The sequence below is a fragment of the Colletes latitarsis genome, chromosome 8, assembly GCF_051014445.1.
Source record: "Colletes latitarsis isolate SP2378_abdomen chromosome 8, iyColLati1, whole genome shotgun sequence".
Classification (NCBI taxonomy): domain Eukaryota; kingdom Metazoa; phylum Arthropoda; class Insecta; order Hymenoptera; family Colletidae; genus Colletes; species Colletes latitarsis.
Window position 1 is genome coordinate 11,557,236 of NC_135141.1, and position 1,153,433 is coordinate 12,710,668.

Genomic DNA, 1,153,433 nt, shown 5'->3' on the forward strand with positions numbered 1-1,153,433 from the left:
AAACCAGAAAAAACCCAGGATCTGGCTAACATATATGCGAAAGATGCGATAGTATGAGCCTGATGAGGGCAAATCGCCTATCTAAACGAGACCCAACCGGTGTTATCCTTTAAAATATTGATCGTGGCCTGGTTTAATTGACTGTTCCAGTGTGGTACCACATTACTACGTGATCCAAGCCAGAAAGAGACCAGGATCTGGCCAGCAAGCATGCGAAGAATGCGAAATTATGAGCCAGATGAGGGCATGTCCCAGACATAACCCTGACCTAACCGGCGTTATCCTCTAAAATATAAATCGAGACCAGGTTTAATTGACTGTTTCAGGATAACCGGTGTTATCCTCTAAAATATAAATCGAAACCAGCTTTAATTGACTGTTTCAGTGTGGTACCACATTACTACGTCATCCAAACCAGAAAAAACCCAGGATCTGGCCAACAGGTATGCGAGAGTTGCGACAGCATGAGCCAGATGATGGCAAATCCCAGACATAACCCAGACCTAACCGGTGTTATCCTCTAAAATATAATTCGAGACCAGGTTTAGTTGACTGTTTCAGTGTGGTACCACATTACAGCGTGTTGCAAACCAGAAATAGCCCAGGATCTGGCCAACAGGAAAGCGAAAGATGCGAAAGTATGAGCCAGATGAGGGCAAATGCCAGACATAACCCAGACCCAGCCGGAATTATCCTCTAAAATATAGATCGAAACCAGATTTAATTTTCTGTTTCAGTGTGGTACCACATTACTGCGTTATACAAACAAGAAGAAAACCCAAGATCTGCCCAAGAAGTATGAGAAAAAAGCGAACGTATGAGCTAGATGAGGGCAAATCCCAGACGTAACCCAGACCTAACCGGTGTTATCCTCTAAAATATAGATCGAGTCCAGGTTTAGTGGACTGTTTCAGTGTGGTACCACATTTGTACCTGATCCAAACCAGAAAAAACCCAGGATCTGGCTAACAAGTATGCGAAAGATGCGATAGTATGAGCCAGATGATGGCAAATCCCAGACATCACCCTGTCCTAACCGGTGCTATCCTCTAAGATATAATTCGAGACCAGGTTTAGTTGACTGTTTCAGTGTGGTACCACATTTGTGCGTGATCCCAACCAGAAAAAACCCAGGATCTGGCTAACAAGTATGCGAAAGATGCGATAGTATGAGCCTGCTGAGGGCAGATCCCAGACATAACCCTGACCTAACCGGTGTTATCCTCTAAATAATACATCGAAACCAGGTTTAATTGACTGTTTCAGTGTGGTACGACATTACTACGTGATCCAAACCAGAGGAAAACCCAGGATCTGGCGAACAAGTTTGCGATAAATGCGAAAGTATGAGCCAGATGAGGGCAAATCCCAGACATAAGCCAGACCTAACTGGTGTTATCCTCTAAAATATTAATCCTTTCCAAGTTTAATTGACTGTTTGAGTGTGGTACCACATTACTACGTGATCCAAACTAGAAAAAGCCCAGGATCTGGCTAACAGGTATGCGAATTATGCGAAAGTATGAGCCAGATGAGGGCAAATCCCAGACATAACCCAGACCTAACCGGTGATATCCTCTAAAATATAGATCGAAACCATGTTTAATTGACAGTTTCAGTGTGGTACCACATCACTACGTGATTCAAACCAGAAAGCCCCAGGATCTGGCCAACAGGTATGCGAAAGATGCGATAGTATGAGCCAGATGATGGCAAACCCCTGACATAACCCAGGCCCAACCAGTGTTATCCTGTAAAATATACATCGAGACCAGGTTTAATTGACTGTCTCAGGGTTATCCAAACCAGAAGAAGCCCAGGATCTGGCCTACAGGTATGCGAAAGATGCGATAGTATGAGCCAGATGATGGCAAATCCCAGACATAACCCTGACCTAACCGGTGTTATCCTCTAAAATATAAATCGAGACCAGGTTTAATTGACTGTTTCAGGATAACCGGTGTTATCCTCTAAAATATTGATCCAATCCAAGTTTAATTGACAGTTTCAGTGTGGTACCACACTACTACGTGATCCAAATCAGAAAATCCCAGGACCTGGCCAACAGGTATGCGAAAGATGCGATAGTATGAGTCAGATGATGGCAAATCCCGGACAGAACCCTGACCGAACCGGTGTTATCCTCTAAAATATAAATCGAAACCAGGTTTAATTGATTGTTTCAGTGTGGTACCACATTACTACGTGATCCAAACTTGAAAAAGCCCAGGATCTGGCCAACAGGTATGCGAATGATGCGAAGGTATGGGACAGATGAGGGCAAATCACAGACATTACCCTGACCTAACCGGTGTTATCCTTTAAAATATTGATCCAATCCAAGTTTGTTTGACAGTTTCAGTGTGGTACCACATTACTACGTGATCCAAACCAGAAAAAGCCATGGATCTGGCCTACAGGTATGCGAAAGATGCGATAGTATGAGCCAGATGATGGCAAATCCCAGACATAACCCTGACCTAACCGGCGTTATCCTCAAAAATACAAATCTAGTCCAGGTTTAATTGACTGTTTCAGGATAACCGGTGTTATCCTCTAAAATATTGATCCAATCCAAGTTTAATTGACAGTTTCAGTGTGGTACCACATTACTACGTGATCCAAACCAGAAAAAGCCCAGGAGCTGGCCAACAGGTATGCGAAAGATGCGATAGTATGAGCCAGATGATGGCAAATCACAGACATAACCCTGACCTAACCGGTGTTATCCTCTAAAATATTGATCCAATCCAGGTTTAATTGACTGTTTCAGTGTGGTACCACATTACTGCGTGATCCAAACCAGAAATAGCCCGGGATCTGGCCAACAGGTATGCGAAAGATACGAAAGTATGAGCCAGATGAGGGCAAATGCCAGTCATAACCCAGGCACAGCCGGTGTTATCCTCTAAAATATAGATCGAAACCAGATTCAATTTTCTGTTTCAGTGTGGTACCATATTACTACGTTATACAAACCAGAAGAAAACCCAGGATCTGGCCAAGAAGTATGAGAAAAAAGCGATCGTATGAGCCAGATGAGGGCAAATCCCAGACGTAACCCAGACCTAACCGGTGTTATGCTCTAAAATATAGATCGAGTCCAGGTTTAGTGGACTGTTTCAGTGTGGTACCACATTTGTACGTGATCCAAACCAGAAAAAACCCAGGATCTGGCTAACATATATGCGAAAGATGCGATAGTATGAGCCTGATGAGGGCAAATCCCAGACATAACCCTGACCTAACCGGTGTTATCCTCCAAAATGTTGATCCAATCCAAGTTTATTTGATAGTTTCAGTGTGGTACGACATTACTACGTGATCCAAACCAGAGGAAAACGCAGGATCCGGCGAACAAGTTTGCGATAAATGCGAAAGTATGAGTCAGATGATGGCAAATCCCGGACATAACCCTGACCGAACCGGTGTTATCCTCTAAAATATAAATCGAAACCAGGTTTAATTGACTGTTTCAGTGTGGCACCACATTACTGCGTGACCCACACTAGATATAGCCCAGGATCTGGCCACAGGTATGCGAAAGATGCAATAGTCTGAGCCAGATGATGGCAAATCCCAGACATGTCCCTGACCTAACCGGTGATATCCTCTGAAATATAAATCGAAGCCAGGTTTAATTGACTGTTTCAGGATAACCGGTGTTATACTCTAAAATATTGATCCAATCCAAGTTTAATTGACAGTTTCAGTGTGGTACCACATTACTACGTGATCCAAACTTGAAAAAGCCCAGGATCTGGCCAACAGGTATGCGAATGATGCGAAGGTATGGGCCAGATGAGGCCAAATCACAGACATAACCCCGACCTAACCGGTGTTATCCTCTAAAATATTGATCCAATCCAAGTTTATTTGACAGTTTCAGTGTGGTACCACATTACTACGTGATCCAAACCAGAAAAAGCCCTGGATCTGGCCTACAGGTATGCGAAAGATGCGATAGTATGAGCCAGATGATGGCAAATCCCAGACATAACCCTGACCTAACCGGCGTTATCCTCAAAAATATAAATCGAGTCCAGGTTTAATTGACTGTTTCAGGATAACCGGTGTTATCCTCTAAAATATTGATCCAATCTAAGTTTAATTGACAGTTTCAGCGTGGTATCACATTACTACGTAATCCAAAGTAGAGAAAGCCCAGAATCTGGCCAACAGGTATGCGAATGATGCGAAGGTATGAGCCAGATGGAGGCAAATCACAGACATAGCCCACACCTAACCAGTGTTATCCTCTAAAATATAGATCGAATCCAGGTTTAGTGGACTGTTTTAGTGTGGTACCACATTTGTACGTGATCCAAACCAGAAAAAACCCAGGATCTGGCTAACAAGTATGCGAAAGATGCGATAGTATGAGCCAGATGATGGCAAATGCCAGACATAACCCAGACCTAACCGGTGTTATCCTCGAAAATATTGATCCAATCCAGGTTGAATTGACTGTTCCAGTGTGGTACCACATTTGCACGTGATCCAAACTAGAAAAAGCCCAGGCTCTGACCAACAATTATGCGATAAATGCGAAATTATGAGCCTGATGAGGGCAAATCCCAGACATAACCCTGACCTAACCAGTGTTATCCTCTAAAATATAAATCGAAACCAGGTTTAATCGACTGTTTCAGTGTGGTAACATATTACTGCGTGATCCAAACCAGAAATAGCCTAGGATCTGGCCAACATGTATGCGAAAGATGCGATAGTATGAGTCAGATGAGGGCAAATCCCAGACAGAAACGAGTGCCAACAGGTGTTTTCCTCTAAAATACTGTTCCAATCCAGGTTTCATTGACTGTTTCGGTGTGGTACCACATTACTGCGTGATCCAAACCAGAAATAGCCCAGGATCTGGCCAACAGGTATGCGAAAGATGCGAAAGTATGAGCCAGATGAGGGCAAATGCCAGACATAACCCAGACCCAGCCGGTGTTATCCTCTAAAATATAGACCGAATCCAGGTTTAGTGGACTGTTTCAATGTGGTACCACATTTGTACGTGATCCAAACCTGAAAAAACCCAGGATCTGGCTAACAGGTATGCGAAAGATGCGATAGTATGAGCCAGATGAGGGAAAATCCAAGACAGAGACGAGTGCCAGCAGGAGTTTGCCTCTAAAATATTGTTCCAATCCAGGTTTCATTGACTGTTTCGGTGTGGTACCACATTACTGCGTGATCCAAACCAGAAATAGCCCAGGATCTGGCCAACAGGTATGCGAGAGATGCGACTGCATGAGCCAGATGATGGCAAATCCCAGACATAACCCTGACCTAACCGGTGTTATCCTCTAAAATATAAATCGAAACCAGGTTTAATTGATTGTTTCAGTGTGGTACCACATTACTGCGTGATCCAAACCAGAAATAGCCCAGGATCTGGCCACAGGTATGCGAAAGATGGAATAGTATGAGCCAGATGATGGCAAATCCCAGACATGTCCCTGACCTAACAGGTGTTATCCTCTGAAATATAAATCGAAGGCAGGTTTAATTGACTATTTCAGGATAACCGGTGTTATCCTCTAAAATATTGATCCAATCCAAGTTTAATTGACAGTTTCAGTGTGGTACAACATTACTACGTGATCCAAACTTGAAAAAGCCCAGGATCTGGCCAACAGGTATGCGAATGATGCGAAGGTATGAGCCAGATGAGGGCAAATCACAGACATAACCCAGACCTAACCAGTGTTATCCTCTAAAATATAGATCGAATCCAGGTTTAGTGGACTGTTTCAGTGTGGTACCACATTTGTACGTGATCCAAACCAGAAAAAACCCAGGATCTGGCTAACAGGTATGCGAAAGATGCAATAGTATGAGCCAGATGAGGGCAAATCCCGGACAGAAACGAGTGCCAACAGGTGTTTTCCTCTAAAATATTGTTCGAATCCAGGTTTCATTGACTGTTTCGGTGTGGTAGCACATGACTACGTCATCCAAACCAGAAAAAACCCAGGATCTGGCCAACAGGTATGAGAGAGATGCGACTGTATGAGCCAGATGATGGCAAATCCCAGACATAAGCCTGACCTAACCGGTGTTATCCTCTAAAATATAAATCGAGACCAAGTTTAATTGACTGTTTCAGGATAACCGGTGTTACCCTCTAAAATATTGATCCAAACCAAGTTTAGTTGACAGTTTCAGTGTGGTACCACATTACTACGTGATCCGAACCAGAAAATCCCAGGATCTGGCCAACAGGTATGCGAAACATGCGATAGTATGAGCCAGATGATGGCAAATCCCAGACATTACCCTGACCTAACCGGTGTTATCCTCTAAAATATAATTCGAGACCAGGTTTATTTGACTGTTTCAGTATGGTACCACATTACTGCGTGATCCAAACCAGAAGTAGCCCGGGATCTGGCCAACAGGTATGCGAAAGATACGAAAGTATGAGCCAGATGAGGGCAAATGCCAGTCATAACCCAGGCACAGCCGGTGTTATCCTCTAAAATATAGATCGAAACCAGATTCAATTTTCTGTTTCAGTGTGGTACCATATTACTACGTTATACAAACCAGAAGAAAACCCAGGATCTGGCCAAGAAGTATGAGAAAAAAGCGATCGTATGAGCCAGATGAGGGCAAATCCCAGACGTAACCCAGACCTAACCGGTGTTATGCTCTAAAATATAGATCGAGTCCAGGTTTAGTGGACTGTTTCAGTGTGGTACCACATTTGTACGTGATCCAAACCAGAAAAAACCCAGGATCTGACTAACATATATGCGAAAGATGCGATAGTATGAGCCTGATGAGGGCAAATCCCAGACATAACCCTGACCTAACCGGTGTTATCCTCCAAAATGTTGATCCAATCCAAGTTTATTTGATAGTTTCAGTGTGGTACCACATTACTACGTGATCCAGACCAGAAAAAGCCCAGGATCTGGCCAACAGGTATGCGAAAGATGCGATAGTATGAGCCAGATGATGGCAAATCCCAGACATAACCCTGACCTAACCGGTGTTATCCTCTAAAATATAATTCGAGACCAGGTTTAGTTGACTGTTTCAGTGTGGTACCACATTACAGCGTGTTGCAAACCAGAAATAGCCCAGGATCTGGCCAACAGGAAAGCGAAAGATGCGAAAGTATGAGCCAGATGAGGGCAAATGCCAGACATAACCCAGACCCAGCCGGAATTATCCTCTAAAATATAGATCGAAACCAGATTTAATTTTCTGTTTCAGTGTGGTACCACATTACTGCGTTATACAAACAAGAAGAAAACCCAAGATCTGGCCAAGAAGTATGAGAAAAAAGCGAACGTATGAGCTAGATGAGGGCATATCCCAGACGTAACCCAGACCTAACCGGCGTTATCCTCTAAAATATAAATCGAGACCAGGTTTAATTGACTGTTTCAGGATAACCGGTGTTATCCTCTAAAATATAAATCGAAACCAGCTTTAATTGACTGTTTCAGTGTGGTACCACATTACTACGTCATCCAAACCAGAAAAAACCCAGGATCTGGCCAACAGGTATGCGAGAGTTGCGACAGCATGAGCCAGATGATGGCAAATCCCAGACATAACCCTGACCTAACCGGTGTTATCCTCTAAAATATAATTCGAGACCAGGTTTAGTTGACTGTTTCAGTGTGGTACCACATTACAGCGTGTTGCAAACCAGGAATAGCCCAGGATCTGGCCAACAGGAAAGCGAAAGATGCGAAAGTATCCTCTAAAATATAGATCGAAACCAGATTTAATTTTCTGTTTCAGTGTGGTACCACATTACTGCGTTATACAAACAAGAAGAAAACCCAAGATCTGGCCAAGAAGTATGAGAAAAAAGCGAACGTATGAGCTAGATGAGGGCATATCCCAGACGTAACCCAGACCTAACCGGTGTTATCCTCTAAAATATAGATCGAGTCCAGGTTTAGTGGACTGTTTCAGTGTGGTACCACATTTGTACCTGATCCAAACCAGAAAAAACCCAGGATCTGGCTAACAAGTATGCGAAAGATGCGATAGTATGAGCCAGATGATGGCAAATCCCAGACATCACCCTGTCCTAACCGGTGCTATCCTCTAAAATATAATTCGAGACCTGGTTTAGTTGACTGTTTCAGTGTGGTACCACATTTGTGCGTGATCCAAACCAGAAAAAACCCAGGATCTGGCTAACAAGTATGCGAAAGATGCGATAGTATGAGCCTGCTGAGGGCAGATCCCAGACATAACCCTGACCTAACCGGTGTTATCCCCTAAATAATACATCGAAACCAGGTTTAATTGACTGTTTCAGTGTGGTACGACATTACTACGTGATCCAAACCAGAGGAAAACCCAGGATCTGGCCAACAGGTATGCGAGAGTTGCGACAGCATGAGCCAGATGATGGCAAATCCCAGACATAACCCTGACCTAACCGGTGTTATCCTCTAAAATATAATTCGAGACCAGGTTTAGTTGACTGTTTCAGTGTGGTACCACATTACAGCGTGTTGCAAACCGGAAATAGCCCAGGATCTGGCCAACAGGAAAGCGAAAGATGCGAAAGTATGAGCCAGATGAGGGCAAATGCCAGACATAACCCAGACCCAGCCGGAATTATCCTCTAAAATATAGATCGGAACCAGATTTAATTTTCTGTTTCAGTGTGGTACCACATTACTGCGTTATACAAACAAGAAGAAAACCCAAGATCTGGCCAAGAAGTATGAGAAAAAAGCGAACGTATGAGCTAGATGAGGGCAAATCCCAGACGTAACCCAGACCTAACCGGTGTTATCCTCTAAAATATAAATCGAGTCCAGGTTTAGTGGACTGTTTCAGTGTGGTACCACATTTGTACCTGATCCAAACCAGAAAAAACCCAGGATCTGGCTAACAAGTATGCGAAAGATGCGATAGTATGAGCCAGATGATGGCAAATCCCAGACATCACCCTGTCCTAACCGGTGCTATCCTCTAAAATATAATTCGAGACCAGGTTTAGTTGACTGTTTCAGTGTGGTACCACATTTGTGCGTGATCCAAACCAGAAAAAACCCAGGATCTGGCTAACAAGTATGCGAAAGATGCGATAGTATGAGCCTGCTGAGGGAAGATCCCAGACATAACCCTGAACTAACCGATGTTATCCTCTAAATAATACATCGAAACCAGGTTTAATTGACTGTTTCAGTGTGGTACGACATTACTACGTGATCCAAACCAGAGGAAAACCCAGCATCTGGCGAACAAGTTTGCGATAAATGCGAAAGTATGAGCCAGATGAGGGCAAATCCCAGACATAAGCCTGACCTAACCGGTGTTATCCTCTAAAATATAAATCGAGACCAAGTTTAATTGACTGTTTCAGGATAACCAGTGTTACCCTCTAAAATATTGATCCAAACCAAGTTTTGTTGACAGTTTCAGTGTGGTACCACATTACTACGTGATCCAAACCAGAAAATCCCAGGATCTGGCCAACAGGTATGCGAAACATGCGATAGTATGAGCCAGATGATGGCAAATCCCAGACATTACCCTGACCTAACCGGTGTTATCCTCTAAAATATAATTCGAGACCAGGTTTATTTGACTGTTTCAGTGTGGTACCACATTACTGCGTGATCCAAACCAGAAATAGCCCGGGATCTGGCCCACAGGTATGCGATAGATACGAAAGTATGAGCCAGATGAGGGCAAATGCCAGTCATAACCCAGACACAGCCGGTGTTATCCTCTAAATTATAGATCGAAACCAGATTTAATTTCCTGTTTCAGTGTGGTACCATATTACTACGTTATACAAACCAGAAGAAAACCCAGGATCTGGCCAAGAAGTATGAGAAAAAAGCGATCGTATGAGCCAGATGAGGGCAAATCCCAGACGTAACCCAGACCTAACCGGTGTTATGCTCTAAAATATAGATCGAGTCCAGGTTTAGTGGACTGTTTCAGTGTGGTACCACATTTGTACGTGATCCAAACCAGAAAAAACCCAGGATCTGGCTAACATATATGCGAAAGATGCGATAGTATGAGCCTGATGAGGGCAAATCGCCTATCTAAACGAGACCCAACCGGTGTTATCCTTTAAAATATTGATCGTGGCCTGGTTTAATTGACTGTTCCAGTGTGGTACCACATTACTACGTGATCCAAGCCAGAAAGAGACCAGGATCTGGCCAGCAAGCATGCGAAGAATGCGAAATTATGAGCCAGATGAGGGCATGTCCCAGACATAACCCTGACCTAACCGGCGTTATCCTCTAAAATATAAATCGAGACCAGGTTTAATTGACTGTTTCAGGATAACCGGTGTTATCCTCTAAAATATAAATCGAAACCAGCTTTAATTGACTGTTTCAGTGTGGTACCACATTACTACGTCATCCAAACCAGAAAAAACCCAGGATCTGGCCAACAGGTATGCGAGAGTTGCGACAGCATGAGCCAGATGATGGCAAATCCCAGACATAACCCTGACCTAACCGGTGTTATCCTCTAAAATATAATTCGAGACCAGGTTTAGTTGACTGTTTCAGTGTGGTACCACATTACAGCGTGTTGCAAACCAGAAATAGCCCAGGATCTGGCCAACAGGAAAGCGAAAGATGCGAAAGTATGAGCCAGATGAGGGCAAATGCCAGACATAACCCAGACCCAGCCGGAATTATCCTCTAAAATATAGATCGAAACCAGATTTAATTTTCTGTTTCAGTGTGGTACCACATTACTGCGTTATACAAACAAGAAGAAAACCCAAGATCTGCCCAAGAAGTATGAGAAAAAAGCGAACGTATGAGCTAGATGAGGGCAAATCCCAGACGTAACCCAGACCTAACCGGTGTTATCCTCTAAAATATAGATCGAGTCCAGGTTTAGTGGACTGTTTCAGTGTGGTACCACATTTGTACCTGATCCAAACCAGAAAAAACCCAGGATCTGGCTAACAAGTATGCGAAAGATGCGATAGTATGAGCCTGCTGAGGGCAGATCCCAGACATAACCCTGACCTAACCGGTGTTATCCTCTAAATAATACATCGAAACCAGGTTTAATTGACTGTTTCAGTGTGGTACGACATTACTACGTGATCCAAACCAGAGGAAAACCCAGGATCTGGCGAACAAGTTTGCGATAAATGCGAAAGTATGAGCCAGATGAGGGCAAATCCCAGACATAAGCCAGACCTAACTGGTGTTATCCTCTAAAATATTAATCCTTTCCAAGTTTAATTGACTGTTTGAGTGTGGTACCACATTACTACGTGATCCAAACTAGAAAAAGCCCAGGATCTGGCTAACAGGTATGCGAATTATGCCAAAGTATGAGCCAGATGAGGGCAAATCCCAGACATAACCCAGACCTAACCGGTGATATCCTCTAAAATATAGATCGAAACCATGTTTAATTGACAGTTTCAGTGTGGTACCACATCACTACGTGATTCAAACCAGAAAGCCCCAGGATCTGGCCAACAGGTATGCGAAAGATGCGATAGTATGAGCCAGATGATGGCAAACCCCTGACATAACCCAGGCCCAACCAGTGTTATCCTGTAAAATATACATCGAGACCAGGTTTAATTGACTGTCTCAGGGTTATCCAAACCAGAAGAAGCCCAGGATCTGGCCTACAGGTATGCGAAAGATGCGATAGTATGAGCCAGATGATGGCAAATCCCAGACATAACCCTGACCTAACCGGTGTTATCCTCTAAAATATAAATCGAGACCAGGTTTAATTGACTGTTTCAGGATAACCGGTGTTATCCTCTAAAATATTGATCCAATCCAAGTTTAATTGACAGTTTCAGTGTGGTACCACACTACTACGTGATCCAAATCAGAAAATCCCAGGACCTGGCCAACAGGTATGCGAAAGATGCGATAGTATGAGTCAGATGATGGCAAATCCCGGACAGAACCCTGACCGAACCGGTGTTATCCTCTAAAATATAAATCGAAACCAGGTTTAATTGATTGTTTCAGTGTGGTACCACATTACTACGTGATCCAAACTTGAAAAAGCCCAGGATCTGGCCAACAGGTATGCGAATGATGCGAAGGTATGGGACAGATGAGGGCAAATCACAGACATAACCCTGACCTAACCGGTGTTATCCTTTAAAATATTGATCCAATCCAAGTTTGTTTGACAGTTTCAGTGTGGTACTACATTACTACGTGATCCAAACCAGAAAAAGCCCTGGATCTGGCCTACAGGTATGCGAAAGATGCGATAGTATGAGCCAGATGATGGCAAATCCCAGACATAACCCTGACCTAACCGGCGTTATCCTCAAAAATACAAATCTAGTCCAGGTTTAATTGACTGTTTCAGGATAACCGGTGTTATCCTCTAAAATATTGATCCAATCCAAGTTTAATTGACAGTTTCAGTGTGGTACCACATTACTACGTGATCCAAACCAGAAAAAGCCCAGGAGCTGGCCAACAGGTATGCGAAAGATGCGATTGTATGAGCCAGATGATGGCAAATCACAGACATAACCCTGACCTAACCGGTGTTATCCTCTAAAATATTGATCCAATCCAGGTTTAATTGACTGTTTCAGTGTGGTACGACATTACTACGTGATCCAAACCAGAGGAAAACGCAGGATCCGGCGAACAAGTTTGCGATAAATGCGAAAGTATGAGTCAGATGATGGCAAATCCCGGACATAACCCTGACCGAACCGGTGTTATCCTCTAAAATATAAATCGAAACCAGGTTTAATTGACTGTTTCAGTGTGGCACCACATTACTGCGTGACCCACACTAGATATAGCCCAGGATCTGGCCACAGGTATGCGAAAGATGCAATAGTCTGAGCCAGATGATGGCAAATCCCAGACATAACCCCGACCTAACCGGTGTTATCCTCTAAAATATTGATCCAATCCAAGTTTATTTGACAGTTTCAGTGTGGTACCACATTACTACGTGATCCAAACCAGAAAAAGCCCTGGATCTGGCCTACAGGTATGCGAAAGATGCGATAGTATGAGCCAGATGATGGCAAATCCCAGACATAACCCTGACCTAACCGGCGTTATCCTCAAAAATATAAATCGAGTCCAGGTTTAATTGACTGTTTCAGGATAACCGGTGTTATCCTCTAAAATATTGATCCAATCTAAGATTAATTGACAGTTTCAGCGTGGTATCACATTACTACGTAATCCAAAGTAGAGAAAGCCCAGAATCTGGCCAACAGGTATGCGAATGATGCGAAGGTATGAGCCAGATGGAGGCAAATCACAGACATAGCCCACACCTAACCAGTGTTATCCTCTAAAATATAGATCGAATCCAGGTTTAGTGGACTGTTTTAGTGTGGTACCACATTTGTACGTGATCCAAACCAGAAAAAACCCAGGATCTGGCTAACAAGTATGCGAAAGATGCGATAGTATGAGCCAGATGATGGCAAATGCCAGACATAACCCAGACCTAACCGGTGTTATCCTCGAAAATATTGATCCAATCCAGGTTGAATTGACTGTTCCAGTGTGGTACCACATTTGCACGTGATCCAAACTAGAAAAAGCCCAGGCTCTGACCAACAATTATGCGATAAATGCGAAATTATGAGCCTGATGAGGGCAAATCCCAGACATAACCCTGACCTAACCAGTGTTATCCTCTAAAATATAAATCGAAACCAGGTTTAATTGACTGTTTCAGTGTGGTAACATATTACTGCGTGATCCAAACCAGAAATAGCCTAGGATCTGGCCAACATGTATGCGAAAGATGCGATAGTATGAGTCAGATGAGGGCAAATCCCAGACAGAAACGAGTGCCAACAGGTGTTTTCCTCTAAAATACTGTTCCCATCCAGGTTTCATTGACTGTTTCGGTGTGGTACCACATTACTGCGTGATCCAAACCAGAAATAGCCCAGGATCTGGCCAACAGGTATGCGAAAGATGCGAAAGTATGAGCCAGATGAGGGCAAATGCCAGACATAACCCAGACCCAGCCGGTGTTATCCTCTAAAATATAGACCGAATCCAGGTTTAGTGGACTGTTTCAATGTGGTACCACATTTGTACGTGATCCAAACCTGAAAAAACCCAGGATCTGGCTAACAGGTATGCGAAAGATGCGATAGTATGAGCCAGATGAGGGAAAATCCAAGACAGAGACGAGTGCCAGCAGGTGTTTGCCTCTAAAATATTGTTCCAATCCAGGTTTCATTGACTGTTTCGGTGTGGTACCACATTACTGCGTGATCCAAACCAGAAATAGCCCAGGATCTGGCCAACAGGTATGCGAAAGGTGCGAAAGTATGAGCCAGATAAGGGTAAATGCCAGACATAACCCGGACCCGACCTTTGTTATCCTCTAAAATATACATCGAAACCAGGTTTAGCCGACTGTTTCAGGGTTATCCAAACCAGAAAAAGCCCAAGATCAGGCCAACAGGTATGCGAAAGATGCGATAGTATGAGTCAGATGATGGCAAATCCCAGACATATGCCATACCAAACCGGTGTTATCCTCTAAATTATAGATCGAAACCATGTTTAGTTGGCTCATATCAGGGTTATCCAAGCCAGAAGAAACACCAAGATCTGGCCAACAGGTATGCGAAAGATGCGATAGTATGAGTCAGATGGTGGCAAATCCCAGACATAAGCCATACCAAACCGGTGTTATCCTCTAAAATATAGATCGAATCCAGGTTTAGTGGACTGTTTCAGTGTGGTACCACATTTGTGCGTGATCCAAACCAGAGAAAACCCAGGATCTGGCTAACAAGTATGCGAAAGATGCGAAAGTATGAGCCAGATGAGGGCATGTCCCAGACATAACCCAGACCTAACCGGTGTTATCCTCTAAAATATAGATCGAAACCAGGTTTAATTGACAGTTTCAGTGTGGTACCACATTACTACGTGATCCAAACCAGAAAGCCCCAGGATCTGGCCAACAGGTATGCGAAAGATGCGATAGTATGAGCCAGATGAGGGCAAATCCCAGACTGAAACGAGTGCCAACAGGTGTTCTCCTCTGAAATATTGTTCGAATCCAGGTTTCATTGACTGTTTCAGTGTGGTAACATATTACTGCGTGATCCAAACCAGAATTAGCCCAGGATCTGGCCAACAGGTATGCGAAAGATGCGATAGTATGAGCCAGATGAGGGCAAATCCCAGACGTAACCCAGACCTAACCGGTGATATCCTCTAAAACATAGATCGCAACCAGGTTTAATTGACAGTTTCAGTGAGGTACCACATTACTACGTGATCCAAACCAGAAAGCCCCAGGATCTGGCCAACAGGTATGCGAAAGATGCGATAGTATGAGCCAGATGAGGGCAAATCCCAGACTGAAACGAGTGCCAACAGGTGTTCTCCTCTGAAATATTGTTCGAATCCAGCTTTAATTGACTGTTTCAGTGTGGTAACATATTACTGCGTGATCCAAACCAGAAATAGCGCAGGATCTGGCCAACATGTATGCGAAAGATGCGAAAGTATGAGCCAGATGAGGGCAAATCCCAGACATAACCCTGACCGAACCGGTGTTATCCTCTAAAATATAAATCGAAACCAGGCTTAATTGATTGTTTCAGTGTGGTACCACATTACTGCGTGATCCAAACCAGAAATAGCCCAGGATCTGGCCAACAGGTATGCGAAAGGTGCGAAAGTATGAGCCAGATAAGGGCAAATGCCAGACATAACCCGGACCCGACCTTTGTTATCCTCTAAAATATACATCGAAACCAGGTTTAGTTGACTGTTTCAGGGTTATCCAAACCAGAAAAAGCCCAGGATCTGGCCAACAGGTATGCGAAAGATGCGATAGTATGAGTCAGATGATGGCAAATCCCAGACATAAGCCATACCAAACCGGTGTTATCCTCTAAAATATAGATCGAAACCATGTTTAGTTGACTATATCAGGGTTATCCAAGCCAGAAGAAAACCCAGGATTTGGCCAAGAATTATGAGAAAAATGCGAACGTATGAGCCAGATGAGGGCAAATCGCCTATCTAAACGAGACCCAACCGGTGTTATCCTTTAAAATATTGATCGTGGCCTGGTTTAATTGACTGTTCCAGTGTGGTAACACATTACTACGTGATCCAAGCCAGAAAGAGACCAGGATCTGGCCAGCAAGCATGCGAAGAATGCGAAATTATGAGCCAGATGAGGGCATGTCCCAGACATAACCCAGACCTAACCGGTGTTATCCTCTAAAATATAGATCGAAACCAGGTTTAATTGACAGTTTCAGTGTGGTACCACATTACTACGTGATCCAAACCAGAAAACCCCTGGATCTGGCCAACAGGTATGCGAAAGATGCGATAGTATGAGCCAGATGATGGCAAATCCCAGACATAACCCTGACCTAACCGGTGTTATCCTCTAAAATATAAATCGAAACCAGGCTTAATTGACTGTTTCAGTGTGGTACCACATTACTGCGTGTTCCAAACCAGAAATAGCCCAGGATCTGGCCAACAGGTATGCGAAAGATGCGAAAGTATGAGCCAGATGAGGGCAAATGCCAGACATAACCCAGACCCAGCCGGTGTTATCCTCTAAAATATAGATCGAATCCAGGTTTAGTGGACTGTTTTAGTGTGGTGCCACATTTGTACGTGATCCAAACCAGAAAAAACCCAGGATCTGGCTAACAGGTATGCGAAAGATGCGATAGTATGAGCCAGATGAGGGCAAATCCCAGACTGAAACGAGTGCCAACAGGTGTTTTCCTCTAAAATATTGTTCGAATCCAGGTTTCATTGACTGTTTCAGTGTGGTAACATATTACTGCGTGATCCAAACCAGAAATTGCCCAGGATCTGGCCAACATGTATGCGAAAGATGCGAAAGTATGGGCCAGATGAGGGCAAATCCCAGACATAACCCAGACTAACCGGTGTTATGCTCTAAAATATAGATCGAAACCAGGTTTAATTGACAGTTTCAGTGTGGTACCACATTACCACGTGATCCAAACCAGAAAACCCCTGGATCTGGCCAACAGGTATGCGAAAGATGCGATAGTATGAGACAGATGATGGCAAATCCCAGACATAACCCTGACCTAACCGGTGTTATCCTCTAAAATATACATCGAAACCAGGTTTAGTTGACTGTTTCAGGGTTATCCAAACCAGAAAAAGCCCAGGATCTGGCCAACAGGTATGCGAAAGATGCGATAGTATGAGTCAGATGATGGCAAATCCCAGACATAAGCCATACCAAACCGGTGTTATCCTCTAAAAAATAGATCGAAACCCTGTTTAGTTGACTAGATCAGGGTTATCCAAGCCAGAAGAAAACCCAGGATTTGGCCAAGAATTATGAGAAAAATGCGAACGTATGAGCCAGATGAGGGCAGATCGCCTATCTAAACGAGACCCAACCGGTGTTATCCTTTAAAATATTGATCGTGGCCTGGTTTAATTGACTGTTCCAGTGTGGTACCACATTACTACGTGATCCAAGCCAGAAAGAGACCAGGATCTGGCCAGCAAGTATGCGAATAATGCGAAAGTATGAGGCAGATGAGGGCAAATCCCAGACATAAGCCAGACCTAACCGGTGATATCCTCTAAAATATAGATCGAAACCAGGTTTAATTGACAGTTTCAGTGAGGTACCACATTATTACGTGATCCAAACCTGGAATAGCCCAGGATCTGGCCAGCAGGTATGCGAAAGATGCGAAAGTATGAGCCAGATGAGGGCAAATCCCAGACATAACCCAGACCTAACCGGTGTTATCCTCTAAAATATAGAACGAAACAAGGTTTAATTGACAGCGTCAGTGTGGTACCACATTTCTACGTGATCCAAACCAGAAAAAACCCAGGATCTGGCTAACAAATATGAGAAAGATGCGATAGCATGAGCCTGATGAGGGCAAATCCCAGACATAAGTCAGACCTAACCGTTGTTATCCTCTAAAATTTTGATCCAATCTAAGTTTAATTGACTGTTTCAGCGTGGTATCACATTACTACGTAATCCAAAGTAGAGCAAGCCCAGAATCTGGCCAACAGGTATGCGAATGATGCGAAAGTATGAGCCAGATGAGGGCAATTCCCAGACGTAACCGACACCTAACCGGTGTTATCCTCTAAAATATAAATCGAGACCAGGTTTAATTGACTGTTTCAGGATAACCGTTGTTATCCTCTCAAACTGATCCAATCCAAGTTTAATTGACAGTTTCAGTGTGGTACCACGTTACTACGTGATCCAAACTTGAAAAAGCCCAGGATCTGGCCAACAGGTATGCGAATGATGCGAAGGTATGAGCCAGATGAGGGCAAATCCCAGACATAACCCTGACCCGACCTTTGTTATCCTCTAAAATATACATCGAAACCAGGTTTAGTTGACTGTTTCAGGGTTATCCAAACCAGAAAAAGCCCAGGATCTGGCCAACAGGTATGCGAAAGATGCGATAGTATGAGTCAGATGATGGGAAATCCCAGCCATAAGCCATACCAAACCGGTGTTATCCTCTAAAATATAGATCGAAACCATGTTTAGTTGACAATATCAGGGTTATCCAAGCCAGAAGAAAACCCAGGATTTGGCCAAGAATTATGAGAGAAATGCGGACGTATGAGCCAGATGAGGGCAAATCGTCTATCTAAACGAGACCCAACCGGTGTTATCCTTTAAAATATTGATCGTGGCCTGGTTTAATTGACTGCTCTAGTGTGGTACCACATTACTACGTGATCCAAGGCAGAAAGAGACCAGGATCTGGCCAGCAAGTATGCGAAGAATGCGAAAATATGAGCCAGATGAGGGCATATCCCAGACATAACCCAGACCTAACTGGTGTTATCCTCTAGAATATAGATCGAAACAAGGTTTAATTGAATGTTTGAGTGCGGTACCACATTACTACGTGATCCAAACCAGAAAACCCCAGGATCTGGCCATCAGGTATGCGAAAGACGCGATAGAATGAGCCAGATGATGGCAAATCCCAGACATAACCCTGACCTAACCGGTGTTATCCTCTAAAATATAAATCGAAACCAGGCTTAATTGACTGTTTCAGTGTGGTACCACATTACTGCGTGATCCAAACCAGAAATAGCCCAGGATCTGGCCAACAGGTATGCGAAAGATGCGAAAGTATGAGCCAGATGAGGGCAAATGCCAGACATAACCCAGACCCAGCCGGTGTTATCCTCTAAAATATAGATCGAATCCAGGTTTAGTGGACTGTTTCAGTGTGGTACCACATTTGTACGTGATCCAAACCAGAAAAAACCCAGGATCTGGCTAACAGGTATGCGAAAGATGCGATAGTATGAGCCAGATGAGGGCAAATCCCAGACTGAAACGTGTGCCAACAGGTGTTTTCCTCTAAAATATTGTTCTAATCCAGGTTTCACTGACTGTTTCAGTGTGGTAACATATTACTGCGTGATCCAAACCATAAATAGCCCAGGATCTGGCCAACAGGTATGCGAAAGATGCGAAAGTATGAGCCAGATAAGGGCAAATGCCAGACATAACCCGGACCCGACCTTTGTTATCCTCTAAAATATACATCGAAACCAGGTTTAGTTGACTGTTTCAGGGTTATCCAAACCAGAAAAAGCCCAGGATCTGGCCAACAGGTATGCGAAAGATGCGATAGTATGAGTCAGATGATGGCAAATCCCAGACATAAGCCATACCAAACCGGTGTTATCCTCTAAAATATAGATCGAAACCATGTTTAGTTGACTAGATCAGGGTTATCCAAGCCAGAAGAAAACCCAGGATTTGGCCAAGAATTATGAGAAAAATGCGAACGTATGAGCCAGATGAGGGCAAATCGCCTATCTAAACGAGACCCAACCGGTGTTATCCTTTAAAATATTGATCGTGGCCTGGTTTAATTGACTGTTCCAGTGTGGTACCACATTACTACGTGATCCAAGCCAGAAAGAGACCAGGATCTGGCCAGCAAGTATGCGAAGAATGCGAAAGTATGAGCCAGATGAGGGCAAATCCCAGACATAAGCCAGACCTAACCGGTGATATCCTCTAAAATATAGATCGAAACCAGGTTTAATTGACAGTTTCAGTGAGGTACCACATTACTACGTGAACCAAACCAGAAAGCCCCAGGATCTGCCCAACAGGTATTGGAATGATGCGATAGTATGAGCCAAATGATGGCAAATCCCAGACATAACCCTGACCTAACCGGTGTGATCCTCTAAAATATAAATCGAAACCAGCTTTAATTGACAGTTTCAGTGTGGTACCACATTACTGCGTAATCCAAACCTGGAATAACCGAGGATCTGGTCAACAGGTATGCGAAAGATGCGAAAGTATGAGCCAGATGAGGGCAAATCCCAGACATAAGCCAGACCTAACCGGTGTTATCCTCTAAAATATTGATCCAATCCAAGTTTAATTGACAGTTTCAGTGTGGTACCACGTTACTACGTGATCCAAACTTGAAAAAGCCCAGGATCTGGCCAACAGGTATGCGAATGATGCGAAGGTATGAGCCAGATGGGGGCAAATCACAGACATAGCCCAGACCTAACCAGTGTTATCCTCTAAAATATAGATCGAATCCAGGTTTAGTGGACCCTTTCAGTGTGGTACCACATTTGTACGTGATCCAAACCAGAAAAAACCCAGGATCTGGCTAATAAGTATGCGATAAATGCGAAATTATGAGCTTGATGAGGGCAAATCCCAGACATAACCCTGACCTAACCGGTGTTATCCTCTAAAATATAAATCGAAACCAGGTTTAATTGTCTGTTTCAGTGTGGTAACATATTACTGCGTGATCCAAACCAGAAATAGCCCAGGATCTGGCCAACATGTATGCGAAAGATGCGAAAGTATGAGCCAGATGAGGGCAAATCCCAGACATAACCCTGACCGAACCGGTGTTATCCTCTAAAATATAAATCGAAACCAGGTTTAATTGATTGTTTCAGTGTGGTACCACATTACTGCGTGATCCAAACCAGAAATAGCCCAGGATCTGGCCAACAGGTCTGCGAAAGATGCGAAACTATGAGCCAGATAAGGGCAAATGCCAGACATAACCCGGACCCGACCTTTGTTATCCTCTAAAATATACATCGAGACCAGGTTTAGTTGACTGTTTCAGGGTTATCCAAACCAGAAAAAGGTCAGGATCTGGCCAACAGGTATGCGAAAGATGCGATACTATGAGCCAGATGATGGCAAATCCCAGACATAAGCCATACCAAACCGGTGTTATCCTCTAAAATATAGATCGAAACCATGATTAGTTGACTATATCAGGGTTATCCAAGCCAGAAGAAAACCCAGGATTTGGCCAAGGATTATGAGAAAATTGCGAACGTATGAGCCAGATGAGGGCAAATCGCCTATCTAAACGAGACCCAACCGGTGTTATCCTTTAAAATATTGATCGCGTCCAGCTTTAATTGACTGTTCCAGTGTGGTACCACATTACTACGTGATCCAAGCCAGAAAGAGTCCAGGACCTGGCCAGCAAGTATGCGAAGAATGCGAAATTATGAGCCAGATGAGGGCATATCCCAGACGTAACCAAGACCTAACTGGTGTTATCCTCTAGAATATAGATCGAAACAAGGTTTAATTGACTGTTTGAGTGTGGTACCACATTACTACGTGATCCAAACAAGAAAACCCCAGGATCTGGCCAACAGGTATGCGAAAGACGCGATAGTATGAGCCAGATGAGGGCAAATCCCAGACATAACCCAGACCTAACCAGTGTTATCCTCTAAAATATAGATCGAATCCAGGTTTAATTGACTGTTTCAGTGTGGTACGACATTACTACGTGATCCAAACCAGAGGAAAACGCAGGATCTGGCGAACAAGTTTGCGATAAATGCGAAAGTATGAGCCAGATGAGGGCAAATCCCAGACATAACCCAGACCTAACCGGTGTTATCCTCTAAAATATAGATCGAGACCAGGTTTAATTGACAGTTTCAGTGTGGCACCACAGTAGTACGTGATCCAAACCAGAAAACCCCTGGATCTGGCCAACAGGTATGCGAAAGATGCGATAGTATGAGCCAGATCATGGCAAATCCCAGACATAACCCTGACCTAACCTGTGTTATCCTCTAAAATATAAATCGAAACCAGGCTTAATTGACTGTTTCAGTGTGGTACCACATTACTGCGTGATCCAAACCAGAAATAGCCCAGGATCTGGCCAACAGGAATGCGAAAGTTGCGATAGTATGAGCCTGATGAGGGCAAATGCCAGACATAACCCGAACCCGACCTTTGTTATCCTCTAAAATATACATCGAGACCAGGTTTAGTTGACTGTTTCAGGGTTATCCAAACCAGAAAAAGCTCAGGATCTTGCCAACAGGTATGCGAAAGACGCGATACTATGAGCCAGATGATGGCAAATCCCAGACATAAGCCATACCAAACCGGTGTTATCCTCTAAAATATAGATCGGAACCATGTTTAGTTGACTAGATCAGGGTTATCCAAGCCAGAAGAAAACCCAGGATTTGGCCAAGGATTATGAGAGAAATGCGAACGTATGAGCCAGATGAGGGCAAATCGCCTATCTAAACGAAAACCCAATCGGTGTTATCCTTTAAAATATTGATCGTGTCCTGCTTTAATTGACTGTTCCAGTGTGGTACCACATTACTACGTGATCCAAGCCAGAAAGAGTCCAGGACCTGGCCAGCAAGTATGCGAAGAATGCGAAATTATGAGCCAGATGAGGGCATATCCCAGACATAACCAAGACCTAACTGGTGTTATCCTCTAGAATATAGATCGAAACAAGGTTTAATTGACTGTTTGAGTGTGGTACCACATTACTACGTGATCCAAACCAGAAAACCCCAGGATCTGGCCAACAGGTATGCGAAAGACGCGATAGTATGAGCCAGATGAGGGCAAATCCCAGACATAACCCAGATCTAACCAGTGTTATCCTCTAAAATATAGATCGAATCCAGGTTTAATTGACTGTTTCAGTGTGGCACGACATTACTACGTGATCCAAACCAGAGGAAAACGCAGGATCTGGTGAACAAGTTTGCGATAAATGCGAAAGTATGAGCCAGATGAGGGCAAATCCCCGACATAACCCAGACCTAACCGGTGTGATCCTCTAAAATATAATTCGAAACCAGCTTTAATTGACAGTTTCAGTGTGGTACCACATTACTGCGTAATCCAAACCTGGAATAACCCAGGATCTGGTCAACAGGTATGCGAAAGATGCGAAAGTATGAGCCAGAAGGGGGCAAATCACAGACATAGCCCAGACCTAACCAGTGTTATCCTCTAAAATATAGATCGAATCCAGGTTTACTGGACTCTTTCAGTGTGGTACCACATTTGTACGTGATCCAAACCAGAAAAAACCCAGGATCTGGCTAACAAATATGCGAAAGATGCGATAGTATGAGCCTGATGAGGGCAAATCCCAGACATAAGCCAGACCTAACCGTTGTTATCCTCTAAAATATTGATCCAATCCAAGTTTAATTGACAGTTTCAGTGTGGTACCACGTTACTACGTGATCCAAACTTGAAAAAGCCCAGGATCTGGCCAACAGGTATGCGAATGATGCGAAGGTATGAGCCAGATGGGGGCAAATCACAGCCATAGCCCAGACCTAACCAGTGTTATCCTCTAAAATGTAGATCGAATCCAGGTTTAGTGGACCCTTTCAGTGTGGTACCACATTTGTACGTGATCCAAACCAGAAAAATCCCAGGATCTGGCTAACAAGTATGCGATAAATGCGAAATTATGAGCTTGATGAGGGCAAATCCAAGACATAACCCTGACCTAACCGGTGTTATCCTCTAAAATATAAATCGAAACCAGGTTTAATTGACTGTTTCAGTGTGGTAACATATTACTGCGTGATCCGAACCAGAAATAGCCCAGGATCTGGCCAACAGGTCTGCGAAAGATGCGAAACTATGAGCCAGATAAGGGCAAATGCCAGACATAACCCGGACCCGACCTTTGTTATCCTCTAAAATATACATCAGAGACCAGGTTTAGTTGACTGTTTCAGGGTTATCCAAACCAGAAAAAGGTCAGGATCTGGCCAACAGGTATGCGAAAGATGCGATACTATGAGCCAGATGATGGCAAATCCCAGACATAAGCCATACCAAACCGGTGTTATCCTCTAAAATATAGATCGAAACCATGTTTAGTTGACTATATCAGGGTTATCCAAGCCAGAAGAAAACCCAGGATTTGGCCAAGGATTATGAGAAAATTGCGAACGTATGAGCCAGATGAGGGCAAATCGCCTATCTAAACGAGACCCAACCGGTGTTATCCTTTAAAATATTGATCGCGTCCTGCTTTAATTGACTGTTCCAGTGTGGTACCACATTACTACGTGATCCAAGCCAGAAAGAGTCCAGGACCTGGCCAGCAAGTATGCGAAGAATGCGAAATTATGAGCCAGATGAGGGCATATCCCAGACATAACCAAGACCTAACTGGTGTTATCCTCTAGAATATAGATCGAAACAAGGTTTAATTGACTGTTTGAGTGTGGTACCACATTACTACGTGATCCAAACAAGAAAACCCCAGGATCTGGCCAACAGGTATGCGAAAGACGCGATAGTATGAGCCAGATGAGGGCAAATCCCAGACATAACCCAGACCTAACCAGTGTTATCCTCTAAAATATAGATCGAATCCAGTTTTAATTGACTGCTTCAGTGTGGTACGACATTACTACGTGAACCAAACCAGAGGAAAACGCAGGATCTGGCGAACAAGTTTGCGATAAATGCGAAAGTATGAGCCAGATGAGGGCAAATCCCAGACATAACCCAGACCTAACCGGTGTTATCCTCTAAAATATAGATCGAGACCAGGTTTAATTGACAGTTTCAGTGTGGCACCACATTAGTACGTGATCCAAACCAGAAAACCCCTGGATCTGGCCAACAGGTATGCGAAAGATGCGATAGTATGAGCCAGATCATGGCAAATCCCAGACATAACCCTGACCTAACCTGGGTTATCCTCTAAAATATAAATCGAAACCTGGCTTAATTGACTGTTTCAGTGTGGTACCACATTACTGCGTGATCCAAACCAGAAATAGCCCAGGATCTGGCCAACAGGAATGCGAAAGATGCGATAGTATGAGCCTGATGAGGGCAAATGCCAGACATAACCCGAACCCGACCTTTGTTATCCTCTAAAATATACATCGAGACCAGGTTTAGTTGACTTTTTCAGGGTTATCCAAACCAGAAAAAGCTCAGGATCTGGCCAACAGGTATGCGAAAGACGCGATACTATGAGCCAGATGATGGCAAATCCCAGACATAAGCCATACCAAACCGGTGTTATCCTCTAAAATATAGATCGAAACCATGTTTAGTTGACTATATCAGGGTTATCCAAGCCAGAAGAAAACCCAGGATTTGGCCAAGGATTATGAGAAAAATGCGAACGTATGAGCCAGATGAGGGCAAATCCCAGACATAACCCAGATCTAACCAGTGTTATCCTCTAAAATATAGATCGAATCCAGGTTTAATTGACTGTTTCAGTGTGGTACGACATTACTACGTGATCCAAACCAGAGGAAAACGCAGGATCTGGCGAACAAGTTTGCGATAAATGCGAAAGTATGAGCCAGATGAGGGCAAATCCCAGACATAACCCAGACCTAACCGGTGTGATCCTCTAAAATATAAATCGAAACCAGCTTTAATTGACAGTTTCAGTGTGGTACCACATTACTGCGTAATCCAAACCTGGAATAACCCAGGATCTGGTCAACAGGTATGCGAAAGATGCGAAAGTATGAGCCAGATGGGGGCAAATCACAGACATAGCCCAGACCTAACCAGTGTTATCCTCTAAAATATAGATCGAATCCAGGTTTAGTGGACTCTTCCAGTGTGGTACCACATTTGTACGTGATCCAAACCAGAAAAAACCCAGGATCTGGCTAACAAATATGCGAAAGATGCGATAGTATGAGCCTGATGAGGGCAAATCCCAGACATAAGCCAGACCTAACCGTTGTTATCCTCTAAAATATTGATCCAATCCAAGTTTAATTGACAGTTTCAGTGTGGTACCACGTTACTACGTGATCCAAACTTGAAAAAGCCCAGGATCTGGCCAACAGGTATGCGAATGATGCGAAGGTATGAGCCAGATGGGGGCAAATCACAGACATAGCCCAGACCTAACCAGTGTTATCCTCTAAAATATAGATCGAATCCAGGTTTAGTGGACCCTTTCAGTGTGGTACCACATTTGTACGTGATCCAAACCAGAAAAAACCCAGGATCTGGCTAACAAGTATGCGATAAATGCGAAATTATGAGCTTGATGAGGGCAAATCCCAGACATAACCCTGACCTAACCGGTGTTATCCTCTAAAATATAAATCGAAACCAGGTTTAATTGACTGTTTCAATGTGGTAACATATTACTGCGTGATCCAAACCAGAAATAGCCCAGGATCTGGCCAACATGTATGCGAAAGATGCGAAAGTATGAGCCAGATGAGGGCTAATCCCAGACATAACCCTGACCGAACCGGTGTTATCCTCTAAAATATAAATCGAAACCAGGTTTAATTGATTGTTTCAGTGTGGTACCACATTACTGCGTGATCCAAACCAGAAATAGCCCGGGATCTGGCCAACAGGTCTGCGAAAGATGCGAAACTATGAGCCAGATAAGGGCAAATGCCAGACATAACACGGACCCGACCTTTGTTATCCTCTAAAATATACATCGAGACCAGGTTTAGTTGACTGTTTCAGTGTGGCACCACATTAGTACGTGATCCAAACCAGAAAACCCCTGGATCTGGCCAACAGGTATGCGAAAGATGCGATAGTATGAGCCAGATCATGGCAAATCCCAGACATAACCCTGACCTAACCTGTGTTATCCTCTAAAATATAAATCGAAACCAGGCTTAATTGACTGTTTCAGTGTGGTACCACATTACTGCGTGATCCAAACCAGAAATAGCCCAGGATCTGGCCAACAGGAATGCGAAAGATGCGATAGTATGAGCCTGATGAGGGCAAATGCCAGACATAACCCGAACCCGACCTTTGTTATCCTCTAAAATATACATCGTGACCAGGTTTAGTTGACTGTTTCAGGGGTATCCAAACCAGAAAAAGCTCAGGATCTGGCCAACAGGTATGCGAAAGACGCGATACTATGAGCCAGATGATGGCAAATCCCAGACATAAGCCATACCAAACCGGTGTTATCCTCTAAAATATAGATCGAAACCATGTTTAGTTGACTATATCAGGGTTATCCAAGCCAGAAGAAAACCCAGGATTTGGCCAAGGATTATGAGAAAAATGCGAACGTATGAGCCAGATGAGGGCAAATCGCCTATCTAAACGAGACCCAACCGGTGTTATCCTTTAAAATATTGATCGCGTCCTGCTTTAATTGACTGTTCCAGTGTGGTACCACATTACTACGTGATCCAAGCCAGAAAGAGTCCAGGACCTGGCCAGCAAGTATGCGAAGAATGCGAAATTATGAGCCAGATGAGGGCATATCCCAGACATGACCAAGACCTAACTGGTGTTATCCTCTAGAATATAGATCGAAACAGGGTTTAATTGACTGTTTGAGTGTGGTACCACATTACTACGTGATCCAAACCAGAAAACCCAAGGATCTGGCCAACAGGTATGCGAAAGACGCGATAGTATGAGCCAGCTGAGGGCAAATCCCAGACATAACCCAGATCTAACCAGTGTTATCCTCTAAAATATAGATCGAATCCAGGTTTAATTGACTGTTTCAGTGTGGTACGACATTACTACGTGATCCAAACCAGAGGAAAACGCAGGATCTGGCTCAACAAGTTTGCGATAAATGCGAAAGTATGAGCCAGATGAGGGCAAATCCCAGACATAACCCAGACCTAACCGGTGTTATCCTCTAAAATGTAGATCGAGACCAGGTTTAATTGACAGTTTCAGTGTGGCACCACATTACTACGTGATCCCAACCAGAAAACCCCTGGATCTGGCCAACAGGTATGCGAAAGATGCGATAGTATGAGCCAGATCATGGCAAATCCCAGACATAACCCTGACCTAACCTGTGTTATCCTCTAAAATACAAATCGTGACCAGGCTTAATTGACTGTTTCAGTGTGGTACCACATTACTGCGTGATCCAAACCAGAAATAGCCCAGCATCTGGCCAACAGGAATGCGAAAGATGCGATAGTATGAGCCTGATGAGGGCAAATGTCAGACATAACCCAGACCCCACCGGTGTTATCCTCTAAAATATACATCCAAACCAGGTTTAATTAACTGGTTCAGGGTTATCCAAACCAGAAAAAACCCAGGATCTGGCCAACAAGTATGCGAAAGATGCGATAGTATGAGCCTGATGAAGGCAAATCCCAGTCATAAACCTGACCTAACCGGTGTTATCCTCTAAAATATAGATCGAAACCAGGTTTAATTGACTGTTTCAGTGTGGTACCACGTTACAGCGTGATCCAAACCAGAAATAGCCCAGGATCTGGCCAACAGGTATGCGAAGGATGCGAAAGCATGAGCCGGATGAGGGCAAATGCCAGACATAATCCAGACCCAACCGGTGTTATCCTCTAAAATATAGATCGAAACCAGATTTAATTTTCTGTTTCAGTGTGGTAGCACATTACTACGTGATACAAACCAGAGGAAAACCCAGGATCTGGCGAACAAGTTTGCGATAAATGCGAAAGTATGAGCCAGATGAGGGCAAATCCCAGACATATTCCAGACCTAACTGGTGTTATGCTCTAAAATATTGATCCAATCCAAGTTTAATTGACTGTTTCAGTGTTGTACCACATTACTACGTGATCCAAACTAGAAAAAGTCCAGGATCTGGCCAACAGGTATGCGAATAATGCGATAGTATGAGCCAGATGAGGGCAAATCCCAGACATAACCCAGACCTAACCGGTGATATCCTCTAAAATATTGATCCAATCCAAGTTTATTTGACAGTTTCAGGGTGGTACCATATTACTACGTGATCCAAACTTGAAAAAGCCCAGGATCTGGCCAACAGGTATGCGAATAATGCGATAGTATGAGCCAGATGAGGGCAAATCCCAGACATAACCCAGACCTAACCGGTGATATCCTCTAAAATATAGATCGAATCCAGGTTTAGTGGACCCTTTCAGTGTGGTACCACATTTGTACGTGATCCAAACCAGAAAAATCCCAGGATCTGGCTAACAAGTATGCGATAAATGCGAAATTATGAGCTTGATGAGGGCAAATCCCAGACATAACCCTGACCTAACCGGTGTTATCCTCAAAAATATAAATCGAAACCAGGTTTAATTGACTGTTTCAGTGTGGTAACATATTACTGCGTGATCCGAACCAGAAATAGCCCAGGATCTGGCCAACATGTATGCGAAAGATGCGAAAGAATGAGCCAAATGGGGGCAAATCCCAGACATAACCCTGACCGAACCGGTGTTATCCTCTAAAATATAAATCGAAACCAGGTTTAATTGATTGTTTCAGTGTGGTACCACATTACTGCGTGATCCAAACCAGAAATAGCCCAGGATCTGGCCAACAGGTATGCGAATAATGCGATAGTATGAGCCAGATGAGGGCAAATCCCAGACATAACCCAGACCTAACCGGTGATATCCTCTAAAATATTGATCCAATCCAAGTTTATTTGACAGTTTCAGGGTGGTACCATATTACTACGTGATCCAAACTTGAAAAAGCCCAGGATCTGGCCAACAGGTATGCGAATAATGCGATAGTATGAGCCTGATGAAGGCAAATCCCAGACATAAACCTGACCTAACCGGTGTTATCCTCTAAAATATAGATCGAAACCAGGTTTAATTGACTGTTTCAGTGTGGTACCACATTACTACGTGATTCAAACCAGAGGAAAACCCAGGATCTGGCGAACAAGTTTGCGATAAATGCGAAAGTATGAGCCAGATGAGAGCAAATCCCAGACATAAGCCAGACCTAACTATTGTTATGCTCTAAAATATTGATCCAATCCAAGTTTAATTGACTGTTTCAGTGTGGTATCACATTACTACGTGATCCAAACCAGAAAACCCCAGGATCTGGCTAACAAGTATGCGAAAGATGCGATAGTATGAGCCTGATGAAGGCAAATACCAGTCATAACCCAGTCCTAACCGGTGTTATCCTCTAAAATACTGATCCAATCCACGTTTAATTGACTGTTTCAGTGTGGTATCACATTACTACCTGATCCAAACTAGAAAAAGCCCAGGATCTGGCCAACAGGTATGCGAAAGATGCGAAAGTATGAGCCTGATGAGGGCAAATGCCAGACATAACCCAGACCAAACCGGTGTTATCCTCTAAAATATAGATCGAAACCTGGTTTAATTGACAGCTTCAGTGTGGTACCACATTACGACGTGATCCACACCAGAAAACCCCAGGATCTGGCCAACAGGTATGCGAGAGATGCGATAGTATGTGCCAGATGATAGCAAATCCCAGACATAACCCTGACCGAACCTGTGTTATCCTCTAAAATATAAATCGAAACCAGGTTTAATTGATTGTTTCAGTGTGGTACCACATTACTGCGTGATCCAAACCAGAAATAGCCCAGGATCGGGCCAACAGGTATGCGAAAGATGCGAAAGTATGAGCCAGATGAGGGCAAATGCCAGACATAACCCAGACCCAACCGGTGTTATTCTCTAAAATATACATCGAGACCAGGTTTAATAGACTGTTTCAGGGTTATCCAGACCAGAAAAAGCCCAGGATCTGCCCTACAGGTATGCGAAAATGCGATAGTATGAGCCAGATGATGGCAAATCCCAGACATAATCCAGACCCAACCGGTGTTATCCTCTAAAATATAGATCGAAACCAGGCTTAATTGACTGTTTCAGTGTTGTACTGCATTACTGCGTGATCCAAACCAGAAGTAGCCCAGGATCTGGCCAACAGGTATGCGAAAGATGCGAAAGTATGAGCCTGATGAGGGCAAATGCCAGACATAACCCAGACCAAACCGGTATTATCCTCCAAAATATACATCGAAACCAGGCTTAATTGACTGTTTCAGTGTGGTACCACATTACTGCGTGATCCAAACCAGAAATAGCCCAGGATCTGGCCAACACGTATGCGAAAGATGCGAATGTATGAGCCTGATGAGGGCAAATGCCAGACATAACCCAGACCCAACCGGTGTTACCCTCTAAAATATACATCAAAACCAGGTTCAATTGACTGTTTCAGGGTTATCCAAACCAGAAAATGCCCTGGATCTGGCCAACAGGTATGCGAAAGATGCGATAGTATGAGCCAGATGATTGCAAATCCCAGACATAACCCTGACCTAACCGGTGTTATCCTCTAATATATATATCGAGACCAGGTTTAATTGACTGTTTCAGTGTGGTACCACATTACAGCGTGATCCAAACCAGAAATAGCCCAGGATTTGTCCAACAGGTATGCGAAAGATGCGAAAGTATGAGCCTGATGAGGGCAAATGCCAGACATAACCCAGACCAAACCGGTATTATCCTCCAAAATATACATCGAAACCAGGCTTAATTGACTGTTTCAGTGTGGTAACACATTACTGCGTGATCCAAACCAGAAATAGCCCAGGATCTGGCCAACAGGTATGCGAAAGATGCGAAAGTATGAGCCTGATGAGGGCAAATGCCAGACATAACCCAGATCCAACCGGTGTTACCCTCTAAAATATACATCAAAACCAGGTTTAATTGACTGTTTCAGGGTTATCCAAACCAGAAAAAGCCCAGGATCTGGCCAACAGGTATGCGAAAGATGCGATAGTATGAGCCAGATGATTGCAAATCCCAGACATAACCCTGACCTAACCGGTGTTATCCTCTAATATATATATCGAGACCAGGTTTAATTGACTGTTTCAGTGTGGTACCACATTACAGCGTGATCCAAACCAGAAATAGCCCAGGATTTGGCCAACAGGTATGCGAAAGATGCGAAAGTATGAGCCAGATGAGGGCAAATGCCAGACATAATCCAGACCCAACCGGTGTAATCCTATGAAATATAGATCGAAACCAGGTTTAATTGACAGTTTCAGTATGGTACCACATTACTACGTGATCCAAACCAGAAAGCCCCAGGATCTGGCGAACAAGTTTGCGATAAATGCGAAAGTATGAGCCACATGTGGGCAAATCCCAGACATAAGCCAGACCTAACTGGTGTTATGCTCTAAAATATTGATCCAATCCGAGTTGAATTGACTGTTTCAGTGTGGTATCACATTATAACGTGATCCAAACCAGAAAACCTCAGGATCTGGCCAACAGCTATGCTAAAGATGCGATAGTATGTGCCAGATGATGGCAAATCCCAGACATAACCCTGACCGAACCGGTGTTATCCTCTAAAATATAAATCGAAACCAGGTTTAATTGACTGTTTCAGTGTGGTACCACATTACTGCATGATCTAAACCAGAAAAAGCCCAGGATCTGGCCGACAGGTATGCGAAAGATGCGATAGTATGAGTCAGATGATGGCAAATCCCAGACATAACCCTGACCTAACTGGTGTTATCCTCTAAAATATAGATCGAAACAAGGTTTAATTGACAGATTCAATGTGGTACCACATTACTACGTGATCCAAACCAGAAAGCCCCAGGATCTGGCCAACAGGTATGCGAAAGATGCGATAATATGAGCCAGATGATGGCAAATCTCAGACATAACCCAGACCCAACCGGCGTTATCCTCTAAAATATACATCGAGACCAGGTTTAATTGATTGTTTCAGTGTGGTGCCACATTACAACGTGATCCAAACTTGAGAAAGCCCAGGATCTAGCCATCAGGTATGCGAATGATGCGAAGGTATAAGCCAGATGAGGGCAAATCACAGACATAACCCAGACCTAACTAGTGTTATCCTCTAAAATATAAATCGAAACCAGGTTTAATTGACTGTTTCAGTGTGGTACCACATTGCTGCGTGATCTAAACCAGCAAAAGCCCAGGGTCTGGCCGACAGGTATGCGAAAGATGCGATAGTATGAGCCAGATGATGGCAAATCCCAGACATAACCCTGACCTAACCGGTGTTATCCTCTAAAATATAGATCGAAACCAGGTTTAATTGACAGTTTCAATGTGGTACCACATTACTACGTGATCCAAACTTGAAAAAGCCCAGGATCTGGCCTACAGGTATGCGAATGATGCGAAGGTATATGCCAGATGAGGGCAAATCACAGACATAACCCAGACCTAACTAGTGTTATCCTCTAAAATATAAATCGAAACCAGGTTTAATTGACTGTTTCAGTGTGGTACCACATTACTGCGTGATCAAAACCAGAAAAAACCCAGGATATGGCTAACAAGTATGCGAAAAATGCGATAGTATGAGCCTGATGAAGGCAAATCCCAGACATAGACCTGACCTAACCGGTGTTATCCCCTAAAATATAGATCGAAACCTGGTTTAATTGGCAGCTTCAGTGTGGTACCACATTACGACGCGATCCAAACCAGAAAACCCCAGGATCTAGCCAACAGGTATGCGAAAGATGCGATAGTATGAGCAAGATGATGGCAAATCCCAGACATAACCCTGACCGAACCGGTGTTATCCTTTAAAATATAAATCGAAACCACGTTTAATTGATTGTTTCAGTGTGGTACCACATTACTACGTGATCCAAACTTGAAAAAGCCAGGATCTTGCCAACAGGCATGCGAATGATGCGAAGGTATAAGCCAGATGAGGGCAAATCACAGACATAACCCAGACCTAACTAGTGTTATCCTCTAAAATATAAATCGAAACCAGGCTTAATTGACAGTTTCAGTGTGGTACCACATTACTGCGTGTTCCAAACCAGAAAAAGCCGAGGATCTGGCCAACAGGTATGCGAAAGATGCGATAGTATGAGCCAGATGATGGCAAATCCCAGACATAACACTGACCGAACAGGTGTTATCCTGTAAAATATAAATCGAAACCAGGTTTACTTGACTGTTTCAGTGTGGTACCACATTACTGCGTGATCCAAACCAGAAAAAGCCCAGGATCTGGCCAACAGGTATGCGAATGATGCGATAGTATGAGCCAGATGATGGCAAATCACAGACATAACCCAGACCTAACCGGTGTTATCCTCTAAAATATAGATCGAAACCAGGTTTAATTGACAGTTTCAGTGTGGTACCACATTACGACGCGATCCAAACCAGAAAACCCCAGGATCTAGCCAACAGGTATGCGAAAGATGCGAAGGAATGAGCCAGATGAGGGCAAATGCCAGACATAAGCCAGACCCATCCCGTGTTATCCTCTAAAATATACATCGAGACCAGGTTTAATTGTCTGTTTCAGGGTTATCCAATCCAGAAAAAGCCCAGTATCTGGCCTACAGGTATGCGAAAGATGCGATAGAATGATCCAGATGATGGCAAATCCCAGACATAACCCTGACCTAACCGATGTTATGCTCTAAAATATAGATCGAATCCAGGTTTAGTGGACTGCTTCAGTGTGGTACCACATTTGTACGTGATCCAAACCAGAAAAAACCAAGGATCTGGCTAACAAGTATGCGAAAGAGTCGATAGTGTGAGCCTAATGAAGGCAAATCCCAGACATATCCCAGACCCAACCGGTGTTATCCTCTAAAATATACATCGAGGCCAGGTCTAATTGACAGCTTCAGTGTGGTACCACATTACGACGCGATCCAAACCAGAAAACCCCAGGATCTAGCCAACAGGTATGCGAAAGATGCGAAAGAATGAGCCAGATGAGGGCAAATGCCAGACATAACCCTGACCTAACCGGTGTTATCCTCTAAAATATAAATCGAAACCAGGTTTAATTGACTGTTTCAGTGTGGTACCACATTACTGCGTGATCCAAACCAGAAGAAGCCCAGGATCTGGCCAACAGGTTTGCGAAAGATGCGATAGTATGAGCCAGATGATGGCAAATCCCAGACATAACCCTGACCTAACCGATGTTATCCTCTAAAATATAATTCGAGACCAGGTTTAATTGACTGTTTTAGTGTGGTACCACGTTACTGCGTGATCCAAACCAGAAATAGCCCAGGATCTGGCCAACAGGTATGCGAAAGATGCGAAAGTATGAGCCTGATGAGGGCAAATGCCAGACATAACCCAGACCCAACCGGTGTTACCCTCTAAAATATACATCAAAACCAGGTTTAATTGACTGTTTCAGGGTTATCCAAACCAGAAAAAGCCCAGGATCTGGCCAACAGGTATGCGAAAGATGCGATAGTATGAGCCAGATGATTGCAAATCCCAGACATAACCCTGACCTAACCGGTGTTGTCCTCTAATATATATATCGAGACCAGGTTTAATTGACTGTTTCAGTGTGGTACCACATTACTGCGTGATCCAAACCAGAAGAAGCCCAGGATCTGGCCAACAGGTATGCGAAAGATGCGAAAGTATGAGCCTGATGAGGGCAAATGCCAGACATAACCCAGACCAAACCGGTATTATCCTCCAAAATATACATCGAAACCAGGCTTAATTGACTGTTTCAGTGTGGTAACACATTACTGCGTGATCCAAACCAGAAATAGCCCAGGATCTGGCCAACAGGTATGCGAAAGATGCGAAAGTATGAGCCTGATGAGGGCAAATGCCAGACATAACCCAGATCCAACCGGTGTTACCCTCTAAAATATACATCAAAACCAGGTTTAATTGACTGTTTCAGGGTTATCCAAACCAGAAAAAGCCCAGGATCTGGCCAACAGGTATGCGAAAGATGCGATAGTATGAGCCAGATGATTGCAAATCCCAGACATAACCCTGACCTAACCGGTGTTATCCTCTAATATATATATCGAGACCAGGTTTAATTGACTGTTTCAGTGTGGTACCACATTACAGCGTGATCCAAACCAGAAATAGCCCAGGATTTGGCCAACAGGTATGCGAAAGATGCGAAAGTATGAGCCAGATGAGGGCAAATGCCAGACATAATCCAGACCCAACCGGTGTAATCCTATGAAATATAGATCGAAACCAGGTTTAATTGACAGTTTCAGTATGGTACCACATTACTACGTGATCCAAACCAGAAAGCCCCAGGATCTGGCGAACAAGTTTGCGATAAATGCGAAAGTATGAGCCACATGTGGGCAAATCCCAGACATAAGCCAGACCTAACTGGTGTTATGCTCTAAAATATTGATCCAATCCGAGTTGAATTGACTGTTTCAGTGTGGTATCACATTATAACGTGATCCAAACCAGAAAACCTCAGGATCTGGCCAACAGCTATGCTAAAGATGCGATAGTATGTGCCAGATGATGGCATATCCCAGACATAACCCTGACCGAACCGGTGTTATCCTCTAAAATATAAATCGAAACCAGGTTTAATTGACTGTTTCAGTGTGGTACCACATTACTGCATGATCTAAACCAGAAAAAGCCCAGGATCTGGCCGACAGGTATGCGAAAGATGCGATAGTATGAGTCAGATGATGGCAAATCCCAGACATAACCCTGACCTAACTGGTGTTATCCTCTAAAATATAGATCGAAACAAGGTTTAATTGACAGATTCAATGTGGTACCACATTACTACGTGATCCAAACCAGAAAGCCCCAGGATCTGGCCAACAGGTATGTGAAAGATGCGATAATATGAGCCAGATGATGGCAAATCTCAGACATAACCCAGACCCAACCGGCGTTATCCTCTAAAATATACATCGAGACCAGGTTTAATTGATTGTTTCAGTGTGGTGCCACATTACAACGTGATCCAAACTTGAGAAAGCCCAGGATCTAGCCATCAGGTATGCGAATGATGCGAAGGTATAAGCCAGATGAGGGCAAATCACAGACATAACCCAGACCTAACTAGTGTTATCCTCTAAAATATAAATCGAAACCAGGTTTAATTGACTGTTTCAGTGTGGTACCACATTGCTGCGTGATCTAAACCAGAAAAAGCCCAGGGTCTGGCCGACAGGTATGCGAAAGATGCGATAGTATGAGCCAGATGATGGCAAATCCCAGACATAACCCTGACCTAACCGGTGTTATCCTCTAAAATATAGATCGAAACCAGGTTTAATTGACAGTTTCAATGTGGTACCACATTACTACGTGATCCAAACTTGAAAAAGCCCAGGATCTGGCCTACAGGTATGCGAATGATGCGAAGGTATATGCCAGATGAGGGCAAATCACAGACATAACCCAGACCTAACTAGTGTTATCCTCTAAAATATAAATCGAAACCAGGTTTAATTGACTGTTTCAGTGTGGTACCACATTACTGCGTGATCAAAACCAGAAAAAACCCAGGATCTGGCTAACAAGTATGCGAAAAATGCGATAGTATGAGCCTGATGAAGGCAAATCCCAGACATAGACCTGACCTAACCGGTGTTATCCCCTAAAATATAGATCGAAACCTGGTTTAATTGGCAGCTTCAGTGTGGTACCACATTACGACGCGATCCAAACCAGAAAACCCCAGGATCTAGCCAACAGGTATGCGAAAGATGCGATAGTATGAGCAAGATGATGGCAAATCCCAGACATAACCCTGACCGAACCGGTGTTATCCTTTAAAATATAAATCGAAACCACGTTTAATTGATTGTTTCAGTGTGGTACCACATTACTACGTGATCCAAACTTGAAAAAGCCAGGATCTTGCCAACAGGCATGCGAATGATGCGATAGTATGAGCCAGATGATGGCAAATCACAGACATAACCCAGACCTAACCGGTGTTATCCTCTAAAATATAGATCGAAACCAGGTTTAATTGACAGTTTCAGTGTGGTACCACATTACGACGCGATCCAAACCAGAAAACCCCAGGATCTAGCCAACAGGTATGCGAAAGATGCGAAGGAATGAGCCAGATGAGGGCAAATGCCAGACATAAGCCAGGCCCATCCCGTGTTATCCTCTAAAATATACATCGAGACCAGGTTTAATTGTCTGTTTCAGGGTTATCCAATCCAGAAAAAGCCCAGTATCTGGCCTACAGGTATGCGAAAGATGCGATAGAATGATCCAGATGATGGCAAATCCCAGACATAACCCTGACCTAACCGATGTTATGCTCTAAAATATAGATCGAATCCAGGTTTAGTGGACTGCTTCAGTGTGGTACCACATTTGTACGTGATCCAAACCAGAAAAAACCAAGGATCTGGCTAACAAGTATGCGAAAGAGTCGATAGTGTGAGCCTAATGAAGGCAAATCCCAGACATATCCCAGACCCAACCGGTGTTATCCTCTAAAATATACATCGAGGCCAGGTCTAATTGACAGCTTCAGTGTGGTACCACATTACGACCCGATCCAAACCAGAAAACCCCAGGATCTAGCCAACAGGTATGCGAAAGATGCGAAAGAATGAGCCAGATGAGGGCAAATGCCAGACATAACCCTGACCTAACCGGTGTTATCCTCTAAAATATAAATCGAAACTAGGTTTAATTGACTGTTTCAGTGTGGTACCACATTACTGCGTGATCCAAACCAGAAGAAGCCCAGGATCTGGCCAACAGGTTTGCGAAAGATGCGATAGTATGAGCCAGATGATGGCAAATCCCAGACATAACCCTGACCTAACCGATGTTATCCTCTAAAATATAATTCGAGACCAGGTTTAATTGACTGTTTCAGTGTGGTACCACATTACAGCGTGATCCAAACCAGAAATAGCCCAGGATTTGGCCAACAGGTATGCGAAAGATGCGAAAGTATGAGCCAGATGAGGGCAAATGCCAGACATAATCCAGACCCAACCGGTGTTATCCTATAAAATATAGATCGAAACCAGGTTTAATTGACAGTTTCAGTATGGTACCACATTACTACGTGATCCAAACCAGAAAGCCCCAGGATCTGGCGAATAAGTTTGCGATAAATGCGAAAGTATGAGCCACATGTGGGCAAATCCCAGACATAAGCCAGACCTAACTGGTGTTATGCTCTAAAATATTGATCCAATCCGAGTTGAATTGACTGTTTCAGTGTGGTATCACATTACTACGTGATCCAAACCAGAAAACCTCAGGATCTGGCCAACAGCTATGCTAAAGATGCGAAAGTATGAGCCTGATGAGGGCAAATGCCAGACATAACCCAGACCAAACCGGTATTATCCTCCAAAATATACATCGAAACCAGGCTTAATTGACTGTTTCAGTGTGGTACCACATTACTGCGTGATCCAAACCAGAAATAGCCCAGGATCTGGCCAACAGGTATGCGAAAGATGCGAAAGTATGAGCCTGATGAGGGCAAATGCCAGACATAACCCAGACCAAACCGGTATTATCCTCCAAAATATACATCGAAACCAGGCTTAATTGACTGTTTCAGTGTGGTACCACATTACTGCGTGATCCAAACCAGAAATAGCCCAGGATCTGGCCAACAGGTATGCGAAAGATGCGAAAGTATGAGCCTGATGAGGGCAAATGCCAGACATAACCCAGACCCAACCGGTGTTACCCTCTAAAATATACATCAAAACCAGGTTTAATTGACTGTTTCAGGGTTATCCAAACCAGAAAAAGCCCAGGATCTGGCCAACAGGTATGCGAAAGATGCGATAGTATGAGCCAGATGATTGCAAATCCCAGACATAACCCTGACCTAACCGGTGTTGTCCTCTAATATATATATCGAGACCAGGTTTAATTGACTGTTTCAGTGTGGTACCACATTACTGCGTGATCCAAACCAGAAGAAGCCCAGGATCTGGCCAACAGGTTTGCGAAAGATGCGATAGTATGAGCCAGATGGTGGCAAATCCCAGACATAACCCTGACCTAACCGATGTTATCCTCTAAAATATAATTCGAGACCAGGTTTAATTGACTGTTTCAGTGTGGTACCACATTACAGCGTGATCCAAACCAGAAATAGCCCAGGATTTGGCCAACAGGTATGCGAAAGATGCGAAAGTATGAGCCAGATGGGGGCAAATGCCAGACATAATCCAGACCCAACCGGTGTTATCCTATAAAATATAGATCGAAACCAGGTTTAATTTACAGTTTCAGTATGGTACCACATTACTACGTGATCCAAACCAGAAAGCCCCAGGATCTGGCGAACAAGTTTGCGATAAATGCGAAAGTATGAGCCACATGTGGGCAAATCCCAGACATAAGCCAGACCTATCTGGTGTTATGCTCTAAAATATTGATCCAATCCGAGTTGAATTGACTGTTTCAGTGTGGTATCACATTATAACGTGATCCAAACCAGAAAACCTCAGGATCTGGCCAACAGCTATGCTAAAGATGCGATAGTATGTGCCAGATGATGGCAAATCCCAGACATAACCCTGACCGAACCGGTGTTATCCTCTAAAATATAAATCGAAACCAGGTTTAATTGACTGTTTCAGTGTGGTACCACATTACTGCATGATCTAAACCAGAAAAAGCCCAGGATCTGGCCGACAGGTATGCGAAAGATGCGATAGTATGAGTCAGATGATAGCAAATCCCAGACATAACCCTGACCTAACTGGTGTTATCCTCTAAAATATAGATCGAAACAAGGTTTAATTGACAGATTCAATGTGGTACCACATTAGTACGTGATCCAAACCAGAAAGCCCCAGGATCTGGCCAACAGGTATGCGAAAGATGCGATAATATGAGCCAGATGATGGCAAATCTCAGACATAACCCAGACCCAACCGGCGTTATCCTCTAAAATATACATCGAGACCAGGTTTAATTGATTGTTTCAGTGTGGTACCACATTACAACGTGATCCAAACTTGAAAAAGCCCAGGATCTAGCCAACAGGTATGCGAATGTTGCGAAGGTATAAGCCAGATGAGGGCAAATCACAGACATAACCCAGACCTAACTAGTGTTATCCTCTAAAATATAAATCGGAACCAGGTTTAATTGACTGTTTCAGTGTGGTACCACATTACTGCGTGATCCAAACCAGAAAAAACCCACGATCTGGCTAACAAGTATGCGAAAAATGCGATAGTATGAGCCTGATGAAGGCAAATCCCAGACATAAACCTGACCTAACCGGTGTTATCCCCTAAAATATAGATCGAAACCTGGTTTAATTGGCAGCTTCAGTGTGGTACCACATTACGACGCGATCCAAACCAGAAAACCCCAGGATCTGGCCAACAGGTATGCGAAAGATGCGATAGTATGAGTCAGATGATGGCAAATCCCAGGCATAACCCTGACCTAACCGGTGTTATCCTCTAAAATATAAATCGAAACCAGGTTTAATTGACTGTTTCAGTGTGGTACCACATTGCTGCGTGATCTAAACCAGAAAAAGCCCAGGATCTGGCCGACAGGTATGCGAAAGATGCGATAGTATGAGCCAGATGATGGCAAATCCCAGACATAACCCTGACCTAACCGGTGTTATCCTCTAAAATATAGATCGAAACCAGGTTTAATTGACAATTTCAATGTGGTACCACATTGCTACGTGATCCAAACTTGAAAAAGCCCAGGATCTGGCCAACAGGTATGCGAATGATGCGAAGGTATATGCCAGATGAGGGCAAATCACAGACATAACCCATACCTAACTAGTGTTATCCTCTAAAATATAAATCGAAACCAGGTTTAATTGACTGTTTCAGTGTGGTACCACATTACTGCGTGATCCAAACCAGAAAAAACCCAGGATCTGGCTAACAAGTATGCGAAAATTGCGATAGTATGAGCCTGATGAAGGCAAATCCCAGACATAGACCTGACCTAACCGGTGTTATCCCCTAAAATATAGATCGAAACCTGGTTTAATTGGCAGCTTCAGTGTGGTACCACATTACGACGCGATCCAAACCAGAAAACCCCAGGATCTAGCCAACAGGTATGCGAATGATGTGATAGTATGAGCCAGATGATGGCAAATCACAGACATAACCCAGACCTAACCGGTGTTATCCTCTAAAATATAGATCGAAACCAGGTTTAATTGACAGTTTCAGTGTGGTACCATATTACGACGCGATCCAAACCAGAAAACCCCAGGATCTAGCCAACAGGTATGCGAAAGATGCGAAAGAATGAGCCAGATGAGGGCAAATGCCAGACATAACACAGACCCATCCGGTGTTATCCTCTAAAATATACATCGAGACCAGGTTTAATTGTCTGTTTCAGGGTTATCCAATCCAGAAAAAGCCCAGTATCTGGCCTACAGGTATGCGAAAGATGCGATAGTATGATTCAGATGATGGCAAATCCCAGACATAACCCTGACGTAACCGATGTTATCCTCTAAAATATCATTCGAGACCAGGTTTAATTGACTGTTTCAGTGTGGTACCACATCACAGCGTGATCCAAACCAGAAATAGCCCAAGATCTGGCCAACAGGTATGCGACTGATGCGAAGGTATGAGCCAGATGAGGGCATATCACAGACATAACCCAGACCTAACCAGTGTTATGCTCTAAAATATAGATCGAATCCAGGTTTAGTGGACTGCTTCAGTGTGGTACCACATTTGTACGTGATCCAAACCAGAAAAAACCAAGGATCTGGCTAACAAGTATGCGAAAGAGTCGATAGTGTGAGCCTAATGAAGGCAGATCCCAGACATATCCCAGACCCAACCGGTGTTATCCTCTAAAATATACATCGAGGCCAGGTCTAATTGACAGCTTCAGTGTGGTACCACATTACGACGTGATCCAAACTAGAAATAGCCCAGGATCTGGCCAACAGGTATGCGAAAGATGCGATAGTATGAGCCAGATGATGGCAAATCCCAGACATAGTCCAGACCCAACCGGTGTTATCCTCTAAAATATAGATCGAAACCAGGCTTAATTGACTGTTTCAGTGTTGTACTACATTACTGCGTGATCCAAACCAGAAGTAGCCCAGGATCTGGCCAACAGGTATGCGAAAGATGCGAAAATATGTGCCAGATGATGGCAAATCCCAGACATAGTCCAGACCCAACCGGTGTTATCCTCTAAAATATAGATCGAAACCAGGCTTAATTGACTGTTTCAGTGTTGTACTACATTACTGCGTGATCCAAACCAGAAGTAGCCCAGGATCTGGCCAACAGGTATGCGAAAGATGCGAAAATATGTGCCAGATGATGGCAAATCCCAGACATAACCCTGACCGAACCTGTGTTATCCTCTAAAATATAAATCGAAACCAGGTTTAATTGATTGTTTCAGTGTGGTACCACATTACTGCGTGATCCAAACCAGAAATAGCCCAGGATCGGGCCAACCGGTATACGAAAGATGCCAAAGTATGAGCCAGATGAGGGTAAATGCCATACATAAGCCGGACCCAACCGGTGTTACCCTCTAAAATATTGATTCAATCCAAGTTTAATTGACCGTTTCTGTGTGGTACCACATTACTACGTGATCCAAACCAGAAATAGCCCCGGATCGAGCCAACCGGTATACGAAAGATGCCAAAGTATGAGCCAGATGATGGCAAATCCCAGACATAGTCCAGACCCAACCGGTGTTATCCTCTAAAATATAGATCGAAACCAGGCTTAATTGACTGTTTCAGTGTTGTACTACATTACTGCGTGATCCAAACCAGAAGTAGCCCAGGATCTGGCCAACAGGTATGCGAAAGATGCGAAAATATGTGCCAGATGATGGCAAATCCCAGACATAACCCTGACCGAACCTGTGTTATCCTCTAAAATATAAATCGAAACCAGGTTTAATTGATTGTTTCAGTGTGGTACCACATTACTGCGTGATCCAAACCAGAAATAGCCCAGGATCGGGCCAACCGGTATACGAAAGATGCCAAAGTATGAGCCAGATGAGGGTAAATGCCATACATAAGCCGGACCCAACCGGTGTTACCCTCTAAAATATTGATTCAATCCAAGTTTAATTGACCGTTTCTGTGTGGTACCACATTACTACGTGATCCAAACCAGAAATAGCCCCGGATCGAGCCAACCGGTATACGAAAGATGCGAAAGTATAAGCCAGATGATGGCAAATCCCAGACATAGTCCAGACCCAACCGGTGTTATCCTCTAAAATATAGATCGAAACCAGGCTTAATTGACTGTTTCAGTGTTGTACTACATTACTGCGTGATCCAAACCAGAAGTAGCCCAGGATCTGGCCAACAGGTATGCGAAAGATGCGAAAGTATGAGCCTGATGAGGGCAAATGCCAGACATAACCCAGACCAAACCGGTATTATCCTCCAAAATATACATCGAAACCAGGCTTAATTGACTGTTTCAGTGTGGTACCACATTACTGCGTGATCCAAACCAGAAATAGCCCAGGATCTGGCCAACAGGTATGCGAAAGATGCGAAAGTATGAGCCTGATGAGGGCAAATGCCAGATATAACCCAGACCCAACCGGTGTTACCCTCTAAAATATACATCAAAACCAGGTTTAATTGACTGTTTCAGGGTTATCCAAACCAGAAAAAGCCCAGGATCTGGCCAACAGGTATGCGAAAGATGCGATAGTATGAGCCAGATGATTGCAAATCCCAGACATAACCCTGACCTAACCGGTGTTATCCTCTAATATATATATCGAGACCAGGTTTAATTGACTGTTTCAGTGTGGTACCACATTACAGCGTGATCCAAACCAGAAATAGCCCAGGATTTGTCCAACAGGTATGCGAAAGATGCGAAAGTATGAGCCAGATGAGGGCAAATGCCAGACATAATCCAGACCCAACCGGTGTTATCCTATAAAATATAGATCGAAACCAGGTTTAATTGACTGTTTCACTGTGGTACCACATTACTACGTGATCCAAACAAGCGGAATACCCAGGATCTGGCGAACAAGTTTGCGATAAATGCGAAAGTATGAGCCACATGTGGGCAAATCCCAGACATAAGCCAGACCTAACTGGTGTTATGCTCTAAAATATTGATCCAATCCGAGTTCAATTGACTGTTTCAGTGTGGTATCACATTACTACGTGATCCAAACCAGAAAACCTCAGGATCTGGCCAACAGCTATGCTAAAGATGCGAAAGTATCAGCCTGATGAGGGCAAATGCCAGACATAACCCAGACCAAACCGGTATTATCCTCCAAAATATACATCGAAACCAGGCATAATTGACTGTTTCAGTGTGGTACCACATTACTGCGTGATCCAAACCAGAAATAGCCCAGGATCTGGCCAACAGGTATGCGAAAGATGCGAAAGTATGAGCCTGATGAGGGCAAATGCCAGACATAACCCAGACCAAACCGGTATTATCCTCCAAAATATACATCGAAACCTGGCTTAATTGACTGTTTCAGTGTGGTACCACATTACTGCGTGATCCAAACCAGAAATAGCCCAGGATCTGGCCAACAGGTATGCGAAAGATGCGAAAGTATGAGCCTGATGAGGGCAAATGCCAGACATAACCCAGACCCAACCGGTGTTACCCTCTAAAATATACATCAAAACCAGGTTTAATTGACTGTTTCAGGGTTATCCAAACCAGAAAAAGCCCAGGATCTGGCCAACAGGTATGCGAAAGATGCGATAGTATGAGCCAGATGATTGCAAATCCCAGACATAACCCTGACCTAACCGGTGTTATCCTCTAATATATATATCGAGACCAGGTTTAATTGACTGTTTCAGTGTGGTACCACATTACAGCGTGATCCAAACTTGAAAAAGCCCAGGATCTGGCCAACAGGTATGCGAATGATGCGAAGGTATATGCCAGATGAGGGCAAATCACTGACATAACCCAGACCTAACTAGTGTTATCCTCTAAAATATAAATCGAAACCAGGTTTAATTGACTGTTTCAGTGTGGTACCACATTACTGCGTGATCCAAACCAGAAAACCCCAGGATCTAGCCAACAGGTATGCGAAAGATGCGATAGTATGAGCAAGATGATGGCAAATCCCAGACATAACCCTGACCGAACCGGTGTTATCCTTTAAAATATAAATCGAAACCACGTTTAATTGATTGTTTCAGTGTGGTACCACATTACTACGTGATCCAAACTTGAAAAAGCCAGGATCTGGCCAACAGGTATGCGAATGATGCGAAGGTATCAGCCAGATGAGGGCACATCACAGACATAACCCAGACCTAACTAGTGTTATCCTCTAAAATATAAATCGAAACCAGGTTTAATTGACAGTTTCAGTGTCGTACCACATTACTGCGTGTTCCAAACCAGAAAAAGCCCAGGATCTGGCCAACAGGTATGCGAAAGATGCGATAATATGAGCCAGATCATGGCAAATCTCAGACATAACCCAGACCCAACCGGCGTTATCCTCTAAAATATACATCGAGACCAGGTTTAATTGACAGTTTCAATGTGGTACCACAATACGACGCGATCCAAACCAGAAAACCCCAGGATCTAGCCAACAGGTATGCGAAAGATGCGATAATATGAGCAAGATGATGGCAAATCCCAGACATAACCCTGACCGAACCGGTGTTATCCTTTAAAATATAAATCGAAACCACGTTTAATTGATTGTTTCAGTGTGGTACCACATTACTACGTGATCCAAACTTGAAAAAGCCAGAATCTGGCCAACAGGTATGCGAATGATGCGAAGGTATAAGCCAGATGAGGGCACATCACAGACATAACCCAGACCTAACTAGTGTTATCCTCTAAAATATAAATCGAAACCAGGTTTAATTGACAGTTTCAGTGTGGTACCACATTACTGCGTGTTCCAAACCAGAAAAAGCCCAGGATCTGGCCAACAGGTATGCGAAAGGTGCGATAGTATGAGCCAGATGATGGCAAATCCCAGACATAACCCTGACCGAACAGGTGTTATCCTCTAAGATATAAATCGAAACCAGGTTTAATTGACAGTTTCAGTGTGGTACCACATTACTGCGTGTTCCAAACCAGAAAAAGCCCAGGATCTGGCCAACAGGTATGCGAAAGATGCGATAGTATGAGCCAGATGATTGCAAATCCCAGACATAACCCTGACCTAACCGGTGTTATCCTCTAATATATATATCGAGACCAGGTTTAATTGACTGTTTCAGTGTGGTACCACATTACAGCGTGATCCAAACTTGAAAAAGCCCAGGATCTGGCCAACAGGTATGCGAATGATGCGAAGGTATATGCCAGATGAGGGCAAATCACAGACATAACCCAGACCTAACTAGTGTTATCCTCTAAAATATAAATCGAAACCAGGTTTAATTGACTGTTTCAGTGTGGTACCACATTACTGCGTGATCCAAACTAGAAAACCCCAGGATCTAGCCAACAGGTATGCGAAAGATGCGATAGTATGAGCAAGATGATGGCAAATCCCAGACATAACCCTGACCGAACCTGTGTTATCTTTTAAAATATAAATCGAAACCACGTTTAATTGATTGTTTCAGTGTGGTACCACATTACTACGTGATCCAAACTTGAAAAAGCCAGGATCTGGCCAACAGGTATGCGAATGATGCGAAGGTATAAGCCAGATGAGGACACATCACAGACATAACCCAGACCTATCCAGTGTTATCCTCTAAAATATAGATCGAAACCTGGTTTAATTGACAGCTTCAGTGTGGTACCACATTACGACGTGATCCAAACCAGAAAACCCCAGGATCTGGCCAACAGGTATGCGAAAGATGCGAAAGTATGAGCCAGATGAGGGCAAATGCCAGACATAATCCAGACCCAACCGGTGTTATCCTATAAAATATAGATCGAAACCAGGTTTAATTGACTGTTTCAGTGTTGTACTACATTACTGCGTGATCCAAACCAGAAGTAGCCCAGGATCTGGCCAGCAGGTATGCGAAAGATGCGAAAGTATGAGCCTGATGAGGGCAAATGCCAGACATAACCCAGACCAAACCGGTATTATCCTCCAAAATATACATCGAAACCAGGCTTAATTGACTGTTTCAGTGTGGTACCACATTACTGCGTGATCCAAACCAGAAATAGCCCAGGATCTGGCCGACAGGTATGCGAAAGATGCGATAGTATGAGTCAGATGATGGCAAATCCCAGACATAACCCTGACCTAACTGGTGTTATCCTCTAAAATATAGTTCGAAACCAGGTTTAATTGACAGTTTCAGTGTGGTACCACATTACTACGTGATCCAAACCAGCGGAAAACCCATGATCTGGCGAACAAGTTTGCGATAAATGCGAAAGTATGAGCCACATGTGGGCAAATCCCAGACATAAGCCAGACCTAACTGGTGTTATGCTCCAAAATATTGATCCAATCCGAGTTGAATTGACTGTTTCAGTGTGGTATCACTTTACTACGTGATCCAAACCAGAAAACCCCAGGATCTGGCCAACAGCTATGCTAAAGATGCGAAAGTATGATCCTGATGAGGGCAAATGCCAGACATAACCCAGACCAAACCGGTATTATCCTCCAAAATATACATCGAAACCAGGCTTAATTGACTGTTTCAGTGTGGTACCACATTACTGCGTGATCCAAACCAGAAATAGCCCAGGATCTGGCCAACAGGTATGCGAAAGATGCGAAAGTATGAGCCTGATGAGGGCAAATGCCAGACATAACCCAGACCAAGCCGGTATTATCCTCCAAAATATACATCGAAACCAGGCTTAATTGACTGTTTCAGTGTGGTACCACATTACTGCGTGATCCAAACCAGAAATAGCCCAGGATCTGGCCAACAGGTATGCGAAAGATGCGAAAGTATGAGCCTGATGAGGGCAAATGCCAGACATAACCCAGACCCAACCGGTGTTACCCTCTAAAATATACATCAAAACCAGGTTTAATTGACTGTTTCAGGGTTATCCAAACCAGAAAAAGCCCAGGATCTGGCCAACAGGTATGCGAAAGATGCGATAGTATGAGCCAGATGATTGCAAATCCCAGACATAACCCTGACCTAACCGGTGTTATCCTCTAATATATATATCGAGACCAGGTTTAATTGACTGTTTCAGTGTGGTACCACATTACAGCGTGATCCAAACCAGAAATAGACCAGGATTTGGCCGACAGGTATGCGAAAGATGCGATAGTATGAGTCAGATGATGGCAAATCCCAGACGTAACCCTGACCTAACTGGTGTTATCCTCTAAAATATAGATCGAAACAAGGTTTAATTGACAGATTCAATGTGGTACCACATTACTACGTGATCCAAACCAGAAAGCCCCAGGATCTGGCCAACAGGTATGCGAAAGATGCGATAATATGAGCCAGATGATGGCAAATCTCAGACATAACCCAGACCCAACCGGCGTTATCCTCTAAAATATACATCGAGACCAGGTTTAATTGATTGTTTCAGTGTGGTACCACATTACAACGTGATCCAAACTTGAAAAAGCCCAGGATCTAGCCAACAGGTATGCGAATGATGCGAAGGTATAAGCCAGATGAGGGCAAATCACAGACATAACCCAGACCTAACTAGTGTTATCCTCTATAATATAAATCGAAACCATGTTTAATTGACTGTTTCAGTGTGGTACCACATTACTGCGTGATCCACACCAGAAAAAACCCAGGATCTGGCTAACAAGTATGCGAAAAATGCGATAGTATGAGCCTGATGAAGGCATATCCCAGACATAAACCTGACCTAACCGGTGTTATCCCCTAAAATATAGATCGAAACCTGGTTTAATTGGCAGCTTCAGTGTGGTACCACATTACGACGCGATCCAAACCAGAAAACCCCAGGGTCTGGCCAACAGGTATGCGAAAGATGCGATAGTATGAGCCAGATGATGGCAAATCCCAGACATAACCCTGACCTAACCGGTGTTATCCTCTAAAATATAAATCGAAACCACGTTTAATTTATTGTTTCAGTGTGGTACCACATTACTACGTGATCCAAACTTGAAAAAGCCAGGATCTGGCCAACAGGTATGCGAATGATGCGAAGGTATAAGCCAGATGAGGGCAAATCACAGACATAACCCAGACCTAACTAGTGTTATCCTCTAAAATATAAATCGAAACCAGGTTTAATTGACAGTTTCAGTGTGGTACCACATTACTGCGTGTTCCAAACCAGAAAAAGCCCGGGATCTGGCCAACAGGTATGCGAAAGATGCGATAGTATGAGCCAGATGATGGCAAATCCCAGACACAACCTTGACCGAACAGGTGTTATCCTCTAAAATATAAATCGAAACCAGGTTTAATTGACTGTTTCAGTGTGGTACCACATTACTGCGTGATCCAAACCTGAAAAAGCCCAGGATCTGGCCAACAGGTATGCGAATGATGCGATAGTATGAGCCAGATGATGGCAAATCCCAGACATAACCCTGACCAAACCGGTGTTATCCTCTAAAATATAAATCGAAACCAGGTTTAATTGACTGTTTCAGTGTGGTACCACATTACTGCGTGATCCAAACCAGAAAAAACCCAGGATCTGGCTAAGATGTATGCGAAAAATGCGATAGTATGAGCCTGATGAAGGCAAATCCCAGTCATAAACCTGACCTAACCGGTGTTATCCCCTAAAATATAGATCGAAACCTGGTTTAATTGGCAGCTTCAGTGTGGTACCACATTACGACGCGATTCAAACCAGAAACCCCCAGGATCTAGCCAACAGGTATGCGAAAGATGCGATAGTATGAGCCAGATGATGGCAAATCCCAGACATAACCCTGACCTAACCGATGTTATCCTCTAAAATATAATTCGAGACCAGGTTTAATTGACTGTTTCAGTGTGGTACCACATCACAGCGTGATCCAAACCAGAAATAGCCCAAGATCTGGCCAACAGGTATGCGACTGATGCGAAGGTATGAGCCAGATGGGGGCATATCACAGACATAACCCAGACCTAACCAGTGATATGCTCTAAAATATAGATCGAATCCAGGTTTAGTGGACTGCTTCAGTGTGGTACCATATTTGTACGTGATCCAAACCAGAAAAAACCAAGGATCTGGCTAACAAGTATGCGAAAGAGTCGATAGTGTGAGCCTAATGAAGGCAAATCCCAGACATATCCCAGACCCAACCGGTGTTATCCACTAAAATATACATCGAGACCAGGTTTAATTGACAGCTTCAGTGTGGTACCACATTACGACATGATCCAAACTAGAAATAGCCCAGGATCTGGCCAACAGGTATGCGAAAGATGCGATAGGATGAGCCAGATGATGGCAAATCCCAGACATAACCCTGACCTAACCGGTGTTATCCTCCAAAATATAGATCGAGTCCAGGTTTAGTGGACTGTTTCAGTGTGGTACCACATTTGTACGTGATCCAAACCAGAAATAGCTCAGGAACTGGCCAACGGGTATGCGAAAGATGCGAAAGTATGAGCCTGATGAGGGCAAATGCCAGACATAACCCAAACCAAACCGGTGTTATCCTCTAAAATATACATCGAAACCAGGCTTAATTGACTGTTTCAGTATGGTACGACATTACTACGTGATCCAAACTAGAAAAAGCCCAGGATCTGGCCAACAGGTATGCGAATGATGCGAAGGTATGAGCCAGATGAGGACAAATCATAGACATAACCCAGACCCATCCAGTGTTATCCTCTAAAATATAGATCGAAACCTGGTTTAATTGACAGCTTCAGTGTGGTACCACATTACGACGTGATCCAAACCAGAAAACCCTAGGATCTGGCCAACAGGTATGCGAAAGATGCGATAGTATGTGCCAGATGATGGCAAATCCCAGACATAACCCTGACCGAACCTGTGCTATCCTCTAAAATATAAATCGAAACCAGGTTTAATTGACTGTTTCAGGGTTATCCAAACCAGAAAAAGCCCAGGATCTGGCCAACAGGTATGCGAAAGATGCGACAGTATGAGCCAGATGATTGCAAATCCCAGACATAACCCTGACCTAACCGGTGTTATCCTGTAATATATATATCGAGACCAGGTTTAATTGACTGTTTCAGTGTGGTACCACATTACAGCGTGATCCAAACCAGAAATAGACCAGGATTTGGCCAACAGGTATGCGAAAGATGCGAAAGTATGAGCCAGATGAGGGCAAATGCCAGACATAATCCAGACCCAACCGGTGTTATCCTATAAAATATAGATCGAAACCAGGTTTAATTGACAGTTTCAGTGTGGTACCACATTACTACGTGATCCAAACCAGAAATAGCCCCGGATCTGGCCAACAGGTATGCGAAAGATGCGAAAGTATGAGCCTGATGAGGGCAAATGCCAGACATAACCCAGACCAAACCGGTATTATCCTCCAAAATATACATCGAAACCAGGCTTAATTGACTGTTTCAGTGTGGTACCACATTACTGCGTGATCCAAACCAGAAATAGCCCAGGATCTGGCCAACAGGTATGCGAAAGATGCGAAAGTATGAGCCTGATGAGGGCAAATGCCAGACATAACCCAGACCCAACCGGTGTTACCCTCTAAAATATAGATCAAAACCAGGTTTAATTGACTGTTTCAGAGTTATCCAAACCAGAAAAAGCCCAGGATCTGGCCAACAGGTATGCGAAAGATGCGATAGTATGAGCCAGATGATTGCAAATCCCAGACATAACCCTGACCTAACCAGTGTTATCCTCTAATATATATATCGAGACCAGGTTTAATTGACTGTTTCAGTATGGTACCACATTACAGCGTGATCCAAACCAGAAATAGCCCAGGATTTGGCCAACAGGTATGCGAAAGATGCGAAGGTATGAGCCAGATGAGGGCAAATGCCAGACATAATCCAGACCCGACCGGTGTTATCCAATAAAATATAGTTCGAAACCAGGTTTAATTGACAGTTTCAGTGTGGTACCACATTACTACGTGATCCAAACCAGCGGAAAACCCAGGATCTGGCGAACAAGTTTGCGATAAATGCGAAAGTATGAGCCACATGTGGGCAAATCCCAGACATAAGCCAGACCTAACTGGTGTTATGCTCTAAAATATTGACCCAATCCGAGTTGAATTGACTGTTTCAGTGTGGTATCACATTACTACGTGATCCAAACCAGAAAACCTCAGGATCTGGCCAACAGCTATGCTAAAGATGCGATAGTATGTGCCAGATGATGGCAAATCCCAGACATTACCCTGACCGAACCGGTGTTATCCTCTAAAATATAAATCGAAACCAGGTTTAATTGACTGTTTCAGTGTGGTACCACATTACTGCATGATCTAAACCAAAAAAAGCCCAGGATCTGGCCGACAGGTATGCGAAAGATACGATAGTATGAGTCAGATGATGGCAAATCCCAGACATAACCCTGACCTAACTGGTGTTATCCTCTAAAATATAGATCGAAACAAGGTTTAATTGACAGATTCAATGTGGTACCACATTACTACGTGATCCAAACCAGAAAGCCCCAGGATCTGGCCAACAGGTATGCGAAAGATGCGATAATATGAGCCAGATGATGGCAAATCTCAGACATAACCCAGACCCAACCGGCGTTATCCTCTAAAATATACATCGAGACCAGGTTTAATTGATTGTTTCAGTGTGGTACCACATTACAACGTGATCCAAACTTGAAAAAGCCCAGGATCTAGCCAACAGGTATGCGAATGATGCGAAGGTATAAGCCAGATGAGGGCAAATCACAGACATAACCCAGACCTAACTAGTGTTATCCTCTAAAATATAAATCGAAACCAGGTTTAATTGACTGTTTCAGTGTGGTACCACATTACTGCGTGATCCAAACCAGAAAAAACCCAGGATCTGGCTAACAAGTATCCGAAAAATGCGATAGTATGAGCCTGATGAAGGCAAATCCCAGACATAAACCTGACCTAACCGGTGTTATCCCCTAAAATATAGATCGAAACCTGGTTTAATAGGCAGCTTCAGTGTGGTACCACATTACGACGCGATCCAAACCAGAAAACCCCAGGATCTAGCCAACAGGTATGCGAAAGATGCGAAAGAATGAGACAGATGAGGGCAAATGCCAGACATAACCCAGACCCATCCGGTGTTATCCTCTAAAATATACATCGAGACCAGGTTTAATTGTCTGTTTCAGGGTTATCCAATCCAGAAAAAGCCCAGTATCTGACCTACAGGTATGCGAAAGATGCGATAGTATGATCCAGATGATGGCAAATCCCAGACATAACCCTGACCTAACCGGTGTTATCCCCTAAAATATGATTCGAGATCAGGTTTAATTGACAGTTTCAGTGTGGTACCACATCACAGCGTGATCAAAACCAGAAATAGCCCAGGATCTTGCTAACAAGTATGCGAAAGATTCGGTAGTATGAGCCTGATGAGGGTAAATCCCAAAGATAACCCTGACCTAACCGGTGTTATCCTCTAAAATATAAATCGAACCAGGTTTAATTGATAGTTTCAGTGTGGTACCACATTATTGCGTGATCCAAACCAGAAATAGCCCAGGATCTGGCCAACAGGTATGCGAATGATGCGAAGGTATGAGCCAGATGAGGGCATATCACAGACATAACCCAGACCTAACCAGTGTTATCCTCTAAAATAAAGATCCAATCCAGGTTTAGTGGACTGCTTCAGTGTAGTACCACATGTGTACGCGACCCAAACCAGAAAAAACCCAGGATCTGGCTAACAAGTATGCGAAAGATGCGATAGTGTGAGCCTAATGAAGGCAAATCCCAGACATAACCCAGACCCAACCGGTGTTATCCTCTAAAATATACATCGGGACCAGGTTTAATTGACTGTTTCAGTGTGGTGCGACATTACTACGTGATCCAAACCAGAGGAAAATCTAGGATCTGGCGAACAAGTTTGCGATAAATGCGAAAGTATGAGCTAGATGAGGGCTAATCCCAGACAAAAGCCAGACCTGACCGGTGTTATCCTCTAAAATATTGATCCAATCCAAGTTTAATTGACTGTTTCAGTGTGGTATCACATTACTACGTGATCCAAACTGGAAAAAGCCCAGGATCTGGCCAACGGGTATGCGAATGATGCGAAAGTATGAGCCAGATGAGGGCAAATCCCAGACATAACCCAGACCTAACCGGTGTTATCCTCTAAAATATACATCGAGACCACGTTTAATTGACTGTCTCAGGGTTATCCAGATCAGAAAAAGCCCAGGATGTGGCCTACAGGTATGCGAAAGATGCGATAGTATGAGCCTGATGATGGCAAATCCCAGACATAACCCGGACCTAACCGGTTTTATCCTCTAAAATATTAATCGAGACCAGGTTTAATTGACAGTTTCAGTGTGGTACCACATTACTACGTGATCCAAACCAGCGGAAAACCCAGGATCTGGCGAACAAGTTTGCGATAAATGCGAAAGTATGAGCCAGATGATGGCAAATCCCAGACATAACCCTGACCTAACCGGTGTTATCCTCTAAAATATAGATCGAAACCAGGTTTAATTGACAGTTTCAATGTGGTACCACATTACTACGTGATCCAAACTTGAAAAAGCCCAGGATCTGGCCAACAGGTATGCGAATGATGCGAAGGTATATGCCAGATGAGGGCAAATCACAGACATAACCCAGACCTAACTAGTGTTATCCTCTAAAATATAAATCGAAACCAGGTTTAATTGACTGTTTCAGTGTGGTACCACATTACTGCGTGATCCAAACCAGAAAAAACCCAGGATCTGGCTAACAAGTATGCGAAAAATGCGATAGTATGAGCCTGATGAAGGCAAATCCCAGACATAGACCTGACCTAACTAGTGTTATCCTCTAAAATATAAATCGAAACCAGGTTTAATTGACTGTTTCAGTGTGGTACCACATTACTGCGTGATCCAAACCAGAAAAAACCCAGGATCTGGCTAACAAGTATGCGAAAAATGCGATAGTATGAGCCTGATGAAGGCAAATCCCAGACATAGACCTGACCTAACCGGTGTTATCCTCTAAAATATAAATCGAAACCAGGTTTAATTGACAGTTTCAGTGTGGTACCACATTACAGCGTGTTCCAAACCAGAAAAAGCCCAGGATCTGGCCAACAGGTATGCGAAAGATGCGATAGTATGAGCCAGATGATGGCAAATCCCAGACATAACCCTGACCGAACAGGTGTTATCCTCTAAAATATAAATCGAAACCAGGTATAATCGACTGTCTCAGTGTGGTACCACATTACTGCGTGATCCAAACCAGAAAAAGCCCAGGATCTGGCCAACAGGTATGCGAATGATGCGATAGTATGAGTCAGATGATTTCAAATCACAGACATAACCCAGACCTAACCGGTGTTATCCTCTAAAATATAGATCGGAACCAGGTTTAATTGACAGTTTCAGTGTGGTACCACGTTACTAAGTGATTCAAACCAGAGGAAAACCCAGGATCTGGCGAACAAGTTTGCGATAAATGCGAAAGTATGAGCCAGATGTGGGCAAATCCCAGACATAAGCCAGACCTAACTGGTGTTATGCTCTAAAATATTGATCCAATCCAAGTTTAATTGACTGTTTCAGTGCGGTATCACATTACTACGTGATCCAAACCAGAAAACCTCAGGATCTGGCCAACAGGTATGCTAAAGATGCGATAGTATGTGCCAGATGATGGCATATCCCAGACATAACCCTGACCAAACCGGTGTTATCCTCTAAAATATAAATCGAAACCAGGTTTAATTGACTGTTTCAGTGTGGTACCACATTACTGCGTGATCCAAACCAGAAAAAACCCAGGATCTGGCTAACAAGTATGCGAAAGAGTCGATAGTGTGAGCCTAATGAAGGCAAATCCCAGACATATCCCAGACCCAACCGGTGTTATCCTCTAAAATATACATCGAGACCAGGTTTAATTGACAGCTTCAGTGTGGTACCACATTACGACGTGATCCAAACTAGAAATAGCCCAGGATCTGGCCAACAGGTATGCGAAAGATGCGATAGGATGAGCCAGATGATGGCAAATCCCAGACATAACCCTGACCTAACCGGTGTTATCCTCCAAAATATAGATCGAGTCCAGGTTTAGTGGACTGTTTCAGTGTGGTACCACATTTGTACGTGATCCAAACCAGAAATAGCTCAGGAACTGGCCAACGGGTATGCGAAAGATGCGAAAGTATGAGCCTGATGAGGGCAAATGCCAGACATAACCCAAACCAAACCGGTGTTATCCTCTAAAATATACATCGAAACCAGGCTTAATTGACTGTTTCAGTATGGTACGACATTACTACGTGATCCAAACCAGAAAAAGCCCAGGATCTGGCCAACAGGTATGCGAATGATGCGAAGGTATGAGCCAGATGAGGACAAATCACAGACATAACCCAGACCTATCCAGTGTTATCCTCTAAGGTATAGGTCAAATCCAGGTTTAGTGGACTGTTTCAGTGTGGTACCACATTACTACGTGATCCAAACCAGAAAAAACCAAGGATCTTGCTAACAAGTATGCGAAAGATTCGGTAGTATGAGCCTGATGAGGGCAAATCCCAGACATAACCCTGACCGAACCGGTGTTATCCTCTAAAATATACATCGAAACCAGGTTTAATTGATAGTTTCAGTGTGGTACCACATTACTGCGTGATCCAAACCAGAGGAAAATCCAGGATCTGGCGAACAAGTTTGCGATAATTGCGAAGGTATGAGGCAGATGAGGGCAAATCCCAGACATAAGCCAGACCTAACCGGTGTTATCCTCTAAAATACTGATCCAATCCACGTTTAATTGACTGTTTCAGTGTGGTATCACATTACTACCTGATCCAAACTAGAAAAAGCCCAGGATCTGGCCAACAGGTATGCGAAAGATGCGAAAGTATGAGCCTGATGAGGGCAAATGCCAGACATAACCCAGACCAAACCGGTGTTATCCTCTAAAATATAGATCGAAACCTGGTTTAATTGACAGCTTCAGTGTGGTACCACATTACGACGTGATCCAAACCAGAAAACCCCAGGATCTGGCCAACAGGTATGCGAAAGATGCGACAGTATGTGCCAGATGATGGCAAATCCCAGACATAACCCTGACCGAACCTGTGTTATCCTCTAAAATATAAATCGAAACCAGGTTTAATTGATAGTTTCAGTGTGGTACCACATTACTGCGTGATCCAAACCAGAAATAGCCCAGGATCGGGCCAACCGGTATACGAAAGATGCCAAAGTATGAGCCAGATGAGGGTAAATGCCAGACATAAGCCGGACCCAACCGGTGTTACGCTCTAAAATATTGATTCAATCCAAGTTTAATTGACCGTTCCTGTGTGGTACCACATTACTACGCGATCCAAACCAGAAATAGCCCCGGATCTGGCCAACAGGTATGCGAAAGATGCGAAAGTATGAGCCAGATGAGGGCAAATGCCAGACATAACCCAGACCCAACCGGTGTTATCCTCTAAAATATACATCGAGACCAGGTTTAATTGACTGTTTCAGGGTTATCCAGACCAGAAAACGCCCAGGATCTGGCCTACAGGTATACGAAAATGCGATAGTATGAGCCAGATGATGGCAAATCCCAGACATAATCCAGACCCAACCGGTGTTATCCTCTAAAATATAGATCGAAACCAGGCTTAATTGACTGTTTCAGTGTTGTACTACATTACTGCGTGATCCAAACCAGAAGTAGCCCAGGATCTGGCCAACAGGTATGCGAAAGATGCGAAAGTATGAGCCTGATGAGGGCAAATGCCAGACATAACCCAGACCAAACCGGTATTATCCTCCAAAATATACATCGAAACCAGGCTTAATTGACTGTTTCAGTGTGGTACCACATTACTGCGTGATCCAAACCAGAAATAGCCCAGGATCTGGCCAACAGGTATGCGAAAGATGCGAAAGTATGAGCCTGATGAGGGCAAATGCCAGACATAACACAGACCCAACCGGTGTTACCCTCTAAAATATACATCAAAACCAGGTTTAATTGACTGTTTCAGGGTTATCCAAACCAGAAAAAGCCCAGGATCTGGCCAACAGGTATGCGAAAGATGCGATAGTATGAGCCAGATGATTGCAAATCCCAGACATAACCCTGACCTAACCGGTGTTATCCTCTAATATATATATCGAGACCAGGTTTAATTGACTGTTTCAGTGTGGTGCCACATTACAGCGTGATCCAAACCAGAGATAGCCCAGGATTTGGCCAACAGGTATGCGAAAGATGCGAAAGTATGAGCCAGATGAGGGCAAATGCCAGACATAATCCAGACCCGACCGGTGTTATCCTATAAAATATAGATCGAAACCAGGTTTAATTGACAGTTTCAGTGTGGTACCACATTACTACGTGCTCCAAACCAGCGGAAAACCCAGGATCTGGCGAACAAGTTTGCGATAAATGCGAAAGTATGAGCCACATGTGGGCAAATCCCAGACATAAGCCAGACCTAACTGGTGTTATGCTCTAAAATATTGATCCAATCCGACTTGAATTGACTGTTTCAGTGTGGTATCACATTACTACGTGATCCAAACCAGAAAACCTCAGGATCTGGCCAACAGCTATGCTAAAGATGCGAAAGTATGAGCCTGATGAGGGCAAATGCCAGACATAACCCAGACCAAACCGGTATTATCCTCCAAAATATACATCGAAACCAGGCTTAATTGACTGTTTCAGTGTGGTACCACATTACTGCGTGATCCAAACCAGAAATAGCCCAGGATCTGGCCAACAGGTATGCGAAAGATGCGAAAGTATGAGCCTGATGAGGGCAAATGCCAGACAAAACCCAGACCAAACCGGTATTATCCTCCATAATATACATCGAAACCAGGCTTAATTGACTGTTTCAGTGTGGTACCACATTACTGCGTGATCCAAACCAGAAATAGCCCAGGATCTGGCCAACAGGTATGCGAAAGATGCGAAAGTATGAGCCTGATGAGGGCAAATGCCAGACATAACCCAGACCCAACCGGTGTTACCCTCTAAAATATACATCAAAACCAGGTTTAATTGACTGTTTCAGGGTTATCCAAACCAGAAAAAGCCCAGGATCTGGCCAACAGGTATGCGAAAGATGCGATAGTATGAGCCAGATGATTGCAAATCCCAGACATAACCCTGACCTAACCGGTGTTATCCTCTAATATATATATCGAGACCAGGTTTAGTTGACTGTTTCAGTGTGGTACCACATTACAGCGTGATCCAAACCAGAAATAGACCAGGATTTGGCCAACAGGTATGCGAAAGATGCGAAAGTATGAGCCAGATGAGGGCAAATGCCAGACATAATCCAGACCCAACCGGTGTTATCCTATAAAATATAGATCGAAACCAGGTTTAATTGACAGTTTCAGTGTGGTACCACATTACTACGTGATCCAAACCAGCGGAAAACCCAGGATCTGGCGAACAAGTTTGCGATAAATGCGAAAGTATGAGCCACATGTGGGCAAATCCCAGACATAAGCCAGACCTAACTGGTGTTATGCTCTAAAATATTGACCCAATCCGAGTTGAATTGACTGTTTCAGTGTGGTATCACATTACTACGTGATCCAAACCAGAAAACCTCAGGATCTGGCCAACAGCTATGCTAAAGATGCGATAGTATGTGCCAGATGATGGCAAATCCCAGACATAACCCTGACCCAACCGGCGTTATCCTCTAAAATATACATCGAGACCAGGTTTAATTGATTGTTTCAGTGTGGTACCACATTACAACGTGATCTAAACTAGAAAAAGCCCAGGATCTAGCCAACAGGTATGCGAATGATGCGAAGGTATAAGCCAGATGAGGGCAAATCACAGACATAACCCAGACCTAACTAGTGTTATCCTCTAAAATATAAATCGAAACCAGGTTTAATTGACTGTTTCAGTGTGGTACCACATTACTGCGTGATCCAAACCAGAAAAAACCCAGGATCTGGCTAACAAGTATGCGAAAAATGCGATAGTATGAGCCTGATGAAGGCAAATCCCACACATAAACCTGACCTAACCGGTGTTATCCCCTAAAATATAGATCGAAACCTGGTTTAATTGGCAGCTTCAGTGTGGTACCACATTACGACGCGATCCAAACCAGAAAACCCCAGGATCTGGCCAACAGGTATGCGAAAGATGCGATAGTATGAGTCAGATGATGGCAAATCCCAGACGTAACCCTGACCTAACCGGTGTTATCCTCTAAAATATAAATCGAAACCAGGTTTAATTGACTGTTTCAGTGTGGTACCACATTGCTGCGTGATCTAAACCAGAAAAAGCCCAGGATCTGGCCGACAGGTATGCGAAAGATGCGATAGTATGAGCCAGATGATGGCAAATCCCAGACATAACCCTGACCTAACCGGTGTTATCCTCTAAAATATAGATCGAAACCGGGTTTAATTGACAGTTTCAATGTGGTACCACATTACTACGTGATCCAAACTAGAAAAAGCCCAGGATCTGGCCAACGGGTATGCGAATGATGCGAAGGTATATGCCAGATGAGGGCAAATCACAGACATAACCCAGACCTAACTAGTGATGTCCTCTAAAATATAAATCGAAACCAGGTTTAATTGACTGCTTCAGTGTGGTACCACATTACTGCGTGATCCAAACCAGAAAAAACCCAGGATCTGGCTAACAAGTATGCGAAAAATGCGATAGTATGAGCCTGATGAAGGCAAATCCCAGACATAGACCTGACCTAACCGGTGTTATCCCCTAAAATATAGATCGAAACCTGGTTTAATTGGCAGCTTCAGTGTGGTACCACATTACGACGCGATCCAAACCAGAAAACCCCAGGATCTAGCCAACAGGTATGCGAAAGATGCGATAGCATGAGCAAGATGATGGCAAATCCCAGACATAACCCTGACCGAACCGGTGTTATCCTTTAAAATATAAATCGAAACCACGTTTAATTGATTGTTTCAGTGTGGTACCACATTACTACGTGATCCAAACTTGAAAAAGCCAGGATCTGGCCAACAGGTATGCGAATGATGCGAAGGTATAAGCCAGATGAGGGCAAATCACAGACATAACCCAGACCTAACTAGTGTTATCCTCTAAAATATAAATCGAAACCAGGTTTAATTGACAGTTTCAGTGTGGTACCACATTACTGCGTGTTCCAAACCAGAAAAAGCCCAGGATCTGGCCAACAGGTATGCGAAAGATGCGATAGTATGAGCATGATGATGGCAAATCCCAGACATAACCCTGACGGAACAGGTGTTATCCTCTAAAATATAAATCGAAACCAGGTTTAATTGACTGTTTCAGTGTGGTACCACATTACTGCGTGATCCAAACCAGAAAAAGCCCAGGATCTGGCCAACAGGTATGCGAATGATGCGATAATATGAGCCAGATGATGGCAAATCACAGACATAACCCAGACCTAACCGGTGTTATCCTCTAAAATATAGATCGAAACCAGGTTTAATTGACAGTTTCAGTGTGGTACCACATTACTAAGTGATTCAAACCAGAGGAAAACCCAGGATCTGGCGAACAAGTTTGCGATAAATGCGAAAGTATGAGCCAGATGTGGGCAAATCCCAGACATAAGCCAGACCTAACTGGTGTTATGCTCTAAAATATTGATCCAATCCAAGTTTAATTGACTGTTTCAGTGTGGTATCACATTACTACGTGATCCAAACCAGAAAACCTCAGGATCTGGCCAACAGGTATGCTGAAGATGCGAGAGAATGAGCCAGATGAGGGCAAATGCCAGACATAACCCAGACCCATCCGGTGTTATCCTCTAAAATATACATCGAGACCAGGTTTAATTGTCTGTTTCAGGGTTATCCAATCCAGAAAAAGCCCAGTATCTGGCCTACAGGTTTGCGAAAGATGCGATAGTATGATCCAGATGATGGCAAATCCCAGACAGAACCCTGACCTAACCGGTGTTATCCTCTAAAATATAAATCGAAACCAGGTTTAATTGACTGTTTCAGTGTGGTACCACATTACTGCGTGATCCAAACCAGAAGAAGCCCAGGATCTGGCCAACAGGTTTGCGAAAGATGCGATAGTATGAGCCAGATGATGGCAAATCCCAGACATAACCCTGACCTAACCGATGTTATCCTCTAAAATATAATTCGAGACCAGGTTTAATTGACTGTTTCAGTGTGGTACCACATCACAGCGTGATCCAAACCAGAAATAGCCCAAGATCTGGCCAACAGGTATGCGACTGATGCGAAGGTATGAGCCAGATGAGGGCATATCACAGACATAACCCAAACCTAACCAGTGTTATGCTCTAAAATATAGATCGAATCCAGGTTTAGTGGACTGCTTCAGTGTGGTACCACATTTGTACGTGATCCAAACCAGAAAAAACCAAGGATCTGGCTAACAAGTTTGCGAAAGAGTCGATAGTGTGAGCCTAATGAAGGCAAATCCCAGACATATCCCAGACCCAACCGGTGTTATCCTCTAAAATATACATCGAGACCAGGTTTAATTGACAGCTTCAGTGTGGTACCACATTACGAAGTGATCCAAACTAGAAATAGCCCAGGATCTGGCCAACAGGTATGCGAAAGATGCGATAGGATGAGCCAGATGATGGCAAATCCCAGACATAACCCTGACCTAACCGGTGTTATCCTCCAAAATATAGATCGAGTCCAGGTTTAGTGGACTGTTTCAGTGTGGTACCACATTTGTACGTGATCCAAACCAGATAAAACCCAGGATTAGGCGAACAAGTTTGCGATAAATGCGAAAGTAGGAGTCAGATAAGGGCAAGTCCCAGACATAAGCCAGACCTAACCGGTGTTATCCTCTAAAATATTGATCCAATCCAAGTATAATTGACTGTTTCATTGTGGTACCACATTACTACGTGATCCAAACCAGTAAAAGCCCAGGATCTGGCCAACTGGTATGCGAAAGATGCGATAGTATGAGCCAGATGATGGCAAATCACAGACATAACCCTGACCTAACCGGTGTTATCCTCTAAAATATAATTCGAGACCAGGTTTAATTGACTGTTTCAGTGTGGTACCACATCACAGCGTGATCCAAACCAGAAATAGCCCAGGATCTGGCCAACAGGTATGTGAAAGATGCGAATGAATGAGCCAGATGAGGGCAAATGCCAGACATAACCCAGACCCAACCGGTGTTATCCTCTAAAATATACATCGAGACCAGGTTTAATTGACAGCTTCAGTGTGGTACCACATTACGACATGATCCAAACTAGAAATAGCCCAGGATCTGGCCAACAGGTATGCGACAGATGCGAAGGTATGAGCCAGATGAGGGCATATCACAGACATAACCCAGACCTAACCAGTGTTATGCTCTAAAATATAGATCGAATCCAGGTTTAGTGGACTGCTTCAGTGTGGTACCACATTTGTACGTGATCCAAACCAGAAAAAACCAAGGATCTGGCTAACAAGTTTGCGAAAGAGTCGATAGTGTGAGCCTAATGAAGGCAAATCCCAGACATATCCCAGACCCAACCGGTGTTATCCTCTAAAATATACATCGAGACAAGGTTTAATTGACAGCTTCAGTGTGGTACCACATTACGACGTGATCCAAACTAGAAATAGCCCAGGATCTGGCCAACAGGTATGCGAAAGATGCGATAGGATGAGCCAGATGATGGCAAATCCCAGACATAACCCTGACCTAACCGGTGTTATCCTCCAAAATATAGATCGAGTCCAGGTTTAGTGGACTGTTTCAGTGTGGTACCACATTTGTACGTGATCCAAACCAGATAAAACCCAGGATTAGGCGAACAAGTTTGCGATAAATGAGAAAGTCGGAGTCAGATAAGGGCAAGTCCCAGACATAAGCCAGACATAACCGGTGTTATCCCCTAAAATATGATTCGAGATCAGGTTTAATTGACCGTTTCAGTGTGGTACCACATCACAGCGTGATCAAAACCAGAAATAGCCCAGGATCTTGCTAACAAGTATGCGAAAGATTCGGTAGTATGAGCCTGATGAGGGCAAATCCCAAAGATAACCCTGACCTAACCGGTGTTATCCTCTAAAATATAAATCGAAACAAGGTTTAATTGATAGTTTCAGTGTGGTACCACATTACTGCTTGATCCAAACCAGAAATAGCCCAGGATCTGGCCAACAGGTATGCGAATGATGCGAAGGTATGAGCCAGATGAGGGCATATCACAGACATAACCCAGACCTAGCCAGTGTTATCCTCTAAAATAAAGATCCAATCCAGGTTTAGTGGACAGCTTCTGTGTAGTACCACATGTGTACGTGATCCAAACCAGAAAAAACCCAGGATTTGGCTAACAAGTATGCGAAAGATGCGATAGTGTGAGCCTAATGAAGGCAAATCCCAGACATAACCCAGACCCAACCGGTGTTATCCTCTAAAATATACATCGGGACCAGGTTTAATTGACTGTTTCAGTGTGGTGCGACATTACTACGTGATCCAAACCAGAGGAAAATCTAGGATCTGGCGAACAAGTTTGCGATAAATGCGAAAGTATGAGCTAGATGAGGGCTAATCCCAGACAAAAGCCAGACCTGACCGGTGTTATCCTCTAAAATATACATCGAGACCACGTTTAGTTGACTGTCTCAAGGTTATCCAGATCAGAAAAAGCCCAGGATGTGGCCTACAGGTATGCGAAAGATGCGATAGTATGAGCCAGATGATGGCAAATCCCAGACATAACCCGGACCTAACCGGTTGTATCCTCTAAAATATTAATCGAGACCAGGTTTAATTGACTGTTTCAGGATAACCGGTGTTATCCTCTAAAATACTGATCCAATCCAAGTTTAATTGACAGTTTCAGTGTTGTACCACATTACTACGTGATCCAAACTAGAAAAAGCCCGGGATCTGGCCAACAGGTATGCGAATGATGCGAAGGTACGAACCAGATGGGGGCAAATGCCAGACATTACCCAGACCCAACCGGCGTTATCCTCTAAAATATACATCGAGACCACGTTTAATTGACTGTCTCAGGGTTATCCAGATCAGAAAAAGCCCAGGATGTGGCCTACAGGTATGCGAAAGATGCGATAGTATGTGCCAGATGATGGCTAATCCCAGACATAACCCTGACCTAACCGGTGCTATCCTCTAAAATATTAATGGAGACCAGGTTTAATTGACTGTTTCAGGATAACCGGTGTTATCCTCTTAAATATTGATCCAATCCAAGTTCAGTTGACAGTTTCAGTGTTGTACCACATTACTACGTGATCCAAACTAGAAAAAGCCCAGGATCTGGCCAACAGGTATGCGAATGATGCGAAGGTATGAGCCAGATGGGGGCAAATCACAGACATAACTCAGACCTAACCTGTGTTATGCTCTAGAATATAAATCGAAACCAGGTTAAATTGACTGTTTCAGTGTGGTACAACATTACTGCGTGATCCAAACCAGAAAAAGCCCAGGATCTGGCCAACAGGTATGCGAAAGATGCGAAAGTATGAGCCAGATGAGGGCAAATGCAAGACATAACCCGGACCCAACCGGTGTTATCCTCTAAAATATACATCGAGACCAGGTTTAATTGACTGTTTCAGGGTTATCCAATCCAGAAAAAACCCAGGATCTGGCCTACACGTACGCGAAGGATGCGATAGTATGAGCCAGATGATTGCAAATCCCAGACATAACCCTGACCTAACCGGTGTTATCCTCTAAAATATAAATCGAAACCAGGTTTAATTGACTGTTTCAGTGTGGTACCACATCACAGCGTGATCAAAACCAGAAATAGCCCAGGATCTTGCTAACAAGTATGCGAAACATGCGATAGTATGTGCAAGATGATGGCAAATCCCAGAAATAACCCAGACCTAACCAGTGTTATCCTCTAAAATATAGATCGAATCCAAGTTTAGTGGACTGCTTCAGTGTGGTACCACATGTGTACGTGATCCAAACCAGAAAAAACCCAGGATCTGGCCAACAGGTATGCGAAAGATGCGATAATATGAGCCAGATGATGGCAAATCCCAGACATAACGCAGACCCAACCGGCGTTATCTTCTAAAATATACATCGAGACCAGGTTTAATTGACCGTTTCAGGGTTATCCAAACCAGAAAAAGACCAGGATCTGGCCTACAGGTATGCGAAAGATGCGATAGTATGAGCCAGATGATGGCAAATCCCAGACATAACCCTCACCTAACCGGCGATATCCTCTAAAATATAAAACGAGACCAGGTTTAATTGACTGGGACAGGATAACCGGTGTTATTCTCTAAAATACTGATCCAATCCAAGTTTAGTTGACAGTTTCAGTGTGGTACCACATTACTACGTAATCCAAACTAGAAAAAGCCCAGGATCTGGCCAAGAGGTATGCGAATGATGCGAAGGTATGAGCCAGATGAGGACAAATCACAGACATAACCCAGACCTAACCAGTGTTATCCTCTAAAATATAGATCGAATCCAGGTTTAGTGGACTGTTTCAGTGTGGTACCACATTAGTACGTGATCCAAACCAGAAAGAACCCAGGATCAGGCTAGCAAGTATGCGAAAGATGCGATAGTATGAGCCTAATGAAGGCAAATCCCAGACATAACCCAGACCCAACCGGTGTTATCCTCTAAAATATACATCGAGACCAGGTTTAATTGACTGTTTCAGGGTTATCCAATCCAGAAAAAGCCCAGGATCTGGCCTACAGGTATGCGAAACATGCGATAATATGAGCCAGATGATGGCAAATCCCAGACATAACGCAGACCCAACCGGCGTTATCTTCTAAAATATACATCGAGACCAGGTTTAATTGACTGTTTCAGTGTTATCCAAACCAGAAAAAGACCAGGAACTGGCCTACAGGTATGCGAAAGATGCGATAGTATGAGCCAGATGAGGGCAAATCCCAGACATAACTCAGACCTAACCGGTGTTATCCCCTAAAATATAGATCGAAACCTGGTTTAATTGGCAGCTTCAGTGTGGTACCACATTAATGCGTGATCCAAACTAGAAATAGCCCAGGACCTGGCCAACAGGTATACGAAAGATGCGAAAGTATGAGCCAGATGAGGGCAAATCCCAGACATAACCCTGACCTAACCGGTGTTATCCTCTAAAATATAAATCGAAACCAGGTTTAATTGACTGTTTCAGTGTGGTACCACATCACAGCGTGATCAAAACCAGAAATAGCCCAGGATCTTGCTAACAAGTATGCGAAACATGCGATAGTATGTGCCAGATGATGGCAAATCCCAGAAATAACCCAGACCTAACCAGTGTTTTCCTCTAAAATATAGATCGAATCCAAGTTTAGTGGACTGCTTCAGTGTGGTACCACATGTGTACGTGATCCAAACCAGAAAAAACCCAGGATCTGGCCAACAGGTATGCGAAAGATGCGATAATATGAGCCAGATGATGGCAAATCCCAGACATAACGCAGACCCAACCGGCGTTATCTTCTAAAATATACATCGAGACCAGGTTTAATTGACCGTTTCAGGGTTATCCAAACCAGAAGAAGACCAGGATCTGGCCTACAGGTATGCGAAAGATGCGATAGTATGAGCCAGATGATGGCAAATCCCAGACATAACCCTCACCTAACCGGCGATATCCTCTAAAATATAAAACGAGACCAGGTTTAATTGACTGGTACAGGATAACCGGTGTTATTCCCTAAAATACTGATCCAATCCAAGTTTAGTTGACAGTTTCAGTGTGGTACCACATTACTACGTAATCCAAACTAGAAAAAGCCCAGGATCTGGCCAAGAGGTATGCGAATGATGCGAAGGTATGAGCCAGATGAGGACAAATCACAGACATAACCCAGACCTAACCAGTGTTATCCTCTAAAATATAGATCGAATCCAGGTTTGGTGGACTGTTTCAGTGTGGTACCACATTAGTACGTGATCCAAACCAGAAAGAACCCAGGATCAGGCTAACAAGTATGCGAAAGATGCGATAGTATGAGCCTAATGAAGGCAAATCCCAGACATAACCCAGACCCAACCGGTGTTATCCTCTAAAATATACATCGAGACCAGGTTTAATTGACTGTTTCAGGGTTATCCAATCCAGAAAAAGCCCAGGATCTGGCCTACAGGTATGCGAAAGATGCGATAGTATGAGCCAGATGATGGCAAATCCCAGACGTAACCCTGACCTAACCGGCGTTATCCTCTAAAAACTACACCGAAACCAGGTTTAATTGACTGTTTCAGTGTTATCCAAACCAGAAAAAGACCAGGAACTGGCCTACAGGTATGCGAAAAATGCGATAGTATGAGCCTGATGAAGGCAAATCCCAGACATAAACCTGACCTAACCGGTGTTATCCTCTAAAAAATACATCGAAGCCATGTTTAATCGATGGTCTCGGTGTGGTACGACATTACTACGTGATCCAAGCCAGAGGTAAACCCAGGATCTGGCGAACAAGTTTGCGATAAATGCGAAAGTATGAGCCAGATGAGGACAAATCCCAGACATAAGCCAGACCTAACCGGTGTTATCCTCTAAAATATTGATCCAATCCAAGTTTAATTGACTGTTTCAGTGTGGTATCACATTACCACGTGATCCAAACTAAAAGAGCCCAGGATCTGGCCAACAGGTATGCGAATGATGCGAAAGTATGAGCCAGATGAGGGTAAATCCCAGACATAACCCAGACCTAACCGGTGTTATCCCCTAAAATATAGATCGAAACCTGGTTTAGTTGGCAGCTTCAGTGTGGTACCACATTACGACGCGATCCAAACCAGAAAACCCCAGGATCTGGCCAACAGGTATGCGAAAGATGCGATAGTATGAGCCAGATGATGGCAAATCCCAGACATAACCCTGACCGAACCGGTGTTATCCTTTAAAATATAAATCGAAGCCAGTTTTAATTGATTGTTTCAGTGTGGTACCACATTACTGCGTGATCCAAACCAGAAATAGCCCAGGACCTGGCCAACAGGTATACGAAAGATGCGAAAGTATGAGCCAGATGAGGGCAAATGCAAGACATAACCCGGACCCAACCGGTGTTATCCTCTAAAATATACATCGAAACCAGGTTTAATTGACAGTTTCAGGGTTATCCAAAACAGAAAAAGCCCAGGATCTGGCCTACAGGTATGCGAAAGATGCTATAGTATGAGCCTGATGATGGCAAATCCCAGATATGTCCCTGACCTAACCGGTGATATCCTCTAAAATATAAATCGAAACCAGGTTTAATTGACTGTTTCAGGATAACCGGTGTTATCCTCTAAAATATTGATCCAATCCAAGTTTAATTGACAGTTTCAGTGTGGTACCAAATTACTACGTAATCCAAATTTGAAAAAGCCCAGGATCTGGCCAACAGGTATGCGAATGATGCGAAGGTATGAGCCAGATGAGGGCAAATCACAGACATAACCCAGACCCAACCGGTGTTATCCTCTAAAATATACATCGAGACCAGGTTTAATTGACTGTTTCAGGGTTATCCAATCCAGAAAAAGCCCAGGATCTGGCCTACAGGTATGCGAAAGATGCGATAGTATGAGCCAGATGATGGCAAATCCCAGACGTAACCCTGACCTAACCGGCGTTATCCTCTAAAAAATACATCGAGACCAGGTTTAATTGACAGCTTCAGTGTGGTACCACATTACGACGTGATCAAAACCAGAAAGCCCCAGGATCTGGCCAACATGTATGCGAAAGATGCGATAGTAAGTGCCAGATGATGGCAAATCCCAGACATAACCCTGACCGAACCGGTGTTATCCTCTAAAATATAAATCGAAACCAGGTTTAATTGATTGTTTCGGTGTGGTACCACACTACTGCGTGATCCAAACCAGAAAAAGCCCAGGATCTGGCCTACAGGTATGCGAAAGATGCAATAGTATGAGCCAGATGATGGCAAATCCCAGACATGTCCCTGACCTAAGCGGTGGTATCCTCTAAAATATAAATCGAAACCAGGTTTAATTGACTGTTTCAGGATAACCGGTGTTATCCTCTAAAATATTGATCCAATCCAAGTTTAATTGACAGTTTCAGTGAGGTACCACATTACTACGTGATCTAAATCAGAAAATCCCAGGATCTGGCGAACAAGTTTGCGATGAATGCGAAAGTATGAGCCAGATGAGGGCAAATCTCAGACATAAGCCAGACCTAACCGGTGTTATGCTCTAAAATATTGTACCAATCCAAGTTTAATTGACTGTTTCAGTGTGGTATCACATTGCTACGTGATCCAAACTATAAATAGCCCAGGATCTGCCAACAGGTATGCGAAAGATGCGATAGGATGAGCCAGATGATGGCAAATCCCAGACATAACCCTGACCTAACCGGTGTTATCCTCTAAAATATAAATCGAGACCAGGTTTAATTGACTGTTTCAGGATAACCGGTGCTATCCTCTAAAATATTGATGCAATCCAAGTTTAATTGACTGTTTCAGTGTGGTACCACATTACTGCGTGATCCAAACCAGTAAAAGCCCAGGATCTGGCCAACTGGTATGCGAAAGATGCGATAGTATGAGCCAGATGATGGCAAATCCCAGACATAACCCTGACCGAACCGGTGTTATCCTCTAAAATATAAATCGAAACCAAGTTAAATTGACTGTTTCAGAGTGGTACAACATTACTGCGTGAACCAAACCAGAAAAAGCCCAGGATCTGGCCAACAGGTATGCGAAAGATGCGAAAGAATGAGCCAGATGAGAGCAAATGCCAGACATAACCCAGACCCAACCGGTGTTATCCTCTAAAATATACATCGAGACCAGGTTTAATTGACTGTTTCAGGGTTATCCAATCCAGAAAAAACCCAGGATCTGGCCTACATGTATGCGAAAGATGCGATAGTATGAGCCAGATGATTGCAAATCCCAGGCATAACCCTGACCTAACCGGTGTTTTCCTCTAAAATATAAATCGAAACCAGGTTTAATTGACTGTTTCAGTGTGGTACCACATCACAGCGTGATCAAAACCAGAAATAGCCCAGGATCTGGCCAACAGGTATGCGAATGATGCGAAGGTATAAGCCAGATGAGGGCATATCACAGACATAACCCAGACCTAACCAGTGTTATCCTCTAAAATATAGATCGAATCCAGGTTTAGTGGACTGCTTTAGTGTGGTACCACATGTGTACGTGATCCAAACCAGAAAAAAACCAGGATCTGGCTAACAAGTATGCGAAACATGCGATAGTATGAGCCTAATGAATGCAAATCCCAGACATAACCCAGACCCAACGGGTGTTATCCTCAAAAATATACATCGGGACCAGGTTTAATTGACTGTTTCAGGGTTATCCAATCCAGAAAAAGCCCAGGATCTGGCCAACAGGTATGCGAAAGATGCGATAGTATGAGCCAGATGATGGCCAATCCCAGACATAACCCTGACCGAACCGCTGTTATCCTCTAACATATAAATCGAAACCAGGTTTAATTGACTGTTTCAGAGGGGTACCACATTAGTGCGTGATCTAAACCAGAAAAAGCCCAGGATCTGGCCAACAGGTATGCGAAAGATGCGATAGTATGAGCCAGATGATGGCAACTCCCAGACATAACCCTGACCTAACCGGTGTTATCGTCTAAAATATAAATCGAGACCAGGTTTAGTTGACTGTTTCAGGATAACCGGAGTTATCCTCTAAAATACTGATCCAATCCAAGTTTAATTGACAGTTTCAGTGTTGTACCACATTACTACGTGATCCAAACTAGAAAAAGCCCAGGATCTGGCCAACATGTATGCGAATGATGCGAAGGTATGAACCAGATGGGGGCAAATGCCAGACATAACCCAGACCCAACCGGTGTTATCCTCTAAAATATACATCGAGACCACGTTTAATTGACTGTCTCAGGGTCATCCAGATCAGAAAAAGCCCAGGATGTGGCCTACAGGTATGCGAAAGATGCGATAGTATGAGCCAGATGATGGCAAATCCCAGACATAACCCTGACCTAACCGGTGTTATCCTCTAAAATATTAATCGAGACCAGGTTTAGTTGACTGTTTCAGGATAACCGGTGTTATCCTCTAAAATATTGATCCAATCCAAGATCAGTTGACAGTTTCAGTGTTGTACCACATTACTACGTGATCCAAACTAGAAAAATCCCAGGATCTGGCCAACAGGTATGCGAATGATGCGAAGGTATGAGCCAGATGGGGGCAAATCACAGACATAACCCAAACCTAACCTGTGTAATCCTCAAAAAATACATCGAAAGCATGTTTAATTGACTGTTTCGGTGTGGTACGACATTACTACGTGATCCAAACTAGAGGAAAACCCAGGATCTGGCGAACAAGTTTGCGATAAGTGCGAAAGTATGAGCCAGATGAGGGCAAATCCCAGACATAAGCCAGACGTAACTGGTGTTATGCTCTAAAATATTGATCCAATCCAAGTTTAATTGACTGTTTCACTGTGGTATCACATTACTACGTGATCCAAACCAGAAAAAGCCCAGGATCTGGCCAACAGCTGTGCGAATGATGCGAAAGTATGAGCCAGATGAGGGTAAATCCCAGACATAACCCAGACCTAACCGGTGTTATCCTCTAAAGTATAAATCGAGACCAGGTTTAATTGACTATTTCAGGATAACCGGTGTTATCCTCTAAAATATTGATCCAATCAAAGTTTAATTGACAGTTTCAGTGTGGTATCACATTACTACGTGATCCAAATCAGAAAAACCCAGGATCTGGCTAACAAGTATGCGAAAGATGCGATAGTATGAGCCTAATGAAGGCAAATCCCAGACATAACCCAGACCTAACCGGTGTTATCCTCTAAAGTATAAATCGAGACCAGGTTTAATTGACTATTTCAGGATAACCGGTGTTATCCTCTAAAATATTGATCCAATCCAAGTTTAATTGACTGTTTCACTGTGGTATCACATTACTACGTGATCCAAACCAGAAAAAGCCCAGGACCTGGCCAACAGGTAAGCGAAAGATGCGATAGTATGAGCCAGATGATGGCAAATCCCGGACATAACCCTGACCGAACCGGTGTTATCCCCTAAAATATAAATCGAAACCAGGTTTAATTGATTGTTTCAGTGTGATACCACATTACTACGTGATCCAAACCAGAAAAACCCAGGATCTGGCTAACAAGTATGCGAAAGATGCGATAGTATGAGCCTAATGAAGGCAAATCCCAGACATAACCCAGACCCAACCGGTGTTATCCTCTAACATATAAATCGAGACCAGGTTTAGTTGACTGCTTCAGGATAACCGGTGTTATCCTCTAAGATATTGATCCAATCCAAGTTTAATTGACTGTTTCAGTGTGGTACCACATCACAGCGTGATCCACACCAGAAATAGCCCAGGATCTGGCCAACAGGTTTGCGAAAGATGCGATAGTATGAGCCAGATGATGGCAAATCCCAGACATAACCCTGACCTAACCGGTGTTATCCCCTAAAATATAATTCGAGACCAGGTTTAATTGACTGTTTCAGTGTGGTACCACATCACAGCGTGATCAAAACCAGAAAAAACCCAGGATCTGGCTAACAAGTATGCGAAAGATGCGAGAGTGTGAGCCAGATGATGGCAAATCCCAGACATAACCCTGATCTAACCGGTGTTATCCTCTAAAATATACATCGAGACCAGGTTTAATTGACTGTTTCAGGGTTATCCAATCCAGAAAAAGCCCAGGATCTGGCCTACAGGTATGCGAAAGATGCGATAGTATGAGCCAGATGATGGCAAATCCCAGACATAACCCTGACCTAACCGGTGTTGTCCTCTAAAATATAAATCGAAACCAGGTTTAATTGACTGTTTCAGTGTGGTACCACATTACTGAGTGATCCAAACCAGAAAAAGCCCAGGATCTGGCCAACAGGTTTGCGAAAGATGCTATAGTATGAGCCAGATGATGGCAAATCCCAGACATAACCCTGACCTAACCGGTGTTATCCCCTAAAATATGATTCGAGACCAGGTTTAGTTGACTGTTTCAGTGTGGTACCACATCACAGCGTGATCAAAACCAGAAAAAACCCAGGATCTGGCTAACAAGTATGCGAAAGATGCGATAGTATGAGCCTAATGAAGGCAAATCCCAGACATAACCCAGACCCAACCGGTGTTATCCTCTAAAATATACATCGGGACCAGGTTTAGTTGACTGTTTCAGGGTTATCCAATCCAGAAAAAGCCCAGGATCTGGCCTACATGTATGCGAAAGATGCGATAGTATGAGCCAGAAGATGGCAAATCCCAGACATAAACCTGACCTAACCGGTGTTATCCTCTAAAAAATACATCGAAACCATGTTTAATTGACTATTTCAGTGTGGTACAACATTTGTACGTGACCCAAACCAGAAAAAACCCAGGATCTGGCTAACAAGTATGCGAAAGATGCGATAGTATGAGCCTGATGATGGCAAATCCCAGACATAACCCTGACCTAACTGGTGTTATCCTCTAAAATATAATTCGAGACCAGGTTTAATTGACTGTTTCAGTGTGGTACCACATTACAGCGTGATCCAAACCAGAAATAGCCCAGGATCTGGCCAACAGGTATGCGAAAGATGCGAAAGTATGAGCCAGATGATGGCAAATCCCAGACATAACCCTGACCTAACTGGTGTTATCCTCTAAAATATAAATCGAAACCAGGTTTAATTGATAGTTTCAGTGTGGTACCACACTACTGCGTGATCCAAACCAGAAATAGCCCAGGATCTGGCCAACAGGTATGCGAATGATGCGAAGGTATGAGCCAGATGAGGGCATATCACAGACATAACCCAGACCTAACCGGTGATATCCTCTAAAATATTGATCCAATCCAAGTTTAATTGACAGTTTCAGTGTGGTACCACATTACTACGTGATCCAATCCAGAAATAGCCCAGGTTCTGGCCAACAGGTATGCGAATGATGCGAAGGTATGAGCCAGATGAGGGCATATCACAGACATAACCCAGACCTAACCAGTGTTATCCTCTAAAATATAAATCGAAACCAGGTTTAATTGACTGTTTCAGGATAACCGGTGTTATCCTCTAAAATATTGATCCAATCCAAGTTTAATTGTCAGTTTCAGTGTGGTACCACATTACTACGTGATCCAAATCAGAATATCCCAGGATCTGGCGAACAAGTTTGCGATAAATGCGAAAGTATGAGCCACATGAGGGCAAATCCCAGACATAACCCAGACCTAACCGGTGATATCCTCTAAAATATTGATCCCATCCAAGTTTAATTGACAGTTTCAGTGTGGTACCACATTACTACGTGATCCAATCCAGAAAAAGCCCAGGATCTGGCCAACAGGTATGCGAAGGATGCGATAGTATGAGCCAGATGATGGTAAATCCCAGACATAAACCTGACCTAACCGGTGGTATCCCCTAAAATATATATCGAGACCAGGTTTAATTGACTGTTTCAGGATAACCGGTGTTATCCTCTAATATATTGATCCAATCCAAGTTTAATTGACTGTTTCAGTGTGGTACCACATTACTGCGTGATCCAAACCAGAAAAAGCCCAGGATCTGGCTAACAGGTATGCGAAAGATGCGATAGTATGAGCCAGATGATGGCAAATCCCAGACATAACCCTGACCTAACCGGTGTTATCCTCTAAAATATACATCGGGACCAGGTTTAATTGACTGTTTCAGGGTTATCCAGTCCAGAAAAAGCCCAGGATATTGCTAACAAGTATGCGAAAGATTCGGTAGTATGAGCCTGATGAGGGCAAATCCCAGACATAACCCTGACCTAACCGGTGTTGTCCTCTAAAATATAAATCGAAACCAGGTTTAATTGATAGTTTCAGTGTGGTACCACATTACTGCGTGATCCAAACCAGAAATAGCCCAGGATCTGGCCAACAGGTATGCGGATGATGCGAAGGTATGAGCCAGATGAGGGCATATCACAGACATAACCCAGACCTAACCAGTGTTATCCTCTAAAATATAGATCGAATCCAGGTTTAGTGGACTGCCTCAGTGTGGTACCACATTTGTACGTGATCCAAACCAGAAAAAACCCAGGATCTGGCTAACAAGTATGCGAAAGATGCGATAGTATGAGCCTAATGAAGGCAAATCCCAGACATAACCCAGACCCAACCGGTGTTATCCTCTAAAATATACATCACGACCAGGTTCAATTGACTGTTTCAGGGTTATCCAATCCAGAAAAAGCCCAGGATCTGGCCTACAGGTATGCGAAAGATGCGATAGTATGAGGCAGATGATGGCAAATCCCAGACATAACCCTGACCTGACCGGCGTTATCCTCTAAAATATAAATCGAGACCAGGTTTAATTGACTGTTACAGGATGACCGGTGTTATCCTCTAATATATTGATCCAATCCAAGTTTAATTGACTGTTTCAGTGTGGTACCACATTACTGCGTGATCCAAACCAGAAAAAGCCCAGGATCTGGCTAACAGGTATGCGAAAGATGCGATAGTATGAGCCAGATGATGGCAAATCCCAGACATAACCCTGACCTAACCGGTGTTATCCTCTAAAATATACATCGGGACCAGGTTTAATTGACTGTTTCAGGGTTATCCAGTCCAGAAAAAGCCCAGGATATTGCTAACAAGTATGCGAAAGATTCGGTAGTATGAGCCTGATGAGGGCAAATCCCAGACATAACCCTGACCTAACCGGTGTTGTCCTCTAAAATATAAATCGAAACCAGGTTTAATTGATAGTTTCAGTGTGGTACCACATTACTGCGTGATCCAAACCAGAAATAGCCCAGGATCTGGCCAACAGGTATGCGGATGATGCGAAGGTATGAGCCAGATGAGGGCATATCACAGACATAACCCAGACCTAACCAGTGTTATCCTCTAAAATATAGATCGAATCCAGGTTTAGTGGACTGCCTCAGTGTGGTACCACATTTGTACGTGATCCAAACCAGAAAAAACCCAGGATCTGGCTAACAAGTATGCGAAAGATGCGATAGTATGAGCCTAATGAAGGCAAATCCCAGACATAACCCAGACCCAACCGGTGTTATCCTCTAAAATATACATCGGGACCAGGTTCAATTGACTGTTTCAGGGTTATCCAATCCAGAAAAAGCCCAGGATCTGGCCTACAGGTATGCGAAAGATGCGATAGTATGAGGCAGATGATGGCAAATCCCAGACATAACCCTGACCTGACCGGCGTTATCCTCTAAAATATAAATCGAGACCAGGTTTAATTGACTGTTACAGGATGACCGGTGTTATCCTCTAAAATATTGATCCAATCCAAGTTTAATTGACAGTTTCAGTGCGGTACCACATTACTACGTGATCCAAACTAGAAAAAGCCCAGGATTTGGCCAACAGGTATGCGAAAGATGCGATGGTATGAGCCAGATGATGGTAAATCCCAGACATAACCCTGACCTAACCGGTGGTATCCTCTAAAATATAAATCGAGACCAGGTTTAATTGACTTTTTCAGGATAACCGGTGTTATCCTCTAAAATATTGATCCAATCCAAGTTTAATTGACTGTTTCAGTGTGGTACGACATTACTACGTGATCCAAACCAGAGGAAAATCCAGGATCTGGCGAACAAGTTTGCGATAAATGCGAAAGTATGGGCCAGATGAGGGCTGATCCCGGACATAAGCCAGACCTAACCGGTGTTATCCTCTAAAATATTGATCCAATCCAAGTTTAATTGACTGTTTCAGTGTGGTATCACATTACTACCTGATCCAAACTAGAAAAAGCCCAGGATCTGGCCAACGGGTATGCGAATGATGCGATACTATGTGCCAGATGATGGCAAATGCCAGACATAACCCTGACCGAACCGGTGTTACCCTCTAAAATATAAATCGAAACCAGGTTTAATTGATTGTTTCAGTGTGGTACCACATTACTGCGTGATCCAAACCAGAAATAGCCCAGGATCTGGCCAACCGGTATGCGAAAGATGCGAAAGTATGAGCCAGATGAGGGCAAATGCCAGACATAAGCCGGACCCAACCGGTGTTATCCTCTAAAATATACATCGAAACCAGGTTTAATTGACTGTTTCAGGGTTATCCAAACCAGAAAAAGCCCAGGATCTGGCCAACGGGTATGCGAATGATGCGATAGTATGTGCCAGATGATGGCAAATCCCAGACATAACCCTGACCGAACCGGTGTTATCCTCTAAAATATAAATCGAAACCAGGTTTAATTGATTGTTTCAGTGTGGTACCACATTACTGCGTGGTCGAAACCAGAAATAGCCCAGGATCTGGCCAACCGGTATGCGAAAGATGCGAAAGTATGAGCCAGATGAGGGCAAATGCCAGACATAATCCAGACCCAACCGGTGTTATCCTCTAAAATATAGATCGAATCCAGGTTTAGTGGACTGCCTCAGTGTGGTACCACATTTGTACGTGATCCAAACCAGAAAAAACCCAGGAGCTGGCTAACAAGTATGCGAAAGATGCGATAGTATGAGCCTAATGAAGGCAAATCCCAGACATAACCCAGACCCAACCGGTGTTATCCTCTAAAATATACATCACGACCAGGTTCAATTGACTGTTTCAGGGTTATCCAATCCAGAAAAAGCCCAGGATCTGGCCTACAGGTATGCGAAAGATGCGATAGTATGAGGCAGATGATGGCAAATCCCAGACATAACCCTGACCTGACCGGCGTTATCCTCTAAAATATAAATCGAGACCAGGTTTAATTGACTGTTACAGGATGACCGGTGTCATCCTCTAATATATTGATCCAATCCAAGTTTAATTGACTGTTTCAGTGTGGTACCACATTACTGCGTGATCCAAACCAGAAAAAGCCCAGGATCTGGCTAACAGGTATGCGAAAGATGCGATAGTATGAGCCAGATGATGGCGAATCCCAGACATAACCCTGACCTAACCGGTGTTATCCTCTAAAATATACATCGGGACCAGGTTTAATTGACTGTTTCAGGGTTATCCAGTCCAGAAAAAGCCCAGGATATTGCTAACAAGTATGCGAAAGATTCGGTAGTATGAGCCTGATGAGGGCAAATCCCAGACATAACCCTGACCTAACCGGTGTTGTCCTCTAAAATATAAATCGAAACCAGGTTTAATTGATAGTTTCAGTGTGGTACCACATTACTGCGTGATCCAAACCAGAAATAGCCCAGGATCTGGCCAACAGGTATGCGGATGATGCGAAGGTATGAGCCAGATGAGGGCATATCACAGACATAACCCAGACCTAACCAGTGTTATCCTCTAAAATATAGATCGAATCCAGGTTTAGTGGACTGCCTCAGTGTGGTACCACATTTGTACGTGATCCAAACCAGAAAAAACCCAGGATCTGGCTAACAAGTATGCGAAAGATGCGATAGTATGAGCCTAATGAAGGCAAATCCCAGACATAACCCAGACCCAACCGGTGTTATCCTCTAAAATATACATCGGGACCAGGTTCAATTGACTGTTTCAGGGTTATCCAATCCAGAAAAAGCCCAGGATCTGGCCTACAGGTATGCGAAAGATGCGATAGTATGAGGCAGATGATGGCAAATCCCAGACATAACCCTGACCTGACCGGCGTTATCCTCTAAAATATAAATCGAGACCAGGTTTAATTGACTGTTACAGGATGACCGGTGTTATCCTCTAAAATATTGATCCAATCCAAGTTTAATTGACAGTTTCAGTGCGGTACCACATTACTACGTGATCCAAACTAGAAAAAGCCCAGGATTTGGCCAACAGGTATGCGAAAGATGCGATAGTATGAGCCAGATGATGGTAAATCCCAGACATAACCCTGACCTAACCGGTGGTATCCTCTAAAATATAAATCGAGACCAGGTTTAATTGACTTTTTCAGGATAACCGGTGTTATCCTCTAAAATATTGATCCAATCCAAGTTTAATTGACTGTTTCAGTGTGGTACGACATTACTACGTGATCCAAACCAGAGCAAAATCCAGGATCTGGCGAACAAGTTTGCGATAAATGCGAAAGTATGGGCCAGATGAGGGCTGATCCCGGACATAAGCCAGACCTAACCGGTGTTATCCTCTAAAATATTGATCCAATCCAAGTTTAATTGACTGTTTCAGTGTGGTATCACATTACTACCTGATCCAAACTAGAAAAAGCCCAGGATCTGGCCAACGGGTATGCGAATGATGCGATACTATGTGCCAGATGATGGCAAATGCCAGACATAACCCTGACCGAACCGGTGTTACCCTCTAAAATATAAATCGAAACCAGGTTTAATTGATTGTTTCAGTGTGGTACCACATTACTGCGTGATCCAAACCAGAAATAGCCCAGGATCTGGCCAACCGGTATGCGAAAGATGCGAAAGTATGAGCCAGATGAGGGCAAATGCCAGACATAAGCCGGACCCAACCGGTGTTATCCTCTAAAATATACATCGAAACCAGGTTTAATTGACTGTTTCAGGGTTATCCAAACCAGAAAAAGCCCAGGATCTGGCCAACGGGTATGCGAATGATGCGATAGTATGTGCCAGATGATGGCAAATCCCAGACATAACCCTGACCGAACCGGTGTTATCCTCTAAAATATAAATCGAAACCAGGTTTAATTGATTGTTTCAGTGTGGTACCACATTACTGCGTGGTCGAAACCAGAAATAGCCCAGGATCTGGCCAACCGGTATGCGAAAGATGCGAAAGTATGAGCCAGATGAGGGCAAATGCCAGACATAATCCAGACCCAACCGGTGTTATCCTCTAAAATATAGATCGAATCCAGGTTTAGTGGACTGCCTCAGTGTGGTACCACATTTGTACGTGATCCAAACCAGAAAAAAACCAGGATCTGGCTAACAAGTATGCGAAAGATGCGATAGTATGAGCCTAATGAAGGCAAATCCCAGACATAACCCAGACCCAACCGGTGTTATCCTCTAAAATATACATCACGACCAGGTTCAATTGACTGTTTCAGGGTTATCCAATCCAGAAAAAGCCCAGGATCTGGCCTACAGGTATGCGAAAGATGCGATAGTATGAGGCAGATGATGGCAAATCCCAGACATAACCCTGACCTGACCGGCGTTATCCTCTAAAATATAAATCGAGACCAGGTTTAATTGACTGTTACAGGATGACCGGTGTTATCCTCTAATATATTGATCCAATCCAAGTTTAATTGACTGTTTCAGTGTGGTACCACATTACTGCGTGATCCAAACCAGAAAAAGCCCAGGATCTGGCTAACAGGTATGCGAAAGATGCGATAGTATGAGCCAGATGATGGCAAATCCCAGACATAACCCTGACCTAACCGGTGTTATCCTCTAAAATATACATCGGGACCAGGTTTAATTGACTGTTCCAGGGTTATCCAGTCCAGAAAAAGCCCAGGATATTGCTAACAAGTATGCGAAAGATTCGGTAGTATGAGCCTGATGAGGGCAAATCCCAGACATAACCCTGACCTAACCGGTGTTGTCCTCTAAAATATAAATCGAAACCAGGTTTAATTGATAGTTTCAGTGTGGTACCACATTACTGCGTGATCCAAACCAGAAATAGCCCAGGATCTGGCCAACAGGTATGCGGATGATGCGAAGGTATGAGCCAGATGAGGGCATATCACAGACATAACCCAGACCTAACCAGTGTTATCCTCTAAAATATAGATCGAATCCAGGTTTAGTGGACTGCCTCAGTGTGGTACCACATTTGTACGTGATCCAAACCAGAAAAAACCCAGGATCTGGCTAACAAGTATGCGAAAGATGCCATAGTATGAGCCTAATGAAGGCAAATCCCAGACATAACCCAGACCCAACCGGTGTTATCCTCTAAAATATACATCGGGACCAGGTTCAATTGACTGTTTCAGGGTTATCCAATCCAGAAAAAGCCCAGGATCTGGCCTACAGGTATGCGAAAGATGCGATAGTATGAGGCAGATGATGGCTAATCCCAGACATAACCCTGACCTGACCGGCGTTATCCTCTAAAATATAAATCGAGACCAGGTTTAATTGACTGTTACAGGATGACCGGTGTTATCCTCTAAAATATTGATCCAATCCAAGTTTAATTGACAGTTTCAGTGCGGTACCACATTACTACGTGATCCAAACTAGAAAAAGCCCAGGATTTGGCCAACAGGTATGCGAAAGATGCGATAGTATGAGCCAGATGATGGTAAATCCCAGACATAACCCTGACCTAACCGGTGGTATCCTCTAAAATATAGATCGAAACCAGGCTTAATTGACTGTTTCAGTGTGGTACCACATTATTGCGTGATCCAAACCAGAAATAGCCCAGGATCTGGCCAACAGGTATGCGAAAGATGCGATAGTATGAGCCAGATAAGGGCAAATGCCAGACATAACCCTGACCTAACCGGTGTTATCCTCTAAAAAATACATCGATACCTGGTTTAATTGACTGTTTCAGGGTTTTCCAGACTAGAAAAAGCCCAGGATCTGGCCTACAGGTATGCGAAAGATGCGATAGTATGAGCCAGATGATGGCAAATCCCAGACATAACCCTGACCTAACCGGTGTTATCCTCTAAAATATAAATCGAAACCCAGGTTTAATTGATAGTTTCAGTGTGGTACCACATTACTGCGTGATCCAAACCAGAAATAGCCCAGGATCTGGCCAACAGGTATGCGAATGATGCGAAGGTATGAGCCAGATGAGGGCATATCACAGACATAACCCAGACCTAACCAGTGTTATCCTCTAAGATATAGATCGAATCCAGGTGTAGTGGACTGCTTCAGTGTGGTACCACATTTGTACGTGATCCAAACCAGAAAAAACCCAGGATCTGGCTAACAAGTATGCGAAAGAAGCGATAGTATGAGCCTAATGAAGGCAAATCCCAGACATAACCCAGATCCAACCGGTGTTATCCTCTAAAATATACATCGGGACCAGGTTTAATTGCCCTGTTTCAGGGTTATCCAATCCAGAAAAAGCCCAGGATCTGGCCTACAGGTATGCGAAATATGCGATAGTATGAGCCAGATGATGGCAAATCCCAGACATAACCCTGACCTAACCGGCGTTATCCTCTAAAATATAAATCGAGACCAGGTTTAATTGACTGTTACAGGATGACCGGTGTTATCCTCTAAGATATTGATTCAATCCAAGTTTAATTGACAGTTTCAGTGTGGTACCACATTACTACGTGATCCAAACTAGAAAAAGCCCAGGATTTGGCCAACAGGTATGCGACTGATGCGAAGGTATGAGACAGATGAGGGCAAATCACAGACATAACCCAGACCTAACCAGTGTTATCCTCTAAAATATATATCGAATCCAGGATTAGTGGACTGTTTCAGTGTGGCACCACATTTGTACGTGATCCAAACCAGAAAAAACCCAGGATCTGGCTAACAGGTATGCGAAAGATGCGATAGTATGAGCCTGATGAAGGCAAACCCCAGACATAAACCTGACCAAACCGGTGTTATCCTCTAAAAAATACATCGAAACCATGTTTAATTGACAGTTTCAGTGTGGTACGACATTACTACGTGATCCAAACCAGAAATAGCCCTGGATCTGGCCAACAGGTATGCGAATGATGCGAAGGTATGAGCCAGATGAGGGCCTATCACAGACATAACCCAGACTTAACCGGTGATATCCTCTAAAATATTGATCCAATCCAAGTTTAATTGGGAGTTTCAGTGTGGTACCACATTACTGCGTGATCCAAACCAGAAATAGCCCAGGATCTGGCCAACAGGTATGCGAATGATGCGAGGGTATGAGCCAGATGAGGGCATATCACAGACATAACCCAGACCTAACCGGTGATATCCTCTAAAATATTGATCCAATCCAAGTTTAATTGACAGTTTCAGTGTGGTACCACATTACTACGTGATCCAATCCAGAGAAAGCCCAGGATCTGGCCAACAGGTATGCGAAAGATGCGATAGTATGAGCCTGATGAAGGCAAACCCCAGACATAAACCTGACCTAACCGGTGTTATCTTCTAAAAAATACATCGAAACCATGTTTAATTGACTGTTTCAGTGTGGTACGACATTACTACGTGATCCAAGCCAGAGGAAAACCCAGGATCTGGCGAACAAGTTTGCGATAAATGCGAAAGTATGAGCCAGATGAGGGCAAATCCCATACATAACCCTGACCTGACCGGCGTTATCCTCTAAAATAACGATCGAATCCAGGATTAGTGGACTGTTTCAGTGTGGTACCACATTTGTACGTAATACAAACCGGAAAAAATCCAGGATCTGGCTAACAAGTATGCGAAAGATGCGATAGTATGAGCCTGATGAAGGCAAATGCCAGACATAAACCTGACCAAACCGGTGTTATCCTCTAAAATATAAGTCGAAACCAGGTTTAATTGATAGTTTCAGTGTGGTACCACATTACTGCGTGATCGAAACCAGAAATAGCCCAGGATCTGGCCAACAGGTATGCGAGTGATGCGAAGGTATGACCCAGATGAGGGCATATCACAGACATAACCCAGACCTAACCAGTGTTATCCTCTAAGATATAGATCGAATCCAGGTTTAGTGGACTGCCTCAGTGTGGTACCACATTTGTACGTGATCCAAACCAGAAAAAACCCAGGATCTGGCTAACAAGTATGCGAAAGATGCGATAGTATGAGCCTAATGAAGGCAAATCCCAGACATAACCCAGACCCAACCGGTGTTATTCTCTAAAATGTACATCGGGACCAGGTTTAATTGACTGTTTCAGGGTTATCCAATCCAGAAAAAGCCCAGGATCTGGCCTACAGGTATGCGAAATATGCGATAGTATGAGCCAGATGATGGCAAATCCCAGACATAACCCTGACCTGACCGGCGTTATCCTCTAAAATATAAATCGAGACCAGGTTTAATTGACTGTTACAGGATGACCGGTGTTATCCTCTAAAATATTGATCCAATCCAAGTTTAATTGACAGTTTCAGTGCGGTACCACATTACTACGTGATCCAAATCAGAATATCCCAGGATCTGGCGAACAGGTATGCGAAAGATGCGATAGGATGATCCAGATGATGGCAAATCCCAGACATAACCCTGACCTAACCGGTGTTATCGTCTAAAATATAGATCGAGTCCAGGTTTAGTGGACTGTTTCAGTGTGGTACCACATTACTACGTGATCCAAGCCAGAGGAAAACCCAGGATCTGGCGAACAAGTTTGCGATAAATGCGAAAGTATAAGCCAGATGAGGGCAAATCCCAGACATAAGCCAGACCTAACCGGTGTTATGCTCTAAAATATTGAACCAATCCAAGTTTAATTGACTGTTTCAGTGTGGTATCACATTACTACGTGATCCATACCAGAAAACCCCAGGATCTGGCCAACAGGTATGCGAAAGATGCGATAGGATGATCCAGATGATGGCAAATCCCAGACATAACCCTGACCTAACCGGTGTTATCCTCTAAAATATAGATCGAATCCAGGTTTAGTGGACTGTTTCAGTGTGGTACCACATTACTACGTGATCCAAGCCAGAGGAAAACCCAGGATCTGGCGAATAAGTTTGCGATAAATGCGAAAGTATGAGCCAGATGAGGGCAAATCCCATACATAACCCTGACCTGACCGGTGTTATCCTCCAAAATATAGATCGAGTCCAGGTTTAGTGGACTGTTTCAGTTTGGTACAACATTACTACGTGATCCAAACTAGAAATAGCCCAGGATCTGGCCAACAGGTATGCGAATGATGCGAATGTATGAGCCAGATGAGGGCATATCACAGACATAACCCAGACCTAACCAGTGTTATCCTCTAAAATATAAATCGAAACCAGGTTTAATTGACTGTTTCAGGATAACCGGTGTTATCCTCTAAAATATTGATCCAATCCAAGTTTAATTGACAGTTTCAGTGTGGTACCACATTACTACGTGATCCAAACTAGATAAAGCCCAGGATTTGGCCAACAGGTATGCGAAAGATGCGATAGTATGAGCCAGATGATGGTAAATCCCAGACATAACCCTGACCTAACCGGTGGTATCCTCTAAAATATAAATCGAGACCAGGTTTAATTGACTGTTTCAGGATAACCGGTGTTATCCTCTAAAATATTGATCCAATCCAAGTTTAATTGACTGTTTCAGTGTGGTACGACATTAGTACGTGATCCAAACCAGTGGAAAATCCAGGATCTGGCGAACAAGTTTGCGATAAATGCGAAAGTATGAGCCAGATGAGGGCAAATCCCATACATAACCCTGACCTGACCGGTGTTATCCTCCAAAATATAGATCGAGTCCAGGTTTAGTGGACTGTTTCAGTTTGGTACAACATTACTACGTGATCCAAACCAGAAAAAGCCCAGGATCTGGCCAACGGGTATGCGAACGATGCCATAGTATGTGCCAGATGATGGCAAATCCCAGACATAACCCTGACCGAACCAGTGTTATCCTATAAAATATAAATCGAAACCAGGTTTAATTGATTGTTTCAGTGTGGTACCACATTACTGCGTGATCCAAACCAGAAATAGCCCAGGATCTGGCCAACCGGTATGCGAAAGATGCGAAAGTATGAGCCAGATGAGGGCAAATGCCAGACATAATCCAGACCCAACCGGTGTTATCCTCTAAAATATAGATCGAAACCAGGCTTAATTGACTGTTTCGGTGTGGTACCACATTACTGCGTGATCCAAACCAGAAATAGCCCAGGATCTGGCCAACAGGTATGCGAAAGATGCGAAAGTATGGGCCTGATGAGGGCAAATGCCAGACATAACCCTGACCCAACCGGTGTTATCCTCTAAAATATACATCGAAACCTGGTTTAATTGTCTGTTTCAGGGTTTTCCAGACCAGAAAAAGCCCAGGATCTGGCCTACAGGTATGCGAAAGATGCGATAGTATGAGCCAGATGTTGGCAAATCCCAGACATAACCCTGACCTAACCGGTGTTATCCTCTAAAATATAAGTCGAAACCAGGTTTAATTGATAGTTTCAGTGTGGTACCACATTACTACGTGATCCAAACTAGAAAAAGCCCAGGATTTGGCCAACAGGCATGCGAATGATGCGAAGGTATGAGCCAGATGAGGGCAAATCACAGACATAACACAGACCTAACCAGTGTTATCCTCTAAAAAATACATCGAAACCATGTTTAATTGACTGTTTCAGTGTGGTAGGAAAATACTACGTGATCCAAACCAGAAATAGCCCAGGAACTGGCCAACAGGTATGCGAATGATGCGAAGGTATGAGCCAGATGAGGGCATATCACAGACGTAACCCAGACCTAACCGGTGATATCCTCTAAAATATTGATCCAATCCAAGTTTAATTGACAGCTTCAGTGTGGTACCACATTACTGCGTGATCCAAACCAGGAATAGCCCAGGATCTGGCCAGCAGGTATGCGAATAATGCGAAGGTATGAGCCAGATGAGGGCATATCACAGACATAACCCAGACCTAACCTGTGATATCCTCTAAAATATTGATCCAATCCAAGTTTAATTGACAGTATCAGTGTGGTACCACATTACTACGTGATCCAATCCAGAAAAAGCCCAGGATCTGGCCAAAAGGTATGCGAAAGATGCGATAGTATGAGCCTGATGAAGGCAAATCCCAGACATAAACCTGACCTAACCGGTGTTATCCTCTAAAAAATACATCGAAACCATGTTTAATTGACTGTTTCAGTGTGGCACGACATTACTACGTGATCCAAGCCAGAGGAAAACCCAGGATCTGGCGAACAAGTTTGCGATAAATGCGAAAGTATGAGCCAGATGAGGGCAAATCCCATACATAACCCTGACCTGACCGGTGTTATCCTCTAAAATATAGAACCAATCCAAGTTTAATTGACTGTTTCAGTTTGGTACAACATCACTACGTGATCCAAACTAGAAATAGCCCAGGATCTGGCCAACTCGTATGCGAATGATGCGAAGGTATGAGCCAGATGAGGGCATATCACAGACATAACCCAGACCTAACCAGTGTTATCCTCTAAAATATAAATCGAAACCAGGTTTAATTGACTGTTTCAGGATAACCGGTGTTATCCTCTAAAATATTGATCCAATCCAAGTTTAATTGACTGTTTCAGTGTGGTACGACATTACTACGTGATCCAAACCAGAGGAAAACCCAGGATCTGGCGAACAAGTTTGCGATAAATGCGAAAGTATGAGCCATATGAGGGCAAATCCCATACATAACACTGACCTGACCGGTGTTATCCTCTAAAATATAGATCGAGTCCAGGTTTAGTGGACTGTTTCAGTGTGGTACCACATTACTACGAGATCCAAGCCAGAGGAAAACCCAGGATCTGGCTAACAAGTTTGCGATAAATGCGAAAGTATGAGCCATATGAGGGCAAATCCCATACATAACACTGACCTGACCGGTGTTATCCTCTAAAATATAGATCGAGTCCAGGTTTAGTGGACTGTTTCAGTTTGGTACAACATCACTACGTGATCCAAACCAGAATATCCCAGGATCTGGCGAACAAGTTTGCGATAAATGCGAAAGTATGAGCCAGATGAGGGCAAATCCCAGACATAAGCCAGACCTAACCGGTGTTATGCTCTAAAATATTGAACCAATCCAAGTTTAATTGACAGTTTCAGTGTGGTACAACATTACTACGTGATCCAAACTAGAAAAAGCCCAGGATTTGGCCAACAGGTATGCGAAAGATGCGATAGTATCAGCCAGATGATGGTAAATCCCAGACATAACCCTGACCTAACCGGTGGTATCCGCTAAAATATAAATCGAGACCTGGTTTAATTGACTGTTTCAGGATAACCGGTGTTATCCTCTAAAATATTGATCCAATCCAAGTTTAATTGACTGTTTCAGTGTGGTACGACATTACTACGTGATCCAAACCAGAGGAAAATCCAGGATCTGGCGAACAAGTTTGCGATAAATGCGAAAGTATGAGCCAGATGAGGGCTAATCCCGGACATAAGCCAGACCTAACCGGTGTTATCCTCTAAAATATTGATCCAATCCAAGTTTAATTGACTGTTTCAGTGTGGTATCACATTACTACCTGATCCAAACTAGAAAAAGCCCAGGATCTGGCCAACGGGTATGCGACTGATGCGATAGTATGTGCCAGATGATGGCAAATCCCAGACATAACCCTGACCGAACCGGTGTTATCCTCTAAAATATAAATCGAAACCAGGTTTAATTGATTGTTTCAGTGTGGTACCACATTACTGCGTGATCCAAACCAGAAATAGCCCAGAATCTGGCCTACAGGTATGCGAAAGATGCAATAGTATGAGCCAGATGATGGCAAATCCCAGACATGTCCCTGACCTAAGTGGTGTTATCCTCTAAAATATAAATCGAAACCAGGTTTAATTGACTGTTTCAGGATAACCGGTGTTATCCTCTAAAATATTGATCCAATCCAAGTTTAATTGACAGTTTCAGTGTGGTACCACATTACTACGTGATCCAAATCAGAAAATCCCAGGATCTGGCCAACAGGTATGCGAAAGATGCGATACTATGAGCCGGATGATGGCAAATCCCAGACATAATCCAGAGCCAACCGGTGTTATCCCCTAAAATATAAATCGAGACCAGGTTTAATCAACTGTTACAGGATAACAGGTGTTATCCTCTAATATATTGATCCAATCCAAGTTTAGTTGACAGTTTCAGTGTGATACCACATTACTACGTGATCCAAACTAGAAAAAGCCCAGGATTTGGCCAACAGTTATGCGAATGATGCGAAGGTATGAGCCAGATGAGGGGAAATCACAGACATAACCCAGACCTAACCAGTGTTATCCTCTAAAATATATATCGAATCCAGGTTTAGTGGACTGTTTCAGTGTGGTACCACATTTGTACGGATCCAAACCAGAAAAAACCCAGGATCTGGCTAACAAGTATGCGAAAGATGCGATAGTACGAGCCTGATGAAGGCAAATCCCAGACATAAACCTGACCAAACCGGTGTTATCCTCTAAAAAATACATCGAAACCATGTTTAATTGACTGTTTCAGTGTGGTACGACATTACTACGTGATCCAAACCAGAGGAAAATCCAGGATCTGGCGAACAAGTTTGCGATAAATGCGAAAGTATGAGCCAGATGAGGGCTAACCCCAGACATAAGCCAGACCTAATCGGTGTTATCCTCTAAAATATTGATCCAATCCAAGTTTAATTGACTGTTTCAGTGTGGTATCACATTACTACCTGATCCAAACTAGAAAAAGCCCAGGATCTGGCCTACGGGTATGCGAATGATGCGAAAGTATGAGCCAGATGAGGGCAAATCCCAGATATAACCCAGACCTAACCGGTGTTATCCTCTAAAATATAGATCGAGTCCAGGTTTAGAGGACTGTTTCAGGGTTATCCAATCCAGAAAAAGCCCAGGATCTGGCCTACAGGTATGCGAAAGATGCGATAGTATGAGCCGGATGAGGGCAAATCCCAGACATAACCCAGACCTAACCGGTGATATCTTTAAAATATTGATCCAGTCCAAGTTTAATTGACAGTTTCAGTGTGGTACCACATTACTACGTGATCCAATCCAGAAAAAGCCCAGGATCTGGCCTACAGGTATGCGAAAGATGCGATAGTATGAGCCAGATGATGGCAAATCCCAGACATAACCCTGACCCAACCGGTGTTATCCTCTAAAATATACATCGAAACCAGGTTTAATTGACTGTTTCAGGGTTATCCAAACCAGAAAAAGCCCAGGATCTGGCCAACAGGTATGCCAAAGATGCGATAGTATGAGCCAGATGAGGGCAAATGCCAGACATAACCCTGACCTAACCTGTGTTATCCTCTAAAATATAAATCGAAACCAGGTTTAATTGATAGTTTCAGAGTGGTACTTCATTACTGCCTGATCCAAACCAGAAATAGCCCAAGATCTGGCCAACAGGTATGCGAATGATGCGAAGGTATGAGCCAGATGAGGGCAAATCACAGACATAACCCAGACCTAACCAGTGTTATCCTCTAAAATATAGATCGAATCCAGGTTTAGTGGACCCTTTTAGTGAGGTACCACATTTGTACGTGATCCAAACCAGGAAAAACCCTGGATCTGGCTAACAAATATGCGAATGTTGCGATAGTATGAGCCTGATGAAGGCAAATCCCAGACATAAACCTGACCTAACCGGTGTTATCCTCTAAAAAATACATCGAAACCATGTTTAATTGACTGTTTCAGTGTGGTACGACATTATTACATGATCCAAACCAGAGGAAAATCCAGGATCTGGCGAATAAGTTTGCGATAAATGGGAAAGTATGAGCCAGACGAGGGCAAATTCCATACATAAGCCAGACCTAACCGGTGTTACCCTCTAAAATATTGATCCAATCCAAGTTTAATTTTCTGTTTCAGTGTGGTATCACATTACTACCTGATCCAAGCTAGAAAAAGCCCAGGATCTGGCCAACGGGTATGCGAAAGATGCGAATGTATGAGCCAGATGGGGGCAAATCCCAGAGATAAGCCATACCTAAGCGGTGTTATGCTCTAAAATATTGAACCAATCCAAGTTTAATTGACTGTTTCATTGTGGTATCACAGTACTATGTGATCCATACCAGAAAACCCCAGGATCTGGCCAACAGGTATGCGAAAGATGCGATAGGATGAGCCAGATGATGGTAAATCCCAGACATAACCCTGACCTAACCGGTGTTATCCTCTAAAATATAGATCGAAACCAGGCTTAATTGACTGTTTCAGTGTGGTACCACATTACTGCGTGATCCAAACCAGAAATAGCCCAGGATCTGGCCAACAGGTATGCGAAAGATGCGATAGTTTGAGCCAGATGATGGTAAATCCCAGACATAACCCTGACCTAACCGGTGTTAACCTCTAAAATATAGATCGAGTCCAGGCTTAGTGGGCTGTTTCAGTGTGGTACAACATTACTACGTGATCCAAACTAGAAATAGCCCAGGATCTGGCCAACAGGTATGCGAATGATGCGAAGGTATGAGCCAGATGAGGGCAAATCCCAGACATAACCCAGACCTAACCGGTGATATCCTCTAAAATATTGATCCAGTCCAAGTTTAATTGACAGTTTCAGTGTGGTACCACATTACTACGTGATCCAATCCGGAAAAAGCCCAGGATCTGGCCAACAGGTATGCGAAAGATGCGATAGTTTGAGCCAGATGATGGTAAATCCCAGACATAACCCTGACCTAACCGGTGTTATCCACTAAAATATAAATCGAGACCAGGTTTAATTGACTGTTTCAGGATAACCGGTGTTATCCTCTAAAATATTGATCCAATCCAAGTTTAATTGACTGTTTCAGTGTGGTACCACATTACTGCGTGATCCAAACCATAAAAAGCCCAGGATCTGGCCAACAGGTATGCGAAAGATGCGATAGTATGAGCCAGATGATGTCAAATCCCAGACATAACCCTGACCTAACCGGTGTTATCCTCTAAAATATAGATCGAAACCAGGCTTAATTGACTGTTTCAGTGTGGTACCACATTACTGCGTGATCCAAACCAGAAATAGCCCAGGATCTGGCCAACAGGTATGCGAAAGATGCGATAGTTTGAGCCAGATGATGGTAAATCCCAGACATAACCCTGACCTAACCGGTGTTATCCACTAAAATATAAATCGAGACCAGGTTTAATTGACTGTTTCAGGATAACCGGTGTTATCCTACAAAATATTGATCCAATCCAAGTTTAATTGACAGTTTCAGTGTGGTACCACATTACTACGTGATCCAAACCAGAAAACCCCAGGATCTGGTCAACAGGTATGCGAAAGATGCGATAGTATGAGCCAGATGAGGGCAAATGCCAGATATAACCCATACCTAACCGGAGTTATCCTCTAAAATATAGATCGAAACCAGGTTTAATTGACAGTTTCAGTATGGTACCACATTACTACGTGATCCAAATCGGAAAATCCCAGGACCTGGCCAATAGGTATGCGAAAGATGCGATAGTATGAGCCATATGATGGCAAATCCCAGACATAACTCTGACCTAACCGGTGTTATCCTCTAAAATATAAATCGAAACCAGGTTTAATCGACTGTAGCAATGTGGTACGACGTGACTACGTGATCCAAACCAGAGGAAAACCCAGCATCTGACGAACAAGTATGCTATAAATGCAAACGTATGAGCCAGATGAGGGCAAATCCCAGACATAACCCAGACCTAACCGGTGTTATCCTCTAAAATATTGATCCAATCCAAGTTCAATAGACAGTTTCAGTGTGGTACCACATTACTACGTGATCCAAACCAGAAAATCCCAGGACCTGGCCAACAGGTATGCGTAAGATGCGATAGTATGAGCCAGATGATGGCAAATCCCAGACATAACTCTGACCTAACCGGTGTTATCCTCTAAAATATAAATCGAAACCAGGTTTAATCGACTGTTGCAGTGTGGTACGACATGACTACGTGATCCAAACCAGAGGAAAACCCAGCATCTCACGAACAAGTATGCTATAAATGCGAACGTATGAGCCAGATGAGGGCAAATCTCAGACATAACCCAGACCTAACCGGTGTTATCCTCTAAAATATTGATCCAATCCAAGTTCAGTTGACAGTTTCAGTGTGGTACCACATTACTACGTGATCCAAACCAGAAAACCCCAGGATCTGGTCAACAGGTATGCGAAACATGCGATAGTATGAGCCAGATGATGGCAAATCCCAGACATAACTCTGACCTAACCGGTGTTATCCCTTAAACTATAAATCGAAACCAGGTTTAATCGACTGTTGCAGTGTGGTACGACATTACTACGTGATCCAAACCAGAGGAAAACCCAGGATCTGGCGATCAAGTTTGCGATAAATACGAAAGTATGAGCCAGATGAGGGCAATTCCCAGACATAAGCCAGACCTAACCGGTGTTATCCTCTAAAATATTGAACCAATCCAAGTTTAATTGACTGTTTCAGTGTGGTATCACATTACAACCTGATCCAAACTAGAAAAAGCCCAGGATCTGGCCAACGGATATGCGAATGATGAGAAAGTATGAGCCAGATCAGGGCAAATCCTAGTCATAACCCAGACCAAACCGGTGTTATCCTCTAAAATATTGATCCAATCCAAGTTCAATAGACAGTTTCAGTGTGGTACCACATTACTACGTGATCCAAACCAGAAAATCCCAGGACCTGGCCAACAGGTATGCGTAAGATGCGATAGTATGAGCCAGATGATGGCAAATCCCAGACATAACCCTGACCTAACCGGTGTTATCCTCTAAAATATAGATCGAAACCAGGCTTAATTGACTGTTTCAGGATAACCCGTGTTATCCTCTAAAATATTGATCCAATCCAAGTTTAATTGACAGTTTCAGTGTGGTACCACATTACTACGTGATCCAAATCAGAAAATCCCAGGATCTGGCCAACAGGTATGCGATAGATGCGATACTATGAGCCGGATGATGGCAAATCCCAGACATAATCCAGAGCCAACCGGTGTTATCCTCTAAAATATAAATCGAGACCAGGTTTAATCAACTGTTACAGGATAACAGGTGTTATCCTCTAAAATATTGATCCAATCCAAGTTTAGTTGACAGTTTCAGTGTGGTACCACATTACTACGTGATCCAAACTAGAAAAAGCCCAGGATTTGGCCAACAGTTATGCGAATGATGCGAAGGTATGAGCCAGATGAGGGGAAATCACAGACATAACCCAGACCTAACCAGTGTTATCCTCTAAAATATATATCGAATCCAGGTTTAGTGGACTGTTTCAGTGTGGTACCACATTTTTACGGATCCAAACCAGAAAAAACCCAGGATCTGGCTAACAAGTATGCGAAAGATGCGATAGTACGAGCCTGATGAAGGCAAATCCCAGACATAAACCTGACCAACCCGGTGTTATCCTCTAAAAAATACATCGAAACCATGTTTAATTGACTGTTTCAGTGTGGTACGACATTACTACGTGATCCAAACCAGAGGAAAATCCAGGATCTGGCGAACAAGTTTGCGATAAATGCGAAAGTATGAGCCAGATGAGGGCTAACCCCAGACATAAGCCAGACCTAATCGGTGTTATCCTCTAAAATATTGATCCAATCCAAGTTTAATTGACTGTTTCAGTGTGGTATCATATTACTACCTGATCCAAACTAGAAAAAGCCCAGGATCTGGCCTACGGGTATGCGAATGATGCGAAAGTATGAGCCAGATGAGGGCAAATCCCAGATATAACCCAGACCTAACCGGTGTTATCCTCTAAAATATAGATCGAGTCCAGGTTTAGAGGACTGTTGCAGTGTGGTACGACATGACTACGTGATCCAAACCTGAGGAAAACCCAGCATCTCACGAACAAGTATGCTATAAATGCGAACGTATGAGCCAGATGAGGGCAAATCTCAGACATAACCCAGACCTAACCGGTGTTATCCTCTAAAATATTGATCCAATCCAAGTTCAGTTGACAGCGTCAGCGTGGTACCACATTTGTACGTGATCCAAACCAGAAAACACCCTGGATCCGGCTAACAAATATGCGAAAGATGCGATAGTATGAGCCAGATGATGGCAAATCCCAGACATAACCCTTACCTAACCGGTGTTATCATCTAAAATATAAATCGAGACCAGGTTTAATTGACTGTTTCAGGATAACCGGTATTATCCTCTAAATTATTGATCCAATCCAAGTTTAATTGACTGTTTTAGTGTGGTATCACATTACTACGTAATCCAAAGTGGAGAAAGCCCAGAATCTGGCCAACAGGTATGCGAATGATGCGAAAGTATGAGCCAGATGAGGGCAAATGCCAGATATAACCCATACCCAACCGGTGTTATCCTGTAAAATATAGATCGAAACCAGGTTTAATTGACAGTTTCAGTATGGTACCACATTACTACGTGATCCAAACCAGAAACAGCCCAGGATCTGGCCAACAGGTATGCGAATCATGCGAAAGTATGAGCCAGATGAGGGCAAATGCCAGACATAACCCTGACCTAACCGGTGTTATCCTCTAAAATATAAATCGAGACCAGGTTTAATTGACTGTTTCAGGATAACCGGTATTATCCTCTAAATTATTGATCCAATCCAAGTTTTATTGACTGTTTTAGTGTGGTATCACATTACTACGTAATCCAAAGTGGAGAAAGCCCAGAATCTGGCCAACAGGTATGCGAATGATGCGAAAGTATGAGCCAGATGAGAGCAAATGCCAGATATAACCCATACCCAACCGGTGTTATCCTGTAAAATATTGATCCAATCCATGTTTAATTGACAGTTTCAGTGTGGTACCACATTTCTACGTGATCCAAATCAGAAAATCCCAGGACCTGGCCAACAGGTATGCGAAAGATGCGATAGTATGAGCCAGATGATGGCCAATCCCAGACATAACCCTCACCGAACTGGTGTTATCCCCTAAAATATAAATCGAAACCAGGTTTAATTGATTGTTTCAGTGTGGTACCACATTACTACGTGATCCAAACCAGAAAACCACAGGATCTGGCCAATAGGCATGCGAAAGATGCGAAAGTGTGAGCCGGATGAGGACAAATCCCAGACATAACCGAGACCTAACCGGTGTTATCCTCCAAAATATTGATCCAATCCAAGTTTAATTGACAGTTTCAGTGTGGTACCACATTACTACGTGATCCAAACCAGAAAACCCCAGGATCTGGTCAACAGGTATGCGAAAGATGCGAGAGTATGAACCAGATGATGGCAAATTCCAGGCATAACTCTGACCTAACCCGTGTTATCCTCTAAAATATAAATCGAAACATGGTTTAATCGACTGTTGCAGTGTGGTACGACATGACTACGTGATCCAAACAAGAGGAAAACCCAGCATCTGACGAACAAGCATGTTATAAATGCGAACGTATGAGCCAGATGAGGGCAAATCCCAGACATAACCCAGACCTAACCGGTGTTATCCTCTAAAATATTGATCCAATCCAAGTTCAGTAGACAGTTTCAGTGTGGTACCACATTACTACGTGGTCCAAACCAGAAAACCCCAGGATCTGGTCAACAGGTATGCGAAAGATGCGATAGTATGAGCCAGATGATGGCAAATCCCAGACATAAGCCAGACCTAACCGTTGTTATCCTCTAAAATATAAATCGAGACCAGGTTTAATTGACAGTTTCAGTGTGGTACCACATTACTACGTGATCCAACCCAGAAAACCCCTGGATCTGGCCAACAGGTATGCGAAAGATGCGATAGTATGAGCCAGATGAGGGCAGATCCCAGACATAACCCTGACCTAGCCGGTGTTATCCATTAAAATATAGATCGAATCCAGGTTTAATTGACTGTTTCAGTGTGGTACGACATTACTATGTGATCCAAACCAGAGGAAAACGCAGGATCGGGCGAACAAGTTTGCGATAAATGCGAAAGTATGAGCCAGATGAGGGCAAATCCCAGACATAACCCAGACCTAAACGGTGTTATCCTCTAAAATATAGATCGAAACCAGGTTTAATTGACAGTTTCAGTGTGGTACCACATTACTACGTGATCCATCCCAGAAAACCCCTGGATCTGGCCAACAGGTATGCGAAAGATGCGATAGTATGAGCCAGATGATGGCAAATCCCAGACATAACCCTTACCTAACCGGTGTTATCCTCTAAAATATAAATCGAGACCAGGTTTAATTGACTGTTTCAGGATAACCGGTGTTATCCTCTAAAATATTGATCCAATCCACGTTTAATTGACAGTTTCAGTGTTGTACCACATTACTACGTGTTCCAAACTAGAAAAAGCCCAGGATCTGGCCAAGAGGTATGCGAATGATGCGAAGGTATGAGCCAGATGGGGGCAAATGCCAGACATAACCCAGACCCAACCGGTGTTATCCTCTAAAATATTGATCCAATCCAAGTTTAATTGACCGTTTCAGTGTGGTACCACATTACTACGTGATCCAAACCAGAAATAGCCCAGGATCTGGCCAACAGGTATGCGAAAGATGCGAAAGCATGAGCCAGATGTGGGCAAATGCCAGACATAATCCAGACCCAACCGGTGTTATCCTTTAAAATATAGATCGAAACCAGATTTAATTTTCTGTTTCACTGTGGTACCACATTACTACGTGATCCAAGCCAGAGGAAAACCCAGGATCTGGCGAACAAGTTTGCGATAAATGCGAAAGTATGAGCCAGATGAAGGCAAATCCCAGACATAACCCAGACCTAACCGGTGTTATCCTCTAAAATATTGATCCAATCCAAGTTTAATTGACAGTTTCAGTGTGGTACCACATTACTGCGTGATCCAAACCAGAGAACCCCAGGATCTGGTCAACAGGTATGCGAAAGATTCGATAGTATGAGCCAGATGAGGGCAAATCCTAGACATAACCCAGACCTAACCGGTGTTATCCTCTAAAATATAGATCGGAACCAGGTTTAATTGACAGCGTCAGTGTGGTACCACATTTGTACGTGATCCAAACCAGAAATAGCCCAGGATCTGGCCAACAGGTATGCGAAAGATGCGAAAGTATGAGCCAGATGAGGGCAAATGCCAGACATAACCCTGACCTTACCGGTGTTATCCTCTAAAATATAAATCGAGACAAGGTTTAATTGACTGCTTCAGGATAACCGGTGTTATCGTCTAAAATATTGATCCAATTCAAGGTTAATTGACAGTTTAAGTGTGGCACCACATTACTACGTGATCCAAATCAGAAAATCCCAGGACCTGGCCAACAGGTATGCGAAAGATGCGATAGCATGAGCCAGATGATGGCAAATCCCAGACATAACCCTGACCGAACCGGTGTTATCCCCTAAAATATAAATCGAAACCAGGTTTAATTGATTTTTTCAGTGTGGTACCACATTACTACGTGATCCAAACCAGGAAACCCCAGGATCTGGCCAATAGGCATGCGAAAGATGCGAAAGTATGAGCCGGACGAGGACAAATCCCAGACATAACCGAGACCTAACCGGAGTTATCCTACAAAATATTGATCCAATCCAAGTTTAATTGACAGTTTCAGTGTGGTACCACATTACTACGTGATCCAAACCAGAAAACCCCAGGATCTGGTCAACAGGTATGCGAAAGATGCGATAGTATGAGCCAGATGAGGGCAAATGCCAGATATAACCCATACCTAACCGGAGTTATCCTCTAAAATATAGATCGAAACCAGGTTTAATTGACAGTTTCAGTATGGTACCACATTACTACGTGATCCAAATCGGAAAATCCCAGGACCTGGCCAATAGGTATGCGAAAGATGCGATAGTATGAGCCAGATGATGGCAAATCCCAGACATAACTCTGACCTAACCGGTGTTATCCTCTAAAATATAAATCGAAACCAGGTTTAATCGACTGTTGCAATGTGGTACGACGTGACTACGTGATCCAATCCAGAGGAAAACCCAGCATCTGACGAACAAGTATGCTATAAATGCAAACGTATGAGCCAGATGAGGGCAAATCCCAGACATAACCCAGGCGTAACCGGTGTTATCCTCTAAAATATTGATCCAATCCAAGTTCAATAGACAGTTTCAGTGTGGTACCACATTACTACGTGATCCAAACCGGAAAATCCCAGGACCTGGCCAACAGGTATGCGAAAGATGCGATAGTATGAGCCAGATGATGGCAAATCCCAGACATAACTCTGACCTAACCGGTGTTATCCTCTAAAATATAAATCGAAACCAGGTTTAATCGACTGTTGCAGTGTGGTACGACATGACTACGTGATCCAAACCAGAGGAAAACCCAGCATCTCACGGACAAGTATGCTATAAATGCGAACGTATGAGCCAGATGAGGGCAAATCTCAGACATAACCCAGACCTAACCGGTGTTATCCTCTAAAATATTGATCCAATCCAAGTTCAGTTGACAGTTTCAGTGTGGTACCACATTACTACGTGATCCAAACCAGAAAACCCCAGGATCTGGTCAACAGGTATGCGAAACATGCGATAGTATGAGCCAGATGATGGCAAATCCCAGACATAACTCTGACCTAACCGGTGTTATCCTCTAAACTATAAATCGAAACCAGGTTTAATCGACTGTTGCAGTGTGGTACGACATTACTACGTGATCCAAACCAGAGGAAAACCCAGGATCTGGCGATCAAGTTTGCGATAAATACGAAAGTATGAGCCAGATAAGGGCAATTCCCAGACATAAGCCAGACCTAACCGGTGTTATCCTCTAAAATATTGAACCAATCCAAGTTTAATTGACTGTTTCAGTGTAGTATCACATTACTACGTAATCCAAAGTGGAGAAAGCCCAGAATCTGGCCAACAGGTATGCGAATGATGCGAAAGTATGAGCCAGATGAGAGCAAATGCCAGATATAACCCATACCCAACCGGTGTTATCCTGTAAAATATAGATCGAAACCAGGTTTAATTGACAGTTTCAGTATGGTACCACATTACTACGTGATCCAAACCAGAAACAGACCAGGATCTGGCCAACAGGTATGCGAATGATGCGAAAGTATGAGCCAGATGAGGGCAAATGCCAGACATAACCCTGACCTAACCGGTGTTATCCTCTAAAATATAAATCGAGACCAGGTTTAATTGACTGTTTCAGGATAACCGGTGTTATCCTCTAAAATATTGATCCAATCCATGTTTAATTGACAGTTTCAGTGTGGTACCACATTTCTACGTGATCCAAATCAGAAAATCCCAGGACCTGGCCAACAGGTATGCGAAAGATGCGATAGTATGAGCCAGATGATGGCCAATCCCAGACATAACCCTGACCGAACCGGTGTTATCCCCTAAAATATAAATCGAAACCAGGTTTAATTGATTGTTTCAGTGTGGTACCACATTACTACGTGATCCAAACCAGAAAACCCCAGGATCTGGCCAATAGGCATGCGAAAGATGCGAAAGTGTGAGCCGGATGAGGACAAATCCCAGACATAACCGAGACCTAACCGGTGTTATCCTCCAAAATATTGATCCAATCCAAGTTTAATTGACAGTTTCAGTGTGGTACCACATTACTACGTGATCCAAACCAGAAAACCCCAGGATCTGGTCAACAGGTATGCGAAAGATGCGAGAGTATGAGCCAGATGATGGCAAATTCCAGGCATAACTCTGACCTAACCCGTGTTATCCTCTAAAATATAAATCGAAACCAGGTTTAATCGACTGTTGCAGTGTGGTACGACATGACTACGTGATCCAAACAAGAGGAAAACCCAGCATCTGACGAACAAGCATGCTATAAATGCGAACGTATGAGCCAGATGAGGGCAAATCCCAGACATAACCCAGACCTAACCGGTGTTATCCTCTAAAATATTGATCCAATCCAAGTTCAGTAGACAGTTTCAGTGTGGTACCACATTACTACGTGGTCCAAACCAGAAAACCCCAGGATCTGGTCAACAGGTATGCGAAAGATGCGATAGTATGAGCCAGATGATGGCAAATCCCAGACATAAGCCAGACCTAACCGTTGTTATCCTCTAAAATATTGATCCAATCTAAGTTTAATTGACTGTTCCAGTGTGGTATCACATTACTACGTAATCCAAAGCAGAGAAAGCCCAGAATCTGGCCAACAGGTATGCGAATGATGCGAAAGAATGAGCCAGATGGGGGCAAATGCCAGATATAATCCATACCTAACCGGTGTTATCCTCTAAAATATTGATCCAATCCAAGATTAATTGACAGTTTCAGTGTGGTACCACATTACTACGTGGTCCAAATCAGAAATAGCCCAGGACCTGGCCAACAGGTATGCGAAAGATGCGATAGTATGAGCCAGATGAGGGCAATTCCCAGACATAAGCCAGACCAAACCGGTGTTATCCTCTAAAATATTGAACCAATCCAAGTTTAATTGACTGTTTCAGTGTGGTATCACATTACTACCTGATCCAAACTAGAAAAAGCCCAGGATCTGGCCAACGGATATGCGAATGATGAGAAAGTATGAACCAGATGAGGGCAAATCCTAGACATAACCCAGACCTAACCGGTGTTATCCTCTAAAATATAGATCGAAACCAGGTTTAATTGACAGCGTCAGTGTGGTGCCACATTTGTACGTGATCCAAACCAGAAAAAACCCAGGATCTGGCTAACAAATATGCGAAAGATGCGATAGTATGAGCCTGATGAGGGCAGATCCCAGACATAACCCTGACCTAGCCGGTGTTATCCATTAAAATATAGATCGAATCCAGGTTTAATTGACTGTTTCAGTGTGGTACGACATTACTATGTGATCCAAACCAGAGGAAAACGCAGGATCGGGCGAACAAGTTTGCGATAAATGCGAAAGTATGAGCCAGATGAGGGCAAATCCCAGACATAACCCAGACCTAACCGGTGTTATTCTCTAAAATATAGATCGAAACCAGGTTTAATTGACAGTTTCAGTGTTGTACCACATTACTACGTGTTCCAAACTAGAAAAAGCCCAGGATCTGGCCAAGAGGTATGCGAATGATGCGAAGGTATGAGCCAGATGGGGGCAAATGCCAGACATAACCCAGACCCAACCGGTGTTATCCTCTAAAATATTGATCCAATCCAAGTTTAATTGACCGTTTCAGTGTGGTACCACATTACTACGTGATCCAAACCAGAAATAGCCCAGGATCTGGCCAACAGGTATGCGAAAGATGCGAAAGTATGAGCCAGATGTGGGCAAATGCCAGACATAATCCAGACCCAACCGGTGTTATCCTTTAAAATATAGATCGAAACCAGATTTAATTTTCTGTTTCAGTGTGGTACCACATTACTACGTGATCCAAGCCAGAGGAAAACCCAGGATCTGGCGAACAAGTTTGCGATAAATGCGAAAGTATGAGCCAGATGAAGGCAAATCCCAGACATAAGCCAGACCTAACCGGTGTTATGCCCTAAATTATTGATCCAATCCAAGTTTAATTGACTGTTTCAGTGTGGTACCACATTTGTACGTGACACAAACCAGAAAAAACCCAGGATCTGGCTAACAAGTATGCGAAAGATGCGATAGTATGTGCCTGATGAGGGCAAATCCCAGAAATAACCCTGACCTAACCGGTGATATCCTCTATATAATACATCGAAACCTGGTTTAATTGACTGTTTCAGTGTGGTACCACATTACTACGTGATCCAAGCCAGAGGAAAACCCAGGATCTGGCGATCAAGTTTGCGATAAATACGAAAGTATGAGCCAGATGAGGGCAATTCCCAGACATAAGCCAGACCTAACCGGTGTTATCCTCTAAAATATTGAACCAATCCAAGTTTAATTGACTGTTTCAGTGTAGTATCACATTACTACGTAATCCAAAGTGGAGAAAGCCCAGAATCTGGCCAACAGGTATGCGAATGATGCGAAAGTATGAGCCAGATGAGGGCAAATGCCAGATATAACCCATACCCAACCGGTGTTATCCTGTAAAATATAGATCGAAACCAGGTTTAATTGACAGTTTCAGTATGGTACCACATTACTACGTGATCCAAACCAGAAACAGCCCAGGATCTGGCCAACAGGTATGCGAATGATGCGAAAGTATGAGCCAGATGAGGGCAAATGCCAGACATAACCCTGACCTAACCGGTGTTATCCTCTAAAATATAAATCGAGACCAGGTTTAATTGACTGTTTCAGGATAACCGGTGTTATCCTCTAAAATATTGATCCAATCCATGTTTAATTGACAGTTTCAGTGTGGTACCACATTTCTACGTGATCCAAATCAGAAAATCCCAGGACCTGGCCAACAGGTATGCGAAAGATGCGATAGTATGAGCCAGATGATGGCCAATCCCAGACATAACCCTGACCGAACCGGTGTTATCCCCTAAAATATAAATCGAAACCAGGTTTAATTGATTGTTTCAGTGTGGTACCACATTACTACGTGATCCAAACCAGAAAACCCCAGGATCTGGCCAATAGGCATGCGAAAGATGCGAAAGTGTGAGCCGGATGAGGACAAATCCCAGACATAACCGAGACCTAACCGGTGTTATCCTCCAAAATATTGATCCAATCCAAGTTTAATTGACAGTTTCAGTGTGGTACCACATTACTACGTGATCCAAACCAGAAAACCCCAGGATCTGGTCAACAGGTATGCGAAAGATGCGAGAGTATGAGCCAGATGATGGCAAATTCCAGGCATAACTCTGACCTAACCCGTGTTATCCTCTAAAATATAAATCGAAACCAGGTTTAATCGACTGTTGCAGTGTGGTACGACATGACTACGTGATCCAAACAAGAGGAAAACCCAGCATCTGACGAACAAGCATGCTATAAATGCGAACGTATGAGCCAGATGAGGGCAAATCCCAGACATAACCCAGACCTAACCGGTGTTATCCTGTAAAATATAGATCGAAACCAGGTTTAATTGACTGTTCCAGTGTGGTATCACATTACTACGTAATCCAAAGCAGAGAAAGCCCAGAATCTGGCCAACAGGTATGCGAATGATGCGAAAGAATGAGCCAGATGGGGGCAAATGCCAGATATAATCCATACCTAACCGGTGTTATCCTCTAAAATATAGATCGAAACCAGGTTTAATTGACAGTTTCAGTATGGTACCACATTACTACCTGATCCGAACTAGAAAAAGCCCAGGATCTGGCCAAAGGATATGCGAAAGATGCGATAGTATGAGCCAGATGATGGCAAATCCCAGACACAACCCTGACCAAACCGGTGTTATCCTCTAAAATATAAATCGCAACCAGGTTTAATTGACTGTTCCAGTGTGGTACCACATTACTACGTGATCCAAGCCAGAAAGAGACCAGGATCTGGCCAGCAAGTATGCGAAGAATGCGAAATTATGAGCCAGATGAGGGCATATCCCAGACATAACCAACACCAAATTGGTGTTATCCTCTAGAATATAGATCGAAACAAGGTTTAATTGACTGTTTGAGTGTGGTACCGCATTACTACGTGATCCAAACCAGAAAACCCCAGTATCTGGCCAACAGGTATGCGAAAGACGCGATAGTATGAGCCAGCTGAGGGCAAATCCCAGACATAACCCAGACCTAACCGGTGTTATCCTCTAAAATATTGATCCAATCCAAGTTCAATAGACAGTTTCAGTGTGGTACCACATTACTACGTGATCCAAACCAGAAAACCCCAGGATCTGGTCAACAGGTATGCGAAAGATGCGATAGTATGAGCCAGATGATGGCAAATCCCAGACATAACCCTGACCGAACCGGTGTTATCCCTTAAAATATAAACCGAAACCAGGTTTAATTGATTGTTTCAGTGTGGTACCACATTACTACGTGATCCAAACCAGAAAACCCCAGGATCTGGCTCATAGGCATGCGAAAGATGCGAAAGTATGAGCCGGATGAGGACAAATCCCAGACATAACCGAGACCTAACCGGTGTTATCCTCCAAAATATTGATCCAATCCAAGTTTAATTGACAGTTTCAGTGTGGTACCACATTACTACGTGATCCAAACCAGAAAACCCCAGGATCTGGACAACAGGTATGCGAAAGATGCGATAGTATGAGCTAGATGATGGCAAATCCCAGACATAACTCTGACCTAACCGGTGTTATCCTCTAAAATATTGATCCAATCCAAGTATAATTGACTGTTTCAGTGAGGTATCACATTACTACCTGATCCAAACTAGAAAAAGCCCATGATCTGGCCAACGGGTATGCGAATGATGAGAAAGTATGAGCAAGATGAGGGCAAATCCTAGACATAACCCAGACCTAACCGGTGTTATCCTCTAAAATATAGATCGAAACCAGGTTTAATTGACTGCGTCAGTGTGGTACCACATTTGTACGTGATCCAAGCCAGAAATAGCCCAGGATCTGGCCAACAGGTATGCGAATGATGCGAAAGTATGAGCCAGATGAGGGCAAATGCTAGACATAACCCTGACCTAACCGGTGTTATCCTCTAAAATATAAATCGAGACCAGGTTTAATTGACTGTTTCAGGATAACCGGTGTTATCCTCTAAAATATTGATCCAATCCAAGATTAATTGACAGTTTCAGTGTGGTACCACATTACTACGTGGTCCAAATCAGAAAATCCCAGGACCTGGCCAACAGGTATGCGAAAGATACGATAGTATAAGCCAGATGATGGCAAATCCCAGACATAACCCTGACCGAACCGGTGTTATCCCCCAAAATATAAATCGAAACCAGTTTTAATTGATTGTTTGAGTGTGGTACCACATTACTACGTGATCCAAATCAGAAAATCCCAGGACCTGGCCAACAGGTATGCGAAGGATGCGATAGTATGAGCCAGATGAGGGCAATTCCCAGACATAAGCCAGACCAAACCGGTGTTATCCTCTAAAATATTGAACCAATCCAAGTTTAATTGACTGTTTCAGTGTGGTATCACATTACTACCTGATCCAAACTAGAAAAAGCCCAGGATCTGGCCAACGGATATGCGAATGATGAGAAAGTATGAACCAGATGAGGGCAAATCCTAGACATAACCCAGACCTAACCGGTGTTATCCTCTAAAATATAGATCGAAACCAGGTTTAATTGACAGCGTCAGTGTGGTGCCACATTTGTACGTGATCCAAACCAGAAAAAACCCAGGATCTGGCTAACAAATATGCGAAAGATGCGATAGTATGAGCCTGATGAGGGCAGATCCCAGACATAACCCTGACCTAGCCGGTGTTATCCATTAAAATATAGATCGAATCCAGGTTTAATTGACTGTTTCAGTGTGGTACGACATTACTATGTGATCCAAACCAGAGGAAAACGCAGGATCGGGCGAACAAGTTTGCGATAAATGCGAAAGTATGAGCCAGATGAGGGCAAATCCCAGACATAACCCAGACCTAACCGGTGTTATTCTCTAAAATATAGATCGAAACCAGGTTTAATTGACAGTTTCAGTGTTGTACCACATTACTACGTGTTCCAAACTAGAAAAAGCCCAGGATCTGGCCAAGAGGTATGCGAATGATGCGAAGGTATGAGCCAGATGGGGGCAAATGCCAGACATAACCCAGACCCAACCGGTGTTATCCTCTAAAATATTGATCCAATCCAAGTTTAATTGACCGTTTCAGTGTGGTACCACATTACTACGTGATCCAAACCAGAAATAGCCCAGGATCTGGCCAACAGGTATGCGAAAGATGCGAAAGTATGAGCCAGATGTGGGCAAATCCCAGACATAACTCTGACCTAGCCGGTGTTATCCTCTAAAATATTGATCCAATCCAAGTATAATTGACTGTTTCAGTGAGGTATCACATTACTACCTGATCCAAACTAGAAAAAGCCCATGATCTGGCCAACGGGTATGCGAATGATGAGAAAGTATGAGCAAGATGAGGGCAAATCCTAGACATAACCCAGACCTAACCGGTGTTATCCTCTAAAATATAGATCGAAACCAGGTTTAATTGACTGCGTCAGTGTGGTACCACATTTGTACGTGATCCAAGCCAGAAATAGCCCAGGATCTGGCCAACAGGTATGCGAATGATGCGAAAGTATAAGCCAGATGAGGGCAAATGCTAGACATAACCCAGACCTAACCGGTGTTATCCTCTAAAATATAGATCGAAACCAGGTTTAATTGACAGTTTCAGTGTTGTACCACATTACTACGTGTTCCAAACTAGAAAAAGCCCAGGATCTGGCCAAGAGGTATGCGAATGATGCGAAGGTATGAGCCAGATGGGGGCAAATGCCAGACATAACCCAGACCCAACCGGTGTTATCCTCTAAAATATTGATCCAATCCAAGTTTAATTGACCGTTTCAGTGTGGTACCACATTACTACGTGATCCAAACCAGAAATAGCCCAGGATCTGGCCAACAGGTATGCGAAAGATGCGAAAGTATGAGCCAGATGTGGGCAAATGCCAGACATAATCCAGACCCAACCGGTGTTATCCTTTAAAATATAGATCGAAACCAGATTTAATTTTCTGTTTCAGTGTGGTACCACATTACTACGTGATCCAAGCCAGAGGAAAACCCAGGATCTGGCGAACAAGTTTGCGATAAATGCGAAAGTATGAGCCAGATGAGGGCAAATCCCAGACATAAGCCAGACTTAACCGGTGTTATGCCCTAAATTATTGATCCAATCCAAGTTTAATTGACTGTATCAGTGTGGTACCACATTTGTACGTGACACAAACCAGAAGAAACCCAGGATCTGGCTAACAAGTATGCGAAAGATGCGATAGTATGTTCCTGATGAGGGCAAATCCCAGAAATAACCCTGACCTAACCGGTGTTATCCTCTATATAATACATCGAAACCTGGTTTAATTGACTGTTTCAGTGTGGTACCACATTACTACGTGATCCAAGCCAGAGGAAAACCCAGGATCTGGCGAACAAGTTTGCGATAAATGCGAAAGTATGAGCCAGATGAGGGCAAATCCCAGACATAAGCCAGACTTAACCGGTGTTATGCCCTAAATTATTGATCCAATCCAAGTTTAATTGACTGTTTCAGTGTGGTACCACATTTGTACGTGACACAAACCAGAAAAAACCCAGGATCTGGCTAACAAGTATGCGAAAGATGCGATAGTATGAGCCTGATGAGGGCAAATCCCAGAAATAACCCTGACCTAACCGGTGTTATCCTCTATATAATACATCGAAACCTGGTTTAATTGACTGTTTCGGTGTGGTACGACATTACTACGTGATCCAAACCAGAGGGAAACCCAGGATCTGGCGAACAAGTTTGCGATAAATGCGAAAGTATGATCCAGATGAGGGCAAATCCCAGACATATACCAGACCTAACTGGTGTTATGCTCTAAAATATTGATCCAATCCAAGTTTAATTGACTGTTTCAGTGTGTTATCACACTACTACGTGATACAAACCAGAAAACCCCAGGATCTGGCCAACGGGTATGCTAAAGATGCGATAGTATGAGCCAGGTGATGGCAAATCCCAGACATAACCCTGACCCAACCGGTGTTATCCTCTAAAATATAAATCGAAACCAGGTTTAATTGACCGTTTCAGTGTGGTACCAATTTACTGCGTGATCCAAACCAGAAAAAGCCCAGGATCTGGCCAACAGGTATGCGAAAGATGCGATGTCATGAGCCAGATGTTGGCAAATCCCAGACATAACCCTGACCTAACCGGTGTTATCCTCTAAAATATAAATCGGGACCAGGTTTAATTGACTGTTTCAGGATAACCGGTGTTATCCTCTAAAATATTGATCCAATCCAAGTTTAATTGACAGTTTCAGTGTTGTACCACATTACTACGTGATCCAAACTAGAAAAAGCCCAGAATCTGGCCAACAGGTATGCGAATGATGCGAAGGTATGAGCCAGATGGGGGCAAATCACAGACATAACCCAGATCTATCCAGTGTTATCCTCTAAAAAATACATCGAAACCATGTTTAGTTGACTGTTTCGGTGTTGTACGACATTACTACGTGATCCAAACCAGACGAAAACCCAGGATCTGGCGAACAAGTTTGCGATAAATGCGAAAGTATTAGGCAGATGAGGGCAAATCCCAGACATAAGCCAGACCTAACTGGTGTTATACTCTATAATATTGATCCAATCCAAGTTTAGTTGACTGTTTCAGTGTGGTATCACATTACTACGTGATCCAAACCAGAAAACCCCAGGATCTGGCCAGCAGGTATGCTAAAGATGCGATAGTATGAGCCAGATGATAGCAAATCCCAGACATAACCCTGACCTAACCGGTGTTATCCTCTAAAATATAAATCGAGACCAGGTTTAATTGACTGTTTCTGGTTAACCGGTGTTATCCTCCAAAATATTGATCCAATCCAAGTTTAATTGACAGTTTCAGTGTTGTACCACATTACTACGTGATCCAAACTAGAAAAAGCCCAGGATCCGGCCAACAGGTATGCGAATGATGCGAAGGTATGAGCCAGATGGGGGCAAATGCCAGACATAACCCAGACCCAACCGGTGTTATCCTCTAAAATATACATCGAGACCAAGTTTAATTGACTGTTTCAGTGTTATCCAGATCAGAGAAAGCCCAGGATCTGGCCTACAGGTATGCGAAAGATGCGATAGTATGAGCCAGATGATGGCAAATCACAGACATAACCCAGACCTAACCGGTGTTATCCTCTAAAATATAGATCGAAACCAGATTTAATTGACAGTTTCAGTGTGGTACCACATTACTACGTGATCCAAACCAGAGGAAAGCCCAGGATCTGGCGAACAAGTTTGCGATAAATGCGAAAGTATGGGCCAGATGAGGGCAAATCCCAGACATAAGCCAAACCAAGCCGGTGTTATCCTCAAAAATATAGATCGAAACCAGGTTTAGTTGACTATATCAGGGTTATCCAAGCCAGAAGAAAACCCAGGATTTGGCCAAGAATTATGAGAAAAATGCGAACGTATGAGCCAGATGAGGGCAAATCACCTATCTAAACGAAACCCAACCGGTGTTATCCTTTAAAATATTGATCGTGGCCTGGTTTAATTGACTGTTCCAGTGTGGTACCACATTACAGCCTGATCCAAACCAGAAATAGCCCAGGATCTGGCCAACATGTATGCGAAACATGCGAAAGTATGAGCCAGATAAGGGCAAATCCCAGACATAACCCTGACCGAACCGGTGTTATCCTCTATAATATAAATCGAATCCAGTTTTAATTGACTGTTTCAGTGCGGTACGACATTACTACGTGATCCAAACCAGAGGAAAACGCAGGATCTGGCGAACAAGTTTGCGATAAATGCGAAAGTATGAGCCAGATGAGGGCAAATCCCAGACATAACCCATACCTAACCGGTGTTATCCTCTAAAATATAGATCGAAACCAGGTTTAATTGACAGTTTCAGTGTGGTACCACATTACTACGTGATCCAAACCAGAAAACCCCTGGATCTGGCCAACAGGTATGCGATAAATGCGAAAGTATGAGCCAGATGAGGGCAAATCCCAGACATAACCCAGACCTAACCGGTGTTATCCTCTAAAATATAGATCGAAACCAGGTTTAATTGACAGTTTCAGTGTGGTACCACATTACTACGTGATCCAAACTAGAAAAAGCCCAGGATCTGGCCAACAGGTATGCGAATGATGCGAAGGTATGAGCCAGCTGGGGGCAAATGCTTGACATAACCCAGACCCAACCGGTGTTATCCTCTAAAATATACATTGAGACCAAGTTTAATTGACTGTTTCAGGGTTATCCAGATCAGAAATGCCCAGGATCTGGCCTACAGGTATGCGAAAGATGCGATAGTATGAGCCAGATGATGGGAAATCCCAGACATAACCCTGACCTAACCGGTGTTATCCTCTAAAATATAATTCGAGACCAGATTTAATTTTCTGTTTCAGTGTGGTACCACACTACTACGTGATCCAAGCCAGAGGAAAACCCAGGATCTGGCGAACAAGTTTGCGATAAATGCGAAAGTATGAGCCAGATGAGGGCAAATCCCAGACATAAGCCAGACGTAACCGGTGTTATGCCCTAAATTATTGATCCAATCCAAGTTTAATTGACTGTTTCAGTGTGGTACCACATTTGTACGTGACACAATCCAGAAAAAACCCAGGATCTGGCTAACAAGTATGCGAAAGATGCGATAGTATGAGCCTGATGAGGGCAAATCCCGTACATATGCCAGACCTAACCGGTGTTATCCTCTAAATAATACATCGGAACCTGGTTTAATTGACTGTTTCAGTGTGGTACGACATTACTACGTGATACAAACCAGAGGAAAACCCAGGATCTGGCGAAAAAGTTTGCGATAAATGCGAAAGTATGAGCCAGATGAGGGCAAATCCCAGACATAAGCCAGACCTGATCGGTGTTACCCTCTAAAATATTGATCCAATCCAAGTTTAATTGACCGTTTCAGTGTGGTACCACATTACTACGTGATCCAAACCAGGAATAGCCTCGGATCTGGCCAACAGGTATGCGAAAGATGCGAAAGTATGAGCGAGATAAGGGCAAATGCCAGACATAACCCAGACCTAACCAGTGTTATCCTCTAAAAAATACATCGAAACCATGTTTAATTGACTGTTTCGGTGTGGTAAGACATTACAACGTGATCTAAGCCAGAGGAAAACCCAGGATCTGGCGAACAAGTTTGCGATAAATGCGAAAGTATGAGCCAGATGAGGGCAAATCCCAGACATAAGCCAGACCTAACTGGTGCTATGCTCTAAAATATTGATCCAATCCAGGTTTAATTGACTGTGTCAGTGTGGTACCACATTACTGCGTGATCCAAACCAGAAAAAGCCCAGGATCTGGCCAACAGGTATGCGAAAGGTGCGATGGCATGAGCCAGATGATGGCAAATCACAGACATAACCCTGACCTAACCGGTGTTATCCTCTAAAATATAAATCGGGACCAGGTTTAATTGACTGTTTCAGGATAACCGGTGTTATCCTCTAAAATATTGATCCAATCCAAGTTTAATTGACAGTTTCAGTGTTGTACCACATTACTACGTGATCCAAACTAGAAAAAGCCCAGGATCTGGCCAACAGGTATGCTAAAGATGCGATAGTATGAGCCAGATGATGGTAAATCCCAGACATAACCCTGACCGAACCGGTGTTATCCTCTAAAATATAAATCGAAACCAGGTTTAATTGACTGTTTCAGTGTGGTACCACATTACTGCGTGATCCAAACCAGAAAAAGCCCGGGATCTGGCCAACAGGTATGCGAAAGATGCGATAGTATGAGCCAGATGATGGCAAATCCCAGACATAACCCTGACCTAACCGGCGTTATCCTCTAAAATATAAATCGAGACCAGATTTAATTGACTGTTTCAGGATAACCGGTGTTATCCTCTAAAATATTGATCCAATCCAAGTTTAATTGACAGTTTCAGTGTTGTACCACATTACTACGTGATCCAAACTAGAAAAAGCCCAGGATCTGGCCAACAGGTATGCGAATGATGCGAAGGTAGGAGCCAGATGGGGGCAAATGCCAGACATAACCCAGACCCAACCGGTGTTATCCTCTAAAATATAATTCGAGACCAGATTTAATTTTCTGTTTCAGTGTGGTACCACATTACTACGTGACCCTAGCCAGAGGAAAACCCTGGATCTGGCGAACAAGTTTGCGATAAATGCGAAAGTATGAGCCAGATGAGGGCAAATCCCAGACATAAGCCAGACCTAACCGGTGTTATGCCCTAAATTATTGATCCAATCCAAGTTTAATTGACTGTTTCAGTGTGGTACCACATTTGTACGTGACACAAACCAGAAAAAACCCAGGATCTGGCTAACAATTGCGAAAGATGCGATAGTATGAGCCTGATGTGGGCAAATCCCATACATATCCCTGACCTAACCGGTGTTATCCTCTAAAATATAGATCGAAACCAGATTTAATTTTCTGTTTCAGTGTGGTACCACATTACTACGTGATCCAAGCCAGAGGAAAACCCAGGATCTGGCGAACAAGTTTGCGATAAATGCGAAAGTATGAGCCAGATGAGGGCAAATCCCAGACATAAGCCAGACCTAACCGGTGTTATCCTCTAAAAAATACATCGAAACCTGGTTTAATTGTCAGCGTCAGTGTGGTACCACATTTGTACGTGATCCAAACCAGAAAAAACCCAGGATCTGGCTAACAAATATGCGAAAGATGCGATAGTATGAGCCAGATGATGGCAAATCCCAGACATAACCCTTACCTAACCGGTGTTATCATCTAAAATATAAATCGAGACCAGGTTTAATTGACTGTTTCAGGACAACCGGTGCTATCCTCTAAATTATTGATCCAATCCAAGTTTAATTGACTGTTTCAGTGTGGTACCACATTTGTACGTGACCCAAACCAGAAAAAACCCAGGATCTGGCTAACAAGTATGCGAAAGATGCGATAGTATGAGCCTGATGAGGGCAAATCCCAGACATAACCCTGACCTAACCGGTGTTATCTTCTAAAAAATACATCAAAACCTGGTTTAATTGACAGCGTCAGTGTGGTACCACATTTGTACGTGATCCAAACCAGAAAAAACCCAGGATCTGGCTAACAAATATGGGAAAGATGCGATAGTATGAGCCTGATGAGGGCAAATCCCAGACATAAGCCAGACCTAACCGTTGTTATCCTCTAAAATATTGATCCAATCTAAGTTTAATTGACTGTTTCAGTGTGGTATCACATTACTACCTAATCCAAAGTAGAGAAAGCCCAGAATCTGGCCAACAGGTATGCGAATGATGCGAAAGGATGAGCCAGATGAGGGCAAATGCCAGATATAACCCATACCTAACCGGTGTTATCCTCTAAAATATAGATCGAAACCAGGTTTAATTGACAGTTTCAGTATGGTACCACATTACTGCGTGATCCAAATCGGAAAATCCCAGGACCTGGCCAACAGGTATGCGAAAGATGCGATGGTATGAGCCAGATGATGGCAAATCCCAGACATAACCCTGACCGAACCGGTGTTATCCCCTAAAATATAAATCGAAACCAGGTTTAATTGATTGTTTCAGTGTGGTACCACATTACTACGTGATCCAAACCAGAAAACCCCAGGATCTGGCTAATAGGCATGCGAAAGATGCGAAAGTATGAGCCGGATGAGGACAAATCCCAGACATAACCGAGACCTAACCGGTGTTATCCTCCAAAATATTGATCCAATCCAAGTTTAATTGACAGTTTCAGTGTGGTACCACATTACTACGTGATCCAAACCAGAAAACCGCAGGATATGGTCAACAGGTATGCGAAAGATGCGATAGTATGAGCCAGATGATGGCAAATCCCAGACATAACCCTGACCTAGCCGGTGTTATCCGCTAAAATATAGATCGAAACCAGATTTAATTTTCTGTTTCAGTGTGGTACCACATTACTACGTGATCCAAGCCAGAGGAAAACCCAGGATCTGGCGAACAAGTTTGCGATAAATGCGAAATTATGAGCCAGATGAGGGCAAATCCCAGACATAAGCCAGACCTAACCGGTGTTATGCCCTAAATTATTGATCCAATCCAAGTTTAATTGACTGTTTCAGTGTGGTACGACATGACTACGTGATCCAAACCAGAGGAAAACCCAGGATCTGGCGAACAAGTTTGCGATAAATGCGAAAGTATGAGCCAGATGAGGGCAAAACCCAGACATAAGCCAGACCTAAACGGTGTTACCCTCTAAAATATTGATCCAATCCAAGTTTAATTGACTGTTTCAGTGTGTTATCACACTACTACGTGATCCAAACCAGAAAACCCCAGGATCTGGCCAACGGGTATGCTAAAGATGCGATAGTATGAGCCAGATGATGGCAAATCCCAGACATAACCCTGACCGAACCGGTGTTATCCTCTAAAATATAAATCGAAACCAGGTTTAATTGACTGTTTCAGTGTGGTACCAAATTACTGCGTGATCCAAACCAGAAAAAGCCCAGGATCTGGCCAACAGGTATGCGAAAGGTGCGATGGCATGAGCCAGATGATGGCAAATCCCAGACATAACCCTGACCTAACCGGTGTTATCCTCTAAAATATAAATCGGGACCAGGTTTAATTGACTGTTTCAGGATAACCGGTGTTATCCTCTAAAATATTGATCCAATCCAAGTTTAATTGACAGTTTCAGTGTTGTACCACATTACTACGTGATCCAAACTAGAAAAAGCCCAGGATCTGGCCAACAGGTATGCTAAAGATGCGATAGTATGAGCCAGATGATGGTAAATCCCAGACATAACCCTGACCGAACCGGTGTTATCCTCTAAAATATAAATCGAAACCAGGTTTAATTGACTGTTTCAGTGTGGTACCACATTACTGCGTGATCCAAACCAGAAAAAGCCCGGGATCTGGCCAACAGGTATGCGAAAGATGCGATAGTATGAGCCAGATGATGGCAAATCCCAGACATAACCCTGACCTAACCGGCGTTATCCTCTAAAATATAAATCGAGACCAGATTTAATTGACTGTTTCAGGATAACCGGTGTTATCCTCTAAAATATTGATCCAATCCAAGTTTAATTGACAGTTTCAGTGTTGTACCACATTACTACGTGATCCAAACTAGAAAAAGCCCAGGATCTGGCCAACAGGTATGCGAAAGATGCGATAGTATGAGCCAGATGATGGCAAATCCCAGACATAACCCTGACCTAACCGGTGTTATCCTCTAAAATATTAATCGAGACCAGGTTTAATTGACTGTTTCAGGATAACCAGTGTTATCCTCTAAAATATTGATCCAATCAAAGTTTAGTTCACAGTTTCAGTGTTGTACCACATTACTACGTGATCCAAACTAGAAAAAGCCCAGGATCTGGTCAACAGGTATGCGAATGATGCGAAGGTATGAGCCAGATGGGGGCAAATCACAGACATAACCCAGACCTAACCAGTGTTATCCTCTAAAAAATACATCGAAACCATGTTTAATTGACTGTTTCGGTGTGGTACGACATTACTACGTGATCCAAACCAGAGGAAAACCCAGGATCTGGCGAACAAGCTTGCGATAAATGCGAAAGTATAAGGCAGATGAGGGCAAATCCCAGACATAAGCCAGACCTAACTGGTGTTATACTCTATAATATTGATCCAATCCAAGTTTAGTTGACTGTTTCAGTGTGGTATCACATTACTACGTGATCCAAACCAGAAAACCCCAGGATCTGGGCAACAGGTATGCTAAAGATGCGATAGTATGAGCCAGATGATGGCAAATCCCAGACATAACCCTGACCTAACCGGTGTTATCCTCTAAAATATAAATCGAGACCAGGTTTAATTGACTGTTTCAGGATAACCGGTGTTATCCTCTAAAATATTGATCCAATCCAAGTTTAATTGACAGTTTCAGTGTTGTACCACATTACTACGTGATCCAAACTAGAAAAAGCCCAGGATCTGGCCAACAGGTATGCGAATTATGCGAAGGTAGGAGCCAGATGGGGGCAAATGCCAGACATAACCCAGACCCAACCGGTGTTATCCTCTAAAATATAATTCGAGACCAGATTTAATTTTCTGTTTCAGTGTGGTACCACATTACTACGTGATCCTAGCCAGAGGAAAACCCTGGATCTGGCGAACAAGTTTGCGATAAATGCGAAAGTATGAGCCAGATGAGGGCAAATCCCAGACATAAGCCAGACCTAACCGGTGTTATGCCCTAAATTATTGATCCAATCCAAGTTTAATTGACTGTTTCAGTGTGGTACCACATTTGTACGTGACACAAACCAGAAAAAACCCAGGATCTGGCTAACAATTGCGAAAGATGCGATAGTATGAGCCTGATGAGGGCAAATCCCATACATATCCCTGACCTAACCGGTGTTATCCTCTAAAAAATACATCGGAACCTGGTTTAATTGACTGTTTCAGTGTTGTACGACACTACTACGTGATACAAACCAGAGGAAAACCCAGGATCTGGCGAAAAAGTTTGCGAGAAATGCGAATGTATGAGCCAGATGAGGGCAAATCCCAGACATAAGCCAGACCTAACCGGTGTTACCCTCTAAAATATTGATCCAATCCAAGTTTAATTGACCGTTTCAGTGTGGTACCACATTACTACGTGATCCAAACCAGAAATAGCCCCGGATCTGGTCAACAGGTATGCGAATGATGCGAAGGTATGAGCCAGATGAGGGCAATGTCAGACATAAGCCATACCAAACCTGAGTTATCCTATAAAATATAGATCGAAACCAGGTTTAGTTGACTATATCAGGGTTATCCAAGCCAGAAGAAAACCCAGGATTTGGCCAAGAATTATGTGAAAAATGCGAACGTATGAGCCAGATGAGGGCAAATCGCCTATCTAAACGAAACCCAACCGGTGTTATCCTTTAAAATATTGATCGTGGCCTGGTTTAATTGACTCTTCCAGTGTGGTACCACATTACTACGTGATCCAAGCCAGAAAGAGACCAGGATCTGGCCAGCAAGTATGCGAAGAATGCGAAATTATGAGCCAGATGAGGGCATATCCCAGACATAACCAAGACCTAACTGGTGTCATCCTGTAGAATATAGATCGAAACAAGGTTTAATTGAATGTTTGAGTGCGGTACCACATTACTACGTGATCCAAACCAGAAAACCCCAGGATCTGGCCATCAGGTATGCGAAAGACGCGATAGTATGAGCCAGATGAGGGCAAATCCCAGACATAACACAGACCTAACCAGTGTTATCCTCTAAAATATAGATCGAATCCAGGTTTAATTGACTGTTTCAGTGTGGTACGACATTACTACGTGATCCAAACCAGAGGAAAACGCAGGATCTGGCGAACAAGTTTGCGATAAATGCGAAAGTATGAGCCAGATGAGGGCAAATCCCAGACATAACCCAGACCTAACCGGTGTTATCCTCTAAAATATAGATCCAAACCAGGTTTAATTGACAGTTTCAGTGTGGTACCACATTACTACGTGATCCAAACCAGAAAACCCCTGGATCTGGCCAACAGGTATGCGAAAGATGCGAAAGTATGAGCCAGATGAGGGCAAATGCCAGACATAACCCAGACCCAGCCGGTGTTATCCTCTAAAATATAGATCGAATCCAGGTTTAGTGGACTGTTTCAGTGTGGTACCACATTTGTACGTGATCCAAACCAGAAAGCCCCAGGATCTGCCCAACAGGTATGCGAATGGTGCGATAGTATGAGCCAGATGATGGCAAATCCCAGACATAACCCTGACCTAACCGGTGTGATCCTCTAAAATATAAATCGAAACCAGCTTTAATTGACAGTTTCAGTGTGGTACCACATTACTGCGTAATCCAAACCTGGAATAACCCAGGATCTGGTCAACAGGTATGCGAAAGATGCGAAAGTATGAGCCAGATGGGGGCAAATCACAGACATAGCCCAGACCTAACCAGTGTTATCCTCTAAAATATAGATCGAATCCAGGTTTAGTGGACTCTTTCAGTGAGGTACCACACTTGTACGTGATCCTAACCAGAAAAAACCCAGGATCTGGCTAACAAATATGCGAAAGATGCGATAGTATGAGCCTGATGAGGGCAAATCCCAGACATAAGCCAGACCTAACCGTTGTTATCCTCTAAAATATTGATCCAATCCAAGTTTAATTGACAGTTTCAGTGTGGTACCATATTTGTACGTGATCCAAACTAGTAAAAGCTCAGGCTCTGACCAACAAGTATGCGATAAATGCGAAATTATGAGCCTGATGAGGGCAAATCCCAGACATAACCCTGACCGAACCGGTGTTATCCTCTAAAATATAAATCGAAACCAGGTTTAATTGATTGTTTCAGTGTGGTACCACATTACTGCGTGATCCAAACCAGAAATAGCCCAGGATCTGGCCAACAGGTATGCGAAAGATGCGATACTATGAGCCAGATGATGGCAAATCCCAGACATAAGCCATACCAAACCGGCGTTATCCTCTAAAATATAGATCGAAACCATGTTTAGTTGACTATATCAGGGTTATCCAAGCCAGAAGAAATCCCGGGATTTGGCCAAGGATTATGAGAAAATTGCGAACGTATGAGCCAGATGAGGGCAAATCGCCTATCTAAACGAGACCCAACCGGTGTTATCCTTTAAAATATTGATCGTGTCCGGCTTTAATTGACTGTTCCAGTGTGGTACCACATTACTACGTGATCCAAGCCAGAAAACCCCAGGATCTGGCCAACAGGTATGCGAAAGACGCGATAGTATGAGCCAGATGAGGGCAAATCCCAGACATAACCCTGACCTAACCGGTGTTATCCCCTGAAATATACATCGAATCCAGGTTTAATTGACTGTTTCAGTGTGGTACGACATTACTACGTGATCCAAACCAGAGGAAAACGCAGGATCTGGCGAACAAGTTTGCGATAAATGCGAAAGTATGATCCAGATGAGGGCAAATCCTAGACATAACCCAGACCTAGCCGGTATTATCCTCTAAAATATACATCGAAACCAGGTTTAATTGACAGTTTCAGTGTGGTACCACATTACTACGTGATCCAAACCAGAAAACCCCTCGATCTGGCCAACAAGTATGCGAAAGATGCGATAGTATGAGCCTGAAGAGAGCAAATCCCAGACATAACCCTGGCCTAACCGGTGTTATCCTCTAAAATATACATCGAAACCTGGTTTAATTGACTGTTTCAGTGTGTTACGACATTACTACGTGATCCAAACTAGAAAAAGCCCAGGATCTGACCAACAAGTATACGCAGAGTGCGAAAGTATAAGCCAGATGTGGGCAAATCCCAGACATAACCCAGACCTAACCGGTGTTATCCTCCAAAGTATTGATCGAATGCAGGTTTAATTGACTGTTACAGTGCGGTACCACGTTACTACTTTATCCAAAGCAGTAATACCCTAGGATCTGGCCATCAAGTTTGCGATAAATGCGAATGTAGGAGTCAGATGATTGCAAATACCAGACATAACCCAGACCTGACGTGTGTTATCCTCTAAAATATTGATCCAATCCAGGTTTAATTGACTGTTTCAGTGTGGTATCACATTACTACGTGATCCAAACCAGAAAAAGCCCAGGATCTGGTCCACAGGTACGCGAAAGATGCCAAAGTATGAGCCAGATGATTCCAAATCTCAGACCTAAAACAAACCTAACCGGTGTTATCCCTTAAAATATTGATCGAGGCCAGGGTTAATTGACTGTTTCAGTGGTGGTACCACGTTACTGCTTGATCCAAACCAGTAAGACCCTAGGATCTGGCCAAGAAGTATGCGATAAATGCGAAAGTATGAGCCAGATGAGGGCAAATCCCAGACTTAACCCTGACCAAGCCAGTGTTATCCTCTAAAATATTGATCCAATCCAAGTTTAATTGACAGTCTCAGGGTGGTACCACATAACTACGTGATCCAAACCAGAAATCTCCAGGATCTGGCCAACAGGTATGCGAAAGATGCGATAGTATGAGCCAGATGAGGGCAAATCCCAGACATAACCCTGACATAACCGGTGTTATCCTCTACAATATAGATCGAATCCAGGTTTAGTGGAATGTTTCAGTGTGGTACCACGTTTCTACGTGATCAAAACCAGAAAAAACCCACGATCTGGCTAACAAGTATGCGAAAAATGCGATGGTATGAGCCTGATGAGGGCAGATCCCAGACATAACCCAGACGTAACCGGTGTTATCCTCTAAAATATTGATCCAAACCAGGTTTAATTGACTGTTTCAGTGTGGTACCACATTACTACGTGATCCAAACCGGCAAAAACCCTAGGATCTGGCCAACAAGTATGCGATAAATGCGACAGTATGAGCCAGATGAGGGCTAATCCCAGACATAAACCAGACGAAACCGGTGTTATTCTCTAAAATATAGATCGAATTCAGGTTTAGTGGCATGTTTCAGTGTGGTACCACGTTTCTACGTGATCAAGACCAGAAAAAACCCACGATCTGGCTAACAAGTATGCGAAAGATGCAATAGTATGAGCCTGATGAGGGCAAAGCCCAGACATAACCCTGACCTAACCGGTGTTATCCTCTAAAATATAGATCGAGTCAAGGTTTAGTGGAATGTTTCAGTGTGGTACCACGTTTCTACGTGATCAAAACCAGAAAAAACCCAGGATCTGGCTAACAAGTATGCGAAAGATGCGATAGTATGTGCCTGATGAGGGCAAAGCCCAGACATAACCCTGACCTATCCGGTGTTATCCTCTAAAATATAGATCGAGTCAAGGTTTAGTGGAATGTTTCAGTGTGGTACCACGTTTCTACGTGATCAAAACCAGAAAAAACCCAGGATCTGGCTAACAAGTATGCGAAAGATGCGATAGTATGTGCCTGAAGATGGCAAATCCCAGACATAACACGGACCTTACCGGTGTTATCCTCTAAAATATACATCGAAACCTGGTTTAATTGACTGATTCAGTGTGATACGACATTACTACGTGATCCAAACTAGAAAAAGCCCAGGATCTGACAAACAAGTATACGCAGAATGCGAAAGTATGAGCCAGATGTGGGCAAATCCCAGACATAACCCAGACCTAACCGGCGTTATTCTCTAAAATATAGATCGAATTCAGGTTTAGTGGAATGTTTCAGTGTCGTACCACGTTTCTACGTGATCAAAACCAGTAAAACCCTAGGATCTGGCCAACAAGTATGCGATAAATGCGAAAGTATGAGCCAGATGGTTGCAAATCCCAGACATAACCCAGACCTAACCGGTGTTATCCTCTAAAATATAGATCGAAACCAGGTTTAATTGACAGCGTCAGTGTGGTACCACATTTCTACGTGATCCAAACCAGGAAAAACCCAGGATCTGGCTAACAAATATGAGAAAGATGCGATAGCATGAGCCTGATGAGGGCAAATCCCAGACATAAGCCAGACCTAACCGTTGTTATCCTCTAAAATATTGATCCAATCCAAGTTTAATTGACAGTTTCAGTGTGGTACCACGTTACTACGTGATCCAAACTTGAAAAAGCCCAGGATCTGGCCAACAGGTATGCGAATGATGCGAAGGTATGAGCCAGATGGGGGCAAATCACAGACATAGCCCAGACCTAACCAGTGTTATCGTCTAAAATATAGATCGAATCCAGGTTTAGTGGACTCTTTCAGTGTGGTACCACATTTGTACGTGATCCAAACCAGAAAAAACCCAGGATCTGGCTAACAAGTATGCGAAAGATGCGATAGTATGAGCCAGATGATGGCAAATGCCATACATAACCCAGACTTAACCGGTGTTATCCTCTAAAATATTGAGCCAATCCAGGTTGAATTGACTGTTTCAGTGTGGTACCATATTTGTACGTGATCCAAACTAGTAAAAGCCCAGGCTCTGACCAACAAGTATGCGATAAATGCGAAATTATGAGCCTGATGAGGGCAAATCCCAGACATAACCCTGACCTAACCGGTGTTATCCTCTAAAATATAAATCGAAACCAGGTTTAATTGATTGTTTCAGTGTGGTACCACATTACTACGTGATCCAAACAAGAAAACCGCAGGATCTGGCCAACAGGTATGCGAAAGACGCGATAGTATGAGCCAGATGAGGGCAAATCCCAGACATAACCCAGACCTAACCAGTGTTATCCTCTAAAATATAGATCGAATCCAGGTTTAATTGACTGTTTCAGTGTGGTACGACATTACTACGTGATCCAAACCAGAGGAAAACGCAGGATCTGGCGAACAAGTTTGTGATAAATGCGAAAGTATGAGCCAGATGAGGGCAAATCCCAGACATAACCCAGACCTAACCTGTGTTATCCTCCAAAATATAAATCGAAACCAGGCTTAATTGACTGTTTCAGTGTGGTACCACATTACTGCGTGATCCAAACCAGAAATAGCCCAGGATCTGGCCAACAGGAATGCGAAAGATGCGATAGTATGAGCCTGATGAGGGCAAATGCCAGACATAACCCAGACACAACCGGTGTTATCCTCTAAAATATACATCCAAACCAGGTTTAATTAACTGTTTCAGGGTTATCCAAACCAGAAAAAACCCAGGATCTGGCTAACAAGTATGCGAAAGATGCGATAGTATGAGCCTGATGAAGCCAAATCCCAGTCATAAACCTGACCTAACCGGTGTTATCCTCTAAAATATAGATCGAAACCAGGTTTAATTGACTGTTTCAGTGTGGTACCACGTTACGGCGTGATCCAAACCAGAAAACCCCTGGATCTGGCCAACAGGTATGCGAAAGATGCGATAGTATGAGCCAGATCAAGGCAAATCCCAGACATAACCCTGACCTAACCTGTGTTATCCTCTAAAATATAAATCCAAACCAGGCTTAATTGACTGTTTCAGTGTGGTACCACATTACTGCGTGATCCAAACCAGAAATAGCCCAGGATCTGGCCAACAGGTATGCGAAGGATGCGAAAGTATGAGCCAGATGAGGGCAAATCCCAGACATAAGCCAGACATAACCGGTGTTATCCTCTAAAATATTGATCCAATCCAAGTTTAATTGACTGTTTCAGTGTGGTACCACATTACTACGTGATTCAAACAAGAAAACCCCAGGATCTGGCCAACAGGTATGCGAAAGACGCGATAGTATGAGCCAGATGAGGGCAAATCCCAGACATAACCCAGATCTAACCAGTGTTATCCTCTAAAATATAGATCGAATCCAGGTTCAATTGACTGTTTCAGTGTGGTACGACATTACTACGTGATCCAAACCAGAGGAAAACGCAGGATCTGGCGAACAAGTTTGCGATAATTGCGAAAGTATGAGCCAGATGAGGGCAAATCCCAGACATAACCCAGACCTAACCGGTGTTATCCTCTAAAATGTAGATCGAGACCAGGTTTAATTGACAGTTTCAGTGTGGCACCACATTACTACGTGATCCAAACCAGAAAACCCCTCGATCTGGCCAACAGGTATGCGAAAGATGCGATAGTATGAGCCAGATCATGGCAAATCCCAGACATAACCCTGACCTAACCTGTGTTATCCTCTAAAATATAAATCGAAACCAGGCTTAATTGACTGTTTCAGTGTGGTACCACATTACTGCGTGATCCAAACCAGAAACAGCCCAGGATCTGGCCAACAGGAATGCGAAAGATGCGATAGTATGAGCCTGATGAGGGCAAATCCCAGACATAACCCAGACACCACCGGTGATATCCTCTAAAATATACATCCAAACCAGGTTTAATTAACTGTTTGAGGGTTATCCAAGCCAGAAAAAACCCAGGATCTGGCTAACAAGTATGCGAAAGATGCGATAGTATGAGCCTGATGAAGGCAAATCCCAGTCATAAACCTGACCTAACCGGTGTTATCCTCTAAAATATAGATCGAAACCAGGTTTAATCGACTGTTTCAGTGTGGTACCACGTTACAGCGTGATCCAAACCAGAAATAGCCCAGGATCTGGCCAACAGGTATGCGAAAGATGCGAAAGCATGAGCCGGATGAGGGCAAATGCCAGACATAATCCAGACCCAACCGGTGTTATCCTCTAAAATATAGATCGAAACCAGATTTAATTTTCTGTTTCAGTGTGGTAGCACATTACTACGTGATACAAACCAGAGGAAAACCCAGGATCTGGCGAACAAGTTTGCGATAAATGCGAAAGTATGAGCCAGATGAGGGCAAATCCCAGACATATGCCAGACCTAACTGGTGTTATGCTCTAAAATATTGATCCAATCCAAGTTTAATTGACTGTTTCAGTGTTGTACCATATTACTAAGTGATCCAAACTAGAAAAAGTCCAGGATCTGGCCAACAGGTATGCGAATAATGCGATAGTATGAGCCAGATGAGGGCAAATCCCAGACATAACCCAGACCTAACCGGTGATATCCTCTAAAATATTCATCCAATCCAAGTTTATTTGACAGTTTCAGGGTAGTACCATATTACTACGTGATCCAAACTTGAAAAAGCCCAGGATCTGGCCAACAGGTATGCCAATAATGCGATAGTATGAGCCAGATGAGGGCAAATCCCAGACATAACCCAGACCTAACCGGTGATATCCGCTAAAATATAGATCGAAACCAGGTTTAAGTGACAGATTCAGTGTGGTACCACATTACAACGTGATCCAAACCAGAAAGCGCTAGGATCTGGCCAACAGGTATGCGAAAGATGCGATAGTATGAGCCAGATGATGGCAAATCCCAGACATAACCCTGACCGAACCGGTGTTATCCTCTAAAATATGAATCGAAACCAGGTTTAATTGATTGTTTCAGTGTGGTACCACATTACAGCCTGATCCAAACCAGAAATAGCCCAGGATCTGGCCAACATGTATGCGAAACATGCGAAAGTATGAGCCAGATGAGGGCAAATCCCAGACATAACCCTGACCGAACCGGTGTTATCCTCTATAATATAAATCGAAACCAGGTTTAATTGACTGTTTCAGTGTGGTACCACATTACTACGTGATCCAAACAAGAGGAAAACCCAGGATCTGGCGAACAAGTTTGCGATAAATGCGAAAGTATGAGCCAGATGAGAGCAAATCCCAGACATAAGCCAGACCTAACTATTGTTATGCTCTAAAATATTGATCCAATCCAAGTTTAATTGACTGTTTCAGTGTGGTATCACATTACTACGTGATCCAAACCAGAAAACCCCAGGATCTGGCCAACAGGTATGCTAAAGATGCGATAGTATGTGCCAGATGATGGCAAATCCCAGACATAAACCTGACGGAACCGGTGTTATCCTCTAAAATATAAATCGAAACCAGGTTTAATTGACTGTTTCAGTGTGGTACCACATTACTGCGTGATCTAAACCAGAAAAAGCCCAGGATCTGGCCAACAGGTATGCGAAAGATGCGATAGTATGAGCCAGATGATGGCAAATCCCAGACATAACCCTGACCTAACCGGTGTTATCCTCTAAAATATAAATCGAGACCAGGTTTAATTGACTGTTTCAGGATAACCGGTGTTATCCTCTAAAATCCTGATCCAATCCTAGTTTAATTGACAGTATCAGTGTTGTACCACATTACTACGTGATCCAAACTAGATAAAGCCCAGGATCTGGCCAACAGGTATGCGAAAGATGCGATAGTATGAGCCAGATGAAGGCAAATACCAGTCATAACCCAGTCCTAACCGGTGTTATCCTCTAAAATATAGATCGAATCCAGGTTTAGTGGACTGTTTCAGTGTGGTATCACATTTGTACGTGATCCAAACCAGAAAAAACCCAGGATCTGGCTAACAAGTATGCGAAAGATGCGATAGTATGAGCCAGATGAAGGCAAATACCAGTCATAACCCAGTCCTAACCGGTGTTATCCTCTAAAATATAGATCGAATCCAGGTTTAGTGGACTGTTTCAGTGTGGTACCACATTTGTACGTGATCCAAACTAGAAAAAGCCCAGGCTCTGACCAACAAGTATGCGATAAATTGCGAAATTATGAGCCTGATGAGGGCAAATCCCAGACATAACCCTGACCTAACCGGTGTTGTCCTCTAAAATATAAATCGAAACCAGGTTGACTGTTTCAGTGTGGTAACATATTACTGCGTGATCCAAACCAGAAATAGCCCCGGATCTGGCCAACATGTATGCGAAAGATGCGAAAGTATGAGCCAGATGAGGGCAAATCCCAGACATAACCCTGACCGAGCCGGTGTTATCCTCCAAAATATAAATCGTAACCAGGTTTAATTGATTGTTTCAGTGTGGTACCACATTACTGCGTGATCCAAACCAGAGGAAAACCCAGGATCTGGCGAACAAGTTTGCGATAAATGCGAAAGTATGAGCCAGATGAGAGCAAATCCCAGACATAAGCCAGACCTAACTATTGTTATGCTCTAAAATATTGATCCAATCCAAGTTTAATTGACTGTTTCAGTGTGGTATCACATTACTACGTGATCCAAACCAGAAAACCCCAGGATCTGGCCAACAGGTATGCTAAAGATGCGATAGTATGTGCCAGATGATGGCAAATCCCAGACATAAACCTGACCGAACCGGTGTTATCCTCTAAAATATAAATCGAAACCAGGTTTAATTGACTGTTTCAGTGTGGTACCACATTACTGCGTGATCTAAACCAGAAAAAGCCCAGGATCTGGCCAACAGGTATGCGAAAGATGCGATAGTATGAGCCAGATGATGGCAAATCCCAGACATAACCCTGACCTAATCGGTGTTATCCTCTAAAATATAAATCGAGACCAGGTTTAATTGACTGTTTCAGGATAACCGGTGTTATCCTCTAAAATACTGATCCAATCCTAGTTTAATTGACAGTTTCAGTGTTGTACCACATTACTACGTGATCCAAACTAGATAAAGCCCAGGATCTGGCCAACAGGTATGCGAATGATGCGAACGTATGAGCCAGATGGGGGCAAATCACAGACATAACCCAGACCTAACCAGTGTTATCCTCTAGAAAATACATCGAAACCAGGTTTAATTAACTGTTTCAGGGTTTTCCAAACCAGAAAAAACCCAGGATCTGGCTAACAAGTATGCGAAAGATGCGATAGTATGAGCCTGATGAAGGCAAATACCAGTCATAACCCAGTCCTAACCGGTGTTATCCTCTAAAATATAGATCGAATCCAGGTTTAGTGGACTGTTTCAGTGTGGTACCACATTTGTGCGTGGTCCAAACCAGAAAAAACCCTGGATCTGGCTAACAGGTATGCGAAAGATGCGAAAGTATGAGCCAGATGAGGGCAAATCCCAGACATAACCCAGACAAAACCGGTGTTATCCTCTAAAATATAGATCGAAACCAGGTTTAATTGACAGCGTCAGTGTGGTACCACATTTGTACGTGATCCAAACCAGAAAAAACCCAGGATAAGGCTAATAAATATGCGAAAGATGCGATAGTATGAGCCTGATGGGGGCAAATCACAGACATAGCCCAGACCTAACCAGTGTTATCCTCTAAAATATAGATCGAATCCAGGTTTAGTGGACTGTTTCAGTGTGGTATCACATTTGTACGTGATCCAAACCAGAAAAGACCCAGGATCTGGCTAACAAGTATGCGAAAGATGCGATAGTATGAGCCAGATGAAGGCAAATACCAGTCATAACCCAGTCCTAACCGGTGTTATCCTCTAAAATATAGATCGAATCCAGGTTTAGTGGACTGTTTCAGTGTGGTACCACATTTGTACGTGATCCAACCTAGAAAAAGCCCAGGCTCTGACCAACAAGTATGCGATAAATTGCGAAATTATGAGCCTGATGAGGGCAAATCCCAGACATAACCCTGACCTAACCGGTGTTATGCTCTAAAATATAAATCGAAACCAGGTTGACTGTTTCAGTGTGGTAACATATTACTGCGTGATCCAAACCAGAAATAGCCCCGGATCTGGCCAACATGTATGCGAAAGATGCGAAAGTATGAGCCAGATGAGGGCAAATCCCAGACATAACCCTGACCGAGCCGGTGTTATCCTCTAAAATATAAATCGTAACCAGGTTTAATTGATTGTTTCAGTGTGGTACCACATTACTGCGTGATCCAAACCAGAAATAGCCCAGGATCTGGCCAACAGGTATGCGAAAGATGCGAAAGTATGAGCCAGATAAGGGCAAATGCCAGACATAACCCGGACCCGACCTTTGTTATCCTCTAAAATATACATCGAAACCAGGTTTAGTTGACTGTTTCAGGGTTATCCAAACCAGAAAAAGCCCAGGATCTGGCCAACAGGTATGCGAAAGACGCGATAGTATGAGCCAGATGAGGGCAAATCCCAGACATAACCCAGACCTAGCCAGTGTTATCCTCTAAAATATAGATCGAATCCAGGTTTAATTGACTGTTTCAGTGTGGTACGACATGACTACGTGATCCAAACCAGAGGAAAACGCAGGATCTGGCGAACAAGTCTGCGATAAATGCGAAAGTATGAGTCAGATGAGGGCAAACCCCAGACATAACCCAGACCTAACCGGTGTTATCCTCTAAAATATAGATCGAAACCAGGTTTAATTGACAGTTTCAGTGTGGTACCACATTACTACGTGATCCAAATCAGAAAACCCCTGGATCTGGCCAACAGGTATGCGAAAGATGCGATAGTATGAGCCAGATGATGGCAAATCCCAGACATAACCCTGACCTAACCGGTGTTATCCTCTAAAATATAAATCGAAACCAGGCTTAATTGACTGTTTCAGTGTGGTACCACATTACTGCGTGATCCAAACCAGAAATTGCCCAGGATCTGGCCAACAGGTATGCGAAAGATGCGAAAGTATGAGCCTGATGAGGGCAAATACCAGACATAACCCAGACCCAACCGGTGTTATCCTCTAAAATATACATCGAAACCAGGTTTAATTAACTGTTTCAGGGTTATCCAAACCAGAAAAAACCCAGGATCTGGCGAACAAGTTTGCGATAAATGCGAAAGTATGAGCCAGATGAGAGCAAATCCCAGACATAAGCCAGACCTAACTTGTGTTATGCTCTAAAATATTCATCCAATCCAAGTTTAATTGGCTGTTTCAGTGTGGTATCACATTACTACGTGATCCAAACCAGGAAACCCCAGGATCTGGCCAACAGGTATGCTAAAGATGCGATAGTATGTGCCAGATGATGGCAAATCCCAGACATAACCCTGACCGAACCGGTGTTATCCTCTAAAATATACATCGAGACCACGTTTAATTGACTGTCTCAGGGTTATCCAGATCAGAAAAAGCCCAGGATCTGGCCTACAGGCTTGCGAAAGTTGCGAAGGTATGAGCCACATGGGGGCAAATCACAGACATAACCAAAGACCTAACCAGTGTTATCCTCTAAAAAATACATCGAAACCATGTTTAATTGACCGTTTCGGTGTGGTACGACATTATTACGTGATCCAAACCAGAGGAAAACCCAGGATCTGGCGAACAAGTTTGCGATAAATTCGAAAGTATGAGCCAGAAGAGGGCAAATCCCAGACATAAGCCAGACGTAACTGGTGTTATGCTCTAAGATATTGATCCAATCCAAGTTTAATTGACAGTTTCAGTGTGGTACCACATTACTACGTGATCCAAACTAGAAAAAGTCCAGGATCTGGCCAACAGGTATGCGAATGATACGATAGTATGTGCCAGATGATGGCAAATCCCAGACATAACCCTGACCGAACCGGTGTTATCCTCTAAAATATAAATCGAAACCAGGTTTAATTGACTGTTTCAGTGTGGTACAACATTACTGCGTGAAGCAAACCAGAAAAAGCCCAGGATCTGGCCAAGAGGTATGCGAAAGATGCGATATTATGAGCCAGATGATGGCAAATCACAGACATAACCCAGTCCTAACCGGTGTTATCCTCTAAAATATAGATCGAAACCAGGTTTAATTGACAGTTTCAGTGTTGTACCACATTAGTACGTGATCCAAACTAGAAAAAGCCCAGGATCTGGCCAACAGGTATGCGAAAGATGGGATAGTATGAGCCAGATGATGGCAAATCCCAGACATAACCCTGACCTAACCGGTATTATCCTCTAAAATATTAATCGAGACCACGTTTAATTGACTGTCTCAGGGTTATCCAGATCAGAAAAAGCCCAGGATGTGGCCTACAGGTATGCGAAAGATGGGATAGTATGAGCCAGATGATGGCAAATCCCAGACATAACCCTGACCTAACCGGTATTATCCTCTAAAATATTAATCGAGACCAGGTTTAATTGACTGTTTCAGGATAACCGGTGTTATCCTCTAAAATATTGATCCAATCCAAGTTTAGTTGACAGTTTCAGTGTTGTACCACATTACTACGTGATCCAAACTAGAAAAAGCCCAGGATCTGGCCAACAGGTATGCGAATGATGCGAAGGTATGAGCCAGATGGGGGCAAATCACAGACATAACCCAGACCTAACCAGTGTTATCCTGTAAAAAATACATTGAAACCATGTTTAATTGACTGTTTCGGTGTGGTACGACATTACTACGTGATCCAAACCAGAGGAAAACTCAGGATCTGGCGAACAAGTTTGCGATAAATGCGAAAGTATGAGCCAGAAGAGGGCAAATCCCAGACATAAGCCAGACGTAACTGGTGTTATGCTCTAAGATATTGATCCAATCCAAGTTTAATTGACAGTTTCAGTGTGGTACCACATTACTACGTGAACCAAACCAGAAAAAGCCCAGGATCTGGCCTACAGGTATGCGAATGATGCGAAGGTATGAGCCAGATGAGGACAAATCACAGACATAACCCAGACCTATCCAGTGTTATCCACTAAAATATAGATCGAATCCAGGTTTAGTGGACTGTTTCAGTGTGGTACCACATTACTGCGTGATCCAAACCAGAAATAGCCCAGGATCTGGCCAACAGGTATGCGAATGATGCGAAGGTATGAGCCAGATGAAGGCAAATCGCAGACATGACCCATACCCAACCGGTGTTATCCTCTGAAATATACATCGAGACCAGGTTTAATTGACTCTTTCAGGGTTATCCAATCCAGAAAAACCCCAGGATCTGGCCTACAGGTATGCGAAAGATGTGATAGTATGAGCCAGATGGTGGCAAATCCCAGACATGTCTCTGACCTAAGCGGTGTTATCCTCTAAAATATAAATCGAAACCAGGTATAATTGACTGTTTCAGGATAACCGGTGTTATCCTCCAAAATATTGATCCAATCCAAGTTTAATTGACAGTTTCAGTCTGGTACCACATTACTACGTGACCCAAATCTGAAAATCCCAGGATCTGGCGAACAAGTTTGCGATAAATGCGAAACTATGAGCCAGATGAGGGCAAATCCCAGATATAAGCCAGACCTAACCGGTGATATGCTCTAAAATATTGAACCAATCCAAGTTTAATTGACTGTTTCAGTGTGGTATCACATTACTACGTGATCCATACCTGAAAACCCCAGGATCTGGCCAACAGGTATGCGAAAGATGCGATACTATGAGCCAGATGATGGCAAATCCCAGACATAATCCAGACCCAACCGGTGTTATTCTCTAAAATATAGATCGAATCCAGGCTTAATTGACTGTTTCAGTGTGGTACCACATTACTACGTGATCCAAACCAGAAAAAACCCAGGATCTTGCTAACAAGTATGCGAAAGATTCGGTAGTATGAGCCTGATGAGGGCAAATCCCAGACATAACCCTGACCGAACCGGTGTTATCCTCTAAAATATACATCGAAACAAGGTTTAATTGATAGTTTCAGTGTGGTACCACATTACTGCGTGATCCAAACCAGAGGAAAATCCAGGATCTGGCGAACAAGTTCGCGATAATTGCGAAGGTATGAGCCAGATGAGGGCAAATCCCAGACATAAGCCAGACCTAACCGGTGTTATCCTCTAAAATACTGATCCAATCCACGTTTAATTGACTGTTTCAGTGTGGTATCACATTACTACCTGATCCAAACTAGAAAAAGCCCAGGATCTGGCCAACAGGTATGCGAAAGATGCGAAAGTATGAGCCTGATGAGGGCAAATGCCAGACATAACCCAGACCAAACCGGTGTTATCCTCTAAAATATAGATCGAAACCTGGTTTACTTGACAGCTTCAGTGTGGTACCACATTACGACGTGATCCAAACCAGAAAACCCCAGGATCTGGCCAACAGGTATGCGAAAGATGCGATAGTATGTGCCAGATGATGGCAAATCCCAGACATAACCCTGACCGAACCTGTGTTATCCTCTAAAATATAAATCGAAACCAGGTTTAATTGATTGTTTCAGTGTGGTACCACATTACTGCGTGATCCAAACCAGAAATAGCCCAGGATCGGGCCAACCGGTATACGAAAGATGCCAAAGTATGAGCCAGATGAGGGTAAATGCCAGACATAAGCCGGACCCAACCGGTGTTACCCTCTAAAATATTGATTCAATCCAAGTTTAATTGACCGTTTCTGTGTGGTACCACATTACTGCGTGATCCAAACCAGAAATAGCCCCGTATCTGGCCAACAGGTATGCGAAAGATGCGAAAGTATGAGCCAGATGAGGGCAAATGCCAGACATAACCCAGACCCAACCGGTGTTATCCTCTAAAATATACATAGAGACCAGGTTTAATTGACTGTTTCAGGGTTATCCAGACCAGAAAAAGCCCAGGATCTGGCCTACAGGTATGCGAAAATGCGATAGTATGAGCCAGATGATGGCAAATCCCAGACATAATCCAGACCCAACCGGTGTTATCCTCCAAAATATACATCGAAACCAGGCTTAATTGACTGTTTCAGTGTGGTACCACATTACTGCGTGATCCAAACCAGAAATAGCCCAGGATCTGGCCAACAGGTATGCGAAAGATGCGAAAGTATGAGCCTGATGAGGGCAAATGCCAGACATAACCCAGACCCAACCGGTGTTACCCTCTAAAATATACATCAAAACCAGGTTTAATTGACTGTTTCAGGGTTATCCAAACCAGAAAAAGCCCAGGATCTGGCCAACAGCTATGCGAAAGATGCGATAGTATGAGCCAGATGATTGCAAATCCCAGACATAACCCTGACCTAACCGGTGTTATCCTCTAATATATATATCGAGACCAGGTTTGATTGACTGTTTCAGTGTGGTACCACATTACAGCGTGATCCAAACCAGAAATAGCCCAGGATTTGGCCAACAGGTATGCGAAAGATGCGAAAGTATGAGCCAGATGAGGGCAAATGCCAGACATAATCCAGACCCAACCGTTGTTATCCTATAAAATATAGATCGAAACCAGGTTTAATTGACAGTTTCAGTGTGGTACCACATTACTACGTGATCCAAACCAGCGGAAAACCCAGGATCTGGCGAACAAGTTTGCGATAAATGCGAAAGTATGAGCCACATGTGGGCAAATCCCAGACATAAGCATGACCTAACTGGTGTTATGCTCTAAAATATTGATCCAATCCGAGTTGAATTGACTGTTTCAGTGTGGTATCACATTACTACGTGATCCAAACCAGAAAACCTCAGGATCTGGCCAACAGCTATGCTAAATATGCGAAAGTATGAGCCTGATGAGGGCAAATGCCAGACATAACCCAGACCAAACCGGTATTATCCTCCAAAATATACATCGAAACCAGGCTTAATTGACTGTTTCAGTGTGGTACCACATTACTGCGTGATCCATACCAGAAATAGCCCAGGATCTGGCCAACAGGTATGCGAAAGATGCGATAGGATGAGCCAGATGATGGCAAATCCCAGACATAACCCTGACCTAACCGGTGTTATCCTCCAAAATATAGATCGAGTCCAGGTTTAGTGGACTGTTTCAGTGTGGTACCACATTTGTACGTGATCCAAACCAGAAATAGCTCAGGAACTGGCCAACGGGTATGCGAAAGATGCGAAAGTATGAGCCTGGTGAGGGCAAATGCCAGACATAACCCAAACCAAACCGGTGTTATCCTCTAAAATATACATCGAAACCAGGCTTAATTGACTGTTTCAGTATGGTACGACATTACTACGTGATCCAAACAAGAAAAAGCCCAGGATCTGGCCAACAGGTATGCGAATGATGCGAAGGTATGAGCCAGATGAGGACAAATCACAGACATAACCCAGACCTATCCAGTGTTATCCTCTAAAATATAGATCGAATCCAGGTTTAGTGGACTGTTTCAGTGTGGTACCACATTACTACGTGATCCAAACCAGAAAAAACCCAGGATCTTGCTAACAAGTATGCGAAAGATTCGGTAGTATGAGCCTGATGAGGGCAAATCCCAGACATAACCCTGACCGAACCGGTGTTATCCTCTAAAATATACATCGAAACCAGGTTTAATTGATAGTTTCAGTGTGGTACCACATTACTGCGTGATCCAAACCAGAGGAAAATCCAGGATCTGGCGAACAAGTTTGCGATAATTGCGAAGGTATGAGCCAGATGAGGGCAAATCCCAGACATAAGCCAGACCTAACCGGTGTTATCCTCTAAAATACTGATCCAATCCACGTTTAATTGACTGTTTCAGTGTGGTATCACATTACTACCTGATTCAAACTAGAAAAAGCCCAGGATCTGGCCAACAGGTATGCGAAAGATGCGAAAGTATGAGCCTGATGAGGGCAAATGACAGACATAACCCAGACCAAACCGGTGTTATCCTCTAAAATATAGATCGAAACCAGGTTTAATTGACAGTTTCAATGTGGTACCACATTACTACGTGATCCAAACTTGAAAAAGCCCAGGATCTGGCCAACAGGTATGCGAATGATGCGAAGGTATATGCCAGATGAGGGCAAATCACAGACATAACCCAGACCTAACTAGTGTTATCCTCTAAAATATAAATCGAAACCTGGTTTAATTGACTGTTTCAGTGTGGTACCACATTACTGCGTGATCCAAACCAGAAAAAACCCAGGATCTGGCTAACAAGTATGCGAAAAATGCGATAGTATAAGCCTGATGAAGGCAAATCCCAGACATAGACCTGACCTAACCGGTGTTATCCCCTAAAATATAGATCGAAACCTGGTTTAATTGGCAGCTTCAGTGTGGTACCACATTACGACGCGATCCAAACCAGAAAACCCCAGGATCTAGCCAACAGGTATGCGAAAGATGCGATAGTATGAGCAAGATGATGGCATATCCCAGACATAACCCTGACCGAACCGGTGTTATCCTTTAAAATATAAATCGAAACCACGTTTAATTGATTGTTTCAGTGTGGTACCACATTACTACGTGATCCAAACTTGAAAAAGCCAGGATCTGGCCAACAGGTATGCGAATGATGCGAAGGTATAAGCCAGATGAGGGCAAATCACAGACATAACCCAGACCTAACTAGTGTTATCCACTAAAATATAAATCGAAACCAGGTTTAATTGACAGTTTCAGTGTGGTACCACATTACTGCGTGTTCCAAACCAGAAAAAGCCCAGGATCTGGCCAACAGGTATGCGAAAGATGCGATAGTATGAGCCAGATGATGGCAAATCCCAGACATAACCCTGACCGAACAGGTGTTATCCTCTAAAATATAAATCGAAACCAGGTTTAATTGATTGTTTCAGTGTGGTACCACATTACTACGTGATCCAAACTTGAAAAAGCCAGGATCTGGCCAACAGGTATGCGAATGATGCGAAGGTATAAGCCAGATGAGGGCAAATCACAGACATAACCCAGACCTAACTAGTGTTATCCTCTAAAATATAAATCGAAACCAGGTTTAATTGACAGTTTCAGTGTGGTACCACATTACTGCGTGTTCCAAACCAGAAAAAGCCCAGGATCTGGCCAACAGGTATGCGAAAGATGCGAAAGTATGAGCCAGATGTGGGCAAATCCCAGACATAAGCCAGACCTAACTGGTGTTATGCTCTAAAAATTGATCCAATCCAAGTTTAATTGACTGTTTCAGTGTGGTATCACATTACTACGTGATCCAAACCAGAAAACCTCAGGATCCGGCCAACAGGTATGCTGAAGATGCGATAGTATGTGCCAGATGATGGCAAATCCCAGACATAACCCTGACCAAACCGGTGTTATCCTCTAAAATATACATCGAGACCAGGTTTAATTGACAGCTTCAGTGTGGTACCACATTACGACGTGATCCAAACTAGAAATAGCCCAGGATCTGGCCAACAGGTATGCGAAAGATGCGATAGGATGAGCCAGATGATGGCAAATCCCAGACATAACCCTGACCTAACCGATGTTATCCTCTAAAATATAATTCGAGTCCAGGTTTAGTGGACTGTTTCAGTGTGGTACCACATTTGTACGTGATCCAAACCAGATAAAACCCAGGATTAGGCGAACAAGTTTGCGATAAATGCGAAAGTAGGAGTCAGGTAAGGGCAAATCACAGATATAACCCTGACCTAACCGGTGTTATCCTCTAAAATATAATTCGAGACCAGGTTTAATTGACTGTTTCAGTGTGGTACCACATCACAGCGTGATCCAAACCAGAAATAGCCCAGGATCTGGCGAACAAGTTTGCGATAAATGCGAAAGTATGAGCCAGATGAGAGCAAATCCCAGACATAAGCCAGACCTAACTTGTGTTATGCTCTAAAATATTCATCCAATCCAAGTTTAATTGGCTGTTTCAGTGTGGTATCACATTACTACGTGATCCAAACCAGGAAACCCCAGGATCTGTCCAACAGGTATGCTAAAGATATTGATCCAATCCAAGTTTAATTGACAGTTTCAGTGTGGTACCACATTACTACGTGAACCAAACCAGAAAAAGCCCAGGATCTGGCCTACAGGTATGCGAATGATGCGAAGGTATGAGCCAGATGAGGACAAATCACAGACATAACCCAGACCTATCCAGTGTTATCCACTAAAATATAGATCGAATCCAGGTTTAGTGGACTGTTTCAGTGTGGTACCACATTACTGCGTGATCCAAACCAGAAATAGCCCAGGATCTGGCCAACAGGTATGCGAATGATGCGAAGGTATGAGCCAGATGAAGGCAAATCGCAGACATGACCCATACCCAACCGGTGTTATCCTCTGAAATATACATCGAGACCAGGTTTAATTGACTCTTTCAGGGTTATCCAATCCAGAAAAACCCCAGGATCTGGCCTACAGGTATGCGAAAGATGTGATAGTATGAGCCAGATGGTGGCAAATCCCAGACATGTCTCTGACCTAAGCGGTGTTATCCTCTAAAATATAAATCGAAACCAGGTATAATTGACTGTTTCAGGATAACCGGTGTTATCCTCCAAAATATTGATCCAATCCAAGTTTAATTGACAGTTTCAGTCTGGTACCACATTACTACGTGACCCAAATCTGAAAATCCCAGGATCTGGCGAACAAGTTTGCGATAAATGCGAAACTATGAGCCAGATGAGGGCAAATCCCAGATATAAGCCAGACCTAACCGGTGATATGCTCTAAAATATTGAACCAATCCAAGTTTAATTGACTGTTTCAGTGTGGTATCACATTACTACGTGATCCATACCTGAAAACCCCAGGATCTGGCCAACAGGTATGCGAAAGATGCGATACTATGAGCCAGATGATGGCAAATCCCAGACATAATCCAGACCCAACCGGTGTTATTCTCTAAAATATAGATCGAATCCAGGCTTAATTGACTGTTTCAGTGTGGTACCACATTACTACGTGATCCAAACCAGAAAAAACCCAGGATCTTGCTAACAAGTATGCGAAAGATTCGGTAGTATGAGCCTGATGAGGGCAAATCCCAGACATAACCCTGACCGAACCGGTGTTATCCTCTAAAATATACATCGAAACAAGGTTTAATTGATAGTTTCAGTGTGGTACCACATTACTGCGTGATCCAAACCAGAGGAAAATCCAGGATCTGGCGAACAAGTTCGCGATAATTGCGAAGGTATGAGCCAGATGAGGGCAAATCCCAGACATAAGCCAGACCTAACCGGTGTTATCCTCTAAAATACTGATCCAATCCACGTTTAATTGACCGTTTCTGTGTGGTACCACATTACTGCGTGATCCAAACCAGAAATAGCCCCGTATCTGGCCAACAGGTATGCGAAAGATGCGAAAGTATGAGCCAGATGAGGGCAAATGCCAGACATAACCCAGACCCAACCGGTGTTATCCTCTAAAATATACATAGAGACCAGGTTTAATTGACTGTTTCAGGGTTATCCAGACCAGAAAAAGCCCAGGATCTGGCCTACAGGTATGCGAAAATGCGATAGTATGAGCCAGATGATGGCAAATCCCAGACATAATCCAGACCCAACCGGTGTTATCCTCCAAAATATACATCGAAACCAGGCTTAATTGACTGTTTCAGTGTGGTACCACATTACTGCGTGATCCAAACCAGAAATAGCCCAGGATCTGGCCAACAGGTATGCGAAAGATGCGAAAGTATGAGCCTGATGAGGGCAAATGCCAGACATAACCCAGACCCAACCGGTGTTACCCTCTAAAATATACATCAAAACCAGGTTTAATTGACTGTTTCAGGGTTATCCAAACCAGAAAAAGCCCAGGATCTGGCCAACAGGTATGCGAAAGATGCGATAGTATGAGCCAGATGATTGCAAATCCCAGACATAACCCTGACCTAACCGGTGTTATCCTCTAATATATATATCGAGACCAGGTTTGATTGACTGTTTCAGTGTGGTACCACATTACAGCGTGATCCAAACCAGAAATAGCCCAGGATTTGGCCAACAGGTATGCGAAAGATGCGAAAGTATGAGCCAGATGAGGGCAAATGCCAGACATAATCCAGACCCAACCGTTGTTATCCTATAAAATATAGATCGAAACCAGGTTTAATTGACAGTTTCAGTGTGGTACCACATTACTACGTGATCCAAACCAGCGGAAAACCCAGGATCTGGCGAACAAGTTTGCGATAAATGCGAAAGTATGAGCCACATGTGGGCAAATCCCAGACATAAGCATGACCTAACTGGTGTTATGCTCTAAAATATTGATCCAATCCGAGTTGAATTGACTGTTTCAGTGTGGTATCACATTACTACGTGATCCAAACCAGAAAACCTCAGGATCTGGCCAACAGCTATGCTAAATATGCGAAAGTATGAGCCTGATGAGGGCAAATGCCAGACATAACCCAGACCAAACCGGTATTATCCTCCAAAATATACATCGAAACCAGGCTTAATTGACTGTTTCAGTGTGGTACCACATTACTGCGTGATCCATACCAGAAATAGCCCAGGATCTGGCCAACAGGTATGCGAAAGATGCGATAGGATGAGCCAGATGATGGCAAATCCCAGACATAACCCTGACCTAACCGGTGTTATCCTCCAAAATATAGATCGAGTCCAGGTTTAGTGGACTGTTTCAGTGTGGTACCACATTTGTACGTGATCCAAACCAGAAATAGCTCAGGAACTGGCCAACGGGTATGCGAAAGATGCGAAAGTATGAGCCTGGTGAGGGCAAATGCCAGACATAACCCAAACCAAACCGGTGTTATCCTCTAAAATATACATCGAAACCAGGCTTAATTGACTGTTTCAGTATGGTACGACATTACTACGTGATCCAAACAAGAAAAAGCCCAGGATCTGGCCAACAGGTATGCGAATGATGCGAAGGTATGAGCCAGATGAGGACAAATCACAGACATAACCCAGACCTATCCAGTGTTATCCTCTAAAATATAGATCGAATCCAGGTTTAGTGGACTGTTTCAGTGTGGTACCACATTACTACGTGATCCAAACCAGAAAAAACCCAGGATCTTGCTAACAAGTATGCGAAAGATTCGGTAGTATGAGCCTGATGAGGGCAAATCCCAGACATAACCCTGACCGAACCGGTGTTATCCTCTAAAATATACATCGAAACCAGGTTTAATTGATAGTTTCAGTGTGGTACCACATTACTGCGTGATCCAAACCAGAGGAAAATCCAGGATCTGGCGAACAAGTTTGCGATAATTGCGAAGGTATGAGCCAGATGAGGGCAAATCCCAGACATAAGCCAGACCTAACCGGTGTTATCCTCTAAAATACTGATCCAATCCACGTTTAATTGACTGTTTCAGTGTGGTATCACATTACTACCTGATTCAAACTAGAAAAAGCCCAGGATCTGGCCAACAGGTATGCGAAAGATGCGAAAGTATGAGCCTGATGAGGGCAAATGACAGACATAACCCAGACCAAACCGGTGTTATCCTCTAAAATATAGATCGAAACCAGGTTTAATTGACAGTTTCAATGTGGTACCACATTACTACGTGATCCAAACTTGAAAAAGCCCAGGATCTGGCCAACAGGTATGCGAATGATGCGAAGGTATATGCCAGATGAGGGCAAATCACAGACATAACCCAGACCTAACTAGTGTTATCCTCTAAAATATAAATCGAAACCTGGTTTAATTGACTGTTTCAGTGTGGTACCACATTACTGCGTGATCCAAACCAGAAAAAACCCAGGATCTGGCTAACAAGTATGCGAAAAATGCGATAGTATAAGCCTGATGAAGGCAAATCCCAGACATAGACCTGACCTAACCGGTGTTATCCCCTAAAATATAGATCGAAACCTGGTTTAATTGGCAGCTTCAGTGTGGTACCACATTACGACGCGATCCAAACCAGAAAACCCCAGGATCTAGCCAACAGGTATGCGAAAGATGCGATAGTATGAGCAAGATGATGGCATATCCCAGACATAACCCTGACCGAACCGGTGTTATCCTTTAAAATATAAATCGAAACCACGTTTAATTGATTGTTTCAGTGTGGTACCACATTACTACGTGATCCAAACTTGAAAAAGCCAGGATCTGGCCAACAGGTATGCGAATGATGCGAAGGTATAAGCCAGATGAGGGCAAATCACAGACATAACCCAGACCTAACTAGTGTTATCCTCTAAAATATAAATCGAAACCAGGTTTAATTGACAGTTTCAGTGTGGTACCACATTACTGCGTGTTCCAAACCAGAAAAAGCCCAGGATCTGGCCAACAGGTATGCGAAAGATGCGATAGTATGAGCCAGATGATGGCAAATCCCAGACATAACCCTGACCGAACAGGTGTTATCCTCTAAAATATAAATCGAAACCAGGTTTAATTGATTGTTTCAGTGTGGTACCACATTACTACGTGATCCAAACTTGAAAAAGCCAGGATCTGGCCAACAGGTATGCGAATGATGCGAAGGTATAAGCCAGATGAGGGCAAATCACAGACATAACCCAGACCTAACTAGTGTTATCCTCTAAAATATAAATCGAAACCAGGTTTAATTGACAGTTTCAGTGTGGTACCACATTACTGCGTGTTCCAAACCAGAAAAAGCCCAGGATCTGGCCAACAGGTATGCGAAAGATGCGAAAGTATGAGCCAGATGTGGGCAAATCCCAGACATAAGCCAGACCTAACTGGTGTTATGCTCTAAAAATTGATCCAATCCAAGTTTAATTGACTGTTTCAGTGTGGTATCACATTACTACGTGATCCAAACCAGAAAACCTCAGGATCCGGCCAACAGGTATGCTGAAGATGCGATAGTATGTGCCAGATGATGGCAAATCCCAGACATAACCCTGACCAAACCGGTGTTATCCTCTAAAATATACATCGAGACCAGGTTTAATTGACAGCTTCAGTGTGGTACCACATTACGACGTGATCCAAACTAGAAATAGCCCAGGATCTGGCCAACAGGTATGCGAAAGATGCGATAGGATGAGCCAGATGATGGCAAATCCCAGACATAACCCTGACCTAACCGATGTTATCCTCTAAAATATAATTCGAGTCCAGGTTTAGTGGACTGTTTCAGTGTGGTACCACATTTGTACGTGATCCAAACCAGATAAAACCCAGGATTAGGCGAACAAGTTTGCGATAAATGCGAAAGTAGGAGTCAGGTAAGGGCAAATCACAGATATAACCCTGACCTAACCGGTGTTATCCTCTAAAATATAATTCGAGACCAGGTTTAATTGACTGTTTCAGTGTGGTACCACATCACAGCGTGATCCAAACCAGAAATAGCCCAGGATCTGGCCAACAGGTATGCGAAAGATGCGATAGGATGAGCCAGATGATGGCAAATCCCAGACATAACCCTGACCTAACCGGTGTTATCCTCCAAAATATAGATCGAGTCCAGGTTTAGTGGACTGTTTCAGTGTGGTACCACATTTGTACGTGATCCAAACCAGCAATAGCTCAGGAACTGGCCAACGGGTATGCGAAAGATGCGAAAGTATGAGCCTGATGAGGGCAAATGCCAGACATAACCCAAACCAAACCGGTGTTATCCTCTAAAATATACATCGAAACCAGGCTTAATTGACTGTTTCAGTATGGTACGACATTACTACGTGATCCAAACTAGAAAATGCCCAGGATCTGGCCAACAGGTATGCGAATGATGCGAAGGTATGAGCCAGATGAGGACAAATCACAGACATAACCCAGACCTATCCAGTGTTATCCTCTAAAATATAGATCGAATCCAGGTTTAGTGGACTGTTTCAGTGTGGTACCACATTACTACGTGATCCAAACCAGAAAAAACCCAGGATCTTGCTAACAAGTATGCGAAAGATTCGGTAGTATGAGCCTGATGAGGGCAAATCCCAGACATAACCCTGACCGAACCGGTGTTATCCTCTAAAATATACATCGAAACCAGGTTTAATTGATAGTTTCAGTGTGGTACCACATTACTGCGTGATCCAAACCAGAGGAAAATCCAGGATCTGGCGAACAAGTTTGCGATAATTGCGAAGGTATGAGCCAGATGAGGGCAAATCCCAGACATAAGCCAGACCTAACCGGTGTTATCCTCTAAAATACTGATCCAATCCACGTTTAATTGACTGTTTCAGTGTGGTATCACATTACTACCTGATTCAAACTAGAAAAAGCCCAGGATCTGGCCAACAGGTATGCGAAAGATGCGAATGTATGAGCCTGATGAGGGCAAATGCCAGACATAACCCAGACCAAACCGGTGTTATCCTCTAAAATATAGATCGAAACCTGGTTTAATTGACAGCTTCAGTGTGGTACCACATTACGACGTGATCCAAACCAGAAAACCCCAGGATCTGGCCAACAGGTATGCGAAAGATGCAATAGTATGTGCCAGATGATGGCAAATCCCAGACATAACCCTGACCGAACCTGTGTTATCCTCTAAAATATAAATCGAAACCAGGTTTAATTGATTGTTTCAGTGTGGTACCACATTACTGCGTGATCCAAACCAGAAATAGCCCAGGATCGGGCCAACCGGTATACGAAAGATGCCAAAGTATGAGCCAGATGAGGGTAAATGCCAGACATAAGCCGGACCCAACCGGTGTTACCCTCTAAAATATTGATTCAATCCAAGTTTAATTGACCGTTTCTGTGTGGTACCACATTACTACGTGATCCAAACCAGAAATAGCCCCGGATCTGGCCAACAGGTATGCGAAAAATGCGAAAGTATGAGCCAGATGAGGGCAAATGCCAGACATAACCCAGACCAAACCGGTGTTATCCTCTAAAATATACATCGAGACCAGGTTTAATTGACTGTTTCAGGGTTATCCAGACCAGAAAAAGCCCAGGATCTGGCCTACAGGTATGCGAAAATGCGATAGTATGAGCCAGATGATGGCAAATCCCAGACATAATCCAGACCCAACCGGTGTTATCCTCTAAAATATAGATCGAAACCAGGCTTAATTGACTGTTTCAGTGTTGTACTACATTACTGCGTGATCCAAACCAGAAGTAGCCCAGGATCTGGCCAACAGTTATGGGAAAGATGCGAAAGTATGAGCCTGATGAGGGCAAATGCCAGACATAACCCAGACCAAACCGGTATTATCCTCCAAAATATACATCGAAACCAGGCTTAATTGACTGTTTCAGTGTGGTACCACATTACTGCGTGATCCAAACCAGAAATAGCCCAGGATCTGGCCAACAGGTATGCGAAAGATGCGAAAGTATGAGCCAGATGAGGGCAAATGCCAGACATAAGCCAGACCTAACTGGTGTTATGCTCTAAAATATTGATCCAATCCGAGTTGAATTGACTGTTTCAGTGTGGTATCACATTACTACGTGATCCAAACCAGAAAACCTCAGGATCTGGCCAACAGCTATGCTAAAGATGCGATAGTATGTGCCAGATGATGGCAAATCCCAGACATAACCCTGACCGAACCGGTGTTATCCTCTAAAATATAAATCGAAACCAGGTTTAATTGACTGTTTCAGTGTGGTACCACATTACTGCATGATCTAAACCAGAAAAAGCCCAGGATCTGGCCGACAGGTATGCGAAAGATCCGATAGTATGAGTCAGATGATGGCAAATTCCAGACATAACCCTGACCTAACTGGTGTTATCCTCTAAAATATAGATCGAAACAAGGTTTAATTGACAGATTCAATGTGGTACCGCATTACTACGTGATCCAAACCAGAAAGCCCCAGGATCTGGCCAACAGGTATGCGAAAGATGCGATAATATGAGCCAGATGATGGCAAATCTCAGACATAACCCAGACCCAACCGGCGTTATCCTCTAAAATATACATCGAGAGCAGGTTTAATTGATTGTTTCAGTGTGGTACCACATTACAACGTGATCCAAACTTGAAAAAGCCCAGGATCTAGCCATCAGGTATGCGAATGATGCGAAGGTATAAGCCAGATGAGGGCAAATCACAGACATAACCCAGACCTAACTAGTGTTATCCTCTAAAATATAAATCGAAACCAGGTTTAATTGACTGTTTCAGTGTGGTACCACATTGCTGCGTGATCTAAACCAGAAAAAGCCCAGGATCTGGCCGACAGGTATGCGAAAGATGCGATAGTATGAGCCAGATGATGGCAAATCCCAGACATAACCCTGACCTAACCGGTGTTATCCTCTAAAATATAGATCGAAACCAGGTTTAATTGACAGTTTCAATGTGGTACCACATTACTACGAGATCCAAACTTGAAAAAGCCCAGGATCTGGCCAACAGGTATGCGAATGATGCGAAGGTATATGCCAGATGAGGGCAAATCACAGACATAACCCAGACCTAACTAGTGTTATCCTCTAAAATATAAATCGAAACCTGGTTTAATTGACTGTTTCAGTGTGATACCACATTACTGCGTGATCCAAACCAGAAAAAACCCAGGATCTGGCTAACAAGTATGCGAAAAATGCGATAGTATAAGCCTGATGAAGGCAAATCCCAGACATAGACTTGACCTAACCGGTGTTATCCCCTAAAATATAGATCGAAACCTGGTTTAATTGGCAGCTTCAGTGTGGTACCACATTACGACGCGATCCAAACCAGAAAACCCCAGGATCTAGCCAACAGGTATGCGAAAGATGCGATAGTATGAGCAAGATGATGGCATATCCCAGACATAACCCTGACCGAACCGGTGTTATCCTTTAAAATATAAATCGAAACCACGTTTAATTGATTGTTTCAGTGTGGTACCACATTACTACGTGATCCAAACTTGAAAAAGCCAGGATCTGGCCAACAGGTATGCGAATGATGCGAAGGTATAAGCCAGATGAGGGCAAATCACAGACATAACCCAGACCTAACTAGTGTTATCCTCTAAAATATAAATCGAAACCAGGTTTAATTGACAGTTTCAGTGTGGTACCACATTACTGCGTGTTCCAAACCAGAAAAAGCCCAGGATCTGGCCAACAGGTATGCGAAAGATGCGATAGTATGAGCCAGATGATGGCAAATCCCAGACATAACCCTGACCTAACCCGTGTTATCCTCTAAAATATAAATCGAAACCAGGTTTAATCGACTGTTGCAGTGTGGTACGACATGACTACGTGATCCAAACAAGAGGAAAACCCAGCATCTGACGAACAAGCATGTTATAAATGCGAACGTATGAGCCAGATGAGGGCAAATCCCAGACATAACCCAGACCTAACCGGTGTTATCCTCTAAAATATAAATCGAAACCAGGTTTAATTGACTGTTTCAGTGTGGTACCACATTACTGCGTGATCCAAACCAGAAAAAGCACAGGACCTGGCCAACAGGGATGCGAATGATGCGATAGTATGAGCCAGATGATGGCAAATCACAGACATAACCCAGACCTAACCGGTGTTATGCTCTAAAATATAGATCGAAACCAGGTTTAATTGACAGTTTCAGTGTGGTACCACATTACTAAGTGATTCAAACCAGAGGAAAACCCAGGATCTGGCGAACAAGTTTGCGATAAATGCGAAAGTATGAGCCAGATGTGGGCAAATCCCAGACATAAGCCAGACCTAACTGGTGTTATGCTCTAAAATATTGATCCAATCCAAGTTTAATTGACAGTTTCAATGTGGTACCACACTACTACGTGATCCAAACTTGAAAAAGCCCAGGATCTGGCCAACAGGTATGCGAATGATGCGGAGGTATATGCCAGATGAGGGCAAATCACAGACATAACCCAGACCTAACAAGTGTTATCCTCTAAAATATAAATCGAAACCAGGTTTAATTGACTGTTTCAGTGTGGTACCACATTACTGCGTGATCCAAACCAGAAAAAACCCAGGATCTGGCTAACAAGTATGCGAAAAATGCGATAGTATGAGCCTGATGAAGGCAAATCCCAGTCATAAACCTGACCTAACCGGTGTTATCCCCTAAAATATAGATCGAAACCTGGTTTAATTGGCAGCTTCAGTGTGGTACCACATTACGACGCGATCCAAACCAGAAAACCCCAGGATCTAGCCAACAGGTATGCGAAAGATGCGAAAGAATGGGCCAGATGAAGGCAAATGCCAGACATAACCCAGACCCATCCGGTGTTATCCTCTAAAATATACATCGAGACCAGGTTTAATTGTCTGTTTCAGGGTTATCCAATCCAGAAAAAGCCCAGTATCTGGCCTACAGGTATGCGAAAGATGCGATGGTATGATCCAGATGATGGCAAATCCCAGACATAACCCAGACCTAACCGGTGTTATCCTCTAAAATATAAATCGAAACCAGGTTTAATTGACTGTTTCAGTGTGGTACCACATTACTACGTGATCCAAACCAGAAGAAGCCCAGGATCTGGCCAACAGGTTTGCGAAAGATGCGATAGTATGAGCCAGATGATGGCAAATCCCAGACATAACCCTGACCGAACAGGTGTTATCCTCTAAAATATAAATCGAAACCAGGTTTAATTGACTGTTTCAGTGTGGTATCACATTACTACGTGATCCAAACCAGAAAACCTCAGGATCTGGCCAACAGGTATGCTAAAGATGCGATAGTATGTGCCAGATGATGGCAAATCCCAGACATAACCCTGACCAAACCGGTGTTATCCTCTAAAATATAAATCGAAACCAGGTTTAATTGACTGTTTCAGTGTGGTACCACATTACTGCGTGATCCAAACCAGAAAAAACCCAGGATCTGGCTAACAAGTATGCGAAAAATGCGATAGTATGAGCCTGATGAAGGCAAATCCCAGTCATAAACCTGACCTAACCGGTGTTATCCCCTAAAATATAGATCGAAACCTGGTTTAATTGGCAGCTTCAGTGTGGTACCACATTACGACGCGATCCAAACCAGAAAACCCCAGGATCTAGCCAACAGGTATGCGAAAGATGCGAAAGAATGAGCCAGATGAGGGCAAATGCCAGACATAACCCAGACCCATCCGGTGTTATCCTCTAAAATATACATCGAGACCAGGTTTAATTGTCTGTTTCAGGGTTATCCAATCCAGAAAAAGCCCAGTATCTGGCCTACAGGTATGCGAAAGATGCGATAGTATGAGCCAGATGATGGCAAATCCCAGACATAACCCGGACCTAACCGGTTTTATCCTCTAAAATATTAATCGAGACCAGGTTTAATTGACAGTTTCAATGTGGTACCACATTACTACGTGATCCAAACCAGAGGAAAGCCCAGGATCTGGCGAACAAGTTTGCGATAAATGCGAAAGTATGAGCCACATGTGGGCAAATCCCAGACATAAGCCAGACCTAACCGGTGTTACCCTCTAAAATATAGATCGAAACCAGGTTTAATTGACAGTTTCAATGTGGTACCACACTACTACGTGATCCAAACTTGAAAAAGCCCAGGATCTGGCCAACAGGTACGCGAATGATGCGGAGGTATATGCCAGATGAGGGCAAATCACAGACATAACCCAGACCTAACTAGTGTTATCCTCTAAAATATAAATCGAAACCAGGTTTAATTGACTGTTGCAGTGTGGTACCACATTACTGCGTGATCCAAACCAGAAAAAACCCAGGATGTGGCTAACAAGTATGCGAAAAATGCGATAGTATGAGCCTGATGAAGGCAAATCCCAGACATAGACCTGACCTAACCGGTGTTATCCCCTAAAATATAGATCGAAACCTGGTTTAATTGGCAGCTTCAGTGTGGTACCACATTACGGCGCGATCCAAACCAGAAAACACCAGGATCTAGCCAACAGGTATGCGAAAGATGCGATAGTATGAGCAAGATGATGGCAAATCCCAGACATAACCCTGACCGAACCGGTGTTATCCTTCAAAATATAAATCGAAACCACGTTTAATTGATTGTTTCAGTGTGGTACCACATTACTACGTGATCCAAACTTGAAAAAGCCAGGATCTGGCCAACAGGTATGCGAATGATGCGAAGGTATAAGCCAGATGAGGGCAAATCACAGACATAACCCAGACCTAACTAGTGTTATCCTCTAAAATATAAATCGAAACCAGGTTTAATTGACAGTTTCAGTGTGGTACCACATTACTGCGTGTTCCAAACCAGAAAAAGCCCAGGATCTGGCCAACAGGTATGCGAAAGATGCGATAGTATGAGCCAGATGATGGCAAATCCCAGACATAACCCTGACTGAACAGGTGTTATCCTCTAAAATATAAATCGAAACCAGGTTTAATTGACTGTTTCAGTGTGGTACCACATTACTGCGTGATCCAAACCAGAAAAAGCCCAGGATCTGGCCAACAGGTATGCGAATGATGCGATAGTATGAGCCAGATGATGGCAAATCACAGACATAACCCAGACCTAACCGGTGTTATCCTCTAAAATATAGATCGAAACCAGGTTTAATTGACAGTTTCAGAGTGGTACCACATTACTAAGTGATTCAAACCAGAGGAAAACCCAGGATCTGGCTAACAAGTATGCGAAAAATGCGATAGTATGAGCCTGATGAAGGCAAATCCCAGTCATAAACCTGACCTAACCGGTGTTATCCCCTAAAATATAGATCGAAACCTGGTTTAATTGGCAGCTTCAGTGTGGTACCACATTACGACGCGATCCAAACCAGAAAACCCCAGGATCTAGCCAACAGGTATGCGAAAGATGCGAAAGAATGAGCCAGATGAAGGCAAATGCCAGACATAACCCAGACCCATCCGGTGTTATCCTCTAAAATATACATCGAGACCAGGTTTAATTGTCTGTTTCAGGGTTATCCAATCCAGAAAAAGCCCAGTATCTGGCCTACAGGTATGCGAAAGATGCGATAGTATGATCCAGATGATGGCAAATCCCAGACATAACCCTGACCAAACCGGTGTTATCCTCTAAAATATAAATCGAAACCAGGTTTAATTGACTGTTTCAGTGTGGTACCACATTACTGCGTGATCCAAACCAGAAGAAGCCCAGGATCTGGCCAACAGGTTTGCGAAAGATGCGATAGTATGAGCCAGATGATGGCAAATCCCAGACATAACCCTGACCTAACCGATGTTATCCTCTAAAATATAATTCGAGACCAGGTTTAATTGACTGTTTCAGTGTGGTACCACATCACAGCGTGATCCAAACCAGAAATAGCCCAAGATCTGGCCAACAGGTATGCGACTGATGCGAAGGTATGAGCCAGATGATGGCATATCACAGACATAACCCAGACCTAACCAGTGTGATGCTCTAAAATATAGATCGGATCCAGGTTTAGTCGACTGCTTCAGTGTGGTACCACATTTGTACGTGATCCAAACCAGAAAAAACCAAGGATCTGGCTAACATGTATGCGAAAGAGTCGATAGTGTGAGCCTAATGAAGGCAAATCCCAGACATATCCCAGACCCGTACCGGTGTTATCCTCTAAAATATACATCGAGACCAGGTTTAATTGACAGCTTCAGTGTGGTACCACATTACGACGTGTTCCAAACTAGAAATAGCCCAGGATCTGGCCAACAGGTATGCGAAAGATGCGATAGGATGAGCCAGATGATGGCAAATCCCAGACATAACCCTGACCTAACCGGTGTTATCCCCTAAAATATAATTCGAGACCAGGTTTAATTGACTGTTTCAGTGCGGTACCACATCACAGCGTGATCCAAACCAGAAATAGCCCAGGATCTGGCCAACAGGTATGTGAAAGATGCGAAAGAATGAGCCAGATGAGGGCAAATGCCAGACATAACCCAGACCCAACCGGTGTTATCCTCTAAAATATACATCGAGACAAGGTTTAATTGACTGTTTCAGGGTTATCCAATCCAGAAAAAACCCAGGATCTGGCCTACAGGTATACGAAAGATGCGATAGTATGAGCCAGATGATTGCAAATCCCAGACATAACCCTGACCTAACCGGTGTTATCCTCTAAAATATAATTCGAGACCAGGTTTAATTGACTGTTTCAGTGTGGTACCACATCACAGCGTGATCCAAACTAGAAATAGCCCAGGATCTTGCTAACAAGTATGCGAAGGATTCGGTAGTATGAGCCTGATGAGGGCAAATCCCAAAGATAACCCTGACCTAACCGGTGTTATCCTCTAAAATATAAATCGAAACCAGGTTTAATTGATAGTTTCAGTGTGGTACCACATTACTGCGTGATCCAAACCAGAAATAGCCCAGGATCTGGCCAACAGGTATGCGAATGATGCGAAGGTATGAGCCAGATGAGGGCATATCACAGACATAACCCAGACCTAACCAGTGTTATACTCTAAAATAAAGATCCAATCCAGGTTTAGTGGACTGCTTCTGTGTAGTACCACATATGTACGTGTTCCAAACCAGAAAAAACCCAGGATCTGGCTAACAAGTATGCGAAAGATGCGATAGTGTGAGCCTAATGAAGGCAAATCCCAGACATAACCCAGACCCAACCGGTGTTATCCTCTAAAATATACATCGGGACCAGGTTTAATTGACTGTTTCAGTGTGGTGCGACATTACTACGTGATCCAAACCAGAGGAAAATCTAGGATCTGGCGAACAAGTTTGCGATAAATGCGAAAGTATGAGGTAGATGAGGGCTAATCCCAGACAAAAGCCAGACCTGACCGATGTTATCCTCTAAAATATTGATCCAACCCAAGTTTAATTGACTGTTTCAGTGTGGTATCACATTACTACGTGATCCAAACTGGAAAAAGCCCAGGATCTGGCCAACGGGTATGCGAATGATGCGAAAGTATGAGCCAGATGAGGGCAAATCCCAGACATAACCCAGACCTAACCGGTGTTATCCTCTAAAATATACATCGAGACCACGTTTAATTGACTGTCTCAGGGTTATCCAGATCAGAAAAAGCCCAGGATGTGGCCTACAGGTATGCGAAAGATGCGATAGTATGAGCCAGATGATGGCAAATCCCAGACATAACCCGGACCTAACCGGTTTTATCCTCTAAAATATTAATCGAGACCAGGTTTAATTGACTGTTTCAGGATAACCGGTGTTATCCTCTAAAATATACATCGAGACCAGGTTTAATTGACTGTTTCAGGGTTATCCAATCCAGAAAAAACCCAGGATCTGGCCTACAGGTATGCGAAAGATGCGATAGTATGAGCCAGATGATTGCAAATCCCAGACATAACCTTGACCTAACCGGTGTTATCCTCTAAAATATAAATCGAAACCAGGTTTAATTGACTGTTTCAGTGTGGTACCACATCACAGCGTGATCAAAACCAGAAATAGCCCAGGATCTTGCTAACAAGTATGCGAAACATGCGATAGTATGAGCCAGATGATAGCAAATCCCAGACATAACCCAGACCTAACCAGTGTTATTCTCTAAAATATAGATCGAATCCAGGTTTAGTGGACTGCTTCAGTGTGGTACCACATGTGAACGTGATCCAAACCAGAAAAAACCCAGGATCTGGCCAACAGGTATGCGAAAGATGCGATAATATGAGCCAGATGATGGCAAATCCCAGACATAACGCAGACCCAACCGGCGTTATCTTCTAAAATATACATCGAGACCAGGTTTAATTGACTGTTTCAGGGTTATCCAAACCAGAAAAAGACCAGGATCTGGCCTACAGGTATGCGAAAGATGCGATAGTATGAGCCAGATGATGGCAAATCCCAGACATAACCCTCACCTAACCGGCGATATCCTCTAAAATATAAATCGAAGCCAGTTTTAATTGATTGTTTCAGTGTGGTACCACATTACTGCGTGATCCAAACCAGAAATAGCCCAGGACCTGGCCAACAGGTATACGAAAGATGCGAAAGTATGAGCCAGAGGAGGGCAAATGCAAGACATAACCCGGACCCAGCCGGTGTTATCCTCTAAAATATACATCGAAACCAGGTTTAATTGACAGTTTCAGGGTTATCCAAAACAGAAAAAGCCCAGGATCTGGCCTACAGGTATGCGAAAGATGCTATAGTATGAGCCAGATGATGGCAAATCCCAGAAATGTCCCTGACCTAACCGGTGATATCCTCTAAAATATAAATCGAAACCAGGTTTAATTGACTGTTTCAGGATAACCGGTGTTATCCTCTAAAATATTGATCCAATCCAAGTTTAATTGACAGTTTCAGTGTGGTACCAAATTACTACGTGGTCCAAACTTGAAAAAGCCCAGGATCTGGCCAACAGGTATGCGAATGATGCGAAGGTATGAGCCAGATGAGGGCAAATCACAGACATAACCCAGCCCTAACCAGTGTTATCCTCTAAAATATAGATCGAATCCAGGTTTAGTGGACTGCTTCAGTGTGGTACCACATTTGTACGTGATCCAAACCAGAAAGAACCCAGGATCAGGCTAACAAGTATGCGAAAGATGCGATCGTATGAGCCGAATGAAGGCAAATCCCAGACATAACCCAGACCCAACTGGTGTTATCCTCTAAAATATACATCGAGACCAGGTTTGATTGACTGTTTCAGGGTTATCCAATCCAGAAAAAGCCCAGGATCTGGCCTACAGGTATGCGAAAGATGCGATAGTATGAGCCAGATGATGGCAAATCCCAGACGTAACCCTGACCTAACCGGCGTTATCCTCTAAAAAATACATCGAGACCAGGTTTAATTGACTGTTTCAGGATTATCCAATCCAGAAAAAACCCAGGATCTGGCCTACAGGTATAAGAAAGATGCGATAGTATGAGCCAGATGATTGCAAATCCCAGACATAACCCTGACCTAACCGGTGTTATCCTCTAAAATATAAATCGAAACCAGGTTTAATTGACTGTTTCAGTATGGTACCACATTACTGCGTGATCCAAACCAGAAAAAACCCAGGATCTGGCTAACAAGTATGCGAAAGATGCGATAGTGTGAGCCTAATGAAGGCAAATCCCAGACATAACCCAGACCCAACCGGTGTTATCCTCTAAAATATACATCGGGACCAGGTTTAATTGACTGTTTCAGGGTTATCCAATCCAGAAAAAGCCCAGGATCTGGCCAACAGGTATGCGAAAGATGCGATAGTATGAGCCAGATGATGGCAAATCCCAGACATAACCCTGACCGAACCGGTGTTATCCTCTAAAATATAAATCGAAACCAGGTTAAATTGACTGTTTCAGAGTGGTACAACGTTACTGCGTGAACCAAACCAGAAAAAGCCCAGGATCTGGCCAACAGGTATGCGAAAGATGCGAAAGAATGAGCCAGATGAGGGCAAATGCCAGACATAACCCAGACCCAACCGGTGTTATCCTCTAAAATATACATCGAGACCAGGTTTAATTGACTGTTTCAGGGTTATCCAATCCAGAAAAAACCCAGGATCTGGCCTACAGGTATGCGAAAGATGCGATAGTATGAGCCAGATGATTGCAAATCCCAGACATAACCCTGACCTAACCGGTGTTTTCCTCTAAAATATAAATCGAAACCAGGTTTAGTTGACTGTTTCAGAGTGGTACCACATCACAGCGTGATCAAAACCAGAAATAGCCCAGGATCTTGCTAACAAGTATGCAAAAGATGCGATAGTATGAGCCAGATGATGGCAAATCCCAGACATAACCCTGACCTAACCTGTGTTATCCTCTAAAATATAAATCGAAACCAGGTTTAATTGATAGTTTCAGTGTGGTACCACATTACTGCGTGATCCAAACCAGAAATAGCCCAGGATCTGGCCAACAGGTATGCGAATGATGCGAAGGTATAAGCCAGATGAGGGCATATCACAGACATAACCCAGACCTAACCAGTGTTATCCTCTAAAATATAGATCGAATCCAGGTTTAGTGGACTGCTTCAGTGTGGTACCACATGTGTACGTGATCCAAACCAGAAAAAACCCAGGATCTGGCTAACAAGTATGCGAAAGATGCGATAGTATGAGCCTAATGAAGGCAAATCCCAGACATAACCCAGACCCAACCGGTGTTATCCTCTAAAATATACATCGGGACCAGGTTTAATTGACTGTTTCAGGGTTATCCAATCCAGAAAAAGCCCAGGATCTGGCCAACAGGTATGCGAAAGATGCGATAGTATGAGCCAGATGATGGCCAATCCCGGACATAACCCTGACCGAACCGCTGCTATCCTCTAACATATAAATCGAAACCAGGTTTAATTGACTGTTTCAGAGGGGTACCACATTAGTGCGTGATCTAAACCAGAAAAAGCCCAGGATCTGGCCAACAGGTATGCGAAAGATGCGATAGTATGAGCCAGATGATGGCAAATCCCAGACGTAACCCTGACCTAACCGGTGTTATCCTCTAAAATATAAATCGAGACCAGGTTTAGTTGACTGTTTCAGGATAACCGGTGTTATCCTCTAAAATACTGATCCAATCCAAGTTTAATTGACAGTTTCAGTGTGGTACCACATTACTACGTGATCCAAACTTGAAAAAGCCCAGGATCTGGCCAACAGGTATGCGAATGATGCGAAGGTATGAGCCAGATGAGGGCAAATCACAGACATAACCCAGACCTAACCAGTGTTATCCTCTAAAATATAGATCGGATCCAGGTTTAGTGGACTGCTTCAGTGTGGTACCACATTTGTACGTGATCCAAACCAGAAAAAACCCAGGATCTGGCTAACAAGTATGCGAAAAATGCGATAGTATGAGCCTGATGAAAGCAAATCCCAGACATAAACCTGACCTAACCGGTGTTATCCTCTAAAATATACATCGGGACCAGGTTTAATTGACTGTTTCAGGGATATCCAATCCAGAAAATGCCCAGGATCTGGCCAACAGGTATGCGAAAGATGCGATAGTATGAGCCAGATGATGGCCAATCCCAGACATAACCCTGACCGAACCGCTGTTATCCTCTAACATATAAATCGAAACCAGGTTTAATTGACTGTTTCAGAGGGGTACCACATTAGTGCGTGATCTAAACCAGAAAAAGCCCAGGATCTGGCCAACAGGTATGCGAAAGATGCGATAGTATGAGCCAGATGATGGCAAATCCCAGACATAACCCTGACCTAACCGGTGTTATCCTCTAAAATATAAATCGAGACCAGGTTTAGTTGACTGTTTCAGGATAACCGGTGTTATCCTCTAAAATACTGATCCAATCCAAGTTTAATTGACAGTTTCAGTGTTGTACCACATTACTACGTGATCCAAACTAGAAAAAGCCCAGGATCTGGCCAACATGTATGCGAATGATGCGAAGGTATGAACCAGATGGGGGCAAATGCCAGACATAACCCAGACCCAACCGGTGTTATCCTCTAAAATATACATCGAGACCACGTTTAATTGACCGTCTCAGGGTCATCCAGATCAGAAAAAGCCCAGGATGTGGCCTACAGGTATGCGAAAGATGCGATAGTATGAGCCAGATGATGGCAAATCCCAGACATAACCCTGACCTAACCGGTGTTATCCTCTAAAATATTAATCGAGACCAGGTTTAATTGACTGTTTCAGGATAACCGGTGTTAACCTCTAAAATATTGATCCAATCCAAGTTCAGTTGACAGTTTCAGTGTTGTACCACATTACTACGTGATCCAAACTAGAAAAATCCCAGGATCTGGCCAACAGGTATGCGAATGATGCGAAGGTATGAGCCAGATGGGGGCAAGTCACAGACATAACCCAAACCTAACCTGTGTAATCCTCTTAAAATACATCGAAACCATGTTTAATTGACTGTTTCGGTGTGGTACGACATTACTACGTGATCCAAACCAGAGGAAAACCCAGGATCTGGCGAACAAGTTTGCGATAAGTGCGAAAGTATGAGCCAGATGAGGGCAAATCCCAGACATAAGCCAGACGTAACTGGTGTTATGCTCTAAAATATTGATCGAATCCAAGTTTAATTGACTGTTTCACTGTGGTATCACATTACTACGTGATCCAAACCAGAAAAAGCCCAGGATCTGGCCAACAGGTATGCTAAAGATGCGATAGTATGAGCCAGATGATGGCAAATCCCAGACATAACCCTGACCGAACCGGAGTTATCCTCTAAAATATAAATCGAAACCAGGTTTAATTGACTGCTTCAGTGTGGTACAACATTACTGCGTGAACCAAACCAGAAAATGACCAGGATCTGGCCTACAGGTATGCGAAAGATGCGATAGTATGAGCGAGATGAGGGTAAATCCCAGACATAACCCAGACCTAACCGGTGTTATCCCCTAAAATATAGATCGAAACCTGGTTTAATTGGCAGCTTCAGTGTGGTACCACATTACGACGCGATCCAAACCAGAAAACCCCAGGATCTGGACAACAGGTATGCGAAAGATGCGATAGTATGAGCCAGATGATGGCAAATCCCAGACATAACCCTGACCGAACCGGTGTTATCCTTTAAAATATAAATCGAAGCCAGTTTTAATTGATTGTTTCAGTGTGGTACCACATTAATGCGTGATCCAAACTAGAAATAGCCCAGGAGCTGGCCAACAGGTATACGAAAGATGCGAAAGTATGAGCCAGATGAGGGCAAATCGAAGACATAACCCGGACCCAACCGGTGTTATCCTCTAAAATATACATCGAAACCAGGTTTATTTGACAGTTTCAGGGTTATCCAAACCAGAAAAAGCCCAGGATCTGGCCTACAGGTATGCGAAAGATGCAATAGTATGAGCCAGGTGATGGCAAATCCCAGAAATGTCCCTGACCTAACCGGTGTTATCCTCTAAAATATAAATCGAAACCGGGTTTAATTAACTGTTTCAGGATAACCGGTGTTATCCTCTAAAATATTGATCCAATCCAAGTTTAATTGACAGTTTCAGTGTGGTACCACATTACTACGTGATCCAAACTTGAAAAAGCCCAGGATCTGGCCAACAGGTATGCGAATGATGCGAAGGTATGAGCCAGATGAGGGCAAATCACAGACATAACCCAGACCTAACCAGTGTTATCCTCTAAAATATAGATTGGAGCCTGGTTTAATTGGCAGCTTCAGTGTGGTACCACATTACGACGCGATCCAAACCAGAAAACCCCAGGATCTGGCCAACAGGTATGCGAAAGATGCGATAGTATGAGCCAGATGATGGCAAATCCCAGACATAACCCTGACCGAACCGGTGTTATCCTTTAAAATATAAATCGAAGCCAGTTTTAATTGATTGTTTCAGTGTGGTACCACATTTGTACGCGATCCAAACCAGAAAAAACCCAGGATCTGGCTAACAAGTATGCGAAAAATGCGATAGTATGAGCCTGATGAAGGCAAATCCCAGACATAAACCTGACCTAACCGGTGTTATCCTCTAAAAAATACATCGAAACCATGTTTAATCGACTGTTTCAGTGTGGTATCACATTACCACGTGATCCAAACTAAAAAAGCACAGGATCTGGCCAACAGGTATGCGAATGATGCGAAAGTATGAGCCAGATGAGGGTAAATCCCAGACATAACCCAGACCTAACCGGTGTTATCCCCTAAAATATAGATCGAAACCTGGTTTAATTGGCAGCTTCAGTGTGGTACCACATTACGACGCGATCGAAACCAGAAAACCCCAGGATCTGGCCAACAGGTATGCGAAAGATGCGATAGTATGAGCCAGATGATGGCAAATCCCAGACATAACCCTGACCGAACCGGTGTTATCCTTTAAAATATAAATCGAAGCCAGTTTTAATTGATTGTTTCAGTGTGGTACCACATTTGTACGCGATCCGAACCAGAAAAAACCCAGGATCTGGCGAACAAGTTTGCGATAAATGCGAAAGTATGAGCCTGATGAAGGCAAATCCCAGACATAAACCTGACCTAACCGGTGTTATCCTCTAAAAAATACATCGAATCCATGTTTAATCGACTGTTTCAGTGTGGTATCACATTACCACGTGATCCAAACTAAAAAAGCACAGGATCTGGCCAAGAGGTATGCGAATGATGCGAAAGTATGAGCCAGATGAGGGTAAATCCCAGACATAACCCAGACCTAACCGGTGTTATCCCCTAAAATATAGATCGAAACCTGGTTTAATTGGCAGCTTCAGGGTGGTACAACATTACGACGCGATCCAAACCAGAAAACCCCAGGATCTGGCCAACAGGTATGCGAAAGATGCGATAGTATGAGCCAGATGATGGCAATACCCAGACATAACCCTGACCTAACCGGCGATATCCTCTAAAATATAAAACGAGACCAGGTTTAATTGACTGTTTCAGGATAACCGGTGTTATCCTCTAAAATATTGATCCAATCCAAGTTTAATTGACAGTTTCAGTGTGGTACCACATTACTACGTGATCCAAACTTGAAAAAGCCCAGGATCTGGCCAACAGGTATGCGAATGATGCGAAGGTATGAGCCAGATGAGGACAAATCACAGACATAACCCAGACCTAACCAGTGTTATCCTCCAAAATATAGATCGAATCCAGGTTTAGTGGACTGTTTCAGTGTGGTACCACATTAGTACGTGATCCAAACCAGAAAAAAACCAGGATCTGGCTAACAAGTATGCGAAAAATGCGATAGTATGAGCCTGATGAAGGCAAATACCAGACATAAACCTGACCTAACCGGTGTTATCCTCTAAAAAATACATCGAAGCCATGTTTAATCGATGGTCTCGGTGTGGTACGACATTACTACGTGATCCAAACCAGAGGTAAACCCAGGATCTGGCGAACAAGTTTGCGATAAATGCGAAAGTATGAGCCAGATGAGGACAAATCCCACACATAAGCCAGACCTAACCGGTGTTATCCTCTAAAATATTGATCCAATCCAAGTTTAATTGACTGTTTCAGTGTGGTATCACATTACCACGTGATCCAAACTAAAAAAGCCCAGGATCTGGCCAACAGGTATGCGAATGATGCGAAAGTATGAGCCAGATGAGGGTAAATCCCAGACATAACCCAGACCTAACCGGTGTTATCCCCTAAAATATAGATCGAAACCTGGTTTAGTTGGCAGCTTCAGTGTGGTACCACATTACGACGCGATCCAAACCAGAAAACCCCAGGATCTGGCCAACAGGTATGCGAAAGATGCGATAGTATGAGCCAGATGATGGCAAATCCCAGACATAACCCTGACCGAACCGGTGTTATCCTTTAAAATATAAATCGAAGCCAGTTTTAATTGATTGTTTCAGTGTGGTACCACATTACTGCGTGATCCAAACCAGAAAAAGCCCAGGATCTGGCCTACAGGTATGCGAAAGATGCAATAGTATGAGCCAGATGATGGCAAATCCCAGACATAACCCAGCCCTAACCAGTGTTATCCTCTAAAATATAGATCGAATCCAGGTTTAGTGGACTGCTTCAGTGTGGTACCACATTTGTACGTGATCCAAACCAGAAAGAACCCAGGATCAGGCTAACAAGTATGCGAAAGATGCGATCGTATGAGCCTAATGAAGGCAAATCCCAGACATAACCCAGACCCAACCGGTGTTATCCTCTAAAATATACATCGAGACCAGGTTTAATTGACTGTTTCAGGGTTATCCAATCCAGAAAAAGCCCAGGATCTGGCCTACAGGTATGCGAAAGATGCGATAGTATGAGCCAGATGATGGCAAATCCCAGACGTAACCCTGACCTAACCGGCGTTATCCTCTAAAAAATACTTCGAGACCAGGTTTAATTGACAGCTTCAGTGTGGTACCACATTACGACGTGATCAAAACCAGAAAGCCCCAGGATCTGGCCAACAGGTATGCGAAAGATGCGATAGTAAGTGCCAGATGATGGCAAATCCCAGACATAACCCTGACCGAACCGGTGTTATCCTCTAAAATATAAATCGAAACCAGGTTTAATTGATTGTTTCGGTGTGGTACCACACTACTGCGTGATCCAAACCAGAAAAAGCCCAGGATCTGGCCTACAGGTATGCGAAAGATGCAATAGTATGAGCCAGATGATGGCAAATCCCAGACATGTCCCTGACCTAAGCGGTGGTATCCTCTAAAATATAAATCGAAACCAGGTTTAATTGACTGTTTCAGGATAACCGGTGTTATCCTCTAAAATATTGATGCAATCCAAGTTTAATTGACTGTTTCAGTATGGTACCACATTACTGCGTGATCCAAACAAGAAAAAGCCCAGGATCTGGCCAAGAGGTTAGCGAAAGATGCGATAGTATGAGCCAGATGATGGCAAATCCCAGACATAACCCAGACCTAACCGGTGTTATCCCCTAAAATATGATTCGAGATCAGGTTTAATTGGCTGTTTCAGTGTGGTACCACATCACAGCGTGATCCAAACCAGAAATAGCCCAGGATCTGGCCAACAGGTATGCGAAAGATGCGAAAGAATGAGCCAGATGAGGGCAAATGCCAGACATAACCCAGACCCAACCGGTGTTATCCTCTAAAATATACATCGAGACCAGGTTTAATTGACTGTTTCAGGGTTATCCAATCCAGAAAAAACCCAGGATCTGGCCTACAGGTATAAGAAGGATGCGATAGTATGAGCCAGATGATGGCAAATCCCAGACATAACCCTGACCTAACCGGTGTTATCCTCTAAAATATAAATCGAAACCAGGTTTAATTGACTGTTTCAGTATGGTACCACATTACTGCGTGATCCAAACAAGAAAAAGCCCAGGATCTGGCCAAGAGGTTAGCGAAAGATGCGATAGTATGAGCCAGATGATGGCAAATCCCAGACATAACCCTGACCTAACCGGTGTTATCCCCTAAAATATGATTCGAGATCAGGTTTAATTGGCTGTTTCAGTGTGGTACCTCATCACAGCGTGATCAAAACCAGAAATAGCCCAGGATGTTGCTAACAAGTATGCGAAAGATTCGGTAGTATGAGCCTGATGAGGGCAAATCCCAGAGATAACCCTGACCTAACCGGTGTTATCCTCTAAAATATAAATCGAAACCAGGTTTAATTGATAGTTTCAGTGTGGTACCACATTACTGCGTGATCCAAACCAGAAAAGCCCAGGATCTGGCCAACAGGTATGCGAACGATGCGAAGGTATGAGCCAGATGAGGGCATATTACAGACATAACCCAGACCTAACCAGTGTTATCCTCTAAAATATAGATCGAATCCAGGTTTAGTGGACTGCTTCAGTGTGGTACCACATGTGTACGTGATCCAATCCAGAAAAAACCCAGGATCTGGCTAACAAGTATGCGAAAGATGCGATAGTGTGAGCCTAATGAAGGCAAATCCCAGACATAACCCAGACCCAACCGGTGTTATCCTCTAAAATATACATCGGGACCAGGTTTAATTGACTGTTTCAGGGTTATCCAATCCAGAAAAAGCCCAGGATCTGGCCAACAGGTATGCGAAAGATGCGATAGTATGAGCCAGATGATGGCAAATCCCAGACGTAACCCTGACCTAACCAGTGTTATCCTCTAAAATATAGATCGGATCCAGGTTTAGTGGACTGCTTCAGTGTGGTACCACATTTGTACGTGATCCAAACCAGAAAAAACCCAGGATCTGGCTAACAAGTATGCGAAAAATGCGATAGTATGAGCCTGATGAAAGCAAATCCCAGACATAAACCTGACCTAACCGGTGTTATCCTCTAAAATATACATCGGGACCAGGTTTAATTGACTGTTTCAGGGATATCCAATCCAGAAAATGCCCAGGATCTGGCCAACAGGTATGCGAAAGATGCGATAGTATGAGCCAGATGATGGCCAATCCCAGACATAACACTGACCGAACCGCTGTTATCCTCTAACATATAAATCGAAACCAGGTTTAATTGACTGTTTCAGAGGGGTACCACATTAGTGCGTGATCTAAACCAGAAAAAGCCCAGGATCTGGCCAACAGGTATGCGAAAGATGCGATAGTATGAGCCAGATGATGGCAAATCCCAGACATAACCCTGACCTAACCGGTGTTATCCTCTAAAATATAAATCGAGACCAGGTTTAGTTGACTGTTTCAGGATAACCGGTGTTATCCTCTAAAATACTGATCCAATCCAAGTTTAATTGACAGTTTCAGTGTTGTACCACATTACTACGTGATCCAAACTAGAAAAAGCCCAGGATCTGGCCAACATGTATGCGAATGATGCGAAGGTATGAACCAGATGGGGGCAAATGCCAGACATAACCCAGACCCAACCGGTGTTATCCTCTAAAATATACATCGAGACCACGTTTAATTGACCGTCTCAGGGTCATCCAGATCAGAAAAAGCCCAGGATGTGGCCTACAGGTATGCGAAAGATGCGATAGTATGAGCCAGATGATGGCAAATCCCAGACATAACCCTGACCTAACCGGTGTTATCCTCTAAAATATTAATCGAGACCAGGTTTAATTGACTGTTTCAGGATAACCGGTGTTAACCTCTAAAATATTGATCCAATCCAAGTTCAGTTGACAGTTTCAGTGTTGTACCACATTACTACGTGATCCAAACTAGAAAAATCCCAGGATCTGGCCAACAGGTATGCGAATGATGCGAAGGTATGAGCCAGATGGGGGCAAGTCACAGACATAACCCAAACCTAACCTGTGTAATCCTCTTAAAATACATCGAAACCATGTTTAATTGACTGTTTCGGTGTGGTACGACATTACTACGTGATCCAAACCAGAGGAAAACCCAGGATCTGGCGAACAAGTTTGCGATAAGTGCGAAAGTATGAGCCAGATGAGGGCAAATCCCAGACATAAGCCAGACGTAACTGGTGTTATGCTCTAAAATATTGATCGAATCCAAGTTTAATTGACTGTTTCACTGTGGTATCACATTACTACGTGATCCAAACCAGAAAAAGCCCAGGATCTGGCCAACAGGTATGCGAAAGATGCGATAGTATGAGCGAGATGAGGGTAAATCCCAGACATAACCCAGACCTAACCGGTGTTATCCCCTAAAATATAGATCGAAACCTGGTTTAATTGGCAGCTTCAGTGTGGTACCACATTACGACGCGATCCAAACCAGAAAACCCCAGGATCTGGACAACAGGTATGCGAAAGATGCGATAGTATGAGCCAGATGATGGCAAATCCCAGACATAACCCTGACCGAACCGGTGTTATCCTTTAAAATATAAATCGAAGCCAGTTTTAATTGATTGTTTCAGTGTGGTACCACATTTGTACGCGATCCAAACCAGAAAAAACCCAGGATCTGGCTAACAAGTATGCGAAAAATGCGATAGTATGAGCCTGATGAAGGCAAATCCCAGACATAAACCTGACCTAACCGGTGTTATCCTCTAAAAAATACATCGAAACCATGTTTAATCGACTGTTTCAGTGTGGTATCACATTACCACGTGATCCAAACTAAAAAAGCACAGGATCTGGCCAACAGGTATGCGAATGATGCGAAAGTATGAGCCAGATGAGGGTAAATCCCAGACATAACCCAGACCTAACCGGTGTTATCCCCTAAAATATAGATCGAAACCTGGTTTAATTGGCAGCTTCAGTGTGGTACCACATTACGACGCGATCCAAACCAGAAAACCCCAGGATCTGGCCAACAGGTATGCGAAAGATGCGATAGTATGAGCCAGATGATGGCAAATCCCAGACATAACCCTGACCGAACCGGTGTTATCCTTTAAAATATAAATCGAAGCCAGTTTTAATTGATTGTTTCAGTGTGGTACCACATTTGTACGCGATCCGAACCAGAAAAAACCCAGGATCTGGCGAACAAGTTTGCGATAAATGCGAAAGTATGAGCCTGATGAAGGCAAATCCCAGACATAAACCTGACCTAACCGGTGTTATCCTCTAAAAAATACATCGAATCCATGTTTAATCGACTGTTTCAGTGTGGTATCACATTACCACGTGATCCAAACTAAAAAAGCACAGGATCTGGCCAAGAGGTATGCGAATGATGCGAAAGTATGAGCCAGATGAGGGTAAATCCCAGACATAACCCAGACCTAACCGGTGTTATCCCCTAAAATATAGATCGAAACCTGGTTTAATTGGCAGCTTCAGGGTGGTACAACATTACGACGCGATCCAAACCAGAAAACCCCAGGATCTGGCCAACAGGTATGCGAAAGATGCGATAGTATGAGCCAGATGATGGCAAAACCCAGACATAACCCTGACCTAACCGGCGATATCCTCTAAAATATAAAACGAGACCAGGTTTAATTGACTGTTTCAGGATAACCGGTGTTATCCTCTAAAATATTGATCCAATCCAAGTTTAATTGACAGTTTCAGTGTGGTACCACATTACTACGTGATCCAAACTTGAAAAAGCCCAGGATCTGGCCAACAGGTATGCGAATGATGCGAAGGTATGAGCCAGATGAGGACAAATCACAGACATAACCCAGACCTAACCAGTGTTATCCTCCAAAATATAGATCGAATCCAGGTTTAGTGGACTGTTTCAGTGTGGTACCACATTAGTACGTGATCCAAACCAGAAAAAAACCAGGATCTGGCTAACAAGTATGCGAAAAATGCGATAGTATGAGCCTGATGAAGGCAAATACCAGACATAAACCTGACCTAACCGGTGTTATCCTCTAAAAAATACATCGAAGCCATGTTTAATCGATGGTCTCGGTGTGGTACGACATTACTACGTGATCCAAACCAGAGGTAAACCCAGGATCTGGCGAACAAGTTTGCGATAAATGCGAAAGTATGAGCCAGATGAGGACAAATCCCACACATAAGCCAGACCTAACCGGTGTTATCCTCTAAAATATTGATCCAATCCAAGTTTAATTGACTGTTTCAGTGTGGTATCACATTACCACGTGATCCAAACTAAAAAAGCCCAGGATCTGGCCAACAGCTATGCGAATGATGCGAAAGTATGAGCCAGATGAGGGTAAATCCCAGACATAACCCAGACCTAACCGGTGTTATCCCCTAAAATATAGATCGAAACCTGGTTTAGTTGGCAGCTTCAGTGTGGTACCACATTACGACGCGATCCAAACCAGAAAACCCCAGGATCTGGCCAACAGGTATGCGAAAGATGCGATAGTATGAGCCAGATGATGGCAAATCCCAGACATAACCCTGACCGAACCGGTGTTATCCTTTAAAATATAAATCGAAGCCAGTTTTAATTGATTGTTTCAGTGTGGTACCACATTACTGCGTGATCCAAACCAGAAAAAGCCCAGGATCTGGCCTACAGGTATGCGAAAGATGCAATAGTATGAGCCAGATGATGGCAAATCCCAGACATAACCCAGCCCTAACCAGTGTTATCCTCTAAAATATAGATCGAATCCAGGTTTAGTGGACTGCTTCAGTGTGGTACCACATTTGTACGTGATCCAAACCAGAAAGAACCCAGGATCAGGCTAACAAGTATGCGAAAGATGCGATCGTATGAGCCTAATGAAGGCAAATCCCAGACATAACCCAGACCCAACCGGTGTTATCCTCTAAAATATACATCGAGACCAGGTTTAATTGACTGTTTCAGGGTTATCCAATCCAGAAAAAGCCCAGGATCTGGCCTACAGGTATGCGAAAGATGCGATAGTATGAGCCAGATGATGGCAAATCCCAGACGTAACCCTGACCTAACCGGCGTTATCCTCTAAAAAATACTTCGAGACCAGGTTTAATTGACAGCTTCAGTGTGGTACCACATTACGACGTGATCAAAACCAGAAAGCCCCAGGATCTGGCCAACAGGTATGCGAAAGATGCGATAGTAAGTGCCAGATGATGGCAAATCCCAGACATAACCCTGACCGAACCGGTGTTATCCTCTAAAATATAAATCGAAACCAGGTTTAATTGATTGTTTCGGTGTGGTACCACACTACTGCGTGATCCAAACCAGAAAAAGCCCAGGATCTGGCCTACAGGTATGCGAAAGATGCAATAGTATGAGCCAGATGATGGCAAATCCCAGACATGTCCCTGACCTAAGCGGTGGTATCCTCTAAAATATAAATCGAAACCAGGTTTAATTGACTGTTTCAGGATAACCGGTGTTATCCTCTAAAATATTGATCCAATCCAAGTTTAATTGACTGTTTCAGTATGGTACCACATTACTGCGTGATCCAAACAAGAAAAAGCCCAGGATCTGGCCAAGAGGTTAGCGAAAGATGCGATAGTATGAGCCAGATGATGGCAAATCCCAGACATAACCCAGACCTAACCGGTGTTATCCCCTAAAATATGATTCGAGATCAGGTTTAATTGGCTGTTTCAGTGTGGTACCACATCACAGCGTGATCCAAACCAGAAATAGCCCAGGATCTGGCCAACAGGTATGCGAAAGATGCGAAAGAATGAGCCAGATGAGGGCAAATGCCAGACATAACCCAGACCCAACCGGTGTTATCCTCTAAAATATACATCGAGACCAGGTTTAATTGACTGTTTCAGGGTTATCCAATCCAGAAAAAACCCAGGATCTGGCCTACAGGTATAAGAAGGATGCGATAGTATGAGCCAGATGATTGCAAATCCCAGACATAACCCTGACCTAACCGGTGTTATCCTCTAAAATATAAATCGAAACCAGGTTTAATTGACTGTTTCAGTATGGTACCACATTACTGCGTGATCCAAACAAGAAAAAGCCCAGGATCTGGCCAAGAGGTTAGCGAAAGATGCGATAGTATGAGCCAGATGATGGCAAATCCCAGACATAACCCTGACCTAACCGGTGTTATCCCCTAAAATATGATTCGAGATCAGGTTTAATTGGCTGTTTCAGTGTGGTACCTCATCACAGCGTGATCAAAACCAGAAATAGCCCAGGATGTTGCTAACAAGTATGCGAAAGATTCGGTAGTATGAGCCTGATGAGGGCAAATCCCAGAGATAACCCTGACCTAACCGGTGTTATCCTCTAAAATATAAATCGAAACCAGGTTTAATTGATAGTATCAGTGTGGTACCACATTACTGCGTGATCCAAACCAGAAAAGCCCAGGATCTGGCCAACAGGTATGCGAACGATGCGAAGGTATGAGCCAGATGAGGGCATATTACAGACATAACCCAGACCTAACCAGTGTTATCCTCTAAAATATAGATCGAATCCAGGTTTAGTGGACTGCTTCAGTGTGGTACCACATGTGTACGTGATCCAATCCAGAAAAAACCCAGGATCTGGCTAACAAGTATGCGAAAGATGCGATAGTGTGAGCCTAATGAAGGCAAATCCCAGACATAACCCAGACCCAACCGGTGTTATCCTCTAAAATATACATCGGGACCAGGTTTAATTGACTGTTTCAGGGTTATCCAATCCAGAAAAAGCCCAGGATCTGGCCAACAGGTATGCGAAAGATGCGATAGTATGAGCCAGATGATGGCAAATCCCAGACATAACCCTGACCGAACCGGTGTTATCCTCTAAAATATAAATCGAAACCAGGTTAAATTGACTGTTTCAGAGTGGTACAACATTACTGCGTGAACCAAACCAGAAAAAGCCCAGGATCTGGCCAACAGGTATGCGAAAGATGCGAAAGAATGAGCCAGATGAAGGCAAATGCCAGACCTAACCCAGACCCAACCGGTGTTATCCCCTAAAATATACATCGAGACCAGGTTTAATTGACTGTTTCAGGGTTATCCAATCCAGAAAAAACCCAGGATCTGGCCTACAGGTATGCGAAAGATGCGATAGTATGAGCCAGATGATTGCAAATCCCAGACATAACTCTGACCTAACCGGTGTTTTCCTCTAAAATATAAATCGAAACCAGGTTTAGTTGACTGTTTCAGTGTGGTACCACATCACAGCGTGATCAAAACCAGAAATAGCCCAGGATCTTGCTAACAAGTATGCAAAAGATGCGATAGTATGAGCCTAATGAAGGCAAATCCCAGACATAACCCTGACCCAACCGGTGTTATCCTCTAAAATATACATCGGGACCAGGTTTAATTGACTGTTTCAGGGTTATCCAATCCAGAAAAAGCCCAGGATCTGGCCAACAGGTATGCGAAAGATGCGATAGTATGAGCCAGATGATGGCCAATCCCAGACATAACCCTGACCGAACCGCTGTTATCCTCTAACATATAAATCGAAACCAGGTTTAATTGACTGTTTCAGAGGGGTACCACATTAGTGCGTGATCTAAACCAGAAAAAGCCCAGGATCTGGCCAACAGGTATGCGAAAGATGCGATAGTATGAGCCAGATGATGGCAAATCCCAGACATAACCCTGACCTAACCGGTGTTATCCTCTAAAATATAAATCGAGACCAGGTTTAGTTGACTGTTTCAGGATAACCGGTGTTATCCTCTAAAATACTGATCCAATCCAAGTTTAATTGACAGTTTCAGTGTTGTACCACATTACTACGTGATCCAAACTAGAAAAAGCCCAGGATCTGGCCAACATGTATGCGAATGATGCGAAGGTATGAACCAGATGGGGGCAAATGCCAGACATAACCCAGACCCAACCGGTGTTATCCTCTAAAATATACATCGAGACCACGTTTAATTGACTGTCTCAGGGTCATCCAGATCAGAAAAAGCCCAGGATGTGGCCTACAGGTATGCGAAAGATGCGATAGTATGAGCCAGATGATGGCAAATCCCAGACGTAACCCTGACCTAACCGGTGTTATCCTCTAAAATATTAATCGAGGCCAGGTTTAATTGACTGTTTCAGGATAACCGGTGTTAACCTCTAAAATATTGATCCAATCCAAGTTCAGTTGACAGTTTCAGTGTTGTACCACATTACTACGTGATCCAAACTAGAAAAATCCCAGGATCTGGCCCACAGGTATGCGAATGATGCGAAGATATGAGCCAGATGGGGGCAAATCACAGACATAACCCAAACCTAACCTGTGTAATCCTCAAAAAATACATCGAAACCATGTTTAATTGACTGTTTCGTTGTGGTACGACATTACTACGTGATCCAAACCAGAGGAAAACCCAGGATCTGGCGAACAAGTTTGCGATAAGTGCGAAAGTATGAGCCAGATGAGGGCAAATCCCAGACATAAGCCAGACCTAACCGGTGTTATCCTCTAAAATATACATCGGGACCAGGTTTAATTGACTGTTTCAGGGTTATCCAAACCAGAAAAAGCCCAGGATCTGGCCTACAGGTATGCGAAAGATGCAATAGTATGAGCCAGGTGATGGCAAATCCCAGAAATGTCCCTGACCTAACCGGTGTTATCCTCTAAAATATAAATCGAAACCAGGTTTAATTGACTGTTTCAGGATAACCGGTGTTATCCTCTAAAATATTGATCCAATCCAAGTTTAATTGACAGTTTCAGTGTGGTACCACATTACTACGTGATCCAAACTTGAAAATGCCCAGGATCTGGCCAACAGGTATGCGAATGATGCGAAGGTATGAGCCAGATGAGGGCAAATCACAGACATATCCCAGACCTAACCAGTGTTATCCTCTAAAATATAGATCGAATCCTGGTTTAGTGGACTGCTTCAGTGTGGTACCTCATTTGTACGTGATCCAAACCAGAAAAAACCCAGGATCTGGCTAACAAGTATGCGAAAAATGCGATAGTATGAGCCTGATGAAGGCAAATCCCAGACATAAACCTGACCTAACCGGTGTTACCCTCTAAAAAATACATCGAAACCATGTTTAATCGACTGTTTCGGTGTGGTACGACATTACTACGTGATCCAAACCAGAGGTAAACCCAGGATCTGGCGAACAAGTTTGCGATAAATGCGAAAGTATGAGCCAGATGAGGACAAATCCCAGACATAAGCCAGACCTAACCGGTGTTATCCACTAAAATATTGATCCAATCCAAGTTTAATTGACTGTTTCAGTGTGGTATCACATTACCACGTGATCCAAACTAAAAATGCACAGGATCTGGCCAACAGCTATGCGAATGATGCGAAAGTATGAGCCAGATGAGGGTAAATCCCAGACATAACCCAGACCTAACCGGTGTTATCCCCTAAAATATAGATCGAAACCTGGTTTAATTGGCAGCTTCAGTGTGGTACCACATTACGACGCGATCCAAACCAGAAAACCCCAGGATCTGGACAACAGGTATGCGAAAGATGCGATAGTATGAGCCAGATGATGGCAAATCCCAGACATAACCCTGACCGAACCGGTGTTATCCTTTAAAATATAAATCGAAGCCAGTTTTAATTGATTGTTTCAGTGTGGTACCACATTACTGCGTGATCCAAACTAGAAATAGCCCAGGACCTGGCCAACAGGTATACGAAAGATGCGAAAGTATGAGCCAGATGTGGGCAAATGCAAGACATAACCCGGACCCAACCGGTGTTATCCTCTAAAATATACATCGAAACCAGGTTTAATTGACAGTTTCAGGGTTATCCAAACCAGAAAAAGCCCAGGATCTGGCCTACAGGTATGCGAAAGATGCAATAGTATGAGCCAGATGATGGCAAATCCCAGAAATGTCCCTGACCTAACCGGTGTTATCCTCTAAAATATAAATCGAAACCAGGTTTAGTTGACTGTTTCAGGATAACCGGTGTTATCCTCTAAAATATTGATCCAATCCAAGTTTATTGACAGTTTCAGTGTGGTACCACATTACTACGTGATCCAAACTTGAAAAAGCCCAGGATCTGGCCAACAGGTATGCGAATGATGCGAAGGTATGAGCCAGATGAGGGCAAATGCCAGATAAAACCCATACCTAACCGGTGTTATCCTCTAAAATATAGATCGAAACCAGGTTTAATTGACAGTTTCAGTATGGTACCACATTACTACGTGATCCAAACCAGAAATAGCCCAGGATCTGGCCAATAGGCATGCGAAAGATGCGATAGTATGAGCCAGATGATGGCAAATCCCAGACATAACCCTGACCTAACCGGTGTTATCCTCTAAAATATAAATCGAGACCAGGTTTAATTGACTATTTCAGGATAACCGGTGTTATCCTCTAAAATATTGATCCAATCCAAGTTTAATTGACAGTTTCAGTGTGGTATCACATTACTACGTGATCCAAATCAGAAAATCCCAGGACCTGGCCAACAGGTAAGCGAAAGATGCGAAAGTATGAGTCAGATGATGGCAAATCCCAGACATAACCCTGACCGAACCGGTGTTATCCCCTAAAATATAAATCGAAACCAGGTTTAATTGATTGTTTCAGTGTGGTACCACATTACTACGTGATCCAAACCAGAAAACCCCAGGATCTGGCCAATAGGCATGCGAAAGATGCGAAGGTATGAGCCGGATGAGGACAAATCCCAGACATAACAGAGACCTAACCGGTGTTATCCTCCAAAATATTGATTCAATCCACGTTTAATTGACAGTTTCAGTGTGGTACCACATTACTACGTAATCCAAACCAGAAAACCCCAGGATCTGGTCAACAGGTATGCGAAAGATGCGATAGTATGAGCCAGATGATGGCAAATCCCAGACATAACTCTGACCTAACCGGTGTTATCCTCTAAAATATAAATCGAAACCAGGTTTAATCGACTGTTGCAGTGTGGTACGACATGACTACGTGATCCAAACCATCGGAAAACCCAGCATCTCACGAACAAGTATGCTATAAATGCGAACGTATAAGCCAGATGAGGGCAAATCCCAGACATAACCCAGACCTAGCCGGTGTTATCCTCTAAAATATTGAACCAATCCAAGTTTAATTGACTGTTTCAGTGTGGTATCACATTACTACCTGATCCAAACTAGAAAAAGCCCAGGATCTGGCCAACGGATATGCGAATGATGAGAAAGTATGAGCCAGATGAGGGCAAATCCTAGTCATAACCCAGACCTAACCGGTGTTATCCTCTAAAATATAGATCGAAACCAGGTTTAATTGACTGTTTCAGTGTGGTACCACATTACAGCGTGATCCAAACCAGAAAAAGCCCAGGATCTGGCCAACAGGTTTGCGAAAGATGCGACAGTATGAGCCAGATGATGGCAAATCCCAGACATAACCCTGACCTAACCCGTGTTATCCCCTAAAATATGATTCGAGACCAGGTTTAATTGACTGTTTCAGTGTGGTATCACATCACAGCGTGATCAAAACCAGAAAAAACCCAGGATCTGGCTAACAAGTATGCGAAAGATGCGATAGTATGAGCCTAACCGGTGTTATCCTCTAACATATAAATCGAGACCAGGTTTAATTGACTGCTTCAGGATAACCGGTGTTATCCTCTAAAATATTGATCCAATCCAAGTTTAATTGACTGTTTCAGTGTGGTACCACATTGCTGCGTGATCCAAACCAGAAAAAGCCCCGGATCTGGCCAACTGGTATGCGAAAGATGCGAGAGTATGAGCCAGGTGATGGCAAATCCCAGACATAACCCTGATCAAACCGGTGTTATCCTCTAAAATATAATTCGAGACCAGGTTTAATTGACTGTTTCAGTGTGGTACCACATCACAGCGTGATCCACACCAGAAATAGCCCAGGATCTGGCCAACAGGTATGCGAAAGATGCGAAAGAATGAGCCAGATGAGGGCAAATGCCAGACATAACCCAGACCCAACCGGTTTTATCCTCTAAAATATACATCGAGACCAGGTTTAATTGACTGTTTCAGGGTTATCCAATCCAGAAAAAGCCCAGGATCTGGCCTACAGGTATGCGAAAGATGCGATAGTATGAGCCAGATGATGGCAAATCCCAGACATAACCCTGACCTAACCGGTGTTATCCTCTAAAATATAAATCGAAACCAGGTTTAATTGACTGTCTCAGTGTGGTACCACATTACTGCGTGATCGAAACCAGAAAAAGCCCAGGATCTGGCCAACAGGTTTGCGAAAGATGCGATAGTATGAGCCAGATGATGGCAAATCCCAGACATAACCCTGACCTAACCGGTGTTATCCCCTAAAATATGATTCGAGACCAGGTTTAATTGACTGTTTCAGTGTGGTACCACATTACAGCGTGATCAAAACCAGAAAAAACCCAGGATCTGGCTAACAAGTATGCGAAAGATGCGATAGTATGAGCCTAATGAAGGCAAATCGCAGACATAACCCAGACCCAACCGGTGTTATCCTCTAAAATATACATCGGGACCAGGTTTAGTTAACTGTTTCAGGGTTATCCAATCCAGAAAAAGCCCAGGATCTGGCCTACATGTATGCGAAATATGCGATAGTATGAGCCAGATGATGGCAAATCCCAGACATAACCCTGACCTAACCAGTGTTATCCTCTAAAATATATATCGAATCCAGGTTTAGTGGACAGTTTCAGTGTGGTACCACATTTGTACGTGACCCAAACCAGAAAAAACCCAGGATCTGGCTAACAAGTATGCGAAAGATGCGATAGTATGAGCCTGATGATGGCAAATCCCAGACATAACCCTGACCCAGCTGGTGTTATCCTCTAAAATATAATTCGAGACCAGGTTTAATTGACTGTTTCAGTGTGGTACCACATTACAGCGTGATCCAAACCAGAAAAAACCCAGGATCTGGCTAACAAGTATGCGAAAGATGCGATAGTATGAGCCTAATGAAGGCAAATCCCAGACATAACCCAGACCTAACCGGTGTTATCCTCTACAATATTGAACCAATCCAAGTTTAATTGACTGTTTCAGTGTGGTATCACATTACTACCTGATCCAAACTAGAAAAAGCCCAGGATCTGGCCAACGGATATGCGAATGATGCGAAGGCATGAGCCAGATGAGGGCATATCACAGACATAACCCAGACCTAACCTGTGTTATCCTCTAAAAAATACATCGAAACCATGTTTAATTGACTGTTTCAGTGTGGTACGACATTACTACGTGATCCAAGCCAGAGGAAAACCCAGGATCTGGCGAACAAGTTTGCGATAAATGCGAAAGTATGAGCCAGATGAGGGCAAATCCCATACATAACCCTGACCTGACCGGTGTTATCCTCTAAAATATAGATCGAGTCCAGGTTTAGTGGACTGTTTCAGTTTGGTACAACATTACTACGTGATCCAAACTAGAAATAGCCCAGGTTCTGGCCAACAGGTATGCGAATGATGCGAAGGTATGAGCCAGATGAGGGCATATCACAGACATAACCCAGACCTAACCGGTGATATCCTCTAAAATATTGATCCAATCCAAGTTTAATTGACAGTTTCAGTGTGGTACCAGATTACTACGTGATCCAATCCAGAAAAAGCCCAGGATCTGGCCAACAGGTATGCGAAAGATGCGATAGGATGATCCAGATGATGGCAAATCCCAGACATAACCCTGACCTGACCGGTGTTATCCTCTAAAATATAGATCGAGGCCAGGTTTAGTGGACTGTTTCAGTTTGGTACAACATTACTACGTGATCCAAACTAGAAATAGCCCAGGATCTGGGCAACAGGTTTGCGAATGATGTGAAATTATGAGCCAGATGAGGGCAAATCCCAGACATAACCCAGACCTAACCGGCGATATCCTCTAAAATATTGATCCCATCCGAGTTTAATTGACAGTTTCAGTGTGGTACCACATTACTACGTGATCCAATCCAGAAAAAGCCTAGGATCTGGCCAACAGGTATGCGAAGGATGCGATAGTATGAGCCAGATGATGGTAAATCCCAGACATAACCCTGACCTAACCGGTGGTATCCTCTAAAATATAAATCGAGACCAGGTTTAATTGACTGTTTCAGGATAACCGGTGTTATCCTCTAAAATATTGATCCAATCCAAGTTTAATTGACTGTTCCAGTGTGGTACCACATTACTGCGTGATCCAAACCAGAAAAAGCCCAGGATCTGGCCAACAGGTATGCGAAAGATGCGATAGTATGAGCCAGATGATGGCAAATCCCAGACATAACCCTGACCTAACCGGTGTTATCCTCTAAAATATACATCGGGACCAGGTTTAATTGACTGTTTCAGGGTTATCCAATCCAGAAAAAGCCCAGGATATTGCTAACAAGTATGCGAAAGATTCGGTAGTATGAGCCTGATGAGGGCAAATCCCAGACATAACCCTGACCTATCCAGTGTTATCCTCTAAAATATAAATCGAAACCAGGTTTAATTGATAGTTTCAGTGTGGTACCACATTACTGCGTGATCCAAACCAGAAATAGCCCAGGATCTGGCCAACAGGTATGCGGATGATGCGAAGGTATGAGCCAGATGAGGGCATATCACAGACATAACCCAGACCTAACCAGTGTTATCCTCTAAAATATAGATCGAATCCAGGTTTAGTGGACTGCCTCAGTGTGGTACCACATTTGTACGTGATCCAAACCAGAAAAAACCCAGGATCTGGCTAACAAGTATGCGAAAGATGCGATAGTATGAGCCTAATGAAGGCAAATCCCAGACATAACCCAGACCCAACCGGTGTTATCCTCTAAAATATACATCGGGACCAGGTTTAATTGACTGTTTCAGGGTTATCCAATCCAGAAAAAGCCCAGGATCTGGCCTACAGGTATGCGAAAGATGCGATAGTATGAGCCAGATGATGGCAAATCCCAGACATAACCCTGACCTAACCGGTGTTATCCTCTAAAATATAGATCGAAACCAGGCTTAATTGACTGTATCAGTGTGGTACCACATTACTGCGTGATCCAAACCAGAAATAGCCAAGGATCTGGCCAACAGGTATGCGAAAGATGCGATAGTATGAGCGAGATGAGGGCAAATGCCAGACATAACCCTGACCTAACCGGTGTTATCCTCTAAAAAATACATCGAAACCTGGTTTAATAGACTGTTTCAGGGTTTTCCAGACTAGAAAAAGCCCAGGATCTGGCCTACAGGTATGCGAAAGATGCGATAGTATGAGCCAGATGATGGCAAATCCCAGACATAACCCTGACATAACCGGTGTTATCCTCTAAAATATAAATCGAAACCCAGGTTTAATTGATAGTTTCAGTGTGGTACCACATTACTGCGTGATCCAAACCAGAAATAGCCCAGGATCTGGCCAACAGGTATGCGAATGATGCGAAGGTATGAGCCAGATGAGGGCATATCACAGACATAACCCAGACCTAACCAGTGTTATCCTCTAAAATATAAATCGAAACCAGGTGTAGTGGACTGCTTCAGTGTGGTACCACATTTGTACGTGATCCAAACCAGCAAAAACCCAGGATCTGGCTAACAAGTATGCGAAAGATGCGATAGTATGAGCCAGATGAGGGCAAATCCCAGACATAACCCAGACCTAACCGGCGATATCCTCTAAAATATTGATCCCATCCGAGTTTAATTGACAGTTTCAGTGTGGTACCACATTACTACGTGATCCAATCCAGAAAAAGCCCAGGATCTGGCCAACAGGTATGCGAAGGATGCGATAGTATGAGCCAGATGATGGTAAATCCCAGACGTAACCCTGACCTAACCGGTGGTATCCTCTAAAATATAAATCGAGACCAGGTTTAATTGACTGTTTCAGGATAACCGGTGTTATCCTCTAAAATATTGATCCAATCCAAGTTTAATTGACAGTTTCAGTGTGGTACCACATTACTACGTGATCCAAATCAGAATATCCCAGGATCTGGCGAACAAGTTTGCGATAAATACGAAAGTATGAGCCAGATGAGGGCAAATCCCAGACATAAGCCAGACCTAACCGGTGTTATGCTCTAAAATATTGAACCAATCCAAGTTTAATTGACTGTTTCAGTGTGGTATCACATTACTACGTGATCCATACCAGAAAACCCCAGGACCTGGCCAACAGGTATGCGGAAGATGCGATAGGATGATCCAGATGATGGCAAATCCCAGACAGAACCCGGACCTAACCGGTGTTATCCTCTAAAATATAGATCGAGGCCAGGTTTAGTGGACTGTTTCAGTGTGGTACAACATTACTACGTGATCCAAACTAGAAATAGCCCAGGATCTGGGCAACAGGTATGCGAATGATGCGAAAGTATGAGCCAGATGAGGGCAAATCCCAGACATAACCCAGCCCTAACCGGCGATATCCTCTAAAATATTGATCCCATCCAAGTTTTATTGACAGTTTCAGTGTGGTACCACATTACTACGTGATCCAATCCAGAAAAAGCCCAGGATCTGGCCAACAGGTATGTGAAGGATGCGATAGTATGAGCCAGATGATGGTAAATCCTAGACATAACCCTGACCTAACCGGTGGTATCCTCTAAAATATAAATCGAGACCAGGTTTAATTGACTGTTTCAGGATAACCGGTGTTATCCTCTAAAATATTGATCCAATCCAAGTTTAATTGACTGTTTCAGTGTGGTACCACATTACTGCGTGATCCAAACCAGAAAAAGCCCAGGATCTGGCCAACAGGTATGCGAAAGATGCGACAGTATGAGCCAGGTGATGGCAAATCCCAGACATAACCCTGACCTAACCGGTGTTATCCTCTAAAATATACATCGGGACCAGGTTTAATTGCCTGTTTCAGGGTTATCCAATCCAGAAAAAGCCCAGGATATTGCTAACAAGTATGCGAAAGATTCGGTAGTATGAGCCTGATGAGGGCAAATCCCAGACATAACCCTGACCTAACCGGTGTTATCCTCTAAAATATAGATCGAAACCAGGCTTAATTGACTGTATCAGTGTGGTACCACATTACTGCGTGATCCAAACCAGAAATAGCCCAGGATCTGGCCAACAGGTATGCGAAAGATGCGATAGTATGAGCCAGATGAGGGCAAATGCCAGACATAACCCTGACCTAACCGGTGTTATCCTCTAAAAAATACATCGAAACCTGGTTTAATAGACTGTTTCAGGGTTTTCCAGACTAGAAAAAGCCCAGGATCTGGCCTACAGGTATGCGAAAGATGCGATGGTATGAGCCAGATGATGGCAAATCCCAGACATAACCCTGACATAACCGGTGTTATCCTCTAAAATATAAATCGAAACCCAGGTTTAATTGATAGTTTCAGTGTGGTACCACATTACTGCGTGATCCAAACCAGAAATAGCCCAGGATCTGGCCAACAGGTATGCGAATGATGCGAAGGTATGAGCCAGATGAGGGCATATCACAGACATAACCCAGACCTAACCAGTGTTATCCTCTAAAATATAGATCGAATCCAGGTGTAGTGGACTGCTTCAGTGTGGTACCACATTTGTACGTGATCCAAACCAGCAAAAACCCAGGATCTGGCTAACAAGTATGCGAAAGATGCGATAGTATGAGCCTAATGAAGGCAAATCCCAGACATAACCCAGATCCAACCGGTGTTATCCTCTAAAATATACATCGGGTCCAGGTTTAATTGACTTTTTCAGGGTTATCCAATCCAGAAAAGCCCAGGATCTGGCCTACAAGTATGCGAAAGATGCGATAGTATGAGCCAGATGAGGGCATATCACAGACATAACCCAGACCTAACCGGTGATATCCTCTAAAATATTGATCCAATCCAAGTTTAATTGAGAGTTTCAGTGTGGTACCACATTACTGCGTGATCCAAACCAGAAATAGCCCAGGATCTGGCCAACAGGTATGCGAATGATGCGAAGGTATGAGCCAGATGAGGGCATATCACAGACATAACCCAGACCTAACCAGTGTTATCCTCTAAAATATAGATCGAATCCAGGTTTAGTGGACTGCCTCAGTGTGGTACCACATTTGTACGTGATCCAAACCAGAAAAAACCCAGGATCTGGCTAGCAAGTATGCGAAAGATGCGATAGTATGTGCCTAATGAAGGCAAATCCCAGACATAACCCTGACCTGACCGGCGTTATCCTCTAAAATATAAATCGAGACCAGGTTTAATTGACTGTTTCAGGATAACCGGTGTTATCCTCTAAAATATTGATCCAATCCAAGTTTAATTGACTGTTTCAGTGTGGTACGACACTACTACGTGATCCAAACCAGAAATAGCCCAGGATCTGGCCAACCGGTATGCGAAAGATGCGAAAGTATGAGCCAGATGAGGGCATATCACAGACATAACCCAGACCTAACCGGTGATATCCTCTAAAATATTGATCCAATCCAAGTTTAATTGAGAGTTTCAGTGAGGTACCACATTACTGCGTGATCCAAACCAGAAATAGCCCAGGATCTGGCCAACAGGTATGCGAATGATGCGAAGGTATGAGCCAGATGAGGGCATATCACAGACATAACCCAGACCTAACCGGTGATATCCTCTAAAATATTGATCCAATCCAGGATTAGTGGACTGTTTCAGTGTGGTACCACATTTGTACGTGATCCAAACCAGAAGAAATCCAGGATCTGGCTAACAAGTATGCGGAAGATGCGATAGTATGAGCCTGATGAAGGCAAATCCCAGACATAAACCTGACCAAACCGGTGTTATCCTCTAAAATATAAATCGAAACCAGGTTTAATTGATAGTTTCAGTGTGGTACCACATTACTGCGTGATCCAAACCAGAAATAGCCCAGGATCTGGCCAACAGGTATGCGAGTGATGCGAAGGTATGAGCCAGATGAGGGCATATCACTGACATAACCCAGACCTAACCAGTGTTATCCTCTAAAATATAGATCGAATCCAGGTGTAGTGGACTGCTTCAGTGTGGTACCACATTTGTACGTGATCCAAACCAGAAAAAACCCAGGATCTGGCTAACAAGTATGCGAAAGATGCGATAGTACGAGCCTAATGAAGGCAAATCCCAGACATAACCCAGACCCAACCGGTGTTATCCTCTAAAATATACATCGGGACCAGGTTTAATTGACTGTTTCAGGGTTATCCAATCCAGAAAAAGCCCAGGATCTGGCCTACAGGTATGCGAAATATGCGATAGTATGAGCCAGATGATGGCAAATCCCAGACATAACCCTGACCTGACCGGCGTTATCCTCTAAAATATAAATCGAAACCAGGTTTAATGACTGTTTCAGGATAACCGGTGTTATCCTCTAAAATATTGATCCAATCCAAGTTTAATTGACAGTTTCAGTGTGGTACCACATTACTACGTGATCCAAATCAGAATATCCCAGGATCTGGCGAACAAGTTTGCAATAAATACGAAAGTATGAGCCAGATGAGGGCAAATCCCAGACATAAGCCAGACCTAACCGGTGTTATGCTCTAAAATATTGAACCAATCCAAGTTTAATTGACTGTTTCAGTGTGGTATCACATTACTACGTGATCCATACCAGAAAACCCCAGGACCTGGCCAACAGGTATGCGAAAGATGCGATAGGATGATCCAGATGATGGCAAATCCCAGACAGAACCCGGACCTAACCGGTGTTATCCTCTAAAATATAGATCGAGGCCAGGTTTAGTGGACTGTTTCAGTGTGGTACAACATTACTACGTGACCCAAACTAGAAATAGCCCAGGATCTGGGCAACAGGTATGCGAATGATGCAAAAGTATGAGCCAGATGAGGGCAAATCCCAGACATAACCCAGACCTAACCGGCGATATCCTCTAAAATATTGATCCCATCCAAGTTTAATTGACAGTTTCAGTGTGGTACCACATTACTACGTGATCCAATCCAGAAAAAGCCCAGGATCTGGCCAACAGGTATGTGAAGGATGCGATAGTATGAGCCAGATGATGGTAAATCCTAGACATAACCCTGACCTAACCGGTGTTATCCTCTAAAATATAAATCGAGACCAGGTTTAATTGACTGTTTCAGGATAACCGGTGTTATCCTCTAAAATATTGATCCAATCCAAGTTTAATTGACTGTTTCAGTGTGGTACCACATTACTGCGTGATTCAAACCAGAAAAAGCCCAGGATCTGGCCAACAGGTATGCGAAAGATGCGACAGTATGAGCCAGATGATGGCAAATCCCAGACATAACCCTGACCTAACCGGTGTTATCCTCTAAAATATACATCGGGACCAGGTTTAATTGACTGTTTCAGGGTTATCCAATCCAGAAAAAGCCCAGGATATTGCTAACAAGTATGCGAAAGATTCGGTAGTATGAGCCTGATGAGGGCAAATCCCAGACATAACCCTGACCTAACCGGTGTTATCCTCTAAAATATAAATCGAAACCAGGTTTAATTGATAGTTTCCGTGTGGTACCACATTACTGCGTGTTCCAAACCAGAAATAGCCCAGGATCTGGCCAACAGGTATGCGGATGATGCGAAGGTATGAGCCAGATGAGGGCATATCACAGACATAACCCAGACCTAACCAGTGTTATCCTCTAAAATATAGATCGAATCCAGGTTTAGTGGACTGCCTCAGTGTGGTACCACATTTGTACGTGATCCAAACCAGAAAAAACCCAGGATCTGGCTAGCAAGTATGCGAAAGATGCGATAGTATGACCCTAATGAAGGCAAATCCCAGACATAACCCAGACCCAACCGGTGTTATCCTCTAAAATATACATCGGGACCAGGTTTAATTGACTGTTTCAGGGTTATCCAATCCAGAAAAAGCCCAGGATCTGGCCTACAGGTATGCGAAAGATGCGATAGTATGAGCCAGATGATGGCAAATCCCAGACATAACCCTGACCTGACCGGCGTTATCCTCTAAAATATAAATCGAGACCAGGTTTAATTGACTGTTTCAGGATAACCGGTGTTATCCTCTAAAATATTGATCCAATCCAAGTTTAATTGACTGTTTCAGTGTGGTACGACACTACTACGTGATCCAAACCAGAAATAGCCCAGGATCTGGCCAACCGGTATGCGAAAGATGCGAAAGTATGAGCCAGATGAGGGCATATCACAGACATAACCCAGACCTAACCGGTGATATCCTCTAAAATATTGATCCAATCCAAGTTTAATTGACAGTTTCAGTGTGGTACCACATTACTACGTGATCCAATCCAGAGAAAGCCCAGGATCTGGCCAACAGGTATGCGAAAGATGCGATAGTATGAGCCTGATGAAGGCAAACCCCAGACATAAACCTGACCTAACCGGTGTTATCTTCTAAAATATATATCGAATCCAGGATTAGTGGACTGTTTCAGTGTGGTACCACATTTGTACGTGATCCAAACCAGAAAAAACCCAGGATCTGGCTAACAAGTATGCGAAAGATGCGATAGTATGAGCCTGATGAAGGCAAATCCCAGACATAAACCTGACCAAACTGGTGTTATCCTCTAAAAAATACATCGAAACCATGTTTAATTGACAGTTTCAGTGTGGTACGACATTACTACGTGATCCAAACCAGAAATAGCCCTGGATCTGGCCAACAGGTATGCGAATGATGCGAAGGTATGAGCCAGATGAGGGCCTATCACAGACATAACCCAGACCTAACCGGTGATATCCTCTAAAATATTGATCCAATCCAAGTTTAATTGAGAGTTTCAGTGTGGTACCACATTACTGCGTGATCCAAACCAGAAATAGCCCAGGATCTGGCCAACAGGTATGCGAATGATGCGAAGGTATGAGCCAGATGAGGGCATATCACAGACATAACCCAGACCTAACCGGTGATATCCTCTAAGATATAGATCCAATCCAAGTTTAATTGACAGTTTCAGTGTGGTACCACATTACTACGTGATCCAATCCAGAGAAAGCCCAGGATCTGGCCAACAGGTATGCGAAAGATGCGATAGTATGAGCCTGATTGAGGCAAACCCCAGACATAAACCTGACCTAACCGGTGTTATCTTCTAAAAAATACATCGAAACCATGTTTAATTGACTGTTTCAGTGTGGTACGACATTACTACGTGATCCAAGCCAGAGGAAAACCCAGGATCTGGCGAACAAGTTTGCGATAAATGCGAAAGTATGAGCCAGATGAGGGCAAATCCCATACATAACCCTGACCTGACCGGCGTTATCCTCTAAAATATAGATCGAATCCAGGATTAGTGGACTGTTTCAGTGTGGCACCACATTTGTACGTGATCCAAACCAGAAAAAATCCAGGATCTGGCTAACAAGTATGCGGAAGATGCGATAGTATGAGCCTGATGAAGGCAAATCCCAGACATAAACCTGACCAAACCGGTGTTATCCTCTAAAATATAAATCAAAACCAGGTTTAATTGATAGTTTCAGTGTGGTACCACATTACTGCGTGATCCAAACCAGAAATAGCCCAGGATCTGGCCAACAGGTATGCGAGTGATGCGAAGGTATGAGCCAGATGAGGGCATATCACAGACATAACCCAGACCTAACCAGTGTTATCCTGTAAAATATAGATCGAATCCAGGTGTAGTGGACTGCTTCAGTGTGGTACCACATTTGTACGTGATCCAAACCAGAAAAAACCCAGGATCTGGCTAACAAGTATGCGAAAGATGCGATAGTATGAGCCTAATGAAGGCAAATCCCAGACATAACCCAGACCCAACCGGTGTTATCCTCTAAAATATACATCGGGACCAGGTTTAATTGACTGTTTCAGGGTTATCCAATCCAGAAAAAGCCCAGGATCTGGCCTACAGGTATGCGAAATATGCGATAGTATGAGCCAGATGATGGCAAATCCCAGACATAACCCTGACCTGACCGGCGTTATCCTCTAAAATATAAATCGAAACCAGGTTTAATTGACTGTTTCAGGATAACCGGTGTTATCCTCTAAAATATTGATCCAATCCAAGTTTAATTGACAGTTTCAGTGTGCTACCACATTACTACGTGATCCAAATCAGAATATCCCAGGATCTGGCGAACAAGTTTGCGATAAATACGAAAGTATGAGCCAGATGAGGGCAAATCCCATACATAACCCTGACCTGACCGGCGTTATCCTCTAAAATATAGATCGAATCCAGGATTAGTGGACTGTTTCAGTGTGGTACCACATTTGTACGTGATCCAAACCAGAAAAAACCCAGGATCTGGCTAACAAGTATGCGAAAGATGCGATAGTATGAGCCTAATGAAGGCAAATCCCAGACATAACCCAGACCCAACCGGTGTTATCCTCTAAAATGTACATCGGGACCAGGTTTAATTGACTGTTTCAGGGTTATCCAATCCAGAAAAAGCCCAGGATCTGGCCTACAGGTATGCGAAAGATGCGATAGTATGAGCCAGATGATGGCAAATCCCAGACATAACCCTGACCTGACCGGCGTTATCCTCTAAAATATAAATAGAGACCAGGTTTAATTGACTGTTTCAGGATAACCGGTGTTATCCTCTAAAATATTGATCCAATCCAAGTTTAATTGACTGTTTCAGTGTGGTACGACACTACTACGTGATCCAAACCAGAAATAGCCCAGGATCTGGCCAACCGGTATGCGAAAGATGCGAAAGTATGAGCCAGATGAGGGCATATCACAGACATAACCCAGACCTAACCGGTGATATCCTCTAAAATATTGATCCAATCCAAGTTTAATTGAGAGTTTCAGTGAGGTACCACATTACTGCGTGATCCAAACCAGAAATAGCCCAGGATCTGGCCAACAGGTATGCGAATGATGCGAAGGTATGAGCCAGATGAGGGCATATCACAGACATAACCCAGACCTAACCGGTGATATCCTCTAAAATATTGATCCAATCCAAGTTTAATTGAGAGTTTCAGTGTGGTACCACATTACTGCGTGATCCAAACCAGAAATAGCCCAGGATCTGGCCAACAGGTATGCGAAAGATGCGATAGTATGAGCCTGATGAAGGCAAACCCCAGACATAAACCTGACCTAACCGGTGTTATCTTCTAAAAAATACATCGAAACCATGTTTAATTGACTGTTTCAGTGTGGTACGACATTACTACGTGATCCAAGCCAGAGGAAAACCCAGGATCTGGCGAACAAGTTTGCGATAAATGCGAAAGTATGAGCCAGATGAGGGCAAATCCCATACATAACCCTGACCTGACCGGCGTTATCCTCTAAAATATAGATCGAATCCAGGATTAGTGGACTGTTTCAGTGTGGTACCACATTTGTACGTGATCCAAACCAGAAGAAATCCAGGATCTGGCTAACAAGTATGCGGAAGATGCGATAGTATGAGCCTGATGAAGGCAAATCCCAGACATAAACCTGACCAAACCGGTGTTATCCTCTAAAATATAAATCGAAACCAGGTTTAATTGATAGTTTCAGTGTGGTACCACATTACTGCGTGATCCAAACCAGAAATAGCCCAGGATCTGGCCAACAGGTATGCGAGTGATGCGAAGGTATGAGCCAGATGAGGGCATATCACTGACATAACCCAGACCTAACCAGTGTTATCCTCTAAAATATAGATCGAATCCAGGTGTAGTGGACTGCTTCAGTGTGGTACCACATTTGTACGTGATCCAAACCAGAAAAAACCCAGGATCTGGCTAACAAGTATGCGAAAGATGCGATAGTACGAGCCTAATGAAGGCAAATCCCAGACATAACCCAGACCCAACCGGTGTTATCCTCTAAAATATACATCGGGACCAGGTTTAATTGACTGTTTCAGGGTTATCCAATCCAGAAAAAGCCCAGGATCTGGCCTACAGGTATGCGAAATATGCGATAGTATGAGCCAGATGATGGCAAATCCCAGACATAACCCTGACCTGACCGGCGTTATCCTCTAAAATATAAATCGAAACCAGGTTTAATGACTGTTTCAGGATAACCGGTGTTATCCTCTAAAATATTGATCCAATCCAAGTTTAATTGACAGTTTCAGTGTGGTACCACATTACTACGTGATCCAAATCAGAATATCCCAGGATCTGGCGAACAAGTTTGCAATAAATACGAAAGTATGAGCCAGATGAGGGCAAATCCCAGACATAAGCCAGACCTAACCGGTGTTATGCTCTAAAATATACATCGGGACCAGGTTTAATTGACTGTTTCAGGGTTATCCAATCCAGAAAAAGCCCAGGATCTGGCCTACAGGTATGCGAAAGATGCGATAGTATGAGCCAGATGATGGCAAATCCCAGACATAACCCTGACCTGACCGGCGTTATCCTCTAAAATATAAATCGAGACCAGGTTTAATTGACTGTTTCAGGATAACCGGTGTTATCCTCTAAAATATTGATCCAATCCAAGTTTAATTGACTGTTTCAGTGTGGTACGACACTACTACGTGATCCAACCCAGAAATAGCCCAGGATCTGGCCAACCGGTATGCGAAAGATGCGAAAGTATGAGCCAGATGAGGGCATATCACAGACATAACCCAGACCTAACCGGTGATATCCTCTAAAATATTGATCCAATCCAAGTTTAATTGACAGTTTCAGTGTGGTACCACATTACTACGTGATCCAATCCAGAGAAAGCCCAGGATCTGGCCAACAGGTATGCGAAAGATGCGATAGTATGAGCCTGATGAAGGCAAACCCCAGACATAAACCTGACCTAACCGGTGTTATCTTCTAAAATATATATCGAATCCAGGATTAGTGGACTGTTTCAGTGTGGTACCACATTTGTACGTGATCCAAACCAGAAAAAACCCAGGATCTGGCTAACAAGTATGCGAAAGATGCGATAGTATGAGCCTGATGAAGGCAAATCCCAGACATAAACCTGACCAAACTGGTGTTATCCTCTAAAAAATACATCGAAACCATGTTTAATTGACAGTTTCAGTGTGGTACGACATTACTACGTGATCCAAACCAGAAATAGCCCTGGATCTGGCCAACAGGTATGCGAATGATGCGAAGGTATGAGCCAGATGAGGGCCTATCACAGACATAACCCAGACCTAACCGGTGATATCCTCTAAAATATTGATCCAATCCAAGTTTAATTGAGAGTTTCAGTGTGGTACCACATTACTGCGTGATCCAAACCAGAAATAGCCCAGGATCTGGCCAACAGGTATGCGAATGATGCGAAGGTATGAGCCAGATGAGGGCATATCACAGACATAACCCAGACCTAACCGGTGATATCCTCTAAAATATAGATCCAATCCAAGTTTAATTGACAGTTTCAGTGTGGTACCACATTACTACGTGATCCAATCCAGAGAAAGCCCAGGATCTGGCCAACAGGTATGCGAAAGATGCGATAGTATGAGCCTGATTGAGGCAAACCCCAGACATAAACCTGACCTAACCGGTGTTATCTTCTAAAAAATACATCGAAACCATGTTTAATTGACTGTTTCAGTGTGGTACGACATTACTACGTGATCCAAGCCAGAGGAAAACCCAGGATCTGGCGAACAAGTTTGCGATAAATGCGAAAGTATGAGCCAGATGAGGGCAAATCCCATACATAACCCTGACCTGACCGGCGTTATCCTCTAAAATATAGATCGAATCCAGGATTAGTGGACTGTTTCAGTGTGGCACCACATTTGTACGTGATCCAAACCAGAAAAAATCCAGGATCTGGCTAACAAGTATGCGGAAGATGCGATAGTATGAGCCTGATGAAGGCAAATCCCAGACATAAACCTGACCAAACCGGTGTTATCCTCTAAAATATAAATCAAAACCAGGTTTAATTGATAGTTTCAGTGTGGTACCACATTACTGCGTGATCCAAACCAGAAATAGCCCAGGATCTGGCCAACAGGTATGCGAGTGATGCGAAGGTATGAGCCAGATGAGGGCATATCACAGACATAACCCAGACCTAACCAGTGTTATCCTGTAAAATATAGATCGAATCCAGGTGTAGTGGACTGCTTCAGTGTGGTACCACATTTGTACGTGATCCAAACCAGAAAAAACCCAGGATCTGGCTAACAAGTATGCGAAAGATGCGATAGTATGAGCCTAATGAAGGCAAATCCCAGACATAACCCAGACCCAACCGGTGTTATCCTCTAAAATATACATCGGGACCAGGTTTAATTGACTGTTTCAGGGTTATCCAATCCAGAAAAAGCCCAGGATCTGGCCTACAGGTATGCGAAATATGCGATAGTATGAGCCAGATGATGGCAAATCCCAGACATAACCCTGACCTGACCGGCGTTATCCTCTAAAATATAAATCGAAACCAGGTTTAATTGACTGTTTCAGGATAACCGGTGTTATCCTCTAAAATATTGATCCAATCCAAGTTTAATTGACAGTTTCAGTGTGCTACCACATTACTACGTGATCCAAATCAGAATATCCCAGGATCTGGCGAACAAGTTTGCGATAAATACGAAAGTATGAGCCAGATGAGGGCAAATCCCATACATAACCCTGACCTGACCGGCGTTATCCTCTAAAATATAGATCGAATCCAGGATTAGTGGACTGTTTCAGTGTGGTACCACATTTGTACGTGATCCAAACCAGAAAAAATCCAGGATCTGGCTAACAAGTATGCGAAAGATGCGATAGTATCAGCCTGATGAAGGCAAATCCCAGACATAAACCTGACCAAACCGGTGTTATCCTCTAAAATATAAATCGAAACCAGGTTTAATTGATAGTTTCAGTGTGGTACCACATTACTACGTGATCCAAACCAGAAATAGCCCTGGATCTGGCCAACAGGTATGCGAATGATGCGAAGGTATGAGCCAGATGAGGGCCTATCACAGACATAACCCAGACCTAAGCGGTGATATCCTCTAAAATATTGATCCAATCCAAGTTTAATTGAGAGTTTCAGTGTGGTACCACATTACTGCGTGATCCAAACCAGAAATAGCCCAGGATCTGGCCAACAGGTATGCGAATGATGCGAAGGTATGAGCCAGATGAGGGCATATCACAGACATAACCCAGACCTAACCGGTGATATCCTCTAAAATATTGATCCAATCCAAGTTTAATTGACAGTTTCAGTGTGGTACCACATTACTACGTGATCCAATCCAGAGAAAGCCCAGGATCTGGCCAACAGGTAAGCGAAAGATGCGATAGTATGAGCCTGATGAAGGCAAACCCCAGACATAAACCTGACCTAACCGGTGTTATCTTCTAAAAAATACATCGAAACCATGTTTAATTGACTGTTTCAGTGTGGTACGACATTACTACGTGATCCAAGCCAGAGGAAAACCCAGGATCTGGCGAACAAGTTTGCGATAAATGCGAAAGTATGAGCCAGATGAGGGCAAATCCCATACATAACCCTGACCTGACCGGCGTTATCCTCTAAAATATAGGTCGAATCCAGGATTAGTGGACTGTTTCAGTGTGGTACCACATTTGTACGTGATCCAAACCAGAAAAAATCCAGGATCTGGCTAACAAGTATGCGGAAGATGCGATAGTATGAGCCTGATGAAGGCAAATCCCAGACATAAACCTGACCAAACCGGTGTTATCCTCTAAAATATAAATCGAAACCAGGTTTAATTGATAGTTTCAGTGTGGTACCACATTACTGCGTGATCCAAACCAGAAATAGCCCAGGATCTGGCCAACAGGTATGCGAGTGATGCGAAGGTATGAGCCAGATGAGGGCATATCACAGACATAACCCAGACCTAACCAGTGTTATCCTGTAAAATATAGATCGAATCCAGGTGTAGTGGACTGCTTCAGTGTGGTACCACAATTGTACGTGATCCAAACCAGAAAAAACCCAGGATCTGGCTAACAAGTATGCGAAAGATGCGATAGTAGGAGCCTAATGAAGGCAAATCCCAGACATAACCCAGACCCAACCGGTGTTATCCTCTAAAATATACATCGGGACCAGGTTTAATTGACTGTTTCAGGGTTATCCAATCCAGAAAAAGCCCAGGATCTGGCCTACAGGTATGCGAAATATGCGATAGTATGAGCCAGATGATGGCAAATCCCAGACATAACCCTGACCTGACCGGCGTTATCCTCTAAAATATAAATCGAAACCAGGTTTAATTGACTGTTTCAGGATAACCGGTGTTATCCTCTAAAATATTGATCCAATCCAAGTTTAATTGACAGTTTCAGTGTGGTACCACATTACTACGTGATCCAAATCAGAATATCCCAGGATCTGGCGAACAAGTTTGCGATAAATACGAAAGTATGAGCCAGGTGAGGGCAAATCCCATACATAACCCTGACCTGACCGGCGTTATCCTCTAAAATATAGATCGAATCCAGGATTAGTGGACTGTTTCAGTGTGGTACCACATTTGTACGTGATCCAAACCAGAAAAAATCCAGGATCTGGCTAACAAGTATGCGAAAGATGCGATAGTATCAGCCTGATGAAGGCAAATCCCAGACATAAACCTGACCTAACCGGTGTTATCCTCTAAAATATAAATCGAAACCAGGTTTAATTGATAGTTTCAGTGTGGTACCACATTACTGCGTGATCCAAACCAGAAATAGCCCAGGATCTGGCCAACAGGTATGCGAGTGATGCGAAGGTATGAGCCAGATGAGGGCATATCACAGACATAATCCAGACCTAACCAGTGTTATCCTGTAAAATATAGATCGAATCCAGGTGTAGTGGACTGCTTCAGTGTGGTACCACATTTGTACGTGATCCAAACCAGAAAAAACCCAGGATCTGGCTAACAAGTATGCGAAAGATGCGATAGTATGAGCCTAATGAAGGCAAATCCCAGACATAACCCAGACCCAACCGGTGTTATCCTCAAAAATATACATCGGGACCAGGTTTAATTGACTGTTTCAGGGTTATCCAATCCAGAAAAAGCCCAGGATCTGGCCCACAGGTATGCGAAATATGCGATAGTATGAGCCAGATGATGGCAAATCCCAGACATAACCCTGACCTGACCGGCGTTATCCTCTACAATATAAATCGAAACCAGGTTTAATTGACTGTTTCAGGATAACCGGTGTTATCCTCTAAAATATTGATCCAATCCAAGTTTAATTGACAGTTTCAGTGTGGTACCACATTACTACGTGATCCAAATCAGAATATCCCAGGATCTGGCGAACAAGTTTGCGATAAATACGAAAGTATGAGCCAGATGAGGGCAAATCCCAGACATAAGCCAGACCTAACCGGTGTTATGCTCTAAAATATTGAACCAATCCAAGTTTAATTGACTGTTTCAGTGTGGTATCACATTACTACGTGATCCATACCAGAAAACCCCAGGACCTGGCCAACAGGTATGCGAAAGATGCGATAGGATGATCCAGATGATGGCAAATCCCAGACAGAACCCGGACCTAACCGGTGTTATCCTCTAAAATATAGATCGAGGCCAGGTTTAGTGGACTGTTTCAGTGTGGTACAACATTACTACGTGATCCAAACTAGAAATAGCCCAGGATCTGGGCAACAGGTATGCGAATGATGCGAAAGTATGAGCCAGATGAGGGCAAATCCCAGACATAACCCAGACCTAACCGGCGATATCCTCTAAAATATTGATCCCATCCAAGTTTAATTGACAGTTTCAGTGTGGTACCACATTACTACGTGATCCAATCCAGAAAAAGCCCAGAATCTGGCCAACAGGTATGCGAAGGATGCGATAGTATGAGCCAGATGATGGTAAATCCCAGACATAACCCTGACCTAACCGGGGGTATCCTCTAAAATATAAATCGAGACCAGGTTTAATTGACTGTTTCAGGATAACCGGTGTTATCCTCTAAAATATTGATCCAATCCAAGTTTAATTGACTGTTTCAGTGTGGTATCACATTACTACCTGATCCAAACTAGAAAAAGCCCAGGATCTGGCCAACGGGTATGCGAATGATGCGATACTATGTGCCAGATGATGGCAAATCCCAGACATAACCCAGATCCAACCGGTGTTATCCTCTAAAATATACATCGGGTCCAGGTTTAATTGACTGCTTCAGGGTTATCCAATCCAGAAAAAGCCCAGGATCTGGCCTACAGGTATGCGAAAGATGCGATAGTATGAGCCAGATGATGGCAAATCCCAGACATAACCCTGACCTAACCGGCGTTATCCTCTAAAATATAAATCGAGACCAGGTTTAATTGACTGTTACAGGATGACCGGTGTTATCCTCTAAAATATTGATCCAACCCAAGTTTAATTGACTGTTTCAGTGTGGTACCACATTACTGCGTGATCCAAACCATAAAAAGCCCAGGATCTGGCCAACGGGTATGCGAAAGATGCGATAGTATGAGCCAGATGATGTCAAATCCCAGACATAACCCTGACCTAACCGGTGTTATCCTCTAAAATATAAATCGAAACAAGGTTTAATTGACTGTTTCAGTGTGGTACCACATTACTGCGTGATCCAAACCAGAAAAATCCCAGGCTCTGGCCAACAGGTTTGCGAAAGATGCGATAGAATGAGCCAGATGATGGCAAATCCCAGACATAACCCTGACCTAACCGGTGTTATCCTCTAAAATATACATCGAAACCAGGTTTAATTGACAGTTTCAGGGTTATCCAAACCAGAAAAAGCCCAGGATCTGGCCTACAGGTATGCGAAAGATGCAATAGTATGAGCCAGATGATGGCAAATCCCAGACATGTCCCTGACCTAAGCGGTGTTATCCTCTAAAATATAAATCGAGAGCAGGTTTAATTGACTGTTTCAGGATAACCGGTGTTATCCTCTAAAATATTGATCCAATCCAAGTTTAATTGACAGTTTCAGTGTGGTACCACATTAGTACGTGATCCAAATCAGGAAATCCCAGGATCTGGCGAACAAGTTTGCGATAAATGCGAAAGTATGAGCCAGATGAGGGCAAATCCCAGACATAAGCCAGACCTTACCGGTGTTATGCTCTAAAATATTGAACCAATCCAAGTTTAATTGACTGTTTCAGTGTGGTATCACATTACTACCTGATCCAAACTAGAAAAAGCCCAGGATCTGGCCAACGGGTATGCGGCTGATGCGATAGTATGTGCCAGATGATGGCAAATCCCAGACATAACCCTGACCGAACCGGTGTTATCCTCTAAAATATAAATCGAAACCAGGTTTAATTGATTGTTTCAGTGTGGTACCACATTACTGCGTGATCCAAACCAGAAATAGCCCAGGATCTGGCCAACTGGTATGCGAAAGATGCGAAAGTATGATCCTGATGAGGGCAAATGCCAGACATAACCCAGACCCCACCGGTGTTATCCTCTAAAATATACATCGGGACCAGGTTTAATTGACAGTTTCAGGGTTATCCAAACCAGAAAAAGCCCAGGATCTGGCCTACAGGTATGCGAAAGATGCAATAGTATGAGCCAGATGATGGCAAATCCCAGACATGTCCCCGACCTAAGTGGTGTTATCCTCTAAAATATAAATCGAAACCAGGTTTAATTGACTGTTTCAGGATAACCGGTGTTATCCTCTAAAATATTGATCCAATCCAAGTTTAATTGACAGTTTCAGTGTGGTACCACATTACTACGAGGTCCAAATCAGAAAATCCCAGGATCTGGCTAACAGGTATGCGAAAGATGCGATACTATGAGCCGGATGATGGCTAATCCCAGACATAATCCAGAGCCAACCGGTGTTATCCTCTAAAATATAGATCGAAACCAGGCTTAATTGACTGTTTCAGTGTGGTACCACATTACTGCGTGATCCAAACCAGAAATAGCCCAGGATCTGGCCAACAGGTATGCGAAAGATGCGAAAGTATGATCCTGATGAGGGCAAATGCCAGACATAGCCCAGACCCAACCGGTGTTATCCACTAAAATATACATCGGGACCAGGTTTAATTGACTGTTTCAGGGTTATCCAAACCAGAAAAAGCCCAGGATCTGGCCAACAGGTATGCCAAAGATGCGATAGTATGAGCCAGATGAGGGCAAATGCCAGACATAACCCTGACCTAACCGACGTTATCCTCTAAAAAATACATCGAAACCTGGTTTAATTGACCGTTTCAGGGTTCTCCAGACCAGAAAAATCCCAGGATCTGGCCTACAGGTATGCGAAAGATGCGATATTATGATCCAGATGATGGCAAATCCCAGACATAACCCTGACCTAACCGGTGTTATCCTCTAAAATATAAATCGAAACCAGGTTTAATTGATAGTTTCAGTGTGGTACCACATTACTGCGTTATCCAAACCAGAAATAGCCCAGGATCTGGCCAACAGGTATGCGAATGATGCGAAGGTATGAGCCATATGAGGGCATATCACAGACATAACCCAGACCTAACCAGTGTTATCCTCTAAAATATAGATCGAATCCAGGTGTAGTGGACTGCTTCAGTGTGGTACCACATTTGTACGTGATCCAAACCAGAAAAATCCCAGGATCTGCCTAACAAGTATGCGAAAGATGCGATAGTATGAGCCTAATGAAGGCAAATCGCAGACATAACCCAGATCCAACCGGTGTTATCCTCTAAAATATAAATCGAGACCAGGTTTAATCGACTGTTACAGGTTAACAAGTGTTATCCTCTAAAATATTGATCCAATCCAAGTTTAATTGACTGGTTCAGTGTGGTATCACATTACTACCTGATCCAAACTAGAAAAAGCCCAGGATCTGGCCTACGGGTATGCGAATGATGCGAAAGTATGAGCCAGATGAGGGCAAATCCCAGACATAACCCAGACCTAACCGGTGATATCCTTTAAAATATTGATCCAGTCCAAGTTTAATTGACAGTTTCAGTCTGGTACCACATTTCTACGTGATCCAATCCAGAAAAAGCCCAGGATCTGGCCTACAGGTATGCGAAAGATGCGATAGTATGAGCCAGATGATGGCAAATCCCAGACATAACCCTGACCTGACCGGTGTTATCCTCTAAAATATAGATCGAAACCAGGCTTAATTGACTGTTTCAGTGTGGTACCACATTACTGCGTGATCCAAACCAGAAATAGCCCAGGATCTGGCCAACAGGTATGCGAAATATGCGAAAGTATGAGCCTGATGAGGGCAAATGCCAGACATAACCCTGACCCAACCGGTGTTATCCTCTAAAATATACATCGAAACCAGGTTTAATTGACTGTTTCAGGGTTATCCAAACCAGAAAAAGCCCAGGATCTGGCCAACAGGTATGCCAAAGATACGATAGTATGAGCCAGATGAGGGCAAATGCCAGACATAACCCTGACCTAACCTGTGTTATCCTCTAAAATATAAATCGAAACCAGGTTTAATTGATAGTTTCAAAGTGGTACCACATTACTGCCTGATCCAAACCAGAAATAGCCCAGGATCTGGCCAACAGGTATGCGAATGATGCGAAGGTATGAGCCAGATGAGGGCATAACACAGACATAACCCAGACCTAACCAGTGTTATCCTCTAAAATATAGATCGAATCCAGGTTTAGTGGACTGCTTCAGTGTGGTACCACATTACTACTTGATCCATACTAGAAAAAGCCCAGGATTTGCCCAACAGGTATGCGAATGATGCGAAGGTATGAGCCAGATGAGGGCAAATCACAGACATAACCCAGACCTAACCAGTGTTATCCTCTAAAATATAGATCGAATCCAGGTTTAGTGGACTCTTTTAGTGAGGTACCACATTTGTACGTGATCCAAACCAGGAAAAACCCAGGATCTGGCTAACAAGTATGCGAATGATGCGATAGTATGAGCCTGATGAAGGCAAATCCCAGACATAAACCTGACCTAACCGGTGTTATCCTCTAAAAAATACATCGAAACCATGTTTAATTGACTGTTTCAGTGTGGTACGACATTATTACATGATCCAAACCAGAGGAAAATCCAGGATCTGGCGAATAAGTTTGCGATAAATGGGAAAGTATGAGCCAGATGAGGGCAAATTCCATACATAAGCCAGACCTAACCGGTGTTACCCTCTAAAATATTGATCCAATCCAAGTTTAATTGACTGTTTCAGTGTGGTATCACATTACTACCTGATCCAAACTAGAAAAAGCCCAGGATCTGGCCAACGGGTATGCGAAAGATGCGAATGTATGAGCCGGATGAGGGCAAATCCCAGACATAACCCTGACCTAACCGGTGTTATCCTCTAAAATATAGATCGTGTCCAGGTTTAGTGGACTGTTTCAGTGTGGTACAACATTACTACGTGATCCAAACTAGAAATAGCCCAGGATCTGGCCAACAGGTATGCGAATGATGCGAAGGTATGAGCCAGATTGGGGCAAATGCCAGACAGAACCCCGACCCGACCGGTGTTTTCCTCTAAAATATACATCGAAACCAGGTTTAATTGACAGTTTCAGGGTTATCCAAACCAGAAAAAGCCCAGGATCTGGCGAACAAGTTTGCCATAAATGCGAAAGTATGAGCCAGATGAGGGCAAATCCCAGACATAAGCCAGACCTTACCGGTGTTATGCTCTAAAATATTGAACCAATTCAAGTTTAATTGACTGTTTCAGTGTGGTATTACATTACTACGTGATCCATACCAGAAAACCCCAGGATCTGTCCAACAGGTATGCGAAAGATGCGGAAGTATGAGCCAGATGATGGCAAATGCCAGACCTAATCCAGACCCAACCGGTGTTATCCTCTAAAATATAGATCGAAATCATATTTAATTTTCTGTTTCAGTGTGGTACCACATAACTACGTGATCCAAGCCAGAGGAAAACCCAGGATCTGGCGAACAAGTTTGCGATAAATGCGAAAGTATGAGCCAGATGAGGGCAAATCCCAGACATAAGCCAGACCTAACTGGTGTTATGCTCTAAAATATTTATCGAAACCAGGTTTAATTGACAGTTTCAGTGTGGTACCACATTACTACGTGATCTAAACCAGAGGAAAACCCAGGATCTGGCGAACAAGTTTGCGATAAATGCGAAAGTATGAGCCAGATGTGGGCAAATCCCAGACATAAGCCAGGCCTAACTGGTGTTATGCTCTAAAATATTGATCCAATCCAAGTTTAATTGACTGTTTCAGTGTGGTATCACATTACTACGTGACCCAAACCAGAAAACCTCAGGATCTGGCCAACAGGTATGCTAAAGATGCGACAGTATGTGCCAGATGATGGCAAATTCCAGACATAACCCTGACCGAACCGGTGTTATCCCCTAAAATATAAATCGAAACCAGGTTTAATTGACTGTTTCAGTGTGGTACCACATTACTGCGTGATCTAAACCAGAAAAAGCCCAGGATCTGGCCAACAGGTATGCGAAAGATGCGATAGTATGAGCCAGATGATGGCAAATCCCAGACATAACCCTGACCTAACCGGTGTTATCCTCTAAAATAAAAATCGAGACCAGGTTTAATTGACTGTTTCAGGATAACCGGTGTTATCCTCTAAAATATTGATCCAATCCAAGTTTAATTGACTGTTTCAGTGTAGGTACCACATTACTACGTAATCCAAACTAGAAAAAGCCCAGGATCTACCTAACAGGTATGCGAATGATGCGAAAGTATGAGCCAAATGATGGCAAATCCCAGACATAACCCTGAACTAGCCGGTGTTATCCTCTAAAATAAAAATCGAGACCAGGTTTAATTGACTGTTTCAGGATAACCGGTGTTATCCTCTAAAATATTGATCGAATCCAAGTTTAATTGACAGTTTCAGTGTGGTACCACATTACTACGTGATCCAAACCAGAAAATTCCAGGATCTGGCCAACAGGTATGCGAAAGATGCGATGGTATGGGCCAGATGATGGCAAATCCCAGACATAACCCTGACCTAACCGGTGTTATCCTCTAAAATATAATTCGAGACCAGGTTTAATTGACTGTTTCAGTGTGGTACCACATTACAGCGTGATCCAAACCAGAAATAGCCCAGGATCTGGCCAACAGGTTTGCGAAAGATACGAAAGTATGAGCCAGATGAGGGCAAATGCCAGACATAACCCAGACCTAACCGGTGTTATCCTCTAAAATATTGATCGAATCCAAGTTTAATTGACTGTTTCAGTGTGGTACCACATTACTACGTGATCCAAACCAGAAAAGCCCAGGATTTGGCCAACAGGTATGCGAATGATGCGAAGGTATGAGCCAGATGAGGGCAAATCACAGACATAACCCAGACCTAACCAGTGTTATCCTCTAAAATATAGATCGAATCCAGGTTTAGTGGACTCTTTTAGTGAGGTACCACATTTGTATGTGATCCGAACCAGGAAAAACCCAGGATCTGGCTAACAAGTATGCGAATGATGCGATAGTATGAGCCTGATGAAGGCAAATCCCAGACATAAACCTGACCTAACCGGTGTTATCCTCTAAAAAATACATCGAAACCATGTTTAATTGACTGTTTCAGTGTGGTACGACATTATTACATGATCCAAACCAGAGGAAAATCCAGGATCTGGCGAATAAGTTTGCGATAAATGGGAAAGTATGAGCCAGATGAGGGCAAATTCCATACATAAGCCAGACCTAACCGGTGTTACCCTCTAAAATATTGATCGTGTCCAGGTTTAGTGGACTGTTTCAGTGTGGTACAACATTACTACGTGATCCAAACTAGAAATAGCCCAGGATCTGGCCAACAGGTATGCGAATGATGCGAAGGTATGAGCCAGATTGGGGCAAATGCCAGACAGAACCCCGACCCGACCGGTGTTTTCCTCTAAAATATACATCGAAACCAGGTTTAATTGACAGTTTCAGGGTTATCCAAACCTGAAAAAGCCCAGGATCTGGCGAACAAGTTTGCCATAAATGCGAAAGTATGAGCCACATGAGGGCAAATCCCAGACATAAGCCAGACCTTACCGGTGTTATGCTCTAAAATATTGAACCAATTCAAGTTTAATTGACTGTTTCAGTGTGGTATTACATTACTACGTGATCCATACCAGAAAACCCCAGGATCTGTCCAACAGGTATGCGAAAGATGCGGAAGTATGAGCCAGATGATGGCAAATGCCAGACCTAATCCAGACCCAACCGGTGTTATCCTCTAAAATATAGATCGAAATCATATTTAATTTTCTGTTTCAGTGTGATACCACATAACTACGTGATCCAAGCCAGAGGAAACCCCAGGATCTGGCGAACAAGTTTGCGATAAATGCGAAAGTATGAGCCAGATGAGGGCAAATCCCAGACATAAGCCAGACCTAACTGGTGTTATGCTCTAAAATATTTATCGAGACCAGGTTTAATTGACTGTTTCAGTGTGGTACCACATTACAGCGTGATCCAAACCAGAAATAGCCCAGGATCTGGCAAACAGGTTTGCGAAAGATACGAAAGTATGAGCCAGATGAGGGCAAATGCCAGACATAACCCAGACCTAACCGGTGTTATCCTCTAAAATATTGATCGAATCCAAGTTTAATTGACAGTTTCAGTGTGGTACCACATTACTACGTGATCCAAACCAGAAAATCCCAGGATCTGGCCAACAGGTATGCGAAAGATGCAATGGTATGAGCCAGATGAGGGCAAATGCCAGACATAACCCAGACCCAGCCGGTGTTATCCTCTAAAACATAGATCGAAACCAGATTTAATTTTCTGTTTCAGTGTGGTGCTACATTACTACGTTATACAAACCAGAAGAAAACCCAGGATCTGGCCAAGAAGTATGAGAAAAAAGCGAACGTATGAGCCAGATGAGGGCAAATCCCAGACGTAACCCAGACCTAACCGGTGTAATCCTCTAAAATATAGATCGAGTCCAGGTTTAGTGGACTGTTTCAGTGTGGTACCACATTTGTACGTGATCCAAACCAGAAAAAACCTAGGATCTGGCTAAAAGCTATGCACAAGATGCGATAGTATGAGCCAGATGAGGGCAAATCCCAGACAGACACGAGTGCCAACAGGTGTTTTCCTCTAAAATATTGTTCGAATCCAGGTTTCATTGACTGTTTCGGTGTGGCAGCTGATGACTGTGTCATCCAAACCAGAAAAAACCCAGGATCTGGCCAACAGGTATGCTGAAGATGCGATAGTATGAGCCAGATGATGGCAAATCCCGGACATAATCCTGACCGAACCGGTGTTATCCTCTAAAATATAAATCGAAACCAGGTTTAATTGACTGGTTCAGTGTGGTACAACATTACTGCGTGAACCAAACCAGAAAAAGCCCAGGATCACGCCTACAGGTATGCGAAAGATGCGATAGTATGAGCCAGATGATGGCAAATCCCAGACATAACCCTGACCTAACCGGCGTTATCCTCTAAAATATAAATCGAGACCAGGTTTAATTGACTGTTACAGGATAACCGGTGTTATTCTCTAAAATATTGACCCAATCCAAGTTTAGTTGACAGTTTCAGTGTGGTACCACATTACTACGTGGTCCAAACGAGAAAAAGCCCAGGATCTGGCCAACAGGTATGCGAATGATGCGAAGGTATGAGCCAGATGAGGACAAATCCCAGACATAAGCCAGACCTAACCGGTGTTATCCTCTAAAATATTGATCCAATCCAAGTTTAATTGACTGTTTCAGTGTAGGTACCACATGACTACGTTATCCAAACTAGAAAAAGCCCAGGATCTGGCTAACAGGTATGCGAATGATGCGAAAGTATGAGCCAAATGATGGCAAATCCCAGACATAACCCTGACCTAACCGGTGTTATCCTCTAAAATATAAATCGAGACCAGGTTTAATTGACTGTTTCAGGATAACCCGTGTTATCCTCTAAAATATTGATCGAATCCAAGTTTAATTGACAGTTTCAGTGTGGTACCACATTACTACGCGATCCAAACCAGAAAATCCCAGGATCTGGCCAACAGGTATGCGAAAGATGCGATAGTATGGGTCAGATGATGGCAAATCCCAGACATAACACTGACGTAACCGGTGTTATCCCCTAAAATATAATTCGAGACTAGGTTTAATTGACTGTTTCAGTGTGGTACCATATTACAGCGTGATCCAAACCAGAAATAGCCCAGGATCTGGCCAACAGGTTTGCGAAAGATACGAAAGTATGAGCCAGATGAGGGCAAATGCCAGACATAACCCAGACCCAGCCGGTGTTATCCTCTAAAATATAGATCGAAACCAGATTTAATTTTCTGTTTCAGTGTGGAGCCACATTACTACGTTATACAAACCAGAAGAAAACCCAGGATCTGGCCAAGAAGTATGAGAAAATAGCGAACGTATGAGCCAGATGAGGGCAAATCCAAGACATAACCCTGACCTAACCGGTGTTATCCTCTAAAATATAAATCGAAACCAGCTTTAATTGACTGTTTCAGTGTGGTACCACATTACTACTTGATCCATACTAGAAAAAGCCCAGGATTTGCCCAACAGGTATGCGAATGATGCGAAGGTATGAGCCAGATGAGGGCAAATCACAGACATAACCCAGACCTAACCAGTGTTATCCTCTAAAATATAGATCGAATCCAGGTTTAGTGGACTCTTTTAGTGAGGTACCACATTTGTACGTGATCCAAACCAGGAAAAACCCAGGATCTGGCTAACAAGTATGCGAATGATGCGATAGTATGAGCCTGATGAAGGCAAATCCCAGACATAAACCTGACCTAACCGGTGTTATCCTCCAAAAAATACATCGAAACCATGTTTAATTGACTGTTTCAGTGTGGTACGACATTATTACATGATCCAAACCAGAGGAAAATCCAGGATCTGGCGAATAAGTTTGCGATAAATGGGAAAGTATGAGCCAGATGAGGGCAAATTCCATACATAAGCCAGACCTAACCGGTGTTACCCTCTAAAATATTGATCCAATCCAAGTTTAATTGACTGTTTCAGTGTTGTATCACATTACTACCTGATCCAAACTAGAAAAAGCCCAGGATCTGGCCAACGGGTATGCGAAAGATGCGAATGTATGAGCCGGATGAGGGCAAATCCCAGACATAACCCTGACCTAACCGGTGTTATCCTCTAAAATATAGATCGTGTCCAGGTTTAGTGGACTGTTTCAGTGTGGTACAACATTACTACGTGATCCAAACTAGAAATAGCCCAGGATCTGGCCAACAGGTATGCGAATGATGCGAAGGTATGAGCCAGATTGGGGCAAATGCCAGACAGACCCCGACCCGACCGGTGTTTTCCTCTAAAATATACATCGAAACCAGGTTTAATTGACAGTTTCAGGGTTATCCAAACCAGAAAAAGCCCAGGATCTGGCGAACAAGTTTGCCATAAATGCGAAAGTATGAGCCAGATGAGGGCAAATCCCAGACATAAGCCAGACCTTACCGGTGTTATGCTCTAAAATATTGAACCAATTCAAGTTTAATTGACTGTTTCAGTGTGGTATTACATTACTACGTGATCCATACCAGAAAACCCCAGGATCTGTCCAACAGGTATGCGAAAGATGCGGAAGTATGAGCCAGATGATGGCAAATGCCAGACCTAATCCAGACCCAACCGGTGTTATCCTCTAAAATATAGATCGAAATCATATTTAATTTTCTGTTTCAGTGTGGTACCACATAACTACGTGATCCAAGCCAGAGGAAAACCCAGGATCTGGCGAACAAGTTTGCGATAAATGCGAAAGTATGAGCCAGATGAGGGCAAATCCCAGACATAAGCCAGACCTAACTGGTGTTATGCTCTAAGATATTTATCGAAACCAGGTTTAATTGACAGTTTCAGTGTGGTACCACATTACTACGTGATCTAAACCAGAGGAAAACCCAGGATCTGGCGAACAAGTTTGCGATAAATGCGAAAGTATGAGCCAGATGTGGGCAAATCCCAGACATAAGCCAGGCCTAACTGGTGTTATGCTCTAAAATATTGATCCAATCCAAGTTTAATTGACTGTTTCAGTGTGGTATCACATTACTACGTGACCCAAACCAGAAAACCTCAGGATCTGGCCAACAGGTATGCTAAAGATGCGACAGTATGTGCCAGATGATGGCAAATTCCAGACATAACCCTGACCGAACCGGTGTTATCCCCTAAAATATAAATCGAAACCAGGTTTAATTGACTGTTTCAGTGTGGTACCACATTACTGCGTGATCTAAACCAGAAAAAGCCCAGGATCTGGCCAACAGGTATGCGAAGGATGCGATAGTATGAGCCAGATGATGGCAAATCCCAGACATAACCCTGACCTAACCGGTGTTATCCTCTAAAATAAAAATCGAGACCAGGTTTAATTGACTGTTTCAGGATAACCGGTGTTATCCTCTAAAATATTGATCCAATCCAAGTTTAATTGACTGTTTCAGTGTAGGTACCACATTACTACGTTATCCAAACTAGAAAAAGCCCAGGATCTGGCTAACAGGTATGCGAATGATGCGAAAGTATGAGCCAAATGATGGCAAATCCCAGACATAACCCTGACCTAACCGGTGTTATCCTCTAAAATATAAATCGAGACCAGGTTTAATTGACTGTTTCAGGATAACCCGTGTTATCCTCTAAAATATTGATCGAATCCAAGTTTAATTGACAGTTTCAGTGTGGTACCACATTACTACGCGATCCAAACCAGAAAATCCCAGGATCTGGCCAACAGGTATGCGAAAGATGCGATAGTATGGGTCAGATGATGGCAAATCCCAGACATAACCCTGACCTAACCGGTGTTATCCTCTAAAATATAATTCGAGACCAGGTTTAATTGACTGTTTCAGTGTGGTACCACATTACAGAGTGATCCATACCAGAAATAGCCCAGGATCTGGCCAACAGGTATGCGAAAGATGCGAAATTATGAGCCAGATGAGGGCAAATGCCAGACATAACCCAGACCCAGCCGGTGTTATCCTCTAAAATATAGATCGAAACCAGATTTAATATTCTGTTTCAGTGTGGTACCACATTACTGCGTTATACAAACAAGAAGGAAATCCAGGATCTGGCCAAGAAGTATGAGAAAAAAGCGAACGTATGAGGCAGATGAGGGCAAATCACAGACATAACCCAGACTCAGCCGGTGTTATCCTCTAAAATATAGATCGAATCCAGGTTTAGTGGACAGTTTCAGTGCGGTACCACACTTGTACGTGATCCAAACCAGAAAAAACTCAGGATCTGGCTAACAGGTATGAGAAAGATGCGATAGTATGAGCCAGATGAGGGCAAATCCCAGACAGAAACGAGTGACAACAGGTGTTTTCCTCTAAAATATTGTTCGAATCCAGGTTTCATTGACTGTTTCGGTGTGGTAGCACATGACTACGTCATCCAAACCAGAAAAAACCCAGGATCTGGCCAACAGGTATGCGAGAGATGCGATAGTATGAGCCAGATGAGGGCAAATCCCAGACAGAAACGAGTGCCAACAGGTGTTTTCCTCTAAAATATTGTTCGAATCCAGGTTTCATTGACTGTTTCGGTGTGGCAGCAGATGACTACGTCATCCAAACCAGAAAAAACCCAGGATCTGGCCAACAGGTATGCGAGAGATGCGATAGTATGAGCCAGATGAGGGCAAATCCCAGACAGAAACGAGTGCAAACAGGTGTATTCCTCTAAAATATTGTTCGAATCCAGGTTTCATTGACTGTTTCGGTGTGGCAGCAGATGACTACGTCGTCCAAACCAGAAAAAACCCAGGATCTGGCCAACAGGTATGCGAGAGATGCGATAGTATGAGCCAGATGAGGGCAAATCCCAGACAGAAACGAGTGCCAACAGGTGTTTTCCTCTCAATTATTGTTCGAATCCAGGTTTCATTGACTGTTTTAGTGTGGTACCACATTACTGCGAGATCCAAACCAGAAATAGGCCAGGATCTGGCCAACAGGTATGCGAAAGATGCGAAAGTATGAGCCAGATGAGGGCAAATCCCAGACATAACCCTGACCTAACCTGTGTTATCCTCTAAAATATAGATCGAGTCCCAGTTTAGTGGACAGTTTCAGTGTGGTACCACATTTGTACGTGATCCAAACCAGAAAAAACCCAGGATCTGGCCAACAGGTATGCGAAAGATGCGAAAGTATGAGCCAGATGAGGGCAAATGCCAGACATAACCCTGACCTTACCGGTGTTATCCTCTAAAATATAAATCGAGACCAGGTTTAATTGACTGTTTCAGGATAACCGGTGTTATCCTCTAAAATATTGATCCAATCCATGTTTAATTGACAGTTTCAGTGTGGTACCACATTACTACGTGATCCAAATCAGAAAATCCCAGGACCTGGCCAACAGGTATGCGAAGGATGCGATAGTATGAGCCAGATGATGGCAAATCCCAGACATAACCTTGACCTAACCGGTGTTATCCTCTAAAATATAAATCGAGACAAGGTTTAATTGACTGTTTCAGGATAACCGGTGTTATCGTCTAAAATATTGATCCAATTCAAGTTTAATTGACAGTTTAAGTGTGGCACCACATTACTACGTGATCCAAATCGGAAAATCCCAGGACCTGGCCAACAGGTATGCGAAAGATGCGATAGTATGAGCCAGATGATGGCAAATCCCAGACATAACCCTGACCGAACCGGTGTTATCCCCTAAAATATAAATCGAAACCAGGTTTAATTGATTGTTTCAGTGTGGTACCACATTACTACGTGATCCAAACCAGGAAACCCCAGGATCTGGCCAATAGGCATGCGAAAGATGCGAAAGTATGAGCCGGATGAGGACAAATCCCAGACATAACCGAGACCTAATCGGTGTTATCCTACAAAATATTGATCCAATCCAAGTTTAATTGACAGTTTCAGTGTGGTACCACATTACTACGTGATCCAAACCAGAAAACCCCAGGACCTGGTCAACAGGTATGCGAAAGATGCGATAGTATGGGCCAGATGAGGGCAAATGCCAGATATAACCCATACCTAACCGGAGTTATCCTCTAAAATATAGATCGAAAACAAGGTTTAATTGACAGTTTCAGTATGGTACCACATTACTACGTGATCCAAACCAGAAAACCCCAGGATCTGGTCAACAGGTATGCGAAAGATGCGATAGTATGAGCCAGGTGATGGCAAATCCCAGACATAACTCTGACCTAACCGGTGTTATCCTCTAAACTATAAATCGAAACCAGGTTTAATCGACTGTTGCAGTGTGGTACGACATTACTACGTGATCCAAACCAGAGGAAAACCCAGGATCTGGCGATCAAGTTTGCGATAAATACGAAAGTATGAGACAGATGAGGGCAATTCCCAGACATAAGCCAGACCTAACCGGTGTTATCCTCTAAAATATTGATCCAATCCAAGTTTAATTGACAGTTTCAGTGTGGTACCACATTACTACGTGATCCAAACCAGAAAACCCCAGGACCTGGTCAACAGGTATGCGAAAGATGCGATAGTATGGGCCAGATGAGGGCAAATGCCAGATATAACCCATACCTAACCGGAGTTATCCTCTAAAATATAGATCGAAAACAAGGTTTAATTGACAGTTTCAGTATGGTACCACATTTGTACGTGATCCAAACCAGAAAAAACCCAGGATCTGGCTAACAAATATGCGAAAGATGCGATAGTATGAGCCAGATGATGGCAAATCCCAGACATAACCCTTACCTAACCGGTGTTATCATCTAAAATATAAATCGAGACCAGGTTTAATTGACTGTTTCAGGATAACCGGTGTTATCCTCTAAAATATTGATCGAATCCAAGTTTAATTGACAGTTTCAGTGTGGTACCACATTACTACGTGATCCAAACCAGAAAATTCCAGGATCTGGCCAACAGGTATGCGAAAGATGCGATGGTATGGGCCAGATGATGGCAAATCCCAGACATAACCCTGACCTAACCGGTGTTATCCTCTAAAATATAATTCGAGACCAGGTTTAATTGACTGTTTCAGTGTGGTACCACATTACAGCGTGATCCAAACCAGAAATAGCCCAGGATCTGGCCAACAGGTTTGCGAAAGATACGAAAGTATGAGCCAGATGAGGGCAAATGCCAGACATGAGCCAGACCTAACCGGTGTTATCCTCTAAAATATTGAACCAATCCAAGTTTAATTGACTGTTTCAGTGTGGTATCACATTACTACCTGATCCAAACTAGAAAAAGCCCAGGATCTGGCCAACGGATATGCTAATGATGAGAAAGTATGAGCCAGATGAGGGCAAATCCCAGTCATAACCCAGACCAAACCGGTGTTATCCTCTAAAATATAGATCGATACCAGGTTTAATTGACAGCGTCAGCGTGGTACCACATTTGTACGTGATCCAAACCAGAAAAAACCCAGGATCTGGCTAACAAATATGCGAAAGATGCGATAGTATGAGCCAGATGATGGCAAATCCCAGACATAACCCTTACCTAACCGGTGTTATCATCTAAAATATAAATCGAGACCAGGTTTAATTGACTGTTTCAGGATAACCGGTCTTATCCTCTAAATTATTGATCCAATCCAAGTTTAATTGACTGTTTTAGTGTGGTATCACATTACTACGTAATCCAAAGTGGAGAAAGCCCAGAATCTGGCCAACAGGTATGCCAATGATGCGAAAGTATGAGCCAGATGAGGGCAAATGCCAGATATAACCCATACCCAACCGGTGTTATCCTGTAAAATATAGATCGAAACCAGGTTTAATTGACAGTTTCAGTATGGTACCACATTACTACGTGATCCAAACCAGAAATAGCCCAGGATCTGGCCAACAGGTATGCGAATGATGCGAAAGTATGAGCCAGATGAGGGCAAATGCCAGACATAACCCTGACCTAACCGGTGTTATCCTCTAAAATATAAATCGAGACCAGGTTTAATTGACTGTTTCAGGATAACCGGTGTTATCCTCTAAAATATTGATCCAATCCAAGTTTAATTGACAGTTTCAGTGTGGTACCTCATTTCTACGTGATCCAAATCAGAAAATCCCAGGACCTGGCCAACAGGTATGCGAAAGATGCGATAGTATGAGCCAGATACATGGCCAATCCCAGACATAACCCTGACCGAACTGGTGTTATCCCCTAAAATATAAATCGAAACCAGGTTTAATTGATTGTTTCAGTGTGGTACCACATTACTACGTGATCCAAACCAGAAAGCCCCAGGATCTGGCCAATAGGCATGCGAAAGATGCGAAAGTGTGAGCCGGATGAGGACAAATCCCAGACATAACCGAGACCTAACCGGTGTTATCCTCCAAAATATTGATCCAATCCAAGTTTAATTGACAGTTTCAGTGTGGTACCACATTACTACGTGATCCAAACCAGAAAACCCCAGGATCTGGTCAACAGGTATGCGAAAGATGCGAGAGTATGAGCCAGATGATGCCAAATTCCAGGCATAACTCTGACCTAACCCGTGTTATCCTCTAAAATATAAATCGAAACCAGGTTTAATTGACTGTTGCAGTGTGGTACGACATGACTACGTGATCCAAACCAGAGGAAAACCCAGCATCTGACAAACAAGTATGCTATAAATGCGAACGTATGAGCCAGATGAGGGCAAATCCCAGACATAAGCCAGACCTAACCGCAGTTATCCTCTAAAATATTGATCCAATCTAAGTTTAATTGACTGTTTCAGTGTGGTATCACATTACTACGTAATCCAAAGCAGAGAAAGCCCAGAATCTGGCCAACAGGTATGCGAATGATGCGAAAGAATGAGCCAGATGGGGGCAAATGCCAGATATAACCCATACCTAACCGGTGTTATCCTCGAAAATATAAATCGAGACCAGGTTTAATCGACTATATCAGGATAACCGGTGTTATCCTCTAAAATATTGAACCAATCCAAGTTTAATTGACTGTTTCAGTGTGGTATCATATTACTACCTGATCCAAACTAGAAAAAGCCCAGGATCTGGCCAACGGATATGCGAATGATGAGAAAGTATGAGCCAGATGAGGGCAAATCCTAGACATAACCCAGACCTAACCGGTGTTATCCTCTAAAATATAAATCGAGACCAGGTTTAATTGTCTATATCAGGATAACCGGTGTTATCCTCTAAAATATTGAACCAATCCAAGTTTAATTGACTGTTTCAGTGTGGTATCATATTACTACCTGATCCAAACTAGAAAAAGCCCAGGATCTGGCCAACGGATATGCGAATGATGAGAAAGTATGAGCCAGATGAGGGCAAATCCTAGACATAACCCAGACCTAACCGGTGTTATCCTCTAAAATATAGATCGAAACCAGGTTTAGTTGACAGCGTCAGTGTGGTACCACATTTGTACGTGATCCAAACCAGAAAAAACCCAGGATCTGGCTAACAAATATGCGAAAGATGCGATAGTATGAGCCTGATGAGGGCAAATCCCAGACATACGCCAGACCTAACCGTTGTTATCCTCTAAAATATTGATCCAATCTAAGTTTAATTGACTGTTTCAGTGTGGTATCACATTACTACGTAATCCAAAGCAGAGAAAGCCCAGAATCTGGCCAACAGGTATGCGAATGATGCGAAAGAATGAGCCAGATGGGGGCAAATGCCAGATATAACCCATACTTAACCGGTGTTATCCTCTAAAACATAGATCGAAACCAGGTTTAATTGACAGTTTCAGTATGGTACCACATTACTACCTGATCCAAACTAGAAAAAGCCCAGGATCTGGCCAACGGATATGCGAAAGATGCGATAGTATGAGCCAGATGATGGCAAATCCCAGACACAACCCTGACCAAACCGGTGTTATCCTCTAAAATATATATCGCAACCAGGTTTAATTGACTGTTCCAGTGTGGTACCACATTACTACGTGATCCAAGCCAGAAAGAGACCAGGATCTGGCCAGCAAGTATGCGAAGAATGCGAAATTATGAGCCAGATGAGGGCATATCCCAGACATAACCAACACCAAACTGGTGTTATCCTCTAGAATATAGATCGAAACAAGGTTTAATTGACTGTTTGAGTGTGGTACCGCATTACTACGTGATCCAAACCAGAAAACCCCAGTATCTGGCCAACAGGTATGCGAAAGACGCGATAGTATGAGCCAGATGAGGCAAATCTCAGACATAACCCAGACCTAACCGGTGTTATCCTCTAAAATATTGATCCAATCCAAGTTCAATAGACAGTTTCAGTGTGGTACCACATTACTACGTGATCCAAACCAGAAAACCCCAGGATCTGGTCAACAGGTATGCGAAAGATGCGATAGTATGAGCCAGATGATGGCAAATCCCAGACATAACCCTGACCGAACCGGTGTTATCCCCTAAAATATAAATCGAAACCAGGTTTAATTGATTGTTTCAGTGTGGTACCACATTACTACGTGATCCAAACCAGAAAACCACAGGATCTGGCTCATAGGCATGCGAAAGATGCGAAAGTATGAGCCGGATGAGGACAAATCCCAGACATAACCGAGACCTAACCGGTGTTATCCTCCAAAATATTGATCCAATCCAAGTTTAATTGACAGTTTCAGTGTGGTACCACATTACTACGTGATCCAAATCAGAAAACCCCAGGATCTGGACAACAGGTATGCGAAAGATGCGATAGTATGAGCTAGATGATGGCAAATCCCAGACATAACTCTGACCTAACCGGTGTTATCCTGTAAAATATAAATCGAAACCAGGTTTAATCGACTGTTGCAATGTGGCACAACATGACTACGTGATCCAAACCAGAGGAAAACCCAGCATCTGACGAACAAGTATGCTATAAATGCGAACGTATGAGCCAGATGAGGGCAAATCCCAGACGTAACGCAGACCTAACCGGTGTTATCCTCTAAAATATTGATCCAATCCAAGTTCAATAGACAGTTTCAGTGTGGTACCACATTACTACGTGATCCAAACCAGAAAACCCCAGGATCTGGTCAACAGGTATGCGAAAGATGCGATAGTATGAGCTAGATGATGGCAAATCCCAGACATAACCCTGACCGAACCGGTGTTATCCTCTAAAATATTGATCCAATCCAAGTTTAATTGACTGTTTCAGTGTAGGTACCACATGACTACGTTATCCAAACTAGAAAAAGCCCAGGATCTGGCTAACAGGTATGCGAATGATGCGAAAGTATGAGCCAAATGATGGCAAATCCCAGACATAACCCTGACCTAACCGGTGTTATCCTCTAAAATATAAATCGAGACCAGGTTTAATTGACTGTTTCAGGATAACCCGTGTTATCCTCTAAAATATTGATCGAATCCAAGTTTAATTGACAGTTTCAGTGTGGTACCACATTACTACGCGATCCAAACCAGAAAATCCCAGGATCTGGCCAACAGGTATGCGAAAGATGCGATAGTATGGGTCAGATGATGGCAAATCCCAGACATAACACTGACGTAACCGGTGTTATCCCCTAAAATATAATTCGAGACTAGGTTTAATTGACTGTTTCAGTGTGGTACCATATTACAGCGTGATCCAAACCAGAAATAGCCCAGGATCTGGCCAACAGGTTTGCGAAAGATACGAAAGTATGAGCCAGATGAGGGCAAATGCCAGACATAACCCAGACCCAGCCGGTGTTATCCTCTAAAATATAGATCGAAACCAGATTTAATTTTCTGTTTCAGTGTGGAGCCACATTACTACGTTATACAAACCAGAAGAAAACCCAGGATCTGGCCAAGAAGTATGAGAAAATAGCGAACGTATGAGCCAGATGAGGGCAAATCCAAGACATAACCCTGACCTAACCGGTGTTATCCTCTAAAATATAAATCGAAACCAGCTTTAATTGACTGTTTCAGTGTGGTACCACATTACTACTTGATCCATACTAGAAAAAGCCCAGGATTTGCCCAACAGGTATGCGAATGATGCGAAGGTATGAGCCAGATGAGGGCAAATCACAGACATAACCCAGACCTAACCAGTGTTATCCTCTAAAATATAGATCGAATCCAGGTTTAGTGGACTCTTTTAGTGAGGTACCACATTTGTACGTGATCCAAACCAGGAAAAACCCAGGATCTGGCTAACAAGTATGCGAATGATGCGATAGTATGAGCCTGATGAAGGCAAATCCCAGACATAAACCTGACCTAACCGGTGTTATCCTCTAAAAAATACATCGAAACCATGTTTAATTGACTGTTTCAGTGTGGTACGACATTATTACATGATCCAAACCAGAGGAAAATCCAGGATCTGGCGAATAAGTTTGCGATAAATGGGAAAGTATGAGCCAGATGAGGGCATATTCCATACATAAGCCAGACCTAACCGGTGTTACCCTCTAAAATATTGATCCAATCCAAGTTTAATTGACTGTTTCAGTGTGGTATCACATTACTACCTGATCCAAACTAGAAAAAGCCCAGGATTTGGCCAACAGGTATGCGAATGATGCGAAGGTATGAGCCAGATGAAGGCAAATCCCAGACATAAACCTGACCTAACCGGTGTTATCCTCTAAAAAATACATCGAAACCATGTTTAATTGACTGTTTCAGTGTGGTACGACATTATTACATGATCCAAACCAGAGGAAAATCCAGGATCTGGCGAATAAGTTTGCGATAAATGGGAAAGTATGAGCCAGATGAGGGCAAATTCCATACATAAGCCAGACCTAACCGGTGTTACCCTCTAAAATATTGATCCAATCCAAGTTTAATTGACTGTTTCAGTGTGGTATCACATTACTACCTGATCCAAACTAGAAAAAGCCCAGGATCTGGCCAACGGGTATGCGAAAGATGCGAATGTATGAGCCGGATGAGGGCAAATCCCAGACATAACCCTGACCTAACCGGTGTTATCCTCTAAAATATAGATCGTGTCCAGGTTTAGTGGACTGTTTCAGTGTGGTACAACATTACTACGTGATCCAAACTAGAAATAGCCCAGGATCTGGCCAACAGGTATGCGAATGATGCGAAGGTATGAGCCAGATTGGGGCAAATGCCAGACAGACCCCGACCCGACCGGTGTTTTCCTCTAAAATATACATCGAAACCAGGTTTAATTGACAGTTTCAGGGTTATCCAAACCAGAAAAAGCCCAGGATCTGGCGAACAAGTTTGCCATAAATGCGAAAGTATGAGCCAGATGAGGGCAAATCCCAGACATAAGCCAGACCTTACCGGTGTTATGCTCTAAAATATTGAACCAATTCAAGTTTAATTGACTGTTTCAGTGTGGTATTACATTACTACGTGATCCATACCAGAAAACCCCAGGATCTGTCCAACAGGTATGCGAAAGATGCGGAAGTATGAGCCAGATGATGGCAAATGCCAGACCTAATCCAGACCCAACCGGTGTTATCCTCTAAAATATAGATCGAAATCATATTTAATTTTCTGTTTCAGTGTGGTACCACATAACTACGTGATCCAAGCCAGAGGAAAACCCAGGATCTGGCGAACAAGTTTGCGATAAATGCGAAAGTATGAGCCAGATGAGGGCAAATCCCAGACATAAGCCAGACCTAACTGGTGTTATGCTCTAAGATATTTATCGAAACCAGGTTTAATTGACAGTTTCAGTGTGGTACCACATTACTACGTGATCTAAACCAGAGGAAAACCCAGGATCTGGCGAACAAGTTTGCGATAAATGCGAAAGTATGAGCCAGATGTGGGCAAATCCCAGACATAAGCCAGGCCTAACTGGTGTTATGCTCTAAAATATTGATCCAATCCAAGTTTAATTGACTGTTTCAGTGTGGTATCACATTACTACGTGACCCAAACCAGAAAACCTCAGGATCTGGCCAACAGGTATGCTAAAGATGCGACAGTATGTGCCAGATGATGGCAAATTCCAGACATAACCCTGACCGAACCGGTGTTATCCCCTAAAATATAAATCGAAACCAGGTTTAATTGACTGTTTCAGTGTGGTACCACATTACTGCGTGATCTAAACCAGAAAAAGCCCAGGATCTGGCCAACAGGTATGCGAAGGATGCGATAGTATGAGCCAGATGATGGCAAATCCCAGACATAACCCTGACCTAACCGGTGTTATCCTCTAAAATAAAAATCGAGACCAGGTTTAATTGACTGTTTCAGGATAACCGGTGTTATCCTCTAAAATATTGATCCAATCCAAGTTTAATTGACTGTTTCAGTGTAGGTACCACATTACTACGTTATCCAAACTAGAAAAAGCCCAGGATCTGGCTAACAGGTATGCGAATGATGCGAAAGTATGAGCCAAATGATGGCAAATCCCAGACATAACCCTGACCTAACCGGTGTTATCCTCTAAAATATAAATCGAGACCAGGTTTAATTGACTGTTTCAGGATAACCCGTGTTATCCTCTAAAATATTGATCGAATCCAAGTTTAATTGACAGTTTCAGTGTGGTACCACATTACTACGCGATCCAAACCAGAAAATCCCAGGATCTGGCCAACAGGTATGCGAAAGATGCGATAGTATGGGTCAGATGATGGCAAATCCCAGACATAACCCTGACCTAACCGGTGTTATCCTCTAAAATATAATTCGAGACCAGGTTTAATTGACTGTTTCAGTGTGGTACCACATTACAGAGTGATCCATACCAGAAATAGCCCAGGATCTGGCCAACAGGTATGCGAAAGATGCGAAATTATGAGCCAGATGAGGGCAAATGCCAGACATAACCCAGACCCAGCCGGTGTTATCCTCTAAAATATAGATCGAAACCAGATTTAATATTCTGTTTCAGTGTGGTACCACATTACTGCGTTATACAAACAAGAAGGAAATCCAGGATCTGGCCAAGAAGTATGAGAAAAAAGCGAACGTATGAGGCAGATGAGGGCAAATCACAGACATAACCCAGACTCAGCCGGTGTTATCCTCTAAAATATAGATCGAATCCAGGTTTAGTGGACAGTTTCAGTGCGGTACCACACTTGTACGTGATCCAAACCAGAAAAAACTCAGGATCTGGCTAACAGGTATGAGAAAGATGCGATAGTATGAGCCAGATGAGGGCAAATCCCAGACAGAAACGAGTGACAACAGGTGTTTTCCTCTAAAATATTGTTCGAATCCAGGTTTCATTGACTGTTTCGGTGTGGTAGCACATGACTACGTCATCCAAACCAGAAAAAACCCAGGATCTGGCCAACAGGTATGCGAGAGATGCGATAGTATGAGCCAGATGAGGGCAAATCCCAGACAGAAACGAGTGCCAACAGGTGTTTTCCTCTAAAATATTGTTCGAATCCAGGTTTCATTGACTGTTTCGGTGTGGCAGCAGATGACTACGTCATCCAAACCAGAAAAAACCCAGGATCTGGCCAACAGGTATGCGAGAGATGCGATAGTATGAGCCAGATGAGGGCAAATCCCAGACAGAAACGAGTGCAAACAGGTGTATTCCTCTAAAATATTGTTCGAATCCAGGTTTCATTGACTGTTTCGGTGTGGCAGCAGATGACTACGTCGTCCAAACCAGAAAAAACCCAGGATCTGGCCAACAGGTATGCGAGAGATGCGATAGTATGAGCCAGATGAGGGCAAATCCCAGACAGAAACGAGTGCCAACAGGTGTTTTCCTCTCAATTATTGTTCGAATCCAGGTTTCATTGACTGTTTTAGTGTGGTACCACATTACTGCGAGATCCAAACCAGAAATAGGCCAGGATCTGGCCAACAGGTATGCGAAAGATGCGAAAGTATGAGCCAGATGAGGGCAAATCCCAGACATAACCCTGACCTAACCTGTGTTATCCTCTAAAATATAGATCGAGTCCCAGTTTAGTGGACAGTTTCAGTGTGGTACCACATTTGTACGTGATCCAAACCAGAAAAAACCCAGGATCTGGCCAACAGGTATGCGAAAGATGCGAAAGTATGAGCCAGATGAGGGCAAATGCCAGACATAACCCTGACCTTACCGGTGTTATCCTCTAAAATATAAATCGAGACCAGGTTTAATTGACTGTTTCAGGATAACCGGTGTTATCCTCTAAAATATTGATCCAATCCATGTTTAATTGACAGTTTCAGTGTGGTACCACATTACTACGTGATCCAAATCAGAAAATCCCAGGACCTGGCCAACAGGTATGCGAAGGATGCGATAGTATGAGCCAGATGATGGCAAATCCCAGACATAACCTTGACCTAACCGGTGTTATCCTCTAAAATATAAATCGAGACAAGGTTTAATTGACTGTTTCAGGATAACCGGTGTTATCGTCTAAAATATTGATCCAATTCAAGTTTAATTGACAGTTTAAGTGTGGCACCACATTACTACGTGATCCAAATCGGAAAATCCCAGGACCTGGCCAACAGGTATGCGAAAGATGCGATAGTATGAGCCAGATGATGGCAAATCCCAGACATAACCCTGACCGAACCGGTGTTATCCCCTAAAATATAAATCGAAACCAGGTTTAATTGATTGTTTCAGTGTGGTACCACATTACTACGTGATCCAAACCAGGAAACCCCAGGATCTGGCCAATAGGCATGCGAAAGATGCGAAAGTATGAGCCGGATGAGGACAAATCCCAGACATAACCGAGACCTAATCGGTGTTATCCTACAAAATATTGATCCAATCCAAGTTTAATTGACAGTTTCAGTGTGGTACCACATTACTACGTGATCCAAACCAGAAAACCCCAGGACCTGGTCAACAGGTATGCGAAAGATGCGATAGTATGGGCCAGATGAGGGCAAATGCCAGATATAACCCATACCTAACCGGAGTTATCCTCTAAAATATAGATCGAAAACAAGGTTTAATTGACAGTTTCAGTATGGTACCACATTACTACGTGATCCAAACCAGAAAACCCCAGGATCTGGTCAACAGGTATGCGAAAGATGCGATAGTATGAGCCAGGTGATGGCAAATCCCAGACATAACTCTGACCTAACCGGTGTTATCCTCTAAACTATAAATCGAAACCAGGTTTAATCGACTGTTGCAGTGTGGTACGACATTACTACGTGATCCAAACCAGAGGAAAACCCAGGATCTGGCGATCAAGTTTGCGATAAATACGAAAGTATGAGACAGATCAGGGCAATTCCCAGACATAAGCCAGACCTAACCGGTGTTATCCTCTAAAATATTGATCCAATCCAAGTTTAATTGACAGTTTCAGTGTGGTACCACATTACTACGTGATCCAAACCAGAAAACCCCAGGACCTGGTCAACAGGTATGCGAAAGATGCGATAGTATGGGCCAGATGAGGGCAAATGCCAGATATAACCCATACCTAACCGGAGTTATCCTCTAAAATATAGATCGAAAACAAGGTTTAATTGACAGTTTCAGTATGGTACCACATTTGTACGTGATCCAAACCAGAAAAAACCCAGGATCTGGCTAACAAATATGCGAAAGATGCGATAGTATGAGCCAGATGATGGCAAATCCCAGACATAACCCTTACCTAACCGGTGTTATCATCTAAAATATAAATCGAGACCAGGTTTAATTGACTGTTTCAGGATAACCGGTGTTATCCTCTAAAATATTGATCGAATCCAAGTTTAATTGACAGTTTCAGTGTGGTACCACATTACTACGTGATCCAAACCAGAAAATTCCAGGATCTGGCCAACAGGTATGCGAAAGATGCGATGGTATGGGCCAGATGATGGCAAATCCCAGACATAACCCATACCTAACCGGAGTTATCCTCTAAAATATAGATCGAAAACAAGGTTTAATTGACAGTTTCAGTATGGTACCACATTTGTACGTGATCCAAACCAGAAAAAACCCAGGATCTGGCTAACAAATATGCGAAAGATGCGATAGTATGAGCCAGATGATGGCAAATCCCAGACATAACCCTTACCTAACCGGTGTTATCATCTAAAATATAAATCGAGACCAGGTTTAATTGACTGTTTCAGGATAACCGGTGTTATCCTCTAAAATATTGATCGAATCCAAGTTTAATTGACAGTTTCAGTGTGGTACCACATTACTACGTGATCCAAACCAGAAAATTCCAGGATCTGGCCAACAGGTATGCGAAAGATGCGATGGTATGGGCCAGATGATGGCAAATCCCAGACATAACCCTGACCTAACCGGTGTTATCCTCTAAAATATAATTCGAGACCAGGTTTAATTGACTGTTTCAGTGTGGTACCACATTACAGCGTGATCCAAACCAGAAATAGCCCAGGATCTGGCCAACAGGTTTGCGAAAGATACGAAAGTATGAGCCAGATGAGGGCAAATGCCAGACATGAGCCAGACCTAACCGGTGTTATCCTCTAAAATATTGAACCAATCCAAGTTTAATTGACTGTTTCAGTGTGGTATCACATTACTACCTGATCCAAACTAGAAAAAGCCCAGGATCTGGCCAACGGATATGCTAATGATGAGAAAGTATGAGCCAGATGAGGGCAAATCCCAGTCATAACCCAGACCAAACCGGTGTTATCCTCTAAAATATAGATCGATACCAGGTTTAATTGACAGCGTCAGCGTGGTACCACATTTGTACGTGATCCAAACCAGAAAAAACCCAGGATCTGGCTAACAAATATGCGAAAGATGCGATAGTATGAGCCAGATGATGGCAAATCCCAGACATAACCCTTACCTAACCGGTGTTATCATCTAAAATATAAATCGAGACCAGGTTTAATTGACTGTTTCAGGATAACCGGTCTTATCCTCTAAATTATTGATCCAATCCAAGTTTAATTGACTGTTTTAGTGTGGTATCACATTACTACGTAATCCAAAGTGGAGAAAGCCCAGAATCTGGCCAACAGGTATGCCAATGATGCGAAAGTATGAGCCAGATGAGGGCAAATGCCAGATATAACCCATACCCAACCGGTGTTATCCCCTAAAATATAAATCGAAACCAGGTTTAATTGATTGTTTCAGTGTGGTACCACATTACTACGTGATCCAAACCAGAAAGCCCCAGGATCTGGCCAATAGGCATGCGAAAGATGCGAAAGTGTGAGCCGGATGAGGACAAATCCCAGACATAACCGAGACCTAACCGGTGTTATCCTCCAAAATATTGATCCAATCCAAGTTTAATTGACAGTTTCAGTGTGGTACCACAATACTACGTCATCCAAACCAGAAAACCCCAGGATCTGGTTAACAGGTATGCGAAAGATGCGAGAGTATGAGCCAGATGATGGCAAATTCCAGGCATAACTCTGACCTAACCCGTGTTATCCTCTAAAATATAAATCGAAACCAGGTTTAATTGACTGTTGCAGTGTGGTACGACATGACTACGTGATCCAAACCAGAGGAAAACCCAGCATCTGACGAACAAGTATGCTATAAATGCGAACGTATGAGCCAGATGAGGGCAAATCCCAGACATAACCCAGACCTAACCGGTGTTATCCTCTAAAATATTGATCCAATCCAAGTTCAGTAGACAATTTCAGTGTGGTACCACATTACTACGTGATCCAAACCAGAAAACCCCAGGATCTGGTCAACAGGTATGCGAAAGATGCGATAGTATGAGCCAGATGATGGCAAATCCCAGACATAAGCCAGACCTAACCGCAGTTATCCTCTAAAATATTGATCCAATCTAAGTTTAATTGACTGTTTCAGTGTGGTATCACATTACTACGTAATCCAAAGCAGAGAAAGCCCAGAATCTGGCCAACAGGTATGCGAATGATGCGAAAGAATGAGCCAGATGGGGGCAAATGCCAGATATAACCCATACCTAACCGGTGTTATCCTCGAAAATATAAATCGAGACCAGGTTTAATCGACTATATCAGGATAACCGGTGTTATCCTCTAAAATATTGAACCAATCCAAGTTTAATTGACTGTTTCAGTGTGGTATCATATTACTACCTGATCCAAACTAGAAAAAGCCCAGGATCTGGCCAACGGATATGCGAATGATGAGAAAGTATGAGCCAGATGAGGGCAAATCCTAGACATAACCCAGACCTAACCGGTGTTATCCTCTAAAATATAAATCGAGACCAGGTTTAATTGACTATATCAGGATAACCGGTGTTATCCTCTAAAATATTGAACCAATCCAAGTTTAATTGACTGTTTCAGTGTGGTATCATATTACTACCTGATCCAAACTAGAAAAAGCCCAGGATCTGGCCAACGGATATGCGAATGATGAGAAAGTATGAGCCAGATGAGGGCAAATCCTAGACATAACCCAGACCTAACCGGTGTTATCCTCTAAAATATAGATCGAAACCAGGTTTAGTTGACAGCGTCAGTGTGGTACCACATTTGTACGTGATCCAAACCAGAAAAAACCCAGGATCTGGCTAACAAATATGCGAAAGATGCGATAGTATGAGCCTGATGAGGGCAAATCCCAGACATACGCCAGACCTAACCGTTGTTATCCTCTAAAATATTGATCCAATCTAAGTTTAATTGACTGATTCAGTGTGGTATCACATTACTACGTAATCCAAAGCAGAGAAAGCCCAGAATCTGGCCAACAGGTATGCGAATGATGCGAAAGAATGAGCCAGATGGGGGCAAATGCCAGATATAACCCATACTTAACCGGTGTTATCCTCTAAAACATAGATCGAAACCAGGTTTAATTGACAGTTTCAGTATGGTACCACATTACTACCTGATCCAAACTAGAAAAAGCCCAGGATCTGGCCAACGGATATGCGAAAGATGCGATAGTATGAGCCAGATGATGGCAAATCCCAGACACAACCCTGACCAAACCGGTGTTATCCTCTAAAATATATATCGCAACCAGGTTTAATTGACTGTTCCAGTGTGGTACCACATTACTACGTGATCCAAGCCAGAAAGAGACCAGGATCTGGCCAGCAAGTATGCGAAGAATGCGAAATTATGAGCCAGATGAGGGCATATCCCAGACATAACCAACACCAAACTGGTGTTATCCTCTAGAATATAGATCGAAACAAGGTTTAATTGACTGTTTGAGTGTGGTACCGCATTACTACGTGATCCAAACCAGAAAACCCCAGTATCTGGCCAACAGGTATGCGAAAGACGCGATAGTATGAGCCAGATGAGGCAAATCTCAGACATAACCCAGACCTAACCGGTGTTATCCTCTAAAATATTGATCCAATCCAAGTTCAATAGACAGTTTCAGTGTGGTACCACATTACTACGTGATCCAAACCAGAAAACCCCAGGATCTGGTCAACAGGTATGCGAAAGATGCGATAGTATGAGCCAGATGATGGCAAATCCCAGACATAACCCTGACCGAACCGGTGTTATCCCCTAAAATATAAATCGAAACCAGGTTTAATTGATTGTTTCAGTGTGGTACCACATTACTACGTGATCCAAACCAGAAAACCCCAGGATCTGGCTCATAGGCATGCGAAAGATGCGAAAGTATGAGCCGGATGAGGACAAATCCCAGACATAACCGAGACCTAACCGGTGTTATCCTCCAAAATATTGATCCAATCCAAGTTTAATTGACAGTTTCAGTGTGGTACCACATTACTACGTGATCCAAATCAGAAAACCCCAGGATCTGGACAACAGGTATGCGAAAGATGCGATAGTATGAGCTAGATGATGGCAAATCCCAGACATAACTCTGACCTAACCGGTGTTATCCTGTAAAATATAAATCGAAACCAGGTTTAATCGACTGTTGCAATGTGGCACAACATGACTACGTGATCCAAACCAGAGGAAAACCCAGCATCTGACGAACAAGTATGCTATAAATGCGAACGTATGAGCCAGATGAGGGCAAATCCCAGACGTAACGCAGACCTAACCGGTGTTATCCTCTAAAATATTGATCCAATCCAAGTTCAATAGACAGTTTCAGTGTGGTACCACATTACTACGTGATCCAAACCAGAAAACCCCAGGATCTGGTCAACAGGTATGCGAAAGATGCGAGAGTATGAGCCAGATGATGGCAAATTCCAGGCATAACTCTGACCTAACACGTGTTATCCTCTAAAATATAAATCGAAACCAGGTTTAATCGACTGTTGCAGTGTGGTACGACATGACTACGTGATCCAAACCAGAGGAAAACCCAGCATCTGACGAACAAGTATGCTATAAATGCGAACGTATGAGCCAGATGAGGGCAAATCCCAGACATAACCCAGACCTAACCGGTGTTATCCTCTAAAATATTGATCCAATCCAAGTTCAGTAGACAATTTCAGTGTGGTACCACATTACTACGTGATCCAAACCAGAAAGCCCCAGGATCTGGTCAACAGGTATGCGAAAGATGCGATAGTATGAGCCAGATGATGGCAAATCCCAGACATAAGCCAGACCTAACCGCAGTTATCCTCTAAAATATTGATCCAATCTAAGTTTAATTGACTGTTTCAGTGTGGTATCACATTACTACGTAATCCAAAGCAGAGAAAGCCCAGAATCTGGCCAACAGGTATGCGAATGATGCGAAAGAATGAGCCAGATGGGGGCAAATGCCAGATATAACCCATACCTAACCGGTGTTATCCTCTAAAATATAAATCGAGGCCAGGTTTAATCGACTATATCAGGATAACCGGTATTATCCTCTAAAATATTGAACCAATCCAAGTTTAATTGACTGTTTCAGTGTGGTATCACATTACTACCTGATCCAAACTAGAAAAAGCCCAGGATCTGGCCAACGGATTTGCGAATAATGAGAAAGTATGAGACAGATGAGGGCAAATCCTAGACATAACCCAGACCTAACCGGTGTTATCCTCTAAAATATAAATCGAGACCAGGTTTAATTGACTATATCAGGATAACCGGTGTTATCCTCTAAAATATTGAACCAATCCAAGTTTAATTGACTGTTTCAGTGTGGTATCATATTACTACCTGATCCAAACTAGAAAAAGCCCAGGATCTGGCCAACGGATATGCGAATGATGAGAAAGTATGAGCCAGATGAGGGCAAATCCTAGACATAACCCAGACCTAACCGGTGTTATCCTCTAAAATATAGATCGAAACCAGGTTTAGTTGACAGCGTCAGTGTGGTACCACATTTGTACGTGATCCAAACCAGAAAAAACCCAGGATCTGGCTAACAAATATGCGAAAGATGCGATAGTATGAGCCTGATGAGGGCAAATCCCAGACATACGCCAGACCTAACCGTTGTTATCCTCTAAAATATTGATCCAATCTAAGTTTAATTGACTGTTTCAGTGTGGTATCACATCACTACGTAATCCAAAGCAGAGAAAGCCCAGAATCTGGCCAACAGGTATGCGAATGATGCGAAAGAATGAGCCAGATGGGGGCAAATGCCAGATATAACCCATACTTAACCGGTGTTATCCTCTAAAATATAGATCGAAACCAGGTTTAATTGACAGTTTCAGTATGGTACCACATTACTACCTGATCCAAACTAGAAAAAGCCCAGGATCTGGCCAACGGATATGCGAAAGATGCGATAGTATGAGCCAGATGATGGCAAATCCCAGACACAACCCTGACCAAACCGGTGTTATCCTCTAAAATATAAATCGCAACCAGGTTTAATTGACTGTTCCAGTGTGGTACCACATTACTACGTGATCCAAGCCAGAAAGAGACCAGGATCTGGCCAGCAAGTATGCGAAGAATGCGAAATTATGAGCCAGATGAGGGCATATCCCAGACATAACCAACACCAAACTGGTGTTATCCTCTAGAATATAGATCGAAACAAGGTTTAATTGACTGTTTGAGTGTGGTACCGCATTACTACGTGATCCAAACCAGAAAACCCCAGTATCTGGCCAACAGGTATGCGAAAGACGTGATAGTATGAGCCAGATGAGGGCAAATCTCAGACATAACCCAGACCTAACCGGTGTTATCCTCTAAAATATTGATCCAATCCAAGTTCAATAGACAGTTTCAGTGTGGTACCACATTACTACGTGATCCAAACCAGAAAACCCCAGGATCTGGTCAACAGGTATGCGAAAGATGCGATAGTATGAGCCAGATGATGGCAAATCCCAGACATAACCCTGACCGAACCGGTGTTATCCCCTAAAATATAAATCGAAACCAGGTTTAATTGATTGTTTCAGTGTGGTACCACATTACTACGTGATCCAAACCAGTAAACCCCAGGATCTGGCTCATAGGCATGCGAAAGATGCGAAAGTATGAGCCGGATGAGGACAAATCCCAGACATAACCGAGACCTAACCGGTGTTATCCTCCAAAATATTGATCCAATCCAAGTTTAATTGACAGTTTCAGTGTGGTACCACATTACTACGTGATCCAAATCAGAAAACCCCAGGATCTGGACAACAGGTATGCGAAAGATGCGATAGTATGAGCTAGATGATGGCAAATCCCAGACATAACTCTGACCTAACCGGTGTTATCCTGTAAAATATAAATCGAAACCAGGTTTAATCGACTGTTGCAATGTGGCACAACATGACTACGTGATCCAAACCAGAGGAAAACCCAGCATCTGACGAACAAGTATGCTATAAATGCGAACGTATGAGCCAGATGAGGGCAAATCCCAGACGTAACGCAGACCTAACCGGTGTTATCCTCTAAAATATTGATCCAATCCAAGTTCAATAGACAGTTTCAGTGTGGTACCACATTACTACGTGATCCAAACCAGAAAACCCCAGGATCTGGTCAACAGGTATGCGAAAGATGCGATAGTATGAGCTAGATGATGGCAAATCCCAGACATAACTCTGACCTAACCGGTGTTATCCTCTAAACTATAAATCGAAACCAGGTTTAATCGACTGTTGCAGTGTGGTACGACATTACTACGTGATCCAAACCAGAGGAAAACCCAGGATCTGGCGATCAAGTTTGCGATAAATACGAAAGTATGATCCAGATGAGGGCAATTCCCTGACATAAGCCAGACCTAACCGGTGTTATCCTCTAAAATATTGAACCAATCCAAGTATAATTGACTGTTTCAGTGAGGTATCACATTACTACCTGATCCAAACTAGAAAAAGCCCATGATCGGGTCAACGGGTATGCGAATGATGAGAAAGTATGAGCAAGATGAGGGCAAATCCTAGACATAACCCAGACCTAACCGGTGTTATCCTCTAAAATATAGATCGAAACCAGGTTTAATTGACTGCGTCAGTGTGGTACCACATTTGTACGTGATCCAAGCCAGAAATAGCCCAGGATCTGGCCAACAGGTATGCGAATGATGCGAAAGTATGAGCCAGATGAGGGCAAATGCTAGACATAACCCTGACCTAACCGGTGTTATCCTCTAAAATATAAATCGAGACCAGGTTTAATTGACTGTTTCAGGATAACCGGTGCTATCCTCTAAAATATTGATCCAATCCAAGATTAATTGACAGTTTCAGTGTGGTACCACATTACTACGTGATCCAAATCAGAAAATCCCAGGACCTGGCCAACAGGTATGCGAAAGATACGATAGTATGAGCCAGATGATGGCAAATCCCAGACATAACCCTGACCGAACCGGTGTTATCACCCAAAATATAAATCGAAACCAGGTTTAATTGACAGTTTCAGTGTGGTACCACATTACTACGTGATCCAACCCAGAAAACCCCAGGATCTGGCCAACAGGTATGCGAAAGATGCGATAGTATGAGCCAGATGATGGCAAATCCCAGACATAACCCTTACCTAACCGGTGTTATCCTCTAAAATATAAATCGAGACCAGGTTTAATTGACTGTTTCAGGATAACCGGTCTTATCCTCTAAATTATTGATCCAATCCAAGTTTAATTGACTGTTTTAGTGTGGTATCACATTACTACGTAATCCAAAGTGGAGAAAGCCCAGAATCTTGCCAACGGATATGCGAATGATGAGAAAGTATGAGCCAGATGAGGGCAAATCCTAGACATAACCCAGACCTAACCGGTGTTATCCTCTAAAATATAGATCGAAACCAGGTTTAATTGACTGTTTCGGGATAACCGGTGCTATCCTCTAAAATATTGATCCAATCCAAGATTAATTGACAGTTTCAGTGTGGTACCACATTACTACGTGATCCAAATCAGAAAATCCCAGGACCTGGCCAACAGGTATGCGAAAGATGCGATAGTATGAGCCAGATGATGGCAAATCCCAGACATAACCCTGACCGAACCGGTGTTATCCCCTAAAATATAAATCGAAACCAGGTTTAATTGATTGTTTCAGTGTGGTACCACATTACTACGTGACCCAAACCAGGAAACCCCGGGATCTGGCCAATAGGTATGCGAAAGATACGATAGTATCAGCCAGATGATGGCAAATCCCAGACATAACCCTGACCTAACCGGTGTTATCCTCTAAAATATAAATCGAGACCAGGTTTAATTGACTGTTTCAGGATAACCGGTGCTATCCTCTAAAATATTGATCCAATCCAAGATTAATTGACAGTTTCAGTGTGGTACCACATTACTACGTGATCCAAATCAGAAAATCCCAGGACCTGGCCAACAGGTATGCGAAAGATACGATAGTATGAGCCAGATGATGGCAAATCCCAGACATAACCCTGACCGAACCGGTGTTATCACCCAAAATATAAATCGAAACCAGGTTTAATTGACAGTTTCAGTGTGGTACCACATTACTACGTGATCCAACCCAGAAAACCCCAGGATCTGGCCAACAGGTATGCCAAAGATGCGATAGTATGAGCCAGATGATGGCAAATCCCAGACATAACCCTTACCTAACCGGTGTTATCCTCTAAAATATAAATCGAGACCAGGTTTAATTGACTGTTTCAGGATAACCGGTCTTATCCTCTAAATTATTGATCCAATCCAAGTTTAATTGACTGTTTCAGTGAGGTATCACATTACTACCTGATCCAAACTAGAAAAAGCCCATGATCGGGCCAACGGGTATGCGAATGATGAGAAAGTATGAGCAAGATGAGGGCAAATCCTAGACATAACCCAGACCTAACCGGTGTTATCCTCTAAAATATAGATCGAAACCAGGTTTAATTGACTGCGTCAGTGTGGTACCACATTTGTACGTTATCCAAGCCAGAAATAGCCCAGGATCTGGCCAACAGGTATGCGAATGATGCGAAAGTATGAGCCAGATGAGGGCAAATGCTAGACATAACCCTGACCTAACTGGTGTTATCCTCTAAAATATAAATCGAGACCAGGTTTAATTGACTGTTTCAGGATAACCGGTGCTATCCTCTAAAATATTGATCCAATCCAAGATTAATTGACAGTTTCAGTGTGGTACCACATTACTACGTGATCCAAATCAGAAAATCCCAGGACCTGGCCAACAGGTATGCGAAAGATACGATAGTATGAGCCAGATGATGGCAAATCCCAGACATAACCCTGACCGAACCGGTGTTATCACCCAAAATATAAATCGAAACCAGGTTTAATTGACAGTTTCAGTGTGGTACCACATTACTACGTGATCCAACCCAGAAAACCCCAGGATCTGGCCAACAGGTATGCGAAAGATGCGATAGTATGAGCCAGATGATGGCAAATCCCAGACATAACCCTTACCTAACCGGTGTTATCCTCTAAAATATAAATCGAGACCAGGTTTAATTGACTGTTTCAGGATAACCGGTCTTATCCTCTAAATTATTGATCCAATCCAAGTTTAATTGACTGTTTTAGTGTGGTATCACATTACTACGTAATCCAAAGTGGAGAATGCCCAGAATCTTGCCAACGGATATGCGAATGATGAGAAAGTATGAGCCAGATGAGGGCAAATCCTAGACATAACCCAGACCTAACCGGTGTTATCCTCTAAAATATAGATCGAAACCAGGTTTAATTGACTGTTTCGGGATAACCGGTGCTATCCTCTAAAATATTGATCCAATCCAAGATTAATTGACAGTTTCAGTGTGGTACCACATTACTACGTGATCCAAATCAGAAAATCCCAGGACCTGGCCAACAGGTATGCGAAAGATGCGATAGTATGAGCCAGATGATGGCAAATCCCAGACATAACCCTGACCGAACCGGTGTTATCCCCTAAAATATAAATCGAAACCAGGTTTAATTGATTGTTTCAGTGTGGTACCACATTACTACGTGACCCAAACCAGGAAACCCCAGGATCTGGCCAATAGGTATGCGAAAGATACGATAGTATCAGCCAGATGATGGCAAATCCCAGACATAACCCTGACCTAACCGGTGTTATCCTCTAAAATATAAATCGAGACCAGGTTTAATTGACTGTTTCAGGATAACCGGTGCTATCCTCTAAAATATTGATCCAATCCAAGATTAATTGACAGTTTCAGTGTGGTACCACATTACTACGTGATCCAAATCAGAAAATCCCAGGACCTGGCCAACAGGTATGCGAAAGATACGATAGTATGAGCCAGATGATGGCAAATCCCAGACATAACCCTGACCGAACCGGTGTTATCACCCAAAATATAAATCGAAACCAGGTTTAATTGACAGTTTCAGTGTGGTACCACATTACTACGTGATCCAACCCAGAAAACCCCAGGATCTGGCCAACAGGTATGCGAAAGATGCGATAGTATGAGCCAGATGATGGCAAATCCCAGACATAACCCTTACCTAACCGGTGTTATCCTCTAAAATATAAATCGAGACCAGGTTTAATTGACTGTTTCAGGATAACCGGTCTTATCCTCTAAATTATTGATCCAATCCAAGTTTAATTGACTGTTTTAGTGTGGTATCACATTACTACGTAATCCAAAGTGGAGAATGCCCAGAATCTTGCCAACGGATATGCGAATGATGAGAAAGTATGAGCCAGATGAGGGCAAATCCTAGACATAACCCAGACCTAACCGGTGTTATCCTCTAAAATATAGATCGAAACCAGGTTTAATTGACTGTTTCGGGATAACCGGTGCTATCCTCTAAAATATTGATCCAATCCAAGATTAATTGACAGTTTCAGTGTGGTACCACATTACTACGTGATCCAAATCAGAAAATCCCAGGACCTGGCCAACAGGTATGCGAAAGATGCGATAGTATGAGCCAGATGATGGCAAATCCCAGACATAACCCTGACCGAACCGGTGTTATCCCCTAAAATATAAATCGAAACCAGGTTTAATTGATTGTTTCAGTGTGGTACCACATTACTACGTGACCCAAACCAGGAAACCCCAGGATCTGGCCAATAGGTATGCGAAAGATACGATAGTATCAGCCAGATGATGGCAAATCCCAGACATAACCCTGACCTAACCGGTGTTATCCTCTAAAATATAAATCGAGACCAGGTTTAATTGACTGTTTCAGGATAACCGGTGCTATCCTCTAAAATATTGATCCAATCCAAGATTAATTGACAGTTTCAGTGTGGTACCACATTACTACGTGATCCAAATCAGAAAATCCCAGGACCTGGCCAACAGGTATGCGAAAGATACGATAGTATGAGCCAGATGATGGCAAATCCCAGACATAACCCTGACCGAACCGGTGTTATCACCCAAAATATAAATCGAAACCAGGTTTAATTGACAGTTTCAGTGTGGTACCACATTACTACGTGATCCAACCCAGAAAACCCCAGGATCTGGCCAACAGGTATGCGAAAGATGCGATAGTATGAGCCAGATGATGGCAAATCCCAGACATAACCCTTACCTAACCGGTGTTATCCTCTAAAATATAAATCGAGACCAGGTTTAATTGACTGTTTCAGGATAACCGGTCTTATCCTCTAAATTATTGATCCAATCCAAGTTTAATTGACTGTTTTAGTGTGGTATCACATTACTACGTAATCCAAAGTGGAGAAAGCCCAGAATCTTGCCAACGGATATGCGAATGATGAGAAAGTATGAGCCAGATGAGGGCAAATCCTAGACATAACCCAGACCTAACCGGTGTTATCCTCTAAAATATAGATCGAAACCAGGTTTAATTGACTGTTTCGGGATAACCGGTGCTATCCTCTAAAATATTGATCCAATCCAAGATTAATTGACAGTTTCAGTGTGGTACCACATTACTACGTGATCCAAATCAGAAAATCCCAGGACCTGGCCAACAGGTATGCGAAAGATGCGATAGTATGAGCCAGATGATGGCAAATCCCAGACATAACCCTGACCGAACCGGTGTTATCCCCTAAAATATAAATCGAAACCAGGTTTAATTGATTGTTTCAGTGTGGTACCACATTACTACGTGACCCAAACCAGGAAACCCCAGGATCTGGCCAATAGGCATGCAAAAGATGCGAAAGTATGAGCCGGATGAGGACAAATCCCAGACATAACCGAGACCTAACCGGTGTTATCCTACAAAATATTGATCCAATCCAAGTTTAATTGACTGTTTCAGTGTGGTACCACATTACTACGTGATCCAAACCAGAAAACCCCAGGATCTGGTCAACAGGTATGCGAAAGATGCGATAGTATGAGCCAGATGAGGGCAAATGCCAGATATAACCCATACCTAACCGGAGTTATCCTCTAAAATATAGATCGAAACCAGGTTTAATTGACAGTTTCAGTATGGTACCACATTACTACGTGATCCAAATCGGAAAATCCCAGGACCTGGCCAACAGGTATGCGAAAGATGCGATAGTATGAGCCAGATGGTGGCAAATCCCAGACATAACTCTGACCTAACTGGTGTTATCCTCTAAAATATAAATCGAAACCAGGTTTAATTGACAGTTTCAGTATGGTACCACATTACTACGTGATCCAAACCAGAAATAGCCCAGGATCTGGCCAACAGGTATGCGAATGATGCGAAAGTATGAGCCAGATGAGGGCAAATGCCAGATATAACCCATACCTAACCGGTGTTATCCTCTAAAATATAGATCGAAACCAGGTTTAATTGACAGTTTCAGTATGGTACCACATTACTACCTGATCCAAACTAGAAAAAGCCCAGGATCTGGCCAACGGATATGCGAAAGATGCGATAGTATGAGCCAGATGATGGCAAATCCCAGACACAACCCTGACCAAACCGGTGTTATCCTCTAAAATATAAATCGCAACCAGGTTTAATTGACTGTTCCAGTGTGGTACCACATTACTACGTGATCCAAGCCAGAAAGAGACCAGGATCTGGCCAGCAAGTATGCGAAGAATGCGAAATTATGGGCCAGATGAGGGCATATCCCAGACATAACCAACACCAAACTGGTGTTATCCTCTAGAATATAGATCGAAACAAGGTTTAATTGACTGTTAGAGTGTGGTACCGCATTACTACGTGATCCAAACCAGAAAACACCAGTATCTGGCCAACAGGTATGCGAAAGACGCGATAGTATGAGCCAGATGAGGGCAAATCTCAGACATAACCCAGACCTAACCGGTGTTATCCTCTAAAATATTGATCCAATCCAAGTTCAATAGACAGTTTCAGTGTGGTACCACATTACTACGTGATCCAAACCAGAAAACCCCAGGATCTGGTCAACAGGTATGCGAAAGATGCGATAGTATGAGCCAGATGATGGCAAATCCCAGACATAACCCTGACCGAACCGGTGTTATCCCCTAAAATATAAATCGAAACCAGGTTTAATTGATTGTTTCAGTGTGGTACCACATTATTACGTGATCCAAACCAGAAAACCCCAGGATCTGGCTCATAGGCATGCGAAAGATGCGAAAGTATGAGCCGGATGAGGACAAATCCCAGACATAACCGAGACCTAACCGGTGTTATCCTCCAAAATATTGATCCAATCCAAGTTTAATTGACAGTTTCAGTGTGGTACCACATTACTACGTGATCCAAATCAGAAAACCCCAGGATCTGGACAACAGGTATGCGAAAGATGCGATAGTATGAGCTAGATGATGGCAAATCCCAGACATAACTCTGACCTAACCGGTGTTATCCTGTAAAATATAAATCGAAACCAGGTTTAATCGACTGTTGCAATGTGGCACAACATGACTACGTGATCCAAACCAGAGGAAAACCCAGCATCTGGCGATCAAGTTTGCGATAAATACGAAAGTATGATCCAGATGAGGGCAATTCCCTGACATAACCCAGACCTAACCGGTGTTATCCTCTAAAATATTGAACCAATCCAAGTATAATTGACTGTTTCAGTGAGGTATCACATTACTACCTGATCCAAACTAGAAAAAGCCCATGATCGGGCCAACGGGTATGCGAATGATGAGAAAGTATGAGCAAGATGAGGGCAAATCCTAGACATAACCCAGACCTAACCGGTGTTATCCTCTAAAATATAGATCGAAACCAGGTTTAATTGACTGCGTCAGTGTGGTACCACATTTGTACGTGATCCAAGCCAGAAATAGCCCAGGATCTGGCCAACAGGTATGCGAATGATGCGAAAGTATGAGCCAGATGAGGGCAAATGCTAGACATAACCCTGACCTAACCGGTGTTATCCTCTAAAATATAAATCGAGACCAGGTTTAATTGACTGTTTCAGGATAACCGGTGCTATCCTCTAAAATATTGATCCAATCCAAGATTAATTGACAGTTTCAGTGTGGTACCACATTACTACGTGATCCAAATCAGAAAATCCCAGGACCTGGCCAACAGGTATGCGAAAGATACGATAGTATGAGCCAGATGATGGCAAATCCCAGACATAACCCTGACCGAACCGGTGTTATCCCCCAAAATATAAATCGAAACCAGGTTTAATTGACAGTTTCAGTGTGGTACCAAATTACTACGTGATCCAACCCAGAAAACCCCAGGATCTGGCCAACAGATATGCGAAAGATGCGATAGTATGAGCCAGATGATGGCAAATCCCAGACATAACCCTTACCTAACCGGTGTTATCCTCTAAAATATAAATCGAGACCAGGTTTAATTGACTGTTTCAGGATAACCGGTCTTATCCTCTAAATTATTGATCCAATCCAAGTTTAATTGACTGTTTTAGTGTGGTATCACATTACTACGTAATCCAAAGTGGAGAAAGCCCAGAATCTTGCCAACGGATATGCGAATGATGAGAAAGTATGAGCCAGATGAGGGCAAATCCTAGACATAACCCAGACCTAACCGGTGTTATCCTCTAAAATATAGATCGAAACCAGGTTTAATTGACTGTTTCGAGATAACCGGTGCTATCCTCTAAAATATTGATCCAATCCAAGATTAATTGACAGTTTCAGTGTGGTACCACATTACTACGTGATCCAAATCAGAAAATCCCAGGACCTGGCCAACAGGTATGCGAAAGATGCGATAGTATGAGCCAGATGATGGCAAATCCCAGACATAACCCAGACCGAACCGGTGTTATCCCCTAAAATATAAATCGAAACCAGGTTTAATTGATTGTTTCAGTGTGGTACCACATTCCTACGTGATCCAAACCAGGAAACCCCAGGATCTGGCCAATAGGCATGCAAAAGATGCGAAAGTATGAGCCGGATGAGGACAAATCCCAGACATAACCGAGACCTAACCGGTGTTATCCTCCAAATTATTGATCCAATCCAAGTCTAATTGACAGTTTCAGTGTGGTACCACATTACTACGTGATCCAAACCAGAAAACCCCAGGATCTGGTCAACAGGTATGCGAAAGATGCGTGAGTATGAGCCAGATGATGGCAAATTCCAGGCATAACTCTGACCTAACCCGTGTTATCCACTAAAATATAAACCGAAACCAGGTTTAATCGACTGTTGCAGCGTGGTACGACATGACTACGTGATCCAAACCAGAGGAAAACCCAGCATCTGACGAACAAGTATGCTATAAATGCGAACGTATGAGCCAGATGAGGGCAAATCCCAGACATAACCCAGACCTAACCGGTGTTATCCTCTAAAATATTGATCCAATCCAAGTTCAGTAGACAGTTTCAGTGTGGTACCACATTACTACGTGATCCAAACCAGAAAACCCCAGAATCTGGTCAACAGGTATGCGAAAGATGTGATAGTATGAGCCAGATGATGGCAAATCCCAGACATAAGCCAGACCTAACCGCAGTTATCCTCTAAAATATTGATCCAATCTAAGTTTAATTGACTGTCTCAGTGTGGTATCACATTACTACGTAATCCAAAGCAGAGAAAGCCCAGAATCTGGCCAACAGGTATGCGAATGATGCGAAAGAATGAGCCAGATGGGTGCAAATGCCAGATATAACCCATACCCAACCGGTGTTATCCTGTAAAATATAGATCGAAACCAGGTTTAATTGACAGTTTCAGTATGGTACCACATTACTACCTGATCCAAACTAGAAAAAGCCCAGGATCTGGCCAACGGATATGCGAAAGATGCGATAGAATGAGCCAGATGATGGCAAATCCCAGACACAACCCTGACCAAACAGGTGTTATCCTCTAAAATATAAATCGCAACCAGGTTTAATTGACTGTTCCAGTGTGGTACCACATAACTACGTGATCCAAGCCAGAAAGAGACCAGGATCTGGCCAGCAAGTATGCGAAGAATGCGAAATTATGAGCCAGATGGGGGCATATCCCAGACATAACCAACACCAAACTGGTGTTATCCTCTAGAATATAGATCGAAACAAGGTTTAATTGACTGCGTCAGTGTGGTACCACATTTGTACGTGATCCAAGCCAGAAATAGCCCAGGATCTGGCCAACAGGTATGCGAAAGACGCGATAGTATGAGCCAGATGATGGCAAATCCCAGACATAACCGAGACCTAACCGGTGTTATCCTTCAAAATATTGATCCAATCCAAGTTTAATTGACAGTTTCAGTGTGGTACCACATTACTACGTGTTCCAAACCAGAAAACCCCAGGATCTGGACAACAGGTATGCGAAAGATGCGATAGTATGAGCTAGATGATGGCAAATCCCAGACATAACTCTGACCTAACCGGTGTTATCCTCTAAACTATAAATCGAAACCAGGTTTAATCGACTGTTGCAGTGTGGTACGACATTACTACGTGATCCAAACCAGAGGAAAACCCAGGATCTGGCGATAAAGTATGCTATAAATGCGAACGTATGAGCCAGATGAGGGCAAATCCCAGACGTAACCCAGACCTAACCGGTGTTATCCTCTGAAATATTGAACCAATCCAAGTATAATTGACTGTTTCAGTGAGGTATCACATTACTACCTGATCCAAACTAGAAAAAGCCCATGATCTGGCCAACGGGTATGCGAATGATGACAAAGTATGAGCAAGATGAGGGCAAATCCTAGACATAACCCAGACCTAACCGGTGTTATCCTCTAAAATATAGATCGAAACCAGGTTTAATTGACTGCGTCAGTGTGGTACGACATTTGTACGTGATCCAAGCCAGAAATAGCCCAGGATCTGGTCAACAGGTATGCGAATGGTGCGAAAGTATGAGCCAGATGAGGGCAAATGCTAGACATAACCCTGACCTAACCGGTGTTATCCTCTAAAATATAAATCGAGACCAGGTTTAATTGACTGTTTCAGGATAACCGGTGTTATCCTCTAAAATATTGATCCAATCCAAGATTAATTGACAGTTTCAGTGTGGTACCACATTACTACGTGATCCAAATCAGAAAATCCCAGGACCTGGCCAACAGGTATGCGAAAGATACGATAGTATGAGCCAGATGATGGCAAATCCCAGACATAACCCTGACCGAACCGGTGTTATCCCCCAAAATATAAATCGAAACCAGGTTTAATTGATTGTTTCAGTGTGGTACCACATTACTACGTGATTCAAATCAGAAAATCCCAGGACCTGGCAAACAGGTATGCGAAAGATGCGATAGTATGAGCCAGATGAGGGCAATTCCCAGACATAAGCCAGACCAAGCCGGTGTTATCCTCTAAAATATTGATCCAATCCAAGTTCAGTAGACAGTTTCAGTGTGGTACCACATTACTACGTGATCCAAACCAGAAAACCCCAGGATCTGGTCAACGGGTATGCGAAAGATGTGATAGTATGAGCCAGATGATGGCAAATCCCAGACATAAGCCAGACCTAACCGCAGTTATCCTCTAAAATATTGATCCAATCTAAGTTTAGTTGACTGTTTCAGTGTGGTATCACATTACTACGTAATCCAAAGCAGAGAAAGCCCAGAATCTGGCCAACAGGTATGCGAATGATGCGAAAGAATGAGCCAGATGGGGGCAAATGCCAGATATAACCCATACCTAACCGGTGTTATCCTCTAAAATATAAATCGAGACCAGGTTTAATTGACTATATCAGGATAACCGGTGTTATCCTCTAAAATATTGAACCAATCCAAGTTTAATTGACTGTTTCAGTGTGGTATCACATTACTACCTGATCCAAACTAGAATAAGCCCAGGAACTGGCCAACGGATTTGCGAATGATGAGAAAGTATGAGCCAGATGAGGGCAAATCCTAGACATAACCCAGACCTAACCGGTGTTATCCTCTAAAATATAAATTGAGACCAGGTTTAATTGACTATATCAGGATAACCGGTGTTATCCTCTAAAATATTGAACCAATCCAAGTTTAATTGACTGTTTCAGTGTGGTATCACATTACTACCTGATCCAAACTAGAAAAAGACCAGGATCTGGCCAACGGATATGCGAATGATGAGAAAGTATGAGCCAGATGAGGGCAAATCCTAGACATTACCCAGACCTAACCGGTGTTATCCTCTAAAATATAGATCGAAACCAGGTTTAGTTGACAGCGTCAGTGTGGTACCACATTTGTACGTGATCCAAACCAGAAGAAACCCAGGATCTGGCTAACAAATATGCGAAAGATGCGATAGTATGAGCCTGATGAGGGCAAATCCCAGACATAAGCCAGACCTAACCGTTGTTATCCTCTAAAATATTGATCCAATCTAAGTTTAATTGACTGTCTCAGTGTGGTATCACATTACTACGTAATCCAAAGCAGAGAAAGCCCAGAATCTGGCCAACAGGTATGCGAATGATGCGAAAGAATGAGCCAGATGGGGGCAAATGCCAGATATAACCCATACTTAACCGGTGTTATCCTCTAAAATATAGATCGAAACCAGGTTTAATTGACAGTTTCAGTATGGTACCACATTACTACCTGATCCAAACTAGAAAAAGCCGAGGATCTGGCCAACGGATATGCGAAAGATGCGATAGAATGAGCCAGATGATGGCAAATCCCAGACACAACCCTGACCAAACAGGTGTTATCCTCTAAAATATAAATCGCAACCAGGTTTAATTGACTGTTCCAGTGTGGTACCACATAACTACGTGATCCAAGCCAGAAAGAGACCAGGATCTGGCCAGCAAGTATGCGAGTAATGCGAAATTATGAGCCAGATGAGGGCATATCCCAGACATAACCAACACCAAACTGGTGTTATCCTCTAGAATATAGATCGAAACAAGGTTTAATTGACTGTTTGAGTGTGGTACCGCATTACTACGTGATCCAAACCAGAAATTCCAGTATCTGGCCAACAGGTATGCGAAAGACGCGATAGTATGAGCCAGATGATGGCAAATCCCAGACATAACCCTGACCGAACCGGTGTTATCCCCTAAAATATAAATAGAAACCAGGTTTAAATCATTGTTTCAGTGTGGTACCACATTACTACGTGATCCAAACCAGAAAACCCCAGGATCTGGCTCATAGGCATGCGAAAGATGCGAAAGTATGAGCCGGATGAGGACAAATCCCAGACATAACCGAGACCTAACCGGTGTTATCCTCCAAAATATTGATCCAATTCAAGTTTAATTGACAGTTTCAGTGTGGTACCACATTACTACGTGATCCAAACCAGAAAACCCCAGGATCTGGACAACAGGTATGCGAAAGATGCGATAGTATGAGCTAGATGATGGCAAATCCCAGACATAACTCTGACCTAACCGGTGTTATCCTCTAAACTATAAATCGAAACCAGGTTTAATCGACTGTTGCAGTGTGGTACGACATTACTACGTGATCCAAACCAGAGGAAAACCCAGGATCTGGCGATCAAGTATGCTATAAATGCGAACGTATGAGCCAGATGAGGGCAAATCCCAGACGTAACCCAGACCTAACCGGTGTTATCCTCTAAAATATTGATCAAATCCAAATTCAATAGACAGTTTCAGTGTGGTACCACGTTACTACGTGATCCAAACCAGAAAACCCCAGTATCTGGTCAACAGGTATGCGAAAGATGCGATAGTATGAGCCAGATGATGGCAAATCCCAGACATAACTCTGACCTAACCGGTGTTATCCTCTATACTATAAATCGAAACCAGGTTTAATCGACTGTTGCAGTGTGGTACGACATTACTACGTGATCCAGACCAGAGGAAAACCCAGGATCTGGCGATCAAGTATGCTATAAATGCGAACGTATGAGCCAGATGAGGGCAAATCCCAGACGTAACCCAGACCTAACCGGTGTTATCCTCTAAAATATTGAACCAATCCAAGTATAATTGACTGTTTCAGTGAGGTATCACATTACTACCTGATCCAAACTAGAAAAAGCCCATGATCTGGCCAACGGGTATGCGAATGATGACAAAGTATGAGCAAGATGAGGGCAAATCCTAGACATAACCCAGACCTAACCGGTGTTATCCTCTAAAATATAGATCGAAACCAGGTTTAATTGACTGCGTCAGTGTGGTACCACATTTGTACGTGATCCAAGCCAGAAATAGCCCAGGATCTGGCCAAGAGGTATGCGAATGATGCGAAAGTATGAGCCAGATGAGGGCAAATGCTAGACATAACCCTGACCGGTGTTATCCTTTAAAATATAAATCGAGACCAGGTTTAATTGACTGTTTCAGGATAACCGGTGTTATCCTCTAAAATATTGATCCAATCCAAGATTAATTGACAGTTTCAGTGTGGTACCACATTACTACGTGATCCAAATCAGAAAATCCCAGGACCTGGCCAACAGGTATGCGAAAGATACGATAGTATGAGCCAGATGATGGCAAATCCCAGACATAACCCTGACCGAACCGGTGTTATCCCCCAAAATATAAATCGAAACCAGGTTTAATTGATTGTTTCAGTGTGGTACCACATTACTACGTGATCCAAATCAGAAAATCCCAGGACCTGGCCAACAGGTATGCGAAAGATGCGATAGTATGAGCCAGATGATGGCAAATCCCAGACATAACCCAGACCGAACCGGTGTTATCCCCTAAAATATAAATCGAAACCAGGTTTAATTGATTGTTTCAGTGTGGTACCACATTCCTACGTGATCCAAACCAGGAAACCCCAGGATCTGGCCAATAGGCATGCAAAAGATGCGAAAGTATGAGCCGGATGAGGACAAATCCCAGACATAACCAAGACCTAACCGGTGTTATCCTCCAAATTATTGATCCAATCCAAGTCTAATTGACAGTTTCAGTGTGGTACCACATTACTACGTGATCCAAACCAGAAAACCCCAGGATCTGGTCAACAGGTATGCGAAAGATGCGAGAGTATGAGCCAGATGATGGCAAATTCCAGGCATAACTCTGACCTAACCCGTGTTATCCACTAAAATATAAACCGAAACCAGGTTTAATCGACTGTTGCAGCGTGGTACGACATGACTACGTGATCCAAACCAGAGGAAAACCCAGCATCTGACGAACAAGTATGCTATAAATGCGAACGTATGAGCCAGATGAGGGCAAATCCCAGACATAACCCAGACCTAACCGGTGTTATCCTCTAAAATATTGATCCAATCCAAGTTCAGTAGACAGTTTCAGTGTGGTACCACATTACTACGTGATCCAAACCAGAAAACCCCAGAATCTGGTCAACAGGTATGCGAAAGATGTGATAGTATGAGCCAGATGATGGCAAATCCCAGACATAAGCCAGACCTAACCGCAGTTATCCTCTAAAATATTGATCCAATCTAAGTTTAATTGACTGTCTCAGTGTGGTATCACATTACTACGTAATCCAAAGCAGAGAAAGCCCAGAATCTGGCCAACAGGTATGCGAATGATGCGAAAGAATGAGCCAGATGGGTGCAAATGCCAGATATAACCCATACCCAACCGGTGTTATCCTGTAAAATATAGATCGAAACCAGGTTTAATTGACAGTTTCAGTATGGTACCACATTACTACCTGATCCAAACTAGAAAAAGCCCAGGATCTGGCCAACGGATATGCGAAAGATGCGATAGAATGAGCCAGATGATGGCAAATCCCAGACACAACCTTGACCAAACAGGTGTTATCCTCTAAAATATAAATCGCAACCAGGTTTAATTGACTGTTCCAGTGTGGTACCACATAACTACGTGATCCAAGCCAGAAAGAGACCAGGATCTGGCCAGCAAGTATGCGAAGAATGCGAAATTATGAGCCAGATGGGGGCATATCCCAGACATAACCAACACCAAACTGGTGTTATCCTCTAGAATATAGATCGAAACAAGGTTTAATTGACTGCGTCAGTGTGGTACCACATTTGTACGTGATCCAAGCCAGAAATAGCCCAGGATCTGGCCAACAGGTATGCGAAAGACGCGATAGTATGAGCCAGATGATGGCAAATCCCAGACATAACCGAGACCTAACCGGTGTTATCCTTCAAAATATTGATCCAATCCAAGTTTAATTGACAGTTTCAGTGTGGTACCACATTACTACGTGTTCCAAACCAGAAAACCCCAGGATCTGGACAACAGGTATGCGAAAGATGCGATAGTATGAGCTAGATGATGGCAAATCCCAGACATAACTCTGACCTAACCGGTGTTATCCTCTAAACTATAAATCGAAACCAGGTTTAATCGACTGTTGCAGTGTGGTACGACATTACTACGTGATCCAAACCAGAGGAAAACCCAGGATCTGGCGATAAAGTATGCTATAAATGCGAACGTATGAGCCAGATGAGGGCAAATCCCAGACGTAACCCAGACCTAACCGGTGTTATCCTCTGAAATATTGAACCAATCCAAGTATAATTGACTGTTTCAGTGAGGTATCACATTACTACCTGATCCAAACTAGAAAAAGCCCATGATCTGGCCAACGGGTATGCGAATGATGACAAAGTATGAGCAAGATGAGGGCAAATCCTAGACATAACCCAGACCTAACCGGTGTTATCCTCTAAAATATAGATCGAAACCAGGTTTAATTGACTGCGTCAGTGTGGTACGACATTTGTACGTGATCCAAGCCAGAAATAGCCCAGGATCTGGTCAACAGGTATGCGAATGATGCGAAAGTATGAGCCAGATGAGGGCAAATGCTAGACATAACCCTGACCTAACCGGTGTTATCCTCTAAAATATAAATCGAGACCAGGTTTAATTGACTGTTTCAGGATAACCGGTGTTATCCTCTAAAATATTGATCCAATCCAAGATTAATTGACAGTTTCAGTGTGGTACCACATTACTACGTGATCCAAATCAGAAAATCCCAGGACCTGGCCAACAGGTATGCGAAAGATACGATAGTATGAGCCAGATGATGGCAAATCCCAGACATAACCCTGACCGAACCGGTGTTATCCCCCAAAATATAAATCGAAACCAGGTTTAATTGATTGTTTCAGTGTGGTACCACATTACTACGTGATTCAAATCAGAAAATCCCAGGACCTGGCCAACAGGTATGCGAAAGATGCGATAGTATGAGCCAGATGAGGGCAATTCCCAGACATAAGCCAGACCAAGCCGGTGTTATCCTCTAAAATATTGATCCAATCCAAGTTCAGTAGACAGTTTCAGTGTGGTACCACATTACTACGTGATCCAAACCAGAAAACCCCAGGATCTGGTCAACGGGTATGCGAAAGATGTGATAGTATGAGCCAGATGATGGCAAATCCCAGACATAAGCCAGACCTAACCGCAGTTATCCTCTAAAATATTGATCCAATCTAAGTTTAGTTGACTGTTTCAGTGTGGTATCACATTACTACGTAATCCAAAGCAGAGAAAGCCCAGAATCTGGCCAACAGGTATGCGAATGATGCGAAAGAATGAGCCAGATGGGGGCAAATGCCAGATATAACCCATACCTAACCGGTGTTATCCTCTAAAATATAAATCGAGACCAGGTTTAATTGACTATATCAGGATAACCGGTGTTATCCTCTAAAATATTGAACCAATCCAAGTTTAATTGACTGTTTCAGTGTGGTATCACATTACTACCTGATCCAAACTAGAATAAGCCCAGGAACTGGCCAACGGATTTGCGAATGATGAGAAAGTATGAGCCAGATGAGGGCAAATCCTAGACATAACCCAGACCTAACCGGTGTTATCCTCTAAAATATAAATTGAGACCAGGTTTAATTGACTATATCAGGATAACCGGTGTTATCCTCTAAAATATTGAACCAATCCAAGTTTAATTGACTGTTTCAGTGTGGTATCACATTACTACCTGATCCAAACTAGAAAAAGACCAGGATCTGGCCAACGGATATGCGAATGATGAGAAAGTATGAGCCAGATGAGGGCAAATCCTAGACATTACCCAGACCTAACCGGTGTTATCCTCTAAAATATAGATCGAAACCAGGTTTAGTTGACAGCGTCAGTGTGGTACCACATTTGTACGTGATCCAAACCAGAAGAAACCCAGGATCTGGCTAACAAATATGCGAAAGATGCGATAGTATGAGCCTGATGAGGGCAAATCCCAGACATAAGCCAGACCTAACCGTTGTTATCCTCTAAAATATTGATCCAATCTAAGTTTAATTGACTGTCTCAGTGTGGTATCACATTACTACGTAATCCAAAGCAGAGAAAGCCCAGAATCTGGCCAACAGGTATGCGAATGATGCGAAAGAATGAGCCAGATGGGGGCAAATGCCAGATATAACCCATACTTAACCGGTGTTATCCTCTAAAATATAGATCGAAACCAGGTTTAATTGACAGTTTCAGTATGGTACCACATTACTACCTGATCCAAACTAGAAAAAGCCGAGGATCTGGCCAACGGATATGCGAAAGATGCGATAGAATGAGCCAGATGATGGCAAATCCCAGACACAACCCTGACCAAACAGGTGTTATCCTCTAAAATATAAATCGCAACCAGGTTTAATTGACTGTTCCAGTGTGGTACCACATAACTACGTGATCCAAGCCAGAAAGAGACCAGGATCTGGCCAGCAAGTATGCGAAGAATGCGAAATTATGAGCCAGATGAGGGCATATCCCAGACATAACCAACACCAAACTGGTGTTATCCTCTAGAATATAGATCGAAACAAGGTTTAATTGACTGTTTGAGTGTGGTACCGCATTACTACGTGATCCAAACCAGAAATTCCAGTATCTGGCCAACAGGTATGCGAAAGACGCGATAGTATGAGCCAGATGATGGCAAATCCCAGACATAACCCTGACCGAACCGGTGTTATCCCCTAAAATATAAATAGAAACCAGGTTTAAATCATTGTTTCAGTGTGGTACCACATTACTACGTGATCCAAACCAGAAAACCCCAGGATCTGGCTCATAGGCATGCGAAAGATGCGAAAGTATGAGCCGGATGAGGACAAATCCCAGACATAACCGAGACCTAACCGGTGTTATCCTCCAAAATATTGATCCAATTCAAGTTTAATTGACAGTTTCAGTGTGGTACCACATTACTACGTGATCCAAACCAGAAAACCCCAGGATCTGGACAACAGGTATGCGAAAGATGCGATAGTATGAGCTAGATGATGGCAAATCCCAGACATAACTCTGACCTAACCGGTGTTATCCTCTAAACTATAAATCGAAACCAGGTTTAATCGACTGTTGCAGTGTGGTACGACATTACTACGTGATCCAAACCAGAGGAAAACCCAGGATCTGGCGATCAAGTATGCTATAAATGCGAACGTATGAGCCAGATGAGGGCAAATCCCAGACGTAACCCAGACCTAACCGGTGTTATCCTCTAAAATATTGATCAAATCCAAATTCAATAGACAGTTTCAGTGTGGTACCACGTTACTACGTGATCCAAACCAGAAAACCCCAGTATCTGGTCAACAGGTATGCGAAAGATGCGATAGTATGAGCCAGATGATGGCAAATCCCAGACATAACTCTGACCTAACCGGTGTTATCCTCTATACTATAAATCGAAACCAGGTTTAATCGACTGTTGCAGTGTGGTACGACATTACTACGTGATCCAGACCAGAGGAAAACCCAGGATCTGGCGATCAAGTATGCTATAAATGCGAACGTATGAGCCAGATGAGGGCAAATCCCAGACGTAACCCAGACCTAACCGGTGTTATCCTCTAAAATATTGAACCAATCCAAGTATAATTGACTGTTTCAGTGAGGTATCACATTACTACCTGATCCAAACTAGAAAAAGCCCATGATCTGGCCAACGGGTATGCGAATGATGACAAAGTATGAGCAAGATGAGGGCAAATCCTAGACATAACCCAGACCTAACCGGTGTTATCCTCTAAAATATAGATCGAAACCAGGTTTAATTGACTGCGTCAGTGTGGTACCACATTTGTACGTGATCCAAGCCAGAAATAGCCCAGGATCTGGCCAAGAGGTATGCGAATGATGCGAAAGTATGAGCCAGATGAGGGCAAATGCTAGACATAACCCTGACCGGTGTTATCCTCTAAAATATAAATCGAGACCAGGTTTAATTGACTGTTTCAGGATAACCGGTGTTATCCTCTAAAATATTGATCCAATCCAAGATTAATTGACAGTTTCAGTGTGGTACCACATTACTACGTGATCCAAATCAGAAAATCCCAGGACCTGGCCAACAGGTATGCGAAAGATACGATAGTATGAGCCAGATGATGGCAAATCCCAGACATAACCCTGACCGAACCGGTGTTATCCCCCAAAATATAAATCGAAACCAGGTTTAATTGATTGTTTCAGTGTGGTACCACATTACTACGTGATTCAAATCAGAAAATCCCAGGACCTGGCCAACAGGTATGCGAAAGATGCGATAGTATGAGCCAGATGAGGGCAATTTCCAGACATAAGCCAGACCAAACCGGTGTTAACCTCTAAAATATTGAACCAATCCAAGTTTAATTGACTGTTTCAGTGTGGTATCACATTACTACCTGATCCAAACTAGAAAAAGACCAGGATCTGGCCAACGGATATGCGAATGATGAGAAAGTATGAGCCAGATGAGGGCAAATCCTAGACATAACCCAGACCTAACCGGTGTTATCCTCTAAAATATAGATCGAAACCAGGTTTAATTGACAGCGTCAGTGTGGTACCACATTTGTACGTGATCCAAACCAGAAAAAACCCAGGATCTGGCTAACAAATATGCGAAAGATGCGATAGTATGAGCCTGATGAGGGCAAATCCCAGACATAACCCTGACCTAGCCGGTGTTATCCACTAAAATATAGATCGAATCCAGGTTTAATTGACAGTTTCAGTGTTGTACCACATTACTACGTGATCCAAACTAGAAAAAGCCCAGGATCTGGCCAACAGGTATGCTAAAGAAGCGATAGTATGAGCCAGATGATGGCAAATCCCAGACATAACCCTGACCGAACCGGTGTTATCCTCTAAAATATAGATCGAAACCAGGTTTAATTGACAGTTTCAGTATGGTACCACATTACTACCTGATCCAAACTAGAAAAAGCCGAGGATCTGGCCAACGGATATGCGAAAGATGCGATAGAATGAGCCAGATGATGGCAAATCCCAGACACAACCCTGACCAAACAGGTGTTATCCTCTAAAATATAAATCGCAACCAGGTTTAATTGACTGTTCCAGTGTGGTACCACATAACTACGTGATCCAAGCCAGAAAGAGACCAGGATCTGGCCAGCAAGTATGCGAAGAATGCGAAATTATGAGCCAGATGAGGGCATATCCCAGACATAACCAACACCAAACTGGTGTTATCCTCTAGAATATAGATCGAAACAAGGTTTAATTGACTGTTTGAGTGTGGTACCGCATTACTACGTGATCCAAACCAGAAATTCCAGTATCTGGCCAACAGGTATGCGAAAGACGCGATAGTATGAGCCAGATGATGGCAAATCCCAGACATAACCCTGACCGAACCGGTGTTATCCCCTAAAATATAAATAGAAACCAGGTTTAAATCATTGTTTCAGTGTGGTACCACATTACTACGTGATCCAAACCAGAAAACCCCAGGATCTGGCTCATAGGCATGCGAAAGATGCGAAAGTATGAGCCGGATGAGGACAAATCCCAGACATAACCGAGACCTAACCGGTGTTATCCTCCAAAATATTGATCCAATTCAAGTTTAATTGACAGTTTCAGTGTGGTACCACATTACTACGTGATCCAAACCAGAAAACCCCAGGATCTGGACAACAGGTATGCGAAAGATGCGATAGTATGAGCTAGATGATGGCAAATCCCAGACATAACTCTGACCTAACCGGTGTTATCCTCTAAACTATAAATCGAAACCAGGTTTAATCGACTGTTGCAGTGTGGTACGACATTACTACGTGATCCAAACCAGAGGAAAACCCAGGATCTGGCGATCAAGTATGCTATAAATGCGAACGTATGAGCCAGATGAGGGCAAATCCCAGACGTAACCCAGACCTAACCGGTGTTATCCTCTAAAATATTGATCCAATCCAAATTCAATAGACAGTTTCAGTGTGGTACCACATTACTACGTGATCCAAACCAGAAAACCCCAGTATCTGGTCAACAGGTATGCGAAAGATGCGATAGTATGAGCCAGATGATGGCAAATCCCAGACATAACTCTGACCTAACCGGAGTTATCCTCTATACTATAAATCGAAACCAGGTTTAATCGACTGTTGCAGTGTGGTACGACATTACTACGTGATCCAGACCAGAGGAAAACCCAGGATCTGGCGATCAAGTATGCTATAAATGCGAACGTATGAGCCAGATGAGGGCAAATCCCAGACGTAACCCAGACCTAACCGGTGTTATCCTCTAAAATATTGAACCAATCCAAGTATAATTGACTGTTTCAGTGAGGTATCACATTACTACCTGATCCAAACTAGAAAAAGCCCATGATCTGGCCAACGGGTATGCGAATGATGACAAAGTATGAGCAAGATGAGGGCAAATCCTAGACATAACCCAGACCTAACCGGTGTTATCCTCTAAAATATAGATCGAAACCAGGTTTAATTGACTGCGTCAGTGTGGTACCACATTTGTACGTGATCCAAGCCAGAAATAGCCCAGGATCTGGCCAAGAGGTATGCGAATGATGCGAAAGTATGAGCCAGATGAGGGCAAATGCTAGACATAACCCTGACCGGTGTTATCCTCTAAAATATAAATCGAGACCAGGTTTAATTGACTGTTTCAGGATAACCGGTGTTATCCTCTAAAATATTGATCCAATCCAAGATTAATTGACAGTTTCAGTGTGGTACCACATTACTACGTGATCCAAATCAGAAAATCCCAGGACCTGGCCAACAGGTATGCGAAAGATACGATAGTATGAGCCAGATGATGGCAAATCCCAGACATAACCCTGACCGAACCGGTGTTATCCCCCAAAATATAAATCGAAACCAGGTTTAATTGATTGTTTCAGTGTGGTACCACATTACTACGTGATTCAAATCAGAAAATCCCAGGACCTGGCCAACAGGTATGCGAAAGATGCGATAGTATGAGCCAGATGAGGGCAATTCCCAGACATAAGCCAGACCAAACCGGTGTTAACCTCTAAAATATTGAACCAATCCAAGTTTAATTGACTGTTTCAGTGTGGTATCACATTACTACCTGATCCAAACTAGAAAAAGCCCAGGATCTGGCCAACGGATATGCGAATGATGAGAAAGTATGAGCCAGATGAGGGCAAATCCTAGACATAACCCAGACCTAACCGGTGTTATCCTCTAAAATATAGATCGAAACCAGGTTTAATTGACAGCGTCAGTGTGGTACCACATTTGTACGTGATCCAAACCAGAAAAAACCCAGGATCTGGCTAACAAATATGCGAAAGATGCGATAGTATGAGCCTGATGAGGGCAAATCCCAGACATAACCCTGACCTAGCCGGTGTTATCCACTAAAATATAGATCGAATCAAGGTTTAATTGACAGTTTCAGTGTTGTACCACATTACTACGTGATCCAAACTAGAAAAAGCCCAGGATCTGGCCAACAGGTATGCTAAAGAAGCGATAGTAGGAGCCAGATGATGGCAAATCCCAGACATAACCCTGACCGAACCGGTGTTATCCTCTAAAATATAAAGCGAAACCAGGTTTAATTGACTGTTTCAGTGTGGTACCACATTACTGCGTGATCCAAACCAGAAAAAGCCCAGGATCTGGCCAACAGGTATGCGAAAGATGTGATAGTATGAGCCAGACGATGGCAAATCCCAGACATAACCCTGACCTAACCGGTGTTATCCTCTAAAATATAAATCGAGACCAGATTTAATTGACTGTTTCAGGATAACCGGTGTTATCCTCTAAAATATTGATCCAATCCAAGTTTAATTGACAGTTTCAGTGTTGTACCACATTACTACGTGATCCAAACTAGAAAAAGCCCAGGATCTGGCCAACAGGTATGCGAATGATGCGAAGGTATGAGCCAGATGGGGGCAAATGCCAGACATAACCCAGACCCAACCGGTGTTATCCTCTAAAATATACATCGAGACCAGGTTTAATTGACTGTTTCAGGGTTATCCAGATCAGAAAAAGCCCAGGATCTGGCCTACAGCTATGCGAAAGATGCGATAGTATCAGCCAGATGGGGGCAAATCCCAGACATAAGCCATACCAAGCCGGTGTTATCCTCAAAAATATAGATCGAAACCAGGTTTAGTTGACTATATCAGGGTTATCCAAGCCAGAAGAAAACCCAGGATTTGGCCAAGAATTATGAGAAAAATGCGAACGTATGAGCCAGATGAGGGCAAATCACCTATCTAAACGAAACCCAACCGGTGTTATCCTTTAAAATATTGATCGTGGCCTGGTTTAATTGACTGTTCCAGTGTGGTACCACATTACTACGTGATCCAAGCCAGAAAGAGACCAGGATCTGGCCAAGAGGTATGCGAATGATGCGAAGGTATGAGCCAGATGGGGGCAAATGCCAGACATAACCCAGACCCAACCGTTGTTATCCTCTAAAATATTGATCCAATCCAAGTTTAATTGACCGTTTCAGTGTGGTACCACATTACTACGTGATCCAAACCAGAAATAGCCCAGGATCTGGCCAACAGGTATGCGAAAGATGCGAAAGTATGAGCCAGATGTGGGCAAATGCCAGACATAATCCAGACCCAACCGGTGTTATCCTTTAAAATATAGATCGAAACCAGATTTAATTTTCTGTTTCAGTGTGGTACCACATTACTACGTGATCCAAGCTAGAGGAATACCCAGGATCTGGCGAACAAGTTTGCGATAAATGCGAAAGTATGAGCCAGATGAAGGCAAATCCCAGACATAAGCCAGACCTAACCGGTGTTATGCCCTAAATTATTGATCCAATCCAAGTTTAATTGACAGTTTCAGTGTGGTACCACATTTGTACGTGACACAAACCAGAAAAAACCCAGGATCTGGCTAACAAGTATGCGAAAGATGCGATAGTATGAGCCTGATGAGGGCAAATCCCAGAAATAACCCTGACCTAACCGGTGTTATCCTCTATATAATACATCGAAACCTGGTTTAATTGACTGTTTCAGTGTGGTACCACATTACTACGTGATCCACGTGGTACCACATTACTACGTGACCTAACCTGTGTTATCCTCTAAAATATAGATCGAGTCCAAGTTTAGTGGACAGTTTCAGTGTGGTACCACATTTGTACGTGATCCAAACCAGAAAAAACCCAGGATCTGGCCAACAGGTATGCGAGAGATGCGACAGTATGAGCCAGATGAGGGCAATTCCCAGAGATAAGCCAGAACTAACCGGCGTTATCCTCTAAAATATTGAACCAATCCAAGTTTAATTGACTGCTTCAGTGTGGTATCACATTACAACCATATCCAAAGTAGAAGAAGCCCAGGATCTGGCCAACGGGTATGCGAATGATGAGAAAGTATGAGCCAGATGAGGGCATATCCTAGACATAACCCAGACCTAACCGGTGTTATCCTCTAAAATATAAATCGAGACCAGGTTTAATCGACTGTTGCAGTGTGGTACGACATTACTACGTGATCCAAACCAGAGGAAAACCCAGGATCTGACGAACAAATTTGCGATAAATGCGAAAGTATGAGCCAGATGCGGGCAATTCCCAGAGATAAGCCAGATCTAACCGGTGTTATCCTCTAAAATATTGATCCAATCCAAGTTTAATTGACAGTTTCAGTGTGGTACCACATTACTGCGTGATCCAAACCAGAGAACCCCAGGATCTGGTCAACAGGTCTGCGAAAGATTCGATAGTATGAGCCAGATGAGGGCAAATCCTAGACATAACCCAGACCTAACCGGTGTTATCCTCTAAAATATAGATCGGAACCAGGTTTAATTGACAGCGTCAGTGTGGTACCAAATTTGTACGTGATCCAAACCAGAAAAAACCCAGGATCTGGCCAACAGGTATGCGAAAGATGCGAAAGTATGAGCTAGATGATGGCAAATCCCAGACATAACTCTGACCTAACCGGTGTTATCCTCTAAACTATAAATCGAAACCAGGTTTAATCGACTGTTGCAGTGTGGTACGACATTACTACGTGATCCAAACCAGAGGAAAACCCAGGATCTGGCGATCAAGTATGCTATAAATGCGAACGTATGAGCCAGATGAGGGCAAATCCCAGACGTAACCCAGACCTAACCGGTGTTATCCTCTAAAATATTGAACCAATCCAAGTATAATTGACTGTTTCAGTGAGGTATCACATTACTACCTGATCCAAACTAGAAAAAGCCCATGATCTGGCCAACGGGTATGCGAATGATGACAAAGTATGAGCAAGATGAGGGCAAATCCTAGACATAACCCAGACCTAACCGGTGTTATCCTCTAAAATATAGATCGAAACCAGGTTTAATTGACTGCGTCAGTGTGGTACCACATTTGTACGTGATCCAAGCCAGAAATAGCCCAGGATCTGGCCAAGAGGTATGCGAATGATGCGAAAGTATGAGCCAGATGAGGGCAAATGCTAGACATAACCCTGACCGGTGTTATCCTCTAAAATATAAATCGAGACCAGGTTTAATTGACTGTTTCAGGATAACCGGTGTTATCCTCTAAAATATTGATCCAATCCAAGATTAATTGACAGTTTCAGTGTGGTACCACATTACTACGTGATCCAAATCAGAAAATCCCAGGACCTGGCCAACAGGTATGCGAAAGATACGATAGTATGAGCCAGATGATGGCAAATCCCAGACATAACCCTGACCGAACCGGTGTTATCCCCCAAAATATAAATCGAAACCAGGTTTAATTGATTGTTTCAGTGTGGTACCACATTACTACGTGATTCAAATCAGAAAATCCCAGGACCTGGCCAACAGGTATGCGAAAGATGCGATAGTATGAGCCAGATGAGGGCAATTTCCAGACATAAGCCAGACCAAACCGGTGTTAACCTCTAAAATATTGAACCAATCCAAGTTTAATTGACTGTTTCAGTGTGGTATCACATTACTACCTGATCCAAACTAGAAAAAGACCAGGATCTGGCCAACGGATATGCGAATGATGAGAAAGTATGAGCCAGATGAGGGCAAATCCTAGACATAACCCAGACCTAACCGGTGTTATCCTCTAAAATATAGATCGAAACCAGGTTTAATTGACAGCGTCAGTGTGGTACCACATTTGTACGTGATCCAAACCAGAAAAAACCCAGGATCTGGCTAACAAATATGCGAAAGATGCGATAGTATGAGCCTGATGAGGGCAAATCCCAGACATAACCCTGACCTAGCCGGTGTTATCCACTAAAATATAGATCGAATCCAGGTTTAATTGACAGTTTCAGTGTTGTACCACATTACTACGTGATCCAAACTAGAAAAAGCCCAGGATCTGGCCAACAGGTATGCTAAAGAAGCGATAGTATGAGCCAGATGATGGCAAATCCCAGACATAACCCTGACCGAACCGGTGTTATCCTCTAAAATATAGATCGAAACCAGGTTTAATTGACAGTTTCAGTATGGTACCACATTACTACCTGATCCAAACTAGAAAAAGCCGAGGATCTGGCCAACGGATATGCGAAAGATGCGATAGAATGAGCCAGATGATGGCAAATCCCAGACACAACCCTGACCAAACAGGTGTTATCCTCTAAAATATAAATCGCAACCAGGTTTAATTGACTGTTCCAGTGTGGTACCACATAACTACGTGATCCAAGCCAGAAAGAGACCAGGATCTGGCCAGCAAGTATGCGAAGAATGCGAAATTATGAGCCAGATGAGGGCATATCCCAGACATAACCAACACCAAACTGGTGTTATCCTCTAGAATATAGATCGAAACAAGGTTTAATTGACTGTTTGAGTGTGGTACCGCATTACTACGTGATCCAAACCAGAAATTCCAGTATCTGGCCAACAGGTATGCGAAAGACGCGATAGTATGAGCCAGATGATGGCAAATCCCAGACATAACCCTGACCGAACCGGTGTTATCCCCTAAAATATAAATAGAAACCAGGTTTAAATCATTGTTTCAGTGTGGTACCACATTACTACGTGATCCAAACCAGAAAACCCCAGGATCTGGCTCATAGGCATGCGAAAGATGCGAAAGTATGAGCCGGATGAGGACAAATCCCAGACATAACCGAGACCTAACCGGTGTTATCCTCCAAAATATTGATCCAATTCAAGTTTAATTGACAGTTTCAGTGTGGTACCACATTACTACGTGATCCAAACCAGAAATCCCCAGGATCTGGACAACAGGTATGCGAAAGATGCGATAGTATGAGCTAGATGATGGCAAATCCCAGACATAACTCTGACCTAACCGGTGTTATCCTCTAAACTATAAATCGAAACCAGGTTTAATCGACTGTTGCAGTGTGGTACGACATTACTACGTGATCCAAACCAGAGGAAAACCCAGGATCTGGCGATCAAGTATGCTATAAATGCGAACGTATGAGCCAGATGAGGGCAAATCCCAGACGTAACCCAGACCTAACCGGTGTTATCCTCTAAAATATTGATCCAATCCAAATTCAATAGACAGTTTCAGTGTGGTACCACATTACTACGTGATCCAAACCAGAAAACCCCAGTATCTGGTCAACAGGTATGCGAAAGATGCGATAGTATGAGCCAGATGATGGCAAATCCCAGACATAACTCTGACCTAACCGGAGTTATCCTCTATACTATAAATCGAAACCAGGTTTAATCGACTGTTGCAGTGTGGTACGACATTACTACGTGATCCAGACCAGAGGAAAACCCAGGATCTGGCGATCAAGTATGCTATAAATGCGAACGTATGAGCCAGATGAGGGCAAATCCCAGACGTAACCCAGACCTAACCGGTTTATCCTCTAAAATATTGAACCAATCCAAGTATAATTGACTGTTTCAGTGAGGTATCACATTACTACCTGATCCAAACTAGAAAAAGCCCATGATCTGGCCAACGGGTATGCGAATGATGACAAAGTATGAGCAAGATGAGGGCAAATCCTAGACATAACCCAGACCTAACCGGTGTTATCCTCTAAAATATAGATCGAAACCAGGTTTAATTGACTGCGTCAGTGTGGTACCACATTTGTACGTGATCCAAGCCAGAAATAGCCCAGGATCTGGCCAAGAGGTATGCGAATGATGCGAAAGTATGAGCCAGATGAGGGCAAATGCTAGACATAACCCTGACCGGTGTTATCCTCTAAAATATAAATCGAGACCAGGTTTAATTGACTGTTTCAGGATAACCGGTGTTATCCTCTAAAATATTGATCCAATCCAAGATTAATTGACAGTTTCAGTGTGGTACCACATTACTACGTGATCCAAATCAGAAAATCCCAGGACCTGGCCAACAGGTATGCGAAAGATACGATAGTATGAGCCAGATGATGGCAAATCCCAGACATAACCCTGACCGAACCGGTGTTATCCCCCAAAATATAAATCGAAACCAGGTTTAATTGATTGTTTCAGTGTGGTACCACATTACTACGTGATTCAAATCAGAAAATCCCAGGACCTGGCCAACAGGTATGCGAAAGATGCGATAGTATGAGCCAGATGAGGGCAATTCCCAGACATAAGCCAGACCAAACCGGTGTTAACCTCTAAAATATTGAACCAATCCAAGTTTAATTGACTGTTTCAGTGTGGTATCACATTACTACCTGATCCAAACTAGAAAAAGCCCAGGATCTGGCCAACGGATATGCGAATGATGAGAAAGTATGAGCCAGATGAGGGCAAATCCTAGACATAACCCAGACCTAACCGGTGTTATCCTCTAAAATATAGATCGAAACCAGGTTTAATTGACAGCGTCAGTGTGGTACCACATTTGTACGTGATCCAAACCAGAAAAAACCCAGGATCTGGCTAACAAATATGCGAAAGATGCGATAGTATGAGCCTGATGAGGGCAAATCCCAGACATAACCCTGACCTAGCCGGTGTTATCCACTAAAATATAGATCGAATCAAGGTTTAATTGACAGTTTCAGTGTTGTACCACATTACTACGTGATCCAAACTAGAAAAAGCCCAGGATCTGGCCAACAGGTATGCTAAAGAAGCGATAGTAGGAGCCAGATGATGGCAAATCCCAGACATAACCCAGACCGAACCGGTGTTATCCTCTAAAATATAAAGCGAAACCAGGTTTAATTGACTGTTTCAGTGTGGTACCACATTACTGCGTGATCCAAACCAGAAAAAGCCCAGGATCTGGCCAACAGGTATGCGAAAGATGTGATAGTATGAGCCAGACGATGGCAAATCCCAGACATAACCCTGACCTAACCGGTGTTATCCTCTAAAATATAAATCGAGACCAGATTTAATTGACTGTTTCAGGATAACCGGTGTTATCCTCTAAAATATTGATCCAATCCAAGTTTAATTGACAGTTTCAGTGTTGTACCACATTACTACGTGATCCAAACTAGAAAAAGCCCAGGATCTGGCCAACAGGTATGCGAATGATGCGAAGGTATGAGCCAGATGGGGGCAAATGCCAGACATAACCCAGACCCAACCGGTGTTATCCTCTAAAATATACATCGAGACCAGGTTTAATTGACTGTTTCAGGGTTATCCAGATCAGAAAAAGCCCAGGATCTGGCCTACAGCTATGCGAAAGATGCGATAGTATCAGCCAGATGGGGGCAAATCCCAGACATAAGCCATACCAAGCCGGTGTTATCCTCAAAAATATAGATCGAAACCAGGTTTAGTTGACTATATCAGGGTTATCCAAGCCAGAAGAAAACCCAGGATTTGGCCAAGAATTATGAGAAAAATGCGAACGTATGAGCCAGATGAGGGCAAATCACCTATCTAAACGAAACCCAACCGGTGTTATCCTTTAAAATATTGATCGTGGCCTGGTTTAATTGACTGTTCCAGTGTGGTACCACATTACTACGTGATCCAAGCCAGAAAGAGACCAGGATCTGGCCAAGAGGTATGCGAATGATGCGAAGGTATGAGCCAGATGGGGGCAAATGCCAGACATAACCCAGACCCAACCGTTGTTATCCTCTAAAATATTGATCCAATCCAAGTTTAATTGACCGTTTCAGTGTGGTACCACATTACTACGTGATCCAAACCAGAAATAGCCCAGGATCTGGCCAACAGGTATGCGAAAGATGCGAAAGTATGAGCCAGATGTGGGCAAATGCCAGACATAATCCAGACCCAACCGGTGTTATCCTTTAAAATATAGATCGAAACCAGATTTAATTTTCTGTTTCAGTGTGGTACCACATTACTACGTGATCCAAGCTAGAGGAATACCCAGGATCTGGCGAACAAGTTTGCGATAAATGCGAAAGTATGAGCCAGATGAAGGCAAATCCCAGACATAAGCCAGACCTAACCGGTGTTATGCCCTAAATTATTGATCCAATCCAAGTTTAATTGACTGTTTCAGTGTGGTACCACATTTGTACGTGACACAAACCAGAAAAAACCCAGGATCTGGCTAACAAGTATGCGAAAGATGCGATAGTATGAGCCTGATGAGGGCAAATCCCAGAAATAACCCTGACCTAACCGGTGTTATCCTCTATATAATACATCGAAACCTGGTTTAATTGACTGTTTCAGTGTGGTACCACATTACTACGTGATCCACGTGGTACCACATTACTACGTGACCTAACCTGTGTTATCCTCTAAAATATAGATCGAGTCCAAGTTTAGTGGACAGTTTCAGTGTGGTACCACATTTGTACGTGATCCAAACCAGAAAAAACCCAGGATCTGGCCAACAGGTATGCGAGAGATGCGACAGTATGAGCCAGATGAGGGCAATTCCCAGAGATAAGCCAGAACTAACCGGCGTTATCCTCTAAAATATTGAACCAATCCAAGTTTAATTGACTGCTTCAGTGTGGTATCACATTACAACCATATCCAAAGTAGAAGAAGCCCAGGATCTGGCCAACGGGTATGCGAATGATGAGAAAGTATGAGCCAGATGAGGGCATATCCTAGACATAACCCAGACCTAACCGGTGTTATCCTCTAAAATATAAATCGAGACCAGGTTTAATCGACTGTTGCAGTGTGGTACGACATTACTACGTGATCCAAACCAGAGGAAAACCCAGGATCTGACGAACAAATTTGCGATAAATGCGAAAGTATGAGCCAGATGAGGGCAATTCCCAGAGATAAGCCAGATCTAACCGGTGTTATCCTCTAAAATATTGATCCAATCCAAGTTTAATTGACAGTTTCAGTGTGGTACCACATTACTGCGTGATCCAAACCAGAGAACCCCAGGATCTGGTCAACAGGTCTGCGAAAGATTCGATAGTATGAGCCAGATGAGGGCAAATCCTAGACATAACCCAGACCTAACCGGTGTTATCCTCTAAAATATAGATCGGAACCAGGTTTAATTGACAGCGTCAGTGTGGTACCAAATTTGTACGTGATCCAAACCAGAAAAAACCCAGGATCTGGCCAACAGGTATGCGAAAGATGCGAAAGTATGAGCCAGATGAGGGCAAATGCCAGATATAACCCATACCTAACCGGTGTTATCCTCTAAAATATAGATCGAAACCAGGTTTAATTGACAGTTTCAGTATGGTACCACATTACTACGTGATCCAAATCAGAAATAGCCCAGGATCTGGCCAACAGGTATGCGAAAGACGCGAAAGTATGAGCCAGATGAGGGCAGATGCCAGACATAACCCTGACCTTACCGGTGTTATCCTCTAAAATATAAATCGAGACCAGGTTTAATTGACTGTTTCAGGATAATCGGTGTTATCCTCTAAAATATTGATCCAATCCAAGTTTAATTGACAGTTTCAGTGTGGTACCACATTACTACGTGATCCAAATCAGAAAATCCCAGGACCTGGCCAACAGGTATGCGAAGGATGCGATAGTATGAGCCAGATGATGGCAAATCCCAGACATAACCCTGACCTAACCGGTGTTATCCTCTAAAATATAAATCGAGACAAGGTTTAATTGACTGTTTCAGGATAACCGGTGTTATCGTCTAAAATATTGATCCAATTCAAGTTTAATTGACAGTTTAAGTGTGGCACCACATTACTACGTGATCCAAATGAGAAAATCCCAGGACCTGGCCAACAGGTATGCGAAAGATGCGATAGTATGAGCCAGATGATGGCAAATCCCAGACATAACCCTGAACGAACCGGAGTTATCCCCTAAAATATAAATCGAAACCAGGTTTAATTGATTGTTTCAGTGTGGTACCACATTACTACGTGATCCAAACCAGGAAACCCCAGGATCTGGCAAATAGGCATGCGAAAGATGCGAAAGTATGAGCCGGATGAGGACAAATTCCAGACATAACCGAGACCTAACCGATGTTATCCTACAAAATATTGATCCAATCCAAGTTTAATTGACAGTTTCAGTGTGGTACCACATTACTACGTGATCCAGACCAGAAAACCCCAGGATCTGGTCAACAGGTAAGCGAAAGATGCGATAGTATGAGCCAGATGAGGGCAAATGCCAGATATAACCCATACCTAACCGGAGTTATCCTCTAAAATATAGATCGAAACCAGGTTTAATTGACAGTTTCAGTATGGTACCACATTACTACGTGATCCAAACCAGAAATAGCCCAGGATCTGGCCAACAGGTATGCGAAAGATGCGAAAGTATGAGCCAGATGAGGGCAAATGCCAGACATAACCCTGACCTTACCGGTGTTATCCTCTAAAATATAAATCGAGACCAGGTTTAATCGACTGTTGCAGTGTGGTACGACATGACTACGTGATCCAAACCAGAGGAAAACCCAGCATCTGACGATCAAGTATGCTATAAATGCGAACGTATGAGCCAGATGAGGGCAAATCCCAGACATAACCCAGACCTAACCGGTGTTATCCTCTAAAATATTGATCCAATCCAAGTTCAATAGACAGTTTCAGTGTGGTACCACATTACTACGTGATCCAAACCAGAAAAAACCCAGGATCTGGCCAACAGGTATGCGAGAGATGCGACAGTATGAGCCAGATGAGGGCAATTCCCAGAGATAAGCCAGACCTAACCGGCGTTATCCTCTAAAATATTGAACCAATCCAAGTTTAATTGACTGTTTCATTGTGGTATCACATTACTACCTGATCCAAACTAGAAGAAGCCCAGGATCTGGCCAACGGGTATGCGAATGATGAGAAAGTATGAGCCAGATGAGGGCATATCCTAGACATAACCCAGACCTAACCGGTGTTATCCTCTAAAATATAAATCGAGACCAGGTTTAATCGACTGTTGCAGTGTGGTACGACATTACTACGTGATCCAAACCAGAGGAAAACCCAGGATCTGACGAACAAGTTTGCGATAAATGCGAAAGTATGAGCCAGATGAGGGCAATTCCCAGAGATAAGCCAGATCTAACCGGTGTTATCCTCTAAAATATTGATCCAATCCAAGTTTAATTGACAGTTTCAGTGTGGTACCACATTACTGCGTGATCCAAACCAGAGAACCCCAGGATCTGGTCAACAGGTCTGCGAAAGATTCGATAGTATGAGCCAGATGAGGGCAAATCCTAGACATAACCCAGACCTAACCGGTCTCATCCTCTAAAATATAGATCGAAACCAGGTTTAATTGACAGTTTCAGTATGGTACCACATTACTACGTGATCCAAACCAGAAATAGCCCAGGATCTGGCCAACAGGTATGCGAAGGTGCGAAAGTATGAGCCAGATGAGGGCAAATGCCAGACATAACCCTGACCTTACCGGTGTTATCCTCTAAAATATAAATCGAGACCAGGTTTAATTGACTGTTTCAGGATAACCGGTGTTATCCTCTAAAATATTGATCCAATCCAAGTTTAATTGACAGTTTCAGTGTGGTACCACATTACTACGTGATCCAAATCAGAAAATCCCAGGACCTGGCCAACAGGTATGCGAAGGATGCGATAGTATGAGCCAGACGATGGCAAATCCCAGACATAACCCTGACCTAACCGGTGTTATCCTCTAAAATATAAATCGAGACAAGGTTTAATTGACTGTTTCAGGATAACCGGTGTTATCGTCTAAAATATTGATCCAATTCAAGTTTAATTGACAGTTTAAGTGTGGCACCACATTACTACGTGATCCAAATCAGAAAATCCCAGGACCTGGCCAACAGGTATGCGAAAGATGCGATAGTATGAGCCAGACGATGGCAAATCCCAGACATAACCCTGACCTAACCGGTGTTATCCTCTAAAATATAAATCGAGACAAGGTTTAATTGACTGTTTCAGGATAACCGGTGTTATCGTCTAAAATATAGATCCAATTCAAGTTTAATTGACAGTTTAAGTGTGGCACCACATTACTACGTGATCCAAATCAGAAAATCCCAGGACCTGGCCAACAGGTATGCGAAAGATGCGATAGTATGAGCCAGATGATGGCAAATCCCAGACATAACCCTGAACGAACCGGTGTTATCCCCTAAAATATAAATCGAAACCAGGTTTAATTGATTGTTTCAGTGTGGTACCACATTACTACGTGATCCAAACCAGGAAACCCCAGGATCTGGCCAATAGGCATGCGAAAGATGCGAAAGTATGAGCCGGATGAGGACAAATCCCAGACATAACCGAGACCTAACCGGTGTTATCCTACAAAATATTGATCCAATCCAAGTTTAATTGACAGTTTCAGTGTGGTACCACATTACTACGTGATCCAGACCAGAAAACCCCAGGATCTGGTCAACAGGTAAGCGAAAGATGCGATAGTATGAGCCAGATGAGGGCAAATGCCAGATATAACCCATACCTAACCGGAGTTATCCTCTAAAATATAGATCGAAACAAGGTTTAATTGACAATTTCAGTATGGTACCACATTACTACGTGATCCAAACCAGAAATAGCCCAGGATCTGGCCAACAGGTATGCGAATGATGCGAAAGTATGAGCCAGATGAGGGCAAATGCCAGACATAACCCTGACCTTACCGGTGTTATCCTCTAAAATATAAATCGAGACCAGGTTTAATCGACTGTTGCAGTGTGGTACGACATGACTACGTGATCCAAACCAGAGGAAAACCCAGCATCTGACGAACAAGTATGCTATAAATGCGAACGTATGAGCCAGATGAGGGCAAATCCCAGACATAACCCAGACCTAACCGGTGTTATCCTCTAAAATATTGATCCAATCCAGGTTCAATAGACAGTTTCAGTGTGGTACCACATTACTACGTGATCCAAACCAGAAAACCCCAGGATCTGGACAACAGGTATGCGAAAGATGCGATAGTATGAGCCAGGTGATGGCAAATCCCAGACATAACTCTGACTTAACCGGTGTTATCCTCTAAACTATAAATCGAAACCAGGTTTAATCGACTGTTACAGTGTGGTACGACATTACTACGTGATCCAAACCAGAGGAAAACCCAGGATCTGGCGATCAAGTTTGCGATAAATACGAAAGTATGATCCAGATGAGGGCAATTCCCAGACATAAGCCAGACCTAACCGGTGTTATCCTCTAAAATATTTAACCAATCTAAGTTTAATTGACTGTTTCAGTGTGGTATCACATTACTACGTAATCCAAAGTAGAGAAAGCCCAGAATCTGGCCAACAGGTATGCGAATGATGGGAAAGTATGAGCCAGATGAGGGCAAATGCCAGATATAACCCATACCTAACCGGTGTTATCCTCTAAAATATAGATCGAAACCAGGTTTAATTGACAGTTTCAGTATGGTACCACATTACTACGTGATCCAAACCAGAAATAGCCCAGGATCTGGCCAACAGGTATGCGAATGATGCGAAAGTATGAGCCAGATGAGGGCAAATGCCAGACATAACCCTGACCTAACCGGTGTCATCCTCTAAAATATAAATCGAGACCAGGTTTAATTGACTATATCAGGATAAACGGTGTTATCCTCTAAAATATTGATCCAATCCAAGTTTAATTGACAGTTTCAGTGTGGTATCACATTACTACGTGATTCAAATCAGAAAATCCCAGGACCTGGCCAACAGGTATGCGAAAGATGCGATAGTATGAGCCAGATGATGGCAAATCCCAGACATATCTCTGACCTAACCGGTGTTATCCTCTAAAATATAAATCGAAACCAGGTTTAATCGACTGTTGCAGTGTGGTACGACATGACTACGTGATCCAAACCAGAGGAAAACCCAGCATCTCACGAACAAGTATGCTATAAATGCGAACGTATGAGCCAGATGAGGGCAAATCTCAGACATAACCCAGACCTAACCGGTGTTATCCTCTAAAATATTGATCCAATCCAAGTTCAGTTGACAGTTTCAGTGCGGTACCACATTACTACGTGATCCAAACCAGAAAACCCCAGGATCTGGTCAACAGGTATGCGAAACATGCGATAGTATGAGCCAGATGATGGCAAACCCCAGACATAACTCTGACCTAACCGGTGTTATCCTCTAAACTATAAATCGAAACCAGGTTTAATCGACTGTTGCAGTGTGGTACGACATTACTACGTGATCCAAACCAGAGGAAAACCCAGGATCTGGCGATCAAGTTTGCGATAAATACGAAAGTATGAGCCAGATGAGGGCAATTCCCAGACATAAGCCAGACCTAACCGGTGTTATCCTCTAAAATATTGAACCAATCCAAGTTTAATTGACTGTTTCAGTGTGGTATCACATTACTACCTGATCCAAACTAGAAAAAGCCCAGGTTCTGGCCAACGCATATGCGAATGATGAGAAAGTATGAGCCAGATGAGGGCAAATCCTAGTCATAACCCAGACCAAACCGGTGTTATCCTCTAAAATATAGATCGATACCAGGTTTAATTGACTGTTTCAGGATAACCGGTGTTATCCTCTAAAATATTGATCCAATCCAAGTTTAATTGACAGTTTCAGTGTGGTACCACATTTCTACGTGATCCAAATCAGAAAATCCCAGGACCTGGCCAACAGGTATGCGAAAGATGCGATAGTATGAGCCAGATGATGGCCAATCCCAGACATAACCCTGACCGAACCGGTGTTATCCCCTAAAATATAAATCGAAACCGGGTTTAATTGATTGTTTCAGTGTGGTACCACATTACTACGTGATCCAAACCAGAAAACCCCAGGATCTGGCCAATAGGCATGCGAAAGATGCGAAAGTGTGAGCCGGATGAGGACAAATCCCAGACATAACCGAGACCTAACCGGTGTTATCCTCCAAAATATTGATCCAATCCAAGTTTAATTGACAGTTTCAGTGTGGTACCACATTACTACGTGATCCAAACCAGAAAACCCCAGGATCTGGTCAACAGGTATGCGAAAGATGCGAGAGTATGAGCCAGATGATGGCAAATTCCAGGCATGACTCTGACCTAACCCGTGTTATCCTCTAAAATATAAATCGAAACCAGGTTTAATCGACTGTTGCAGTGTGGTACGACTTGACTACGTGATCCAAACCAGAGGAAAACCCAGCATCTGACGAACAAGTATGCTATAAATGCGAACGTATGAGGCAGATGAGGGCAAATCCCAGACATAACCCAGACCTAACCGGTGTTATCCTCTAAAATATTGATCCAATCCAAGTTCTGTAGACAGTTTCAGTGTGGTACCACATTACTACGTGATCCAAACCAGAAAACCCCAGGATCTGGTCAACAGGTATGCGAAAGATGCGATAGTATGAGCCAGATGATGGCAAATCCCAGACATAAGCCAGACCTAACCGTTGTTATCCTCTAAAATATAGATCCAATCTAAGTGTAATTGACTGTTTCAGTGTGGTATCACATTACTACGTAATCCAAAGCAGAGAAAGCTCAGAATCTGGCCAACAGGTATGCGAATGATGCGAAAGAATGAGCCAGATGGGGGCAAATGCCAGATATAACCCATACCTAACCGGTGTTATCCTCTAAAATATAAATCGAGACCAGGTTTAATTGACTATATCAGGATAACCGGTGTTATCCTCTAAAATATTGAACCAATCCAAGTTTAATTGACTGTTTCAGTGTGGTATCACATTACTACCTGATCCAAACTAGAAAAAGCCCAGGATCTGGCCAACGGATATGCGAATGATGAGAAAGTATGAGCCAGATGAGGGCAAATCCTAGACATAACCCAGACCTAACCGGTGTTATCCTCTAAAATATAAATCGAGACCAGGTTTAATTGACTATATCAGGATAACCGGTGTTATCCTCTAAAATATTGAACCAATCCAAGTTTAATTGACTGTTTCAGTGTGGTATCACATTACTACCTGATCCAAACTAGAAAAAGCCCAGGATCTGGCCAACGGATATGCGAATGATGAGAAAGTATGAGCCAGATGAGGGCAAATCCTAGACATAACCCAGACCTAACCGGTGTTATCCTCTAAAATATAGATCGAAACCAGGTTTAGTTGACAGCGCCAGTGTGGTACCACATTTGTACGTGATCCAAACCAGAAAAAACCCAGGATCTGGCTTACAAATATGCGAAAGATGCGATAGTATGAGCCTGATGATGGCCAATCCCAGACATAACCCTGACCGAATCGGTGTTATCCCCTAAAATATAAATCGAAACCAGGTTTAATTGATTGTTTCAGTGTGGTACCACATTACTACGTGATCCAAACCAGAAAACCCCAGGATCTGGCCAATAGGCATGCGAAAGATGCGAAAGTGTGAGCCGGATGAGGACAAATCCCAGACATAACCGAGACCTAACCGGTGTTATCCTCCAAAATATTGATCCAATCCAAGTTTAATTGACAGTTTCAGGGTGGTACCACATTACTACGTGATCCAAACCAGAAAACCCCAGGATCTGGTCAACAGGTATGCGAAAGATGCGAGAGTATGAGCCAGATGATGGCAAATTCCAGGCATGACTCTGACCTAACCCGTGTTATCCTCTAAAATATAAATCGAAACCAGGTTTAATCGACTGTTGCAGTGTGGTACGACATGACTACGTGATCCAAACCAGAGGAAAACCGAGCATCTGACGAACAAGTATGCTATAAATGCGAACGTATGAGCCAGATGAGGGCAAATCCCAGACATAACCCAGACCTAACCGGTGTTATCCTCTAAAATATTGATCCAATCCAAGTTCAGTAGACAGTTTCAGTGTGGTACCACGTTACTACGTGATCCAAACCAGAAAACCCCAGGATCTGGTCAACAGGTATGCGAAAGATGCGATAGTATGAGCCAGATGATGGCAAATCCCAGACATAAGCCAGACCTAACCGTTGTTATCCTCTAAAATATTGATCCAATCTAAGTGTAATTGACTGTTTCAGTGTGGTATCACATTACTACGTAATCCAAAGCAGAGAAAGCCCAGAATCTGGCCAACAGGTATGCGAATGATGCGAAAGAATGAGCCAGATGGGGGCAAATGCCAGATATAACCCATACCTAACCGGTGTTATCCTCTAAAATATAAATCGAGACCAGGTTTAATTGACTATATCAGGGTAACCGGTGTTATCCTCTAAAATATTGAACCTATCCAAGTTTAATTGACTGTTTCAGTGTGGTATCACATTACTACCTGATCCAAACTAGAAAAAGCCCAGGATCTGGCCAACGGATATGCGAATGATGAGAAAGTATGAGCCAGATGAGGGCAAATCCTAGACATAACCCAGACCTAGCCGGTGTTATCCTCTAAAATATAAATCGAGACCAGGTTTAATTGACTATATCAGGATAACCGGTGTTATCCTCTAAAATATTGAACCAATCCAAGTTTAATTGACTGTTTCAGTGTGGTATCACATTACTACCTGATCCAAACTAGAAAAAGCCCAGGATCTGGCCAACGGATATGCGAATGATGAGAAAGTATGAGCCAGATGAGGGCAAATCCTAGACATAACCCAGACCTAACCGGTGTTATCCTCTAAAATATAGATCGAAACCAGGTTTAGTTGACAGCGCCAGTGTGGTACCACATTTGTACGTGATCCAAACCAGAAAAAACCCAGGATCTGGCTAACAAATATGCGAAAGATGCGATAGTATGAGCCTGATGAGGGCAAATCCCAGACATAAGCCAGATCTAACCGTTGTTATCCTCTAAAATATTGATCCAATCTAAGTTTAATTGACTGTTTCAGTGTGGTATCACATTACTACGTAATCCAAAGCAGAGAAAGCCCAGAATCTGGCCAACAGGTATGCGAATGATGCGAAAGAATGAGCCAGATGGGGGCAAATGCCAGATATAACCCATACCTAACCGGTGTTATCCTCTAAAATATAGATCGAAACCAGGTTTAATTGACAGTTTCAGTATGGTACCACATTACTACCTGATCCAAACTAGAAAAAGCCCAGGATCTGGCCAACGGATATGCGAAAGATGCGATAGTATGAGCCAGATGATGGCAAATCCCAACCACAACCCTGACCAAACCGGTGTTATCCTCTAAAATATAAATCGCAACCAGGTTTAATTGACTGTTCCAGTGTGGTACCACATTACTACGTGATCCAAGCCAGAAAGAGACCAGGATCTGGCCAGCAAGTATGCGAGGAATGCGAAATTATGAGCCAGATGAGGGCATATCCCAGACATAACCAACACCAAACTGGTGTTATCCTCTAGAATATAGATCGAAACAAGGTTTAATTGACTGTTTGAGTGTGGTACCGCATTACTACGTGATCCAAACCAGAAAACCCCAGTATCTGGCCAACAGGTATGCGAAAGACGCGATAGTATGAGCCAGATGAGGGCAAATCCCAGACATAACCCAGACCTAACCGGTGTTATCCTCTAAAATATTGATCCAATCCAAGTTCAATAGACAGTTTCAGTGTGGTACCACATTACTACGTGATCCAAACCAGAAAACCCCAGGATCTGGTCAACAGGTATGCGAAAGATGCGATAGTATGAGCCAGATGATGGCAAATCCCAGACATAACCCTGACCGAACCGGTGTTATCCCCTAAAATATAAATCGAAACCAGGTTTAATTGACAGTTTCAGTGTTGTACCACATTACTACGTGTTCCAAACTAGAAAAAGCCCAGGATCTGGCCAAGAGGTATGCGAATGATGCGAAGGTATGAGCCAGATGGGGGCAAATGCCAGACATAACCCAGACCCAACCGGTGTTATCCTCCAAAATATTGAACCAATCCAAGTTTAATTGACTGTTTCAGTGTGGTATCACATTACTACCTGATCCAAACTAGAAAAAGCCCAGGATCTGGCCAACGGATATGCGAATGATGAGAAAGTATGAGCCAGATGAGGGCAAATCCTAGACATAACCCAGACCTAACCGGTGTTATCCTCTAAAATATAGATCGAAACCAGGTTTAATTGACAGCGTCAGTGTGGTACCACATTTGTACGTGATCCAAACCAGAAAAAACCCAGGATCTGGCTAACAAATATGCGAAAGATGCGATAGTATGAGCCTGATGAGGGCAAATCCCAGACATAACCCTGACCTAGCCGGTGTTATCCATTAAAATATAGATCGAATCCAGGTTTAATTGACTGTTTCAGTGTGGTACGACATTACTATGTGATCCAAACCAGAGGAAAACGCAGGATCGGGCGAACATGTTTGCGATAAATGCGAAAGTATGAGCCAGATGAGGGCAAATCCCAGACATAACCCAGACCTAACCGGTGTTATCCTCTAAAATATAGATCGAAACCAGGTTTAATTGACAGTTTCAGTGTGGTACCACATTACTACGTGATCCAACCCAGAAAACCGCTGGATCTGGCCAACAGGTATGCGATAGATGCGATAGTATGAGCCAGATGATGGCAAATCCCAGACATAACCCTTACCTAACCGGTGTTATCCTCTAAAATATAAATCGAGACCAGGTTTAATTGACTGTTTCAGGATAACCGGTGATATCCTCTAAAATATTGATCCAATCCACGTTTAATTGACAGTTTCAGTGTTGTACCACATTACTACGTGTTCCAAACTAGAAAAAGCCCAGGATCTGGCCAAGAGGTATGCGAATGATGCGAAGGTATGAGCCAGATGGGGGCAAATGCCAGACATAACCCAGACCCAACCGGTGTTATCCTCTAAAATATTGATCCAATCCAAGTTTAATTGACCGTTTCAGTGTGGTACCACATTACTACGTGATCCAAACCAGAAATAGCCCAGGATCTGGCCAACAGGTATGCGAAAGATGCGAAAGTATGAGCCAGATGTGGGCAAATGCCAGACATAATCCAGACCCAACCGGTGATATCCTTTAAAATATAGATCGAAACCAGATTTAATTTTCTGTTTCAGTGTGGTACCACATTACTACGTGATCCAAGCCAGAGGAAAACCCAGGATCTGGCTAACAAGTATGCGAAAGATGCGATAGTATGACCCTGATGAGGGCAAATCCCAGAAATAACCCTGACCTAACCGGTGTTATCCTCTATATAATACATCGAAACCTGGTTTAATTGACTGTTTCAGTGTGGTACCACATTACTACGTGATCCAAGCCAGAGGAAAACCCAGGATCTGGCGAACAAGTTTGCGATAAATGCGAAAGTATGAGCCAGATGAGGGCAATTCCCAGAGATAAGCCAGATCTAACCGGTGTTATCCTCTAAAATATACATCGAGACCAGGTTTAATCGGCTGTTTCAGGGTTATCCAGACCAGAAAAAGCCAATGATCTGGCCTACAGGTATGCGAAAATGCGATAGTATGAGCCAGATGGGGGCAAATCAGAGACATATCCCAGACCTAACCAGTGTTATCCTCTAAAAAATACATCGAAACCATGTTTAATTGACTGTTTCGGTGTGGTACGACATTACTACGTGATCCAAACCAGAGGAAAACCCAGGATCTGGCGAACAAGTTTGCGATAAATGCGAAAGTATGATCCAGATGAGGGCAAATCCCAGACATAAACCAGACCTAACTGGTGTTATGCTCTAAAATATTGATCCAATCCAAGTTTAATTGACTGTTTCAGTGTGTTATCACACTACTACGTGATACAAACCAGAAAACCCCAGGATCTGGCCAACGGGTATGCTAAAGATGCGATAGTATGAGCCAGGTGATGGCAAATCCCAGACATAACCCTGACCGAACCGGTGTTATCCTCTAAAATATAAATCGAAACCAGGTTTAATTGACTGTTTCAGTGTGGTACCAATTTACTGCGTGATCCAAACCAGAAAAAGCCCAGGATCTGGCCAACAGGTATGCGAAAGATGCGATGGCATGAGCCAGATGATGGCAAATCCCAGACATAACCCTGACCTAACCGGTGTTATCCTCTAAAATATAAATCGGGACCAGGTTTAATTGACTGTTTCAGGATAACCGGTGTTATGCTCTAAAATATTGATCCAATCCAAGTTTAATTGACTGTTTCAGTGTGTTATCACACTACTACGTGATACAAACCAGAAAACCCCAGGATCTGGCCAACGGGTATGCTAAAGATGCGATAGTATGAGCCAGGTGATGGCAAATCCCAGACATAACCCTGACCGAACCGGTGCTATCCTCTAAAATATAAATCGAAACCAGGTTTAATTGACTGTTTCAGTGTGGTACCACATTACTGCGCGATCCAAACCAGAAAAAGCCCAGGATCTGGCCAACAGGTATGCGAAAGATGCGATAGTATGAGCCAGACGATGGCAAATCCCAGACATAACCCTGACCTAACCGGTGTTATCCTCTAAAATATAAATCGGGACCAGGTTTAATTGTCTGTTTCAGGATAACCGGTGTTATCCTCTAAAATATTGATCCAATCCAAGTTTAATTGACAGTTTCAGTGTTGTACCACATTACTACGTGATCCAAACTAGAAAAAGCCCAGGATCTGGCCAACAGGTATGCGAATGATGCGAAGGTATGAGCCAGATGGGGGCAAATGCCAGACATAACCCAGACCCAACCGGTGTTATCCTCTAAAATATACATCGAGACCAGGTTTAATTGACTGTTTCAGGGTTATCCAGATCAGAAAAAGCCCAGGATCTGGCCTACAGCTATGCGAAAGATGCGATAGTATGACCCTGATGAGGGCAAATCCCAGAAATAACCCTGACCTAACCGGTGTTATCCTCTATATAATACATCGAAACCATGTTTAATTGACTGTTTCGGTGTGGTACGACATTACTACGTGATCCAAACCAGAGGAAAACCCAGGATCTGGCCTACAGCTATGCGAAAGATGCGATAGTATGACCCTGATGAGGGCAAATCCCAGAAATAACCCAGACCCAACCGGTGTTATCCTCTAAAAAATACATCGAAACCATGTTTAGGTGACTGTTCCAGTGTGGTACCAAATTACTACGTGATCCAAGCTAGAAAGAGACCAGGATCTGGCCAGCAAGTATGCGAAGAATGCGAAATTATGAGCCAGATGAGGGCATATCCCAGACATAACCAACACCAAACTGGTGTTATCCTCTAGAATATAGATCGAAACAAGGTTTAATTGACTGTTTGAGTGTGGTACCGCATTACTACGTGATCCAAACCAGAAAACCCCAGTATCTGGCCAACAGGTATGCGAAAGACGCGATAGTATGAGCCAGATGTGGGCAAATGCCAGACATAATCCAGACCCAACCGGTGTTATCCTTTAAAATATAGATCGAAACCAGATTTAATTTTCTGTTTCAGTGTGGTACCACATTACTACGTGATCCAAACCAGAAAACCCCAGGATCTGGTCAACAGGTATGCGAAAGATGCGATAGTATGAGCCAGATGATGGCAAATCCCAGACATAACCCTGACCGAACCGGTGTTATCCCCTAAAATATAAATCGAAACCAGGTTTAATTGATTGTTTCAGTGTGGTACCACATTACTACGTGATCCAAACCAGAAAACCCCAGGATCTGGCTCATAGGCATGCGAAAGATGCGAAAGTATGAGCCGGATGAGGACAAATCCCAGACATAACCGAGACCTAACCGGTGTTATCCTCCAAAATATTGATCCAATCCAAGTTTAATTGACAGTTTCAATGTGGTGCCACATTACTACGTGATCCAAACTGGAAAACCCCAGGATCTGGACAACAGGTATGCGAAAGATGCGATAGTATGAGCTAGATGATGGCAAATCCCAGACATAACTCTGACCTAACCGGTGTTATCCTGTAAAATATAAATCGAAACCAGGTTTAATCGACTGTTGCAATGTGGCACAACATGACTACGTGATCCAAACCAGAGGAAAACCCAGCATCTGACGAACAAGTATGCTATAAATGCGAACGTATGAGCCAGATGAGGGCAATTCCCAGACATAAGCCAGACCAAACCGGTGTTATCCTCTAAAATATAGATCGAAACCAGGTTTAATTGACAGCGTCAGTGTGGTACCACATTTGTACGTGATCCAAACCAGAAAAAACCCAGGATCTGGCTAACAAATATGCGAAAGATGCGATAGTATGAGCCTGATGAGGGCAAATCCCAGACATAACCCTGACCTAGCCGGTGTTAACCATTAAAATATAGATCGAATCCAGGTTTAATTGACTGTTTCAGTGTGGTACGACATTACTATGTGATCCAAACCAGAGGAAAACGCAGGATCGGGCGAACAAGTTTGCGATAAATGCGAAAGTATGAGCCAGATGAGGGCAAATCCCAGACATAACCCAGACCTAACCGGTGTTATCCTCTAAAATATAGATCGAAACCAGGTTTAATTGACAGTTTCAGTGTGGTACCACATTACTACGTGATCCAACCCAGAAAACCCCTGGATCTGGCCAACAGGTATGCGATAGATGCGATAGTATGAGCCAGATGATGGCAAATCCCAGACATAACCCAGACCTAACCGGTGTTATCCTCTAAAATATAAATCGAGACCAGGTTTAATTGACTGTTTCAGGATAACCGGTGTTATCCTCTAAAATATTGATCCAATCCACGTTTAATTGACAGTTTCAGTGTTGTACCACATTACTACGTGTTCCAAACTAGAAAAAGCCCAGGATCTGGCCAAGAGGTATGCTAATGATGCGAAGGTATGAGCCACATGGGGGCAAATGCCAGACATAACCCAGACCCAACCGGTGTTATCCTCTAAAATATCGATCCAATCCAAGTTTAATTGACCGTTTCAGTGTGGTACCACATTACTAAGTGATCCAAACCAGAAATAGCCCAGGATCTGGCCAACAGGTATGCGAAAGATGCGAAAGTATGAGCCAGATGTGGGCAAATGCCAGACATAATCCAGACCCAACCGGTGTTATCCTTTAAAATATAGATCGAAACCAGATTTAATTTTCTGTTTCAGTGTGGTACCACATTACTACGTGATCCAAGCCAGAGGAAAACCCAGGATCTGGCTAACAAGTATGCGAAAGATGCAATAGTATGAGCCTGATGAGGGCAAATCCCAGAAATAACCCTGACCTAACCGGTGTTATCCTCTATATAATACATCGAAACCTGGTTTAATTGACTGTTTCAGTGTGGTACCACATTACTACGTGATCCAAGCCAGAGGAAAACCCAGGATCTGGCGAACAAGTTTGCGATAAATGCGAAAGTATGAGCCAGATGAGGGCAATTCCCAGAGATAAGCCAGATCTAACCGGTGTTATCCTCTAAAATATACATCGAGACCAGGTTTAATTGACTGTTTCAGTGTGTTATCACACTACTACGTGATACAAACCAGAAAACCCCAGGATCTGGCCAACGGGTATGCTAAAGATGCGATAGTATGAGCCAGGTGATGGCAAATCCCAGACATAACCCTGACCGAACCGGTGTTATCCTCTAAAATATAAATCGAAACCAGGTTTAATTGACTGTTTCAGTGTGGTACCAATTTACTGCGTGATCCAAACCAGAAAAAGCCCAGGATCTGGCCTACAGCTATGCGAAAGATGCGATAGTATCAGCCAGATGATGGCAAATCCCAGACATAACCCTGACCTAACCGGTGTTATCCTCTAAAATATTAATCGAGACCAGGTTTAATTGACTGTTTCAGGATAACCGGTGTTATCCTCTAAAATATTGATCCAATCAAAGTTTAGTTCACAGTTTCAGTGTTGTACCACATTACTACGTGATCCAAACTAGAAAAAGCCCAGGATCTGGCCAACAGGTATGCGAATGATGCGAAGGTATGAGCCAGATGGGGGCAAATCACAGACATAACCCAGATCTAACCAGTGTTATCCTCTAAAAAATACATCGAAACCATGTTTAGTTGACTGTTCCAGTGTGGTACCACATTACTACGTGATCCATGCTAGAAGGAGACCAGGATCTGGCCAGCAAGTATGCGAAGAATGCGAAATTATGAGCCAGATGAGGGCATATCCCAGACATAACCAACACCAAACTGGTGTTATCCTCTAGAATATAGATCGAAACAAGGTTTAATTGACTGTTTGAGTGTGGTACCGCATTACTACGTGATCCAAACCAGAAAACCCCAGTATCTGGCCAACAGGTATGCGAAAGACGCGATAGTATGAGCCAGATGTGGGCAAATGCCAGACATAATCCAGACCCAACCGGTGTTATCCTTTAAAATATAGATCGAAACCAGATTTAATTTTCTGTTTCAGTGTGGTACCACATTACTACGTGATCCAAACCAGAAAACCCCAGGATCTGGCTAACAAGTATGCGAAAGATGCGATAGTATGAGCCAGATGATGGCAAATCCCAGACATAACCCTGACCGAACCGGTGTTATCCCCTAAAATATAAATCGAAACCAGGTTTAGTTGATTGTTTCAGTGTGGTACCACATTACTACGTGATCCAAACCAGAAAACCCCAGGATCTGGCTCATAGGCATGCGAAAGATGCGAAAGTATGAGCCGGATGAGGACAAATCCCAGACATAACCGAGACCTAACCGGTGTTATCCTCCAAAATATTGATCCAATCCAAGTTTAATTGACAGTTTCAATGTGGTACCACATTACTACGTGATCCAAACTGGAAAACCCCAGGATCTGGACAACAGGTATGCGAAAGATGCGATAGTATGAGCTAGATGATGGCAAATCCCAGACATAACTCTGGCCTAACCGGTGTTATCCTGTAAAATATAAATCGAAACCAGGTTTAATCGACTGTTGCAATGTGGCACAACATGACTACGTGATCCAAACCAGAGGAAAACCCAGCATTTGACGAACAAGTATGCTATAAATGCGAACGCATGAGCCAGATGAGGGCAATTCCCAGACATAAGCCAGACCAAACCGGTGTTATCCTCTAAAATATTGAACCAATCCAAGTTTAATTGACTGTTTCAGTGTGGTATCACATTACTACCTGATCCAAACTAGAAAAAGCCCAGGATCTGGCCAACGGATATACGAATGATGAGAAAGTATGAGCCAGATGAGGGCAAATCCGAGACATAACCCAGACCTAACCGGTGTTATCCTCTAAAATATAGATCGAAACCAGGTTTAATTGACAGCGTCAGTGTGGTACCACATTTGTACGTGATCCAAACCAGAAAACCCCAGGATCTGGCCAGCAGGTATGCTAAAGATGCGATAGTATGAGCCAGATGATAGCAAATCCCAGACATAACCCTGACCTAACCGGTGTTATCCTCTAAAATATTGATCCAATCAAAGTTTAGTTCACAGTTTCAGTGTTGTACCACATTACTACGTGATCCAAACTAGAAAAAGCCCAGGATCTGGCCAACAGGTATGCGAATGATGCGAAGGTATGAGCCAGATGGGGGCAAATCACAGACATAACCCAGATCTAACCAGTGTTATCCTCTAAAAAATACATCGAAACCATGTTTAGTTGACTGTTTCGGTGTGGTACGATATTACTACGTGATCCAAACCAGAGGAAAACCCAGGATCTGGCGAACAAGTTTGCGATAAATGCGAAAGTATAAGGCAGATGAGGGCAAATCCCAGACATAAGCCAGACCTAACTGGTGTTATACTCTATAATATTGATCCAATCCAAGTTTAGTTGACTGTTTCAGTGTGGTATCACATTACTACGTGATCCAAACCAGAAAACCCCAGGATCTGGCCAGCAGGTATGCTAAAGATGCGATAGTATGAGCCAGATGATAGCAAATCCCAGACATAACCCTGACCTAACCGGTGTTATCCTCTAAAAAATACATCGAAACCATGTTTAATTGACTGTTTCGGTGTGGTAAGACATTACAACGTGATCCAAGCCAGAGGAAAACCCAGGATCTGGCGAACAAGTTTGCGATAAATGCGAAAGTATGAGCCAGATGAGGGCAAATCCCAGACATAAGCCAGACCTAACTGGTGTTATGCTCTAAAATATTGATCCAATCCAGGTTTAATTGACTGTGTCAGTGTGGTACCACATTACTGCGTGATCCAAACCAGAAAAAGCCCAGGATCTGGCCAACAGGTATGCGAAAGATGCGATAGTATGAGCCAGATGATGGCAAATCACAGACATAACCCAGACCTAACCGGTGTTATCCTCTAAAATATAGATCGAAACCAGATTTAATTGACAGTTTCAGTGTGGTACCACATTACTACGTGATCCAAACCAGAGGAAAGCCCAGGATCTGGCGAACAAGTTTGCGATAAATGTGAAAGTATGAGCCAGATGAGGGCAAATCCCAGACATAAGCCATACCAAACCGGTGTTATCCTCAAAAAGATAGATCGAAACCAGGTTTAGTTGACTATATCAGGGTTATCCAAGCCAGAAGGAAACCCAGCATTTGGCCAAGAATTATGAGAAAAATGCGAACGTATGAGCCAGATGAGGGCAAATCACCTATCTAAACGAAACCCAACCGGTGTTATCCTTTAAAATATTGATCGTGGCCTGGTTTAATTGACTGTTTCAATGTAGTACCACATTACTACGTGATCCAAACTAGAAATAACTCATGATCTGACCAACAAGTATGCGATAAATGCGAAAGTATGAGCCAGATGAGGGCAAATCCCAGACATAAGCCAGAACTAACCGGTGTTATCCTCTAAAAAATACATCGAAACCTGGTTTAATTGTCAGCGTCAGTGTGGTACCACATTTGAACGTGATCCAAACCAGAAAAAACCCAGGATCTGGCTAACAAATATGCGAAAGATGCGATAGTATGAGCCAGATGATGGCAAATCCCAGACATAACCCTTACCTAACCGGTGTTATCATCTAAAATATAAATCGAGACCAGGTTTAATTGACTGTTTCAGGATAACCGGTGTTATCCTCTAAATTATTGATCCAATCCAAGTTTAATTGACTGTTTCAGTGTGGTACCACATTTGTACGTGACCCAAACCAGAAAAAACCCAGGATCTGGCTAACAAGTATGCGAAAGATGCGATAGTATGAGCCTGATGAGGGCAAATCCCAGACATAACCCTGACCTAACCGGTGTTATCCTCTAAAAACTACATCGAAACCTGGTTTAATTGACAGCGTCAGTGTGGTACCACATTTGTACGTGATCCAAACCAGAAAAAACCCAGGATCTGGCTAACAAATATGCGAAAGATGCGATAGTATGAGCCTGATGAGGGCAAATCCCAGACATAACCGAGACCTAACCGGTGTTATCCTCCAAAATATTGATCCAATCCAAGTTTAATTGACAGTTTCAGTGTGGCACCACATTACTACGTGATCCAAACCAGAAAACCGCAGGATCTGGTCAACAGGTATGCGAAAGATGCGATAGTATGAGCTAGATGATGGCAAATCCCAGACATAACTCTGACCTAACCGGTGTTATCCTCTAAAATATAAATCGAAACCAGGTTTAATCGACTGTTGCAGTGTGGTACGACATGACTACGTGATCCAAACCAGAGGAAAACCCAACATCTGACGAACAAGTATGCTATAAATGCGAACGTATGAGCCAGATGAGGGCAAATCCCAGACATAACCCAGACCTAACCGGTGTTATCCTCTAAAATATAAATCGAGACCAGGTTTAATTGACGGTTTCAGGATAACCGGTGTTATCCTCTAAAATATTGATCCAATCCAAGATTAATTGACTGTTTCAGTGTGGTACGACATTACTACGTGATCCAAACTAGAAAAAGCCCAGGATCTGGCCAACAGGTATGCTAAAGAAGCGATAGTATGAGCCAGATGATTGCAAATCCCAGACATAACCCTGACCGAACCGGTGTTATCCTCTAAAATATAAATCGAAACCTGGTTTAAATGACTGTTTCAGTGTGGTACCACATTACTGCGTGATCCAAACCAGAAAAAGCCCAGGATCTGGCCAACAGGTATGCGAAAGATGCGATAGTATGAGCCAGACGATGGCAAATCCCAGACATAACCCTGACCTAACCGGTGTTATCCTGTAAAATATTAATCGAGACCAGGTTTAATTGACTGTTTCAGGATAACCGGTGTTATCCTCTAAAATATTGATCCAATCAAAGTTTAGTTCACAGTTTCAGTGTTGTACCACATTACTACGTGATCCAAACTAGAAAAAGCCCAGGATCTGGCCAACAGGTATGCGAATGATGCGAAGGTATGAGCCAGATGGGGGCAAATCACAGACATAACCCAGATCTAACCAGTGTTATCCTCTAAAAAATACATCGAAACCATGTTTAGTTGACTGTTTCGGTGTGGTACGATATTACTACGTGATCCAAACCAGAGGAAAACCCAGGATCTGGCGAACAAGTTTGCGATAAATGCGAAAGTATAAGGCAGATGAGGGCAAATCCCAGACATAAGCCAGACCTAACTGGTGTTATACTCTATAATATTGATCCAATCCAAGTTTAGTTGACTGTTTCAGTGTGGTATCACATTACTACGTGATCCAAACCAGAAAACCCCAGGATCTGGCCAGCAGGTATGCTAAAGATGCGATAGTATGAGCCAGATGATAGCAAATCCCAGACATAACCCTGACCTAACCGGTGTTATCCTCTAAAAAATACATCGAAACCATGTTTCATTGACTGTTTCGGTGTGGTAAGACATTACAACGTGATCCAAGCCAGAGGAAAACCCAGGATCTGGCGAACAAGTTTGCGATAAATGCGAAAGTATGAGACAGATGAGGGCAAATCCCAGACATAAGCCAGACCTAACTGGTGTTATGCTCTAAAATATTGATCCAATCCAGGTTTAATTGACTGTGTCAGTGTGGTACCACATTACTGCGTGATCCAAACCAGAAAAAGCCCAGGATCTGGCCAACAGGTATGCGAAAGATGCGATAGTATGAGCCAGATGATGGCAAATCACAGACATAACCCAGACCTAACCGGTGTTATCCTCTAAAATATAGATCGAAACCAGATTTAATTGACAGTTTCAGTGTGGTACCACATTACTACGTGATCCAAACCAGAGGAAAGCCCAGGATCTGGCGAACAAGTTTGCGATAAATGTGAAAGTATGAGCCAGATGAGGGCAAATCCCAGACATAAGCCATACCAAACCGGTGTTATCCTCAAAAAGATAGATCGAAACCAGGTTTAGTTGACTATATCAGGGTTATCCAAGCCAGAAGGAAACCCAGCATTTGGCCAAGAATTATGAGAAAAATGCGAACGTATGAGCCAGATGAGGGCAAATCACCTATCTAAACGAAACCCAACCGGTGTTATCCTTTAAAATATTGATCGTGGCCTGGTTTAATTGACTGTTTCAATGTAGTACCACATTACTACGTGATCCAAACTAGAAATAACTCATGATCTGACCAACAAGTATGCGATAAATGCGAAAGTATGAGCCAGATGAGGGCAAATCCCAGACATAAGCCAGAACTAACCGGTGTTATCCTCTAAAAAATACATCGAAACCTGGTTTAATTGTCAGCGTCAGTGTGGTACCACATTTGAACGTGATCCAAACCAGAAAAAACCCAGGATCTGGCTAACAAATATGCGAAAGATGCGATAGTATGAGCCAGATGATGGCAAATCCCAGACATAACCCTTACCTAACCGGTGTTATCATCTAAAATATAAATCGAGACCAGGTTTAATTGACTGTTTCAGGATAACCGGTGTTATCCTCTAAATTATTGATCCAATCCAAGTTTAATTGACTGTTTCAGTGTGGTACCACATTTGTACGTGACCCAAACCAGAAAAAACCCAGGATCTGGCTAACAAGTATGCGAAAGATGCGATAGTATGAGCCTGATGAGGGCAAATCCCAGACATAACCCTGACCTAACCGGTGTTATCCTCTAAAAAATACATCGAAACCTGGATTAATTGACAGCGTCAGTGTGGTACCACATTTGTACGTGATCCAAACCAGAAAAAATCCAGGATCTGGCTAACAAATATGCGAAAGATGCGATAGTATGAGCCTGATGAGGGCAAATCCCAGACATAACCGAGACCTAACCGGTGTTATCCTCCAAAATATTGATCCAATCCAAGTTTAATTGACAGTTTCAGTGTGGCACCACATTACTACGTGATCCAAACCAGAAAACCGCAGGATCTGGTCAACAGGTATGCGAAAGATGCGATAGTATGAGCTAGATGATGGCAAATCCCAGACATAACTCTGACCTAACCGGTGTTATCCTCTAAAATATAAATCGAAACCAGGTTTAATCGACTGTTGCAGTGTGGTACGACATGACTACGTGATCCAAACCAGAGGAAAACCCAACATCTGACGAACAAGTATGCTATAAATGCGAACGTATGAGCCAGATGAGGGCAAATCCCAGACATAACCCAGACCTAACCGGTGTTATCCTCTAAAATATAAATCGAGACCAGGTTTAATTGACGGTTTCAGGATAACCGGTGTTATCCTCTAAAATATTGATCCAATCCAAGATTAATTGACTGTTTCAGTGTGGTACGACATTACTACGTGATCCAAACTAGAAAAAGCCCAGGATCTGACCAACAAGTATACGCAGAGTGCGAAAGTATAAGCCAGATGTGGGCAAATCCCAGATATAACCCAGACCTAACCGGTGTTATCCTCCAAAGTATTGATCGAATGCAGGTTTAATTGACTGTTACAGTGTGGTACCACGTTACTACTTTATCCAAAGCAGTAATACCCTAGGATCTGGCCAACAAGTTTGCGATAAATGCGAATGTAGGAGTCAGATGATTGCAAATACCAGACATAACCCAGACCTGACGTGTGTTATCCTCTAAAATATTGATCCAATCCAGGTTTAATTGACTGTTTCAGTGTGGTATCACATTACTACGTGATCCAAACGAGAAAAAGCCCAGGATCTGGTCCACAGGTATGCGAAAGATGCCAAAGTATGAGCCAGATGATTCCAAATCTCAGACCTAAAACAAACCTAACCGGTGTTATCCCTTAAAATATTTATCGAGGCCAGGGTTAATTGACTGTTTCAGTGGTGGTACCACGTTACTGCTTGATCCAAACCAGTAAAACCCTACGATCTGGCCAACAAGTATGCGATAAATGCGAAAGTATGAGCCAGATGAGGGCAAATCCCAGACTTAACCCTGACCAAGCCAGTGTTATCCTCTAAAATATTGATCCAATCCAAGTTTAATTGACAGTGTCAGGGTGGTACCACATAACTACGTGATCCAAACCAGAAATCCCCAGGATCTGGCCAACAGGTATGCGAAAAATGAGATGGTATGAGCCAGATGAGGGCAAATCCCAGACATAACCCTGACATAACCGGTGTTATCCTCTACAATATAGATCGAATCCAGGTTTAGTGGAATGTTTCAGTGTGGTACCACGTTTCTACGTGATCAAAACCAGAAAAAACCCACGATCTGGCTAACAAGTATGCGAAAAATGCGATAGTATGAGCCTGATGAGGGCAGATCCCAGACATAACCCAGACCAAACCGGTGTTATCCTCTAAAATATTGATCCAATCCAAGTTTAATTGACAGTCTCAGGGTGGTACCACATAACTACGTGATCCAAACCAGAAATCCCCAGGATCTGGCCAACAGGTATGCGAAAGATGCGATAGTATGAGCCAGATGAGGGCAAATCCCAGACATAACCCTGACATAACCGGTGTTATCCTCTACAATATAGATCGAATCCAGGTTTAGTGGAATGTTTCAGTGTGGTACCACGTTTCTACGTGATCAAAACCAGAAAAAACCCACGATCTGGCTAACAAGTATGCGAAAAATGCGATGGTATGAGCCTGATGAGGGCAGATCCCAGACATAACCCAGACCTAACCGGTGTTATCCTCTAAAATATTGATCCAATCCAAGTTTAATTGACAGTTTCAGTGTGGTACCAAATTACTACGTGATCCAAACCAGAAAACCCCAGGATCTGACCAACAAGTATACGCAGAATGCGAAAGTATGAGCCAGATGATTGCAAATACCAGACATAACCCAGACCTAACCTGTGTTATCCTCTAAAATATTCATCCAATCCAGGTTTAATTGACTGTTTCAGTGTGGTACCACTTTACTACGTGATCCAAACCGGAAAACCCTAGGATCTGGCCAACAAGTTTGCGATAAATGCGAAAGTATGAGCCAGATGATTGCAAATACCAGACATAACCCAGACCTAACCTGTGTTATCCTCTAAGATATTGATCCAAACCAGGTTTAATTGACTGTTTCAGTGTGGTATCACATTACTACGTGATCCAAACCAGAAAAAGCCCAGGATCTGGTCCACAGGTATGCGAAAGATGCCAAAGTATGAGCCAGATGATTCCAAATCTCAGACCTAAAACAAACCTAACCGGTGTTATCCCTTAAAATATTTATCGAGGCCAGGGTTAATTGACTGTTTCATTGTGGTACCACATTACTACCTGATCCAAACCGGTAAAACCCTAGGATCTGGCCAACAAGTATGCGATAAATGCGACTTTATGAGCCAGATGAGGGCAAATCGCAGACATAAACCAGACGAAACCGGTGTTATTCTCTAAAATATGGATCGAATTCAGGTTTAGTGGCATGTTTCAGTGTGGTACCACGTTTCTACGTGATCAAGACCAGAAAAAACCCACGATCTGGCTAACAAGTATGCGAAAGATGCGATAGTATGTGCCTGAAGAGGGCAAATCCCAGACATAACACAGACCTTACCGGTGTTATCCTCTAAAATATACATCGAAACCTGGTTTAATTGACTGATTCAGTGTGGTACGACATTACTACGTGCTCCAAACTAGAAAAAGCCCAGGATCTGACAAACAAGTATACGCAGAATGCGAAAGTATGAGCCAGATGTGGGCAAATCCCAAACATAACCCAGGCCTAACCGGCGTTATTCTCTAAAATATAGATCGAATTCAGGTTTAGTGGAATGTTTCAGTGTGGTACCACGTTTCTACGTGATCAAAACCAGTAAAACCCTAGGATCTGGCCAACAAGTATGCGATAAATGCGAAAGTATGAGCCAGATGGTTGCAAATACCAGACATAACCCAGACCTACCCTGTGTTATCCTCTAAAATATTGATCCAATCCAGGTTTAATTGATTGTTTCAGTGTGGTACCACATTACTACGTGACCCAAACTAGAAAAAGCCCGGGATCTGACCAACAAGTATGCGATAAATGCAAAATTATGTGCCAGATGAGGGCAAATCCCAGAAATAACCAAGACCTAACCGGTGTTATCCTCCAAAGTATTGATCGAATGCAGGTGTAATTGACTGCCTCAGTGTGGTAATGCATTACTACGTTATCCATACCTGCAAAACCCACGATCTGGCCAACAAGTATGCGAAGAATGCGAAAGTATGAGCCAGATGAGGGCAAATCCCAGACATAACCCAGACCTAACCGGCGTTATTCTCTAAAATATAGATCGAATTCAGGTTTAATGGAATGTTTCAGTGTGGTACCACGTTTCTACGTGATCAAAACCAGAAAAAAACCACGATCTGGCTAACAAGTATGCGAAAGATGCGATAGTATGAGCCTGATGAGGGCAAAGCCCAGACATAACCCTGACCTAACCGGTGTTATCCTCTAAAATGTAGATCGAATCAAGGTTTAGTGGAATGTTTCAGTGTGGTACCACGTTTCTACGTGATCCAAACCAGTAAAACCCTAGGATCTGGCCAACAAGTATGCGATAAATGCGAAAGTATGAGCCAGATGGTTGCAAATACCGGACATAACCCAGACCTACCCTGTGTTATCCTCTAAAATATTGATCCAATCCAGGTTTAATTGGCTGTTTCAGTGTGGTACCACATTACTACGTAATCCAAACCAGAAAACCCCAGGATCTGGCCAACAGGTATGCGGAAGATGCGATAGTATGAGCCTGTAGAGGGCAAATCCCAGACATAACCCTGACCCAACCTGTGTTATCCTCTAAAATATTGATCCAATCTAGGTTTAATTGACTGTTTCAGTGTGGTACCACATTACTACGTGATCCAAACTAGAAAAAGCCCAGGATCTGACCAACAAGTATACGCAGAATGCGAAAGTATGAGCCAGATGTGGGCAAATCCCAGACATAACCCAGACCTAACCGGTGTTATTCTCTAAAATATAGATCGAATTCAGGTTTAATTGGCTGCTTCAGTGTGGTACCACTTTACTACGTGATCCAAACCGGAAAACCCTAGGATCTGGCCAACAAGTTTGCGATAAATGCGAAAGTATGAGCCAGATGATTGCAAATACCAGACATAACCCAGACCTAACCTGTGTTATCCTCTAAGATATTGATCCAAACCAGGTTTAATTGACTGTTTCAGTGTGGTATCACATTACTACGTGATCCAAACCAGAAAAAGCCCAGGATCTGGTCCACAGGTATGCGAAAGATGCCAAAGTATGAGCCAGATGATTCCAAATCTCAGACCTAAAACAAACCTAACCGGTGTTATCCCTTAAAATATTTATCGAGGCCAGGGTTAATTGACTGTTTCATTGTGGTACCACATTACTACCTGATCCAAACCGGTAAAACCCTAGGATCTGGCCAACAAGTATGCGATAAATGCGACTTTATGAGCCAGATGAGGGCAAATCGCAGACATAAACCAGACGAAACCGGTGTTATTCTCTAAAATATAGATCGAATTCAGGTTTAGTGGCATGTTTCAGTGTGGTACCACGGTTCTACGTGATCAAGACCAGAAAAAACCCACGATCTGGCTAACAAGTATGCGAAAGATGAGATAGTATGTGCCTGAAGAGGGCAAATCCCAGACATAACACAGACCTTACCGGTGTTATCCTCTAAAATATACATCGAAACCTGGTTTAATTGACTGATTCAGTGTGGTACGACATTACTACGTGATCCAAACTAGAAAAAGCCCAGGATCTGACAAACAAGTATACGCAGAATGCGAAAGTATGAGCCAGATGTGGGCAAATCCCAAACATAACCCAGGCCTAACCGGCGTTATTCTCTAAAATATAGATCGAATTCAGGTTTAGTGGAATGTTTCAGTGTGGTACCACGTTTCTACGTGATCAAAACCAGTAAAACCCTAGGATCTGGCCAACAAGTATGCGATAAATGCGAAAGTATGAGCCAGATGGTTGCAAATACCAGACATAACCCAGACCTACCCTGTGTTATCCTCTAAAATATTGATCCAATCCAGGTTTAATTGATTGTTTCAGTGTGGTACCACATTACTACGTGACCCAAACTAGAAAAAGCCCGGGATCTGACCAACAAGTATGCGATAAATGCAAAATTATGTGCCAGATGAGGGCAAATCCCAGAAATAACCAAGACCTAACCGGTGTTATCCTCCAAAGTATTGATCGAATGCAGGTGTAATTGACTGCCTCAGTGTGGTAATGCATTACTACGTTATCCATACCTGCAAAACCCACGATCTGGCCAACAAGTATGCGAAGAATGCGAAAGTATGAGCCAGATGAGGGCAAATCCCAGACATAACCCAGACCTAACCGGCGTTATTCTCTAAAATATAGATCGAATTCTGGTTTAATGGAATGTTTCAGTGTGGTACCACGTTTCTACGTGATCAAAACCAGAAAAAAACCACGATCTGGCTAACAAGTATGCGAAAGATTCGATAGTATGAGCCTGATGAGGGCAAAGCCCAGACATAACCCTGACCTAACCGGTGTTATCCTCTAAAATATAGATCGAATCAAGGTTTAGTGGAATGTTTCAGTGTGGTACCACGTTTCTACGTGATCCAAACCAGTAAAACCCTAGGATCTGGCCAACAAGTATGCGATAAATGCGAAAGTATGAGCCAGATGGTTGCAAATACCGGACATAACCCAGACCTACCCTGTGTTATCCTCTAAAATATTGATCCAATCCAGGTTTAATTGGCTGTTTCAGTGTGGTACCACATTACTACGTAATCCAAACCAGAAAACCCCAGGATCTGGCCAACAGGTATGCGGAAGATGCGATAGTATGAGCCTGTAGAGGGCAAATCCCAGACATAACCCTGACCCAACCTGTGTTATCCTCTAAAATATTGATCCAATCTAGGTTTAATTGACTGTTTCAGTGTGGTACCACATTACTACGTGATCCAAACTAGAAAAAGCCCAGGATCTGACCAACAAGTATACGCAGAATGCGAAAGTATGAGCCAGATGTGGGCAAATCCCAGACATAACCCAGACCAAACCGGTGTTATGCTCTAAAATATAGATCAAATTCAGGTTTAGTGGAATGTTTCAGTGTGGTACCACGTTTCTACGTGATCAAAACCAGAAAAAATCCACGAACTGGCTCACAAGTATGCGAAAGATGCGATAGTATGAGCCTGTAGAGGGCAAATCCCAGACATAACCCAGACCTACCCTGTGTTATCCTCTAAAATATTGATCCAATCCAGGTTTAATTGGCTGCTTCAGTGTGGTACCACATTACTACGTGATCCAAACCAGAAAACCCCAGGACCTGGCCAACAGGTATGCGAAAGATGCGAAAGTATGAGCCAGATGTGGGCAAATCCCAGACATAACCCAGACCAAACCGGTGTTATGCTCTAAAATATAGATCAAATTCAGGTTTAGTGGAATGTTTCAGTGTGGTACCACGTTTCTACGTGATCAAAACCAGAAAAAACCCACGATCTGGCTCACAAGTATGCGAAAGATGCGATAGTATGAGCCTGATGAGGGCAAAGCCCAGACATAACCCTGACCTAACCGGTGTTATCCTCTAAAATATAGATCGAATCAAGGTTTAGTGGAATGTTTCAGTGTGGTACCACGTTTCTACGTGATCAAAACCAGAAAAAATCCACGAACTGGCTCACAAGTATGCGAAAGATGCGATAGTATGAGCCTGTAGAGGGCAAATCCCAGACATAACCCTGATCTAACCTGTGTTATCCTCTAAAATATTGATCCAATCCAGGTTTAATTGGCTGTTTCAGTGTGGTACCACATTACTACGTGATCCAAACTAGAAAAAGCCCAGGATCTGACCAACAAGTATACGCAGAATGCGAAAGTATGAGCCAGATGTGGGCAAATCCCAGACATAACCCAGACCTAACCGGTGTTATCCTCTAAAATATTGATCCAATCCAAGTTTAATTGACAGTATCAGTGTGGTACCAAATTACTACGCGATCCAAACCAGACAACCCCAGGATCTGGCCAACAAGTATGCGATAAATGCGAAAGTATGAGCCAGATGATTGCAAATACCAGACATAACCCAGACCTAACCTGTGTTGTCTTCTAAAATATTGATCCAATCCAGGTTTAATTGACTGTTTCATGGTGGTACCACATTACTACGTGATCCAAACTAGAAATAGCTCATGATCTGACCAACAAGTATGCGATAAATGCGAAAGTATGAGCCAGATGATTGCAAATACCAGACATAACCCAGACCTAACCTGTGTTATCCTCTAAAATATTGATCCAATCCAGGTTTAATTGACTGTTTCAGTGTGGAACCACATTACTACGTGATCCAAACCGGTAAAACCCTAGGATCTGGCCAACAAGTATGCGATAAATGCGAAAGTATGTGCCAGATGATTGCAAATGCCAGACATAACCCAGACCCAACCTGTGTTGTCCTCCAAAATATTGATCCAATCCAGGTTTAATTAACTGTTTCAGTTTGGCACCACATTACTACGTGATCCGAAGCAGAAGGAAACCCAGGATCTGGCAAACAAGTATGCGATACATGAGAAAGTATGAGCCAGACGATTCCAAATACCAGTCCTAACACAAACCTAATCGGTGTTACCCTCTAAAGTATTGATCGAATGCAGGTTTAATTGACTGCTTCAGTATGGTACAGCATTACTGTGTTACCCATACCTGAAGACACCCACGATCTGGCCAACAAGTATGCGAAAAATGCGAAAGTATGAGCCAGATGAGGGCAAATCCCAGACATAAACCAGACGGAACCGGTGTTATACTCTAAAATATAGATCGAAACCAGGTTCAGTTGACTGTTTCAGTGTGGTATCACATTACTACGTGATCCAAACCAGTAAAGCCCTAGGATCTGGTCAACAAGTATGCGATAAATGCGAAAGTATGAGCCAGATGGTTGCAAATACCAGACATAACCCAGACCTACCCTGTGTTATCCTCTAAAATATTGATCCAATCCAGGTTTAATTGATTGTTTCAGTGTGGTACCATATTACTACGTGACCCAAACTAGAAAAAGCCCGGGATCTGACCAACAAGTATGCGATAAATGCAAAATTATGTGCCAGATGAGAGCAAATCCCAGAAATAACCAAGACCTAACCGGTGTTATCCTCCAAAGTATTGATCGAATGCAGGTGTAATTGACTGCCTCAGTGTGGTACCACGGAACTACTTGATCCAAACCAGAAAACCCCTCGATCTGGCTAACAAGTATGCGAATGATGCGATAGTATGAGCCTGATGAGGGCAAAGCCCAGACATAACCATGACCTTACCGGTGTTATCCTCTGAAATATAGATCGAATCAAGGTTTAGTGGAATGTTTCAGTGTGATACCACGTTTCTACGTGATCAAAACCAGTAAAAACCTAGGATCTGGCTAACAAGTATGCGAAAGATGCGATAGTATGAGCCTGAAGAGGGCAAATCCCAGACATAACACAGACCTAACCGGTATAACCCTCTAAAATATTGATCCAATCCAAGTTTAACTGACCGTTTCAGAGTGGTACCAAATTACTACGTGATCCAAACCAGAAAACCCACGATCTGGCTAACAAGTATGCGAAAGATGCGATAGTATGAGCCTGATGAGGGCAAAGCCCAGACATAACCCTGACCAAACCGGTGTTATCCTTCAAAATATAGATCGAATCAAGGTTTAGTGGAATGTTTCAGTGTGGTACCACGTTTCTACGTGATCAAAACCAGAAAAAACCCAGGATCTGGCTAACAAGTATGCGAAAGATGCGAAAGTATGAGACAGATGATTGCAAATACCAGACATAACCCAGACCTAACCTGTGTTATCCTCTAAAATATTGATCCAATCCAGGTTTAATTGACTGTTTCAGTGTGGAACCACATTACTACGTGATCCGAAGCAGAAGGAAACCCAGGATCTGGCAAACAAGAATGCGATACATGTGAAAATATGAGCCAGACGATTCCAAATACCAGTCCTAACATAAACCTAATCGGTGTTACCCTCCAAAGTATTGATCGAATGCAGGTTTAGTTGACTGCTTCAGTGTGGTACAGCATTACTATGTTATCCAAACCTGAAGATACCCACGATCTGGCCAACAAGTATGCGAAAAATGCGAAAGTATGAGCCAGATGAGGGCAAATCCCAGACATAAACCAGACGAAACCGGTGTTATTCTCTAAAATATAGATCGAATTCAGGTTTAGTGGAATGTTTCAGTGTGGTACCACGTTTCTACGTGATCAAAACCAGAAAAAAACCCAGGATCTGGCTAACAAGTATGCGAAAGATGCGATAGTATGAGCCTGTAGAGGGCAAATCCCAGACATAACCCTGACCTAACCGGTGTTATCCTCTAAAATATACATCGAAACCTGGTTTAATTGACTGTTTCAGTGTGGTACGACACTACTACGTGATCCAAACTAGAAAAAGCCCAGGATCTGACCAACAAGTATACGGAGAATGCGAAAGTATGAGCCAGATGATTGCAAATGCCAGACATAACCCTGACCTAACCGGTTTTATCCTCTAAAATATACATCGAAACCTGGTTAGTTGACTGTTTCAGTGTGGTACGACATTACTACGTGATCCAACCTAGAAATAGCTCATGATCTGACCAACAAGTATGCGATAAATGCGAAAATATGAGCCAGATGATTGCAAATACCAGACATAACCCTGACCTAACCGGTGTTATCCTGTAAAATATACATCGAAACCTGGTTTAATTGACTGTTTCAGTGTGGTACGACATTACTACGTGATCCAAACTAGAGAAAGCCCAGGATCTGAGCAACAAGTATACGCAGAATGCGAAAGTATGAGCCAGATGTGGGCAAATCCCAGACATAACCCAGACCTAACCTGTGTTATCCTCTAAAATGTTGATCGAATCCAGGTTTAATTGACTGTTTCAGTGTGGTACCACATTACTACGTGATCCAAACTAGAAATAGCTCATGATCTGACCAACAAGTATGCGATAAATGCGAAAGTATGAGCCAGATGATTGCAAATACCAGACATAACCCAGACCTAACCTGTGTTATCCTCTAAAATATTGATCCAATCCAGGTTTAATTGACTGTTTCAGTGTGGAACCTCATTACTACGTGATCCAAACTAGAAATAGCTCATGGTCTGACCAACAAGTATGCGATAAATGCGAAAGTATGAGCCAGATGATTGCAAATACCAGACATAACCCTGACCTAACCGGTGTTATCCTGTAAAATATACATCGAAACCTGGTTTAATTGACTGTTTCAGTGTGGTACGACATTACTACGTGATCCAAACTAGAGAAAGCCCAGGATCTGAGCAACAAGTATACGCAGAATGCGAAAGTATGAGCCAGATTTGGGCAAATCCCAGACATAACCCAGACCTAACCTGTGTTATCCTCTAAAATATTGATCCAATCCAGGTTTAATTGACTGTTTCAGTGTGGTACCACATTACTACATGATCCAAACCAGAAAACCCCTGGATCTGCCCAACAAGTATGCGATAAATGCGAAAGTATGAGCCAGATGATTGCAAATACCAGACAAAACCCAGACCTAACCTGTGTTATCCTCTAAAATATTGATCCAATCCAGGTTTAATTGACTGTTTCAGTGTGGTACCACATTACTACGTGATCCAAACTAGAAATAGCTCATGATCTGACCAACAAGTATGCGATAAATGCGAAAGTATGAGCCAGATGATAGCAAATACCAGACATAACCCAGACCTAACCTGTGTTATCCTCTAAAATATTGATCCAATCCAGGTTTAATTGACTGTTTCAGTGTGGTACCACATTACTACGTGATCCAAACCGGTAAAACCCTAGGATCTGGCCAACAAGTATGCGATAAATGCGAAAGTATGAGCCAGATGATTGCAAATGCCAGACATAACCCAGACCCAACCTGTGTTATCCTCTAAAATATTGATCCAATCCAGGTTTAATTAACTGTTTCAGTGTGGTACCACATTACTACGTGATCCAAACTAGAAATAGCTCATGATCTGACCAACAAGTATGCGATAAATGCGAAAGTATGAGCCAGATGATTGCAAATGCCAGACATAACCCAGGCCCAACCTGTGTTATCCTCTAAAATATTGATCCAATCCAGGTTTAATTAACTGTTTCAGTTTGGCACCACATTACTACGTGATCCGAAGCAGAAGGAAACCCAGGATCTGGCAAACAAGTATGCGATACATGAGAAAATTTGAGCCAGACGATTCCAAATACAAGTCCTAACACAAACCTAATCGGTGTTACCCTCCAAAGTATTGATCGAATGCAGGTTTAGTTGACTGCTTCAGTGTGGTACAGCATTACTAGGTTATCCAAACCTGAAGAAACCCACGATCTGGCCAACAAGTATGCGAAAAATGCGAAAGTATGAGCCAGAAGAGGGCAAATCCCAGACATAAACCAGACGAAACCGGTGTTATTCTCTAAAATATAGATCGAATTCAGGTTTAGTGGAATGTTTCAGTGTGGTACCACGTTTCTACCTGATCAAAACCAGAAAAAACCCAGGATCTGGCTAACAAGTATGCGAAAGATGCGATAGTATGAGCCTGTAGAGGGCAAATCCCAGACATAACCCTGACCTAACCGGTGTTATCCTCTAAAATATACATCGAAACCTGGTTTAATTGACTGTTTCAGTGTGGTACGACATTACTACGTGATCCAAACCGGTAAAACCCTAGGATCTGGCCAACAAGTATGCGATAAATGCGAAAGTATGAGCCAGATGATTGCAAATGCCAGACATAACCCAGACCCACCTGTGTTATCCTCTAAAATATTGATCCAATCCAGGTTTAATTAACTGTTTCAGTTTGGCACCACATTACTACGTGATCCGAAGCAGAAGGAAACCCAGGATCTGGCAAACAAGTATGCGATACATGAGAAAATATGAGCCAGACGATTCCAAACACCAGTCCTAACACAAACCTAATCGGTGTTACCCTCCAAAGTATTGATCGAATGCAGGTTTAGTTGACTGCTTCTGTGCGGTACAGCATTACTATGTTATCCAAACCTGAAGAAACCCATGATCTGGCCAACAAGTATGCGAAAAATGCGAAAGTATGAGCCAGATGAGGGCAAATCCCAGACATAAACCAGACGAAACCGGTGTTATTCTCTAAAATATAGATCGAATTCAGGTTTAGTGGAATGTTTCAGTGTGGTACCACGTTTCTACGTGATCAAAACCAGAAAAAACCCAGGATCTGGCTAACAAGTATGCGATAAATGCGAAAGTATGAGCCAGATGTGGCCAAATCCCAGACATAAACCAGACGGAACCGGTGTTATACTCTAAAATATAGATCGAAACCAGGTTCAATTGACTGTTTCAGTGTGGTATCACATTACTACGTGATCCAAACCAGTAAAACCCTAGGATCTGGTCAACAAGTATGCGATAAATGCGAAAGTATGAGCCAGATGGTTGCAAATACCAGACACAACCCAGACCTACCCTGTGTTATCCTCTAAAATATTGATCCAATCCAGGTTTAATTGATTCTTTCAGTGTGGTACCACATTACTACGTGACCCAAACTAGAAAAAGCCCGGGATCTGACCAACAAGTATGCGATAAATGCAAAATTATGTGCCAGATGAGAGCAAATCCCAGAAATAACCAAGACCTAACCGGTGTTATCCTCCAAAGTATTGATCGAATGCAGGTGTAATTGACTGCCCCAGTGTGGTACCACGGAACTACTTGATCCAAACCAGAAAACCCCTCGATCTGGCTAACAAGTATGCGAATGATGCGATAGTATGAGCCTGATGAGGGCAAAGCCCAGACATAACCATGACCTAACCGGTGTTATCCTCTAAAATATAGATCGAATCAAGGTTTAGTGGAATGTTTCAGTGTGGTACCACGTTTCTACGTGATCAAAACCTGAAAAAACCTAGGATCTGGCTAACAAGTATGCGAAAGATGCGATAGTATGAGCCTGAAGAGGGCAAATCCCAGACATAACACAGACCTAACCGGTATAACCCTCTAAAATATTGATCCAATCCAAGTTTAACTGACCGTTTCAGAGTGGTACCAAATTACTACGTGATCCAAACCAGAAAACCCACGATCTGGCTAACAAGTATGCGAAAGATGCGATAGTATGAGCCAGATGAGGGCAAAGCCCAGACATAATCCTGACCTAACCGGTGTTATCCTCCAAAATATAGATCGAATCAAGGTTTAGTGGAATGTTTCAGTGTGGTACCACGTTTCTACGTGATCAAAACCAGAAAAAACCCAGGATCTGGCTAACAAGTATGCGAAAGATGCGAAAGTATGAGCCAGATGATTGCAAATACCAGACATAACCCAGACCTAACCTGTGTTATGCTCTAAAATATTGATCCAATCCAGGTTTAATTGACTGTTTCAGTGTGGAACCACATTACTACGTGATCCGAAGCAGAAGGAAACCCAGGATCTGGCAAACAAGTATGCGATACATGAGAAAATATGAGCCAGACGATTCCAAATACCAGTCCTAACACAAACCTAATCGGTGTTACCCTCCAAAGTATTGATCGAATGCAGGTTTAGTTGACTGCTTCAGTGTGGTACAGCATTACTATGTTATCCAAACCTGAAGATACCCACGATCTGGCCAACAAGTATGCGAAAAATGCGAAAGTATGAGCCAGATGAGGGCAAATCCCAAACATAAACCAGACGAAACCGGTGTTATTCTCTAAAATATAGATCGAATTCAGGTTTAGTGGAATGTTTCAGTGTGGTACCACATTACTACGTGATCCAAACCAGAAAACCCCTGGATCTGGCCAACAAGTATGCGATAAATGCGAAAGTATGAGCCAGATGATTGCAAATCCCAGACATAAACCAGACCAAACCGGTGTTATCCTCTAAAATATAGATCGAAACCAGGTTTAGTGGAATGTTTCAGTGTGGTACCACGTTTCTACGTGATCAAAACCGGAAAAAACCCAGGATCTGGCCAACAAGTATGCGAAACGTGCGATAGTATGAGCCAGATGAGGGCAAATCCCAGACATAAACCAGGCGAAACCGGTGTTATTCTCTAAAATATAGATCGAATTCAGGTTTAGTGGAATGTTTCAGTGTGGTACCACGTTTCTACGTGATCAAAACCAGAAAAAACCCAGGATCTGGCTAACAAGTATGCGAAAGATGCGATAGTATGAGCCTGTAGAGGGCAAATCCCAGACATAACCCTGACCTAACTGGTGTTATCCTCTAAAATATACATCGAAACCTGGTTTAATTGACTGTTTCAGTGTGGTACGACATTACTACGTGATCCAAACTAGAAAAAGCCCAGGATCTGACCAACAAGTATACGCAGAATGCGAAAGTATGAGCCAGATGTGGGCAAATCCCAGACATAACCCTGACCTAACCGGTGTTATCCTCTAAAATATACATCGAAACCTGGTTTAATTGACTGTTTCAGTGTGGTACGACATTACTACGTGATCCAAACTAGAAAAAGCCCAGGAGTTGACCAACAAGTATACGCAAAATGCGAAAGTATGAGCCAGATGAGGGCAAATCCCAGACATAACCCAGACCTAACCTGTGTTATCCTGTAAAATATTGATCCAATCCAGGTTTAATTGCCTGTTTCAGTGTGGTACCACATTACTACGTGATCCAAACCGGTAAAACCCTAGGATCTGGCCAACAAGTATGCGATAAATGCGAAAGTATGAGCCAGATGATTGCAAATGCCAGACATAACCCAGACCCAACCTTTGTTATCCTCTAAAATATTGATCCAATCCAGGCTTAATTAACTGTTTCAGTTTGGCACCACATTACTACGTGATCCGAAGCAGAAGGAAACCCAGGATCTGGCAAACAAGTATGCGATACATGAGAAAATATGAGCCAGACGATTCCAAATACCAGTCCTAACACAAACCTAATCGGTGTTACCCTCCAAAGTATTGATCGAATGCAGGTTTAGTTGACTGCTTCAGTGTGGTACAGCATTACTATGTTATCCAAGCCTGAAGAAACCCACGATCTGGCCAACAAGTATGCGAAAAATGCGAAAGTATGAGCCATATGAGGGCAAATCACAGACATAAACCAGACGAAACCGGTGTTATTCTCTAAAATATAGATCGAATTCAGGTTTAGTGGAATGTTTCAGTGTGGTACCACGTTTCTACGTGATCAAAACCAGAAAAAACCCAGGATCTGGCTAACAAGTATGCGAAAGATGCGATAGTATGAGCCTGTAGAGGGCAATTCCCAGACATAACCCTGACCTAACCGGTGTTATCCTCTAAAATATACATCGAAACCTGGTTTAATTGACTGTTTCAGTGTGGTACGACATTACTACGTGATCCAAACTAGAAAAAGCCCAGGATCTGACCAACAAGTATACGCAGAATGCGAAAGTATGAGCCAGATGAGGGCAAATCCCAGACATAACCCAGACCTAACCTGTGTTATCCTCTAAAATATTGATCCAATCCAGGTTTAATTGACTGTTTCAGTGTGGTACCACATTACTACGTGATCCAAACCGGTAAAACCCTAGGATCTGGCCAACAAGTATGCGATAAATGCGAAAGTATGAGCCAGATGATTGCAAATGCCAGACATAACCCAGACCCAACCTGTGTTATCCTCTAATATATTGATCCAATCCAGGTTTAATTAACTGTTTCAGTTTGGCACCACATTACTACGTGATCCGAAGCAGAAAGAAACCCAGGATCTGGCAATCAAGTATGCGATACATGAGAAAATATGAGCCAGACGATTCCAAATACCAGTCCTAACACAAACCTAATCGGTGTTACCCTCCAAAGTATTGATCGAATGCAGGTTTAGTTGACTGCTTCTGTGTGGTACAGCATTACTATGTTATCCAAACCTGAAGATACCCACGATCTGGCCAACAAGTATGCGAAAAATGCGAAAGTATGAGCCAGATGAGGGCAAATCCCAGACATAAACCAGACGAAACCGGTGTTATTCTCTAAAATATAGATCGAATTCAGGTTTAGTGGAATGTTTCAGTGTTGCACCACGTTTCTACGTGATCAAAACCAGAAAAAACCCAGGATCTGGCTAACAAGTATGCGAAACATGCGATAGTATGAGCCTGTAGAGGGCAAATCCCAGACATAACCCTGACCTAACCGGTGTTATCCTCTAAAATATACATCGAAACCTGGTTTAATTGACTGTTTCTGTGTGGTACCAAATTACTACGTGATCCAAACCAGAAAACCCCAGGATTTGGCCAACAGGTATGCGAAAGTATGAGCCAGATGAGGGCAAATCCCAGACATAACCCAGTCCTAACCGGTGTTATTCTCTAAAATATAGATCGAAACCAGGTTTAATTGACTGTTTCAGTGTGGTATCACATTACTACCTGATCCAAGCCAGAAAGAGCCCAGGATCTGGCCAACAATTATGCGAAGAATGCGAAATTATGAGCCAGATGTGGGCAAATCCCAGACATAAGCCAGACCTAACCGGTGTTATCCTCTAAAATATAGATCGAATCAAGGTTTAGTGTAATGTTTCGGTGTGGTACCACGTTTCTACGTCATCGAAACCAGAAAAAACCCTGGATCTGGCTAAGAAGTATGCGAAAGATGCGATAGTATGAGCCAGATGAGGGCAAATCCCAGACCTAACCGGTGTTATCATCTAGAATATAGATCGAAACCAAGTTTAATTGACTGTTTCAGTGTGGTGCCACATTACTACGTGATCCAAACCAGAAAACCCCAGGATCTGGCCAACAGGTATGCGAAAGATGCGAAAGTATGACCCAGATGTGGGCAAATCCCAGACATAACCCAGACCTAACCGGTGTTATCCTCTAAAATATAGATCGAGTTCAGGTTTAGTGGAATGTTTCAGTGTGGTACCACGTTTCTACGTGATCAAAACCAGAAAAAACCCAGGATCTGGCTAACAAGTATACGAAAGGTGCGATAGTATGAGCCTGATGAGGGCAAATCCCTGACATAACCCAGACCCAACCTGTGTTATCCTCTAAAATAATGATCCAATCCAGGTTCAATTAACTGGTTCAGTTTGGCACCGCATTACAACGTGATCCGAAGCAGAAGGACACCCAGGATCGGGCAAACAAGTATGCGATACATGAGAAAGTATGAGCCAGACGATTCCAAATACCAGTCCTAACACAAACCTAATCGGTGTTACCCTCTAAAGTATTGATCGAATGCAGGTTTAGTTGACTGCTTCAGTGTGGTACAGCATTACTATACTATCCAAACCTGAAGAAACCCACGATCTGGCCAACAAGTATGCGAAAAATGCGAAAGTATGAGCCAGATGAGGGCAAATCCCAAACATAAACCAGACCAAATCGGTGTTAGCCTCTAAAATATAGATCGAAACCAGGTTTAATTGCCTGTTTCAGTGTGGTACGACGGTACTACTTGATCCAAACCAGTAAAAGCCTAGGATCTGGCCAACAAGTATGCGATCAATGCGAAAGTATGAGCCAGATGAGGGCAAATCCCAGACATAACCGGTGTTATCATCTAGAATATAGATCGAAATCAGGTTTAATTGACTGTTTCAGTGTGGTACCAGATTACTGCGTGATCCATACCACAAAACCCCACGATCTGGCCAACAAGTATGCGAAAAATGCGAAAGTATGAGCCAGATGGTTGCAAATACCAGACATGACCCAGACCTAACCTGTGTTATCCTCTAAAATATTGATCCAATCCAGGCTTAATCGACTGTTTCAGTGTGGTACCACAATACTACGCGAGCCATACTAGAAACAGCCCAGGTTCTGACCAACAATTATGCGATAAATGCAAAATTATGAGCCAGAGGTGGGCAAATCCCAGAAATAACCAAGACCTAACCGGTGTTATCCTCTAAAATATAGATCGGAACCAGATTTAATTGACTGTTTCAGTGTGGTAACACGTTACTACTTGATCCAAACCAGTGAAACCCTGGGATCTGGCCAACAAGTATGCGATAAATGCGAAAGTATGAGCCAGATGATTGCAAATACCAGACATAACCCAGATTAACCTGTGTTATCCTCTAAAATATTGATCCAATCCAGGTTTAATTGACAGTTTCAGTGTGGTACCACATTACTACGTGATCCAAACTAGAAAAAGCTCAGGATCTGACCAACAAGTATGCGATTAATGCGAAAGTATGAGCCAGATGATTGCAAATACCAGACATAACCCAGATCTAACTTGTGTTATCCTCTAAAATATTGATCCAATCCAGGTTTAATTGATTGTTTCAGTGTGGTATCACATTACTACGTGATCCAACCCAGAAAACCCCAGGATCTGACCAACAGGTATGCGAATGATGAGATAGTATGAGCCTGAAGAGGGCAAATTCCAGACATAACCCTGACCTAACCGGTGTTATCCTCTAAAATATAGATCGGAACCAGATTTAATTGACTGTTTCAGTGTGGTACCACGTTACTACTTGATCCAAACCAGTGAAACCCTGGGATCTGGCCAACAAGTATGCGATAAATGCGAAAGTATGAGCCAGATGATTGCAAATACCAGACATAATCCAGACCTAACCTGCGTTATCCTCTAAAATATTGATCCAATCCAGGTTTAATTGATTGTTTCAGTGTGGTATCACATTACTACGTGATCCAACCCAGAAAACCCCAGGATCTGACCAACAGGTATGCGAATGATGAGATAGTATGAGCCTGAAGAGGGCAAATTCCAGACATAACCCTGACCTAACCGGTGTTATCCTCTAAACTATAGATCGAAACCAGGTTTAATTGACTGTTTCAGTGTTGTACCACGTTACTACTTGATCCAAACCAGTAAAACCCTAGGATCTGGCCAACAAGTATGCGATAAATGCGAAAGTATGAGCCAGATGAGGGCAAATACCAGACATAACCCAGACCTGACCTGTGTTAACCTCTAAAATATTGATCCAATCCAGGTTTCGTTGACTGTTTCAGTGTGGTACCACAATACTACGCGAGCCATACTAGAAAAAGCCCAGGATCTGACCAACAATTATGCGATAAATGCAAAATTATGAGCCAGAGGTGGGCAAATCCCAGAAATAACCAAGACCTAACCGGTGTTATCCTCCAAAGTATTGATCGAATGCAGGTTTAATTGACTGCCTCAGTGTGGTACTGCATTACTACCTTATCCATACCTGAAGAAACCCACGATCTGGCGAACAAGTATGCGCAAAATGCGAAAGTATGAGCCAGATGAGGGGCAAATCCCAGACATAACCCTGACCTAACCGGTGTTACCATCTAGAATATAGGTCGAAACCAGGTTTAATTGACTGTTTCAGTGTGTTACCACATTACTACATGATCCAAACCAGAAAACCCCAGGATCTGGCCAACAAGTATACGGAGAATGCGAAAGTATGTGCCAGATGATTGCAAATACCAGACCTAACACAAACCCAACCTGTGTTATCCTCTGAAATATTGATCCAATCCAGGTTTAATTAACTGTTTCAGTTTGGCACCACATTACTACGTGATCCAAACCAGAAAACCCCAGGATCTGGCCAACAGGTATGCGATAAATGCGAAAGTATGAGCCAGATGATTGCAAATACCAGACATAATCCAGACCTAACCTGCGTTATCCTCTAAAATATAGATCGAGTTCAGGTTTAGTGGAATGTTTCAGTGTGGTACCACGTTTCTACATGATCAAAACCAGAAAAAACCCAGGATCTGGCTAACAAGTATGCGAAAGGTGCGATAGTATAAGCCTGATGAGGGCAAATCCCTGACATAACCCTGACCTAACCGGTGTTATCCTCTAAAATATACATCGAAACTAGGTTTAATTGACTGTTTCAGTGTGGTACGACATTACTATGTGATCCAAACCAGGGGAGAACCCAGGATCTGGTGCACAAGTTTGCGATAAATGCGAAAGTATGAGCCAGATGATTGCAAATACCAGACATAACCCAGACCTAACCTGTGTTATCCCCTAAAATATTGATCCAATCCAGGTTTAATTGACTGTTTCAGTGTGGTATGACATTACTATGTGATCCAAACCAGAAGGAAACCCAGGATCTGGCAAACAAGTATGCGATACATGAGAAAGTATGAGCCAAATGATTCCAAATACCAGTCCTAACACAAACGTAATCGGTGTTACCCTCTAAAGTATTGATCGAATACAGGTTTAGTTGACTGCTTCAGTGTGGTACAGCATTACTATACTATCCAAACCTGAAGAAACCCACGATATGGCCAACAAGTATGCGAAAAATGCGAAAGTATGAGCCAGATGAGGGCAAATCCCAGACATAAACCAGACCAAATCGGTGTTAGCCTCTAAAATATAGATCGAAACCAGGTTTAATTGCCTGTTTCAGTGTGGTACCACGGTACTACTTGATCCAAACCAGTAAAACCCTAGGATCTGGCCAACAAGTATGCGATAAATCCGAAAGTATGAGCCAGATGAGGGCAAATCCCAGACATAACCGGTGTTATCATCTAGAATATAGATCGAAATCAGGTTCAATTGACTGTTTCAGTGTGGTACCACATTACTACGTGATCCAAGCCACAAAACCCCACGATCTGGCTAACAAGTATGCGAAAGATGCGATAGTATGAGCCTGAAGAGGGCAAATCCCAGACATAACCCTGACCTTACCGGTGTTGTCCTCTAAAATATATATCGAAATCAGGTTTAATTGCCTGTTTCAGTGTGGTACCACGGTACTACTTGATCCAAACCAGTAAAACCCTAGGATCTGGCCAACAAGTATGCGATAAATGCGAAAGTATGAGCCAGATGAGGGCAAATCCCAGACATAACCGGTGTTATCATCTAGAATATAGATCGAAACCAGGTTTAATTGACTGTTTCAGTGTGGTACGACATTACTACGTGATCCAAACTAGAAATAGCTCATGATCTGACCAACAAGTATGCGATAAATGCGAAAGTATGAGCCAGATGATTGCAAATACCAGACATAAACCAGACTTAACCTGTGTTATCCTCTAATATATTGATCCAATCAACGCTTAATCGACTGTTTCAGTGTGGTACGACACTACCACGTGATCCAAACCAGAGGAAAACCCAGGATGTGGCGCCCAAGTTTGCGATAATTGCGAAAGTATGAGCCAGATGCGGGCAAATCCCAGACATAACCCTGACCTAACCGGTGTTATCCTCAAAAATATTGATCCAATCCAAGTTTAATTGACAGTCTCAGTGTGGTACCACATTACTACGCGATTGAAACCAGAATACCCCAGGATCTGGCCAACAAGTATGCGATAAATGCGAAAGTATGAGCCAGATGATTACTAATACCAGACATAACCCAGACCTAACTTGTGTTATCCTCTAAGATATTGATCCAATCCAGGTTTAATTGACTGTTACAGTGTGGTACCACGTTACTACTTTATCCAAACCAGTAAAACCCTAGGATCTGGCCAACAAGTATGCGAAAAATGCGAAAGTATGAGCCAGATGAGAGCAAATCCCAGACATAAACCAGACGAAACCGGTGTTATCCTCTAAAATATTGATCGAAACCAGGTTTAATGGACTGTTTCAGTGTGGTATCACATTACGACCTGATCCAAGCCAGAAAGAGCCCAGGATCTGGCCAACAATTATGCGAAGAATGCGAAATTATGAGACGGATGGGGGCAAATCCCAGACATAACCCAGACCTAACCTGTGTTATCCGCTAAAATATAGATCGAATCAAGGTTTAGTGTAATGTTTCAGTGTGGTACCACGTTTCTACGTGATCGAAACCAGAAATAACCCTGGATCTGGCTAAGAAGTATGCGAAAGATGCGATAGTATGAGCCAGATGAGGGCAAATCCCAGACATAACCCTGACCTAACCGGTGTTATCCTCTAAAATATACATCGAAACCAGGTTTAATTGACTGTTTCAGTGTGGTTCGACATTACGACGTGATCCAAACTAGAAAAAGCCCAGGATCTGACCAACCAGTATACGAAGAATGCGAAAGTATGAGCCAGATGTGGGCCAATCCCAGACATAACCCAGACCTAACCGGTGTTATCCTCTATAATATTGATCCAATCCAGGTTTAATTGACTGTTTCAGTGTGGTACCACATTACTACGTGATCCAAACTAGAAATAGCTCATGATCTGACCAACAAGTATGCGATAAATGCGAAAGTATGAGCCAGATGATTGCAAATACCAGACATAACCCAGACCTAACCAGTGTTATCCTCTAAAATATTGCTCCCATCCAGGTTTAATTGACTGTTTCAGTGTGGTACCACATTAGTACGTGATCCAAACTAGAAAAAGCCCAGGATCTGACCAACAAGTATGCGATATATGCGTCAGTATGAGCCAGATGATTGCAAATACCAGACATAACCCAGACCTAACCTGTGGTATCCTCTAAAATATTGATCCAATCCAGGTTTAATTGACTGTTTCAGTGTGGTACCACATTACTACAAGATCCAAGCCAGAAAGAGGTCAGGATCTGGCCAACAAGTATACGGAGAATGCGAAAGTAAGAGCCAGATGGTTGCAAATACCAGACATAACCCAGATCTAACCTGTGTTATCCACTAAAATATTGATCCAATCCAGGTTTAATTGACTGTTTCAGTGTGGTACCACATTACTACGTGATCCAAACTAGAAAAAGCTCAGGATCTGACCAACAAGTATGCGATTAATGCGAAAGTATGAGCCAGATGATTGCAAATACCAGACATAACCCAGATCTAACCTGTGTTATCCTCTAAAATATTGATCCAATCCAGGTTTAATTGACTGTTTCAGTGTGGTACCACATTACTACGTGATCCAAACTAGAAAAAGCCCAGGATCTGACCAACAAGTATACGGAGAATGCGAAAGTATGAGCCAGATGTGGGCCAATCCCAGACATAACCCAGACCTAACCTGTGTTATCCTCTAAAACATTGATCCAATCCAGGTTTAAGTGACTGTTTCAGTGGGGTGCCACGTTACTACTTGATCCAAACCAGTAAAACCCGAGGATCTGGCCAACAAGTATGCGATAAATGCGAAATTACGAGCCAGATGATTGCAAATACCAGACATAACCCAGACCTAACCGGTGTTATCCTCTAGAATATCGATCCAATCCAAGTTTAATTGACAGTTTCAGTGTGGTAGCACATTACTACGTGATCCAAACTAGAAAAAGCCCAGGATCTGGCCAACAGGTATGCGAATGATGCGTAAGTATGAGCCAAATGAGGGCAAATCCCAGACATAATCCAAGCCTAAGCGGTGCTATCCTCTAAAATATAGATCGAATCCAGGTTTATTGGACTGTTTCAGTGTGGTATCACATTTCTACGTGATCCAAACCTGAAAAAACCCAGGATCTGGCTAACAAGTATGCGATAAATGCGGAAGTATGAGCCAGATGAGGGCAAATCCCAGACATAACCCAGACCTAAGTGGTGTTATCCTCATAAATGTAGATCGAGACCAGGTTTAATTGACTGTTTCAGTTTGGCACCACATTACTACGTGATCCAAACTAGAAAACGCCCAGGATCTGACCAACAAGTATACGGAGAATGCGAAAGTATGAGCCAGATGTGGGCAAATACCAGACCTAACACAAACCTAACCGTTGTTTTCCTGTATAATATTGTTCGAATCCAGGATTAATTGACTGTTTCAGTGTGGTACCACATTAGTACGTGATCCAAACCGGTAAAACCCTAGGATCTGGCCAACAAGTATGCGATAAATGCGAAAGTATGAGCCAGATGTGGGCAAATACCAGACCTAACACAAACCTAACCGGTGTTATCCTCTAAAATATAGATCGAGTTCAGGTTTAGTGGAATGTTTCAGTGTGGTATCACGTTTCTACGTGATCAAAACCAGAAAAAACCCACGATCTGGCTAACAAGTATGCGAAAGATGCGATAGTATGGGCCTGATGAGGGCAAAGCCCAGACATAACCCTGACCTAACCGGTGTTATCCTCTAAAATATAGATCGAATCAAGGTTTAGTGGAATGTTGCAGTGTGGTACCACGTTTCTACGTGATCAAAACCAGAAAAAACCCAGGATCTGGCTAACAAGTATGCGAATGATGTGATAGTATGAGCCTGAAGATGGCAAATCCCAGACATAACCCTGACCTAACCGGTGTCATCCTCTAAAATATACATCGAAACCAGGTTTAATTGACTGTTTCAGTGTGGTACGACATTACGACGTGATCCAAACTAGAAAAAGCCCAGGATCTGACCAACAAGTATACGGAGAATGCGAAAGTATGAGCCAGATGTGGGCCAATCCCAGACATAACCCAGACCTAACCTGTGTTATCCTCTAAAATATTGATCCAATCCAGGTTTAATTGACTGTTTCAGTGGGGTGCCACGTTACTACTTGATCCAAACCAGTAAAACCCGAGGATCTGGCCAACAAGTATGCGATAAATGCGAAATTACGAGCCAGATGATTGCAAATACCAGACATAACCCAGACCTAACCTGTGTTATCCTCTAAAATATAGATCGAATCCAGGTATAATTTACTGTGTCAGTGTGGTACCACGTTACTACGTGATCCAAACCAGAATACCCCAGGATCTGGCCAACAAGTATGCGATAAATGCGAATGTATGAGCCAGATGTGGGCAAATACCAGACCTAACACAAACCTAACCGTTGTTTTCCTGTATAATATTGTTCGAATCCAGGATTAATTGACTGTTTCAGTGTGGTACCACATTAGTACGTGATCCAAACCGGTAAAACCCTAGGATCTGGCCAACAAGTATGCGATAAATGCGAAAGTATGATCCTGATGATTGCAAATACCAAGCATAAACCAGAACTAACCTGTGTTATCCTCTAAAATATTGATCCACTCCAGGTTTAATTGACTGTTTCAGTGTGGTACCACATTACTACAAGATCCAAGCCAGAAAGAGCCCAGGATCTGGCCAACAGGTATCCGAAAGATGCGAAAGTATAAGCCAGATGAGGGCAAATCCCAGACATAACCAAGACCTCCTAACCGGTGCTATCCTCCAAAGTATTGATCGAATGCAGGTTTAATTGACTGCCTCAGTGTGGTACTGCTTTACTACGTTATCCATACCTGAAGAAACCCACGATCTGGCCAACAAGTATGCGATAAATGCGAATGTATGAGCCAGATGATTGCAAATACCAAGCATAAACCAGAACTAACCTGTGTTATCCTCTAAAATATTGATCCACTCCAGGTTTAATTGACTGTTTCAGTGTGGTACCACATTACTACAAGATCCAAGCCAGAAAGTGCCCAGGATCTGGCCAACAGGTATCCGAAAGATGCGAAAGTATAAGCCAGATGAGGGCAAATCCCAGACATAACCCAGACCTAACCGGTGTTATCCTCTAGAATATCGATCCAATCCAAGTTTAATTGACAGTTTCAGTGTGGTAGCACATTACTACGTGATCCAAACTAGAAAAAGCCCAGGATCTGGCCAACAGGTATGCGAATGATGCGTAAGTATGAGCCAAATGAGGGCAAATCCCAGACATAATCCAAGCCTAAGCGGTGCTATCCTCTAAAATATAGATCGAATCCAGGTTTAGTGGACTGTTTCAGTGTGGTATCACATTTCTACGTGATCCAAACCTGAAAAAACCCAGGATCTGGCTAACAAGTATGCGATAAATGCGCAAGTATGAGCCAGATGAGGGCAAATACCAGACATAACCCAGACCTAACCGGTGTTATCCTCGAAGATATAGATCGAATCCAGGTTTAGTGGACAGTTGCAGTGTGGTATCACATTTCTACGTGATCCAAACCAGAAAAAACCCAGGATGTGGCTAACAAGTATGCGATAAATGCGGAAGTATGAGCCAGATAATTGCAAATACCAGACCTAACACAAACCTAACCGTTGTTATCCTCTAAAATATTGTTCGAATCCAGGTTGAATTGACTGTTTCAGTGTGGTACTACATTACTACGCAATCTAAACCAGTAAAACCCTAGGATCTGGCCAACAAGTATGCGATTAATGCGAAAGTATGAGCCAGATGACTGCAAATACACGACCTAACACAAACCTAACCGTTGTTATCCTCTAAAACATTGTTCGAATCCAGGTTGAATTGACTGTTTCAGTGTGGTACCACATTACTACGTAATCCAAACCAGTAAAACCCTAGGATCTGGCCAACAAGTATGCGATTAATGCGAAAGTATGAGCCAGATGATTGCACATACCAGACCTAACACAAACGTAACCGGTGTTATCCTCTAAAATATAGACCGAAACCAGATTTAATTTTCTGTTTCAGTGTAGTACCACATTTACTACGTGATCCAAACTAGATAAAGCCCAGGATCTGGCCAACAAGTATGCGAAAAATGCGAAATTGTGAGCCAGATAAGGGCAAATCCCAGACATAACCAAGACCTAGCCAGTGTTATCCTCTAGAATATAGATCGAAACCAGGTTTAATTGACTGTTTCAGGGTTATCCAAACCAGAAAAAGCCCAGGATCTGGCCAACAGGTATGCGAAAGATGCGAAAGTATGAGCCAGATGAGGGCAAATCCCAGACATAACCCAGACCTAACCGGTGTTATCCTCTAGAATATCGATCCAATCCAAGTTTAATTGACAGTTTCAGTGTGGTACCACATTACTACGTGATCCAAACCAGCAAATCCCAGGATCTGTACAACAAGTATGCGAAAGATGCACTAGTATGAGCCAGATGAGAGCAAATCCCTGACATAACCCTGACCTAACCGGTGTTATCCTCTAAAATATACACCGAAACCAGGTTTAATTGACTGTTTCAGGGTTATCCAAACCAGAAAAAGCCCAGGATCTGGCCAACAGGTATGCGAAAGATGCGAAAGTATGAGCCAGATGAGGGCAAATCCCAGACATAACCCAGACCTAACCGGTGTTATCCTCTAGAATATCGATCCAATCCAAGTTTAATTGACAGTTTCAGTGTGGTAGCACATTACTACGTGATCCAAACTAGAAAAAGCCCAGGATCTGGCCAACAGGTATGCGAATGATGCGTAAGTATGAGCCAAATGAGGGCAAATCCCAGACATAATCCAAGCCTAAGCGGTGCTATCCTCTAAAATATAGATCGAATCCAGGTTTAGTGGACTGTTTCAGTGTGGTATCACATTTCTACGTGATCCAAACCTGAAAAAACCCAGGGTCTGGCTAACAAGTATGCGATAAATGCGGAAGTATGAGCCAGATGAGGGCAAATCCCAGACATAACCCAGACCTAACCGGTGATATCATCTAAAATATTGATCCAATTCAAGTTCAATTGACAGTCTCAGTGAGGTACCACATTACTACGTGATCCAAACCAGAAAATCCCAGGATTTGTCCAACAGGTATGCGAAAGATGCGATATTATGAGCCAGATGAGAGCAAATCCCTGACATAACCCTGACCTAACCGGTGTTATCCTCTAAAATATACATCGATACCAGGTTTAATTAACTGTTTCAGGGTTATCCAAACCAGAAAAAGCCCAGGATCTGGCAAACAGGTATGCGAAAGATGCGAAAGTATGAGCCAGATGAGGGCAAATCCCAGACATAACCCAGACCTAACCGGTGTTATCCTCTAGAATATCGATCCAATCCAAGTTTAATTGACAGTTTCAGTGTGGTAGCACATTACTACGTGATCCAAACTAGAAAAAGCCCAGGATCTGGCCAACAGGTATGCGAATGATGCGTAAGTATGAGCCAAATGAGGGCAAATCCCAGACATAATCCAAGCCTAAGCGGTGCTATCCTCTAAAATATAGATCGAATCCAGGTTTAGTGGACTGTTTCAGTGTGGTATCACATTTCTACGTGATCCAAACCTGAAAAAACCCAGGATCTGGCTAACAAGTATGCGATAAATGCGGAAGTATGAGCCAGATGAGGGCAAATCCCAGACATAACCCAGACCTAACCGGTGTTATCATCTAAAATATTGATCCAATTCAAGTTCAATTGACTGTCTCAGTGAGGTACCACATTACTACGTGATCCAAACCAGAAAATCCCAGGATTTGTCCAACAGGTATGCGAAAGATGCGATATTATGAGCCAGATGAGAGCAAATCCCTGACATAACCCTGACCTAACCGGTGTTATCCTCCAAAATATACATCGAAACCAGGTGTAATTGACTGTTTCAGTGTGGTACCGCATTACTACGCGATCCAAACTTGAAAAAGCCCAAGATCTGACCAACAAGTATGCGATAAATGCGAAATTATGAGCCAGATGAGGGCAAATCCCTGACATAACCCAGACCTAACCGGTGTTATCATCTAGAATATAGATAAAAAACCAGGTTTAATTGACTGTTTCAGTATGGTACCACATTACTACGTGATCCAAACCAGAGGAAAACCCAGGATCTGGCGAACAAGTTTGCGAAAGATGCGAAATTATGAGCCAGATGAGGGCAAATCCCAGACATAACCCAGACCTAACCGGTGTTATCCTCTAAAATATTGATCCAATCCAAGTTTAATTGACTGTTTCAGTGTTGTACCAAATTACTACGTGATCCAAACCAGAAAAAGCCCAGGATCTGGTCCACAGGTGTGCGAAAGATGCCAAAGTATGAGCCACATGATTCCAAATCCCAGACCTAAAACAAACCTAACCGGTGTTATCCTTTAAAATATTGATCGAGGCCAGGTTTAATTGAGTGTTACAGTGTGGTACCACGTTACTACTTGATCCAAACCAGTAAAACACTAGGATCTGGCCATGAAGTATGCGATAAATGCGGAAGTATGAGCCAGATGAGGGCAAATCCCAGAAATAACCCTGACCTAACCAGTGTCATCCTCTAAAATATTGATCCAATCCAAGTTTAATTGACAGTTTCAGTGTGGTAGCACATTACTACGTGATCCAAACTAGAAAAAGCCCAGGATCTTGCCAACAGGTATGCGAATGATGCGTAAGTATGAGCCAAATGAGGGCAAATCCCAGACATAATCCAAGCCTAAGCGGTGTTATCCTCTAAAATATATATCGAATCCAGGTTTAGTGGACTGTTTCAGTGTGGTACCACATTTCTACGTGATAAAAACCAGAAATAACCCAGGATCTGGCTAACAAGTATGCGAAAGATGCGCAAGTATGAGCCAGATGAGGGCAAATCCCAGACATAACCCTGACCTAACCAGTGTTATCCTCTAAAATATAGATCGAATCCAGGTTTAGTAGAATGTTTCAGTATGGTACCACGTTTCTACGTGATCAAAACCAGAAAAAACCCAGGATCTGGCTAACAAGTATGCGAAAGATGCGATAGTATGAGCCACATGAGGGCAGATCCCAGACATAACCCTGACCTAACCGGTGTTATCCTCCAAGATATACATCGAAACCAGGTTTAATTGACTGTTTCAGTGTGGTACCACATTACTACGTGATCCAAACCAGAAAACCCCAGGATCGGGCCAACAGGTATGCGAAAGATGCGATAGTATGAGCCAGATGAAGGCAAATCCCAGACATAACCCTGACATAGCCGGTGTTATCCTCTAAAATATACATTGAAACCAGGTGTAATTGACTGCCTCAGTGTGGTACCGCATTACTACGTTATCCATACCTGAAGAAACCCAGGATCTGGCCAACAGGTATGCGAAAGATCCGATAGTATGAGCCAGATGAGGGCAAATCGCAGACGTAACCCAGACATAACCGGTGTTTTCCTCTAAAATATAGATCGAATCCAGGGTTAGTGGACAGTTTCAATGTGGTACCACATTACTACGTGAACCAAACCGGAAAACCCCAGGATCTGGCCAACAGGTATGCGAAAATTGCGGCAGTATGAGCCAGATGAGAGCAAATCCCTGACCTAACCCAGACCGAACCGGTGTTATCCTCTAAAATATAGATCGTATCCAGGTTTAATCCACTGTTTCAGTGTGGTAACGCATTTCCTACGTTATTCATACCAGAAGAAACCCAGGATACGGCCAACAAGTATGCGAAAAACGTGATACTATGAGCCAAATCACAGTAAATCCCAGACCTAACCCAGACATATCCTTTGTTATCCTGTAAAATATTGATCGAGACCAGGTTTAGTTGACTGTTTCACTGTGGTACAACATTACTGCGTGATCCAAACCAGAAGAAACCCAGGATGTGTACAAAAAGTATGCGATAAATGCGAAAGTATGATGTGGGCAAATCCCGGACCTAACCCAGACCTAACCGGTGTTATCCTCTAAAATATAGATCGAATCCAGGTTTAGTGGACTGCTTCAGTGTGGTACCACATTTGTACGTGATCCAAACCAGAAAAAACCCAGGATCTGGCTAACAAGTATGCGAAAGATGCGATAGTATGAGCCTGATGAGGGCAAATCGCAGACATAACCCTGACCTAACCGGTGTTATCCACTAAAATATACATCGAAACCAGGTTTAATTGACTGTTCCAGGGTTATCCAAACCAGAAAAAGCCCAGGATCTGCCCAACAGGTATGCGAAAGATGCGATAGTATTAGCCAGATAATGGCAAATCCCAGTCGTAACCCTGACCTAACCGGTGTTATCCTCTAAAATATACATCGAAACCAGGTTCAATTGACTGCTTCAGTGTGGTACGACATTACTACCTGATCCAAACCAGAAAAAACCCAGGGTCAGACCAAAAAGTGTGCGCAAAATTCGAAAACATGATCCAGATGAGGGCAAATCCCAGACCTAACACAGACCTAGCCGGGGTTATCCTCTAAGATATCGATCGAATCCTGGTTTAATTCACTGTTTCAGTGTGGTAACGCATTTCCTACGTTATTCATACCAGAAAAACCCAGGATACGGCCAACAAGTATGCGAAAAGTGCGAAAGTATGTGCCAGATGAGGGCAAATCCCAGACCTGACGCATACTTTTTGTCCTCTAAACTATTGATCCCAACCAGTTATAATTGACTGTTTCATTGTGGTACCACATTACTTCGTGATCCAAGCCAGAAAAAACCCAGGATCTGGCCAAAAAGTGTGCGCAAAATTCGAAAACATGAGCCAGATGATGGCAAATCCCAGACCTAACCCAGACCTAACCGGTGTTATTCTCTAAAATATTCATCAAAAACAGGTTCAATTGACGGTTTCAGTGTGGTTACGCTTCACCTACATTATCCAAACCAGAAAAAACCCAGGATATGGCCTACAAATATGCGAGAAATGCGAAAGTATGAGCCTGTTGATGGCAAATCCCATAGCTAACCCAGGCCTAACTGGTATTATCCTCTAAAATATTCAACGAAACCAGGTTTAATTGGCTGCTTCAGTGTGGTAACGCATTACCTACGTTATACAAACCAGAAAAAACCCAGGATACGGCCAACAAATATGCGAGAAATGCGAAAGTATGAGCCAGATCATGGTAAATCCCAGACCTAACCCAGACCTAACCGGTGTTATCCTGGAAAATATTGATCGAGACCAGGTTTAATTTACTGCTTCAGTGTGGTACCACATTACTACGTGATCCAAACCAGAAAAAACACAGGGTCTGGCCAAAAAATATGCGCAAAATGCGAAAACATGAGCCAGATGACGGCAAATCCCAGACCTAACCCAGACCTAACCGGTGTTATCCTCTAAAATATTCATCGAAACCAGGTTTAATTGGCTGTTTCAGTGTGGTAACGCATTTCCTACGTTATTCGTACCAGAAAAAACCCAGGATACGGCCATCAAGTATGCGAGAAGCGCGAAACTATGAGCCAAATCATGGTACATCCCAGACCTAACCCCAGACATATCCTTTGTTATCCTCTACAATATTGATCGAGACCAGGTTTAGTTGTTTGTTCCAGTGTGGTACAACATTACCACGTGATCCAGACCAGAAAAAAACCCGGGATCTGTCCAACAAGTATGCGAAAAGTGCGAAAGTATGAGCAAGATGATGGCAAATACCAGACCCAACCGAGACCTAACCGGTGTTATCCTCTAAAATATACGTCGAATCCAGGTTTAGTTGGCTGTTTCAGTGTCGTAACGCATTATCTACGTCATCCAAACCAGAAAAAATCCAGGATATGGCCAACAAATATGCGAGAAGTGCGAAACTATGATCCAGATCATGGTAAATCCCAGACCTAACCCAGACCTAACCGGTGTTATCCTGGAAAATATTGATCGAAACCAGGTTTAATTGACTGTTTCAGTGTGGTACGACATTACTACCTGTTCCAGCCAGAAAAAACCCAGGATCTGGCCAAAAAGCATGCGCAAAATGCGAAAACATGAGCTAGATGAGGGCAAATCCCAGACATAACTCAGACCTAACCGGTGTTATTCCCTAAAATATTCATCGAAACCAGGTTTAGTTGGCAGTTTCAGTGTGCTAACGCATTACCCACGTTTTCCAATCCAGAAAAGACCCAGGATCTGGCCAACAAATATGCGAAAAGTGCGAAAGTATAAGCCAGATAATGGTAAATCCCAGACCTAACCCAGACCTAACCGGTGTTATCCTCTAAAATATTCATCGAAACCAGGTTTAATTGGCTGTTTCAGTGTGGTAACGCTTTACCTACGTTATCCAAACCAGAAAAAACCCAGGATATGGCCAAAAAGTATGCGCGAAATGCGAAAACATGTGCCAGATGAGGGCAAATCCCAGACCTAATCCAGACATGACCTTTGTTATCCTTTAAAATATTGTTCGAGCCCAGGTTTAGTTGACGGATCCAGTGTAGTACAACATTACTACGTGATCCAAACCAGAAAAAACCCAGGACCTGTCCAACAAGTATGCGAAAAATGTGAAAGTATGAGCCCGAAGATGGCAAATCCCAGACCTAACCCAGACCTAACCGGTGTTATCCTCTAAAATATTCATCGAAACCAGGTTTAATTGGCTGATTCAGTGTGGTAATGCATTATCTACGTCATCCAAACTAGAAGAAAACCCAGGATCTGACCAACAAGTTTGCGAAAAGTGCGAAAGTATGAGCCAGATAATGGTAAATCCCAGACCTAACCCAGACCTAACCGGTGTTATTCTGAAAAATACTGATCGAGACCAGGTTTAATTGACTGATTCAGTTTGGTACCACATTACTACGTGATCCAAGCCCGAAAAAAAACAGGATCTGGCCAACAAGTATGTGAAAAATGCGAATGTATGTGCCAGATGATGACAAATACCAGACCTAACCCAGACCTAACCTGTGTTATTCTCTAAAACATTCACCGAAACCAGGTTTAATTGACAGTTTGAGTGTGGTAACGCATTATCTACGTTATCCAAACCAGAAAAAACCCAGGAAATGGTCAACAAATATGCGAAAAATGCGAAAGTATGAGCCAGATGAGGGCAAATCCCAGACCTAACCCAGACCTAACCGGTGTTATCCTGTAAAATATTGATCGAGACCAGGTTTAGTTGACTGTTTCAGTGCGGTACCACATTATTACGTATTCCAAACCAAAAAAAACCCCAGAATCTGGCCAACAAGTATGCGAAAATGGCGGCAGTATGAGACAGATGAGGGCAAATCCCAGACCTAACCCAGACCGAACCGGTGTTATCCTGGAAAATATTGATCGAGACCAGGTTTAATTGACTGTTTCAGTTTGGTACCACATTACTACGTGATCCATACCAGAAAAAACGCAGGATCTGGCCATCAAGTATGCGAAAAATGCGAAACTATGAGCCAAATCCTGGTAAATCGCAGACCTAACCCAGACATATGCTTTGTTATCCTCTAAAATATTGATCGAGACCAGGTTTAGTTGACTGTTTCAGTGTGGTACAACATTACTACGTGATCCGAACCAGAAAAAACCCAGGATCTGTCTAACAAGTATGCGAAAAGTGCGAAAGTATGAGCAAGATGATGACAAATACCAGACCTAACCCAGACGTAACTGGTGAAACCCTTTAAAATATAGATCGAATCCAGGTTTAATTCACAGTTTCAGTGTGGTACCACATTACTACGTGATCCAAACCAGAAAAAACCCAGGTTCTGGCCAACAAATATACGAGAAATGCGAAAGTATGAGCCAGATAATGGTAAATCCCAGACCTAACCTAGACCTAACCGGTGTTATCCTGAAAAATATTAATCGAGGCCAGGTTTAATTGACTGCTTCAGTTTGGTACCACATAGCTACGTGATCCAAACCCGAAAAAACCCAGGATCTGGCCAACAAGAATGCGAAAAATGCGAATGTATGTGCCAGATGATGACAAATACCAGACCTAACCCAGACCTAACCGGTGTTATTCTGTAAAATATTCACCGAAACCAGGTTTAATTGACAGTTTGAGTGTGGTAACGCACACCTACGTTATCCAAACCAGAAAAATCCCAGGAAATGGTCAACAAATATGCGATAAATGCGAAAGTATGAGCCTGATGATGGCAAATCCCAGACCTAACCGAGACCTAACGGGTGTTATCGTGGAAAGTATTGATCGAGACCAGGTTTAATTGACTGTTTCAGTGTGGTACCACATTACTACGTGTTCCAAACCAAAAAAAACCCAGAATCTGGCCAACAAGTATGCGAAAAATGCGACAGTATGAGTCAGATGAGGGCAAATCCCAGACCTAATCCAGACATGACCTTTTTTATCCTTTAAAATATTGTTCGAGCCCAGGTTTAGTTGACGGATCCAGTGAAGTACAACATTACTACGTGATCTAAACCAGAAAAAACCCAGCATCTGTCCAACAAGTATGCGAAAAGTACGAAAGTTTGAGCAAGAAGATGGCAAATACCAGACCTAACCCAGACCTAACCGGTGTTATTGTCTAGAATATTCATCAAAAACAGGTTTAATTAACGGTTTCAGTGTGGTAACGCTTTACCTACGTTATCCAAACCAGAAAAAAGCCAGGATATGACCAACAAATATGCGAGAAATGCGAAAGTATGAGCCAGATGATGCTAAAACCCAAACCTAACCCAGACCTAACCGGTGATATCCTGGAATATATTGATCGAAACCAGGTTTAATTGACAGTTTCACTCTAGTACCACACTACTACGTGATCCATATCAGAAAAAAAGCCCAGGATCTGGACAACAAGTATGCGAAAAATGTGAAAGTATGAGCCCGAAGATGGCAAATCCCAGACCTAACCCAGACCTAACCGGTGTTATCCTCTAAAATATTCATCGAAACCAGGTTTAATTGGCTGATTCAGTGTGGTAATGCATTATCTACGTCATCCAAACTAGAAAAAAACCCAGGATCTGTCCAACAAGTATGCGAAAAGTGCGAAAGTATGAGCCAGGTAATGGTAAATCCCAGACCTAACCCAGACCTAACCGGTGTTATTCTGAAAAATACTGATCGAGACCAGGTTTAATTGACTGTTGCAGTGCGGTACAACATTACTACGTGATTCGAGCCAGAAAAAAACCCAGGATCTGTCCAACAAGTATACGAAAATTGCGAAAGTATCAGCAAGATGATGACAAATACCAGACCTAACCCAGACCTAACTGGTGTTATCCTTTAAAATATAGATCGAATCCAGGTTTAATTCACAGTTTCAGTGTGGTAACGCATTTCCTACGTTATTCATACCAGAAAAAACCCAGGATTCGGCGAACAGGTATGCGAAAGGTGCGAAAGTATGTGCCCCATTAGGACAAATCGCAGACCTAACCCAGACCTGTTATCCCCTAAACTATTGATCGCAACCAGGTATAAGTGACAGTTTCAGTGTGGTACCACATTACTACGTCATCCAAACGAGAAAAACCCTGGATATGGACAACAAACTTGCGAGAATTGCGAAACTATGAGCCAGATCATGGTACATCCCAGACCTAACCGAGACCTAACCAGTGTTATCCTCTAAAATATAGATCGAATCCAGGTTTAATTCACTGTTTCAGTGTGGTAACGCATTTCCTACGTTATTCATACCAGAAAAAACCCAGGATATGGCCATCAAGTCTGCGAAAAACGTGAAACTATGAGCCAAATCATGGTACATCCCAGACCTAATTCCAGACATATCATTTGTTATCCTCTAAAATATTGATCGGGACCAGGTTTAGTTGTCTGTTCCAGTGTGGTACAACATTACCACCTGATCAAAACCAGAAAAAAACCCAGGATCTGTCCAACAAGTATGCGAAAAGTGCGAAAGTATGAGCAAGATGATGGCAAATACCAGACCCAACCGAGACCTAACCGGTGTTATCCTCTAAAATATACATCGAATCCAGGTTTAATTGGCTGTTTCAGTGTGGTAACGCATTATCTACGTCATCCAAACTAGAAAAAATCCAGGATATGGCCAACAAATATGCGAGAAGTGCGAAAGTATGAGCCAGATAATGGCAAATCCCAGACTTAACCCAGACCTGTTATCCTCTAAACTATAGATCGCAACCAGGTATAATTGACTTTTTCAGTGTGGTACCACATTACTACGTGATCCAGCCAGAAAAAACCCAGGATCTGGCCAGAAATCATGCGCAAATTGCGAAAACATGAGCTAGATGAGGGCAAATCCCAGACATAACTCAGACCTAACCGGTGTTATTCCCTAAAATATTCATCGAAACCAGGTTTAGTTGGCAGTTTCAGTGTGCTAACGCATTACCCACGTTTTCCAAACCAGAAAAGACCCAGGATCTGGCCAACAAGTTTGCGAAAAGTGCGAAAGTATGAGCCAGATGAGGGCAAATCCCAGACCTAACCCAGACCTAACCGGTGTTATTCTCTAAAATATACATCGAAACCAGGTTTAATTGACTGTTTCAGTGTGGTACCACATTACTACATAATCCAAACCAGAAAAAACCCAGGATATGGCCAACAAGTATGCGAAAAATGCGAATGTATGTGCCAGATGATGACAAATACCAGACCTAACCCAGACATGACCTTTTTTATCCTTTAAAATATTGTTCGAGCCCAGGTTTAGTTGACTGTTTCAGTGTGGTACAACATTACTACGTGTTCCGAACCAGAAAAAAACCCAGGATCTGTCCAACAAGTATGCGAAAAGTGCGAAAGTATGAGCCAGATAATGGTAAATCCCAGACCTAACCTATACCTAACCGGTGTTATCCTGAAAAATATTAATCGAGACCAGGTTTAATTGACTGTTTCAGCTTGGTACCACATAGCTACGTGATCCAAACCCGAAAAAACCCAGGATCTGGCCGACAAGTATGCGAAAAATGCGAATGTATGTGCCAGATGATGACAAATACCAGACCTAACCCAGACCTAACCGGTGTTATTCTGTAAAATATTCACCGAAACCAGGTTTAATTGACAAGTTTGAGTGTGGTAACGCACATCTACGTTATCCAAACCAGAAAAAACCCAGGAAATGGTCAACAAATATGCGAAAAATGCGAAAGTATGAGCCAGATGAGGGCAAATCCCAGACCTAATCCAGACATGACCTTTTTTATCCCTTAACATATTGTTGGAGCCCAGGTTTAGTTGACGGATCCAGTGTAGTACAACATTACTACGTGATCCAAACCAGAAAAAACCCAGGATCTGTCCAACAAGTATGCGAAAATTGCGGCAGTATGAGCCAGATGAGGGCAAATCCCAGACCTAACCCAGACCGAACCGGTGTTATCCTGGAAAATATTGATCGAGACCACGTTTAATTGACAGTTTGAGTGTGGTAACGCACACCTACGTTATCCAAACCAGAAAAAACCCAGGAAATGGTCAACAAATATGCGAAATATGCGAATGTATGAGCCAGATAATGGTAAATCCCAGACCTATCCCAGACCTAACCGGAGTTATTCTGAAAAATACTGATCGAGACCAGGTTTAATTGACTGTTTCAGTGTGGTACAACATTACTACGTGATCCGAACCAGAAAAAAATCCAGGATCTGTCCAACAAGTATGCGAAAAGTGCGAAAGTATGAGCCAGATGAGGGCAAATCCCAGACCTCACCCAGACCTGTTATCCTGTAAACTATTGATCGCAACCAGGTATAATTGACTGTTTCAGTGTGGTACCACTTTACTACGTGATCCAATCCAGAAAAAACCCAGGACCTGGCCAACAAATATGCGAGAAATGCGAAAGTATGAGCCAGATAATGGTAAATCCCAGACCTAACCTAGACCTAACCGGTGTTATCCTGAAAAATATTAATCGAGGCCAGGTTTAATTGACTGTTTCAGTTTGGTACCACTTTGCTACGTGATCCATACCAGAAAAAAACGCAGGATCTGGCCAACAAGTATGCGAAAAATGCGAAAGTATGAGCCAGATAATGGTAAATCCCAGACCTACCCCAGACCTAACCGGTGTTATTCTGAAAAATACTGATCGAGACCAGGTTTAATTGACTGTTTCAGTGCGGTACCACATTATTACGTGTTCCAAACCAAAAAAAACCCCAGTATCTGGCCAACAAGTATGCGAAAATTGCGGCAGTATGAGCCAGATGAGGGCAAATCCCAGACCTAACCCAGACCGAACCGGTGTTATCCTTTAAAATATAGATCGAATCCAGGTTTAATTCACAGTTTCAGTGTGGTAACGCATTTCCTACATTATCCATCCCAGAAAAAACCCAGGATTCGGCCAACAGGTTTGCGAAAAGTGCGAAAGTATGTGGCCGATTAGGACAAACCCCAGACCTGTTATCCTCTAAACTATTGATCGCAACCAGGTATAATTGACTGTTTCAGTGTGGTACCACATTACTACGTGATCCGAACCAGAAAAAAATCCAGGATCTGTCCAACAAGTATGCGAAAAGTGCGAAAGTATCAGCAAGACGATGACAAATACCAGACCTAACCCAGACCTAACTGGTGTTATCCTTTAAAATATAGATCGAATCCAGGTTTAATTCACAGTTTCAGAGTGGTAACGCATTTCTTACGTGATCCATATCAGAAAAAAACCCAGGATCTGGACAACAAGTATGCCAAAAATGTGAAAGTATGAGCCCGAAGATGGCAAATCCCAGACCTAACCCAGACCTAAACGGTGTTATCCTCTAACATATTCTTCGAAACCAGGTTTAGTTGGCTGATTCAGTGTGGTAATGCATTATCTACGTCATCCAAACCAGAAAAAAACCCAGGATCTGTCCAACAAGTATGCGAAAAGTGCGAAAGTATGAGCAAGATGATGACAAATACCAGACCTAACCCAGACCTTACTGGTGTTATCCTTTAGAATATAGATAGAATCCAGGTTTAATTCACAGTTTCAGTGTGGTAACGCATTTCCTACGTTATTCATACCAGAAAAAACCCAGGATTCGGCCAACAGGTATGCGAAAAGTGCGAAAGTATGTGCCCGATTAGGACAAACCCCAGACCTCACCCAGACCTGTTATCCTGTAAAATATTGATCGCAACCAGGTATAATTGACTGTTTCAGTGTGGTACCACTTTACTACGTGATCCAATCCAGAAAAAAACCAGGACCTGGCCAACAAAGATGCGAGAAATGCGAAAGTATGAGCCAGATAATGGTAAATCCCAGACCTAACCTAGACCTAACCGGTGTTATCCTGAAAAATATTAATCGAGGCCAGGTTTAATTGACTGTTTCAGTTTGGTACCACTTTGCTACGTGATCCATACCAGAAAAAAACGCAGGATCTGGCCAATAAGTATGCGAAAAATGCGAAAGTATGAGCCAGATAATGGTAAATCCCAGACCTATCCCAGACCTAACCGGTGTTATTCTGAAAAATACTGATCGAGACCAGGTTTAATTGACTGTTTCAGTGCGGTACCACATTATTACGTGTTCCAAACCAAAAAAAACCCCAGTATCTGCCCAACAAGTATGCGAAAATTGCGGCAGTATGAGCCAGATGAGGGCAAATCCCAGACCTAACCCAGACCGAACCGGTGTTATCCTGGAAAATATTGATCGAGACCTCGTTTAATTGACAGTTTCAGTTTGGTACCACATTACTACGTGATCCATACCAGAAAAAACCCAGGATCTGTACAACAAGTATGCGAAAATTGCGGCAGTATGAGCCAGATGAGGGCAAATCCCAGACCTAACCCAGACCTAACCGGTGTTATTCTCTAAAATATTCATCGAAACCAGGTTTAATTGGCTGTTTCAGTGTGGTAACGCTATACCTACGTTATCCAAACCAGAAAAAACCTAGGATATGGCCAAAAAGTATGCGCGAAATGCGAAAACATGAGTCAAATCATGGTAAATCCCAGACCTAACCCAGTCATATGCTTTGTTATCCTCTAAAATATTGATCGAGACCAGGTTTAGTTGACTGTTTCAGTGTGGTACAACATTACTACGTGATCCAAACCAGAAAAAAACCCAGGATCTGTCCAGCAAGTATGTGAAAAGTGCGAAAGTATGAGCAAGATGATGACAAATACCAGACCTAACCCAGACCTAACTGGTGTTATCCTTTAAAATATAGATCGAATCCAGGTTTAATTCACAGTTTCAGTGTGGTAACGCATTTCCTACGTTATTCATACCAGAAAAAACCCAGGATTCGGCCAACAGGTTTGCGAAAAGTGCGAAAGTATGTGCCCGATGAGGGCAAATCCCAGACCTAACCCAGACCTAACCGGTGTTATCCTGTAAAATATTGATCGTGACCAGGTTTATTTGGCTGTTTCAGTGCGGTAGCACATTATTACGTGTTCTAAACCAAAGAAAACCCCAGAATCTGTCCAACAAGTATGCGAAAAGTGCGAAAGTATGAGCAAGATGATGACAAATACCAGACCTAACCGAGTCCTAACTGGTGTTATCCTTTAAAATATAGATCGAATCCAGGTTTAATTCACAGTTTCAGTGTGGTAACGCATTTCCTACGTTATTCATACCAGAAAAAACCCAGGATTCGGCCAACAGGTATGCGAAAAGTGCGAAAGAATGTGCCCGATTAGGACAAATCCCAGACCTCACCCATACCTGTTATCCTCTAAACTATTGATCGCAACCAGGTATAATTGACTGTTTCAGTGTGGTACCACATTACTACGTGATCCAAACCAGAAAAAACCCAGGCTCTGGCCAACAAATATGCGAGAAATGCGAAAGTATAAGCCAGATAATGGTAAATCCCAGACCTAACCCAGACCTATCCGGTGTTATCCTGAAAAATATTGATCGAGACCAGGTTTAATTGACTGTTTCAGTTTGGTACCACATTACTACGTGATCCAAACCCGAAAAAAACCCAGGATCTGGCCAACAAGTATGCGAAAAATGCGATTGTATGTGCCAGATGATGTCAAATACCAGACCTAACCCAGACCTAACCGGTGTTATTCTCTAAAATATTCACCGAAACCAGGTTTAATTGACAGTTTGAGTGTGGTAACGCATTACCTACGTTATCCAAACCAGAAAAAACCCAGGAAATGGTCAACAAATATGTGAAAAATGCGAAAGTATGAGCCTGATGATGGCAAATCCCAGACCTAACCGAGACCTAACGGGTGTTATCCTCTAAAATATAGATCGAATCCAGCTTTAATTCACTGTTTCAGTGTGGTAACGCATTTCCTACGTTATTCATACCAGAAAAAATCCAGGATACGGCCAACAAGTATGCGAAAAATGCGAAAACATGAGCCAGATGAGGGCAAATACCAGACCTAACCCAGACCTAACCGGTGTTATTCTCTAAGATATTCACCGAAACCAGGTTTAATTGACAGTTTGAGTGTGGTAACGTATTATCTACGTCATCCAAACCAGAAAAAACCCAGGATATGGACAACAAATTTGCGAGAAATGCGAAACTATGAGCCAGATCATAGTAAATCCCAGTCCTAATCCACACCTAACCGGTGTTATCCTGGAAAATATTGCTCGAGACTAGGTTTAGTTGACTGTTTCAGTGTGGTACAACATTACTTCGTGATCCAAACCAGAAAAACCCAGGATCTGTCCAACAAGTATGCGAAAAGTACGAAAGTTTGAGCAAGATGATGGCAAATACCAGACCCAACCGAGACCTACCCGGTGTTATCCTCTATAATATACATCGAATCCAGGTTTAATTGTCTGTTTCAGGGTGGTAACGCTTTACCTACGTTATCAAATCCAGAAAAAACCCAGGATATGGCCAAAAAGAATGCGCGAAATGCGAAGACATGAGCCACATGAGGGCAAATCCCAGACCTAACACAGACCTAACCGGTGTTATACTGTAAAATATTGATCGAGACCAGGTTTAGTTGACTGTTTCAGTGCGGTACCACATTATTACGTGTTCTAAACCAAAAAAAACCCCAGAATCTGGCCAACAAGTATGCGAAAATTGCGGCAGTATGAGCCAGATGCGGGCAAATCCCAGACCTAACCCAGACCGAACCGGTGTTATCCTGGAAAATATTGATCGAGACCAGGTTTAATTGACTGTTTCAGTTTGGTTCCACATTACTACGTGATCCATTCCTGAAAAAAAGCAGGATCTGGCCAACAAGTATGCGAAAAATGCGAAACTATGAGCCAAATCATGGTAAATCCCAGACCTAACCCAGACATATGCTTTGTTATCCTCTAAAATATAGATCGAGACCAGGTTTAGTTGACTGTTGCAGTGTGGTACAACATTACTACGTGATCCAAACCAGAAAAAACCCAGGATCTGTCCAACAAGTATGCCAAAAGTGCGAAAGTATGAGCAAGATGATGACAAAAACCAGACCTAACCCAGACCTAACTGGTGTTATCCTTTAAAATATAGATCGAATCCAGGTTTAATTCACAGTTTCAGTGTGGTAACGCATTTGCTACGTTATTTATACCAGAAAAAACCCAGGATTCGGCCAACAGGTATGCGAAAAGTGCGAAAGTATGTGCCCGATTAGGACAAATCCCAGACGTCACCCAGACCTGTTATCCTCTAAACTATTGACCGCAACCAGGTATAATTGGCTGTTTCAGTGTGGTACCACATTACTACGTGATCCAAACCAGAAAAAACCCAGGATCTGGCCAACAAATATGCGAGAAATGCGAAAGTATATGCCCGATTAGGACAAATCCCAGACCTCACCCAGACCTGTTATCCTCTAAACTATTGATCGCAACCAGGTATAATTGACTGTTTCAGTGTGGTACCACATTACGACGTGATCCAAACCAGAAAAAACCCAGGATATGGCCAACAAATATGCGAGAAATGCGAAAGTATGAGCCAGATAATGGTAAATCCCAGAAATAACCCAGACCTAACCGGTGTTATCCTGAAAAATATTGATCGAGACCAGGTATAATTGACTGTTTCAGTGTGGTGCCATACTACTACGTGATCCAAACCCGAAAAAAACCCAGGATCTGGGCACCAAGTATGCGAAAAATGCGAATGTATGTGCCAGATGATGGCAAATCCCAATCCTAACCGAGACCTAACGGGTGTTATCCTTTAAAATATAGATCGAATCCAGGTTTAATTCACTGTTTCAGTGTGGTAACGCATTTCCTACGTGATTCATACCAGAAAAAATCCAGGATACGGCCAACAAGTATGCGAAGAATGCGAAAACATGAGCCAGATGAGGGCAAATCCCAGACCTAACACATACCAAACCGGTGTTATCCTCTAACGTATTGATCGTATCCGGGTTTAATTGACTGTTTCAGTGTGGTACCACAGTACTACGTTATCCAAACCAGAGCAAAACCCCGGATCTGGCCAACAAGTATGCGAAAAATGCGAAAGTATGGGCAGATGGGTTCAAATAACAGACCTAACCGGTGTTATCCTTTAAAATATTGATCGAGGCCAGGTTTAATTGACTGCTTCAGTGTAGTACCACATTACTACGTGATCCAAACTAGAAAAAGCCCAGGTCCTGGCCAAGATGTTTGAGAAAAATGCGAACGTATGAGCCGGATGAGGGCAAATCACAGACCCAAACGAGACCCAACCGGTATTATCCTCTAAAAGATTTTTCCAATCCAGGTTTAATTGACTGATTCAGTGTGGTACCACATTACTACGTCATCTAAACCAGAAAAAGCCCAGGATCTGGGCAAGAAGTATGCGAAAGTGCGAAAGTATGAGCCAGATGATTGCAAATACCAGACCTAACACAAACCAAACCGGCGTTATCCTCTAACGTTTTGATCGTATCCGGGTTTAATTGACTGTTTCAGTGTGGTACCACATTACTACGTGATCCAAACCAGAAAAAGCCCAGGATCTGGCCAACAAGTATGCGAAAGTGCGAAAGTATGAGCCAGATGATTGCAAATACCAGACCTAACACAAACCAAACCGGTGTTATCCTCCAACGTATTGATCGTATCTGGGTTTAATTGTCTGTTTCAGTGTGGTACCACATTACTACGTGATCCAAACCAGAAAAAGCCCGGGATCTAGCCAACAAGTATGCGTATGTGCGAAAGTATGAGCCAGATGATTGCAAATACCAGACTGTTTAAATATCGCGTTAATTCGACAGTCGAAAAACGTCGGTTAAACCATCGCGTTATCGATAGAAAAACGGGCCATTTCTTATACGGTGTTGGTCCTTGGTTACGCGACATTCCAGAGTCTTCTCTGAGGCGTAATACGTTACGGGAACAATACCGCATAGAGAAACTCCGTATTTACATTCGATAACAGTTCCACGATCGGCACAGTAACGGTTCCAAGAGAACAGGTTTTACTACGCCGCAACGAATAGTGGATTCAAAATTAATAAGAGACAGACAGCTTAGACCAGACAGCGCCACGAGATGAAAATTTCCCCTCCCTCGTGGCCACGGTTAAGCAGGTATGTCTCAGGTGCACTCGCTATTTGGTTCTCGACGAGAGCGGGCCACATGGTCGACCTCGTCTGAAGTCGGAGACTGATTCTCGACAAGTTAGTTGTGTATAACTTGTCGTAGAATTATGTGAACAAAGTTGCTCGGAATTGAGACTGCAGCGGATTTAAATAATCCTGCCCTTGAGTCGAAATATTCCGTCCATACGTTCACATGCAGAAATCGGTCACCGCGACAAACGAACCGTTTTGGAAAGAAACAAAATCCAACTGATTTTCTTTCCACTTCGTTCAAAAAGCAACCCATGGCTGAAAAGTACCAAATTTACACTTTTATTGTCATTGATAACCGCCATCGGTGCTGAATAAACACGTATTGCTGTAATCAGTGGTCGTGTAGAAGTGGAAATGAATAAAATCAGCGTGATTATCTTTCCAAAGATTTAACCCGCAATCGGTGGCTGAGCATAATCAAATTTACACTTAAATAGTGCTTGATTATCGCCACTGTTGCGACGAAGAACACGGATTGCTGTAATCAGTGGTCGTGTTCGAGAACCGAGAGAATTTTTTGATTCTCTGCTTGGCTAATGCACGGTTCAAAAACCCAATCTATAGGGCAACTTTGTTGCATACTCCCTGGGTTGGGTTCGTCGTTTTCCAGGGTCGAAACAAAAGTTTGGGATAACACCCGATAGGGGCCTTATTAGCATTCCCTGGCTAAATATCTCGGCTGGTTTCGATCTGCTCGAGCGTGAGTTCCAGATCGTCAGTGGGTACGGACACTCGACGTAGAACTACGTTCAAAGGGCACCGTGGTGTTAGACCCTTAATAATCAGTCGCTTCTGCGTAGTTAAGGCTCTGCATCACACCGGTCCCGTACGGACCAGGGAACGGCGAGGGACCGCGGAGTTGACAACCTTTGGAGCCTTACAACCTCCACTTGTTGTCCTCTCCTGCAGAAACCAAGCCTGCAGCAGTGGGAATATCGAGATTAGAATCTCGTCTTCCCAATCTGCAATTCAACGTTTCCAAAATCTGAAACGTTCAAATAATAATACAGTCCACTAACACAGTTGTGTATCGCTGTGTAAGAATCCCGCTCCTGTTTACCGTAAACGGAAAAAGGAGCGTGTGGATTAGAGCGAGTCAGACAACGTACCGAGCGTTGTCAGTTATTAACCGCCGGATTTCGGTATTTCTTTTTGATCACAGAAGACCGAGACGAGAGCCGTAGGGTCCGACGGCGGCGCAGGTTTTTCCGAGCCTTCAGCTCGGGTTTTTCCTGCAATTTTAATACAAAATTAATAATTTTAATTTCTCGTTGTTTAAATATCGCATTTATTCGAGGTATTTGAACATAACATAAAATTCGTTAAACAGTGTCGATTTCGAGGTACGTAACCGACCAGAGGACTCTCGGTCGCGGCGTCCGTTACGCGACACAATATAGACTAGAAAAACCATAATTTTCAGGTTTTTTCTGAAAGTCACGCGATCGACCAAGTAACGTACGAGTTCGAACAATTAGTTCAACGTACGAGTACAGAGAAAAGGTACGTTTATAAGTTAGAAAAAGACGGACGAAAGACACGGCGACAGCGCCGCGTGTCGGAGAATTCCCCCTCTCACGCGTAACTTTTGGCAGCTCGTGCTCGTCCGTCACTCTTAATCAGGATCCTGCCTTGAGCACATCGGTAAACGATCACGCTCCGCAGAATTCCCAAAATCTCCGAATCGCTTCGAGTTATTCGAGCTTTCGTTGAGGAAACATTTTGTGACACATCGGCTGATTCTATCGCAGATTCGAATAGTTCGAGTTATTCGAACTTTCGTTAAGCGGACAAGCGACGTATAGCCGTAGCTTTACTGGTTAGATTGCGTAAGCAAATTCATACCAGTAATCTACGTATAATTCCGTTTGTCGAATCAGCTAGTTAATCGATTCGGTCGTGAGTACGGCCCGGTTAAAAGACTGCGGGAAACTCGTTGATATCATCGAGTTCCCGAATTTTCCACGTATTGCTGCAAACAGCGGTCGTGCGAGAGGCATCGAGATTAAAACTCGATCCTCCCTTGATTTTCGAACGGTCTTGCTCCCACCTATAGGGGCTTTCGTGGCGTGTATACCCTGGGTGGACTTGTCGTCTTCCAGTCGGAGCTTGGGACGAGTTATTCCAAGCCCAGCTTCCGGCGACCTGCTAGAGCGCTGTTCACTGACCGCCAGTCCTGTACGGCTACTGTGCGTAGAACGCGACTCACAAAGCGCCGTGGTGTGATAGTCACAACGTAAGTCGTCAAATACGCCGTTGAAAGACTGCACCACACTGTGTTCCGTACGCACATACGAAGACGGTAAGGGACCGAGGATCGAGTGACGGTTGGAGCCTTACAACCTCCCTCTATTCACCCCCTCCTGCGACAATCAAGAGTTGCAGTCGTCAAAGTAACGAGATTAAATCTCACTAGACAACGGGACGTTTTTAAATTCGGCCGCCTCTTAATTACCCGAGACCGGAGAAAACTCTCCGCTCTCTTAAGGCTGCGGAGGAAGCTGGATACAAACCCCGATTTCGTAACAATAACAGAGCGATTCCCGATTTAAAGGGAACGCTCACATGTACAGTCCACTCGCTTAGCTGCGTATCGCGGCGGCTGAGATTCCCGCTCCTGAGTGCGACAAGCACAAACCAGGAGCGTGCAGAAAAGAGTAAGACACACAACGTGACTAACGTTGTCAGGTATTTAACGCCTAAATTCGTCTCTCTCTTTCTATTCGATAACAGCGCGACGCGAGCCATCAGACCGATCGACGCGAGGGTTTTTCTAGACGTCAGCCAGACGTCTGAGTTTTTTTCCCAATTTCTTCTATCGTCTGTATTTAAGAGTCAAATTTAACGAAATAAACGGCTTAGTCGCATAAGACGATCAACCGAAAATAAAATTATAATTGTACCGCTTATTTTCCGTCTGCTCCTTCCCTCGAGATCCGGACCCCCGTTAGGCGAGGTATTTTCAAACCTCCTCCCCCTAACACTCGTTTTTATTAATTTCCTTCCTTTTTGTTTATTTTCAATTTAATTTTTGTTTAAATAAACGCTCTGTGTCCAGTGGACCAGGCGAAGGAAATTTTTAAATGTACAATTCACTTTCCCACACAATTCCAATCCCTCGAATTTCGGACACCCCGTTAAAGGGTGAGAGATCAGGTCAGGGGAGAAAACCCCCCAAAGACCGACTCGCACATATTTTAACACAGACCTAACACAAACCAAACCGGTGTTACACTCTAACGTATTGATCGCATCCGGGTTTAATTGACTGCTACAGTGTAGTACCACAATACTACGTCATCCAAACCAGAAGAAAACCCAGGACCTGGCCAACAAGTATGCGAAAAATGCGAATGTATGGGCAGATGGGGTCAAATAACAGACCTAACTGGTGTTATCCTTTAAAATATTGACCGGGGCCTGGTTTAATTGACTCTCTCAGTGTGGTACCACAATACTACGTAATACAATCCAGAAGAAAACCCAGGATCTGGCCAACAAGTATATGTAAAATGCGAAAGTATGAGCCAGATGAGGGCAAATCCCAGACATACCCCTGACCTAACCGGTGTTATCCTCTAAAATATTGATCCAATCCAGGTATAATTGACTGCAACAGTGTGGTACCACATTTCTACGTGATCCAGACCAGAAAAAACCCAGGATCTGGCGAACAGGTATGCGAAAGATGCGAAAGTATGAGCCAGATGAGGGCAAATGCCAGACATAACCCGGACCTAACCGGTGTTATCCTCTAGAACATAGATCGTATCCGGGTTTAATTGACTGTTTCAGTGTGGTACCACATTACTACGTGAACCAATCCAGAAAAAAACCCAGGTTCTGGACAACAAGTATGCGAAAAATGCGATCTTATGAGCCAGATGAGGGCAAATCCCAGACATAACCCAGACATAACCTTTGTTATCCTCTAAAATATTGATCGAGACCAGGTTTTGTTGACTGTTTCAGTGTGGTACAACATTACTACCTGATCCAAACCAGAAAAAAACCCAGGATCTGGCCAACAAGTATGCGAAAAATGCGAAAGTATCGGCAGATGGGGTCAAATAACAAACCAAACTGGTGTTATCCTCTAAAATATTGGCAGGGGCCTGGTTTAATTGACTGTTTCAGTGTGGCACCACATTACTACGAGATCCAAACCAGAAAAAGCCCAGGATCTGGCCAACAAGTATGCGAAAGTGCGAAAGTATGAGCCAGATGGTGGCAAATACCAGACCTAACATAAACCAAACCGGTGTTATCCTCTAATGTATTGATCGTATCCGGGTTTAATTGACTGTTTCAGTGTGGTACCATAATACTACGCTATCCAAACCAGAAGAAAACCCAGGATCTGGCCAACAAGTATGCGAAAAATGCGAAAGTATGGGCAGATGGGGTCAAATAACAGACCTAACCGGTGTTATCCCTTAAAATATTGATCGAGGCCAGGTTTAATTGCCTGCTTCAGTGTAGTACCACATTACTACGTGATCCAAACTAGAAAAAGCCCAGGACCTGGCCAAGAAGTATGAGAAAAATGAGAACGTATGAGCCAGATGAGGGCAAATCCCAGACATAAACGAGACCCAACAGGTGTTATCCTTTAAAATATTGATCGAGGCCTGATTTAATGAACTGTTTCAGTGTGGTACCACATTACTACGTTATCCAAACAAGAAGAAAACCCAGGATCTGGCCAAGAAGTACGAGAAAAATGCGAAAGTATGAGCCTGATGATGGCAAATCCCAGACCTAACCGAGACCTAACGGGTGTTATCCTCTAAAATATAGATCGAATCCAGCTTTAATTCACTGTTTCAGTGTGGTAACGCATTTCCTACGTTATTCATACCAGAAAAAATCCAGGATACGGCCAACAAGTATGCGAAAAATGCGAAAACATGAGCCAGATGAGGGCAAATACCAGACCTAACCCAGACCTAACCGGTGTTATTCTCTAAGATATTCACCGAAACCAGGTTTAATTGACAGTTTGAGTGTGGTAACGTATTATCTACGTCATCCAAACCAGAAAAAACCCAGGATATGGACAACAAATTTGCGAGAAATGCGAAACTATGAGCCAGATCATAGTAAATCCCAGTCCTAATCCACACCTAACCGGTGTTATCCTGGAAAATATTGCTCGAGACTAGGTTTAGTTGACTGTTTCAGTGTGGTACAACATTACTACGTGATCCAAACCAGAAAAACCCAGGATCTGTCCAACAAGTATGCGAAAAGTACGAAAGTTTGAGCAAGATGATGGCAAATACCAGACCCAACCGAGACCTACCCGGTGTTATCCTCTATAATATACATCGAATCCAGGTTTAATTGTCTGTTTCAGGGTGGTAACGCTTTACCTACGTTATCAAACCCAGAAAAAACCCAGGATATGGCCAAAAAGAATGCGCGAAATGCGAAGACATGAGCCACATGAGGGCAAATCCCAGACCTAACACAGACCTAACCGGTGTTATACTGTAAAATATTGATCGAGACCAGGTTTAGTTGACTGTTTCAGTGCGGTACCACATTATTACGTGTTCTAAACCAAAAAAAACCCCAGAATCTGGCCAACAAGTATGCGAAAATTGCGGCAGTATGAGCCAGATGCGGGCAAATCCCAGACCTAACCCAGACCGAACCGGTGTTATCCTGGAAAATATTGATCGAGACCAGGTTTAATTGACTGTTTCAGTTTGGTTCCACATTACTACGTGATCCATTCCTGAAAAAAAGCAGGATCTGGCCAACAAGTATGCGAAAAATGCGAAACTATGAGCCAAATCATAGTAAATCCCAGACCTAACCCAGACATATGCTTTGTTATCCTCTAAAATATAGATCGAGACCAGGTTTAGTTGACTGTTGCAGTGTGGTACAACATTACTACGTGATCCAAACCAGAAAAAACCCAGGATCTGTCCAACAAGTATGCGAAAAGTGCGAAAGTATGAGCAAGATGATGACAAAAACCAGACCTAACCCAGACCTAACTGGTGTTATCCTTTAAAATATAGATCGAATCCAGGTTTAATTCACAGTTTCAGTGTGGTAACGCATTTGCTACGTTATTTATACCAGAAAAAACCCAGGATTCGGCCAACAGGTATGCGAAAAGTGCGAAAGTATGTGCCCGATTAGGACAAATCCCAGACGTCACCCAGACCTGTTATCCTCTAAACTATTGACCGCAACCAGGTATAATTGGCTGTTTCAGTGTGGTACGACATTACTACGTGATCCAAACCAGAAAAAACCCAGGATCTGGCCAACAAATGTGCGAGAAATGCGAAAGTATATGCCCGATTAGGACAAATCCCAGACCTCACCCAGACCTGTTATCCTCTAAACTATTGATCGCAACCAGGTATAATTGACTGTTTCAGTGTGGTACCACATTACGACGTGATCCAAACCAGAAAAAACCCAGGATATGGCCAACAAATATGCTAGAAATGCGAAAGTATGAGCCAGATAATGGTAAATCCCAGAAATAACCCAGACCTAACCGGTGTTATCCTGAAAAATATTGATCGAGACCAGGTATAATTGACTGTTTCAGTGTGGTGCCATACTACTACGTGATCCAAACCCGAAAGAAACCCAGGATCTGGGCACCAAGTATGCGAAAAATGCGAATGTATGTGCCAGATGATGGCAAATCCCAAACCTAACCGAGACCTAACGGGTGTTATCCTTTAAAATATAGATCGAATCCAGGTTTAATTCACTGTTTCAGTGTGGTAACGCATTTCCTACGTGATTCATACCAGAAAAAATCCAGGATACGGCCAACAAGTATGCGAAGAATGCGAAAACATGAGCCAGATGAGGGCAAATCCCAGACCTAACACATACCAAACCGGTGTTATCCTCTAACGTATTGATCGTATCCGGGTTTAATTGACTGTTTCAGTGTGGTACCACAGTACTACGTTATCCAGACCAGAGCAAAACCCCGGATCTGGCCAACAAGTATGCGAAAAATGCGAAAGTATGGGCAGATGGGTTCAAATAACAGACCTAACCGGTGTTATCCTTTAAAATATTGATCGAGGCCAGGTTTAATTGACTGCTTCAGTGTAGTACCACATTACTACGTGATCCAAACTAGAAAAAGCCCAGGTCCTGGCCAAGATGTTTGAGAAAAATGCGAACGTATGAGCCAGATGAGGGCAAATCACAGACCTAAACGAGACCCAACCGGTATTATCCCCTAAAAGATTTTTCCAATCCAGGTTTAATTGACTGATTCAGTGTGGTACCACATTACTACGTCATCTAAACCAGAAAAAGCCCAGGATCTGGGCAAGAAGTATGCGAAAGTGCGAAAGTATGAGCCAGATGATTGCAAATACCAGACCTAACACAAACCAAACCGGCGTTATCCTCTAACGTTTTGATCGTATCCGGGTTTAATTGACTGTTTCAGTGTGGTACCACATTACTACGTGATCCAAACCAGAAAAAGCCCAGGATCTGGCCAACAAGTATGCGAAAGTGCGAAAGTATGAGCCAGATGATTGCAAATACCAGACCTAACACAAACCAAACCGGTGTTATCCTCCAACGTATTGATCGTATCTGGGTTTAATTGTCTGTTTCAGTGTGGTACCACATTACTACGTGATCCAAACCAGAAAAAGCCCGGGATCTAGCCAACAAGTATGCGTATGTGCGAAAGTATGAGCCAGATGATTGCAAATACCAGACTGTTTAAATATCGCGTTAATTCGACAGTCGAAAAACGTCGGTTAAACCATCGCGTTATCGATAGAAAAACGGGCCATTTCTTATACGGTGTTGGTCCTTGGTTACGCGACATTCCAGAGTCTTCTCTGAGGCGTAATACGTTACGGGAACAATACCGCATAGAGAAACTCCGTATTTACATTCGATAACAGTTCCACGATCGGCACAGTAACGGTTCCAAGAGAACAGGTTTTACTACGCCGCAACGAATAGTGGATTCAAAATTAATAAGAGACAGACAGCTTAGACCAGACAGCGCCACGAGATGAAAATTTCCCCTCCCTCGTGGCCACGGTTAAGCAGGTATGTCTCAGGTGCACTCGCTATTTGGTTCTCGACGAGAGCGGGCCACATGGTCGACCTCGTCTGAAGTCGGAGACTGATTCTCGACAAGTTAGTTGTGTATAACTTGTCGTAGAATTATGTGAACAAAGTTGCTCGGAATTGAGACTGCAGCGGATTTAAATAATCCTGCCCTTGAGTCGAAATATTCCGTCCATACGTTCACATGCAGAAATCGGTCACCGCGACAAACGAACCGTTTTGGAAAGAAACAAAATCCAACTGATTTTCTTTCCACTTCGTTCAAAAAGCAACCCATGGCTGAAAAGTACCAAATTTACACTTTTATTGTCATTGATAACCGCCATCGGTGCTGAATAAACACGTATTGCTGTAATCAGTGGTCGTGTAGAAGTGGAAATGAATAAAATCAGCGTGATTATCTTTCCAAAGATTTAACCCGCAATCGGTGGCTGAGCATAATCAAATTTACACTTAAATAGTGCTTGATTATCGCCACTGTTGCGACGAAGAACACGGATTGCTGTAATCAGTGGTCGTGTTCGAGAACCGAGAGAATTTTTTGATTCTCTGCTTGGCTAATGCACGGTTCAAAAACCCAATCTATAGGGCAACTTTGTTGCATACTCCCTGGGTTGGGTTCGTCGTTTTCCAGGGTCGAAACAAAAGTTTGGGATAACACCCGATAGGGGCCTTATTAGCATTCCCTGGCTAAATATCTCGGCTGGTTTCGATCTGCTCGAGCGTGAGTTCCAGATCGTCAGTGGGTACGGACACTCGACGTAGAACTACGTTCAAAGGGCACCGTGGTGTTAGACCCTTAATAATCAGTCGCTTCTGCGTAGTTAAGGCTCTGCATCACACCGGTCCCGTACGGACCAGGGAACGGCGAGGGACCGCGGAGTTGACAACCTTTGGAGCCTTACAACCTCCACTTGTTGTCCTCTCCTGCAGAAACCAAGCCTGCAGCAGTGGGAATATCGAGATTAGAATCTCGTCTTCCCAATCTGCAATTCAACGTTTCCAAAATCTGAAACGTTCAAATAATAATACAGTCCACTAACACAGTTGTGTATCGCTGTGTAAGAATCCCGCTCCTGTTTACCGTAAACGGAAAAAGGAGCGTGTGGATTAGAGCGAGTCAGACAACGTACCGAACGTTGTCAGTTATTAACCGCCGGATTTCGGTATTTCTTTTTGATCACAGAAGACCGAGACGAGAGCCGTAGGGTCCGACGGCGGCGCAGGTTTTTCCGAGCCTTCAGCTCGGGGTTTTCCTGCAATTTTAATACAAAATTAATAATTTTAATTTCTCGTTGTTTAAATATCGCATTTATTCGAGGTATTTGAACATAACATAAAATTCGTTAAACAGTGTCGATTTCGAGGTACGTAACCGACCAGAGGACTCTCGGTCGCGGCGTCCGTTACGCGACACAATATAGACTAGAAAAACCATAATTTTCAGGTTTTTTCTGAAAGTCACGCGATCGACCAAGTAACGTACGAGTTCGAACAATTAGTTCAACGTACGAGTACAGAGAAAAGGTACGTTTATAAGTTAGAAAAAGACGGACGAAAGACACGGCGACAGCGCCGCGTGTCGGAGAATTCCCCCTCTCACGCGTAACTTTTGGCAGCTCGTGCTCGTCCGTCACTCTTAATCAGGATCCTGCCTTGAGCACATCGGTAAACGATCACGCTCCGCAGAATTCCCAAAATCTCCGAATCGCTTCGAGTTATTCGAGCTTTCGTTGAGGAAACATTTTGTGACACATCGGCTGATTCTATCGCAGATTCGAATAGTTCGAGTTATTCGAACTTTCGTTAAGCGGACAAGCAACGTATAGCCGTAGCTTTACTGGTTAGATTGCGTAAGCAAATTCATACCAGTAATCTACGTATAATTCCGTTTGTCGAATCAGCTAGTTAATCGATTCGGTCGTGAGTACGGCCCGGTTAAAAGACTGCGGGAAACTCGTTGATATCATCGAGTTCCCGAATTTTCCACGTATTGCTGCAAACAGCGGTCGTGCGAGAGGCATCGAGATTAAAACTCGATCCTCCCTTGATTTTCGAACGGTCTTGCTCCCACCTATAGGGGCTTTCGTGGCGTGTATACCCTGGGTGGACTTGTCGTCTTCCAGTCGGAGCTTGGGACGAGTTATTCCAAGCCCAGCTTCCGGCGACCTGCTAGAGCGCTGTTCACTGACCGCCAGTCCTGTACGGCTACTGTGCGTAGAACGCGACTCACAAAGCGCCGTGGTGTGATAGTCACAACGTAAGTCGTCAAATACGCCGTTGAAAGACTGCACCACACTGTGTTCCGTACGCACATACGAAGACGGTAAGGGACCGAGGATCGAGTGACGGTTGGAGCCTTACAACCTCCCTCTATTCACCCCCTCCTGCGACAATCAAGAGTTGCAGTCGTCAAAGTAACGAGATTAAATCTCACTAGACAACGGGACGTTTTTAAATTCGGCCGCCTCTTAATTACCCGAGACCGGAGAAAACTCTCCGCTCTCTTAAGGCTGCGGAGGAAGCTGGATACAAACCCCGATTTCGTAACAATAACAGAGCGATTCCCGATTTAAAGGGAACGCTCACATGTACAGTCCACTCGCTTAGCTGCGTATCGCGGCGGCTGAGATTCCCGCTCCTGAGTGCGACAAGCACAAACCAGGAGCGTGCAGAAAAGAGTAAGACACACAACGTGACTAACGTTGTCAGGTATTTAACGCCTAAATTCGTCTCTCTCTTTCTATTCGATAACAGCGCGACGCGAGCCATCAGACCGATCGACGCGAGGGTTTTTCTAGACGTCAGCCAGACGTCTGAGTTTTTTTCCCAATTTCTTCTATCGTCTGTATTTAAGAGTCAAATTTAACGAAATAAACGGCTTAGTCGCATAAGACGATCAACCGAAAATAAAATTATAATTGTACCGCTTATTTTCCGTCTGCTCCTTCCCTCGAGATCCGGACCCCCGTTAGGCGAGGTATTTTCAAACCTCCTCCCCCTAACACTCGTTTTTATTAATTTCCTTCCTTTTTGTTTATTTTCAATTTAATTTTTGTTTAAATAAACGCTCTGTGTCCAGTGGACCAGGCGAAGGAAATTTTTAAATGTACAATTCACTTTCCCACACAATTCCAATCCCTCGAATTTCGGACACCCCGTTAAAGGGTGAGAGATCAGGTCAGGGGAGAAAACCCCCCAAAGACCGACTCGCACATATTTTAACACAGACCTAACACAAACCAAACCGGTGTTACACTCTAACGTATTGATCGCATCCGGGTTTAATTGACTGCTACAGTGTAGTACCACAATACTACGTCATCCAAACCAGAAGAAAACCCAGGACCTGGCCAACAAGTATGCGAAAAATGCGAATGTATGGGCAGATGGGGTCAAATAACAGACCTAACTGGTGTTATCCTTTAAAATATTGACCGGGGCCTGGTTTAATTGACTCTCTCAGTGTGGTACCACAATACTACGTAATACAATCCAGAAGAAAACCCAGGATCTGGCCAACAAGTATATGTAAAATGCGAAAGTATGAGCCAGATGAGGGCAAATCCCAGACATACCCCTGACCTAACCGGTGTTATCCTCTAAAATATTGATCCAATCCAGGTATAATTGACTGCAACAGTGTGGTACCACATTTCTACGTGATCCAGACCAGAAAAAACCCAGGATCTGGCGAACAGGTATGCGAAAGATGCGAAAGTATGAGCCAGATGAGGGCAAATGCCAGACATAACCCGGACCTAACCGGTGTTATCCTCTAGAACATAGATCGTATCCGGGTTTAATTGACTGTTTCAGTGTGGTACCACATTACTACGTGAACCAATCCAGAAAAAAACCCAGGTTCTGGACAACAAGTATGCGAAAAATGCGATCTTATGAGCCAGATGAGGGCAAATCCCAGACATAACCCAGACATAACCTTTGTTATCCTCTAAAATATTGATCGAGACCAGGTTTTGTTGACTGTTTCAGTGTGGTACAACATTACTACCTGATCCAAACCAGAAAAAAACCCAGGATCTGGCCAACAAGTATGCGAAAAATGCGAAAGTATCGGCAGATGGGGTCAAATAACAAACCAAACTGGTGTTATCCTCTAAAATATTGGCAGGGGCCTGGTTTAATTGACTGTTTCAGTGTGGCACCACATTACTACGAGATCCAAACCAGAAAAAGCCCAGGATCTGGCCAACAAGTATGCGAAAGTGCGAAAGTATGAGCCAGATGGTGGCAAATACCAGACCTAACATAAACCAAACCGGTGTTATCCTCTAATGTATTGATCGTATCCGGGTTTAATTGACTGTTTCAGTGTGGTACCATAATACTACGCTATCCAAACCAGAAGAAAACCCAGGATCTGGCCAACAAGTATGCGAAAAATGCGAAAGTATGGGCAGATGGGGTCAAATAACAGACCTAACCGGTGTTATCCCTTAAAATATTGATCGAGGCCAGGTTTAATTGCCTGCTTCAGTGTAGTACCACATTACTACGTGATCCAAACTAGAAAAAGCCCAGGACCTGGCCAAGAAGTATGAGAAAAATGAGAACGTATGAGCCAGATGAGGGCAAATCCCAGACATAAACGAGACCCAACAGGTGTTATCCTTTAAAATATTGATCGAGGCCTGATTTAATGAACTGTTTCAGTGTGGTACCACATTACTACGTTATCCAAACAAGAAGAAAACCCAGGATCTGGCCAAGAAGTACGAGAAAAATGCGAACGTATGAGCCAGTTGGGGGCAAATCCCAGACATAACCCAGACCTAACCGGTGTTATCCTCTAAAATATTGATCCAATCCAGGTTTAATTGACTGTTTCAGTGTGGCACCACATTACTACGTGATCCAAACCAGAAAAAGCCCAGGATCTGGCCAACAAGTATGCCAAAGTGCGAAAGTATGAGTCAGATGGTTGCAAATACCAGACCTAACACAAACCAAACCGGTGTTATCCTCTAACGTATTGATCGTATACGGGTTTAATTGACTGTTATCCTTTAAAATATTGACCGGGGCCTGGTCTAATTGACTGTTTCAGTGTGGTACCACAATACTACGTGATCCAAACCAGAAAAAGCCCAGGATCTGGCCAACAAGTATGGGAAGAATGCGAAAGTATGAGCCAGATGGTTGCAAATACCAGACCTAACACAAACCAAACCGGTGTTATCCTCCTACGTATTGATCGTATCCGGGTTCAATTGACTGTTTCAGTGCGGTACCGCATTACTACGTTATCCAGACCTGAAAAAACCCAGGATCTGGCCAACAAGTATGCGGGAAATGCGAAATTATGAGCCGGATGAGGGCAAATCCTAGACCTAACACATACCAAACCGGTGTTATCCTCTAACGTATTGATCGTATCCGGGTTTAATTGACTGTTTCAGTGTGGTACCACAATACTACGTTATCCAAACCAGAGCAAAACCCAGGATCTGGCCAACAAGTATGCGAAAAATGCGAAAGTATGAGGCAGATGGGGTTAAATACCAGAGTTAAATGGTGTTATCCTCTAAAATATTTATCTAATCCAGGTTTAGTTGACTGTTTCTGTGCGGTACCACATTACAACGTTATCCAAACCAGAAGAAAACACAGGATCTGGCCAAGAAGTATGAGAAAAATGCGAGCGTATCAGCCAGATGAGAGCAAATCCCAGACATAACCCACACCTTACCGGTGTTATCCTATAAAATATTTATCGAATCCAGGTTTAATTGAGTGTTTCACTGTGGTACCACGTTACTACGTGATCCAAACCAGAAAAAGCCCAGGTTCTGGACAACAAGTATGCGAAAAATGCGATCTTATGAGCCAGATGAGGGCAAATCCCAGACATAACCCAGACATAACCTTTGTTATCCTCTAAAATATTGATCGAGACCAGGTTTAGTTGACTGTTTCAGTGTGGTACAACATTACTACCTGATCCAAACCAGAAAAAGCCCAGGATCTGGCGAACAGGTATGCGAAAGATGCGAAAGTATGAGCCAGATGAGGGCAAATGCCAGACATACCCCGAACCTAACCGGTGTTATCCTCTAGAATATAGATCGTATCCGGGTTTAATTGACTGTTTCAGTGTGATACGACATTACTACGAGATCCAAACCAGAAAAAGCCCAGGATCTGGCCAACACGTATGCGAAAAATGCGAAAGTATGAGGCAGATGGGGTTAAATACCAGAGTTAAATGGTGTTATCCTCTAAAATATTTATCTAATCCAGGTTTAGTTGACTGTTTCTGTGCGGTACCACATTACAACGTTATCCAAACCAGAAGAAAACACAGGATCTGGCCAAGAAGTATGAGAAAAATGCGAGCGTATCAGCCAGGTGAGAGCAAATCCCAGACATAACCCACACCTTACCGGTGTTATCCTCTAAAATATTTATCTAATCCAGGTTTAGTTGACTGTTTCTGTGCGGTACCACATTACAACGTTATCCAAACCAGAAGAAAACACAGGATCTGGCCAAGAAGTATGAGAAATATGCGAGCGTATCAGCCAGATGAGAGCATATCCCAGACATAACCCACACCTTACCGGTGTTATCCTATAAAATATTTATCGAATCCAGGTTTAATTGACTGTTTCACTGTGGCACCACGTTACTACGTGATCCAAACCAGAAAAAGCCTAGGATCTGGCCAACAGGTATGCGAAAAATGCGAACGCATGAGCCAGATGAGGGCAAATTCGAGACCTAAACGAGACCCAACTGGTGATATCGTTTAAAATATTGATCGAGGATAGGTTTAATTCACTGTTTCAGTGTGATACGACATTACTACGAGATCCAAACCAGAAAAAGCCCAGGATCTGGCCAACACGTATGCGAAAAATGCGAAAATATGAGGCAGATGGGGTTAAATACCAGAGTTAAATGGTGTTATCCTCTAAAATATTTATCTAATCCAGGTTTAGTTGACTGTTTCTGTGCGGTACCACATTACAACGTTATCCAAACCAGAAGAAAACACAGGACCTGGCCAAGAAGTATGAGAAAAATGAGAGCGTATCAGCCAGAAGGGAGCAAATCCCAGACATAACCCACACATACCGGTGTTATCCTATAAAATATTTATCGAATCCAGGTTTAATTGACTGTTTCACTGTGGCACCACGTTACTACGTGACCCAAACCAGAAAAAGCCCAGGTTCTGGCCAACAAGTATGCGAAAAATGCGAAGGTATCAGCCAGATGATTGCAAATACCAGACCAAACACAAACCAAACCGGTGTTATCCTCTAACGTATTGATCGAATCCGCGTTTCATTGACTGTTTCTCTGTGGTACCACGTTGCTACGTGATCCAAACCAGAAAAAAGCCAGGATCTGGATAATAAGTATGCGAAAAATGCGAATGTATGAGCCAGATGAGGGCTAATACCAGACATAACCGAGACCTAACCAGCGTTATCCCCTAAAATATACATCGAATCCAGGTTTAATTGACTGTATCAGTGTAGTACCACATTACTACATGATCCAAACCAGAAAGAGCCCAGGATCTGGCCAACATGTATGCGAAGAATACAAAATTATGAACCAGATGAGGCCAAATCCCAGTCATAACCCAGACCTAACCAGTGTTATCCTCAAAAATATAGATCGAAACCTGGTTTAATTGACTGTTTCAGTGTGGTAGCACATAACTACGTGATCCAAACTAGAAAACCCCAGGATCTGGCTATCAGGTATGCGAAGGATGCGAAAGTATAAGCCAGATAAGGGCAAATCCCATACTTAACCCAGTCCTAACCGGTGCTATCCTCTAAAATATAGATCGCATCCAGATTTAGTGGACTGTTTTAGTGTGGCACCTCATTACTACGTGATCCAAACCAGAAAAAGACCAGGATCTGGCCAACAAGTATGCGAAAGTGCGAAAGTATGTGCCAGATGGTTGCAAATACCAGACCTAACACAGACCAAACCGGTGTTATCCTCTAACGTATTGATCGTATCCGGGTTTAATTGACTGTTTCAGTGTGGTACCATAATACTACGTTATCCAAACCAGAAAAAAACACAGGATCTGGCCAACATGTATGCGAGAAATGCGAAAGTATGGGCAGATGGGGTCTAATAACAGACCTAACTGGTGTTATCCTTTAAAATATTGACCGGGGCCTGGTTTAATTGACTGTTTCCGTGTGGTACCACAATACTACGTGATCCAACCACAAAAAGCCCAGGATCTGGCCAACAAATATGCGAAGAATGCGAAAGTATGAGCCAGATGATTGCGAATACCAGACCTAACACAAACCCAACCGGTGTCATCCTCAAAAAAAATATTGATCCATTCCAGGTTTAATTGACTGTTTCAGTGTGGTACCACATTACTACGTGATGCAAACTAGAAAAAAAACCAGGATCTGGCCAGGAAGTATGAGAAAAATGCGAACGTATGAGCCAGATGAGGGCAATCCCAGACATAACCCAGACCTAACCGGTGTTATACTTTCAAATATTGATCGGGGCCTGGTTTAATTGATTAAAAGATGCAGAAGCATGTGCCAGATAAGGGCAAATACCAGAGCTAACAAAAACCAAATCGGTGTTATCTTCTAACGTATTGATCGAATCCTGGTTTAATTGATTGTTTCAGTGTGGTACCTCAATACTACGTTATCCAAACCAGAAGAAAACCCAGGATCTGACCAAAAAGAAAGCGAAAATTGCGAAAGTGTGAGACAGATGGGGTCAAATACCAAACCTAACTGGTGTTATCCTTTAAAGTATAGATCGAAACCAGGATTAATTGAATGTTTCAGTGTGGTACCACATTACTACGTTATTCAAACCAGAGGAAAACCCAGGATCTGGCTACCAAGTATGCGAAAAATGCGAACGTTTGAGCCAGATGAGGGCAAATCCCAATCGTAACCGAGTCCCAACCGGTGTTATCCCTTAAAATATTGATCGAGGCCAGGTTTAATTAACTCTTTCAGTGTGGTACCACGTTGCTACGTGATCCAAACCAGAAAAAAGCCAGGATCTGGATAATAAGTATGCGAAAAATGCGAATGTATGAGCCAGATGAGGGCTAATACCAGACATAACCCAGACCTAACCAGCGTTATCCCCTAAAATATACATCGAATCCAGGTTTAATTGACTGTATCAGTGTAGTACCACATTACTACATGATCCAAACCAGAAAGAGCCCAGGATCTGGCCAACATGTATGCGAAGAATACGAAATTATGAACCAGATGAGGCCAAATCCCAGTCATAACCCAGACCTAACCAGTGTTATCCTCAAAAATATAGATCGAAACCTGGTTTAATTGACTGTTTCAGTGTGGTAGCACATAACTACGTGATCCAAACTAGAAAACCCCAGGATCTGGCTATCAGGTATGCGAAGGATGCGAAAGTATAAGCCAGATAAGGGCAAATCCCATACATAACCCAGTCCTAACCGGTGCTATCCTCTAAAATATAGATCGCATCCAGATTTAGTGGACTGTTTCAGCGTGGTACCACATTATTACGTGATCCAAACCAGAAGAAGCCCAGGATCTGCCAAACAGGTATGCGATTCATGGGAAAGTATGAACCAGACGAGGGCAAATCCCAGACATAACCCTGACATAACCGGTGTTATCCTCTAAAATATACATCGAAACCAGGTTTTATTGACTGTTTCAGGGTTACCCAAACCAGAAGAAAACCCTGGATCTGGCCAAGAAGTATGAGAAAAATGCGAACGTATGAGCCAGATGAGGGCAAATCGCCATCTAAACGAGACCCAACCGGTGTTATCCTTTAAAATATTGATCGAATTCAGGTTTAATTGACTGGTTCAGTGTGGTACCGCATTATATCGTTATCCAAACTAAAAAAACCCTGGATCTGGCTAGCAGGTATGCGAAAAATGCGAAAGTATGAGGCAGATGGGGTCATTCACCAGAGTTAACTGGTGTTATCCTTTAAAATATTGATCGGGGCCTTGTTTAATTGAATGTTTCAGTGTGGTACCACATTACTACGTGATCAAAACCAGCGGAAAACCCAGGATCTAGCCAAGAAGTATGTGAAAAATGCGAACGTATGAGCCAGATGAGGGCAAATCCCAGACATAACCCAGACCTAAACGGTGTTATCCTCTAAAATATTGACCCAATCCAGGTTTAATTGACTGTTTCAGTGTGGCACCTCATTACTTCGTGATCCAAACAAGAAAAAGCCCAGGATCTGGCCAACAAGTATGCGAAAGTGCGAAAGTATGTGCCAGATGGTTGCAAATACCAGACCTAACACAGACCAAACCGGTGTTATCCTCTAACGTATTGATCGTATCCGGGTTTAATTGACTGTTTCAGTGTGGTACCATAATACTACGTTATCCAAACCAGAAGAGAACCCAGGATCTGGCCAACATGTATGCGAGAAATGCGAAAGTATGGGCAGATGGGGTCTAATAACAGACCTAACTGGTGTTATCCTTTAAAATATTGACCGGGGCCTGGTTTAATTGACTGTTTCCGTGTGGTACCACAATACTACGTGATCCAACCACAAAAAGCCCAGGATCTGGCCAACAAATATGCGAAGAATGCGAAAGTATGAGCCAGATGATTGCGAATACCAGACCTAACACAAACCCAACCGGTGTCATCCTCAAAAAAAATATTGATCCAATCCAGGTTTAATTGACTGTTTCAGTGTGGTACCACATTACTACGTGATGCAAACTAGAAAAAGCCCCAGACCTTGCAAACAGTTATGCGAAAGATGCGATAGTATGAGCCAGATGAGGGCAAATCCCAGACATAACCCAGACCTAACCGGTGTTATCCTCTAACGTATTGATCGTATCCGGGTTTAATTGACCGTTTCAGTGTGGTACCATAATACTACGTCATCCAAACCAGAAGAAAACCCAGGATCTGGCCAACAAGTATGCGAGAAATGCGAAAGTATGGGCAGATGGGGTCAAGTAGCAGACCTAACTGGTGTTATCCTTTAAAATATTGACCGGGGCCTGGTTTAATTGACTGTTTCAGTGTGGTACAACAATACTACGTGATCCAACCACAAAAAGCCCAGGATCTGGCCAACAAATATGCGAAGAATGCGAAAGTATGAGCCAGATGATTGCGAATACCAGACCTAACACAAACCCAACCGGTGTCATCCTCAAAAAAAATATTGATCCAATCCAGGTTTAATTGACTGTTTCAGTGTGGTACCACATTACTACGTGATGCAAACTAGAAAAAAAACCAGGATCTGGCCAAGAAGTATGAGAAAACTGCGAACGTATGAACCAGATGAGGGCAAATCCCAGACATAACCCAGACCTAACCGGTGTTATACTCTAAAATATTGATCCAATCCAGGTTTAATTGACTGTTTCAGTGTAGTACCACATTACTACGTGATCCAATCAAGAAATAGCCCAGGAACTGGCAAACAGTTATGCGAAAGATGCGATAGTATGAGCCAGATGAGGGCAAATCCCAGACATAACCCTGACCTATCCGGTGTTGTCCTTCAAAATATAGATCGAAAACAGGTTTAATTGACTGCTTCAGTGTGGTACCACATTACTACGTGATCCAAACCAGAAAAAAACCCTGGATCTGGCCTACAAGTATGCGAAAGTGCGAAAGTATGAGCCAGATGGTTGCAAATACCAGACCTAACACAGACCAAACCGGTGTTATCCTCTAACGTATTGATCGTATCCGAGTTTAATTGACTGCTTCAGTTTGGTACCATAATACTACGTTATCCAAACCAGAAGAGAACCCAGGATCTGGCCAACAAGTATGCGAGAAATGCGAAAGTATGGGCAGATGGGGTCTAATAACAGACCTAACTGGTGTTATCCTTTAAAATATTGACCGGGGCCTGGTTTAATTGACTGTTTCCGTGTGGTATCACAATTCTACGTGATCCAACCACAAGAAGCCCAGGATCTGGCCAACAAATATGCGAAGAATGCGAAAGTATGAGCCAGATGATTGCGAATATCAGACCTAACACAAACCCAACCGGTGTCAACCTCAAAAAAAATATTGATCCAATCCAGGTTTAATTGACTGTTTCAGTGTGGTACCACATTACTACGTTATCCAAACCAGAAGAAAACCCAGGATCTGGCCAGAAAGTATGAGAAAAATGTGAACGTATGAGCCAGATGAGGGAAAATCCCAGACATAAACGAGACCTAACCGGTGTTATCCTGTAAAATATAGATCGAAACCGGGTTTAATTGACTGTTTCAGTGTGGTACCACATTATTTCGTTATCCAAACCAGAGGAAAACCAAGGATCGGGCCACCAAGTATGCGAAAAATGCGAACGTATGAGCCAAATGAGGGCAAATCTGAATCGTAACCGAGTCCCAACCGGTGTTATCCCGTAAAGTATTGATCGAGGCCAGGTTTAATTCATTGTCTCTGTATGGTGATGCATTACTACGTGATTCGAACCAGAAAAAGCCCAGGATCTGGCCAACGAGTTTGCGAAAGATGCGGAAGCATGTGCCAGATAAGGGCAAATACCAGACCTAGCACAAACCAAACCGGTGTTACCCTCTAACGTATTCATCGAATCCTGGTTTAATTGACTGTTTCAGTGTGGTACCTCATTACTACGTTATCCAAACCAGAAGAAAACCCAGGATCTGGCCAAAAAGATTGCGAGAAATGCGAAAGTGTGAGAAGATGGGGTCAAATACCAGACCTAACTGGTGTTATCCTTTAAAGTATAGATCGAAACCAGGGTTAATTGACTGTTTCAGTGTGGTACCACATTACTACGTTATCCAAACCAGAGGTAAACCCAGGATCGGGGCACCAAGTGTGCGAAAAATGCGAACGTATGAGCCAGATGTGGGCAAATCCCAATCGTAACCGAGTCCCAACCGGTGTTATCCCGTAGAATATTGATCGAGGCCAGGTTTAATTGACTCTCTCAGTGTGGTACCACATTACTACGTGATCCAAACCAGAAAAAGCCCAGGATCTGCCATACAGGTATGCGAAAAATGCGAAAGTATGAACTAGATGAGGGCAAATCCCAGACATAACCCAGACCTAACCGATGTTATCCTATAAAATATTTATCGAATCCAGGTTTAATTGACAAATTCAGTGTGGTACCACCTCACTACGTGATCCAAACCAGAAGAAAACCCAGGATCTGGCCAAGAAGTATGCGAAAAATGCGAAAGTATGAGTCAGATGATTGCAAATACCAGACCAAACACAAACCAAACCGGTGTTATCCTTTAACGTATTGATGAATCTGCGTTTAATTGACTGTTTCAGTGTGGTACCACAATACTACGTTATCCAAACCAGAAGGAAACCCAGGAGCTGGCCAAGAAGTATGCGAAAATTGCGAACGTATGAGCCAGATGTGGTCAAATACCAGACCTAACTGGTGTTATCCTGTAAAATATAGATCGAAACATGGTTTAATTGACTGTTTCAGTGTGGCACCTCATTACTACGTGATCCAATCCAGAAAAAGCCGAGGATCTGGCCAACAAGTATGCGAAAGTGCGAAAGTATGTGCCAGATGGTTGCAAATACCAGACCTAACACAGACCAAACCGGTGTTATCCTCTAACGTATTGATCGTATCCGGGATTAATTGACTGTTTCAGTGTGGTACCACATTACTACGTTATCCAAACCAGAAAAAGCCCAGGATCTGGCCAAGAAGTATGAGAAAAATGAGAACGTATGAGCCAGATGAGGGCATATCCCAGATATAACCCAGACCTAACCGGTGTTGCCCTCTAAAATATTGATCGAAAGCAGGTTTAATTGACTGTTTCAGTGTGGTTCCACATTACTACGTTATCCAAACCAGAAAAAGCCCAGGATCTGGCCAACAAGCATGCAAAGAATGCGAAAGTATGAGCCAGATCATTTCAAATACCAGACCCAAACGAGACCCAACCGGTATTATCCTCTAAAATATTGATCCAATCCAGGTTTAATTGACTGTTTCAGTGTGGTACCACATTACTACGTTATCCAAACCAGAAAAAGCCCAGGATCTGGCCAAGAAGTATGAGAAAATGCGAACGTATGAGCCAGATGAGGGCAAATCCCAGACATAACCCAGACCTAACCAGTGTTACCCTCTAAAATATTGATCCAATCCAGGTTTAATTGACTGTTTCAGTGTAGTACCACATTACTACGTGATCCAAACCAGAAAGAGCCCAGGATCTGACCAACAAGTATGCGAGGAATTCGAAATTATGAGCCAGATGAGGCCAAATCCCAGTCATAACCCAGACATAACCAGTGTTTTCCTCTAATATATAGATCGAAACCTGGTTTAATTGACTGTTTCAGTGTGGTAGCACATTACTACGTGAACCAAACTAGAAAACCCCAGGATCTGGCTATCAGGTAAGCGATGGATGCGAAAGTATGAGCCATATGAGAGCAAATCCCAGACAAAACCCAGACCTAACCGGTGTTATCCTCTAAAATATTGATCCAATCCTGGTTCAATTGTCTGTTTCAGTGTAGTACCACATTACTACGTGATCCAATCTAGAAAAAGCCCAGGACCTTGCAAACAGTTATGCGAAAGATGCGATAGTATGAGCCAGATGAGGGCAAATCCCAGACATAACCCAGACCTAACCGCTGTTGTCCTTCAAAATATAGAGCGAAAACAGGTTTAATTGACTGTTTCAGTGTGGTACCACATTACTACGTGATCCAAACCAGAAAAAAACCCTGGATCTGGCCTACAAGTATGCGAAAGTGCGAAAGTATGAGCCAGATGATTGCAAATACCAGACCTAACACAAACCAAACCGGTGTTATCCTCTAACGTATTGATCGTATCCTGGTTTAATTGACTGTTTCAGTGTGGTACCACAATACTACGTTATCCAAACCAGAAGAAAACCCAGGATCTGGACAACAAGTATGCGAAAAATGCGAAAGTATGGACAGATAGGGTCAAATAACAGACCTAACTGGTGTTATCCTTTAAAATATTGACCGGTGCCTGGTTCAATTGACTGTTTCAATGTGGTACCACATTACTACGTGATCCAAACCAGAAAAGCCGAGGATCTGGCAAACAGTTATGCGAAAGATGCGAAAGTATGAGCCAGATGAGGGCAAATCCCAGACATAACCCAGACCTAACCGGTGTTGTCCTTCAAAATATAGATCGAAAACAGGTTTAATTGACTGTTTCAGTGTGGTACCACATTACTACGTGATCGAGACCAGAAAAAGCCCAGGATCTGACCAACAAGTACGCGAAAGTGCGAAAGTATGGGCAGATGGAGTCAAATAACAGACCTAACTGGTGTTATCCTTTAAAATATTAACCGGAGCCTGGTTTAATTGACTGTTTCAGTGTGGTACCATAATACTACGTTATCCAAACCAGAAGAAAACCCAGGATCTGGCCAACAAGTATGCGAGAAATGCGAAAGTATTAGCCAGATGAGGGCAAATCCCAGACATAAGCGAGACCCAACCAGTGTTACCCATTAAAATATTGATCGTGGCCAGGTTTAATTGACTGTTTCAGTGTGGTACCACATTACTACGTGATATAAACCAGAAAAAAGCCCAGGATACGGCCAACAAGTATATGAAGAATGCGAAAGTATGAGTCAGATGAAGGCAAATCCCAGATATAACACAGACATGACCGGTGTTATCCTCTAAAGTATTGATCCAATCCCGGATTAAATGAATGTTTCAGTGTGGTACCACATTACTGCGTTATCCCAACTGAAAAAACCCAGGATCTGGCCAACAAGTATGCGAAAAATGCGAAAGTATGAGGCAGATGGGGTCAAACACCAGAGTCATCTGGTGTTATCCCTTAAAATATTGATCGGGGCCTGGTTTAATTGACTGTTTCAGTGTGGTACGACATTACTACGAGATCCAAACCAGAGAAAGCCCAGGATCTGGCCAACACGAATGCGGAGAATACGAAAGTATGAGCCAGATGATTGCAAATACCAGACCCAACACAAACCTAACCGGTGTTATCCTCTAAAATATAGTTCGAATCCATGTTTAATTGACTGCATCAGTGTGGTACCACCTTACTGCGGGATCCAAACCAGACGAAAACCCAGGATCTGGGCAAGAAGTATGCGAAAAATGCGAATGTATTAGTCAGATGAGGGCAAATCCCAGAAATAACCCAGACCTAACCGGTGGTATCCTCTAAAATATAGATCGAAACCAGGTGTAAATGACTGTATCAGTGTGGTACCACATTACAACGTGATCCAAGCTAGAAAAAAACCCAGGATCTGGCCTACAAGTATGCGAAAAATGCGAAAGTATGAAACAGATGGGGGCAAATCCCAGACATAACCCTGACCTAACCGGTGTTATCCTATTAAATATTTATCGAATCCAGGTTTACTTGAACGTTTCAGTGTTGTACCAGCTTACTACGTGATGCAAACCAGAAGAAAACCACGGATCTGGCCATGAAGTATGCGAAAAATGTGAAAGTTTGAGCCAGATGATTGCAAATACCAGACCTAACACAAACCAAACCGGTGTTATCGTCAAAAGTAGTGATCGAATCCAGGTCTAGTTGACTGTATCGGTGTGGTACCACATTACTACGCGGTCCAAGCTAGAAAAAAACCCAGGATCTGGCCTACAAGTATGCGAAAAATGCGAAAGTATGAAACAGATGGGGGCAAATCCCAGACATAACACTGACCTAACCGGTGTTATCCTATTAAATATTTATCGAATCCAGGTTTACTTGAACGTTTCAGTGTTGTACCAGCTTACTACGTGATGCAAACCAGAAGAAAACCACGGATCTGGCCATGAAGTATGCGAAAAATGTGAAAGTTTGAGCCAGATGATTGCAAATACCAGACCTAACACAAACCTAACCGGTGTTATCGTCAAAAGTAATGATCGAATCCAGGTTTAATTGACTGCTTCAGTGTGGTGCCGCATTACTACGTGATCCAAACCAGAAAAAGCCCAGGATCTGGTCAACAGGTATGTGAAAGATGCGAAAGTATGAGCCAGATGGTGGCAAATCCCAGACATAAACGAGATCCAACAGATGTTATCTATTAAAATATTGATCGAGGTCAGGTTTAATTGACTGTGTCAGTGTGGTACCACGTTACTACGTGATCCAAGCCAGAAAAAAACCCAGGATCTGGCCAACAAATATGCGAAAAATGCGAAAGTATAAGACAGATGGGGCCAAATATCAGAGTTAACTGGCGTTATCCTTTAAGATACTGATCGGGGCCTGGTTTAATTGACTGTTTCAGTATGGTGCGACATTTCTACGTGATCCAAACCAGAAAAAGCCCAGGATCTGGCCAACAGGTATGCGAAGAATGCGAAAGTATGAGGCAGTTGAGGGGAAATCGCAGACCTAAACGAGACCCAACCGGTGTTATCCTTTAAAATGTTGGCCAAGGCCAGGTTCAATTGACTGTTTCAGTGTGGTACCACATTACTATGTGATCCAATCCAGAAAAAAACCCGGGATCTGGCCTACACGTATGCGAAGAATGCGAAAGTATGAGGCAGTTGAGAGCAAATTCCAGACATAACCAAGACCTAACCCGTGTTATCCTCTAAAATATAGATCGCAACCAGGTATAATTGACAGTTTCAGTGTGGTACCACATTACTACGTGATCCAAACCAGAAAAAGCCCAGGATCTGGCCAACAGGTATGCGAAGAATGCGAAAGTATGAGCCGGATGAGGGCAAATCCCAGAAATAACCCAGACCTAACCGGTGGTATCCTCTAAAACATAGATCGAAACCAGGTGTAAATGACTGTATCAGTGTGGTACCACATTACAACGTGATCCAAACCAGAAAAAGCCCAGGATCTGGCCAACAGGTATGCGAAAGATGCGAAAGTATGAGCCAGATGAGGGCATATCCCACACATAACTCAGACCTAACCGGTGTTATCCTCTAAAATATTGATCCAATCCAAGTTTAATTGACAGTTTCAGTGTGGTACCAAGTTACTACGTCATCCAAACCGCGAAACTCCAGGATCTGGTCCACAGGTATGCGAAAGATGCCAAAGTATGAGCCAGATGATTCCAAATCCCAGACCTAAAACAAACCTAACCGGTGATATCCTTTAAAATATTGATCGAGGCCAGGTTTAATTGACTGTTTCAGTGTGGTACGACATTACTACGCGATCCAAACCAGAAGAAAACCCAGGATCTGGCCAACAAGTATGCGAAAAATGCGAAAGTATGAGCCAGATGAGGGCAAATCCCAGACATAATCCAGACCAAACCCGTGCTATCCTCTAAAATATTGCTCGAATCCAGGTTTAATTGACTGTTTCAGTGTGGTACCACGTTACTGCGTGATCCAATCCAGAAAAACCCCAGGACCTGGCTAAGAGGTATGCGAAGGATGCGAATGAATGAGCCAGATGAGGGCAAATCCCAGATCTAAACAAGACACAACCGGTGTCATCATTTAAAATATTGATCGGAGCCTGGTTTAATTGACAGTTTCAGTGTGGTACCACATTACTACGTGATCCAAACCAGAAAACCCCAGGATCTGGCCAACAGGTATGCGAAAGATGCGATAGTATGAGCCAGATGATTGCAAATACCAGTCCTAACACAAACCTAGCCGGTGTTATCCTCTAAAGTATTGATCGAATGCAGGTTTAATTGACTGCTTCAGTGTGGTACCGCATTACTACGTTATCCAAACCCGCAGAAACTCACGACCTGGCCAACAAGTATGCGAAAAATGCGAAAGTATGAGCCAGGTGAGGGCAAATCCCAGACATACCCAGACCTAACCGGTGTCATCCTCTAAAATATTGTTCGAATCCAGGTTTAATTGACTGTTCCAGTGTGGTACCACGTTACAACGTGATCCAATCCAGAAAAAGCCCAGGACCTGGCCAACAGGTATGCGAAGGATGCGAAAGAATGAGCCAGATGGGGGCAAAACCAAGATCTAAACAAGACACAACCGGTGTCATCATTTAAAATATTGATCGGAGCCTGGTTTAATTGACTGTTTCAGTGTGGTACCACATTACTACGTGATCCAAACCAGAAAAAGCCCAGGATCTGGCCAACCGGTATGCGAAAGATGCGACAGTGTGACCCAGATGGGGTCAAATCCCAGACATAAACCAGACCTAACCGGTGTTGTCCGCTAAAATATAGATCGAAACCAGGTTTAATTGACTGTTGCAGTGTGGTACCACATTCCTACGTGATCCAAACCAGAAAAAGTCCAGGATCTGGCCAACAGGTATGCGAAAGATGCGAAAGTATGAGCCAGATGGTGGCAAATTCCAGACCTAACCCAGACCTAACCGGTGTTATCCTCTAAAATATTGATCGTATCCAGGCTAAATTGACTGTTTCAGTGTGGTACCATATTACTATGTGATGCATGCCAGAAATAACCCAGCATCTGGCCAACAGGTATGCGAAAGATGCGAAAGCATGAGCCAGACGAGGGCAAATGCCAGATCTAAACAAGACACAACCGGTGTCATCATTTAAAATATTGATCGGATCCTGGTTTAATTGACTGTTTCAGTGTGGTACCATATTACTATGTGATGCATGCCAGAAATAACCCAGCATCTGGCCAACAGGTATGCGAAAGATGCGAAAGCATGAGCCAGACGAGGGCAAATGCCAGACATAACCCAGACCCAACCGGTGTTATCCTCTAAAATATAGATGGAAACCAGATTTAATTTTCTGTTTCAGTGTGGTACCACATTACTACTTTATACAAACCAGAAGAAAACCCTGAATCTGGCCAAGAAGTATGAGAGAAAAGCGAACGTATGAGCCAGATGAGTGCAAATCGTAGACGTAACCCAGACCTAACCGGTGATATCCTCTAAAATATACATCGAAACCAGGTTTAATTGACTGTTTCAGTGTGGTGCGACATTACTACGTGATTCAAACCAGTAAAACCCCAGGGTCTGGCCAACAAGTATGCGATAAATGCGCAAGTATGAGCCAGATCGCTGCCTGGTCCCCCGGTTGGAAAGGATGGTTGCGGCTCTGGGCCGGATCCTGCCCAACCTGGGGGGCCCGGCGGGCCGTGTTCGTCGCCTCTATGTGGCAATGGTCCAGTCGGTGGCCCTATACGGGGCCGCCGTCTGGGCGGACGACCTGGCTGCCTCCCGGCGCAGCATGACTATGCTGCGTCGGGTGCAGAGGCGCATGGCGCTCAGGGTCGTCCGCGGGTATCGGACCATGTCACATGAGGCGGCGACGGTTCTAGCGGGGATGCCGCCCATGGACCTGCTCGCGCGGTCGCACGCGGTGATGTACCGGCACCGCGTCGACCGTCGCGCGGGGGTGGGGGCGGTCCCGGGCGGGCAGGAACCTGCTTGGGGCGATTTGAAGCGCCAGGCCCGGCAGTCCGTGTTGCTCGCGTGGCAGGAGCGGCTGGCTCTGCCAACCGCGGGGCACCGGACTGTCGGGGCGGTTCGGCCACTCCTGAAGGAGTGGCTGGACAGAGGCCATGGCAGCCTCACCTACCGGATGGCACAGGTATTTTCCGGGCATGGCAGCTTCGGAAGATACCTGTGCCGGATAGGGAAGGAGCCGACGGCGCGTTGCTGCCACTGCGACGCTGAGCAGGACACGGCGGATCATACCCTGGAGGTATGCCCCGCGTGGGAGGGGGAGCGCCGTGTCCTGGTCGGCGTCGTCGGGCGGGATGTCTCGCTGCCGGGCGTGGTGCGCGCCATGCTCGGCAGCGAGGAGAAGTGGAGGGCCGTGGCCTCCTTCTGCGAGAACGTAATGTTGCAGAAGGAGGCCGCGGGGAGGGAGCGCGAGCTTCAGCGGCGCGCTGAAGCTCGCGCTCGTGCGGTGGCCCGAGGTCGTCGCCCGGTCACGAGGCGTCGCGGGCGGCCGCCTCGGCGTGGCGGATGACCTCGGCTGGGAGGGGGGTCCTGAGGGGACCCTCCTCCCGCCATGCGGCGCCGGGTCGGACCGGTTGGGGGTAGGAGTGCCTCCCCCTACCGGTCCGACGCAAGGGGAGGCACCCTCGGCGGTCTGGTGCGGCCATGAACGCCCGGCCGCTGAGGGGTGGAAACGGGGTCGCGGGCGGTTGCGAGTTGGGGCTCGCAGCCGCCACTAAACGCGGCCCCGGGACGGATAGCGGCGGGATGGAGTGGCCCCGTCCCGCCGCTATGAGGCAGTGTGTCTACTGGGGGGACCGATTGTCCCCCCGGGGGATGGGCGCGAAAGCGCGGGCACGGGGAGGATACCGGAAGAATGCTTCGAGCGATTCCCGGAATCCTCCCAAAGCGTGCCGAAGGGTCACCGTGGGGTTTTTAGTGGGTAGGTCCCGCGCCTGTCGTTGTACGGGCGCGGGGAATCCCACACACCCCTCCCACCTCTCCCCAAGGAGGTGGGAGGGAGTCTTTCGAAGATTTTCCCCACGACAAAAAAAAAAAAAAAAAAAAAAAAAGTATGAGCCAGATGATTGCAAATACCAGACCTAACACAAACCTAACCGTTGTTATCTTCTAAAATATTGATCGATTCCAGGTTAAATTGACTGTTTCAGTGTGGTACCACATTACTACGCGATCCAAACTAGAAAAAGCCCAGGATCTGACCAACAAGTATGCGATAAATGCGAAATTATGAGCCACATGGGGGCACATCCCAGCCATAACCCAGACCTAACCGGTGTTACCCTCTAAAGTATTGATCGAATGCAGGTTTAGTGGTCTGCTTCGGTGTGGTACCGCATTACTATGTCATCCAAACCTGAAGAAACCCACGATCTGGCCCACAAGTATGCGAAAAATGCGAAAGTATGATCCAGATGATTGCAAATACCAGACATAACGCAGACCTAACCTGTGTTAACCTCTAAAATATTGATCCAATCCAAGCTTAATTGACAGTTTCAGTGTGGTACCAAATTACTACGTGATCCAAACCGGAATGAAACCCAGGATCTGGCCAACAAGTATGCGACACATGAGAGAGTATGAGCCAGATGATTCCAAATACCAGTCCTAACACAAACCTAACCGGTGTTATCCTCTAAAAATAGATCGAAACCAGGTTTAATTGACTGTTTCAGTGTGGTACCACATTACTACGTTATCCAAACCAGAAAAAGCCCAGGATCTGGCCAACAAGTATGCGAAAGTGCGAAAGTATGGGCAGATGGAGTCAAATAACAGACCTAACTGGTGTTATCCTTTAAAATATTAACCGGAGCCTGGTTTAATTGACTGTTTCAGTGTGGTACCATAATACTACGTTATCCAAACCAGAAGAAAACCCAGGATCTGGCCAACAAGTATGCGAGAAATGCGAAAGTATTAGCCAGATGAGGGCAAATCCCAGACATAAGCGAGACCCAACCAGTGTTACCCATTAAAATATTGATCGTGGCCAGGTTTAATTGACTGTTTCAGTGTGGTACCACATTACTACGTGATATAAACCAGAAAAGAGCCCAGGATACGGCCAACAAGTATATGAAGAATGCGAAAGTATGAGTCAGATGAAGGCAAATCCCAGATATAACACAGACATGACCGGTGTTATCCTCTAAAGTATTGATCCAATCCCGGATTAAATGAATGTTTCAGTGTGGTACCACATTACTGCGTTATCCCAACTGAAAAAGCCCAGGATCTGGCCAACAAGTATGCGAAAAATGCGAAAGTATGAGGCAGATGGGGTCAAACACCAGAGTTATCTGGTGTTATCCCTTAAAATATTGATCGGGGCCTGGTTTAATTGACTGTTTCAGTGTGGTACGACATTACTACGAGATCCAAACCAGAGAAAGCCCAGGATCTGGCCAACACGTATGCGGAGAATACGAAAGTATGAGCCAGATGATTGCAAATACCAGACCCAACACAAACCTAACCGGTGTTATCCTCTAAAATATAGTTCGAATCCATGTTTAATTGACTGCATCAGTGTGGTACCACCTTACTGCGGGATCCAAACCAGACGAAAACCCAGGATCTGGGCAAGAAGTATGCGAAAAATGCGAAAGTATTAGTCAGATGAGGGCAAATCCCAGAAATAACCCAGACCTAACCGGTGGTATCCTCTAAAATATAGATCGAAACCAGGTGTAAATGACTGTATCAGTGTGGTACCACATTACAACGTGATCCAAGCTAGAAAAAAAACCCAGGATCTGGCCTACAAGTATGCGAAAAATGCGAAAGTATGAAACAGATGGGGGCAAATCCCAGACATAACCCTGACCTAACCGGTGTTATCCTATTAAATATTTATCGAATCCAGGTTTACTTGAACGTTTCAGTGTTGTACCAGCTTACTACGTGATGCAAACCAGAAGAAAACCACGGATCTGGCCATGAAGTATGCGAAAAATGTGAAAGTTTGAGCCAGATGATTGCAAATACCAGACCTAACACAAACCAAACCGGTGTTATCGTCAAAAGTAGTGATCGAAACCAGGTCTAGTTGACTGTATCGGTGTGGTACCACATTACTACGCGGTCCAAGCTAGAAAAAAACCCAGGATCTGGCCTACAAGTATGCGAAAAATGCGAAAGTATGAAACAGATGGGGGCAAATCCCAGACATAACACTGACCTAACCGGTGTTATCCTATTAAATATTTATCGAATCCAGGTTTACTTGAACGTTTCAGTGTTGTACCAGCTTACTACGTGATGCAAACCAGAAGAAAACCACGGATCTGGCCATGAAGTATGCGAAAAATGTGAAAGTTTGAGCCAGATGATTGCAAATACCAGACCTAACACAAACCTAACCGGTGTTATCGTCAAAAGTAATGATCGAATCCAGGTTTAATTGACTGCTTCAGTGTGGTGCCGCATTACTACGTGATCCAAACCAGAAAAAGCCCAGGATCTGGTCAGAGGTATGTGAAAGATGCGAAAGTATGAGCCAGATGGTGGCAAATCCCAGACATAAACGAGATCCAACAGATGTTATCTATTAAAATATTGATCGAGGTCAGGTTTAATTGACTGTGTCAGTGTGGTACCACGTTACTACGTGATCCAAACCAGAAAAAGCCCAGGATCTGGCCAACAGGTATGCGAAGAATGCGAAAGTATGAGGCAGTTGAGGGGAAATCGCAGACCTAAACGAGACCCAACCGGTGTTATCCTTTAAAATGTTGGCCAAGGCCAGGTTCAATTGACTGTTTCAGTGTGGTACCACATTACTATGTGATCCAATCCAGAAAAAAACCCGGGATCTGGCCTACACGTATGCGAAGAATGCGAAAGTATGAGGCAGTTGAGAGCAAATTCCAGACATAACCAAGACCTAACCCGTGTTATCCTCTAAAATATAGATCGCAACCAGGTATAATTGACAGTTTCAGTGTGGTACCACATTACTACGTGATCCAAACCAGAAAAAGCCCAGGATCTGGCCAACAGGTATGCGAAGAATGCGAAAGTATGAGCCGGATGAGGGCAAATCCCAGAAATAACCCAGACCTAACCGGTGGTATCCTCTAAAATATAGATCGAAACCAGGTGTAAATGACTGTATCAGTGTGGTACCACATTACAACGTGATCCAAACCAGAAAAAGCCCAGGATCTGGCCAACAGGTATGCGAAAGATGCGAAAGTATGAGCCAGATGAGGGCATATCCCACACATAACTCAGACCTAACCGGTGTTATCCTCTAAAATATTGATCCAATCCAAGTTTAATTGACAGTTTCAGTGTGGTACCAAGTTACTACGTCATCCAAACCGGGAAACTCCAGGATCTGGTCCACAGGTATGCGAAAGATGCCAAAGTATGAGCCAGATGATTCCAAATCCCAGACCTAAAACAAACCTAACCGGTGATATCCTTTAAAATATTGATCGAGGCCAGGTTTAATTGACTGTTTCAGTGTGGTACGACATTACTACGCGATCCAAACCAGAAGAAAACCCAGGATCTGGCCAACAAGTATGCGAAAAATGCGAAAGTATGAGCCAGATGAGGGCAAATCCCAGACATAATTCAGACCAAACCCGTGCTATCCTCTAAAATATTGCTCGAATCCAGGTTTAATTGACTGTTTCAGTGTGGTACCACGTTACTGCGTGATCCAATCCAGAAAAACCCCAGGACCTGGCTAACAGGTATGCGAAGGATGCGAATGAATGAGCCAGATGGGGGCAAATCCAAGATCTAAACAAGACACAACCGGTGTCATCATTTAAAATATTGATCGGAGCCTGGTTTAATTGACTGTTTCAGTGTGGTACCACATTACTACGTGATCCAAACCAGAAAAAGCCCAGGATCTGGCCAACCGGTATGCGAAAGATGCGACAGTGTGACCCAGATGGGGGCAAATCCCAGACATAACCCAGACCTAACCGGTGTTGTCCGCTAAAATATAGATCGAAACCAGGTTTAATTGACTGTTGCAGTGTGGTACCACATTCCTACGTGATCCAAACCAGAAAAAGTCCAGGATCTGGCCAACAGGTATGCGAAAGATGCGAAAGTATGAGCCAGATGGTGGCAAATTCCAGACCTAACCCAGACCTAACCGGTGTTATCCTCTAAAATATTGATCGTATCCAGGCTAAATTGACTGTTTCAGTGTGGTACCATATTACTATGTGATGCATGCCAGAAATAACCCAGCATCTGGCCAACAGGTATGCGAAAAATGCGAAAGTATGATCCAGATGATTGCAAATACCAGACATAACGCAGACCTAACCTGTGTTAACCTCTAAAATATTGATCCAATCCAAGCTTAATTGACAGTTTCAGTGTGGTACCAAATTACTGCGTGATCCAAACCGGAATGAAACCCAGGATCTGGCCAACAAGTATGCGACACATGAGAGAGTATGAGCCAGATGATTCCAAATACCAGTCCTAACACAAACCTAACCGGTGTTATCCTCTAAAAATAGATCGAAACCAGGTTTAATTGACTGTTTCAGTGTGGTACCACATTACTACGTTATCCAAACCAGAAAAAGCCCAGGATCTGGCCAACAAGTATGCGAAAGTGCGAAAGTATGGGCAGATGGAGTCAAATAACAGACCTAACTGGTGTTATCCTTTAAAATATTAACCGGAGCCTGGTTTAATTGACTGTTTCAGTGTGGTACCATAATACTACGTTATCCAAACCAGAAGAAAACCCAGGATCTGGCCAACAAGTATGCGAGAAATGCGAAAGTATTAGCCAGATGAGGGCAAATCCCAGACATAAGCGAGACCCAACCAGTGTTACCCATTAAAATATTGATCGTGGCCAGGTTTAATTGACTGTTTCAGTGTGGTACCACATTACTACGTGATATAAACCAGAAAAAAGCCCAGGATACGGCCAACAAGTATATGAAGAATGCGAAAGTATGAGTCAGATGAAGGCAAATCCCAGATATAACACAGACATGACCGGTGTTATCCTCTAAAATATAGATCGAAACCAGGTGTAAATGACTGTATCAGTGTGGTACCACATTACAACGTGATCCAAACCAGAAAAAGCCCAGGATCTGGCCAACAGGTATGCGAAAGATGCGAATGAATGAGCCAGATGGGGGCAAATCCAAGATCTAAACAAGACACAACCGGTGTCATCATTTAAAATATTGATCGGAGCCTGGTTTAATTGACTGTTTCAGTGTGGTACCACATTACTACGTGATCCAAACCAGAAAAAGCCCAGGATCTGGCCAACCGGTATGCGAAAGATGCGACAGTGTGACCCAGATGGGGGCAAATCCCAGACATAACCCAGACCTAACCGGTGTTGTCCGCTAAAATATAGATCGAAACCAGGTTTAATTGACTGTTGCAGTGTGGTACCACATTCCTACGTGATCCAAACCAGAAAAAGTCCAGGATCTGGCCAACAGGTATGCGAAAGATGCGAAAGTATGAGCCAGATGGTGGCAAATTCCAGACCTAACCCAGACCTAACCGGTGTTATCCTCTAAAATATTGATCGTATCCAGGCTAAATTGACTGTTTCAGTGTGGTACCATATTACTATGTGATGCATGCCAGAAATAACCCAGCATCTGGCCAGCAGGTATGCGAAAAATGCGAAAGTATGATCCAGATGATTGCAAATACCAGACATAACGCAGACCTAACCTGTGTTAACCTCTAAAATATTGATCCAATCCAAGCTTAATTGACAGTTTCAGTGTGGTACCAAATTACTACGTGATCCAAACCGGAATGAAACCCAGGATCTGGCCAACAAGTATGCGACACATGAGAGAGTATGAGCCAGATGATTCCAAATACCAGTCCTAACACAAACCTAACCGGTGTTATCCTCTAAAAATAGATCGAAACCAGGTTTAATTGACTGTTTCAGTGTGGTACCACATTACTACGTTATCCAAACCAGAAAAAGCCCAGGATCTGGCCAACAAGTATGCGAAAGTGCGAAAGTATGGGCAGATGGAGTCAAATAACAGACCTAACTGGTGTTATCCTTTAAAATATTAACCGGAGCCTGGTTTAATTGACTGTTTCAGTGTGGTACCATAATACTACGTTATCCAAACCAGAAGAAAACCCAGGATCTGGCCAACAAGTATGCGAGAAATGCGAAAGTATTAGCCAGATGAGGGCAAATCCCAGACATAAGCGAGACCCAACCAGTGTTACCCATTAAAATATTGATCGTGGCCAGGTTTAATTGACTGTTTCAGTGTGGTACCACATTACTACGTGATATAAACCAGAAAAAAGCCCAGGATACGGCCAACAAGTATATGAAGAATGCGAAAGTATGAGTCAGATGAAGGCAAATCCCAGATATAACACAGACATGACCGGTGTTATCCTCTAAAGTATTGATCCAATCCCGGATTAAATGAATGTTTCAGTGTGGTACCACATTACTGCGTTATCCCAGCTGAAAAAGCCCAGGATCTGGCCAACAAGTATGCGAAAAATGCGAAAGTATGAGGCAGATGGGGTCAAACACCAGAGTTATCTGGTGTTATCCCTTAAAATATTGATCGGGGCCTGGTTTAATTGACTGTTTCAGTGTGGTACGACATTACTACGAGATCCAATCCAGAGAAAGCCCAGGATCTGGCCAACACGTATGCGGAGAATACGAAAGTATGAGCCAGATGATTGCAAATACCAGACCCAACACAAACCTAACCGGTGTTATCCTCTAAAATATAGTTCGAATCCATGTTTAATTGACTGCATCAGTGTGGTACCACCTTACTGCGGGATCCAAACCAGACGAAAACCCAGGATCTGGGCAAGAAGTATGCGAAAAATGCGAAAGTATTAGTCAGATGAGGGCAAATCCCAGAAATAACCCAGACCTAACCGGTGGTATCCTCTAAAATATAGATCGAAACCAGGTGTAAATGACTGTATCAGTGTGGTACCACATTACAACGTGATCCAAGCTAGAAAAAAAACCCAGGATCTGGCCTACAAGTATGCGAAAAATGCGAAAGTATGAAACAGATGGGGGCAAATCCCAGACATAACCCTGACCTAACCGGTGTTATCCTATTAAATATTTATCGAATCCAGGTTTACTTGAACGTTTCAGTGTTGTACCAGCTTACTACGTGATGCAAACAAGAAGAAAACCACGGATCTGGCCATGAAGTATGCGAAAAATGTGAAAGTTTGAGCCAGATGATTGCAAATACCAGACCTAACACAAACCAAACCGGTGTTATCGTCAAAAGTAGTGATCGAAACCAGGTCTAGTTGACTGTATCGGTGTGGTACCACATTACTACGCGGTCCAAGCTAGAAAAAAACCCAGGATCTGGCCTACAAGTATGCGAAAAATGCGAAAGTATGAAACAGATGGGGGCAAATCCCAGACATAACACTGACCTAACCGGTGTTATCCTATTAAATATTTATCGAATCCAGGTTTACTTGAACGTTTCAGTGTTGTACCAGCTTACTACGTGATGCAAACCAGAAGAAAACCACGGATCTGGCCATGAAGTATGCGAAAAATGTGAAAGTTTGAGCCAGATGATTGCAAATACCAGACCTAACACAAACCTAACCGGTGTTATCGTCAAAAGTAATGATCGAATCCAGGTTTAATTGACTGCTTCAGTGTGGTGCCGCATTACTACGTGATCCAAACCAGAAAAAGCCCAGGATCTGGTCAACAGGTATGTGAAAGATGCGAAAGTATGAGCCAGATGGTGGCAAATCCCAGACATAAACGAGATCCAACAGATGTTATCTATTAAAATATTGATCGAGGTCAGGTTTAATTGACTGTGTCAGTGTGGTACCACGTTACTACGTGATCCAAACCAGAAAAAGCCCAGGATCTGGCCAACAGGTATGCGAAGAATGCGAAAGTATGAGGCAGTTGAGGGGAAATCGCAGACCTAAACGAGACCCAACCGGTGTTATCCTTTAAAATGTTGGCCAAGGCCAGGTTCAATTGACTGTTTCAGTGTGGTACCACATTACTATGTGATCCAATCCAGAAAAAAACCCGGGATCTGGCCTACACGTATGCGAAGAATGCGAAAGTATGAGGCAGTTGAGAGCAAATTCCAGACATAACCAAGACCTAACCCGTGTTATCCTCTAAAATATAGATCGCAACCAGGTATAATTGACAGTTTCAGTGTGGTACCACATTACTACGTGATCCAAACCAGAAAAAGCCCAGGATCTGGCCAACAGGTATGCGAAGAATGCGAAAGTATGAGCCGGATGAGGGCAAATCCCAGAAATAACCCAGACCTAACCGGTGGTATCCTCTAAAATATAGATCGAAACCAGGTGTAAATGACTGTATCAGTGTGGTACCACATTACAACGTGATCCAAACCAGAAAAAGCCCAGGATCTGGCCAACAGGTATGCGAAAGATGCGAAAGTATGAGCCAGATGAGGGCATATCCCACACATAACTCAGACCTAACCGGTGTTATCCTCTAAAATATTGATCCAATCCAAGTTTAATTGACAGTTTCAGTGTGGTACCAAGTTACTACGTCATCCAAACCGGGAAACTCCAGGATCTGGTCCACAGGTATGCGAAAGATGCCAAAGTATGAGCCAGATGATTCCAAATCCCAGACCTAAAACAAACCTAACCGGTGATATCCTTTAAAATATTGATCGAGGCCAGGTTTAATTGACTGTTTCAGTGTGGTACGACATTACTACGCGATCCAAACCAGAAGAAAACCCAGGATCTGGCCAACAAGTATGCGAAAAATGCGAAAGTATGAGCCAGATGAGGGCAAATCCCAGACATAATTCAGACCAAACCCGTGCTATCCTCTAAAATATTGCTCGAATCCAGGTTTAATTGACTGTTTCAGTGTGGTACCACGTTACTGCGTGATCCAATCCAGAAAAACCCCAGGACCTGGCTAACAGGTATGCGAAGGATGCGAATGAATGAGCCAGATGGGGGCAAATCCAAGATCTAAACAAGACACAACCGGTGTCATCATTTAAAATATTGATCGGAGCCTGGTTTAATTGACTGTTTCAGTGTGGTACCACATTACTACGTGATCCAAACCAGAAAAAGCCCAGGATCTGGCCAACCGGTATGCGAAAGATGCGACAGTGTGACCCAGATGGGGGCAAATCCCAGACATAACCCAGACCTAACCGGTGTTGTCCGCTAAAACATAGATCGAAACCAGGTTTAATTGACTGTTGCAGTGTGGTACCACATTCCTACGTGATCCAAACCAGAAAAAGTCCAGGATCTGGCCAACAGGTATGCGAAAGATGCGAAAGTATGAGCCAGATGGTGGCAAATTCCAGACCTAACCCAGACCTAACCGGTGTTATCCTCTAAAATATTGATCGTATCCAGGCTAAATTGACTGTTTCAGTGTGGTACCATATTACTATGTGATGCATGCCAGAAATAACCCAGCATCTGGCCAACAGGTATGCGAAAGATGCGAAAGCATGAGCCAGACGAGGGCAAATGCCAGACATAACCCAGACCCAACCGGTGTTATCCTCTAAAATATAGATGGAAACCAGATTTAATTTTCTGTTTCAGTGTGGTACCACATTACTACGTGATGCAAACTAGAAAAAAAACCAGGATCTGGCCAAGAAGTATGAGAAAAATGCGAACGTATGAGCCAGATGAGGGCAAATTCCAGACATAACCCAGCCCTAACCGGAGTTATCCTCTAGAATATTGATCCAATCCAGGTTTAATTGTCTGTTTCAGTGTAGTACCACATTACTACGTGATCCAAACTAGAAAAAGCCCAGGATCTGGCCAACAAGTATGCGAAGAATGCGAAACTATGAGCCAGATGAGAGCAAATCCCAGACATATCCCAGACCTAACCGGTGTTACCCTCTAAAACATAGATCGAAACCTGGTTTAATTGACTGTTTCAGTGTGGTACCACATTACTACGTTATCCAAACCAGAAGAAAACCCAGGATCTGGCCAGAAAGTATGAGAAAAATGTGAACGTATGAGCCAGATGAGGGAAAATCCCAGACATAAACGAGACCTAACCGGTGTTATCCTGTAAAATATAGATCGAAACCGGGTTTAATTGACTGTTTCAGTGTGGTACCTCATTACTACGTTATCCAAACCAGAAGAAAACCCAGGATCTGGCCAAAAAGATTGCGAGAAATGCGAAAGTGTGAGAAGATGGGGTCAAATACCAGACCTAACTGGTGTTATCCTTTAAAGTATAGATCGAAACCAGGGTTAATTGACTGTTTCAGTGTGGTACCACATTACTACGTTATCCAAACCAGAGGTAAACCCAGGATCGGGGCACCAAGTGTGCGAAAAATGCGAACGTATGAGCCAGATGTGGGCAAATCCCAATCGTAACCGAGTCCCAACCGGTGTTATCCCGTAGAATATTGATCGAGGCCAGGTTTAATTGACTCTCTCAGTGTGGTACCACATTACTACGTGATCCAAACCAGAAAAAGCCCAGGATCTGCCATACAGGTATGCGAAAAATGCGAAAGTATGAACTAGATGAGGGCAAATCCCAGACATAACCCAGACCTAACCGATGTTATCCTATAAAATATTTATCGAATCCAGGTTTAATTGACAAATTCAGTGTGGTACCACCTCACTACGTGATCCAAACCAGAAGAAAACCCAGGATCTGGCCAAGAAGTATGCGAAAAATGCGAAAGTATGAGTCAGATGATTGCAAATACCAGACCAAACACAAACCAAACCGGTGTTATCCTTTAACGTATTGATGAATCTGCGTTTAATTGACTGTTTCAGTGTGGTACCACAATACTACGTTATCCAAACCAGAAGGAAACCCAGGAGCTGGCCAAGAAGTATGCGAAAATTGCGAACGTATGAGCCAGATGTGGTCAAATACCAGACCTAACTGGTGTTATCCTGTAAAATATAGATCGAAACATGGTTTAATTGACTGTTTCAGTGCGGCACCTCATTACTACGTGATCCAATCCAGAAAAAGCCCAGGATCTGGCCAACAAGCATGCAAAGAATGCGAAAGTATGAGCCAGATCATTTCAAATACCAGACCCAAACGAGACCCAACCGGTATTATCCTCTAAAATATTGATCCAATCCAGGTTTAATTGACTGTTTCAGTGTGGTACCACATTACTACGTTATCCAAACCAGAAAAAGCCCAGGATCTGGCCAAGAAGTATGAGAAAATGCGAACGTATGAGCCAGATGGGGGCAAATCCCAGACATAACCCAGACCTAACCAGTGTTACCCTCTAAAATATTGATCCAATCCAGGTTTAATTGACTGTTTCAGTGTAGTACCACATTACTACGTGATCCAAACCAGAAAGAGCCCAGGATCTGACCAACAAGTATGCGAGGAATTCGAAATTATGAGCCAGATGAGGCCAAATCCCAGTCATAACCCAGACATAACCAGTGTTTTCCTCTAATATATAGATCGAAACCTGGTTTAATTGACTGTTTCAGTGTGGTAGCACATTACTACGTGAACCAAACTAGAAAACCCCAGGATCTGGCTATCAGGTAAGCGATGGATGCGAAAGTATGAGCCATATGAGAGCAAATCCCAGACAAAAACCCAGACCTAACCGGTGTTATCCTCTAAAACATTGATCCAATCCTGGTTCAATTGTCTGTTTCAGTGTAGTACCACATTACTACGTGATCCAATCTAGAAAAAGCCCAGGACCTTGCAAACAGTTATGCGAAAGATGCGATAGTATGAGCCAGATGAGGGCAAATCCCAGACATAACCCAGACCTAACCGCTGTTGTCCTTCAAAATATAGAGCGAAAACAGGTTTAATTGACTGTTTCAGTGTGGTACCACATTACTACGTGATCCAAACCAGAAAAAAACCCTGGATCTGGCCTACAAGTATGCGAAAGTGCGAAAGTATGAGCCAGATGATTGCGAATACCAGACCTAACACAAACCAAACCGGTGTTATCCTCTAACGTATTGATCGTATCCTGGTTTAATTGACTGTTTCAGTGTGGTACCACAATACTACGTTATCCAAACCAGAAGAAAACCCAGGATCTGGACAACAAGTATGCGAAAAATGCGAAAGTATGGACAGATAGGGTCAAATAACAGACCTAACTGGTGTTATCCTTTAAAATATTGACCGGTGCCTGGTTCAATTGACTGTTTCAATGTGGTACCACATTACTACGTGATCCAAACCAGAAAAGCCGAGGATCTGGCAAACAGTTATGCGAAAGATGCGAAAGTATGAGCCAGATGAGGGCAAATCCCAGACATAACCCAGACCTAACCGGTGTTGTCCTTCAAAATATAGATCGAAAACAGGTTTAATTGACTGTTTCAGTGTGGTACCACATTACTACGTGATCGAGACCAGAAAAAGCCCAGGATCTGACCAACAAGTACGCGAAGAATGCAATAGTATGAGCCAGATGATTGCAAATACCAGACGTAACACAAACCTAATCGGTGTTATCCTCTAAAAATAGATCGAAACCAGGTTTAATTGACTGTTTCAGTGTGGTACCACATTACTACGTTTTCCAAACCAGAAAAAGCCCAGGATCTGGCCAACAAGTATGCGAAAGTGCGAAAGTATGGGCAGATGGAGTCAAATAACAGACCTAACTGGTGTTATCCTTTAAAATATTAACCGGAGCCTGGTTTAATTGACTGTTTCAGTGTGGTACCATAATACTACGTTATCCAAACCAGAAGAAAACCCAGGATCTGGCCAACAAGTATGCGAGAAATGCGAAAGTATTAGCCAGATGAGGGCAAATCCCAGACATAAGCGAGACCCAACCAGTGTTACCCATTAAAATATTGATCGTGGCCAGGTTTAATTGACTGTTTCAGTGTGGTACCACATTACTACGTGATATAAACCAGAAAAAAGCCCAGGATACGGCCAACAAGTATATGAAGAATGCGAAAGTATGAGTCAGATGAAGGCAAATCCCAGATATAACACAGACATGACCGGTGTTATCCTCTAAAGTATTGATCCAATCCCGGATTAAATGAATGTTTCAGTGTGGTACCACATTACTGCGTTATCCCAACTGAAAAAACCCAGGATCTGGCCAACAAGTATGCGAAAAATGCGAAAGTATGAGGCAGATGGGGTCAAACACCAGAGTTATCTGGTGTTATCCCTTAAAATATTGATCGGGGCCTGGTTTAATTGACTGTTTCAGTGTGGTACGACATTACTACGAGATCCAAACCAGAGAAAGCCCAGGATCTGGCCAACACGAATGCGGAGAATACGAAAGTATGAGCCAGATGATTGCAAATACCAGACCCAACACAAACCTAACCGGTGTTATCCTCTAAAATATAGTTCGAATCCATGTTTAATTGACTGCATCAGTGTGGTACCACCTTACTGCGGGATCCAAACCAGACGAAAACCCAGGATCTGGGCAAGCAGTATGCGAAAAATGCGAATGTATTAGTCAGATGAGGGCAAATCCCAGAAATAACCCAGACCTAACCGGTGGTATCCTCTAAAATATAGATCGAAACCAGGTGTAAATGACTGTATCAGTGTGGTACCACATTACAACGCGATCCAAGCTAGAAAAAAACCCAGGATCTGGCCTACAAGTATGCGAAAAATGCGAAAGTATGAAACAGATGGGGGCAAATCCCAGACATAACACTGACCTAACGGGTGTTATCCTATTAAATATTTATCGAATCCAGGTTTACTTGAACGTTTCAGTGTTGTACCAGCTTACTACGTGATGCAAACCAGAAGAAAACCACGGATCTGGCCATGAAGTATGCGAAAAATGTGAAAGTTTGAGCCAGATGATTGCAAATACCAGACCTAACACAAACCTAACCGGTGTTATCGTCAAAAGTAATGATCGAATCCAGGTTTAATTGACTGCTTCAGTGTGGTGCCGCATTACTACGTGATCCAAACCAGAAAAAGCCCAGGATCTGGTCAACAGGTATGTGAAAGATGCGAAAGTATGAGCCAGATGGTGGCAAATCCCAGACATAAACGAGATCCAACAGATGTTATCTATTAAAATATTGATCGAGGTCAGGTTTAATTGACTGTGTCAGTGTGGTACCACGTTACTACGTGATCCAAGCCAGAAAAAAACCCAGGATCTGGCCAACAAATATGCGAAAAATGCGAAAGTATAAGACAGATGGGGCCAAATATCAGAGTTAACTGGCGTTATCCTTTAAGATACTGATCGGGGCCTGGTTTAATTGACTGTTTCAGTATGGTGCGACATTTCTACGTGATCCAAACCAGAAAAAGCCCAGGATCTGGCCAACAGGTATGCGAAGAATGCGAAAGTATGAGGCAGTTGAGGGGAAATCGCAGACCTAAACGAGACCCAACCGGTGTTATCCTTTAAAATGTTGGCCAAGGCCAGGTTCAATTGACTGTTTCAGTGTGGTACCACATTACTATGTGATCCAATCCAGAAAAAAACCCGGGATCTGGCCTACACGTATGCGAAGAATGCGAAAGTATGAGGCAGTTGAGAGCAAATTCCAGACATAACCAAGACCTAACCCGTGTTATCCTCTAAAATATAGATCGCAACCAGGTATAATTGACAGTTTCAGTGTGGTACCACATTACTACGTGATCCAAACCAGAAAAAGCTCAGGATCTGGCCAACAGGTATGCGAAGAATGCGAAAGTATGAGCCGGATGAGGGCAAATCCCAGAAATAACCCAGACCTAACCGGTGGTATCCTCTAAAACATAGATCGAAACCAGGTGTAAATGACTGTATCAGTGTGGTACCACATTACAACGTGATCCAAACCAGAAAAAGCCCAGGATCTGGCCAACAGGTATGCGAAAGATGCGAAAGTATGAGCCAGATGAGGGCATATCCCACACATAACTCAGACCTAACCGGTGTTATCCTCTAAAATATTGATCCAATCCAAGTTTAATTGACAGTTTCAGTGTGGTACCAAGTTACTACGTCATCCAAACCGCGAAACTCCAGGATCTGGTCCACAGGTATGCGAAAGATGCCAAAGTATGAGCCAGATGATTCCAAATCCCAGACCTAAAACAAACCTAACCGGTGATATCCTTTAAAATATTGATCGAGGCCAGGTTTAATTGACTGTTTCAGTGTGGTACGACATTACTACGCGATCCAAACCAGAAGAAAACCCAGGATCTGGCCAACAAGTATGCGAAAAATGCGAAAGTATGAGCCAGATGAGGGCAAATCCCAGACATAATCCAGACCAAACCCGTGCTATCCTCTAAAATATTGCTCGAATCCAGGTTTAATTGACTGTTTCAGTGTGGTACCACGTTACTGCGTGATCCAATCCAGAAAAACCCCAGGACCTGGCTAACAGGTATGCGAAGGATGCGAATGAATGAGCCCGATGAGGGCAAATCCCAGATCTAAACAAGACACAACCGGTGTCATCATTTAAAATATTGATCGGAGCCTGGTTTAATTGACAGTTTCAGTGTGGTGCCACATTACTACGTGATCCAAACCAGAAAACCCCAGGATCTGGCCAACAGGTATGCGAAAGATGCGATAGTATGAGCCAGATGATTGCAAATACCAGTCCTAACACAAACCTAACCGGTGTTATCCTCTAAAGTATTGATCGAATGCAGATTTAATTGACTGCTTCAGTGTGGTACCGCATTACTACGTTATCCAAACCCGCAGAAACTCACGACCTGGCCAACAAGTATGCGAAAAATGCGAAAGTATGAGCCAGGTGAGGGCAAATCCCAGACATACCCAGACCTAACCGGTGTCATCCTCTAAAATATTGTTCGAATCCAGGTTTAATTGACTGTTCCAGTGTGGTACCACGTTACAACGTGATCCAATCCAGAAAAAGCCCAGGACCTGGCCAACAGGTATGCGAAGGATGCGAAAGAATGAGCCAGATGGGGGCAAATCCAAGATCTAAACAAGACACAACCGGTGTCATCATTTAAAATATTGATCGGAGCCTGGTTTAATTGACTGTTTCAGTGTGGTACCACATTACTACGTGATCCAAACCAGAAAAAGCCCAGGATCTGGCCAACCGGTATGCGAAAGATGCGACAGTGTGACCCAGATGGGGGCAAATCCCAGACATAAACCAGACCTAACCGGTGTTGTCCGCTAAAATATAGATCGAAACCAGGTTTAATTGACTGTTGCAGTGTGGTACCACATTCCTACGTGATCCAAACCAGAAAAAGTCCAGGATCTGGCCAACAGGTATGCGAAAGATGCGAAAGTATGAGCCAGATGGTGGCAAATTCCAGACCTAACCCAGACCTAACCGGTGTTATCCTCTAAAATATTGATCGTATCCAGGCTAAATTGACTGTTTCAGTGTGGTACCATATTACTATGTGATGCATGCCAGAAATAACCCAGCATCTGGCCAACAGGTATGCGAAAGATGCGAAAGCATGAGCCAGACGAGGGCAAATGCCAGATCTAAACAAGACACAACCGGTGTCATCATTTAAAATATTGATCGGATCCTGGTTTAATTGACTGTTTCAGTGTGGTACCATATTACTATGTGATGCATGCCAGAAATAACCCAGCATCTGGCCAACAGGTATGCGAAAGATGCGAAAGCATGAGCCAGACGAGGGCAAATGCCAGACATAACCCAGACCCAACCGGTGTTATCCTCTAAAATATAGATGGAAACCAGATTTAATTTTCTGTTTCAGTGTGGTACCACATTACTACTTTATACAAACCAGAAGAAAACCCTGAATCTGGCCAAGAAGTATGAGAAAAAAGCGAACGTATGAGCCAGATGAGTGCAAATCGTAGACGTAACCCAGACCTAACCGGTGATATCCTCTAAAATATACATCGAAACCAGGTTTAATTGACTGTTTCAGTGTGGTGCGACATTACTACGTGATTCAAACCAGTAAAACCCCAGGGTCTGGCCAACAAGTATGCGATAAATGCGCAAGTATGAGCCAGATGATTGCAAATACCAGACCTAACACAAACCTAACCGTTGTTATCTTCTAAAATATTGATCGATTCCAGGTTAAATTGACTGTTTCAGTGTGGTACCACATTACTACGCGATCCAAACTAGAAAAAGCCCAGGATCTGACCAACAAGTATGCGATAAATGCGAAATTATGAGCCACATGGGGGCAAATCCCAGCCATAACCGAGACCTAACCGGTGTTACCCGCTAAAGTATTGATCGAATGCAGGTTTAGTGGTCTGCTTCGGTGTGGTACCGTATTACTATGTCATCCAAACCTGAAGAAACCCACGATCTGGCCCACAAGTATGCGAAAAATGCGAAAGTATGATCCAGATGATTGCAAATACCAGACATAACGCAGACCTAACCTGTGTTAACCTCTAAAATATTGATCCAATCCAAGCTTAATTGACAGTTTCAGTGTGGTACCAAATTACTACGTGATCCAAACCGGAATGAAACCCAGGATCTGGCCAACAAGTATGCGACACATGAGAGAGTATGAGCCAGATGATTCCAAATACCAGTCCTAACACAAACCTAACCGGTGTTACCCTCTAAAATATTGATCGAATGCAGGTTTAATTGACTGCTACAGTGTGGTACCACATTACTACGTGATCCAAGCCAGAAAGAGCCCAGGATCTGGCCAACAAGTATGCCAACAATGCGAAATTATGAGCCAGATGAGGGCAAATCACAGACATAAACCAGACCAAACCGGTGTTACCCTCTAAAATATAGATCGAAACCAGGTTTAATTGACTGTTTCAGTGCGGTACCACGTTACTACTTGATCCAAACCAGTAAAACCCTAGGATCTGGCCAACAAGTATGCGATAAATGCGAAAGTATGAGCCAGATGAGGGCAAATCCCAGACATAATCCAGACCAAACCCGTGCTATCCTCTAAAATATTGCTCGAATCCAGGTTTAATTGACTGTTTCAGTGTGGTACCACGTTACTGCGTGATCCAATCCAGAAAAACCCCAGGACCTGGCTAACAGGTATGCGAAGGATGTGAGTGAATGAGCCAGATGAGGGCAAATCCCAGATCTAAACAAGACACAACCGGTGTCATCATTTAAAATATTGATCGGAGCCTGGTTTAATTGACAGTTTCAGTGTGGTACCACATTACTACGTGATCCAAACCAGAAAACCCCAGGATCTGGCCAACAGGTATGCGAAAGATGCGATAGTATGAGCCAGATGATTGCAAATCCCAGACATAAAACAAACCTAATCGGTGTTATCCTTTAAAATATTGATCGAGGCCAGGATTAATTGACTGTTTCAGTGTGGTACCACGTTACAACATGATCCAAACCAGAAAAAACCCAGGAAATGTCCAACAAGTATATGAAATTGCGAAAGTATGAGCCAGATGAGGGCAAATCCCAGACACAACCAAGACCTAACCGGTGTTATCCTCTAGAATATAGATCGAAACCAGGTTTAATTGACTGTTTCAATGTGGTACCACGTTACTACTTGATCTAAACCAGTAAAGCCCTAGGACCTGGCCAACAAGTATGCGATACATGAGAAAGTATGAGCCAGATGATTGCAAATACCAGTCCTAACACAAACCTAACCGGTGTTATCCTCTAAAGTATTGATCGAATGCAGGTTTAGTTGACTGCTACAGTGTGGTACCGCATTACAACGTTATCCAAACCTGAAGAAACTCACGATCTGCCAACAAGTATGCGAAAAATGCGAAATTATGAGCCAGATGAGGGTAAATCCCAAACATAACCAAGACCTAACCGGTGTTATCCTTTAAAATATTGATCGAGGCCAGGTTTAACTGACAGTTTCAGTGTGGTACCACATTACTGCGTGATCCAGACCAGTAAAACCCAAGGATATGGCCAACAAGTATGCGAAAAATGCGAAAGTATGAGCCAGATGGGGGCAAATCCCAGACATAAACCAGACCAAACCGGTGTTACCCTCTAAAATATAGATCGAAACCAGGTTTAATTGACTGTTTCAGTGCGGTACCACGTTACTACTTGATCCAAACCAGTAAAACCCTAGGATCTGGCCAACAAGTATGCGATAAATGCGAAAGTATGAGCCAGATGATTGCAAATACTAGACATAACGCAGACCTAACCTTTGTTATCCTCTAAAATATTGATCCAATCCAAGCTTAATTGACAGTTTCAGTGTGGTACCATATTACTACGTGATCCAAACCAGAAAACCCCAGGATCTGGCCAACAGGTATGCGAATGATGCGATAGTATGAGCCAGATGAGGGCAAATCCCAGACATAACCCAGACCTAACCTGTGTTATCCTCTAAAATATTGATCCAATCCAGGTTTAATTGACTGTTTTAGTATGGTCACACATTACTACGTGACCCAAACTAGAAAAAGCCCAGGATATGACCAACAATTATGCGATAAATGCGAAATTATGAGTCAGATGATGGCAAATCCCAGACATAACCAACACCTAACAGGTGTTATCCTCTAAAGTATTGATCGAATGCAAGTTTAATTGACTGGTTCAGTGTGGTACCGCATTACTACGTTATCCATACCTGAAGAAACCCACGATCTGGCCAACAAGTATGCGAAAAAAGCGAAAGTATGAGCCAGATGAGGGCAAATCCCAGACATAACCCTGACCTAACCTGTGTTATCCTCTAAAATATTGATCCAATCCAGGTTTAATTGACTGTTTCAGTGCGGTACCACGTTACTACTTGATCCAAACCAGTAAAACCCTAGGATCTGGCCAACAAGTATGCGATAAATGCGAAAGTATGAGCCAGATGATTGCAAATACTAGACATAACGCAGACCTAACCTGTGTTATCCTCTAAAATATCGATTCAATCCAAGCTTAATTGACAGTTTCAGTGTGGTACCATATTACTACGTGATCCAAACCAGAAAACCCCAGGATCTGGCCAACAGGTATGCGAAAGATGCGATAGTATGAGCCAGATGAGGGCAAATCCCAGTCATAACCCAGACCTAACCTGTGTGATCCTCTAAAATATTGATCCAATCCAGGTTTAATTGACTGTTTCAGTGCGGTACCACGTTACTACTTGATCCAAACCAGTAAAACCCTAGGATCTGGCCAACAAGTATGCGATAAATGCGAAAGTATGAGCCAGATGATTGCAAATACTAGTCATAACGCAGACCTAACCTGTGTTATCCTCTAAAATATTGATCCAATCCAGGTTTAATTGACTGTTTCAGTATGGTCACACATTGCTACGTGACCCAAACTAGAAAAAGCCCAGGATATAACCAACAATTATGCGATAAATGCGAAATTATGAGCCAGATGATGGCAAATCCCAGACATAACCAACACCTAACAGGTGTTATCCTCTACAGTATTGATCGAATGCAAGTTTAATTGACTGGTTCGGTGTGGTACCGCCTTACTACGTTATCCATACCTGAAGAAACCCACGATCTGGCCAACAAGTATGCGAAAAAAGCGAAAGTATGAGTCAGATGATTGCAAATACCAGACATAACCCAGACCTAACTGCAGTTATCCTCTAGAGATCGGAACCAGCTTTAGTTGACTGTTTCATTGTGATACCAGATTACTACGTGATCCAAACCAGAGAACCTTTGGATCTGGCCAACAGGTATGCAAAAGATGCGATAGTATGAGCCAGATGAGGGCAAATCCCAGACATAACCCAGACCTAACCGGTGTTATCCTCTAAAATATAGATCGAAACCAGATTTAATTTTCTGTTTCAGTGTGGTACCACATTACTACGTGATCCAACCCAGAGGAAAACCCAGGATCTGGCGATCAAGTTTGCGATAAATGCGAAAGTATGAGCCAGATGAGGGCAAATCCCAGACATAACCCAGACCTAACCTGTGTTATCCTCTAAAATATTGATCCAATCCAGGTTTAATTGACTGTTTTAGTATGGTCACACATTACTACGTGACCCAAACTAGAAAAAGCCCAGGATATGACCAACAATTATGCGATAAATGCGAAATTATGAGTCAGATGATGGCAAATCCCAGACATAACCAACACCTAACAGGTGTTATCCTCTAAAGTATTGATCGAATGCAAGTTTAATTGACTGGTTCAGTGTGGTACCGCATTACTACGTTATCCATACCTGAAGAAACCCACGATCTGGCCAACAAGTATGCGAAAGGCGAAAGTATGAGCCAGATGAGGGCAAATCCCAGACATAACCCAGACCTAACCTGTGTTATCCTCTAAAATATTGATCCAATCCAGGTTCAATTGACTGTTTTAGTATGGTCACACATTACTACGTGACCCAAACTAGAAAAAGCCCAGGATATGACCAACAATTATGCGATAAATGCGAAATTATGAGTCAGATGATGGCAAATCCCAGACATAACCAACACCTAACAGGTGTTATCCTCTAAAGTATTGATCGAATGCAAGTTTAATTGACTGGTTCAGTGTGGTACCGCATTACTACGTTATCCATACCTGAAGAAACCCACGATCTGGCCAACAAGTATGCGAAAAAAGCGAAAGTATGAGCCAGATGAGGGCAAATCCCAGACATAACCCTGACCTAACCTGTGTTATCCTCTAAAATATTGATCCAATCCAGGTTTAATTGACTGTTTCAGTGCGGTACCACGTTACTACTTGATCCAAACCAGTAAAAGCCTAGGATCTGGCCAACAAGTATGCGATAAATGCGAAAGTATGAGCCAGATGATTGCAAATACTAGACATAACGCAGACCTAACCTGTGTTATCCTCTAAAATATCGATTCAATCCAAGCTTAATTGACAGTTTCAGTGTGGTACCATATTACTACGTGATCCAAACCAGAAAACCCCAGGATCTGGCCAACAGGTATGCGAAAGATGCGATAGTATGAGCCAGATGAGGGCAAATCCCAGTCATAACCCAGACCTAACCTGTGTGATCCTCTAAAATATTGATCCAATCCAGGTTTAATTGACTGTTTCAGTGCGGTACCACGTTACTACTTGATCCAAACCAGTAAAACCCTAGGATCTGGCCAACAAGTATGCGATAAATGCGAAAGTATGAGCCAGATGATTGCAAATACTAGTCATAACGCAGACCTAACCTGTGTTATCCTCTAAAATATTGATCCAATCCAGGTTTAATTGACTGTTTCAGTATGGTCACACATTGCTACGTGACCCAAACTAGAAAAAGCCCAGGATATAACCAACAATTATGCGATAAATGCGAAATTATGAGCCAGATGATGGCAAATCCCAGACATAACCAACACCTAACAGGTGTTATCCTCTACAGTATTGATCGAATGCAAGTTTAATTGACTGGTTCGGTGTGGTACCGCCTTACTACGTTATCCATACCTGAAGAAACCCACGATCTGGCCAACAAGTATGCGAAAAAAGCGAAAGTATGAGTCAGATGATTGCAAATACCAGACATAACCCAGACCTAACTGCAGTTATCCTCTAGAGATCGGAACCAGCTTTAGTTGACTGTTTCATTGTGATACCAGATTACTACGTGATCCAAACCAGAGAACCTTTGGATCTGGCCAACAGGTATGCAAAAGATGCGATAGTATGAGCCAGATGAGGGCAAATCCCAGACATAACCCAGACCTAACCGGTGTTATCCTCTAGAATATACATCGAAACCAGGTTTAATTGACTGTTTCTGTGTGGTACCACATTACTGCGTGATTCAAACCAGAAATAGCCCAGGATCTAGCCAACAGGTATGCGAAAGATGCGAAAGTATGAGCCAGATGAGGGCAAATGCAAGACATATCCCAGACCCAACCGTTGTTATCCTCTAAAATATAGATCGAAACCAGATTTAATTTTCTGTTTCAGTGTGGTACCACATTACTACGTGATCCAACCCAGAGGAAAACCCAGGATCTGGCGATCAAGTTTGCGATAAATGCGAAAGTATGAGCCAGATGAGGGCAAATCCCAGATATACGCCAGACCTAACCGGTGTTATCCTCTAAAATATTGATCCAATCCAAGTTTAATTGACTGTTTCAGTGTGGTATCACATTACTACCTGATCCAAACAAGAAAAAGCCCAGGATCTGGCCAACGGGTGTGCGTATGATGCGAAAGTATGAGCCAGATGAGGGCAAATCCCAGACATAACCCAGACCTAACCGGTGTTATCCTCTAAAATATAGATCGAAACCAGGTTTAATTGACAGTTTCAGTGTGGTACCACATTACTACGTGATCCAAACCAGAAATAGCCCAGGATATGGCCAACAGGTATGCGAAAGATGCGAAAGTATGAGCCAGATGAGGGCAAATCCCAGACATAACCCTGACCTAACCGGTGTTATCCTCCAAAATATAATTCGAGACCAGGTTTAGATGACTGTTTCAGTGTGGTACCACATTACAGCGTGATCCAAACCAGAAATAGCCCAGGATCTGGCCAACAGGTATGCGAAAGATGCGAAAGTACGAGCCAGATGGGGGCAAATGCCAGACATTACCCAGACCCAACCGGTGTTATCCTCTAAAATATACATCGAGACCAGGTTTAATTGACTGTTTCTGGGTTATCCAGACCAGAAAAGGCCCAGGATCTGGCCTACAGGTATGCGGAAATGCGATAGTATGAGCCAGATGATGGCAAATCCCAGACATAACCCTGAACTAACCGGTGTTATCCTCTAAAATACAAATCGAGACCAGGTTTAATTGACTGATTCAGGATTACCGGTCTTGTGCCACATTACTACGTGATCCAAGCCAGCGGAAAAGCCAGGATCGGGCGAACAAGTGTGCGATAAATGCAAAAGTATGAGCCAGATGAGGGCAAATCCCAGATATAAGCCAGACCTAACCGGTGTTATCCTCTAAAATATAAATCGAAACCAGGTTTAATTGACTGTTTCAGTGTGGTACCATATTACTGCGTGATCCAAACCTGAAATAGCCCAGGATCTGGCCAACATGTATGCGAAAGATGCGAAAGTATGAGCCAGATGAGGGCAAATCCCAGACATAAGCCAGACCTAACCGGTGTTATCCTCTAAAATATTGATCCAATCCAGGTTGAATTGACTGTTTCAGTGTGGTACCACATTAGTACGTGATCCAAACAAGAAAAAGCCCAGGATCTGACCAACAAGTATGCGAAAAATGCGAAATTATGAGCCAGATGAGGGCATATCCCAGACATAACCCTGACCTAACTGGTGTTATCCTCTAGAATATAGATCGAAACAAGGTTTAATTGACTGTTTGAGTGTGGTACCACGTTACTACGTGATCCAAACCAGAGGAAAACGCAGGATCTGGCGAACAAGTTTGCGATAAATGTGAAAGTATGAGCCAGATGAGGGCAAATCCCAGACATAACCCAGACCTGACCGGTGTTATCCTCTAAAATATAGATCGAAACCAGGTTTAATTGACAGTTTCAGTGTGGTACCACATTACTACGTGATCCAAACCAGAAAACCCCTGGATCTGGCCAACAGGTAAGCGAAAGATGCGATAGTATGAGCCAGATGATGGCAAATCCCACACATAACCCTGACCTAACCGGTGTTATCCTCTAAAATATAATTCGAGAACAGGTTTAATTGACTGTTTCAGTGTGGTACCACATTAAAGCGTGATCCAAACCAGAAATAGCCCAGGATCTGGCCAACAGGTATGAGAAAGATGCGAAAGTATGAGCCAGATGAGGGCAAATGCCAGACATAACCGAGACCCAACCGGTGATATCCTCTAAAATATAGATCGAAACCAGGTTTAATTTTCTGTTTCAGTGTGGTACCACATTACTACGTGATCCAACCCAGAGGAAAACCCAGGATCTGGCGAACAACTTTGCGATAAATGCGAAAGTATGAGCCAGATGAGGGCAAATCCCAGATATAAGCCAGACCTAACCGGTGTTATCCTCTAAAATATTGATCCAATCCAAGTTTAATTGACTGTTTCGGTGTGGTGTCACATTACTACCTGATCCAAGCTAGAAAAAGCCCAGGATCTTGCCAACGGGTGTGCGAATGATGCGAAAGTATGAGCCAGATGATGGCAAATCCCAGACATAACCCTGACCGAACCGGTGTTATCCTCCAAAATGTAATTCGAGACCAGGTTTAATTGACTGTTTCAGTGTGGTACCACATTACTGCGTGATCCAAACCAGATATAGCCCAGGACCTGGCCAAAAGGTATGCGAAAGATGCGAAAGTATGAGCCAGATGTGGGCAAATGCCAGACATAACCCGGAACCGACCTGTGTAATCCTCTCAAATATACATCGAAACCAGGTTTAATTGACTGTTTCAGGGTTATCCAAACCAGAAAAAGCCCAGGATCTGGCCAACAGGTATGCGAAAGATGCGATAGTATGAGCCGGATGAAGGCAAATCCCAGGCATAAACCTGACATAACCAGTGTTATCCTCCAAAAAATACATCGAAACCATGTTTAATTGTCTGTTTCGGTGTGGTACGACATTAATACGTGATCCAAACCAGAAATAGCCCAGAATCTGGCCAACAGGTATGCGAAAGACGCGAAAGAATGAGCCAGATGAGGGCAAATGCCAGACATAACCCAGACCTAACCGGCGTTATCCTCTAAAATATAGATCGAGTCCAGGTTTAGTGGACTGTTTCAGTGTGGTACCACATTACTACGTGATCCAAACCAGATATAGCCCAGGACCTAGCCAAAAGGTATGCGAAAGATGCGAAAGTATGAGCCAGATGAGGGCAAATGCCAGACATAACCCGGAACCGACCTGTGTAATCCTCTCAAATATACATCGAAACCAGGTTTAATTGACTGTTTCAGGGTTATCCAAACCAGAAAATCCCAGGATCTGGCCAACAGGTATGCGAAAGATGCGATAGTATGAGCCAGATGATGGCAAATCCCAGACATAACCCAGACCTAACCGGTGTTATCCTCTAAAATATAATTCGAGACCAGGTTAATTTGACTGTTTCAGTGTGGTACCACATTACAGCGTGATCCAAACTAGAAATAGCCGAGGATCTGGCCAACAGGTATGCGAAAGATACGAAAGTATGAGCCAGATGAGGGCAAATGCCAGACATAACCCAGACCCACCCGGTGTTATCCTCTAAAATATAGATCGAAACCAGATTTAATATTCTGTTCCAGTGTGGTACCACATTACTACGTTATACAAACCAGAAGAAAACCCAGGATCTGGCCAAGAAGTATGAGAAAAAAGCGAACGTATGAGCCAGATGGGAGCAAATCCCAGACGTAACCAAGACCTAACCGGTGTTATCCTCTAAAATATAGATCGAGTCCAGGTTTAGTGGACTGTTTCAGTGTGGTACCACATTTGTACGTGATCCAAACCAGAAAAAACCCAGGATCTGGCCAACAGGTATGCGAAAGATGCGATACTATGAGCCAGATGATGGCAAATCCCAGACAGAAGCCAGACCTAACCGGTGTTATCCTCTAAAAAATACGTCGAAACCAGGTTTAATTGACTGTTTGAGTGTGGTACCACATTACCGCGTGATCCAAACCAGAAAACCCCAGGATCTGGCCAACGTGTATGCGAAAGATGCGATAGTATGAGCCAGATGAGGGCAAATCCCAGAAATAAACCGGACCCAACCGGTGTTATCCTCTAGAATATAGATCGAAACCAGGTTTAATTGACTGTTTGAGTGTGGTACCACATTACTACGTGATCCAAACCAGAAAACCCCAGGATCTGGCTAACAAGTATGCGATAAATGCGAAAGGATGAGCCAGATGAGGGCAAATCCCAGCCATAAGCCAGACCTAACCGGTGTTATCCTCTAAAATATTGATCCAATCCAAGTTTAATTGACTGTTTCAGTGTGGTACCACGTTACTACTTTATCCAAACCAGTAAAACCCTAGGACCTGGCGAACAAGTATGCGATAAATGCGAATGTATGAGCCAGATGATTGCAGATCCCAGCCATAAGCCAGACCTAACCTGTGTTATCCTCTATAATATTGATCCAATCCAAGTTTAATTGACAGTTTTAGTGTGGTACCACGTTACTACGTGATCCAATCTAGAAAAAGCCCAGGATCTGGCCAACGGGTATGCGAATGATGCGAAAGTATGAGCCAGATGAGGACAAATCCCAGAAATAAACCGGACCCAACCGGTGTTATCCTCTAGAATATAGATCGAAACCAGGTTTAATTGACTGTTTGAGTGTGGTACCACATTACTACGTGATCCAAACCAGAAAACCCCAGGATCTGGCCATCAGGTATGCGAAAGATGCGAAAGTATGAGCCAGATGATTGCAAATACCAGACATAACCCTGACCTAACCTGTGTTATCCTCTAAAATATTGATCCAATCCAGGTTTAATTGACTGTTTCAGTGCGGTACCACGTTACTACTTGATCCAAACCAGTAAAAGCCTAGGATCTGGCCAACAAGTATGCGATAAATGCGAAAGTATGAGCCAGATGATTGCAAATACTAGACATAACGCAGACCTAACCTGTGTTATCCTCTAAAATATCGATTCAATCCAAGCTTAATTGACAGTTTCAGTGTGGTACCATATTACTACGTGATCCAAACCAGAAAACCCCAGGATCTGGCCAACAGGTATGCGAAAGATGCGATAGTATGAGCCAGATGAGGGCAAATCCCAGTCATAACCCAGACCTAACCTGTGTGATCCTCTAAAATATTGATCCAATCCAGGTTTAATTGACTGTTTCAGTGCGGTACCACGTTACTACTTGATCCAAACCAGTAAAACCCTAGGATCTGGCCAACAAGTATGCGATAAAGGCGAAAGTATGAGCCAGATGATTGCAAATACTAGTCATAACGCAGACCTAACCTGTGTTATCCTTTAAAATATTGATCCAATCCAGGTTTAATTGACTGTTTCAGTATGGTCACACATTGCTACGTGACCCAAACTAGAAAAAGCCCAGGATATAACCAACAATTATGCGATAAATGCGAAATTATGAGCCAGATGATGGCAAATCCCAGACATAACCAACACCTAACAGGTGTTATCCTCTACAGTATTGATCGAATGCAAGTTTAATTGACTGGTTCGGTGTGGTACCGCCTTACTACGTTATCCATACCTGAAGAAACCCACGATCTGGCCAACAAGTATGCGAAAAAAGCGAAAGTATGAGCCAGATGAGGGCAAATCCCAGACATAACCCTGACCTAACCTGTGTTATCCTCTAAAATATTGATCCAATCCAGGTTTAATTGACTGTTTCAGTGCGGTACCACGTTACTACTTGATCCAAACCAGTAAAAGCCTAGGATCTGGCCAACAAGTATGCGATAAATGCGAAAGTATGAGCCAGATGATTGCAAATACTAGACATAACGCAGACCTAACCTGTGTTATCCTCTAAAATATCGATTCAATCCAAGCTTAATTGACAGTTTCAGTGTGGTACCATATTACTACGTTATCCATACCTGAAGAAACCCACGATCTGGCCAACAAGTATGCGAAAAAAGCGAAAGTATGAGCCAGATGAGGGCAAATCCCAGACATAACCCTGACCTAACCTGTGTTATCCTCTAAAATATTGATCCAATCCAGGTTTAATTGACTGTTTCAGTGCGGTACCACGTTACTACTTGATCCAAACCAGTAAAAGCCTAGGATCTGGCCAACAAGTATGCGATAAATGCGAAAGTATGAGCCAGATGATTGCAAATACTAGACATAACGCAGACCTAACCTGTGTTATCCTCTAAAATATCGATTCAATCCAAGCTTAATTGACTGGTTCAGTGTGGTACCGCATTACTACGTTATCCATACCTGAAGAAACCCACGATCTGGCCAACAAGTATGCGAAAAAAGCGAAAGTATGAGCCAGATGAGGGCAAATCCCAGACATAACCCTGACCTAACCTGTGTTATCCTCTAAAATATTGATCCAATCCAGGTTTAATTGACTGTTTCAGTGCGGTACCACGTTACTACTTGATCCAAACCAGTAAAAGCCCAGGATATAACCAACAATTATGCGATAAATGCGAAATTATGAGCCAGATGATGGCAAATCCCAGACATAACCAACACCTAACAGGTGTTATCCTCTACAGTATTGATCGAATGCAAGTTTAATTGACTGGTTCGGTGTGGTACCGCCTTACTACGTTATCCATACCTGAAGAAACCCACGATCTGGCCAACAAGTATGCGAAAAAAGCGAAAGTATGAGTCAGATGATTGCAAATACCAGACATAACCCAGACCTAACTGCAGTTATCCTCTAGAGATCGGAACCAGCTTTAGTTGACTGTTTCATTGTGATACCAGATTACTACGTGATCCAAACCAGAGAACCTTTGGATCTGGCCAACAGGTATGCAAAAGATGCGATAGTATGAGCCAGATGAGGGCAAATCCCAGACATAACCCAGACCTAACCGGTGTTATCCTCTAGAATATACATCGAAACCAGGTTTAATTGACTGTTTCTGTGTGGTACCACATTACTGCGTGATTCAAACCAGAAATAGCCCAGGATCTAGCCAACAGGTATGCGAAAGATGCGAAAGTATGAGCCAGATGAGGGCAAATGCAAGACATATCCCAGACCCAACCGTTGTTATCCTCTAAAATATAGATCGAAACCAGATTTAATTTTCTGTTTCAGTGTGGTACCACATTACTACGTGATCCAACCCAGAGGAAAACCCAGGATCTGGCGATCAAGTTTGCGATAAATGCGAAAGTATGAGCCAGATGAGGGCAAATCCCAGATATACGCCAGACCTAACCGGTGTTATCCTCTAAAATATTGATCCAATCCAAGTTTAATTGACTGTTTCAGTGTGGTATCACATTACTACCTGATCCAAACAAGAAAAAGCCCAGGATCTGGCCAACGGGTGTGCGTATGATGCGAAAGTATGAGCCAGATGAGGGCAAATCCCAGACATAACCCAGACCTAACCGGTGTTATCCTCTAAAATATAGATCGAAACCAGGTTTAATTGACAGTTTCAGTGTGGTACCACATTACTACGTGATCCAAACCAGAAATAGCCCAGGATATGGCCAACAGGTATGCGAAAGATGCGAAAGTATGAGCCAGATGAGGGCAAATCCCAGACATAACCCTGACCTAACCGGTGTTATCCTCCAAAATATAATTCGAGACCAGGTTTAGATGACTGTTTCAGTGTGGTACCACATTACAGCGTGATCCAAACCAGAAATAGCCCAGGATCTGGCCAACAGGTATGCGAAAGATGCGAAAGTACGAGCCAGATGGGGGCAAATGCCAGACATTACCCAGACCCAACCGGTGTTATCCTCTAAAATATACATCGAGACCAGGTTTAATTGACTGTTTCTGGGTTATCCAGACCAGAAAAGGCCCAGGATCTGGCCTACAGGTATGCGGAAATGCGATAGTATGAGCCAGATGATGGCAAATCCCAGACATAACCCTGAACTAACCGGTGTTATCCTCTAAAATACAAATCGAGACCAGGTTTAATTGACTGATTCAGGATTACCGGTCTTGTGCCACATTACTACGTGATCCAAGCCAGCGGAAAAGCCAGGATCGGGCGAACAAGTGTGCGATAAATGCAAAAGTATGAGCCAGATGAGGGCAAATCCCAGATATAAGCCAGACCTAACCGGTGTTATCCTCTAAAATATAAATCGAAACCAGGTTTAATTGACTGTTTCAGTGTGGTACCATATTACTGCGTGATCCAAACCTGAAATAGCCCAGGATCTGGCCAACATGTATGCGAAAGATGCGAAAGTATGAGCCAGATGAGGGCAAATCCCAGACATAAGCCAGACCTAACCGGTGTTATCCTCTAAAATATTGATCCAATCCAGGTTGAATTGACTGTTTCAGTGTGGTACCACATTAGTACGTGATCCAAACAAGAAAAAGCCCAGGATCTGACCAACAAGTATGCGAAAAATGCGAAATTATGAGCCAGATGAGGGCATATCCCAGACATAACCCTGACCTAACTGGTGTTATCCTCTAGAATATAGATCGAAACAAGGTTTAATTGACTGTTTGAGTGTGGTACCACGTTACTACGTGATCCAAACCAGAGGAAAACGCAGGATCTGGCGAACAAGTTTGCGATAAATGTGAAAGTATGAGCCAGATGAGGGCAAATCCCAGACATAACCCAGACCTGACCGGTGTTATCCTCTAAAATATAGATCGAAACCAGGTTTAATTGACAGTTTCAGTGTGGTACCACATTACTACGTGATCCAAACCGGAAAACCCCTGGATCTGGCCAACAGGTAAGCGAAAGATGCGATAGTATGAGCCAGATGATGGCAAATCCCACACATAACCCTGACCTAACCGGTGTTATCCTCTAAAATATAATTCGAGAACAGGTTTAATTGACTGTTTCAGTGTGGTACCACATTAAAGCGTGATCCAAACCAGAAATAGCCCAGGATCTGGCCAACAGGTATGAGAAAGATGCGAAAGTATGAGCCAGATGAGGGCAAATGCCAGACATAACCGAGACCCAACCGGTGATATCCTCTAAAATATAGATCGAAACCAGGTTTAATTTTCTGTTTCAGTGTGGTACCACATTACTACGTGATCCAACCCAGAGGAAAACCCAGGATCTGGCGAACAACTTTGCGATAAATGCGAAAGTATGAGCCAGATGAGGGCAAATCCCAGATATAAGCCAGACCTAACCGGTGTTATCCTCTAAAATATTGATCCAATCCAAGTTTAATTGACTGTTTCGGTGTGGTGTCACATTACTACCTGATCCAAGCTAGAAAAAGCCCAGGATCTTGCCAACGGGTGTGCGAATGATGCGAAAGTATGAGCCAGATGATGGCAAATCCCAGACATAACCCTGACCGAACCGGTGTTATCCTCCAAAATGTAATTCGAGACCAGGTTTAATTGACTGTTTCAGTGTGGTACCACATTACTGCGTGATCCAAACCAGATATAGCCCAGGACCTGGCCAAAAGGTATGCGAAAGATGCGAAAGTATGAGCCAGATGTGGGCAAATGCCAGACATAACCCGGAACCGACCTGTGTAATCCTCTCAAATATACATCGAAACCAGGTTTAATTGACTGTTTCAGGGTTATCCAAACCAGAAAAAGCCCAGGATCTGGCCAACAGGTATGCGAAAGATGCGATAGTATGAGCCGGATGAAGGCAAATCCCAGGCATAAACCTGACATAACCAGTGTTATCCTCCAAAAAATACATCGAAACCATGTTTAATTGTCTGTTTCGGTGTGGTACGACATTAATACGTGATCCAAACCAGAAATAGCCCAGAATCTGGCCAACAGGTATGCGAAAGACGCGAAAGAATGAGCCAGATGAGGGCAAATGCCAGACATAACCCAGACCTAACCGGCGTTATCCTCTAAAATATAGATCGAGTCCAGGTTTAGTGGACTGTTTCAGTGTGGTACCACATTACTACGTGATCCAAACCAGATATAGCCCAGGACCTAGCCAAAAGGTATGCGAAAGATGCGAAAGTATGAGCCAGATGAGGGCAAATGCCAGACATAACCCGGAACCGACCTGTGTAATCCTCTCAAATATACATCGAAACCAGGTTTAATTGACTGTTTCAGGGTTATCCAAACCAGAAAATCCCAGGATCTGGCCAACAGGTATGCGAAAGATGCGATAGTATGAGCCAGATGATGGCAAATCCCAGACATAACCCAGACCTAACCGGTGTTATCCTCTAAAATATAATTCGAGACCAGGTTAATTTGACTGTTTCAGTGTGGTACCACATTACAGCGTGATCCAAACTAGAAATAGCCGAGGATCTGGCCAACAGGTATGCGAAAGATACGAAAGTATGAGCCAGATGAGGGCAAATGCCAGACATAACCCAGACCCACCCGGTGTTATCCTCTAAAATATAGATCGAAACCAGATTTAATATTCTGTTCCAGTGTGGTACCACATTACTACGTTATACAAACCAGAAGAAAACCCAGGATCTGGCCAAGAAGTATGAGAAAAAAGCGAACGTATGAGCCAGATGGGAGCAAATCCCAGACGTAACCAAGACCTAACCGGTGTTATCCTCTAAAATATAGATCGAGTCCAGGTTTAGTGGACTGTTTCAGTGTGGTACCACATTTGTACGTGATCCAAACCAGAAAAAACCCAGGATCTGGCCAACAGGTATGCGAAAGATGCGATACTATGAGCCAGATGATGGCAAATCCCAGACAGAAGCCAGACCTAACCGGTGTTATCCTCTAAAAAATACGTCGAAACCAGGTTTAATTGACTGTTTGAGTGTGGTACCACATTACCGCGTGATCCAAACCAGAAAACCCCAGGATCTGGCCAACGTGTATGCGAAAGATGCGATAGTATGAGCCAGATGAGGGCAAATCCCAGAAATAAACCGGACCCAACCGGTGTTATCCTCTAGAATATAGATCGAAACCAGGTTTAATTGACTGTTTGAGTGTGGTACCACATTACTACGTGATCCAAACCAGAAAACCCCAGGATCTGGCCATCAGGTATGCGAAAGATGCGAAAGTATGAGCCAGATGATTGCAAATACCAGACATAACCCTGACCTAACCTGTGTTATCCTCTAAAATATTGATCCAATCCAGGTTTAATTGACTGTTTCAGTGCGGTACCACGTTACTACTTGATCCAAACCAGTAAAAGCCTAGGATCTGGCCAACAAGTATGCGATAAATGCGAAAGTATGAGCCAGATGATTGCAAATACTAGACATAACGCAGACCTAACCTGTGTTATCCTCTAAAATATCGATTCAATCCAAGCTTAATTGACAGTTTCAGTGTGGTACCATATTACTACGTGATCCAAACCAGAAAACCCCAGGATCTGGCCAACAGGTATGCGAAAGATGCGATAGTATGAGCCAGATGAGGGCAAATCCCAGTCATAACCCAGACCTAACCTGTGTGATCCTCTAAAATATTGATCCAATCCAGGTTTAATTGACTGTTTCAGTGCGGTACCACGTTACTACTTGATCCAAACCAGTAAAACCCTAGGATCTGGCCAACAAGTATGCGATAAATGCGAAAGTATGAGCCAGATGATTGCAAATACTAGTCATAACGCAGACCTAACCTGTGTTATCCTTTAAAATATTGATCCAATCCAGGTTTAATTGACTGTTTCAGTATGGTCACACATTGCTACGTGACCCAAACTAGAAAAAGCCCAGGATATAACCAACAATTATGCGATAAATGCGAAATTATGAGCCAGATGATGGCAAATCCCAGACATAACCAACACCTAACAGGTGTTATCCTCTACAGTATTGATCGAATGCAAGTTTAATTGACTGGTTCGGTGTGGTACCGCCTTACTACGTTATCCATACCTGAAGAAACCCACGATCTGGCCAACAAGTATGCGAAAAAAGCGAAAGTATGAGCCAGATGAGGGCAAATCCCAGACATAACCCTGACCTAACCTGTGTTATCCTCTAAAATATTGATCCAATCCAGGTTTAATTGACTGTTTCAGTGCGGTACCACGTTACTACTTGATCCAAACCAGTAAAAGCCTAGGATCTGGCCAACAAGTATGCGATAAATGCGAAAGTATGAGCCAGATGATTGCAAATACTAGACATAACGCAGACCTAACCTGTGTTATCCTCTAAAATATCGATTCAATCCAAGCTTAATTGACAGTTTCAGTGTGGTACCATATTACTACGTGATCCAAACCAGAAAACCCCAGGATCTGGCCAACAGGTATGCGAAAGATGCGATAGTATGAGCCAGATGAGGGCAAATCCCAGTCATAACCCAGACCTAACCTGTGTGATCCTCCAAAATATTGATCCAATCCAGGTTTAATTGACTGTTTCAGTGCGGTACCACGTTACTACTTGATCCAAACCAGTAAAACCCTAGGATCTGGCCAACAAGTATGCGATAAATGCGAAAGTATGAGCCAGATGATTGCAAATACTAGTCATAACGCAGACCTAACCTGTGTTATCCTTTAAAATATTGATCCAATCCAGGTTTAATTGACTGTTTCAGTATGGTCACACATTGCTACGTGACCCAAACTAGAAAAAGCCCAGGATATAACCAACAATTATGCGATAAATGCGAAATTATGAGCCAGATGATGGCAAATCCCAGACATAACCAACACCTAACAGGTGTTATCCTCTACAGTATTGATCGAATGCAAGTTTAATTGACTGGTTCGGTGTGGTACCGCCTTACTACGTTATCCATACCTGAAGAAACCCACGATCTGGCCAACAAGTATGCGAAAAAAGCGAAAGTATGAGTCAGATGATTGCAAATACCAGACATAACCCAGACCTAACTGCAGTTATCCTCTAGAGATCGGAACCAGCTTTAGTTGACTGTTTCATTGTGATACCAGATTACTACGTGATCCAAACCAGAGAACCTTTGGATCTGGCCAACAGGTATGCAAAAGATGCGATAGTATGAGCCAGATGAGGGCAAATCCCAGACATAACCCAGACCTAACCGGTGTTATCCTCTAAAATATAGATCGAAACCAGATTTAATTTTCTGTTTCAGTGTGGTACCACATTACTACGTGATCCAACCCAGAGGAAAACCCAGGATCTGGCGATCAAGTTTGCGATAAATGCGAAAGTATGAGCCAGATGAGGGCAAATCCCAGACATAACCCAGACCTAACCTGTGTTATCCTCTAAAATATTGATCCAATCCAGGTTTAATTGACTGTTTTAGTATGGTCACACATTACTACGTGACCCAAACTAGAAAAAGCCCAGGATATGACCAACAATTATGCGATAAATGCGAAATTATGAGTCAGATGATGGCAAATCCCAGACATAACCAACACCTAACAGGTGTTATCCTCTAAAGTATTGATCGAATGCAAGTTTAATTGACTGGTTCAGTGTGGTACCGCATTACTACGTTATCCATACCTGAAGAAACCCACGATCTGGCCAACAAGTATGCGAAAAAAGCGAAAGTATGAGCCAGATGAGGGCAAATCCCAGACATAACCCTGACCTAACCTGTGTTATCCTCTAAAATATTGATCCAATCCAGGTTTAATTGACTGTTTCAGTGCGGTACCACGTTACTACTTGATCCAAACCAGTAAAACCCTAGGATCTGGCCAACAAGTATGCGATAAATGCGAAAGTATGAGCCAGATGATTGCAAATACTAGACATAACGCAGACCTAACCTGTGTTATCCTCTAAAATATCGATTCAATCCAAGCTTAATTGACAGTTTCAGTGTGGTACCATATTACTACGTGATCCAAACCAGAAAACCCCAGGATCTGGCCAACAGGTATGCGAAAGATGCGATAGTATGAGCCAGATGAGGGCAAATCCCAGTCATAACCCAGACCTAACCTGTGTTATCCTCTAAAATATTGATCCAATCCAGGTTTAATTGACTGTTTCAGTATGGTCACACATTGCTACGTGACCCAAACTAGAAAAAGCCCAGGATATAACCAACAATTATGCGATAAATGCGAAATTATGAGCCAGATGATGGCAAATCCCAGACATAACCAACACCTAACAGGTGTTATCCTCTACAGTATTGATCGAATGCAAGTTTAATTGACTGGTTCGGTGTGGTACCGCCTTACTACGTTATCCATACCTGAAGAAACCCACGATCTGGCCAACAAGTATGCGAAAAAAGCGAAAGTATGAGTCAGATGATTGCAAATACCAGACATAACCCAGACCTAACTGCAGTTATCCTCTAGAGATCGGAACCAGCTTTAGTTGACTGTTTCATTGTGATACCAGATTACTACGTGATCCAAACCAGAGAACCTTTGGATCTGGCCAACAGGTATGCAAAAGATGCGATAGTATGAGCCAGATGAGGGCAAATCCCAGACATAACCCAGACCTAACCGGTGTTATCCTCTAGAATATACATCGAAACCAGGTTTAATTGACTGTTTCTGTGTGGTACCACATTACTGCGTGATTCAAACCAGAAATAGCCCAGGATCTAGCCAACAGGTATGCGAAAGATGCGAAAGTATGAGCCAGATGAGGGCAAATGCAAGACATATCCCAGACCCAACCGTTGTTATCCTCTAGAATATAGACCGAAACCAGGTTTAATTGAGTGTTTGAGCGTGGTACCACATTTCTACGTGAAACAAACCAGAAATAACCCAGGATCTGGCTAACAAGTATGCGATAAATGCGAAAGGATGAGCCAGATGAGGGCAAATCCCAGCCATAAGCCAGACCTAACCGGTGTTATCCTCTAAAATATTGATCCAATCCAAGTTTAATTGACAGTTTTAGTGTGGTACCACGTTACTACGTGATCCAATCTAGAAAAAGCCCAGGATCTGGCCAACGGGTATGCGAATGATGCGAAAGTATGAGCCAGATGAGGACAAATCCCAGAAATAAACCGGACCCAACCAGTGTTATCCTCTAGAATATAGATCGAAACCAGGTTTAATTGACTGTTTGAGTGTGGTACCACATTACTACGTGATCCAAACCAGAAAACCCCAGGATCTGGCCATCAGGTATGCGAAAGATGCGAAAGTATGAGCCAGATGATTGCAAATACCAGACATAACGCAGACCTAACCTGTGTTATCCTCTAAAATATCGATTCAATCCAAGCTTAATTGACAGTTTCAGTGTGGTACCATATTACTACGTGATCCAAACCAGAAAACCCCAGGATCTGGCCAACAAGTATGCGATAAATGCGAAAGTATGAGCCAGATGATTGCAAATACTAGTCATAACGCAGACCTAACCTGTGTTATCCTCTAAAATATTGATCCAATCCAGGTTTAATTGACTGTTTCAGTATGGTCACACATTGCTACGTGACCCAAACTAGAAAAAGCCCAGGATATAACCAACAATTATGCGATAAATGCGAAATTATGAGCCAGATGATGGCAAATCCCAGACATAACCAACACCTAACAGGTGTTATCCTCTACAGTATTGATCGAATGCAAGTTTAATTGACTGGTTCGGTGTGGTACCGCCTTACTACGTTATCCATACCTGAAGAAACCCACGATCTGGCCAACAAGTATGCGAAAAAAGCGAAAGTATGAGTCAGATGATTGCAAATACCAGACATAACCCAGACCTAACTGCAGTTATCCTCTAGAGATCGGAACCAGCTTTAGTTGACTGTTTCATTGTGATACCAGATTACTACGTGATCCAAACCAGAGAACCTTTGGATCTGGCCAACAGGTATGCAAAAGATGCGATAGTATGAGCCAGATGAGGGCAAATCCCAGACATAACCCAGACCTAACCGGTGTTATCCTCTAGAATATACATCGAAACCAGGTTTAATTGACTGTTTCTGTGTGGTACCACATTACTGCGTGATTCAAACCAGAAATAGCCCAGGATCTAGCCAACAGGTATGCGAAAGATGCGAAAGTATGAGCCAGATGAGGGCAAATGCAAGACATATCCCAGACCCAACCGTTGTTATCCTCTAAAATATAGATCGAAACCAGATTTAATTTTCTGTTTCAGTGTGGTACCACATTACTACGTGATCCAACCCAGAGGAAAACCCAGGATCTGGCGATCAAGTTTGCGATAAATGCGAAAGTATGAGCCAGATGAGGGCAAATCCCAGATATACGCCAGACCTAACCGGTGTTATCCTCTAAAATATTGATCCAATCCAAGTTTAATTGACTGTTTCAGTGTGGTATCACATTACTACCTGATCCAAACAAGAAAAAGCCCAGGATCTGGCCAACGGGTGTGCGTATGATGCGAAAGTATGAGCCAGATGAGGGCAAATCCCAGACATAACCCAGACCTAACCGGTGTTATCCTCTAAAATATAGATCGAAACCCGGTTTAATTGACAGTTTCAGTGTGGTACCACATTACTACGTGATCCAAACCAGAAATAGCCCAGGATATGGCCAACAGGTATGCGAAAGATGCGAAAGTATGAGCCAGATGAGGGCAAATCCCAGACATAACCCTGACCTAACCGGTGTTATCCTCCAAAATATAATTCGAGACCAGGTTTAGATGACTGTTTCAGTGTGGTACCACATTACAGCGTGATCCAAACCAGAAATAGCCCAGGATCTGGCCAACAGGTATGCGAAAGATGCGAAAGTACGAGCCAGATGGGGGCAAATGCCAGACATTACCCAGACCCAACCGGTGTTATCCTCTAAAATATACATCGAGACCAGGTTTAATTGACTGTTTCTGGGTTATCCAGACCAGAAAAGGCCCAGGATCTGGCCTACAGGTATGCGGAAATGCGATAGTATGAGCCAGATGATGGCAAATCCCAGACATAACCCTGAACTAACCGGTGTTATCCTCTAAAATACAAATCGAGACCAGGTTTAATTGACTGTTTCAGGATTACCGGTCTTGTGCCACATTACTACGTGATCCAAGCCAGCGGAAAAGCCAGGATCGGGCGAACAAGTGTGCGATAAATGCGAAAGTATGAGCCAGATGAGGGCAAATCCCAGATATAAGCCAGACCTAACCGGTGTTATCCTCTAAAATATAAATCGAAACCAGGTTTAATTGACTGTTTCAGTGTGGTACCATATTACTGCGTGATCCAAACCTGAAATAGCCCAGGATCTGGCCAACATGTATGCGAAAGATGCGAAAGTATGAGCCAGATGAGGGCAAATCCCAGACATAAGCCAGACCTAACCGGTGTTATCCTCTAAAATATTGATCCAATCCAGGTTGAATTGACTGTTTCAGTGTGGTACCACATTAGTACGTGATCCAAACAAGAAAAAGCCCGGGATCTGACCAACAAGTATGCGAAAAATGCGAAATTATGAGCCAGATGAGGGCATATCCCAGACATAACCCTGACCTAACTGGTGTTATCCTCTAGAATATAGATCGAAACAAGGTTTAATTGACTGTTTGAGTGTGGTACCACGTTACTACGTGATCCAAACCAGAGGAAAACGCAGGATCTGGCGAACAAGTTTGCGATAAATGTGAAAGTATGAGCCAGATGAGGGCAAATCCCAGACATAACCCAGACCTAACCGGTGTTATCCTCTAAAATATAGATCGAAACCAGGTTTAATTGACAGTTTCAGTGTGGTACCACATTACTACGTGATCCAAACCAGAAAACCCCTGGATCTGGCCAACAGGTAAGCGAAAGATGCGATAGTATGAGCCAGATGATGGCAAATCCCACACATAACCCTGACCTAACCGGTGTTATCCTCTAAAATATAATTCGAGAACAGGTTTAATTGACTGTTTCAGTGTGGTACCACATTAAAGCGTGATCCAAACCAGAAATAGCCCAGGATCTGGCCAACAGGTATGAGAAAGATGCGAAAGTATGAGCCAGATGAGGGCAAATGCCAGACATAACCGAGACCCAACCGGTGATATCCTCTAAAATATAGATCGAAACCAGGTTTAATTTTCTGTTTCAGTGTGGTACCACATTACTACGTGATCCAACCCAGAGGAAAACCCAGGATCTGGCGAACAACTTTGCGATAAATGCGAAAGTATGAGCCAGATGAGGGCAAATCCCAGATATAAGCCAGACCTAACCGGTGTTATCCTCTAAAATATTGATCCAATCCAAGTTTAATTGACTGTTTCAGTGTGGTGTCACATTACTACCTGATCCAAGCTAGAAAAAGCCCAGGATCTTGCCAACGGGTGTGCGAATGATGCGAAAGTATGAGCCAGATGATGGCAAATCCCAGACATAACCCTGACCGAACCGGTGTTATCCTCCAAAATGTAATTCGAGACCAGGTTTAATTGACTGTTTCAGTGTGGTACCACATTACTGCGTGATCCAAACCAGATATAGCCCAGGACCTGGCCAAAAGGTATGCGAAAGATGCGAAAGTATGAGCCAGATGTGGGCAAATGCCAGACATAACCCGGAACCGACCTGTGTAATCCTCTCAAATATACATCGAAACCAGGTTTAATTGACTGTTTCAGGGTTATCCAAACCAGAAAAAGCCCAGGATCTGGCCAACAGGTATGCGAAAGATGCGATAGTATGAGCCGGATGAAGGCAAATCCCAGGCATAAACCTGACATAACCAGTGTTATCCTCCAAAAAATACATCGAAACCATGTTTAATTGTCTGTTTCGGTGTGGTACGACATTAATACGTGATCCAAACCAGAAATAGCCCAGGATCTGGCCAACAGGTATGCGAAAGACGCGAAAGAATGAGCCAGATGAGGGCAAATGCCAGACATAACCCAGACCTAACCGGCGTTATCCTCTAAAATATAGATCGAGTCCAGGTTTAGTGGACTGTTTCAGTGTGGTACCACATTACTACGTGATCCAAACCAGATATAGCCCAGGACCTAGCCAAAAGGTATGCGAAAGATGCAAAAGTATGAGCCAGATGAGGGCAAATGCCAGACATAACCCGGAACCGACCTGTGTAATCCTTTCAAATATACATCGAAACCAGGTTTAATTGACTGTTTCAGGGTTATCCAAACCAGAAAATCCCAGGATCTGGCCAACAGGTATGCGAAAGATGCGATAGTATGAGCCAGATGATGGCAAATCCCAGACATAACCCAGACCTAACCGGTGTTATCCTCTAAAATATAATTCGAGACCAGGTTAATTTGACTGTTTCAGTGTGGTACCACATTACAGCGTGATCCAAACTAGAAATAGCCGAGGATCTGGCCAACAGGTATGCGAAAGATACGAAAGTATGAGCCAGATGAGGGCAAATGCCAGACATAACCCAGACCCACCCGGTGTTATCCTCTAAAATATAGATCGAAACCAGATTTAATATTCTGTTCCAGTGTGGTACCACATTACTACGTTATACAAACCAGAAGAAAACCCAGGATCTGGCCAAGAAGTATGAGAAAAAAGCGAACGTATGAGCCAGATGGGAGCAAATCCCAGACGTAACCAAGACCTAACCGGTGTTATCCTCTAAAATATAGATCGAGTCCAGGTTTAGTGGACTGTTTCAGTGTGGTACCACATTTGTACGTGATCCAAACCAGAAAAAACCCAGGATCTGGCCAACAGGTATGCGAAAGATGCGATACTATGAGCCAGATGATGGCAAATCCCAGACAGAAGCCAGACCTAACCGGTGTTATCCTCTAAAAAATACATCGAAACCAGGTTTAATTGACTGTTTCAGTGTGGTACCACATTACAGCGTGATCCAAACCAGAAATAGCCCAGGATCTGGCCAACAGGTATGTGAAAGATGCGAAAGTATGAGCCAGATGAGGGCAAATGCCAGACGTAACCCAGACCCAAACGGTGTTATCCTCTAAAATATAGATCGAAACCAGATTTAATTTTCTGTTTCAGTGTGGTACCACATTACTACGTGATCCACGCCAGAGGAAAACCCAGGATCTGGCGAACGAGTTTGCGATAAATGCGAAAGTATGAGCCCGATGAGGGCAAATCACAGACATAACCCAGACCTAACCAGTGTTGTCCTCTAAAATATAGATCGAATCCAGGTTTAGTGGACTGATTCAGTGTGGTACCACATTTGTACGTGATCCAAACCAGAAAAAACCCAGGATCTGGCTAACAAGTATGCGAAAGATGCGATAGTATGAGCCGGATGAAGGCAAATCCCAGGCATAAACCTGACATAACCAGTGTTATCCTCTAAAAAATACATCGAAACCAGGTTTAATTGACTGTTTCAGTGTGGTACGACATTACTACGTGATCCAAACCAGAAATAGCCCAAGCTCTGGCCAACAGGTATGCGAAAGATACGAAAGTATGAGCCAGATGAGGGCAAATGCCAGACATAACCCAGACCTAACCGGCGTTATCCTCTAAAATATAGATCGAGTCCAGGATTAGTGGACTGTTTCAGTGTGGTACCACATTTGTACGTGATCCAAACCAGAAAAAACCCAGGAACTGGCTAACAAGTATGCGAAAGATGCGATAGTATGAGCCTGATGAGGGCAAATCCCAGACATAACCCTGACCTAACCGGTGTTATCCTCTAAAAAATACATCGAAACCAGGTTTAATTGACTGTTTCAGTGTGGTACGACATTACTACGTGATCCAAACCAGAGGGAAACCCAGGATCTGGCGAACATGTTTGCGATAAATGCGAAAGTATGAGCCAGATGAGGGCAAATCTCAGACATAAGCCAGACCTAACCGGTGTTATGCTCTAAAATATTGATCCAATCCAAGTTTAATTTTCTGTTTCAGTGTGGTACCACATTACTACGTGATCCAAGCCAGAGGAAAACCCAGGATCTGGCCAACAGGTATGCGAATGATGCGAAAGTATGAGCCAGATCAGGGCAAATCCCAGACATAACCCAGACCTAACCGGTGATATCCTCTAAAATATTGATCCAATCCAAGTTTAATTGACAGTTTCAGTGTGGTACCACATTACTACGTGATCCAAACCAGAAAATCCCAGGGTCTGGCCAACAGCTATGCGAAAGATGCGATAGTATGAGCCAGATGATGGCAAATCCCAGACATAACCCAGACCTAACCGGTGTTATCCTCTAAAATATAATTCGAGACCAGGTTAATTTGACTGTTTCAGTGTGGTACCACATTACAGCGTGATCCAAACTAGAAATAGCCGAGGATCTGGCCAACAGGTATGCGAAAGATACGAAAGTATGAGCCAGATGAGGGCAAATGCCAGACACAACCCAGACCCACCCGGTGTTATCCTCTAAAATATAGATCGAAACCAGGTTTAATTGACTGGTTCAGTGTGGTACGACATTACTACGTGATCCAAACTAGAGGAAAACCCAGGATCTGGCGAACAAGTTTGCGATAAATGTGATAGTATGAGCCAGATGAGGGCAAATCCCAGACATAAGCCAGACCTAACCGGTGTTACCCTCTAAAATATTGATCCAATCCAAGTTTAATTGACTGTTTCAGTGTGGTACCACATTACTACGTGATCCAAACCAGATATAGCCCAGGACCTGGCCAACAGGTATGCGAAAGATGCGAAAGTATGAGCCAGATGAGGGCAAATGCCAGACATTACCCAGACCCAACCGGTGTTATCCTCTAAGATATACATCGAGACCAGGTTTAATTGACTGTTTCAGGATAACCGGTCTTGTGCCACATTACTACGTGATCCAAGACGGCGGAAAAGCCAGGATCGGGCGAACAAGTGTGCGATAAATGCGAAAGTATGAGCCATATGAGGGCAAATGCCAGATATAACCCTAACCTAACCGGTGTTATCCTCTAAAATATAGATCGAAACCAGGTTTAATTGAGAGTTTCAGTATGGTACCACATTACTACGTGATCCAATCCAGAAAAAGCCCAGGATCTGGCCAACAGGAATGCGAAAGATGCGATAGTATGAGCCAGATGATGGCAAATCCCAGACATAACCCTGACCTAACCGCTGTTATCCTCTAAAATATAAATCGAAACCAGGTTTAATTGACTGCTTCAGTGTGGTACCATATTACTGCGTGATCCAAACCTGAAATAGCCCAGGATCTGGCCAACATGTATGCGAAAGATGCGAAAGTATGAGCCAGATGAGGGCAAATCCCAGACATAAGCCAGACCTAACCGGTGTTATCCTCTAAAATATTGATCCAATCCAGGTTGAATTGACTGTTTCAGTGTGGTACCACATTAGTACGTGATCCAAACAAGAAAAAGCCCAGGATCTGACCAACAAGTATGCGATAAATGTGAAATTATGATCCAGATGATGGCAAATCCCAGACATAACCCAGACCTAACCGGTGTTATCCTCTAAAATATAATTCGAGACCAGGTTTAATTGACTGCTTCAGTGCGGTACCGCATTATTACGTTATCCAAACCTGAAGAAACCCACGATCTGTCCAACAAGTATGCGAAAAATGCGAAATTATGAGCCAGATGAGGGCATATCCCAGACATAACCCTGACCTAACTGGTGTTATCCTCTAGAATATAGATCGAAACAAGGTTTAATTGACTGTTTCAGTGGGGTACCACATTAAAGCGTGATCCAAACCAGAAATAGCCCAGGATCTGGCCAACAGGTATACGAAAGATGAGAAAGTATGAGCCAGATGAGGGCAAATGCCAGACATAACCGAGACCCAACCGGTGATATCCTCTAAAATATAGATCGAAACCAGATTTAACTTTCTGTTTCAGTGTGGTACCACATTACTACGTGATCCAACCCAGAGGAAAACCCAGGATCTGGCGAACAACTTTGCGATAAATGCGAAAGTATGAGCCAGATGAGGGCAATTCCAGATATAAGCCAGACCTAACCGGTGTTACCCTCTAAAATATTGATCCAATCCAAGTTTAATTGACTGTTTCAGTGTGGTATCACATTACTACCTGATCCAAACTACAAAAAGCCCAGGATCTGGCCAACGGGTGTGCGAATGATGCGAAAGTATGAGCCAGATGATGGCAAATCCCAGACATAACCCTGACCGAGCCGGTGTTATCCTCCAAAATATAATTCGAGACCAGGTTTAATTGACTGTTTCAGTGTGGTACCACATTACTGCATGATCCAAACCAGATATAGCCCAGGACCTGGCCAACAGGTATGCGAATGATGCGAAAGTATGAGCCAGATGAGGGCAAATGCCAGACATAACCCGGAACCGACCTGTGTAATCCTCTCAAATATACATCGAAACCAGGTTTAATTGACTGCTTCAGGGTTATCCAAACCAGAAAAAGCCCAGGATCTGGCCAACAGGTATGCGAAAGATGCGATAGTATGAGCCAGATGATGGCAAATCCCAGACATAACCCTGACCTAACCGGTGTTATCCTCTAAAATATAAATCGAAACCAGGTTTAATTGACTGTTTCAGTGTGGTACCATATTACTGCGTGATCCAAACCTGAAATAGCCCAGGATCTGGCCAACATGTATGCGAAAGATGCGAAAGTATGAGCCAGATGAGGGCAAATCCCAGACATAAGCCAGACCTAACCGGTGTTATCCTCTAAAATATTGATCCAATCCAGGTTGAATTGACTGTTTCAGTGTGGTACCACATTAGTACGTGATCCAAACAAGAAAAAGCCCAGGATCTGACCAACAAGTATGCGGTAAATGTGAAATCATGATCCAGATGATGGCAAATCCCAGACATAACCCAGACCTAACCGGTGTTATCCTCTAAAATATAATTCGAGACCTGGTTTAATTGACTGCTTCAGTGCGGTACCGCATTATTACGTTATCCAAACCTGAAGAAACCCACGATCTGTCCAACAAGTATGCGAAAAATGCGAAATTATGAGCCAGGTGAGGGCATATCCCAGACATAACCCTGACCTAACTGGTGTTATCCTCTAGAATATAGATCGAAACAAGGTTTAATTGACTGTTTGAGTGTGGTACCACATTACTACGTGATCCAAACCAGAGGAAAACGCAGGATCTGGCGAACAAGTTTGCGATAAATGTGATAGTATGAGCCAGATGAGGACAAATCCCAGACATAACCCAGACCTAACCGGTGTTATCCTCTAAAATATAGATCGAAACCAGGTTTAATTGACAGTTTCAGTGTGGTACCACATTACTACGTGATCCAAACCAGAAAACCCCTGGATCTGGCCAACAGGTATGCGAAAGATGCGATAGTATGAGCCAGATGATGGCAAATCCCAGACATAACCCTGACCTAACCGGTGTTATCCTCTAAAATATAATTCGAGAACAGGTTTAATAGACTGTTTCAGTGTGGTACCACATTAAAGCGTGATCCAAACCAGAAATAGCCCAGGATCTGGCCAACAGGTATGCGAAAGATGCGAAAGTATGAGCCTGATCAGGGCAAATGCCAGACATAACCGAGACCCAACCGGTGATATCCTCAAAAATATAGATCGAAACCAGATTTAACTTTCTGTTTCAGTGTGGTACCACATTACTACGTGATCCAACCCAGAGGAAAACCCAGGATCTGGTGAACAACTTTGCGATAAATGCGAAAGTATGAGCCAGATGAGGGCAAATCCCAGATATAAGCCAGACCTAACCGGTGTTACCCTCTAAAATATTGATCCAATCCAAGTTTAATTGACTGTTTCAGTGTGGTATCACATTACTACCTGATCCAAACTACAAAAAGCCCAGGATCTGGCCAACGGGTGTGCGAATGATGCGAAAGTACGAGCCAGATGATGGCAAATCCCAGACATAACCTTGACCGAGCCGGTGTTATCCTCCAAAATATAATTCGAGACCAGGTTTAATTGACTGTTTCAGTGTGGTACCACATTACTGCATGATCCAAACCAGATATAGCCCAGGACCTGGCCAACAGGTATGCGAAAGATGCGAAAGTATGAGCCGGATGAGGGCAAATGCCAGACATAACCCGGAACCGACCTGTGTAATCCTCTCAAATGTACATCGAAACCAGGTTTAATTGACTGCTTCAGGGTTATCCAAACCAGAAAAAGCCCAGGATCTGGCCAACAGGTATGCGAAAGATGCGATAGTATGAGCCAGATGATAGCAAATCCCAGACATAACCCTGACCTAACCGGTGTTATCCTCCAAAATATAATTCGAGACCAGGTTTAATTGACTGTTTCAGTGTGGTACCACATTACAGCGTGATCCAAACCAGAAATAGCCCAGGATCTGGCCAACAGGTATGCGAAAGATGCGAAAGTATGAGCCAGATGAGGGCAAATGCCAGACATAACCCAGACCTAACCGGCGTTATCCTCTAAAATATAGATCGAGTCCAGGTTTAGTGGACTGTTTCAGTGTGGTACCACATTTGTACGTGATCCAAACCAGAAAAAACCCAGGAACTGGCTAACAAGTATGCGAAAGATGCGATAGTATGAGCCTGATGAGGGCAAATCCCAGACATAACCCTGACCTAACCGGTGTTATCCTCTAAAAAATACATCGAAACCAGGTTTAATTGACTGTTTCAGTGTGGTACGACATTACTACGTGATCCAAACCAGAGGGAAACCCAGGATCTGGCGAACATGTTTGCGATAAATGCGAAAGTATGAGCCGATGAGGGCAAATCTCAGACATAAGCCAGACCTAACCGGTGTTATGCTCAAAAATATTGATCCAATCCAAGTTTAATTTTCTGTTTCAGTGTGGTACCACATTACTACGTGATCCAAGCCAGAGGAAAACCCAGGATCTGGCCAACAGGTATGCGAATGATGCGAAAGTATGAGCCAGATGATGGCAAATCCCAGACATAACCCAGACCTAACCGGTGATATCCTCTAAAATATTGATCCAATCCAAGTTTAATTGACAGTTTCAGTGTGGTACCACATTACTACGTGATCCAAACCAGAAAATCCCAGGGTCTGGCCAACAAGTATGCGAAAGATGCGATAGTATGAGCCAGATGATGGCAAATCCCAGACATAACACAGACCTAACCGGTGTTATCCTCTAAAATATAATTCGAGACCAGGTTAATTTGATTGTTTCAGTGTGGTACCACATTACAGCGTGATCCAAACTAGAAATAGCCGAGGATCTGGCCAACAGGTATGCGAAAGATACGAAAGTATGAGCCAGATGAGGGCAAATGCCAGACATAACCCGGACCCACCCGGTGTTATCCTCTAAAATATAGATCGAAACCAGATTTAATATTCTGTTTCAGTGTGGTACCACATTACTACGTTATACAAACCAGAAGAAAACCCAGGATCTGGCCAAGAAGTATGAGAAAAAAGCGAACGTATGAGCCAGATGGGGGCAAATCCCAGACGTAACCAAGACCTAACCGGTGTTATCCTCTAAAATATAGATCGAGTCCAGGTTTAGTGGACTGTTTCAGTGTGGTACCACATTTGTACGTGATCCAAACCAGAAAAAACCCAGGATCTGGCCAACAGGTATGCGAAAGATGCGATACTATGAGCCAGATGATGGCAAATCCCAGACAGAAGCCAGACCTAACCGGTGTTATCCTCTGAAAAATACATCGAAACCAGGTTTAATTGACTGTTTGAGTGTGGTACCACATTACCGCGTGATCCAAACCAGAAAACCCCAGGATCTGGCCAACGTGTTTGCGAAAGATGCGATAGTATGAGCCAGATGAGGGCAAATCCCAGACATAACCCAGACCTAACCGGTGTTATCCTCTAAAAAATACATCGAATCCAGGTTTAATTGACTGTTTCAGTGTGGTACCACATTACTACGTGATCCAACCCAGAGGAAAACCCAGGATCTGGCGAACAAGTTTGCGATAAATGCGAAAGTATGAGCCAGATGAGGGCAAATCCCAGATATAAGCCAGACCTAACCGGTGATATCCTCTAAAATATTGATCCAATCCAAGTTTAATTGACAGTTTCAGTGTGGTACCACATTACTACGTGATCCAAACCAGAAAATCCCAGGATCTGGCCAACAGGTATGCGAAAGATGCGATAGTATGAGCCAGATGATGGCAAATCCCAGACATAACCCAGACCTAACCGGTGTTATCCTCTAAAATATAATTCGAGACCAGGTTAATTTGACTGTTTCAGTGTGGTACCACATTACAGCGTGATCCAAACCAGAAAACCTCAGGATCTGGCCAACGGGTATGCGAAAGATGCGATAGTATGAGCCAGATGAGGGCAAATCCCAGACATAACCCAGACCTAACCGGTGTTATCCTCTAAAAAATACATCGAATCCAGGTTTAATTGACTGTTTCAGGGTTATCCAAACCAGAAAAAGGCCAGGATCTGGCCAACAGGTATGCGAAAGATGCGATGGTATGAGCCAGATGATGGCAAATCCCAGACATAGCCCTGACCTAACCGGTGTTACCCTGTAAAATATAATTCGAGACCAGATTTAATAATCTGTTTCAGTGTGGTACCACATTATTACGTGATCCAAACCAGAGGAAAACCCAGGATCTGGCGAACAAGTTTGCGATAAATGCGAAAGTATGAGCCAAATGAGGGCAAATCCCAGATATAACCCAGACCCAACCGGCGTTATCCTCTAAAATATACATGGAGACTAGGTTTAATTGACTGTTTCAGGGTTATCCAAACCAGAAAAAACCCAGGATCTGGCTAACATGAATGCGAAAGATGCGACAGTATGAGCCCGATGAGGGCAAATCCCAGACATAACCCTGACCTAACCGGTGTTATCCTCTAAAATATTGATCCAATCCAAGTTTATTTGACAGGTTCAGTGTGGTGCCACATTACTACGTGATCCAAACCACAAAAAGCCCAGGATCTGGCCAACAGGTATGCGAAAGATGCCATACTATGAGCCAGATGATGGCAAATCCCAGACATAAGCCAGACCTAACCGGTGTTATCCTCTAAAAAATACATCGAAACCTGGTTTAATTGACTGTTTCATTGTGGTACGACATTACTACGTGATCCAAACCAGAGGAAAACCCAGGATCTGGCGAACAAGTTTGCGATAAATGCGAAAGTATGAGCCAGATGATGGCAAATCCCAGACATAAGCCAGACCTAGCCGGTGTTATCCTCAAAAATATTGATCCAATCCAAGTTTAATTGACTGTTTCAGTGTGGTACAACATTACTACGTGTTCCAAACTAGAAAAAGCCCAGGATCTGGCCAACAGGTATGCGAAAGATGCTATAGTATGAGCCAGATGATGGCAAATCCCAGACATAAACCTGACCTAACCAGTGTTATCCTCTAAAAAATACATCGAAACTATGTTTAATTGACTGTTTCGGTGTGCTACGACATTACTACGTGATCGAAACCAGAGGAAATCCCAGGATCTGGCGAACAAGTTTGCGAAAAATGCGAAAGTATGAGCCAGATGTGGGCAAATCCCAGACATAACCCTGACCTAACCGGTGTTATCCTCTAAAATATAATTCGAGACCAGGTTTCATTGACTGTCTCAGTGTGGTACCACATTACAGCGTGATCCAAACCAGAAATAGCCCAGGATCTGGCCAACAGGTATGCGAAAGATGCGAAAGTATGAGCCCGATGCGGGCAAATGCCAGACATAAGGCAGACCCAACCCGTGTTATCCTCTAAAATATAGATCGAAACCAGATTTAATTTTCTGTTTCTGTGTGGTACCACATTACTACGTGATCCAAGCCAGAGGAAAACCCATGATCTGGCGAACGAGTTTGCGATAAATGCGAAAGTATGAGCCAGATGAGGGCAAATCACAGACATAACCCAGACCTAACCAGTGTTATCCTCTAAAATATGGATCGTATCCAGGTTTAGTGGACTGATTCGGTGTGGTACCACATTTGAACGTGATTCAAACCAGAAAAAACCCAGGATCTGGCTAACAAGTATGCGAAAGATGCGATAGTATGAGCCTGATGGAGGCAAATCCCAGACATAAACCTGACCTAACCAGTGTTATCCTCTAAAAAATACATCGAAACCATGTTTAATTGACTGTTTCGGTGTGGTACGACATTACTACGTGATCCAAACCAGAGGAAAACCCAGGATCTGGCCAACTGGTATGCGAAAGATGCGAAAGTATGAGCCAGATGAGGGCAAATGCCAGACATAACCCAGACCCAACCGGAGTTATCCTCTAAAATATAGATCGAAACCAGATTCAATTTTCTGTTTCTGTGTGGTACCACATTACTATGTGATGCAAGCCAGAAAAAGCCAAGGATCTGGCCAACATGTATGCGAAAGATGCGATAGTATGAGCCAGATGATGGCAAATCGCAGACATAACCCTGACCTAACCGGTGTTATCCTCTAAAATATAGATCGAAACCAGGTTTAGTTGACTATATCAGGGTTATCCAAACCAGAAATAACCCAGGATCTGGCTAACAAATATGCGAAAGATGCGATAGTATGAGCCTGATGAGGGCAAATCCCAGACAGAAGCCAGACCTAACCGCTGTTATCCTCTAAAATATAAATCGAAACCAGGTTTAATTGACTGCTTCAGTGTGGTACCATATTACTGCGTGATCCAAACCTGAAATAGCCCAGGATCTGGCCAACATGTATGCGAAAGATGCGAAAGTATGAGCCAGATGAGGGCAAATCCCAGACATAAGCCAGACCTAACCGGTGTTATCCTCTAAAATATTGATCCAATCCAGGTTGAATTGACTGTTTCAGTGTGGTACCACATTAGTACGTGATCCAAACAAGAAAAAGCCCAGGATCTGACCAACAAGTATGCGATAAATGTGAAATTATGATCCAGATGATGGCAAATCCCAGACATAACCCAGACCTAACCGGTGTTATCCTCTAAAATATAATTCGAGACCAGGTTTAATTGACTGCTTCAGTGCGGTACCGCATTATTACGTTATCCAAACCTGAAGAAACCCCTGGATCTGGCCAACAGGTATGCGAAAGATGCGATAGTATGAGCCAGATGATGGCAAATCCCAGACATAACCCTGACCTAACCGGTGTTATCCTCTAAAATATAATTCGAGAACAGGTTTAATAGACTGTTTCAGTGTGGTACCACATTAAAGCGTGATCCAAACCAGAAATAGCCCAGGATCTGGCCAACAGGTATGCGAAAGATGCGAAAGTATGAGCCTGATCAGGGCAAATGCCAGACATAACCGAGACCCAACCGGTGATATCCTCTAAAATATAGATCGAAACCAGATTTAACTTTCTGTTTCAGTGTGGTACCACATTACTACGTGACCAACCCAGAGGAAAACCCAGGATCTGGTGAACAACTTTGCGATAAATGCGAAAGTATGAGCCAGATGAGGGCAAATCCCAGATATAAGCCAGACCTAACCGGTGTTACCCTCTAAAATATTGATCCAATCCAAGTTTAATTGACTGTTTCAGTGTGGTATCACATTACTACCTGATCCAAACTACAAAAAGCCCAGGATCTGGCCAACGGGTGTGCGAATGATGCGAAAGTATGAGCCAGATGATGGCAAATGCCAGACATAACCCGGAACCGACCTGTGTAATCCTCTCAAATGTACATCGAAACCAGGTTTAATTGACTGCTTCAGGGTTATCCAAACCAGAAAAAGCCCAGGATCTGGCCAACAGGTATGCGAAAGATGCGATAGTATGAGCCAGATGATAGCAAATCCCAGACATAACCCTGACCTAACCGGTGTTATCCTCCAAAATATAATTCGAGACCAGGTTTAATTGACTGTTTCAGTGTGGTACCACATTACAGCGTGATCCAAACCAGAAATAGCCCAGGATCTGGCCAACAGGTATGCGAAAGATGCGAAAGTATGAGCCAGATGAGGGCAAATGCCAGACATAACCCAGACCTAACCGGCGTTATCCTCTAAAATATAGATCGAGTCCAGGTTTAGTGGACTGTTTCAGTGTGGTACCACATTTGTACGTGATCCAAACCAGAAAAAACCCAGGAACTGGCTAACAAGTATGCGAAAGATGCGATAGTATGAGCCTGATGAGGGCAAATCCCAGACATAACCCTGACCTAACCGGTGTTATCCTCTAAAAAATTCATCGAAACCAGGTTTAATTGACTGTTTCAGTGTGGTACGACATTACTACGTGATCCAAACCAGAGGGAAACCCAGGATCTGGCGAACATGTTTGCGATAAATGCGAAAGTATGAGCCGATGAGGGCAAATCTCAGACATAAGCCAGACCTAACCGGTGTTATGCTCAAAAATATTGATCCAATCCAAGTTTAATTTTCTGTTTCAGTGTGGTACCACATTACTACGTGATCCAAGCCAGAGGAAAACCCAGGATCTGGCCAACAGGTATGCGAATGATGCGAAAGTATGAGCCAGATGATGGCAAATCCCAGACATAACCCAGACCTAACCGGTGATATCCTCTAAAATATTGATCCAATCCAAGTTTAATTGACAGTTTCAGTGTGGTACCACATTACTACGTGATCCAAACCAGAAAATCCCAGGGTCTGGCCAACAGGTATGCGAAAGATGCGATAGTATGAGCCAGATGATGGCAAATCCCAGACATAACACAGACCTAACCGGTGTTATCCTCTAAAATATAATTCGAGACCAGGTTAATTTGATTGTTTCAGTGTGGTACCACATTACAGCGTGATCCAAACTAGAAATAGCCGAGGATCTGGCCAACAGGTATGCGAAAGATACGAAAGTATGAGCCAGATGAGGGCAAATGCCAGACATAACCCAGACCCACCCGGTGTTATCCTCTAAAATATAGATCGAAACCAGATTTAATATTCTGTTTCAGTGTGGTACCACATTACTACGTTATACAAACCAGAAGAAAACCCAGGATCTGGCCAAGAAGTATGAGAAAAAAGCGAACGTATGAGCCAGATGGGGGCAAATCCCAGACGTAACCAAGACCTAACCGGTGTTATCCTCTAAAATATAGATCGAGTCCAGGTTTAGTGGACTGTTTCAGTGTGGTACCACATTTGTACGTGATCCAAACCAGAAAAAACCCAGGATCTGGCGAACAGGTATGCGAAAGATGCGATACTATGAGCCAGATGATGGCAAATCCCAGACAGAAGCCAGACCTAACCGGTGTTATCCTCTGAAAAATACATCGAAACCAGGTTTAATTGACTGTTTGAGTGTGGTACCACATTACCGCGTGATCCAAACCAGAAAACCCCAGGATCTGGCCAACGTGTTTGCGAAAGATGCGATAGTATGAGCCAGATGAGGGCAAATCCCAGACATAACCCAGACCTAACCGGTGTTATCCTCTAAAAAATACATCGAATCCAGGTTTAATTGACTGTTTCAGTGTGGTACCACATTACTACGTGATCCAACCCAGAGGAAAACCCAGGATCTGGCGAACAAGTTTGCGATAAATGCGAAAGTATGAGCCAGATGAGGGCAAATCCCAGATATAAGCCAGACCTAACCGGTGATATCCTCTAAAATATTAATCCAATCCAAGTTTAATTGACAGTTTCAGTGTGGTACCACATTACTACGTGATCCAAACCAGAAAATCCCAGGATCTGGCCAACAGGTATGCGAAAGATGCGATAGTATGAGCCAGATGATGGCAAATCCCAGACATAACCCAGACCTAACCGGTGTTATCCTCTAAAATATAATTCGAGACCAGGTTAATTTGACTGTTTCAGTGTGGTACCACATTACAGCGTGATCCAAACCAGAAAACCTCAGGATCTGGCCAACGGGTATGCGAAAGATGCGATAGTATGAGCCAGATGAGGACAAATCCCAGACATAACCCAGACCTAACCGGTGTTATCCTCTAAAAAATACATCGAATCCAGGTTTAATTGACTGTTTCAGGGTTATCCAAACCAGAAAAAGGCCAGGATCTGGCCAACAGGTATGCGAAAGATGCGATGGTATGAGCCAGATGATGGCAAATCCCAGACATAGCCCTGACCTAACCGGTGTTACCCTGTAAAATATAATTCGAGACCAGATTTAATAATCTGTTTCAGTGTGGTACCACATTATTACGTGATCCAAACCAGAGGAAAACCCAGGATCTGGCGAACAAGTTTGCGATAAATGCGAAAGTATGAGCCAAATGAGGGCAAATCCCAGATATAACCCAGACCCAACCGGCGTTATCCTCTAAAATATACATCGAGACTAGGTTTAATTGACTGTTTCAGGGTTATCCAAACCAGAAAAAACCCAGGATCTGGCTAACATGAATGCGAAAGATGCGACAGTATGAGCCCGATGAGGGCAAATCCCAGACATAACCCTGACCTAACCGGTGTTATCCTCTAAAATATTGATCCAATCCAAGTTTATTTGACAGGTTCAGTGTGGTGCCACATTACTACGTGATCCAAACCACAAAAAGCCCAGGATCTGGCCAACAGGTATGCGAAAGATGCCATACTATGAGCCAGATGATGGCAAATCCCAGACATAAGCCAGACCTAACCGGTGTTATCCTCTAAAAAATACATCGAAACCTGGTTTAATTGACTGTTTCATTGTGGTACGACATTACTACGTGATCCAAACCAGAGGAAAACCCAGGATCTGGCGAACAAGTTTGCGATAAATGCGAAAGTATGAGCCAGATGATGGCAAATCCCAGACATAAGCCAGACCTAGCCGGTGTTATCCTCAAAAATATTGATCCAATCCAAGTTTAATTGACTGTTTCAGTGTGGTACAACATTACTACGTGTTCCAAACTAGAAAAAGCCCAGGATCTGGCCAACAGGTATGCGAAAGATGCTATAGTATGAGCCAGATGATGGCAAATCCCAGACATAAACCTGACCTAACCAGTGTTATCCTCTAAAAAATACATCGAAACTATGTTTAATTGACTGTTTCGGTGTGCTACGACATTACTACGTGATCGAAACCAGAGGAAATCCCAGGATCTGGCGAACAAGTTTGCGAAAAATGCGAAAGTATGAGCCAGATGTGGGCAAATCCCAGACATAACCCTGACCTAACCGGTGTTATCCTCTAAAATATAATTCGAGACCAGGTTTCATTGACTGTCTCAGTGTGGTACCACATTACAGCGTGATCCAAACCAGAAATAGCCCAGGATCTGGCCAACAGGTATGCGAAAGATGCGAAAGTATGAGCCCGATGCGGGCAAATGCCAGACATAACCCAGACCCAACCCGTGTTATCCTCTAAAATATAGATCGAAACCAGATTTAATTTTCTGTTTCTGTGTGGTACCACATTACTACGTGATCCAAGCCAGAGGAAAACCCATGATCTGGCGAACGAGTTTGCGATAAATGCGAAAGTATGAGCCAGATGAGGGCAAATCACAGACATAACCCAGACCTAACCAGTGTTATCCTCTAAAATATGGATCGTATCCAGGTTTAGTGGACTGATTCGGTGTGGTACCACATTTGAACGTGATCCAAACCAGAAAAAACCCAGGATCTGGCTAACAAGTATGCGAAAGATGCGATAGTATGAGCCTGATGGAGGCAAATCCCAGACATAAACCTGACCTAACCAGTGTTATCCTCTAAAAAATACATCGAAACCATGTTTAATTGACTGTTTCGGTGTGGTACGACATTACTACGTGATCCAAACCAGAGGAAAACCCAGGATCTGGCCAACAGGTATGCGAAAGATGCGAAAGTATGAGCCAGATGAGGGCAAATGCCAGACATAACCCAGACCCAACCGGAGTTATCCTCTAAAATATAGATCGAAACCAGATTCAATTTTCTGTTTCTGTGTGGTACCACATTACTATGTGATGCAAGCCAGAAAAAGCCAAGGATCTGGCCAACATGTATGCGAAAGATGCGATAGTATGAGCCAGATGATGGCAAATCGCAGACATAACCCTGACCTAACCGGTGTTATCCTCTAAAATATAGATCGAAACCAGGTTTAGTTGACTATATCAGGGTTATCCAAACCAGAAGATAACCCAGGATCTGGCGAACAAGTTTGCGATAAATGCGAAAGTATGAGACAGATGAGGACAAATCCCAGACATAAGGCATACCAAACCGGTGTTATCCTCTAAAATATAGATCGAAACCAGGTTTAGTTGACTATATCAGGGTTATCCAAACCAGAAGAAAACCCAGGATCTGGCCAAGAAATATGAGAAGAATGCGAAATTATGAGCCAGATGAGGGCAAATCCCAGACATAACCAAGACCTAACCGGTGCTATCCTCTAGAATATAGATTGAAACCAGGTTTAATTGACTGTTTCTGTGTGGTACCACATTACTACCTGATCCAAACCAGAAAACCCCAGGATCTGGCCAACAGGTATGCGAAAGATGCGAAAGTATGAGCCAGATGAGGGCAAATCCCAGACAAAACCCAGACCTAACCGGTGTTATCCTCTAAAATATAGTTCGAATCCAAGTTTAATTGACAGCGTCAGTGTGGTACCACATTTGTACGTGATTCAAACCAGAAATAACCCAGGATCTGGCTAACAAATATGCGAAAGATGCGATAGTATGAGCCTGATGAGGGCAAATCCCAGACAGAAGCCAGACCTAACCGCTGTTATCCTCTAAAATATTGATCCAATCCAAGTTTAATTGATTGTTTCAGTGTGGTATCACATAACTACGTAATCCAAAGTAGAGAAAGCCCAGAATCTGGCCAACAGGTATGCGAATGATGCGAAAGTATGAGCCAGATGAGGGCAAATGCCAGATATAACCCATACCTAACCGGTGTTATCCTCTAAAATATAGATCGAAAACAGGTTTAATTGACAGGTTCAGTATGGTACCACATTACTACGTGATCCAAACCAGAAATAGCCCAGGATCTGGCCAACAGGTATGCGAAAGATGCGAAAGTATGAGCCAGATTAGGGCAAATGCCAGACATAACCCGGACCGATCCGGTGTTAACCTCTAAAATATACATCGAAACTAGGTTTAACTGACTGTTTCAGTGTGGTACCACATTACTGCGTGGTCCAAACCAGAAATAGCCCAGGATCTGGCCAACAGGTATGCGAAAGATGAGAAAGTATGAGCCAGATGAGGGCAAATGCCAGACATAACACAGACCCAACCGGTGTTATCCTCTAAAATATAGATCGAGACCTGCTTTAATTGACTGTTTCAGGGTTATCCAGACCAGAAAAAGCCCTGGATGTGGCCTACAGGTATGCGGAAATGCGATAGTATGAGCCAGATGATGGCAAATGCCAGACATAACCCTGACCGAGCCGGTGTTATCCTCCAAAATATAATTCGAGACCAGGTTTAATTGACTGTTTCAGTGTGGTACCACATTACTGCATGATCCAAACCAGATATAGCCCAGGACCTGGCCAACAGGTATGCGAAAGATGCGAAAGTATGAGCCAGATGAGGGCAAATGCCAGACATAACCCGGAACCGACCTGTGTAATCCTCTCAAATATACATCGAAACCAGGTTTAATTGACTGCTTCAGGGTTATCCAAACCAGAAAAAGCCCAGGATCTGGCCAACAGGTATGCGAAAGATGCGATAGTATGAGCCAGATGATGGCAAATCCCAGACATAACCCTGACCTAACCGGTGTTATCCTCTAAAATATAAATCGAAACCAGGTTTAATTGACTGTTTCAGTGTGGTACCATATTACTGCGTGATCCAAACCTGAAATAGCCCAGGATCTGGCCAACATGTATGCGAAAGATGCGAAAGTATGAGCCAGATGAGGGCAAATCCCAGACATAAGCCAGACCTAACCGGTGTTATCCTCTAAAATATTGATCCAATCCAGGTTGAATTGACTGTTTCAGTGTGGTACCACATTAGTACGTGATCCAAACAAGAAAAAGCCCAGGATCTGACCAACAAGTATGCGGTAAATGTGAAATCATGATCCAGATGATGGCAAATCCCAGACATAACCCAGACCTAACCGGTGTTATCCTCTAAAATATAATTCGAGACCTGGTTTAATTGACTGCTTCAGTGCGGTACCGCATTATTACGTTATCCAAACCTGAAGAAACCCACGATCTGTCCAACAAGTATGCGAAAAATGCGAAATTATGAGCCAGGTGAGGGCATATCCCAGACATAACCCTGACCTAACTGGTGTTATCCTCTAGAATATAGATCGAAACAAGGTTTAATTGACTGTTTGTGTGTGGTACCACATTACTACGTGATCCAAACCAGAGGAAAACGCAGGATCTGGCGAACAAGTTTGCGATAAATGTGATAGTATGAGCCAGATGAGGACAAATCCCAGACATAACCCAGACCTAACCGGTGTTATCCTCTAAAATATAGATCGAAACCAGGTTTAATTGACAGTTTCAGTGTGGTACCACATTACTACGTGATCCAAACCAGAAAACCCCTGGATCTGGCCAACAGGTATGCGAAAGATGCGATAGTATGAGCCAGATGATGGCAAATCCCAGACATAACCCTGACCTAACCGGTGTTATCCTCTAAAATATAATTCGAGAACAGGTTTAATAGACTGTTTCAGTGTGGTACCACATTAAAGCGTGATCCAAACCAGAAATAGCCCAGGATCTGGCCAACAGGTATGCGAAAGATGCGAAAGTATGAGCCTGATCAGGGCAAATGCCAGACATAACCGAGACCCAACCGGTGATATCCTCTAAAATATAGATCGAAACCAGATTTAACTTTCTGTTTCAGTGTGGTACCACATTACTACGTGATCCAACCCAGAGGAAAACCCAGGATCTGGTGAACAACTTTGCGATAAATGCGAAAGTATGAGCCAGATGAGGGCAAATCCCAGATATAAGCCAGACCTAACCGGTGTTACCCTCTAAAATATTGATCCAATCCAAGTTTAATTGACTGTTTCAGTGTGGTATCACATTACTACCTGATCCAAACTACAAAAAGCCCAGGATCTGGCCAACGGGTGTGCGAATGATGCGAAAGTATGAGCCAGATGATGGCAAATGCCAGACATAACCCGGAACCGACCTGTGTAATCCTCTCAAATGTACATCGAAACCAGGTTTAATTGACTGCTTCAGGGTTATCCAAACCAGAAAAAGCCCAGGATCTGGCCAACAGGTATGCGAAAGATGCGATAGTATGAGCCAGATGATAGCAAATCCCAGACATAACCCTGACCTAACCGGTGTTATCCTCCAAAATATAATTCGAGACCAGGTTTAATTGACTGTTTCAGTGTGGTACCACATTACAGCGTGATCCAAACCAGAAATAGCCCAGGATCTGGCCAACAGGTATGCGAAAGATGCGAAAGTATGAGCCAGATGAGGGCAAATGCCAGACATAACCCAGACCTAACCGGCGTTATCCTCTAAAATATAGATCGAGTCCAGGTTTAGTGGACTGTTTCAGTGTGGTACCACATTTGTACGTGATCCAAACCAGAAAAAACCCAGGAACTGGCTAACAAGTATGCGAAAGATGCGATAGTATGAGCCTGATGAGGGCAAATCCCAGACATAACCCTGACCTAACCGGTGTTATCCTCTAAAAAATACATCGAAACCAGGTTTAATTGACTGTTTCAGTGTGGTACGACATTACTACGTGATCCAAACCAGAGGGAAACCCAGGATCTGGCGAACATGTTTGCGATAAATGCGAAAGTATGAGCCGATGAGGGCAAATCTCAGACATAAGCCAGACCTAACCGGTGTTATGCTCAAAAATATTGATCCAATCCAAGTTTAATTTTCTGTTTCAGTGTGGTACCACATTACTACGTGATCCAAGCCAGAGGAAAACCCAGGATCTGGCCAACAGGTATGCGAATGATGCGAAAGTATGAGCCAGATGATGGCAAATCCCAGACATAACCCAGACCTAACCGGTGATATCCTCTAAAATATTGATCCAATCCAAGTTTAATTGACAGTTTCAGTGTGGTACCACATTACTACGTGATCCAAACCAGAAAATCCCAGGGTCTGGCCAACAGGTATGCGAAAGATGCGATACTATGAGCCAGATGATGGCAAATCCCAGACAGAAGCCAGACCTAACCGGTGTTATCCTCTGAAAAATACATCGAAACCAGGTTTAATTGACTGTTTGAGTGTGGTACCACATTACCGCGTGATCCAAACCAGAAAACCCCAGGATCTGGCCAACGTGGTTGCGAAAGATGCGATAGTATGAGCCAGATGAGGGCAAATCCCAGACATAACCCAGACCTAACCGGTGTTATCCTCTAAAAAATACATCGAATCCAGGTTTAATTGACTGTTTCAGTGTGGTACCACATTACTACGTGATCCAACCCAGAGGAAAACCCAGGATCTGGCGAACAAGTTTGCGATAAATGCGAAAGTATGAGCCAGATGAGGGCAAATCCCAGATATAAGCCAGACCTAACCGGTGATATCCTCTAAAATATTAATCCAATCCAAGTTTAATTGACAGTTTCAGTGTGGTACCACATTACTACGTGATCCAAACCAGAAAATCCCAGGATCTGGCCAACAGGTATGCGAAAGATGCGATAGTATGAGCCAGATGATGGCAAATCCCAGACATAACCCAGACCTAACCGGTGTTATCCTCTAAAATATAATTCGAGACCAGGTTAATTTGACTGTTTCAGTGTGGTACCACATTACAGCGTGATCCAAACCAGAAAACCTCAGGATCTGGCCAACGGGTATGCGAAAGATGCGATAGTATGAGCCAGATGAGGGCAAATCCCAGACATAACCCAGACCTAACCGGTGTTATCCTCTAAAAAATACATCGAATCCAGGTTTAATTGACTGTTTCAGGGTTATCCAAACCAGAAAAAGGCCAGGATCTGGCCAACAGGTATGCGAAAGATGCGATGGTATGAGCCAGATGATGGCAAATCCCAGACATAGCCCTGACCTAACCGGTGTTACCCTGTAAAATATAATTCGAGACCAGATTTAATAATCTGTTTCAGTGTGGTACCACATTATTACGTGATCCAAACCAGAGGAAAACCCAGGATCTGGCGAACAAGTTTGCGATAAATGCGAAAGTATGAGCCAAATGAGGGCAAATCCCAGATATAACCCAGACCCAACCGGCGTTATCCTCTAAAATATACATCGAGACTAGGTTTAATTGACTGTTTCAGGGTTATCCAAACCAGAAAAAACCCAGGATCTGGCTAACATGAATGCGAAAGATGCGACAGTATGAGCCCGATGAGGGCAAATCCCAGACATAACCCTGACCTAACCGGTGTTATCCTCTAAAATATTGATCCAATCCAAGTTTATTTGACAGGTTCAGTGTGGTGCCACATTACTACGTGATCCAAACCACAAAAAGCCCAGGATCTGGCCAACAGGTATGCGAAAGATGCCATACTATGAGCCAGATGATGGCAAATCCCAGACATAAGCCAGACCTAACCGGTGTTATCCTCTAAAAAATACATCGAAACCTGGTTTAATTGACTGTTTCATTGTGGTACGACATTACTACGTGATCCAAACCAGAGGAAAACCCAGGATCTGGCGAACAAGTTTGCGATAAATGCGAAAGTATGAGCCAGATGATGGCAAATCCCAGACATAAGCCAGACCTAGCCGGTGTTATCCTCAAAAATATTGATCCAATCCAAGTTTAATTGACTGTTTCAGTGTGGTACAACATTACTACGTGTTCCAAACTAGAAAAAGCCCAGGATCTGGCCAACAGGTATGCGAAAGATGCTATAGTATGAGCCAGATGATGGCAAATCCCAGACATAAACCTGACCTAACCAGTGTTATCCTCTAAAAAATACATCGAAACTATGTTTAATTGACTGTTTCGGTGTGCTACGACATTACTACGTGATCGAAACCAGAGGAAATCCCAGGATCTGGCGAACAAGTTTGCGAAAAATGCGAAAGTATGAGCCAGATGTGGGCAAATCCCAGACATAACCCTGACCTAACCGGTGTTATCCTCTAAAATATAATTCGAGACCAGGTTTCATTGACTGTCTCAGTGTGGTACCACATTACAGCGTGATCCAAACCAGAAATAGCCCAGGATCTGGCCAACAGGTATGCGAAAGATGCGAAAGTATGAGCCCGATGCGGGCAAATGCCAGACATAACCCAGACCCAACCCGTGTTATCCTCTAAAATATAGATCGAAACCAGATTTAATTTTCTGTTTCTGTGTGGTACCACATTACTACGTGATCCAAGCCAGAGGAAAACCCATGATCTGGCGAACGAGTTTGCGATAAATGCGAAAGTATGAGCCAGATGAGGGCAAATCACAGACATAACCCAGACCTAACCAGTGTTATCCTCTAAAATATGGATCGTATCCAGGTTTAGTGGACTGATTCGGTGTGGTACCACATTTGAACGTGATCCAAACCAGAAAAAACCCAGGATCTGGCTAACAAGTATGCGAAAGATGCGATAGTATGAGCCTGATGGAGGCAAATCCCAGACATAAACCTGACCTAACCAGTGTTATCCTCTAAAAAATACATCGAAACCATGTTTAATTGACTGTTTCGGTGTGGTACGACATTACTACGTGATCCAAACCAGAGGAAAACCCAGGATCTGGCCAACAGGTATGCGAAAGATGCGAAAGTATGAGCCAGATGAGGGCAAATGCCAGACATAACCCAGACCCAACCGGAGTTATCCTCTAAAATATAGATCGAAACCAGATTCAATTTTCTGTTTCTGTGTGGTACCACATTACTATGTGATGCAAGCCAGAAAAAGCCAAGGATCTGGCCAACATGTATGCGAAAGATGCGATAGTATGAGCCAGATGATGGCAAATCGCAGACATAACCCTGACCTAACCGGTGTTATCCTCTAAAATATAGATCGAAACCAGGTTTAGTTGACTATATCAGGGTTATCCAAACCAGAAGATAACCCAGGATCTGGCGAACAAGTTTGCGATAAATGCGAAAGTATGAGACAGATGAGGACAAATCCCAGACATAAGGCATACCAAACCGGTGTTATCCTCTAAAATATAGATCGAAACCAGGTTTAGTTGACTATATCAGGGTTATCCAAACCAGAAGAAAACCCAGGATCTGGCCAAGAAATATGAGAAGAATGCGAAATTATGAGCCAGATGAGGGCAAATCCCAGACATAACCAAGACCTAACCGGTGCTATCCTCTAGAATATAGATTGAAACCAGGTTTAATTGACTGTTTCTGTGTGGTACCACATTACTACCTGATCCAAACCAGAAAACCCCAGGATCTGGCCAACAGGTATGCGAAAGATGCGAAAGTATGAGCCAGATGAGGGCAAATCCCAGACAAAACCCAGACCTAACCGGTGTTATCCTCTAAAATATAGTTCGAATCCAAGTTTAATTGACAGCGTCAGTGTGGTACCACATTTGTACGTGATTCAAACCAGAAATAACCCAGGATCTGGCTAACAAATATGCGAAAGATGCGATAGTATGAGCCTGATGAGGGCAAATCCCAGACAGAAGCCAGACCTAACCGCTGTTATCCTCTAAAATATTGATCCAATCCAAGTTTAATTGATTGTTTCAGTGTGGTATCACATAACTACGTAATCCAAAGTAGAGAAAGCCCAGAATCTGGCCAACAGGTATGCGAATGATGCGAAAGTATGAGCCAGATGAGGGCAAATGCCAGATATAACCCATACCTAACCGGTGTTATCCTCTAAAATATAGATCGAAAACAGGTTTAATTGACAGGTTCAGTATGGTACCACATTACTACGTGATCCAAACCAGAAATAGCCCAGGATCTGGCCAACAGGTATGCGAAAGATGCGAAAGTATGAGCCAGATTAGGGCAAATGCCAGACATAACCCGGACCGATCCGGTGTTAACCTCTAAAATATACATCGAAACTAGGTTTAACTGACTGTTTCAGTGTGGTACCACATTACTGCGTGGTCCAAACCAGAAATAGCCCAGGATCTGGCCAACAGGTATGCGAAAGATGAGAAAGTATGAGCCAGATGAGGGCAAATGCCAGACATAACACAGACCCAACCGGTGTTATCCTCTAAAATATAGATCGAGACCTGCTTTAATTGACTGTTTCAGGGTTATCCAGACCAGAAAAAGCCCTGGATGTGGCCTACAGGTATGCGGAAATGCGATAGTATGAGCCAGATGATGGCAAATGCCAGACATAACCCGGAACCGACCTGTGTAATTCTCTCAAATATACATCGAAACCAGGTTTAATTGACCGGTGTTATCCTCTAAAATATAAATCGAGACCAGGTTTAATTGACTGTTTCAGGATAACCGGTCTTGTGCCACATTACTACGTGACCCAAGCCAGCGGAAAACCCAGGATCTGGCGAACAAGTGTGAGATAAATGCGAAAGTATGAGCCATATGAGAGCAAATGCCAGATATAACCCATACCTAACCGGTGTTATCCTCTAAAATATAGATCGAAACCAGGTTTAATTGAGAGTTTCGGTATGATACCACATTACTACGTGATCCAATCCAGAAAAAGCCCAGGATCTGGCCAACAGGAATGCGAAAGATGCGATAGTATGAGCCAGATGATGGCAAATCCCAGACATAACCCTGACCTAACCGGTGTTATCCTCTAAAATATAACTCGAAACCAGATTTAATTGACTGTTTCAGTGTGGTACCATATTACTGCGTGATCCAAACCTGAAATAGCCCAGGATCTGGCCAACATGTATGCGAAAGATGCGAAAGTATGAGCCAGATGAGGGCAAATCCCAGACATGAGCCAGACCTAACCGGTGCTATCCTTTAAAATAATGATCCAATCCAGGTTGAATTGACTGTTTCAGTGTGGTACCACATTAGTACGTGATCCAAACTAGAAAAAGCCCAGGATCTGACCAACAAGTATGCGATAAATGTGAAATTATGAGCCAGATGATGGCAAATCCCAGACATAACCCAGACCTAACCGGTGTTATCCTCTAAAATATAATTCGAGACCAGGTTTAATTGACTGCTTCAGTGCGGTACCGCATTATTACGTTATCCAAACCTGAAGAAACCCACGATCTGGCCAACAAGTTTGCGATAAATGTGAAAGTATGAGCCAGATGAGGGCAAATCCCAGACATAACCCAGACCTAACCGGTGTTATCCTCTAAAATATAGATCGAAACCAGATTTAATTTTCTGTTTCTGTGTGGTACCACATTACTACGTGATCCAAAACAGAAAAGCCCTGGATCTGGCCAACAGGTATGCGAAAGATGCGATACTATGAGCCAGATGATGGCAAATCCCAGACATAACCCAGACCTAACCGGTGTTATCCTCTAAAATATAATTCGAGACCAGGTTTAATTGACTGCTTCAGTGCGGTACCGCATTATTACGTTATCCAAACCTGAAGAAACCCACGATCTGGCCAACAAGTTTGCGATAAATGTGAAAGTATGAGCCAGATGAGGGCAAATCCCAGACATAACCCAGACCTAACCGGTGTTATCCTCTAAAATATAGATCGAAACCAGATTTAATTTTCTGTTTCTGTGTGGTACCACATTACTACGTGATCCAAACCAGAAATAGCCCGGGATCTGGCCAACAGGTATGCGAAAGATGCGAAAGTATGAGCCAGATGAGGGCAAATGCCACACATAACACAGACCCAACCGGTGTTATCCTCTAAAATATAGATCGAGACCTGGTTTAATTGACTGTTTCAGGGTTATCCAGACCAGAAAAAGCCCTGGATCTGGCCTACAGGTATGCGGAAATGCGATAGTATGAGCCAGATGATGGCAAATCCCAGACATAACCCTGAACTAACCGGTGTTATCCTCTAAAATATAAATCGAGACCAGGTTTAATTGACTGTTTCAGGATAACCGGTCTTGTGCCACATTACTACGTGACCCAAGCCAGCGGAAAACCCAGGATCTGGCGAACAAGTGTGAGATAAATGCGAAAGTATGAGCCATATGGGGGCAAATGCCAGATATAACCCATACCTAACCGGTGTTATCCTCTAAAATATAGATCGAAACCAGGTTTAATTGAGAGTTTCGGTATGATACCACATTACTACGTGATCCAATCCAGAAAAAGCCCAGGATCTGGCCAACAGGAATGCGAAAGATGCGATAGTATGAGCCAGATGATGGCAAATCCCAGACATAACCCTGACCTAACCGGTGTTATCCTCTAAAATATAAATCGAAACCAGATTTAATTGACTGTTTCAGTGTGGTACCATATTACTGCGTGATCCAAACCTGAAATAGCCCAGGATCTGGCCAACATGTATGCGAAAGATGCGAAAGTATGAGCCAGATGAGGGCAAATCCCAGACATAAGCCAGACCTAACCGGTGCTATCCTCTAAAATAATGATCCAATCCAGGTTGAATTGACTGTTTCAGTGTGGTACCACATTAGTACGTGATCCAAACTAGAAAAAGCCCAGGATCTGACCAACAAGTATGTGATAAATGTGAAATTATGAGCCAGATGATGGCAAATCCCAGACAAAACCCAGACCTAACCGGTGTTATCCTCTAAAATATAATTCGAGACCAGGTTTAATTGACTGCTTCAGTGCGGTACCGCATTATTACGTTATCCAAACCTGAAGAAACCCACGATCTGGCCAACAAGTTTGCGATAAATGTGAAAGTATGAGCCAGATGAGGGCAAATCCCAGACATAACCCAGACCTAACCGGTGTTATCCTCTAAAATATAGATCGAAACCAGATTTAATTTTCTGTTTCTGTGTGGTACCACATTACTTCGTGATCCGAAACAGAAAAGCCCTGGATCTGGCCAACAGGTATGCGAAAGATGCGATACTATGAGCCAGATGATGGCAAATCCCAGACATAACCCTGACCTAACCGGTGTTATCCTCTAAAATATAAATCGAAACCTGATTTACTTGACTGTTTCAGTGTGGTACCACATTAAAGCGTGATCCAAACCAGAATCAGCCCAGGATCTGGCCAACAGGTATGCGAAAGATGCGAAAGTATGAGCCAGATGAGGGCAAATGCCAGACATAACCAAGACCTAACAGGTGTTATCCTCTAAAGTATTGATCCAATCCAAGTTTAATTGACTGTTTCAGTGTGGTACCACATTACTACGTGATCTAAACCAGAAAAGGCCCAGGATATGGCCAACAGGTATGCGAAAGATGCGATAGTATGAGCCAGATGATGGCAAATCCCAGACATAACCCTGACCTAACCGGTGTTATCCTCTAAAATATAATTCGAGACCAGGTTTAATTGACTGTTTCAGTGTGGTACCACTTTACAGCGTGATCCAAACCAGAAATAGCCCAGGATCTGGCCAAAAGGTATGCGAAAGATGCGAAAGTATGAGCCAGATGCGGGCAAATGCCAGACATAACCCAGACCCAACTCGTGTTATCCTCTAAAATATAGATCGAAACCAGATTTAATTTTCTGTTTCTGTGTGGTACCACATTACTACGTGATCCAAGCCAGAGGAAAACCCAGGATCTGGCGAACGAGTTTGCGATAAATGCGAAAGTATGAGCCAGATGAGGGCAAATCACAGACATAACCCAGACCTAACCAGTGTTATCCTCTAAAATATGGATCTAATCCAGGTTTAGTGGACTGATTCAGTGTGGTACCACATTTGTACGTGATCCAAACCAGAAAAAACCCAGGATCTGGCTAACAAGTATGCGAAAGATGCGATAGTATGAGCCTGATGAAGGCAAATCCCAGACATAAACCTGACCTAACCAGTGTTATCCTCTAAAAAATACATCGAAACCATGTTTAATTGACTGTTTCGGTGTGGTACGACATTACTACGTGATCCAAACCAGAGGAAAACCCAGGATCTGGCCAAGAAATATGAGAAGAATGCGAAATTATCAGCCAGATGAGGGCAAATCCCAGACATAACCAAGACCTAACAGGTGTTATCCTCTAAAGTATTGATCCAATCCAAGTTTAATTGACTGTTTCAGTGTGGTACCACATTACTACGTGATCTAAACCAGAAAAGGCCCAGGATATGGCCAACAGGTATGCGAAAGATGCGATAGTATGAGCCAGATGATGGCAAATCCCAGACATAACCCTGACCTAACCGGTGTTATCCTCTAAAATATAAATCGAAACCTGATTTAATTGACTGTTTCAGTGTGGTACCACATTAAAGCGTGATCCAAACCAGAAACAGCCCAGGATCTGGCCAACAGGTATGCGAAAGATGCGAAAGTATGAGCCAGATGAGGGCAAATGCCAGACATAACACAGACCCGACCGGTGTTATCCTCTAAAATATAGATCGAAACCAGATTTAATAGACAGGTTCAGGGTTATCCAAACCAGAAAAAGCCCACGATCTGGCCAACAAGCATGCGAAACATGCGAAAGTATGAGACAGATGAGGGCAAATGCCAGATATAACCCATACCTAACCGGTGTTATCCTCTAAAATATAGTTCGAATCCAAGTTTAATTGACAGCGTCAGTGTGGTACCACATTTGTACGTGATCCAAACCAGAAAAAACCCAGGATCTGGCTAACAAATATGCGAAAGATGCGATAGTATGAGCCTGATGAGGGCAAATCCCAGACAGAAGCCAGACCTAACCGCTGTTATCCTCTAAAATATTGATCCAATCCAAGTTTTATTGATTGTTTCAGTGTGGTACCACATTACTACGTGATCCAAACCAGAAAACCCCAGGATCTGGCCAACAGGTATGCGAAAGATGCGATAGTATGAGCCTGATGAAGGCAAATCCCAGACATAAACCTGTCCTAACCAGTGTTATCCTCTAAAAAATACATCGAAACCATGTTTAATTGACAGTTTCGGTGTGGTACGACATTACTACGTGATCCAAACCAGAGGAAAACCCAGGATCTGGCCAAGAAATATGAGAAGAATGCGAAATTATGAGCCAGATGAGGGCAAATCCCAGACATAACCAAGACCTAACAGGTGTTATCCTCTAAAGTATTGATCCAATCCAAGTTTAATTGACTGTTTCAGTGTGGTACCACATTACTACGTGATCTAAACCAGAAAAGGCCCAGGATATGGCCAACAGGTATGCGAAAGATGCGATAATATGAGCCAGATGATGGCAAATCCCAGACATAACCCTGACCTAACCGGTGTTATCCTCTAAAATATAAATCGAAACCTGATTTAATTGACTGTTTCAGTGTGGTACCACATTAAAGCGTGATCCAAACCAGAAACAGCCCAGGATCTGGCCAACAGGTATGCGAAAGATGCGAAAGTATGAGCCAGATGAGGGCAAATGCCAGACATAACCCAGACCTAACCGGTGTTATCCTCTAAAATATAGATCGAAGCCAGGTTTAGTTGACTATATCAGGGTTATCCAAACCAGAAGATAACCCAGGATCTGGCGAACAAGTTTGCGATAAATGCGAAAGTATGAGACAGATGAGGACAAATCCCAGACATAAGCCATACCAAACCGGTGTTATCCTCTAAAATATAGATCGAAACCAGGTTTAGTTGACTATATCAGGGTTATCCAAACCAGAAGAGAACCCAGGATCTGGCCAAGAAATATGAGAAGAATGCGAAATTATGAGCCAGATGAGGGCAAATCCCAGACATAACCAAGACCTAACCGGTGCTATCCTCTAGAATATAGATTGAAACCAGGTTTAATTGACTGGTCCTGTGTGTACCACATTACTACGTGATCCAAACCAGAAAACCCCAGGATCTGGCCAACAGGTATGCGAAAGATGCGAAAGTATGAGCCAGATGAGGGCAAATCCCAGACAAAACCCAGACCTAACCGGTGTTATCCTCTAAAATATACATCGAAACTAGGTTTAACTGACTGTTTCAGTGTGGTACCACATTACTGCGTGGTCCAAACCAGAAATAGCCCAGGATCTGGCCAACAGGTATGCGAAAGATGCAAAAGTATGAGCCAGATGAGGGCAAATGCCAGACATAACACAGACCCGACCGGTGTTATCCTCTAAAATATAGATCGAAACCAGATTTAATAGACAGGTTCAGGGTTATCCAAACCAGAAAAAGCCCACGATCTGGCCAACAAGCATGCGAAACATGCGAAAGTATGAGACAGATGAGGGCAAATGCCAGATATAACCCATACCTAACCGGTGTTATCCTCTAAAATATAGTTCGAATCCAAGTTTAATTGACAGCGTCAGTGTGGTACCACATTTGTACGTGATCCAAACCAGAAAGAACCCAGGATCTGGCTAACAAATATGCGAAAGATGCGATAGTATGAGCCTGATGAGGGCAAATCCCAGACAGAAGCCAGACCTAACCGCTGTTATCCTCTAAAATATTGATCCAATCCAAGTTTTATTGATTGTTTCAGTGTGGTACCACATTACTACGTGATCCAAACCAGAAAACCCCAGGATCTGGCCAACAGGTATGCGAAAGATGCGAAAGTATGAGCCAGATGAGGGCAAATCCCAGGCAAAACCCAGACCTAACCGGTGTTATCCTCTAAAATATAGTTCGAATCCACGTTTAATTGACAGCGTCAGTGTGGTACCACATTTGTACGTGATCCAAACAAGAAAAAACCCAGGATCTGGCTAACAAGTATGCGAAAGATGCGATAGTATGAGCCTGATGGAGGCAAATCCCAGACATAAACCTGACCTAACCAGTGTTATCCTCTAAAAAATACATCGAAACCATGTTTAATTGACTGTTTCGGTGTGGTACGACATTACTACGTGATCCAAACCAGAGGAAAACCCAGGATCTGGCCAACAGGTATGCGAAAGATGCGAAAGTATGAGCCAGATGAGGGCAAATCCCAGACAAAACCCAGACCTAACCGGTGTTATCCTCTAAAATATAGTTCGAATCCAAGTTTAATTGACAGCGTCAGTGTGGTACCACATTTGTACGTGATCCAAACCAGAAAAAACCCAGGATCTGGCGAACAACTTTGCGATAAATGCGAAAGTATGAGCCGGATGAGGGCAAATCCCAGATATAAGCCAGACCTAACCGGTGTTATCCTCTAAAATATTGATCCAATCCAAGTTTAATTGACTGTTTCGGTGTGGTGTCACATTACTACCTGATCCAAGCTAGAAAAAGCCCAGGATCTTGCCAACGGGTGTGCGAATGATGCGAAAGTATGAGCCAGATGATGGCAAATCCCAGACATAACCCTGACCGAACCGGTGTTATCCTCCAAAATGTAATTCGAGACCAGGTTTAATTGACTGTTTCAGTGTGGTACCACATTACTGCGTGATCCAAACCAGATATAGCCCAGGACCTGGCCAAAAGGTATGCGAAAGATGCGAAAGTATGAGCCAGATGTGGGCAAATGCCAGACATAACCCGGAACCGACCTGTGTAATCCTCTCAAATATACATCGAAACCAGGTTTAATTGACTGTTTCAGGGTTATCCAAACCAGAAAAAGCCCAGGATCTGGCCAACAGGTATGCGAAAGATGCGATAGTATGAGCCGGATGAAGGCAAATCCCAGGCATAAACCTGACATAACCAGTGTTATCCTCCAAAAAATACATCGAAACCATGTTTAATTGTCTGTTTCGGTGTGGTACGACATTAATACGTGATCCAAACCAGAAATAGCCCAGAATCTGGCCAACAGGTATGCGAAAGACGCGAAAGAATGAGCCAGATGAGGGCAAATGCCAGACATAACCCAGACCTAACCGGCGTTATCCTCTAAAATATAGATCGAGTCCAGGTTTAGTGGACTGTTTCAGTGTGGTACCACATTACTACGTGATCCAAACCAGATATAGCCCAGGACCTAGCCAAAAGGTATGCGAAAGATGCGAAAGTATGAGCCAGATGAGGGCAAATGCCAGACATAACCCGGAACCGACCTGTGTAATCCTCTCAAATATACATCGAAACCAGGTTTAATTGACTGTTTCAGGGTTATCCAAACCAGAAAATCCCAGGATCTGGCCAACAGGTATGCGAAAGATGCGATAGTATGAGCCAGATGATGGCAAATCCCAGACATAACCCAGACCTAACCGGTGTTATCCTCTAAAATATAATTCGAGACCAGGTTAATTTGACTGTTTCAGTGTGGTACCACATTACAGCGTGATCCAAACTAGAAATAGCCGAGGATCTGGCCAACAGGTATGCGAAAGATACGAAAGTATGAGCCAGATGAGGGCAAATGCCAGACATAACCCAGACCCACCCGGTGTTATCCTCTAAAATATAGATCGAAACCAGATTTAATATTCTGTTCCAGTGTGGTACCACATTACTACGTTATACAAACCAGAAGAAAACCCAGGATCTGGCCAAGAAGTATGAGAAAAAAGCGAACGTATGAGCCAGATGGGAGCAAATCCCAGACGTAACCAAGACCTAACCGGTGTTATCCTCTAAAATATAGATCGAGTCCAGGTTTAGTGGACTGTTTCAGTGTGGTACCACATTTGTACGTGATCCAAACCAGAAAAAACCCAGGATCTGGCCAACAGGTATGCGAAAGATGCGATACTATGAGCCAGATGATGGCAAATCCCAGACAGAAGCCAGACCTAACCGGTGTTATCCTCTAAAAAATACGTCGAAACCAGGTTTAATTGACTGTTTGAGTGTGGTACCACATTACCGCGTGATCCAAACCAGAAAACCCCAGGATCTGGCCAACGTGTATGCGAAAGATGCGATAGTATGAGCCAGATGAGGGCAAATCCCAGAAATAAACCGGACCCAACCGGTGTTATCCTCTAGAATATAGATCGAAACCAGGTTTAATTGACTGTTTGAGTGTGGTACCACATTACTACGTGATCCAAACCAGAAAACCCCAGGATCTGGCTAACAAGTATGCGATAAATGCGAAAGGATGAGCCAGATGAGGGCAAATCCCAGCCATAAGCCAGACCTAACCGGTGTTATCCTCTAAAATATTGATCCAATCCAAGTTTAATTGACTGTTTCAGTGTGGTACCACGTTACTACTTTATCCAAACCAGTAAAACCCTAGGACCTGGCGAACAAGTATGCGATAAATGCGAATGTATGAGCCAGATGATTGCAGATCCCAGCCATAAGCCAGACCTAACCTGTGTTATCCTCTATAATATTGATCCAATCCAAGTTTAATTGACAGTTTTAGTGTGGTACCACGTTACTACGTGATCCAATCTAGAAAAAGCCCAGGATCTGGCCAACGGGTATGCGAATGATGCGAAAGTATGAGCCAGATGAGGACAAATCCCAGAAATAAACCGGACCCAACCGGTGTTATCCTCTAGAATATAGATCGAAACCAGGTTTAATTGACTGTTTGAGTGTGGTACCACATTACTACGTGATCCAAACCAGAAAACCCCAGGATCTGGCCATCAGGTATGCGAAAGATGCGAAAGTATGAGCCAGATGATTGCAAATACCAGACATAACCCTGACCTAACCTGTGTTATCCTCTAAAATATTGATCCAATCCAGGTTTAATTGACTGTTTCAGTGCGGTACCACGTTACTACTTGATCCAAACCAGTAAAAGCCTAGGATCTGGCCAACAAGTATGCGATAAATGCGAAAGTATGAGCCAGATGATTGCAAATACTAGACATAACGCAGACCTAACCTGTGTTATCCTCTAAAATATCGATTCAATCCAAGCTTAATTGACAGTTTCAGTGTGGTACCATATTACTACGTGATCCAAACCAGAAAACCCCAGGATCTGGCCAACAGGTATGCGAAAGATGCGATAGTATGAGCCAGATGAGGGCAAATCCCAGTCATAACCCAGACCTAACCTGTGTGATCCTCTAAAATATTGATCCAATCCAGGTTTAATTGACTGTTTCAGTGCGGTACCACGTTACTACTTGATCCAAACCAGTAAAACCCTAGGATCTGGCCAACAAGTATGCGATAAATGCGAAAGTATGAGCCAGATGATTGCAAATACTAGTCATAACGCAGACCTAACCTGTGTTATCCTTTAAAATATTGATCCAATCCAGGTTTAATTGACTGTTTCAGTATGGTCACACATTGCTACGTGACCCAAACTAGAAAAAGCCCAGGATATAACCAACAATTATGCGATAAATGCGAAATTATGAGCCAGATGATGGCAAATCCCAGACATAACCAACACCTAACAGGTGTTATCCTCTACAGTATTGATCGAATGCAAGTTTAATTGACTGGTTCGGTGTGGTACCGCCTTACTACGTTATCCATACCTGAAGAAACCCACGATCTGGCCAACAAGTATGCGAAAAAAGCGAAAGTATGAGCCAGATGAGGGCAAATCCCAGACATAACCCTGACCTAACCTGTGTTATCCTCTAAAATATTGATCCAATCCAGGTTTAATTGACTGTTTCAGTGCGGTACCACGTTACTACTTGATCCAAACCAGTAAAAGCCTAGGATCTGGCCAACAAGTATGCGATAAATGCGAAAGTATGAGCCAGATGATTGCAAATACTAGACATAACGCAGACCTAACCTGTGTTATCCTCTAAAATATCGATTCAATCCAAGCTTAATTGACAGTTTCAGTGTGGTACCATATTACTACGTGATCCAAACCAGAAAACCCCAGGATCTGGCCAACAGGTATGCGAAAGATGCGATAGTATGAGCCAGATGAGGGCAAATCCCAGTCATAACCCAGACCTAACCTGTGTGATCCTCTAAAATATTGATCCAATCCAGGTTTAATTGACTGTTTCAGTGCGGTACCACGTTACTACTTGATCCAAACCAGTAAAACCCTAGGATCTGGCCAACAAGTATGCGATAAATGCGAAAGTATGAGCCAGATGATTGCAAATACTAGTCATAACGCAGACCTAACCTGTGTTATCCTTTAAAATATTGATCCAATCCAGGTTTAATTGACTGTTTCAGTATGGTCACACATTGCTACGTGACCCAAACTAGAAAAAGCCCAGGATATAACCAACAATTATGCGATAAATGCGAAATTATGAGCCAGATGATGGCAAATCCCAGACATAACCAACACCTAACAGGTGTTATCCTCTACAGTATTGATCGAATGCAAGTTTAATTGACTGGTTCGGTGTGGTACCGCCTTACTACGTTATCCATACCTGAAGAAACCCACGATCTGGCCAACAAGTATGCGAAAAAAGCGAAAGTATGAGTCAGATGATTGCAAATACCAGACATAACCCAGACCTAACTGCAGTTATCCTCTAGAGATCGGAACCAGCTTTAGTTGACTGTTTCATTGTGATACCAGATTACTACGTGATCCAAACCAGAGAACCTTTGGATCTGGCCAACAGGTATGCAAAAGATGCGATAGTATGAGCCAGATGAGGGCAAATCCCAGACATAACCCAGACCTAACCGGTGTTATCCTCTAAAATATAGATCGAAACCAGATTTAATTTTCTGTTTCAGTGTGGTACCACATTACTACGTGATCCAACCCAGAGGAAAACCCAGGATCTGGCGATCAAGTTTGCGATAAATGCGAAAGTATGAGCCAGATGAGGGCAAATCCCAGACATAACCCAGACCTAACCTGTGTTATCCTCTAAAATATTGATCCAATCCAGGTTTAATTGACTGTTTTAGTATGGTCACACATTACTACGTGACCCAAACTAGAAAAAGCCCAGGATATTACCAACAATTATGCGATAAATGCGAAATTATGAGTCAGATGATGGCAAATCCCAGACATAACCAACACCTAACAGGTGTTATCCTCTAAAGTATTGATCGAATGCAAGTTTAATTGACTGGTTCAGTGTGGTACCGCATTACTACGTTATCCATACCTGAAGAAACCCACGATCTGGCCAACAAGTATGCGAAAAAAGCGAAAGTATGAGCCAGATGAGGGCAAATCCCAGACATAACCCTGACCTAACCTGTGTTATCCTCTAAAATATTGATCCAATCCAGGTTTAATTGACTGTTTCAGTGCGGTACCACGTTACTACTTGATCCAAACCAGTAAAACCCTAGGATCTGGCCAACAAGTATGCGATAAATGCGAAAGTATGAGCCAGATGATTGCAAATACTAGACATAACGCAGACCTAACCTGTGTTATCCTCTAAAATATCGATTCAATCCAAGCTTAATTGACAGTTTCAGTGTGGTACCATATTACTACGTGATCCAAACCAGAAAACCCCAGGATCTGGCCAACAGGTATGCGAAAGATGCGATAGTATGAGCCAGATGAGGGCAAATCCCAGTCATAACCCAGACCTAACCTGTGTTATCCTCTAAAATATTGATCCAATCCAGGTTTAATTGACTGTTTCAGTATGGTCACACATTGCTACGTGACCCAAACTAGAAAAAGCCCAGGATATAACCAACAATTATGCGATAAATGCGAAATTATGAGCCAGATGATGGCAAATCCCAGACATAACCAACACCTAACAGGTGTTATCCTCTACAGTATTGATCGAATGCAAGTTTAATTGACTGGTTCGGTGTGGTACCGCCTTACTACGTTATCCATACCTGAAGAAACCCACGATCTGGCCAACAAGTATGCGAAAAAAGCGAAAGTATGAGTCAGATGATTGCAAATACCAGACATAACCCAGACCTAACTGCAGTTATCCTCTAGAGATCGGAACCAGCTTTAGTTGACTGTTTCATTGTGATACCAGATTACTACGTGATCCAAACCAGAGAACCTTTGGATCTGGCCAACAGGTATGCAAAAGATGCGATAGTATGAGCCAGATGAGGGCAAATCCCAGACATAACCCAGACCTAACCGGTGTTATCCTCTAGAATATACATCGAAACCAGGTTTAATTGACTGTTTCTGTGTGGTACCACATTACTGCGTGATTCAAACCAGAAATAGCCCAGGATCTAGCCAACAGGTATGCGAAAGATGCGAAAGTATGAGCCAGATGAGGGCAAATGCAAGACATATCCCAGACCCAACCGTTGTTATCCTCTAGAATATAGATCGAAACCAGGTTTAATTGAGTGTTTGAGCGTGGTACCACATTTCTACGTGAAACAAACCAGAAATAACCCAGGATCTGGCTAACAAGTATGCGATAAATGCGAAAGGATGAGCCAGATGAGGGCAAATCCCAGCCATAAGCCAGACCTAACCGGTGTTATCCTCTAAAATATTGATCCAATCCAAGTTTAATTGACAGTTTTAGTGTGGTACCACGTTACTACGTGATCCAATCTAGAAAAAGCCCAGGATCTGGCCAACGGGTATGCGAATGATGCGAAAGTATGAGCCAGATGAGGACAAATCCCAGAAATAAACCGGACCCAACCAGTGTTATCCTCTAGAATATAGATCGAAACCAGGTTTAATTGACTGTTTGAGTGTGGTACCACATTACTACGTGATCCAAACCAGAAAACCCCAGGATCTGGCCATCAGGTATGCGAAAGATGCGAAAGTATGAGCCAGATGATTGCAAATACCAGACATAACGCAGACCTAACCTGTGTTATCCTCTAAAATATCGATTCAATCCAAGCTTAATTGACAGTTTCAGTGTGGTACCATATTACTACGTGATCCAAACCAGAAAACCCCAGGATCTGGCCAACAGGTATGCGAAAGATGCGATAGTATGAGCCAGATGAGGGCAAATCCCAGTCATAACCCAGACCTAACCTTTGTGATCCTCTAAAATATTGATCCAATCCAGGTTTAATTGACTGTTTCAGTGCGGTACCACGTTACTACTTGATCCAAACCAGTAAAACCCTAGGATCTGGCCAACAAGTATGCGATAAATGCGAAAGTATGAGCCAGATGATTGCAAATACTAGTCATAACGCAGACCTAACCTGTGTTATCCTCTAAAATATTGATCCAATCCAGGTTTAATTGACTGTTTCAGTATGGTCACACATTGCTACGTGACCCAAACTAGAAAAAGCCCAGGATATAACCAACAATTATGCGATAAATGCGAAATTATGAGCCAGATGATGGCAAATCCCAGACATAACCAACACCTAACAGGTGTTATCCTCTACAGTATTGATCGAATGCAAGTTTAATTGACTGGTTCGGTGTGGTACCGCCTTACTACGTTATCCATACCTGAAGAAACCCACGATCTGGCCAACAAGTATGCGAAAAAAGCGAAAGTATGAGTCAGATGATTGCAAATACCAGACATAACCCAGACCTAACTGCAGTTATCCTCTAGAGATCGGAACCAGCTTTAGTTGACTGTTTCATTGTGATACCAGATTACTACGTGATCCAAACCAGAGAACCTTTGGATCTGGCCAACAGGTATGCAAAAGATGCGATAGTATGAGCCAGATGAGGGCAAATCCCAGACATAACCCAGACCTAACCGGTGTTATCCTCTAGAATATACATCGAAACCAGGTTTAATTGACTGTTTCTGTGTGGTACCACATTACTGCGTGATTCAAACCAGAAATAGCCCAGGATCTAGCCAACAGGTATGCGAAAGATGCGAAAGTATGAGCCAGATGAGGGCAAATGCAAGACATATCCCAGACCCAACCGTTGTTATCCTCTAAAATATAGATCGAAACCAGATTTAATTTTCTGTTTCAGTGTGGTACCACATTACTACGTGATCCAACCCAGAGGAAAACCCAGGATCTGGCGATCAAGTTTGCGATAAATGCGAAAGTATGAGCCAGATGAGGGCAAATCCCAGATATACGCCAGACCTAACCGGTGTTATCCTCTAAAATATTGATCCAATCCAAGTTTAATTGACTGTTTCAGTGTGGTATCACATTACTACCTGATCCAAACAAGAAAAAGCCCAGGATCTGGCCAACGGGTGTGCGTATGATGCGAAAGTATGAGCCAGATGAGGGCAAATCCCAGACATAACCCAGACCTAACCGGTGTTATCCTCTAAAATATAGATCGAAACCCGGTTTAATTGACAGTTTCAGTGTGGTACCACATTACTACGTGATCCAAACCAGAAATAGCCCAGGATATGGCCAACAGGTATGCGAAAGATGCGAAAGTATGAGCCAGATGAGGGCAAATCCCAGACATAACCCTGACCTAACCGGTGTTATCCTCCAAAATATAATTCGAGACCAGGTTTAGATGACTGTTTCAGTGTGGTACCACATTACAGCGTGATCCAAACCAGAAATAGCCCAGGATCTGGCCAACAGGTATGCGAAAGATGCGAAAGTACGAGCCAGATGGGGGCAAATGCCAGACATTACCCAGACCCAACCGGTGTTATCCTCTAAAATATACATCGAGACCAGGTTTAATTGACTGTTTCTGGGTTATCCAGACCAGAAAAGGCCCAGGATCTGGCCTACAGGTATGCGGAAATGCGATAGTATGAGCCAGATGATGGCAAATCCCAGACATAACCCTGAACTAACCGGTGTTATCCTCTAAAATACAAATCGAGACCAGGTTTAATTGACTGTTTCAGGATTACCGGTCTTGTGCCACATTACTACGTGATCCAAGCCAGCGGAAAAGCCAGGATCGGGCGAACAAGTGTGCGATAAATGCGAAAGTATGAGCCAGATGAGGGCAAATCCCAGATATAAGCCAGACCTAACCGGTGTTATCCTCTAAAATATAAATCGAAACCAGGTTTAATTGACTGTTTCAGTGTGGTACCATATTACTGCGTGATCCAAACCTGAAATAGCCCAGGATCTGGCCAACATGTATGCGAAAGATGCGAAAGTATGAGCCAGATGAGGGCAAATCCCAGACATAAGCCAGACCTAACCGGTGTTATCCTCTAAAATATTGATCCAATCCAGGTTGAATTGACTGTTTCAGTGTGGTACCACATTAGTACGTGATCCAAACAAGAAAAAGCCCGGGATCTGACCAACAAGTATGCGAAAAATGCGAAATTATGAGCCAGATGAGGGCATATCCCAGACATAACCCTGACCTAACTGGTGTTATCCTCTAGAATATAGATCGAAACAAGGTTTAATTGACTGTTTGAGTGTGGTACCACGTTACTACGTGATCCAAACCAGAGGAAAACGCAGGATCTGGCGAACAAGTTTGCGATAAATGTGAAAGTATGAGCCAGATGAGGGCAAATCCCAGACATAACCCAGACCTAACCGGTGTTATCCTCTAAAATATAGATCGAAACCAGGTTTAATTGACAGTTTCAGTGTGGTACCACATTACTACGTGATCCAAACCAGAAAACCCCTGGATCTGGCCAACAGGTAAGCGAAAGATGCGATAGTATGAGCCAGATGATGGCAAATCCCACACATAACCCTGACCTAACCGGTGTTATCCTCTAAAATATAATTCGAGAACAGGTTTAATTGACTGTTTCAGTGTGGTACCACATTAAAGCGTGATCCAAACCAGAAATAGCCCAGGATCTGGCCAACAGGTATGAGAAAGATGCGAAAGTATGAGCCAGATGAGGGCAAATGCCAGACATAACCGAGACCCAACCGGTGATATCCTCTAAAATATAGATCGAAACCAGGTTTAATTTTCTGTTTCAGTGTGGTACCACATTACTACGTGATCCAACCCAGAGGAAAACCCAGGATCTGGCGAACAACTTTGCGATAAATGCGAAAGTATGAGCCAGATGAGGGCAAATCCCAGATATAAGCCAGACCTAACCGGTGTTATCCTCTAAAATATTGATCCAATCCAAGTTTAATTGACTGTTTCAGTGTGGTGTCACATTACTACCTGATCCAAGCTAGAAAAAGCCCAGGATCTTGCCAACGGGTGTGCGAATGATGCGAAAGTATGAGCCAGATGATGGCAAATCCCAGACATAACCCTGACCGAACCGGTGTTATCCTCCAAAATGTAATTCGAGACCAGGTTTAATTGACTGTTTCAGTGTGGTACCACATTACTGCGTGATCCAAACCAGATATAGCCCAGGACCTGGCCAAAAGGTATGCGAAAGATGCGAAAGTATGAGCCAGATGTGGGCAAATGCCAGACATAACCCGGAACCGACCTGTGTAATCCTCTCAAATATACATCGAAACCAGGTTTAATTGACTGTTTCAGGGTTATCCAAACCAGAAAAAGCCCAGGATCTGGCCAACAGGTATGCGAAAGATGCGATAGTATGAGCCGGATGAAGGCAAATCCCAGGCATAAACCTGACATAACCAGTGTTATCCTCCAAAAAATACATCGAAACCATGTTTAATTGTCTGTTTCGGTGTGGTACGACATTAATACGTGATCCAAACCAGAAATAGCCCAGGATCTGGCCAACAGGTATGCGAAAGACGCGAAAGAATGAGCCAGATGAGGGCAAATGCCAGACATAACCCAGACCTAACCGGCGTTATCCTCTAAAATATAGATCGAGTCCAGGTTTAGTGGACTGTTTCAGTGTGGTACCACATTACTACGTGATCCAAACCAGATATAGCCCAGGACCTAGCCAAAAGGTATGCGAAAGATGCAAAAGTATGAGCCAGATGAGGGCAAATGCCAGACATAACCCGGAACCGACCTGTGTAATCCTTTCAAATATACATCGAAACCAGGTTTAATTGACTGTTTCAGGGTTATCCAAACCAGAAAATCCCAGGATCTGGCCAACAGGTATGCGAAAGATGCGATAGTATGAGCCAGATGATGGCAAATCCCAGACATAACCCAGACCTAACCGGTGTTATCCTCTAAAATATAATTCGAGACCAGGTTAATTTGACTGTTTCAGTGTGGTACCACATTACAGCGTGATCCAAACTAGAAATAGCCGAGGATCTGGCCAACAGGTATGCGAAAGATACGAAAGTATGAGCCAGATGAGGGCAAATGCCAGACATAACCCAGACCCACCCGGTGTTATCCTCTAAAATATAGATCGAAACCAGATTTAATATTCTGTTCCAGTGTGGTACCACATTACTACGTTATACAAACCAGAAGAAAACCCAGGATCTGGCCAAGAAGTATGAGAAAAAAGCGAACGTATGAGCCAGATGGGAGCAAATCCCAGACGTAACCAAGACCTAACCGGTGTTATCCTCTAAAATATAGATCGAGTCCAGGTTTAGTGGACTGTTTCAGTGTGGTACCACATTTGTACGTGATCCAAACCAGAAAAAACCCAGGATCTGGCCAACAGGTATGCGAAAGATGCGATACTATGAGCCAGATGATGGCAAATCCCAGACAGAAGCCAGACCTAACCGGTGTTATCCTCTAAAAAATACATCGAAACCAGGTTTAATTGACTGTTTCAGTGTGGTACCACATTACAGCGTGATCCAAACCAGAAATAGCCCAGGATCTGGCCAACAGGTATGTGAAAGATGCGAAAGTATGAGCCAGATGAGGGCAAATGCCAGACGTAACCCAGACCCAAACGGTGTTATCCTCTAAAATATAGATCGAAACCAGATTTAATTTTCTGTTTCAGTGTGGTACCACATTACTACGTGATCCACGCCAGAGGAAAACCCAGGATCTGGCGAACGAGTTTGCGATAAATGCGAAAGTATGAGCCCGATGAGGGCAAATCACAGACATAACCCAGACCTAACCAGTGTTGTCCTCTAAAATATAGATCGAATCCAGGTTTAGTGGACTGATTCAGTGTGGTACCACATTTGTACGTGATCCAAACCAGAAAAAACCCAGGATCTGGCTAACAAGTATGCGAAAGATGCGATAGTATGAGCCGGATGAAGGCAAATCCCAGGCATAAACCTGACATAACCAGTGTTATCCTCTAAAAAATACATCGAAACCAGGTTTAATTGACTGTTTCAGTGTGGTACGACATTACTACGTGATCCAAACCAGAAATAGCCCAAGCTCTGGCCAACAGGTATGCGAAAGATACGAAAGTATGAGCCAGATGAGGGCAAATGCCAGACATAACCCAGACCTAACCGGCGTTATCCTCTAAAATATAGATCGAGTCCAGGATTAGTGGACTGTTTCAGTGTGGTACCACATTTGTACGTGATCCAAACCAGAAAAAACCCAGGAACTGGCTAACAAGTATGCGAAAGATGCGATAGTATGAGCCTGATGAGGGCAAATCCCAGACATAACCCTGACCTAACCGGTGTTATCCTCTAAAAAATACATCGAAACCAGGTTTAATTGACTGTTTCAGTGTGGTACGACATTACTACGTGATCCAAACCAGAGGGAAACCCAGGATCTGGCGAACATGTTTGCGATAAATGCGAAAGTATGAGCCAGATGAGGGCAAATCTCAGACATAAGCCAGACCTAACCGGTGTTATGCTCTAAAATATTGATCCAATCCAAGTTTAATTTTCTGTTTCAGTGTGGTACCACATTACTACGTGATCCAAGCCAGAGGAAAACCCAGGATCTGGCCAACAGGTATGCGAATGATGCGAAAGTATGAGCCAGATCAGGGCAAATCCCAGACATAACCCAGACCTAACCGGTGATATCCTCTAAAATATTGATCCAATCCAAGTTTAATTGACAGTTTCAGTGTGGTACCACATTACTACGTGATCCAAACCAGAAAATCCCAGGGTCTGGCCAACAGGTATGCGAAAGATGCGATAGTATGAGCCAGATGATGGCAAATCCCAGACATAACCCAGACCTAACCGGTGTTATCCTCTAAAATATAATTCGAGACCAGGTTAATTTGACTGTTTCAGTGTGGTACCACATTACAGCGTGATCCAAACTAGAAATAGCCGAGGATCTGGCCAACAGGTATGCGAAAGATACGAAAGTATGAGCCAGATGAGGGCAAATGCCAGACACAACCCAGACCCACCCGGTGTTATCCTCTAAAATATAGATCGAAACCAGGTTTAATTGACTGGTTCAGTGTGGTACGACATTACTACGTGATCCAAACTAGAGGAAAACCCAGGATCTGGCGAACAAGTTTGCGATAAATGTGATAGTATGAGCCAGATGAGGGCAAATCCCAGACATAAGCCAGACCTAACCGGTGTTACCCTCTAAAATATTGATCCAATCCAAGTTTAATTGACTGTTTCAGTGTGGTACCACATTACTACGTGATCCAAACCAGATATAGCCCAGGACCTGGCCAACAGGTATGCGAAAGATGCGAAAGTATGAGCCAGATGAGGGCAAATGCCAGACATTACCCAGACCCAACCGGTGTTATCCTCTAAGATATACATCGAGACCAGGTTTAATTGACTGTTTCAGGATAACCGGTCTTGTGCCACATTACTACGTGATCCAAGACGGCGGAAAAGCCAGGATCGGGCGAACAAGTGTGCGATAAATGCGAAAGTATGAGCCATATGAGGGCAAATGCCAGATATAACCCTAACCTAACCGGTGTTATCCTCTAAAATATAGATCGAAACCAGGTTTAATTGAGAGTTTCAGTATGGTACCACATTACTACGTGATCCAATCCAGAAAAAGCCCAGGATCTGGCCAACAGGAATGCGAAAGATGCGATAGTATGAGCCAGATGATGGCAAATCCCAGACATAACCCTGACCTAACCGCTGTTATCCTCTAAAATATAAATCGAAACCAGGTTTAATTGACTGCTTCAGTGTGGTACCATATTACTGCGTGATCCAAACCTGAAATAGCCCAGGATCTGGCCAACATGTATGCGAAAGATGCGAAAGTATGAGCCAGATGAGGGCAAATCCCAGACATAAGCCAGACCTAACCGGTGTTATCCTCTAAAATATTGATCCAATCCAGGTTGAATTGACTGTTTCAGTGTGGTACCACATTAGTACGTGATCCAAACAAGAAAAAGCCCAGGATCTGACCAACAAGTATGCGATAAATGTGAAATTATGATCCAGATGATGGCAAATCCCAGACATAACCCAGACCTAACCGGTGTTATCCTCTAAAATATAATTCGAGACCAGGTTTAATTGACTGCTTCAGTGCGGTACCGCATTATTACGTTATCCAAACCTGAAGAAACCCACGATCTGTCCAACAAGTATGCGAAAAATGCGAAATTATGAGCCAGATGAGGGCATATCCCAGACATAACCCTGACCTAACTGGTGTTATCCTCTAGAATATAGATCGAAACAAGGTTTAATTGACTGTTTCAGTGGGGTACCACATTAAAGCGTGATCCAAACCAGAAATAGCCCAGGATCTGGCCAACAGGTATACGAAAGATGAGAAAGTATGAGCCAGATGAGGGCAAATGCCAGACATAACCGAGACCCAACCGGTGATATCCTCTAAAATATAGATCGAAACCAGATTTAACTTTCTGTTTCAGTGTGGTACCACATTACTACGTGATCCAACCCAGAGGAAAACCCAGGATCTGGCGAACAACTTTGCGATAAATGCGAAAGTATGAGCCAGATGAGGGCAATTCCAGATATAAGCCAGACCTAACCGGTGTTACCCTCTAAAATATTGATCCAATCCAAGTTTAATTGACTGTTTCAGTGTGGTATCACATTACTACCTGATCCAAACTACAAAAAGCCCAGGATCTGGCCAACGGGTGTGCGAATGATGCGAAAGTATGAGCCAGATGATGGCAAATCCCAGACATAACCCTGACCGAGCCGGTGTTATCCTCCAAAATATAATTCGAGACCAGGTTTAATTGACTGTTTCAGTGTGGTACCACATTACTGCATGATCCAAACCAGATATAGCCCAGGACCTGGCCAACAGGTATGCGAATGATGCGAAAGTATGAGCCAGATGAGGGCAAATGCCAGACATAACCCGGAACCGACCTGTGTAATCCTCTCAAATATACATCGAAACCAGGTTTAATTGACTGCTTCAGGGTTATCCAAACCAGAAAAAGCCCAGGATCTGGCCAACAGGTATGCGAAAGATGCGATAGTATGAGCCAGATGATGGCAAATCCCAGACATAACCCTGACCTAACCGGTGTTATCCTCTAAAATATAAATCGAAACCAGGTTTAATTGACTGTTTCAGTGTGGTACCATATTACTGCGTGATCCAAACCTGAAATAGCCCAGGATCTGGCCAACATGTATGCGAAAGATGCGAAAGTATGAGCCAGATGAGGGCAAATCCCAGACATAAGCCAGACCTAACCGGTGTTATCCTCTAAAATATTGATCCAATCCAGGTTGAATTGACTGTTTCAGTGTGGTACCACATTAGTACGTGATCCAAACAAGAAAAAGCCCAGGATCTGACCAACAAGTATGCGGTAAATGTGAAATCATGATCCAGATGATGGCAAATCCCAGACATAACCCAGACCTAACCGGTGTTATCCTCTAAAATATAATTCGAGACCTGGTTTAATTGACTGCTTCAGTGCGGTACCGCATTATTACGTTATCCAAACCTGAAGAAACCCACGATCTGTCCAACAAGTATGCGAAAAATGCGAAATTATGAGCCAGGTGAGGGCATATCCCAGACATAACCCTGACCTAACTGGTGTTATCCTCTAGAATATAGATCGAAACAAGGTTTAATTGACTGTTTGAGTGTGGTACCACATTACTACGTGATCCAAACCAGAGGAAAACGCAGGATCTGGCGAACAAGTTTGCGATAAATGTGATAGTATGAGCCAGATGAGGACAAATCCCAGACATAACCCAGACCTAACCGGTGTTATCCTCTAAAATATAGATCGAAACCAGGTTTAATTGACAGTTTCAGTGTGGTACCACATTACTACGTGATCCAAACCAGAAAACCCCTGGATCTGGCCAACAGGTATGCGAAAGATGCGATAGTATGAGCCAGATGATGGCAAATCCCAGACATAACCCTGACCTAACCGGTGTTATCCTCTAAAATATAATTCGAGAACAGGTTTAATAGACTGTTTCAGTGTGGTACCACATTAAAGCGTGATCCAAACCAGAAATAGCCCAGGATCTGGCCAACAGGTATGCGAAAGATGCGAAAGTATGAGCCTGATCAGGGCAAATGCCAGACATAACCGAGACCCAACCGGTGATATCCTCAAAAATATAGATCGAAACCAGATTTAACTTTCTATTTCAGTGTGGTACCACATTACTACGTGATCCAACCCAGAGGAAAACCCAGGATCTGGTGAACAACTTTGCGATAAATGCGAAAGTATGAGCCAGATGAGGGCAAATCCCAGATATAAGCCAGACCTAACCGGTGTTACCCTCTAAAATATTGATCCAATCCAAGTTTAATTGACTGTTTCAGTGTGGTATCACATTACTACCTGATCCAAACTACAAAAAGCCCAGGATCTGGCCAACGGGTGTGCGAATGATGCGAAAGTACGAGCCAGATGATGGCAAATCCCAGACATAACCTTGACCGAGCCGGTGTTATCCTCCAAAATATAATTCGAGACCAGGTTTAATTGACTGTTTCAGTGTGGTACCACATTACTGCATGATCCAAACCAGATATAGCCCAGGACCTGGCCAACAGGTATGCGAAAGATGCGAAAGTATGAGCCGGATGAGGGCAAATGCCAGACATAACCCGGAACCGACCTGTGTAATCCTCTCAAATGTACATCGAAACCAGGTTTAATTGACTGCTTCAGGGTTATCCAAACCAGAAAAAGCCCAGGATCTGGCCAACAGGTATGCGAAAGATGCGATAGTATGAGCCAGATGATAGCAAATCCCAGACATAACCCTGACCTAACCGGTGTTATCCTCCAAAATATAATTCGAGACCAGGTTTAATTGACTGTTTCAGTGTGGTACCACATTACAGCGTGATCCAAACCAGAAATAGCCCAGGATCTGGCCAACAGGTATGCGAAAGATGCGAAAGTATGAGCCAGATGAGGGCAAATGCCAGACATAACCCAGACCTAACCGGCGTTATCCTCTAAAATATAGATCGAGTCCAGGTTTAGTGGACTGTTTCAGTGTGGTACCACATTTGTACGTGATCCAAACCAGAAAAAACCCAGGAACTGGCTAACAAGTATGCGAAAGATGCGATAGTATGAGCCTGATGAGGGCAAATCCCAGACATAACCCTGACCTAACCGGTGTTATCCTCTAAAAAATACATCGAAACCAGGTTTAATTGACTGTTTCAGTGTGGTACGACATTACTACGTGATCCAAACCAGAGGGAAACCCAGGATCTGGCGAACATGTTTGCGATAAATGCGAAAGTATGAGCCGATGAGGGCAAATCTCAGACATAAGCCAGACCTAACCGGTGTTATGCTCAAAAATATTGATCCAATCCAAGTTTAATTTTCTGTTTCAGTGTGGTACCACATTACTACGTGATCCAAGCCAGAGGAAAACCCAGGATCTGGCCAACAGGTATGCGAATGATGCGAAAGTATGAGCCAGATGATGGCAAATCCCAGACATAACCCAGACCTAACCGGTGATATCCTCTAAAATATTGATCCAATCCAAGTTTAATTGACAGTTTCAGTGTGGTACCACATTACTACGTGATCCAAACCAGAAAATCCCAGGGTCTGGCCAACAAGTATGCGAAAGATGCGATAGTATGAGCCAGATGATGGCAAATCCCAGACATAACACAGACCTAACCGGTGTTATCCTCTAAAATATAATTCGTGACCAGGTTAATTTGATTGTTTCAGTGTGGTACCACATTACAGCGTGATCCAAACTAGAAATAGCCGAGGATCTGGCCAACAGGTATGCGAAAGATACGAAAGTATGAGCCAGATGAGGGCAAATGCCAGACATAACCCGGACCCACCCGGTGTTATCCTCTAAAATATAGATCGAAACCAGATTTAATATTCTGTTTCAGTGTGGTACCACATTACTACGTTATACAAACCAGAAGAAAACCCAGGATCTGGCCAAGAAGTATGAGAAAAAAGCGAACGTATGAGCCAGATGGGGGCAAATCCCAGACGTAACCAAGACCTAACCGGTGTTATCCTCTAAAATATAGATCGAGTCCAGGTTTAGTGGACTGTTTCAGTGTGGTACCACATTTGTACGTGATCCAAACCAGAAAAAACCCAGGATCTGGCCAACAGGTATGCGAAAGATGCGATACTATGAGCCAGATGATGGCAAATCCCAGACAGAAGCCAGACCTAACCGGTGTTATCCTCTGAAAAATACATCGAAACCAGGTTTAATTGACTGTTTGAGTGTGGTACCACATTACCGCGTGATCCAAACCAGAAAACCCCAGGATCTGGCCAACGTGTTTGCGAAAGATGCGATAGTATGAGCCAGATGAGGGCAAATCCCAGACATAACCCAGACCTAACCGGTGTTATCCTCTAAAAAATACATCGAATCCAGGTTTAATTGACTGTTTCAGTGTGGTACCACATTACTACGTGATCCAACCCAGAGGAAAACCCAGGATCTGGCGAACAAGTTTGCGATAAATGCGAAAGTATGAGCCAGATGAGGGCAAATCCCAGATATAAGCCAGACCTAACCGGTGATATCCTCTAAAATATTGATCCAATCCAAGTTTAATTGACAGTTTCAGTGTGGTACCACATTACTACGTGATCCAAACCAGAAAATCCCAGGATCTGGCCAACAGGTATGCGAAAGATGCGATAGTATGAGCCAGATGATGGCAAATCCCAGACATAACCCAGACCTAACCGGTGTTATCCTCTAAAATATAATTCGAGACCAGGTTAATTTGACTGTTTCAGTGTGGTACCACATTACAGCGTGATCCAAACCAGAAAACCTCAGGATCTGGCCAACGGGTATGCGAAAGATGCGATAGTATGAGCCAGATGAGGGCAAATCCCAGACATAACCCAGACCTAACCGGTGTTATCCTCTAAAAAATACATCGAATCCAGGTTTAATTGACTGTTTCAGGGTTATCCAAACCAGAAAAAGGCCAGGATCTGGCCAACAGGTATGCGAAAGATGCGATGGTATGAGCCAGATGATGGCAAATCCCAGACATAGCCCTGACCTAACCGGTGTTACCCTGTAAAATATAATTCGAGACCAGATTTAATAATCTGTTTCAGTGTGGTACCACATTATTACGTGATCCAAACCAGAGGAAAACCCAGGATCTGGCGAACAAGTTTGCGATAAATGCGAAAGTATGAGCCAAATGAGGGCAAATCCCAGATATAACCCAGACCCAACCGGCGTTATCCTCTAAAATATACATGGAGACTAGGTTTAATTGACTGTTTCAGGGTTATCCAAACCAGAAAAAACCCAGGATCTGGCTAACATGAATGCGAAAGATGCGACAGTATGAGCCCGATGAGGGCAAATCCCAGACATAACCCTGACCTAACCGGTGTTATCCTCTAAAATATTGATCCAATCCAAGTTTATTTGACAGGTTCAGTGTGGTGCCACATTACTACGTGATCCAAACCACAAAAAGCCCAGGATCTGGCCAACAGGTATGCGAAAGATGCCATACTATGAGCCAGATGATGGCAAATCCCAGACATAAGCCAGACCTAACCGGTGTTATCCTCTAAAAAATACATCGAAACCTGGTTTAATTGACTGTTTCATTGTGGTACGACATTACTACGTGATCCAAACCAGAGGAAAACCCAGGATCTGGCGAACAAGTTTGCGATAAATGCGAAAGTATGAGCCAGATGATGGCAAATCCCAGACATAAGCCAGACCTAGCCGGTGTTATCCTCAAAAATATTGATCCAATCCAAGTTTAATTGACTGTTTCAGTGTGGTACAACATTACTACGTGTTCCAAACTAGAAAAAGCCCAGGATCTGGCCAACAGGTATGCGAAAGATGCTATAGTATGAGCCAGATGATGGCAAATCCCAGACATAAACCTGACCTAACCAGTGTTATCCTCTAAAAAATACATCGAAACTATGTTTAATTGACTGTTTCGGTGTGCTACGACATTACTACGTGATCGAAACCAGAGGAAATCCCAGGATCTGGCGAACAAGTTTGCGAAAAATGCGAAAGTATGAGCCAGATGTGGGCAAATCCCAGACATAACCCTGACCTAACCGGTGTTATCCTCTAAAATATAATTCGAGACCAGGTTTCATTGACTGTCTCAGTGTGGTACCACATTACAGCGTGATCCAAACCAGAAATAGCCCAGGATCTGGCCAACAGGTATGCGAAAGATGCGAAAGTATGAGCCCGATGCGGGCAAATGCCAGACATAACCCAGACCCAACCCGTGTTATCCTCTAAAATATAGATCGAAACCAGATTTAATTTTCTGTTTCTGTGTGGTACCACATTACTACGTGATCCAAGCCAGAGGAAAACCCATGATCTGGCGAACGAGTTTGCGATAAATGCGAAAGTATGAGCCAGATGAGGGCAAATCACAGACATAACCCAGACCTAACCAGTGTTATCCTCTAAAATATGGATCGTATCCAGGTTTAGTGGACTGATTCGGTGTGGTACCACATTTGAACGTGATTCAAACCAGAAAAAACCCAGGATCTGGCTAACAAGTATGCGAAAGATGCGATAGTATGAGCCTGATGGAGGCAAATCCCAGACATAAACCTGACCTAACCAGTGTTATCCTCTAAAAAATACATCGAAACCATGTTTAATTGACTGTTTCGGTGTGGTACGACATTACTACGTGATCCAAACCAGAGGAAAACCCAGGATCTGGCCAACTGGTATGCGAAAGATGCGAAAGTATGAGCCAGATGAGGGCAAATGCCAGACATAACCCAGACCCAACCGGAGTTATCCTCTAAAATATAGATCGAAACCAGATTCAATTTTCTGTTTCTGTGTGGTACCACATTACTATGTGATGCAAGCCAGAAAAAGCCAAGGATCTGGCCAACATGTATGCGAAAGATGCGATAGTATGAGCCAGATGATGGCAAATCGCAGACATAACCCTGACCTAACCGGTGTTATCCTCTAAAATATAGATCGAAACCAGGTTTAGTTGACTATATCAGGGTTATCCAAACCAGAAATAACCCAGGATCTGGCTAACAAATATGCGAAAGATGCGATAGTATGAGCCTGATGAGGGCAAATCCCAGACAGAAGCCAGACCTAACCGCTGTTATCCTCTAAAATATAAATCGAAACCAGGTTTAATTGACTGCTTCAGTGTGGTACCATATTACTGCGTGATCCAAACCTGAAATAGCCCAGGATCTGGCCAACATGTATGCGAAAGATGCGAAAGTATGAGCCAGATGAGGGCAAATCCCAGACATAAGCCAGACCTAACCGGTGTTATCCTCTAAAATATTGATCCAATCCAGGTTGAATTGACTGTTTCAGTGTGGTACCACATTAGTACGTGATCCAAACAAGAAAAAGCCCAGGATCTGACCAACAAGTATGCGATAAATGTGAAATTATGATCCAGATGATGGCAAATCCCAGACATAACCCAGACCTAACCGGTGTTATCCTCTAAAATATAATTCGAGACCAGGTTTAATTGACTGCTTCAGTGCGGTACCGCATTATTACGTTATCCAAACCTGAAGAAACCCCTGGATCTGGCCAACAGGTATGCGAAAGATGCGATAGTATGAGCCAGATGATGGCAAATCCCAGACATAACCCTGACCTAACCGGTGTTATCCTCTAAAATATAATTCGAGAACAGGTTTAATAGACTGTTTCAGTGTGGTACCACATTAAAGCGTGATCCAAACCAGAAATAGCCCAGGATCTGGCCAACAGGTATGCGAAAGATGCGAAAGTATGAGCCTGATCAGGGCAAATGCCAGACATAACCGAGACCCAACCGGTGATATCCTCTAAAATATAGATCGAAACCAGATTTAACTTTCTGTTTCAGTGTGGTACCACATTACTACGTGACCAACCCAGAGGAAAACCCAGGATCTGGTGAACAACTTTGCGATAAATGCGAAAGTATGAGCCAGATGAGGGCAAATCCCAGATATAAGCCAGACCTAACCGGTGTTACCCTCTAAAATATTGATCCAATCCAAGTTTAATTGACTGTTTCAGTGTGGTATCACATTACTACCTGATCCAAACTACAAAAAGCCCAGGATCTGGCCAACGGGTGTGCGAATGATGCGAAAGTATGAGCCAGATGATGGCAAATGCCAGACATAACCCGGAACCGACCTGTGTAATCCTCTCAAATGTACATCGAAACCAGGTTTAATTGACTGCTTCAGGGTTATCCAAACCAGAAAAAGCCCAGGATCTGGCCAACAGGTATGCGAAAGATGCGATAGTATGAGCCAGATGATAGCAAATCCCAGACATAACCCTGACCTAACCGGTGTTATCCTCCAAAATATAATTCGAGACCAGGTTTAATTGACTGTTTCAGTGTGGTACCACATTACAGCGTGATCCAAACCAGAAATAGCCCAGGATCTGGCCAACAGGTATGCGAAAGATGCGAAAGTATGAGCCAGATGAGGGCAAATGCCAGACATAACCCAGACCTAACCGGCGTTATCCTCTAAAATATAGATCGAGTCCAGGTTTAGTGGACTGTTTCAGTGTGGTACCACATTTGTACGTGATCCAAACCAGAAAAAACCCAGGAACTGGCTAACAAGTATGCGAAAGATGCGATAGTATGAGCCTGATGAGGGCAAATCCCAGACATAACCCTGACCTAACCGGTGTTATCCTCTAAAAAATTCATCGAAACCAGGTTTAATTGACTGTTTCAGTGTGGTACGACATTACTACGTGATCCAAACCAGAGGGAAACCCAGGATCTGGCGAACATGTTTGCGATAAATGCGAAAGTATGAGCCGATGAGGGCAAATCTCAGACATAAGCCAGACCTAACCGGTGTTATGCTCAAAAATATTGATCCAATCCAAGTTTAATTTTCTGTTTCAGTGTGGTACCACATTACTACGTGATCCAAGCCAGAGGAAAACCCAGGATCTGGCCAACAGGTATGCGAATGATGCGAAAGTATGAGCCAGATGATGGCAAATCCCAGACATAACCCAGACCTAACCGGTGATATCCTCTAAAATATTGATCCAATCCAAGTTTAATTGACAGTTTCAGTGTGGTACCACATTACTACGTGATCCAAACCAGAAAATCCCAGGGTCTGGCCAACAGGTATGCGAAAGATGCGATAGTATGAGCCAGATGATGGCAAATCCCAGACATAACACAGACCTAACCGGTGTTATCCTCTAAAATATAATTCGAGACCAGGTTAATTTGATTGTTTCAGTGTGGTACCACATTACAGCGTGATCCAAACTAGAAATAGCCGAGGATCTGGCCAACAGGTATGCGAAAGATACGAAAGTATGAGCCAGATGAGGGCAAATGCCAGACATAACCCAGACCCACCCGGTGTTATCCTCTAAAATATAGATCGAAACCAGATTTAATATTCTGTTTCAGTGTGGTACCACATTACTACGTTATACAAACCAGAAGAAAACCCAGGATCTGGCCAAGAAGTATGAGAAAAAAGCGAACGTATGAGCCAGATGGGGGCAAATCCCAGACGTAACCAAGACCTAACCGGTGTTATCCTCTAAAATATAGATCGAGTCCAGGTTTAGTGGACTGTTTCAGTGTGGTACCACATTTGTACGTGATCCAAACCAGAAAAAACCCAGGATCTGGCGAACAGGTATGCGAAAGATGCGATACTATGAGCCAGATGATGGCAAATCCCAGACAGAAGCCAGACCTAACCGGTGTTATCCTCTGAAAAATACATCGAAACCAGGTTTAATTGACTGTTTGAGTGTGGTACCACATTACCGCGTGATCCAAACCAGAAAACCCCAGGATCTGGCCAACGTGTTTGCGAAAGATGCGATAGTATGAGCCAGATGAGGGCAAATCCCAGACATAACCCAGACCTAACCGGTGTTATCCTCTAAAAAATACATCGAATCCAGGTTTAATTGACTGTTTCAGTGTGGTACCACATTACTACGTGATCCAACCCAGAGGAAAACCCAGGATCTGGCGAACAAGTTTGCGATAAATGCGAAAGTATGAGCCAGATGAGGGCAAATCCCAGATATAAGCCAGACCTAACCGGTGATATCCTCTAAAATATTAATCCAATCCAAGTTTAATTGACAGTTTCAGTGTGGTACCACATTACTACGTGATCCAAACCAGAAAATCCCAGGATCTGGCCAACAGGTATGCGAAAGATGCGATAGTATGAGCCAGATGATGGCAAATCCCAGACATAACCCAGACCTAACCGGTGTTATCCTCTAAAATATAATTCGAGACCAGGTTAATTTGACTGTTTCAGTGTGGTACCACATTACAGCGTGATCCAAACCAGAAAACCTCAGGATCTGGCCAACGGGTATGCGAAAGATGCGATAGTATGAGCCAGATGAGGGCAAATCCCAGACATAACCCAGACCTAACCGGTGTTATCCTCTAAAAAATACATCGAATCCAGGTTTAATTGACTGTTTCAGGGTTATCCAAACCAGAAAAAGGCCAGGATCTGGCCAACAGGTATGCGAAAGATGCGATGGTATGAGCCAGATGATGGCAAATCCCAGACATAGCCCTGACCTAACCGGTGTTACCCTGTAAAATATAATTCGAGACCAGATTTAATAATCTGTTTCAGTGTGGTACCACATTATTACGTGATCCAAACCAGAGGAAAACCCAGGATCTGGCGAACAAGTTTGCGATAAATGCGAAAGTATGAGCCAAATGAGGGCAAATCCCAGATATAACCCAGACCCAACCGGCGTTATCCTCTAAAATATACATCGAGACTAGGTTTAATTGACTGTTTCAGGGTTATCCAAACCAGAAAAAACCCAGGATCTGGCTAACATGAATGCGAAAGATGCGACAGTATGAGCCCGATGAGGGCAAATCCCAGACATAACCCTGACCTAACCGGTGTTATCCTCTAAAATATTGATCCAATCCAAGTTTATTTGACAGGTTCAGTGTGGTGCCACATTACTACGTGATCCAAACCACAAAAAGCCCAGGATCTGGCCAACAGGTATGCGAAAGATGCCATACTATGAGCCAGATGATGGCAAATCCCAGACATAAGCCAGACCTAACCGGTGTTATCCTCTAAAAAATACATCGAAACCTGGTTTAATTGACTGTTTCATTGTGGTACGACATTACTACGTGATCCAAACCAGAGGAAAACCCAGGATCTGGCGAACAAGTTTGCGATAAATGCGAAAGTATGAGCCAGATGATGGCAAATCCCAGACATAAGCCAGACCTAGCCGGTGTTATCCTCAAAAATATTGATCCAATCCAAGTTTAATTGACTGTTTCAGTGTGGTACAACATTACTACGTGTTCCAAACTAGAAAAAGCCCAGGATCTGGCCAACAGGTATGCGAAAGATGCTATAGTATGAGCCAGATGATGGCAAATCCCAGACATAAACCTGACCTAACCAGTGTTATCCTCTAAAAAATACATCGAAACTATGTTTAATTGACTGTTTCGGTGTGCTACGACATTACTACGTGATCGAAACCAGAGGAAATCCCAGGATCTGGCGAACAAGTTTGCGAAAAATGCGAAAGTATGAGCCAGATGTGGGCAAATCCCAGACATAACCCTGACCTAACCGGTGTTATCCTCTAAAATATAATTCGAGACCAGGTTTCATTGACTGTCTCAGTGTGGTACCACATTACAGCGTGATCCAAACCAGAAATAGCCCAGGATCTGGCCAACAGGTATGCGAAAGATGCGAAAGTATGAGCCCGATGCGGGCAAATGCCAGACATAACCCAGACCCAACCCGTGTTATCCTCTAAAATATAGATCGAAACCAGATTTAATTTTCTGTTTCTGTGTGGTACCACATTACTACGTGATCCAAGCCAGAGGAAAACCCATGATCTGGCGAACGAGTTTGCGATAAATGCGAAAGTATGAGCCAGATGAGGGCAAATCACAGACATAACCCAGACCTAACCAGTGTTATCCTCTAAAATATGGATCGTATCCAGGTTTAGTGGACTGATTCGGTGTGGTACCACATTTGAACGTGATCCAAACCAGAAAAAACCCAGGATCTGGCTAACAAGTATGCGAAAGATGCGATAGTATGAGCCTGATGGAGGCAAATCCCAGACATAAACCTGACCTAACCAGTGTTATCCTCTAAAAAATACATCGAAACCATGTTTAATTGACTGTTTCGGTGTGGTACGACATTACTACGTGATCCAAACCAGAGGAAAACCCAGGATCTGGCCAACAGGTATGCGAAAGATGCGAAAGTATGAGCCAGATGAGGGCAAATGCCAGACATAACCCAGACCCAACCGGAGTTATCCTCTAAAATATAGATCGAAACCAGATTCAATTTTCTGTTTCTGTGTGGTACCACATTACTATGTGATGCAAGCCAGAAAAAGCCAAGGATCTGGCCAACATGTATGCGAAAGATGCGATAGTATGAGCCAGATGATGGCAAATCGCAGACATAACCCTGACCTAACCGGTGTTATCTTCTAAAATATAGATCGAAACCAGGTTTAGTTGACTATATCAGGGTTATCCAAACCAGAAGATAACCCAGGATCTGGCGAACAAGTTTGCGATAAATGCGAAAGTATGAGACAGATGAGGACAAATCCCAGACATAAGGCATACCAAACCGGTGTTATCCTCTAAAATATAGATCGAAACCAGGTTTAGTTGACTATATCAGGGTTATCCAAACCAGAAGAAAACCCAGGATCTGGCCAAGAAATATGAGAAGAATGCGAAATTATGAGCCAGATGAGGGCAAATCCCAGACATAACCAAGACCTAACCGGTGCTATCCTCTAGAATATAGATTGAAACCAGGTTTAATTGACTGTTTCTGTGTGGTACCACATTACTACCTGATCCAAACCAGAAAACCCCAGGATCTGGCCAACAGGTATGCGAAAGATGCGAAAGTATGAGCCAGATGAGGGCAAATCCCAGACAAAACCCAGACCTAACCGGTGTTATCCTCTAAAATATAGTTCGAATCCAAGTTTAATTGACAGCGTCAGTGTGGTACCACATTTGTACGTGATTCAAACCAGAAATAACCCAGGATCTGGCTAACAAATATGCGAAAGATGCGATAGTATGAGCCTGATGAGGGCAAATCCCAGACAGAAGCCAGACCTAACCGCTGTTATCCTCTAAAATATTGATCCAATCCAAGTTTAATTGATTGTTTCAGTGTGGTATCACATAACTACGTAATCCAAAGTAGAGAAAGCCCAGAATCTGGCCAACAGGTATGCGAATGATGCGAAAGTATGAGCCAGATGAGGGCAAATGCCAGATATAACCCATACCTAACCGGTGTTATCCTCTAAAATATAGATCGAAAACAGGTTTAATTGACAGGTTCAGTATGGTACCACATTACTACGTGATCCAAACCAGAAATAGCCCAGGATCTGGCCAACAGGTATGCGAAAGATGCGAAAGTATGAGCCAGATTAGGGCAAATGCCAGACATAACCCGGACCGATCCGGTGTTAACCTCTAAAATATACATCGAAACTAGGTTTAACTGACTGTTTCAGTGTGGTACCACATTACTGCGTGGTCCAAACCAGAAATAGCCCAGGATCTGGCCAACAGGTATGCGAAAGATGAGAAAGTATGAGCCAGATGAGGGCAAATGCCAGACATAACACAGACCCAACCGGTGTTATCCTCTAAAATATAGATCGAGACCTGCTTTAATTGACTGTTTCAGGGTTATCCAGACCAGAAAAAGCCCTGGATGTGGCCTACAGGTATGCGGAAATGCGATAGTATGAGCCAGATGATGGCAAATGCCAGACATAACCCTGACCGAGCCGGTGTTATCCTCCAAAATATAATTCGAGACCAGGTTTAATTGACTGTTTCAGTGTGGTACCACATTACTGCATGATCCAAACCAGATATAGCCCAGGACCTGGCCAACAGGTATGCGAAAGATGCGAAAGTATGAGCCAGATGAGGGCAAATGCCAGACATAACCCGGAACCGACCTGTGTAATCCTCTCAAATATACATCGAAACCAGGTTTAATTGACTGCTTCAGGGTTATCCAAACCAGAAAAAGCCCAGGATCTGGCCAACAGGTATGCGAAAGATGCGATAGTATGAGCCAGATGATGGCAAATCCCAGACATAACCCAGACCTAACCGGTGTTATCCTCTAAAATATAATTCGAGACCTGGTTTAATTGACTGCTTCAGTGCGGTACCGCATTATTACGTTATCCAAACCTGAAGAAACCCACGATCTGTCCAACAAGTATGCGAAAAATGCGAAATTATGAGCCAGGTGAGGGCATATCCCAGACATAACCCTGACCTAACTGGTGTTATCCTCTAGAATATAGATCGAAACAAGGTTTAATTGACTGTTTGTGTGTGGTACCACATTACTACGTGATCCAAACCAGAGGAAAACGCAGGATCTGGCGAACAAGTTTGCGATAAATGTGATAGTATGAGCCAGATGAGGACAAATCCCAGACATAACCCAGACCTAACCGGTGTTATCCTCTAGAATATAGATCGAAACCAGGTTTAATTGACAGTTTCAGTGTGGTACCACATTACTACGTGATCCAAACCAGAAAACCCCTGGATCTGGCCAACAGGTATGCGAAAGATGCGATAGTATGAGCCAGATGATGGCAAATCCCAGACATAACCCTGACCTAACCGGTGTTATCCTCTAAAATATAATTCGAGAACAGGTTTAATAGACTGTTTCAGTGTGGTACCACATTAAAGCGTGATCCAAACCAGAAATAGCCCAGGATCTGGCCAACAGGTATGCGAAAGATGCGAAAGTATGAGCCTGATCAGGGCAAATGCCAGACATAACCGAGACCCAACCGGTGATATCCTCTAAAATATAGATCGAAACCAGATTTAACTTTCTGTTTCAGTGTGGTACCACATTACTACGTGATCCAACCCAGAGGAAAACCCAGGATCTGGTGAACAACTTTGCGATAAATGCGAAAGTATGAGCCAGATGAGGGCAAATCCCAGATATAAGCCAGACCTAACCGGTGTTACCCTCTAAAATATTGATCCAATCCAAGTTTAATTGACTGTTTCAGTGTGGTATCACATTACTACCTGATCCAAACTACAAAAAGCCCAGGATCTGGCCAACGGGTGTGCGAATGATGCGAAAGTATGAGCCAGATGATGGCAAATGCCAGACATAACCCGGAACCGACCTGTGTAATCCTCTCAAATGTACATCGAAACCAGGTTTAATTGACTGCTTCAGGGTTATCCAAACCAGAAAAAGCCCAGGATCTGGCCAACAGGTATGCGAAAGATGCGATAGTATGAGCCAGATGATAGCAAATCCCAGACATAACCCTGACCTAACCGGTGTTATCCTCCAAAATATAATTCGAGACCAGGTTTAATTGACTGTTTCAGTGTGGTACCACATTACAGCGTGATCCAAACCAGAAATAGCCCAGGATCTGGCCAACAGGTATGCGAAAGATGCGAAAGTATGAGCCAGATGAGGGCAAATGCCAGACATAACCCAGACCTAACCGGCGTTATCCTCTAAAATATAGATCGAGTCCAGGTTTAGTGGACTGTTTCAGTGTGGTACCACATTTGTACGTGATCCAAACCAGAAAAAACCCAGGAACTGGCTAACAAGTATGCGAAAGATGCGATAGTATGAGCCTGATGAGGGCAAATCCCAGACATAACCCTGACCTAACCGGTGTTATCCTCTAAAAAATACATCGAAACCAGGTTTAATTGACTGTTTCAGTGTGGTACGACATTACTACGTGATCCAAACCAGAGGGAAACCCAGGATCTGGCGAACATGTTTGCGATAAATGCGAAAGTATGAGCCGATGAGGGCAAATCTCAGACATAAGCCAGACCTAACCGGTGTTATGCTCAAAAATATTGATCCAATCCAAGTTTAATTTTCTGTTTCAGTGTGGTACCACATTACTACGTGATCCAAGCCAGAGGAAAACCCAGGATCTGGCCAACAGGTATGCGAATGATGCGAAAGTATGAGCCAGATGATGGCAAATCCCAGACATAACCCAGACCTAACCGGTGATATCCTCTAAAATATTGATCCAATCCAAGTTTAATTGACAGTTTCAGTGTGGTACCACATTACTACGTGATCCAAACCAGAAAATCCCAGGGTCTGGCCAACAGGTATGCGAAAGATGCGATACTATGAGCCAGATGATGGCAAATCCCAGACAGAAGCCAGACCTAACCGGTGTTATCCTCTGAAAAATACATCGAAACCAGGTTTAATTGACTGTTTGAGTGTGGTACCACATTACCGCGTGATCCAAACCAGAAAACCCCAGGATCTGGCCAACGTGGTTGCGAAAGATGCGATAGTATGAGCCAGATGAGGGCAAATCCCAGACATAACCCAGACCTAACCGGTGTTATCCTCTAAAAAATACATCGAATCCAGGTTTAATTGACTGTTTCAGTGTGGTACCACATTACTACGTGATCCAACCCAGAGGAAAACCCAGGATCTGGCGAACAAGTTTGCGATAAATGCGAAAGTATGAGCCAGATGAGGGCAAATCCCAGATATAAGCCAGACCTAACCGGTGATATCCTCTAAAATATTAATCCAATCCAAGTTTAATTGACAGTTTCAGTGTGGTACCACATTACTACGTGATCCAAACCAGAAAATCCCAGGATCTGGCCAACAGGTATGCGAAAGATGCGATAGTATGAGCCAGATGATGGCAAATCCCAGACATAACCCAGACCTAACCGGTGTTATCCTCTAAAATATAATTCGAGACCAGGTTAATTTGACTGTTTCAGTGTGGTACCACATTACAGCGTGATCCAAACCAGAAAACCTCAGGATCTGGCCAACGGGTATGCGAAAGATGCGATAGTATGAGCCAGATGAGGGCAAATCCCAGACATAACCCAGACCTAACCGGTGTTATCCTCTAAAAAATACATCGAATCCAGGTTTAATTGACTGTTTCAGGGTTATCCAAACCAGAAAAAGGCCAGGATCTGGCCAACAGGTATGCGAAAGATGCGATGGTATGAGCCAGATGATGGCAAATCCCAGACATAGCCCTGACCTAACCGGTGTTACCCTGTAAAATATAATTCGAGACCAGATTTAATAATCTGTTTCAGTGTGGTACCACATTATTACGTGATCCAAACCAGAGGAAAACCCAGGATCTGGCGAACAAGTTTGCGATAAATGCGAAAGTATGAGCCAAATGAGGGCAAATCCCAGATATAACCCAGACCCAACCGGCGTTATCCTCTAAAATATACATCGAGACTAGGTTTAATTGACTGTTTCAGGGTTATCCAAACCAGAAAAAACCCAGGATCTGGCTAACATGAATGCGAAAGATGCGACAGTATGAGCCCGATGAGGGCAAATCCCAGACATAACCCTGACCTAACCGGTGTTATCCTCTAAAATATTGATCCAATCCAAGTTTATTTGACAGGTTCAGTGTGGTGCCACATTACTACGTGATCCAAACCACAAAAAGCCCAGGATCTGGCCAACAGGTATGCGAAAGATGCCATACTATGAGCCAGATGATGGCAAATCCCAGACATAAGCCAGACCTAACCGGTGTTATCCTCTAAAAAATACATCGAAACCTGGTTTAATTGACTGTTTCATTGTGGTACGACATTACTACGTGATCCAAACCAGAGGAAAACCCAGGATCTGGCGAACAAGTTTGCGATAAATGCGAAAGTATGAGCCAGATGATGGCAAATCCCAGACATAAGCCAGACCTAGCCGGTGTTATCCTCAAAAATATTGATCCAATCCAAGTTTAATTGACTGTTTCAGTGTGGTACAACATTACTACGTGTTCCAAACTAGAAAAAGCCCAGGATCTGGCCAACAGGTATGCGAAAGATGCTATAGTATGAGCCAGATGATGGCAAATCCCAGACATAAACCTGACCTAACCAGTGTTATCCTCTAAAAAATACATCGAAACTATGTTTAATTGACTGTTTCGGTGTGCTACGACATTACTACGTGATCGAAACCAGAGGAAATCCCAGGATCTGGCGAACAAGTTTGCGAAAAATGCGAAAGTATGAGCCAGATGTGGGCAAATCCCAGACATAACCCTGACCTAACCGGTGTTATCCTCTAAAATATAATTCGAGACCAGGTTTCATTGACTGTCTCAGTGTGGTACCACATTACAGCGTGATCCAAACCAGAAATAGCCCAGGATCTGGCCAACAGGTATGCGAAAGATGCGAAAGTATGAGCCCGATGCGGGCAAATGCCAGACATAACCCAGACCCAACCCGTGTTATCCTCTAAAATATAGATCGAAACCAGATTTAATTTTCTGTTTCTGTGTGGTACCACATTACTACGTGATCCAAGCCAGAGGAAAACCCATGATCTGGCGAACGAGTTTGCGATAAATGCGAAAGTATGAGCCAGATGAGGGCAAATCACAGACATAACCCAGACCTAACCAGTGTTATCCTCTAAAATATGGATCGTATCCAGGTTTAGTGGACTGATTCGGTGTGGTACCACATTTGAACGTGATCCAAACCAGAAAAAACCCAGGATCTGGCTAACAAGTATGCGAAAGATGCGATAGTATGAGCCTGATGGAGGCAAATCCCAGACATAAACCTGACCTAACCAGTGTTATCCTCTAAAAAATACATCGAAACCATGTTTAATTGACTGTTTCGGTGTGGTACGACATTACTACGTGATCCAAACCAGAGGAAAACCCAGGATCTGGCCAACAGGTATGCGAAAGATGCGAAAGTATGAGCCAGATGAGGGCAAATGCCAGACATAACCCAGACCCAACCGGAGTTATCCTCTAAAATATAGATCGAAACCAGATTCAATTTTCTGTTTCTGTGTGGTACCACATTACTATGTGATGCAAGCCAGAAAAAGCCAAGGATCTGGCCAACATGTATGCGAAAGATGCGATAGTATGAGCCAGATGATGGCAAATCGCAGACATAACCCTGACCTAACCGGTGTTATCCTCTAAAATATAGATCGAAACCAGGTTTAGTTGACTATATCAGGGTTATCCAAACCAGAAGATAACCCAGGATCTGGCGAACAAGTTTGCGATAAATGCGAAAGTATGAGACAGATGAGGACAAATCCCAGACATAAGGCATACCAAACCGGTGTTATCCTCTAAAATATAGATCGAAACCAGGTTTAGTTGACTATATCAGGGTTATCCAAACCAGAAGAAAACCCAGGATCTGGCCAAGAAATATGAGAAGAATGCGAAATTATGAGCCAGATGAGGGCAAATCCCAGACATAACCAAGACCTAACCGGTGCTATCCTCTAGAATATAGATTGAAACCAGGTTTAATTGACTGTTTCTGTGTGGTACCACATTACTACCTGATCCAAACCAGAAAACCCCAGGATCTGGCCAACAGGTATGCGAAAGATGCGAAAGTATGAGCCAGATGAGGGCAAATCCCAGACAAAACCCAGACCTAACCGGTGTTATCCTCTAAAATATAGTTCGAATCCAAGTTTAATTGACAGCGTCAGTGTGGTACCACATTTGTACGTGATTCAAACCAGAAATAACCCAGGATCTGGCTAACAAATATGCGAAAGATGCGATAGTATGAGCCTGATGAGGGCAAATCCCAGACAGAAGCCAGACCTAACCGCTGTTATCCTCTAAAATATTGATCCAATCCAAGTTTAATTGATTGTTTCAGTGTGGTATCACATAACTACGTAATCCAAAGTAGAGAAAGCCCAGAATCTGGCCAACAGGTATGCGAATGATGCGAAAGTATGAGCCAGATGAGGGCAAATGCCAGATATAACCCATACCTAACCGGTGTTATCCTCTAAAATATAGATCGAAAACAGGTTTAATTGACAGGTTCAGTATGGTACCACATTACTACGTGATCCAAACCAGAAATAGCCCAGGATCTGGCCAACAGGTATGCGAAAGATGCGAAAGTATGAGCCAGATTAGGGCAAATGCCAGACATAACCCGGACCGATCCGGTGTTAACCTCTAAAATATACATCGAAACTAGGTTTAACTGACTGTTTCAGTGTGGTACCACATTACTGCGTGGTCCAAACCAGAAATATCCCAGGATCTGGCCAACAGGTATGCGAAAGATGAGAAAGTATGAGCCAGATGAGGGCAAATGCCAGACATAACACAGACCCAACCGGTGTTATCCTCTAAAATATAGATCGAGACCTGCTTTAATTGACTGTTTCAGGGTTATCCAGACCAGAAAAAGCCCTGGATGTGGCCTACAGGTATGCGGAAATGCGATAGTATGAGCCAGATGATGGCAAATGCCAGACATAACCCGGAACCGACCTGTGTAATTCTCTCAAATATACATCGAAACCAGGTTTAATTGACCGGTGTTATCCTCTAAAATATAAATCGAGACCAGGTTTAATTGACTGTTTCAGGATAACCGGTCTTGTGCCACATTACTACGTGACCCAAGCCAGCGGAAAACCCAGGATCTGGCGAACAAGTGTGAGATAAATGCGAAAGTATGAGCCATATGAGAGCAAATGCCAGATATAACCCATACCTAACCGGTGTTATCCTCTAAAATATAGATCGAAACCAGGTTTAATTGAGAGTTTCGGTATGATACCACATTACTACGTGATCCAATCCAGAAAAAGCCCAGGATCTGGCCAACAGGAATGCGAAAGATGCGATAGTATGAGCCAGATGATGGCAAATCCCAGACATAACCCTGACCTAACCGGTGTTATCCTCTAAAATATAACTCGAAACCAGATTTAATTGACTGTTTCAGTGTGGTACCATATTACTGCGTGATCCAAACCTGAAATAGCCCAGGATCTGGCCAACATGTATGCGAAAGATGCGAAAGTATGAGCCAGATGAGGGCAAATCCCAGACATGAGCCAGACCTAACCGGTGCTATCCTTTAAAATAATGATCCAATCCAGGTTGAATTGACTGTTTCAGTGTGGTACCACATTAGTACGTGATCCAAACTAGAAAAAGCCCAGGATCTGACCAACAAGTATGCGATAAATGTGAAATTATGAGCCAGATGATGGCAAATCCCAGACATAACCCAGACCTAACCGGTGTTATCCTCTAAAATATAATTCGAGACCAGGTTTAATTGACTGCTTCAGTGCGGTACCGCATTATTACGTTATCCAAACCTGAAGAAACCCACGATCTGGCCAACAAGTTTGCGATAAATGTGAAAGTATGAGCCAGATGAGGGCAAATCCCAGACATAACCCAGACCTAACCGGTGTTATCCTCTAAAATATAGATCGAAACCAGATTTAATTTTCTGTTTCTGTGTGGTACCACATTACTACGTGATCCAAAACAGAAAAGCCCTGGATCTGGCCAACAGGTATGCGAAAGATGCGATACTATGAGCCAGATGATGGCAAATCCCAGACATAACCCAGACCTAACCGGTGTTATCCTCTAAAATATAATTCGAGACCAGGTTTAATTGACTGCTTCAGTGCGGTACCGCATTATTACGTTATCCAAACCTGAAGAAACCCACGATCTGGCCAACAAGTTTGCGATAAATGTGAAAGTATGAGCCAGATGAGGGCAAATCCCAGACATAACCCAGACCTAACCGGTGTTATCCTCTAAAATATAGATCGAAACCAGATTTAATTTTCTGTTTCTGTGTGGTACCACATTACTACGTGATCCAAACCAGAAATAGCCCGGGATCTGGCCAACAGGTATGCGAAAGATGCGAAAGTATGAGCCAGATGAGGGCAAATGCCACACATAACACAGACCCAACCGGTGTTATCCTCTAAAATATAGATCGAGACCTGGTTTAATTGACTGTTTCAGGGTTATCCAGACCAGAAAAAGCCCTGGATCTGGCCTACAGGTATGCGGAAATGCGATAGTATGAGCCAGATGATGGCAAATCCCAGACATAACCCTGAACTAACCGGTGTTATCCTCTAAAATATAAATCGAGACCAGGTTTAATTGACTGTTTCAGGATAACCGGTCTTGTGCCACATTACTACGTGACCCAAGCCAGCGGAAAACCCAGGATCTGGCGAACAAGTGTGAGATAAATGCGAAAGTATGAGCCATATGGGGGCAAATGCCAGATATAACCCATACCTAACCGGTGTTATCCTCTAAAATATAGATCGAAACCAGGTTTAATTGAGAGTTTCGGTATGATACCACATTACTACGTGATCCAATCCAGAAAAAGCCCAGGATCTGGCCAACAGGAATGCGAAAGATGCGATAGTATGAGCCAGATGATGGCAAATCCCAGACATAACCCTGACCTAACCGGTGTTATCCTCTAAAATATAAATCGAAACCAGATTTAATTGACTGTTTCAGTGTGGTACCATATTACTGCGTGATCCAAACCTGAAATAGCCCAGGATCTGGCCAACATGTATGCGAAAGATGCGAAAGTATGAGCCAGATGAGGGCAAATCCCAGACATAAGCCAGACCTAACCGGTGCTATCCTCTAAAATAATGATCCAATCCAGGTTGAATTGACTGTTTCAGTGTGGTACCACATTAGTACGTGATCCAAACTAGAAAAAGCCCAGGATCTGACCAACAAGTATGTGATAAATGTGAAATTATGAGCCAGATGATGGCAAATCCCAGACAAAACCCAGACCTAACCGGTGTTATCCTCTAAAATATAATTCGAGACCAGGTTTAATTGACTGCTTCAGTGCGGTACCGCATTATTACGTTATCCAAACCTGAAGAAACCCACGATCTGGCCAACAAGTTTGCGATAAATGTGAAAGTATGAGCCAGATGAGGGCAAATCCCAGACATAACCCAGACCTAACCGGTGTTATCCTCTAAAATATAGATCGAAACCAGATTTAATTTTCTGTTTCTGTGTGGTACCACATTACTTCGTGATCCGAAACAGAAAAGCCCTGGATCTGGCCAACAGGTATGCGAAAGATGCGATACTATGAGCCAGATGATGGCAAATCCCAGACATAACCCTGACCTAACCGGTGTTATCCTCTAAAATATAAATCGAAACCTGATTTACTTGACTGTTTCAGTGTGGTACCACATTAAAGCGTGATCCAAACCAGAATCAGCCCAGGATCTGGCCAACAGGTATGCGAAAGATGCGAAAGTATGAGCCAGATGAGGGCAAATGCCAGACATAACCAAGACCTAACAGGTGTTATCCTCTAAAGTATTGATCCAATCCAAGTTTAATTGACTGTTTCAGTGTGGTACCACATTACTACGTGATCTAAACCAGAAAAGGCCCAGGATATGGCCAACAGGTATGCGAAAGATGCGATAGTATGAGCCAGATGATGGCAAATCCCAGACATAACCCTGACCTAACCGGTGTTATCCTCTAAAATATAATTCGAGACCAGGTTTAATTGACTGTTTCAGTGTGGTACCACTTTACAGCGTGATCCAAACCAGAAATAGCCCAGGATCTGGCCAAAAGGTATGCGAAAGATGCGAAAGTATGAGCCAGATGCGGGCAAATGCCAGACATAACCCAGACCCAACTCGTGTTATCCTCTAAAATATAGATCGAAACCAGATTTAATTTTCTGTTTCTGTGTGGTACCACATTACTACGTGATCCAAGCCAGAGGAAAACCCAGGATCTGGCGAACGAGTTTGCGATAAATGCGAAAGTATGAGCCAGATGAGGGCAAATCACAGACATAACCCAGACCTAACCAGTGTTATCCTCTAAAATATGGATCTAATCCAGGTTTAGTGGACTGATTCAGTGTGGTACCACATTTGTACGTGATCCAAACCAGAAAAAACCCAGGATCTGGCTAACAAGTATGCGAAAGATGCGATAGTATGAGCCTGATGAAGGCAAATCCCAGACATAAACCTGACCTAACCAGTGTTATCCTCTAAAAAATACATCGAAACCATGTTTAATTGACTGTTTCGGTGTGGTACGACATTACTACGTGATCCAAACCAGAGGAAAACCCAGGATCTGGCCAAGAAATATGAGAAGAATGCGAAATTATGAGCCAGATGAGGGCAAATCCCAGACATAACCAAGACCTAACAGGTGTTATCCTCTAAAGTATTGATCCAATCCAAGTTTAATTGACTGTTTCAGTGTGGTACCACATTACTACGTGATCTAAACCAGAAAAGGCCCAGGATATGGCCAACAGGTATGCGAAAGATGCGATAGTATGAGCCAGATGATGGCAAATCCCAGACATAACCCTGACCTAACCGGTGTTATCCTCTAAAATATAAATCGAAACCTGATTTAATTGACTGTTTCAGTGTGGTACCACATTAAAGCGTGATCCAAACCAGAAACAGCCCAGGATCTGGCCAACAGGTATGCGAAAGATGCGAAAGTATGAGCCAGATGAGGGCAAATGCCAGACATAACACAGACCCGACCGGTGTTATCCTCTAAAATATAGATCGAAACCAGATTTAATAGACAGGTTCAGGGTTATCCAAACCAGAAAAAGCCCACGATCTGGCCAACAAGCATGCGAAACATGCGAAAGTATGAGACAGATGAGGGCAAATGCCAGATATAACCCATACCTAACCGGTGTTATCCTCTAAAATATAGTTCGAATCCAAGTTTAATTGACAGCGTCAGTGTGGTACCACATTTGTACGTGATCCAAACCAGAAAAAACCCAGGATCTGGCTAACAAATATGCGAAAGATGCGATAGTATGAGCCTGATGAGGGCAAATCCCAGACAGAAGCCAGACCTAACCGCTGTTATCCTCTAAAATATTGATCCAATCCAAGTTTTATTGATTGTTTCAGTGTGGTACCACATTACTACGTGATCCAAACCAGAAAACCCCAGGATCTGGCCAACAGGTATGCGAAAGATGCGATAGTATGAGCCTGATGAAGGCAAATCCCAGACATAAACCTGTCCTAACCAGTGTTATCCTCTAAAAAATACATCGAAACCATGTTTAATTGACAGTTTCGGTGTGGTACGACATTACTACGTGATCCAAACCAGAGGAAAACCCAGGATCTGGCCAAGAAATATGAGAAGAATGCGAAATTATGAGCCAGATGAGGGCAAATCCCAGACATAACCAAGACCTAACAGGTGTTATCCTCTAAAGTATTGATCCAATCCAAGTTTAATTGACTGTTTCAGTGTGGTACCACATTACTACGTGATCTAAACCAGAAAAGGCCCAGGATATGGCCAACAGGTATGCGAAAGATGCGATAATATGAGCCAGATGATGGCAAATCCCAGACATAACCCTGACCTAACCGGTGTTATCCTCTAAAATATAAATCGAAACCTGATTTAATTGACTGTTTCAGTGTGGTACCACATTAAAGCGTGATCCAAACCAGAAACAGCCCAGGATCTGGCCAACAGGTATGCGAAAGATGCGAAAGTATGAGCCAGATGAGGGCAAATGCCAGACATAACCCAGACCTAACCGGTGTTATCCTCTAAAATATAGATCGAAGCCAGGTTTAGTTGACTATATCAGGGTTATCCAAACCAGAAGATAACCCAGGATCTGGCGAACAAGTTTGCGATAAATGCGAAAGTATGAGACAGATGAGGACAAATCCCAGACATAAGCCATACCAAACCGGTGTTATCCTCTAAAATATAGATCGAAACCAGGTTTAGTTGACTATATCAGGGTTATCCAAACCAGAAGAGAACCCAGGATCTGGCCAAGAAATATGAGAAGAATGCGAAATTATGAGCCAGATGAGGGCAAATCCCAGACATAACCAAGACCTAACCGGTGCTATCCTCTAGAATATAGATTGAAACCAGGTTTAATTGACTGGTCCTGTGTGTACCACATTACTACGTGATCCAAACCAGAAAACCCCAGGATCTGGCCAACAGGTATGCGAAAGATGCGAAAGTATGAGCCAGATGAGGGCAAATCCCAGACAAAACCCAGACCTAACCGGTGTTATCCTCTAAAATATACATCGAAACTAGGTTTAACTGACTGTTTCAGTGTGGTACCACATTACTGCGTGGTCCAAACCAGAAATAGCCCAGGATCTGGCCAACAGGTATGCGAAAGATGCAAAAGTATGAGCCAGATGAGGGCAAATGCCAGACATAACACAGACCCGACCGGTGTTATCCTCTAAAATATAGATCGAAACCAGATTTAATAGACAGGTTCAGGGTTATCCAAACCAGAAAAAGCCCACGATCTGGCCAACAAGCATGCGAAACATGCGAAAGTATGAGACAGATGAGGGCAAATGCCAGATATAACCCATACCTAACCGGTGTTATCCTCTAAAATATAGTTCGAATCCAAGTTTAATTGACAGCGTCAGTGTGGTACCACATTTGTACGTGATCCAAACCAGAAAGAACCCAGGATCTGGCTAACAAATATGCGAAAGATGCGATAGTATGAGCCTGATGAGGGCAAATCCCAGACAGAAGCCAGACCTAACCGCTGTTATCCTCTAAAATATTGATCCAATCCAAGTTTTATTGATTGTTTCAGTGTGGTACCACATTACTACGTGATCCAAACCAGAAAACCCCAGGATCTGGCCAACAGGTATGCGAAAGATGCGAAAGTATGAGCCAGATGAGGGCAAATCCCAGGCAAAACCCAGACCTAACCGGTGTTATCCTCTAAAATATAGTTCGAATCCACGTTTAATTGACAGCGTCAGTGTGGTACCACATTTGTACGTGATCCAAACAAGAAAAAACCCAGGATCTGGCTAACAAGTATGCGAAAGATGCGATAGTATGAGCCTGATGGAGGCAAATCCCAGACATAAACCTGACCTAACCAGTGTTATCCTCTAAAAAATACATCGAAACCATGTTTAATTGACTGTTTCGGTGTGGTACGACATTACTACGTGATCCAAACCAGAGGAAAACCCAGGATCTGGCCAACAGGTATGCGAAAGATGCGAAAGTATGAGCCAGATGAGGGCAAATCCCAGACAAAACCCAGACCTAACCGGTGTTATCCTCTAAAATATAGTTCGAATCCAAGTTTAATTGACAGCGTCAGTGTGGTACCACATTTGTACGTGATCCAAACCAGAAAAAACCCAGGATCTGGCTAACAAATATGCGAAAGATGCGATAGTATGAGCCTGATGAGGGCAAATCCCAGACAGAAGCCAGACCTAACCGCTGTTATCCTCTAAAATATTGATCCAATCCAAGTTTAATTGATTGTTTCAGTGTGGTATCACATAACTACGTAATCCAAAGTAGAGAAAGCCCAGAATCTGGCCAACAGGTATGCGAATGATGCGAAAGTATGAGCCAGATGAGGGCAAATGCCAGATATAACCCATACCTAACCGGTGTTATCCTCTAAAATATAGATCGAAAACAGGTTTAATTGACAGGTTCAGTATGGTACCACATTACTACGTGATCCAAACCAGAAATAGCCCAGGATCTGGCCAACAGGTATGCGAAAGATGCGAAAGTATGAGCCAGATTAGGGCAAATGCCAGACATAACCCGGACCGATCCGGTGTTATCCTCTAAAATATAAATCGAGACCAGGTTTAATTGACTGTTTCAGGATAACCGGTGTTATCCTCTAAAATGTTGATTCAATCCAAGTGTAATTGACAGTTTCAGTGTGGTACCACATTACTACGTGATCCAAACCAGAAAAAGCCCAGGGTCTGGTCAACAGGTATGCGAAAGATGCGATAGTATGAGCCAGATGATGGCAAATCCCAGACATAACCCAGACCCAGCCGGTGATATCCTCCAAAATATAGATCGAAACCAGAGTTAATTTTCTGTTTCAGTGTGGTACCACATTACTACGTGAACCAAACCAGAGGAAAACTCAGGATCTGGCGAACAAGTTTGTGATAAATGCGAAAGTATGAGCCAGATGAGGGCAAATCCCAGACATAAGCCAGACCTAACCGGTGTTGTCCTCTAAAAAATACATCGAAACCAGGTTTAATTGACTGTTTCAGTGTGGTACAACATTACTACGTGTTCCAAACTAGAAAAAGCCCAGGATCTGGCCAACAGGTAAGCGAAAGATGCGATAGTATGAGCCAGAGTATGGCAAATCCCAGACATAACCCTGACCTAGCCGGTGTTATCCTCTAAAATATAATTCGAGACCAGGTTTATTTGACTGTTTCAGTGTGATACCACATTACAGCGTGATCCAAACCAGAAATAGCCCAGGATCTGGCCAACAGGTATGCGAAAGATACGAAAGTATGAGCCAGATGAGGGCAAATGCCAGACATAACCCAGACCCAGCCGGTGTTATCCTCTAAAATATAGATCGAGTCCAGGTTTAGTGGACTGTTTCAGTGTGGTACGACATTACTACGTGTTCCAAACTAGAAAAAGCCCAGGATCTGGCCAACAGGTAAGCGAAAGATGCGATAGTATGAGCCAGATGATGGCAAATCTCAGACATAACCCTGACCGAACCGGTGTTATCCTCTAAAATATACATCGAGACCAGGTTTACTTGGCTGTTTCAGGATAACCGGTGTTATCCTCTAAAATGTTGATCCAATCCAAGTGTAATTGACAGTTTCAGTGTGGTACCACATTACTACGTGATCCAAACCAGAAAAAGCCCAGGGTCTGGTCAACAGGTATGCGAAAGATGCGATAGTATGAGCCAGATGATGGCAAATCCCAGACATAACCCAGACCCAGCCGGTGATATCCTCCAAAATATAGATCGAAACCAGAGTTAATTTTCTGTTTCAGTGTGGTACCACATTACTACGAGATCCAAACCAGAAAATCCCAGGATCTGGCCAACAGGTATCCGAAAGATGCGATAGTATGAGCCAGATGATGGCAAATCCCAGACATAACCCTGACCTAACCGGTGTTATCCTCTAAAATATAATTCGAGACCAGGTTTATTTGACTGTTTCAGTGTGATACCACATTACAGCGTGATCCAAACCAGAAATAGCCCAGGATCTGGCCAACAGGTATGCGAAAGATACGAAAGTATGAGCCAGATGAGGGCAAATGCCAGACATAACCCAGACCCAGCCGGTGATATCCTCCAAAATATAGATCGAAACCAGAGTTAATTTTCTGTTTCAGTGTGGTACCACATTACTACGTTATACAAACCAGAAGAAAACCCAGGATCTGGCCAAGAAGTATGAGAAAAAAGCGAACGTATGAGCCTGATGTGGGCAAATCCCAGACGTAACCCAGACCTAACCGGTGTTATCCTCTAAAATATAGATCGAGTCCAGGTTTAGTGGACTGTTTCAGTGTGGTACCACATTTGTACGTGATCCAAACCAGAAAAAACCCAGGATCTGGCTAACATGTATGCGAAAGATGCGATAGTATGAGCCAGATGATGGCAAATCCCAGACATAAGCCAGACCTAACCGGTGTTATCCTCAAAGAAATACCTCAAAACCAGGTTTAATTGACTGTTTCAGTGTGGTACGACATTACTACGTGAACCAAACCAGAGGAAAACTCAGGATCTGGCGAACAAGTTTGTGATAAATGCGAATGTATGAGCCAGATGAGGGCAAATCCCAGACATAAGCCAGACCTAACCGGTGTTATCCTCTAAAAAATACATCGAAACCAGGTTTAATTGACTGTTTCAGGATAACCGGTGTTATCCTCTAAAATGTTGATCCAATCCAAGTGTAATTGACAGTTTCAGTGTGGTACCACATTACTACGTGATCCAAACCAGAAAAAGCCCAGGATCTGGCCAACAGGTAAGCGAAAGATGCGATAGTATGAGCCCGATGAGGGCAAATGCCAGACATAACCCAGACCCAACCGGCGTTATCCTCTAAAATATACATCGAGACCAGGTTTAATTGACTGTTTCAGGATAACCGGTGTTATCCTCTAAAATGTTGATACAATCCAAGTGTAATTGACAGTTTCAGTGTGGTACCACATTACTACGTGATCCAAACCAGAAAAAGCCCAGGGTCTGGTCAACAGGTATGCGAAAGATGCGATAGTATGAGCCAGATGATGGCAAATCCCAGACATAACCCAGACCCAGCCGGTGATATCCTCCAAAATATAGATCGGAACCAGAGTTAATTTTCTGTTTCAGTGTGGTACCACATTACTACGTTATACAAACCAGAAGAAAACCCAGGATCTGGCCAAGAAGTATGAGAAAAAAGCGAACGTATGAGCCTGATGTGGGCAAATCCCAGACGTAACCCAGACCTAACCGGTGTTATCCTCTAAAATATAATTCGGGACCAGGTTTATTTGACTGTTTCAGTGTGATACCACATTACAGCGTGATCCAAACCAGAAATAGCCCAGGATCTGGCCAACAGGTATGCGAAAGATACGAAAGTATGAGCCAGATGAGGGCAAATGCCAGACATAACCAAGACCTAACTGGTGTTATCCTCAAAGAAATACCTCAAAACCAGGTTTAATTGACTGCTTCAGTGTGGTACGACATTACTACGTGATCCAAACCAGAGGAAAACCCAGGATCTGGCGAACAAGTTTGTGATAAATGCGAAAGTATGAGCCAGATGAGGGCAAATCCCAGACATAAGCCAGACCTAACCGGTGTTATCCTCCAAAATATTGATCCAATCCAAGTTTAATTGACTCTTTCAGTGTGGTACAACATTACTACGTGTTCCAAACTAGAAAAAGCCCAGGATCTGGCCAACAGGTAAGCGAAAGATGCGATAGTATGAGCCCGATGATGGCAAATCCCAGACATAACCCTGACCTAACCGGTGTTATCCTCTAAAATATAATTCGAGACCAGGTTTATTTGACTGTTTCAGTGTGAAACCACATTACAGCGTGATCCAAACCAGAAATAGCCCAGGATCTGGCCAACAGGTATGCGAAAGATACGAAAGTATGAGCCAGATGAGGGCAAATGCCAGACATAACCCGGACCCAGCCGGTGTTATCCTCTAAAATATAGATCGAGTCCAGGTTTAGTGGACTGTTTCAGTGTGGTACCACATTTGTACGTGATCCAAACCAGAAAAAACCCAGGATCTGGCTAACATGTATGCGAAAGATGCGATAGTATGAGCCAGATGATGGCAAATCCCAGACATAAGCCAGACCTAACCGGTGTTATCCTCAAAGAAATACCTCAAAACCAGGTTTAATTGACTGTTTCAGTGTGGTACGACATTACTACGTGAACCAAACCAGAGGAAAACTCAGGATCTGGCGAACAAGTTTGTGATAAATGCGAAAGTATGAGCCAGATGAGGGCAAATCCCAGACATAAGCCAGACCTAACCGGTGTTATCCTCTAAAAAATACATCGAAACCAGGTTTAATTGACTGTTTCAGTGTGGTACGACATTACTACGTGTTCCAAACTAGAAAAAGCCCAGGATCTGGCCAACAGGTAAGCGAAAGATGCGATAGTATGAGCCCGATGAGGGCAAATACCAGACATAACCCAGACCCAACCGGCGTTATCCTCTAAAATATAAATCGAGACCAGGTTTAATTGACTGTTTCAGGATAACCGGTGTTATCCTCCAAAATATTGATCCAATCCAAGTTTAATTGACTGTTTCAGTGTGGTACAACATTACTACGCGTTCCAAACTAGAAAAAGCCAAGGATCTGGCCAACAGGTAAGCGAAAGATGCGATAGTATGAGCCAGATGATGGCAAATCTCAGACATAACCCTGACCGAACCGGTGTTATCCTCTAAAATATACATCGAGACCAGGTTTAATTGACTGTTTCAGGATAACCGGTGTTATCCTCTAAAATGTTGATCCAATCCAAGTGTAATTGACAGTTTCAGTGTGGTACCACATTACTACGTGATCCAAACCAGAAAAAGCCCAGGATCTAGCCAACAGGTATGCGAAAGATGCGATAGTATGAGCCAGATGATGGCAAATCCCAGACATAACCCAGACATAACCGGTGATATCCTCTAAAATATTGATCCAATCCAAGTTTAATTGACAGTTTCAGTGTGGTACCACATTACTACGAGATCCAAACCAGAAAATCCCAGGATCTGGCCAACAGGTATCCGAAAGATGCGATAGTATGAGCCAGATGATGGCAAATCCCAGACATAACCCTGACCTAACCGGTGTTATCCTCTAAAATATAATTCGAGACCAGGTTTATTTGACTGTTTCAGTGTGATACCACATTACAGCGTGATCCAAACCAGAAATAGCCCAGGATCTGGCCAACAGGTATGCGAAAGATGCGATAGTATGAGCCAGATGGGGGCAAATGCCAGACATAACCCAGACCCAGCCGGTGATATCCTCTAAAATAAAGATCGATACCAGAGTTAATTTTCTGTTTCAGTGTGGTACCACATTACTACGTTATACAAACCAGAAGAAAACCCAGGATCTGGCCAAGAAGTATGAGAAAAAAGCGAACGTATGGGCCTGATGAGGGCAAATCCCAGACGTAACCCAGACCTTACCGGTGTTATCCTCTAAAATATAGATCGAGTCCAGGTTTAGTGGACTGTTTCAGTGTGGTACCACATTTGTACGTGATCCAAACCAGAAAAAACCCAGGATCTGGCTAACATGTATGCGAAAGATGCGATAGTATGAGCCAGATGATGGCAAATCCCAGACATAAGCCAGACCTAATCGGTGTTATCCTCAAAGAAATACCTCAAAACCAGGTTTAATTGACTGTTTCAGTGTGGTACGACATTACTACGTGAACCAAACCAGAGGAAAACCCAGGATCTGGCGAACAAGTTTGTGATAAATGCGAAAGTATGAGCCAGATGAGGGCAAATCCCAGACATAAGCCAGACCTAACCGGTGTTATCCTCTAAAAAATACATCGAAACCAGGTTTAATTGACTGTTTCAGTGTGGTACGACATTACTACGTGTTCCAAACTAGAAAAAGCCCAGGATCTGGCCAACAGGTAAGCGAAAGATGCGATAGTATGAGCCCGATGAGGGCAAATACCAGACATAACCCAGACCCAACCGGCGTTATCCTCTAAAATATAAATCGAGACCAGGTTTAATCGACTGTTTCAGGATAACCGGTGTTATCCTCTAAAATGTTGATCCAATCCAAGTGTAATTGACAGTTTCAGTGTGGTACCACATTACTACGTGATCCAAACCAGAAAAAGCCCAGGGTCTGGTCAACAGGTATGCGAAAGATGCGATAGTATGAGCCAGATGATGGCAAATCCCAGACATAACCCAGACCCAGCCGGTGATATCCTCCAAAATATAGATCGAAACCAGAGTTAATTTTCTGTTTCAGTGTGGTACCACATTACTACGTTATACAAACCAGAAGAAAACCCAGGATCTGGCCAAGAAGTATGAGAAAAAAGCGAACGTATGAGCCTGATGTGGGCAAATCCCAGACGTAACCCAGACCTAACCGGTGTTATCCTCTAAAATATAGATCGAGTCCAGGTTTAGTGGACTGTTTCAGTGTGGTACCACATTTGTACGTGATCCAAACCAGAAAAAACCCAGGATCTGGCTAACATGTATGCGAAAGATGCGATAGTATGAGCCAGATGATGGCAAATCCCAGACATAAGCCAGACCTAACCGGTGTTATCCTCAAAGAAATACCTCAAAACCAGGTTTAATTGACTGTTTCAGTGTGGTACGACATTACTACGTGAACCAAACCAGAGGAAAACTCAGGATCTGGCGAACAAGTTTGTGATAAATGCGAAAGTATGAGCCAGATGAGGGCAAATCCCAGACATAAGCCAGACCTAACCGGTGTCATCCTCTAAAAAATACATCGAAACCAGGTTTAATTGACTGTTTCAGTGTGGTACGACATTACTACGTGTTCCAAACTAGAAAAAGCCCAGGATCTGGCCAACAGGTAAGCGAAAGATGCGATAGTATGAGCCCGATGAGGGCAAATACCAGACATAACCCAGACCCAACCGGCGTTATCCTCTAAAATATAAATCGAGACCAGGTTTAATTGACTGTTTCAGGATAACCGGTGTTATCCTCTAAAATGTTGATCCAATCCAAGTGTAATTGACAGTTTCAGTGTGGTACCACATTACTACGTGATCCAAACTAGAAAAAGCCCAGGATCTGGCCAACAGGTAAGCGAAAGATGCGATAGTATGAGCCCGATGAGGGCAAATGCCAGACATAACCCAGACCCAACCGGCGTTATCCTCTAAAATATACATCGAGACCAGGTTTAATTGACTGTTTCAGGATAACCGGTGTTATCCTCTAAAATGTTGATCCAATCCAAGTGTAATTGACAGTTTCAGTGTGGTACCACATTACTACGTGATCCAAACCAGAAAAAGCCCAGGGTCTGGTCAACAGGTATGCGAAAGATGCGATAGTATGAGCCAGATGATGGCAAATCCCAGACATAACCCAGACCCAGCCGGTGATATCCTCCAAAATATAGATCGAAACCAGAGTTAATTTTCTGTTTCAGTGTGGTACCACATTACTACGTTATACAAACCAGAAGAAAACCCAGGATCTGGCCAAGAAGTATGAGAAAAAAGCGAACGTATGAGCCTGATTTGGGCAAATCCCAGACGTAACCCTGACCTAACCGGTGTTATCCTCTAAAATATAGATCGAGTCCAGGTTTAGTGGACTGTTTCAGTATGGTACCACATTTGTACGTGATCCAAACCAGAAAAAACCCAGGATCTGGCTAACATGTATGCGAAAGATGCGATAGTATGAGCCAGATGATGGCAAATCCCAGACATAACCCAGACCTAACTGGTGTTATCCTCAAAGAAATACCTCAAAACCAGGTTTAATTGACTGTTTCAGTGTGGTACGACATTACTACGTGATCCAAACCAGAGGAAAGCCCAGGATCTGACGAACAAGTTTGTGATAAATGCGAAAGTATGAGCCAGATGAGGGCAAATCCCAGACATAAGCCAGACCTAACCGGTGTTATCCTCTAAAATATTGATCCAATCCAAGTTTAATTGACTGTTTCAGTGTGGTACAACATTACTACGTGTTCCAAACTAGAAAAAGCCCAGGATCTGGCCAACAGGTAAGCGAAAGATGCGATAGTATGAGCCAGATGATGGCAAATCCCAGACATAACCCTGACCTAACCGGTGTTATCCTCTAAAATATAATTCGAGACCAGGTTTATTTGACTGTTTCAGTGTGATACCACATTACAGCGTGATCCAAACCAGAAATAGCCCAGGATCTGGCCAACAGGTATGCGAAAGATACGAAAGTATGAGCCAGATGAGGGCAAATGCCAGACATAACCCAGACCCAGCCGGTGTTATCCTCTAAAATATAGATCGAGTCCATGTTTAGTGGACTGTTTCAGTGTGGTACCACATTTGTACGTGATCCAAACCAGAAAAAACCCAGGATCTGGCTAACATGTATGCGAAAGATGCGATAGTATGAGCCAGATGATGGCAAATCCCAGACATAAGCCAGACCTAACCGGTGTTATCCTCAAAGAAATACCTCAAAACCAGGTTTAATTGACTGTTTCAGTGTGGTACGACATTACTACGTGAACCAAACCAGAGGTAAACTCAGGATCTGGCGAACAAGTTTGTGATAAATGCGAAAGTATGAGCCAGATGAGGGCAAATCCCAGACATAAGCCAGACCTAACCGGTGTTATCCTCTAAAAAATACATCGAAACCAGGTTTAATTGACTGTTTCAGTGTGGTACGACATTACTACGTGTTCCAAACTAGAAAAAGCCCAGGATCTGGCCAACAGGTAAGCGAAAGATGCGATAGTATGAGCCCGATGAGGGCAAATACCAGACATAACCCAGACCCAACCGGCGTTATCCTCTAAAATATAAATCGAGACCAGGTTTAATTGACTGTTTCAGGATAACCGGTGTTATCCTCTAAAATGTTGATCCAATCCAAGTGTAATTGACAGTTTCAGTGTGGTACCACATTACTACGTGATCCAAACTAGAAAAAGCCCAGGATCTGGCCAACAGGTAAGCGAAAGATGCGATAGTATGAGCCCGATGAGGGCAAATGCCAGACATAACCCAGACCCAACCGGCGTTATCCTCTAAAATATACATCGAGACCAGGTTTAATTGACTGTTTCAGGATAACCGGTGTTATCCTCTAAAATGTTGATCCAATCCAAGTGTAATTGACAGTTTCAGTGTGGTACCACATTACTACGTGATCCAAAGCAGAAAAAGCCCAGGATCTGGCCAACAGGTATGCGAAAGATGCGATAGTATGAGCCAGATGATGGCAAATCCCAGACATAACCCAGACATAACCGGTGATATCCTCTAAAATATTGATCCAATCCAAGTTTAATTGACTGTTTCAGTGTGGTACAACATTACTACGAGATCCAAACCAGAAAATCCCAGGATCTGGCCAACAGGTATCCGAAAGATGCGATAGTATGAGCCAGATGATGGCAAATCCCAGACATAACCCTGACCTAACCGGTGTTATCCTCTAAAATATAATTCGAGACCAGGTTTATTTGACTGTTTCAGTGTGATACCACATTACAGCGTAATCCAAACCAGAAATAGCCCAGGATCTGGCCAACAGGTATGCGAAAGATACGAAAGTATGAGCCAGATGAGGGCAAATGCCAGACATAACCCAGACCCAGCCGGTGATATCCTCTAAAATAAAGATCGAAACCACAGTTAATTTTCTGTTACAGTGTGGTACCACATTACTACGTTATACAAACCAGATGAAAACCCAGGATCTGGCCAACAAGTATGAGAAAAAAGCGAACGTATGGGCCTGATGAGGGCAAATCCCAGACGTAACCCAGACCTTACCGGTGCTATCCTCTAAAATATAGATCGAGTCCAGGTTTAGTGGACTGTTTCAGTGTGGTACCACATTTGTACGTGATCCAAACCAGAAAAAACCCAGGATCTGGCTAACATGTATGCGAAAGATGCGATAGTATGAGCCAGATGATGGCAAATCCCAGACATAAGCCAGACCTAATCGGTGTTATCCTCAAAGAAATACCTCAAAACCAGGTTTAATTGACTGTTTCAGTGTGGTACGACATTACTACGTGAACCAAACCAGAGGAAAACCCAGGATCTGGCGAACAAGTTTGTGATAAATGCGAAAGTATGAGCCAGATGAGGGCAAATCCCAGACATAAGCCAGACCTAACCGGTGTTATCCTCTAAAAAATACATCGAAACCAGGTTTAATTGACTGTTTCAGTGTGGTACGACATTACTACGTGTTCCAAACTAGAAAAAGCCCAGGATCTGGCCAACAGGTAAGCGAAAGATGCGATAGTATGAGCCCGATGAGGGCAAATACCAGACATAACCCAGACCCATCCGGCGTTATCCTCTAAAATATAAATCGAGACCAGGTTTAATTGACTGTTTCAGGATAACCGGTGTTATCCTCTAAAATGTTGATCCAATCCAAGTGTAATTGACAGTTTCAGTGTGGTACCACATTACTACGTGATCCAAACCAGAAAAAGCCCAGGGTCTGGTCAACAGGTATGCGAAAGATGCGATAGTATGAGCCAGATGATGGCAAATCCCAGACATAACCCAGACCCAGCCGGTGATATCCTCCAAAATATAGATCGAAACCAGAGTTAATTTTCTGTTTCAGTGTGGTACCACATTACTACGTTATACAAACCAGAAGAAAACCCAGGATCTGGCCAAGAAGTATGAGAAAAAAGCGAACGTATGAGCCTGATGTGGGCAAATCCCAGACGTAACCCAGACCTAACCGGTGTTATCCTCTAAAATATAGATGGAGTCCAGGTTTAGTGGACTGTTTCAGTGTGATACCACATTACAGCGTGGTCCAAACCAGAAATAGCCCAGGATCTGGCCAACAGGTATGCGAAAGATACGAAAGTATGAGCCAGATGAGGGCAAATGCCAGACATAACCCAGACCCAGCCGGTGATATCCTCCAAAATATAGATCGAAACCAGAGTTAATTTTCTGTTTCAGTATGGTACCACATTACTACGTTATACAAACCAGAAGAAAACCCAGGATCTGGCCAAGAAGTATGAGAAAAAAGCGAACGTATGAGCCTGATGTGGGCAAATCCCAGACGTAACCCAGACCTAACCGGTGTTATCCTCTACAATATAGATCGAGTCCAGGTTTAGTGGACTGTTTCAGTATGGTACCACATTTGTACGTGATCCAAACCAGAAAAAACCCAGGATCTGGCTAACATGTATGCGAAAGATGCGATAGTATGAGCCAGATGATGGCAAATCCCAGACATAACCCAGACCTAACTGGTGTTATCCTCAAAGAAATACCTCAAAACCAGGTTTAATTGACTGTTTCAGTGTGGTACGACATTACTACGTGATCCAAACCAGAGGAAAACCCAGGATCTGGCGAACAAGTTTGTGATAAATGCGAAAGTATGAGCCAGATGAGGGCAAATCCCAGACATAAGCCAGACCTAACCGGTGTTATCCTCCAAAATATTGATCCAATCCAAGTTTAATTGACTGTTTCAGTGTGGTACAACATTACTACGTGTTCCAAACTAGAAAAAGCCCAGGATCTGGCCAACAGGTAAGCGAAAGATGCGATAGTATGAGCCAGATGATGGCAAATCCCAGACATAACCCTGACCTAACCGGTGTTATCCTCTAAAATATAATTCGAGACCAGGTTTATTTGACTGTTTCAGTGTGATACCACATTACAGCGTGATCCAAACCAGAAATAGCCCAGGATCTGGCCAACAGGTATGCGAAAGATACGAAAGTATGAGCCAGATGAGGGCAAATGCCAGACATAACCCAGACCCAGCCGGTGTTATCCTCTAAAATATAGATCGAGTCCAGGTTTAGTGGACTGTTTCAGTGTGGTACCACATTTGTACGTGATCCAAACCAGAAAAAACCCAGGATCTGGCTAACATGTATGCGAAAGATGCGATAGTATGAGCCAGATGATGGCAAATCACAGACATAAGCCAGACCTAACCGGTGTTATCCTCAAAGAAATACCTCAAAACCAGGTTTAATTGACTGTTTCAGTGTGGTACGACATTACTACGTGAACCAAACCAGAGGAAAACTCAGGATCTGGCGAACAAGTTTGTGATAAATGCGAAAGTATGAGCCAGATGAGGGCAAATCCCAGACATAAGCCAGACCTAACCGGTGTTATCCTCTAAAAAATACATCGAAACCAGGTTTAATTGACTGTTTCAGTGTGGTACGACATTACTACGTGTTCCAAACTAGAAAAAGCCCAGGATCTGGCCAACAGGTAAGCGAAAGATGCGATAGTATGAGCCCGATGAGGGCAAATACCAGACATAACCCAGACCCAACCGGCGTTATCCTCTGAAATATAAATCGAGACCAGGTTTAATTGACTGTTTCAGGATAACCGGTGTTATCCTCTAAAATATTGATCCAATCCAAGTTTAATTGACTGTTTCAGTGTGGTACAACATTACTGCGCGTTCCAAACTAGAAAAAGCCAAGGATCTGGCCAACAGGTAAGCGAAAGATGCGATACTATGAGCCAGATGATGGCAAATCTCAGACATAACCCTGACCGAACCGGTGTTATCCTCTAAAATATACATCGAGACCAGGTTTAATTGACTGTTTCAGGATAACCGGTGTTATCCTCTAAAATGTTGATCCAATCCAAGTGTAATTGACAGTTTCAGTGTGGTACCACATTACTACGTGATCCAAACCAGAAAAAGCCCAGGATCTAGCCAACAGGTATGCGAAAGATGCGATAGTATGAGCCAGATGATGGCAAATCCCAGACATAACCCAGACATAACCGGTGATATCCTCTAAAATATTGATCCAATCCAAGTTTAATTGACAGTTTCAGTGTGGTACCACATTACTACGAGATCCAAACCAGAAAATCCCAGGATCTGGCCAACAGGTATCCGAAAGATGCGATAGTATGAGCCAGATGATGGCAAATCCCAGACATAACCCTGACCTAACCGGTGTTATCCTCTAAAATATAATTCGAGACCAGGTTTATTTGACTGTTTCAGTGTGATACCACATTACATCGTGATCCAAACCAGAAATAGCCCAGGATCTGGCCAACAGGTATGCGAAAGATACGAAAGTATGAGCCAGATGAGGGCAAATGCCAGACATAACCCAGACCCAGCCGGTGATATCCTCTAAAATAAAGATCGATACCAGAGTTAATTTTCTGTTTCAGTGTGGTACCACATTACTACGTTATACAAACCAGAAGAAAACCCAGGATCTGGCCAAGAAGTATGAGAAAAAAGCGAACGTATGAGCCTGATGTGGGCAAATCCCAGACGTAACCCAGACCTAACCGGTGTTATCCTCTAAAATATAGATCGAGTCCAGGTTTAGTGGACTGTTTCAGTGTGGTACCACATTTGTACGTGATCCAAACCAGAAAAAACCCAGGATCTGGCTAACATGTATGCGAAAGATGCGATAGTATGAGCCAGATGATGGCAAATCCCAGACATAAGCCAGACCTAATCGGTGTTATCCTCAAAGAAATACCTCAAAACCAGGTTTAATTGACTGTTTCAGTGTGGTACGACATTACTACGTGAACCAAACCAGAGGAAAACCCAGGATCTGGCGAACAAGTTTGTGATAATTGCGAAAGTATGAGCCAGATGAGGGCAGATCCCAGACATAAGCCAGACCTAACCGGTGTTATCCTCTAAAAAATACATCGAAACCATGTTTAATTGACTGTTTCAGTGTGGTACGACATTACTACGTGTTCCAAACTAGAAAAAGCCCAGGATCTGGCCAACAGGTAAGCGAAAGATGCGATAGTATGAGCCCGATGAGGGCAAATACCAGACATAACCCAGACCCAACCGGCGTTATCCTCTAAAATATAAATCGAGACCAGGTTTAATTGACTGTTTCAGGATAACCGGTGTTATCCTCTAAAATGTTGATCCAATCCAAGTGTAATTGACAGTTTCAGTGTGGTACCACATTACTACGTGATCCAAACCAGAAAAAGCCCAGGGTCTGGTCAACAGGTATGCGAAAGATGCGATAGTATGAGCCAGATGATGGCAAATCCCAGACATAACACAGACCCAGCCGGTGATATCCTCCAAAATATAGATCGAAACCAGAGTTAATTTTCTGTTTCAGTGTGGTACCACATTACTACGTTATACAAACCAGAAGAAAACCCAGGATCTGGCCAAGAAGTATGAGAAAAAAGCGAACGTATGAGCCTGATGTGGGCAAATCCCAGACGTAACCCAGACCTAACCGGTGTTATCCTCTAAAATATAGATCGAGTCCAGGTTTAGTGGACTGTTTCAGTGTGGTACCACATTTGTACGTGATCCAAACCAGAAAAAACCCAGGATCTGGCTAACATGTATGCGAAAGATGCGATAGTATGAGCCAGATGATGGCAAATCCCAGACATAAGCCAGACCTAACCGGTGTTATCCTCAAAGAAATACCTCAAAACCAGGTTTAATTGACTGTTTCAGTGTGGTACGACATTACTACGTGAATCAAACCAGAGGAAAACTCAGGATCTGGCGAACAAGTTTGTGATAAATGCGAAAGTATGAGCCAGATGAGGGCAAATCCCAGACATAAGCCAGACCTAACCGGTGTTATCCTCTAAAAAATACATCGAAACCAGGTTTAATTGACTGTTTCAGTGTGGTACGACATTACTACGTGTTCCAAACTAGAAAAAGCCCAGGATCTGGCCAACAGGTAAGCGAAAGATGCGATAGTATGAGCCCGATGAGGGCAAATACCAGACATAACCCAGACCCAACCGGCGTTATCCTCTAAAATATAAATCGAGACCAGGTTTAATTGACTGTTTCAGGATAACCGGTGTTATCCTCTAAAATGTTGATCCAATCCAAGTGTAATTGACAGTTTCAGTGTGGTACCACATTACTACGTGATCCAAACCAGAAAAAGCCCAGGGTCTGGTCAACAGGTATGCGAAAGATGCGATAGTATGAGCCAGATGATGGCAAATCCCAGACATAACCCAGACCTAACCGGTGTTATCCTCTAAAATATAGATCGAGTCCAGGTTTAGTGGACTGTTTCAGTTTGGTACCACATTTGTACGTGATCCAAACCAGAAAAAACCCAGGATCTGGCTAACATGTATGCGAAAGATGCGATAGTATGAGTCAGATGATGGCAAATCCCAGACATAACCCAGACCTAACCGGTGTTATCCTCAAAGAAATACCTCAAAACCAGGTTTAATTGACTGTTTCAGTGTGGTACGACATTACTACGTGATCCAAACCAGAGGAAAACCCAGGATCTGGCGAACAAGTTTGTGATAAATGCGAAAGTATGAGCCAGATGAGGGCAAATCCCAGACATAAGCCAGACCTAACCGGTGTTATCCTCTAAAATATTGATCCAATCCAAGTTTAATTGACTGTTTCAGTGTGGTACAACATTACTACGTGTTCCAAACTAGAAAAAGCCCAGGATCTGGCCAACAGGTAAGCGAAAGATGCGATAGTATGAGCCCGATGAGGGCAAATGCCAGACATAACCCTGACCGAACCGGTGTTATCCTCTAAAATATAAATCGAAACCAGGCTTAATTGATTGTTTCAGTGTGGTACCACATTACTGCGTGATCCAAACCAGAAATAGCCCAGGAACTAGCCAATAGGTATGCGAAAGATGCGAAAGTATGAGCCCGATGAGGGCAAATACCAGACATAACCCAGACCCAACCGGCGTTATCCTCTAAAATATAAATCGAGACCAGGTTTAATTGACTGTTTCAGGATAACCGGTGTTATCCTCTAAAATGTTGATCCAATCCAAGTATAATTGACAGTTTCAGTGTGGTACCACATTACTACGTGATCCAAACCAGAAAAAGCCCAGGATCTGGTCAACAGGTATGCGAAAGATGCGATAGTATGAGCCAGAAGATGGCAAATCCCAGACATAACCCAGACATAACCGGTGATATCCTCTAAAATATTGATCCAATCCAAGTTTAATTGACAGTTTCAGTGTGGTACCACATTACTACGAGATCCAAACCAGAAAATCCCAGGATCTGGCCAACAGGTATCCGAAAGATGCGATAGTATGAGCCAGATGATGGCAAATCCCAGACATGACCCTGACCTAACCGGTGTTATCCTCTAAAATATAATCCGAGACCAGGTTTATTTGACTGTTTCAGTGTGATACCACATTACAGCGTGATCCAAACCAGAAATAGCCCAGGATCTGTCAAACAGGTATGCGAAAGATACGAAAGTATGAGCCAGATGAGGGCAAATGCCAGACATAACCCAGACCCAGCCGGTGATATCCTCCAAAATATAGATCGAAACCAGAGTTAATTTTCTGTTTCAGTGTGGTACCACATTACTACGTTATACAAACCAGAAGAAAACCCAGGATCTGGCCAACAAGTATGAGAAAAAAGCGAACGTATGAGCCTGATGTGGGCAAATCCCAGACGTAACCCAGACCTAACCGGTGTTATCCTCTAAAATATAGATCGAGTCCAGGTTTAGTGGACTGTTTCAGTATGGTACCACATTTGTACGTGATCCAAACCAGAAAAAACCCAGGATCTGGCTAACATGTATGCGAAAGATGCGATAGTATGAGCCAGATGATGGCAAATCCCAGACATAACCCAGACATAACCGGTGTTATCCTCTAAAATATTGATCCAATCCAAGTTTAATTGACTGTTTCAGTGTGGTACCACATTTGTACGTGATCCAAACCAGAAAAAACCCAGGATCTGGCCAACAGGTAAGCGAAAGATGCGTTAGTATGAGCCAGATGATGGCAAATCCCAGACATAACCCTGACCTAACCGGTGTTATCCTCTAAAATATTGATCCAATCCAAATTTATTTGACAGTTTCAGTGTGATACCACATTACAGCGTGATCCAAACCAGAAATAGCCCAGGATCTGTCCAACAGGTATGCGAAAGATACGAAAGTATGAGCCAGATGAGGGCAAATGCCAGACATAAGTCAGACCTAACCGGTGTTATCATCTAAAAAATACATCGAAACCAGGTTTAATTGACTGTTTCAGTGTGGTACGACATTACTACGTGATCCAAACCAGAGGAAAACCCAGGATCTGGCGAACAAGTTTGCGATAAATGCGAAAGTATGAGCCAGATGAGGGCAAATGCCAGACATAAGCCAGACCTAACCGGTTTTATCCTCTAAAATATTGATCCAATCCAAGTTTAATTGACTGTTTCAGTGTGGTACCACATTTGTACGTGATCCAAACCAGAAAAAACCCAGGATCTGGCCAACAGGTAAGCGAAAGATGCGATAGTATGAGCCAGATGATGGCAAATCCCAGACATAACCCTGACCTAACCGGTGTTATCCTCTAAAATATTGATCCAATCCAAATTTATTTGACAGTTTCAGTGTGGTACCACATTACAGCGTGATCCAAACCAGAAATAGCCCAGGATCTCGCTAACAGGTATGCGAAAGATACGAAAGTATGAGCCAGATGAGGGCAAATGCCAGAAATAACCCAGACCCAGCCGGTGTTATCCTCTAAAATATAGATCGAAACCAGATTTAATTTTCTGTTTCAGTGTGCTACCACATTACTACGTTATACGAACCAGAAGAAAACCCAGGATCTGGCAAACATGTATGCGAATGTTGCGATAGTATGAGCCAGATGAGGGCAAATCCCAGACGTAACCCAGACCTAACCGGTGTTACCCTCTAAAATATAGATCGAGTCCAGGTTTAGTGGACAGTTTCAGTGTGGTACCGCATTACTACGTGAACCAATCCAGAAAAAGCCCAGGATCTGGCCAGCAGGTATGCGAAAGATGCGATACTATGAGCCAGATGAGTGCAAATCCTAGACATAAGCCAGACCTAACCGGTGTTATCCTCTAAAATATTGATCCAATCCAAGTTTAGTTGACTGTTTCAGTGTGGTACAACAATTACTACGTGTTCCAAATTAGAAAAAGCCCTGGATCTGGCCAACAGGTAAGCGAAAGATGCGATAGTATGAGCCAGATGATGGCAAATCCCAGACATAACCCTGACCGAACCGGTGTTATCCTCTAAAATATAAATCGAAACCAGGTTTAATTGATTGTTTCAGTGTGGCACCACATTACTGCGTGATCCAAACCAGAAATAGCCGAGGATCTAGCCAACAGGTATGCGAAAGATGCGAAAGTATGAGCCCGATGAGGGCAAATGCCAGACATAACCCAGACCCAACCGACGTTATCCTCTAAAATATACATCGAGACCAGGTTTAATTGACTGTTTCGGGATAACCGGTGTTATCCTCTAAAATGTTGATCCAATCCAAGTGTTATTGACAGTTTCAGTGTGGTACCACATTACTACGTGATCCAAACCAGAAAAAGCCCAGGATCTGGCCAACAGGTATGCGAAAGATACGATAGCATGAGCCAGATGATGGCAAATCCCAGACATAACCCTGACCTAACCGGTGTTATCCTCGAAAATATAAATCGAGACCAGGTTTAATTGACTGTTTCAGGATAGCCGGTGTTATCCTCTAAAATATTGACCCAATCCAAGTTTAATTGACAGTTTCAGTGTGGTACCACATTACTACGTGATCCAAACCAGAAAATCCCAGGATCTGGCCAACAGGTATGCGAAAGATGCGATAGTATGAGCCAGATGATGGCAAATACACGACATAACCCTGACCTAACCGGTGTTATCCTCTAAAATATAGATCGAAACCAACTTTAATTTTCTGTTTCAGTGTGGTACCACATTACTACGTTATACAAACCAGAAGAAAACCCAGGATCTGGCCAAGAAGTTAAGAGAAAAAAGCGAACGTATGAGCCAGATGAGGGCAAATCCCAGATGTAACCCAGACCTAACCGGTGTTATCCTCTAAAATATAGATCGAGTCCAGGTTTAGTGGACTGTTTCAGTGTGGTACCACATTTGTACGTGATCCAAACCAGAAAAAACCCAGGATCTGGCAAACATGTATGCGAAAGATGCGATAGTATGAGCCTGATGAGGGCAAATCCCAGACATAACCCTGACCAAACCGGTGTTATCCTCTAAAATATAGATCGAATACAGGTGTAGTGGACTGTTTCAGTGTGGTACCACATTACTACGTGATCCAAACCAGAAAAAGCCCAGGATCTGGTCAACAGGTATGCGAAAGATGCGATAGTATGAGCCAGATGATGGCAAATCCCAGACATAACCCAGACATAACCGGTGATATCCTCTAAAATATTGATCCAATCCAAGTTTAATTGACAGTTTCAGTGTGGTACCACATTACTACGAGATCCAAACCAGAAAATCCCAGGATCTGGCCAACAGGTATCCGAAAGATGCGATAGTATGAGCCAGATGATGGCAAATCCCAGACATAACCCTGACCGAACCGGTGTTATCCTCTAAAATATAAATCGAAACCAGGTTTAATTGATTGTCTCAGTGTGGCACCACATTACTGCGTGATCCAAACCAGAAATAGCCGAGGATCTAGCCAACAGGTATGCGAAAGATGCGAAAGTATGAGCCAGATGATGGCAAATCCCAGACATAACCTTGACCTAACCGGTGTTATCCTCTAAAATATAGATCGAAACCAGATTTAATTTTCTGCTTCAGTGTGGTACCACATTACTACGTTATACAAACCAGAAGAAAACCCAGGATCTGGCCAAGAAGTATGAGAAAAAAGCGAACGTATGAGCCAGATGAGGGCAAATCCCAGACATAAGCCAGACCTAACCGGTGTTATCCTCTAAAATATTGATCCAATCCAAGTTTAGTTGACTGTTTCAGTGTGGTACAACAATTACTACGTGTTCCAAATTAGAAAAAGCCCAGGATCTGGCCAACAGGTAAGCGAAAGATGCGATAGTATGAGCCAGATGATGGCAAATCCCAGACATAACCCTGACCGAACCGGTGTTATCCTCTAAAATATAAATCGAAACCAGGTTTAATTGATTGTTTCAGTGTGGCACCACATTACTGCGTGATCAAAACCAGAAATAGCCGAGGATCTAGCCAACAGGTATGCGAAAGATGCGAAAGTATGAGCCAGATGATGGCAAATCCCAGACGTAACCCAGACCTAACCGGTGTTATCCTCTAAAATATAGATCGAGTCCAGGTTTAGTGGACTGTTTCAGTGTGGTACCACATTTGTACGTGATCCAAACAAGAAAAAACCCAGGATCTGGCAATCATGTATGCGATAGATGCGATAGTATGAGCCTGATGAGGGCAAATCCCAGACATAACCCTGACCAAACCGGTGTTATCCTCTAAAATATAGATCGAATACAGGTGTAGTGGACTGTTTCAGTGTGGTACCACATTACTACGTGATCCAAACCAGAAAAAGCCCAGGATCTGGTCAACAGGTATGCGAAAGATGCGATAGTATGAGCCAGATGATGGCAAATCCCAGACATAACCCTGACCTAACCGGTGTTATCCTCTAAAATAAAAATCGAGACCAGGTTTAATTGACTGTTTCAGGATAACCGGTGTTATCCTCTAAAATATTGATCCAATCCAAGTTTAATTGACAGCTTCAGTGTGGTACCACACTACTACGTGATCCAAACCAGAAAATCCCAGGATCTGGCCAACAGGTATGCGAAAGATGCGATAGTATGAGCCAGATGATGGCAAATCCCAGACATAACCTTGACCTAACCGGTGTTATCCTCTAAAATATAGATCGAAACCAGATTTAATTTTCTGTTTCAGTGTGGTACCGCATTACTACGTTATACAAACCAGAAGAAAACCCAGGATCTGGCCAAGAAGTATGAGAAAAAAGCGAACGTATGAGCCAGATGAGGGCAAATCCCAGACGTAACCCAGACCTAACCGGTGTTATCCTCTAAAATATAGATCGAGTCCAGGTTTAGTGGACTGTTTCAGTGTGGTACCACATTTGTACGTGATCCAAACAAGAAAAAACCCAGGATCTGGCAATCATGAATGCGAAAGATGCGATAGTATGAGCCTGATGAGGGCAAATCCCAGACATAACCCTGACCAAACCGGTGTTATCCTCTAAAATATAGATCGAATCCAGGTGCAGTGGACTGTTTCAGTGTGGTACCACATTACTACGTGATCCAAGACAGAAAAAGACCAGGATCTGGTCAACAGGTATGCGAAAGATGCGATAGTATGAGCCAGATGATGGCAAATCCCAGACATAACCCTGACCTAACCGGTGTTATCCTCTAAAATATAGATCTAAACCAGATTTAATTTTCTGTTTCAGTGTGGTACCACATTACTACGTGATCCAAACCAGAAAATCCCAGGATCTAGCCAACAGGTATGCGAAAGGTGCGATAGTATGAGCCAGATGAGGGCAAATCCCAGACGTAACCCAGACCTAACGGGTGTTATCCTCTAAAATATAGATCGAGTCCAGGTTTAGTGGACTGTTTCAGTGTGGTACCACATTTGTACGTGATCCAAACAAGAAAAAACCCAGGATCTGGCAATCATGTATGCGAAAGATGCGATAGTATGAGCCTGATGAGGGCAAATCCCAGACATAACCCTGACCAAACCGGTGTTATCCTCTAAAATATAGATCGAATCCAGGTGCAGTGGACTGTTTCAGTGTGGTACCACATTACTACGTGATCCAAGACAGAAAAAGACCAGGATCTGGTCAACAGGTATGCGAAAGATGCGATAGTATGAGCCAGATGATGGCAAATCCCAGACATAACCCTGACCTAACCGGTGTTATCCTCTAAAATATAGATCTAAACCAGATTTAATTTTCTGTTTCAGTGTGGTACCACATTACTACGTGATCCAAGACAGAAAAAGACCAGGATCTGGTCAACAGGTATGCGAAAGATGCGATAGTATGAGCCAGATGATGGCAAATCCCAGACATAACCCTGACCTAACCGGTGTTATCCTCTAAAATATAGATCTAAACCAGATTTAATTTTCTGTTTCAGTGTGGTACCACATTACTACGTGATCCAAACCAGAAAATCCCAGGATCTAGCCAACAGGTATGCGAAAGGTGCGATAGTATGAGCCAGATGAGGGCAAATCCCAGACGTAACCCAGACCTAACGGGTGTTATCCTCTAAAATATAGATCGAGTCCAGGTTTAGTGGACTGTTTCAGTGTGGTACCACATTTGTACGTGATCCAAACCAGAAAAAACACAGGATCTGGTCAACAGGTATGCGAAAGTTGCGATAGTATGAGCCAGATGATGGCAAATCCCAGATGTAACCCAGACCCAACCGGCGTTATCCTCTAAAATATACATCGAGACCAGGTTTAATTGACTGTTTCAGGATAACCGGTGTTATCCTGTAAAATGTTGATCCAATCCAAGTGTAATTGACAGTTTCAGTGTGGTACCACATTACTACGTGATCCAAACCAGAAAAAGCCCAGGATCTGGCCAACAGGTATGCGAAAGATGCGATACTATGAGCCAGATGATGGCAAATCCCAGACATAAGCCAGACCTAACCGGTGTTATCCTCAAAGAAATACCTCAAAACCAGGTTTATTTGACTGCTTCAGTGTGGTACGACGTTACTACGTGATCCAAACCAGAGGAAAACCCAGGATCTGGCAAACATGTATGCGAAAGATGCGATAGTATGAGCCTGATGAGAGCAAATCCCAGACATAACCCTGACCTAACCGGTGTTATCCTCTAAAATATTCATCCAATCCAAGTTTAATTGACAGTTTCAGTGTGGTACCACATTACTACGTGATCCAAGACAGAAAAAGCCCAGGATCTGGTCAACAGGTATGCGAAAGATGCGATAGTATGAGCCAGATGATGGCAAATCCCAGACATAACCCTGACCGAACCGGTGTTATCCTCTAAAATATAAATCGAAACCAGGTTTAATTGATTGTTTCAGTGTGGTACCACATTACTGCGTGATCCAAACCAGAAATAGCCCAGGATCTAGCCAATAGGTATGCGAAAGATGCGAAAGTATGAGCCCGATGAGGGCAAATACCAGACATAACCCAGACCCAACCGGCGTTATCCTCTAAAATATAAATCGGGACCAGGTTTAATTGACTGTTTCAGGATAACCGGTGTTATCCTCTAAAATGTTGATCCAATCCAAGTGTAATTGACAGTTTCAGTGTGGTACCACATAACTACGTGATCCAAACCAGAAAATGCCCAGGATCTGGTCAACAGGTATGCGAAAGATGCGATAGTATGAGCCAGATGATGGCAAATCCCAGACATAACCCAGACATAACCGGTGATATCCTCTAAAATATTGATCCAAACCAAGTTTAATTGACAGTTTCAGTGTGGTACCACATTACTACGTGATCCAAGACAGAAAGAGCCCAGGATCTGGTCAACAGGTATGCGAAAGATGCGATAGTATGAGCCAGATGATGGCAAATCCCAGACATAACCCTGACCGAACCGGTGTTATCCTCTAAAATATAAATCGAAACCAGGTTTAATTGATTGTTTCAGTGTGGTACCACATTACTGCGTGATCCAAACCAGAAATAGCCCAGGATCTAGCCAATAGGTATGCGAAAGATGCGAAAGTATGAGCCCGATGAGGGCAAATACCAGACATAACCCAGACCCAACCGGCGTTATCCTCTAAAATATAAATCGGGACCAGGTTTAATTGACTGTTTCAGGATAACCGGTGTTATCCTCTAAAATGTTGATCCAATCCAAGTGTAATTGACAGTTTCAGTGTGGCACCACATAACTACGTGATCCAAACCAGAAAAAGCCCAGGATCTGGTCAACAGGTATGCGAAAGATGCGATAGTATGAGCCAGATGATGGCAAATCCCAGACATAACCCAGACATAACCGGTGATATCCTCTAAAATATTGATACAATCCAAGTTTAATTGACAGTTTCAGTGTGGTACCACATTACTACGAGATCCAAACCAGAAAATCCCAGGATTTGGCCAACAGGTATCCGAAAGATGCGATAGTATGAGCCAGATGATGGCAAATCCCAGACATAACCCTGACCTAACCGGTGTTATCCTCTAAAATAAAAATCGAGACCAGGTTTAATTGACTGTTTCAGGATAACCGGTGTTATCCTCTAAAATATTGATCCAATCCAAGTTTAATTGACAGCTTCAGTGTGGTACCACATTACTACGTGATCGAAACCAGAAAATCCCAGGGTCTGGCCAACAGGTATGCGAAAGATGCGATAGTATGAGCCAGATGATGACAAATCCCAGACATAACCTTGACCTAACCGGTGTTATCCTCTAAAATATAGATCGAAACCAGATTTAATTTTCTGTTTCAGTGTGGTACCACATTACTACGTTATACAAACCAGAAGAAAACCCAGGATCTGGCCAAGAAGTATGAGAAAAAAGCGAACGTATGAGCCAGATGAGGGCAAATCCCAGACGTAACCCAGACCTAACCGGTGTTATCCTCTAAAATATAGATCGAGTCCAAGTTTAATTGACAGTTTCAGTGTGGTACCACATTACTACGAGATCCAAACCAGAAAATCCCAGGATCTGGTCAACAGGTATGCGAAAGATGCGATAGTATGAGCCTGATGAAGGCAAATCCCAGACATAACCCTGACCAAACCGGTGCTATCCTCTAAAATATAGATCGAAACCAGGTGTAGTGGACTGTTTCAGTGTGGTACCACATTACTACGTGATCCAAACCAGAAAAAGCCCAGGATCTGGCCAACAGGTATGCGAAAGATGCGATAGTATGAGCCAGATGATGGCAAATCCCAGACATAACCCTGACCGAACCGGTGTTATCCTCTAAAATATAAATCGAAACCAGGTTTAATTGATTGTTTCAGTGTGGTACCACATTACTGCGTGATCCAAACCAGAAATAGCCCAGGATCTAGCCAATAGGTATGCGAAAGATGCGAAAGTATGAGCCCGATGAGGGCAAATACCAGACATAACCCAGACCCAACCGGCGTTATCCTCTAAAATATAAATCGGGACCAGGTTTAATTGACTGTTTCAGGATAACCGGTGTTATCCTCTAAAATGTTGATCCAATCCAAGTGTAATTGACAGTTTCAGTGTGGCACCACATAACTACGTGATCCAAACCAGAAAAAGCCCAGGATCTGGTCAACAGGTATGCGAAAGATGCGATAGTATGAGCCAGATGATGGCAAATCCCAGACATAACCCAGACGTAACCGGTGATATCCTCTAAAATATTGATCCAATCCAAGTTTAATTGACAGTTTCAGTGAGGTACCACATTACTACGAGATCCAAACCAGAAAATCCCAGGATCTGGTCAACAGGTATGCGAAAGATGCGATAGTATGAGCCAGATGATGGCAAATGCCAGATGTAACCCAGACCCAACCGGCGTTATCCTCTAAAATATACATCGAGACCAGGTTTAATTGACTGTTTCAGGATAACCGGTGTTATCCTGTAAAATGTTGATCCAATCCAAGTGTAATTGACAGTTTCAGTGTGGTACCACATTACTACGAGATCCAAACCAGAAAATCCCAGGATCTGGCCAACAGGTATGCGAAAGATGCGATACTATGAGCCAGATGATGGCAAATCCCAGACATAAGCCAGACCTAACCGGTGTTATCCTCAAAGAAATACCTCAAAACCAGGTTTGTTTGACTGCTTCAGTGTGGTACGACATTACTACGTGATCCAAACCAGAGGAAAACCCAGGATCTGGCAAACATGTATGCGAAAGATGCGATAGTATGAGCCTGATGAGGTCAAATCCCAGACATAACCCTGACCTAACCGGTGTTATCCTCTAAAATATTGATCCAATCCAAGTTTAATTGACAGTTTCAGTGTGGTACCACATTACTACGAGATCCAAACCAGAAAATCCCAGGATCTGGTCAACAGGTATGCGAATGATGCGATAGTATGAGCCTGATGAAGGCAAATCCCAGACATAACCCTGACCAAACCGGTGCTATCCTCTAAAATATAGATCGAAACCAGGTGTAGTGGACTGTTTCAGTGTGGTACCACATTACTACGTGATCCAAACCAGAAAAAGCCCAGGATCTGGCCAACAGGTATGCGAAAGATGCGATAGTATGAGCCAGATGATGGCAAATCCCAGACATAACCCTGACCGAACCGGTGTTATCCTCTAAAATATAAATCGAAACCAGGTTTAATTGATAGTTTCAGTGTGGTACCACATTACTGCGTGATCCAAACCAGAAATAGCCCAGGATCTAGCCAATAGGTATGCGAAAGATGCGAAAGTATGAGCCCGATGAGGGCAAATACCAGACATAACCCAGACCCAACCGGCGTTATCCTCTAAAATATAAATCGGGACCAGGTTTAATTGACTGTTTCAGGATAACCGGTGTTATCCTCTAAAATGTTGATCCATTCCAAGTGTAATTGACAGTTTCAGTGTGGCACCACATAACTACGTGATCCAAACCAGAAAAAGCCCAGGATCTGGTCAACAGGTATGCGAAAGATGCGATAGTATGAGCCAGATGATGGCAAATCCCAGACATAACCCAGACATAACCGGTGATATCCTCTAAAATATTGATCCAATCCAAGTTTAATTGACAGTTTCAGTGTGGTACCACATTACTACGAGATCCAAACCAGAAAATCCCAGGATCTGGTCAACAGGTATGCGAAAGATGCGATAGTATGAGCCTGATGAAGGCAAATCCCAGACATAACCCTGACCAAACCGGTGCTATCCTCTAAAATATAGATCGAAACCAGGTGTAGTGGACTGTTTCAGTGTGGTACCACATTACTACGTGATCCAAACCAGAAAAAGCCCAGGATCTGGCCAACAGGTATGCGAAAGATACTGTAGTATGAGCCAGATGATGGCAAATCCCAGACATAACCCTGACCTAACCGGTGTTATCCTCTAAAATATAATTCGAGACCAGGTTTATTTTACTGTTTCAGTATGATACCACATTACAGCGTGATCCAAACCAGAAATAGCCCAGGATCTGGCCAACAGGTATGCGAAAGATACGAAAGTATGAGCTAGATGAGGGCAAATGCCAGCCATAACCCAGACCCAGCCGGTGTTATCCTCTAAAATATAGATCGAAACCAGATTTAATTTTCTGTTTCAGTGTGGTACCACATTACTACGTTATACAAACCAGAGGAAAACCCAGGATCTGGCCAAGAAGTATGAGAAAAAAGCGAACGTATGAGCCACATGAGGGCAAATCCCAGACGTAACCCAGACCTAGCCGGTGTTATCCTCTAAAATATAGATCGAGTCCAGGTTTTGTGGACTGTTTCAGTGTGGTACCACATTTGTACGTGATCCAAACGAGAAAAAACCCAGGATCTGGCTTACATGTATGCGAAAGATGCGATACTATGAGCCTGATGCGGGCAAATCCCAGACATAACCCAGACCTAACCGGTGTTATCCTCTAAAATATTGATCCAATCCAAGTTTAATTGACTGTTTCAGAGTGGTACAACATTACTACGTTATACAAACCAGAAGAAAACCCAGGATCTGGCCAAGAAGTATGAGAAAAAAGCGAACGTATGAGCCAGATGAGGGCAAATCCCAGACGTAACCCAGACCTAGCCGGTGTTATCCTCTAAAATATTGATCCAATCCAAGTTTAATTGACTGTTTCAGAGTGGTACAACATTACTACGTGATCCAAACCAGAAAACCCCAGGATCTGGCTAACAAGTATGCGAAAGATGCGATAGTATGAGCCTGATGAAGGCAAATCCCAGACATAACCCTGACCAAACCGGTGTTATCCTCTAAAATATAGATCGAATCCAGGTTTAATTGACTGTTTCAGGATAACCGGTGTTATCCTCTAAAATATTGATCCAATTCAATTTTAATTGACAGTTTCAGTGTGGTACCACATTACTACGTGATCCAAACCAGAAAATCCCAGGATCTGGCCTACAGGTATGCGAAAGATGCGATAGTATGAGCCTGATGAGGGCAAATCCCAGTCATAACCCAGACCTAACCGGTGCTATCCTCTAAAATATTGATCCAATCCAAGTTTATTTGACTGTTTCAGTGTGATACCACATTACATCGCGATCCAAACCAGAAAAAACCCAGGATCTGGCTAACATGTATTCGAAAGATGCGATAGTATGAGCCTGATGAGGGCAAATCCCAGACATAACCCTGACCTAACCGGTGTTATGCTCTAAAATATTGATCCAATCCAAGTTTAATTGACAGTTTCAGTGTGGTACCACATTACTACGTGATCCAAACCAGAAAAAGCCCAGGATCTGGCCAACAGGTATGCGAAAGATGTGATACTATGAGCCAGATGATGGCAAATCCCAGACATAAGCCAGACCTAACCGGTGTTATCCTCTAAAAAATACATCGAAACCAGGTTTAATTGACTGTTTCAGTGTGATACGTCATTACTACGTGAATCAAACCAGAGGAAACCCCAGGATCTGGCGAACAAGTTTGCAATAAATGCGAAAGTATGAGCCAGATGAGGGCAAATCCCAGACATAAGCCAGACCTAACCGGTGTTATCCTCTAAAATATTGATCCAATCCAAGTTTAATTGACTGTTTCAGAGTGGTACAACATTACTACGTGATCCAAACCAGAAAACCCCAGGATCTGGCTAACAAGTATGCGAAAGATGCGATAGTATGAGCCTGATGAAGGCAAATCCCAGACATAACCCTGACCAAACCGGTGTTATCCTCAAAGAAATACCTCAAAACCAGGTTTGTTTGACTGCTTCAGTGTGGTACGACATTACTACGTGATCCAAACCAGAGGAAAACCCAGGATCTGGCAAACATGTATGCGAAAGATGCGATAGTATGAGCCTGATGAGGTCAAATCCCAGACATAACCATGACCTAACCGGTGTTATCCTCTAAAATATAATTCGAGACCAGGTTTATTTTACTGTTTCAGTATGATACCACATTACAGCGTGATCCAAACCAGAAATAGCCCAGGATCTGGCCAACAGGTATGCGAAAGATACGAAAGTATGAGCTAGATGAGGGCAAATGCCAGCCATAACCCAGACCCAGCCGGTGTTATCCTCTAAAATATAGATCGAAACCAGATTTAATTTTCTGTTTCAGTGTGGTACCACATTACTACGTTATACAAACCAGAAGAAAACCCAGGATCTGGCCAAGAAGTATGAGAAAAAAGCGAACGTATGAGCCAGATGGGGGCAAATCCCAGACGTAACCCAGACCTAGCCGGTGTTATCCTCTAAAATATTGATCCAATCCAAGTTTAATTGACTGTTTCAGAGTGGTACAACATTACTACGTGATCCAAACCAGAAAACCCCAGGATCTGGCTATCAAGTATGCGAAAGATGCGATAGTATGAGCCTGATGAAGGCAAATCCCAGACATAACCCTGACCAAACCGGTGTTATCCTCTAAAATATAGATCGAATCCAGGTTTAATTGACTGTTTCAGGATAACCGGTGTTATCCTCTAAAATATTGATCCAATTCAATTTTAATTGACAGTTTCAGTGTGGTACCACATTACTACGTGATCCAAACCAGAAAATCCCAGGATCTGGCCAACAGGTATGTGAAAGATGCTGTAGTATGAGCCAGATGATGGCAAATCCCAGACATAACCCTGACCTAACCGGTGTTATCCTCTAAAATATAATTCGAGACCAGGATTATTTTACTGTTTCAGTGTGATACCACATTACAGCGTGATCCAAACCAGAAATAGCCCAGGATCTGGCCAACAGGTATGCGAAAGATACGAAAGTATGAGCTAGATGAGGGCAAATGCAAGCCATAACCCAGACCCAGCCGGTGTTATCCTCTAAAATATAGATCGGATCCAGATTTAATTTTCTGTTTCAGTGTGGTACCACATTACTACGTTATACAAACCAGAAGAAAACCCAGGATCTGGCCATGAAGTATGAGAAAAAAGCGAACGTATGAGCCAGATGAGGGCAAATCCCAGACGTAACCCAGACCTAACCGGTGTTATCCTCTAAAATATAGATCCAATCCAAGTTTAATTGACTGTTTCAGAGTGGTACAACATTACTACGTGATCCAAACCAGAAAACCCCAGGATCTGGCTAACATGTATGCGAAAGATGCGATAGTATGAGCCTGATGAAGGCAAATCCCAGACATAACCCAGACCTAACCGGTGTTATCCTCTAAAATATTGATCCAATCCAAGTTTAATTGACTGTTTCAGAGTGGTACAACATTACTACGTGATCCAAACCAGAAAACCCCAGGATCTGGCTAACAAGTATGCGAAAGATGCGATAGTATGAGCCTGATGATGGCAAATCCCAGACATAACCCTGACCAAACCGGTGTTATCCTCTAAAATATAGATCGAATCCAGGTGTAGTGGACTGTTTCAGTGTGGTACCACATTACTACGTGATCCAAACCAGGAAAAGCCCAGGATCTGGTCAACAGCTATGCGAAAGATGCGATAGTATGAGCCAGATGATGGCAAATCCCAGACATAACCCTGACCTAACCGGTGTTATCCTCTAAAATATAAATCGAGACCAGGTTTAATTGACTGTTTCAGGATAACCGGTGTTATCCTCTAAAATGTTGATCCAATCCAAGTGTAATTGACAGTTTCAGTGTGGTACCACACTACTACGTGATCCAAACCAGAAAAAGCCCAGGATCTGGCCAACAGGTATGCGAAAGATGCGATAGTATGAGCCAGATGATGGCAAATCCCAGACATAACCTTGACCTAACCGGTGTCATCCTCTAAAATATAATTCGAGACCAGGTTTAGTTGACGGTTTCAGTGTGGTACCACATTACAGCGTGATCCAAACCAGAAAAAACCCAAGATCTGGCTAACAAGTATGAGAAAGATGCGATACTATGAGCCAGATGATGGCAAATCCCAGACATAAGCCAGACCTAACCGGTGTTATCCTCTAAAAACTACATCGAAACCAGTTTTAATTGACTGTTTCAGTGTGGTACGACATTACTATGTGATCCAAACCAGAGGAAAACCCAGCATCTGGCGAACAAGTTTGCGATGAATGCGAACGTATGAGCCAGATGATGGCAAATCCCAGACATAAGCCAGACCTAACCGGTTTTATCCTCTAAAATATTGATCCAACCCAAGTTTAATTTACTGTTTCAGTGTGGTACAACTTTACTACGTGATCCAAACTAGAAAAAGCCCAGGATCTGGTCAACAGGTATGCGAAAGATGCGATAGTATGAGCCTGATGAAGGCAAATCCCAGACATAACCCAGACCTAACCGGCCTTATCCTCTAAAATATAGATCGAAACCAGATTTAGTTTTCTGTTTCAGTGTGGTACCACATTACTACGTTATACAAACCAGAAGAAAACCCAGGATCTGGCCAAGAGGTATGAGAAAAAAGCCAACGTATGAGCCAGATGAGGGCAAATCCCAGACATAACCCAGACCTAACCGGTGTTATCCTCTAAAATATTGATCCAATCCAAGTTTAATTGACTGTTTCAGAGTGGTACAACATTACTACGTGATCCAAACCAGAAAACCCCAGGATCTGGCTAACAAGTATGCGAAAGATGCGATAGTATGAGCCTGATGATGGCAAATCCCAGACATAACCCTGACCAAACCGGTGTTATCCTCTAAAATATAGATCGAATCCAGGTGTAGTGGACTGTTTCAGTGTGGTACCACATTACTACGTGATCCAAACCAGGAAAAGCCCAGGATCTGGTCAACAGCTATGCGAAAGATGCGATAGTATGAGCCATATGATGGCAAATCCCAGACATAACCCTGACCTAACCGGTGTTATCCTCTAAAATATAAATCGAGACCAGGTTTAATTGACTGTTTCAGGATAACCGGTGTTATCCTCTAAAATGTTGATCCAATCCAAGTGTAATTGACAGTTTCAGTGTGGTACCACACTACTACGTGATCCAAACCAGAAAAAGCCCAGGATCTGGCCAACAGGTATGCGAAAGATGCGATAGTATGAGCCAGATGATGGCAAATCCCAGACATAACCTTGACCTAACCGGTGTCATCCTCTAAAATATAATTCGAGACCAGGTTTAGTTGACGGTTTCAGTGTGGTACCACATTACAGCGTGATCCAAACCAGAAAAAACCCAAGATCTGGCTAACAAGTATGAGAAAGATGCGATACTATGAGCCAGATGATGGCAAATCCCAGACATAAGCCAGACCTAACCGGTGTTATCCTCTAAAAACTACATCGAAACCAGTTTTAATTGACTGTTTCAGTGTGGTACGACATTACTATGTGATCCAAACCAGAGGAAAACCCAGCATCTGGCGAACAAGTTTGCGATGAATGCGAACGTATGAGCCAGATGATGGCAAATCCCAGACATAAGCCAGACCTAACCGGTTTTATCCTCTAAAATATTGATCCAACCCAAGTTTAATTTACTGATTCAGTGTGGTACAACTTTACTACGTGATCCAAACTAGAAAAAGCCCAGGATCTGGTCAACAGGTATGCGAAAGATGCGATAGTATGAGCCTGATGAAGGCAAATCCCAGACATAACCCAGACCTAACCGGCGTTATCCTCTAAAATATAGATCGAGTCCAGGTTTATTGGACTGTTTCAGTGTGGTACCACATTTGTACGTGATCGAAACCAGAAAAAACCCAGGATCTGGCTAACAAGTATGCGAAAGATGCGATAGTATGAGCCTGATGAGGGCAAATCCCAGACACAACCCTGACCTAACCGGTGTTATCCTCTAAAAAATACATCGAAACCAGGTTTAATTGACTGTTTCAGTGTGATACGACATTACTACGTGAACCAAACCAGAGGAAACCCCAGGATCTGGCGAACAAGTTTGCAATAAATGCGAAAGTATGAGCCAGATGAGGGCAAATCCCAGACATAAGCCAGACCTAACCGGTGTTATCCTCTAAAATATTGATCCAATCCAAGTTTAATTGACTGTTTCAGAGTGGTACAACATTACTACGTGATCCAAACTAGAAAAAGCCCAGGATCTGGGCAACAGGTATGCGAATGATGCGAAAGTATGAGCCAGATGAGGGCAAATCCCAGACGTAACCCATTCCTAACCGGTGATATCCTCTAAAATATTGATCCAATCCAAGTTTAATTGACAGTTTCAGTGTGGTACCACATTACTACGTGATCCAAACCAGAAAAAGCCCAGGATCTGGCCAACAGGTATGCGAAAGATGCGATAGTATGAGCCAGATGATGGCAAATCCCTGACATAACCCTGACCTAACCGGTGTCATCCTCTAAAATATAAATCGAGACCAGGTTTTATTGACTGTTTCAGGATAACCGGTGTTATCCTCTAAGATATTGATCCAATCCAAGTTTAATTGACTGTTTCAGTGTGGTACCACATTACTACGTGATCCAAAGCAGAAAATCCCAGGATCTGGCCAACAGGTATGCTAAAGATGCGGTAGTATGAGCCAGATGATGGCAAATCCCAGACATAACCCTGACCTAACCGGTGTTATCCTCTAAAATATAATTCGAGACCAGGTTTAGTGGACTGTTTCAGTGTGGTACCACATTTGTACGTGATCCAAACCAGAAAAAACCCAGGATCTGGCTAACATGTACGCGAAAGATGCGATAGTATGAGCCTGATGAGGGCAAATCCCAGACATAACCCTGACCTAACCGGTTTTATCCCCTAAAATATTGATCCATTCCAAGTTTAATTGACTGTTTCAGTGTGGTACAACATTACTACGTGATCCAAACTAGAAAAAGCCCAGGATCTGGCCAACAGGTATGCGAAAGTTGCGGTAGTATGAGCCAGATGATGGCAAATCCCAGACATAACCCTGACCTAACCGGTGTTATCCTCTAAAATATAATTCGAGACCAGGTTTAGTGGACTGTTTCAGTGTGGTACCACATTTGTACGTGATCCAAACCAGAAAAAACCCAGGATCTGGCTAACATGTATGCGAAAGATGCGATAGTATGAGCCTGATGAGGGCAAATCCCAGACATAAACCAGACCCAACCGGTGTTATCCTCTAAAATATACATCGAGACCAGCTTTAATTGACTGTTTCAGTGTGGTACCACATTACTGCGTGATCCAAACCAGAAATAGCCCAGGATCTGGCCAACAGGTATCCGAAAGATGCGAAAGTATGAGCCAGGTTAGGGCAAATGCCATAAACCAGACCCAGCCGGTGTTATCTTCTAAAATATACATCGAGACCAGGTTTAATTGACTGTTTCAGGGTTATCCAAACCAGAAAAAGCCCCAGGATCTGGCCAACAGGTATGCGAAAGATGCGATAGTATGAGCCAGATGATGGCAAATCCCAGACATAACCCTGACCTAACCGGTGTTATCCTCTAAAATATAAATCGAGACTAGGTTAAATTGACTGTTTCAGGATAACCGGTGTTATCCTCTAAAATATTGATCCAATCCAAGTTTAATTGAAAGTTTCAGTGTGGTACGACATTACTACGTGATCCAAACCAGAAAATCCCAGGATCTGGCCAACAGGTATGCGAAAGATGCGGTAGTATGAGCCAGATGATGGCAAATCCCAGACATAACCCTGACCTAACCGGTGTTATCATCTAAAATATAATTCGAGACCAGGTTTATTTGACTGTTTCAGTGTAGTACCACATTACGGCGTGATCGAAACTAGAAATAGACCAGGATCTGGCCAACAGGTATGCGAAAGATACGAAAGTATGTGCCAGATGAGGGCAAATGCCAGACATAACCCAGACCCAGCCAGTGTTATCCTCTAAAATATAGATCGAAACCAGATTTAATTTTCTGTTTCAGTGTGGTACCACATTACTACGTGACACAAACAAGAAAGCCCCAGGATCTGGCCAACAGGTATGCGAAAGATGCGATAGTATGAGCCAGATGATGGCAAATCCCAGACATAACCCTGACCTAACCGGTGTTATCCTCTAAAATATAAATCGAAACCAGCTTTAATTGACTGTTTCAGTGTGGTACCACATTACTGCGTGATCCAAACCAGAAATAGCCCAGGATCTGGCCAACAGGTATGCGAAAGATGCGAAAGTATGAGCCAGATGAGGGCAGATGCCAGACATAAACCAGACCCAGCCGGTGTTATCTTCTAAAATATACATCGAGACCAGGTTTAATTCACTGTTTCAGGGTTATCCAAACCAGAATAAGCCCAGGATCTGGCCAACAGGTATGCGAAAGATGCGAAAGTATCAGCCAGATGAGGGCAGATGCCAGACATAAACCAGACCCAGCCGGTGTTATCTTCTAAAATATACATCGAGACCAGGTTTAATTGACTGTTTCAGGATAACCGGTGCTATCCTCTAAAATATTGATCCAATCCAAGTTTAATTGACAGTTTCAGTGTGGTACCACATTACTGCGTGATCCAAACCAGAAAAAGACCAGGATCTGGCCTACAGGTATGCGAAAGATGCGATAGTATGAGCCTGATGAGGGCAAATCCCAGACATAACCCAGACCTAACCGGTGCTATCCTCTAAAATATTGATCCAATCCAAGTGTAATTGACAGTTTCAGTGTGGTACCACATTACTACGTGATCCAAACTTGAAGAAGCCCAGGATCTGGCCAACAGGTATGCGAATGATGCGAAGGTATGAGCCAGATGAGGGCAAATCACAGACATAACCCAGACCTAACCGGCGTTATCCTCTAAAATACAGATCGAGTCCAGGTTTAGTGGACTGTTTCAGTGTGGTACCACATTTGTACGTGATCGAAACCAGAAAAAACCCAGGATCTGGCTAACAAGTATGCGAAAGATGCGATAGTATGAGCCTGATGAGGGCAAATCCCAGACATAACCCTGACCTAACCGGTGTTATCCTCTTAAAAATACATCGAAACCAGGTTTAATTGACTGTTTCAGTGTGGTACGACATTACTACGTGATCCAAGCCAGAGGAAAACCCAGGATCTGGCGACCAAGTTTGCGATAAATGCGAAAGTATGAGCCAGATGAGGGCAAATCCCAGACATAAGCCAGACCTAACCTGTTTTATCCTCTAAAATATTGATCCAATCCAAGTTTAATTGACTGTTTCAGAGTGGTACAACATTACTACGTCATCCAAACTAGAAAAAGCCCAGAATCTGGCCAACAGGTATGCGAATGATGCGAAAGTATGAGCCAGATGAGGGCAAATCCCAGACATAACCCAGACCTAACCGGTGATATCCTCTAAAATATTGATCCAATCCAAGTTTAATTGACTGTTTCAGTGTGGTACCATATTACTACGTGATCCAAACCAGAAAAAGCCCAGGATCTGGCCAACAGGTATGCGAAAGATGCGATAGTATGAGCCAGATGATGGCAAATCCCAGACATAACCCTGACCTAACCGGCGTATTCCTCTAAAATATAAATCGAGACCAGGTTAAATTGACTGTTTCAGGATAACCGGTGATATCCTCTAAAATATTGATCCAATCCAAGTTTAATTCACAGTTTCAGTGTGGTACCACATTACTACGTGATCCAAACCAGAAAATCCCAGGATCTGGCCAACAGGTATGCGAAAGATGCGGTAGTATGAGCCAGATGATGGCAAATCCCAGACATAATCCTGACCTAACCGGTGCTATCATCTAAAATATAGATCGAGTCCAGGTTTAGTGGACTGTTTCAGTGTGGTACCACATTTGTACCTGATCCAAACCAGTAAAGCCCAGGATCTGGCCAACAGGTATGCGAAAGATGCGAAAGTATGAGCCAGATGAGTGCAAATGCCAGACATAACCCAGACCCAGCCGGTGTTATCCTCTAAAATATAGATCGAATCCAGGTTTAGTGGACTGTTTCAGTGTCGTCCCACATTTGTACGTGATCCAAACCAGAAAATACCCAGGATCTGGCTAACAGGTATGCGAAAGATGCGATAGTATGAGCCAGATGAGGGCAAATCCCAGACAGAAACGAGTGCCAACAGGTGTTTTCCTCTAAAATATTGATCCAATCCAAGTTTAATTGAAAGTTTCAGTGTGGTACCACATTAATACGTGATCCAAACCAGAAAATCCCAGGATCTGGCCAACAGGTATGCGAAAGATACGAAAGTATGAGCCAGATGAGGGCAAATGCCAGACATAACCCAGACCCAGCCGGTGTTATCCTCTAAAATATAGATCGAATCCAGGTTTAGTGGACTGTTTCAGTGTCGTACCACATTTGTACGTGATCCAAACCAGAAAATACCCAGGATCTGGCCAACAGGTATGCGAAAGATGCGAAAGTATGAGCCAGATGAGGGCAAATGCCAGACATAACCCAGACCCAGCCGGTGTTATCCTCTAAATTATAGATCGAAACCAGATTTAATTTTCTGTTTCAGTGTGGTACCACATTACTACGTTATACAAACCAGAAGAAAACCCAGGATCTGGCCAAGAAGTATGAGAAAAAAGCGAACATATGAGCCAGATGAGGGCAAATCCCAGACGTAACGCAGACCTAACCGGTGTTATCCTCTAAAATATTAATCCAATCCAAGTTTAACTGACTGTTTCAGTGTGGTACCACATTACTACGTGATCCAAACTAGAAAAAGCACAGGATCTGGCTAACAGGTATGCGAATGATGCGAAAGTATGAGCCAGATGAGGGCAAATCCCAGACATAACCCAGACCTAACCGGTGATATCCTCTAAAATATAGATCGAAACCAGGTTTAATTGACAGTTTCAGTGTGGTACCTCATCACTACGTGATCCAAACCAGAAAGCGCCAGGATCTGGCCAACAGGTATGCGAAAGATGCGATAGTATGGGCCAGATGATGGCAAATCCCAGACATAACCCTGACCTAACCTGTGTTATCCTCTAAAATATAAATCGAAACCAGCTTTAATTGACTGTTTCAGTGTGGTACCACATTACTGCGTGATCCAAACCAGAAATAGCCCAGGATCTGGCCACAGGTATGCGAAAGATGCAATAGTATGAGCCAGATAATGGCAAATCCCAGACATAACCCTGACCTAACCGGTGTTATCCTCTAAAATATAAATCGAAACCAACTTTAATTGACTGTTTCAGTGTGGTACCACATTTGTACGTGATCCAAACCAGAAACAACCCAGGATCTGGCTAACAGGTATGCGAAAGATGCGATAGTATGAGCCAGATGATGGCAAATCCCAGACAGAAACGAGTGCCAACAGGTGTTATCCCCTAAAATATAAATCGAAACCAGCTTTAATTGACTGTTTCAGTGTGGTACCACATTGCTGCGTGATCCAAACCAGAAATAGCCCAGGATCTGGCCAACAGGTATGCGAAAGATGCGAAAGTATGAGCCAGATGAGGGCAGATGCCAGACATAAACCAGACCCAGCCGGTGTTATCTTCTAAAATATACATCGAGACCAGGTTTAATTCACTGTTTCAGGGTTATCCAAACCAGAATAAGCCCAGGATCTGGCCAACAGGTATGCGAAAGATGCGAAAGTATCAGCCAGATGAGGGCAGATGCCAGACATAAACCAGACCCAGCCGGTGTTATCTTCTAAAATATACATCGAGACCAGGTTTAATTGACTGTTTCAGGATAACCGGTGCTATCCTCTAAAATATTGATCCAATCCAAGTTTAATTGACAGTTTCAGTGTGGTACCACATTACTGCGTGATCCAAACCAGAAAAAGACCAGGATCTGGCCTACAGGTATGCGAAAGATGCGATAGTATGAGCCTGATGAGGGCAAATCCCAGACATAACCCAGACCTAACCGGTGCTATCCTCTAAAATATTGATCCAATCCAAGTGTAATTGACAGTTTCAGTGTGGTACCACATTACTACGTGATCCAAACTTGAAGAAGCCCAGGATCTGGCCAACAGGTATGCGAATGATGCGAAGGTATGAGCCAGATGAGGGCAAATCACAGACATAACCCAGACCTAACCGGCGTTATCCTCTAAAATACAGATCGAGTCCAGGTTTAGTGGACTGTTTCAGTGTGGTACCACATTTGTACGTGATCGAAACCAGAAAAAACCCAGGATCTGGCTAACAAGTATGCGAAAGATGCGATAGTATGAGCCTGATGAGGGCAAATCCCAGACATAACCCTGACCTAACCGGTGTTATCCTCTTAAAAATACATCGAAACCAGGTTTAATTGACTGTTTCAGTGTGGTACGACATTACTACGTGATCCAAGCCAGAGGAAAACCCAGGATCTGGCGACCAAGTTTGCGATAAATGCGAAAGTATGAGCCAGATGAGGGCAAATCCCAGACATAAGCCAGACCTAACCTGTTTTATCCTCTAAAATATTGATCCAATCCAAGTTTAATTGACTGTTTCAGAGTGGTACAACATTACTACGTCATCCAAACTAGAAAAAGCCCAGAATCTGGCCAACAGGTATGCGAATGATGCGAAAGTATGAGCCAGATGAGGGCAAATCCCAGACATAACCCAGACCTAACCGGTGATATCCTCTAAAATATTGATCCAATCCAAGTTTAATTGACTGTTTCAGTGTGGTACCATATTACTACGTGATCCAAACCAGAAAAAGCCCAGGATCTGGCCAACAGGTATGCGAAAGATGCGATAGTATGAGCCAGATGATGGCAAATCCCAGACATAACCCTGACCTAACCGGCGTATTCCTCTAAAATATAAATCGAGACCAGGTTAAATTGACTGTTTCAGGATAACCGGTGATATCCTCTAAAATATTGATCCAATCCAAGTTTAATTCACAGTTTCAGTGTGGTACCACATTACTACGTGATCCAAACCAGAAAATCCCAGGATCTGGCCAACAGGTATGCGAAAGATGCGGTAGTATGAGCCAGATGATGGCAAATCCCAGACATAATCCTGACCTAACCGGTGCTATCATCTAAAATATAGATCGAGTCCAGGTTTAGTGGACTGTTTCAGTGTCGTCCCACATTTGTACGTGATCCAAACCAGAAAATACCCAGGATCTGGCTAACAGGTATGCGAAAGATGCGATAGTATGAGCCAGATGAGGGCAAATCCCAGACAGAAACGAGTGCCAACAGGTGTTTTCCTCTAAAATATTGATCCAATCCAAGTTTAATTGAAAGTTTCAGTGTGGTACCACATTAATACGTGATCCAAACCAGAAAATCCCAGGATCTGGCCAACAGGTATGCGAAAGATACGAAGGTATGAGCCAGATGAGGGCAAATGCCAGACATAACCCAGACCCAGCCGGTGTTATCCTCTAAAATATAGATCGAATCCAGGTTTAGTGGACTGTTTCAGTGTCGTACCACATTTGTACGTGATCCAAACCAGAAAATACCCAGGATCTGGCCAACAGGTATGCGAAAGATGCGAAAGTATGAGCCAGATGAGGGCAAATGCCAGACATAACCCAGACCCAGCCGGTGTTATCCTCTAAATTATAGATCGAAACCAGATTTAATTTTCTGTTTCAGTGTGGTACCACATTACTACGTTATACAAACCAGAAGAAAACCCAGGATCTGGCCAAGAAGTATGAGAAGAAAGCGAACATATGAGCCAGATGAGGGCAAATCCCAGACGTAACGCAGACCTAACCGGTGTTATCCTCTAAAATATTAATCCAATCCAAGTTTAACTGACTGTTTCAGTGTGGTACCACATTACTACGTGATCCAAACTAGAAAAAGCACAGGATCTGGCTAACAGGTATGCGAATGATGCGAAAGTATGAGCCAGATGAGGGCAAATCCCAGACATAACCCAGACCTAACCGGTGATATCCTCTAAAATATAGATCGAAACCAGGTTTAATTGACAGTTTCAGTGTGGTACCTCATCACTACGTGATCCAAACCAGAAAGCCCCAGGATCTGGCCAACAGGTATGCGAAAGATGCGATAGTATGGGCCAGATGATGGCAAATCCCAGACATAACCCTGACCTAACCGGTGTTATCCTCTAAAATATAAATCGAAACCAGCTTTAATTGACTGTTTCAGTGTGGTACCACATTACTGCGTGATCCAAACCAGAAATAGCCCAGGATCTGGCCACAGGTATGCGAAAGATGCAATAGTATGAGCCAGATAATGGCAAATCCCAGACATAACCCTGACCTAACCAGTGTTATCCTCTAAAATATAAATCGAAACCAACTTTAATTGACTGTTTCAGTGTGGTACCACATTTGTACGTGATCCAAACCAGAAACAACCCAGGATCTGGCTAACAGGTATGCGAAAGATGCGATAGTATGAGCCAGATGATGGCAAATCCCAGACAGAAACGAGTGCCAACAGGTGTTATCCTCTAAAATATAAATCGAAACCAACTTTAATTGACTGTTTCAGTGTGGTACCACATTACTGCGTGATCCAAACCAGAAATAGCCCAGGATCTGGCCAACCGGTATGCGAGAGATGCGACAGTATGAGCCAGATGATGGCAAATCCCAGACATAACCCTGACCTAACCGGTGCTATCCTCTAAAATATAAATCGAAACCAGGTTTAATTGATTGCTCAGTGTGGTACCACATTACTGCGTGATCCAAACCAGAAATAGCCCAGGATCTGGCCACAGGTATGCGAAAGATGCAATAGTATGAGCCAGATGAGGGTAAATCCCAGACAGAAACGAGTGCCAACAGGTGTTTTCCTCTAAAATATTGTTCGAATCCAGGTTTCATTGACTGTCTCGGTGTGGTAGCACATGACTACGTCATCCAAACCAGAAAGCCCCAGGATCTGGCCAACAGGTATGCGAAAGATGCGATAGTATGGGCCAGATGATGGCAAATCCCAGACATAACCCTGACCTAACCGGTGTTATCCTCTAAAATATAAATCGAAACCAGCTTTAATTGACTGTTTCAGTGTGGTACCACATTACTGCGTGATCCAAACCAGAAATAGCCCAGGATCTGGCCAACAGGTATGCGAGAGATGCGACTGTATGAGCCAGATGATGGCAAATCCCAGACATAACCCTGACCTAACCGGTGTTATCCTCTAAAATATAAATGGAGACCAGGTTTAATTGACTGTTTCAGGATAACCGGTGTTACCCTCTAAAATATTGATCCAATCCAAGTTTAGTTGACAGTTTCAGTGTGGTACCACATTACTACGTGATCCAAACCAGAAAATCCCAGGATCTGGCCAACAGGTATGCGAAACATGCGATAGTATGAGCCAGATGATGGCAAATCCCAGACATAACCCTGACCTAACCGGTGTTATCCTCTAAAATATAATTCGAGACCAGGTTTATTTGACTGTTTCAGTGTGGTACCACATTACTGCGTGATTCAAACCAGAAATAGCCCAGGATCTGGCCAACAGGTATGCGAAAGATACGACAGTATGAGCCAGATGAGGGCTAATGCCAGACATATCCCAGACCCAGCTGGTGTTATCCTCTAAAATATAGATCGAAACCAGATTTAATTTTCTGTTTCAGTGTGGTACCACATTACTACGTTATACAAACCAGAAGAAAACCCAGGATCTGGCCAAGAAGTATGAGAAAAAAGCGAACGTATGAGCCAGATGAGGGCAAATCCCAGACGTAACCCAGACCTAACCGGTGTTATGCTCTAAAATATAGATCGAGTCCAGGTTTAGTGGACTGTTTCAGTGTGGTACCACATTTGTACGCGATCCAAACCAGAAACAACCCAGGATCTGGCTAACAGGTATGCGAAAGATGCGATAGTATGAGCCAGATGATGGCAAATCCCAGACAGAAACGGGTGCCAACAGGTGTTATCCTCTAAAATATAAATCGAAACCAACTTTAATTGACTGTTTCAGTGTGGTACCACATTACTGCGTGATCCAAACCAGAAATAGCCCAGGATCTGGCCAACAGGTATGCGAGAGATGCGACAGTATGAGCCAGATGATGGCAAATCCCAGACATAACCCTGACCTAACCGGTGTTATCCTCTAAAATATAAATCGAAACCAGGTTTAATTGATTGCTCAGTGTGGTACCACATTACTGCGTGATCCAAACCAGAAATAGCCCAGGATCTGGCCACAGGTATGCGAAAGATGCAATAGTATGAGCCAGATGATGGCAAATCCCAGACATGTCCCTGACCTAACCGGTGTTATCCCCTGAAATATAAATCGAAGGCAGGTTTAATTGACTATTTCAGGATAACCGGTGTTATCCTCTAAAATATTGATCCAATCCAAGTTTAATTGACAGTTTCAGTGTGGTACAACATTACTACGTGATCCAAACTTGAAAAAGCCCAGGATCTGGCCAACAGGTATGCGAATGATGCGAAGATATGAGCCAGATGAGGGCAAATCACAGACATAACCCAGACCTAACCAGTGTTATCCTCTAAAATATAGATCGAATCCAGGTTTAGTGGACTGTTTCAGTGTGGTACCACATTTGTACGTGATCCAAACCAGAAAAAACCCAGGATCTGGCTAACAGGTATGCGAAAGATGCAATAGTATGAGCCAGATGAGGGCAAATCCCAGACAGAAACGAGTGCCAACAGGTGTTTTCCTCTAAAATATTGTTCGAATCCAGGTTTCATTGACTGTTTCGGTGTGGTAGCACATGACTACGTCATCCAAACCAGAAAAAACCCAGGATCTGGCCAACAGGTATGCGAGAGATGCGACTGTATGAGCCAGATGATGGCAAATCCCAGACATAACCCTGACCTAACCGGTGTTATCCTCTAAAATATAAATGGAGACCAGGTTTAATTGACTGTTTCAGGATAACCGGTGTTACCCTCTAAAATATTGATCCAATCCAAGTTTAGTTGACTGTTTCAGTGTGGTACGACATTACTACGTGATCCAAACCAGAGGAAAACCCAGGATCTGGCGAACAAGTTTGCGAGAAATGCGAAAGTATGAGCCAGATGAGGGCAAATCCCAGACATAAGCCAGACCTAACCGGTGTTATCCTCTAAAATATTAATCCAATCCAAGTTTAATTGACTGTTTCAGTGTGGTACCACATTACTACGTGATCCAAACTAGAAAAAGCCCAGGATCTGGCTAACAGGTATGCGAATGATGCGAAAGTATGCGCCAGATGAGGGCAAACCCCTGACATAACCCAGGCACAACCAGTGTTATCCTGTAAAATATACATCGAGACCAGGTTTAATTGACTGTTTCAGGGTTATCCAAACCAGAAGAAGCCCAGGATCTGGCCTACAGGTATGCGAAAGAAGCGATAGTATGAGCCAGATGATGGCAAATCCCAGACATAACCCTGACCTAACCGGTGTTATCCTCTAAAATATAAATCGAGTCCAGGTTTAATTGACTGTTTCACGATAACCGGTGTTATCCTCTAAAATATTGATCCAATCCAAGTTTAATTGACAGTTTCAGTGTGTTACCACATTACTACGTGATCCAAGTCAGAAAATCCCAGGACCTGGCCAACAGGTATGCGAAAGATGCGATAGTATGAGTCAGATGATGGCAAATCCCGGACATAACCCTGACCGAACCGGTGTTATCCTCTAAAATATAAATCGAAACCAGGTTTAGTGGACTGTTTCAGTGTGGTACCACATTTGTGCGTGATCCAAACCAGAAAAAACCCAGGATCTGGCTAACAGGTATGCGAAAGATGCGATAGTATGAGCCAGATGAGGGCAAATCCCAGACAGAAACGAGTGCCAACAGGTGTTATCCTCTAAAATATAAATCGAAACCAACTTTAATTGACTGTTTCAGTGTGGTACCACATTATTGCGTGATACAAACCAGAAATAGCCCAGGATCTGGCCAACAGGTATGCGAGAGATGCGACTGCATGAGCCAGATGATGGCAAATCCCAGACATAACCCTGACCTAACCGGTGTTATCCTCTAAAATATAAATCGAAACCAGGTTTAATTGATTGTTTCAGTGTGGTACCACATTACTGCGTGATCCAAACCAGAAATAGCCCAGGATCTGGCCACAGGTATGCGAAAGATGGAATAGTATGAGCCAGATGATGGCAAATCCCAGACATGTCCCTGACCTAACAGGTGTTATCCTCTGAAATATAAATCGAAGGCAGGTTTAATTGACTATTTCAGGATAACCGGTGTTATCCTCTAAAATATTGATCCAATCCAAGTTTAATTGACAGTTTCAGTGTGGTACAACATTACTACGTGATCCAAACTTGAAAAAGCCCAGGATCTGGCCAACAGGTATGCGAATGATGCGAAGGTATGAGCCAGATGAGGGCAAATCACAGACATAACCCAGACCTAACCAGTGTTATCCTCTAAAATATAGATCGAATCCAGGTTTAGTGGACTGTTTCAGTGTGGTACCACATTTGTACGTGATCCAAACCAGAAAAAACCCAGGATCTGGCTAACAGGTATGCGAAAGATGCAATAGTATGAGCCAGATGAGGGCAAATCCCGGACAGAAACGAGTGCCAACAGGTGTTTTCCTCTAAAATATTGTTCGAATCCAGGTTTCATTGACTGTTTCGGTGTGGTAGCACATGACTACGTCATCCAAACCAGAAAAAACCCAGGATCTGGCCAACAGGTATGAGAGAGATGCGACTGTATGAGCCAGATGATGGCAAATCCCAGACATAAGCCTGACCTAACCGGTGTTATCCTCTAAAATATAAATCGAGACCAAGTTTAATTGACTGTTTCAGGATAACCGGTGTTACCCTCTAAAATATTGATCCAAACCAAGTTTAGTTGACAGTTTCAGTGTGGTACCACATTACTACGTGATCCGAACCAGAAAATCCCAGGATCTGGCCAACAGGTATGCGAAACATGCGATAGTATGAGCCAGATGATGGCAAATCACAGACATAACCCTGACCTAACCGGTGTTATCCTCTAAAATATTGATCCAATCCAGGTTTAATTGACTGTTTCAGTGTGGTACCACATTACTGCGTGATCCAAACCAGAAATAGCCCGGGATCTGGCCAACAGGTATGCGAAAGATACGAAAGTATGAGCCAGATGAGGGCAAATGCCAGTCATAACCCAGGCACAGCCGGTGTTATCCTCTAAAATATAGATCGAAACCAGATTCAATTTTCTGTTTCAGTGTGGTACCATATTACTACGTTATACAAACCAGAAGAAAACCCAGGATCTGGCCAAGAAGTATGAGAAAAAAGCGATCGTATGAGCCAGATGAGGGCAAATCCCAGACGTAACCCAGACCTAACCGGTGTTATGCTCTAAAATATAGATCGAGTCCAGGTTTAGTGGACTGTTTCAGTGTGGTACCACATTTGTACGTGATCCAAACCAGAAAAAACCCAGGATCTGGCTAACATATATGCGAAAGATGCGATAGTATGAGCCTGATGAGGGCAAATCCCAGACATAACCCTGACCTAACCGGTGTTATCCTCCAAAATGTTGATCCAATCCAAGTTTATTTGATAGTTTCAGTGTGGTACCACATTACTACGTGATCCAGACCAGAAAAAGCCCAGGATCTGGCCAACAGGTATGCGAAAGATGCGATAGTATGAGCCAGATGATGGCAAATCCCAGACATAACCCTGACCTAACCGGTGTTATCCTCTAAAATATAATTCGAGACCAGGTTTAGTTGACTGTTTCAGTGTGGTACCACATTACAGCGTGTTGCAAACCAGAAATAGCCCAGGATCTGGCCAACAGGAAAGCGAAAGATGCGAAAGTATGAGCCAGATGAGGGCAAATGCCAGACATAACCCAGACCCAGCCGGAATTATCCTCTAAAATATAGATCGGAACCAGATTTAATTTTCTGTTTCAGTGTGGTACCACATTACTGCGTTATACAAACAAGAAGAAAACCAGAAATAGCCCAGGATCTGGCCAACAGGAAAGCGAAAGATGCGAAAGTATGAGCCAGATGAGGGCAAATGCCAGACATAACCCAGACCCAGCCGGAATTATCCTCTAAAATATAGATCGAAACCAGATTTAATTTTCTGTTTCAGTGTGGTACCACATTACTGCGTTATACAAACAAGAAGAAACCCCAAGATCTGGCCAAGAAGTATGAGAAAAAAGCGAACGTATGAGCTAGATGAGGGCATATCCCAGACGTAACCCAGACCTAACCGGCGTTATCCTCTAAAATATAAATCGAGACCAGGTTTAATTGACTGTTTCAGGATAACCGGTGTTATCCTCTAAAATATAAATCGAAACCAGCTTTAATTGACTGTTTCAGTGTGGTACCACATTACTACGTCATCCAAACCAGAAAAAACCCAGGATCTGGCCAACAGGTATGCGAGAGTTGCGACAGCATGAGCCAGATGATGGCAAATCCCAGACATAACCCTGACCTAACCGGTGTTATCCTCTAAAATATAATTCGAGACCAGGTTTAGTTGACTGTTTCAGTGTGGTACCACATTACAGCGTGTTGCAAACCAGAAATAGCCCAGGATCTGGCCAACAGGAAAGCGAAAGATGCGAAAGTATCCTCTAAAATATAGATCGAAACCAGATTTAATTTTCTGTTTCAGTGTGGTACCACATTACTGCGTTATACAAACAAGAAGAAAACCCAAGATCTGGCCAACAGGTATGCGAGAGTTGCGACAGCATGAGCCAGATGATGGCAAATCCCAGACATAACCCTGACCTAACCGGTGTTATCCTCTAAAATATAATTCGAGACCAGGTTTAGTTGACTGTTTCAGTGTGGTACCACATTACAGCGTGTTGCAAACCGGAAATAGCCCAGGATCTGGCCAACAGGAAAGCGAAAGATGCGAAAGTATGAGCCAGATGAGGGCAAATGCCAGACATAACCCAGACCCAGCCGGAATTATCCTCTAAAATATAGATCGGAACCAGATTTAATTTTCTGTTTCAGTGTGGTACCACATTACTGCGTTATACAAACAAGAAGAAAACCCAAGATCTGGCCAAGAAGTATGAGAAAAAAGCGAACGTATGAGCTAGATGAGGGCAAATCCCAGACGTAACCCAGACCTAACCGGTGTTATCCTCTAAAATATAAATCGAGTCCAGGTTTAGTGGACTGTTTCAGTGTGGTACCACATTTGTACCTGATCCAAACCAGAAAAAACCCAGGATCTGGCGAACAAGTATGCGAAAGATGCGATAGTATGAGCCAGATGATGGCAAATCCCAGACATCACCCTGTCCTAACCGGTGCTATCCTCTAAAATATAATTCGAGACCAGGTTTAGTTGACTGTTTCAGTGTGGTACCACATTTGTGCGTGATCCAAACCAGAAAAAACCCAGGATCTGGCTAACAAGTATGCGAAAGATGCGATAGTATGAGCCTGCTGAGGGAAGATCCCAGACATAACCCTGAACTAACCGATGTTATCCTCTAAATAATACATCGAAACCAGGTTTAATTGACTGTTTCAGTGTGGTACGACATTACTACGTGATCCAAACCAGAGGAAAACCCAGCATCTGGCGAACAAGTTTGCGATAAATGCGAAAGTATGAGCCAGATGAGGGCAAATCCCAGACATAAGCCTGACCTAACCGGTGTTATCCTCTAAAATATAAATCGAGACCAAGTTTAATTGACTGTTTCAGGATAACCGGTGTTACCCTCTAAAATATTGATCCAAACCAAGTTTTGTTGACAGTTTCAGTGTGGTACCACATTACTACGTGATCCAAACCAGAAAATCCCAGGATCTGGCCAACAGGTATGCGAAACATGCGATAGTATAAGCCAGATGATGGCAAATCCCAGACATTACCCTGACCTAACCGGTGTTATCCTCTAAAATATAATTCGAGACCAGGTTTATTTGACTGTTTCAGTGTGGTACCACATTACTGCGTGATCCAAACCAGAAATAGCCCGGGATCTGGCCCACAGGTATGCGATAGATACGAAAGTATGAGCCAGATGAGGGCAAATGCCAGTCATAACCCAGACACAGCCGGTGTTATCCTCTAAATTATAGATCGAAACCAGATTTAATTTCCTGTTTCAGTGTGGTACCATATTACTACGTTATACAAACCAGAAGAAAACCCAGGATCTGGCCAAGAAGTATGAGAAAAAAGCGATCGTATGAGCCAGATGAGGGCAAATCCCAGACGTAACCCAGACCTAACCGGTGTTATGCTCTAAAATATAGATCGAGTCCAGGTTTAGTGGACTGTTTCAGTGTGGTACCACATTTGTACGTGATCCAAACCAGAAAAAACCCAGGATCTGGCTAACATATATGCGAAAGATGCGATAGTATGAGCCTGATGAGGGCAAATCGCCTATCTAAACGAGACCCAACCGGTGTTATCCTTTAAAATATTGATCGTGGCCTGGTTTAATTGACTGTTCCAGTGTGGTACCACATTACTACGTGATCCAAGCCAGAAAGAGACCAGGATCTGGCCAGCAAGCATGCGAAGAATGCGAAATTATGAGCCAGATGAGGGCATGTCCCAGACATAACCCTGACCTAACCGGCGTTATCCTCTAAAATATAAATCGAGACCAGGTTTAATTGACTGTTTCAGGATAACCGGTGTTATCCTCTAAAATATAAATCGAAACCAGCTTTAATTGACTGTTTCAGTGTGGTACCACATTACTACGTCATCCAAACCAGAAAAAACCCAGGATCTGGCCAACAGGTATGCGAGAGTTGCGACAGCATGAGCCAGATGATGGCAAATCCCAGACATAACCCTGACCTAACCGGTGTTATCCTCTAAAATATAATTCGAGACCAGGTTTAGTTGACTGTTTCAGTGTGGTACCACATTACAGCGTGATCCAAACTTGAAAAAGCCCAGGATCTGGCCAACAGGTATGCGAATGATGCGAAGGTATGGGACAGATGAGGGCAAATCACAGACATTACCCTGACCTAACCGATGTTATCCTTTAAAATATTGATCCAATCCAAGTTTGTTTGACAGTTTCAGTGTGGTACCACATTACTACGTGATCCAAACCAGAAAAAGCCCTGGATCTGGCCTACAGGTATGCGAAAGATGCGATAGTATGAGCCAGATGATGGCAAATCCCAGACATAACCCTGACCTAACCGGCGTTATCCTCAAAAATACAAATCTAGTCCAGGTTTAATTGACTGTTTCAGTGTGGTACCACATTACTGCGTGATCCAAACCAGAAATAGCCCGGGATCTGGCCAACAGGTATGCGAATGATGCGAAGGTATGGGACAGATGAGGGCAAATCACAGACATTACCCTGACCTAACCGGTGTTATCCTTTAAAATATTGATCCAATCCAAGTTTAATTGACAGTTTCAGTGTGGTACCACACTACTACGTGATCCAAATCAGAAAATCCCAGGACCTGGCCAACAGGTATGTGAAAGATGCGATAGTATGAGTCAGATGATGGCAAATCCCGGACAGAACCCTGACCGAACCGGTGTTATCCTCTAAAATATAAATCGAAACCAGGTTTAATTGATTGTTTCAGTGTGGTACCACATTACTACGTGATCCAAACTTGAAAAAGCCAAGGATCTGGCCAACAGGTATGCGAATGATGCGAAGGTATGGGACAGATGAGGGCAAATCACAGACATTACCCTGACCTAACCGGTGTTATCCTTTAAAATATTGATCCAATCCAGGTTTGTTTGACAGTTTCAGTGTGGTACCACATTACTACGTGATCCAAACCAGAAAAAGCCCTGGATCTGGCCTACAGGTATGCGAAAGATGCGATAGTATGAGCCAGATGATGGCAAATCCCAGACATAACCCTGACCTAACCGGCGTTATCCTCAAAAATACAAATCTAGTCCAGGTTTAATTGACTGTTTCAGTGTGGTACCACATTACTGCGTGATCCAAACCAGAAATAGCCCGGGATCTGGCCAACAGGTATGCGAAAGATACGAAAGTATGAGCCAGATGAGGGCAAATGCCAGTCATAACCCAGGCACAGCCGGTGTTATCCTCTAAAATATAGATCGAAACCAGATTCAATTTTCTGTTTCAGTGTGGTACCATATTACTACGTTATACAAACCAGAAGAAAACCCAGGATCTGGCCAAGAAGTATGAGAAAAAAGCGATCGTATGAGCCAGATGAGGGCAAATCCCAGACGTAACCCAGACCTAACCGGTGTTATGCTCTAAAATATAGATCGAGTCCAGGTTTAGTGGACTGTTTCAGTGTGGTACCACATTTGTACGTGATCCAAACCAGAAAAAAGCCAGGATCTGGCTAACATATATGCGAAAGATGCGATAGTATGAGCCTGATGAGGGCAAATCCCAGACATAACCCTGACCTAACCGGTGTTATCCTCCAAAATGTTGATCCAATCCAAGTTTATTTGATAGTTTCAGTGTGGTACCACATTACTACGTGATCCAGACCAGAAAAAGCCCAGGATCTGGCCAACAGGTATGCGAAAGATGCGATAGTATGAGCCAGATGATGGCAAATCCCAGACATAACCCTGACCTAACCGGTGTTATCCTCTAAAATATAATTCGAGACCAGGTTTAGTTGACTGTTTCAGTGTGGTACCACATTACAGCGTGTTGCAAACCAGAAATAGCCCAGGATCTGGCCAACAGGAAAGCGAAAGATGCGAAAGTATGAGCCAGATGAGGGCAAATGCCAGACATAACCCAGACCCAGCCGGAATTATCCTCTAAAATATAGATCGGAACCAGATTTAATTTTCTGTTTCAGTGTGGTACCACATTACTGCGTTATACAAACAAGAAGAAAACCAGAAATAGCCCAGGATCTGGCCAACAGGAAAGCGAAAGATGCGAAAGTATGAGCCAGATGAGGGCAAATGCCAGACATAACCCAGACCCAGCCGGAATTATCCTCTAAAATATAGATCGAAACCAGATTTAATTTTCTGTTTCAGTGTGGTACCACATTACTGCGTTATACAAACAAGAAGAAAACCCAAGATCTGGCCAAGAAGTATGAGAAAAAAGCGAACGTATGAGCTAGATGAGGGCATATCCCAGACGTAACCCAGACCTAACCGGCGTTATCCTCTAAAATATAAATCGAGACCAGGTTTAATTGACTGTTTCAGGATAACCGGTGTTATCCTCTAAAATATAAATCGAAACCAGCTTTAATTGACTGTTTCAGTGTGGTACCACATTACTACGTCATCCAAACCAGAAAAAACCCAGGATCTGGCCAACAGGTATGCGAGAGTTGCGACAGCATGAGCCAGATGATGGCAAATCCCAGACATAACCCTGACCTAACCGGTGTTATCCTCTAAAATATAATTCGAGACCAGGTTTAGTTGACTGTTTCAGTGTGGTACCACATTACAGCGTGTTGCAAACCAGAAATAGCCCAGGATCTGGCCAACAGGAAAGCGAAAGATGCGAAAGTATCCTCTAAAATATAGATCGAAACCAGATTTAATTTTCTGTTTCAGTGTGGTACCACATTACTGCGTTATACAAACAAGAAGAAAACCCAAGATCTGGCCAAGAAGTATGAGAAAAAAGCGAACGTATGAGCTAGATGAGGGCATATCCCAGACGTAACCCAGACCTAACCGGTGTTATCCTCTAAAATATAGATCGAGTCCAGGTTTAGTGGACTGTTTCAGTGTGGTACCACATTTGTACCTGATCCAAACCAGAAAAAACCCAGGATCTGGCTAACAAGTATGCGAAAGATGCGATAGTATGAGCCAGATGATGGCAAATCCCAGACATCACCCTGTCCTAACCGGTGCTATCCTCTAAAATATAATTCGAGACCTGGTTTAGTTGACTGTTTCAGTGTGGTACCACATTTGTGCGTGATCCAAACCAGAAAAAACCCAGGATCTGGCTAACAAGTATGCGAAAGATGCGATAGTATGAGCCTGCTGAGGGCAGATCCCAGACATAACCCTGACCTAACCGGTGTTATCCCCTAAATAATACATCGAAACCAGGTTTAATTGACTGTTTCAGTGTGGTACGACATTACTACGTGATCCAAACCAGAGGAAAACCCAGGATCTGGCCAACAGGTATGCGAGAGTTGCGACAGCATGAGCCAGATGATGGCAAATCCCAGACATAACCCTGACCTAACCAGTGTTATCCTCTAAAATATAATTCGAGACCAGGTTTAGTTGACTGTTTCAGTGTGGTACCACATTACAGCGTGTTGCAAACCGGAAATAGCCCAGGATCTGGCCAACAGGAAAGCGAAAGATGCGAAAGTATGAGCCAGATGAGGGCAAATGCCAGACATAACCCAGACCCAGCCGGAATTATCCTCTAAAATATAGATCGGAACCAGATTTAATTTTCTGTTTCAGTGTGGTACCACATTACTGCGTTATACAAACAAGAAGAAAACCCAAGATCTGGCCAAGAAGTATGAGAAAAAAGCGAACGTATGAGCTAGATGAGGGCAAATCCCAGACGTAACCCAGACCTAACCGGTGTTATCCTCTAAAATATAAATCGAGTCCAGGTTTAGTGGACTGTTTCAGTGTGGTACCACATTTGTACCTGATCCAAACCAGAAAAAACCCAGGATCTGGCTAACAAGTATGCGAAAGATGCGATAGTATGAGCCAGATGATGGCAAATCCCAGACATCACCCTGTCCTAACCGTTGCTATCCTCTAAAATATAATTCGAGACCAGGTTTAGTTGACTGTTTCAGTGTGGTACCACATTTGTGCGTGATCCAAACCAGAAAAAACCCAGGATCTGGCTAACAAGTATGCGAAAGATGCGATAGTATGAGCCTGCTGAGGGAAGATCCCAGACATAACCCTGAACTAACCGATGTTATCCTCTAAATAATACATCGAAACCAGGTTTAATTGACTGTTTCAGTGTGGTACGACATTACTACGTGATCCAAACCAGAGGAAAACCCAGCATCTGGCGAACAAGTTTGCGATAAATGCGAAAGTATGAGCCAGATGAGGGCAAATCCCAGACATAAGCCTGACCTAACCGGTGTTATCCTCTAAAATATAAATCGAGACCAAGTTTAATTGACTGTTTCAGGATAACCGGTGTTACCCTCTAAAATATTGATCCAAACCAAGTTTTGTTGACAGTTTCAGTGTGGTACCACATTACTACGTGATCCAAACCAGAAAATCCCAGGATCTGGCCAACAGGTATGCGAAACATGCGATAGTATGAGCCAGATGATGGCAAATCCCAGACATTACCCTGACCTAACCGGTGTTATCCTCTAAAATATAATTCGAGACCAGGTTTATTTGACTGTTTCAGTGTGGTACCACATTACTGCGTGATCCAAACCAGAAATAGCCCGGGATCTGGCCCACAGGTATGCGATAGATACGAAAATATGAGCCAGATGAGGGCAAATGCCAGTCATAACCCAGACACAGCCGGTGTTATCCTCTAAATTATAGATCGAAACCAGATTTAATTTCCTGTTTCAGTGTGGTACCATATTACTACGTTATACAAACCAGAAGAAAACCCAGGATCTGGCCAAGAAGTATGAGAAAGAAGCGATCGTATGAGCCAGATGAGGGCAAATCCCAGACGTAACCCAGACCTAACCGGTGTTATGCTCTAAAATATAGATCGAGTCCAGGTTTAGTGGACTGTTTCAGTGTGGTACCACATTTGTACGTGATCCAAACCAGAAAAAACCCAGGATCTGGCTAACATATATGCGAAAGATGCGATAGTATGAGCCTGATGAGGGCAAATCGCCTATCTAAACGAGACCCAACCGGTGTTATCCTTTAAAATATTGATCGTGGCCTGGTTTAATTGACTGTTCCAGTGTGGTACCACATTACTACGTGATCCAAGCCAGAAAGAGACCAGGATCTGGCCAGCAAGCATGCGAAGAATGCGAAATTATGAGCCAGATGAGGGCATGTCCCAGACATAACCCTGACCTAACCGGCGTTATCCTCTAAAATATAAATCGAGACCAGGTTTAATTGACTGTTTCAGGATAACCGGTGTTATCCTCTAAAATATAAATCGAAACCAGCTTTAATTGACTGTTTCAGTGTGGTACCACATTACTACGTCATCCAAACCAGAAAAAACCCAGGATCTGGCCAACAGGTATGCGAGAGTTGCGACAGCATGAGCCAGATGATGGCAAATCCCAGACATAACCCTGACCTAACCGGTGTTATCCTCTAAAATATAATTCGAGACCAGGTTTAGTTGACTGTTTCAGTGTGGTACCACATTACAGCGTGTTGCAAACCAGAAATAGCCCAGGATCTGGCCAACAGGAAAGCGAAAGATACGAAAGTATGAGCCAGATGAGGGCAAATGCCAGACATAACCCAGACCCAGCCGGAATTATCCTCTAAAATATAGATCGAAACCAGATTTAATTTTCTGTTTCAGTGTGGTACCACATTACTGCGTTATACAAACAAGAAGAAAACCCAAGATCTGCCCAAGAAGTATGAGAAAAAAGCGAACGTATGAGCTAGATGAGGGCAAATCCCAGACGTAACCCAGACCTAACCGGTGTTATCCTCTAAAATATAGATCGAGTCCAGGTTTAGTGGACTGTTTCAGTGTGGTACCACATTTGTACCTGATCCAAACCAGAAAAAACCCAGGATCTGGCTAACAAGTATGCGAAAGATGCGATAGTATGAGCCAGATGATGGCAAATCCCAGACATCACCCTGTCCTAACCGGTGCTATCCTCTAAGATATAATTCGAGACCAGGTTTAGTTGACTGTTTCAGTGTGGTACCACATTTGTGCGTGATCCCAACCAGAAAAAACCCAGGATCTGGCTAACAAGTATGCGAAAGATGCGATAGTATGAGCCTGCTGAGGGCAGATCCCAGACATAACCCTGACCTAACCGGTGTTATCCTCTAAATAATACATCGAAACCAGGTTTAATTGACTGTTTCAGTGTGGTACGACATTACTACGTGATCCAAACCAGAGGAAAACCCAGGATCTGGCGAACAAGTTTGCGATAAATGCGAAAGTATGAGCCAGATGAGGGCAAATCCCAGACATAAGCCAGACCCAACTGGTGTTATCCTCTAAAATATTAATCCTTTCCAAGTTTAATTGACTGTTTGAGTGTGGTACCACATTACTACGTGATCCAAACTAGAAAAAGCCCAGGATCTGGCTAACAGGTATGCGAATTATGCGAAAGTATGAGCCAGATGAGGGCAAATCCCAGACATAACCCAGACCTAACCGGTGATATCCTCTAAAATATAGATCGAAACCATGTTTAATTGACAGTTTCAGTGTGGTACCACATCACTACGTGATTCAAACCAGAAAGCCCCAGGATCTGGCCAACAGGTATGCGAAAGATGCGATAGTATGAGCCAGATGATGGCAAACCCCTGACATAACCCAGGCCCAACCAGTGTTATCCTGTAAAATATACATCGAGACCAGGTTTAATTGACTGTCTCAGGGTTATCCAAACCAGAAGAAGCCCAGGATCTGGCCTACAGGTATGCGAAAGATGCGATAGTATGAGCCAGATGATGGCAAATCCCAGACATAACCCTGACCTAACCGGTGTTATCCTCTAAAATATAAATCGAGACCAGGTTTAATTGACTGTTTCAGGATAACCGGTGTTATCCTCTAAAATATTGATCCAATCCAAGTTTAATTGACAGTTTCAGTGTGGTACCACACTACTACGTGATCCAAATCAGAAAATCCCAGGACCTGGCCAACAGGTATGCGAAAGATGCGATAGTATGAGTCAGATGATGGCAAATCCCGGACAGAACCCTGACCGAACCGGTGTTATCCTCTAAAATATAAATCGAAACCAGGTTTAATTGATTGTTTCAGTGTGGTACCACATTATTACGTGATCCAAACTTGAAAAAGCCCAGGATCTGGCCAACAGGTATGCGAATGATGCGAAGGTATGGGACAGATGAGGGCAAATCACAGACATAACCCTGACCTAACCGGTGTTATCCTTTAAAATATTGATCCAATCCAAGTTTGTTTGACAGTTTCAGTGTGGTACCACATTACTACGTGATCCAAACCAGAAAAAGCCCTGGATCTGGCCTACAGGTATGCGAAAGATGCGATAGTATGAGCCAGATGATGGCAAATCCCAGACATAACCCTGACCTAACCGGCGTTATCCTCAAAAATACAAATCTAGTCCAGGTTTAATTGACTGTTTCAGGATAACCGGTGTTATCCTCTAAAATATTGATCCAATCCAAGTTTAATTGACAGTTTCAGTGTGGTACCACATTACTACGTGATCCAAACCAGAAAAAGCCCAGGAGCTGGCCAACAGGTATGCGAAAGATGCGATAGTATGAGCCAGATGATGGCAAATCACAGACATAACCCTGACCTAACCGGTGTTATCCTCTAAAATATTGATCCAATCCAGGTTTAATTGACTGTTTCAGTGTGGTCCGACATTACTACGTGATCCAAACCAGAGGAAAACGCAGGATCCGGCGAACAAGTTTGCGATAAATGCGAAAGTATGAGTCAGATGATGGCAAATCCCGGACATAACCCTGACCGAACCGGTGTTATCCTCTAAAATATAAATCGAAACCAGGTTTAATTGACTGTTTCAGTGTGGCACCACATTACTGCGTGACCCACACTAGATATAGCCCAGGATCTGGCCACAGGTATGCGAAAGATGCAATAGTCTGAGCCAGATGATGGCAAATCCCAGACATGTCCCTGACCTAACCGGTGATATCCTCTGAAATATAAATCGAAGCCAGGTTTAATTGACTGTTTCAGGATAACCGGTGTTATACTCTAAAATATTGATCCAATCCAAGTTTAATTGACAGTTTCAGTGTGGTACCACATTACTACGTGATCCAAACTTGAAAAAGCCCAGGATCTGGCCAACAGGTATGCGAATGATGCGAAGGTATGGGCCAGATGAGGCCAAATCACAGACATAACCCCGACCTAACCGGTGTTATCCTCTAAAATATTGATCCAATCCAAGTTTATTTGACAGTTTCAGTGTGGTACCACATTACTACGTGATCCAAACCAGAAAAAGCCCTGGATCTGGCCTACAGGTATGCGAAAGATGCGATAGTATGAGCCAGATGATGGCAAATCCCAGACATAACCCTGACCTAACCGGCGTTATCCTCAAAAATATAAATCGAGTCCAGGTTTAATTGACTGTTTCAGGATAACCGGTGTTATCCTCTAAAATATTGATCCAATCTAAGTTTAATTGACAGTTTCAGCGTGGTATCACATTACTACGTAATCCAAAGTAGAGAAAGCCCAGAATCTGGCCAACAGGTATGCGAATGATGCGAAGGTATGAGCCAGATGGAGGCAAATCACAGACATAGCCCACACCTAACCAGTGTTATCCTCTAAAATATAGATCGAATCCAGGTTTAGTGGACTGTTTTAGTGTGGTACCACATTTGTACGTGATCCAAACCAGAAAAAACCCAGGATCTGGCTAACAAGTATGCGAAAGATGCGATAGTATGAGCCAGATGATGGCAAATGCCAGACATAACCCAGACCTAACCGGTGTTATCCTCGAAAATATTGATCCAATCCAGGTTGAATTGACTGTTCCAGTGTGGTACCACATTTGCACGTGATCCAAACTAGAAAAAGCCCAGGCTCTGACCAACAATTATGCGATAAATGCGAAATTATGAGCCTGATGAGGGCAAATCCCAGACATAACCCTGACCTAACCAGTGTTATCCTCTAAAATATAAATCGAAACCAGGTTTAATCGACTGTTTCAGTGTGGTAACATATTACTGCGTGATCCAAACCAGAAATAGCCTAGGATCTGGCCAACATGTATGCGAAAGATGCGATAGTATGAGTCAGATGAGGGCAAATCCCAGACAGAAACGAGTGCCAACACGTGTTTTCCTCTAAAATACTGTTCCAATCCAGGTTTCATTGACTGTTTCGGTGTGGTACCACATTACTGCGTGATCCAAACCAGAAATAGCCCAGGATCTGGCCAACAGGTATGCGAAAGATGCGAAAGTATGAGCCAGATGAGGGCAAATGCCAGACATAACCCAGACCCAGCCGGTGTTATCCTCTAAAATATAGACCGAATCCAGGTTTAGTGGACTGTTTCAATGTGGTACCACATTTGTACGTGATCCAAACCTGAAAAAACCCAGGATCTGGCTAACAGGTATGCGAAAGATGCGATAGTATGAGCCAGATGAGGGAAAATCCAAGACAGAGACGAGTGCCAGCAGGTGTTTGCCTCTAAAATATTGTTCCAATCCAGGTTTCATTGACTGTTTCGGTGTGGTACCACATTACTGCGTGATCCAAACCAGAAATAGCCCAGGATCTGGCCAACAGGTATGCGAGAGATGCGACTGCATGAGCCAGATGATGGCAAATCCCAGACATAACCCTGACCTAACCGGTGTTATCCTCTAAAATATAAATCGAAACCAGGTTTAATTGATTGTTTCAGTGTGGTACCACATTACTGCGTGATCCAAACCAGAAATAGCCCAGGATCTGGCCACAGGTATGCGAAAGATGGAATAGTATGAGCCAGATGATGGCAAATCCCAGACATGTCCCTGACCTAACAGGTGTTATCCTCTGAAATATAAATCGAAGGCAGGTTTAATTGACTATTTCAGGATAACCGGTGTTATCCTCTAAAATATTGATCCAATCCAAGTTTAATTGACAGTTTCAGTGTGGTACAACATTACTACGTGATCCAAACTTGAAAAAGCCCAGGATCTGGCCAACAGGTATGCGAATGATGCGAAGGTATGAGCCAGATGAGGGCAAATCACAGACATAACCCAGACCTAACCAGTGTTATCCTCTAAAATATAGATCGAATCCAGGTTTAGTGGACTGTTTCAGTGTGGTACCACATTTGTACGTGATCCAAACCAGAAAAAACCCAGGATCTGGCTAACAGGTATGCGAAAGATGCAATAGTATGAGCCAGATGAGGGCAAATCCCGGACAGAAACGAGTGCCAACAGGTGTTTTCCTCTAAAATATTGTTCGAATCCAGGTTTCATTGACTGTTTCGGTGTGGTAGCACATGACTACGTCATCCAAACCAGAAAAAACCCAGGATCTGGCCAACAGGTATGAGAGAAATGCGACTGTATGAGCCAGATGATGGCAAATCCCAGACATAAGCCTGACCTAACCGGTGTTATCCTCTAAAATATAAATCGAGACCAAGTTTAATTGACTGTTTCAGGATAACCGGTGTTACCCTCTAAAATATTGATCCAAACCAAGTTTAGTTGACAGTTTCAGTGTGGTACCACATTACTACGTGATCCGAACCAGAAAATCCCAGGATCTGGCCAACAGGTATGCGAAACATGCGATAGTATGAGCCAGATGATGGCAAATCCCAGACATTACCCTGACCTAACCGGTGTTATCCTCTAAAATATAATTCGAGACCAGGTTTATTTGACTGTTTCAGTGTGGTACCACATTACTGCGTGATCCAAACCAGAAGTAGCCCGGGATCTGGCCAACAGGTATGCGAAAGATACGAAAGTATGAGCCAGATGAGGGCAAATGCCAGTCATAACCCAGGCACAGCCGGTGTTATCCTCTAAAATATAGATCGAAACCAGATTCAATTTTCTGTTTCAGTGTGGTACCATATTACTACGTTATACAAACCAGAAGAAAACCCAGGATCTGGCCAAGAAGTATGAGAAAAAAGCGATCGTATGAGCCAGATGAGGGCAAATCCCAGACGTAACCCAGACCTAACCGGTGTTATGCTCTAAAATATAGATCGAGTCCAGGTTTAGTGGACTGTTTCAGTGTGGTACCACATTTGTACGTGATCCAAACCAGAAAAAACCCAGGATCTGGCTAACATATATGCGAAAGATGCGATAGTATGAGCCTGATGAGGGCAAATCCCAGACATAACCCTGACCTAACCGGTGTTATCCTCCAAAATGTTGATCCAATCCAAGTTTATTTGATAGTTTCAGTGTGGTACCACATTACTACGTGATCCAGACCAGAAAAAGCCCAGGATCTGGCCAACAGGTATGCGAAAGATGCGATAGTATGAGCCAGATGATGGCAAATCCCAGACATAACCCTGACCTAACCGGTGTTATCCTCTAAAATATAATTCGAGACCAGGTTTAGATGACTGTTTCAGTGTGGTACCACATTACAGCGTGTTGCAAACCAGAAATAGCCCAGGATCTGGCCAACAGGAAAGCGAAAGATGCGAAAGTATGAGCCAGATGAGGGCAAATGCCAGACATAACCCAGACCCAGCCGGAATTATCCTCTAAAATATAGATCGGAACCAGATTTAATTTTCTGTTTCAGTGTGGTACCACATTACTGCGTTATACAAACAAGAAGAAAACCAGAAATAGCCCAGGATCTGGCCAACAGGAAAGCGAAAGATGCGAAAGTATGAGCCAGATGAGGGCAAATGCCAGACATGACCCAGACCCAGCCGGAATTATCCTCTAAAATATAGATCGAAACCAGATTTAATTTTCTGTTTCAGTGTGGTACCACATTACTGCGTTATACAAACAAGAAGAAAACCCAAGATCTGGCCAAGAAGTATGAGAAAAAAGCGAACGTATGAGCTAGATGAGGGCATATCCCAGACGTAACCCAGACCTAACCGGCGTTATCCTCTAAAATATAAATCGAGACCAGGTTTAATTGACTGTTTCAGGATAACCGGTGTTATCCTCTAAAATATAAATCGAAACCAGCTTTAATTGACTGTTTCAGTGTGGTACCACATTACTACGTCATCCAAACCAGAAAAAACCCAGGATCTGGCCAACAGGTATGCGAGAGTTGCGACAGCATGAGCCAGATGATGGCAAATCCCAGACATAACCCTGACCTAACCGGTGTTATCCTCTAAAATATAATTCGAGACCAGGTTTAGTTGACTGTTTCAGTGTGGTACCACATTACAGCGTGTTGCAAACCAGAAATAGCCCAGGATCTGGCCAACAGGAAAGCGAAAGATGCGAAAGTATCCTCTAAAATATAGATCGAAACCAGATTTAATTTTCTGTTTCAGTGTGGTACCACATTACTGCGTTATACAAACAAGAAGAAAACCCAAGATCTGGCCAAGAAGTATGAGAAAAAAGCGAACGTATGAGCTAGATGAGGGCATATCCCAGATATAAGCCTGACCTAACCGGTGTTATCCTCTAAAATATAAATCGAGACCAAGTTTAATTGACTGTTTCAGGATAACCGGTGTTACCCTCTAAAATATTGATCCAAACCAAGTTTTGTTGACAGTTTCAGTGTGGTACCACATTACTACGTGATCCAAACCAGAAAATCCCAGGATCTGGCCAACAGGTATGCGAAACATGCGATAGTATGAGCCAGATGATGGCAAATCCCAGACATTACCCTGACCTAACCGGTGTTATCCTCTAAAATATAATTCGAGACCAGGTTTATTTGACTGTTTCAGTGTGGTACCACATTACTGCGTGATCCAAACCAGAAATAGCCCGGGATCTGGCCCACAGGTATGCGATAGATACGAAAGTATGTGCCAGATGAGGGCAAATGCCAGTCATAACCCAGACACAGCCGGTGTTATCCTCTAAATTATAGATCGAAACCAGATTTAATTTCCTGTTTCAGTGTGGTACCATATTACTACGTTATACAAACCAGAAGAAAACCCAGGATCTGGCCAAGAAGTATGAGAAAAAAGCGATCGTATGAGCCAGATGAGGGCAAATCCCAGACGTAACCCAGACCTAACCGGTGTTATGCTCTAAAATATAGATCGAGTCCAGGTTTAGTAGACTGTTTCAGTGTGGTACCACATTTGTACGTGATCCAAACCAGAAAAAACCCAGGATCTGGCTAACATATATGCGAAAGATGCGATAGTATGAGCCTGATGAGGGCAAATCGCCTATCTAAACGAGACCCAACCGGTGTTATCCTTTAAAATATTGATCGTGGCCTGGTTTAATTGACTGTTCCAGTGTGGTACCACATTACTACGTGATCCAAGCCAGAAAGAGACCAGGATCTGGCCAGCAAGCATGCGAAGAATGCGAAATTATGAGCCAGATGAGGGCATGTCCCAGACATAACCCTGACCTAACCGGCGTTATCCTCTAAAATATAAATCGAGACCAGGTTTAATTGACTGTTTCAGGATAACCGGTGTTATCCTCTAAAATATAAATCGAAACCAGCTTTAATTGACTGTTTCAGTGTGGTACCACATTACTACGTCATCCAAACCAGAAAAAACCCAGGATCTGGCCAACAGGTATGCGAGAGTTGCGACAGCATGAGCCAGATGATGGCAAATCCCAGACATAACCCTGACCTAACCGGTGTTATCCTCTAAAATATAATTCGAGACCAGGTTTAGTTGACTGTTTCAGTGTGGTACCACATTACAGCGTGTTGCAAACCAGAAATAGCCCAGGATCTGGCCAACAGGAAAGCGAAAGATGCGAAAGTATGAGCCAGATGAGGGCAAATGCCAGACATAACCCAGACCCAGCCGGAATTATCCTCTAAAATATAGATCGAAACCAGATTTAATTTTCTGTTTCAGTGTGGTACCACATTACTGCGTTATACAAACAAGAAGAAAACCCAAGATCTGCCCAAGAAGTATGAGAAAAAAGCGAACGTATGAGCTAGATGAGGGCAAATCCCAGACGTAACCCAGACCTAACCGGTGTTATCCTCTAAAATATAGATCGAGTCCAGGTTTAGTGGACTGTTTCAGTGTGGTACCACATTTGTACCTGATCCAAACCAGAAAAAACCCAGGATCTGGCTAACAAGTATGCGAAAGATGCGATAGTATGAGCCAGATGATGGCAAATCCCAGACATCACCCTGTCCTAACCGGTGCTATCCTCTAAGATATAATTCGAGACCAGGTTTAGTTGACTGTTTCAGTGTGGTACCACATTTGTGCGTGATCCCAACCAGAAAAAACCCAGGATCTGGCTAACAAGTATGCGAAAGATGCGATAGTATGAGCCTCCCTGAGGGCAGATCCCAGACATAACCCTGACCTAACCGGTGTTATCCTCTAAATAATACATCGAAACCAGGTTTAATTGACTGTTTCAGTGTGGTACGACATTACTACGTGATCCAAACCAGAGGAAAACCCAGGATCTGGCGAACAAGTTTGCGATAAATGCGAAAGTATGAGCCAGATGAGGGCAAATCCCAGACATAAGCCAGACCTAACTGGTGTTATCCTCTAAAATATTAATCCTTTCCAAGTTTAATTGACTGTTTGAGTGTGGTACCACATTACTACGTGATCCAAACTAGAAAAAGCCCAGGATCTGGCTAACAGGTATGCGAATTATGCGAAAGTATGAGCCAGATGAGGGCAAATCCCAGACATAACCCAGACCTAACCGGTGATATCCTCTAAAATATAGATCGAAACCATGTTTAATTGACAGTTTCAGTGTGGTACCACATCACTACGTGATTCAAACCAGAAAGCCCCAGGATCTGGCCAACAGGTATGCGAAAGATGCGATAGTATGAGCCAGATGATGGCAAACCCCTGACATAACCCAGGCCCAACCAGTGTTATCCTGTAAAATATACATCGAGACCAGGTTTAATTGACTGTCTCAGGGTTATCCAAACCAGAAGAAGCCCAGGATCTGGCCTACAGGTATGCGAAAGATGCGATAGTATGAGCCAGATGATGGCAAATCCCAGACATAACCCTGACCTAACCGGTGTTATCCTCTAAAATATAAATCGAGACCAGGTTTAATTGACTGTTTCAGGATAACCGGTGTTATCCTCTAAAATATTGATCCAATCCAAGTTTAATTGACAGTTTCAGTGTGGTACCACACTACTACGTGATCCAAATCAGAAAATCCCAGGACCTGGCCAACAGGTATGCGAAAGATGCGATAGTATGAGTCAGATGATGGCAAATCCCGGACAGAACCCTGACCGAACCGGTGTTATCCTCTAAAATATAAATCGAAACCAGGTTTAATTGATTGTTTCAGTGTGGTACCACATTACTACGTGATCCAAACTTGAAAAAGCCCAGGATCTGGCCAACAGGTATGCGAATGATGCGAAGGTATGGGACAGATGAGGGCAAATCACAGACATAATCCTGACCTAACCGGTGTTATCCTTTAAAATATTGATCCAATCCAAGTTTGTTTGACAGTTTCAGTGTGGTACTACATTACTACGTGATCCAAACCAGAAAAAGCCCTGGATCTGGCCTACAGGTATGCGAAAGATGCGATAGTATGAGCCAGATGATGGCAAATCCCAGACATAACCCTGACCTAACCGGCGTTATCCTCAAAAATACAAATCTAGTCCAGGTTTAATTGACTGTTTCAGGATAACCGGTGTTATCCTCTAAAATATTGATCCAATCCAAGTTTAATTGACAGTTTCAGTGTGGTACCACATTACTACGTGATCCAAACCAGAAAAAGCCCAGGAGCTGGCCAACAGGTATGCGAAAGATGCGATAGTATGAGCCAGATGATGGCAAATCACAGACATAACCCTGACCTAACCGGTGTTATCCTCTAAAATATTGATCCAATCCAGGTTTAATTGACTGTTTCAGTGTGGTACGACATTACTACGTGATCCAAACCAGAGGAAAACGCAGGATCCGGCGAACAAGTTTGCGATAAATGCGAAAGTATGAGTCAGATGATGGCAAATCCCGGACATAACCCTGACCGAACCGGTGTTATCCTCTAAAATATAAATCGAAACCAGGTTTAATTGACTGTTTCAGTGTGGCACCACATTACTGCGTGACCCACACTAGATATAGCCCAGGATCTGGCCACAGGTATGCGAAAGATGCAATAGTCTGAGCCAGATGATGGCAAATCCCAGACATAACCCCGACCTAACCGGTGTTATCCTCTAAAATATTGATCCAATCCAAGTTTATTTGACAGTTTCAGTGTGGTACCACATTACTACGTGATCCAAACCAGAAAAAGCCCTGGATCTGGCCTACAGGTATGCGAAAGATGCGATAGTATGAGCCAGATGATGGCAAATCCCAGACATAACCCTGACCTAACCGGCGTTATCCTCAAAAATATAAATCGAGTCCAGGTTTAATTGACTGTTTCAGGATAACCGGTGTTATCCTCTAAAATATTGATCCAATCTAAGATTAATTGACAGTTTCAGCGTGGTATCACATTACTACGTAATCCAAAGTAGAGAAAGCCCAGAATCTGGCCAACAGGTATGCGAATGACGCGAAGGTATGAGCCAGATGGAGGCAAATCACAGACATAGCCCACACCTAACCAGTGTTATCCTCTAAAATATAGATCGAATCCAGGTTTAGTGGACTGTTTTAGTGTGGTACCACATTTGCACGTGATCCAAACTAGAAAAAGCCCAGGCTCTGACCAACAATTATGCGATAAATGCGAAATTATGAGCCTGATGAGGGCAAATCCCAGACATAACCCTGACCTAACCAGTGTTATCCTCTAAAATATAAATCGAAACCAGGTTTAATTGACTGTTTCAGTGTGGTAACATATTACTGCGTGATCCAAACCAGAAATAGCCTAGGATCTGGCCAACATGTATGCGAAAGATGCGATAGTATGAGTCAGATGAGGGCAAATCCCAGACAGAAACGAGTGCCAACAGGTGTTTTCCTCTAAAATACTGTTCCAATCCAGGTTTCATTGACTGTTTCGGTGTGGTACCACATTACTGCGTGATCCAAACCAGAAATAGCCCAGGATCTGGCCAACAGGTATGCGAAAGATGCGAAAGTATGAGCCAGATGAGGGCAAATGCCAGACATAACCCAGACCCAGCCGGTGTTATCCTCTAAAATATAGACCGAATCCAGGTTTAGTGGACTGTTTCAATGTGGTACCACATTTGTACGTGATCCAAACCTGAAAAAACCCAGGATCTGGCTAACAGGTATGCGAAAGATGCGATAGTATGAGCCAGATGAGGGAAAATCCAAGACAGAGACGAGTGCCAGCAGGTGTTTGCCTCTAAAATATTGTTCCAATCCAGGTTTCATTGACTGTTTCGGTGTGGTACCACATTACTGCGTGATCCAAACCAGAAATAGCCCAGGATCTGGCCAACAGGTATGCGAAAGGTGCGAAAGTATGAGCCAGATAAGGGTAAATGCCAGACATAACCCGGACCCGACCTTTGTTATCCTCTAAAATATACATCGAAACCAGGTTTAGCCGACTGTTTCAGGGTTATCCAAACCAGAAAAAGCCCAAGATCAGGCCAACAGGTATGCGAAAGATGCGATAGTATGAGTCAGATGATGGCAAATCCCAGACATATGCCATACCAAACCGGTGTTATCCTCTAAATTATAGATCGAAACCATGTTTAGTTGGCTCATATCAGGGTTATCCAAGCCAGAAGAAACACCAAGATCTGGCCAACAGGTATGCGAAAGATGCGATAGTATGAGTCAGATGGTGGCAAATCCCAGACATAAGCCATACCAAACCGGTGTTATCCTCTAAAATATAGATCGAATCCAGGTTTAGTGGACTGTTTCAGTGTGGTACCACATTTGTGCGTGATCCAAACCAGAGAAAACCCAGGATCTGGCTAACAAGTATGCGAAAGATGCGATAGTATGAGCCAGATGATGGCAAATGCCAGACATAACCCAGACCTAACCGGTGTTATCCTCTAAAATATTGATCCAATCCAGGTTGAATTGACTGTTTCAGTGTGGTACCACATTACTACGTGATCCAAACCAGAAAGCCCCAGGATCTGGCCAACAGGTATGCGAAAGATGCGATAGTATGAGCCAGATGAGGGCAAATCCCAGACTGAAACGAGTGCCAACAGGTGTTCTCCTCTGAAATATTGTTCGAATCCAGGTTTCATTGACTGTTTCAGTGTGGTAACATATTACTGCGTGATCCAAACCAGAATTAGCCCAGGATCTGGCCAACAGGTATGCGAAAGATGCGATAGTATGAGCCAGATGAGGGCAAATCCCAGACGTAACCCAGACCTAACCGGTGATATCCTCTAAAACATAGATCGCAACCAGGTTTAATTGACAGTTTCAGTGAGGTACCACATTACTACGTGATCCAAACCAGAAAGCCCCAGGATCTGGCCAACAGGTATGCGAAAGATGCGATAGTATGAGCCAGATGAGGGCAAATCCCAGTCTGAAACGAGTGCCAACAGGTGTTCTCCTCTGAAATATTGTTCGAATCCAGCTTTAATTGACTGTTTCAGTGTGGTAACATATTACTGCGTGATCCAAACCAGAAATAGCGCAGGATCTGGCCAACATGTATGCGAAAGATGCGAAAGTATGAGCCAGATGAGGGCAAATCCCAGACATAACCCTGACCGAACCGGTGTTATCCTCTAAAATATAAATCGAAACCAGGCTTAATTGATTGTTTCAGTGTGGTACCACATTACTGCGTGATCCAAACCAGAAATAGCCCAGGATCTGGCCAACAGGTATGCGAAAGGTGCGAAAGTATGAGCCAGATAAGGGCAAATGCCAGACATAACCCGGACCCGACCTTTGTTATCCTCTAAAATATACATCGAAACCAGGTTTAGTTGACTGTTTCAGGGTTATCCAAACCAGAAAAAGCCCAGGATCTGGCCAACAGGTATGCGAAAGATGCGATAGTATGAGTCAGATGATGGCAAATCCCAGACATAAGCCATACCAAACCGGTGTTATCCTCTAAAATATAGATCGAAACCATGTTTAGTTGACTATATCAGGGTTATCCAAGCCAGAAGAAAACCCAGGATTTGGCCAAGAATTATGAGAAAAATGCGAACGTATGAGCCAGATGAGGGCAAATCGCCTATCTAAACGAGACCCAACCGGTGTTATCCTTTAAAATATTGATCGTGGCCTGGTTTAATTGACTGTTCCAGTGTGGTACCACATTACTACGTGATCCAAGCCAGAAAGAGACCAGGATCTGGCCAGCAAGTATGCGAATAATGCGAAAGTATGAGCCAGATGAGGGCAAATCCCAGACATAACCCAGACTAACCGGTGTTATGCTCTAAAATATAGATCGAAACCAGGTTTAATTGACAGTTTCAGTGTGGTACCACATTACCACGTGATCCAAACCAGAAAACCCCTGGATCTGGCCAACAGGTATGCGAAAGATGCGATAGTATGAGACAGATGATGGCAAATCCCAGACATAACCCTGACCTAACCGGTGTTATCCTCTAAAATATACATCGAAACCAGGTTTAGTTGACTGTTTCAGGGTTATCCAAACCAGAAAAAGCCCAGGATCTGGCCAACAGGTATGCGAAAGATGCGATAGTATGAGTCAGATGATGGCAAATCCCAGACATAAGCCATACCAAACCGGTGTTATCCTCTAAAAAATAGATCGAAACCCTGTTTAGTTGACTAGATCAGGGTTATCCAAGCCAGAAGAAAACCCAGGATTTGGCCAAGAATTATGAGAAAAATGCGAACGTATGAGCCAGATGAGGGCAGATCGCCTATCTAAACGAGACCCAACCGGTGTTATCCTTTAAAATATTGATCGTGGCCTGGTTTAATTGACTGTTCCAGTGTGGTACCACATTACTACGTGATCCAAGCCAGAAAGAGACCAGGATCTGGCCAGCAAGTATGCGAATAATGCGAAAGTATGAGGCAGATGAGGGCAAATCCCAGACATAAGCCAGACCTAACCGGTGATATCCTCTAAAATATAGATCGAAACCAGGTTTAATTGACAGTTTCAGTGAGGTACCACATTATTACGTGATCCAAACCTGGAATAGCCCAGGATCTGGCCAGCAGGTATGCGAAAGATGCGAAAGTATGAGCCAGATGAGGGCAAATCCCAGACATAACCCAGACCTAACCGGTGTTATCCTCTAAAATATAGAACGAAACAAGGTTTAATTGACAGCGTCAGTGTGGTACCACATTTCTACGTGATCCAAACCAGAAAAAACCCAGGATCTGGCTAACAAATATGAGAAAGATGCGATAGCATGAGCCTGATGAGGGCAAATCCCAGACATAAGTCAGACCTAACCGTTGTTATCCTCTAAAATTTTGATCCAATCTAAGTTTAATTGACTGTTTCAGCGTGGTATCACATTACTACGTAATCCAAAGTAGAGCAAGCCCAGAATCTGGCCAACAGGTATGCGAATGATGCGAAAGTATGAGCCAGATGAGGGCAATTCCCAGACGTAACCGACACCTAACCGGTGTTATCCTCTAAAATATAAATCGAGACCAGGTTTAATTGACTGTTTCAGGATAACCGTTGTTATCCTCTCAAACTGATCCAATCCAAGTTTAATTGACAGTTTCAGTGTGGTACCACGTTACTACGTGATCCAAACTTGAAAAAGCCCAGGATCTGGCCAACAGGTATGCGAATGATGCGAAGGTATGAGCCAGATGAGGGCAAATCCCAGACATAACCCTGACCCGACCTTTGTTATCCTCTAAAATATACATCGAAACCAGGTTTAGTTGACTGTTTCAGGGTTATCCAAACCAGAAAAAGCCCAGGATCTGGCCAACAGGTATGCGAAAGATGCGATAGTATGAGTCAGATGATGGGAAATCCCAGCCATAAGCCATACCAAACCGGTGTTATCCTCTAAAATATAGATCGAAACCATGTTTAGTTGACTATATCAGGGTTATCCAAGCCAGAAGAAAACCCAGGATTTGGCCAAGAATTATGAGAGAAATGCGGACGTATGAGCCAGATGAGGGCAAATCGTCTATCTAAACGAGACCCAACCGGTGTTATCCTTTAAAATATTGATCGTGGCCTGGTTTAATTGACTGTTCTAGTGTGGTACCACATTACTACGTGATCCAAGCCAGAAAGAGACCAGGATCTGGCCAGCAAGTATGCGAAGAATGCGAAAATATGAGCCAGATGAGGGCATATCCCAGACATAACCCAGACCTAACTGGTGTTATCCTCTAGAATATAGATCGAAACAAGGTTTAATTGAATGTTTGAGTGCGGTACCACATTACTACGTGATCCAAACCAGAAAACCCCAGGATCTGGCCATCAGGTATGCGAAAGACGCGATAGAATGAGCCAGATGATGGCAAATCCCAGACATAACCCTGACCTAACCGGTGTTATCCTCTAAAATATAAATCGAAACCAGGCTTAATTGACTGTTTCAGTGTGGTACCACATTACTGCGTGATCCAAACCAGAAATAGCCCAGGATCTGGCCAACAGGTATGCGAAAGATGCGAAAGTATGAGCCAGATGAGGGCAAATGCCAGACATAACCCAGACCCAGCCGGTGTTATCCTCTAAAATATAGATCGAATCCAGGTTTAGTGGACTGTTTCAGTGTGGTACCACATTTGTACGTGATCCAAACCAGAAAAAACCCAGGATCTGGCTAACAGGTATGCGAAAGATGCGATAGTATGAGCCAGATGAGGGCAAATCCCAGACTGAAACGTGTGCCAACAGGTGTTTTCCTCTAAAATATTGTTCTAATCCAGGTTTCACTGACTGTTTCAGTGTGGTAACATATTACTGCGTGATCCAAACCATAAATAGCCCAGGATCTGGCCAACAGGTATGCGAAAGATGCGAAAGTATGAGCCAGATAAGGGCAAATGCCAGACATAACCCGGACCCGACCTTTGTTATCCTCTAAAATATACATCGAAACCAGGTTTAGTTGACTGTTTCAGGGTTATCCAAACCAGAAAAAGCCCAGGATCTGGCCAACAGGTATGCGAAAGATGCGATAGTATGAGTCAGATGATGGCAAATCCCAGACATAAGCCATACCAAACCGGTGTTATCCTCTAAAATATAGATCGAAACCATGTTTAGTTGACTAGATCAGGGTTATCCAAGCCAGAAGAAAACCCAGGATTTGGCCAAGAATTATGAGAAAAATGCGAACGTATGAGCCAGATGAGGGCAAATCGCCAATCTAAACGAGACCCAACCGGTGTTATCCTTTAAAATATTGATCGTGGCCTGGTTTAATTGACTGTTCCAGTGTGGTACCACATTACTACGTGATCCAAGCCAGAAAGAGACCAGGATCTGGCCAGCAAGTATGCGAAGAATGCGAAAGTATGAGCCAGATGAGGGCAAATCCCAGACATAAGCCAGACCTAACCGGTGTTATCCTCTAAAATATTGATCCAATCCAAGTTTAATTGACTGTTTCAGTGTGGTACCACATTACTACGTGATCCAAACCAGAAAGCCCTAGGATCTGGCCAACAGGTATGCGAAAGATGCGATAGTATGAGCCAGATGAGGGCAAATCCCAGACATAACCCAGACCTAACCGGTGATATCCTCTAAAATATAGATCGAAACCAGGTTTAATTGACAGTTTCAGTGAGGTACCACATTACTACGTGAACCAAACCAGAAAGCCCCAGGATCTGCCCAACAGGTATTGGAATGATGCGATAGTATGAGCCAAATGATGGCAAATCCCAGACATAACCCTGACCTAACCGGTGTGATCCTCTAAAATATAAATCGAAACCAGCTTTAATTGACAGTTTCAGTGTGGTACCACATTACTGCGTAATCCAAACCTGGAATAACCGAGGATCTGGTCAACAGGTATGCGAAAGATGCGAAAGTATGAGCCAGATGAGGGCAAATCCCAGACATAAGCCAGACCTAACCGGTGTTATCCTCTAAAATATTGATCCAATCCAAGTTTAATTGACAGTTTCAGTGTGGTACCACGTTACTACGTGATCCAAACTTGAAAAAGCCCAGGATCTGGCCAACAGGTATGCGAATGATGCGAAGGTATGAGCCAGATGGGGGCAAATCACAGACATAGCCCAGACCTAACCAGTGTTATCCTCTAAAATATAGATCGAATCCAGGTTTAGTGGACCCTTTCAGTGTGGTACCACATTTGTACGTGATCCAAACCAGAAAAAACCCAGGATCTGGCTAATAAGTATGCGATAAATGCGAAATTATGAGCTTGATGAGGGCAAATCCCAGACATAACCCTGACCTAACCGGTGTTATCCTCTAAAATATAAATCGAAACCAGGTTTAATTGTCTGTTTCAGTGTGGTAACATATTACTGCGTGATCCAAACCAGAAATAGCCCAGGATCTGGCCAACATGTATGCGAAAGATGCGAAAGTATGAGCCAGATGAGGGCAAATCCCAGACATAACCCTGACCGAACCGGTGTTATCCTCTAAAATATAAATCGAAACCAGGTTTAATTGATTGTTTCAGTGTGGTACCACATTACTGCGTGATCCAAACCAGAAATAGCCCAGGATCTGGCCAACAGGTCTGCGAAAGATGCGAAACTATGAGCCAGATAAGGGCAAATGCCAGACATAACCCGGACCCGACCTTTGTTATCCTCTAAAATATACATCGAGACCAGGTTTAGTTGACTGTTTCAGGGTTATCCAAACCAGAAAAAGGTCAGGATCTGGCCAACAGGTATGCGAAAGATGCGATACTATGAGCCAGATGATGGCAAATCCCAGACATAAGCCATACCAAACCGGTGTTATCCTCTAAAATATAGATCGAAACCATGATTAGTTGACTATATCAGGGTTATCCAAGCCAGAAGAAAACCCAGGATTTGGCCAAGGATTATGAGAAAATTGCGAACGTATGAGCCAGATGAGGGCAAATCGCCTATCTAAACGAGACCCAACCGGTGTTATCCTTTAAAATATTGATCGCGTCCAGCTTTAATTGACTGTTCCAGTGTGGTACCACATTACTACGTGATCCAAGCCAGAAAGAGTCCAGGACCTGGCCAGCAAGTATGCGAAGAATGCGAAATTATGAGCCAGATGAGGGCATATCCCAGACGTAACCAAGACCTAACTGGTGTTATCCTCTAGAATATAGATCGAAACAAGGTTTAATTGACTGTTTGAGTGTGGTACCACATTACTACGTGATCCAAACAAGAAAACCCCAGGATCTGGCCAACAGGTATGCGAAAGACGCGATAGTATGAGCCAGATGAGGGCAAATCCCAGACATAACCCAGACCTAACCAGTGTTATCCTCTAAAATATAGATCGAATCCAGGTTTAATTGACTGTTTCAGTGTGGTACGACATTACTACGTGATCCAAACCAGAGGAAAACGCAGGATCTGGCGAACAAGTTTGCGATAAATGCGAAAGTATGAGCCAGATGAGGGCAAATCCCAGACATAACCCAGACCTAACCGGTGTTATCCTCTAAAATATAGATCGAGACCAGGTTTAATTGACAGTTTCAGTGTGGCACCACAGTAGTACGTGATCCAAACCAGAAAACCCCTGGATCTGGCCAACAGGTATGCGAAAGATGCGATAGTATGAGCCAGATCATGGCAAATCCCAGACATAACCCTGACCTAACCTGTGTTATCCTCTAAAATATAAATCGAAACCAGGCTTAATTGACTGTTTCAGTGTGGTACCACATTACTGCGTGATCCAAACCAGAAATAGCCCAGGATCTGGCCAACAGGAATGCGAAAGTTGCGATAGTATGAGCCTGATGAGGGCAAATGCCAGACATAACCCGAACCCGACCTTTGTTATCCTCTAAAATATACATCGAGACCAGGTTTAGTTGACTGTTTCAGGGTTATCCAAACCAGAAAAAGCTCAGGATCTTGCCAACAGGTATGCGAAAGACGCGATACTATGAGCCAGATGATGGCAAATCCCAGACATAAGCCATACCAAACCGGTGTTATCCTCTAAAATATAGATCGGAACCATGTTTAGTTGACTAGATCAGGGTTATCCAAGCCAGAAGAAAACCCAGGATTTGGCCAAGGATTATGAGAAAAATGCGAACGTATGAGCCAGATGAGGGCAAATCGCCTATCTAAACGAAAACCCAATCGGTGTTATCCTTTAAAATATTGATCGTGTCCTGCTTTAATTGACTGTTCCAGTGTGGTACCACATTACTACGTGATCCAAGCCAGAAAGAGTCCAGGACCTGGCCAGCAAGTATGCGAAGAATGCGAAATTATGAGCCAGATGAGGGCATATCCCAGACATAACCAAGACCTAACTGGTGTTATCCTCTAGAATATAGATCGAAACAAGGTTTAATTGACTGTTTGAGTGTGGTACCACATTACTACGTGATCCAAACCAGAAAACCCCAGGATCTGGCCAACAGGTATGCGAAAGACGCGATAGTATGAGCCAGATGAGGGCAAATCCCAGACATAACCCAGATCTAACCAGTGTTATCCTCTAAAATATAGATCGAATCCAGGTTTAATTGACTGTTTCAGTGTGGCACGACATTACTACGTGATCCAAACCAGAGGAAAACGCAGGATCTGGTGAACAAGTTTGCGATAAATGCGAAAGTATGAGCCAGATGAGGGCAAATCCCCGACATAACCCAGACCTAACCGGTGTGATCCTCTAAAATATAATTCGAAACCAGCTTTAATTGACAGTTTCAGTGTGGTACCACATTACTGCGTAATCCAAACCTGGAATAACCCAGGATCTGGTCAACAGGTATGCGAAAGATGCGAAAGTATGAGCCAGAAGGGGGCAAATCACAGACATAGCCCAGACCTAACCAGTGTTATCCTCTAAAATATAGATCGAATCCAGGTTTAGTGGACTCTTTCAGTGTGGTACCACATTTGTACGTGATCCAAACCAGAAAAAACCCAGGATCTGGCTAACAAATATGCGAAAGATGCGATAGTATGAGCCTGATGAGGGCAAATCCCAGACATAAGCCAGACCTAACCGTTGTTATCCTCTAAAATATTGATCCAATCCAAGTTTAATTGACAGTTTCAGTGTGGTACCACGTTACTACGTGATCCAAACTTGAAAAAGCCCAGGATCTGGCCAACAGGTATGCGAATGATGCGAAGGTATGAGCCAGATGGGGGCAAATCACAGCCATAGCCCAGACCTAACCAGTGTTATCCTCTAAAATGTAGATCGAATCCAGGTTTAGTGGACCCTTTCAGTGTGGTACCACATTTGTACGTGATCCAAACCAGAAAAATCCCAGGATCTGGCTAACAAGTATGCGATAAATGCGAAATTATGAGCTTGATGAGGGCAAATCCAAGACATAACCCTGACCTAACCGGTGTTATCCTCTAAAATATAAATCGAAACCAGGTTTAATTGACTGTTTCAGTGTGGTAACATATTACTGCGTGATCCGAACCAGAAATAGCCCAGGATCTGGCCAACAGGTCTGCGAAAGATGCGAAACTATGAGCCAGATAAGGGCAAATGCCAGACATAACCCGGACCCGACCTTTGTTATCCTCTAAAATATACATCAGAGACCAGGTTTAGTTGACTGTTTCAGGGTTATCCAAACCAGAAAAAGGTCAGGATCTGGCCAACAGGTATGCGAAAGATGCGATACTATGAGCCAGATGATGGCAAATCCCAGACATAAGCCATACCAAACCGGTGTTATCCTCTAAAATATAGATCGAAACCATGTTTAGTTGACTATATCAGGGTTATCCAAGCCAGAAGAAAACCCAGGATTTGGCCAAGGATTATGAGAAAATTGCGAACGTATGAGCCAGATGAGGGCAAGTCGCCTATCTAAACGAGACCCAACCGGTGTTATCCTTTAAAATATTGATCGCGTCCTGCTTTAATTGACTGTTCCAGTGTGGTACCACATTACTACGTGATCCAAGCCAGAAAGAGTCCAGGACCTGGCCAGCAAGTATGCGAAGAATGCGAAATTATGAGCCAGATGAGGGCATATCCCAGACATAACCAAGACCTAACTGGTGTTATCCTCTAGAATATAGATCGAAACAAGGTTTAATTGACTGTTTGAGTGTGGTACCACATTACTACGTGATCCAAACAAGAAAACCCCAGGATCTGGCCAACAGGTATGCGAAAGACGCGATAGTATGAGCCAGATGAGGGCAAATCCCAGACATAACCCAGACCTAACCAGTGTTATCCTCTAAAATATAGATCGAATCCAGTTTTAATTGACTGCTTCAGTGTGGTACGACATTACTACGTGAACCAAACCAGAGGAAAACGCAGGATCTGGCGAACAAGTTTGCGATAAATGCGAAAGTATGAGCCAGATGAGGGCAAATCCCAGACATAACCCAGACCTAACCGGTGTTATCCTCTAAAATATAGATCGAGACCAGGTTTAATTGACAGTTTCAGTGTGGCACCACATTAGTACGTGATCCAAACCAGAAAACCCCTGGATCTGGCCAACAGGTATGCGAAAGATGCGATAGTATGAGCCAGATCATGGCAAATCCCAGACATAACCCTGACCTAACCTGGGTTATCCTCTAAAATATAAATCGAAACCTGGCTTAATTGACTGTTTCAGTGTGGTACCACATTACTGCGTGATCCAAACCAGAAATAGCCCAGGATCTGGCCAACAGGAATGCGAAAGATGCGATAGTATGAGCCTGATGAGGGCAAATGCCAGACATAACCCGAACCCGACCTTTGTTATCCTCTAAAATATACATCGAGACCAGGTTTAGTTGACTTTTTCAGGGTTATCCAAACCAGAAAAAGCTCAGGATCTGGCCAACAGGTATGCGAAAGACGCGATACTATGAGCCAGATGATGGCAAATCCCAGACATAAGCCATACCAAACCGGTGTTATCCTCTAAAATATAGATCGAAACCATGTTTAGTTGACTATATCAGGGTTATCCAAGCCAGAAGAAAACCCAGGATTTGGCCAAGGATTATGAGAAAAATGCGAACGTATGAGCCAGATGAGGGCAAATCCCAGACATAACCCAGATCTAACCAGTGTTATCCTCTAAAATATAGATCGAATCCAGGTTTAATTGACTGTTTCAGTGTGGTACGACATTACTACGTGATCCAAACCAGAGGAAAACGCAGGATCTGGCGAACAAGTTTGCGATAAATGCGAAAGTATGAGCCAGATGAGGGCAAATCCCAGACATAACCCAGACCTAACCGGTGTGATCCTCTAAAATATAAATCGAAACCAGCTTTAATTGACAGTTTCAGTGTGGTACCACATTACTGCGTAATCCAAACCTGGAATAACCCAGGATCTGGTCAACAGGTATGCGAAAGATGCGAAAGTATGAGCCAGATGGGGGCAAATCACAGACATAGCCCAGACCTAACCAGTGTTATCCTCTAAAATATAGATCGAATCCAGGTTTAGTGGACTCTTCCAGTGTGGTACCACATTTGTACGTGATCCAAACCAGAAAAAACCCAGGATCTGGCTAACAAATATGCGAAAGATGCGATAGTATGAGCCTAATGAGGGCAAATCCCAGACATAAGCCAGACCTAACCGTTGTTATCCTCTAAAATATTGATCCAATCCAAGTTTAATTGACAGTTTCAGTGTGGTACCACGTTACTACGTGATCCAAACTTGAAAAAGCCCAGGATCTGGCCAACAGGTATGCGAATGATGCGAAGGTATGAGCCAGATGGGGGCAAATCACAGACATAGCCCAGACCTAACCAGTGTTATCCTCTAAAATATAGATCGAATCCAGGTTTAGTGGACCCTTTCAGTGTGGTACCACATTTGTACGTGATCCAAACCAGAAAAAACCCAGGATCTGGCTAACAAGTATGCGATAAATGCGAAATTATGAGCTTGATGAGGGCAAATCCCAGACATAACCCTGACCTAACCGGTGTTATCCTCTAAAATATAAATCGAAACCAGGTTTAATTGACTGTTTCAGTGTGGTAACATATTACTGCGTGATCCAAACCAGAAATAGCCCAGGATCTGGCCAACATGTATGCGAAAGATGCGAAAGTATGAGCCAGATGAGGGCAAATCCCAGACATAACCCTGACCGAACCGGTGTTATCCTCTAAAATATAAATCGAAACCAGGTTTAATTGATTGTTTCAGTGTGGTACCACATTACTGCGTGATCCAAACCAGAAATAGCCCAGGATCTGGCCAACAGGTCTGCGAAAGATGCGAAACTATGAGCCAGATAAGGGCAAATGCCAGACATAACACGGACCCGACCTTTGTTATCCTCTAAAATATACATCGAGACCAGGTTTAGTTGACTGTTTCAGTGTGGCACCACATTAGTACGTGATCCAAACCAGAAAACCCCTGGATCTGGCCAACAGGTATGCGAAAGATGCGATAGTATGAGCCAGATCATGGCAAATCCCAGACATAACCCTGACCTAACCTGTGTTATCCTCTAAAATATAAATCGAAACCAGGCTTAATTGACTGTTTCAGTGTGGTACCACATTACTGCGTGATCCAAACCAGAAATAGCCCAGGATCTGGCCAACAGGAATGCGAAAGATGCGATAGTATGAGCCTGATGAGGGCAAATGCCAGACATAACCCGAACCCGACCTTTGTTATCCTCTAAAATATACATCGAGACCAGGTTTAGTTGACTGTTTCAGGGGTATCCAAACAAGAAAAAGCTCAGGATCTGGCCAACAGGTATGCGAAAGACGCGATACTATGAGCCAGATGATGGCAAATCCCAGACATAAGCCATACCAAACCGGTGTTATCCTCTAAAATATAGATCGAAACCATGTTTAGTTGACTATATCAGGGTTATCCAAGCCAGAAGAAAACCCAGGATTTGGCCAAGGATTATGAGAAAAATGCGAACGTATGAGCCAGATGAGGGCAAATCGCCTATCTAAACGAGACCCAACCGGTGTTATCCTTTAAAATATTGATCGCGTCCTGCTTTAATTGACTGTTCCAGTGTGGTACCACATTACTACGTGATCCAAGCCAGAAAGAGTCCAGGACCTGGCCAGCAAGTATGCGAAGAATGCGAAATTATGAGCCAGATGAGGGCATATCCCAGGCATGACCAAGACCTAACTGGTGTTATCCTCTAGAATATAGATCGAAACAAGGTTTAATTGACTGTTTGAGTGTGGTACCACATTACTACGTGATCCAAACCAGAAAACCCAAGGATCTGGCCAACAGGTATGCGAAAGACGCGATAGTATGAGCCAGATGAGGGCAAATCCCAGACATAACCCAGATCTAACCAGTGTTATCCTCTAAAATATAGATCGAATCCAGGTTTAATTGACTGTTTCAGTGTGGTACGACATTACTACGTGATCCAAACCAGAGGAAAACGCAGGATCTGGCTCAACAAGTTTGCGATAAATGCGAAAGTATGAGCCAGATGAGGGCAAATCCCAGACATAACCCAGACCTAACCGGTGTTATCCTCTAAAATGTAGATCGAGACCAGGTTTAATTGACAGTTTCAGTGTGGCACCACATTACTACGTGATCCCAACCAGAAAACCCCTGGATCTGGCCAACAGGTATGCGAAAGATGCGATAGTATGAGCCAGATCATGGCAAATCCCAGACATAACCCTGACCTAACCTGTGTTATCCTCTAAAATACAAATCGTGACCAGGCTTAATTGACTGTTTCAGTGTGGTACCACATTACTGCGTGATCCAAACCAGAAATAGCCCAGCATCTGGCCAACAGGAATGCGAAAGATGCGATAGTATGAGCCTGATGAGGGCAAATGTCAGACATAACCCAGACCCCACCGGTGTTATCCTCTAAAATATACATCCAAACCAGGTTTAATTAACTGGTTCAGGGTTATCCAAACCAGAAAAAACCCAGGATCTGGCCAACAAGTATGCGAAAGATGCGATAGTATGAGCCTGATGAAGGCAAATCCCAGTCATAAACCTGACCTAACCGGTGTTATCCTCTAAAATATAGATCGAAACCAGGTTTAATTGACTGTTTCAGTGTGGTACCACGTTACAGCGTGATCCAAACCAGAAATAGCCCAGGATCTGGCCAACAGGTATGCGAAGGATGCGAAAGCATGAGCCGGATGAGGGCAAATGCCAGACATAATCCAGACCCAACCGGTGTTATCCTCTAAAATATAGATCGAAACCAGATTTAATTTTCTGTTTCAGTGTGGTAGCACATTACTACGTGATACAAACCAGAGGAAAACCCAGGATCTGGCGAACAAGTTTGCGATAAATGCGAAAGTATGAGCCAGATGAGGGCAAATCCCAGACATATTCCAGACCTAACTGGTGTTATGCTCTAAAATATTGATCCAATCCAAGTTTAATTGACTGTTTCAGTGTTGTACCACATTACTACGTGATCCAAACTAGAAAAAGTCCAGGATCTGGCCAACAGTTATGCGAATAATGCGATAGTATGAGCCAGATGAGGGCAAATCCCAGACATAACCCAGACCTAACCGGTGATATCCTCTAAAATATTGATCCAATCCAAGTTTATTTGACAGTTTCAGGGTGGTACCATATTACTACGTGATCCAAACTTGAAAAAGCCCAGGATCTGGCCAACAGGTATGCGAATAATGCGATAGTATGAGCCAGATGAGGGCAAATCCCAGACATAACCCAGACCTAACCGGTGATATCCTCTAAAATATAGATCGAATCCAGGTTTAGTGGACCCTTTCAGTGTGGTACCACATTTGTACGTGATCCAAACCAGAAAAATCCCAGGATCTGGCTAACAAGTATGCGATAAATGCGAAATTATGAGCTTGATGAGGGCAAATCCCAGACATAACCCTGACCTAACCGGTGTTATCCTCAAAAATATAAATCGAAACCAGGTTTAATTGACTGTTTCAGTGTGGTAACATATTACTGCGTGATCCGAACCAGAAATAGCCCAGGATCTGGCCAACATGTATGCGAAAGATGCGAAAGAATGAGCCAAATGGGGGCAAATCCCAGACATAACCCTGACCGAACCGGTGTTATCCTCTAAAATATAAATCGAAACCAGGTTTAATTGATTGTTTCAGTGTGGTACCACATTACTGCGTGATCCAAACCAGAAATAGCCCAGGATCTGGCCAACAGGTATGCGAATAATGCGATAGTATGAGCCAGATGAGGGCAAATCCCAGACATAACCCAGACCTAACCGGTGATATCCTCTAAAATATTGATCCAATCCAAGTTTATTTGACAGTTTCAGGGTGGTACCATATTACTACGTGATCCAAACTTGAAAAAGCCCAGGATCTGGCCAACAGGTATGCGAATAATGCGATAGTATGAGCCTGATGAAGGCAAATCCCAGACATAAACCTGACCTAACCGGTGTTATCCTCTAAAATATAGATCGAAACCAGGTTTAATTGACTGTTTCAGTGTGGTACCACATTACTACGTGATTCAAACCAGAGGAAAACCCAGGATCTGGCGAACAAGTTTGCGATAAATGCGAAAGTATGAGCCAGATGAGAGCAAATCCCAGACATAAGCCAGACCTAACTATTGTTATGCTCTAAAATATTGATCCAATCCAAGTTTAATTGACTGTTTCAGTGTGGTATCACATTACTACGTGATCCAAACCAGAAAACCCCAGGATCTGGCTAACAAGTATGCGAAAGATGCGATAGTATGAGCCTGATGAAGGCAAATACCAGTCATAACCCAGTCCTAACCGGTGTTATCCTCTAAAATATAGATCGAATCCAGGTTTAGTGGACTGTTTCAGTGTGGTACAAATTTGTGCGTGATCCAAACCAGAAAAAACCCAGGATCTGGCCAACAGGTATGCTAAAGATGCGATAGTATGTGCCAGATGATGGCAAATCCCAGACATAACCCAGACCTAACCGGTGTTATCCTCTAAAATATAGATCGAAACCAGGTTTAATTGACAGTTTCAGTGTTGTACCACATTAGTACGTGATCCAAACTAGAAAAAGCCCTGGATCTGGCCAACAGGTATGCGAATGATGCGAAGGTATGAACCAGATGGGGGCGAATGCCAGACATAACCCAGACCCAACCGGTGCTATCCTCTAAAATATACATCGAGACCACGTTTAATTGACTGTCTCAGGGTTATCCAGATCAGAAAAAGCCCAGGATGTGGCCTACAGGTATGCGAAAGATGGGATAGTATGAGCCAGATGATGGCAAATCACAGACATAACCCAGACCTAACCAGTGTTATCCTCTAAAAAATACATCGAAACCATGTTTAATTGACAGTATGTGCCAGATGATGGCAAATCCCAGACATAAACCAGACCGAACCGGTGTTATCCTCTAAAATATAGATCGAAACCAGGTTTAATTGACTGTTTCAGTGTGGTACCACATTACTACGTGATTCAAACCAGAGGAAAACCCAGGATCTGGCGAACAAGTTTGCGATAAATGCGAAAGTATGAGCCTGATGAGAGCAAATCCCAGACATAAGCCAGACCTAACTATTGTTATGCTCTAAAATATTGATCCAATCCAAGTTTAATTGACTGTTTCAGTGTGGTATCACATTACTACGTGATCCAAACCAGAAAACCCCAGGATCTGGCTAACAAGTATGCGAAAGATGCGATAGTATGAGCCTGATGAAGGCAAATACCAGTCATAACCCAGTCCTAACCGGTGTTATCCTCTAAAATATAGATCGAATCCAGGTTTAGTGGACTGTTTCAGTGTGGTACAAATTTGTGCGTGATCCAAACCAGAAAAAACTCAGGATCTGGCCAACAGGTATGCTAAAGATGCGATAGTATGTGCCAGATGATGGCAAATCCCAGACATAACCCAGACCTAACCGGTGTTATCCTCTAAAATATAGATCGAAACCAGGTTTAATTGACAGTTTCAGTGTTGTACCACATTAGTACGTGATCCAAACTAGAAAAAGCCCAGGATCTGGCCAACAGGTATGAGAATGATGCGAAGGTATGAACCAGATGGGGGCGAATGCCAGACATAACCCAGACCCAACCGGTGCTATCCTCTAAAATATACATCGAGACCACGTTTAATTGACTGTCTCAGGGTTATCCAGATCAGAAAAAGCCCAGGATGTGGCCTACAGGTATGCGAAAGATGGGATAGTATGAGCCAGATGATGGCAAATCACAGACATAACCCAGACCTAACCAGTGTTATCCTCTAAAAAATACATCGAAACCATGTTTAATTGACAGTATGTGCCAGATGATGGCAAATCCCAGACATAAACCAGACCGAACCGGTGTTATCCTCTAAAATATAAATCGAAACCAGGTTTAATTGACTGTTTCAGTGTGGTACCACATTACTGCGTGATCTAAACCAGAAAAAGCCCAGGATCTGGCCAACAGGTATGCGAAAGATGCGATAGTATGAGCCAGATGATGGCAAATCCCAGACATAACCCTGACCGAACCGGTGTTATCCTCTAAAATATAAATCGAGACCAGGTTTAATTGACTGTTTCAGGATAACCGGTGTTATCCTCTAAAATACTGATCCAATCCTAGTTTAATTGACAGTTTCAGTGTTGTACCACATTACTACGTGATCCAAACTAGATAAAGCCCAGGATCTGGCCAACAGGTATGCGAATGTTGCGAAGGTATGAGCCAGATGGGGGCAAATCACAGACATAACCCAGACCTAACCAGTGTTATCCTCTAAAAAATACATCGAAACCAGGTTTAATTAACTGTTTCAGGGTTTTCCAAACCAGAAAAAACCCAGGATCTGGCTAACAAGTATGCGAAAGATGCGATAGTATGAGCCTGATGAAGGCAAATACCAGTCATAACCCAGTCCTAACCGGTGTTATCCTCTAAAATATAGATCGAATCCAGGTTTAGTGGACTGTTTCAGTGTGGTACAAATTTGTGCGTGATCCAAACCAGAAAAAACCCAGGATCTGGCCAACAGGTATGCTAAAGATGCGATAGTATGTGCCAGATGATGGCAAATCCCAGACATAACCCAGACCTAACCGGTGTTATCCTCTAAAATATAGATCGAAACCAGGTTTAATTGACTGTTTCAGTGTTGTACCACATTAGTACGTGATCCAAACTAGAAAAAGCCCAGGATCTGGCCAACAGGTATGCGAATGATGCGAAGGTATGAACCAGATGGGGGCGAATGCCAGACATAACCCAGACCCAACCGGTGTTATCCTCTAAAATATACATCGAGACCACGTTTAATTGACTGTCTCAGGGTTATCCAGATCAGAAAAAGCCCAGGGTGTGGCCTACAGGTATGCGAAAGATGGGATAGTATGAGCCAGATGATGGCAAATCACAGACATAACCCAGACCTAACCAGTGTTATCCTCTAAAAAATACATCGAAACCATGTTTAATTGACTGTTTCGGTGTGGTACGACATTACTACGTGATCCAAACCAGAGGAAAACCCAGGATCTGGCGAACAAGTTTGCGATAAATGCGAAAGTATGAGCCAGAAGAGGGCAAATCCCAGACATAAGCCAGACGTAACTGGTGTTATGCTCTAAGATATTGGTCCAATCCAAGTTTAATTGACAGTTTCAGTGTGGTACCACATTACTACGTGAACCTAACCAGAAAAAGCCCAGGATCTGGCCAACAGGTATGCGAAAGATGCGATAATATGAGCCAGATAATGGCAAATCACAGACATAACCCAGACCTAACCGGTGTTATCCTCTAAAATATAGATCGAAACCAGGTTTAATTGACAGTTTCAGTGTGGCAACACATTACTACGTGATCCAAACCAGAAAGCCCCAGGATCTGGCCAACAGGTTTGCGAAGGATGCGATAATATGAGCCAGATGATGGCAAATCCCAGACATAACCCAGACCCAACCGGCGTTATCTTCTAAAATATACATCGAGACCAGGTTTAATTGACTGTTTCAGGGTTATCCAAACCAGAAAAAGACCAGGATCTGGCCTACAGGTATGCGAAAGATGCGATAGTATGAGCCAGATGATGGCAAATCCCAGACATAACCCTGACCTAACCGGCGTTATCCTCTAAAATATAAATCGAGACCAGGTTTGATTGCCTGTTACAGGATAACCGGTGTTATTCTCTAAAATATTGGTCCAATCCAAGTTTAGTTGACAGTTTCAGTGTGGTGCCACATTACTACGTGATCCAAACTAGAAAAAGCCCAGGATCTGGCCAACAGGTATGCGAATGATGCGAAGGTATGAGCCTGATGAGGACAAATCACAGACATAACCCAGACCTGTCCAGTGTTATCCACTAAAATATAGATCGAATCCAGGTTTAGTGGACTGTTTCAGTGTGGTACAAATTTGTGCGTGATCCAAACCAGAAAAAACCCAGGATCTGGCCAACAGGTATGCTAAAGATGCGATAGTATGTGCCAGATGATGGCAAATCCCAGACATAACCCAGACCTAACCGGTGTTATCCTCTAGAATATAGATCGAAACCAGGTTTAATTGACAGTTTCAGTGTTGTACCACATTAGTACGTGATCCAAACTAGAAAAAGCCCAGGATCTGGCCAACAGGTATGCGAATGATGCGAAGGTATGAACCAGATGGGGGCGAATGCCAGACATAACCCAGACCCAACCGGTGCTATCCTCTAAAATATACATCGAGACCACGTTTAATTGACTGTCTCAGGGTTATCCAGATCAGAAAAAGCCCAGGATGTGGCCTACAGGTATGCGAAAGATGGGATAGTATGAGCCAGATGATGGCAAATCACAGACATAACCCAGACCTAACCAGTGTTATCCTCTAAAAAATACATCGAAACCATGTTTAATTGACAGTATGTGCCAGATGATGGCAAATCCCAGACATAAACCAGACCGAACCGGTGTTATCCTCTAAAATATAAATCGAAACCAGGTTTAATTGACTGTTTCAGTGTGGTACCACATTACTGCGTGATCTAAACCAGAAAAAGCCCAGGATCTGGCCAACAGGTATGCGAAAGATGCGATAGTATGAGCCAGATGATGGCAAATCCCAGACATAACCCTGACCGAACCGGTGTTATCCTCTAAAATATAAATCGAGACCAGGTTTAATTGACTGTTTCAGGATAACCGGTGTTATCCTCTAAAATACTGATCCAATCCTAGTTTAATTGACAGTTTCAGTGTTGTACCACATTACTACGTGATCCAAACTAGATAAAGCCCAGGATCTGGCCAACAGGTATGCGAATGTTGCGAAGGTATGAGCCAGATGGGGGCAAATCACAGACATAACCCAGACCTAACCAGTGTTATCCTCTAAAAAATACATCGAAACCAGGTTTAATTAACTGTTTCAGGGTTTTCCAAACCAGAAAAAACCCAGGATCTGGCTAACAAGTATGCGAAAGATGCGATAGTATGAGCCTGATGAAGGCAAATACCAGTCATAACCCAGTCCTAACCGGTGTTATCCTCTAAAATATAGATCGAATCCAGGTTTAGTGGACTGTTTCAGTGTGGTACAAATTTGTGCGTGATCCAAACCAGAAAAAACCCAGGATCTGGCCAACAGGTATGCTAAAGATGCGATAGTATGTGCCAGATGATGGCAAATCCCAGACATAACCCAGACCTAACCGGTGTTATCCTCTAAAATATAGATCGAAACCAGGTTTAATTGACTGTTTCAGTGTTGTACCACATTAGTACGTGATCCAAACTAGAAAAAGCCCAGGATCTGGCCAACAGGTATGCGAATGATGCGAAGGTATGAACCAGATGGGGGCGAATGCCAGACATAACCCAGACCCAACCAGTGTTATCCTCTAAAATATACATCGAGACCACGTTTAATTGACTGTCTCAGGGTTATCCAGATCAGACAAAGCCCAGGGTGTGGCCTACAGGTATGCGAAAGATGGGATAGTATGAGCCAGATGATGGCAAATCACAGACATAACCCAGACCTAACCAGTGTTATCCTCTAAAAAATACATCGAAACCATGTTTAATTGACTGTTTCGGTGTGGTACGACATTACTACGTGATCCAAACCAGAGGAAAACCCAGGATCTGGCGAACAAGTTTGCGATAAATGCGAAAGTATGAGCCAGAAGAGGGCAAATCCCAGACATAAGCCAGACGTAACTGGTGTTATGCTATAAGATATCGAACCAATCCAAGTTTAATTGACAGTTTCAGTGTGGTACCACATTACTACGTGAACCTAACCAGAAAAAGCCCAGGATCTGGCCAACAGGTATGCGAAAGATGCGATAATATGAGCCAGATAATGGCAAATCACAGACATAACCCAGACCTAACCGGTGTTATCCTCTAAAATATAGATCGAAACCAGGTTTAATTGACAGTTTCAGTGTGGCAATACATTACTACGTGATCCAAACCAGAAAGCCCCAGGATCTGGCCAACAGGTTTGCGAAGGATGCGATAATATGAGCCAGATGATGGCAAATCCCAGACATAACCCAGACCCAACCGGCGTTATCTTCTAAAATATACATCGAGACCAGGTTTAATTGACTGTTTCAGGGTTATCCAAACCAGAAAAAGACCAGGATCTGGCCTACAGGTATGCGAAAGATGCGATAGTATGAGCCAGATGATGGCAAATCCCTGACATAACCCTGACCTAACCGGCGTTATCCTCTAAAATATAAATCGAGACCAGGTTTAATTGCCTGTTACAGGATAACCGGTGTTATTCTCTAAAATATTGATCCAATCCAAGTTTAGTTGACAGTTTCAGTGTGGTGCCACATTACTACGTGATCCAAACTAGAAAAAGCCCAGGATCTGGCCAACAGGTATGCGAATGATGCGAAGGTATGAGCCTGATGAGGACAAATCACAGACATAACCCAGACCTGTCCAGTGTTATCCACTAAAATATAGATCGAATCCAGGTTTAGTGGACTGTTTCAGTGTGGTACCACATTACTGCGTGATCCAAACCAGAAATAGCCCAGAATCTGGCCAACAGGTATGCGAATGATGCGAAGGTATGAGCCAGATGAAGGCAAATCGCAGACATAACCCATACCCAACCGGTGTTATCCTCTAAAATATACATCGAAACCAGGTTTAATTGACTCTTTCAGGGTTATCCAATCCAGAAAAAGCCCAGGATCTGGCCTACAGGTATGCGAAAGATGTGATAGTATGAGCCAGATGATGGCAAATCCCAGACATGTCCCTGACCTAAGCGGTGTTATCCTCTAAAATATAAATCGAAACCAGGTTTAATTGACTGTTTCAGGATAACCGGTGTTATCCTCCAAAATATTGATCCAATCCAAGTTTAATTGACAGTTTCAGTGTGGTACCACATTACTACGTGATCCAAATCTGAAAATCCCAGGATCTGGCGAACAAGTTTGCGATAAATGCGAAACTATGAGCCAGATGAGGGCAAATCCCAGATATAAGCCAGACCTTACCGGTGATATGCTCTAAAATATTGAACCAATCCAAGTTTAATTGACTGTTTCAGTGTGGTATCACATTACTACGTGATCCATACCAGAAAACCCCAGGATCTGGCCAACAGGTATGCGAAAGATGCGATACTATGAGCCAGATGATGGCAAATCCCAGACATAATCCAGACCCAACCGGTGTTATCCTCTAAAATATAGATCGAATCCAGGCTTAATTGTCTGTTTCAGTGTGGTACCACATTACTGCGTGATCCAAACCAGAAATAGCTCAGGAACTGGCCAACGGGTATGCGAAAGATGCGAAAGTATGAGCCTGATGAGGGCAAATGCCAGACATAACCCAAACCAAACCGGTGTTATCCTCTAAAATATACATCGAAACCAGGCTTAATTGACTGTTTCAGTATGGTACGACATTACTACGTGATCCAAACTAGAGGAAAATCCAGGATCTGGCGAACAAGTTTGCGATAATTGCGAAGGTATGAGCCAGATGAGGGCAAATCGCAGACATAAGCCAGACCTAACCGGTGTTATACTCTAAAATACTGATCCAATCCACGTTTAATTGACTGTTTCAGTGTGGTATCACATTACTACCTGATCCAAACTAGAAAAAGCCCAGGATCTGGCCAACAGGTATGCGAAAGATGCGAAAGTATGAGCCTGATGAGGGCAAATGCCAGACATAACCCAGACCAAACCGGTGTTATCCTCTAAAATATAGATCGAAACCTGGTTTAATTGACAGCTTCAGTGTGGTACCACATTACGACGTGATCCACACCAGAAAACCCCAGGATCTGGCCAACAGGTATGCGAGAGATGCGATAGTATGTGCCAGATGATGGCAAATCCCAGACATAACCCTGACCGAACCTGTGTTATCCTCTAAAATATAAATCGAAACCAGGTTTAATTGATTGTTTCAGTGTGGTACCACATTACTGCGTGATCCAAACCAGAAATAGCCCAGGATCGGGCCAACAGGTATGCGAAAGATGCGAAAGTATGAGCCAGATGAGGGTAAATGCCAGACATAAGCCGGACCCAACCGGTGTTACCCTCTAAAATATTGATTCAATCCAAGTTTAATTGACCGTTTCTGTGTGGTACCACATTACTACGTGATCCAAACCAGAAATAGCCCCGGATCTGGCCAACAGGTATGCGAAAGATGCGAAAGTATGAGCCAGATGAGGGCAAATGCCAGACATAACCCAGACCCAACCGGTGTTATTCTCTAAAATATACATCGAGACCAGGTTTAATTGACTGTTTCAGGGTTATCCAGACCAGAAAAAGCCCAGGATCTGCCCTACAGGTATGCGAAAATGCGATAGTATGAGCCAGATGATGGCAAATCCCAGACATAATCCAGACCCAACCGGTGTTATCCTCTAAAATATAGATCGAAACCAGGCTTAATTGACTGTTTCAGTGTTGTACTGCATTACTGCGTGATCCAAACCAGAAGTAGCCCAGGATCTGGCCAACAGATATGCGAAAGATGCGAAAGTATGAGCCTGATGAGGGCAAATGCCAGACATAACCCAGACCAAACCGGTATTATCCTCCAAAATATACATCGAAACCAGGCTTAATTGACTGTTTCAGTGTGGTACCACATTACTGCGTGATCCAAACCAGAAATAGCCCAGGATCTGGCCAACACGTATGCGAAAGATGCGAATGTATGAGCCTGATGAGGGCAAATGCCAGACATAACCCAGACCCAACCGGTGTTACCCTCTAAAATATACATCAAAACCAGGTTCAATTGACTGTTTCAGGGTTATCCAAACCAGAAAATGCCCTGGATCTGGCCAACAGGTATGCGAAAGATGCGATAGTATGAGCCAGATGATTGCAAATCCCAGACATAACCCTGACCTAACCGGTGTTATCCTCTAATATATATATCGAGACCAGGTTTAATTGACTGTTTCAGTGTGGTACCACATTACAGCGTGATCCAAACCAGAAATAGCCCAGGATTTGTCCAACAGGTATGCGAAAGATGCGAAAGTATGAGCCTGATGAGGGCAAATGCCAGACATAACCCAGACCAAACCGGTATTATCCTCCAAAATATACATCGAAACCAGGCTTAATTGACTGTTTCAGTGTGGTAACACATTACTGCGTGATCCAAACCAGAAATAGCCCAGGATCTGGCCAACAGGTATGCGAAAGATGCGAAAGTATGAGCCTGATGAGGGCAAGTGCCAGACATAACCCAGATCCAACCGGTGTTACCCTCTAAAATATACATCAAAACCAGGTTTAATTGACTGTTTCAGGGTTATCCAAACCAGAAAAAGCCCAGGATCTGGCCAACAGGTATGCGAAAGATGCGATAGTATGAGCCAGATGATTGCAAATCCCAGACATAACCCTGACCTAACCGGTGTTATCCTCTAATATATATATCGAGACCAGGTTTAATTGACTGTTTCAGTGTGGTACCACATTACAGCGTGATCCAAACCAGAAATAGCCCAGGATTTGGCCAACAGGTATGCGAAAGATGCGAAAGTATGAGCCAGATGAGGGCAAATGCCAGACATAATCCAGACCCAACCGGTGTAATCCTATGAAATATAGATCGAAACCAGGTTTAATTGACAGTTTCAGTATGGTACCACATTACTACGTGATCCAAACCAGAAAGCCCCAGGATCTGGCGAACAAGTTTGCGATAAATGCGAAAGTATGAGCCACATGTGGGCAAATCCCAGACATAAGCCAGACCTAACTGGTGTTATGCTCTAAAATATTGATCCAATCCGAGTTGAATTGACTGTTTCAGTGTGGTATCACATTATAACGTGATCCAAACCAGAAAACCTCAGGATCTGGCCAACAGCTATGCTAAAGATGCGATAGTATGTGCCAGATGATGGCAAATCCCAGACATAACCCTGACCGAACCGGTGTTATCCTCTAAAATATAAATCGAAACCAGGTTTAATTGACTGTTTCAGTGTGGTACCACATTACTGCATGATCTAAACCAGAAAAAGCCCAGGATCTGGCCGACAGGTATGCGAAAGATGCGATAGTATGAGTCAGATGATGGCAAATCCCAGACATAACCCTGACCTAACTGGTGTTATCCTCTAAAATATAGATCGAAACAAGGTTTAATTGACAGATTCAATGTGGTACCACATTACTACGTGATCCAAACCAGAAAGCCCCAGGATCTGGCCAACAGGTATGTGAAAGATGCGATAATATGAGCCAGATGATGGCAAATCTCAGACATAACCCAGACCCAACCGGCGTTATCCTCTAAAATATACATCGAGACCAGGTTTAATTGATTGTTTCAGTGTGGTGCCACATTACAACGTGATCCAAACTTGAGAAAGCCCAGGATCTAGCCATCAGGTATGCGAATGATGCGAAGGTATAAGCCAGATGAGGGCAAATCCCAGACATAACCCTGACCGAACCGGTGTTATCCTCTAAAATATAAATCGAAACCAGGTTTAATTGACTGTTTCAGTGTGGTACCACATTGCTGCGTGATCTAAACCAGAAAAAGCCCAGGGTCTGGCCGACAGGTATGCGAAAGATGCGATAGTATGAGCCAGATGATGGCAAATCCCAGACATAACCCTGACCTAACCGGTGTTATCCTCTAAAATATAGATCGAAACCAGGTTTAATTGACAGTTTCAATGTGGTACCACATTACTACGTGATCCAAACTTGAAAAAGCCCAGGATCTGGCCTGCAGGTATGCGAATGATGCGAAGGTATAAGCCAGATGAGGGCAAATCACAGACATAACCCAGACCTAACTAGTGTTATCCTCTAAAATATAAATCGAAACCAGGCTTAATTGACAGTTTCAGTGTGGTACCACATTACTGCGTGTTCCAAACCAGAAAAAGCCGAAGGATCTGGCCAACAGGTATGCGAAAGATGCGATAGTATGAGCCAGATGATGGCAAATCCCAGACATAACCCTGACCGAACAGGTGTTATCCTGTAAAATATAAATCGAAACCAGGTTTAATTGACTGTTTCAGTGTGGTACCACACTACTACGTGATCCAAACTTGAAAAAGCCAGGATCTTGCCAACAGGCATGCGAATGATGCGAAGGTATAAGCCAGATGAGGGCAAATCACAGACATAACCCAGACCAAACTAGTGTTATCCTCTAAAATATAAATCGAAACCAGGCTTAATTGACAGTTTCAGTGTGGTACCACATTACTGCGTGTTCCAAACCAGAAAGCCCCAGGATCTGGCCAACAGGTTTGCGAAGGATGCGATAATATGAGCCAGATGATGGCAAATCCCAGACATAACCCAGACCCAACCGGCGTTATCTTCTAAAATATACATCGAGACCAGGTTTAATTGACTGTTTCAGGGTTATCCAAACCAGAAAAAGACCAGGATCTGGCCTACAGGTATGCGAAAGATGCGATAGTATGAGCCAGATGATGGCAAATCCCTGACATAACCCTGACCTAACCGGCGTTATCCTCTAAAATATAAATCGAGACCAGGTTTAATTGCCTGTTACAGGATAACCGGTGTTATTCTCTAAAATATTGATCCAATCCAAGTTTAGTTGACAGTTTCAGTGTGGTGCCACATTACTACGTGATCCAAACTAGAAAAAGCCCAGGATCTGGCCAACAGGTATGCGAATGATGCGAAGGTATGAGCCTGATGAGGACAAATCACAGACATAACCCAGACCTGTCCAGTGTTATCCACTAAAATATAGATCGAATCCAGGTTTAGTGGACTGTTTCAGTGTGGTACCACATTACTGCGTGATCCAAACCAGAAATAGCCCAGGATCTGGCCAACAGGTATGCGAATGATGCGAAGGTATGAGCCAGATGAAGGCAAATCGCAGACATAACCCATACCCAACCGGTGTTATCCTCTAAAATATACATCGAAACCAGGTTTAATTGACTCTTTCAGGGTTATCCAATCCAGAAAAAGCCCAGGATCTGGCCTACAGGTATGCGAAAGATGTGATAGTATGAGCCAGATGATGGCAAATCCCAGACATGTCCCTGACCTAAGCGGTGTTATCCTCTAAAATATAAATCGAAACCAGGTTTAATTGACTGTTTCAGGATAACCGGTGTTATCCTCCAAAATATTGATCCAATCCAAGTTTAATTGACAGTTTCAGTGTGGTACCACATTACTACGTGATCCAAATCTGAAAATCCCAGGATCTGGCGAACAAGTTTGCGATAAATGCGAAACTATGAGCCAGATGAGGGCAAATCCCAGATATAAGCCAGACCTAACCGGTGATATGCTCTAAAATATTGAACCAATCCAAGTTTAATTGACTGTTTCAGTGTGGTATCACATTACTACGTGATCCATACCAGAAAACCCCAGGATCTGGCCAACAGGTATGCGAAAGATGCGATACTATGAGCCAGATGATGGCAAATCCCAGACATAATCCAGACCCAACCGGTGTTATCCTCTAAAATATAGATCGAATCCAGGCTTAATTGACTGTTTCAGTGTGGTACCACATTACTGCGTGATCCAAACCAGAAATAGCTCAGGAACTGGCCAACGGGTATACGAAAGATGCGAAAGTATGAGCCTGATGAGGGCAAATGCCAGACATAACCCAAACCAAACCGGTGTTATCCTCTAAAATATACATCGAAACCAGGCTTAATTGACTGTTTCAGTATGGTACGACATTACTACGTGATCCAAACTAGAAAAAGCCCAGGATCTGGCCAACAGGTGTGCGAATGATGCGAAGGTATGAGCCAGACGAGGACAAATCACAGACATAACCCAGACCTATCCAGTGTTATCCTCTAAAATATAGATCGAATCCAGGTTTAGTGGACTGTTTCAGTGTGGTACCACATTACTACGTGATCCAAACCAGAAAAAACCCAGGATCTTGCTAACAAGTATGCGAAAGATTCGGTAGTATGAGCCTGATGAGGGCAAATCCCAGACATAACCCTGACCGAACCGGTGTTATCCTCTAAAATATACATCGAAACCAGGTTTAATTGATAGTTTCAGTGTGGTACCACATTACTGCGTGATCCAAACCAGAGGAAAATCCAGGATCTGGCGAACAAGTTTGCGATAATTGCGAAGGTATGAGCCAGATGAGGGCAAATCGCAGACATAAGCCAGACCTAACCGGTGTTATCCTCTAAAATACTGATCCAATCCACGTTTAATTGACTGTTTCAGTGTGGTATCACATTACTACCTGATCCAAACTAGAAAAAGCCCAGGATCTGGCCAACAGGTATGCGAAAGATGCGAAAGTATGAGCCTGATGAGGGCAAATGCCAGACATAACCCAGACCAAACCGGTGTTATCCTCTAAAATATAGATCGAAACCTGGTTTAATTGACAGCTTCAGTGTGGTACCACATTACGACGTGATCCACACCAGAAAACCCCAGGATCTGGCCAACAGGTATGCGAGAGATGCGATAGTATGTGCCAGATGATGGCAAATCCCAGACATAACCCTGACCGAACCTGTGTTATCCTCTAAAATATAAATCGAAACCAGGTTTAATTGATTGTTTCAGTGTGGTACCACATTACTGCGTGATCCAAACCAGAAATAGCCCAGGATCGGGCCAACAGGTATGCGAAAGATGCGAAAGTATGAGCCAGATGAGGGCAAATGCCAGACATAACCCAGACCCAACCGGTGTTATTCTCTAAAATATACATCGAGACCAGGTTTAATTGACTGTTTCAGGGTTATCCAGACCAGAAAAAGCCCAGGATCTGCCCTACAGGTATGCGAAAATGCGATAGTATGAGCCAGATGATGGCAAATCCCAGACATAATCCAGACCCAACCGGTGTTATCCTCTAAAATATAGATCGAAACCAGGCTTAATTGACTGTTTCAGTGTTGTACTGCATTACTGCGTGATCCAAACCAGAAGTAGCCCAGGATCTGGCCAACAGGTATGCGAAAGATGCGAAAGTATGAGCCTGATGAGGGCAAATGCCAGACATAACCCAGACCAAACCGGTATTATCCTCCAAAATATACATCGAAACCAGGCTTAATTGACTGTTTCAGTGTGGTACCACATTACTGCGTGATCCAAACCAGAAATAGCCCAGGATCTGGCCAACACGTATGCGAAAGATGCGAATGTATGAGCCTGATGAGGGCAAATGCCAGACGTAACCCAGACCCAACCGGTGTTACCCTCTAAAATATACATCAAAACCAGGTTCAATTGACTGTTTCAGGGTTATCCAAACCAGAAAATGCCCTGGATCTGGCCAACAGGTATGCGAAAGATGCGATAGTATGAGCCAGATGATTGCAAATCCCAGACATAACCCTGACCTAACCGGTGTTATCCTCTAATATATATATCGAGACCAGGTTTAATTGACTGTTTCAGTGTGGTACCACATTACAGCGTGATCCAAACCAGAAATAGCCCAGGATTTGTCCAACAGGTATGCGAAAGATGCGAAAGTATGAGCCTGATGAGGGCAAATGCCAGACATAACCCAGACCAAACCGGTATTATCCTCCAAAATATACATCGAAACCAGGCTTAATTGACTGTTTCAGTGTGGTAACACATTACTGCGTGATCCAAACCAGAAATAGCCCAGGATCTGGCCAACAGGTATGCGAAAGATGCGAAAGTATGAGCCTGATGAGGGCAAATGCCAGACATAACCCAGATCCAACCGGTGTTACCCTCTAAAATATACATCAAAACCAGGTTTAATTGACTGTTTCAGGGTTATCCAAACCAGAAAAAGCCCAGGATCTGGCCAACAGGTATGCGAAAGATGCGATAGTATGAGCCAGATGATTGCAAATCCCAGACATAACCCTGACCTAACCGGTGTTATCCTCTAATATATATATCGAGACCAGGTTTAATTGACTGTTTCAGTGTGGTATCACATTACAGCGTGATCCAAACCAGAAATAGCCCAGGATTTGGCCAACAGGTATGCGAAAGATGCGAAAGTATGAGCCAGATGAGGGCAAATGCCAGACATAATCCAGACCCAACCGGTGTAATCCTATGAAATATAGATCGAAACCAGGTTTAATTGACAGTTTCAGTATGGTACCACATTACTACGTGATCCAAACCAGAAAGCCCCAGGATCTGGCGAACAAGTTTGCGATAAATGCGAAAGTATGAGCCACATGTGGGCAAATCCCAGACATAAGCCAGACCTAACTGGTGTTATGCTCTAAAATATTGATCCAATCCGAGTTGAATTGACTGTTTCAGTGTGGTATCACATTATAACGTGATCCAAACCAGAAAACCTCAGGATCTGGCCAACAGCTATGCTAAAGATGCGATAGTATGTGCCAGATGATGGCAAATCCCAGACATAACCCTGACCGAACCGGTGTTATCCTCTAAAATATAAATCGAAACCAGGTTTAATTGACTGTTTCAGTGTGGTACCACATTACTGCATGATCTAAACCAGAAAAAGCCCAGGATCTGGCCGACAGGTATGCGAAAGATGCGATAGTATGAGTCAGATGATGGCAAATCCCAGACATAACCCTGACCTAACTGGTGTTATCCTCTAAAATATAGATCGAAACAAGGTTTAATTGACAGATTCAATGTTGTACCACATTACTACGTGATCCAAACCAGAAAGCCCCAGGATCTGGCCAACAGGTATGCGAAAGATGCGATAATATGAGCCAGATGATGGCAAATCTCAGACATAACCCAGACCCAACCGGCGTTATCCTCTAAAATATACATCGAGACCAGGTTTAATTGATTGTTTCAGTGTGGTGCCACATTACAACGTGATCCAAACTTGAGAAAGCCCAGGATCTAGCCATCAGGTATGCGAATGATGCGAAGGTATAAGCCAGATGAGGGCAAATCACAGACATAACCCAGACCTAACTAGTGTTATTCTCTAAAATATAAATCGAAACCAGGTTTAATTGACTGTTTCAGTGTGGTACCACATTGCTGCGTGATCTAAACCAGCAAAAGCCCAGGGTCTGGCCGACAGGTATGCGAAAGATGCGATAGTATGAGCCAGATGATGGCAAATCCCAGACATAACCCTGACCTAACCGGTGTTATCCTCTAAAATATAGATCGAAACCAGGTTTAATTGACAGTTTCAATGTGGTACCACATTACTACGTGAACCAAACTTGAAAAAGCCCAGGATCTGGCCTACAGGTATGCGAATGATGCGAAGGTATATGCCAGATGAGGGCAAATCACAGACATAACCCAGACCTAACTAGTGTTATCCTCTAAAATATAAATCGAAACCAGGTTTAATTGACTGTTTCAGTGTGGTACCACATTACTGCGTGATCAAAACCAGAAAAAACCCAGGATCTGGCTAACAAGTATGCGAAAAATGCGATAGTATGAGCCTGATGAAGGCAAATCCCAGACATAGACCTGACCTAACCGGTGTTATCCCCTAAAATATAGATCGAAACCTGGTTTAATTGGCAGCTTCAGTGTGGTACCACATTACGACGCGATCCAAACCAGAAAACCCCAGGATCTAGCCAACAGGTATGCGAAAGATGCGATAGTATGAGCAAGATGATGGCAAATCCCAGACATAACCCTGACCGAACCGATGTTATCCTTTAAAATATAAATCGAAACCACGTTTAATTGATTGTTTCAGTGTGGTACCACATTACTACGTGATCCAAACTTGAAAAAGCCAGGATCTTGCCAACAGGCATGCGAATGATGCGAAGGTATAAGCCAGATGAGGGCAAATCACAGACATAACCCAGACCTAACTAGTGTTATCCTCTAAAATATAAATCGAAACCAGGCTTAATTGACAGTTTCAGTGTGGTACCACATTACTGCGTGTTCCAAACCAGAAAAAGCCGAGGATCTGGCCAACAGGTATGCGAAAGATGCGATAGTATGAGCCAGATGATGGCAAATCCCAGACATAACCCTGACCGAACAGGTGTTATCCTGTAAAATATAAATCGAAACCAGGTTTAATTGACTGTTTCAGTGTGGTACCACATTACTGCGTGATCCAAACCAGAAAAAGCCCAGGATCTGGCCAACAGGTATGCGAATGATGCGATAGTATGAGCCAGATGATGGCAAATCACAGACATAACCCAGACCTAACCGGTGTTATCCTCTAAAATATAGATCGAAACCAGGTTTAATTGACAGTTTCAGTGTGGTACCACATTACGACGCGATCCAAACCAGAAAACCCCAGGATCTAGCCAACAGGTATGCGAAAGATGCGAAGGAATGAGCCAGATGAGGGCAAATGCCAGACATAAGCCAGACCCATCCCGTGTTATCCTCTAAAATATACATCGAGACCAGGTTTAATTGTCTGTTTCAGGGTTATCCAATCCAGAAAAAGCCCAGTATCTGGCCTACAGGTATGCGAAAGATGCGATAGAATGATCCAGATGATGGCAAATCCCAGACATAACCCTGACCTAACCGATGTTATGCTCTAAAATATAGATCGAATCCAGGTTTAGTGGACTGCTTCAGTGTGGTACCACATTTGTACGTGATCCAAACCAGAAAAAACCAAGGATCTGGCTAACAAGTATGCGAAAGAGTCGATAGTGTGAGCCTAATGAAGGCAAATCCCAGACATATCCCAGACCCAACCGGTGTTATCCTCTAAAATATACATCGAGGCCAGGTCTAATTGACAGCTTCAGTGTGGTACCACATTACGACGCGATCCAAACCAGAAAACCCCAGGATCTAGCCAACAGGTATGCGAAAGATGCGAAAGAATGAGCCAGATGAGGGCAAATGCCAGACATAACCCTGACCTAACCGGTGTTATCCTCTAAAATATAAATCGAAACCAGGTTTAATTGACTGTTTCAGTGTGGTACCACATTACTGCGTGATCCAAACCAGAAGAAGCCCAGGATCTGGCCAACAGGTTTGCGAAAGATGCGATAGTATGAGCCAGATGATGGCAAATCCCAGACATAACCCTGACCTAACCGATGTTATCCTCTAAAATATAATTCGAGACCAGGTTTAATTGACTGTTTCAGTGTGGTACCACATTACAGCGTGATCCAAACCAGAAATATCCCAGGATTTGGCCAACAGGTATGCGAAAGATGCGAAAGTATGAGCCAGATGAGGGCAAATGCCAGACATAATCCAGACCCAACCGGTGTTATCCTATAAAATATAGATCGAAACCAGGTTTAATTGACAGTTTCAGTATGGTACCACATTACTACGTGATCCAAACCAGAAAGCCCCAGGATCTGGCGAATAAGTTCGCGATAAATGCGAAAGTATGAGCCACATGTGGGCAAATCCCAGACATAAGCCAGACCTAACTGGTGTTATGCTCTAAAATATTGATCCAATCCGAGTTGAATTGACTGTTTCAGTGTGGTATCACATTACTACGTGATCCAAACCAGAAAACCTCAGGATCTGGCCAACAGCTATGCTAAAGATGCGAAAGTATGAGCCTGATGAGGGCAAATGCCAGACATAACCCAGACCAAACCGGTATTATCCTCCAAAATATACATCGAAACCAGGCTTAATTGACTGTTTCAGTGTGGTACCACATTACTGCGTGATCCAAACCAGAAATAGCCCAGGATCTGGCCAACAGGTATGCGAAAGATGCGAAAGTATGAGCCTGATGAGGGCAAATGCCAGACATAACCCAGACCAAACCGGTATTATCCTCCAAAATATACATCGAAACCAGGCTTAATTGACTGTTTCAGTGTGGTACCACATTACTGCGTGATCCAAACCAGAAATAGCCCAGGATCTGGCCAACAGGTATGCGAAAGATGCGAAAGTATGAGCCTGATGAGGGCAAATGCCAGACATAACCCAGACCCAACCGGTGTTACCCTCTAAAATATACATCAAAACCAGGTTTAATTGACTGTTTCAGGGTTATCCAAACCAGAAAAAGCCCAGGATCTGGCCAACAGGTATGCGAAAGATGCGATAGTATGAGCCAGATGATTGCAAATCCCAGACATAACCCTGACCTAACCGGTGTTGTCCTCTAATATATATATCGAGACCAGGTTTAATTGACTGTTTCAGTGTGGTACCACATTACTGCGTGATCCAAACCAGAAGAAGCCCAGGATCTGGCCAACAGGTTTGCGAAAGATGCGATAGTATGAGCCAGATGGTGGCAAATCCCAGACATAACCCTGACCTAACCGATGTTATCCTCTAAAATATAATTCGAGACCAGGTTTAATTGACTGTTTCAGTGTGGTACCACATTACAGCGTGATCCAAACCAGAAATAGCCCAGGATTTGGCCAACAGGTATGCGAAAGATGCGAAAGTATGAGCCAGATGGGGGCAAATGCCAGACATAATCCAGACCCAACCGGTGTTATCCTATAAAATATAGATCGAAACCAGGTTTAATTTACAGTTTCAGTATGGTACCACATTACTACGTGATCCAAACCAGAAAGCCCCAGGATCTGGCGAACAAGTTTGCGATAAATGCGAAAGTATGAGCCACATGTGGGCAAATCCCAGACATAAGCCAGACCTATCTGGTGTTATGCTCTAAAATATTGATCCAATCCGAGTTGAATTGACTGTTTCAGTGTGGTATCACATTATAACGTGATCCAAACCAGAAAACCTCAGGATCTGGCCAACAGCTATGCTAAAGATGCGATAGTATGTGCCAGATGATGGCAAATCCCAGACATAACCCTGACCGAACCGGTGTTATCCTCTAAAATATAAATCGAAACCAGGTTTAATTGACTGTTTCAGTGTGGTACCACATTACTGCATGATCTAAACCAGAAAAAGCCCAGGATCTGGCCGACAGGTATGCGAAAGATGCGATAGTATGAGTCAGATGATAGCAAAACCCAGACATAACCCTGACCTAACTGGTGTTATCCTCTAAAATATAGATCGAAACAAGGTTTAATTGACAGATTCAATGTGGTACCACATTAGTACGTGATCCAAACCAGAAAGCCCCAGGATCTGGCCAACAGGTATGCGAAAGATGCGATAATATGAGCCAGATGATGGCAAATCTCAGACATAACCCAGACCCAACCGGCGTTATCCTCTAAAATATACATCGAGACCAGGTTTAATTGATTGTTTCAGTGTGGTACCACATTACAACGTGATCCAAACTTGAAAAAGCCCAGGATCTAGCCAACAGGTATGCGAATGTTGCGAAGGTATAAGCCAGATGAGGGCAAATCACAGACATAACCCAGACCTAACTAGTGTTATCCTCTAAAATATAAATCGAAACCAGGTTTAATTGACTGTTTCAGTGTGGTACCACATTACTGCGTGATCCAAACCAGAAAAAACCCACGATCTGGCTAACAAGTATGCGAAAAATGCGATAGTATGAGCCTGATGAAGGCAAATCCCAGACATAAACCTGACCTAACCGGTGTTATCCCCTAAAATATAGATCGAAACCTGGTTTAATTGGCAGCTTCAGTGTGGTACCACATTACGACGCGATCCAAACCAGAAAACCCCAGGATCTGGCCAACAGGTATGCGAAAGATGCGATAGTATGAGTCAGATGATGGCAAATCCCAGACATAACCCTGACCTAACCGGTGTTATCCTCTAAAATATAAATCGAAACCAGGTTTAATTGACTGTTTCAGTGTGGTACCACATTGCTGCGTGATCTAAACCAGAAAAAGCCCAGGATCTGGCCGACAGGTATGCGAAAGATGCGATAGTATGAGCCAGATGATGGCAAATCCCAGACATAACCCTGACCTAACCGGTGTTATCCTCTAAAATATAGATCGAAACCAGGTTTAATTGACAATTTCAATGTGGTACCACATTGCTACGTGATCCAAACTTGAAAAAGCCCAGGATCTGGCCAACAGGTATGCGAATGATGCGAAGGTATATGCCAGATGAGGGCAAATCACAGACATAACCCATACCTAACTAGTGTTATCCTCTAAAATATAAATCGAAACCAGGTTTAATTGACTGTTTCAGTGTGGTACCACATTACTGCGTGATCCAAACCAGAAAAAACCCAGGATCTGGCTAACAAGTATGCGAAAATTGCGATAGTATGAGCCTGATGAAGGCAAATCCCAGACATAGACCTGACCTAACCGGTGTTATCCCCTAAAATATAGATCGAAACCTGGTTTAATTGGCAGCTTCAGTGTGGTACCACATTACGACGCGATCCAAACCAGAAAACCCCAGGATCTAGCCAACAGGTATGCGAATGATGTGATAGTATGAGCCAGATGATGGCAAATCACAGACATAACCCAGACCTAACCGGTGTTATCCTCTAAAATATAGATCGAAACCAGGTTTAATTGACAGTTTCAGGGTTATCCAATCCAGAAAAAGCCCAGTATCTGGCCTACAGGTATGCGAAAGATGCGATAGTATGATTCAGATGATGGCAAATCCCAGACATAACCCTGACGTAACCGATGTTATCCTCTAAAATATCATTCGAGACCAGGTTTAATTGACTGTTTCAGTGTGGTACCACATCACAGCGTGATCCAAACCAGAAATAGCCCAAGATCTGGCCAACAGGTATGCGACTGATGCGAAGGTATGAGCCAGATGAGGGCATATCACAGACATAACCCAGACCTAACCAGTGTTATGCTCTAAAATATAGATCGAATCCAGGTTTAGTGGACTGCTTCAGTGTGGTACCACATTTGTACGTGATCCAAACCAGAAAAAACCAAGGATCTGGCTAACAAGTATGCGAAAGAGTCGATAGTGTGAGCCTAATGAAGGCAGATCCCAGACATATCCCAGACCCAACCGGTGTTATCCTCTAAAATATACATCGAGGCCAGGTCTAATTGACAGCTTCAGTGTGGTACCACATTACGACGTGATCCAAACTAGAAATAGCCCAGGATCTGGCCAACAGGTATGCGAAAGATGCGATAGTATGAGCCAGATGATGGCAAATCCCAGACATAGTCCAGACCCAACCGGTGTTATCCTCTAAAATATAGATCGAAACCAGGCTTAATTGACTGTTTCAGTGTTGTACTACATTACTGCGTGATCCAAACCAGAAGTAGCCCAGGATCTGGCCAACAGGTATGCGAAAGATGCGAAAATATGTGCCAGATGATGGCAAATCCCAGACATAACCCTGACCGAACCTGTGTTATCGTCTAAAATATAAATCGAAACCAGGTTTAATTGATTGTTTCAGTGTGGTACCACATTACTGCGTGATCCAAACCAGAAATAGCCCAGGATCGGGCCAACCGGTATACGAAAGATGCCAAAGTATGAGCCAGATGAGGGTAAATGCCATACATAAGCCGGACCCAACCGGTGTTACCCTCTAAAATATTGATTCAATCCAAGTTTAATTGACCGTTTCTGTGTGGTACCACATTACTACGTGATCCAAACCAGAAATAGCCCCGGATCGAGCCAACCGGTATACGAAAGATGCCAAAGTATGAGCCAGATGATGGCAAATCCCAGACATAGTCCAGACCCAACCGGTGTTATCCTCTAAAATATAGATCGAAACCAGGCTTAATTGACTGTTTCAGTGTTGTACTACATTACTGCGTGATCCAAACCAGAAGTAGCCCAGGATCTGGCCAACAGGTATGCGAAAGATGCGAAAATATGTGCCAGATGATGGCAAATCCCAGACATAACCCTGACCGAACCTGTGTTATCCTCTAAAATATAAATCGAAACCAGGTTTAATTGATTGTTTCAGTGTGGTACCACATTACTGCGTGATCCAAACCAGAAATAGCCCAGGATCGGGCCAACCGGTATACGAAAGATGCCAAAGTATGAGCCAGATGAGGGTAAATGCCATACATAAGCCGGACCCAACCGGTGTTACCCTCTAAAATATTGATTCAATCCAAGTTTAATTGACCGTTTCTGTGTGGTACCACATTACTACGTGATCCAAACCAGAAATAGCCCCGGATCGAGCCAACCGGTATACGAAAGATGCGAAAGTATGAGCCAGATGATGGCAAATCCCAGACATAGTCCAGACCCAACCGGTGTTATCCTCTAAAATATAGATCGAAACCAGGCTTAATTGACTGTTTCAGTGTTGTACTACATTACTGCGTGATCCAAACCAGAAGTAGCCCAGGATCTGGCCAACAGGTATGCGAAAGATGCGAAAGTATGAGCCTGATGAGGGCAAATGCCAGACATAACCCAGACCAAACCGGTATTATCCTCCAAAATATACATCGAAACCAGGCTTAATTGACTGTTTCAGTGTGGTACCACATTACTGCGTGATCCAAACCAGAAATAGCCCAGGATCTGGCCAACAGGTATGCGAAAGATGCGAAAGTATGAGCCTGATGAGGGCAAATGCCAGATATAACCCAGACCCAACCGGTGTTACCCTCTAAAATATACATCAAAACCAGGTTTAATTGACTGTTTCAGGGTTATCCAAACCAGAAAAAGCCCAGGATCTGGCCAACAGGTATGCGAAAGATGCGATAGTATGAGCCAGATGATTGCAAATCCCAGACATAACCCTGACCTAACCGGTGTTATCCTCTAATATATATATCGAGACCAGGTTTAATTGACTGTTTCAGTGTGGTACCACATTACAGCGTGATCCAAACCAGAAATAGCCCAGGATTTGTCCAACAGGTATGCGAAAGATGCGAAAGTATGAGCCAGATGAGGGCAAATGCCAGACATAATCCAGACCCAACCGGTGTTATCCTATAAAATATAGATCGAAACCAGGTTTAATTGACTGTTTCACTGTGGTACCACATTACTACGTGATCCAAACAAGCGGAATACCCAGGATCTGGCGAACAAGTTTGCGATAAATGCGAAAGTATGAGCCACATGTGGGCAAATCCCAGACATAAGCCAGACCTAACTGGTGTTATGCTCTAAAATATTGATCCAATCCGAGTTCAATTGACTGTTTCAGTGTGGTATCACATTACTACGTGATCCAAACCAGAAAACCTCAGGATCTGGCCAACAGCTATGCTAAAGATGCGAAAGTATGAGCCTGATGAGGGCAAATGCCAGACATAACCCAGACCAAACCGGTATTATCCTCCAAAGTATACATCGAAACCAGGCATAATTGACTGTTTCAGTGTGGTACCACATTACTGCGTGATCCAAACCAGAAATAGCCCAGGATCTGGCCAACAGGTATGCGAAAGATGCGAAAGTATGAGCCTGATGAGGGCAAATGCCAGACATAACCCAGACCAAACCGGTATTATCCTCCAAAATATACATCGAAACCTGGCTTAATTGACTGTTTCAGTGTGGTACCACATTACTGCGTGATCCAAACCAGAAATAGCCCAGGATCTGGCCAACAGGTATGCGAAAGATGCGAAAGTATGAGCCTGATGAGGGCAAATGCCAGACATAACCCAGACCCAACCGGTGTTACCCTCTAAAATATACATCAAAACCAGGTTTAATTGACTGTTTCAGGGTTATCCAAACCAGAAAAAGCCCAGGATCTGGCCAACAGGTATGCGAAAGATGCGATAGTATGAGCCAGATGATTGCAAATCCCAGACATAACCCTGACCTAACCGGTGTTATCCTCTAATATATATATCGAGACCAGGTTTAATTGACTGTTTCAGTGTGGTACCACATTACAGCGTGATCCAAACTTGAAAAAGCCCAGGATCTGGCCAACAGGTATGCGAATGATGCGAAGGTATATGCCAGATGAGGGCAAATCACTGACATAACCCAGACCTAACTAGTGTTATCCTCTAAAATATAAATCGAAACCAGGTTTAATTGACTGTTTCAGTGTGGTACCACATTACTGCGTGATCCAAACCAGAAAACCCCAGGATCTAGCCAACAGGTATGCGAAAGATGCGATAGTATGAGCAAGATGATGGCAAATCCCAGACATAACCCTGACCGAACCGGTGTTATCCTTTAAAATATAAATCGAAACCACGTTTAATTGATTGTCTCAGTGTGGTACCACATTACTACGTGATCCAAACTTGAAAAAGCCAGGATCTGGCCAACAGGTATGCGAATGATGCGAAGGTATAAGCCAGATGAGGGCACATCACAGACATAACCCAGACCTAACTAGTGTTATCCTCTAAAATATAAATCGAAACCAGGTTTAATTGACAGTTTCAGTGTGGTACCACATTACTGCGTGTTCCAAACCAGAAAAAGCCCAGGATCTGGCCAACAGGTATGCGAAAGATGCGATAATATGAGCCAGATCATGGCAAATCTCAGACATAACCCAGACCCAACCGGCGTTATCCTCTAAAATATACATCGAGACCAGGTTTAATTGACAGTTTCAATGTGGTACCACAATACGACGCGATCCAAACCAGAAAACCCCAGGATCTAGCCAACAGGTATGCGAAAGATGCGATACTATGAGCAAGATGATGGCAAATCCCAGACATAACCCTGACCGAACCGGTGTTATCCTTTAAAATATAAATCGAAACCACGTTTAATTGACAGTTTCAGTGTGGTACCACATTACTGCGTGTTCCAAACCAGAAAAAGCCCAGGATCTGGCCAACAGGTATGCGAATGATGCGAAGGTATAAGCCAGATGAGGACACATCACAGACATAACCCAGACCTATCCAGTGTTATCCTCTAAAATATAGATCGAAACCTGGTTTAATTGACAGCTTCAGTGTGGTACCACATTACGACGTGATCCAAACCAGAAAACCCCAGGATCTGGCCAACAGGTATGCGAAAGATGCGAAAGTATGAGCCAGATGAGGGCAAATGCCAGACATAATCCAGACCCAACCGGTGTTATCCTATAAAATATAGATCGAAACCAGGTTTAATTGACTGTTTCAGTGTTGTACTACATTACTGCGTGATCCAAACCAGAAGTAGCCCAGGATCTGGCCAGCAGGTATGCGAAAGATGCGAAAGTATGAGCCTGATGAGGGCAAATGCCAGACATAACCCAGACCAAACCGGTATTATCCTCCAAAATATACATCGAAACCAGGCTTAATTGACTGTTTCAGTGTGGTACCACATTACTGCGTGATCCAAACCAGAAATAGCCCAGGATCTGGCCGACAGGTATGCGAAAGATGCGATAGTATGAGTCAGATGATGGCAAATCCCAGACATAACCCTGACCTAACTGGTGTTATCCTCTAAAATATAGTTCGAAACCAGGTTTAATTGACAGTTTCAGTGTGGTACCACATTACTACGTGATCCAAACCAGCGGAAAACCCATGATCTGGCGAACAAGTTTGCGATAAATGCGAAAGTATGAGCCACATGTGGGCAAATCCCAGACATAAGCCAGACCTAACTGGTGTTATGCTCCAAAATATTGATCCAATCCGAGTTGAATTGACTGTTTCAGTGTGGTATCACATTACTACGTGATCCAAACCAGAAAACCCCAGGATCTGGCCAACAGCTATGCTAATGATGCGAAAGTATGAGCCTGATGAGGGCAAATGCCAGACATAACCCAGACCAAACCGGTATTATCCTCCAAAATATACATCGAAACCAGGCTTAATTGACAGTTTCAGTGTGGTACCACATTACTACGTGATCCAAACCAGCGGAAAACCCATGATCTGGCGAACAAGTTTGCGATAAATGCGAAAGTATGAGCCACATGTGGGCAAATCCCAGACATAAGCCAGACCTAACTGGTGTTATGCTCCAAAATATTGATCCAATCCGAGTTGAATTGACTGTTTCAGTGTGGTATCACATTACTACGTGATCCAAACCAGAAAACCCCAGGATCTGGCCAACAGCTATGCTAAAGATGCGAAAGTATGAGCCTGATGAGGGCAAATGCCAGACATAACCCAGACCAAACCGGTATTATCCTCCAAAATATACATCGAAACCAGGCTTAATTGACTGTTTCAGTGTGGTACCACATTACTGCGTGATCCAAACCAGAAATAGCCCAGGATCTGGCCAACAGGTATGCGAAAGATGCGAAAGTATGAGCCTGATGAGGGCAAATGCCAGACATAACCCAGACCAAACCGGTATTATCCTCCAAAATATACATCGAAACCAGGCTTAATTGACTGTTTCAGTGTGGTACCACATTACTGCGTGATCCAAACCAGAAATAGCCCAGGATCTGGCCAACAGGTATGCGAAAGATGCGAAAGTATGAGCCTGATGAGGGCAAATGCCAGACATAACCCAGACCCAACCGGTGTTACCCTCTAAAATATACATCAAAACCAGGTTTAATTGACTGTTTCAGGGTTATCCAAACCAGAAAAAGCCCAGGATCTGGCCAACAGGTATGCGAAAGATGCGATAGTATGAGCCAGATGATTGCAAATCCCAGACATAACCCTGACCTAACCGGTGTTATCCTCTAATATATATATCGAGACCAGGTTTAATTGACTGTTTCAGTGTGGTACCACATTACAGCGTGATCCAAACCAGAAATAGACCAGGATTTGGCCGACAGGTATGCGAAAGATGCGATAGTATGAGTCAGATGATGGCAAATCCCAGACGTAACCCTGACCTAACTGGTGTTATCCTCTAAAATATAGATCGAAACAAGGTTTAATTGACAGATTCAATGTGGTACCACATTACTACGTGATCCAAACCAGAAAGCCCCAGGATCTGGCCAACAGGTATGCGAAAGATGCGATAATATGAGCCAGATGATGGCAAATCTCAGACATAACCCAGACCCAACCGGCGTTATCCTCTAAAATATACATCGAGACCAGGTTTAATTGATTGTTTCAGTGTGGTACCACATTACAACGTGATCCAAACTTGAAAAAGCCCAGGATCTAGCCAACAGGTATGCGAATGATGCGAAGGTATAAGCCAGATGAGGGCAAATCACAGACATAACCCAGACCTAACTAGTGTTATCCTCTATAATATAAATCGAAACCATGTTTAATTGACTGTTTCAGTGTGGTACCACATTACTGCGTGATCCAAACCAGAAAAAACCCAGGATCTGGCTAACAAGTATGCGAAAGATTCGGTAGTATGAGCCTGATGAGGGCAAATCCCAAAGATAACCCTGACCTAACCGGTGTTATCCTCTAAAATATAAATCGAACCAGGTTTAATTGATAGTTTCAGTGTGGTACCACATTATTGCGTGATCCAAACCAGAAATAGCCCAGGATCTGGCCAACAGGTATGCGAATGATGCGAAGGTATGAGCCAGATGAGGGCATATCACAGACATAACCCAGACCTAACCAGTGTTATCCTCTAAAATAAAGATCCAATCCAGGTTTAGTGGACTGCTTCAGTGTAGTACCACATGTGTACGCGACCCAAACCAGAAAAAACCCAGGATCTGGCTAACAAGTATGCGAAAGATGCGATAGTGTGAGCCTAATGAAGGCAAATCCCAGACATAACCCAGACCCAACCGGTGTTATCCTCTAAAATATACATCGGGACCAGGTTTAATTGACTGTTTCAGTGTGGTGCGACATTACTACGTGATCCAAACCAGAGGAAAATCTAGGATCTGGCGAACAAGTTTGCGATAAATGCGAAAGTATGAGCTAGATGAGGGCTAATCCCAGACAAAAGCCAGACCTGACCGGTGTTATCCTCTAAAATATTGATCCAATCCAAGTTTAATTGACTGTTTCAGTGTGGTATCACATTACTACGTGATCCAAACTGGAAAAAGCCCAGGATCTGGCCAACGGGTATGCGAATGATGCGAAAGTATGAGCCAGATGAGGGCAAATCCCAGACATAACCCAGACCTAACCGGTGTTATCCTCTAAAATATACATCGAGACCACGTTTAATTGTCTGTCTCAGGGTTATCCAGATCAGAAAAAGCCCAGGATGTGGCCTACAGGTATGCGAAAGATGCGATAGTATGAGCCTGATGATGGCAAATCCCAGACATAACCCGGACCTAACCGGTTTTATCCTCTAAAATATTAATCGAGACCAGGTTTAATTGACAGTTTCAGTGTGGTACCACATTACTACGTGATCCAAACCAGCGGAAAACCCAGGATCTGGCGAACAAGTTTGCGATAAATGCGAAAGTATGAGCCAGATGATGGCAAATCCCAGACATAACCCTGACCTAACCGGTGTTATCCTCTAAAATATAGATCGAAACCAGGTTTAATTGACAGTTTCAATGTGGTACCACATTACTACGTGATCCAAACTTGAAAAAGCCCAGGATCTGGCCAACAGGTATGCGAATGATGCGAAGGTATATGCCAGATCAGGGCAAATCACAGACATAACCCAGACCTAACTAGTGTTATCCTCTAAAATATAAATCGAAACCAGGTTTAATTGACTGTTTCAGTGTGGTACCACATTACTGCGTGATCCAAACCAGAAAAAACCCAGGATCTGGCTAACAAGTATGCGAAAAATGCGATAGTATGAGCCTGATGAAGGCAAATCCCAGACATAGACCTGACCTAACTAGTGTTATCCTCTAAAATATAAATCGAAACCAGGTTTAATTGACTGTTTCAGTGTGGTACCACATTACTGCGTGATCCAAACCAGAAAAAACCCAGGATCTGGCTAACAAGTATGCGAAAAATGCGATAGTATGAGCCTGATGAAGGCAAATCCCAGACATAGACCTGACCTAACCGGTGTTATCCTCTAAAATATAAATCGAAACCAGGTTTAATTGACAGTTTCAGTGTGGTACCACATTACTGCGTGTTCCAAACCAGAAAAAGCCCAGGATCTGGCCAACAGGTATGCGAAAGATGCGATAGTATGAGCCAGATGATGGCAAATCCCAGACATAACCCTGACCGAACAGGTGTTATCCTCTAAAATATAAATCGAAACCAGGTTTAATTGACTGTCTCAGTGTGGTACCACATTACTGCGTGATCCAAACCAGAAAAAGCCCAGGATCTGGCCAACAGGTATGCGAATGATGCGATAGTATGAGTCAGATGATTTCAAATCACAGACATAACCCAGACCTAACCGGTGTTATCCTCTAAAATATAGATCGGAACCAGGTTTAATTGACAGTTTCAGTGTGGTACCACATTACTAAGTGATTCAAACCAGAGGAAAACCCAGGATCTGGCGAACAAGTTTGCGATAAATGCGAAAGTATGAGCCAGATGTGGGCAAATCCCAGACATAAGCCAGACCTAACTGGTGTTATGCTCTAAAATATTGATCCAATCCAAGTTTAATTGACTGTTTCAGTGCGGTATCACATTACTACGTGATCCAAACCAGAAAACCTCAGGATCTGGCCAACAGGTATGCTAAAGATGCGATAGTATGTGCCAGATGATGGCATATCCCAGACATAACCCTGACCAAACCGGTGTTATCCTCTAAAATATAAATCGAAACCAGGTTTAATTGACTGTTTCAGTGTGGTACCACATTACTGCGTGATCCAAACCAGAAAAAACCCAGGATCTGGCTAACAAGTATGCGAAAGAGTCGATAGTGTGAGCCTAATGAAGGCAAATCCCAGACATATCCCAGACCCAACCGGTGTTATCCTCTAAAATATACATCGAGACCAGGTTTAATTGACAGCTTCAGTGTGGTACCACATTACAACGTGATCCAAACTAGAAATAGCCCAGGATCTGGCCAACAGGTATGCGAAAGATGCGATAGGATGAGCCAGATGATGGCAAATCCCAGACATAACCCTGACCTAACCGGTGTTATCCTCCAAAATATAGATCGAGTCCAGGTTTAGTGGACTGTTTCAGTGTGGTACCACATTTGTACGTGATCCAAACCAGAAATAGCTCAGGAACTGGCCAACGGGTATGCGAAAGATGCGAAAGTATGAGCCTGATGAGGGCAAATGCCAGACATAACCCAAACCAAACCGGTGTTATCCTCTAAAATATACATCGAAACCAGGCTTAATTGACTGTTTCAGTATGGTACGACATTACTACGTGATCCAAACCAGAAAAAGCCCAGGATCTGGCCAACAGGTATGCGAATGATGCGAAGGTATGAGCCAGATGAGGACAAATCACAGACATAACCCAGACCTATCCAGTGTTATCCTCTAAAGTATAGGTCAAATCCAGGTTTAGTGGACTGTTTCAGTGTGGTACCACATTACTACGTGATCCAAACCAGAAAAAACCAAGGATCTTGCTAACAAGTATGCGAAAGATTCGGTAGTATGAGCCTGATGAGGGCAAATCCCAGACATAACCCTGACCGAACCGGTGTTATCCTCTAAAATATACATCGAAACCAGGTTTAATTGATAGTTTCAGTGTGGTACCACATTACTGCGTGATCCAAACCAGAGGAAAATCCAGGATCTGGCGAACAAGTTTGCGATAATTGCGAAGGTATGAGGCAGATGAGGGCAAATCCCAGACATAAGCCAGACCTAACCGGTGTTATCCTCTAAAATACTGATCCAATCCACGTTTAATTGACTGTTTCAGTGTGGTATCACATTACTACCTGATCCAAACTAGAAAAAGCCCAGGATCTGGCCAACAGGTATGCGAAAGATGCGTAAGTATGAGCCTGATGAGGGCAAATGCCAGACATAACCCAGACCAAACCGGTGTTATCCTCTAAAATATAGATCGAAACCTGGTTTAATTGACAGCTTCAGTGTGGTACCACATTACGACGTGATCCAAACCAGAAAACCCCAGGATCTGGCCAACAGGTATGCGAAAGATGCGACAGTATGTGCCAGATGATGGCAAATCCCAGACATAACCCTGACCGAACCTGTGTTATCCTCTAAAATATAAATCGAAACCAGGTTTAATTGATAGTTTCAGTGTAGTACCACATTACTGCGTGATCCAAACCAGAAATAGCCCAGGATCGGGCCAACCGGTATACGAAAGATGCCAAAGTATGAGCCAGATGAGGGTAAATGCCAGACATAAGCCGGACCCAACCGGTGTTACGCTCTAAAATATTGATTCAATCCAAGTTTAATTGACCGTTTCTGTGTGGTACCACATTACTACGCGATCCAAACCAGAAATAGCCCCGGATCTGGCCAACAGGTATGCGAAAGATGCGAAAGTATGAGCCAGATGAGGGCAAATGCCAGACATAACCCAGACCCAACCGGTGTTATCCTCTAAAATATACATCGAGACCAGGTTTAATTGACTGTTTCAGGGTTATCCAGACCAGAAAACGCCCAGGATCTGGCCTACAGGTATACGAAAATGCGATAGTATGAGCCAGATGATGGCAAATCCCAGACATAATCCAGACCCAACCGGTGTTATCCTCTAAAATATAGATCGAAACCAGGCTTAATTGACTGTTTCAGTGTTGTACTACATTACTGCGTGATCCAAACCAGAAGTAGCCCAGGATCTGGCCAACAGGTATGCGAAAGATGCGAAAGTATGAGCCTGATGAGGGCAAATGCCAGACATAACCCAGACCAAACCGGTATTATCCTCCAAAATATACATCGAAACCAGGCTTAATTGACTGTTTCAGTGTGGTACCACATTACTGCGTGATCCAAACCAGAAATAGCCCAGGATCTGGCCAACAGGTATGCGAAAGATGCGAAAGTATGAGCCTGATGAGGGCAAATGCCAGACATAACCCAGACCCAACCGGTGTTACCCTCTAAAATATACATCAAAACCAGGTTTAATTGACTGTTTCAGGGTTATCCAAACCAGAAAAAGCCCAGGATCTGGCCAACAGGTATGCGAAAGATGCGATAGTATGAGCCAGATGATTGCAAATCCCAGACATAACCCTGACCTAACCGGTGTTATCCTCTAATATATATATCGAGACCAGGTTTAGTTGACTGTTTCAGTGTGGTACCACATTACAGCGTGATCCAAACCAGAAATAGACCAGGATTTGGCCAACAGGTATGCGAAAGATGCGAAAGTATGAGCCAGATGAGGGCAAATGCCAGACATAATCCAGACCCAACCGGTGTTATCCTATAAAATATAGATCGAAACCAGGTTTAATTGACAGTTTCAGTGTGGTACCACATTACTACGTGATCCAAACCAGCGGATAACCCAGGATCTGGCGAACAAGTTTGCGATAAATGCGAAAGTATGAGCCACATGTGGGCAAATCCCAGACATAAGCCAGACCTAACTGGTGTTATGCTCTAAAATATTGACCCAATCCGAGTTGAATTGACTGTTTCAGTGTGGTATCACATTACTACGTGATCCAAACCAGAAAACCTCAGGATCTGGCCAACAGCTATGCTAAAGATGCGATAGTATGTGCCAGATGATGGCAAATCCCAGACATAACCCTGACCCAACCGGCGTTATCCTCTAAAATATACATCGAGACCAGGTTTAATTGATTGTTTCAGTGTGGTACCACATTACAACGTGATCTAAACTAGAAAAAGCCCAGGATCTAGCCAACAGGTATGCGAATGATGCGAAGGTATAAGCCAGATGAGGGCAAATCACAGACATAACCCAGACCTAACTAGTGTTATCCTCTAAAATATAAATCGAAACCAGGTTTAATTGACTGTTTCAGTGTGGTACCACATTACTGCGTGATCCAAACCAGAAAAAACCCAGGATCTGGCTAACAAGTATGCGAAAAATGCGATAGTATGAGCCTGATGAAGGCAAATCCCACACATAAACCTGACCTAACCGGTGTTATCCCCTAAAATATAGATCGAAACCTGGTTTAATTGGCAGCTTCAGTGTGGTACCACATTACGACGCGATCCAAACCAGAAAACCCCAGGATCTGGCCAACAGGTATGCGAAAGATGCGATAGTATGAGTCAGATGATGGCAAATCCCAGACGTAACCCTGACCTAACCGGTGTTATCCTCTAAAATATAAATCGAAACCAGGTTTAATTGACTGTTTCAGTGTGGTACCACATTGCTGCGTGATCTAAACCAGAAAAAGCCCAGGATCTGGCCGACAGGTATGCGAAAGATGCGATAGTATGAGCCAGATGATGGCAAATCCCAGACATAACCCTGACCTAACCGGTGGTATCCTCTAAAATATAGATCGAAACCGGGTTTAATTGACAGTTTCAATGTGGTACCACATTACTACGTGATCCAAACTAGAAAAAGCCCAGGATCTGGCCAACGGGTATGCGAATGATGCGAAGGTATATGCCAGATGAGGGCAAATCACAGACATAACCCAGACCTAACTAGTGATGTCCTCTAAAATATAAATCGAAACCAGGTTTAATTGACTGCTTCAGTGTGGTACCACATTACTGCGTGATCCAAACCAGAAAAAACCCAGGATCTGGCTAACAAGTATGCGAAAAATGCGATAGTATGAGCCTGATGAAGGCAAATCCCAGACATAGACCTGACCTAACCGGTGTTATCCCCTAAAATATAGATCGAAACCTGGTTTAATTGGCAGCTTCAGTGTGGTACCACATTACGACGCGATCCAAACCAGAAAACCCCAGGATCTAGCCAACAGGTATGCGAAAGATGCGATAGCATGAGCAAGATGATGGCAAATCCCAGACATAACCCTGACCGAACCGGTGTTATCCTTTAAAATATAAATCGAAACCACGTTTAATTGATTGTTTCAGTGTGGTACCACATTACTACGTGATCCAAACTTGAAAAAGCCAGGATCTGGCCAACAGGTATGCGAATGATGCGAAGGTATAAGCCAGATGAGGGCAAATCACAGACATAACCCAGACCTAACTAGTGTTATCCTCTAAAATATAAATCGAAACCAGGTTTAATTGACAGTTTCAGTGTGGTACCACATTACTGCGTGTTCCAAACCAGAAAAAGCCCAGGATCTGGCCAACAGGTATGCGAAAGATGCGATAGTATGAGCATGATGATGGCAAATCCCAGACATAACCCTGACGGAACAGGTGTTATCCTCTAAAATATAAATCGAAACCAGGTTTAATTGACTGTTTCAGTGTGGTACCACATTACTGCGTGATCCAAACCAGAAAAAGCCCAGGATCTGGCCAACAGGTATGCGAATGATGCGATAATATGAGCCAGATGATGGCAAATCACAGACATAACCCAGACCTAACCGGTGTTATCCTCTAAAATATAGATCGAAACCAGGTTTAATTGACAGTTTCAGTGTGGTACCACATTACTAAGTGATTCAAACCAGAGGAAAACCCAGGATCTGGCGAACAAGTTTGCGATAAATGCGAAAGTATGAGCCAGATGTGGGCAAATCCCAGACATAAGCCAGACCTAACTGGTGTTATGCTCTAAAATATTGATCCAATCCAAGTTTAATTGACTGTTTCAGTGTGGTATCACATTACTACGTGATCCAAACCAGAAAACCTCAGGATCTGGCCAACAGGTATGCTGAAGATGCGAGAGAATGAGCCAGATGAGGGCAAATGCCAGACATAACCCAGACCCATCCGGTGTTATCCTCTAAAATATACATCGAGACCAGGTTTAATTGTCTGTTTCAGGGTTATCCAATCCAGAAAAAGCCCAGTATCTGGCCTACAGGTTTGCGAAAGATGCGATAGTATGATCCAGATGATGGCAAATCCCAGACAGAACCCTGACCTAACCGGTGTTATCCTCTAAAATATAAATCGAAACCAGGTTTAATTGACTGTTTCAGTGTGGTACCACATTACTGCGTGATCCAAACCAGAAGAAGCCCAGGATCTGGCCAACAGGTTTGCGAAAGATGCGATAGTATGAGCCAGATGATGGCAAATCCCAGACATAACCCTGACCTAACCGATGTTATCCTCTAAAATATAATTCGAGACCAGGTTTAATTGACTGTTTCAGTGTGGTACCACATCACAGCGTGATCCAAACCAGAAATAGCCCAAGATCTGGCCAACAGGTATGCGACTGATGCGAAGGTATGAGCCAGATGAGGGCATATCACAGACATAACCCAAACCTAACCAGTGTTATGCTCTAAAATATAGATCGAATCCAGGTTTAGTGGACTGCTTCAGTGTGGTACCACATTTGTACGTGATCCAAACCAGAAAAAACCAAGGATCTGGCTAACAAGTTTGCGAAAGAGTCGATAGTGTGAGCCTAATGAAGGCAAATCCCAGACATATCCCAGACCCAACCGGTGTTATCCTCTAAAATATACATCGAGACCAGGTTTAATTGACAGCTTCAGTGTGGTACCACATTACGAAGTGATCCAAACTAGAAATAGCCCAGGATCTGGCCAACAGGTATGCGAAAGATGCGATAGGATGAGCCAGATGATGGCAAATCCCAGACATAACCCTGACCTAACCGGTGTTATCCTCCAAAATATAGATCGAGTCCAGGTTTAGTGGACTGTTTCAGTGTGGTACCACATTTGTACGTGATCCAAACCAGATAAAACCCAGGATTAGGCGAACAAGTTTGCGATAAATGCGAAAGTAGGAGTCAGATAAGGGCAAGTCCCAGACATAAGCCAGACCTAACCGGTGTTATCCTCTAAAATATTGATCCATGCAAGTATAATTGACTGTTTCATTGTGGTACCACATTACTACGTGATCCAAACCAGTAAAAGCCCAGGATCTGGCCAACTGGTATGCGAAAGATGCGATAGTATGAGCCAGATGATGGCAAATCACAGACATAACCCTGACCTAACCGGTGTTATCCTCTAAAATATAATTCGAGACCAGGTTTAATTGACTGTTTCAGTGTGGTACCACATCACAGCGTGATCCAAACCAGAAATAGCCCAGGATCTGGCCAACAGGTATGTGAAAGATGCGAATGAATGAGCCAGATGAGGGCAAATGCCAGACATAACCCAGACCCAACCGGTGTTATCCTCTAAAATATACATCGAGACCAGGTTTAATTGACAGCTTCAGTGTGGTACCACATTACGACATGATCCAAACTAGAAATAGCCCAGGATCTGGCCAACAGGTATGCGACAGATGCGAAGGTATGAGCCAGATGAGGGCATATCACAGACATAACCCAGACCTAACCAGTGTTATGCTCTAAAATATAGATCGAATCCAGGTTTAGTGGACTGCTTCAGTGTGGTACCACATTTGTACGTGATCCAAACCAGAAAAAACCAAGGATCTGGCTAACAAGTTTGCGAAAGAGTCGATAGTGTGAGCCTAATGAAGGCAAATCCCAGACATATCCCAGACCCAACCGGTGTTATCCTCTAAAATATACATCGAGACAAGGTTTAATTGACAGCTTCAGTGTGGTACCACATTACGACGTGATCCAAACTAGAAATAGCCCAGGATCTGGCCAACAGGTATGCGAAAGATGCGATAGGATGAGCCAGATGATGGCAAATCCCAGACATAACCCTGACCTAACCGGTGTTATCCTCCAAAATATAGATCGAGTCCAGGTTTAGTGGACTGTTTCAGTGTGGTACCACATTTGTACGTGATCCAAACCAGATAAAACCCAGGATTAGGCGAACAAGTTTGCGATAAATGAGAAAGTCGGAGTCAGATAAGGGCAAGTCCCAGACATAAGCCAGACATAACCGGTGTTATCCCCTAAAATATGATTCGAGATCAGGTTTAATTGACCGTTTCAGTGTGGTACCACATCACAGCGTGATCAAAACCAGAAATAGCCCAGGATCTTGCTAACAAGTATGCGAAAGATTCGGTAGTATGAGCCTGATGAGGGCAAATCCCAAAGATAACCCTGACCTAACCGGTGTTATCCTCTAAAATATAAATCGAAACAAGGTTTAATTGATAGTTTCAGTGTGGTACCACATTACTGCTTGATCCAAACCAGAAATAGCCCAGGATCTGGCCAACAGGTATGCGAATGATGCGAAGGTATGAGCCAGATGAGGGCATATCACAGACATAACCCAGACCTAGCCAGTGTTATCCTCTAAAATAAAGATCCAATCCAGGTTTAGTGGACAGCTTCTGTGTAGTACCACATGTGTACGTGATCCAAACCAGAAAAAACCCAGGATTTGGCTAACAAGTATGCGAAAGATGCGATAGTGTGAGCCTAATGAAGGCAAATCCCAGACATAACCCAGACCCAACCGGTGTTATCCTCTAAAATATACATCGGGACCAGGTTTAATTGACTGTTTCAGTGTGGTGCGACATTACTACGTGATCCAAACCAGAGGAAAATCTAGGATCTGGCGAACAAGTTTGCGATAAATGCGAAAGTATGAGCTAGATGAGGGCTAATCCCAGACAAAAGCCAGACCTGACCGGTGTTATCCTCTAAAATATACATCGAGACCACGTTTAGTTGACTGTCTCAAGGTTATCCAGATCAGAAAAAGCCCAGGATGTGGCCTACAGGTATGCGAAAGATGCGATAGTATGAGCCAGATGATGGCAAATCCCAGACATAACCCGGACCTAACCGGTTGTATCCTCTAAAATATTAATCGAGACCAGGTTTAATTGACTGTTTCAGGATAACCGGTGTTATCCTCTAAAATACTGATCCAATCCAAGTTTAATTGACAGTTTCAGTGTTGTACCACATTACTACGTGATCCAAACTAGAAAAAGCCCGGGATCTGGCCAACAGGTATGCGAATGATGCGAAGGTACGAACCAGATGGGGGCAAATGCCAGACATTACCCAGACCCAACCGGCGTTATCCTCTAAAATATACATCGAGACCACGTTTAATTGACTGTCTCAGGGTTATCCAGATCAGAAAAAGCCCAGGATGTGGCCTACAGGTATGCGAAAGATGCGATAGTATGTGCCAGATGATGGCTAATCCCAGACATAACCCTGACCTAACCGGTGCTATCCTCTAAAATATTAATGGAGACCAGGTTTAATTGACTGTTTCAGGATAACCGGTGTTATCCTCTTAAATATTGATCCAATCCAAGTTCAGTTGACAGTTTCAGTGTTGTACCACATTACTACGTGATCCAAACTAGAAAAAGCCCAGGATCTGGCCAACAGGTATGCGAATGATGCGAAGGTATGAGCCAGATGGGGGCAAATCACAGACATAACTCAGACCTAACCTGTGTTATGCTCTAGAATATAAATCGAAACCAGGTTAAATTGACTGTTTCAGTGTGGTACAACATTACTGCGTGATCCAAACCAGAAAAAGCCCAGGATCTGGCCAACAGGTATGCGAAAGATGCGAAAGTATGAGCCAGATGAGGGCAAATGCAAGACATAACCCGGACCCAACCGGTGTTATCCTCTAAAATATACATCGAGACCAGGTTTAATTGACTGTTTCAGGGTTATCCAATCCAGAAAAAACCCAGGATCTGGCCTACACGTACGCGAAGGATGCGATAGTATGAGCCAGATGATTGCAAATCCCAGACATAACCCTGACCTAACCGGTGTTATCCTCTAAAATATAAATCGAAACCAGGTTTAATTGACTGTTTCAGTGTGGTACCACATCACAGCGTGATCAAAACCAGAAATAGCCCAGGATCTTGCTAACAAGTATGCGAAACATGCGATAGTATGTGCAAGATGATGGCAAATCCCAGAAATAACCCAGACCTAACCAGTGTTATCCTCTAAAATATAGATCGAATCCAAGTTTAGTGGACTGCTTCAGTGTGGTACCACATGTGTACGTGATCCAAACCAGAAAAAACCCAGGATCTGGCCAACAGGTATGCGAAAGATGCGATAATATGAGCCAGATGATGGCAAATCCCAGACATAACGCAGACCCAACCGGCGTTATCTTCTAAAATATACATCGAGACCAGGTTTAATTGACCGTTTCAGGGTTATCCAAACCAGAAAAAGACCAGGATCTGGCCTACAGGTATGCGAAAGATGCGATAGTATGAGCCAGATGATGGCAAATCCCAGACATAACCCTCACCTAACCGGCGATATCCTCTAAAATATAAAACGAGACCAGGTTTAATTGACTGGGACAGGATAACCGGTGTTATTCTCTAAAATACTGATCCAATCCAAGTTTAGTTGACAGTTTCAGTGTGGTACCACATTACTACGTAATCCAAACTAGAAAAAGCCCAGGATCTGGCCAAGAGGTATGCGAATGATGCGAAGGTATGAGCCAGATGAGGACAAATCACAGACATAACCCAGACCTAACCAGTGTTATCCTCTAAAATATAGATCGAATCCAGGTTTAGTGGACTGTTTCAGTGTGGTACCACATTAGTACGTGATCCAAACCAGAAAGAACCCAGGATCAGGCTAGCAAGTATGCGAAAGATGCGATAGTATGAGCCTAATGAAGGCAAATCCCAGACATAACCCAGACCCAACCGGTGTTATCCTCTAAAATATACATCGAGACCAGGTTTAATTGACTGTTTCAGGGTTATCCAATCCAGAAAAAGCCCAGGATCTGGCCTACAGGTATGCGAAACATGCGATAATATGAGCCAGATGATGGCAAATCCCAGACATAACGCAGACCCAACCGGCGTTATCTTCTAAAATATACATCGAGACCAGGTTTAATTGACTGTTTCAGTGTTATCCAAACCAGAAAAAGACCAGGAACTGGCCTACAGGTATGCGAAAGATGCGATAGTATGAGCCAGATGAGGGCAAATCCCAGACATAACTCAGACCTAACCGGTGTTATCCCCTAAAATATAGATCGAAACCTGGTTTAATTGGCAGCTTCAGTGTGGTACCACATTAATGCGTGATCCAAACTAGAAATAGCCCAGGACCTGGCCAACAGGTATACGAAAGATGCGAAAGTATGAGCCAGATGAGGGCAAATCCCAGACATAACCCTGACCTAACCGGTGTTATCCTCTAAAATATAAATCGAAACCAGGTTTAATTGACTGTTTCAGTGTGGTACCACATCACAGCGTGATCAAAACCAGAAATAGCCCAGGATCTTGCTAACAAGTATGCGAAACATGCGATAGTATGTGCCAGATGATGGCAAATCCCAGAAATAACCCAGACCTAACCAGTGTTTTCCTCTAAAATATAGATCGAATCCAAGTTTAGTGGACTGCTTCAGTGTGGTACCACATGTGTACGTGATCCAAACCAGAAAAAACCCAGGATCTGGCCAACAGGTATGCGAAAGATGCGATAATATGAGCCAGATGATGGCAAATCCCAGACATAACGCAGACCCAACCGGCGTTATCTTCTAAAATATACATCGAGACCAGGTTTAATTGACCGTTTCAGGGTTATCCAAACCAGAAGAAGACCAGGATCTGGCCTACAGGTATGCGAAAGATGCGATAGTATGAGCCAGATGATGGCAAATCCCAGACATAACCCTCACCTAACCGGCGATATCCTCTAAAATATAAAACGAGACCAGGTTTAATTGACTGGTACAGGATAACCGGTGTTATTCTCTAAAATACTGATCCAATCCAAGTTTAGTTGACAGTTTCGGTGTGGTACCACATTACTACGTAATCCAAACTAGAAAAAGCCCAGGATCTGGCCAAGAGGTATGCGAATGATGCGAAGGTATGAGCCAGATGAGGACAAATCACAGACATAACCCAGACCTAACCAGTGTTATCCTCTAAAATATAGATCGAATCCAGGTTTGGTGGACTGTTTCAGTGTGGTACCACATTAGTACGTGATCCAAACCAGAAAGAACCCAGGATCAGGCTAACAAGTATGCGAAAGATGCGATAGTATGAGCCTAATGAAGGCAAATCCCAGACATAACCCAGACCCAACCGGTGTTATCCTCTAAAATATACATCGAGACCAGGTTTAATTGACTGTTTCAGGGTTATCCAATCCAGAAAAAGCCCAGGATCTGGCCTACAGGTATGCGAAAGATGCGATAGTATGAGCCAGATGATGGCAAATCCCAGACGTAACCCTGACCTAACCGGCGTTATCCTCTAAAAACTACACCGAAACCAGGTTTAATTGACTGTTTCAGTGTTATCCAAACCAGAAAAAGACCAGGAACTGGCCTACAGGTATGCGAAAAATGCGATAGTATGAGCCTGATGAAGGCAAATCCCAGACATAAACCTGACCTAACCGGTGTTATCCTCTAAAAAATACATCGAAGCCATGTTTAATCGATGGTCTCGGTGTGGTACGACATTACTACGTGATCCAAGCCAGAGGTAAACCCAGGATCTGGCGAACAAGTTTGCGATAAATGCGAAAGTATGAGCCAGATGAGGACAAATCCCAGACATAAGCCAGACCTAACCGGTGTTATCCTCTAAAATATTGATCCAATCCAAGTTTAATTGACTGTTTCAGTGTGGTATCACATTACCACGTGATCCAAACTAAAAGAGCCCAGGATCTGGCCAACAGGTATGCGAATGATGCGAAAGTATGAGCCAGATGAGGGTAAATCCCAGACATAACCCAGACCTAACCGGTGTTATCCCCTAAAATATAGATCGAAACCTGGTTTAGTTGGCAGCTTCAGTGTGGTACCACATTACGACGCGATCCAAACCAGAAAACCCCAGGATCTGGCCAACAGGTATGCGAAAGATGCGATAGTATGAGCCAGATGATGGCAAATCCCAGACATAACCCTGACCGAACCGGTGTTATCCTTTAAAATATAAATCGAAGCCAGTTTTAATTGATTGTTTCAGTGTGGTACCACATTACTGCGTGATCCAAACCAGAAATAGCCCAGGACCTGGCCAACAGGTATACGAAAGATGCGAAAGTATGAGCCAGATGAGGGCAAATGCAAGACATAACCCGGACCCAACCGGTGTTATCCTCTAAAATATACATCGAAACCAGGTTTAATTGACAGTTTCAGGGTTATCCAAAACAGAAAAAGCCCAGGATCTGGCCTACAGGTATGCGAAAGATGCTATAGTATGAGCCTGATGATGGCAAATCCCAGATATGTCCCTGACCTAACCGGTGATATCCTCTAAAATATAAATCGAAACCAGGTTTAATTGACTGTTTCAGGATAACCGGTGTTATCCTCTAAAATATTGATCCAATCCAAGTTTAATTGACAGTTTCAGTGTGGTACCAAATTACTACGTAATCCAAATTTGAAAAAGCCCAGGATCTGGCCAACAGGTATGCGAATGATGCGAAGGTATGAGCCAGATGAGGGCAAATCACAGACATAACCCAGACCTAACAAGTGTTATCCTCTAAAATATAGATCGAATCCAGGTTTAGTGGACTGCTTCAGTGTGGTACCACATTTGTACGTGATCCAAACCAGAAAGCACCCAGGATCAGGCTAACAAGTATGCGAAAGATGCGATAGTATGAGCCTAATGAAGGCAAATCCCAGACATAACCCAGACCCAACCGGTGTTATCCTCTAAAATATACATCGAGACCAGGTTTAATTGACTGTTTCAGGGTTATCCAATCCAGAAAAAGCCCAGGATCTGGCCTACAGGTATGCGAAAGATGCGATAGTATGAGCCAGATGATGGCAAATCCCAGACGTAACCCTGACCTAACCGGCGTTATCCTCTAAAAAATACATCGAGACCAGGTTTAATTGACAGCTTCAGTGTGGTACCACATTACGACGTGATCAAAACCAGAAAGCCCCAGGATCTGGCCAACATGTATGCGAAAGATGCGATAGTAAGTGCCAGATGATGGCAAATCCCAGACATAACCCTGACCGAACCGGTGTTATCCTCTAAAATATAAATCGAAACCAGGTTTAATTGATTGTTTCGGTGTGGTACCACACTACTGCGTGATCCAAACCAGAAAAAGCCCAGGATCTGGCCTACAGGTATGCGAAAGATGCAATAGTATGAGCCAGATGATGGCAAATCCCAGACATGTCCCTGACCTAAGCGGTGGTATCCTCTAAAATATAAATCGAAACCAGGTTTAATTGACTGTTTCAGGATAACCGGTGTTATCCTCTAAAATATTGATCCAATCCAAGTTTAATTGACAGTTTCAGTGAGGTACCACATTACTACGTGATCTAAATCAGAAAATCCCAGGATCTGGCGAACAAGTTTGCGATGAATGCGAAAGTATGAGCCAGATGAGGGCAAATCTCAGACATAAGCCAGACCTAACCGGTGTTATGCTCTAAAATATTGTACCAATCCAAGTTTAATTGACTGTTTCAGTGTGGTATCACATTGCTACGTGATCCAAACTATAAATAGCCCAGGATCTGCCAACAGGTATGCGAAAGATGCGATAGGATGAGCCAGATGATGGCAAATCCCAGACATAACCCTGACCTAACCGGTGTTATCCTCTAAAATATAAATCGAGACCAGGTTTAATTGACTGTTTCAGGATAACCGGTGCTATCCTCTAAAATATTGATGCAATCCAAGTTTAATTGACTGTTTCAGTGTGGTACCACATTACTGCGTGATCCAAACCAGTAAAAGCCCAGGATCTGGCCAACTGGTATGCGAAAGATGCGATAGTATGAGCCAGATGATGGCAAATCCCAGACATAACCCTGACCGAACCGGTGTTATCCTCTAAAATATAAATCGAAACCAAGTTAAATTGACTGTTTCAGAGTGGTACAACATTACTGCGTGAACCAAACCAGAAAAAGCCCAGGATCTGGCCAACAGGTATGCGAAAGATGCGAAAGAATGAGCCAGATGAGAGCAAATGCCAGACATAACCCAGACCCAACCGGTGTTATCCTCTAAAATATACATCGAGACCAGGTTTAATTGACTGTTTCAGGGTTATCCAATCCAGAAAAAACCCAGGATCTGGCCTACATGTATGCGAAAGATGCGATAGTATGAGCCAGATGATTGCAAATCCCAGGCATAACCCTGACCTAACCGGTGTTTTCCTCTAAAATATAAATCGAAACCAGGTTTAATTGACTGTTTCAGTGTGGTACCACATCACAGCGTGATCAAAACCAGAAATAGCCCAGGATCTGGCCAACAGGTATGCGAATGATGCGAAGGTATAAGCCAGATGAGGGCATATCACAGCCATAACCCAGACCTAACCAGTGTTATCCTCTAAAATATAGATCGAATCCAGGTTTAGTGGACTGCTTTAGTGTGGTACCACATGTGTACGTGATCCAAACCAGAAAAAAACCAGGATCTGGCTAACAAGTATGCGAAAGATGCGATAGTATGAGCCTAATGAATGCAAATCCCAGACATAACCCAGACCCAACGGGTGTTATCCTCAAAAATATACATCGGGACCAGGTTTAATTGACTGTTTCAGGGTTATCCAATCCAGAAAAAGCCCAGGATCTGGCCAACAGGTATGCGAAAGATGCGATAGTATGAGCCAGATGATGGCCAATCCCAGACATAACCCTGACCGAACCGCTGTTATCCTCTAACATATAAATCGAAACCAGGTTTAATTGACTGTTTCAGAGGGGTACCACATTAGTGCGTGATCTAAACCAGAAAAAGCCCAGGATCTGGCCAACAGGTATGCGAAAGATGCGATAGTATGAGCCAGATGATGGCAACTCCCAGACATAACCCTGACCTAACCGGTGTTATCGTCTAAAATATAAATCGAGACCAGGTTTAGTTGACTGTTTCAGGATAACCGGAGTTATCCTCTAAAATACTGATCCAATCCAAGTTTAATTGACAGTTTCAGTGTTGTACCACATTACTACGTGATCCAAACTAGAAAAAGCCCAGGATCTGGCCAACATGTATGCGAATGATGCGAAGGTATGAACCAGATGGGGGCAAATGCCAGACATAACCCAGACCCAACCGGTGTTATCCTCTCAAATATACATCGAGACCACGTTTAATTGACTGTCTCAGGGTCATCCAGATCAGAAAAAGCCCAGGATGTGGCCTACAGGTATGCGAAAGATGCGATAGTATGAGCCAGATGATGGCAAATCCCAGACATAACCCTGACCTAACCGGTGTTATCCTCTAAAATATTAATCGAGACCAGGTTTAGTTGACTGTTTCAGGATAACCGGTGTTATCCTCTAAAATATTGATCCAATCCAAGTTCAGTTGACAGTTTCAGTGTTGTACCACATTACTACGTGATCCAAACTAGAAAAATCCCAGGATCTGGCCAACAGGTATGCGAATGATGCGAAGGTATGAGCCAGATGGGGGCAAATCACAGACATAACCCAAACCTAACCTGTGTAATCCTCAAAAAATACATCGAAAGCATGTTTAATTGACTGTTTCGGTGTGGTACGACATTACTACGTGATCCAAACTAGAGGAAAACCCAGGATCTGGCGAACAAGTTTGCGATAAGTGCGAAAGTATGAGCCAGATGAGGGCAAATCCCAGACATAAGCCAGACGTAACTGGTGTTATGCTCTAAAATATTGATCCAATCCAAGTTTAATTGACTGTTTCACTGTGGTATCACATTACTACGTGATCCAAACCAGAAAAAGCCCAGGATCTGGCCAACAGCTATGCGAATGATGCGAAAGTATGAGCCAGATGAGGGTAAATCCCAGACATAACCCAGACCTAACCGGTGTTATCCTCTAAAGTATAAATCGAGACCAGGTTTAATTGACTATTTCAGGATAACCGGTGTTATCCTCTAAAATATTGATCCAATCAAAGTTTAATTGACAGTTTCAGTGTGGTATCACATTACTACGTGATCCAAATCAGAAAATCCCAGGACCTGGCCAACAGGTAAGCGAAAGATGCGATAGTATGAGCCAGATGATGGCAAATCCCGGACATAACCCTGACCGAACCGGTGTTATCCCCTAAAATATAAATCGAAACCAGGTTTAATTGATTGTTTCAGTGTGATACCACATTACTACGTGATCCAAACCAGAAAAACCCAGGATCTGGCTAACAAGTATGCGAAAGATGCGATAGTATGAGCCTAATGAAGGCAAATCCCAGACATAACCCAGACCCAACCGGTGTTATCCTCTAACATATAAATCGAGACCAGGTTTAGTTGACTGCTTCAGGATAACCGGTGTTATCCTCTAAGATATTGATCCAATCCAAGTTTAATTGACTGTTTCAGTGTGGTACCACATCACAGCGTGATCCACACCAGAAATAGCCCAGGATCTGGCCAACAGGTTTGCGAAAGATGCGATAGTATGAGCCAGATGATGGCAAATCCCAGACATAACCCTGACCTAACCGGTGTTATCCCCTAAAATATAATTCGAGACCAGGTTTAATTGACTGTTTCAGTGTGGTACCACATCACAGCGTGATCAAAACCAGAAAAAACCCAGGATCTGGCTAACAAGTATGCGAAAGATGCGAGAGTGTGAGCCAGATGATGGCAAATCCCAGACATAACCCTGATCTAACCGGTGTTATCCTCTAAAATATACATCGAGACCAGGTTTAATTGACTGTTTCAGGGTTATCCAATCCAGAAAAAGCCCAGGATCTGGCCTACAGGTATGCGAAAGATGCGATAGTATGAGCCAGATGATGGCAAATCCCAGACATAACCCTGACCTAACCGGTGTTGTCCTCTAAAATATAAATCGAAACCAGGTTTAATTGACTGTTTCAGTGTGGTACCACATTACTGAGTGATCCAAACCAGAAAAAGCCCAGGATCTGGCCAACAGGTTTGCGAAAGATGCTATAGTATGAGCCAGATGATGGCAAATCCCAGACATAACCCTGACCTAACCGGTGTTATCCCCTAAAATATGATTCGAGACCAGGTTTAGTTGACTGTTTCAGTGTGGTACCACATCACAGCGTGATCAAAACCAGAAAAAACCCAGGATCTGGCTAACAAGTATGCGAAAGATGCGATAGTATGAGCCTAATGAAGGCAAATCCCAGACATAACCCAGACCCAACCGGTGTTATCCTCTAAAATATACATCGGGACCAGGTTTAGTTGACTGTTTCAGGGTTATCCGATCCAGAAAAAGCCCAGGATCTGGCCTACATGTATGCGAAAGATGCGATAGTATGAGCCAGAAGATGGCAAATCCCAGACATAAACCTGACCTAACCGGTGTTATCCTCTAAAAAATACATCGAAACCATGTTTAATTGACTATTTCAGTGTGGTACAACATTTGTACGTGACCCAAACCAGAAAAAACCCAGGATCTGGCTAACAAGTATGCGAAAGATGCGATAGTATGAGCCTGATGATGGCAAATCCCAGACATAACCCTGACCTAACTGGTGTTATCCTCTAAAATATAATTCGAGACCAGGTTTAATTGACTGTTTCAGTGTGGTACCACATTACAGCGTGATCCAAACCAGAAATAGCCCAGGATCTGGCCAACAGGTATGCGAAAGATGCGAAAGTATGAGCCAGATGATGGCAAATCCCAGACATAACCCTGACCTAACTGGTGTTATCCTCTAAAATATAAATCGAAACCAGGTTTAATTGATAGTTTCAGTGTGGTACCACACTACTGCGTGATCCAAACCAGAAATAGCCCAGGATCTGGCCAACAGGTATGCGAATGATGCGAAGGTATGAGCCAGATGAGGGCATATCACAGACATAACCCAGACCTAACCGGTGATATCCTCTAAAATATTGATCCAATCCAAGTTTAATTGACAGTTTCAGTGTGGTACCACATTACTACGTGATCCAATCCAGAAATAGCCCAGGTTCTGGCCAACAGGTATGCGAATGATGCGAAGGTATGAGCCAGATGAGGGCATATCACAGACATAACCCAGACCTAACCAGTGTTATCCTCTAAAATATAAATCGAAACCAGGTTTAATTGACTGTTTCAGGATAACCGGTGTTATCCTCTAAAATATTGATCCAATCCAAGTTTAATTGTCAGTTTCAGAGTGGTACCACATTACTACGTGATCCAAATCAGAATATCCCAGGATCTGGCGAACAAGTTTGCGATAAATGCGAAAGTATGAGCCAGATGAGGGCAAATCCCAGACATAACCCAGACCTAACCGGTGATATCCTCTAAAATATTGATCCCATCCAAGTTTAATTGACAGTTTCAGTGTGGTACCACATTACTACGTGATCCAATCCAGAAAAAGCCCAGGATCTGGCCAACAGGTATGCGAAGGATGCGATAGTATGAGCCAGATGATGGTAAATCCCAGACATAAACCTGACCTAACCGGTGGTATCCCCTAAAATATATATCGAGACCAGGTTTAATTGACTGTTTCAGGATAACCGGTGTTATCCTCTAATATATTGATCCAATCCAAGTTTAATTGACTGTTTCAGTGTGGTACCACATTACTGCGTGATCCAAACCAGAAAAAGCCCAGGATCTGGCTAACAGGTATGCGAAAGATGCGATAGTATGAGCCAGATGATGGCAAATCCCAGACATAACCCTGACCTAACCGGTGTTATCCTCTAAAATATACATCGGGACCAGGTTTAATTGACTGTTTCAGGGTTATCCAGTCCAGAAAAAGCCCAGGATATTGCTAACAAGTATGCGAAAGATTCGGTAGTATGAGCCTGATGAGGGCAAATCCCAGACATAACCCTGACCTAACCGGTGTTGTCCTCTAAAATATAAATCGAAACCAGGTTTAATTGATAGTTTCAGTGTGGTACCACATTACTGCGTGATCCAAACCAGAAATAGCCCAGGATCTGGCCAACAGGTATGCGGATGATGCGAAGGTATGAGCCAGATGAGGGCATATCACAGACATAACCCAGACCTAACCAGTGTTATCCTCTAAAATATAGATCGAATCCAGGTTTAGTGGACTGCCTCAGTGTGGTACCACATTTGTACGTGATCCAAACCAGAAAAAACCCAGGATCTGGCTAACAAGTATGCGAAAGATGCGATAGTATGAGCCTAATGAAGGCAAATCCCAGACATAACCCAGACCCAACCGGTGTTATCCTCTAAAATATACATCACGACCAGGTTCAATTGACTGTTTCAGGGTTATCCAATCCAGAAAAAGCCCAGGATCTGGCCTACAGGTATGCGAAAGATGCGATAGTATGAGGCAGATGATGGCAAATCCCAGACATAACCCTGACCTGACCGGCGTTATCCTCTAAAATATAAATCGAGACCAGGTTTAATTGACTGTTACAGGATGACCGGTGTTATCCTCTAATATATTGATCCAATCCAAGTTTAATTGACTGTTTCAGTGTGGTACCACATTACTGCGTGATCCAAACCAGAAAAAGCCCAGGATCTGGCTAACAGGTATGCGAAAGATGCGATAGTATGAGCCAGATGATGGCAAATCCCAGACATAACCCTGACCTAACCGGTGTTATCCTCTAAAATATACATCGGGACCAGGTTTAATTGACTGTTTCAGGGTTATCCAGTCCAGAAAAAGCCCAGGATATTGCTAACAAGTATGCGAAAGATTCGGTAGTATGAGCCTGATGAGGGCAAATCCCAGACATAACCCTGACCTAACCGGTGTTGTCCTCTAAAATATAAATCGAAACCAGGTTTAATTGATAGTTTCAGTGTGGTACCACATTACTGCGTGATCCAAACCAGAAATAGCCCAGGATCTGGCCAACAGGTATGCGGATGATGCGAAGGTATGAGCCAGATGAGGGCATATCACAGACATAACCCAGACCTAACCAGTGTTATCCTCTAAAATATAGATCGAATCCAGGTTTAGTGGACTGCCTCAGTGTGGTACCACATTTGTACGTGATCCAAACCAGAAAAAACCCAGGATCTGGCTAACAAGTATGCGAAAGATGCGATAGTATGAGCCTAATGAAGGCAAATCCCAGACATAACCCAGACCCAACCGGTGTTATCCTCTAAAATATACATCGCGACCAGGTTCAATTGACTGTTTCAGGGTTATCCAATCCAGAAAAAGCCCAGGATCTGGCCTACAGGTATGCGAAAGATGCGATAGTATGAGGCAGATGATGGCAAATCCCAGACATAACCCTGACCTGACCGGCGTTATCCTCTAAAATATAAATCGAGACCAGGTTTAATTGACTGTTACAGGATGACCGGTGTTATCCTCTAAAATATTGATCCAATCCAAGTTTAATTGACAGTTTCAGTGCGGTACCACATTACTACGTGATCCAAACTAGAAAAAGCCCAGGATTTGGCCAACAGGTATGCGAAAGATGCGATAGTATGAGCCAGATGATGGTAAATCCCAGACATAACCCTGACCTAACCGGTGGTATCCTCTAAAATATAAATCGAGACCAGGTTTAATTGACTTTTTCAGGATAACCGGTGTTATCCTCTAAAATATTGATCCAATCCAAGTTTAATTGACTGTTTCAGTGTGGTACGACATTACTACGTGATCCAAACCAGAGGAAAATCCAGGATCTGGCGAACAAGTTTGCGATAAATGCGAAAGTATGGGCCAGATGAGGGCTGATCCCGGACATAAGCCAGACCTAACCGGTGTTATCCTCTAAAATATTGATCCAATCCAAGTTTAATTGACTGTTTCAGTGTGGTATCACATTACTACCTGATCCAAACTAGAAAAAGCCCAGGATCTGGCCAACGGGTATGCGAATGATACGATACTATGTGCCAGATGATGGCAAATGCCAGACATAACCCTGACCGAACCGGTGTTACCCTCTAAAATATAAATCGAAACCAGGTTTAATTGATTGTTTCAGTGTGGTACCACATTACTGCGTGATCCAAACCAGAAATAGCCCAGGATCTGGCCAACCGGTATGCGACAGATGCGAAAGTATGAGCCAGATGAGGGCAAATGCCAGACATAAGCCGGACCCAACCGGTGTTATCCTCTAAAATATACATCGAAACCAGGTTTAATTGACTGTTTCAGGGTTATCCAAACCAGAAAAAGCCCAGGATCTGGCCAACGGGTATGCGAATGATGCGATAGTATGTGCCAGATGATGGCAAATCCCAGACATAACCCTGACCGAACCGGTGTTATCCTCTAAAATATAAATCGAAACCAGGTTTAATTGATTGTTTCAGTGTGGTACCACATTACTGCGTGGTCGAAACCAGAAATAGCCCAGGATCTGGCCAACCGGTATGCGAAAGATGCGAAAGTATGAGCCAGATGAGGGCAAATGCCAGACATAATCCAGACCCCACCGGTGTTATCCTCTAAAATATAGATCGAAACCAGGCTTAATTGACTGTTTCAGTGTGGTACCACATTATTGCGTGATCCAAACCAGAAATAGCCCAGGATCTGGCCAACAGGTATGCGAAAGATGCGATAGTATGAGCCAGATAAGGGCAAATGCCAGACATAACCCTGACCTAACCGGTGTTATCCTCTAAAAAATACATCGATACCTGGTTTAATTGACTGTTTCAGGGTTTTCCAGACTAGAAAAAGCCCAGGATCTGGCCTACAGGTATGCGAAAGATGCGATAGTATGAGCCAGATGATGGCAAATCCCAGACATAACCCTGACCTAACCGGTGTTATCCTCTAAAATATAAATCGAAACCCAGGTTTAATTGATAGTTTCAGTGTGGTACCACATTACTGCGTGATCCAAACCAGAAATAGCCCAGGATCTGGCCAACAGGTATGCGAATGATGCGAAGGTATGAGCCAGATGAGGGCATATCACAGACATAACCCAGACCTAACCAGTGTTATCCTCTAAAATATAGATCGAATCCAGGTGTAGTGGACTGCTTCAGTGTGGTACCACATTTGTACGTGATCCAAACCAGAAAAAACCCAGGATCTGGCTAACAAGTATGCGAAAGAAGCGATAGTATGAGCCTAATGAAGGCAAATCCCAGACATAACCCAGATCCAACCGGTGTTATCCTCTAAAATATACATCGGGACCAGGTTTAATTGCCCTGTTTCAGGGTTATCCAATCCAGAAAAAGCCCAGGATCTGGCCTACAGGTATGCGAAAGATGCGATAGTATGAGCCAGATGATGGCAAATCCCAGACATAACCCTGACCTAACCGGCGTTATCCTCTAAAATATAAATCGAGACCAGGTTTAATTGACTGTTACAGGATGACCGGTGTTATCCTCTAAGATATTGATTCAATCCAAGTTTAATTGACAGTTTCAGTGTGGTACCACATTACTACGTGATCCAAACTAGAAAAAGCCCAGGATTTGGCCAACAGGTATGCGACTGATGCGAAGGTATGAGACAGATGAGGGCAAATCACAGACATAACCCAGACCTAACCAGTGTTATCCTCTAAAATATATATCGAATCCAGGATTAGTGGACTGTTTCAGTGTGGCACCACATTACTACGTGATCCAAGCCAGAGGAAAACCCAGGATCTGGCGAACAAGTTTGCGATAAATGCGAAAGTATAAGCCAGATGAGGGCAAATCCCAGACATAAGCCAGACCTAACCGGTGATATCCTCTAAAATATTGATCCAATCCAAGTTTAATTGGGAGTTTCAGTGTGGTACCACATTACTGCGTGATCCAAACCAGAAATAGCCCAGGATCTGGCCAACAGGTATGCGAATGATGCGAGGGTATGAGCCAGATGAGGGCATATCACAGACATAACCCAGACCTAACCGGTGATATCCTCTAAAATATTGATCCAATCCAAGTTTAATTGGGAGTTTCAGTGTGGTACCACATTACTGCGTGATCCAAACCAGAAATAGCCCAGGATCTGGCCAACAGGTATGCGAATGATGCGAGGGTATGAGCCAGATGAGGGCATATCACAGACATAACCCAAACCTAACCGGTGATATCCTCTAAAATATTGATCCAATCCAAGTTTAATTGGGAGTTTCAGTGTGGCACCACATTACTACGTGATCCAAACCAGAAAAAACCCAGGATCTGGCTAACAGGTATGCGAAAGATGCGATAGTATGAGCCTGATGAAGGCAAACCCCAGACATAAACCTGACCAAACCGGTGTTATCCTCTAAAAAATACATCGAAACCATGTTTAATTGACAGTTTCAGTGTGGTACGACATTACTACGTGATCCAAACCAGAAATAGCCCTGGATCTGGCCAACAGGTATGCGAATGATGCGAAGGTATGAGCCAGATGAGGGCCTATCACAGACATAACCCAGACCTAACCGGTGATATCCTCTAAAATATTGATCCAATCCAAGTTTAATTGGGAGTTTCAGTGTGGTACCACATTACTGCGTGATCCAAACCAGAAATAGCCCAGGATCTGGCCAACAGGTATGCGAATGATGCGAGGGTATGAGCCAGATGAGGGCATATCACAGACATAACCCAGACCTAACCGGTGATATCCTCTAAAATATTGATCCAATCCAAGTTTAATTGACAGTTTCAGTGTGGTACCACATTACTACGTGATCCAATCCAGAGAAAGCCCAGGATCTGGCCAACAGGTATGCGAAAGATGCGATAGTATGAGCCTGATGAAGGCAAACCCCAGACATAAACCTGACCTAACCGGTGTTATCTTCTAAAAAATACATCGAAACCATGTTTAATTGACTGTTTCAGTGTGGTACGACATTACTACGTGATCCAAGCCAGAGGAAAACCCAGGATCTGGCGAACAAGTTTGCGATAAATGCGAAAGTATGAGCCAGATGAGGGCAAATCCCATACATAACCCTGACCTGACCGGCGTTATCCTCTAAAATAACGATCGAATCCAGGATTAGTGGACTGTTTCAGTGTGGTACCACATTTGTACGTGATACAAACCGGAAAAAATCCAGGATCTGGCTAACAAGTATGCGAAAGATGCGATAGTATGAGCCTGATGAAGGCAAATGCCAGACATAAACCTGACCAAACCGGTGTTATCCTCTAAAATATAAGTCGAAACCAGGTTTAATTGATAGTTTCAGTGTGGTACCACATTACTGCGTGATCGAAACCAGAAATAGCCCAGGATCTGGCCAACAGGTATGCGAGTGATGCGAAGGTATGACCCAGATGAGGGCATATCACAGACATAACCCAGACCTAACCAGTGTTATCCTCTAAGATATAGATCGAATCCAGGTTTAGTGGACTGCCTCAGTGTGGTACCACATTTGTACGTGATCCAAACCAGAAAAAACCCAGGATCTGGCTAACAAGTATGCGAAAGATGCGATAGTATGAGCCTAATGAAGGCAAATCCCAGACATAACCCAGACCCAACCGGTGTTATTCTCTAAAATGTACATCGGGACCAGGTTTAATTGACTGTTTCAGGGTTATCCAATCCAGAAAAAGCCCAGGATCTGGCCTACAGGTATGCGAAATATGCGATAGTATGAGCCAGATGATGGCAAATCCCAGACATAACCCTGACCTGACCGGCGTTATCCTCTAAAATATAAATCGAGACCAGGTTTAATTGACTGTTACAGGATGACCGGTGTTATCCTCTAAAATATTGATCCAATCCAAGTTTAATTGACAGTTTCAGTGCGGTACCACATTACTACGTGATCCAAATCAGAATATCCCAGGATCTGGCGAACAGGTATGCGAAAGATGCGATAGGATGATCCAGATGATGGCAAATCCCAGACATAACCCTGACCTAACCGGTGTTATCGTCTAAAATATAGATCGAGTCCAGGTTTAGTGGACTGTTTCAGTGTGGTACCACATTACTACGTGATCCAAGCCAGAGGAAAACCCAGGATCTGGCGAACAAGTTTGCGATAAATGCGAAAGTATAAGCCAGATGAGGGCAAATCCCAGACATAAGCCAGACCTAACCGGTGTTATCCTCCAAAATATAGATCGAGTCCAGGTTTAGTGGACTGTTTCAGTTTGGTACAACATTACTACGTGATCCAAACTAGAAATAGCCCAGGATCTGGCCAACAGGTATGCGAATGATGCGAAGGTATGAGCCAGATGAGGGCATATCACAGACATAACCCAGACCTAACCAGTGTTATCCTCTAAAATATAAATCGAAACCAGGTTTAATTGACTGTTTCAGGATAACCGGTGTTATCCTCTAAAATATTGATCCAATCCAAGTTTAATTGACAGTTTCAGTGTGGTACCACATTACTACGTGATCCAAACTAGATAAAGCCCAGGATTTGGCCAACAGGTATGCGAAAGATGCGATAGTATGAGCCAGATGATGGTAAATCCCAGACATAACCCTGACCTAACCGGTGGTATCCTCTAAAATATAAATCGAGACCAGGTTTAATTGACTGTTTCAGGATAACCGGTGTTATCCTCTAAAATATTGATCCAATCCAAGTTTAATTGACTGTTTCAGTGTGGTACGACATTAGTACGTGATCCAAACCAGTGGAAAATCCAGGATCTGGCGAACAAGTTTGCGATAAATGCGAAAGTATGAGCCAGATGAGGGCAAATCCCATACATAACCCTGACCTGACCGGTGTTATCCTCCAAAATATAGATCGAGTCCAGGTTTAGTGGACTGTTTCAGTTTGGTACAACATTACTACGTGATCCAAACCAGAAAAAGCCCAGGCTCTGGCCAACGGGTATGCGAACGATGCCATAGTATGTGCCAGATGATGGCAAATCCCAGACATAACCCTGACCGAACCAGTGTTATCCTATAAAATATAAATCGAAACCAGGTTTAATTGATTGTTTCAGTGTGGTACCACATTACTGCGTGATCCAAACCAGAAATAGCCCAGGATCTGGCCAACCGGTATGCGAAAGATGCGAAAGTATGAGCCAGATGAGGGCAAATGCCAGACATAATCCAGACCCAACCGGTGTTATCCTCTAAAATATAGATCGAAACCAGGCTTAATTGACTGTTTCAGTGTGGTACCACATTACTGCGTGATCCAAACCAGAAATAGCCCAGGATCTGGCCAACAGGTATGCGAAAGATGCGAAAGTATGGGCCTGATGAGGGCAAATGCCAGACATAACCCTGACCCAACCGGTGTTATCCTCTAAAATATACATCGAAACCTGGTTTAATTGTCTGTTTCAGGGTTTTCCAGACCAGAAAAAGCCCAGGATCTGGCCTACAGGTATGCGAAAGATGCGATAGTATGAGCCAGATGTTGGCAAATCCCAGACATAACCCTGACCTAACCGGTGTTATCCTCTAAAATATAAGTCGAAACCAGGTTTAATTGATAGTTTCAGTGTGGTACCACATTACTGCGTGATCCAAACCAGAAATAGCCCAGGATCTGGCCAACAGGCATGCGTATGATGCGAAGGTATGAGCCAGATGAGGGCATATCACAGACATAACCCAGACCTAACCAGTGTTATCCTCTAAAATATAGATCGAATCCAGGTTTAGTGGACTGCTTCAGTGTGGTACCACATTTGTACGTGATCCAAACCAGAAAAAACCCAGGATCTGGCTAACAAGTATGCGAAAGATGCGATAGTATGAGCCTAATGGAGGCAAATCCCAGACATAACCCAGATCCAACCGGTGTTATCCTCTAAAATATACATCGGGACCAGGTTTAATTGACTGTTTCAGGGTTATCCAATCCAGAAAAAGCCCAGGATCTGGCCTACAGGTATGCGAAAGATGCGATAGTATGAGCCAGATGATGGCAAATCCCAGACATAACCCTGACCTAACCAGCGTTATCCTCTAAAATATAAACCGAGACCAGGTTTAATTGACTGTTACAGGATAACAGGTGTTATCCTCTAAAATATTGATCCAATCCAAGTTTAATTGACAGTTTCAGTGTGGTACCACATTACTACGTGATCCAAACTAGAAAAAGCCCAGGATTTGGCCAACAGGCATGCGAATGATGCGAAGGTATGAGCCAGATGAGGGCAAATCACAGACATAACACAGACCTAACCAGTGTTATCCTCTAAAAAATACATCGAAACCATGTTTAATTGACTGTTTCAGTGTGGTAGGAAAATACTACGTGATCCAAACCAGAAATAGCCCAGGAACTGGCCAACAGGTATGCGAATGATGCGAAGGTATGAGCCAGATGAGGGCATATCACAGACGTAACCCAGACCTAACCGGTGATATCCTCTAAAATATTGATCCAATCCAAGTTTAATTGACAGCTTCAGTGTGGTACCACATTACTGCGTGATCCAAACCAGGAATAGCCCAGGATCTGGCCAGCAGGTATGCGAATAATGCGAAGGTATGAGCCAGATGAGGGCATATCACAGACATAACCCAGACCTAACCTGTGATATCCTCTAAAATATTGATCCAATCCAAGTTTAATTGACAGTATCAGTGTGGTACCACATTACTACGTGATCCAATCCAGAAAAAGCCCAGGATCTGGCCAAAAGGTATGCGAAAGATGCGATAGTATGAGCCTGATGAAGGCAAATCCCAGACATAAACCTGACCTAACCGGTGTTATCCTCTAAAAAATACATCGAAACCATGTTTAATTGACTGTTTCAGTGTGGCACGACATTACTACGTGATCCAAGCCAGAGGAAAACCCAGGATCTGGCGAACAAGTTTGCGATAAATGCGAAAGTATGAGCCAGATGAGGGCAAATCCCATACATAACCCTGACCTGACCGGTGTTATCCTCTAAAATATAGAACCAATCCAAGTTTAATTGACTGTTTCAGTGTGGTATCACATTACAACGTGATCCATACCAGAAAACCCCAGGATCTGGCCAACAGGTATGCGAAAGATGCGATAGGATGATCCAGATGATGGCAAATCCCAGACAAAACCCTGACCTAACCGGCGTTATCCTCTAAAATATAGATCGAGTCCAGGTTTAGTGGACTGTTTCAGTGTGGTACCACATTACTACGTGATCCAAGCCAGAGGAAAACCCAGGATCTGGCGAACAAGTTTGCGATAAATGCGAAAGTATGAGCCATATGAGGGCAAATCCCATACATAACACTGACCTGACCGGTGTTATCCTCTAAAATATAGATCGAGTCCAGGTTTAGTGGACTGTTTCAGTTTGGTACAACATCACTACGTGATCCAAACTAGAAATAGCCCAGGATCTGGCCAACTCGTATGCGAATGATGCGAAGGTATGAGCCAGATGAGGGCATATCACAGACATAACCCAGACCTAACCAGTGTTATCCTCTAAAATATAAATCGAAACCAGGTTTAATTGACTGTTTCAGGATAACCGGTGTTATCCTCTAAAATATTGATCCAATCCAGGTTTAATTGACTGTTTCAGTGTGGTACGACATTACTACGTGATCCAAACCAGAGGAAAACCCAGGATCTGGCGAACAAGTTTGCGATAAATGCGAAAGTATGAGCCATATGAGGGCAAATCCCATACATAACACTGACCTGACCGGTGTTATCCTCTAAAATATAGATCGAGTCCAGGTTTAGTGGACTGTTTCAGTGTGGTACCACATTACTACGAGATCCAAGCCAGAGGAAAACCCAGGATCTGGCTAACAAGTTTGCGATAAATGCGAAAGTATGAGCCATATGAGGGCAAATCCCATACATAACACTGACCTGACCGGTGTTATCCTCTAAAATATAGATCGAGTCCAGGTTTAGTGGACTGTTTCAGTTTGGTACAACATCACTACGTGATCCAAACCAGAATATCCCAGGATCTGGCGAACAAGTTTGCGATAAATGCGAAAGTATGAGCCAGATGAGGGCAAATCCCAGACATAAGCCAGACCTAACCGGTGTTATGCTCTAAAATATTGAACCAATCCAAGTTTAATTGACAGTTTCAGTGTGGTACAACATTACTACGTGATCCAAACTAGAAAAAGCCCAGGATTTGGCCAACAGGTATGCGAAAGATGCGATAGTATCAGCCAGATGATGGTAAATCCCAGACATAACCCTGACCTAACCGGTGGTATCCGCTAAAATATAAATCGAGACCTGGTTTAATTGACTGTTTCAGGATAACCGGTGTTATCCTCTAAAATATTGATCCAATCCAAGTTTAATTGACTGTTTCAGTGTGGTACGACATTACTACGTGATCCAAACCAGAGGAAAATCCAGGATCTGGCGAACAAGTTTGCGATAAATGCGAAAGTATGAGCCAGATGAGGGCTAATCCCGGACATAAGCCAGACCTAACCGGTGTTATCCTCTAAAATATTGATCCAATCCAAGTTTAATTGACTGTTTCAGTGTGGTATCACATTACTACCTGATCCAAACTAGAAAAAGCCCAGGATCTGGCCAACGGGTATGCGACTGATGCGATAGTATGTGCCAGATGATGGCAAATCCCAGACATAACCCTGACCGAACCGGTGTTATCCTCTAAAATATAAATCGAAACCAGGTTTAATTGATTGTTTCAGTGTGGTACCACATTACTGCGTGATCCAAACCAGAAATAGCCCAGGATCTGGCCTACAGGTATGCGAAAGATGCAATAGTATGAGCCAGATGATGGCAAATCCCAGACATGTCCCTGACCTAAGTGGTGTTATCCTCTAAAATATAAATCGAAACCAGGTTTAATTGACTGTTTCAGGATAACCGGTGTTATCCTCTAAAATATTGATCCAATCCAAGTTTAATTGACAGTTTCAGTGTGGTACCACATTACTACGTGATCCAAATCAGAAAATCCCAGGATCTGGCCAACAGGTATGCGAAAGATGCGATACTATGAGCCGGATGATGGCAAATCCCAGACATAATCCAGAGCCAACCGGTGTTATCCTCTAAAATATAAATCGAGACCAGGTTTAATCAACTGTTACAGGATAACAGGTGTTATCCTCTAAAATATTGATCCAATCCAAGTTTAGTTGACAGTTTCAGTGTGGTACCACATTACTACGTGATCCAAACTAGAAAAAGCCCAGGATTTGGCCAACAGTTATACGAATGATGCGAAGGTATGAGCCAGATGAGGGGAAATCACAGACATAACCCAGACCTAACCAGTGTTATCCTCTAAAATATATATCGAATCCAGGTTTAGTGGACTGTTTCAGTGTGGTACCACATTTGTACGGATCCAAACCAGAAAAAACCCAGGATCTGGCTAACAAGTATGCGAAAGATGCGATAGTACGAGCCTGATGAAGGCAAATCCCAGACATAAACCTGACCAAACCGGTGTTATCCTCTAAAAAATACATCGAAACCATGTTTAATTGACTGTTTCAGTGTGGTACGACATTACTACGTGATCCAAACCAGAGGAAAATCCAGGATCTGGCGAACAAGTTTGCGATAAATGCGAAAGTATGAGCCAGATGAGGGCTAACCCCAGACATAAGCCAGACCTAATCGGTGTTATCCTCTAAAATATTGATCCAATCCAAGTTTAATTGACTGTTTCAGTGTGGTATCACATTACTACCTGATCCAAACTAGAAAAAGCCCAGGATCTGGCCTACGGGTATGCGAATGATGCGAAAGTATGAGCCAGATGAGGGCAAATCCCAGATATAACCCAGACCTAACCGGTGTTATCCTCTAAAATATAGATCGAGTCCAGGTTTAGAGGACTGTTTCAGGGTTATCCAATCCAGAAAAAGCCCAGGATCTGGCCTACAGGTATGCGAAAGATGCGATAGTATGAGCCGGATGAGGGCAAATCCCAGACATAACCCAGACCTAACCGGTGATATCTTTAAAATATTGATCCAGTCCAAGTTTAATTGACAGTTTCAGTGTGGTACCACATTACTACGTGATCCAATCCAGAAAAAGCCCAGGATCTGGCCTACAGGTATGCGAAAGATGCGATAGTATGAGCCAGATGATGGCAAATCCCAGACATAACCCTGACCCAACCGGTGTTATCCTCTAAAATATACATCGAAACCAGGTTTAATTGACTGTTTCAGGGTTATCCAAACCAGAAAAAGCCCAGGATCTGGCCAACAGGTATGCCAAAGATGCGATAGTATGAGCCAGATGAGGGCAAATGCCAGACATAACCCTGACCTAACCTGTGTTATCCTCTAAAATATAAATCGAAACCAGGTTTAATTGATAGTTTCAGAGTGGTACTACATTACTGCCTGATCCAAACCAGAAATAGCCCAAGATCTGGCCAACAGGTATGCGAACGATGCGAAGGTATGAGCCAGATGAGGGCAAATCACAGACATAACCCAGACCTAACCAGTGTTATCCTCTAAAATATAGATCGAATCCAGGTTTAGTGGACCCTTTTAGTGAGGTACCACATTTGTACGTGATCCAAACCAGGAAAAACCCTGGATCTGGCTAACAAATATGCGAATGTTGCGATAGTATGAGCCAGACGAGGGCAAATTCCATACATAAGCCAGACCTAACCGGTGTTACCCTCTAAAATATTGATCCAATCCAAGTTTAATTTTCTGTTTCAGTGTGGTATCACATTACTACCTGATCCAAGCTAGAAAAAGCCCAGGATCTGGCCAACGGGTATGCGAAAGATGCGAATGTATGAGCCAGATGGGGGCAAATCCCAGAGATAAGCCATACCTAAGCGGTGTTATGCTCTAAAATATTGAACCAATCCAAGTTTAATTGACAGTTTCAGTGTGGTACCACATTACTACGTGATCCAATCCGGAAAAAGCCCAGGATCTGGCCAACAGGTATGCGAAAGATGCGATAGTTTGAGCCAGATGATGGTAAATCCCAGACATAACCCTGACCTAACCGGTGTTATCCACTAAAATATAAATCGAGACCAGGTTTAATTGACTGTTTCAGGATAACCGGTGTTATCCTCTAAAATATTGATCCAATCCAAGTTTAATTGACTGTTTCAGTGTGGTACCACATTACTGCGTGATCCAAACCATAAAAAGCCCAGGATCTGGCCAACAGGTATGCGAAAGATGCGATAGTATGAGCCAGATGATGTCAAATCCCAGACATAACCCTGACCTAACCGGTGTTATCCTCTAAAATATAGATCGAAACCAGGCTTAATTGACTGTTTCAGTGTGGTACCACATTACTGCGTGATCCAAACCAGAAATAGCCCAGGATCTGGCCAACAGGTATGCGAAAGATGCGATAGTTTGAGCCAGATGATGGTAAATCCCAGACATAACCCTGACCTAACCGGTGTTATCCACTAAAATATAAATCGAAACCAGGTTTAATCGACTGTAGCAATGTGGTACGACGTGACTACGTGATCCAAACCAGAGGAAAACCCAGCATCTGACGAACAAGTATGCTATAAATGCAAACGTATGAGCCAGATGAGGGCAAATCCCAGACATAACCCAGACCTAACCGGTGTTATCCTCTAAAATATTGATCCAATCCAAGTTCAATAGACAGTTTCAGTGTGGTACCACATTACTACGTGATCCAAACCAGAAAATCCCAGGACCTGGCCAACAGGTATGCGTAAGATGCGATAGTATGAGCCAGATGATGGCAAATCCCAGACATAACTCTGACCTAACCGGTGTTATCCTCTAAAATATAAATCGAAACCAGGTTTAATCGACTGTTGCAGTGTGGTACGACATGACTACGTGATCCAAACCAGAGGAAAACCCAGCATCTCACGAACAAGTATGCTATAAATGCGAACGTATGAGCCAGATGAGGGCAAATCTCAGACATAACCCAGACCTAACCGGTGTTATCCTCTAAAATATTGATCCAATCCAAGTTCAGTTGACAGTTTCAGTGTGGTACCACATTACTACGTGATCCAAACCAGAAAACCCCAGGATCTGGTCAACAGGTATGCGAAACATGCGATAGTATGAGCCAGATGATGGCAAATCCCAGACATAACTCTGACCTAACCGGTGTTATCCCTTAAACTATAAATCGAAACCAGGTTTAATCGACTGTTGCAGTGTGGTACGACATTACTACGTGATCCAAACCAGAGGAAAACCCAGGATCTGGCGATCAAGTTTGCGATAAATACGAAAGTATGAGCCAGATGAGGGCAATTCCCAGACATAAGCCAGACCTAACCGGTGTTATCCTCTAAAATATTGAACCAATCCAAGTTTAATTGACTGTTTCAGTGTGGTATCACATTACAACCTGATCCAAACTAGAAAAAGCCCAGGATCTGGCCAACGGATATGCGAATGATGAGAAAGTATGAGCCAGATCAGGGCAAATCCTAGTCATAACCCAGACCAAACCGGTGTTATCCTCTAAAATATTGATCCAATCCAAGTTCAATAGACAGTTTCAGTGTGGTACCACATTACTACGTGATCCAAACCAGAAAATCCCAGGACCTGGCCAACAGGTATGCGTAAGATGCGATAGTATGAGCCAGATGATGGCAAATCCCAGACATAACCCTGACCTAACCGGTGTTATCCTCTAAAATATAGATCGAAACCAGGCTTAATTGACTGTTTCAGGATAACCCGTGTTATCCTCTAAAATATTGATCCAATCCAAGTTTAATTGACAGTTTCAGTGTGGTACCACATTACTACGTGATCCAAATCAGAAAATCCCAGGATCTGGCCAACAGGTATGCGATAGATGCGATACTATGAGCCGGATGATGGCAAATCCCAGACATAATCCAGAGCCAACCGGTGTTATCCTCTAAAATATAAATCGAGACCAGGTTTAATCAACTGTTACAGGATAACAGGTGTTATCCTCTAAAATATTGATCCAATCCAAGTTTAGTTGACAGTTTCTGTGTGGTACCACATTACTACGTGATCCAAACTAGAAAAAGCCCAGGATTTGGCCAACAGTTATGCGAATGATGCGAAGGTATGAGCCAGATGAGGGGAAATCACAGACATAACCCAGACCTAACCAGTGTTATCCTCAAAAATATATATCGAATCCAGGTTTAGTGGACTGTTTCAGTGTGGTACCACATTTTTACGGATCCAAACCAGAAAAAACCCAGGATCTGGCTAACAAGTATGCGAAAGATGCGATAGTACGAGCCTGATGAAGGCAAATCCCAGACATAAACCTGACCAAACCGGTGTTATCCTGTAAAAAATACATCGAAACCATGTTTAATTGACTGTTTCAGTGTGGTACGACATTACTACGTGATCCAAACCAGAGGAAAATCCAGGATCTGGCGAACAAGTTTGCGATAAATGCGAAAGTATGAGCCAGATGAGGGCTAACCCCAGACATAAGCCAGACCTAATCGGTGTTATCCTCTAAAATATTGATCCAATCCAAGTTTAATTGACTGTTTCAGTGTGGTATCACATTACTACCTGATCCAAACTAGAAAAAGCCCAGGATCTGGCCTACGGGTATGCGAATGATGCGAAAGTATGAGCCAGATGAGGGCAAATCCCAGATATAACCCAGACCTAACCGGTGTTATCCTCTAAAATATAGATCGAGTCCAGGTTTAGAGGACTGTTGCAGTGTGGTACGACATGACTACGTGATCCAAACCTGAGGAAAACCCAGCATCTCACGAACAAGTATGCTATAAATGCGAACGTATGAGCCAGATGAGGGCAAATCTCAGACATAACCCAGACCTAACCGGTGTTATCCTCTAAAATATTGATCCAATCCAAGTTCAGTTGACAGCGTCAGCGTGGTACCACATTTGTACGTGATCCAAACCAGAAAACACCCTGGATCCGGCTAACAAATATGCGAAAGGTGCGATAGTATGAGCCAGATGATGGCAAATCCCAGACATAACCCTTACCTAACCGGTGTTATCATCTAAAATATAAATCGAGACCAGGTTTAATTGACTGTTTCAGGATAACCGGTATTATCCTCTAAATTATTGATCCAATCCAAGTTTAATTGACTGTTTTAGTGTGGTATCACATTACTACGTAATCCAAAGTGGAGAAAGCCCAGAATCTGGCCAACAGGTATGCGAATGATGCGAAAGTATGAGCCAGATGAGGGCAAATGCCAGATATAACCCATACCCAACCGGTGTTATCCTGTAAAATATAGATCGAAACCAGGTTTAATTGACAGTTTCAGTATGGTACCACATTACTACGTGATCCAAACCAGAAACAGCCCAGGATCTGGCCAACAGGTATGCGAATCATGCGAAAGTATGAGCCAGATGAGGGCAAATGCCAGACATAACCCTGACCTAACCGGTGTTATCCTCTAAAATATAAATCGAGACCAGGTTTAATTGACTGTTTCAGGATAACCGGTATTATCCTCTAAATTATTGATCCAATCCAAGTTTAATTGACTGTTTTAGTGTGGTATCACATTACTACGTAATCCAAAGTGGAGAAAGCCCAGAATCTGGCCAACAGGTATGCGAATGATGCGAAAGTATGAGCCAGATGAGGGCAAATGCCAGATATAACCCATACCCAACCGGTGTTATCCTGTAAAATATTGATCCAATCCATGTTTAATTGACAGTTTCAGTGTGGTACCACATTTCTACGTGATCCAAATCAGAAAATCCCAGGACCTGGCCAACAGGTATGCGAAAGATGCGATAGTATGAGCCAGATGATGGCCAATCCCAGACATAACCCTCACCGAACTGGTGTTATCCCCTAAAATATAAATCGAAACCAGGTTTAATTGATTGTTTCAGTGTGGTACCACATTACTACGTGATCCAAACCAGAAAACCCCAGGATCTGGCCAATAGGCATGCGAAAGATGCGAAAGTGTGAGCCGGATGAGGACAAATCCCAGACATAACCGAGACCTAACCGGTGTTATCCTCCAAAATATTGATCCAATCCAAGTTTAATTGACAGTTTCAGTGTGGTACCACATTACTACGTGATCCAAACCAGAAAACCCCAGGATCTGGTCAACAGGTATGCGAAAGATGCGAGAGTATGAACCAGATGATGGCAAATTCCAGGCATAACTCTGACCTAACCCGTGTTATCCTCTAAAATATAAATCGAAACCAGGTTTAATCGACTGTTGCAGTGTGGTACGACATGACTACGTGATCCAAACAAGAGGAAAACCCAGCATCTGACGAACAAGCATGTTATAAATGCGAACGTATGAGCCAGATGAGGGCAAATCCCAGACATAACCCAGACCTAACCGGTGTTATCCTCTAAAATATTGATCCAATCCAAGTTCAGTAGACAGTTTCAGTGTGGTACCACATTACTACGTGGTCCAAACCAGAAAACTCCAGGATCTGGTCAACAGGTATGCGAAAGATGCGATAGTATGAGCCAGATGATGGCAAATCCCAGACATAAGCCAGACCTAACCGTTGTTATCCTCTAAAATATAAATCGAGACCAGGTTTAATTGACAGTTTCAGTGTGGTACCACATTACTACGTGATCCAACCCAGAAAACCCCTGGATCTGGCCAACAGGTATGCGAAAGATGCGATAGTATGAGCCAGATGAGGGCAGATCCCAGACATAACCCTGACCTAGCCGGTGTTATCCATTAAAATATAGATCGAATCCAGGTTTAATTGACTGTTTCAGTGTGGTACGACATTACTATGTGATCCAAACCAGAGGAAAACGCAGGATCGGGCGAACAAGTTTGCGATAAATGCGAAAGTATGAGCCAGATGAGGGCAAATCCCAGACATAACCCAGACCTAAACGGTGTTATCCTCTAAAATATAGATCGAAACCAGGTTTAATTGACAGTTTCAGTGTGGTACCACATTACTACGTGATCCAACCCAGAAAACCCCTGGATCTGGCCAACAGGTATGCGAAAGATGCGATAGTATGAGCCAGATGATGGCAAATCCCAGACATAACCCTTACCTAACCGGTGTTATCCTCTAAAATATAAATCGAGACCAGGTTTAATTGACTGTTTCAGGATAACCGGTGTTATCCTCTAAAATATTGATCCAATCCACGTTTAATTGACAGTTTCAGTGTTGTACCACATTACTACGTGTTCCAAACTAGAAAAAGCCCAGGATCTGGCCAAGAGGTATGCGAATGATGCGAAGGTATGAGCCAGATGGGGGCAAATGCCAGACATAACCCAGACCCAACCGGTGTTATCCTCTAAAATATTGATCCAATCCAAGTTTAATTGACCGTTTCAGTGTGGTACCACATTACTACGTGATCCAAACCAGAAATAGCCCAGGATCTGGCCAACAGGTATGCGAAAGATGCGAAAGCATGAGCCAGATGTGGGCAAATGCCAGACATAATCCAGACCCAACCGGTGTTATCCTTTAAAATATAGATCGAAACCAGATTTAATTTTCTGTTTCACTGTGGTACCACATTACTACGTGATCCAAGCCAGAGGAAAACCCAGGATCTGGCGAACAAGTTTGCGATAAATGCGAAAGTATGAGCCAGATGAAGGCAAATCCCAGACATAACCCAGACCTAACCGGTGTTATCCTCTAAAATATTGATCCAATCCAAGTTTAATTGACAGTTTCAGTGTGGTACCACATTACTGCGTGATCCAAACCAGAGAACCCCAGGATCTGGTCAACAGGTATGCGAAAGATTCGATAGTATGAGCCAGATGAGGGCAAATCCTAGACATAACCCAGACCTAACCGGTGTTATCCTCTAAAATATAGATCGGAACCAGGTTTAATTGACAGCGTCAGTGTGGTACCACATTTGTACGTGATCCAAACCAGAAATAGCCCAGGATCTGGCCAACAGGTATGCGAAAGATGCGAAAGTATGAGCCAGATGAGGGCAAATGCCAGACATAACCCTGACCTTACCGGTGTTATCCTCTAAAATATAAATCGAGACAAGGTTTAATTGACTGCTTCAGGATAACCGGTGTTATCGTCTAAAATATTGATCCAATTCAAGGTTAATTGACAGTTTAAGTGTGGCACCACATTACTACGTGATCCAAATCAGAAAATCCCAGGACCTGGCCAACAGGTATGCGAAAGATGCGATAGCATGAGCCAGATGATGGCAAATCCCAGACATAACCCTGACCGAACCGGTGTTATCCCCTAAAATATAAATCGAAACCAGGTTTAATTGATTTTTTCAGTGTGGTACCACATTACTACGTGATCCAAACCAGGAAACCCCAGGATCTGGCCAATAGGCATGCGAAAGATGCGAAAGTATGAGCCGGACGAGGGCAAATTCCATACATAAGCCAGACCTAACCGGTGATATCCTCTAAAATATTGATCCAGTCCAAGTTTAATTGACAGTTTCAGTGTGGTACCACATTACTACGTGATCCAATCCGGAAAAAGCCCAGGATCTGGCCAACAGGTATGCGAAAGATGCGATAGTTTGAGCCAGATGATGGTAAATCCCAGACATAACCCTGACCTAACCGGTGTTATCCACTAAAATATAAATCGAGACCAGGTTTAATTGACTGTTTCAGGATAACCGGTGTTATCCTCTAAAATATTGATCCAATCCAAGTTTAATTGACTGTTTCAGTGTGGTACCACATTACTGCGTGATCCAAACCATAAAAAGCCCAGGATCTGGCCAACAGGTATGCGAAAGATGCGATAGTATGAGCCAGATGATGTCAAATCCCAGACATAACCCTGACCTAACCGGTGTTATCCTCTAAAATATAGATCGAAACCAGGCTTAATTGACTGTTTCAGTGTGGTACCACATTACTGCGTGATCCAAACCAGAAATAGCCCAGGATCTGGCCAACAGGTATGCGAAAGATGCGATAGTTTGAGCCAGATGATGGTAAATCCCAGACATAACCCTGACCTAACCGGTGTTATCCACTAAAATATAAATCGAAACCAGGTTTAATCGACTGTAGCAATGTGGTACGACGTGACTACGTGATCCAAACCAGAGGAAAACCCAGCATCTGACGAACAAGTATGCTATAAATGCAAACGTATGAGCCAGATGAGGGCAAATCCCAGACATAACCCAGACCTAACCGGTGTTATCCTCTAAAATATTGATCCAATCCAAGTTCAATAGACAGTTTCAGTGTGGTACCACATTACTACGTGATCCAAACCAGAAAATCCCAGGACCTGGCCAACAGGTATGCGTAAGATGCGATAGTATGAGCCAGATGATGGCAAATCCCAGACATAACTCTGACCTAACCGGTGTTATCCTCTAAAATATAAATCGAAACCAGGTTTAATCGACTGTTGCAGTGTGGTACGACATGACTACGTGATCCAAACCAGAGGAAAACCCAGCATCTCACGAACAAGTATGCTATAAATGCGAACGTATGAGCCAGATGAGGGCAAATCTCAGACATAACCCAGACCTAACCGGTGTTATCCTCTAAAATATTGATCCAATCCAAGTTCAGTTGACAGTTTCAGTGTGGTACCACATTACTACGTGATCCAAACCAGAAAACCCCAGGATCTGGTCAACAGGTATGCGAAACATGCGATAGTATGAGCCAGATGATGGCAAATCCCAGACATAACTCTGACCTAACCGGTGTTATCCCTTAAACTATAAATCGAAACCAGGTTTAATCGACTGTTGCAGTGTGGTACGACATTACTACGTGATCCAAACCAGAGGAAAACCCAGGATCTGGCGATCAAGTTTGCGATAAATACGAAAGTATGAGCCAGATGAGGGCAATTCCCAGACATAAGCCAGACCTAACCGGTGTTATCCTCTAAAATATTGAACCAATCCAAGTTTAATTGACTGTTTCAGTGTGGTATCACATTACAACCTGATCCAAACTAGAAAAAGCCCAGGATCTGGCCAACGGATATGCGAATGATGAGAAAGTATGAGCCAGATCAGGGCAAATCCTAGTCATAACCCAGACCAAACCGGTGTTATCCTCTAAAATATTGATCCAATCCAAGTTCAATAGACAGTTTCAGTGTGGTACCACATTACTACGTGATCCAAACCAGAAAATCCCAGGACCTGGCCAACAGGTATGCGTAAGATGCGATAGTATGAGCCAGATGATGGCAAATCCCAGACATAACCCTGACCTAACCGGTGTTATCCTCTAAAATATAGATCGAAACCAGGCTTAATTGACTGTTTCAGGATAACCCGTGTTATCCTCTAAAATATTGATCCAATCCAAGTTTAATTGACAGTTTCAGTGTGGTACTACATTACTACGTGATCCAAATCAGAAAATCCCAGGATCTGGCCAACAGGTATGCGATAGATGCGATACTATGAGCCGGATGATGGCAAATCCCAGACATAATCCAGAGCCAACCGGTGTTATCCTCTAAAATATAAATCGAGACCAGGTTTAATCAACTGTTACAGGATAACAGGTGTTATCCTCTAAAATATTGATCCAATCCAAGTTTAGTTGACAGTTTCAGTGTGGTACCACATTACTACGTGATCCAAACTAGAAAAAGCCCAGGATTTGGCCAACAGTTATGCGAATGATGCGAAGGTATGAGCCAGATGAGGGGAAATCACAGACATAACCCAGACCTAACCAGTGTTATCCTCAAAAATATATATCGAATCCAGGTTTAGTGGACTGTTTCAGTGTGGTACCACATTTTTACGGATCCAAACCAGAAAAAACCCAGGATCTGGCTAACAAGTATGCGAAAGATGCGATAGTACGAGCCTGATGAAGGCAAATCCCAGACATAAACCTGACCAAACCGGTGTTATCCTGTAAAAAATACATCGAAACCATGTTTAATTGACTGTTTCAGTGTGGTACGACATTACTACGTGATCCAAACCAGAGGAAAATCCAGGATCTGGCGAACAAGTTTGCGATAAATGCGAAAGTATGAGCCAGATGAGGGCTAACCCCAGACATAAGCCAGACCTAATCGGTGTTATCCTCTAAAATATTGATCCAATCCAAGTTTAATTGACTGTTTCAGTGTGGTATCACATTACTACCTGATCCAAACTAGAAAAAGCCCAGGATCTGGCCTACGGGTATGCGAATGATGCGAAAGTATGAGCCAGATGAGGGCAAATCCCAGATATAACCCAGACCTAACCGGTGTTATCCTCTAAAATATAGATCGAGTCCAGGTTTAGAGGACTGTTGCAGTGTGGTACGACATGACTACGTGATCCAAACCTGAGGAAAACCCAGCATCTCACGAACAAGTATGCTATAAATGCGAACGTATGAGCCAGATGAGGGCAAATCTCAGACATAACCCAGACCTAACCGGTGTTATCCTCTAAAATATTGATCCAATCCAAGTTCAGTTGACAGCGTCAGCGTGGTACCACATTTGTACGTGATCCAAACCAGAAAACACCCTGGATCCGGCTAACAAATATGCGAAAGGTGCGATAGTATGAGCCAGATGATGGCAAATCCCAGACATAACCCTTACCTAACCGGTGTTATCATCTAAAATATAAATCGAGACCAGGTTTAATTGACTGTTTCAGGATAACCGGTATTATCCTCTAAATTATTGATCCAATCCAAGTTTAATTGACTGTTTTAGTGTGGTATCACATTACTACGTAATCCAAAGTGGAGAAAGCCCAGAATCTGGCCAACAGGTATGCGAATGATGCGAAAGTATGAGCCAGATGAGGGCAAATGCCAGATATAACCCATACCCAACCGGTGTTATCCTGTAAAATATAGATCGAAACCAGGTTTAATTGACAGTTTCAGTATGGTACCACATTACTACGTGATCCAAACCAGAAACAGCCCAGGATCTGGCCAACAGGTATGCGAATCATGCGAAAGTATGAGCCAGATGAGGGCAAATGCCAGACATAACCCTGACCTAACCGGTGTTATCCTCTAAAATATAAATCGAGACCAGGTTTAATTGACTGTTTCAGGATAACCGGTATTATCCTCTAAATTATTGATCCAATCCAAGTTTAATTGACTGTTTTAGTGTGGTATCACATTACTACGTAATCCAAAGTGGAGAAAGCCCAGAATCTGGCCAACAGGTATGCGAATGATGCGAAAGTATGAGCCAGATGAGGGCAAATGCCAGATATAACCCATACCCAACCGGTGTTATCCTGTAAAATATTGATCCAATCCATGTTTAATTGACAGTTTCAGTGTGGTACCACATTTCTACGTGATCCAAATCAGAAAATCCCAGGACCTGGCCAACAGGTATGCGAAAGATGCGATAGTATGAGCCAGATGATGGCCAATCCCAGACATAACCCTCACCGAACTGGTGTTATCCCCTAAAATATAAATCGAAACCAGGTTTAATTGATTGTTTCAGTGTGGTACCACATTACTACGTGATCCAAACCAGAAAACCCCAGGATCTGGCCAATAGGCATGCGAAAGATGCGAAAGTGTGAGCCGGATGAGGACAAATCCCAGACATAACCGAGACCTAACCGGTGTTATCCTCCAAAATATTGATCCAATCCAAGTTTAATTGACAGTTTCAGTGTGGTACCACATTACTACGTGATCCAAACCAGAAAACCCCAGGATCTGGTCAACAGGTATGCGAAAGATGCGAGAGTATGAACCAGATGATGGCAAATTCCAGGCATAACTCTGACCTAACCCGTGTTATCCTCTAAAATATAAATCGAAACCAGGTTTAATCGACTGTTGCAGTGTGGTACGACATGACTACGTGATCCAAACAAGAGGAAAACCCAGCATCTGACGAACAAGCATGTTATAAATGCGAACGTATGAGCCAGATGAGGGCAAATCCCAGACATAACCCAGACCTAACCGGTGTTATCCTCTAAAATATTGATCCAATCCAAGTTCAGTAGACAGTTTCAGTGTGGTACCACATTACTACGTGGTCCAAACCAGAAAACTCCAGGATCTGGTCAACAGGTATGCGAAAGATGCGATAGTATGAGCCAGATGATGGCAAATCCCAGACATAAGCCAGACCTAACCGTTGTTATCCTCTAAAATATAAATCGAGACCAGGTTTAATTGACAGTTTCAGTGTGGTACCACATTACTACGTGATCCAACCCAGAAAACCCCTGGATCTGGCCAACAGGTATGCGAAAGATGCGATAGTATGAGCCAGATGAGGGCAGATCCCAGACATAACCCTGACCTAGCCGGTGTTATCCATTAAAATATAGATCGAATCCAGGTTTAATTGACTGTTTCAGTGTGGTACGACATTACTATGTGATCCAAACCAGAGGAAAACGCAGGATCGGGCGAACAAGTTTGCGATAAATGCGAAAGTATGAGCCAGATGAGGGCAAATCCCAGACATAACCCAGACCTAAACGGTGTTATCCTCTAAAATATAGATCGAAACCAGGTTTAATTGACAGTTTCAGTGTGGTACCACATTACTACGTGATCCAACCCAGAAAACCCCTGGATCTGGCCAACAGGTATGCGAAAGATGCGATAGTATGAGCCAGATGATGGCAAATCCCAGACATAACCCTTACCTAACCGGTGTTATCCTCTAAAATATAAATCGAGACCAGGTTTAATTGACTGTTTCAGGATAACCGGTGTTATCCTCTAAAATATTGATCCAATCCACGTTTAATTGACAGTTTCAGTGTTGTACCACATTACTACGTGTTCCAAACTAGAAAAAGCCCAGGATCTGGCCAAGAGGTATGCGAATGATGCGAAGGTATGAGCCAGATGGGGGCAAATGCCAGACATAACCCAGACCCAACCGGTGTTATCCTCTAAAATATTGATCCAATCCAAGTTTAATTGACCGTTTCAGTGTGGTACCACATTACTACGTGATCCAAACCAGAAATAGCCCAGGATCTGGCCAACAGGTATGCGAAAGATGCGAAAGCATGAGCCAGATGTGGGCAAATGCCAGACATAATCCAGACCCAACCGGTGTTATCCTTTAAAATATAGATCGAAACCAGATTTAATTTTCTGTTTCACTGTGGTACCACATTACTACGTGATCCAAGCCAGAGGAAAACCCAGGATCTGGCGAACAAGTTTGCGATAAATGCGAAAGTATGAGCCAGATGAAGGCAAATCCCAGACATAACCCAGACCTAACCGGTGTTATCCTCTAAAATATTGATCCAATCCAAGTTTAATTGACAGTTTCAGTGTGGTACCACATTACTGCGTGATCCAAACCAGAGAACCCCAGGATCTGGTCAACAGGTATGCGAAAGATTCGATAGTATGAGCCAGATGAGGGCAAATCCTAGACATAACCCAGACCTAACCGGTGTTATCCTCTAAAATATAGATCGGAACCAGGTTTAATTGACAGCGTCAGTGTGGTACCACATTTGTACGTGATCCAAACCAGAAATAGCCCAGGATCTGGCCAACAGGTATGCGAAAGATGCGAAAGTATGAGCCAGATGAGGGCAAATGCCAGACATAACCCTGACCTTACCGGTGTTATCCTCTAAAATATAAATCGAGACAAGGTTTAATTGACTGCTTCAGGATAACCGGTGTTATCGTCTAAAATATTGATCCAATTCAAGGTTAATTGACAGTTTAAGTGTGGCACCACATTACTACGTGATCCAAATCAGAAAATCCCAGGACCTGGCCAACAGGTATGCGAAAGATGCGATAGCATGAGCCAGATGATGGCAAATCCCAGACATAACCCTGACCGAACCGGTGTTATCCCCTAAAATATAAATCGAAACCAGGTTTAATTGATTTTTTCAGTGTGGTACCACATTACTACGTGATCCAAACCAGGAAACCCCAGGATCTAGCCAATAGGCATGCGAAAGATGCGAAAGTATGAGCCGGACGAGGACAAATCCCAGACATAACCGAGACCTAACCGGAGTTATCCTACAAAATATTGATCCAATCCAAGTTTAATTGACAGTTTCAGTGTGGTACCACATTACTACGTGATCCAAACCAGAAAACCCCAGGATCTGGTCAACAGGTATGCGAAAGATGCGATAGTATGAGCCAGATGAGGGCAAATGCCAGATATAACCCATACCTAACCGGAGTTATCCTCTAAAATATAGATCGAAACCAGGTTTAATTGACAGTTTCAGTATGGTACCACATTACTACGTGATCCAAATCGGAAAATCCCAGGACCTGGCCAATAGGTATGCGAAAGATGCGATAGTATGAGCCAGATGATGGCAAATCCCAGACATAACTCTGACCTAACCGGTGTTATCCTCTAAAATATAAATCGAAACCAGGTTTAATCGACTGTTGCAATGTGGTACGACGTGACTACGTGATCCAATCCAGAGGAAAACCCAGCATCTGACGAACAAGTATGCTATAAATGCAAACGTATGAGCCAGATGAGGGCAAATCCCAGACATAACCCAGGCGTAACCGGTGTTATCCTCTAAAATATTGATCCAATCCAAGTTCAATAGACAGTTTCAGTGTGGTACCACATTACTACGTGATCCAAACCGGAAAATCCCAGGACCTGGCCAACAGGTATGCGAAAGATGCGATAGTATGAGCCAGATGATGGCAAATCCCAGACATAACTCTGACCTAACCGGTGTTATCCTCTAAAATATAAATCGAAACCAGGTTTAATCGACTGTTGCAGTGTGGTACGACATGACTACGTGATCCAAACCAGAGGAAAACCCAGCATCTCACGGACAAGTATGCTATAAATGCGAACGTATGAGCCAGATGAGGGCAAATCTCAGACATAACCCAGACCTAACCGGTGTTATCCTCTAAAATATTGATCCAATCCAAGTTCAGTTGACAGTTTCAGTGTGGTACCACATTACTACGTGATCCAAACCAGAAAACCCCAGGATCTGGTCAACAGGTATGCGAAACATGCGATAGTATGAGCCAGATGATGGCAAATCCCAGACATAACTCTGACATAACCGGTGTTATCCTCTAAACTATAAATCGAAACCAGGTTTAATCGACTGTTGCAGTGTGGTACGACATTACTACGTGATCCAAACCAGAGGAAAACCCAGGATCTGGCGATCAAGTTTGCGATAAATACGAAAGTATGAGCCAGATAAGGGCAATTCCCAGACATAAGCCAGACCTAACCGGTGTTATCCTCTAAAATATTGAACCAATCCAAGTTTAATTGACTGTTTCAGTGTAGTATCACATTACTACGTAATCCAAAGTGGAGAAAGCCCAGAATCTGGCCAACAGGTATGCGAATGATGCGAAAGTATGAGCCAGATGAGAGCAAATGCCAGATATAACCCATACCCAACCGGTGTTATCCTGTAAAATATAGATCGAAACCAGGTTTAATTGACAGTTTCAGTATGGTACCACATTACTACGTGATCCAAACCAGAAACAGACCAGGATCTGGCCAACAGGTATGCGAATGATGCGAAAGTATGAGCCAGATGAGGGCAAATGCCAGACATAACCCTGACCTAACCGGTGTTATCCTCTAAAATATAAATCGAGACCAGGTTTAATTGACTGTTTCAGGATAACCGGTGTTATCCTCTAAAATATTGATCCAATCCATGTTTAATTGACAGTTTCAGTGTGGTACCACATTTCTACGTGATCCAAATCAGAAAATCCCAGGACCTGGCCAACAGGTATGCGAAAGATGCGATAGTATGAGCCAGATGATGGCCAATCCCAGACATAACCCTGACAGAACCGGTGTTATCCCCTAAAATATAAATCGAAACCAGGTTTAATTGATTGTTTCAGTGTGGTACCACATTACTACGTGATCCAAACCAGAAAACCCCAGGATCTGGCCAATAGGCATGCGAAAGATGCGAAAGTGTGAGCCGGATGAGGACAAATCCCAGACATAACCGAGACCTAACCGGTGTTATCCTCCAAAATATTGATCCAATCCAAGTTTAATTGACAGTTTCAGTGTGGTACCACATTACTACGTGATCCAAACCAGAAAACCCCAGGATCTGGTCAACAGGTGTGCGAAAGATGCGAGAGTATGAGCCAGATGATGGCAAATTCCAGGCATAACTCTGACCTAACCCGTGTTATCCTCTAAAATATAAATCGAAACCAGGTTTAATCGACTGTTGCAGTGTGGTACGACATGACTACGTGATCCAAACAAGAGGAAAACCCAGCATCTGACGAACAAGCATGCTATAAATGCGAACGTATGAGCCAGATGAGGGCAAATCCCAGACATAACCCAGACCTAACCGGTGTTATCCTCTAAAATATTGATCCAATCCAAGTTCAGTAGACAGTTTCAGTGTGGTACCACATTACTACGTGGTCCAAACCAGAAAACCCCAGGATCTGGTCAACAGGTATGCGAATGATGCGATAGTATGAGCCAGATGATGGCAAATCCCAGACATAAGCCAGACCTAACCGTTGTTATCCTCTAAAATATTGATCCAATCTAAGTTTAATTGACTGTTCCAGTGTGGTATCACATTACTACGTAATCCAAAGCAGAGAAAGCCCAGAATCTGGCCAACAGGTATGCGAATGATGCGAAAGAATGAGCCAGATGGGGGCAAATGCCAGATATAATCCATACCTAACCGGTGTTATCCTCTAAAATATTGATCCAATCCAAGATTAATTGACAGTTTCAGTGTGGTACCACATTACTACGTGGTCCAAATCAGAAATAGCCCAGGACCTGGCCAACAGGTATGCGAAAGATGCGATAGTATGAGCCAGATGAGGGCAATTCCCAGACATAAGCCAGACCAAACCGGTGTTATCCTCTAAAATATTGAACCAATCCAAGTTTAATTGACTGTTTCAGTGTGGTATCACATTACTACCTGATCCAAACTAGAAAAAGCCCAGGATCTGGCCAACGGATATGCGAATGATGAGAAAGTATGAACCAGATGAGGGCAAATCCTAGACATAACCCAGACCTAACCGGTGTTATCCTCTAAAATATAGATCGAAACCAGGTTTAATTGACAGCGTCAGTGTGGTGCCACATTTGTACGTGATCCAAACCAGAAAAAACCCAGGATCTGGCTAACAAATATGCGAAAGATGCGATAGTATGAGCCTGATGAGGGCAGATCCCAGACATAACCCTGACCTAGCCGGTGTTATCCATTAAAATATAGATCGAATCCAGGTTTAATTGACTGTTTCAGTGTGGTACGACATTACTATGTGATCCAAACCAGAGGAAAACGCAGGATCGGGCGAACAAGTTTGCGATAAATGCGAAAGTATGAGCCAGATGAGGGCAAATCCCAGACATAACCCAGACCTAACCGGTGTTATTCTCTAAAATATAGATCGAAACCAGGTTTAATTGACAGTTTCAGTGTTGTACCACATTACTACGTGTTCCAAACTAGAAAAAGCCCAGGATCTGGCCAAGAGGTATGCGAATGATGCGAAGGTATGAGCCAGATGGGGGCAAATGCCAGACATAACCCAGACCCAACCGGTGTTATCCTCTAAAATATTGATCCAATCCATGTTTAATTGACAGTTTCAGTGTGGTACCACATTTCTACGTGATCCAAATCAGAAAATCCCAGGACCTGGCCAACAGGTATGCGAAAGATGCGATAGTATGAGCCAGATGATGGCCAATCCCAGACATAACCCTGACAGAACCGGTGTTATCCCCTAAAATATAAATCGAAACCAGGTTTAATTGATTGTTTCAGTGTGGTACCACATTACTACGTGATCCAAACCAGAAAACCCCAGGATCTGGCCAATAGGCATGCGAAAGATGCGAAAGTGTGAGCCGGATGAGGACAAATCCCAGACATAACCGAGACCTAACCGGTGTTATCCTCCAAAATATTGATCCAATCCAAGTTTAATTGACAGTTTCAGTGTGGTACCACATTACTACGTGATCCAAACCAGAAAACCCCAGGATCTGGTCAACAGGTGTGCGAAAGATGCGAGAGTATGAGCCAGATGATGGCAAATTCCAGGCATAACTCTGACCTAACCCGTGTTATCCTCTAAAATATAAATCGAAACCAGGTTTAATCGACTGTTGCAGTGTGGTACGACATGACTACGTGATCCAAACAAGAGGAAAACCCAGCATCTGACGAACAAGCATGCTATAAATGCGAACGTATGAGCCAGATGAGGGCAAATCCCAGACATAACCCAGACCTAACCGGTGTTATCCTCTAAAATATTGATCCAATCCATGTTCAGTAGACAGTTTCAGTGTGGTACCACATTACTACGTGGTCCAAACCAGAAAACCCCAGGATCTGGTCAACAGGTATGCGAAAGATGCGATAGTATGAGCCAGATGATGGCAAATCCCAGACATAAGCCAGACCTAACCGTTGTTATCCTCTAAAATATTGATCCAATCTAAGTTTAATTGACTGTTCCAGTGTGGTATCACATTACTACGTAATCCAAAGCAGAGAAAGCCCAGAATCTGGCCAACAGGTATGCGAATGATGCGAAAGAATGAGCCAGATGGGGGCAAATGCCAGATATAATCCATACCTAACCGGTGTTATCCTCTAAAATATTGATCCAATCCAAGATTAATTGACAGTTTCAGTGTGGTACCACATTACTACGTGGTCCAAATCAGAAATAGCCCAGGACCTGGCCAACAGGTATGCGAAAGATGCGATAGTATGAGCCAGATGAGGGCAATTCCCAGACATAAGCCAGACCAAACCGGTGTTATCCTCTAAAATATTGAACCAATCCAAGTTTAATTGACTGTTTCAGTGTGGTATCACATTACTACCTGATCCAAACTAGAAAAAGCCCAGGATCTGGCCAACGGATATGCGAATGATGAGAAAGTATGAACCAGATGAGGGCAAATCCTAGACATAACCCAGACCTAACCGGTGTTATCCTCTAAAATATAGATCGAAACCAGGTTTAATTGACAGCGTCAGTGTGGTGCCACATTTGTACGTGATCCAAACCAGAAAAAACCCAGGATCTGGCTAACAAATATGCGAAAGATGCGATAGTATGAGCCTGATGAGGGCAGATCCCAGACATAACCCTGACCTAGCCGGTGTTATCCATTAAAATATAGATCGAATCCAGGTTTAATTGACTGTTTCAGTGTGGTACGACATTACTATGTGATCCAAACCAGAGGAAAACGCAGGATCGGGCGAACAAGTTTGCGATAAATGCGAAAGTATGAGCCAGATGAGGGCAAATCCCAGACATAACCCAGACCTAACCGGTGTTATTCTCTAAAATATAGATCGAAACCAGGTTTAATTGACAGTTTCAGTGTTGTACCACATTACTACGTGTTCCAAACTAGAAAAAGCCCAGGATCTGGCCAAGAGGTATGCGAATGATGCGAAGGTATGAGCCAGATGGGGGCAAATGCCAGACATAACCCAGACCCAACCGGTGTTATCCTCTAAAATATTGATCCAATCCAAGTTTAATTGACCGTTTCAGTGTGGTACCACATTACTACGTGATCCAAACCAGAAATAGCCCAGGATCTGGCCAACAGGTATGCGAAAGATGCGAAAGTATGAGCCAGATGTGGGCAAATGCCAGACATAATCCAGACCCAACCGGTGTTATCCTTTAAAATATAGATCGAAACCAGATTTAATTTTCTGTTTCAGTGTGGTACCACATTACTACGTGATCCAAGCCAGAGGAAAACCCAGGATCTGGCGAACAAGTTTGCGATAAATGCGAAAGTATGAGCCAGATGAAGGCAAATCCCAGACATAAGCCAGACCTAACCGGTGTTATGCCCTAAATTATTGATCCAATCCAAGTTTAATTGACTGTTTCAGTGTGGTACCACATTTGTACGTGACACAAACCAGAAAAAACCCAGGATCTGGTCAACAGGTATGCGAAAGATGCGAGAGTATGAGCCAGATGATGGCAAATTCCAGGCATAACTCTGACCTAACCCGTGTTATCCTCTAAAATATAAATCGAAACCAGGTTTAATCGACTGTTGCAGTGTGGTACGACATGACTACGTGATCCAAACAAGAGGAAAACCCAGCATCTGACGAACAAGCATGCTATGAATGCGAACGTATGAGCCAGATGAGGGCAAATCCCAGACATAACCCAGACCTAACCGGTGTTATCCTGTAAAATATAGATCGAAACCAGGTTTAATTGACTGTTCCAGTGTGGTATCACATTACTACGTAATCCAAAGCAGAGAAAGCCCAGAATCTGGCCAACAGGTATGCGAATGATGCGAAAGAATGAGCCAGATGGGGGCAAATGCCAGATATAATCCATACCTAACCGGTGTTATCCTCTAAAATATAGATCGAAACCAGGTTTAATTGACAGTTTCTGTATGGTACCACATTACTACCTGATCCGAACTAGAAAAAGCCCAGGATCTGGCCAAAGGATATGCGAAAGATGCGATAGTATGAGCCAGATGATGGCAAATCCCAGACACAACCCTGACCAAACCGGTGTTATCCTCTAAAATATAAATCGCAACCAGGTTTAATTGACTGTTCCAGTGTGGTACCACATTACTACGTGATCCAAGCCAGAAAGAGACCAGGATCTGGCCAGCAAGTATGCGAAGAATGCGAAATTATGAGCCAGATGAGGGCATATCCCAGACATAACCAACACCAAACTGGTGTTATCCTCTAGAATATAGATCGAAACAAGGTTTAATTGACTGTTTGAGTGTGGTACCGCATTACTACGTGATCCAAACCAGAAAACCCCAGTATCTGGCCAACAGGTATGCGAAAGACGCGATAGTATGAGCCAGCTGAGGGCAAATCCCAGACATAACCCAGACCTAACCGGTGTTATCCTCTAAAATATTGATCCAATCCAAGTTCAATAGACAGTTTCAGTGTGGTACCACATTACTACGTGATCCAAACCAGAAAACCCCAGGATCTGGTCAACAGGTATGCGAAAGATGCGATAGTATGAGCCAGATGATGGCAAATCCCAGACATAACCCTGACCGAACCGGTGTTATCCCTTAAAATATAAACCGAAACCAGGTTTAATTGATTGTTTCAGTGTGGTACCACATTACTACGTGATCCAAACCAGAAAACCCCAGGATCTGGCTCATAGGCATGCGAAAGATGCGAAAGTATGAGCCGGATGAGGACAAATCCCAGACATAACCGAGACCTAACCGGTGTTATCCTCCAAAATATTGATCCAATCCAAGTTTAATTGACAGTTTCAGTGTGGTACCACATTACTACGTGATCCAAACCAGAAAACCCCAGGATCTGGACAACAGGTATGCGAAAGATGCGATAGTATGAGCTAGATGATGGCAAATCCCAGACATAACTCTGACCTAACCGGTGTTATCCTCTAAAATATTGATCCAATCCAAGTATAATTGACTGTTTCAGTGAGGTATCACATTACTACCTGATCCAAACTAGAAAAAGCCCATGATCTGGCCAACGGGTATGCGAATGATGAGAAAGTATGAGCAAGATGAGGGCAAATCCTAGACATAACCCAGACCTAACCGGTGTTATCCTCTAAAATATAGATCGAAACCAGGTTTAATTGACTGCGTCAGTGTGGTACCACATTTGTACGTGATCCAAGCCAGAAATAGCCCAGGATCTGGCCAACAGGTATGCGAATGATGCGAAAGTATGAGCCAGATGAGGGCAAATGCTAGACATAACCCTGACCTAACCGGTGTTATCCTCTAAAATATAAATCGAGACCAGGTTTAATTGACTGTTTCAGGATAACCGGTGTTATCCTCTAAAATATTGATCCAATCCAAGATTAATTGACAGTTTCAGTGTGGTACCACATTACTACGTGGTCCAAATCAGAAAATCCCAGGACCTGGCCAACAGGTATGCGAAAGATACGATAGTATAAGCCAGATGATGGCAAATCCCAGACATAACCCTGACCGAACCGGTGTTATCCCCCAAAATATAAATCGAAACCAGTTTTAATTGATTGTTTGAGTGTGGTACCACATTACTACGTGATCCAAATCAGAAAATCCCAGGACCTGGCCAACAGGTATGCGAAAGATGCGATAGTATGAGCCAGATGAGGGCAATTCCCAGACATAAGCCAGACCAAACCGGTGTTATCCTCTAAAATATTGAACCAATCCAAGTTTAATTGACTGTTTCAGTGTGGTATCACATTACTACCTGATCCAAACTAGAAAAAGCCCAGGATCTGGCCAACGGATATGCGAATGATGAGAAAGTATGAACCAGATGAGGGCAAATCCTAGACATAACCCAGACCTAACCGGTGTTATCCTCTAAAATATAGATCGAAACCAGGTTTAATTGACAGCGTCAGTGTGGTGCCACATTTGTACGTGATCCAAACCAGAAAAAACCCAGGATCTGGCTAACAAATATGCGAAAGATGCGATAGTATGAGCCTGATGAGGGCAGATCCCAGACATAACCCTGACCTAGCCGGTGTTATCCATTAAAATATAGATCGAATCCAGGTTTAATTGACTGTTTCAGTGTGGTACGACATTACTATGTGATCCAAACCAGAGGAAAACGCAGGATCGGGCGAACAAGTTTGCGATAAATGCGAAAGTATGAGCCAGATGAGGGCAAATCCCAGACATAACCCAGACCTAACCGGTGTTATTCTCTAAAATATAGATCGAAACCAGGTTTAATTGACAGTTTCAGTGTTGTACCACATTACTACGTGTTCCAAACTAGAAAAAGCCCAGGATCTGGCCAAGAGGTATGCGAATGATGCGAAGGTATGAGCCAGATGGGGGCAAATGCCAGACATAACCCAGACCCAACCGGTGTTATCCTCTAAAATATTGATCCAATCCAAGTTTAATTGACCGTTTCAGTGTGGTACCACATTACTACGTGATCCAAACCAGAAATAGCCCAGGATCTGGCCAACAGGTATGCGAAAGATGCGAAAGTATGAGCCAGATGTGGGCAAATCCCAGACATAACTCTGACCTAGCCGGTGTTATCCTCTAAAATATTGATCCAATCCAAGTATAATTGACTGTTTCAGTGAGGTATCACATTACTACCTGATCCAAACTAGAAAAAGCCCATGATCTGGCCAACGGGTATGCGAATGATGAGAAAGTATGAGCAAGATGAGGGCAAATCCTAGACATAACCCAGACCTAACCGGTGTTATCCTCTAAAATATAGATCGAAACCAGGTTTAATTGACTGCGTCAGTGTGGTACCACATTTGTACGTGATCCAAGCCAGAAATAGCCCAGGATCTGGCCAACAGGTATGCGAATGATGCGAAAGTATAAGCCAGATGAGGGCAAATGCTAGACATAACCCAGACCTAACCGGTGTTATCCTCTAAAATATAGATCGAAACCAGGTTTAATTGACAGTTTCAGTGTTGTACCACATTACTACGTGTTCCAAACTAGAAAAAGCCCAGGATCTGGCCAAGAGGTATGCGAATGATGCGAAGGTATGAGCCAGATGGGGGCAAATGCCAGACATAACCCAGACCCAACCGGTGTTATCCTCTAAAATATTGATCCAATCCAAGTTTAATTGACCGTTTCAGTGTGGTACCACATTACTACGTGATCCAAACCAGAAATAGCCCAGGATCTGGCCAACAGGTATGCGAAAGATGCGAAAGTATGAGCCAGATGTGGGCAAATGCCAGACATAATCCAGACCCAACCGGTGTTATCCTTTAAAATATAGATCGAAACCAGATTTAATTTTCTGTTTCAGTGTGGTACCACATTACTACGTGATCCAAGCCAGAGGAAAACCCAGGATCTGGCGAACAAGTTTGCGATAAATGCGAAAGTATGAGCCAGATGAGGGCAAATCCCAGACATAAGCCAGACTTAACCGGTGTTATGCCCTAAATTATTGATCCAATCCAAGTTTAATTGACTGTTTCAGTGTGGTACCACATTTGTACGTGACACAAACCAGAAAAAACCCAGGATCTGGCTAACAAGTATGCGAAAGATGCGATAGTATGTGCCTGATGAGGGCAAATCCCAGAAATAACCCTGACCTAACCGGTGTTATCCTCTATATAATACATCGAAACCTGGTTTCATTGACTGTTTCAGTGTGGTACCACATTACTACGTGATCCAAGCCAGAGGAAAACCCAGGATCTGGCGAACAAGTTTGCGATAAATGCGAAAGTATGAGCCAGATGAGGGCAAATCCCAGACATAAGCCAGACTTAACCGGTGTTATGCCCTAAATTATTGATCCAATCCAAGTTTAATTGACTGTTTCAGTGTGGTACCACATTTGTACGTGACACAAACCAGAAAAAACCCAGGATCTGGCTAACAAGTATGCGAAAGATGCGATAGTATGAGCCTGATGAGGGCAAATCCCAGAAATAACCCTGACCTAACCGGTGCTATCCTCTATATAATACATCGAAACCTGGTTTAATTGACTGTTTCGGTGTGGTACGACATTACTACGTGATCCAAACCAGAGGGAAACCCAGGATCTGGCGAACAAGTTTGCGATAAATGCGAAAGTATGATCCAGATGAGGGCAAATCCCAGACATATACCAGACCTAACTGGTGTTATGCTCTAAAATATTGATCCAATCCAAGTTTAATTGACTGTTTCAGTGTGTTATCACACTACTACGTGATACAAACCAGAAAACCCCAGGATCTGGCCAACGGGTATGCTAAAGATGCGATAGTATGAGCCAGGTGATGGCAAATCCCAGACATAACCCTGACCCAACCGGTGTTATCCTCTAAAATATAAATCGAAACCAGGTTTAATTGACTGTTTCAGTGTGGTACCAATTTACTGCGTGATCCAAACCAGAAAAAGCCCAGGATCTGGCCAACAGGTATGCGAAAGATGCGATGGCATGAGCCAGATGTTGGCAAATCCCAGACATAACCCTGACCTAACCGGTGTTATCCTCTAAAATATAAATCGGGACCAGGTTTAATTGACTGTTTCAGGATAACCGGTGTTATCCTCTAAAATATTGATCCAATCCAAGTTTAATTGACAGTTTCAGTGTTGTACCACATTACTACGTGATCCAAACTAGAAAAAGCCCAGAATCTGGCCAACAGGTATGCGAATGATGCGAAGGTATGAGCCAGATGGGGGCAAATCACAGACATAACCCAGATCTAACCAGTGTTATCCTCTAAAAAATACATCGAAACCATGTTTAGTTGACTGTTTCGGTGTTGTACGACATTACTACGTGATCCAAACCAGACGAAAACCCAGGATCTGGCGAACAAGTTTGCGATAAATGCGAAAGTATTAGGCAGATGAGGGCAAATCCCAGACATAAGCCAGACCTAACTGGTGTTATACTCTATAATATTGATCCAATCCAAGTTTAGTTGACTGTTTCAGTGTGGTATCACATTACTACGTGATCCAAACCAGAAAACCCCAGGATCTGGCCAGCAGGTATGCTAAAGATGCGATAGTATGAGCCAGATGATAGCAAATCCCAGACATAACCCTGACCTAACCGGTGTTATCCTCTAAAATATAAATCGAGACCAGGTTTAATTGACTGTTTCTGGTTAACCGGTGTTATCCTCCAAAATATTGATCCAATCCAAGTTTAATTGACAGTTTCAGTGTTGTACCACATTACTACGTGATCCAAACTAGAAAAAGCCCAGGATCCGGCCAACAGGTATGCGAATGATGCGAAGGTATGAGCCAGATGGGGGCAAATGCCAGACATAACCCAGACCCAACCGGTGTTATCCTCTAAAATATACATCGAGACCAAGTTTAATTGACTGTTTCAGTGTTATCCAGATCAGAGAAAGCCCAGGATCTGGCCTACAGGTATGCGAAAGATGCGATAGTATGAGCCAGATGATGGCAAATCACAGACATAACCCAGACCTAACCGGTGTTATCCTCTAAAATATAGATCGAAACCAGATTTAATTGACAGTTTCAGTGTGGTACCACATTACTACGTGATCCAAACCAGAGGAAAGCCCAGGATCTGGCGAACAAGTTTGCGATAGATGCGAAAGTATGGGCCAGATGAGGGCAAATCCCAGACATAAGCCAAACCAAGCCGGTGTTATCCTCAAAAATATAGATCGAAACCAGGTTTAGTTGACTATATCAGGGTTATCCAAGCCAGAAGAAAACCCAGGATTTGGCCAAGAATTATGAGAAAAATGCGAACGTATGAGCCAGATGAGGGCAAATCACCTATCTAAACGAAACCCAACCGGTGTTATCCTTTAAAATATTGATCGTGGCCTGGTTTAATTGACTGTTCCAGTGTGGTACCACATTACTACGTGATCCAAGCCAGAAAGAGACCAGGATCTGGCCAGCAAGTATGCGAAAGACGCGATAGTATGAGCCAGATGAGGGCAAATCCCAGACATAACCCTGACCTAACCGGTGTTATCCTCTGAAATATAGATCGAATCCAGTTTTAATTGACTGTTTCAGTGCGGTACGACATTACTACGTGATCCAAACCAGAGGAAAACGCAGGATCTGGCGAACAAGTTTGCGATAAATGCGAAAGTATGAGCCAGATGAGGGCAAATCCCAGACATAACCCATACCTAACCGGTGTTATCCTCTAAAATATAGATCGAAACCAGGTTTAATTGACAGTTTCAGTGTGGTACCACATTACTACGTGATCCAAACCAGAAAACCCCTGGATCTGGCCAACAGGTATGCGATAAATGCGAAAGTATGAGCCAGATGAGGGCAAATCCCAGACATAACCCAGACCTAACCGGTGTTATCCTCTAAAATATAGATCGAAACCAGGTTTAATTGACAGTTTCAGTGTGGTACCACATTACTACGTGATCCAAACTAGAAAAAGCCCAGGATCTGGCCAACAGGTATGCGAATGATGCGAAGGTATGAGCCAGCTGGGGGCAAATGCTTGACATAACCCAGACCCAACCGGTGTTATCCTCTAAAATATACATTGAGACCAAGTTTAATTGACTGTTTCAGGGTTATCCAGATCAGAAATGCCCAGGATCTGGCCTACAGGTATGCGAAAGATGCGATAGTATGAGCCAGATGATGGGAAATCCCAGACATAACCCTGACCTAACCGGTGTTATCCTCTAAAATATAATTCGAGACCAGATTTAATTTTCTGTTTCAGTGTGGTACCACACTACTACGTGATCCAAGCCAGAGGAAAACCCAGGATCTGGCGAACAAGTTTGCGATAAATGCGAAAGTATGAGCCAGATGAGGGCAAATCCCAGACATAACCCATACCTAACCGGTGTTATCCTCTAAAATATAGATCGAAACCAGGTTTAATTGACAGTTTCAGTGTGGTACCACATTACTACGTGATCCAAACCAGAAAACCCCTGGATCTGGCCAACAGGTATGCGATAAATGCGAAAGTATGAGCCAGATGAGGGCAAATCCCAGACATAACCCAGACCTAACCGGTGTTATCCTCTAAAATATAGATCGAAACCAGGTTTAATTGACAGTTTCAGTGTGGTACCACATTACTACGTGATCCAAGCCAGAAAGAGACCAGGATCTGGCCAGCAAGTATGCGAAAGACGCGATAGTATGAGCCAGATGAGGGCAAATCCCAGACATAACCCAGACCTAACTGGTGCTATGCTCTAAAATATTGATCCAATCCAGGTTTAATTGACTGTGTCAGTGTGGTACCACATTACTGCGTGATCCAAACCAGAAAAAGCCCAGGATCTGGCCAACAGGTATGCTAAAGATGCGATAGTATGAGCCAGATGATGGTAAATCCCAGACATAACCCTGACCGAACCGGTGTTATCCTCTAAAATATAAATCGAAACCAGGTTTAATTGACTGTTTCAGTGTGGTACCACATTACTGCGTGATCCAAACCAGAAAAAGCCCGGGATCTGGCCAACAGGTATGCGAAAGATGCGATAGTATGAGCCAGATGATGGCAAATCCCAGACATAACCCTGACCTAACCGGCGTTATCCTCTAAAATATAAATCGAGACCAGATTTAATTGACTGTTTCAGGATAACCGGTGTTATCCTCTAAAATATTGATCCAATCCAAGTTTAATTGACAGTTTCAGTGTTGTACCACATTACTACGTGATCCAAACTAGAAAAAGCCCAGGATCTGGCCAACAGGTATGCGAATGATGCGAAGGTAGGAGCCAGATGGGGGCAAATGCCAGACATAACCCAGACCCAACCGGTGTTATCCTCTAAAATATAATTCGAGACCAGATTTAATTTTCTGTTTCAGTGTGGTACCACATTACTACGTGACCCTAGCCAGAGGAAAACCCTGGATCTGGCGAACAAGTTTGCGATAAATGCGAAAGTATGAGCCAGATGAGGGCAAATCCCAGACATAACCCTTACCTAACCGGTGTTATCATCTAAAATATAAATCGAGACCAGGTTTAATTGACTGTTTCAGGACAACCGGTGCTATCCTCTAAATTATTGATCCAATCCAAGTTTAATTGACTGTTTCAGTGTGGTACCACATTACTACGTGACCCTAGCCAGAGGAAAACCCTGGATCTGGCGAACAAGTTTGCGATAAATGCGAAAGTATGAGCCAGATGAGGGCAAATCCCAGACATAACCCATACCTAACCGGTGTTATCCTCTAAAATATAGATCGAAACCAGGTTTAATTGACAGTTTCAGTGTGGTACCACATTACTACGTGATCCAAACCAGAAAACCCCTGGATCTGGCCAACAGGTATGCGATAAATGCGAAAGTATGAGCCAGATGAGGGCAAATCCCAGACATAAGCCAGACCTAACCGGTGTTATGCCCTAAATTATTGATCCAATCCAAGTTTAATTGACTGTTTCAGTGTGGTACCACATTTGTACGTGACACAAACCAGAAAAAACCCAGGATCTGGCTAACAATTGCGAAAGATGCGATAGTATGAGCCTGATGAGGGCAAATCCCATACATATCCCTGACCTAACCGGTGTTATCCTCTAAAATATAGATCGAAACCAGATTTAATTTTCTGTTTCAGTGTGGTACCACATTACTACGTGATCCAAGCCAGAGGAAAACCCAGGATCTGGCGAACAAGTTTGCGATAAATGCGAAAGTATGAGCCAGATGAGGGCAAATCCCAGACATAACCCTTACCTAACCGGTGTTATCATCTAAAATATAAATCGAGACCAGGTTTAATTGACTGTTTCAGGACAACCGGTGCTATCCTCTAAATTATTGATCCAATCCAAGTTTAATTGACTGTTTCAGTGTGGTACCACATTTGTACGTGACCCAAACCAGAAAAAACCCAGGATCTGGCTAACAAGTATGCGAAAGATGCGATAGTATGAGCCTGATGAGGGCAAATCCCAGACATAACCCTGACCTAACCGGTGTTATCTTCTAAAAAATACATCAAAACCTGGTTTAATTGACAGCGTCAGTGTGGTACCACATTTGTACGTGATCCAAACCAGAAAAAACCCAGGATCTGGCTAACAAATATGCGAAAGATGCGATAGTATGAGCCTGATGAGGGCAAATCCCAGACATAAGCCAGACCTAACCGTTGTTATCCTCTAAAATATTGATCCAATCTAAGTTTAATTGACTGTTTCAGTGTGGTATCACATTACTACCTAATCCAAAGTAGAGAAAGCCCAGAATCTGGCCAACAGGTATGCGAATGATGCGAAAGGATGAGCCAGATGAGGGCAAATGCCAGATATAACCCATACCTAACCGGTGTTATCCTCTAAAATATAGATCGAAACCAGGTTTAATTGACAGTTTCAGTATGGTACCACATTACTGCGTGATCCAAATCGGAAAATCCCAGGACCTGGCCAACAGGTATGCGAAAGATGCGATGGTATGAGCCAGATGATGGCAAATCCCAGACATAACCCTGACCGAACCGGTGTTATCCCCTAAAATATAAATCGAAACCAGGTTTAATTGATTGTTTCAGTGTGGTACCACATTACTACGTGATCCAAACCAGAAAACCCCAGGATCTGGCTAATAGGCATGCGAAAGATGCGAAAGTATGAGCCGGATGAGGACAAATCCCAGACATAACCGAGACCTAACCGGTGTTATCCTCCAAAATATTGATCCAATCCAAGTTTAATTGACAGTTTCAGTGTGGTACCACATTACTACGTGATCCAAACCAGAAAACCGCAGGATATGGTCAACAGGTATGCGAAAGATGCGATAGTATGAGCCAGATGATGGCAAATCCCAGACATAACCCTGACCTAGCCGGTGTTATCCGCTAAAATATAGATCGAAACCAGATTTAATTTTCTGTTTCAGTGTGGTACCACATTACTACGTGATCCAAGCCAGAGGAAAACCCAGGATCTGGCGAACAAGTTTGCGATAAATGCGAAATTATGAGCCAGATGAGGGCAAATCCCAGACATAAGCCAGACCTAACCGGTGTTATGCCCTAAATTATTGATCCAATCCAAGTTTAATTGACTGTTTCAGTGTGGTACGACATGACTACGTGATCCAAACCAGAGGAAAACCCAGGATCTGGCGAGCAAGTTTGCGATAAATGCGAAAGTATGAGCCAGATGAGGGCAAAACCCAGACATAAGCCAGACCTAAACGGTGTTACCCTCTAAAATATTGATCCAATCCAAGTTTAATTGACTGTTTCAGTGTGTTATCACACTACTACGTGATCCAAACCAGAAAACCCCAGGATCTGGCCAACGGGTATGCTAAAGATGCGATAGTATGAGCCAGATGATGGCAAATCCCAGACATAACCCTGACCGAACCGGTGTTATCCTCTAAAATATAAATCGAAACCAGGTTTAATTGACTGTTTCAGTGTGGTACCAAATTACTGCGTGATCCAAACCAGAAAAAGCCCAGGATCTGGCCAACAGGTATGCGAAAGGTGCGATGGCATGAGCCAGATGATGGCAAATCCCAGACATAACCCTGACCTAACCGGTGTTATCCTCTAAAATATAAATCGGGACCAGGTTTAATTGACTGTTTCAGGATAACCGGTGTTATCCTCTAAAATATTGATCCAATCCAAGTTTAATTGACAGTTTCAGTGTTGTACCACATTACTACGTGATCCAAACTAGAAAAAGCCCAGGATCTGGCCAACAGGTATGCTAAAGATGCGATAGTATGAGCCAGATGATGGTAAATCCCAGACATAACCCTGACCGAACCGGTGTTATCCTCTAAAATATAAATCGAAACCAGGTTTAATTGACTGTTTCAGTGTGGTACCACATTACTGCGTGATCCAAACCAGAAAAAGCCCGGGATCTGGCCAACAGGTATGCGAAAGATGCGATAGTATGAGCCAGATGATGGCAAATCCCAGACATAACCCTGACCTAACCGGTATTATCCTCTAAAATATTAATCGAGACCAGGTTTAATTGACTGTTTCAGGATAACCAGTGTTATCCTCTAAAATATTGATCCAATCAAAGTTTAGTTCACAGTTTCAGTGTTGTACCACATTACTACGTGATCCAAACTAGAAAAAGCCCAGGATCTGGTCAACAGGTATGCGAATGATGCGAAGGTATGAGCCAGATGGGGGCAAATCACAGACATAACCCAGACCTAACCAGTGTTATCCTCTAAAAAATACATCGAAACCATGTTTAATTGACTGTTTCGGTGTGGTACGACATTACTACGTGATCCAAACCAGAGGAAAACCCAGGATCTGGCGAACAAGCTTGCGATAAATGCGAAAGTATAAGGCAGATGAGGGCAAATCCCAGACATAAGCCAGACCTAACTGGTGTTATACTCTATAATATTGATCCAATCCAAGTTTAGTTGACTGTTTCAGTGTGGTATCACATTACTACGTGATCCAAACCAGAAAACCCCAGGATCTGGGCAACAGGTATGCTAAAGATGCGATAGTATGAGCCAGATGATGGCAAATCCCAGACATAACCCTGACCTAACCGGTGTTATCCTCTAAAATATAAATCGAGACCAGGTTTAATTGACTGTTTCAGGATAACCGGTGTTATCCTCTAAAATATTGATCCAATCCAAGTTTAATTGACAGTTTCAGTGTTGTACCACATTACTACGTGATCCAAACTAGAAAAAGCCCAGGATCTGGCCAACAGGTATGCGAATGATGCGAAGGTAGGAGCCAGATGGGGGCAAATGCCAGACATAACCCAGACCCAACCGGTGTTATCCTCTAAAATATAATTCGAGACCAGATTTAATTTTCTGTTTCAGTGTGGTACCACATTACTACGTGATCCTAGCCAGAGGAAAACCCTGGATCTGGCGAACAAGTTTGCGATAAATGCGAAAGTATGAGCCAGATGAGGGCAAATCCCAGACATAAGCCAGACCTAACCGGTGTTATGCCCTAAATTATTGATCCAATCCAAGTTTAATTGACTGTTTCAGTGTGGTACCACATTTGTACGTGACACAAACCAGAAAAAACCCAGGATCTGGCTAACAATTGCGAAAGATGCGATAGTATGAGCCTGATGAGGGCAAATCCCATACATATCCCTGACCTAACCGGTGTTATCCTCTAAAAAATACATCGGAACCTGGTTTAATTGACTGTTTCAGTGTTGTACGACACTACTACGTGATACAAACCAGAGGAAAACCCAGGATCTGGCGAAAAAGTTTGCGAGAAATGCGAATGTATGAGCCAGATGAGGGCAAATCCCAGACATAAGCCAGACCTAACCGGTGTTACCCTCTAAAATATTGATCCAATCCAAGTTTAATTGACCGTTTCAGTGTGGTACCACATTACTACGTGATCCAAACCAGAAATAGCCCCGGATCTGGTCAACAGGTATGCGAATGATGCGAAGGTATGAGCCAGATGAGGGCAATGTCAGACATAAGCCATACCAAACCTGAGTTATCCTATAAAATATAGATCGAAACCAGGTTTAGTTGACTATATCAGGGTTATCCAAGCCAGAAGAAAACCCAGGATTTGGCCAAGAATTATGTGAAAAATGCGAACGTATGAGCCAGATGAGGGCAAATCGCCTATCTAAACGAAACCCAACCGGTGTTATCCTTTAAAATATTGATCGTGGCCTGGTTTAATTGACTCTTCCAGTGTGGTACCACATTACTACGTGATCCAAGCCAGAAAGAGACCAGGATCTGGCCAGCAAGTATGCGAAGAATGCGAAATTATGAGCCAGATGAGGGCATATCCCAGACATAACCAAGACCTAACTGGTGTTATCCTGTAGAATATAGATCGAAACAAGGTTTAATTGAATGTTTGAGTGCGGTACCACATTACTACGTGATCCAAACCAGAAAACCCCAGGATCTGGCCATCAGGTATGCGAAAGACGCGATAGTATGAGCCAGATGAGGGCAAATCCCAGACATAACACAGACCTAACCAGTGTTATCCTCTAAAATATAGATCGAATCCAGGTTTAATTGACTGTTTCAGTGTGGTACGACATTACTACGTGATCCAAACCAGAGGAAAACGCAGGATCTGGCGAACAAGTTTGCGATAAATGCGAAAGTATGAGCCAGATGAGGGCAAATCCCAGACATAACCCAGACCTAACCGGTGTTATCCTCTAAAATATAGATCCAAACCAGGTTTAATTGACAGTTTCAGTGTGGTACCACATTACTACGTGATCCAAACCAGAAAACCCCTGGATCTGGCCAACAGGTATGCGAAAGATGCGAAAGTATGAGCCAGATGAGGGCAAATGCCAGACATAACCCAGACCCAGCCGGTGTTATCCTCTAAAATATAGATCGAATCCAGGTTTAGTGGACTGTTTCAGTGTGGTACCACATTTGTACGTGATCCAAACCAGAAAGCCCCAGGATCTGCCCAACAGGTATGCGAATGGTGCGATAGTATGAGCCAGATGATGGCAAATCCCAGACATAACCCTGACCTAACCGGTGTGATCCTCTAAAATATAAATCGAAACCAGCTTTAATTGACAGTTTCAGTGTGGTACCACATTACTGCGTAATCCAAACCTGGAATAACCCAGGATCTGGTCAACAGGTATGCGAAAGATGCGAAAGTATGAGCCAGATGGGGGCAAATCACAGACATAGCCCAGACCTAACCAGTGTTATCCTCTAAAATATAGATCGAATCCAGGTTTAGTGGACTCTTTCAGTGAGGTACCACACTTGTACGTGATCCAAACCAGAAAAAACCCAGGATCTGGCTAACAAATATGCGAAAGATGCGATAGTATGAGCCTGATGAGGGCAAATCCCAGACATAAGCCAGACCTAACCGTTGTTATCCTCTAAAATATTGATCCAATCCAAGTTTAATTGACAGTTTCAGTGTGGTACCATATTTGTACGTGATCCAAACTAGTAAAAGCTCAGGCTCTGACCAACAAGTATGCGATAAATGCGAAATTATGAGCCTGATGAGGGCAAATCCCAGACATAACCCTGACCGAACCGGTGTTATCCTCTAAAATATAAATCGAAACCAGGTTTAATTGATTGTTTCAGTGTGGTACCACATTACTGCGTGATCCAAACCAGAAATAGCCCAGGATCTGGCCAACAGGTATGCGAAAGATGCGATACTATGAGCCAGATGATGGCAAATCCCAGACATAAGCCATACCAAACCGGCGTTATCCTCTAAAATATAGATCGAAACCATGTTTAGTTGACTATATCAGGGTTATCCAAGCCAGAAGAAATCCCGGGATTTGGCCAAGGATTATGAGAAAATTGCGAACGTATGAGCCAGATGAGGGCAAATCGCCTATCTAAACGAGACCCAACCGGTGTTATCCTTTAAAATATTGATCGTGTCCGGCTTTAATTGACTGTTCCAGTGTGGTACCACATTACTACGTGATCCAAGCCAGAAAACCCCAGGATCTGGCCAACAGGTATGCGAAAGACGCGATAGTATGAGCCAGATGAGGGCAAATCCCAGACATAACCCTGACCTAACCGGTGTTATCCCCTGAAATATACATCGAATCCAGGTTTAATTGACTGTTTCAGTGTGGTACGACATTACTACGTGATCCAAACCAGAGGAAAACGCAGGATCTGGCGAACAAGTTTGCGATAAATGCGAAAGTATGATCCAGATGAGGGCAAATCCTAGACATAACCCAGACCTAGCCGGTATTATCCTCTAAAATATACATCGAAACCAGGTTTAATTGACAGTTTCAGTGTGGTACCACATTACTACGTGATCCAAACCAGAAAACCCCTCGATCTGGCCAACAAGTATGCGAAAGATGCGATAGTATGAGCCTGAAGAGAGCAAATCCCAGACATAACCCTGGCCTAACCGGTGTTATCCTCTAAAATATACATCGAAACCTGGTTTAATTGACTGTTTCAGTGTGTTACGACATTACTACGTGATCCAAACTAGAAAAAGCCCAGGATCTGACCAACAAGTATACGCAGAGTGCGAAAGTATAAGCCAGATGTGGGCAAATCCCAGACATAACCCAGACCTAACCGGTGTTATCCTCCAAAGTATTGATCGAATGCAGGTTTAATTGACTGTTACAGTGCGGTACCACGTTACTACTTTATCCAAAGCAGTAATACCCTAGGATCTGGCCATCAAGTTTGCGATAAATGCGAATGTAGGAGTCAGATGATTGCAAATACCAGACATAACCCAGACCTGACGTGTGTTATCCTCTAAAATATTGATCCAATCCAGGTTTAATTGACTGTTTCAGTGTGGTATCATATTACTACGTGATCCAAACCAGAAAAAGCCCAGGATCTGGTCCACAGGTACGCGAAAGATGCCAAAGTATGAGCCAGATGATTCCAAATCTCAGACCTAAAACAAACCTAACCGGTGTTATCCCTTAAAATATTGATCGAGGCCAGGGTTAATTGACTGTTTCAGTGGTGGTACCACGTTACTGCTTGATCCAAACCAGTAAAACCCTAGGATCTGGCCAAGAAGTATGCGATAAATGCGAAAGTATGAGCCAGATGAGGGCAAATCCCAGACTTAACCCTGACCAAGCCAGTGTTATCCTCTAAAATATTGATCCAATCCAAGTTTAATTGACAGTCTCAGGGTGGTACCACATAACTACGTGATCCAAACCAGAAATCTCCAGGATCTGGCCAACAGGTATGCGAAAGATGCGATAGTATGAGCCAGATGAGGGCAAATCCCAGACATAACCCTGACATAACCGGTGTTATCCTCTACAATATAGATCGAATCCAGGTTTAGTGGAATGTTTCAGTGTGGTACCACGTTTCTACGTGATCAAAACCAGAAAAAACCCACGATCTGGCTAACAAGTATGCGAAAAATGCGATGGTATGAGCCTGATGAGGGCAGATCCCAGACATAACCCAGACCTAACCGGTGTTATCCTCTAAAATATTGATCCAAACCAGGTTTAATTGACTGTTTCAGTGTGGTACCACATTACTACGTGATCCAAACCGGCAAAAACCCTAGGATCTGGCCAACAAGTATGCGATAAATGCGACAGTATGAGCCAGATGAGGGCTAATCCCAGACATAAACCAGACGAAACCGGTGTTATTCTCTAAAATATAGATCGAATTCAGGTTTAGTGGCATGTTTCAGTGTGGTACCACGTTTCTACGTGATCAAGACCAGAAAAAACCCACGATCTGGCTAACAAGTATGCGAAAGATGCAATAGTATGAGCCTGATGAGGGCAAAGCCCAGACATAACCCTGACCTAACCGGTGTTATCCTCTAAAATATAGATCGAGTCAAGGTTTAGTGGAATGTTTCAGTGTGGTACCACGTTTCTACGTGATCAAAACCAGAAAAAACCCAGGATCTGGCTAACAAGTATGCGAAAGATGCGATAGTATGTGCCTGATGAGGGCAAAGCCCAGACATAACCCTGACCTATCCGGTGTTATCCTCTAAAATATAGATCGAGTCAAGGTTTAGTGGAATGTTTCAGTGTGGTACCACGTTTCTACGTGATCAAAACCAGAAAAAACCCAGGATCTGGCTAACAAGTATGCGAAAGATGCGATAGTATGTGCCTGAAGATGGCAAATCCCAGACATAACACGGACCTTACCGGTGTTATCCTCTAAAATATACATCGAAACCTGGTTTAATTGACTGATTCAGTGTGGTACGACATTACTACGTGATCCAAACTAGAAAAAGCCCAGGATCTGACAAACAAGTATACGCAGAATGCGAAAGTATGAGCCAGATGTGGGCAAATCCCAGACATAACCCAGACCTAACCGGCGTTATTCTCTAAAATATAGATCGAATTCAGGTTTAGTGGAATGTTTCAGTGTCGTACCACGTTTCTACGTGATCAAAACCAGTAAAACCCTAGGATCTGGCCAACAAGTATGCGATAAATGCGAAAGTATGAGCCAGATGGTTGCAAATCCCAGACATAACCCAGACCTAACCGGTGTTATCCTCTAAAATATAGATCGAAACCAGGTTTAATTGACAGCGTCAGTGTGGTACCACATTTCTACGTGATCCAAACCAGGAAAAACCCAGGATCTGGCTAACAAATATGAGAAAGATGCGATAGCATGAGCCTGATGAGGGCAAATCCCAGACATAAGCCAGACCTAACCGTTGTTATCCTCTAAAATATTGATCCAATCCAAGTTTAATTGACAGTTTCAGTGTGGTACCACGTTACTACGTGATCCAAACTTGAAAAAGCCCAGGATCTGGCCAACAGGTATGCGAATGATGCGAAGGTATGAGCCAGATGGGGGCAAATCACAGACATAGCCCAGACCTAACCAGTGTTATCCTCTAAAATATAGATCGAATCCAGGTTTAGTGGACTCTTTCAGTGTGGTACCACATTTGTACGTGATCCAAACCAGAAAAAACCCAGGATCTGGCTAACAAGTATGCGAAAGATGCGATAGTATGAGCCAGATGATGGCAAATGCCATACATAACCCAGACTTAACCGGTGTTATCCTCTAAAATATTGAGCCAATCCAGGTTGAATTGACTGTTTCAGTGTGGTACCATATTTGTACGTGATCCAAACTAGTAAAAGCCCAGGCTCTGACCAACAAGTATGCGATAAATGCGAAATTATGAGCCTGATGAGGGCAAATCCCAGACATAACCCTGACCTAACCGGTGTTATCCTCTAAAATATAAATCGAAACCAGGTTTAATTGATTGTTTCAGTGTGGTACCACATTACTACGTGATCCAAACAAGAAAACCGCAGGATCTGGCCAACAGGTATGCGAAAGACGCGATAGTATGAGCCAGATGAGGGCAAATCCCAGACATAACCCAGACCTAACCAGTGTTATCCTCTAAAATATAGATCGAATCCAGGTTTAATTGACTGTTTCAGTGTGGTACGACATTACTACGTGATCCAAACCAGAGGAAAACGCAGGATCTGGCGAACAAGTTTGTGATAAATGCGAAAGTATGAGCCAGATGAGGGCAAATCCCAGACATAACCCAGACCTAACCTGTGTTATCCTCCAAAATATAAATCGAAACCAGGCTTAATTGACTGTTTCAGTGTGGTACCACATTACTGCGTGATCCAAACCAGAAATAGCCCAGGATCTGGCCAACAGGAATGCGAAAGATGCGATAGTATGAGCCTGATGAGGGCAAATGCCAGACATAACCCAGACACAACCGGTGTTATCCTGTAAAATATACATCCAAACCAGGTTTAATTAACTGTTTCAGGGTTATCCAAACCAGAAAAAACCCAGGATCTGGCTAACAAGTATGCGAAAGATGCGATAGTATGAGCCTGATGAAGCCAAATCCCAGTCATAAACCTGACCTAACCGGTGTTATCCTCTAAAATATAGATCGAAACCAGGTTTAATTGACTGTTTCAGTGTGGTACCACGTTACGGCGTGATCCAAACCAGAAAACCCCTGGATCTGGCCAACAGGTATGCGAAAGATGCGATAGTATGAGCCAGATCAAGGCAAATCCCAGACATAACCCTGACCTAACCTGTGTTATCCTCTAAAATATAAATCCAAACCAGGCTTAATTGACTGTTTCAGTGTGGTACCACATTACTGCGTGATCCAAACCAGAAATAGCCCAGGATCTGGCCAACAGGTATGCGAAGGATGCGAAAGTATGAGCCAGATGAGGGCAAATCCCAGACATAAGCCAGACATAACCGGTGTTATCCTCTAAAATATTGATCCAATCCAAGTTTAATTGACTGTTTCAGTGTGGTACCACATTACTACGTGATTCAAACAAGAAAACCCCAGGATCTGGCCAACAGGTATGCGAAAGACGCGATAGTATGAGCCAGATGAGGGCAAATCCCAGACATAACCCAGATCTAACCAGTGTTATCCTCTAAAATATAGATCGAATCCAGGTTCAATTGACTGTTTCAGTGTGGTACGACATTACTACGTGATCCAAACCAGAGGAAAACGCAGGATCTGGCGAACAAGTTTGCGATAATTGCGAAAGTATGAGCCAGATGAGGGCAAATCCCAGACATAACCCAGACCTAACCGGTGTTATCCTCTAAAATGTAGATCGAGACCAGGTTTAATTGACAGTTTCAGTGTGGCACCACATTACTACGTGATCCAAACCAGAAAACCCCTCGATCTGGCCAACAGGTATGCGAAAGATGCGATAGTATGAGCCAGATCATGGCAAATCCCAGACATAACCCTGACCTAACCTGTGTTATCCTCTAAAATATAAATCGAAACCAGGCTTAATTGACTGTTTCAGTGTGGTACCACATTACTGCGTGATCCAAACCAGAAACAGCCCAGGATCTGGCCAACAGGAATGCGAAAGATGCGATAGTATGAGCCTGATGAGGGCAAATGCCAGACATAACCCAGACACCACCGGTGATATCCTCTAAAATATACATCCAAACCAGGTTTAATTAACTGTTTGAGGGTTATCCAAGCCAGAAAAAACCCAGGATCTGGCTAACAAGTATGCGAAAGATGCGATAGTATGAGCCTGATGAAGGCAAATCCCAGTCATAAACCTGACCTAACCGGTGTTATCCTCTAAAATATAGATCGAAACCAGGTTTAATTGACTGTTTCAGTGTGGTACCACGTTACAGCGTGATCCAAACCAGAAATAGCCCAGGATCTGGCCAACAGGTATGCGAAAGATGCGAAAGCATGAGCCGGATGAGGGCAAATGCCAGACATAATCCAGACCCAACCGGTGTTATCCTCTAAAATATAGATCGAAACCAGATTTAATTTTCTGTTTCAGTGTGGTAGCACATTACTACGTGATACAAACCAGAGGAAAACCCAGGATCTGGCGAACAAGTTTGCGATAAATGCGAAAGTATGAGCCAGATGAGGGCAAATCCCAGACATATGCCAGACCTAACTGGTGTTATGCTCTAAAATATTGATCCAATCCAAGTTTAATTGACTGTTTCAGTGTTGTACCATATTACTAAGTGATCCAAACTAGAAAAAGTCCAGGATCTGGCCAACAGGTATGCGAATAATGCGATAGTATGAGCCAGATGAGGGCAAATCCCAGACATAACCCAGACCTAACCGGTGATATCCTCTAAAATATTGATCCAATCCAAGTTTATTTGACAGTTTCAGGGTAGTACCATATTACTACGTGATCCAAACTTGAAAAAGCCCAGGATCTGGCCAACAGGTATGCCAATAATGCGATAGTATGAGCCAGATGAGGGCAAATCCCAGACATAACCCAGACCTAACCGGTGATATCCGCTAAAATATAGATCGAAACCAGGTTTAAGTGACAGATTCAGTGTGGTACCACATTACAACGTGATCCAAACCAGAAAGCGCTAGGATCTGGCCAACAGGTATGCGAAAGATGCGATAGTATGAGCCAGATGATGGCAAAACCCCAGACATAACCCTGACCGAACCGGTGCTATCCTCTAAAATATGAATCGAAACCAGGTTTAATTGATTGTTTCAGTGTGGTACCACATTACAGCCTGATCCAAACCAGAAATAGCCCAGGATCTGGCCAACATGTATGCGAAACATGCGAAAGTATGAGCCAGATGAGGGCAAATCCCAGACATAACCCTGACCGAACCGGTGTTATCCTCTATAATATAAATCGAAACCAGGTTTAATTGACTGTTTCAGTGTGGTACCACATTACTACGTGATCCAAACAAGAGGAAAACCCAGGATCTGGCGAACAAGTTTGCGATAAATGCGAAAGTATGAGCCAGATGAGAGCAAATCCCAGACATAAGCCAGACCTAACTAGTGTTATGCTCTAAAATATTGATCCAATCCAAGTTTAATTGACTGTTTCAGTGTGGTATCACATTACTACGTGATCCAAACCAGAAAACCCCAGGATCTGGCCAACAGGTATGCTAAAGATGCGATAATATGTGCCAGAAGATGGCAAATCCCAGACATGAACCTGACCGAACCGGTGTTATCCTCAAAAATATACATCCAAACCAGGTTTAATTAACTGTTTCAGGGTTATCCAAACCAGAAAAACCCCAGGATCTGGCTAACAAGTATGCGAAAGATGCGATAGTATGAGCCTGATGAAGGCAAACCCCAGACATAAACCTGACCTAACCGGTGTTATCCTCTAAAATATAGATTGAAACCAGGTTTAATTGACTGTTTCAGTGTGGTACCATATTACTACGTGATCCAAACCAGAGGAAAACCCAGGATCTGGCGAACAAGTTTGCGATAAATGCGAAAGTATGAGCCAGATGAGAGCAAATCCCAGACATAAGCCAGACCTAACTATTGTTATGCTCTAAAATATTGATCCAATCCAAGTTTAATTGACTGTTTCAGTGTGGTATCACATTACTACGTGATCCAAACCAGAAAACCCCAGGATCTGGCCAACAGGTATGCTAAAGATGCGATAGTATGTGCCAGATGATGGCAAATCCCAGACATAAACCTGACCGAACCGGTGTTATCCTCTAAAATATAAATCGAAACCAGGTTTAATTGACTGTTTCAGTGTGGTACCACATTACTGCGTGATCTAAACCAGAAAAAGCCCAGGATCTGGCCAACAGGTATGCGAAAGATGCGATAGTATGAGCCAGATGATGGCAAATCCCAGACATAACCCTGACCTAACCGGTGTTATCCTCTAAAATATAAATCGAGACCAGGTTTAATTGACTGTTTCAGGATAACCGGTGTTATCCTCTAAAATCCTGATCCAATCCTAGTTTAATTGACAGTATCAGTGTTGTACCACATTACTACGTGATCCAAACTAGATAAAGCCCAGGATCTGGCCAACAGGTATGCGAAAGATGCGATAGTATGAGCCAGATGAAGGCAAATACCAGTCATAACCCAGTCCTTACCGGTGTTATCCTCTAAAATATAGATCGAATCCAGGTTTAGTGGACTGTTTCAGTGTGGTATCACATTTGTACGTGATCCAAACCAGAAAAAACCCAGGATCTGGCTAACAAGTATGCGAAAGATGCGATAGTATGAGCCAGATGAAGGCAAATACCAGTCATAACCCAGTCCTAACCGGTGTTATCCTCTAAAATATAGATCGAATCCAGGTTTAGTGGACTGTTTCAGTGTGGTACCACATTTGTACGTGATCCAAACTAGAAAAAGCCCAGGCTCTGACCAACAAGTATGCGATAAATTGCGAAATTATGAGCCTGATGAGGGCAAATCCCAGACATAACCCTGACCTAACCGGTGTTGTCCTCTAAAATATAAATCGAAACCAGGTTGACTGTTTCAGTGTGGTAACATATTACTGCGTGATCCAAACCAGAAATAGCCCCGGATCTGGCCAACATGTATGCGAAAGATGCGAAAGTATGAGCCAGATGAGGGCAAATCCCAGACATAACCCTGACCGAGCCGGTGTTATCCTCCAAAATATAAATCGTAACCAGGTTTAATTGATTGTTTCAGTGTGGTACCACATTACTGCGTGATCCAAACCAGAGGAAAACCCAGGATCTGGCGAACAAGTTTGCGATAAATGCGAAAGTATGAGCCAGATGAGAGCAAATCCCAGACATAAGCCAGACCTAACTATTGTTATGCTCTAAAATATTGATCCAATCCAAGTTTAATTGACTGTTTCAGTGTGGTATCACATTACTACGTGATCCAAACCAGAAAACCCCAGGATCTGGCCAACAGGTATGCTAAAGATGCGATAGTATGTGCCAGATGATGGCAAATCCCAGACATAAACCTGACCGAACCGGTGTTATCCTCTAAAATATAAATGGAAACCAGGTTTAATTGACTGTTTCAGTGTGGTACCACATTACTGCGTGATCTAAACCAGAAAAAGCCCAGGATCTGGCCAACAGGTATGCGAAAGATGCGATAGTATGAGCCAGATGATGGCAAATCCCAGACATAACCCTGACCTAATCGGTGTTATCCTCTAAAATATAAATCGAGACCAGGTTTAATTGACTGTTTCAGGATAACCGGTGTTATCCTCTAAAATACTGATCCAATCCTAGTTTAATTGACAGTTTCAGTGTTGTACCACATTACTACGTGCTCCAAACTAGATAAAGCCCAGGATCTGGCCAACAGGTATGCGAATGATGCGAACGTATGAGACAGATGGGGGCAAATCACAGACATAACCCAGACCTAACCAGTGTTATCCTCTAGAAAATACATCGAAACCAGGTTTAATTAACTGTTTCAGGGTTTTCCAAACCAGAAAAAACCCAGGATCTGGCTAACAAGTATGCGAAAGATGCGATAGTATGAGCCTGATGAAGGCAAATACCAGTCATAACCCAGTCCTAACCGGTGTTATCCTCTAAAATATAGATCGAATCCAGGTTTAGTGGACTGTTTCAGTGTGGTACCACATTTGTGCGTGATCCAAACCAGAAAAAACCCTGGATCTGGCTAACAGGTATGCGAAAGATGCGAAAGTATGAGCCAGATGAGGGCAAATCCCAGACATAACCCAGACAAAACCGGTGTTATCCTCTAAAATATAGATCGAAACCAGGTTTAATTGACAGCGTCAGTGTGGTACCACATTTGTACGTGATCCAAACCAGAAAAAACCCAGGATAAGGCTAATAAATATGCGAAAGATGCGATAGTATGAGCCTGATGGGGGCAAATCACAGACATAGCCCAGACCTAACCAGTGTTATCCTCTAAAATATAGATCGAATCCAGGTTTAGTGGACTGTTTCAGTGTGGTATCACATTTGTACGTGATCCAAACCAGAAAAGACCCAGGATCTGGCTAACAAGTATGCGAAAGATGCGATAGTATGAGCCAGATGAAGGCAAATACCAGTCATAACCCAGTCCTAACCGGTGTTATCCTCTAAAATATAGATCGAATCCAGGTTTAGTGGACTGTTTCAGTGTGGTACCACATTTGTACGTGATCCAACCTAGAAAAAGCCCAGGCTCTGACCAACAAGTATGCGATAAATTGCGAAATTATGAGCCTGATGAGGGCAAATCCCAGACATAACCCTGACCTAACCGGTGTTATGCTCTAAAATATAAATCGAAACCAGGTTGACTGTTTCAGTGTGGTAACATATTACTGCGTGATCCAAACCAGAAATAGCCCCGGATCTGGCCAACATGTATGCGAAAGATGCGAAAGTATGAGCCAGATGAGGGCAAATCCCAGACATAACCCTGACCGAGCCGGTGTTATCCTCTAAAATATAAATCGTAACCAGGTTTAATTGATTGTTTCAGTGTGGTACCACATTACTGCGTGATCCAAACCAGAAATTGCCCAGGATCTGGCCAACAGGTATGCGAAAGATGCGAAAGTATGAGCCTGATGAGGGCAAATACCAGACATAACCCAGACCCAACCGGTGTTATCCTCTAAAATATACATCGAAACCAGGTTTAATTAACTGTTTCAGGGTTATCCAAACCAGAAAAAACCCAGGATCTGGCGAACAAGTTTGCGATAAATGCGAAAGTATGAGCCAGATGAGAGCAAATCCCAGACATAAGCCAGACCTAACTTGTGTTATGCTCTAAAATATAGATCGAAACCAGGTTTAATTGACAGTTTCAGTGTGGTACCACATTACTACGTGATCCAAATCAGAAAACCCCTGGATCTGGCCAACAGGTATGCGAAAGATGCGATAGTATGAGCCAGATGATGGCAAATCCCAGACATAACCCTGACCTAACCGGTGTTATCCTCTAAAATATAAATCGAAACCAGGCTTAATTGACTGTTTCAGTGTGGTACCACATTACTGCGTGATCCAAACCAGAAATTGCCCAGGATCTGGCCAACAGGTATGCGAAAGATGCGAAAGTATGAGCCTGATGAGGGCAAATACCAGACATAACCCAGACCCAACCGGTGTTATCCTCTAAAATATACATCGAAACCAGGTTTAATTAACTGTTTCAGGGTTATCCAAACCAGAAAAAACCCAGGATCTGGCGAACAAGTTTGCGATAAATGCGAAAGTATGAGCCAGATGAGAGCAAATCCCAGACATAAGCCAGACCTAACTTGTGTTATGCTCTAAAATATTCATCCAATCCAAGTTTAATTGGCTGTTTCAGTGTGGTATCACATTACTACGTGATCCAAACCAGGAAACCCCAGGATCTGGCCAACAGGTATGCTAAAGATGCGATAGTATGTGCCAGATGATGGCAAATCCCAGACATAACCCTGACCGAACCGGTGTTATCCTCTAAAATATAAATCGAAACCAGGTTTAATTGACCGCTTCAGTGTGGTACCACATTACTGCGTGATCTAAACTAGAAAAAGCCCAGGATCTGGCCAACAGGTATGCGAATGATGCGAAGGTATGAACCAGATGGGGGCAAATGCCAGACATAACCCAGACCCAACCGCTGTTATCCTCTAAAATATACATCGAGACCACGTTTAATTGACTGTCTCAGGGTTATCCAGATCAGAAAAAGCCCAGGATCTGGCCTACAGGCTTGCGAAAGTTGCGAAGGTATGAGCCACATGGGGGCAAATCACAGACATAACCAAAGACCTAACCAGTGTTATCCTCTAAAAAATACATCGAAACCATGTTTAATTGACCGTTTCGGTGTGGTACGACATTATTACGTGATCCAAACCAGAGGAAAACCCAGGATCTGGCGAACAAGTTTGCGATAAATTCGAAAGTATGAGCCTGATGAGGGCAAATCCCAGACATAACCCTGACCGAACCGGTGTTATCCTCTAGAATATAAATCGAAACCAGGTATAATTGACTGTTTCAGTGTGGTACAACATTACTACGTGATCCAAACTAGAAAAAGTCCAGGATCTGGCCAACAGGTATGCGAATGATACGATAGTATGTGCCAGATGATGGCAAATCCCAGACATAACCCTGACCGAACCGGTGTTATCCTCTAAAATATAAATCGAAACCAGGTTTAATTGACTGTTTCAGTGTGGTACAACATTACTGCGTGAAGCAAACCAGAAAAAGCCCAGGATCTGGCCAAGAGGTATGCGAAAGATGCGATATTATGAGCCAGATGATGGCAAATCACAGACATAACCCAGTCCTAACCGGTGTTATCCTCTAAAATATTGATCGAATCCAGGTTTAGTGGACCGTTTCAGTGTGGTACCACATTTGTGCGTGATCCAAACCAGAAAAAACCCAGGATCTGGCCAACAGGTATGCTAAAGATGCGATAGTATGTGCCAGATGATGGCAAATCCCAGACATAACCCAGACCTAACCGGTGTTATCCTCTAAAATATAGATCGAAACCAGGTTTAATTGACAGTTTCAGTGTTGTACCACATTAGTACGTGATCCAAACTAGAAAAAGCCCAGGATCTGGCCAACAGGTATGCGAAAGATGGGATAGTATGAGCCAGATGATGGCAAATCCCAGACATAACCCTGACCTAACCGGTATTATCCTCTAAAATATTAATCGAGACCACGTTTAATTGACTGTCTCAGGGTTATCCAGATCAGAAAAAGCCCAGGATGTGGCCTACAGGTATGCGAAAGATGGGATAGTATGAGCCAGATGATGGCAAATCCCAGACATAACCCTGACCTAACCGGTATTATCCTCTAAAATATTAATCGAGACCAGGTTTAATTGACTGTTTCAGGATAACCGGTGTTATCCTCTAAAATATTGATCCAATCCAAGTTTAGTTGACAGTTTCAGTGTTGTACCACATTACTACGTGATCCAAACTAGAAAAAGCCCAGGATCTGGCCAACAGGTATGCGAATGATGCGAAGGTATGAGCCAGATGGGGGCAAATCACAGACATAACCCAGACCTAACCAGTGTTATCCTGTAAAAAATACATTGAAACCATGTTTAATTGACTGTTTCGGTGTGGTACGACATTACTACGTGATCCAAACCAGAGGAAAACTCAGGATCTGGCGAACAAGTTTGCGATAAATGCGAAAGTATGAGCCAGAAGAGGGCAAATCCCAGACATAAGCCAGACGTAACTGGTGTTATGCTCTAAGATATTGATCCAATCCAAGTTTAATTGACAGTTTCAGTGTGGTACCACATTACTACGTGAACCAAACCAGAAAAAGCCCAGGATCTGGCCTACAGGTATGCGAATGATGCGAAGGTATGAGCCAGATGAGGACAAATCACAGACATAACCCAGACCTATCCAGTGTTATCCACTAAAATATAGATCGAATCCAGGTTTAGTGGACTGTTTCAGTGTGGTACCACATTACTGCGTGATCCAAACCAGAAATAGCCCAGGATCTGGCCAACAGGTATGCGAATGATGCGAAGGTATGAGCCAGATGAAGGCAAATCGCAGACATGACCCATACCCAACCGGTGTTATCCTCTGAAATATACATCGAGACCAGGTTTGATTGACTCTTTCAGGGTTATCCAATCCAGAAAAACCCCAGGATCTGGCCTACAGGTATGCGAAAGATGTGATAGTATGAGCCAGATGGTGGCAAATCCCAGACATGTCTCTGACCTAAGCGGTGTTATCCTCTAAAATATAAATCGAAACCAGGTATAATTGACTGTTTCAGGATAACCGGTGTTATCCTCCAAAATATTGATCCAATCCAAGTTTAATTGACAGTTTCAGTCTGGTACCACATTACTACGTGACCCAAATCTGAAAATCCCAGGATCTGGCGAACAAGTTTGCGATAAATGCGAAACTATGAGCCAGATGAGGGCAAATCCCAGATATAAGCCAGACCTAACCGGTGATATGCTCTAAAATATTGAACCAATCCAAGTTTAATTGACTGTTTCAGTGTGGTATCACATTACTACGTGATCCATACCTGAAAACCCCAGGATCTGGCCAACAGGTATGCGAAAGATGCGATACTATGAGCCAGATGATGGCAAATCCCAGACATAATCCAGACCCAACCGGTGTTATTCTCTAAAATATAGATCGAATCCAGGCTTAATTGACTGTTTCAGTGTGGTACCACATTACTACGTGATCCAAACCAGAAAAAACCCAGGATCTTGCTAACAAGTATGCGAAAGATTCGGTAGTATGAGCCTGATGAGGGCAAATCCCAGACATAACCCTGACCGAACCGGTGTTATCCTCTAAAATATACATCGAAACAAGGTTTAATTGATAGTTTCAGTGTGGTACCACATTACTGCGTGATCCAAACCAGAGGAAAATCCAGGATCTGGCGAACAAGTTCGCGATAATTGCGAAGGTATGAGCCAGATGAGGGCAAATCCCAGACATAAGCCAGACCTAACCGGTGTTATCCTCTAAAATACTGATCCAATCCACGTTTAATTGACTGTTTCAGTGTGGTATCACATTACTACCTGATCCAAACTAGAAAAAGCCCAGGATCTGGCCAACAGGTATGCGAAAGATGCGAAAGTATGAGCCTGATGAGGGCAAATGCCAGACATAACCCAGACCAAACCGGTGTTATCCTCTAAAATATAGATCGAAACCTGGTTTAATTGACAGCTTCAGTGTGGTACCACATTACGACGTGATCCAAACCAGAAAACCCCAGGATCTGGCCAACAGGTATGCGAAAGATGCGATAGTATGTGCCAGATGATGGCAAATCCCAGACATAACCCTGACCGAACCTGTGTTATCCTCTAAAATATAAATCGAAACCAGGTTTAATTGATTGTTTCAGTGTGGTACCACATTACTGCGTGATCCAAACCAGAAATAGCCCAGGATCGGGCCAACCGGTATACGAAAGATGCCAAAGTATGAGCCAGATGAGGGTAAATGCCAGACATAAGCCGGACCCAACCGGTGTTACCCTCTAAAATATTGATTCAATCCAAGTTTAATTGACCGTTTCTGTGTGGTACCACATTACTGCGTGATCCAAACCAGAAATAGCCCCGTATCTGGCCAACAGGTATGCGAAAGATGCGAAAGTATGAGCCAGATGAGGGCAAATGCCAGACATAACCCAGACCCAACCGGTGTTATCCTCTAAAATATACATAGAGACCAGGTTTAATTGACTGTTTCAGGGTTATCCAGACCAGAAAAAGCCCAGGATCTGGCCTACAGGTATGCGAAAATGCGATAGTATGAGCCAGATGATGGCAAATCCCAGACATAATCCAGACCCAACCGGTGTTATCCTCCAAAATATACATCGAAACCAGGCTTAATTGACTGTTTCAGTGTGGTACCACATTACTGCGTGATCCAAACCAGAAATAGCCCAGGATCTGGCCAACAGGTATGCGAAAGATGCGAAAGTATGAGCCTGATGAGGGCAAATGCCAGACATAACCCAGACCCAACCGGTGTTACCCTCTAAAATATACATCAAAACCAGGTTTAATTGACTGTTTCAGGGTTATCCAAACCAGAAAAAGCCCAGGATCTGGCCAACAGGTATGCGAAAGATGCGATAGTATGAGCCAGATGATTGCAAATCCCAGACATAACCCTGACCTAACCGGTGTTATCCTCTAATATATATATCGAGACCAGGTTTGATTGACTGTTTCAGTGTGGTACCACATTACAGCGTGATCCAAACCAGAAATAGCCCAGGATTTGGCCAACAGGTATGCGAAAGATGCGAAAGTATGAGCCAGATGAGGGCAAATGCCAGACATAATCCAGACCCAACCGTTGTTATCCTATAAAATATAGATCGAAACCAGGTTTAATTGACAGTTTCAGTGTGGTACCACATTACTACGTGATCCAAACCAGCGGAAAGCCCAGGATCTGGCGAACAAGTTTGCGATAAATGCGAAAGTATGAGCCACATGTGGGCAAATCCCAGACATAAGCATGACCTAACTGGTGTTATGCTCTAAAATATTGATCCAATCCGAGTTGAATTGACTGTTTCAGTGTGGTATCACATTACTACGTGATCCAAACCAGAAAACCTCAGGATCTGGCCAACAGCTATGCTAAATATGCGAAAGTATGAGCCTGATGAGGGCAAATGCCAGACATAACCCAGACCAAACCGGTATTATCCTCCAAAATATACATCGAAACCAGGCTTAATTGACTGTTTCAGTATGGTACGACATTACTACGTGATCCAAACAAGAAAAAGCCCAGGATCTGGCCAACAGGTATGCGAATGATGCGAAGGTATGAGCCAGATGAGGACAAATCACAGACATAACCCAGACCTATCCAGTGTTATCCTCTAAAATATAGATCGAATCCAGGTTTAGTGGACTGTTTCAGTGTGGTACCACATTTGTACGTGATCCAAACCAGAAATAGCTCAGGAACTGGCCAACGGGTATGCGAAAGATGCGAAAGTATGAGCCTGGTGAGGGCAAATGCCAGACATAACCCAAACCAAACCGGTGTTATCCTCTAAAATATACATCGAAACCAGGCTTAATTGACTGTTTCAGTATGGTACGACATTACTACGTGATCCAAACAAGAAAAAGCCCAGGATCTGGCCAACAGGTATGCGAATGATGCGAAGGTATGAGCCAGATGAGGACAAATCACAGACATAACCCAGACCTATCCAGTGTTATCCTCTAAAATATAGATCGAATCCAGGTTTAGTGGACTGTTTCAGTGTGGTACCACATTACTACGTGATCCAAACCAGAAAAAACCCAGGATCTTGCTAACAAGTATGCGAAAGATTCGGTAGTATGAGCCTGATGAGGGCAAATCCCAGACATAACCCTGACCGAACCGGTGTTATCCTCTAAAATATACATCGAAACCAGGTTTAATTGATAGTTTCAGTGTGGTACCACATTACTGCGTGATCCAAACCAGAGGAAAATCCAGGATCTGGCGAACAAGTTTGCGATAATTGCGAAGGTATGAGCCAGATGAGGGCAAATCCCAGACATAAGCCAGACCTAACCGGTGTTATCCTCTAAAATACTGATCCAATCCACGTTTAATTGACTGTTTCAGTGTGGTATCACATTACTACCTGATTCAAACTAGAAAAAGCCCAGGATCTGGCCAACAGGTATGCGAAAGATGCGAAAGTATGAGCCTGATGAGGGCAAATGACAGACATAACCCAGACCAAACCGGTGTTATCCTCTAAAATATAGATCGAAACCAGGTTTAATTGACAGTTTCAATGTGGTACCACATTACTACGTGATCCAAACTTGAAAAAGCCCAGGATCTGGCCAACAGGTATGCGAATGATGCGAAGGTATATGCCAGATGAGGGCAAATCACAGACATAACCCAGACCTAACTAGTGTTATCCTCTAAAATATAAATCGAAACCTGGTTTAATTGACTGTTTCAGTGTGGTACCACATTACGACGCGATCCAAACCAGAAAACCCCAGGATCTAGCCAACAGGTATGCGAAAGATGCGATAGTATGAGCAAGATGATGGCATATCCCAGACATAACCCTGACCGAACCGGTGTTATCCTTTAAAATATAAATCGAAACCACGTTTAATTGATTGTTTCAGTGTGGTACCACATTACTACGTGATCCAAACTTGAAAAAGCCAGGATCTGGCCAACAGGTATGCGAATGATGCGAAGGTATAAGCCAGATGAGGGCAAATCACAGACATAACCCAGACCTAACTAGTGTTATCCTCTAAAATATAAACCGAAACCAGGTTTAATTGACAGTTTCAGTGTGGTACCACATTACTGCGTGTTCCAAACCAGAAAAAGCCCAGGATCTGGCCAACAGGTATGCGAAAGGTGCGATAGTATGAGCCAGATGATGGCAAATCCCAGACATAACCCTGACCGAACAGGTGTTATCCTCTAAAATATAAATCGAAACCAGGTTTAATTGATTGTTTCAGTGTGGTACCACATTACTACGTGATCCAAACTTGAAAAAGCCAGGATCTGGCCAACAGGTATGCGAATGATGCGAAGGTATAAGCCAGATGAGGGCAAATCACAGACATAACCCAGACCTAACTAGTGTTATCCTCTAAAATGTAAATCGAAACCAGGTTTAATTGACAGTTTCAGTGTGGTACCACATTACTGCGTGTTCCAAACCAGAAAAAGCCCAGGATCTGGCCAACAGGTATGCGAAAGATGCGAAAGTATGAGCCAGATGTGGGCAAATCCCAGACATAAGCCAGACCTAACTGGTGTTATGCTCTAAAAATTGATCCAATCCAAGTTTAATTGACTGTTTCAGTGTGGTATCACATTACTACGTGATCCAAACCAGAAAACCTCAGGATCTGGCCAACAGGTATGCTGAAGATGCGATAGTATGTGCCAGATGATGGCAAATCCCAGACATAACCCTGACCAAACCGGTGTTATCCTCTAAAATATACATCGAGACCAGGTTTAATTGACAGCTTCAGTGTGGTACCACATTACGACGTGATCCAAACTAGAAATAGCCCAGGATCTGGCCAACAGGTATGCGAAAGATGCGATAGGATGAGCCAGATGATGGCAAATCCCAGACATAACCCTGACCTAACCGATGTTATCCTCTAAAATATAATTCGAGTCCAGGTTTAGTGGACTGTTTCAGTGTGGTACCACATTTGTACGTGATCCAAACCAGATAAAACCCAGGATTAGGCGAACAAGTTTGCGATAAATGCGAAAGTAGGAGTCAGGTAAGGGCAAATCACAGATATAACCCTGACCTAACCGGTGTTATCCTCTAAAATATAATTCGAGACCAGGTTTAATTGACTGTTTCAGTGTGGTACCACATCACAGCGTGATCCAAACCAGAAATAGCCCAGGATCTGGCCAACAGGTATGCGAAAGATGCGATAGGATGAGCCAGATGATGGCAAATCCCAGACATAACCCTGACCTAACCGGTGTTATCCTCCAAAATATAGATCGAGTCCAGGTTTAGTGGACTGTTTCAGTGTGGTACCACATTTGTACGTGATCCAAACCAGCAATAGCTCAGGAACTGGCCAACGGGTATGCGAAAGATGCGAAAGTATGAGCCTGATGAGGGCAAATGCCAGACATAACCCAAACCAAACCGGTGTTATCCTCTAAAATATACATCGAAACCAGGCTTAATTGACTGTTTCAGTATGGTACGACATTACTACGTGATCCAAACTAGAAAATGCCCAGGATCTGGCCAACAGGTATGCGAATGATGCGAAGGTATGAGCCAGATGAGGACAAATCACAGACATAACCCAGACCTATCCAGTGTTATCCTCTAAAATATAGATCGAATCCAGGTTTAGTGGACTGTTTCAGTGTGGTACCACATTACTACGTGATCCAAACCAGAAAAAACCCAGGATCTTGCTAACAAGTATGCGAAAGATTCGGTAGTATGAGCCTGATGAGGGCAAATCCCAGACATAACCCTGACCGAACCGGTGTTATCCTCTAAAATATACATCGAAACCAGGTTTAATTGATAGTTTCAGTGTGGTACCACATTACTGCGTGATCCAAACCAGAGGAAAATCCAGGATCTGGCGAACAAGTTTGCGATAATTGCGAAGGTATGAGCCAGATGAGGGCAAATCCCAGACATAAGCCAGACCTAACCGGTGTTATCCTCTAAAATACTGATCCAATCCACGTTTAATTGACTGTTTCAGTGTGGTATCACATTACTACCTGATTCAAACTAGAAAAAGCCCAGGATCTGGCCAACAGGTATGCGAAAGATGCGAATGTATGAGCCTGATGAGGGCAAATGCCAGACATAACCCAGACCAAACCGGTGTTATCCTCTAAAATATAGATCGAAACCTGGTTTAATTGACAGCTTCAGTGTGGTACCACATTACGACGTGATCCAAACCAGAAAACCCCAGGATCTGGCCAACAGGTATGCGAAAGATGCAATAGTATGTGCCAGATGATGGCAAATCCCAGACATAACCCTGACCGAACCTGTGTTATCCTCTAAAATATAAATCGAAACCAGGTTTAATTGATTGTTTCAGTGTGGTACCACATTACTGCGTGATCCAAACCAGAAATAGCCCAGGATCGGGCCAACCGGTATACGAAAGATGCCAAAGTATGAGCCAGATGAGGGTAAATGCCAGACATAAGCCGGACCCAACCGGTGTTACCCTCTAAAATATTGATTCAATCCAAGTTTAATTGACCGTTTCTGTGTGGTACCACATTACTACGTGATCCAAACCAGAAATAGCCCCGGATCTGGCCAACAGGTATGCGAAAAATGCGAAAGTATGAGCCAGATGAGGGCAAATGCCAGACATAACCCAGACCAAACCGGTGTTATCCTCTAAAATATACATCGAGACCAGGTTTAATTGACTGTTTCAGGGTTATCCAGACCAGAAAAAGCCCAGGATCTGGCCTACAGGTATGCGAAAATGCGATAGTATGATCCAGATGATGGCAAATCCCAGACATAATCCAGACCCAACCGGTGTTATCCTCTAAAATATAGATCGAAACCAGGCTTAATTGACTGTTTCAGTGTTGTACTACATTACTGCGTGATCCAAACCAGAAGTAGCCCAGGATCTGGCCAACAGGTATGGGAAAGATGCGAAAGTATGAGCCTGATGAGGGCAAATGCCAGACATAACCCAGACCAAACCGGTATTATCCTCCAAAATATACATCGAAACCAGGCTTAATTGACTGTTTCAGTGTGGTACCACATTACTGCGTGATCCAAACCAGAAATAGCCCAGGATCTGGCCAACAGGTATGCGAAAGATGCGAAAGTATGAGCCAGATGAGGGCAAATGCCAGACATAAGCCAGACCTAACTGGTGTTATGCTCTAAAATATTGATCCAATCCGAGTTGAATTGACTGTTTCAGTGTGGCATCACATTACTACGTGATCCACACCAGAAAACCTCAGGATCTGGCCAACAGCTATGCTAAAGATGCGATAGTATGTGCCAGATGATGGCAAATCCCAGACATAACCCTGACCGAACCGGTGTTATCCTCTAAAATATAAATCGAAACCAGGGTTAATTGACTGTTTCAGTGTGGTACCACATTACTGCATGATCTAAACCAGAAAAAGCCCAGGATCTGGCCGACAGGTATGCGAAAGATCCGATAGTATGAGTCAGATGATGGCAAATTCCAGACATAACCCTGACCTAACTGGTGTTATCCTCTAAAATATAGATCGAAACAAGGTTTAATTGACAGATTCAATGTGGTACCGCATTACTACGTGATCCAAACCAGAAAGCCCCAGGATCTGGCCAACAGGTATGCGAAAGATGCGATAATATGAGCCAGATGATGGCAAATCTCAGACATAACCCAGACCCAACCGGCGTTATCCTCTAAAATATACATCGAGAGCAGGTTTAATTGATTGTTTCAGTGTGGTACCACATTACAACGTGATCCAAACTTGAAAAAGCCCAGGATCTAGCCATCAGGTATGCGAATGATGCGAAGGTATAAGCCAGATGAGGGCAAATCACAGACATAACCCAGACCTAACTAGTGTTATCCTCTAAAATATAAATCGAAACCAGGTTTAATTGACTGTTTCAGTGTGGTACCACATTGCTGCGTGATCTAAACCAGAAAAAGCCCAGGATCTGGCCGACAGGTATGCGAAAGATGCGATAGTATGAGCCAGATGATGGCAAATCCCAGACATAACCCTGACCTAACCGGTGTTATCCTCTAAAATATAGATCGAAACCAGGTTTAATTGACAGTTTCAATGTGGTACCACATTACTACGTGATCCAAACTTGAAAAAGCCCAGGATCTGGCCAACAGGTATGCGAATGATGCGAAGGTATATACCAGATGAGGGCAAATCACAGACATAACCCAGACCTAACTAGTGTTATCCTCTAAAATATAAATCGAAACCTGGTTTAATTGACTGTTTCAGTGTGGTACCACATTACTGCGTGATCCAAACCAGAAAAAACCCAGGATCTGGCTAACAAGTATGCGAAAAATGCGATAGTATAAGCCTGATGAAGGCAAATCCCAGACATAGACTTGACCTAACCGGTGTTATCCCCTAAAATATAGATCGAAACCTGGTTTAATTGGCAGCTTCAGTGTGGTACCACATTACGACGCGATCCAAACCAGAAAACCCCAGGATCTAGCCAACAGGTATGCGAAAGATGCGATAGTATGAGCAAGATGATGGCATATCCCAGACATAACCCTGACCGAACCGGTGTTATCCTTTAAAATATAAATCGAAACCACGTTTAATTGATTGTTTCAGTGTGGTACCACATTACTACGTGATCCAAACTTGAAAAAGCCAGGATCTGGCCAACAGGTATGCGAATGATGCGAAGGTATAAGCCAGATGAGGGCAAATCACAGACATAACCCAGACCTAACTAGTGTTATCCTCTAAAATATAAATCGAAACCAGGTTTAATTGACAGTTTCAGTGTGGTACCACATTACTGCGTGTTCCAAACCAGAAAGAGCCCAGGATCTGGCCAACAGGTATGCGAAAGATGCGATAGTATGAGCCAGATGATGGCAAATCCCAGACATAACCCTGACCGAGCAGGTGTTATCCTCTAAAATATAAATCGAAACCAGGTTTAATTGACTGTTTCAGTGTGGTACCACATTACTGCGTGATCCAAACCAGAAAAAGCACAGGACCTGGCCAACAGGGATGCGAATGATGCGATAGTATGAGCCAGATGATGGCAAATCACAGACATAACCCAGACCTAACCGGTGTTATGCTCTAAAATATAGATCGAAACCAGGTTGAATTGACAGTTTCAGTGTGGTACCACATTACTAAGTGATTCAAACCAGAAAACCCCAGGATTTAGCCAACAGGTATGCGAAAGATGCGATAGTATGTGCCAGATGATGGCAAATCCCAGACATAACCCTGACCAAACCGGTGTTATCCTCTAAAATATAAATCGAAACCAGGTTTAATTGACTGTTTCAGTGTGGTACCACATTACTGCGTGATCCAAACCAGAAAAAACCCAGGATCTGGCTAACAAGTATGCGAAAAATGCGATAGTATGAGCCTGATGAAGGCGAATCCCAGTCATAAACCTGACCTAACCGGTGTTATCCCCTAAAATATAGATCGAAACCTGGTTTAATTGGCAGCTTCAGTGTGGTACCACATTACGACGCGATCCAAACCAGAAAACCCCAGGATTTAGCCAACAGGTATGCGAAAGATGCGAAAGAATGAGCCAGATGAGGGCAAATGCCAGACATAACCCAGACCCATCCGGTGTTATCCTCTAAAATATACATCGAGACCAGGTTTAATTGTCTGTTTCAGGGTTATCCAATCCAGAAAAAGCCCAGTATCTGGCCTACAGGTATGCGAAAGATGCGATAGTATGATCCAGATGATGGCAAATCCCAGACATAACCCTGACCTAACCGGTGTTATCCTCTAAAATATAAATCGAAACCAGGTTTAATTGACTGTTTCAGTGTGGTACCACATTACTGCGTGATTCAAACCAGAAGAAGCCCAGGATCTGGCCAACAGGTTTGCGAAAGATGCGATAGTATGAGCCAGATGATGGCAAATCCCAGACATAACCCTGACCTAACCGATGTTATCCTCTAAAATCTAATTCGAGACCAGGTTTAATTGACTGTTTCAGTGTGGTACCACATCAGAGCGTGATCCAAACCAGAAATAGCCCAAGATCTGGCCAACAGGTATGCGACTGATGCGAAGGTATGAGCCAGATGAGGGCATATCACAGACATAACCCAGACCTAACCAGCGTTATGCTCTAAAATATAGATCGAATCCAGGTTTAGTGGACTGCTTCAGTGTGGTACCACATTTGTACGTGATCCAAACCAGATAAAACCCAGGATTAGGCGAACAAGTTTGCGATAAATGCGAAAGTAGGAGTCAGATAAGGGCAAATCACAGACATAACCCTGACCTAACCGGTGTTATCCTCTAAAATATAATTCGAGACCAGGTTTAATTGACTGTTTCAGTGTGGTACCACATCACAGCGTGATCCAAACCAGAAATAGCCCAGGATCTGGCCAACAGGTATGTGAAAGATGCGAAAGAATGAGCCAGATGAGGGCAAATGCCAGACATAACCCAGACCCAACCGGTGTTATCCTCTAAAATATAAATCGAAACCAGGTTTAATTGACTGTTTCAGTGTGGTACCACATTGCTGCGTGATCTAAACCAGAAAAAGCCCAGGATCTGGCCGACAGGTATGCGAAAGATGCGATAGTATGAGCCAGATGATGGCAAATCCCAGACATAACCCTGACCTAACCGGTGTTATCCTCTAAAATATAGATCGAAACCAGGTTTAATTGACAGTTTCAATGTGGTACCACACTACTACGTGATCCAAACTTGAAAAAGCCCAGGATCTGGCCAACAGGTATGCGAATGATGCGGAGGTATATGCCAGATGAGGGCAAATCACAGACATAACCCAGACCTAACAAGTGTTATCCTCTAAAATATAAATCGAAACCAGGTTTAATTGACTGTTTCAGTGTGGTACCACATTACTGCGTGATCCAAACCAGAAAAAACCCAGGATCTGGCTAACAAGTATGCGAAAAATGCGATAGTATGAGCCTGATGAAGGCAAATCCCAGTCATAAACCTGACCTAACCGGTGTTATCCCCTAAAATATAGATCGAAACCTGGTTTAATTGGCAGCTTCAGTGTGGTACCACATTACGACGCGATCCAAACCAGAAAACCCCAGGATCTAGCCAACAGGTATGCGAAAGATGCGAAAGAATGGGCCAGATGAAGGCAAATGCCAGACATAACCCAGACCCATCCGGTGTTATCCTCTAAAATATACATCGAGACCAGGTTTAATTGTCTGTTTCAGGGTTATCCAATCCAGAAAAAGCCCAGTATCTGGCCTACAGGTATGCGAAAGATGCGATGGTATGATCCAGATGATGGCAAATCCCAGACATAACCCAGACCTAACCGGTGTTATCCTCTAAAATATAAATCGAAACCAGGTTTAATTGACTGTTTCAGTGTGGTACCACATTACTACGTGATCCAAACCAGAAGAAGCCCAGGATCTGGCCAACAGGTTTGCGAAAGATGCGATAGTATGAGCCAGATGATGGCAAATCCCAGACATAACCCTGACCGAACAGGTGTTATCCTCTAAAATATAAATCGAAACCAGGTTTAATTGACTGTTTCAGTGTGGTATCACATTACTACGTGATCCAAACCAGAAAACCTCAGGATCTGGCCAACAGGTATGCTAAAGATGCGATAGTATGTGCCAGATGATGGCAAATCCCAGACATAACCCTGACCAAACCGGTGTTATCCTCTAAAATATAAATCGAAACCAGGTTTAATTGACTGTTTCAGTGTGGTACCACATTACTGCGTGATCCAAACCAGAAAAAACCCAGGATCTGGCTAACAAGTATGCGAAAAATGCGATAGTATGAGCCTGATGAAGGCAAATCCCAGTCATAAACCTGACCTAACCGGTGTTATCCCCTAAAATATAGATCGAAACCTGGTTTAATTGGCAGCTTCAGTGTGGTACCACATTACGACGCGATCCAAACCAGAAAACCCCAGGATCTAGCCAACAGGTATGCGAAAGATGCGAAAGAATGAGCCAGATGAGGGCAAATGCCAGACATAACCCAGACCCATCCGGTGTTATCCTCTAAAATATACATCGAGACCAGGTTTAATTGTCTGTTTCAGGGTTATCCAATCCAGAAAAAGCCCAGTATCTGGCCTACAGGTATGCGAAAGATGCGATAGTATGAGCCAGATGATGGCAAATCCCAGACATAACCCGGACCTAACCGGTTTTATCCTCTAAAATATAAATCGAAACCAGGTTTAATTGACTGTTTCAGTGTGGTACCACATTACTACGTGATCCAAACCAGAAGAAGCCCAGGATCTGGCCAACAGGTTTGCGAAAGATGCGATAGTATGAGCCAGATGATGGCAAATCCCAGACATAACCCTGACCGAACAGGTGTTATCCTCTAAAATATAAATCGAAACCAGGTTTAATTGACTGTTTCAGTGTGGTATCACATTACTACGTGATCCAAACCAGAAAACCTCAGGATCTGGCCAACAGGTATGCTAAAGATGCGATAGTATGTGCCAGATGATGGCAAATCCCAGACATAACCCTGACCAAACCGGTGTTATCCTCTAAAATATAAATCGAAACCAGGTTTAATTGACTGTTTCAGTGTGGTACCACATTACTGCGTGATCCAAACCAGAAAAAACCCAGGATCTGGCTAACAAGTATGCGAAAAATGCGATAGTATGAGCCTGATGAAGGCAAATCCCAGTCATAAACCTGACCTAACCGGTGTTATCCCCTAAAATATAGATCGAAACCTGGTTTAATTGGCAGCTTCAGTGTGGTACCACATTACGACGCGATCCAAACCAGAAAACCCCAGGATCTAGCCAACAGGTATGCGAAAGATGCGAAAGAATGAGCCAGATGAGGGCAAATGCCAGACATAACCCAGACCCATCCGGTGTTATCCTCTAAAATATACATCGAGACCAGGTTTAATTGTCTGTTTCAGGGTTATCCAATCCAGAAAAAGCCCAGTATCTGGCCTACAGGTATGCGAAAGATGCGATAGTATGAGCCAGATGATGGCAAATCCCAGACATAACCCGGACCTAACCGGTTTTATCCTCTAAAATATTAATCGAGACCAGGTTTAATTGACAGTTTCAATGTGGTACCACATTACTACGTGATCCAAACCAGAGGAAAGCCCAGGATCTGGCGAACAAGTTTGCGATAAATGCGAAAGTATGAGCCACATGTGGGCAAATCCCAGACATAAGCCAGACCTAACCGGTGTTACCCTCTAAAATATAGATCGAAACCAGGTTTAATTGACAGTTTCAATGTGGTACCACACTACTACGTGATCCAAACTTGAAAAAGCCCAGGATCTGGCCAACAGGTACGCGAATGATGCGGAGGTATATGCCAGATGAGGGCAAATCACAGACATAACCCAGACCTAACTAGTGTTATCCTCTAAAATATAAATCGAAACCAGGTTTAATTGACTGTTGCAGTGTGGTACCACATTACTGCGTGATCCAAACCAGAAAAAACCCAGGATGTGGCTAACAAGTATGCGAAAAATGCGATAGTATGAGCAAGATGATGGCAAATCCCAGACATAACCCTGACCGAACCGGTGTTATCCTTCAAAATATAAATCGAAACCACGTTTAATTGATTGTTTCAGTGTGGTACCACATTACTACGTGATCCAAACTTGAAAAAGCCAGGATCTGGCCAACAGGTATGCGAATGATGCGAAGGTATAAGCCAGATGAGGGCAAATCACAGACATAACCCAGACCTAACTAGTGTTATCCTCTAAAATATAAATCGAAACCAGGTTTAATTGACAGTTTCAGTGTGGTACCACATTACTGCGTGTTCCAAACCAGAAAAAGCCCAGGATCTGGCCAACAGGTATGCGAAAGATGCGATAGTATGAGCCAGATGATGGCAAATCCCAGACATAACCCTGACTGAACAGGTGTTATCCTCTAAAATATAAATCGAAACCAGGTTTAATTGACTGTTTCAGTGTGGTACCACATTACTGCGTGATCCAAACCAGAAAAAGCCCAGGATCTGGCCAACAGGTATGCGAATGATGCGATAGTATGAGCCAGATGATGGCAAATCACAGACATAACCCAGACCTAACCGGTGTTATCCTCTAAAATATAGATCGAAACCAGGTTTAATTGACAGTTTCAGAGTGGTACCACATTACTAAGTGATTCAAACCAGAGGAAAACCCAGGATCTGGCTAACAAGTATGCGAAAAATGCGATAGTATGAGCCTGATGAAGGCAAATCCCAGTCATAAACCTGACCTAACCGGTGTTATCCCCTAAAATATAGATCGAAACCTGGTTTAATTGGCAGCTTCAGTGTGGTACCACATTACGACGCGATCCAAACCAGAAAACCCCAGGATCTAGCCAACAGGTATGCGAAAGATGCGAAAGAATGAGCCAGATGAAGGCAAATGCCAGACATAACCCAGACCCATCCGGTGTTATCCTCTAAAATATACATCGAGACCAGGTTTAATTGTCTGTTTCAGGGTTATCCAATCCAGAAAAAGCCCAGTATCTGCGAAAGATGCGATAGTATGATCCAGATGATGGCAAATCCCAGACATAACCCTGACCAAACCGGTGTTATCCTCTAAAATATAAATCGAAACCAGGTTTAATTGACTGTTTCAGTGTGGTACCACATTACTGCGTGATCCAAACCAGAAGAAGCCCAGGATCTGGCCAACAGGTTTGCGAAAGATGCGATAGTATGAGCCAGATGATGGCAAATCCCAGACATAACCCTGACCTAACCGATGTTATCCTCTAAAATATAATTCGAGACCAGGTTTAATTGACTGTTTCAGTGTGGTACCACATCACAGCGTGATCCAAACCAGAAATAGCCCAAGATCTGGCCAACAGGTATGCGACTGATGCGAAGGTATGAGCCAGATGATGGCATATCACAGACATAACCCAGACCTAACCAGTGTGATGCTCTAAAATATAGATCGGATCCAGGTTTAGTCGACTGCTTCAGTGTGGTACCACATTTGTACGTGATCCAAACCAGAAAAAACCAAGGATCTGGCTAACAAGTATGCGAAAGAGTCGATAGTGTGAGCCTAATGAAGGCAAATCCCAGACATATCCCAGACCCGTACCGGTGTTATCCTCTAAAATATACATCGAGACCAGGTTTAATTGACAGCTTCAGTGTGGTACCACATTACGACGTGTTCCAAACTAGAAATAGCCCAGGATCTGGCCAACAGGTATGCGAAAGATGCGATAGGATGAGCCAGATGATGGCAAATCCCAGACATAACCCTGACCTAACCGGTGTTATCCTCTAAAATATAATTCGAGACCAGGTTTAATTGACTGTTTCAGTGCGGTACCACATCACAGCGTGATCCAAACCAGAAATAGCCCAGGATCTGGCCAACAGGTATGTGAAAGATGCGAAAGAATGAGCCAGATGAGGGCAAATGCCAGACATAACCCAGACCCAACCGGTGTTATCCTCTAAAATATACATCGAGACAAGGTTTAATTGACTGTTTCAGGGTTATCCAATCCAGAAAAAACCCAGGATCTGGCCTACAGGTATACGAAAGATGCGATAGTATGAGCCAGATGATTGCAAATCCCAGACATAACCCTGACCTAACCGGTGTTATCCTCTAAAATATAATTCGAGACCAGGTTTAATTGACTGTTTCAGTGTGGTACCACATCACAGCGTGATCCAAACTAGAAATAGCCCAGGATCTTGCTAACAAGTATGCGAAGGATTCGGTAGTATGAGCCTGATGAGGGCAAATCCCAAAGATAACCCTGACCTAACCGGTGTTATCCTCTAAAATATAAATCGAAACCAGGTTTAATTGATAGTTTCAGTGTGGTACCACATTACTGCGTGATCCAAACCAGAAATAGCCCAGGATCTGGCCAACAGGTATGCGAATGATGCGAAGGTATGAGCCAGATGAGGGCATATCACAGACATAACCCAGACCTAACCAGTGTTATACTCTAAAATAAAGATCCAATCCAGGTTTAGTGGACTGCTTCTGTGTAGTACCACATATGTACGTGTTCCAAACCAGAAAAAACCCAGGATCTGGCTAACAAGTATGCGAAAGATGCGATAGTGTGAGCCTAATGAAGGCAAATCCCAGACATAACCCAGACCCAACCGGTGTTATCCTCTAAAATATACATCGGGACCAGGTTTAATTGACTGTTTCAGTGTGGTGCGACATTACTACGTGATCCAAACCAGAGGAAAATCTAGGATCTGGCGAACAAGTTTGCGATAAATGCGAAAGTATGAGGTAGATGAGGGCTAATCCCAGACAAAAGCCAGACCTGACCGATGTTATCCTCTAAAATATTGATCCAACCCAAGTTTAATTGACTGTTTCAGTGTGGTATCACATTACTACGTGATCCAAACTGGAAAAAGCCCAGGATCTGGCCAACGGGTATGCGAATGATGCGAAAGTATGAGCCAGATGAGGGCAAATCCCAGACATAACCCAGACCTAACCGGTGTTATCCTCTAAAATATACATCGAGACCACGTTTAATTGACTGTCTCAGGGTTATCCAGATCAGAAAAAGCCCAGGATGTGGCCTACAGGTATGCGAAAGATGCGATAGTATGAGCCAGATGATGGCAAATCCCAGACATAACCCGGACCTAACCGGTTTTATCCTCTAAAATATTAATCGAGACCAGGTTTAATTGACTGTTTCAGGATAACCGGTGTTATCCTCTAAAATATACATCGAGACCAGGTTTAATTGACTGTTTCAGGGTTATCCAATCCAGAAAAAACCCAGGATCTGGCCTACAGGTATGCGAAAGATGCGATAGTATGAGCCAGATGATTGCAAATCCCAGACATAACCTTGACCTAACCGGTGTTATCCTCTAAAATATAAATCGAAACCAGGTTTAATTGACTGTTTCAGTGTGGTACCACATCACAGCGTGATCAAAACCAGAAATAGCCCAGGATCTTGCTAACAAGTATGCGAAACATGCGATAGTATGAGCCAGATGATAGCAAATCCCAGACATAACCCAGACCTAACCAGTGTTATCCTCTAAAATATAGATCGAATCCAGGTTTAGTGGACTGCTTCAGTGTGGTACCACATGTGAACGTGATCCAAACCAGAAAAAACCCAGGATCTGGCCAACAGGTATGCGAAAGATGCGATAATATGAGCCAGATGATGGCAAATCCCAGACATAACGCAGACCCAACCGGCGTTATCTTCTAAAATATACATCGAGACCAGGTTTAATTGACTGTTTCAGGGTTATCCAAACCAGAAAAAGACCAGGATCTGGCCTACAGGTATGCGAAAGATGCGATAGTATGAGCCAGATGATGGCAAATCCCAGACATAACCCTCACCTAACCGGCGATATCCTCTAAAATATAAATCGAAGCCAGTTTTAATTGATTGTTTCAGTGTGGTACCACATTACTGCGTGATCCAAACCAGAAATAGCCCAGGACCTGGCCAACAGGTATACGAAAGATGCGAAAGTATGAGCCAGAGGAGGGCAAATGCAAGACATAACCCGGACCCAGCCGGTGTTATCCTCTAAAATATACATCGAAACCAGGTTTAATTGACAGTTTCAGGGTTATCCAAAACAGAAAAAGCCCAGGATCTGGCCTACAGGTATGCGAAAGATGCTATAGTATGAGCCAGATGATGGCAAATCCCAGAAATGTCCCTGACCTAACCGGTGATATCCTCTAAAATATAAATCGAAACCAGGTTTAATTGACTGTTTCAGGATAACCGGTGTTATCCTCTAAAATATTGATCCAATCCAAGTTTAATTGACAGTTTCAGTGTGGTACCAAATTACTACGTGGTCCAAACTTGAAAAAGCCCAGGATCTGGCCAACAGGTATGCGAATGATGCGAAGGTATGAGCCAGATGAGGGCAAATCACAGACATAACCCAGCCCTAACCAGTGTTATCCTCTAAAATATAGATCGAATCCAGGTTTAGTGGACTGCTTCAGTGTGGTACCACATTTGTACGTGATCCAAACCAGAAAGAACCCAGGATCAGGCTAACAAGTATGCGAAAGATGCGATCGTATGAGCCGAATGAAGGCAAATCCCAGACATAACCCAGACCCAACTGGTGTTATCCTCTAAAATATACATCGAGACCAGGTTTGATTGACTGTTTCAGGGTTATCCAATCCAGAAAAAGCCCAGGATCTGGCCTACAGGTATGCGAAAGATGCGATAGTATGAGCCAGATGATGGCAAATCCCAGACGTAACCCTGACCTAACCGGCGTTATCCTCTAAAAAATACATCGAGACCAAGTTTAATTGACAGCTTCAGTGTGGTACCACATTACGACGTGATCAAAACCAGAAAGCCCCAGGATTTGGCCAACAGGTATGCGAAAGATGCGATAGTAAGTGCCAGATGATGGCAAATCCCAGACATAACCCTGACCGAACCGGTGTTATCCTCTAAAATATAAATCGAAACCAGGTTTAATTGATTGTTTCGGTGTGGTACCACACTACTGCGTGATCCAAACCAGAAAAAGCCCAGGATCTGGCCTACAGGTATGCGAAAGATGCAATAGTATGAGCCAGATGATGGCAAATCCCAGACATGTCCCTGACCTAAGCGGTGGTATCCTCTAAAATATAAATCGAAACCAGGTTTAATTGACTGTTTCAGGATAACCGGTGTTATCCTCTAAAATATTGATCCAATCCAAGTTTAATTGACAGTTTCAGTGAGGTACCACATTACTACGTGATCTAAATCAGAAAATCCCAGGATCTGGCGAACAAGTTTGCGATGAATGCGAAAGTATGAGCCAGATGAGGGCACATGCCAGACATAACCCAGACCCAACCGGTGTTATCCTCTAAAATATACATCGAGACCAGGTTTAATTGACTGTTTCAGGATTATCCAATCCAGAAAAAACCCAGGATCTGGCCTACAGGTATAAGAAAGATGCGATAGTATGAGCCAGATGATTGCAAATCCCAGACATAACCCTGACCTAACCGGTGTTATCCTCTAAAATATAAATCGAAACCAGGTTTAATTGACTGTTTCAGTATGGTACCACATTACTGCGTGATCCAAACCAGAAAAAACCCAGGATCTGGCTAACAAGTATGCGAAAGATGCGATAGTGTGAGCCTAATGAAGGCAAATCCCAGACATAACCCAGACCCAACCGGTGTTATCCTCTAAAATATACATCGGGACCAGGTTTAATTGACTGTTTCAGGGTTATCCAATCCAGAAAAAGCCCAGGATCTGGCCAACAGGTATGCGAAAGATGCGATAGTATGAGCCAGATGATGGCAAATCCCAGACATAACCCTGACCGAACCGGTGTTATCCTCTAAAATATAAATCGAAACCAGGTTAAATTGACTGTTTCAGAGTGGTACAACGTTACTGCGTGAACCAAACCAGAAAAAGCCCAGGATCTGGCCAACAGGTATGCGAAAGATGCGAAAGAATGAGCCAGATGAGGGCAAATGCCAGACATAACCCAGACCCAACCGGTGTTATCCTCTAAAATATACATCGAGACCAGGTTTAATTGACTGTTTCAGGGTTATCCAATCCAGAAAAAACCCAGGATCTGGCCTACAGGTATGCGAAAGATGCGATAGTATGAGCCAGATGATTGCAAATCCCAGACATAACCCTGACCTAACCGGTGTTTTCCTCTAAAATATAAATCGAAACCAGGTTTAGTTGACTGTTTCAGAGTGGTACCACATCACAGCGTGATCAAAACCAGAAATAGCCCAGGATCTTGCTAACAAGTATGCAAAAGATGCGATAGTATGAGCCAGATGATGGCAAATCCCAGACATAACCCTGACCTAACCTGTGTTATCCTCTAAAATATAAATCGAAACCAGGTTTAATTGATAGTTTCAGTGTGGTACCACATTACTGCGTGATCCAAACCAGAAATAGCCCAGGTTCTGGCCAACAGGTATGCGAATGATGCGAAGGTATAAGCCAGATGAGGGCATATCACAGACATAACCCAGACCTAACCAGTGTTATCCTCTAAAATATAGATCGAATCCAGGTTTAGTGGACTGCTTCAGTGTGGTACCACATGTGTACGTGATCCAAACCAGAAAAAACCCAGGATCTGGCTAACAAGTATGCGAAAGATGCGATAGTATGAGCCTAATGAAGGCAAATCCCAGACATAACCCAGACCCAACCGGTGTTATCCTCTAAAATATACATCGGGACCAGGTTTAATTGACTGTTTCAGGGTTATCCAATCCAGAAAAAGCCCAGGATCTGGCCAACAGGTATGCGAAAGATGCGATAGTATGAGCCAGATGATGGCCAATCCCGGACATAACCCTGACCGAACCGCTGCTATCCTCTAACATATAAATCGAAACCAGGTTTAATTGACTGTTTCAGAGGGGTACCACATTAGTGCGTGATCTAAACCAGAAAAAGCCCAGGATCTGGCCAACAGGTATGCGAAAGATGCGATAGTATGAGCCAGATGATGGCAAATCCCAGACGTAACCCTGACCTAACCGGTGTTATCCTCTAAAATATAAATCGAGACCAGGTTTAGTTGACTGTTTCAGGATAACCGGTGTTATCCTCTAAAATACTGATCCAATCCAAGTTTAATTGACAGTTTCAGTGTGGTACCACATTACTACGTGATCCAAACTTGAAAAAGCCCAGGATCTGGCCAACAGGTATGCGAATGATGCGAAGGTATGAGCCAGATGAGGGCAAATCACAGACATAACCCAGACCTAACCAGTGTTATCCTCTAAAATATAGATCGGATCCAGGTTTAGTGGACTGCTTCAGTGTGGTACCACATTTGTACGTGATCCAAACCAGAAAAAACCCAGGATCTGGCTAACAAGTATGCGAAAAATGCGATAGTATGAGCCTGATGAAAGCAAATCCCAGACATAAACCTGACCTAACCGGTGTTATCCTCTAAAATATACATCGGGACCAGGTTTAATTGACTGTTTCAGGGATATCCAATCCAGAAAATGCCCAGGATCTGGCCAACAGGTATGCGAAAGATGCGATAGTATGAGCCAGATGATGGCCAATCCCAGACATAACCCTGACCGAACCGCTGTTATCCTCTAACATATAAATCGAAACCAGGTTTAATTGACTGTTTCAGAGGGGTACCACATTAGTGCGTGATCTAAACCAGAAAAAGCCCAGGATCTGGCCAACAGGTATGCGAAAGATGCGATAGTATGAGCCAGATGATGGCAAATCCCAGACATAACCCTGACCTAACCGGTGTTATCCTCTAAAATATAAATCGAGACCAGGTTTAGTTGACTGTTTCAGGATAACCGGTGTTATCCTCTAAAATACTGATTCAATCCAAGTTTAATTGACAGTTTCAGTGTTGTACCACATTACTACGTGATCCAAACTAGAAAAAGCCCAGGATCTGGCCAACATGTATGCGAATGATGCGAAGGTATGAACCAGATGGGGGCAAATGCCAGACATAACCCAGACCCAACCGGTGTTATCCTCTAAAATATACATCGAGACCACGTTTAATTGACCGTCTCAGGGTCATCCAGATCAGAAAAAGCCCAGGATGTGGCCTACAGGTATGCGAAAGATGCGATAGTATGAGCCAGATGATGGCAAATCCCAGACATAACCCTGACCTAACCGGTGTTATCCTCTAAAATATTAATCGAGACCAGGTTTAATTGACTGTTTCAGGATAACCGGTGTTAACCTCTAAAATATTGATCCAATCCAAGTTCAGTTGACAGTTTCAGTGTTGTACCACATTACTACGTGATCCAAACTAGAAAAATCCCAGGATCTGGCCAACAGGTATGCGAATGATGCGAAGGTATGAGCCAGATGGGGGCAAGTCACAGACATAACCCAAACCTAACCTGTGTAATCCTCTTAAAATACATCGAAACCATGTTTAATTGACTGTTTCGGTGTGGTACAACATTACTACGTGATCCAAACCAGAGGAAAACCCAGGATCTGGCGAACAAGTTTGCGATAAGTGCGAAAGTATGAGCCAGATGAGGGCAAATCCCAGACATAAGCCAGACGTAACTGGTGTTATGCTCTAAAATATTGATCGAATCCAAGTTTAATTGACTGTTTCACTGTGGTATCACATTACTACGTGATCCAAACCAGAAAAAGCCCAGGATCTGGCCAACAGGTATGCTAAAGATGCGATAGTATGAGCCAGATGATGGCAAATCCCAGACATAACCCTGACCGAACCGGAGTTATCCTCTAAAATATAAATCGAAACCAGGTTTAATTGACTGCTTCAGTGTGGTACAACATTACTGCGTGAACCAAACCAGAAAATGACCAGGATCTGGCCTACAGGTATGCGAAAGATGCGATAGTATGAGCGAGATGAGGGTAAATCCCAGACATAACCCAGACCTAACCGGTGTTATCCCCTAAAATATAGATCGAAACCTGGTTTAATTGGCAGCTTCAGTGTGGTACCACATTACGACGCGATCCAAACCAGAAAACCCCAGGATCTGGACAACAGGTATGCGAAAGATGCGATAGTATGAGCCAGATGATGGCAAATCCCAGACATAACCCTGACCGAACCGGTGTTATCCTTTAAAATATAAATCGAAGCCAGTTTTAATTGATTGTTTCAGTGTGGTACCACATTAATGCGTGATCCAAACTAGAAATAGCCCAGGAGCTGGCCAACAGGTATACGAAAGATGCGAAAGTATGAGCCAGATGAGGGCAAATCGAAGACATAACCCGGACCCAACCGGTGTTATCCTCTAAAATATACATCGAAACCAGGTTTATTTGACAGTTTCAGGGTTATCCAAACCAGAAAAAGCCCAGGATCTGGCCTACAGGTATGCGAAAGATGCAATAGTATGAGCCAGGTGATGGCAAATCCCAGAAATGTCCCTGACCTAACCGGTGTTATCCTCTAAAATATAAATCGAAACCGGGTTTAATTAACTGTTTCAGGATAACCGGTGTTATCCTCTAAAATATTGATCCAATCCAAGTTTAATTGACAGTTTCAGTGTGGTACCACATTACTACGTGATCCAAACTTGAAAAAGCCCAGGATCTGGCCAACAGGTATGCGAATGATGCGAAGGTATGAGCCAGATGAGGGCAAATCACAGACATAACCCAGACCTAACCAGTGTTATCCTCTAAAATATAGATTGGAGCCTGGTTTAATTGGCAGCTTCAGTGTGGTACCACATTACGACGCGATCCAAACCAGAAAACCCCAGGATCTGGCCAACAGGTATGCGAAAGATGCGATAGTATGAGCCAGATGATGGCAAATCCCAGTCATAACCCTGACCGAACCGGTGTTATCCTTTAAAATATAAATCGAAGCCAGTTTTAATTGATTGTTTCAGTGTGGTACCACATTTGTACGCGATCCAAACCAGAAAAAACCCAGGATCTGGCTAACAAGTATGCGAAAAATGCGATAGTATGAGCCTGATGAAGGCAAATCCCAGACATAAACCTGACCTAACCGGTGTTATCCTCTAAAAAATACATCGAAACCATGTTTAATCGACTGTTTCAGTGTGGTATCACATTACCACGTGATCCAAACTAAAAAAGCACAGGATCTGGCCAACAGGTATGCGAATGATGCGAAAGTATGAGCCAGATGAGGGTAAATCCCAGACATAACCCAGACCTAACCGGTGTTATCCCCTAAAATATAGATCGAAACCTGGTTTAATTGGCAGCTTCAGGGTGGTACAACATTACGACGCGATCCAAACCAGAAAACCCCAGGATCTGGCCAACAGGTATGCGAAAGATGCGATAGTATGAGCCAGATGATGGCAAAACCCAGACATAACCCTGACCTAACCGGTGTTATCCTCTAAAATATTGATCCAATCCAAGTTTAATTGACAGTTTCAGTGTGGTACCACATTACTACGTGATCCAAACTTGAAAAAGCCCAGGATCTGGCCAACAGGTATGCGAATGATGCGAAAGTATGAGCCAGATGAGGGTAAATCCCAGACATAACCCAGACCTAACCGGTGTTATCCCCTAAAATATAGATCGCAACCTGGTTTAATTGGCAGCTTCAGGGTGGTACAACATTACGACGCGATCCAAACCAGAAAACCCCAGGATCTGGCCAACAGGTATGCGAAAGATGCGATAGTATGAGCCAGATGATGGCAAAACCCAGACATAACCCTGACCTAACCGGCGATATCCTCTAAAATATAAAACGAGACCAGGTTTAATTGACTGTTTCAGGATAACCGGTGTTATCCTCTAAAATATTGATCCAATCCAAGTTTAATTGACAGTTTCAGTGTGGTACCACATTACTACGTGATCCAAACTTGAAAAAGCCCAGGATCTGGCCAACAGGTATGCGAATGATGCGAAGGTATGAGCCAGATGAGGACAAATCACAGACATAACCCAGACCTAACCAGTGTTATCCTCCAAAATATAGATCGAATCCAGGTTTAGTGGACTGTTTCAGTGTGGTACCACATTAGTACGTGATCCAAACCAGAAAAAAACCAGGATCTGGCTAACAAGTATGCGAAAAATGCGATAGTATGAGCCTGATGAAGGCAAATACCAGACATAAACCTGACCTAACCGGTGTTATCCTCTAAAACATACATCGAAGCCATGTTTAATCGATGGTCTCGGTGTGGTACGACATTACTACGTGATCCAAACCAGAGGTAAACCCAGGATCTGGCGAACAAGTTTGCGATAAATGCGAAAGTATGAGCCAGATGAGGACAAATCCCACACATAAGCCAGACCTAACCGGTGTTATCCTCTAAAATATTGATCCAATCCAAGTTTAATTGACTGTTTCAGTGTGGTATCACATTACCACGTGATCCAAACTAAAAAAGCCCAGGATCTGGCCAACAGGTATGCGAATGATGCGAAAGTATGAGCCAGATGAGGGTAAATCCCAGACATAACCCAGACCTAACCGGTGTTATCCCCTAAAATATAGATCGAAACCTGGTTTAGTTGGCAGCTTCAGTGTGGTACCACATTACGACGCGATCCAAACCAGAAAACCCCCGGATCTGGCCAACAGGTATGCGAAAGATGCGATAGTATGAGCCAGATGATGGCAAATCCCAGACATAACCCTGACCGAACCGGTGTTATCCTTTAAAATATAAATCGAAGCCAGTTTTAATTGATTGTTTCAGTGTGGTACCACATTACTGCGTGATCCAAACCAGAAAAAGCCCAGGATCTGGCCTACAGGTATGCGAAAGATGCAATAGTATGAGCCAGATGATGGCAAATCCCAGACATAACCCAGCCCTAACCAGTGTTATCCTCTAAAATATAGATCGAATCCAGGTTTAGTGGACTGCTTCAGTGTGGTACCACATTTGTACGTGATCCAAACCAGAAAGAACCCAGGATCAGGCTAACAAGTATGCGAAAGATGCGATCGTATGAGCCTAATGAAGGCAAATCCCAGACATAACCCAGACCCAACCGGTGTTATCCTCTAAAATATACATCGAGACCAGGTTTAATTGACTGTTTCAGGGTTATCCAATCCAGAAAAAACCCAGGATCTGGCCTACAGGTATAAGAAGGATGCGATAGTATGAGCCAGATGATGGCAAATCCCAGACATAACCCTGACCTAACCGGTGTTATCCTCTAAAATATAAATCGAAACCAGGTTTAATTGACTGTTTCAGTATGGTACCACATTACTGCGTGATCCAAACAAGAAAAAGCCCAGGATCTGGCCAAGAGGTTAGCGAAAGATGCGATAGTATGAGCCAGATGATGGCTAATCCCAGACATAACCCTGACCTAACCGGTGTTATCCCCTAAAATATGATTCGAGATCAGGTTTAATTGGCTGTTTCAGTGTGGTACCTCATCACAGCGTGATCAAAACCAGAAATAGCCCAGGATGTTGCTAACAAGTATGCGAAAGATTCGGTAGTATGAGCCTGATGAGGGCAAATCCCAGAGATAACCCTGACCTAACCGGTGTTATCCTCTAAAATATAAATCGAAACCAGGTTTAATTGATAGTTTCAGTGTGGTACCACATTACTGCGTGATCCAAACCAGAAAAGCCCAGGATCTGGCCAACAGGTATGCGAACGATGCGAAGGTATGAGCCAGATGAGGGCATATTACAGACATAACCCAGACCTAACCAGTGTTATCCTCTAAAATATAGATCGAATCCAGGTTTAGTGGACTGCTTCAGTGTGGTACCACATGTGTACGTGATCCAATCCAGAAAAAACCCAGGATCTGGCTAACAAGTATGCGAAAGATGCGATAGTGTGAGCCTAATGAAGGCAAATCCCAGACATAACCCAGACCCAACCGGTGTTATCCTCTAAAATATACATCGGGACCAGGTTTAATTGACTGTTTCAGGGTTATCCAATCCAGAAAAAGCCCAGGATCTGGCCAACAGGTATGCGAAAGATGCGATAGTATGAGCCAGATGATGGCAAATCCCAGACGTAACCCTGACCTAACCAGTGTTATCCTCTAAAATATAGATCGGATCCAGGTTTAGTGGACTGCTTCAGTGTGGTACCACATTTGTACGTGATCCAAACCAGAAAAAACCCAGGATCTGGCTAACAAGTATGCGAAAAATGCGATAGTATGAGCCTGATGAAAGCAAATCCCAGACATAAACCTGACCTAACCGGTGTTATCCTCTAAAATATACATCGGGACCAGGTTTAATTGACTGTTTCAGGGATATCCAATCCAGAAAATGCCCAGGATCTGGCCAACAGGTATGCGAAAGATGCGATAGTATGAGCCAGATGATGGCCAATCCCAGACATAACCCTGACCGAACCGCTGTTATCCTCTAACATATAAATCGAAACCAGGTTTAATTGACTGTTTCAGAGGGGTACCACATTAGTGCGTGATCTAAACCAGAAAAAGCCCAGGATCTGGCCAACAGGTATGCGAAAGATGCGATAGTATGAGCCAGATGATGGCAAATCCCAGACATAACCCTGACCTAACCGGTGTTATCCTCTAAAATATAAATCGAGACCAGGTTTAGTTGACTGTTTCAGGATAACCGGTGTTATCCTCTAAAATACTGATCCAATCCAAGTTTAATTGACAGTTTCAGTGTTGTACCACATTACTACGTGATCCAAACTAGAAAAAGCCCAGGATCTGGCCAACATGTATGCGAATGATGCGAAGGTATGAACCAGATGGGGGCAAATGCCAGACATAACCCAGACCCAACCGGTGTTATCCTCTAAAATATACATCGAGACCACGTTTAATTGACCGTCTCAGGGTCATCCAGATCAGAAAAAGCCCAGGATGTGGCCTACAGGTATGCGAAAGATGCGATAGTATGAGCCAGATGATGGCAAATCCCAGACATAACCCTGACCTAACCGGTGTTATCCTCTAAAATATTAATCGAGACCAGGTTTAATTGACTGTTTCAGGATAACCGGTGTTAACCTCTAAAATATTGATCCAATCCAAGTTCAGTTGACAGTTTCAGTGTTGTACCACATTACTACGTGATCCAAACTAGAAAAATCCCAGGATCTGGCCAACAGGTATGCGAATGATGCGAAGGTATGAGCCAGATGGGGGCAAGTCACAGACATAACCCAAACCTAACCTGTGTAATCCTCTTAAAATACATCGAAACCATGTTTAATTGACTGTTTCGGTGTGGTACGACATTACTACGTGATCCAAACCAGAGGAAAACCCAGGATCTGGCGAACAAGTTTGCGATAAGTGCGAAAGTATGAGCCAGATGAGGGCAAATCCCAGACATAAGCCAGACGTAACTGGTGTTATGCTCTAAAATATTGATCGAATCCAAGTTTAATTGACTGTTTCACTGTGGTATCACATTACTACGTGATCCAAACCAGAAAAAGCCCAGGATCTGGCCAACAGGTATGCTAAAGATGCGATAGTATGAGCCAGATGATGGCAAATCCCAGACATAACCCTGACCGAACCGGAGTTATCCTCTAAAATATAAATCGAAACCAGGTTTAATTGACTGCTTCAGTGTGGTACAACATTACTGCGTGAACCAAACCAGAAAATGACCAGGATCTGGCCTACAGGTATGCGAAAGATGCGATAGTATGAGCGAGATGAGGGTAAATCCCAGACATAACCCAGACCTAACCGGTGTTATCCCCTAAAATATAGATCGAAACCTGGTTTAATTGGCAGCTTCAGTGTGGTACCACATTACGACGCGATCCAAACCAGAAAACCCCAGGATCTGGACAACAGGTATGCGAAAGATGCGATAGTATGAGCCAGATGATGGCAAATCCCAGACATAACCCTGACCGAACCGGTGTTATCCTTTAAAATATAAATCGAAGCCAGTTTTAATTGATTGTTTCAGTGTGGTACCACATTTGTACGCGATCCAAACCAGAAAAAACCCAGGATCTGGCTAACAAGTATGCGAAAAATGCGATAGTATGAGCCTGATGAAGGCAAATCACAGACATAAACCTGACCTAACCGGTGTTATCCTCTAAAAAATACATCGAAACCATGTTTAATCGACTGTTTCAGTGTGGTATCACATTACCACGTGATCCAAACTAAAAAAGCACAGGATCTGGCCAACAGGTATGCGAATGATGCGAAAGTATGAGCCAGATGAGGGTAAATCCCAGACATAACCCAGACCTAACCGGTGTTATCCCCTAAAATATAGATCGAAACCTGGTTTAATTGGCAGCTTCAGTGTGGTACCACATTACGACGCGATCCAAACCAGAAAACCCCAGGATCTGGCCAACAGGTATGCGAAAGATGCGATAGTATGAGCCAGATGATGGCAAATCCCAGACATAACCCTGACCGAACCGGTGTTATCCTTTAAAATATAAATCGAAGCCAGTTTTAATTGATTGTTTCAGTGTGGTACCACATTTGTACGCGATCCGAACCAGAAAAAACCCAGGATCTGGCGAACAAGTTTGCGATAAATGCGAAAGTATGAGCCTGATGAAGGCAAATCCCAGACATAAACCTGACCTAACCGGTGTTATCCTCTAAAAAATACATCGAATCCATGTTTAATCGACTGTTTCAGTGTGGTATCACATTACCACGTGATCCAAACTAAAAAAGCACAGGATCTGGCCAAGAGGTATGCGAATGATGCGAAAGTATGAGCCAGATGAGGGTAAATCCCAGACATAACCCAGACCTAACCGGTGTTATCCCCTAAAATATAGATCGAAACCTGGTTTAATTGGCAGCTTCAGGGTGGTACAACATTACGACGCGATCCAAACCAGAAAACCCCAGGATCTGGCCAACAGGTATGCGAAAGATGCGATAGTATGAGCCAGATGATGGCAAAACCCAGACATAACCCTGACCTAACCGGCGATATCCTCTAAAATATAAAACGAGACCAGGTTTAATTGACTGTTTCAGGATAACCGGTGTTATCCTCTAAAATATTGATCCAATCCAAGTTTAATTGACAGTTTCAGTGTGGTACCACATTACTACGTGATCCAAACTTGAAAAAGCCCAGGATCTGGCCAACAGGTATGCGAATGATGCGAAGGTATGAGCCAGATGAGGACAAATCACAGACATAACCCAGACCTAACCAGTGTTATCCTCCAAAATATAGATCGAATCCAGGTTTAGTGGACTGTTTCAGTGTGGTACCACATTAGTACGTGATCCAAACCAGAAAAAAACCAGGATCTGGCTAACAAGTATGCGAAAAATGCGATAGTATGAGCCTGATGAAGGCAAATACCAGACATAAACCTGACCTAACCGGTGTTATCCTCTAAAAAATACATCGAAGCCATGTTTAATCGATGGTCTCGGTGTGGTACGACATTACTACGTGATCCAAACCAGAGGTAAACCCAGGATCTGGCGAACAAGTTTGCGATAAATGCGAAAGTATGAGCCAGATGAGGACAAATCCCACACATAAGCCAGACCTAACCGGTGTTATCCTCTAAAATATTGATCCAATCCAAGTTTAATTGACTGTTTCAGTGTGGTATCACATTACCACGTGATCCAAACTAAAAAAGCCCAGGATCTGGCCAACAGCTATGCGAATGATGCGAAAGTATGAGCCAGATGAGGGTAAATCCCAGACATAACCCAGACCTAACCGGTGTTATCCCCTAAAATATAGATCGAAACCTGGTTTAGTTGGCAGCTTCAGTGTGGTACCACATTACGACGCGATCCAAACCAGAAAACCCCAGGATCTGGCCAACAGGTATGCGAAAGATGCGATAGTATGAGCCAGATGATGGCAAATCCCAGACATAACCCTGACCGAACCGGTGTTATCCTTTAAAATATAAATCGAAGCCAGTTTTAATTGATTGTTTCAGTGTGGTACCACATTACTGCGTGATCCAAACCAGAAAAAGCCCAGGATCTGGCCTACAGGTATGCGAAAGATGCAATAGTATGAGCCAGATGATGGCAAATCCCAGACATAACCCAGCCCTAACCAGTGTTATCCTCTAAAATATAGATCGAATCCAGGTTTAGTGGACTGCTTCAGTGTGGTACCACATTTGTACGTGATCCAAACCAGAAAGAACCCAGGATCAGGCTAACAAGTATGCGAAAGATGCGATCGTATGAGCCTAATGAAGGCAAATCCCAGACATAACCCAGACCCAACCGGTGTTATCCTCTAAAATATACATCGAGACCAGGTTTAATTGACTGTTTCAGGGTTATCCAATCCAGAAAAAGCCCAGGATCTGGCCTACAGGTATGCGAAAGATGCGATAGTATGAGCCAGATGATGGCAAATCCCAGACGTAACCCTGACCTAACCGGCGTTATCCTCTAAAATATAAATCGAAACCAGGTTTAATTGATTGTTTCGGTGTGGTACCACACTACTGCGTGATCCAAACCAGAAAAAGCCCAGGATCTGGCCTACAGGTATGCGAAAGATGCAATAGTATGAGCCAGATGATGGCAAATCCCAGACATGTCCCTGACCTAAGCGGTGGTATCCTCTAAAATATAAATCGAAACCAGGTTTAATTGACTGTTTCAGGATAACCGGTGTTATCCTCTAAAATATTGATCCAATCCAAGTTTAATTGACTGTTTCAGTATGGTACCACATTACTGCGTGATCCAAACAAGAAAAAGCCCAGGATCTGGCCAAGAGGTTAGCGAAAGATGCGATAGTATGAGCCAGATGATGGCAAATCCCAGACATAACCCAGACCTAACCGGTGTTATCCCCTAAAATATGATTCGAGATCAGGTTTAATTGGCTGTTTCAGTGTGGTACCACATCACAGCGTGATCCAAACCAGAAATAGCCCAGGATCTGGCCAACAGGTATGCGAAAGATGCGAAAGAATGAGCCAGATGAGGGCAAATGCCAGACATAACCCAGACCCAACCGGTGTTATCCTCTAAAATATACATCGAGACCAGGTTTAATTGACTGTTTCAGGGTTATCCAATCCAGAAAAAACCCAGGATCTGGCCTACAGGTATAAGAAGGATGCGATAGTATGAGCCAGATGATTGCAAATCCCAGACATAACCCTGACCTAACCGGTGTTATCCTCTAAAATATAAATCGAAACCAGGTTTAATTGACTGTTTCAGTATGGTACCACATTACTGCGTGATCCAAACAAGAAAAAGCCCAGGATCTGGCCAAGAGGTTAGCGAAAGATGCGATAGTATGAGCCAGATGATGGCAAATCCCAGACATAACCCTGACCTAACCGGTGTTATCCCCTAAAATATGATTCGAGATCAGGTTTAATTGGCTGTTTCAGTGTGGTACCTCATCACAGCGTGATCAAAACCAGAAATAGCCCAGGATGTTGCTAACAAGTATGCGAAAGATTCGGTAGTATGAGCCTGATGAGGGCAAATCCCAGAGATAACCCTGACCTAACCGGTGTTATCCTCTAAAATATAAATCGAAACCAGGTTTAATTGATAGTTTCAGTGTGGTACCACATTACTGCATGATCCAAACCAGAAAAGCCCAGGATCTGGCCAACAGGTATGCGAACGATGCGAAGGTATGAGCCAGATGAGGGCATATTACAGACATAACCCAGACCTAACCAGTGTTATCCTCTAAAATATAGATCGAATCCAGGTTTAGTGGACTGCTTCAGTGTGGTACCACATGTGTACGTGATCCAATCCAGAAAAAACCCAGGATCTGGCTAACAAGTATGCGAAAGATGCGATAGTGTGAGCCTAATGAAGGCAAATCCCAGACATAACCCAGACCCAACCGGTGTTATCCTCTAAAATATACATCGGGACCAGGTTTAATTGACTGTTTCAGGGTTATCCAATCCAGAAAAAGCCCAGGATCTGGCCAACAGGTATGCGAAAGATGCGATAGTATGAGCCAGATGATGGCAAATCCCAGACATAACCCTGACCGAACCGGTGTTATCCTCTAAAATATAAATCGAAACCAGGTTAAATTGACTGTTTCAGAGTGGTACAACATTACTGCGTGAACCAAACCAGAAAAAGCCCAGGATCTGGCCAACAGGTATGCGAAAGATGCGAAAGAATGAGCCAGATGAAGGCAAATGCCAGACCTAACCCAGACCCAACCGGTGTTATCCTCTAAAATATACATCGAGACCAGGTTTAATTGACTGTTTCAGGGTTATCCAATCCAGAAAAAACCCAGGATCTGGCCTACAGGTATGCGAAAGATGCGATAGTATGAGCCAGATGATTGCAAATCCCAGACATAACTCTGACCTAACCGGTGTTTTCCTCTAAAATATAAATCGAAACCAGGTTTAGTTGACTGTTTCAGTGTGGTACCACATCACAGCGTGATCAAAACCAGAAATAGCCCAGGATCTTGCTAACAAGTATGCAAAAGATGCGATAGTATGAGCCTAATGAAGGCAAATCCCAGACATAACCCTGACCCAACCGGTGTTATCCTCTAAAATATACATCGGGACCAGGTTTAATTGACTGTTTCAGGGTTATCCAATCCAGAAAAAGCCCAGGATCTGGCCAACAGGTATGCGAAAGATGCGATAGTATGAGCCAGATGATGGCCAATCCCAGACATAACCCTGACCGAACCGCTGTTATCCTCTAACATATAAATCGAAACCAGGTTTAATTGACTGTTTCAGAGGGGTACCACATTAGTGCGTGATCTAAACCAGAAAAAGCCCAGGATCTGGCCAACAGGTATGCGAAAGATGCGATAGTATGAGCCAGATGATGGCAAATCCCAGACATAACCCTGACCTAACCGGTGTTATCCTCTAAAATATAAATCGAGACCAGGTTTAGTTGACTGTTTCAGGATAACCGGTGTTATCCTCTAAAATACTGATCCAATCCAAGTTTAATTGACAGTTTCAGTGTTGTACCACATTACTACGTGATCCAAACTAGAAAAAGCCCAGGATCTGGCCAACATGTATGCGAATGATGCGAAGGTATGAACCAGATGGGGGCAAATGCCAGACATAACCCAGACCCAACCGGTGTTATCCTCTAAAATATACATCGAGACCACGTTTAATTGACTGTCTCAGGGTCATCCAGATCAGAAAAAGCCCAGGATGTGGCCTACAGGTATGCGAAAGATGCGATAGTATGAGCCAGATGATGGCAAATCCCAGACGTAACCCTGACCTAACCGGTGTTATCCTCTAAAATATTAATCGAGGCCAGGTTTAATTGACTGTTTCAGGATAACCGGTGTTAACCTCTAAAATATTGATCCAATCCAAGTTCAGTTGACAGTTTCAGTGTTGTACCACATTACTACGTGATCCAAACTAGAAAAATCCCAGGATCTGGCCCACAGGTATGCGAATGATGCGAAGATATGAGCCAGATGGGGGCAAATCACAGACATAACCCAAACCTAACCTGTGTAATCCTCAAAAAATACATCGAAACCATGTTTAATTGACTGTTTCGTTGTGGTACGACATTACTACGTGATCCAAACCAGAGGAAAACCCAGGATCTGGCGAACAAGTTTGCGATAAGTGCGAAAGTATGAGCCAGATGAGGGCAAATCCCAGACATAAGCCAGACGTAACTGGTGTTATGCTCTAAAATATTGATCCAATCCAAGTTTAATTGACTGTTTCCCTGTGGTATCACATTACTACGTGATCCAAACCAGAAAAAGCCCAGGATCTGGCCAACAGGTATGCTAAAGATGCGATAGTATGAGCCAGATGATGGCAAATCCCAGATATAACCCTGACCGAACCGGAGTTATCCTCTAAAATATAAATCGAAACCAGGTTTAATTGACTGTTTCAGTGTGGTACAACATTACTGCGTGAACCAAACCAGAAAATGACAAGGATCTGGCCTACAGGTATGCGAAAGATGCGATAGTATGAGCCAGATGATGGCAAATCCCAGACATAACCCTGACCTAACCGGCGATATCCTCTAAAATATAAAACGAGACCAGGTTTAATTGACTGTTACAGGATAACCGGTGTTATTCTCTAAAATATTGATCCAATCCAAGTTTAATTGACTGTTTCAGTGTGGTATCACACTACCACCTGATCCAAACTAAAAAAGCCCAGGATCTGGCCAACAGGTATGCGAATGATGCGAAAGTATGAGCCAGATGAGGGTAAATCCCAGACATAACCCAGACCTAACCGGTGTTATCCCCTAAAATATGGATCGAAACCTGGTTTAATTGGCAGCTTCAGTGTGGTACCACATTACGACGCGATCCAAACCAGAAAACCCCAGGATCTGGACAACAGGTATGCGAAAGATGCGATAGTATGAGCCAGATGATGGCAAATCCCAGACATAACCCTGACCGAACCGGTGTTATCCTTTAAAATATAAATCGAAGCCAGTTTTAATTGATTGTTTCAGTGTGGTACCACATTAATGCGTGATCCAAACTAGAAATAGCCCAGGACCTGGCCAACAGGTATACGAAAGATGCGAAAGTATGAGCCAGATGAGGGCAAATGCAAGACATAACCCGGACCCAACCGGTGTTATCCTCTAAAATATACATCGAAACCAGGTTTATTTGACAGTTTCAGGGTTATCCAAACCAGAAAAAGCCCAGGATCTGGCCTACAGGTATGCGAAAGATGCAATAGTATGAGCCAGGTGATGGCAAATCCCAGAAATGTCCCTGACCTAACCGGTGTTATCCTCTAAAATATAAATCGAAACCAGGTTTAATTGACTGTTTCAGGATAACCGGTGTTATCCTCTAAAATATTGATCCAATCCAAGTTTAATTGACAGTTTCAGTGTGGTACCACATTACTACGTGATCCAAACTTGAAAATGCCCAGGATCTGGCCAACAGGTATGCGAATGATGCGAAGGTATGAGCCAGATGAGGGCAAATCACAGACATATCCCAGACCTAACCAGTGTTATCCTCTAAAATATAGATCGAATCCTGGTTTAGTGGACTGCTTCAGTGTGGTACCTCATTTGTACGTGATCCAAACCAGAAAAAACCCAGGATCTGGCTAACAAGTATGCGAAAAATGCGATAGTATGAGCCTGATGAAGGCAAATCCCAGACATAAACCTGACCTAACCGGTGTTACCCTCTAAAAAATACATCGAAACCATGTTTAATCGACTGTTTCGGTGTGGTACGACATTACTACGTGATCCAAACCAGAGGTAAACCCAGGATCTGGCGAACAAGTTTGCGATAAATGCGAAAGTATGAGCCAGATGAGGACAAATCCCAGACATAAGCCAGACCTAACCGGTGTTATCCACTAAAATATTGATCCAATCCAAGTTTAATTGACTGTTTCAGTGTGGTATCACATTACCACGTGATCCAAACTAAAAATGCACAGGATCTGGCCAACAGCTATGCGAATGATGCGAAAGTATGAGCCAGATGAGGGTAAATCCCAGACATAACCCAGACCTAACCGGTGTTATCCCCTAAAATATAGATCGAAACCTGGTTTAATTGGCAGCCTCAGTGTGGTACCACATTACGACGCGATCCAAACCAGAAAACCCCAGGATCTGGACAACAGGTATGCGAAAGATGCGATAGTATGAGCCAGATGATGGCAAATCCCAGACATAACCCTGACCGAACCGGTGTTATCCTTTAAAATATAAATCGAAGCCAGTTTTAATTGATTGTTTCAGTGTGGTACCACATTACTGCGTGATCCAAACTAGAAATAGCCCAGGACCTGGCCAACAGGTATACGAAAGATGCGAAAGTATGAGCCAGATGTGGGCAAATGCAAGACATAACCCGGACCCAACCGGTGTTATCCTCTAAAATATACATCGAAACCAGGTTTAATTGACAGTTTCAGGGTTATCCAAACCAGAAAAAGCCCAGGATCTGGCCTACAGGTATGCGAAAGATGCAATAGTATGAGCCAGATGATGGCAAATCCCAGAAATGTCCCTGACCTAACCGGTGTTATCCTCTAAAATATAAATCGAAACCAGGTTTAGTTGACTGTTTCAGGATAACCGGTGTTATCCTCTAAAATATTGATCCAATCCAAGTTTATTGACAGTTTCAGTGTGGTACCACATTACTACGTGATCCAAACTTGAAAAAGCCCAGGATCTGGCCAACAGGTATGCGAATGATGCGAAGGTATGAGCCAGATGAGGGCAAATGCCAGATAAAACCCATACCTAACCGGTGTTATCCTCTAAAATATAGATCGAAACCAGGTTTAATTGACAGTTTCAGTATGGTACCACATTACTACGTGATCCAAACCAGAAATAGCCCAGGATCTGGCCAATAGGCATGCGAAAGATGCGATAGTATGAGCCAGATGATGGCAAATCCCAGACATAACCCTGACCAAACCGGTGTTATCCTCTAAAATATAAATCGAGACCAGGTTTAATTGACTATTTCAGGATAACAGGTGTTATCCTCTAAAATATTGATCCAATCCAAGTTTAATTGACAGTTTCAGTGTGGTATCACATTACTACGTGATCCAAATCAGAAAATCCCACGACCTGGCCAACAGGTAAGCGAAAGATGCGAAAGTATGAGTCAGATGATGGCAAATCCCAGACATAACCCTGACCGAACCGGTGTTATCCCCTAAAATATAAATCGAAACCAGGTTTAATTGATTGTTTCAGTGTGGTACCACATTACTACGTGATCCAAACCAGAAAACCCCAGGATCTGGCCAATAGGCATGCGAAAGATGCGATAGTATGAGCCAGATGATGGCAAATCCCAGACATAACTCTGACCTAACCGGTGTTATCCTCTAAAATATAAATCGAAACCAGGTTTAATCGACTGTTGCAGTGTGGTACGACATGACTACGTGATCCAAACCATCGGAAAACCCAGCATCTCACGAACAAGTATGCTATAAATGCGAACGTATAAGCCTGATGAGGGCAAATCCCAGACATAACCCAGACCTAGCCGGTGTTATCCTCTAAAATATTGAACCAATCCAAGTTTAATTGACTGTTTCAGTGTGGTATCACATTACTACCTGATCCAAACTAGAAAAAGCCCAGGATCTGGCCAACGGATATGCGAATGATGAGAAAGTATGAGCCAGATGAGGGCAAATCCTAGTCATAACCCAGACCTAACCGGTGTTATCCTCTAAAATATAGATCGAAACCAGGTTTAATTGACTGTTTCAGTGTGGTACCACATTACAGCGTGATCCAAACCAGAAAAAGCCCAGGATCTGGCCAACAGGTTTGCGAAAGATGCGATAGTATGAGCCAGATGAGGGCAAATGCCAGACATAACCCAGACCCAACCGGTTTTATCCTCTAAAATATACATCGAGACCAGGTTTAATTGACTGTTTCAGTGTGGTATCACATCACAGCGTGATCAAAACCAGAAAAAACCCAGGATCTGGCTAACAAGTATGCGAAAGATGCGATAGTATGAGCCTAACCGGTGTTATCCTCTAACATATAAATCGAGACCAGGTTTAATTGACTGCTTCAGGATAACCGGTGTTATCCTCTAAAATATTGATCCAATCCAAGTTTAATTGACTGTTTCAGTGTGGTACCACATTGCTGCGTGATCCAAACCAGAAAAAGCCCAGGATCTGGCCAACTGGTATGCGAAAGATGCGAGAGTATGAGCCAGATGATGGCAAATCCCAGACATAACCCTGATCAAACCGGTGTTATCCTCTAAAATATAATTCGAGACCAGGTTTAATTGACTGTTTCAGTGTGGTACCACATCACAGCGTGATCCACACCAGAAATAGCCCAGGATCTGGCCAACAGGTATGCGAAAGATGCGAAAGAATGAGCCAGATGAGGGCAAATGCCAGACATAACCCAGACCCAACCGGTTTTATCCTCTAAAATATACATCGAGACCAGGTTTAATTGACTGTTTCAGGGTTATCCAATCCAGAAAAAGCCCAGGATCTGGCCTACAGGTATGCGAAAGATGCGATAGTATGAGCCAGATGATGGCAAATCCCAGACATAACCCTGACCTAACCGGTGTTATCCTCTAAAATATAAATCGAAACCAGGTTTAATTGACTGTCTCAGTGTGGTACCACATTACTGCGTGATCGAAACCAGAAAAAGCCCAGGATCTGGCCAACAGGTTTGCGAAAGATGCGATAGTATGAGCCAGATGATGGCAAATCCCAGACATAACCCTGACCTAACCGGTGTTATCCCCTAAAATATGATTCGAGACCAGGTTTAATTGACTGTTTCAGTGTGGTACCACATTACAGCGTGATCAAAACCAGAAAAAACCCAGGATCTGGCTAACAAGTATGCGAAAGATGCGATAGTATGAGCCTAATGAAGGCAAATCCCAGACATAACCCAGACCCAACCGGTGTTATCCTCTAAAATATACATCGGGACCAGGTTTAGTTAACTGTTTCAGGGTTATCCAATCCAGAAAAAGCCCAGGATCTGGCCTACATGTATGCGAAAGATGCGATAGTATGAGCCAGATGATGGCAAATCCCAGACATAAACCTGACCTAAACGGTGTTATCCTCTAAAAAATACATCGAAACCATGTTTAATTGACTATTTCAGTGTGGTACGACATTACTACGTGATCCTAACTAGAAGAAGCCCAGGATCTGGCCAACAGGTATGCGAATGTTGCGAAGGTATGATCCAGATGAGGGCAAATCACAGACATAACCCAGATCTAACCAGTGTTATCCTCTAAAATATATATCGAATCCAGGTTTAGTGGACAGTTTCAGTGTGGTACCACATTTGTACGTGACCCAAACCAGAAAAAACCCAGGATCTGGCTAACAAGTATGCGAAAGATGCGATAGTATGAGCCTGATGATGGCAAATCCCAGACATAACCCTGACCCAGCTGGTGTTATCCTCTAAAATATAATTCGAGACCAGGTTTAATTGACTGTTTCAGTGTGGTACCACATTACAGCGTGATCCAAACCAGAAAAAACCCAGGATCTGGCTAACAAGTATGCGAAAGATGCGATAGTATGAGCCTAATGAAGGCAAATCCCAGACATAACCCAGACCTAACCGGTGTTATCCTCTACAATATTGAACCAATCCAAGTTTAATTGACTGTTTCAGTGTGGTATCACATTACTACCTGATCCAAACTAGAAAAAACCCAGGATCTGGCCAACGGATATGCGAATGATGCGAAGCCATGAGCCAGATGAGGGCATATCACAGACATAACCCAGACCTAACCTGTGTTATCCTCTAAAAAATACATCGAAACCATGTTTAATTGACTGTTTCAGTGTGGTACGACATTACTACGTGATCCAAGCCAGAGGAAAACCCAGGATCTGGCGAACAAGTTTGCGATAAATGCGAAAGTATGAGCCAGATGAGGGCAAATCCCATACATAACCCTGACCTGACCGGTGTTATCCTCTAAAATATAGATCGAGTCCAGGTTTAGTGGACTGTTTCAGTTTGGTACAACATTACTACGTGATCCAAACTAGAAATAGCCCAGGTTCTGGCCAACAGGTATGCGAATGATGCGAAGGTATGAGCCAGATGAGGGCATATCACAGACATAACCCAGACCTAACCGGTGATATCCTCTAAAATATTGATCCAATCCAAGTTTAATTGACAGTTTCAGTGTGGTACCAGATTACTACGTGATCCAATCCAGAAAAAGCCCAGGATCTGGCCAACAGGTATGCGAAAGATGCGATAGGATGATCCAGATGATGGCAAATCCCAGACATAACCCTGACCTGACCGGTGTTATCCTCTAAAATATAGATCGAGGCCAGGTTTAGTGGACTGTTTCAGTTTGGTACAACATTACTACGTGATCCAAACTAGAAATAGCCCAGGATCTGGGCAACAGGTTTGCGAATGATGTGAAATTATGAGCCAGATGAGGGCAAATCCCAGACATAACCCAGACCTAACCGGCGATATCCTCTAAAATATTGATCCCATCCGAGTTTAATTGACAGTTTCAGTGTGGTACCACATTACTACGTGATCCAATCCAGAAAAAGCCCAGGATCTGGCCAACAGGTATGCGAAGGATGCGATAGTATGAGCCAGATGATGGTAAATCCCAGACATAACCCTGACCTAACCGGTGTTATCCTCTAAAATATAAATCGAGACAAGGTTTAATTGACTGTTTCAGGATAACCGGTGTTATCGTCTAAAATATTGATCCAATTCAAGTTTAATTGACAGTTTAAGTGTGGCACCACATTACTACGTGATCCAAATGAGAAAATCCCAGGATCTGGCCAACAGGTATGCGAAGGATGCGATAGTATGAGCCAGATGATGGTAAATCCCAGACATAACCCTGACCTAACCGGTGGTATCCTCTAAAATATAAATCGAGACCAGGTTTAATTGACTGTTTCAGGATAACCGGTGTTATCCTCTAAAATATTGATCCAATCCAAGTTTAATTGACTGTATCAGTGTGGTACCACATTACTGCGTGATCCAAACCAGAAATAGCCAAGGATCTGGCCAACAGGTATGCGAAAGATGCGATAGTATGAGCGAGATGAGGGCAAATGCCAGACATAACCCTGACCTAACCGGTGTTATCCTCTAAAAAATACATCGAAACCTGGTTTAATAGACTGTTTCAGGGTTTTCCAGACTAGAAAAAGCCCAGGATCTGGCCTACAGGTATGCGAAAGATGCGATAGTATGAGCCAGATGATGGCAAATCCCAGACATAACCCTGACATAACCGGTGTTATCCTCTAAAATATAAATCGAAACCCAGGTTTAATTGATAGTTTCAGTGTGGTACCACATTACTGCGTGATCCAAACCAGAAATAGCCCAGGATCTGGCCAACAGGTATGCGAATGATGCGAAGGTATGAGCCAGATGAGGGCATATCACAGACATAACCCAGACCTAACCAGTGTTATCCTCTAAAATATAAATCGAGACCAGGTTTAATTGACTGTTTCAGGATAACCGGTGTTATCCTCTAAAATATTGATCCAATCCAAGTTTAATTGACAGTTTCAGTGTGGTACCACATTACTACGTGATCCAATCCAGAAAAAGCCCAGGATCTGGCCAACAGGTATGCGAAAGATGCGATAGGATGATCCAGATGATGGCAAATCCCAGACATAACCCTGACCTGACCGGTGTTATCCTCTAAAATATAGATCGAGGCCAGGTTTAGTGGACTGCTTCAGTGTGGTACCACATTTGTACGTGATCCAAACCAGCAAAAACCCAGGATCTGGCTAACAAGTATGCGAAAGATGCGATAGTATGAGCCAGATGAGGGCAAATCCCAGACATAACCCAGACCTAACCGGCGATATCCTCTAAAATATTGATCCCATCCGAGTTTAATTGACAGTTTCAGTGTGGTACCACATTACTACGTGATCCAATCCAGAAAAAGCCCAGGATCTGGCCAACAGGTATGCGAAGGATGCGATAGTATGAGCCAGATGATGGTAAATCCCAGACATAACCCTGACCTAACCGGTGGTATCCTCTAAAATATAAATCGAGACCAGGTTTAATTGACTGTTTCAGGATAACCGGTGTTATCCTCTAAAATATTGATCCAATCCAAGTTTGATTGACAGTTTCAGTGTGGTACCACATTACTACGTGATCCAAATCAGAATATCCCAGGATCTGGCGAACAAGTTTGCGATAAATACGAAAGTATGAGCCAGATGAGGGCAAATCCCAGACATAAGCCAGACCTAACCGGTGTTATGCTCTAAAATATTGAACCAATCCAAGTTTAATTGACTGTTTCAGTGTGGTATCACATTACTACGTGATCCATACCAGAAAACCCCAGGACCTGGCCAACAGGTATGCGGAAGATGCGATAGGATGATCCAGATGATGGCAAATCCCAGACAGAACCCGGACCTAACCGGTGTTATCCTCTAAAATATAGATCGAGGCCAGGTTTAGTGGACTGTTTCAGTGTGGTACAACATTACTACGTGATCCAAACTAGAAATAGCCCAGGATCTGGCCAACAGGTATGCGAATGATGCGAAAGTATGAGCCAGATGAGGGCAAATCCCAGACATAACCCAGACCTAACCGGCGATATCCTCTAAAATATTGATCCCATCCAAGTTTTATTGACAGTTTCAGTGTGGTACCACATTACTACGTGATCCAATCCAGAAAAAGCCCAGGATCTGGCCAACAGGTATGTGAAGGATGCGATAGTATGAGCCAGATGATGGTAAATCCTAGACATAACCCTGACCTAACCGGTGGTATCCTCTAAAATATAAATCGAGACCAGGTTTAATTGACTGTTTCAGGATAACCGGTGTTATCCTCTAAAATATTGATCCAATCCAAGTTTAATTGACTGTTTCAGTGTGGTACCACATTACTGCGTGATCCAAACCAGAAAAAGCCCAGGATCTGGCCAACAGGTATGCGAAAGATGCGACAGTATGAGCCAGATGATGGCAAATCCCAGACAAAACCCTGACCTAACCGGTGTTATCCTCTAAAATATACATCGGGACCAGGTTTAATTGCCTGTTTCAGGGTTATCCAATCCAGAAAAAGCCCAGGATATTGCTAACAAGTATGCGAAAGATTCGGTAGTATGAGCCTGATGAGGGCAAATCCCAGACATAACCCTGACCTAACCGGTGTTATCCTCTAAAATATAGATCGAAACCAGGCTTAATTGACTGTATCAGTGTGGTACCACATTACTGCGTGATCCAAACCAGAAATAGCCCAGGATCTGGCCAACAGGTATGCGAAAGATGCGATAGTATGAGCCAGATGAGGGCAAATGCCAGACATAACCCTGACCTAACCGGTGTTATCCTCTAAAAAATACATCGAAACCTGGTTTAATAGACTGTTTCAGGGTTTTCCAGACTAGAAAAAGCCCAGGATCTGGCCTACAGGTATGCGAAAGATGCGATGGTATGAGCCAGATGATGGCAAATCCCAGACATAACCCTGACATAACCGGTGTTATCCTCTAAAATATAAATCGAAACCCAGGTTTAATTGATAGTTTCAGTGTGGTACCACATTACTGCGTGATCCAAACCAGAAATAGCCCAGGATCTGGCCAACAGGTATGCGAATGATGCGAAGGTATGAGCCAGATGAGGGCATATCACAGACATAACCCAGACCTAACCAGTGTTATCCTCTAAAATATAGATCGAATCCAGGTGTAGTGGACTGCTTCAGTGTGGTACCACATTTGTACGTGATCCAAACCAGCAAAAACCCAGGATCTGGCTAACAAGTATGCGAAAGATGCGATAGTATGAGCCTAATGAAGGCAAATCCCAGACATAACCCAGATCCAACCGGTGTTATCCTCTAAAATATACATCGGGTCCAGGTTTAATTGACTTTTTCAGGGTTATCCAATCCAGAAAAAGCCCAGGATATGGCCTACAAGTATGCGAAATATGCGATAGTATGAGCCAGATGAGGGCATATCACAGACATAACCCAGACCTAACCGGTGATATCCTCTAAAATATTGATCCAATCCAAGTTTAATTGAGAGTTTCAGTGTGGTACCACATTACTGCGTGATCCAAACCAGAAATAGCCCAGGATCTGGCCAACAGGTATGCGAATGATGCGAAGGTATGAGCCAGATGAGGGCATATCACAGACATAACCCAGACCTAACCAGTGTTATCCTCTAAAATATAGATCGAATCCAGGTTTAGTGGACTGCCTCAGTGTGGTACCACATTTGTACGTGATCCAAACCAGAAAAAACCCAGGATCTGGCTAGCAAGTATGCGAAAGATGCGATAGTATGTGCCTAATGAAGGCAAATCCCAGACATAACCCAGACCCAACCGGTGTTATCCTCTAAAATGTACATCGGGACCAGGTTTAATTGACTGTTTCAGGGTTATCCAATCCAGAAAAAGCCCAGGATCTGGCCTACAGGTATGCGAAAGATGCGATAGTATGAGCCAGATGATGGCAAATCCCAGACATAACCCTGACCTGACCGGCGTTATCCTCTAAAATATAAATCGAGACCAGGTTTAATTGACTGTTTCAGGATAACCGGTGTTATCCTCTAAAATATTGATCCAATCCAAGTTTAATTGACTGTTTCAGTGTGGTACGACACTACTACGTGATCCAAACCAGAAATAGCCCAGGATCTGGCCAACCGGTATGCGAAAGATGCGAAAGTATGAGCCAGATGAGGGCATATCACAGACATAACCCAGACCTAACCGGTGATATCCTCTAAAATATTGATCCAATCCAAGTTTAATTGAGAGTTTCAGTGAGGTACCACATTACTGCGTGATCCAAACCAGAAATAGCCCAGGATCTGGCCAACAGGTATGCGAATGATGCGAAGGTATGAGCCAGATGAGGGCATATCACAGACATAACCCAGACCTAACCGGTGATATCCTCTAAAATATTGATCCAATCCAAGTTTAATTGAGAGTTTCAGTGTGGTACCACATTACTGCGTGATCCAAACCAGAAATAGCCCAGGATCTGGCCAACAGGTATGCGAAAGATGCGATAGTATGAGCCTGATGAAGGCAAACCCCAGACATAAACCTGACCTAACCGGTGTTATCTTCTAAAAAATACATCGAAACCATGTTTAATTGACTGTTTCAGTGTGGTACGACATTACTACGTGATCCAAGCCAGAGGAAAACCCAGGATCTGGCGAACAAGTTTGCGATAAATGCGAAAGTATGAGCCAGATGAGGGCAAATCCCATACATAACCCTGACCTGACCGGCGTTATCCTCTAAAATATAGATCGAATCCAGGATTAGTGGACTGTTTCAGTGTGGTACCACATTTGTACGTGATCCAAACCAGAAGAAATCCAGGATCTGGCTAACAAGTATGCGGAAGATGCGATAGTATGAGCCTGATGAAGGCAAATCCCAGACATAAACCTGACCAAACCGGTGTTATCCTCTAAAATATAAATCGAAACCAGGTTTAATTGATAGTTTCAGTGTGGTACCACATTACTGCGTGATCCAAACCAGAAATAGCCCAGGATCTGGCCAACAGGTATGCGAGTGATGCGAAGGTATGAGCCAGATGAGGGCATATCACAGACATAACCCAGACCTAACCAGTGTTATCCTCTAAAATATAGATCGAATCCAGGTGTAGTGGACTGCTTCAGTGTGGTACCACATTTGTACGTGATCCAAACCAGAAAAAACCCAGGATCTGGCTAACAAGTATGCGAAAGATGCGATAGTACGAGCCTAATGAAGGCAAATCCCAGACATAACCCAGACCCAACCGGTGTTATCCTCTAAAATATACATCGGGACCAGGTTTAATTGACTGTTTCAGGGTTATCCAATCCAGAAAAAGCCCAGGATCTGGCCTACAGGTATGCGAAATATGCGATAGTATGAGCCAGATGATGGCAAATCCCAGACATAACCCTGACCTGACCGGCGTTATCCTCTAAAATATAAATCGAAACCAGGTTTAATGACTGTTTCAGGATAACCGGTGTTATCCTCTAAAATATTGATCCAATCCAAGTTTAATTGACAGTTTCAGTGTGGTACCACATTACTACGTGATCCAAATCAGAATATCCCAGGATCTGGCGAACAAGTTTGCAATAAATACGAAAGTATGAGCCAGATGAGGGCAAATCCCAGACATAAGCCAGACCTAACCGGTGTTATGCTCTAAAATATTGAACCAATCCAAGTTTAATTGACTGTTTCAGTGTGGTATCACATTACTACGTGATCCATACCAGAAAACCCCAGGACCTGGCCAACAGGTATGCGAAAGATGCGATAGGATGATCCAGATGATGGCAAATCCCAGACAGAACCCGGACCTAACCGGTGTTATCCTCTAAAATATAGATCGAGGCCAGGTTTAGTGGACTGTTTCAGTGTGGTACAACATTACTACGTGACCCAAACTAGAAATAGCCCAGGATCTGGGCAACAGGTATGCGAATGATGCAAAAGTATGAGCCAGATGAGGGCAAATCCCAGACATAACCCAGACCTAACCGGCGATATCCTCTAAAATATTGATCCCATCCAAGTTTAATTGACAGTTTCAGTGTGGTACCACATTACTACGTGATCCAATCCAGAAAAAGCCCAGGATCTGGCCAACAGGTATGTGAAGGATGCGATAGTATGAGCCAGATGATGGTAAATCCTAGACATAACCCTGACCTAACCGGTGTTATCCTCTAAAATATAAATCGAGACCAGGTTTAATTGACTGTTTCAGGATAACCGGTGTTATCCTCTAAAATATTGATCCAATCCAAGTTTAATTGACTGTTTCAGTGTGGTACCACATTACTGCGTGATTCAAACCAGAAAAAGCCCAGGATCTGGCCAACAGGTATGCGAAAGATGCGACAGTATGAGCCAGATGATGGCAAATCCCAGACATAACCCTGACCTAACCGGTGTTATCCTCTAAAATATACATCGGGACCAGGTTTAATTGACTGTTTCAGGGTTATCCAATCCAGAAAAAGCCCAGGATATTGCTAACAAGTATGCGAAAGATTCGGTAGTATGAGCCTGATGAGGGCAAATCCCAGACATAACCCTGACCTAACCGGTGTTATCCTCTAAAATATAAATCGAAACCAGGTTTAATTGATAGTTTCCGTGTGGTACCACATTACTGCGTGTTCCAAACCAGAAATAGCCCAGGATCTGGCCAACAGGTATGCGGATGATGCGAAGGTATGAGCCAGATGAGGGCATATCACAGACATAACCCAGACCTAACCAGTGTTATCCTCTAAAATATAGATCGAATCCAGGTTTAGTGGACTGCCTCAGTGTGGTACCACATTTGTACGTGATCCAAACCAGAAAAAACCCAGGATCTGGCTAGCAAGTATGCGAAAGATGCGATAGTATGACCCTAATGAAGGCAAATCCCAGACATAACCCAGACCCAACCGGTGTTATCCTCTAAAATATACATCGGGACCAGGTTTAATTGACTGTTTCAGGGTTATCCAATCCAGAAAAAGCCCAGGATCTGGCCTACAGGTATGCGAAAGATGCGATAGTATGAGCCAGATGATGGCAAATCCCAGACATAACCCTGACCTGACCGGCGTTATCCTCTAAAATATAAATCGAGACCAGGTTTAATTGACTGTTTCAGGATAACCGGTGTTATCCTCTAAAATATTGATCCAATCCAAGTTTAATTGACTGTTTCAGTGTGGTACGACACTACTACGTGATCCAAACCAGAAATAGCCCAGGATCTGGCCAACCGGTATGCGAAAGATGCGAAAGTATGAGCCAGATGAGGGCATATCACAGACATAACCCAGACCTAACCGGTGATATCCTCTAAAATATTGATCCAATCCAAGTTTAATTGACAGTTTCAGTGTGGTACCACATTACTACGTGATCCAATCCAGAGAAAGCCCAGGATCTGGCCAACAGGTATGCGAAAGATGCGATAGTATGAGCCTGATGAAGGCAAACCCCAGACATAAACCTGACCTAACCGGTGTTATCTTCTAAAATATATATCGAATCCAGGATTAGTGGACTGTTTCAGTGTGGTACCACATTTGTACGTGATCCAAACCAGAAAAAACCCAGGATCTGGCTAACAAGTATGCGAAAGATGCGATAGTATGAGCCAGATGAAGGCAAATCCCAGACATAAACCTGACCAAACTGGTGTTATCCTCTAAAAAATACATCGAAACCATGTTTAATTGACAGTTTCAGTGTGGTACGACATTACTACGTGATCCAAACCAGAAATAGCCCTGGATCTGGCCAACAGGTATGCGAATGATGCGAAGGTATGAGCCAGATGAGGGCCTATCACAGACATAACCCAGACCTAACCGGTGATATCCTCTAAAATATTGATCCAATCCAAGTTTAATTGAGAGTTTCAGTGTGGTACCACATTACTGCGTGATCCAAACCAGAAATAGCCCAGGATCTGGCCAACAGGTATGCGAATGATGCGAAGGTATGAGCCAGATGAGGGCATATCACAGACATAACCCAGACCTAACCGGTGATATCCTCTAAAATATAGATCCAATCCAAGTTTAATTGACAGTTTCAGTGTGGTACCACATTACTACGTGATCCAATCCAGAGAAAGCCCAGGATCTGGCCAACAGGTATGCGAAAGATGCGATAGTATGAGCCTCGTTGAGGCAAACCCCAGACATAAACCTGACCTAACCGGTGTTATCTTCTAAAAAATACATCGAAACCATGTTTAATTGACTGTTTCAGTGTGGTACGACATTACTACGTGATCCAAGCCAGAGGAAAACCCAGGATCTGGCGAACAAGTTTGCGATAAATGCGAAAGTATGAGCCAGATGAGGGCAAATCCCATACATAACCCTGACCTGACCGGCGTTATCCTCTAAAATATAGATCGAATCCAGGATTAGTGGACTGTTTCAGTGTGGCACCACATTTGTACGTGATCCAAACCAGAAAAAATCCAGGATCTGGCTAACAAGTATGCGGAAGATGCGATAGTATGAGCCTGATGAAGGCAAATCCCAGACATAAACCTGACCAAACCGGTGTTATCCTCTAAAATATAAATCAAAACCAGGTTTAATTGATAGTTTCAGTGTGGTACCACATTACTGCGTGATCCAAACCAGAAATAGCCCAGGATCTGGCCAACAGGTATGCGAGTGATGCGAAGCTATGAGCCAGATGAGGGCATATCACAGACATAACCCAGACCTAACCAGTGTTATCCTGTAAAATATAGATCGAATCCAGGTGTAGTGGACTGCTTCAGTGTGGTACCACATTTGTACGTGATCCAAACCAGAAAAAACCCAGGATCTGGCTAACAAGTATGCGAAAGATGCGATAGTATGAGCCTAATGAAGGCAAATCCCAGACATAACCCAGACCCAACCGGTGTTATCCTCTAAAATATACATCGGGACCAGGTTTAATTGACTGTTTCAGGGTTATCCAATCCAGAAAAAGCCCAGGATCTGGCCTACAGGTATGCGAAATATGCGATAGTATGAGCCAGATGATGGCAAATCCAAGACATAACCCTGACCTGACCGGCGTTATCCTCTAAAATATAAATCGAAACCAGGTTTAATTGACTGTTTCAGGATAACCGGTGTTATCCTCTAAAATATTGATCCAATCCAAGTTTAATTGACAGTTTCAGTGTGGTACCACATTACTACGTGATCCAAATCAGAATATCCCAGGATCTGGCGAACAAGTTTGCGATAAATACGAAAGTATGAGCCAGATGAGGGCAAATCCCATACATAACCCTGACCTGACCGGCGTTATCCTCTAAAATATAGATCGAATCCAGGATTAGTGGACTGTTTCAGTGTGGTACCACATTTGTACGTGATCCAAACCAGAAAAAATCCAGGATCTGGCTAACAAGTATGCGAAAGATGCGATAGTATCAGCCTGATGAAGGCAAATCCCAGACATAAACCTGACCAAACCGGTGTTATCCTCTAAAATATAAATCGAAACCAGGTTTAATTGATAGTTTCAGTGTGGTACCACATTACTACGTGATCCAAACCAGAAATAGCCCTGGATCTGGCCAACAGGTATGCGAATGATGCGAAGGTATGAGCCAGATGAGGGCCTATCACAGACATAACCCAGACCTAAGCGGTGATATCCTCTAAAATATTGATCCAATCCAAGTTTAATTGAGAGTTTCAGTGTGGTACCACATTACTGCGTGATCCAAACCAGAAATAGCCCAGGATCTGGCCAACAGGTATGCGAATGATGCGAAGGTATGAGCCAGATGAGGGCATATCACAGACATAACCCAGACCTAACCGGTGATATCCTCTAAAATATTGATCCAATCCAAGTTTAATTGACAGTTTCAGTGTGGTACCACATTACTACGTGATCCAATCCAGAGAAAGCCCAGGATCTGGCCAACAGGTATGCGAAAGATGCGATAGTATGAGCCTGATGAAGGCAAACCCCAGACATAAACCTGACCTAACCGGTGTTATCTTCTAAAAAATACATCGAAACCATGTTTAATTGACTGTTTCAGTGTGGTACGACATTACTACGTGATCCAAGCCAGAGGAAAACCCAGGATCTGGCGAACAAGTTTGCGATAAATGCGAAAGTATGAGCCAGATGAGGGCAAATCCCATACATAACCCTGACCTGACCGGCGTTATCCTCTAAAATATAGGTCGAATCCAGGATTAGTGGACTGTTTCAGTGTGGTACCACATTTGTACGTGATCCAAACCAGAAAAAATCCAGGATCTGGCTAACAAGTATGCGGAAGATGCGATAGTATGAGCCTGATGAAGGCAAATCCCAGACATAAACCTGACCAAACCGGTGTTATCCTCTAAAATATAAATCGAAACCAGGTTTAATTGATAGTTTCAGTGTGGTACCACATTACTGCGTGATCCAAACCAGAAATAGCCCAGGATCTGGCCAACAGGTATGCGAGTGATGCGAAGGTATGAGCCAGATGAGGGCATATCACAGACATAACCCAGACCTAACCAGTGTTATCCTGTAAAATATAGATCGAATCCAGGTGTAGTGGACTGCTTCAGTGTGGTACCACAATTGTACGTGATCCAAACCAGAAAAAACCCAGGATCTGGCTAACAAGTATGCGAAAGATGCGATAGTAGGAGCCTAATGAAGGCAAATCCCAGACATAACCCAGACCCAACCGGTGTTATCCTCTAAAATATACATCGGGACCAGGTTTAATTGACTGTTTCAGGGTTATCCAATCCAGAAAAAGCCCAGGATCTGGCCTACAGGTATGCGAAATATGCGATAGTATGAGCCAGATGATGGCAAATCCCAGACATAACCCTGACCTGACCGGCGTTATCCTCTAAAATATAAATCGAAACCAGGTTTAATTGACTGTTTCAGGATAACCGGTGTTATCCTCTAAAATATTGATCCAATCCAAGTTTAATTGACAGTTTCAGTGTGGTACCACATTACTACGTGATCCAAATCAGAATATCCCAGGATCTGGCGAACAAGTTTGCGATAAATACGAAAGTATGAGCCAGGTGAGGGCAAATCCCATACATAACCCTGACCTGACCGGCGTTATCCTCTAAAATATAGATCGAATCCAGGATTAGTGGACTGTTTCAGTGTGGTACCACATTTGTACGTGATCCAAACCAGAAAAAATCCAGGATCTGGCTAACAAGTATGCGAAAGATGCGATAGTATCAGCCTGATGAAGGCAAATCCCAGACATAAACCTGACCTAACCGGTGTTATCCTCTAAAATATAAATCGAAACCAGGTTTAATTGATAGTTTCAGTGTGGTACCACATTACTGCGTGATCCAAACCAGAAATAGCCCAGGATCTGGCCAACAGGTATGCGAGTGATGCGAAGGTATGAGCCAGATGAGGGCATATCACAGACATAACCCAGACCTAACCAGTGTTATCCTGTAAAATATAGATCGAATCCAGGTGTAGTGGACTGCTTCAGTGTGGTACCACATTTGTACGTGATCCAAACCAGAAAAAACCCAGGATCTGGCTAACAAGTATGCGAAAGATGCGATAGTATGAGCCTAATGAAGGCAAATCCCAGACATAACCCAGACCCAACCGGTGTTATCCTCAAAAATATACATCGGGACCAGGTTTAATTGACTGTTTCAGGGTTATCCAATCCAGAAAAAGCCCAGGATCTGGCCCACAGGTATGCGAAATATGCGATAGTATGAGCCAGATGATGGCAAATCCCAGACATAACCCTGACCTGACCGGCGTTATCCTCTACAATATAAATCGAAACCAGGTTTAATTGACTGTTTCAGGATAACCGGTGTTATCCTCTAAAATATTGATCCAATCCAAGTTTAATTGACAGTTTCAGTGTGGTACCACATTACTACGTGATCCAAATCAGAATATCCCAGGATCTGGCGAACAAGTTTGCGATAAATACGAAAGTATGAGCCAGATGAGGGCAAATCCCAGACATAAGCCAGACCTAACCGGTGTTATGCTCTAAAATATTGAACCAATCCAAGTTTAATTGACTGTTTCAGTGTGGTATCACATTACTACGTGATCCATACCAGAAAACCCCAGGACCTGGCCAACAGGTATGCGAAAGATGCGATAGGATGATCCAGATGATGGCAAATCCCAGACAGAACCCGGACCTAACCGGTGTTATCCTCTAAAATATAGATCGAGGCCAGGTTTAGTGGACTGTTTCAGTGTGGTACAACATTACTACGTGATCCAAACTAGAAATAGCCCAGGATCTGGGCAACAGGTATGCGAATGATGCGAAAGTATGAGCCAGATGAGGGCAAATCCCAGACATAACCCAGACCTAACCGGCGATATCCTCTAAAATATTGATCCCATCCAAGTTTAATTGACAGTTTCAGTGTGGTACCACATTACTACGTGATCCAATCCAGAAAAAGCCCAGGATCTGGCCAACAGGTATGCGAAGGATGCGATAGTATGAGCCAGATGATGGTAAATCCCAGACATAACCCTGACCTAACCGGGGGTATCCTCTAAAATATAAATCGAGACCAGGTTTAATTGACTGTTTCAGGATAACCGGTGTTATCCTCTAAAATATTGATCCAATCCAAGTTTAATTGACTGTTTCAGTGTGGTATCACATTACTACCTGATCCAAACTAGAAAAAGCCCAGGATCTGGCCAACGGGTATGCGAATGATGCGATACTATGTGCCAGATGATGGCAAATCCCAGACATAACCCAGATCCAACCGGTGTTGTCCTCTAAAATATACATCGGGTCCAGGTTTAATTGACTGCTTCAGGGTTATCCAATCCAGAAAAAGCCCAGGATCTGGCCTACAGGTATGCGAAAGATGCGATAGTATGAGCCAGATGATGGCAAATCCCAGACATAACCCTGACCTAACCGGCGTTATCCTCTAAAATATAAATCGAGACCAGGTTTAATTGACTGTTACAGGATGACCGGTGTTATCCTCTAAAATATTGATCCAACCCAAGTTTAATTGACTGTTTCAGTGTGGTACCACATTACTGCGTGATCCAAACCATAAAAAGCCCAGGATCTGGCCAACGGGTATGCGAAAGATGCGATAGTATGAGCCAGATGATGTCAAATCCCAGACATAACCCTGACCTAACCGGTGTTATCCTCTAAAATATAAATCGAAACAAGGTTTAATTGACTGTTTCAGTGTGGTACCACATTACTGCGTGATCCAAACCAGAAAAATCCCAGGCTCTGGCCAACAGGTTTGCGAAAGATGCGATAGAATGAGCCAGATGATGGCAAATCCCGGACATAACCCTGACCTAACCGGTGTTATCCTCTAAAATATACATCGAAACCAGGTTTAATTGACAGTTTCAGGGTTATCCAAACCAGAAAAAGCCCAGGATCTGGCCTACAGGTATGCGAAAGATGCAATAGTATGAGCCAGATGATGGCAAATCCCAGACATGTCCCTGACCTAAGCGGTGTTATCCTCTAAAATATAAATCGAGAGCAGGTTTAATTGACTGTTTCAGGATAACCGGTGTTATCCTCTAAAATATTGATCCAATCCAAGTTTAATTGACAGTTTCAGTGTGGTACCACATTAGTACGTGATCCAAATCAGGAAATCCCAGGATCTGGCGAACAAGTTTGCGATAAATGCGAAAGTATGAGCCAGATGAGGGCAAATCCCAGACATAAGCCAGACCTTACCGGTGTTATGCTCTAAAATATTGAACCAATCCAAGTTTAATTGACTGTTTCAGTGTGGTATCACATTACTACCTGATCCAAACTAGAAAAAGCCCAGGATCTGGCCAACGGGTATGCGGCTGATGCGATAGTATGTGCCAGATGATGGCAAATCCCAGACTTATGCCTGACCGAACCGGTGTTATCCTCTAAAATATAAATCGAAACCAGGTTTAATTGATTGTTTCAGTGTGGTACCACATTACTGCGTGATCCAAACCAGAAATAGCCCAGGATCTGGCCAACTGGTATGCGAAAGATGCGAAAGTATGATCCTGATGAGGGCAAATGCCAGACATAACCCAGACCCCACCGGTGTTATCCTCTAAAATATACATCGGGACCAGGTTTAATTGACAGTTTCAGGGTTATCCAAACCAGAAAAAGCCCAGGATCTGGCCTACAGGTATGCGAAAGATGCAATAGTATGAGCCAGATGATGGCAAATCCCAGACATGTCCCCGACCTAAGTGGTGTTATCCTCTAAAATATAAATCGAAACCAGGTTTAATTGACTGTTTCAGGATAACCGGTGTTATCCTCTAAAATATTGATCCAATCCAAGTTTAATTGACAGTTTCAGTGTGGTACCACATTACTACGAGGTCCAAATCAGAAAATCCCAGGATCTGGCTAACAGGTATGCGAAAGATGCGATACTATGAGCCGGATGATGGCTAATCCCAGACATAATCCAGAGCCAACCGGTGTTATCCTCTAAAATATAGATCGAAACCAGGCTTAATTGACTGTTTCAGTGTGGTACCACATTACTGCGTGATCCAAACCAGAAATAGCCCAGGATCTGGCCAACAGGTATGCGAAAGATGCGAAAGTATGATCCTGATGAGGGCAAATGCCAGACATAGCCCAGACCCAACCGGTGTTATCCTCTAAAATATACATCGGGACCAGGTTTAATTGACTGTTTCAGGGTTATCCAAACCAGAAAAAGCCCAGGATCTGGCCAACAGGTATGCCAAAGATGCGATAGTATGAGCCAGATGAGGGCAAATGCCAGACATAACCCTGACCTAACCGACGTTATCCTCTAAAAAATACATCGAAACCTGGTTTAATTGACCGTTTCAGGGTTCTCCAGACCAGAAAAATCCCAGGATCTGGCCTACAGGTATGCGAAAGATGCGATATTATGAGCCAGATGATGGCAAATCCCAGACATAACCCTGACCTAACCGGTGTTATCCTCTAAAATATAAATCGAAACCAGGTTTAATTGATAGTTTCAGTGTGGTACCACATTACTGCGTTATCCAAACCAGAAATAGCCCAGGATCTGGCCAACAGGTATGCGAATGATGCGAAGGTATGAGCCATATGAGGGCATATCACAGACATAACCCAGACCTAACCAGTGTTATCCTCTAAAATATAGATCGAATCCAGGTGTAGTGGACTGCTTCAGTGTGGTACCACATTTGTACGTGATCCAAACCAGAAAAATCCCAGGATCTGCCTAACAAGTATGCGAAAGATGCGATAGTATGAGCCTAATGAAGGCAAATCGCAGACATAACCCAGATCCAACCGGTGTTATCCTCTAAAATATAAATCGAGACCAGGTTTAATCGACTGTTACAGGTTAACAAGTGTTATCCTCTAAAATATTGATCCAATCCAAGTTTAATTGACAGTTTCAGTGTGGTACCACATTACTACGTGATCCAAACTAGAAAAAGCCCAGGATTTGGCCAACAGTTATGCGAATGATGCGAAGGTATGAGCCAGATGAGGGGAAATCACTGACATAACCCAGACCTAACCAGTGTTATCCTCTAAAATATATATCGAATCCAGGTTTAGTGGACTCTTTTAGTGAGGTACCACATTTGTACGTGATCCAAACCAGGAAAAACCCAGGATCTGGCTAACAAGTATGCGAATGATGCGATAGTATGAGCCTGATGAAGGCAAATCCCAGACATAAACCTGACCTAACCGGTGTTATCCTCTAAAAAATACATCGAAACCATGTTTAATTGACTGTTTCAGTGTGGTACGACATTATTACATGATCCAAACCAGAGGAAAATCCAGGATCTGGCGAATAAGTTTGCGATAAATGGGAAAGTATGAGCCAGATGAGGGCATATTCCATACATAAGCCAGACCTAACCGGTGTTACCCTCTAAAATATTGATCCAATCCAAGTTTAATTGACTGTTTCAGTGTGGTATCACATTACTACGTGACCCAAACCAGAAAACCTCAGGATCTGGCCAACAGGTATGCTAAAGATGCGACAGTATGTGCCAGATGATGGCAAATTCCAGACATAACCCTGACCGAACCGGTGTTATCCCCTAAAATATAAATCGAAACCAGGTTTAATTGACTGTTTCAGTGTGGTACCACATTACTGCGTGATCTAAACCAGAAAAAGCCCAGGATTTGGCCAACAGGTATGCGAATGATGCGAAGGTATGAGCCAGATGATGGCAAATGCCAGACCTAATCCAGACCCAACCGGTGTTATCCTCTAAAATATAGATCGAAATCATATTTAATTTTCTGTTTCAGTGTGGTACCACATAACTACGTGATCCAAGCCAGAGGAAAACCCAGGATCTGGCGAACAAGTTTGCGATAAATGCGAAAGTATGAGCCAGATGAGGGCAAATCCCAGACATAAGCCAGACCTAACTGGTGTTATGCTCTAAAATATTTATCGAAACCAGGTTTAATTGACAGTTTCAGTGTGGTACCACATTACTACGTGATCTAAACCAGAGGAAAACCCAGGATCTGGCGAACAAGTTTGCGATAAATGCGAAAGTATGAGCCAGATGTGGGCAAATCCCAGACATAAGCCAGGCCTAACTGGTGTTATGCTCTAAAATATTGATCCAATCCAAGTTTAATTGACTGTTTCAGTGTGGTATCACATTACTACGTGACCCAAACCAGAAAACCTCAGGATCTGGCCAACAGGTATGCTAAAGATGCGACAGTATGTGCCAGATGATGGCAAATTCCAGACATAACCCTGACCGAACCGGTGTTATCCCCTAAAATATAAATCGAAACCAGGTTTAATTGACTGTTTCAGTGTGGTACCACATTACTGCGTGATCTAAACCAGAAAAAGCCCAGGATCTGGCCAACAGGTATGCGAAAGATGCGATAGTATGAGCCAGATGATGGCAAATCCCAGACATAACCCTGACCTAACCGGTGTTATCCTCTAAAATAAAAATCGAGACCAGGTTTAATTGACTGTTTCAGGATAACCGGTGTTATCCTCTAAAATATTGATCCAATCCAAGTTTAATTGACTGTTTCAGTGTAGGTACCACATTACTACGTTATCCAAACTAGAAAAAGCCCAGGATCTGCCTAACAGGTATGCGAATGATGCGAAAGTATGAGCCAAATGATGGCAAATCCCAGACATAACCCTGAACTAGCCCGTGTTATCCTCTAAAATAAAAATCGAGACCAGGTTTAATTGACTGTTTCAGGATAACCGGTGTTATCCTCTAAAATATTGATCGAATCCAAGTTTAATTGACAGTTTCAGTGTGGTACCACATTACTACGTGATCCAAACCAGAAAATTCCAGGATCTGGCCAACAGGTATGCGAAAGATGCGATGGTATGGGCCAGATGATGGCAAATCCCAGACATAACCCTGACCTAACCGGTGTTATCCTCTAAAATATAATTCGAGACCAGGTTTAATTGACTGTTTCAGTGTGGTACCACATTACAGCGTGATCCAAACCAGAAATAGCCCAGGATCTGGCCAACAGGTTTGCGAAAGATACGAAAGTATGAGCCAGATGAGGGCAAATGCCAGACATAACCCAGACCTAACCGGTGTTATCCTCTAAAATATTGATCGAATCCAAGTTTAATTGACTGTTTCAGTGTGGTACCACATTACTACGTGATCCAAACCAGAAAAGCCCAGGATTTGGCCAACAGGTATGCGAATGATGCGAAGGTATGAGCCAGATGAGGGCAAATCACAGACATAACCCAGACCTAACCAGTGTTATCCTCTAAAATATAGATCGAATCCAGGTTTAGTGGACTCTTTTAGTGAGGTACCACATTTGTATGTGATCCAAACCAGGAAAAACCCAGGATCTGGCTAACAAGTATGCGAATGATGCGATAGTATGAGCCTGATGAAGGCAAATCCCAGACATAAACCTGACCTAACCGGTGTTATCCTCTAAAAAATACATCGAAACCATGTTTAATTGACTGTTTCAGTGTGGTACGACATTATTACATGATCCAAACCAGAGGAAAATCCAGGATCTGGCGAATAAGTTTGCGATAAATGGGAAAGTATGAGCCAGATGAGGGCAAATTCCATACATAAGCCAGACCTAACCGGTGTTACCCTCTAAAATATTGATCCAATCCAAGTTTAGTTGACTGTTTCAGTGTGGTATCACATTACTACCTGATCCAAACTAGAAAAAGCCCAGGATCTGGCCAACGGGTATGCGAAAGATGCGAATGTATGAGCCGGATGAGGGCAAATCCCAGACATAACCCTGACCTAACCGGTGTTATCCTCTAAAATATAGATCGTGTCCAGGTTTAGTGGACTGTTTCAGTGTGGTACAACATTACTACGTGATCCAAACTAGAAATAGCCCAGGATCTGGCCAACAGGTATGCGAATGATGCGAAGGTATGAGCCAGATTGGGGCAAATGCCAGACAGAACCCCGACCCGACCGGTGTTTTCCTCTAAAATATACATCGAAACCAGGTTTAATTGACAGTTTCAGGGTTATCCAAACCAGAAAAAGCCCAGGATCTGGCGAACAAGTTTGCCATAAATGCGAAAGTATGAGCCAGATGAGGGCAAATCCCAGACATAAGCCAGACCTTACCGGTGTTATGCTCTAAAATATTGAACCAATTCAAGTTTAATTGACTGTTTCAGTGTGGTATTACATTACTACGTGATCCATACCAGAAAACCCCAGGATCTGTCCAACAGGTATGCGAAAGATGCGGAAGTATGAGCCAGATGATGGCAAATGCCAGACCTAATCCAGACCCAACCGGTGTTATCCTCTAAAATATAGATCGAAATCATATTTAATTTTCTGTTTCAGTGTGATACCACATAACTACGTGATCCAAGCCAGAGGAAACCCCAGGATCTGGCGAACAAGTTTGCGATAAATGCGAAAGTATGAGCCAGATGAGGGCAAATCCCAGACATAAGCCAGACCTAACTGGTGTTATGCTCTAAAATATTTATCGAGACCAGGTTTAATTGACTGTTTCAGTGTGGTACCACATTACAGCGTGATCCAAACCAGAAATAGCCCAGGATCTGGCAAACAGGTTTGCGAAAGATACGAAAGTATGAGCCAGATGAGGGCAAATGCCAGACATAACCCAGACCTAACCGGTGTTATCCTCTAAAATATTGATCGAATCCAAGTTTAATTGACAGTTTCAGTGTGGTACCACATTACTACGTGATCCAAACCAGAAAATCCCAGGATCTGGCCAACAGGTATGCGAAAGATGCAATGGTATGAGCCAGATGAGGGCAAATGCCAGACATAACCCAGACCCAGCCGGTGTTATCCTCTAAAACATAGATCGAAACCAGATTTAATTTTCTGTTTCAGTGTGGTGCTACATTACTACGTTATACAAACCAGAAGAAAACCCAGGATCTGGCCAAGAAGTATGAGAAAAAAGCGAACGTATGAGCCAGATGAGGGCAAATCCCAGACGTAACCCAGACCTAACCGGTGTAATCCTCTAAAATATAGATCGAGTCCAGGTTTAGTGGACTGTTTCAGTGTGGTACCACATTTGTACGTGATCCAAACCAGAAAAAACCTAGGATCTGGCTAAAAGCTATGCACAAGATGCGATAGTATGAGCCAGATGAGGGCAAATCCCAGACAGACACGAGTGCCAACAGGTGTTTTCCTCTAAAATATTGTTCGAATCCAGGTTTCATTGACTGTTTCGGTGTGGCAGCTGATGACTGTGTCATCCAAACCAGAAAAAACCCAGGATCTGGCCAACAGGTATGCTGAAGATGCGATAGTATGAGCCAGATGATGGCAAATCCCGGACATAATCCTGACCGAACCGGTGTTATCCTCTAAAATATAAATCGAAACCAGGTTTAATTGACTGGTTCAGTGTGGTACAACATTACTGCGTGAACCAAACCAGAAAAAGCCCAGGATCACGCCTACAGGTATGCGAAAGATGCGATAGTATGAGCCAGATGATGGCAAATCCCAGACATAACCCTGACCTAACCGGCGTTATCCTCTAAAATATAAATCGAGACCAGGTTTAATTGACTGTTACAGGATAACCGGTGTTATTCTCTAAAATATTGACCCAATCCAAGTTTAGTTGACAGTTTCAGTGTGGTACCACATTACTACGTGGTCCAAACGAGAAAAAGCCCAGGATCTGGCCAACAGGTATGCGAATGATGCGAAGGTATGAGCCAGATGAGGACAAATCCCAGACATAAGCCAGACCTAACCGGTGTTATCCTCTAAAATATTGATCCAATCCAAGTTTAATTGACTGTTTCAGTGTAGGTACCACATGACTACGTTATCCAAACTAGAAAAAGCCCAGGATCTGGCTAACAGGTATGCGAATGATGCGAAAGTATGAGCCAAATGATGGCAAATCCCAGACATAACCCTGACCTAACCGGTGTTATCCTCTAAAATATAAATCGAGACCAGGTTTAATTGACTGTTTCAGGATAACCCGTGTTATCCTCTAAAATATTGATCGAATCCAAGTTTAATTGACAGTTTCAGTGTGGTACCACATTACTACGCGATCCAAACCAGAAAATCCCAGGATCTGGCCAACAGGTATGCGAAAGATGCGATAGTATGGGTCAGATGATGGCAAATCCCAGACATAACACTGACGTAACCGGTGTTATCCCCTAAAATATAATTCGAGACTAGGTTTAATTGACTGTTTCAGTGTGGTACCATATTACAGCGTGATCCAAACCAGAAATAGCCCAGGATCTGGCCAACAGGTTTGCGAAAGATACGAAAGTATGAGCCAGATGAGGGCAAATGCCAGACATAACCCAGACCCAGCCGGTGTTATCCTCTAAAATATAGATCGAAACCAGATTTAATTTTCTGTTTCAGTGTGGAGCCACATTACTACGTTATACAAACCAGAAGAAAACCCAGGATCTGGCCAAGAAGTATGAGAAAATAGCGAACGTATGAGCCAGATGAGGGCAAATCCAAGACATAACCCTGACCTAACCGGTGTTATCCTCTAAAATATAAATCGAAACCAGCTTTAATTGACTGTTTCAGTGTGGTACCACATTACTACTTGATCCATACTAGAAAAAGCCCAGGATTTGCCCAACAGGTATGCGAATGATGCGAAGGTATGAGCCAGATGAGGGCAAATCACAGACATAACCCAGACCTAACCAGTGTTATCCTCTAAAATATAGATCGAATCCAGGTTTAGTGGACTCTTTTAGTGAGGTACCACATTTGTACGTGATCCAAACCAGGAAAAACCCAGGATCTGGCTAACAAGTATGCGAATGATGCGATAGTATGAGCCTGATGAAGGCAAATCCCAGACATAAACCTGACCTAACCGGTGTTATCCTCTAAAATATAGATCGAAACCATGTTTAATTGACTGTTTCAGTGTGGTACGACATTATTACATGATCCAAACCAGAGGAAAATCCAGGATCTGGCGAATAAGTTTGCGATAAATGGGAAAGTATGAGCCAGATGAGGGCAAATTCCATACATAAGCCAGACCTAACCGGTGTTACCCTCTAAAATATTGATCCAATCCAAGTTTAATTGACTGTTTCAGTGTGGTATCACATTACTACCTGATCCAAACTAGAAAAAGCCCAGGATCTGGCCAACGGGTATGCGAAAGATGCGAATGTATGAGCCGGATGAGGGCAAATCCCAGACATAAACCTGACCTAACCGGTGTTATCCTCTAAAAAATACATCGAAACCATGTTTAATTGACTGTTTCAGTGTGGTACGACATTATTACATGATCCAAACCAGAGGAAAATCCAGGATCTGGCGAATAAGTTTGCGATAAATGGGAAAGTATGAGCCAGATGAGGGCAAATTCCATACATAAGCCAGACCTAACCGGTGTTACCCTCTAAAATATTGATCCAATCCAAGTTTAATTGACTGTTTCAGTGTGGTATCACATTACTACCTGATCCAAACTAGAAAAAGCCCAGGATCTGGCCAACGGGTATGCGAAAGATGCGAATGTATGAGCCGGATGAGGGCAAATCCCAGACATAACCCTGACCTAACCGGTGTTATCCTCTAAAATATAGATCGTGTCCAGGTTTAGTGGACTGTTTCAGTGTGGTACAACATTACTACGTGATCCAAACTAGAAATAGCCCAGGATCTGGCCAACAGGTATGCGAATGATGCGAAGGTATGAGCCAGATTGGGGCAAATGCCAGACAGAACCCCGACCCGACCGGTGTTTTCCTCTAAAATATACATCGAAACCAGGTTTAATTGACAGTTTCAGGGTTATCCAAACCAGAAAAAGCCCAGGATCTGGCGAACAAGTTTGCCATAAATGCGAAAGTATGAGCCAGATGAGGGCAAATCCCAGACATAAGCCAGACCTTACCGGTGTTATGCTCTAAAATATTGAACCAATTCAAGTTTAATTGACTGTTTCAGTGTGGTATTACATTACTACGTGATCCATACCAGAAAACCCCAGGATCTGTCCAACAGGTATGCGAAAGATGCGGAAGTATGAGCCAGATGATGGCAAATGCCAGACCTAATCCAGACCCAACCGGTGTTATCCTCTAAAATATAGATCGAAATCATATTTAATTTTCTGTTTCAGTGTGGTACCACATAACTACGTGATCCAAGCCAGAGGAAAACCCAGGATCTGGCGAACAAGTTTGCGATAAATGCGAAAGTATGAGCCAGATGAGGGCAAATCCCAGACATAAGCCAGACCTAACTGGTGTTATGCTCTAAGATATTTATCGAAACCAGGTTTAATTGACAGTTTCAGTGTGGTACCACATTACTACGTGATCTAAACCAGAGGAAAACCCAGGATCTGGCGAACAAGTTTGCGATAAATGCGAAAGTATGAGCCAGATGTGGGCAAATCCCAGACATAAGCCAGGCCTAACTGGTGTTATGCTCTAAAATATTGATCCAATCCAAGTTTAATTGACTGTTTCAGTGTGGTATCACATTACTACGTGACCCAAACCAGAAAACCTCAGGATCTGGCCAACAGGTATGCTAAAGATGCGACAGTATGTGCCAGATGATGGCAAATTCCAGACATAACCCTGACCGAACCGGTGTTATCCCCTAAAATATAAATCGAAACCAGGTTTAATTGACTGTTTCAGTGTGGTACCACATTACTGCGTGATCTAAACCAGAAAAAGCCCAGGATCTGGCCAACAGGTATGCGAAGGATGCGATAGTATGAGCCAGATGATGGCAAATCCCAGACATAACCCTGACCTAACCGGTGTTATCCTCTAAAATAAAAATCGAGACCAGGTTTAATTGACTGTTTCAGGATAACCGGTGTTATCCTCTAAAATATTGATCCAATCCAAGTTTAATTGACTGTTTCAGTGTAGGTACCACATTACTACGTTATCCAAACTAGAAAAAGCCCAGGATCTGGCTAACAGGTATGCGAATGATGCGAAAGTATGAGCCAAATGATGGCAAATCCCAGACATAACCCTGACCTAACCGGTGTTATCCTCTAAAATATAAATCGAGACCAGGTTTAATTGACTGTTTCAGGATAACCCGTGTTATCCTCTAAAATATTGATCGAATCCAAGTTTAATTGACAGTTTCAGTGTGGTACCACATTACTACGCGATCCAAACCAGAAAATCCCAGGATCTGGCCAACAGGTATGCGAAAGATGCGATAGTATGGGTCAGATGATGGCAAATCCCAGACATAACCCTGACCTAACCGGTGTTATCCTCTAAAATATAATTCGAGACCAGGTTTAATTGACTGTTTCAGTGTGGTACCACATTACAGAGTGATCCATACCAGAAATAGCCCAGGATCTGGCCAACAGGTATGCGAAAGATGCGAAATTACGAGCCAGATGAGGGCAAATGCCAGACATAACCCAGACCCAGCCGGTGTTATCCTCTAAAATATAGATCGAAACCAGATTTAATATTCTGTTTCAGTGTGGTACCACATTACTGCGTTATACAAACAAGAAGGAAATCCAGGATCTGGCCAAGAAGTATGAGAAAAAAGCGAACGTATGAGGCAGATGAGGGCAAATCACAGACATAACCCAGACTCAGCCGGTGTTATCCTCTAAAATATAGATCGAATCCAGGTTTAGTGGACAGTTTCAGTGCGGTACCACACTTGTACGTGATCCAAACCAGAAAAAACTCAGGATCTGGCTAACAGGTATGAGAAAGATGCGATAGTATGAGCCAGATGAGGGCAAATCCCAGACAGAAACGAGTGCCAACAGGTGTTTTCCTCTAAAATATTGTTCGAATCCAGGTTTCATTGACTGTTTCGGTGTGGTAGCACATGACTACGTCATCCAAACCAGAAAAAACCCAGGATCTGGCCAACAGGTATGCGAGAGATGCGATAGTATGAGCCAGATGAGGGCAAATCCCAGACAGAAACGAGTGCCAACAGGTGTTTTCCTCTAAAATATTGTTCGAATCCAGGTTTCATTGACTGTTTCGGTGTGGCAGCAGATGACTACGTCATCCAAACCAGAAAAAACCCAGGATCTGGCCAACAGGTATGCGAGAGATGCGATAGTATGAGCCAGATGAGGGCAAATCCCAGACAGAAACGAGTGCAAACAGGTGTATTCCTCTAAAATATTGTTCGAATCCAGGTTTCATTGACTGTTTCGGTGTGGCAGCAGATGACTACGTCGTCCAAACCAGAAAAAACCCAGGATCTGGCCAACAGGTATGCGAGAGATGCGATAGTATGAGCCAGATGAGGGCAAATCCCAGACAGAAACGAGTGCCAACAGGTGTTTTCCTCTCAATTATTGTTCGAATCCAGGTTTCATTGACTGTTTTAGTGTGGTACCACATTACTGCGAGATCCAAACCAGAAATAGGCCAGGATCTGGCCAACAGGTATGCGAAAGATGCGAAAGTATGAGCCAGATGAGGGCAAATCCCAGACATAACCCTGACCTAACCTGTGTTATCCTCTAAAATATAGATCGAGTCCCAGTTTAGTGGACAGTTTCAGTGTGGTACCACATTTGTACGTGATCCAAACCAGAAAAAACCCAGGATCTGGCCAACAGGTATGCGAAAGATGCGAAAGTATGAGCCAGATGAGGGCAAATGCCAGACATAACCCTGACCTTACCGGTGTTATCCTCTAAAATATAAATCGAGACCAGGTTTAATTGACTGTTTCAGGATAACCGGTGTTATCCTCTAAAATATTGATCCAATCCATGTTTAATTGACAGTTTCAGTGTGGTACCACATTACTACGTGATCCAAATCAGAAAATCCCAGGACCTGGCCAACAGGTATGCGAAGGATGCGATAGTATGAGCCAGATGATGGCAAATCCCAGACATAACCTTGACCTAACCGGTGTTATCCTCTAAAATATAAATCGAGACAAGGTTTAATTGACTGTTTCAGGATAACCGGTGTTATCGTCTAAAATATTGATCCAATTCAAGTTTAATTGACAGTTTAAGTGTGGCACCACATTACTACGTGATCCAAATCGGAAAATCCCAGGACCTGGCCAACAGGTATGCGAAAGATGCGATAGTATGAGCCAGATGATGGGAAATCCCAGACATAACCCTGACCGAACCGGTGTTATCCCCTAAAATATAAATCGAAACCAGGTTTAATTGATTGTTTCAGTGTGGTACCACATTACTACGTGATCCAAACCAGGAAACCCCAGGATCTGGCCAATAGGCATGCGAAAGATGCGAAAGTATGAGCCGGATGAGGACAAATCCCAGACATAACCGAGACCTAATCGGTGTTATCCTACAAAATATTGATCCAATCCAAGTTTAATTGACAGTTTCAGTGTGGTACCACATTACTACGTGATCCAAACCAGAAAACCCCAGGACCTGGTCAACAGGTATGCGAAAGATGCGATAGTATGGGCCAGATGAGGGCAAATGCCAGATATAACCCATACCTAACCGGAGTTATCCTCTAAAATATAGATCGAAAACAAGGTTTAATTGACAGTTTCAGTATGGTACCACATTACTACGTGATCCAAACCAGAAAACCCCAGGATCTGGTCAACAGGTATGCGAAAGATGCGATAGTATGAGCCAGGTGATGGCAAATCCCAGACATAACTCTGACCTAACCGGTGTTATCCTCTAAACTATAAATCGAAACCAGGTTTAATCGACTGTTGCAGTGTGGTACGACATTACTACGTGATCCAAACCAGAGGAAAACCCAGGATCTGGCGATCAAGTTTGCGATAAATACGAAAGTATGAGACAGATGAGGGCAATTCCCAGACATAAGCCAGATCTAACCGGTGTTATCCTCTAAAATATTGATCCAATCCAAGTTTAATTGACAGTTTCAGTGTGGCACCACATTACTACGTGATCCAAACCAGAAAACCCCAGGACCTGGTCAACAGGTATGCGAAAGATGCGATAGTATGGGCCAGATGAGGGCAAATGCCAGATATAACCCATACCTAACCGGAGTTATCCTCTAAAATATAGATCGAAAACAAGGTTTAATTGACAGTTTCAGTATGGTACCACATTTGTACGTGATCCAAACCAGAAAAAACCCAGGATCTGGCTAACAAATATGCGAAAGATGCGATAGTATGAGCCAGATGATGGCAAATCCCAGACATAACCCTTACCTAACCGGTGTTATCATCTAAAATATAAATCGAGACCAGGTTTAATTGACTGTTTCAGGATAACCGGTGTTATCCTCTAAAATATTGATCGAATCCAAGTTTAATTGGCAGTTTCAGTGTGGTACCACATTACTACGTGATCCAAACCAGAAAATTCCAGGATCTGGCCAACAGGTATGCGAAAGATGCGATGGTATGGGCCAGATGATGGCAAATCCCAGACATAACCCTGACCTAACCGGTGTTATCCTCTAAAATATAATTCGAGACCAGGTTTAATTGACTGTTTCAGTGTGGTACCACATTACAGCGTGATCCAAACCAGAAATAGCCCAGGATCTGGCCAACAGGTTTGCGAAAGATACGAAAGTATGAGCCAGATGAGGGCAAATGCCAGACATGAGCCAGACCTAACCGGTGTTATCCTCTAAAATATTGAACCAATCCAAGTTTAATTGACTGTTTCAGTGTGGTATCACATTACTACCTGATCCAAACTAGAAAAAGCCCAGGATCTGGCCAACGGATATGCTAATGATGAGAAAGTATGAGCCAGATGAGGGCAAATCCCAGTCATAACCCAGACCAAACCGGTGTTATCCTCTAAAATATAGATCGATACCAGGTTTAATTGACAGCGTCAGCGTGGTACCACATTTGTACGTGATCCAAACCAGAAAAAACCCAGGATCTGGCTAACAAATATGCGAAAGATGCGATAGTATGAGCCAGATGATGGCAAATCCCAGACATAACCCTTACCTAACCGGTGTTATCATCTAAAATATAAATCGAGACCAGGTTTAATTGACTGTTTCAGGATAACCGGTCTTATCCTCTAAATTATTGAACCAATCCAAGTTTAATTGACTGTTTCAGTGTGGTATCATATTACTACCTGATCCAAACTAGAAAAAGCCCAGGATCTGGCCAACGGATATGCGAATGATGAGAAAGTATGAGCCAGATGAGGGCAAATCCTAGACATAACCCAGACCTAACCGGTGTTATCCTCTAAAATATAAATCGAGACCAGGTTTAATTGACTATATCAGGATAACCGGTGTTATCCTCTAAAATATTGAACCAATCCAAGTTTAATTGACTGTTTCAGTGTGGTATCATATTACTACCTGATCCAAACTAGAAAAAGCCCAGGATCTGGCCAACGGATATGCGAATGATGAGAAAGTATGAGCCAGATGAGGGCAAATCCTAGACATAACCCAGACCTAACCGGTGTTATCCTCTAAAATATAGATCGAAACCAGGTTTAGTTGACAGCGTCAGTGTGGTACCACATTTGTACGTGATCCAAACCAGAAAAAACCCAGGATCTGGCTAACAAATATGCGAAAGATGCGATAGTATGAGCCTGATGAGGGCAAATCCCAGACATACGCCAGACCTAACCGTTGTTATCCTCTAAAATATTGATCCAATCTAAGTTTAATTGACTGTTTCAGTGTGGTATCACATTACTACGTAATCCAAAGCAGAGAAAGCCCAGAATCTGGCCAACAGGTATGCGAATGATGCGAAAGAATGAGCCAGATGGGGGCAAATGCCAGATATAACCCATACTTAACCGGTGTTATCCTCTAAAACATAGATCGAAACCAGGTTTAATTGACAGTTTCAGTATGGTACCACATTACTACCTGATCCAAACTAGAAAAAGCCCAGGATCTGGCCAACGGATATGCGAAAGATGCGATAGTATGAGCCAGATGATGGCAAATCCCAGACACAACCCTGACCAAACCGGTGTTATCCTCTAAAATATATATCGCAACCAGGTTTAATTGACTGTTCCAGTGTGGTACCACATTACTACGTGATCCAAGCCAGAAAGAGACCAGGATCTGGCCAGCAAGTATGCGAAGAATGCGAAATTATGAGCCAGATGAGGGCATATCCCAGACATAACCAACACCAAACTGGTGTTATCCTCTAGAATATAGATCGAAACAAGGTTTAATTGACTGTTTGAGTGTGGTACCGCATTACTACGTGATCCAAACCAGAAAACCCCAGTATCTGGCCAACAGGTATGCGAAAGACGCGATAGTATGAGCCAGATGAGGCAAATCTCAGACATAACCCAGACCTAACCGGTGTTATCCTCTAAAATATTGATCCAATCCAAGTTCAATAGACAGTTTCAGTGTGGTACCACATTACTACGTGATCCAAACCAGAAAACCCCAGGATCTGGTCAACAGGTATGCGAAAGATGCGATAGTATGAGCCAGATGATGGCAAATCCCAGACATAACCCTGACCGAACCGGTGTTATCCCCTAAAATATAAATCGAAACCAGGTTTAATTGATTGTTTCAGTGTGGTACCACATTACTACGTGATCCAAACCAGAAAACCCCAGGATCTGGCTCATAGGCATGCGAAAGATGCGAAAGTATGAGCCGGATGAGGACAAATCCCAGACATAACCGAGACCTAACCGGTGTTATCCTCCAAAATATTGATCCAATCCAAGTTTAATTGACAGTTTCAGTGTGGTACCACATTACTACGTGATCCAAATCAGAAAACCCCAGGATCTGGACAACAGGTATGCGAAAGATGCGATAGTATGAGCTAGATGATGGCAAATCCCAGACATAACTCTGACCTAACCGGTGTTATCCTGTAAAATATAAATCGAAACCAGGTTTAATCGACTGTTGCAATGTGGCACAACATGACTACGTGATCCAAACCAGAGGAAAACCCAGCATCTGACGAACAAGTATGCTATAAATGCGAACGTATGAGCCAGATGAGGGCAAATCCCAGACGTAACGCAGACCTAACCGGTGTTATCCTCTAAAATATTGATCCAATCCAAGTTCAATAGACAGTTTCAGTGTGGTACCACATTACTACGTGATCCAAACCAGAAAACCCCAGGATCTGGTCAACAGGTATGCGAAAGATGCGAGAGTATGAGCCAGATGATGGCAAATTCCAGGCATAACTCTGACCTAACACGTGTTATCCTCTAAAATATAAATCGAAACCAGGTTTAATCGACTGTTGCAGTGTGGTACGACATGACTACGTGATCCAAACCAGAGGAAAACCCAGCATCTGACGAACAAGTATGCTATAAATGCGAACGTATGAGCCAGATGAGGGCAAATCCCAGACATAACCCAGACCTAACCGGTGTTATCCTCTAAAATATTGATCCAATCCAAGTTCAGTAGACAATTTCAGTGTGGTACCACATTACTATGTGATCCAAACCAGAAAGCCCCAGGATCTGGTCAACAGGTATGCGAAAGATGCGATAGTATGAGCCAGATGATGGCAAATCCCAGACATAAGCCAGACCTAACCGCAGTTATCCTCTAAAATATTGATCCAATCTAAGTTTAATTGACTGTTTCAGTGTGGTATCACATTACTACGTAATCCAAAGCAGAGAAAGCCCAGAATCTGGCCAACAGGTATGCGAATGATGCGAAAGAATGAGCCAGATGGGGGCAAATGCCAGATATAACCCATACTTAACCGGTGTTATCCTCTAAAACATAGATCGAAACCAGGTTTAATTGACAGTTTCAGTATGGTACCACATTACTACCTGATCCAAACTAGAAAAAGCCCAGGATCTGGCCAACAGGTATGCCAATGATGCGAAAGTATGAGCCAGATGAGGGCAAATGCCAGATATAACCCATACCCAACCGGTGTTATCCTGTAAAATATAGATCGAAACCAGGTTTAATTGACAGTTTCAGTATGGTACCACATTACTACGTGATCCAAACCAGAAATAGCCCAGGATCTGGCCAACAGGTATGCGAATGATGCGAAAGTATGAGCCAGATGAGGGCAAATGCCAGACATAACCCTGACCTAACCGGTGTTATCCTCTAAAATATAAATCGAGACCAGGTTTAATTGACTGTTTCAGGATAACCGGTGTTATCCTCTAAAATATTGAACCAATCCAAGTTTAATTGACTGTTTCAGTGTGGTATCATATTACTACCTGATCCAAACTAGAAAAAGCCCAGGATCTGGCCAACGGATATGCGAATGATGAGAAAGTATGAGCCAGATGAGGGCAAATCCTAGACATAACCCAGACCTAACCGGTGTTATCCTCTAAAATATAAATCGAGACCAGGTTTAATTGACTATATCAGGATAACCGGTGTTATCCTCTAAAATATTGAACCAATCCAAGTTTAATTGACTGTTTCAGTGTGGTATCATATTACTACCTGATCCAAACTAGAAAAAGCCCAGGATCTGGCCAACGGATATGCGAATGATGAGAAAGTATGAGCCAGATGAGGGCAAATCCTAGACATAACCCAGACCTAACCGGTGTTATCCTCTAAAATATAGATCGAAACCAGGTTTAGTTGACAGCGTCAGTGTGGTACCACATTTGTACGTGATCCAAACCAGAAAAAACCCAGGATCTGGCTAACAAATATGCGAAAGATGCGATAGTATGAGCCTGATGAGGGCAAATCCCAGACATACGCCAGACCTAACCGTTGTTATCCTCTAAAATATTGATCCAATCTAAGTTTAATTGACTGTTTCAGTGTGGTATCACATTACTACGTAATCCAAAGCAGAGAAAGCCCAGAATCTGGCCAACAGGTATGCGAATGATGCGAAAGAATGAGCCAGATGGGGGCAAATGCCAGATATAACCCATACTTAACCGGTGTTATCCTCTAAAACATAGATCGAAACCAGGTTTAATTGACAGTTTCAGTATGGTACCACATTACTACCTGATCCAAACTAGAAAAAGCCCAGGATCTGGCCAACGGATATGCGAAAGATGCGATAGTATGAGCCAGATGATGGCAAATCCCAGACACAACCCTGACCAAACCGGTGTTATCCTCTAAAATATATATCGCAACCAGGTTTAATTGACTGTTCCAGTGTGGTACCACATTACTACGTGATCCAAGCCAGAAAGAGACCAGGATCTGGCCAGCAAGTATGCGAAGAATGCGAAATTATGAGCCAGATGAGGGCATATCCCAGACATAACCAACACCAAACTGGTGTTATCCTCTAGAATATAGATCGAAACAAGGTTTAATTGACTGTTTGAGTGTGGTACCGCATTACTACGTGATCCAAACCAGAAAACCCCAGTATCTGGCCAACAGGTATGCGAAAGACGCGATAGTATGAGCCAGATGAGGCAAATCTCAGACATAACCCAGACCTAACCGGTGTTATCCTCTAAAATATTGATCCAATCCAAGTTCAATAGACAGTTTCAGTGTGGTACCACATTACTACGTGATCCAAACCAGAAAACCCCAGGATCTGGTCAACAGGTATGCGAAAGATGCGATAGTATGAGCCAGATGATGGCAAATCCCAGACATAACCCTGACCGAACCGGTGTTATCCCCTAAAATATAAATCGAAACCAGGTTTAATTGATTGTTTCAGTGTGGTACCACATTACTACGTGATCCAAACCAGAAAACCCCAGGATCTGGCTCATAGGCATGCGAAAGATGCGAAAGTATGAGCCGGATGAGGACAAATCCCAGACATAACCGAGACCTAACCGGTGTTATCCTCCAAAATATTGATCCAATCCAAGTTTAATTGACAGTTTCAGTGTGGTACCACATTACTACGTGATCCAAATCAGAAAACCCCAGGATCTGGACAACAGGTATGCGAAAGATGCGATAGTATGAGCTAGATGATGGCAAATCCCAGACATAACTCTGACCTAACCGGTGTTATCCTGTAAAATATAAATCGAAACCAGGTTTAATCGACTGTTGCAATGTGGCACAACATGACTACGTGATCCAAACCAGAGGAAAACCCAGCATCTGACGAACAAGTATGCTATAAATGCGAACGTATGAGCCAGATGAGGGCAAATCCCAGACGTAACGCAGACCTAACCGGTGTTATCCTCTAAAATATTGATCCAATCCAAGTTCAATAGACAGTTTCAGTGTGGTACCACATTACTACGTGATCCAAACCAGAAAACCCCAGGATCTGGTCAACAGGTATGCGAAAGATGCGAGAGTATGAGCCAGATGATGGCAAATTCCAGGCATAACTCTGACCTAACACGTGTTATCCTCTAAAATATAAATCGAAACCAGGTTTAATCGACTGTTGCAGTGTGGTACGACATGACTACGTGATCCAAACCAGAGGAAAACCCAGCATCTGACGAACAAGTATGCTATAAATGCGAACGTATGAGCCAGATGAGGGCAAATCCCAGACATAACCCAGACCTAACCGGTGTTATCCTCTAAAATATTGATCCAATCCAAGTTCAGTAGACAATTTCAGTGTGGTACCACATTACTATGTGATCCAAACCAGAAAGCCCCAGGATCTGGTCAACAGGTATGCGAAAGATGCGATAGTATGAGCCAGATGATGGCAAATCCCAGACATAAGCCAGACCTAACCGCAGTTATCCTCTAAAATATTGATCCAATCTAAGTTTAATTGACTGTTTCAGTGTGGTATCACATTACTACGTAATCCAAAGCAGAGAAAGCCCAGAATCTGGCCAACAGGTATGCGAATGATGCGAAAGAATGAGCCAGATGGGGGCAAATGCCAGATATAACCCATACCTAACCGGTGTTATCCTCTAAAATATAAATCGAGGCCAGGTTTAATCGACTATATCAGGATAACCGGTATTATCCTCTAAAATATTGAACCAATCCAAGTTTAATTGACTGTTTCAGTGTGGTATCACATTACTACCTGATCCAAACTAGAAAAAGCCCAGGATCTGGCCAACGGATTTGCGAATAATGAGAAAGTATGAGCCAGATGAGGGCAAATCCTAGACATAACCCAGACCTAACCGGTGTTATCCTCTAAAATATAAATCGAGACCAGGTTTAATTGACTATATCAGGATAACCGGTGTTATCCTCTAAAATATTGAACCAATCCAAGTTTAATTGACTGTTTCAGTGTGGTATCATATTACTACCTGATCCAAACTAGAAAAAGCCCAGGATCTGGCCAACGGATATGCGAATGATGAGAAAGTATGAGCCAGATGAGGGCAAATCCTAGACATAACCCAGACCTAACCGGTGTTATCCTCTAAAATATAGATCGAAACCAGGTTTAGTTGACAGCGTCAGTGTGGTACCACATTTGTACGTGATCCAAACCAGAAAAAACCCAGGATCTGGCTAACAAATATGCGAAAGATGCGATAGTATGAGCCTGATGAGGGCAAATCCCAGACATACGCCAGACCTAACCGTTGTTATCCTCTAAAATATTGATCCAATCTAAGTTTAATTGACTGTTTCAGTGTGGTATCACATCACTACGTAATCCAAAGCAGAGAAAGCCCAGAATCTGGCCAACAGGTATGCGAATGATGCGAAAGAATGAGCCAGATGGGGGCAAATGCCAGATATAACCCATACTTAACCGGTGTTATCCTCTAAAATATAGATCGAAACCAGGTTTAATTGACAGTTTCAGTATGGTACCACATTACTACCTGATCCAAACTAGAAAAAGCCCAGGATCTGGCCAACGGATATGCGAAAGATGCGATAGTATGAGCCAGATGATGGCAAATCCCAGACACAACCCTGACCAAACCGGTGTTATCCTCTAAAATATAAATCGCAACCAGGTTTAATTGACTGTTCCAGTGTGGTACCACATTACTACGTGATCCAAGCCAGAAAGAGACCAGGATCTGGCCAGCAAGTATGCGAAGAATGCGAAATTATGAGCCAGATGAGGGCATATCCCAGACATAACCAACACCAAACTGGTGTTATCCTCTAGAATATAGATCGAAACAAGGTTTAATTGACTGTTTGAGTGTGGTACCGCATTACTACGTGATCCAAACCAGAAAACCCCAGTATCTGGCCAACAGGTATGCGAAAGACGTGATAGTATGAGCCAGATGAGGGCAAATCTCAGACATAACCCAGACCTAACCGGTGTTATCCTCTAAAATATTGATCCAATCCAAGTTCAATAGACAGTTTCAGTGTGGTACCACATTACTACGTGATCCAAACCAGAAAACCCCAGGATCTGGTCAACAGGTATGCGAAAGATGCGATAGTATGAGCCAGATGATGGCAAATCCCACACATAACCCTGACCGAACCGGTGTTATCCCCTAAAATATAAATCGAAACCAGGTTTAATTGATTGTTTCAGTGTGGTACCACATTACTACGTGATCCAAACCAGTAAACCCCAGGATCTGGCTCATAGGCATGCGAAAGATGCGAAAGTATGAGCCGGATGAGGACAAATCCCAGACATAACCGAGACCTAACCGGTGTTATCCTCCAAAATATTGATCCAATCCAAGTTTAATTGACAGTTTCAGTGTGGTACCACATTACTACGTGATCCAAATCAGAAAACCCCAGGATCTGGACAACAGGTATGCGAAAGATGCGATAGTATGAGCTAGATGATGGCAAATCCCAGACATAACTCTGACCTAACCGGTGTTATCCTGTAAAATATAAATCGAAACCAGGTTTAATCGACTGTTGCAATGTGGCACAACATGACTACGTGATCCAAACCAGAGGAAAACCCAGCATCTGACGAACAAGTATGCTATAAATGCGAACGTATGAGCCAGATGAGGGCAAATCCCAGACGTAACGCAGACCTAACCGGTGTTATCCTCTAAAATATTGATCCAATCCAAGTTCAATAGACAGTTTCAGTGTGGTACCACATTACTACGTGATCCAAACCAGAAAACCCCAGGATCTGGTCAACAGGTATGCGAAAGATGCGATAGTATGAGCCAGATGATGGCAAATCCCAGACATAACTCTGACCTAACCGGTGTTATCCTCTAGACTATAAATCGAAACCAGGTTTAATCGACTGTTGCAGTGTGGTACGACATTACTACGTGATCCAAACCAGAGGAAAACCCAGGATCTGGCGATCAAGTTTGCGATAAATACGAAAGTATGATCCAGATGAGGGCAATTCCCTGACATAAGCCAGACCTAACCGGTGTTATCCTCTAAAATATTGAACCAATCCAAGTATAATTGACTGTTTCAGTGAGGTATCACATTACTACCTGATCCAAACTAGAAAAAGCCCATGATCGGGCCAACGGGTATGCGAATGATGAGAAAGTATGAGCAAGATGAGGGCAAATCCTAGACATAACCCAGACCTAACCGGTGTTATCCTCTAAAATATAGATCGAAACCAGGTTTAATTGACTGCGTCAGTGTGGTACCACATTTGTACGTGATCCAAGCCAGAAATAGCCCAGGATCTGGCCAACAGGTATGCGAATGATGCGAAAGTATGAGCCAGATGAGGGCAAATGCTAGACATAACCCTGACCTAACCGGTGTTATCCTCTAAAATATAAATCGAGACCAGGTTTAATTGACTGTTTCAGGATAACCGGTGCTATCCTCTAAAATATTGATCCAATCCAAGATTAATTGACAGTTTCAGTGTGGTACCACATTACTACGTGATCCAAATCAGAAAATCCCAGGACCTGGCCAACAGGTATGCGAAAGATACGATAGTATGAGCCAGATGATGGCAAATCCCAGACATAACCCTGACCGAACCGGTGTTATCACCCAAAATATAAATCGAAACCAGGTTTAATTGACAGTTTCAGTGTGGTACCACATTACTACGTGATCCAACCCAGAAAACCCCAGGATCTGGCCAACAGGTATGCGAAAGATGCGATAGTATGAGCCAGATGATGGCAAATCCCAGACATAACCCTTACCTAACCGGTGTTATCCTCTAAAATATAAATCGAGACCAGGTTTAATTGACTGTTTCAGGATAACCGGTCTTATCCTCTAAATTATTGATCCAATCCAAGTTTAATTGACTGTTTTAGTGTGGTATCACATTACTACGTAATCCAAAGTGGAGAAAGCCCAGAATCTTGCCAACGGATATGCGAATGATGAGAAAGTATGAGCCAGATGAGGGCAAATCCTAGACATAACCCAGACCTAACCGGTGTTATCCTCTAAAATATTGATCCAATCCAAGTTCAGTAGACAATTTCAGTGTGGTACCACATTACTATGTGATCCAAACCAGAAAGCCCCAGGATCTGGTCAACAGGTATGCGAAAGATGCGATAGTATGAGCCAGATGATGGCAAATCCCAGACATAAGCCAGACCTAACCGCAGTTATCCTCTAAAATATTGATCCAATCTAAGTTTAATTGACTGTTTCAGTGTGGTATCACATTACTACGTAATCCAAAGCAGAGAAAGCCCAGAATCTGGCCAACAGGTATGCGAATGATGCGAAAGAATGAGCCAGATGGGGGCAAATGCCAGATATAACCCATACCTAACCGGTGTTATCCTCTAAAATATAAATCGAGGCCAGGTTTAATCGACTATATCAGGATAACCGGTATTATCCTCTAAAATATTGAACCAATCCAAGTTTAATTGACTGTTTCAGTGTGGTATCACATTACTACCTGATCCAAACTAGAAAAAGCCCAGGATCTGGCCAACGGATTTGCGAATAATGAGAAAGTATGAGCCAGATGAGGGCAAATCCTAGACATAACCCAGACCTAACCGGTGTTATCCTCTAAAATATAAATCGAGACCAGGTTTAATTGACTATATCAGGATAACCGGTGTTATCCTCTAAAATATTGAACCAATCCAAGTTTAATTGACTGTTTCAGTGTGGTATCATATTACTACCTGATCCAAACTAGAAAAAGGCCAGGATCTGGCCAACGGATATGCGAATGATGAGAAAGTATGAGCCAGATGAGGGCAAATCCTAGACATAACCCAGACCTAACCGGTGTTATCCTCTAAAATATAGATCGAAACCAGGTTTAGTTGACAGCGTCAGTGTGGTACCACATTTGTACGTGATCCAAACCAGAAAAAACCCAGGATCTGGCTAACAAATATGCGAAAGATGCGATAGTATGAGCCTGATGAGGGCAAATCCCAGACATACGCCAGACCTAACCGTTGTTATCCTCTAAAATATTGATCCAATCTAAGTTTAATTGACTGTTTCAGTGTGGTATCACATCACTACGTAATCCAAAGCAGAGAAAGCCCAGAATCTGGCCAACAGGTATGCGAATGATGCGAAAGAATGAGCCAGATGGGGGCAAATGCCAGATATAACCCATACTTAACCGGTGTTATCCTCTAAAATATAGATCGAAACCAGGTTTAATTGACAGTTTCAGTATGGTACCACATTACTACCTGATCCAAACTAGAAAAAGCCCAGGATCTGGCCAACGGATATGCGAAAGATGCGATAGTATGAGCCAGATGATGGCAAATCCCAGACACAACCCTGACCAAACCGGTGTTATCCTCTAAAATATAAATCGCAACCAGGTTTAATTGACTGTTCCAGTGTGGTACCACATTACTACGTGATCCAAGCCAGAAAGAGACCAGGATCTGGCCAGCAAGTATGCGAAGAATGCGAAATTATGAGCCAGATGAGGGCATATCCCAGACATAACCAACACCAAACTGGTGTTATCCTCTAGAATATAGATCGAAACAAGGTTTAATTGACTGTTTGAGTGTGGTACCGCATTACTACGTGATCCAAACCAGAAAACCCCAGTATCTGGCCAACAGGTATGCGAAAGACGTGATAGTATGAGCCAGATGAGGGCAAATCTCAGACATAACCCAGACCTAACCGGTGTTATCCTCTAAAATATTGATCCAATCCAAGTTCAATAGACAGTTTCAGTGTGGTACCACATTACTACGTGATCCAAACCAGAAAACCCCAGGATCTGGTCAACAGGTATGCGAAAGATGCGATAGTATGAGCCAGATGATGGCAAATCCCACACATAACCCTGACCGAACCGGTGTTATCCCCTAAAATATAAATCGAAACCAGGTTTAATTGATTGTTTCAGTGTGGTACCACATTACTACGTGATCCAAACCAGTAAACCCCAGGATCTGGCTCATAGGCATGCGAAAGATGCGAAAGTATGAGCCGGATGAGGACAAATCCCAGACATAACCGAGACCTAACCGGTGTTATCCTCCAAAATATTGATCCAATCCAAGTTTAATTGACAGTTTCAGTGTGGTACCACATTACTACGTGATCCAAATCAGAAAACCCCAGGATCTGGACAACAGGTATGCGAAAGATGCGATAGTATGAGCTAGATGATGGCAAATCCCAGACATAACTCTGACCTAACCGGTGTTATCCTGTAAAATATAAATCGAAACCAGGTTTAATCGACTGTTGCAATGTGGCACAACATGACTACGTGATCCAAACCAGAGGAAAACCCAGCATCTGACGAACAAGTATGCTATAAATGCGAACGTATGAGCCAGATGAGGGCAAATCCCAGACGTAACGCAGACCTAACCGGTGTTATCCTCTAAAATATTGATCCAATCCAAGTTCAATAGACAGTTTCAGTGTGGTACCACATTACTACGTGATCCAAACCAGAAAACCCCAGGATCTGGTCAACAGGTATGCGAAAGATGCGATAGTATGAGCCAGATGATGGCAAATCCCAGACATAACTCTGACCTAACCGGTGTTATCCTCTAGACTATAAATCGAAACCAGGTTTAATCGACTGTTGCAGTGTGGTACGACATTACTACGTGATCCAAACCAGAGGAAAACCCAGGATCTGGCGATCAAGTTTGCGATAAATACGAAAGTATGATCCAGATGAGGGCAATTCCCTGACATAAGCCAGACCTAACCGGTGTTATCCTCTAAAATATTGAACCAATCCAAGTATAATTGACTGTTTCAGTGAGGTATCACATTACTACCTGATCCAAACTAGAAAAAGCCCATGATCGGGCCAACGGGTATGCGAATGATGAGAAAGTATGAGCAAGATGAGGGCAAATCCTAGACATAACCCAGACCTAACCGGTGTTATCCTCTAAAATATAGATCGAAACCAGGTTTAATTGACTGCGTCAGTGTGGTACCACATTTGTACGTGATCCAAGCCAGAAATAGCCCAGGATCTGGCCAACAGGTATGCGAATGATGCGAAAGTATGAGCCAGATGAGGGCAAATGCTAGACATAACCCTGACCTAACCGGTGTTATCCTCTAAAATATAAATCGAGACCAGGTTTAATTGACTGTTTCAGGATAACCGGTGCTATCCTCTAAAATATTGATCCAATCCAAGATTAATTGACAGTTTCAGTGTGGTACCACATTACTACGTGATCCAAATCAGAAAATCCCAGGACCTGGCCAACAGGTATGCGAAAGATACGATAGTATGAGCCAGATGATGGCAAATCCCAGACATAACCCTGACCGAACCGGTGTTATCACCCAAAATATAAATCGAAACCAGGTTTAATTGACAGTTTCAGTGTGGTACCACATTACTACGTGATCCAACCCAGAAAACCCCAGGATCTGGCCAACAGGTATGCGAAAGATGCGATAGTATGAGCCAGATGATGGCAAATCCCAGACATAACCCTTACCTAACCGGTGTTATCCTCTAAAATATAAATCGAGACCAGGTTTAATTGACTGTTTCAGGATAACCGGTCTTATCCTCTAAATTATTGATCCAATCCAAGTTTAATTGACTGTTTTAGTGTGGTATCACATTACTACGTAATCCAAAGTGGAGAAAGCCCAGAATCTTGCCAACGGATATGCGAATGATGAGAAAGTATGAGCCAGATGAGGGCAAATCCTAGACATAACCCAGACCTAACCGGTGTTATCCTCTAAAATATAGATCGAAACCAGGTTTAATTGACTGTTTCGGGATAACCGGTGCTATCCTCTAAAATATTGATCCAATCCAAGATTAATTGACAGTTTCAGTGTGGTACCACATTACTACGTGATCCAAATCAGAAAATCCCAGGACCTGGCCAACAGGTATGCGAAAGATGCGATAGTATGAGCCAGATGATGGCAAATCCCAGACATAACCCTGACCGAACCGGTGTTATCCCCTAAAATATAAATCGAAACCAGGTTTAATTGATTGTTTCAGTGTGGTACCACATTACTACGTGACCCAAACCAGGAAACCCCAGGATCTGGCCAATAGGTATGCGAAAGATACGATAGTATCAGCCAGATGATGGCAAATCCCAGACATAACCCTGACCTAACCGGTGTTATCCTCTAAAATATAAATCGAGACCAGGTTTAATTGACTGTTTCAGGATAACCGGTGCTATCCTCTAAAATATTGATCCAATCCAAGATTAATTGACAGTTTCAGTGTGGTACCACATTACTACGTGATCCAAATCAGAAAATCCCAGGACCTGGCCAACAGGTATGCGAAAGATACGATAGTATGAGCCAGATGATGGCAAATCCCAGACATAACCCTGACCGAACCGGTGTTATCACCCAAAATATAAATCGAAACCAGGTTTAATTGACAGTTTCAGTGTGGTACCACATTACTACGTGATCCAACCCAGAAAACCCCAGGATCTGGCCAACAGGTATGCGAAAGATGCGATAGTATGAGCCAGATGATGGCAAATCCCAGACATAACCCTTACCTAACCGGTGTTATCCTCTAAAATATAAATCGAGACCAGGTTTAATTGACTGTTTCAGGATAACCGGTCTTATCCTCTAAATTATTGATCCAATCCAAGTTTAATTGACTGTTTCAGTGAGGTATCACATTACTACCTGATCCAAACTAGAAAAAGCCCATGATCGGGCCAACGGGTATGCGAATGATGAGAAAGTATGAGCAAGATGAGGGCAAATCCTAGACATAACCCAGACCTAACCGGTGTTATCCTCTAAAATATAGATCGAAACCAGGTTTAATTGACTGCGTCAGTGTGGTACCACATTTGTACGTTATCCAAGCCAGAAATAGCCCAGGATCTGGCCAACAGGTATGCGAATGATGCGAAAGTATGAGCCAGATGAGGGCAAATGCTAGACATAACCCTGACCTAACTGGTGTTATCCTCTAAAATATAAATCGAGACCAGGTTTAATTGACTGTTTCAGGATAACCGGTGCTATCCTCTAAAATATTGATCCAATCCAAGATTAATTGACAGTTTCAGTGTGGTACCACATTACTACGTGATCCAAATCAGAAAATCCCAGGACCTGGCCAACAGGTATGCGAAAGATACGATAGTATGAGCCAGATGATGGCAAATCCCAGACATAACCCTGACCGAACCGGTGTTATCACCCAAAATATAAATCGAAACCAGGTTTAATTGACAGTTTCAGTGTGGTACCACATTACTACGTGATCCAACCCAGAAAACCCCAGGATCTGGCCAACAGGTATGCGAAAGATGCGATAGTATGAGCCAGATGATGGCAAATCCCAGACATAACCCTTACCTAACCGGTGTTATCCTCTAAAATATAAATCGAGACCAGGTTTAATTGACTGTTTCAGGATAACCGGTCTTATCCTCTAAATTATTGATCCAATCCAAGTTTAATTGACTGTTTTAGTGTGGTATCACATTACTACGTAATCCAAAGTGGAGAATGCCCAGAATCTTGCCAACGGATATGCGAATGATGAGAAAGTATGAGCCAGATGAGGGCAAATCCTAGACATAACCCAGACCTAACCGGTGTTATCCTCTAAAATATAGATCGAAACCAGGTTTAATTGACTGTTTCGGGATAACCGGTGCTATCCTCTAAAATATTGATCCAATCCAAGATTAATTGACAGTTTCAGTGTGGTACCACATTACTACGTGATCCAAATCAGAAAATCCCAGGACCTGGCCAACAGGTATGCGAAAGATGCGATAGTATGAGCCAGATGATGGCAAATCCCAGACATAACCCTGACCGAACCGGTGTTATCCCCTAAAATATAAATCGAAACCAGGTTTAATTGATTGTTTCAGTGTGGTACCACATTACTACGTGACCCAAACCAGGAAACCCCAGGATCTGGCCAATAGGTATGCGAAAGATACGATAGTATCAGCCAGATGATGGCAAATCCCAGACATAACCCTGACCTAACCGGTGTTATCCTCTAAAATATAAATCGAGACCAGGTTTAATTGACTGTTTCAGGATAACCGGTGCTATCCTCTAAAATATTGATCCAATCCAAGATTAATTGACAGTTTCAGTGTGGTACCACATTACTACGTGATCCAAATCAGAAAATCCCAGGACCTGGCCAACAGGTATGCGAAAGATACGATAGTATGAGCCAGATGATGGCAAATCCCAGACATAACCCTGACCGAACCGGTGTTATCACCCAAAATATAAATCGAAACCAGGTTTAATTGACAGTTTCAGTGTGGTACCACATTACTACGTGATCCAACCCAGAAAACCCCAGGATCTGGCCAACAGGTATGCGAAAGATGCGATAGTATGAGCCAGATGATGGCAAATCCCAGACATAACCCTTACCTAACCGGTGTTATCCTCTAAAATATAAATCGAGACCAGGTTTAATTGACTGTTTCAGGATAACCGGTCTTATCCTCTAAATTATTGATCCAATCCAAGTTTAATTGACTGTTTTAGTGTGGTATCACATTACTACGTAATCCAAAGTGGAGAAAGCCCAGAATCTTGCCAACGGATATGCGAATGATGAGAAAGTATGAGCCAGATGAGGGCAAATCCTAGACATAACCCAGACCTAACCGGTGTTATCCTCTAAAATATAGATCGAAACCAGGTTTAATTGACTGTTTCGGGATAACCGGTGCTATCCTCTAAAATATTGATCCAATCCAAGATTAATTGACAGTTTCAGTGTGGTACCACATTACTACGTGATCCAAATCAGAAAATCCCAGGACCTGGCCAACAGGTATGCGAAAGATGCGATAGTATGAGCCAGATGATGGCAAATCCCAGACATAACCCTGACCGAACCGGTGTTATCCCCTAAAATATAAATCGAAACCAGGTTTAATTGATTGTTTCAGTGTGGTACCACATTACTACGTGACCCAAACCAGGAAACCCCAGGATCTGGCCAATAGGCATGCAAAAGATGCGAAAGTATGAGCCGGATGAGGACAAATCCCAGACATAACCGAGACCTAACCGGTGTTATCCTACAAAATATTGATCCAATCCAAGTTTAATTGACTGTTTCAGTGTGGTACCACATTACTACGTGATCCAAACCAGAAAACCCCAGGATCTGGTCAACAGGTATGCGAAAGATGCGATAGTATGAGCCAGATGAGGGCAAATGCCAGATATAACCCATACCTAACCGGAGTTATCCTCTAAAATATAGATCGAAACCAGGTTTAATTGACAGTTTCAGTATGGTACCACATTACTACGTGATCCAAATCGGAAAATCCCAGGACCTGGCCAACAGGTATGCGAAAGATGCGATAGTATGAGCCAGATGGTGGCAAATCCCAGACATAACTCTGACCTAACTGGTGTTATCCTCTAAAATATAAATCGAAACCAGGTTTAATCGACTGTTGCAGTGTGGTACGACATGACTACGTGATCCAAACCAGAGGAAAACCCAGCATCTGACGAACAAGTATGCTATAAATGCGAACGTATGAGCCAGATGAGGGCAAATCCCAGACATAACCCAGACCTAACCGGTGTTATCCTCTAAAATATTGATCTTATCCAAGTTCAATAGACAGTTTCAGTGTGGTACCACATTACCACGTGATCCAAACCAGAAAACCCCAGGATCTGGTCAACAGGTATGCGAAAGATGCGATAGTATGAGCCAGGTGATGGCAAATCCCAGACATAACTCTGACCTAACCGGTGTTATCCTCTAAACTATAAATCGAAACCAGGTTTAATCGACTGTTGCAGTGTGGTACGACATTACTACGTGATCCAAACCAGAGGAAAACCCAGGATCTGGCGATCAAGTTTGCGATAAATACGAAAGTATGATCCAGATGAGGGCAATTCCCAGACATAAGCCAGACCTAACCGGTGTTATCCTCTAAAATATTTAACCAATCTAAGTTTAATTGACTGTTTCAGTGTGGTATCACATTACTACGTAATCCAAAGTAGAGAAAGCCCAGAATCTGGCCAACAGGTATGCGAATGATGCGAAAGTATGAGCCAGATGAGGGCAAATGCCAGATATAACCCATACCTAACCGGTGTTATCCTCTAAAATATAGATCGAAACCAGGTTTAATTGACAGTTTCAGTATGGTACCACATTACTACGTGATCCAAACCAGAAATAGCCCAGGATCTGGCCAACAGGTATGCGAATGATGCGAAAGTATGAGCCAGATGAGGGCAAATGCCAGATATAACCCATACCTAACCGGTGTTATCCTCTAAAATATAGATCGAAACCAGGTTTAATTGACAGTTTCAGTATGGTACCACATTACTACCTGATCCAAACTAGAAAAAGCCCAGGATCTGGCCAACGGATATGCGAAAGATGCGATAGTATGAGCCAGATGATGGCAAATCCCAGACACAACCCTGACCAAACCGGTGTTATCCTCTAAAATATAAATCGCAACCAGGTTTAATTGACTGTTCCAGTGTGGTACCACATTACTACGTGATCCAAGCCAGAAAGAGACCAGGATCTGGCCAGCAAGTATGCGAAGAATGCGAAATTATGAGCCAGATGAGGGCATATCCCAGACATAACCAACACCAAACTGGTGTTATCCTCTAGAATATAGATCGAAACAAGGTTTAATTGACTGTTAGAGTGTGGTACCGCATTACTACGTGATCCAAACCAGAAAACACCAGTATCTGGCCAACAGGTATGCGAAAGACGCGATAGTATGAGCCAGATGAGGGCAAATCTCAGACATAACCCAGACCTAACCGGTGTTATCCTCTAAAATATTGATCCAATCCAAGTTCAATAGACAGTTTCAGTGTGGTACCACATTACTACGTGATCCAAACCAGAAAACCCCAGGATCTGGTCAACAGGTATGCGAAAGATGCGATAGTATGAGCCAGATGATGGCAAATCCCAGACATAACCCTGACCGAACCGGTGTTATCCCCTAAAATATAAATCGAAACCAGGTTTAATTGATTGTTTCAGTGTGGTACCACATTACTACGTGATCCAAACCAGAAAACCCCAGGATCTGGCTCATAGGCATGCGAAAGATGCGAAAGTATGAGCCGGATGAGGACAAATCCCAGACATAACCGAGACCTAACCGGTGTTATCCTCCAAAATATTGATCCAATCCAAGTTTAATTGACAGTTTCAGTGTGGTACCACATTACTACGTGATCCAAATCAGAAAACCCCAGGATCTGGACAACAGGTATGCGAAAGATGCGATAGTATGAGCTAGATGATGGCAAATCCCAGACATAACTCTGACCTAACCGGTGTTATCCTGTAAAATATAAATCGAAACCAGGTTTAATCGACTGTTGCAATGTGGCACAACATGACTACGTGATCCAAACCAGAGGAAAACCCAGCATCTGGCGATCAAGTTTGCGATAAATACGAAAGTATGATCCAGATGAGGGCAATTCCCTGACATAAGCCAGACCTAACCGGTGTTATCCTCTAAAATATTGAACCAATCCAAGTATAATTGACTGTTTCAGTGAGGTATCACATTACTACCTGATCCAAACTAGAAAAAGCCCATGATCGGGCCAACGGGTATGCGAATGATGAGAAAGTATGAGCAAGATGAGGGCAAATCCTAGACATAACCCAGACCTAACCGGTGTTATCCTCTAAAATATAGATCGAAACCAGGTTTAATTGACTGCGTCAGTGTGGTACCACATTTGTACGTGATCCAAGCCAGAAATAGCCCAGGATCTGGCCAACAGGTATGCGAATGATGCGAAAGTATGAGCCAGATGAGGGCAAATGCTAGACATAACCCTGACCTAACCGGTGTTATCCTCTAAAATATAAATCGAGACCAGGTTTAATTGACTGTTTCAGGATAACCGGTGCTATCCTCTAAAATATTGATCCAATCCAAGATTAATTGACAGTTTCAGTGTGGTACCACATTACTACGTGATCCAAATCAGAAAATCCCAGGACCTGGCCAACAGGTATGCGAAAGATACGATAGTATGAGCCAGATGATGGCAAATCCCAGACATAACCCTGACCGAACCGGTGTTATCCCCCAAAATATAAATCGAAACCAGGTTTAATTGACAGTTTCAGTGTGGTACCAAATTACTACGTGATCCAACCCAGAAAACCCCAGGATCTGGCCAACAGATATGCGAAAGATGCGATAGTATGAGCCAGATGATGGCAAATCCCAGACATAACCCTTACCTAACCGGTGTTATCCTCTAAAATATAAATCGAGACCAGGTTTAATTGACTGTTTCAGGATAACCGGTCTTATCCTCTAAATTATTGATCCAATCCAAGTTTAATTGACTGTTTTAGTGTGGTATCACATTACTACGTAATCCAAAGTGGAGAAAGCCCAGAATCTTGCCAACGGATATGCGAATGATGAGAAAGTATGAGCCAGATGAGGGCAAATCCTAGACATAACCCAGACCTAACGGGTGTTATCCTCTAAAATATAGATCGAAACCAGGTTTAATTGACTGTTTCGAGATAACCGGTGCTATCCTCTAAAATATTGATCCAATCCAAGATTAATTGACAGTTTCAGTGTGGTACCACATTACTACGTGATCCAAATCAGAAAATCCCAGGACCTGGCCAACAGGTATGCGAAAGATGCGATAGTATGAGCCAGATGATGGTAAATCCCAGACATAACCCAGACCGAACCGGTGTTATCCTTCAAAATATTGATCCAATCCAAGTTTAATTGACAGTTTCAGTGTGGTACCACATTACTACGTGATCCAAACCAGAAAACCCCAGGATCTGGTCAACAGGTATGCGAAAGATGCGAGAGTATGAGCCAGATGATGGCAAATTCCAGGCATAACTCTGACCTAACCCGTGTTATCCACTAAAATATAAACCGAAACCAGGTTTAATCGACTGTTGCAGCGTGGTACGACATGACTACGTGATCCAAACCAGAGGAAAACCCAGCATCTGACGAACAAGTATGCTATAAATGCGAACGTATGAGCCAGATGAGGGCAAATCCCAGACATAACCCAGACCTAACCGGTGTTATCCCCTAAAATATAAATCGAAACCAGGTTTAATTGATTGTTTCAGTGTGGTACCACATTCCTACGTGATCCAAACCAGGAAACCCCAGGATCTGGCCAATAGGCATGCAAAAGATGCGAAAGTATGAGCCGGATGAGGACAAATCCCAGACATAACCGAGACCTAACCGGTGTTATCCTCCAAATTATTGATCCAATCCAAGTCTAATTGACAGTTTCAGTGTGGTACCACATTACTACGTGATCCAAACCAGAAAACCCCAGGATCTGGTCAACAGGTATGCGAAAGATGCGAGAGTATGAGCCAGATGATGGCAAATTCCAGGCATAACTCTGACCTAACCCGTGTTATCCACTAAAATATAAACCGAAACCAGGTTTAATCGACTGTTGCAGCGTGGTACGACATGACTACGTGATCCAAACCAGAGGAAAACCCAGCATCTGACGAACAAGTATGCTATAAATGCGAACGTATGAGCCAGATGAGGGCAAATCCCAGACATAACCCAGACCTAACCGGTGTTATCCTCTAAAATATTGATCCAATCCAAGTTCAGTAGACAGTTTCAGTGTGGTACCACATTACTACGTGATCCAAACCAGAAAACCCCAGAATCTGGTCAACAGGTATGCGAAAGATGTGATAGTATGAGCCAGATGATGGCAAATCCCAGACATAAGCCAGACCTAACCGCAGTTATCCTCTAAAATATTGATCCAATCTAAGTTTAATTGACTGTCTCAGTGTGGTATCACATTACTACGTAATCCAAAGCAGAGAAAGCCCAGAATCTGGCCAACAGGTATGCGAATGATGCGAAAGAATGAGCCAGATGGGTGCAAATGCCAGATATAACCCATACCCAACCGGTGTTATCCTGTAAAATATAGATCGAAACCAGGTTTAATTGACAGTTTCAGTATGGTACCACATTACTACCTGATCCAAACTAGAAAAAGCCCAGGATCTGGCCAACGGATATGCGAAAGATGCGATAGAATGAGCCAGATGATGGCAAATCCCAGACACAACCCTGACCAAACAGGTGTTATCCTCTAAAATATAAATCGCAACCAGGTTTAATTGACTGTTCCAGTGTGGTACCACATAACTACGTGATCCAAGCCAGAAAGAGACCAGGATCTGGCCAGCAAGTATGCGAAGAATGCGAAATTATGAGCCAGATGGGGGCATATCCCAGACATAACCAACACCAAACTGGTGTTATCCTCTAGAATATAGATCGAAACAAGGTTTAATTGACTGCGTCAGTGTGGTACCACATTTGTACGTGATCCAAGCCAGAAATAGCCCAGGATCTGGCCAACAGGTATGCGAAAGACGCGATAGTATGAGCCAGATGATGGCAAATCCCAGACATAACCGAGACCTAACCGGTGTTATCCTTCAAAATATTGATCCAATCCAAGTTTAATTGACAGTTTCAGTGTGGTACCACATTACTACGTGTTCCAAACCAGAAAACCCCAGGATCTGGACAACAGGTATGCGAAAGATGCGATAGTATGAGCAAGATGATGGCAAATCCCAGACATAACTCTGACCTAACCGGTGTTATCCTCTAAACTATAAATCGAAACCAGGTTTAATCGACTGTTGCAGTGTGGTACGACATTACTACGTGATCCAAACCAGAGGAAAACCCAGGATCTGGCGATAAAGTATGCTATAAATGCGAACGTATGAGCCAGATGGGGGCAAATCCCAGACGTAACCCAGACCTAACCGGTGTTATCCTCTGAAATATTGAACCAATCCAAGTATAATTGACTGTTTCAGTGAGGTATCACATTACTACCTGATCCAAACTAGAAAAAGCCCATGATCTGGCCAACGGGTATGCGAATGATGACAAAGTATGAGCAAGATGAGGGCAAATCCTAGACATAACCCAGACCTAACCGGTGTTATCCTCTAAAATATAGATCGAAACCAGGTTTAATTGACTGCGTCAGTGTGGTACGACATTTGTACGTGATCCAAGCCAGAAATAGCCCAGGATCTGGTCAACAGGTATGCGAATGATGCGAAAGTATGAGCCAGATGAGGGCAAATGCTAGACATAACCCTGACCTAACCGGTGTTATCCTCTAAAATATAAATCGAGACCAGGTTTAATTGACTGTTTCAGGATAACCGGTGTTATCCTCTAAAATATTGATCCAATCCAAGATTAATTGACAGTTTCAGTGTGGTACCACATTACTACGTGATCCAAATCAGAAAATCCCAGGACCTGGCCAACAGGTATGCGAAAGATACGATAGTATGAGCCAGATGATGGCAAATCCCAGACATAACCCTGACCGAACCGGTGTTATCCCCCAAAATATAAATCGAAACCAGGTTTAATTGATTGTTTCAGTGTGGTACCACATTACTACGTGATTCAAATCAGAAAATCCCAGGACCTGGCCAACAGGTATGCGAAAGATGCGATAGTATGAGCCAGATGAGGGCAATTCCCAGACATAAGCCAGACCAAGCCGGTGTTATCCTCTAAAATATTGATCCAATCCAAGTTCAGTAGACAGTTTCAGTGTGGTACCACATTACTACGTGATCCAAACCAGAAAACCCCAGGATCTGGTCAACGGGTATGCGAAAGATGTGATAGTATGAGCCAGATGATGGCAAATCCCAGACATAAGCCAGACCTAACCGCAGTTATCCTCTAAAATATTGATCCAATCTAAGTTTAGTTGACTGTTTCAGTGTGGTATCACATTACTACGTAATCCAAAGCAGAGAAAGCCCAGAATCTGGCCAACAGGTATGCGAATGATGCGAAAGAATGAGCCAGATGGGGGCAAATGCCAGATATAACCCATACCTAACCGGTGTTATCCTCTAAAATATAAATCGAGACCAGGTTTAATTGACTATATCAGGATAACCGGTGTTATCCTCTAAAATATTGAACCAATCCAAGTTTAATTGACTGTTTCAGTGTGGTATCACATTACTACCTGATCCAAACTAGAATAAGCCCAGGAACTGGCCAACGGATTTGCGAATGATGAGAAAGTATGAGCCAGATGAGGGCAAATCCTAGACATAACCCAGACCTAACCGGTGTTATCCTCTAAAATATAAATTGAGACCAGGTTTAATTGACTATATCAGGATAACCGGTGTTATCCTCTAAAATATTGAACCAATCCAAGTTTAATTGACTGTTTCAGTGTGGTATCACATTACTACCTGATCCAAACTAGAAAAAGCCCAGGATCTGGCCAACGGATATGCGAATGATGAGAAAGTATGAGCCAGATGAGGGCAAATCCTAGACATTACCCAGACCTAACCGGTGTTATCCTCTAAAATATAGATCGAAACCAGGTTTAGTTGACAGCGTCAGTGTGGTACCACATTTGTACGTGATCCAAACCAGAAGAAACCCAGGATCTGGCTAACAAATATGCGAAAGATGCGATAGTATGAGCCTGATGAGGGCAAATCCCAGACATAAGCCAGACCTAACCGTTGTTATCCTCTAAAATATTGATCCAATCTAAGTTTAATTGACTGTCTCAGTGTGGTATCACATTACTACGTAATCCAAAGCAGAGAAAGCCCAGAATCTGGCCAACAGGTATGCGAATGATGCGAAAGAATGAGCCAGATGGGGGCAAATGCCAGATATAACCCATACTTAACCGGTGTTATCCTCTAAAATATAGATCGAAACCAGGTTTAATTGACAGTTTCAGTATGGTACCACATTACTACCTGATCCAAACTAGAAAAAGCCGAGGATCTGGCCAACGGATATGCGAAAGATGCGATAGAATGAGCCAGATGATGGCAAATCCCAGACACAACCCTGACCAAACAGGTGTTATCCTCTAAAATATAAATCGCAACCAGGTTTAATTGACTGTTCCAGTGTGGTACCACATAACTACGTGATCCAAGCCAGAAAGAGACCAGGATCTGGCCAGCAAGTATGCGAAGAATGCGAAATTATGAGCCAGATGAGGGCATATCCCAGACATAACCAACACCAAACTGGTGTTATCCTCTAGAATATAGATCGAAACAAGGTTTAATTGACTGTTTGAGTGTGGTACCGCATTACTACGTGATCCAAACCAGAAATTCCAGTATCTGGCCAACAGGTATGCGAAAGACGCGATAGTATGAGCCAGATGATGGCAAATCCCAGACATAACCCTGACCGAACCGGTGTTATCCCCTAAAATATAAATAGAAACCAGGTTTAAATCATTGTTTCAGTGTGGTACCACATTACTACGTGATCCAAACCAGAAAACCCCAGGATCTGGCTCATAGGCATGCGAAAGATGCGAAAGTATGAGCCGGATGAGGACAAATCCCAGACATAACCGAGACCTAACCGGTGTTATCCTCCAAAATATTGATCCAATTCAAGTTTAATTGACAGTTTCAGTGTGGTACCACATTACTACGTGATCCAAACCAGAAAACCCCAGGATCTGGACAACAGGTATGCGAAAGATGCGATAGTATGAGCTAGATGATGGCAAATCCCAGACATAACTCTGACCTAACCGGTGTTATCCTCTAAACTATAAATCGAAACCAGGTTTAATCGACTGTTGCAGTGTGGTACGACATTACTACGTGATCCAAACCAGAGGAAAACCCAGGATCTGGCGATCAAGTATGCTATAAATGCGAACGTATGAGCCAGATGAGGGCAAATCCCAGACGTAACCCAGACCTAACCGGTGTTATCCTCTAAAATATTGATCAAATCCAAATTCAATAGACAGTTTCAGTGTGGTACCACGTTACTACGTGATCCAAACCAGAAAACCCCAGTATCTGGTCAACAGGTATGCGAAAGATGCGATAGTATGAGCCAGATGATGGCAAATCCCAGACATAACTCTGACCTAACCGGTGTTATCCTCTATACTATAAATCGAAACCAGGTTTAATCGACTGTTGCAGTGTGGTACGACATTACTACGTGATCCAGACCAGAGGAAAACCCAGGATCTGGCGATCAAGTATGCTATAAATGCGAACGTATGAGCCAGATGAGGGCAAATCCCAGACGTAACCCAGACCTAACAGGTGTTATCCTCTAAAATATTGAACCAATCCAAGTATAATTGACTGTTTCAGTGAGGTATCACATTACTACCTGATCCAAACTAGAAAAAGCCCATGATCTGGCCAACGGGTATGCGAATGATGACAAAGTATGAGCAAGATGAGGGCAAATCCTAGACATAACCCAGACCTAACCGGTGTTATCCTCTAAAATATAGATCGAAACCAGGTTTAATTGACTGCGTCAGTGTGGTACCACATTTGTACGTGATCCAAGCCAGAAATAGCCCAGGATCTGGCCAAGAGGTATGCGAATGATGCGAAAGTATGAGCCAGATGAGGGCAAATGCTAGACATAACCCTGACCGGTGTTATCCTCTAAAATATAAATCGAGACCAGGTTTAATTGACTGTTTCAGGATAACCGGTGTTATCCTCTAAAATATTGATCCAATCCAAGATTAATTGACAGTTTCAGTGTGGTACCACATTACTACGTGATCCAAATCAGAAAATCCCAGGACCTGGCCAACAGGTATGCGAAAGATACGATAGTATGAGCCAGATGATGGCAAATCCCAGACATAACCCTGACCGAACCGGTGTTATCCCCCAAAATATAAATCGAAACCAGGTTTAATTGATTGTTTCAGTGTGGTACCACATTACTACGTGATTCAAATCAGAAAATCCCAGGACCTGGCCAACAGGTATGCGAAAGATGCGATAGTATGAGCCAGATGAGGGCAATTTCCAGACATAAGCCAGACCAAACCGGTGTTAACCTCTAAAATATTGAACCAATCCAAGTTTAATTGACTGTTTCAGTGTGGTATCACATTACTACCTGATCCAAACTAGAAAAAGACCAGGATCTGGCCAACGGATATGCGAATGATGAGAAAGTATGAGCCAGATGAGGGCAAATCCTAGACATAACCCAGACCTAACCGGTGTTATCCTCTAAAATATAGATCGAAACCAGGTTTAATTGACAGCGTCAGTGTGGTACCACATTTGTACGTGATCCAAACCAGAAAAAACCCAGGATCTGGCTAACAAATATGCGAAAGATGCGATAGTATGAGCCTGATGAGGGCAAATCCCAGACATAACCCTGACCTAGCCGGTGTTATCCACTAAAATATAGATCGAATCCAGGTTTAATTGACAGTTTCAGTGTTGTACCACATTACTACGTGATCCAAACTAGAAAAAGCCCAGGATCTGGCCAACAGGTATGCTAAAGAAGGGATAGTATGAGCCAGATGATGGCAAATCCCAGACATAACCCTGACCGAACCGGTGTTATCTTCTAAAATATAGATCGAAACCAGGTTTAATTGACAGTTTCAGTATGGTACCACATTACTACCTGATCCAAACTAGAAAAAGCCGAGGATCTGGCCAACGGATATGCGAAAGATGCGATAGAATGAGCCAGATGATGGCAAATCCCAGACACAACCCTGACCAAACAGGTGTTATCCTCTAAAATATAAATCGCAACCAGGTTTAATTGACTGTTCCAGTGTGGTACCACATAACTACGTGATCCAAGCCAGAAAGAGACCAGGATCTGGCCAGCAAGTATGCGAAGAATGCGAAATTATGAGCCAGATGAGGGCATATCCCAGACATAACCAACACCAAACTGGTGTTATCCTCTAGAATATAGATCGAAACAAGGTTTAATTGACTGTTTGAGTGTGGTACCGCATTACTACGTGATCCAAACCAGAAATTCCAGTATCTGGCCAACAGGTATGCGAAAGACGCGATAGTATGAGCCAGATGATGGCAAATCCCACACATAACCCTGACCGAACCGGTGTTATCCCCTAAAATATAAATAGAAACCAGGTTTAAATCATTGTTTCAGTGTGGTACCACATTACTACGTGATCCAAACCAGAAAACCCCAGGATCTGGCTCATAGGCATGCGAAAGATGCGAAAGTATGAGCCGGATGAGGACAAATCCCAGACATAACCGAGACCTAACCGGTGTTATCCTCCAAAATATTGATCCAATTCAAGTTTAATTGACAGTTTCAGTGTGGTACCACATTACTACGTGATCCAAACCAGAAAACCCCAGGATCTGGACAACAGGTATGCGAAAGATGCGATAGTATGAGCTAGATGATGGCAAATCCCAGACATAACTCTGACCTAACCGGTGTTATCCTCTAAACTATAAATCGAAACCAGGTTTAATCGACTGTTGCAGTGTGGTACGACATTACTACGTGATCCAAACCAGAGGAAAACCCAGGATCTGGCGATCAAGTATGCTATAAATGCGAACGTATGAGCCAGATGAGGGCAAATCCCAGACGTAACCCAGACCTAACCGGTGTTATCCTCTAAAATATTGATCCAATCCAAATTCAATAGACAGTTTCAGTGTGGTACCACATTACTACGTGATCCAAACCAGAAAACCCCAGTATCTGGTCAACAGGTATGCGAAAGATGCGATAGTATGAGCCAGATGATGGCAAATCCCAGACATAACTCTGACCTAACCGGAGTTATCCTCTATACTATAAATCGAAACCAGGTTTAATCGACTGTTGCAGTGTGGTACGACATTACTACGTGATCCAGACCAGAGGAAAACCCAGGATCTGGCGATCAAGTATGCTATAAATGCGAACGTATGAGCCAGATGAGGGCAAATCCCAGACGTAACCCAGACCTAACCGGTTTATCCTCTAAAATATTGAACCAATCCAAGTATAATTGACTGTTTCAGTGAGGTATCACATTACTACCTGATCCAAACTAGAAAAAGCCCATGATCTGGCCAACGGGTATGCGAATGATGACAAAGTATGAGCAAGATGAGGGCAAATCCTAGACATAACCCAGACCTAACCGGTGTTATCCTCTAAAATATAGATCGAAACCAGGTTTAATTGACTGCGTCAGTGTGGTACCACATTTGTACGTGATCCAAGCCAGAAATAACCCAGGATCTGGCCAAGAGGTATGCGAATGATGCGAAAGTATGAGCCAGATGAGGGCAAATGCTAGACATAACCCTGACCGGTGTTATCCTCTAAAATATAAATCGAGACCAGGTTTAATTGACTGTTTCAGGATAACCGGTGTTATCCTCTAAAATATTGATCCAATCCAAGATTAATTGACAGTTTCAGTGTGGTACCACATTACTACGTGATCCAAATCAGAAAATCCCAGGACCTGGCCAACAGGTATGCGAAAGATACGATAGTATGAGCCAGATGATGGCAAATCCCAGACATAACCCTGACCGAACCGGTGTTATCCCCCAAAATATAAATCGAAACCAGGTTTAATTGATTGTTTCAGTGTGGTACCACATTACTACGTGATTCAAATCAGAAAATCCCAGGACCTGGCCAACAGGTATGCGAAAGATGCGATAGTATGAGCCAGATGAGGGCAATTCCCAGACATAAGCCAGACCAAACCGGTGTTAACCTCTAAAATATTGAACCAATCCAAGTTTAATTGACTGTTTCAGTGTGGTATCACATTACTACCTGATCCAAACTAGAAAAAGCCCAGGATCTGGCCAACGGATATGCGAATGATGAGAAAGTATGAGCCAGATGAGGGCAAATCCTAGACATAACCCAGACCTAACCGGTGTTATCCTCTAAAATATAGATCGAAACCAGGTTTAATTGACAGCGTCAGTGTGGTACCACATTTGTACGTGATCCAAACCAGAAAAAACCCAGGATCTGGCTAACAAATATGCGAAAGATGCGATAGTATGAGCCTGATGAGGGCAAATCCCAGACATAACCCTGACCTAGCCGGTGTTATCCACTAAAATATAGATCGAATCAAGGTTTAATTGACAGTTTCAGTGTTGTACCACATTACTACGTGATCCAAACTAGAAAAAGCCCAGGATCTGGCCAACAGGTATGCTAAAGAAGCGATAGTAGGAGCCAGATGATGGCAAATCCCAGACATAACCCTGACCGAACCGGTGTTATCCTCTAAAATATAAAGCGAAACCAGGTTTAATTGACTGTTTCAGTGTGGTACCACATTACTGCGTGATCCAAACCAGAAAAAGCCCAGGATCTGGCCAACAGGTATGCGAAAGATGTGATAGTATGAGCCAGACGATGGCAAATCCCAGACATAACCCTGACCTAACCGGTGTTATCCTCTAAAATATAAATCGAGACCAGATTTAATTGACTGTTTCAGGATAACCGGTGTTATCCTCTAAAATATTGATCCAATCCAAGTTTAATTGACAGTTTCAGTGTTGTACCACATTACTACGTGATCCAAACTAGAAAAAGCCCAGGATCTGGCCAACAGGTATGCGAATGATGCGAAGGTATGAGCCAGATGGGGGCAAATGCCAGACATAACCCAGACCCAACCGGTGTTATCCTCTAAAATATACATCGAGACCAGGTTTAATTGACTGCTTCAGGGTTATCCAGATCAGAAAAAGCCCAGGATCTGGCCTACAGCTATGCGAAAGATGCGATAGTATCAGCCAGATGGGGGCAAATCCCAGACATAAGCCATACCAAGCCGGTGTTATCCTCAAAAATATAGATCGAAACCAGGTTTAGTTGACTATATCAGGGTTATCCAAGCCAGAAGAAAACCCAGGATTTGGCCAAGAATTATGAGAAAAATGCGAACGTATGAGCCAGATGAGGGCAAATCACCTATCTAAACGAAACCCAACCGGTGTTATCCTTTAAAATATTGATCGTGGCCTGGTTTAATTGACTGTTCCAGTGTGGTACCACATTACTACGTGATCCAAGCCAGAAAGAGACCAGGATCTGGCCAAGAGGTATGCGAATGATGCGAAGGTATGAGCCAGATGGGGGCAAATGCCAGACATAACCCAGACCCAACCGTTGTTATCCTCTAAAATATTGATCCAATCCAAGTTTAATTGACCGTTTCAGTGTGGTACCACATTACTACGTGATCCAAACCAGAAATAGCCCAGGATCTGGCCAACAGGTATGCGAAAGATGCGAAAGTATGAGCCAGATGTGGGCAAATGCCAGACATAATCCAGACCCAACCGGTGTTATCCTTTAAAATATAGATCGAAACCAGATTTAATTTTCTGTTTCAGTGTGGTACCACATTACTACGTGATCCAAGCTAGAGGAATACCCAGGATCTGGCGAACAAGTTTGCGATAAATGCGAAAGTATGAGCCAGATGAAGGCAAATCCCAGACATAAGCCAGACCTAACCGGTGTTATGCCCTAAATTATTGATCCAATCCAAGTTTAGTTGACTGTTTCAGTGTGGTACCACATTTGTACGTGACACAAACCAGAAAAAACCCAGGATCTGGCTAACAAGTATGCGAAAGATGCGATAGTATGAGCCTGATGAGGGCAAATCCCAGAAATAACCCTGACCTAACCGGTGTTATCCTCTATATAATACATCGAAACCTGGTTTAATTGACTGTTTCAGTGTGGTACCACATTACTACGTGATCCACGTGGTACCACATTACTACGTGACCTAACCTGTGTTATCCTCTAAAATATAGATCGAGTCCAAGTTTAGTGGACAGTTTCAGTGTGGTACCACATTTGTACGTGATCCAAACCAGAAAAAACCCAGGATCTGGCCAACAGGTATGCGAGAGATGCGACAGTATGAGCCAGATGAGGGCAATTCCCAGAGATAAGCCAGAACTAACCGGCGTTATCCTCTAAAATATTGAACCAATCCAAGTTTAATTGACTGCTTCAGTGTGGTATCACATTACAACCATATCCAAAGTAGAAGAAGCCCAGGATCTGGCCAACGGGTATGCGAATGATGAGAAAGTATGAGCCAGATGAGGGCATATCCTAGACATAACCCAGACCTAACCGGTGTTATCCTCTAAAATATAAATCGAGACCAGGTTTAATCGACTGTTGCAGTGTGGTACGACATTACTACGTGATCCAAACCAGAGGAAAACCCAGGATCTGACGAACAAATTTGCGATAAATGCGAAAGTATGAGCCAGATGAGGGCAATTCCCAGAGATAAGCCAGATCTAACCGGTGTTATCCTCTAAAATATTGATCCAATCCAAGTTTAATTGACAGTTTCAGTGTGGTACCACATTACTGCGTGATCCAAACCAGAGAACCCCAGGATCTGGTCAACAGGTCTGCGAAAGATTCGATAGTATGAGCCAGATGAGGGCAAATCCTAGACATAACCCAGACCTAACCGGTGTTATCCTCTAAAATATAGATCGGAACCAGGTTTAATTGACAGCGTCAGTGTGGTACCAAATTTGTACGTGATCCAAACCAGAAAAAACCCAGGATCTGGCCAACAGGTATGCGAAAGATGCGAAAGTATGAGCCAGATGAGGGCAAATGCCAGATATAACCCATACCTAACCGGTGTTATCCTCTAAAATATAGATCGAAACCAGGTTTAATTGACAGTTTCAGTATGGTACCACATTACTACGTGATCCAAATCAGAAATAGCCCAGGATCTGGCCAACAGGTATGCGAAAGACGCGAAAGTATGAGCCAGATGAGGGCAGATGCCAGACATAACCCTGACCTTACCGGTGTTATCCTCTAAAATATAAATCGAGACCAGGTTTAATTGACTGTTTCAGGATAATCGGTGTTATCCTCTAAAATATTGATCCAATCCAAGTTTAATTGACAGTTTCAGTGTGGTACCACATTACTACGTGATCCAAATCAGAAAATCCCAGGACCTGGCCAACAGGTATGCGAAGGATGCGATAGTATGAGCCAGATGATGGCAAATCCCAGACATAACCCTGACCTAACCGGTGTTATCCTCTAAAATATAAATCGAGACAAGGTTTAATTGACTGTTTCAGGATAACCGGTGTTATCGTCTAAAATATTGATCCAATTCAAGTTTAATTGACAGTTTAAGTGTGGCACCACATTACTACGTGATCCAAATGAGAAAATCCCAGGACCTGGCCAACAGGTATGCGAAAGATGCGATAGTATGAGCCAGATGATGGCAAATCCCAGACATAACCCTGAACGAACCGGAGTTATCCCCTAAAATATAAATCGAAACCAGGTTTAATTGATTGTTTCAGTGTGGTACCACATTACTACGTGATCCAAACCAGGAAACCCCAGGATCTGGCAAATAGGCATGCGAAAGATGCGAAAGTATGAGCCGGATGAGGACAAATTCCAGACATAACCGAGACCTAACCGATGTTATCCTACAAAATATTGATCCAATCCAAGTTTAATTGACAGTTTCAGTGTGGTACCACATTACTACGTGATCCAGACCAGAAAACCCCAGGATCTGGTCAACAGGTAAGCGAAAGATGCGATAGTATGAGCCAGATGAGGGCAAATGCCAGATATAACCCATACCTAACCGGAGTTATCCTCTAAAATATAGATCGAAACCAGGTTTAATTGACAGTTTCAGTATGGTACCACATTACTACGTGATCCAAACCAGAAATAGCCCAGGATCTGGCCAACAGGTATGCGAAAGATGCGAAAGTATGAGCCAGATGAGGGCAAATGCCAGACATAACCCTGACCTTACCGGTGTTATCCTCTAAAATATAAATCGAGACCAGGTTTAATCGACTGTTGCAGTGTGGTACGACATGACTACGTGATCCAAACCAGAGGAAAACCCAGCATCTGACGATCAAGTATGCTATAAATGCGAACGTATGAGCCAGATGAGGGCAAATCCCAGACATAACCCAGACCTAACCGGTGTTATCCTCTAAAATATTGATCCAATCCAAGTTCAATAGACAGTTTCAGTGTGGTACCACATTACTACGTGATCCAAACCAGAAAAAACCCAGGATCTGGCCAACAGGTATGCGAGAGATGCGACAGTATGAGCCAGATGAGGGCAATTCCCAGAGATAAGCCAGACCTAACCGGCGTTATCCTCTAAAATATTGAACCAATCCAAGTTTAATTGACTGTTTCATTGTGGTATCACATTACTACCTGATCCAAACTAGAAGAAGCCCAGGATCTGGCCAACGGGTATGCGAATGATGAGAAAGTATGAGCCAGATGAGGGCATATCCTAGACATAACCCAGACCTAACCGGTGTTATCCTCTAAAATATAAATCGAGACCAGGTTTAATCGACTGTTGCAGTGTGGTACGACATTACTACGTGATCCAAACCAGAGGAAAACCCAGGATCTGACGAACAAGTTTGCGATAAATGCGAAAGTATGAGCCAGATGAGGGCAATTCCCAGAGATAAGCCAGATCTAACCGGTGTTATCCTCTAAAATATTGATCCAATCCAAGTTTAATTGACAGTTTCAGTGTGGTACCACATTACTGCGTGATCCAAACCAGAGAACCCCAGGATCTGGTCAACAGGTCTGCGAAAGATTCGATAGTATGAGCCAGATGAGGGCAATTCCCAGAGATAAGCCAGACCTAACCGGCGTTATCCTCTAAAATAATGAACCAATCCAAGTTTAATTGACTGTTTCATTGTGGTATCACATTACTACCTGATCCAAACTAGAAGAAGCCCAGGATCTGGCCAACGGGTATGCGAATGATGAGAAAGTATGAGCCAGATGAGGGCATATCCTAGACATAACCCAGACCTAACCGGTGTCATCCTCTAAAATATAGATCGAAACCAGGTTTAATTGACAGTTTCAGTATGGTACCACATTACTACGTGATCCAAACCAGAAATAGCCCAGGATCTGGCCAACAGGTATGCGAAGGTGCGAAAGTATGAGCCAGATGAGGGCAAATGCCAGACATAACCCTGACCTTACCGGTGTTATCCTCTAAAATATAAATCGAGACCAGGTTTAATTGACTGTTTCAGGATAACCGGTGTTATCCTCTAAAATATTGATCCAATCCAAGTTTAATTGACAGTTTCAGTGTGGTACCACATTACTACGTGATCCAAATCAGAAAATCCCAGGACCTGGCCAACAGGTATGCGAAGGATGCGATAGTATGAGCCAGACGATGGCAAATCCCAGACATAACCCTGACCTAACCGGTGTTATCCTCTAAAATATAAATCGAGACAAGGTTTAATTGACTGTTTCAGGATAACCGGTGTTATCGTCTAAAATATTGATCCAATTCAAGTTTAATTGACAGTTTAAGTGTGGCACCACATTACTACGTGATCCAAATCAGAAAATCCCAGGACCTGGCCAACAGGTATGCGAAAGATGCGATAGTATGAGCCAGACGATGGCAAATCCCAGACATAACCCTGACCTAACCGGTGTTATCCTCTAAAATATAAATCGAGACAAGGTTTAATTGACTGTTTCAGGATAACCGGTGTTATCGTCTAAAATATAGATCCAATTCAAGTTTAATTGACAGTTTAAGTGTGGCACCACATTACTACGTGATCCAAATCAGAAAATCCCAGGACCTGGCCAACAGGTATGCGAAAGATGCGATAGTATGAGCCAGATGATGGCAAATCCCAGACATAACCCTGAACGAACCGGTGTTATCCCCTAAAATATAAATCGAAACCAGGTTTAATTGATTGTTTCAGTGTGGTACCACATTACTACGTGATCCAAACCAGGAAACCCCAGGATCTGGCCAATAGGCATGCGAAAGATGCGAAAGTATGAGCCGGATGAGGACAAATCCCAGACATAACCGAGACCTAACCGGTGTTATCCTACAAAATATTGATCCAATCCAAGTTTAATTGACAGTTTCAGTGTGGTACCACATTACTACGTGATCCAGACCAGAAAACCCCAGGATCTGGTCAACAGGTAAGCGAAAGATGCGATAGTATGAGCCAGATGAGGGCAAATGCCAGATATAACCCATACCTAACCGGAGTTATCCTCTAAAATATAGATCGAAACAAGGTTTAATTGACAATTTCAGTATGGTACCACATTACTACGTGATCCAAACCAGAAATAGCCCAGGATCTGGCCAACAGGTATGCGAATGATGCGAAAGTATGAGCCAGATGAGGGCAAATGCCAGACATAACCCTGACCTTACCGGTGTTATCCTCTAAAATATAAATCGAGACCAGGTTTAATCGACTGTTGCAGTGTGGTACGACATGACTACGTGATCCAAACCAGAGGAAAACCCAGCATCTGACGAACAAGTATGCTATAAATGCGAACGTATGAGCCAGATGAGGGCAAATCCCAGACATAACCCAGACCTAACCGGTGTTATCCTCTAAAATATTGATCCAATCCAGGTTCAATAGACAGTTTCAGTGTGGTACCACATTACTACGTGATCCAAACCAGAAAACCCCAGGATCTGGACAACAGGTATGCGAAAGATGCGATAGTATGAGCCAGGTGATGGCAAATCCCAGACATAACTCTGACTTAACCGGTGTTATCCTCTAAACTATAAATCGAAACCAGGTTTAATCGACTGTTACAGTGTGGTACGATATTACTACGTGATCCAAACCAGAGGAAAACCCAGGATCTGGCGATCAAGTTTGCGATAAATACGAAAGTATGATCCAGATGAGGGCAATTCCCAGACATAAGCCAGACCTAACCGGTGTTATCCTCTAAAATATTTAACCAATCTAAGTTTAATTGACTGTTTCAGTGTGGTATCACATTACTACGTAATCCAAAGTAGAGAAAGCCCAGAATCTGGCCAACAGGTATGCGAATGATGGGAAAGTATGAGCCAGATGAGGGCAAATGCCAGATATAACCCATACCTAACCGGTGTTATCCTCTAAAATATAGATCGAAACCAGGTTTAATTGACAGTTTCAGTATGGTACCACATTACTACGTGATCCAAACCAGAAATAGCCCAGGATCTGGCCAACAGGTATGCGAATGATGCGAAAGTATGAGCCAGATGAGGGCAAATGCCAGACATAACCCTGACCTAACCGGTGTCATCCTCTAAAATATAAATCGAGACCAGGTTTAATTGACTATATCAGGATAACCGGTGTTATCCTCTAAAATATTGATCCAATCCAAGTTTAATTGACAGCTTCAGTGTGGTATCACATTACTACGTGATTCAAATCAGAAAATCCCAGGACCTGGCCAACAGGTATGCGAAAGATGCGATAGTATGAGCCAGATGATGGCAAATCCCAGACATATCTCTGACCTAACCGGTGTTATCCTCTAAAATATAAATCGAAACCAGGTTTAATCGACTGTTGCAGTGTGGTACGACATGACTACGTGATCCAAACCAGAGGAAAACCCAGCATCTCACGAACAAGTATGCTATAAATGCGAACGTATGAGCCAGATGAGGGCAAATCTCAGACATAACCCAGACCTAACCGGTGTTATCCTCTAAAATATTGATCCAATCCAAGTTCAGTTGACAGTTTCAGTGTGGTACCACATTACTACGTGATCCAAACGAGAAAACCCCAGGATCTGGTCAACAGGTATGCGAAACATGCGATAGTATGAGCCAGATGATGGCAAACCCCAGACATAACTCTGACCTAACCGGTGTTATCCTCTAAACTATAAATCGAAACCAGGTTTAATCGACTGTTGCAGTGTGGTACGACATTACTACGTGATCCAAACCAGAGGAAAACCCAGGATCTGGCGATCAAGTTTGCGATAAATACGAAAGTATGAGCCAGATGAGGGCAATTCCCAGACATAAGCCAGACCTAACCGGTGTTATCCTCTAAAATATTGAACCAATCCAAGTTTAATTGACTGTTTCAGTGTGGTATCACATTACTACCTGATCCAAACTAGAAAAAGCCCAGGTTCTGGCCAACGCATATGAGAATGATGAGAAAGTATGAGCCAGATGAGGGCAAATCCTAGTCATAACCCAGACCAAACCGGTGTTATCCTCTAAAATATAGATCGATACCAGGTTTAATTGACTGTTTCAGGATAACCGGTGTTATCCTCTAAAATATTGATCCAATCCAAGTTTAATTGACAGTTTCAGTGTGGTACCACATTTCTACGTGATCCAAATCAGAAAATCCCAGGACCTGGCCAACAGGTATGCGAAAGATGCGATAGTATGAGCCAGATGATGGCCAATCCCAGACATAACCCTGACCGAACCGGTGTTATCCCCTAAAATATAAATCGAAACCGGGTTTAATTGATTGTTTCAGTGTGGTACCACATTACTACGTGATCCAAACCAGAAAACCCCAGGATCTGGCCAATAGGCATGCGAAAGATGCGAAAGTGTGAGCCGGATGAGGACAAATCCCAGACATAACCGAGACCTAACCGGTGTTATCCTCCAAAATATTGATCCAATCCAAGTTTAATTGACAGTTTCAGTGTGGTACCACATTACTACGTGATCCAAACCAGAAAACCCCAGGATCTGGTCAACAGGTATGCGAAAGATGCGAGAGTATGAGCCAGATGATGGCAAATTCCAGGCATGACTCTGACCTAACCCGTGTTATCCTCTAAAATATAAATCGAAACCAGGTTTAATCGACTGTTGCAGTGTGGTACGACTTGACTACGTGATCCAAACCAGAGGAAAACCCAGCATCTGACGAACAAGTATGCTATAAATGCGAACGTATGAGCCAGATGAGGGCAAATCCCAGACATAACCCAGACCTAACCGGTGTTATCCTCTAAAATATTGATCCAATCCAAGTTCTGTAGACAGTTTCAGTGTGGTACCACATTACTACGTGATCCAAACCAGAAAACCCCAGGATCTGGTCAACAGGTATGCGAAAGATGCGATAGTATGAGCCAGATGATGGCAAATCCCAGACATAAGCCAGACCTAACCGTTGTTATCCTCTAAAATATAGATCCAATCTAAGTGTAATTGACTGTTTCAGTGTGGTATCACATTACTACGTAATCCAAAGCAGAGAAAGCTCAGAATCTGGCCAACAGGTATGCGAATGATGCGAAAGAATGAGCCAGATGGGGGCAAATGCCAGATATAACCCATACCTAACCGGTGTTATCCTCTTAAATATAAATCGAGACCAGGTTTAATTGACTATATCAGGATAACCGGTGTTATCCTCTAAAATATTGAACCAATCCAAGTTTAATTGACTGTTTCAGTGTGGTATCACATTACTACCTGATCCAAACTAGAAAAAGCCCAGGATCTGGCCAACGGATATGCGAATGATGAGAAAGTATGAGCCAGATGAGGGCAAATCCTAGACATAACCCAGACCTAACCGGTGTTATCCTCTAAAATATAAATCGAGACCAGGTTTAATTGACTATATCAGGATAACCGGTGTTATCCTCTAAAATATTGAACCAATCCAAGTTTAATTGACTGTTTCAGTGTGGTATCACATTACTACCTGATCCAAACTAGAAAAAGCCCAGGATCTGGCCAACGGATATGCGAATGATGAGAAAGTATGAGCCAGATGAGGGCTAATCCTAGACATAACCCAGACCTAACCGGTGTTATCCTCTAAAATATAGATCGAAACCAGGTTTAGTTGACAGCGCCAGTGTGGTACCACATTTGTACGTGATCCAAACCAGAAAAAACCCAGGATCTGGCTAACAAATATGCGAAAGATGCGATAGTATGAGCCTGATGAGGGCAAATCCCAGACATAAGCCAGATCTAACCGTTGTTATCCTCTAAAATATTGATCCAATCTAAGTTTAATTGACTGTTTCAGTGTGGTATCACATTACTACGTAATCCAAAGCAGAGAAAGCCCAGAATCTGGCCAACAGGTATGCGAATGATGCGAAAGAATGAGCCAGATGGGGGCAAATGCCAGATATAACCCATACCTAACCGGTGTTATCCTCTAAAATATAGATCGAAACCAGGTTTAATTGACAGTTTCAGTATGGTACCACATTACTACCTGATCCAAACTAGAAAAAGCCCAGGATCTGGCCAACGGATATGCGAAAGATGCGATAGTATGAGCCAGATGATGGCAAATCCCAGACACAACCCTGACCAAACCGGTGTTATCCTCTAAAATATAAATCGCAACCAGGTTTAATTGACTGTTCCAGTGTGGTACCACATTACTACGTGATCCAAGCCAGAAAGAGACCAGGATCTGGCCAGCAAGTATGCGAGGAATGCGAAATTATGAGCCAGATGAGGGCATATCCCAGACATAACCAACACCAAACTGGTGTTATCCTCTAGAATATAGATCGAAACAAGGTTTAATTGACTGTTTGAGTGTGGTACCGCATTACTACGTGATCCAAACCAGAAAACCCCAGTATCTGGCCAACAGGTATGCGAAAGACGCGATAGTATGAGCCAGATGAGGGCAAATCCCAGACATAACCCAGACCTAACCGGTGTTATCCTCTAAAATATTGATCCAATCCAAGTTCAATAGACAGTTTCAGTGTGGTACCACATTACTACGTGATCCAAACCAGAAAACCCCAGGATCTGGTCAACAGGTATGCGAAAGATGCGATAGTATGAGCCAGATGATGGCAAATCCCAGACATAACCCTGACCGAACCGGTGTTATCCCCTAAAATATAAATCGAAACCAGGTTTAATTGACAGTTTCAGTGTTGTACCACATTACTACGTGTTCCAAACTAGAAAAAGCCCAGGATCTGGCCAAGAGGTATGCGAATGATGCGAAGGTATGAGCCAGATGGGGGCAAATGCCAGACATAACCCAGACCCAACCGGTGTTATCCTCCAAAATATTGAACCAATCCAAGTTTAATTGACTGTTTCAGTGTGGTATCACATTACTACCTGATCCAAACTAGAAAAAGCCCAGGATCTGGCCAACGGATATGCGAATGATGAGAAAGTATGAGCCAGATGAGGGCAAATCCTAGACATAACCCAGACCTAACCGGTGTTATCCTCTAAAATATAGATCGAAACCAGGTTTAATTGACAGCGTCAGTGTGGTACCACATTTGTACGTGATCCAAACCAGAAAAAACCCAGGATCTGGCTAACAAATATGCGAAAGATGCGATAGTATGAGCCTGATGAGGGCAAATCCCAGACATAACCCTGACCTAGCCGGTGTTATCCATTAAAATATAGATCGAATCCAGGTTTAATTGACTGTTTCAGTGTGGTACGACATTACTATGTGATCCAAACCAGAGGAAAACGCAGGATCGGGCGAACATGTTTGCGATAAATGCGAAAGTATGAGCCAGATGAGGGCAAATCCCAGACATAACCCAGACCTAACCGGTGTTATCCTCTAAAATATAGATCGAAACCAGGTTTAATTGACAGTTTCAGTGTGGTACCACATTACTACGTGATCCAACCCAGAAAACCGCTGGATCTGGCCAACAGGTATGCGATAGATGCGATAGTATGAGCCAGATGATGGCAAATCCCAGACATAACCCTTACCTAACCGGTGTTATCCTCTAAAATATAAATCGAGACCAGGTTTAATTGACTGTTTCAGGATAACCGGTGTTATCCTCTAAAATATTGATCCAATCCACGTTTAATTGACAGTTTCAGTGTTGTACCACATTACTACGTGTTCCAAACTAGAAAAAGCCCAGGATCTGGCCAAGAGGTATGCGAATGATGCGAAGGTATGTGCCAGATGGGGGCAAATGCCAGACATAACCCAGACCCAACCGGTGTTATCCTCTAAAATATTGATCCAATCCAAGTTTAATTGACCGTTTCAGTGTGGTACCACATTACTACGTGATCCAAACCAGAAATAGCCCAGGATCTGGCCAACAGGTATGCGAAAGATGCGAAAGTATGAGCCAGATGTGGGCAAATGCCAGACATAATCCAGACCCAACCGGTGTTATCCTTTAAAATATAGATCGAAACCAGATTTAATTTTCTGTTTCAGTGTGGTACCACATTACTACGTGATCCAAGCCAGAGGAAAACCCAGGATCTGGCTAACAAGTATGCGAAAGATGCGATAGTATGACCCTGATGAGGGCAAATCCCAGAAATAACCCTGACCTAACCGGTGTTATCCTCTATATAATACATCGAAACCTGGTTTAATTGACTGTTTCAGTGTGGTACCACATTACTACGTGATCCAAGCCAGAGGAAAACCCAGGATCTGGCGAACAAGTTTGCGATAAATGCGAAAGTATGAGCCAGATGAGGGCAATTCCCAGAGATAAGCCAGATCTAACCGGTGTTATCCTCTAAAATATACATCGAGACCAGGTTTAATCGGCTGTTTCAGGGTTATCCAGACCAGAAAAAGCCAATGATCTGGCCTACAGGTATGCGAAAATGCGATAGTATGAGCCAGATGGGGGCAAATCAGAGACATATCCCAGACCTAACCAGTGTTATCCTCTAAAAAATACATCGAAACCATGTTTAATTGACTGTTTCGGTGTGGTACGACATTACTACGTGATCCAAACCAGAGGAAAACCCAGGATCTGGCGAACAAGTTTGCGATAAATGCGAAAGTATGATCCAGATGAGGGCAAATCCCAGACATAAACCAGACCTAACTGGTGTTATGCTCTAAAATATTGATCCAATCCAAGTTTAATTGACTGTTTCAGTGTGTTATCACACTACTACGTGATACAAACCAGAAAACCCCAGGATCTGGCCAACGGGTATGCTAAAGATGCGATAGTATGAGCCAGGTGATGGCAAATCCCAGACATAACCCTGACCGAACCGGTGTTATCCTCTAAAATATAAATCGAAACCAGGTTTAATTGACTGTTTCAGTGTGGTACCAATTTACTGCGTGATCCAAACCAGAAAAAGCCCAGGATCTGGCCAACAGGTATGCGAAAGATGCGATGGCATGAGCCAGATGATGGCAAATCCCAGACATAACCCTGACCTAACCGGTGTTATCCTCTAAAATATAAATCGGGACCAGGTTTAATTGACTGTTTCAGGATAACCGGTGTTATGCTCTAAAATATTGATCCAATCCAAGTTTAATTGACTGTTTCAGTGTGTTATCACACTACTACGTGATACAAACCAGAAAACCCCAGGATCTGGCCAACGGGTATGCTAAAGATGCGATAGTATGAGCCAGGTGATGGCAAATCCCAGACATAACCCTGACCGAACCGGTGCTATCCTCTAAAATATAAATCGAAACCAGGTTTAATTGACTGTTTCAGTGTGGTACCACATTACTGCGCGATCCAAACCAGAAAAAGCCCAGGATCTGGCCAACAGGTATGCGAAAGATGCGATAGTATGAGCCAGACGATGGCAAATCCCAGACATAACCCTGACCTAACCGGTGTTATCCTCTAAAATATAAATCGGGACCAGGTTTAATTGTCTGTTTCAGGATAACCGGTGTTATCCTCTAAAATATTGATCCAATCCAAGTTTAATTGACAGTTTCAGTGTTGTACCACATTACTACGTGATCCAAACTAGAAAAAGCCCAGGATCTGGCCAACAGGTATGCGAATGATGCGAAGGTATGAGCCAGATGGGGGCAAATGCCAGACATAACCCAGACCCAACCGGTGCTATCCTCTAAAATATACATCGAGACCAGGTTTAATTGACTGTTTCAGGGTTATCCAGATCAGAAAAAGCCCAGGATCTGGCCTACAGCTATGCGAAAGATGCGATAGTATGACCCTGATGAGGGCAAGTCCCAGAAATAACCCTGACCTAACCGGTGTTATCCTCTATATAATACATCGAAACCATGTTTAATTGACTGTTTCGGTGTGGTACGACATTACTACGTGATCCAAACCAGAGGAAAACCCAGGATCTGGCCTACAGCTATGCGAAAGATGCGATAGTATGACCCTGATGAGGGCAAATCCCAGAAATAACCCAGACCCAACCGGTGTTATCCTCTAAAAAATACATCGAAACCATGTTTAGGTGACTGTTCCAGTGTGGTACCAAATTACTACGTGATCCAAGCTAGAAAGAGACCAGGATCTGGCCAGCAAGTATGCGAAGAATGCGAAATTATGAGCCAGATGAGGGCATATCCCAGACATAACCAACACCAAACTGGTGTTATCCTCTAGAATATAGATCGAAACAAGGTTTAATTGACTGTTTGAGTGTGGTACCGCATTACTACGTGATCCAAACCAGAAAACCCCAGTATCTGGCCAACAGGTATGCGAAAGACGCGATAGTATGAGCCAGATGTGGGCAAATGCCAGACATAATCCAGACCCAACCGGTGTTATCCTTTAAAATATAGATCGAAACCAGATTTAATTTTCTGTTTCAGTGTGGTACCACATTACTACGTGATCCAAACCAGAAAACCCCAGGATCTGGTCAACAGGTATGCGAAAGATGCGATAGTATGAGCCAGATGATGGCAAATCCCAGACATAACCCTGACCGAACCGGTGTTATCCCCTAAAATATAAATCGAAACCAGGTTTAATTGATTGTTTCAGTGTGGTACCACATTACTACGTGATCCAAACCAGAAAACCCCAGGATCTGGCTCATAGGCATGCGAAAGATGCGAAAGTATGAGCCGGATGAGGACAAATCCCAGACATAACCGAGACCTAACCGGTGTTATCCTCCAAAATATTGATCCAATCCAAGTTTAATTGACAGTTTCAATGTGGTGCCACATTACTACGTGATCCAAACTGGAAAACCCCAGGATCTGGACAACAGGTATGCGAAAGATGCGATAGTATGAGCTAGATGATGGCAAATCCCAGACATAACTCTGACCTAACCGGTGTTATCCTGTAAAATATAAATCGAAACCAGGTTTAATCGACTGTTGCAATGTGGCACAACATGACTACGTGATCCAAACCAGAGGAAAACCCAGCATCTGACGAACAAGTATGCTATAAATGCGAACGTATGAGCCAGATGAGGGCAATTCCCAGACATAAGCCAGACCAAACCGGTGTTATCCTCTAAAATATAGATCGAAACCAGGTTTAATTGACAGCGTCAGTGTGGTACCACATTTGTACGTGATCCAAACCAGAAAAAACCCAGGATCTGGCTAACAAATATGCGAAAGATGCGATAGTATGAGCCTGATGAGGGCAAATCCCAGACATAACCCTGACCTAGCCGGTGTTAACCATTAAAATATAGATCGAATCCAGGTTTAATTGACTGTTTCAGTGTGGTACGACATTACTATGTGATCCAAACCAGAGGAAAACGCAGGATCGGGCGAACAAGTTTGCGATAAATGCGAAAGTATGAGCCAGATGAGGGCAAATCCCAGACATAACCCAGACCTAACCGGTGTTATCCTCTAAAATATAGATCGAAACCAGGTTTAATTGACAGTTTCAGTGTGGTACCACATTACTACGTGATCCAACCCAGAAAACCCCTGGATCTGGCCAACAGGTATGCGATAGATGCGATAGTATGAGCCAGATGATGGCAAATCCCAGACATAACCCAGACCTAACCGGTGTTATCCTCTAAAATATAAATCGAGACCAGGTTTAATTGACTGTTTCAGGATAACCGGTGTTATCCTCTAAAATATTGATCCAATCCACGTTTAATTGACAGTTTCAGTGTTGTACCACATTACTACGTGTTCCAAACTAGAAAAAGCCCAGGATCTGGCCAAGAGGTATGCTAATGATGCGAAGGTATGAGCCACATGGGGGCAAATGCCAGACATAACCCAGACCCAACCGGTGTTATCCTCTAAAATATCGATCCAATCCAAGTTTAATTGACCGTTTCAGTGTGGTACCACATTACTAAGTGATCCAAACCAGAAATAGCCCAGGATCTGGCCAACAGGTATGCGAAAGATGCGAAAGTATGAGCCAGATGTGGGCAAATGCCAGACATAATCCAGACCCAACCGGTGTTATCCTTTAAAATATAGATCGAAACCAGATTTAATTTTCTGTTTCAGTGTGGTACCACATTACTACGTGATCCAAGCCAGAGGAAAACCCAGGATCTGGCTAACAAGTATGCGAAAGATGCAATAGTATGAGCCTGATGAGGGCAAATCCCAGAAATAACCCTGACCTAACCGGTGTTATCCTCTATATAATACATCGAAACCTGGTTTAATTGACTGTTTCAGTGTGGTACCACATTACTACGTGATCCAAGCCAGAGGAAAACCCAGGATCTGGCGAACAAGTTTGCGATAAATGCGAAAGTATGAGCCAGATGAGGGCAATTCCCAGAGATAAGCCAGATCTAACCGGTGTTATCCTCTAAAATATACATCGAGACCAGGTTTAATTGACAGTTTCAGTGTGTTATCACACTACTACGTGATACAAACCAGAAAACCCCAGGATCTGGCCAACGGGTATGCTAAAGATGCGATAGTATGAGCCAGGTGATGGCAAATCCCAGACATAACCCTGACCGAACCGGTGTTATCCTCTAAAATATAAATCGAAACCAGGTTTAATTGACTGTTTCAGTGTGGTACCAATTTACTGCGTGATCCAAACCAGAAAAAGCCCAGGATCTGGCCTACAGCTATGCGAAAGATGCGATAGTATCAGCCAGATGATGGCAAATCCCAGACATAACCCTGACCTAACCGGTGTTATCCTCTAAAATATTAATCGAGACCAGGTTTAATTGACTGTTTCAGGATAACCGGTGTTATCCTCTAAAATATTGATCCAATCAAAGTTTAGTTCACAGTTTCAGTGTTGTACCACATTACTACGTGATCCAAACTAGAAAAAGCCCAGGATCTGGCCAACAGGTATGCGAATGATGCGAAGGTATGAGCCAGATGGGGGCAAATCACAGACATAACCCAGATCTAACCAGTGTTATCCTCTAAAAAATACATCGAAACCATGTTTAGTTGACTGTTCCAGTGTGGTACCACATTACTACGTGATCCATGCTAGAAGGAGACCAGGATCTGGCCAGCAAGTATGCGAAGAATGCGAAATTATGAGCCAGATGAGGGCATATCCCAGACATAACCAACACCAAACTGGTGTTATCCTCTAGAATATAGATCGAAACAAGGTTTAATTGACTGTTTGAGTGTGGTACCGCATTACTACGTGATCCAAACCAGAAAACCCCAGGATCTGGCTCATAGGCATGCGAAAGATGCGAAAGTATGAGCCGGATGAGGACAAATCCCAGACATAACCGAGACCTAACCGGTGTTATCCTCCAAAATATTGATCCAATCCAAGTTTAATTGACAGTTTCAATGTGGTACCACATTACTACGTGATCCAAACTGGAAAACCCCAGGATCTGGACAACAGGTATGCGAAAGATGCGATAGTATGAGCCAGATGTGGGCAAATGCCAGACATAATCCAGACCCAACCGGTGTTATCCTTTAAAATATAGATCGAAACCAGATTTAATTTTCTGTTTCAGTGTGGTACCACATTACTACGTGATCCAAACCAGAAAACCCCAGGATCTGGCTCATAGGCATGCGAAAGATGCGATAGTATGAGCCAGATGATGGCAAATCCCAGACATAACCCTGACCGAACCGGTGTTATCCCCTAAAATATAAATCGAAACCAGGTTTAGTTGATTGTTTCAGTGTGGTACCACATTACTACGTGATCCAAACCAGAAAACCCCAGGATCTGGCTCATAGGCATGCGAAAGATGCGAAAGTATGAGCCGGATGAGGACAAATCCCAGACATAACCGAGACCTAACCGGTGTTATCCTCCAAAATATTGATCCAATCCAAGTTTAATTGACAGTTTCAATGTGGTACCACATTACTACGTGATCCAAACTGGAAAACCCCAGGATCTGGACAACAGGTATGCGAAAGATGCGATAGTATGAGCTAGATGATGGCAAATCCCAGACATAACTCTGGCCTAACCGGTGTTATCCTGTAAAATATAAATCGAAACCAGGTTTAATCGACTGTTGCAATGTGGCACAACATGACTACGTGATCCAAACCAGAGGAAAACCCAGCATTTGACGAACAAGTATGCTATAAATGCGAACGCATGAGCCAGATGAGGGCAATTCCCAGACATAAGCCAGACCAAACCGGTGTTATCCTCTAAAATATTGAACCAATCCAAGTTTAATTGACTGTTTCAGTGTGGTATCACATTACTACCTGATCCAAACTAGAAAAAGCCCAGGATCTGGCCAACGGATATACGAATGATGAGAAAGTATGAGCCAGATGAGGGCAAATCCGAGACATAACCCAGACCTAACCGGTGTTATCCTCTAAAATATAGATCGAAACCAGGTTTAATTGACAGCGTCAGTGTGGTACCACATTTGTACGTGATCCAAACCAGAAAAAACCCAGGATCTGGCTAACAAATATGCGAAAGATGCGATAGTATGAGCCTGATGAGGGCAAATCCCAGACATAACCCTGACCTAGCCGGTGTTATCCATTAAAATATAGATCGAATCCAGGTTTAATTGACTGTTTCAGTGTGGTACGACATTACTATGTGATCCAAACCAGAGGAAAACGCAGGATCGGGCGAACAAGTTTGCGATAAATGCGAAAGTATGAGCCAGATGAGGGCAAATCCCAGACATAACCCAGACCTAACCGGTGTTATCCTCTAAAATATAGATCGAAACCAGGTTTAATTGACAGTTTCAGTGTGGTACCACATTACTACGTGATCCAACCCAGAAAACCCCTGGATCTGGCCAACAGGTATGCGATAGATGCGATTGTATGAGCCAGATGATGGCAAATCCCAGACATAACCCTTACCTAACCGGTGTTATCCTCTAAAATATACATCGAGACCAGGTTTAATTGACTGTTTCAGTGTGTTATCACACTACTACGTGATACAAACCAGAAAACCCCAGGATCTGGCCAACGGGTATGCTAAAGATGCGATAGTATGAGCCAGGTGATGGCAAATCCCAGACATAACCCTGACCGAACCGGTGTTATCCTCTAAAATATAAATCGAAACCAGGTTTAATTGACTGTTTCAGTGTGGTACCAATTTACTGCGTGATCCAAACCAGAGAAAGCCCAGGATCTGGCTAACAGGTATGCGAAAGATGCGATGGCATGAGGCAGATGATGGCAAATCCCAGACATAACCCTGACCTAACCGGTGTTTTCCTCTAAAATATAAATCGGGACCAGGTTTAATTGACTGTTTCAGGATAACCGGTGTTATCCTCTAAAATATTGATCCAATCCAAGTTTAATTGACAGTTTCAGTGTTGTACCACATTACTACGTGATCCAAACTAGAAAAAGCCCAGGATCTGGCCAACAGGTATGCTAAAGAAGCGATAGTATGAGCCAGATGATTGCAAATCCCAGACATAACCCTGACCGAACCGGTGTTATCCTCTAAAATATAAATCGAAACCTGGTTTAATTGACTGTTTCAGTGTGGTACCACATTACTGCGTGATCCAAACCAGAAAAAGCCCAGGATCTGGCCAACAGGTATGCGAAAGATGCGATAGTATGAGCCAGACGATGGCAAATCCCAGACATAACCCTGACCTAACCGGTGTTATCCTGTAAAATATTAATCGAGACCAGGTTTAATTGACTGTTTCAGGATAACCGGTGTTATCCTCTAAAATATTGATCCAATCAAAGTTTAGTTCACAGTTTCAGTGTTGTACCACATTACTACGTGATCCAAACTAGAAAAAGCCCAGGATCTGGCCAACAGGTATGCGAATGATGCGAAGGTATGAGCCAGATGGGGGCAAATCACAGACATAACCCAGATCTAACCAGTGTTATCCTCTAAAAAATACATCGAAACCATGTTTAGTTGACTGTTTCGGTGTGGTACGATATTACTACGTGATCCAAACCAGAGGAAAACCCAGGATCTGGCGAACAAGTTTGCGATAAATGCGAAAGTATAAGGCAGATGAGGGCAAATCCCAGACATAAGCCAGACCTAACTGGTGTTATACTCTATAATATTGATCCAATCCAAGTTTAGTTGACTGTTTCAGTGTGGTATCACATTACTACGTGATCCAAACCAGAAAACCCCAGGATCTGGCCAGCAGGTATGCTAAAGATGCGATAGTATGAGCCAGATGATAGCAAATCCCAGACATAACCCTGACCTAACCGGTGTTATCCTCTAAAAAATACATCGAAACCATGTTTAATTGACTGTTTCGGTGTGGTAAGACATTACAACGTGATCCAAGCCAGAGGAAAACCCAGGATCTGGCGAACAAGTTTGCGATAAATGCGAAAGTATGAGCCAGATGAGGGCAAATCCCAGACATAAGCCAGACCTAACTGGTGTTATGCTCTAAAATATTGATCCAATCCAGGTTTAATTGACTGTGTCAGTGTGGTACCACATTACTGCGTGATCCAAACCAGAAAAAGCCCAGGATCTGGCCAACAGGTATGCGAAAGATGCGATAGTATGAGCCAGATGATGGCAAATCACAGACATAACCCAGACCTAACCGGTGTTATCCTCTAAAATATAGATCGAAACCAGATTTAATTGACAGTTTCAGTGTGGTACCACATTACTACGTGATCCAAACCAGAGGAAAGCCCAGGATCTGGCGAACAAGTTTGCGATAAATGTGAAAGTATGAGCCAGATGAGGGCAAATCCCAGACATAAGCCATACCAAACCGGTGTTATCCTCAAAAAGATAGATCGAAACCAGGTTTAGTTGACTATATCAGGGTTATCCAAGCCAGAAGGAAACCCAGCATTTGGCCAAGAATTATGAGAAAAATGCGAACGTATGAGCCAGATGAGGGCAAATCACCTATCTAAACGAAACCCAACCGGTGTTATCCTTTAAAATATTGATCGTGGCCTGGTTTAATTGACTGTTTCAATGTAGTACCACATTACTACGTGATCCAAACTAGAAATAACTCATGATCTGACCAACAAGTATGCGATAAATGCGAAAGTATGAGCCAGATGAGGGCAAATCCCAGACATAAGCCAGAACTAACCGGTGTTATCCTCTAAAAAATACATCGAAACCTGGTTTAATTGTCAGCGTCAGTGTGGTACCACATTTGAACGTGATCCAAACCAGAAAAAACCCAGGATCTGGCTAACAAATATGCGAAAGATGCGATAGTATGAGCCAGATGATGGCAAATCCCAGACATAACCCTTACCTAACCGGTGTTATCATCTAAAATATAAATCGAGACCAGGTTTAATTGACTGTTTCAGAATAACCGGTGTTATCCTCTAAATTATTGATCCAATCCAAGTTTAATTGACTGTTTCAGTGTGGTACCACATTTGTACGTGACCCAAACCAGAAAAAACCCAGGATCTGGCTAACAAGTATGCGAAAGATGCGATAGTATGAGCCTGATGAGGGCAAATCCCAGACATAACCCTGACCTAACCGGTGTTATCCTCTAAAAAATACATCGAAACCTGGTTTAATTGACAGCGTCAGTGTGGTACCACATTTGTACGTGATCCAAACCAGAAAAAAACCAGGATCTGGCTAACAAATATGCGAAAGATGCGATAGTATGAGCCTGATGAGGGCAAATCCCAGACATAACCGAGACCTAACCGGTGTTATCCTCCAAAATATTGATCCAATCCAAGTTTAATTGACAGTTTCAGTGTGGCACCACATTACTACGTGATCCAAACCAGAAAACCGCAGGATCTGGTCAACAGGTATGCGAAAGATGCGATAGTATGAGCTAGATGATGGCAAATCCCAGACATAACTCTGACCTAACCGGTGTTATCCTCTAAAATATAAATCGAAACCAGGTTTAATCGACTGTTGCAGTGTGGTACGACATGACTACGTGATCCAAACCAGAGGAAAACCCAACATCTGACGAACAAGTATGCTATAAATGCGAACGTATGAGCCAGATGAGGGCAAATCCCAGACATAACCCAGACCTAACCGGTGTTATCCTCTAAAATATAAATCGAGACCAGGTTTAATTGACGGTTTCAGGATAACCGGTGTTATCCTCTAAAATATTGATCCAATCCAAGATTAATTGACTGTTTCAGTGTGGTACGACATTACTACGTGATCCAAACTAGAAAAAGCCCAGGATCTGGCCAACAGGTATGCTAAAGAAGCGATAGTATGAGCCAGATGATTGCAAATCCCAGACATAACCCTGACCGAACCGGTGTTATCCTCTAAAATATAAATCGAAACCTGGTTTAAATGACTGTTTCAGTGTGGTACCACATTACTGCGTGATCCAAACCAGAAAAAGCCCAGGATCTGGCCAACAGGTATGCGAAAGATGCGATAGTATGAGCCAGACGATGGCAAATCCCAGACATAACCCTGACCTAACCGGTGTTATCCTGTAAAATATTAATCGAGACCAGGTTTAATTGACTGTTTCAGGATAACCGGTGTTATCCTCTAAAATATTGATCCAATCAAAGTTTAGTTCACAGTTTCAGTGTTGTACCACATTACTACGTGATCCAAACTAGAAAAAGCCCAGGATCTGGCCAACAGGTATGCGAATGATGCGAAGGTATGAGCCAGATGGGGGCAAATCACAGACATAACCCAGATCTAACCAGTGTTATCCTCTAAAAAATACATCGAAACCATGTTTAGTTGACTGTTTCGGTGTGGTACGATATTACTACGTGATCCAAACCAGAGGAAAACCCAGGATCTGGCGAACAAGTTTGCGATAAATGCGAAAGTATAAGGCAGATGAGGGCAAATCCCAGACATAAGCCAGACCTAACTGGTGTTATACTCTATAATATTGATCCAATCCAAGTTTAGTTGACTGTTTCAGTGTGGTATCACATTACTACGTGATCCAAACCAGAAAACCCCAAGATCTGGCCAGCAGGTATGCTAAAGATGCGATAGTATGAGCCAGATGATAGCAAATCCCAGACATAACCCTGACCTAACCGGTGTTATCCTCTAAAAAATACATCGAAACCATGTTTCATTGACTGTTTCGGTGTGGTAAGACATTACAACGTGATCCAAGCCAGAGGAAAACCCAGGATCTGGCGAACAAGTTTGCGATAAATGCGAAAGTATGAGACAGATGAGGGCAAATCCCAGACATAAGCCAGACCTAACTGGTGTTATGCTCTAAAATATTGATCCAATCCAGGTTTAATTGACTGTGTCAGTGTGGTACCACATTACTGCGTGATCCAAACCAGAAAAAGCCCAGGATCTGGCCAACAGGTATGCGAAAGATGCGATAGTATGAGCCAGATGATGGCAAATCACAGACATAACCCAGACCTAACCGGTGTTATCCTCTAAAATATAGATCGAAACCAGATTTAATTGACAGTTTCAGTGTGGTACCACATTACTACGTGATCCAAACCAGAGGAAAGCCCAGGATCTGGCGAACAAGTTTGCGATAAATGTGAAAGTATGAGCCAGATGAGGGCAAATCCCAGACATAAGCCATACCAAACCGGTGTTATCCTCAAAAAGATAGATCGAAACCAGGTTTAGTTGACTATATCAGGGTTATCCAAGCCAGAAGGAAACCCAGCATTTGGCCAAGAATTATGAGAAAAATGCGAACGTATGAGCCAGATGAGGGCAAATCACCTATCTAAACGAAACCCAACCGGTGTTATCCTTTAAAATATTGATCGTGGCCTGGTTTAATTGACTGTTTCAATGTAGTACCACATTACTACGTGATCCAAACTAGAAATAACTCATGATCTGACCAACAAGTATGCGATAAATGCGAAAGTATGAGCCAGATGAGGGCAAATCCCAGACATAAGCCAGAACTAACCGGTGTTATCCTCTAAAAAATACATCGAAACCTGGTTTAATTGTCAGCGTCAGTGTGGTACCACATTTGAACGTGAACCAAACCAGAAAAAACCCAGGATCTGGCTAACAAATATGCGAAAGATGCGATAGTATGAGCCAGATGATGGCAAATCCCAGACATAACCCTTACCTAACCGGTGTTATCATCTAAAATATAAATCGAGACCAGGTTTAATTGACTGTTTCAGGATAACCGGTGTTATCCTCTAAATTATTGATCCAATCCAAGTTTAATTGACTGTTTCAGTGTGGTACCACATTTGTACGTGACCCAAACCAGAAAAAACCCAGGATCTGGCTAACAAGTATGCGAAAGATGCGATAGTATGAGCCTGATGAGGGCAAATCCCAGACATAACCCTGACCTAACCGGTGTTATCCTCTAAAAAATACATCGAAACCTGGTTTAATTGACAGCGTCAGTGTGGTACCACATTTGTACGTGATCCAAACCAGAAAAAACCCAGGATCTGGCTAACAAATATGCGAAAGATGCGATAGTATGAGCCTGATGAGGGCAAATCCCAGACATAACCGAGACCTAACCGGTGTTATCCTCCAAAATATTGATCCAATCCAAGTTTAATTGACAGTTTCAGTGTGGCACCACATTACTACGTGATCCAAACCAGAAAACCGCAGGATCTGGTCAACAGGTATGCGAAAGATGCGATAGTATGAGCTAGATGATGGCAAATCCCAGACATAACTCTGACCTAACCGGTGTTATCCTCTAAAATATAAATCGAAACCAGGTTTAATCGACTGTTGCAGTGTGGTACGACATGACTACGTGATCCAAACCAGAGGAAAACCCAACATCTGACGAACAAGTATGCTATAAATGCGAACGTATGAGCCAGATGAGGGCAAATCCCAGACATAACCCAGACCTAACCGGTGTTATCCTCTAAAATATAAATCGAGACCAGGTTTAATTGACGGTTTCAGGATAACCGGTGTTATCCTCTAAAATATTGATCCAATCCAAGATTAATTGACTGTTTCAGTGTGGTACGACATTACTACGTGATCCAAACTAGAAAAAGCCCAGGATCTGACCAACAAGTATACGCAGAGTGCGAAAGTATAAGCCAGATGTGGGCAAATCCCAGATATAACCCAGACCTAACCGGTGTTATCCTCCAAAGTATTGATCGAATGCAGGTTTAATTAACTGTTACAGTGTGGTACCACGTTACTACTTTATCCAAAGCAGTAATACCCTAGGATCTGGCCAACAAGTTTGCGATAAATGCGAATGTAGGAGTCAGATGATTGCAAATACCAGACATAACCCAGACCTGACGTGTGTTATCCTCTAAAATATTGATCCAATCCAGGTTTAATTGACTGTTTCAGTGTGGTATCACATTACTACGTGATCCAAACGAGAAAAAGCCCAGGATCTGGTCCACAGGTATGCGAAAGATGCCAAAGTATGAGCCAGATGATTCCAAATCTCAGACCTAAAACAAACCTAACCGGTGTTATCCCTTAAAATATTTATCGAGGCCAGGGTTAATTGACTGTTTCAGTGGTGGTACCACGTTACTGCTTGATCCAAACCAGTAAAACCCTACGATCTGGCCAACAAGTATGCGATAAATGCGAAAGTATGAGCCAGATGAGGGCAAATCCCAGACTTAACCCTGACCAAGCCAGTGTTATCCTCTAAAATATTGATCCAATCCAAGTTTAATTGACAGTGTCAGGGTGGTACCACATAACTACGTGATCCAAACCAGAAATCCCCAGGATCTGGCCAACAGGTATGCGAAAAATGCGATGGTATGAGCCAGATGAGGGCAAATCCCAGACATAACCCTGACATAACCGGTGTTATCCTCTACAATATAGATCGAATCCAGGTTTAGTGGAATGTTTCAGTGTGGTACCACGTTTCTACGTGATCAAAACCAGAAAAAACCCACGATCTGGCTAACAAGTATGCGAAAAATGCGATAGTATGAGCCTGATGAGGGCAGATCCCAGACATAACCCAGACCAAACCGGTGTTATCCTCTAAAATATTGATCCAATCCAAGTTTAATTGACAGTCTCAGGGTGGTACCACATAACTACGTGATCCAAACCAGAAATCCCCAGGATCTGGCCAACAGGTATGCGAAAGATGCGATAGTATGAGCCAGATGAGGGCAAATCCCAGACATAACCCTGACATAACCGGTGTTATCCTCTACAATATAGATCGAATCCAGGTTTAGTGGAATGTTTCAGTGTGGTACCACGTTTCTACGTGATCAAAACCAGAAAAAACCCACGATCTGGCTAACAAGTATGCGAAAAATGCGATGGTATGAGCCTGATGAGGGCAGATCCCAGACATAACCCAGACCTAACCGGTGTTATCCTCTAAAATATTGATCCAATCCAAGTTTAATTGACAGTTTCAGTGTGGTACCAAATTACTACGTGATCCAAACCAGAAAACCCCAGGATCTGACCAACAAGTATACGCAGAATGCGAAAGTATGAGCCAGATGATTGCAAATACCAGACATAACCCAGACCTAACCTGTGTTATCCTCTAAAATATTCATCCAATCCAGGTTTAATTGACTGTTTCAGTGTGGTACCACTTTACTACGTGATCCAAACCGGAAAACCCTAGGATCTGGCCAACAAGTTTGCGATAAATGCGAAAGTATGAGCCAGATGATTGCAAATACCAGACATAACCCAGACCTAACCTGTGTTATCCTCTAAGATATTGATCCAAACCAGGTTTAATTGACTGTTTCAGTGTGGTATCACATTACTACGTGATCCAAACCAGAAAAAGCCCAGGATCTGGTCCACAGGTATGCGAAAGATGCCAAAGTATGAGCCAGATGATTCCAAATCTCAGACCTAAAACAAACCTAACCGGTGTTATCCCTTAAAATATTTATCGAGGCCAGGGTTAATTGACTGTTTCATTGTGGTACCACATTACTACCTGATCCAAACCGGTAAAACCCTAGGATCTGGCCAACAAGTATGCGATAAATGCGACTTTATGAGCCAGATGAGGGCAAATCGCAGACATAAACCAGACGAAACCGGTGTTATTCTCTAAAATATGGATCGAATTCAGGTTTAGTGGCATGTTTCAGTGTGGTACCACGTTTCTACGTGATCAAGACCAGAAAAAACCCACGATCTGGCTAACAAGTATGCGAAAGATGCGATAGTATGTGCCTGAAGAGGGCAAATCCCAGACATAACACAGACCTTACCGGTGTTATCCTCTAAAATATACATCGAAACCTGGTTTAATTTACTGATTCAGTGTGGTACGACATTACTACGTGCTCCAAACTAGAAAAAGCCCAGGATCTGACAAACAAGTATACGCAGAATGCGAAAGTATGAGCCAGATGTGGGCAAATCCCAAACATAACCCAGGCCTAACCGGCGTTATTCTCTAAAATATAGATCGAATTCAGGTTTAGTGGAATGTTTCAGTGTGGTACCACGTTTCTACGTGATCAAAACCAGTAAAACCCTAGGATCTGGCCAACAAGTATGCGATAAATGCGAAAGTATGAGCCAGATGGTTGCAAATACCAGACATAACCCAGACCTACCCTGTGTTATCCTCTAAAATATTGATCCAATCCAGGTTTAATTGATTGTTTCAGTGTGGTACCACATTACTACGTGACCCAAACTAGAAAAAGCCCGGGATCTGACCAACAAGTATGCGATAAATGCAAAATTATGTGCCAGATGAGGGCAAATCCCAGAAATAACCAAGACCTAACCGGTGTTATCCTCCAAAGTATTGATCGAATGCAGGTGTAATTGACTGCCTCAGTGTGGTAATGCATTACTACGTTATCCATACCTGCAAAACCCACGATCTGGCCAACAAGTATGCGAAGAATGCGAAAGTATGAGCCAGATGAGGGCAAATCCCAGACATAACCCAGACCTAACCGGCGTTATTCTCTAAAATATAGATCGAATTCAGGTTTAATGGAATGTTTCAGTGTGGTACCACGTTTCTACGTGATCAAAACCAGAAAAAAACCACGATCTGGCTAACAAGTATGCGAAAGATGCGATAGTATGAGCCTGATGAGGGCAAAGCCCAGACATAACCCTGACCTAACCGGTGTTATCCTCTAAAATGTAGATCGAATCAAGGTTTAGTGGAATGTTTCAGTGTGGTACCACGTTTCTACGTGATCCAAACCAGTAAAACCCTAGGATCTGGCCAACAAGTATGCGATAAATGCGAAAGTATGAGCCAGATGGTTGCAAATACCGGACATAACCCAGACCTACCCTGTGTTATCCTCTAAAATATTGATCCAATCCAGGTTTAATTGGCTGTTTCAGTGTGGTACCACATTACTACGTAATCCAAACCAGAAAACCCCAGGATCTGGCCAACAGGTATGCGGAAGATGCGATAGTATGAGCCTGTAGAGGGCAAATCCCAGACATAACCCTGACCCAACCTGTGTTATCCTCTAAAATATTGATCCAATCTAGGTTTAATTGACTGTTTCAGTGTGGTACCACATTACTACGTGATCCAAACTAGAAAAAGCCCAGGATCTGACCAACAAGTATACGCAGAATGCGAAAGTATGAGCCAGATGTGGGCAAATCCCAGACATAACCCAGACCTAACCGGTGTTATTCTCTAAAATATAGATCGAATTCAGGTTTAATTGGCTGCTTCAGTGTGGTACCACTTTACTACGTGATCCAAACCGGAAAACCCTAGGATCTGGCCAACAAGTTTGCGATAAATGCGAAAGTATGAGCCAGATGATTGCAAATACCAGACATAACCCAGACCTAACCTGTGTTATCCTCTAAGATATTGATCCAAACCAGGTTTAATTGACTGTTTCAGTGTGGTATCACATTACTACGTGATCCAAACCAGAAAAAGCCCAGGATCTGGTCCACAGGTATGCGAAAGATGCCAAAGTATGAGCCAGATGATTCCAAATCTCAGACCTAAAACAAACCTAACCGGTGTTATCCCTTAAAATATTTATCGAGGCCAGGGTTAATTGACTGTTTCATTGTGGTACCACATTACTACCTGATCCAAACCGGTAAAACCCTAGGATCTGGCCAACAAGTATGCGATAAATGCGACTTTATGAGCCAGATGAGGGCAAATCGCAGACATAAACCAGACGAAACCGGTGTTATTCTCTAAAATATAGATCGAATTCAGGTTTAGTGGCATGTTTCAGTGTGGTACCACGGTTCTACGTGATCAAGACCAGAAAAAACCCACGATCTGGCTAACAAGTATGCGAAAGATGAGATAGTATGTGCCTGAAGAGGGCAAATCCCAGACATAACACAGACCTTACCGGTGTTATCCTCTAAAATATACATCGAAACCTGGTTTAATTGACTGATTCAGTGTGGTACGACATTACTACGTGATCCAAACTAGAAAAAGCCCAGGATCTGACAAACAAGTATACGCAGAATGCGAAAGTATGAGCCAGATGTGGGCAAATCCCAAACATAACCCAGGCCTAACCGGCGTTATTCTCTAAAATATAGATCGAATTCAGGTTTAGTGGAATGTTTCAGTGTGGTACCACGTTTCTACGTGATCAAAACCAGTAAAACCCTAGGATCTGGCCAACAAGTATGCGATAAATGCGAAAGTATGAGCCAGATGGTTGCAAATACCAGACATAACCCAGACCTACCCAGTGTTATCCTCTAAAATATTGATCCAATCCAGGTTTAATTGATTGTTTCAGTGTGGTACCACATTACTACGTGACCCAAACTAGAAAAAGCCCGGGATCTGACCAACAAGTATGCGATAAATGCAAAATTATGTGCCAGATGAGGGCAAATCCCAGAAATAACCAAGACCTAACCGTTGTTATCCTCCAAAGTATTGATCGAATGCAGGTGTAATTGACTGCCTCAGTGTGGTAATGCATTACTACGTTATCCATACCTGCAAAACCCACGATCTGGCCAACAAGTATGCGAAGAATGCGAAAGTATGAGCCAGATGAGGGCAAATCCCAGACATAACCCAGACCTAACCGGCGTTATTCTCTAAAATATAGATCGAATTCTGGTTTAATGGAATGTTTCAGTGTGGTACCACGTTTCTACGTGATCAAAACCAGAAAAAAACCACGATCTGGCTAACAAGTATGCGAAAGATGCGATAGTATGAGCCTGATGAGGGCAAAGCCCAGACATAACCCTGACCTAACCGGTGTTATCCTCTAAAATATAGATCGAATCAAGGTTTAGTGGAATGTTTCAGTGTGGTACCACGTTTCTACGTGATCCAAACCAGTAAAACCCTAGGATCTGGCCAACAAGTATGCGATAAATGCGAAAGTATGAGCCAGATGGTTGCAAATACCGGACATAACCCAGACCTACCCTGTGTTATCCTCTAAAATATTGATCCAATCCAGGTTTAATTGGCTGTTTCAGTGTGGTACCACATTACTACGTAATCCAAACCAGAAAACCCCAGGATCTGGCCAACAGGTATGCGGAAGATGCGATAGTATGAGCCTGTAGAGGGCAAATCCCAGACATAACCCTGACCCAACCTGTGTTATCCTCTAAAATATTGATCCAATCTAGGTTTAATTGACTGTTTCAGTGTGGTACCACATTACTACGTGATCCAAACTAGAAAAAGCCCAGGATCTGACCAACAAGTATACGCAGAATGCGAAAGTATGAGCCAGATGTGGGCAAATCCCAGACATAACCCAGACCAAACCGGTGTTATGCTCTAAAATATAGATCAAATTCAGGTTTAGTGGAATGTTTCAGTGTGGTACCACGTTTCTACGTGATCAAAACCAGAAAAAATCCACGAACTGGCTCACAAGTATGCGAAAGATGCGATAGTATGAGCCTGTAGAGGGCAAATCCCAGACATAACCCAGACCTACCCTGTGTTATCCTCTAAAATATTGATCCTATCCAGGTTTAATTGGCTGCTTCAGTGTGGTACCACATTACTACGTGATCCAAACCAGAAAACCCCAGGACCTGGCCAACAGGTATGCGAAAGATGCGAAAGTATGAGCCAGATGAGGGCAAATCCCAGACATAACCCAGACCAAACCGGTGTTATGCTCTAAAATATAGATCAAATTCAGGTTTAGTGGAATGTTTCAGTGTGGTACCACGTTTCTACGTGATCAAAACCAGAAAAAACCCACGATCTGGCTCACAAGTATGCGAAAGATGCGATAGTATGAGCCTGATGAGGGCAAAGCCCAGACATAACCCTGACCTAACCGGTGTTATCCTCTAAAATATAGATCGAATCAAGGTTTAGTGGAATGTTTCAGTGTGGTACCACGTTTCTACGTGATCAAAACCAGAAAAAATCCACGAACTGGCTCACAAGTATGCGAAAGATGCGATAGTATGAGCCTGTAGAGGGCAAATCCCAGACATAACCCTGATCTAACCTGTGTTATCCTCTAAAATATTGATCCAATCCAGGTTTAATTGACTGTTTCATGGTGGTACCACATTACTACGTGATCCAAACTAGAAATAGCTCATGATCTGACCAACAAGTATGCGATAAATGCGAAAGTATGAGCCAGATGATTGCAAATACCAGACATAACCCAGACCTAACCTGTGTTATCCTCTAAAATATTGATCCAATCCAGGTTTAATTGACTGTTTCAGTGTGGAACCACATTACTACGTGATCCAAACCGGTAAAACCCTAGGATCTGGCCAACAAGTATGCGATAAATGCGAAAGTATGTGCCAGATGATTGCAAATGCCAGACATAACCCAGACCCAACCTGTGTTGTCCTCCAAAATATTGATCCAATCCAGGTTTAATTAACTGTTTCAGTTTGGCACCACATTACTACGTGATCCGAAGCAGAAGGAAACCCAGGATCTGGCAAACAAGTATGCGATACATGAGAAAGTATGAGCCAGACGATTCCAAATACCAGTCCTAACACAAACCTAATCGGTGTTACCCTCTAAAGTATTGATCGAATGCAGGTTTAATTGACTGCTTCAGTATGGTACAGCATTACTGTGTTACCCATACCTGAAGACACCCACGATCTGGCCAACAAGTATGCGAAAAATGCGAAAGTATGAGCCAGATGAGGGCAAATCCCAGACATAAACCAGACGGAACCGGTGTTATACTCTAAAATATAGATCGAAACCAGGTTCAGTTGACTGTTTCAGTGTGGTATCACATTACTACGTGATCCAAACCAGTAAAGCCCTAGGATCTGGTCAACAAGTATGCGATAAATGCGAAAGTATGAGCCAGATGGTTGCAAATACCAGACATAACCCAGACCTACCCTGTGTTATCCTCTAAAATATTGATCCAATCCAGGTTTAATTGATTGTTTCAGTGTGGTACCATATTACTACGTGACCCAAACTAGAAAAAGCCCGGGATCTGACCAACAAGTATGCGATAAATGCAAAATTATGTGCCAGATGAGAGCAAATCCCAGAAATAACCAAGACCTAACCGGTGTTATCCTCCAAAGTATTGATCGAATGCAGGTGTAATTGACTGCCTCAGTGTGGTACCACGGAACTACTTGATCCAAACCAGAAAACCCCTCGATCTGGCTAACAAGTATGCGAATGATGCGATAGTATGAGCCTGATGAGGGCAAAGCCCAGACATAACCATGACCTAACCGGTGTTATCCTCTGAAATATAGATCGAATCAAGGTTTAGTGGAATGTTTCAGTGTGATACCACGTTTCTACGTGATCAAAACCAGTAAAAACCTAGGATCTGGCTAACAAGTATGCGAAAGATGCGATAGTATGAGCCTGAAGAGGGCAAATCCCAGACATAACACAGACCTAACCGGTATAACCCTCTAAAATATTGATCCAATCCAAGTTTAACTGACCGTTTCAGAGTGGTACCAAATTACTACGTGATCCAAACCAGAAAACCCACGATCTGGCTAACAAGTATGCGAAAGATGCGATAGTATGAGCCTGATGAGGGCAAAGCCCAGACATAACCCTGACCAAACCGGTGTTATCCTTCAAAATATAGATCGAATCAAGGTTTAGTGGAATGTTTCAGTGTGGTACCACGTTTCTACGTGATCAAAACCAGAAAAAACCCAGGATCTGGCTAACAAGTATGCGAAAGATGCGAAAGTATGAGACAGATGATTGCAAATACCAGACATAACCCAGACCTAACCTGTGTTATCCTCTAAAATATTGATCCAATCCAGGTTTAATTGACTGTTTCAGTGTGGAACCACATTACTACGTGATCCGAAGCAGAAGGAAACCCAGGATCTGGCAAACAAGAATGCGATACATGTGAAAATATGAGCCAGACGATTCCAAATACCAGTCCTAACATAAACCTAATCGGTGTTACCCTCCAAAGTATTGATCGAATGCAGGTTTAGTTGACTGCTTCAGTGTGGTACAGCATTACTATGTTATCCAAACCTGAAGATACCCACGATCTGGCCAACAAGTATGCGAAAAATGCGAAAGTATGAGCCAGATGAGGGCAAATCCCAGACATAAACCAGACGAAACCGGTGTTATTCTCTAAAATATAGATCGAATTCAGGTTTAGTGGAATGTTTCAGTGTGGTACCACGTTTCTACGTGATCAAAACCAGAAAAAAACCCAGGATCTGGCTAACAAGTATGCGAAAGATGCGATAGTATGAGCCTGTAGAGGGCAAATCCCAGACATAACCCTGACCTAACCGGTGTTATCCTCTAAAATATACATCGAAACCTGGTTTAATTGACTGTTTCAGTGTGGTACGACACTACTACGTGATCCAAACTAGAAAAAGCCCAGGATCTGACCAACAAGTATACGGAGAATGCGAAAGTATGAGCCAGATGATTGCAAATGCCAGACATAACCCTGACCTAACCGGTTTTATCCTCTAAAATATACATCGAAACCTGGTTAGTTGACTGTTTCAGTGTGGTACGACATTACTACGTGATCCAACCTAGAAATAGCTCATGATCTGACCAACAAGTATGCGATAAATGCGAAAATATGAGCCAGATGATTGCAAATACCAGACATAACCCTGACCTAACCGGTGTTATCCTGTAAAATATACATCGAAACCTGGTTTAATTGACTGTTTCAGTGTGGTACGACATTACTACGTGATCCAAACTAGAGAAAGCCCAGGATCTGAGCAACAAGTATACGCAGAATGCGAAAGTATGAGCCAGATGTGGGCAAATCCCAGACATAACCCAGACCTAACCTGTGTTATCCTCTAAAATGTTGATCGAATCCAGGTTTAATTGACTGTTTCAGTGTGGTACCACATTACTACGTGATCCAAACTAGAAATAGCTCATGATCTGACCAACAAGTATGCGATAAATGCGAAAGTATGAGCCAGATGATTGCAAATACCAGACATAACCCAGACCTAACCTGTGTTATCCTCTAAAATATTGATCCAATCCAGGTTTAATTGACTGTTTCAGTGTGGAACCTCATTACTACGTGATCCAAACTAGAAATAGCTCATGGTCTGACCAACAAGTATGCGATAAATGCGAAAGTATGAGCCAGATGATTGCAAATACCAGACATAACCCTGACCTAACCGGTGTTATCCTGTAAAATATACATCGAAACCTGGTTTAATTGACTGTTTCAGTGTGGTACGACATTACTACGTGATCCAAACTAGAGAAAGCCCAGGATCTGAGCAACAAGTATACGCAGAATGCGAAAGTATGAGCCAGATTTGGGCAAATCCCAGACATAACCCAGACCTAACCTGTGTTATCCTCTAAAATATTGATCCAATCCAGGTTTAATTGACTGTTTCAGTGTGGTACCACATTACTACGTGATCCAAACCAGAAAACCCCTGGATCTGCCCAACAAGTATGCGATAAATGCGAAAGTATGAGCCAGATGATTGCAAATACCAGACAAAACCCAGACCTAACCTGTGTTATCCTCTAAAATATTGATCCAATCCAGGTTTAATTGACTGTTTCAGTGTGGTACCACATTACTACGTGATCCAAACTAGAAATAGCTCATGATCTGACCAACAAGTATGCGATAAATGCGAAAGTATGAGCCAGATGATAGCAAATACCAGACATAACCCAGACCTAACCTGTGTTATCCTCTAAAATATTGATCCAATCCAGGTTTAATTGACTGTTTCAGTGTGGTACCACATTACTACGTGATCCAAACCGGTAAAACCCTAGGATCTGGCCAACAAGTATGCGATAAATGCGAAAGTATGAGCCAGATGATTGCAAATGCCAGACATAACCCAGACCCAACCTGTGTTATCCTCTAAAATATTGATCCAATCCAGGTTTAATTAACTGTTTCAGTGTGGTACCACATTACTACGTGATCCAAACTAGAAATAGCTCATGATCTGACCAACAAGTATGCGATAAATGCGAAAGTATGAGCCAGATGATTGCAAATGCCAGACATAACCCAGGCCCAACCTGTGTTATCCTCTAAAATATTGATCCAATCCAGGTTTAGTTAACTGTTTCAGTTTGGCACCACATTACTACGTGATCCGAAGCAGAAGGAAACCCAGGATCTGGCAAACAAGTATGCGATACATGAGAAAATTTGAGCCAGACGATTCCAAATACAAGTCCTAACACAAACCTAATCGGTGTTACCCTCCAAAGTATTGATCGAATGCAGGTTTAGTTGACTGCTTCAGTGTGGTACAGCATTACTAGGTTATCCAAACCTGAAGAAACCCACGATCTGGCCAACAAGTATGCGAAAAATGCGAAAGTATGAGCCAGATGAGGGCAAATCCCAGACATAAACCAGACGAAACCGGTGTTATTCTCTAAAATATAGATCGAATTCAGGTTTAGTGGAATGTTTCAGTGTGGTACCACGTTTCTACCTGATCAAAACCAGAAAAAACCCAGGATCTGGCTAACAAGTATGCGAAAGATGCGATAGTATGAGCCTGTAGAGGGCAAATCCCAGACATAACCCTGACCTAACCGGTGTTATCCTCTAAAATATACATCGAAACCTGGTTTAATTGACTGTTTCAGTGTGGTACGACATTACTACGTGATCCAAACCGGTAAAACCCTAGGATCTGGCCAACAAGTATGCGATAAATGCGAAAGTATGAGCCAGATGATTGCAAATGCCAGACATAACCCAGACCCACCTGTGTTATCCTCTAAAATATTGATCCAATCCAGGTTTAATTAACTGTTTCAGTTTGGCACCACATTACTACGTGATCCGAAGCAGAAGGAAACCCAGGATCTGGCAAACAAGTATGCGATACATGAGAAAATATGAGCCAGACGATTCCAAACACCAGTCCTAACACAAACCTAATCGGTGTTACCCTCCAAAGTATTGATCGAATGCAGGTTTAGTTGACTGCTTCTGTGTGGTACAGCATTACTATGTCATCCAAACCTGAGGAAACCCATGATCTGGCCAACAAGTATGCGAAAAATGCGAAAGTATGAGCCAGATGAGGGCAAATCCCAGACATAAACCAGACGAAACCGGTGTTATTCTCTAAAATATAGATCGAATTCAGGTTTAGTGGAATGTTTCAGTGTGGTACCACGTTTCTACGTGATCAAAACCAGAAAAAAACCAGGATCTGGCTAACAAGTATGCGATAAATGCGAAAGTATGAGCCAGATGTGGCCAAATCCCAGACATAAACCAGACGGAACCGGTGTTATACTCTAAAATATAGATCGAAACCAGGTTCAATTGACTGTTTCAGTGTGGTATCACATTACTACGTGATCCAAACCAGTAAAACCCTAGGATCTGGTCAACAAGTATGCGATAAATGCGAAAGTATGAGCCAGATGGTTGCAAATACCAGACACAACCCAGACCTACCCTGTGTTATCCTCTAAAATATTGATCCAATCCAGGTTTAATTGATTCTTTCAGTGTGGTACCACATTACTACGTGACCCAAACTAGAAAAAGCCCGGGATCTGACCAACAAGTATGCGATAAATGCAAAATTATGTGCCAGATGAGAGCAAATCCCAGAAATAACCAAGACCTAACCGGTGTTATCCTCCAAAGTATTGATCGAATGCAGGTGTAATTGACTGCCCCAGTGTGGTACCACGGAACTACTTGATCCAAACCAGAAAACCCCTCGATCTGGCTAACAAGTATGCGAATGATGCGATAGTATGAGCCTGATGAGGGCAAAGCCCAGACATAACCATGACCTAACCGGTGTTATCCTCTAAAATATAGATCGAATCAAGGTTTAGTGGAATGTTTCAGTGTGGTACCACGTTTCTACGTGATCAAAACCTGAAAAAACCTAGGATCTGGCTAACAAGTATGCGAAAGATGCGACAGTATGAGCCTGAAGAGGGCAAATCCCAGACATAACACAGACCTAACCGGTATAACCCTCTAAAATATTGATCCAATCCAAGTTTAACTGACCGTTTCAGAGTGGTACCAAATTACTACGTGATCCAAACCAGAAAACCCACGATCTGGCTAACAAGTATGCGAAAGATGCGATAGTATGAGCCAGATGAGGGCAAAGCCCAGACATAATCCTGACCTAACCGGTGTTATCCTCCAAAATATAGATCGAATCAAGGTTTAGTGGAATGTTTCAGTGTGGTACCACGTTTCTACGTGATCAAAACCAGAAAAAACCCAGGATCTGGCTAACAAGTATGCGAAAGATGCGAAAGTATGAGCCAGATGATTGCAAATACCAGACATAACCCAGACCTAACCTGTGTTATGCTCTAAAATATTGATCCAATCCAGGTTTAATTGACTGTTTCAGTGTGGAACCACATTACTACGTGATCCGAAGCAGAAGGAAACCCAGGATCTGGCAAACAAGTATGCGATACATGAGAAAATATGAGCCAGACGATTCCAAATACCAGTCCTAACACAAACCTAATCGGTGTTACCCTCCAAAGTATTGATCGAATGCAGGTTTAGTTGACTGCTTCAGTGTGGTACAGCATTACTATGTTATCCAAACCTGAAGATACCCACGATCTGGCCAACAAGTATGCGAAAAATGCGAAAGTATGAGCCAGATGAGGGCAAATCCCAAACATAAACCAGACGAAACCGGTGTTATTCTCTAAAATATAGATCGAATTCAGGTTTAGTGGAATGTTTCAGTGTGGTACCACATTACTACGTGATCCAAACCAGAAAACCCCTGGATCTGGCCAACAAGTATGCGATAAATGCGAAAGTATGAGCCAGATGATTGCAAATCCCAGACATAAACCAGACCAAACCGGTGTTATCCTCTAAAATATAGATCGAAACCAGGTTTAGTGGAATGTTTCAGTGTGGTACCACGTTTCTACGTGATCAAAACCGGAAAAAACCCAGGATCTGGCCAACAAGTATGCGAAACGTGCGATAGTATGAGCCAGATGAGGGCAAATCCCAGACATAAACCAGGCGAAACCGGTGTTATTCTCTAAAATATAGATCGAATTCAGGTTTAGTGGAATGTTTCAGTGTGGTACCACGTTTCTACGTGATCAAAACCAGAAAAAACCCAGGATCTGGCTAACAAGTATGCGAAAGATGCGATAGTATGAGCCTGTAGAGGGCAAATCCCAGACATAACCCTGACCTAACTGGTGTTATCCTCTAAAATATACATCGAAACCTGGTTTAATTGACTGTTTCAGTGTGGTACGACATTACTACGTGATCCAAACTAGAAAAAGCCCAGGATCTGACCAACAAGTATACGCAGAATGCGAAAGTATGAGCCAGATGTGGGCAAATCCCAGACATAACCCTGACCTAACCGGTGTTATCCTCTAAAATATACATCGAAACCTGGTTTAATTGACTGTTTCAGTGTGGTACGACATTACTACGTGATCCAAACTAGAAAAAGCCCAGGAGTTGACCAACAAGTATACGCAAAATGCGAAAGTATGAGCCAGATGAGGGCAAATCCCAGACATAACCCAGACCTAACCTGTGTTATTCTGTAAAATATTGATCCAATCCAGGTTTAATTGCCTGTTTCAGTGTGGTACCACATTACTACGTGATCCAAACCGGTAAAACCCTAGGATCTGGCCAACAAGTATGCGATAAATGCGAAAGTATGAGCCAGATGATTGCAAATGCCAGACATAACCCAGACCCAACCTGTGTTATCCTCTAAAATATTGATCCAATCCAGGCTTAATTAACTGTTTCAGTTTGGCACCACATTACTACGTGATCCGAAGCAGAAGGAAACCCAGGATCTGGCAAACAAGTATGCGATACATGAGAAAATATGAGCCAGACGATTCCAAATACCAGTCCTAACACAAACCTAATCGGTGTTACCCTCCAAAGTATTGATCGAATGCAGGTTTAGTTGACTGCTTCAGTGTGGTACAGCATTACTATGTTATCCAAGCCTGAAGAAACCCACGATCTGGCCAACAAGTATGCGAAAAATGCGAAAGTATGAGCCATATGAGGGCAAATCACAGACATAAACCAGACGAAACCGGTGTTATTCTCTAAAATATAGATCGAATTCAGGTTTAGTGGAATGTTTCAGTGTGGTACCACGTTTCTACGTGATCAAAACCAGAAAAAACCCAGGATCTGGCTAACAAGTATGCGAAAGATGCGATAGTATGAGCCTGTAGAGGGCAATTCCCAGACATAACCCTGACCTAACCGGTGTTATCCTCTAAAATATACATCGAAACCTGGTTTAATTGACTGTTTCAGTGTGGTACGACATTACTACGTGATCCAAACTAGAAAAAGCCCAGGATCTGACCAACAAGTATACGCAGAATGCGAAAGTATGAGCCAGATGAGGGCAAATCCCAGACATAACCCAGACCTAACCTGTGTTATCCTCTAAAATATTGATCCAATCCAGGTTTAATTGACTGTTTCAGTGTGGTACCACATTACTACGTGATCCAAACCGGTAAAACCCTAGGATCTGGCCAACAAGTATGCGATAAATGCGAAAGTATGAGCCAGATGATTGCAAATGCCAGACATAACCCAGACCCAACCTGTGTTATCCTCTAATATATTGATCCAATCCAGGTTTAATTAACTGTTTCAGTTTGGCACCACATTACTACGTGATCCGAAGCAGAAAGAAACCCAGGATCTGGCAAACAAGTATGCGATACATGAGAAAATATGAGCCAGACGATTCCAAATACCAGTCCTAACACAAACCTAATCGGTGTTACCCTCCAAAGTATTGATCGAATGCAGGTTTAGTTGACTGCTTCTGTGTGGTACAGCATTACTATGTTATCCAAACCTGAAGATACCCACGATCTGGCCAACAAGTATGCGAAAAATGCGAAAGTATGAGCCAGATGAGGGCAAATCCCAGACATAAACCAGACGAAACCGGTGTTATTCTCTAAAATATAGATCGAATTCAGGTTTAGTGGAATGTTTCAGTGTTGCACCACGTTTCTACGTGATCAAAACCAGAAAAAACCCAGGATCTGGCTAACAAGTATGCGAAACATGCGATAGTATGAGCCTGTAGAGGGCAAATCCCAGACATAACCCTGACCTAACCGGAGTTATCCTCTAAAATATGCATCGAAACCTGGTTTAATTGACTGTTTCAGTGTGGTACGACATTACTACGTGATCCAAACTAGAAAAAGCCCAGGATCTGACCAACAAGTATACGCAGAATGCGAAAGTATGAGCCAGATGTGGGCAAATCCCAGACATAACCCTGACCTAACCGGTGTTATCCTCTAAAATATACATCGAAACCTGGTTTAATTGACTGTTTCTGTGTGGTACCAAATTACTACGTGATCCAAACCAGAAAACCCCAGGATTTGGCCAACAGGTATGCGAAAGTATGAGCCAGATGAGGGCAAATCCCAGACATAACCCAGTCCTAACCGGTGTTATTCTCTAAAATATAGATCGAAACCAGGTTTAATTGACTGTTTCAGTGTGGTATCACATTACTACCTGATCCAAGCCAGAAAGAGCCCAGGATCTGGCCAACAATTATGCGAAGAATGCGAAATTATGAGCCAGATGTGGGCAAATCCCAGACATAAGCCAGACCTAACCGGTGTTATCCTCTAAAATATAGATCGAATCAAGGTTTAGTGTAATGTTTCGGTGTGGTACCACGTTTCTACGTCATCGAAACCAGAAAAAACCCTGGATCTGGCTAAGAAGTATGCGAAAGATGCGATAGTATGAGCCAGATGAGGGCAAATCCCAGACCTAACCGGTGTTATCATCTAGAATATAGATCGAAACCAAGTTTAATTGACTGTTTCAGTGTGGTGCCACATTACTACGTGATCCAAACCAGAAAACCCCAGGATCTGGCCAACAGGTAAGCGAAAGATGCGAAAGTATGACCCAGATGATTGCAAATACCAGACATAACCCAGACCTAACCGGTGTTATCCTCTAAAATATAGATCGAGTTCAGGTTTAGTGGAATGTTTCAGTGTGGTACCACGTTTCTACGTGATCAAAACCAGAAAAAACCCAGGATCTGGCTAACAAGTATACGAAAGGTGCGATAGTATGAGCCTGATGAGGGCAAATCCCTGACATAACCCAGACCCAACCTGTGTTATCCTCTAAAATAATGATCCAATCCAGGTTCAATTAACTGGTTCAGTTTGGCACCGCATTACAACGTGATCCGAAGCAGAAGGACACCCAGGATCGGGCAAACAAGTATGCGATACATGAGAAAGTATGAGCCAGACGATTCCAAATACCAGTCCTAACACAAACCTAATCGGTGTTACCCTCTAAAGTATTGATCGAATGCAGGTTTAGTTGACTGCTTCAGTGTGGTACAGCATTACTATACTATCCAAACCTGAAGAAACCCACGATCTGGCCAACAAGTATGCGAAAAATGCGAAAGTATGAGCCAGATGAGGGCAAATCCCAAACATAAACCAGACCAAATCGGTGTTAGCCTCTAAAATATAGATCGAAACCAGGTTTAATTGCCTGTTTCAGTGTGGTACCACGGTACTACTTGATCCAAACCAGTAAAAGCCTAGGATCTGGCCAACAAGTATGCGATCAATGCGAAAGTATGAGCCAGATGAGGGCAAATCCCAGACATAACCGGTGTTATCATCTAGAATATAGATCGAAATCAGGTTTAATTGACTGTTTCAGTGTGGTACCAGATTACTGCGTGATCCATACCACAAAACCCCACGATCTGGCCAACAAGTATGCGAAAAATGCGAAAGTATGAGCCAGATGGTTGCAAATACCAGACATGACCCAGACCTAACCTGTGTTATCCTCTAAAATATTGATCCAATCCAGGCTTAATCGACTGTTTCAGTGTGGTACCACAATACTACGCGAGCCATACTAGAAACAGCCCAGGTTCTGACCAACAATTATGCGATAAATGCAAAATTATGAGCCAGAGGTGGGCAAATCCCAGAAATAACCAAGACCTAACCGGTGTTATCCTCTAAAATATAGATCGGAACCAGATTTAATTGACTGTTTCAGTGTGGTAACACGTTACTACTTGATCCAAACCAGTGAAACCCTGGGATCTGGCCAACAAGTATGCGATAAATGCGAAAGTATGAGCCAGATGATTGCAAATACCAGACATAACCCAGATTAACCTGTGTTATCCTCTAAAATATTGATCCAATCCAGGTTTAATTGACAGTTTCAGTGTGGTACCACATTACTACGTGATCCAAACTAGAAAAAGCTCAGGATCTGACCAACAAGTATGCGATTAATGCGAAAGTATGAGCCAGATGATTGCAAATACCAGACATAACCCAGATCTAACTTGTGTTATCCTCTAAAATATTGATCCAATCCAGGTTTAATTGATTGTTTCAGTGTGGTATCACATTACTACGTGATCCAACCCAGAAAACCCCAGGATCTGACCAACAGGTATGCGAATGATGAGATAGTATGAGCCTGAAGAGGGCAAATTCCAGACATAACCCTGACCTAACCGGTGTTATCCTCTAAAATATAGATCGGAACCAGATTTAATTGACTGTTTCAGTGTGGTACCACGTTACTACTTGATCCAAACCAGTGAAACCCTGGGATCTGGCCAACAAGTATGCGATAAATGCGAAAGTATGAGCCAGATGATTGCAAATACCAGACATAATCCAGACCTAACCTGCGTTATCCTCTAAAATATTGATCCAATCCAGGTTTAATTGATTGTTTCAGTGTGGTATCACATTACTACGTGATCCAAACCAGAAAACCCCAGGATCTGACCAACAGGTATGCGAACGATGAGATAGTATGAGCCAGATGAGGGCAAATCCCAGACATAACCCTGACATAACCGGTGTTATCCTCTAAAATATAGATCGAATCCAAGTTTAGTGGAATGTTTCAGTGTGGTACCAAGTTTCTACGTGATCAAGACCAGAAAAAACCCACGATCTGGCTAACAAGTATGCGAAAAATGCGATAGTATGAGCGTGATGAGGACAAATCCCAGACATAAACCAGATCAAACCGGTGTTATCCTCTAAACTATAGATCGAAACCAGGTTTAATTGACTGTTTCAGTGTTGTACCACGTTACTACTTGATCCAAACCAGTAAAACCCTAGGATCTGGCCAACAAGTATGCGATAAATGCGAAAGTATGAGCCAGATGAGGGCAAATACCAGACATAACCCAGACCTGACCTGTGTTAACCTCTAAAATATTGATCCAATCCAGGTTTCGTTGACTGTTTCAGTGTGGTACCACAATACTACGCGAGCCATACTAGAAAAAGCCCAGGATCTGACCAACAATTATGCGATAAATGCAAAATTATGAGCCAGAGGTGGGCAAATCCCAGAAATAACCAAGACCTAACCGGTGTTATCCTCCAAAGTATTGATCGAATGCAGGTTTAATTGACTGCCTCAGTGTGGTACTGCATTACTACCTTATCCATACCTGAAGAAACCCACGATCTGGCGAACAAGTATGCGCAAAATGCGAAAGTATGAGCCAGATGAGGGGCAAATCCCAGACATAACCCTGACCTAACCGGTGTTACCATCTAGAATATAGGTCGAAACCAGGTTTAATTGACTGTTTCAGTGTGTTACCACATTACTACATGATCCAAACCAGAAAACCCCAGGATCTGGCCAACAAGTATACGGAGAATGCGAAAGTATGTGCCAGATGATTGCAAATACCAGACCTAACACAAACCCAACCTGTGTTATCCTCTGAAATATTGATCCAATCCAGGTTTAATTAACTGTTTCAGTTTGGCACCACATTACTACGTGATCCAAACCAGAAAACCCCAGGATCTGGCCAACAGGTATGCGATAAATGCGAAAGTATGAGCCAGATGATTGCAAATACCAGACATAATCCAGACCTAACCTGCGTTATCCTCTAAAATATAGATCGAGTTCAGGTTTAGTGGAATGTTTCAGTGTGGTACCACGTTTCTACATGATCCAAACCAGGGGAGAACCCAGGATCTGGTGCACAAGTTTGCGATAAATGCGAAAGTATGAGCCAGATGATTGCAAATACCAGACATAACCCGGACCTAACCTGTGTTATCCCCTAAAATATTGATCCAATCCAGGTTTAATTGACTGTTTCAGTGTGGTATGACATTACTATGTGATCCAAACCAGAAGGAAACCCAGGATCTGGCAAACAAGTATGCGATACATGAGAAAGTATGAGCCAAATGATTCCAAATACCAGTCCTAACACAAACGTAATCGGTGTTACCCTCTAAAGTATTGATCGAATACAGGTTTAGTTGACTGTTTCAGTGTGGTATGACATTACTATGTGATCCAAACCAGAAGGAAACCCAGGATCTGGCAAACAAGTATGCGATACATGAGAAAGTATGAGCCAAATGATTCCAAATACCAGTCCTAACACAAACGTAATCGGTGTTACCCTCTAAAGTATTGATCGAATACAGGTTTAGTTGACTGCTTCAGTGTGGTACAGCATTACTATACTATCCAAACCTGAAGAAACCCACGATATGGCCAACAAGTATGCGAAAAATGCGAAAGTATGAGCCAGATGAGGGCAAATCCCAGACATAAACCAGACCAAATCGGTGTTAGCCTCTAAAATATAGATCGAAACCAGGTTTAATTGCCTGTTTCAGTGTGGTACCACGGTACTACTTGATCCAAACCAGTAAAACCCTAGGATCTGGCCAACAAGTATGCGATAAATCCGAAAGTATGAGCCAGATGAGGGCAAATCCCAGACATAACCGGTGTTATCATCTAGAATATAGATCGAAATCAGGTTCAATTGACTGTTTCAGTGTGGTACCACATTACTACGTGATCCAAGCCACAAAACCCCACGATCTGGCTAACAAGTATGCGAAAGATGCGATAGTATGAGCCTGAAGAGGGCAAATCCCAGACATAACCCTGACCTTACCGGTGTTGTCCTCTAAAATATATATCGAAATCAGGTTTAATTGCCTGTTTCAGTGTGGTACCACGGTACTACTTGATCCAAACCAGTAAAACCCTAGGATCTGGCCAACAAGTATGCGATAAATGCGAAAGTATGAGCCAGATGAGGGCAAATCCCAGACATAACCGGTGTCATCATCTAGAATATAGATCGAAACCAGGTTTAATTGACTGTTTCAGTGTGGTACGACATTACTACGTGATCCAAACTAGAAATAGCTCATGATCTGACCAACAAGTATGCGATAAATGCGAAAGTATGAGCCAGATGATTGCAAATACCAGACATAAACCAGACTTAACCTGTGTTATCCTCTAATATATTGATCCAATCAACGCTTAATCGACTGTTTCAGTGTGGTACGACACTACTACGTGATCCAAACCAGAGGAAAACCCAGGATGTGGCGCCCAAGTTTGCGATAATTGCGAAAGTATGAGCCAGATGCGGGCAAATCCCAGACATAACCCTGACCTAACCGGTGTTATCCTCAAAAATATTGATCCAATCCAAGTTTAATTGACAGTCTCAGTGTGGTACCACATTACTACGCGATTGAAACCAGAATACCCCAGGATCTGGCCAACAAGTATGCGATAAATGCGAAAGTATGAGCCAGATGATTACTAATACCAGACATAACCCAGACCTAACTTGTGTTATCCTCTAAGATATTGATCCAATCCAGGTTTAATTGACTGTTACAGTGTGGTACCACGTTACTACTTTATCCAAACCAGTAAAACCCTAGGATCTGGCCAACAAGTATGCGAAAAATGCGAAAGTATGAGCCAGATGAGAGCAAATCCCAGACATAAACCAGACGAAACCGGTGTTATCCTCTAAAATATTGATCGAAACCAGGTTTAATGGACTGTTTCAGTGTGGTATCACATTACGACCTGATCCAAGCCAGAAAGAGCCCAGGATCTGGCCAACAATTATGCGAAGAATGCGAAATTATGAGACGGATGGGGGCAAATCCCAGACATAACCCAGACCTAACCTGTGTTATCCACTAAAATATAGATCGAATCAAGGTTTAGTGTAATGTTTCAGTGTGGTACCACGTTTCTACGTGATCGAAACCAGAAATAACCCTGGATCTGGCTAAGAAGTATGCGAAAGATGCGATAGTATGAGCCAGATGAGGGCAAATCCCAGACATAACCCTGACCTAACCGGTGTTATCCTCTAAAATATACATCGAAACCAGGTTTAATTGACTGTTTCAGTGTGGTTCGACATTACGACGTGATCCAAACTAGAAAAAGCCCAGGATCTGACCAACCAGTATACGAAGAATGCGAAAGTATGAGCCAGATGTGGGCCAATCCCAGACATAACCCAGACCTAACCGGTGTTATCCTCTATAATATTGATCCAATCCAGGTTTAATTGACTGTTTCAGTGTGGTACCACATTACTACGTGATCCAAACTAGAAATAGCTCATGATCTGACCAACAAGTATGCGATAAATGCGAAAGTATGAGCCAGATGATTGCAAATACCAGACATAACCCAGACCTAACCAGTGTTATCCTCTAAAATATTGCTCCCATCCAGGTTTAATTGACTGTTTCAGTGTGGTACCACATTAGTACGTGATCCAAACTAGAAAAAGCCCAGGATCTGACCAACAAGTATGCGATATATGCGTCAGTATGAGCCAGATGATTGCAAATACCAGACATAACCCAGACCTAACCTGTGGTATCCTCTAAAATATTGATCCAATCCAGGTTTAATTGACTGTTTCAGTGTGGTACCACATTACTACAAGATCCAAGCCAGAAAGAGGTCAGGATCTGGCCAACAAGTATACGGAGAATGCGAAAGTAAGAGCCAGATGGTTGCAAATACCAGACATAACCCAGATCTAACCTGTGTTATCCACTAAAATATTGATCCAATCCAGGTTTAATTGACTGTTTCAGTGTGGTACCACATTACTACGTGATCCAAACTAGAAAAAGCTCAGGATCTGACCAACAAGTATGCGATTAATGCGAAAGTATGAGCCAGATGATTGCAAATACCAGACATAACCCAGATCTAACCTGTGTTATCCTCTAAAATATTGATCCAATCCAGGTTTAATTGACTGTTTCAGTGTGGTACCACATTACTACGTAATCCAAACTAGAAAAAGCCCAGGATCTGACCAACAAGTATACGGAGAATGCGAAAGTATGAGCCAGATGTGGGCCAATCCCAGACATAACCCAGACCTAACCTGTGTTATCCTCTAAAACATTGATCCAATCCAGGTTTAATTGACTGTTTCAGTGGGGTGCCACGTTACTACTTGATCCAAACCAGTAAAACCCGAGGATCTGGCCAACAAGTATGCGATAAATGCGAAATTACGAGCCAGATGATTGCAAATACCAGACATAACCCAGACCTAACCGGTGTTATCCTCTAGAATATCGATCCAATCCAAGTTTAATTGACAGTTTCAGTGTGGTAGCACATTACTACGTGATCCAAACTAGAAAAAGCCCAGGATCTGGCCAACAGGTATGCGAATGATGCGTAAGTATGAGCCAAATGAGGGCAAATCCCAGACATAATCCAAGCCTAAGCGGTGCTATCCTCTAAAATATAGATCGAATCCAGGTTTATTGGACTGTTTCAGTGTGGTATCACATTTCTACGTGATCCAAACCTGAAAAAACCCAGGATCTGGCTAACAAGTATGCGATAAATGCGGAAGTATGAGCCAGATGAGGGCAAATCCCAGACATAACCCAGACCTAAGTGGTGTTATCCTCATAAATGTAGATCGAGACCAGGTTTAATTGACTGTTTCAGTTTGGCACCACATTACTACGTGATCCAAACTAGAAAACGCCCAGGATCTGACCAACAAGTATACGGAGAATGCGAAAGTATGAGCCAGATGTGGGCAAATACCAGACCTAACACAAACCTAACCGTTGTTTTCCTGTATAATATTGTTCGAATCCAGGATTAATTGACTGTTTCAGTGTGGTACCACATTAGTACGTGATCCAAACCGGTAAAACCCTAGGATCTGGCCAACAAGTATGCGATAAATGCGAAAGTATGAGCCAGATGTGGGCAAATACCAGACCTAACACAAACCTAACCGGTGTTATCCTCTAAAATATAGATCGAGTTCAGGTTTAGTGGAATGTTTCAGTGTGGTATCACGTTTCTACGTGATCAAAACCAGAAAAAACCCACGATCTGGCTAACAAGTATGCGAAAGATGCGATAGTATGGGCCTGATGAGGGCAAAGCCCAGACATAACCCTGACCTAACCGGTGTTATCCTCTAAAATATAGATCGAATCAAGGTTTAGTGGAATGTTGCAGTGTGGTACCACGTTTCTACGTGATCAAAACCAGAAAAAACCCAGGATCTGGCTAACAAGTATGCGAATGATGTGATAGTATGAGCCTGAAGATGGCAAATCCCAGACATAACCCTGACCTAACCGGTGTCATCCTCTAAAATATACATCGAAACCAGGTTTAATTGACTGTTTCAGTGTGGTACGACATTACGACGTGATCCAAACTAGAAAAAGCCCAGGATCTGACCAACAAGTATACGGAGAATGCGAAAGTATGAGCCAGATGTGGGCCAATCCCAGACATAACCCAGACCTAACCTGTGTTATCCTCTAAAATATTGATCCAATCCAGGTTTAATTGACTGTTTCAGTGGGGTGCCACGTTACTACTTGATCCAAACCAGTAAAACCCGAGGATCTGGCCAACAAGTATGCGATAAATGCGAAATTACGAGCCAGATGATTGCAAATACCAGACATAACCCAGACCTAACCTGTGTTATCCTCTAAAATATAGATCGAATCCAGGTATAATTTACTGTGTCAGTGTGGTACCACGTTACTACGTGATCCAAACCAGAATACCCCAGGATCTGGCCAACAAGTATGCGATAAATGCGAATGTATGAGCCAGATGTGGGCAAATACCAGACCTAACACAAACCTAACCGTTGTTTTCCTGTATAATATTGTTCGAATCCAGGATTAATTGACTGTTTCAGTGTGGTACCACATTAGTACGTGATCCAAACCGGTAAAACCCTAGGATCTGGCCAACAAGTATGCGATAAATGCGAAAGTATGATCCTGATGATTGCAAATACCAAGCATAAACCAGAACTAACCTGTGTTATCCTCTAAAATATTGATCCACTCCAGGTTTAATTGACTGTTTCAGTGTGGTACCACATTACTACAAGATCCAAGCCAGAAAGAGCCCAGGATCTGGCCAACAGGTATCCGAAAGATGCGAAAGTATAAGCCAGATGAGGGCAAATCCCAGACATAACCAAGACCTCCTAACCGGTGCTATCCTCCAAAGTATTGATCGAATGCAGGTTTAATTGACTGCCTCAGTGTGGTACTGCTTTACTACGTTATCCATACCTGAAGAAACCCACGATCTGGCCAACAAGTATGCGATAAATGCGAATGTATGAGCCAGATGATTGCAAATACCAAGCATAAACCAGAACTAACCTGTGTTATCCTCTAAAATATTGATCCACTCCAGGTTTAATTGACTGTTTCAGTGTGGTACCACATTACTACAAGATCCAAGCCAGAAAGTGCCCAGGATCTGGCCAACAGGTATCCGAAAGATGCGAAAGTATAAGCCAGATGAGGGCAAATCCCAGACATAACCCAGACCTAACCGGTGTTATCCTCTAGAATATGAATCCAATCTAAGTTTAATTGACAGTTTCAGTGTGGTACCACATTACTACGTGATCCAAACCAGCAAATCCCAGGATCTGTACAACAAGTATGCGAAAGATGCACTAGTATGAGCCAGATGAGAGCAAATCCCTGACATAACCCTGACCTAACCGGTGTTATCCTCTAAAATATACATCGAAACCAGGTTTAATTGACTGTTTCAGGGTTATCCAAACCAGAAAAAGCCCAGGATATGGCCAACAGGTATGCGAAAGATGCGAAAGTATGAGCCAGATGAGGGCAAATCCCAGACATAACCCAGACCTAACCGGTGTTATCCTCTAGAATATCGATCCAATCCAAGTTTAATTGACAGTTTCAGTGTGGTAGCACATTACTACGTGATCCAAACTAGAAAAAGCCCAGGATCTGGCCAACAGGTATGCGAATGATGCGTAAGTATGAGCCAAATGAGGGCAAATCCCAGACATAATCCAAGCCTAAGCGGTGCTATCCTCTAAAATATAGATCGAATCCAGGTTTAGTGGACTGTTTCAGTGTGGTATCACATTTCTACGTGATCCAAACCTGAAAAAACCCAGGATCTGGCTAACAAGTATGCGATAAATGCGGAAGTATGAGCCAGATGAGGGCAAATCCCAGACATAACCCAGACCTAACCGGTGTTATCATCTAAAATATTGATCCAATTCAAGTTCAATTGACAGTCTCAGTGAGGTACCACATTACTACGTGATCCAAACCAGAAAATCCCAGGATTTGTCCAACAGGTATGCGAAAGATGCGATATTATGAGCCAGATGAGAGCAAATCCCTGACATAACCCTGACCTAACCGGTGTTATCCTCTAAAATATACATCGAAACCAGGTTTAATTGACTGTTTCAGGGTTATCCAATCCAGAAAAAGCCCAGGATCTGGCCAACAGGTATGCGAATGATGCGTAAGTATGAGCCAAATGAGGGCAAATCCCAGACATAATCCAAGCCTAAGCGGTGCTATCCTCTAAAATATAGATCGAATCCAGGTTTAGTGGACTGTTTCAGTGTGGTACCACATTTCTACTTGATACAAACTAGAAATAACCCAGGATCTGGCTAACAAGTATGCGAAAGATGCGCAAGTATGAGCCAGATGAGGGCAAATACCAGACATAACCCAGACCTAACCGGTGTTATCCTCGAAGATATAGATCGAATCCAGGTTTAGTGGACAGTTGCAGTGTGGTATCACATTTCTACGTGATCCAAACCAGAAAAAACCCAGGATGTGGCTAACAAGTATGCGATAAATGCGGAAGTATGAGCCAGATAATTGCAAATACCAGACCTAACACAAACCTAACCGTTGTTATCCTCTAAAATATTGTTCGAATCCAGGTTGAATTGACTGTTTCAGTGTGGTACTACATTACTACGCAATCTAAACCAGTAAAACCCTAGGATCTGGCCAACAAGTATGCGATTAATGCGAAAGTATGAGCCAGATGACTGCAAATACACGACCTATCACAAACCTAACCGTTGTTATCCTCTAAAACATTGTTCGAATCCAGGTTGAATTGACTGTTTCAGTGTGGTACCACATTACTACGTAATCCAAACCAGTAAAACCCTAGGATCTGGCCAACAAGTATGCGATTAATGCGAAAGTATGAGCCAGATGATTGCACATACCAGACCTAACACAAACGTAACCGGTGTTATCCTCTAAAATATAGACCGAAACCAGATTTAATTTTCTGTTTCAGTGTAGTACCACATTTACTACGTGATCCAAACTAGATAAAGCCCAGGATCTGGCCAACAAGTATGCGAAAAATGCGAAATTGTGAGCCAGATAAGGGCAAATCCCAGACATAACCAAGACCTAGCCAGTGTTATCCTCTAGAATATAGATCGAAACCAGGTTTAATTGACTGTTTCAGGGTTATCCAAACCAGAAAAAGCCCAGGATCTGGCCAACAGGTATGCGAAAGATGCGAAAGTATGAGCCAGATGAGGGCAAATCCCAGACATAACCCAGACCTAACCGGTGTTATCCTCTAGAATATCGATCCAATCCAAGTTTAATTGACAGTTTCAGTGTGGTACCACATTACTACGTGATCCAAACCAGCAAATCCCAGGATCTGTACAACAAGTATGCGAAAGATGCACTAGTATGAGCCAGATGAGAGCAAATCCCTGACATAACCCTGACCTAACCGGTGTTATCCTCTAAAATATACACCGAAACCAGGTTTAATTGACTGTTTCAGGGTTATCCAAACCAGAAAAAGCCCAGGATCTGGCCAACAGGTATGCGAAAGATGCGAAAGTATGAGCCAGATGAGGGCAAATCCCAGACATAACCCAGACCTAACCGGTGTTATCCTCTAGAATATCGATCCAATCCAAGTTTAATTGACAGTTTCAGTGTGGTAGCACATTACTACGTGATCCAAACTAGAAAAAGCCCAGGATCTGGCCAACAGGTATGCGAATGATGCGTAAGTATGAGCCAAATGAGGGCAAATCCCAGACATAATCCAAGCCTAAGCGGTGCTATCCTCTAAAATATAGATCGAATCCAGGTTTAGTGGACTGTTTCAGTGTGGTATCACATTTCTACGTGATCCAAACCTGAAAAAACCCAGGGTCTGGCTAACAAGTATGCGATAAATGCGGAAGTATGAGCCAGATGAGGGCAAATCCCAGACATAACCCAGACCTAACCGGTGATATCATCTAAAATATTGATCCAATTCAAGTTCAATTGACAGTCTCAGTGAGGTACCACATTACTACGTGATCCAAACCAGAAAATCCCAGGATTTGTCCAACAGGTATGCGAAAGATGCGATATTATGAGCCAGATGAGAGCAAATCCCTGACATAACCCTGACCTAACCGGTGTTATCCTCTAAAATATACATCGAAACCAGGTTTAATTAACTGTTTCAGGGTTATCCAAACCAGAAAAAGCCCAGGATCTGGCAAACAGGTATGCGAAAGATGCGAAAGTATGAGCCAGATGAGGGCAAATCCCAGACATAACCCAGACCTAACCGGTGTTATCCTCTAGAATATCGATCCAATCCAAGTTTAATTGACAGTTTCAGTGTGGTAGCACATTACTACGTGATCCAAACTAGAAAAAGCCCAGGATCTGGCCAACAGGTATGCGAATGATGCGTAAGTATGAGCCAAATGAGGGCAAATCCCAGACATAATCCAAGCCTAAGCGGTGCTATCCTCTAAAATATAGATCGAATCCAGGTTTAGTGGACTGTTTCAGTGTGGTATCACATTTCTACGTGATCCAAACCTGAAAAAACCCAGGATCTGGCTAACAAGTATGCGATAAATGCGGAAGTATGAGCCAGATGAGGGCAAATCCCAGACATAACCCAGACCTAACCGGTGTTATCATCTAAAATATTGATCCAATTCAAGTTCAATTGACTGTCTCAGTGAGGTACCACATTACTACGTGATCCAAACCAGAAAATCCCAGGATTTGTCCAACAGGTATGCGAAAGATGCGATATTATGAGCCAGATGAGAGCAAATCCCTGACATAACCCTGACCTAACCGGTGTTATCCTCCAAAATATACATCGAAACCAGGTGTAATTGACTGTTTCAGTGTGGTACCGCATTACTACGCGATCCAAACTTGAAAAAGCCCAAGATCTGACCAACAAGTATGCGATAAATGCGAAATTATGAGCCAGATGAGGGCAAATCCCTGACATAACCCAGACCTAACCGGTGTTATCATCTAGAATATAGATAAAAAACCAGGTTTAATTGACTGTTTCAGTATGGTACCACATTACTACGTGATCCAAACCAGAGGAAAACCCAGGATCTGGCGAACAAGTTTGCGAAAGATGCGAAATTATGAGCCAGATGAGGGCAAATCCCAGACATAACCCAGACCTAACCGGTGTTATCCTCTAAAATATAGATCGAATTCAGGTTTAGTGGAATGTTTCAGTGTGGTACCACGTTTCTACGTGATCAAAACCAGAAAAAACCCAGGATCTGGCTAACAAGTATGCGAAAGATGCGATAGTATGAGCCACATGAGGGCAAATCCCAGACATAACCCTGACATAGCCGGTGTTATCCTCTAAAATATTGATCCAATCCAAGTTTAATTGACTGTCTCAGTGTTGTACCAAATTACTACGTGATCCAAACCAGAAAAAGCCCAGGATCTGGTCCACAGGTGTGCGAAAGATGCCAAAGTATGAGCCACATGATTCCAAATCCCAGACCTAAAACAAACCTAACCGGTGTTATCCTTTAAAATATTGATCGAGGCCAGGTTTAATTGAGTGTTACAGTGTGGTACCACGTTACTACTTGATCCAAACCAGTAAAACACTAGGATCTGGCCATGAAGTATGCGATAAATGCGGAAGTATGAGCCAGATGAGGGCAAATCCCAGAAATAACCCTGACCTAACCAGTGTCATCCTCTAAAATATTGATCCAATCCAAGTTTAATTGACAGTTTCAGTGTGGTAGCACATTACTACGTGATCCAAACTAGAAAAAGCCCAGGATCTTGCCAACAGGTATGCGAATGATGCGTAAGTATGAGCCAAATGAGGGCAAATCCCAGACATAATCCAAGCCTAAGCGGTGTTATCCTCTAAAATATATATCGAATCCAGGTTTAGTGGACTGTTTCAGTGTGGTACCACATTTCTACGTGATAAAAACCAGAAATAACCCAGGATCTGGCTAACAAGTATGCGAAAGATGCGCAAGTATGAGCCAGATGAGGGCAAATCCCAGACATAACCCTGACCTAACCAGTGTTATCCTCTAAAATATAGATCGAATCCAGGTTTAGTAGAATGTTTCAGTATGGTACCACGTTTCTACGTGATCAAAACCAGAAAAAACCCAGGATCTGGCTAACAAGTATGCGAAAGATGCGATAGTATGAGCCACATGAGGGCAGATCCCAGACATAACCCTGACCTAACCGGTGTTATCCTCCAAGATATACATCGAAACCAGGTTTAATTGACTGTTTCAGTGTGGTACCACATTACTACGTGATCCAAACCAGAAAACCCCAGGATCGGGCCAACAGGTATGCGAAAGATGCGATAGTATGAGCCAGATGAAGGCAAATCCCAGACATAACCCTGACATAGCCGGTGTTATCCTCTAAAATATACATTGAAACCAGGTGTAATTGACTGCCTCAGTGTGGTACCGCATTACTACGTTATCCATACCTGAAGAAACCCAGGATCTGGCCAACAGGTATGCGAAAGATCCGATAGTATGAGCCAGATGAGGGCAAATCGCAGACGTAACCCAGACATAACCGGTGTTTTCCTCTAAAATATAGATCGAATCCAGGGTTAGTGGACAGTTTCAATGTGGTACCACATTACTACGTGAACCAAACCGGAAAACCCCAGGATCTGGCCAACAGGTATGCGAAAATTGCGGCAGTATGAGCCAGATGAGAGCAAATCCCTGACCTAACCCAGACCGAACCGGTGTTATCCTCTAAAATATAGATCGTATCCAGGTTTAATCCACTGTTTCAGTGTGGTAACGCATTTCCTACGTTATTCATACCAGAAGAAACCCAGGATACGGCCAACAAGTATGCGAAAAACGTGATACTATGAGCCAAATCACAGTAAATCCCAGACCTAACCCAGACATATCCTTTGTTATCCTGTAAAATATTGATCGAGACCAGGTTTAGTTGACTGTTTCACTGTGGTACAACATTACTGCGTGATCCAAACCAGAAGAAACCCAGGATGTGTACAAAAAGTATGCGATAAATGCGAAAGTATGATGTGGGCAAATCCCGGACCTAACCCAGACCTAACCGGTGTTATCCTCTAAAATATAGATCGAATCCAGGTTTAGTGGACTGCTTCAGTGTGGTACCACATTTGTACGTGATCCAAACCAGAAAAAACCCAGGATCTGGCTAACAAGTATGCGAAAGATGCGATAGTATGAGCCTGATGAGGGCAAATCGCAGACATAACCCTGACCTAACCGGTGTTATCCACTAAAATATACATCGAAACCAGGTTTAATTGACTGTTTCAGGGTTATCCAAACCAGAAAAAGCCCAGGATCTGCCCAACAGGTATGCGAAAGATGCGATAGTATTAGCCAGATAATGGCAAATCCCAGTCGTAACCCTGACCTAACCGGTGTTATCCTCTAAAATATACATCGAAACCAGGTTCAATTGACTGCTTCAGTGTGGTACGACATTACTACCTGATCCAAACCAGAAAAAACCCAGGGTCAGACCAAAAAGTGTGCGCAAAATTCGAAAACATGATCCAGATGAGGGCAAATCCCAGACCTAACACAGACCTAGCCGGGGTTATCCTCTAAGATATCGATCGAATCCTGGTTTAATTCACTGTTTCAGTGTGGTAACGCATTTCCTACGTTATTCATACCAGAAAAACCCAGGATACGGCCAACAAGTATGCGAAAAGTGCGAAAGTATGTGCCAGATGAGGGCAAATCCCAGACCTGACGCATACTTTTTGTCCTCTAAACTATTGATCCCAACCAGTTATAATTGACTGTTTCATTGTGGTACCACATTACTTCGTGATCCAAGCCAGAAAAAACCCAGGATCTGGCCAAAAAGTGTGCGCAAAATTCGAAAACATGAGCCAGATGATGGCAAATCCCAGACCTAACCCAGACCTAACCGGTGTTATTCTCTAAAATATTCATCAAAAACAGGTTCAATTGACGGTTTCAGTGTGGTTACGCTTCACCTACATTATCCAAACCAGAAAAAACCAAGGATATGGCCTACAAATATGCGAGAAATGCGAAAGTATGAGCCTGTTGATGGCAAATCCCATAGCTAACCCAGGCCTAACTGGTATTATCCTCTAAAATATTCAACGAAACCAGGTTTAATTGGCTGCTTCAGTGTGGTAACGCATTACCTACGTTATACAAACCAGAAAAAACCCAGGATACGGCCAACAAATATGCGAGAAATGCGAAAGTATGAGCCAGATCATGGTAAATCCCAGACCTAACCCAGACCTAACCGGTGTTATCCTGGAAAATATTGATCGAGACCAGGTTTAATTTACTGCTTCAGTGTGGTACCACATTACTACGTGATCCAAACCAGAAAAAACACAGGGTCTGGCCAAAAAATATGCGCAAAATGCGAAAACGTGAGCCAGATGACGGCAAATCCCAGACCTAACCCAGACCTAACCGGTGTTATCCTCTAAAATATTCATCGAAACCAGGTTTAATTGGCTGTTTCAGTGTGGTAACGCATTTCCTACGTTATTCGTACCAGAAAAAACCCAGGATACGGCCATCAAGTATGCGAGAAGCGCGAAACTATGAGCCAAATCATGGTACATCCCAGACCTAACCCCAGACATATCCTTTGTTATCCTCTACAATATTGATCGAGACCAGGTTTAATTGACTGTTTCAGTGTGGTACGACATTACTACCTGTTCCAGCCAGAAAAAACCCAGGATCTGGCCAAAAAGCATGCGCAAAATGCGAAAACATGAGCTAGATGAGGGCAAATCCCAGACATAACTCAGACCTAACCGGTGTTATTCCCTAAAATATTCATCGAAACCAGGTTTAGTTGGCAGTTTCAGTGTGCTAACGCATTACCCACGTTTTCCAATCCAGAAAAGACCCAGGATCTGGCCAACAAGTATGCGAAAAATGTGAAAGTATGAGCCCGAAGATGGCAAATCCCAGACCTAACCCAGACCTAACCGGTGTTATCCTCTAAAATATTCATCGAAACCAGGTTTAATTGGCTGATTCAGTGTGGTAATGCATTATCTACGTCATCCAAACTAGAAGAAAACCCAGGATCTGACCAACAAGTTTGCGAAAAGTGCGAAAGTATGAGCCAGATAATGGTAAATCCCAGACCTAACCCAGACCTAACCGGTGTTATTCTGAAAAATACTGATCGAGACCAGGTTTAATTGACTGATTCAGTTTGGTACCACATTACTACGTGATCCAAGCCCGAAAAAAAACAGGATCTGGCCAACAAGTATGTGAAAAATGCGAATGTATGTGCCAGATGATGACAAATACCAGACCTAACCCAGACCTAACCTGTGTTATTCTCTAAAACATTCACCGAAACCAGGTTTAATTGACAGTTTGAGTGTGGTAACGCATTATCTACGTTATCCAAACCAGAAAAAACCCAGGAAATGGTCAACAAATATGCGAAAAATGCGAAAGTATGAGCCAGATGAGGGCAAATCCCAGACCTAACCCAGACCTAACCGGTGTTATCCTGTAAAATATTGATCGAGACCAGGTTTAGTTGACTGTTTCAGTGCGGTACCACATTATTACGTATTCCAAACCAAAAAAAACCCCAGAATCTGGCCAACAAGTATGCGAAAATGGCGGCAGTATGAGACAGATGAGGGCAAATCCCAGACCTAACCCAGACCGAACCGGTGTTATCCTGGAAAATATTGATCGAGACCAGGTTTAATTGACTGTTTCAGTTTGGTACCACATTACTACGTGATCCATACCAGAAAAAACGCAGGATCTGGCCATCAAGTATGCGAAAAATGCGAAACTATGAGCCAAATCCTGGTAAATCCCAGACCTAACCCAGACATATGCTTTGTTATCCTCTAAAATATTGATCGAGACCAGGTTTAGTTGACTGTTTCAGTGTGGTACAACATTACTACGTGATCCGAACCAGAAAAAACCCAGGATCTGTCTAACAAGTATGCGAAAAGTGCGAAAGTATGAGCAAGATGATGACAAATACCAGACCTAACCCAGACGTAACTGGTGAAACCCTTTAAAATATAGATCGAATCCAGGTTTAATTCACAGTTTCAGTGTGGTACCACATTACTACGTGATCCAAACCAGAAAAAACCCAGGTTCTGGCCAACAAATATACGAGAAATGCGAAAGTATGAGCCAGATAATGGTAAATCCCAGACCTAACCTAGACCTAACCGGTGTTATCCTGAAAAATATTAATCGAGGCCAGGTTTAATTGACTGCTTCAGTTTGGTACCACATAGCTACGTGATCCAAACCCGAAAAAACCCAGGATCTGGCCAACAAGAATGCGAAAAATGCGAATGTATGTGCCAGATGATGACAAATACCAGACCTAACCCAGACCTAACCGGTGTTATTCTGTAAAATATTCACCGAAACCAGGTTTAATTGACAGTTTGAGTGTGGTAACGCACACCTACGTTATCCAAACCAGAAAAATCCCAGGAAATGGTCAACAAATATGCGATAAATGCGAAAGTATGAGCCTGATGATGGCAAATCCCAGACCTAACCGAGACCTAACGGGTGTTATCGTGGAAAGTATTGATCGAGACCAGGTTTAATTGACTGTTTCAGTGTGGTACCACATTACTACGTGTTCCAAACCAAAAAAAACCCAGAATCTGGCCAACAAGTATGCGAAAAATGCGACAGTATGAGTCAGATGAGGGCAAATCCCAGACCTAATCCAGACATGACCTTTTTTATCCTTTAAAATATTGTTCGAGCCCAGGTTTAGTTGACGGATCCAGTGAAGTACAACATTACTACGTGATCTAAACCAGAAAAAACCCAGCATCTGTCCAACAAGTATGCGAAAAGTACGAAAGTTTGAGCAAGAAGATGGCAAATACCAGACCTAACCCAGACCTAACCGGTGTTATTGTCTAGAATATTCATCAAAAACAGGTTTAATTAACGGTTTCAGTGTGGTAACGCTTTACCTACGTTATCCAAACCAGAAAAAAGCCAGGATATGACCAACAAATATGCGAGAAATGCGAAAGTATGAGCCAGATGATGCTAAAACCCAAACCTAACCCAGACCTAACCGGTGATATCCTGGAATATATTGATCGAAACCAGGTTTAATTGACAGTTTCACTCTAGTACCACACTACTACGTGATCCATATCAGAAAAAAAGCCCAGGATCTGGACAACAAGTATGCGAAAAATGTGAAAGTATGAGCCCGAAGATGGCAAATCCCAGACCTAACCCAGACCTATCCGGTGTTATCCTCTAAAATATTCATCGAAACCAGGTTTAATTGGCTGATTCAGTGTGGTAATGCATTATCTACGTCATCCAAACTAGAAAAAAACCCAGGATCTGTCCAACAAGTATGCGAAAAGTGCGAAAGTATGAGCCAGGTAATGGTAAATCCCAGACCTAACCCAGACCTAACCGGTGTTATTCTGAAAAATACTGATCGAGACCAGGTTTAATTGACTGTTGCAGTGCGGTACAACATTACTACGTGATTCGAGCCAGAAAAAAACCCAGGATCTGTCCAACAAGTATACGAAAAGTGCGAAAGTATCAGCAAGATGATGACAAATACCAGACCTAACCCAGACCTAACTGGTGTTATCCTTTAAAATATAGATCGAATCCAGGTTTAATTCACAGTTTCAGTGTGGTAACGCATTTCCTACGTTATTCATACCAGAAAAAACCCAGGATTCGGCGAACAGGTATGCGAAAGGTGCGAAAGTATGTGCCCCATTAGGACAAATCGCAGACCTAACCCAGACCTGTTATCCCCTAAACTATTGATCGCAACCAGGTATAAGTGACAGTTTCAGTGTGGTACCACATTACTACGTCATCCAAACGAGAAAAACCCTGGATATGGACAACAAACTTGCGAGAATTGCGAAACTATGAGCCAGATCATGGTACATCCCAGACCTAACCGAGACCTAACCAGTGTTATCCTCTAAAATATAGATCGAATCCAGGTTTAATTCATTGTTTCAGTGTGGTAACGCATTTCCTACGTTATTCATACCAGAAAAAACCCAGGATATGGCCATCAAGTCTGCGAAAAACGCGAAACTATGAGCCAAATCATGGTACATCCCAGACCTAATTCCAGACATATCATTTGTTATCCTCTAAAATATTGATCGGGACCAGGTTTAGTTGTCTGTTCCAGTGTGGTACAACATTACCACCTGATCAAAACCAGAAAAAAACCCAGGATCTGTCCAACAAGTATGCGAAAAGTGCGAAAGTATGAGCAAGATGATGGCAAATACCAGACCCAACCGAGACCTAACCGGTGTTATCCTCTAAAATATACATCGAATCCAGGTTTAATTGGCTGTTTCAGTGTGGTAACGCATTATCTACGTCATCCAAACTAGAAAAAATCCAGGATATGGCCAACAAATATGCGAGAAGTGCGAAAGTATGAGCCAGATAATGGCAAATCCCAGACTTAACCCAGACCTGTTATCCTCTAAACTATAGATCGCAACCAGGTATAATTGACTTTTTCAGTGTGGTACCACATTACTACGTGATCCAGCCAGAAAAAACCCAGGATCTGGCCAGAAATCATGCGCAAATTGCGAAAACATGAGCTAGATGAAGGCAAATCCCAGACATAACTCAGACCTAACCGGTGTTAATCCCTAAAATATTCATCGAAACCAGGTTTAGTTGGCAGTTTCAGTGTGCTAACGCATTACCCACGTTTTCCAAACCAGAAAAGACCCAGGATCTGGCCAACAAGTTTGCGAAAAGTGCGAAAGTATGAGCCAGATGAGGGCAAATCCCAGACCTAACCCAGACCTAACCGGTGTTATTCTCTAAAATATACATCGAAACCAGGTTTAATTGACTGTTTCAGTGTGGTACCACATTACTACATAATCCAAACCAGAAAAAACCCAGGATATGGCCAACAAGTATGCGAAAAATGCGAATGTATGTGCCAGATGATGACAAATACCAGACCTAATCCAGACATGACCTTTTTTATCCTTTAAAATATTGTTCGAGCCCAGGTTTAGTTGACTGTTTCAGTGTGGTACAACATTACTACGTGTTCCGAACCAGAAAAAAACCCAGGATCTGTCCAACAAGTATGCGAAAAGTGCGAAAGTATGAGCCAGATAATGGTAAATCCCAGACCTAACCTATACCTAACCGGTGTTATCCTGAAAAATATTAATCGAGACCAGGTTTAATTGACTGTTTCAGCTTGGTACCACATAGCTACGTGATCCAAACCCGAAAAAACCCAGGATCTGGCCGACAAGTATGCGAAAAATGCGAATGTATGTGCCAGATGATGACAAATACCAGACCTAACCCAGACCTAACCGGTGTTATTCTGTAAAATATTCACCGAAACCAGGTTTAATTGACAGTTTGAGTGTGGTAACGCACATCTACGTTATCCAAACCAGAAAAATCCCAGGAAATGGTCAACAAATATGCGAAAAATGCGAAAGTATGAGCCTGATGATGGCAAATCCCAGACCTAACCGAGACCTAACGGGTGTTATCGTGGAAAGTATTGATCGAGACCAGGTTTAATTGACTGTTTCAGTGTGGTACCACATTACTACGTGTTCCAAACCAAAAAAAACCCAGAATCTGGCCAACAAGTATGCGAAAAATGCGACAGTATGAGTCAGATGAGGGCAAATCCCAGACCTAATCCAGACATGACCTTTTTTATCCTTTAAAATATTGTTCGAGCCCAGGTTTAGTTGACGGATCCAGTGAAGTACAACATTACTACGTGATCTAAACCAGAAAAAACCCAGCATCTGTCCAACAAGTATGCGAAAAGTACGAAAGTTTGAGCAAGAAGATGGCAAATACCAGACCTAACCCAGACCTAACCGGTGTTATTGTCTAGAATATTCATCAAAAACAGGTTTAATTAACGGTTTCAGTGTGGTAACGCTTTACCTACGTTATCCAAACCAGAAAAAAGCCAGGATATGACCAACAAATATGCGAGAAATGCGAAAGTATGAGCCAGATGATGCTAAAACCCAAACCTAACCCAGACCTAACCGGTGATATCCTGGAATATATTGATCGAAACCAGGTTTAATTGACAGTTTCACTCTAGTACCACACTACTACGTGATCCATATCAGAAAAAAAGCCCAGGATCTGGACAACAAGTATGCGAAAAATGTGAAAGTATGAGCCCGAAGATGGCAAATCCCAGACCTAACCCAGACCTAACCGGTGTTATCCTCTAAAATATTCATCGAAACCAGGTTTAATTGGCTGATTCAGTGTGGTAATGCATTATCTACGTCATCCAAACTAGAAAAAAACCCAGGATCTGTCCAACAAGTATGCGAAAAGTGCGAAAGTATGAGCCAGGTAATGGTAAATCCCAGACCTAACCCAGACCTAACCGGTGTTATTCTGAAAAATACTGATCGAGACCAGGTTTAATTGACTGTTGCAGTGCGGTACAACATTACTACGTGATTCGAGCCAGAAAAAAACCCAGGATCTGTCCAACAAGTATACGAAAAGTGCGAAAGTATCAGCAAGATGATGACAAATACCAGACCTAACCCAGACCTAACTGGTGTTATCCTTTAAAATATAGATCGAATCCAGGTTTAATTCACAGTTTCAGTGTGGTAACGCATTTCCTACGTTATTCATACCAGAAAAAACCCAGGATTCGGCGAACAGGTATGCGAAAGGTGCGAAAGTATGTGCCCCATTAGGACAAATCGCAGACCTAACCCAGACCTGTTATCCCCTAAACTATTGATCGCAACCAGGTATAAGTGACAGTTTCAGTGTGGTACCACATTACTACGTCATCCAAACGAGAAAAACCCTGGATATGGACAACAAACTTGCGAGAATTGCGAAACTATGAGCCAGATCATGGTACATCCCAGACCTAACCGAGACCTAACCAGTGTTATCCTCTAAAATATAGATCGAATCCAGGTTTAATTCACTGTTTCAGTGTGGTAACGCATTTCCTACGTTATTCATACCAGAAAAAACCCAGGATATGGCCATCAAGTCTGCGAAAAACGCGAAACTATGAGCCAAATCATGGTACATCCCAGACCTAATTCCAGACATATCATTTGTTATCCTCTAAAATATTGATCGGGACCAGGTTTAGTTGTCTGTTCCAGTGTGGTACAACATTACCACCTGATCAAAACCAGAAAAAAACCCAGGATCTGTCCAACAAGTATGCGAAAAGTGCGAAAGTATGAGCAAGATGATGGCAAATACCAGACCCAACCGAGACCTAACCGGTGTTATCCTCTAAAATATACATCGAATCCAGGTTTAATTGGCTGTTTCAGTGTGGTAACGCATTATCTACGTCATCCAAACTAGAAAAAATCCAGGATATGGCCAACAAATATGCGAGAAGTGCGAAAGTATGAGCCAGATAATGGCAAATCCCAGACTTAACCCAGACCTGTTATCCTCTAAACTATAGATCGCAACCAGGTATAATTGACTTTTTCAGTGTGGTACCACATTACTACGTGATCCAGCCAGAAAAAACCCAGGATCTGGCCAGAAATCATGCGCAAATTGCGAAAACATGAGCTAGATGAGGGCAAATCCCAGACATAACTCAGACCTAACCGGTGTTATTCCCTAAAATATTCATCGAAACCAGGTTTAGTTGGCAGTTTCAGTGTGCTAACGCATTACCCACGTTTTCCAAACCAGAAAAGACCCAGGATCTGGCCAACAAGTTTGCGAAAAGTGCGAAAGTATGAGCCAGATGAGGGCAAATCCCAGACCTAACCCAGACCTAACCGGTGTTATTCTCTAAAATATACATCGAAACCAGGTTTAATTGACTGTTTCAGTGTGGTACCACATTACTACATAATCCAAACCAGAAAAAACCCAGGATATGGCCAACAAGTATGCGAAAAATGCGAATGTATGTGCCAGATGATGACAAATACCAGACCTAACCCAGACATGACCTTTTTTATCCTTTAAAATATTGTTCGAGCCCAGGTTTAGTTGACTGTTTCAGTGTGGTACAACATTACTACGTGTTCCGAACCAGAAAAAAACCCAGGATCTGTCCAACAAGTATGCGAAAAGTGCGAAAGTATGAGCCAGATAATGGTAAATCCCAGACCTAACCTATACCTAACCGGTGTTATCCTGAAAAATATTAATCGAGACCAGGTTTAATTGACTGTTTCAGCTTGGTACCACATAGCTACGTGATCCAAACCCGAAAAAACCCAGGATCTGGCCGACAAGTATGCGAAAAATGCGAATGTATGTGCCAGATGATGACAAATACCAGACCTAACCCAGACCTAACCGGTGTTATTCTGTAAAATATTCACCGAAACCAGGTTTAATTGACAAGTTTGAGTGTGGTAACGCACATCTACGTTATCCAAACCAGAAAAAACCCAGGAAATGGTCAACAAATATGCGAAAAATGCGAAAGTATGAGCCAGATGAGGGCAAATCCCAGACCTAATCCAGACATGACCTTTTTTATCCCTTAACATATTGTTGGAGCCCAGGTTTAGTTGACGGATCCAGTGTAGTACAACATTACTACGTGATCCAAACCAGAAAAAACCCAGGATCTGTCCAACAAGTATGCGAAAATTGCGGCAGTATGAGCCAGATGAGGGCAAATCCCAGACCTAACCCAGACCGAACCGGTGTTATCCTGGAAAATATTGATCGAGACCACGTTTAATTGACAGTTTGAGTGTGGTAACGCACACCTACGTTATCCAAACCAGAAAAAACCCAGGAAATGGTCAACAAATATGCGAAATATGCGAATGTATGAGCCAGATAATGGTAAATCCCAGACCTATCCCAGACCTAACCGGAGTTATTCTGAAAAATACTGATCGAGACCAGGTTTAATTGACTGTTTCAGTGTGGTACAACATTACTACGTGATCCGAACCAGAAAAAAATCCAGGATCTGTCCAACAAGTATGCGAAAAGTGCGAAAGTATGAGCCAGATGAGGGCAAATCCCAGACCTCACCCAGACCTGTTATCCTGTAAACTATTGATCGCAACCAGGTATAATTGACTGTTTCAGTGTGGTACCACTTTACTACGTGATCCAATCCAGAAAAAACCCAGGACCTGGCCAACAAATATGCGAGAAATGCGAAAGTATGAGCCAGATAATGGTAAATCCCAGACCTAACCTAGACCTAACCGGTGTTATCCTGAAAAATATTAATCGAGGCCAGGTTTAATTGACTGTTTCAGTTTGGTACCACTTTGCTACGTGATCCATACCAGAAAAAAACGCAGGATCTGGCCAACAAGTATGCGAAAAATGCGAAAGTATGAGCCAGATAATGGTAAATCCCAGACCTACCCCAGACCTAACCGGTGTTATTCTGAAAAATACTGATCGAGACCAGGTTTAATTGACTGTTTCAGTGCGGTACCACATTATTACGTGTTCCAAACCAAAAAAAACCCCAGTATCTGGCCAACAAGTATGCGAAAATTGCGGCAGTATGAGCCAGATGAGGGCAAATCCCAGACCTAACCCAGACCGAACCGGTGTTATCCTTTAAAATATAGATCGAATCCAGGTTTAATTCACAGTTTCAGTGTGGTAACGCATTTCCTACATTATCCATCCCAGAAAAAACCCAGGATTCGGCCAACAGGTTTGCGAAAAGTGCGAAAGTATGTGGCCGATTAGGACAAAGCCCAGACCTGTTATCCTCTAAACTATTGATCGCAACCAGGTATAATTGACTGTTTCAGTGTGGTACCACATTACTACGTGATCCGAACCAGAAAAAAATCCAGGATCTGTCCAACAAGTATGCGAAAAGTGCGAAAGTATCAGCAAGACGATGACAAATACCAGACCTAACCCAGACCTAACTGGTGTTATCCTTTAAAATATAGATCGAATCCAGGTTTAATTCACAGTTTCAGAGTGGTAACGCATTTCTTACGTGATCCATATCAGAAAAAAACCCAGGATCTGGACAACAAGTATGCCAAAAATGTGAAAGTATGAGCCCGAAGATGGCAAATCCCAGACCTAACCCAGACCTAAACGGTGTTATCCTCTAACATATTCTTCGAAACCAGGTTTAGTTGGCTGATTCAGTGTGGTAATGCATTATCTACGTCATCCAAACCAGAAAAAAACCCAGGATCTGTCCAACAAGTATGCGAAAAGTGCGAAAGTATGAGCAAGATGATGACAAATACCAGACCTAACCCAGACCTTACTGGTGTTATCCTTTAGAATATAGATAGAATCCAGGTTTAATTCACAGTTTCAGTGTGGTAACGCATTTCCTACGTTATTCATACCAGAAAAAACCCAGGATTCGGCCAACAGGTATGCGAAAAGTGCGAAAGTATGTGCCCGATTAGGACAAACCCCAGACCTCACCCAGACCTGTTATCCTGTAAAATATTGATCGCAACCAGGTATAATTGACTGTTTCAGTGTGGTACCACTTTACTACGTGATCCAATCCAGAAAAAAACCAGGACCTGGCCAACAAAGATGCGAGAAATGCGAAAGTATGAGGCAGATAATGGTAAATCCCAGACCTAACCTAGACCTAACCGGTGTTATCCTGAAAAATATTAATCGAGGCCAGGTTTAATTGACTGTTTCAGTTTGGTACCACTTTGCTACGTGATCCATACCAGAAAAAAACGCAGGATCTGGCCAATAAGTATGCGAAAAATGCGAAAGTATGAGCCAGATAATGGTAAATCCCAGACCTATCCCAGACCTAACCGGTGTTATTCTGAAAAATACTGATCGAGACCAGGTTTAATTGACTGTTTCAGTGCGGTACCACATTATTACGTGTTCCAAACCAAAAAAAACCCCAGTATCTGCCCAACAAGTATGCGAAAATTGCGGCAGTATGAGCCAGATGAGGGCAAATCCCAGACCTAACCCAGACCGAACCGGTGTTATCCTGGAAAATATTGATCGAGACCTCGTTTAATTGACAGTTTCAGTTTGGTACCACATTACTACGTGATCCATACCAGAAAAAACCCAGGATCTGTACAACAAGTATGCGAAAATTGCGGCAGTATGAGCCAGATGAGGGCAAATCCCAGACCTAACCCAGACCTAACCGGTGTTATTCTCTAAAATATTCATCGAAACCAGGTTTAATTGGCTGTTTCAGTGTGGTAACGCTATACCTACGTTATCCAAACCAGAAAAAACCTAGGATATGGCCAAAAAGTATGCGCGAAATGCGAAAACATGAGTCAAATCATGGTAAATCCCAGACCTAACCCAGTCATATGCTTTGTTATCCTCTAAAATATTGATCGAGACCAGGTTTAGTTGACTGTTTCAGTGTGGTACAACATTACTACGTGATCCAAACCAGAAAAAAACCCAGGATCTGTCCAGCAAGTATGTGAAAAGTGCGAAAGTATGAGCAAGATGATGACAAATACCAGACCTAACCCAGACCTAACTGGTGTTATCCTTTAAAATATAGATCGAATCCAGGTTTAATTCACAGTTTCAGTGTGGTAACGCATTTCCTACGTTATTCATACCAGAAAAAACCCAGGATTCGGCCAACAGGTTTGCGAAAAGTGCGAAAGTATGTGCCCGATGAGGGCAAATCCCAGACCTAACCCAGACCTAACCGGTGTTATCCTGTAAAATATTGATCGTGACCAGGTTTATTTGACTGTTTCAGTGCGGTAGCACATTATTACGTGTTCTAAACCAAAGAAAACCCCAGAATCTGTCCAACAAGTATGCGAAAAGTGCGAAAGTATGAGCAAGATGATGACAAATACCAGACCTAACCGAGTCCAAACTGGTGTTATCCTTTAAAATATAGATCGAATCCAGGTTTAATTCACAGTTTCAGTGTGGTAACGCATTTCCTACGTTATTCATACCAGAAAAAACCCAGGATTCGGCCAACAGGTATGCGAAAAGTGCGAAAGAATGTGCCCGATTAGGACAAATCCCAGACCTCACCCATACCTGTTATCCTCTAAACTATTGATCGCAACCAGGTATAATTGACTGTTTCAGTGTGGTACCACATTACTACGTGATCCAAACCAGAAAAAACCCAGGCTCTGGCCAACAAATATGCGAGAAATGCGAAAGTATAAGCCAGATAATGGTAAATCCCAGACCTAACCCAGACCTATCCGGTGTTATCCTGAAAAATATTGATCGAGACCAGGTTTAATTGACTGTTTCAGTTTGGTACCACATTACTACGTGATCCAAACCCGAAAAAAACCCAGGATCTGGCCAACAAGTATGCGAAAAATGCGATTGTATGTGCCAGATGATGTCAAATACCAGACCTAACCCAGACCTAACCGGTGTTATTCTCTAAAATATTCACCGAAACCAGGTTTAATTGACAGTTTGAGTGTGGTAACGCATTACCTACGTTATCCAAACCAGAAAAAACCCCGGAAATGGTCAACAAATATGTGAAAAATGCGAAAGTATGAGCCTGATGATGGCAAATCCCAGACCTAACCGAGACCTAACGGGTGTTATCCTCTAAAATATAGATCGAATCCAGCTTTAATTCACTGTTTCAGTGTGGTAACGCATTTCCTACGTTATTCATACCAGAAAAAATCCAGGATACGGCCAACAAGTATGCGAAAAATGCGAAAACATGAGCCAGATGAGGGCAAATACCAGACCTAACCCAGACCTAACCGGTGTTATTCTGAAAAATACTGATCGAGACCAGGTTTAATTGACTGTTTCAGTGCGGTACCACATTATTACGTGTTCCAAACCAAAAAAAACCCCAGTATCTGCCCAACAAGTATGCGAAAATTGCGGCAGTATGAGCCAGATGAGGGCAAATCCCAGACCTAACCCAGACCGAACCGGTGTTATCCTGGAAAATATTGATCGAGACCTCGTTTAATTGACAGTTTCAGTTTGGTACCACATTACTACGTGATCCATACCAGAAAAAACCCAGGATCTGTACAACAAGTATGCGAAAATTGCGGCAGTATGAGCCAGATGAGGGCAAATCCCAGACCTAACCCAGACCTAACCGGTGTTATTCTCTAAAATATTCATCGAAACCAGGTTTAATTGGCTGTTTCAGTGTGGTAACGCTATACCTACGTTATCCAAACCAGAAAAAACCTAGGATATGGCCAAAAAGTATGCGCGAAATGCGAAAACATGAGTCAAATCATGGTAAATCCCAGACCTAACCCAGTCATATGCTTTGTTATCCTCTAAAATATTGATCGAGACCAGGTTTAGTTGACTGTTTCAGTGTGGTACAACATTACTACGTGATCCAAACCAGAAAAAAACCCAGGATCTGTCCAGCAAGTATGTGAAAAGTGCGAAAGTATGAGCAAGATGATGACAAATACCAGACCTAACCCAGACCTAACTGGTGTTATCCTTTAAAATATAGATCGAATCCAGGTTTAATTCACAGTTTCAGTGTGGTAACGCATTTCCTACGTTATTCATACCAGAAAAAACCCAGGATTCGGCCAACAGGTTTGCGAAAAGTGCGAAAGTATGTGCCCGATGAGGGCAAATCCCAGACCTAACCCAGACCTAACCGGTGTTATCCTGTAAAATATTGATCGTGACCAGGTTTATTTGACTGTTTCAGTGCGGTAGCACATTATTACGTGTTCTAAACCAAAGAAAACCCCAGAATCTGTCCAACAAGTATGCGAAAAGTGCGAAAGTATGAGCAAGATGATGACAAATACCAGACCTAACCGAGTCCTAACTGGTGTTATCCTTTAAAATATAGATCGAATCCAGGTTTAATTCACAGTTTCAGTGTGGTAACGCATTTCCTACGTTATTCATACCAGAAAAAACCCAGGATTCGGCCAACAGGTATGCGAAAAGTGCGAAAGAATGTGCCCGATTAGGACAAATCCCAGACCTCACCCATACCTGTTATCCTCTAAACTATTGATCGCAACCAGGTATAATTGACTGTTTCAGTGTGGTACCACATTACTACGTGATCCAAACCAGAAAAAACCCAGGCTCTGGCCAACAAATATGCGAGAAATGCGAAAGTATAAGCCAGATAATGGTAAATCCCAGACCTAACCCAGACCTATCCGGTGTTATCCTGAAAAATATTGATCGAGACCAGGTTTAATTGACTGTTTCAGTTTGGTACCACATTACTACGTGATCCAAACCCGAAAAAAACCCAGGATCTGGCCAACAAGTATGCGAAAAATGCGATTGTATGTGCCAGATGATGTCAAATACCAGACCTAACCCAGACCTAACCGGTGTTATTCTCTAAAATATTCACCGAAACCAGGTTTAATTGACAGTTTGAGTGTGGTAACGCATTACCTACGTTATCCAAACCAGAAAAAACCCCGGAAATGGTCAACAAATATGTGAAAAATGCGAAAGTATGAGCCTGATGATGGCAAATCCCAGACCTAACCGAGACCTAACGGGTGTTATCCTCTAAAATATAGATCGAATCCAGCTTTAATTCACTGTTTCAGTGTGGTAACGCATTTCCTACGTTATTCATACCAGAAAAAATCCAGGATACGGCCAACAAGTATGCGAAAAATGCGAAAACATGAGCCAGATGAGGGCAAATACCAGACCTAACCCAGACCTAACCGGTGTTATTCTCTAAGATATTCACCGAAACCAGGTTTAATTGACTGTTTCAGTTTGGTTCCACATTACGACGTGATCCATTCCTGAAAAAAAGCAGGATCTGGCCAACAAGTATGCGAAAGTGCGAAAGTATGAGCCAGATGATTGCAAATACCAGACCTAACACAAACCAAACCGGTGTTATCCTCCAACGTATTGATCGTATCTGGGTTTAATTGTCTGTTTCAGTGTGGTACCACATTACTACGTGATCCAAACCAGAAAAAGCCCGGGATCTAGCCAACAAGTATGCGTATGTGCGAAAGTATGAGCCAGATGATTGCAAATACCAGACTGTTTAAATATCGCGTTAATTCGACAGTCGAAAAACGTCGGTTAAACCATCGCGTTATCGATAGAAAAACGGGCCATTTCTTATACGGTGTTGGTCCTTGGTTACGCGACATTCCAGAGTCTTCTCTGAGGCGTAATACGTTACGGGAACAATACCGCATAGAGAAACTCCGTATTTACATTCGATAACAGTTCCACGATCGGCACAGTAACGGTTCCAAGAGAACAGGTTTTACTACGCCGCAACGAATAGTGGATTCAAAATTAATAAGAGACAGACAGCTTAGACCAGACAGCGCCACGAGATGAAAATTTCCCCTCCCTCGTGGCCACGGTTAAGCAGGTATGTCTCAGGTGCACTCGCTATTTGGTTCTCGACGAGAGCGGGCCGCATGGTCGACCTCGTCTGAAGTCGGAGACTGATTCTCGACAAGTTAGTTGTGTATAACTTGTCGTAGAATTATGTGAACAAAGTTGCTCGGAATTGAGACTGCAGCGGATTTAAATAATCCTGCCCTTGAGTCGAAATATTCCGTCCATACGTTCACATGCAGAAATCGGTCACCGCGACAAACGAACCGTTTTGGAAAGAAACAAAATCCAACTGATTTTCTTTCCACTTCGTTCAAAAAGCAACCCATGGCTGAAAAGTACCAAATTTACACTTTTATTGTCATTGATAACCGCCATCGGTGCTGAATAAACACGTATTGCTGTAATCAGTGGTCGTGTAGAAGTGGAAATGAATAAAATCAGCGTGATTATCTTTCCAAAGATTTAACCCGCAATCGGTGGCTGAGCATAATCAAATTTACACTTAAATAGTGCTTGATTATCGCCACTGTTGCGACGAAGAACACGGATTGCTGTAATCAGTGGTCGTGTTCGAGAACCGAGAGAATTTTTTGATTCTCTGCTTGGCTAATGCACGGTTCAAAAACCCAATCTATAGGGCAACTTTGTTGCATACTCCCTGGGTTGGGTTCGTCGTTTTCCAGGGTCGAAACAAAAGTTTGGGATAACACCCGATAGGGGCCTTATTAGCATTCCCTGGCTAAATATCTCGGCTGGTTTCGATCTGCTCGAGCGTGAGTTCCAGATCGTCAGTGGGTACGGACACTCGACGTAGAACTACGTTCAAAGGGCACCGTGGTGTTAGACCCTTAATAATCAGTCGCTTCTGCGTAGTTAAGGCTCTGCATCACACCGGTCCCGTACGGACCAGGGAACGGCGAGGGACCGCGGAGTTGACAACCTTTGGAGCCTTACAACCTCCACTTGTTGTCCTCTCCTGCAGAAACCAAGCCTGCAGCAGTGGGAATATCGAGATTAGAATCTCGTCTTCCCAATCTGCAATTCAACGTTTTCAAAATCTGAAACGTTCAAATAATAATACAGTCCACTAACACAGTTGTGTATCGCTGTGTAAGAATCCCGCTCCTGTTTACCGTAAACGGAAAAAGGAGCGTGTGGATTAGAGCGAGTCAGACAACGTACCGAGCGTTGTCAGTTATTAACCGCCGGATTTCGGTATTTCTTTTTGATCACAGAAGACCGAGACGAGAGCCGTAGGGTCCGACGGCGGCGCAGGTTTTTCCGAGCCTTCAGCTCGGGTTTTTCCTGCAATTTTAATACAAAATTAATAATTTTAATTTCTCGTTGTTTAAATATCGCATTTATTCGAGGTATTTGAACATAACATAAAATTCGTTAAACAGTGTCGATTTCGAGGTACGTAACCGACCAGAGGACTCTCGGTCGCGGCGTCCGTTACGCGACACAATATAGACTAGAAAAACCATAATTTTCAGGTTTTTTCTGAAAGTCACGCGATCGACCAAGTAACGTACGAGTTCGAACAATTAGTTCAACGTACGAGTACAGAGAAAAGGTACGTTTATAAGTTAGAAAAAGACGGACGAAAGACACGGCGACAGCGCCGCGTGTCGGAGAATTCCCCCTCTCACGCGTAACTTTTGGCAGCTCGTGCTCGTCCGTCACTCTTAATCAGGATCCTGCCTTGAGCACATCGGTAAACGATCACGCTCCGCAGAATTCCCAAAATCTCCGAATCGCTTCGAGTTATTCGAGCTTTCGTTGAGGAAACATTTTGTGACACATCGGCTGATTCTATCGCAGATTCGAATAGTTCGAGTTATTCGAACTTTCGTTAAGCGGACAAGCGACGTATAGCCGTAGCTTTACTGGTTAGATTGCGTAAGCAAATTCATACCAGTAATCTACGTATAATTCCGTTTGTCGAATCAGCTAGTTAATCGATTCGGTCGTGAGTACGGCCCGGTTAAAAGACTGCGGGAAACTCGTTGATATCATCGAGTTCCCGAATTTTCCACGTATTGCTGCAAACAGCGGTCGTGCGAGAGGCATCGAGATTAAAACTCGATCCTCCCTTGATTTTCGAACGGTCTTGCTCCCACCTATAGGGGCTTTCGTGGCGTGTATACCCTGGGTGGACTTGTCGTCTTCCAGTCGGAGCTTGGGACGAGTTATTCCAAGCCCAGCTTCCGGCGACCTGCTAGAGCGCTGTTCACTGACCGCCAGTCCTGTACGGCTACTGTGCGTAGAACGCGACTCACAAAGCGCCGTGGTGTGATAGTCACAACGTAAGTCGTCAAATACGCCGTTGAAAGACTGCACCACACTGTGTTCCGTACGCACATACGAAGACGGTAAGGGACCGAGGATCGAGTGACGGTTGGAGCCTTACAACCTCCCTCTATTCACCCCCTCCTGCGACAATCAAGAGTTGCAGTCGTCAAAGTAACGAGATTAAATCTCACTAGACAACGGGACGTTTTTAAATTCGGCCGCCTCTTAATTACCCGAGACCGGAGAAAACTCTCCGCTCTCTTAAGGCTGCGGAGGAAGCTGGATACAAACCCCGATTTCGTAACAATAACAGAGCGATTCCCGATTTAAAGGGAACGCTCACATGTACAGTCCACTCGCTTAGCTGCGTATCGCGGCGGCTGAGATTCCCGCTCCTGAGTGCGACAAGCACAAACCAGGAGCGTGCAGAAAAGAGTAAGACACACAACGTGACTAACGTTGTCAGGTATTTAACGCCTAAATTCGTCTCTCTCTTTCTATTCGATAACAGCGCGACGCGAGCCATCAGACCGATCGACGCGAGGGTTTTTCTAGACGTCAGCCAGACGTCTGAGTTTTTTTCCCAATTTCTTCTATCGTCTGTATTTAAGAGTCAAATTTAACGAAATAAACGGCTTAGTCGCATAAGACGATCAACCGAAAATAAAATTATAATTGTACCGCTTATTTTCCGTCTGCTCCTTCCCTCGAGATCCGGACCCCCGTTAGGCGAGGTATTTTCAAACCTCCTCCCCCTAACACTCGTTTTTATTAATTTCCTTCCTTTTTGTTTATTTTCAATTTAATTTTTGTTTAAATAAACGCTCTGTGTCCAGTGGACCAGGCGAAGGAAATTTTTAAATGTACAATTCACTTTCCCACACAATTCCAATCCCTCGAATTTCGGACACCCCGTTAAAGGGTGAGAGATCAGGTCAGGGGAGAAAACCCCCCAAAGACCGACTCGCACATATTTTAACACAGACCTAACACAAACCAAACCGGTGTTACACTCTAACGTATTGATCGCATCCGGGTTTAATTGACTGCTACAGTGTAGTACCACAATACTACGTCATCCAAACCAGAAGAAAACCCAGGACCTGGCCAACAAGTATGCGAAAAATGCGAATGTATGGGCAGATGGGGTCAAATAACAGACCTAACTGGTGTTATCCTTTAAAATATTGACCGGGGCCTGGTTTAATTGACTCTCTCAGTGTGGTACCACAATACTACGTAATACAATCCAGAAGAAAACCCAGGATCTGGCCAACAAGTATATGTAAAATGCGAAAGTATGAGCCAGATGAGGGCAAATCCCAGACATACCCCTGACCTAACCGGTGTTATCCTCTAAAATATTGATCCAATCCAGGTATAATTGACTGCAACAGTGTGGTACCACATTTCTACGTGATCCAGACCAGAAAAAACCCAGGATCTGGCGAACAGGTATGCGAAAGATGCGAAAGTATGAGCCAGATGAGGGCAAATGCCAGACATAACCCGGACCTAACCGGTGTTATCCTCTAGAACATAGATCGTATCCGGGTTTAATTGACTGTTTCAGTGTGGTACCACATTACTACGTGAACCAATCCAGAAAAAAACCCAGGTTCTGGACAACAAGTATGCGAAAAATGCGATCTTATGAGCCAGATGAGGGCAAATCCCAGACATAACCCAGACATAACCTTTGTTATCCTCTAAAATATTGATCGAGACCAGGTTTTGTTGACTGTTTCAGTGTGGTACAACATTACTACCTGATCCAAACCAGAAAAAAACCCAGGATCTGGCCAACAAGTATGCGAAAAATGCGAAAGTATCGGCAGATGGGGTCAAATAACAAACCAAACTGGTGTTATCCTCTAAAATATTGGCAGGGGCCTGGTTTAATTGACTGTTTCAGTGTGGCACCACATTACTACGAGATCCAAACCAGAAAAAGCCCAGGATCTGGCCAACAAGTATGCGAAAGTGCGAAAGTATGAGCCAGATGGTGGCAAATACCAGACCTAACATAAACCAAACCGGTGTTATCCTCTAATGTATTGATCGTATCCGGGTTTAATTGACTGTTTCAGTGTGGTACCATAATACTACGCTATCCAAACCAGAAGAAAACCCAGGATCTGGCCAACAAGTATGCGAAAAATGCGAAAGTATGGGCAGATGGGGTCAAATAACAGACCTAACCGGTGTTATCCCTTAAAATATTGATCGAGGCCAGGTTTAATTGCCTGCTTCAGTGTAGTACCACATTACTACGTGATCCAAACTAGAAAAAGCCCAGGACCTGGCCAAGAAGTATGAGAAAAATGAGAACGTATGAGCCAGATGAGGGCAAATCCCAGACATAAACGAGACCCAACAGGTGTTATCCTTTAAAATATTGATCGAGGCCTGATTTAATGAACTGTTTCAGTGTGGTACCACATTACTACGTTATCCAAACAAGAAGAAAACCCAGGATCTGGCCAAGAAGTACGAGAAAAATGCGAAAGTATGAGCCTGATGATGGCAAATCCCAGATCTAACCGAGACCTAACGGGTGTTATCCTCTAAAATATAGATCGAATCCAGCTTTAATTCACTGTTTCAGTGTGGTAACGCATTTCCTACGTTATTCATACCAGAAAAAATCCAGGATACGGCCAACAAGTATGCGAAAAATGCGAAAACATGAGCCAGATGAGGGCAAATACCAGACCTAACCCAGACCTAACCGGTGTTATTCTCTAAGATATTCACCGAAACCAGGTTTAATTGACAGTTTGAGTGTGGTAACGTATTATCTACGTCATCCAAACCAGAAAAAACCCAGGATATGGACAACAAATTTGCGAGAAATGCGAAACTATGAGCCAGATCATAGTAAATCCCAGTCCTAATCCACACCTAACCGGTGTTATCCTGGAAAATATTGCTCGAGACTAGGTTTAGTTGACTGTTTCAGTGTGGTACAACATTACTACGTGATCCAAACCAGAAAAACCCAGGATCTGTCCAACAAGTATGCGAAAAGTACGAAAGTTTGAGCAAGATGATGGCAAATACCAGACCCAACCGAGACCTACCCGGTGTTATCCTCTATAATATACATCGAATCCAGGTTTAATTGTCTGTTTCAGGGTGGTAACGCTTTACCTACGTTATCAAACCCAGAAAAAACCCAGGATATGGCCAAAAAGAATGCGCGAAATGCGAAGACATGAGCCACATGAGGGCAAATCCCAGACCTAACACAGACCTAACCGGTGTTATACTGTAAAATATTGATCGAGACCAGGTTTAGTTGACTGTTTCAGTGCGGTACCACATTATTACGTGTTCTAAACCAAAAAAAACCCCAGAATCTGGCCAACAAGTATGCGAAAATTGCGGCAGTATGAGCCAGATGCGGGCAAATCCCAGACCTAACCCAGACCGAACCGGTGTTATCCTGGAAAATATTGATCGAGACCAGGTTTAATTGACTGTTTCAGTTTGGTTCCACATTACTACGTGATCCATTCCTGAAAAAAAGCAGGATCTGGCCAACAAGTATGCGAAAAATGCGAAACTATGAGCCAAATCATAGTAAATCCCAGACCTAACCCAGACATATGCTTTGTTATCCTCTAAAATATAGATCGAGACCAGGTTTAGTTGACTGTTGCAGTGTGGTACAACATTACTACGTGATCCAAACCAGAAAAAACCCAGGATCTGTCCAACAAGTATGCGAAAAGTGCGAAAGTATGAGCAAGATGATGACAAAAACCAGACCTAACCCAGACCTAACTGGTGTTATCCTTTAAAATATAGATCGAATCCAGGTTTAATTCACAGTTTCAGTGTGGTAACGCATTTGCTACGTTATTTATACTAGAAAAAACCCAGGATTCGGCCAACAGGTATGCGAAAAGTGCGAAAGTATGTGCCCGATTAGGACAAATCCCAGACGTCACCCAGACCTGTTATCCTCTAAACTATTGACCGCAACCAGGTATAATTGGCTGTTTCAGTGTGGTACGACATTACTACGTGATCCAAACCAGAAAAAACCCAGGATCTGGCCAACAAATATGCGAGAAATGCGAAAGTATATGCCCGATTAGGACAAATCCCAGACCTCACCCAGACCTGTTATCCTCTAAACTATTGATCGCAACCAGGTATAATTGACTGTTTCAGTGTGGTACCACATTACGACGTGATCCAAACCAGAAAAAACCCAGGATATGGCCAACAAATATGCTAGAAATGCGAAAGTATGAGCCAGATAATGGTAAATCCCAGAAATAACCCAGACCTAACCGGTGTTATCCTGAAAAATATTGATCGAGACCAGGTATAATTGACTGTTTCAGTGTGGTGCCATACTACTACGTGATCCAAACCCGAAAGAAACCCAGGATCTGGGCACCAAGTATGCGAAAAATGCGAATGTATGTGCCAGATGATGGCAAATCCCAAACCTAACCGAGACCTAACGGGTGTTATCCTTTAAAATATAGATCGAATCCAGGTTTAATTCACTGTTTCAGTGTGGTAACGCATTTCCTACGTGATTCATACCAGAAAAAATCCAGGATACGGCCAACAAGTATGCGAAGAATGCGAAAACATGAGCCAGATGAGGGCAAATCCCAGACCTAACACATACCAAACCGGTGTTATCCTCTAACGTATTGATCGTATCCGGGTTTAATTGACTGTTTCAGTGTGGTACCACAGTACTACGTTATCCAAACCAGAGCAAAACCCCGGATCTGGCCAACAAGTATGCGAAAAATGCGAAAGTATGGGCAGATGGGTTCAAATAACAGACCTAACCGGTGTTATCCTTTAAAATATTGATCGAGGCCAGGTTTAATTGACTGCTTCAGTGTAGTACCACATTACTACGTGATCCAAACTAGAAAAAGCCCAGGTCCTGGCCAAGATGTTTGAGAAAAATGCGAACGTATGAGCCAGATGAGGGCAAATCACAGACCTAAACGAGACCCAACCGGTATTATCCGCTAAAAGATTTTTCCAATCCAGGTTTAATTGACTGATTCAGTGTGGTACCACATTACTACGTCATCTAAACCAGAAAAAGCCCAGGATCTGGGCAAGAAGTATGCGAAAGTGCGAAAGTATGAGCCAGATGATTGCAAATACCAGACCTAACACAAACCAAACCGGCGTTATCCTCTAACGTTTTGATCGTATCCGGGTTTAATTGACTGTTTCAGTGTGGTACCACATTACTACGTGATCCAAACCAGAAAAAGCCCAGGATCTGGCCAACAAGTATGCGAAAGTGCGAAAGTATGAGCCAGATGATTGCAAATACCAGACCTAACACAAACCAAACCGGTGTTATCCTCCAACGTATTGATCGTATCTGGGTTTAATTGTCTGTTTCAGTGTGGTACCACATTACTACGTGATCCAAACCAGAAAAAGCCCGGGATCTAGCCAACAAGTATGCGTATGTGCGAAAGTATGAGCCAGATGATTGCAAATACCAGACTGTTTAAATATCGCGTTAATTCGACAGTCGAAAAACGTCGGTTAAACCATCGCGTTATCGATAGAAAAACGGGCCATTTCTTATACGGTGTTGGTCCTTGGTTACGCGACATTCCAGAGTCTTCTCTGAGGCGTAATACGTTACGGGAACCATACCGCATAGAGAAACTCCGTATTTACATTCGATAACAGTTCCACGATCGGCACAGTAACGGTTCCAAGAGAACAGGTTTTACTACGCCGCAACGAATAGTGGATTCAAAATTAATAAGAGACAGACAGCTTAGACCAGACAGCGCCACGAGATGAAAATTTCCCCTCCCTCGTGGCCACGGTTAAGCAGGTATGTCTCAGGTGCACTCGCTATTTGGTTCTCGACGAGAGCGGGCCACATGGTCGACCTCGTCTGAAGTCGGAGACTGATTCTCGACAAGTTAGTTGTGTATAACTTGTCGTAGAATTATGTGAACAAAGTTGCTCGGAATTGAGACTGCAGCGGATTTAAATAATCCTGCCCTTGAGTCGAAATATTCCGTCCATACGTTCACATGCAGAAATCGGTCACCGCGACAAACGAACCGTTTTGGAAAGAAACAAAATCCAACTGATTTTCTTTCCACTTCGTTCAAAAAGCAACCCATGGCTGAAAAGTACCAAATTTACACTTTTATTGTCATTGATAACCGCCATCGGTGCTGAATAAACACGTATTGCTGTAATCAGTGGTCGTGTAGAAGTGGAAATGAATAAAATCAGCGTGATTATCTTTCCAAAGATTTAACCCGCAATCGGTGGCTGAGCATAATCAAATTTACACTTAAATAGTGCTTGATTATCGCCACTGTTGCGACGAAGAACACGGATTGCTGTAATCAGTGGTCGTGTTCGAGAACCGAGAGAATTTTTTGATTCTCTGCTTGGCTAATGCACGGTTCAAAAACCCAATCTATAGGGCAACTTTGTTGCATACTCCCTGGGTTGGGTTCGTCGTTTTCCAGGGTCGAAACAAAAGTTTGGGATAACACCCGATAGGGGCCTTATTAGCATTCCCTGGCTAAATATCTCGGCTGGTTTCGATCTGCTCGAGCGTGAGTTCCAGATCGTCAGTGGGTACGGACACTCGACGTAGAACTACGTTCAAAGGGCACCGTGGTGTTAGACCCTTAATAATCAGTCGCTTCTGCGTAGTTAAGGCTCTGCATCACACCGGTCCCGTACGGACCAGGGAACGGCGAGGGACCGCGGAGTTGACAACCTTTGGAGCCTTACAACCTCCACTTGTTGTCCTCTCCTGCAGAAACCAAGCCTGCAGCAGTGGGAATATCGAGATTAGAATCTCGTCTTCCCAATCTGCAATTCAACGTTTCCAAAATCTGAAACGTTCAAATAATAATACAGTCCACTAACACAGTTGTGTATCGCTGTGTAAGAATCCCGCTCCTGTTTACCGTAAACGGAAAAAGGAGCGTGTGGATTAGAGCGAGTCAGACAACGTACCGAGCGTTGTCAGTTATTAACCGCCGGATTTCGGTATTTCTTTTTGATCACAGAAGACCGAGACGAGAGCCGTAGGGTCCGACGGCGGCGCAGGTTTTTCCGAGCCTTCAGCTCGGGGTTTTCCTGCAATTTTAATACAAAATTAATAATTTTAATTTCTCGTTGTTTAAATATCGCATTTATTCGAGGTATTTGAACATAACATAAAATTCGTTAAACAGTGTCGATTTCGAGGTACGTAACCGACCAGAGGACTCTCGGTCGCGGCGTCCGTTACGCGACACAATATAGACTAGAAAAACCATAATTTTCAGGTTTTTTCTGAAAGTCACGCGATCGACCAAGTAACGTACGAGTTCGAACAATTAGTTCAACGTACGAGTACAGAGAAAAGGTACGTTTATAAGTTAGAAAAAGACGGACGAAAGACACGGCGACAGCGCCGCGTGTCGGAGAATTCCCCCTCTCACGCGTAACTTTTGGCAGCTCGTGCTCGTCCGTCACTCTTAATCAGGATCCTGCCTTGAGCACATCGGTAAACGATCACGCTCCGCAGAATTCCCAAAATCTCCGAATCGCTTCGAGTTATTCGAGCTTTCGTTGAGGAAACATTTTGTGACACATCGGCTGATTCTATCGCAGATTCGAATAGTTCGAGTTATTCGAACTTTCGTTAAGCGGACAAGCAACGTATAGCCGTAGCTTTACTGGTTAGATTGCGTAAGCAAATTCATACCAGTAATCTACGTATAATTCCGTTTGTCGAATCAGCTAGTTAATCGATTCGGTCGTGAGTACGGCCCGGTTAAAAGACTGCGGGAAACTCGTTGATATCATCGAGTTCCCGAATTTTCCACGTATTGCTGCAAACAGCGGTCGTGCGAGAGGCATCGAGATTAAAACTCGATCCTCCCTTGATTTTCGAACGGTCTTGCTCCCACCTATAGGGGCTTTCGTGGCGTGTATACCCTGGGTGGACTTGTCGTCTTCCAGTCGGAGCTTGGGACGAGTTATTCCAAGCCCAGCTTCCGGCGACCTGCTAGAGCGCTGTTCACTGACCGCCAGTCCTGTACGGCTACTGTGCGTAGAACGCGACTCACAAAGCGCCGTGGTGTGATAGTCACAACGTAAGTCGTCAAATACGCCGTTGAAAGACTGCACCACACTGTGTTCCGTACGCACATACGAAGACGGTAAGGGACCGAGGATCGAGTGACGGTTGGAGCCTTACAACCTCCCTCTATTCACCCCCTCCTGCGACAATCAAGAGTTGCAGTCGTCAAAGTAACGAGATTAAATCTCACTAGACAACGGGACGTTTTTAAATTCGGCCGCCTCTTAATTACCCGAGACCGGAGAAAACTCTCCGCTCTCTTAAGGCTGCGGAGGAAGCTGGATACAAACCCCGATTTCGTAACAATAACAGAGCGATTCCCGATTTAAAGGGAACGCTCACATGTACAGTCCACTCGCTTAGCTGCGTATCGCGGCGGCTGAGATTCCCGCTCCTGAGTGCGACAAGCACAAACCAGGAGCGTGCAGAAAAGAGTAAGACACACAACGTGACTAACGTTGTCAGGTATTTAACGCCTAAATTCGTCTCTCTCTTTCTATTCGATAACAGCGCGACGCGAGCCATCAGACCGATCGACGCGAGGGTTTTTCTAGACGTCAGCCAGACGTCTGAGTTTTTTTCCCAATTTCTTCTATCGTCTGTATTTAAGAGTCAAATTTAACGAAATAAACGGCTTAGTCGCATAAGACGATCAACCGAAAATAAAATTATAATTGTACCGCTTATTTTCCGTCTGCTCCTTCCCTCGAGATCCGGACCCCCGTTAGGCGAGGTATTTTCAAACCTCCTCCCCCTAACACTCGTTTTTATTAATTTCCTTCCTTTTTGTTTATTTTCAATTTAATTTTTGTTTAAATAAACGCTCTGTGTCCAGTGGACCAGGCGAAGGAAATTTTTAAATGTACAATTCACTTTCCCACACAATTCCAATCCCTCGAATTTCGGACACCCCGTTAAAGGGTGAGAGATCAGGTCAGGGGAGAAAACCCCCCAAAGACCGACTCGCACATATTTTAACACAGACCTAACACAAACCAAACCGGTGTTACACTCTAACGTATTGATCGCATCCGGGTTTAATTGACTGCTACAGTGTAGTACCACAATACTACGTCATCCAAACCAGAAGAAAACCCAGGACCTGGCCAACAAGTATGCGAAAAATGCGAATGTATGGGCAGATGGGGTCAAATAACAGACCTAACTGGTGTTATCCTTTAAAATATTGACCGGGGCCTGGTTTAATTGACTCTCTCAGTGTGGTACCACAATACTACGTAATACAATCCAGAAGAAAACCCAGGATCTGGCCAACAAGTATATGTAAAATGCGAAAGTATGAGCCAGATGAGGGCAAATCCCAGACATACCCCTGACCTAACCGGTGTTATCCTCTAAAATATTGATCCAATCCAGGTATAATTGACTGCAACAGTGTGGTACCACATTTCTACGTGATCCAGACCAGAAAAAACCCAGGATCTGGCGAACAGGTATGCGAAAGATGCGAAAGTATGAGCCAGATGAGGGCAAATGCCAGACATAACCCGGACCTAACCGGTGTTATCCTCTAGAACATAGATCGTATCCGGGTTTAATTGACTGTTTCAGTGTGGTACCACATTACTACGTGAACCAATCCAGAAAAAAACCCAGGTTCTGGACAACAAGTATGCGAAAAATGCGATCTTATGAGCCAGATGAGGGCAAATCCCAGACATAACCCAGACATAACCTTTGTTATCCTCTAAAATATTGATCGAGACCAGGTTTTGTTGACTGTTTCAGTGTGGTACAACATTACTACCTGATCCAAACCAGAAAAAAACCCAGGATCTGGCCAACAAGTATGCGAAAAATGCGAAAGTATCGGCAGATGGGGTCAAATAACAAACCAAACTGGTGTTATCCTCTAAAATATTGGCAGGGGCCTGGTTTAATTGACTGTTTCAGTGTGGCACCACATTACTACGAGATCCAAACCAGAAAAAGCCCAGGATCTGGCCAACAAGTATGCGAAAGTGCGAAAGTATGAGCCAGATGGTGGCAAATACCAGACCTAACATAAACCAAACCGGTGTTATCCTCTAATGTATTGATCGTATCCGGGTTTAATTGACTGTTTCAGTGTGGTACCATAATACTACGCTATCCAAACCAGAAGAAAACCCAGGATCTGGCCAACAAGTATGCGAAAAATGCGAAAGTATGGGCAGATGGGGTCAAATAACAGACCTAACCGGTGTTATCCCTTAAAATATTGATCGAGGCCAGGTTTAATTGCCTGCTTCAGTGTAGTACCACATTACTACGTGATCCAAACTAGAAAAAGCCCAGGACCTGGCCAAGAAGTATGAGAAAAATGAGAACGTATGAGCCAGATGAGGGCAAATCCCAGACATAAACGAGACCCAACAGGTGTTATCCTTTAAAATATTGATTGAGGCCTGATTTAATGAACTGTTTCAGTGTGGTACCACATTACTACGTTATCCAAACAAGAAGAAAACCCAGGATCTGGCCAAGAAGTACGAGAAAAATGCGAACGTATGAGCCAGTTGGGGGCAAATCCCAGACATAACCCAGACCTAACCGGTGTTATCCTCTAAAATATTGATCCAATCCAGGTTTAATTGACTGTTTCAGTGTGGCACCACATTACTACGTGATCCAAACCAGAAAAAGCCCAGGATCTGGCCAACAAGTATGCCAAAGTGCGAAAGTATGAGTCAGATGGTTGCAAATACCAGACCTAACACAAACCAAACCGGTGTTATCCTCTAACGTATTGATCGTATACGGGTTTAATTGACTGTTATCCTTTAAAATATTGACCGGGGCCTGGTCTAATTGACTGTTTCAGTGTGGTACCACAATACTACGTGATCCAAACCAGAAAAAACCCAGGATCTGGCCAACAAGTATGGGAAGAATGCGAAAGTATGAGCCAGATGGTTGCAAATACCAGACCTAACACAAACCAAACCGGTGTTATCCTCCTACGTATTGATCGTATCCGGGTTCAATTGACTGTTTCAGTGCGGTACCGCATTACTACGTTATCCAGACCTGAAAAAACCCAGGATCTGGCCAACAAGTATGCGGGAAATGCGAAATTATGAGCCGGATGAGGGCAAATCCTAGACCTAACACATACCAAACCGGTGTTATCCTCTAACGTATTGATCGTATCCGGGTTTAATTGACTGTTTCAGTGTGGTACCACAATACTACGTTATCCAAACCAGAGCAAAACCCAGGATCTGGCCAACACGTATGCGAAAAATGCGAAAGTATGAGGCAGATGGGGTTAAATACCAGAGTTAAATGGTGTTATCCTCTAAAATATTTATCTAATCCAGGTTTAGTTGACTGTTTCTGTGCGGTACCACATTACAACGTTATCCAAACCAGAAGAAAACACAGGATCTGGCCAAGAAGTATGAGAAAAATGCGAGCGTATCAGCCAGGTGAGAGCAAATCCCAGACATAACCCACACCTTACCGGTGTTATCCTCTAAAATATTTATCTAATCCAGGTTTAGTTGACTGTTTCTGTGCGGTACCACATTACAACGTTATCCAAACCAGAAGAAAACACAGGATCTGGCCAAGAAGTATGAGAAATATGCGAGCGTATCAGCCAGATGAGAGCATATCCCAGACATAACCCACACCTTACCGGTGTTATCCTATAAAATATTTATCGAATCCAGGTTTAATTGACTGTTTCACTGTGGCACCACGTTACTACGTGATCCAAACCAGAAAAAGCCTAGGATCTGGCCAACAGGTATGCGAAAAATGCGAACGCATGAGCCAGATGAGGGCAAATTCGAGACCTAAACGAGACCCAACTGGTGATATCGTTTAAAATATTGATCGAGGATAGGTTTAATTCACTGTTTCAGTGTGATACGACATTACTACGAGATCCAAACCAGAAAAAGCCCAGGATCTGGCCAACACGTATGCGAAAAATGCGAAAATATGAGGCAGATGGGGTTAAATACCAGAGTTAAATGGTGTTATCCTCTAAAATATTTATCTAATCCAGGTTTAGTTGACTGTTTCTGTGCGGTACCACATTACAACGTTATCCAAACCAGAAGAAAACACAGGACCTGGCCAAGAAGTATGAGAAAAATGCGAGCGTATCAGCCAGAAGAGAGCAAATCCCAGACATAACCCACACATACCGGTGTTATCCTATAAAATATTTATCGAATCCAGGTTTAATTGACTGTTTCACTGTGGCACCACGTTACTACGTGACCCAAACCAGAAAAAGCCCAGGTTCTGGCCAACAAGTATGCGAAAAATGCGAAGGTATCAGCCAGATGATTGCAAATACCAGACCAAACACAAACCAAACCGGTGTTATCCTCTAACGTATTGATCGAATCCGCGTTTCATTGACTGTTTCTCTGTGGTACCACGTTGCTACGTGATCCAAACCAGAAAAAAGCCAGGATCTGGATAATAAGTATGCGAAAAATGCGAATGTATGAGCCAGATGAGGGCTAATACCAGACATAACCGAGACCTAACCAGCGTTATCCCCTAAAATATACATCGAATCCAGGTTTAATTGACTGTATCAGTGTAGTACCACATTACTACATGATCCAAACCAGAAAGAGCCCAGGATCTGGCCAACATGTATGCGAAGAATACAAAATTATGAACCAGATGAGGCCAAATCCCAGTCATAACCCAGACCTAACCAGTGTTATCCTCAAAAATATAGATCGAAACCTGGTTTAATTGACTGTTTCAGTGTGGTAGCACATAACTACGTGATCCAAACTAGAAAACCCCAGGATCTGGCTATCAGGTATGCGAAGGATGCGAAAGTATAAGCCAGATAAGGGCAAATCCCATACATAACCCAGTCCTAACCGGTGCTATCCTCTAAAATATAGATCGCATCCAGATTTAGTGGACTGTTTTAGTGTGGCACCTCATTACTACGTGATCCAAACCAGAAAAAGACCAGGATCTGGCCAACAAGTATGCGAAAGTGCGAAAGTATGTGCCAGATGGTTGCAAATACCAGACCTAACACAGACCAAACCGGTGTTATCCTCTAACGTATTGATCGTATCCGGGTTTAATTGACTGTTTCAGTGTGGTACCATAATACTACGTTATCCAAACCAGAAAAAAACACAGGATCTGGCCAACATGTATGCGAGAAATGCGAAAGTATGGGCAGATAGGGTCTAATAACAGACCTAACTGGTGTTATCCTTTAAAATATTGACCGGGGCCTGGTTTAATTGACTGTTTCCGTGTGGTACCACAATACTACGTGATCCAACCACAAAAAGCCCAGGATCTGGCCAACAAATATGCGAAGAATGCGAAAGTATGAGCCAGATGATTGCGAATACCAGACCTAACACAAACCCAACCGGTGTCATCCTCAAAAAAAATATTGATCCATTCCAGGTTTAATTGACTGTTTCAGTGTGGTACCACATTACTACGTGATGCAAACTAGAAAAAAAACCAGGATCTGGCCAGGAAGTATGAGAAAAATGCGAACGTATGAGCCAGATGAGGGCAATCCCAGACATAACCCAGACCTAACCGGTGTTATACTTTCAAATATTGATCGGGGCCTGGTTTAATTGATTAAAAGATGCAGAAGCATGTGCCAGATAAGGGCAAATACCAGAGCTAACAAAAACCAAATCGGTGTTATCTTCTAACGTATTGATCGAATCCTGGTTTAATTGATTGTTTCAGTGTGGTACCTCAATACTACGTTATCCAAACCAGAAGAAAACCCAGGATCTGACCAAAAAGAAAGCGAAAATTGCGAAAGTGTGAGACAGATGGGGTCAAATACCAAACCTAACTGGTGTTATCCTTTAAAGTATAGATCGAAACCAGGATTAATTGAATGTTTCAGTGTGGTACCACATTACTACGTTATTCAAACCAGAGGAAAACCCAGGATCTGACTACCAAGTATGCGAAAAATGCGAACGTTTGAGCCAGATGAGGGCAAATCCCAATCGTAACCGAGTCCCAACCGGTGTTATCCCTTAAAATATTGATCGAGGCCAGGTTTAATTAACTCTTTCAGTGTGGTACCACGTTGCTACGTGATCCAAACCAGAAAAAAGCCAGGATCTGGATAATAAGTATGCGAAAAATGCGAATGTATGAGCCAGATGAGGGCTAATACCAGACATAACCCAGACCTAACCAGCGTTATCCCCTAAAATATACATCGAATCCAGGTTTAATTGACTGTATCAGTGTAGTACCACATTACTACATGATCCAAACCAGAAAGAGCCCAGGATCTGGCCAACATGTATGCGAAGAATACGAAATTATGAACCAGATGAGGCCAAATCCCAGTCATAACCCAGACCTAACCAGTGTTATCCTCAAAAATATAGATCGAAACCTGGTTTAATTGACTGTTTCAGTGTGGTAGCACATAACTACGTGATCCAAACTAGAAAACCCCAGGATCTGGCTATCAGGTATGCGAAGGATGCGAAAGTATAAGCCAGATAAGGGCAAATCCCATACATAACCCAGTCCTAACCGGTGCTATCCTCTAAAATATAGATCGCATCCAGATTTAGTGGACTGTTTCAGCGTGGTACCACATTATTACGTGATCCAAACCAGAAGAAGCCCAGGATCTGCCAAACAGGTATGCGATTCATGGGAAAGTATGAACCAGACGAGGGCAAATCCCAGACATAACCCTGACATAACCGGTGTTATCCTCTAAAATATACATCGAAACCAGGTTTTATTGACTGTTTCAGGGTTACCCAAACCAGAAGAAAACCCTGGATCTGGCCAAGAAGTATGAGAAAAATGCGAACGTATGAGCCAGATGAGGGCAAATCGCCATCTAAACGAGACCCAACCGGTGTTATCCTTTAAAATATTGATCGAATTCAGGTTTAATTGACTGGTTCAGTGTGGTACCGCATTATATCGTTATCCAAACTAAAAAAACCCTGGATCTGGCTAGCAGGTATGCGAAAAATGCGAAAGTATGAGGCAGATGGGGTCATTCACCAGAGTTAACTGGTGTTATCCTTTAAAATATTGATCGGGGCCTTGTTTAATTGAATGTTTCAGTGTGGTACCACATTACTACGTGATCAAAACCAGCGGAAAACCCAGGATCTAGCCAAGAAGTATGTGAAAAATGCGAACGTATGAGCCAGATGAGGGCAAATCCCAGACATAACCCAGACCTAAACGGTGTTATCCTCTAAAATATTGACCCAATCCAGGTTTAATTGACTGTTTCAGTGTGGCACCTCATTACTTCGTGATCCAAACAAGAAAAAGCCCAGGATCTGGCCAACAAGTATGCGAAAGTGCGAAAGTATGTGCCAGATGGTTGCAAATACCAGACCTAACACAGACCAAACCGGTGTTATCCTCTAACGTATTGATCGTATCCGGGTTTAATTGACTGTTTCAGTGTGGTACCATAATACTACGTTATCCAAACCAGAAGAGAACCCAGGATCTGGCCAACATGTATGCGAGAAATGCGAAAGTATGGGCAGATGGGGTCTAATAACAGACCTAACTGGTGTTATCCTTTAAAATATTGACCGGGGCCTGGTTTAATTGACTGTTTCCGTGTGGTACCACAATACTACGTGATCCAACCACAAAAAGCCCAGGATCTGGCCAACAAATATGCGAAGAATGCAAAAGTATGAGCCAGATGATTGCGAATACCAGACCTAACACAAACCCAACCGGTGTCATCCTCAAAAAAAATATTGATCCAATCCAGGTTTAATTGACTGTTTCAGTGTGGTACCACATTACTACGTGATGCAAACTAGAAAAAGCCCCAGACCTTGCAAACAGTTATGCGAAAGATGCGATAGTATGAGCCAGATGAGGGCAAATCCCAGACATAACCCAGACCTAACCGGTGTTATCCTCTAACGTATTGATCGTATCCGGGTTTAATTGACCGTTTCAGTGTGGTACCATAATACTACGTCATCCAAACCAGAAGAAAACCCAGGATCTGGCCAACAAGTATGCGAGAAATGCGAAAGTATGGGCAGATGGGGTCAAGTAGCAGACCTAACTGGTGTTATCCTTTAAAATATTGACCGGGGCCTGGTTTAATTGACTGTTTCAGTGTGGTACAACAATACTACGTGATCCAACCACAAAAAGCCCAGGATCTGGCCAACAAATATGCGAAGAATGCGAAAGTATGAGCCAGATGATTGCGAATACCAGACCTAACACAAACCCAACCGGTGTCATCCTCAAAAAAAATATTGATCCAATCCAGGTTTAATTGACTGTTTCAGTGTGGTACCACATTACTACGTGATGCAAACTAGAAAAAAAACCAGGATCTGGCCAAGAAGTATGAGAAAACTGCGAACGTATGAACCAGATGAGGGCAAATCCCAGACATAACCCAGACCTAACCGGTGTTATACTCTAAAATATTGATCCAATCCAGGTTTAATTGACTGTTTCAGTGTAGTACCACATTACTACGTGATCCAATCAAGAAATAGCCCAGGAACTGGCAAACAGTTATGCGAAAGATGCGATAGTATGAGCCAGATGAGGGCAAATCCCAGACATAACCCTGACCTATCCGGTGTTGTCCTTCAAAATATAGATCGAAAACAGGTTTAATTGACTGCTTCAGTGTGGTACCACATTACTACGTGATCCAAACCAGAAAAAAACCCTGGATCTGGCCTACAAGTATGCGAAAGTGCGAAAGTATGAGCCAGATGGTTGCAAATACCAGACCTAACACAGACCAAACCGGTGTTATCCTCTAACGTATTGATCGTATCCGAGTTTAATTGACTGCTTCAGTTTGGTACCATAATACTACGTTATCCAAACCAGAAGAGAACCCAGGATCTGGCCAACAAGTATGCGAGAAATGCGAAAGTATGGGCAGATGGGGTCTAATAACAGACCTAACTGGTGTTATCCTTTAAAATATTGACCGGGGCCTGGTTTAATTGACTGTTTCCGTGTGGTATCACAATTCTACGTGATCCAACCACAAGAAGCCCAGGATCTGGCCAACAAATATGCGAAGAATGCGAAAGTATGAGCCAGATGATTGCGAATATCAGACCTAACACAAACCCAACCGGTGTCAACCTCAAAAAAAATATTGATCCAATCCAGGTTTAATTGACTGTTTCAGTGTGGTACCACATTACTACGTTATCCAAACCAGAAGAAAACCCAGGATCTGGCCAGAAAGTATGAGAAAAATGTGAACGTATGAGCCAGATGAGGGAAAATCCCAGACATAAACGAGACCTAACCGGTGTTATCCTGTAAAATATAGATCGAAACCGGGTTTAATTGACTGTTTCAGTGTGGTACCACATTATTTCGTTATCCAAACCAGAGGAAAACCAAGGATCGGGCCACCAAGTATGCGAAAAATGCGAACGTATGAGCCAAATGAGGGCAAATCTGAATCGTAACCGAGTCCCAACCGGTGTTATCCCGTAAAGTATTGATCGAGGCCAGGTTTAATTCACTGTCTCTGTATGGTGATGCATTACTACGTGATTCGAACCAGAAAAAGCCCAGGATCTGGCCAACGAGTTTGCGAAAGATGCGGAAGCATGTGCCAGATAAGGGCAAATACCAGACCTAGCACAAACCAAACCGGTGTTACCCTCTAACGTATTCATCGAATCCTGGTTTAATTGACTGTTTCAGTGTGGTACCTCATTACTACGTTATCCAAACCAGAAGAAAACCCAGGATCTGGCCAAAAAGATTGCGAGAAATGCGAAAGTGTGAGAAGATGGGGTCAAATACCAGACCTAACTGGTGTTATCCTTTAAAGTATAGATCGAAACCAGGGTTAATTGACTGTTTCAGTGTGGTACCACATTACTACGTTATCCAAACCAGAGGTAAACCCAGGATCGGGGCACCAAGTGTGCGAAAAATGCGAACGTATGAGCCAGATGTGGGCAAATCCCAATCGTAACCGAGTCCCAACCGGTGTTATCCCGTAGAATATTGATCGAGGCCAGGTTTAATTGACTCTCTCAGTGTGGTACCACATTACTACGTGATCCAAACCAGAAAAAGCCCAGGATCTGCCATACAGGTATGCGAAAAATGCGAAAGTATGAACTAGATGAGGGCAAATCCCAGACATAACCCAGACCTAACCGATGTTATCCTATAAAATATTTATCGAATCCAGGTTTAATTGACAAATTCAGTGTGGTACCACCTCACTACGTGATCCAAACCAGAAGAAAACCCAGGATCTGGCCAAGAAGTATGCGAAAAATGCGAAAGTATGAGTCAGATGATTGCAAATACCAGACCAAACACAAACCAAACCGGTGTTATCCTTTAACGTATTGATGAATCTGCGTTTAATTGACTGTTTCAGTGTGGTACCACAATACTACGTTATCCAAACCAGAAGGAAACCCAGGAGCTGGCCAAGAAGTATGCGAAAATTGCGAACGTATGAGCCAGATGTGGTCAAATACCAGACCTAACTGGTGTTATCCTGTAAAATATAGATCGAAACATGGTTTAATTGACTGTTTCAGTGTGGCACCTCATTACTACGTGATCCAATCCAGAAAAAGCCGAGGATCTGGCCAACAAGTATGCGAAAGTGCGAAAGTATGTGCCAGATGGTTGCAAATACCAGACCTAACACAGACCAAACCGGTGTTATCCTCTAACGTATTGATCGTATCCGGGATTAATTGACTGTTTCAGTGTGGTACCACATTACTACGTTATCCAAACCAGAAAAAGCCCAGGATCTGGCCAAGAAGTATGAGAAAAATGAGAACGTATGAGCCAGATGAGGGCATATCCCAGATATAACCCAGACCTAACCGGTGTTGCCCTCTAAAATATTGATCGAAAGCAGGTTTAATTGACTGTTTCAGTGTGGTTCCACATTACTACGTTATCCAAACCAGAAAAAGCCCAGGATCTGGCCAACAAGCATGCAAAGAATGCGAAAGTATGAGCCAGATCATTTCAAATACCAGACCCAAACGAGACCCAACCGGTATTATCCTCTAAAATATTGATCCAATCCAGGTTTAATTGACTGTTTCAGTGTGGTACCACATTACTACGTTATCCAAACCAGAAAAAGCCCAGGATCTGGCCAAGAAGTATGAGAAAATGCGAACGTATGAGCCAGATGAGGGCAAATCCCAGACATAACCCAGACCTAACCAGTGTTACCCTCTAAAATATTGATCCAATCCAGGTTTAATTGACTGTTTCAGTGTAGTACCACATTACTACGTGATCCAAACCAGAAAGAGCCCAGGATCTGACCAACAAGTATGCGAGGAATTCGAAATTATGAGCCAGATGAGGCCAAATCCCAGTCATAACCCAGACATAACCAGTGTTTTCCTCTAATATATAGATCGAAACCTGGTTTAATTGACTGTTTCAGTGTGGTAGCACATTACTACGTGAACCAAACTAGAAAACCCCAGGATCTGGCTATCAGGTAAGCGATGGATGCGAAAGTATGAGCCATATGAGAGCAAATCCCAGACAAAACCCAGACCTAACCGGTGTTATCCTCTAAAATATTGATCCAATCCTGGTTCAATTGTCTGTTTCAGTGTAGTACCACATTACTACGTGATCCAATCTAGAAAAAGCCCAGGACCTTGCAAACAGTTATGCGAAAGATGCGATAGTATGAGCCAGATGAGGGCAAATCCCAGACATAACCCAGACCTAACCGCTGTTGTCCTTCAAAATATAGAGCGAAAACAGGTTTAATTGACTGTTTCAGTGTGGTACCACATTACTACGTGATCCAAACCAGAAAAAAACCCTGGATCTGGCCTACAAGTATGCGAAAGTGCGAAAGTATGAGCCAGATGATTGCAAATACCAGACCTAACACAAACCAAACCGGTGTTATCCTCTAACGTATTGATCGTATCCTGGTTTAATTGACTGTTTCAGTGTGGTACCACAATACTACGTTATCCAAACCAGAAGAAAACCCAGGATCTGGACAACAAGTATGCGAAAAATGCGAAAGTATGGACAGATAGGGTCAAATAACAGACCTAACTGGTGTTATCCTTTAAAATATTGACCGGTGCCTGGTTCAATTGACTGTTTCAATGTGGTACCACATTACTACGTGATCCAAACCAGAAAAGCCGAGGATCTGGCAAACAGTTATGCGAAAGATGCGAAAGTATGAGCCAGATGAGGGCAAATCCCAGACATAACCCAGACCTAACCGGTGTTGTCCTTCAAAATATAGATCGAAAACAGGTTTAATTGACTGTTTCAGTGTGGTACCACATTACTACGTGATCGAGACCAGAAAAAGCCCAGGATCTGACCAACAAGTACGCGAAGAATGCAATAGTATGAGCCAGATGATTGCAAATACCAGACCTAACACAAACCTAATCGGTGTTATCCTCTAGAAATAGATCGAAACCAGGTTTAATTGACTGTTTCAGTGTGGTACCACATTACTACGTTTTCCAAACCAGAAAAAGCCCAGGATCTGGCCAACAAGTATGCGAAAGTGCGAAAGTATGGGCAGATGGAGTCAAATAACAGACCTAACTGGTGTTATCCTTTAAAATATTAACCGGAGCCTGGTTTAATTGACTGTTTCAGTGTGGTACCATAATACTACGTTATCCAAACCAGAAGAAAACCCAGGATCTGGCCAACAAGTATGCGAGAAATGCGAAAGTATTAGCCAGATGAGGGCAAATCCCAGACATAAGCGAGACCCAACCAGTGTTACCCATTAAAATATTGATCGTGGCCAGGTTTAATTGACTGTTTCAGTGTGGTACCACATTACTACGTGATATAAACCAGAAAAAAGCCCAGGATACGGCCAACAAGTATATGAAGAATGCGAAAGTATGAGTCAGATGAAGGCAAATCCCAGATATAACACAGACATGACCGGTGTTATCCTCTAAAGTATTGATCCAATCCCGGATTAAATGAATGTTTCAGTGTGGTACCACATTACTGCGTTATCCCAACTGAAAAAACCCAGGATCTGGCCAACAAGTATGCGAAAAATGCGAAAGTATGAGGCAGATGGGGTCAAACACCAGAGTTATCTGGTGTTATCCCTTAAAATATTGATCGGGGCCTGGTTTAATTGACTGTTTCAGTGTGGTACGACATTACTACGAGATCCAAACCAGAGAAAGCCCAGGATCTGGCCAACACGAATGCGGAGAATACGAAAGTATGAGCCAGATGATTGCAAATACCAGACCCAACATAAACCTAACCGGTGTTATCCTCTAAAATATAGTTCGAATCCATGTTTAATTGACTGCATCAGTGTGGTACCACCTTACTGCGGGATCCAAACCAGACGAAAACCCAGGATCTGGGCAAGAAGTATGCGAAAAATGCGAATGTATTAGTCAGATGAGGGCAAATCCCAGAAATAACCCAGACCTAACCGGTGGTATCCTCTAAAATATAGATCGAAACCAGGTGTAAATGACTGTATCAGTGTGGTACCACATTACAACGTGATCCAAGCTAGAAAAAAACCCAGGATCTGGCCTACAAGTATGCGAAAAATGCGAAAGTATGAAACAGATGGGGGCAAATCCCAGACATAACCCTGACCTAACCGGTGTTATCCTATTAAATATTTATCGAATCCAGGTTTACTTGAACGTTTCAGTGTTGTACCAGCTTACTACGTGATGCAAACCAGAAGAAAACCACGGATCTGGCCATGAAGTATGCGAAAAATGTGAAAGTTTGAGCCAGATGATTGCAAATACCAGACCTAACACAAACCAAACCGGTGTTATCGTCAAAAGTAGTGATCGAATCCAGGTCTAGTTGACTGTATCGGTGTGGTACCACATTACTACGCGGTCCAAGCTAGAAAAAAACCCAGGATCTGGCCTACAAGTATGCGAAAAATGCGAAAGTATGAAACAGATGGGGGCAAATCCCAGACATAACACTGACCTAACCGGTGTTATCCTATTAAATATTTATCGAATCCAGGTTTACTTGAACGTTTCAGTGTTGTACCAGCTTACTACGTGATGCAAACCAGAAGAAAACCACGGATCTGGCCATGAAGTATGCGAAAAATGTGAAAGTTTGAGCCAGATGATTGCAAATACCAGACCTAACACAAACCTAACCGGTGTTATCGTCAAAAGTAATGATCGAATCCAGGTTTAATTGACTGCTTCAGTGTGGTGCCGCATTACTACGTGATCCAAACCAGAAAAAGCCCAGGATCTGGTCAACAGGTATGTGAAAGATGCGAAAGTATGAGCCAGATGGTGGCAAATCCCAGACATAAACGAGATCCAACAGATGTTATCTATTAAAATATTGATCGAGGTCAGGTTTAATTGACTGTGTCAGTGTGGTACCACGTTACTACGTGATCCAAGCCAGAAAAAAACCCAGGATCTGACCAACAAATATGCGAAAAATGCGAAAGTATAAGACAGATGGGGCCAAATATCAGAGTTAACTGGCGTTATCCTTTAAGATACTGATCGGGGCCTGGTTTAATTGACTGTTTCAGTATGGTGCGACATTTCTACGTGATCCAAACCAGAAAAAGCCCAGGATCTGGCCAACAGGTATGCGAAGAATGCGAAAGTATGAGGCAGTTGAGGGGAAATCGCAGACCTAAACGAGACCCAACCGGTGTTATCCTTTAAAATGTTGGCCAAGGCCAGGTTCAATTGACTGTTTCAGTGTGGTACCACATTACTATGTGATCCAATCCAGAAAAAAACCCGGGATCTGGCCTACACGTATGCGAAGAATGCGAAAGTATGAGGCAGTTGAGAGCAAATTCCAGACATAACCAAGACCTAACCCGTGTTATCCTCTAAAATATAGATCGCAACCAGGTATAATTGACAGTTTCAGTGTGGTACCACATTACTACGTGATCCAAACCAGAAAAAGCCCAGGATCTGGCCAACAGGTATGCGAAGAATGCGAAAGTATGAGCCGGATGAGGGCAAATCCCAGAAATAACCCAGACCTAACCGGTGGTATCCTCTAAAACATAGATCGAAACCAGGTGTAAATGACTGTATCAGTGTGGTACCACATTACAACGTGATCCAAACCAGAAAAAGCCCAGGATCTGGCCAACAGGTATGCGAAAGATGCGAAAGTATGAGCCAGATGAGGGCATATCCCACACATAACTCAGACCTAACCGGTGTTATCCTCTAAAATATTGATCCAATCCAAGTTTAATTGACAGTTTCAGTGTGGTACCAAGTTACTACGTCATCCAAACCGCGAAACTCCAGGATCTGGTCCACAGGTATGCGAAAGATGCCAAAGTATGAGCCAGATGATTCCAAATCCCAGACCTAAAACAAACCTAACCGGTGATATCCTTTAAAATATTGATCGAGGCCAGGTTTAATTGACTGTTTCAGTGTGGTACGACATTACTACGCGATCCAAACCAGAAGAAAACCCAGGATCTGGCCAACAAGTATGCGAAAAATGCGAAAGTATGAGCCAGATGAGGGCAAATCCCAGACATAATCCAGACCAAACCCGTGCTATCCTCTAAAATATTGCTCGAATCCAGGTTTAATTGACTGTTTCAGTGTGGTACCACGTTACTGCGTGATCCAATCCAGAAAAACCCCAGGACCTGGCTAACAGGTATGCGAAGGATGCGAATGAATGAGCCAGATGAGGGCAAATCCCAGATCTAAACAAGACACAACCGGTGTCATCATTTAAAATATTGATCGGAGCCTGGTTTAATTGACAGTTTCAGTGTGGTACCACATTACTACGTGATCCAAACCAGAAAACCCCAGGATCTGGCCAACAGGTATGCGAAAGATGCGATAGTATGAGCCAGGTGAGGGCAAATCCCAGACATACCCAGACCTAACCGGTGTCATCCTCTAAAATATTGTTCGAATCCAGGTTTAATTGACTGTTCCAGTGTGGTACCACGTTACAACGTGATCCAATCCAGAAAAAGCCCAGGACCTGGCCAACAGGTATGCGAAGGATGCGAAAGAATGAGCCAGATGGGGGCAAATCCAAGATGTAAACAAGACACAACCGGTGTCATCATTTAAAATATTGATCGGAGCCTGGTTTAATTGACTGTTTCAGTGTGGTACCACATTACTACGTGATCCAAACCAGAAAAAGCCCAGGATCTGGCCAACCGGTATGCGAAAGATGCGACAGTGTGACCCAGATGGGGGCAAATCCCAGACATAAACCAGACCTAACCGGTGTTGTCCGCTAAAATATAGATCGAAACCAGGTTTAATTGACTGTTGCAGTGTGGTACCACATTCCTACGTGATCCAAACCAGAAAAAGTCCAGGATCTGGCCAACAGGTATGCGAAAGATGCGAAAGTATGAGCCAGATGGTGGCAAATTCCAGACCTAACCCAGACCTAACCGGTGTTATCCTCTAAAATATTGATCGTATCCAGGCTAAATTGACTGTTTCAGTGTGGTACCATATTACTATGTGATGCATGCCAGAAATAACCCAGCATCTGGCCAACAGGTATGCGAAAGATGCGAAAGCATGAGCCAGACGAGGGCAAATGCCAGATCTAAACAAGACACAACCGGTGTCATCATTTAAAATATTGATCGGATCCTGGTTTAATTGACTGTTTCAGTGTGGTACCATATTACTATGTGATGCATGCCAGAAATAACCCAGCATCTGGCCAACAGGTATGCGAAAGATGCGAAAGCATGAGCCAGACGAGGGCAAATGCCAGACATAACTCAGACCCAACCGGTGTTATCCTCTAAAATATAGATGGAAACCAGATTTAATTTTCTGTTTCAGTGTGGTACCACATTACTACTTTATACAAACCAGAAGAAAACCCTGAATCTGGCCAAGAAGTATGAGAAAAAAGCGAACGTATGAGCCAGATGAGTGCAAATCGTAGACGTAACCCAGACCTAACCGGTGATATCCTCTAAAATATACATCGAAACCAGGTTTAATTGACTGTTTCAGTGTGGTGCGACATTACTACGTGATTCAAACCAGTAAAACCCCAGGGTCTGGCCAACAAGTATGCGATAAATGCGCAAGTATGAGCCAGATGATTGCAAATACCAGACCTAACACAAACCTAACCGTTGTTATCTTCTAAAATATTGATCGATTCCAGGTTAAATTGACTGTTTCAGTGTGGTACCACATTACTACGCGATCCAAACTAGAAAAAGCCCAGGATCTGACCAACAAGTATGCGATAAATGCGAAATTATGAGCCACATGGGGGCAAATCCCAGCCATAACCGAGACCTAACCGGTGTTACCCGCTAAAGTATTGATCGAATGCAGGTTTAGTGGTCTGCTTCGGTGTGGTACCGTATTACTATGTCATCCAAACCTGAAGAAACCCACGATCTGGCCCACAAGTATGCGAAAAATGCGAAAGTATGATCCAGATGATTGCAAATACCAGACATAACGCAGACCTAACCTGTGTTAACCTCTAAAATATTGATCCAATCCAAGCTTAATTGACAGTTTCAGTGTGGTACCAAATTACTACGTGATCCAAACCGGAATGAAACCCAGGATCTGGCCAACAAGTATGCGACACATGAGAGAGTATGAGCCAGATGATTCCAAATACCAGTCCTAACACAAACCTAACCGGTGTTACCCTCTAAAATATTGATCGAATGCAGGTTTAATTGACTGCTACAGTGTGGTACCACATTACTACGTGATCCAAGCCAGAAAGAGCCCAGGATCTGGCCAACAAGTATGCCAACAATGCGAAATTATGAGCCAGATGAGGGCAAATCCCAGACATAAACCAGACCAAACCGGTGTTACCCTCTAAAATATAGATCGAAACCAGGTTTAATTGACTGTTTCAGTGCGGTACCACGTTACTACTTGATCCAAACCAGTAAAACCCTAGGATCTGGCCAACAAGTATGCGATAAATGCGAAAGTATGAGCCAGATGAGGGCAAATCCCAGACATAATCCAGACCAAACCCGTGCTATCCTCTAAAATATTGCTCGAATCCAGGTTTAATTGACTGTTTCAGTGTGGTACCACGTTACTGCGTGATCCAATCCAGAAAAACCCCAGGACCTGGCTAACAGGTATGCGAAGGATGTGAGTGAATGAGCCAGATGAGGGCAAATCCCAGATCTAAACAAGACACAACCGGTGTCATCATTTAAAATATTGATCGGAGCCTGGTTTAATTGACAGTTTCAGTGTGGTACCACATTACTACGTGATCCAAACCAGAAAACCCCAGGATCTGGCCAACAGGTATGCGAAAGATGCGATAGTATGAGCCAGATGATTGCAAATCCCAGACATAAAACAAACCTAATCGGTGTTATCCTTTAAAATATTGATCGAGGCCAGGATTAATTGACTGTTTCAGTGTGGTACCACGTTACAACATGATCCAAACCAGAAAAAACCCAGGAAATGTCCAACAAGTATATGAAATTGCGAAAGTATGAGCCAGATGAGGGCAAATCCCAGACACAACCAAGACCTAACCGGTGTTATCCTCTAGAATATAGATCGAAACCAGGTTTAATTGACTGTTTCAATGTGGTACCACGTTACTACTTGATCTAAACCAGTAAAGCCCTAGGACCTGGCCAACAAGTATGCGATACATGAGAAAGTATGAGCCAGATGATTGCAAATACCAGTCCTAACACAAACCTAACCGGTGTTATCCTCTAAAGTATTGATCGAATGCAGGTTTAGTTGACTGCTACAGTGTGGTACCGCATTACAACGTTATCCAAACCTGAAGAAACTCACGATCTGCCAACAAGTATGCGAAAAATGCGAAATTATGAGCCAGATGAGGGTAAATCCCAAACATAACCAAGACCTAACCGGTGTTATCCTTTAAAATATTGATCGAGGCCAGGTTTAACTGACAGTTTCAGTGTGGTACCACATTACTGCGTGATCCAGACCAGTAAAACCCAAGGATATGGCCAACAAGTATGCGAAAAATGCGAAAGTATGAGCCAGATGGGGGCAAATCCCAGACATAAACCAGACCAAACCGGTGTTACCCTCTAAAATATAGATCGAAACCAGGTTTAATTGACTGTTTCAGTGCGGTACCACGTTACTACTTGATCCAAACCAGTAAAACCCTAGGATCTGGCCAACAAGTATGCGATAAATGCGAAAGTATGAGCCAGATGATTGCAAATACTAGACATAACGCAGACCTAACCTGTGTTATCCTCTAAAATATCGATTCAATCCAAGCTTAATTGACAGTTTCAGTGTGGTACCATATTACTACGTGATCCAAACCAGAAAACCCCAGGATCTGGCCAACAGGTATGCGAAAGATGCGATAGTATGAGCCAGATGAGGGCAAATCCCAGTCATAACCCAGACCTAACCTGTGTGATCCTCTAAAATATTGATCCAATCCAGGTTTAATTGACTGTTTCAGTGCGGTACCACGTTACTACTTGATCCAAACCAGAAAAAAACCCAGGATCTGGCCAACAAATATGCGAAAAATGCGAAAGTATAAGACAGATGGGGCCAAATATCAGAGTTAACTGGCGTTATCCTTTAAGATACTGATCGGGGCCTGGTTTAATTGACTGTTTCAGTATGGTGCGACATTTCTACGTGATCCAAACCAGAAAAAGCCCAGGATCTGGCCAACAGGTATGCGAAGAATGCGAAAGTATGAGGCAGTTGAGGGGAAATCGCAGACCTAAACGAGACCCAACCGGTGTTATCCTTTAAAATGTTGGCCAAGGCCAGGTTCAATTGACTGTTTCAGTGTGGTACCACATTACTATGTGATCCAATCCAGAAAAAAACCCGGGATCTGGCCTACACGTATGCGAAGAATGCGAAAGTATGAGGCAGTTGAGAGCAAATTCCAGACATAACCAAGACCTAACCCGTGTTATCCTCTAAAATATAGATCGCAACCAGGTATAATTGACAGTTTCAGTGTGGTACCACATTACTACGTGATCCAAACCAGAAAAAGCCCAGGACCTGGCCAACAGGTATGCGAAGGATGCGAAAGAATGAGCCAGATGGGGGCAAATCCAAGATCTAAACAAGACACAACCGGTGTCATCATTTAAAATATTGATCGGAGCCTGGTTTAATTGACTGTTTCAGTGTGGTACCACATTACTACGTGATCCAAACCAGAAAAAGCCCAGGATCTGGCCAACCGGTATGCGAAAGATGCGACAGTGTGACCCAGATGGGGGCAAATCCCAGACATAAACCAGACCTAACCGGTGTTGTCCGCTAAAATATAGATCGAAACCAGGTTTAATTGACTGTTGCAGTGTGGTACCACATTCCTACGTGATCCAAACCAGAAAAAGTCCAGGATCTGGCCAACAGGTATGCGAAAGATGCGAAAGTATGAGCCAGATGGTGGCAAATTCCAGACCTAACCCAGACCTAACCGGTGTTATCCTCTAAAATATTGATCGTATCCAGGCTAAATTGACTGTTTCAGTGTGGTACCATATTACTATGTGATGCATGCCAGAAATAACCCAGCATCTGGCCAACAGGTATGCGAAAGATGCGAAAGCATGAGCCAGACGAGGGCAAATGCCAGATCTAAACAAGACACAACCGGTGTCATCATTTAAAATATTGATCGGATCCTGGTTTAATTGACTGTTTCAGTGTGGTACCATATTACTATGTGATGCATGCCAGAAATAACCCAGCATCTGGCCAACAGGTATGCGAAAGATGCGAAAGCATGAGCCAGACGAGGGCAAATGCCAGACATAACCCAGACCCAACCGGTGTTATCCTCTAAAATATAGATGGAAACCAGATTTAATTTTCTGTTTCAGTGTGGTACCACATTACTACTTTATACAAACCAGAAGAAAACCCTGAATCTGGCCAAGAAGTATGAGAAAAAAGCGAACGTATGAGCCAGATGAGTGCAAATCGTAGACGTAACCCAGACCTAACCGGTGATATCCTCTAAAATATACATCGAAACCAGGTTTAATTGACTGTTTCAGTGTGGTGCGACATTACTACGTGATTCAAACCAGTAAAACCCCAGGGTCTGGCCAACAAGTATGCGATAAATGCGCAAGTATGAGCCAGATGATTGCAAATACCAGACCTAACACAAACCTAACCGTTGTTATCTTCTAAAATATTGATCGATTCCAGGTTAAATTGACTGTTTCAGTGTGGTACCACATTACTACGCGATCCAAACTAGAAAAAGCCCAGGATCTGACCAACAAGTATGCGATAAATGCGAAATTATGAGCCACATGGGGGCAAATCCCAGCCATAACCGAGACCTAACCGGTGTTACCCGCTAAAGTATTGATCGAATGCAGGTTTAGTGGTCTGCTTCGGTGTGGTACCGTATTACTATGTCATCCAAACCTGAAGAAACCCACGATCTGGCCCACAAGTATGCGAAAAATGCGAAAGTATGATCCAGATGATTGCAAATACCAGACATAACGCAGACCTAACCTGTGTTAACCTCTAAAATATTGATCCAATCCAAGCTTAATTGACAGTTTCAGTGTGGTACCAAATTACTACGTGATCCAAACCGGAATGAAACCCAGGATCTGGCCAACAAGTATGCGACACATGAGAGAGTATGAGCCAGATGATTCCAAATACCAGTCCTAACACAAACCTAACCGGTGTTACCCTCTAAAATATTGATCGAATGCAGGTTTAATTGACTGCTACAGTGTGGTACCACATTACTACGTGATCCAAGCCAGAAAGAGCCCAGGATCTGGCCAACAAGTATGCCAACAATGCGAAATTATGAGCCAGATGAGGGCAAATCCCAGACATAAACCAGACCAAACCGGTGTTACCCTCTAAAATATAGATCGAAACCAGGTTTAATTGACTGTTTCAGTGCGGTACCACGTTACTACTTGATCCAAACCAGTAAAACCCTAGGATCTGGCCAACAAGTATGCGATAAATGCGAAAGTATGAGCCAGATGAGGGCAAATCCCAGACATAATCCAGACCAAACCCGTGCTATCCTCTAAAATATTGCTCGAATCCAGGTTTAATTGACTGTTTCAGTGTGGTACCACGTTACTGCGTGATCCAATCCAGAAAAACCCCAGGACCTGGCTAACAGGTATGCGAAGGATGTGAGTGAATGAGCCAGATGAGGGCAAATCCCAGATCTAAACAAGACACAACCGGTGTCATCATTTAAAATATTGATCGGAGCCTGGTTTAATTGACAGTTTCAGTGTGGTACCACATTACTACGTGATCCAAACCAGAAAACCCCAGGATCTGGCCAACAGGTATGCGAAAGATGCGATAGTATGAGCCAGATGATTGCAAATCCCAGACATAAAACAAACCTAATCGGTGTTATCCTTTAAAATATTGATCGAGGCCAGGATTAATTGACTGTTTCAGTGTGGTACCACGTTACAACATGATCCAAACCAGAAAAAACCCAGGAAATGTCCAACAAGTATATGAAATTGCGAAAGTATGAGCCAGATGAGGGCAAATCCCAGACACAACCAAGACCTAACCGGTGTTATCCTCTAGAATATAGATCGAAACCAGGTTTAATTGACTGTTTCAATGTGGTACCACGTTACTACTTGATCTAAACCAGTAAAGCCCTAGGACCTGGCCAACAAGTATGCGATACATGAGAAAGTATGAGCCAGATGATTGCAAATACCAGTCCTAACACAAACCTAACCGGTGTTATCCTCTAAAGTATTGATCGAATGCAGGTTTAGTTGACTGCTACAGTGTGGTACCGCATTACAACGTTATCCAAACCTGAAGAAACTCACGATCTGCCAACAAGTATGCGAAAAATGCGAAATTATGAGCCAGATGAGGGTAAATCCCAAACATAACCAAGACCTAACCGGTGTTATCCTTTAAAATATTGATCGAGGCCAGGTTTAACTGACAGTTTCAGTGTGGTACCACATTACTGCGTGATCCAGACCAGTAAAACCCAAGGATATGGCCAACAAGTATGCGAAAAATGCGAAAGTATGAGCCAGATGGGGGCAAATCCCAGACATAAACCAGACCAAACCGGTGTTACCCTCTAAAATATAGATCGAAACCAGGTTTAATTGACTGTTTCAGTGCGGTACCACGTTACTACTTGATCCAAACCAGTAAAACCCTAGGATCTGGCCAACAAGTATGCGATAAATGCGAAAGTATGAGCCAGATGATTGCAAATACTAGACATAACGCAGACCTAACCTTTGTTATCCTCTAAAATATTGATCCAATCCAAGCTTAATTGACAGTTTCAGTGTGGTACCATATTACTACGTGATCCAAACCAGAAAACCCCAGGATCTGGCCAACAGGTATGCGAATGATGCGATAGTATGAGCCAGATGAGGGCAAATCCCAGACATAACCCAGACCTAACCTGTGTTATCCTCTAAAATATTGATCCAATCCAGGTTTAATTGACTGTTTTAGTATGGTCACACATTACTACGTGACCCAAACTAGAAAAAGCCCAGGATATGACCAACAATTATGCGATAAATGCGAAATTATGAGTCAGATGATGGCAAATCCCAGACATAACCAACACCTAACAGGTGTTATCCTCTAAAGTATTGATCGAATGCAAGTTTAATTGACTGGTTCAGTGTGGTACCGCATTACTACGTTATCCATACCTGAAGAAACCCACGATCTGGCCAACAAGTATGCGAAAAAAGCGAAAGTATGAGCCAGATGAGGGCAAATCCCAGACATAACCCTGACCTAACCTGTGTTATCCTCTAAAATATTGATCCAATCCAGGTTTAATTGACTGTTTCAGTGCGGTACCACGTTACTACTTGATCCAAACCAGTAAAACCCTAGGATCTGGCCAACAAGTATGCGATAAATGCGAAAGTATGAGCCAGATGATTGCAAATACTAGACATAACGCAGACCTAACCTGTGTTATCCTCTAAAATATCGATTCAATCCAAGCTTAATTGACAGTTTCAGTGTGGTACCATATTACTACGTGATCCAAACCAGAAAACCCCAGGATCTGGCCAACAGGTATGCGAAAGATGCGATAGTATGAGCCAGATGAGGGCAAATCCCAGTCATAACCCAGACCTAACCTGTGTGATCCTCTAAAATATTGATCCAATCCAGGTTTAATTGACTGTTTCAGTGCGGTACCACGTTACTACTTGATCCAAACCAGTAAAACCCTAGGATCTGGCCAACAAGTATGCGATAAATGCGAAAGTATGAGCCAGATGATTGCAAATACTAGTCATAACGCAGACCTAACCTGTGTTATCCTCTAAAATATTGATCCAATCCAGGTTTAATTGACTGTTTCAGTATGGTCACACATTGCTACGTGACCCAAACTAGAAAAAGCCCAGGATATAACCAACAATTATGCGATAAATGCGAAATTATGAGCCAGATGATGGCAAATCCCAGACATAACCAACACCTAACAGGTGTTATCCTCTACAGTATTGATCGAATGCAAGTTTAATTGACTGGTTCGGTGTGGTACCGCCTTACTACGTTATCCATACCTGAAGAAACCCACGATCTGGCCAACAAGTATGCGAAAAAAGCGAAAGTATGAGTCAGATGATTGCAAATACCAGACATAACCCAGACCTAACTGCAGTTATCCTCTAGAGATCGGAACCAGCTTTAGTTGACTGTTTCATTGTGATACCAGATTACTACGTGATCCAAACCAGAGAACCTTTGGATCTGGCCAACAGGTATGCAAAAGATGCGATAGTATGAGCCAGATGAGGGCAAATCCCAGACATAACCCAGACCTAACCGGTGTTATCTTCTAGAATATACATCGAAACCAGGTTTAATTGACTGTTTCTGTGTGGTACCACATTACTGCGTGATTCAAACCAGAAATAGCCCAGGATCTAGCCAACAGGTATGCGAAAGATGCGAAAGTATGAGCCAGATGAGGGCAAATGCAAGACATATCCCAGACCCAACCGTTGTTATCCTCTAGAATATAGATCGAAACCAGGTTTAATTGAGTGTTTGAGCGTGGTACCACATTTCTACGTGAAACAAACCAGAAATAACCCAGGATCTGGCTAACAAGTATGCGATAAATGCGAAAGGATGAGCCAGATGAGGGCAAATCCCAGCCATAAGCCAGACCTAACCGGTGTTATCCTCTAAAATATTGATCCAATCCAAGTTTAATTGACTGTTTCAGTGTGGTACCACGTTACTACTTTATCCAAACCAGTAAAACCCTAGGATCTGGCGAACAAGTATGCGATAAATGCGAATGTATGAGCCAGATGATTGCAGATCCCAGCCATAAGCCAGACCTAACCTGTGTTATCCTCTATAATATTGATCCAATCCAAGTTTAATTGACAGTTTTAGTGTGGTACCACGTTACTACGTGATCCAATCTAGAAAAAGCCCAGGATCTGGCCAACGGGTATGCGAATGATGCGAAAGTATGAGCCAGATGAGGACAAATCCCAGAAATAAACCGGACCCAACCGGTGTTATCCTCTAGAATATAGATCGAAACCAGGTTTAATTGACTGTTTGAGTGTGGTACCACATTACTACGTGATCCAAACCAGAAAACCCCAGGATCTGGCCATCAGGTATGCGAAAGATGCGAAAGTATGAGCCAGATGATTGCAAATACCAGACATAACGCAGACCTAACCTGTGTTATCCTCTAAAATATCGATTCAATCCAAGCTTAATTGACAGTTTCAGTGTGGTACCATATTACTACGTGATCCAAACCAGAAAACCCCAGGATCTGGCCAACAGGTATGCGAAAGATGCGATAGTATGAGCCAGATGAGGGCAAATCCCAGTCATAACCCAGACCTAACCTGTGTGATCCTCTAAAATATTGATCCAATCCAGGTTTAATTGACTGTTTCAGTGCGGTACCACGTTACTACTTGATCCAAACCAGTAAAACCCTAGGATCTGGCCAACAAGTATGCGATAAATGCGAAAGTATGAGCCAGATGATTGCAAATACTAGTCATAACGCAGACCTAACCTGTGTTATCCTCTAAAATATTGATCCAATCCAGGTTTAATTGACTGTTTCAGTATGGTCACACATTGCTACGTGACCCAAACTAGAAAAAGCCCAGGATATAACCAACAATTATGCGATAAATGCGAAATTATGAGCCAGATGATGGCAAATCCCAGACATAACCAACACCTAACAGGTGTTATCCTCTACAGTATTGATCGAATGCAAGTTTAATTGACTGGTTCGGTGTGGTACCGCCTTACTACGTTATCCATACCTGAAGAAACCCACGATCTGGCCAACAAGTATGCGAAAAAAGCGAAAGTATGAGTCAGATGATTGCAAATACCAGACATAACCCAGACCTAACTGCAGTTATCCTCTAGAGATCGGAACCAGCTTTAGTTGACTGTTTCATTGTGATACCAGATTACTACGTGATCCAAACCAGAGAACCTTTGGATCTGGCCAACAGGTATGCAAAAGATGCGATAGTATGAGCCAGATGAGGGCAAATCCCAGACATAACCCAGACCTAACCGGTGTTATCCTCTAAAATATAGATCGAAACCAGATTTAATTTTCTGTTTCAGTGTGGTACCACATTACTACGTGATCCAACCCAGAGGAAAACCCAGGATCTGGCGATCAAGTTTGCGATAAATGCGAAAGTATGAGCCAGATGAGGGCAAATCCCAGACATAACCCAGACCTAACCTGTGTTATCCTCTAAAATATTGATCCAATCCAGGTTTAATTGACTGTTTTAGTATGGTCACACATTACTACGTGACCCAAACTAGAAAAAGCCCAGGATATGACCAACAATTATGCGATAAATGCGAAATTATGAGTCAGATGATGGCAAATCCCAGACATAACCAACACCTAACAGGTGTTATCCTCTAAAGTATTGATCGAATGCAAGTTTAATTGACTGGTTCAGTGTGGTACCGCATTACTACGTTATCCATACCTGAAGAAACCCACGATCTGGCCAACAAGTATGCGAAAGGCGAAAGTATGAGCCAGATGAGGGCAAATCCCAGACATAACCCTGACCTAACCTGTGTTATCCTCTAAAATATTGATCCAATCCAGGTTTAATTGACTGTTTCAGTGCGGTACCACGTTACTACTTGATCCAAACCAGTAAAAGCCTAGGATCTGGCCAACAAGTATGCGATAAATGCGAAAGTATGAGCCAGATGATTGCAAATACTAGACATAACGCAGACCTAGCCTGTGTTATCCTCTAAAATATCGATTCAATCCAAGCTTAATTGACAGTTTCAGTGTGGTACCATATTACTACGTGATCCAAACCAGAAAACCCCAGGATCTGGCCAACAGGTATGCGAAAGATGCGATAGTATGAGCCAGATGAGGGCAAATCCCAGTCATAACCCAGACCTAACCTGTGTGATCCTCTAAAATATTGATCCAATCCAGGTTTAATTGACTGTTTCAGTGCGGTACCACGTTACTACTTGATCCAAACCAGTAAAACCCTAGGATCTGGCCAACAAGTATGCGATAAATGCGAAAGTATGAGCCAGATGATTGCAAATACTAGTCATAACGCAGACCTAACCTGTGTTATCCTCTAAAATATTGATCCAATCCAGGTTTAATTGACTGTTTCAGTATGGTCACACATTGCTACGTGACCCAAACTAGAAAAAGCCCAGGATATAACCAACAATTATGCGATAAATGCGAAATTATGAGCCAGATGATGGCAAATCCCAGACATAACCAACACCTAACAGGTGTTATCCTCTACAGTATTGATCGAATGCAAGTTTAATTGACTGGTTCGGTGTGGTACCGCCTTACTACGTTATCCATACCTGAAGAAACCCACGATCTGGCCAACAAGTATGCGAAAAAAGCGAAAGTATGAGTCAGATGATTGCAAATACCAGACATAACCCAGACCTAACTGCAGTTATCCTCTAGAGATCGGAACCAGCTTTAGTTGACTGTTTCATTGTGATACCAGATTACTACGTGATCCAAACCAGAGAACCTTTGGATCTGGCCAACAGGTATGCAAAAGATGCGATAGTATGAGCCAGATGAGGGCAAATCCCAGACATAACCCAGACCTAACCGGTGTTATCCTCTAAAATATAGATCGAAACCAGATTTAATTTTCTGTTTCAGTGTGGTACCACATTACTACGTGATCCAACCCAGAGGAAAACCCAGGATCTGGCGATCAAGTTTGCGATAAATGCGAAAGTATGAGCCAGATGAGGGCAAATCCCAGACATAACCCAGACCTAACCTGTGTTATCCTCTAAAATATTGATCCAATCCAGGTTTAATTGACTGTTTTAGTATGGTCACACATTACTACGTGACCCAAACTAGAAAAAGCCCAGGATATGACCAACAATTATGCGATAAATGCGAAATTATGAGTCAGATGATGGCAAATCCCAGACATAACCAACACCTAACAGGTGTTATCCTCTAAAGTATTGATCGAATGCAAGTTTAATTGACTGGTTCAGTGTGGTACCGCATTACTACGTTATCCATACCTGAAGAAACCCACGATCTGGCCAACAAGTATGCGAAAAAAGCGAAAGTATGAGTCAGATGATTGCAAATACCAGACATAACCCAGACCTAACTGCAGTTATCCTCTAGAGATCGGAACCAGCTTTAGTTGACTGTTTCATTGTGATACCAGATTACTACGTGATCCAAACCAGAGAACCTTTGGATCTGGCCAACAGGTATGCAAAAGATGCGATAGTATGAGCCAGATGAGGGCAAATCCCAGTCATAACCCAGACCTAACCTGTGTGATCCTCTAAAATATTGAGCCAATCCAGGTTTAATTGACTGTTTCAGTGCGGTACCACGTTACTACTTGATCCAACCCAGAGGAAAACCCTAGGATCTGGCCAACAAGTATGCGATAAATGCGAAAGTATGAGCCAGATGATTGCAAATACTAGTCATAACGCAGACCTAACCTGTGTTATCCTCTAAAATATTGATCCAATCCAGGTTTAATTGACTGTTTCAGTATGGTCACACATTGCTACGTGACCCAAACTAGAAAAAGCCCAGGATATAACCAACAATTATGCGATAAATGCGAAATTATGAGCCAGATGATGGCAAATCCCAGACATAACCAACACCTAACAGGTGTTATCCTCTACAGTATTGATCGAATGCAAGTTTAATTGACTGGTTCGGTGTGGTACCGCCTTACTACGTTATCCATACCTGAAGAAACCCACGATCTGGCCAACAAGTATGCGAAAAAAGCGAAAGTATGAGTCAGATGATTGCAAATACCAGACATAACCCAGACCTAACTGCAGTTATCCTCTAGAGATCGGAACCAGCTTTAGTTGACTGTTTCATTGTGATACCAGATTACTACGTGATCCAAACCAGAGAACCTTTGGATCTGGCCAACAGGTATGCAAAAGATGCGATAGTATGAGCCAGATGAGGGCAAATCCCAGACATAACCCAGACCTAACCGGTGTTATCCTCTAAAATATAGATCGAAACCAGATTTAATTTTCTGTTTCAGTGTGGTACCACATTACTACGTGATCCAACCCAGAGGAAAACCCAGGATCTGGCGATCAAGTTTGCGATAAATGCGAAAGTATGAGCCAGATGAGGGCAAATCCCAGACATAACCCAGACCTAACCTGTGTTATCCTCTAAAATATTGATCCAATCCAGGTTTAATTGACTGTTTTAGTATGGTCACACATTACTACGTGAGCCAAACTAGAAAAAGCCCAGGATATGACCAACAATTATGCGATAAATGCGAAATTATGAGTCAGATGATGGCAAATCCCAGACATAACCAACACCTAACAGGTGTTATCCTCTAAAGTATTGATCGAATGCAAGTTTAATTGACTGGTTCAGTGTGGTACCGCATTACTACGTTATCCATACCTGAAGAAACCCACGATCTGGCCAACAAGTATGCGAAAAAAGCGAAAGTATGAGCCAGATGAGGGCAAATCCCAGACATAACCCTGACCTAACCTGTGTTATCCTCTAAAATATTGATCCAATCCAGGTTTAATTGACTGTTTCAGTGCGGTACCACGTTACTACTTGATCCAAACCAGTAAAAGCCTAGGATCTGGCCAACAAGTATGCGATAAATGCGAAAGTATGAGCCAGATGATTGCAAATACTAGACATAACGCAGACCTAACCTGTGTTATCCTCTAAAATATCGATTCAATCCAAGCTTAATTGACAGTTTCAGTGTGGTACCATATTACTACGTGATCCAAACCAGAAAACCCCAGGATCTGGCCAACAGGTATGCGAAAGATGCGATAGTATGAGCCAGATGAGGGCAAATCCCAGTCATAACCCAGACCTAACCTGTGTGATCCTCTAAAATATTGATCCAATCCAGGTTTAATTGACTGTTTCAGTGCGGTACCACGTTACTACTTGATCCAAACCAGTAAAACCCTAGGATCTGGCCAACAAGTATGCGATAAATGCGAAAGTATGAGCCAGATGATTGCAAATACTAGTCATAACGCAGACCTAACCTGTGTTATCCTCTAAAATATTGATCCAATCCAGGTTTAATTGACTGTTTCAGTATGGTCACACATTGCTACGTGACCCAAACTAGAAAAAGCCCAGGATATAACCAACAATTATGCGATAAATGCGAAATTATGAGCCAGATGATGGCAAATCCCAGACATAACCAACACCTAACAGGTGTTATCCTCTACAGTATTGATCGAATGCAAGTTTAATTGACTGGTTCGGTGTGGTACCGCCTTACTACGTTATCCATACCTGAAGAAACCCACGATCTGGCCAACAAGTATGCGAAAAAAGCGAAAGTATGAGTCAGATGATTGCAAATACCAGACATAACCCAGACCTAACTGCAGTTATCCTCTAGAGATCGGAACCAGCTTTAGTTGACTGTTTCATTGTGATACCAGATTACTACGTGATCCAAACCAGAGAACCTTTGGATCTGGCCAACAGGTATGCAAAAGATGCGATAGTATGAGCCAGATGAGGGCAAATCCCAGACATAACCCAGACCTAACCGGTGTTATCCTCTAGAATATACATCGAAACCAGGTTTAATTGACTGTTTCTGTGTGGTACCACATTACTGCGTGATTCAAACCAGAAATAGCCCAGGATCTAGCCAACAGGTATGCGAAAGATGCGAAAGTATGAGCCAGATGAGGGCAAATGCAAGACATATCCCAGACCCAACCGTTGTTATCCTCTAGAATATAGATCGAAACCAGGTTTAATTGAGTGTTTGAGCGTGGTACCACATTTCTACGTGAAACAAACCAGAAATAACCCAGGATCTGGCTAACAAGTATGCGATAAATGCGAAAGGATGAGCCAGATGAGGGCAAATCCCAGCCATAAGCCAGACCTAACCGGTGTTATCCTCTAAAATATTGATCCAATCCAAGTTTAATTGACAGTTTTAGTGTGGTACCACGTTACTACGTGATCCAATCTAGAAAAAGCCCAGGATCTGGCCAACGGGTATGCGAATGATGCGAAAGTATGAGCCAGATGAGGACAAATCCCAGAAATAAACCGGACCCAACCAGTGTTATCCTCTAGAATATAGATCGAAACCAGGTTTAATTGACTGTTTGAGTGTGGTACCACATTACTACGTGATCCAAACCAGAAAACCCCAGGATCTGGCCATCAGGTATGCGAAAGATGCGAAAGTATGAGCCAGATGATTGCAAATACCAGACATAACGCAGACCTAACCTGTGTTATCCTCTAAAATATCGATTCAATCCAAGCTTAATTGACAGTTTCAGTGTGGTACCATATTACTACGTGATCCAAACCAGAAAACCCCAGGATCTGGCCAACAGGTATGCGAAAGATGCGATAGTATGAGCCAGATGAGGGCAAATCCCAGTCATAACCCAGACCTAACCTGTGTGATCCTCTAAAATATTGATCCAATCCAGGTTTAATTGACTGTTTCAGTGCGGTACCACGTTACTACTTGATCCAAACCAGTAAAACCCTAGGATCTGGCCAACAAGTATGCGATAAATGCGAAAGTATGAGCCAGATGATTGCAAATACTAGTCATAACGCAGACCTAACCTGTGTTATCCTCTAAAATATTGATCCAATCCAGGTTTAATTGACTGTTTCAGTATGGTCACACATTGCTACGTGACCCAAACTAGAAAAAGCCCAGGATATAACCAACAATTATGCGATAAATGCGAAATTATGAGCCAGATGATGGCAAATCCCAGACATAACCAACACCTAACAGGTGTTATCCTCTACAGTATTGATCGAATGCAAGTTTAATTGACTGGTTCGGTGTGGTACCGCCTTACTACGTTATCCATACCTGAAGAAACCCACGATCTGGCCAACAAGTATGCGAAAAAAGCGAAAGTATGAGTCAGATGATTGCAAATACCAGACATAACCCAGACCTAACTGCAGTTATCCTCTAGAGATCGGAACCAGCTTTAGTTGACTGTTTCATTGTGATACCAGATTACTACGTGATCCAAACCAGAGAACCTTTGGATCTGGCCAACAGGTATGCAAAAGATGCGATAGTATGAGCCAGATGAGGGCAAATCCCAGACATAACCCAGACCTAACCGGTGTTATCCTCTAGAATATACATCGAAACCAGGTTTAATTGACTGTTTCTGTGTGGTACCACATTACTGCGTGATTCAAACCAGAAATAGCCCAGGATCTAGCCAACAGGTATGCGAAAGATGCGAAAGTATGAGCCAGATGAGGGCAAATGCAAGACATATCCCAGACCCAACCGTTGTTATCCTCTAAAATATAGATCGAAACCAGATTTAATTTTCTGTTTCAGTGTGGTACCACATTACTACGTGATCCAACCCAGAGGAAAACCCAGGATCTGGCGATCAAGTTTGCGATAAATGCGAAAGTATGAGCCAGATGAGGGCAAATCCCAGATATACACCAGACCTAACCGGTGTTATCCTCTAAAATATTGATCCAATCCAAGTTTAATTGACTGTTTCAGTGTGGTATCACATTACTACCTGATCCAAACAAGAAAAAGCCCAGGATCTGGCCAACGGGTGTGCGTATGATGCGAAAGTATGAGCCAGATGAGGGCAAATCCCAGACATAACCCAGACCTAACCGGTGTTATCCTCTAAAATATAGATCGAAACCAGGTTTAATTGACAGTTTCAGTGTGGTACCACATTACTACGTCATCCAAACCAGAAATAGCCCAGGATATGGCCAACAGGTATGCGAAAGATGCGAAAGTATGAGCCAGATGAGGGCAAATCCCAGACATAACCCTGACCTAACCGGTGTTATCCTCCAAAATATAATTCGAGACCAGGTTTAGATGACTGTTTCAGTGTGGTACCACATTACAGCGTGATCCAAACCAGAAATAGCCCAGGATCTGGCCAACAGGTATGCGAAAGATGCGAAAGTACGAGCCAGATGGGGGCAAATGCCAGACATTACCCAGACCCAACCGGTGTTATCCTCTAAAATATACATCGAGACCAGGTTTAATTGACTGTTTCTGGGTTATCCAGACCAGAAAAGGCCCAGGATCTGGCCTACAGGTATGCGGAAATGCGATAGTATGAGCCAGATGATGGCAAATCCCAGACATAACCCTGAACTAACCGGTGTTATCCTCTAAAATACAAATCGAGACCAGGTTTAATTGACTGTTTCAGGATTACCGGTCTTGTGCCACATTACTACGTGATCCAAGCCAGCGGAAAAGCCAGGATCGGGCGAACAAGTGTGCGATAAATGCAAAAGTATGAGCCAGATGAGGGCAAATCCCAGATATAAGCCAGACCTAACCGGTGTTATCCTCTAAAATATAAATCGAAACCAGGTTTAATTGACTGTTTCAGTGTGGTACCATATTACTGCGTGATCCAAACCTGAAATAGCCCAGGATCTGGCCAACATGTATGCGAAAGATGCGAAAGTATGAGCCAGATGAGGGCAAATCCCAGACATAAGCCAGACCTAACCGGTGTTATCCTCTAAAATATTGATCCAATCCAGGTTGAATTGACTGTTTCAGTGTGGTACCACATTAGTACGTGATCCAAACAAGAAAAAGCCCAGGATCTGACCAACAAGTATGCGAAAAATGCGAAATTATGAGCCAGATGAGGGCATATCCCAGACATAACCCTGACCTAACTGGTGTTATCCTCTAGAATATAGATCGAAACAAGGTTTAATTGACTGTTTGAGTGTGGTACCACGTTACTACGTGATCCAAACCAGAGGAAAACGCAGGATCTGGCGAACAAGTTTGCGATAAATGTGAAAGTATGAGCCAGATGAGGGCAAATCCCAGACATAACCCAGACCTGACCGGTGTTATCCTCTAAAATATAGATCGAAACCAGGTTTAATTGACAGTTTCAGTGTGGTACCACATTACTACGTGATCCAAACCAGAAAACCCCTGGATCTGGCCAACAGGTAAGCGAAAGATGCGATAGTATGAGCCAGATGATGGCAAATCCCACACATAACCCTGACCTAACCGGTGTTATCCTCTAAAATATAATTCGAGAACAGGTTTAATTGACTGTTTCAGTGTGGTACCACATTAAAGCGTGATCCAAACCAGAAATAGCCCAGGATCTGGCCAACAGGTATGAGAAAGATGCGGAAGTATGAGCCAGATGAGGGCAAATGCCAGACATAACCGAGACCCAACCGGTGATATCCTCTAAAATATAGATCGAAACCAGGTTTAATTTTCTGTTTCAGTGTGGTACCACATTACTACGTGATCCAACCCAGAGGAAAACCCAGGATCTGGCGAACAACTTTGCGATAAATGCGAAAGTATGAGCCAGATGAGGGCAAATCCCAGATATAAGCCAGACCTAACCGGTGTTATCCTCTAAAATATTGATCCAATCCAAGTTTAATTGACTGTTTCGGTGTGGTGTCACATTACTACCTGATCCAAGCTAGAAAAAGCCCAGGATCTTGCCAACGGGTGTGCGAATGATGCGAAAGTATGAGCCAGATGATGGCAAATCCCAGACATAACCCTGACCGAACCGGTGTTATCCTCCAAAATGTAATTCGAGACCAGGTTTAATTGACTGTTTCAGTGTGGTACCACATTACTGCGTGATCCAAACCAGATATAGCCCAGGACCTGGCCAAAAGGTATGCGAAAGATGCGAAAGTATGAGCCAGATGTGGGCAAATGCCAGACATAACCCGGAACCGACCTGTGTAATCCTCTCAAATATACATCGAAACCAGGTTTAATTGACTGTTTCAGGGTTATCCAAACCAGAAAAAGCCCAGGATCTGGCCAACAGGTATGCGAAAGATGCGATAGTATGAGCCGGATGAAGGCAAATCCCAGGCATAAACCTGACATAACCAGTGTTATCCTCCAAAAAATACATCGAAACCATGTTTAATTGTCTGTTTCGGTGTGGTACGACATTAATACGTGATCCAAACCAGAAATAGCCCAGGATCTGGCCAACAGGTATGCGAAAGACGCGAAAGAATGAGCCAGATGAGGGCAAATGCCAGACATAACCCAGACCTAACCGGCGTTATCCTCTAAAATATAGATCGAGTCCAGGTTTAGTGGACTGTTTCAGTGTGGTACCACATTACTACGTGATCCAAACCAGATATAGCCCAGGACCTAGCCAAAAGGTATGCGAAAGATGCGAAAGTATGAGCCAGATGAGGGCAAATGCCAGACATAACCCGGAACCGACCTGTGTAATCCTCTCAAATATACATCGAAACCAGGTTTAATTGACTGTTTCAGGGTTATCCAAACCAGAAAATCCCAGGATCTGGCCAACAGGTATGCGAAAGATGCGATAGTATGAGCCAGATGATGGCAAATCCCAGACATAACCCAGACCTAACCGGTGTTATCCTCTAAAATATAATTCGAGACCAGGTTAATTTGACTGGTTCAGTGTGGTACCACATTACAGCGTGATCCAAACTAGAAATAGCCGAGGATCTGGCCAACAGGTATGCGAAAGATACGAAAGTATGAGCCAGATGAGGGCAAATGCCAGACATAACCCAGACCCACCCGGTGTTATCCTCTAAAATATAGATCGAAACCAGATTTAATATTCTGTTCCAGTGTGGTACCACATTACTACGTTATACAAACCAGAAGAAAACCCAGGATCTGGCCAAGAAGTATGAGAAAAAAGCGAACGTATGAGCCAGATGGGAGCAAATCCCAGACGTAACCAAGACCTAACCGGTGTTATCCTCTAAAATATAGATCGAGTCCAGGTTTAGTGGACTGTTTCAGTGTGGTACCACATTTGTACGTGATCCAAACCAGAAAAAACCCAGGATCTGGCCAACAGGTATGCGAAAGATGCGATACTATGAGCCAGATGATGGCAAATCCCAGACAGAAGCCAGACCTAACCGGTGTTATCCTCTAAAAAATACGTCGAAACCAGGTTTAATTGACTGTTTGAGTGTGGTACCACATTACCGCGTGATCCAAACCAGAAAACCCCAGGATCTGGCCAACGTGTATGCGAAAGATGCGATAGTATGAGCCAGATGAGGGCAAATCCCAGAAATAAACCGGACCCAACCGGTGTTATCCTCTAGAATATAGATCGAAACCAGGTTTAATTGACTGTTTGAGTGTGGTACCACATTACTACGTGATCCAAACCAGAAAACCCCAGGATCTGGCTAACAAGTATGCGATAAATGCGAAAGGATGAGCCAGATGAGGGCAAATCCCAGCCATAAGCCAGACCTAACCGGTGTTATCCTCTAAAATATTGATCCAATCCAAGTTTAATTGACTGTTTCAGTGTGGTACCACGTTACTACTTTATCCAAACCAGTAAAACCCTAGGATCTGGCGAACAAGTATGCGATAAATGCGAATGTATGAGCCAGATGATTGCAGATCCCAGCCATAAGCCAGACCTAACCTGTGTTATCCTCTATAATATTGATCCAATCCAAGTTTAATTGACAGTTTTAGTGTGGTACCACGTTACTACGTGATCCAATCTAGAAAAAGCCCAGGATCTGGCCAACGGGTATGCGAATGATGCGAAAGTATGAGCCAGATGAGGACAAATCCCAGAAATAAACCGGACCCAACCGGTGTTATCCTCTAGAATATAGATCGAAACCAGGTTTAATTGACTGTTTGAGTGTGGTACCACATTACTACGTGATCCAAACCAGAAAACCCCAGGATCTGGCCATCAGGTATGCGAAAGATGCGAAAGTATGAGCCAGATGATTGCAAATACTAGTCATAACGCAGACCTAACCTGTGTTATCCTCTAAAATATTGATCCAATCCAGGTTTAATTGACTGTTTCAGTATGGTCACACATTGCTACGTGACCCAAACTAGAAAAAGCCCAGGATATAACCAACAATTATGCGATAAATGCGAAATTATGAGCCAGATGATGGCAAATCCCAGACATAACCAACACCTAACAGGTGTTATCCTCTACAGTATTGATCGAATGCAAGTTTAATTGACTGGTTCGGTGTGGTACCGCCTTACTACGTTATCCATACCTGAAGAAACCCACGATCTGGCCAACAAGTATGCGAAAAAAGCGAAAGTATGAGTCAGATGATTGCAAATACCAGACATAACCCAGACCTAACTGCAGTTATCCTCTAGAGATCGGAACCAGCTTTAGTTGACTGTTTCATTGTGATACCAGATTACTACGTGATCCAAACCAGAGAACCTTTGGATCTGGCCAACAGGTATGCAAAAGATGCGATAGTATGAGCCAGATGAGGGCAAATCCCAGACATAACCCAGACCTAACCGGTGTTATCCTCTAAAATATAGATCGAAACCAGATTTAATTTTCTGTTTCAGTGTGGTACCACATTACTACGTGATCCAACCCAGAGGAAAACCCAGGATCTGGCGATCAAGTTTGCGATAAATGCGAAAGTATGAGCCAGATGAGGGCAAATCCCAGACATAACCCAGACCTAACCTGTGTTATCCTCTAAAATATTGATCCAATCCAGGTTTAATTGACTGTTTTAGTATGGTCACACATTACTACGTGACCCAAACTAGAAAAAGCCCAGGATATGACCAACAATTATGCGATAAATGCGAAATTATGAGTCAGATGATGGCAAATCCCAGACATAACCAACACCTAACAGGTGTTATCCTCTAAAGTATTGATCGAATGCAAGTTTAATTGACTGGTTCAGTGTGGTACCGCATTACTACGTTATCCATACCTGAAGAAACCCACGATCTGGCCAACAAGTATGCGAAAAAAGCGAAAGTATGAGCCAGATGAGGGCAAATCCCAGACATAACCCTGACCTAACCTGTGTTATCCTCTAAAATATTGATCCAATCCAGGTTTAATTGACTGTTTCAGTGCGGTACCACGTTACTACTTGATCCAAACCAGTAAAAGCCTAGGATCTGGCCAACAAGTATGCGATAAATGCGAAAGTATGAGCCAGATGATTGCAAATACTAGACATAACGCAGACCTAACCTGTGTTATCCTCTAAAATATCGATTCAATCCAAGCTTAATTGACAGTTTCAGTGTGGTACCATATTACTACGTGATCCAAACCAGAAAACCCCAGGATCTGGCCAACAGGTATGCGAAAGATGCGATAGTATGAGCCAGATGAGGGCAAATCCCAGTCATAACCCAGACCTAACCTGTGTGATCCTCTAAAATATTGATCCAATCCAGGTTTAATTGACTGTTTCAGTGCGGTACCACGTTACTACTTGATCCAAACCAGTAAAACCCTAGGATCTGGCCAACAAGTATGCGATAAATGCGAAAGTATGAGCCAGATGATTGCAAATACTAGTCATAACGCAGACCTAACCTGTGTTATCCTTTAAAATATTGATCCAATCCAGGTTTAATTGACTGTTTCAGTATGGTCACACATTGCTACGTGACCCAAACTAGAAAAAGCCCAGGATATAACCAACAATTATGCGATAAATGCGAAATTATGAGCCAGATGATGGCAAATCCCAGACATAACCAACACCTAACAGGTGTTATCCTCTACAGTATTGATCGAATGCAAGTTTAATTGACTGGTTCGGTGTGGTACCGCCTTACTACGTTATCCATACCTGAAGAAACCCACGATCTGGCCAACAAGTATGCGAAAAAAGCGAAAGTATGAGTCAGATGATTGCAAATACCAGACATAACCCAGACCTAACTGCAGTTATCCTCTAGAGATCGGAACCAGCTTTAGTTGACTGTTTCATTGTGATACCAGATTACTACGTGATCCAAACCAGAGAACCTTTGGATCTGGCCAACAGGTATGCAAAAGATGCGATAGTATGAGCCAGATGAGGGCAAATCCCAGACATAACCCAGACCTAACCGGTGTTATCCTCTAAAATATAGATCGAAACCAGATTTAATTTTCTGTTTCAGTGTGGTACCACATTACTACGTGATCCAACCCAGAGGAAAACCCAGGATCTGGCGATCAAGTTTGCGATAAATGCGAAAGTATGAGCCAGATGAGGGCAAATCCCAGACATAACCCAGACCTAACCTGTGTTATCCTCTAAAATATTGATCCAATCCAGGTTTAATTGACTGTTTTAGTATGGTCACACATTACTACGTGACCCAAACTAGAAAAAGCCCAGGATATGACCAACAATTATGCGATAAATGCGAAATTATGAGTCAGATGATGGCAAATCCCAGACATAACCAACACCTAACAGGTGTTATCCTCTAAAGTATTGATCGAATGCAAGTTTAATTGACTGGTTCAGTGTGGTACCGCATTACTACGTTATCCATACCTGAAGAAACCCACGATCTGGCCAACAAGTATGCGAAAAAAGCGAAAGTATGAGCCAGATGAGGGCAAATCCCAGACATAACCCTGACCTAACCTGTGTTATCCTCTAAAATATTGATCCAATCCAGGTTTAATTGACTGTTTCAGTGCGGTACCACGTTACTACTTGATCCAAACCAGTAAAACCCTAGGATCTGGCCAACAAGTATGCGATAAATGCGAAAGTATGAGCCAGATGATTGCAAATACTAGACATAACGCAGACCTAACCTGTGTTATCCTCTAAAATATCGATTCAATCCAAGCTTAATTGACAGTTTCAGTGTGGTACCATATTACTACGTGATCCAAACCAGAAAACCCCAGGATCTGGCCAACAGGTATGCGAAAGATGCGATAGTATGAGCCAGATGAGGGCAAATCCCAGTCATAACCCAGACCTAACCTGTGTGATCCTCTAAAATATTGATCCAATCCAGGTTTAATTGACTGTTTCAGTGCGGTACCACGTTACTACTTGATCCAAACCAGTAAAACCCTAGGATCTGGCCAACAAGTATGCGATAAATGCGAAAGTATGAGCCAGATGATTGCAAATACTAGTCATAACGCAGACCTAACCTGTGTTATCCTCTAAAATATTGATCCAATCCAGGTTTAATTGACTGTTTCAGTATGGTCACACATTGCTACGTGACCCAAACTAGAAAAAGCCCAGGATATAACCAACAATTATGCGATAAATGCGAAATTATGAGCCAGATGATGGCAAATCCCAGACATAACCAACACCTAACAGGTGTTATCCTCTACAGTATTGATCGAATGCAAGTTTAATTGACTGGTTCGGTGTGGTACCGCCTTACTACGTTATCCATACCTGAAGAAACCCACGATCTGGCCAACAAGTATGCGAAAAAAGCGAAAGTATGAGTCAGATGATTGCAAATACCAGACATAACCCAGACCTAACTGCAGTTATCCTCTAGAGATCGGAACCAGCTTTAGTTGACTGTTTCATTGTGATACCAGATTACTACGTGATCCAAACCAGAGAACCTTTGGATCTGGCCAACAGGTATGCAAAAGATGCGATAGTATGAGCCAGATGAGGGCAAATCCCAGACATAACCCAGACCTAACCGGTGTTATCCTCTAGAATATACATCGAAACCAGGTTTAATTGACTGTTTCTGTGTGGTACCACATTACTGCGTGATTCAAACCAGAAATAGCCCAGGATCTAGCCAACAGGTATGCGAAAGATGCGAAAGTATGAGCCAGATGAGGGCAAATGCAAGACATATCCCAGACCCAACCGTTGTTATCCTCTAGAATATAGATCGAAACCAGGTTTAATTGAGTGTTTGAGCGTGGTACCACATTTCTACGTGAAACAAACCAGAAATAACCCAGGATCTGGCTAACAAGTATGCGATAAATGCGAAAGGATGAGCCAGATGAGGACAAATCCCAGCCATAAGCCAGACCTAACCGGTGTTATCCTCTAAAATATTGATCCAATCCAAGTTTAATTGACAGTTTTAGTTTGGTACCACGTTACTACGTGATCCAATCTAGAAAAAGCCCAGGATCTGGCCAACAGGTATGCGAATGATGCGAAAGTATGAGCCAGATGAGGACAAATCCCAGAAATAAACCGGACCCAACCAGTGTTATCCTCTAGAATATAGATCGAAACCAGGTTTAATTGACTGTTTGAGTGTGGTACCACATTACTACGTGATCCAAACCAGAAAACTCCAGGATCTGGCCATCAGGTATGCGAAAGATGCGAAAGTATGAGCCAGATGATTGCAAATACCAGACATAACGCAGACCTAACCTGTGTTATCCTCTAAAATATCGATTCAATCCAAGCTTAATTGACAGTTTCAGTGTGGTACCATATTACTACGTGATCCAAACCAGAAAACCCCAGGATCTGGCCAACAGGTATGCGAAAGATGCGATAGTATGAGCCAGATGAGGGCAAATCCCAGTCATAACCCAGACCTAACCTGTGTGATCCTCTAAAATATTGATCCAATCCAGGTTTAATTGACTGTTTCAGTGCGGTACCACGTTACTACTTGATCCAAACCAGTAAAACCCTAGGATCTGGCCAACAAGTATGCGATAAATGCGAAAGTATGAGCCAGATGATTGCAAATACTAGTCATAACGCAGACCTAACCTGTGTTATCCTCTAAAATATTGATCCAATCCAGGTTTAATTGACTGTTTCAGTATGGTCACACATTGCTACGTGACCCAAACTAGAAAAAGCCCAGGATATAACCAACAATTATGCGATAAATGCGAAATTATGAGCCAGATGATGGCAAATCCCAGACATAACCAACACCTAACAGGTGTTATCCTCTACAGTATTGATCGAATGCAAGTTTAATTGACTGGTTCGGTGTGGTACCGCCTTACTACGTTATCCATACCTGAAGAAACCCACGATCTGGCCAACAAGTATGCGAAAAAAGCGAAAGTATGAGTCAGATGATTGCAAATACCAGACATAACCCAGACCTAACTGCAGTTATCCTCTAGAGATCGGAACCAGCTTTAGTTGACTGTTTCATTGTGATACCAGATTACTACGTGATCCAAACCAGAGAACCTTTGGATCTGGGCAACAGGTATGCAAAAGATGCGATAGTATGAGCCAGATGAGGGCAAATCCCAGACATAACCCAGACCTAACCGGTGTTATCCTCTAGAATATACATCGAAACCAGGTTTAATTGACTGTTTCTGTGTGGTACCACATTACTGCGTGATTCAAACCAGAAATAGCCCAGGATCTAGCCAACAGGTATGCGAAAGATGCGAAAGTATGAGCCAGATGAGGGCAAATGCAAGACATATCCCAGACCCAACCGTTGTTATCCTCTAAAATATAGATCGAAACCAGATTTAATTTTCTGTTTCAGTGTGGTACCACATTACTACGTGATCCAACCCAGAGGAAAACCCAGGATCTGGCGATCAAGTTTGCGATAAATGCGAAAGTATGAGCCAGATGAGGGCAAATCCCAGATATACGCCAGACCTAACCGGTGTTATCCTCTAAAATATTGATCCAATCCAAGTTTAATTGACTGTTTCAGTGTGGTATCACATTACTACCTGATCCAAACAAGAAAAAGCCCAGGATCTGGCCAACGGGTGTGCGTATGATGCGAAAGTATGAGCCAGATGAGGGCAAATCCCAGACATAACCCAGACCTAACCGGTGTTATCCTCTAAAATATAGATCGAAACCAGGTTTAATTGACAGTTTCAGTGTGGTACCACATTACAGCGTGATCCAAACCAGAAATAGCCCAGGATCTGGCCAACAGGTATGCGAAAGATGCGAAAGTACGAGCCAGATGGGGGCAAATGCCAGACATTACCCAGACCCAACCGGTGTTATCCTCTAAAATATACATCGAGACCAGGTTTAATTGACTGTTTCTGGGTTATCCAGACCAGAAAAGGCCCAGGATCTGGCCTACAGGTATGCGGAAATGCGATAGTATGAGCCAGATGATGGCAAATCCCAGACATAACCCTGAACTAACCGGTGTTATCCTCTAAAATACAAATCGAGACCAGGTTTAATTGACTGTTTCAGGATTACCGGTCTTGTGCCACATTACTACGTGATCCAAGCCAGCGGAAAAGCCAGGATCGGGCGAACAAGTGTGCGATAAATGCGAAAGTATGAGCCAGATGAGGGCAAATCCCAGATATAAGCCAGACCTAACCGGTGTTATCCTCTAAAATATAAATCGAAACCAGGTTTAATTGACTGTTTCAGTGTGGTACCATATTACTGCGTGATCCAAACCTGAAATAGCCCAGGATCTGGCCAACATGTATGCGAAAGATGCGAAAGTATGAGCCAGATGAGGGCAAATCCCAGACATAAGCCAGACCTAACCGGTGTTATCCTCTAAAATATTGATCCAATCCAGGTTGAATTGACTGTTTCAGTGTGGTACCACATTAGTACGTGATCCAAACAAGAAAAAGCCCAGGATCTGACCAACAAGTATGCGAAAAATGCGAAATTATGAGCCAGATGAGGGCATATCCCAGACATAACCCTGACCTAACTGGTGTTATCCTCTAGAATATAGATCGAAACAAGGTTTAATTGACTGTTTGAGTGTGGTACCACGTTACTACGTGATCCAAACCAGAGGAAAACGCAGGATCTGGCGAACAAGTTTGCGATAAATATGAAAGTATGAGCCAGATGAGGGCAAATCCCAGACATAACCCAGACCTAACCGGTGTTATCCTCTAAAATATAGATCGAAACCAGGTTTAATTGACAGTTTCAGTGTGGTACCACATTACTACGTGATCCAAACCAGAAAACCCCTGGATCTGGCCAACAGGTAAGCGAAAGATGCGATAGTATGAGCCAGATGATGGCAAATCCCACACATAACCCTGACCTAACCGGTGTTATCCTCTAAAATATAATTCGAGAACAGGTTTAATTGACTGTTTCAGTGTGGTACCACATTAAAGCGTGATCCAAACCAGAAATAGCCCAGGATCTGGCCAACAGGTATGAGAAAGATGCGAAAGTATGAGCCAGATGAGGGCAAATGCCAGACATAACCGAGACCCAACCGGTGATATCCTCTAAAATATAGATCGAAACCAGGTTTAATTTTCTGTTTCAGTGTGGTACCACATTACTACGTGATCCAACCCAGAGGAAAACCCAGGATCTGGCGAACAACTTTGCGATAAATGCGAAAGTATGAGCCAGATGAGGGCAAATCCCAGATATAAGCCAGACCTAACCGGTGTTATCCTCTAAAATATTGATCCAATCCAAGTTTAATTGACTGTTTCAGTGTGGTGTCACATTAATACCTGATCCAAGCTAGAAAAAGCCCAGGATCTTGCCAACGGGTGTGCGAATGATGCGAAAGTATGAGCCAGATGATGGCAAATCCCAGACATAACCCTGACCGAACCGGTGTTATCCTCCAAAATGTAATTCGAGACCAGGTTTAATTGACTGTTTCAGTGTGGTACCACATTACTGCGTGATCCAAACCAGATATAGCCCAGGACCTGGCCAAAAGGTATGCGAAAGATGCGAAAGTATGAGCCAGATGTGGGCAAATGCCAGACATAACCCGGAACCGACCTGTGTAATCCTCTCAAATATACATCGAAACCAGGTTTAATTGACTGTTTCAGGGTTATCCAAACCAGAAAAAGCCCAGGATCTGGCCAACAGGTATGCGAAAGATGCGATAGTATGAGCCGGATGAAGGCAAATCCCAGGCATAAACCTGACATAACCAGTGTTATCCTCCAAAAAATACATCGAAACCATGTTTAATTGTCTGTTTCGGTGTGGTACGACATTAATACGTGATCCAAACCAGAAATAGCCCAGGATCTGGCCAACAGGTATGCGAAAGACGCGAAAGAATGAGCCAGATGAGGGCAAATGCCAGACATAACCCAGACCTAACCGGCGTTATCCTCTAAAATATAGATCGAGTCCAGGTTTAGTGGACTGTTTCAGTGTGGTACCACATTACTACGTGATCCAAACCAGATATAGCCCAGGACCTAGCCAAAAGGTATGCGAAAGATGCGAAAGTATGAGCCAGATGAGGGCAAATGCCAGACATAACCCGGAACCGACCTGTGTAATCCTCTCAAATATACATCGAAACCAGGTTTAATTGACTGTTTCAGGGTTATCCAAACCAGAAAATCCCAGGATCTGGCCAACAGGTATGCGAAAGATGCGATAGTATGAGCCAGATGATGGCAAATCCCAGACATAACCCAGACCTAACCGGTGTTATCCTCTAAAATATAATTCGAGACCAGGTTAATTTGACTGTTTCAGTGTGGTACCACATTACAGCGTGATCCAAACTAGAAATAGCCGAGGATCTGGCCAACAGGTATGCGAAAGATACGAAAGTATGAGCCAGATGAGGGCAAATGCCAGACATAACCCAGACCCACCCGGTGTTATCCTCTAAAATATAGATCGAAACCAGATTTAATATTCTGTTCCAGTGTGGTACCACATTACTACGTTATACAAACCAGAAGAAAACCCAGGATCTGGCCAAGAAGTATGAGAAAAAAGCGAACGTATGAGCCAGATGGGAGCAAATCCCAGACGTAACCAAGACCTAACCGGTGTTATCCTCTAAAATATAGATCGAGTCCAGGTTTAGTGGACTGTTTCAGTGTGGTACCACATTTGTACGTGATCCAAACCAGAAAAAACCCAGGATCTGGCCAACAGGTATGCGAAAGATGCGATACTATGAGCCAGATGATGGCAAATCCCAGACAGAAGCCAGACCTAACCGGTGTTATCCTCTAAAAAATACATCGAAACCAGGTTTAATTGACTGTTTGAGTGTGGTACCACATTACCGCGTGATCCAAACCAGAAAACCCCAGGATCTGGCCAACGTGTATGCGAAAGATGCGATAGTATGAGCCAGATGAGGGCAAATCCCAGACATAACCCAGACCTAACCGGTGTTATCCTCTAAAAAATACATCGAATCCAGGTTTAATTGACTGTTCCAGTATGGTACCACATTACTACGTGATCCAAACCAGATATAGCCCAGGACCTGGCCAACAGGTATGCGAAAGATGCGAAAGTATGAGCCAGATGAGGGCAAATGCCAGACATTACCCAGACCTAACCGGTGTTATCCTCTAAAATATAAATCGAAACCAGGTTTAATTGACTGTTTCAGTGTGATACCACATTACTGCGTGATCCAAACCAGAAAAAGCCCAGGATCTGGCCAACAGGTATGCGAAAGATGCGATAGGATGAGCCAGATGAGGGCAAATGCCAGACATAACCGAGACCCAACCGGTGATATCCTCTAAAATATAGATAGAAACCAGATTTAATTTTCTGTTTCAGTGTGGTACCAGATTACTACGAGATCCAACCCAGAGGAAAACCCAGGATCTGGCGAACAACTTTGCGATAAATGCGAAAGTATGAGCCAGATGAGGGCAAATCCCAGATATAAGCCAGACCTAACCGGTGTTATCCTCTAAAAAATACATCGAAACCAGGTTTAATTGACTGCTTGAGTGTGGTACCACATTACATCTTGATCCAAACCGGAAATAGCCCAGGATCTGGCCAACAGGTATACGAGAGATGCGATAGTATGAGCCAGATGAGGGCAAATCCCAGACATAACCCAGACCTAACCGGTGTTATCCTCTAAAAAATACATCGAATCCAGGTTTAATTGACTGTTTCAGTGTGGTACGACATTACTACGTGATCCAAACTAGAGGAAAACCCAGGATCTGGCGAACAAGTTTGCGATAAATGTGATAGTATGAGCCAGATGAGGGCAAATCCCAGACATAAGCCAGACCTAACCGGTGTTACCCTCTAAAATATAATTCGAGACCAGGTTTAATTGACTGCTTCAGTGCGGTACCGCATTATTACGTTATCCAAACCTGAAGAAACCCACGATCTGTCCAACATGTATGCGAAAAATGCGAAATTATGAGCCAGATGAGGGCATATCCCAGACATAACCCTGACCTAACTGGTGTTATCCTCTAGAATATACATCGAGACCAGGTTTAATTAACTGTTTCTGGGTTATCCAGACCAGAAAAAGCCCAGGATCTGGCCTACAGGTATGCGGAAATGCGATAGTATGAGCCAGATGATGGCAAATCCCAGACATAACCCTGAACTAACCGGTGTTATCCTCTAAAATATAATTCGAGACCAGGTTTAATTGACTGCTTCAGTGCGGTACCGCATTATTACGTTATCCAAACCTGAAGAAACCCACGATCTGTCCAACATGTATGCGAAAAATGCGAAATTATGAGCCAGATGAGGGCATATCCCAGACATAACCCTGACCTAACTGGTGTTATCCTCTAGAATATAGATCGAAACAAGGTTTAATTGACTGTTTGAGTGTGGTACCACATTACTACGTGATCCAAACCAGAGGAAAACGCAGGATCTGGCGAACAAGTTTGCGATAAATGTGAAAGTATGAGCCAGATGAGGGCAAATCCCAGACATAACCCAGACCTAACCGGTGTTATCCTGTAAAATATAGATCGAAACCAGGTTTAATTGACAGTTTCAGTGTGGTACCACATTACTACGTGATCCAAACCAGAAAACCCCTGAATCTGACCAACAGGTATGCGAAAGATGCGATAGTATGAGCCAGATGATGGCAAATCCCAGACATAACCCTGACCTAACCGGTGTTGTCCTCTAAAATATAATTCGAGACCAGGTTTAATTGACTGTTTCAGTGTGGTACCACATTACAGCGTGATCCAAACCAGAAATAGCCCAGGATCTGGCCAACAGGTATGTGAAAGATGCGAAAGTATGAGCCAGATGAGGGCAAATGCCAGACGTAACCCAGACCCAAACGGTGTTATCCTCTAAAATATAGATCGAAACCAGATTTAATTTTCTGTTTCAGTGTGGTACCACATTACTACGTGATCCACGCCAGAGGAAAACCCAGGATCTGGCGAACGAGTTTGCGATAAATGCGAAAGTATGAGCCCGATGAGGGCAAATCACAGACATAACCCAGACCTAACCAGTGTTGTCCTCTAAAATATAGATCGAATCCAGGTTTAGTGGACTGATTCAGTGTGGTACCACATTTGTACGTGATCCAAACCAGAAAAAACCCAGGATCTGGCTAACAAGTATGCGAAAGATGCGATAGTATGAGCCGGATGAAGGCAAATCCCAGGCATAAACCTGACATAACCAGTGTTATCCTCTAAAAAATACATCGAAACCAGGTTTAATTGACTGTTTCAGTGTGGTACGACATTACTACGTGATCCAAACCAGAAATAGCCCAAGCTCTGGCCAACAGGTATGCGAAAGATACGAAAGTATGAGCCAGATGAGGGCAAATGCCAGACATAACCCAGACCTAACCGGCGTTATCCTCTAAAATATAGATCGAGTCCAGGATTAGTGGACTGTTTCAGTGTGGTACCACATTTGTACGTGATCCAAACCAGAAAAAACCCAGGAACTGGCTAACAAGTATGCGAAAGATGCGATAGTATGAGCCTGATGAGGGCAAATCCCAGACATAACCCTGACCTAACCGGTGTTATCCTCTAAAAAATACATCGAAACCAGGTTTAATTGACTGTTTCAGTGTGGTACGACATTACTACGTGATCCAAACCAGAGGGAAACCCAGGATCTGGCGAACATGTTTGCGATAAATGCGAAAGTATGAGCCAGATGAGGGCAAATCTCAGACATAAGCCAGACCTAACCGGTGTTATGCTCTAAAATATTGATCCAATCCAAGTTTAATTTTCTGTTTCAGTGTGGTACCACATTACTACGTGATCCAAGCCAGAGGAAAACCCAGGATCTGGCCAACAGGTATGCGAATGATGCGAAAGTATGAGCCAGATCAGGGCAAATCCCAGACATAACCCAGACCTAACCGGTGATATCCTCTAAAATATTGATCCAATCCAAGTTTAATTGACAGTTTCAGTGTGGTACCACATTACTACGTGATCCAAACCAGAAAATCCCAGGGTCTGGCCAACAGGTATGCGAAAGATGCGATAGTATGAGCCAGATGATGGCAAATCCCAGACATAACCCAGACCTAACCGGTGTTATCCTCTAAAATATAATTCGAGACCAGGTTAATTTGACTGTTTCAGTGTGGTACCACATTACAGCGTGATCCAAACTAGAAATAGCCGAGGATCTGGCCAACAGGTATGCGAAAGATACGAAAGTATGAGCCAGATGAGGGCAAATGCCAGACACAACCCAGACCCACCCGGTGTTATCCTCTAAAATATAGATCGAAACCAGGTTTAATTGACTGGTTCAGTGTGGTACGACATTACTACGTGATCCAAACTAGAGGAAAACCCAGGATCTGGCGAACAAGTTTGCGATAAATGTGATAGTATGAGCCAGATGAGGGCAAATCCCAGACATAAGCCAGACCTAACCGGTGTTACCCTCTAAAATATTGATCCAATCCAAGTTTAATTGACTGTTTCAGTGTGGTACCACATTACTACGTGATCCAAACCAGATATAGCCCAGGACCTGGCCAACAGGTATGCGAAAGATGCGAAAGTATGAGCCAGATGAGGGCAAATGCCAGACATTACCCAGACCCAACCGGTGTTATCCTCTAAGATATACATCGAGACCAGGTTTAATTGACTGTTTCAGGATAACCGGTCTTGTGCCACATTACTACGTGATCCAAGACGGCGGAAAAGCCAGGATCGGGCGAACAAGTGTGCGATAAATGCGAAAGTATGAGCCATATGAGGGCAAATGCCAGATATAACCCTAACCTAACCGGTGTTATCCTCTAAAATATAGATCGAAACCAGGTTTAATTGAGAGTTTCAGTATGGTACCACATTACTACGTGATCCAATCCAGAAAAAGCCCAGGATCTGGCCAACAGGAATGCGAAAGATGCGATAGTATGAGCCAGATGATGGCAAATCCCAGACATAACCCTGACCTAACCGCTGTTATCCTCTAAAATATAAATCGAAACCAGGTTTAATTGACTGCTTCAGTGTGGTACCATATTACTGCGTGATCCAAACCTGAAATAGCCCAGGATCTGGCCAACATGTATGCGAAAGATGCGAAAGTATGAGCCAGATGAGGGCAAATCCCAGACATAAGCCAGACCTAACCGGTGTTATCCTCTAAAATATTGATCCAATCCAGGTTGAATTGACTGTTTCAGTGTGGTACCACATTAGTACGTGATCCAAACAAGAAAAAGCCCAGGATCTGACCAACAAGTATGCGATAAATGTGAAATTATGATCCAGATGATGGCAAATCCCAGACATAACCCAGACCTAACCGGTGTTATCCTCTAAAATATAATTCGAGACCAGGTTTAATTGACTGCTTCAGTGCGGTACCGCATTATTACGTTATCCAAACCTGAAGAAACCCACGATCTGTCCAACAAGTATGCGAAAAATGCGAAATTATGAGCCAGATGAGGGCATATCCCAGACATAACCCTGACCTAACTGGTGTTATCCTCTAGAATATAGATCGAAACAAGGTTTAATTGACTGTTTCAGTGGGGTACCACATTAAAGCGTGATCCAAACCAGAAATAGCCCAGGATCTGGCCAACAGGTATACGAAAGATGCGAAAGTATGAGCCAGATGAGGGCAAATGCCAGACATAACCGAGACCCAACCGGTGATATCCTCTAAAATATAGATCGAAACCAGATTTAACTTTCTGTTTCAGTGTGGTACCACATTACTACGTGATCCAACCCAGAGGAAAACCCAGGATCTGGCGAACAACTTTGCGATAAATGCGAAAGTATGAGCCAGATGAGGGCAAATCCCAGATATAAGCCAGACCTAACCGGTGTTACCCTCTAAAATATTGATCCAATCCAAGTTTAATTGACTGTTTCAGTGTGGTATCACATTACTACCTGATCCAAACTACAAAAAGCCCAGGATCTGGCCAACGGGTGTGCGAATGATGCGAAAGTATGAGCCAGATGATGGCAAATCCCAGACATAACCCTGACCGAGCCGGTGTTATCCTCCAAAATATAATTCGAGACCAGGTTTAATTGACTGTTTCAGTGTGGTACCACATTACTGCATGATCCAAACCAGATATAGCCCAGGACCTGGCCAACAGGTATGCGAAAGATGCGAAAGTATGAGCCAGATGAGGGCAAATGCCAGACATAACCCGGAACCGACCTGTGTAATCCTCTCAAATATACATCGAAACCAGGTTTAATTGACTGCTTCAGGGTTATCCAAACCAGAAAAAGCCCAGGATCTGGCCAACAGGTATGCGAAAGATGCGATAGTATGAGCCAGATGATGGCAAATCCCAGACATAACCCTGACCTAACCGGTGTTATCCTCTAAAATATAAATCGAAACCAGGTTTAATTGACTGTTTCAGTGTGGTACCATATTACTGCGTGATCCAAACCTGAAATAGCCCAGGATCTGGCCAACATGTATGCGAAAGATGCGAAAGTATGAGCCAGATGAGGGCAAATCCCAGACATAAGCCAGACCTAACCGGTGTTATCCTCTAAAATATTGATCCAATCCAGGTTGAATTGACTGTTTCAGTGTGGTACCACATTAGTACGTGATCCAAACAAGAAAAAGCCCAGGATCTGACCAACAAGTATGCGGTAAATGTGAAATCATGATCCAGATGATGGCAAATCCCAGACATAACCCAGACCTAACCGGTGTTATCCTCTAAAATATAATTCGAGACCTGGTTTAATTGACTGCTTCAGTGCGGTACCGCATTATTACGTTATCCAAACCTGAAGAAACCCACGATCTGTCCAACAAGTATGCGAAAAATGCGAAATTATGAGCCAGGTGAGGGCATATCCCAGACATAACCCTGACCTAACTGGTGTTATCCTCTAGAATATAGATCGAAACAAGGTTTAATTGACTGTTTGAGTGTGGTACCACATTACTACGTGATCCAAACCAGAGGAAAACGCAGGATCTGGCGAACAAGTTTGCGATAAATGTGATAGTATGAGCCAGATGAGGACAAATCCCAGACATAACCCAGACCTAACCGGTGTTATCCTCTAAAATATAGATCGAAACCAGGTTTAATTGACAGTTTCAGTGTGGTACCACATTACTACGTGATCCAAACCAGAAAACCCCTGGATCTGGCCAACAGGTATGCGAAAGATGCGATAGTATGAGCCAGATGATGGCAAATCCCAGACATAACCCTGACCTAACCGGTGTTATCCTCTAAAATATAATTCGAGAACAGGTTTAATAGACTGTTTCAGTGTGGTACCACATTAAAGCGTGATCCAAACCAGAAATAGCCCAGGATCTGGCCAACAGGTATGCGAAAGATGCGAAAGTATGAGCCTGATCAGGGCAAATGCCAGACATAACCGAGACCCAACCGGTGATATCCTCTAAAATATAGATCGAAACCAGATTTAACTTTCTGTTTCAGTGTGGTACCACATTACTACGTGATCCAACCCAGAGGAAAACCCAGGATCTGGTGAACAACTTTGCGATAAATGCGAAAGTATGAGCCAGATGAGGGCAAATCCCAGATATAAGCCAGACCTAACCGGTGTTACCCTCTAAAATATTGATCCAATCCAAGTTTAATTGACTGTTTCAGTGTGGTATCACATTACTACCTGATCCAAACTACAAAAAGCCCAGGATCTGGCCAACGGGTGTGCGAATGATGCGAAAGTACGAGCCAGATGATGGCAAATCCCAGACATAACCTTGACCGAGCCGGTGTTATCCTCCAAAATATAATTCGAGACCAGGTTTAATTGACTGTTTCAGTGTGGTACCACATTACTGCATGATCCAAACCAGATATAGCCCAGGACCTGGCCAACAGGTATGCGAAAGATGCGAAAGTATGAGCCGGATGAGGGCAAATGCCAGACATAACCCGGAACCGACCTGTGTAATCCTCTCAAATGTACATCGAAACCAGGTTTAATTGACTGCTTCAGGGTTATCCAAACCAGAAAAAGCCCAGGATCTGGCCAACAGGTATGCGAAAGATGCGATAGTATGAGCCAGATGATAGCAAATCCCAGACATAACCCTGACCTAACCGGTGTTATCCTCCAAAATATAATTCGAGACCAGGTTTAATTGACTGTTTCAGTGTGGTACCACATTACAGCGTGATCCAAACCAGAAATAGCCCAGGATCTGGCCAACAGGTATGCGAAAGATGCGAAAGTATGAGCCAGATGAGGGCAAATGCCAGACATAACCCAGACCTAACCGGCGTTATCCTCTAAAATATAGATCGAGTCCAGGTTTAGTGGACTGTTTCAGTGTGGTACCACATTTGTACGTGATCCAAACCAGAAAAAACCCAGGAACTGGCTAACAAGTATGCGAAAGATGCGATAGTATGAGCCTGATGAGGGCAAATCCCAGACATAACCCTGACCTAACCGGTGTTATCCTCTAAAAAATACATCGAAACCAGGTTTAATTGACTGTTTCAGTGTGGTACGACATTACTACGTGATCCAAACCAGAGGGAAACCCAGGATCTGGCGAACATGTTTGCGATAAATGCGAAAGTATGAGCCGATGAGGGCAAATCTCAGACATAAGCCAGACCTAACCGGTGTTATGCTCAAAAATATTGATCCAATCCAAGTTTAATTTTCTGTTTCAGTGTGGTACCACATTACTACGTGATCCAAGCCAGAGGAAAACCCAGGATCTGGCCAACAGGTATGCGAATGATGCGAAAGTATGAGCCAGATGATGGCAAATCCCAGACATAACCCAGACCTAACCGGTGATATCCTCTAAAATATTGATCCAATCCAAGTTTAATTGACAGTTTCAGTGTGGTACCACATTACTACGTGATCCAAACCAGAAAATCCCAGGGTCTGGCCAACAAGTATGCGAAAGATGCGATAGTATGAGCCAGATGATGGCAAATCCCAGACATAACACAGACCTAACCGGTGTTATCCTCTAAAATATAATTCGAGACCAGGTTAATTTGATTGTTTCAGTGTGGTACCACATTACAGCGTGATCCAAACTAGAAATAGCCGAGGATCTGGCCAACAGGTATGCGAAAGATACGAAAGTATGAGCCAGATGAGGGCAAATGCCAGACATAACCCAGACCCACCCGGTGTTATCCTCTAAAATATAGATCGAAACCAGATTTAATATTCTGTTTCAGTGTGGTACCACATTACTACGTTATACAAACCAGAAGAAAACCCAGGATCTGGCCAAGAAGTATGAGAAAAAAGCGAACGTATGAGCCAGATGGGGGCAAATCCCAGACGTAACCAAGACCTAACCGGTGTTATCCTCTAAAATATAGATCGAGTCCAGGTTTAGTGGACTGTTTCAGTGTGGTACCACATTTGTACGTGATCCAAACCAGAAAAAACCCAGGATCTGGCCAACAGGTATGCGAAAGATGCGATACTATGAGCCAGATGATGGCAAATCCCAGACAGAAGCCAGACCTAACCGGTGTTATCCTCTGAAAAATACATCGAAACCAGGTTTAATTGACTGTTTGAGTGTGGTACCACATTACCGCGTGATCCAAACCAGAAAACCCCAGGATCTGGCCAACGTGTTTGCGAAAGATGCGATAGTATGAGCCAGATGAGGGCAAATCCCAGACATAACCCAGACCTAACCGGTGTTATCCTCTAAAAAATACATCGAATCCAGGTTTAATTGACTGTTTCAGTGTGGTACCACATTACTACGTGATCCAACCCAGAGGAAAACCCAGGATCTGGCGAACAAGTTTGCGATAAATGCGAAAGTATGAGCCAGATGAGGGCAAATCCCAGATATAAGCCAGACCTAACCGGTGATATCCTCTAAAATATTGATCCAATCCAAGTTTAATTGACAGTTTCAGTGTGGTACCACATTACTACGTGATCCAAACCAGAAAATCCCAGGATCTGGCCAACAGGTATGCGAAAGATGCGATAGTATGAGCCAGATGATGGCAAATCCCAGACATAACCCAGACCTAACCGGTGTTATCCTCTAAAATATAATTCGAGACCAGGTTAATTTGACTGTTTCAGTGTGGTACCACATTACAGCGTGATCCAAACCAGAAAACCTCAGGATCTGGCCAACGGGTATGCGAAAGATGCGATAGTATGAGCCAGATGAGGGCAAATCCCAGACATAACCCAGACCTAACCGGTGTTATCCTCTAAAAAATACATCGAATCCAGGTTTAATTGACTGTTTCAGGGTTATCCAAACCAGAAAAAGGCCAGGATCTGGCCAACAGGTATGCGAAAGATGCGATGGTATGAGCCAGATGATGGCAAATCCCAGACATAGCCCTGACCTAACCGGTGTTACCCTGTAAAATATAATTCGTGACCAGATTTAATAATCTGTTTCAGTGTGGTACCACATTATTACGTGATCCAAACCAGAGGAAAACCCAGGATCTGGCGAACAAGTTTGCGATAAATGCGAAAGTATGAGCCAAATGAGGGCAAATCCCAGATATAACCCAGACCCAACCGGCGTTATCCTCTAAAATATACATCGAGACTAGGTTTAATTGACTGTTTCAGGGTTATCCAAACCAGAAAAAACCCAGGATCTGGCTAACATGAATGCGAAAGATGCGACAGTATGAGCCCGATGAGGGCAAATCCCAGACATAACCCTGACCTAACCGGTGTTATCCTCTAAAATATTGATCCAATCCAAGTTTATTTGACAGGTTCAGTGTGGTGCCACATTACTACGTGATCCAAACCACAAAAAGCCCAGGATCTGGCCAACAGGTATGCGAAAGATGCCATACTATGAGCCAGATGATGGCAAATCCCAGACATAAGCCAGACCTAACCGGTGTTATCCTCTAAAAAATACATCGAAACCTGGTTTAATTGACTGTTTCATTGTGGTACGACATTACTACGTGATCCAAATCAGAGGAAAACCCAGGATCTGGCGAACAAGTTTGCGATAAATGCGAAAGTATGAGCCAGATGATGGCAAATCCCAGACATAAGCCAGACCTAGCCGGTGTTATCCTCAAAAATATTGATCCAATCCAAGTTTAATTGACTGTTTCAGTGTGGTACAACATTACTACGTGTTCCAAACTAGAAAAAGCCCAGGATCTGGCCAACAGGTATGCGAAAGATGCTATAGTATGAGCCAGATGATGGCAAATCCCAGACATAAACCTGACCTAACCAGTGTTATCCTCTAAAAAATACATCGAAACTGTGTTTAATTGACTGTTTCGGTGTGCTACGACATTACTACGTGATCGAAACCAGAGGAAATCCCAGGATCTGGCGAACAAGTTTGCGAAAAATGCGAAAGTATGAGCCAGATGTGGGCAAATCCCAGACATAACCCTGACCTAACCGGTGTTATCCTCTAAAATATAATTCGAGACCAGGTTTCATTGACTGTCTCAGTGTGGTACCACATTACAGCGTGATCCAAACCAGAAATAGCCCAGGATCTGGCCAACAGGTATGCGAAAGATGCGAAAGTATGAGCCCGATGCGGGCAAATGCCAGACATAACCCAGACCCAACCCGTGTTATCCTCTAAAATATAGATCGAAACCAGATTTAATTTTCTGTTTCTGTGTGGTACCACATTACTACGTGATCCAAGCCAGAGGAAAACCCATGATCTGGCGAACGAGTTTGCGATAAATGCGAAAGTATGAGCCAGATGAGGGCAAATCACAGACATAACCCAGACCTAACCAGTGTTATCCTCTAAAATATGGATCGTATCCAGGTTTAGTGGACTGATTCGGTGTGGTACCACATTTGAACGTGATTCAAACCAGAAAAAACCCAGGATCTGGCTAACAAGTATGCGAAAGATGCGATAGTATGAGCCTGATGGAGGCAAATCCCAGACATAAACCTGACCTAACCAGTGTTATCCTCTAAAAAATACATCGAAACCATGTTTAATTGACTGTTTCGGTGTGGTACGACATTACTACGTGATCCAAACCAGAGGAAAACCCAGGATCTGGCCAACAGGTATGCGAAAGATGCGAAAGTATGAGCCAGATGAGGGCAAATGCCAGACATAACCCAGACCCAACCGGAGTTATCCTCTAAAATATAGATCGAAACCAGATTCAATTTTCTGTTTCTGTGTGGTACCACATTACTATGTGATGCAAGCCAGAAAAAGCCAAGGATCTGGCCAACATGTATGCGAAAGATGCGATAGTATGAGCCAGATGATGGCAAATCGCAGACATAACCCTGACCTAACCGGTGTTATCCTCTAAAATATAGATCGAAACCAGGTTTAGTTGACTATATCAGGGTTATCCAAACCAGAAATAACCCAGGATCTGGCTAACAAATATGCGAAAGATGCGATAGTATGAGCCTGATGAGGGCAAATCCCAGACAGAAGCCAGACCTAACCGCTGTTATCCTCTAAAATATAAATCGAAACCAGGTTTAATTGACTGCATCAGTGTGGTACCATATTACTGCGTGATCCAAACCTGAAATAGCCCAGGATCTGGCCAACATGTATGCGAAAGATGCGAAAGTATGAGCCAGATGAGGGCAAATCCCAGACATAAGCCAGACCTAACCGGTGTTATCCTCTAAAATATTGATCCAATCCAGGTTGAATTGACTGTTTCAGTGTGGTACCACATTAGTACGTGATCCAAACAAGAAAAAGCCCAGGATCTGACCAACAAGTATGCGATAAATGTGAAATTATGATCCAGATGATGGCAAATCCCAGACATAACCCAGACCTAACCGGTGTTATCCTCTAAAATATAATTCGAGACCAGGTTTAATTGACTGCTTCAGTGCGGTACCGCATTATTACGTTATCCAAACCTGAAGAAACCCACGATCTGTCCAACAAGTATGCGAAAAATGCGAAATTATGAGCCAGATGAGGGCATATCCCAGACATAACCCTGACCTAACTGGTGTTATCCTCTAGAATATAGATCGAAACAAGGTTTAATTGACTGTTTCAGTGGGGTACCACATTAAAGCGTGATCCAAACCAGAAATAGCCCAGGATCTGGCCAACAGGTATACGAAAGATGCGAAAGTATGAGCCAGATGAGGGCAAATGCCAGACATAACCGAGACCCAACCGGTGATATCCTCTAAAATATAGATCGAAACCAGATTTAACTTTCTGTTTCAGTGTGGTACCACATTACTACGTGATCCAACCCAGAGGAAAACCCAGGATCTGGCGAACAACTTTGCGATAAATGCGAAAGTATGAGCCAGATGAGGGCAAATCCCAGATATTAGCCAGACCTAACCGGTGTTACCCTCTAAAATATTGATCCAATCCAAGTTTAATTGACTGTTTCAGTGTGGTATCACATTACTACCTGATCCAAACTACAAAAAGCCCAGGATCTGGCCAACGGGTGTGCGAATGATGCGAAAGTATGAGCCAGATGATGGCAAATCCCAGACATAACCCTGACCGAGCCGGTGTTATCCTCCAAAATATAATTCGAGACCAGGTTTAATTGACTGTTTCAGTGTGGTACCACATTACTGCATGATCCAAACCAGATATAGCCCAGGACCTGGCCAACAGGTATGCGAAAGATGCGAAAGTATGAGCCAGATGAGGGCAAATGCCAGACATAACCCGGAACCGACCTGTGTAATCCTCTCAAATATACATCGAAACCAGGTTTAATTGACTGCTTCAGGGTTATCCAAACCAGAAAAAGCCCAGGATCTGGCCAACAGGTATGCGAAAGATGCGATAGTATGAGCCAGATGATGGCAAATCCCAGACATAACCCTGACCTAACCGGTGTTATCCTCTAAAATATAAATCGAAACCAGGTTTAATTGACTGTTTCAGTGTTGTACCATATTACTGCGTGATCCAAACCTGAAATAGCCCAGGATCTGGCCAACATGTATGCGAAAGATGCGAAAGTATGAGCCAGATGAGGGCAAATCCCAGACATAAGCCAGACCTAACCGGTGTTATCCTCTAAAATATTGATCCAATCCAGGTTGAATTGACTGTTTCAGTGTGGTACCACATTAGTACGTGATCCAAACAAGAAAAAGCCCAGGATCTGACCAACAAGTATGCGGTAAATGTGAAATCATGATCCAGATGATGGCAAATCCCAGACATAACCCAGACCTAACCGGTGTTATCCTCTAAAATATAATTCGAGACCTGGTTTAATTGACTGCTTCAGTGCGGTACCGCATTATTACGTTATCCAAACCTGAAGAAACCCACGATCTGTCCAACAAGTATGCGAAAAATGCGAAATTATGAGCCAGGTGAGGGCATATCCCAGACATAACCCTGACCTAACTGGTGTTATCCTCTAGAATATAGATCGAAACAAGGTTTAATTGACTGTTTGAGTGTGGTACCACATTACTACGTGATCCAAACCAGAGGAAAACGCAGGATCTGGCGAACAAGTTTGCGATAAATGTGATAGTATGAGCCAGATGAGGACAAATCCCAGACATAACCCAGACCTAACCGGTGTTATCCTCTAAAATATAGATCGAAACCAGGTTTAATTGACAGTTTCAGTGTGGTACCACATTACTACGTGATCCAAACCAGAAAACCCCTGGATCTGGCCAACAGGTATGCGAAAGATGCGATAGTATGAGCCAGATGATGGCAAATCCCAGACATAACCCTGACCTAACCGGTGTTATCCTCTAAAATATAATTCGAGAACAGGTTTAATAGACTGTTTCAGTGTGGTACCACATTAAAGCGTGATCCAAACCAGAAATAGCCCAGGATCTGGCCAACAGGTATGCGAAAGATGCGAAAGTATGAGCCTGATCAGGGCAAATGCCAGACATAACCGAGACCCAACCGGTGATATCCTCTAAAATATAGATCGAAACCAGATTTAACTTTCTGTTTCAGTGTGGTACCACATTACTACGTGATCCAACCCAGAGGAAAACCCAGGATCTGGTGAACAACTTTGCGATAAATGCGAAAGTATGAGCCAGATGAGGGCAAATCCCAGATATAAGCCAGACCTAACCGGTGTTACCCTCTAAAATATTGATCCAATCCAAGTTTAATTGACTGTTTCAGTGTGGTATCACATTACTACCTGATCCAAACTACAAAAAGCCCAGGATCTGGCCAACGGGTGTGCGAATGATGCGAAAGTATGAGCCAGATGATGGCAAATCCCAGACATAACCCTGACCGAGCCGGTGTTATCCTCCAAAATATAATTCGAGACCAGGTTTAATTGACTGTTTCAGTGTGGTACCACATTACTGCATGATCCAAACCAGATATAGCCCAGGACCTGGCCAACAGGTATGCGAAAGATGCGAAAGTATGAGCCGGATGAGGGCAAATGCCAGACATAACCCGGAACCGACCTGTGTAATCCTCTCAAATGTACATCGAAACCAGGTTTAATTGACTGCTTCAGGGTTATCCAAACCAGAAAAAGCCCAGGATCTGGCCAACAGGTATGCGAAAGATGCGATAGTATGAGCCAGATGATAGCAAATCCCAGACATAACCCTGACCTAACCGGTGTTATCCTCCAAAATATAATTCGAGACCAGGTTTAATTGACTGTTTCAGTGTGGTACCACATTACAGCGTGATCCAAACCAGAAATAGCCCAGGATCTGGCCAACAGGTATGCGAAAGATGCGAAAGTATGAGCCAGATGAGGGCAAATGCCAGACATAACCCAGCCCTAACCGGCGTTATCCTCTAAAATATAGATCGAGTCCAGGTTTAGTGGACTGTTTCAGTGTGGTACCACATTTGTACGTGATCCAAACCAGAAAAAACCCAGGAACTGGCTAACAAGTATGCGAAAGATGCGATAGTATGAGCCTGATGAGGGTAAATCCCAGACATAACCCTGACCTAACCGGTGTTATCCTCTAAAAAATACATCGAAACCAGGTTTAATTGACTGTTTCAGTGTGGTACGACATTACTACGTGATCCAAACCAGAGGGAAACCCAGGATCTGGCGAACATGTTTGCGATAAATGCGAAAGTATGAGCCGATGAGGGCAAATCTCAGACATAAGCCAGACCTAACCGGTGTTATGCTCAAAAATATTGATCCAATCCAAGTTTAATTTTCTGTTTCAGTGTGGTACCACATTACTACGTGATCCAAGCCAGAGGAAAACCCAGGATCTGGCCAACAGGTATGCGAATGATGCGAAAGTATGAGCCAGATGATGGCAAATCCCAGACATAACCCAGACCTAACCGGTGATATCCTCTAAAATATTGATCCAATCCAAGTTTAATTGACAGTTTCAGTGTGGTACCACATTACTACGTGATCCAAACCAGAAAATCCCAGGGTCTGGCCAACAGGTATGCGAAAGATGCGATAGTATGAGCCAGATGATGGCAAATCCCAGACATAACACAGACCTAACCGGTGTTATCCTCTAAAATATAATTCGAGACCAGGTTAATTTGATTGTTTCAGTGTGGTACCACATTACAGCGTGATCCAAACTAGAAATAGCCGAGGATCTGGCCAACAGGTATGCGAAAGATACGAAAGTATGAGCCAGATGAGGGCAAATGCCAGACATAACCCAGACCCACCCGGTGTTATCCTCTAAAATATAGATCGAAACCAGATTTAATATTCTGTTTCAGTGTGGTACCACATTACTACGTTATACAAACCAGAAGAAAACCCAGGATCTGGCCAAGAAGTATGAGAAAAAAGCGAACGTATGAGCCAGATGGGGGCAAATCCCAGACGTAACCAAGACCTAACCGGTGTTATCCTCTAAAATATAGATCGAGTCCAGGTTTAGTGGACTGTTTCAGTGTGGTACCACATTTGTACGTGATCCAAACCAGAAAAAACCCAGGATCTGGCGAACAGGTATGCGAAAGATGCGATACTATGAGCCAGATGATGGCAAATCCCAGACAGAAGCCAGACCTAACCGGTGTTATCCTCTGAAAAATACATCGAAACCAGGTTTAATTGACTGTTTGAGTGTGGTACCACATTACCGCGTGATCCAAACCAGAAAACCCCAGGATCTGGCCAACGTGTTTGCGAAAGATGCGATAGTATGAGCCAGATGAGGGCAAATCCCAGACATAACCCAGACCTAACCGGTGTTATCCTCTAAAAAATACATCGAATCCAGGTTTAATTGACTGTTTCAGTGTGGTACCACATTACTACGTGATCCAACCCAGAGGAAAACCCAGGATCTGGCGAACAAGTTTGCGATAAATGCGAAAGTATGAGCCAGATGAGGGCAAATCCCAGATATAAGCCAGACCTAACCGGTGATATCCTCTAAAATATTGATCCAATCCAAGTTTAATTGACAGTTTCAGTGTGGTACCACATTACTACGTGATCCAAACCAGAAAATCCCAGGATCTGGCCAACAGGTATGCGAAAGATGCGATAGTATGAGCCAGATGATGGCAAATCCCAGACATAACCCAGACCTAACCGGTGTTATCCTCTAAAATATAATTCGAGACCAGGTTAATTTGACTGTTTCAGTGTGGTACCACATTACAGCGTGATCCAAACCAGAAAACCTCAGGATCTGGCCAACGGGTATGCGAAAGATGCGATAGTATGAGCCAGATGAGGGCAAATCCCAGACATAACCCAGACCTAACCGGTGTTATCCTCTAAAAAATACATCGAATCCAGGTTTAATTGACTGTTTCAGGGTTATCCAAACCAGAAAAAGGCCAGGATCTGGCCAACAGGTATGCGAAAGATGCGATGGTATGAGCCAGATGATGGCAAATCCCAGACATAGCCCTGACCTAACCGGTGTTACCCTGTAAAATATAATTCGAGACCAGATTTAATAATCTGTTTCAGTGTGGTACCACATTATTACGTGATCCAAACCAGAGGAAAACCCAGGATCTGGCGAACAAGTTTGCGATAAATGCGAAAGTATGAGCCAAATGAGGGCAAATCCCAGATATAACCCAGACCCAACCGGCGTTATCCTCTAAAATATACATCGAGACTAGGTTTAATTGACTGTTTCAGGGTTATCCAAACCAGAAAAAACCCAGGATCTGGCTAACATGAATGCGAAAGATGCGACAGTATGAGCCCGATGAGGGCAAATCCCAGACATAACCCTGACCTAACCGGTGTTATCCTCTAAAATATTGATCCAATCCAAGTTTATTTGACAGGTTCAGTGTGGTGCCACATTACTACGTGATCCAAACCACAAAAAGCCCAGGATCTGGCCAACAGGTATGCGAAAGATGCCATACTATGAGCCAGATGATGGCAAATCCCAGACATAAGCCAGACCTAACCGGTGTTATCCTCTAAAAAATACATCGAAACCTGGTTTAATTGACTGTTTCATTGTGGTACGACATTACTACGTGATCCAAACCAGAGGAAAACCCAGGATCTGGCGAACAAGTTTGCGATAAATGCGAAAGTATGAGCCAGATGATGGCAAATCCCAGACATAAGCCAGACCTAGCCGGTGTTATCCTCAAAAATATTGATCCAATCCAAGTTTAATTGACTGTTTCAGTGTGGTACAACATTACTACGTGTTCCAAACTAGAAAAAGCCCAGGATCTGGCCAACAGGTATGCGAAAGATGCTATAGTATGAGCCAGATGATGGCAAATCCCAGACATAAACCTGACCTAACCAGTGTTATCCTCTAAAAAATACATCGAAACTATGTTTAATTGACTGTTTCGGTGTGCTACGACATTACTACGTGATCGAAACCAGAGGAAATCCCAGGATCTGGCGAACAAGTTTGCGAAAAATGCGAAAGTATGAGCCAGATGTGGGCAAATCCCAGACATAACCCTGACCTAACCGGTGTTATCCTCTAAAATATAATTCGAGACCAGGTTTCATTGACTGTCTCAGTGTGGTACCACATTACAGCGTGATCCAAACCAGAAATAGCCCAGGATCTGGCCAACAGGTATGCGAAAGATGCGAAAGTATGAGCCCGATGCGGGCAAATGCCAGACATAACCCAGACCCAACCCGTGTTATCCTCTAGAATATAGATCGAAACCAGATTTAATTTTCTGTTTCTGTGTGGTACCACATTACTACGTGATCCAAGCCAGAGGAAAACCCATGATCTGGCGAACGAGTTTGCGATAAATGCGAAAGTATGAGCCAGATGAGGGCAAATCACAGACATAACCCAGACCTAACCAGTGTTATCCTCTAAAATATGGATCGTATCCAGGTTTAGTGGACTGATTCGGTGTGGTACCACATTTGAACGTGATCCAAACCAGAAAAAACCCAGGATCTGGCTAACAAGTATGCGAAAGATGCGATAGTATGAGCCTGATGGAGGCAAATCCCAGACATAAACCTGACCTAACCAGTGTTATCCTCTAAAAAATACATCGAAACCATGTTTAATTGACTGTTTCGGTGTGGTACGACATTACTACGTGATCCAAACCAGAGGAAAACCCAGGATCTGGCCAACAGGTATGCGAAAGATGCGAAAGTATGAGCCAGATGAGGGCAAATGCCAGACATAACCCAGACCCAACCGGAGTTATCCTCTAAAATATAGATCGAAACCAGATTCAATTTTCTGTTTCTGTGTGGTACCACATTACTATGTGATGCAAGCCAGAAAAAGCCAAGGATCTGGCCAACATGTATGCGAAAGATGCGATAGTATGAGCCAGATGATGGCAAATCGCAGACATAACCCTGACCTAACCGGTGTTATCCTCTAAAATATAGATCGAAACCAGGTTTAGTTGACTATATCAGGGTTATCCAAACCAGAAGATAACCCAGGATCTGGCGAACAAGTTTGCGATAAATGCGAAAGTATGAGACAGATGAGGACAAATCCCAGACATAAGGCATACCAAACCGGTGTTATCCTCTAAAATATAGATCGAAACCAGGTTTAGTTGACTATATCAGGGTTATCCAAACCAGAAGAAAACCCAGGATCTGGCCAAGAAATATGAGAAGAATGCGAAATTATGAGCCAGATGAGGGCAAATCCCAGACATAACCAAGACCTAACCGGTGCTATCCTCTAGAATATAGATTGAAACCAGGTTTAATTGACTGTTTCTGTGTGGTACCACATTACTACCTGATCCAAACCAGAAAACCCCAGGATCTGGCCAACAGGTATGCGAAAGATGCGAAAGTATGAGCCAGATGAGGGCAAATCCCAGACAAAACCCAGACCTAACCGGTGTTATCCTCTAAAATATAGTTCGAATCCAAGTTTAATTGACAGCGTCAGTGTGGTACCACATTTGTACGTGATTCAAACCAGAAATAACCCAGGATCTGGCTAACAAATATGCGAAAGATGCGATAGTATGAGCCTGATGAGGGCAAATCCCAGACAGAAGCCAGACCTAACCGCTGTTATCCTCTAAAATATTGATCCAATCCAAGTTTAATTGATTGTTTCAGTGTGGTATCACATAACTACGTAATCCAAAGTAGAGAAAGCCCAGAATCTGGCCAACAGGTATGCGAATGATGCGAAAGTATGAGCCAGATGAGGGCAAATGCCAGATATAACCCATACCTAACCGGTGTTATCCTCTAAAATATAGATCGAAAACAGGTTTAATTGACAGGTTCAGTATGGTACCACATTACTACGTGATCCAAACCAGAAATAGCCCAGGATCTGGCCAACAGGTATGCGAAAGATGCGAAAGTATGAGCCAGATTAGGGCAAATGCCAGACATAACCCGGACCGATCCGGTGTTAACCTCTAAAATATACATCGAAACTAGGTTTAACTGACTGTTTCAGTGTGGTACCACATTACTGCGTGGTCCAAACCAGAAATAGCCCAGGATCTGGCCAACAGGTATGCGAAAGATGCGAAAGTATGAGCCAGATGAGGGCAAATGCCAGACATAACACAGACCCAACCGGTGTTATCCTCTAAAATATAGATCGAGACCTGCTTTAATTGACTGTTTCAGGGTTATCCAGACCAGAAAAAGCCCTGGATCTGGCCTACAGGTATGCGCAAATGCGGTAGTATGAGCCAGATAATGGCAAATGCCAGACATAACCCGGAACCGACCTGTGTAATTCTCTCAAATATACATCGAAACCAGGTTTAATTGACCGGTGTTATCCTCTAAAATATAAATCGAGACCAGGTTTAATTGACTGTTTCAGGATAACCGGTCTTGTGCCACATTACTACGTGACCCAAGCCAGCGGAAAACCCAGGATCTGGCGAACAAGTGTGAGATAAATGCGAAAGTATGAGCCATATGAGAGCAAATGCCAGATATAACCCATACCTAACCGGTGTTATCCTCTAAAATATAGATCGAAACCAGGTTTAATTGAGAGTTTCGGTATGATACCACATTACTACGTGATCCAATCCAGAAAAAGCCCAGGATCTGGCCAACAGGAATGCGAAAGATGCGATAGTATGAGCCAGATGATGGCAAATCCCAGACATAACCCTGACCTAACCGGTGTTATCCTCTAAAATATAACTCGAAACCAGATTTAATTGACTGTTTCAGTGTGGTACCATATTAGTGCGTGATCCAAACCTGAAATAGCCCAGGATCTGGCCAACATGTATGCGAAAGATGCGAAAGTATGAGCCAGATGAGGGCAAATCCCAGACATGAGCCAGACCTAACCGGTGCTATCCTTTAAAATAATGATCCAATCCAGGTTGAATTGACTGTTTCAGTGTGGTACCACATTAGTACGTGATCCAAACTAGAAAAAGCCCAGGATCTGACCAACAAGTATGCGATAAATGTGAAATTATGAGCCAGATGATGGCAAATCCCAGACATAACCCAGACCTAACCGGTGTTATCCTCTAAAATATAATTCGAGACCAGGTTTAATTGACTGCTTCAGTGCGGTACCGCATTATTACGTTATCCAAACCTGAAGAAACCCACGATCTGGCCAACAAGTTTGCGATAAATGTGAAAGTATGAGCCAGATGAGGGCAAATCCCAGACATAACCCAGACCTAACCGGTGTTATCCTCTAAAATATAGATCGAAACCAGATTTAATTTTCTGTTTCTGTGTGGTACCACATTACTACGTGATCCAAAACAGAAAAGCCCTGGATCTGGCCAACAGGTATGCGAAAGATGCGATACTATGAGCCAGATGATGGCAAATCCCAGACATAACCCAGACCTAACCGGTGTTATCCTCTAAAATATAATTCGAGACCAGGTTTAATTGACTGCTTCAGTGCGGTACCGCATTATTACGTTATCCAAACCTGAAGAAACCCACGATCTGGCCAACAAGTTTGCGATAAATGTGAAAGTATGAGCCAGATGAGGGCAAATGCCAGACATAACCCAGACCCAACTCGTGTTATCCTCTAAAATATAGATCGAAACCAGATTTAATTTTCTGTTTCTGTGTGGTACCACATTACTACGTGATCCAAGCCAGAGGAAAACCCAGGATCTGGCGAACGAGTTTGCGATAAATGCGAAAGTATGAGCCAGATGAGGGCAAATCACAGACATAACCCAGACCTAACCAGTGTTATCCTCTAAAATATGGATCTAATCCAGGTTTAGTGGACTGATTCAGTGTGGTACCACATTTGTACGTGATCCAAACCAGAAAAAACCCAGGATCTGGCTAACAAGTATGCGAAAGATGCGATAGTATGAGCCTGATGATGGCAAATCCCAGACATAAACCTGACCTAACCAGTGTTATCCTCTAAAAAATACATCGAAACCATGTTTAATTGACTGTTTCGGTGTGGTACGACATTACTACGTGATCCAAACCAGAGGAAAACCCAGGATCTGGCCAAGAAATATGAGAAGAATGCGAAATTATGAGCCAGATGAGGGCAAATCCCAGACATAACCAAGACCTAACAGGTGTTATCCTCTAAAGTATTGATCCAATCCAAGTTTAATTGACTGTTTCAGTGTGGTACCACATTACTACGTGATCTAAACCAGAAAAGGCCCAGGATATGGCCAACAGGTATGCGAAAGATGCGATAGTATGAGCCAGATGATGGCAAATCCCAGACATAACCCTGACCTAACCGGTGTTATCCTCTAAAATATAAATCGAAACCTGATTTAATTGACTGTTTCAGTGTGGTACCACATTAAAGCGTGATCCAAACCAGAAACAGCCCAGGATCTGGCCAACAGGTATGCGAAAGATGCGAATGTATGAGCCAGATGAGGGCAAATGCCAGACATAACACAGACCCGACCGGTGTTATCCTCTAAAATATAGATCGAAACCAGATTTAATAGACAGGTTCAGGGTTATCCAAACCAGAAAAAGCCCACGATCTGGCCAACAAGCATGCGAAACATGCGAAAGTATGAGACAGATGAGGGCAAATGCCAGATATAACCCATACCTAACCGGTGTTATCCTCTAAAATATAGTTCGAATCCAAGTTTAATTGACAGCGTCAGTGTGGTACCACATTTGTACGTGATCCAAACCAGAAAAAACCCAGGATCTGGCTAACAAATATGCGAAAGATGCGATAGTATGAGCCTGATGAGGGCAAATCCCAGACAGAAGCCAGACCTAACCGCTGTTATCCTCTAAAATATTGATCCAATCCAAGTTTTATTGATTGTTTCAGTGTGGTACCACATTACTACGTGATCCAAACCAGAAAACCCCAGGATCTGGCCAACAGGTATGCGAAAGATGCGATAGTATGAGCCTGATGAAGGCAAATCCCAGACATAAACCTGTCCTAACCAGTGTTATCCTCTAAAAAATACATCGAAACCATGTTTAATTGACAGTTTCGGTGTGGTACGACATTACTACGTGATCCAAACCAGAGGAAAACCCAGGATCTGGCCAAGAAATATGAGAAGAATGCGAAATTATGAGCCAGATGAGGGCAAATCCCAGACATAACCAAGACCTAACAGGTGTTATCCTCTAAAGTATTGATCCAATCCAAGTTTAATTGACTGTTTCAGTGTGGTACCACATTACTACGTGATCTAAACCAGAAAAGGCCCAGGATATGGCCAACAGGTATGCGAAAGATGCGATAATATGAGCCAGATGATGGCAAATCCCAGACATAACCCTGACCTAACCGGTGTTATCCTCTAAAATATAAATCGAAACCTGATTTAATTGACTGTTTCAGTGTGGTACCACATTAAAGCGTGATCCAAACCAGAAACAGCCCAGGATCTGGCCAACAGGTATGCGAAAGATGCGAAAGTATGAGCCAGATGAGGGCAAATGCCAGACATAACCCAGACCCAACCGGAGTTATCCTCTAAAATATAGATCGAAAGCAGATTTAATTTTCTGCTTCTGTGTGGTACCACATTACTATGTGATGCAAGCCAGAAAAAGCCAAGGATCTGGCCAACATGTATGCGAAAGATGCGATAGTATGAGCCAGATGATGGCAAATCGCAGACATAACCCTGACCTAACCGGTGTTATCCTCTAAAATATAGATCGAAGCCAGGTTTAGTTGACTATATCAGGGTTATCCAAACCAGAAGATAACCCAGGATCTGGCGAACAAGTTTGCGATAAATGCGAAAGTATGAGACAGATGAGGACAAATCCCAGACATAAGCCATACCAAACCGGTGTTATCCTCTAAAATATAGATCGAAACCAGGTTTAGTTGACTATATCAGGGTTATCCAAACCAGAAGAGAACCCAGGATCTGGCCAAGAAATATGAGAAGAATGCGAAATTATGAGCCAGATGAGGGCAAATCCCAGACATAACCAAGACCTAACCGGTGCTATCCTCTAGAATATAGATTGAAACCAGGTTTAATTGACTGGTCCTGTGTGTACCACATTACTACGTGATCCAAACCAGAAAACCCCAGGATCTGGCCAACAGGTATGCGAAAGATGCGAAAGTATGAGCCAGATGAGGGCAAATCCCAGACAAAACCCAGACCTAACCGGTGTTATCCTCTAAAATATACATCGAAACTAGGTTTAACTGACTGTTTCAGTGTGGTACCACATTACTGCGTGGTCCAAACCAGAAATAGCCCAGGATCTGGCCAACAGGTATGCGAAAGATGCAAAAGTATGAGCCAGATGAGGGCAAATGCCAGACATAACACAGACCCGACCGGTGTTATCCTCTAAAATATAGATCGAAACCAGATTTAATAGACAGGTTCAGGGTTATCCAAACCAGAAAAAGCCCACGATCTGGCCAACAAGCATGCGAAACATGCGAAAGTATGAGACAGATGAGGGCAAATGCCAGATATAACCCATACCTAACCGGTGTTATCCTCTAAAATATAGTTCGAATCCAAGTTTAATTGACAGCGTCAGTGTGGTACCACATTTGTACGTGATCCAAACCAGAAAGAACCCAGGATCTGGCTAACAAATATGCGAAAGATGCGATAGTATGAGCCTGATGAGGGCAAATCCCAGACAGAAGCCAGACCTAACCGCTGTTATCCTCTAAAATATTGATCCAATCCAAGTTTTATTGATTGTTTCAGTGTGGTACCACATTACTACGTGATCCAAACCAGAAAACCCCAGGATCTGGCCAACAGGTATGCGAAAGATGCGAAAGTATGAGCCAGATGAGGGCAAATCCCAGACAAAACCCAGACCTAACCGGTGTTATCCTCTAAAATATAGTTCGAATCCACGTTTAATTGACAGCGTCAGTGTGGTACCACATTTGTACGTGATCCAAACAAGAAAAAACCCAGGATCTGGCTAACAAGTATGCGAAAGATGCGATAGTATGAGCCTGATGGAGGCAAATCCCAGACATAAACCTGACCTAACCAGTGTTATCCTCTAAAAAATACATCGAAACCATGTTTAATTGACTGTTTCGGTGTGGTACGACATTACTACGTGATCCAAACCAGAGGAAAACCCAGGATCTGGCCAACAGGTATGCGAAAGATGCGAAAGTATGAGCCAGATGAGGGCAAATCCCAGACAAAACCCAGACCTAACCGGTGTTATCCTCTAAAATATAGTTCGAATCCAAGTTTAATTGACAGCGTCAGTGTGGTACCACATTTGTACGTGATCCAAACCAGAAAAAACCCAGGATCTGGCTAACAAATATGCGAAAGATGCGATAGTATGAGCCTGATGAGGGCAAATCCCAGACAGAAGCCAGACCTAACCGCTGTTATCCTCTAAAATATTGATCCAATCCAAGTTTAATTGATTGTTTCAGTGTGGTATCACATAACTACGTAATCCAAAGTAGAGAAAGCCCAGAATCTGGCCAACAGGTATGCGAATGATGCGAAAGTATGAGCCAGATGAGGGCAAATGCCAGATATAACCCATACCTAACCGGTGTTATCCTCTAAAATATAGATCGAAAACAGGTTTAATTGACAGGTTCAGTATGGTACCACATTACTACGTGATCCAAACCAGAAATAGCCCAGGATCTGGCCAACAGGTATGCGAAAGATGCGAAAGTATGAGCCAGATTAGGGCAAATGCCAGACATAACCCGGACCGATCCGGTGTTATCCTCTAAAATATACATCAAAACTAGGTTTAACTGACTGTTTCAGTGTGGTACCACATTACTGCGTGGTCCAAACCAGAAATAGCCCACGATCTGGCCAACAGGTATGCGAAAGATGCGAAAGTATGAGCCAGATGAGGGCAAATGCCAGACATAACAGAGACCCAACCGGTGTTATCCTCTAAAATATAGATCGAGACCTGGTTTAATTGACTGTTTCAGGGTTATCCAGACCAGAAAAAGCCCTGGATCTGGCCTACAGGTATGCGGAAATGCGAAAGTATGAGCCATATGAGGGCAAATGCCAGATATAACCCATACCTAACCGGTGTTATCCTCTAAAATATAGATCGAAACCAGGTTTAATTGAGAGTTTCTGTATGATACCACATTACTACGTGATCCAATCCAGAAAAAGCCCAGGATCAGGCCAACAGGAATGCGAAAGATGCGATAGTATGAGCCAGATGATGGCAAATCCCAGACATAACCCTGACCTAACCGGTGTTATCCTCTAAAATATAAATCGAAACCAGATTTAATTGACTGTTTCAGTGTGGTACCATATTACTGCGTGATCCAAACCTGAAATAGCCCAGGATCTGGCCAACATGTATGCGAAAGATGCGAAAGTATGAGCCAGATGAGGGCAAATCCCAGACATAAGCCAGACCTAACCGGTGCTATCCTCTAAAATAATGATCCAATCCAGGTTGAATTGACTGTTTCAGTGTGGTACCACATTAGTACGTGATCCAAACTAGAAAAAGCCCAAGATCTGACCAACAAGTATGCGATAAATGTGAAATTATGAGCCAGATGATGGCAAATCCCAGACATAACCCAGACCTAACCGGTGTTATCCTCTAAAATATAATTCGAGACCAGGTTTAATTGACTGCTTCAGTGCGGTACCGCATTATTACGTTATCCAAACCTGAAGAAACCCACGATCTGGCCATCAAGTTTGCGATAAATGTGAAAGTATGAGCCAGATGAGGGCAAATCCCAGACATAACCCAGACCTAACCGGTGTTATCCTCTAAAATATAGATCGAAACCAGATTTAATTTTCTGTTTCTGTGTGGTACCACATTACTACGTGATCCAAAACAGAAAACCCCTGGATCTGTCCAACAGGTATGCGAAAGATGCGATACTATGAGCCAGATGATGGCAAATCCCAGACATAACCCTGACCTAACCGGTGTTATCCTCTAAAATATAAATCGAAACCTGATTTAATTGACTGTTTCAGTGTGGTACCACATTAAAGCGTGATCCAAACCAGAAACAGCCCAGGATCTGGCCAACAGGTATGCGAAAGATGCGAAAGTATGAGCCAGATGAGGGCAAATGCCAGACATAACCAAGACCTAACAGGTGTTATCCTCTAAAGTATTGATCCAATCCAAGTTTAATTGACTGTTTCAGTGTGGTACCACATTACTACGTGATCTAAACCAGAAAAGGCCCAGGATATGGCCAACAGGTATGCGAAAGATGCGATAGTATGAGCCAGATGATGGCAAATCCCAGACATAACCCTGACCTAACCGGTGTTATCCTCTAAAATATAATTCGTGACCAGGTTTAATTGACTGTTTCAGTGTGGTACCACATTACAGCGTGATCCAAACCAGAAATAGCCCAGGATCTGGCCAACAGGTATGCGAAAGATGCGAAAGTATGAGCCAGATGCGGGCAAATGCCAGACATAACCCAGACCCAACCCGTGTTATCCTCTAAAATATAGATCGAAACCAGATTTAATTTTCTGTTTCTGTTTGGTACCACATTACTACGTGATCCAAGCCAGAGGAAAACCCAGGATCTGGCGAACGAGTTTGCGATAAATGCGAAAGTATGAGCCAGATGAGGGCAAATCACAGACATAACCCAGACCTAACCAGTGTTATCCTCTAAAATATGGATCGAATGCAGGTTTAGTGGACTGATTCAGTGTGGTACCACATTTGTACGTGATCCAAACCAGAAAAAACCCAGGATCTGGCTAACAAGTATGCGAAAGATGCGATAGTATGAGCCTGATGAAGGCAAATCCCAGACATAACCAAGATCTAACAGGTGTTATCCTCTAAAGTATTGATCCAATCCAAGTTTAATTGACTGTTTCAGTGTGGTACCACATTAAAGCGTGATCCAAACCAGAAACAGCCCAGGATCTGGCCAACAGGTATGCGAAAGATGCGAAAGTATGAGCCAGATGAGGGCAAATGCCAGACATAACCCAGACCCAACCGGAGTTATCCTCTAAAATATAGATCGAAACCAGATTTAATTTTCTGCTTCTGTGTGGTACCACATTACTATGTGATGCAAGCCAGAAAAAGCCAAGGATCTGGCCAACATGTATGCGAAAGATGCGATAGTATGAGCCAGATGATGGCAAATCGCAGACATAACCCTGACCTAACCGGTGTTATCCTCTAAAATATAGATCGAAACCAGGTTTAGTTGACTATATCAGGGTTATCCAAACCAGAAGAAAACCCAGGATCTGGCCAAGAAATATGAGAAGAATGCGAAATTATGAGCCAGATGAGGGCAAATCCCAGACATAACCAAGACCTAACCGGTGCTATCCTCTAGAATATAGATTGAAACCAGGTTTAATTGACTGTTTCTGTGTGTACCACATTACTACGTGATCCAAACCAGAAAACCCCAGGATCTGGCCAACAGGTATGCGAAAGATGCGAATGTATGAGCCAGATGAGGGCAAATCCCAGACAAAACCCAGACCTAACCGGTGTTATCCTCTAAAATATACATCGAAACTAGGTTTAACTGACTGTTTCAGTGTGGTACCACATTACTGCGTGGTCCAAACCAGAAATAGCCCAGGATCTGGCCAACAGGTATGCGAAAGATGCGAAAGTATAAGCCAGATGAGGGCAAATGCCAGACATAACACAGACCCGACCGGTGTTATCCTCTAAAATATAGTTCGAATCCAAGTTTAATTGACAGCGTCAGTGTGGTACCACATTTGTACGTGATCCAAACCAGAAAAAACCCAGGATCAGGCTAACAAATATGCGAAAGATGCGATAGTATGAGCCTGATGAGGGCAAATGCCAGACATAACCAAGACCTAACAGGTGTTATCCTCTAAAGTATTGATCCAATCCAAGTTTAATTGACTGTTTCAGTGTGGTACCACATTACTACGTGATCTAAACCAGAAAAGGCCCAGGATATGGCCAACAGGTATGCGAAAGATGCGATAGTATGAGCCAGATGATGGCAAATCCCAGACATAACCCTGACCTAACCGGTGTTATCCTCTAAAATATAATTCGTGACCAGGTTTAATTGACTGTTTCAGTGTGGTACCACATTACAGCGTGATCCAAACCAGAAATAGCCCAGGATCTGGCCAACAGGTATGCGAAAGATGCGAAAGTATGAGCCAGATGCGGGCAAATGCCAGACATAACCCAGACCCAACCCGTGTTATCCTCTAAAATATAGATCGAAACCAGATTTAATTTTCTGTTTCTGTTTGGTACCACATTACTACGTGATCCAAGCCAGAGGAAAACCCAGGATCTGGCGAACGAGTTTGCGATAAATGCGAAAGTATGAGCCAGATGAGGGCAAATCACAGACATAACCCAGACCTAACCAGTGTTATCCTCTAAAATATGGATCGAATGCAGGTTTAGTGGACTGATTCAGTGTGGTACCACATTTGTACGTGATCCAAACCAGAAAAAACCCATGATCTGGCTAACAAGTATGCGAAAGATGCGATAGTATGAGCCTGATGAAGGCAAATCCCAGACATAACCAAGATCTAACAGGTGTTATCCTCTAAAGTATTGATCCAATCCAAGTTTAATTGACTGTTTCAGTGTGGTACCACATTAAAGCGTGATCCAAACCAGAAACAGCCCAGGATCTGGCCAACAGGTATGCGAAAGATGCGAAAGTATGAGCCAGATGAGGGCAAATGCCAGACATAACCCAGACCCAACCGGAGTTATCCTCTAAAATATAGATCGAAACCAGATTTAATTTTCTGCTTCTGTGTGGTACCACATTACTATGTGATGCAAGCCAGAAAAAGCCAAGGATCTGGCCAACATGTATGCGAAAGATGCGATAGTATGAGCCAGATGATGGCAAATCGCAGACATAACCCTGACCTAACCGGTGTTATCCTCTAAAATATAGATCGAAACCAGGTTTAGTTGACTATATCAGGGTTATCCAAACCAGAAGAAAACCCAGGATCTGGCCAAGAAATATGAGAAGAATGCGAAATTATGAGCCAGATGAGGGCAAATCCCAGACATAACCAAGACCTAACCGGTGCTATCCTCTAGAATATAGATTGAAACCAGGTTTAATTGACTGTTTCTGTGTGTACCACATTACTACGTGATCCAAACCAGAAAACCCCAGGATCTGGCCAACAGGTATGCGAAAGATGCGAATGTATGAGCCAGATGAGGGCAAATCCCAGACAAAACCCAGACCTAACCGGTGTTATCCTCTAAAATATACATCGAAACTAGGTTTAACTGACTGTTTCAGTGTGGTACCACATTACTGCGTGGTCCAAACCAGAAATAGCCCAGGATCTGGCCAACAGGTATGCGAAAGATGCGAAAGTATGAGCCAGATGAGGGCAAATGCCAGACATAACACAGACCCGACCGGTGTTATCCTCTAAAATATAGTTCGAATCCAAGTTTAATTGACAGCGTCAGTGTGGTACCACATTTGTACGTGATCCAAACCAGAAAAAACCCAGGATCAGGCTAACAAATATGCGAAAGATGCGATAGTATGAGCCTGATGAGGGCAAATCCCAGACAGAAGCCAGACCTAACCGCTGTTATCCTCTAAAATATTGATCCAATCCAAGTTTAATTGATTGTTTCAGTGTGGTACCACATTACTACGTGATCCAAACCAGAAAACCCCAGGATCTGGCCAACAGGTATGCGAAAGATGAGAAAGTATGAGCCAGATGAGGGCAAATCCCAGACAAAACCCAGACCTAACCGGTGTTATCCTCTAAAATATAGTTCGAATCCACGTTTAATTGACAGCTTCAGTGTGGTACCACATTTGTACGTGATCCAAACCAGAAAAAACCCAGGATCTGGCTAACAAATATGCGAAAGATGCGATAGTATGAGCCTGATGAGGGCAAATCCCAGACAGAAGCCAGACCTAACCGCTGTTTTCCTCTAAAATATTGATCCAATCCAAGTTTAATTGATTGTTTCAGTGTGGTATCACATAACTACGTAATCCAAAGTAGAGAAAGCCCAGAATCTGGCCAACAGGTATGCGAATGATGCGAAAGTATGAGCCAGATGAGGGCAAATGCCAGATATAACCCATACCTAACCGGTGTTATCATCTAAAATATAGATCCAATCCAGGTTTAATTGAGAGTTTCTGTATGATACCACATTACTACGTGATCCAATCCAGAAAATGCCCAGGATCAGGCCAACAGGAATGCGAAAGATGCGATAGTATGAGCCAGATGATGGCAAATCCCAGACATAACCCTGACCTAACCGGTGTTATCCTCTAAAATATAAATCGAAACCAGATTTAATTGACTGTTTCAGTGTGGTACCATATTACTGCGTGATCCAAACCTGAAAGTGCCCAGGATCTGGCCAACATGTATGCGAAAGATGCGAAAGTATGAGCCAGATGAGGGCAAATCCCAGACATAAGCCAGACCTAACCGGTGCTATCCTCTAAAATAATGATCCAATCCAGGTTGAATTGACTGTTTCAGTGTGGTACCACATTAGTACGTGATCCAAACTAGAAAAAGCCCAGGATCTGACCAACAAGTATGCGATAAATGTGAAATTATGAGCCAGATGATGGCAAATCCCAGACATAACCCAGACCTAACCGGTGTTATCCTCTAAAATATAATTCGAGACCAGGTTTAATTGACTGCTTCAGTGCGGTACCGCATTATTACGTTATCCAAACCTGAAGAAACCCACGATCTGGCCATCAAGTTTGCGATAAATGTGAAAGTATGAGCCAGATGAGGGCAAATCCCAGACATAACCCAGACCTAACCGGTGTTATCCTCTAAAATATAGATCGAAACCAGATTTAATTTTCTGTTTCTGTGTGGTACCACATTACTACGTGATCCAAAACAGAAAACCCCTGGATCTGGCCAACAGGTATGCGAAAGATGCGATACTATGAGCCAGATGATGGCAAATCCCAGACATAACCCTGACCTAACCGGTGTTATCCTCTAAAATATAAATCGAAACCTGATTTAATTGACTGTTTCAGTGTGGTACCACATTAAAGCGTGATCCAAACCAGAAACAGCCCAGGATCTGGCCAACAGGTATGCGAAAGATGCGAAAGTATGAGCCAGATGAGGGCAAATGCCAGACATAACCAAGACCTAACAGGTGTTATCCTCTAAAGTATTGATCCAATCCAAGTTTAATTGACTGTTTCAGTGTGGTACCACATTACTACGTGATCTAAACCAGAAAAGGCCCAGGATATGGCCAACAGGTATGCGAAAGATGCGATAGTATGAGCCAGATGATGGCAAATCCCAGACATAACCCTGACCTAACCGGTGTTATCCTCTAAAATATAATTCGAGACCAGGTTTAATTGACTGTTTCAGTGTGGTACCACATTACAGCGTGATCCAAACCAGAAATAGCCCAGGATCTGGCCAACAGGTATGCGAAAGATGCGAAAGTATGAGCCAGATGCGGGCAAATGCCAGACATAACCCAGACCCAACCCGTGTTATCCTCTAAAATATAGATCGAAACCAGATTTAATTTTCTGTTTCTGTTTGGTACCACATTACTACGTGATCCAAGCCAGAGGAAAACCCAGGATCTGGCGAACGAGTTTGCGATAAATGCGAAAGTATGAGCCAGATGAGGGCAAATCACAGACATAACCCAGACCTAACCAGTGTTATCCTCTAAAATATGGATCGAATGCAGGTTTAGTGGACTGATTCAGTGTGGTACCACATTTGTACGTGATCCAAACCAGAAAAAACCCAGGATCTGGCTAACAAGTATGCGAAAGATGCGATAGTATGAGCCTGATGAAGGCAAATCCCAGACATAACCAAGATCTAACAGGTGTTATCCTCTAAAGTATTGATCCAATCCAAGTTTAATTGACTGTTTCAGTGTGGTACCACATTAAAGCGTGATCCAAACCAGAAACAGCCCAGGATCTGGCCAACAGGTATGCGAAAGATGCGAAAGTATGAGCCAGATGAGGGCAAATGCCAGACATAACCCAGACCCAACCGGAGTTATCCTCTAAAATATAGATCGAAACCAGATTTAATTTTCTGCTTCTGTGTGGTACCACATTACTATGTGATGCAAGCCAGAAAAAGCCAAGGATCTGGCCAACATGTATGCGAAAGATGCGATAGTATGAGCCAGATGATGGCAAATCGCAGACATAACCCTGACCTAACCGGTGTTATCCTCTAAAATATAGATCGAAACCAGGTTTAGTTGACTATATCAGGGTTATCCAAACCAGAAGAAAACCCAGGATCTGGCCAAGAAATATGAGAAGAATGCGAAATTATGAGCCAGATGAGGGCAAATCCCAGACATAACCAAGACCTAACCGGTGCTATCCTCTAGAATATAGATTGAAACCAGGTTTAATTGACCGTTTCTGTGTGTACCACATTACTACGTGATCCAAACCAGAAAACCCCAGGATCTGGCCAACAGGTATGCGAAAGATGCGAAAGTATGAGCCAGATGAGGGCAAATCCCAGACAAAACCCAGACCTAACCGGTGTTATCCTCTAAAATATACATCGAAACTAGGTTTAACTGACTGTTTCAGTGTGGTACCACATTACTGCGTGGTCCAAACCAGAAATAGCCCAGGATCTGGCCAACAGGTATGCGAAAGATGCGAAAGTATGAGCCAGATGAGGGCAAATGCCAGACATAACACAGACCCGACCGGTGTTATCCTCTAAAATATAGATCGAAACCAGATTTAATTGACAGGTTCAGGGTTATCCAAACCAGAAAAAGCCCACGATCTGGCCAACAAGCATGCGAAACATGCGAAAGTATGAGACAGATGAGGGCAAATGCCAGATATAACCCATACCTAACCGGTGTTATCCTCTAAAATATAGTTCGAATCCAAGTTTAATTGACAGCTTCAGTGTGGTACCACATTTGTACGTGATCCAAACCAGAAAAAACCCAGGATCAGGCTAACAAATATGCGAAAGATGCGATAGTATGAGCCTGATGAGGGCAAATCCCAGACAGAAGCCAGACCTAACCGCTGTTATCCTCTAAAATATTGATCCAATCCAAGTTTAATTGATTGTTTCAGTGTGGTACCACATTACTACGTGATCCAAACCAGAAAACCCCAGGATCTGGCCAACAGGTATGCGAAAGATGAGAAAGTATGAGCCAGATGAGGGCAAATCCCAGACAAAACCCAGACCTAACCGGTGTTATCCTCTAAAATACAGTTCGAATCCACGTTTAATTGACAGCTTCAGTGTGGTACCACATTTGTACGTGATCCAAACCAGAAATAACCCAGGATCTGGCTAACAAATATGCGAAAGATGCGATAGTATGAGCCTGATGAGGGCAAATCCCAGACAGAAGCCAGACCTAACCGCTGTTTTCCTCTAAAATATTGATCCAATCCAAGTTTAATTGATTGTTTCAGTGTGGTATCACATAACTACGTAATCCAAAGTAGAGAAAGCCCAGAATCTGGCCAACAGGTATGCGAATGATGCGAAAGTATGAGCCAGATGAGGGCAAATGCCAGATATAACCCATACCTAACCGGTGTTATCATCTAAAATATAGATCCAATCCAGGTTTAATTGGCTGGTTCAGTATGGTACCACATTACTACGTGATCCAAACCAGAAATAGCCCAGGATCTGGCCAACAGGTATGCGAAAGATGCGAAAGTATGAGCCAGATGAGAGCAAATGCCAGACATAACCCGGACCCAACCGGTGTTATCCTCTAAAATATACATCGAAACTAGGTTTAACTGACTGTTTCAGTGTGGTACCACATTACTGCGTGGTCCAAACCAGAAATAGCCCAGGATCTGGCCAACAGGTATGCGAAAGATGCGAAAGTATGAGCCAGATGAGGGCAAATGACAGACATAACACAGACCCAACCGGTGATATCCTCTAAAATATAGATCGAGACCTGGTTTAATTGACTGTTTCAGGGTTATCCAGACCAGAAAAAGCCCTGGATCTGGCCTACAGGTATGCGGAAATGCGATAGTATGAGCCAGATGATGGCAAATCCCAGACATAACCCTGAACTAACCGGTGTTATCCTCTAAAATATAAATCGAGACCAGGTTTAAATGACTGTTTCAGGATAACCGGTCTTGTGCCACATTACTACGTGATCCAAGCCAGCGGAAAACCCAGGATCTGGCGAACAAGTGTGCGATAATTGTGAAATTATGAGCCAGATGATGGCAAATCCCAGACATAACCCAGACCTAACCGGTGTTATCCTCTAAAATATAATTCGAGACCAGGTTTAATTGACTGCTTCAGTGCGGTACCGCATTATTACGTTATCCAAACCTGAAGAAACCCACGATCTGGCCAACAAGTTTGCGATAAATGTGAAAGTATGAGCCAGATGAGGGCAAATCCCAGACATAACCCAGACCTAACCGGTGTTATCCTCTAAAATATAGATCGAAACCAGATTTAATTTTCTGTTTCTGTGTGGTACCACATTACTACGTGATCCAAAACAGAAAACCCCTGGATCTGGCCAACAGGTATGCGAAAGATGCGATACTATGAGCCAGATGATGGCAAATCCCAGACATAACCCTGACCTAACCGGTGTTATCCTCTAAAATATAAATCGAAACCTGATTTAATTGACTGTTTCAGTGTGGTACCACATTAAAGCGTGATCCAAACCAGAAACAGCCCAGAATCTGGCCAACAGGTATGCGAAAGATGCGAAAGTATGAGCCAGATGAGGGCAAATGCCAGACATAACCAAGACCTAACAGGTGTTATCCTCTAAAGTATTGATCCAATCCAAGTTTAATTGACTGTTTCAGTGTGGTACCACATTACTACGTGATCTAAACCAGAAAAGGCCCAGGATATGGCCGACAGGTATGCGAAAGATGCGATAGTATGAGCCAGATGATGGCAAATCCCAGACATAACCCTGACCTAACCGGTGTTATCCTCTAAAATATAAATCGAAACCTGATTTAATTGACTGTTTCAGTGTGGTACCACATTAAAGCGTGATCCAAACCAGAAACAGCCCAGGATCTGGCCAACAGGTATGCGAAAGATGCGAAAGTATGAGCCAGATGATGGCAAATGCCAGACATAACCAAGACCTAACAGGTGTTATCCTCTAAAGTATTGATCCAATCCAAGTTTAATTGACTGTTTCAGTGTGGTACCACATTACTATGTGATGCAAGCCAGAAAAAGCCAAGGATCTGGCCAACATGTATGCGAAAGATGCGATAGTATGAGCCAGATGATGGCAAATCGCAGACATAACCCTGACCTAACCGGTGTTATCCTCTAAAATATTGATCGAAACCAGGTTTAGTTGACTATATCAGGGTTATCCAAACCAGAAGATAACCCAGGATCTGGCGAACAAGTTTGCGATAAATGCGAAAGTATGAGACAGATGAGGACAAATCCCAGACATAAGCCATACCAAACCGGTGCTATCCTCTAAAATATAGATTGAAACCAGGTTTAATTGACTGTTTCTGTGTGTACCACATTACTACGTGATCCAAACCAGAAAACCCCAGGTTCTGGCCAACAGGTATGCGAAAGATGCGAAAGTATGAGCCAGATGAGGGCAAATCCCGGACAAAACCCAGACCAAACCGGTGTTATCCTCTAAAATATACATCGAAACTAGGTTTAACTGACTGTTTCAGTGTGGTACCACATTACTGCGTGGTCCAAACCAGAAATAGCCCAGGATCTGGCCAACAGGTATGCGAAAGATGCGAAAGTATGAGCCTGATGAGGGCAAATCCCAGACAGAAGACAGACCTAACCGCTGTTATCCTCTAAAATATTGATCCAATCCAAGTTTAATTGATTGTTTCAGTGTGGTACCACATTACTACGTGATCCAAACCAGAAAACCCCAGGATCTGGCCAACAGGTATGCGAAAGATGCGAAAGTATGAGCCAGATGTGGGCAAATGCCAGATATAACCCATACCTAACCGGTGTTATCCTCTAAAATATAGATCGAAACCAGGTTTAATCGAGAGTTTCAGTATAATACCACATTACTACGTGATCCAATCCAGAAAAAGCCCAGGATCTGGCCAACAGGAATGCGAAAGATGCGATAGTATGAGCCAGATGATGGCAAATCCCAGACATAACCCTGACCTAACCGGTGTTATCCTCTAAAATATAAATCGAAACCAGATTTAATTGACTGTTTCAGTGTGGTACCATATTACTGCGTGATCCAAACCTGAAATAGCCCAGGATCTGGCCAACATGTATGCGAAAGATGCGAAAGTATGAGCCAGATGAGGGCAAATCCCAGACATAAGCCAGACCTAACCGGTGTTATCCTCTAAAATAATGATCCAATCCAGGTTGAATTGACTGTTTCAGTGTGGTACCACATTACTACGTGATCCAAGCCAGTAAAACTCTAGGATCTGGCCAACAAGTATGCGTAAATGCGAAAGTATGAGCCAGATGATTGCAAATACCAGACATAACCCGGTCCCAACCGGTGTTATCCTCTAAAAAATACATTGAAACCATGTTTAATTGACTGTTTCGGTGTGGTACGACATTACTACGTGATCGAAACCAGAGGAAATCCCAGGATCTGGCGAACTAGTTTGCGAAAAATGCGAAAGTATGAGCCAGATATGGGCAAATCCCAGACATAAGCCAGACCTAACCGGTGCTATGCTCTAAAATATTGATCCAATCCAAGTTTAATTGACTGTTTCAGTGTGGTACCACATTACTACGTGATCCAAACCAGAAAAAGCCCAGGATCTGGCCAACAGGTATGCGAAAGATGCGAAAGTATGAGCCAGATGCGGGCAAATGCCAGACATAACCCAGACCCAACCCGTGTTATCCTCTAAAATATAGATCGAAACCAGATTTAATTTTCTGTTTCTGTGTGGTACCACATTAATACGTGATCCAAGCCAGAGGAAAACCCAGGATCTGGCGAACGAGTTTGCGATAAATGCGAAAGTTTGAGCCAGATGAGGGCAAATCACAGACATAACCCAGACCTAACCGGTTTTATCCTCTAAAATATACATCGAAACCAGGTTTAATTGACAGTTTCAGGGTTATCCAAACCAGAAAAAGCCCAGGATCTGGCCAACAGGTATGCGAAAGATGCGATAGTATGAGCCAGATGATGGCAAATCCCAGACATAACCCTGACCTAACCGGTGTTATCCTCCAAAATATAATTCGAGACCAGGTTTAAGTGACTGTTTCAGTGTGGTACCACATTACAGCGTGATCCAAACCAGAAATAGCCTAGGATCTGGCCAACAGGTTTGCGAAAGATGCGAAAGTATGAGCCAGATGAGGGCAAATGCCAGACATAACCCAGACCCAACCGGTGTTATCCTGTAAAATATAGACCGAAACCAGATTTAATTTTCTGTTTCAGTGTGGTACCATATTACTACGTGATCCAAGCCAGAGGAAAACCCAGGATCTGGCGAACTAGATTGCGATAAATGCGAAAGTATGAGCCAGATGAGGGCAAATCCCAGACAAAACCCAGACCTAACCGGTGTTATCGTCTAAAATATATTGATCGAAACCAGGTTTAATTGACAGCGTCAGTGTGGCACCACATTTGTACGTGATCCAAACCAGAAAATACCCAGGAGCTGGCTAACAAATATGCGAAAGATGCGATAGTATGAGCCTGATGAGGGCGAATCCCAGAAATAAGCCAGACCTAACCGTTGTTATCCTCTAAAATATTGATCCAATCCAAGTTTGATTGACTGTTTCTGTGTGGTATCACATTACTACGTAATCCAATGTAGAGAGAGTCGAGACTCTGGCCAACAGGTATGCGAAAGATGCGAAAGTATGAGCCAGATGAGGGCAAATGCCAGACATAACCCGGACCCGGCCTGTGTTATCCTCTAAAATATACATGGAAACCAGGTTTAGTTGACTGTTTCAGGGTTATCGAAACCAGAAAAAGCTCAGGATCTGGCCAACAGGTATGCGAAAGATGCGATAGTATGAGCCACATGATGGCAAATGCCAGACATAACCCTGACCTAACCGGTGTTATCCTCTAAAATATAAATCGAAACCAGGTTTAATTGACTGTTGCAGTGTTGTACCACATTACTACGTGATCCAAGCCAGTAAAACTCTAGGATCTGGCCAACAAGTATGCGATAAATGCGACAGTATGAGCCAGATGATTGCAAATACCAGACATAACCCGGTCCCAGCCGGTGTTATCCTCTAAAATATACATCGAAACCAGGTTTAATTAACTGTTTCAGTGTGGTACGACGTTACTGCCGGATCCAAACCGGAAGAAAAGCCAGGATCAGGCCAACAAGTATGCGATAAATACGAAAGTATGAGCCAGATCATTGCAAATACCTGACCTAACACAAACCTAACCGTTGTTATCCTCTAAAATGTTGTTCGAATCCAGGTTGAATTGACTGTTTCAGTGTGGTACCACATTACTACGTGATCCAAACCAGTAAAACCCTAGGATCTGGCCAGCAAGTATGCGATAAATGCGAAAGTATGAGCCAGATGATTGCAAATACCAGACATAACCCGGTCCCAACCGGTGTTATCCTCTAAAATATACATCGAAACCTGGTTTAATTGACTGTTTCAGGGTTATTCAAACCAGAAAAAGCCCAGGATCTGGCCTACAGGTATGCGAAGTATGCGATAGTATGCGCCAGACGATGGCAAACCCCAGACATAACCCTGACCGAACCGGTGTTATCCTCTAAAATATAAATCGAAACCAGGCTTAATTGATTGTTTCTTTGTGGTTCCACATTACTGCGTGATCCAAACCAGAAATATCCCAGGATCTGGCCAACAGGTATGCGAAAGATGCGAAAGTATGAGCCAGATGAGGGCAAATGCCAGACATAACCCAGACACAAACGGTGTTATCCTCTAAAATATACATCGAGACCAGGTTTAATTGACTGTTTCAGGGTTATCCATACCAGAAAAATCCCAGGATCTGGCCTACAGGTATGCGAAAGATGCGGTAGTATGCGCCAGATGATGGCAAATCCCAGACATAACCCTGACCTAACCGGTGTTTTCCTCTAAAATATAAATCGAGACCAGGTTAAATTGACTGTTTCAGGATAACCGGTGCTATCCTTAAAATATTGATCCAATCCAAGTTATATTGACAGTTTCAGTGTGGTTCCACATTACTACGTGATCCAAACTAGAAAATGCCCGGAATCTGGCCAACAGGTATGCGAATGATGCGACGGTATGAGCCAGATGATGGCAAATCCCGGACATGAACCTGACCTAACCGGTGTTATGCTCTAAAATATTGATCCAATCCAAGTTTAATTGTCTGTTTCAGTGTGGTATCACATTGCTACCTGTTCCAAACTAGAAAAAGCCCAGGATCTGGCGGAAGAGTTTGCGATAAATGCGAAAGTATGAGCCAGATGAGGGCAAATCACAGACATAACCCAGACCTAGCCGGTGTTATCCTCTGAAATATTGATCCAATCCCAGTTTAATTGACAGTTTCAGTGTGGTACCACATTACTACTTCATGCAAACCAGAAAACCCCAGGATCTGGACAACAGGTATGCGAAAGATGCGATAGTATGAGCCAGATCATGGCAAATCCCAGACATAACTCTGACCTAACCGGTGTTATCCTCTAAAATATAAATCGAAACCAGGTTTAATTGACTGCTGCAGTGTGGTACGACGTTACTACGTGATCCAAACCAGAGGAAAACCCAGCATCTGCCTAACAAGTTTGCGATATATGCGAAAGTATGAACCAGATGAGGGCAAATCCGAGACATAACCAAGACCTAACCGGTGTTATCATCTAGAATATAGATCGAAACCAGGTTTAATAGACTGCTTCAGTGTGGTACCACATTACTACGTGATACAAACCAGCAACCCCAGGATCCGGCCAACAGGTATGCGAAAGATAGGATAGTATTAGCCAGATGATGGCCATTCCCAGACATAACCCTGACCGAACCGGTGTTATCCTCTAAAATATAAATCGAATCCAGGTTTAATTGACTGTTTCGGTGTGGTACCACATTACTGCGTGATCCAAGCCAGAAATTGCCCAGGATCTGGCCAACAGGTATGCGAAAGATGCGAAGGTATGAGCCAGATGAGGGCAAATCCCAGACATAACCCTGACCTAACCGGTGTTATCCTCTAGTATATAGATCGAATCCAGGATTAGTGGACTGTTTCAGTGTGGTACCATATTACTACGTGATCCAAACCAGAATACCCCAGGGTCTGGCCAACAGGTTTGCGAAAGATGCGATAGTATGAGCCAGATGATTGCAAATACCAGACCTAACACAAACCTAACCGGTGTTATCCTTTAAAATATTGATCGAGGCCAGGTTTAATTGACTGTTCCGGTGTGGCACGACATTACTACGCGATCCAAACCAGTAAAACCCTAGGATCTGGCCAACAAGTATGCGATTAATGCGAAAGTATGAGCCAGATCATGGCAAATCCCAGACATAACTCTGACCTAACCGGTGTTATCCTCTAAAATATAAATCGAAACCAGGTTTAATTGACTGCTACCGTGTGGTACGACATTACTACGTGATCCAAACCAGAGGAAAACCCAGCATCTGCCTAACAAGTTTGCGATATATGCGAAAGTATGAACCAGATGAGGGCAAATCCGAGACATAACCAAGACCTAACCGGTGTTATCATCTAGAATATAGATCGAAACCAGGTTTAATAGACTGCTTCAGTGTGGTACCACATTACTACGTGATACAAACCAGCAACCCCAGGATCCGGCCAACAGGTATGCGAAAGATAGGATAGTATTAGCCAGATGATGGCCATTCCCAGACATAACCCTGACCGAACCGGTGTTATCCTCTAAAATATAAATCGAATCCAGGTTTAATTGACTGTTTCGGTGTGGTACCACATTACTGCGTGATCCAAGCCAGAAATTGCCCAGGATCTGGCCAACAGGTATGCGAAAGATGCGAAGGTATGAGACAGATGAGGGCAAATCCCAGACATAACCCTGACCTAACCGGTGTTATCCTCTAGTATATAGATCGAATCCAGGATTAGTGGACTGTTTCAGTGTGGTACCATATTACTACGTGATCCAAACCAGAATACCCCAGGGTCTGGCCAACAGGTTTGCGAAAGATGCGATAGTATCAGCCAGATGAGAGCAAATCCCAGACATAACCCTGACCTAACCGGTGTAATCCTCTAAAATATAGATCGAATCCAGGTTTAGTTGACTGTTTCAGTGTGGTACGTCATTACTACGTGATCCAAACCAGCGGAAAACCCAGGATCTGGCGAACAAGTTTGCGATAAATGCGAACGCATAAGGCAGATGTGGGCAAATGCCAGACATAACCCAGACCCAACCGGTGTTATCCTCTAAAATATACATCGAGACCAGGTTTAATTGACTGTTTCAGGGTTATCCATACCAGAAAAAGCCCAGGATCTGGCCTACAGGTATGCGAAAGATGCGATAGTATGAGGCAGATGATGGCAAATCCCAGACATAACCCTGACCTAACCGAAGTTATCCTCTAAAATATAAATCGAGACCAGGTTTAATTGACTGTTTCAGGATAACCGGTGTTATCCTGCAAAATATAGATCCAATCCAAGTTTAATTGACAGTTTTAGTGTGGTACCACAGTACTACGTGATCCAAACCAGACAACCCCAGGGTCTGGCCAACAGGTTTGCGAAAGGTGCGATAGTATGAGCCAGATGATTGCAAATACCAGACCTAACACAAACCTAACCGTTGTTATCCTCTAAAATATTGCTCGAATCCAGGTTGAATTGACTGTTTCAGTGTGGTACAACATTACTACGTGATCCAAACCAGTAAAACCCTAGGATCTGGCCAACAAGTATGCGATAAATGCGAAGGTATGAGCCAGATGATTGCAAATACCAGACATAACCCGGTCCCAACCGGTGTTATCCTCTAAAATATACATCGAAACCAGGTTTAATTGACTGTTTCAGGGTTATCCAAACCAGAAAAAGCCCAGGATCTGGCCTACAGGTATGCGAAAGATGCGATAGTATGCGGCAGATGATGGCAAATGCCAGACATAAGCCTGACATAACCGGTGTTATCCTCTAAAATATAAATCGAGACCAGGTTTAATTGACTGTTCCAGGATAACCGGCGTTAGGCTCTAAAATATTGATCCAATCCAAGTTTAATTGACTGTTTCAGTGTGGTATCACATTACTACGTCATCCAAACTAGAAAAAGCCCAGGACATGGCCAACAGGTATGCGAAAGATGCGACTGTATGAGCCAGATGATGGCAAATCCCAGACATAACCCTGACCGAACCGGTGTTATCCTCTAAAATATAACCCGAATTCAGGTTTAATTGATTGTTTCAGTGTGGTACCACATTACTGCGTGATCCCAACCAGAAATAGCCCAGGATCTGGCCAACAGGTATGCGAAAGATGCGAAAGTATGAGCCAGATGAGGGCAAATGCCATACATAACCCAGACACAGACGGTGTTATCCTCTAAAATATACATCGAGACCAGGTTTAATTGACTGTTTCAGGGTTATCCAAACCAGAAAAAGCCCAGGATCTGGCCTACAGGTATGCGAAAGATGCGATAGTATGCGCCAGATTATGGCAAATCCCAGACATAACCCTGACCTAACCGGTGTTTTCCTCTAAAATATAAATCGAGACCAGGTTTAATTGACTGTTTCAGGATAACCGGTGCTATCCTTAAAATATTGATCCAATCCAAGTTATATTGACAGTTTCAGTGTGGTTCCACATTACTACGTGATCCAAACCAGAATACCCCAGGGTCTGGCCAACAGGTTTGCGAAAGATGCGCAGGTATGAGCCAGATGAGGGCAGATCCCAGACATAACACTGACCTAACCGGTGTTATCCTCTAGTATATAGATCGAATCCAGGATTAGTGGACTGTTTCAGTGTGGTACCACATTTCTACGCGATACGAACCAGAAATAACCCAGGATCTGCTAACAAGTATGCGATTAGTGCGAAAGTATGTGCCAGATAATTGCAAATACCAGACCTAACACAAACCTAACCGGTGTTATCCTCTAAAATATTGATCCAATCCAAGTTTAATTGACTGTTTCAGTGTGGTACCACATTACTACGTGATCCAAACCAGAATACCCCAGGGTCTGGCCAACAGGTTTGCGAAAGATGCGATAGTATGAGCCAGATGAGGGCAAATCCCAGACATAACCCTGACCTAACCGGTGTTATCCTTTAAAATATAAATCGAGACCAGGTTTAATTGACTGTTCCAGGATAACCGGCGTTAGGCTCTAAAATATTGATCCAATCCAAGTTTAATTGACTGTTTCAGTGTGGTATCACATTACTACGTCATCCAAACTAGAAAAAGCCCAGGACATGGCCAACAGGTATGCGAAAGATGCGACTGTATGAGCCAGATGATGGCAAATCCCAGACATAACCCTGACCGAACCGGTGTTATCCTCTAAAATATAACCCGAATTCAGGTTTAATTGATTGTTTCAGTGTGGTACCACATTACTGCGTGATCCCAACCAGAAATAGCCCAGGATCTGGCCAACAGGTATGCGAAAGATGCGAAAGTATGAGCCAGATGAGGGCAAATGCCATACATAACCCAGACACAGACGGTGTTATCCTCTAAAATATACATCGAGACCAGGTTTAATTGACTGTTTCAGGGTTATCCAAACCAGAAAAAGCCCAGGATCTGGCCTACAGGTATGCGAAAGATGCGATAGTATGCGCCGGATTATGGCAAATCCCAGACATAACCCTGACCTAACCGGTGTTTTCCTCTAAAATATAAATCGAGACCAGGTTTAATTGACTGTTTCAGGATAACCGGTGCTATCCTTAAAATATTGATCCAATCCAAGTTATATTGACAGTTTCAGTGTGGTTCCACATTACTACGTGATCCAAACCAGAATACCCCAGGGTCTGGCCAACAGGTTTGCGAAAGATGCGCAGGTATGAGCCAGATGAGGGCAGATCCCAGACATAACACTGACCTAACCGGTGTTATCCTCTAGTATATAGATCGAATCCAGGATTAGTGGACTGTTTCAGTGTGGTACCACATTTCTACGCGATACGAACCAGAAATAACCCAGGATCTGCTAACAAGTATGCGATTAGTGCGAAAGTATGTGCCAGATAATTGCAAATACCAGACCTAACACAAACCTAACCGGTGTTATCCTCTAAAATATTGATCCAATCCAAGTTTAATTGACTGTTTCAGTGTGGTACCACATTACTACGTGATCCAAACCAGAATACCCCAGGGTCTGGCCAACAGGTTTGCGAAAGATGCGATAGTATGAGCCAGATGAGGGCAAATCCCAGACATAACCCTGACCTAACCGGTGTTATCCTTTAAAATATAAATCGAGACCAGGTTTAATTGACTGTTCCAGGATAACCGGTGTTATCCTCTAAAATATTGATCCAATCCAAGTTTAAATGACAGTTTCAGTGTGGTACCACATTTGTACCTGATCCAAACCAGAAATAGCCCAGGATCTGGCCAACAGGTATGCGAAAGATGCGAAAGTATGAGCCAGATGAGGGCAAATCCCAGACATAACCCTGACCTAACCGGTGTTTTCCTCTAAAATATAAATCGAGACCAGGTTAAATTGACTGTTTCAGGATAACCGGTGCTATCCTTAAAATATTGATCCAATCCAAGTTATATTGACTGTTTCAGTGTGGTACGTCATTACTACGTGATCCAAACCAGAGGAAAACCCAGGATCTGGCGAACAAGTTTGCGATAAATGCGAACGCATGAGCCAGATGAGGGCAAATCCCAGACATAACCCAGACCTAACCGGTGTTATCCTCTAAAATATTGCTCCAATCCAAGTTTAATTGACAGTTTCAGTGTGGTACCACATTACTACGTGATCCAAATCAGAAAATCCCAGGACCTGGCCAACAGGTATGCGAAAGATGCGATTTTATGTGCCAGATGTGGGCAAATGCCAGACATAACCCAGACCCAACCGGTGTTATCCTCTAAAATATACATCGAGACCAGGTTTAATTAACTGTTTCAGGGTTTTCCAAATCAGAAAAAGCCCAGGATCTGGCCTACAGTTATGCGAAAGATGCGATAGTATGAGCCAGATGGTGGCAAATCGCGGACATAACCCTGACCTAACCGGTGTTATCCTCTAAAATATTGATCCAATCCAAGTTTAATTGACAGTTTCAGTGTGGTACCACATTACTACGTGATCCAAATCAGAAAATCCCAGGACCTGGCCAACCGGTATGCGAAAGATGCGATTTTATGTGCCAGATGTGGGCAAATGCCAGACATAACCCAGACCTAACCGGTGTAATCCTCTAAAATATAGATCGAATCCAGGTTTAGTTGACTGTTTCAGTGTGGTACGTCATTACTACGTGATCCAAACCAGAGGAAAACCCAGGATCTGGCGAACAAGTTTGCGATAAATGCGAACGCATGAGCCAGATGAGGGCAAATCCCAGACATAACCCAGACCTAACCGGTGTTATCCTCTAAAATATTGATCCAATCCAAGTTTAAATGACAGTTTCAGTGTGGTACCACATTACTACGTGATCCAAACTAGAAAAAGCCCAGGATCTGGCCAACAGGTATGCGAATGATACGAAGGTATGAGCCAGATGAGGGCAAATCCCAGACATAACCCAGACCTAACCAGTGTTACCCTCTAAAATATAGATCGAATCCAGGTTTAGTGGACTGTTTCAGTGTGGTACCACATTTGTACGTGATCCAAACCAGAAAAAACCCAGGATCTGGCTAACAAGTATGCGAAAGATGCGATAGTATGAGCCTGATGATGGCAAATCCCAGACATAACCCTGACCGAACCGGTGTTATCCTCCAAAATATAAATCGAAACCAGGCTTAATTGATTGTTTCTTTGTGGTACCACATTACTGCGTGATCCAAACCAGAAATATCCCAGGATCTGGCCAACAGGTATGCGAAAGATGCGAAAGTATGAGCCAGATGAGGGCAAATGCCAGACATAACCCAGACACAAGCGGTGTTATCCTCTAAAATATACATCGAGACCAGGTTTAATTGACTGTTTCAGGATAACCGGTGTTATCATTAAAATATTGTACCAATCCAAGTTATATTAACAGTTTCAGTGTGGTTCCACATTACTACTAAATCCAAACTAGAAAATGCCCAGAATCTGGCCAACAGGTATGCGAATGATGCGACGGTATGAGCCAGATGATGGCAAATCCCGGACATGAACCTGACCCAACCGGTGTTATGCTCTAAAATATTGATCCAATCCAAGTTTAATTGACTGTTTCAGTGTGGTATCACATTGCAACCTGATCGAAACTAGAAAATGCCCAGGATCTGGCCAACAGGTATGCGAATGATGCGAAAGTATGAGCCAGATGAGGGCAAATCCCAGACATAACCCATACCTAACAGGTGTTGTGCTCTAAAATATAGATCGAATCCAGGTTTAATTGACTGTTTCAGTGTGGTACGTCATTACTACGTGATCCAAACCAGAGGAAAACCCAGGATCTGGCGGAAAAGTTTGCGATAAATACGAAAGTATGAGCCAGATGAGCGCAAATCCCAGACATAACCCAGACCTAGCCGGTGTTATCCTCAGAAATATTGATCCAATCCCAGTTTAATTGACAGTTTCATTGTGGTACCACATTATTACGTGATGCAAACCAGAAAACCCCAGGATCTGGACAACAGGTATGCGAAAGATGCGATAGTATGAGCCAGATCATGGCAAATCCCAGACATAACTCTGACCTAACCGGTGTTATCCTCTAAAATATAAATCGAAACCAGGTTTAATTGACTGCTGCAGTGTGGTGCGACATTACTACGTGATCCAAACCAGAGGAAAACCCAGCATCTGCCTAACAAGTTTGCGATATATGCGAAAGTATGAACCAGATTGGGGCAAATCCGAGACATAACCAAGACCTAACCGGTGTTATCCTCCAGAATATAGATCGAAACCAGGTTTAATAGACTGCTTCAGTGTGGTACCACATTACTACGTGATACAAACCAGAAAACCCCAGGCTCCGGCCAACAAGTATGCGAAAGATACGATAGTATGAGCCAGATGAGGGCAAATGCCAGACATAACCCAGACCTAAGCGGTGTAATCCTCTAAAATATATATCGAATCCAGGTTTAGTTGACTGTTTCAGTGTGGTACCACATTTCTACGCGATACGAACCAGAAATAACCCAGGATCTGCTAACAAGTATGCGATTAATGCGAAAGTATGTGCCAGATAATTGCAAATACCAGAACTAACCCAAACCTAACCGGTGTTATCCTCTAAAATATTGATCCAATCCAAGTTTAATTGACTGTTTCAGTGTGGTACCACATTACTACGTGATCCAAACCAGAATACCCCAGGGTCTGGCCAACAGGTTTGCGAAAGATGCGATAGTATGAGCCAGATGAGGGCAAATCCCAGACATAACCCTGACATAACCGGTGTTATCCTCTAAAATATAAATCGAGACCAGGTTTAATTGACTGTTTCGGGGTTATCCAAACCAGAAAAAGACCAGGATCTGGCCTACAGTTATGCGAAAGATGCGATAGTATGAGGCAGATGATGGCAAATCCCGGACATAACCCTGACTTAACCGGTGTTATCCTCTAAAATATAAATCGAGACCAGGTTTAATTGACTGTTTCAGGATAACCGGTGCCATCCTTAAAATATTGATCCAATTCAAGTTATATTGACAGTTTCAGTGTGGTTCCACATTACTGCGTGATCCAAACTAGAAAAAGCCCAGGATCTGGCCAACAGGTGTGCGAAAGATGCGAAAGTATGAGCCAGATGAGGGCAAATGCCAGACATAACTCAGACCTAACCGATGTTTTCCCCTAAAATATAAATCGAGACCAGGTTTAATTGACTGTTTCAGGATAACCGGTGCCATCCTTAAAATATTGATCCAATTCAAGTTATATTGACAGTTTCAGTGTGGTTCCACATTACTGCGTGATCCAAACTAGAAAAAGCCCAGGATTTGGCCAACAGGTATGCGAATGATGCGACGGTATGAGCCAGATGATGGCAAATCCCGGACATGAACCTGACCTAACCGGTGTTATGCTCTAAAATATTGATCCAATCCAAGTTTAATTGACTGTTTCAGTGTGGTATCACATTACTACCTGATCCAAACTAGAAAAAGCCCAGGATCTGGCCAACAGGTATGCGAATGATGCGAAAGTATGAGCCAGATGAAGGCAAATCCCAGACATAACCCAGACCTAACCGGAGTTGTGCTTTAAAATATAGATCGAATCCAGGTTTAATTGACTGTTTCAGTGTGGTACGTCATTACTACGTGATCCAAACCAGAGGAAAACCCAGCATCTGCCGAACAAGTTTGCGATATATGCGAAAGTATGAACCAGATGAGGGCAAATCCCAGACATAACCAAGACCGAACCGGTGCTATCCTCTAAAATATAAATCGAAACCAGGTTTAATTGACTGTTTCAGTGTGGTACCACATTTCTGCGTGATCCAAGCCAGAAAACCCCAGAATCTGGCCAACAGGTATGCGAATGATGCGATAGTATTAGCCAGATGAGGGCAAGCCCCAGACATAACCCTCACCTAACCGGTGTTATCCTCTAGTATATCAATCGAATCCAGGTTTAGTGGACTGTTTCAGTGAGGTACCACATTTCTACGCGATACGAACCAGAAATAACCCAGGATCCGCTAACAAGTATGCGATAAATGCGAAAGTATGTGCCAGATGATTGCAAATACCAGACCTAACACAAACCTAACCGGTGTTATCCTTTAAAATATTGATCGAGGCGAAGTTTAATTGACTGTTTCTGTGTGGCACGACATTACTACGCGATCCAAACCAGAAGAAATCCCAGGATCATGCCAGCAAGTATGCGATAAATGCGAAAGTATGAGCCAGATGATTGCAAATACCAGACCTAACACAAACCTAACCGGTGTAATCCTTTAAAATATTGATTGAGGCCAGGTTTAATTGACTATTTCAGTGTGGCACGACATTACTACGCGATCCAAACTAGAAAAAGCCCAGGATCTGGCCAACAGGTATGCGAATGATGCGAAAGTATGAGCCAGATGAAGGCAAATCCCAGACATAACCGAGACCTAACCGGTGTTATCCTCTAAAATATAAATCGAGACCAGGTTTAATTGACTGTTTCAGTGTGGTACGACGTTACTGCCTGATCCAAACCAGATGAAAACCCAGGATCATGCCAACAAGTATGCGATAAATGCGAAAGTATGAGCCAGATGATTGCAAATACCAGACCTAACACAAACCTAACCGGTGTTATCCTTTAAAATATTGATTGAGGCCAGGTTTAATTGACTGTTTCACTGTGGCACGACATTACTACGCGATCCAAACCAGAAGAAAACCCAGGATCTGGCCAACAGGTATGCGATTAATGCGAAAGTATGAGCCAGATGAGGGCAAATCCCAGACATAACCCTGACCTAGCCGGTGTTATCCTCTGAAATATTGATCCAATCTCAGTTTAATTGACAGTTTCAGTGTGGTATCACAATACTGCGTGATCCAAGCCAGGAAACCCCAGGATCTGGACAACAGGTATGCGAAAGATGCGATAGTATGAGCCAGATGATGGCAAATCCCAGACAGAACTCTGACCTAACCGGTGTTATCCTCTAAAATATAAATCGAAACCAGGTTTAATTGACTGCTGCAGTGTGGTACGACATTACTACGTGATTCAAACCAGAGGAAAACCCAGCATCTGCCGAACAAGTTTGCGATATATGCGAAAGTATGAACCAGATGAGAGCAAATACCAGACATAACCAAGACCTAACCGGTGTTAAACTCTAGAATATAGATCGAAACCAGGTTTAATTGACTGTTTCAGTGCGGTACCACATTACTACGTGATACAAACCAGAAAAGCCCAGGATCCGGGTCAGGTATGCGAAAGATACGATAGTATTAGCCAGATGATGGCAAATCCCAGACATAACCCTGACCGAACCGGTGTTATCCTCTAAAATATAAATCGAAACCAGGTTTAATTGACAGTTTCAGTATGGTACAACATTACTGCGTGACCCAAGCCAGAAATAGCCCAGGATCTGGCCAACAGGTATGCGAAAGATGCGAAGGTATGAGCCAGATGAGGGCAAATCCCTGACATAACCCTGACCTAACCGGTGTTATCCTCTAGTATATAGATCGAATCCAGGATTAGTGGACTGTTTCAGTGTGGTAACACATTTCTACGCGATACGAACCAGAAATAACCCAGGATCTGCTAACAAGTATGCAATAAATGCGAAACTATGTGCCAGATGATTGCAAATACTAGACCTAACACAAACCTAACCGGTGTTATCCTTTAAAATATTGATCGAGGCCAGGTTTAATTTACTGTTTCAGTGTGGCACGACATTACTACGCGATCCAAACGAGAATAAATCCCAGGATCATGCCAGCAAGTATGCGATAAATGCGAAAGTATGAGCCAGATGATTGCAAATACCAGACCTAACACAAACCTAACCGGTGTTATCCTTTAAAATATTGATTGAGGCCAGGTTTAATTGACTGTTTCAGTGTGGCACGACATTACTGCGTGATCCAAACCAGAAATAGCCCAGGATCTGGCCAACAGGTATGCGAAAGATGCGATAGTATGTGCCAGATGAGGGCAAATCCCAGACATAACCCTGACCTAACCGGTGTTATCCCCTAAAATATGCATAGAAACCAGGTTTAGTTGACTGTTTCAGTGTGGTACGACGTTACTGCCAGATCCAAACCAGAAGAAAAACCCAGGATCTGGCCAACAGGTATGCGATTAATGCGAAAGTATGAGCCAGATGTTTGCAAATTCCAGACCTAACACAAACCTAGCCGTTGTTATCCTCTAAAATATAGATCGAAACCAGATTTAATTTTCTGTTTCAGTGTGGTACCACATTACTGCGTGATCCAAACCAGAAATAGCCCAGGATCTGGCCACCAGGTATGCGAAAGATGCGATAGTATGCGCCAGATGATGGCAAATCCCAGACATAACCCTGACCTAACCGGTGTTATCCTCTAAGATATTGAACCAATCCAAGTATAATTGACAGTTTTAGTGAGGTACCACATTACTACGTATTCCAAACCAGAAAACCCCAGGATCTGGCCAACAGGTATGCGAAAGATGCGATAGTATGAGACAGATGAGGGCAAATACCAGACATAACCCGGACCCAACCGGTGTTATCCTCTAAAATATACATCGAAACCAGGTTTAATTGACTGTTTCGGTGTGGTACCACATTACTGCGTGATCCAAACTAGAAAGAGCCCAGGACCTGGCCAACAGGTATGCGAAAGATGCGAAAGTATGAGCCAGATGTGGGCAAATGCCAGACATAACCCAGACCTAACCGGTGTTATCCTCTAAGATATTGAACCAATCCAAGTATAATTGACAGTTTTAGTGAGGTACCACATTACTACGTGATCCAAACCAGAAAACCCCAGGATCTGGCCAACAGGTATGCGAAAGATGCGATAGTATGCGCCAGATGATGGCAAATCCCAGACATAACCCTGACCTAACCGGTGTTATTCTCTAAAATATAAATCGAGACCAGGTTTAATTGACTGTTGCAGTGTGGTACGACATTACTACGTGATACAAACCAGAGGAAAACCCAGCATCTGGCGAACAAGTTGGCGATAAATGCGAAAGTTATGAGGCAGATGAGGGCAAATCCCAGACATAAGCCAGACGTATCCGGTGTTATACTCTAAAATATTGATCCAATGCAAGTATAATTGACAGATTTAGCAAGGTACCACATTACTACGTGATCCAAACCAGAAAACCCCAGGATCTGGCCAACAGGTATGCGAAAGATGCGAAAGTATGAGCCAGATGAGGGCAAATGCCAGATATAACCCAGACCTAACCGGTGTAATCGTCTAAAATATAGATCGAATCCAGGATTAGTGGACTGTTTAAGGGTTATCCAAACCAGAAAAAGCCCAGGATCTGGCCTACAGTTATGCGAAAGATGCGATAGTATCAGCCAGATGATGGCAAATCCCGGACATAACCCTGACCTAACCGGTGTTATCCTCTAAAATATAAATCGAGACCAGGTTTAATTGACTGTTTCAGGATAGCCAGTGTTATCCTCTAAAATATTGATCCAATCCAAGTTTAATTGCCAGTTTCAGTGTGGTACCACATTACTACGTGATCCAAACCAGAAAATCCCAGGACCTAGCCAACAGGTATGCGAAAGATGCGATAGTATGAGCCAGATGATGGCAAATCCCAGACATAACCCTGACCGAACCGGTGTTATCCTCTAAAATATAACTCGAATTCAGGTTTAATTGATTGTTTCAGTGTGGTACCACATTACTGCATGATCCAAACCAGAAATAGCCCAGGATCTGGCCAACAGGTATGCGAAAGATGCGAAAGTATGAGCCAGATGAGGGCAAATGCCAGACATAACCCAGACCCAAGCGGTGTTATCCTCTAAAATATACATCGAGACCTTGTTTAATTGACTGTTTCAGTGTGGTACCACATTACTACGTGATACAAACCAGAAAACCCCAGGATCCGGCCAACAGGTATGCGAAAGATGCGAAGGTATGAGCCAGATGAGGGCAAATCCCAGACATAACCCTGACCGAACCGGTGCTATCCTCTAAAATATAAGTCGAAACCAGGTTTAATTGACTGTTTCAGTGTGGTACAACATTAATGTGTGACCCAAGCCAGAAATAGCCCAGGATCTGGCCAACAGGTATGCGAAAGATGCGAAAGTATGAGCCAGATGTGGGCAAATGCCAGACATAACCCAGGCCTAACCGGTGTTATCCTCTAAGATATTGAACCAATCCAAGTATAATTGACAGTTTTAGTGAGGTACCACATTACTACGTGATCCAAACCAGAAAACCCCAGGATCTGGCCAACAGGTATGCGAAAGATGCGATAGTATGTGCCAGATGTGGGCAAATCCCAGACATAACCCTGACTTAACCGGTGTTATCCTCTAAAATATACATCGAAACCAGGTTTAATTGACAGTTTCAGTGTGGTACGACGTTACTGCCTGATCCAAACCAGATGAAAACCCAGGATCATGCCAACAAGTATGCGATAAATGCGAAAGTATGAGCCAGATGATTGCAAATACCAGACATAACACAAACCTAACCAGTGTTATCCTCTAAAATATTGATTGAGGCCAGGATTAACTGACTGTTTCAGTGTGGCACGACATTACTACGCAATCCAAACCACAAGAAAACCCAGGATCTGGCCAACAGGTATGCGATTAATGCGAAAGTATGAGCCAGATGATTGGAAATTCCAGACCTAACACAAACCTAACCGTTGTTATCCTCTAAAATATAGATCGAAACCAGATTTAATTCTCTGTTTCAGTGTGGTACCTCATTACTGCGTGATCCAAACCAGAAATAGCCCAGGATCTGGCCAACAGGTATGCGAAAGATGCGAAAGTATGAGCTAGATGAGGGCAAATGCAAGACATAACCCAGACCCAAACGGTGTTATCCTCTAAAATATACATCGAGACCAGGTGTAATTGACTGTTTCCGGGTTATCCATACCAGAAAAAGCCCAGGATCTGGCCTACAGGTATGCGAAAGATGCGATAGCATGCGCCAGATGATGGCAAATCCCGGACATAACCCTGACCTAACCGGTGTTATCCTCTAAAATTTAAATCGAGACCAGGTTTAATTGACTGTTTCAGGATAACCGGTGTTATCCACTAAAATATTGATCCAATCCAAGTTTAGTTGACTGTTTCAGTGTGGTATCACATTACTACGTGATCCAAACTAGAAAAAGACCAGGATCTGGGCAACACGTATGCGAATGATGCGAAAGTATGAGCCAGATGATTGCAAATACCAGACATAACACAAACCTAACCAGTGTTATCCTTTAAAATATTGATTGAGGCCAGGTTTAATTGACTGTTTCAGTGAGGCACGACATTACTACGCGATCCAAACCACCGGAAAACCCAGGATCTGGCTAACAAGTATGCGAAAGATGCGATAATATGAGCCAGATGATTGCAAATTCCAGACCTAACACAAACCTAACCGTTGTTATCCTCTAAAATATAGATCGAAACCAGATTTAATTTTCTGTTTCAGTGTGGTACCTCATTACTGCGTGATGCAAACCAGAAATAGCCCAGGATCTGGCCAACAGGTATGCGAAAGATGCGAAAGTATGAGCTAGATGAGGGCAAATGCAAGACATAACCCGGACCCAAACGGTGTTAGCCTCTAAAATATACATCGAGACCAGGTTTAATTGACTGTTTCAGGGTTATCCATACCAGAAAAAGCCCAGGATCCGGCCTACAGGTATGCGAAAGATGCGATAGCATGCGCCAGATGATGGCAAATCCCGGACATAACCCTGACCTAACCGGTGTTATCCTCTAAAATTTGAATCGAGACCAGGTTTAATTGACTGTTTCAGGATAACCGGTGTTATCCACTAAAATATTGATCCAATCCAAGTTTAATTGACAGTTTCAGTGTGGTACCACATTACTACCTGATCCAAACTAGAAAAAGCCCAGGATCTGGCCAACAGGTATGCGAATGATGCGAAGGTATGAGCCGTATGAGGGCAAATCCCAGACATAGCCCAGACCTAACCAGTGATATCCTCTACAATATAGATCGAATCCAGGTTTAGTGGACTGTTTCAGTGTGGTATCACATTACTACGTGATCCAAACTAGAAAAAGACCAGGATCTGGGCAACACGTATGCGAATGATGCGAAAGTATGAGCCAGATGAGGGCAAATCCCAGACATAACCCAGACCTAACCGGCGTTATGCTCTAAAATATTGAACCAATCCATGTTTAATTGAATGTTTCAGTGTGGTATCACATTACTACGTGATCAAAAACAGAAAGCCCCAAGATCTGGCCAACAGGTATGCGAAAGATGCGATAGTATGAGCCAGATGAGGGCAAATCCCAGTCATAACCCTGACCTAACCGGTGTTATCCTCTAAAATATACATCGAAACCAGGTTTAATTGTCTGTTTCAGCGTGGTACGACGTTACTGCCTGATCCGAACCAGAAGAAAACCTAGGATCAGGCCAACAAGTATGCGATAAATGCGAAAGTATAAGCCAGATGATTGCAAATACCAGACCTAACACAAACCTAAGCGGTGTTATCCTTTAAAATATTGATCGAGGCCAGGTTTAATTGACTGTTTCAGTGTGGCACGACATTACTACGCGATCCCAACCAGAAGAAAACCCAGGATCTGGCCAACAGATAAGCGACTAATGCGAAAGTATGAGCGAGATGATTGCAAATACCAGACCCAACACAAACCTAACCGTTGTTATCCTCTAAAATATAGTTCGAATCCAGGATGAATTGACTGAATCAGTGTGGTACCACATTACTACGTGATCCAAACCAGTAAAACCCTAGGATCTGGCCAACAACTATGCGATAAATGCGAAAGTATGAGCCAGATGATTGCAAATACCAGACATACCACATACCTAACCGGTGTTATCCTCTAAAATATAGATAGAAACCAGATTTAATTTTCTGTTTCAGTGTCGTACCACATTACTGCGTGATCCAAACGAGAAATAGCCCAGGATCTGGCAAACAGGTATGCGAAAGATGCGATAGTATGCGCCATATGATAGCAAATCCCAGACATAACCCTGACCTAACCGGTGGTATCCTCTAAAATATAAATCGAGACCAGGTTTAATTGACTGTTGCAGTGAGGGACGACATTTCTACGCGATACGAACCAGAAATAACCCAGGATCTGGCTAACAAGTATGCGATAAATGCAAAAGTATGAGCCAGATAATTGCAAATACCAGACCTAACACAAACATAACCGGTGTTACCCTCTAAAATATTGATCCAATCCAAGTATAATTGATAGTTTTAGCGAGGTACCACATTACTACGTGATCCAAACCAGAAAACCCCGGGATCTGGCCAACAGGTATGCGAAAGATGCGATAGTATGTGCCAGATGAGGGCAAATCCCAGACATAACCCTGACCTAACCGGTGTTATCCTCTAAAATATAAATCGAGACCAGGTTTAATTGACTGTTTCAGGATAACCGGTGTTATCCTCTAAAATATTGATCCAATCCAAGTTTAATTGACAGTTTCAGTGTGGCACCACATTACTACGTGATCCAAACCAGAAAATCCCAGGACCTAGCCACAAGGTATGCGAAAGATGCGATAGTATGAGCCAGATGATGGCAAATCCCAGACAAAACCCTGACCGAACCGGTGTCATCCTCTAAAATATATCTCGAATTCAGGTTTAATTGATTGTTTCAGTGTGGTACCACATTACTGGATGATCCAAACCAGAAATAGCCCAGGATCTGGCCAACAGGTATGCGAAAGATGCGAAAGTATGAGCCAGATGAGGGCAAATGCCAGACATAACCCAGACCCAAACGGTGTTATCCTCTAAAATATACATCGAGACCTGGTTTAAGTGACTGTTTCAGGGTTATGCAAACCAGAAAAAGCCCAGGATCTGGCCTACAGGTATGCGAAAGATGCGATAGTATGCGCCAGATGATGGCAAATCCCAGACATAACCCTGACCTAACCGGTGTTATCCTCTAATATATAAATCGAGACCAGGTTTAATTGACTGTTCGAGGATAACCGGTGTTATCCTCTAAAATATTGATCCAATCCAAGTTTAAATGACAGTTTCAGTGTGGTACCACATTACTACGTGATCCAAACTAGAAAAAGCCCAGGATCTGGCCAACAGGTATGCGAATGATGCGAAGGTATGAGCCAGAAGAGGGCAAATCCCAGACATAACCCAGACATAACCAGTGTTATCCTCTAAAATGTAGATCGAATCCAGGTTTAGTGGACTGTTTCAGTGTGGTACCACATTTGTACGTGATCCAAACCAGAAAAAACCCAGGATCTGGCTAACAAGTATGCGAAAGATGCGATAGTATGAGCCTGATGAAGGCAAATCCCAGACATAAACCTGACCTAACCGGTGTTATGCTCTAAAATATTGATCCAATCCAAGTTTAATTGACTGTTTCAGTGTGGTATCACATTACTACCTGATCCAAACTAGAAAAAGCCCAGGATCTGGCCAACATGTATGCGAATGATGCGAAAGTATGAGCCAGATCCCCTCAGGGGCTGCCAGCCTTTCAGCTGCAGTACGGGCTTAACGAACCCGGGGTACCCGAGTCATACACACACCGTAAGCCTCCTGTTGGTCGTCACAACGACCCATTCACAATTCCCTATTGGTTTTGTGAATGGTACGTGACGGCAGGAGGAACGGGGGCCTTGGCTTAACCGCCTGGGCCACGAGTAGGGCGACTCTATAAAATCGCCCTCCAATCCTAAGCTATGGTGCGCGGCGATGGGATGCATGGTTGGGGGAGAAGGCCCAATCCCAAGCGACCACCTCCGGGGAACCTGCCGAACCCCCGCAGTATTAGGCTTACCCGGGTAAGGCGGCTCTGCCCGGGCGGACCTTTATTTCCGACCATCTCGTGGGATTTTTATGGACACAGAAAATAAAATGGGGATGGGGCGGGTTTTGTCGGTTGGGGAGGACGGAGATGGGGCTGGGGTTAGGGTGGCGGCGCTCGCGCCCCACTCAGCGCCAGGTCCGGCTTCGTGGAGGGTGGAGGAGGACGACGAGACGGCGTCGGTCTCGTCCTTCTCCTCCAGCACGAGCCACATAGGCTCTAAGAGGAAGAGGACGGGGCAGGCCGTCGTCGAGGTGGGCGGGGCGATGAGCCCGTCGGTGAGGCTGAGTTGCCTCAGGGACGAGGTGACCGAGGAGATATCGGAGAGGATCTCCTCGTCCCTGAGGCGGGTGGAGAAAGTCGCCGCTGCCTGCGCCTTTAAGGGTCAGAAAAGCGGTGGCGCGGAGGCCCTGAAGGCCGCGGCGGAGGAAATGAGGGAGGCGGCGCGGGAGCTCAGAGGGCGGAACGCCCGTCTGCAGCTCCTGTTGGAGGAGGAGCGACAGGGGAGGAGGAGGGCAGAGGCGCTGTGGAACAGCGCGGCCCTCCCTCCCATCCTCCCTCCTCCTCCACCGCCGCGTCCCTCGGCGGAGGTAAATAAGCGGAGTGCGGCGGCAGTGGTGCGGTGCACCGCGGGCCCCTCCACCCGCACTCCGCCCGTGAAGAAGTCCCCGTCCTCCTCAGAAGACGATCTTCTGAGGAGGATTGGGGACATGATTGATGGCAAGCTGGCCGCCTTCCGGGAGGAGCTCCTCGCCGGAAGAGCGGTCAGCAGGAAGGCGGTGCCTCCCCGACCTGTTTCGGTACAGTCGGGGAAGGCAAAGAAGGGCGGAGTGAAGGCTCCGCCCAGCGTTGCGGCACCAGGGCCCCGGGTCGCGACCCCCAAGGGGGGTGGTGTACCCGTGGTCGCGGTGGTCGCGTCCTCCACGGCACCCTCCCAAGGGGGGGTGGCGTGGAGTGAGGTGGTGGGGCGGAAGGCGAAGCGGGCGGCGAGGAAGGCCTCGCAACCGCAGCCTCCGCCTCCGCCGCCGGCGGCCAAGGTAAAGGCCGCGAAGGTCGGGAAGGCACGACCAGGTCGTCCCCCAAAAACGGCAGCGGTGACGCTGACCGTTGCGCAGGGGGGCGACCTGACCCTCGCGGAGGCGATGCGTCTCGCCAGGGAGAATATCTCCCTGGAAGAGCTGGGCATCGCCTCCGTGAGGGCGAAGAGGGCCGTGACCGGGGGTCTCTTGCTGGAGATCCCCGGTGCAGAGGGCGGCGCGAAGGCGGATCGTCTCGCCCAGAGGCTCCGGGAGCAGCTGGGCGAGCGAGGTGTCCGGGTCGCCCGGCCCACGAAGCGCACGGAGATGCGCGTTTGTGGGCTGGACGACTCGGTCAGCGGACAGGATGTGTCCCGTGCCCTTGCGAGGGCGGGGGACTGTCCTGTGGAGGACCTGCGGATCGGAGAGATCCGCAGGTCGCCCTCCGGCCTCGGGTCGGTGTGGGCCCGGTGCCCCCTCTCCGCCGCCCGTAAGGTGGCGGAATCCGGGAGGGTGTTGGTGGGGTGGGTTTCGGCGCGAGTGGAAATCCTCGCGCCGCGCCCGCTCCAGTGTCACCGCTGCCTCGAATTGGGGCACGTGAGGCAGTGGTGCACCTCGCCGGTGGACCGCAGCGGTCAGTGTTACCGCTGCGGTGCCAAAGAGCACCGTGCGAGCCAGTGCTCGGCGGCCCCCCACTGCCCGCTGTGTGCGGACATGGGGAGGCCAGCCGATCACAGGGTGGGGAGCAAGAAGTGCTCCCCCCCCCACCCGGAAGGAGAGGAAGAGGCGGGCTGCACCGGCTCCGGTGCCAATGGCGGTGGCATCGTCCTCCATGGTGGTGGACGGTGCTACGGGGACGGACGGCCGGGAGGAGGCTGGCGCGGCCATTAATTAATGCCGCCCCGCCTCCTCCTCCAGGCCAACCTCAACCACTGCCGCGCGGCACAGGACTTGATGTCCCAAGTCCTCGCGGAGTGGGGGGTTGGCCTGGCGGTCGCCGCCGAGCCGTACCGCGTCCCTGATCACCCTCATTGGGTGGGCGACGCGGACGGCTTGGTGGCGACGGTATGGGGAGGGGGCGACGGGTCCCCACCGTTCTCCTTGTTAGAGCGCGGTCGGGGATTCGTCGCCGTGGACTGGGGGGGAGTCGCTGTGGTGGGGTGCTACATTTCGCCCCGTAGCGGTCACGCTGCGTTCGAGCTGTACTTGGCCGAGGTCGCGGCATGCGTGCAGCGCTACGCGGCCCGGCCGGTGCTGGTCCTGGGGGATTTTAATGCCAAGTCGGTGGCTTGGGGATCCCCCAGGACCTCCGTTCGCGGCGGGATCCTGGGCGATTGGGCGGCGGGGCTCGACCTCCGGGTATTGAACCGGGGGTCGGAGCACACATGCGTGCGGCGATATGGGGGGTCCATCGTGGATGTTGGATTCGCGACCCCCAACGCCGTGCGCATGGTGTCGGGTTGGCAAGTGGTCGCGGGGGCAGAGACACTCTCCGATCACCGGTACATCCGGATGGAGGTCTCTGCCGCCGCGAGTGCATCCCGACACGGCCGCCTGCGTGGCACCCCACCACGCCGCTGGGCGCTTCGGCGCCTGGACAAGGACGCCCTGATGGCAGCTGCCCTCGCTGCAACTTGGCCGCAGGGAGCGGCCGAGTTGCCGAGCATAGAGGAGGAGGTCGCCCGGCTCGGAGCATTGGTCGCGGGTATTTGCGACGCGGCGATGCCTCGGGTCGGGCGGGCTTCTCCTCGCCGGGCGGTGTACTGGTGGTCGGACGCGATCGCGGAGTTGCGAGTCGCGACTGTCCGCGCCCGACGCCAGTACACCCGCGCGCGCCGTCGTCAACGTACAGGCGACGGCGTGGCGCGAGCGAGGGCAGCTGATGACCTGTATGGAGCGTACCGCGTGGCGCGGGTTGCTCTGCAGGTCGCCATCAAACGGGCCAAGACCCAGGCATGGAAGGAGCTCCTCCAGACCCTTGATGACGATCCATGGGGGCGCCCATATAAGGTGGTGCTGAATAAGCTCCGCCCGTGGGCGCCCCCCGTCACCGAGGGTCTTGACCCCCGGCTGCTGGAGGACGTGGTCAATACACTCTTCCCAATTGGGGAGAGGGGACCGCGTCCTCCGGCGGCGGCGGCTGTCCCAGTGGAGTGGACGGCCGAGCTGGGGGTCACGCAGGAGGAGCTGGCAGCGGCCATCAGACGGCTCGGGGTTCGTAACACGGCCCCGGGTCCGGATGGTGTGCCCGGCCGGGTTTGGGTCTTGACCCAGGGCGTCCTTGGGGCCGACCTCAGGCGGTTGTTCGACCGCTGCCTGAGGGACGGGCGATTCCCCCCCAGTTGGAAGGTGGCGAGGATGGTCCTCCTCCGGAAGGAGGGCCGGCCCGCGGAGTCTCCCTCCGCATACCGGCCCATTTGTCTCCTCGACGAGGTGGGCAAGCTCTTCGAGCGTGTGATTGCTGCCCGCCTCGTCGAGCACCTGTCGCGGGGTGATCCCGGTCTGGCCGACTGCCAGTTCGGTTTCCGGGGGGGCCGATCGACTATCGACGCGATAGGTCGTGTGAGGGCCCTCTCGGAGGCGGCCGTCTCCCGGGGAGGGGTGGCATTGGCAATATCCTTGGATATTGCCAATGCCTTTAACACCCTCCCCTGGGAAGAGATAAGGAGGGGACTCGAATATCATCGAGTCCCCCCTTGTCTCAGGGCGGTCGTCGGGGATTATCTCCGCGGCAGGTGGATCGAGTATCCGGGCCGGGATGGTGATATGCGGAGGGAGGTGTACTGCGGTGTTCCGCAGGGGTCGGTCCTCGGGCCACTCCTGTGGAACATCGCGTACGAATCGGTGTTGCGGGCCGGCCTCCCCGACGGCGTCAGCACGGTGTGTTATGCGGATGACACACTGGTGCTGGCCGTCGGGGCGCACTGGGGGAGGGCCATGCGTCGCGCGGAGGAGGGGTCGCAACGCGTCGTCGACCGGATCAGGGGGATGGGGATGACGGTGGCGGTCCATAAGACCGAGGTGATTGCGTTTCATTCACCTCGGCAGGATCCGCCACCCCCTCTGATCCGGGTGGGTGGGGCTGACATCGAGGTGAAGCCCCAGATCAGGTATCTGGGGCTGATCCTCGATAGCCACTGGCGTTTCGTGGAGCATTTCCGCTGCCTGGTCCCCCGGTTGGAAAGGATGGTTGCGGCTCTGGGCCGGATCCTGCCCAACCTGGGGGGCCCGGCGGGCCGAGTTCGTCGTCTCTATGTGGCAATGGTCCAGTCGGTGGCCCTATACGGGGCCCCCGTCTGGGCGGACGACCTGGCTGCCTCCCGGCGCAGCATGACTATGCTGCGTCGGGTGCAGAGGCGCATGGCGCTCAGGGTCGTCCGCGGGAATCGGACCGTGTCACATGAGGCGGCGACGGTGCTAGCGGGGATGCCGCCCATGGACCTGCTCGCGCGGTCGCACGCGGTGATGTACCGGCACCGCGTCGACCGTCGCGCGGGGGTGGGGGCGGTCCCGGGCGGGCAGGAACCTGCTTGGGGCGATTTGAAGCGCCAGGCCCGGCAGTCCGTGTTGCTCGCCTGGCAGGAGCGGCTGGCTCTGCCAACCGCGGGGCACCGGACTGTCGGGGCTGTTCGGCCACTCCTGAAGGAGTGGCTGGACAGAGGCCATGGCAGCTTCACCTACCGGCTGGCACAGGTATTTTCCGGGCATGGGAGCTTCGGAAGATACCTGTGCCGGATAGGGAAGGAGCCGACGGCGCGTTGCTGCCACTGCGACGCTGAGGAGGACACGGCGGATCATACCCTGGAGGTATGCCCCGCGTGGGAGGGGGAGCGCCGTGTCCTGGTCGGCGTCGTCGGGCGGGATGTCTCGCTGCCGGGCGTGGTGCGCGCCATGCTCGGCAGCGAGGAGAAGTGGAGGGCCGTGGCCTCCTTCTGCGAGAACGTAATGTTGCAGAAGGAGGCCGCGGGGAGGGAGCGCGAGCTTCAGCGGCGCGCTGAAGCTCGCGCTCGTGCGGTGGCCCGAGGTCGTCGCCCGGTCGCGAGGCGTCTCGGGCGGCCGCCTCGGCGTGGCGGATGACCTAGGCTGGGAGGGGGGTCCTGAGGGGACCCTCCTCCCGCCAGGCGGCGCCGGGTCGGACCGGTTGGGGGTAGGAGTGCCTCCCCCTACCGGTCCGACGCAAGGGGAGGCACCCTCGGCGGTCTGGTGCGGCCATGAACGCCCGGCCGCCGAGGGGTGGAAACGGGGTCGCGGGCGGTTGCGAGTTGGGGCTCGCAGCCGCCACTAAACGCGGCCCCGGGACGGATAGCGGCGGGATGGAGTGGCCCCGTCCCGCCGCTATGAGGCAGTGTGTCGACTGGGGGGACCGATTGTCCCCCCGGGGGATGGGCGCGAAAGCGCGGGCACGGGGAGGATACCGGAAGAATGCTTCGAGCGATTCCCGGTATCCTCCCAAAGCGTGCCGAAGGGTCACCGTGGGGTTTTTAGTGGGTAGGTCCCGCGCCTGTCGTTGTACGGGCGCGGGGAATCCCACACACCCCTCCCACTTCTCCCCAAGGAGGTGGGAGGGAGTCTTTCGAAGATTTTCCCCACGACAAAAAAAAAAAAAAAAAAAAAAAGTATGAGCCAGATGAAGGCAAATCCCAGACATAACCCAGACCTAACAGGCGTTGTGCTTTAAAATATAGATCGAATCCAGGTTTAATTGACTGTTTCAGTGTGGTACGTCATTACTACGTGATCCAAACCAGAGGAAAACCCAGGATCTGGCGGACAAGTTTGCGATAAATGCGAAAGTATGAGCCAGATGAGGGCAAATCCCAGACATAACCCAGACCTAGCCGGTGTTATCCTCTGAAATATTGATCCAATCCCAGTTTAATTGACAGTTTCAGTGTGGTACCACATTACTGCGTGATCCAAACCAGAAAACCCCAGGATCTGGACAACAGGTATGCGAAAGATGCGATAGTATGAGCCAGATGAAGGCAAATCCCAGACATAACTCTGACCTAACCGGTGTTATCCTCTAAAATATAAATCGAAACCAGGTTTAATTGACTGCTGCAGTGTGGTACGACATTACTACGTGATCCAAACCAGAGGAAAACCCAGCATCTGCCGAACAAGTTTGCGATATATGCGAAAGTATGAGCCAGATGAGAGCAAATCCCAGACATAACCAAGACCTAACCGGTGTTAAACTCTAGAATATAGATCGAAACCAGGTTTAATTGACTGTTTCAGTGTGGTACCACATTACTACGTGATACAAACCAGAAAACCCCAGGATCCGGTCAACAGGTATGGGAATGATACGATAGTATTAGCCAGATGATGGTAAATCCCAGACATAACCCTGACCGAACCGGTGTTATCCTCTAAAATATAAATCGAAACCAGGTTGAATTGACTGTTTCAGTGTGGTACAACATTACTGCGTGACCCAAGCCAGAAATAGCCCAGGATCTGGCCAACAGGTATGCGAAAGATGCGAATGTATGAGCCAGATGAGGGCAAATCCCAGACATAACCCTGACCTAACCGGTGTTATCCTCTAGTATATAGATCGAATCCAGGATTAGTGGACAGTTTCAGTGTGGTACCACATTTCTACGCGATACGAACAAGAAATAACCCAGGATCTGCTAACAAGTATGCGATAAATGCGAAAGTATGTGCCAGATGATTGCAAATACCAGACCTAACACAAACCTAACCGGTGTTATCCTTTAAAATATTGATCGAGGCCAAGTTTAATTGACTGTTTCAGGGTGGCACGACATTACTACGCGATCCAAATCAGAAGAAAACCCAGGATCTGGCCAACAGGTGTGCGATTAATGCGAAAGTATGAGCCAGATGATTGCAAATTCCAGACCTAACACAAACCTAGCCGTTGTTATCCTCTAAAATATAGATCGAAACCAGATTTAATTTTCTGTTTCAGTGTGGTACCACATTACTGCGTTATCCAAACCAAAAACCCCAGGATCTGGCCAACAGGTATGCGAAAGATGCGATAGTATGTGCCAGATGAGGGCAAATCCCAGACATAACACTGACCTAACCGGTGTTATCCTCTAAAATATACATCGAGACCAGGTTTAATTGACTGTTTCAGGGTTATCCAAACCAGAAAAAGCCCAGGATCTGGCCTACAGGTATGCGAAAGATGCGAAGGTATGAGCCAGATGAGGGCAAATCCCAGACATAACCCAGACCTAACCAGTGTTATCCTCTAAAATATAGATCGAATCCAGGTTTAGTGGACTGTTTCAGTGTGGTACCACATTTGTACGTGATCCAAACCAGAAAAAACCCAGGATCTGGCTAACAAGTACGCGAAAGATGCGAAAGTATGAGCCAGATGATGGCAAATCCCAGACATAACACTGACCTAACCGGTGTTATCCTCTAAAATATACATCGAGACCAGGTTTAATTGACTGTTTCAGGGTTATCCAAACCAGAAAAAGCCCACGATCTGGCCTACAGGTATGCGAAAGATGCGAAGGTATGAGCCAGATGAGGGCAAATCCCAGACATAACCCAGACCTAACCGGTGTTATCCTCTAAAATATACATCGAGACCAGGTTTAATTGACTGTTTCAGGGTTATCCGAACCAGAAAAAGCCCAGGATCTGGCCTACAGGTATGCGAAAGATGCGAAGGTATGAGCCAGATGAGGGCAAATCCCAGACATAACCCAGACCTAACCAGTGTTATCCTCTAAAATATAGATCGAATCCAGGTTTAGTGGACTGTTTCAGTGTGGTACCACATTACTGCCTGATCCGAACCAGAAGAAAACCCAGGATCAGGCCAACAAGTATGCGATAAATGCGAAAGATATCAGGCAGATGAGGGCAAATACCAGACCTAACACAAACCTAACCGATGTTATCCTCCAAAATATAAATCGAAACCAGGTTTAACTGACTGTTTCAGTGTGGTACCACATTACTGCGTTATCCAAACCCGAAATAGCCCAGGATCTGGCCACTAGGTATGCGAAAGATGCGAAAGTATGAGCCAGATGTGGGCAAATCCCAGACATAACCCAGACCTAACCGGTGTTATCCTCTAAGATATTGATCCAATCCAAGTATAATTGACTGTTTTAGCGAGGTACCACATTACTTCGTGATCCAAACCAGAAATCCCCAGGATCTGGCCAACAGGTATGCGAAATATGCGATAGTATGTGCCAGATGAGGGCAAATCCCAGACATAACCCTGACCTAACCGGTGTTATCCTCTAAAATATACATCGAGACCAGGTTTAATTGACTGTTTCAAGGTTATCCGAACCAGAAAAAGCCCAGGAACTGGCCTACAGGTATGCGAAAGATGCGAAGGTATGAGCCAGATGTGGGCAAATCCCAGACATAACCCAGACCTAACCGGTGTTATCCTCTAAGATATTGATCCAATCCAAGTATAATTGACTGTTTTAGCGAGGTACCACATTACTTCGTGATCCAAACCAGAAAACCCCAGGATCTGGCCAACAGGTATGCGAAAGATGCGATGGTATGTGCCAGATGAGGGCAAATCCCAGACATAACCCTGACCTAACCGGTGTTATCCTCTAACATATACATCGAAACCAGGTTTAATTGACTGTTTCAGTGTGGTACGACGTTACTGCCTGATCCGAACCAGAAGAAAACCCAGGATCAGGCCAACAAGTATGCGATAAATGCGAAAGTTATCAGGCAGATGAGGGCAAATACCAGACCTAACACAAACCTAACCGATGTTATCCTCCAAAATATAAATCGAAACCAGGTTTAACTGACTGTTTCAGTGTGGTACCACATTACTGCGTTATCCAAACCCGAAATAGCCCAGGATCTGGCCAATAGGTATGCGAAAGATGCGAAAGTATGAGCCAGATGTGGGCAAATCCCAGACATAACCCAGACCTAACCGGTGTTATCCTCTAAGATATTGATCCAATCCAAGTATAATTGACTGTTTTAGCGAGGTACCACATTACTTCGTGATCCAAACCAGAAATCCCCAGGATCTGGCCAACAGGTATGCGAAATATGCGATAGTATGTGCCAGATGAGGGCAAATCCCAGACATAACCCTGACCTAACCGGTGTTATCCTCTAAAATATACATCGAGACCAGGTTTAATTGACTGTTTCAAGGTTATCCGAACCAGAAAAAGCCCAGGAACTGGCCTACAGGTATGCGAAAGATGCGAAGGTATGAGCCAGATGAGGGCAAATCCCAGACATAACCCAGACCTAACCAGTGTTATCCTCTAAGATATAGATCGAATCCAGGTTTAGTGGACTGTTTCAGTGTGGTACCACATTTGCACGTGATCCAAACCAGAAAAAACCCAGGGTCTGGCTAACAAGTATGCGAAAGATGCGAAAGTATGAGCCAGATGAGGGCAAATCCCAGACATAAACCAGACCTAACCGGCGTTATGCTCTAAAATATTGATCCAATCCAAGTTTAATTGAATGTTTCAGTGTGGTATCACATTACTACGTGATCCAAACTAGAAAAAGCCCAGGATCTGGCCAACAGGTATGCGAATGATGCGAAAGGATGAGCCAGATGAGGGCAAATCCCAGACATAACCCAGACCTTACCGCTGCTATCCTCTAAAATATAGATCGAAACCAGGTTTAATTGACTGTTTCAGTGTGGTACGACGTTACTGCCTGATCCGTACCAGAAGAAAACCCAGGATCAGGCCAACAAGTATGCGATAAATGCGAAAGTTGTCAGGCAGATGAGGGCAAATACCAAACCTAACACAAACCTAACCGTTGTTCTCCTCTAAAATATAAATCCAAACCAGGTTTAACTGACTGTTTCAGTGTGGTACCACATTACTGCGCTATGCAAACCCGAAATAGCCCAGGATCTGGCCAACAGGTATGCGAAAGATGCGAAAGTATGAGCCAGATGTGGGCAAATCCCAGACATAACCCAGACCTAACCGGTGTTTTCCTCTAAGATATTGATCCAATCCAAGTATAATTGACTGTTTTAGCGAGGTACCACATTACTTCGTGATCCAAACCAGAAAACCCCAGGATCTGGCCAACAGGTATGCGAAAGATGCGATAGTATGTGCCAGATGAGGGCAAATCCCAGACATAACCCTGACCTAACCGGTGTTATCCTCTAAAATATACATCGAAACCAGGTTTAATTGACTGTTTCAGTGTGGTACGACGTTACTGCCTGATCCGAACCAGAAGAAAACCCAGGATCAGGCCAACAAGTATGCGATAAATGCGAAAGTTATCAGGCAGATGAGGGCAAATACCAGACATAACACAAACCTAACCGTTGTTATCCTCTAAAATATAAATCGAAACCAGGTTTAACTGACGGTTTCAGTGTGGTACCACATTACTGCGTTATCCAATCCCGAAATAGCCCAGGTTCTGGCCAACAGGTATGCGAAAGATTCGAAAGTATGAGCCAGATGAGGGCAAATGCCAGACATAACCCAGACCCAAACGGTGTTATCCTCTAAAATATACATCGAGACCAGGTTTAATTGACTGTTTCAGGGTTATCCAAACCAGAAAAAGCCCAGGATCTGGCCTACAGGTATGCGAAAGATGCGATAGCATGCGCCAGATGATGGCAAATCCCAGACATAACCCTGACCTAACCGGTGTTATCCTATAAAATATAGATCGAATCCAGGTTTAGTGGACTGTTTCAGTGTGGTACCACATTTGTACGTGATCCAAACCAGAAAAAACCCAGGATCTGGCTAACAAGTATGCGAAAGATGCGAAAGTATGAGCCAGATGTGGGCAAATCCCAGACATAACCCAGACCTAACCGGCGTTATGCTCTAAAATATTAAACCCAATCTAAGTTTAATTGAATGTTTCAGTGTGGTATCACATTACTACGTGTTCCAAACCAGAAACCCCAGGGTCGGGCCAACTGGTATGCGAAAAATGCGAAAGTATGAGCCAGATGTGGGCAAATCCCAGACATAACCCAGACCTAACGGGTGTTATCCTCTAAAATATTGATCCAATCCAAGTATAATTCACAGTTTTAGCGAGGTACCACATTACTACGTTATCCAATGCAGAAAACCCCAGGATCTGGCCAACAGGTATGCGAAAGATGCGATAGTGTGTGCCAGATGAGGGCAAATCCCAGACATAACCCTGACCTAACCGGTGTTACCCTCTAAAATATACATTGAAACCAGGATTAATTGACTGTCTCAGTGTGGCACGACATTACTACGCGATCCAAACTAGAAGAAAACCCTGGATCTGTCCAACAGGTATGCGATTAGTGCGAAAGTATGAGCCAGATGATTGCAAATCCCAGACATAACCCAGACCTTACCGCTGCTATCCTCTAAAATATAGATCGAAACCAGGTTTAATTGACTGTTTCAGTGTGGTACCACATTACTACGTGATACAAACCAGAAAACCCCAGGAACTGGCCAACAGATATGCGAAAGATACGATAGTATTAGCCAGATGTGGGCAAATCCCAGACATAAGCCAGACCTAACCGGTGTTACCCTCTAAAATATTGATCCAATCCAAGTTTAATTGACCGTTACAGTGTGGTACCACATTACTACGTGATCCAAACAAGAGAAAGCCCAGGATCTGGCCAACAGGTATGCGAATGATGCGAAGGTATGAGTCAGATGAGGGCTAATCCCAGACATAACCCAGACCTAACCGGTGCTATCCTCTAAAATATAGATCGAAACCAGGTTTAGTTGACAGCTTCAGTGTGGTACCACATTACTACGTGATCCAAACTAGAAAAAGCCCAGGATCTGGCCAACAGGTATGCGAATGATGCGAAAGTATGAGCCAGATGGGGGCAAATCCCAGACCTAACACAAACCTAACCGGTGTTATCCTTTAAAATATTGATTGAGGGCAGATTTAATTTTCTGTTTCAGTGTGGTACCCCATTACTGCGTGACCCAACCCAGAAATAGCCCAGGATCTGGCGAACAGGTATGCGAAAGATGCGAAAGTATGAGCCAGATGAGGGCAAATGCCCGACATAACCCAGACCCAAACGGTGTTATCCTCCAAAATATACATCGAGACCAGGTTTAATTGACGGTTTCAGGGTTATCCAAACCAGAAAAAGCCCAGGATCTGGCCTACAGGTATGCCAAAGATGCGATAACATGCGCCAGATGATGGCAAATCCCAGACATAACCCTGACCTAACCGGTGTTATCCTCTAAAATTTAAATCGAGACCAGGTTTAATTGACTGTTTCAGGATAACCGGTGTTATCCACTAAAATATTGATCCAATCCAAGTTTAATTGACAGTTTCAGTGTGGTACCACATTACTACCTGATCTAAACTAGAAAAAGCCCAGGATCTGGCCAACAGGTATGCGAATGATGAGATAGCATGTGCCTGATGAAGGCAAATCCCCAGACATAAGCCTGTCCTAACCGGTGTTATGCTCTAAAATATTGATCCAATCCAAGTTTAATTGACTGTTTCAGTGTGGTATCACATTACTACGTGATCCAATCTAGAAGAAAACCCAGGATCTGGCCAAAAGGTATGCGAAAGATGCGATAGTATGAGCCAGATCAGGGCAAATCCCAGATGTAACCCTGACCTAACCGGTGTTATCCTCCAATATATACATCGAAACCAGGTTTAATTGACTGTTTCAGTGTGGTACGACACTTGTACGTGATCCAAACCTGAAAAAACCCAGGATCTGGCTAACAAGTATGCGAAAGATGCGACAGTATGAGCCTGATGAAGGCAAATCCCAGACATAAGCCTGACCTAACCGGTGTTATGCTCTAAAGTATTGATCCAATCCAAGTTTAATTGACTGTTTCAGTGTGGTATCACATTACTGCGTGATCCAAACTGGAAAAAGCCCAGGATCTGCCCAACAAGTATGCGAATGATGCGAAAGTATGAGCCAGATGAGGGCAAATCCCAGACATAACCCAGACCTAACCGGTGTTGTGCTCTAAAATATTGATCCAATCCAAGTTTAATTGACTATTTCAGTGTGGCACGACATTACTACGCGATCCAAACCAGAAGAAAACCCAGGATCTGGCCAACAGGTATGAGAAAGTTGCGATAGTATGAGGCAGATGAGGGCAAATCCCAGACATAACCCTGACCTAACCGGTGTTATCCTCTAGAATATAGATCGAAACCAGGTTTAATTGACTGTTTCAGTGTGGTACCACATTACTACGTGATACAAACCAGAAAACCCCAGGATCTGGCCAACTGGTATGCGAAAGATACGATAGTATTAGCCAGATGATGGCAAATCCCAGTCATAACCCTGACCGAACCGGTGTAATCCTCTAAAATATAAATCCAAACCAGGTTTAATTGACTGTTTCAGTGTGGTACCACATTACTGCGTGATTGAAACCAGAAATAGCCCAGGATCTGGCCAACAGGTATGCGATAGATGCGAAAGTATGAGACTGATGAGGGCAAAAACCAGACATAACCCGGACCCAACCGGTGTTATCCTCTAAAATATACATCGAAACCAGGTTTAACTGACTGTTTCAGTGTGGTACCACATTACTGCGTGATCCAAACCCGAAATAGCCCAGGATCTGGCCAACAGGTATGCGAAAGATGCGAAAGTATGAGCCAGATGTGGGCAAATCCCAGACATAACCCAGACCTAACCGGTGTTATCCTCTAAAATATTGATCCAATCCAAGTATAATTGACAGTTTTAGCGAGGTACCACATTACTACGTTATCCAATGCAGAAAACCCCAGGATCTGGCCAACAGGTATGCGAAAGATGCGATAGTATGTGCCAGATGAGGGCAAATCCCAGACATATCCCTGACCTAACCGGTGTTATCCTCTAAAATATACATTGAAACCAGGTTTAATTGACTGTCTCAGTGTGGCACGACATTACTACGCGATCCAAACTAGAAGAAAACCCTGGATCTGTCCAACAGGTATGCGATTAGTGCGAAAGTATGAGCCAGATGATTGCAAATTCCAGACCTAACACAAACCTAACCGTTGTTATCCACTAAAATATACATCGAAACCAGATTTAATTTTCTGTTTCAGTGTGATACCTCATTACTGCGCGATCCAAACCAGAAATAGCCTAGGATCTGGCCAACAGGTATGCGAAAGATTCGAAAGTATGAGCCAGATGAGGGCAAATGCCAGACATAACCCAGACCCAAACGGTGTTATCCTCTAAAATATACATCGAGACCAGGTTTAGTTGACAGTTTCAGGGTTATCCAAACCAGAAAAAGCCCAGGATCTGGCCTACAGGTATGCGAAAGATGCGATAGCATGCGCCAGATGATTGCAAATCCCAGACATAACCCTGACCTAACCGGTGTTATCCCCTAAAATTTAAATCGAGACCAGGTATAATTGACTGTTTCAGGATAACCGGTGTTATCCACTAAAATATTTATCCAATCCAAGTTTAATTGACAGTTTCAGTGTGGTACCACATTACTACCTGATCCAAACTAGAAAAAACCCAGGATCTGGCCAACAGGTATGCGAATGATGCGAAAGTATGAGCCAGATGAGGGCAAATCCCAGACATAAGCCAGACCTAACCGGTGCTATCCTCTAAAATATAGATCGAAACCAGGTTTAATTGACTGTTACAGTGTGGTACCACATTACTACGTGATCCAAACAAGAGAAAGCCCAGGATCTGGCCAACAGGTATGCGAATGATGCGAAGGTATGAGTTAGATGAGGGCTAATCCCAGACATAACCCAGACCTAACCGGTGCTATCCTCTAAAATATAGATCGAAACCAGGATTAGTTGACAGCTTCAGTGTGGTACCACATTACTACGTGATCCAAACTAGAAAAAGCCCAGGATCTGGCCAACAGGTATGCGAATGATGCGAAAGTATGAGCCAGATGGGGGCAAATCCCAGACCTAACACAAACCTAACCGGTGTTATCCTTTAAAATTTAAATCGAGACCAGGTTTAATTGACTGTTTCAGGATAACCGGTGTTATCCACTAAAATATTGATCCAATCCAAGTTTAATTGACAGTTTCAGTGTGGTACCACATTACTACCTGATCCAAACTAGAAAAAGCCCAGGATCTGGCCAACAGGTATGCGAATGATGAGATAGCATGTGCCTGATGAAGGCAAATCCCAGACATAAGCCTGTCCTAACCGGTGTTATGCTCTAAAATATTGATCCAATCCAAGTTTAATTGACCGTTTCAGTGTGGTATCACATTACTACGTGATCCAATCCAGAAGAAAACCCAGGATCAGGCCAAAAGGTATGCGAAAGATGCGATAGTATGAGCCAGATCAGGGCAAATCCCAGATATAACCCTGACCTAACCGGTGTTATCCTCCAATATATACATCGAAACCAGGTTTAATTGACTGTTTCAGTGTGGTACCACACTTGTACGTGATCCAAACCTGAAAAAACCCAGGATCTGGCTAACAAGTATGCGAAAGATGCGACAGTATGAGCCTGATGAAGGCAAATCCCAGACATAAGCCTGACCTAACCAGTGTTATGCTCTAAAGTATTGATCCAATCCAAGTTTAATTGACTGTTTCAGTGTGGTATCACATTACTGCGTGATTGAAACCAGAAATAGCCCAGGATCTGGCCAACAGGTATGCGATAGATGCGAAAGTATGAGACTGATGAGGGCAAAAACCAGACATAACCCGGACCCAACCGGTGTTATCCTCTAAAATATACATCGAAACCAGGTTTAACTGACTGTTTCAGTGTGGTACCACATTACTGCGTGATCCAAACCCGAAATAGCCCAGGATCTGGCCAACAGGTATGCGAAAGATGCGAAAGTATGAGCCAGATGTGGGCAAATCCCAGACATAACCCAGACCTAACCGGTGTTATCCTCTAAAATATTGATCCAATCCAAGTATAATTGACAGTTTTAGCGAGGTACCACATTACTACGTTATCCAATGCAGAAAACCCCAGGATCTGGCCAACAGGTATGCGAAAGATGCGATAGTATGTGCCAGATGAGGGCAAATCCCAGACATATCCCTGACCTAACCGGTGTTATCCTCTAAAATATACATTGAAACCAGGTTTAATTGACTGTCTCAGTGTGGCACGACATTACTACGCGATCCAAACTAGAAGAAAACCCTGGATCTGTCCAACAGGTATGCGATTAGTGCGAAAGTATGAGCCAGATGATTGCAAATTCCAGACCTAACACAAACCTAACCGTTGTTATCCTCTAAAATATAGATCGAAACCAGATTTAATTTTCTGTTTCAGTGTGATACCTCATTACTGCGTGATCCAATTCAGAAATAGCCCAGGATCTGGCCAACAGGTATGCGAAAGATTCGAAAGTATGAGCCAGATGAGGGCAAATCCCAGACATAACCCTGACCTAACCGGTGCTATCCTCTAAAATATAGATCGAAACCAGGTTTAATTGACTGTTACAGTGTGGTACCACATTACTACGTGATCCAAACAAGAGAAAGCCCAGGATCTGGCCAACAGGTATGCGAATGATGCGAAGGTATGAGTTAGATGAGGGCTAATCCCAGACATAACCCAGACCTAACCGGTGCTATCCTCTAAAATATAGATCGAAACCAGGATTAGTTGACAGCTTCAGTGTGGTACCACATTACTACATGATCCAAACTAGAAAAAGCCCAGGATCTGGCCAACAGGTATGCGAATGATGCGAAAGTATGAGCCAGATGGGGGCAAATCCCAGACCTAACACAAACCTAACCGGTGTTATCCTTTAAAATATTGATTGAGGGCAGATTTAATTTTCTGTTTCAGTGTGGTACCTCATTACTGCGTGACCCAACCCAGAAATAGCCCAGGATCTGGCGAACAGGTATGCGAAAGATGCGAAAGTATGAGCCAGATGAGGGCAAATGCCCGACATAACCCAGACCCAAACGGTGTTATCCTCCAAAATATACATCGAGACCAGGTTTAATTGACGGTTTCAGGGTTATCCAAACCAGAAAAAGCCCAGGATCTGGCCTACAGGTATGCCAAAGATGCGATAGCATGCGCCAGATGATGGCAAATCCCAGACATAACTCTGACCTAACCGGTGTTATCCTCTAAAATTTAAATCGAGACCAGGTTTAATTGACTGTTTCAGGATAACCGGTGTTATCCACTAAAATATTGATGCAATCCAAGTTTAATTGACAGTTTCAGTGTGGTACCACATTACTACCTGATCCAAACTAGAAAAAGCCCAGGATCTGGCCAACAGGTATGCGAATGATGAGATAGCATGTGCCTGATGAAGGCAAATCCCAGACATAAGCCTGTCCTAACCGGTGTTATGCTCTAAAATATTGATCCAATCCAAGTTTAATTGACCGTTTCAGTGTGGTATCACATTACTACGTGATCCAATCCAGAAGAAAACCCAGGATCAGGCCAAAAGGTATGCGAAAGATGCGATAGTATGAGCCAGATCAGGGCAAATCCCAGATATAACCCTGACCTAACCGGTGTTATCCTCCAATATATACATCGAAACCAGGTTTAATTGACTGTTTCAGTGTGGTACCACACTTGTACGTGATCCAAACCTGAAAAAACCCAGGATCTGGCTAACAAGTATGCGAAAGATGCGACAGTATGAGCCTGATGAAGGCAAATCCCAGACATAAGCCTGACCTAACCAGTGTTATGCTCTAAAGTATTGATCCAATCCAAGTTTAATTGACTGTTTCAGTGTGGTATCACATTACTACGTGATCCAAACTGGAAAAAGCCCAGGATCTGGCCAACAGGTATGCGAATGATGCGAAAGTATGAGCCAGATGAGGGCAGATCCCAGACATAACCCAGACCTAACCGGTGTTGTGCTCTAAAATATGGATCCAATCCAAGTTTAATTGACCGTTTCAGTGTGGCACGACATTACTACGCGATCCAAGCCAGAAGAAAGCCCAAGATCTGGCCAACAGGTATGCGAATGATGCGAAGGTATGAGTCAGATGAGGGCTAATCCCAGACATAACCCAGACCTAACCGGTGCTATCCTCTAAAATATAGATCGAAATCAGGTTTAGTTGACAGCTTCAGTGTGGTACCACATTACTACGCAACCCAATCCAGAAGAAAACCCAGGACCTGGCCAACAGGTATGCGATTAATGCGAAAGTATGAGCGAGATGATTGCAAATTCCAGACCTAACACAAACCTAACCGTTGTTATCCTCTAAAATATAGATCGAAACCAGATTTAATTTTCTGTTTCAGTGTGGTACCTCATTACTGCGTGACCCAACCCAGAAATAGCCCAGGATCTGGCGAACAGGTATGCGCAAGATGCGATAGTATGTGCCTGATGAAGGCAAATCCCAGACATAAGCCTGTCCTAACCGGTGTTATGCTCTAAAATATTGATCCAATCCAAGTTTAATATATATATATATACATAACCCAGACCCAAACGGTGTTATCCTCCAAAATATACATCGAGACCAGGTTTAATTGACTGTTTCAGGGTTATCCAAACCAGAAAAAGCCCAGGATGTGGCCTACAGGTATGCGAAGGATGCGATAGCATGCGCCAGATGATGGCAAATCCCAGACATAACCCTGACCTAACCGGTGTTATCCTCTAAAATTTAAATCGAGACCAGGTTTAATTGACTGTTTCAGGATAACCGGTGTTATCCACTAAAATATTGATCCAATCCAAGTTTAATTGACAGTTTCAGTGTGGTACCACATTACTACCTGATCCAAACCAGAAGAAAACCCAGGATCTGGCCAAAAGGTATGCGAAAGATGCGACAGTATGAGCCAGATGAGGGCAAATCCCAGATATAACCCTGACCTAACCAGTGTTATCCTCTAATATATACATCGAAACGAGGTTTAATTGACTTTTTCAGTGTGGTACCACACTTGTACGTGATCCAAACCTGAAAAAACCCAGGATCTGGCCAACAGGTATGCGAAAGATGCGATAGTATGAGCCAGATGAGGGCAAATCCCAGACATAACCCTGACCTAACCGGTGTTATCCTCTAGAATATAGATCGAAACCAGGTTTAATTGACTGTTTCAGTGTGGTACCACATTACTACGTGATACAGACCAGAAAACTCCAGGATCTGGCCAACAGGCATGCGAATAGTGCGAAAGTATGAGCCAGATGATTGCAAATTCCAGACCTAACACAAACCTAACCGTTGTTATCCTCTAAAATATAGATCGAACCAGATTTAATTTTCTGTTTCAGTGTGATACCTCATTACTGCGTGATCCAAACCCGAAATAGCCCAGGATCTGGCCAACAGGTATGCGAAAGATGCGAAAGTATGAGCCAGATGTGGGCAAATCCCAGACATAACCCAGACCTAACCGGTGTTATCCTCTAAAATAATGATCCAATCCAAGTATAACTGACAGTTTCAGCGAGGTACCACATTACTGCGTTATCCAATCCAGAAAACCCCAGGATCTGGCCAACAGGTATGCGAAAGATGCGATAGTATTAGCCAGATGACGGCAAATGCCAGACATAAGCCTGACCGAACCGGTGTTATCCTCCAAAATATAAATCGAAACCAGGTTTAATTGACTGTTTCAGTGTGGTGTCACATTACTACGTGATCCAAACTAGAAAAAGCCCAGGATCTGGCCAACAGGTATGCGAATGATGCGAAAGTATGAGCCAGATGAGGGCAAATCCCAGTCATAACCCAGACCTAACCTGTGCTATCCTTTAAAATATAGATCGAAACCAGGTTTAATTGACTGTTTCAGTGTGGTACCACATTACTACGCGATACAAACCACAAAACCCCAGGATCTGGCCAACAGGTATGCGAAAGATACGATAGTATTAGCCAGATGTGGGCAAAACCCAGACATAAGCCAGCCCTAACCGGTGTTATCCTCTAAAATATTGATCCAATGCAAGTTTAATTGACTGTTACAGTGTGGTACCACATTACTACGTGATCCAAACAAGAGAAAGCCCAGGATCTGGCCAACAGGTATGCGAATGATGCGAAAGTATGAGCCAGATGAGGGCAAATCCCAGTCATAACCCTGACCGAACCGGTGTAATCCTCTAAAATATAAATCCAAACCAGGTTTAATTGACTGTTTCAGTGTGGTACCACATTACTACGGGATCCAAACTAGAAAAAGCCCATGATCTGGCCAACAGGTATGCGAATGATGCGAAAGTATGAGCCAGATGAGGGCAAATCCCAGTCATAACCCTGACCGAGCCGGTGTAATCCTCTAAAATATAAATCCAAACCAGGTTTAATTGACTGTTTCAGTGTGGTACCACATTACTGCGTGATTGAAACCAGAAATAGCCCAGGATCTGGCCAACAGGTATGCGAAAGATGCGAAAGTATGAGACAGATGAGGGCAAATACCAGACATAACCCGGACCCAACCGGTGTTATCCTCTAAAATATACATCGAAACCAGGTTTAACTGACTGTTTCAGTGTGGTACCACATTACTGCGTGATCCAAACCCGAAATAGCCCAGGATCTGGCCAACAGGTATGCGAAAGATGCAAAAGTATGAGCCAGATGTGGGCAAATCCCAGACATAACCCAGACCTAACCGGTATTATCCTCTAAGATATTGATCCAATCCAAGTATAATTGACAGTTTTAGCGAGGTACCACATTACTACGTTATCCAATCCAGAAAACTCCAGGATCTGGCCAACAGGTATGCGAAAGATGCGACAGTATTAACCAGATGACGGTAAATGCCAGACATAAGCCTGACCGAACCGGTGTTATCCTCCAAAATATAAATCGAAACCAAGTTTAGTGGACTGTTTCAGTGTGGTACCACATTACTACCTGATCCAAACTAGAAAAAGCCCAGGATCTGGCCAACAAGTATGCGAATGATGCGAAAGTATGAGCCAGATGAGGGCGAATCCCAGACATAACCCAGACCTAACCGGCGTTATGCTCTAAAATATTGATCCAATCCAAGTTTAATTGAATGTTTCAGTGTGGTATCACATTACTACGTGATCCAAACTAGAAAAAGCCCAGGATCTGGCCAACAGGTATGCGAATGATGCGAAAGTATGAGCCAGATGGGGGCAAATCCCAGACATAACCCAGACCTAACCGGTGCTATCCTCTAAAATATAGATCGAAACCAGGTTTAATTGACTGTTTCAGTGTGGTACCACATTACTACGTGATACAAACCAGAAAACCCCAGGATCTGGCCAACAGGTATGCGAAAGATACGATAGCATTAACCAGATGTGGGCAAATCCCAGACATAAGCCAGACCTAAGCGGTGTTATCCTCTAAAATATTGATCCAATCCAAGTTTAATTGACTGTTACAGTGTGGTACCACATTACTACGTGATCGAAACAAGAGAAAGCCCAGGATCTGGCCAACAGGTATGCGAATGATGCGAAGGTATGAGTCAGGTGAGGGCTTATCCCAGACATAACCCCGACCTAACCGGTGCTATCCTCTAAAATATAGATCGAAACCAGGTTCAGTTGACAGATTCAGTGTGGTACCACATTACTACGTGATCCAAACTAGAAAAAGCCCATGATCTGGCCAACAGGTATGAGAATGATGCGAAAGTATGAACCAGATCAGGGCAAATCCCAGACATAACCCAGACCTAACCGGTGCTATCCTCTAAAATATAGATCGAAACCAGGTTTAATTGACTGTTTCAGTGTGGCACCACATTACTACGTGATACAAACCAGAAAAACCCAGGATCTGGCCAACAGGTATGCGAAAGATACGATAGTATTAGCCAGATGTGGGCAAATCCCAGACATATGCCAGACCTAACCGGTGTTATCCTCTAAAATATTAATCCAATCCAAGTTTAATTGACTGTTACAGTGTGGTACCTCATTACTACGTGAACCAAACAAGAGAAAGCCCAGGATCTGGCCAACAGGTATGCGAATGATGCGAAGGTATGAGTCAGATGAGGGCTAATCCCAGACATAACCCAGACCTAACCGGTGCTATCCTCTAAAATATAGATCGAAACCAGGTTCAGTTGACTGTTTCAGTGTGGTACCACATTACTACGTGATACAAGCCAGAAAACCCCAGGATCTGGCCAACAGGTATGCGAAAGATACGATAGAATTAGCCAGATGACGGCAAATCCCAGACATAAGCCTGACCGAACCGGTGTTATCCTCCAAAATATAAATCGAAACCAGGTTTAATTGACTGTTTCAGTGTGGTACCACATTACTACGTGATACAAACCAGAAAACCCCAGGATCTGGCCAACAGGTATGCGAAAGATACGATAGCATTAGCCAGATGTGGGCAAATCCCAGACATAAGCCAGACCTAAGCGGTGTTATCCTCTAAAATATTGATCCAATCCAAGTTTAATTGACTGTTACAGTGTGGTACCACATTACTACGTGATCGAAACAAGAGAAAGCCCAGGATCTGGCCAACAGGTATGCGAATGATGCGAAGGTATGAGTCAGGTGAGGGCTTATCCCAGACATAACCCCGACCTAACCGGTGCTATCCTCTAAAATATAGATCGAAACCAGGTTCAGTTGACAGATTCAGTGTGGTACCACATTACTACGTGATCCAAACTAGAAAAAGCCCATGATCTGGCCAACAGGTATGAGAATGATGCGAAAGTATGAACCAGATCAGGGCAAATCCCAGACATAACCCAGACCTAACCGGTGCTATCCTCTAAAATATAGATCGAAACCAGGTTTAATTGACTGTTTCAGTGTGGCACCACATTACTACGTGATACAAACCAGAAAAACCCAGGATCTGGCCAACAGGTATGCGAAAGATACGATAGTATTAGCCAGATGTGGGCAAATCCCAGACATATGCCAGACCTAACCGGTGTTATCCTCTAAAATATTAATCCAATCCAAGTTTAATTGACTGTTACAGTGTGGTACCTCATTACTACGTGAACCAAACAAGAGAAAGCCCAGGATCTGGCCAACAGGTATGCGAATGATGCGAAGGTATGAGTCAGATGAGGGCTAATCCCAGACATAACCCAGACCTAACCGGTGCTATCCTCTAAAATATAGATCGAAACCAGGTTCAGTTGACTGTTTCAGTGTGGTACCACATTACTACGTGATACAAACCAGAAAACCCCAGGATCTGGCCAACAGGTATGCGAAAGATACGATAGAATTAGCCAGATGACGGCAAATCCCAGACATAAGCCTGACCGAACCGGTGTTATCCTCCAAAATATAAATCGAAACCAGGTTTAATTGACTGTTGCAGTGTGGTATCACATTACTACGTGATCCAACCTAGAAAGAGCCCAGGATCTGGCCAACAGGTATGCGAAAAATGCGAAAGTATGAGCCAGATGAGGGCAAATCCCAGACATAACCCAGACCTAACCGGTGCTGTCCTCTAAAATATAGATCGAAACCAGGTTTAATAGACTGTTTCAGTGTGGTATCACATTACTACGTGATACAAACCAGAAAACCCCAGGATCTGGCCAACAGGTATGCGAAAGATGCGATAGTATTAGACAGATGACGGCAAATGCCAGATATAAGCCTGACCGAACCGGTGTTATCCTCCAAAATATAAATCGAAACCAGGTTTAATTGACTGTTTCAGTGTAGTATCACATTACTACGTGATCCAAACTTGAAAAAGCCCAGGATCTGGCCAACAGGTATGCGAATGATGCGAAAGTATGAGCCAGATGAGGGCAAATCCCAGACATAACCCAGACCTAACCGGTGCTATCCTCTAAAATATAGATCGAAACCAGGTTTAATTGACTGTTTCAGTGTGGTACCACTTTACTTCGTGACACAATCCAGAAAACCCCAGGATCTGGCCAACAGGTATGCGAAAGATACGATAGTATTAGCCAGATGATGGCAAATCCCAGTCATAACCCTGACCGAAGCGGTGTAATCCTCTAAAATATAAATCCAGACCAGGTTGAATTGACTGTTTCAGTGTGGTACCACATTACTGCGTGATTGAAACCAGAAATAGCCCAGGATCTGGCCAACAGGTATGCGAAAGATGCGAAAGTATGAGACAGATGAGGGCAAATACCAGACATAACCCGGACCCAACCGGTGTTATCCTCTAAAATATACATCGAAACCAGGTTTAACTGACTGTTTCAGTGTGGTACCACATTACTGCGTGATCCAAACCCGAAATAGCCCAGGATCTGGCCAACAGGTATGCGAAAGATGCGAAAGTATGAGCCAGATGAGGGCAAATCCCAGACATAACCCAGACCTACCCGGTGTTATCCTCTAAAATATAGATCGAATCCAGGTTTAGTGGACTGTTTCAGTGTGGTACCACATTACTACGTGGTCCAAACTAGCAAAAGCCCAGGATCTGGCCAACAGGTATGCGAATGATGCGAAAGTATGAGCCAGATGAGGGCAAATCCCAGACATAACCCAGACCTAACCGGTGCTATCCTCTAAAATATAGATCGAAACCAGGTTTAATTGACTGTTTCAGTGTGGTACCACTTTACTTCGTGACACAAACCAGAAAACCCCAGGATCTGGCCAACAGGTATGCGAAAGATACGATAGTATTAGCCAGATGATGGCAAATCCCAGTCATAACCCTGACCGAAGCGGTGTAATCCTCTAAAATATAAATCCAGACCAGGTTGAATTGACTGTTTCAGTGTGGTACCACATTACTGCGTGATTGAAACCAGAAATAGCCCAGGATCTGGCCAACAGGTATGCGAATGATGCGAAAGTATGAGCCAGATGAGGGCAAATCCCAGACATAACCCAGACCTACCCGGTGTTATCCTCTAAAATATAGATCGAATCCAGGTTTAGTGGACTGTTTCAGAGTGGTACCACATTACTACGTGGTCCAAACTAGCAAAAGCCCAGGATCTGGCCAACAGGTATGCGAATGATGCGAAGGTATGAGCCAGATGAGGGCAAATGCCAGACATAACCCAGACCTAACCGGTGCTATCCTCTAAAATATAGATCGAAACCAGGTTTAATTGACTGTTTCAGTGTGGTACCACATTACTACGGGATCCAAACTAGAAAAAGCCCATGATCTGGCCAACAGGTATGCGAATGATGCGAAAGTATGAGCCAGATGAGGGCAAATACCAGTCATAACCCTGACCGAACCGGTGTAATCCTCTAAAATATAAATCCAAACCAGGTTTAATTGACTGTTTCAGTGTGGTACCACATTACTGCGTGATTGAAACCAGAAATAGCCCAGGATCTGGCCAACAGGTATGCGAATGATGCGAAAGTATGAGCCAGATGAGGGCAAATCCCAGACATAACCCAGACCTAACCGGTGCTATCCTCTAAAATATAGATCGAAACCAGGTTTAATTGACTGTTTCAGTGTGGTACCACTTTACTACGTGACACAAACCAGAAAACCCCAGGATCTGGCCAACAGGTATGCGAAAGATACGATAGTATTAGCCAGATGTGGGCAAATCCCAGACATAAGCCAGACCTAACCGGTGTTATCCTCTAAAATATTGATCCAATCCAAGTTTAATTGACTGTTACAGTGTGGTACCTCATTACTACGTGATCCAAACACGAGAAAGCCCAGGATCTGGCCAACAGGTATGCGAATGATGCGAAGGTATGAGTCAGATGAGGGCTAATCCCAGACATAACCCAGACCTAACCGGTGCTATCCTCTAAAATATAGATCGAAACCAGGTTCAGTTGACAGATTCAGTGTGGTACCACTTTACTACGTGATCCAAACTAGAAAAAGCCCATGATCTGGCCAACAGGTATGCGAATGATGCGAAAGTATGAGCCAGATGAGGGCAAATGCCAGACATAACCCAGACCTAACCGGTGCTATCCTCTAAAATATAGATCGAAACCAGGTTTAATTGACTGTTTCAGTGTGGTACCACATTACTACGGGATCCAAACTAGAAAAAGCCCATGATCTGGCCAACAGGTATGCGAATGATGCGAAAGTATGAGCCAGATGAGGGCAAATCCCAGTCATAACCCTGACCGAACCGGTGTAATCCTCTAAAAAATACATCGAAACCAGGTTTAATTGACTGTTTTAGTGTGGTACCACATTACTACGTGATACAAACCAGAAAACCCCAGGATCTGGCCAACAGGTATGCGAAAGATGCGATAGGATTAGCCAGATGACGGCAAATGCCAGACATAAGCCTGACCGCACCGGTGTTATCCTCCAAAATATAAATCGAAACCAGGTTTAATTTACTGTTTCAGTGTGGTATCACATTACTACGTGATCCAAACTTGAAAAAGCCCAGGATCTGGCCAACAGGTATGCGAATGATGCGAAAGTATGAGCCAGATGAGGGCAAATCCCAGACATAACCCAGACCTAACCGGTGCTATCCTCTAAAATATAGATCGAAACCAGGTTTAATTGACTGTTTCAGTGTGGTACCACTTTACTACGTGACACAAACCAGAAAACCCCAGGATCTGGCCAACAGGTATGCGAATGATGCGAAAGTATGAGCCAGATGATAGCAAATCCCAGACATAACTCTGACCTAACCGGTGTTATCCTCTAAAATATTGATCCAATCCAAGTTTAATTGACAGTTTCAGTGTGGTACCACATTACTACGTGATTCAAACCAGAAAAAGCCCAGGATCTGGCCAACAGGTATGCGAAAGATGCGATAGTACGAGCCTGATGATGCCAAATCCCAGACATAAGCCAGACCTAACCGGTGTTATCCTCTAAAAAATACACCGAAACCAGGTTTAATTGACAGTTTCAGTGTGGTACCACATTGCTACGTGATCCATACCTGAAAACCCCAGGATCTGGCCAACAGGTATGCGAAAGATGCGATAGTATGAGCCAGATAAGGGCAAATCCCAGACATAACCCTGACCTAACCGGTGTTATCCTCTAGAATATAGATCGAAACCAGGTTTAATTGACTGTTTCAGTGTGGTACCACATTACTGCGTGATCCAAACCCGAAATAGCCCAGGATCTGGCCAACAGGTATGCGAAAGATGCGAAAGTATGAGCCAGATGTGGGCAAATCCCAGACATAACCCAGACCTAACCGGTGTTATCCTCTAAGATATCGATCCAATCCAAGTATAATTGACAGTTTTAGCGAGATACCATATTACTACGTTATCCAATCCAGAAAACTCCAGGATCTGGCCAACAAGTATGCGAAAGATGCGACAGTATTAGCCAGATGACGGCAAATGCCAGACATAAGCCTGACCGAACCGGTGTTATCCTCCAAAATATAAATCGAAACCAGGTTTAATTGACTGTTTCAATGTGGTACCACATTACTGCGTGATCCAAACCAGAAATAGCCCAGGATCTGGCCAACAGGTATGCGAAAGTTACGAAAGTATGAGCCAGATGAGGGCAAATCCCAGACATAACCCAGACCTACCCGGTGTTATCCTCTAAAATATAGATCGAATCCAGGTTTAGTGGACTGTTTCAGTGTGGTATCACATTACTACGTGGTCCAAACTAGCAAAAGCCCAGGATCTGGCCAACAGGTATGGGAATGATGCGAAGGTATGAGCCAGATGAGGGCAAATGCCAGACATAACCCAGACCTAACCGGTGTTATCTTCTAAAATATACATCGAAACCAGGTTTAATTGTCTGTTTCGGGGTTATCCAAACCAGAAAAAGCCCAGGATCTGGACAACAGGTATGCGAATGATGCGAAGGTATGAGCCAGATGAGGGCAAATCCCAGACATAACCCAGACCTAACCAGTGTTATCCTCTAAAATATAGATCGAATCCAAGTTTAGTGGACAGTTTCAGTGTGGTACCACATTACTACCTGATCCAAACTAGAAAAAGCCCAGGATCTGGCCAAGAAGTATGCGAATCATGCGAAAGTATGAGCCAGATGAGGGCGAATCCCAGACATAACCCAGACCTAACCGGCGTTATGCTCTAAAATATTCATCCAATCCAAGTTTAATTGAACGTTTCAGTGTGGTATCACATTACTACGTGATCCAAACTAGAAAAAGCCCAGGATCTGGCCAACAGGTATGCGAATGATGCGAATGTATGAGCCAGATGAGGGCAAATCCCAGACATAACCCAGACCTAACCGGTGCTATCCTCTAAAATATAGATCGAAACCAGGTTTAATTGACTGTTTCAGTGTGGTACCACACTACTACGTGATACAAAGCAGAAAACCCCAGGATCTGGCCAACAGGTATGCGAAAGATACGATAGTATTAGCCAGATGTGGGCAAATCCCAGACATAAGCCAGACCTAACCGGCGTTATCCTCTAAAATATTGATCCAATCCAAGTTTAATTGACTGTTACAGTGTGGTACCACATTACTACGTGATCCAAACAAGAGAAAGCCCAGGATCTGGCCAACAGGTATGCGAATGATGCGAAGGTATGAGTCAGATGAGGGCTTATCCCAGACATAACCCCGACCTAACCGGTGCTATCCTCTAAAATATAGATCGAAACCAGGTTCAGTTGACAGATTCAGTGTGGTACCACATTACTACGTGATCCAAACTAGAAAAAGCCCATGATCTGGCCAACAGGTATGCGAATGATGCGAAAGTATGAGCCAGATGACGGCAAATCCCAGACATAACCCAGACCTAACCGGTGCTATCCTCTAAAATATAGATCGAAACCAGGTTTAATAGACTGTTTCAGTGTGGTATCACATTACTACGTGATCCAAACTAGAAAAAGCCCATGATCTGGCCAACAGGTATGCGAATGATGCGAAAGTATTAGCCAGATGACGGCAAATGCCAGACATAAGCCTGACCGAACCGGTGTTATCCTCCAAAATATAAATCGAAACCAGGTTTAATTGACTGATTCAGTGTGGTATCACATTACTACGTGGTCCAAACTAGCAAAAGCCCAGGATCTGGCCAACAGGTTTGCGAATGATGCGAAAGTATGAGCCAGATGACGGCAAATCCCAGACATAACCCAGACCTAACCGGTGCTATCCTCTAAAATATAGATCGAAACCAGGTTTAATAGACTGTTTCAGTGTGGTATCACATTACTACGTTATCCAATCCAGAAAACCCCAGGATCTGGCCAACAGGTATGCGAAAGATGCGATAGTATTAGCCAGATGACGGCAAATGCCAGACATAAGCCTGACCGAACCGATGTTATCCTCCAAAATATAAATCGAAACCAGGTTTAATTGACTGATTCAGTGTGGTATCACATTACTACGTGGTCCAAACTAGCAAAAGCCCAGGATCTGGCCAACAGGTTTGCGAATGATGCGAAAGTATGAGCCAGATGACGGCAAATCCCAGACATAACCCAGACCTAACCGGTGTAATCCTCTAAAAAATACATCGAAACCAGGTTTAATTGACTGTTTTAGTGTGGTACCACATTACTACGTGATACAAACCAGAAAACCCCAGGATCTGGCCAACAGGTATGCGAAAGATGCGATAGGATTAGCCAGATGACGGCAAATGCCAGACATAAGCCTGACCGCACCGGTGTTATCCTCCAAAATATAAATCGAAACCAGGTTTAATTTACTGTTTCAGTGTGGTATCACATTACTACGTGATCCAAACTTGAAAAAGCCCAGGATCTGGCCAACAGGTATGCGAATGATGCGAAAGTATGAGCCAGATGAGGGCAAATCCCGGACATAACCCAGACCTAACCGGTGCTATCCTCTAAAATATAGATCGAAACCAGGTTTAATTGACTGTTTCAGTGTGGTACCACTTTACTACGTGACACAAACCAGAAAACCCCAGGATCTGGCCAACAGGTATGCGAATGATGCGAAAGTATGAGCCAGATGATAGCAAATCCCAGACATAACTCTGACCTAACCGGTGTTATCCTCTAAAATATTGATCCAATCCAAGTTTAATTGACAGTTTCAGTGTGGTACCACATTACTACGTGATTCAAACCAGAAAAAGCCCAGGATCTGGCCAACAGGTATGCGAAAGATGCGATAGTACGAGCCTGATGATGCCAAATCCCAGACATAAGCCAGACCTAACCGGTGTTATCCTCTAAAAAATACACCGAAACCAGGTTTAATTGACAGTTTCAGTGTGGTACCACATTGCTACGTGATCCATACCTGAAAACCCCAGGATCTGGCCAACAGGTATGCGAAAGATGCGATAGTATGAGCCAGATAAGGGCAAATCCCAGACATAACCCTGACCTAACCGGTGTTATCCTCTAGAATATAGATCGAAACCAGGTTTAATTGACTGTTTCAGTGTGGTACCACATTACTGCGTGATCCAAACCCGAAATAGCCCAGGATCTGGCCAACAGGTATGCGAAAGATGCGAAAGTATGAGCCAGATGTGGGCAAATCCCAGACATAACCCAGACCTAACCGGTGTTATCCTCTAAGATATCGATGCAATCCAAGTATAATTGACAGTTTTAGCGAGATACCATATTACTACGTTATCCAATCCAGAAAACTCCAGGATCTGGCCAACAAGTATGCGAAAGATGCGACAGTATTAGCCAGATGACGGCAAATGCCAGACATAAGCCTGACCGAACCGGTGTTATCCTCCAAAATATAAATCGAAACCAGGTTTAATTGACTGTTTCAATGTGGTACCACATTACTGCGTGATCCAAACCAGAAATAGCCCAGGATCTGGCCAACAGGTATGCGAAAGTTACGAAAGTATGAGCCAGATGAGGGCAAATCCCAGACATAACCCAGACCTACCCGGTGTTATCCTCTAAAATATAGATCGAATCCAGGTTTAGTGGACTGTTTCAGTGTGGTATCACATTACTACGTGGTCCAAACTAGCAAAAGCCCAGGATCTGGCCAACAGGTATGGGAATGATGCGAAGGTATGAGCCAGATGAGGGCAAATGCCAGACATAACCCAGACCTAACCGGTGTTATCTTCTAAAATATACATCGAAACCAGGTTTAATTGTCTGTTTCGGGGTTATCCAAACCAGAAAAAGCCCAGGATCTGGACAACAGGTATGCGAATGATGCGAAGGTATGAGCCAGATGAGGGCAAATCCCAGACATAACCCAGACCTAACCAGTGTTATCCTCTAAAATATAGATCGAATCCAAGTTTAGTGGACAGTTTCAGTGTGGTACCACATTACTACCTGATCCAAACTAGAAAAAGCCCAGGATCTGGCCAAGAAGTATGCGAATCATGCGAAAGTATGAGCCAGATGAGGGCGAATCCCAGACATAACCCAGACCTAACCGGCGTTATGCTCTAAAATATTCATCCAATCCAAGTTTAATTGAACGTTTCAGTGTGGTATCACATTACTACGTGATCCAAACTAGAAAAAGCCCAGGATCTGGCCAACAGGTATGCGAATGATGCGAATGTATGAGCCAGATGAGGGCAAATCCCAGACATAACCCAGACCTAACCGGTGCTATCCTCTAAAATATAGATCGAAACCAGGTTTAATTGACTGTTTCAGTGTGGTACCACACTACTACGTGATACAAAGCAGAAAACCCCAGGATCTGGCCAACAGGTATGCGAAAGATACGATAGTATTAGCCAGATGTGGGCAAATCCCAGACATAAGCCAGACCTAACCGGCGTTATCCTCTAAAATATTGATCCAATCCAAGTTTAATTGACTGTTACAGTGTGGTACCACATTACTACGTGATCCAAACAAGAGAAAGCCCAGGATCTGGCCAACAGGTATGCGAATGATGCGAAGGTATGAGTCAGATGAGGGCTTATCCCAGACATAACCCCGACCTAACCGGTTCTATCCTCTAAAATATAGATCGAAACCAGGTTCAGTTGACAGATTCAGTGTGGCACCACATTACTACGTGATCCAAACTAGAAAAAGCCCATGATCTGGCCAACAGGTATGCGAATGATGCGAAAGTATGAGCCAGATGACGGCAAATCCCAGACATAACCCAGACCTAACCGGTGCTATCCTCTAAAATATAGATCGAAACCAGGTTTAATAGACTGTTTCAGTGTGGTATCACATTACTACGTGATCCAAACTAGAAAAAGCCCATGATCTGGCCAACAGGTATGCGAATGATACGAAAGTATTAGCCAGATGACGGCAAATGCCAGACATAAGCCTGACCGAACCGGTGTTATCCTCCAAAATATAAATCGAAACCAGGTTTAATTGACTGATTCAGTGTGGTATCACATTACTACGTGGTCCAAACTAGCAAAAGCCCAGGATCTGGCCAACAGGTTTGCGAATGATGCGAAAGTATGAGCCAGATGACGGCAAATCCCAGACATAACCCAGACCTAACCGGTGCTATCCTCTAAAATATAGATCGAAACCAGGTTTAATAGACTGTTTCAGTGTGGTATCACATTACTACGTTATCCAATCCAGAAAACCCCAGGATCTGGCCAACAGGTATGCGAAAGATGCGATAGTATTAGCCAGATGACGGCAAATGCCAGACATAAGCCTGACCGAACCGATGTTATCCTCCAAAATATAAATCGAAACCAGGTTTAATTGACTGATTCAGTGTGGTATCACATTACTACGTGGTCCAAACTAGCAAAAGCCCAGGATCTGGCCAACAGGTTTGCGAATGATGCGAAAGTATGAGCCAGATGAGGGCAAATCCCAGCCATAACCCAGACCTAACCGGTGCTATCCTCTAAAATATAGATCGAAGCCAGGTTTAATTGACTGTTTCAGTGTGGTACCACATTACTACGTTATCCAATCCAGAAAACCCCAGGATCTGGCCAACAGGTATGCGAAAGATGCGATAGTATTAGCCAGATGACGGCAAATGCCAGACATAAGCCTGACCGAACCGGTGTTATCCTCCAAAATATAAATCGAAACCAGGTTTAATTGACTGTTTCAGTGTGGTACCACATTACTGCGTGATCCAATCCAGAAATAGCCCAGGATCTGGCCAACAGGTATGCGAAAGATGCGAAAGTATGAGCCAGATGAGGGCAAATCCCAGACATAACCCAGACCTACCCGGTGTTATCCTCTAAAATATACATCGAAACCAGGTTTAACTGACTGTTTCAGTGTGGTACCACATTACTACGTGATCCAAACCAGAAATAGACCAGGATCTGGCCAACAGGTATGCGAAAGATGCGACAGTATGAGCCAGATGAGGGCGAATCCCAGACATAACCCAGACCTAACCGGTGTTATCCTCTAAGATATTGATCCAATCCAAGTATAATTGACAGTTATAGCGAGGTACCACATTACTACGTTATCCAATCCAGAATACCCCAGGATCTGGCCAACAGGTATGCGAAAGATGCGATAGTATTAGCCAGATGACGGCAAATGCCAGACATAAGCCTGACCGAACCGGTGTTGTCCTCTAAAATATTGATCCAATCCAAGTTTAATTGACTGTTACAGTGTGGTACCACATTACTACGTGATCCAAACCAGAAAAAGCCCAGGATCTGGCCAACAGGTATGCGAAAGATGCGATAGTACGAGCCAGATGATGGCAAATCCCAGACATAAGCCAGTCCTAACCGGTGTTATCCTCCAAAATATAAATCGAAACCAGGTTTAATTGACTGTTTCAGTGTGGTACCACATTACTGCGTGATCCAAACCAGAAATAGCCCAGGATCTGGCCAACAGGTATGCGAAAGATGCGAAAGTATGAGCCAGATGAGGGCAAATTCCAGACATAACCCAGACCTACCCGGTGTTATCCTCTAAAATATAGATCGAATCCAGGTTTAGTGAACTGTTTCAGTGTGGTACCACATTACTACGTGGTCCAAACTAGCAAAGGCCCAGGATCTGGCCAACAGGTATCCGAATGATGCGAAGGTATGAGCCAGATGAGGGCAAATGCCAGACATAATCCAGACCTAACCGGTGTTATCCTCTAAAATATACATCGAAACCAGGTTTAATTGTCTGTTTCGGGGTTATCCAAACTAGCAAAAGCCCAGGATCTGGCCAACAGGTATGCGAATGATGCGAAGGTATGAGCCAGATGACGGCAAATGCCAGACATAACCCAGACCTAACCGGTGTTATCCTCTAAAATATTGATCCAATCCAAGTTTAATTGACAGTTTTAGTGTGGTACCACATTACTACGTGATCCAAACCAGAAAACCCCAGGATCTCGCCAACAGGTATGCGAAAGATGCGATAGTATTAGCCAGATGATGGCAAATGCCAGACATAAGCCTGACCGAACCGGTGTTATCCTCCAAAATATAAAACGAAACCAGGTTTAATTGACTGTAGCAGTGTGGTACGACATTACTACGTGATCCAAACCAGAGGAAAACCCAGCATCTGGCGAATAAGTTTGCGATAAATGCGAAAGTATGAGCCAGATGAAGGCAAATCCCAGACATAACCAAGACCTAACCGGTGTTATCCTCTAGAATATAGATAGAAACCTGGTTTAATTGACTGTTTCAATGTGGTACCACATTACTAAGTGATACAAATCAGAAAACCCCAGGATCTGGCCAACAGGTATGCGAAAGATACGATAGTATGAGCCAGATGATGGCAAATCCCAGACATAACTCTGACCTAACCGGTGTTATCCTCTAAAATATTGATCCAATCCAAGATTAATTGACAGTTTTAGTGTGGTACCACATTACTACGTGATCCTAACCAGAAAACCCCAGGATCTGGCCAACAGGTATGCGAAAGATACGATAGTATGAGCCAGATGATGGCAAATCCCGGACATAACTCTGACCTAACCGGTGTTATCCTCTAAAATATTGATCCAATCCAAGTTTAATTGACTGTTTCAGTGTGGTATCACATTAGTACGTGATCCAAACAAGAAAAAGCCCAGGATCTGGTCAACAGGTATGCGAAAGATGCGAAAGTATGAGCCAGATGAGGGCAAATCCCAGACAGAAGCGAGTGCCAACAGGTGTTTTCCTCCAAAATATTGTTCGAATCAAGGTTTCGTTGACTGTTTCAGTGTGGTAGCACATTACAACGTCATCCAAATTAGAAAAAACCCAGGATCTGGCCAACATGTATGCGAAAGATGCGACAGTATGAGCCGCATGATCGCAAATCCCAGACATAACCCAGACATAACCGGTGTTATCGTCTAAAGTAAAGATCGAATCCAGGTTCAGTGGACTGTTTCAGTGTGGTACCACATTTCTACGTGATCCAAACCAGAAAAAACCCTGGATCTGGCTAACAAGTATGCGACAGATGCGATAGTATGAGCCTGATGAGGGCAAATCCCAGACATAACCCAGACCTAACCGGTGTTATCCTCTAAAATATAGATCGAATCCAGGTTTCATTGACTGTTTCAGTGTGGTAGCACATTACTACGTCATCCAAACCAGAAAAAACCCAGGATCTGGCCAACATGTATGCGAAAGATGCGACAGTGTGAGCCAGATGAGGGCAAATCCCAGATATAACCCTGACCTAACCGGTGTTATCCTCTAAAATATACATCTAAACCAGGTTTAATTGACTGTTTCAGTGTGGTATGACATTACTACGTGATCCAAACCAGAGGAAAACCCAGGATCTGGCGAACAAGTTTGCGATAACTGCGAAAGAATGAGCCAGATGAGGGCAAATCCCAGACATAAGCCAGACCTAACCGGTGTTATCCTCTAAAATATTGATCCCATCCAAGTTTAATTGACTGTTACAGTGTGGTACCACATTACTACGTGATCCAAACTAGAGAAAGCCCGGGATCTGGCCAACAGGTATGCGAATGATGCGAAGGTATGAGTCAGATGAGGGCAAATCCCAGACATAACCCAGACCTAACCGGAGTTATCCTCTAAAATATACATCGAAACCAGGTTTAATTGACTGTTTCAAGTTGGTACGACATTACTGCGTGATCCAAACCAGAAGATAACCCAGGATCTGGCCAACAAGTATGCGATAAATGCGAAGGTATGAGCCAGATAATTGCAAATACCAGACCTGACACAAACCTAACCGGTGGTATCCTTTAAAATATTGATCGAGGCCAGATTTAATTGACTGCTTCAGTGTGGTACGACATTACTACGCGATCCAAACCAGAAGAAAGCCGAGGATCTGGCCAACTGGTATGCGAATGATGCGAAGGTATGAGTCAGATGAGGGCTAATCCCAGACATAACCCAGACCTAACCGGTGTTATCCTCTAAAATATACATCGAAACCAGGTTCAGTTGACAGATTCAGTGTGGTACCACATTACTACGTGATCCAAACTAGAAAAAGCCCATGATCTGGCCAACAGGTATGCGAATGATGCGAAAGTATGAGCCAGATGACGGCAAATGCCAGACATAACCCAGACCTAACCGGCGTTATGCTCTAAAATATTGATCCAATCCAAGTTTAATTGAATGTTTCAGTGTGGTATCACATTACTACGTGATCCAAACTAGAAAAAGCCCAGGATCTGGCCAACAGGTATGCGAATGATGCGAAAGTATGAGCCAGATGAGGGCAAATCCTAGACATAACCCAGACCTAACCGGTGCTATCCTCTAAAATATAGATCGAAACCAGGTTTAATTGACTGTTTCAGTGTGGTATCACATTACTACGTGGTCCAAACTAGCAAAAGCCCAGGATCTGGCCAACAGGTATGGGAATGATGCGAAAGTATGAGCCAGATGTGGGCAAATCCCAGACATAAGCCAGACCTAACCGGTGTTATCCTCTAAAATATTGATCCCATCCAAGTTTAATTGACTGCTTCAGTGTGGTACGACATTACTACGCGATCCAAACCAGAAGAAAGCCGAGGATCTGGCCAACTGGTATGCGAATGATGCGAAGGTATGAGCCAGATAAGGGCAAATCCCAGACATAACCCTGACCTAACCGGTGTTATCCTCTAGAATATAGATCGAAACCAGGTTTAATTGACTGTTTCAGTGTGGTACCACATTACTGCGTGATCCAAACCCGAAATAGCCCAGGATCTGGCCAACAGGTATGCGAAAGATGCGAAAGTATGAGCCAGATGTGGGCAAATCCCAGACATAACCCAGACCTAACCGGTGTTATCCTCTAAGATATCGATCCAATCCAAGTATAATTGACAGTTTTAGCGAGATACCATATTACTACGTTATCCAATCCAGAAAACTCCAGGATCTGGCCAACAAGTATGCGAAAGATGCGACAGTATTAGCCAGATGACGGCAAATGCCAGACATAAGCCTGACCGAACCGGTGTTATCCTCCAAAATATAAATCGAAACCAGGTTTAATTGACTGTTTCAATGTGGTACCACATTACTGCGTGATCCAAACCAGAAATAGCCCAGGATCTGGCCAACAGGTATGCGAAAGTTACGAAAGTATGAGCCAGATGAGGGCAAATCCCAGACATAACCCAGACCTACCCGGTGTTATCCTCTAAAATATAGATCGAATCCAGGTTTAGTGGACTGTTTCAGTGTGGTATCACATTACTACGTGGTCCAAACTAGCAAAAGCCCAGGATCTGGCCAACAGGTATGGGAATGATGCGAAGGTATGAGCCAGATGAGGGCAAATGCCAGACATAACCCAGACCTAACCGGTGTTATCTTCTAAAATATACATCGAAACCAGGTTTAATTGTCTGTTTCGGGGTTATCCAAACCAGAAAAAGCCCAGGATCTGGACAACAGGTATGCGAATGATGCGAAGGTATGAGCCAGATGAGGGCAAATCCCAGACATAACCCAGACCTAACCAGTGTTATCCTCTAAAATATAGATCGAATCCAAGTTTAGTGGACAGTTTCAGTGTGGTACCACATTACTACCTGATCCAAACTAGAAAAAGCCCAGGATCTGGCCAAGAAGTATGCGAATCATGCGAAAGTATGAGCCAGATGAGGGCGAATCCCAGACATAACCCAGACCTAACCGGCGTTATGCTCTAAAATATTCATCCAATCCAAGTTTAATTGAACGTTTCAGTGTGGTATCACATTACTACGTGATCCAAACTAGAAAAAGCCCAGGATCTGGCCAACAGGTATGCGAATGATGCGAATGTATGAGCCAGATGAGGGCAAATCCCAGACATAACCCAGACCTAACCGGTGCTATCCTCTAAAATATAGATCGAAACCAGGTTTAATTGACTGTTTCAGTGTGGTACCACACTACTACGTGATACAAAGCAGAAAACCCCAGGATCTGGCCAACAGGTATGCGAAAGATACGATAGTATTAGCCAGATGTGGGCAAATCCCAGACATAAGCCAGACCTAACCGGCGTTATCCTCTAAAATATTGATCCAATCCAAGTTTAATTGACTGTTACAGTGTGGTACCACATTACTACGTGATCCAAACAAGAGAAAGCCCAGGATCTGGCCAACAGGTATGCGAATGATGCGAAGGTATGAGTCAGATGAGGGCTTATCCCAGACATAACCCCGACCTAACCGGTGCTATCCTCTAAAATATAGATCGAAACCAGGTTCAGTTGACAGATTCAGTGTGGTACCACATTACTACGTGATCCAAACTAGAAAAAGCCCATGATCTGGCCAACAGGTATGCGAATGATGCGAAAGTATGAGCCAGATGACGGCAAATCCCAGACATAACCCAGACCTAACCGGTGCTATCCTCTAAAATATAGATCGAAACCAGGTTTAATAGACTGTTTCAGTGTGGTATCACATTACTACGTGATCCAAACTAGAAAAAGCCCATGATCTGGCCAACAGGTATGCGAATGATGCGAAAGTATTAGCCAGATGACGGCAAATGCCAGACATAAGCCTGACCGAACCGGTGTTATCCTCCAAAATATAAATCGAAACCAGGTTTAATTGACTGATTCAGTGTGGTATCACATTACTACGTGGTCCAAACTAGCAAAAGCCCAGGATCTGGCCAACAGGTTTGCGAATGATGCGAAAGTATGAGCCAGATGACGGCAAATCCCAGACATAACCCAGACCTAACCGGTGCTATCCTCTAAAATATAGATCGAAACCAGGTTTAATAGACTGTTTCAGTGTGGTATCACATTACTACGTTATCCAATCCAGAAAACCCCAGGATCTGGCCAACAGGTATGCGAAAGATGCGATAGTATTAGCCAGATGACGGCAAATGCCAGACATAAGCCTGACCGAACCGATGTTATCCTCCAAAATATAAATCGAAACCAGGTTTAATTGACTGATTCAGTGTGGTATCACATTACTACGTGGTCCAAACTAGCAAAAGCCCAGGATCTGGCCAACAGGTTTGCGAATGATGCGAAAGTATGAGCCAGATGACGGCAAATCCCAGACATAACCCAGACCTAACCGGTGTAATCCTCTAAAAAATACATCGAAACCAGGTTTAATTGACTGTTTTAGTGTGGTACCACATTACTACGTGATACAAACCAGAAAACCCCAGGATCTGGCCAACAGGTATGCGAAAGATGCGATAGGATTAGCCAGATGACGGCAAATGCCAGACATAAGCCTGACCGCACCGGTGTTATCCTCCAAAATATAAATCGAAACCAGGTTTAATTTACTGTTTCAGTGTGGTATCACATTACTACGTGATCCAAACTTGAAAAAGCCCAGGATCTGGCCAACAGGTATGCGAATGATGCGAAAGTATGAGCCAGATGAGGGCAAATCCCGGACATAACCCAGACCTAACCGGTGCTATCCTCTAAAATATAGATCGAAACCAGGTTTAATTGACTGTTTCAGTGTGGTACCACTTTACTACGTGACACAAACCAGAAAACCCCAGAATCTGGCCAACAGGTATGCGAATGATGCGAAAGTATGAGCCAGATGATAGCAAATCCCAGACATAACTCTGACCTAACCGGTGTTATCCTCTAAAATATTGATCCAATCCAAGTTTAATTGACAGTTTCAGTGTGGTACCACATTACTACGTGATTCAAACCAGAAAAAGCCCAGGATCTGGCCAACAGGTATGCGAAAGATGCGATAGTACGAGCCTGATGATGCCAAATCCCAGACATAAGCCAGACCTAACCGGTGTTATCCTCTAAAAAATACACCGAAACCAGGTTTAATTGACAGTTTCAGTGTGGTACCACATTGCTACGTGATCCATACCTGAAAACCCCAGGATCTGGCCAACAGGTATGCGAAAGATGCGATAGTATGAGCCAGATAAGGGCAAATCCCAGACATAACCCTGACCTAACCGGTGTTATCCTCTAGAATATAGATCGAAACCAGGTTTAATTGACTGTTTCAGTGTGGTACCACATTACTGCGTGATCCAAACCCGAAATAGCCCAGGATCTGGCCAACAGGTATGCGAAAGATGCGAAAGTATGAGCCAGATGTGGGCAAATCCCAGACATAACCCAGACCTAACCGGTGTTATCCTCTAAGATATCGATGCAATCCAAGTATAATTGACAGTTTTAGCGAGATACCATATTACTACGTTATCCAATCCAGAAAACTCCAGGATCTGGCCAACAAGTATGCGAAAGATGCGACAGTATTAGCCAGATGACGGCAAATGCCAGACATAAGCCTGACCGAACCGGGTGTTATCCTCCAAAATATAAATCAAAACCAGGTTTAATTGACTGTTTCAATGTGGTACCACATTACTGCGTGATCCAAACCAGAAATAGCCCAGGATCTGGCCAACAGGTATGCGAAAGTTACGAAAGTATGAGCCAGATGAGGGCAAATCCCAGACATAACCCAGACCTACCCGGTGTTATCCTCTAAAATATAGATCGAATCCAGGTTTAGTGGACTGTTTCAGTGTGGTATCACATTACTACGTGGTCCAAACTAGCAAAAGCCCAGGATCTGGCCAACAGGTATGGGAATGATGCGAAGGTATGAGCCAGATGAGGGCAAATGCCAGACATAACCCAGACCTAACCGGTGTTATCTTCTAAAATATACATCGAAACCAGGTTTAATTGTCTGTTTCGGGGTTATCCAAACCAGAAAAAGCCCAGGATCTGGACAACAGGTATGCGAATGATGCGAAGGTATGAGCCAGATGAGGGCAAATCCCAGACATAACCCAGACCTAACCAGTGTTATCCTCTAAAATATAGATCGAATCCAAGTTTAGTGGACAGTTTCAGTGTGGTACCACATTACTACCTGATCCAAACTAGAAAAAGCCCAGGATCTGGCCAAGAAGTATGCGAATCATGCGAAAGTATGAGCCAGATGAGGGCGAATCCCAGACATAACCCAGACCTAACCGGCGTTATGCTCTAAAATATTCATCCAATCCAAGTTTAATTGAACGTTTCAGTGTGGTATCACATTACTACGTGATCCAAACTAGAAAAAGCCCAGGATCTGGCCAACAGGTATGCGAATGATGCGAATGTATGAGCCAGATGAGGGCAAATCCCAGACATAACCCAGACCTAACCGGTGCTATCCTCTAAAATATAGATCGAAACCAGGTTTAATTGACTGTTTCAGTGTGGTACCACACTACTACGTGATACAAAGCAGAAAACCCCAGGATCTGGCCAACAGGTATGCGAAAGATACGATAGTATTAGCCAGATGTGGGCAAATCCCAGACATAAGCCAGACCTAACCGGCGTTATCCTCTAAAATATTGATCCAATCCAAGTTTAATTGACTGTTACAGTGTGGTACCACATTACTACGTGATCCAAACAAGAGAAAGCCCAGGATCTGGCCAACAGGTATGCGAATGATGCGAAGGTATGAGTCAGATGAGGGCTTATCCCAGACATAACCCCGACCTAACCGGTGCTATCCTCTAAAATATAGATCGAAACCAGGTTCAGTTGACAGATTCAGTGTGGCACCACATTACTACGTGATCCAAACTAGAAAAAGCCCATGATCTGGCCAACAGGTATGCGAATGATGCGAAAGTATGAGCCAGATGACGGCAAATCCCAGACATAACCCAGACCTAACCGGTGCTATCCTCTAAAATATAGATCGAAACCAGGTTTAATAGACTGTTTCAGTGTGGTATCACATTACTACGTGATCCAAACTAGAAAAAGCCCATGATCTGGCCAACAGGTATGCGAATGATACGAAAGTATTAGCCAGATGACGGCAAATGCCAGACATAAGCCTGACCGAACCGGTGTTATCCTCCAAAATATAAATCGAAACCAGGTTTAATTGACTGATTCAGTGTGGTATCACATTACTACGTGGTCCAAACTAGCAAAAGCCCAGGATCTGGCCAACAGGTTTGCGAATGATGCGAAAGTATGAGCCAGATGACGGCAAATCCCAGACATAACCCAGACCTAACCGGTGCTATCCTCTAAAATATAGATCGAAACCAGGTTTAATAGACTGTTTCAGTGTGGTATCACATTACTACGTTATCCAATCCAGAAAACCCCAGGATCTGGCCAACAGGTATGCGAAAGATGCGATAGTATTAGCCAGATGACGGCAAATGCCAGACATAAGCCTGACCGAACCGATGTTATCCTCCAAAATATAAATCGAAACCAGGTTTAATTGACTGATTCAGTGTGGTATCACATTACTACGTGGTCCAAACTAGCAAAAGCCCAGGATCTGGCCAACAGGTTTGCGAATGATGCGAAAGTATGAGCCAGATGAGGGCAAATCCCAGCCATAACCCAGACCTAACCGGTGCTATCCTCTAAAATATAGATCGAAGCCAGGTTTAATTGACTGTTTCAGTGTGGTACCACATTACTACGTTATCCAATCCAGAAAACCCCAGGATCTGGCCAACAGGTATGCGAAAGATGCGATAGTATTAGCCAGATGACGGCAAATGCCAGACATAAGCCTGACCGAACCGGTGTTATCCTCCAAAATATAAATCGAAACCAGGTTTAATTGACTGTTTCAGTGTGGTACCACATTACTGCGTGATCCAATCCAGAAATAGCCCAGGATCTGGCCAACAGGTATGCGAAAGATGCGAAAGTATGAGCCAGATGAGGGCAAATCCCAGACATAACCCAGACCTACCCGGTGTTATCCTCTAAAATATACATCGAAACCAGGTTTAACTGACTGTTTCAGTGTGGTACCACATTACTACGTGATCCAAACCAGAAATAGACCAGGATCTGGCCAACAGGTATGCGAAAGATGCGACAGTATGAGCCAGATGAGGGCGAATCCCAGACATAACCCAGACCTAACCGGTGTTATCCTCTAAGATATTGATCCAATCCAAGTATAATTGACAGTTATAGCGAGGTACCACATTACTACGTTATCCAATCCAGAATACCCCAGGATCTGGCCAACAGGTATGCGAAAGATGCGATAGTATTAGCCAGATGACGGCAAATGCCAGACATAAGCCTGACCGAACCGGTGTTGTCCTCTAAAATATTGATCCAATCCAAGTTTAATTGACTGTTACAGTGTGGTACCACATTACTACGTGATCCAAACCAGAAAAAGCCCAGGATCTGGCCAACAGGTATGCGAAAGATGCGATAGTACGAGCCAGATGATGGCAAATCCCAGACATAAGCCAGTCCTAACCGGTGTTATCCTCCAAAATATAAATCGAAACCAGGTTTAATTGACTGTTTCAGTGTGGTACCACATTACTGCGTGATCCAAACCAGAAATAGCCCAGGATCTGGCCAACAGGTATGCGAAAGATGCGAAAGTATGAGCCAGATGAGGGCAAATTCCAGACATAACCCAGACCTACCCGGTGTTATCCTCTAAAATATAGATCGAATCCAGGTTTAGTGAACTGTTTCAGTGTGGTACCACATTACTACGTGGTCCAAACTAGCAAAGGCCCAGGATCTGGCCAACAGGTATCCGAATGATGCGAAGGTATGAGCCAGATGAGGGCAAATGCCAGACATAATCCAGACCTAACCGGTGTTATCCTCTAAAATATACATCGAAACCAGGTTTAATTGTCTGTTTCGGGGTTATCCAAACTAGCAAAAGCCCAGGATCTGGCCAACAGGTATGCGAATGATGCGAAGGTATGAGCCAGATGACGGCAAATGCCAGACATAACCCAGACCTAACCGGTGTTATCCTCTAAAATATAGATCGAATCCAGGTTTAGTGAACTGTTTCAGTGTGGTACCACATTACTACGTGGTCCAAACTAGCAAAGGCCCAGGATCTGGCCAACAGGTATCCGAATGATGCGAAGGTATGAGCCAGATGAGGGCAAATCCCAGACATAAGCCAGTCCTAACCGGTGTTATCCTCCAAAATATAAATCGAAACCAGGTTTAATTGACTGTTTCAGTGTGGTACCACACTACTACGTGATCCAAACCAGAAAACCCCAGGATCTCGCCAACAGGTATGCGAAAGATGCGATAGTATTAGCCAGATGATGGCAAATGCCAGACATAAGCCTGACCGAACCGGTGTTATCCTCCAAAATATAAAACGAAACCAGGTTTAATTGACTGTAGCAGTGTGGTACGACATTACTACGTGATCCAAACCAGAGGAAAACCCAGCATCTGGCGAATAAGTTTGCGATAAATGCGAAAGTATGAGCCAGATGAAGGCAAATCCCAGACATAACCAAGACCTAACCGGTGTTATCCTCTAGAATATAGATAGAAACCTGGTTTAATTGACTGTTTCAATGTGGTACCACATTACTAAGTGATACAAATCAGAAAACCCCAGGATCTGGCCAACAGGTATGCGAAAGATACGATAGTATGAGCCAGATGATGGCAAATCCCAGACATAACTCTGACCTAACCGGTGTTATCCTCTAAAATATTGATCCAATCCAAGATTAATTGACAGTTTTAGTGTGGTACCACATTACTACGTGATCCTAACCAGAAAACCCCAGGATCTGGCCAACAGGTATGCGAAAGATACGATAGTATGAGCCAGATGATGGCAAATCCCGGACATAACTCTGACCTAACCGGTGTTATCCTCTAAAATATTGATCCAATCCAAGTTTAATTGACTGTTTCAGTGTGGTATCACATTAGTACGTGATCCAAACAAGAAAAAGCCCAGGATCTGGTCAACAGGTATGCGAAAGATGCGAAAGTATGAGCCAGATGAGGGCAAATCCCAGACAGAAGCGAGTGCCAACAGGTGTTTTCCTCCAAAATATTGTTCGAATCAAGGTTTCGTTGACTGTTTCAGTGTGGTAGCACATTACAACGTCATCCAAATTAGAAAAAACCCAGGATCTGGCCAACATGTATGCGAAAGATGCGACAGTATGAGCCGCATGATCGCAAATCCCAGACATAACCCAGACATAACCGGTGTTATCGTCTAAAGTAAAGATCGAATCCAGGTTCAGTGGACTGTTTCAGTGTGGTACCACATTTCTACGTGATCCAAACCAGAAAAAACCCTGGATCTGGCTAACAAGTATGCGACAGATGCGATAGTATGAGCCTGATGAGGGCAAATCCCAGACATAACCCAGACCTAACCGGTGTCATCCTCTAAAATATAGATCGAATCCAGGTTTCATTGACTGTTTCAGTGTGGTAGCACATTACTACGTCATCCAAACCAGAAAAAACCCAGGATCTGGCCAACATGTATGCGAAAGATGCGACAGTGTGAGCCAGATGAGGGCAAATCCCAGATATAACCCTGACCTAACCGGTGTTATCCTCTAAAATATACATCTAAACCAGGTTTAATTGACTGTTTCAGTGTGGTATGACATTACTACGTGATCCAAACCAGAGGAAAACCCAGGATCTGGCGAACAAGTTTGCGATAACTGCGAAAGAATGAGCCAGATGAGGGCAAATCCCAGACATAAGCCAGACCTAACCGGTGTTATCCTCTAAAATATTGATCCCATCCAAGTTTAATTGACTGTTACAGTGTGGTACCACATTACTACGTGATCCAAACTAGAGAAAGCCCGGGATCTGGCCAACAGGTATGCGAATGATGCGAAGGTATGAGTCAGATGAGGGCAAATCCCAGACATAACCCAGACCTAACCGGAGTTATCCTCTAAAATATACATCGAAACCAGGTTTAATTGACTGTTTCAAGTTGGTACGACATTACTGCGTGATCCAAACCAGAAGATAACCCAGGATCTGGCCAACAAGTATGCGATAAATGCGAAGGTATGAGCCAGATAATTGCAAATACCAGACCTGACACAAACCTAACCGGTGGTATCCTTTAAAATATTGATCGAGGCCAGATTTAATTGACTGCTTCAGTGTGGTACGACATTACTACGCGATCCAAACCAGAAGAAAGCCGAGGATCTGGCCAACTGGTATGCGAATGATGCGAAGGTATGAGTCAGATGAGGGCTAATCCCAGACATAACCCAGACCTAACCGGTGTTATCCTCTAAAATATACATCGAAACCAGGTTCAGTTGACAGATTCAGTGTGGTACCACATTACTACGTGATCCAAACTAGAAAAAGCCCATGATCTGGCCAACAGGTATGCGAATGATGCGAAAGTATGAGCCAGATGACGGCAAATGCCAGACATAACCCAGACCTAACCGGCGTTATGCTCTAAAATATTGATCCAATCCAAGTTTAATTGAATGTTTCAGTGTGGTATCACATTACTACGTGATCCAAACTAGAAAAAGCCCAGGATCTGGCCAACAGGTATGCGAATGATGCGAAAGTATGAGCCAGATGAGGGCAAATCCTAGACATAACCCAGACCTAACCGGTGCTATCCTCTAAAATATAGATCGAAACCAGGTTTAATTGACTGTTTCAGTGTGGTACCACACTACTACGTGATACAAAGCAGAAAACCCCAGGATCTGGCCAACAGGTATGCGAAAGATACGATAGTATTAGCCAGATGTGGGCAAATCCCAGACATAAGCCAGACCTAACCGGCGTTATCCTCCAAAATATTGATCCAATCCAAGTTTAATTGACTGTTACAGTGTGGTACCACATTACTACGTGATCCAAACAAGAGAAAGCCCAGGATCTGGCCAACAGGTATGCGAATGATGCAAAGGTATGAGTCAGATGAGGGCTTATCCCAGACATAACCCCGACCTAACCGGTGCTATCCTCTAAAATATAGATCGAAACCAGGTTCAGTTGACAGATTCAGTGTGGTACCACATTACTACGTGATCCAAACTAGAAAAAGCCCATGATCTGGCCAACAGGTATGCGAATGATGCGAAAGTATGAGCCAGATGACGGCAAATCCCAGACATAACCCAGACCTAACCGGTGCTATCCTCTGAAATATAGATCGAAACCAGGTTTAATTGACTGTTTCAGTGTGGTACCACATTACTACGTGATACAAACCAGAAAACCCGAGGATCTGGCCAACAGGTATGCGAAAGATACGATAGTATTAGCCAGATGTGGGCAAATCCCAGACATAAGCCTGACCGAACCGGTGTTATCCTCTAAAATATAGATCGAATCCAGGTTTAGTGGACTGTTTCAGTGTGGTACCACATTACTACGTGGTCCAAACTAGCAAAAGCCCAGGATCTGGACAACAGGTATGCGAATGATGCGAAAGTATGAGCCAGATGTGGGCAAATCCCAGACATAACCCAGACCTAACCGGTGTTATCCTTTAAAATATTGATCGTGGCCAGGTTTAATTGACTGTTTCAGTGTGGTACGACATTACTACGCGACCCAAACCAGAAGAAAACCCAGGATCTGGCCAGCAGGTATGCGAAAGATGCGAAAGTATGAGCCAGATGAGGGCAAATCCCAGACATAACCCAGACCTACCCGGTGTTATCCTCTAAAATATACATCGAAACCAGGTTTAACTGACTGTTTCAGTGTGGTACCACATTACTACGTGATCCAAACCAGAAATAGACCAGGATCTGGCCAACAGGTATGCGAAAGATGCGACAGTATGAGCCAGATGAGGGCGAATCCCAGACATAACCCAGACCTAACCGGTGTTATCCTCTAAGATATTGATCCAATCCAAGTATAATTGACAGTTATAGCGAGGTACCACATTACTACGTTATCCAATCCAGAATACCCCAGGATCTGGCCAACAGGTATGCGAAAGATGCGATAGTATTAGCCAGATGACGGCAAATGCCAGACATAAGCCTGACCGAACCGGTGTTGGCCTCCAAAATATAAATCGAAACCAGGTTTAATTGACTGTTTCAGTGTGGTACCACATTACTGCGTGATCCAAACCAGAAATAGCCCAGGATCTGGTCAGCAGATATGCGAATGATGCGAAGGAATGAGCCAGATGAGGGCAAATCCCAGACATAACCCAGACCTAACCTGTGTTATCCTCTAAAATATAGATCGAATCCAGGTTTAGTGGACTGCTTCAGTGTGGTACCACATTACTACGTGATCCAAACTAGAAAAAGCCCAGGATCTGGACAACAGGTATGCGAATGATGCGAAAGTATGAGCCAGATGAGGGCAAATCCCAGACATAACCCAGACCTACCCGGTGTTATCCTCTAAGATATTGATCCAATCCAAGTATAATTGACAGCTTTAGCGAGGTACCACATTACTACGTTATCCAATCCAGAAAACCCCTGGATCTGGCCAACAGGTATGCGAAAGATGCGATAGTATTAGCCAGATGACGGCAAATGCCAGACATAAGCCTGACCGAACCGGTGTTATCCTCCAAAATATAAATCGAAACCAGGTTTAATTGACTGTTTCAATGTGGTACCACATTACTGCGTGATCCAAACCAGAAATAGCCCAGGATCTGGCCAACAGGTATGCGAAAGATGCGAAAGTATGAGCCAGATGAGGGCAAATCCCAGACATAACCCAGACCTACCCGGTGTTATCCTCTAAAATATAGATCGAATCCAGGTTTAGTGGACTGTTTCAGTGTGGTACCACATTACTACGTGGTCCAAACTAGCAAAAGCCCAGGATCTGGCCATCAGGTATGCGAATGATGCGAAGGTATGAGCCAGATGAGGGCAAATGCCAAACATAACCCAGACCTAACCGGTGTTATGTTCTAAAATATACATCGAAACCAGGTTTAATTGTCTGTTTCAGGGTTATCCAAACCAGAAAAAGCCCCGGATCTGGACAACAGGTATGCGAATGATGCGAAGGTATGAGCCAGATGAGGGCAAATCCCAGACATAACCCAGACCTAACCAGTGTTATCCTCTAAAATATAGATCGAATCCAAGTTTAGTGGACTGTCTCAGTGTGGTACCACATTACTACATGATCCAAACTAGAAAAAGCCCAGAGTCTGGCCAAGAAGTATGCGAATGATGCGAAAGTATGAGCCAGATGATGGCGAATCCCAGACATAACCCAGACCTAACCGGCGTTATGCTCTAAAATATTGATCCAATCCAAGTTTAATTGAATGTTTAAGTGTGGTATCACATTACTACGTGATCCAAACTAGAAAAAGCCCAGAATCTGGCCAACAGGTATGCGAATGATGCGAAAGTGTGAGCCAGATGAGGGCAAATCCCAGACATAACCCAGACCTAACCGGTGCTATCCTCTAAAATATAGATCGAAACCAGGATTAATTGACTGTTTCAGTGTGGTACCACATTACTACGTTATCCAATCCAGAAATAGCCCAGGATCTGGCCAACAGGTATGCGAAAGATGCGAAAGTATGAGCCAGATGAGGGCAAATCCCAGACATAACCCAGGCCTACCCGGTGTTATCCTCTAAAATATACATCGTAACCAGGTTTAACTGACTGTTTCAGTGTGGTACCACATTACTACGTGATCCAAACCAGAAATAGACCAGGATCTGGCCAACAGGTATGCGAAAGATGCGACAGTATGAGCCAGATGAGGGCGAATCCCAGACATAACCCAGACCTAACCGGTGTTATCCTCTAAGATATTGATCCAATCCAAGTATAATTGACAGTTATAGCGAGGTACCACATTACTACGTTATCCAATCCAGAATACCCCAGGATCTGGCCAACAGGTATGCGAAAGATGCGATAGTATTAGCCAGATGACGGCAAATGCCAGACATAAGCCTGACCGAACCGGTGTTGGCCTCCAAAATATAAATCGAGACCAGGTTTAATTGACTGTTTCAGTGTGGTGCCACATTACTGCATGATCCAAACCAGAAATAGACCAGGATCTGGTCAGCAGATATGCGAATGATGCGAAGGAATGAGCCAGATGAGGGCAAATCCCAGACATAACCCAGACCTAACCTGTGTTATCCTCTAAAATATAGATCGAATCCAGGTTTAGTGGACTGCTTCAGTGTGGTACCACATTACTACGTGATCCAAACTAGAAAAAGCCCAGGATCTGGACAACAGGTATGCGAATGATGCGAAAGTATGAGCCAGATGTGGGCAAATCCCAGACATAACCCAGACCTAACCGGTGTTATCCTTTAAAATATTGATCGTGGCCAGGTTTAATTGACTGTTTCAGTGTGGTACGACATTACTACGCGACCCAAACCAGAAGAAAACCCAGGATCTGGCCAAGAAGTATGCGATTAATGCGAAAGTATGAGCCAGATGATTGCAAATACCAGACCTAACACAAACCTAACCGGTGTTATCCTCTAAGATATACATCGAAACCAAGTTTAATTGACTGTTTCAGTGTGGTATCACATTAGTACGTGATCCAAACCAGAAAAAGCCCAGGATCTGGGCAACAGGTATGCGAAAGATGCGACAGTATGAGCCAGATGATGGCAAATCCCAGACATAACTCTGACCTAACCGGTGTTATCCTCTAGAATATTGATCCAATCCAAGTTTAATTAACAGTTTCAGTGTGGTACCACATTACTACGTGATTCTAATCAGAAAAAGCCCAGGATCTGGCCAACAAGTATGCGAAAGATGCGATAGTATGAGCCAGATGATGGCAAATCCCAGACATAACCCTGACCTAACCGGTGTTATCCTCTATTATACAGATCGAATCCAGGTTTAGTGGACTGTTTCAGTGTGGTACCACATTTCTACGCAATACGAACCAGAAATAACCCAGGATCTGGCTAACAAGTATGCGATAAATGCGAAAGTATGAGCCAGATGATTGCAAATACCAGACCTAACACAAACCTAACCGGTGTTATCCTTTAAAATATTGATCGAGGGCTGGTTGAATTGACTGTTTCAGTGTGGTACAACATTACTAAGTGATACAAACCAGAAAACCCCAGGATCTGGCCAACAGGTATGCGAAAGATACGATAGTATGAGCCAGATGATGGCAAATCCCAGACATAACTCTGACCTAACCGGTGTTATCCTCTAAAATATTGATCCAATCCAAGTTTAATTGACAGTTTTAGTGTGGTACCACATTACTACGTGATCCAAACCAGAAAACCCCAGGATCTCGCCAACAGGTATGCGAAAGATGCGATAGTATTAGCCAGATGATGGCAAATGCCAGACATAAGCCTGACCGAACCGGTGTTATCCTCCAAAATATAAATCGAAACCAGGTTTAATTGACTGTAGCAGTGTGGTACGACATTACTACGTGATCCAAACCAGAGGAAAACCCAGCATCTGGCGAATAAGTTTGCGATAAATGCGAAAGTATGAGCCAGATGAAGGCAAATCCCAGACGTAACCAAGACCTAACCGGTGTTATCCTCTAGAATATAGATAGAAACCTGGTTTAATTGACTGTTTCAATGTGGTACCACATTACTAAGTGATACAAATCAGAAAACCCCAGGATCTGGCCAACAGGTATGCGAAAGATACGATAGTATGAGCCAGATGATGGCGAATCCCAGACATAACCCAGACCTAACCGGCGTTATGCTCTAAAATGTTGATCCAATCCAAGTTTAATTGAATGTTTCAGTGTGGTATCACATTACTACGTGATCCAAACTAGAAAAAGCCCAGAATCTGGCCAACAGGTATGCGAATGATGCGAAAGTGTGAGCCAGATGAGGGCAAATCCCAGACATAACCCAGACCTAACCGGTGCTATCCTCTAAAATATAGATCGAAACCAGGTTTAATTGACTGTTTCAGTGTGGTACCACATTACTACGTTATCCAATCCAGAAAACCCCAGGATCTGGCCAACAGGTATGCGAAAGATGCGATAGTATTAGCCTGATGACGGCAAATGCCAGACATAAGCCTGACCGAACCGGTGTTATCCTCCAAAATATAAATCGAAACCATGTTTAATTGACTGTTTCCGTGTGGTACCACATTATTGCGTGATCCAATCCAGAAATAGGCCAGGTTCTGGCCAACAGGTATGCGAAAGATGCGAAAGTATGAGCCAGATGAGGGCAAAAGACATAACCCAGACCTACCCGGTGTTATCCTCTGAAATATACATCGAAACCAGGTTTAACTGACTGTTTCAGTGTGGTACCACATTACTACGTGATCCAAACCAGAAATAGACCAGGATCTGGCCAACAGGTATGCGAAAGATGCGACAGTATGAGCCAGATGAGGGCGAATCCCAGACATAACCCAGACCTAACCGGTGTTATCCTCTAAAATATTGATCCAATCCAAGTTTAATTGACAGTTTTAGTGTGGTACCACATTACTACGTGATCCAAACCAGAAAACCCCAGGATCTCGCCAACAGGTATGCGAAAGATGCGATAGTATTAGCCAGATGATGGCAAATGCCAGACATAAGCCTGACCGAACCGGTGTTATCCTCCAAAATATAAATCGAAACCAGGTTTAATTGACTGTAGCAGTGTGGTACGACATTACTACGTGATCCAAACCAGAGGAAAACCCAGCATCTGGCGAATAAGTTTGCGATAAATGCGAAAGTATGAGCCAGATGAAGGCAAATCCCAGACATAACCAAGACCTAACCGGTGTTATCCTCTAGAATATAGATAGAAACCTGGTTTAATTGACTGTTTCAATGTGGTACCACATTACTAAGTGATACAAATCAGAAAACCCCAGGATCTGGCCAACAGGTATGCGAAAGATACGATAGTATGAGCCAGATGATGGCAAATCCCAGACATAACTCTGACCTAACCGGTGTTATCCTCTAAAATATTGATCCAATCCAAGTTTAATTGACAGTTTTAGTGTGGTACCACATTACTACGTGATCCTATCCAGAAAACCCCAGGATCTGGCCAACATGTATGCGAAAGATACGATAGTATGAGCCAGATGATGGCAAATCCCGGACATAACTCTGACCTAACCGGTGTTATCCTCTAAAATATTGATCCAATCCAAGTTTAATTGACTGTTTCAGTGTGGTATCACATTAGTACGTGATCCAAACAAGAAAAAGCCCAGGATCTGGTCAACAGGTATGCGAAAGATGCGAAAGTATGAGCCAGATGAGGGCAAATCCCAGACAGAAACGAGTGCCAACAGGTGTTTTCCTCCAAAATATTGTTCGAATCAAGGTTTCATTGACTGTTTCAGTGTGGTAGCACATTACTACGTCATCCAAATTAGAAAAAACCCAGGATCTGGCCAACATGTATGCGAAAGATGCGACAGTATGAGCCGCATGATGGCAAATCCCAGACATAACCCAGACATAACCGGTGTTATCGTCTAAAGTATAGATCGAATCCTGGTTCAGTGGACTGTTTCAGTGTGGTACCACATTTCTACGTGATCCAAACCAGAAAAAACCCTGGATCTGGCTAACAAGTATGCGACAGATGCGATAGTATGAGCCTGATGATGGCAAATCCCAGACATAACTCTGACCTAACCGGTGTTATCCTCTAAAATATTGATCCAATCCAAGTTTAATTGACAGTTTTAGTGTGGTACCACATTACTACGTGATCCTAACCAGAAAACCCCAGGATCTGGCCAACAGGTATGCGACAGATGCGATTGTATGAGCCTGATGAGGGCAAATCCCAGACATAACCCAGACCTAACCGGTGTTATCCTCTAAAATATAGATCGAATCCAGGTTTCATTGACTGTTTCAGTGTGGTAGCACATTACTACGTCATCCAAACCAGAAAAAACCCAGGATCTGGCCAACATGTATGCGAAAGATGCGACAGTGTGAGCCAGATGAGGGCAAATCCCAGATATAACCCTGACCTAACCGGTGTTATCCTCTAAAATATACATCTAAACCAGGTTTAATTGACTGTTTCGGTGTGGTATGACATTACTACGTGATCCAAACCAGAGGAAAACCCAGGATCTGGCGAACAAGTTTGCGATAACTGCGAAAGAATGAGCCAGATGAGGGCAAATCCCAGACATAAGCCAGACCTAACCGGTGTTATCCTCTAAAATATTGATCCAATCCAAGTTTAATTGACTGTTACAGTGTGGTACCACATTACTACGTGATCCAAACTAGAGAAAGCCCGGGATCTGGCCAACAGGTATGCGAATGATGCGAAGGTATGAGTCAGATGAGGGCAAATCCCAGACATAACCCAGACCTAACCGGAGTTATCCTCTAAAATATACATCGAAACCAGGTTTAATTGACTGTTTCAAGTTGGTACGACATTACTGCGTGATCCAAACCAGAAGATAACCCAGGATCTGGCCAACAAGTATGCGATAAATGCGAAGGTATGAGCCAGATGAGGGCAAATCCCAGACATAACCCAGACCTACCCGGTGATATCCTCTAAAATATACATCGAAACCAGGTTTAGTGGACTGTTTCAGTGTGGTACCACATTACTACGTGGTCCAAACTAGCAAAAGCCCAGGATCTGGCCATCAGGTATGCGAATGATGCGAAGGTATGAGCCAGATGAGGGCAAATCCCAGACATAACCCAGACCTAACCGGTGCTATCCTCTAAAATATAGATCGAAACCAGATTTAATTGACTGCTTCAGTGTGGTACGACATTACTAAGCGATCCAAACCAGAAGAAAGCCCAGGATCTGGCCAACTGGTATGCGAATGATGCAAAGGTATGAGTCAGATGTGGGCAAATCCCAGACATAAGCCAGACCTAACCGGTGTTATCCTCTAAAATATTGATCCAATCCAAGTTAAATTGACTGTTACAGTGTGGTACCACATTACTACGTGATCCAAACAAGAGAAAGCCCAGGATCTGGCCAACAGGTATGCGAATGATGCGAAGGTATGAGCCAGATGAGGGCAAATCCCAGACATAACCCAGACCTAACCTGTGTTATCCTCTAAAATATAGATCGAATCCAGGTTTAGTGGACTGTTTCAGTGTGGTACCACACTACTACCTGATCCAAACTAGAAAAAGCCCAGGATCTGGCCAACAAGTATGCGAATGATGCGAAAGTATGAGCCAGATGATGGCAAATCCCAGACGTAACCCAGACCTAACCGGTGCTATCCTCTAAAATATAGATCGAAACCAGGTTTAATTGACTGTTTCAGTGTGGTACCACATTACTACGTGATACAAACCAGAAAACCCCAGGATCTGGCGAACAGGTATGCGAAAGATGCGATAGTATGAGCCAGATGATGGCAAATCCCAGACATAACCCAGACCTACCCGGTGTTATCCTCTAAAATATAGATCGAATCCAGGTTTAGTGGACTGTTTCAGTGTGGTACCACATTACTACGTGGTCCAAACTAGCAAAAGCCCAGGATCTGGCCATCAGGTATGCGAATGATGCGAAGGTATGAGCCAGATGAGGGCAAATCCCAGACATAACCCAGACCTACCCGGTGTTATCCTCTAAAATATAGATCGAATCCAGGTTTAGTGGACTGTTTCAGTGTCGTACCACATTACTACGTGGTCCAAACTAGCAAAAGCCCAGGATCTGGCCATCAGGTATGCGAATGATGCGAAGGTATGAGCCAGATGTGGGCAAATCCCAGACATAAGCCAGACCTAACCGGTGTTGTCCTCTAAAATATTGATCCAATCCAAGTTTAATTGACTGTTACAGTGTGGTACCTCATTACTACGTGATCCAAACCAGAAAAAGCCCAGGATCTGGCCAACAGGTATGCGAAAGATGCGATAGTACGAGCCAGATGATGGCAAATCCCAGACATAAGCCAGACCTAACCGGTGTTATCCTCCAAAATATAAATCGAAACCAGGTTTAATTGACTGTTTCAGTGTGGTACCACATTACTGCGTGATCCAAACCAGAAATAGCCCAGGATCTGGCCAACAGGTATGCGAAAGATGCGAAAGTATGAGCCAGATGTGGGCAAATCCCAGACATAACCCAGACCTACCCGGTGTTATCCTCTAAGATATTGATCCAATGCAAGTATAATTGACAGCCTTAGCGAGGTACCACATTACTACGTTATCCAATCCAGAAAACCCCAGGATCTGGCCAACAGGTATGCGAAAGATGCGATAGTATTAGCCAGATGACGGCAAATGCCAGACATAAGCCTGACCGAACCGGTGTTATCCTCCAAAATATAAATCGAAACCAGGTTTAATTGACTGTTTCAATGTGGTACCACATTACTGCGTGATCCAAACCAGAAATAGCCCAGGATCTGGCCAACAGGTATGCGAAAGATGCGAAAGTATGAGCCAGATGAGGGCAAATCCCAGACATAACCCAGACCTACCCGGTGTTATCCTCTAAAATATAGATCGAATCCAGGTTTAGTGGACTGTTTCAGTGTGGTACCACATTACTACGTGGTCCAAACTAGCAAAAGCCCAGGATCTGGCCATCAGGTATGCGAATGATGCGAAGGTATGAGCCAGATGAGGGCAAATGCCAAACATAACCCAGACCTAACCGGTGTTATGTTCTAAAATATACATCGAAACCAGGTTTAATTGTCTGTTTCGGGGTTATCCAAACCAGAAAAAGCCCAGGATCTGGACAACAGGTATGCGAATGATGTGAAGGTATGAGCCAGATGAGGGCAAATCCCAGACATAACCCAGACCTAACCAGTGTTATCCTCTAAAATATAGATCGAATCCAAGTTTAGTGGACTGTCTCAGTGTGGTACCACATTACTACATGATCCAAACTAGAAAAAGCCCAGGATCTGGCCAACAAGTATGCGAATGATGCGAAAGTATGAGCCACATGATGGCGAATCCCAGACATAACCCAGACCTAACCGGCGTTATGCTCTAAAATATTGATCCAATCCAAGTTTAATTGAATGTTTCAGTGTGGTATCACATTACTACGTGATCCAAACTAGAAAAAGCCCAGAATCTGGCCAACAGGTATGCGAATGATGCGAAAGTGTGAGCCAGATGGGGGCAAATCCCAGACATAACCCAGACCTAACCGGTGCTATCCTCTAAAATATAAATCGAAACCAGGTTTAATTGACTGTTTCAGTGTGGTACCACATTACTACGTTATCCAATCCAGAAAACCCCAGGATCTGGCCAACAGGTATGCGAAAGATCCGATAGTATTAGCCAGATGACGGCAAATGCCAGACATAAGCCTGACCGAACCGGTGTTATCCTCCAAAATATAAATCGAAACCAGGTTTAATTGACTGTTTCAGTGTGGTACCACATTACTACGTGATCCAAACCAGAAATAGCCCAGGATCTGGTCAGCAGATATGCGAATGATGCGAAGGAATGAGCCAGATGAGGGCAAATCCCAGACATAACCCAGACCTAACCTGTGTTATCCTCTAAAATATAGATCGAATCCAGGTTTAATTGACTGTTACAGTGTGGTACCACATTACTACGTGATCCAAACCAGAAAAAGCCCAGGATCTGGACAACAGGTATGCGAATGATGCGAAAGTATGAGCCAGATGTGGGCAAATCCCAGACATAAGCCAGACCTAACCGGTGTTGTCCTCTAAAATATTGATCCAATCCAAGTTTAATTGACTGTTACAGTGTGGTACCACATTACTACGTGATCCAAACCAGAAAAAGCCCAGGATCTGGCCAACAGGTATGCGAAAGATGCGACAGTATGAGCCAGATGAGGGCGAATCCCAGACATAACCCAGACCTAACCGGTGTTATCCTCTAAGATATTGATCCAATCCAAGTATAATTGACAGTTATAGCGAGGTACCACATTACTACGTGATCCAAACCAGAAATAGCCCAGGATCTGGTCAGCAGATATGCGAATGATGCGAAGGAATGAGCCAGATGAGGGCAAATCCCAGACATAACCCAGACCTAACCTGTGTTATCCTCTAAAATATAAATCGAAACCAGGTTTAATTGACTGTTTCAGTGTGGTACCACATTACTACGTGGTCCAAACTAGCAAAAGCCCAGGATCTGGCCATCAGGTATGCGAATGATGCGAAGGTATGAGCCAGATGAGGGCAAATGCCAAACATAACCCAGACCTAACCGGTGTTATGTTCTAAAATATACATCGAAACCAGGTTTAATTGTCTGTTTCGGGGTTATCCAAACCAGAAAAAGCCCAGGATCTGGACAACAGGTATGCGAATGATGTGAAGGTATGAGCCAGATGAGGGCAAATCCCAGACATAACCCAGACCTAACCGGTGCTATCCTCTAAAATATAAATCGAAACCAGGTTTAATTGACTGTTTCAGTGTGGTACCACATTACTACGTTATCCAATCCAGAAATAGCCCTGGATCTGGCCAACAGGTATGCGAAAGATGCGAAAGTATGAGCCAGATGAGGGCAAATCCCAGACATAACCCAGACCTACCCGGTGTTATCCTCTAAAATATACATCGAAACCAGGTTTAACTGACTGTTTCAGTGTGGTACCACATTACTACGTGATCCAAACCAGAAATAGCCCAGGATCTGGTCAGCAGATATGCGAATGATGCGAAGGAATGAGCCAGATGAGGGCAAATCCCAGACATAACCCAGACCTAACCTGTGTTATCCTCTAAAATATAGATCGAATCCAGGTTTAGTGGACAGCTTCAGTGTGGTACCACATTACTACGTGATCCAAACTAGAAAAAGCCCAGGATCTGGACAACAGGTATGCGAATGATGCGAAAGTATGAGCCAGATGTGGGCAAATCCCAGACATAAGCCAGACCTAACCGGTGTTGTCCTCTAAAATATTGATCCAATCCAAGTTTAATTGACTGTTACAGTGTGGTACCACATTACTACGTGATCCAAACCAGAAAAAGCCCAGGATCTGGCCAACAGGTATGCGAAAGATGCGATAGTACGAGCCAGATGATGGCAAATCCCAGACATAAGCCAGACCTAACCTGTGTTATCCTCTAAAATATAGATCGAATCCAGGTTTAGTGGACAGCTTCAGTGTGGTACCACATTACTACGTGATCCAAACTAGAAAAAGCCCAGGATCTGGACAACAGGTATGCGAATGATGCGAAAGTATGAGCCAGATGTGGGCAAATCCCAGACATAAGCCAGACCTAACCGGTGTTGTCCTCTAAAATATTGATCCAATCCAAGTTTAATTGACTGTTACAGTGTGGTACCACATTACTACGTGATCCAAACCAGAAAAAGCCCAGGATCTGGCCAACAGGTATGCGAAAGATGCGACAGTATGAGCCAGATGAGGGCGAATCCCAGACATAACCCAGACCTAACCGGTGTTATCCTCTAAGATATTGATCCAATCCAAGTATAATTGACAGTTATAGCGAGGTACCACATTACTACGTTATCCAATCCAGAATACCCCAGGATCTGGCCAACAGGTATGCGAATGATGCGATAGTATTAGCCAGATGACGGCAAATGCCAGACATAAGCCTGACCGAACCGGTGTTGGCCTCCAAAATATAAATCGAAACCAGGTTTAATTGACTGTTTCAGTGTGGTACCACATTACTGCGTGATCCAAACCAGAAATAGCCCAGGATCTGGTCAGCAGATATGCGAATGATGCGAAGGAATGAGCCAGATGAGGGCAAATCCCAGACATAACCCAGACCTAACCTGTGTTATCCTCTAAAATATAGATCGAATCCAGGTTTAGTGGACAGCTTCAGTGTGGTACCACATTACTACGTGATCCAAACTAGGAAAAGCCCAGGATCTGGACAACAGGTATGCGAATGATGCGAAAGTATGAGCCAGATGTGGGCAAATCCCAGACATAAGCCAGACCTAACCGGTGTTGTCCTCTAAAATATTGATCCAATCCAAGTTTAATTGACTGTTACAGTGTGGTACCACATTACTACGTGATCCAAACCAGAAAAAGCCCAGGATCTGGCCAACAGGTATGCGAAAGATGCGATAGTACGAGCCAGATGATGGCAAATCCCAGACATAAGCCAGACCTAACCGGTGTTATCCTCCAAAATATAAATCGAAACCAGGTTTAATTGACTGTTTCAGTGTGGTACCACATTACTGCGTGATCCAAACCAGAAATAGCCCAGGATCTGGCCAACAGGTATGCACAAGATGCGAAAGTATGAGCCAGATGAGGGCAAATCCCAGACATAACCCAGACCTACCCGGTGTTATCCTCTAAAATATAGATCGAATCCAGGTTTAGTGAACTGTTTCAGTGTGGTACCACATTACTACGTGGTCCAAACTAGCAAAGGCCCAGGATCTGGCCAACAGGTATCCGAATGATGCGAAGGTATGAGCCAGATGAGGGCAAATGCCAGACATAATCCAGACCTAACCGGTGTTATCCTCTAAAATATACATCGAAACCAGGTTTAATTGTCTGTTTCGGGGTTATCCAAACTAGCAAAAGCCCAGGATCTGGCCATCAGGTATGCGAATGATGCGAAGGTATGAGCCAGATGAGGGCAAATGCCAGACATAACCCAGACCTAACCGGTGTTATCCTATAAAATATTGATCGAGGCCAGGTTTAATTGACTGTTTCAGTGTGGTACGACATTACTACGCGATCCAAACCAGAAGAAAACCCAGGCTCTGGCCAAGAAGTATGCGATTAATGCGAAAGTATGAGCCAGATAATTGCAAATACCAGACCTAACACAAACCTAACCGGTGTTATCCTCTAAGATATACATCGAAACCAAGTTTAATTGACTGCTTCAGTGTGGTATCACATTAGTACGTGATCCAAACCAGAAAAAGCCCAGGATCTGGGCAACAGGTATGCGAAAGATGCGACAGTATGAGCCAGATGATGGCAAATCCCAGACATAACTCTGACCTAACCGGTGTTATCCTCTAAAATATTGATCCAATCCAAGTTTAATTAACAGTTTCAGTGTGGTACCACATTACTACGTGATTCAAATCAGAAAAAGCCCAGGATCTGGCCAACAAGTATGCGAAAGATGCGATAGTATGAGCCAGATGATGGCAAATCCCAGACATAACCCTGACCTAACCGGTGTTATCCTCTATTATACAGATCGAATCCAGGTTTAGTGGACTGTTTCAGTGTGGTACCACATTTCTACGCAATACGAACCAGAAATAACCCGAGGATCTGGCTAACAAGTATGCGATAAATGCGAAAGTATGAGCCAGATGATTGCAAATACCAAACCTAACACAAACCTAACCGGTGTTATCCTTTAAAATATTGATCGAGGGCTGGTTGAATTGACTGTTTCAGTGTGGTACAACATTACTGCGTGATACAAACCAGAAAACCCCAGGATCTGGCCAACAGGTATGCGAAAGATACGATAGTATGAGCCAGATGATGGCAAATCCCAGACATAACTCTGACCTAACCGGTGTTATCCTCTAAAATATTGTTCCAATCCAAGTTTAATTGACAGTTTTAGTGTGGTACCACATTACTACGTGATCCAAACCAGAAAACCCAAGGATCTCGCCAACAGGTATGCGAAAGATGCGATAGTATTAGCCAGATGATGGCAAATGCCAGACATAAGCCTGACCGAACCGGTGTTACTCTCCAAAATATAAATCGAAACCAGGTTTAATTGACTGTAGCAGTGTGGTACGACATTACTACGTGATCCAAACCAGAGGAAAACCCAGCATCTGGCGAATAAGTTTGCGATAGATGCGAAAGTATGAGCCAGATGAAGGCAAATCCCAGACATAACCAAGACCTAACCGGTGTTATCCTCTAGAATATAGATAGAAACCTGGTTTAATTGACTGTTTCAATGTGGTACCACATTACTAAGTGATACAAATCAGAAAACCCCAGGATCTGGCCAACAGGTATGCGAAAGATACGATAGTATGAGCCAGATGATGGCAAATCCCGGACATAACTCTGACCTAACCGGTGTTATCCTCTAAAATATTGATCCAATCCAAGTTTAATTGACTGTTTCAGTGTGGTATCACATTAGTACGTGATCCAAACAAGAAAAAGCCCAGGATCTGGTCAACAGGTATGCGAAAGATGCGAAAGTATGAGCCAGATGAGGGCAAATCCCAGACAGAAACGAGTGCCAACAGGTGTCTTCCTCCAAAATATTGTTCGAATCAAGGTTTCATTGACTGTTTCAGTGTGGTAGCACATTACTACGTCATCCAAATTAGAAAAAACCCAGGATCTGGCCAACATGTATGCGAAAGATGCGACAGTATGAGCCGCATGATGGCAAATCCCAGACATAACCCAGACATAACCGGTGTTATCGTCTAAAGTATAGATCGAATCCAGGTTCAGTGGACTGTTTCAGTGTGGTACCACATTTCTACGTGATCCAAACCAGAAAAAACCCTGGATCTGGCTAACAAGTATGCGACAGATGCGATAGTATGAGCCTGATGAGGGCAAATCCCAGACATAACCCAGACCTAACCGGTGTTATCCTCTAAAATATTGATCCAATCCAAGTTTAATTGACTGTTACAGTGTGGTACCACATTACTACGTGATCCAAACTAGAGAAAGCCCGGGATCTGGCCAACAGGTATGCGAATGATGCGAAGGTATGAGTCAGATGAGGGCAAATCCCAGACATAACCCAGACCTAACCGGTGTTATCCTCTAAAAAATACATCGAAACCAGGTTTAATTGACAGTTTCAGTGTGGTACCACGTTGCTACGTGATCCAAACCTGAAAACCCCAGGATCTAGCCAACATGTATGCGAAAGATGCGATAGTATGAGACAGATGAGGGCAAATCCCAGACATAACCCTGACCTAACCGGTGTTATCCTCTAGAATATAGATCGAAACCAGGTTTAATTGACTGTTTCAGTGTCGTACCACATTACTACGTGATACAAACCAGAAAACCCCAGGATCTGGCCAACAGGTATGCGAAAGATACGATAGTATTAGCCAGATGATGGCAAATCCCAGTCATAACCCCGACCGAACCGGTGTAATCCTCTAAAATATAAATCCAAACCAGGTTTAATTGACTGTTTCAGTGTGGTACCACATTACTGCGTGATTGAAACCAGAAATAGCCCAGGATCTGGCCAACAGGTATGCGAAAGATGCGAAAGTATGAGACAGATGAGGGCAAATACCAGACATAACCCAGACCTACCCGGTGTTATCCTCTAAAATATTGATCCAATCCAAGTTTAATTGACAGTTTTAGTGTGGTACCACATTACTACGTGATCCTAACCAGAAAACCCCAGGATCTGGCCAACAGGTATGCGAAAGATACGATAGTATGAGCCAGATGATGGCAAATCCCAGACATAACTCTGACCTAACCGGTGTTATCCTCTAAAATATTGATCCAATCCAAGTTTAATTGACTGTTTCAGTGTGGTATCACATTAGTACGTGCTCCAAACAAGAAAAAGCCCAGGATCTGGTCAACAGGTATGCGAAAGATGCGAAGGTATGAGCCAGATGAGGGCAAATCCCAGAAAGAAACGAGTGCCAACAGGTGTTTTCCTCCAAAATATTGTTCGAATCAAGGTTTCATTGACTGTTTCAGTGTGGTAGCACATTACTACGTCATCCAAATTAGAAAAAACCCAGGATCTGGCCAACATGTATGCGAAAGATGCGACAGTATGAGCCGCATGATGGCAAATCCCAGACATAACCAAGACCTAACCGGTGTTATCCTCTAGAGTATAGATAGAAACCTGGTTTAATTGACAGTTTTAGTGTGGTACCACATTACTACGTGATCCAAACCAGAAAACCCCAGGATCTCGCCAACAGGTATGCGAAAGATGTGATAGTATTAGCCAGATGATGGCAAATCCCAGACATAAGCCAGACCTAACCGGTGTTATCCTCTAAAATATTGATCCAATCCAAGTTTAATTGACTGTTACAGTGTGGGACCACATTACTACGTGATCCAAACCAGAAGAAAACCCAGGATCTGGCCAACAAGTATGCGATTAATGCGAAGGTATGAGCCAGATAATTGCAAATACCAGGCCTAACACAAACCTAACCGGTGATATCCTTTAAAATATTGATCGAAACCAGGTTTAATTGACTGTTTCAGGGTGGTACGACATTACTGCGTGATCCAAACCAGAAGATAACACAGGATCTGGCCAACAAGTATGCGATAAATGCGAAGGTATGAGCCAGATAATTGCAAATACCAGACCTGACACAAACCTAACCGGTGGTATCCTTTAAAATATTGATCGAGGCCAGGTTTAATTGACTGTTTCAGTGTGGTACGACATTACTGCGTGATCCAAACCAGAAGAAAACCCAGGATCTGGCCAACAAGTATGCGATAAATGCGAAGGTATGAGCCAGATAATTGCAAATACCAGACCTAACACAAACCTAACCGGTGTTATCCTTTAAAATATTGATCGAAACCAGGTTTAATTGACTGATTCAGGGTGGTACGACATTACTGCGTGATCCAAACCAGAAGATAACACAGGATCTGGCCAACAAGTATGCGATAAATGCGAAGGTATGAGCCAGATAATTGCAAATACCAGACCTGACACAAACCTAACCGGTGGTATCCTTTAAAATATTGATCAAGGCCAGGTTTAATTGACTGTTTCAGTGTGGTATGACGTTACTACGTGATCCAAACCAGAGGAAAACCCAGGATCTGGCGAACAAGTTTGCGATAACTGCGAAAGAATGAGCCAGATGAGGGCAAATCCCAGACATAACCCAGACCTAACCGGTGTTATCCTCTAAAATATTGATCCAATCCAAGTTTAATTGACAGTTTCAGTGTGGTACCACATTACTACGTGATTCAAACCAGAAAAAGCCCAGGATCTGGCCAACAGGTATGCGAAAGATGCGATGGTACGAGCCAGATGATGCCAAATCCCAGACATAAGCCAGGCCTAACCGGTGTTATCCTCTAAAAAATACATCCAAACCAGGTTTAATTGACTGTTTCAGTGTGGTACCACATTACTGCGTGATTGAAACCAGAAATAGCCCAGGATCTGGCCAACAGGTATGCTAAAGATGCGATAGTATGAGCCAGATGAGGGCAAATCCCAGACATAACCCAGACCTACCCGGTGTTATCCTCTAAAATATAGATCGAATCCAAGTTTAGTGGACTGTTTCAGTGTGGTACCACATTACTACCTGATCCAAACTAGAAGAAGCCCAGGATCTGGCCAACAAGTATGCGAATGATGCGAAAGTATGAGCCAGATGGGGGCGAATCCCAGACATAACCCAGACCTAACCGGTGTTATCTTCTAAAATATACATCGAAACCAGGTTTAATTGACTGTTTCAGTGTGGTACCACATTACTACGTTATCCAATCCAGAAAACCCCAGGATCTGGCCAACAGGTATGCGAAAGATGCGATAGTATTAGCCAGATGACGGCAAATGCCAGACATAAGCCTGACCGAACGGGTGTTATCCTCCAAAATATAAATCGAAACCAGGTTTAATTGACTGTTTCAATGTGGTACCACATTACTGCGTGATCCAAACGAGAAATAGCCCAGGATCTGGCCAACAGGTATGCGAAAGATGCGAAAGTATGAGCCAGATGAGGGCAAATCCCAGACATAACCCAGACCTACCCGGTGTTATCCTCTAAAATATAGATCGAATCCAAGTTTAGTGGACTGTTTCAGTGTGGTACCACATTACTACCTGATCCAAACTGGAAGAAGCCCAGGATCTGGCCAACAAGTATGCGAATGATGCGAAAATATGAGCCAGATGAGGGCGAATCCCAGACATAACCCAGACATAACCGGCGTTATGCTCTAAAATATTGATCCAATCCAAGTTTAATTGAATGTTTCAGTGTGGTATCACATTACTACGTGATCCAAACTAGAAAAAGCCCAGGATCTGGCCAACAGGTATGCGAATGATGCGAAAGTATGAGCCAGATGAGGGCAAATCCCAGACATAACCCAGACCTAACCGGTGCTATCCTCTAAAATATAGATCGAAACCAGGTTTAATTGACTGTTTCAGTGTGGTACCACATTACTACGTGATACAAACCAGAAAACCCCAGGATCTGGCCAACAGGTATGCGAAAGATACGATAGTATTAGTCAGATGTGGGCAAATCCCAGACATAAGCCAGACCTAACCGATGTTATCCTCTAAAATATTGATCCAATCCAAGTTTAATTGACTGTTACAGTGTGGTACCACATTACTACGTGATCCAAACAAGAGAAAGCCCAGGATCTGGCCAACAGGTATGCGAATGATGCGAAGGTATGAGTCAGATGAGGGCTAATCCCAGACATAACCCAGACCTAACCGGTGCTATCCTCTAAAATATAGATCGAAACCAGGTTCAGTTGACAGCTTCAGTGTGGTACCACATTACTACGTGATCCAAACTAGAAAAAGCCCAGGATCTGGCCAACAGGTATGCGAATGACGCGAAAGTATAAGCCAGACGACGGCAAATGCCAGACATAAGCCTGACCGAACCGGCGTTATCCTCCCAAATATAAATCGAAACCAGGTTTAATTGACTGTTTCAGTGTGGTACCACATTACTGCGTGATCCAACCCAGAAATAGCCCAGGATCTGGCCAACAGGTATGCGAAAGGTGCGAAAGTATGAGCCAGATGAGGGCAAATCCCAGACATAACCCAGACCTACCCGGTGTTAGCCTCTAAAATATACATCGAAACCAGGTTTAACTGACTGTTTCAGTGTGGTACCACATTACTGCGTGATCCAAACCCGAAATAGCCCAGGATCTGGTCAACAGATATGCGAATGATGCGAAGGTATGAGCCAGATGAGGGCAAATCCCAGACATAACCCAGACCTAACCTGTGTTATCCTCTAAAATATAGATCGAATCCAGGTTTAGTGGACTGTTTCAGGGGGGTACCACATTACTACCTGATCCAAACCAGAAAAAGCCCAGGATCTGGCCAACAAGTATGCGAATGATGCGAAAATATGAGCCAGATGAGGGCGAATCCCAGACATAACCCAGACCTAACCGGCGTTATGCTCTAAAATATTGATCCAATCCAAGTTTAATTGAATGTTTCAGTGTGGTATCACATTACTACGTGATCCAAACTAGAAAAAGCCCAGGATCTGGCCAACAGGTATGCGAATGATGCGAAAGTATGAGCCAGACGAGGGCAAATCCCAGACATAACCCAGACCTAACCGGTGCTATCCTCTAAAATATAGATCGAAACCAGGTTTAATTGACTGTTTCAGTGTGGTACCACATTACTACGTGATACAAACCAGAAAACCCCAGGATCTGGCCAACAGGTATGCGAAAGATACGATAGTATTAGCCAGATGTGGGCAAATCCCAGACATAAGCCAGACCTAACCGGTGTTATCCTCTAAAATATTGATCCAATCCAAGTTTAATTGACTGTTACAGTGTGGTACCACATTACTACGTGATCCAAACAAGAGAAAGCCCTGGATCTGGCCAACAGGTATGCGAATGATGCGAAGGTATGAGTCAGATGAGGGCTATTCCCAGACATAACCCAGACCTAACCGGTGCTATCCTCTAAAATATAGATCGGAACCAGGTTCAGTTGACAGCTTCAGTGTGGTACCACATTACTGCGTGATCCAAACCAGAAGAAAACCCAGGATCTGGCCAACAAGTATGCGATAAATGCGAAGGTATGAGCCAGATAATTGCAAATACCAGGCCTAACTCAAACCTAACCGGTGATATCCTTTAAAATATTGATCGAAACCAGGTTTAATTGACTGTTTCAGGGTGGTACCACATTACTACGTGATTCACACCAGAAAAAGCCCAGGATCTGGCCAACAGGTATGCGAAACATGCGATAGTACGAGCCAGATGATGCCAAATCCCAGACATAAGCCAGGCCTAACCGGTGTTATCGTCTAAAAAATACATCGAAACCAGGTTTAATTGACAGTTTCAGTGCGGTACCACGTTGCTACGTGATCCAAACCTGAAAACCCCAGGATCTGGCCAACAGGTATGCGAAAGATGCGATAGTATGAGCCAGATGAGGGCAAATCCCAGACATAACCCTGACCTAACCGGTGTTATCCTCTAGAATATAGATCGAAACCAGGTTTAATTGACTGTTTCAGTGTCGTACCACATTACTGCGTGATCCAAACCCGAAATAGCCCAGGATCTGGCCAACAGGCATGCGAAAGATACGAAAGTATGAGCCAGATGTGGGCAAATCCCAGACATAACCCAGACCTAACCGGTTATATCCTCTAAGATATTGATCCAATCCAAGTATAATTGACAGTTTTAGCGAGGTACCACATTACTACGTTATCCAATCCAGAAAACCCCAGGATCTGGCCAACAGGTATGCGAAAGATGCGAAAGTATGAGCCAGATGAGGGCAAATCCCAGACATAACCCAGACCTACCCGGTGTTATCCTCTAAAATATAGATCGAATCCAGGTTTAGTGGACTGTTTCAGTGTGGTACCAAATTACTACGTGGTCCAAACTAGCAAAAGCCCAGGATCTGGCCAACAGGTATGCGAATGATGCGAAGGTATGAGCCAGATGGGGGCAAATGCCAGACATAACCCAGACCTAACCGGTGTTATCTTCTAAAATATATTCGAAACCAGGTTTAATTGTCTGTTTCAGTGTGGTACCACATTACTACGTGATACAAACCAGAAAACCCCAGGATCTGGCCAACAGGTATGCGAAAGGTGCGAAAGTATGAGCCAGATGAGGGCAAATCCCAGACATAACCCAGACGTACCCGGTGTTAGCCTCTAAAATATACATCGAAACCAGGTTTAACTGACTGTTTCAGTGTGGTACCACATTACTGCGTGATCCAAACCCGAAATAGCCCAGGATCTGGTCAACAGATATGCGAATGATGCGAAGGTATGAGTCAGATGAGGGCAAATCCCAGACATAACCCAGACCTAACCGGTGTTATCCTCTAAAATATACATCGAAACCAGGTTTAATTGACTGTTTCAGTGTGGTACGACATTACTGCGTGATCCAAACCAGAAGAAAACCCAGGATCTGGCCAACAAGTATGCGATAAATGCGAAGGTATGAGCCAGATAATTGCAAATACCAGACCTAACACAAACCTAACCGGTGTTATCCTTTAAAATATTGATCGAAACCAGGTTTAATTGACTGTTTCAGGGTGGTACGACATTACTGCGTGATCCAAACCAGAGGAAAACCCAGGATCTGGCGAACAAGTTTGCGATAACTGCGAAAGAATGAGCCAGATGAGGGCAAATCCCAGACATAACCCAGACCTAACCGGTGTTATCCTCTAAAATATTGATCCAATCCAAGTTTAATTGACAGTTTCAGTGTGGTACCACATTACTACGTGATTCAAACCAGAAAAAGCCCAGGATCTGGCCAACAGGTATGCGAAAGATGCGATGGTACGAGCCAGATGATGCCAAATCCCAGACATAAGCCAGGCCTAACCGGTATTATCCTCTAAAAAATACATCGAAACCAGGTTTAATTGACAGTTTCAGTGTGGTACCACGTTGCTACGTGATCCAAACCTGAAAACCCCAGGATCTGGTCAACAGGTATGCTAAAGATGCGATAGTATGAGCCAGATGAGGGCAAATCCCAGACATAACCCTGACCTAATCGGTGTTATCCTCTAGAGTATAGATCGAAACCAGGTTTAATTGACTGTTTCAGTGTCGTACCACATTACTACGTGATACAAACCAGAAAACCCACGGATCTGGCCAACAGGTATGCGAAAGATACGATAGTATTAGCCAGATGATGGCAAATCCCAGTCATAACACTGACCGAACCGGTGTAATCCTCTAAAATATAAATCCAAACCAGGTTTAATTGACTGTTTCAGTGTGGTACCACATTACTACGTGATTGAAACCAGAAATAGCCCAGGATCTCGCCAACAGGTATGCGAAAGATGCGAAAGTATGAGACAGATGAGGGCAAATACCAGACATAACCCGGACCCAACCGGTGTTATCCTTTAAAATATACATCGAAACCAGGTTTAACTGACTGTTTCAGTGTGGTACCACATTACTGCGTGATCCAAACCCGAAATAGCCCAGGATCTGGCCAACAGGCATGCGAAAGATACGAAAGTATGAGCCAGATGTGGGCAAATCCCAGACATAACCCAGACCTAACCGGTGTTATCCTCTAAGATATTGATCCAATCCAAGTATAATTGTCAGTTTTAGCGAGGTACCACATTACTACGTTATCCAATCCAGAAAACCCCAGGATCTGGCCAACAGGTATGCGAAAGATGCGATAGTATTAGCCAGATGACGGCAAATGCCAGACATAAGCCTGACCGAACCGGTGTTATCCTCCAAAATATAAATCGAAACCAGGTTTAATTGACTGTTTCAATGTGGTACCACATTACTGCGTGATCCAAACGAGAAGTAGCCCAGGATCTGGCCAACAGGTATGCGAAAGATGCGAAAGTATGAGCCAGATGAGGGCAAATCCCAGACATAACCCAGACCTACCCGGTGTTATCCTCTAAAATATAGATCGAATCCAAGTTTAGTGGACTGTTTCAGTGTGGTACCACATTACTACCTGATCCAAACTAGAAGAAGCCCAGGATCTGGCCAACAAGTATGCGAATGATGCGAAAGTATGAGCCAGATGAGGGCGAATCCCAGACATAACCCAGACCTAACCGGCGTTATGCTCTAAAATATTGATCCAATCCAAGTTTAATTGAATGTTGCAGTGTGGTATCACATTACTACGTGATCCAAACTAGAAAAAGCCCAGGATCTGGCCAACAGGTATGCGAATGATGCGAAAGTATGAGCCAGATGAGGGCAAATCCCAGACATAACCCAGACCTAACCGGTGCTATCCTCTAAAATATAGATCGAAACCAGGTTTAATTGACTGTTTCAGTGTGGTACCACATTACTACGTGATACAAACCAGAAAACCCCAGGATCTGGCCAACAGGTATGCGAAAGATACGATAGAATTAGCCAGATGTGGGCAAATCCCAGACATAAGCCAGACCTAACCGGTGTTATCCTCTAAAATATTGATCCAATCCAAGTTTAATTGACTGTTACAGTGTGGTACCACATTACTACGTGATCCAAACAAGAGAAAGCCCAGGATCTGGCCAACAGGTATGCGAATGATGCGAAGGTATGAGTCAGATGAGGGCTAATCCCAGACATAACCCAGACCTAACCGGTGCTATCCTCTAAAATATAGATCGAAACCAGGTTCAGTTGACAGCTTCAGTGTGGTACCACATTACTACGTGATCCAAACTAGAAAAAGCCCAGGATCTGGCCAACAGGTATGCGAATGACGCGAAAGTATAAGCCAGACGACGGCAAATGCCAGACATAAGCCTGACCGAACCGGCGTTATCCTCCAAAATATAAATCGAAACCAGGTTTAATTGACTGTTTCAGTGTGGTACCACATTACTGCGTGATCCAACCTAGAAATAGCCCAGGATCTGGCCAACAGGTATGCGAAAGGTGCGAAAGTATGAGCCAGATGAGGGCAAATCCCAGATATAACCCAGACCTACCCGGTGTTAGCCTCTAAAATATACATCGAAACCAGGTTTAACTGACTGTTTCAGTGTGGTACCACATTACTGCGTGATCCAAACCCGAAATAGCCCAGGATCTGGTCAACAGATATGCGAATGATGCGAAGGTATGAGCCAGATGAGGGCAAATCCCAGACATAACCCAGACCTAACCGGTGTTATCCTCTAAGATATTGATCCAATCCAAGTATAATTGTCAGTTTTAGCGAGGTACCACATTACTACGTTATCCAATCCAGAAAACCCCAGGATCTGGCCAACAGGTATGCGAAAGATGCGATAGTATTAGCCAGATGACGGCAAATGCCAGACATAAGCCTGACCGAACCGGTGTTATCCTCAAAAATATAAATCGAAACCAGGTTTAATTGACTGTTTCAATGTGGTACCACATTACTGCGTGATCCAAACGAGAAATAGCCCAGGATCTGGCCAACAGGTATGCGAAAGATGCGAAAGTATGAGCCAGATGAGGGCAAATCCCAGACATAACCCAGACCTACCCGGTGTTATCCTCTAAAATATAGATCGAAACCAGGTTTAATTGACTGTTTCAGTGTGGTACCACATTACTACGTGATACAAACCAGAAAACCCCAGGATCTGGCCAACAGGTATGCGAAAGATACGATAGAATTAGCCAGATGTGGGCAAATCCCAGACATAAGCCAGACCTAACCGGTGTTATCCTCTAAAATATTGATCCAATCCAAGTTTAATTGACTGTTACAGTGTGGTACCACATTACTACGTGATCCAAACAAGAGAAAGCCCAGGATCTGGCCAACAGGTATGCGAATGATGCGAAGGTATGAGTCAGATGAGGGCTAATCCCAGACATAACCCAGACCTAACCGGTGCTATCCTCTAAAATATAGATCGAAACCAGGTTCAGTTGACAGCTTCAGTGTGGTACCACATTACTACGTGATCCAAACTAGAAAAAGCCCAGGATCTGGCCAACAGGTATGCGAATGACGCGAAAGTATAAGCCAGACGACGGCAAATGCCAGACATAAGCCTGACCGAACCGGCGTTATCCTCCAAAATATAAATCGAAACCAGGTTTAATTGACTGTTTCAGTGTGGTACCACATTACTGCGTGATCCAACCCAGAAATAGCCCAGGATCTGGCCAACAGGTATGCGAAAGGTGCGAAAGTATGAGCCAGATGAGGGCAAATCCCAGACATAACCCAGACCTAACCTGTGTTATCCTCTAAAATATAGATCGAATCCAGGTTTAGTGGACTGTTTCAGGGGGGTACCACATTACTACCTGATCCAAACCAGAAAAAGCCCAGGATCTGGCCAACAAGTATGCGAATGATGCGAAAATATGAGCCAGATGAGGGCGAATCCCAGACATAACCCAGACCTAACCGGCGTTATGCTCTAAAATATTGATCCAATCCAAGTTTAATTGAATGTTTCAGTGTGGTATCACATTACTACGTGATCCAAACTAGAAAAAGCCCAGGATCTGGCCAACAGGTATGCGAATGATGCGAAAGTATGAGCCAGACGAGGGCAAATCCCAGACATAACCCAGACCTAACCGGTGCTATCCTCTAAAATATAGATCGAAACCAGGTTTAATTGACTGTTTCAGTGTGGTACCACATTACTACGTGATACAAACCAGAAAACCCCAGGATCTGGCCAACAGGTATGCGAAAGATACGATAGTATTAGCCAGATGTGGGCAAATCCCAGACATAAGCCAGACCTAACCGGTGTTATCCTCTAAAATATTGATCCAATCCAAGTTTAATTGACTGTTACAGTGTGGTACCACATTACTACGTGATCCAAACAAGAGAAAGCCCTGGATCTGGCCAACAGGTATGCGAATGATGCGAAGGTATGAGTCAGATGAGGGATATTCCCAGACATAACCCAGACCTAACCGGTGCTATCCTCTAAAATATAGATCGAAACCAGGTTCAGTTGACAGCTTCAGTGTGGTACCACATTACTGCGTGATCCAAACCAGAAGAAAACCCAGGATCTGGCCAACAAGTATGCGATAAATGCGAAGGTATGAGCCAGATAATTGCAAATACCAGGCCTAACTCAAACCTAACCGGTGATATCCTTTAAAATATTGATCGAAACCAGGTTTAATTGACTGTTTCAGGGTGGTACCAAATTACTACGTGATTCAAACTAGCAAAAGCCCAGGATCTGGCCAACAGGTATGCGAATGATGCGAAGGTATGAGCCAGATGGGGGCAAATGCCAGACATAACCAAGACCTAACCGGTGTTATCTTCTAAAATATATTCGAAACCGGGTTTAATTGTCTGTTTCAGTGTGGTACCACATTACTACGTGATACTAACCAGAAAACCCCAGGATCTGGCCAACAGGTATGCGAAAGGTGCGAAAGTATGAGCCAGATGAGGGCAAATCCCAGACATAACCCAGACCTACCCGGTGTTAGCCTCTAAAATATACATCGAAACCAGGTTTAACTGACTGTTTCAGTGTGGTACCACATTACTGCGTGATCCAAACCCGAAATAGCCCAGGATCTGGTCAACAGATATGCGAATGATGCGAAGGTATGAGTCAGATGAGGGCAAATCCCAGACATAACCCAGACCTAACCGGTGTTATCCTCTAAAATATACATCGAAACCAGGTTTAATTGACTGTTTCAGTGTGGTACGACATTACTGCGTGATCCAAACCAGAAGAAAACCCAGGATCTGGCCAACAAGTATGCGATAAATGCGAAGGTATGAGCCAGATAATTGCAAATACCAGACCTAACACAAACCTAACCGGTGTTATCCTTTAAAATATTGATCGAAACCAGGTTTAATTGACTGTTTCAGGGTGGTACGACATTACTGCGTGATCCAAACCAGAGGAAAACCCAGGATCTGGCGAACAAGTTTGCGATAACTGCGAAAGAATGAGCCAGATGAGGGCAAATCCCAGACATAACCCAGACCTAACCGGTGTTATCCTCTAAAATATTGATCCAATCCAAGTTTAATTGACAGTTTCAGTGTGGTACCACATTACTACGTGATTCAAACCAGAAAAAGCCCAGGATCTGGCCAACAGGTATGCGAAAGATGCGATGGTACGAGCCAGATGATGCCAAATCCCAGACATAAGCCAGGCCTAACCGGTGTTATCCTCTAAAAAATACATCGAAACCAGGTTTAATTGACAGTTTCAGTGTGGTACCACGTTGCTACGTGATCCAAACCTGAAAACCCCAGGATCTGGTCAACAGGTATGCTAAAGATGCGATAGTATGAGCCAGATGAGGGCAAATCCCAGACATAACCCTGACCTAATCGGTGTTATCCTCTAGAGTATAGATCGAAACCAGGTTTAATTGACTGTTTCAGTGTCGTACCACATTACTACGTGATACAAACCAGAAAGCCCCCGGATCTGGCCAACAGGTATGCGAAAGATACGATAGTATTAGCCAGATGATGGCAAATCCCAGTCATAACCCTGACCGAACCGGTGTAATCCTCTAAAATATAAATCCAAACCAGGTTTAATTGACTGTTTCAGTGTGGTACCACATTACTACGTGATTGAAACCAGAAATAGCCCAGGATCTCGCCAACAGGTATGCGAAAGATGCGAAAGTATGAGACAGATGAGGGCAAATACCAGACATAACCCGGACCCAACCGGTGTTATCCTTTAAAATATACATCGAAACCAGGTTTAACTGACTGTTTCAGTGTGGTACCACATTACTGCGTGATCCAAACCCGAAATAGCCCAGGATCTGGCCAACAGGCATGCGAAAGATACGAAAGTATGAGCCAGATGTGGGCAAATCCCAGACATAACCCAGACCTAACCGGTGTTATCCTCTAAGATATTGATCCAATCCAAGTATAATTGTCAGTTTTAGCGAGGTACCACATTACTACGTTATCCAATCCAGAAAACCCCAGGATCTGGCCAACAGGTATGCGAAAGATGCGATAGTATTAGCCAGATGACGGCAAATGCCAGACATAAGCCTGACCGAACCGGTGTTATCCTCCAAAATATAAATCGAAACCAGGTTTAATTGACTGTTTCAATGTGGTACCACATTACTGCGTGATCCAAACGAGAAATAGCCCAGGATCTGGCCAACAGGTATGCGAAAGATGCGAAAGTATGAGCCAGATGAGGGCAAATCCCAGACATAACCCAGACCTACCCGGTGTTATCCTCTAAAATATAGGTCGAATCCAAGTTTAGTGGACTGTTTCAGTGTGGTACCACATTACTACCTGATCCAAACTAGAAGAAGCCCAGGATCTGGCCAACAAGTATGCGAATGATGCGAAAGTATGAGCCAGATGAGGGCGAATCCCAGACATAACCCAGACCTAACCGGCGTTATGCTCTAAAATATTGATCCAATCCAAGTTTAATTGAATGTTGCAGTGTGGTATCACATTACTACGTGATCCAAACTAGAAAAAGCCCAGGATCTGGCCAACAGGTATGCGAATGATGCGAAAGTATGAGCCAGATGAGGGCAAATCCCAGACATAACCCAGACCTAACCGGTGCTATCCTCTAAAATATAGATCGAAACCAGGTTTAATTGACTGTTTCAGTGTGGTACCACATTACTACGTGATACAAACCAGAAAACCCCAGGATCTGGCCAACAGGTATGCGAAAGATACGATAGAATTAGCCAGATGTGGGCAAATCCCAGACATAAGCCAGACCTAACCGGTGTTATCCTCTAAAATATTGATCCAATCCAAGTTTAATTGACTGTTACAGTGTGGTACCACATTACTACGTGATCCAAACAAGAGAAAGCCCAGGATCTGGCCAACAGGTATGCGAATGATGCGAAGGTATGAGTCAGATGAGGGCTAATCCCAGACATAACCCAGACCTAACCGGTGCTATCCTCTAAAATATAGATCGAAACCAGGTTCAGTTGACAGCTTCAGTGTGGTACCACATTACTAGGTGATCCAAACTAGAAAAAGCCCAGGATCTGGCCAACAGGTATGCGAATGACGCGAAAGTATAAGCCAGACGACGGCAAATGCCAGACATAAGCCTGACCGAACCGGCGTTATCCTCCAAAATATAAATCGAAACCAGGTTTAATTGACTGTTTCAGTGTGGTACCACATTACTGCGTGATCCAACCCAGAAATAGCCCAGGATCTGGCCAACAGGTATGCGAAAGGTGCGAAAGTATGAGCCAGATGAGGGCAAATCCCAGATATAACCCAGACCTACCCGGTGTTAGCCTCTAAAATATACATCGAAACCAGGTTTAACTGACTGTTTCAGTGTGGTACCACATTACTGCGTGATCCAAACCCGAAATAGCCCAGGATCTGGTCAACAGATATGCGAATGATGCGAAGGTATGAGCCAGATGAGGGCAAATCCCAGACATAACCCAGACCTAACCTGTGTTATCCTCTAAAATATAGATCGAATCCAGGTTTAGTGGACTGTTTCAGTGGGGTACCACATTACTACCTGATCCAAACCAGAAAAAGCCCAGGATCTGGCCAACAAGTATGCGAATGATGCGAAAATATGAGCCAAATGAGGGCGAATCCCAGACATAAACCAGACCTAACCGGCGTTATGCTCTAAAATATTGATCCAATCCAAGTTTAATTGAATGTTTCAGTGTGGTATCACATTACTACGTGATCCAAACTAGAAAAAGCCCAGGATCTGGCCAACAGGTATGCGAATGATGCGAAAGTATGAGCCAGATGAGGGCAAATCCCAGACATAACCCAGACCTAACCGGTGCTATCCTCTAAAATATAGATCGAAACCAGGTTTAATTGACTGTTTCAGTTAGGTACCACATTACTACGTGATACAAACCAGAAAACCCCAGGATCTGGCCAACAGGTATGCGAAAGATACGATAGTACTAGCCAGATGTGGGCAAATCCCAGACATAAGCCAGACCTAACCGGTGTTATCCTCTAAAATATTGATCCAATCCAAGTTTAATTGACTGTTACAGTGTGGTACCACATTACTACGTGATCCAAACAAGAGAAAGCCCAGGATCTGGCCAACAGGTATGCGAATGATGCGAAGGTATGAGTCAGATGAGGGCTATTCCCAGACATAACCCAGACCTAACCGGTGCTATCCTCTAAAATATAGATCGAAACCAGGTTCAGTTGACAGCTTCAGTGTGGTACCACATTACTCCGTGATCCAAACCAGAAGAAAACCCAGGATCTGGCCAACAAGTATGCGATAAATGCGAAGGTATGAGCCAGATAATTGCTAGTACCAGGCCTAACACAAACCTAACCGGTGATATACTTTAAAATATTGATCGAAACCAGGTTTAATTGACTGTTTCAGGGTGGTACCACATTACTACGTGATTCAAACCAGAAAAAGCCCAGGATCTGGCCAACAGGTATGCGAAAGATGCGATAGTACGAGCCAGATGATGCCAAATCCCAGACATAAGCCAGACCTAACCGGTGTTATCCTCTAAAATATTGATCCAATCCAAGTTTAATTGACTGTTACAGTGTGGTACCACATTACTACGTGATCCAAACAAGAGAAAGCCCAGGATCTGGCCAACAGGTATGCGAATGATGCGAAAGTATGAGCCAGATGAGGGCAAATCCCAGACATAACCCAGACCTAACCGGTGCTATCCTCTAAAATATAGATCGAAACCTGGTTTAACTGACTGTTTCAGTGTGGTACCACATTACTACGTGATACAAACCAGAAAACCCCAGGATCTGGCCAACAGGTATGCGAAAGATACGATAGTATTAGCCAGATGTGGGCAAATCCCAGACATAAGCCAGACCTAACCGGTGTTATCCTCTAAAATATTGATCCAATCCAAGTTTAATTGACTGTTACAGTGTGGTACCACATTACTACGTGATCCAAACAAGAGAAAGCCCAGGATCTGGCCAACAGGTATGCGAATGATGCGAAGGTATGAGTCAGATCAGGGCTAATCCCAGACATAACCCAGACCTAACCGGTGCTATCCTCTAAAATATAGATCGAAACCAGGTTTAATTGACTGTTTCAATGTGGTACCACATTACTGCGTGATCCAAACCAGAAATAGCCCAGGATCTGGCCAACAGGTATGCGAAAGATGCGAAAGTATGAGCCAGATGAGGGCAAATCCCAGACATAACCCAGACCTAACCGGTGCTATCCTCTAAAATATAGATCGAAACGAGGTTTAATTGTCTGTTTCAGTGTGGTACCACATTACTACGTGATACAAACCAGAAAACCCCAGGATCTGGCCAACAGGTATGCGAAAGATACGATAGTATTAGCCAGATGTGGGCAAATCCCAGACATAAGCCAGACCTAACCGGTGTTATCCTCTAAAATATTGATCCAATCCAAGTTTAATTGACTGTTACAGTGTGGTACCACATTACTACGTGATCCAAACAAGAGAAAGCCCAGGATCTGGCCAACAGGTATGCGAATGATGCGAAAGTATGAGCCAGATGAGGGCAAATCCCAGACATAACCCAGACCTAACCGGTGCTATCCTCTAAAATATAGATCGAAACCAGGTTTAACTGACTGTTTCAGTGTGGTACCACATTACTACGTGATACAAACCAGAAAACCCCAGGATCTGGCCAACAGGTATGCGAAAGATACGATAGTATTAGCCAGATGTGGGCAAATCCCAGACATAAGCCAGACCTAACCGGTGTTATCCTCTAAAATATTGATCCAATCCAAGTTTAATTGACTGTTACAGTGTGGTACCACATAACTACGTGATCCAAACAAGAGAAAGCCCAGGATCTGGCCAACAGGTATGCGAATGATGCGAAGGTATGAGTCAGATCAGGGCTAATCCCAGACATAACCCAGACCTAACCGGTGCTATCCTCTAAAATATAGATCGAAACCAGGTTTAACTGACTGTTTCAGTGTGGTACCACATTACTACGTGATACAAACCAGAAAACCCCAGGATCTGGCCAACAGGTATGCGAAAGATACGATAGTATTAGCCAGATGTGGGCAAATCCCAGACATAAGCCAGACCTAACCGGTGTTATCCTCTAAAATATTGATCCAATCCAAGTTTAATTGACTGTTACAGTGTGGTACCACATTACTACGTGATCCAAACAAGAGAAAGCCCAGGATCTGGCCAACAGGTATGCGAATGATGCGAAGGTATGAGTCAGATCAGGGCTAATCCCAGACATAACCCAGACCTAACCGGTGCTATCCTCTAAAATATAGATCGAAACCAGGTTCAGTTGGCAGCTTCAGTGTGGTACCACATTACTACGTGATCCAAACTAGAAAAAGCCCAGGATCTGGCCAACAGGTATGCGAATGACGCGAAAGTATGAGCCAGACGACGGCAAATGCCAGACATAAGCCTGACCGAACCGGCGTTATCCTCCAAAATATAAATCGAAACCAGGTTTAATTGACTGTTTCAGTGTGGTACCACATTACTGCGTGATCCAACCCAGAAATAGCCCAGGATCTGGCCAACAGGTATGCGAAAGGTGCGAAAGTATGAGCCAGATGAGGGCAAATCCCAGACATAACCCAGACCTACCCGGTGTTAGCCTCTAAAATATACATCGAAACCAGGTTAAACTGACTGTTTCAGTGTGGTACCACATTACTGCGTGATCCAAACCCGAAATAGCCCAGGATCTGGTCAACAGATATGCGAATGATGCGAAGGTATGAGCCAGATGAGGGCAAATCCCAGACATAACCCAGACCTAACCGGTGTTATCCTCAAAAATATTGATCCAATCCAAGCTTAATTGACAGTTTTAGTGTGGTACCACATTACTACGTGATCCAAACCAGAAAACCCCAGGATCTGGCCAACAGGTATGCAAAAGATGCGAAGGTATGAGCCAGATGAGGGCAAATCCCAGACGTAACCCAGACCTAACCGGTGTTATCCTCTACGATATTGTTAGGGGGAGGAGGTTTGAAAATACCTCGCTTAACGGGGGTCCGGATCTCGAGGGAAAGAACTGACGGAAAATAAGCGGTACAATTATAATTTTATTTTCGCTTGATCGCCTTATGCGACTAAGCCGTTTATTTCGTTAAATTTGACTCTTAAATACAGACGATAGAAGAAATTGGGAAAAAAACTCAGACGTCTGGGTGACGTCTAGAAAAACCCTCGCGTCGATCGGTCTGATGGCTCGCGTCGCGCTGTTATGGAATAGAAAGAGAGAGACGAATTTAGGCGTTAAATACCTGACAACGTTAGTCACGTTGTGTGTCTTACTCTTTTCTGCATGCTCCTGGTTTGTGCTTGTCGCACTCAGGAGCGGGAATCTCAGCCGCCGCGATACGCAGCTAAGCGAGTGGACTGTATATGTGAGCGTTCCCTTTAAATCGGGAATCGCTCTGTTATTGTTACGAGATCGGGGTTTGTATCCAGCTTCCTCCGCAGCCTTAAGAGAGCGGAGAGTTTTCTCCGGTCTCGGGTAATTAAGAGGCGGCCGAATTTAAAAACGTCCCGTTATCTAGTGAGATTTAATCTCATTACTTTGACGACTGCAACTCTTGATTGTCGCAGGAGAGGGTGAATAGAGGGAGGTTGTAAGGCTCCAACCGTCACCCGGTCCTCGGTCCCTTACCGTCTTCGTATGTGCGTACGGAACACAGTGTGGTGCAGTCTTTCAACGGCGTATTTGACGACTTACGTTGAGACTATCACACCACGGCGCTTTGTGAGTCGCGTTCTACGCACAGTAGCCGTACAGGACTGGCGGTCAGTGAACAGCGCTCTAGCAGGTCGCCGGAAGCTGGGCTTGGAATAACTCGTCCCAAGCTCCGACTGGAAGACGGCAAGTCCACCCAGGGTATACACGCCACGAAGGCCCCTATAGGTGGGAGCAAGACCGTTCGAAAATCAAGGGAGGATCGAGTTTTAATCTCGATGCCTCTCGCACGACCGCTGTTTGCAGCAATACGTGGAAAATTCGGGAACTCGATGATATCAACGAGTTTCCCGCAGTCTTTTAACCGGGTCGTACTCACGACCGAATCGATTAACAAGCTGATTCGACAAACGGAATTACACGTAGGTTACTGGTATGAATTTGCTTACGCAGTCTAACCAGTAAAGCTACGGCTATACGTCGCTTGTCCGCTTAACGAAAGTTCGAATAACTCGAACTATTCGAATCTGCGATAGAATCAGCCGATGTGTCACAAAATGTTTCCTCAACGAAAGCTCGAATAACTCGAAGCGATTCGGAGATTTTGGGAATTCTGCGGAGCGTGATCGTTTACCGATGTGCTCAAGGCAGGATCCTGATTAAGAGTGACGGACGAGCACGAGCTGCCAAAAGTTACGCGTGAAAGGGGGAATCCTCCGACACGCGGCGCTGTCGCCGTGTCTTTCGTCCGTCTTTTTCTAACTTGTAAACGTACCTTTTCTCTGTACTCGTACGTTGAACTAATTGTTCGAACTCGTACGTTACTTGGTCGATCGCGTGACTTTCAGAAAAGCCCGAAAATTATGGTTTTTCTAGTCTATATTGTGTCGCGTAACGGACGCCGCGACCGAGAGTCCTCTGGTCGGTTACGTACCTAGAAATCAGCACTGTTTAACGAATTTTATGTTATGTTCAAATACCTCGAATTAATGCGATATTTAAACAAATATAGATCGAAACCAGGTTTAATTGACAGTTTCAATGTGGTATCACATTACTACGTGATCCAAACCAGAAAACCCCAGAATCTGGCCAACAGGTATGCGAAAAATGCGAAAGTATGAGCCAGATAAGGGCAAATCCCAGACATAACCCGGACCCAACCGGTGTTATCCTCTAAAATATACATCGAAACCAGGTTTAATTGACTGTTTCGGGGTTATCCAAACCAGAAAAAGCCCAGAATCTGGCCAACAGGTATGCGAAAGATGCGATAGTATGAGCCAGATGATGGCAAATCCCAGACATATCCCTGACCTAACCGGTGTTATCCTCTAAAATGTAGTTCGAAACCAGGTTTAGTTGACTGTTTCAGTGTGGTACCACATTAATGCGTGATCCAAACCAGAGGAAAACCCCGCATCTGGCGAACAAGTTTGCGATAAATGCGAAAGTATGAGCCAGATGAGGGCAAATCCCAGACATAATCAAGACCTAACCGGTGTTATCCTCTAGAATATAGATCGAAACCTGGTTTAATCGACTGTTTCAGTGTGGTACCACATTACTACGTGATACAAACCAGAAAACCCCAGGATCTGGCCAACAGGTATGCGAAAGGTAGGATAGTATTAGCCAGATGATGGCAAATCTCAGACGTAACCCTGACCGAACCGGTGTTATCCTCCAAAATATAAATCGAAACCAGGTTTAATTGACAGTTTCAGTGTGGTACCACATTACTGCGTGATCCAAACCAGATATAGCCCAGGATCTGGCCAACAGGTATGCGAAAGATGCGAAAGTATGAGCCAGATGAGGGCAAATCCCAGACATAACCAAGACCTAACCGGTGTTATCCTCTAGAATATACATCGAAACCTGGTTTAAATGACTGTTTCAGTGTGGTACCACATTACTGCGTGATCCAAACCAGAAACAACCCAGGATCTGGCTAACAAGTATGCGATAAGTGCGAAAGTATGAGCCAGATGATTGCAAATACCAGACCTAACTCAAACCTAACCGGTGTTATCCTTTAAAATATTGATCGAGGCCAGGTTTAATTGACCGTTTCAGTGTGGCACGACATTACTACGCGATCCAAACCAGAACAAAACCCAGGATCTGGCCAACAGGTATGCGATTAATGCGAAAGTATGAGCCAGATGATTGCAAATACCAGACCTAACACAAACCTAACTGTTGTTATCCTCTAAAATATTGTTCGAATCCAGGTTGAATTGACTGTTTCAGTGTGGTACCACATTACTACGGGATCCAAACCAGTAAAACCCTAGGATCTGGCCAACAAGTATGCGATAAATGCGAAAGAATGAGCCAGATGATTGCAAATACCAGACCGAACACAAACCTAACCGGTGTTATCCTCTAAAATATAGATCGAAACCAGATTTAATTTTCTGTTTCAGTGTGGTACCACATTACTGCGTGATCCAAACCAGAAATAGCCCAGGATCTGGCCAACAGGTATGCGAAAAATGCGAAAGTATGAGCCAGATAAGGGCAAATGCCAGACATAACCCGGACCCAACCGGTGTTATCCTCTAAAATATACATCGAAACCAGGTTTAATTGACTGTTTCGGGGTTATCCAAACCAGAAAAAGCCCAGGATCTGGCCAACAGGTATGCGGAAGATGCGATAGTATGAGCCTGATGATGGCAAATCCCCGACATAACCCTGACCTAACCGGTGTTATCCTCTAAAATGTAGTTCGAAACCAGGTTTAGTTGACTGTTTCAGTGTGGTACCACATTACTGCCTGATCCAAACCAGAAGAAACCCCAGGATCTGGCGAACAAGTTTGCGATAAATGCCAAAGTATGAGCCAGATGAGGGCAAATCCCAGACATAAGCCAGACCTAACCGGTGTTATACTCTAAAATATTGATCCAATCCAAGTTTAATTGACTGTTACAGTGTGGTACTACATTACTACGTGATCCAATCTAGAAAAAGCCCAGGATCTGGCCAACAGGTATGCAAATGATGCGAAGGTATGAGTCGGATGAGGGCAAATCCCAGACATAACCCAGACCTAACCGGTGTTATCCTCAAAAATATTGATGCAATCCAAGCTTAATTGACAGTTTTAGTGTGGTACCACATTACTACGTGATCCACACCAGAAAACCCCAGGATCTGGCCAACAGGTATGCGAAAGATGCGAAGGTATGAGCCAGATGAGGGCAAATCCCAGACGTAACCCAGACCTAACCGGTGTTATCCTCTACGATATTGTTAGGGGGAGGAGGTTTGAAAATACCTCGCTTAACGGGGGTCCGGATCTCGAGGGAAAGAACTGACGGAAAATAAGCGGTACAATTATAATTTTATTTTCGCTTGATCGCCTTATGCGACTAAGCCGTTTATTTCGTTAAATTTGACTCTTAAATACAGACGATAGAAGAAATTGGGAAAAAAACTCAGACGTCTGGGTGACGTCTAGAAAAACCCTCGCGTCGATCGGTCTGATGGCTCGCGTCGCGCTGTTATGGAATAGAAAGAGAGAGACGAATTTAGGCGTTAAATACCTGACAACGTTAGTCACGTTGTGTGTCTTACTCTTTTCTGCACGCTCCTGGTTTGTGCTTGTCGCACTCAGGAGCGGGAATCTCAGCCGCCGCGATACGCAGCTAAGCGAGTGGACTGTATATGTGAGCGTTCCCTTTAAATCGGGAATCGCTCTGTTATTGTTACGAGATCGGGGTTTGTATCCAGCTTCCTCCGCAGCCTTAAGAGAGCGGAGAGTTTTCTCCGGTCTCGGGTAATTAAGAGGCGGCCGAATTTAAAAACGTCCCGTTATCTAGTGAGATTTAATCTCATTACTTTGACGACTGCAACTCTTGATTGTCGCAGGAGAGGGTGAATAGAGGGAGGTTGTAAGGCTCCAACCGTCACCCGGTCCTCGGTCCCTTACCGTCTTCGTATGTGCGTACGGAACACAGTGTGGTGCAGTCTTTCAACGGCGTATTTGACGACTTACGTTGAGACTATCACACCACGGCGCTTTGTGAGTCGCGTTCTACGCACAGTAGCCGTACAGGACTGGCGGTCAGTGAACAGCGCTCTAGCAGGTCGCCGGAAGCTGGGCTTGGAATAACTCGTCCCAAGCTCCGACTGGAAGACGGCAAGTCCACCCAGGGTATACACGCCACGAAGGCCCCTATAGGTGGGAGCAAGACCGTTCGAAAATCAAGGGAGGATCGAGTTTTAATCTCGATGCCTCTCGCACGACCGCTGTTTGCAGCAATACGTGGAAAATTCGGGAACTCGATGATATCAACGAGTTTCCCGCAGTCTTTTAACCGGGTCGTACTCACGACCGAATCGATTAACAAGCTGATTCGACAAACGGAATTACACGTAGGTTACTGGTATGAATTTGCTTACGCAGTCTAACCAGTAAAGCTACGGCTATACGTCGCTTGTCCGCTTAACGAAAGTTCGAATAACTCGAACTATTCGAATCTGCGATAGAATCAGCCGATGTGTCACAAAATGTTTCCTCAACGAAAGCTCGAATAACTCGAAGCGATTCGGAGATTTTGGGAATTCTGCGGAGCGTGATCGTTTACCGATGTGCTCAAGGCAGGATCCTGATTAAGAGTGACGGACGAGCACGAGCTGCCAAAAGTTACGCGTGAAAGGGGGAATCCTCCGACACGCGGCGCTGTCGCCGTGTCTTTCGTCCGTCTTTTTCTAACTTGTAAACGTACCTTTTCTCTGTACTCGTACGTTGAACTAATTGTTCGAACTCGTACGTTACTTGGTCGATCGCGTGACTTTCAGAAAAGCCCGAAAATTATGGTTTTTCTAGTCTATATTGTGTCGCGTAACGGACGCCGCGACCGAGAGTCCTCTGGTCGGTTACGTACCTAGAAATCAGCACTGTTTAACGAATTTTATGTTATGTTCAAATACCTCGAATTAATGCGATATTTAAACAAATATAGATCGAAACCAGGTTTAATTGACAGTTTCAATGTGGTATCACATTACTACGTGATCCAAACCAGAAAACCCCAGAATCTGGCCAACAGGTATGCGAAAAATGCGAAAGTATGAGCCAGATAAGGGCAAATCCCAGACATAACCCGGACCCAACCGGTGTTATCCTCTAAAATATACATCGAAACCAGGTTTAATTGACTGTTTCGGGGTTATCCAAACCAGAAAAAGCCCAGAATCTGGCCAACAGGTATGCGAAAGATGCGATAGTATGAGCCAGATGATGGCAAATCCCAGACATATCCCTGACCTAACCGGTGTTATCCTCTAAAATGTAGTTCGAAACCAGGTTTAGTTGACTGTTTCAGTGTGGTACCACATTAATGCGTGATCCAAACCAGAGGAAAACCCCGCATCTGGCGAACAAGTTTGCGATAAATGCGAAAGTATGAGCCAGATGAGGGCAAATCCCAGACATAATCAAGACCTAACCGGTGTTATCCTCTAGAATATAGATCGAAACCTGGTTTAATCGACTGTTTCAGTGTGGTACCACATTACTACGTGATACAAACCAGAAAACCCCAGGATCTGGCCAACAGGTATGCGAAAGGTAGGATAGTATTAGCCAGATGATGGCAAATCTCAGACGTAACCCTGACCGAACCGGTGTTATCCTCCAAAATATAAATCGAAACCAGGTTTAATTGACAGTTTCAGTGTGGTACCACATTACTGCGTGATCCAAACCAGATATAGCCCAGGATCTGGCCAACAGGTATGCGAAAGATGCGAAAGTATGAGCCAGATGAGGGCAAATCCCAGACATAACCAAGACCTAACCGGTGTTATCCTCTAGAATATACATCGAAACCTGGTTTAAATGACTGTTTCAGTGTGGTACCACATTACTGCGTGATCCAAACCAGAAATAACCCAGGATCTGGCTAACAAGTATGCGATAAGTGCGAAAGTATGAGCCAGATGATTGCAAATACCAGACCTAACTCAAACCTAACCGGTGTTATCCTTTAAAATATTGATCGAGGCCAGGTTTAATTGACCGTTTCAGTGTGGCACGACATTACTACGCGATCCAAACCAGAACAAAACCCAGGATCTGGCCAACAGGTATGCGATTAATGCGAAAGTATGAGCCAGATGATTGCAAATACCAGACCTAACACAAACCTAACTGTTGTTATCCTCTAAAATATTGTTCGAATCCAGGTTGAATTGACTGTTTCAGTGTGGTACCACATTACTACGTGATCCAAACCAGTAAAACCCTAGGATCTGGCCAACAAGTATGCGATAAATGCGAAAGTATGAGCCGGATGATTGCAAATACCAGACCGAACACAAACCTAACCGGTGTTATCCTCTAAAATATAGATCGAAACCAGATTTAATTTTCTGTTTCAGTGTGGTACCACATTACTGCGTGATCCAAACCAGAAATAGCCCAGGATCTGGCCAACAGGTATGCGAAAGATGCGAAAGTATGACCCAGATGAGGGCAAATCCCAGGCATAACCCAGACCTACCCGGTGTTATCCTCTAAAATATAGATCGAAACCAGGTTTAATTGACAGTTTCAATGTGGTACCACATTACTACGTGATCCAAACCAGAAAACCCCAGGATCTGGCCAACAGGTATGCGAAAAATGCGAAAGTATGAGCCAGATAAGGGCAAATGCCAGACATAACCCGGACCCAACCGGTGTTATCCTCTAAAATATACATCGAAACCAGGTTTAATTGACTGTTTCGGGGTTATCCAAACCAGAAAAAGCCCAGGATCTGGCCAACAGGTATGCGGAAGATGCGATAGTATGAGCCTGATGATGGCAAATCCCCGACATAACCCTGACCTAACCGGTGTTATGCTCTAAAATGTAGTTCGAAACCAGGTTTAGTTGACTGTTTCAGTGTGGTACCACATTACTGCCTGATCCAAACCAGAAGAAACCCCAGGATCTGGCGAACAAGTTTGCGATAAATGCCAAAGTATGAGCCAGATGAGGGCAGATCCCAGACATAAGCCAGACCTAACCGGTGTTATACTCTAAAATATTGATCCAATCCAAGTTTAATTGACTGTTACAGTGTGGTACTACATTACTACGTGATCCAATCTAGAAAAAGCCCAGGATCTGGCCAACAGGTATGCAAATGATGCGAAGGTATGAGTCGGATGAGGGCAAATCCCAGACATAACCCAGACCTAACCGGTGTTATCCTCAAAAATATTGATCCAATCCAAGCTTAATTGACAGTTTTAGTGTGGTACCACATTACTACGTGATCCAAACCAGAAAACCCCAGGATCTGGCCAACAGGTATGCGAAAGATGCGAAGGTATGAGCCAGATGAGGGCAAATCCCAGATGTAACCCAGACCTAACCGGTGTTATCCTCTACGATATTGTTAGGGGGAGGAGGTTTGAAAATACCTCGCTTAACGGGGGTCCGGATCTCGAGGGAAAGAATTGACGGAAAATAAGCGGTACAATTATAATTTTATTTTCGCTTGATCGCCTTATGCGACTAAGCCGTTTATTTCGTTAAATTTGACTCTTAAATACAGACGATAGAAGAAATTGGGAAAAAAACTCAGACGTCTGGGTGACGTCTAGAAAAACCCTCGCGTCGATCGGTCTGATGGCTCGCGTCGCGCTGTTATGGAATAGAAAGAGAGAGACGAATTTAGGCGTTAAATACCTGACAACGTTAGTCACGTTGTGTGTCTTACTCTTTTCTGCACGCTCCTGGTTTGTGCTTGTCGCACTCAGGAGCGGGAATCTCAGCCGCCGCGATACGCAGCTAAGCGAGTGGACTGTATATGTGAGCGTTCCCTTTAAATCGGGAATCGCTCTGTTATTGTTACGAGATCGGGGTTTGTATCCAGCTTCCTCCGCAGCCTTAAGAGAGCGGAGAGTTTTCTCCGGTCTCGGGTAATTAAGAGGCGGCCGAATTTAAAAACGTCCCGTTATCTAGTGAGATTTAATCTCATTACTTTGACGACTGCAACTCTTGATTGTCGCAGGAGAGGGTGAATAGAGGGAGGTTGTAAGGCTCCAACCGTCACCCGGTCCTCGGTCCCTTACCGTCTTCGTATGTGCGTACGGAACACAGTGTGGTGCAGTCTTTCAACGGCGTATTTGACGACTTACGTTGAGACTATCACACCACGGCGCTTTGTGAGTCGCGTTCTACGCACAGTAGCCGTACAGGACTGGCGGTCAGTGAACAGCGCTCTAGCAGGTCGCCGGAAGCTGGGCTTGGAATAACTCGTCCCAAGCTCCGACTGGAAGACGGCAAGTCCACCCAGGGTATACACGCCACGAAGGCCCCTATAGGTGGGAGCAAGACCGTTCGAAAATCAAGGGAGGATCGAGTTTTAATCTCGATGCCTCTCGCACGACCGCTGTTTGCAGCAATACGTGGAAAATTCGGGAACTCGATGATATCAACGAGTTTCCCGCAGTCTTTTAACCGGGTCGTACTCACGACCGAATCGATTAACAAGCTGATTCGACAAACGGAATTACACGTAGGTTACTGGTATGAATTTGCTTACGCAGTCTAACCAGTAAAGCTACGGCTATACGTCGCTTGTCCGCTTAACGAAAGTTCGAATAACTCGAACTATTCGAATCTGCGATAGAATCAGCCGATGTGTCACAAAATGTTTCCTCAACGAAAGCTCGAATAACTCGAAGCGATTCGGAGATTTTGGGAATTCTGCGGAGCGTGATCGTTTACCGATGTGCTCAAGGCAGGATCCTGATTAAGAGTGACGGACGAGCACGAGCTGCCAAAAGTTACGCGTGAAAGGGGGAATCCTCCGACACGCGGCGCTGTCGCCGTGTCTTTCGTCCGTCTTTTTCTAACTTGTAAACGTACCTTTTCTCTGTACTCGTACGTTGAACTAATTGTTCGAACTCGTACGTTACTTGGTCGATCGCGTGACTTTCAGAAAAAACCCGAAAATTATGGTTTTTCTAGTCTATATTGTGTCGCGTAACGGACGCCGCGACCGAGAGTCCTCTGGTCGGTTACGTACCTAGAAATCAGCACTGTTTAACGAATTTTATGTTATGTTCAAATACCTCGAATTAATGCGATATTTAAACACACCGCCCCCCTTGCACGGTCCGTGCAATAATTAGGAGGAGCGTTAATTCGTTGTCACGTCGCGATTAGTCACCGTCGAGAAAAGTTGGCATGTACTTAATTATGAAAATTAAGGTACTTGCATTATCGCCGCGAGAAGGTCAGTCTGCCCTGCAATCTGTGCTGGGGTGAGGATCACCTCCTTCATGGGGGCCTGGTTTAATACAGGCACGTTTGGTCGGCGAGACCGTACTTATTATCAAGTACAGCAAATTAAAGACACAGGGTATGTAAGAATCAACGCCGTTTTTATGTTCAAACGGTAGTTCTCGCCTTCCTGTGTCTGGTACCGCGGAATTCGGGACTTTTTCTATCCCGTCTGCGGCTTCGACGGCTCATGTCGATGTTGACTCATCGACGGGCAGTTATACACAACTTTGTAATTGATCGTGTATAAGTGGCTGTGCGTACTTGAGTTACATGCACATGCCTGTTCTTGCCCAGGAATCGTTCCTCGTTACTTCCCGTTTCCCAATGATTCGGGGGGAGAAGAGGGTTGTGTATCAAAACCAATTCCTTTGATTTAAACTGCATTCGTGTGGTATGCCACTTGTAGCAATTCTGGAGCTACGTGAGTCACTCGCGCATGCAATTGTTTTCAGAGTTGCTCGTGGAAGTTCTGAATTTTTCTCAATCGCTTAAACCGCGAAAGGATTTTCAGTTTCCACTGGAAGTACATTATTTGGACTTCCGATCATAAGTGGTACGGTGTGAGAGACGCATAATCCTCGATCAGTCCTATAAGCGGCGTTCGCGACGAGTTTAACTCGCTGCGATCTTGCAGAATTGTGTCTGCATTTTCTCGCTTTTAGACGTAAATCGCCGAGGATGCGTTTCGGGTTGATTTTCCCGATTTTACCGGTTATTTTTATACCACCAAACGAATCGCGGGATGTAGAGTCTGGTTTGATCAATGGCCTCGATTCGAGTCATATGATCTACGGACTCATTTTCCGTGAGAAACTTAGATTATTCACCCTCGTGGTCGGGATTCGTATCCAGCTTCCTCCGCAGCCTTAAGAGAGCGGAGAGTTCTCCGGTCTCGGGTAATTAAGAGGCAGCCGGACTTTAAACCGCCCCGTTGTTCCAGTGCAACGGATTTTTTGGAAGCGTATGTCGTCTTCCTCCACCGTTGTGGTACGCACCGAGGTCGAGGAGATTTTTCAGTTTCTCCGAACCTTCGAATCGCTTGATCCAGCGATTCGAGAACGGTGCCTTGCAGCGTTCTTATGGTTACCCGGGTTTCGCCCGCTGCATTTCTCGGACCGGTGATCACCCATCCGAAGCAGTGTCTGGCGCTATGAAACCCTCGTGCTTTATTCGACGAAATCTTGGTCGAATAATTTGGACCTATGCAACCGTGTCGATCAGAATTTCAATATTCTGATCAGTGCGAGATTTACATCGCACTCGTTTTACCGAACACTCGTACTTAGGCTGTGGCCGATGGCACTGTCCTCGGTACAACTGTACTGAACACGATACCGTGTTACGTTGAGGCGTGGTTCACATCAGCACTCGAAGTCGAGTTTTTGGCCTTTGACCTGAATTTGGCAGGCCGACGTCGTGAGGCATTCGAACGCCATTCTTCACGATTGTCGTACTCGTTATTCGGTAACGGTTTCTGGTCGCGAGCTTCCCAGGTTTGCTCAAAATGTAGCAAGGGATGGTGCCTCCCGCTGCACTTTTTACAGACATTGAGGCTCAGACACCGCTGCACCGTGTGGGTTGTGCCCAAGCATAGTATGCACCCCCGGCGGTTCTTTATGTATTGGCAGCGCATTTGAGCAGGCAATACCAAGAAGTTATCGCATTTCGATAACTCGTGCGGTCCAGAGCAGAACCCGCACGTTTCCTCCGAAACGGGGGTTGCCTGTACTTCGTCGTTGGGGTACCGCTCTTGTGGCTCTGCAGCCGAGTCGTTTTCCCTCACAACGTTATGGCTGCGCACCTTTTCTGAGACAGAGCTCGTTTCCCGAGCGGTGCCACGGTTACGTGTACTGTCCCTGGTTGCAGGTGCTAGGGCTTCCTCTCGACGATCTTCGTTCATCGCGAGAAGAGCGAGCGAATGGTTTTCGATGAACTTCCTTACGTCTTCGAACGTAGGATATTCTGTCGTAAGGTTCAACGTCCTCTGCCATTCCAGTTCTAATTTCGGGGTGAAATGGTGTTTCGCCCAGTGCGCAAGCAGCCAGTCTAACAGCTGCTCGGCGGTTCCTCTTTTTCGGAGGGCAGCAAGAGTTTCTGTGCAATCCACAGTTATCTGCTGCATACTGGCCAGATCGTTCAGATCAATCGGGTCCATAAACAGGAGCTTATCAAGCAGCTTTCCCGTGACCAGGCGTGGAAAGCCGTATTTTTCTTTCAGCTTTTTCCATGCTTCCGGGAAATTACGTCCGACGATCTCGAACGACGAAATCGTCACGAGAGCTGGTCCCTCTAAGCACGCATTCAGATGATACAGTTTCTGTACATCAGATAAAGATGCATTATTGACTACCCCGGAAGTGAATAGATCCTCGAAATGTTCCCATTCTCGAGGATCTCCTCCGAATTTGGGCAATCGTTGCTTCGGGAGCTCGATCGGCATGCTCATTTGTTGGACTTCCGGTGCCGCTGGTTTAGACTCAGCGGCGATTCGGTCCATTTCGGTGGTAACGTAATTCTGGAATTCCTGGAATTCGTTTTCCACACCGAGGAGGTAGCCCGGCTTAAACAGCGCGTAGGCTTGTCTTTTCGCGGCGGGAACCATCCTACGCACGCTTGTATACAGGGCGCGGGTGTCCCGCCATAATTGTCTGGCGTAGTTGAGTTTTTCCTCAAGAAGTTTCTCTGAGTACTTCGCTCTGCCCATCTTTTTCAAGTTTGTGGTCAGCGTTCTGAGACGGTCGAACTCTTCGGTTAATTCCGTGAGTTGATCCTCAAGGTCAGACCGCGACAATTCTTCCGCTATCGCCATAGTGTATTTTATCGAGGATCAATCAACTCGATTTAAACTCTGTCCTGGTTAATTCTTCACGTACGAGAGTGTTCACTCTTTTCCCGTTCCAATCAACCTCGATTTGATCCGGCTCGAAGGACCTTATGTTAGGGGGAGGAGGTTTGAAAATACCTCGCCTAACGGGGGTCCGGATCTCGAGGGAAAGAACGGACGGAAAATAAGCGGTACAATTATAATTTTATTTTCGCTTGATCGCCTTATGCGACTAAGCCGTTTATTTCATTAAATTTGACTCTTAAATACAGACGATAGAAGAAATTGGGAAAAAAACTCAGACGTCTGGGTGACGTCTAGAAAAACCCTCGCGTCGATCGGTCTGATGGCTCGCGTCGCGCTGTTATGGAATAGAAAGAGAGAGACGAATTTAGGCGTTAAATACCTGACAACGTTAGTCACGTTGTGTGTCTTACTCTTTTCTGCACGCTCCTGGTTTGTGCTTGTCGCACTCAGGAGCGGGAATCTCAGCCGCCGCGATACGCAGCTAAGCGAGTGGACTGTATATGTGAGCGTTCCCTTTAAATCGGGAATCGCTCTGTTATTGTTACGAGATCGGGGTTTGTATCCAGCTTCCTCCGCAGCCTTAAGAGAGCGGAGAGTTTTCTCCGGTCTCGGGTAATTAAGAGGCGGCCGAATTTAAAAACGTCCCGTTATCTAGTGAGATTTAATCTCATTACTTTGACGACTGCAACTCTTGATTGTCGCAGGAGAGGGTGAATAGAGGGAGGTTGTAAGGCTCCAACCGTCACCCGGTCCTCGGTCCCTTACCGTCTTCGTATGTGCGTACGGAACACAGTGTGGTGCAGTCTTTCAACGGCGTATTTGACGACTTACGTTGAGACTATCACACCACGGCGCTTTGTGAGTCGCGTTCTACGCACAGTAGCCGTACAGGACTGGCGGTCAGTGAACAGCGCTCTAGCAGGTCGCCGGAAGCTGGGCTTGGAATAACTCGTCCCAAGCTCCGACTGGAAGACGGCAAGTCCACCCAGGGTATACACGCCACGAAGGCCCCTATAGGTGGGAGCAAGACCGTTCGAAAATCAAGGGAGGATCGAGTTTTAATCTCGATGCCTCTCGCACGACCGCTGTTTGCAGCAATACGTGGAAAATTCGGGAACTCGATGATATCAACGAGTTTCCCGCAGTCTTTTAACCGGGTCGTACTCACGACCGAATCGATTAACAAGCTGATTCGACAAACGGAATTACACGTAGGTTACTGGTATGAATTTGCTTACGCAGTCTAACCAGTAAAGCTACGGCTATACGTCGCTTGTCCGCTTAACGAAAGTTCGAATAACTCGAACTATTCGAATCTGCGATAGAATCAGCCGATGTGTCACAAAATGTTTCCTCAACGAAAGCTCGAATAACTCGAAGCGATTCGGAGATTTTGGGAATTCTGCGGAGCGTGATCGTTTACCGATGTGCTCAAGGCAGGATCCTGATTAAGAGTGACGGACGAGCACGAGCTGCCAAAAGTTACGCGTGAAAGGGGGAATCCTCCGACACGCGGCGCTGTCGCCGTGTCTTTCGTCCGTCTTTTTCTAACTTGTAAACGTACCTTTTCTCTGTACTCGTACGTTGAACTAATTGTTCGAACTCGTACGTTACTTGGTCGATCGCGTGACTTTCAGAAAAGCCCGAAAATTATGGTTTTTCTAGTCTATATTGTGTCGCGTAACGGACGCCGCGACCGAGAGTCCTCTGGTCGGTTACGTACCTAGAAATCAGCACTGTTTAACGAATTTTATGTTATGTTCAAATACCTCGAATTAATGCGATATTTAAACAAATATAGATCGAAACCAGGTTTAATTGACAGTTTCAATGTGGTATCACATTACTACGTGATCCAAACCAGAAAACCCCAGAATCTGGCCAACAGGTATGCGAAAGTTGCGACAGTATGAGCGAGATGAGGGCAAATCCCAGACATAACTCTGACCTAACCGGTGTTATCCTCTAAAATATTGATCCAATCCAAGTTTAATTGACAGTTTTAGTGTGGTACCACATTACTACGTGATCTAAACCAGAAAACCCCAGGATCTGGCCAACATGTATGCGAAAGTTGCGACAGTATGAGCGAGATGAGGGCAAATCCCAGACATATCCCAGACCTAACCGGTGTTATCCTCTAAAATATACATCGAAACCAGGTTGAATTGACTGTTTCAGTGTGGTACGACATTACTACGTGATCCAAACCAGAGGAAAACCCAGGATATGGCGAACAAGTTTGCGAAAGATGCGAAGGTATGAGCCAGATGAGGGCAAATCCCACACATAACCAGACCTAACCGGTGTTATCCTCTACAATATAGATCGAAACCAGGTTTAATTGACAGTTTCAATGTGGTACCACATTACTGCGTGATCCGAACCAGAAAACCGCAGGATCTGGCCAACAGGTATGCGAAAAATGCGAAAGTATGAGCCAGATAAGAGCAAATGCCAGACATAACCCGGACCCAACCGGTGTTATCCTCTAAAATATACATCGAAACCAGGTTTAATTGACTGTTTCGGGGTTATCCAAACCAGAAAAAGCCCAGGATCTGGCCAACAGGTCAGTGAAAGATGCGAAAGTGTGAGTCAGATGAGGGCAAATCCCAGTCAGAAACGAGTGCCAACAGGTGTTTTCCTCTAAAATATTGTTCGAATCCAGGTTTCATTGACTGTTTCAGTGTGGTAGCACATTACTACGTCATCCAAACCGGAAAAATCCCAGGATCTGGCCAACAGATATGCGAAAGATGCGACAGTATGAGCCAGATAAGTTCAAATCCCAGACATAACCCAGACCTAACCGGTGTTATCCTCTAAAATATAGATCGAATCCAGGTTTAGTGGACTGTTTCAGGGTGGTACCACATTTCTACGTGATACAAACTAGAAATATGCCAGGGTCTGGCCAACAGGTATGCGAAAGATGCGATAGTATTAGCCAGATGATGGCAAATGCCAGACATAAGCCTGACCGAACCGGTGTTATCCTCCAAAATATAAATCGAAACCAGGTTTAATTGACTGTTTCAGTGTGGTACGACATTACTGCCTGATCCAAACCAGAAATAGCCAAGGATCTGGCCAACAGGTATGCGAAAAATGCGAAAGTAAGAGCCAGATAAGGGCAAATGCCAGACTTAACCCGGACCCAACCGGTGTTATCTTCTAAAATATACATCGTAACCAGGTTTAATTGACTGTTTCGGGGTTATCCAAACCTGAAAAAGTCCAGGATCTGGCCAACATGTATGCGAAAGATGCGATAGTATGAGCCAGATGATGGCAAATCCCAGACATAACTCTGACCTAACCGGTGTTATCCTCTAAAATATTGATCCAATCCAAGTTTAATTGACAGTTTTAGTGTGGTACCACATTACTACGTGATCTAAACCAGAAAACCCCAGGATCTGGCCAACATGTATGCGAAAGTTGCGACAGTATGAGCGAGATGAGGGCAAATCCCAGACATATCCCAGACCTAACCGGTGTTATCCTCTAAAATATACATCGAAACCAGGTTGAATTGACTGTTTCAGTGTGGTACGACATTACTACGTGATCCAAACCAGAGGAAAACCCAGGATATGGCGAACAAGTTTGCGAAAGATGCGAAGGTATGAGCCAGATGGGGGCAAATCCCACACATAACCAGACCTAACCGGTGTTATCCTCTACAATATAGATCGAAACCAGGTTTAATTGACAGTTTCAATGTGGTACCACATTACTGCGTGATCCGAACCAGAAAACCGCAGGATCTGGCCAACAGGTATGCGAAAAATGCGAAAGTATGAGCCAGATAAGGGCAAATGCCAGACATAACCCGGACCCAACCGGTGTTATCCTCTAAAATATACATCGAAACCAGGTTTAATTGACTGTTTCGGGGTTATCCAAACCAGAAAAAGCCCAGGATCTGGCCAACAGGTAAGTGATAGATGCGAAAGTGTGAGTCAGATGAGGGCAAATCCCAGACAGAAACGAGTGCCAACAGGTGATTTCCTCTAAAATATTGTTCGAATCCAGGTTTCATTGACTGTTTCAGTGTGGTAGCACATTACTACGTCATCCAAACCGGAAAAATCCCAGGATCTGGCCAACAGGTATGCGAAAAATGCGAAAGTAAGAGCCAGATAAGGGCAAATCCCAGACATAACCCAGACCTAACCGGTGTTATCCTCTAAAATATACATCGAAACCAGGTTGAATTGACTGTTTCAGTGTGGTACGACATTACTACGTGATCCAAACCAGAAGAAAACCCAGGATATGGCGAACAAGTTTGCGATAAATGCGAAAGTATGAGCCAGATGAGGGCAAATCCCAGACATAATCAAGACCTAACCGGTGTTATCCTCTAGAATATAGATCGAAACCTGGTTTAATCGACTGTTTCAGTGTGGTACCACATTACTACGTGATACAAACCAGAAAACCCCAGGATCTGGCCAACAGGTATGCGAAAGGTAGGATAGTATTAGCCAGATGATGGCAAATCTCAGACGTAACCCTGACCGAACCGGTGTTATCCTCCAAAATATAAATCGAAACCAGGTTTAATTGACAGTTTCAGTGTGGTACCACATTACTGCGTGATCCAAACCAGATATAGCCCAGGATCTGGCCAACAGGTATGCGAAAGATGCGAAAGTGTGAGCCAGATGAGGGCAAATACCAGACATAACCCGGACCCAACCGGTGTTATCCTCTAAAATATACATCGCAACCAGGTTTAATTGACAGTTTCAGTGTGGTACCACATTACTGCGTGATCCAAACCAGAAATAGCCCAGGATCTGGCCAACAGGTATGCGAAAGATGCGAAAGTATGAGCCAGATGTGGGCTAATCCCAGACATAACCCGGACCTAACCGGTGTTATCCTCTAAAATATTGATCCAATCCAGGTATAATTGACAGTTTTAGCGAGGTACCACATTACTACGTGATCCAAACCAGAAAACCACAGGATCTGGCCAACAGGTATGCGAAAGATGCGATAGTATGAGCCAGATGAGGGCAAATCCCAGACATAACCCTGACCTAACCGGTGTTATCCTCTAGTATATAGATGGAATCCAGGTTTAGTGGACTGTTTCAGTGTGGTACCACATTTCTACGCGGTACGAACCAGAAATAACCCAGGATCTGGCTAACAAGTATGCGATAAGTGCAAAAGTATGAGCCAGATGATTGCAAATACCAGACCTAACACAAACCTAACCGGTGTTATCCTTTAAAATATTGATCGAGGCCAGGTTTAATTGACCGTTTCAGTGTGGCACGACATTACTACGCGATCCAAACCAGAAGAAAAGCCAGGATCTGGCCAAAAGGTATGCGATTAATGCGAAAGTATGAGCCAGATGATTGCAAATACCAGACCTAACACAAACCTAACCGTTGTTATCCTCTAAAATATTGTTCGAATCCAGGTTGAATTGACTGTTACAGTGTGGTACCACATTACTACGTGATCCAAACCAGTAAAACCCTAGGATCTGGCCAACAAGTATGCGATAAATGCGAAAGTATGAGCCAGATGAGGGCAAATACCAGACATAACCCGGACCCAACCAGTGTTATCCTCTGAGATATACATCGAAACCAGGTTTAATTGACTGTTTCAGTGTGGTACCACATTACTGCGTGATCCAAACCAGAAATAGCCTAGGATCTGGCGAACAAGTTTGCGATAAATGCGAAAGTATGAGCCAGATGAGGGCAAATCCCAGACATAAGCCAGACCTAACCGGTGTTATCCTCAAAAATATTGATCCAATCCAAGTTTAATTGACTGTTACAGTGTGGTACCACATTACTGCGTGATCCGAACCAGAAAACCGCAGGATCTGGCCAACAGGTATGCGAAAAATGCGAAAGTATGAGCCAGATAAGGGCAAATGCCAGACATAACCCGGACCCAACCGGTGTTATCCTCTAAAATATACATCGAAACCAGGTTTAATTGACTGTTTCGGGGTTATCCAAACCAGAAAAAGCCCAGGATCTGGCCAACAGGTAAGTGATAGATGCGAAAGTGTGAGTCAGATGAGGGCAAATCCCAGACAGAAACGAGTGCCAACAGGTGATTTCCTCTAAAATATTGTTCGAATCCAGGTTTCATTGACTGTTTCAGTGTGGTAGCACATTACTACGTCATCCAAACCGGAAAAATCCCAGGATCTGGCCAACAGGTATGCGAAAAATGCGAAAGTAAGAGCCAGATAAGGGCAAATCCCAGACATAACCCAGACCTAACCGGTGTTATCCTCTAAAATATACATCGAAACCAGGTTGAATTGACTGTTTCAGTGTGGTACGACATTACTACGTGATCCAAACCAGAAGAAAACCCAGGATATGGCGAACAAGTTTGCGATAAATGCGAAAGTATGAGCCAGATGAGGGCAAATCCAAGACATAATCAAGACCTAACCGGTGTTATCCTCTAGAATATAGATCGAAACCTGGTTTAATCGACTGTTTCAGTGTGGTACCACATTACTACGTGATACAAACCAGAAAACCCCAGGATCTGGCCAACAGGTATGCGAAAGGTAGGATAGTATTAGCCAGATGATGGCAAATCTCAGACGTAACCCTGACCGAACCGGTGTTATCCTCCAAAATATAAATCGAAACCAGGTTTAATTGACAGTTTCAGTGTGGTACCACATTACTGCGTGATCCAAACCAGATATAGCCCAGGATCTGGCCAACAGGTATGCGAAAGATGCGAAAGTGTGAGCCAGATGAGGGCAAATACCAGACATAACCCGGACCCAACCGGTGTTATCCTCTAAAATATACATCGCAACCAGGTTTAATTGACAGTTTCAGTGTGGTACCACATTACTGCGTGATCCAAACCAGAAATAGCCCAGGATCTGGCCAACAGGTATGCGAAAGATGCGAAAGTATGAGCCAGATGTGGGCTAATCCCAGACATAACCCGGACCTAACCGGTGTTATCCTCTAAAATATTGATCCAATCCAGGTATAATTGACAGTTTTAGCGAGGTACCACATTACTACGTGATCCAAACCAGAAAACCACAGGATCTGGCCAACAGGTATGCGAAAGATGCGATAGTATGAGCCAGATGAGGGCAAATCCCAGACATAACCCTGACCTAACCGGTGTTATCCTCTAGTATATAGATGGAATCCAGGTTTAGTGGACTGTTTCAGTGTGGTACCACATTTCTACGCGGTACGAACCAGAAATAACCCAGGATCTGGCTAACAAGTATGCGATAAGTGCAAAAGTATGAGCCAGATGATTGCAAATACCAGACCTAACACAAACCTAACCGGTGTTATCCTTTAAAATATTGATCGAGGCCAGGTTTAATTGACCGTTTCAGTGTGGCACGACATTACTACGCGATCCAAACCAGAAGAAAACCCAGGATCTGGCCAAAAGGTATGCGATTAATGCGAAAGTATGAGCCAGATGATTGCAAATACCAGACCTAACACAAACCTAACCGTTGTTATCCTCTAAAATATTGTTCGAATCCAGGTTGAATTGACTGTTACAGTGTGGTACCACATTACTACGTGATCCAAACCAGTAAAACCCTAGGATCTGGCCAACAAGTATGCGATAAGTGCGAAAGTATGAGCCAGATGATTGCAAAAACCAGACCGAACACAAACCTAACCGGTGTTATCCTCTAAAATATAGACCGAAACCAGATTTAATTCTCTGTTTCAGTGTGGTACCACATTACTGCGTGATCCAAACCAGAAATAGCCCAGGATCTGGCCAACAGGTATGCGAAAGATGCGAAAGTATGAGCCAGATGAGGGCAAATCCCAGGCATAACCCAGACCTACCCGGTGTTATCCTCTAAAATATAGATCGAATCCAGATTTAGTGGACTGTTTCAGTGTGGTACCACATTACTACGTGGCCCAAACTAGAAAAATCCCAGAATCTGGCCAACAGGTATGCGAAAGATGCGAAAGTATGAGCCAGATGATGGCAAATCCCAGACATAACCCTGACCTTACCGGTGTTATCCTCTGGGTATATAGATCGAATCCAGGTTTAGTGGACTGTTTCTGTGTGGTGCCACATTTCTACGCGATACAAACCAGAAATAACCCAGGATCTGGCTAACAAGTATGCGATAAGTGCGAAAGTATGAGCCAGATGATTGCAAATACCAGACCTAACACAAACCTAACCGGTGTTATCCTTTAAAATATTGATCGAGGCCAGGTTTAATTGACTGTTTCAGTGTGGTACGACATTACTACGCGATCCAAACCAGAAGAAAACCCAGGATCTGCCAACATGTATGCGAAAGTTGCGACAGTATGAGCCTGATGACGGCAAATCCCAGACCTAAACGAAACCCAACCGGAATTATCCTTTAAAATATTGTTCGAGGCCAGGTTTAATTGACAGTTTCGGTGTGATTCCACAATACTACGTAATCCAAACCAGAGGAAAACCCAGGATCTGCCAACATGTATGCGAAAGTTGTGACAGTATGAGCCAGATGAGGGCAAATCCCAGACATAACCCAGACCTAACCGGTGTTATCCTCTAAAATATAGATCGAATCCAGGTTCAGTGGACAGTTTCCGTATGGTACCACATTTCTGTGTGATCCAAACCAGAAAATACGCAGGATCTGGCTCACAAGTATGCGAAAGATGCGATAGTTTGAGCCTGATGAGGGCAAATCCCAGGTATAACCCCGACCTAACCGGTGTTATCCTCTAAAATATACATCGAAACCAGGTTCAATTGACTGTTTCAGTGTGGTACGACATTACTACGTGATCCAAACCAGATATAGCCCAGGATCTGGCCAACAGGTATGCGAAAGATGCGAAAGTATGAGCCAGATGAGGGCAAATACCAGACATAACCCAGACCTAACCGGTGTTATCCTATAGAATATAGATCGAAGACTGGTTTAATTGACTGTTTCAGTGTGGTACCACATTACTACGTGATACAAACCAGAAAACCCCAGGATCTGGCCAACAGGTATGCGAAAGATACGACAGTATTAGCCAGATGATGGCAAATCCCAGAAGTAACCCTGATCGAACCGGTGTTATCCTCCAAAATATAAATCGAAACCAGGTTTAATTGACAGTTTCAGTGTGGTACCACATTACTGCGTGATCCAAACCAGATATAGCCCAGGATCTGGCCAACAGGTATGCGAAAGATGCGAAAGTATGAGCCAGATGAGGGCAAATACCAGACATAACCCGGACCCAACCGGTGTTATCCTCTAAAATATACATCGAAACCAGGTTTAATTGACTGTTTCAGTGTGGTACCACATTACTGCCTGATCCAAACCAGAGGAAAACCCAGGATCTGGCGAACAAGTTTGCGATAAATGCGAAAGTATGAGCCAGATGAGGGCAAATCCCAGACATAATCCAGACCTAACCGGTGTTATCCTCAAAAATATTGATCCAATCCAAGTTTAATTGACTGTTACAGTGTGGTACCACATTACTACGTGATCCAAGCTAGAAAAAGCCCAGGATCTGGCCAACAGGTATGCAAATGATGCGAAGGTATGAGTCAGATGAGGGCAAATCCCAGACATAAACCTGACCTAACCGGTGTTATCCTCAAAAATATTGATCCAATCCCAGTTTAATTGACAGTCTTAGTGTGGTACCACATTACTACGTGATCCAAACCAGAAAACCCCAGGATCTGGCCAACAGGTATGCGAAAGATGCGATAGTATGAGCCAGATGAGGGCAAATCCCAGACATAACCCTGACCTAACCAGTGTTATCCTTTAAAATATTGATCGAGGCCAGGTTTAATTGACTGTTTCAGTGTGGTACGACTTTACTACGCGATCCAAACCAGAAGAAAACCCAGGATTTGGCCAACAAGTATGCGATTAATGCGAAAGTATGAGCCAGATGATTGCAAATACTAGACCTAACACAAACCTAACCGGTGTTATCCTCTAAGATATACATCGAAACCAGGTTTAATTGACTGTTTCAGTGTCGTATCACATTAGTACCTGATCCAAACCAGAAAAAGCCCAGGATCTGGTCAACAGGTATGCGAAAGATGCGAAAGTATGAGCTAGATGAGGGCAAATCCCAGACAGAAACGAGTGCCAACAGGTGTTTTCCTCTAAAATATGATCCGACCCCAGGTTTCATTGACTGTTTCAGTGTGGTAGCACATTACTACGTCATCCAAACCAGAATAATCCCGGGATCTGGGCAACAGGTATCCGAATGATGAGAAAGTATGAGCCAGATGAGGGCAAATCTCAGACATAACCCAGACCCTACCGGTGTTATCCTCTAGTATATAGATCGAATCCAGGTTTAGTGGACTGTTTCTGTGTGGTACCACATTTCTACTCGATACGAACCAGAAATAACCCAGGATCTGGCAAACAAGTATGCGAAAAAAGCAAATGTATGAGCCAGATGAGGGCAAATCCCAGACATAACCCAGACCTAACCGGTGTTATCCTCTAAAATATCGATCGAAACCGGGTTTAATTGACAGTTTCAGTGTGGTACCACATTACTACGTGATCCAAACCAGAAAACCCCAGGATCTGGCCAACAGGTAAGCGAAAGATGCGGTAGTATGTGCCACATGATGGCAAATCCCAGACATAACCCTGGCCTAACCGGTGTTATCCTCTAAAATATAAATCGAAAACAGGTTGAATTGACTGTTTCAGTGTGGTACCACATTACTACGTGATCCAAATGAGAAATAGCCCAGGATCTGGCCAACAGGTATGCGAAAGATGCGATAGTATGAGCCAGATGATGGCAGATCCCAGACATATCCCTGACCTAACCGATGTTATCCTCTAAAACATAAATTGAAACCAGGTTTAATTGACTGTTTCAGTGTGGTACCACATTACTGCGTGATCCAAACCGGAAATAGCCCAGGATCTGGCCAACAGGTATGCGAATGATTCGAAGGTATGAGTCAGATGAGGGCAAATCCCAGACATAACCCGGACCTAACCGGTGTTATCCTCTAAAATATTATCCGAATTCAGGTTTCATTGACTGTTTCAGAGTGGTACGACATTACTGCGTGATCCAAACCAGAAGAAAACCCAGGATCTGGCCAACAAGTATGTGATAAATGCGAAGGTATGAGCCAGATAATTGCAAATACCATACCTAACACAAACCTAACCGGTGTTATCCTTTAAAATATTGATCGAGACCAGGTTTAATTGACTGTTTCAGTGTGGTACGACATTACTACCCGATCCAAACCAGAAGAAAACCCAGGATCTGGCCTACAAGTATGCGATTAATGGGAAAGTATGAGCCAGATGATTGCAAATACCAGACCTAACACAAACCTCTCCGGTGTTATCCTCTAAGATATACATCGAAACCAGGTTTAATTGACTGTTTCAGTGTGGTATCACATTAGTGTGTGATCTAAACCAGAAAAAGCCCAGGGTCTGGTCAACAGGTATGCGAAAGATGCGAAAGTATGAGCCAGATGAGGGCAAATCCCAGAAAGAAACGAGTGCCAGCAGGTGTTTTCCTCTAAAATATTATCCGAACCCAGGTTTCATTGACTGTTTCAGTGTGGTAGCACATTACTACGTCATACAAACCAGAAAAAACCAGGGATCTGGCCAACAGGTATGCGGGTGATGCGAAAGTATGAGCCAGATGAGGGCAAATCCGTGACATAACCCTGACCTTACCGGTGTTATCCTCTAGTATATAGATCGAATCCAGGTTTAGTGGACTGTTTCGGTGTGGTGCCACATTACTACGTGATCCAAACCAGAAAACCCCAGGATCTGGCCAACAGGTATGCGAAAGATGCGAAAGTATGAGCCAGATGAGGGCAAATCCGTGACATAACCCTGACCTTACCGGTGTTATCCTCTAGTATATAGATCGAATCCAGGTTTAGTGGACTGTTTCAGTGTGGTACCACATTACTACGGGATCCAAACCAGAGGAAAACCCAGGATCTGGCGAACAAGTTTGCGATAAATGCGAAAGTATGAGCCAGATGAGGGCAAATCCTAGATATATCCCTGACCTTACCGGTGTTATCCTCCGGGTATATAGATCGAATCCAGGTTTAGTGGACTGTTTCTGTGTGGTACCACATTTCTACGCGATACGAACCAGAAATAACCCAGGATCTGGCTAACAAGTATGCGAAAATAGCGACCGTATGAGCCAGATGAGGGCAAATACTAGACCTAACTGGTGCTATCTTCTAAAATATTGCCCGGGGCCAGGTTTGATTGACTGTTTCAGTGTGGTACCACAATACTACGTGATACAACCAGAAAAAGCCCAGGATCTGGCCAACAAGTATGCGACGCATGCGAAAGTACGAGCCAGATGAGGGCAAATCCCAGACATACGCCAGACCTAACCGGTGTTATACTCTAAAATATTGATCCAATCCAAGTTTAATTGACTGTTACAGTGTGGTACCACATTACTACGTGATCCAAACTAGAAAAAGCACAGGATCTGGCTAACAGGTATGCAAATGATGCGAAGGTATGAGTCAGATGAGGGCAAATCCCAGACATAAACCTGACCTAACCGGTGTTATCCTCAAAAATATTAATCCAATCCCAGTTTAATTGACAGTCTTAGTGTGGTACCACATTACTACGTGATCCAAACCAGAAAACCCCAGGATCTGGCCAACAGGTATGCGAAAGATGCGATAGTATGAGCCAGATGAGGGCAAATCCCAGCCATAACCCTGACCTAACCAGTGTTATCCTTTAAAATATTGATCGAGGCCAGGTTTAATTGACTGTTTCAGTGTGGTACGACTTTACTACGCGATCCAACCCAGAAGAAAACCCAGGATCTGGCCAACAAGTATGCGATTAATGCGAAAGTATAAGCCAGATGATTGCAAATACTAGACCTAACACAAACCTAACCGGTGTTATCCTCTAAGATATTCATCGAAACCAGGTTTAATTGACTGTTTCAGTGTCGTATCACATTAGTACCTGATCCAAACCAGAAAAAGCCCAGGATCTGGTCAACAGGTATGCGAAAGGTGCGAAAGTATGAGCCAGATGAGGGCAAATCCCAGACAGAAACGAGTGCCAACAGGTGTTTTCCTCTAAAATATGATCCGAACCCAGGTTTCATTGACTGTTTCAGTGTGGTAGCACATTACTACGTCATCCAAACCAGAAAAATCCCGGGATCTGGCCAACAGGTATCCGAATGATGAGAAAGTATGAGCCAGATCAGGGCAAATCCCAGACATAACCAAGACCTTACCGGTGTTATCCTCTAGTATATAGATCGAATCCAGGTTTAGTGGACAGTTTCTGTGTGGTACCACATTTCTACGCGATACGAACCAGAAATAACCCAGGATCTGGCAAACAAGTATGCAAAAAAAGCAAATGTATGAGCCAGATGAGGGCAAATCCCAGACATAACCCAGACCTAACCGGTGTTATCCTCTAAAATATTATCCGAATTCAGGTTTCATTGACTGTTTCAGTGAGGTACGACATTACTGCGTGATCCAAACCAGAAGAAAACCCAGGATCTGGCCAACAAGTATGTGATAAATGCGAAGGTATGAGCCAGATAATTGCAAATCCCAGACATAACCCAGCCCTAACCGGTGTTATCCTCTAAAATATTGATCCAATCCAGGTTTAGTGGACTGTTTCAGTGTGGTACCACACTACTGCGGGATCCAAACCAGAGGAAAACCCAGGGTTTGGTCAACAGGTATGCGAAAGATGCGAAAGTATGAGCCAGATGAGGGCAAATCCCAGACAGAAACGAGTGCCAACAGGTGTTTTCCTCTAAAATATTATCCGAACCCAGGTTTCATTGACTGTTTCAGTGTGGTAGCACATTACTACGTCATACAAACCAGAAAAAACCAAGGATCTGGCCAACAGGTATGCGGGTGATGCGAAAGTATGAGCCAGATGAGGGCAAATCCTAGACATAACCCTGACCTTACCGGTGTTATCCTCTAGTATATAGATCGAATCCAGGTTTAGTGGACTGTTTCAGTGTGGTACCACATTACTACGTGATCCAAACCAGAAAACCCCAGGATCTGGCCAACAGGTATGCGAAAGATGCGATAGTATGAGCCAGATGAGGGCAAATCCCAAACATAAGCCAGACATAACCGGTGTTATCCTCTAAAATATTGATCCAATCCAAGTTTAAATGACTGTTACAGTGTGGTAGCACATTACTACGTCATCCAAACCAGAAAAAACCCAGGATCTGGCCAACAGGTATGCGGGTGATGCGAAAGTATGAGCCAGATGAGGGCAAATCCCAGACATAACCCAGACCTAACCGGTGTTATCCTCTAAAATATTGATCCAATCCAGGTTTAGTGGACTGTTTCAGTGTGGTACCACATTACTACGTGATGCAAAATAGAAGCAAACCCAGGATCAGGCCAAGAAGTATGCGAAAAATGCGAACGTATGAGGCAGATGTGGTCAAGTACCAGAGTTAACTGGTGTTATCCTTTAAAATATTGATCGGGCCTGGTTTAGTTGACTGTTTCAGTGTGGTAACACATTACTACGTGATCGAAACCAGGAAAAGCCCAGGATCTGGCAAACAAGTATGAGAAGAATGCGAAAGTATGAGCCAGATGATTGCAAATACCAGACCTAACACAAACCAAACCGGTGTTATCCTCAATAATATTGTTCGTACCCATGTTTCATTGACTGTTCCAGTGTGGTACCACCTTACTACGTGATCCAAACCAGAAGAAAACCCAGGATCTCGCCAAGAAGTATGCGAAAAATGCGAAAGTATGAGCCAGATGAGGGCAAATCCCAGACATAACCCAGATCTAACTGGTGTTATCCTCTAAAATATAGATCGAAACTATGTTTAATTGACTGTTTCAGTGTGGTACCACATTACTACGTAATACAAAATAGAAGCAAACCCAGGATCGGGCCAAGAAGTACGCGAAAAATGCGAACGTATGAGCCAGATGAGGGCAAATCCCAGACCTAAACGAGACCCAACCGGTATTATCCTTTAAAATATTGATCGAGGTCAGGTTTAATTGACAGTTTCAGTGTGGTACTACATTACTACGTAATCCAAACCAGAAAAAGCCCAGGATCTGGCCAACAAGTATGCGAAAGTGCGAAAGTATGACCCAGGTGATTGCAAATACAAGACCTAACACAAACCAAACCGGTGTTACCCTCTAACGTATTGACTGTATCCGGGTTTAATTGACTGTTTCGGTGTGATTCCACAATACTACGTTATCCAAACCAGAGAAAGCCCAGGATCTGGCCAACAAGTATGTGATAGATGCGAAAGTATGAGTCAGATGAGGGCAAATCCCAGACATAACCTAGACCAAACCGGTGTTATCCTCTAAAGTATAGATCGTAACCAAGTTCAATTGACTGTTTCATGTGGTACCACATCACTACGTTATCCAAACCACAAAAAGCCTATTATCTTGCCAACAAGTATGAGAAAGCTGCGAAAGTACGGGCAGATGGGGTCAAGTAACAGACCTAACTGGTGTTATCCTTTAAAATATAGATCGAAACCAGGTTTTATTGACTGTTTCAGTGTGGTACCACATTACTACGTGATCCAAACCAGAAGAAAACCCAGGATCTGGCCAAGAAGTATGAGAAAAATGCGAACGTATGGGCAGATGGTGTCAAATAATGAACCTAACTGGTGTTATCCTTTAAAATATTGTCCGGGGCCTGGTTTAATTGACCGTTTCAGTGTGGTACCACAATACTACGTAATCCAAAATTGAACAAAACCCAGGATCGGGCCAAGAAGTATGCGCAAAATGCGAACGTATGAGCCAGATGAGGGCAAATCCCAGACCTAAACGAGACCCAACCGGTGTTACCCATTAAAATGTTGATCGAGGCCAGGTTCAATTGACTGCTTCGGTGTGGCACCACATAACTACGTGATGGAACCAGAAAAAGACCCAGTATCTGGCCAACAAGTATGCCAAGAATGCGAAAGTATGAGCCAGATGATTGCAAAAACAAAATATAGACGAGACCCAACAGGTGTTATCCTATAAAATATTGATCGAGGCCAGGTTTAATTGACAGTTTCAGTGTGGTACCACATTACTATGTTATCCAAACCAGCGGAAAACCCAGGATCTGGCGAAGACGTATGAGAAAAATGCGAACGAATGAGCCAGGTGAGAGCAAATCCCAGACATAACCCAGACCTAACCTGTATTATCCTCTAAAATATTGATCCAATCCAGGTTTTATTGACTGTTTCGGTGTGATTCCACAATACTACGTTATCCAAACCAGAGGAAAACCCAGGATCTGGCCAACAAGTATGCGAAAATAGCGAACGTATGAGCTAAATGAGGGCAAATACCAGACCTGACTGGTACTATCGTCTAAAATATTGTCCGGGGCCAGGTTTAATTGACTGTTTCAGTGTGGTACCACATTACTACGTTATCCAAACCAGATGAAAACCTAGGATCTGGCCAAAAAGTATGCGAAAAATGCGAAAGTATGAGGCAGGTGGGGCAAGTAACAGTCCTAACTGGTGTTATCCTTTAAAATATTGACCGAGGCCAGGTTTCATTGACTGTTTCAGTGTGGTGCCACATCACTATGTGATACAAAACCAGAAAAAGCCAAGGATCTGGCCAACAAGTATGCGGAGAATGCGATAGTATGAGCCAGATGAGGGCAAATCCAAGACATAAACGAGCCCTAACAGGTGTTATCCTGTAGAATACTGACCGAGGCCAGATTTAATTTACTGTTTCAGTGTGGTACCACATTACTACCTTATCCAAACCAGAAGAAAACCCAGGATCTGGCCAACAAGTATGCGAAAAATGCGAAAGTATTGGCAGATGGGGTCAAATACCAGACCTAACTGGTGCTATCCTCTAAAATATTGTCCGGGGCCAGGTTTAATTGACTGTTTCAGTGTGGTACCACATTACTAAGTGATCTAAGGCAGAAAAATCCCTGGATCTGGCCAACAAGTATGCGAAAAATGCGAAAGTATGAGGCAGATGAGGTCAAATACCAGACCTAACTGGTGTTATCCTTTAAAATATTGATCGGAGCATGGTTTAATTGACTGTTTCACTGTGGGAGCAGATTACTACGTGATCCAAACCAGAAAAAGCCCAGGATCTGGCCAACAAGAATGCGAAAACTGCGAACGAATGAGCCAGATGAGGGCAAATCGCAGACATAACCCAGGCCTAACCGGTGTTATCCACTGAAATATAGATCGAAACCAGGTTTAATTCACTGTTCCAGTGTGGTACCACATTACTACGTTAACCAAACCAGAAGAAAACCCAGGATCTGGTCAACAAGTATGCGATAAATTCGAAAGGATGAGCCACATGTTTGCAAATACCAGACCTAACACAAACCTAACCGGTGTTATCATCTAAAATATAGATCGAAACCAGGTTTAATCGACTGTTTCAGTGAGGTACCACATTACTACGTAATCCAAACCAGCAAAATCGCAGGATCTGGCCAACAAATATGCGAAGCATGCGAAATTATGAGCCAGATGAATGCGAATACCAGACCTAACACAGACACAACCGGTGTTATCCTCTAAAATATAGATCGAGGCCAGGTTTCATTGACTGTTTCAGTGTGGTGCCACATCACTATGTGATACAAAACCAGAAAAAGCCGAGGATCTGGCCATCAAGTATGCGGAGAATGCGATAGTATGAGCCAGATGAGGGCAAATCCAAGACATAAACGAGTCCTAACAGGTGTTATCCTGTAGAATACTGATCGAGGCCAGATTTAATTTACTGTTTCAGTGTGGTACCACATTACTACGTTATCCAAACCAGAAGAAAACCCAGGATCTGGCCAACAAGTATGCGAAAAATGCGAAAATATTGGCAGATGGGGTCAAATACCAGACCTAACTGGTGCTATCCTCTAAAATATTGTCCGGGGCCAGGTTTAATTGACTGTTTCAGTGTGGTACCACATTACTAAGTGATCTAAGGCAGAAAAATCCCTGGATCTGGCCAACAAGTATGCGAAAAATGCGAAAGTATGAGGCAGATGAGGTCAAATACCAGACCTAACTGGTGTTATCCTTTAAAATATTGATCGGAGCATGGTTTAATTGACTGTGTCAGTGTGGTAGCACATTACTACGTTATCCAAACCAGAAAAAGCCCAGGATCTAGCCAACAGGTATGCGCCACATGCGAAAGTATGAGCCAGATGAGGGCAAATCCCAGCCATAAACGAGACCCAACAGGTGTTATCCTTTAAAATATAGATCGTATCCGGAATTAATTGACTGTTTCAGTGTGGTACCACAATACTACGTTATCCAAACCAGAGGATAACGCAGGATCTGGCCAACAAGTATGCGAAAATAGCGAACGTATGAGCCAGATGAGGGCAAATACCAGACCTAACTGGTGCTATCCTCTAAAATATTGATCGGAGCCTGGTATAATTGACTGTTTCAGTGCGATACCACATTACTGCGTTATCCAAACCAGCGGAAAACCCAGGATCTGGTCAACAAGTATGCGATAAATTCGAAAGGATGAGCCAGATGATTGCAAATACCAGACCTAACACAAACCTAACCGGTGTTATCATCTAAAATATAGATCGAAACCAGGTTTAATTGACTGTTTCAGTGTGGTACCACATTACTAAGTGATCCAAGGCAGAAAAAGCCCTGGATCTGGCCAAAGAGTATGCGAAAAATGCGAAATTATGAGGCAGATGAGGTCAAATACCAGACCTAACTGGTGTTATCCTTTGAAATATTGATCGCGGCCTGGTTTAATTGACTGTTTCATTGTGGGAGCAGATTACTACGTGATCCAAACCAGAAAAAGCCTAATATCTGGCCAACAAGAATGCGAAAAATGCGAAAGTATGAGCCAGATGAGGGCAAATCCCAGACATAACCCAGGCCTAACCGGAGTTATCCACTGAAATATATATCGAAACCAGGTTTAATTCGCCGTTCCAGTGTGGTACCACATTACTACGTTATCCAAACCAGAAGAAAACCCAGGATCTGGTCAACAAGTATGCGATAAATGCGAAAGGATGAGCCAGATGATTGCAAATACCAGACCTAACACAAACCTAACCGGTGTTTCCCTCTAAAATGTTGTTCAGATTCAGGTTTAATTGACTGTTTCAGTGTGGTACCACCTTACTACGTGACCCAACCCGCTGTAAACCCGGGATCTGGCCAAGAAGTATGCGAAAAATGCGAACGTATGAGCCAGATGATGGCAAATCCGAGACCTAACCGAGACCCAACCGGTATTATCCTCTAAAATATTGATCCAATCCAGGTTTAATTGACTGTTTCAGTGTGGTACCACATTACTACGTGATTCAAAATAGAACAAAACCCAGGATCGGGCCAAGAGGTATACGAAAAATGCGAAAGTATGAGCCAGATGATTGCAAATTCCAGACCTAACACAAACGTAACCGGTGTTATCCTCTAAAATATAGATCGAAACGAGGTTTAATTGACTGTTTCAGTGTGGTACCACATTAATACGTGATCCAGACCAGAAAAAGCCCAGGATCTGACCTACAAGTATGCGAAGAATGCGAAAGTATGAGCCAGATGATTGCAAATACCAGACCTAACACAAACCTAACCGGTATTATCATCTAAAATATAGATCGAAACCAGGTTTAATTGACTGTTTCAGTGAGGTACTACATTATTACGTTATCCAAACCAGAAGAAAACCTAGGATCTGGCCCAAAAGTATGCGCAAAATGCGAAAGTATGAGGCAGACAGGGTCAAGTAACAGACCTAACTGGTGTTATCCTTTAAAATATTGACCGAGGCCTGGCTTAATTGGCTGTTTCAGTGTGGTACCACATTACTACGTGATCCAAACCCGAAAAAGCCCAGGATCTGGCCAACAAGTATGCGAGAAATGCGAAAGTATGAGTCATATGATGGCAAATCCCAGACATAACCCAGACCTAACCGGTATTATCCTCTAAAATATTGATCCAATCCAGGTTTTATTGACAGTTTCAGTGTGGTACCACATTACGACGTGACCCGAACCAGAAAAAGCCCAGGATCTGGCCAACAAGTATGAGAAGAATGCGAAAGTATGAGCCAGATGAGGGCCAATCGCAGACATAACCCAGGCCTAACCGGTGTTATCCACTGAAATATAGATCGTAAGCAGGTTTAGTTCACTGTTTCAGTGTGGTACCACATTACTACGTTATCGAAACCAGAAGAAAACCCGGGATCTGGTCAACAAGTATGCGATAAATGCGAAGGGATGAGCCAGATGATTGCAAATACCAGACCTAACACAAACCTAACCGGTGTTTTCCTCTAAAATATTGTTCAGATCCAGGTTTAATTGACTGTTTCAGTGTGGTACCACATTACTACGTTACCCAAACCAGAAGAAAACCCAGGATCTGGCCAAGAATTATGCGAAAAATGCGAACGTACGAGCCAGATGAGGGCAAATCCTAGATCTAAACAAGACCCAACCGGTGTTACCCATTAAAATGTTGATCGAGGCCGGGTTCAATAGACTGCTTCGGTGTGGCACCACATTACTACGTGATGGAACCAGAAAAAAACCCAGTATCTGGCCAACAAGTATGCCAAGAATGCGAAAGTATGAGCCAGACGATTGCAAAAACAAAATATAGACGAGACCCAACAGGTATTATTCTATAGAATATTGATCGAGGCCAGGTTTAATTGACTGTCTCAGTGTGGTACCACATTACTACGTGATCCAAACCAGAAAAAGCCCAGGATTTGGCCAACAGGTATGCGGAATATGCGAAAGTATGAGCCAGATGAGGGCTAATCCCAGACCTAAACGAGACCCAACCGGTATTATCCTATAGAATATTGATCGAGGCCAGGTTTAATTGACTGTCTCAGTGTGGTACCACATTACTACGTGATCCAAACCAGAAAAAGCCCAGGATTTGGCCGACAGGTATGCGGAATATGCGAAAGTATGAGCCAGATGAGGGAAATACCAGACCTAACGCAAACCTAACCGGTGTTATCCTCTACAATATAGATCTAAACCAGGTTTAATTGACTTTTTCAGTGTGGTACCACATTACTGCGTTATCCAAACCAGAAGAAACCCCAGGATCTTGCCATGAAGTGTGGGAAAAATGTGAACGTATGAGCCAGTCGAGGGAAAGCCCAGACATAACCCAGACCTAACCGGTGTTATCCTATTAAATATTTATCGAATCCTGGTTTAATTGACTGTTTCAGTGTGGTACCACCTTACTAAGTGCTCCAAACCAGAAGAAAACCCAGGATCTGGCCCACAAGTAAGCGATTAATGCGAAAATAAGAGCCAGATGATTGCAAATACCAGACCTAACACAAACCTAACCGTTGTTATCCTGTAAAATATCGTTCGAATCCAGGTTGAATTGGCTGTTTCAGTTTGGTACCGCATTACTACGTTATCCAAGCTGAAAAGAACCCAGGATGTGGCCAACAGGTATGCGAAAAATGCGAAAGTATGAGACAGATGAGGGCAAATCCCCGACATAACCCAGACCTAACCGGTGTTATCCTCTAAAATATTGATGCAATCCAGGTTTAATTGACTGTTTCTGGGTGGTACCACATTACTACGTGATCCCAACCAGAAAGAGCACAGGATCTGGGTAACAGGTATGCGAAAGATGCGAAAGTATGAGCCAGATGAGAGCAAATCCCAGACATAACCCAGACCTAACCGGTGTTATCCTCTACAATATAGATCTAGACGAGGTTTAATTGACAGTTTCAGTGTGGTACCACATTACTACGTGATCCAAACCAGAAAAAAACCCAGGATCTGGCCAACAAGTATGTGATAAATGCGAAAGTATGAGCCAGATGATTGCAAATACCAGACATAACCCAGACCTAACCTGTGTTATCCTCTAAAATTTTGATCCAATCCAGGTTTAATTGACTGCTTCAGTGTGGTACCACATTACTACGTCATCCAAACTAGAAATAGCCCAGGATCTGACCAACAAGTATGCGATAAATTGCGAAAGTATGGGCCAGATGATTGCAAATACGAGACCTTACACATACCTAACCGGTGTTATCCCCTAAAATATTGTTCGAATCCAGGTTTAATTGACTGTTTCAGTGTGGTACCACATTACTACGTGATCCAAACCGGTAAAACCCTAGGATCTGGCCAACAAGTATGCGATAAATGCGAAAGTATGAGCCAGATCCCCTCAGGGGCTGCCAGCCGTTCAGCTGCAGTACGGGCTTAACGAACCCGGGGTACCCGAGTCATACACACACCGTAAGCCTCCTGTTGGTCGTCACAACGACCCATTCACAATTCCCTATTGGTTTTGTGAATGGTACGTGACGGCAGGAGGAACGGGGGCCTTGGCTTAACCGCCTGGGCCACGAGTAGGGCGACTCTATAAAATCGCCCTCCAATCCTAAGCTATGGTGCGCGGCGATGGGATGCATGGTTGGGGGAGAAGGCCCAATCCCAAGCGACCACCTCCGGGGAACCTGCCGAACCCCCGCAGTATTAGGCTTACCCGGGTAAGGCGGCTCTGCCCGGGCGGACCTTTATTTCCGACCATCTCGTGGGATTTTTATGGACACAGAAAATAAAATGGGGATGGGGCGGGTTTTGTCGGTTGGGGAGGACGGAGATGGGGCTGGGGTTAGGGTGGCGGCGCTCGCGCCCCACTCAGCGCCAGGTCCGGCTTCGTGGAGGGTGGAGGAGGACGACGAGACGGCGTCGGTCTCGTCCTTCTCCTCCAGCACGAGCCACATAGGCTCTAAGAGGAAGAGGACGGGGCAGGCCGTCGTCGAGGTGGGCGGGGCGATGAGCCCGTCGGTGAGGCTGAGTTGCCTCAGGGACGAGGTGACCGAGGAGATATCGGAGAGGATCTCCTCGTCCCTGAGGCGGGTGGAGAAAGTCGCCGCTGCCTGCGCCTTTAAGGGGCAGAAAAGCGGTGGCGCTGAGGCCCTGAAGGCCGCGGCGGAGGAAATGAGGGAGGCGGCTGTGGAACAGCGCGGCCCTCCCTCCCATCCTCCCTCCTCCTCCACCGCCGCGTCCCTCGGCGGAGGTAAATAAGCGGAGTGCGGCGGCAGTGGTGCGGGGCACCGCGGGCCCCTCCACCCGCACTCCGCCCGTGAAGAAGTCCCCGTCCTCCTCAGAAGACGATCTTCTGAGGAGGATTGGGGACATGATTGATGGCAAGCTGGCCGCCTTCCGGGAGGAGCTCCTCGCCGGAAGAGCGGTCAGCAGGAAGGCGGTGCCTCCCCGACCTGTTCCGGTACAGTCGGGCAAGGCAAAGAAGGGCGGAGTGAAGGCTCCGCCCAGCGTTGCGGCACCAGGGCCCCGGGTCGCGACCCCCAAGGGGGGTGGTGTACCCGTGGTCGCGGTGGTCGCGTCCTCCACAGCACCCTCCCAAGGGGGGGTGGCGTGGAGTGAGGTGGTGGGGCGGAAGGCGAAGCGGGCGGCGAGGAAGGCCTCGCAACCGCGGCCTCCGCCTCCGCCGCCGGCGGCCAAGGTAAAGGCCGCGAAGGTCGGGAAGGCACGACCAGGTCGTCCCCCAAAAACGGCAGCGGTGACGCTGACCGTTGCGCAGGGGGGCGACCTGACCCTCGCGGAGGCGATGCGGCTCGCCAGGGAGAATATCTCCCTGGAAGAGCTGGGCATCGCCTCCGTGAGGGCGAAGAGGGCCGTGACCGGGGGTCTCTTGCTGGAGATCCCCGGTGCAGAAGGTGGCGCGAAGGCGGATCGTCTCGCCCAGAGGCTCCGGGAGCAGCTGGGCGAGCGAGGTGTCCGGGTCGCCCGGCCCACGAAGCGCACGGAGATGCGCGTTTGTGGGCTGGACGACTCGGTCAGCGCACAGGATGTGTCCCGTGCCCTTGCGAGGGCGGGGGACTGTCCTGTGGAGGACCTGCGGATCGGAGAGATCCGCAGGTCGCCCTCCGGCCTCGGGTCGGTGTGGGCCCGGTGCCCCCTCTCCGCCGCCCGTAAGGTGGCGGAATCCGGGAGGGTGTTGGTGGGGTGGGTTTCGGCGCGAGTGGAAATCCTCGCGCCGCGCCCGCTCCAGTGTCACCGCTGCCTCGAATTGGGGCACGTGAGGCAGTGGTGCACCTCGCCGGTGGACCGCAGCGGTCAGTGTTACCGCTGCGGTGCCAAAGAGCACCGTGCGAGCCAGTGCTCGGCGGCCCCCCACTGCCCGCTGTGTGCGGACATGGGGAGGCCACCCGATCACAGGGTGGGGAGCAAGAAGTGCTCCCCCCCCTCCCGGAAGGAGAGGAAGAGGCGGGCTGCACCGGCTCCGGTGCCGAGGGCGGTGGCATCGTCCTCCATGGAGGTGGACGGTGCTACGGGGACGGACGGCCGGGAGGAGGCTGGCGCGGCCATTAATTAATGCCGCCCCGCCTCCTCCTCCAGGCCAACCTCAACCACAGCCGCGCGGCACAGGACTTGATGTCCCAAGTCCTCGCGGAGTGGGGGGTTGGCCTGGCGGTCGCCGCCGAGCCGTACCGCGTCCCTGATCACCCTCATTGGGTGGGCGACGCGGACGGCTTGGTGGCGACGGTATGGGGAGGGGGCGACGGGTCCCCACCGTTCTCCTTGTTGGAGCGCGGTCGGGGATTCGTCGCCGTGGACTGGGGGGGAGTCGCTGTGGTGGGGTGCTACATTTCGCCCCGTAGCGGTCACGCTGCGTTCGAGCTGTACTTGGCCGAGGTCGCGGCATGCGTGCAGCGCTACGCGGCCCGGCCGGTGCTGGTCCTGGGGGATTTTAATGCCAAGTCGGTGGCTTGGGGATCCCCCAGGACCTCCGTTCGCGGCGGGATCCTGGGCGATTGGGCGGCGGGGCTCGACCTCCGGGTATTGAACCGGGGGTCGGAGCACACATGCGTGCGGCGATATGGGGGGTCCATCGTGGATGTTGGATTCGCGACCCCCAACGCCGTGCGCATGGTGTCGGGTTGGCACGTGGTCGCGGGGGCAGAGACACTCTCCGATCACCGGTACATCCGGATGGAGGTCTCTGCCGCCGCGAGTGCATCCCGACACGGCCGCCTGCGTGGCACCCCACCACGCCGCTGGGCGCTTCGGCGCCTGGACAAGGACGCCCTGATGGCAGCTGCCCTCGCTGCAACTTGGCCGCAGGGAGCGGCCGAGTTGCCGAGCATAGAGGAGGAGGTCGCCCGGCTCGGAGCATTGGTCGCGGGTATTTGCGACGCGGCGATGCCTCGGGTCGGGCGGGCTTCTCCTCGCCGGGCGGTGTACTGGTGGTCGGACGCGATCGCGGAGTTGCGAGTCGCGACTGTCCGCGCCCGACGCCAGTACACCCGCGCGCGCCGTCGTCAACGTACAGGCGACGGCGTGGCGCGAGCGAGGGCAGCTGATGACCTGTATGGAGCATACCGCGTGGCGCGGGTTGCTCTGCAGGTCGCCATCAAACGGGCCAAGACCCAGGCATGGAAGGAGCTCCTCCAGACCCTTGATGACGATCCATGGGGGCGCCCATATAAGGTGGTGCTGAATAAGCTCCGCCCGTGGGCGCCCCCCGTCACCGAGGGTCTTGACCCCCGGCTGCTGGAGGACGTGGTCAATACACTCTTCCCAATTGGGGAGAGGGGACCGCGTCCTCCGGCGGCGGCGGCTGTCCCAGTGGAGTGGACGGCCGAGCTGGGGGTCACGCAGGAGGAGCTGGCAGCGGCCATCAGACGGCTCGGGGTTCGTAACACGGCCCCGGGTCCGGATGGTGTGCCCGGCCGGGTTTGGGTCTTGACCCAGGGCGTCCTTGGGGCCGACCTCAGGCGGTTGTTCGACCGCTGCCTGAGGGACGGGCGATTCCCCCCCAGTTGGAAGGTGGCGAGGATGGTCCTCCTCCGGAAGGAGGGTCGGCCCGCGGAGTCTCCCTCCGCATACCGGCCCATTTGTCTCCTCGACGAGGTGGGCAAGCTCTTCGAGCGTGTGATTGCTGCCCGCCTCGTCGAGCACCTGTCGCGGGGTGATCCCGGTCTGGCCGACTGCCAGTTCGGTTTCCGGGGGGGCCGATCGACTATCGACGCGATAGGTCGTGTGAGGGCCCTCTCGGAGGCGGCCGTCTCCCGGGGAGGGGTGGCATTGGCAATATCCTTGGATATTGCCAATGCCTTTAACACCCTCCCCTGGGAAGAGATAAGGAGGGGGCTCGAATATCATCGAGTCCCCCCTTGTCTCAGGGCGATCGTCGGGAATTATCTCCGCGGCAGGTGGATCGAGTATCCGAGCCGGGATGGTGATATGCGGAGGGAGGTGTACTGCGGTGTTCCGCAGGGGTCGGTCCTCGGGCCACTCCTGTGGAACATCGCGTACGACTCGGTGTTGCGGGCCGGCCTCCCCGACGGCGTCAGCACGGTGTGTTATGCGGATGACACACTGGTGCTGGCCGTCGGGGCGCACTGGGGGAGGGCCATGCGTCGCGCGGAGCAGGGGTCGCAACGCGTCGTCGACCGGATCAGGGGGATGGGGATGACGGTGGCGGTCCATAAAACCGAGGTGATTGCGTTTCATTCACCTCGGCAGGATCCGCCGCCCCCTCTGATTCGGGTGGGTGGGGCTGACATCGAGGTGAAGCCCCAGATCAGGTATCTGGGGCTGATCCTCGATAGCCACTGGCGTTTCGAGAAGCATTTCCGCTGCCTGGACCCCCGGTTGGAAAGGATGGTTGCGGCTCTGGGCCGGATCCTGCCCAACCTGGGGGGCCCGGCGGGCCGAGTTCGTCGCCTCTATGTGGCAATGGTCCAGTCGGTGGCCCTATACGGGGCCCCCGTCTGGGCGGACGACCTGGCTGCCTCCCGGCGCAGCATGGCTATGCTGCGTCGGGTGCAGAGGCGCATGGCGCTCAGGGTCGTCCGCGGGTATCGGACCATGTCACATGAGGCGGCGACGGTTCTAGCGGGGATGCCGCCCATGGACCTGCTCGCGCGGTCGCACGCGGTGATGTACCGGCACCGCGTCGACCGTCGCGCGGGGGTGGGGGCGGTCCCGGGCGGGCAGGAACCTGCTTGGGGCGATTTGAAGCGGCAGGCCCGGCAGTCCGTGTTGCTCGCGTGGCAGGAGCGGCTGGCTCTGCCAACCGCGGGGCACCGGACTGTCGGGGCTGTTCGGCCACTCCTGAAGGAGTGGCTGGACAGAGGCCATGGCAGCCTCACCTACCGGCTGGCACAGGTATTTTCCGGGCATGGCAGCTTCGGAAGATACCTGTGCCGGATAGGGAAGGAGCCGACGGCGCGTTGCTGCCACTGCGACGCTGAGCAGGACACGGCGGATCATACCCTGGAGGTATGCCCCGCGTGGGAGGGGGAGCGCCGTGTCCTGGTCGGCGTCGTCGGGCGGGATGTCTCGCTGCCGGGCGTGGTGCGCACCATGCTCGGCAGCGAGGAGAAGTGGAGGGCCGTGGCCTCCTTCTGCGAGAACGTAATGTTGCAGAAGGAGGCCGCGGGGAGGGAGCGCGAGCTTCAGCGGCGCGCTGAAGCTCGCGCTCGTGCGGTGGCCCGAGGTCGTCGCCCGGTCGCGAGGCGTCGCGGGCGGCCGCCTCGGCGTGGCGGATGACCTAGGCTGGGAGGGGGGTCCTGAGGGGACCCTCCTCCCGCCAGGCGGCGCCGGGTCGGACCGGTTGGGGGTAGGAGTGCCTCCCCCTACCGGTCCGACGCAAGGGGAGGCACCCTCGGCGGTCTGGTGCGGCCATGAACGCCCGGCCGCCGAGGGGTGGAAACGGGGTCGCGGGCGGTTGCGAGTTGGGGCTCGCAGCCGCCACTAAACGCGGCCCCGGGACGGATAGCGGCGGGATGGTGTGGCCCCGTCCCGCCGCTATGAGGCAGTGTGTCTACTGGGGGGACCGATTGTCCCCCCGGGGGATGGGCGCGAAAGCGCGGGCACAGGGAGGATACCGGAAGAATGCTTCGAGCGATTCCCGGCATCCTCCCAAAGCGTGCCGAAGGGTCACCGTGGGGTTTTTAGTGGGTAGGTCCCGCGCCTGTCGTTGTACGGGCGCGGGGAATCCCACACACCCCTCCCACCTCTCCCCAAGGAGGTGGGAGGGAGTCTTTCGAAGATTTTCCCCACGACAAAAAAAAAAAAAAAAAAAAAAAAAGTATGAGCCAGATGAGGGCAAATCCCAGACATAACCCAGACCTAACCGGTGTTATCCTCTACAATATAGATCTAGACAAGGTTTAATTGACTGTTTCAGTGTGGTGCCACATTACAACGTGATCCAAACCAGAAAAAAACCCAGGATCTGGCCAACAAGTATGCGAAAAATGCGAACGTATGAGCCAGATGATTGCAAATACCAGACATAACCCAGATCTTACCAGTGTTATCCTCTAAAATATTGATCCAATCCAGGTTTAATTGTCTGCTTCAATGTGGTGCCACATTATTACGTCATCCAAACTAGAAAAAGCCCAGGATCTGACCAACAAGTATGCGATAAATGCGAAATTATGAGCCAGATGTGGGCAAATCCCAGACATAACCCAGACGTAACCGGTGTTATCCTCTAAAATATTGATGCAATCCAGGTATAATTGACTGTTTCTGGGTGGTACCACATTACTACGTGATCCCAACCAGAAAGAGCACAGGATCTGGGTAACAGGTATGCGAAAGATGCGAAAGTATGAGCCAGATGAGAGCAAATCCCAGACATAACCCAGACCTAACCGGTGTTATCCTCTACAATATAGATCTAGACGAGGTTTAATTGACTGTCTCAGTGTGGTACCACATTACTACGTGATCCAAACCAGAAAAAGCCCAGGATTTGGCCAACAGGTATGCGGAATATGCGAAAGTATGAGCCAGATGAGGGCTAATCCCAGACCTAAACGAGACCCAACCGGTATTATCCTATAGAATATTGATCGAGGCCAGGTTTAATTGACTGTCTCAGTGTGGTACCACGTTACTACGTGACCCAAACTAGAAAAAGCCCGGGATCTGACCAACAAGTATGCGATAAATGCAAAATTATGTGCCAGATGAGGGCAAATCCCAGAAATAACCAAGACCTAACCGGTGTTATCCTCTAAAATATAGATCGAATCAAGGTTTAGTGGAATGTTTCAGTGTGGTACCACGTTTCTACGTGCTCAAAACCAGAAAAAACCCAGGATCTGGCCAACAAGTATGCGATAAATGCGAAAGTATGAGCCAGATGATTGCAAATACCAGACATAACCCAGACCTAACCTGTGTTATCCTCTAAAATATTGATCCAATCCAGGAGTAATTGACTGTTTCAGTGTGGTACCACATTACTACGTGATCCAAACCGGTAAAACCCTATGATCTGGCCAACAAGTATGCGATAAATGCGAAAGTATGAGCCAGATGATTGCAAATGCCAGACATAACCCAGTCCCAACCTGTGTTATCCTCTAAAATATTGATCCAATCCAGGTTTAATTAACTGTTTCAGTGTGGTACCACATTACTACGTGATCCAAACTAGAAATAGCTCATGATCTGACCAACAAGTATGCGATAAATGCGAAAGTATGAGCCAGATGATTGCAAATGCCAGACATAACCCAGACCCAACCTGTGTTATCCTCTAAAATATTGATCCAATCCAGGTTTAATTAACTGTTTCAGTTTGGCACCACATTACCACGTGATCCGAAGCAGAGGGAAACCCAGGATCTGGCAAACAAGTATGCGATACATGAGAAAATATGAGCCAGACGATTCGAAATACCAGTCCTAACACAAACCTAATCGGTGTTACCCTCCAAAGTATTGATCGAATGCAGGTGTAATTGACTGCCTCAGTGTGGTACCACGGTACTACGTGATCAAAACCAGAAAAAACCTAGGATCTGGCTAACAAGTATGCGAAAGGTGCGATAGTATGAGCCTGATGGGGGCAAATCCCAGACAAAACCCTGACCTAACCGGTGTTATCCTCTAAAATATACATCGAAACCAGGATTAATTGACTGTTTCAGTGCGGTACGACATTACTACGTGATCCAAACTAGAAAAAGCCCAGGATCTGACCAACAAGTATGCCATAAATGCAGAATTATTAGCCAGACGAGAGCAAATCCCAGAAACAACCAAGACCTAACCGGTGTTATCCTCCAAAGTATTGATCGAATGAAGGTTTAATTGACTGTTACAGTGTGGTACCACGTTACTGCTTTATCCAAACCAGTAGAACACTAGGATCTGGCCAACAAGTTTGCGATAAATGCGAAAGTAGGAGCCAGATGATTGCAAATACCAGACATAACCCAGATCTGACCTGTGTTATCCTCTAAAATATTGATCCAATCCAGGTTTAGTTGACTGTTTTAATGTGGTACCACATTACTACGAGACCCAAACTAGAAAAAGCCCGGGATCTGACAAACAAGTATGCCATAAATGCAGAATTATTAGCCAGACGAGAGCAAATCCCAGAAACAACCAAGACCTAACCGGTGTTATCCTCCAAAGTATTGATCGAATGCAGGTTTAATTGACTGTTACAGTGTGGTACCACGTTACTGCTTTATCCAAACCAGTAGAACACTAGGATCTGGCCAACAAGTTTGCGATAAATGCGAAAGTAGGAGCCAGATGATTGCAAATACCAGACATAACCCAGATCTGACCTGTGTTATCCTGTAAAATATTGATCCAATCCAGGTTTAGTTGACTGTTTCAGTGTGGTACCACATTACTACCCGAGCCAAACCAGAAAAAGCCCAGGATCTGACCAACAAGTATGCGATAAATGCGAAATTATGAGCCAGATGAGGGCAAATCCCAGACATAACCCTGACCAAGCCAGTGTTATCCTCTAAAATATTGATCCAATCCAAGTTTCATTGACAGTCTCAGTGTGGTACCACATTACTACGTTATCCATACCTGAAGAAACCCACGATCTGGCCAACAAGTATGCGAAAAATGCGAAAGTATGAGCCAGATGAGTGCAAATCCCAGACTTAAACCAGACGAAACCGGTGTTATTCTCTAAAATATAGATCGAATTCAGGTTTAGTGGAATGTTTCAGTGTGGTACCACGTTTCTACGTGATCAAAACCAGAAAAAACCCAGGATCTGGCTAACAAGAATGCGAAAGATGCGATAGTATGATCCTGTAGAGGGCAAATCCCAGACATAACCCTGACCTAACAGGTGTTATCCTCTAAAATATACATCGGAACCTGGTTTAATTGACTGTTTCAGTGTTGTACGACATTACTACGTGATCCAAACTAGAAAAAGCCCAGGATCTGACCGACAAGTATACGCAGAATGCGAAAGTATGAGCCAGATGTGGGCAAATCCCAGACATAACCCAGACCTGACCGGTGTTATCCTCTAAACTATTGATCCAATCCAAGTTTAATTGACAGTTTCAGTGTGGTACCAAATTACTACGTGATCCAAACCAGAAAACCCCAGGATCTGGCCAACAAGTATGCGATAAATGCGAAGGTATGAGCCAGATGATTGCAAATACCAGACATAACCCAGACCTAACCTGTGTTATCCTCTAAAATATTGATCCAATCCAGGTTCAATTGACTGTTTCAGTGTGGTATCACATTACTACGTGATCCAAACCAGTAAAACCCTAGGATCTGGCCAACAAGTATGCGATAAATGCGAAAGTATGAGCCAGATGGTTGCAAATACCAGACATAACCCAGACCTACCCTGTGTTATCCTCTAAAATATTGATCCAATCCAGGTTTAATTGATTGTTTCAGTGTGGTACCACATTACTACGTGACCCAAACTAGAAAAAGCCCGGGATCTGACCAACAAGTATGCGATAAATGCAAAATTATGTGCCAGGTGAGGGCAAATCCCAGAAATAACCAAGACCTAACCGGTGTTATCCTCCAAAGTATTGATCGAATGCAGGTGTAATTGACTGCCTCAGTGTGGTACCACGGTACTACGTGATCAAAACCAGAAAAAACCTAGGATCTGGCTAACAAGTATGCGAAAGGTGCGATAGTATGAGCCTGATGAGGGCAAATCCCAGACAAAACCCTGACCTAACCGGTGTTATCCTCTAAAATATACATAGAAACCAGGATTAATTGACTGTTTCAGTGCGGTACGACATTACTACGTGATCCAAACTAGAAAAAGCCCAGGATCTGACCAACAAGTATGCCATAAATGCAGAATTATTAGCCAGACGAGAGCAAATCCCAGAAACAACCAAGACCTAACCGGTGTTATCCTCCAAAGTATTGATCGAATGCAGGTTTAATTGACTGTTACAGTGTGGTACCACGTTACTGCTTTATCCAAACCAGTAGAACACTAGGATCTGGCCAACAAGTTTGCGATAAATGCGAAAGTAGGAGCCAGATGATTGCAAATATCAGACATAACCCAGATCTGACCTGTGTTATCCTCTAAAATATTGATCCAATCCAGGTTTAGTTGACTGTTTCAGTGTGGTACCACATTACTACCCGAGCCAAACCAGAAAAAGCCCAGGATCTGACCAACAAGTATGCGATAAATGCGAAATTATGAGCCAGATGAGGGCAAATCCCAGACATAACCCTGACCAAGCCAGTGTTATCCTGTAAAATATTGATCCAATCCAAGTTTAATTGACAGTCTCAGTGTGGTACCACATTACTACGTGATCCAAACCAGAAATCCCCAGGATCTGGCCAACAGGTATGCGAAAGATGCGATAGTATGAGCCAGATGAGGGCAAATCCCAGACATAACCCCGACATAACCGGTGTTATCCTCTACAATGTCGATCGAATCCAGGTTTAGTGGAATGTTTCAGTGTGGTACCACGTTTCTACGTGATCAAAACCAGAAAGAACCCACGATCTGGCTAAGAAGTATGCGAAAAATGCGATAGTATGAGCCTGATGAGGGCAGATCCCAGACATAACCCTGACCAAACCGGTGTTATCCTCTAAAATATACATCGAAACCAGGTTTAATTGACTGTTTCAGTGTGGTACCACATTACTACGTAATCCAAACCAGAGGAAAACCCAGGATCTGGTGCACAAGTTTGCGATAAATGCGAAAGTGTGAGCCAGATGATTGCAAATTCCAGACATAACCCAGACGTAACCTGTGTTATCCACTATAATATTGATCCAATCCAGGTTTAATTGACTGTTTCAGTGTGGTACCACATTACTACGTGATCCAAACCAGAAAACCCCAGGATCTGGCCAACAAGTATGCGATAAATGCGAAAGTATGAGCCAGACGATTGCAAATACCAGACATAACCCAGACCTAACCTGTGTTATCCTCTAAAATATTGATCCAATCCAGGTTTAATTGACTGTTTCAGTGTGGTACCACATTACTACGTGATCCAAACCGGTAAAACCCTAGGATCTGGCCAACAAGTATGCGATAAATGCGAAAGTATGAGCCAGATGATTGCAAATGCCAGACATAAACCAGACCCAACCTGTGTTATCCTCTAAAATATTGATCCAATCCTGGTTTAATTAACTGTTTCAGTTTGGCACCACATTACTACGTGATCCAAACCGGTATAACCCTAGGATCTGACCAACAAGTATGCGATAAATGCGAAAGTATGAGCCTGAAGAGGGCAAATCCCAGACATAAACCTGACCTTACCGGTGTTATCCTCTAAAATATACATCGAAACCAGGTTTAATTGACTGTTTCAGTGCGGTACGACATTACTACGTGATCCAAACTAGAAAAAGCCCAGGATCTGACCAACAAGTATACGCTGAATGCGAAAGTATGAGCCAGATATGGGCACATCCCAGACATAACCCAGACCTAACCGGTATAATCCTCTAAAATATTGATCCTATCCAAGTTTAATTGACTGTTTCAGTGTGGTACCAAATTACTACGTGATCCAAACCAGAAAACCCCAGGATCTGGCCATCAAGTATGCGATAAATGCGAAAGTATGAGCCAGATGATTGCAAATACCAGACGTAACCCAGACCAAACCTGTCTTATCCTCTACAATAGTGATCCAATCCAGGTTTAATTGACTGTTTCAGTGGGGTACCACGTTACTACTTGATCCAAACCAGTAAAACCCGAGGATCTGGCCAACAAGTATGCGATAAATGCGAAAGTACGAGCCAGATGATTGCAAATACCAGACATAACCCAGACCTAACCGGTGTTATCCTCCAAAGTATTGTTCGAATGCAGGTTTAATTGACTGTTACAATGTGGTACCACGTTACTACATTATCCAAACCAGTAGAACCCTAGGATCTGGCCAACAAGTTTGCGATAAATGCGAAAGTAGGAGCCAGATGATTGCAAATACCAGACATAACCCAGATCTGACCTGTGTTATCCTCTAAAATATTGATCCAATCCAGGTTTAGTTGACTGTTTCAGTGTGCTACCACATTACTACACGAGCCAAACTAGAAAAAGCCCAGGATCTGACCAACAAGTATGCGATAAATGCGAAATTATGAGCCAGATGAGGGCAAATCCCAGACATAGCCCAGACCTAACCGGTGTTATCATCTAGAATATAGATCGAAACCAGGTTTAACCTGTTTCAGTGTGGTACCACATTACTACGTCATCCAAACTAGAAATAGCCCAGGATCTGGCCAACAGGTATGCGAAAGATGCGAAAGTATGAGCCAGATGAGGGCAAATCCCAGACATAACCCAGACCTAACCGGTGTTATCCTCTACAATATAGATCTAGACAAGGTTTAATTGACTGTTTCAGTGTGGTGCCACATTACTACGTGATCCAAACCAGAAAAAAACCCAGGATCTGGCCAACAAGTATGCGAAAAATGCGAACGTATGAGCCAGATGATTGCAAATACCAGACATAACCCAGACCTTACCAGTGTTATCCTCTAAAATATTGATCCAATCCAGGTTTAATTGTCTGCTTCAGTGTGGTGCGACATTATTACGTCATCCAAACTAGAAATAGCCCAGGATCTGACCAACAGGTATGCGATAAATTGCGAAAGTATGGGCCAGATGATTGCAAATACCAGACCTAACACAAACCTAACCGGTGTTATCATTCAAAATATTGATCTGGGCCAGATTTAGTTAACTGTTTCAGTGTGGTACCACATCACTACGTGATCCAAACTAGAAAAAGCCCAGGATCTGACCAACAAGTATGCGATAAATGCGAAATTATGAGCCAGATGTGGGCAAATCGCTGACATAACCCAGACGTAACCGGAGTTATCCTCTAAAATATTGATACAATCCAGGTTGAATTGACTGTTTCAGTGTGGTACCACGTGACTACTTGATCCAAACCAGTAAAACCAGAGTATCTGGCCAACAAGTATGCGATAAATGCGGAAGTACGAGCCAGATGATTGCAAATACCAGACATAACACAGACCTAACCTGTGTTATCCTGTAAAATATTGATCCAATCCAGGTTTAATTGATTGCTTCAGTGTGGTACCACATTACTACGTGACCCAAACTAGAAGAAGCCCAGGATCTGACCAACAAGTATGCGAAAAATGCGAAATTATGGGCCAGATGAGGGCAATTCCCAGACATAACCAAGACCAAACCGGTGTTATCCTCTAAAATATAGATCGAAACCAGGTTTAGTGGAATGTTTGAGTGTGGTACCACGTTTCTACGTGAACAAAACCAGAAAAAACCCAGGATCTGGCTAACAAGTATGCGAAAGGTGCGATAGTATGAGCCTGATGAGGGCAAATCCCAGACAAAACCCTGACCTAACCGGTGTTATCCTCTAAAATATACATCGAAACCAGGATTAATTGACTGCTCCAGTGTGGTACGACATTACTACGTGATCCAAACCAGAGGAAAACCCAGGATCTGGTGCACCAGTTTGCGATAAATGCGAAAGTATGAGCTAGATGTGGGCAAATCCCAGACATAACTCAGACCTAACCGGTGTTATCCTCTAAAATATTGATCCAATCCTAGTTTAATTGACAGTTTCAGTGTGGTACCAAATTACTACGTGATCCAAACCAGAAAGCCCCAAGATCTGGCCAACAAGTATGCGATAAATGCGAAGGCATGAGCCTGATGATTGCAAATGCCAGACATAACCCAGACCCAACCTTTGTTGTCCTCTAAAATATTGATCCGATCCAGGTTTAATTAACTGTTTCAGTTTGGCACCACATTACTACGTGATCCGAAGCAGATGGAAACCCAGGATCTGGCAAACAAGTATGCGATACATGAGAAAGTATGAGCCAGACGATTCCAAATACCAGTCCTAACACAAACCTAATCGGTGTTACCCTCTAAAGTATTGATCGAATGCAGGTCTTGTTGACTGCTTCAGTGTGGTACAGCATTACTATGTTATCCAAACCTGAAGAAACCCACGATCTGGCCAACAAGTATGCGAAAAATGCGAAAGTATGAGCCAGATGAGGGCAAATCCCAGACATAAACCAGACGAAACCGGTGTTATACTCTAAAATATAGATCGAAACCAGGTTCCATTGACTGTTTCAGTGTGGTATCACATTACTACGTGATCCAAACCAGTAAAACCCTAGGATCTGGCCAACAAGTATGCGATAAATGCGAAAGTATGAGCCAGATGTTTGCAAATACCAGACATAACCAAGACTACCCTGTGTTATCCTCTAAAATATTGATCCAACCCAGGTTTAATTGACTGTTTCAGTGTGGTACGACATTACCACGTGATCCAAACCAGAAAACCCCAGGATCTCGCCAACAGGTATGCGATAAATGCGAAAGTATGAGCCAGATGATTGCAAATACCAGACATAACCCAGACCTAACCTGTGTTATCCTCTAAAATATTGATCCAATCCAGGTTTAATTGACTGTTTCAGTGTGGTACCACATTACTACGTGATCCAAACTGGAAATAGCTCATGATCTGACCAACAAGTATGCGATAAATGCGAAAGTACGAGCCAGATGAGGGCAAATCCCAGACATAACCCAGACATAAACGGTGTTATCCTCAAAAATGTTGATCGAAACCAGGTATGATTGACTGTTGCAGTGTGGTACCACATTAGTACGTGATCCAAACCAGAAAAAGCCCAGGATCTGGCCAGCAACTATGCGATAAATGCGAAAGTACGAGCCAGATGAGTGCAAATCCCAGACATAACCCAGACATAAACGGTGTTATCCTCAAAAATGTTGATCGAAACCAGGTATAATTGACTGTTGCATTGTGGTACCACATTACTGCGTTATCCATACCAGAAGAAAACCCAGGATCTGGCCAAGAAGTATGAGAAGAAAGCGAACGTATGAGCCAGATGTGGGCAAATCCCAGACATAACCCAGACGTAACCTGTGTTATCCTCTAAAATATTCATGCAATCCAGGTTGAATTAACTGTTTCAGTGTGGCACCACATTTACTACGTGATCCAAACCAGATAAAGCCCAGGATCTGACCAACAAGAATACGGAGAATGCGAAAGTATGAGCCAGATGATTGCAAATACCAGACCTAACACAAACCTAACCGGTGTTATCCTTTAGAATATAGATCGAAACCAGGTTTAATTGACTGTTTCAGTGTGGTACGACATTACTACGTGATCCAAACCGGTAAAACCCTAGGATCTGCCCAACAAGTATGCGATAAATGCGAAAGTATGAGCCAGGTGATTGCAAATACCAGAAATAACCCAGACCTAACCTGCGTTATCCTCTAAAATATTGATCCTACCCAAGTTTAATTGACAATTTCAGTGTGGTGCCACATTACTACGTGTTCCAAATCAGAAAATCCCAGAATCTGTCCAACAGGTATGCGAAAGATGCGAAAGTATGAGCCAGATGAGGCCAAATCCCAGACATAACCCAGACCTAACCGGTGTTATCCTCTAAAATATAGATCGAATCCAGGTTTAGTGGACTGTTTCAGTGTGGTACCACATTTCTACGTCATCCAAACCAGAAAATACCCAGGATCTGGCGAACAAGTATGCGAAAGATGCGAAAGTATGAGCCAGATGAGGGCATATCCCAGACATAAGCCATACCAAACCGGTGCTAGCCACTAAAATATAGATCGAAACCAGGTTTAGTTAACTATATCGGGGGTTATCCAAACCTGAAGAAAGCCCAGGATCTGGCCAAGAATTATGAGAAAAATGCGGCCGTATGAGCAAGTTGAGGGCAAGTCGCCTATCTAAACGAGACCCAACGGGTGTTATCCTTTAAAATATTTGATCGTGGCCTGGTTTAATTGACTGTATCAGTGTGGTACCACATTATTACGCGATCCAAGCCAGAAAGAGCCCAGGAGCTGGCCAACAACTATGCTAAGAATGCGAAATTATGAGCCAGATGAGGGCAAATCCCAGACATAACCCAGATCTAACCGGTGTTATCCTCTAAAATATAGTTCGAATCCAGGTATAGTGGACTGCTTCAGTGTGGTACCACATTTCTACGTCATCCAAACCACAATATACCCAGGATCTGGCTAACAAGTATGCGAAAGATGCGATAGTATGAGCCTGATGAGGGCAAATCCCAGACGTAACCCTGACCTAACCGGTGTTATCCTCTAAAATATAAATCGAAACCAGTTTTAATTGACTGTTTCAGTGTGGTACCACATTACTGCGTGACCCACACCAGAAATAGCCCAGGATCTGGCCAACAGGTACGCGAAAGATGCGAATGTATGAGCCAGATGCGGCCAAATCCCAGACATAACCCAGACCTATCCGGTGCTATCCTCTAAAATATAGATCGAATCCAGGTTTAGTGGACTGTTTCAGTGTGGTACCACATTTCTACGTCATCCAAACCAGAAAATACCCAGGATCTGGCGAACAAGTATGCGAAAGATGCGATAGTATGAGCCAGATGATGGCAAATCCCAGACATAACCCAGACCTAACCGGTGTTATCCTGTAAAATATAGTTCGAATCCAGGTTTAGTGGACTGTTCCAGTGTGGTACCACATTTCTACGTCATCCAAACCAGAAAATACCCAGGATCTGGTCAACAGGTATGCAAAAGATGCGATAGTGTAAGCCAGATGATGGCAAATCACAGACATAACCCTGACCTAACCGGTGTTATCCTCTAAAATATAAATCGAAACCAGGTTGAATTGACTGTTTCAGTGTGGTACCACATTACTACGTGATCCAAACCAGCAAAACCCTAGGATCTGGCCAACAAGAATGCGATAAATGCGAAAGTATGAGCCAGATGAGGGCAACTCCCAGACATAACCCAGACCTAACCGGTGTTATCCTCTAAAATATAAATCGAAACCAGGTATTATTGACTCTTTCAGTGTGGTACCATATTACTGCGTGATCCCAACCAGAAATAGCCCAGGATCTGGCCAACAGGTATGCGAAAGGTGCGATAGTATGAGCCAGATGAGGGCAAATCCCAGACATAACCCTGACCTAACCGGTGTTATCCTCTAAAATATACATTGAAAACAGGTTTAATTGACTGTTTCTGAGAGGTACGACATTACTACGTGATCCAAACTAGAGGAAAACCCAAGATCTGGCGAACAAGTTTGCGATAAATGGGAAAGTATGAGCCAGATGAGAGCAAATCCCAGACATAACCCAGACCTAAGCGGTGTTATCCTCTAAAATATTGATCCAATCCAAGTTTAATTGACAATTTCAGTGTGGTACCACATGACTACGTGATCCAAACCAGAAAATCCCAGAATCTGTCCAACAGGTATGCGAAAGATGCGAAAGTATGAGCCAGATGAGGCCAAATCCCAGACATAAGCCAGACGTAACCGGTGTTATCCTCTAAAATATTGATCCAATCCAAGTTTAATTGACTGTTTCAGTGTGGTACCACATTACTGCGTGATCCAAACCAGAAATAGCCCAGGATCCGGCCAACAGGTATGCGAAAGATGCGAAAGTATGAGCCAGATGATGGCAAATCCCAGACATAACCCAGACCTAACCGGTGATATCCTCTAAAATATAGTTCGAATCCAGGTTTATTGGACTGTTTCAGTGTGGTACCACATTTCTACGTCATCCAAACCAGAAAATACCCAGGATCTGGTCAACAGGTATGCAAAAGATGCGATAGTGTAAGCCAGATGATGGCAAATCACAGACATAACCCTGACCTAACCGGTGTTATCCTCTAAAATATAAATCGAAACCAGGTTGAATTGACTGTTTCAGTGTGGTACCACATTACTACGTGATCCAAACCAGCAAAACCCTAGGATCTGGCCAACAAGAATGCGATAAATGCGAAAGTATGAGCCAGATGAGGGCAACTCCCAGACATAACCCAGACCTAACCGGTGTTATCCTCTAAAATATAAATCGAAACCAGGTATTATTGACTCTTTCAGTGTGGTACCATATTACTGCGTGATCCCAACCAGAAATAGCCCAGGATCTGGCCAACAGGTATGCGAAAGGTGCGATAGTATGAGCCAGATGAGGGCAAATCCCAGACATAACCCTGACCTAACCGGTGTTATCCTCTAAAATATACATTGAAAACAGGTTTAATTGACTGTTTCTGAGAGGTACGACATTACTACGTGATCCAAACTAGAGGAAAACCCAAGATCTGGCGAACAAGTTTGCGATAAATGGGAAAGTATGAGCCAGATGAGAGCAAATCCCAGACATAACCCAGACCTAAGCGGTGTTATCCTCTAAAATATTGATCCAATCCAAGTTTAATTGACAATTTCAGTGTGGTACCACATGACTACGTGATCCAAACCAGAAAATCCCAGAATCTGTCCAACAGGTATGCGAAAGATGCGAAAGTATGAGCCAGATGAGGCCAAATCCCAGACATAAGCCAGACGTAACCGGTGTTATCCTCTAAAATATTGATCCAATCCAAGTTTAATTGACTGTTTCAGTGTGGTACCACATTACTGCGTGATCCAAACCAGAAATAGCCCAGGATCCGGCCAACAGGTATGCGAAAGATGCGAAAGTATGAGCCAGATGATGGCAAATCCCAGACATAACCCAGACCTAACCGGTGATATCCTCTAAAATATAGTTCGAATCCAGGTTTATTGGACTGTTTCAGTGCGGTACCACATTTCTACGTCATCCAAACCAGAAAATACCCGGGATCTGGCGAACAAGTATGCGAAAAAAGCGAATGTATGAGCCAGATGATGGCAAATACCAGACATTACCCAGACTTAACCGGTGTTATCCGCTAAAATATAAATCGAAACCAGGTATAATTGACTGTTTCAGTGTGGTACCATATTACTGCGTGATCCCAACCAGAAATAGCCCAGGATCTGGCCAACAGGTATGCGAAAGGTGCGATAGTATGAGCCAGATGAGGGCAAATCCCAGACATAACCCTGACCTAACCGGTGTTATCCTCTAAAATATACATTGAAAACAGGTTTAGTGGACTGTTTCAGTGTGGTACCACATTTCTACGTGATCCAAACCAGAAAATCCCAGAATCTGTCCAACAGGTATGCGAAGGATGCGAAAGAATGAGCCAGATGAGGCCAAATCCCAGACATAACCCAGACCTATCCGGTGTTATCCTCTAAAATATAGATCGTATCCAGGTTTAGTGGACTGTTTCAGTATGCTACGACATTACTACGTGATCCAAACCAGAGGAAAACCCAGGATCTGGCGATCAAGTTTGCGATAAATGCGAAAGTATGAGCCAGATGAGGGCAAACCCCAGACATAAGCCAGACGTAACCGGTGTTATCCTCTAAAATACAGATCGAATCCAGGTTTAGTGGACTGTTTCAGTGTGGTACCACATTTCTACGTGATCCAAACCAGAAAATCCCAGAATCTGTCCAACAGGTATGCGAAGGATGCGAAAGAATGAGCCAGATGAGGCCAAATCCCAGACATAACCCAGACCTATCCGGTGTTATCCTCTAAAATATAGATCGAATCCAGGTTTAGTGGACTGTTTCAGTATGCTACGACATTACTACGTGATCCAAACCAGAGGAAAACCCAGGATCTGGCGAACAAGTTTGCGATAAATGCGAAAGTATGAGCCACATGAGGGCAAATCCCAGACATAACCCAGACCTAAGCGGTGTTACCCTCTAGAATATTGATGCAATCGAAGTATAATTGACAATTTCAGTATGGTACCACATTACTACGTGATCCAAACCAGAAATAGCCCAGGATCTGGCCAACAGGTATGCGAAAGATGCGAAAGTATGAGCCTGATGAGGGCAAATGCCAGACATAACCCAGACCCGACCGGTGTTATCCTCTGAAATATACATCGAAACCAGATTTAATTTTCAGTTCCTGCGTGGTACCACATTTACTACGTGATCCAAACTAGAAAAAGCCCAGCATCTGGCCAACAGATATGCGAATGATGCGAAAGTATGAGCCAGATGAGGGCAAATCCCAGACATAACCCAGACCTATCCGGTGTTATCCTCTAAAATATAGATCGAATCCAGGTTTAGTGGACTGTTTCAGTGTGGTACCACATTTCTACGTCATCCAAACCACAAAATACCCAGGATCTGGCGAACAAGTATGCGAAAGATGCGATAGTATGAGCCAGATGACGGCAAATTCCAGACATAAGCCTTACCAAACCGGTGCTAGCCTCTAAAATATAGATCGAAACCAGGTTTAGTTGACTGTTTCAGTATGGTACGACATTACTACGTGATCCAAACCAGAGGAAAACCCAGGATCTGGCGAACAAGTTTGCAATAAATGCGAAAGTATGAGCCAGATGAGGGCAAATCCCAGACATAACCCAGACCCAACCGGTGTTATCCTCTAAAATATACATCGAAACCAGGTTTAGTTGACTGTTTCAGTATGGTACGAGATTACTACGTGATCCAAACCAGAGGAAAACCCAGGATCTGGCGAACAAGTTTGCAATAAATGCGAAAGTATGAGCCAGATGAGGGCAAACCCCAGACATAAGCCAGACGTAACCTGTGTTATCCTGTAAAATATTGATCCAACCCAAGTTTAATTGACTGTTTTAGTGTGGTACCACATTACTGCGTGATCCAAACCAGAAGAAAATCCAGGATCTGGCCAACAAGTATGCGATTAATGCGAAAGTATGAGCCAGATAAGGGCAAATCCCAGACATAACCAAGACCTAACCGGTGTTATCCTCTAAAATATAGATCGAAACCAGATTTAATTGACAGTTTCAGTGTGGTACCACATTACTACGTGATCCAAACCAGAAAACCCCAGGATCTGGCCAACAGGTATGCGAAAGATGCGGTAGTATGAGCCAGATGATGGCAAATCCCAGACATAACCCTGACCTAACCGGTGTTATCCTCTAAAATATAAATCGAAACCAGGTTTAATTGACTGTTTCAGTGTGGTACGACATTATTGCGTGATCCATACCAGAAATAGTCCAGGATCTGGCCAACAGGTATGCGAAAGATGCGAAAGTATGAGACAGATCAGGGCAAATCCCAGTGTTACTTTAGGGAGGTTTCAAATATTTTACTTGAACGCCTCGTCTAACGGAGGTCCGGATCACGAGGGAAAGGACGTTGGAAATGTAGTAATTGCACGTTAGTTTATTTTTCGCTTCGTCGAATTTTCGACGAAGCCGATTATTTCAGTACTTTTTCTCTTTCAGGACGAACACAAACACAAACTCTTAATTCTAGCCGCCTGGACGTCTGGCCGGCGTCTAGCCAGAAAAAGCCCCGCCGATGGGCCGTCTCCTTTTCGGCGGTTCGCGTCGCTCTATCCTGAAACAAAAGAGACGGGACTATGCGTAAATATCGAGTAACGTGAGTCACGTTGTCCGTCTCGTTCTAAGGTTCACGCGCTCTTGGTTGTGCGTGTCGCACTCACGAGCGGGGAACTCGGCCGCCGCGTTACGCAGCTAAGCTAGTGGACTGTATGTGAGAACGTTCCGTTTAAATCCGGAAACGTTTGATTGCAGATTTGGGAGACGAGAATCGATCTCGATTTTTCCCGACTGCTAATTTCGACTGTCGCAGGAGAGGTTAACAGAGGGAGGTTGTAAGGCTCCAACTATTTGCCTGCTCCTCGGCCGTTTATCGTCCTCGTAATGCGTACGGGCACTGTGTGGTGCAGTACCTTTACAGCGCATGCAGCGACTTGTAATTATAGTGCGTACACCACGGCGCTATACTGAGCGGTTCTACGCACAGGGTCCGTACACACTGGCGATGATTGAACAGCGCTCTAGCTGGTCGCCGGATGCCGGAACTCAAGTATTGTCCCGAACACCGACTGGAGGACGGTAATACCACCCAGGGTATGCACGCCACGAAGGCCTCTAAGGGTGGGTTTGCACCGTTCGACAGTCGAGAGGTTCGAGGTTCAAATTCGAAACCTCGGACACGACCTCTGATTGCAGCGATACGTGTCTGATGTCAGACTGATGTGGACTATAGCCACCGCTGAATGGGAATTTCGGATTATAATTCACGAAATTCTACAGTCGCTTTGATCTGGTCGAAACCCGACCTGATCTATATCGAATTACAACGAGTTGCGAAAGGAATCACGGGAAGAGATTGATTCACAATCCGTCCTCGTATTCGATTCCTTTCCTCGTTTACGATTTTTTAATTTAAATTGTAAACGGGTTACGGAAGGAGTCACGGTAAAAGATTGTTTTTACAATCCGTTCTCGTATGGAGTCCTTCCTATTCCACGTTCAGAATTTGTTCGAAAAGTTCGAGTGACTCGTAACTATTCGAGAACTATGGAATGCCCGAGGAGCGGGGTCGTATGCCCATGTGCTCCCGCCGGTTCCAGATTAAGAGTGACGGACGAGCACGGACAGTCAAAACGTTCGCTCGAAGGGTGAAACCTCCATAGAGCGGCCCTGTGAACGTTTTTTGAGTCCGTCTTTGTCTAATACAAAATTGTCGTACCTTCTCTAGACACGCGCGTCGAAACTTTCGTTTCGAAATTGAGCGTTACGTGATCGATCGCGTGAGGTCTCGAAAAAAACCCGAGAGCGGCTGTTTTTCTATCCCGTACTGTTTTCGCGTAGCGGACACGACGACCGAGGTACCTCTGGTCTTACGTACGCCGAAAATACAATACCGGGTGACGAATTATATTTTACTCGAAAATCCGTCGAATTAACGCGATATTTATACACTCAGACATAAGCCATACCAAACCGGTGTTATCCTCTAAAATATAAATCGAAACCTGGTTTAATTGACTGTTTCAGTGTGGTACCACATTACTGCGTGATCCAAACCAGAAATAGCCCAGGATCTGGCCAACAGGTATGCGAAAGTTGCGAAAAGTATGAGCCAGATGAGGGCAAATGCCAGACATAACCCAGACCCAACCGGTGTTATCTTCTAAAACATACATCGAAACCAGGTTTAATTGACTGTTTAAGTGTTATCCAAACCAGAAACAGCCCAGGATCTGGCCAACAGGTATGCGAAAGATGCGAAAGTATGAGCCAGATGAGGGCAAATCCCAGACATAACCCAGACCTAACCGGTGTTATCCTCTAAAATATTGATCCAATCCAAGTTTAATTGACTGTTTCAGTGTGGTACCACGTTACTACGTGATCCAAACCAGAGGAAAACCCAGGATCTGGCGAACAAGTTTGCGATAAATGCGAAAGTATGAGCCAGATGAGGGCAAACCCCAGACATAAGCCAGACCTAACCGGTGTTATCCTCTAAAATATTGATCCAATCCAAGTTTAATTGACTGTTTCAGTGTGGTACCACATTACTGCCTGATCCAAACCAGAAATAGCCCAGGATCTGGCCAACAGGTATGCGAAAGTTGCGAAAAGTATGAGCCAGATGAGGGCAAATGCCAGACATAACCCAGACCCAACCGGTGTTATCTTCTAAAACATACATCGAAACCAGGTTTAATTGACTGTTTAAGTGTTATCCAAACCAGAAACAGCCCAGGATCTGGCCAACAGGTATGCGAAAGATGCGAAAGTATGAGCCAGATGAGGGCAAATCCCAGACATAACCCAGACCTAACCGGTGTTATCCTCTAGAATATTGATCCAATCCAAGTTTAATTGACAGTTTCAGTGTGGTAGCACATTACTACGTGATCCAAACTAGAAAAAACCCAGGATCTGGTCAACAGGTATGCGAATGATGCGAAGGTATGAGCCAGATGAGGGCAAATCCCAGACATAACCCAGATCTAACCGGTGTTATCCTCTAAAATATAGTTCGAATCCAGGTATAGTGGACTGCTTCAGTGTGGTACCACATTTCTACGTCATCCAAACCACAATATACCCAGGATCTGGCTAACAAGTATGCGAAAGATGCGATAGTATGAGCCTGATGAGGGCAAATCCCAGACGTAACCCTGACCTAACCGGTGTTATCCTCTAAAATATAAATCGAAACCAGTTTTAATTGACTGTTTCAGTGTGGTACCACATTACTGCGTGACCCACACCAGAAATAGCCCAGGATCTGGCCAACAGGTACGCGAAAGATGCGAATGTATGAGCCAGATGCGGCCAAATCCCAGACATAACCCAGACCTATCCGGTGCTATCCTCTAAAATATAGATCGAATCCAGGTTTAGTGGACTGTTTCAGTGTGGTACCACATTTCTACGTCATCCAAACCAGAAAATACCCAGGATCTGGCGAACAAGTATGCGAAAGATGCGATAGTATGAGCCAGATGATGGCAAATCCCAGACATAACCCAGACCTAACCGGTGTTATCCTGTAAAATATAGTTCGAATCCAGGTTTAGTGGACTGTTCCAGTGTGGTACCACATTTCTACGTCATCCAAACCAGAAAATACCCAGGATCTGGTCAACAGGTATGCAAAAGATGCGATAGTGTAAGCCAGATGATGGCAAATCACAGACATAACCCTGACCTAACCGGTGTTATCCTCTAAAATATAAATCGAAACCAGGTTGAATTGACTGTTTCAGTGTGGTACCACATTACTACGTGATCCAAACCAGCAAAACCCTAGGATCTGGCCAACAAGAATGCGATAAATGCGAAAGTATGAGCCAGATGAGGGCAACTCCCAGACATAACCCAGACCTAACCGGTGTTATCCTCTAAAATATAAATCGAAACCAGGTATTATTGACTCTTTCAGTGTGGTACCATATTACTGCGTGATCCCAACCAGAAATAGCCCAGGATCTGGCCAACAGGTATGCGAAAGGTGCGATAGTATGAGCCAGATGAGGGCAAATCCCAGACATAACCCTGACCTAACCGGTGTTATCCTCTAAAATATACATTGAAAACAGGTTTAATTGACTGTTTCTGAGAGGTACGACATTACTACGTGATCCAAACTAGAGGAAAACCCAAGATCTGGCGAACAAGTTTGCGATAAATGGGAAAGTATGAGCCAGATGAGAGCAAATCCCAGACATAACCCAGACCTAAGCGGTGTTATCCTCTAAAATATTGATCCAATCCAAGTTTAATTGACAATTTCAGTGTGGTACCACATGACTACGTGATCCAAACCAGAAAATCCCAGAATCTGTCCAACAGGTATGCGAAAGATGCGAAAGTATGAGCCAGATGAGGCCAAATCCCAGACATAAGCCAGACGTAACCGGTGTTATCCTCTAAAATATTGATCCAATCCAAGTTTAATTGACTGTTTCAGTGTGGTACCACATTACTGCGTGATCCAAACCAGAAATAGCCCAGGATCCGGCCAACAGGTATGCGAAAGATGCGAAAGTATGAGCCAGATGATGGCAAATCCCAGACATAACCCAGACCTAACCGGTGATATCCTCTAAAATATAGTTCGAATCCAGGTTTATTGGACTGTTTCAGTGTGGTACCACATTTCTACGTCATCCAAACCAGAAAATACCCAGGATCTGGTCAACAGGTATGCAAAAGATGCGATAGTGTAAGCCAGATGATGGCAAATCACAGACATAACCCTGACCTAACCGGTGTTATCCTCTAAAATATAAATCGAAACCAGGTTGAATTGACTGTTTCAGTGTGGTACCACATTACTACGTGATCCAAACCAGCAAAACCCTAGGATCTGGCCAACAAGAATGCGATAAATGCGAAAGTATGAGCCAGATGAGGGCAACTCCCAGACATAACCCAGACCTAACCGGTGTTATCCTCTAAAATATAAATCGAAACCAGGTATTATTGACTCTTTCAGTGTGGTACCATATTACTGCGTGATCCCAACCAGAAATAGCCCAGGATCTGGCCAACAGGTATGCGAAAGGTGCGATAGTATGAGCCAGATGAGGGCAAATCCCAGACATAACCCTGACCTAACCGGTGTTATCCTCTAAAATATACATTGAAAACAGGTTTAATTGACTGTTTCTGAGAGGTACGACATTACTACGTGATCCAAACTAGAGGAAAACCCAAGATCTGGCGAACAAGTTTGCGATAAATGGGAAAGTATGAGCCAGATGAGAGCAAATCCCAGACATAACCCAGACCTAAGCGGTGTTATCCTCTAAAATATTGATCCAATCCAAGTTTAATTGACAATTTCAGTGTGGTACCACATGACTACGTGATCCAAACCAGAAAATCCCAGAATCTGTCCAACAGGTATGCGAAAGATGCGAAAGTATGAGCCAGATGAGGCCAAATCCCAGACATAAGCCAGACGTAACCGGTGTTATCCTCTAAAATATTGATCCAATCCAAGTTTAATTGACTGTTTCAGTGTGGTACCACATTACTGCGTGATCCAAACCAGAAATAGCCCAGGATCCGGCCAACAGGTATGCGAAAGATGCGAAAGTATGAGCCAGATGATGGCAAATCCCAGACATAACCCAGACCTAACCGGTGATATCCTCTAAAATATAGTTCGAATCCAGGTTTATTGGACTGTTTCAGTGTGGTACCACATTTCTACGTCATCCAAACCAGAAAATACCCAGGATCTGGTCAACAGGTATGCAAAAGATGCGATAGTGTAAGCCAGATGATGGCAAATCACAGACATAACCCTGACCTAACCGGTGTTATCCTCTAAAATATAAATCGAAACCAGGTTGAATTGACTGTTTCAGTGTGGTACCACATTACTACGTGATCCAAACCAGCAAAACCCTAGGATCTGGCCAACAAGAATGCGATAAATGCGAAAGTATGAGCCAGATGAGGGCAACTCCCAGACATAACCCAGACCTAACCGGTGTTATCCTCTAAAATATAAATCGAAACCAGGTATTATTGACTCTTTCAGTGTGGTACCATATTACTGCGTGATCCCAACCAGAAATAGCCCAGGATCTGGCCAACAGGTATGCGAAAGGTGCGATAGTATGAGCCAGATGAGGGCAAATCCCAGACATAACCCTGACCTAACCGGTGTTATCCTCTAAAATATACATTGAAAACAGGTTTAATTGACTGTTTCTGAGAGGTACGACATTACTACGTGATCCAAACTAGAGGAAAACCCAAGATCTGGCGAACAAGTTTGCGATAAATGGGAAAGTATGAGCCAGATGAGAGCAAATCCCAGACATAACCCAGACCTAAGCGGTGTTATCCTCTAAAATATTGATCCAATCCAAGTTTAATTGACAATTTCAGTGTGGTACCACATGACTACGTGATCCAAACCAGAAAATCCCAGAATCTGTCCAACAGGTATGCGAAAGATGCGAAAGTATGAGCCAGATGAGGCCAAATCCCAGACATAAGCCAGACGTAACCGGTGTTATCCTCTAAAATATTGATCCAATCCAAGTTTAATTGACTGTTTCAGTGTGGTACCACATTACTGCGTGATCCAAACCAGAAATAGCCCAGGATCCGGCCAACAGGTATGCGAAAGATGCGAAAGTATGAGCCAGATGATGGCAAATCCCAGACATAACCCAGACCTAACCGGTGATATCCTCTAAAATATAGTTCGAATCCAGGTTTATTGGACTGTTTCAGTGCGGTACCACATTTCTACGTCATCCAAACCAGAAAATACCCGGGATCTGGCGAACAAGTATGCGAAAAAAGCGAATGTATGAGCCAGATGATGGCAAATACCAGACATTACCCAGACTTAACCGGTGTTATCCGCTAAAATATAAATCGAAACCAGGTATAATTGACTGTTTCAGTGTGGTACCATATTACTGCGTGATCCCAACCAGAAATAGCCCAGGATCTGGCCAACAGGTATGCGAAAGGTGCGATAGTATGAGCCAGATGAGGGCAAATCCCAGACATAACCCTGACCTAACCGGTGTTATCCTCTAAAATATACATTGAAAACAGGTTTAGTGGACTGTTTCAGTGTGGTACCACATTTCTACGTGATCCAAACCAGAAAATCCCAGAATCTGTCCAACAGGTATGCGAAGGATGCGAAAGAATGAGCCAGATGAGGCCAAATCCCAGACATAACCCAGACCTATCCGGTGTTATCCTCTAAAATATAGATCGTATCCAGGTTTAGTGGACTGTTTCAGTATGCTACGACATTACTACGTGATCCAAACCAGAGGAAAACCCAGGATCTGGCGATCAAGTTTGCGATAAATGCGAAAGTATGAGCCAGATGAGGGCAAACCCCAGACATAAGCCAGACGTAACCGGTGTTATCCTCTAAAATACAGATCGAATCCAGGTTTAGTGGACTGTTTCAGTGTGGTACCACATTTCTACGTGATCCAAACCAGAAAATCCCAGAATCTGTCCAACAGGTATGCGAAGGATGCGAAAGAATGAGCCAGATGAGGCCAAATCCCAGACATAACCCAGACCTATCCGGTGTTATCCTCTAAAATATAGATCGAATCCAGGTTTAGTGGACTGTTTCAGTATGCTACGACATTACTACGTGATCCAAACCAGAGGAAAACCCAGGATCTGGCGAACAAGTTTGCGATAAATGCGAAAGTATGAGCCACATGAGGGCAAATCCCAGACATAACCCAGACCTAAGCGGTGTTACCCTCTAGAATATTGATGCAATCGAAGTATAATTGACAATTTCAGTATGGTACCACATTACTACGTGATCCAAACCAGAAATAGCCCAGGATCTGGCCAACAGGTATGCGAAAGATGCGAAAGTATGAGCCAGATGAGGGCAAATGCCAGACATAACCCAGACCCGACCGGTGTTATCCTCTGAAATATACATCGAAACCAGATTTAATTTTCAGTTCCAGCGTGGTACCACATTTACTACGTGATCCAAACTAGAAAAAGCCCAGCATCTGGCCAACAGATATGCGAATGATGCGAAAGTATGAGCCAGATGAGGGCAAATCCCAGACATAACCCAGACCTATCCGGTGTTATCCTCTAAAATATAGATCGAATCCAGGTTTAGTGGACTGTTTCAGTGTGGTACCACATTTCTACGTCATCCAAACCACAAAATACCCAGGATCTGGCGAACAAGTATGCGAAAGATGCGATAGTATGAGCCAGATGACGGCAAATTCCAGACATAAGCCTTACCAAACCGGTGCTAGCCTCTAAAATATAGATCGAAACCAGGTTTAGTTGACTGTTTCAGTATGGTACGACATTACTACGTGATCCAAACCAGAGGAAAACCCAGGATCTGGCGAACAAGTTTGCAATAAATGCGAAAGTATGAGCCAGATGAGGGCAAATCCCAGACATAACCCAGACCCAACCGGTGTTATCCTCTAAAATATACATCGAAACCAGGTTTAGTTGACTGTTTCAGTATGGTACGAGATTACTACGTGATCCAAACCAGAGGAAAACCCAGGATCTGGCGAACAAGTTTGCAATAAATGCGAAAGTATGAGCCAGATGAGGGCAAACCCCAGACATAAGCCAGACGTAACCTGTGTTATCCTGTAAAATATTGATCCAACCCAAGTTTAATTGACTGTTTTAGTGTGGTACCACATTACTGCGTGATCCAAACCAGAAGAAAATCCAGGATCTGGCCAACAAGTATGCGATTAATGCGAAAGTATGAGCCAGATAAGGGCAAATCCCAGACATAACCAAGACCTAACCGGTGTTATCCTCTAAAATATAGATCGAAACCAGATTTAATTGACAGTTTCAGTGTGGTACCACATTACTACGTGATCCAAACCAGAAAACCCCAGGATCTGGCCAACAGGTATGCGAAAGATGCGGTAGTATGAGCCAGATGATGGCAAATCCCAGACATAACCCTGACCTAACCGGTGTTATCCTCTAAAATATAAATCGAAACCAGGTTTAATTGACTGTTTCAGTGTGGTACGACATTATTGCGTGATCCATACCAGAAATAGTCCAGGATCTGGCCAACAGGTATGCGAAAGATGCGAAAGTATGAGACAGATCAGGGCAAATCCCAGTGTTACTTTAGGGAGGTTTCAAATATTTTACTTGAACGCCTCGTCTAACGGAGGTCCGGATCACGAGGGAAAGGACGTTGGAAATGTAGTAATTGCACGTTAGTTTATTTTTCGCTTCGTCGAATTTTCGACGAAGCCGATTATTTCAGTACTTTTTCTCTTTCAGGACGAACACAAACACAAACTCTTAATTCTAGCCGCCTGGACGTCTGGCCGGCGTCTAGCCAGAAAAAGCCCCGCCGATGGGCCGTCTCCTTTTCGGCGGTTCGCGTCGCTCTATCCTGAAACAAAAGAGACGGGACTATGCGTAAATATCGAGTAACGTGAGTCACGTTGTCCGTCTCGTTCTAAGGTTCACGCGCTCTTGGTTGTGCGTGTCGCACTCACGAGCGGGGAACTCGGCCGCCGCGTTACGCAGCTAAGCTAGTGGACTGTATGTGAGAACGTTCCGTTTAAATCCGGAAACGTTTGATTGCAGATTTGGGAGACGAGAATCGATCTCGATTTTTCCCGACTGCTAATTTCGACTGTCGCAGGAGAGGTTAACAGAGGGAGGTTGTAAGGCTCCAACTATTTGCCTGCTCCTCGGCCGTTTATCGTCCTCGTAATGCGTACGGGCACTGTGTGGTGCAGTACCTTTACAGCGCATGCAGCGACTTGTAATTATAGTGCGTACACCACGGCGCTATACTGAGCGGTTCTACGCACAGGGTCCGTACACACTGGCGATGATTGAACAGCGCTCTAGCTGGTCGCCGGATGCCGGAACTCAAGTATTGTCCCGAACACCGACTGGAGGACGGTAATACCACCCAGGGTATGCACGCCACGAAGGCCTCTAAGGGTGGGTTTGCACCGTTCGACAGTCGAGAGGTTCGAGGTTCAAATTCGAAACCTCGGACACGACCTCTGATTGCAGCGATACGTGTCTGATGTCAGACTGATGTGGACTATAGCCACCGCTGAATGGGAATTTCGGATTATAATTCACGAAATTCTACAGTCGCTTTGATCTGGTCGAAACCCGACCTGATCTATATCGAATTACAACGAGTTGCGAAAGGAATCACGGGAAGAGATTGATTCACAATCCGTCCTCGTATTCGATTCCTTTCCTCGTTTACGATTTTTTAATTTAAATTGTAAACGGGTTACGGAAGGAGTCACGGTAAAAGATTGTTTTTACAATCCGTTCTCGTATGGAGTCCTTCCTATTCCACGTTCAGAATTTGTTCGAAAAGTTCGAGTGACTCGTAACTATTCGAGAACTATGGAATGCCCGAGGAGCGGGGTCGTATGCCCATGTGCTCCCGCCGGTTCCAGATTAAGAGTGACGGACGAGCACGGACAGTCAAAACGTTCGCTCGAAGGGTGAAACCTCCATAGAGCGGCCCTGTGAACGTTTTTTGAGTCCGTCTTTGTCTAATACAAAATTGTCGTACCTTCTCTAGACACGCGCGTCGAAACTTTCGTTTCGAAATTGAGCGTTACGTGATCGATCGCGTGAGGTCTCGAAAAAAACCCGAGAGCGGCTGTTTTTCTATCCCGTACTGTTTTCGCGTAGCGGACACGACGACCGAGGTACCTCTGGTCTTACGTACGCCGAAAATACAATACCGGGTGACGAATTATATTTTACTCGAAAATCCGTCGAATTAACGCGATATTTATACACTCAGACATAAGCCATACCAAACCGGTGTTATCCTCTAAAATATAAATCGAAACCTGGTTTAATTGACTGTTTCAGTGAAATACCACATTACTGCGTGATCCAAACCAGAAATAGCCCAGGATCTGGCCAACAGGTATGCGAAAGTTGCGAAAAGTATGAGCCAGATGAGGGCAAATGCCAGACATAACCCAGACCCAACCGGTGTTATCATCTAAAACATACATCGAAACCAGGTTTAATTGACTGTTTAAGTGTTATCCAAACCAGAAACAGCCCAGGATCTGGCCAACAGGTATGCGAAAGATGCGAAAGTATGAGCCAGATGAGGGCAAATCCCAGACATAACCCAGACCTAACCGGTGTTATCCTCTAAAATATTGATCCAATCCAAGTTTAATTGACTGTTTCAGTGTGGTACCACGTTACTACGTGATCCAAACCAGAGGAAAACCCAGGATCTGGCGAACAAGTTTGCGATAAATGCGAAAGTATGAGCCAGATGAGGGCAAACCCCAGACATAAGCCAGACCTAACCGGTGTTATCCTCTAAAATATTGATCCAATCCAAGTTTAATTGACTGTTTCAGTGTGGTACCACATTACTGCCTGATCCAAACCAGAAATAGCCCAGGATCTGGCCAACAGGTATGCGAAAGTTGCGAAAAGTATGAGCCAGATGAGGGCAAATGCCAGACATAACCCAGACCCAACCGGTGTTATCTTCTAAAACATACATCGAAACCAGGTTTAATTGACTGTTTAAGTGTTATCCAAACCAGAAACAGCCCAGGATCTGGCCAACAGGTATGCGAAAGATGCGAAAGTATGAGCCAGATGAGGGCAAATCCCAGACATAACCCAGACCTAACCGGTGTTATCCTCTAGAATATTGATCCAATCCAAGTTTAATTGACAGTTTCAGTGTGGTAGCACATTACTACGTGATCCAAACTAGAAAAAACCCAGGATCTGGTCAACAGGTATGCGAATGATGCGAAGGTATGAGCCAAATGAGGGCAAATCCCAGACATAACCCAAGCCTAAGCGGTGTTATCCTCTAAAATCTAGATCGAATCCAGGTTTAGTGGACTGTTTCAGTGTGGTACCACATCTGTACGTGATACAAACCAGAAATAACCCAGGATCTGGCTAACAAGTATGCGAAAAAAGCGAATGTATGAGCCAGATGAGGGCAAATCCCAGACATGACCCAGACCTAACCGGTGTTATCCTCTAAAATATAGATCGAAACCAGGTTTAATTGACTGTTTCACTGTGGTACCACAATACTGCGTGATCCAAACCAGAAAACCCCAGGATCTGGCCAACAGGTATGCGAAAGATGCGATAGTATGAGCCAGATGATGGCAAATACCAGACATAGCCCTGACCTAACCGTTGTTATCCTCTAAAATATACATCGAAACCAGGTTTAATTGACTGTTTCAGGGTTATCCAAACCAGAAGAAAACCAACGATCTGGCCAAGACGCATGAGAAAAAGGCGAACGTATGAGCCAGATGAGGACAAATCGCCGATCTAAACGAGTCCCAACAGGTGTTATCCTTTAAAATATTGATCGGGGCCTGGTTACATTGACTGTTTCAGTGTGGTACCACATTACTACGTGATCCAAACCAGAAAACCCCAGGATCTGGCCAACAGGTATGCGAAAGATGCGATAGTATAAGCCAGATGATTGCAAATACCAGACCTAACACAAACCTAACCGTTGTTATCCTATAAAATATTGTTCGAAACCAGGTTTAATTGACTGTTTCAGTGTGGTACCACATTACTGCGTGATCCAAACCAGAAGAAAACCCAGGATCTGGCCAACAAGTATGCGATTAATGCGAAAGTATGAGCCAGATGATTGCAAATACCAGACCTAACACAAACCTAACCGTTGTTATCCTCTAAAATATTGTTCGAATCCAGGTTGAATTGACTGTTTCAGTGTGGTACCACATTACTACGTGATACAAACTAGAAAAAGCCCAGGGTCTGGCCAACAAGTATGCGAAAAATGCGAAATTGTGAGCCAGATAAGGGCAAATCCCAGACATAACCAAGACCTAACCGGTGTTATCCTCTAGAATATAGATCGAAACCAGGTTTAATTGACTGTTTCACTGTGGTACCACAATACTGCGTGATCCAAACCAGAAAACCCCAGGATCTGGCCAACACGTATGCGAAAGATGCGAAAGTATGAGCCAGATAATGGCAAATCCCCGACATAACCCTGACCTAACCGGTGTTATCCTCTAAAATATAAATCGAAACCAGGTTTTACTGACTGTTTCAGTGTGGTACCACATTACTGCGTGATCCAAACCAGAAGAAAACCCAGGATCTGGCCAACAAGTATGCGATTAATGCGATGGTATGAGCCAGATGATTGCTAATACCAGACCTAACACAAACCTAACCGGTGTTATCCTGTAAAATATAGACCGAAACCAGATTTAATTTTCTGTTTCTGTGTAGTACCACATTTGCTACGTGATACAAACTAGAAAAAGCCCAGGGTCTGGCCAACAAGTATGCGAAAAATGCGAAATTGTGAGCCAGATAAGGGCAAATCCCAGACATAACCAAGACCTAACCGGTGTTATCCTCTAGAATATTGATCCAATCCAAGTTTTATTGACTGTTTCAGTGCGGTACAACAATACTACGTGATCCAAACCAGAAAACCCCAGGATCTGGCCAACAACTATGCGAAGAATGCGAAATCATGAGCCAGATGAGGGCAAATCCCAGACATAACCAAGACCTAACCGGTGTTATCCTCTAGAATATAGATCCAAAGCAGCATTAATTGACTGTTTCAGTGTGGTACCACATTACTACGTGACCCAAACCAGAGGAAAACCCAGGATCTGGCGAACAAGTTTGCGGTAAATGCGAAAGTATGAGCCAGATGAGGGCAAATGCCAGACATAGCCCTGACCTAGCCAGTGTTATCCTCTAAAATATTAATCGAAACCAGGTTTAATTGACTGTTTCAGTGTGGTACCACATTACTGCGTGATCCAAACCAGAAAACCCCAGGATCTGGCCAACAGGTATGCGAAAGATGCGATAGTATGAGCGAGACGATGGCAAATCCCAGACATAACCCAGACCCAACCGGTGTTATCCTCTAAAATATACATCGAAACCAGGTTTAATTGACTGTTTCAGGGTTATCCAAACCAGAAAAAGCCTAGGATCTGGCCATCAGGTATGAGAAGGATGCGAAAGTATGAGCGAGATGAGGGCAAATCCCAGACATAACCCAGACCTAACCGGTGTTATCCTCTAGAATATTGATCCAATCCAAGTTTTATTGACAGTTTCAGTGTGGTAGCACATTACTACGTGATCCAAACTAGAAAAAGCACAGGATCTGGCCAACAGGTATGCGAAAGATGCGATAGTATGAGCCAGAGGATGGCAAATCCCCGACATAACCCTGACCTAACCGGTGTTATCCTCTAAAATATAAATCGAAACCAGGTTTTATTGACTGTTCCAGTATGGTACCACATTACTGCGTGATCCAAACCAGAAGAAAGCCCAGGATCTGGCCAACAAGTATGCGATTAATGCGAAAGTATGAGCCAGATGATTGCAAATACCAGACCTAACACAAACCTAACCGTTGTTATCCTCTAAAATATTGTTCGAATCCAGGTTGAATTGACTGTTTCAGTGTGGTACCACGTTACTACGTGATCCAAACCAGTAAAACCCTATGATCTGGCCAACAAGTATGCGAAAGATGCGAAAGTATGAGCCAGATGAGGGCAAATCCCAGACATAAGCCAGACCTAACCCGTCTTATCCACTAAAATATTGATCCCATCCAAGTTTAATTGACTGTTTCAGTGTGGTAGCACATTACTACGTGATCCAAGCTAGAAAAGCCCAGGATCTGGCCAACAGGTATGCGTATGATGCGAAATTGTGAGCCAGATAAGGGCAAATCCCAGACATAACCAAGACCTAACCGGTGTTATCCTCTAGAATATAGATCCAAACCAGGTTTAATTGACTGTTTCACTGTGGTGCCACATTACTGCGTGATCCAAACCAGAAAACCCCAGGATCTGGGCAACAGGTATGCGAATGATGCGAAAGTATGAGCCAGATGAGGGCAAATCCCAGACATAAACCAAGCCTAAGCGGTGTTATCCTCTAAAATATAGATCGAATGCAGGTTTAGTGGACTGTTTCAATGTGGTACCACATTTCTGCGTGACACAAGCCAGAACTAACCCAGGATCTGGCTAACAAGTATGCGAAAAAAGCGAATCTATGAGCCAGACGAGGGCAAATCCCAGACATAACCCAGACCCAACCGGTGTTATCTTCTAAAATATAAATCGAAACCAGGTTTAATTGACTGTTTCAGGGTTATACAAACCAGGAAAAGCCCAGGATCTGGCTAACAAGTATGCGAAAAAAAAGAATGTATCAGCCAGACGAGGGCAAATCCCAGACATAACCCGGACCTAACCGGTGTTATCCTCTAGAATATTGATCCAATCCAAGTTTAATTGACAGTTTCAGTGTGGTTCCACATTACTACGTGATCCAAACCAGAAAATCCCAGGATCTGTCCAACTGGTATGCGAAAGGTGCGATAGTATGAGTCAGATGAGGGCAAATCCCTGACATAACCCTGACCTAACCGGTGTTATCCTCTAAAATATACACCGACACCAGGTTTAATTGACTGTTTCAGTGTGTTACGACATTACTGCGTGATCCAAACCAGAAGAAAACCCAGGATCTGGCCAACAAGTATGCGATTAATGCGAAAGTATGAGCCAGATGATTGCAAATACCAGTCCCAACACAAACCTCACCGTTGTTATCCTCTAAAATATTGTTCGAATCCAGGTTGTATTGACTGTTTCAGTGTGGTACCACATTACTACGTGATCCAAACCAGTATAACCCTAGGATCTGGCCAACAAGTATGCGATAAATGCGAAAGTATGAGCCAGGTGATTGCACATACCAGAGCTAACACAAACCTAACCGGTGTTATTCTATAGAATATAAATCGTAACCAGGTTTAATTGACTGTTTCACTGTGGTACCACATTACTGCGTGATCCAAACCAGAAATAGCCCAGGATCTGGCCAACAGGTATGCGAAAGATGCGAAAGTATGAGCCAGATGAGGGCAAATGCCAGACATATCCCTGACCTAACCGGTGTTATCCTCTAAAATATAAATCGATGCCAGGTTTAATTGACTGCTCCAGTGTGGTACCACATTACTGCGTGATCCAAACCAGAAAACCCCAGGATCTGGCCAACAGGTATGCGAATGATGCGATAGTATGAGCCAGACGATGGCAAATCCCAGACATAACCCAGGCCCAACCGGTGTTATCCTCTAAAATATACATCGAAACCAGGTTTAATTGACTGTTTCAGGGTTATCCAAACCAGAAAAAGCCCAGGATCTGGCCAACAGGTATGCGAAAGATGCGAAAGTATGAGCCAGATGAGGGCAAATCCCAGACATAACCCAGACCTAACCGGTGTTATCCTCTAGAATATTGATCCAATCCAAGTTTAATTTTTTTTTTTTTTTTTTGTTATTAACGCAATTTGAATCTCAAGAAAGAGATTATTTTGCAGTGATGTACAAACATTTCAATACATTATAATACTTCACATAATACAATAAAAATTATAAACATTCGTGTGCTTGCTAAACAACCAGTTTACAGATAAACTCTTTTCTTAAATCTTTAACTGACAGTAATTCAGAAACGAGTAGGTCAGTTTACATATCTCGGACGTAGGTCTGGAGAGTAGAATATTACATGAGAGCGGAAGATAAAGATGTAGTTTTTGCAAATGTTTGATAAACTTTGATCTGTGTTCTTCAAATGTGGGACATTGCCATAGTACATGGTCGATGTCCTGTATTTCATAGCCGCATTGACATTGTGGATCGTTTACTACGCCAATCTGAGCGAGAGAACTGGCAAGATTATAGTGTCCTGATCTACATCTGTTTATCGTCGATATAACTTCACGCTGGAGATTTTTGTTACTATACCACGGTTTTGATTTTCGATTGTGGTAGTGTATAAAGTAATTTATGCCTTTAATTAAGCCTTCTTTTTCTATGATATTATATGTGTTTTGTGTTGCTGCTGATTTAGCCGACTCCCTTAGATCCGTGAAGGGAATTTTAAGAGAGTCTGTAGATGCCGTGTTTGCCGCTATTTTCGCCAATTTGTCTGCATTTTCGTTGCCCAGAATACCCATATGAGCCGGTACCCAATAGAATTTAATTTTACTACTGTTTGTGGTTTCGGAGGCGAATTTAAAAACATTTTTTCTTATTTCGAGGATATAGGGATTCGTTTTTATAGTTGTGTTAGTATGTTCCAAGGAGAGTAGTGCGCTAAGAGAATCAGTAAAAATGAGAAAATTCTGATTAGGATGATTTAAAGCTATCTTTACGGCGTCGTTAAGGGCTATAGATTCTGCAGTGAAGATCGATGCATTTTTAGTTATACTCCTTACTACGGCCTTGTCTAAGTCACGGCAGACACACGCACTTCCTACGGAAACCGAGTTCTTTGACTTGCTACCGTCCGTGTACAGAGCATACGATTTTTCCTCTTTAATTAAATTTTCAATTAATAAATTTGGATTTTCTACATACTTTAATAACGTACCAAATTCTGTGTTAATATAAATATTGCTAACAAAAGAGTAGTATTCTTGAACATCGTTATTGTGGTTATTGGTGGAGTAAATATGACCGATTGAGTTTTTAGTGTCTTTTATGCATTGGTATAGAAGCCTGTTACTGTTTTTACGTTTGCTGTACCTGTTCTCCATAATCTTTTGGAGGCGAGAAATAGCTACATAAACTACCGAATTTTGGTTCGAATAAACCTTGTTCAGGTAATTCATGCATAGGAATCTCGAACGTTCTTGTATAAGTTGTAGTTTGGATTCTGATAGAAGAATGTTGGTAGGTGTGCTAATTCTGTATCCAAGAGCAAGTCTTATTGCCGTGTATTGAATTTTCTCTAGCTTTTTTATTTGGTTTTGTTGTGTAGGAAAATATACAAAGCAGCCGTAGTCCAGTATTGAGCGAACAAAACTTTTGTAAAGTACTATTAAGGTTTCTGGGTTTGATCCCCACCACGTACCTCGAAGAAATTTTACTATGTTCATCGCTCTTGTGCATTTTTTTTGTATTTGATCTATTTGATTTTTAAAAGACAATTTGTAGTCAAGGTTAATCCCTAAAAAGCGTACATATTCGCTTGATTTAATTGTTGTATTCTTAACCTTTATTTCTGTTTGACCTGGCCGAATATTAAGTCTGTTGAAATGTATAAACACAGTTTTATGAGGAGAGAGTTCTAAAGCTAAATTACGTAGGTTGTTATCGATTAGCAAGATCGCTTTTTCTAATAAGCTTTTATTATTGTTGACTGTAGATCTGTTGCAATAAATTGCGATGTCATCTGCAAATTGAGAGACTGTGACACTCTTAGGTAAATTATCAACTACATTAGAGACATATATATTGTATAAAAGAGGGCTAAGAACTCCGCCTTGAGGAACACCCTTGAACACTTTTCTAGCCTGATCATCTGAGAGTTCAGAATACACTACCCTCTCAAAGGTTATGAATTTAATAAATTTAATCATATTTATTGGACAACCAATCATTGCCAATTTTTGTAAAAGAATTTTTGTATTGACGTTATCGAATGCGCTGCTGACATCTAAAAATGCAGCTAAAAGATTCTTTTTATTATTAATGGATTCTTCGATGCTTAGGGTAATGTTAGTCAGATTGTCTATAGTAGATTGTCCTTGACGAAACCCCGTTTGAGATTTAGGAAGAATGTTATTCCGCTCCACCCACCAATCCAATTTACGCTTTACCATTGATTCAAAAAGTTTACATAGGCAGGATGACAAGGAGATAGGTCTCACACTTTTGCCGTCCGCTTTTCCTATGAAGTGGATATATGATTCCTTCCATTGTGCTGGAAAGCTGCCTGTTGTATACATTTCATTATATATGTCAAGAAGAATTAATTTATATTTGATTGGTAACTTCTGAAGGATTTCATAATCTAACCCATCTGTGCCTGGAGCTGAACGAGTGTTTCTTTTCCTGAGAGCAATGTTAAACTCCGCAAAGTCAAAGAGTGTGCTGAGAAATTGATTGTCCTTACAAGCAGGCAACCAATCTGGATCATCAGAGACCCATGATGGACTAATTTTGTCTAGAGCTTCCCTAATTTTGATTTTGGACTGGTGATTTTCGGAAGAGTGACAAGGTGTTATTTTGATCCATTTGTTCTTTAAGATTTTGCTACGGTTCCAAACATACATTTTGCTGGTGCGAAAGTTGATGTTCCTTGCAAAGTCCCTAAAATTGTCTTTCTTCTTTCTTTTGAAAGTTTTTCTAGCCAGCACCGAAAATTTCTTATATTCTATGTAGTCCTTACAGTTTTTAGTAAATTGCCATTTTTTAAAAGCTGCTTTTCTAAGCCTTTTGACCTTATCGCACTCCGAATCCCACCATGGTACCGGATTTCGATGGATTTTGTCATTAACAATTCTTTTTTTTGGTGTGTTAGCTACTACAGCATCTGTTAGTATGTTAGTAAAAAAGGAATATTTATCACTGGCGGTTAGAAGGTCATAGTCTGTTGCCAAAAATCGATCGTAATTTTCTTCTAAGTTAATAAATATTCCTTCCCAATTGGTTCTTAATGATTTTAATCTAAAGGATTTCTTGCGATATATACTTTTTTTTGTGGATATTGTTATAAATATGGGGTAATGATCGGAGCCCCAAGTTTCATCGTTTACTTCTACATTGATCTGGTAAGCTATATTTCCTGATGAAAATATAAGATCTAAATTGGATCTAATATCGTTATGATATTGTACATAGGTAGTAGATTTTGAATTATGAAGAACTAAATCTGATTTAATATAACTATTGAGAAGTCTTTCCCCGTTAGTATCATTGGTTTTGCAATTCCAACTTATATGATGGGCGTTGAAGTCGCCCATTAGTATTGCATATTGGCTTTTATCGACCTGGGTGAAGATTTCGTCCCACTGAGATTGTGAGAGTGTTACATGGGGAGCTCTGTAACAAACGAGTATATCGGTTGGGGGGTTAACGTTAGTAATTTTTATGCCAGCTAGTTCTACAGATTGATCAGGACACTTTAAATTTTGAAGTTCCGTGTAAGCTAAGTTGTTGCGAATTAGAATAAGAATACCACCCCCTCTGGAGTGCAGACGATCTTTCCTGAAGGTCCTGAAGCCAGCGAAGTGAAATTCCTTATCCGTTCGTGTTTCTTCTGAGAGCCAAGATTCTACACATACCAGGATGTCTAGATTGACGAGGATGTGGAGAAGTTCTTCTTTTCTTCTTACGATGCTTCTTGGGTTCCAAAACAGTATCTTCAAATCCTTGTGATGATAGGTGGACATGATCGAATTGATAGTGTGTTCTTATATTAAAGATGGTAGTTTAAATCTTATAATTTATCAGATGACCGAGATTGGTCAGAGTCCTGTTCAGAGTCAGATAAATTCTGCATTAGGAGCTTCTTTCTAATTCTTGTGCATCTTGCTTTCAGGCTTCGATCATCGATGTGTGGGTGAACAATGTCGATCATTTCAATTAAACCACCTATGTTTTTGGTAAATTCCGTAGCAACTTCTAACGAGTTGTGTTGTCCTCGCGACTTTTCCAGAAACCTTTTAAATTGGGTATAGTCCAAAACGAAAAGATCAGGAGAGTGTTCCAAGATGTCTTTAATTGGCGATAGAATTTCCTCTATGTCCTGGGTACTGTCTCCTGAGGGATCTCCGCTAGTAAATTTGGTTTTTTTGGCGCTCGGTTTTTTAAATTTGTCATTCTTCGTCGTTGAAAGGGGCGAGTATGAGCTTTTTTCCTCAGAGGGTCGGACTGTAGATTCATTTATTTTGGGGTACTGATTTTCATAGAGGCCCCCAGAAGATGCGGATGATGAAACAGGTCTTTTAGTACCTTTTTTCTCGTTATCGATGTCATGTGTAAATGATAGAACACCCGGTACGTCGTCAATACTATCTTTGTTGTCGCACTGCGTTGTTTCGGTTTCTGCTGTTCTTCCCTGCATTTGTTTCGGGCACGACTTCGCCACGTGCCCGTTCTGTTTACATATGAAGCAGCACGTTGTGTCCGTGCTCAAGTATACCCAGTATGCTGAATTGTCGTAGGTTATTTGTACTGAATCAGGGAGAAGGTGCTCATCTTCTTCTTTAATATATACTTGGCGACGAAATGAAAGGATATGTGAGCGACCAGGTTTATTTAACCCTGCTCTGATATAATTCATTTGGGAAGCCAATCTTATGCCTTTACTTTTTAACATATCGACTATAACTTCGTGTGGTATGATCGGACTTACATTAGAGATGACAACTCTTTTATTTTTTTCCATTAGGGGTCTAATTATTAATGAGTGATCCTTTACTTGCACTGATTTGTTTGTTAAATATTCTACTAGGGATCTACTGGATAAAAAAGCACATACTCTACCACCTGAGATTTTTGATACAAACATGATGTTTCTGACGTCCATTATTTTTTCCAGCCCATCTATATAGTCATCATTAGTAATGCCTTCGATTGAATCTATTATTATAGCCTGGTCCTTTTTTGGCTGAGAACTGTGTGCTGTCACCTTAGCGTAGGATTGCATTACGGATGGTTTAATTGGACTTGGGTTTTCTGTGGTGTTATGACCCCTGTTTTCAGAAGCCATAATACCGACTTATTTATTAAAGATTTTCTTCCAGACTGCAATAGCAGTCCGCAACAACAAATTCAATAATGCCACTTGAAAAATTGATTCACTCTATCACTTGTCCGTACTATAAACACTTTTAATCGAAATACTCTGAGAGCGCGACACGAAACACGTCTGCTCGCTACGGTCTCTCCGCTTCAACTCCCCAAGTTTAATTGACAGTTTCAGTGTGGTAGCACATTACTACGTGTTCCAAACTAGAAAAAGCCCAGGATCTGGCCAACAGGTATGCGAATGATGCGAAATTATGAGCCAAATGAGGGTAAATCGCAGACATAACCCAAGCCTAAGCGGTGTTATCCTCTAAAATATAGATCGAATCCAAGTTTAGTGGACTGTTTCAGTGTGGTACCACAATTCTACGTGATACAAACCAGAAATAACCCAGGATCTGGCTAACAAGTATGCGAAAAAAGCGAATGTATGAGCCAGATGAAGGCAAATCCCAGACATAACCCAGACCCAACCGGTGTTATCCTCTAAAATATAAATCGAAACCAGGTTTAATTGACTGTTTCAGAGTGGTACCACATTACTGCGTGATCCAAACCAGAAATAGCCCAGGATCTGGCGAACAGGTATGCGAAAGATGCGATAGTATGAGCCAGATGATGGCACATTCCAGACATAACCCTGACCTAACCGGTGTTATCCTCTAAAATGTAAATCGAAACCAGGTTTAATTGACTGTTTCAGGGCTATCCAAACCAGAAGAAAACCCACGATCTGGCCAAGAAATATGAGAAAAACGCGAACGTATGAGCCAGATGAGGGCAAATCCCAGACATAAGCCAGACCTAACCTGTGTTATCCTCTAAAATATTGATCCAATCCAAGTTTAATTGACTGTTTCAGTGTGGTACCACATTACTACGCGATTCAAGCCAGAAAGAGCCCAGAATCTGGCCAACAACTATGCGAAGAATGCGAAATCATGTGCCAGATGAGGGCAAATCCCAGACATAACCAAGACCTAACCGGTGTTATCCTCTAGAATATGGATCCAAAGCAGGATTAATTGACTGTTTCAGTGTAGTACCACATTACTACGTGACCCAAACCAGAGGAAAACCCAGGATCTGGCGAACAAGTTTGCGGTAAATGCGAAAGTATGTGCCAGATGAGGGCAAATGCCAGACATAACCCTGACCTAACCGGTGTTATCCTCTAAAATATAAATCGAAACCAGGTTTTACTGACTGTTTCAGTGTGGTACCACAATACTGCGTGATCCAAACCAGAAAACCCCAGGATCTGGCCAACACGTATGCGAAAGATGCGAAAGTATGAGCCAGATGAGGGCAAATCCCAGACATAACCGAGACCTAACCGGTGTTATCCTCTAGAATATAGATCCAAAGCAGGATTAATTGACTGTTTCAGTGTGGTACCACATTACTACGTGCCCCAAACCAGAGGAAAACCCAGGATCTGGCGAACAAGTTTGCGGTAAATGCGAAAGTATCTGCCAGATGGGGGCAAACCCCAGACATAAGCCAGACCTAACCGGTGTTATCCTCTAAAATATTGACCCAATCCAAGTTTAATTGACTGTTTCAGTGTGGTACCACATTACTGCGTGATCCAAACCAGAAATAGACCAGGATCTGGCCAACACGTATGCGAAAGTTGCGAAAGTATGAGCCAGATAATGGCAAATCCCCGACATAACCCTGACCTAACCGGTGTTATACTCTAAAATATAAATCGAAACCAGGTTTTACTGACTGTTTCAGTGTGGTACCACATTACTGCGTGATCCAAACCAGGAGAAAACCCAGGATCTGGCCAACAAGTATGCGATTAATGCGATAGTATGAGCCAGATGATTGCAAATACCAGACCTAACACAAACCTAACCGGTGTTATCCTCTAAAATATAGACCGAAACCAGATTTAATTTTCTGTTTCAGTGTAGTACCACATTTGCTACGTGATACAAACTAGAAAAAGCCCAGGGTCTGGCCAACAAGTATGCGAAAAATGCGAAATTGTGAGCCAGATAAGGGCAAATCCCAGACATAACCAAGACCTAACCGGTGTTATCCTCTAGAATATAGATCGAAACCAGGTTTAATTGACTGTTTCACTGTGGTACCACAATACTGCGTGATCCAAACCAGAAAACCCCAGGATCTGGCCAACAGGTATGCGAAAGATGCGAAAGAATGAGCCAGATGAGGGCAAATCGCAGACATAAGCCAGACCTAACCTGTGTTATCCTCTAAAATATTGATCCAATCCAAGTTTAATTGCCTGTTTCAGTGTGGTAGCACATTACTACGTGATCCAAACTAGAAAAAGCCCAGGATCTGGCCAACAGGTATGCGAATGATGCGAAGGTATGAGACAAATGGGGGCAAATCCCAGACATAACCCATGCCTAAGCGGTGTTATCCTCTAAAATATAGATCGAATCCAGGTTTAGTGGACTGTTTCAGTGTGGTACCACATTTCTGCGTGATACAAACCAGAAATAACCCAGGATCTGGCTAAAAGATCTGACCTAACCGGTGTTATCCTCTAAAATATACCTCGACACCAGGTTTAATTGACTGTTTCAGTGTGGTACGACATTACTACGTGATCCAAACCAGTAAAATCCTAGGATCTGGCCAACAAGTATGCGATTAATGCGAAAGTATGAGCCAGATGATTGCATATACCAGACCTAACACAAACCTAACCGTTGTTATCCTCTAAAATATTGTTCGAATCCTGGTTGAATTGACTGTTTGAGTGTGGTACCACATTACTACGTGATCCAAACCAGTAAAACCCTAGGATCTGGCCAACAATTATGTGATAAATGCGAAAATATGAGCCAGATGATTGCACATACCAGACCTAACACAAACATAACCGGTGTTATACTCTAAAATATTGATCCAATCCAAGTTTAATTGACTGTTTCAGTGTGGTAGCACATTACTACGTGATCCAAGCTAGAAAAAGCCCAGGATCTGGCCAACAGGTATGCGAAAGATGCGAAAGTATGAGCCAGATGAGGGCAAATCCCTGACATAAGCCAGACCTAACCTGTGTTATCCTCTAAAATATTGATCCAATCCAAGTTTAATTGACTGTTTCAGTGTGGTACCACATTACTACGCGATCCAAGCCAGAAAGAGCCCAGGATCTGGCCAACAACTATGCGAAGAATGCGAAATCATGAGCCAGATGAGGGCAAATCCCAGACATAACCAAGACCTAAACGGTGTTATCCTCTAGAATATAGATCCAAAGCAGGATTAATTGGCTGTTTCAGTGTGGTACCACATTACTACGTGACCCAAACCAGAGGAAAACCCAGGATCTGGCGAACAAGTTTGCGGTAAATGCGAAAGTATGAGCCAGATGAGGGCAAATGCCAGACATAACCCTGACCTAGCCAGTGTTATCCTCTAAAATATTAATCGAAACCAGGTTTAATTGACTGTTTCAGTGTGGTACCACATTACTGCGTGATCCAAACCAGAAAACCCCAGGATCTGGCCAACAGGTATGCGAAAGATACGATAGTATGAGCGAGACGATGGCAAATCCCAGACATAACCCAGACCCAACCGGTGTTATCCTCTAAAATATACATCGAAACCAGGTTTAATTGACTGTTTCAGGGTTATCCAAACCAGAAAAAGCCTAGGATCTGGCCATCAGGTATGAGAAGGATGCGAAAGTATGAGCGAGATGAGGGCAAATCCCAGACATAACCCAGACCTAACCGGTGTTATCCTCTAGAATATTGATCCAATCCAAGTTTAATTGACAGTTTCAGTGTGGTAGCACATTACTACGTGAACCAAACTAGAAAAAGCGCAGGATCTGGCCAACAGGTATGCGAATGATGCGAAGGTATGAGACAAATGGGGGCAAATTCCAGACATAACCCAAGCCTAAGCGGTGTTATCCTCTAAAATATAGATCGAATACAGGTTTAGTGGACTGTTTCAGTGTGGTACCACATTTCTGCGTGATACAAACCAGAAATAACCCAGGATCTGGCTAAAAGATCTGACCTAACCGGTGTTATCCTCTAAAATATACATCGACACCAGGTTTAATTGACTGTTTCAGTGTGGTACGACATTACTACGTGATCCAAACCAGTAAAATCCTAGGATCTGGCCAACAAGTATGCGATTAATGCGAAAGTATGAGCCAGATGATTGCAAATACCAGACCTAACACAAACCTGACCGTTGTTATCCTCTAAAATATTGTTCGAATCCTGGTTGAATTCACTGTTTCAGTGTGGTACCACATTACTACGTGATCCAAACCAGTAAAACCCTAGGATCTGGCCAACAAGTATGTGATAAATGCGAAAATATGAGCCAGATGATTGCACATACCAGACCTAACACAAACATAACCGGTGTTATACTCTAAAATATTGATCCAATCCAAGTTTAATTGACTGTTTCAGTGTGGTAGCACATTACTACGTGATCCAAGCTAGAAAAAGCCCAGGATCTGGCCAACAGGTATGCGAAAGATGCGATAGTATGAGCCAGATGAGGGCAAATGCCAGACATAACCCTGACCTAGCCAGTGTTATCCTCTAAAATATTAATCGAAACCAGGTTTAATTGACTGTTTCAGTATGGTACCACATTACTGCGTGATCCAAACCAGAAATAGCCCAGGATCTGGCCAACAGGTATGCGAAAGATGCGAAAGTATGAGCCAGATGAGGGCAAATGCCAGACATAACCCTGACCTAACCGTTGTTATCCTCTAAAATATAAATCGATGCCAGGTTTAATTGACTGTTTCAGTGTAGTACCACATTACTACGTGACCCAAACCAGAGGAAAACCCAGGATCTGGCGAACAAGTTTGCGGTAAATGCGAAAGTATGAGCCAGATGAGGGCAAATGCCAGCCATAACCCTGACCTAGCCAGTGTTATCCTCTAAAATATTAATCGAAACCAGGTTTAATTGACTGTTTCAGTGTGGTACCACATTACTGTGTGATCCAAACCAGAAAACCCCAGGATCTGGCCAACAGGTATGCGAAAGATACGATAGTATGAGCGAGACGATGGCAAATCCCAGACATAACCCAGACCCAACCGGTGTTATCCTCTAAAATATACATCGAAACCAGGTTTAATTGACTGTTTCAGGGTTATCCAAACCAGAAAAAGCCTAGGATCTGGCCATCAGGTATGAGAAGGATGCGAAAGTATGAGCGAGATGAGGGCAAATCCCAGACATAACCCAGACCTAACCGGTGTTATCCTCTAGAATATTGATCCAATCCAAGTTTAATTGACAGTTTCAGTGTGGTAGCTCATTACTACGTGATCCAAACTAGAGAAAGCACAGGATCTGGCCAACAGGTATGCGAAAGATGCGATAGTATGAGCCAGAAGATGGCAAATCCCCGACATAACCCTGACCTAACCGGTGTTATCCTCTAAAATATAAATCGAAACCAGGTTTTATTGACTGTTTCAGTATGGTACCACATTACTGCGTGATCCAAACCAGAAATAGCCCAGGATCTGGCCAACAGGTATGCGAAAGATGCGAAAGTATGAGCCAGATGAGGGCAAATGCCAGGCATAACCATGACCTAACCGTTGTTATCCTCTAAAATATAAATCGATGCCAGGTTTAATTGACTGCTCCAGTGTGGTACCACATTGCTGCGTGATCCAAACCAGAAAACCCCAGGATCTGGCCAACAGGTATGCGAAAGATGCGATAGTATGAGCCAGACGATGGCAAATCCCAGACATAACCCAGGCCCAACCGGTGTTATCCTCTAAAATATACATCGAAACCAGGTTTAATTGACTGTTTCAGGTTTATCCAAACCAGAAAAAGCCCAGGATCTGGCCAACAGGTATGCGAAAGATGCGAAAGTATGAGCCAGATGAGGGCAAATCCCAGACATAACCCAGACCTAACCGGTGTTATCCTCTAGAATATTGATCCAATCCAAGTTTAATTGACAGTTTCAGTGTGGTAGCACATTACTACGTGTTCCAAACTAGAAAAAGCACAGGATCTGGCCAACAGGTATGCGAATGATGCGAAATTATGAGCCAAATGAGGGTAAATCGCAGACATAACCCAAGCCTAAGCGGTGTTATCCTCTAAAATATAGATCGAATCCAGGTTTAGTGCACTCTTTCAGTGTGGTACCACATTTCTACGTGTTACAAACCAGAAATAACCCAGGATCTGGCTAACAAGTATGCGAAAACAGCGAATGTATGAGCCAGACGAGGGCAAATCCCAGACATAACCCTGACCTAACCAGTATTATCCTCTAAAATATTGATCCAATCCAAGTTTAATTGACTGTTTCAGTGTGGTACCACATTACTACGCGATCCAAGCCAGAAAGAGCCCAGGATCTGGCCAACAACTATGCGAAGAATGCGAAATCATGTGCCAGATGAGGGCAAATCCCAGACATAACCAAGACCTAACCGGTGTTATCCTCTAGAATATGGATCCAAAGCAGGATTAATTGACTGTTTCAGTGTAGTACCACATTACTACGTGACCCAAACCAGAGGAAAACCCAGGATCTGGCGAACAAGTTTGCGGTAAATGCGAAAGTATGAGCCAGATGAGGGCAAATGCCAGACATAACCCTGACCTAACCAGTATTATCCTCTAAAGTATTAATCGAAACCAGGTTTAATTGACTGTTTCAGTGTGGTACCACATTACTGCGTGATCCAAACCAGAAAACCCCAGGATCTGGCCAACAGGTATGCGAAAGATGCGATAGTATGAGCCAGACGATGGCAAATCCCAGACATAACCCAGACCCAACCGGTGTTATCCTCTAAAATATAAATCGAAATCAGGTTTTACTGACTGTTTCAGTGTGGTACCACATTACTGCGTGATCCAAACCAGAAGAAAACCCAGGATCTGGCCAACAAGTATGCGATTAATGCGATAGTATGAGCCAGATGATTGCAAATACCAGACCTAACACAAACCTAACCGGTGTTATCCTCTAAAATATTGATCCAATCCAAGTTTAATTGCCTGTTTCAGTGTGGTAGCACATTACTACGTGATCCTAACTAGAAAAAGCCCAGGATCTGGCCAACAGGTATGCGAATGATGCGAAGGTATGAGACAAATGGGGGCAAATCCCAGACATAACCCATGCCTAAGCGGTGTTATCCTCTAAAATATAGATCGAATCCAGGTTTAGTGGACTGTTTCAGTGTGGTACCACATTTCTGCGTGATACAAACCAGAAATAACCCAGGATCTGGCTAAAAGATCTGACCTAACCGGTGTTATCCTCTAAAATATACCTCGACACCAGGTTTAATTGACTGTTTCAGTGTGGTACGACATTACTACGTGATCCAAACCAGTAAAATCCTAGGATCTGGCCAACAAGTATGCGATTAATGCGAAAGTATGAGCCAGATGATTGCATATACCAGACCTAACACAAACCTAACCGTTGTTATCCTCTAAAATATTGTTCGAATCCTGGTTGAATTGACTGTTTGAGTGTGGTACCACATTACTACGTGATCCAAACCAGTAAAACCCTAGGATCTGGCCAACAATTATGTGATAAATGCGAAAATATGAGCCAGATGATTGCACATACCAGACCTAACACAAACATAACCGGTGTTATACTCTAAAATATTGATCCAATCCAAGTTTAATTGACTGTTTCAGTGTGGTAGCACATTACTACGTGATCCAAGCTAGAAAAAGCCCAGGATCTGGCCAACAGGTATGCGAAAGATGCGAAAGTATGAGCCAGATGAGGGCAAATCCCTGACATAAGCCAGACCTAACCTGTGTTATCCTCTAAAATATTGATCCAATCCAAGTTTAATTGACTGTTTCAGTGTGGTACCACATTACTACGCGATCCAAGCCAGAAAGAGCCCAGGATCTGGCCAACAACTATGCGAAGAATGCGAAATCATGAGCCAGATGAGGGCAAATCCCAGACATAACCAGGACCTAACCGGTGTTATCCTCTAGAATATAGATCCAAAGCAGGATTAATTGGCTGTTTCAGTGTGGTACCACATTACTACGTGACCCAAACCAGAGGAAAACCCAGGATCTGGCGAACAAGTTTGCGGTAAATGCGAAAGTATGAGCCAGATGAGGGCAAATGCCAGACATAACCCTGACCTAGCCAGTGTTATCCTCTAAAATATTAATCGAAACCAGGTTTAATTGACTGTTTCAGTGTGGTACCACATTACTGCGTGATCCAAACCAGAAAACCCCAGGATCTGGCCAACAGGTATGCGAAAGATACGATAGTATGAGCGAGACGATGGCAAATCCCAGACATAACCCAGACCCAACCGGTGTTATCCTCTAAAATATACATCGAAACCAGGTTTAATTGACTGTTTCAGGGTTATCCAAACCAGAAAAAGCCTAGGATCTGGCCATCAGGTATGAGAAGGATGCGAAAGTATGAGCGAGATGAGGGCAAATCCCAGACATAACCCAGACCTAACCGGTGTTATCCTCTAGAATATTGATCCAATCCAAGTTTAATTGACAGTTTCAGTGTGGTAGCACATTACTACGTGAACCAAACTAGAAAAAGCGCAGGATCTGGCCAACAGGTATGCGAATGATGCGAAGGTATGAGACAAATGGGGGCAAATTCCAGACATAACCCAAGCCTAAGCGGTGTTATCCTCTAAAATATAGATCGAATACAGGTTTAGTGGACTGTTTCAGTGTGGTACCACATTTCTGCGTGATACAAACCAGAAATAACCCAGGATCTGGCTAAAAGATCTGACCTAACCGGTGTTATCCTCTAAAATATACATCGACACCAGGTTTAATTGACTGTTTCAGTGTGGTACGACATTACTACGTGATCCAAACCAGTAAAATCCTAGGATCTGGCCAACAAGTATGCGATTAATGCGAAAGTATGAGCCAGATGATTGCAAATACCAGACCTAACACAAACCTGACCGTTGTTATCCTCTAAAATATTGTTCGAATCCTGGTTGAATTCACTGTTTCAGTGTGGTACCACATTACTACGTGATCCAAACCAGTAAAACCCTAGGATCTGGCCAACAAGTATGTGATAAATGCGAAAATATGAGCCAGATGATTGCACATACCAGACCTAACACAAACATAACCGGTGTTATACTCTAAAATATTGATCCAATCCAAGTTTAATTGACTGTTTCAGTGTGGTAGCACATTACTACGTGATCCAAGCTAGAAAAAGCCCAGGATCTGGCCAACAGGTATGCGAAAGATGCGATAGTATGAGCCAGATGAGGGCAAATGCCAGACATAACCCTGACCTAGCCAGTGTTATCCTCTAAAATATTAATCGAAACCAGGTTTAATTGACTGTTTCAGTATGGTACCACATTACTGCGTGATCCAAACCAGAAATAGCCCAGGATCTGGCCAACAGGTATGCGAAAGATGCGAAAGTATGAGCCAGATGAGGGCAAATGCCAGACATAACCCTGACCTAACCGTTGTTATCCTCTAAAATATAAATCGATGCCAGGTTTAATTGACTGTTTCAGTGTAGTACCACATTACTACGTGACCCAAACCAGAGGAAAACCCAGGATCTGGCGAACAAGTTTGCGGTAAATGCGAAAGTATGAGCCAGATGAGGGCAAATGCCAGACATAACCCTGACCTAGCCAGTGTTATCCTCTAAAATATTAATCGAAACCAGGTTTAATTGACTGTTTCAGTGTGGTACCACATTACTGTGTGATCCAAACCAGAAAACCCCAGGATCTGGCCAACAGGTATGCGAAAGATACGATAGTATGAGCGAGACGATGGCAAATCCCAGACATAACCCAGACCCAACCGGTGTTATCCTCTAAAATATACATCGAAACCAGGTTTAATTGACTGTTTCAGGGTTATCCAAACCAGAAAAAGCCTAGGATCTGGCCATCAGGTATGAGAAGGATGCGAAAGTATGAGCGAGATGAGGGCAAATCCCAGACATAACCCAGACCTAACCGGTGTTATCCTCTAGAATATTGATCCAATCCAAGTTTAATTGACAGTTTCAGTGTGGTAGCTCATTACTACGTGATCCAAACTAGAGAAAGCACAGGATCTGGCCAACAGGTATGCGAAAGATGCGATAGTATGAGCCAGAAGATGGCAAATCCCCGACATAACCCTGACCTAACCGGTGTTATCCTCTAAAATATAAATCGAAACCAGGTTTTATTGACTGTTTCAGTATGGTACCACATTACTGCGTGATCCAAACCAGAAATAGCCCAGGATCTGGCCAACAGGTATGCGAAAGATGCGAAAGTATGAGCCAGATGAGGGCAAATGCCAGGCATAACCATGACCTAACCGTTGTTATCCTCTAAAATATAAATCGATGCCAGGTTTAATTGACTGCTCCAGTGTGGTACCACATTGCTGCGTGATCCAAACCAGAAAACCCCAGGATCTGGCCAACAGGTATGCGAAAGATGCGATAGTATGAGCCAGACGATGGCAAATCCCAGACATAACCCAGGCCCAACCGGTGTTATCCTCTAAAATATACATCGAAACCAGGTTTAATTGACTGTTTCAGGTTTATCCAAACCAGAAAAAGCCCAGGATCTGGCCAACAGGTATGCGAAAGATGCGAAAGTATGAGCCAGATGAGGGCAAATCCCAGACATAACCCAGACCTAACCGGTGTTATCCTCTAGAATATTGATCCAATCCAAGTTTAATTGACAGTTTCAGTGTGGTAGCACATTACTACGTGTTCCAAACTAGAAAAAGCACAGGATCTGGCCAACAGGTATGCGAATGATGCGAAATTATGAGCCAAATGAGGGTAAATCGCAGACATAACCCAAGCCTAAGCGGTGTTATCCTCTAAAATATAGATCGAATCCAGGTTTAGTGCACTCTTTCAGTGTGGTACCACATTTCTACGTGTTACAAACCAGAAATAACCCAGGATCTGGCTAACAAGTATGCGAAAACAGCGAATGTATGAGCCAGACGAGGGCAAATCCCAGACATAACCCTGACCTAACCAGTATTATCCTCTAAAATATTGATCCAATCCAAGTTTAATTGACTGTTTCAGTGTGGTACCACATTACTACGCGATCCAAGCCAGAAAGAGCCCAGGATCTGGCCAACAACTATGCGAAGAATGCGAAATCATGTGCCAGATGAGGGCAAATCCCAGACATAACCAAGACCTAACCGGTGTTATCCTCTAGAATATGGATCCAAAGCAGGATTAATTGACTGTTTCAGTGTAGTACCACATTACTACGTGACCCAAACCAGAGGAAAACCCAGGATCTGGCGAACAAGTTTGCGGTAAATGCGAAAGTATGAGCCAGATGAGGGCAAATGCCAGACATAACCCTGACCTAACCAGTATTATCCTCTAAAGTATTAATCGAAACCAGGTTTAATTGACTGTTTCAGTGTGGTACCACATTACTGCGTGATCCAAACCAGAAAACCCCAGGATCTGGCCAACAGGTATGCGAAAGATGCGATAGTATGAGCCAGACGATGGCAAATCCCAGACATAACCCAGACCCAACCGGTGTTATCCTCTAAAATATAAATCGAAATCAGGTTTTACTGACTGTTTCAGTGTGGTACCACATTACTGCGTGATCCAAACCAGAAGAAAACCCAGGATCTGGCCAACAAGTATGCGATTAATGCGATAGTATGAGCCAGATGATTGCAAATACCAGACCTAACACAAACCTAACCGGTGTTATCCTCTAAAATATAGACCGAAACCAGATTTAATTTTCTGTTTCAGTGTAGTACCACATTTGCTACGTGATACAAACCAGAAATAGCCCAGGATCTGGCCAACAGGTATGCGAAAGATGCGAAAGTATGAGCCAGATGAGGGCAAATGCCAGGCATAACCATGACCTAACCGTTGTTATCCTCTAAAATATAAATCGATGCCAGGTTTAATTGACTGCTCCAGTGTGGTACCACATTGCTGCGTGATCCAAACCAGAAAACCCCAGGATCTGGCCAACAGGTATGCGAAAGATGCGATAGTATGAGCCAGACGATGGCAAATCCCAGACATAACCCAGGCCCAACCGGTGTTATCCTCTAAAATATACATCGAAACCAGGTTTAATTGACTGTTTCAGGTTTATCCAAACCAGAAAAAGCCCAGGATCTGGCCAACAGGTATGCGAAAGATGCGAAAGTATGAGCCAGATGAGGGCAAATCCCAGACATAACCCAGACCTAACCGGTGTTATCCTCTAGAATATTGATCCAATCCAAGTTTAATTGACAGTTTCAGTGTGGTAGCACATTACTACGTGTTCCAAACTAGAAAAAGCACAGGATCTGGCCAACAGGTATGCGAATGATGCGAAATTATGAGCCAAATGAGGGTAAATCGCAGACATAACCCAAGCCTAAGCGGTGTTATCCTCTAAAATATAGATCGAATCCAGGTTTAGTGCACTCTTTCAGTGTGGTACCACATTTCTACGTGTTACAAACCAGAAATAACCCAGGATCTGGCTAACAAGTATGCGAAAACAGTGAATGTATGAGCCAGACGAGGGCAAATCCCAGACATAACCCTGACCTAACCAGTATTATCCTCTAAAATATTGATCCAATCCAAGTTTAATTGACTGTTTCAGTGTGGTACCACATTACTACGCGATCCAAGCCAGAAAGAGCCCAGGATCTGGCCAACAACTATGCGAAGAATGCGAAATCATGTGCCAGATGAGGGCAAATCCCAGACATAACCAAGACCTAACCGGTGTTATCCTCTAGAATATGGATCCAAAGCAGGATTAATTGACTGTTTCAGTGTAGTACCACATTACTACGTGACCCAAACCAGAGGAAAACCCAGGATCTGGCGAACAAGTTTGCGGTAAATGCGAAAGTATGAGCCAGATGAGGGCAAATGCCAGACATAACCCTGACCTAACCAGTATTATCCTCTAAAGTATTAATCGAAACCAGGTTTAATTGACTGTTTCAGTGTGGTACCACATTACTGCGTGATCCAAACCAGAAAACCCCAGGATCTGGCCAACAGGTATGCGAAAGATGCGATAGTATGAGCCAGACGATGGCAAATCCCAGACATAACCCAGACCCAACCGGTGTTATCCTCTAAAATATAAATCGAAACCAGGTTTTACTGACTGTTTCAGTGTGGTACCACATTACTGCGTGATCCAAACCAGAAGAAAACCCAGGATCTGGCCAACAAGTATGCGATTAATGCGATAGTATGAGCCAGATGATTGCAAATACCAGACCTAACACAAACCTAACCGGTGTTATCCTCTAAAATATAGACCGAAACCAGATTTAATTTTCTGTTTCAGTGTAGTACCACATTTGCTACGTGATACAAACTAGAAAAAGCCCAGGGTCTGGCCAACAAGTATGCGAAAAATGCGAAATTGTGAGCCAGATAAGGGCAAATCCCAGACATAACCAAGACCTAACCGGTGTTATCCTCTAGAATATAGATCGAAACCAGGTTTAATTGACTGTTTCACTGTGGTACCACAATACTGCGTGATCCAAACCAGAAAACCCCAGGATCTGGCCAACAGGTATGCGAAAGATGCGAAAGTATGAGCCAGATGAGGGCAAATCGCAGACATGAGCCAGACCTAACCTGTGTTATCCTCTAAAATATTGATCCAATCCAAGTTTAATTGCCTGTTTCAGTGTGGTAGCACATTACTACGTGAACCAAACTAGAAAAAGCCCAGGATCTGGCCAACAGGTATGCGAATGATGCGAAGGTATGAGACAAATGGGGGCAAATTCCAGACATAACCCAAGCCTAAGCGGCGTTATCCTCTAAAATATAGATCGAATACAGGTTTAGTGGACTGTTTCAGTGTGGTACCACATTTCTGCGTGATACAAACCAGAAATAACCCAGGATCTGGCTAAAAGATCTGACCTAACCGGTGTTATCCTCTAAAATATACATCGACACAAGGTTTAATTGACTGTTTCAGTGTGGTACGACACTACTACGTGATCCAAACCAGTAAAATCCTAGGATCTGGCCAACAAGTATGCGATTAATGCGAAAGTATGAGCCAGATGATTGCAAATACCAGACCTAAACCAAACCTAACCGTTGTTATCCTCTAAAATATTGTTCGAAGCCTGGTTGAATTCACTGTTTCAGTGTGGTACCACATTACTACGTGATCCAAACCAGTAAAACCCTAGGATCTGGCCAACCAGTATGTGATAAATGCGAAAATATGAACCAGATGGTTGCACATACCAGACCTAACACAAACATAACCGGTGTTATACTCTAAAATATTGATCCAATCCAAGTTTAATTGACTGTTTCAGTGTGGTAGCACATTACTACGTGATCCAAGCTAGAAAAAGCCCAGGATCTGGCCAACAGGTATGCGAAAGATGCGAAAGTATGAGCCAGATGAGGGCAAATCCCAGACATAAGCCAGACCTAACCTGTGTTATCCTCTAAAATATTAATCGAAACCAGGTTTAATTGACTGTTTCAGTGTGGTACCACATTACTGCGTGATCCAAACCAGAAAACCCCAGGATCTGGCCAACAGGTATGCGAAAGATACGATAGTATGAGCGAGACGATGGCAAATCCCAGACATAACCCAGACCCAACCGGTGTTATCCTCTAAAATATACATCGAAACCAGGTTTAATTGACTGTTTCAGGGTTATCCAAACCAGAAAAAGCCTAGGATCTGGCCATCAGGTATGAGAAGGATGCGAAAGTATGAGCGAGATGAGGGCAAATCCCAGACATAACCCAGACCTAACCGGTGTTATCCTCTAGAATATTGATCCAATCCAAGTTTAATTGACAGTTTCAGTGTGGTAGCACATTACTACGTGATCCAAACTAGAAAAAGCACAGGATCTGGCCAACAGGTATGCGAAAGATGCGATAGTATGAGCCAGAAGATGGCAAATCCCCGACATAACCCTGACCTAACCGGTGTTATCCTCTAAAATATAAATCGAAACCAGGTTTTATTGACTGTTTCAGTATGGTACCACATTACTGCGTGATCCAAACCAGAAATAGCCCAGGATCTGGCCAACAGGTATGCGGAAGATGCGAAAGTATGAGCCAGATGAGGGCAAATGCCAGACATAACACTGACCTAACCGTTGTTGTCCTCTAAAATATAAATCGATGCCAGGTTTAATTGACTGGTCCAGTGTGGTACCACATTACTGCGTGATCCAAACCAGAAAACCCCAGGATCTGGCCAACAGGTATGCGAAAGATGCGATAGTATGAGCCAGACGATGGCAAATCCCAGACATAACCCAGGCCCAACCGGTGTTATCCTCTAAAATAAACATCGAAACCAGGTTTAATTGACTGTTTCAGGGTTATCCAATCCAGAAAAAGCCCAGGATCTGGCCAACAGGTATGCGAAAGATGCGAAAGTATGAGCCAGATGAGGGCAAATCCCAGACATAACCCAGACCTAACCGGTGTTATCCTCTAGAATATTGATCCAATCCAAGTTTAATTGACAGTTTCAGTGTGGTAGCACATTACTACGTGTTCCAAACTAGAAAAAGCACAGGATCTGGCCAACAGGTATGCGAATGATGCGAAATTATGAGCCAAATGAGGGTAAATCGCAGACATAACCCAAGCCTAAGCGGTGTTATCCTCTAAAATATAGATCGAATCCAGGTTTAGTGCACTGTGTCAGTGTGGTACCACATTTCTACGTGTTACAAACCAGAAATAACCCAGGATCTGGCTAACAAGTATGCGAAAACAGCGAATGTATGAGCCAGACGAGGGCAAATCCCAGACATAACCCAGACCTAACCGGTGTCATCCTCTAGAATATTGATCCAATCCATGTTTAATTGACAGTTTCAGTGTGGTAGCACATTACTACGTGATCCAAACTAGAAAAAGCCCAGGATCTGGCCAACAGGTATGCGAATGATGCGAAAGTATGAGCCAAATGAGGGCAAATCCCCGACATAACCCTGACCTAACCGGTGTTATCCTCTAAAATATAAATCGAAACCAGGTTTTATTGACTGTTTCAGTATGGTACCACATTACTGCGTGATCCAAACCAGAAATAGCCCAGGATCTGGCCAACAGGTATGCGAAAGATGCGAAAGTATGAGCCAGATGAGGGCAAATGCCAGACATAACACTGACCTAACCGTTGTTGTCCTCTAAAATATAAATCGATGCCAGGTTTAATTGACTGGTCCAGTGTGGTACCACATTACTGCGTGATCCAAACCAGAAAACCCCAGGATCTGGCCAACAGGTATGCGAAAGATGCGATAGTATGAGCCAGACGATGGCAAATCCCAGACATAACCCAGGCCCAACCGGTGTTATCCTCTAAAATATACATCGAAACCAGGTTTAATTGACTGTTTCAGGGTTATCCAATCCAGAAAAAGCCCAGGATCTGGCCAACAGGTATGCGAAAGATGCGAATGTATGAGCCAGATGAGGGCAAATCCCAGACATAACCCAGACCTAACCGGTGTTATCCTCTAGAATATTGATCCAATCCAAGTTTAATTGACAGTTTCAGTGTGGTAGCACATTACTACGTGTTCCAAACTAGAAAAAGCACAGGATCTGGCCAACAGGTATGCGAATGATGCGAAATTATGAGCCAAATGAGGGTAAATCGCAGACATAACCCAAGCCTAAGCGGTGTTATCCTCTAAAATATAGATCGAATCCAGGTTTAGTGCACTGTGTCAGTGTGGTACCACATTTCTACGTGTTACAAACCAGAAATAACCCAGGATCTGGCTAACAAGTATGCGAAAACAGCGAATGTATGAGCCAGACGAGGGCAAATCCCAGACATAACCCAGACCTAACCGGTGTCATCCTCTAGAATATTGATCCAATCCATGTTTAATTGACAGTTTCAGTGTGGTAGCACATTACTACGTGATCCAAACTAGAAAAAGCCCAGGATCTGGCCAACAGGTATGCGAATGATGCGAAAGTATGAGCCAAATGAGGGCAAATCCCCGACATAACCCTGACCTAACCGGTGTTATCCTCTAAAATATAAATCGAAACCAGGTTTTATTGACTGTTTCAGTATGGTACCACATTACTGCGTGATCCAAACCAGAAATAGCCCAGGATCTGGCCAACAGGTATGCGAAAGATGCGAAAGTATGAGCCAGATGAGGGCAAATGCCAGACATAACACTGACCTAACCGTTGTTGTCCTCTAAAATATAAATCGATGCCAGGTTTAATTGACTGGTCCAGTGTGGTACCACATTACTGCGTGATCCAAACCAGAAAACCCCAGGATCTGGCCAACAGGTATGCGAAAGATGCGATAGTATGAGCCAGACGATGGCAAATCCCAGACATAACCCAGGCCCAACCGGTGTTATCCTCTAAAATATACATCGAAACCAGGTTTAATTGACTGTTTCAGGGTTATCCAATCCAGAAAAAGCCCAGGATCTGGCCAACAGGTATGCGAAAGATGCGAAAGTATGAGCCAGATGAGGGCAAATCCCAGACATAACCCAGACCTAACCGGTGTTATCCTCTAGAATATTGATCCAATCCAAGTTTAATTGACAGTTTCAGTGTGGTAGCACATTACTACGTGTTCCAAACTAGAAAAAGCACAGGATCTGGCCAACAGGTATGCGAATGATGCGAAATTTTGAGCCAAATGAGGGTAAATCGCAGACATAACCCAAGCCTAGGCGGTGTTATCCTCTAAAATATAGATCGAATCCAGGTTTAGTGCACTGTGTCAGTGTGGTACCACATTTCTACTTGTTACAAACCAGAAATAACCCAGGATCTGGCTAACAAGTATGCGAAAACAGCGAATGTATGAGCCAGACGAGGGCAAATCCCAGACATAACCCAGACCTAATCGGTGTCATCCTCTAGAATATTGATCCAATCCATGTTTAATTGACAGTTTCAGTGTGGTAGCACATTACTACGTGATCCAAACTAGAAAAAGCCCAGGATCTGGCCAACAGGTATGCGAAAGATGCGAAAGTATGAGCCAGATGAGGGCAAATCCCAGACATAACCCAGACCTAACCGGTGTTATCCTCTAGAATATTGATCCAATCCAAGTTTAATTGACAGTTTCAGTGTGGTAGCACATTACTACGTGTTCCAAACTAGAAAAAGCACAGGATCTGGCCAACAGGTATGCGAATGATGCGAAATTTTGAGCCAAATGAGGGTAAATCGCAGACATAACCCAAGCCTAAGCGGTGTTATCCTCTAAAATGTAGATCGAATCCAGGTTTAGTGGACTGTTTCAGTGTGGTACCACAATTCTACGTGATACAAACCAGAAATAACCCAGGATCTGGCTAACAAGTATGCGAAAAAAGCGAATGTATGAGCCAGATGAGGGCAAATCCCAGACATAACCCAGACCCAACCGGTGTTATCCTCTAAAATATAAATCGAAACCAGGTTTAATTGACTGTTTCAGTGTGGTACCACATTACTGCGTGATCCAAACCAGAAATAGCCCAGGATCTGGCGAACAACTATGCGAAGAATGCGAAATCATGTGCCAGATGAGGGCAAATCCCAGACATAACCAAGACCTAACCGGTGTTATCCTCTAGAATATGGATCCAAAGCAGGATTAATTGACTGTTTCAGTGTAGTACCACATTACTACGTGACCCAAACCAGAGGAAAACCCAGTATCTGGCGAACAAGTTTGCGGTAAATGCGAAAGTATGAGCCAGATGAGGGCAAATGCCAGACATAACCCTGACCTAACCAGTATTATCCTCTAAAATATTGATCCAATCCAAGTTTAATTGACTGTTTCAGTGTGGTACCACATTACTACGCGATCCAAGCCAGAAAGAGCCCAGGATCTGGCCAACAACTATGCGAAGAATGCGAAATCATGTGCCAGATGAGGGCAAATCCCAGACATAACCAAGACCTAACCGGTGTTATCCTCTAGAATATGGATCCAAAGCAGGATTAATTGACTGTTTCAGTGTAGTACCACATTACTACGTGACCCAAACCAGAGGAAAACCCAGGATCTGGCGAACAAGTTTGCGGTAAATGCGAAAGTATGAGCCAGATGAGGGCAAATGCCAGACATAACCCTGACCTAACCAGTATTATCCTCTAAAATATTAATCGAAACCAGGTTTAATTGACTGTTTCAGTGTGGTACCACATTACTGCGTGATCCAAACCAGAAAACCCCAGGATCTGGCCAACAGGTATGCGAAAGATGCGATAGTATGAGCCAGACGATGGCAAATCCCAGACATAACCCAGGCCCAACCGGTGTTATCCTCTAAAATATACATCGAAACCAGGTTTAATTGACTGTTTCAGGGTTATCCAATCCAGAAAAAGCCCAGGATCTGGCCAACAGGTATGCGAAAGATGCGAAAGTATGAGCCAGATGAGGGCAAATCCCAGACATAACCCAGACCTAACCGGTGTTATCCTCTAGAATATTGATCCAATCCAAGTTTAATTGACAGTTTCAGTGTGGTAGCACATTACTACGTGTTCCAAACTAGAAAAAGCACAGGATCTGGCCAACAGGTATGCGAATGATGCGAAATTATGAGCCAAATGAGGGTAAATCGCAGACATAACCCAAGCCTAAGCGGTGTTATCCTCTAAAATATAGATCGAATCCAGGTTTAGTGCCCTGTGTCAGTGTGGTACCACATTTCTACGTGTTACAAACCAGAAATAACCCAGGATCTGGCTAACAAGTATGCGAAAACAGCGAATGTATGAGCCAGACGAGGGCAAATCCCAGACATAACCCAGACCTAACCGGTGTCATCCTCTAAAATATTGATCCAATCCAAGTTTAATTGACTGTTTCAGTGTGGTACCACATTACTACGCGATCCAAGCCAGAAAGAGCCCAGGATCTGGCCAACAACTATGCGAAGAATGCGAAATCATGTGCCAGATGAGGGCAAATCCCAGACATAACCAAGACCTAACCGGTGTTATCCTCTAGAATATGGATCCAAAGCAGGATTAATTGACTGTTTCAGTGTAGTACCACATTACTACGTGACCCAAACCAGAGGAAAACCCAGGATCTGGCGAACAAGTTTGCGGTAAATGCGAATGTATGAGCCAGATGAGGGCAAATGCCAGACATAACCCTGACCTAACCAGTATTATCCTCTAAAGTATTAATCGAAACCAGGTTTAATTGACTGTTTCAGTGTGGTACCACATTACTGCGTGATCCAAACCAGAAAACCCCAGGATCTGGCCAACAGGTATGCGAAAGATGCGATAGTATGAGCCAGACGATGGCAAATCCCAGACATAACCCAGACCCAACCGGTGTTATCCTCTAAAATATAAATCGAAACCAGGTTTTACTGACTGTTTCAGTGTGGTACCACATTACTGCGTGATCCAAACCAGAAGAAAACCCAGGATCTGGCCAACAAGTATGCGATTAATGCGATAGTATGAGCCAGATGATTGCAAATACCAGACCTAACACAAACCTAACCGGTGTTATCCTCTAAAATATAGACCGAAACCAGATTTAATTTTCTGTTTCAGTGTAGTACCACATTTGCTACGTGATACAAACTAGAAAAAGCCCAGGGTCTGGCCAACAAGTATGCGAAAAATGCGAAATTGTGAGCCAGATAAGGGCAAATCCCAGACATAACCAAGACCTAACCGGTGTTATCCTCTAGAATATAGATCGAAACCAGGTTTAATTGACTGTTTCACTGTGGTACCACAATACTGCGTGATCCAAACCAGAAAACCCCAGGATCTGGCCAACAGGTATGCGAAAGATGCGAAAGTATGAGCCAGATGAGGGCAAATCGCAGACATGAGCCAGACCTAACCTGTGTTATCCTCTAAAATATTGATCCAATCCAAGTTTAATTGCCTGTTTCAGTGTGGTAGCACATTACTACGTGAACCAAACTAGAAAAAGCCCAGGATCTGGCCAACAGGTATGCGAATGATGCGAAGGTATGAGACAAATGGGGGCAAATTCCAGACATAAACCAAGCCTAAGCGGCGTTATCCTCTAAAATATAGATCGAATACAGGTTTAGTGGACTGTTTCAGTGTGGTACCACATTTCTGCGTGATACAAACCAGAAATAACCCAGGATCTGGCTAAAAGATCTGACCTAACCGGTGTTATCCTCTAAAATATACATCGAAACCAGGTTTAATTGACTGTTTCACTGTGGTACCACAATACTGCGTGATCCAAACCAGAAAACCCCAGGATCTGGCCAACAGGTATGCGAAAGATGCGAAAGTATGAGCCAGATGAGGGCAAATCCCAGACATAAGCCAGACCTAACCTGTGTTATCCTCTAAAATATTAATCGAAACCAGGTTTAATTGACTGTTTCAGTGTGGTACCACATTACTGCGTGATCCAAACCAGAAAACCCCAGGATCTGGCCAACAGGTATGCGAAAGATACGATAGTATGAGCGAGACGATGGCAAATCCCAGACATAACCCAGACCCAACCGGTGTTATCCTCTAAAATATACATCGAAACCAGGTTTAATTGACTGTTTCAGGGTTATCCAAACCAGAAAAAGCCTAGGATCTGGCCATCAGGTATGAGAAGGATGCGAAAGTATGAGCGAGATGAGGGCAAATCCCACACATAGCCCAGACCTAACCGGTGTTATCCTCTAGAATATTGATCCAATCCAAGTTTAATCGACATTTTCAGTGTGGTAGCACATTACTACGTGATCCAAACTAGAAAAAGCACAGGATCTGGCCAACAGGTATGCGAAAGATGCGATAGTATGAGCCAGAAGATGGCAAATCCCCGACATAACCCTGACCTAACCGGTGTTATCCTCTAAAATATAAATCGAAACCAGGTTTTATTGACTGTTTCAGTATGGTACCACATTACTGCGTGATCCAAACCAGAAATAGCCCAGGATCTGGCCAACAGGTATGCGGAAGATGCGAAAGTATGAGCCAGATGAGGGCAAATGCCAGACATAACACTGACCTAACCGTTGTTGTCCTCTAAAATATAAATCGATGCCAGGTTTAATTGACTGGTCCAGTGTGGTACCACATTACTGCGTGATCCAAACCAGAAAACCCCAGGATCTGGCCAACAGGTATGCGAAAGATGCGATAGTATGAGCCAGACGATGGCAAATCCCAGACATAACCCAGGCCCAACCGGTGTTATCCTCTAAAATATACATCGAAACCAGGTTTAATTGACTGTTTCAGGGTTATCCAATCCAGAAAAAGCCCAGGATCTGGCCAACAGGTATGCGAAAGATGCGAAAGTATGAGCCAGATGAGGGCAAATCCCAGACATAACCCAGACCTAACCGGTGTTATCCTCTAGAATATTGATCCAATCCAAGTTTAATTGACAGTTTCAGTGTGGTAGCACATTACTACGTGTTCCAAACTAGAAAAAGCACAGGATCTGGCCAACAGGTATGCGAATGATGCGAAATTATGAGCCAAATGAGGGTAAATCGCAGACATAACCCAAGCCTAAGCGGTGTTATCCTCTAAAATATAGATCGAATCCAGGTTTAGTGCCCTGTGTCAGTGTGGTACCACATTTCTACGTGTTACAAACCAGAAATAACCCAGGATCTGGCTAACAAGTATGCGAAAACAGCGAATGTATGAGCCAGACGAGGGCAAATCCCAGACATAACCCAGACCTAACCGGTGTCATCCTCTAGAATATTGATCCAATCCATGTTTAATTGACAGTTTCAGTGTGGTAGCACATTACTACGTGATCCAAACTAGAAAAAGCCCAGGATCTGGCCAACAGGTATGCGAATGATGCGAAAGTATGAGCCAAATGAGGGCAAATCCCCGACATAACCCTGACCTAACCGGTGTTATCCTCTAAAATATAAATCGAAACCAGGTTTTATTGACTGTTTCAGTATGGTACCACATTACTGCGTGATCCAAACCAGAAATAGCCCAGGATCTGGCCAACAGGTATGCGAAAGATGCGAAAGTATGAGCCAGATGAGGGCAAATGCCAGACATAACACTGACCTAACCGTTGTTGTCCTCTAAAATATAAATCGATGCCAGGTTTAATTGACTGGTCCAGTGTGGTACCACATTACTGCGTGATCCAAACCAGAAAACCCCAGGATCTGGCCAACAGGTATGCGAAAGATGCGATAGTATGAGCCAGACGATGGCAAATCCCAGACATAACCCAGGCCCAACCGGTGTTATCCTCTAAAATATACATCGAAACCAGGTTTAATTGACTGTTTCAGGGTTATCCAATCCAGAAAAAGCCCAGGATCTGGCCAACAGGTATGCGAAAGATGCGAATGTATGAGCCAGATGAGGGCAAATCCCAGACATAACCCAGACCTAACCAGTGTTATCCTCTAGAATATTGATCCAATCCAAGTTTAATTGACAGTTTCAGTGTGGTAGCACATTACTACGTGTTCCAAACTAGAAAAAGCACAGGATCTGGCCAACAGGTATGCGAATGATGCGAAATTATGAGCCAAATGAGGGTAAATCGCAGACATAACCCAAGCCTAAGCGGTGTTATCCTCTAAAATATAGATCGAATCCAGGTTTAGTGCACTGTGTCAGTGTGGTACCACATTTCTACGTGTTACAAACCAGAAATAACCCAGGATCTGGCTAACAAGTATGCGAAAACAGCGAATGTATGAGCCAGACGAGGGCAAATCCCAGACATAACCCAGACCTAACCGGTGTCATCCTCTAGAATATTGATCCAATCCATGTTTAATTGACAGTTTCAGTGTGGTAGCACATTACTACGTGATCCAAACTAGAAAAAGCCCAGGATCTGGCCAACAGGTATGCGAATGATGCGAAAGTATGAGCCAAAGGAGGGCAAATCCCCGACATAACCCTGACCTAACCGGTGTTATCCTCTAAAATATAAATCGAAACCAGGTTTTATTGACTGTTTCAGTATGGTACCACATTACTGCGTGATCCAAACCAGAAATAGCCCAGGATCTGGCCAACAGGTATGCGAAAGATGCGAAAGTATGAGCCAGATGAGGGCAAATGCCAGACATAACACTGACCTAACCGTTGTTGTCCTCTAAAATATAAATCGATGCCAGGTTTAATTGACTGGTCCAGTGTGGTACCACATTACTGCGTGATCCAAACCAGAAAACCCCAGGATCTGGCCAACAGGTATGCGAAAGATGCGATAGTATGAGCCAGACGATGGCAAATCCCAGACATAACCCAGGCCCAACCGGTGTTATCCTCTAAAATATACATCGAAACCAGGTTTAATTGACTGTTTCAGGGTTATCCAATCCAGAAAAAGCCCAGGATCTGGCCAACAGGTATGCGAAAGATGCGAAAGTATGAGCCAGATGAGGGCAAATCCCAGACATAACCCAGACCTAACTGGTGTTATCCTCTAGAATATTGATCCAATCCAAGTTTAATTGACAGTTTCAGTGTGGTAGCACATTACTACGTGTTCCAAACTAGAAAAAGCACAGGATCTGGCCAACAGGTATGCGAATGATGCGAAATTTTGAGCCAAATGAGGGTAAATCGCAGACATAACCCAAGCCTAAGCGGTGTTATCCTCTAAAATATAGATCGAATCCAGGTTTAGTGCACTGTGTCAGTGTGGTACCACATTTCTACGTGTTACAAACCAGAAATAACCCAGGATCTGGCTAACAAGTATGCGAAAACAGCGAATGTATGAGCCAGACGAGGGCAAATCCCAGACATAACCCAGACCTAATCGGTGTCATCCTCTAGAATATTGATCCAATCCATGTTTAATTGACAGTTTCAGTGTGGTAGCACATTACTACGTGATCCAAACTAGAAAAAGCCCAGGATCTGGCCAACAGGTATGCGAATGATGCGAAAGTATGAGCCAAATGAGGGCAAATCCCACGCATATCCCAAGCCTAAGCGGTGTTATCCTCTAAAATGTAGATCGAATCCAGGTTTAGTGGACTGTTTCAGTGTGGTACCACAATTCTACGTGATACAAACCAGAAATAACCCAGGATCTGGCTAACAAGTATGCGAAAAAAGCGAATGTATGAGCCAGATGAGGGCAAATCCCAGACATAACCCAGACCCAACCGGTGTTATCCTCTAAAATATAAATCGAAACCAGGTTTAATTGACTGTTTCAGTGTGGTACCACATTACTGCGTGATCCAAACCAGAAATAGCCCAGGATCTGGAAAACAACTATGCGAAGAATGCGAAATCATGTGCCAGATGAGGGCAAATCCCAGACATAACCAAGACCTAACCGGTGTTATCCTCTAGAATATGGATCCAAAGCAGGATTAATTGACTGTTTCAGTGTAGTACCACATTACTACGTGACCCAAACCAGAGGAAAACCCAGGATCTGGCGAACAAGTTTGCGGTAAATGCGAAAGTATGAGCCAGATGAGGGCAAATGCCAGACATAACCCTGACCTAACCAGTATTATCCTCTAAAATATTAATCGAAACCAGGTTTAATTGACTGTTTCAGTGTGGTACCACATTACTGCGTGATCCAAACCAGAAAACCCCAGGATCTGGCCAACAGGTATGCGAAAGATGCGATAGTATGAGCCAGACGATGGCAAATCCCAGACATAACCCAGACCCAACCGGTGTTATCCTCTAAAATATTAATCGAAACCAGGTTTTACTGACTGTTTCAGTGTGGTACCACATTACTGCGTGATCCAAACCAGAAGAAAACCCAGGATCTGGCCAACAAGTATGCGATTAATGCGATAGTATGAGCCAGATGATTGCAAATACCAGACCTAACACAAACCTAACCGGTGTTATCCTCTAAAATATAGACCGAAACCAGATTTAATTTTCTGTTTCACTGTAGTACCACATTTGCTACGTGATACAAACTAGAAAAAGCCCAGGGTCTGGCCAACAAGTATGCGAAAAATGCGAAATTGTGAGCCAGATAAGGGCAAATCCCAGACATAACCAAGACCTAACCGGTGTTATCCTCTAGAATATAGATCGAAACCAGGTTTAATTGACTGTTTCACTGTGGTACCACAATACTGCGTGATCCAAACCAGAAAACCCCAGGATCTGGCCAACAGGTATGCGAAAGATACGATAGTATGAGCGAGACGATGGCAAATCCCAGACATAACCCAGACCCAACCGGTGTTATCCTCTAAAATATACATCGAAACCAGGTTTAATTGACTGTTTCAGGGTTATCCAAACCAGAAAAAGCCTAGGATCTGGCCATCAGGTATGAGAAGGATGCGAAAGTATGAGCGAGATGAGGGCAAATCCCAGACATAACCCAGACCTAACCGGTGTTATCCTCTAGAATATTGATCCAATCCAAGTTTAATTGACAGTTTCAGTGTGGTAGCTCATTACTACGTGATCCAAACTAGAAAAAGCACAGGATCTGGCCAACAGGTATGCGAAAGATGCGATAGTATGAGTCAGATGAGGGCAAATCCCAGACATAACCCTGACCTAACCGGTGTTATCCTCTAAAATATAAATCGAAACCAGGTTTTATTGACTGTTTCAGTATGGTACCACATTACTGCGTGATCCAAACCAGAAATAGCCCAGGATCTGGCCAACAGGTATGCGAAAGATGCGAAAGTATGAGCCAGATGAGGGCAAATGCCAGACATAACCCTGACCTAACCGGTGTTATCCTCTAAAATATAAATCGATGCCAGGTTTAATTGACTGCTCCAGTGTGGTACCACATTACTGCGTGATCCAAACCAGAAAACCCCAGGATCTGGCCAACAGGTATGCGAAAGATGCGATAGTATGAGCCAGACGATGGCAAATCCCAGACATAACCCAGGCCCAACCGGTGTTATCCTCTAAAATATACATCGAAACCAGGTTTAATTGACTGTTTCAGGGTTATCCAAACCAGAAAAAGCCCAGGATCTGGCCAACAGGTATGCGAAAGATGCGAAAGTATGAGCCAGATGAGGGCAAATCCCAGGCATAACCCAGACCTAACCGGTGTCATCCTCTAGAATATTGATCCAATCCATGTTTAATTGACAGTTTCAGTGTGGTAGCACATTACTACGTGATCCAAACTAGAAAAAGCCCAGGATCTGGCCAACAGGTATGCGAAAGATGTGAAAGTATGAACCAGATGAGGGCAAATCCCAGACATAACCCAGTCCCAGCCGGCGTTATCCTCTGAAATATAAATCGAAACCAGGTTTAATTGACTGTTTCAGTGTGGTACCACATTACTGCGTGATCCAAACCAGAAATAGCCCAGGATCTGGCGAACAGGTATGCGAAAGATGCGATAGTAAGAGCCAAATGATGGCAAATCCCAGACATAACCCTGACCTAACCGGTGTTATCCTCTAAAATATAAATCGAAACCAGGTTTAATTGACTGTTTCAGGGTTATCCAAACCAGAAGAAAACCCACGATCTGGCCAAGAATTATGAGGAAAATGCGAACGTATGAGCAAGATGAGGGCAAGTCGCCTATCTAACCGAGTCCCAACCGGTGTTATCCTTTAAAATATTGATCGTGGCCTGGTTTAATTGACTGTTTCAGTGTGGTACCACATTACTACGCGATCCAAACCAGAAAGAGCCCAGGATCTGGCCAACAACTATGCGAAGAATGCGACATCATGAGCCAGATGAGGGCAAATCCCAGACATAACCAAGACCTAACTGGTGCTATCCTCTAGAATATAGATCCAAAGCAGGATTAATTGACTGTTTCAGTGTGGTACCACATTACTACGTGCCCCAAACCAGAGGAAAACCCAGGATCTGGCGAACAAGTTTGCGGTAAATGCGAAAGTATGAGCCATATGGGGGCAAACCCCAGACATAAGCCAGACCTAACCGGTGTTATCCTCTAAAATATTGACCCAATCCAAGTTTAATTGACTGTTTCAGTGTGGTACCACATTACTGCGTGATCCAAACCAGAAATAGACCAGGATCTGGCCAACAAGTATGCGAAAGATGCGAAATTGTGAGCCAGATAAGGGCAAATCCCAGACATAACCAAGACCTAACCGGTGTTATCCTCTAGAATATTGATCCAATCCAAGTTTAATTGACTGTTTCAGTGCGGTACAACAATACTACGTGATCCAAACCAGAAAACCCCAGGATCTGGCCAACAGGTATGCGAAAGATGCGATAGTATGAGCCAGATAATGGCAAATCCCCGACATAACCCTGACCTAACCGGTGTTATCCTCTAGAATATTGATCCAATCCAAGTTTAATTGACTGTTTCAGTGCGGTACAACAATACTACGTGATCCAAACCAGAAAGAGCCCAGGATCTGGCCAACAACTATGCGAAGAATGCGACATCATGAGCCAGATGAGGGCAAATCCCAGACATAACCAAGACCTAACTGGTGCTATACTCTAGAATATAGATCCAAAGCAGGATTAATTGACTGTTTCAGTGTGGTACCACATTACTGCGTGATCCAAACCAGAAGAAAACCCAGGATCTGGCCAACAAGTATGCGATTAATGCGATAGTATGAGCCAGATGATTGCAAATACCAGACCTAACACAAACCTAACCGGTGTTATCCTCTAAAATATAGACCGAAACCAGATTTAATTTTCTGTTTCACTGTAGTACCACATTTGCTACGTGATACAAACTAGAAAAAGCCCAGGGTCTGGCCAACAAGTATGCGAAAAATGCGAAATTGTGAGCCAGATAAGGGCAAATCCCAGACATAACCAAGACCTAACCGGTGTTATCCTCTAGAATATAGATCGAAACCAGGTTTAATTGACTGTTTCACTGTGGTACCACAATACTGCGTGATCCAAACCAGAAAACCCCAGGATCTGGCCAACAGGTATGCGAAAGATACGATAGTATGAGCGAGACGATGGCAAATCCCAGACATAACCCAGACCCAACCGGTGTTATCCTCTAAAATATACATCGAAACCAGGTTTAATTGACTGTTTCAGGGTTATCCAAACCAGAAAAAGCCTAGGATCTGGCCATCAGGTATGAGAAGGATGCGAAAGTATGAGCGAGATGAGGGCAAATCCCAGACATAACCCAGACCTAACCGGTGTTATCCTCTAGAATATTGATCCAATCCAAGTTTAATTGACAGTTTCAGTGTGGTAGCTCATTACTACGTGATCCAAACTAGAAAAAGCACAGGATCTGGCCAACAGGTATGCGAAAGATGCGATAGTATGAGTCAGATGAGGGCAAATCCCAGACATAACCCTGACCTAACCGGTGTTATCCTCTAAAATATAAATCGAAACCAGGTTTTATTGACTGTTTCAGTATGGTACCACATTACTGCGTGATCCAAACCAGAAATAGCCCAGGATCTGGCCAACAGGTATGCGAAAGATGCGAAAGTATGAGCCAGATGAGGGCAAATGCCAGACATAACCCTGACCTAACCGGTGTTATCCTCTAAAATATAAATCGATGCCAGGTTTAATTGACTGCTCCAGTGTGGTACCACATTACTGCGTGATCCAAACCAGAAAACCCCAGGATCTGGCCAACAGGTATGCGAAAGATGCGATAGTATGAGCCAGACGATGGCAAATCCCAGACATAACCCAGGCCCAACCGGTGTTATCCTCTAAAATATACATCGAAACCAGGTTTAATTGACTGTTTCAGGGTTATCCAAACCAGAAAAAGCCCAGGATCTGGCCAACAGGTATGCGAAAGATGCGAAAGTATGAGCCAGATGAGGGCAAATCCCAGGCATAACCCAGACCTAACCGGTGTTATCCTCTAGAATATTGATCCAATCCAAGTTTAATTGACAGTTTCAGTGTGGTAGCACATTACTACGTGTTCCAAACTAGAAAAAGCCCACGATCTGGCCAACAGGTATGCGAATGATGCGAAATTATGAGCCAAATGAGGGTAAATCGCAGAAATAACCCAAGCCTAAGCGGTGTTATCCTCTAAAATATAGATCGAACCCAGGTTTAGTGGACTGTTTCAGTGTGGTACCACATTTCTACGTGTTACAAACCAGAAATAACCCAGGATCTGGCTAACAAGTATGTGAAAACAGCGAATGTATGAGCCAGATGAGGGCAAATCCCAGACATAACCCAGACCTAACCGGTGTCATCCTCTAGAATATTGATCCAATCCATGTTTAATTGACAGTTTCAGTGTGGTAGCACATTACTACGTGATCCAAACTAGAAAAAGCCCAGGATCTGGCCAACAGGTATGCGAAAGATGTGAAAGTATGAACCAGATGAGGGCAAATCCCAGACATAACCCAGTCCCAGCCGGCGTTATCCTCTGAAATATAAATCGAAACCAGGTTTAATTGACTGTTTCAGTGTGGTACCACATTACTGCGTGATCCAAACCAGAAATAGCCCAGGATCTGGCGAACAGGTATGCGAAAGATGCGATAGTAAGAGCCAAATGATGGCAAATCCCAGACATAACCCTGACCTAACCGGTGTTATCCTCTAAAATATAAATCGAAACCAGGTTTAATTGACTGTTTCAGGGTTATCCAAACCTGAAGAAAACCCACGATCTGGCCAAGAATTATGAGGAAAATGCGAACGTATGAGCGGCAAAGATGAGGGCAAGTCGCCTATCTAACCGAGTCCCAACCGGTGTTATCCTTTAAAATATTGATCGTGGCCTGGTTTAATTGACTGTTTCAGTGTGGTACCACATTACTACGCGATCCAAACCAGAAAGAGCCCAGGATCTGGCCAACAACTATGCGAAGAATGCGACATCATGAGCCAGATGAGGGCAAATCCCAGACATAACCAAGACCTAACTGGTGCTATCCTCTAGAATATAGATCCAAAGCAGGATTAATTGACTGTTTCAGTGTGGTACCACATTACTACGTGCCCCAAACCAGAGGAAAACCCAGGATCTGGCGAACAAGTTTGCGGTAAATGCGAAAGTATGAGCCATATGGGGGCAAACCCCAGACATAAGCCAGACCTAACCGGTGTTATCCTCTAAAATATTGACCCAATCCAAGTTTAATTGACTGTTTCAGTGTGGTACCACATTACTGCGTGATCCAAACCAGAAATAGACCAGGATCTGGCCAACAAGTATGCGAAAGATGCGAAATTGTGAGCCAGATAAGGGCAAATCCCAGACATAACCAAGACCTAACCGGTGTTATCCTCTAGAATATTGATCCAATCCAAGTTTAATTGACTGTTTCAGTGCGGTACAACAATACTACGTGATCCAAACCAGAAAACCCCAGGATCTGGCCAACAGGTATGCGAAAGATGCGATAGTATGAGCCAGATAATGGCAAATCCCCGACATAACCCTGACCTAACCGGTGTTATCCTCTAGAATATTGATCCAATCCAAGTTTAATTGACTGTTTCAGTGCGGTACAACAATACTACGTGATCCAAACCAGAAAACCCCAGGATCTGGCCAACAGGTATGCGAAAGATGCGATAGTATGAGCCAGATAATGGCAAATCCCCGACATAACCCTGACCTAACCGGTGTTATCCTCTAAAATATAAATCGAAACCAGGTTTTACTGACTGTTTCAGTGTGGTACCACATTACTGCGTGATCCAAACCAGAAGAAAACCCAGGATCTGGCCAACAAGTATGCGATTAATGCGATAGTATGAGCCAGATGATTGCAAATGCCAGACCTAACACAAACCTAACCGGTGTTATCCTCTAAAATATAGACCGAAACCAGATTTAATTTTCTGTTTCAGTGTAGTACCACATTTGCTACGTGATACAAACTAGAAAAAGCCCAGGGTCTGGCCAACAAGTATGCGAAAAATGCGAAATTGTGAGCCCGATAAGGGCAAATCCCAGACATAACCAAGACCTAACCGGTGTTATCCTCTAGAATATAGATCGAAACCAGGTTTAATTGACTGTTTCACTGTGGTACCACAATACTGCGTGATCCAAACCAGAAAACCCCAGAATCTGGCCAACAGGTATGCGAAAGATGCGAAAGTATGAGCCAGATGAGGGCAAATCCCAGACATATGCCAGACCTAACCGGTGTTATCCTCAAAAATATTGATCCAATCCAAGTTTAATTGCCTGTTTCAGTGTGGTAGCACATTACTACGTGATCCAAACTAGAAAAAGCCCAGGATCTGGCCAACAGGTATGCGAATGATGCGAAGGTATGAGCCAAATGGGGGCAAATCCCAGACATAACCCAAGCCTAAGCGGTGTTATCCTCTAAAATATAGATCGAATCCAGGTTTAGTGGACTGTTTCAGTGTGGTACCACATATCTGCGTGATACAAACCAGAAATAACCCAGGATCTGGCTAACAAGTATGCGAAAAAAGCGAATGTATGAGCCAGATGAGGGCAAATCCCTGACATAACCCTGACCTAACCGGTGTTATCCTCTAAAATATACATCGACACCAGGTTTAATTGACTGTTTCAGTGTGGTACGACATTACTACGTGATCCAAACCAGTAAAACCCTAGGATCTGGCCAACAAGTATGCGATTAATGCGAAAGTATGAGCCAGATGATTGCAAATACCAGACCTAACACAAACCTAACCGTTGTTATCCTCTAAAATATTGTTCGAATCCAGGTTGAATTGACTGTTTCAGTGTGGTACCACATTACTACGCGATCCAAGCCAGAAAGAGCCCAGGATCTGGCCAACAACTATGCGAAGAATGCGAAATCATGAGCCAGATGAGGGCAAATCCCCGACATAACCCTGACCTAACCGGTGTTATCCTCTAAAATATAAATCGAAACCAGGTTTTGTTGACTGTTTCAGTATGGTACCACATTACTGCGTGATCCAAACCAGAAGAAAACCCAGGATCTGGCCAACAAGTATGCGATTAATGCGAAAGTATGAGCCAGATGATTGCAAATACCAGACCTAACACAAACCTAACCGTTGTTATCCTCTAAAATATTGTTCGAATCCAGGTTGAATTGACTGTTTCAGTGTGGTACCACATTACTACGTGATCCAAACCAGTTGAACCCTTGATCTGGCCAACAAGTATGCGAAAGATGCGAAAGTATGAGCCAGATGAGGGCAAATCCCAGACATAAGCCAGACCTAACCTGTCTTATCCACTAAAATATTGATCCAATCGAAGTTTAATTGACTGTTTCAGTGTGGTAGCACATTACTACGTGATCCAAGCTAGAAAAGCCCAGGATCTGGCCAACAGGTATGCGAATGATGCGAAATTGTGAGCCAGATAAGGGCAAATCCCAGACATAACCAAGACCTAACCGGTGTTATCCTCTAGAATATAGATCCAAACCAGGTTTAATTGACTGTTTCACTGTGGTGCCACATTACTGCGTGATCCAAACCAGAAAACCCCAGGATCTGGGCAACAGGTATGCGAATGATGCGAAAGTATGAGCCAGATGAGGGCAAATCCCAGACATAAACCAAGCCTAAGCGGTGTTATCCTCTAAAATATAGATCGAATGCAGGTTTTGTGGACTGTTTCAATGTGGTACCACATTTCTGCGTGACACAAGCCAGAAATAACCCAGGATCTGGCTAACAAGTATGCGAAAAAAGCGAATGTATGAGCCAGACGAGGGCAAATCCTAGACATAACCCAGACCCAACCGGTGTTATCCTCTAAAATATAAATCGAAACCAGGTTTAATTGACTGTTTCAGGGTTATACAAACCAGAAAAAGCCCAGGATCTGGCTAACAAGTATGCGAAAAAAGCGAATGTATCAGCCAGACGAGGACAAATCCCAGACATAACCCAGACCTAACCGGTGTTATCCTCTAGAATATTGATCCAATCCAAGTTTAATTGACAGTTTCAGTGTGGTTCCACATTACTACGTGATCCAAACCAGAAAACCCCAGGATCTGTCCAACAGGTATGCGAAAGGTGCGATAGTATGAGTCAGATGAGGGCAAGTCCCTGACATAACCCTGACTTAACCGGTGTTATCCTCTAAAATATACACCGACACCAGGTTTAATTGACTGTTTCAGTGTGTTACGACATTACTGCGTGATCCAAACCAGAAGAAAACCTAGGATCTGGCCAACAAGTATGCGATTAATGCGAAAATATGAGCCAGATGATTGCAAATACCAGTCCCAACACAAACCTCACCGTTGTTATCCTCTAAAATATTGTTCGAATCCAGGTTGAATTGACTGTTTCAGTGTGGTACCACATTACTACGTGATCCAAACCAGTATAACCCTAGGATCTGGCCAACAAGTATGCGATAAATGCGAAAGTATGAGCCAGGTGATTGCACATACCAGACCTAACACAAACCTAACCGGTGTTATCCTCTAGAATATAAATCGTAACCAGGTTTAATTGACTGTTTCACTGTGGTACCACATTACTGCGTGATCCAAACCAGAAATAGCACAGGATCTGGCCAACAGGTATGCGAAAGATGCGAAAGTATGAGCCAGATGAGGGCAAATGCCAGACATAACCCTGACCTAACCGGTGTTATCCTCTAAAATATAAATCGATGCCAGGTTTAATTGACTGCTCCAGTGTGGTACCACATTACTGCGTGATCCAAACCAGAAAACCCCAGGATCTGGCCAACAGGTGTGCGAAAGATGCGATAGTATGAGCCAGACGATGGCAAATCCCAGACATAACCCAGGCCCAACCGGTGTTATCCTCTAAAATATACATCGAAACCAGGTTTAATTGACTGTTTCAGGGTTATCCAAACCAGAAATAACCCAGGATCTGGCTAACAAGTATGCGAAAACAGCGAATGTATGAGCCAGATGAGGGCAAATCCCAGACATAACCCAGACCTAACCGGTGTTATCCTCTAGAATATTGATCCAATCCATGTTTAATTGACTGCTTCAGTGTGGTACCACATTACTGCGTGATCCAAACAAGTAATAGCCCGGGATCTGGCCAACAGGTGTGCGAAAGATGCGATAGTATGAGCCAGATGAGGGCAAATCCCAGACCTAACCCAGACCTAACCGGTGTTATCCTCTAAAATATTCAGCGAAACCAGGTTTAGTTGACTGTTTCAGTTTGGTACAACATTACTACGTGATCCAAACCAGAAAAACCCCTGGATCTGTCCAACAAGTATGCGTAAAGTGCAAATGTATGAGCAAGTTGATGGCAAATTTCAGACCTAACCGAGAGCTAACCGGTGTTATCCTCTAAAATAGAGACCGTATCCAGGTTTAATTCACTGTTTCAGTGTGCTAACGCATTACCTACGTTATCCAAACCAGAAAAAACCCACGATATGGCCATGAAATATGGGAAAAATGCGTAAGTATGAGCCTGATGATGGCAAATCCCAGACCTAACCCAGACCTAACCGGTGTTATCCTCTAAAATATTCAGCGGAACCAGGTTTAATTGGTTGTTTCAGTGTGGTAATGCATTATCTACGTCATCCAAACCAGAAAAAACCCAGGATATGGCCAACAAATATGCGAGAAATGCGATACTGTGAGCCAGATCATGGTAAATCCGAGACCTAACCCACACCTAACCGGTGTTATCCTGGAAAATATTGATCGAAACCAGGTTTAATTGACTGTTTCATTCCAGTACCACACTACTACGTGATCCAAACCAGAAAAAAACCCGGGATCTGGCCAACAAGTATGCGAAAAATGCGAAAGTATGTGCCAGATGATGGCAAATACTAGACCTAACCCAGACCTAACCGTTGTTATTCTCTAAAATATTCATCGAAACCAGGTTTAATTGACAGTTTCAGTGTGGTAACGCATTACCTACGTCATTCATACCAGAAAAACCCTTTTTTTTTTTTTTTTTTACGTGGGGAAATCCTCGTGGACACCCCGAGGCCCTTAAGTAGGGGTGGGCCTCGGGGTAGTGCCGGACTCCTACCGGCTAAAACTCCACGGTGACCGTCCTCGGGCGCTGCGGCGGGGGACCGGGAAATCTAGTGAGACATCACAGAGTCCCCCGCCGCGCCTTGCCTGTCGAGGCTCCTCCCGGAGGGAACGACAACTTTTCATTCCCCCCTTATTTCTCCGCCGCGGGCGCCAGGTCACCCGACGCCCGCGGCCCCGGGGCTGACTTCGGTGCTCGGGCCCCTAACGCCGAGCACCTGCAACCCCCACGGGCGGCCCGTCCATCCCCCGGCCATCGACGTGGTGGCCGGAGGTGAAAGCTGACGGGCCGCCCCACCTCTTCAGGAGCTATTGAAGGGGGCCAGGAGGCGAAGGTCGCCTCGCCCTCCCTCTCCGAGCGGGATGCGCGGCTTGCTCGCGCGCCCGCTCGGCGGCCTCCTTCTGTGACATAACTACCTCACAGAAGGAGGCCACCACTTGCCATGTCCTCTCGCTGGCCACCATCTTGCCAACTACTGTGGCCAGCGAGAGGTTCCTCCCAACTTCCTGTTGCAGGACACGGCGCTCGTCTGCCCACGCTGGGCAGACTGCCAGCGTGTGCTGCGCCGTGTCCTGAGGGTCCCCACAGTGGTGGCACACCGCCGTCGCCTCCTTCCCGATTCGACACAGGTACTCACCAAAGCAACCATGCCCGGTGATCACCTGTGTCATCCTGTAGGGCAGCCTACCCGGTTTGTCCTGCCACTCTTGCCAATGTGGCAGGACTGCACCAACGGACCGTTGTGCGGCTCCACCGGCCTGAATTATTTGGCGGAACCACACAAACAAAACGGTCCGTTGGGCATGGCGCCTCGTCGCTTCGACCGCTTGTCTCCTCTCCTCTGGCGGCCTCCCAGCCTCCTGAAGCTCCCTGGAATGCCGGAAAACCAATTGGTTTCTCCAGGCTAGGAGCTCCAAGGGCGGGAGACACGCCAGGGTAGTCGCCGCCTCGTGGGAGATGGTGCGATACCCTCTTACCACCCGGATTGCCAGCCGACGGTTGACGCTGCGCAGCACGGAGATGCTGCGCCGGCTGGCATCCTGTTGCGGGGCCCAAATTGGGGCCCCGTAGAGGGCAATTGAACGCACCACATCCACATAGAGGCGGCGGACCCCAGCATCAGGCCCCCCGATATTCGGAAGAAGGCGGCCTAACGCGGCAGCCGCTTTCTCCACACGGGGGGCCAAGCGGTCGAAATGCTCGACGAAGCGCCAACGGCTGTCGAGGATCAGGCCCAGATACTTCATATGGGCCTTCACCTCGACGTAGGCTGTCCCAACTCGGATCCGCAGGCCGGCCGGCGGAATCCCACGGGGGCCAAGTTTTTGAAAGTACATGGCCTCCGTTTTCTGGGGTGCCACCTCTAGGCCCAGCCTGCGGATTTCGGCGACGACGGTGGCCACCGCCACCTCCGCGGCGCGCGCTGTCCCTCTCCAGTCTGACCCGCTGACGAGCACCAGCGTGTCATCGGCATAACACGCCAGCGCTACGTCAGCGGGCAGAGGGGCCCGCAGTACCGAGTCGTACCCGATGTTCCATAGCAAGGGTCTTAGAACCGACCCATGCGGAACACCGCGTACAACCCCCCTCCGCATCGTAACTCCGTCCCGGCCGGTGCAACTGATCCACCTGTCGCTCAGGTAGGACCCAACTATCCTCCTCAGATATGGGGGCACCCGATGAAACTCTAGCGCCCCCATAATCGCCTCCCAGGGCAGGGTGTTAAAGGCATTGACGATATTTAGTGATATCGCCAGAACCACCCTACCCTGGGAGGTGGCCCCCTGAGAGAGGGAACGGACCAGCTCGATGGCATCGAGGGTGGACCGTCCCTCTCTAAAGCCGAATTGGCAGGGGGCCAAGTCGGGTTCCACTGTGGACAGGTGGTTGGAGAGGCGGGCAGCCACTATGCGCTCAAAGAGCTTGCCCGCCTCATCCAACAAACACACCGGCCGGTACGCAGAGGGCGGACCTGCGGGCCTTCCCGCCTTCCGAAGAAGGACCAGCCGCGCCGCCTTCCAGGGCGAGGGGAATTCCCCTCGGCGGAGGCAACCGCTAAGCAGCCTCCCAAACCGCGGGCTCAAGACGCCAAGGGCACAGGCCAACACCTGGCCGGGCATGCCGTCGGGACCCGAAGCAACCCTCCGAGCCCTCATCCGACGAACGGCCCGGCCCATCTCCTCGGGGGTGACCTCCAGTTCCTGGGGCCAGATGGCAGGGTCCCAGGGTTCTCGAGGAGGTGGTACCCCAACCCGGTTAGACCCCGGGAACAGGGTTGATACCACCTCCTTTAAAAACTGGAGGTTGAGAGTCTCCGTCAGAGGGGGCGCCCATGGTCGAAGCTTGTCCATTACAAGCCTGTACGGGCGCCCCCACGGATCTCTGTTCAGTTCCCCGAGGAGGTCTTTCCATGCTCGTGCCTTGGCGTCTCGAATGGCGCGTTGGAGGTTCCGCCGCTCTATGGCGAACTCCTCGTATATCTGCGCCATCTGCTCCGCGGTCGGGCGTCGACGACGTGATCTCCGGGCGCGGGTATATCTTCGGCGGGCGCGCACACATCGAGCGTAGCACTGCCCGATGTGTGGCGACCACCAATACGCCGCGCCCTGGGTTCTGGGAGGCCTGGCCCGGGGCATGGAGGCATCGCACACCTCCTTGAACTTGCCCCGGAACCACTCGGCCTCCCGCTCGACGTCGTCGACGGGTCATCCTCTGGCTGGGACCAAGCTGCCACTGTTGCGGTTGCCTCCGCCATCGCCCAACTCACCCTCTTGAGGGACCATCGCGGTTGAGCCACGGCATCTGCTACACGCCTCCGGCCCAGGGGCTCCCTTCGTGCCGGGGTGGCCTTCACCGACATGGTGATGTAGAGGTGGTCACTAAGTGTGGCCACCTCTACGGCCACTCGCCAACCCGACACGAGTCGCAGGGCCGCAGGGGTTGCCCACGCCAAATCGATGATGGACGTTCCCTGCGGTCCTACGAACGTGGCTTCGGAGCCCCGATTCACCAGCCGGAGGTCGTGCTCGGCCGCCCACCCCAAAAGCGCCTCGCCACGGCGGCTGGTCCTAGGGTTGCTCCATGCAGCTGCATGAGCATTGAAGTCCCCCAGGACCAATACTGGGTGGGGTAGGCATCTCCTGATACAATCGCCCACCCCGCTCAGGTATGCCGCATATGTGGCGAGGTCGCAGTTGGGCGACACATAGCAACCCACAACCGCGATGGTCCCCCATTGGACTGCCAGCACCCCCTCCCCACGGAACAAGATGGATAGGGAAGGAGAGTCTGGCGGCCACGCCCAGACCATCGCCACCAAACCGCACAGGCTCCCGATCCAATTGGGCTGATCAAGAACTGTGTACGGCTCAGTGGCGATGACCAAGCCTACCCTTCGGGCCCGCAGGGTGTGGACGAACATGTCGTGTGCCCTGCGGGCCCTCGCCAAATTGGCTTGCAGGAGAGTGAACTTTAAGCATTCACAGCCTCCTCCAGGCCTTTATTTTCGGTTGGGGTGGGGCGTTCCCCCTCCCCCTTCGACTGCGACGCCAGGAGGAGCCCATCCCCCCCCCCCCCGACAGCTTCGTCCACCTCCATCAACGGGGAGGCCGCAGCAGCATCTCCCTGTTTGACAGCAGGTGACACAGCTACCCTCTCCGCTTGCTTCAGCACAGTAGTTGGAGGGGCCAGAGCGGTCTCTCCCCTTTGATTGTCTGGGGCTTTAGGCCCCTTTGCCATCCCCGTTGCACGCCCTCGGCGGTCCTGCCTAGGCGGGGGAGCACAACTCGGCCCCCCTAAACGGTGCCCCGTAGGTCTCCCCGGTATGTCAATACACAACGGACATACCGGGGACGCCGCGCCACACTGCTTGGCTTGGTGGTCGGAGGAGCCGCATCTGTAGCAGCGGCCACTCCGATCCACCGTCGCCGTGCACCGCTGCCTAACATGTCCTGTCTCTAGGCAGCGGTAGCACTGCAGTGGACGCGGTGCTAGGACCTCCACTCTCGCGGATGTCCACCCAACCTTTACCCATCAAGCCGCCACTATTATTCGGGCGGCCTTGATGGGGCACCTTACGCATACAGTGCCCAGAGTTGTGGGAGTCCGGCGGATATCCCCCACCTGGACTCCGTCCTCTGGGCATTCCCCCAGAGCCGCCATAGCTCCGCGGACCTCCGCTGGAGTGATGGCATCGTCCAAGCCGCTCACCCGCAACTCAGTCCGCTTGGTGGGTCGGGCCACCCTGACCGCCATCTCGGCCAGGGCCTTCTTCATTTCGAAGGCCAGGGCATCAGCCTTAGCTTCCCCCTCGGGCCCGGGGATCTCTAAGATTAAACCCCCAGTTATTGCCCTCTTTGTTCTGACCTCGGCAATGCCAAGGTACGTCAGCTTAATATTTGCCCGCGCTCGGGTCATTGCCGAGGCCAGGACTTCAGTTGCCCCATCAGTGACCTCGAGGGTCACGGCAGCCATTTTCGGCGAGCGGCCGACCACCGGGGCCTTCCTTGCAGTCCTCCCCTGTGGTTGACATCCAGTCCTCCTTGATCGCTGCTGCTGGGACGCAGGAGGCGAGACCTGGGCCGACTTCGGGGCCTGCTTGCCCCGCCTCACAGCATCCGCCCAGGTTCCGTGACCCACCTTGGCCGCCTGAGAAGGGGAGGCCAAAGGAACTGGTGCAAGGGCTGCAGTTGGAGAGAGACACAACAACGATGATGACGACGGCATCCTGCCCCTGCGGACCGTCGCCGGAATGTGCTACGTAGTCTGCAGGCCTACCGTTCTAGAGGCGGAAGGGAGTGCTGCCGCCTCTTGCTTCTTCCTCTCTAGCGCCCGCCTCCTTTGGGCGTTCCTTTTTTGCGACCTAGTTAGGCCAGTCGTCGCCACTTTCTGCTGGGTAGTCCCACCAATCACCGGCATCTGACGCTTTTGCTTCGACGCAGATGCCGGACCAACTCGTTTCGGCAGCGAGGAGGTAAAGGTGGAGCGTCTGAGAGAGGAGAGCAGCTCCTTCCTCATAGCCTGGAACCGCGCCTCCATAGCGGCCTCGATACCCTTTATCAGGGTGACGACATCAGCGGAAATCGGGGAGAAATCTCCTCCGCCACTCCTCGCTGCTATTGCGCTGTCAGCGGTCCTGGCCTCCTTGGAAGCCAACTGGGCTGGACAGATTTCAACGCCTTCCGACAAGGACGGAGACGAGGGTGCCACGCCGACACTTCGGCTCCTCACCGCCTCTAGCTCGCTTCTTGTAGCCGCCAGCTCCCCAGTCAGTTGGCGAATTTGAGAGGCCATCCTCTCGCCTTCCTCCTCCAAGGCCACTTGGTTTACCATGGGTGCTGCACGACTTCTCAGTTCTGTTGTCGCGGCGCGGATAAATTCCGCCGCGAACTTTAAGTCGCGTACACAGGTGCCCTTGAGGTTGGCGGACCGTTCAGCGACCTCAATGACCTTGTCCGTCTCGTCGCATATTTCGACGGACAAGGTCATCGCCTCCATTTTCATAATCTCCTGCCGGAGAGCCTCCCCCAATAAGTCCTTTCTCTTTATCTTCGTCTTACCGCCTGTGACGTTCCGCCACTCCCCCGAAGAGGCGGAATTACCAGCACAGACCGACTCCGGATCTACAGGATCCAACTGCCTCCTCCGCCGTGCCGTATACCTCTCCCCTGGCCCTGCCTGACTCGTGCGCTGCACCTGATCTGCCTTGCATCTTACCGTCAGACCCGCCGCCTTTTCCTCCTGCTGTGAGGCAGCAGCGGCCGCGATCCGCGATCCCGCGCTGCCTCCTTTCTCCTCACTATCTACGACCCTCCCCCCCTGTTTTGTTATTCTGGAGTCCATAATACATCCCACGAGTGTGGTCGGAAGTGAGGTCACCCCAGGCAGAGCCGCCTTACCTGGGGAAGCCTAGTACTCCGGAGGTTCGGCAGGTGCCCCCGGAGATGGTCGCTAGGGATTGGGCCTTCTCTCCCAACCATGCATCCCATCGCCGCGCACCATAGCCTAGGATTAGAGGGTAATTTATAGAGTTACCATCCTCGCGGCCCAGGCGGTTAAGCCAAGACCCCAGGGGAATACCAGAAAAACCCAGGATACGGCCAACAAGTACGCGAAAAGTGCGAAAGTATGAGCCAGATGAGGGCAAATCCCAGACCTAACCCAGACCTGTTATCCTCTAACCTATTGATCGCAACCAGGTATAATTGACTGCTTCAGTGTGGTACCACATTACTACGTGATCCAAACCAGAAAAAAAACCGGATCTGGCCAAAAAGTATGCGCAAAATGCGACAGTATGAGCCAGATGAGGGCAAATCCCAGACCTAACCGGTGTTATCCTGGAAAATATTAATCGGGACCAGGTTTAATTGACTGTTTCAGTTTGGTACCACATTACTACGTGATCCAAACCAGAAAAAACCCAAGATATGGCCAAGAAATATGCGAGAAATGCGAAACTATGAGCCTGATCATGGTAAATCCCAGACCTAACCCACACCTAACCGGTGTTCTCCTTTAAAATATTGATCGAGGCCAGGTTTAATTGACTGTTTGTGTGTGGAACGACATTACTAAGCGATCCAAACCAGAAGAAAACCCAGGATCTGGCCACCAAGTATGCGATTAATGCGAAAGTATGAGCCAGATGATTGCAAATACCAGACCTAACACAAACCTAACCGTTGCTATCCTGTAAAATATCGTTCGAATCCAGGTTGAATTGACTGTTTCAGTGCGGTACCACATTACTACGTGATCCAAACCAGAAAACCCCAGGATCTGGCAGACAGGTATGCGAAAGATGTGATAGTATGGGTCAGATGATGGCAAATCCCAGACATAACCCAGACCCAATCGGTGTTATCCTCTAAAATATACATCGAATCCAAGTTTAATTGACTGTTTCAGGGTTATCCAAACCAGAAAAAGCCCAGGATCTAGCCACTAGGTATGCGAAAGATGCGATAGTATGAGCCAGATGATGGCAAATACCAGTCCTAACACAAACCTAATCGGTGTTACTCTCAAAAGTATTGATCGAATGCAGGTTTAGTTGACTGCTTCAGTGTGGTACAGCATTACTATGTTATACAAACCTGAAGAAACCCACGATTTGGCCAACAAGTATGCGAAAAATGCGAAAGTATGAGCCAGATGAGGGCAAATCCCAGACATAAACCAGACGAAACCGGTGTTATCCTCTAAAATATAGATCGAAACCAGGTTTAATTGACTGTTTCAGTGTGGTATCACATTACTGCGTGATCCAAACCAGAAAAAGCCCAGGATCTGGTCCACAGGTATGCGAAAGATGCCAAAGTATGAGCAAGATGATTCCAAATCCCAGACCTAAAACAAACCTACCCGGTGTTATCCTTTAAAATATTGATCGAGGCCAGGTTTAATTGACTGTTTCAGTGTGGCACCACATTACTACGTGATCCAAACCAGAGGAAAACCCAGGATCTGGCAAACAAGTATGCGATACATGAGAAAGTATGAGCCAGATGATTCCAAATACCAGTCCTAACACAAACCTAATCGGTGTTACCCTCTAAAGTATTGATCGAATGCACGTTTAGTTGACTGCTTCAGTGTGGTACAGCATTACTATGTTATCCAAACCTGAAGAAACCCACGATCTGGCCAACAAGTATGCGAAAAATGCGAAAGTATGAGCCAGATGAGGGCAAATCCCAGACATAAACCAGACGAAACCGGTGTTATCTTCTAAAATATAGATCGAAACCAGGTTTACTTGACTGTTTCAGTGTGGTATCACATTACTACGTGATCCAAACCAGAAAAAGCCCAGGATCTGGTCCACAGGTATGCGAGAGATGCCAAAGTATGAGCCAGATGATTCCAAATCCCAGACCTAAAACAAACCTAACCGGTGTTCTCCTTTAAAATATTGATCGAGGCCAGGTTTAATTGATTGTTTCAGTGTGGTACCACATTACTACGTGACCCAAACTAGAAAAAGCCCAGGTTCAGACCAACAAGTATGCGATAAATGCGAAATTATGAGCCAGATGAGGGCAAATCCCAGAAATAACCAAAACCTAACCTGGTGTTATCCTCCAAAGTATTGATCGAATGCAGGTTTAATTGACTGCCTCAGTGTGGTACCGCATTACCACGTGATCCAAACCAGAAAACCCCAGGATCTGGCCAACAGGTATGCGATAAATGCGAAAGTATGAGCCAGATATGGGCAAATCCCAGACATAACCCAGCCCTAACCAGTGTTATCCTCTAAAATATTGATCCAATCCTAATTTAATTGACAGTTTCAGTGTGGTAACAAATTACTACGTGATCCAAGCCAGAAAACCCCAGGATCTGGCCAACAAGTATGCGATAAATGCGAAAGTATGAGCCAGTTAATTGCAAATACCAGACATAACCCAGACCTAACCTGTGTTATCCTCTGAAATATTGATCCAATCCAGGTTTAATTGACTGTTTCAATGTGATACCACATTACTACGTGATCCAAACTAGAAAAAGCCCAGGATCTGACCAACAAGTATGCGATAAATGCGAAAGTATGAGCCAGATGATTGCAAATACCAGACATAACCCAGACCTAACCTGTGTTATCCTCTAAAATATTGATCCAGACCAGGTTTAATTGACTCTTTCAGTGTGGTACCACATTACTACGTGATCCAAACCGGTAAAACCCTAGGATCTGACCAACAAGTATGCCATAAATGCGAAAGTATGAGCCAGATGATTGCAAATGCCAGACATAACCCAGACCTAACCTGTGTTATGCTCTAAAATATTTATCCAATCCAGGTTTAATTAACTGTTTCAGTGTGGCACCACATTACTACGTGATCCAAACTAGAAAAAGCCCAGGATCTGACCAACAAGTATGCGATAAATGGAAAGTATGAGCCTGATGAGGGCAAATCCCAGACATAAGCCAGACCTAACCGGTGTTATCCTCTAAAAATAGATCGAATTCATGTTTAGTGGAATGATTCAGTGTGGTACCACGTTTCTACGTGATCAAAACCAGAAAAAACCCAGGATCTGGCTAACATGTATGCGAAAGATGCGATAGTATGAGCCTGATGAGGGCAAATCCCAGACATAACCCTGACCTAAACGGTGTTATCCTCTAAAATATACATCGAAACCAGGTTTAATTGACTGTTTCAATATGGTACGACACTACTACGTGATCCATACCAGAGGAAATCCCAGGATCTGGCGAACAAGTTTGTGAATGTTGCGAAAGTATGAGCCAGATGTGGGCAAATCCCAGACATACCCCAGTCCTAACCGGTGTTTTCCTCTAAAATATTGATCCAATCCAAGTTTAATTGACAGTTTCTGTGTGGTATCAATTTACTACGTGATGCAAACCAGAAAACCCCAGGATCTGGCCAACAAGTATGCGATAAATGCGAAAGTATGAGCCAGATGAGTGCAAATGCCAGATATAACCCAGAACTAACCTGTGTTATCCTCTAAAGTATTGATCCAATCCAGGTTTAATTAACTGTTTCAGTGTGGCACCACATTACTACGTGATCCAAACCAGAATACCCCAGGAGCTGGCCAACAGGCATGCGAATGATGCGAAATCATGAGCCAGATGAGGGCAAATCCTAGACATAACCAAGACCTAACCGGTGTTACCCTCTAAAATATAGATCGAAACCAGATTTAATTTTCTGTTTCAGTGTCGTACCACGTTACTACGTTATCCAAACCAGGAGAAAACTCAGGATCTGGCCAAGAGGTATGAGAAAAAAGCGAACGTATGAGCCAGACGAGGGCAAATCGCAGACATAACCCGGGCCTAACCGGTGTTCTCCACTAAACTATTGTATGAATCCAGGTTGAATTGACTGTTTCAGTGTGGTACCACATTACTACGTGATTCAAACCAGTAAAACCCTAGGATATGGCCAACAAGTATGCGATAAATGCGAAAGTATGAGCCAGATGAGGGCAAATCCCAGACATAACCAAGACGTAACCGGTGTTATCATCTAGAATATAGATCGAAACCTGGTTTAATTGACTGTTTCAGTGTGGTACGACATTAGTACGTGATCCAAACCAGAGAAAAACCCAGGATCTGGCGGACAAGTTTGCGATAAATGCGAAAGTATGAGCCAGATGAGGGCAAATCCCAGACATAAACCAGACCTAACCGGTGTTATGCTCTAAAATATTGATGCAATCCAAGTGTAATTGACTGTTTCAGTGTGGAATCACATTACTACATAATCCAAAATAGAAAAAGCCCAGGATCTGGCCAACAGGTATGCGATAAATGCGAAAGTATGAGACAGATGATGGCAAATCCCAGACATAACCCAGACCCAACCGGTGTTATCCTCTAAAATATACATTGAAACCAGGTTTAGTTGACTGTTTCAGTGTGGTGCGACATTACTACGTGATCCAAACCAGAGAAAAACCCCGGATCTAGCGGACAAGTTTGCGATAAATGCGAAAGTATGAGCCAGATGAGGCCCAATCCCAGACATAAGCCAGACCTAACCGGTGTTATCCTCTAAAATATTGATCCAATCCAAGTTTAATTGACTGTTTCAGTGCGGTACCACATTTGTACGTGAACCAAATTAGAAAAGGCCCAGGATCTGGCCAACAGGTATGCGAAAGATGCGAAAGTATGAGCCAGATGGGGGCAAATCCCAGACATAAGCCAGACCTAACCGGTGTTATCCTCTAAAATATTGATCCAATCCAAGTTGAATTGACTGTTTCAGTGTGGTACCACATTACTACGTGATCCAAACCAGTAAAACCCTAGGATCTGGTCAACAGGTATGCGAAGGATGCGAAATTATGAGCCAGATGAGGGCAAATCCCAGATGAAACCCAAACCTAACCGGTGTTATCCTCTAAAATAGAGATCGAAACCAGGTTTAATTGACAGTTTCACTGTGGTACCACATTACTACGTGATCCAAACCAGAAAACCCCAGGATCTGGCCAGCAGGTATGCGAAGGATGCGATAGCATCAGCCAGATAATGGCAAATCCCAGACATAACCCTGACCTAACCGGTGTTAACCTCTAAAATATAAATCGAAACCAGGTTTAATTGACTGTGACTGTGTGGTACCACATTACTGCGTGATCCAAACAAGAAATAGCCCAGGATCTGGCCAACAGGTATGCGAAAGATGCGAAAGTATGAGCCAGATGAGGGCAAATGCCAGACATAACCCAGATCCGACCGGTGTTATCCTCTAATATATTGTTCGAATCCAGGTTTAGTGGACTGTTTCAGTGTGGTACCACATTTCTACGTGATACAAACCGGAAATAACCCAGGATCTGGCTAACAAGTATGCGAAAGATGCGAAATTATGAGCCGGATGAGGGCAAATGCCAGACATAACCCAGATCCGACCGGTGTAACCCTCTAATATATTGTTCGAATCCAGGTTTAGTGGACTGTTTCAGTGTTGTACCACATTCCTACGTGATACAAACCAGAAATAACCCAGGATCTGGCTAACAAGTATGCGAAAGGTGCGATAGTATGAGCCTGATGAGGGCAAAGCCCAGACATAACCCTGACCTAACCGGTGTTATCCCCTAAAATATAGATCGAATCCAGGTTTAGTGGAATGTTTCAGAGTGGTACCACGTTTCTACGTGATCCAAAATAGAAAAAGCCCAGGATCTGGCCAACAGGTATGCGAATGATGCGAAAGTATGAGCCAGATGAGGGCAAATCCCAGACAAAACCCAGACCTAGCCGGTGTTATCCTCTAAAATATGCACCGAAACCAGGTTTAGTTGAATGTTTCAGTGTGGCACGACATTACTACGTGATCCAAACCAGATAAAACCCCAGGATCTGGCGGACAAGTTTGCGATAAATGCGAAAGTATGAGCCAAATGAGGGCAAATGCCAGACATAACCCAGACCTA